Genomic DNA, 1,153,433 nt, shown 5'->3' with positions numbered 1-1,153,433 from the left:
GTTATTGAATTCGACTTGAAGACGATTTCTGCTTTTACGTGTTATTGATTTGACTGGTAAATTCCTATCATAAAAAAGTCGGCCTAAAGCCATAGGGTGAAGTTGCCCGTCATTTTTATCGGCTACTGATTCCACCAAAACAATATAATATGGTCCAGAATGTTCCCGGGTATACACTTCCTGAATAACAGGAGGTGGTGGCTTTTGACTACGTTGTGCCGTTTGCTTGTCAGGTACATGATATTGAGTAAGCTGATCGTTAGATTGATTATCCAGAGATTCATCGTTCATTTCCACTTCAACTTCATTATCAATATTGCGCCCTGGTGGGGGTGTGATAAGCGTCATGCAATTATGATGAATTATTGAGGAATATATATTTCATTTTCAGAATAAAGAATATCTTACTGTACATACAGTAAGAGCAGGCCAGGCCGAGATGGTATGGTGAAACATGCACAGACTATTGTCTCCACTGAGATTAACAAACACAATGAACAGCAGAATTAGAATTCTCAGAAATTGTGACGAAAGGGGAAAGAGAAAGGCACGAGTTGTTGACAAGTTGCGGAAAGTTTTCATAGCCCCGAGCAGAATAGGTAGTGGAGACAGCGCAGAGAGCTGGGTGCAAATTTCTGAGAAATGACGTAGGGGTATCTCCATGTACTAGCGGGAGTTGTACGCAGGGTTGGCACTGGAAGAAAAAAATATGAGCCTTCACGGTCACGTGGTTTAGGTGGACCAATGGAAAAATTCACTTGACCAAAGCAAGGCGACAACTTCGTATTGTAAGAAGCACTAGCGAGGCTAACTCCGCGGATTAAACTGATAGAAGGGAGTGAGTTATCAATTCAGAATAATGTGGAATTTAGGAGCCTTACTATATTATAAAACTTATAAAAAGTTAATAATTGCGGGAGATTGCATGGTGTAATTCTGAGAATTCATGGACGCTATTCGTTGTTTGGCTGGAGGCAAAGGACGCCACAAAAGAGCGCGAAATACCAGGCCGGGATACGGCAGCTAAATTCGCAAATATATCACTTACCAGTGAACGATAATAGTTGAGAATTGGTATAGAGCCTTTGAGAACATAATTACATCATTGGATATCATATTTAAGCCACGGGCCGAACCGCAAATTGTCGTATGAAGATATCGGAACTGCGCGTCCTAAGATGACCTCCTCTGAACTCGGAAGAGAGGGGATACAAGTATAAATAGAAGGTCGTGGACAAGGACTGAGAACTACTTCTGACAAAGCGCTCGGGCTGATACCACGCCTGGGGTGCGTGACAACTTCTGATATTTTGTTCGAGCCGTGATTACGCCAGGTGTGCGTGTGTGTACTTACTCGTGGAGTAGGGTTCGAAGTATTATATTGTTACATAGTACAGTGATTCATGACGTGATGTAGCTCATATTACAGTCTTGCGCAGTATACTAGTATGAAGTGTTTCAAATAGACAGGACTCAGTAAAGCATAACTTACGGAGTGTGAGATTCTACCAACAGATTAGGAAGTGCGTTACGTGAGAACGGTCACGAGTGTTTATGTCACCTAGTAAACAGTCGATTCTAAACTGATACCTGGTCAGCTACACGAACGTGAGACGGGAAATTCAAGTGCGCGCACGGGCCGTTGTAAAGGGGATCCCGAGGTATCCCATGTTCCTAGTGTCCGGGAAAGGAATGAAGAATGTATATCTACATTAAGTGGGCTAGATACAAGGCCGAGAGTGTAAAATTTGTGAGTAGAATTTAGGGTGGAAATTATTCCAGAATGCAACAGTTATTTTATTTGTTTTTATTCAAAATGTGTAAAGTTGAAAAGGGTCAAGGATTAATTCTTCAAGCTGGCATGAATACCAGTGGAATGCAGTGCTAAAAACCGGAGGGGCTAGGCTCCATGTCCGGTTTTAGCAGACTACAATGGCAGAGATGAGTAACCTTTTCAAATATTTGTAGATTGCTATCGTTAGGGGGAGGAAATCATATTATTTTATCATGGTAACTTGACTGTGAAACGAGCCGTTTCCGGCTCGTATAAATTCAAAGATAGATAGACAAAGGGACAAATTAATATGTACATGATTAGATCGAGCACTCATCATAATTTTGATTATTAAATAGAGTATAGTAGGGTTGAGTTGTTCATTCAAGTGCTTGAGATGTTTGATATGATATGGAGCACGTTTCACGTAAAGATAATGTTAATATTCATTTAGAAATGCTTCCAAAGTGTTTTTCCGTCATCGGAACTTTTATAGATATTAAGGCATGTTGTTAAGATAATCCAGAGGTAGGATTGCCAAGTGATTTAAATTATTGTGGGACGGAATGATGTTTGTAAATATCGCGAAGTTCGCCAGTGGACAAAATAATAATAATCTGTATAAGTGTCGAAGTAGTTACATTAATATTGGGTAATGTGTAAAGGCGTGTTTAATAATAATCTTTGAGAATAAAGGCACGGGCCTAGTTGGATAGAATGATTGCAAATTTAAGTAATTTAAATGTGGAGATATTATGTGGTATGAATATTTTATTTGGGCATTGAATCCGATTTTAACACTAATTGTTGATTTAACGTTTTTGGACTCCATAATAATCATAAATAATTTGGGTAGAAACGAGATAGGCATTTTGATAATATGGTCACGCTATGTTTGAAGCCCAGAGTGATTTGAGCCAAAAGTTGAGATTTGGAGTTTGTGGGACAGAAATCCGGTCCGAAATGAAAGTGAATTGTACTGATGTTGATGAAGAAATAGATGGATCTTAAGGCCCACATAGAGGTTGTATTTATATACCGGTGTATTGAGTGGCAGAATAGAGCCCACACACCGAGGGTTAATTAGTGAAAATGTTTTGAAGAGTTCCGATGGATAAATGGACTTCAAAACGTAAAAGGAAAGAATAATTTAACACTTGCAGAGATTGGAGGTATTTGCCCAACTACGAGGTGTTATGGGATTTGAGAATTGTCTTAGGAGCATATTGTCTCCATGAATTAACGACAGTACGAAAATAAGGTGCGGGTTCGAACACTATTATGTCCCGACCGATGTGAATTCGGATCTTGGTGATTTCTATTTGCGAGAGAACGTATGTGACTAAATTATAAAGATGGGGAATAAAAATAAAAATTCTCGAAAGCATAATAATAATAATAATAATAATAATAATAATAATAATAATAATAATAATAATAATAATAATAATAATAATATTCCAAATAAATCATGTCTGGATTGATTAGTGCCAAAATAAATCAGAATTGTAAAAGGGGTTATGCGTTAAACATATTAAGAGTGGACTACCGTGTAACAACCGAAAAATAATAATAATAATAATAATAATAATAATAATAATAATAAATATTTGAAGAGAATTTTTTATTTTTATTTATGAACACAATAATGATGGTGGGAATTGAATTGAAAACATTGAAATTTTCAAACCACTTTAATAATGATAATATTAAAAAAAAGGAAGCTACTTTTTTTAAGAAGAATTTATTTTTATATTTTGGACATAATAATGATGTTGGAGTTGAAATGAAAAATTTAATACTTTTAACTAATAATAATAATAATAATAATAATAATGAGAATATTTGAAGCAGGAGAAGAAGAATAAAAAAGGAAGCTACTTTTTTAATTTTATTTTTTTATGAGAATAATAAGGGCGAGAAGTTGAAGTATTATAGCGAGGATGATTACGGGTTACGATAATCACGATTTCCACTATTAATAATAATAATAATAATAATAATAATAATAATAATAATAATAATAATAATAATAATAATAATAATAATATTTTAATATTATTATTTTATTTTATTATTTCGAATGCTGATGATGAATGCTACTAGGGAAGTCAGCTGGCGAATGAACGTAATAATGTCAAGTGTTGTGAATAATAAGTTAAGTTAATAGTTGTAAAATGAAGGCAAATCCCTACATCTGGACCATTTGGTTATAGTCACTTTGTCGTTTCCTTCAACTAACGATTAGCATATCTTGGTTAGGAACCCGGGGAGAGTTTGTAGTTTCCCGGGTTGGTCTCATCTCAATCAAAGTGGAGGCGATAACATAGTTCATGTGATCGCGCCCACTTAGCCAACAGGTAATTGGTCCATGACCAAAATGGTCATGGTGTTAACGATGTTAAATGTGATACCTTCAGATATCAACGGTTCCACCACCCAAATGGAAGGGTGGTCAAAAGTGATAAATATTATGTAATCATTTTTCAGGAATAATTTGCCAAATTACCGGCAAATCAAAGGTCAACAGATTTTGATTGTGTGTAAAAATTATTTTGTTTACTTAAATAAAATGCTCCTTTAACATTTGCAAGGAAACAGTTACAGGTTCTTGTTCTTGTAGAATAGTAAACCCTTGGTGACCGTTTAAATATCCGTCCCCATCCCTAGGATGGAGCCTTCATAATTTTCCCTTTGATCTGAACAGATATATAATTTGTGTGTTTTATGATGAGCCTTAAAGTTAAAAATTAGAGTGTCCCGTTCAACCCTGTAGTACTGATTGGATGGCGCCCTTACATTTAGTTTGAGATCTTATATCTCAAAATTTAAATTTATTGTTTATTAGTTGCGATAGATTCGGACCGTAACACTCCCTGAGATAAATGCTGGTTGGGACTCAGGCTTTGAGCGGGTACAATATGTAGCTGCGAATTGTCCAAGAGGACCTCTCCTCCATTGGAGGCCGCTATCACACGAAGTACTCACAGCTAACGATATGCAAGAGAAACGAAGCACGAACTAACACCACACGTCCACTAAGTAAACAACCCACACATGGCACAATCTAATAGGTACGTAGCACAGTGTAGACTCAACACTGACAGACAAATCCGCAATATACACCTAGCGTTCCCAAAGAGACGCATGGGCTCTTTTACTGTTACACACCAAGGTAACTTTTTCTTCTTCTTCTTCTTCTTCTTCTTCTTCTTCTTGAAATTTGATTGGGCTCGGTATTTAACTAACACCCAGTTCCACACTCTTAGAGAATTAATACTATAGAGAGGGCTTAGCGCCACCTCTTGCATGTTGCGGCTTGAAGCCAACATCTCGATCAGCTGACTGGGGGGTAGTTCGAAGCAGAGTCTGAGAGGATATAAGGAAATTGTCAAACAGTGACATTCGAAAAGGCGGCGAAATTGGAATTTATGTACCCTGCTTAGCTGTTGTGGTTAAGCGTAAATTACAATAAAAACCGTGGACATAAATGCATAATTATGACGGAAATGTTCAAAACCAAAAGAGACCTACGATAGGATACACCCTCATTATGATCGGTTTTTTGCAAGAATTACATCCCCATGAGTAACACTAATTGTTTACTGTTAATTATTTATTATAATGTAAGAGACAAGTAATTTTTTCCAATCCCATATTGGGATTAATAGCTGAAAGGTAACCTCTGAAAGTTGTCCGTAAGGAAGTGAAGCCTAATTTGAAATATTAATGCGACTGACATCTACAATAAACACGTCATAACTTCCAAAAACAACGTTAAAATACTGTATTTACCGTGCTTGGTGTACTTTTGACTGAAATAGGCCTACTTCAAAACAATGCCCAACAACACAAGATGCAAAGAGTGACACACAGCCTACAGGACCATTATGGAAAGAAAATAACACAAGTATCATACACCACCAAGAGATGGCAACAAAAATGAACTCTCCAGGGTAAACGATAAACAGGCACCGTAACAAGAAATATTCACTTATAAGTTATAAAAATTCACAATACAGTAGGGTCAACTGCATATCAATTGGCACTGGTTGTAGTACCTATTTATGCCTATGAAGCGGGGATCTGTTATAATATGCTGCTTCAACAACAAATTAATAATAATAATAATAATAATAATAATAATAATAATAATAATAATAATAATAATAATAATAAAGGGATACATAAAATGCTACACAGGTAAAATTTCACTCCACTGCCACCTACTAAATTAAGCTTAGTTTAAAGCCCAACATAAACTAATGCACACGCCACATTTGAAGTAGGCCTATAAATAGGAGTTCATATCTGAAGCATCCAGTAATGTTGTTCCCAAAGTACAGAAACAAGACATGCCAATATAAAAGTAATTTAAGAATGAATTTCTATAAAAATCAACCTGACTCATAGACAGAATGATTAGAGGGAATATGCCTAAAAATAGAACTCTAATACAAATCAGTGAAACTAGCATACCACACCAGCATCCTCTTATATAAGCAACTTGAGTCTATATAAATATTCCAGTCACAGGAAGCATAGAAATCTTCATATAGGCCTACACACTCTAACACGTTTATATAGCAAATGCAATAATTATATTATAAAGCAGCCTACCTTATATTACTGGTTCCTGAATAGAACAGTCTTTGTGTGAAAGCTTCGTGCCCTTACACTGTGAAGCTTTTCTGTTTCAAGCCGTGCTTTATGGTGGAACCTCACTTTAAAGTATTCCATCAAAACTGCTCGCTTCAGCTGATGTATGTAGTTGTCAAGGGGCGGAGAAGCAAATGTATACTCCTGAAGTTCTCTCTTAGCATGCTTCAGTACTGTCATTACAAATACATTTAAAGGGTCCTTCATCCTTGTCATTTTGTGCTGGAATTGTCGTGTCATCATTTCACCTTCCCTGCAGAGGTAAATCACATCTAATGATGGAATTGAAAGGCCACCTCTGTTTTTCCTCTTCAGGAGTGCTGAATGTGAAACAGCTGTTTGGAGAACCGCCTTACAAACATCACATTTAATTGCTTTGTGTAATCTTTTCACAACAAAACCTGATATATATTCCACTACATCCTCAACATACAGTGTCAGGTTGGCTGGGTGTGGAATGTAGTCATGATCATGACTAACAAAAAGTACATCAGTACTGTTGGCAGGCAGATGAATAGGATCACCAGTTATTAGACTGCGGTCTCTACAATTCATAATTACAGTAGGGTCAACTGCAGAGCAATTGGCACTGGTTGTAGTACCTATCTTTTATATGTTGCTTCAAACTGCCTAGCTGTGGGGTTGTTGTTATGACCACCATGACTCCTGATGGCACAAAAATTACTTCCAGGTGATCCTGACTTTGTAGGTGAGCAGAAAATGCATCTTCAGTTGTGACATGTTCAAAATTGAGTCATACACTCCTAAGACAGACTTTAGACACACAATCAAACCTATGAAACCAGTTTTCCTAGAGCACTTCACTAGACAAACACCACCATCCATCTCTTGCAGTGATTGCATATATTCAATAGCCTCATGAATGTAGGCCCTCGTACTGTGGATATTCTCTGCTTTCAATGGTTTCTGCCATCCCTTTGAACAAAGATTACCGTACGGCTGTTACAGATATCAAATATATTGTTCATGAGCCTAACAAATTTTACAGTCTCCTCACACCCTTGAAACTGAGGAAGATTTAAGTCTCTGTCTCAATATGTCATTGCACTTGCAACACTTTCACTGAATGTTTGTGTGGAGAGCTTTACTTTCATGGGTCCCTTCTCCCAGTGAATGTGCCTTTTGGTAAGTTTTATTCCTAGGTGAAGGCCCTCGATACTCTGAAGTTTCTCTAACTCTTCTAAGTACTTCCAGTCTATGACATTATCACCCCTGGCAAAAGTTCTCTTAGCTCCTAAAATATTCCTCACTAATTTTATAGCATGGCAAGCATCTAGAAGAATAAACACTTTAGAATCATTTGAGGGATTTTCAAACCAGTTCACTATATTATTTTCATCAAAAGAATCTCCCAAACAACGGGCCATGGATAAATTAGAAGCAGCACCATCAAAAGTAAGTGACACTACAGTTAAATTTAGGTCATTTAAAAATTTAAGGCACTCAATCACTAGGTTTGCTCTCTCCGAGCCACTTAAACAGTTAATCAAAAAAATAACCCACTGGAATTTTCCAGTGTCCATTTTGTGAGACCACCATAAACACTAAAGCCTCTTTGGCTTCTGGTAAATCCTGATCCTCGATTTCAGTACCACAATTCACATAACCAAGAAATTGTTTTCCATCAAATTCAATGTGCTTCCGGATGCACATTTCATCCATCATCAGTCCACACACTAGGGGTTTTCCATTGATAGCCATCTCCTTCCCTTTCGAAATGAGAGCAGTTGCGGCCTCTGAACTGAATCCTGGCTTACCATCCACCGACTGATACCACTTCCGCAGCGTACTTGGATGGGGCAAACCATGAGGAAATACATCCCTCAAGTAGCTGTATGCACGACTTGAATAGAAATTCAATGTAAGTGCAAAGCAGCGTAGTTCAGGAGGATACTCTGCTCTTGTATCACCATCCTTTGTTCGCATCAGAAGTTGGGCAGCAACAGGAGAAAGACATTTCTGGAACAATGGAAGTTAAAAGGTGCATTATGCTTTTTCACAAGTTAATTTATGGTATTACATTATTTTTGAAATATTTGTTTAACAGAGATTGTGATACAATAAAAACAAATTACTTCTAAAGGCTCCAAATTTTATGTATGTATGTCTGTCTGTTAGGTCATCAACCCAGAGACTTGTTGGATCCTCAAATAGCATCACCAAAGGCTAGCGGATATAGGGAAACCGAAAAAAATGATTTAAGCTGTTGTTTTCTTACCTCAAGCGTGCAAGCAGCATCTTTATTTATCATCATTCTCTCCTTCAGATGGTTTACTAAGGCTTTCCCATTCTGCAACTGGTTAATAGCTCGCCGATACTTCTGCCTTTCCAATTTTAGCTTCTTATGGGATTTATGAATAACTTCCCAGGCAACCTGCGCGGAAGATCTGGGCTTTCCTTGGTGATTTTACCGTTTCCTCAGTGTAATCGCCAACATAATATTTTCTGAACACCTTTGTTTTAGGAAGAGACTCATTGTCCTCTTCCTGAGGAACACTCAAAAAATATGAAAATTATAAGGGTCAACAACAAAAATGTCTTATCTATGTGTAATATAGTAACCTAATATGCTGCAGCAGATGTTGCAGTTGAACAGTATGTTAAATGTCTTAAACACAAATATTTCACATAAGGACGACAGGCTACATTCCTGCATAAATCTATGGAAAATAATAATAATAATAATAATAATAATAATAATAATAATAATAATAATAATAATAATAATAATAATAATAATAATAATAATAATAATAATAATAATAATAATAAATCTGCTCACACACAACTTGTTGATGCAACAGGATCCACTTGAAGTTTCCTCTTCACAGGAAGTTTTCTCCTCTTCTCAGCTGGTAAAAGGTGGGGTGGAAAATTAAAAATTGTTGGTACAGCATTTGGCTTCAGTTTAACTCCCACACCAAATGCTTCATTATCAAAACATTCCGGTGAAAAATGCTTAGAGCTTAATCTTGAATGCTTTTCAGGCAAGAAATTCTCTCTTCTTAATGCAACTACCCATTGCTTTTTCCTTGTTTCATCAGCAGGAAAACTGAAATCAATAAAAACACAGTATTCAAAATTGCTGTAACCGGGAAACTGAAACTGTAACCAATACAATAAATTACATGTAATTGTACGTATTCTACAAACACCTGACAACAACTGTATGAAACCCCTTACATCATCATAATATTTACTTACCCGTGAAAGTCTCCTTGCATTCATACGCTACGCAATAGTGCACCATCGCTTCATTAACAGTAGCTAAAAGTCACTTTTAAGTACGCTGATCACTATTCTCGCCTATAACACACTCGCACTACTCACCAGTCAGCTGATTGAGATCCTTGCTTCAAGAATGTGACGTCATCAGCCATCTATTGGATATATGATCGAAGACTACACTACTATTGTCACGAACTTACAAGAGAGGTATTACGAGACATTAGTTGCACGATCAGGGAAAATAAAATTAAATAAATTACTTACCAAGATTTTCCCAAGAGAAGATCGTGGCAAGGCATGGAAACCGCTAGGCTTACAGAGGTAGAGTAGATTGAACGAGAAATTATACTTACTGACTAAAATAACAATTCAAGTTCAAGTTACGCACAACTTTATTAAGAGAAAATTAATTAATTGTAACTAAAAGATCAAGTTCAAATTCAGTTAGGCAAAAAAATTAATTAATTGTCATTAAAAGATCAGTTAGGCAAAATTTAAAGGAGTTAAATTAATCAAAGAAACTTCAAGTCCATAAAAATAAAAATCAGTGAAAGAAAATGAAAAGGGAATATAATCTGAGCTCACAAACCATTTCCTTGGAGAAATCCTCAGTGAGGGTTAATTAGGAAAACAATCTTACGCAATAAAAAACGGCGTAATTAATTGAACACTTAACCCAAAACCGTGTTTTCACACAATATCATTTTCGAGAGTGAGAAATGTTTCTTAAGAACCACTTCAACTGTAGTACGGGAGCAGTAGCATGTGAAATCCACATAAGTTCGATACCAACGACCTTCAGGAAAAGAGAAGATAAATCAAATATTAAAGTGACCAACAGTTACAATTAGTCGCCAAGTCAAATATAATCCAGAATCAAATATTAGTAGATAACAACCGCCAAGCATACGGAGGAATGGAGATGCATAACAGGATCACATCTCTTCCCAAGAGCAAAATTCAACAATCTCCCCGTAGCGCACGTCAGCTGTCCTGACATAAAAAAGAACAGAGACGGCAAATGTCAAAATAATACGGGCAACGCCCACACACATGTAAACACTGCTGCCATGAAGACTGGGTCACATTTCCAACCCCAACCGAATGGCTACCCACCCAGAAAGGATAAATACACAGCAGAATAGGTGATAAGAAACAATTTTCGACTCTAAATCACTTCCCTGATGGGGATTTTCAGATTACAAGGATTTGAAACATGCTATAACTTTACCAATAGTTACATAAAAGCCCCAACCAAATGGTACTTAATTCACAATTTAAAACGACGAAGATTACAGTATATTGCCGGTAAAGGCTGAATTCAATATCTTGTGCACTAAAACGAACCTGATAGTAGAATATTATAGATTTAATCTGTTCGATTAAGTCAGACGAATTCAAGTAATTCACTCGGTAACCTGGAATTATCCGATTTGCTCCTCACATGGTTAGATCTCCTGGGTAAATAAGAAGTAGATGCTTACTCAGAGATTATTTCAAAAATTACTGCAAAAAAGGAAATGGAATGGCGATAAGGTCATCGCCCCTTGACGACATGATCACCCTGAATCGATTAATATCCACATCTTCTCTTCTTTCTTCACTTATTTCAAGTTAAAATCCACCAGCAATAGCAGAAGTCGCTTTTTCCTGTATGACTTTCACAAAAACAAGAACCGTCGCCCATTGTCGTACGTTCATGGAGAAAAGGTTGAATTTAGTTCCGTAGTTGCTACTAGGTGGCAGTACAACCTCGACAACATGCCAACTGAATGTTAGCGCTACAGTGGTGGACCGCGCAATTATGAGCTCGCAGCATAAAATATTTCCAGTACACTTTCGATGAGTCGAAATAATCATAATATTTAGTTTTGATGAAAAGGTAACTTGATAAGTGTCTAGGTACACTACAATACGTATCCAAAATACGTGACAGTTCCTCCTCCCCCGGAAGACTAACATGGGGTAGGACGAAACGAAGATGAACGGAGATAAAGGAGCACTTCAAATATACATGTAATAAATGTTCTTACTTGGCGTTTCTAGGAGAAGCGAGGTTACCGGTTAGAGCAAGATCCTTGAGCTTACATGATAAGCTGATAACTCAACAGTCAGTCGAAGCAGATCAACGTGCGTCAGAGTCCATAATTAGTTTTGTAGAACAAGATCACAAGACTCCATACGATAATGATCTGTTAACACTGAAACAGTCGATTTTGAAGAAGAAATACACAAACGTTACAGTTTCTTCTGATATTTTGCACGAGGGTTCATACTAAATTCCCGACACCAAGGAAATGGGTCTCAACTATCCTTTGAACAATACTAATAAACTAAATTATTAGTAAAATTTTGGGGCTTCTACTATAGAGAAAGGCACGATTCACATGCAAAAACCCTTTACATACACCCAGGGAGAAACTGGAAACAATTAACCTAAGAAAACAGTACATTAAAATCAATTAACTAAGGGAACCCAGAAAACATCGTGTCCATTGCTACATCATCAGGCATCCAACCAATCCACTTAAGCTACAAACAGGAAAAATCCCAGAGTATCAAAATAAACCCAAAGGCAGGAGCCCCAAGGAAGGAGTTACATATGAAACCAAGAAAACCCCAAGAAAACTCTTGAACGCAGTAGCCGCAGCACAACTAATCAGTGAGTTAAATAATTAACAATTAAAATGCTTAAGTAGCACAACAAAATAAATTTAATAGTTTAAAGGCCGGTCTCCACTGTTTAACATTTAACACCAACATGTTAAATTTAACATGTTACAGTTGACATGTATATTGTGATTGTGTCTTCGAATTGACTTTGCATGTTAACTCAGAATGTTGAGTTAACACTTTTAACATGTTGGCGTGTTTTCCGCTCCAAGTGGAAAACATGTCAAGTCAATTCGTTGTTCGTGCGATGTCGGCACAGCTTCGGCAACTTCCATGATGTTTCCATGCCAACACATAACCTAAACGACGCAAGCGACGTGCTCCTCATATAGTAGGATTATAATTACAACACTCCGCAACACTCCTTCTCTTTGTTATAAGCTACAAATACAGTACACGCACGTGTGTCGTTCTTTCTGCACTATACTAAAATGTATAGTCAGAAATGGAGTAGAGCAAGGAGATTACTCTGGACTTAATTAATGATATAATAGAAAGGTCTTATTTGTGGGATGTCTCATCAGAGGAATACAGATATAAAGCGAAGAAAGCCGACAGTTTCCTGGAACTCGAAAATATCTATAATTGTTCCCGCGAGTAAATCGAAAAAAAAGACTAGCGTCCTTCCGCTCCCAGTACAGTCGAGAATTGCAGAAAGTTCAGAAAATTCTGTAGTCGGGAGCGGACGAAGTTTATACTTCAAAGTGGTTTGCTTTTGAAGCAATGAGCAGAGTGAGGGGAGAAAAAGTGCCTAATAAAACTGCATTTCTAAATCATAACAAGAAGCAACAGTGGCAATAACAAAGGCCAATTCCTCTTCATCTGAGTCCATTGTCCTTATTTAAAAATACTAGACACCATCTAAATGTATTACCATAAACTGATATGATGAACTACCTGTATATAAACAAAGGATGTCAAGTTTAACAAGTTTATTAAGTGTGGACACAATGTTAAATGAAACAGTTTTTGACATTTAACATTTAACATGCTAATGGTGTCACCAGTTAACATTTAACACTTTTAACATTTAACATGTTGTTGTTAAATGTTAATCAGTGGAGACCAGCCTTAAGGTAGGTCTGCAACAACATCTCACAATTACAATGCATAACCAACAGAAGAAGAAAGAGACTAGAAACCAGTTCAACGGACAAATAGCAACACCGAATAAGGAAAGATTTATTAAAATTACACAAATCCATGGCATAAAAGAGGAACATATTCGGAGCAAGGGAAAGAATGACTAGACCCGTTGGAGACCTCTTAAATTTCAAGATGACAGGTTCCGGAATAGTATGTCATTAACAACAGATCAGACAATTAACACCAAGCTAAGAATAACTTGCAGATCGAATATTAACACTTCACAAGACCATAATGAGCACCATGGAAACAACAGGAGAGAAATAAGGAAGAAAGAAACTCAGGATGGAAACCATCTGGAATCAGATAACTAACCTACTACACAGGATTACTAACACAATTAACTCCACAATGAGACATCTGATCAATTTTAAAGGCAATGAAAAACCTCAGATCAGAAGACTAAAAATGGAATTAACGAGCAATGACCCACACAGCGTACACCACCGGTTATTCCTTAGGATCTCAACATTATTTGGTCTTTAAATACGTGATATCCACATCACACTGTCGCTTAACTGGCAACAGGAACCTCATCCTATTCACCAGGAGAGCAGGCAAATAAAATATAAGTGGTGGAATACAAGGAAAGTCCATGGAAAATGCTCAAGGTAACATGAAGAAGGCAGTACACTACTAATGGACCCCATAATCTATCAGCAGTGAGATTCCAGTACCGACTAGGGGAGTGTCAGTTAGTCCCATACCCAACTAACAAACCCGCAGAACGATAGAATGACCAACGAGCAGTGTTAACATACACTAGAAGATCCACTGAGAGAAAAACACCATAGAGTGGGAGATAAAATTAAAATGAGCTTTACAGAAGAACGAATAACAAACACGATGACATCAGATCAACAGGTCATGTAAGCATACATGGGATACATGGGATGAAGAAACCAGAATCCACAAAATGAAGAAGTTACATTAGACAGGACTAAATAGTTCCATGAGAGTTATGAACCTATGCCAGGTTTATTCCCAAATCTACATAAACACGAGTAACATTAAAGACAGTACGCTGTCCATACCGAAGTGCCTTAACCACATTAAAACAACCCAATAAAATAACAAAACCATAAAGACCACCCAGAGACACGTACCAGCCCATAAGGGCTAAAGGATCTACTATTCTCAGCAACATGCTCAGTAATCAATATGTCACCCCAGAATATACCCAAAATCAAATCCACGGTACCGTAACAATATAACCACTCAACACAGGATCAGAGCCACACCATATTAGGTTTGAAAGAGCGTTCACTCCGTGACACTATTATAAGTAGCTAGGCTACTCCGGCGGCTGAAGTTGCCATTGGCTGGAGCGCTATGACGTCACGCGATATGAACGATAGCGAGTAAGGTACACAGTCGCAGTACAGCAAGCCTCTCAGTTCTCGCGCCTGTGAAACATCTTCCCAACCTTTCATCAAATAATAGTCTGGTTTAGTGCGATTCGATAAGTAACGGTACTTCCAATAGATTTAAAAACGTGAAAATGAGTTAAATTTCGTCACATGCTGGGCAGGTAGAACATCAATTATCAAATAAATGACATTTACGATAATACATAAAATATTGCCATGCAACTCAAAATAATTAATTTATTTCCTGATGAAGTAAATATTTAGATCAAATGGCATAGAAAAATATGCACCATATTGACATATTTATGGAATTATGTTCAAGTATTAAAACGTACGTGTCAGGAGACTTAATTAGTTGATGAAACAGCCCAAAGCTTAGCCTTCGTATTAGCACATTTTCTCAGTGCTAGCTCCTTACTCTTTGCTTTAAATGCCATATACTAATAAACGTCCTGGTCCTTACGTAGAGACAAATTATTTTGTCATGGAATACCGGAAATTTGGACTTAATAATAGAAATAAGAGTTTTCATTACTTTTTTGCATCTGGATACAGTCTTACCGCCGTGAAACATACCAAATGAAATTTCGAACTGGGCTGTTTTTTAACCACTCGTGTCTGGGATGTGTGAGGCCCCCTTTTGAAATAACCGAGATCCACTAACATGTCTCTTCTCGCACGACATTTTTGTCTCTTTCTTCGGATTTACTGTATATCGGATCACGGATACTGTATTATTTCACCAGCTTCGAAATGTATTCAGAAATAAAAGTTATTAGCACATAATAATGTTACTGTTATTGGTTTTATGTCCCGCTAACTATGTATTTGAGCACCTTCACCACCGGACTGAGACAGGATCGAACCTGCTAAGCTGGGCTAGGAAGGCCAGCGCTCTACCATTTGAGTTGCTACTCCGCCCAGCTATTAACATATAACAATAATTATAGAAAATACCATTTTCATTCAGTCATTTATATCTGACACCTTTTTTACCGTACGAGCTCTAATAATGGAGATATTCAAGAGTTTATTACAAAGTGTATCAACAACCAAGCATTGCTGACGAGGAAGTATTGTGATACCATCACAGCAGCAAACTAACTGGCTATGATGTTTGTTGTCGTTATTGTCTTTATAATATGCAAAATAATAACAATGTTATTTTTGTTACGTCTCACTAACAACATTTACGGTTTTCTGAGACTCGAGGTGCCGTAATTTTGTTCCACGGGAGTTCTTTTACGTGCCGACAATTTATAGCACCGCACACGTTTCCGTAATATATTGACTGCAATTTAATCAGTACAGTGGTTCTACTTCAGATACTGACAACACGAACACTGTTCACGTAGTGAACCACTATAATTTTATTATGTGCTAATAGCCGGGCTGAGTAGCAACTCAGATGGTAGAGCGCTGGCCTTCTTAGCCCAACTTGTCATGTTCGATCCTGTCTCAGTCCGGTGGTGAAGATGCTCAAATTCATAGTTAGTGGGACATAAAACCAATAACATTAATATTATTATGTGCTAATAACGTATATTTCTGAATATATTTCGAGGCTCGTGAAATAATACAGTATCCGTGATCCGATATACAGTAAATACGTAGAAAGAGACAAAAATGTCGGTCGGTCGTTCACTTGCTTTATTGGCTTACGCTGCGTGAACCATCAACGATAGACCCCAAGTGTAAGCGTACGAATTGTAGAGCATATAAAACCTCTACAAAAAAAGTCCGCGACGGTATATACCTATTTCCAACCGGTTGCCCTCTAGAAGCGATTTTATGCTATAGTCCGCGGTAAAAAAGAACTCCTTAAAATTAAATAAATATTTCGATATTATCCTCGAATTCCTCATCAAAATAAATTGTTTGACCTCCTCCGGTATTTTATAAGGATTAAAATAACCTTGTTAGGACACTATTTGCATGAATGGTTCAGAAGTTATGACCATTTTAGACTGTAGTGGTAATACATGTCAGCAGGACGGGCGAGTGCTGTCTCATATCACACGACGTCACGCAGAAGGCTGCCAGGGAGAGGAACAAGTGAGCGCGATACGGGAAAACACCCCCCTGGTTACCCATGTTCAAAATGATCGATTATATTCTATGACAAGTGAACTGACCACTTTTCTTCTTCTTCTTCTTCTTCTTCTTCTTCTTGAAATTTGAATGGGCTCTTCTGTTTTCATCCAGTCCCAATACCTTTAAAACTTAAACAATGTTCACAACACGATATATACTGTACCGGGAGGTACACCTTTACGCCGCACATTTAAATCTTGCGCCAATTAGAACTCCTCTACAGGAGAAACACTGAACTTGGAACTAGACCTACTTAAACTTTCCTCAGAAGATGTCACTAGGCCTACCGTAATTTTGTGATTATGAAGTTGCCAGTACTGTGTGAATTTCAACTTGTTTTGTTTTCCATTAATCAAGAAGTGTGGACATTCTCTCATAGATGTCACTACACAAACTATGATCATGCACCCTTGAGCGAAGTGAAAGAACATTTTTTGAAGAAATTTAGTATTCATAAGTTTTCTTTTCTAAATTTTGTTCATTCATCTTTGGGTTGGCAATATTTATCTTTTCTTTCCGCCAGTTTTGAATTCAGCCAATCCCTAATTTCTGTAATTAATTTTCATTCTTTCACGTATTTCTTCTTCGATTTTGAGTGTAACTTTTGGTGTTAACCAATAAAACGCCTTGGGTGTGTCTTGATTATTCAGGAAATGTCTCGAACTTTCCCCGAGGGTTTATAAACCGCAGATTTTCACGTCTCTTGGCCACTTGAACAACGTCTAACTATGTGTATGTGAAGCAGGAGGCGGGAGGTGCCTCTTTCATCAGGCAACAGTACTTCGGCAGAGTATGGCCACTTATCATCTTCACCTTTTGCTAGCTCCGCAGTTTAACCCGAGGGATAACTCCGAAACTTTTCCATGTAACCTACTTTTCTAAGTATGTAAATTTTGCCGGCTTATGTGAAACTTCATAAAATATTTAGCTGTAAATCGGGGATAGAGAGTGCTGTACCCTCTCTCGAGCTCCCCTTCATATTGGTTTGAGGTGACTACGGTTCGTAACTGGTTTTCTTCCTTTCTGTAATGTCTTAAATTATTCTTATAAGAGTCACCTCCATAGTTTAGGAATAGCCCGTGTTTCATCGGCCTAGTGCCTTTTAGGTTTTAGAACGAGTATTTAGGAGTGCAAGTACACGCCTCCATTCATTTTGTTATTTCGGGCCATTTACTTAACCTGTTCTTTTTCCGCTAAAGCCCAGTAGGTTGGGTACAAGGTACCCCCGTGTCATTTTTGTAAGTTGTGCCTTGATGGCAATTAATTGTAAAGTCTGGTATTCCCTTTAAGAGGCTTGAAAAACTGAGTGCGTGTAAGCTCTTTTCAAGTGTTGTAAAGGTGTCTCTAGAAGGCTTGATTTTGACATTTTGGGAGCATGTGCTCCAGGCATTAGGGGATTTCTGCCCTTGCATTAAAATTTGTGCTTTGGGAAAATTGAGCTAAGAGCTCAAAATTGTAAAACCAGGGGCGCGTAGCTCAAGAGTGTAAAAATCACTAAAATTGGGATCTTTCTTGTCTTGTTTCTAATTTGTTATTGTATCTGATATATTATTGTGTTCACTTAGTGAAATATTGTTAAGTTTGAAATTCTAAAAAGGAAATAAAATATAACCTTGTTACAATTTTAAAATTAACTTTAATTTGGTAGTTAGACCCATTCACCCCGGCACCTTCTTTCACCTCTGCTGATCCACCAACCACAGTAACATATACGATGGTATATATAAGCACAGTACAAAAGAAAAACGTTCGTATTTGCCAATATAAGTGAACGTCTTGCGAAAAGATGTCTAATGGATACCTCATTAGTATGTAAGATTGATGCTATTATGCGTAATTGACTATGACCCAATAACCTCTAATCATAGGAAGAAACAACACATAGTCAGACGGGTAAATAAACATAGGAAAAAGTACAGGGACACAAGGGTCTAAGTGATCCATCCTGGTGACTTACCACCAGGCGAACAGTACCGGACCAACAATTAGGGAGAAGGGGGAGGCATGTGACAACAACATTAAATGAGGTTATTTTGGGGATGGGAGAACACCAAGTGGAGGTATTACATTGAAGGATGTATCAAGGAATATGTGGAAATACCTGAAGAGTGTTTTATTTATGTCGGCGTCATAACCGAAAACCGTATCGTATGATGCTTGGACATGTGAACAAAAGAAGTACGCACATAATCACAGGGAGTAGGTCTGACAAAAGACAGTCGTAAAGCAATTATAGGCACAGTAGCAGCAGTAGTTACAGTGAAAAAAGAACCTATAGTCGGGTGCAAGCCAAGTTTCAGAGACCCTAGAATTCCATAGTAGAATTCTCATTGTCTAGAGCGAAAAGTAGTTGTACGTATTGATTCAATTGGCCAATTATAAGTGCAATATAGGGCATATCCTTACTTAAGTGTGTAAGTTGTAACAGGATCGACTGAACGGACTCTGGGACCTATCCCTTTTGTGTATTGGGGAAAACAGGCACAACGGTTTGTTGTGCCGGTTGCAGGGGTATGAGTTGTGTAGACGTAGATAGGAGAGGCTGAGCAGGGGAAATGGGACCTTGCTGATTCTGAATCGGTAGTTGCCGGGGTAAATGATATGACTGAAGAAGGTTCAAATGTTCGATTCTATCATATCCTGGGGTGGGTTTAGGAGGCAAATCCTTAACAATAACTTGAGTAAACTTCCGCTTCCTCGGAGCTTCAACAGGAATTGTAGATGCATGTACAGGAAGGGGAGAGAAATTCTGAAGAGTATCGTTTGGAGCAATCTGCGTGGGGTATAAACGGGAAGCAGCCTCAGAAAATGAGATATTCTCTAAACACATTAATTTCTTAATGTCTACTTGTCGCTTATGTACCGCGCACTCGGTAGAACCCGTGACATGATTGAGGTTGCAAAGTAAACATTGTATCACATTAGGCATGCAGTCAGCTTAGGCGTGGTTCAAGTCACAGTTCCGTCATCGAAATGGCAATTACGTATAGTGTGGCCATATCTTTGGCATTTAGAATAAATAATCGGATAAAAAATGAAGGGAGTAACCTCTAATATCACTTGGGAGGTGTTTACCACAAAAACAATTTTCACTGATCCCTTAGGCACGTATACTACTTTGCCATCTTGTAGGGTTTTTCGATTTAGTCTCTGTACAGAGTGTACCTGTATTTCACTTTTGATGAGGGCTAATATGTCAGCTTCACCAAGATATTTATCTACACCTCTAATGATCCCAATACGAAAGATGTTTGAATGCGGCATGAATGATTGGAGCTTATGTGATGCAAGAAAAGTGCTTTGCAAAAATGTATTGGCATGTATAGCAGATTGAAAAGTAAGCTGTATTCTGTTTCTACCTTTGGGCTTAATGGATTGTGTAACTGTTCGCTCTCCTCATCTTAACACTTGGGGAGAAGAAAGTTAATACCTGGGGACACATGAATATTAATATAAACTATATGTGGCTTGCCCGCAAATTGCCACGCAAATAGAATCAATTAACATTCCATGGTTTCCCATTTCTCTATGTAATGTTTGGGCGCCAGCGTTACAGTTTTAAACAAAACTGTAAAGCAAAATTTATATTTACTAGCATAGAGACTTATACTTAAATCACAGTGGTAGGATTTTAAATAATTAACCATTAAGTATCGCTTGAGAAAGAAAATTAACGCAATATAAAATAAAATGAATTTATTATACAAAAATGACATGGATCGGAAAAGTTCCTTTAAGCTTGGAGGGATTTTAGAATTTACGTAACTGAAATTAACTGTTGCTTGCTTTATCTAATTGAGGCTCACCAATTACAGCTTCCGTTGAGGTCATCTGTATTCCATGGTTACTCGTTCCCCTCTTCTCGTTGTAGAATTGGCTCCATGGACATCCTTCCTTCCTTCCGTGATATGGTTTAGGCTATCTGGACTAGCAATCTCTAATTGCCTAGTCTTTAAATTGGACATTGGCCCTATACTTGTGAAAATTGATCACCGTTGATCGTAGGAGGAGAAAATTCAGAGATATGAATTTTTCTATGTTAGCAGAAATCTCAATCCAACTTAGCTGTTCTACTGATACAAGACAGACTTGTACCAAATTCCATGGACTTGAACTAAACGCAGTTCTTCGTCCAGAATAATTACTGAATATATCACAAGCCGTAAGCTTGTTTCGTCTCACCCTGATTCGACAGCATCACAGCAGCTACGTACTGTGTCGAAGCGACAACACACTGTACGAAAAATAACTATGTCTGGAAGCGACCACTCACTGTATCAAAACTAATAAAGTAGTTGTCTTAGTGGTAGTGCACGCTAGATCTTATATCCGGGCTCACCCCACTCTTGGTAAGAGCTTAATCCAAAATCTCAATACAACGAAGCATCTGATTCGTAGATCGCTTTATCATCTCCCTCTCTTCTTTCTTCACAAGTAACCAGTAGGCGTGGCGATGATGTAGTAGCCTGGCTTGCTAGCCTTGCACGCGGGTCGCTGTGCCATACCTTTGCTCATGAGTTAAACCCGTGAGTCATCCAACTTACCCGCTTCAAGAATAACTTTTCCGTGTACACAATTATGAGATGAAATGACACCAACTCTGTCTCAACATTGACCATATTTACAGTACATAATGAATTCCTATCCTACATAATATAATCATTTAAATAATAAATGATGTTCTAATATAAGCAATATGATTCCAAAAGGCTTTATTTACAAATGATTGAAGTTAGATTAATATGAATAATTGCCGATGGCGGATAAACTTGATATCGAGTGAAATCGCGTAAAAGGATTGTACACTAAATTAGTATGGCTGGAGAAGCCTGGACGGTTACAATTGTACCGGAAATTTACTTTCATACATGAGTCTATCTAGTGCCATTGGGTGCAAGCTACCAATGTTATTAGGACTTTTTGCTGAGACAAATACGATATACGAACCTGGATGGTTAATTGGGTAGGTATATGAGTCACCCCTTAGTGTTAGTGGGATGAGAAGGTGAATCAGTAGAGTTACGAGGAGTGGTATTATTCAACACAGAGGTCTTCAGAAGGGTCTTTGACGAACGTATATCTGTATTCACAATTTCTTATCGTCCTACCTTTGAATTAGATGCAGGATCAGGGTCCTCGTCGCCACCACTTTAACTATTCATACTGTCACACATCGTTGCAGGCTACGAATCGGCATGAATAATGTAGAAAGTTCGAGAACCAACACGATATTCCTCAACCGCACGCGCGAAGCAACCTCTCTACTCGAAGGAGCAAACGAGGCTGAACTAACCACTCAATATTTACGAACTGGTTGAAGCGGTGGATGGCAGATGTTTTCGCTCTTTCTCCGGAGACCACCGGTAGTCCTCCGATTGCATTTAATGGCGGAAAATTAAAAATGCGTTAATGTAGGCACTGTTGTAACTGTGATCTTAGGTGGAATTACAATTTCGGTTTCACTACTAATCCCGCACATGCATGTGTCTTCTTACGTATGTCATACAAATGCTGCAGCCGTATTAAGATTGCCGCTATTTTGATCTTCTGAAATTGTGTTTGCAATAGATTCAGGTGGAAAGAATAATGTAGATTTAATATTTCTATATATTATACGTACCCTTGGAAATGCATTTACAATAATAGTGGTAGTAGGTAACAAAGTTTAAGTAGGCCCACTACTTTTATTCCATTTCATGTAAACATGTATTATTACGAAACTCTTAAGGCCGGTATCCACTTTAACATTTAATACCAACATGTTAAATTTAACATGTTACAATTAACAAGTATATTGTGATTGTGTCTTCCAATTGACTTTGCATGTTAACTCAGAATGTTGAGGTTAACACTTTTATCATGTTGGCATGTTTTCCACTCCAAGTGGAAAACATGTCAAGTCAATTCGTGATTCGTGAGATGTTGGCACAGCTTCGCCAACTTTCTTGCCGTTTCAATGTCAACAGATAGCCAAACGACGCAAACGACGTGCTTCTCGTGAATTAGGATTATAGTTACAACACTCCGCAACACTCATTCTCTTTATTATAAGCTACAAATAGAGTACCGGTATGCGCATGCGTGTCGTTCTCTCTGCACTGTACTAAAATTTATAGTCAGAAATGGAGTGGAGCAAGATTACTTTGGACTTAATGAATGACATAATAGAAAGGCCTTGTATGTAGGATGTCTCATCAAAGGAATACAGAGATAAAGCGAAGAAAGCTGACAGTTTCCAGGAACTCTAAATTATCTATAATTATTCCCGCGAGTGCATCGAAAAAATCTAGCGTCCCTCCACTCCCAGTACAGTCGAGTATTGCAAAAAAATCAGAAAAGTCGGAAGTCGGGGGGCGGGAGCGGACGAAGTTTATTCTTCAAAGAGGTTTGCTTTTGAAGCAATGATCAGGATGAGGGGAGGAAATGTGTCTAATAAAACTGCATTTCTAAATCATAACAAAAAGCAAGAGTGGCAATAACAAAGGCCAAATCCTCTTCATCTGAGTCCAGTGTCCTTGTTTGAAAATACTAGACACCACCTAAATGTATTACCGCAAATTGATATGATGAACTACCTATATATAAACAAAGAACAGTTACGAGCGAGACATCGGGAAGTGCAGACGTGTGAATGAGCTGAGGTGCGCAATATGGGAATAACGATACAGCAATACAGGCTAAGAATTGGAAGATGGCATGGTGCAAGGCAGTGTTGGAAGGAAGGTGGAGTTAAGAGAGGAAGAGAAATTAGTGGTTATAAAGGACTGTTGGAGATTATGTTGTGTGCGACGGTTATTGCGACGCTGCTGGTGGTAGGAGGTATAGAAAAGAATCCGGGTCCAAACCAGGGACCGTTCGGCTGGGAGGAGCTTGAAGAGATCAAGAGAGTGGTGAAGGAAGCAAGCAAAGGAGAAGAAATTAAGGAAATGATGCAGGAACACCAGGCAACCCAAATGAAGGAGATTAAGGACTTAAAAAGTTTTATAAAAGAAGAAATTGGAGGTGTAAATGACAATTTAGCGGAGATAGAAGATGAGGTAGAGAGCTTGAAAAAGAAGGTGGTGGTACTGGAAGAGGAATTAACAGCAATGAAGAGAGAAGTGAGGTTAGCGAGGAACGAATCGGCAAGAAAAAATGTGTTTGTGTATGGTGTACCTGAGGAAGGAACAGAATCAAAAGTGGAATTAGTATTGAAAGTGGTGGACATAGTTTCGAACAAAATGAAGATAAACTTTTCTGAAGTTGATATAGATGATATATATAGAGTGGGAAGGAACAAGGGACATAGGCCGGTGAAGTTAAGATTAATATCAACCCTGATGGCTGATATACTTCTGAGGAATGCTGGAAATTTGAAAGGATCGAACATTTATTTGAAGGCTGAGATAGAGAAAGAAGATAGGATGCGGTTGGAGGTCTATAAGCGGCATATGTGGCGTGCTAGAGCGGAGGGATTGCGAGTCAAGATAGTGGGGAGGTGTCTGGTTACTTCAGGCAGAAATTGGTCGCGATCGTGGACACAGGAGGAACTGCTGAGGATGGAAAAATGTGAGGAGGAAATGAGTTGCAGAAATCGAGAGCAGGGCGACATCAGTACGGAGAAGGAAGAGAGAAGAGGGGACTGCGGTGTCAGCGGGCAGGTAGCGAAGACAGCAGAGTCCTTGGTGAGTCAGAACAGCCCAGGAAGGAGTGAATCAACAAGTAGGACACTAGACCGAAGTGAAGTGGACACAGGTAGTGAAGAGGTGACGGGAAGGGAAAGGAGTCAGGGTAGTGACTTAACCTCCCCAAATAGGAATAATGCAGAAATAAACCTGGAGAGAAAGCAGGCGTTAAATAAGGCGAGATCCTTAAGTTTAAAAGATCTATGGGGTGGGAAAAAAGGCTCTGGCACGGAAAAGGGGAAGGATGGGGGTGAGAAGAAAGAGAGGGATGGGGTGGAGCCAAAAGGAAGAATCACGAGAAGTAAGGGGGGAAGTGGTGAAATGCAGAAGTATAGGGAGGGAGGGGGAGGAAATAAATAACTAGATATGGTGATAGGGATGCTGAATATTGAGGGGTTGATGGGGAAGTTAGGGAATAAGGAAATTGTGGATTTAGTGAAAGATTTTGAGATTATTGCTCTAGTAGAGACGTGGTTAGGGAAGGGGGTTGAAATTACATGGGACGGTTATAGAGTAGTTAACGTGTTAAGGGAAAAAATAGGGAAGAGGGGCCGAAACCCAGGGGGCATAGTAGTTTTAATAAGGAATGAGATAGATGAATGGGTGGAGACGTTACAGACTAGGGTAGAAGGGGTAGTGTGGTTGAGAGTAAAAATGGGGAAGGGGGCAGCGGAAGCAATTTGTCTGGCACTGCTTTATAACCATCCGAGCGATTCAGTGTATGCAAATAAACATTTTTTTGACGAACTGATTGAAGAAATAAACACAATTAAAGGAATGTATGTAGAAGATGGGATGATTTTATTGGGGGATTGGAATGCGAGAGTGAGCAATAGAGTACCGGTATACGGGAAAGAAGTAAAAGTAGACGGGATACTGCAAAGGAAGAGCAAGGATAATGTTGTAAATAGTTATGGAGAAAGGTTATTAGAGTTATGTGCTCTAGAACATTTATTTATTTTAAATGGGCGGATGAAGGGGGATAGTGTGGGTGATTTGACGTATATTACAACAAATGGAGGGAGTGTGGTGGACATAGGAATAAGCTCAGAGATAGCGTTAAGGAGAATAATAAGTTTTGAGGTGTTAGAATATGGGTTGACAGAACATATGCCTATCAAAATAAAATTGAGAACTTTGGTTGCTGATGAGAAAGGAAAGATGGAGGAAAGTAAGGAGAGGTATAGGAATGGAGGATGGAAGTATGTATGGGATGATAATACCAAAGAGAAATTAAGACGGCATTTGAAAGAGGAGGGAGATATATTAAGGGTAGGAATTGAAAGGGCGGTAGAAGGGAATGATATGGATAACGTGTTAAAATTAATTGAACTCCCTGTATGGAGGGTGGGGAAGAAAGTGAGGAGAAGTGTAGAGGGAAAAAAGAATAAAATGAATGGATGGTTTGATGAAGACTGTAGGAGAAAACGTGAGGTTGTAATGAGAGCCCTAGCGGAGTTTAGGAAGGAGGGTACGCAAGAAAAAAGGAAGGAATATTGTAAATTGAGAAGGGAATATAAAGAGGTATTGAATGAGAAGAAGAGAGGATGGAAGGAGGCGGAAGCTGAAAAAATAAATATATATTGCAGAGAGAAGAAATTTGAGAGGATTTGGGAGTCAATAAACAAGATCAGAAGAACGAAACCGGAGGGGAAGGGAGATAAAATAGGAGAAAATGAGTGGGTTAGGCATTTTAAAAGGCTTTTAGAAGGGGAGAGGAAATTGGGTAGAGAAATAGACAAGTCACAAATTGGAAGGGAACTGGAAGTAGGCATTACAATATTGGATGGGGAGATAACAAGGCAGGAGGTAATTACAGTATTAAAAAATGCTAGACCCAAGGCTGCAGGAGGTGTGAATGGTATTTCCAATAGTGTATGGAAAGAGGTAGGGGCAAATGAACCGATGTTGAGAGGGATTGTGAAATTCTTTAATAGGTTGCTGGAAACGGGGAAATTTCCTAGAGAATGGAGGATGGGGGTATTATGCCCTATTTATAAAAATAAAGGAGCTAGTAGTGATCCAAACAACTATAGAGGAATTACACTTCTAGACTCGCTGTCAAAGGTGTACACAGGGGTTTTGGCGAATAGGATAACAAATTGGGCGGAACAGTACGGTAGGATATCTCAGTTCCAAAATGGATTTAGGAAAGGATGTAATACAGTTGATAATGTTTGGATTCTGGACACTTTGATTACAAAGTATGTGAGGATAGCAGGGCGTAAATTATTTATAGCAGCGATTGACTTAGAAAAAGCCTTTGATACGGTCAGTAGGGAGGCGCTATTTTTGAGATTAGGGGAGGTTGGAATGTCGAAAAAAATGAGGGTGGCAATTGAAACTATTTATGAGGAAGTGTTTGTGATGATTAAATTGCAGGATGGAAGGTTGAGTAAGTGTTTTGAATCGAAAAGCGGGGTGAGACAGGGATGTAAGCTATCCCCGATATTATTTATATTATTTATAAATAATATTTTAGAGGGTCATGGTGGAGATGCATGGCATTGCCCTTGGGTAGGGAAAATGGAGGTTCCGGGGTTGCTATTCGCGGATGACCTATTGATTTTGGCTTTGACGGCAAATGGTTTGCAAAAAGGGTTGGACAAGGTAGTTGAATATACTAGGAAATGGTCTCTCAGAGTAAATGTAAGAAAGACTCAGATATTGGTGTGTAGGAAAAGGGGTGGGAGAAAGAATAAGGAAGTCTGGAGGCTGGAGCAGGAAGAAATTAAACCAGGGGGAAAAATTGAGTACCTAGGTGTAATAATTAGTAAGAATGCTTCTTGGAAAAATCAGTGTAAGAAGGCAAAACTTAAAGGAAGAGGAGCGCTTGCGGTAGTAGGGGCATTAGAAAAGAAATTTCCAGACGTTAAATACAAAATTCAGAAAACGGTGTTTAAATCACTGGTAATGGGCAAAATGCTATTTGGGGTTGAAGTATGGGGAATGGAGGAAGATAGGAGTGAACTAAACCAGGTGGTGGCGAAATTTAGCAAGATCATGATGGACCTACCGAATTGTACAGCCAATGCCGGGGCCAGATTAGTCTGTAAAGAATCGATAGAGGTTGAAATAGCTAAGAGGGTGTTCAAGTACTGGATTAGATTGGAGGAAGGGAAGGGTGGGGCGTTAGTACAAGAAACGTTTAATTTTCAGAAAAGTATGACGAATGAAGGTTACTGGGTGAATAAGTGCAAAAAATGGTTACAAAAGATTGGATTGGGGGTATATGGAGAGGTCTGGGGGGATGGTAGGAATAAATGGGTATGGGAAAGGATAAAGGGAAGACTACTAGATATGGAAAGACAGAGCTTAATAGGGGAATGTAGAGAGAGAGTCTCTTTATCAGTTTTAAATAAATTGGTGGAAGTAATAAACCCGAAAACGGAGTTTGAGGGTAGAAGGGATAAGAGAGGTTTGTATTGGTGGTTATTGGGTGTTCCGAGGAATAGGGGTTGGGTAGGTAGTGAGAATAGGGATAGATGTGTGTTATGTGGAGAGAAGTGGGAGGACCTGCATATTTTTAATCAATGCCGACCTTTGGCGGAGATAAAGATCAAACTACTAAGTAAGAAGGAGCTGCATATGGTAGGGGAAAGCTATAAGATAACATCTTGGTTATGTAGAGAGTGGGAGAAAGGAACGAATATAACGAAATTCTTAAATGTGGCCAGAGCTATATTTATAAAGAAATTGAAGGAGTAACAGGGGTTGTGCAGATAATGTGGTTTGTGCTGAGGGAGAAAGGGGGAAGGCATTCTGCTCAGAGGAATGGATATCCGCCCTGAGCAAATGCGGGAAGGGTATCATGGTAATCATGATATCAGAAGAGGGGGCTTTAGTGTTAGGGGAAAGGGGGAGAGCACCTTGCCCTGTGGAAAGGTGATACGCCCGGGGCAAAGGGAAAGCCTGAGAAAATTAGGTAAGCGTTGAGAAAAGGGGAGGTTGAGTAGGTTTGAGGGTAGTGTAAAGCTTAGTAAAAAAAAAAAAAAAAAGCGAGTTGACTGAGTGAACTAATGGACTTGGAATGGAGTACTGTCTGTTGGTGTGTAAATGAGGAGTGAAAAAAAAAGGATTGTTTGTGAGGAAGAAGTATAAAGAAGGTATATGTGATAGAATTGAGATAGATTAAGTGGGAATGTAGTTAAGGAGAAAATGTTGGCAGTATGGAAATTATGAAAGTAGGTAAAAAAATAAATAAAAATTAAATGGTGTAGATGCCTTGATGAAGGGTGTAAAATTGAGGGATTCTTGATGTTTATGTATTAAGTTTAATGTGTAATAGTAATTTAGATAGATTAAGGGGGACTGTAGTTAAGGAGAAAAGGTTGGAAGTATAAAAATTAAGTCCAACGGTTTGAGGCAAGTGTGGTGTTGTAGATTGTGAAGACTGAGTGAACTGATGGACTTGGAATGGAAACTGTCTGTTTGTGTGTAAGTGAAAAAAAAATTGTTGATGTTTAAGTCTTAAGTTCAAGAAGGTGAGATGTAGTGGGCGGGAATAGTGCGAGAGAGGAGAAGGTGGCGTATCAAGGGAAGAGGGACGGGTTGGGGCTTGACCCAACCCAAAGAAGCTAGGCTTTAGCATGTCTGCACGGCAAGAAAAGAAAAAGAAGAGGGAAGGTAGTGAGCTGACAATGAACAGAGAAGGTGTGACGTATATAGCGGAAGTGTGTGACAAGCCATGTGATGGGTCCGGTTTCCGCCAAGCTGGCTTGGCACACATGGTAGGTAAGGAATACATTGTCAGCAGGTGTAGGTGAGAAATAAGATCAGTTCTCACGTGGCGAGGCTGGTCCCTGCGATCAACGGGTTGGTGGGCATGTATTCCATACTAGGGCTGACGCAGAGACCGGTCTACAATATATATATTTTTTTCTAGGTGGTTGGTAGGAATAGGGGAATAGGGAAATAGGGTAATTTGTAGTGCGGTGCTTCCTGCACGTTTGCCGGCTATCCGCGTGCGTGTGGGAGGACACTGAGTAGATTTAGAGGTAAATAATTTTGCTAAATAGTTTTAGGAGAGATGTAGTGCCTAGTGTTTGTTTGTTTGTTCTTTTTGTTTCTGGGTTTCGCTCTGTCTGTCTTTATTACCTGTAAAGCCGATGGTGTATTCTAGGGTGGGTAATAAAGATATGTATGTATGTATGTATAAACAAAGAAAGTCAAGTTTAACATGTTTATTAACAGTATTCAACATTTAACATGTTGATGGTGTCACCAGTTAACATTTAACACTTTTAACAATTAACATGTTGTTGTTAAATGTTAATCAGTGGAGACCGGCCTTAGGTACATTAATTTTAGCTCATTTATTACTGAAGAGTATGGACTGATTGGAAGTTTGTTATACGCTGTACCGGGATGATGCATCTGTATCACTTAAGATGCGTACACACTTGCGAGCATATTCTGAGCCGAGCGGCTCAGGAGCATTACTTGAGTCATTTGCGCGCGAGCAGAATCAGTCGGTGTCTTGTTTCTATCAAAATATGTCTTCTGAGAAAGAAAATCGGTTTTTCCAGTAGTGCAACTATATACTTCTCTCTTTGCTCCTTTACCTCCGGTGTGACACCAAGAAAGATTTTTTTCTTACATTCATCCGCGGGTCGTCAATTGTTGTACCAATATCCCATGCATCCTCTTTCGCAGGATGCTCACTGGTCACGTACACACTTGCGAACATGCAATTTCATGGTCGCTGAAAAAGATTTTGAAGATTTTTAATTTCCAAAACTGTTTGTATGAGTGCAACAACTCCCACAAGCAATCAGTAGAGCGCTCTTTCAGTGTATCTGTGAACCTCCTACGTTCGAAAAGTATTGAAACAATTTACAGTTCGTTGTTTACGGTTTACATCGTTTTCGTAGGCTTGTAGCATAAAACGGTACGTTCTGCTGGTTCTGCTTTATAAAGAGTCAAACCACATTCCTATATTAATTTTGTTGTAGACCTAAATATTTATTATGGTACTGATGAGATTGAAGAAATTTTAAATGAGAGTACATGTATGCCTGAAATTAGTGACATACAAGTGTCTGGAAGTGAATATTTACCATCAGATACTGAAAGCGATACTGACTTTATAAGTGTAGTAGAAGGCTCTATGTGATTATAGCAAAGACTAATCGTCAATAATATATGTAATGCATATTTGTGCGCTTTTTTAATAATAGTAAGTGTGGTAGAATAAAGTGAGGAAGAAGGAAGTGATGCAGAAAGGGGTGATGGTGACCCAGTACGGTACCGGTATTCTCTTATTAGTGTCGGATGTTGTTAGTAAGTGCAGTTTTTGTGAATTTGCTTTCAACCCATATTCATTAGTTTTTCTGAGCATGGTATTACATTTTACAACGGCTGTTTACCGCAGTCGTACTGCATCAGCTGTTCTCGCGGCAGTAGCGCGTTGGCAACAGAGGAAAGGCGTATAACAGCTTTTGTGTATTAAATCCATTTTTAAAATCCAAGAAACACCTATATATAGTACATGAGTGCTCTAGGGAACACCCATATCGAATCTCAAGGATGGCGGCTCCATAAGTAACATTCGTGTCCTGTATTATAAACCTTGTTCGCACTCTACTCAATCAGGTGTCGTTGCCTGCACCCGGAACGTCAATCTCAAGGTATTTTCTCTTTCTGTTGTAAATATGATTTCAGTAAAATAACAATCTTTTACAGTTCCATTATAACGGAAAGATATATTAAATATGGCTAATTTTGTGGTATTTCACTGCTTTGGCGTCACTGAACAAGAGATAATACGTGTATTGTCATTTTGAATTCAATAGGTGGTTCCATACCATAGCCGACTACAAATACAAGCTGGAGTTGCCACACTCCTTGCCAATATTCATGCATGTTATGTCTAGTGAACTTCGTCTCGTGTTTCGTTTAATTTTTCACGGATATTTTGAAGTAATATATATAGCAAGATAAGTGATAGAATAAGCACACGTAGAGCCTGTTATCGAAAGCTAAGCAGGGCTGAGTAGCTTGGACTGTAGAGCTGGCTTTCTAAGCCTAACTCAGTCTGGTGGTATTTGCAGGTGCTCAAATACGTAAGCCTGGTAATTCCCGGCATCTCGACGTCTCCAAAAAACCGTAAAAGTAGTTAGTGGGACGTTAAATCAATAACGTTATTATTTGTGAAGGTGTGGACTGAATTTGGCTTATTAATAAAACGTTTCGTGTGTATGCAGATGCCCAGAAAATGTTTTGTTCCTATGTATCGTAAGAACTATAGCATTAAAAAGGTTTTGTTACCTCGTTTAGGTTTCCTTCAGACGAGGAATGAATACAAGAATGGATGTTTTATTTGAAGCAGGATAATTGGGAACCTGGGAAGGATTCAGTCGTATGCATAAAACATGTCACACGTGATAGTTTCTCAACGGGGGATAGAATTTGTGATAGTAAAGTCAACGTAACCATACTACCAACTAAACCTAATGAGCATGTCCAATTATTTTCCCAAATTTGCCAAAATATTTGTCATCAACAAGTGTTAAAAGAAAAGATCCTGATGGTAGGAGCCTGGAAATGTAGAGCAGGGTAAACAAGAAGATGGATGATATGCCAAATGTAACCCATTTACTAAAAATTCTCCAAGATATGAATGTCACTGTATAAGTTAATAGTTACGGTATCAGGTGTTTGGTAAAAGAAATGGCATGTTTAGCAGATGGTAAAATATCAAAGTAGTCTCAACTAAATGCATATTTATTAAATTATTTAGGAACCACTTCTTGTAGTGTTAGTATTAAATGTGTATAAATAAATATATTAAAATGCTTCACAATCTCATACAGTATCGTGAGCTAAGCAGTAAAAGCACGCTCTTCGTCTTACCTCGTATTTTTAAGGGAACAATTCGAACTTTGCACTAAAAGGGCTGGGCTGAGTGCCTCAGACGGTTGAGGTGCTGGCCTTCTGACCCCAATTTGGCAGGTTCGATCCTGGCTCAGTCCGGTAGTATTTGAAATTGCTCAAATACGTCAGTCTTGTGTCGATAGGGACTGAATTCCGGCACCTCGGCCTCTCCAAAAACCGTAAAAGTAGTTAGTGGGACGTAAAGCAAATAACATTATTATTATTATTATTATTATTATTATTATTATTATTATTATTATTATTATTATTATTATTATTATTATTTGCATTAAAAGGAAGAAGAGTTAGGTACTCATAAAGTTTCGTTTGGAACTGTGAAAGCAAATTATTTACTGCCAATAAAGTTTCAAAGTGATAACTTAGAAAGAAGGTTTAGTCAGTACTATAGCTTATTGATTGTAACCATGTTGTTACTGCACTTCAAGTCCTAAAAAGTGAGATGAAAATTAGGATTAAGGGTGTTCTAGGGTTGCGGTGGTGATGGTAGAGGAAAGTGAGATTTGGCTGTAGCCAATTAGACATGTCTGATTTCATTAAGACAGATGCTATTGAACTCAGAACGGAAGTAATAAACCAGCTAGACTCACTTTTATCATGCATTTTTGTGTGGGGGCATTTTGAGATATCAGGGGTGATATGCTGTACATTTCTGAGTATACAATAAGGACAATATCCAGAAGTATAAGCTGTGACACTTGTTTAGGTCTCCTGCAGAGTAATGAAACAGGTAGTCCCTATTTTGAAATATTTCAGAGAGGTGGGTTCGTGGTGCCATCACATTGTGCTGTGTATGTCAGCAGAACAGTGGAATATGAAGACTACCTGGATTGTGAAAATTATAAAGAATTTCTGTTCTCTCTACCCTGAGCTGCTTTAGGAAGAGATGACAATCAACAGTTCTGGTTTGAACGCCGTTATTGTGGGCATGACAATAATGGTGCGGCTGATTGTTTATTGTCTACATTTCCCAATGTCGTGTTAAATAAGTGCTGAAAGCAGATGAAGAACACGAGTTATGTCAGCGGTGAGGAAAAAAAAAAAACATTAACCGGAGGAAGCTGTAAACGCTCCACAATAATGGAGGTTGTGAGTACTGTTCTTAAAGTGTTTTGTTTTTATTAATACAAAATGTGTATTTCTAACTTCATTGAATGTATATACTGATGTGTGTGTTTCTTAGTACAGGTAAACGGCGTTATACGCGGATTCGTTATCCGCAATTTCGCATATATGCGATTTTGGTTTCAAGTCCAGTGCTGCCATCTGTTAACATTGCGTGGAAGCTGTAATGCCTTGAGCCGGGTACAGACATGCGTGCCGAACTGTGTAACGTACACTACGGCCCGGTTTCTTCAACTGTATATTAAATTTTACTTAACAAATGTTAACCAACAATTGTTATTAATTTAACACCTTGTTTAAAAGTGCCCTGTTTCACGAACACATTTCCAACATTTGTTACGAAACAATTGTTAAAGACAAATTAACACATTTCAGTGAGATTTATGAACGCGTTTGACAGTGAGCGTCTTTTGTTTATTTACATAAAGTTCTCCTAGTGGTGTGTTGAAGTCAACGAGCTAGAATAACATAGAGAGGCGGAAGCGCTGCCTGGGTGAACCTAATAGAACGAACGTCCGCCATGTTTCCTGTTGTCACACAAGCAAGGGGGCATGGCCTTTAAATTACGAAAAGTGTAGAAAATGCGCATTTTAGAATCGCTGGGGGAGAATTAAAGTCCGTTGCCGAAAGCTTGAAGCATGAAAGCGAATACCGCCACTTCATCATATTTCGGCACGAGGCCAACATCCCGATCAGTTGATTGTAGGGTAGTTCGAAATCATCGCACAGTGACATACGAATAGGCCTCGAAATCGGAACAAGAGCGTTACCCTGCTTGGCTGTTGTGGTTAAGCGTAAATTAGAATAAAACGATGGACATAAATATTTATGACAGGAAACCTTAAAATCATAGGGACCTATAATATGTTACAACCTCATTCTGTTAATATTTTTCAAATTATTGCATCCTCATGAGTACTGTGTTCCTTTCTTAATCTGTTTACCCTCCCGGGTTGGTTTTTCCCATGGACTCAGCGACGGATCCCACCTCTACCACCTCAAGGACAGTGTTCTGGAGCGTGAGACATTGGGTCGGGGATACAACTGTGAGGGAGGGCTGCACCTGATATGCTGAACAGGGGCCTTGTGGGGGGGGGGTAGAAGGAAGCGTCGTGGCTTTAAGTTAGGTACCATCCCGGCATTTGCCTGGAGGAGAAGTGGGAAACCACGGAAAATCACTTCGAGGATGGCTGAGGTGGGAGTCGAACCCACTTCTACTCAGTTGACCTCCCCAGGCAGATAGAATCCCGTTACAGCCATCGTGCCCCTTTTCAAATTTCGTGGCGGAGCTGGGAATCGAACCCGGGCTTCCAGGGGTGGCAGCTGCTCACGCTAACCAGTGCACCACAGAGGGGGCCCATGAATACTTTACCACAATAATCATTTAGTGTAATTATTTATTATAATATAGGGGGGATATCATGTTTCTCCCATTACCATATCATACTGGGATTACTAGCTTGAAAGTTGTCCATTATGAAGTGTGGCGTAGTTTTAAAAACCAAGGCAACAGACATCTACAATAAAGGCTGTATACATTTCAAAAATAGCAGTAAAATGCTGTATTTATCATACTTGGTGTACGTTTGAACGAAATAAGTGATTGTTTGTGGTTACGTTTTCTTGGTGGTGGGCGTTCCATTTCCTTTATTTGTAAATGTGAATGAACATTAAATAGGGCTGGAAATGTACAGAGCAAAAGCAACTGAATTGAGTGGGATACCATTTATCTCTTTTCGCCCTCACAACGCATTGTTCAGTTAATTCCTTGTTCTTTAAACGAAATCTGAAACAAAATTCGACAAATAATTACCGTGGCTATCCGTACTTTCGCTAAGTAAACAATAAAATGGATTTAATTACAAACAGAAATTATAAAAAGGAATCTCGTCTATCATTCAGTAATACTTACTTAAAGTACGATATATCCTTGGTTTTATTACTCCGATTAGTATAACCATACGCTGAGCTTACGGCTGGCATTCTTGAAAGCGAGAATCTATCTTTTCACTTCTTAAAACTTAGGGTGGCGTGCACCATCTTGGAGTAAATTACTACGGAAGTAGAACTTACTCTTGGTTGGTGCACGCCACCCTTAGGGAATTAAATTGGCAAGCACGATCTCCCTGTCACCTCAGCATATGCTCTCGCGCCAATTCGCTTTGTTTTGACAACCGTTAACATGGCTGCCCCTTATCAACTTGCTTCAAGCAGGGAGCGCTGATGTCAGGTATACAGCCCCTCTATGTTATTCTAGCTCGTTGGTTGAAGTAGTATTTTGTCACACAGCATCGCCGTCTCGATCCTCCTATACTGCCTGCTCTATGCGAGCCATTTTGTGACTACGCCGCGACAAAATTTCTCCGCTAGATGGCAGACATAGACGCACAATGTTCTAAACTTATTCTAATGACGACAGCCTACAAAACACTATGCAGTATGGTCATATATTCACTGAAGCTCGTAAATTACATCAGTAATATAAAATATCGGCAACATTACCTGTATAAAGTCGCAGTTGGCCTCTTCATGCACAATTTAAAGATTTCCTTGGACGAAGGCTTGGCGTGGTACCGTACTTTCTGTGTTCTTGTCAACGCAATATCAAATAATAGAGGTCTTACGAACTTGGTTATGATAATATCGCTAACAGTTTGCTGATGTTCTTTCACTTCACACTGTAACAAAACACATTCTGAAAGTTTTTATTGCTATTTGTTTTACGTCGCACCGACACAGATGGGTCTTATGGCGATGATGGGATAGGAAAGGCCTAGGAATGGGAAGGAAGCGACCGTGGCCTTAATTAAGGCACAGGCCCAGAATTTGCCTGGTGTGAAAATGGGAAACCACGGAAAACCATCTTCAGAGATGCCGACAGTAGGGTTCGAATCCACTATCTCCCGGATGCAAGCTCATAGTTGCGCGCTCCTAACCGCACGGCTAACTCGCCCGGTATTCTGAAAGGGAAGACGTCGCAAGTCCTTGTAGTACGATCGTACGTTTGAAGGACTTCGACAATAGGGCACAGCAGCTTAAACGAACTCCTGCAGATGCTTCACCAGAGCAACAAAACTAGATTTTGGGTATCGAACTCCTCCTCTGTCCTGGTGCATAATCAGTTCCATTTAGCGGTGTCGAAGTTCTAGACAGTGAGATGTTGCTGACACAAATGTCACACTCCATCCTCTCTTCAACAACACGAACCTAGTACCCGCAAATTAGGATTTGATTTCTCGTTTCTAGTTTGATTGGAATATTATCGTCTGGATATCTGAGGTTGTCCCAAATGTCTAAACATGAAGACATTTTGTGATCGTCCGTCGCAATTTTTATCACAAGGAATCCACTATCCTCCACGGCTTTAATTACCTTCTGTAGAAAACAATCCACAGCCTGTTTCCAGTCATTTGACCGGGTCAGGAACAGAATGAATGAAGCCCCATCTAGCAGCGAGGATAGGAATTGTGCCGGCTGCCGAAGCCTGTCGCACCCCTCCGGGGCCATTATTAATGAATGCCAGATGAAATGAAATGATATTCGAGAATGTTGCTGGAATTAAATATGACAGGGAAAACCGGAGTATCCGGAGAAAAAGCTGTCCCGCCTCCGCTTTGTCCAGCACAAATCTCACATGGAGTGATCGGAATTTGTACCACAGAACCCAGCGGTGAGAGGCCGATGTGCTGCCGCCTGAGCCGCGGATGCTCTATCACCTTCTGAAATAAGGTGTAAAGGCCCAGATGCGAGAGTAATCTGAGGATATCCAATTACTTCCTTTATTAAGCCCTTGCCTAGATAAAGCCGACAGCCGCTTTTCTCTTAATTCCCTTCTAGACGGTATTTCATGCGGTCGTATCTTTTCTGGCTGCTAACAGCCTTGCCGAGATTGGCAAAATGGTACGTAACAGTTGAATATTTTGGGGAAAGAATCCGAAGTTTCAGTTCTACGAAAAATATACCTTGCACGAACGGAAAGAAACAAGTACCAACACCTTAAAATCACTTTTGAAATATATTTAGCCATAACATGATTAATTCATTTCACAGTTCTATACAATATATATCTTGTACGAACGGAAGTGACCAGACACGTTTACTCATCGTACGAAATAACTCAGGTTTTCACACACATTCATGCACCAATAACACAGTGCTACACTCACACTGATAGCGAAGATTATGCGCCTACTGCTGCACTCTTACGGCGACTTGGAGAAATATTGGTAGTCGTGTCTTCATGTGGATCGAGAGGATCGAGACGGCGGTGTCACACAGACACATGGTTGACATTATTATAGGTTATGGTTAGCGAAGACCGATAAGAGGTAAACATGTCAAGTAAGAGGCAACAAAAGCGTTATGATGAATGCGAGTTTATATTTCATTTAATTTTAATTTAAAATTATGCGACTGTGCTTAAAAAATGAAAGAACGGACTGTTATATCACAACATTCGATATTCTTATATTCTTAACATCGAGAAAATGTGATAATTTATGTGTTTTGAATGGTTTTCGAGCATTATTTTATTGCGGGGAAAATAATGTAATGCCTTGTTAATGCTGCAGTGGCAGCAGGAATCCTTTGCAGGATTCTACACACTTTTTTTGTACTCGTGAACATAGTCGCCTACAATTACATGTAAAGTGTCTCAAGCATAATATCTAACAAGTATAGCCCAGACCCTGCGGTCAACCGATTTCACCGAGCTTCAATGTACCTGTACTCAATGGTAACTCGTGTATAAGAGTGTTAAAAGGCAAATAAATTTTACTTAAACATGTCAGGTCCGCAACCTAGTAACTTCTGAAAAATTGATGAATCCCCGATTCCAATGCAAGACATAATTTTGGGAGTTACATCACAGCGTAAGTGAGTGGTCACCGTATTTGTCTGCGAACCTCGTAGACGTGAATTCGAGTCTCGTCGCAGCTGTGATTTTTGCACAAAATAAATTAATATGTCCGTCTTTGTGGTGTAGTGGTTAGTGTGATTAGCTGCCACCCCTGGAGGCCCGGGGTGGATTGCCGGCTCTGCCACGAAATTTGAAGAGAGGTACGAGGGCTGGAACGGGGTCCACTCAGCCTTCAGAGGTCAACTGATTAGAGGTGGGTTCGATTCCCACCTCAGCCATCCCGGAAGTGGTTTTCCATGGTTTCCCACTTCTCCTCCTAACTTAAGGCAAGGCTGTTTCCTTCCCTCTCCCTTGTCTATCCCTTCCAATCTTCCCATCCCCCAACAAGGCCCCTATTCAGCATAACAGGTGAGGCCGCCTGGGCGAGGTACTGGCCATCCTCCCCATTTGTATTCCCGACCCAGAGTCTGAAGCTCCAGGACACTGGAGGGTAAACAGATAAATAAGAAGAATAAGAAGACGATTAAATTAATATTTGAGGGAACGTTAAGATAAAAATTGGAACAAAAATATTACGAAAATTGCAGTACAGTTTATTTTCTACATGATATTAATATAGGCCTAAACGTTCTCACAGTTACTGCTGGATCTCTTTCTATTAACTTTAGGTAGAACATAAGTTCCACTGCAATTTGATTATTCATTTTATTCACATTTTACCTTCATATTCCCTGAAACAATAGTTTAATTTGTATTTAAAAAGTATGTCTATGGCTGGACTCGACGTCACGTCATCGCGGTTAGGAGACAAGTACGATGACCACTCGCCCACTGCTCCACTTGTCGGTATTGCAACTTTTCAAGTATATAGATGTTGTATTAGAATCGGGGGATTCATAAATTTTTCGGAAATTATTAGGTTGCAGACCTGACAAGTTTGAGTAAAATGTATTCGCATTTTAGTGTTCTATCACCTCCATGTGGTCCGAAGCGGATCCTGCCTCATGATATTTGTCCTCACTGTTGGAAACTCTAACGTATTTTCAATATCGTCTAGTATCTTGTTCATTATGGCTTTGGTAATAGAAATATATCTTCTGACAACTCTAGAAGGTAGTTATTTTTTAGTATGGGTCAACCTTTGCCTTCTTCAGCTTATAAATTGTCTTCATACAGCAGTAAAGCTTCAAACTTACGTCTTCTACATACCTCCATTTTGAAATTTTAGCAGTTGTTAAGAGGTTTAACATAGGGCTGCTGCCAGGTTAATTTAACACAAGTATTAACATCTGTTAGAGTTACCAATTCTTGATGAGACGACCATTTTGTTAAATTATGTGTTAAGTCTCCTTAACAGCTGAGTTAACACTTAACATTCGTTGAAGAAACAGGGCAGCATGCTTCGGGACTTACGAATCCACTGTGAGAACTATTCGTGACAATGCGGAATAAATTCGGTAAAAACTGCTCAATCTTTAACTAACTTAAGTGTGACTAGAGTAACAAAATCCCGCTCGGAAGCGATGTAAAGAATGGATTGGATTGAGCATCACAACCAACAACACATGCCTCTCTCCGGAGCTGCTATTCAAGCTAAAGCCAAGGGCTTGTATGCAGAGTTTAATTTATTATTGTATATTTCAGTGTTAAATTTTTAAGTGTATAAATTTTGCATTAAAATGCGTTTCAGAGACAGGATAATGGTTATATTTTGTAAAAATATTAAGAATCTCTGCTATATTAAACTTAATATGTGAGTAAACGGAAACCTAATCCTGTATTTTACATATAAAATGAATCTCGATTTACGCGAATTCGCTATGCGCGGGAATTCCGCGGAACGTAACTATCGCGTATAACGAGGTCTACCTGTAGGCTACCATTTTACGAGAGTGTGCATTTATCATAATCATCGTGTTGGTCTAAATGTGGTGAATGTGGGTGAAGTAATTCGAAGTCGGTTACGCCCCTTTTTCTCTCGGCCTCCGTTTGACAGATAGGTACATCGTTGCCAAGCGTACCCTCCGGCTTTAACTGTAGATGGCTCTGTTCCATACTCATCCAAACTTAGAGCTATTGATATTTTAGTAAAAATACGTCCATTGTTTCTCTTGATGTACTTGTATTTCGGTTTTGATTTAATTGTGATATTTGGTATTGCTATTTATACAACACTTGAGGAAAATTGAAGGTAAAAATAAAATAATCTCAAAGGGTAATTTTCAGCTGGCAGCTATTGGCTATACTGTCTATTTGTTTATTTTGTGTATTTTTGAACTTCGCACTCTAGTGCTTTGCTGTTTGCCGTCATTACATTATCAGTTTAGAATTACCCTTATCGTGTTTCTATTAGCTTACGCAGCTTCTATTGAACTTATCTCTCCTGAGCTTTAAATTTACGAATTTTCTTGCAGAAAATGGTTAAGACTCATGCAGTAGAGGGCTACGTCAAGTACAGCGAACTGATCCAATCTTTGCAGGCTGATAAGAAAACGGCCGGCGATATTTTTGTTCTCTTTAGTGGTTCAAAAGATGAGAATGGTGAAAGCTGGTGTCCGGATTGTGTGAAAGGTACAGTATAAGTGCACTTCATTGATTCTTACTGTATTATGTAATTTTGAATATCCAAAGAGGGCGTAGTCGCCACCCACTTTTTTTTCTATTTGCTGTACGTCGCACCGACACAGATAGGTCTTATGGGGACGATGGGATAGGAAAGGCCTAGGAATGGGAAAGAAGCGGCTGTGGCCTTAATTAAGGTACACCATTTGCCTGGTGTGAAAATGGGAAACCACGGAAAACCATCTTTAGGGCTGCCGACAGTGGGGTTCGAACCCACTATCTCCCAAATACTGGCTACTGGCCGCACTTAAGCGACTGCAGCTATGGAGTTCGGTGCCAGCCTCTTTTGAGGGGGACGGCAATGTGGTCAGTGTATGAACACCATAACTCGACCAACATTTACCTCCACTCAGAGATTCTCAACTTGTATGTACCTACTTTGACTAAATGGTACTGGTGGTGATCTGAATTATGGTAATGATAATCCGGAAATAAACTATAAAATTTTAGCTGAATAATTGTTTTGGCACTAAAACTCAGTAACTTAATTTACTGTACTCATTTCTATTTACTGAAATAGTATAGTATGGAAGTTTCTTTCGCTTCAAATCTGTGTGAGCTTTTCCACCTGTAGGTGGGGGTGGCAGAATAAACAGAATATAGCATGTTGTAAGAGACAACTGAAAAGGGGGACCAGGGGTTCTCAACTTGGAAGTATGGTTTGGTGACCATGGTCCCCTTAGCTGAGTCTTGCATTGCTTCCAAATGTGTCATCCTGACAACTTTCATCTTTCCTATTCTACCTCCCCTGGTTAGTTATTTTTCTCTTCCATCCCAGACTTTTAGGTTTTTGAGTCTGGGAAGACTTTCATTTCTGTGGCCTTTTGCTGATATCTTCATTCTTAAGTATTCTTTTTCCCCTTTCAAATAGCCTAGTGTTAATAGAGTATGGCAGCCCATTCATAAGTTACTTCCTCTCAAAACAATAATTTCCAGCAGAACTGTGTGACATTTGAGCGTGGCATGATCGCATTGTCGTTTTCAGTGAGTGTTCCAATACCGTACTTGTCTGTTGCTCTTTGATGTTCAGTATGTAGCCTGCTATGGAATTTGTATGGCATTCTAATGGAGTTGAAATGATGCTAATCTTATGTGGAATATCTTGTAGAGGAGAGATGTTCATTGCAATGAACCTGCCCACGCCCTGAAGTACATTTATTTTTATAACCTAATTAAATGTATCACACACCGGCCATTCTCTATTGTTCAAGCACGCATTAGTATTTTCATTGGCTGATAAGGAGAGGCCAGACCTTGCGTCCAACAGATTTCATCGAGCTTCGGTGTACTGTTGGGGTACACTAAACAGTAACTCGTGTAGAAGGGTTTAGGTCAATACGCATTCATTTTCGAAAAAATTGAGGTCAAATGTTTTGACTAAAGCTTGGATTATATGTTATTAGTAATTACATATTCCGTTCCCATGTATGTAGCTACAAGAAAAGCTATAATTTCGGTGAATCACACTAAAAGGATCGTTATTCAGGGAGGTTAAAGTTGCATATTTTTACATATTTTGATGCATGATAATATTTAGAGAATATTACACATGTTCAATATTTTGTAGGATATTGCACATTTAAAAGAAAACAATTCTTTTTCCACTAATTTTACATCGATTTTGGTTTTTTAAATTAAACACTTCAAAATAGTTTAAAAAGCCTGTACCGGTATGTCTTTAACATAGAAAAATGATGGAATAATTTAAAGTGAAGTATTCTGTCAAAGAATCTCATCTCTTAGTTATGTTGGTGGTTTGTACATCCCTTAAGAAGTAACGGTACAGTGTGAAGGATGGTCAATGACATGTCGCTGCTGCTACAGAGGAAGACACTAAGTGAAAGTTACCCTGCGGCTGGGATGACCGCTTGGAAAAAAATAACCCGTGAAAGAAAACACTTGCTCGAACCATATTCTGAGTCACAGTTAATGGATCGCTATGGCATCAGTCACACCCAAACTAGCATCAAAATTAAAAGATTGGATTTCGATTGATGGAGCCTTTACAAATGATGGTGAAATCGTACTATGCAGTGTCTGTGACAAGTGTATTGCGTGCTCAATGAAGCTACAATTAGAACAGCATTTAAAAACTGATCTTCATGTGAGAAATAAAAAAAAAAAAACGTTCTTCATCGAAGAAACAAATTCTTCTTACACAGGGGACTCTGGAACCCCTTTCGTCTTCTACCAGTGAATTTAATAAAGATTCGTGCATGGCAACGGTCGCTGCAAACATACCATGGTAAATTGGAGTGCCAAAGTTTCAAGGATTTGTACGCAAATATTGCAACTTCAATATTCTGAATGAATCAACACTCCGGAAAAAACTATTTGAACTCGTGCTACATTAACACACTGGGAACAATTGGAGCTGAACTTGGTGATTCAACATATGGATTGCCATCGACGAGTTGAAAGATACATTGCATCGTTTCATTGCAAATCTCCTAGCAAGTAAATTGGATCCAGAGGCTCTGTGTCTTATTTAATTTACTGCAAACCACTAGAACAGACAAATCATGCTACAGTTTCGTGATTCATCAAAAACGGATTTAAAGAGCTAGCGATTAACAAAGAAAAAATGTTGGTGCTCTTCTCAGATGCTGCATCCTATATGCTAAAAGCTGCGGTTGCATTGTCTGTGTTTTTTCCCAGTATGGTCCACTTCCTCCTGAAAGTGCAGAGTCTGTGCGTGAGTGTATGAGTTCCTTTCAAGATTCGAAGGTGGCTTCATCGATTGCATACATCACAAGCTATTTTAGTTGGATTCCGAACAGCGTTACAAAGCTGGAAACTTCTGGACTGCTTCTCCATGGATCTGTGTAAATAGTGGAAGATGCAATCAGTAAATTGAGTGTTGTGCTGGGAGCAGTCGGTGAGTGTCTTTCAGTAAAATTCAATGATGTTTTGAAAAAGAATCCAGGAGACAATTTTCTTTTCTAATGTATGCCGAATACTAAACCATGAGTCTGTGCGGCTCCCTGAGAATGAGAATGATCTTCCAGTACCATTCCTCATTTGAAATACGTGCCAATGACTTCACATCCTAACAGACAGAATTCATTCGATGACCGCAGAAAATTTGGAAAAATATTTAGCCATTGCGCCTCTAAATGAAAATTAAGAAGTTGACAACATCTGCACTTTTAACTGTTATCGGTTTTGTTTCCTTTTCTTTGTACAAGAATACATCAAATAAAGCTTAGATATTAAGTTATATACTTTTTATTTGTTACAAATTTAACTACATATTTTGTCAATTATAGCTACATATTTATGTACATATTTCTCATTTTTATATTACATATAATCCGGGCTCTCGTCATGACGCAGGATTCGCTTCAAACCAAGTGGAGGTGAAAGAACACTAAAAGGTGAACAAACATTAGCCTACTTAAAAATGTTGCTACCGGGCGAGTTGGCCGCGCGGTTAGGGGTGCGCAGCTGTGAACTTGCATCCAGGAGATAGTTCGAATCCCACTGTCGGCAGCCCTGAAGATAATTTTCTGTGGTTTCCCATTGTCATGTCACGGCCGCTTCCTTCCCATTCCTAGGCCTTTCCTGTCCCATCGTCGCCATAAGACCTATCTGTGTCAGTGCGTCGTAAAAGCAGATAGCAAAAAATAAACATGTCAGGTCTGCAACCTAATAATTTTCGAAAGAATGATGAATCCCCGATTCCAATGCAACGTATACATACTTGAAGAGTTACGCCGCAATCAACTGGAGCGGTGGACTATTGGTCACCGTACTTGTCTGCGAACCTTGACGACACGAGTTTGGGTCTCGTTGCAGCTGTATTTTTTCTACATAAATATATTTGTACAAGTTGCTTTACGTTGGACCGACACAGATAGGTCTTATGGTCTTGTGGGAATGTTTAGACCTACGTTAATTTCAAATAGAAAATAAAATGTATTGCAATTTGCGTGATATTTTTGTTCCATTTTTATCTTCACGTTCCTTCAAATAATAATTCCTTTTACTGAGTGAGCTGGCTGGGTTGTTAGGGGTACGCAGTTGTGAGCTTGCATTCGGGAGATAGAGGGTTCAAACCCCACTGTCGGCAGCCCTGAAGATGGTTTTCCATGGTTTCCTATTTTTACGCTAGGCAAATGCTGGGACTGTACCTTAATTTAGGCCACGGACACTTCCTTCCCACTCCTAGCCCTTGCCTATCACATTGCCGCCATAAGTCCTATCTGTATTGGTGCGACGTAAAACAACTCGTAAAAATATATATTTTGTACAATAAATAAAGCTTCAAGTAATATATGACATGTTTAGCCAGTATTGTCAACTGTGAAGTTTAATATCTTCAAAATATAGCTGCGATGTGACTCGAACTCACGTTTTCGAGGTTTGCAGACAAGAACAGTCTCTACTCAGTCCCCGCTCCTGCTGACTGTGGTGAAATTCTCCAAGTATATATGCATTGCATTGGAATCAGGGATTCATCAATTTTTTGGAAGTTATTAGGTTGATGTCCTGACAGGTTTAAATAAAATTTCTTCGCCTTTTAGTGTTGGTCCAAAGCGGATCCTGCGTCATGACATTTGACCTCAGTTTTTTTTTTCAGAAACGAAAGCGTATTTACCTAAACCCTTCTGCACGAGTTATTGTTGAGTGTCCCCCAACAGGTATATCAAAGCTCGTTTAAATTGGTTGGACGCAGGGTCTGGCCTCTCCTTGTGAGATGTAATCAGGTATGATGTCATTCCCAGTACACGAGTATTTAATGAAGGTGCAACGTGAAGCGCTAATCGCCTGACTGGCATATAAGTTAGTTTGTTCACAAATATATTTTAAAATCATCACAAATAAGCAAATTCACAAAAGATACATGATGTTTCATTATCCAGCGGAACATTTAGCCCTGTATGCGAATGGTGGCCTGTATAACAGATCTGTAAAAGGTACTAAAACTTTTCCTGGGTCACAACCTGTAGGTAGTTCAACTTGCTGCCAGTGGTATAAATTGATTACTGAAGTCTTCATTGAGCAACATGTCCAGTATTTTATCGGTCTGCAAACTTCTTTTGTAAGCTAAAACTTCCCGTTTACTTCACAACACCTTGACCTTTGTTCAAATGAAAAATAGTGGCCTTCACGTAAGGAAGGTGAAAATTATACATACTTCCTCAGTTTCCTATTTTCACGCTAGGCAAATGTTGGGGCTGTGCCTTGCGGTGATTAAGGCCGCGAACGTTTCCTTCCCACTTCTAACCCTTTCCTATCTCATCGTCGCCATAAGACCTGTGTCGGTGCGACGTTAAGCCATCTACAGGGTGTGACACATTCCTCCTATGCAGAAGAAGAAAGTAAGTTATATGGACGTGAGTGCTTTATTTCCATGTTAGAACTCATACTCTACATACGTCATGGGAAACTCCTGGCAACAGAACGTTCCACATTGCATCATCCCAGATGCACTTCTTTACAGTCTCCAAGTATTTGAAACTTTTCACAACTTCTATTTACTCCCTGTGGGTGGGGGGCGAAGACGAAGAATACACCACGGCATCCCCTGCCGGTTCTATGAGTCAACAAAAGAGGTGATCAAGGGATGGTGGATTTGGAACCATGAGATTACCTGTGATTAGTACCACTATATGAGGAACACCATGGGTCTGTATTACCTGTGATTAGCACCAGTATCTGAGGAATACCATGGGTCTGTATTACCTGTGATTGGTACCACTATGTCATGAATACCGTGTGTCTGTATTACCTGTGATTAGTACCACTATGTGAGGAACACCATGGGTCTGTTATTACCTGTGATTAGTACCCCTATGTCATGAATACCGTGTGTCTGTATTACCTGTGATTAGTACCACTATCTGAGGAACCCCATGGGTGTGTATTACGCGTGATTAGTACCATTATGCGGCTGTTAGGTTGCATCTGGGAGATAGTGGATTTGAATCCCACTGTCGGCAGCCCTGAAGATGGTTTTGGTTTCCCATTTTCACACGAGGCAAATGCTGGGGCTGTACCTTAATTAAGGCCACGGCCACTTCCTTTCAACTCCTAGGCCTATCCTATCGTCGCCATAAGACCTATCTGTGTCGGTGCGACGTAAAGCCACTAGAAAAAAAAAGTACCACGATGTGAGGAACACCATGGGTCTGTATTACCATTGACCATGGGTCTGTATTACCTGTGATTAGCACCACTATGTGAGGAATACCATGAGTCTGTATTACCTGTGATTAGTACCACAATGTCAGGAATACCATGGTCTGTTTTACCTTGATTATTACCACTGTGTGTGGAACACCATGGGTCTGTATTACCTGTGATTAGTAACACAATGTCAGGAATACCATGGTCTGTTTTACCTTGATTATTACCACTGTGTGTGGAACACCATGGGTCTGTATTACCTGTGATTAGTAACACAATGTCAGGAATACCATGGTCTGTTTTACCTGTGATTAGTATCGCTATGTGAGGAACACCATGGGTCTGTATTACCTGTGATTAGTACCACTATGTGAGGAACACCATGGGTCTGTATTACCTGTGATTAGTACCACTATGTGAGGAATACCATGAGTCTGTATTACCTGTGATTAGTACCATTATGTGAGGAACACCATGAGCCTGTATTACCTGTGATTAGTACCATTATGTGAGGAACACCATGGGTCTGAATCACCTGTAATTAGTACCAGTATGTGAGGAACACCATGGGTCTGGATCACCTGTAATTAGTACCAGTATGTGAGGAATACCACGGGTCTGTTTTACCTACGATTAGTACCACAATGTAAGGAACTCCATGGGTCTGAATCACCTGTAATTAGTACCAGTATGTGAGGAACACCATGGATCTGGATCACCTGTGATTAGTACCACAATGTAAGGAACACCATGGGTCTGTATTACCTGTGATTAGTTGAACTATGTGAGAAACACCATGGGTCTGTTTTACCTGTGATTAGTTGAACTATGTGAGAAACACCATGGGTCTGTTTTACCTGTGATTAGTACCACTATGTGAGGAATACCATAAGGTTTCGTACCAGTATGTGATTAATACCATGTGCCTTCTTTTCCAGGATTAGTACTATTATGAGGGCCGGTGACCTGGATTTTTGGACTCCTTTGCACAACAAGCATCCTCTCATAAAATGTGGGATTGCTGATCATATCTGCCGATTGGTTTGGATTTATGGTCATTTTTCATCATCGTTCGTTTTATATTCTAGTCAGTGAATAAATTTTGTAGTTTCATTTTGTTGCACCTCATACCATTTGGGGCCCCTTTAAACAACAAAGATCATCAACTTGTATTTACTTCTGTCTTGTCCCTTGTTTCCTACATTTGGTCATCGCTAGGGCCCGGATGTTTAGGTGGTACAGATTTTCATTTTAGGTTTCTGGAATACTTAAAAATAGGTGCTTTTTTAGGTTTATCTTTGTGGGTGCGGTGATATCTTCCAGAAAGTTTTCATGACATGGTTGTATATCACATTTCACAGGACATTTGCAGACACCAACACCCTGGCAAAGGCGAAAGTTAGTTATCTTCAGGATTGCCAACTCTGGTTGAAATAACTGTTGCTGCTGGACTTATTCCTCCTAGCTACATTATCTGTGTGCGCAGCTGCAGATTTATGCTACTCAAAATGGCATTTCTGCTCACAATTAATTTGAAATAAATAACAGGTATCTTAAGTACACTTCACGAAGCGTGCTTGGGTATTGCAGTGCAGTTTTCAGGTTAGTTACGGGGAAACTTACTTGCTTGAAGCATGTCTCAGAGAAAACTACTCAATGGACCGTAGTAAAGTTTTGATCTACAGTATAGCAATCTGGTTTTGAATTCAGGCAAATGTTTGCTATACAGCAATTGAAGTTACAAAAGTATTGCAACAACCATTCATACACTTTCTGCCTACTGTACTCTGTGGACGACTGGAGGCCACCCAGTTGTGTTCCTTCTGACTGTCTATTGGCTGCGTCTAGTTCTCCCCATATGTCACTTGTGCAGTGGGAGGCATGAGACTATCTCCGTTCTTTTGCTTATGATAGTGGTGGAAATAATTTTACTGTAAGTTACAATGGGAATTTGAAGAAAGCAAAACAGCTATTCAGGTTATCTTAGGTGTCAATCCCTCATTTAGGTACCGGGTGTCCTCAATTAAAGTTATGGTATTCAGCGCGGTACAGCATGGGCTGTAATGATCGTAGGTAAATATGCTAACTAAGCAATGCGCTCGCAAATTATGCCACAAAAATTAATACTTCCAAGTTTTTCCACCAGGCCAAAATATGGTGCTGTAAGCAATGGTATGGGTCACAGAAAAAAGGCAGAAAAGATCAAACACATGATAACGGTGGTTCTGGGAGGTTACAGACAATGTTCATTATGCCCTCCCAACTCAGCAACATGCTGCATCCGTAACATGGCATGGTCGGCAGTTACCTGCAGCACATCTGGTGAAATCAGAGCGACATGTCGTATGCTAGCCTTTAGATCAGGCAGACATGATCTTTCAAATATCCCCACAACCAGAAGTCACATCGATTTAGGATGGGGGATCTCAAAGACCACGCATCTGGAAAATGCCTAGAGATAATGCAGTCATTACTGAAGGTTTCTCGAAGCAGTTCTTTCACCTGGCAAACGATATGCCGTATTGATCCATCTTGCATGAAAATATCGATGTAGTCACCGTTGTGTTCCTGCAAAAGCTGAAATCACATGTTGCACAAGGAGGTCCCTATAATGTGTAGATGTTGCTGTACACCTAATTGGACCACCAGGGATCATCTCCTTTAAAAAAAAAAAAAAAAGCTTGTAAAACCACACCAAGTAGTCATGTGAGCTGAATGCAATGGTTGTTCCTGGACAACGTTTGGAGGAGTCGAACCCCATATGCGACAGTTCTGTGCATTCACTGCTCCCTCCAGACTAAAATGCACCTCATCAGTCCACAGAATCTTGCCTGGCCACATGTTGCCCACGTCCATGCACGCCAGAAACCAAAGGGCAAAGTTACAGTGTTGTGCAACATCTTGCGGTTTCAGCTTGTGAACAGTATGAAGTTTGTAGGAATACCAGTGTAAAATGCGCTGTTGACCGGGGTAGCGACAATTCACATGACACAGCTCGAGCACTAGTTATAGAATTGGGAGAATGTGCTGCACGGTCTGCTACAGCAACTTCATCAACAACATCCATGGGCATGGGCCACCATCCTCTCCCTGGTGCAACACCTAATCCACCTGTTTCCTCGAATTTTTTAAGTCCATTACTTGTCATGGGACTTCTTCTCTGCTGTTGCTGTCGGTGATATTCCTGTAGTGCAGCGTTTCTGTTGCCATTCTGATTAAACAATTTCACTTGGTAGTGTATGGTCTCTTCCCAATAGGCATTACGTTTCACATGGAAAAGTTCAACTTTCTTATGTTACAACGAAGAATTCACTTCGCAAAAGAAATCAACATACGTCACCAAGCAACATCCAAGGAACTGACACAGCGCAATTCTACTGGAAGAACATTTTGATGTTAGAATTACGGAATATTGCACGTTCTGACCGCTTACAGCGCCATATTTTTGCCTACGGGCATGACTTGGAACTAATAATTTTTGTGGCATAATTCTTGAGCAAATTGCTTAGTTAGCATATCTATGAAATTTTAGACTCCTACGGGCATTACAGCCTGTGCTGTACCGTGCTGAATACCATAACTTTAATTGAGGATACCCAGTATTTTTAGGTACAATGTAATTCACATATTCTTCCGGAAGTGTGAAACGAATACATATAATGACATCTGTTAATTAAATAGCCAGAGGAAAACTAGGTTAAAACCTAAAACTCCAGGCCCTAGTCATCACTATCTCTGCTTATTCTCGTTCTATACATTAACTTGTCCATTTTATGGCTGAGAGCCTATGCTTTGTAAAGTCTTCTCTTACAGAGTGTTTTCTTTTTTCTGTTCATTTAGCTATGCCCGTGATTGAAGCAGCTCTGGGAGAAGCTGATAAAAACGCTCATTTTATCTATGTGGGTGTTGGTTCCAGGGATAGGTAAGTACATTGTGATAGCCGTAACGTTACACACCTGGATGAAGAGTGGCCAGGCTAGTGAGTGAAATGTGGTGTCGATGTAGACTCTCACTTGCTGGTGAGAATGGTTCAGTTTGGTTTATTTAGCATTTTCAATTGCAATTTATGAATATTTCAAATTTTTCTTAGAGTCCCGTGGTATTTCTGTACAACACAGTGTTAAAAATGTGTGTTTAATTTAGTGGACTTTATTGCTCTTGACAAAGTTAGGGTTCCAGATCCTATCTTACACTTAATCACATGAGGTAAAAATAAAAGTGCATAACTTCACAGCAACTACAATAAAACCTCATGAACACAAAATCCAAGGGACTGGAAAATCAAGAGTTTGTGTTAAAACTAATTTACGTTAAATGAATACCCAAATTTAACAGTTAGAATATTGTAACGTGTTGCCAGGGTAAATAAATGAGACAGAACCTGGTAGCGTCCTATTTCTAAAATTTATAAAGTAAGCACTAAAACTACTCATTTACACACACAATTGCCGAGCTCGCAACACAACACAACACAAAAACACACACACACTCTCTCTTTCTCTCTCTCTCTCTCTCTCTCTCTCATCCTTGATCACTTACACTACACTCACTCAGCCACACTCGTTAACGCTGGCATGGTCCGCAGTCCACACGTCGGTCTCGCAGCTCGGGATAGTATCTGCTGTCCACTCAGTCCATAGAACTCCACTCACAGCCCCATGTCGGCACCCAGTGCTGTCCTCCACACTGCACAGGACAGGTTACGCCCTCTTCCAGCAGCTAGTTCTAGACACTTGTACGCACGGCGACAGGCACACAGAAACGAGTCCACGGCTCCAACAGACTGACACCTCAGCCCAGGCTGTCACTAACACACTGACTGCAGTCTTCGCCGACTCAGAGTCCACACATTGGACTCACTACACCAACTAACTCAATCCCGTAGGTCGCGTCTGACTTAAATACCTGGGCACACGCCATGTGGTTGCTTCCGGAAGGGGCACACCTTCCAGAATCTTCCCAAAGGCGAGTACTCTCCACACGCCGTCAGGATTCTTGCATAACGCTGGAGGCCTGCAATGAACGAGTTGACTTAGCAGGAGTACAAGTACTCATTCAATTATACTGATTTGCGTCGTATATTTTTATATACGTACTTAACTTCCCGCAACCGTGACAAATTCTGGACCTTCAAAACATTCTCCACTCTACTTTGGCGTTCGACCGCAGCGCATGACCTTGAATGTGCCGCGCTGATCACCAGGAGCTGGCGGCTTTCTACTACAAATCTATTCGTCTGCGACTTCAAGTTATTTTTGATCTTCGTATATTAGTTGATAGTGTTGTGACTTTGTGCACGACAGTGTGGTGTCGTGTCTTTGTGCCTATCAGAGTGTGAAACTCACCTCCAATATTCATAAACATTGTACATGTTTTTACGGCTGATGATGACCTGGACTAAGGTCGAAACCGGTCCCATTTAAATAGGAATGTGATTACTGCATTTCTTTCTTTTAAGTATTGAATAGGTTGAACCTCCTTTTCAATTATTTAATTTTTAACATCAATAATTTCAATACGGAACAATGAAATTTTTATCTTTAAATCCAGACACTGCTCGTGCACGACACTACACGATAATCAAGTTAAACATTTAAACTCCGATGTAACTGATGCAGTTACGCCGATAATAATGGTAATTTATCGTTTAAATAAACAGTTTTACAGTATATACATTTCAGTTTAGGGGCACACAATGATTCAAATATATAATAATATTAAATAACTAGCACATATCTAGGTTATGTTAGCTGGGCATTGTGCCCATTAAAAAGATCCCCACCGAGCTCGATAGCTGCAGTCGCTTAAGTGCGGCCAGTATCCAGTATTCGGGAGGCAGTGGGTTCGAACTCCACTGTCGGCAGCCCGGAAGATGGTTTTCCGTTTTTTCCCATTTTCACACCAGGCAGATGCTGGGGCTGTACCTTAAGGCCATGGCCGCTTCCTTCCCAGTCCTAGCCCTTTCCTGTCCCATCGTTGCCATAAGACCTATCTGTGTCGGTGCGACATAAAGTCAGTAGCAAAAAAAAAAAAAAAAAAAATAGTCCTTTTTAAAGTTAGATTTTAAAGCGTAATTGACCAATAATTAGAAATGATTAGCAAAGAGATTCATTAGAAAAAATTAAATGTTATACTCAGTGACTTACAAATTCATTCAAACGGGCACCTTTGTAGCCAAGAAGGCCACTCCACTCCACTCCATATTAGGAATAGGAAGATGCAACACCCAGTGATCCAAGGTTCGTATCCCATCACTGACAGCGGCTGTCCTTAGTGTAGGGTTACCGTGGGTCTTTTTTACAGACTCCTGGGAAATACTGCGATAGTACTGTACCTTGGGCACAATACAGCTACACACGCACACTCCATCAAAGACCGCACAGTTACACAGATTATCAGATGATTTACACACTCATCCATGCATGGGGCTAATAAACAGAGATGTCAACCAACATCATACAAATGGCCTTTATACTTAATACTAACTGGACAATGAAACAGTGATCCTCTATCCCCGAACAATGCTAATGAAAACACAATCTGTCTTACTGTGATATATGAGAATAGCCAAACACACTACTGTTTTTCATATTATTATTGTAGTTATACCTTATTTGAGTCGCCTAAAAGCAAAGCGGATAAAGTCCACTTTTTACAAAAAATGAGATATTGGTAGAAATATATTGGTAAAAGATGTGTCTACTGAAGCATTAAATAATATACTAGCAAAAGCCATAAAATCCTTAAGTATTTCCCCTTTAAAAACTCAGGTTAGATGCAAAACGGACAAAGTCCACTGTCGTCCAGTAGAAAAGAGGTGGTGATCACACTTCTCAGAAGTACACCAACAAGAAGAAAGCAGTTGTTGCATATATTAGTTCACTAACGTGCCTTGAATCCCACTACTGTCGTAGTAACACTCGTAGAAGTTACCTTAGTTCTGATCTGAATATCCAAAAGCTGGCTAACGCTTACAATGCCCAAGCTGATGATAGTGTGAAAGTGAAGAACTCCTACTTTCGTTATATTTTTAATCGAGTGAAGAACTCGTACTTTCGTTACATTTTTAATCGTAAGTTTAACCTGGGATTTGGATTACCCAGGCTCGACGTGTGCTCCACTTGTCTTGAATTTTCAGAGAGAATTAAGCAGGGAAACTGATCCTATTAAGTTGTCTTCACTGGAAGCTAGCAAGGTAAGGCAGAAAGTGAACCAGGTGTACTTACACTGCCTTTCGATTGTCAGAAGAATTTGTCATATCCGAAAATTCCTGATCAGGAAACTTACTATTGGTGCCAACTCTACCTGTTCAATTTCTCTATTGTTGTTGGAAATTCTAAGAGCACAGTTACACCAGATATTTGTTTCAACTACATATGGTCTAAGGGGACCTACCCGAAAGGTTTGAATGAGGTGGCATATTGCGTTTATCACTGCTTGCAGAACTTGGACTTAACAAACATTAAGAAGATAAAGCTTTTCGCGGACGGATGTGTGGGACAAAATAAAAATAGAACGATGATAGCTATGCTCCAAAGGTGGTTCCTGCAAACACCATGAGACATAGAGGAGGTACAGTTAATTTTTCCAGTAAGAAGTCATTCCTTCATTCCTCCTGATCGGTTATTCGGTCTCTGTGAAAAATAATTCAAGAAGAGAGAAGTAATCGAAGATCCATTCGTCAACCAGGGATTGATATGGATATATTTAACTGGAAGCAAGAGGCAACAGAGGACATGGAACCTATTCAACAATGGCACTTTAAATTTGCACCTTGCAAGCGCTACTTTTTCGGACGATCAGAAACGCCTCATCTCATGGTCCTTGTGGATGGGGAGCCGTTTTATTACCATAGAACTGGAACCTACAGATCCCTGATGAAAAGTAAGAAGAATGTGTCGGCTATAAATCCTTCACCTGTTCGAAAGAACACTATTTCAGTCAACAAGAATAAAGTGTCAGATGTGAAAAGGCTCCTTGAATTGCACTTTGGTTCTAATTGGAAGTTGAGCCCATCACTGAAATTCTACGTTGACTTATTTGACTCAAATGTCGATAATGAACTTTGCAGTGCAACAGAAGAAGCTCCTGAACTGTGTGTTTATATGTCTACCCAGGGAACTCGTAAACAATAGTGAAAGAAACATGGATATTATCTCTTCTTGTAGTTTGTGCTTTTAATAAATAGTAGCAAAACGAGTAAAATCCATACTGCTAACATGCAAAATGTATAAAGTCCACTTCTTAGAAGCAAAATCAATAAAGTCCACTTTTAAAACAACAATAACAGTTTATATAATAGTATTATGAGTATTATTACTTGTTCTAATAATCATTGATTTTTTTTTGTGATTTTATGTTTCGTAAGCAACAGCCTTAATGGAAGGTGGTAGTGGTTTTTTTGCCATTTTCTCGAAATGTGCTGGAGTGGACTTAATTCGTTTTGCTTTTAGGCGACTCATTTATGAATAACATAAAGTGAACGCCCAGCAAGATGCCGAAAACCTTCGATAGCTATCTTAGATTTATGAAGTGTCGCTGTGATGGGATTTGTTTTGTAAAGTAGTAGACTGTTACAATAGTTGAAACTATAGACTAGTTTGATAGCTAACGAGTATAGCATTAGTGGTTCTTCCTCCTAATCAATACAATTCAGATTCGTACACATTTATATTTTAAATATACATGTGGTACTACTGAAATCTTGGGCTGCCAATTGCATTGACCAGGAGGATCAACCCTAATGCTATGTTATACAGATCATGAAATTTATTTAATTATTTATTTATTTTGTGTCAGAGTATTGAAAAAAACTATAAATATAAATAAGGTATTATATACGAACAAAACAAAGTACACCTTATGTCACAAACGTATTTCACACAAAGTCTGCCCAGAAATGGGCAGCAGCAATTCCCTCTTCGAGTCAAGTCTTGAAATGTACAACAAACAGGGCAGGACTGACAGTCATAAAGGTGTTGGGTAGTTTGTTGCTCCCTGCAATTGCAGAAGTCTGACTGATCTTTCAAATAATCCCATTTTTTAAAGTTATCCTTGGATCATGAAGCTCATAATGCACATCTCTAATTCAAACACATTTAGAAATTATGGATATTGATGTTGACACTTAACCCTTACCTTCTAAAGTATCTTTGATCGCCATTTTTTCAGAATATGGTAATGGATTCTGAATGTGTTCGTAAAAATTGAAATAGTCTTAAAAATCTGGGCTTTTCGAACTACCGTCATCATTCTCCAACTCCAGTTTACCAGGTGTGGTGTACAAGTGCTCGCCATCTCTTCCTGTCTGCCTACATCTTCTAATTCCAGGACATCTTCCCATTTGAGACCTCACTCCTCCACATCTGATTTCACTGTCTCTATCTAGCAGCATTTCCTTGACCTTTCCCTTGGTCTTTTCCATTGGACGGTAAGGTTGAAGTATTTTCTGGCAGGTCTCTAGCTCTTCATTCTTGTAATGTACCCATACCACTGCAGTCTATGCTTCTTTATTACACTGGTAATAAGCACCTCATACCTACCTATTTACTTCCCCTCGGGGGAGCCTGATGGTGGATAGGGGGCCCACAGAAATGTGGGCTGGTTCAGACACCCCGGACCTGCGGACCAACAGGCAGCCCAATTCCTGGGGGCTTAATAATATTGGGACATCCTCTCTCCAGGGGTCATAAATATGGAGGGCCCTAGCTCAGGGTAATGAGTAAAGACCTTAGTGGCATGTGCAGTGGAGAAGAAAGTCTTTGGTACAGTGTAGATGGCAGAAAAGGCAGCCCAGGGTTCGGAATGAATTGAGTTAAAGGATCTGTCCCAATTAAGGGGCAGATAGCAGTCGTAGCGAATGTTATGGATTGGGCGACTACAAATGATGTCTGTACTCCATGTTAGGGCCGGCCAAATTATATGCTGGCAGTAGCTCGCAAATGCCTCCAATGACAGGTGAAGTGACACATCGGTTGAAGTATTTTTTGTTGCGCCAATGAAATAATGGCCATACCAAATGGATTAAATGCGAGGCCGACGAGAAAGACAGGCCGCGGCGCGCACGTCATACACTGAATGTCACGTGACTCGACCGGTCTTACTGTAGAGAATGCATCCCCAAGCTCACGCGAGACTATCGTAGCGCGGTAAATAAAATACATTTCAGTGCATTTTAACCTACTAAAAGAACACTACTGAACTACAGATCAAATGAAACATAGTGTCTCTTACTATACTTGGTTGAACAAAAACTAAAAATAAGATTCATGTAAGAAATATCTTATTGAATCCAGGGTGAAAGGTAGGCCTATTGTAAGCTATTTACAAGTCTTACATTTGTTCCACTCCATACCTGGCTTCAGCATATCTAATACTGAAATTATGTTCCCTTCCTGAAAGTTATCTTGGAACCACCCTATTCAATTATAAATTAAATGAAACATAATGTCACTTACTAGCCCTGGATAACAAAAAATAAAAAATCACACTGCAGTAAAAAAATACACAGTCATAGAAATCAACTATTGCTAATGAAACTGGTTAATGTACAATTAGGCCTATATTTACAATAACATTCATGTAGGGAATATCTTATTGAATCCAGGGTGAAAGGTAGGCCTATTGAAAGCTATTTACAAGTCTTACATTTGTTCCACTCCATACCTGGCTTCAGCATATCTAATACTTAAATTATGTTCCCTTCCTGAAAGTTATCTTGGAACCACCCTATTCAATTAGAAATTAAATGAAACATAGTGTATCTTACTAGCCCTGGATAACAAAAAATAAAAAATCATACTGCAGTAAAAAAATACACAGTCATAGAAATCAAATATTGCTAATGAAACTGGTTAATGTACAATTAGGCCTATATTTACAATAACATTCATGTAGGGAATATATTATTGAATCCAGGGTGAAAGGTAGGCCTATTGTAAGCTATTTACAAGTCTTACATTTGTTCCACGCCATGCCTGGCTTCAGCAACATATTTAATAATTAAATTATGCCCCCTTGCTGAAAATTATCTTGGAACCACCCTATTGAATTAGATAGTAAATGAAACATAGTGTCTATTTCTAGCCTTGGATGACAAAAACTAAAACTCTTACTGCAGTAAAAAATACACAGTCATAGAAATCAAATATTGCTAATGAAACTGGTTAATGTACAATTAGGCCTATATTTACAATAGCATTCTTGTAAGGAATATCTTATTGAACGCAGGATCAGAGGTAGGCCTATTGTAAGCTATTTACAATTCTTACATTTGTTCCATGCCATACCTGGCTTCAGCATAATATTTAATACTTAAATTATGCTCCCTTCCTGAAAATTACCTTGGAACCACCCTATTCAATTAGAAATTAAATGAAACATAGTGTCTCTTACTAGCCCTGGATAACAAAAAATAAAAAATCATACTGCAGTAAAAAAATACACAGTCATAGAAATCAAATATTGCTAATGAAACTGGTTAATGTACAATTAGGCCTATATTTACAATAACATTCATGTAGGGAATATGTTACTGAATCCAGGGTGAAAGGTAGGCCTATTATAAGCTATTTACAAGTCTTAACATTTGTTCCACGCCATGCCTGGCGAACAATATGAAGGTGTATTTGGAAAAATAGTTGGCACAGCAGTTTCAGTCAGTTTCGGAATTATTCTTGGAAACTCACTCAGCTCTCCCTTAACTGTAACCCTGTCCACTCGAATTATGCACGACTCATCAAAATGTTTTATGCATACTATTGGTTTTTCAGTTTAGGAAAATCTGTCGGAATGTAACGAAAGCATAGCTTACGGCGGCTTTCATCCATCGGTAAGGAAAAAGTCGATGTTTTTTCAGTTTCAGTGTCATAATTAGACCGACAGCCGAAGACACTAGAGCGACGAGGCATTTTCATATATCTGTAATTAAAAAGGAAATAAATGTATTACCTCTAAATCCTCAGCACTGGAGTTGTAACTTATCCAACTTGTGTATTGCAGCCCAATATTGCTGAATGAAGTGAAGAACGTTGAGGTTATATACACATTCTTGTAAATAAATACTTACTTACACTTCCGCACACAACACTATGAATGTAAGGAACTGTAGCACAACACCAACATATTCAAATAAACACAAAATCTCCGTTATTTCCTTCCATAATCCACACCAAACTAGCAATAACACCGCAAGAACACATGTAATAACCGGCTTCGCTCTGCCATTCCTGGGACTGGTCTTGTCATGTGACTTTAGTGGACCGGGGCCTGTCTCTCACGTTGGCCTCGATTAAATGCTAGGGCATCCCCCATTTCAAGTGATGCGTGTCGTCCTTGTCTGAATGACATGAAAAATGGGCAAGGGCTACCCACTCATGGACAGAGTGGGCTGAAGAAGTGAGTCCATCATCTCTGACTAGTGTCCATCAATGTTGGAACACTCACCGGAAGAAACAGTGAGCTGCAGACACCCTGAAGAACCAGCATGTAGACATTGCCTGCATTCAGAAAACAAAATGGAAAGGTTAAAAATCAAGAGAAATTGGTGAAGGTTACAAGGCAATATACCATTGCACAAGTTCAACTCAAAATGGTATGGTGGTAGTTGTCGGTTAAAAGGTGAGAGAATATGTGATTCAGGTTGATTATATATCAGATTGAATTTGTCGATTAGGATCGACTCTCCAATAATGAATATGTGAATGATATCCTGCTACGCTCCACAAACTGGATGCCCTGATGAGGATAAAGATGATTTCTGGGAACAACTTGGCACTTAGATCCAAGCAGTCCCTTCTGAGGAGCATCTGTTTATTGGCGGGGATCTAAAATGGACACGTGGGAGAAGCCAAGGTTGGGTACACCCAGTGTCACGGTGGCTATGGCTACGGAAGTAGAAATGATGATGGCTATAGGATTGTAGACTGCGCTGAAGCCCATGACCTAGTTATAGCCAATACGTATTTTAAGAAAAGACCTACCCACCTCATAACCTATATCAGCAGAGAAAGGTCCAATCAGATTGACTATTGGCTGATGCAGAGGCATGGCCTCAAGATAATAACAAATGCCAAGGTAAATCCGTCTGATAACAAAGCCCCACAACTTCGCCTGCTTGTTCTTGATGTGAAAACTATGGTACAGCTAGTTCAGCAAGGGTCCATATGATTGGTCCAGAGAAGATAAAATGGTGGAAAGTAACACAGCAGAGAGAGGCAATTGATATCAAAGCTAAGTACGTTTGAAATAAATACCGACCAGCCAGCTGAGACCATGTGGAATGAAATCACTGGTCGCATACACTGGGCAGCAGCTGAAACACTTGGCAAGACCAAACCAGGGAAATGGTTCATTGATAAGCAGGCTTGGTGGTGGAATTGAGGATGTTTAGTTAGCCATCAAAGCAAAGAGAGAAGTTTTTAAGACCTGGTGACAAATAAGATTTAGCGAGGATCTCCAGCAGTATAAAACGCTGAGATCAGCTGCTAAACATGCAGTCGCTACTTCAAAGAACTACTATTACCAAGACATTTATATTCAGTTGGATACATCAGATGAAACAAACAAGATTTATTGCCTCGCCAAATCCCGTCATAGAGCGACCCAAGACGTTGGTCATGTCATGCAAATCAATCGTCAAACCCTACGTGACCAGACCGCCATCCTTCACAGGTGGAGGGATTATTTCAAGGGTTTGAGTAATGAGGAATTTCCTCATCCACCAATAGTATGTGGATGCCCAGTTTATGGACATATCCCAGCCATTAGCATTGAGGAAGCCTTAGGGACTATAGAAAACATGAAAAAGAAAAACAGCATCAGGACTAGACGATATACAATCCCAGGTCTGGAAGATCCATGGAGAGTGTGGAGCTGAAATTCTCATGAAGTTGTTTAACAGAATTCTCCATGATGGTAACATACCTGCAATTTGGTTGACCAGCACTACAGTCCCGATCTGGAAAGGCAAAAGCAATATCGGCGAAGGCATCAATTTCCGACCAATACGTCTATTTTGTCAGAGGATGAAGATTTTTGAACGTATTCTTGATCGACACCTATGAAACATGGTACAAATTTCTACAATAAATAGAGAGGTGGATGATCCGCCTAGTCAATACTATGTGTTAATTTTTTAATATTTACATTTACATTATTTTCGAGAATATGCACATTCTCTTCTTCAGCTAATTAGGTTAAAATTCGTGTATTACAATAACACCTAATGAAAATGGGGGCCCCCTTTAAGAAAGTACTATGACAAGTATAATGTAACATATTAAAAATTGATGGATAGTGGCATGGAATTAAATTCCATCTTGTCATTTCAGTATAAACAAAGTAGGATGATCTATAAGGATAAAATGCTAATCACTTAGCACTGTTGTGATGTGATGTCACTGTGTCCTTGGTGATCCAATACTCCCTTATAAAATTCAAGTAGGATGATATTAAGAATAATATAAAATGATGTAAAGCCAAGTTGTCAAGCCGATGCCCTCAGTTAATAGGTGTTTATGCAGCCATGTTGATATGAAGGACAGTTGGGAAGAAGTGTGTTGGTTCGTTATATATACATATATTTTTGCTATTGGCTTCACGTCGCACCGACACAGATATGTCTTATGGCGACGATGGGACAGGAAAGGGCTAGGACTGGGAAGGAAGTGGCCGTGGTCTTAATTAAGGTACAGCCCCAGCATTTGCCTGGTGTGAAAATGGGAAACCACGGAAAACCATCTTCAGGGCTGCCGACAGTGGGGTTCGAACCTACTATCTCCCGAATACTGGATACTGGCCGCACTTAAGCAACTGCAGCTATCGAACTCGGTGGTTCGTTATAAAGAGCATGTGAACGCAAGAAGATATTCCAGATACTCGTGCGAACATATGTATGAAAACAATCATCACTTCACTAATATTGAACGGGACATGGTTTTATTACACCCGTTAAATAAAGGTAAACAAATGAATGCCCTTGAGAAGTTAGAAATTTACAAGTCTCAATAATTTGATAGTGAAAATAGCCTTAATGAGCACATGGCAGAGGATAATCAGTTGTTGAAATTGGTGACCCAATATTCTAGAAAGAGGGCAAAAGAGGATGAGGGAAAGCGTATAAGGGGGGCAACATGGTGGTAACAACACGTGACGATACTCTCCACCCCTCCTTCCATCCAGTGCACCTCCTACTGCAACTCCGCAATCAGTCGTCGAACAACTTCAGTTGCTTTTATATCCCTTTGACAGCATCGCGCACCAGTTGTATTATAACATCGGTAAGTTTTAATTTTTTACGAGTTGTATTCTCATTTTGTTTATGTTACACTCTTGCACTTACAATTTCTACTTCACCTCTCCTTCTTACAGACCACATAAAGTTCATATCAACCTGGCTGCATAAACACCTATTAACTGAGGGTATCGGCTTGACAACTTGGCTTTACATCATTTTATATTATTCTTAATATCATCCTACTTGAATTTTATAAGGGAGTATTGGACCACTAAGGACACAGTGATGTCACATCGCAGCATGCTCAGTGCTCAACATTTTATCCATATAGACATCATCCTACTGTGCTTATATGGAAATGGCAAGATGGAATTTAACTCCATGCCACTGTCCATCAGTTTTTAATATGTTACATTGTACTTGTCATAGTTTTTGCTTTCTTAAAGGGGCCCCCCCCATTTTGATTAGGTCTTATTGTAATACACGAATTTTAACCTAATTAGCTGAAGAAGAGAATGTGCATATTCTCGGAACATGTACAAGATATAATGTAAATGTGAAATGTAAATTTAAAAAAATTAACACATAGTATTGACTAGGCGGATCATCCATCTCTCTATTTACTGTGATTAAGTCAATACGGACTCAATACTAGCCATTATGGTTAAGATTATTAATAGCAAATTTCTACAAATTTGACAAAGGGGTCAGTACAACTGACGCTATTCATACAGCCCGTCTCCTGTTGGAGGAACGTAGAGAGAGAAACAACCCTCTACACCTAGCCTTTTTTGGACTTAGAAAAGGCTTTTGACCAGATACCATTTATAAGCTTATTTGGAAAGCCCTCAGTTCCCATAATGTCGATGGACCCAACTTTTCTACGACAAAGTCACGAGTGTGGTTCGCTGTCTGGCAGGGATCTCGCTCTCATTTCCTATCATTGTTGGGGTTCATCAAGGTTCAGCACTGTCACCTCTCTTATTTATCTTATGTCACAGCTGACATCCAGACGCCATAACCGAGGACCATCTCGTGCTGATGATGTGTTCCTTGCGGATGAGTCCCGAATGAATCTGGAAAATCTCCTGCAAATTTGGAAAGACTGTTTAGTGGAATATCACTAAACCGAGCATGTGCAATGTGGCTTGCAGACTGGTGATACTATTTGCATCGATGGGCAAGACCTAGTTAAAGGCAACCTATTTAAATACCTTGGATCACTCATCACCTCAGACGGAAAGACATTGCCAGACACCCGAGCACGAGTAAATGCTACATGGCCGAAGTGGCGTCAGGTCACTGGTGTGCTATGCGACAAGAAATTTCCACCCGCCTGACAGGAAAAGTCTGCAAATCCATGGTCCGACCGGTTGCACTCTATGGTCGGAATGTTGGCCTACAACTAAGAAGCGTGAGCAGGTTCTACATGGTACAGAGATGAAAATGTTATGTTGGTCACTGGGTCTTACAAGACTGGACCATTTCAGAAATGAAGATGTCCGATGGCACCTATCCCGGAGAAGATGCTAGAAGCACGACTTAGATGGTATGGTCATGTCGTCTGAAGCCCTGCAGACTCAATGATACATAAGCCCTCCAATTTGATCCTGGAGGCTATCGATCCCGAGGTCATCGCAGGAAGCGATGGTTCGACTGCATCAAGGAAGAATTCATCTTCTAGGCATCATTGAAGCTGATGCCCTTGATCACAGGAAGTGAAGGATGGCATGTTTTAAAGTGGACCCTGCACTAATGCGGGACTAAATGCTAGGGAAGAAGGAGAACCTTCCTATTTACTTCATTCTTGATTTTGTTCTTTTGAGTAGTTTGATTCACAGTTCTAATGAATCTCATTTCTGATGCCTGAATTCTGCTGTAGTCATTGTTTACTAGAGTACATGCCTAAACCATATCGTCCCTGCTCTGGCAAACTAACGAATCTGAAAATTGTCAAAAGGTTAGGAGAGCTGAAAGAAGTTGTGATTACTCATGTCAAATCAATTTTTATATTTAATTATTGGTTTTATGTGTTAGGCATACAGAATGAGCTGCAGATGTGAGACTTTGTCAGAGGGTAGACAATATATAAATAACAAAATCTAGACCAGAACTTCAGAACTACAGATTCCTTAGTTTGTCAGTTTCGCTAGTTTGCCAGAGCAGGGACGATATATGAGAATTGGTTTCGAAGTAGGTGTGGTACTGGGTTGTTTTTGCTTTTTGTGGGATTTTGCAGTCCCAGAGTAAAATTCTTACTGTGTCCTGCTGAATATTTCCTGCTTGACAGTGTGGTGCCAAGCTACTTGAAGTGAGAAATTGGTTGCAATTTGGTTCCTTCCAAAACGAGGTTTGAATTTGTTCTTTTCCTGATGATGCTCATTACCCATCTTCAACTCAGAGTTATTGAACATGTTCTTCCATCCAGTCAGTTTCTTCTGTACTTCAGCTTCTGTATCTCCCACATCATCAGCAAAAGTCAGGGCATTTTGTCTGCTGTCCATTTTCTTGTTAGACCTTATGATCTTATCTATTACTGTTATCAACAGGAGTGGTGATAGGGCACTTCCTTGTTGGCACCCTTCTTTGCCTCAAACCATTTTGGTCGTTCAGTGACTACAGCTGTAGCACCTTTACTTTGTCAGTGAGGTATTTCAGCACCTTTAGGCCTTCCAGGCGTTTCCCGTTCTTGTTCTGAGGGACACCGTCATAGGCATTTCCAGTGTCCAAAAATGTAATCACAAGAAAAAAGTTTCCCATGGTACTACAGCCCTTGAAGGGCCTTGGCCTACCAAGCGACCGCTGCTCAGCCCGAAGGCCTGCGGATTACGAGGTGTCGTGTGGTTAACACGACGAATCCTCTCGGCCATTGTTCTTGGCTTTCTAGACTGGGGCCGCTATCTCACAGTCAGATAGCTACTCAATTCTAATCACGTAGGCTGAGTGGACCTCGAACCACCTCTCAGGTACATGTAAAAATCCCTGACCTGGCCGGGAATCGAACCCGGGGCCTCCAGGTAAGAGGCAGGTACGCTGCCCCTACACCACGGGGCCGGCACAAGAAAAAATTGTCTGGGCATAATGTGTTAACGGTTTAGATTTTCAGTTTTAATTCCTGTTCTGCGCATTATTGACAAATGTGTCCTCTGTTTTCAGCTGGAAGGATCCCAACAGCCCTTTTAGGAAGGATCCCAAATTGAAGTTGAGGTACGTGCCAACTCTGATTGCTTGGGGAAGACCCGACCGGCTGGAGGATGCAGAGTGTGCCAATTCTGACCTGCTCAAGATGGTGTTCAACCCAGATGGATGAACTTACCCTCAAGTTTTTGAAAATTCATTTAAAGACATATTAAATCATTCCACGTAAACTGTACGAATTTTATCAAAATAAAATAAGTATTATCTGTGATACATATAATACTTTTTCCAAATGTTATTTGCTGCTTCTACAGATGTACAAAATGTTTTCAATATCATAAAATAATGATAATTACTGTATAACAATTGAACCATTTGTCACATTTTTTACAAATTCGTTTTACAGCAATTTTGTGTTCTAAGAAGCAGGATGCATGTTTTGGTGTTGAAAGGAACCATTTCCTGGCAGCGCTTGTGCCATTACCACAGCTGTCAGGTTAGTTATTCCGTGTTGAAAGGAACTTAGTCCTGCAGTTAGTGCGTTTCAACACGGAATGTCTACCAGCGCCAAGCAGCCTATGCAGAGAGCGCTGCTGTGTCTTGGATGTCAAGATTGGTGCGCTTGTTTCATTTGTTACATAGATGTTGAATGTTGTCATTGACAATATATCCTACGTGGTTGATGTGCTCTGCATATTATTAATCTTCTTCTTGCTGTGTTCTTAAAAATATTTTCATCATGGACAACTAAGTTATGGCAGGAAAGAAACGTAAACGCAACGAAGAAAATTATGCCGGGAATAAAGTAAAGCGATCAAGGGTAAAGGGTACTGCATATACAAGCTATGCAGGAAAGGCAGTTCCTCAGAAAAGTATTTGACCTCCCTGCAGGTGTGATGGAGATTATCATTTTTAACTAAATAGTATCTGTTCATCCATTTCATTTCCTAAAAAGAGATTCGAACGATTATTGATACTGAAGTTATGATTACTTAATGGATGTCTGACAAAGAATTTACCTAGGTAACTTGTTTGTTTTAGGTGCAAGCGTCACTGCTTCAATATATTGCATGAGGAAGAGAGGCTGCAGATATTTAGTGCTTCTTACGATTATGAAACCAAAAATGAACAGGATATCAACTTACAGAGACTGATTGAATGGCATCCCATTAAATGGCAAAGACCAAGGGCTGTTAATCAAGATGGAGAACGATCAAAAGTGGAACCTGAATCAGCATCTACATATTTTGTTCTTAGAAATCAGGAGCGTCTGTAGGAATGTATTCATTAGTTTACACGGATTAACACAGAAGGGTGTATTCAGGATTGCTCAGCTGTTGGTGAAAGGCGAAAGCCCAGTGGACAAGATAGGATTCAATAAGAAGACGCATACTATATCATGTGAAATCTGCACTGAAATTCGGGACCACATTCTCAAGTTTCCAGTCAAAACTTCTTATTATGGGGGTAACGAAGTAAACTATTTGGACGCAAGGCTGAACCTTAAAAAAATGCATGATTTATTTTGTGAGGAACATCCTAATCTTGAAGTAAAATATACATTTTATGTTGATTATTTCAATAAGAACTTTGGCTACAGATTCAGTAGACCCCCAAATAGATGTGTGCAGTATCTGCGGAGAACTTCAAGTCAAAATGAAGTCTCCTCACTTATCACAAAATGTTAAATTAGCAGCAGCAAGTGAGCTAAATATTCACAAGTGCAGAAGTCACAAATTTTATTCTTCTATGAAATTATGCTCAGAATCCTGCCAGTCTGATGATACAATCTGTGTTGCCTTTGACTACATGCAAAATTTAACTGTACCTCATATAGCTGTTCAGGAAATATTCTACGTAAGGCAGCTATGGGTACATGTATTTACAGTACAGAACCTCCAAGACAGTAGTTTCAAAGTATACATGTATCATGAGGGGCAGGCCAAGAAAAGGGCCAATGAAGTGTGCACATATTACACTATCTCACCAACGAGATTAAACCAGGCACGAAGAAACTTCACTTGCGTGTGCAGGCCGAAATAGGAATCATTCATTTATTTGTTTCTGCATGGGCTTGGTGTGCTCTGCATATTATTAATCTTCTTCTTGCTGTGTTCTTCTTAAAAATATTTTCATCATGGACAACAAAGGTTATGGTAGGAAAGAAATTGAGGAAATTATTCACTGCTTCCCTGTTAGAGGTCATTTCTTCCTGCCTTGCGATAGGGATTTTGGTGTTTTCAAGAAACAAATTAAGCGCTGCGACAGAATCTACACTCCAAAAGAATACTGTAATATCATTGCTAACGTAAAAAAGGATGTTACAATAAAAATGGTTGAAGGAACTGACATCATTGATGTGGATGCGTTGTGGCCTAAGCATTATAGGAAAAGAACTGTAAGTGATGAATCGACAGGGAAGGACGTTCCTAGAAGTGTGAAGGTGGTGTTTGTTCTTGCATCGTTTTCAGAGTTCCAGTATTCTGCAGATTATCCTGGCAGAGTGATTGGTCGTCCCTTCATTGGGAACATAGTCCATCACACATTCCATTTGTCTCAGCCTTGTCCAAGAAATGGTCCTCTTATGAATCAGTTGATCAAGGCCTATGAGAAAGGATGAGTACCAATCAAATCAACGAAAAAGGATGATCTCAAGAAGGTTCATTGTTATGTCACGACTTCTGAGGCGAGTAACGCATTCTTTGATGAATGACTAAAATGGCCGTGTCAGTGAAAAAGGTTTACCTGTCTTTTTTTAACAGTATTACTTGTTTTAATAATATGCTTTTGTTCCTCAATATCTGTGACTATAGTGCAACTGTTTTGTTAATGGGTTTATATGAACATACTGCATAACAAAATAATAAAGAATTCCGTGTGTTGTTTGAAGAAAATAACAGTTATTTCATTTAAGTTACCTTTCATTTTCATGCTTGCATATACATATATTCATTTAAAATAAAGGAAATAAACCAATAACATAAATGTTATTGCTCGCTTATAGGTTCTGTTCGTTTCCATGTTGAAAGGAACTAAGTCCAGTTATGTATTTTGTCAGTAAAAGTGTTAGTAGCATACGGAACAATACAATTTTTACTTTATTATAATGGTGTGTGTGCGCGTGCGTGCGTGCACTTTACAATGTACAAACAATTATGTCTCATATTACAATACAAGAGCAGAAAAATAGTTTTTTGTGTTTATCTCAAAACTTTAAATATTGGACATAGTGCCTTTCAACAACGAGCTATTCAATTGTATGACCTCAGGTATCATCTCAAGTAGTGTTGTCTAGGCAAGCTCCCTTCTGTCTACCAACATCTACTGGATGTTTCCTATGGTTTCCCCTGTAAACCATGTGGAGGCTCTTGAGCCGTAGGTACAACCATGTTGGACGGGTATCTGTCGAGAGACCAGTCTAATGAATAGCAGCAAGGGCAGTCTGGATGATTTATTGGATTTTTATTTTTTAAATACAATTTGCTGTACGTCACACCGACACAGATTGGTTTTATGGCGACAATGCGATAGGGAAGGCCTAGGATTTGGAAGGAAGCGGCCGTGGCTTTAATTAAGGTACAGCCCTGGCATTTGCCGGGTGTAAAAATAGGAAAGCACGGAAAACCATTTTCTGATTTATTGGTATGGCTTTGTAATAATGTTTAACATGGCTTAGCTTTATTGATACTACTACATGGCTGAAAGCAACTGGAAAATACAGCCGTACCTATCTCCCGAGAACATGTAGCTCTCTCTGTATGAAGGAATGATGTACTGATGATGGCTTCCTTATAAGTTATAAATTTCATTTTTGTTCCATCTTGAAGTGCAATTATAAGAAATAAATTGACAATACAGTATATCAAGTAAATAATATTACATATTACATATGTAATAATCAGTAAATAATATTACATCAGTACCGGCATACAGAGTGCTACGTTTTGTCCATAGATGTGTCTCGGGAGAAAGAAGTAAAGGCCTATGAACGGCTTATATTTCCCTGGTGCGGCCCATACTACTATAGGGCCTTCCTTCCTGGCACGCAACGACAACGGGAAATATGAGGAAACTAGAGCGTCCAGTGACGAGCAGAGCGTTTAATTAACAAACACATCCCTTTAAATTCAGCCACCAGTGAACTCGTTATGTACACAAATAGATGTAGCCTTCCTTAACAAATCCCTGACAGACAAAACACACCTTTTCCCTTTCCACTGCCTGCAACTTCATTACCACTCTGTTAAGAGGGGCCAAAGAGTTACTCTTGTCTCTCCCTTCGCCGGAATAACCTCATATTTAAATGGCTATTACGTAAGGTCTGCTCGTATCTGGAATCTTCTACCATCTGAGGTAAAACTACTTCCTCTTCCTCACTTCTTCTGCACAGTGAAGAAAATGCATATGTAAATAGAAACTCATGTGATGTATACAACTTGTATAAATTAAAATTGTCAGAAAGATGGGTGAAAGTATGCTTGAATGTGTATGCGTGTGCATGTGGGAGTGGTTGTGAATGAGTGTATATAGTGGTATGAATGAGGGATTAAATGGCTGGATCTTCTTACTCCAATATGTATAGAATAAATCAAGATAATTATTATTCTAAGAGTAAAGTGTTTGGAGTGTAAATATGTAAATGTAGAATTGTCTACATATATGTAATATTCAGTAGAGTTTATGTGCACATAACATGTGGGGATGGAGGCACTTCCATGTATGTGGGGCATGCACTTTCTCCATTTACCATCCTTAATTGTACATGTACAATTTAAGGAAAATAAATAATAATAAAAATAATTCAGGTAATACAGGAATTTTCAAGGCACCAATAGAAATTATTGTTAGAATGAGGTTCTCGCTATATACTGTACTCACTATAGCAGACTTCTTCTGTAATTATTCTCTCTCGGTATCTGATTCTGATCACCTCCAGAACCTCAAACAGCTTGGTCAAACAACGTTATTGAATGCATTTTCTACGTCTAGGAATGTCATGTATGGACGTGGCCTTGTCCTTTTTAATTTGGTTTTCTGAGATATGAAGTTAAGTCGGGATTGATTGTGTTCCTACATTTCTTCTGAAGCCAAATTGATCTTCTACCAACTCTGTTTCAACTTGTTTTTCCATTCTTCTGTAAATAAAACATGTTAAAATTTTGCAGGCATGAGATACTAAACTAATGGTTGGTAGTTTTCACACTTGTCAGCACCAGATTTCTTGGGAATAGGTATAACAACATTCTGTATAAAATTGGATGGCACTTTTCCTGTATTGTGCAATAATCTCATGAAGCTGGTTTCTCATAAGGCAGTCAGTAACTCTGAGGGTAAGTCATCAATTCCAGGTGCCTTTATTCTCATTTACGTCTCTCAAAGCTCTGTCGAATTCTGACTGAACGCCTTAACATTTTCGGAAACAATAACTGACAGTGTCCAAAGGATGCAAATAGAATTGAAACAAATAGCAGTTTGTGCAGTGCAAAGCCTGGTTGGAAACAGCCATGATAATTGTGTAAACACACACACACACACACACACACACACACACACACACACACGAGAATGAATTTATTCCCGTTCCCTTTAGATTGCTGGAATGGTCCCACATAATCGATATACAATCGCTCCATGGGGCGAGAGGCTTAGTGTGATGACAATAGCCCTACTTCGGTAGACAATGTAGGCTTGCTAATCAGACAAGTTTTACATGCTTTAACCAGTTCTCTAATTTCGCTGTCCATACTCTTCCAGATAAACAATTCCCTTACTTTCTCTCTGGTTTTAAAGATGCCCAGGTGTCCACCTAATGGGTTCTCACTGTAATATTTGAATATCATAGGTACTAGAACTGCTGGAACCACAATTTTCATCTTTTGATTGTGCCTTAAGGGGCAACACCGAATCTCATCCTCAACACATAAGGGATGACATGTTCCCCAGAAGGAAGGGTTTCCATAATGGGATCCAGCACCTGATCTTCCCGTTAATATTTAGCTATGCCATGATATAGCATAGGGGTGTCAGTTAGAATAGCACTTATTGGAGGGCTTTCCTCAGAGTCAACAGAACTAGAATCGCTGGAAAACATTCAGTTTAACCCATCTGCGACCACATTCTCATATCCCTGAATGTGTCGCATGTCAAACTTAAAGCTGAAATTCTAATCGCACATGAGGCGATACGCCTCTTATGTCAAGGCCTAGCTAATACCCAGCTTAGGGCCTGATTGTCGGTCTCTAATTCAAACTTAACATGCTCAAGGTAAAAACGGAATTTTTCTAAGGTGAAGAGCACAGCCAGTCCTTCATATATATAGAGTAATTGGCATCTTGACATGACAAGGTCCGAGACATATAGGCGATGGGCCGTCTTCCGAGTTAAGACTCCTGAAGAAGAAGCGCAGCGACCGCCGATGAAGACGCATCGGTCTGTACAATAAATTTGCTGGAGAAATCCAGCATAGCCAAGGCAGGGACGTAGGGATGTGGTGATCCCATCGCCTAGTGGGAAACCACTGCAATCAGCTACCCGAGTATTGGTGGGAAAACCATAACATTTGCGGGGTATGGAGAAATGCCTACTCCCAGTCCTGAACAACTAGGATGAAATAAGGCAGAAAGCCTTTTTCACAATTTCATAAAACCATCCTTAATCTCTAATCTTCACATTTCTAAATAACATTTAGATATTGTAACTGGAGGATTTATCCTCATCTCAAGTGGCACCTTAGACAGTCCACCATGAAAAGTCTTTTGATGAATTAATAAATAAACTGTTACAATTTAAATTTCAACATGTTTATTATTTCTAATTACAATAGGTGATAGACGAGATTCTAGCGACAGTGCCTACCACATCTTTTGTCCAATGCCTTTTTTCATGAAAACATTGGAAAAGTCAAAAGAACCCGCTGTGTTACTAACCCAAACCATCTTTCTGGCATTTTACAAATAAAATCAACTGATGTTGATAGACAGACTGATGAAAGTGCAACACAATCTATCTTCAAATATTAATTATCTAATATGGGATAAAAATGAATTTATTGGATAAACATTCGAAGTTCACACACTAAGACACAATATTGTTTCCCTCCTATATTCACAGCCAGTCGTCCAGATTGTCAAACTGATTCTCTATATCCTCCATCAGTTGCTGACTGCTTTCTTCCTCTTTGTCCAACATTTCTTCCAAATCCTCCATCAGTTGCTGACGGCGTTCTTCTTCTTCATCCAACACTTTCTCCATATCCTCCAGCAGTTGCTGACTGAGTATTCCCGCCTTCTCCCTGGCCTCTGGCTGCTCTGCGAGGATGGCCTCTTCCTCTGGCGTCATCTGCTTCAGATTACCTTGAAGAGAATACAAATGACACTCACTGAGTGATTGAACGAGAATTGACACATGGCAGTGTGGCGGTTTGATTGATTATTATTACCATTTATGACAAAAATACAGTAGCCTGAACTGTTAATTTTATTTCCAAATGCAATAATGCCCCATGAACAGAGTGACCAGATTTTGGAAATGAAAAACCAGGGCACTCTTGCAAATTTGTAAAAAAATTAAAACATCTATAAAATAGGACAAAATAAAGATGGTAGTGTCAAACTGCAATTACTTTCTTGAATCATGTATATCTGCAAGAGTTCAGTTTCTTTTTGAATCCAGTCATAAAAATCTACACAGGTAAGATCAAAGTCACTTTCAACAATCAAAACCAATTTAAAATGATGAAATTTTGGATATTAGTTTATTATGAAGTGTAATACTACAGCTTTTCCTCTTTAAAATGACATATTACTCATCCTGGCAGCTCAACTTGCAGTACTAATATGCTGTAGTGGGCGAATCACCACATACAATACGTGCTGAGTGAAAACGTCCTTATTCAAATTTCCCGACCATTCCAAAGGCATTATATTAAGTATGTATGGCATATTTCTTGTGTTGTCTTCTTGATTTGACAGACTATTGTTTTGTCGGCATTGCTGTATTCCTTGGATATCATTGTTTACATTGACTCATTTGATGTTTAGTTAAAGATTTGTGTACCGGGCGGTACACCTCTACGACGCTAGTTCAAATTTTGCGCCAATTGAAACTTCTCTACTGGAGAAACCCGGAACTTTACCACCGAACTATACTGGGTATCAGAAGATGTCACTGTGTGTGTTTTTGATTTGCTTTTGTTTCTCATTGATCAAGAAGTGTGGACTTTCTCTAACAGATGTCTCTACCAAAAACTATGGTAATACACTCTGGTGCAATGGAATGAACTCTCTTGAAGAAATTTTGTATTCATAAGTTTTGTCTTTACTAAATTTTGTTCTGTGGTTTGTGGGTTGGTAATATTAACTCTTTCTTTCCGCCTGTTTTGAATGTAACCAATCGGTAATTTTTGTAATTAATTTTCCTCCAATCATAGTTTTCTTCTTCAAATTTCCATGTGTAATTCATAGTATACCAATAAAAATTGAGGGGGTGTGTCTTCTCATTCTTGAAAGGTCTCGAATTTTCCACGAGGGTATAAAAACTGCTAATTTTCTTGTCTCGGGGCCACTAGTATAACATCTAACTCAGTGTGTGAATATGTAGCAGGGGGCAGGAAGCGCCTCGTTCTTCAGGCAGCAGATCTTCAACAAGGTAATGGCCCTTTTAACAGCCCTTTTAACATCTTTATTTCGTGCTAGCTCAGCAGTTTAACTCTCGGGGAGGGTTCGAAACCTTTCATATGTAAACTATTAAACATGGAACCCTCTTCCTGGTAAACTTCAGTTTTCTTGAACTTTAATTCGGGGATAGAGATTGCTTTACCCTCTCGAGCTTCCCTTCATTTGAAATTGAGGTGACTACGTTTTCATAACCGTTTCTTCTCTTCCTTAATGTATTAAAGTTTTCTCATACGAGTCACCTCCCTACCTTGGGATTAGCCCCTGTGTATCGGCCTAGCGCCACTTAGGTTTTAAAATGTAGATTTAGGAGTGCAAATTTACGCCTCCATCCTTTTGTTTTGGGCCATTTGAATTAACCTGGTTTTTGCACACTTAGGCCCAGTAGATTGGGTACGAGATACCCCTGTTTCTTTATTATGCCTTGATGGCAGTTTGCGTAAAAGTTTGTTATTGCCTTTATAGGCTTGAAAGATCGAGAGCGGGTCAGCTCTTTATGGTGTTGTGGTAAAAGTGCCTTAGAGAGGCTTGAAATGTAAGGTTGGGAGCTAATGCTCCATGTAAGTAAGGGTTTTCTGCCCTTTGGTGTTTTGTGATTGTGAGCTGAGAGCTCAAGGATTGATGAATTTGGGCCGGTAGCCCAGAATTTGTAAAGACCACTTAACTGGTGCTTTCTTGTAAAGCGGCATTGTACCTGATTTTCTTTGTTATTTCCCCCTAGTGGAAACTGTTTAAATTTTTCTCTTGGTTGTGTACCTGATTTAACTTGTTGTTATTTGTTGTACGCTCAAAATTCTGTCACCATTGTTAAGTTTTGAAAATATAACCTTGTTGAAATTTTAATTCATCTTTCGAACTTGTAGTTAGACCCATTCCAGCCCGCACCTTCTTTCACCTCTGACTTCCACGGATAACTCCGTAACAATTTGTATTGCATTATTTCTATTGTGTAACTGGAACTTATCAAACATGCCTCAATTTAGTATTAAAGAGTTTATAAGACGGAAAAACCTCCTTGAAACACTAGTGGAACTGAGACAATTTCTCATGCTGTATAGTTGGGCCCACGAGAGTTGAAGTCTGACGTTTGAGTGGCGAAAGAAGTAACTATGAAGTACGCTGCGTTGTCATGGTTACCTCCATTTGCGTCATATGGCGCTTTCATACAGGCTGAGTTTTTAATAAAACACGTAGGCCTTCCTGCCTTCCTGAAGGACATCACGGGGGCAGTGGTCTAATGTAATTCAATAACCCGTGACCAGTTCCTAAGCTCGTGTTAATTCCAGCATGTAAGATGGAACACGACATTGCCGATATATATATTTCATAATCACTAACAAAATCATCAGTTCCTGACAATAAACTCAACAAATGCACATGTTAAATACATAATAGAACACTATTCACATTGATAATATTTTTATTATTTAACGCCTTTTTTAACGGTACCTCTACATTTCAGGAATAAACTACGGTATATTAAGTACAATAGGAAGACGATACTTCATCGAGGGAAGAAATCAGTCAGAATATGAATGAAAATAATGGAATGAAGGAGACATTTAGATTTTCCCCGATAATTGCTCAGAAAATAGCAACAAAATGTACAAATATGTAATGTACACAAAGCACTGAATTGTAACATGCATACGTTATCATTAAAGACTGTTATGCCTTTCAGCATTCTGTCTGCAAGCCTCTGTGAATTTACTAAACTTTGCCACAATCCTTTATTTACACCTAGTGCCGTGGCCTCATTTAGTTCTATACCTCTTATCTTTAAATCGTTAGAAACTGAGTCCAACGTCCGACTCGTTGGCTGAATGGTCAGCGTACTGGCCTTCGGTTCAGAGGGTCCCGGGTTCGATTCCTGGACGGGTCGGGGATTTTAACCTTCATTGGTTAATTCCAATGGCCCGGGGGCTGGATGTTTGTGTTGTTCCCAACATCCCTGCAACTCACACACCACACATAACACTATCCTCCACCACAATAACACGCAGTTACCTACACATGGCAGATGCCGCCCACCCTCAACGGAGGGTCTGCCTTACAAGGGCTGCACTCGGCTGGAAATAGCCACACGAAATTATAATTATTATACTGAGTCTAACCATCATCGTCTTGGTCTCCCTCTACTTCTCTTGCCTTCCAAAACAGAGTCCATTATTCTCCTATCCCCTGCGGGTGGGGGACGCACATGTAGAATACACCCGCGATATCCCCTGCTTGTCGTAAGAGGCGATCTAGGCGCGGGCATGGATTGCGGTTTGTTATAATATGTTGGACCTCCTGTGGATGGGAGAGGCTGAATACATCCACAGGTAATCCCTGCCTGTCGTAGAAGGCGACTAAAAGGGTCATTTGGCCATGGTCCCCTCTTTATTTTTTATTGTTTTTCCGAGGGTCAGTTGTAGACCATTTCAAAATATTTGATTTGCGTCCTGCTTGGAGATGGATCTCCTACGTGTGTGACTACACTCGAAAGCCCGTGTCAGTAACCACCCAGGAAGCGGCGGGTGGGAGTGTCATGTACCCGGGCAGTACTATCCGCCTGACAACACAGGTCCCCGCACAGCCGAATGCCAGAAGAACATATTCTTAATAATTATTTTTATTTATTTTTACCTATATTTAGTGCTCTGTACATGCTATTGCGGGTGACTGGAGGAAGGGAGTCCTAGTACTCATTGCCTCAGTCTTCCCGTATTAGGCATCGTCCAACATCGGACCCCGGGCAGTACCGGCTATGACCAGGTGGGTATTGCCTTGGCTGCTTGTTTCGGCTACAGAGACCCCTGATCGGAGTGGGTGGCATTCGGGAAGGATGATTTCGGGCATGGCGTTGAAACAACTTCTGCCTGCCTCCTCGGGTAGTTAGCTACCCAAGTCTTTCACTTTTGATTCCCTAAGGGGGGGCAACCCCTTGGGAACAAGCACAGTGTATTAGTCTGAGTCCAGCTTCCCTAGGTTCCTAGTTGCTACCAGAACCGATTGGCATGATTTCAAGGTGGTTAAATTGATTCTTTTTAGTCGTAACTTACGGTGTACTTCAGGATCTGAAGAAGATGCGCACTGGTGGTTTGCTTCTGAAGGCGAGCACTGCGTTCCAAGCAGATCGGTTGCTTAAGTGCAACCACTTTGGCAACATCCCCGTGAAAGTGGAAGAACACAAAACCTTGAATCTGGTTCATGGAGTTATTTTCCACCGTGATCTCGTTCTGAACACTGATGATGAATTGATGGAAGACATGAAGCACCGTGGCGTGACCCATGTCCGGCGTATCACACGCAAAGTCAACTGTGAAGACGTTGCCACGGGTGCGTTCATAGTCTCCTTCAAATTGTCAGTGTTGCCAGAGAAAGTCGAGGTAACAACCTATCGTTGCGATGTGAGGCCGTACATCCCCCCTCCTATGCGATGCTATCAATGCCAGAGATTCGGACACATGGTATCTCGTTGGAATCAGTCTGTGTGGGGTACATGTGGAAAAGTAGCTCATGACGCGGAGGAGTGCACAACTCCATACAAGTGCACTCACTGCTCTGGTCTTCATTCTCCTCGAGATCGGAACTGTCCGACCTATCTGAGTGAGAAGAAGATCCAGGAGAGCAAGTCCCTGGATGGTCTTTCCTACCAGGAAGCGCGCCGTAAGTTTAATTCTCTGAATGCACCGGCCAAGACACTAGACCAGTATGATAGCTCAGTCTCTCCCAGGTTACTCATTTTCAACTGGGACACCTTTCCAGAAGATCGCTGCGCCCAAGGCGGCAGTTGCTCCTGTGAGCAACGTCGCAAAGAGAACGAGCTCGAAGGCGGGTCCATCCCGGCCTGCGACCACCAATAAGCCTGTGCCGGCTAAGAAACCTACGGCGGCACAGAAGAGGAAGAAGACAACGTCTCCTTCCCTCACGAAGTCGGCGAAAGCCGCGCCTAAGCCGGCGGAGGCGGCATCGTCGACCAGGGCTGGGAAATCGCCTCCCAGCCCGTTTAAACAAGAATCGACGGCGGGGAAGAAGAGCGCCCTTACCAGGCGTTCTTCAACATCTTCTACAAATGGGGCCTCACGCCCTCCACCCAGAGGGTCTGACTCTGCGCCAGCGGGTTTTCCTCATGGAAAACCGGCGCGCTCCCCTCGTAGGAAGAAACCCCGCCCCCGGACTACGTCGAAGAAATTCAAGGCCTTCATCACCTCGGCTGGTGACGAGGTGATGTACACTGAGTATTTATCTCCATCTTCGGATGGGGGTGTTAGTGTAGGTTAGGTAGCATTACGCTGCTTATAACCTAAACCTCAGAAGTCCACACCCACACTATGGCACTGTTACAGTGGAATTGTAACGGTTGTGACAGGCGTCCTGCTGAGCTACGCCAGCTCATTAGTCAGTTCGCGGCGAATGTAGTCTGTATTCAGAGACAAACTTTAGACCAGGTCATCATATGGTCTTAAGGAATTTCAAACTAATACTCGACAGAACAATATTATGCCCATCGGGTGTCTGGTGGCGTGGGTATTTTTGTTCAGATCGTTCTGATACCTACAGCAAAGAAGTTCCTCTAAGGACCCCACTGGAAGCAGTTGCAGTGCAGGTACCGCTGCCTGTCATAGCAACAGTGCGTAATGTTTATTTTCCACCAGGCCAGCCTCTTAACATAAATGATGTCACTGATCTTATAGATCAGCTTCCACCTCCCTCCCTCCTATTGGGAGATTTTAACGCCATCACCCCATGTGGGGCTCTAGGACGCCTTGCCCCGGGGACGAGAGCTGGAAAGGTTAGTAACAGAGCTGGATTTATGTATTTTGAACACGGGGGAACCAACTCACTTTAGTGTACGTTACGGCACATATTCTCGCATAGACGTAAGTCCATGCAACCCAACGTTGGTTCTGCTGTTTCGGTGGAATACACACGATGATCTCTGTGACAGTGACCATTTTCCCATCATCCTTACTTTGTTGACACAAAAATCTGTCGAGGCTCCCCCTCGATGGATTCTTAAACATGCTGATTGGCCAAAGTATACATCACCAGCTGTCTTTAACGACGATATCAGGCGGACTGTTGGCGAGGAAATAACTTACATCACACAAGTTATTCTTGCTGCTGCTGAGGAGTCCATTCCGTTCTTCTCAGGGACTCCTCGCCGAAAACTCGTTTGCTGGTAGAACGAAGAAATAGCAGCAGCTATCAAAGAACACCGACGTGCTCATAAAAGTTATTGTAGACAGCCTACTGTGGCCAACTTGGTAACATTTAAACAACTCCGCGCTAAGCGCGAGTTTTTATTAACCAATGTAAGAAAGCTTCGTGGAAGAGATATGTGTCGTCTATGACGTCACAAACTCCATCATCTCAAGTGTGGACTAAATTTCGATGTATTTCGGGTATCCAAGGATCATCTTCTGTACCAGGAATTTTTATTGCAGGCAATATCGTCACTGAACCCCTCTCGATTGCTAACCACCTAGCTAGCCATTTTGCGGATGTGTCCGGCTCCGGGAATTCCCATCGTGATTTCCTCGCTTTGAAGCGGGAGGCATAACGTCGTCACCTCAGTTTTGCTACTCAAGCTTCAGAGGACTATAACGTGCCCTTTACGGAGTGGGAACTCTGCAGCGCCTTAGCGCTTTGCGAGGACACGTCTCCAGGACCAGACAATATCCATAACCAGACGTTGAAACACCTTAGTGAGGACAGTCTATATCTCCTTCGTGTGTTCAACCGAATCTGAATGGAGGGTGATTTTCCGTCTCGGTGGCGAGAGGGCATAGTCATTCCTGTCCTCAAGTCTGACAAAGATCCTAAGTATGCAGGAAGTTACAGATGTATTTGCCTTACAAATTGCCTGTGTAAGCTATTTGAGAGGATGGTAAATCGCCGAATTGTGTGGTGTCTGGAGAAACAAGGACTCTTGTCCGAGTACCAGTGTGGTTTTGGAGCCGCTCGATCGACCACTGACCACTTGGTACGCCTGGAGAGCTCTATCCAGGATGCGTTTCTCCGCGAACAGCATTTGGTAGCTGTTTTCTTTGACTTAGAGAAGGTCTGCGACACCACATAGCAATATAGTGTCCTTTCAGTCCTGCATCAATGGAGATTCCGAGGTAACTTGCCGGTATTTATAGCGAATTTTTTGTCCCTCCGTCTATTCCGTGTCCGAGTAGGGAGCTTGCCTTGTCAGACAACCAAGTGGGGTACCTCCGTCGGTAGTACGACGACCTGAAATAATCCTGGATCTGCACACTGGCCCGAAGGAAAACGTGGGCCCTTCGATTTATCGGAGGCTCTTCCTGTCCGTTGTTGGCCAGTATCCAGGATCAGTCGTCGTTTACTCGGATGGTTCAATGTGGCTGAAGATGTTGATAATATACGAAACATGTACCACTTTTAACCATTAAAAATTGCCTTAAGCAATCGTTGTATCGACTAGGTGGAAAATAAATAAATACTTAATTGTGAATCTATTGAAGTGCGATACGGACCATGAAGCTGATTTTATGTAATAATGCCTTTAAACTTGCGATCATTAGTCAAGGGACCTCTCTTTATTGAAACCTGAAGCAAATATTCTTATATAATCTAAACACAGGTCGTGATTCTTAATTTCTAAAATCTCACACGCTTTGTCCACCTTTGAGAAGGAAACACATAAGAAGAAGAAGAGGAGGAAGAAAAATGTATAATTATTATTATACGAAACAAAAAATAATAAACATTATCAAAATTTCGAAGGGTGCTGGGAACACCGTCATGTGATGGTCCAGGTACATTCACTACCTCTCTTTCCCCTTCACTTTGTTTGCAGAGCTCCTTTTATACATACATACATACATACATACATACATACATACATACATACATACATACATACATACATACATACATACATACATACATACATACATACATACTGAACCCATGACCTTTGTGCACTAAGAACATTATGCATAAATCGACAATCATTTAAAAGTTGGATTCTTGATAGCATGGATTTGACACGTGACGAAGGGGTGATTACCTTCGGTCCCACGCTCTGGAGTACGTGACGTCAGCCACACGTGTCGACGGCGGAAGAATCTCAAGCCATTTTTGTGAACTATTTCAAAGCGCGTGTACATGGCGTGACCCAAGGCAAGTCAAAAAAATATACTGCCTATCAAAGGGGGTCAATCATCTCACAAGTCGAACCCGTATAAATTTTAAATGTCCATGAACACTACCGCCAGAAATGTAGCAAGCATGTAGTCACTTTCAAAACTCTTGAAATTACAGTTTAGTTAAGTCAGAAAATTTATAGAAATTTTCTTGGCGGCGAAGGGAGATATCCAAAGAGAGGGGGTAACTGCTATACATATGAAGGGACGCCATGACGAAGTCTCCTCCGGCATTTGTAATACAAAGCGGACGAAAAATTGTTGAGCTGCTCTGCGAAATCAAACAACAAAAATAGACTGAGTTCAACTGCAGATTTTAGCCATTGTGGCCATTGTCTTGACCCCATGAGGAGATAGTATTCTTGAGTGAAATAATTGTACCAGATAGGACGGTCAAAGTACTGAATAAATTCTAATGTGATTAAGTAATTCGTGTGCGGAAATAATTATAGTCCATCATGTGCGCTCAGCAAACAAGTGAAGGGTACTTTTTATGCTTTATTCCAGGAAACCTGAAGAAATATAATAATGATCTGTAAATCCATGAATGTAAAAATGGCTAAATAAAATGCCAGGGTCGCAGGTGAGCCCTATGACGAACAATGGTGTGACTACATGAGGTAGGTGACTTTCCATCTTACTACCTATTATATCTTGTTTCATGATCTCTAAAAGTGTATTTGAATGGGGATATACGACGCAGTGGTCACCCCTACTAAGTTTTGTAAATGTGAGAATACGACTAAAAGAGTCATTTGTTTTATTTTTCACTTGGATAAATTTTTGAAGTCTTGAGAGTGCCGTATAATGTTGTAAAAAGTTATTGAATAGGGTTTCGAAGTGATATCACGTCCAATGTAGATCGTCATCCGTGTGAGTGTACTGCCTATATTTTGTGATGTCAAATTAAGATGTTTATTCGACGTAAAATTTTTCCTGTCTGCAATTTGACGTTAATAATGTAGGAAACCATGGTTACTCATTTTCAATCGAGTGGAAGCGCGCTGTCGGGTGAGAATCTAGGGTGATGAATTTGGTCACGGATAGAAACGTTTTTCTAGGCCCATTTTAAGCTGTGTCTGACTGACAATAAAAAGATCTAGTAGAATGTTTGTCATTTTTCGTAAAAATCAAGTTATTAAATACGATACAATTTATGCGAAGTTATTCATGATTAATGCATTGTGCGATATTAGACGTCGAGATTTCTAGTAAGGATTTTATTCCAGTTCTTTGTCGATGATAATTGTGGAGCTGGGAAACAGAGGTTAGTTTTGTTGATATGAGATTTGTGAATCAGGTTGGACCTGTCATTGAAGCCGGGACACGATAGCCCGAGGTATATTTTATAATGTTGGGAATGGAAAGAAATACATAGAAATCCATAGTGGTATTAATTTGCGACGCGTATAAATAGTGTGGGCATCTTGAAGCACAATCTGTGCATTTTGTTGGTTAGAATATCGTATTTGTTTAATTATGTCGGCAGAGTTTAAAGGAGAGCATTTTGAGAAGCCAGTCAACTGGAACAAACCAGGTGTTTCATGTTACTGCCAACCGAATTTGGGGACGAGAGGCCTCAGCTGAGAGGGTTACACCATATGATAACGGGACAGGCGTGGAATTGAGATTGTATTCTCGGCCGGGGAGAACGTTAAAATGCTGGATTTAGTTGAAATTCATAGCCGGTAATAATCTGAGTATTGTGGAATACTGTAAATTTGTTTAATTGGGGATGTAATGAACATTTGAAACCACGAACTTCGAGTATAAGGAACAAGAGTAAACAAATTCAGGGTTGTCCAAAATATAGAGCGATGATTGTGATGATTGGTTTGTCTGTGAGGGGTGTGCAAAATTCATAAATGGTATGACGAGATATGACATCGTAATTATATGGCGAGTTGTTTGGTTTGTACGTAGATTATTAGGATATCCAAGTGTTAATAACGGTTAGGACTAGATTAGATTTTAATGTGTGAGATCATGAGACAAGAACTGGACATGAATTATGTAACAATTCTTTTCCTGCCAGATAAATATCACAAGATTGAATTCACATCACAGCTGCGTAGGAATTTGTGAAGAAACCAGAGTCTGCGGAGATAAAATTTACTGTTCTTTAACATTTCGTTAAATCATTTAAATTTATTTAATTATTAAATTCAGTGAAACCGCATTTTGAAATAACTTTAATCAAGCGAATAACTTGGAGATGCATTCTGGAAATTTTAGTTTGTTTTCTGGGGAATATTTAAATGTAAAGTAACGATAAAGGGGACATATCCGAAGGAAATGGATTTTACTGCCACAAAGTTTGTGAGCATTGCTATTGTTGTAATTATTGAACTTTGATTGATTAAGCAGTGAATGTGCTGGGGATAGGAAAGTGGAAACTTTGGTCATCAACCGATGTAACTTAATTGTGTTTAGCCTTCAGCCTAGAAACTTGGATGGTCAGGGGGTCATCAACCTCAGTGACTTAGATTAGGGCCATATGCCACTGTAGCATCATTTTCCTTGCGGCCATCATCCACAATGACTTTAAAGTAACTTAGAAGTTTAGATGTCGGTCTATGACATAGACGCAGGTCACATCGATTCAATTAAGGGTCCATGCCGTAGAACCACTGTGTGGCACACACCAATTGGACTGCCTGAATTATACCCAGAGTCCAGAGTTCGTGTTACGAGGGCTGGACCATAACGAATCACTATGATGGTACATGTGGTCTCACATGGAAGCCTAATTTAAGGATTTCCAGACTTTCCTTTCTTAAATAATTAATAATTGAGACAATGGTTTCTAGTAAGAATGCCCATCAGGCAGTTACGTTAAAGCCTCACACCAGTGTTCTGACCTTTATGTAAAAATGATTGTGGTGTCCAGTGGACACAATTGACTTCTATGACACCGTTGACATATCAGATTGCTTCAGAATTTTCCTGAATAAAAAGGAATCTTTTAAACAGACCTTTCATTCCAGTAGATAGATTAGAATTACTGAATCCTACCTTTACCTCAGCAAGTGACGAAGAACCCGATACGACCCAAGAGACAGATCTCATGAACTTTGCTGATAGGTAAGGAAGGTAGGTATCCCTCAATATGGACCAAAGGGTTCAATACATACATACATACATACATACATACATACATACATACATACATACATACATACATACATACATACATACATACATACATACATACATACATACATACATACATACATACATACATACATACATACATACATACATACATTACATTACATTACATTACATACATTATCATTATAGACTTATGCTTTTCAGCGTTCAGTCTGCAAGCCTCTGTGAATTTACTAAACGTCGCCACAATCCTCGATTTGCAACTAGTGTTGTGGCCTCATTTAGTTCTATACCTCTTATCTTTAAATCGTTAGAAACCGAGTCTAACCATCGTCGTCTTGGTCTACCTCTACTTCTCTTACCCTCCATAGCAGGGTCCATTATTCTCCTAGGTAACCTATCCTCCTCCATTCGCCTTACATGACCCCACCACCGAAGCCGGTTTATGCGTACAGCTTCATCCATCGAGTTCATTCCTAAATTAGCCTTTATCTCCCCATTCCGAGTACCCTCCTGCCATTGTTCCCACCTGTTTGTACCACAATCATCCTTGCTACTTGTCTGTTACTTTAAACTTAAGAATAAGATATTCTGAGTCCACCCAGCTTTCGCTCCCGTAAACCAAAGTTGGTCTGAAAACAGACCGATGTAAAGATAGTTTCGTCTGGGAGCTGACTTCCTTCTTACAGAACACTGTTGATCGCTACTGTGAGCTCACTGCATTAGCTTTACAACACCTTGATTCAATCTCACTTACTATATTACCATCCTGGGAAAACACACAGCCTAAATACTTGAAATTATCGACCTGTTCTAGATTTGTATCACCAATCTGACATTCAATTCTGTTGACTTTCGTACCTACTGACATCAATTTAGTTTTCGAGAGGCTAATTTTCATACCATACTCATTGCACCTATTTTCAAGTTCCAAGATATTAGACTGCAGGCTTTCGGCACAATCTGCCATTAAGACCAAGTCGTCAGCATAGGCCAGACTGCTTACTACATTTCCGCCTAACTGAATCCCTCCCTGCGATTTTATACCCTTCAGCAGATGATCCATGTAAACTACGAACAACAAAAGTGAAAGATTCCAGCCTTGTCTAACCCCTGTAAGTACCCTGAACCAAGAACTCATTCTACCATCAATTCTCACTGAAGCCCAATTGTCAACATAAATGCCTTTGATTGATTTTAATAATCTACCTTTAATTCCATAGTCCCCCAGTATAGCGAACATCTTTTCCCTCGGTACCCTGTCATATGCTTTCTCTAGATCTACGAAACATAAACACAACTCCCTATTCCTCTCGTAGCATTTTTCAATTACCTGGCGCATACTGAAAATCTGATCCTGACAGCCTCTCTGTGGTCTGAAACGACACTGCTTTTCATCCAACTTCCTCTCAACGATTGATCGCACCCTCCCTTCCAAGATGCCTGGTATACTAATCAATGAGATACCTCGATAGTTGTTGCAATCCTTCCTGTTCCCTTGCTTATAGATAGGTGCAATTACTGCTTTTGTCCAACCTGAAGGTACCTTACCAACATTCCATGCTAATTTTACTACTCTATGAAGCCATTTCGTCCCTGCCTTCCCACTATACTTCACCATTTCAGGTCTAATTTCTTCTATTCCTGCTGCTTTATGACAATGGAGTTTATTTACCATCCTTTTCACTTCCTCAAGCATAATTTCACCAACATAATTTTCCTCCTCCCCCTGAGCTTGGCTGTTCGCAACACCACCAGGGAGATTTCCTTTTATGTTAAGATGATGTTCAAAATATTCCCTCCACCTCTCCAATAATTCCCTGGGATCTATGATGAGTTCACCTGAATTACTCAAAACATTGTTTATTTCCTTTTTTCCTCCCTTCCTAAGATTCATTATTACTGTCCAGAAAGGTTTCCCTGCTGCTTGACCTAGCTTTTCCAGGTTCTTCTTTTTGGATTCAACAACTATTTGTTTTGCTCTGTTTCTTTCATCTACGTACAAATCCCTGTCTGCCTTGGCCCTTGTTTGGAGCCATTTCTGATAAACCTTCGTCCCCCGGTCACCAGCAGACTGCTCGCCGGTCGCCTTATATAGGGTTGGCTGGGCATCATCAGCACTGGCGGCAGGCGAGTGACTCACCCGAAGGGCGGTATCCGTGTGTGCCTTGACAATCAGTCATCTAGGACCGAATTGATAGTCAGCATTTATAAATAAGCGGAACCCTTAAGTAATAAGGGATCACTTATAATAAGTATTCACTTATATGAGTTGACAGCACTTAAAGAGCACATTCAATGATACAGTAAGTATCACTGGAGATCTGGCAATTCTGTATATTATGCCCATGCTTCCTGGATTGTGTAGTTCTGGCTACCGAATAGTGGGATGATCTACTGCGTTTTGCTTATCGAAGGACATCGCACGACCGCCCGTGACATTTTTGAGGTTAAAAGATCATCTATATTGTATTTGGTTATCAGAATGGATAACAAAACAGTGAGCAGAGACTGCACCTGCAAGAACATGCACATAATATAGAAGAAGCAGACTGACGCAGTTTCCCATCAGAATATGAATGACGTGGGAAAAACTTGTTGTGGACAATGCAAACTACGAAAATGCCCAGTCTAATTCTATTCGTAATATAATTTGTTTATAGTTATCCAGGTACTCAAACCTATACGAATATTCATCCAAACGTAGAATATCTAGCCTTACAGCGCTTTTAATGATTTGACAAATATATCCGTAGGTAACCGTTATGTTGTAATAGGCCTAATTACTTCTCCAATAAAACGTGCAATGCCATAATTTCAGAAACTTCTGATATAATCCAGCAAATGATTGGTTGATAACCTGATATAAATAGCACAAATCAACCTTAAAATAAGTGGTGGTAGTGCAATACCCTCATTTTTCTTATAACTTCTTTACTATTCTATAGGCCTACAGTCTTGATAACTTATCAACTGTAACAGGTTCCCAATTAATTAAGAGAAATACCGGTAATGATGATGGTGATAATAATACTAATAATAACAATAACCTGAAATTAAGAGGTGGCATAAAATATCAAAACAATATCTTCATTGACGGTGAGGTAGCGAGTCCTCCAGAGGTTATGATCACTCTCTCAATTAAAGGAACAAGAATATTCATAACTCTCACTTTACTAAAACGAAACCTTCTTTAAATCGTTGGTCGCATTACATTTCGACAGGATTTTCCATCTCTACTGTGTGCACGGAAATTATTCTCTGAATGAAATGCAACATATTCAGCAAAATCAATATCCTCCATCTTGCTGCAACATAGGCGAGTCACTTGTGTGTGTGGGAGGTCCACTTATAACAATAAGTGGGACACTTAAGTCATCATCACTGACACGACAGTCCTTTGTGGGCCTTGGCCTTCTGAAGAAGTTTTCCCCATTCTTTCCTGTTATGCAGAGCACCTCCAATTCTTAATTCCAATTATCTTTACATCCTCTCTCACCCCTTCTTCACACCTTAACTTTGGTCTGCCAACTTTCCTGATTCCTTCTGGCACTGCATTAAATATCTTCTTTATCATTCTGTCACATGTCCTGCCCACTCCAACCTTCTGATCTTTATGCAGTTAACAATGTTTGGTTCCTTATATAAATTATACAGTTCATGATTATGTCTTCTTCTCCAGACACCATTTTCTTCCACTGGCCCAAAAATTTGCCTCAAAATCCTTCTTTCAAATATACCAAGCTGTCTTTCATCAGATTTTGAGAGTGTCCAGGTCTCAGCACCATATGGTATTACAGGTTTTACTAAAACTTTATACATCAGGACTTTAGTTTTCCTGAACAGCAGCTTAGACTTCAGATGTTTTCTGAGGCCATGATAGCACTTGTTAGCAGACAGTATACGTTTCTGGATTTCAGAACTAGCATTGTTCTTGGAATTAACTTCTGATCCAAGGTAGGTAAAGCTATGCACAACATCAAACTAATACGAGCTAATTTCTATGAATGTAGACTTACTAGGGTAGTCTTTCTTGGTTACGGGCATGTACTTAGTTTTTCCGTCAATAATCTGTAAATTCATCTTTCTTGCTGCTTTTTCGAGGCTTGTGAAAGCTTCTTTCAACGCTCTTGGTGTTCTTGCGATTAAATCAATATCATCTGCATATGCCAAAATTTGAACTGATTTATATAAGATGGTTCCCCTTGTGTTGATACTTGCATCTCTAACAACTTTCTCCAAAGCTATATTGAACAAAAGGCATGATAATGAATCTCCTTGCCTAACTCCGTTCTTGGTCATTACAGCACTTGATAACATATTCTGGATCTGAATTTGATTCCAAGTATTTTCCATGGTAGCTTTCAAAAGGGCGATCAATTTCTTTGGGACTCAAACTCTTCCATTGCTACATAGAGATTACTTCTATCAATGCTGTCATAGGCTGATCTGAAGTCAATGAAGAGATGGTATGTATCAATTCCAAATTCTTTACAGTTTTCAAGTATCTGGCGAATTGTGAAGATCTGATCAATAGTAGATCTTCCTTGGCGAAATCCGCATTGATAGTCACCAACCACATTTTCCACGGAAGGCACCAACCTGCTAAAGAGAATATTGGAAAATATTTTATAAGCAATGGATAATAAGCAAATACCTCTATTGTTAGAACAAATCATGATGTCACCTTTCTTATGTATCGGGCAGATGATACCTACGTTCCATTCATCAGGGATTGTTCTAGCTGGGACACTTAAGTAGGTAATATGAAATGAAACCTGGCTTATAAGGGGCACTTATGTATAAGTGCTGTCTATGAATTCGGCCCCTAGAAGGGTCTCTATCCCATTCATATTCTCTCCTGCATTATCCTGCTCCTTGTCACTGTAACATTCCGTTTCACTGGAGCTTGAAGAACTGTCTAAGTGAATAATTAAATCGTTCACTCCATTGTCAATACATCGTTCCCATTTCTGCGCCTTTTCTATTCCCCCCTCTACAAGTCCTATGGCATCCTCCATGTTTTCCCGGCTTACCTGACTAATGCCCTTGCAACCTCTGTCCAAAGACTTTAATATTAATTATGTAGACTCACAGAGCGCGCTGGTGCTATGCGTAAAATTGAATATCTTCGCGCATCGCCATGGTGCGGGTACTTCAGTTTTGAATGCATGGTTAACGCGTGGTGATGTTTATAGTTCCTTGTGTGTTTTTCATGAGGATTCCTACCGGTTAGCGGATCTGTGGTTGTGTTATGTGATAAAGTGATAATGTATAGTATTGGCAGCTATTTTTAGTGGTAAGTGCGAGCTTAGATTGATCGGCGATATGGCGCCTGGTAATGACGACGTAGTGTTTTATCCTCCGAGTAAATTAATTGTAAAATGTGACGAAAAGTGCGCAAAATGTCGAATTAGTGAAAATGGAATGTTGTGTGATTCATGTGATAGATGATGACATTATAAGTGCGGAAATTGCCCTAGAGATGTAAAAACTAATGAAAATGTTGACTGGATTTGTGAGCAGTGTGTTCGGAATGTCGTAGTTGGCGACGGCATTGATGATGAAGCACCGAAAATAAACGATGAGGAATACAAAAGTGCATTAGAAGTTATAAACATTGTGCAAATGGACAATGAGGCTCTCAATGTAGAAAATCAAGAATTAAAAGAAAGACTGCGATCACTAAAATTCGGGACTGGCCGTTCTTTGAGTGATATACCGATACCAGTAACAAACTCGAGCACATGGTGTCAAGTAGTTCATGGTTGGCTGGTTAAGAAGAAATCTACAGCTGAATTTCTGGAAATAAACATCAGAAATAGGTTTTATGCCCTAAATAATTTAATTCTGGAAGAAAGTGATAGCGTGCGTGAAACCAAATCATCACGAACCGCTGCCGTTGCCATGCCAAGGTTAGAAGTTAGGCCTAGATTTCAGAATTAAGACCCAGCTAGGCCTAAATCAGCAAAGGTAACTGTGTTTGGTGATAGCCAAGGAAGGGGAATTGCGGGAGTGATAAACAACGAGAATATAGCAGCAACCAGAGAAATATATATGGTATTAAAAGCATTTCTTATTCAGCAAGCACAGCCTTTAACAATCTACCTCCCAAATTAAAACTAATCAATAAGTTGCACAGATTTAAGAAAGAAGTACGCAGGTACTTCCTTGAACAGTATGTTGGAGAATAAATCGTTAACCACTGTGTACCTATTTTTCCACCTAAGTTTAGTTTGTTTTTCATATCTTCTTTTTTCCATGCAAAATAATGATATTATGATGTAAATTATTAATTGTAAATATTCCTTGTTATATATGTAGGCCTATGCCTTATCTGTTAAATGAAACTTAAAGCTGCCAAGCTGTGATTGTAAAGGGCAGTCCCTCCTTGAGCCACTAGCTCACTGGGACATTCTATACCCAATAAATAAATAAATAAATAAATAAATAAATAAATAAATAAATAAATAAATAAATAAATAAATAAATAAATAAATAAATAAATAAATAAATAAATAAATAAATAAATAAATAAATAAATAAATAAATAAATAAATAAATAAATAAATAAATAAATAAATAAATAAATAAATAAATAAATAAATAAATAAATAAATAAATAAATAAATAAATAAATAAATAAATAAATAAATAAATAAATAAATAAATAAATAAATAAATAAATAAATAAATAAATAAATAAATAAATAAATAAATAAATAAATAAATAAATAAATAAATAAATAAATAAATAAATAAATAAATAAATAAATAAATAAATAAATAAATAAATAAATAAATAAATAAATAAATAAATAAATAAATAAATAAATAAATAAATAAATAAATAAATAAATAAATAAATAAATAAATAAATAAATAAATAAATAAATAAATAAATAAATAAATAAATAAATAAATAAATAAATAAATAAATAAATAAATAAATACATACATACATACATACATACATACATACATACATACATACATACATACATACATACATACATACATACATACATACATACATACATACATACATAAATAAATAAATAAATAAATAAATAAATAAATAAATAAATAAATAAATAAATAAATAAATAAATAAATAAATAAATCCAGGAGCTTCTATCAGCAATGCCCTGGAAAACGTAGAAGAAGCAACCAGGAAGTTCGGGAGCGGCGATGCAGCGCTTATCATCGGTGTTACGAACGACGTATCTCACGACGATGCCAAGAATGTAAGGTCAGAACTTAAATATGCACTAGGGAAGCTGACTCACACTAATGTCTTTGTAGTGAACGTGCCCCACAGACATGATTTGAGTAGAGACTTGTGTGCGAGCATTGAAGTGAACAAATTCAATACAGATATTGTTAAAATTTGTAAACATTTTCGTAATGCTCAGGTTATTGAATGCAGTAATTTTGAGAGACACTGTTATACAAAACAAGGCCTCTATCTAAACAATTCAGGTAAACGAAAGATTGCTAATATTGTTCACGATTTTATTAATCATAAGATATGTACTTTGAAAAATGCAACTCCCTTAGGTTATAATACCCACCAGGAAAACTAGTAGAAAGCTGGCTCTGTCAACTAGAAAATGTTATGAATTTTAAGAGGCCATGTAAACCAAAACTAGCATCGGTGACTGAATCAGATCGGTCGCCAAATCAGACCATTATCATAGTTTAAAAAGTAGCCAATCTCAGGCATGTTATTCTCCTATTCATAAAATAGCAGTACATGAAACATGAGGTCAGAAATTTCCACCAGTAATGAGTGATACAAAAAGTAGTTGCTGAGAGGTAAATGGCATCCAAAAGAAGGATAGAAAGGGTAAATCTCTCAATTTATTGCAAGTGAATATCCAGTGCATTAGAAATAAGTTGTTAGAATTAGAACACTTTTGCCAAACCGAGAAAGTTGATGTGATTTGTGTATCGGAGCATTGGCTTTCTGGAAATCAAGTGGAATATTTTGTGCCCTGTAGATATACTGTTGCAAATGCAGTATATTTTGTAGTTACAAGAAAAATGAGGGAGCTGGGATTTTAGTTAGAGGGCGTTTTAAATTTGTAAAGATTGATTTAAGTCAATATTGTGTGGAATTAGAGGGAGAACTTAGTTGTGTGAAGCTGGTTGATCAGAATTTGATAATTGTTAGTTTGTATAGATCTTCAAATGCGGATGCTTATGTATTTCTTAAGAATTTTGAATTAGTAATGGAAAAATTTTGAAATTTAAGGCCAAAGTTGCTGTTTATGGGGATTTTAACATAGAGATAGCATATTCAGATGGGCAGATTCCTAGGAATTTTCTGAATTTACTAAGAACTCTAACTTGCACAAACAAGCTACCTACTCGTAATAATGCATGCTTGGATAATATTATTATCGTAAGTTTTCGAGAGATTTGTATGACCTTAGACTACTGAGCTTGATAGCTGCAGTCGCTTAAGTGCGGCCAGTATCCAGTATGGAAAATTCTAAATTCCCATGGAGGGAATTAGATATTTTTCACCAATAGAGCATGTCAAAAACATTTCAGATGTATGGCTTTTCAGGCGTTTGCTCTATTAACCAGCGTTTCGTCTTAGGTCTGACACTAGACTCGACAGAGTGGGATGTGTCAGACCCTACCCACTGACGCTGGGTGTATGCAGATGAGCGAAGCGAAGCGAAAACAAGTTATTTCATTCCCTCTCCTCAGACGAGGAGGGGCGGGCCATCAGCTCAACTAAGGAGCTCTTCGGCCGTGTAAAGGGAAGAATTTACAGAAAATAGAAAATGTAGGGGGTGTGTGTTGTACACACCAGAAGGGGAAAAGAGTGAATGAATCTGGCGTAAGGGCACCGTCACAACAAACCGGAACCCAGGGCGAAGCCCGCAAAGCATACCGCGCAGGCAAACCCTTACGAACAGCAGGGGAAGAGGGGACAATTGACTTTATCGAAAACTGATGTATCTCGGGCGCGCATTACAGAGAGTGACACCGAGCTCGATAGCTGCAGTTGCTTAAGTGCGGCCAGTATCCAGTATTCGGGAGATAGTAGGTTCGAACCCCACTGTCGGCAGCCCTGAAAATGGTTTTCCGTGGTTTCCCATTTCCACACCAGGCAAATGCTGGGGCTGTACCTTAATTAAGGCCACGGCCGCTTCCTTCCCACTCCTAGCCCTTTCCTGTCCCATCGTCGCCGTAAGACCTATCTGTGTCGGTGCGACGTAAAACAACTAGCAAACAAAAAAAAAGCAGAGAGTGACATTTATTTACAGAGATGTACAAAATCGTATTACATATATGGTGTGGGTAGAAATTGGGTGTAAGTTGGAGTGTAGTATTGTGAGAGAAGGTAGGAAAGGGAGGCGGTAATGTTGGTAAGGGAAGTGGCAAGAAGACGGAGGAGGTGTAGGGTCGGGAGGGGCGGTAGGAAGAAGTTAGGTTGTGGAGCTGGTAAGGGGACCGCTTGCGGTGGGGGCGTGGGTGGCGAGGCGGACGGCGGACTATGAGAAGAGGTAAGAGGAGGGGAACGAGCGGGGCGGGGTGGGGAGCGAGAAGGCTCCACTCTATATGTTCGCCCGCGAAATCGGACGCCGGTGGTGATGAGATGGTCGACGTCGGCTGCTGAGGAGACCTGGAGACGAAACATGAAGGTCGGGCCTCTGGAGTTAAAGATGCGTAGCGCTCGACGGACTGGGACGCCGGCGGAGGTCAGTTCAGCCAGGATGTCTTGCTCGGTGAAGGCAGGGTCCAGGCCACGGATGATACAGCTCGGTGACGAAGGCCGGTTGTGAGCTGATACAGAGTCAAAGTTTGGGGAGATGAGCCGGAAGGTTCTACTTGATGGTGGCGCCCGTGGAGATGGATTCCATGAGCGATGAGGCGTTGATTGTCTGCAGACGTCAGAAGTTGGAGGCTTCTGATAAGCTCACCTGCATCCGCACGACACACCACGCTTCTCTACAGAGCACGACGGGGGATCACGCCCGAGTATCGAACGACTACTCACGAATTCCTCACAAAGCCTTTTTTGTTCGGCCGGGGGCCTTCACAACTTTACTTTAGCACCCAGCCGACCTCAATCAGCAAAACGGCCTGACACCAAGTTGGAAGTCAGCCTTCCTGTCATGCCTAACTGCCTTATCCACAATGTTGAACTTGACTTTTCTGAAGACGATCTCCTTCACTTCTTCCGCATTAACAACTATCCAGTTTCAAATGTATCTCGGGTCCAGGAGGACTTTGTCCCAACAAGTTGTGTCCTTATACAAGTGCCCACAGAAGACGATGCCCGGCAATTGTTCCAGGACGGTTTGTATATCTCCACCTCCGGGAATCGATTGGAACCTTGTCCGCCGTACTTCGCCGATGCTTTTGAGACGCCTGCAACAACATTGCCGCAGCCATGGATACCAACTCCACGGACTTCGTCGTCATCCTACACCACCACCACTACTACAACCACCACAACTACCACAATCTCCTCCGCTTACACCTCTCCCAATGTTCCTATCATCACGACTGTTATGTGCCACCCTTCCTCCCTTCTGACGTCTTCTCTCCCCATCGGTCCCACCCCTGATCAATCCAACTCTCCGCTTACAATTGTCCAGTTACCCGCCGATGACACCGCCACTTCTCCTGCAGCAGATACGGCACGTCTACCATCGTCGCCACCACCGCCCGACTGCACCTGCGTCGTCCGTGGCGTGGCACCATTAATACCAACAGAAGACATCGCCATTGAACTCCGCCTGGCAGGATTTCCCGTTCGAAGAGCTACCCGGATTTACAACGCACCTGGACCCACGTATTTAGTGCGATTACATCTAGAAACTCCCGACGCTGCCCAACATCTTATCGCCAATGGAACACAACTTCACGGCCGACACCATCAGTTCGAACAGTCGCGCTCACCTCCCCAACGTTTGAACCGCCCCATCTCTTCACGTCCCCGGCCAGCTCCTCCATTCCATCTACCTCGTCCACATCACCGTTCTCAATATCCCCCTCCTAGCTTTTTCACCCCAACATCGCACACACCCGATCTCCTCAGTCTCTTACTCACTTCCCTAGTCAATATCTCCTCCTTATTTTACATCCTCGCCCTTCAACTTACCCCACGCACACTCACATACTAACCCTTCATATCCCCCTTCGTACTCTCCTCTAAACTTTTACTCCCTAAATACATCTCTGGTATTTACATATCCGTGCACACCTCCCCATCCCTTACTTCAATTATCCTGCTCCTCATACTATCACTCCTTCCCCAACCAGCCGAAACTCCTGGCCAGGGTGAAGGCGTAACCTTCAAGGTGGCCCGCCCCTCCCCTTCAGGGAGGGGAATGAAAACATTGAAAAGAAAAAGCTCACCTGCATACATCAAGCGTCAGTGGGTAGGGTCTGACACATCCCACTCTGACGAGTCTAGTGTCAGACCTAAGACGAAACGCTGGTTAATGGAGCAAATGCCTGAAAAGCCTTACAGCTGATATGTTTTTGACATGCTCTATTGGTGAAAAATATCTAATTCCCTCCATGGGAATTTAGAATTTTCCATTCGGAATTGCTAGGCGGGCAATAATTCCATTGTGGAGATTTATCTCCCGTATGCAGTTATCAGACTGTGCCTCATATATTGAACCCTTGAACTTACCATTCCATCGTTGGTCGGCCACAGCTGCTACAGCAGAGCAATATTGCACTCTTAAATCATGGGTCGTAGCGGGAAGAAATTCGGTCACGATCTTAACCAAACGATGGGTTTCAGAAGAGAGCCTAACTACTTAAAATGAGAAGCAAATATGTGCTTACTAACTTTTATTAAATTCGAAATGGTACGACAACATTATTATTTTAATATAAATCCTTGAGAAAAAATAAAAAAAATAAAAAAAAATTATTATTGAATGTTTCAAACGCAGTCACATTGCATAGCGTTGCTTTATTTCTCACAATATCGAAGAGTTGCTTCGGAGAAAGTAATAAATTAGTGGATAGCGAAACTGAAAACTGAAAAAGGGAAGACCTGAAAATCGGGCACCTATTACTCCAAACGAGAACTGAGAATTAATCCACACGATCCGTGGAAAATCTGACATTCAACAAGTAGAACGCCTGATTTCCTCTCAATTAAGGTTATCCACCAGTCGAATACCCTTGCGGATATGGAACACCCGCCGAATGGACCCTTAATCGAACCAAATTGTCTATCAGTTGCTTTGGATAGGTTGCGAAATATTATGGGAAAGCATGGTGTTCACTACGAGTTAACAGCATCATTCACAATTGAAATAAAATTCCACCATGTATTTGTCATATCATGACACCCTTAAGTGATAAAATAATCCCGATGCTAAATGTGCATCCCCCAAACAGCTGTTCAGAAGGAACCAATAACAACATGATCCGCGATGATCTTACGTTACATCGTTCTGAAGGAACAAAACTGCGAAATGCAGGAAACACTTATTCATCACGCATTTAGAAGAAATGCCAAACACTGAAGTTCCCTAAAAAGTGGTAAATCACTTGAAAAGTATTATTATGGAACCGATTTTCAGGTTAGAAATGGTTATGTTACGCATAATAAAATTACCAGTCCACATTGAAAAATACAACAAACTTAAGGAATTATTTCCCTTCTCAAACAATTACTACCAGTACAGATCCGTCTACTTATTGTTTGTCCCAACATACTACCTACGAAGTTAGCAGTTAATCGAACTCAACTACGTATATAAATGAAAGAACGACAAAGGTTGAAAATAAAAATAATATTACCGGCTGACGAATCGAAACCACATTCGCAACTCAAGTCTCACACTAATATATCGAGTGTCTATATGCACACTATCAAAAAGAAACGGACGTCAGAACGGCAAAACAATCAAGTCCGTAAAATAAAAATAAAATAAAATAAAATATCGAAGTTATTTAAACTCAACACGCATGGAGAATTACAGTAAAATATTTAATCACCATCAGGTCGATATCCAATGTTGGGCAACCCTCATTCGCCGATAACGGTCCCATATCCTAGGGAGCACCTCCCAGCTGTCGGGAGCTGCGCACAAGTTGGCCTCATTATTACCGATCTAACCCTCTTCATATTTCATATTTTACTGTAGATGCTACCTTCTCCCAGGTCACTTCGCAAAAAAAAGCACAAAAACATCTGAGACTTGAGTATGTACAGCTGACATCCCAGACCTATCGTCGGGCTCACTTAAAATCTGTACATCCTAACATTAATCTCTATGTACACGATACCTTCTATCGTCGAGCGTGAACTAGGACGTCTCATTATCAGTATACTCCAAGGATGACACGTGACGTCCTGAATCTATTATCGGACGAAAAATGGATCGTATTACGCTTCCCCTGGCATATCAGGCGAACTAGCAATTTCAAACAAACTGACAGTTCAGTAATAACCTGGTCAGACTAATAACACACAACGGAACAACGTCCCTTACTATTAAACGAATGGAAGTCGGAAAATGCAGTAAGTCTCTATCTCGTTACAAAACGTGTGCTCGAAAATAAAAATACGTGACGAACAATCCCCCAACTCAAACACGATCTCAGCATGTGCAATGACATTTTAGGGAAGAATATAATAGTTCCCAACACACATCTACCATTAGTGGATGTTGTACAAAATAATAATCATCACTACCGCATTGGAAAGCCTCAAATCGCCTACCGTCAATTTCAAATATTATATCTATTACTATCCAGTGAAACGAAATTCAATAAATTTACACGGTCACACAACACCAACCTAGTATTCTAAATGCTCTTTTATCCTTGAGGTCACATTATCCTACTATTAATACTGACTTTACGTAACTAGTCACTTGACTTTTACTACCAATATTTTTAATCTTTACTAGAATCGTTTTTCACTTGGAATCTTACTAGAAATTTACGGTGCCTCACACAGTAGTCGTCTCGATTTTCGGTTTGTTAGCGGAATACATTACAGCCTGCCACAATACAGCCTGTCTCACAAATCCTTCCTCGGCAAACATAGCCTGTCTCAAAACTCATTCTCCTCGCCTTATCCCAGCGGTTTTACTTAAATCCAGGCTCCCTTTCTCCTTCAGTATTCCTATCACTCTCATCTCCACATATATAAATTCTTCGCTCTCAATCCATTTTCTTATATTTCAAGATCCTTTTCACATTTCGATCCATTATAAAATACACCTCTTTATTTTACTGTTACTACAACTTTCGGACCTCGAGAATACAAGAACACACCGCGATTTTCCGTATCATCGACATACACGATGTCACAAAATTTTACTTCCCATGAATAAAACATAACTCTCTCGAATTTCACTGGAATTTTCGAAATGCCTGCGATCCTTGTAAAACGTACTTGTTAAATGTACTTTTAACATAGGAAAAATTTTATCCCGCGGTAGACATTATTATTATTATTATTATTAATATTATTATTATTATTAATTTCGACAAAAACTTCTGAATTCAAATGATATTTGAAATTAAGACATTCGCCACGAGTATTTTACCATTATCGCTTTCCTAATTTTCCCCACTTTGGACAATATCTCATAGAACATTAACACCAGATTTAAACGTCGCATTTTACAGTTTCTTGACGTGAAATTTTACAAAACTAAAATTTTCACACGCTGAACAAAATTATAACACTTCTCGCCTGATAATTACAAATATCAACCCGACACACGTCTTGAATAAAAATTGGTTGGGCAAACAAAAAAGACTAACTACAACATAATACAAAATATAGACAGACCTGCATTGACGTCATCTCCAGTATTCTGGCTACATTATTGCCAGCTGACCTCGTGCTTAGCCGCACATTGGTACAAGGAACATCTCCTCAAACATATCTATCTTACAAATACTGCCTTTTCACACGTTATTAAATGACAACACAAATCACGCACTTTCTTTCGTTATAATTTGTACAGCAAACCTCCTTCGTTCTGCAGTCAACTGCGACTGTCTCCCTTCTGCCCAGAGTCGGCTTTCAGTCACCCTAATACAACAAGTGTTCAACAGATAACGATATCAGAACTACTCTGGCTAGCTTCCCAACTCCCTTAACACATTTCCAACACACACGAGGTGGTACAATAAAAATCTGCTATGTACTTTAACAGACGCCTATGCTTTCACAGTTTGTCGGCAAAAGTTCAGAAAAATTTCTATCACCTTCCCTTTCTAACGGAAGATGTGGACCTCAGCCACGAACATGTTCTAAGTTATTTGTAGATCAATCTTATACAATTTTCTGCTGACGACGGGCGTAAGCTTCCGCTGCTTCAGAACCCAGACTGACACTGAGAAATATGCAGAGGGGGGTTTCTTTTATAGCCTTAGGAGTGACGCTACTCACACCACTAAGCTTGATTACGTAATCTGCTAATTTCGCGTCCAATAGACCTATTTTCATGAAACTTGTTCCGGAATTCCGGACAGAGTTGCGATTTATTTAGATGTTAATCCCATAATTTTACCACACTCGCAACAGGTGAAATAAATTATTTCTGCCCGGGCGTTTCGCGGGTTTTCTTCATCCATTGACCTTGGCATGTGGAGCTAGTCCACTGATCTGGCGCTGATTTGTATTTAGGCTTAACTGCATTTATATTTTACCCTGGGGGTTCTGTCTTCACGTAGGGTTTAAGAATAATTTAGATTATTTATTTCTGTATTTACTGTGTTGCCAAAATCTCTCGTTACGCAGAATTCCGTGAATTTGAAGAATCGTTGGGTACTCGAAGTCCACCGAGGTGTCACGGTATTTCACGAGCTTACCGCGGGTGAGTTCGTTCCCACGCGACAGCGAGGCTCTGGAAGTGCAACATGGCTGCTCTCTAAAATAAAAGTAGCTTGTTATTTGTAATAAATATTGAGAAAAATGAAAAAAATATTTTTCTCATCGTAGAATTATGGGTTCAATATAGGCTTCTGATAAGCTCACCTGCACACACCCAGCGTCAGTGGGTAGGGTCTGACACATCCCACTCTGACGAGTCTAGTGTCAGACCTAAGATGAAACGCTGGTGGATAGAGCATACACCCAGCGTCAGTGGGTAGGGTCTGACACATCCCACTCTGACGAGTCTAGTGTCAGACCTAAGACAAAACGCTGGTTAATAGAGCAGACGTCTGTAAAGCATTACATCTGATATGTTTTTGACATGCTCTATTGGTGAAAAATATCTACTTCCCTCCGTGGGAATTTAGAATTATCCGTTCGGAATTGCTAGGCGGGCAATAATTCCATTGTGGAAATTTATCTCCCGTATGCAGTTATCAGACTGTGCCTCATATATAGGCTTCTGATAAGCTTACCTGCATTCCCTCTTCGTAAAGCAACGTCCCACTTCGCACATCGCAAGTCCAAAATTTTTTCGGCTGGGTGGCGCTCATCTCTTCGCATCCCCAGTCGGCCCAAGAATAAACGAACGGGCAGACGCCTCGTTGGCTGTCGCCTTCCCTCACCATGCTGTTTGAATCGTGCCTCATCAAGAATGTGGACGCCGCTTGTTCCCCTTCTGACGTTCGCACTTCTTTGACTGGCTACGGAGTTGCAACCCGAGTGGTTCTCCGCCTCCAGGATGCCTCATCTGGACAACCCTCCCCAGACGTTGTGGCCTTCTTTACGCATTCGGGGACAGTGAAGGCCGTCATCGCTGCCGGCGAGATCTATCTCTTCCGTCACCTGCATAAAGCTCTTCCTCCTCCTAAACATATTTTAACACAATTGGCTGCCGATCCTAACTTCCCTATAAAACCCCCGTCTCTCTGTGTCGATCCGTCTACTACTACCGTCACTCCCTCTGTCTCTCAATCCTCGCCAACTCTTACTACCACCATCACTTCTGTCCATTTCACCCCGTCTTCTTCTACCTCAACAATTACGTGCAGTCATCCCTCTCCTATCATGTCTACGCCTTCCACCTCCTTATCTACGACCCTTACCCGTGCCCAGCTGCCCCCTACCAACGTCATGGATACCACTGTCACGGCTCCGCCGCTCTCCTATGGCAATGAAGATGATTCACCTCCAGCTAGACACCTGCTTCACATTCCGAGCTGCGTTGTCCGTGGGATTGACCCCGCCGTCACCGAACGGGAGCTACTTCAAGAGCTGCAACAGGCAGGCGTTCCCGCCCGTCGGGCGTTTCGCATCTTTAACGACGCCGGCCCGGCTTACATGATTCGACTCCAACTTGCATCCGCTGTTGATATCGACCGTCTCATCGCTACTGGCGTCCGTTTTCGACGGCGATCATATCGTGTGGAGCCTTCTCGCTCCCCACCTCGCACCGACATTCCCCCTCCTCGTACCCCTTCTACAAGCTCCTCATCCGCCCCGCCACCCATCCCCCGCCGCACACCGTCCACCTACCTGCTCCACAACAACTTTCTTTCTACCCCCTCTCCAGATCCTGGACCTACTTCGCCTATTTGCTACTTCTGTCACCAATATGACCACCACTCTATACTACCTTCTTTTGCAACATCACCCTACTCCTTCGTCCACTTTTTTTCACGTACACTCTCCCATCACCATACATATAATCTATCTATGTAGCACTTTGTAGCACGTTGCTCGAAATGCGCGCCCGGGATACGTGAACTCAAATAAACGTCCCGCTCCATCTCCTTCTGGTACTCGTAGGGGTCTGCTCGTGCGGAGTGCCTTGCGGGTCTTCCCTGGGTCCCGGCTTGTCGTGATGGTGCCCTACGCCACTTTCAATCATTGCTTCCTTTTCGGTATGTACGACACATACATCAATGTTTCCCTCCCATCTCATGTCTTAAACTCCATCTATATGGCCAAAGAGCTGCTCGTTCAGCTGACGGCCCGCCCGCCACTTTGTGGCGGCAATGAAATAACCAACTTTATGCATATTATTATGCTCACCTGTATACACCCAGCGTCAGTGGGTAGGGTCTGACACATCCCACTCTGACGAGTCTAGTGTCAGACCTAAGACGAAACGCTGGTTAATAGAGCAAACGCCTGAAAAGCCTTACAGCTGATATGTTTTTGACATGCTCTATTGGTGAAAAATATCTAATTCCCTCCATGGGAATTTAGAATTTTCCATTCGGAATTGCTAGGCGGGCAATAATTCCATTGTGGAGATGTATCTCCCGTATGCAGTTATCAGACTGTGCCTCATATATAGGCTTCTGATAAGCTCACCTGCCTGGTTTCCCTTCAAAACGACAACACTTCGCACGCTTCTCTACAGAGCACGACGGGGGATCACTCCCGAGTATCGAACGACTACTCACGAATTCCTCACAACGCCTTTTTTTGTTCGGCCGGGGGCCTTCACAACTTTACTTTAGCACCCAGCCGACCTCAATCAGCAAAACGGCCTGACACCAAGTTGGAAGTCGGCCTTCCCGTCATGCCTAACTGCCTTATCCACGATGTTGAACTTGACTTTTCTGAAGACGATCTCCTTCACTTCTTCCGCATTAACAACTATCCAGTTTCAAATGTATCTCGGGTCCAGGAGGACTTTGTCCCAACAAGTCGTGTCCTTATACAAGTACCCACAGAAGACGACGCCCGGCAATTGTTCCAGGACGGTTTGTGTATCTCCACCTCCGGGAATCGATTGGAACCTTGTCCGCCGTACTTCGCCGATGCTTTTGAGACGCCTGCAACAACATTGCCGCAGCCATGGATACCAACTCCACGGACTTCGTCGTCATCCTACACCACCACCACTACTACAACCACCACCACCACCACAATCTCCTCCGCTTACACCTCTCCCAATGTTCCTATCACCACGACTGTTATTTGCCACCCTTCCTCCCTTCTGACGTCTTCTCTTCCCATCGGTCCCACCCCTGATCAATCCAACTCTCCGCTTACAACTGTCCAGTTACCCGCCGATGACACCGCCACTTCTCCTGCAGCAGATACGGCACGTCTACCATCGTCGCCACCACCGCCCGACTGCACCTGCGTCGTCCGTGGCGTGGACCCATTAATAACAACAGAAGATATCGCCATTGAACTCCGCCTGGCAGGATTTCCCGTTCGAAGAGCTATCCGGATTTACAACGCATCTGGACCCACGTATTTAGTGAGATTACATCTAGAGACTCCCGACGCTGCCCAACATCTTATCGCCAATGGAACACAACTTCACGGCCGACACCGTCAGGTCGAACAGTCACGCTCACCTTCCCAACGTTTGAACCGCCCCACCACTTCACGTCCCCGGCCGGCTCCTCCATTCCATCTACCTCGTCCACATCGCCGTTCTTACCATCCCCCTCCTAGCTTTTTCACCCCAATATCGCATACATCCGATCTCCTCCGTCTCTTACTCACTTCCCTAGTCAATATCTCTTCCTTATTTTACATCCTCGCCCTTCAACTTACCCCACGCACACTCACATACTAACCCTTCATATCCCCCTTCGTACTCTCCTCTAAACTTTTACTCCCTAAACACATCTCCGGTATTTACATATCCGTGCACACCTCCCCATCCCTTACTTCAATTATCATCCTCCTCATACTATCGCTCCTTCACCAACCAGCCGAAACTCCTGACCAGGGTGAAGGCGTAACCTTCAAGGGGAGGGGAATGAAAAAATTGAAAAAAAAAAAAAAGCTCACCTGCATACACCCACGTCAGTGGGTAGGGTCTGACACATCCCACTCTGACGAGTCTAGTGTCAGACCTAAGACGAAACGCTGGTTAATAGAGCAAACGCCTGAAAAGCCTTACATCTGATATGTTTTTTCAGTATCCAGTATTCAGGAGATAGTGGGTTCGAACCCCACTGGTGGCAGCCCTGAAGATAGTATTGTGTGGTTTCCCATTTTCACACCAGGCAAATGCTGGGGCTGTACCTTTATTAAGGCCACAGCCGCTTCCTTTCCAGTCCTAGGCCTTTCCTGTCCCATCGTCCCCATAATACCTATCTGTGTTGGTGCGATGTAAAGACAATAGCAAAAAAAAAAAAAAAAACCCTTAGACTTGTTGGTGGGGGTTTTGCAGATCATGACCCCTTGCTTATATCATTATATCTTTACCAGCCTGACATAATTTACAATTCACAACTATGTACTTTTTTATTTCCACCTTGTCGATACATTAGTTGCTTAAAGCAACTTAGTGGTTAAAAGTGGTACATGTTTCGTATATTATTAACATCTTCAGCCACATAACACTGTTTAGATGAAAAATTCATATATTGACAAAGTATCAATGCTTTGAGAGAAAATGTCCTTAAAATAAATAACATTAAAAACAATATTATATAATATTCATTGTTATAGATTTTTAAGTAACGTGGACTTACTCATTTTTCAATAATATAAATAAATGAAAACTAAAAACAGTATTTATTTAATGTTGCCATTGATGCTTTCAAGGCCCTTACTTATAGACATGATACTGTATAGGCCTTTGGGCTTATGCCGTGTCAAGAAAATAAGGTGAAATTATTTATGTTTCGCAGAGAACTGTGCTCTGTGTCATCAGAAGAAAATCGACTATCCACGAGAAAGGCTTCTCAAACAATGAGCTTTTCAAATTAAGACGTTATAATAGAAGCGGAAATGGTATGTTCTTTTGTCACCAGATGGCTCCCCAAACATGGCACAGCGCTAACGTTCGAAGCGGAAGCTGACCGAACCATCAGAATCAGTCTAAGAGGGTCACATAACATGTGTACGTAACATTGACATTGGCAGGTGTATGACATTGACACAAGCCTGGAATGAAACATCTGGCGATGAGGAACGTACGAGTTTGGAAAACACCGAGACGAAATAACAATAGTGAAGGGACAGGGAAGGGAACTGCCTACGTAAATCCTTAATGGCTGGCAACCGGGTATTACTTAATTGATAGCCAGTGTCCCTGTTGAAATTGTTAGGATTTCTACGTATTTTCACAGCTTCCCGTATAATTCTGATATTTATTGACCATTGCTTAAAGATATTTATGACACAGAAGTGCCCTGTTGCTGATGCCAATCATACTTTTCTGAATTTGACTCACTTTTTAGCAACTCATCAATGTTTTAATCATAATCATATAATACCTGCCAAGATATTTAAAATTGTATTGCAGCAATAATATTGATTTAACAGATTCTACTTTCAGTCTATTTCTTTCATCTGTCCGTTAGCTGCTTCTGTGGATCAGTTGGTAGAGTGTCGGCCACCGGATCCCAAGATAGCGGGTTCAAACCCGGCAGAGGTAGTCGGATTTTTGAAGGGCGGAAAAAAGTACGTGACACTCCATGTCGTACGATGTGGGCATGTAAAAGATCTCTGGTGACACATTTGGTGTTTACCCGACAAAATTCATTAAATCTCAGCCATAGACGCCCAAGAGAGTTTCGTCGAAATTGACGAGCAGACAGCCAGATGGCGTCAAATGAAATGTTATTCCACTGAAGCTCAACTTGTAAGATTCCAGCAAGATATAGCAGATATAATTGATTCTGGAGGTCAAATGGACTGTATCGCGATTGACCTGTCTAAAGCATTTGATAGGGTGGATCATGGAAGACTACTGGCAAAAATGAGTGCAATTGGACTAGACAAAAGAGTGACTGAATGGGTTGCTATATTTCTAGAAAATAGATCTCAGAGAATTAGAGTAGGTGAAGCTTTATCTGACCCTGTAATAATTAAGAGGGGAATTCCTCAAGGCAGTATTATCGGACCTTTATGTTTTCTTATATATATAAATGATATGAGTAAAGGAGTGGAATCGGAGGTAAGGCTTTTTGCGGATGATGTTATTCTGTATAGAGTAATAAATAATTTACAAGATTCTGAGCAACTGCAACGTGACCTCGATAATGTTGTGAGATGGACAGCAGGCAATGGTATGTTGATAAACGGTGTTAAAAGTCAGGTTGTGAGTTTCACAAATAGAAAAAGTCCTCTCAGTTTTAATTACTGCGTTGATGAGGTGAAAGTTCCTGTTGGGGATCATTGTAAGTATCTAGGTGTTAATATAAGGAAAGACCTTCATTGGGGTAATCACATAAATGGGATTGAAAATAAAGGGTACAGATCTCTGCACATGGTTATGAGGGTGTTTAGGGGCTGTAGTAAGGATGTAAAGGAGAGGGCATATAAGTCTCTGGTAAGACCCCAACTAGAGTATGATTCCAGTGTATGGGACCCTTACCAGGATTACCTGATTCAAGAACTGGAAAAAATCCAAAGAAAAGCAGCTCGATTTGTTCGGGATGATTTCCGACAAAAGAGTAGTGTTACAAAAATGTTGCAATGTTTGGGTTGGGAAGAATTGAGAGAAAGAAGAAGAGCTGCTCGACTAAGTGGTATGTACCGAGTTGTCAGCGGAGAGATGGCGTGGAATGACATTAGTAGACAAATAAGTTTGAGTGGCATTTATAAAAGTAGGAAAGATCACAATATGAAGATAAAGAGGACAAACTGGGGCAAATATTCATTTATAGGAAGGGGAGTTAGGGATTGGAATAAGTTACCAAGGGAGATGTTCAATAAATTTCCAATTTCTTTGAAATCATTTAGGAAAAGTCTAGGAAAACAACAGATAGGGAATCTGCCACCTGGGCGACTGCCCTAAATGCAGATCAGTATTGATTGATTGATTGATTGATTGATTTAATCAGAAGGAGTGCGTTGGTTACAAAACCGTCAGATGTCCCAGCATGTACCAGCCATAGTCCCTTGCATCCGTTTGACTTTGTGTGTCCAACATTCACCGAAGTTTCATCCAGCCATACGATGTCCCTAAAATTTTTGCCCAGAATTTTCTTTAAAATTTCACATTATTTGGAAACAATGTCACCTGTTTCGAGTAAAGCGAACCTTCCATTAATTTGCCTGTACTCAAAACCAATTGTGTATAATAATCTCTGCAGAGATACTCTTCGTTCACGAAATAACTTGGTGCGTTTCAGAGAGGAAAGCAGTAGCGGCTCGTGACAACATCTCTAGAGGGTTCACAAAAACATTCTTTTTCATGTCTCAAATCTATATATATAAAATAAGAGTTTTGTCTGTACATTGCTCAGAATTTGAAAAGAATGGTATTTCTGTATCGGTCATGTCCACAGTAACAAGAAAATGCATTTTTTACTTTTCCGTACTTTCTGTCTGTCTGTCTGTCTGTCTGTCTGTCTGTCTGTCTGTCTGTCTGTCTGTCTATCTGTCTGTATGTATGTACACGCATCACGAGAAAACGGCTGAAGAGAATTTTATGAAAATCGGAATGTAAAGTCGGGTGATGAGCCGCTACAATCTAGGCTATAAATTATTTTAATCACGCTGAGTGAAATGGTAGTTTAGGGGAAGGTCTGAAATTTAATTCTCAAATATTTATGTTATTAGTGGTCGTGTCTTAATGAAAATCGCTAGACAAAGATGGAAAATAAGTCGCTACAATATAGGCTATACACGCTGAGAAAAATGGTAGTTTAGGGGAAGGCCTAAAATTTAATTGTCAAATATTTATTTTATTAGTGGTCGTATCTTCACGAAAATTGGTATGCGAAGTCGGGGAATAGATCGCTATAATCTAGGCTATCAATAATGTTATTCGCACTGAGTGAAATGGTAGTTTAGGGGGAGGCCTGAAACGTAATCTATATATATATATAAAATGAGTTTTGTCTGTACGTAGCTCAGAATTTGAAAATAATGGTATTTCTTTATCGGTCATGTCCACAGTAATAAGAAAATGCATTTTTTTTACTTTTTCGCAATTTCTGTCTGTCTGTCTGTCTGTCTGTCTGTATGTATGTACATGCATCACGAAAAATCGGCTGAAGAGAATTTTATGAAAATTGGAATGAAAAGTCGGGTGATGAACCGCTACAATCTAGGCTATAAATTATTTTAATCACGCTGAGTGAAATGGTAGTTTAGGGGAAGGCCTGAAATTTAATTCTAAAATATTTATGTTATTAGTGGTCGTGTCTTAATGAAAATCGCTAGACAAAGATGGAAAATAAGTTGCTACAATATAGGCTATACACACTGAGAAAAACGGTAGTTTAGGGGAAGGCCTAAAATTTAATTGTCAAATATTTATTTTATTAGTGGTCGTATCTTCACGAAAATTGGTATGCAAAGTCGGGGAATAGGTCGTTATAATCTAGGCTATCAATAATGTTATTCGCACTGAGTGAAATGGTAGTTTAGGGGAAGGCCTGAAATGTAATCTATATATAAAATAAGTGTTTTGCCTGTACATTGCTCAGAATTTGAAATGAATGGTATTTCTGTATCTGTCATGTCCACAGTAACAATGAAATGCATTTTTTACTTTTCCGTAATGTCTGTCTGTCTGTCTGTCTGTCTGTCTGTCTGTCTGTCTGTCTGTCTGTCTGTCTGTCTGTCTGATTGTACACGCATCAATAGAAAACGGCTGAAGAGAATTTAATGAAAATCGGTATGTAATGTCGGGTGATGCACCACTACAAGCTCGGCTATAAATTATTTTATTCACGTTGAGTGAAATGGTAGTTTAGGGGAAAGCCTGAAATGTAATTCTCAAATAAGTTATTTATGTTATTAGTGGTCGTATCGATAAATATATATATATAATAAGAGTTTTGTCCACAGTGACAAAGAAATGCATTTTTTACTTTCCCGTAGTTTCTTTCTGTCTGTCTGCCTGTCTGTCTGTCTGTCTGTATGTATGTATGTATGTATGTATGTATGTATGTATGTATGTATGTATGCATGTATGTACACGCATCACGATAAAACGGCTGAAGAGTATTTAATGAAAATCGGTATGTAATGACGGGTGATGAACCACTGCAATCTAGGCTACAAATTATTTTATTCACGCTGAGTGAAATGGTAGTTTAGGGGAAGGTCTGAAATGTAATTCTCAAATAAGTTATTTATGTTATTAGTGGTCGTATCGATAAATTCTACATAACTAACCTAACTTTAGTAGTAGTAGTAGTTATGTAAGAAGTTATTAAATTTCCTATCACTTGTGTCTTATACATTGTTACCGTACCTCATATCATCGGAGATATTCATGAATTTGGATTTTTGTTACTAAATCCATATCAGCGCCGAGTCACGAGAAAATGGGTGAACAGAATTTAGTGAAAATCGGTATGTAAAGTCTGAGAATAAGGAATTACAGTCTACGATATAAATAATTTTGTAAGACACCCTAATATCACAGAGTCGAAAGAAGACCTGCAATATAGAAAACTCAAAAACTTTATCAACAATAACACTACAGTGACCATTGTTTGTTGTGATGTGCTTTTTGTCTTCTCTTTCCTCTCATCCCAGATAGATAGGATTACTGCAGCGTACCGAGGTTTTTTTAAAAAATTGCTTGACGTCGCACCGACACAGGTAGGACTTATGGCGACGATGGGATAGGAAATGAATAGTGGTGTGAAGGAAGCGGCCTTGGCTTTAAAGTACAGCCTGGTGTGACTGGTGTGAAAATGGGAAACCACGGAATACCATCTTTTTTCTTTTTGCTTAACGTCGCACCGACACAGATATGTCTTATGCGACGATGGGATAGGAAAGGTCTAGGAAGTGGAAGGAAGCGGCCGTAGCTTTAATTAAGGTACAGTCCCGGCATTTGCCTGGTGTGAAAATGGGAAACCACGGAGAACCATCGTCAGGGCTGCCGACAGTGGAGCTCGAACCCACCATCTCCCGAATACCATATTCAGGGTTGCCGGCAGTGGGGTTCGAATCCACTATCTCCCGGATGCAATCTCACAGCTGCGTGCCCCTAACCACACGGCCAACTCGCTTGGTCGTACCGACTGTAACAGCCTGCCTGTATATTGGTGGGAAGTAGCTGGGGTGTAAGATAACTTTCTTCTTTAGCATGCCATTCCTCTGGTTCATATATTTTCTGATATATGGTTCATACATTTTCTGATATATCTGGTACGTAACACACTGGTTCATCATAGTATTCGAGCTATACAATCCCTACTCTGAGCCACTGATTGGAATGAGTAGTGTGCATATTTAACGGAGTAATGACAGAGGAGTGTTCACGGCAGTCTGCGACCTGGTTATTCCAGCTCGTGAACTTTGGACTGTTAGATCGGCACCGTAGTACTGTTCGTTGAAAGTGTGCGGTTTTTCATTTGATCGAGTATTTTATATGATAACATTGCTTTCACTCGCTACATTCCTACTGACGTTTTTGTAATGACCTATGTTGAATTCAGTTTGGAAAACCACCAAATCAGTCTTTCTGAGAATCCCGTAGCGAAGCACGGGTACATCAGCTAGTCAGCAATAAAGTAACATAGGTACATAAATCACTTCACTAAAAGTTCCTTGTACGGTTCCTTTTTCACAAATTATATGGTAGAACCCGTGTAGTCTGCCTCTGTGGTGTAGTGGTTAGTGAGATTAGCTGCCACCCCCGGAGGACCGGGTTCAATTCCCGGCTCTGCCATGAAATTTGAAAAGTGGTACGAGGACTGGAACGGGGTCTACTGAGCCTCGGGAGGTCACCTGAGTAGAGGTGGGTTCGATTCCCACCTCAGCCATTCTGAAAGTGGTTTTCCGTGGTTTCCCCACTTCTCCTCCACGTAAATGCCGGGATGGCACCTAACTTAAGGCCACGGCCGCTTCCTTCCCTCTTCCTTGTCTATCCCTTCCAATCTTCCCATCCCCCATCTAGGCCTCTGTTCAGCATAGCAGGTGAGGTCGCCTGGGCGAGGTACTGGCCTCCTCCCCAGTTGTATCTCCGACCCAGAGTCTGAAGCTCCTGAGTCCAAGGGAAAACCAACCCTGGAGGGTAAACAGATTAAGAATGAAAGAAAAAAGAACCCCTGTAACCGAGTATACATTTTATACTAGACTAATCTGTTAGTGTAGAACAAAAGTACAATTCATAATAACTTTACTACCCTGCGAATATTGAAGGATGCGAGCACTGTTCTTGGTTTTTAAATAGCACGAAGTTCACGTGGGTGTTAGTGTAGAACGAAACCAAACCCCATGGCCTGCCAAGCCACCGCTGGTCAGTCGTGGCCGTCATTCTTGGGTTTCTAGACCGGGGCCGCAATTTCACCTTCAGTTAGCTCCTCAATTTTAATCACGTTGGATGAGTGGACCTTGGATCAGCCCTCAAATCTAGGTCAAAACCCCTGACCTGGCCGGGAATCGAACCCGGCTAAGAGACAGGCGCGCTACTCCCACATCACGGGGCCGGCTGCGTTAGTGTAGAACAAAAGTAAAATTCATGATAACTTTACTGCACTGCGAACACTGAAGGATGCGAGTACTATTCTTGGATTTTAAATAGCACGAAGTTCACCTGGGCATGACGGGAAGCATAGAAATAATGTGTACCGCATTTACCGGTCGATTTTTTAAAATAATTGTTTCCGAATTGACCCCAATAGTCTCCACATTATCTCGGTTAATCAGGGTTCTACTGTACTGTTAATTATTCTCGTCTTGGAAATTATAGACAACACTAGCATAGGGAATTCAATACTCGCGTTTTTGTGTGCAGGAGAATTTTCATGTTCATTTATTTTTGCACTCATATGAGCAAGGTCTGTGCACCCAGCTAAATTCCATATACTTTTTTCTTTGTTGAACAATAAACAGGGCAAAAAAAACCCGCACTCCTAGACCTACATCCACAGAGCCACTTGCGTGTTTCGTGCACTTCTCTCTTAAACTTACGCCTATACTCGCGTTTGTCAGTTTTTGTAACGTTTTCGATAATCAAATCCGGTTTGTCCGCTCCAAGCCCTTTAATTTCTAACTTATCCTGATAGGTTAATATTTCTTTCTTAATATGCTTACCCTCCAGGGTTGGTTTTTCCCTCGGACTCAGAGGGATCCCACCTCTACCGCCTCAAGGGCAGTGTCCTGGAGCGTGAGACATTAGATCGGGGTTACAACTGGGGAGGATGACTAGTGCCTCGCCCAGGCGGCCTCACCTGATATGCTGAATAGAGGCCTTGGCGGGGGATGGGAAGATTGGAAGGGATAGACAAGGAAGACGGAAGGAAGCGTCCGTGGACTTAAGTTAGGTACCATCCCGGTATTTGCCTTGAGGAGAAGTGGGAAGCCACGGAAAACCACTTCGAGGATGGCTGAGGTGGGAATCGAACCCACCTCTACTCAGTTGACCTCCCGAGGCTGAGTGAACCCCGTTCCAGCCCTCGTACCACACTTCAAATTTCATGGCAGAGCCGGGAATCGAACGCGGGCCTCTGGGGGTGGCAGCTAATCACACTAACCACTAGGGCCTACACCACAGAGGCAGACGGTTAATATTTCGCTGGCTAAAATTACCTGAACTGAATTCATTTCCTCTTACACATAAATACCATGGTTACAAACCATACAAACAGAGAAGCAAAACACAACACTCAAATAAATTTCACTTGAAAAGATTCTCCAATCACAAGGTAAAGCAAACTTCTTCCCGCGATTGCGAACACTTGTTCACAAAGAACTAGAAAATGCCTATTCAGAATTACTAGCGAAATCTGCCGGTAATATAATGCAATAGCAGCTCTTGCGAGGGTGTGGCTAACCGTAATAGGGGAGGTGGCGGACCCTTGTGGTCAACTGTAATACTGCCACTGGTTTGAGGATTGCTCAAGACGGCAAGGCACGTATCTTACCGTGCTCCTCGCTAATGGGAATATAAGTGCATAAACCATGACGTCATCTGCTTGCGCATGCGTATAGTCTTCAGCACAATAACGCATTATCCAGTGTGCTCGCTGCAATGTCAGGCAAAACGAACAACTGTCGGTGTAACGGAGCTTCGATATAAGTCGAATGCTTTCGATCGATTGTGTAAATCAGGTCGAAAGAAGGAAAGTTTTAAATTACCCATGAATTCGTAAAGTTGTATTAAAACTGGGTGTTTACGTGCTTATGTGTTCCTAAGAGCCCACCGCCACTGGAGGAAAGCAATTTCTTAACAGTGGGACGCTCTCGCCTAATATAATAATCATAAACACGTCAACGAATAGCATCCTCCTGGAATGAATCAATGCTCGTAATTAGTTACCTTGGCTCGTAATATTCGTGCAACTAGGCCTAGTTTTGTTAGGGATCAATGTTCCCTCATACTGAGGACTCTTTGGAAGAGTCATTTACTCTGTGGTGTTATGTAAAGTCTGCGGAATCTGTGAGGTGTGTCTTGGCTTTGTCCCAGACTCCCAGTCACGCTCTGTGTGTATCAGTTGGAAGTCAGTCGTAGCACAGACGTTCAAGATGTATTGAATTGTGTGGACTTGTACAATTACACAGTATGTCCTCTGATGTTGAATAAAGCAGTATTGTAACTAAGCAAGTGTTATTTCATTGTGGTTATGTTACTCCTCGCATAGCCCGATAGATATTTCGCCTACAAGGTTGTGGACCCAGATCGCCAGTCTGCCCCTTATGATCCAGATCGCCAGTCTGCTACTGAAGTATCCAGAGTGTTCCAGAAGTATCCAGAAGATCGACAGAGCTACAAGGTTCCAGAAAATTCCAGTGAGTTGTTTTTTGCTGTGCTTAGTGAAGGTTAACAGTTACAATGGCGATTAATGAAGTGTATCACATTCAGCAGTTTTAGGGTGCAGATTTTGGGAAGTGGTCGTTTAGAATGAAGAGTATATTACGTCAAGCTCAAGTGTTAGAAGCTATCGAATTTGCTGATTTTGCTACGAAAACAGAAAATGCCGGTATGGAAGCAAAAGCCCAGGCGTTACGCATTGCTAGTGTAAGTAATAGTCATCATTTTGTGAAACGGCATAATTCAGCTTACGCAATGCTCAAGAGATTAGAAGATGATTTTAAAAGTAAAGGGGTAAGAAGTCATTTATATTTGAGGAGACGTTTAAATGGCCAGCCGGACACCAGTGGGATCCGAACCCACAACCTCCCGATTTCGGGTCGGTTGCTCTACCAATTGAGCTATGGTGGCCATTTTTGTTCTGTACTTAACATCTCTTCAACACGTACTACATGTACGTAACACGACCTAAAACGTTGAAAGTCTGTTTCGATTACAATGCGGTCGTGAAAATTCAATATTCATTGATACTACATATGATGTTTGTAGTTCATTAGCAGAACATATGAAATTGGAGGACTATTTCTCACAATTGAAGGACGCTGATAACAAGTTCGTTTCAATGGCTCGTAGTTATGATTCAATGGTGACAGCTCTTGAAACTCAAAGCAGACTTTACATTAGAATTTGTGACATTCGTCTCCTAGGAGAAGAAGAAAAATAGAAGAAAGTTCAAAATTCTGTTTCTAGAAGTGATCACATTTTTTTGTGCTTTCGAAATGGCAAACCAGGTCATAAACATTATCAGTGTAAAGAACATTCCAATTCTTCATCTAGAAGCTTTTACAGAGGAAGAGGAAAGTTCACTCCAGACAGCGGAAGAGGATACTCAAAGTCAAGAGGACATGATCGAGCACATTCTAGTACTCCAGTTTCCATGAGCCGTGGAAATACTTAATGGAAAATGGACAGAAGGGGAAATAATTTCAACACTGAAGAAGATGGCAAAGTGACGTTTTAGGCAGAAGATGAAAATGAAGTTCAAAGTGAAAAGTGAGTTAGGGCAAAGTTTAAATTCATGAAACTCTGATAACATTGCGTGAAATGCAGAGGAAAAAAGCAAGTTAATACTGATAATGATGATTTTTGGTGTGTGGATTCAGGTTGTTCTGATCATTTTATGTCTGAATTAGATGTTTTAATACCTATGTGAATTAAAGACTTCCAAAGAAGATAAGTGTAGCCAAAAATGGCGGAAACATTGAGGCAATTGGTATAGGGAATATTCATGATAATATGTATGTAAATGGCACAATTGTTCCTTGAACTATTAAAAATGTGTATTATGTACCACAACTCAGAAAGTACCTATTGTCTGTGTCAAAGTTCGGGCAGGTTGGCTGCGAAGTGATATTTGATAGGAGAGGTGTCGAAGCCTTGAATAATAGATTAATACTTTCAGGACAGAAAGATGGTTCTCTGTACACTGTTAAGATGAAAGTTGTAAAGTCTAATGCTAGTTATGGCAATTCTCTGAAGAATTGTAAGGTTAATGAAGAATTAGAGCTATGTTATAGGAGGTTAGGTCACTTGAATTACAAAAGTACTTGAGCAAATAAAGATCTAGTTAATGGATTAACTTACGAGATGTTAGATTTGAAAATTATAATTGAGAATTGGATTCTTGAAAATATGACTAGACAACCATTTAGTGGTAAAAGAAAAGTCAAGTAAGCCCTTAGAGCATGTTCATACTGATGTGTGTGGTCCAATTAAACCTTTAACATTGAATGGATATGAATAGTTTGTAACATTTACTGCTGATTTTACAAATTTTACTGTGGTCTATCTATTAAGGAATAAGCATGAGGCCTATGACAAATTTGTTGTTTATTATACTTATGCAACAAATCATTTCTCTAAAAACGTTTCAAAACTTAGAGCAGACAATGGTGGTGAATATATTAGTAATATTATGAAAAAGTTTTGCATACAATCCAGAAATTAATCCAGTCCCAGAGAGAATGAATAGAACCTTAGTAGAAAAGGCTAGAACTTTATTGATTGAATCTGAGTTACCCAAAGGAATGTGGGGAGAAGCAATTTATTGTTCAAATTATTTAACAAATAGACGTCCAACTGTTTCTTGTAACAAAACTCCTCGTGAACTATCGGAAGGTAGAAAACTCAATTTATGTAATCATATAATTTTTGCTAGTATTGCTTTTAAGCATGTGCCTAAACAGTTTAGGAGAAAACTGGACCCAAAAAGTGAAAAAATAGTTATGGTAGGCTATGTTCCAGAGGGGGAATATGGAGGTTATGGAATGCTAAAAACAGAAAGATAATTCTAGGTCGCAATGTGAGTTTTGATAAACCTCAAAAGGTTAGTTCAATCAGTTAAAGTCAGTATTGGGAATGAAGATAAAGGTAAAGCAGGTAATTCAAATCAAGCTAGAGAAGAGAAAAGAGTTAGGAGGAAACCAGGGTGGCATGATGATTATGTCGCAGACGTGGATACGGTGGTTGAAGAAGCAGAAGAAGAGATGCTATTTGCATTATTTGCTCAGTCAGAGGTAGATGTTCCATCAAGTTACAGTGATGTTAAGTTTTGTAGAGATAGATTACAATGGAAAAGAGCTATTGAGGAAGAGCTGCATTCACTTAACGAAAATGACACATGGGTAGAAGTAAAGAAACCAAATGTTGAAACGTTTATAGACACTAAGCGGGTATTTGTTAAGAAAGAAGTAGGCGATTCAATGATGTACAAAGCAAGCTTAGTTGCAGGTGTCTTTTTTTACAGAGTAACATGAATGAGGATACTTATTCACCTGTTGCAAAATTAGAAACTTTAAGAATATTATTATGTTTCAGTTAGAATAATTTGGAAATTCATCAAATGGATGTAAAAAGTGCCTTTTTCTATGGAGAGATCAAGGAAAATATAGTTTAGAAACTCCGACGAGGTGTGGAAGTTTAGTCTGGTTCTGTACTCAAATCGAAACCACTACATCCTCAATAAAGAAACCTAGAAGAAGAAAGCAAAACTTGCCTACCAAGACTCAATCAATTACCTGATGACAACCTGATGAATTCCAAAAATGGTTTTCTAAACTCTCGGAAGATCTGGGAGATATTAAGAGACCTAGAATTTAAGAAATGGTGCGATCTGCCTCACAAAGGTAAAGGAGTTATCCATCTTCCAATAAATGGGTCAGCCACCACGCACTGAAGATGAGGGGAAATGGTAGGCGATGCCTCAACGAGATTGAAACACTTGGCACACGACCTTGGTTCCTGTCCAGCACGGTGAAATTTTGCGCATCACTAGGCATCATCTGATAAGAACTACCATCGCCCACACCCTCAGAAGAACCGGATTCACCGTCCATGAAGAGATCCATGGTTTGGCAGAGAATGGAAGCACTCTAAGGATCGATACAATTGCTTACAAAGACAACATCTATGTAACATATATAATCGATCCAACCGTCCGCTTCGAGTCCTCCGTCAGTCAATCTGACGATGCTGATCGTGAAAAGAAGAAAATATACGAGGCCACAGTTCCTTTTTCCAATGAAGAATACAAGCTAAAAAAAAGATCGAAGTCATGGGCTTGCTAATTGGGAGTAGGGGCACGATACCTCTGCAAGGCATTCCACCTGCCAGAATCCTTGGACTTTCTGCCTTGAAATCATCAATAAGTATTTTAAGAAACCACCTTCAATGATTTGCTTTAACATTCAATAGACTTCTATGTATTTTTCTCTGTTACACACTATCAGTTGGTATTAAGTATACTTTGTCTTTTAGGCAACCTCTAAATTGAGGAAGTGTTACTATTTAATAAATATATCACTACATGAACTCTGTAAATCACCAACATTTTGGTATGAAAAATTTAAGGAGAAAATGGAAGAGTATAGGTCTCATAGGTCGGAGAATGATTATTGTTTGTACATCACAGATAAATTATATGTGTTAGTTTATGTGGATGATTTGTAAATTTTTTGTAATGATTTGGCAGAAATTAACAAACTTAAAAACTTCTTAAGCCTGAATTTTAAGATGAAGGATCTAGGATTCAATAAACTTAAATACCTTGGTATGTGCACTGAAAAAGTTAACAACTGTCTGTACATTGATCAAACAAGCTATTTGATAAGTGTCTTGGAGAGATTTAATATGTCTGAGTGTAGATTGGTACGTACACCTATGGAGAATAATTTTGGAATCAGTGAAGTTTCTGTAATTACTCCGGATAAAGAAAACTGTGAATCACTTATGTATGCACCAAATGGTCCAGGACCTGACTTAGCTTTTGCAATGTCCTATCTAAGCAGATTTCAAAACAAACCATTTGATGAGCTATGGTTAGCGTTAAAAAGGGAACTTAGGTATGGAAAAGGAACTTTGGATAAAAAAATGAAGTTTTGTAAATCAAACAAGTGTGATGTGTTAACTGGATATGTAGATGCAGACTTTGCTAGAGACGTTGGTCGTAAGTCAACTTCGGGATATGTATTTAAGGTGTTTAATAACTCGGTAGTTTGGGCATCTAAGAAGCAAAGTGTTGTGGCGTTAAGCACTGCAGAAGCAGAATTAATCTCATTATGTCAAGCTAATGAAATGGCAATGTTCTTGAAGAAAGTTCTGGTGGACTTAAGTATTGATACAGGGTGTATAACCATATTTGAAGATAATCAGAGTACAATAAAAGTTGTGAATAATCCGGATCATACGCGAATGAAGCACATAGACATCAAGTATAACTTTGTAAAAGGTCAAGTGGAAAAGAAACATGTATCTGTAGAATATATTGAAACGGACAACCAACTAGCTGATATATTAACTAAGCCTGTAAACTATGTAATTCTTGACAATTGTATGAAAGGTCTTGGTTTGTTAAAATATTGAGATGTTCACAATGCAAACGTAACATAACGTGAACTTAAAATTAACGTTAAGTTAGAATTTAGCGGCCATGTTATCTAATGGAACCGTTCATAGTGCGCCGATGTAAACTTAGCTGCGAGTCCGTAAAATTAAGGGATTAGAAATTCCAAGCTCTTGCGGTTAATTTTACATTAGGTTTAAGAACCAGCAAATCGGAGCAGACGTAAACATTGTATTTTGTGAGCGATATTATGACTTCTTTCGACGAAACGCTTGTAATTCTCTTTCAAAATAATCTTTGTGTGTATGTATGATAAAAGAAAAAAATAATTACAAAGACGCTGTACCGAAAAAGAATACGTAGAAATAAATATACTGTAGCAATAAAATCTGACGGTAAATGGCGGTAGACAAGGTCGCATCGCTTGCGACCGGAGGAGAGACAATCCCTGTCATAATATACAGTGTCTCAGTATATTTCTTAACATTATTACAGACTACTAGTTTACGAAAACGATATCATCCAGACAACTCGTCGGGGTGTGATAGCTAAGCGCATAGATGTAGGTAAAGGAGACCTTATGCTTCTTTTTATTAGGAAAGGGGAATCAAATCGAAAGATAATGTCAAACAGTTCAGGTTTCATCCGCATGTACAAAACGAACTGATGAGGGACATTTCTTACAGTAGATTACCGAAATCGCCCTGAGATAACCTTCTTTGATTCAAGGGATGGTCCCATTCCCTGCACCGTTGTTTAGTTCGCCTTTTTATGTACACAGCTCCCAGGAATCAAGCAAGAGATGTTTGAAGTAATATGAATTCCGCTACCACGTTGTTTGATTTCACCGAGATATTAAAATATTAAACTGCGAGATATTCTGAAATGCGACTATGGCAGTATTTTGATTGGCTGCTGTGTATTATTTACGTTCATGTTATGTTTCTCCATTGTGAATAACACAAATTTTACGTTAATTTTACGGTCATGTTATGTCGTTAAGTTTACAGTTATGTTTGCATTGTGAATAGGGCCTAACACTGAGGGGAGAATGTTAGGAATCAATGTTCCCTCTTTGGAAGAGGCATTTACTCTGTGGTGTTATGTAAAGTCTGTGGACTCAGTCAGCTGTGAGCTGTTGTCCCAGTCACTCTCTGCGTGTATGGTTTTGGAAAATACACCCGCCGTCATATTACTACAATCATACGGATCCGTTTATATCATTTATGTACACCTGAACATATATATCGCCTCAATATTACTGACAGTAATATATGTCCATGTTAACAGGCACTTGGCAGTATAAATCACATATTCTTCCAATGTCAAACATACGAACATCAAAGACGCGAGTTCCTCCCTAACCTTATTACCGTGGGCTACCAACTGCCATTCAATGTTTCGTGTTTTCTGTACCATCCGACAGTTCGCATAGCAGAATTAATCACCAAGTTTTTAATTGTCTGTAATATTCACTTGTAACCCTCTCTTGTCAATTCAGGTATGTGCATTAACATCCCAATCCTTATTTGTGGTCCGGTCTAGATCGCTTGTAGTAAGTCGTCGTGACTGATCACACCGACGTGAAGATTTAGAACTTTGTGTCCTAGTGTTTTTGTGTTCTGTTCTGATAAGATATCCTAAATAAATTTGTACTTTCCTAAGTTTTATCATTACCCGCTGTGAATTAGCTCCATTAAACAGCGACCCCTTCCCTTCTGTAGTGTACCTAACTTTTTTTAAGTTGGCACCTCTCCTAGACAATACTTAACCCGCAAACCAGTGACTGGACGTAGCATTTTACGACGAAGTCCAACAACTAACCAAGAATAAGAAGCAGCAGAAGAAGAAGAACTCGCTGTGTGTATGAGTTGGATGTAGCACTCAGTTGGAAGTCAGTCGTAGCACAGATGTTTCAAGGTGTAGTAAGCTGATGTATTGAATTGCGTGTACTTGAAGAGTGGACTTGTACAGTTACATAGTATGTCCTGTGATGTTGAATAAACCAGTATTTTAACTAAACAAGTGGTATTTCATCGTGGTTATGTTACTCCTCGCATAACTCAATAAATAGTTCGCCTACAATTTTTACCTGGAGTTGTTAACTTCTCTTCTGGGCAAGTGAATTTCTCCTTTGAGACCATCCAAACAGTGTTTTAGCTTACTCCTATGGCTCTGGCAGTACGCTCCTGAACTTTGTTGAAAGATATTAGAGGAAATCCTCTCTCCTTAATATTGTCTGCTTCCTTTTCAAAGAAATCCCGCCCTGACACAATCATTACTCTTCCCTGGCTTCGAACAGTCACAGTGACTTAGAAATCATTGTTAAACACTCAAAAGAACAAATAAAATAAAACCACACGGATTCTTAATGAATAATGAAGCACTTAAAACTAACACTATAGTCACACTACAAGACCGCTAAAATCTACAGACGAACAAAAGTAGGCAAAGTGAACAACTGGCCACTGATAAACTTAAAAAAATTAACACATAAAATAATATTCAGAAAAAAAACCACGTAACTACATTAAGCAGCAACAACTAGCACAGCTAACACTGTACCACTGAGAATAAACCAACCCACATGGTGATAGCGTCCTAGAATATTGCAACTCTGTTTTCGTTGCCATAGCAACAAGCCATTTTCGAGCAGCGTTAGTCAACTTTTTCTCGCCGGTGGCTCTAAACGTCAGACTTCAACTCTCGTGGGCCCAACTATCTATATATATAAAAGCAAGTCGGTCTGGAGCGATGTATATATAAATATTTAAAAATGAAAAAAAGACCTGAATTAATGAGACACTTCGAGAAATCTCAGAAATTTGAAACTTGGTACGGGATAAGCTGATGACCCCAGGATCCCTAGAAAAATAGAAAATTCTCAAAATTCCCTCAAGGGGGCACGCTCGGGGGGCTCAAATTTTGGGCTCAGCATAAGAGCGCAGACGTATAATTTATCCAAAACGACAACCTATAAGTTTCGTGGGCTTAAACATTTTCGGGAATTTCCTATTTTTATCCCCCGTCTCCCCAAATCAAGATGGCGGCAAAACCTGCCAGACGAGGTAGAAAATTGAAATTTGGTGAAATTATAGCTTTTGGTTCCTAAGCGACGGAAAAATTCCAAAATGTTCACATTTTTCACTTTTCACTCACATTCCTTTTTAGCTATTTGTTGGCTAAATTGTAAGTCGTATCACAAAACGGATGGCACAATCTCTCTTCAATTCGGAGTGGTCTACAACTTTGGTCCCATGGCATTTTGTCGTATCTCTCTCCCTCATACGTTAGATTTGGCCGTATTTCTGGATTGTTCGTAAATTTTGTGATTTTTACAGGTATATTTCATGGTTTGACACACTTATATGAATGATAGGATCATCATGTTGGGTTCGCACATTGACACGATCAAGGGCCATATGTGGACCAAATTTCATGATTCTAGCTTATACATAAGTAGGCAAAAAGTAATGTAAAACGTTACAAATGTACCCAAATTTCACCCTATTCAAATTTGGAACTCAATTTACCCACTAAACACGGAAGATACGAGGAAATGGTTTAGAAGCGAACATATAGAGCGATAAATGAGGCGTCTGATGGCGCAAACCGTTTGTTAATATCATGCACCCTTTAGGAGTTATGAATCTCGAAGTGGAAGTCTGCACTTTTCAACGTGCTCATGCTTATCCGTCATCTTATAAATAAAGTTGTAGGGGGTCCGCTGTCTGTAATTTCGTTTGTTTTGCCCATTTTTCAGATATATTTAGCCGTTTTAGGTCAACTCAAGACCGAATAGGTGGTTTTTACTTTTCGTGTCTGTCTGTTTCTCTGTTTGTTTGTTTGTCTGTTCCACCATCACGGCAAAACGGCTGGATAGATTTCAACCAAACTTCATATTTGGAATATACTCACCCCGAGGAAGGTTTCTATATGCATTTCATTTTAAAATCTTTGATTAGATGGGCGGTTTATAGGAAAACCAGAACGGTTTTCCTCCATTTTCTCTTATACTATTGATTTCCTGTAAACTCCGTGGACCGTAAGTGAAACGTCTCTTCATTATAAACAACTTTCGTTATGTTCATAATTTTCCTTACTATTCAACTCCGTGGACCGTATGTGAAACGTCTCTTCATTATAAACAACTTGTGTTATGTTCATAATTTACCTTACTATTCAAATGACGGAGAAATTTACTATTTTCTGCGGGTATCATGGTCTGCGTGTGTGACCGACAGACCGACAAGAACCTACAGGTTACCATGGCAACGTCTCTGACTGCTTGCCAGCAGGGAAGTAACGTATTGCCATTTTCCTTATCATACCTTTAAATTCATGGTTGTTCCTTGGGTAGAAGGCAAGAGAGGGCGTCAATCGGCCATTCTGCGGGATATTGGCGGAATATCGTTGGAGTTTATAACCGTCCTCGAATAGCTTATGTAATAACACCATTAGTCATCTTTTCTGTTGACCTAAGAATGTCTGCGCCCAAATTTCTCCTCTGTTACCTCTTTCTTATATCCATAACTCACACCAGCATAATTTATTGAGGGGCATTTGATTTTCCAATACATTCACTTGGTATTTACATATTTGTCATCATCCGGCTGTCCTCAGTTTTAATCCATTTTCTATTAATTTCAACTTTCTTTACTGAATTATTTTCTTCCTTAATTACACCGTATGTATGCGAGTGCTAATCCCGAAAGCTTGACACTCATACCTTTGAGGAAATATTCTAAGCTTATGCAAATGTATAACTTTCGGCCCCGGAAAATATCGAAATATGGATGCAATTTTAACGACGGTGCACACCTTCGTTTCGGGATAATTGTTGGCTAATCTGTAAGTCTTATCACAAATCAGAAAGCACAATCGCCTTTCATTTTGGAGAGATCTACAACTTTAGTCCTATGACTTTTTATCGTATTTCTATTCCTTATACGTTAAATAGAGGTGTATTTCTCGATTTCAAGTTAATTTTGTACTTTCACACGTATATGTTAACATTAATTTGGCACACTTATAGGAAAGATAGAATCATGACATTCGGCACGCACATTGGCATGACCAGTGGCAATGTGATAGCCAAATTTTATGATTCTATCTGTCACATGAGTATCACAAATATAAAGTAGTATGCGAAAACTGTACAAAATTTCACACCCAATGATTCTAACTCAATCTAACCCATAAAAATAGGAGATACGAAAAGATGTCATGGGACCAACCATGTAGAACACTGAAAGAGGCGTTTGATGGTGAGCTCCGTTTGCAGATATGTCGCAGAGTTTTAAAGCAGCAACTCTCGAAGTACAGGCCTGCACTTCTAGAGTGTGTCTGTACATTGACTTTTTGGCGACATTTCTGTACAGTTATCCGTTTCAGGTGTAATAATGACCATCTGCATATTTTTAGCTTTGGTGTCTGTTTTTCTGTTTGTCTGTTAGTCTGTTCGTCTATAACCTGGAAACTACTGGATATATTTCCACCAAAATTCATATTTAGAATCCACCTGTCCTTGGGTTGGTTTCAGAGCAAATATTGTTCCTAAATCCACTAGTACTCAGTTTGGGTTTACGGCGCAATTTCACATGGAAATTCGTAATTGCAGATGCGCAATCACCGATTATTCGAGCCGACTTCATTCACCATTACAACCTTATAGTAGATCTAAAGAACAGGCGACTCATTGACCCATTAACGTCAGCAGAAACACCTGGCACATTGATTAAAGTCTCTGGCATAGAAACAGTTCATGTAATGCCACCAGATCAAAAACATGCTGACATTCTAAAGAAATTTCCCAACTTCCTCCATGAAAACGTCCATTTCGACATCCCAGATACCTCTGTTTTTCAAACCATTGTCACAGAAGGACATCCTGTAGCAGCAAAGGCACGACGACTACCACCAGATAAACTCAAAGCAGCTAAAGCAGTGTTCCAACAAATGATCGATATGAAAATCTTCCAGCCATCAAAGAGCGCCTGGGCAAGTCCCCTCCACTTAGTTCCCAAGAAAGACGGATCCTGGGATCCTGGAGACCTTGCGGAGACTACCGTGCTCTCAACAACATCACCTAGCCTGACAGATATCCTATTCCTAACCTTCAAGATTTTAACAGCCAACTACATGGAAAAAGAATATTTTCAAAAATAGATCTGATCAGAGCCTATCATCACATCCCTGTACATCCGGACAATGTACCTAAGACAGCAGTGATAACTCCATTTGGTTTGCTCGAATGTTTGCGCACCCCATTTGGACTCCGTAATGCGGCTCAAACTTTTCAAAGATATATCGACAGTATACTCAGAGACCTCGATTTCGTGTGCTGTTATATAGATGGCATCCTAGTGGCATCACAAGATAAAGAAGAGCACAAGAAGCATCTTCAAATGCTTTTCGAACGACTCAGTAAGTTTAACATCAGAATCAATCTGAACAAGTGCATTTTCAGTTCAACAGAAGTACCTTTCCTGGGATATGTGATATCTGCAGAAGGAATCAGACCACTACCTGAGCGAGTGCAAACCATTGTTGACTATCCGCTAGCTACAACAGTAAAAGAACTGCGCCGGTTTCTTGGCCTCATTAACTTTTACCGAAGAGCACTGCCAATTTCAGCCAGTAAACAAGCAGACCTTTGAACCTTCTCCACGGGACTAAGAAAAATGACAACAGAAAAATTAATTGGACAGAAAATCTTCGACAAGCCTTTAATGACCTAAAAGATAGCTTGGTCGATTCAGCACTTCTAGCTCATCCATCTTCAAATTTACCTCTAATTTTAAAGGTAGATGCCTCAGATTATGCTATTGGTGCATCATTGCAACAAATCAAAGACAATAATCAGCAACCATTAGCATTCTTCTCCAAGAAACTGACAAATGCAGAGAGGAATTACTCAACCTACGACAGAGAACTCCTCGCTGCCTACTCAGCTGTGAAGCACTTTTAGTACATGCTTGAAGGACGTGATTTTCCGATTTACACCGACTACAAGCCACTCACCTTCATGTTCAAGCAGACAAAGCTTCTCCACGTCAGATACGACACATTAGTTTCATCGGACAGTTCACCACAGACATACGTTACACGACTGGAAAGGAGAACATCGCAGCTGATGTTTGTTCACGAATTGCTTCAATCACTATACCTCCAACTGTTACCAAGGAGAACATCGCAGCTGATGTTTGTTCACGAATTGCTTCAATCACTATACCTCCAACTGTTACCATGGAAGAAATAGCAGAAAGCCAACAGTGTGACGAAGAACTTCCACACATTAAGAATACGTCACTTGCACTTCGAACAATAATGTTGCCCAATGGTAAAGAACTCGTTTGCGACATGACTGAAGATATGATTCAACAACTACGACAGGCAATTTACAACTCGCTACACAATCTAGCTCACCCTGGTGTTCAAGCAACCATTAATTTAGTAAAAAATCACTTCATTTGGCCATCAATAAGAAAGGACGTAAAGACCTGGACATCAGCATGTATTTCTTGCCAACGAAGTAAAGTCTGGAGACACACCAACAGTGCAGTGGGACAGTATCCTCCAACGACAGCAAGATTCAGTCACATTAACGTGGACGTAGTTGGACCACTACCTCCATCACAAGGATGTCGCTATTTACTAACAATTATTGATCGTTTCTCCCGATGGCCAGAAGCAGTTCCATTAGCTGACATCACAGCAGAAGCAGTTTCATTTGCCATAGTCTCAACATGGATATCTCGTTTTGGCGTGCCTCATATCATAACTACTGACCGCGGGAGGCAGTTTGAATGTCAACTTTTCAAATGCCTCACAAGCACACTGGGCATCGTCCACATTAAAACGACAGCATATCATCCGGCAGCAAATGGAAAAATTGAACGCTGGCACCGTCAATTAAAATCTGCGTTGAAGGCACAGATGTCTGATGATTGGGTTTCGAAGCTTCCTCTGGTCTTGTTAGGACTTCGTTCCTACATAATTCCGCACGCAAGTCAACACCTCGCCAGTGGAAATGATTTACGGCTCAACATTTCTCAACGAACAGAAATTAGTAACTGACATCCCAACCTTCGTTTTCAAATTGAAGGAACAGTTGAGGAACCTAAGACCAGTCCCAACAGAACATCACGACCGCATAAAGATCTTCATTCACCCACGGCTGGTGACGAGCAAGTTCGTTTTCGTTCGACATGATGCTGTCAGAACACCTCATCAATCATCATATGACGGGCCATATCCAGTCCTATCTCGCAGTGACAAACACTTCGAGGTAGAGATGCCAACAGGGAAACAAACTATTAGCATTGACAGATTGAAACCTGCCTTCCTTCTGACAGACCAATCATCGGATAACGAGGAAGACACATCTGGAGAAACCACTTTGGACACTCCGTCAAGTTCCATTCCAAAGACTGTCAACCTTCAGATGAAGACAGGTAGCACTCAATCCAACATCCGCACCACGGATCACCAGATCAGGTCGAAGGGTCACCTTCCCTCGAAAATACATGGACGCTGTCACTGCGGAGGGAGTGTGTGGCGGCCTCTTGTATTAATATATGTGTATAAACTCATATATGTTTTATAAACTCCTTGAACTTTGTTTATGTTTCGAAGACTTCTATATATATTGATGTTCTGTGCCTCTATTATCTTTATTCTCTCTGATTATTATTCATGTTTTTACTTTCGTCCCCATGATACTTGGAGTGTTAATTAAACACATTAATACACCATCTCTGTTCTATTATTCAAGTACATAATCATCATCAATTTCTACACTTGAAACCATTGTCTCAATTATTAATTTAAGAAAGGAAAGTCTGGAAATCCTTAAATGCGGCTTCCATGTGAGACTACATGTACATGATTCTTTAACACGAACTCTGGAGTCTGGGTATAATTAAGGCAGTCCAATCAGTATGTGCCACACAGTGGTTATACGGCATGGACCATTAATTGAATCGACGTGACCTGCAACTATGTCATGGACCGACATCTAAACTTCTAGGTTACTTTAAAGTCATTGTGGATGATGACCGCAAGGAAAGTGATGCTGCAGTGGCATATGGCCTTAGTCTAAGTCACTGAGGTTAATGACCCCCTGACCATCCAATTTTCTAAACACAATGAAGTTACATCGGTTGATGACCAAAGTTTTCACTTTACTATCCCCAGCACATTTCTGCTCAATCAAACAAAGTCAAATCATGCAACAACAACAATGCTCACAATACTTCGTAGCAGTAAAATCCATTACCTTCGGATATGTCCCCTTAATTGTTACGTTAACATTTACATATACCCCTGAAAATAAACTACGATTTCCAGAATGCACCTTCAAGTTATTCGCTTGATTGTAAAGTTATTTCAAATACGGTTTTCACTGAATTTAATAATTAAATAGAATTAAATGATTTAATGAAATCTTAATGAACAACAAATTCTATCTCCGCGGACTAATGGTTTCTTTCACATGTCCCTACACAAGTCTTGACATCATTTAATTTAATCATGTCAGATGTCTATCGTTGATTCCGATAGCTGGAAAAGAACTATTGCATCATTCATGTCCAGTTTTATATCTTGTTTCATGACCTCATACTTTAAATCTAATCTAACCCTAGCCACTATTAACACTTGGATAGCCCTAATAATTACGTACAAACCAAAAGCAACTCGCCATATAATTACGATGTCATATCTCGTCATAAAATTTTATAAAGTTTGCGCACCCCTCACAGACAAACCAATCATCACTACCACCGTTCAATATTTTGTACAACCTTGAATTTGGCTAACCTTGCTCATTATACTCTAAGTTCGTGGTCTCAAATGCACATTACGTTCTCAATTAAACAAATTTACAGTATCTAATAACACACACGTTATTCCCGGATGAAAATTTCAACTAAATCCAACATTTAACTTTATCCTCTGCCGAGAAATGCAATCTCAATGCAATGAGTAACACACTCTGCATGTTCTGTTATTCAAGTGGCGAACCCCTATCAGCTGGCGGCATTTCGCCCCAACCCTCGCTTGTCAGTGATATGAGACATCTGTTTGTTCTTCCTGACTGGCCGCCCAGAATGCAACCTTTAAACTCTGCCGACATAATTACATAAATACGATATTCTAACCAACAAAATGCACACATATTATACTTCAAAATGCCCACACTAATTATACACGTCGCAAATTAATACCGGCATGGATTCCCTACTTCTATTTCCATCCCCAAACATTATACAAAATCTTCCTCGGGCTTCCACAAGTCCCGGCTTCATTGACAGGTCTCCAACACCTGATTCACAAATCTCATCTCGACTCACGCGACAAAACTAACCTCTGTTTCCCAAACTCACGACCATCACTGACAAAAGAACTGGAATAAAATCCTTATAATCACGGGAATAGATCCAACTTCTGGGTGGTTAGGCAGTGTGTATTTTGCAGAGTTTCGTCCAGACGTGCCATTTGGACTCATCAGCTGGAATGGCACGCCCCTCCAGGACTCTGCTTAGCAATGGCAGACCACACAGTTTGGTCTGCCACTGCGTATTTTAATAACTGGATTTTCACGAAAATGACTGTAAAATTCTACTAAATCTATTTTATTGTCAGTCAGACACAGTTTAAATGGGTCTAGAAAAACGTTTCACTCCGTGACCAAATTCATCACTCTATACTCTCACCCGACAGCGCGCTTCCACTCGATTGAAAATGGGTAACCATGGATTTCTTATATTATTTACGTCAAAAATTCAGACAGAAAATTTTTACGTCGAATGAAAATCTTAATTTGACATCACAAAATATCGGCAATAAACACACGGAAATGACGATCTACATTGGACGTGATATCACTTCGAAACCCTATTTTGTAACGTTTACGACATCACACAGCACTCGCAAGACTTCAAAATTTTATCCAAGTGGAAAATAAAACAAATGACTCTTTTTTTGTCGTATTCTGACATTTACAAAAACCACATAAGGACGACCAACTGCGTCGTATATACCCCCTTCAAATACATATAATTTAGACATCATGAAACAAGATATAATAGGTGGTAAGATGGTAAGTCAAATACCTTAAGTCACGCCAGCGTTCATCATAGGGCTCACCTGTGACTCTGGCATTTTTACTTAGCCATTTTTACATTTCTGGCTGTACAGATCATTTTATTCTTCCGCTTTCCTGGAAACAAAGCATAAAAAAAAGAAAATGCCCTTCACTTGTCGTTCGTGTTGATCGCACACGGCGGACTGTGATTATTTCCCGCACAGGAATTACTTTCTTTATCAAATACAAATTTATTCGGTCCCTTGACCGTCCTTTTTGGTACAAGTATTTCTACTCAAGAAGAACTATCTCCACATGGGGTCAAGACCCCAGCCACATCAGCAAAAATCTGTTGTTTGGACTTAGTCTACTTTTGTCGTTCGATTTTGCAGAGTAGCTCAACCCTCTGTCTTCAGCCTCGTGATACAAAATGCAGGGGCTTCATCATGGCGTCACTTCTTATTTATAGAAACTACCCCCTCTCTCCGGGCATCTCCCTTTGCCGCCAAGAAAATTTCCGTAACTTTTCTGACTTAACTGCAGTGGCGGTTTCTGGTATAGCGCAATGGAGCAATGAACCTCTAGTTTATATCAAATTATACTCAACTACGTAATTTTCATAACTCCCTAGTCAATCTCGAAGCTCTTGCTAAGTCCCTCTATCCGTAATAAACTCGTACTGGCTTTCAATTCATGTGAGCTGCGCAAGGTCTGTGGCTGGATACTTGTCTGGAATGAACCCCCTTGCAAAGACGATCTCTCCGTCCGTACATAGGCGAAGGGAGTGGCGAGGTGCGGGGGGACGAAAGCCAGCACTAAGGCAAGACCAGGATATCGCAGGAACGGATCTCTGTTCTTTACGCATGCGCAATAGGCCACTGTCTCAAGACTAGCTAGTCGTGTTGTTGGGGTTGGGGTATGTGCCTGCCATCTGTTGGCCTTACGGGAATTTGACTAGGCAACAGAGAATAGAACACGTAACTAGCACTAGTGTTGAAAAGCATCGTTACTACCAAAAGTCACATTAAACTGTCAAATTCCAATTAATATCTTGTCCCAAATATATCATTACTTACTAAACACCTATTAATTTGCCTTCTTTGGAATAATTACCTTTTGGAGAGAAACTTAACTCAAAAATCATTGAGGCAAAGAATAGCGGCAAGGTAATACCAATGAAAACTTTTAAATATAGTTGTTACTATTCCCATGACATCGGAAGCAGAAAGGTGTTTCTCTACCCTGAAGAGAATAAAAACTTTCTAGCGCAGCACAATGACCGAGGATAGACTTATTGCTCTTGCTATGTTGTCAATTGAAAGGAACTTTGTTCGATACTCTGCGGACTTCAATGAAGCAGTTATTTCTTATTTTGCATGTGGTAAAACTCGGCATGTAGGCCTACCGTATTTTCTGCTCCTCTTGTATTTGATCACTTTCTAGAACTTATGTCATCTTAGTTTAGGAGGCTACGGCCCACGATGAAAGAGAAGCTGGCGGAGATGGGAAGAGGAGAGGTTGGGAGGGAGGCAATTTTTTCTTCTTTTGAACCCCCAGTGATGAAAGTCACGCGCCGCCACTGCTTAACTGAACTGTAATTACAAGAGTTTTGAACATTTAAAATTTGTACATATTCAATTAGCTGGATAAATGACCTCATTTGATAGGCACTATTTTTGTCGACTTGGCTTGGGTACGCCATACACACGCGCTCTTCTGAAATAGCCCACAAAATGACTTAGATTCTTCCACCGTCGACACGTGCGAATGACGTCACATATCCCAGAGCGTGGGACAGAAGGTAGCCATCCCCAGCCACGTGTCAACTCCGCGCTATCAAGAAATCGAACTCCTTATTCCCATTGACAATTTAATACATAATATTCTTAGGGCGCAAAGGTCATGGGTTCAATATCTTAGCAGAAAATACCAATACATTAAAATCTCTAGGATAATAATTGTTGGTAAATAAATGTAATATACTGCTGCAAAAGTTTCATCATTCTGATATTAATAATTTAGAAGAAAATGTTCCCTACATTTAACATGGGAGTATAGGAAGGTCGGGGTCCGCTTAATGGTGAAGTCCAGTTTTTCGCACCATTTCAATAACCGTTCATAAGACTAAATATTCGATCTTCTGCAGCAACTTGTAGTTCTTCTTTCCCTGGAACAATGGGCTTGCAAATATCCGCCAGTTCTTTCAACGATGATCTTGTATCTTTATGTTTCTTCTTGCTGGTGTGGTCACTGATGTCTACTCTCCCACCGTATGCTATTGAAAACGTAGATTTACACTCGAATTTACCTTCCAATTTTGACTTTCGAATATAAGGAATTTATCACTGAATGTACATTTTATTTTAGGCATGTTTACTTTCCTGAATACCAAGATTGTGTATTTAAGTTTCAAGTGAAAAATATAGAGCACGTGTTACACTTTTTAACAAGACATGAACTCACTCTACGCTTTGCAATTATTGCTTTCGCTATGAACCGGGATATTTAGACGTGCCAGCAAACTTTTTTGGACACCGGGACAATTTGTGAAAAAGGACGGACTGTCCTGGTAAAACTGGAACATTTGGTAGCCTTGCACATGGACTATTGAACTGTCACTGGGATAAGCGGTTGTTTGGTTCTAACACGCTCTGATTGGCGTGTTCTGATTGGCTCTTTGTTGTCTATCTGGCGCCCGCTATGAACATCACCGCTGTTAATGGTTATGAATTTCATGTTTTTGGTTCGTATTGAACTGAGAATAATATATAAGTAATAATAATAACAACGTAAACGTTTCCACCTTTTCAATACTAAAATATATTCACAAAATTATAAATTACACGGTACCGTCTGCTTTTGCCCCTGGAGCTACAATGGCCACCTACGGGACGGGTTATGTCGGCATTGCATGACCACATTTGCTCAAGAAAACGCTGAGATATAATTTATTCTACTAGGCACAAACTTTATCACAATATTTTGTTTTTTAATTTTCAACATAAAAAATTAAAACCCGTACTTTTCTTCGTTTTTACCTTTTTTCGATAATGCTGAATGTTCCTTGAACAAGTCATGAAATTTCTGACAACTATGTTCAAAATTAGCGTAAGTGAGACTTCAATATCTGACTTTATCAGAGTTGCTGTACATTCATTCCATTTGTTTTTGAAAGTGAAAAACTCCTTCAGCATGTACATTCGAACCAGATGAATTTAGAACTTAAGATATTTGGAACAGCGTCTAAATTAACTCTAAAAAAAGATCCATTTTGAGTTCTCGTTACAACTCCGATATCAGTAGCCTACAATGTTCAATGTCATGGGAAGAAAATTCTCCATAAAAGCTATCCAAAATAAATCGGGGTAAATTTCAGTAACTTCCTAAGAATTAATTATTTCTTCAAAACCAGAAAATGTATCATCTTTCAAATGTAATTTTGACGACGGTGATTTGGGAACGTTGATTTATATGTACTGTCTTCATGCACACATTTCTGCCTATTGTAGTACCTTCCTAACTGGTCATAAACCGGTCATAAACGTTTCCGTGATAAGTTATATTCCGCCATTTGAACGTTTGTGGGTAAAAACTTCGATATCGAGTTGTAAATTTTATGAACTTTTGCGTTTACATGGTGCAGTTACGGGAAGGTAAGTATTCGACTTACGTTTGTGACGTACCGGTATGTAGACAAGTCACGCATATAACCTCAACCACTTTTAATTGTTTTAGATGAGTATCGTAAGAGGAAACGATGCAGGGTTTGGTGCAAAAATTGTACTAATTCTTCAAGATACTGAAGGGGAAGTGATAGTAATGAGTCGAATGCTGTCGAAGAAGAAGAAGACAATGTAGAAGTAGACAACATTGTACCAACTGATACTGATGACGAGTATATACAAAACAATACAAAATTCTCCGAAGATTCAGAAGCCAGTCAAGATGAGTGTATAGAATCATTTTCGAGAAATCGAAATATTATTATCCAGCTGCGTGAAGTATTTACAGGACCGCTGATGGAGAAAAGATTTTCATTCATTCATTTATTTCAATTAATTCCAACGAGCCTGCAGGCTCATACATAGGAATTGTACAGGACGTTACATACTGGCGGGCACTTACATATCAAAATACAGTTTGTGTATATAAGATTATTAGTAAACGGTTGAGCATATAAACACATACAATATATGAAACATGTACATCATCAATATGAGGATTACAGATAATTATCTCTGACTGTATTTACATTTACATAACGTGAAAGTTGAAATCTCGAGCTTGCAGTCTGATCTCTAGATACTGATGCAGTGAGTTATAGGAGTTAAAAGCGGACCCTCTCAAGCGGAAGCTGGACCCAATGGCACGAAGGGGACAATTTGCTACATATGTCCTGAAAAGAAGCGAATGACGACGTCGTATTGCTGTCAATTTGCGGGTGAACTGCAAAGAACACCGTGCAAATCGGTGTGCTAATTGGTCCCGATGAATTAATTAGTTATGTGTGATGTTTTTGTGGACCTTCACAGACATAAGGAGGACCTAGCAGCATAAAGAGTGCTAACTTACTACTGTGAAGAGATGAATACGGTCATGTTGCAGTCAGTCTCAGAAGGTGGCCAGCCGCCAATAATCAGTGGATAGATATTTCCCGATTGAAGTAATAGCTGCTGTGTGTGATGTAGTGATATGTATGCTGCAAATTAATAAATGGAAAGTGCTATCGTAAATATTACGAGATTTTGTGTTTATGTATTAGTAGAGTAGGTTTTGTTCTTGGGTTAAAAATATTAGCATCACTGAAATCATAAACTTTTCCAGATAATTTATTGCAGAATTATGATGCAGAATCACTAGATGAAGAATAATGAACTGAAAGGAAGGATCGGTAAATAATACTGTAAACAGATAATTTTGACTTTGGGAAAATTGTGCTGTTAAAATATGGGAGAAAATGGCATTGTCATGAGAGAACATGATGCATCCATTCAGAAAATTGCTGCTCGTGTGGGACGAAAGTGTGTCGGCAGTGCAACGAGTGTGTACAGAATGGTTCACAGAAGGCCATAGAATACGACGAGATGGGTCCTTCGCACGAACCAGAACACCCCCGAGAAGATCGACACCTCATCCGAATGGCATTGCAGGACAGGTCTGAGTCCTCCTCGGCTCTGGCGCAACAGCGGAACGGTGTAACACATCGTACACTATCAACAGTGGCAGTCCGTCTCCGTTTATTACGGTCTGGGTTACCGGCGCGTCGTCTGCTCATTCGCCTACCTTTGACTAATGTGCACTGCAGTGGTGTATGGAACGACATCACTGGGCACAGGAATGACAGCATCGGACGAATCCAGGTTCTCTTTGTTTGAAAATGATGGACGCATTTTGGTTCACTGCTCACAGGGGGAGAGGCATCACACTGACTGCATTCGCACGAGACATAGAGCGCCAACTGAAAGCCTTATGGTGTGGGGTGCTGTTGGGTACAACCACAAATAACAGTTGGTGCGTGTTCAGGGCACTGGAACCAGTTTGACCAACGTGAATGACATCCTGTGACGCGTAGCCATCCTCTTTCTGCACGACACTTCAGACGCCATATTTCAGCAAGACAATGCGCGACCACATGTTGCTGCACGAACGCGTGCCTTCTTCAAGTCACAGGAAGCCATACTGTTGCCCTGGCCCGCCCGCTCACTGGACTTGTCGCCAATTGAAAATGTGTGGGATATGGTGAAACGACGGGTGCGGCGCTGTGACCCAATGCCAACCACCAAAGATGAACTTTGGAACCAGGTAAATGCAGTTTGGATGGCTACACCCCAGGACGCGTCGATGCCGACACACGTAGAACAAGTTACCAGGGCCCATGGAGGACCCTGTGCCTACTAGGCAACAGGACACATGCTGAACCTACAGTAGGTCACCGAAATGCTAATCGTTTCTGCAGAACATACTAATGAACATGTCCTGTGAATATGAACTTCCTATCGCTACCATTGCAAGGTGTTCTATTTATATGAACATGAGTGTATTAGACACGTTTGCGAAATTACTAACGTTTTTTGTAACATCCGTAGCATGTGTTCTGCTCTTCCTTCTGCAGAAACTAACTTGAGTATTACATTTTACAAACGATCTGAAAGTAGGGAGCCAAATCGCCGCGGGTTGGGGGGGGGGGGAGGAAGAGGGAAGGTTTCCTCCTACCAACTATTTTTCTCAAAGGCTCCTACCCACTAAATGTGCCCGGAGGGATTCTTTCATAATCAAATAATGAGAAAATGCAGAACACATATAAATTAATGTACAGTATATTACTGTTCATATTTTCATAAAAGCATGAGCAAATGTCCGGTCTAGAAAGCCAAGAATAACGGCCGAGAGGATTCGTCGTGCTGACCACACGGCACCTCGTAATCTGCAGGCCTTCAGGCTGAGCAGCGGTCGCTTGGTAGGCCAAGGCCCTTCAAGGGCTGTAGTGCCATGGGGTTTGGTATGAGCAAAAGTACAATCAACTGATCCGCATTTAGGGCAGTCGCCCAGGTGGCAGATTCCCTACCTGTTGTTTTCCTAGCCTTTTCTTAAAATGATTGCAAAGAAATTGGAAATTGATTGAACATCTCCATTGGTAAGTTATTCCAATCCCTAACTCCCGTTCCTATAAACGAGTATTTGCCCAACTTGCCCTCTTGAATTCCAACTTTATCTTCATATTATGATCTTTCCTACTTATTCGTTTACTAATGTCATTCCACGCCATCTCCCCATTGACAGCTCGGAACATACCACTTAGTTGAGCAGCTAGTCTCCTTCCTCCCAAGTTTTCCCAGTCGAAACTTCGCAAATTTTTGTAACCCTACTCTTTTGTCGGAAATCGCCCAGAACAAATCGAGCTGCATTTCTTTGGACTTTTTCCAGTTCTTGAATCAAGTAATCCTGGTAAGGGTCCCATATACTGAAACCATACTCTAGTTGGGGTCTTACCAGAGACTTATATCCCCTATATTTTACATCCTTACTAAAACCCCTAAATACCCTCATAACCATACGCAGAAATCTGTACCCTTTATTTACAATCCCATTTATGTGATTACCCCAATGCAGATCTTTCCTTAGAACTGAGAGGACTTTTCCTATTTGTGAAACTCACAACCTGACTTTTAAGCCCGTTTATCATCATACCATTGCCTACTGTCATTCTCACAACATTATCGAGGTCATCTTGCAGCTGCTCACAATATTGTAACTTATTTATTACTATGTACAGAATAACATCATCCGCAAAAAGCCTTACCTCTGATATCACTTCATTACGCTTATCTTTTATATATGTAAGAAAGCACGAAGGCCCAAAAATTCTGCCTTGAGGAATTCCCCTCTTAATTATTGCAGGGTCAGATAAACCTTTGTCTTCTCTAATTTTCAGACATCTATTTTCTAGAAATATAGCCACCCATTTTGTCTAATCCAGTTCCACTCATTTTTGCCAGTAGTCTCCCATGATCCACCCTATCAAATGTCTTAGACCGGTCAATCTCGCTACAGTCCATTTGACCTCCTGAATCCAAAATATCTGGTATATCTTACTGGAATCCTACAAGTTGATCTTCAGTGGAATAACCTTTCGTAAACTCAACGTGCCGTCTATCGAACCAGTTATTGATCTCGCAGACATGTCTAATATAATCAGAAAGAATGCTTTCGCAGAGCTTACATGCAATGCATATCAAACTTATTGGCATCTACTTTTCAGCCCCTTTCTTTATACACAGGGCCTACTATAGCAACTCTCCATTAATTTGGTAGAGCTCCTTCATACAAACAATAATCAAATAAGTACTTCAGATATGGTACTATATCCCACCCCATTGTCTTATGTATATCCCCAGAAATCTTATCAATTCCAGCTGCTCTTCTAGTTTTCAACTTTTGTATCTTATTGTAAATGCCATTGTTATCATATGTAAATTTAGTGTTAGTCACCTCCTCTATCTGGACATTATCGTTGTAATCAACACCTTTACACACTGAATGAATACTTCTGCCTTTTGGAAATCCTCACATATACACTCCCCTTGTTCATTAATTATTCCTGGAATTTCCTTCTTGGAATCTGTTTCTGTCTTAAAGTACCTATACATACACTTCCATTTTTCACTAACATTTATATGAGTGCCAATTGTGCTTGCCAAAATGTTATCCTTAGCTGACTTTTTTGCTAAATTCAATTTCCTATTAAGTTCCTACAATTTCTCCTTACTTCTTTCCAACCTGCACCTCCTTCTTAGTCTCTTTACTTCTCTTTTATAATATAGTGGGTCTTTACCATTCCTTAATACCTTTAAAGGTCATACCTGTTTTCATAATCTTCGACAATTGCTTTAAACCCATCCCAGAATCTGTTTACATTTGTATTTACCGTTTTCCACCGATCATAGTTACTTTTAAAAAACTCCGTCATGCCTGCTATCAGCCATATGGTACTGTCCAATAGTCTTACTTTTCAGACCTTCCTTTCTATCACATTTATTTTTAACTAATGCAGATAATATAGAAATAATAGAATGACAACAACGTAGCGGTGGCACGTACTGTTCATGTTTCACTCTGGCAAGTCCGTCAGAAACCCGGGCAAAACCTCCCCTTGTCATCGCTCGAGCTAGGAGCACTTAGCCTACATGACAAATCGCACCACGTCTGACCCTTCTTAGTCTCTCATAAACTTCTCAGCAGAATGGAATGAATTTCTAATGTTTACCATTCTTGTTCTGACAACAGAATTCAAACAACAAGATTTAAAATGTACATTTTGCTGGGAGACGGGGTAATTTACTTACATGGGAATTATATACCCCTCTCCCGCCTGGTACGGCCTGAAATAAGCAGTATTCTGCCGTCATCGAGAGAACCGAAATTGTTGTAAACGAAGGACATCATGTATCCATCGGCGGTCTTCACGTTGATTGGAGAATGACCGGGCTACTTCCGAGCACATGACAAGAGCCTCGTGTGATTACCCCGATTACCTCATTGTCTGACTGATGCCGGATACTATCGATGTCAACATGTAGATGAAATGATATGGATTACGAAGCAAATTACTGTATATTCACTGCCTGCGAGAGATAAACAACAAGCGAAGGACATATCACACGTGGATATTTAACATCTCAGAAAAAGTAAATTACGGAAGATTCATGGATTTGAGGTTATGCCCAAAATGTTAATACGCAATAAATCGTTCACAGCAGCACATATAACGAAAATTCACACTTTTAATATGTAATCTATAAATACAAAAAATCGAGTTTTGTCTGTACATTGCTCAGAATTTAAAGAGATAGTATTTCTGCATCTGTCATATCCACAGTAACAAGGAAATGGACTTTTTCATTTTCTGTCATTTCTGTCTGTACGCGCAACACGAGAAAGCGGCTGAAGAGAATTTAATGAATGAGCAACTACAATCTAGGCTATAGATCATTTTATTCACGCTGACCGAAATGGTAGTTTAGAGGAAGGCCTAAAATTTAATTCTCAAATATTTATGTTATCCATAAATGATACATAACTAAATTTCCGATCATTTATGTCTTATACATTTTTACCTATCGTCTATGATAACAGAGATATTCATAAATTTCGATTTTTGTTCCTAGGTCCATATCAACGCCGATCCACTAGAAAATGGGTAAACAGAATTTAATGAAAATCGGTGTGCAAAGTCGGGGAATAAGAAACTACATTGTAGGCTGTAAGTAATGCCATTCACCCTGGTTGAAATGGTAGTTTAGGGGAAGGCGCCCAAAATTTAATTTTTAATTACCTATGTTATTGGTCCTGCCGAAAACGACTACACAAGAAATGTTATAGAGAATGGAATTTCCGATCATTCATGTTTTATTCAGTTTTACCGTACCGACTATGATAAGAGTGGTATTTCAGAGTCTGAAGAAAACTAAATGTGAAGGCCTGCCAGGAAGTAAACAATACAGGAAGATGCCTTGGAGCTCTGAGATGACAGTGGTCGTAAATAGGCGCGAGAACGCATGCTATTTTTTTAAATATATAAATCTGTCACAGCTCATTGAAGTGAATACGGTGAACGCAAATTGTAATTGCGGGAATTTTCTGATGCAAACACTGTACGACACGCTAAAACGTAAAAGAGATACTAATATTTAGTTGATGTTGTAGCTCTTACAATGTCGTGTTGCACGAATCAGAAATCCAAAAATATTCCTGGAATAACATTTCACAGGTAAGATTCTAAGTATGGCTTGTAATATGCAGTTCAGTATATTACGTCCATTTTTATTGTGCTAGTATTTCGGAGTCTCAGAAGCACCGTCCACTTTTCGTAAGAATTTTTAGGTTAGAATTGTTGTTTATCGGCAAATTTTCCTGAGGTTTCCTGCTCATCAAGAAAGGAGAACAGAGTGGATTAAGGCCATTAGAAGGGAAAGTTGGATACCTTCTCCTTACACCAGAATATGTTCAGCACATTTCAAACCGGAATTGTTTGATCTGTGCATGAAGAAATTTGTTTTGAAGGAGAATGCAGTACCTACTATTTGGAAGCATACCCTTCTTAACTACACAATTAGAGCACTCGAGGTCTAGGGAGTTTTTCATTTTCACGCCCTTCGTGGTCCTTGTCTTCCTTTGTCCGATACCTTCATTTTTCGAAGCATCGGATCCCTTCCACTTTTCCTTCTAATTAGTGTCAATACAGTATGGTTGCCCAGATGTACTTCCTCTTAAACCAATAATCACTACCACCACCTCTAAACTATGTATCCCCTATGGGTGAGGACGGTAGAATAAGGCCTACGGTATCTCCTGCCTGTCGTAATAGTCCCTGTGGAGGTGAGGGTAGTAGAAGAACACCCACGGTATATCTTGCTTTTCGTACGTGGCGACTGAAAGGGGCCCCTGGAGCTCTCAATTTGAGAACATGGGTTGGCAACCACGAGGCCCTTAGCTGAGTCCTGGCAGTGCTTCCACTTACTTGTGCCCGGCTAATTTTAATCTCATGTCCGACCTCCGATGGTCAACCCTTGTTCTTTTCCGACCTCGAGGCTATAAGAGGATTTGAGGGCTAGGGAGTCTTTCATGTTCTCGCCCTTCATGGCCCTTGTCTTTCTTTGGCCGATATCTTTATTTCTCTCTGATTAGTGTTAATAGAGGCTAGTTGCCTAGTAGTACTCCCTCTTAAAGCAATAATCTCCACCACGTGTCGTAAAAGGCGATTAAGGGGACCTAAGGGGCTTCCTCCTGTGGGTGGGGGCGGTAGAATAATACCCACGGTATCCCATGTCTGTCGTAAGAGGCGACTAAAAGGGGCCCCAGCAGCTCTGAACTTTGGAGCGTGGGTTGGCGACCACGGGGCCCTTAGCTGAGTCCTGGCATTGCTTCCACTTACTTGTGCCTGGATCCTCAATTTCATCTTTCCTATCCGACCTCCCTTGGTCAACTCTTGTTCTTTTCCGACTCCGACGATATTACGTATGGAGGCCTAGAGAGTCGTTCATTTTCATCCCCTTCGTGGCCTTTGTCTTCCTTTGTCCGATTCCTTCATTTTTCGAAGATTCGTGTCCCTTCCATATTTTCTCTCTGACTAGTGTTATATAGAGGATGGTTGCCCAGTTGTACTTCCTCTTAAAACAATAATCACCACCACTACCATCACCTAAGGGGCTCTTAACTTCGGAGTGTGGGTTGGCGTCCAAAGGGTCCTAGCTGAGTCCTGCATTGTTTCCACGTGTGTAAGAGGGTTTACTTGATGGTTGTACGTCCTATTAAAACAATAATTACCACCACCACCACTCCAAAATATGGAGTAAGAAATGTTGCTATGCCCAGTTTGGTGATTTATTGCGTATCCCTCTAAAGCATTCAGATTGCGGTCCTTATTAATAGCCTAGTCCTTATCTTTACCGATATCTGGTCAAGATTTGTATCTCCTGTTTTTAGGATACTCGGTTTATAGTACCGTTAGTCAACTAGCGAGAGGGTAGATTTAAGGCTGCGGGTCATGAGAAACCCTACCTTAGAGCTCAGTAAAAGAGCATTAATAGGTCTATTTGTCAGAAAATATTGTTACAGTTAATCGCCGTTTATTTTAAAAACGATTGTACTTATTCAGCGATTCGAAGTTTCCCTACTCCCGAGAAAATGTCTTAGTTTGTATATATCCACAACGTAAGAACTGTCATGTTTTGGTAACCATGGGGGCGTGGCCGTTGGCTTCAAGCGATAGCCACACAGAGTAGTATAGCGTGCAGCTCCCTGTATTCTTTACTCCCTGAGGCCTACAATATCGCAAGCTTTTACAATTGGTTAACAATAGCATTACGTTGACTATTGTTTGTTGTGATTTTTTTTCCTCTTATGGTGCTACTCATCTCCGATAGATGGGATTACTGCTGTCTACCGAGTAAAACAGCCTCATATTGGCGGGAAATAGCTGGGGAAGTAGATAACTTTCTTCTCTAGCATGCTATTCCTCTGGTTCATACATTTTCTGATACGAATACACTGGTTCATCATAGTATTCCAGCTGATTGAAATGAGCATTGTGCACGCTTAATGAAATAATGAGAGGTTGTTTTACGTCGCGCCGACACAGGTTTTATGGCGACCATGGGATAAGAAATGACTAGGAGAGGGAAGGAAGCTGCCGTGACCTTAATTAAGGTACAGCCCCAGCATTTGCCTGGTGTGAAAATAGGAAACCATGGAAAACCATCTTCAAGGCTGCCAAAAATGAGGTTCGAATCCACTATCGCCCGATGCTAGCTCACAGTTGTGCGCCTCTAACCGTACGGCCACCTCGCCCGGTAAAACATTTAGTAGTAGTAGTAGTAGTAGTGGAGTGTTCATGGCTGTCTGCGGCCTGGTCATTGCAGCTCTGGAACTTTAGACTGTTAGATCGGCAGCGTAGCACTATTCATCAAAAGTGAGAAAATGTGTGTTTTTTCATTTGATCGAGTATTTCGTATGAATATGATGGCATTGCTTTTAGTCGCGACACCGAGCTCGATAGCTGCAGTCGCTTAATTGCGGCCAGTATCCAGTATTCGGGAGATAGTAGGTTCGAACCCCACTATCGGCAGCCCTGAAAATGGTTTTCCGTGGTTTCCCATTTTCACACCAGGCAAATGCTGGGGCTGTACCTTAATTAAGGCCACGGCCGATTCCTTCCCACTCCTAGCCCTATCCTGTCCCATCGTCGCCATAAGACCTATCTGAGTCGGTGCGACGTAAAGCAACTAGCAAAAAAAAAAAAAAAAAAAAAAAAAAAATTTAGTCGCGACATTCCTACTAACGTCATGTTAATGATCTATGTTGATTTCAGTTGGCAAAACTACTAAGACAGTCTTTTTGGTTGTGACCAACGGTAGGCAATAGTGCCTACCACTAATATGAAAATTCTCTAACCTAGCCTGCAGATGAGAGAAGACGTATGGTGACTTACCTGTCACGTTTCTTGGGTAACGTTAAGAGCTATGCAATTTAATACACTCTTATTCACAGCGTGTACACTACCTAACCTATAATTCTGTATACAATGTAGAATTCCGTAGCGAAACATGGGTACATCAGCTAGTACTTCAACAATATTAAATTCTGGAAGAGAAATACAGTTTTGGAAAGGCAAAAATTAAAGAAAATTGAACTAAAGTACTGTACCTCATTAGAATCTGATAGAGGACGAACTCCTTCCAAGTCGAATTCATCTTTCTCACTGCTACACGAATCGTTCGGATTAATGACAAGACGGTCAGCAGTCATATCGCAATGACCGTCCGATTGACAGAATCTCAGCTCTTCCGTCACCACGGGGTACAGGGCACGCCACATTTCAGCTGTTACACTAACCAAAACCTCACACGTGGGCAAGAATACATTAATCGAAGAGGGAAATACTCTTCAAGGTTGAATCCTGTAGCTGAATTGAATTGTACGGAAATTTTTCATTTGTAATAATCTAGTACAAACATGTATCCTCGTTTTGTTTCTTCAGAGATGACTGCTTTTTAAAGTAACGTGGCCAGGTTTGGCCTATGAACTTATTTTAAGATTCAAGTTGAATGTACTGTGTGTAGGTTACAGTGTTTTAAATTTGTTAAACCTTGTTTTAAATTATTATTACGTTTGTGCATACCATCATGTAGACAATGTTTTATATATAGCTCTTTTAATTTAGACTATTTGGAACAGCTGAAGATGGCTCCTAGGTGCTTAAACCTGTATTGTATATTTTTGTAAATATAATTGATCACTGAGAGTGATTGTAAGGCTGTATTGACTTGGTGGATCCCCCCAACCGTTACAATTTAAATTTCGGAGACACTACTGAACAAGTACTTGTAAAGTTCGTATCACCAGCTACAATGACGTTCCTTACTGTGTCGTCACCACATAACTGATTACTATTTAAAAACAAAAAAATTCCACATCAGAATCAGCACTAGGTTTGCCACGTCTACACACCCCAAAACATCAAGTTGCCTGTTATCTTTAGAGATGAGCTTTACAGATAGATCCTAAACTTTCTCGTAGCTTACCAGTTCTCCTTTCGCCAGTATGTTTGAATGTTCTTAAAACTAAACACAGATATTTCTTCTCAGCAAATGCCAAGACGCACTTTGGTTTAGCGATGACAATTTTAAGAAGCAATTATTTTCTAAAGTAAAGAGCATATTATTTGAGATGCGAGAAATTACGAAGTAAAATAGAAATTATGGGGGAAAATCATTTGCAGGATTTCAGTACCTCGTTTAGTTTCAATTAGTGACGTAATTTGTCTGTACTAAATGATCACAAAATGAAGTAACGTCTTTATCATTCCAGTGCCGTGCGAAAATAATACCAGTGATTTCCTAGAGACTGGCGATCTGTGAAGCAATTATAACTGAGGTAACTTTCTTACAGAATACTGTTGACTGCTGCTGCGAGCTTCGCTGCAATTTGATCCAGTTTCAATGTAATGCTACCATCCTGGCAGACCAAACGTCCTAAATTCTTGAAATGATTTAGCTGTTCCATTCTTGTATTCCCGATCGCTTAGGTTTTGATGAATTAATAAAACTGTGTAAAAATTTAAACTGTTTTTTAATTTCTGATTACAGCAGGTGATAGACGATACTCTAGTAATAGTTCCTACCACGTCTTTCTTTTTTCATGAAAACATGTGGAAAAGTCAAAAAGAACCTGTCGAGTTGGTAACCCGATCCATCTTTACCTTATATTAAATACTGACTTTTGTAGACTTGACTGATGTTAATAACTAACAAACAGACGGACAAAAGTGCAACACAGTCTATCTTCAAATATTACTTATCTAATCTGAGATAAAAAAAGTAAATTGCTTTCCTCTTATATTCACAGTCAGTCGTCAAGACTTTTACACTTCTCCCTCAAACGCCGCAATTTATCTTCCAAACGCGCCACAGTTTTCGGAAGATCCTTCATTTTCTCCAATAAATCTTCCAAACGCTCGATCGCTTGCTGACAGCGTTCTCTTTTTTCGTCCCTCCTTAGCGACTCCCAGGCATCTATGAGCTCCATGAACATGGCCTCCTGCTGTGGCGTCATCGGCTCCTCGTTACCTGGAAGAAAATATAAGTGACTCTCACTGAGCGATTAAAAGAGAATTGACTCCTGACAGTGTGGCGGTTCACTTTAACATAGCAAAATTATTATTAGCATTTGTAACGAAAATACAGTAGTCCCAAGTGCTCATTATGTTTCCAAGCGCAATAATGTCCTATGAACAGGGTGACCAGATTTTGGAAATGAAAAACCGAGAGACTCTAGTGAAAATCCTAAACCATCTATAAAATAGAGATGGTAGTTAAATCTGTATCGGTATTTTAAAATTTTGAATTAAGTCATGTCCATCTTAATAAGTCAACAGAGTTATATAGATCTTCCTCTGTTTAGCCCTGTGTTGATACGTGAAGCTGATTGGCGTATTCCCCTTCTCTGTCTCTCTGTTCCCACTGCTTTTATGATGTACAGGCCGTACTGTAGCTCCGATGACGTCACGCAAAAGGGCGAACGGTTTCCTTCGTCTGACCCGTGCAATGCAAGCACAAGATAAGTCTGTGCCTTATATTTAATAAATATTCCCAAATGTTGGATTAATATAACAGGTGAGATCATTAACACCCGTAATCGTTTGATATCTCGTAAGTTAGTTCCAAGCAGGCTTAAAATGTGATCATCATCTACCCAACAATTACATAATTATTGCGCATTAATAAAAGATATGGAGACAACGAAGGTACAATAATAATATTAAGGCTTTGCCAACGTACCTCTAAATGATCATAAATATAGTGCAGCTTTCGTGGGTCTGGTACTACACTTCATTACTTGTTACACCTAAATATTTTCTACTAGCAATAGTTTAATTTAAATTGTTTAAAGTGTAAGTATAATAATGCCAACATCATTTAATAGACGGTTGGGTTTTATAAACTGCACTTAGTTCTACATTTTAGACTGGATTTTGCGTTTACTTCGCACGTTCTCAATATTAGCTAATCCGAGAAATAACATAAATGTAGGTTCACTGGGTTACTTTTAGTCTTATTGTGTGTCAACAATAAAACCCACTGCTATAAATCTATACCGTTAAGAAGAAGAAAGTCAAAAGTAGAACTCACCATTAGTTCGGAAAGAATGAGTGAAACTCGTAATACTGTAGTTACACTTTCGGTTAGGATTTTCTTCTTCCATATATGTCCCCTGCCCTCATTCTAAGGAAATGAGAATACTTGTGTATAGTTCAATTTTTGTCGTGGTGCAAACAAATTCTTGGCATTGTGACAATTTATTTAAATTTGCAACACATTATATTTCCACAAAACGTGCTATACAATAACAATTCAATGAAGCATTACGTCCCTTGACTTTTCATTACTCACGACGGAAGGACAACATACCTAACCTAAACTATGAGGCCTCATTGTCTCAATAAGAGCTGTTAACTTAAATCCTGAAGTAAAAGTATACAAAACAAGCATGCAATATACTTAAAACTAAAGGCCTGTCTTTCAACAGCTACAGTTATGCAAATAATCTTCTCAATCACTATGTATTACATTCGCAAATAAGTAGTATAATGGGAGAGTTCGGGCGCCACCTCCACCTCCGGCTCCCAGGGGCCTCCTCCACCTCCACCATCCGGGAGGCCTTCCCAGGGGCCTGCTTCTCCTCCCGGGGGAAATTTGAATTGGTAAACCAAGCCACGTGCTTTTTTTTTTGACAGACAACGCATCGCTAACCTCAGTACTGCTATCTTGACGGGCCTAAACCTTAGTGATACCAACTTAACCACACTAGCGCGAGATTTGAATCGGTAAACAAATCCACGTGCTTTTTGACAGACAACAACGTATCGCAAACCTCAGTGCTGCCATCTTGACGGGCCTAAACCTTAGTGTTGCCAACTTAGCCTTACTAGTCCGAGATTTGCATCGGTAAACAAATCCACGTGATTTTTTGACAGCTGTCATCCGCCATCTTTAATCAAGAGAGCACCGTGCTGCCCTCTTGCAGGTAATTTCGTCAGCTGTCATCCGCCATCTTTAATCTACAGAGCACTGTGCTGCCCCCCTTATCGTAGTAGTGGGCAATTTCTACGTCACAGCTGTCATCCGCCATCTTTAATCAACAGAGCACCGTGCTGCTAACATGCGGGCAATTTCGTCAGCTGTCATCCGCCATCTTTAATCTACAGAGCACCGTGCTGCCCTCTTTATCGTAGTAGTGGGCAATTTCTACGTCACAGCTGTCATCCGCCATCTTTAATCAACGGAGCACCGTGCTGCTATCATGCGGGCAATTTCGTCAGCTGTCATCCGTCATCTTTAAACTACAGAACACCGTGCTTCCCTCTTTATGGCATGTAGTAGCGGGCAATTTCGTCAGCTGTCATCCGCCATCTTTAATCTACAGAGCACCGTGCTGCCCTCTTGCGGGTAATTTCGTTAGCTGTCATCCGCCATCTTTAATCCACAGAGCACCGTGCCGCACTCTTGCGAGCAATTTCGTCAGCTGTCATCCGCCATCTTTAATCAAGAGAGTGCAGTCCCGCACTCTTTAGTTGAAATGTGGTGGCGGCAAATTCCACATCAGCCATCTTTAATCGAGAGAGAGCACCGTGCCGCACTCTTTAGTTGAAATGTGGTGGCGGCAATTTCCACATCCGCCATCTTTAATCTACAGAGCACCGTGCCGCACTCTTTAGTTGAAATGTAGTGGCGGAAAATTTAAAAGAACATGACAAGGAATACCTTTGTTCTGAAAGAAAAAATAATAAGACTACAGTTCTGAACAGCTTGCGTAAGATAGCGATTGTTATAACCTCCTTTTTCCCTGCTCTATCAAGGCATACCTTAATCGAACATACAACGCGATCTTATGCATAAGACAGCACACATATCGCGTACCTGCAGTGATGCATGTTTAGACTTGAACACATACTGCTGTTCAAAACTTATTACAACTAGAACCGCATACTATAGTTCGATGTTGTTGAACACTGCATTGCATGACTAGAATCGAACTCTGTTCAGAAAAAAATCTCTTCTCAACATACTTACTGAGCTAGACGATAACATACGTACGAATCTGCTCAACACCTTCTTTCTTGACATACTTACTCTTCTTCCTTGAGTGATATAGCATTGAACAAAACTATATCTTGCAAATAAGGAGCGGGAGCAAGAAGAGAAGGTAATACCTAATCTAAAATAAAAGAATATGCCAATTCTACATTATTTATTTACATCTTGTATGTACAAGTTTTATCTCGAATCATTTTACTGTTCTCGACGCAATTCTTGTATGTACAAGTTTAAACTTGAATCATTTGCTGTACTTCGCTCTCAGCGTATCTCTCCCTATCTTTATACAATATGTACGGTGAATTGTGATGTAAGACAGCTTAACGTATATATTACAAAGTACACACCTCTAACATAATGTTTACACACACACACACACACACACACACACACACACACACACACACACACACACACACACACACACACACACACACACACACACACACACACACACACACACATCTGCCTTATGTAAAGTAGTACCTATCAATACTACTATGCCCCCAGGCTAGAGTGTTGGTAGAATTTGGAATGACAAACCGTTTGCAATCATCATTATTAAGGGCTACCTTAGTAATTAACTGAGTGTACAACTGGTGCTTCTTGCTTCTAATGACAGACATTTGCTTATGTAAAATAGGTGGATTACTTTTAATACAATTGTTATAGTTTTCAAAACGTAGCTGATTCTGAACTACATTCTTTTTAACCCCCTTCAATCACTTTATTTGTAGTTCATTTAAGAGTTTTATGCAATATGACTTGGATTTAGTACCTACAAATGAATCGATAATATTTCCAGCACATTCATCTTTCATTTTACCTAGAACCTTTTTGTTTACTAGCGGTAAATGATATTGATTATTTGCAGGATAGTTACTAATATCAAACCTACCCAAGTCTGGCTTTATATCATTGTAATAGTCATCAGTTTTGATTTGATAAATAAACGAATCGGTATCTGTGTAGAGCAATTGCGCATTATGCGCGTACTTCTTCATCACATAATCGTAATGGAATTCATACATGAGTGTTTTAGCCAATTCAAGTAATGCAAAGCCGACGTAGGTAGGTTTGTCGTACTTAACCTTAACACGATTCATCTGTATAATAACTAAATTTTCATGTATGATAGTACAGCTGTGGAAATTTGGTTTACTTATTAAATAGTTAGCTCCATACCTTTTCTTAATATTTCCCAGTTTGTAATCAATTTTATATCAACGCGTTTGTCAACATTTTCCATAGTCTTACCAAACACACTGTTATTCATATGCTTGTAGAAATCTTTCTCAAATTCGTTAACTGCATTTTTTCTTAAATTATTATTGAGATCGATATATGGCTTTAGCCATGGTGACTGATTAAATTCTAGTACGCGATGAATTTAGGATAACTTCAAACCATGCTGCAAACACTGTTTTAAATTTCGGTAATGAATGATATACTTAGATTTATCGCACAAATTAGCAATTAGTATTTTTGTCGTTGATGTGATGTACGGGGACTTCATATTTTCAGGGCAGAACGGTAAGTCATTGTGAGAAGTGTGTAACTCTTTAGGATACTGTAAGTCAACTTCGAGGAAATAGCCTTTATCAGCTTCATCACCTAGGGCGTGCAGCTGTAAATCATCAATTTCACACTACGTTAGCCAGCGGAAACCACTCATCGGTAGATGCTGACTCATCGCCCACCCATACTGATTGTTAGCATCGAGATAAACAATATACTGAGATTCCTGACTAGAATCGAAACTCGGCATGTACTTATTATTTGCCTTAGAATTCCGCCCGCTACACTGACTTAGACCGCCTCGAATAGACGATTTTATAAAGTGCACCATACCATTATCAGTTAGCAGTTCCAAAATCACATGCGTGTATTTTAACATGGCATCCCAACTTAACCCAGGTGCTCTAAAATACTGACATGGGTCAAGGCTGTAGGTTTTCTTGCAAACACAGCGAAAATTTTCGGAAACATCAGCTAACAAAAGTACATCCGTCTTTAAATATAAGTCATAGTATTCACCTAGCGTTTGAATGTGGAACTGCTCCCGGATATGTTGCGCATGTAAATAGTCATCATCACTAATATTCGCTGAATTTAGCGAGCTATAAAATGATTGTTTTGATGGTAAAGCACGTTCTAAGCTGTCAAGATATTCATAACAAAAGACACCCTTACACCGAAGTAAATTAAACTGCGCTTCTTCAGGAAAAACGCGTCGATATTCTGTAAATTGTTCTAGCTGCAAATTACTAGAAAGTTTATCGAGGCTACTCGCCATAAAGCGAAACGAGTCAAGGAATCTCAGTTTTATAGAATGCTCCTCATCTACTTTTACACACTTTGTAAATGCAATGTACCGCTCTTTATTCTGAGGGATTATATCTACTTCTTCATCTGAAGCTCCAAATTGTGAAACGATGAAATGTGAGTCGTAACCAGATAAGTTATGAAAAATTACAGGGATAAATTTTGGAACTCTATACTTAAGATTACAGCTATTATGAGCGGGACATCTGTACAAACCAGTTAAATGATCATGACCGAAAACTTTAGGGTCATTTTCGGAAAATTCCCCATCACAAATACTACATTTTGTAGCACGTTCATGTTCATGTAACTGAATTTCGGTGAGCGGTTTCATAGGAGCATTAGTATTTAGAATACTACCAAAACGTACTGCATCACTTTCAAGTCTTTCTAAAAATATTTTAGCAGCATCAGGTCCTCGATACAGCTCTAACTTGTTAAGCGTACTATCATAACTACACTTGATGTAATACGCGAAGCTATACGGGACATCCATATGTGTAGTATTAGTGAAAGAGTTGTCAGGATTAGGCGAGCATGTGCTGCATGGCTAGAGGATGGCTTCAAAGTCTGCGTAAATCACGAAAGGTACCCACATCTGCTTGTGAGAATTTGTAAATTTTAAAACATTATTGCCTGTAGTAGGTATCTCTGTATGTACATGATTGCAGTCATTCTTGGAATGGTTCGTTAACTGATCTTCAGTTTTAAAATACTGCAAGCATCCATCGCATAGCCACTTTTTACCATTACGTTTTGACAACTGACTACCAACAAGTCTACTCAAATTTTTAATCCAACAAAAGTGGCTATTCTCACTGTTTTCGATATAGAGTAAGTTAACATGAGTACTCTTCTTATGACATGTATAAAACCTAGGACCTACTACAGACCTTTTGTCTACACCATACACATTAATGCTAATATTATTTAGTTCTTCAAAGCGCTTAATATCCTTTACCTGCATAGGAAATTCTATACTATCTAAATTTAGTTGCGTTGAATAGTGAGGATACGATGATGTTCTATTCGCTACATTCCGTTTCACAGGATTTAAAGCCGACACCACCGCCCATGCAAAACACGCCTCGTCATCGTTTTGGATGTTTACAACAGCTTCTTTTCGCTGAATCCATGTCGGCAGCTCGATGTGCGAAGATCCTCGCATGGGATTGTACTTATTGATGTTAAATTCTAGATACAAAATTTCAACTAAAGCCCACTCTGATTCCTTTTCCTGAAATTCCTCGCTCTTAGTTGAAATAATGCTCGATACATCCCTAAGTACATCACCAAAATTAGTCGACTCACTTACTACAAAATTCTTCGTATTAAATGATTTAATGTCAGTTATTTCGGATTCATCTGTGCTCTTAATATACAACGCAAAAAGTTCGAGATTAACTTAAAATAAATTATGATTAGACAAAGTTTTGTCAAGAAGCTGTTGTACATCCGGTTGAACACAATTTAAAAAGTTTTTAGTACTTTGAAACGTCTGACTAGCACGAATTCTGCAACTAGAAATCCTACTTTTAAATGCAGTATTAATTTCCTCGATATTTGTATTACTACCACTTCTACAGGCATTATTTTTATGTGCATTACTCCGTAAGTGTCCCTGAAAATGTGAAGATGGTACATCAGTGTTACAGTGTTCGCAGTGTTTAGTTTGCAGTTCTTCATATTTCCTTGGTTTTTTACTACTACTACTTTCTACAGCTACATCCGTACTTACACGCTTTTTTCCTACTACTTGAGGGTTATAGTTGTAAGTAGATACCTGATGTACCTCTACTAAGTGAGCCTGGTATTGCTCCGCATTAGCGAAATACATCCCACAAACTTCACATAAAGCAGATGTTATGCTAGGGTGTTTTGTTTTTAAATGTCGTTTGATGTTATATTCTCTCGTAAATATTAAGTTACACTGTTCGCAGTGCAACGTATCGGATGCCTCATGATATTTGGTTTTGATATGTCGCGTAAAGCTATACCATCTTCCGAATGTTATGTCACACTGCGAGCAGGGAAACATGTCTTCAAGTTCTGAAAAGAGAACAACCATTTATCAATAGAGATTAGCCTAAAGTTGCAATGTTCGGAAGAAACCAAGGTTTAACCTATAGAGGTCAGACATTGTCGTGAGTTTTGAAAAGCAGACAGAGAGAGATGAATGTTCTATACCTAACAAAGTAGAAGCACGCTTGTTGTTAAAACTACAGTAACTCAATGTCCTTCTCTCGAGCCGCAAAAAATATTCAATTAATAACGGTCAACCAGCATGAATGATTGAAGAGAACAACTATTTATCAACAGAGATTAGCCTAAAGTTGCAATGTTCGGAAGAAACCAAGTTTCAACATATAGAGGTCAGACATTGTCATGAGTTTTGAAAAGCAGACAGAGAGAGATGAATGTTCTATACCTAACAAAGTAGAAGCACTCTTGTTGTTAAAAATATAATAACTCAATATCCTTCCCTCGAGTCGCAAAGAAAAGACGAAAATTCAATTAATAACGATCAACCAGCATGAGGATTGAAGAGAACAACTATTTATAAATAGAGATTAGACTGAAGTTGCAATGTTCGAAAGAAACAAAGTTTCAACCTATAGAGGTCAGACATTGCTGTGAGCTTGAAATTATAAGATTAACCTCTTCTATAGCATGAGGATTGAAGAGAATAACTATTTATCAATAGAGATTAGACTAAAGTTGCGATGTTCGGAAGAAATCAAGTTTCAACCTATAGAGGTCAGACATTGTAGTGAGTTTGAAAAGCAAACAGAGATAGATGAATGTTCTATACCTAACAAAGTAGAAGCACTCTTGTTGTTAAAACTATAGTAACTCAATATCCTTCCCTCACGTCGCAAAGAAAAAAACGAAAATTCAATTAATAACGATCAACCAGCATGAAGGATTGAAGAGAACAACTATTTATCAATAGAGATTAGCCTAAAGTTACAATGTTCGGAAGAAACCAAGTTTCAACCTATTGAGGTCAGACATTGTCGTGAGTTTTGAAAAGCAGACAGAGAGAGATGAATGTTCTATACCTAACAAAGTAGAAGCACTCTTGTTGTTAAAACTATAGTAACTCAATATCCTTCCCTCGAGTGGCAAATAAAAACGAAAATTCAATTAATAACGATCAACCAGCATGAAGGATTGAAGAGAACAACTATTTATCAATAGAGATTAGCCTAAAGTTGCAATGTTCGGAAGAAACCAAGTTTCAACCTATTGAGGTCAGACATTGTCGTGAGTTTTGAAAAGCAGACAGAGAGAGATGAATGTTCTATACCTAACAAAGTAGAAGCTGTCTTGTTGTTAAACTATAGTAACTCAATATCCTTCCCTCGAGTCGCAAAGAAAAAACGAAAAGTCAATTAATATCGATCAACCAGCATGAAGGATTGAAGAGAACAACTATTTATCAATAGAGATTAGCCTAAAGTTGCAATGTTCGAAAGAAACCAAGTTTCAACCTATAGAGGTCAGACATTGTCGTGAGTTTTGAAAAGCAGACAGAGAGTGATGAATGTTCTATACCTAACAAAGTAGAAGCACTCTTGTTGTTAAAATGTTCGGAAGAAACCAAGTTTTAACCTATAGAGGACGGACATTGTTGTGAGTTTAGAATTACAAGATTAACCTCTTCTATGTCTATGCCTTCTAATTATCCTATCTTATAATGCTAAAACAATGTAAACATATAAGGTCGATGGAAAAAGTTCGAAACATACCTTAAAATATACGCGCTACAAACTGTTCCTCGGATGAATAAAATGTGCACGTTCAAGCCTGTAACTCGAACGATAATATTCTTGTTGTACCTAACAAGAACAAAAAAATATGAATGTGGTGCAGAAGCACATGTGATGCTAGGATATGAAAGGGTAAGTCAGCTAGCCTAGCTATCTTTACAAACATGCAACTCAAAGATGTTTATTACCTAGCGTAGAAGTTGCTTTGCAAACACTAACCAACAGTTCAGGCTTACATTATGTTGAAGGCTGCAAACTGAAGAATAATATTCACAGCAGACAGTAATTAGACGGTAAGTAAGAACGTAGAGGATGTGCACACAATAAACGCACACGAAGGACTGTGAGCGCTTGACACAGGCTGCACCGAGTTAATATGCAGTTTGTTACTATAATAATAATAATAATAATAATAATAATAATAATAATAATTTCGTGTGGCTATTTCTAGCCGAGTGCAGCCCTGGTAAGGCAGACCCTCCGATGAGGGTGGGCGGCATCTGCCATGTGTAGGTAACTGCGTGTTACTGTGGTGGAGGATAGTGTTATGTGTGGTGTGCGAGTTGCAGGGATGTTGGGGACAGAACAAACACCCAGCCCCCGAGCCATTGGAATTAACCAATGAAGGTTAAAATCCCCGACCCGGCCGGGAATCGAACCCGGGACCCTCTGAACCGAAGGCCAGTACGCTGACCATTCAGCCAACGAGTCGGACAGCTTGTTACTAAGCGGATATGAGAGTTGCAGACGTCTGCAGTACAGTTAGAACGAAATGTTTATGCAACAAGAGTTCTCCCGACTGCCTTACGCTGAGTTCTGCAGGCTGACGTATTTAAGCACTAAGCCGAGATCGAACCTGCTGTTGATGCCGAGGTGCCAGAATTTAGGTGTTCTGCAGCGGATCGAACCTAGGAAAATCTGCGCGCGATCCTCGACCTCTGAACTTAAACGAGAGGGCACTAAGCTAAGCAAAAAGCCGACATCTACTGTATCCCTTGCCTATAGGTACTTAAAGGTATTGAGCTAAGACCGCATCTACGGTATTCCCTACCTGTACTTAGCAGGGTGCTGAGCTAAGCATAGAGCCTACGTCTACGGTATTCCTTACCTGTAGATACTTAAAGGTACTGAGCTAAGCTCACATCTACGATATCCCCTACCTCTACTTAGCAGGGTGCTGAGCTAAGCAAAAGGCCTACATCTACGGTATTCCTTACTTGTAGATACTTAAAGGTAGTGAGCTAAGATCACATCTACGGTATCCCCTACCTGTACTTAGCAGAGTGCTGAGCTAAGCAAAAAGCTTACATCTACGGTATCCCTTTCCTTTAGGTACTTAGTAGTACTGAGCTAAGATCTCATGTACGGTATCCCCTACCTGTACTTAGCAGGGTGCTGAGCTAAGCAAAAAGCTTACATCTACAGTATCCCTTGCCTGTAGGTACTTAATAGTACTGAGCTAAGCTCACATCTACGGTATCCCCTACCTGTACTTAGCAGGGTGCTGAGCTAAGCCAACATCTACGGTATTCCTTGCCTGTAGGTACTTAAAGGTATTGAGCTAAAATCACATCTACGGTATCCCCTACCTGTATTTAGCAGGTGCTGAGCTAAGCAAAAAACTTACATTTACGGTGTCCCTTGCCTGTAGGTACTTAAAGGTACTGAGCTAAAATCACATCTACGGTATCCACTACCTGTAGGTAGACAAAGAGAGGACTAGGCTAGGAAGCGATTTTCAAAGGTGTTAAGCTAAGAATGCATCTACGGTATTCCTTACTTGTAAGTAAACAGAGGCGCTAGGCTGAGAAGTAATCCTCAGGAGCACTAAGGTAAGCCTACATCCACAGTACCCCCTACCTGTTAGCGACCTTTGAGCTGGGGTAAGAACAACACGAGGCGCTGAGGTACTGAAATATACAAGTTCTACTAGCAAACGTATTTGTACTACGATTAAACGAGAAGGTCTAAGCTCAGCTCGACAAGCTGCTGCTGCTGCTGCTAATAATTTTGATGTGGACTGTACGTGTGCGGTGAACTACGTACTCTGTGAAAGTGGCTGATGCATCACATTCCAACAGCAGCAAGCCGGCCTGATGTAGCTTGTGTGTGTAGGCTTGCTTCAAACTTCATCTAAAAACACATCCCAGATATTTTTTCTTGTTCAGGTAATCTAGAGTCTGCTTATTCGAAACCCGGTGCTAGTACGTACCTACTCGCGAGGTATAAGGTCTGAATTACACTAGGAAGCAGCTAGCTGCTGCTCTCCTACTCCTAGTCCTGTTTTACAGCCGGATACCCTTCCTGACATTAGATTTTAAGTCGCAAGGACCTATTTCACAGCCGGATGCCCCTTCCTAACGCAACAATCTGTTTTTACAGCCGGATACCCTATTAGGATTTTAAATCACAGTATCTAGTGTTTTACATCATGAACTACTGTTTTACGACTAGATGCCCTTCCTGACGCTGAAAGACCAGGATTTAGCCAGTTACCCTTCCTGATGTAACAAGACTAGAATTTATTTTTTCGCTAATTTACAAAAGCATGTTAGGTGCAAGTTATGCTAAGCAAACAATCGCTATCTTACGCAAGCTGTTCAGAACTGTAGTCTTGTTATTTTTTCTCTTAGAAAGAAGGTGTACCCCCAGACATGTTCTAAACACATCAATCGATGTTCTGATCATACGTTGTATCGAGTACAGTGTTCGATTATATTCTTAATCACTTCTTTTGTAATATAATCTTCAAGTATTCGATAAAGCTATGCCTTGACAGAGCAGGGAAAAAGGAGGTTATAACAATCGCTATCTTACGCAAGCTGTTCAGAACTGTAGTCTTGTTATTTTTTCTTTCAGAACAAAGGTATTCCTCGACATGTTCTTTTAAATTGTCCGCCACTACATTTCAACTAAAGAGTGCGGCACGGTTCTCTGTAGATTAAAGATGGCGGATGTGCAAATTGCCGCCACCACATTTCAACGAAAGAGTGAGACACGATGCTCTCTCGATTAAGGACGGCTGATGTGGAATTTGCCGCCACCACATTTCAACTAAAGAGTGCGGGACTGCGCTCTCTTGATTAAAGATGGCGGATGACAGCTGACGAAATTGCTCGCAAGAGTGCGGCACGGTGCTCTATGGATTAAAGGTGGCGGATGACAGCTAACGAAATTACCCGCAAGAGGACAGCATGGTACTCTGTAGATTAAAGATGGCGGATGACAGCTGACGAAATTGCCCGCTACTACATGCCATAAAGAGGGCAGCACGGTGTTCTGTAGTTTAAGGATGGCGGATGACAGCTGACGAAATTGCCCGCATGATAGCAGCACGGTGCTCCGTTGATTAAAGATGGCGGATGACAGCTGTGACGTAGAAATTGCCCACTACTACGATAAAGAGGGCAGCACGGTCTTCTGTAGATTAAAGATGGCGGATGACAGCTGACGAAATTACCTGCAAGAGGGCAGCGCGGTGCTCTCTTGATTAAAGATGGCGGATGACAGCTGTGACGTAGAAATTTCCCACTACTGCGATAAAGAGTGCAACACGGTGCTCTCTAGATTAAAGATGGCGTATGGAAGCTGACGAAATTACCTGCAAGAGGGCAGCACGGTGCTCACTTGATTAAAGATGGCGGATGACAGCTGTCAAAAAATCACGTGGATTTGTTTACCGATTCAAATCTCGCGCTAGTAAGGTTAAGTTGGCAGCACTAAGGTTTAGGCCCGTCAAGATATCAGCACTGAGGTTTGCGATACGTTGTTGTCTGTCAAAAAGCACGTGGCTGTCAAAAAGCACGTGGATTTGTTTACCGATTCAAATCTCGCGCTAGTGTGGTTAAGTTGGTATCACTAAGGTTTAGGCCCGTCAAGATGGCAGTACTGAGGTTAGCGATGCGTTGTCTGTCAAAAAAAGCACGTGGCTTTGTTTACCAATTCAAATTTCCCGCGGGAGGAGGATCAGGCCCCTGGGAAGGCCTGCCGGTTGGTGGTGGTGGAGCGGGCCCCTGGGAAGGCCTCCCGGGTGGTGGAGGTGGAGGAGGCCCCTGGGAGCCGGAGGCGGAGGTGGCGCCCGAACTCTCCCATTATACTACTCAAATACAACTCATTAACTTTCGTTTAGCAGCCCTAATCAATCAGCTGGTGGGATTGGCGCACTTTCTACAGTACGGCCTATACTGCACGAAGGCAGTGCTATTACTAACGGTAGACTGGTTGGCCTTGGAGTTTTAACCAAGATTTCGTGCTATACACACGCTGGGGATGTAGCTTTCTATATAATGGGGGTTTTTCAGGATTTCCCATTCCTATTGGGAGGGAAGTAATTTTGCAAGTGCCTTTCTTAATTGTTTTCTTCTCTCTGATAGTGATTTTCTTCTCGTAAATTGTCCTTGTGTGTGTGTCAAGTTTATATTATTCTGTTCGTAGCATGGCTTGCTCACTTTCCGTCTAGCTCATGTATAATCGTCGTCCTCGCTAGGAATATTTATTTATTTTTTATTTATGTATTTATTTTTATGACCGTTTTTCTAAAATCTGTTATATTACCTTGTTTCGATTTAATTAATCTCTTGTGGTCAGTAATCTTATTACAATGTTGCTGTTATGAAGGCTAGCAGCTCATATTCTGTATCTGTTTGTATTATTCCTTGACGAAGTTATTCTATTGAAGGCTTCTAGTATTGTCCGGCTCCATGGCTAAATGGTTAGCATGCTGGCCTTTGGTCACCAGGGTCGCGGGTTTGATACCCGGCAGGGTCAGGAAATTTAACCATCATTGGTTAATTTCGCTGCCACGGGGGCTGGGTGTATTGTCGTCTTCATCATCCTTTCATCCTCTTCATGATGCGCAGGTCGCCTATGGGTGTCAAATCAAAATACCTGCACCTGGCGAGCCGAACATGTCCTCGGACACTCTCGGCACTAAAAGCCATACGCAATTTCAGTATGTTATTAATTCTTAGTATCTGGTATGTCAGATATTATGTACTATCTGAGAACGGAATACTGTTTAGATCGATGCATGTTATTGCCGCTTTCCTTAAACCTATTGTCTTAATTTGTTCGATGTCATTACCGGAAGCCAATAACTTTAAATACGCTTCTCAGTTCCGAGGGCTAACATTTTTATATAACCACTCGTAGATCTGAATCATTCCACTTACTGTGTTACACCCTCATATCCAAGTATAAAGTATTACTTAACTACGAATTATCGTTCTGTTGTAAGCATAGGGTTCCGAAAATTAAGAACTGAGAAAAAACTCATATGCTTTGTTATGGTGAGCAGTCTTAATTCATGAAGAATTAAGGAAATACAAACACTCTCACTCGATTTATTGTTATATATGTGTACCTTTATATATATATATATATATACGCATTACTATAACCGTCTTCTTCGATGTAAATAATTCAGCCCCGTTCTTGAAATTTGTTATTACTCGTTGGACTGAAGTGAAACAACGCTGTAATAATGCACACAAGGAAATATATTACATGTAACTTGTGCCGTAAATCAATAAGTCTAAGTCTGAAAACCGTACCAAAGTCGTGATAAGACAAGGTTAGGATAAGTTGATAAGGGAGTTTCCTTCCATTTCAACTGAACTGAGCTTTTTCTTTTCGGAAATGTTCTTGAAGGTATTTCTGGCTTCTTATACATCCTAATTGAAGCCTGTACATACGAAATGGACACAGTAAGACTGTATAGTGGCAACGTGCAAGACGAACAGTCAGCAAGCATGGTCCCTAAACTCTATGATTAGCGACACTGACTCGAACCCAACAGGTAGAAAATAACTAAAAACACTGCCTTCAGTATTAACAAGGGAGAAAGAGTAAGGTTGTACACTTATGTGGCAGGCAGTATACACCAAGTTCTTTTTAGCGTTATGCACTGTTCTCGAATAAACGTGGCCTTTTGTGAGGAGCGTGTGTGTTGATAGGCGCAACCAAGTGGCAATTCCTCTGCGTACAAATTGAAAAAAAAAAAACAACTTTTTCAACGAATTCTACAAAATCGACCTGAACATTTCCTTAGAGGTTGACATTAGGCTAGATATACATTATTTTTATTATTCGAGAGGTGTCTGGCGGACATTGCATTGCATGGTCTGAGGACCCTAACATTTTGCCCCTGGTCATCTTCTAGTTTATGCAATGTTGCGGGAAATGGAGGCAGAAGGATCATTACAAGAAACTCAACGATTTTAATCCAGGAAGTTTGAGAAATAGTTAACTTTCCAGTGTTCACGAAGGTATCTGCCATTCGAAACCAGTTTTCCCAATATGAGGATGTTTTAATATTGAAAACTTCTCTTAACAGACAAAGTAGGGGTCCCCATACTATGAAAATCGTAAAATTAAGCAATTTACTAAATTGTGCCGAAAGTTGAAGGGACAAGTGGCCCGCAAATGTTTCAAATTGTGAGTCTTGGATAGCTCTATCAAAATAAAAACAAATTTCGAAAATCACTTGCGGCCTAAATGAGCAATTCAGGAAAAAACAGCCTAGAATCGCTTGTTCCTTTACCCGCTTTCTTTCTTATTCAAATCCTAGCCAAATTAAATTTTTACATAATTCTTTCTGTAATGTTTTCTTTGGTTTAGTACCCTCAGGCTTTTTTTGATTGTTGAAGAATGTCCACAACAAATGTAGTTATAAGTGCTTAAGTAAAACTCTGCATTGACTTGCATTAGCGGTCGTAGTGGTAGAAAAAGGCAAACTGCTAATGTAGTCGGCTAGATAATGATGATAAGGAAGGGATTGCAATTTTTAGGAATAAATAAAGAATATATTCTCATACTTTATTGTATTTTAATTAGCTCATATCCCTACGATGTTTCCAACATAATGTTGCTTGCCTGAATGGCTAGAACTGCGGATTTTTGTCACCTACATGCACCTAAATGTTATATACTTTTGTCTTCTGCTATTATCAGCTGAATTCTTCATAAAGTTAGCTTAATACAGTCGAGTCAGCTGTTCCTAGTGAAGAAACGTGATCTTTCGACACGTTTTAATAATATTTATTGATACAGCCATCTCCATTCGTATGTTGTTCTAAAAACTACTTCCTGCAACATTTTGGCAATAAGCCATGCATTGGGTTGTTACATAGTCCCTTTTAAAATAAAAAAACGGAAATGTTCAATTTTGGCACTTAGACCTCAATCGTGCTGAAAAAACGACACACTGCAAGGACATGTGCTCGTGTATTAGATAATGACAAACACGTTCAAATTTTTAACACTGCTTTATTCTTTCATTTCAATTTTTCACTTGAGCAATTTTTAACAGTTATCAACATTTTATGAACAGCGTTGAAGTTGTCGTTTGTTTTTACAAGATGTGACGTTTCAACTGAAGCGACATTGGTATATTTATCACCAGTTATGACATTTTAGTATGTGAGGAATTTAAAATGCATCATTTAACAATGCGCCATAAACTGCAAAACAGCTATAGACTGTAATTGATTAACAGACGTATATCTAAAGTCATGTTTGGATGATATGATGTAATTTCTACTGCTTTTATTCCATGTCTCCGCCTCGTGATCGTCGACTGTTTTAGTGCGTTGGTTGGCGCGCCTCTCTGTGGACAGGCAGTTGGCATCCGGTCACCATCCAACTTGGACGCGTGTTCTGTAGGTCCCGGCCGGATAGATCTCTATCTGCCTTAAGGAAGCGGAGCTGTGAAAAGGCTTGGGGCCTCAAGTTAATAAGTGTGATTACTTAAATTGTTTTATCGGTGGGATAAACCTATTTATTCTCTCGAACTGCGTGCGATGTTAATCACCATGTAGGCTATTTATGTTTTCAGGGAAACGGGATGGCCTAGGGAGCGGCGATAAGGGAACAGGGAACAGGAAATCAAGTAGGGATGACATAAAATTGTTACTGTTGAACTATTGTTGAAGTATTGTAAAGAAAGGAATAGAATTAAGAAATTTAATAGATATATATTTACCAGATATTGTAATAGGAGTTGAATCATGGCTGAGAAATGATATAATGGATGCAGAAATTTTCTCACGGCACTGGAGTGTGTATCGTAGAGATAGGATAGGAATGGTGGGAGGGGGAGTGTTCATTCTGCTGAAAGAAGAATTTGTAAGCTACGAACAAGTTAAAGATGAGACCTCATTTCTAAAGATAATAGGCAACTTGATATATTTGGAGTGTACAGATCGGGAAAGGGTAGCACTGACACGGATTCGGAATTATTTCATAGGATAGTCGGCTACGCGGGAAACGACATGGAAAGAAATGTGATTGTAGCAGGAGATCTGAATTTGCCAGATGTCAATTGGGAAGGAAATGCGAACGACAGGAAGCATGACCAACAAATGACAAATAAGTTAATATTGGAAGGACAGCTGATTCAGAAAGTGATGGAACCAACCAGAGGGAAAAATATTCTGAATGTGGTGCTGATAAAACCAGATGAGCTCTATAGGGAAACTGAAGTAATAGATGGTACTAGTGATCAGGAAGCTGTTTTTGTCGTAGTTAAAAATGAATGTGATAGACAGGAAGGTCTTAAAAGTGGGACTATTAGGCAGTACCATATGGCTGATAAAGTAGGCATGAGGCAGTTTCTAAAAAGTAACTATGATCGGTGGAAAACGGTAAATAAAAATGTAATCAGACTCTGGGATGGGTTTAAAGAAATTGTTGAGGAATGCGAAAACAGGTTTGTACCTTTAAGGGTGGTAAGGAATGGTAAAGACCCACCTTATTATAATAGAGAAATAAAGAGACTAAGAAGGAGGTGCAGACTGGAAAGAAATAGAGTTAGAAATGGCTGTGGAAGTAAGGAGAAATTGAAAGAACTTACTAGAAAATTGAATCTAGCAAAGAAGGCAGCTAAGGATAACATTATGGCAAGCATAATTGGCAGTCATACAAATTTTAGTAAAAAATGGAAGGGTTTGTATAGTGTAGGTATCTTAAGGCAAAAACAGGTTCCATGAAGGACATTCCAGGAATAATTAATGAACAAGGGGAGTGTGTATGTGAGGATCTTCAAAAGGCAGAAGTATTCAGTCAGCAGTATGTAAAGATTGTTGGTTACAAGTATAATGTCCAGATAGAGGAGGAGATTAAGGCTAAAGAAGTTTTAAAATTTACATATGATAACAATGACATTAACAATAAGATACAAAAGTTGAAAACTAGAAAAGCGGCTGGAATTGATAAGATTTCTTGGGATATAATAAAGACAATGGCGTGGGATATAGTACCACATCTGAAGTACTTATTTGATTATTGTTTGGTCGGAGGAGCTATACCAGATGAATGGAGAGTTGCTATAGTAGCCCCTGTGTATAAAGGAAAGGGTGATAGACATAAAGCTGAAAATTACAGGCAAGTAAGTTTGACATGCATTGTAAGTAAGCTCTGGGAAGGCGTTCTTTCTGATTATATTAGACATGTTTGTGAAACTAATAACTGGTTCGATAGAAGGCAATTCGGTTTTAGGAAAGGTTATTCCACTGAAGCTCAACTTGTAGGATTCCAGCAAGATATAGCAGATATCTTGGATTCTGGAGGTCAAATGGACTGTATCGCGATTGACCTGTCTAAAGCATTTGATAGGGTGGATCATGGGAGACTACTGGCAAAAATGAGTGCAATTGGACTAGACAAGAGAGTGACTGAACGGGTTGTTATATTTCTAGAAAATAGATCTCAGGGAATTAGAGTCGGTGAAGCTTCATCTGACCCTGTAATAATTAAGAGGGGAATTCCTCAAGGCAGTATTATCGGACCTTTATGTTTTCTTATATATATAAATGATGTGAGTAAAGGAGTGGAATCGGAGGTAAGGCTTTTTGCGGATGATGTTATTCTCCATAGAGTGATAAATACGTTACAAGTTTGTGAGCAACTGCAACGTGACCTCGAAAATGTTGTGAGATGGACAGCAGGCAATTGTATGTTGATAAACGGGGTTAAAAGTCAGGTTGTGAGTTTCGCAAATAGGAAAAGTCCTCTCAGTTTTAATTGCTGCGTTGATGGGGTGAAAGTTCCTTTTGGGGATCTTTGTAAGTATCTAGGTGTTAATATAAGGAAAGATCTTCGTTGGGGTAATCACATAAATATGATTGTAAATAAAGGGTACAGATCTCTGCACATGGTTATGAGGGTGTTTAGGGGTTGTAGTAAGGATGTAAAGGAGAGGGCATATAAATCTCTGGTAAAACGCCAACTAGAGTATGGTTCCAGTGTATGGGACCCTCACCAGAATTACCTGATTCCAGAACTGGAAAAAATCCAAAGAAAAGCAGATCGATTTGTTCTGGGTGATTTCCGACAAAAGAGTAGCGTTACAAAAATGTTGCAAAGTTTGGGTTGGGAAGAATTGAGAGAAAGAAGAAGAGCTGCTCGAATAAGTGGTATGTTCCGACCTGTCAGCGGAGATATGGCGTGGAATAACATTAGTAGACGAATACGTTTGAATAGCGTTTATAAAAGTATGAAGGATCACAATATGAAGATAAATGTAGAATTCAAGAGGACAAACTGGGGCAAATATTCTTTTATAGGGAGGGGAGTTAGGGATTGGAATAAATTACCAAGGGAGACGTTCAATAAATTTCCAATTTCTTTGAAATCATCTATATATATGAAAGCAAGTCGGGCTGGAGCGATGCATATATAAATATTTAACAATGAAAAAAGACGTGTATTAATGAGGCACTTTAAAATCTCAGAAATTTGAAACTTGGTACGGGAGAAGCTGATGACCCCAGGATCCCTAGAAAAATCGGAAATTCTCAAAATTCCCTGAAGGGGCACGCTGGGGGGGCTCACATTTTGGGCTCAGCATAAGAACGCAGTCGTATAATATATCCAAAACGACAACCTATAGGTTTCGTGGGCTTAAAAGTTTTCGGGTATTTCTTAATTTTTATCCCCCGTCCCCCAAAATCAAGATGGCGGCACAACCTGCCAGACGAGGTAGAAAATTGAAATTTGGTGAAGTTATAGCTTTTGGTCCCTAACCGGCGGGAAAATTCCAAGATGTTCAAATTTATCACTTTTAACCCCCAGATATATCGAAAAATGGAGGCAATTTTAATGACTATGCAGACATTCCTTTTGAGCTATTTTTTGGCTAAACGGTAACTCGTATCACAAAACGGATGGCGCAATGTCGCTTCAATTCGGAGTGATCTACAACTTTGGTCCTGTGACATGTTGTCGTATCTCTCTCCCTTATACGTTAAATTTGGCCGTATTTCTGAACTGTTCGTAAATTTGGTGATTTTTACAAGTATATTTCATATTTTGACACACTTATAAGAATGATAGGATCATGACGTTGGGTGCGCACAATGGCACGATTAAGGGACATATGTGGACCAAATTTCATGATTCTAGCTTATACATAAGTAGGCAAAACGTAATGTAAAATGTTAAAAATGTACCCAAATTTCACCCTATTAAAAATTTGAACTCAATTTACCCCTTAATATGGGAGATACGAGGTAATGGTTCAGAAACAAACATGTAGGGCGATAAATGGGGCGTCTGATGGCGCAAACCGTTTCTTAATATCATGAACCGTTTAGGAGATATGAATCTCGAGGTGGAAGTCTGCACTTTTCAACGTGCTCATGCTTATCCGTCATCTATATATATATATAAAAGCAAGTCGGGCTGGAGCGATGTATATATAAATATTTAAAAATGAAAAAGAGACGTGAATTAATGAGGCACTTCCAGAGATCTCAGAAATTTGAAACTTGGTACGGGAGAAGCTGATCACCCCAGGATCCCTAGAACAGTCGGAAATTCTCAAAATTCACTGAAGAGGGCACGCTGGGGGGGGCTCAAATTTTTGGCTCAGCATAAGAACGCAGTTGTATAATATATCCAAAACGACAACCTATAGGTTTCGTGGGCTTAAAAGTTTTCGGGTATTTCTTAATTTTTATCCCCCGTCCCCCAAAATCAAGATGGCGGCACAACCTGCCAGACGAGGTAGAAAATTGAAATTTGGTGAAGTTATAGCTTTTGGTCCCTAACCGACGGAGAAATTCCAAGATGTTCAAATTTATCGGTTTTTCCCCCAGAGATATCGAAATATGGAGGCAATTTTAATGACTGTGCAGACATTCCTTTTGAGCTATTTTTTGGCTAAACGGTAACTCGCATCACCAAACGGATGGTACAATGTCGCTTCAATTCGGAGTGATCTACAACTTTGGTCCTGTGACATGTTGTCGTATCTCTCTCCTTTGTACGTTAAATTTGGCCGTATTTCTGAACTGTTCGTAAATTTGGTGATTTTTACAAGTATATTTCATATTTTGACACACTTATAAGAATGATAGGATCATCACGTTGGGTGCGCACATTAGCACGATTAAGGGCCATATGTGGACCAAATTTCATGATTCTAGCTTATACATAAGTAGGCAAAAGTAATGTAAAATATTAAAAAAGTACCCAAATTTCGCCCTATTCAAAATTTGAACTCATTTTACCCCTTAATATGGGAGATACGAGGAAATGGTGCAGAAACAAACATTTAGGGCGGTAAATCTGGCGTCTGATGGCGCAAAGCGTTTCTTAATATCATGCACCGTTTAGGAGATATGAATCTCGAAGGAGAAGTCTGTACTTTTCAACTTCAACGTGCTCATGCTTATCCGTCATCTATATATATGAAAGCAAGTCGGGCTGGAGCGATGTATATATAAATATTTAAAAATGAAAAAGACGTGAATTAATGAGGCACTACGAGAAATCTCAGAAATTTGAAACTTGTACGGGCGTAGCTGGTGACCCCAAGATATGGCCAGAAAGTGCGTCTTATCGTACAATCCGTTTTTCGATTTGATGTACCGTTTAGGAGCAGTTATTCTGTAAATGATGGTTAACATCCTTATACTTCCGTATGACGACTATATTCTTTCATTGACGTCGATTTGTAGCAATCTAGAAAGGGTTTGTCTGCCATTGGTATTAAATACATTGCAAATCGATAGTGACTGTCAGAAGGGGGGCTTCTGCTATTGTTTTCAGTCCTCCCCACATCGACTTTGACAGGCAGTAAGAATTGGGTCATCCTCCATCTCTTGTGCACTATTTTAATCAGTGGCGGTTTCTGGTATAGCGCAATGGAGCAATGCACCTCCAGTTTATATCAAATTGTACTCAGCTACTTAATTTTCACGATTCCCTTGTCATTCTCAAAGCTCGTGCTAAGCCCATCTGTCCATAATATACTCGTACTGGCTCTTAATTCATGTGAGCTGCGCATAGTCTGTGGCTGGAGACTCGTCTGGAATGAACCCCCATACAAGGCTGCATCTCCGTCCGTACTTAGGCGAAGGGACCAGTGAGGTGCGGGGGGAAGTCTGTCAGCATTAAAGCAAGACCTGGATATCGCAGAAAAGAATATCCGTGGTGTAGGCATGCGCAGTATGCCACTCTCTCTCAAGTCTGTCGCAAGTCGTGTTGTTGGGGTAAGAAAACTGTAATAGTATGTGCCTGCCATCTGTTGCCCTTACAGGAATTTAACCAGGCAGCAGAGAATAGTGCACATAATTAGCGCTAGTGTTGAACAGCATCATTACTACCAAAAGTCATATTAAATTGCCAAATTCCAATTGATACCTTGTCCCAAATATATCAATACTTACTAAACATCTATTCATTTGCCTTCTTTGGAATAATTACTTTTTTGGAGAGAAACATAGCTTAAAAATCATTGAGGCAAAGAGTAGCGGGAAGGTAATACCAATGAAAACGCTAATTGACCAGCTCACACTAGTTCTTAAAATTAAGTTACCAACATTGTGAAAAGTGCGAACATTCATTCCTATAGTTTCCTCGTGTTTTTCAAGTGTGAAACTAGTGTTTGTAAACGTTTGTACTTAGCAATTATCATAATTCGTAACATTATTGTACGCTGTGCAAGCGTGTGAGTGTTTTTTTGCACCGTTGTGCCGTTCTGAAACTTAATTTTTAGGATATAAAGAAGTTACAATCTTTTGTCCGTGTGCGTGTGTGTGTTTTTGTGCGTTGTAGTTACGTCCACAATCTTTGTGCCCCGGAAAGGTAAGGAGCTACATAATGAGTTTGAACAGTGTCCAGATACTTAAGAAGACAAACTTTTCTTGTCTCTCTCTTGAGCGAAAACTTGAGATTAAGAATGCCGGGCGCCCAATGCCTGATCTTGTTATAACGAAGCAGACTAAAAGTAAAAGTAAAGAAATCGTGCGTAAATTCAGAATGGATATATACAAAAGAACCGAGTGGATCTGTGGGTGCGAAGTTACTAACAGGTTGTTTTGTTTTCCGTGTTTATGCTTCGTGAGTGATGAAAGCGAAGGGACTTGGACCAAAGTCGGAGTAGTAGATTTAGGACATTTGTCCCAAAAAATAAAGAAACACGAAAGTTCTAAATCTCATATGCTTGCCCAGTTAGAATTCGATCTTCTGGGAAAACACGATATCCGGCAGCAACTTGATTGTGCTTACAGGCAGTCTGTCGAAAGACACAACGATCAAGTACGGAAAAATCGTTATGTGCTGTCAAAAATTATCGACTGTGTAAAGTTCTGTGGCGCGTTTGAGTTGGCATTGCGCGGGCATGACGAAACAAGTGAATCCTCGAATCCTGGCATATTCCGAGGCCTCGTTAATTTTAGTTCTGAAATTGACGTTGCATTAAAGGACCATCTGTCCAAAGCTACTGTTTTCAAAGGCACCTCGAAAGACATTCAGAATGAACTGCTTTCGTGCATGTTTGAAATCTGTCGCGAGAAAATAAAGAAAGAAATCACAACTGCGCCCTTCATTTCGGTAATCGCAGACGAGACCACCGATATATCAACTACAGCACAATTAGTTATTGTACTGCGCTACGTTCTTCCCAACGGTAAGCCAGTTGAAAAATTTTGGGGTTTCCTCTCACCCGCTAGTCATGATGCTAAGACAATAGCAGAGTGTTTAAAATCTTCTTTGAGCGATGTTGTTGATAGCCCAGATAAGTTAGTTTCACAAAGTTACGATGGGGCGAATGTAATGAGTGGTCGCCATTCAGGAGTGCAAGCTCTCATCAGGGAAGATTTTAAGCATGCACATTATGTTCACTGTTACGCCCATTCTTTGAACTTAGTCATGGCACAAGCGACAAGCCAGAATACGGATGTCCGTATATTTTTTGCAGATTTAAGTGAAATCCCCAGCTTCTTTAATAACTCCCCGCAGCGATCAGGTGTATTGACCGAAATAGTTGGTAGAAGAGTACCTCATGCTTCAAACACAAGGTGGAATTTTAAATCAAGGACCGTTGAAGTAGTTTACGAGAACAGAGATGCCCTCATCGAATGCCTTGATCAACTGGAAACTACCTCTCGACAGCCTAACACCATATCGCAAGCAAGAGGTTTGCGTTTAAAATTGGAACACCCGTTATTTCAGTTCTGGTTGGCTGTTTTCCATCAGATAATGCCTCATGTGGACATTTTATACAGTCAGCTACAAAAGCGAAATTCAGATCCGTTGGAAGTCAAAGGCGCACTTTCAGGTTTCGAGGCTGCTATAAAAATGGTTCGGGAAAATAAAATTGACCACATCGCTGACGAACATGATATACTGCCCCCGCCAGTGAAGGTATCACGAGGGCCGCTGCGTACCTCGAAACGAGTTGCGGCAAAAGAAGTTTGTGACACAGTCATTCTTCAAGCAAAGGAACGGTTTCAATTCACAAACCACCTTCTTGCAGCAAACTTGTTTCAAGCTGAAAATTTCGGCAGCTTTGAGAAGCAGTTTCCCCACTCACTTCTGTACAAAGCGTGTGAGGCCTACCCATTTCTCGACAAACCGAAACTGAGAACCGAACTTGAAATATTATACATGAGAAATGATTTTCGAACTGTTTCTGGGGCTACGACTTTGTTGCAGTTTCTTTTAGAAAATAAGTTGCAGAGTGTCTTTGGTGAAAGCATAAAACTTTTAAATATAGTTATTACTATTCCCATGACGACATCTGAAGCAGAAAGGTGCTTCTCAACCCTGAAAAGAATAAAGACTTTCTTGCGCAGCACAATGACCGAGGATAGACTTAATGCTCTTGCTATGCTGTCAATTGAAAAGGACTTGGTTCGAGACTCTGTGGACTTCAACGAAGCAGTTATAGATAAATTTGCATCCCTCAAGGAGCGCAGGATGGATTTTTTGTATAAGCTGTCTACATAGGGTAAGTCGATTGTGAAACATTTCTAATTTTGCATGTGGTAAATATCGGCATGTATTGTCTGCTTCTCTCGTATTCGATCACATTTTCAAAACTTCTATCATCTTATTTTGGGAGGTTACGGCCCACGACGGGAGAGGTGGAGGGGGGGGTGCAATTTTTTTCTTCTGTTGAACCCCCAGTGACGAAAGTCACGCGCCGCCACTGATTTTAATGCATAATTCCCTTCTCGATTCGACTAGCAGAACTCTAGGGAGGGTGCAATTTTTTTTCAAAACGATTTTACCCGATCCTGTTTGTCAGTAGGCAAGGGTGTCTTCCATTATAAACAAATTGACACATCTAAAATGTGACTGACGATAGGCATAGTGGCCTGCTATTATAATGGAATCTCACCAACTCGGTGTGACTGGCAGGAAGCTGACTGGTATTAGAAAATGCGTCTGCCATTATAAAGATAAGAACGCAACTCACTTTTGACTGGCAGTAAGGAAGGTCCTTGCAAATATAATAAAAGTTCCTCAACTGTAATCTATCTGAAAGTAGGAATTGGGGTCTGCCATTGTAATGAATCGTCCCCATATCGATTTTGGCCGCGCACTAGGCAATGGGGTCTGCCGTTAAATGAAAATTACCTTCTTCGTTGTGAATTGCAGTAAACAAGTGGACTTGCCGTTATCATCGCAATTCCGCAAATCACACTTTCATTGGAAATAACGTCTGTGGATTTCACAATACTGATGCTCGGATAAAGCCAAGACAAACCCAATTTAAAAATCTTATTCACTTCATGTGCACTAATTTACTTCGATATCCGTATACAATGTAGAGTACCGTAGCGATGCACGGGTACATTTGCTAGTTTAGGAAAAGGCTAGGAAAGTAACAGATAGGGAATCTGCCACCTGGGCGACTGCCCTAAATGCAGATCAGTATTGATTGATATTGATTTATTTATCTTACCACTTTTCACTGTTTCTTCTGGGAAGGTTTGTGCATATTAATAGTGCGCCTAAAATGGATTATTCTTGAACTGTAACATCGGTAAGTGATTATCTACTGTTAGTGTTCCGGCGTGCTTGGCGGCCTGTAATTCAAGATGGCGAAGGAACTACTGTTAGTGTTCCGGCGTGCTTGGCGGCCTGTAATTCAAGATGGCGAAGGAACTACTGTTAGTGTTCCGGCGTGCTTGGCGGCCTGTAATTCAAGATGGCGAAGGAACTACTGTTAGTGTTCCGGCGTGCTTGGCGGCCTGTAATTCTAGATGGCGAAGGAACTACTGTTAGTGTTCCGGCGTGCTTGGCGGCCTGTAATTCCAGATGGCGAAGGAACTACTGTTAGTGTTCCGGCGTGCTTGGCGGCCTGTAATTCCAGATGGCGAAAGAACTACTGTTAGTGTTCCGGCGTGCTTGGCGGCCTGTAATTCAAGATGTCGAATATCATCTCCATGTTACTGACACAATTGTGTACATTGTTCCTACTCTCGTTATGAAATAAATAACTTAAATTTTATGGTTCATCGCCTGAAATAATATTTGAAGAAATTTGAATGTGTTTCCATCAAAATTCTCGAGTGATATGCTATGTGTTTAAACGTTTAAAACAAGAACTAAATCTGTGGTCACGGTAATTATCTGATGTTGCCTGGTATTAGAATTTAAAGACTGCTCTGAGTGCAGCTAATGTCTTATATATTATTAATGTCATTATTAATACTATGTACTACGTAAACTAATTTTTGGTAATTTTGTTACAGATACGTTCCTTTAGGAGCTAATTAATTCACTTTCTATAGAAAATTGAAGGTGCTATTGATCCTTTTGGGGCCTCATTCTCTTCAACGTTATGGACTCATTCAGTTTCCCGTAACTTCATTCTTGTTATTGTTGTTGTTCGATCATCGTCTAACGGTTATGCCATTGTTGGGACAAGATGATGTGTATTGCGCTGCATCACCCTTAGAGTTGTGTCTTTGTCTTCTGGAAAGCGTGTGGATTAGACGCTTGAGTTGTATAGCCGTCAAGTCTTTGATTGATTGTGACTATGTTTACTGGTACCTCATATTAAGTAACATTTTCGGGGTAATTTAAATAATGTGCTCTCTACCATATTTCTTCTGTTTTATTTGTGATGGCATTTTGTAAAATTTACTATATTTTCTTGTGTGTTTAAGCATGTTGCCGACTTGTAAATTTTCAGGTTTCCTCTTTCGCCTTCTATCATGCAAAGTGTTTTGAATTAGTTGGTTGGGGTGTTTCACCTTCCCGTTTTGTTAAATTTTTTATTTCATTTTTAGTGACCTCCTTTAAAGGGAGTTGTAGTTTATTATGCACTTCAATATTCTATTAAAAAATTTAGTATACTAAAAGGGGTATCCCTTATTTTTTTATCGTAGTTATTGAGAGCTCTCAACAGGTATGGTCATATGGCCATCGATTAGAAGGTTGGTTTTAAAGAACTGCAGTTCGTGTGTAAAATTTTAAAATGTATTAAACGGAATTGTGATTAAGTCATTAAGTACCATAATTTCAACTTTTGTTATTGGTGCTCAGATGCACTTATCAATTCTAAAAATTAATTTTAAAAATAGGGAATCATTTGAAGATTTTAAAATTTTGGAACTATAATTAAGTTACCTTTCTTAAAAAAAGTTTTGAAGGTACCAACTATAATTTTGGAAGATCCCTTCCTTTGAAATATTTCATTGTAGGAATTGATCTGTTCTACTATTTTATTAATTTATTTACTGTAATTTCTTTTTTCTTATTTAATGAAATTGTTTATGGGTGTTACTATATATTTTTTAGTATTCTTCATTCATTACATTTGTATGAGTTTTTAAATGATTTATGGTGTTTCATAATATTTCTCACGAGTTCTTCTATCCTTTCGCCCACGATCCACCCTGTTGAGGTTATCTGACCCTTGTTTGACAGATTCCATCACTTCCCAGTCCTGTAACTTGTGTTTTGGTCGAGGCCTACCCTAAGTAGTTGCCATGATTTCGCACTGGGCTGGCCTCCAGTTTCTCTTGTGGTAGTGCTGGCTATCGAAACTGTGTGTTTGCGGTGTTGTGCCGTCAGTTGTTTCGTCTTCCTTGTGTTCGATTGTCGATACGTTACAAAGAGCCACTCATTCGTTGTAAGGATGTACTTCCGGTCTTATTCGATCTTTATAGTTTCCCCGTGCATACGATTCATTTGGCGTTTTATCGAATTATTTGTCTTATATTTGGACATTTTGCGAAGTATGCCAAAATTTGTAATTTCTAGTCTCAGTCCCTTCAAATAATTTCTATATTTATGGTTAAATTTTAATTTTTTCTTGTGTTTTCTGATGGCTCTCGTCGACATAAATCAGATGACTCAGCAAGACGTCCGCAACACAATCATCTGCCGAGGTACCACTTGAAACCAATTTATAAACTATTCCTGTACACGAAGTTTATAACTTCAATAGAGGCAACACTGCTGTAATGTCGCTGATAGCACACGTTAGTTACATACCTACCTCACTTCAGAGCACATGGACGCTCCCTTCCCACATCACGCGCATGCGAACTGGCGAGAGGAACAGAGCCTCGTGGTCGCTGGTGTTCTAAGGTAGTATTGTCACGATGTTTTCGAAACAAGAACAACAGAGTTGGATAAAGACTGAATGTGCCAGAGGTCAAACAGCACGACAGTGTCATCGAGGTCTTCAATAGGCCTGCGGAGAATTTGCATTGCCTTACGGAACAATGGCACGGTGGGTAAAAGTCTTCAACAAGAGAGGCCAAGATGTGACAGGCATGCGTCGGCCAGGTCGTTCTTGTGTCAATGAAGGAGAAGTGTACGCTCTTGCCGCGTTACTGGATACTGATCGATGCCATACGACTCGTGAGCTGGCTCGAGACACCGGATTAGCGCGTACGACTGTGCTTCAGATTCTGAAGGAACGTCTGGGTATGAGAAAAACTGCATCACGGTGAGTTCCGCGTGTTGTGACGGAAATGCATAAATGATTACGATGCGACCTGCTCATAACCACTTGGAACGCTATGAGCACGAAACAGAGGCTTTCTTACAGTGGATAAGACATGGGCCAAATCGTACGAGCGACAAGTGAAACGCTAATCGAAGCAATGGGGTCATTGCGGGACAGCACGAAGATGGAAATTCCGTCAGAACCCCCGTAATGTGCAAGTTATGGTTGTTCTCATTTACAACTGTGATGGCGTTATCCTAACGCATTACGTTCCTCCAAAGCAGATCGTCAATGCGTAGTATTACTCTTCATTATCTAACACAACCTGCGAGCAGCTTTGATAAAGAAGCAGCAACACTTTCTGCGGAACTCGCCCATCATTTTTGTACGACAACGCTTGGCCGCATATAGCGTAAGGTGTAGATGCTTATTTTTAGGTTTATTTATTGTCGCTTTAACTTAGAAAGTCATATCGTGACATTCATAATTATACATACAGGATTATTACACTGATTACATAGAGTTACAATTGTAAAAATAACAACAGTACATATTGGTCAGATAGTGATTATATGTCAATGAATAGATGTGTTTGTCTAAAAAACTTAATGATGTTTTTGCACTGAGTATCTTTGTTGAAGATGTCACATGCACTATTATTCTGGTTTAAGTTACACAATTGTCTTTGTTGATCGTATAGATGACATTCTAGTAAAATGTGGTCAACAGTCTTTCTTTTTTGACAGGTGCCATATATTGGTGGAGGTTTCTTAGAAAAGATATGTGCATGAGCCAGTTTGCTATGGCCCATACGTATTCTAGTAATGAGCACTTGTTCTTGACGCTGAAGGAATGAAACATCCAGGGGCGAAGCGTCAGGGGAGACAGCGTGTTCCCTTAATATTTTGTGAACGAAATATTGTCTTGTTAATTCAATTTTTTTTAGAACATTAACTACTGTATATTCACATTCGTGACATTATCGTATTCCCCGCTTTACTTATTTTCATCTCACTTCGACAATACTAGGGCTCACGTTAGTTGCACGAAGCACGCAGGCAAAAGTAGACGCTATCCATTCTGTGTACGTTTCCTTTGATTTTCAACGAGCTATAGAGCAACACTAACGCTATCTGTAGGTACTGACTGTGGAACTATGACTTTCCTATAGTGAGATTTCTCCGCCCAGTAGACAGATTTACCAGCGTCTCTTCTTGCTCTCATTGGCTAGTATTTGGATCTCGGTTATGAAGGTGCTCTTATTGGCTACCATCTCAGACATGCTTTTAATGAAGTTAATTTGAATTTACTTTATTATAAGACACGTCTAAACAGATAATAATATTCAAATACGAAGTATAGTAGACTTACACCTAATAAATGAATGACAGCATCAAAACCTTCCAAGTACATCCATTTTCTTGCCCGCAAATATTAATTATGGTATTATAACCCCAACAAGTATCGGCTTACATTCTTAATAATGAACTCCAGAGTGTGCATACGGAAACAACAAAATTGCTTAACTTGATGCTGTATATTCCGTTAACGTCAGTTTCTAGTGAACACGTCGGCCATTAATCCAGAAGTTTCCGAGTTCGATTCCCGGCTGGGTCGGGGATTTTAACCTTAATTGGTTAATTCCAATGGCGCGGGGGCTGGGTGTGTGTGCCATATTCATCATTAGAATACATCATAGGTAGGGTTCCCTCCTCACAGACCCGCAGGTCGCCTACACGGCGTCAAATAGAATGACCTGCTCCAGGACACACGCCATTATTATTATTATTATTATTATTATTATTATTATTATTATTATTATTATTATTATTATTATTATTATAGTGAACGCGCTATGAGTGCCTTCAAACGAATTAAACTCTATTTAAGGAATTCGACGACCAACCAGAGACTGTCTAACTTGGGAACTCTAGCTATAGAGAAGGAACTGCTGAGGCATCTTAGCAAGACGCCTGACTTCAAAACGAGAGTAATAGATACATTTGCTGAAATGAAGGACAGTTGGATTGAACTCATTTACAAGAATACTGTTGAGGGGACTTAAGAAAAATCTATTTATTTCTTATTTCTCTTATTGAAATATGTTACTATTCTTTTATTCTAAAAGTATATTATTATTTGACAACACCCGCTGCCTATTTAGTTTATATTTGAAAATAAAACGAGTGCACGTAGGATTATAGGTTGTGATAGGGTTTGTCTTAGTTGCAGAGTCATTAATATAATGTTTGCATTCGTCGGAAACCAAACTCCATTTATAATATTATCGAAATAGTTTAAATAAAAAGATCTCTGTCTACCTCCTTACTTAGTTCACGCATCGCCACTGGAAACATCAAATTTATCTGTAGATCCACGCCTGATATCATGGAGTCTTGTGGGTTGTTCCCGTGTCCACTCAGTTAACCACTGTTTTCGGATCTTTGTAGTAAGAAAAGGAGCAACATCGGTGTAGGGCATTATAAAGTTTGGATCATGTACAGGAAGACGAGTTGCTTCTTTAGCTGATATGTCAGCTTATTCATTGCCTTTTATTCCCTTATGTGAGGGAATCCATATTATGGTAACTTGCTGTCTTTTTTCACAGTATTGTAAGTCTGCAGTATGTCTTGGGCTAATGTATTTGAGGATGATGCATTTTGAATGAGTTTTACTGTTGATAAAGAATCACTAAGGATTAGAGAAGGTTCTTTTTTAGGGGAACTCTTTATGGATTCCATAGCTTTTAGGATAGCATACAGTACACACGTGAATATGGAGCATGTAGCTGGTAGTGCATACTTCATTGTGTGATCGGGGTGGACAACAGCACAGCCGCTTTCGGTACCATATTCGGTTTTTGAGCCATCAATGTATGTAGGAGTGTGTCTGGGCAGACTTTCACACTTTTCAGATAGCGTTTGTTTAAATACGGTACTGTCGGTTGTTTCTTTATTGAATTCAATCAAATCTATTGTTATTGGTGGTGGTTAAGCTTTCCATGGAGGGAATGTGATGTCTTTTTTAGTTCTTGAAGCAATCGGGGGAACTGAAGAATTAATTTCCTGTAAGTATTGCGTAAACCTAATGTAGAAGGGTATATGTCTCTTTTGTTGCGAGGAATAACGTTGAGGCTGATAGCGTGGGTAAATATAAGCGTGTGCTCTGGAGTGAGGAGAGGCCGCTATCTTTACAGCGTAGTTGATGGTCAGTTGTTTTCTGCGAGTCCGAAGCGGAGGTTTATTAGCTTCAATTAATAAACTTGAGAGCGGGCTAGTTTTGAATGCTCCCAAGGCAATCCGGAGAGACGTGTTTTGAATCGGGTCAATCATTTTCAGTGAGGTTGCTGTAGCTGAATTGTATATAATAGAACCATAATCCAGTTTGGTGCGAATTATAGATTTGTAAGTGCACATTAATACATGAGGATCTGCTCCCCATTTGTTAGCTGCCAATGATTTGAGTACATTAATTCGATGTAGGCGATCTGTTTTTACAGTTTTTAGATGAGAGTTCCATGTTAATTTTCTGCCAAAGGTCATTCCTAGTATTTTTATTTCATTTACTATCTCAATTTTATTTCCCTTGAGGTACAATTCTGGGCAGCTACTATCACTCTTTTGTTTGAAGAATAAGATGCATTTAGTTTTGGTTGAAGAAAAGGTAAAGCCTGTGTGTTTTCCCCATTTGGCAATATCTTCAAGATAATTTTGTATAATTGTTTGGGTGGTTGACAGGTTGCGACCTCTACAAAAATAATCATGTCACCAGCAAAGAGGCAGGTCTTTACAGGAGGGTTAACGCATGACGTGATTCCATTTATAGCTACTAAGAATAGTGTTACACTCAGAACTGAGCCTTGTGGGACACCATTTTTTAAACTGACTTCTTGGGACAGGACACCATTAGCTCGAACTTGAATGCGTCAGTCTTGCAGGAAGTTATAGATGAAACTGTTTCCCTTAATATTATGTTGCAATAGAGTTTTAATAACATGAGTTTTCCACACCATATCATATGCTTTATGAATATCTAGGCAGACTGCAAGGAGATGTTGTCCGTAATGAAAGGCATCCAGGATTTCTGACTCTAATATTACTAAGGTGTCAGCTGTTGAGTGAAAATGTCGGAAGCCACACTGTTCTGCAGTGAAGAAATTCTGTTGTTCCAGAACCCATTTTAGTCTTTTATTTCTTATTTTTCCATTAATTTGCACATAGTGCAGGTTAGAGCTATTGGTCGATAGTTATCTGGTAACATGTGGTCGCAGCCAGGCTTATGTATTGTAATTACTATAGATTTCCTCCAAGCTACAGGAAAGACTTTTTGTGACCAAATAAAATTAAATATTTCAGTGAGGAATGCTAGGCCTTCAGGAGGAAGTTCTTTCAAGAAGACATATATAATATCGCCAGGACCTGGGCTTGTACTTCGACAGCTACTAAGTTCAAGTAGTACTTCAGTAATACTGATATTATCGTTGTAGCATTGGTCAGCACTTAGGTGGATGTGTGACTGTGAATCAGGACAATCTTCACGAGAGGATAAGAATTCTTGTTCATAGTTGGAATCACTTGAAATTTTTGCAAAGTTCTGTGCTAATGCATTTGCAATATCGTGATGTGTAGTTGTAAATGATCCAGTCATTTATTGATGGCTATGATACGTGAGAGTTTTATTTTTATTTTTCGTAGGTGTTCCAAAATTGTGTTTTGTGGGGTCTGATGAGAAAGAGATGACACATAGTTCAGCCAAGATGCTCGTTTACTCTCTTTTATGACTTTTCGGGCTGCAGCACGAATTTCTTGCAAACCTAATTTGTTTTGTAAAGTGGGATGGCGTTTATACTTGTAGAATGCTTGGTTTTTCTTTTTAGTTGCAACTTTACAGGAATCATTCCACTAAGGAACTGATTTTCTGTAAGTTGTATTGTTAGTCCCTGGAACAGAATTTTCTGCGGCTTTAAGTATGATATTGGTGAATTCTCTTACAATATAGTCAATGCCGTAATTTTTGAAATGGGTAGATGGTGGTAATCTGTATAACTCTGGCTTAATATTTTCTTTGTATTCTTGCCAATTAACATGTTTAGCACCCTATTTATTTGGGCATACACTTAGGTGGGGCTTATTGCTTCAATTTATTATGATAGGAAAATTATCTCTTCCGAAAAGGGTTTTGCTAGCTGATGATGTATATATCGTTGCTGCATCTGGAGTGATCAGACACATGTCTATAGTACTAAAAGTTCAGTGCTGGATATCATAATGAGCAGGACCATTGGAGTCTATTAGGATCAAATTTTCAGAATCTAGCAATGATTCAATTATTCTTCCTCTTGTGTTAGTGTAGAGACAGTTCCATAGGGTGTTATGGGAGGTGAAATCTCCTAAGAGGAGGAATGGTTTAGGAAGTTGATTTATCAGATCTACTAATTCATTTAAATCCATGTTCTGGCTGCTGGGAAAATAAATATTACAGATGCATAGGGAAAGTGTTAGAAAGACTGTAATTGCTTCTGCTTCCAAATTGGTCTTTAGTGGTATTTCTTTTTGAGGAACATTGTCACGTATGTAAGTAGCAACCCCTCCACTTGCATGAATGGGGTTGTTGCGGTTTTTGTGATATGTTGTGAATTGTCTCATATTAGCTACGTAGTTATCTCGAAAATTAGTTTCTTGTAAACAAATTATTTCGGGTTGGTGCTCATTATTAAGTTGTTGTAGATATTCGTATTGAGGGTAAAATCCGTTCATATTCCACTGCAGTATCCAAGAATTCATGATGGATTTTTAAAGATGTATTTACTAGATTTGATCCTTCTCAGTTATTGGGATTGTCAATCAATATCAATCAATAGTGATCTGCATTTAGGGCAGTCGCCCAGGTGGCAGATTCCCTATCTGTAGTTTTCCTAACCTTTTCCTAAATGATTTCAAAGAAATTGGAAATTTATTGAACGTCCCCCTTGGTAAGTTATTCCAATCCCTAACTCCTCTTCCTATAAATGAATATTTGCCCCAGTTTGTCCTCTTGAATTAAACTTTATCTTCATATTGTGATCTTTCCTACTTTTATAAACGCCACTCAAACTTATTCGTCTTCTAATGTCATTCCACGCCATCTCTCCACTGACAGCTCGGAACATACCACTTAGTGGAGAAGCACTCCTTCTCTCTCAATTCTTCCCAGCCCAAACTTTGCAACATTTTTGTAACACTACTCTTTTGTCGGAAATCACCCAGAACAAATCGAACTGCTTTTCTTTGGATTTTTCCAGTTCTTGAACCAGGTAATCCTGGTGCGGGTCCCATACACTGGAACCATACTCTAGTTGGGGTCTTACCAGAGACTTATATGCCCTCTCCTTTACCCTTAAACACCCTCATAACCATGTGCAGAGATCTGTACCCTTTATTTACGATCCCATTTATGTGATTACCCCAATGAAGATCTTTCCTTATATTAACACCTAGATACTTACAATGATCCCCAAAAGGAACTTTCACCCCAGCAACGCAGTAATTAAAACTGAGAGGACTTTTCCTATTTGTGAAACTCACAACCTGACTTTTAACCCCGTTTATCAACATACAATTGCCTACTGTCCATCTCACAACATTTTCGAGGTCATTTTGCAGTTGCTCACAATCTTGTAACTTATTTATTACTCTACAGAGAATAACATCATCCGCAAAAAGCCTTACCTCCGATTCCACTCCTTTACTCATATCATTTATATATATAAGAAAACATAAAGGTCCGATAATACTGCCTTGAGGAATTCCCCTTTTAATTATATCAGGGTCAGATAAAGCTTCACCTACTCTAATTCCCTGAGATCTATTTTCTAGAAATATAACAACCCATTCAGCCACTCTTTTGTCTAGTCCAATTGCACTCATTTTTGCCAGTAGTCTCCCATGATCCACCCTATCAAATGCTTTAGACAGGTCAATCGCGATACAGTCCATTTGACCTCGTGAATCCAAGATATCTCCTATATCTTGCTGGAATCCTACAAGTTGAGCTTCAGTGGAATAACCTTTCCTAAAACCGATTTGCCTTCTATCGAACCAGTTATTAATGTCACAAACATGTCTAATTTAATCAGAAAGAATGCCTTCCCAAAGCTTATATACAATGCATGTCAAACTTACTGGCCTGTAATTTTTAGCTTTATGTCTATCACCCTTTCCTTTATACACAGGGGCTACTATAGCAACTCTCCATTCATCTGGTATAGCTCCTCCGACCAAACAATAATCAAACAAGTACTTCAGATGTGGTACTATATCCCACGCAATTGTCTTTATTATATCCCAAGAAATCTTATCAATTCCAGCCGCTTTTCTAGTTTTCAACTTTTGTATCTTATTGTTAATGTCATTGTTATCATATGTAAACTTTAAGACTTCTTTAGCCTTAATCTCCTCCTCTATCTTTACATACTGCTGACTGAATACGTCTGCCTTTTGAAGATCCTCGCATACACACTCCCCTTGTTCATTAATTATTCCTGGAATGTCCTTCATGGAACCTGTTTCTGCCTTCAAATACCTACAGTATACAAACCCTTCCATTTTTTACTAAAATTTGTATGACTGTCAATTATGCTTGCCATAATGTTATCCTTAGCTGCATTCTTTGCTAGATTCAATTTTCTAGTAAGTTCCTTCAATTTCTCCTTACTTCCACAGCCATTTCTAACTCTATTTCTTTCCAGTCTGCACCTCCTTCTTAGTCTCTTTATTTCTCTATTATAATAAGGCGGGCCTTTACCATTCCTTACCACCCTTAAAAGTACAAACCTGTTTTCGCATTCTGCAACAATTTCTTTAAACCCATCCCAGAGTCTGATTACATTTTTATTTACCGTTTTACTCCGATCATAGTTTCTTGTTAGAAACTCCTTCATGCCTTTTATATCAACCATATGGTACTACCTAATAGTCCTACTTTTAAGACCTTCATTTCTATCACATTTATTTTTAACTACGACAAAAACAGCTTCCTGATCACTAATACCATCTATTACTTCCGTTTCTCTATAGAGCTCATCTGGTTTTATCAGCACCACATTCAGGATATTTTTTCCTCTGGTTGGTTCTATCACTCTCTGAATCAGCTGTCCTTCCCATATTAACTTATTTGCCATTTGTTGGTCATGCTTCCTCTTATTCGCATTACCTTCCCAACTGACATCTGGTAAATTCAGATCTCCCGCTACAATCACATTTCTTTTCTTGTCGTTTCCTACATAGCTGATTATCTTATCAAATAATTCTGAATCCGTGTCAGTGCTACCCTTTCCCGGTCTGTACACTCCAAAATATATCAAGTTGCCTATTATCTTTAGAAACCAGCAAATGTACCTGTGCTTCGCTACGGTACTCTACATTGTATACGGATATCGAAGTAAATTAGTGCACATGAAGTGAATAAGATTTCTAAATTGGGTTTATCTTGGCTTTATCCGAGAATCAGTATTGTGAAATCCACAGACGTTGTTTCCAATGAAAGTGTGATTTGCGGAATTGCGATGATAACGGCAAGTCCACTTGTTTACTGCAATTCACAACGAAGAAGGTAATTTTCATTTAACGGCAGACCCCATTGCCTAGTGCGCGGCCAAAATCGATATGGGGACGATTCATTACAATGGCAGACCCCAATTCCTACTTTCAGATAGATTACAGTTGAGGAACTTTTATTATATTTGCAAGGACCTTTCTTACTGCCAGTCAAAAGTGAGTTGCGTTCTTATCTTTATAATGGCAGACGCATTTTCTAATACCAGTCAGCTTCCTGCCAGTCACACCGAGTTGGTGAGATTCCATTATAATAGCAGGCCACTATGCCTACCGTCAGTCACATTTTAGATGGGTCAATTTGTTTATAATGGAAGACACCCTTGCCTACTGACAAACAGGATCGGGTAAAAAAGTTTTGAAAAAAAATTGCACCCTCCCTAGAGTTCTGCTAGTCGAATCGAGAAGGGAATTATGCATTAAAATAGTGCACAAGAGATGGAGGACGACCCAATTCTTACTGCCTGTCAAAGTCGCTGTGGGGAGGACTGAAAACAATAGCAGAAGCCCTCCTTCTGACAGTCACTATCGATTTGCAATGTATTGAATACCAATGGCAGACCAACCCTTTCTAGATTGCTACAAATCGACGTCAATGAAAGAATATAGTCGTCATACGGAAGTATAAGGATGTTAGCCATCATTTACAGAATAACTTCTCCTAAACGGTACATCAAATTTCTCTCACGTCTTTTTCATTTTTAAATATTAAATATACATCGCTCCAGCCCGACTTGCTTTCATATATATAGATGACGGATAAGCATGAGCACGTTGAAAAGTGCAGACTTCTACTTCGAGATTCATATCTCCTAAACGGTGCATGATATTAAGAAACTGTTTGCGCCATCAGACGCCCCATTTATCGCCCTAAATGTTTGTTTCTTCACCATTTCCTCGTATCTCCCATATTAAGGGGTAAAATGAGTTCAAATTTTGAATAGGGTGAAATTTGGGTACTTTTTTAATATTTAAATTACTTTTTGCCTACTTATGTATAAGCTAGAATCATGAAATGTGGTCCACATATGGCTCATAATCGGGCCAATGTGCGCACCCAACGTGATGATCCTATCATTCTTATAAGTGTGTCAAAATATGGAATATACTTGTAAAAATCACCAAATTTACGAACAGTTCAGAAATACGGCCAAATTTAACGTATAAGGGAGAGAGATACGACAACATGTCACAGGATCAAAGTTGTAGATCACTCCGAATTGAAGCGACACCGTGCCATCCTTTTTGTGATACGAGTTACCGTTTAGCCAAAAAATACCTCAAAAGGAATGTCCGCACAGTCATTAAAATTGCCTCCATATTTCGATATCTCTGGGGGTAAAAAGTGATAAATTTGAACATCTTGGAATTTTCCCGTCGGTTAAGGATCAAAAGCTATAACTTCACCAAATTTCAATTTTCTACCTCGTCTGGCAGGTTGTGCCGCCATCTTGATTTGAGGGGACGGGGGATAAAAATTAAGAAATTCCCGAAAATTTTTAAGCCCACGAAACCTATAGGTTATCGTTTTGGATATACTATACGACTGTGTTCTTATGCTGAGCCCAAAATGTGAGCCCCCCAGCGTTCCCCCTTCAGGGAATTTTGAGAATTTCCGATTTTTCTAGGGATTCTGGGGTGATCAGCTTCTCCCGTACCAAGTTTCAAATTTCTGAGATTTCTGGAAGTGCCTCATTAATTCACGTCTTTTTTCATTTTTAATTATTTATATATATATCGCTCCAGCCCGACTTGCCTTTATATATAGATGAGCCTTACACCTAGAATTTCATGGGTCTCATCTTCAACTTTTTCGTGGTTTACAAATTCTTCTTTCACCAGAATAATACTCCCCCTCCCACCATTCCTATCCTATCTCTAGGATACACACTCCAGTCCCGTGAGAAAATTTCTGCATCGATTATATAATTTTTTAGCCATGGTTCAACTCCTATTATAATATCTGGTAAATATATATCTATTAAATTACTTAATTCTATTCCTTTCTTTACAATACTTCTACAGTTCAACACTAACAATTTTATGTCATCCCTACTTCATTTCCAGTTCCCTGTTCCCTTATCACCGCTCCCTAGGCTACCCTGTTTCCCTGAATGTACCTCCCTATTACCCTTCCAAACAAATTCCCTAACTTATACGTACTACTGCGGTTTAAGTGAAGGCCATCCGAGCGCAGATTCCTATCTCCTACCCACCCATTAGGATCTAGAAATTTCACTCCGATTTTCCCACATACCCACTCTATAGTCTCATTTAAATCCCCAATCACCCTCCAGTCAGTATCCCTCCTACACAGTATTCCACTAATAACAATCTCCGCTTTCTTAGACTTCACCCGTGCTGCATTTACCAGATCCCACACATCTCCAACTATGTTGGTACTAATATCAGCTTGCCTTACGTTGTTGGTAGCAACGTGAAACACTACCACCTTCTCTTTGCCCTCCTCCCTCTTTTCTACTTTCCTCAACTTCTGCCTCAACCTAATTCCTGGATAACATTCTACCCTGGTTCCCTTTCCTCCACACACTTTCCCCACGTGTCTAACGATGGAATCCCCATGACCAGGGCCTCAACCCTTCGCACCTCATTTGATCCCCTGCCCTCCTGGTCAGCCCTATCTTTCCTGATAGCTGCAGAAGCTACTTCCTCCTCCCTTTTCTCCTTCCCATGGCCCTGTTCCACCTGTCTTTTCCTATCCTCTACTCTACATTTCCATTTCCTACCTTTTCCCTTCCTTCTACTTCCACACATCTCAGCAACAGTTCCCTGTCCCTCATCTTCCCTGTGTTGTTCTACCTGGAGTGACTCGTACCGATTTCGCACAGACACCTGTCCTGAATTCTGGCCCGAATAGAGCCCTTAGGTTGCAGTCTCCTTCCCCGCAGAACATTAGACCACCTGTCTTCTAAAACTTCCTCCTTTCCTTGCCGTCCGTCTTGTACACCTGCTGTAACCTGTACATCTTTTGAGGCAGTCCTATCTTCCTTCCTGTCTTCTGTGAGTATCCTAATTTTCTCCCTCAAACTCTCCAGCTCCTCCGTCATCCCCTCAATGCCTCGCCACACCCACAGTTCGTACACTCGCGCTCCTTAGCCATTCTTTAAGGAAAAAATGAAAATGAAAATGAAAATAAAATAACTTATTTGCTAAAAATAATTGAACGGAGGGATATATTATCTGGGATAGTACTCAAAGATCACATAACAATAAGGTAATTAATACTCGACTACACTACAATACCCATCTATTCTTTTATCCTACAACCCCTAACAGGATAAAAACTGCTGTTAATTACTGAATATCTAAAGGAATACACAATAATTACACAATTCCAAACTGCAATTAAGCCTATCCTAATTACAACAACAGAATTTTAGTAAGAGTTTCTACGGATACCTCTACTACACCAGTACTACACAAATATTTTATAATAATAAAATAAGCACACTAAATTCTGATAGGATATTAGGCTACTCGTATACTAGTGTACAGTACACTACAGTAATTTTTAAACTACTTTCAGACCTATCCTAATTACAATTCCGGTACCGTATGTCACTACTAAGCACAAACAGAAATGAAATTTGCAAGAACTACTGAACTCAAAGATTACGAACAAAGCTAAATGCTTAGACAAATTATTATTAGAACTACGCTCTAATAGATACACACGAAAGATAAAACACGAATATAGCAGGCAAGATACGGCACTATCTTAATATACTGTATCTACACTACAATGTATCTACACTACAATTTTCAGCTGAAGTGTGGTTATATGAACTTTTACCGCTGTTGGATTAGTATTATTTTCCCTACTAGGCGGGACGGAAAATAAGTGTCCTTAAATGCTGAGAATAAGAGGTTGTCTACTATAATTTCTGTCAAAACCACGCCGGGGGCTTGAAATGCAAATTTTATTGGATATAGGAATTTGATTATTAACTTTTACTCGATGAATAAGCGAAGGTGGAAAGTACAAAGTATGCAGGGAACTAAGACTACAAATTATGGGAATAATGAATCAGCTGACTTTGTATTTATTTACACAACTATCATGTGCATGTAGAAACAATCGTCAACAATCCAAATAACTGTTAAGTACCGTAATTATCCAGTGAAATTACCGTGAATTCTCTTTAACTTCTCTTTAAATCGATGTTTACAGGCTTATCGTGTTATTTAATGTAATAAATTATTACCTTCGTGATAGTTTGAACGGATATCTGTACGAAATATCGGAAAAGTAGCGGCGGAAATTACAATGAGTTACAACTCCTTATGATAATCTGCCTTTGTAAGTATTATACCAAAGAACCTACAGATATTTAGAAATATAGTTTTAAAAGTTAATATTATTACCTAAACCTAAATTCGAAATAAAGTACACCTAGCTAGCCTACTTAACCTAGAAAACGTGATCTACTGAACACCAACTGATTTACTTGTTATAAAATTTAAATAAATAATACTACTCCCAATTCCTACCAACAAGCACTAAACACCAGTATGTAAATAGCACTAGATGGAACACGCACACACAAACTTTAAATAATTTTAATAGGCTAGGTTTTAACTACTTTTTCACAACAATAATGCAAGAGCTCTCTCAACAGCCAACCGTTCACAAGCTCATCCAACAATGCCATCTGGGGCAGGCCTATTGCCTTCTCCGTTTATAGCAGTAAGTAGTTTCTTAACAAGTCTGGTACTCTGGTTTTTCATTTTTTGTCCTGATAGTAGGGTATAGTTTATGCAGGGTCTCTATGAGATCTTCACCATGGGAAGTGTAAGATAATGCAATAGGTAAGATATTTTTTGCTGATGTTCCTTTAGTATTTTCAAATAAACTTTTGAGTCGTATGAAATTAAGAATTATCTGAGAAGGAATTACTATCAGCCTTGGAAGTGTTATTTGAAGAGTCACTTGAAAGGAAGGGTTGTTTTATTCCTTGAGGTTTATTTATGAGTGATTCTTTATTTACTTCATTTGGGACTGGAGTATTCAAGTTCAAGGAGACGCCCTGTTGAGGGAGGTTTCTAGAGGAAGATGATGTGTCATTAGAATCTTCAATAATTTTCTGAGGGTCAGTAGTTGGCTGAGGATTCATAGCTGCATTTGCTGGGTTGGAGGTGTCCTCATTGGAGGAAATTGAATGTTGATCAGGTGGCTGGTTGTTTTCTTCTAGAGTCTCAGGTAGTGAGGGACATACTCGGGCCAGGTGGCCTTCTTCTTTGCAAATAAAACAGGTGGGAACGTCTGACGAAGTGTAGATCCAATAACTGGTTCCTTCAAAACATATTTGTAGTGCATTCGGTAGTTTATTGAAATTGTTGGGTTTAACATATAGTTGTCGGCGGAAGCTAAGAATGTGTATGAATCCCGGAATATTAATTCCAGCCTTTAGGTTGGATATAGATGACATTGGTTTGATACCCAGTTGTTGTAAATGTTCTTCAATGACTGTGTTGGATAAAATAGGACATACATTGGATAATATCACTCTCTTGTTTGCGACAAGTAAGGGTCTGAGAGTGAGATCAATATTATTGATTTTAATTACAGGGTGACTGAGTGACAATTCCTGAACAATTTTTGTGTTCGATAGGAATATGCAAATTCTTGTGTTTGAAATACGAGGTACCGGTATATAATGTATGTTAGCTGGAACTGTTATTTTTCCTACAGCAAGGACGTAGTCTCTTATTGGGATTCCGTCGCGAGCATCAATAATAATAGCCTGTTCTGTTTTTGGTGTTAACTGCATTACAGAAGCATAACTCTTCTGAGACTGTTTAGGAACATTGTGGGTAGAACTGTCGGTAAGGTTATGTACAGTCTGATTTCCTTGGTAAGAAGCCATTTTCAGTTGTTCAGCAGCCATCTTGGAAATATTCGCGCGAAAAAGTTTTCTCCCAAATAAATAACAAATAATAAGTATTTACATCATTTTTTGAACAGCGATACAAGTCGGTTGGTCCAATACGTAGTCGAAAGTGTGTATGTAATAACCAGTGCGTGTGTCGTAACATACCCTATTGATTGTGCTAAGTGTGAGTGATGGCGGCCTCTAGTGGAGGGTTAAAACCGCCTGTACAGTTACCCCTACTTGTAAGTTATGAAGAAACAGTGAATATGGAGGAAGACGCTATCGTGGATCCTCCCTCTGTGACTTCTAACCATTCGCAAACTCCACTTAATCAGGGAGAAACCGAACAAGCTCAATCATCCATTAATCAAAGGGAAAACGATAATGTGCAACCTCTCACTAATCAGAGAGACAGAGATAGAAAACAGGCCCCATACAGTTTTGATCAAGAATATTATCCATCCTCAAGTTGTGGCCCATTTGTTGTATTTGTTGAATCCAACAATGACAAAAACATTGGTCAGTTACACCCTATGGCTTTAGGACGAATGCTTTATGATAGGGATATTTATGTGAAGTCAATATCACGCAAGGGGCGTAATCTTTTGCAGGTCGCATTTAACTACACGGCCCAAGCAAATTATTTTTTACGTAACCCTCTACTTACTACTCTTAAAGTTAAGGCATATATCCCTAGTTTAAATATTCTTCGTGTTGGCATTATTCGTGGTGTTGGTAAGTCTTTGAAGGGTGTTGAAATTCTCAAAAACTTGAAATCGATACCTCCTGTCAAATCCGTACAAAGGCTAAATAGGAAAGTGGTTCAAAATGATAATATTGAATACATTCCCACAGGATCCTTGTTTCGCACCCAGAACTTACCCCAGCTAGTTTCAATATTTGAAGTATTCTTGGACGTTGAACCATTTATTTTTTCTCCCATAATATGTTAAAAATGCCAGCGATATGGGCACACTGAGAGAAATTGTGAAGCGCAGGTATATAGATGTGGTTCCTGTGCTTTACAGCTTGCAACCAATCAGTGTTCCGAAAATTTTCGTCAATGTGCACCCTGTAAAGGACCCCATTCAACCGGCTACTCCGAATGCCCCGAACAAAAATATCAACAAGAAATCAAGAAAATAATGAGTACCGAAAATATCCCATCCCCCGAGGCCAAATCTAAGCTTTCTCCTCCAAGTTATAATCCTGATCGGTATTCACAACAATTTCCCCCACTTTCGCACGAACCCCCTTCACCCCCTCCGGAAAATCCTCGTAAATGTAAGTTGACCCAAGTCGTACTTAAAAATCCTAGACCCACTCCCCCTCCGGGGTATGACAGAGCAGGTTACCTTAACCTACTTCGAGAGCAGAATGTACCGCCATCACAATCAGTAGTGACCCCATTTACCCCATCACCTCCTTCTCAATCCTCACTATCTACGTCCACGGCATGTGCCATGCTCCCTCGAGTTTCTTTGCCCCAATCGGAGCATCCTGTTCAGCGCCACGAAGACTTTTTACAAAACCAAATACAGCAAACATTGATGCTTCTTTTACAAAGATTAGGGGATCAACCCCAGATATCCTCTGTAATTTACCAACTTCGTGACTGTATATCCCATATCATTAATTTATATGATCAGCATCATACAATGGAACGCTAGGAGCGTCCTTCATACAAAATATGAATTACAATTGATTATCCAAGAGACCTCCCCGCAAATTCTCGCAATACAAGAAAACTGGTTTTCGCCCCATATCAATTTTCGTATCTCAGGATATCGCATTGAACGACAGGATCGTCAAGGTTGTGGAGGTGTAGCTATATTCATACATCATACCCTTCCTTATCGCATACTACCAATCTCTTATATCATTCCCAATACTTTTGCTCTAGGAATAACGTACAAGAACTTACATTTTATTAATATCTACTGCTCCGCCTGATATTTTTATTTCCGAATCACAATGGTCTCAATTTTATACCCAATTCGATCATTTGTCACATGTTATATTCCTCGGCGACGTCAACAGTCATCATACGATGTGGTGAAGTATAATAGATACCTCTAAAGGCACTCATCTTCTCACAGCCTCTCAGCAACATGATCTTATTATTTTAAATGATGGTTCCCCCACACGACTATCTCCTCCCGGCTCCCCTCCAAGCGCGGTTGATCTCTCGCTATGTCGTAGCTTTCCGGCTCCCATCATCACAAGGAACACTTTATCCGATACCTTTGCTAGCGACCATTTTCCTATTTTTATCACATATTTTATAGGCAACCCTATTCCTCACACTTATGCATCAGCACGCGTGGACAATATACGAACACTCCGTAACTTTGATCCTCAAATATACAACACTTATCTCTTTACCCACCTCAACCAATTAAATGGTCATCCATTAACGTATCCAACATTAATTACAATTCTGAACGATTATATAAATACTTTTCACCCCTACGAATCGGTAACAAACTATACCACTCGCCCCTTCCAATGTATTTATTGGTGGGACAGAGAGTGTCCTCAGCTGATTTATTTATTTATTTATCGTGTCAGAAGTACAAAGTAAGAGAGACAAAAATTAAAGAAGGAAATTTTAAACATTGGTTGACCAAAAATTGGCCACGACAAGCGCATTTGGAGTTGCCCTCATTAGATCTTTAATGGTACAAGTGGCTGGAGAAGATGGACACAGTAGAAGATGCTTGTTAGTATGCTTAGTACCACACTTGCAGTAAACTGTCTCCACAGGAAGGCTCCTTTAAGAGCTTCAGTGGTTGTCAAGAAGCTCTTTCTTGATTTCAACCTAGGATGTGCTGGTTGACAGGCATACAAAGGATGGGCTTCCATAGTCATAGCCTTGCTTTTCTCATGCCTAGCAGCAATCTCACGTCGGATTTCAGGTGGTGCTATACCAGCGAGGCAGTGGAGTTTATCTATGGGAGTAGGTTGGTCTTGCATCTCGTGGTACTGGAGCGTAATCGATTGAGAGCCTTCCATGTTGTCCACTTTTAAGAATGTCCAGGAGGAAGTTCTTCCTTTGGAACCATCCATTCTCTCAAATGTAGACATTTTTCCCGCCACATTGAGATTCTTGCTTGTTGTGGTGTTCCTTTAAGAGCTTCAGTGGTTGTCAAGAAGCTCTTTCTTGATTTCAACCTAGGATGTGCTGGTTGACAGGCATACAAAGGATGGGCTTCCATAGTCATAGCCTTGCTTTTCTCATGCCTAGCAGCAATCTCACGTCGGATTTCAGGTGGTGCTATACCAGCGAGGCAGTGGAGTTTATCTATGGGAGTAGGTCTTAAACAACCTGTGATAATATGGTAGGTGTCATTTAGTGCTACATCTATGTTTTTGGCATGGCTGTACGTATGCCACACGGAGCATACATACTCAGCAATGGAGTAGCACAGTGCTAGCGCGCTTGTTCTCACAGTGCAAGGGTGAGCTCCCCAAGTGGTGCCTCGAAGTTTCCGCACTATGTTGTTTCTGGCAGACACTTTTTGTTTCACGTTTAGGCAATGTTTCTTATACGTGAGCGTACGGTCTAGAATCACTCCCAGATATTTTGGAGTCGAACAGTGTTGAAGAGGGATTCCTTCCCAGGTGATTCGTACGGTTTTAGCTGCTTTTTTGTTATTGAGATGAAGTACACAGCTATGAGTTTTGGCAGGATTTGGCTTCAAGTCATTTTCATTGTAGTAGTTGGTAAATTCTTTCAGAGCTTTGGATAATGTCTGTTCTACCTTTTCACAACAGTTGGCCTGAGCAGTGACTGCACAATCATCAGCATATATAAAACTCTGGGTACCTTCAGGTAGAGGCTGATCGTTAGTATAGATGTTGAATAACAGTGGTGCGAGCACACTGCCTTGCGGTAACCCATTCTTCTGTGTTCTCCATCTGCTTCTTTTTCCCTGAAATTCCACGAAGAATCTTCGGTTTTGGAGAATATTTTTAATGTTGCACATTAGATGGAAGTCTTTGGTGATGTCATACAATTTTGTTAGAAGAAGCCGATGGTTGACTGTGTCATAAGCTGCAGAAAGACCAATGAAGACAGCGCCTGTAATGAGCCGATTCTCAAAGCCATCCTCAATATGTTGTGTCAAGTTTAATACCTGTGATGTGCAAATTTTTCCTTCTCGGAATCCAGCTTGCTGTGGTATAAGAGACGACTCCATCTTTCCTATCAGTCGCTCAAGAATGAGCCTATCCAGGACCTTGTACAGGTGACAGAGCAAGGAAATAGGCCTATAGCTTTTGCGATCCGGCCGATCTTTGCCTGGTTTAGGGATAGCAATGACTCTAGCCTTCCGCCAGATTTTGGGAATCTTACATTCTTGGACACAGATATTCATTAATTCCAGTAGCCATCGCCTCGTAACAGGACCAAAATTTTTGATCTGCTCTTCTCGAATGTTGTCTAGTCCAGCTACTTTTCCCAATTTGCACTTCCTCAGTGCTGATTCCAGTTCAGCTTCAGTAAATGGTGGAGATAGTATGTTGCTCTCTTGGTTTGGATTCCGTGTTATTGGTTTCTTATCTAGCTTTCTAGATCGGGTTGATTTTCCATTTACTAGCAACTGATGGGCAATTTGATCTGCCTTTATATTAGCATGTGTGCTGGCTTGGGTATTGTCATTATTGAGACGACGTAAAAGTCTCCAGGCCTTCTGACTGCTCTTGCTCATGTCACAATCTGTCATTAATTTTATCCACTCATCCCTTTTAGCCAGTGATACTGAGGAAAGGACGCTTTGTGCACGGATTGTTCTTCGCTAAAAGGATCAAGTTCATATTTCCTGTAATATTCTTCTAGCAAAGTGGCCGTTTCAGGTTTAATGCCTTTGATAAAACTGGTTCTGCAACCTCTTGGAATTGATGCCCTTGAAGAAAATTGGACGATGTCAACAAACTTGTCGTACTCTTCAGGAACAGGAGCGATGCTCAGAATCTTCTCATCCAGTATGCTGGAAAATCTTGCCCAGTCAGCCTTCTTAAAGTTGTATCTTCGCCTAAAACGGACTTCCTATGTTGTGTGTTTGGAAATGGTAGACATACTGCTTTGGTGCATGTATGCATAATGCTTTCACTAACAAAGAAAGGAGGTCTGGATTATAGCCTCGTCCCCATCTTCCACTGTTAAAAGAAGGAGAGAGTTTGCTATCATGGATGAGGGCGAGTTGAAAATTTTCAGCCCACGAGGGAACTGTCTCACCATTCTTGTCCTCATGTGCATAACCCCATACATGACTGTGACTGTTGAAATCACCTATAACAATGGAGGCTTTAATCAAAATTGTGGGGTGGAATGAAGGAAAATTCTGCTGCAGGTGGTTTATAGACTGAGGTGATTACACAGTTACTTAGTTCAACGGTGATAATTTCAATACCGGCATTGTTTTCATCTGACTGGCAAGCACTTCTGGCTTCTAAATTCGGCTTCACGAAAACGGCACTTCCATATAGAGCATGCGGTCTTTCAGCGATCAGTTTCATGCCAGGAACAAATGGGTGTTTCTGCTTCATATCTCTGTGTGTTTCCTGAACAAATAGAACATCACACTGCTTGTCGCGACAAAGTTCATACAAAAGTTGTTCTTTAAAAGATGTTATGCCTTCAATGTTAACAGAAATGACTGTTAAGGTTGGTTCTGAAAAGAATCGTTTGTTGGATCTCATATTAAATAACTCTGTTACTTCTGGTGTGAGAGAATCAGCCGTCTAGGAAGAGTCCTAGTCCGTTGCCCAGGAGACACCCGGATGTATAACAATATCGCATGCAAATACACCCTACTGGGAGGTTTCTCTCGTGTCTCAGCTGATAAAAACGCGTCGCACACTATTTCGAACATATCGACACGATCTAACACCTTCCAATTATTTCAAACTTAAACGACATATTGCGTATTCAAAACAAATTTTCTACTCTAAACGCGGAAAAACTTGGAGAGAGTTTATTACGTCCCTTTCTACCCATATCCCATCCACTCAACTGTGGAATGCAAACCGTGCTCTTACCCGTGCATCACAACATTCAATACCAAAACCAGTTCCCAGCTCACTTCTATCCCCATTCCTTAATTCTTTAACGCTGTCCTCAATTTACAACTTTACTCCAACCTATTAATTTACGGGAATTAGACATGAACCTCACTAATGCTTCTAATTCTGCACCTGGTCCGGATTATATTACGTATAATATGCTGCGCTTATTGCCCGATCGAGCTAAACAGGTTTTTCTTACCTTCTACAATAATATCTTAATAACTACTCATACACCCACCTCGTGGAATGAATTCTTGTTACTACCTATCTTAAAACCCCAAAAATATCATCTGACCCCGCCAGTTATCGTGGCATTGTTTTAGGGTCGTGTATCTGTAAGACCTTCTTAAAAATTGTATTCCAACGCTTAGTATGGGCTTTAGAACATTATAATCTGCTTCCTAAAACCCAATATACATTTCTGAAAGGGAAAAGCACACAAGACCCAATAAATACTCTTATTATTGACATCCTATTAGCCAGACATCGAAAACACAGTACTATTGCAATATTTTTGGACATTAAAGGAGCTTATGACTCTGTTCCCCTTCACCTCCTTTGGGAAAACTTGCATTAAAGGGTTTCCCCTCTCAAATTCATATATCTTAAGAAACAATTATATACTTATCGAAAACTGACAATTAAATCCCCTACACATCACATTCCCAGTCGCCAATCGTCACATGGGCTCGCTCAGGGAGATATACTAAGTGGGCTACTTTTTGCCCTTTACATAAGTGACGTCGAACAAATTATCTTACAATCTGCTAGATTATTAGTAGACTATATGCGGATGATTTTGTTTTATATTTCTCTCATCATAATATAGATGCGTGTAAAAACCATTTATCTAGTGTCATGAGTAAAGTTTTCACTTGGCTCAACCTACATGGTTTAAAAATTTCCATTGCGAAAAGTGCGGCGATGCTTTTTACACCAAAACGCTCTTATGACCGCTCCCCTATCACGTTTGACGGACATGAAATCCCTTTCACCACCCATCATACCTACCTACGTATTGCCATTGATCATAAACGTAATTGGAAGATCCATATAAATAATTTACGACAAAAAGCTAACGGGTATATCAAAATATTGAAAGCAGTCACACGATGTAATTGGGGATGAGATCCTATAACAGTTCTTTCCTTATACTGTGCACCCATAAGGGCATACTTTGATTATAGTGCAACTATAATTGACACTGCACCAATTTCCACTTTACAACACCTTGATACTTTACAATATACGAATCTGCTTAGGAGCCCTTCGATCTACACCTACTAATGCATTAGTTGTAGAATCGGGTGAACATACACTTTTTATTCGCCACTCATTCCAAAACTAGAATTCTAGAAATGCGCGAGCGCCAGCACTATATTTTGCATACAAAGAATTACATATCTACCGCACTTCCTTATTAAGAACCCCTACTTCGCCTATATATTACTTTGCCTATGATAGTCTCTGTTAAAAATCTTACATTATAATAAAAAATGCGGAGAATTTTCCAGGACTTTCTCACTCGTCGCAAAGTATTACACCCAGGTATAAAAAACTCAACGTACCTCTTATGGATTGTGGTATTGACATTTACACTGATGGATCCAAAACTGAACAGGGAGTAGGAGCTGCACTCTTTGATTTCAACACCTTTCTTACTGAGCATTATCACTTACCACAAAATTTCTCCATCTACTCCGCTGAATTATTCGCTATCCGTCAAGCGTTAATTTATATATTAAAAACACTCCTTTCCGAAGGCAACCATATATACCGATGCATTAAGCGTGTTACAATCACTAACGTCCTGTAAATCATCATTTAATTGGTACCTGTACAATGTCAAACATCTTATTTATCAACTTGAACAATCTGGAGTTTCCTTAACTTCAGAATGGACCCCTGGACATTCCGGAATCATGGGTAATGAACAAGCGGATTCTGCAGCAAAATACGCAGCCCAACTTCAGACAGACCCTATTAATGTAGGCATTCCCCCCACGGACTATTATAACCTTCTCAAGGACTCAGCCAATCATGCTTGGCAACAGGAATGGTGTAACTCTACCCGACATAAAGGTAAATTTTATTATCAACCTCAACCTCTCAGTCTTGGTACACACAAGGTTTCTTCTTCTTCTTCTTGAAAGGTGTGGTTGGACTCATGTGTTATCGTCCAGGTACACACAAGGTTCATACACTAGATGACACATTACCAAAATACCAAAATACATTACCAACATAATCCGGTTACGCTTAGCCCACAATATAAATATCGCTTTCATCTCACCACCTCACAGCACTGCACATGTGGAGATCGAGATGGTGACATTAACCACCTACTTTTCCAATGTCCTGTTTATTCCCCCGCACGGAGATTATTTTTCGAATGATTAGCACGCATAAACACCCCTTTCCCAACCAGCGTTTCTTGTATATTGCTTGACCCCACCCCTGTAATGATTCAGATAATCAATCGTTTTCTTGATGACTCCCGCCTAACGTTGTAAGCATTACAATTGCATTTGTATCCTTGTAAGTTAATTGCTTCTGCTTCCACTTGTATTTTGTACATATATACATCAGTGGCGGCGCGTGACTTTCGTCACTGGGGGTTCAACAGAAGAAAAAAAATTGCACCCCCCCCCTCCACCTCTCCCGTCGTGGGCCGTAACCTCCCAAAATAAGATGATAGAAGTTTTGAAAATGTGATCGAATACGAGAGAAGCAGACAATACATGCCGATATTTACCACATGCAAAATTAGAAATGTTTCACAATCGACTTACCCTATGTAGACAGCTTATACAAAAAATCCATCCTGCGCTCCTTGAGGGATGCAAATTTATCTATAACTGCTTCGTTGAAGTCCACAGAGTCTCGAACCAAGTCCTTTTCAATTGACAGCATAGCAAGAGCATTAAGTCTATCCTCGGTCATTGTGCTGCGCAAGAAAGTCTTTATTCTTTTCAGGGTTGAGAAGCACCTTTCTGCTTCAGATGTCGTCATGGGAATAGTAATAACTATATTTAAAAGTTTTATGCTTTCACCAAAGACACTCTGCAACTTATTTTCTAAAAGAAACTGCAACAAAGTCGTAGCCCCAGAAACAGTTCGAAAATCATTTCTCATGTATAATATTTCAAGTTCGGTTCTCAGTTTCGGTTTGTCGAGAAATGGGTAGGCCTCACACGCTTTGTACAGAAGTGAGTGGGGAAACTGCTTCTCAAAGCTGCCGAAATTTTCAGCTTGAAACAAGTTTGCTGCAAGAAGGTGGTTTGTGAATTGAAACCGTTCCTTTGCTTGAAGAATGACTGTGTCACAAACTTCTTTTGCCGCAACTCGTTTCGAGGTACGCAGCGGCCCTCGTGATACCTTCACTGGCGGGGGCAGTATATCATGTTCGTCAGCGATGTGGTCAATTTTATTTTCCCGAACCATTTTTATAGCAGCCTCGAAACCTGAAAGTGCGCCTTTGACTTCCAACGGATCTGAATTTCGCTTTTGTAGCTGACTGTATAAAATGTCCACATGAGGCATTATCTGATGGAAAACAGCCAACCAGAACTGAAATAACGGGTGCTCCAATTTTAAACGCAAACCTCTTGCTTGCGATATGGTGTTAGGCTGTCGAGAGGTAGTTTCCAGTTGATCAAGGCATTCGATGAGGGCATCTCTGTTCTCGTAAACTACTTCAACGGTCCTTGATTTAAAATTCCACCTTGTGTTTGAAGCATGAGGTACTCTTCTACCAACTATTTCGGTCAATACACCTGATCGCTGCGGGGAGTTATTAAAGAAGCTGGGGATTTCACTTAAATCTGCAAAAAATATACGGACATCCGTATTCTGGCTTGTCGCTTGTGCCATGACTAAGTTCAAAGAATGGGCGTAACAGTGAACATAATGTGCATGCTTAAAATCTTCCCTGATGAGAGCTTGCACTCCTGAATGGCGACCACTCATTACATTCGCCCCATCGTAACTTTGTGAAACTAACTTATCTGGGCTATCAACAACATCGCTCAAAGAAGATTTTAAACACTCTGCTATTGTCTTAGCATCATGACTAGCGGGTGAGAGGAAACCCCAAAATCTTTCAACTGGCTTACCGTTGGGAAGAACGTAGCGCAGTACAATAACTAATTGTGCTGTAGTTGATTTATCGGTGGTCTCGTCTGCGATTACCGAAATGAAGGGCGCAGTTGTGATTTCTTTCTTTATTTTCTCGCGACAAATTTCAAACATGCACGAAAGCAGTTCATTCTGAATGTCTTTCGAGGTGCCTTTGAAAACAGTAGCTTTGGACAGATGGTCCTTTAATGCAACGTCAATTTCAGAACTAAAATTAACGAGGCCTCGGAATATGCCAGGATTCGAGGATTCACTTGTTTCGTCATGCCCGCGCAATGCCAACTCAAACGCGCCACAGAACTTTACACAGTCGATAATTTTTGACAGCACATAACGATTTTTCCGTACTTGATCGTTGTGTCTTTCGACAGACTGCCTGTAAGCACAATCAAGTTGCTGCCGGATATCGTGTTTTCCCAGAAGATCGAATTCTAACTGGGCAAGCATATGAGATTTAGAACTTTCGTGTTTCTTTATTTTTTGGGACAAATGTCCTAAATCTACTACTCCGACTTTGGTCCAAGTCCCTTCGCTTTCATCACTCACGAAGCATAAACACGGAAAACAAAACAACCTGTTAGTAACTTCGCACCCACAGATCCACTCGGTTCTTTTGTATATATCCATTCTGAATTTACGCACGATTTCTTTACTTTTACTTTTAGTCTGCTTCGTTATAACAAGATCAGGCATTGGGCGCCCGGCATTCTTAATCTCAAGTTTTCGCTCAAGAGAGAGACAAGAAAAGTTTGTCTTCTTAAGTATCTGGACACTGTTCAAACTCATTATGTAGCTCCTTACCTTTCCGGGGCACAAAGATTGTGGACGTAATTACAACGCACAAAAACACACACGCACACGGACAAAAGATTGTAACTTCTTTATATCCTAAAAATTAAGTTTCAGAACGGCACAACGGTGCAAAAAAACACTCACACGCTTGCACAGCGTACAATAATGTTACGAATTATGATAATTGCTAAGTACAAACGTTTACAAACACTAGTTTCACACTTGAAAAACACGAGGAAACTATAGGAATGAATGTTCGCACTTTTCACAATGTTGGTAACTTAATTTTAAGAACTAGTGTGAGCTGGTCAATTAGCGTTTTCATTGGTATTACCTTCCCGCTACTCTTTGCCTCAATGATTTTTAAGCTATGTTTCTCTCCAAAAAAGTAATTATTCCAAAGAAGGCAAATGAATAGATGTTTAGTAAGTATTGATATATTTGGGACAAGGTATCAATTGGAATTTGGCAATTTAATATGACTTTTGGTAGTAATGATGCTGTTCAACACTAGCGCTAATTATGTGCACTATTCTCTGCTGCCTGGTTAAATTCCTGTAAGGGCAACAGATGGCAGGCACATACTATTACAGTTTTCTTACCCCAACAACACGACTTGCGACAGACTTGAGAGAGAGTGGCATACTGCGCATGCCTACACCACGGATATTCTTTTCTGCGATATCCAGGTCTTGCTTTAATGCTGACAGACTTCCCCCCGCACCTCACTGGTCCCTTCGCCTAAGTACGGACGGAGATGCAGCCTTGTATGGGGGTTCATTCCAGACGAGTCTCCAGCCACAGACTATGCGCAGCTCACATGAATTAAGAGCCAGTACGAGTATATTACGGACAGATGGGCTTAGCACGAGCTTTGAGAATGACAAGGGAATCGTGAAAATTAAGTAGCTGAGTACAATTTGATATAAACTGGAGGTGCATTGCTCCATTGCGCTATACCAGAAACCGCCACTGATATACATGCATCTCTTGGACGGGATGATGTTATCTGACTCAGTGATGTGGATATGTTACTGCCCCCGAAAAGTCTGTGAGTGAATATCGATACTTCAATGTTTTTAGACCAAGTGGACTGTGTTTTAATGTGTCTATTATTTAAAGGGCCCCATACACGCGCAGACTTAGTCGGAGGTAAGTCTGCACAAACCAGTCTCTTCAAACATGTCTCTGTGTGTATGGCCGATAAGTCTGCCGACAAAAAGTCTGCAGGCAAGTCTCTGACATTCTAGCGCTGCTTGAATTCAGCCGGAGACTTTGCGACTAAAGCGCCATCTCAGAGTTGCGGCAGAAAATGTAAATGTGGTAACCTACAAATATGAAAACTGAAATTTATTTTTTGCGCGTCCTTTTCGTGCAGGGCACTAAATTGTGTCCAAATAACAACTCATCTTCTATACCGACTATCTAATTAATTTAGATCGTATACATTTTTCAACCATCAGAAGCCCATAATCTTAAACAGAAAACAGCTGAGCGTGACGTATTCAACTTCCTCGGTAAATAGTCATTTAGTCTGAGCGTGTGTGGACAACTGCATACTTCCGACTTACCTCCCGGAGGCAAGTCTGTGCAGGTAAGTATTCCAGAAGTCTGCGCGTGTATGGGGCCCTTAAAAATTATGTGTTTGTGAAGAAGCCATTTCTTTGAGGGTGGAAGGCTTTGAAGCCTCCCTGAATTACGATGTTCAACTGTTGGTTATTGATATCCTAACGGTTTTTCTACGTAGAACAGAAAAAATCAATTTCACAATAATTAAATAAAATTATGGCGAGTCCAGTCCTCGAAGTTTACACTGAGACGTAATACATTTAGTCCAGTATTTGTATTGAGAAAGGACTTGAAATATGGTTATTTAGGTAAAAACTGGCACACATCAATAACACGTCTGTACTCATTCACTGCCACCTATATCCTCCTGTATGTGATTTGTTTGCTCAATGGGGTTGGGATGTGCTATACCATCCAACATACTCTCCAGAATCAAGCCCTTGTGACTTTGACTTAATTCCCAAGATGAAGGAACCACTTCCTAGTATTCGCTTCACAACTGTTCCAGAGATTCAGCAGGCAGTAAACCGCTCCATTCGAACTATCAGCACTGCTAAAGGTATCTAACGACTTGCACATCGCTGGCAACGGGTTGTACACAATGCTGGTGACTACTTTGAAGGTCAGTAAAACTTAGTAATATGTATCTTTTTAGTATCAGTTGTAATTAAATAGTTACCACTAGTAAAGTTTCAACCCTCGTATTTATTATTTCATAAGAAGAAAATAGTTACGTACCGCTCAATTGACTCTATCGACATAATAATAATAATAATAATAATAATAATAATAATAATAATAATAATAATAATAATAATAATAATAATAATAATAATAATAATAATATGTGAACAGGGTGACAGGTTACATAATCCCCAAGACGATGCTAAACTGGGAAGACGAGGGCAAGAGAAAATGGTGAAAACGTTGGGGAAAATGGGGAAAGGCGAAGAAAGTGACACAGAATCGTTGAGTAGGGATGGGGGTGAATTTTTAGTGAGTGAATATCATATCAAAAAACCAAACCAAACCCCATGGCACTACAGCCCTTGAAGGGCCTTGGACTACCAAGCGACCGCTGCTCAGCCCGAAGGTCTGCAGATTGCGAGGTGTCATGTGGTCAGCACGACGAATCCTCTCGGCCGTTATTCTTGGCTTCCTAGACTGGGGCCGCTATCTGACCGTCCGATAGCTCCTCAATTCTAATCATGTAGGCTGAGTGGACCTCGAACCAGCCCTCAGGTCCAGGTAAAAATCCCTGACCTGGCCGGGAATCGAACCCGGGGCCTCCGGGTAAGAGGCAGGCATGCTACCCCTAGACCACGGGGCCGGCTGAATATCATATCAACGAACGGAGCTGGCGGTGATGCCGCGAATGATTATATGGATGATGTTGAACCCGATACTAGAGTATTACGAGAAATGGATTATTTTTACGTATGTTAGGAGGAGACGAACTACTCTGTGACATAGCCTATTGCATATGCAGCATTCAAAGAATTCCAGTAAAATAGATACAGAATGGGAAGACACTTGTTCAGATGAAATAAAAGCTAATATACACGAGCATCATTCCACTTCCAGAATCACGCAATTATTGGTTTAGAGGGATTCAGAAAACACGAGTTGTGACGATTGCAGCCCACCTCTGTGTCTAGATCATTAGTAGGGGGCTTGGAGGTTTGAACCAACAACCTTCCGACTTTGTGAATAGAGAAATGGATGTGATGGTATGTTTTCTAATATTATTGAAAATTTGAATACATTTTGATCAATAGTTTTATATGACATTTACATTATTCTGAAACAATGTGCTCTGATTCAATTTTTCCTAAATAATAGGTTGAAACATGGGGATAAGCAGAGTGAAAATGCGGGCGGGAAAGGGTTAAGTGATAAAGATGCGTAAGATACGGAATGTTGGGGAGAAAGAAAGGAGATGGACATATGGCTTGAAATAAAATGGTACAAAATTCCTTTTAAAATTGTTAAATTCTCAGCGCGAACATCACCTGAGGTCAAAGCGCTGCCTCATCTTTGTCTGACACCAGAATGTCACAGGTAATTCTCAGCTCTCGCAAATATACCACTTCCCTTACCCCCCGCATTCCGCCCACTTTATGGAGAAAAAATAATCTGTATTCCATTTTAGCCGCCCGGTACTAGATGTTGTCTTATCCGCTAATCCTTTCCGTTAATTATTAACAGAAATACGCACAAATGTAATTCGTGGTGGGACAGCGCCACAACCCTGCTGCACTCTGTATCTGTGTTGATTTTGGCAATTTTGATGTTAGCCTGGTTGGCTCTACTGTCACAAGTAATGAATTTCATCTTGGTCCACGGTTGAATTATTGTATATAACAAATTCAAATTTGCACGTTTGAGAAGTTCCACCTTCCCACCACTTTAAAATCTTACAATTTTTCTGAGATTAAAATGAAATAAATTTATTTTAACATTAACCGGTACACTTTTCGCTTTTCATAGGAAATATCTTCACTCGTTATCTTGCTTTACAGTTAAAATGTGCACAAGAACACAGGTTACTTAAGTAAAACACAATTCACCACTCATATTGAAACAACTTATCCTTGCTCTAAAAGTCTAAAGAGTCTTTGGTCTTCCCTTCATTGTCAGTGTTTGATATCTCTTGATGCAAAAGATGTGTTATTCAGGCAATACCACTTGGAAAATTATCCCAAGATAAAGGTATCAATATAATGGTATCTTAAAGTTTCTTGATGAGCAAAAACAGCATTCAACACTTGCTGTGAATGGAAAGGGGGAAGTTTATTGTCAGGTGAAATGGACTGATTGTGTTCGAGATGGATAGCAACTCCCTCTCATGTTGCGTCCAAATTAGCCGGAATGGCCTCCTACTGCGCTCAGACAAGTTTTGACATAAACATGTCTAATGGCTGGCGGTCATCTGAAATTAGTGACGTGCCGGCTGTGATGTGAAGTATTACTGGATGGCCATCACCCTGGTAGCTCCTGAGCCACTTTCTCCTTTTCTATGCCGAGTCGTTAGATGAAAATAAATGAATCGTTATAAATTAGAGTTTCATTTATTGAAACTTGACATTCGATTGGTGCTCTCAAGTCACACCGCCTCGCAAAACGACCTGATTGGCTAACATTATCAGCGGCGCAAGATATCAGGACAGCGATTATAGCTCTGTCTAGCGGCGAAACCTGCGCGTGCATTAGTTTGTGGTGTTATTTATGCGTTTGGAGCAAGTTAAAATTAGTAAATAATAGCGTGTATCCTCTCTTCATGAGCGGAAGGATATTGTTACGAATAAAACTCCATCTGTTTCATTTCTCTAATTTATTTCACTATGACCTAATAAATGCACACACACATATTTAAACGCACACAACTGAAACCAGTTATGAATGGCCATACTTACTAATTACAAGTCTATTCACAAGTTCACTTTCCTTCCGGCACAGCAGGAGGTCCATCCCGTTTGTCTATCTGCGGAGGCTTAAGCCTTACTTTCACTTTCCCAAGTCCAGTCATCTAATACAGCAGCTGTGTGTAGACCGCTGGATTTGAACACAATGCCACAGGCTACACAACACACGATGACTGCTCGTTGGTTCGATTCCGCAGACAGTTCAGTAATTCACAGAGTCATAGTCAGTGAACAACTAAATAACTCAACAGTATTCAACAGCAGGACGATACACACAACAGCGAACATTAACACAGGTCCATTCACCCTCACACTCACGACAGCGGCTTCCCTCGTTGACTCGCACAGAAATACATGAACACTCAGTACAGCCTTCCAATCTGTCGTCTCCAGCCCATCTACTCACTGGTCTCTCCGATACCACAACAACAGCTCCTGGTTCAGACCTCGGTGGGACACTAGCGACAGACATTCCTTCTGTCGCCCTCAGCCCAACCACCGAACCTGAACACAGCGAGTCTCACACCGACTCCACATCGGAGCCCAACTGTCAGTCCGAGTCCAACACTGACTCACTGTCTGCGGCTAGCCTCCCTTTTTATAGCTCGGGTGATTTGAGCCCGAAATTTCTCGATGTCACAAGAGGCAGTACATTCCCGTTGAAACTCCAACAAAGTCACAGGTAAGCCGGCCGAAGAGAACAATACACGGAAAGGCACGCATCAACTTACAAGCCGGCTGGGAGATGCGAGTCGCCAGCCCCTCCCTCTAAATACCGAAAGGGGCTACCACGGGGCTTGCACGTAACAATATGTACTGTGTTTGCCTGTAAAAATTATGAAGTGCAGAAGAATTCCCGGTCTTTCTTCCGTTTCCCTCTTGATATGGAAATGTGAATATATATTGTGTTTACATATATGTTCTTCCAGTGACAACGATATTCTTATAGCACTTTCCAAACTTCTGAGCTGCGCGACCCATATTTTAAATGGCTAAAAATATAATAACCATATTTTATTGTATAACGCAGTACTTAACCTTCAATACCTATGTGTTCTTGTAGGTGTGAACTATGGATTTTGAAATGTCAGAGAAGTGACTTGGATAAGATAGGCTGTATAAGAAAGAAGCACGTCACGTTTGAATTATAAGATCTGTTAAAATAATTTCCAGGCCAGTGACTTTACATATCCCCTTATTCTAATTGTACGTAAACATCCTTCAAAACATAAATATCGGTAGCATTTTCATGTTCTTCTTTCATTTATCCCCCTTCTCAGATAAATGCCGGAATCTGTACCAAAACAGAATCTCCCAAAAATAAAACATCAAATGCTACCGTGTACCAGAGATCACAGCCATTCAATGTACACAGATGGTTCTCGCATTTCCAGCAGCGGAACACTAATGGGCTGCGCCTTCATGGCATATGAGGGTGAAGACGAAGTTCATTCTGAGAAAATAAAACTAAAGGTATACTGTTCTGTATTTCAAGCCGAGCTGCTTGCAATATTGAAAGCAGTCCAGTGGTGCATAAACAAAAATACGTGTGCGACTATACTCAGTGACTCACAAGCGGCGCTGAAATCCATAAAAGATAAATATAACTTACACAATTTAGCAGTATATGTGAGAGAGAATATATCAAAGTACAATAACGATATATGTTTCGGTTGGGTGCGAGGATATTCCGCCATAAAAGGTTACGAAAAAGCTGACCAACTGGCCAAAGAAGCTTGTAATTCTAACTTGCCACATTACTAAATGTGCAATTTCTGTTGCCAAAAGAACCGTAAAGGATGAAATGCTCTCTCGTTGGAATGAGGTGTGGTTAGCAAGCAAAAATGGATCAGTAACCAAAGACTTGCTTTTTCCAAATGTATATAGTAGGCTGGGATGTAAATATATAGTGTGCAAATTTAATTTAACTCAAGTGCTATCAGGTCATGGTAAACTCAATGCTTACTTCGAACGATTCAAAATTCCAACACAAAATGGCTCACAGTGATTCTGCACTGAAGACATTCAAACTGTAGAACACATTCTGTTCAACTGTCCTGCTTTTGAGAAAGCACGATCTGAAATTACAGTTGCTATTTCGAAAAACCACTAAATTTCATATTTTATAAAAAATGCTGCACTTTTCAATTTTCAGAATGTATCTATTATGTATTTAAACACATATAATTTGATATTGTCTGCTTATCAGCTGTTTAACATATGTATTGTATATATTACCATCTGATATTTTAAATATTAGTACTCTAGTATTAAGGATTGTACATATCATACTTTTATCCTTCCATTTCTGTTCATGCCTATTTTGCTGTTTATGTATTGAATTTTATCAGAGAAATAGTATATTTTGTATAAACTTCAACCCTAACATACCTTATGGTAAAATAGGGTTCACAGCACTTTGGAGATTAAATAATAATAATAAAAGCTACCGTCCCTTCAAAATGGGGGTAGCCCTTCCATGAGAAAAAGTCAGGACTGTGCCGATCTGTTGATGTCTTAAGGAGATGTTACAATGATTCTTAAATGAGGGAATAGACAAATCTAACTGTAAACGTTCAGGCTAGAATGCTGAAGCATGCACAGCAGTGCATTTCATACATTGAATATATGTTTAATTTCAGCTTTTAAATAATAAGCTGCTAAGTAATTCACCTCCCATTTCGGCAATTTTGAAGTTAATACCTTTACAACACTTTCTAGATGTAATTTATGTATCCATTTCCGTATATGAATTTCCATTGATATTTTAATTCGGCGCGAGTTTCCAGGCCATGCCACTACGAGTGACACTTGCGAATTATCTCCCATTTTAACAAGGTTAAATCTGGAAGTGTCGTTTATTGGCTATACTGTTTTTGTTCTCAGTATGACGAATGCGGTTCTTCAGATCACACATGTAGTCTGTATTAGTTTCAAAATTAATCAGTACTGAAACTTCGAGGCGTACACCAAAACAAATACGTTTCATTAAATAACCACAGCTTGGAAATTGATAATTGAGGTAGCCGTTCTCCCAATCCCAGCCCATTTGCAGAGCTTGCTGTATGAGACTCAAATTGCATTACAAAGTGTTCGTGTACCAAGACATTATGATGCACTTAGAACTCGGCACATGTATCGATAATTTCTTTCCCCGTGGCGTATTGACGTTTGAAACTGACGGTTTCGAGTTCGAGCCCAACCATAGTCAGCACATTTTTGGAATCCACGTAAAGAGAGATCCAAACTGTGACACCGAGGTAGGAAGTGTCATTTCTAACGCGTACAAGTCCTTACACGTGGTGATGAGGGTGCTAAAGGGAAGCAGTTCCCAGGAGAAGGCGCAGGGCTACATCAGTCCTAGAATATGGAGCAGCCGTATGGGATCCGTAACTAACAGGTTTCATTAAGAAATTTGAGATGGTACAGAGAAAGGCTGCAAGATTCGTGCTTAACGATTTCAATCTTAGAAGTAATGTGACGAGTATGATAAAGAAACTTGGGTGGGAGACACTGGGGACTAGAAGCAAACGAACATGGTAATGTGCCATGTAGCCTACATGAATAAGGCAGCTTGGGGAAAGTTGAACAGTCGACTAGAAAAGCCCTGTTAGATAAGCAGGACGGATCATCCGCATGAAGTATAAGGTACATCGCAGAAAAATAACTATGGTAAATATTCGTTTGTAAATCGGGGAATTGATCATCGAGATACATTACGTGCAGCAGACTTAGAGTTTTCTTCTCAAAATGTAAGATCCTTCAAGAATAGACGTCCAGCATTCTGTAAACTGTGTGTAAATTTCTATGTGATAGTGTCATAATTCAACGCAACGCTCAACCCACTGTAAATTGTAGTATTAAGGTATCTGAATTATTTAAGCTCTGTGTATATGAACGTGCTTTATTTATACCGCTAAGATAATGGTTAGCGATTGGACAGCTCAATCTACTGTAATTTATAGAACACAATTTTGAAATACTTAAAGTACATGTGAATTTGTATATGACGCTGTTGTAATGTTAAGCTAGTAGCAAGCTCAACCTATAGTATTTGTAAGCCGTAGTGTTAAACACTGGAAACAAGTTGAGTATGAATTTGTATATGATGATACTGGATTTAGAATATTAAACTAGTAGTATTTCTTGTAATGGAATTGCTTGTTGTTGTTGTTGTTGTGGGATAATTATGTTTTAACTTTAATTTATTTAAAGTTAAAACAAAATTATTTCAATTTAATTGTGATAAAGTTCAATACGGAACATCATGAAATTTCTATCTTTAAATGCACAAGCTAACCAAGCTAAACATAAAGCCTTCTCTTACATGGGCCTAAAGATCAAGATTACTAAATTAGGAAAGGATATCGACTTCCTAAAACAATACATTTCCTATAACCTTACTCCTAAATTTCTTCAAAGTTGTGTCAGAAAAACCCATTCTTCTCCCCACACGTTAAAAACCCAAAAACTACCAACAAAATTTGGTTGAAAAACTAAATACGTTTCTTATACAAGAAAAAAAATCATTTTTAAACAACAGATTATGTGAAATACACCTAGAAATAGCTAAGCTCCTCCTAAGTGCACAATGGAACCTCTTCCTAACTCAAGTTGATAATAAATTATTTCATGAATTATCAATTAAGCATCAAACACTTGAGAAAAAACTTAACATTCTTAAGAACAATTCTTCTTCACATAAAAATCATGTCAAGAACATTAACACACCTTCCATAACCATGGAACGATTCCATCCTCCCATTGTCAATTTATTTAAAACAACTCTGAGTGATGATGAAAACTTAATTCTTTCTAAGGCCCTCAAACACAATTGGCCCAACCTCAATACTCTCAATATAGCCACCAATTTGATAACTGAATCTGAAATAGCCATTAATAAAATGCCGACAGAAGAACAAGATGAAATAGATATGAAGTAAAAAGAAAACTTGAAAAAATCTTCGTCAATAATAACAAAAACACTTTCCTAAATAATAATAATAATAATAATAATAATAATAATAATAATAATTTAATACTACAATTTACAGTGGGTTGAGCGTTGCGTTGAATTATGACACTATCACATAGAAATTTACACACAGTTTACAGAATGCTGGACGTCTATTCTTGAAGCATCTTACATTTTGAGAAGAAAACTCTAAGTCTGCTGCACGTAATGTATCTCGATGATCAATTCCCCGATTTACAAACGAATATTTACCATAGTTATTTTTCTGCGATGTACCTTATACTTCATGCGGATGATCCGTCTTGCTTATCTAACAGGGCTTTTCTAGTCGACTGTTCAACTTTCCCCAAGCTGCCTTATTCATGTAGGCTACATGGCACATTACCATGTTCGTTTGCTTCTAGTCCCCAGTGTAGCTGAAATATACCTCGATTTCTTAGAAAACACAAATTATATTAATAATAATAATTTCTCTAATATCCTCTTTTGGGCCAGATATGTTGATGACACATTAGTAAACTTAAATGAAGAGTCAACCAACGCAGCCTCTACACTCTTCTTCTTAACAACATTGACTCTAACATTAAATTCACCCTTGAATCAGAACACAACAAAACTCTTAATTTTCTAGACTATACTAGACATCCTTCTTTTTTAACTTACAAAATTTTCAGAAAACCAACCCAAACAGCAACCACAATACGGCAAAATCCTTCACACCCTCAAGCACATAAACGTGCTACTTATAACAGCCTAATTTTTCGTGGCTTCAACACCTCTATGTATGTCTAAAATGATTTAAATAACGAATTGAAGACCATCCGTACTATCGCTAAATTTAATGTCTTTAACAACTTTCATAAACCGTATCTTCAACAAATTCAAACACCGTTCTAAAACTACGTTATCAAAAGACAAAGCCAAACCCACTGCATTTTCCACTTTTATTCTTAGAAATTAATAGCATGTCGGAGGCCATGTAGATTGAGTCGATGGTCACGGCGGGGGAGCGGGCTAAGGGGGCCCCCGTAAAAAAATCAGTGAGTGGCCAGTAGACATCGTGAGAGTTGGGTTGCCAGTCAGTGTGAGATAGTGCGCCTATGTGTTGAGCTGTGAGTTGTGTCAGCTGCGTGTTCTGGTGCAGGGTGGAAGAGAACACTGGAGTGTCAGCCTGGGGCTGTGAACGGAGTTCTACCGGAGTGTGGGCTGCGAACTGTGGACTGTGACAACGCCAACGAGTGTAAGATGTGAGCTCGGAATGCCTGTGACTGTTAATGTCTAGATTAAGCAAGTAGTTAATAGAACGCTACGAGGTTCAGTCTTCATTTATTTACCCAGCCAACACGTAACACATAACTGGAGAGGTTGATGATGGATACAGCTCAGTGCTTGTAGCTACAGTACAGAGCTTAAAGATGCTGCACACTTTTTGTAAACAATTACGAATTAAATTAAATCTATCACGTCGAAAATTAACCTCAGTTGTCCATTTCCGAACATAGTTATTTGAGGAAACATTCGTTTTGGTCTCTAGCATATTGTCGAGTATAATTGTGTGTGTGTACTCATTGGGTGATCCCAGGTAAAAAGAAAGTCAGTGACTTACTGGGTACAGAGATAGAGAGTTGCTCTTGTGCATGCATTTTGCCCTAGTTGATGTTGGCAGGTCAGCAGAATTTCGTACTCGTGGAACAAACAGTTATCAAACTGCAGATTGGGCTTTAAAACATGTATGTTTTACATCCAGGTACCCTTAATTACCTGTATGTGCAGCAGTGGCGGCTCGTGACAAAATTTTTAGGAGGTTCACAACATTTCTGTTCATGTCTCAAATCAGCAAAAGAGTAACATAGGTACATAAATCATTTCACTAACAGTTCCTTGTACGGTTCCTTCTTCACAAATACTTTGGTAGAACCCCTGTAACCGAGGATAAATTTTATACGAGACTAATTTGTTAGTGTAGAACAAAAGTAAAATTCACAATAACTTTACTAGACTGAGATTATTGAAGGATGCGAGCACTATTCTTGGTTTTTAAACAGCACGAATTTCACCTGGGTGTTAGTGTAGAACCAAACCAAACCTCATGGCCTACCAAGCAACTGCTGCTCAGCCCGGTGGTCTGCAGATTACGAGGTGTCGTGTGGTTAGCACGACGAATACTCTCGGCCGTTATTCTTGGCTTTTTTGACCGCCATCTCACCGTCAGATAGCTCCTCAATTGTAATCACGTAGACTGAGTGGACCTCGAACCAGATCTCAGATCCAGGTTAAAATCCCTGACCTGGCCGGGAATCGAACCCGGGGCCTCCGGGTAAGAGGCAGGCATATTACCCCTACACCGCGGGCCGGCTGTCTTAGTGTAGAACAATAGTAAAATTCATAATAGCTTTACTGCACTGCGAACACTGAAGGATGCGAACACTATTCCTGGTTTTTAAACAGCACGAAGTTCACCTGGGTATGACGAGAAGCGTAGAAGGAATATGTACCGCATTTACCGGTAATTTTTTTAAAATAATTATTTCCGAATTGACCCCAATAGTCTCCACATTATCTCGGTTAGTTAGGGTTCTACTGTATCACATGGTAATTATTCTCATTTTGCAAATTATAGCCACTACTCTAAACAATTTAGCATGCAATACAACCAACAATACTAGATCATGCTTATTTAAATGATAGGATTTAGATTAGCAACTCACGTAAATGCTGATTATTTGTACAGGAAAGCAATCCTTTTGTCTTTCAATCGCGCAAATTTCTCAATCACTTTACGATTGAAGTCACTGATGATAGTAGTATAATTGGACAGTTCTAGCGCCACCTCCACCTCAGGCTCCCAGATGCCTCCTCCACCTCCTCCGCCGCCTCCTCCTCCGCCGCCGCCCGCGGGAAATTTGAATTTTGGCGGGAAATTTGAATTTTGGCGCGAGATTTGAATTTGTAAACAAAGCCACGTGCTTTTTGACAGCTGTCATCGACAACAACGCAACGCTAACCTCACTGCTGCCATCTTGACGGGCCTAAACCTCACTAGTGCCAACTTAACCTAACTAGCATGAGGTAAACAAAGCCACGTGTTTTTTGACAGCCACGTGCTTTTTGACAGACAACAACGCATCGCTAACCTCAGTACTGCCATCTTGACGGGCCTAAACCTCAGTAGTGCCAACTTAACCTCACTAGCGCGAGGTAAACAAAGCCACGTGCTTTTTGACAGCCACGTGCTTTTTGACAGATTTGTAAACAAAGCCACGTGCTTTTTGACAGCTGTCATCGACAACAACGCATCGCAAACCTCAGTACTACCATCTTGACAGGCCTAAACCTCAGTAGTGCCAACTTAACCTAACTAGCATGAGGTAAACAAAGCCACGTGTTTGTTGACACCCACGTGCTTTTTGACAGATTTATAAACAAAGCCACGTGCTTTTTGACAGACAACAACGCATCGCTAACCTCAGTACTGCCATCTTGACGGGCCTAAACCTCAGTAGTACCAACTTAACCTAACTAGCGCGAGATAAACAAAGCCACGTGCTTTTTTGACAACTGTCATCCGCCATCTTTGAGCACCGTGCTGCCCTCTTTCGTCACCTGTCATCGGCAGTGCTGCCATCTTGACGGGCCTAAACCTTAGTGCTACCAACTTAACCTCACTAGCTCGAGATAAACAAATCCACGTGCTTTTTGACAGCCACGTGCTTTTTTGATAGCTGTCATCCGCCATCTTTGAGCACAGTGCTACCCTCTTTAGCTACTTACCTTTGAAATGTGGTGGCGGATAATTTGAAAAATGCTTTTCGACAAGCAGCCATCTTTAATCCAGAGAGAACAGTGCTACCCTCTATGTGGTGGCGTCAAATTGAAAAATTCCACGTGCTCTTGTTTGAAAACAAACTCACGTGCTTTTTTGACAGCTGTCATCTGCCATCTTTAATCTATAGAGCACAGTGCTGCCCTCTTTAGTTTGAAATGTGGTGGCGGTAAATTCCACGTGCTCTTGTTTGGAAACAAAGCCATGTGCTTTTTTTGACAGCTGTCATCCGCCATCTTTAATCAACAGAGCACCGTGCTGCTATCATGCGGGCAATTTCATCACCTATCACCCGCCATCTTTAATCTACAGAACACCGTGCTGCCCTCTTTATGGCTACTACCTTAAGCATGTAGTAGCGGTCAATTTGAAAAGTTCTGTTAGCTATCATCCACCATCTTTAATCAAGAGAGCACCGTGCTGCCATCTTTAGCTAGATACCTTTGAAATGTGGTGGCGGCAAATTGAAAAATTCCACGTGCTCTTGTTTGGAAACAAACTCACGTGCTTTTTTGTCAGCTACCATCCGCCATCTTTAATCAACAGAGCATAGTGCTGCCCTCTTTAGTTTGAAATGTGGTGGCGGCAAATTCCACATGCTCTTGTTTGGTAAACATAGCCACGTGCTTTTTTGACAGCTGTCATCCGCCATCTTTAATCCAGAGAGCACCGTGCTGCCCTCTTTATCGTAGTAGATGTAAATTCGTCACCTGTCATACGCAGTGCTGCTATCTTTAGCTAGATACCTTTGAAATGTGGTGGTGGATAATTTAAAAAGAAAAATTCTTCAGCAGTCCTCTCTCGACGCTAATTGCATAAGATGGCGGCTATACATGACTCCTTAAGTGTGCTTACGCAAGATGGCTGCTATACACAGGTTCTTATGAGACGCCCTTGGGATGCTTGCGCAAGATGGCGGTTATACAAGGCTCCTTATGAGACGCCCTAGTGATGCTTGCGCAAGATGGCGGTTGCTCTTATGAGGCGGCTTAAGGGTCCTTGCACAAGATGGCTAGAGACGCCCTAAGGATGCTTGCGCAAGATGGCGGACACAAGATGGCGGCTATACACGTCTCCTTATGAGACGCCTTAAGGGTGCTTGCGCAAGATGGCTGTTGCTCTTAGCTTAGAGGCTAACACGTCGTGCTAGTTCGATTCATTAAATTTGGGGCTTAAATGCAAAATGTTAAATATCTCGAAAGCGATGCATCGTAGAGCAAAACGGACAAAAAATTTTCTGCCCAGTACCTCGGTTCGCAGTACGAGGAACAAGAAAAACATAGTCTAATGATGAGATCAACGGTTCGGTTCCTACTTAGGCCCTTTGGCATTCACTCTGTTTTAGCTTGTATTGAAGTAAGTCTTCGTAACATGATCAGGTCTAGCTATGGTAGAGAGTATAACGTGCCGTGCAGGTTCGATTCATTAAATTTGGGGCTTAAATGCAAAATGTTAAATATCTCGAAAACGGATAAAATTTTTCTACCTGATACCTAGGTTTGCAGTATCAGGAACATGAAAAAAACATAGTCTAATGATGAGATCGACGGTTCGATCCTTACTTAGGCCCTTTGGCATTGGCAGCTATCTAATTCTACAAGATGGTGACTATACATAGCTTCTTATGAGACAGCTTAAGAGCGCTTGCACAAGATGGCTGCTGCTCTTATGAGACGCCCTAGGGGTGCTTGCGGGAGGTAGCAGCGACAAGACGGTGACTATACACAGCTGCTTATGATACGGCCTAGAGGTGCTCACACAAGATGGTGGCTGCTCTGATGAAGAAAGTTAGCTTTGCATCGTGCAGGTATCTTTACAGCACTAAACCTCATACCTTTGAAATGTGGTGGCAGGTAATTTGAAAAATTCAACGTGCTTTTTCTTCACAGCAGCTATCTTTAAACAATAGTGGCTATACATAAGCTGTTAAGGCCTCCTCTTATGTCAAGGCATAGCTCTATCGAACAAGTTTAAACCTGCATCGGGATAGCTAGAGTAAGCATGTGCTGCAGTGATGACGTCATTATGCATGTTTAGACTTGCAAATCACTAAAGAAACATAACAAGACTAGAATCGAACACCGCACTCTATGCCGTTAACTTTATCATGTGATCGGAACATTGATTGAAGTGTTTAGAACACTAAATAAGTGATCAAGACTATAATAGAACACTGTACTCGATACAACATGTGTTTAGAACATGTCAGGGGATACCTTTGTTCTAAGAAGATTAGATTACCGCACATTCCTTGGCTAAAGGGCTAATGGGCTAAAGGGCTAATGGGCTAAAGGGCTAAAGGGCTAATGGGCTAAAGGGCTAGGGCGCCTCTCCTCTCTTTATCCGGGCTTGAGACCGGCTCTACAACTATAGGCGGAGTTAACACCCTAAGGAAGGGAGAATGTTGGGAAATAATCTATACGAATATAGCTACTCGATCGACTATATACTACAGATGGATGACTTAGGTGAGGGTAAGCTCTTACTCAATAATACCTACACGACTTAATTCATACTCTATTTCAAAAATATCTTCTTTGTACTGTGTGTAACCAGCATCATAATAGGCTCTTAGCAGTTGTAAACGTTTTACGAGTACGTTGGGGTCTTTACAGTAGCTTATATCTACATAGGGTAACAGAGGCTTGTTGTGAACTTTGAGTCTATATGCAGACAGTTGATGTGCAGGGACTTGTTTTGATGTAATACGTGCTTCAGCAGTAGCGTTTCTAGGTACAAACATAACTTGTTTCGATAGCGATGAAGCGTTGAAATTTCCTTCTTCTTTACCTTGCATCTCTTCTTGAGATGTTTGCACTTCGACAGAACGTGTAGTAGGCTTAGGAAATGAAGTAAAATCATCAAGCTGTAATGGCAATGAATTTTCTTCTTCTACTTTCCCTTTACTACTGTTTTGATCAACATCATTATACTTATTATCATAATCATGATCTTGCCTCTCTTTATCTTGAAGTTTGTGCTCAGTAACAGAACTTGCAGCAGGCCTAGACAGCAAGGGAGAATTAAAAATCTCTCGCAGAGGTGTACTTTTTAAACATAAATCAGTGTTCGCTGGAATATGGTTGAGCTCTTTGTATTTTGTTCCCGATGAAGCTACATTACACGCGGCTTCATGACGTTGAGCGTTGTATGCGTTCTTGAACTCTCTTCTACAATGTTTGCATTGAAAAATCGTCCTACATGATATCTCATGACGTCTCCTGTGATAGCTTCGGGAAAATGCTTTTCCACACTCTTCGCAAATATACCTAGAAATAGGTTTTTCCATGACGGACTTTTATCTTCTGCTAACAGATTCTTCTTTAAATCTACTCGACATTTGTTACTCTCTACTTCGATGATGCGAACAGCTTAGCGATTAATAGTAAACTAACACAAAAGCGTATAACCAAGGTAGCAACAGTAAGGTTTAAGCCCATCAAGATGGCAAGAGTGAGGTTAGCGACGTTCTGCTGTTGGATTTTAAATTCCGCGCTGTAACATGCATAAGGTGGCAGCCTTGAGGTTTACTGCCGTAAAGATGGCAGCAGTGAGGTTAGCGACGCTCTATTGTCCTTCAAAGTGAGGTTAGGGTTCGTCAAGAAGACAGCTGTCAAAAAAGCACGTGGCTATGTTTACCAAACAAGAGCACGTGGTCGTGACGTCACGGTCACTTCATCAATCCTTAGCTCTACGTCGTTAAGAGCAGCATTAGGATTAGCTATGTTTAAAAATCTTAGGAACAGAGCAGCAGTATGAATAGCCATGTTTTAAAGCGTGTAGACATCACCTATCGATATTATATGCATCGACTCTCGTACTAAACTTCTTCCGCTAGATCGTGCTGCTATCTTAGCATAACCTATACGCATGACCTTAAAGTACAATGAATAGTCATGTTTCAAAGCGTGTACGCATCAACTATCGATTTTGCATGTATCGAATCTCGTACTGAACTTCTTCAGGTAGATTGTGCTGGTATCTTAGCATGAACTTAAAGTACAAAGAATAGCCATGTTTCAAAGCGTGTACACAACACCTATCGATTTCGCATTCATCGAGTCTCGTACTAAACTTCTTGCGCTAGATTGCGCTGCTATCTTAGCATAACCTATACCCATGAACTTAAAGTACAAAGAATAGCCATGTTTCAAAGCGTGTACATATTACTTATCGATTTTGCAAGCATCGACTCTCGTACTAAACTTCTTCCTCTAGATTGTGCTGCTATCTTAGCATAACCTATGTGCATGAGCTTAAAGTACAAAGAATAATCATGTTTCAAAGCGTGTACAGATCACCCTGAACTTCTTCCGCTAGATTGTACTCCTATCTTAGCATAGCCTATACGCACGAACTTAAAGCACAAAAATAACGATGTTTAACAGCGTGTACACATCACCTATTGATTTTGCATGCATCGACTATTTTTTACCGCCAGAGTGTACAACGATCGCATATGTGTATTGCTAACGTATGTGTATAAAGTTAAAGCACAAAGAATAGCTATGCTCCAAAGCGTGTACACATCACCTATCAATTTTGCATGCATCGACTGTCGTACTAAACTTCTACCGCTAGAGTGTACAACGTTCGCAATTGTGTGCTGCTACCTATGTGCGTGGACTTAAAGCACAAAGAATAGCGTGTACACAACACCAGTCAATTTTGCACGCATTAACTCTTGTACTAAACTTCTGCCACAACAGCGTGCGATCGTCGCTTGTGTGTGCTGCAATCTTAACATAACCTATGTGCACGAAGTTAAAGCACAAAAAATACCCAAGTTCAAAGCGTGTACACATCACCTATCGATTTTGCATGCATCGTCTTTCTTACTAAACTTTTCCACTAGAGCGTGCAACAACCTTATAAGTATGCTGCTAACTTAGTATAACTTATACGCATGAACTTAAAGCATAAAGAATAGCGATGTATAAAAATCTTGTGAACATAGCAGCAGCAGTAAGAATAGCAATGTTTTAAAAGCGTGTACGCATTGCCTATCGATTATACATGCATCAACTAGAGTACTAAACTTCTCCCGCTAGAGTGTGCTGCTATCTTAGCATAACCTATGTGCACGGATTTAAAGCACGAAGAATAGTTAAGTTTCAAAGCGTGTACACAACACCTATCGATTTTGCATGCATCAACTATCGTACTAAACACATTTCGCTAGAATGTACAACGTTCGCATGTGTTTGCTCTGCTACTTTAGCATGACCTATGCGAACGAACTTAAAGCACAAAGAATAGCGATCTTTGAAAATCTTGCGAACATAGTAGCAGTAAGAATAGCAAGGTTCAAAAGCGTGTACGTATAACCTTTTGATAATGCATGCATCTTCTACTAGAGCACGTGACCATCGCTTGTACGTGTGCTGCTATCTTAACATAACCTATGTGCACGAACTTAAAGCATAAAAAATAGTTGTGAGTAAAAATTTTGTGAACATAGCAGAGTGTTTACTACGTAGGTGTAGACATTGAACATTGCATGCTGAAGCAGCATACTACGTGACCGTGACGTCACGACCACGTGCTCTTGTTTGGTAAACATAGCCACGTGCTTTTTTGACAGCTGTCTTCTTGACGAACCCTAACCTCACTTTGAAGGACAATAGAGCGTCGCTAACCTCACTGCTGCCATCTTTACGGCAGTAAACCTCAAGGCTGCCACCTTATGCATGTTACAGCGCGGAATTTAAAATCCAACAGCAGAACGTCGCTAACCTCACTCTTGCCATCTTGATGGGCTTAAACCTTACTGTTGCTACCTTGGTTATACGCTTTTGTGTTAGTTTACTATTAATCGCTAAGCTGTTCGCATCATCGAAGTAGAGAGTAACAAATGTCGAGTAGATTTAAAGAAGAATCTGTTAGCAGAAGATAAAAGTCCGTCATGGAAAAACCTATTTCTAGGTATATTTGCGAAGAGTGTGGAAAAGCATTTTCCCGAAGCTATCACAGGAGACGTCATGAGATATCATGTAGGACGATTTTTCAATGCAAACATTGTAGAAGAGAGTTCAAGAACGCATACAACGCTCAACGTCATGAAGCCGCGTGTAATGTAGCTTCATCGGGAACAAAATACAAAGAGCTCAACCATATTCCAGCGAACACTGATTTATGTTTAAAAAGTACACCTCTGCGAGAGATTTTTAATTCTCCCTTGCTGTCTAGGCCTGCTGCAAGTTCTGTTACTGAGCACAAACTTCAAGATAAAGAGAGGCAAGATCATGATTATGATAATAAGTATAATGATGTTGATCAAAACAGTAGTAAAGGGAAAGTAGAAGAAGAAAATTCATTGCCATTACAGCTTGATGATTTTACTTCATTTCCTAAGCCTACTACACGTTCTGTCGAAGTGCAAACATCTCAAGAAGAGATGCAAGGTAAAGAAGAAGGAAATTTCAACGCTTCATCGCTATCGAAACAAGTTATGTTTGTACCTAGAAACGCTACTGCTGAAGCACGTATTACATCAAAACAAGTCCCTGCACATCAACTGTCTGCATATAGACTCAAAGTTCACAACAAGCCTCTGTTACCCTATGTAGATATAAGCTACTGTAAAGACCCCAACGTACTCGTAAAACGTTTACAACTGCTAAGAGCCTATTATGATGCTGGTTACACACAGTACAAAGAAGATATTTTTGAAATAGAGTATGAATTACGTCGTGTAGGTATTATTGAGTAAGAGCTTACCCTCACCTAAGTCATCCATCTGTAGTATATAGTCGATCGAGTAGCTATATTCGTATAGATTATTTCCCAACATTCTCCCTTCCTTAGGGTGTTAACTCCGCCTATAGTTGTAGAGCCGGTCTCAAGCCCGGATAAAGAGAGGAGAGGCGCCCTAGCCCTTTAGCCCATTAGCCCTTTAGCCCTTTAGCCCATTAGCCCTTTAGCCCATTAGCCCTTTAGCCAAGGAATGTGCGGTAATCTAATCTTCTTAGAACAAAGGTATCCCCTGACATGTTCTAAACACATGTTGTATCGAGTACAGTGTTCTATTATAGTCTTGATCACTTATTTAGTGTTCTAAACACTTCAATCAATGTTCCGATCACATGATAAAGTTAACGGCATAGAGTGCGGTGTTCGATTCTAGTCTTGTTATGTTTCTTTAGTGATTTGCAAGTCTAAACATGCATAATGACGTCATCACTGCAGCACATGCTTACTCTAGCTATCCCGATGCAGGTTTAAACTTGTTCGATAGAGCTATGCCTTGACATAAGAGGAGGCCTTAACAGCTTATGTATAGCCACTATTGTTTAAAGATAGCTGCTGTGAAGAAAAAGCACGTTGAATTTTTCAAATTACCTGCCACCACATTTCAAAGGTATGAGGTTTAGTGCTGTAAAGATACCTGCACGATGCAAAGCTAACTTTCTTCATCAGAGCAGCCACCATCTTGTGTGAGCACCTCTAGGCCGTATCATAAGCAGCTGTGTATAGTCACCGTCTTGTCGCTGCTACCTCCCGCAAGCACCCCTAGGGCGTCTCATAAGAGCAGCAGCCATCTTGTGCAAGCGCTCTTAAGCTGTCTCATAAGAAGCTATGTATAGTCACCATCTTGTAGAATTAGATAGCTGCCAATGCCAAAGGGCCTAAGTAAGGATCGAACCGTCGATCTCATCATTAGACTATGTTTTTTTCATGTTCCTGATACTGCAAACCTAGGTATCAGGTAGAAAAATTTTATCCGTTTTCGAGATATTTAACATTTTGCATTTAAGCCCCAAATTTAATGAATCGAACCTGCACGGCACGTTATACTCTCTACCATAGCTAGACCTGATCATGTTACGAAGACTTACTTCAATACAAGCTAAAACAGAGTGAATGCCAAAGGGCCTAAGTAGGAACCGAACCGTTGATCTCATCATTAGACTATGTTTTTCTTGTTCCTCGTACTGCGAACCGAGGTACTGGGCAGAAAATTTTTTGTCCGTTTTGCTCTACGATGCATCGCTTTCGAGATATTTAACATTTTGCATTTAAGCCCCAAATTTAATGAATCGAACTAGCACGACGTGTTAGCCTCTAAGCTAAGAGCAGCAGCCATCTTGCGCAAGCACCCTTAAGGCGTCTCATAAGGAGACGTGTATAGCCGCCATCTTGTGTCCGCCATCTTGCGCAAGCATCCTTAGGGCGTCTCTAGCCGTCTTGTGCAAGGACCCTTAAGCCGCCTCATAAGAGCAACCGCCATCTTGCGCAAGCATCACTAGGGCGTCTCATAAGGAGCCTTGTATAACCGCCATCTTGCGCAAGCATCCCAAGGGCGTCTCATAAGAACCTGTGTATAGCAGCCATCTTGCGTAAGCACACTTAAGGAGTCATGTATAGCCGCCATCTTATGCAATTAGCGTCGAGAGAGGACTGCTGAAGAATTTTTCTTTTTAAATTATCCACCACCACATTTCAAAGGTATCTAGCTAAAGATAGCAGCACTGCGTATGACAGGTGACGAATTTACATCTACTACGATAAAGAGGGCAGCACGGTGCTCTCTGGATTAAAGATGGCGGATGACAGCTGTCAAAAAAGCACGTGGCTATGTTTACCAAACAAGAGCATGTGGAATTTGCCGCCACCACATTTCAAACTAAAGAGGGCAGCACTATGCTCTGTTGATTAAAGATGGCGGATGGTAGCTGACAAAAAAGCACGTGAGTTTGTTTCCAAACAAGAGCACGTGGAATTTTTCAATTTGCCGCCACCACATTTCAAAGGTATCTAGCTAAAGATGGCAGCACGGTGCTCTCTTGATTAAAGATGGTGGATGATAGCTAACAGAACTTTTCAAATTGACCGCTACTACATGCTTAAGGTAGTAGCCATAAAGAGGGCAGCACGGTGTTCTGTAGATTAAAGATGGCGGGTGATAGGTGATGAAATTGCCCGCATGATAGCAGCACGGTGCTCTGTTGATTAAAGATGGCGGATGACAGCTGTCAAAAAAGCACATGGCTTTGTTTCCAAACAAGAGCACGTGGAATTTACCGCCACCACATTTCAAACTAAAGAGGGCAGCACTGTGCTCTATAGATTAAAGATGGCAGATGACAGCTGTCAAAAAAGCACGTGAGTTTGTTTTCAAACAAGAGCACGTGGAATTTTTCAATTTGCCGCCACCACATAGAGGGTAGCACTGTTCTCTCTGGATTAAAGATGGCTGCTTGTCGAAAAGCATTTTTCAAATTATCCGCCACCACATTTCAAAGGTAAGTAGCTAAAGAGGGTAGCACTGTGCTCAAAGATGGCGGATGACAGCTATCAAAAAAGCACGTGGCTGTCAAAAAGCACGTGGATTTGTTTATCTCGAGCTAGTGAGGTTAAGTTGGTAGCACTAAGGTTTAGGCCCGTCAAGATGGCAGCACTGCCGATGACAGGTGACGAAAGAGGGCAGCACGGTGCTCAAAGATGGCGGATGACAGCTGTCAAAAAAGCACGTGGCTGTCAAAAAGCACGTGGCTTTGTTTATCTCGCGCTAGTTAGGTTAAGTTGGTACTACTGAGGTTTAGGCCCGTCAAGATGGCAGTACTGAGGTTAGCGATGCGTTGTTGTCTGTCAAAAAGCACGTGGCTTTGTTTATAAATCTGTCAAAAAGCACGTGGCTGTCAACAAACACGTGGCTTTGTTTACCTCATGCTAGTTAGGTTAAGTTGGCACTACTGAGGTTTAGGCCTGTCAAGATGGTAGTACTGAGGTTTGCGATGCGTTGTTGTCGATGACAGCTGTCAAAAAGCACGTGGCTTTGTTTACAAATCTGTCAAAAAGCACGTGGCTGTCAAAAAGCACGTGGCTTTGTTTACCTCGCGCTAGTGAGGTTAAGTTGGCACTACTGAGGTTTAGGCCCGTCAAGATGGCAGTACTGAGGTTAGCGATGCGTTGTTGTCTGTCAAAAAGCACGTGGCTGTCAAAAAACACGTGGCTTTGTTTACCTCATGCTAGTTAGGTTAAGTTGGCACTAGTGAGGTTTAGGCCCGTCAAGATGGCAGCAGTGAGGTTAGCGTTGCGTTGTTGTCGATGACAGCTGTCAAAAAGCACGTGGCTTTGTTTACAAATTCAAATCTCGCGCCAAAATTCAAATTTCCCGCCAAAATTCAAATTTCCCGCGGGCGGCGGCGGCGGCGGAGGCGGCGGCGGAGGCGGAGGCGGAGTCGGAGGCGGAGGAGGAGGCGGCCGAGGAGGTGGAGGAGGCATCTGGGAGCCTGAGGTGGAGGTGGCGCTAGAACTGTCCAATTATACTACTGATGATGTTGACAAATCTCTTCTCAATAGCAAGCATAGCCAGCGCTGACAGTCGTTCTCCAGTCATGGTGTTCCTCAGAAACGTTTTAATTCGTATTCAAAGTAGAAAAACACCTCTCAGGCTCCGCTATCGTCACTGGGGTTGTGACAACAATTCGGAGTAATTCGCATACTTGTGGAAATGTGTCCCTATCTAGTTCATTGTCAAGCAGAAACTGCAACATGGAAATGGCCCCATCATCTTTCTGAAAGCCATTTCTCATATACAATACTTCTAGTTCAGTCTTCAGCTGTATCTTATTTAGGCAGGGATACATATGCGCCATTGTATTCAGTTCTCTTTCTGGAAAAGAGTCTGAACAGACACCAAAATGCCTATTCAGAATTAGGGTACTAGCGAAATCTGCCGGTAATGTAATGCAATAGTAGCTCCTGGGAGGCTGTGGCTAACCATAATAGGGTAGGTGGCGGACCCTTGTGGTCAACTGTAATACTGCCACTGGGTTGAGGGTGGCTCTAGACGACAAGGCACGTACCTTACCGTGCTCCTCGCTAATGGGAATATCAGTGCAGAAAACCATGACGTCATCTGCTTTGCGCATGCGTATAGTCTTCAGCACAATAGCGCATTATCCAGTGTGCTCGCTGCACTGTCAGTCAAAACGAACAACTGTCGGTGTAACGGAGCTTCGATATAAGTCGATTGTCGAATGCTTTCGATCGATTGTCGAAATCAGGTCGAAAGAAAAGAATGAATGCGTAAATATGTAATAAAACTGGGTGTTCACGTGCTCCTGTGCTCCTGAGAGCCCACCGCCACTGATGTGCAGTAAGTTTTGCTGTATTAGTACATTACAATGGCTTTAGGTAAAATGTTTAGTCATTCTTGTTACCACTCTACATTCAAGTTTGAACTACAACTGAGTTTCAATCAGGGAGAGTTTTTAAAAGCAATTCATCACAGCAGCACCTTCATGCCGATAAGAAATATTCAATTACTAATGAATATTAATTATGGAAATGCTTACCAGGTTTAGTGAGCCGGTGTCAGAGGTTGCTCTTCTGCGCCATGCTCAGACACCAACAAACATGTGAATTTAATGGTAACTCGGAAAGCCGAGCCAGAGAAACGATTTGAGAGCTTCTATCATGCATAAACAGGCAGAGAATATATCGAGAGATCTCTACAGTAGGCTGGAAATATCATAGAACAAGCCGGTTAGGAATACCACTCAGTCCAGAGTGACAAACAGACGGTTGATACCGACATTGCAGGAAAATTTATTAAAGCCTCGGTGAACAGATGCAGCAAATGTCTATCCGTGAAGTCCTCTTCCTTTACTGACTCCATGAGTAGAACATTAATCGTAATCAAACACTTTAATATGACAATACTGGACAGCTTGCTGTTTTGAGTGAGACAGCCGATAGTGCTGCTACCTACATGGTTTGGTGTGATCAACTCTTCAACAACATATTGCCATCTGTATGATTCTAGGCGCACTGCCGTGTTGCTCATAATGTATCAGTATTTGTCACAAAATAATCTTACATTGCAGTTTTATTCAAAGAAAAGTTTTATGTGCTGAACAAATTACCCACAAGATAATGGGCATGGGCAAGTGTTAAAAAAGTAATGACCTCGCATATGTGTTGAGGTTACATTCTATGCCCCTTATATTAACACATTAATGACGGGCTATGTTAATTAACGTAGTTTCGTATTCGTGCGCGGTCGAACGGCTACTAAATTAACGTTTTCTCACATTGCTTTTTTCTTGTGTGATTTTATCCTCTCCGGCGTTTATTAATCCAAATATTTCGTGTTGTTTACAAACTAAAGTCTTTGTTGATCGGAATGTAGATAGATATATTCTTTCCTTGACTATGCTTTCGGCGCAGGAAGCGTGATTTCATAACACTTAGTACCGCGTGACCGAGTGTATTGTCAGGTGTCAGCATGGCGCCGTAGCAAAGACAGCTTTGAACGATGATGAAATATTTGGAGAATTGCATGCTGAAAGTTTATCTGATGACCGTATTGATTGCGATAATGTAAGTATTAGTGATTGTGAAGATGTATGTCCGTCAACATCAAAAGTATGCGCGCGGAAGTGAAGTGCGACATTCAGTTCAGACGAGTCTGTTGACGGCGACAATAATACGAATGAAGATGCAGCAAAAAAAGAGAAAAAAAGAAATGGCATATGGCTTTTAGTGCCGGTAGTGTCCGAGGACAAGTTCAGCTCGCCAGGTGCAGGTCTTTTGATTTGACACACGTAGGCGACCTGCGTGACGTGATGCGGATGAAATGATGATGAAGACGACACATACACTCAACCCCCGTGCAAGCGAAGTTAACCAATGATGGTTAAAATTCCCGACCCTGCTGGGAATCGAACCCGGGACCCCTGTTACCAAAGTCATGGAACCGGACGTAGTGACAGTGAGGTTGATGGATGGAAAAATAAGGATGAAAACAGAGTCCTAGAACCGTTTATTTGTTTTACAGGCCTCACTTATACGGCCAGTAATTCCGTGAGTATCCCGGAGGTAGTAGATCGTTCCCTAGGCGATGACTTGCTTCAGCTACTTGTGAAACAATCAAACATCTATTACGAACAAAATTCCGGGAGGTATAAAACCTCCCCCAAATCCCAGAAATGGAAATATATAAATGTGGTGGAATGAAAAAGTACCCCTCAGAAGGCCTGTGCACAAGAAACGCAAGGACACAAGGTACATCTGCTCGGCGGCTGCAGCTGATTCGCACAATATAGAGTCACTGGTAAGCGCTCTCACCAGGTTTCAATAATTTATTTTATGTCATTTAAAAGTTACAAGTATTTATATTTCATCCTACTTCTCAAGCTAAGTGTGCTTCTGTTGCCGGTTCACAGGAAAGAATGCAGTAGCGCGCGCCCGGACAACAATGTGTTAAGAAAATCAATCACATACTCTACTGAAATGTTAGTGGGACGTAAAACAAACAAACATGAGGGTCCACATTGTTCCTGAGTTCCTGCCTGCGATATATTTACAATAATTCAGGTAAGATGTTCATACCATCCCATACTATCAGGCTGTCTCATGGCTGATGTCTGATAAACGTCGGCAGCTGCACACCTTAACGATGGTGTTTAGAGTGGTAGCTGAAAGTCAGACACTGTATATTTCTTCTAAACTCATCCTTTTATCATCATTTCACAACTTAAATACACGTTCTAGATTCATTCCTTCTTTCTATTCCACTGCACCGCACAAATAAAATTAATAGATCATTTGTGGTGACTGTCGTCAGATTATGGAATTCCCTGCCAGTTCAGGTCAGAGAAACTCGCTTGTCTAAAATCACGATTTAAGGACACCTGCTGAAAACAGCTGACTGAATGTTTGAAGTATGAATGTGTGCATGCCTGAGGATTAGTCATTTTAAAGAGTTTTTAATATTAATTAGTTTTAACATTAATATTAATTTAGTAATTTATTTAAATTTGTTTTCAATTATGATAATAATTTCGTGTGGCTATTTCTAGCCGGGTGCAGACCTTATAAGGCACACCCACCGATGAGGGTGGGCGCCATCTGCCATGTGTAGGTAACTGCGTGTTATTGCAACACCTCCTAGATAATAAGGCCTCACAACTGTTCCGCATGTCTACCGTGACGTCACTACCGGGAGGGAAGCTTGAACAAATACTTTAATATGATAATACCGGACAGCTTGCAGTTTTCAGCGAGAAAGTCGATAGTGCTGCTACCTACATGGCTTGGTGTGACTAACTCTTCAGTAACATATTGCCATCTGTATGATTCTTGGCGCTTTGGCGTGTTGTTTATAATGTACCAGCGTTTGTTACTAAATAATCTTACATTGCAGTTAAGCTTATATTCCAAGAAAAGCGTTATGTGCTGAACAAATTAACGAACAAGATAATGGTATGGGAACTGATTAGGACCGCAAGTATTAGAAAAAGTAATGACCTCGCATCTATATTGACGTTACATTCTATGCCCCTTACATTAAGAAATCAATCAGATACTCTACTGAAATATTGGTGGGACGTGAAACCAATAACATTTACAAATATAGAACTCTAGTACACTCAAACTTGAGGGTCCACATTGTTAAATAGAAGGCTACCATAAATTTCACAGTTGAAAACTTGTGGGCCTGTAGCGTAGTGGTTATCGTGGTAGTCTTGAAATTGAAGGCCATGAGTTTCGAATCCAGTCGGCTCTTTTTACTGTGAGAAAATAATAATAATAATAATAATAATAATAATAATAATAATAATAATAATAATAATCAATTTCCTTACGCCCCACTAACTACTTTTTGGGATACGCCGACGTACCGGAATTCCATCCCACAAAAATCTTTTTACGTGGCAGTTAATCTGTCTGCACGAGGCTGGCGTATTTGAACACCTACAAATACCAGCGGACTGAGCCAGGATCGAACCTGCCAAATTCGGATCAGAAGGCCAGCGCCTCAACCGTATGAGCCATTCACCCCGGCGTAAGAAAATTATTTCAGTGTATTATTTTCCTAGGCTTGAGCACCAGTCCAACTAATTTAATACGCATGTAGGGTAATTCTTCATGCATAAATATGTGGAAGAGACTTTAGGAAATTATGAACACTTCTTAAATGTCAGGCACATCGTAGGTCACTCACGTAACCCCAATATGTATTATATATATACAGATTAGTATTTCTGTCTTCAGAGGTGAAACAGAACATTCAAAGTCCGGCAAAGGTGAGACAGCAGCTTGTGGCGAGTTCTTCTGTAGAGTTCGGGAAGATTGGCTGGGTACCGAAGAAGAGGAAGAAGGAAAATGAAAAGGGGAAGAAGAAGAAGAAACAATGGACCAAAACTCTTGTTCCTTAATTACACCTTCTCTTTCCCGAAATCTTCATAAACCATGGATATTGTTAAGGTATCTGCCTCCTCTGGCGCTTTGGTTGAATGGTTAGCGCTTCGTGGCCCTTCTCTTTCTTTTGATGATACCTTCATTCTTCGGAGTTTTGGTCCTCTTCCATTTCCCTTCTGAGAGGATGTTTGGCCAGTTATACTTCCTCTTAAAATAATAATCACTACCACGGAATGGTCAGCGCACTGGCCTTCGGTTCAAAGGGCCCTGGTACGATTCCCGGCTGAGTCGGAAATTTAAATCTCTTCTGTTAATTCGTGTAGATCGGGGCCTACGGGTTTGTATTCGTATTCAAACGCCTCTTCAAATATATACAACATATCACACGAAAAACAACCACAGAAACACGCAATAGTAAATACATATATCCTTCCACATAGGGTTGGTGTTAGGAAAGGCATCCGGCCGGAAAATTAGGCAAAGTGCTGCCCGAGGTAACTGGGAAAAGTCTAGAGAGAAGAGAAGAGAGTAGTAGGTGAATATTCCTCCCAGAGGCTAGGCGGATAATCAAAGAAATTCTGATTTTAATTTTTAAGACATAGCGAAACGCACGGCTAACGCAGTGCTTGTTTGGAGTTTATGAAGGAGGCATTTCATATTTTAAATTTTAATTCTTAATTATTATGATTGTTCAGTTATTTTAACAAAAATATATCCAATGTGTGTAGATGCATTCCTCTCAACTGTAGCATAGATAAATATGCAGTTCCTGGGCTTGTCACACCTGCACGCTAGATGTCACCACCGTCGCTGTTCGCACTCCGATCAATGCTGTTGAGATAGAGCTGTCCGGTATTGGTGTATTAAAGTATTTGGCTTGAACCTTCTCAGTGTTAAGAAAGCAATGAGTGTGGCCATGTGTCGGTGCAATTATGTAGAAGTGTCTTAATTATTTTAATTGTACCAGTTGCGAATCGTTGTGTACAATGGTGCTAAAGTGTTGTGTGCCCAACTGCAAGGGAAATTACGATAATGATAACAAAGTCCAGTTCCCGAAAGATGAGGTTATGCAGCAGAGATGGTTACGTGCAATTCCAAGACAAGATTACAGAGTTACTAATTGCTCGGTGGTGAGTAACTGTTACTTTTACATTCTCTCATAATCATAATGCACATAGACCTATTAGGTATTAAACTACACGCAGCAAGTGGTGATAGGTATGTAGGTATGTTTACTCTCGTAAGATATGAGGTTATGTTAGCTTACAATCAAGGGATACATTATCATTATTACCCGAATTAGATTTATTATACACATTAAACTACATGCCTACATATGTAGGCCTATTCACTCTGTAAATGCATGAAGTTGGCTCACAGTGGTATCTTATTTTATAGGTGTGCCACAGACATTTCAAAGCCAGTGATGCTTTGCGGGAAGTAACTGCTACTGATTCAAAGACAGGAAAAACTTTAACTGCTCCTCTTCCAAGTCCACGACTGGCAGAGAATGCAGTCCCCTGTATCTTTTCCAACTGTCCATCATATTTATCTTCAGATTCTGCCAGTTCAAGAGAAGAACCGGACAAAAAGAGAAGTAGAATAGAGAGGGAATCAATAAACAAAGCAATTGAAGATAGTATCAACAGTCATGCCTCATACACAGACAGAATTTCAGTCCACAATCTAACACAACTGAAAAGTAAAATAAACATGTTACCTGATGGTTGGTGTACTGTTGTGAAGGAAATGCAAGTAATTTTTCTGTACATGGATACATTAAAGCAACCACATTGCATAGCATATATAATAATTGAAGGGGACTTGACTTCAAAAGTGTATTCTAAAGGGGTTTTATTGCAGTGTAAATTTTCTAATGTAGACAAAATTACCAACACAAAGTAAGTACATTCTTTAGTTACAAAATTCCATAGCTACATAACAGGGAATGAGTGTAACAGTGTGCAGAAAGATACAAGGAATAAGTTAATTCTAGGCCTAGTGGATGAATTGATCAGTGAGGAAGATGACCCCATGTTTAATTTAATAAAATCTCAGTTAAAACTTTCCTTAGTTCCTAAATACAAAAGGGAGTATGATAATGATTTTCTTGTTATTTGTTCAATCTTCCAACTGATTTCTCCTCATGCTTACAAATTTATGAGACATAGAAGTAATTTAATTTTGCCACATGTTAATACTTTGAAAAGAGTATGTTCCAGTCTGAATGGTAGCCCAATATTAGAACAGAACCCTACATATTTTCTGGAATATATAAAACAGAAAGTTCAAGGTTTTCAACAGAATTACAAATTTGTAACATTGATGGTAGATGAAATTCACATTAAACTGTACATGGACTTCAAGGGAGGGAACATTGTAGGCTCATGTGCTAACACTACCAATGTTGCTACATCAGCACATGTATTTATGATCCAGAGCATTTTATCATCAAAGAAGGAAGTAGTTCATATTCTCCCTGTGTCCAAGTTAACAGGTGATGATTTACACAGTATCATGTCAAAGGTTATAGTTGGTTTGGAATCTATGGGATTTAATGTTCTGGCTGTTGTGACTGATAATAATGATCTCAACACCAAAGCAATGTCCAAATTTTCAAATCAACCTCAACTTAAAACTGAGTTATGTAATCCTGGAAATCCTAACATGTCTCTTTTTTTATCTCATTGACACTGTGCATTTATTTAAATGCATCAGAAATAATTGGCTCAACCAGAAAACTAATGGTTTGGAATTTGTGTATCCTGACTTTGATGATTTTTCTAAAGTTAAAGTTGCATCTTTCAAAGCTATAAGGGACTTGTTTGAGGCTGAAGGGAATGACCTTGTAAAGCATGAGTATGGTTTGACTGTCAAAGCTCAATGGCCTTCAAGTTTTGAAAGCCAAAATGTCAAATATGTGTGTCAGTTGTTTAATGACCATATAGTAAATGAGGGCACAGCTGAATTTGTAAAAGTAATCACCACCTGGTGGCATATTGTTAATGTAAAGACCCCTTTCAAAGGTGTAAGACTTAATGATACATTTCAACGGCCTCTCACCAACAAACCTCGTGATGAACGGAAGGGTTTTTTAATGAAGTTTGTTCAGTGGTTAGATCACTGGGATAATCTAGTTATGAAATGTGGCAAATTGTCTAGTCAAACGCATAGGGCTCTTACTCATACAACTCGCTGCCTTACACAGCTAACAGAGTTTTGTTCTGAAGTACTGAAATGGTCATATTTTCTTCCTGGAAAGTTTCAGACAGATGCATTGGAGGCACGATTTGGTGAATACAGGCAACTTGCAGGTGGCCAATACCATGTTTCTGTTAGACAGGTGTTTGAAATTGAGAGAAAAAAAATCAAAATCTTGAATTCAATTGAACTGCCCATTTCTAATGGTAGGAAAATTGTTGTAAATGATATTGTTGATGAAGATATACTGTTAGATCATGATTATTATGCAGTTTCCTCATTTCAAATATTTACAGGTAAGCTCAATGTAACAGACTCAGATCTTGACAGCATATCTGGTGTTGCAAGTGTTTTAACACACATAGCAGGTTATTGTTGTCATTCTCTTCTCAAGAAATTAAATTGTAATTACTGTGCAGATTTCTTAGTTTTGAAAGAGGTTACTGTTAGACATAGACATCATAATGTTATTGACAGCCTCAATAGGGGCAATATGAAATATCCTGCAGAATCAGCTGTACACTTAGTGACATACACATGTCATCATAAAAAGATGTTGGGGCCAGAAAGTGAGAGAAAATTTCTTAGCTTAAATAACCATAAGAAGTATGTAAGTGATGTGACCCTGCAAATTGTTCTCTCAGCTGATGAGTGTATAGACTACAGGAATGAATGTAGGGAGCACACTTCAGAATATTTGTATTTCAACATTATTTGGAAGTGTACAACTTTTCTAACGAATAACTACTGCAGGAACAAAACTAATGAATCCATAAAACATTGTACAAATTCAAGAAAGTCTGTAATTTTCTCAAAATAGGTGTGTACAGTACTCATGTAATAGGCAAAAGTATCAAAGTCTTTTTGCATTCCCAGCATGCTTGATATATGATGATGTATATCTTATTAACTTCAATGCCAATGTGTTATAATTTGGACCTAGGCCTACCTACAGACCAGGTGAATGTTATGCTCCTCTTCCTTAATATTATTAACTCAGTATCTTTCTAAATTTACCAGCCTACTATCATAAACTTACTTTAATTCAAAATAAAAAATATTCATTGCATGCACAAAGTTAAGAAAATTTGTTATTTTTGCAAAATGGAAGTTTGTAAATAAATGTTAAGTTAGTGTATCATATTTTTGTAGTAGGCCTACAGTCTACATGTTTAGGGCTAAACTAATTTTATGCGTTCTCTTTTCATTTTAAAATAATTTACTGTCTATTCAGTGCCTATTTCAATTGAAATATGTTTGTGAATTTCAGTTCTGTGTGTTAACAAGTCAGCCTAGAGTAAGTTAACATTGTAAATGCTGCCGTGATTTAAAACAGTGTGTTGTTTATCTTTAATGACAATCTCTAAGATACGGTAATAACGGCAATATAATTCAATGTCCTTTAAAATTTAAACTTTATTTGTTGGTAAATAAGTTATTCCACAAGCTAAAAGTATTAAAATCATGTTTGTGTGTGACCATGCTTTGCGTTTCTTTGGATTGCGATCGCCTCCGTAGCGTGACGTCACAGCGCTGTTGTGAGGCCTTGTTATCTAGGAGGTGTTGGTTATTGTGGTGGAGGATAGTGTTATGTGTGGTGTGTGTGAGTTGCAGAGATGTTGGGGACAGCACAAACACCCAGCCGCCGCTCCATAGGAATTAACAAATGAAGGTTAAAATCCCAGACCCGGCCGGGAATCGAATCCGGGACCCTCTGAACCGAAGGCCAGTACGCTGATCAATCAGCCAACGAGTCTGACTTCAATTCTATTAATTTGTGTACTTTTAACTATTTTAAGTATCTCAGTATTTTACTTAAGATTCTGATTAGTATGTGGTTAAGTGTACGATAGGGCCTGGAGGCCTAACTTCGCCACTGTACAAAAGGCACTGATAAGTAAATAAATAAATAAATAAATAAATAAATAAATAAATAAATAAATAAATAAATAAATAAATAAATAAATAAATAAATGTGTGTATGTTCAGTCTTCAGGCCTAAGGCTGGTTGGATCCTCAACAGCTCAACTATCAGCTGTCGTAGATGGCCTAGGCATCACTGAAGAGGCGTACTAGAGAAATGAGGAGTGAGGTAGTTTCCCGTTGCTTTCCTCACCGAGCCAGAAGTTGCTATTACATATCAGTCTGCCAAGCCCACTGAAATGCATGCACCAACCGACCCTATGAGCAACATTTTCACACCATTCATAGCAGGGGCTGGCTGCAGAAGGAATGTCATTACTAGCATCGCTCATACCTCAGTCACTTTCATATTGTCAGAGCCAAGTATAAGACAGAGACAGATCAATGAAAGTAACAAAATTACTCTAGCCCATACCAGAAGACATAGCGCACTGTAAACACTAGGTCCTGCCAGCAAAGGAAAAAATAAATAAATATAGAATGTAAAGCGTAAGGGTATAGATATTTTGTTAGTTGGTAAAGAAAAATACATGTCACAACATATGCTAGGTAGGGTTTACCTTGTCCTATTAGTTTCCTTCGCGGTTAGGGCCGCGTAGCTGTGAGCTTGCATCCGGGAGATAGTGGATTCGAACCCCATTGTCGGCAGCCCTGAAAATGGTTTCCCGTGGTTTCCCATTTTCACACTAAGCAAATGCTGGGGCTGTGCCTTAATTAAGGCCACGGCCGCTTCCTTCCCATTCTTAACCCTTTCCTTTCCCATCGTCACCATAAGACCTGCGGTCCGACGTAAAGCAAATTCTAAATAAAAGGTAAAACATCTTTTCACAACCCCTTCCAAGGAAAAGTTGTATCCACGCTACTGGCCTGGACGTACACCCTACCCAAGGAAATTATTTTGTAGGTACGCCACTGCATCCACTCACCATTTAAGGTGAGTAGTGGGAGATTGGGGATTCGAACACAAATTTGAGTCAAGGGTGTCCCGGATTTTTGGGCCCAGCTTTTTTGAGTTTTTCTGAAAGTCAAATTTGAGTTTTTGTTTGTCCCGGAATATTTTTGGTGGGAATCCCTGTTTTGGCGGTTTTTGAGTGTCCTCCATGATGGTTTCAAGGTCATCTAGTCTCCTAGCGCAGGAAGGCTAAGGACGGAGGGCCGCTATCTTGAATGTTGGCTGTCGTTTCCCGCGCAGGCGCCATCTTGGATGTTGGCTGTCGTTTCCCACGCAGGCGCTATCTTGGAAGATAAAAATAGCGGGAAACGCTTTAGTAGGGTGGCCAACGGTTAAAAAATAAACAAACAAAATGTACGGTAGAGTTCGCTACTGTTGCTATGGCGTTGGCTGTAAGTTTCCCTCGAAGACGCAATTTTAGATGTTGGCTGCCCGCTCAGCTGCTATCATGGGCGGGAAAGATTTTGCTAACGGTTTAAAAGAAAACACTTTAGCATGGTGATTAACTGTTAGAGAATAAATACAGTTGTAGGACTTATACGTGATTAAAAAGTCTTACAGAATTTGTGTCTGTAACTAGAGGTGTATGTAGGGAACGAATAGGTGACTGAGAGGCAGTATGCGAGAAGGTATTGTGAGTAGCAGAGTTGTAAAAGCTGCTGCGAGTAACTATTGCACATGCTACAAGTTTAAATAAGAAACATGGCGAGAACATTAATTGTAGATGTACAAGGGTTTAAGGTGGATGGGAACACGTTTGTACTGAAGGAAGTTGCTGTTGTAGATTGTACGACGTTGTGGTGGCTGAGTATGATGAACCAACTTATCTGCTGCATATGCAGTCGGAAGAAGATAGAAAATAAACGGCATAGCTAAGAAAACATGTAGGACTTTGATGGGGAGACGGAGAGATTCCTTATAAATTTAGTCCATAATTATGAAGACGTAGTTTTTGGAGCTCACGTAATATTTGTGAAAGGTAGCGAGAAGAAGGAATGGCTACGCCCTTATGTACCTACCTCATGTCAGCTGGTTGATTTACATGATTTCGGATGCCCTTCGCTACAAACGCTCAGCCAAAACGGTTATGCTAATAAAAGGCGTTCGTTACTACATGTATGGAAGTTATATGAGTGGGTGTGTTACAATGCACGCCGGGAAGTAGGTGAAGCGGTTAAAAGACGGCGCGGGAGCGCAGAACAATGTATTGAGGAAGAACGTGTTGTTGTGTAAAGACGAGTCTTTGTTTGTGTGAGGAAAAAGAATTATGTATGCTGCATTTTTGTCTGATGGTTTCGACGGCATAGAGGTTAGTGATACTGAGAAAGCTATCGTGGAAATGTTTTGCTTGCAAGAAAAGGCTGCATACGTTTACAGAAAAAGAGTTAAAGTGTTTACCGAAAGCATTGCTTGTGTACGTAGCTGCTAATGCAGTAAAGGACGTTTGGGACCGAGCACTGCACGAGCGGAAAGAGGATCCTATACTTTCGGAACTACAGCCCACTCAACATCAACACCATCCTGAAGTGACAGCGGTAAGGCAGCCTTCTGTGAGACAGTGTCGTACTTGTCAGCTTATAAAACTTTATCACAGAGGTAATAAAAGCAAGTGTAAAGACTATGTAGCATCATACCATGACTGCGAAGCGAAACAGGACAGCAAGGCGACGTCCAGCGAAGAGGACCTTTTGCTGGTCGTGGAATCATTAATACAGTGGTCGACAGGCTTCCTATTGAAGTACATTTGCCAAACTATCAGTACTGTGGGCCTGGTACAAAGCTCGACCTCCGATTGGCACGAGGTGATCCAGGTATTAATGTTTTGGATGTAGCCTGCAAACAGCACGACTTAGCTTATCGTGCAAGTAAACGGGATAACAACCCAGAATTGCATCGTGTTGCAGACCAAGAACTGTTGAGAAAAGCACTACAACGTGTGGCATCGAAAGATGCCTCTGCTTTGGGAAAAGTAGCTGCTTTAGTGGTAGCGGGTGCAATGAAGGGAAAGCTGATGCTAGGAGCTGGAATAAAACATGGACGTAAGAAGAAAGAAAAGCCATAGACTTACCTGTTGGTGTGTTTATAATTCTTTTGTGTAACCTTGATAACATTGTAAAAAATAAAAATGAAAATTAACTTGAGATAAATGTTTGTGGTTTTAATTTTGAAACTAGTTTAACTCAGGTAGGATTGCTGGGAAATAGATTAGGACGGGAAAATGTAGGGTAGAAAACGTAAACACAGCATAGATAGTTATCACGTATCTAAGTATATAATTTTCATGTACAGTATGTATAAAAATTTCACAAAAAAATAATAAATATAATTTCATATATACCTGTTTACATGCTAGGAAAATAGAAATAGCTATTAAAATGTACAAAGCTTGTAACTGTTAGAAGCCACTTGTTGTAGCCTCATGGTAAATTAATGAGACCGTCAGCGGAACACTGTCGTTTGTCATCCAACATACTAAGAGAATGTTTTACTTGTTCTACAGGAACCACTTCATGGGAATGGGAGATTATTCGCATCTGAATATGCTGAGTAGCTGTACCTTTATGTAAAACATCGAGGTAGTCATCAACGCGTAATGCTTTTACTACGTTTGACTGCACACCTTTTGCTTTAGGCGTTTCATGTTCGATAAGCATACATTTTTGGTGCCAAGCCTACGAACTCAATCATGATATCAACACCACATTCATCTTTCATGGGTCCCATGACTTTCTTATTGAGTGGTTGAATCTGATAAACATTATCTGATGGATAGAAGATGTATCAAATCGGTCTGAGTATTGGCGCATGACGTCATACATGTTGCAATGAGAAATGAAATAGATGAAAGAATCCGTATTCTTGTAGAACAAGGAAATGTTTCCAAAGTGTGGTTTAGCAAAACCGTAGTGAAAGTCATACATGACTAATTTGGAAAATTCAAGAATAGTCATGCCTAAGTAAATGGGTTTATTGTACAGGATTTCTACCTTGCTCATCTCTACAGTTACAAGATTATTTGCAATAACTCGTAGAGATTTGAAATTTGGCTTTGAAATGTACTTCCGAATTCCCCATCCACCTTCCCATGTGCTAAGCAAATGTATGTTTCTATATTTTCGCACATTTTCCATAGATCTACCATAGATACAATTATTCATGAGTTTAAAGAAACTAGTTTCAAAATTGCTAGTAGCACGTTGTCGGTTCTGTGTGTTTAAATCCGTGTAGGGTTTTAACCAAGGGCGCTGTTTGAATGACACTACTCGATGGATTTTGAGTAGCAACAGACCATACCTGAGATATTGCACTAGATTCTGAATGTGTAACACAATCGTTCGTTCGGATGTAGTGTTCCCAACAATTTACTATGTTTTGATGTTGATGAAGGAGGAACTTTTGACTCAACACAAAACGGCAACTCAGCATGAGCATCATGAAGGGTAGCTGGATAGACCAAATCTACTTCAAGGATATAACCCTGTTCGTGATCACCAGCTGCTTTATAAACATCAAAGTGAGCTACTTTTTCTGACAGCCAACGAAAATCTTTATAGGGGAGGGACTGACTCATAGCATGTCCATATAAATTATTTACATCATAGTAGGCAAGAAAAGACACTGGGTTTTTAGGATCATAACTTTCCATGTAAACGTTATTAGCTTTGGCATGCCTTTAGTTGAGTGAAACAAAACCTCTTCTTACACCCTTTTCAAAAACAAAAGCACGTCTACATCAGCGAGGAGACATGATTCAACTCCAGTTATCCGTAACATAGCATCCCATGATAATGCTGGGCTTGTAGAGTAATGGGCATGTTCGAGATGGTAGATAGACAAACACATGTTTCGAAATTTTTAGAAAATATCGGTAAGCAGGAGAACATATATTTTGAGATACAAATCTGCATAGGCACCTAGTGACTTTATGTCAAACATTTCCCACACGCGACAGCCATGCTGGTAGTCATCGTTTGATGCTGTGATGTGATTCAAAATGGAAAATAATTTTGACTGATCAGGTAACTTGGTGTTTTCTAAAACTTCCCAGTTATTAACATAGTCATAGGGGAAAACCCCTTTCCGGATACATAGCTGAAACTGCTCTGAATTAGGAAAATACTGCTTTGTGTAGATGAGATCATCAGCACGGAGACCTTTTACAAGTACATCGAGCTAAGAGGCCATAAACTTGCAAGAATCTAGGAAGAGAATGCATAAGTGTAAGAAAGATAACGTTAAAAGTATATTCTAACAGCGGGAGGTTATGTTTATCAGACATTTGCATTATTAGCAAGAAAGTAACAAAAATTATTATGTACGTTAGGGTTTGAAAGATAGCATTATCCGACCAGTACATGACAAACACAAAAGCCACTAAAAAGATGAAGAGAAAAATATAACCTTGAAATAGAATATAAAAAGTCTATAAAAGTTTTTTAGTACTAAGGTATGATAGCTTAATTATAAAGCGATCCACTATTCTATATATAGATTTATTGACTACTATAATTTCTCAGTCAGTATGAAGATTATTAAGCAGCAACACACGCTGCCAGTCACTAACCTTGTTTCCTGTCTGCTCTTTAAATCGACTACTAAACGTCGTCACGGTCCGCTTTTTCCATTTACTATTCGCTGCATCATTGTAGGCCGCTCAGGATGTGGAAAAACGAACCTTTTACTAACGCTAATTACCTCTCTAAATGGGGTGCGGTTTCAGAACATCTACATTTTTGCCAAGCCGCTGCATCAACCTTTGTACATATTTCTCCAGAGCGTAATGGAGGACCTTTCTGGTGTTAACATTGGTTATTTTCCATTTCACACTCATTAAGAGGTAATTTCTCCAGACTCTGCTCGACCTGATTCTCTTATGATTTTTGACGATGCTGCTACAGAACAGCAAGCTATTATACAAGCCTGTTTTAGCATGGGACGACGTAAGTATGTAGATTGTTTTTATTTATGTCAAACGTATTCTCGTAATGACTTTAAACATCTGTGTGCTACGTGTTGGTCATCAGAGCGACATGGCTGTTTAGTTATCGATAAAGAGCGGTATTAAACATGGACGCTGGCGCACAGGTTTTGATCATTTTATACGTATTTAAGGCTTATTTTTAGGTTTAAAGAACACACTTACTCGGTGACCATGGAAAGAGCTAGCAAGCAGGTGACACAGCAAATTATACGTGCACGGCGTAAATTTAAAGAGTTGAAACGTATCCAAGCAGACACAGATTTCTTTTTAAAAACACAACTTGGTGCACCACTGCAAGAGCTTTTTCAATCTACATCATCGTCTAAGTCCACTACAAGTTCGGTTACTACACAAACATCCTATGTTAAAACTATGCAGGATAAAGAAGAAGACGAGGAGGATGTCTTTACACCACCAAAACAAGTAAGGCTGGTTCAGTTTCCGCCTGCAGATGTTATTGCAGGAACACCTACTGCTTCAAAACAAGGACAAGATACACGACTAAAACAGGTAAAGCAGGTGGAGTTTTTGCCAACAGGTGTTGTTGCAGAAACACCTACACAACTACAACAACAACAACAACAACAGCCCTCTTTGTCCGAGGTCTTGTCTACACCACAGTATCATGCACAGTTAAAGCAATTCCTTAAAAGTACCTACGGTCCACTTACCGCTCCCTACTTAGAGAAGCTCTTTACAAGGAAAACTGACACTACTTATGGCATTCGTTACGAACAAGATCGTTTTCGCATGGGTAATGCAGACCTACAAACCTACCAAGGGTCTCCTCGACCTCCTGTTTTTACGAATACCTGACCTAGAGAACATATCTAATCCAGATCTTCAGAAATATAAATCTATTCTTATTGTTACAGAAGCCTTCCGGCGTAATTACGAACCTTCAGAAGCTGTAAATGCTAATACGAGCTTCAAGTATCGTGAAATTATTTCTAAGCTGTTTCCTACACGTCACCAGTCGGTATGTGGTTACCATGTTACTTACAAGCCTCTGTTACCCTATGTAGATGTAACGTATTGGAATGATCCTAACGAACTTGTAAGCCGTTTGCAATTGTTAAAAGCCTCACCACACGCTGGTCATACAGGACATGAAGCAGAGATTCTAGAAATAGAAGAAGAATTGCGTCATGCAGGTGTTATCGTGTAATGGCTCCTCAAAGTAAGACGCCTTCACGCGTGAAAATAGCGATTGCCCACGAATTGCATAAACCTGCTCGGCGCACTTACGAGTAATCACACGTGGGAAAGATGAACTCTGGCAAGCTGATCTTGCAGTAACAATGGCTACAAGTATTTGCTTACCGTTACTGATCTGTATTCTAAGTATGCCTTTGCTGAACCAGTTTGTTCAAAGACTGCCTCTCTAGTAACAGAAGCATTTAAACGTATTATCCAGCAGGCAAAGCGTCGTCCCCGTCTTCTTCAATCCGATCGGGGTAAGGAGTTTTACAGCCAGGTGTTTTCTTCCTATCTCAAGACGCTTGGCATTCATCATTATTCTAGTTATAGTAATCTTAAGGCAAGTGTAGTGGAACGCTTTAATCGCACATGTGGCGAGAATTTACAGCTCGAGGCTCTTATCGGTGGATTGAACTTCTACCTCAACTTGTTTCTGCGTACAACGACACATTTCATCGCATCAGTGGCACAAAACTTGGTACACAACGCTTAGATGCTATTCATCACGTGATTAAAACAGCCGACCCTCAACGTCATCGCTTTCAAAAAGGCGATTTTGTCCGCATCAGTGAACAGAAGTCTGTCTTTGCTAAAGGATATACACCGAACTGGAGTACCGAAATTTTTCAGATCGACAAGGTTAAGCTTACCTACCCAGTGACTTATTTACTTCATGATCTTTCGGGACAGCCTATCGAGGGAGGATTCTACGCCGAAGAGCTACAAAAACCAAGTATCCTAACCATTATTTGGTGGAGCGTGTTCTTCGCCGCCGTGGTAATAAACTTTATGTTAAATAGTTTGGTTTCAATAATACCTTCCATTCTTGGATCAATGCAAAATATGTTGTGTAGCTTAAACTTTTCGACTAAGAAATAGGCTATCTATATAGCGTGTTATCTCTATAACTTTCACATCAGTCGAAACATGGACCCTTTCGGCCAAACACAACGCTCTAGAAAGAGAATAATACCATCTCAGCATGTAGATAATCCACGTCAAGATACCGACCCGGCCAACAAACGCTACGTTGATACGTTGGCTATACAGCGCACAGCAGACGGACATTATGACTTTAAGAAGAAACGATTAACTAACATACAAGACCCAGTAAACCCTTCTGATGCCACTTCCAAAATATATGTAGATTATTATCGTTTAAGACGAATGAAAGGAGAGTATGCGGCACAAAATATACGAATCACGAACGTGGCTGATCCCGTAAGTCCTCAATACGTATGTACGAAAGCATATCTAGTAGCAGATGCTGTAGTGACAACAAAAGACAATGACTATGATGTGCAGGAACGTCGAGTAATACGATTGGCTTCCTCGACAAACGACAGAGAAAAGATTATGTGGATGATAGAGTAAACGGTTTACAGCGAATAGAGGATGGTTATTCAGCAAACAATAAACGGTTCATACAAGTTGCTGATCTTGTTAATGAACAAGACGTCTGTATAAAACGGTACCTAGCTTTAGAATTGAGTAAACTCGGAACCATTCAATATGAGATGGTTTATATGAACAAGCTGAGACTGACAGATGCAGCTGATGCAAAAAATCCTTTTATTGTTGATACCAAACAATACTTAGACAACAGGCTTGCTTTATAAAGGAAAAAAGAGATGTTAGCGATTCTGACCGCGTTGAATTCAAACCTAAAAACCCTAGAGTATTTAGCAGTAATAGGATAGATAAACGAATAAAATCAAGAGGTAACTATCAGTTGGTTGGTAGGTGCTGACTAGAGAAGTTGTGTGCAGGATGGTGAAGAAACGTCATCCTGACGTTGTAAAGAAGAAAACGAAGGCAGTAGGATGGTAAGCAGCTGTAAAAGCAGCACGACAGGCTTTTCGAGGAGAAAAATATCATCGGATAGCCATTACTAAGGCACTGCGAGCAGCAAAAGCACGAGTTAGTCCTAGAAGTAAAGTGTTGTTTCGCAAGCGTGCGCGGATTATTCCCGTACCAAAACGAGGAGGATTTTTGCCTGCATTATTTGCCGGGCTAGCTGCCCTTGGCTCCCTCCTTGGTAGAGCTAGTGCTGTAGCAAGAACGGTTAAAGCCGTAGAAGAGGCAAAGCAGCAGTTGAAGGACAGTGAACGACATAATAAAACTATGGAAGTAATTGCATTGCGTGGTATAGGGGTACACACGAAGCTGGCGCTATACAAAAAAGGACTGGGCATATACATGTCACCAAAAAACGCCTACTGAATGCACTGCCACGACGAGCCCTGACCCATGAAGAAGTAACTAAGTATGCCAAACAACTCGGAATTCATGAGTTCCGCGGTGTGTTTATACGAAATAAGCTACCAGCACATCCACGTTACAACGAGAGTGCCGTCATTAACTTAGATGACAGTCAGGGTCCAGGAACGCATTACGTTGCTTACGTCAAACTTGGTCAACATGTATGGTATTTCGACAGTTACGGAAACTATCTCCTCCAGCAGAGCTCGTACGCTTTTTCGGAAGCAGTGCAGTTATTGTTTACAATAAAAACCGTGTACAAAAATTTCATACACACGTGTGGTCGATTATGTTTAAAGTTCCTATATGAAACTCAAACATCGGACCAAGTGCATCAGTGTTCACGTGATGTTCGGCAATGCATGAACGTTTACTATACACGGGCAAGGACCTGAAACCACCGTCTACTTCAACCCACCGATTGAACTTGGACATCGACCTTACAGTCTTGGACCAGTATCGTTTGAAGGTTATAATAAAATCTATAACGTGCGAGAAGGATCAAACAAATTCTATTATGATGAATACGTGCTAACCTTACCGCAGGGTACGTGTTCTGTAGATGATATTTATGTATACATTGAAAACAAATTAATTCAACAGTTTAGCCTCGAGAGCTTTATTACTAAAAAGCATCAGTTCTCTCTCACAGCAAGCAACGTGACTCATAAGTGTATTATCGAATCATCATTTAAAATTGATTTTAAAACACAGCCTGACTCGATTGGACCGTTGCTCGGATCTTCTCCAAGAGAACTAGCACCGAACGCACGTCACGAGTCTGACCTCCCTACAACACTCTTAGACGATCATCACGTGACTATCACCTCTAATATTATTACAGACGTGTACAGCAATCAACAACCTTCGCACGCCCTGCATGACTTGATTATTGAGAAAGAAGGTGGCTATAGCATACGTGAGAAACCATCAGCAGTGCTCTATCACCCTGTAACTGTGACACTCATCAGTGACGTTACCCTTCGGCTTGTCAATAAAAGCAGTCAGCTTGTTCATTTAGACCCTCACACACACGTCACGTACAAACTTCATCTCAAGCCAACATCAAACGTATTTACACGTCTCGATACAAAACGAAGAGTTCACCGAAGAAACGTCTCACTTGTTCACAACGACTCATGAGGCTAACACGTGCTCATCAACAGGTGTTAAAAGATCTAGGTTACACCTAACTGCACCATGGAAAACATTCTAGACGTCGTGAGCTCAGCGGAAACGCAAGAGGCGTAGTAAGAAGTGAGCTTCATTCCTATCAACCCTTTACGTTTGGATTGAACAACAAATGCGAGAATGTGTTTGCTGAAGATCACAAGCGTATTATACTCAATGCAAAGCAAGAGCTCATTCTTGTTCGCGATCGCAGTGGTTACAATGTGCTCAAAGCAGCATCAACACCTATCGATTCAAAAATTATCCTACAACGTATTCTATGGCGAGTGCCACATGCTACCTTATCCGTCAGAGCAAAACTACGTATTCTTAAGATGGTAGAGACTGACATGGCAATACCGATTCGCTTCCGAAGCTGGGAACTGCACGAGTATGCGGTACTACCAACTACAGATAAACACAGTTGGTCTGTAAAACAAATCTCGCTTCACAGAAAGACCTCTTTCCATCCTGTTCGGTTTTCAAACCAATCGTAAATTTGTACACAGTGCTGATGCTTCACAATTTGATTATTGTCAATTAAGAAACTTTCGGCTCTATCTGAATGTAATTATCTATCCTTACGAAAACATGGAACTAAATTTTGAAAAAAACAAATTTGGACCATATACGCCATGTTCTGCAATTTTCAGTTTTCGTATTATCAAAAAGAAAATCGTCCTTTGTTTTCTCCAGAGTAATTTAAAAACAAAGCGCCTTTAGTTGTCATAGACTGTTCCTACTTAGAAGAAGCTATGAAGGGGTCACTAGTCGACATTCGTCTTGAATTTGAAATAGCTGAAAACATTCCTGCAAATACAACCGCCTACTGTCTTATTATTCACGAAACGGCTATCACCTATTATCTTCTATCGAATATTGTAACACGGCTGTAAATACATAGGTTTACACCATGCAGAAATCGGTCTTTCAAAAGACATGAACTGCACCGATTGTACGGCCATGGAAGAAGACAGTCAAGACCGCAAGTCTACTACCGACCCGTCTTCCACATGTAAGTGTGAGGCCTGCGTCTTTGAACAAGCAAAGAACACATTAGTGAGTGAGGCTATAGATGCCTCTAATAAACATAAGTTTTGTGGTATATGCCAAAGAATTTAATACCCTATCTACCATCTAGTATGCCTCTAAGGATGTGGAATATTCATGGAACCTGCTACCACTTCACCTTAAAATGGCACCAGAAGTTGCCACTTGCCGGTACTGTAATCGACATTATAATTGGAGAGGTAAAGACGACTCTGATGACTGGGACGGACCAAACCCTATGATTAAAGACTGTTTAGAATGTACTTTACGATAATGTAATCCATTCATGTAGTGTATATCTATAGTTATCTTTCAATAAACAACTGCATTGAATGATCTACCAGACTTAATGTTTTGTTATACTCCTCCTGCTATGAGCAGTTACATCCCAAGCTGCTTACCATTTAAAACGTCTCACATCTTATATTTTATGTTGAATTTAAGACTTACCTTATTTTAGCAAACATGTCGCTTCCACTCTCTCTGCCAACTCAGTACTATTTCATATTCAGCATGTTATCTTGCGTCAAGGATACAAACAAGGTACTGTTTCTTATCCTGGGATTACTATTCAGAACAATGTAAAAATGTATACACAGCAGGTAGTAATCTAAGTATTGTTTGGCATTAGTCATTTATAAAGCCCGGATTTTTATCCAGTAACAGGTTAGATTGCAAAATAATGTGATTAGTAGAAAGTGTCGGCCACCTGCTCATTCATAATGTAGCAAGGGTAACATAAAATATACGGTTTCTGATGGACCGTACCCCTAATGTTTATGCAATCCCCATAGCATAATCGTTGTGAATGTAGACTATACTTGCTGCTCGCTTCAGTAACTTTGCATTCTAACCTGTTAATGCATAAAAGTCTGGACTCTCGTCATTTACTTTTCCTGTACGTGACAGCAGGTGATAAGAAAATTAAGGCCAAGCAGCCATCGGACATGTGCATAACCAGGAAAAATCAGATAAAGAATAACCTTAGTTTATGCTAATCGTTGCACACTGCACTAACTCAGTACTAATAGGTACTAAAGAATACAATTCTAATGTTCTCCACGACAAAAGAATATAAAATAGAATAAAATATTATACAATAATCCTTTACCATAATTTCCACACATTGAAACAGAAGAAAAAGCTATCCGTGTGTCAAACAGGTAAGCGACCGCCGACGCACACCGCTATAGCGGAAACTATAAAAAAACAAAATGGGAAGGGCATCCAGGCGTAAAACTAGTATTCGTCTTACCAACGCCTGCTGGGTCGGCTATCGCCAACGCCTGCCAGGTAGGCTACCGCCAACGCACCCCGCTATAGCGGAAACAAAGAAAAACAAGGTGAGAAGGGCATCCAGGCGTAAAACTATGCTCAGCAAACAGCTCCTTAAGGGGGGCTGAGCACACTTCGAACTAGTCTTCATATCTAGGTAAAAGCTCCCTGTCCTGTTCGGGAATCGAACCCGGAGCCTCTAATTAAAATACAGACACCCTACTCCTGCGCTGCAGTGCTGGCGCTATTACTTTAACGCTGTTCGTTTATTTGCTATCATTTCGTTTTTAAAGTCACTACAGCTAAAATACGTTTTTAAAATTTTTTGTTACTCACCAAAGATCCTGTAGTATTCGGCGATGCTATGCACTTCAAACACACACTGTTCAATGAGCCATTACAGTCCGTCAACTTCCTGCACTTTCTCAATAGAGACTTGCCAGAGATAACGCGTGTTCCACATACATAGATAACTACCTGCACTTAACATGCATCAAGGAACACTCGCAACAAGTTTGCACTTGGTGTACATAGTAACTAGTTACAGTATCCCAGTCATATCCGGCAAAGCTTCGTTAGAAAGTTATGCTGAGCCTTAAAAAACAACAACCATTATATCGTAATATACCTCGAGTACTGTCTTTACTTATGTTGATTTAAAAAATGAACGGTGCACTCAATGGGCTAAAGTACTCTTTATTGCTATCAGTATACAGTTATTTCCCATAAAACCATGCCCGTACACGTCATGAAGGCCTTTGGAGGAGTAGAAAGGCTTCTACGAGCCCGAAAACTACCAGCCAGTACCCAACAGGGCACCTTAGCGAAAACCAGCAGCCACACCTAGCTTCGACTCAACATGGTGCCTTGGTCTTAGCACAGTGGCGACCTCTACCTTTTGTTTATTTATTTTCTTTGCAGGTTAGAGGCGTACATAAGGCTCGACATTGGTGTGATAGCAGTGCCTGGGGCTACATCCAGTACGACTGAACTTCATTTCCCTGCAGCGCACGAGTTTCAGGATCTTGTTTCGGACCGTAAGACAAACATAAAGATTTCAAATTTGGAATTAATGCATTATTTGGTGTTCAGGAAGTCTGAAATTGATGGTGGTCCAGTGTCAAATTCTAGGTCACTGTGTGATTTAGGGTACCGCACACGGTATTATGGTTATTTTCCTACTTCTATATCTTGTTGCTCTCGGAGTTATTTCCGAGGTACCGGTACTACACCATGAAGATATCGAAAGTACAGCGTTCTCCTTAAATCTTCGTCTTTCGCCTAAAATTATTGAAATAGGTCATATAAACTCTTTATTATAAAATTATTTCCTAATTAGTATTAATTAGCTTACTTACCAGTTTCAGTAATGACATAATCTTCAACTATAAAATATTTCGAGCAGACCTTGATATTAAGAGACACATTTTTATTTAGCAGGTCCTGCCTACGAATCGCATGCAACCACCTTTTACGAAAAGGATCCTGCTTAGGAAATTGATGGTATGAATACGTTCGACCTTGATTTTGGGACATTGGGACACAGCAATAGTCAGACATCACAATTTTCTTGTTGTCTTTGTTGTCGTAACGATATGTTATATCTTTAACTTCATCATTTAACTAGGTAACTTTCATTAAAAACACATACAAACAAATGACGATCGACAAGCGCTTACCGGGTATTACTCGTGAGACATCTATCGGTAGTGTTTCAGCACATCTCTACTGGTGTGTTAAAGTAGTTGGTCGTAATCACACCCTGTGTACTCACTCACGCGGGGGGCGTTACAGGACAGTTTTGCGCTGCAGCTCAAGAAATGTCGTTCACATCGAAAATAAAATCATACCACAAGTAAGTACGTAATTCATTCGTCTTTATTAGAAGTTAGTGCACTCTATTATGTAATATAAATACTGAAACCTACAATAAAACCACGAATAAATTAAATGCATAGTAGTACTAATTACAAATATGGAAATAGTAGTAATAATAATAATAATAATAATAGAACGTACAATATAACCTGGGAGACTTCGCTCGCTAAGGGCAGCGTCTGGAGCTAAAACCTTTTAACCTGTATTTCATGGATTTCTACGAAAAGTTCTGGCAATGTCATGTAAATATTATCTGGTACATTATTAATCGTTTAAAAAAAAATATTGTTTACTTTATTGGAAGCAGCTATTTTCAAGCCACATAAACAATGTGAGACAACACGCCCGCGGTGGTACGGGGGCTGGAGCCTGGGGAGGTCAATTCAGTAAAAAGTGGGTTCGATTCCCACTTCAGTTATCCTCGAAGTCGTTTTCCGTGGTTTCCCACTTCTCCTTGCAATTGCTGGGATGGTACGTAACTTAAGGAAACGGCCACTTCCTTCCCTCTTTCTTGTCTATCCCTTCCGGTCTTCCCATCCCCACGGCAAGCCCCCTGTTCCGCATAGTAGGTGAGACCGTCTGGACAAGGTACTGGTCCTCCTACCGAAAGTCTCACGCTCCAGGACGCTGTCCTTGAGGCGGTAGATGTGGGATCCCTCGGTGAGTCCGAGGGAAAAGACAACCCTGGAGGGTAAACCGATTAAGAAAGAAAGAAGTAATAATAATGAACGCACGGCTTGTGCTACCGCGTGTAGACGTCCCGTTTTACTTTAGGCCCATTAGATGGCACAATAGACCAAATCTGTCTTGGGTGTCTGTGGCTGAGTTTCAATGAGTATTTTAGGGCAAACGCCAAATGTGTCACCAGAAATCTTTTACATGCCGACATCGTACGACATGGAGTGTCGAATGGACTTTCTTTCTGCCCTTCTAAAGTCCGACTACCTCTGTCGGTGTTGAACCCGCTGCCTTGGGATCCAGAGGTAGACACTGTACCGCTGATCCATGTGCACACCAGCATGGCCAATAAGATGCGTGTGTGCGAAGTGTGGCCTAAAAGTATATTCAAATAGATAGAAGACTCACCATATATACGTGTGTGTGTGTATATTTTGTATATATAAGAAAAAAATGTCTAATAACACTCTCTTGCGGAACTCCCCTCTTTATGATTACAGGATCAGACAATGATTCACCTACCCTAATTCTCTGAATTCTTCTTTTTAGAAATGTACGCTTCCACTATTTTAACATGTCCAATAAACGTCATTTTCCGAAAGGCAGTATTTCTGTCGTCTAATTCACTGAAGACAAATTTCCCGCATGTTAGTTTTTCTCATGTTCAATAAATTTATTGGAAAGTCGTTTCATTCAACATTATTCACGCTGAGCTACAAAAAAGGCTTAATAAGAAACACTAGAAAACTAGATGAAAAATGTATAATGTGAAGTTGTGGCTTAGTGGACGTCTTTCTTCCTTGTAAGTTGCGAACCCCACTCCTCTGTAGTGTTCTAGGCATTTCTCTGATCTGAACTCAGCATCGCCGTGTTCTTCTTGTAATTCTGATAGAGCCACCAGTCTATTGCAGTAAATGTAACAGACACGTCCAAGTTCGGGAACTGCTAACTGAGCTCCTTTACTCCATGTTCTATCACCTTTGAAGTTCCCGAAAATGTACAGAAAAAATACAGGTAAATATTTATCTCAGTTTGTAAGACTCCGATTCCGAGGGACATCGACGATGTAAATGACTGACCTGTACAAAGACAACAGTTGAAACGATGATATAGATGTTGATTCCCATAGGGAACCTGAAATATTTGTCCCGAACGAATAAATTTATAAATCAATATAAATGGTCTGTTATTGGACATTATAAATTTTCCAGCTAACTTATTCCTGGTTGCCAGCGTTTCGCCCCCGTGTGCTATGTTGAGCTCATCAGTTGGTACATGTAGGCGTAAGAACTCACTCATTCACTTCGTACGAGAGAGAATGTTTTCGGTCGCTGGATAGAATTATGCTTAAGTCCTGGTCATTTAGAAAAAAGAAAGAGAAATATACGTACCCCAATCTTAAAGTACGTTGACTGGAAGACTTTACATGAACCGTCTTACTAATAAACGGTGTATAACATTTATACAAGCTTTATACACCGTTTATGTGAAATTCGTTACTAATAAACCGCGTATAAGCCTCCTGTGTATACATCTGTTACACTTATGCACTGAATTGTTTATAGAGACCAGGGCACTTGCATAAGCGCTGTATAGCAGCGAGTAGCGGAAAAAAGAAAAAGAAAGGAAGAAAAAGAAACGAGTGAGCAGTTTATTTTCGTGGTATTTATTTTCTACAGTATATAATCGTGGTGAAATATTCGACTTATCCATATAACATTGAAAACACATTGAAAGAATGGACGATAACGTTGATGATCTTCACGGTATTTTAAACATAGAAGACACACACTATTCAGAGGTTATGGAGGCTAGATATCTTCGTAAAGTAAAACACTTTAAAGAGACGGAATGACAATGAATAACGATAAAAGAAATGACGGTTCGGTGTATTTTTGTGTAATAATGTGTTACGGCTTAATAGACTTTTGAAATTGCGAGTTTATTATACATTATCTGCCTCTACAAAGATTTTTATCAACTTTGAGTACCCTATAAAGGGACATATTCCTCGACATAAAAAGTAGTATAATTTTAAAACCGTACTGTACCCGTAACGGCGGTACAAAACTAAGTCCCCGTAATGAAAATTTAAAACTTAAGCGTTAAGCTCCAGACCGGCAGCGAAAGACTGACTGAACAGCGAGCAACAGCTGTGTGCGTGTGACGTAGAACGAATGACGTCACAGCCTGCCTCACCGCAACACAGAGAGCCTAGACTAGTGTGGAATGTTCCTCGAGATTCTATGGATGATAACTTTTCCCACAATAATAATTAGATAAAATTAACCAAATCATCGTGTAGCCCAATCCTTTATCTACGTTCCTGCAAAGTTTCACGTAAATCCGACATGAGACGACGAAGTTATGGAATGAGATGTGAAGGCACGGATCGGATATAAATACAATACTGCTTCGCTTAGCAGATCAGTGTGTGACCAGTGTGTGTATGTGCACGCATGGCAGTGGAGTTCGTGCAGTCGGTTCGCGAGGACCGCGTTATAGCGTGAAGCGGCCGTCATACTTCGAGTCCGTGGACTTTAACTCAATCGCGACGAGTATGAACTTGTACGAGTTTCTTTAAACTGTGAGTCATAAACTTCTGCTCCAACGGGGCGTGATATAAATTGTGCTTCACCTGAACATCATCAAGTGACTGTTTATTCTACACGAGTGTCTAAGACTTGTGAATATTTTTCAAGTGCTCGTCATTTAAAGTATAATGTTGTGGACAGGATTTGGAACAGTTTGCTCCTTACAAAGTACTGAATACTTCAAGTTAACGAGACTGTGCTTTAATTCAGAATTACTCAAATTGCAAGCATGACTACGTCACTAATTTACCATTTCATGAACTGTGTAAATGTTTGTAGGTAATGAACTGTAGGCTGTGTGTGTGAACTGTGCATTTCAATTCTACTAAGAACTGTACATTTCAATTCTACGAACATTCAGCTGTGCGTTTCGATTCTATGAACAGTCAAACCGAGAACTGTTAATACATGATTAATTTCATTTTATTTTTATTTCATGTCATTAGCAATGCGTGAACAAGTCTGAATTCACGAGTGAAACATCCTTATTTTTTCCAACGCAATTGATTACATTGAATGGTGCTTCAAACTAAGAACTAAGTCGTGTGGCATAACCTCACATTATGCCAAGTGCCACAAACTTTAAGTGACTATTTTGAAATTCGACGATAAGATTCGAGTAGATTTTAATTTTATGAGTGTTAAACTTATATGCTCATTCGAAAGCAGTTTTTTTTTGCATTAACTCGCCCCAAGGCTTAACGGTATTCATTCACGTTCATCATTTACGTGGTCTATCTCAACGCCCTTCATCAGCACCGTATGGATCTTCTAGACGTCGAATGGATCTTCTAGAACTTCCATCGAGGGACGGATGGTGGTTCACTGGTATGGAAAGGGGAGGAGCTGTCGGAATCCAAGGACATCGCCAACCCTAGGGCGAGGAACACTTTCTACTGTATCTTCTGTACAGAGGTGACATGATTTTGAACTTATTAATAAACTCAGAAAAAATTTTTTGAAAGATTTTCTCTAAACAAACCCTCTCCCTCTGTATGCACTTCAACAGATTGGCACACGCCCTGCGTTACTCGTGCTCACCGAAGTACCACATTTACTGTTACAGTACGTAATATAATTTCCATACTTTGTAGTTGAATGCGCAGAAATATGATGTATACATGCCTAATAGAAACTTTTTTGAACAAACCTTTCTTTCAAACTACAAATCAGTTTTTCCTTTCTCCTGAAAAGTAAGGATTTTGGAATGTGTACACTTTTCAACTCGCCGATTCATTTGCAATTGCTTACGTTTTCTGTACTACCCCAGACAGGAGCTATTGATCTTTTCTTAAGCTTTTCCATTTCTTTTTTTTTGGCGTTCATTACACAAGCAAGCTGACGAAATGTTGATATCAGTATAAGCCAATTTTCCAGCTGTCTCACTTTATGTTGCCACTGCCTTTTCGATATGCTGTGCTACTGCGCGACTTTCCGGAAAGTTTTGCTCGTAGATAACCAGCAGAAGCGATCATAAAGGCGGTGAACGTGCGAAATACGTCAGTGAACTGCAGGAAGAGATTCCTACGCCTTGGAACGAGTGTATACGTGCTGTATAGTAATACAATGCGTAAACATCGTTTATTAGTAAGAAAAATGTAAAACGCTTATACAGGGTTTATTCACTGTATAACTATACAAGTGTTAAACAACTGTATAAGGACGTTTTACTAGTAAGACGGGAACAGTAAATTGATTTTGTGTTACTTAATCACAATCAACCTCTTTTATCACGCATTTCTCTTGTATTTAAGCTTCTTTCTACTGAGCAGAAGCTTCACAACTATACTGTAATGTCTGAGAATGTAAAATGCAAGAATTGTAAACCATATCAATACCCACACAGTTTTAAAAGTTCTCTACACTGATGAGTACAGCGAAAGAGCTGAGATTTGAACATGCTCGCTCCCTGCAGACGGTGCCACCTCTAGTGTATTATTTACTAACTTTGGTCTCGGCTACACAGCTCCTCTAATACACGCGAATAGCCCAGCCGTGCTGCAAGGCGACTGTTAGACACCTGTCGGAGAGAGCTGTAGTTAAGCGCGCTCTCCTGGTTTTCTGTCGTTCACAGGTCCTTACAAGGTCGCCAGATCACCAGTATCTTAGTGGGAATCAATATCAACACTCAATATGTAGGATGGGATCGCACCACTAGTTGAGACCTGCTGGGGTCTATCACGGTAACCATGGCAACTAGTGTACGTCATCACGAGGAGAGGAAAGGACATGTTTCTCTGTGCATGGGAGGATCTTAGTTGATGGTGATGTGATAGCGAGAGCTGCGATGCAGGTGAATAGGATTCGGCAAGAAAGGAGAAATAATACACAGGGCGATCCGTTTGGTGTGTCATAAAAATGTTCTGCGCATCGTTATTTGATGGTTCAGTATGATCAGGCAGCTGGCACAAACGTGCTTTGAGAGCATAACACATGGCGGGCCTTATACGGGTCGAAGATTCCATGGACCGGATCTGGCATTTTGATGGATACATACCGTACATGTAGCACGAGGAATGGTCAATATTCAGGGATATGACAACAGGCTACAAGATTTGCGCATGTAATGTTCGCCATACACGTGTTTGTGGGACACTGTTACGTGCTGTTCCTGCACAGGTTGTTGAACTACACGTTCAGAAGGAAAATGGGAACTTGGAAGAATATCTGTTTCACGCAATGTGCTGAAAACTCTCGTAAACACTCTACAATAAGGAATTCGACATATTGGTATTCCTCGACAGCAGTAGGAGCACTATCATCGCAGAAGCCGTAAACATCTGCAGCTGTGTGGCGCAGTTAACCGATGTTTCTATCTGATACACTACTTCACTCACAACACACCACGGACAACTGCTAGTTTAATGGCAGGAGGACTTCCTGAGCAAAGCGATCAAAACCAACAAAGTAGGTTGGGCTACAATAAAACGTCAAAGAGGTTGGGGGTAAGGCACATACTAGCCCAAAACCAAATATACGTTAAATGTGTTCTATCTCAGAAACCATTCAGAATAGGGCATATGAAGGTCGTTCCTGTTATATTGACCATTTCTCCCGGGACACCGTGTATACGTCTTATGGCTGGGAGGGATCCAAACACTTGTGTAATTAAACGCGACGCAAGGATGGATGGTCACACAATATTACCTAACAACCGTTTAGGCAGTGATGTAAGGTATGGATGGATGGTCACACAATATTACCTAACAACCGTGCAGGTTGTAATGTAAGGTATGGATGGGTGGTCACACAATATTACCTAACAACCGTGCAGGTTGTAATGTATGGTATGGACGGATGGTCACACAATATTACCTAACAACCGTGCAGGTTGTAGTGTAAGGCATGGATGGATGGTCACACAATATTACCCAGCAACCGTGCAGGTTGTGATGTAAGGTATGGACGGATGGTCACACAATATTACGTAACAACCGTGCAGGTTGTAATGTAAGGTATGGACGGATGGTGACACAATAGTACCTAACAACCGTGCAGGTTGTGATGTAAGGTATGGACGGATGGTCACACAATATTACCTAACAACCGTTTAGGCAGTGATGTAAGGTATGGATGGATGGTCACACAGGACACTTTTATTCTCCGTCCCGTGGAGTAGGGAAAATAATAGTAATCCACCAGCTGTAATAATCACATAACCATATTTCAGTAGAATTGTAGAATTGTAGTGAAGATACGGTATACTATATTAGATAGTATCTTGCCAGTTATATTCGTGTTTTTCTTCATGTACGGCAATCCTTTCGATACTTAAGCATTTAACCAAACGCAGTGTAGTGTAGATACATTGTAGTATAGATACAGTACATTTAGATAGTGCCGTATCTTGCCTGCTATATTCGTGTGTTATTTTTCGTGTATATCTATTAGACCGTAATACTAAAAATAATTTGTCTAAGCATTTAGCTTCGTTGGTAATCTTTGAGTACAGTAGTTCTTGCAAATTTCATTTCTGTTGTGCTTAGTTTAGTGACGTACGGTACGGTACCGGTATCGTAATTTGGATACGTCTGAAAGTAGTTTAAAATTACTGTAGTGTACTGTACAGTAGTATACGAGTAATATCCTATTAGAATTTAGTGTGATTATTTTATTATTGTAAAATATTTGTGTAGTGCTGGTGTAGTAGAGGTATCCGTAGAAACTCTTACTAAAATACTGTTGTTGTAATTAGAATAGACTTAATTGCAGTTTGGAATTGTGTAGTTCTTGTGTAGGCTATTACTTTCGATATTCAGTAATTAACAGCAGTTTTTATCCTGTCAGAGGTTGTAGGATAAAAAAATAGAGCACGACTAATTAGTATTGTAGTGTAGTCGTATAGGCCTATTAATTACCTTATTGTTGTGTACTATCCCAGACGATATATCACTCCGTTCATTTATTTTTTGCAAATAAGTTATTTTATTTTTACTTTCATTCTTCCCCCCGTAAAGAATGGCTAAGGAGCGCGAGTGTACTTACTGTGGATGTGGCGATGCATTGAGGGGAATGAGGGAGGAGTTGGAAAGTTTGAGGGAGATAATTAGGATTCTCACAGAAGACAGGAAGGAAGATAGGACTCCCTCAAACAATGTACAAGTTACAGTAGGTGTACAAGAGGGAGGGGAACGAAAGGGAGGAGTTGTAGAAGACAGGTGGTCTAATGTTCTAAGGGGAAGGAGATTGCAGGCTAAGGGCTCTATTCAGGATCAGAATTCAGGACAGGTGTCTGTGCGAAATCGGTACGAGTCACTCCAGGTAGAACAACAGAGGAATGATGAGGGACAGGGGGGATCAAATGGGGTAGGTAAGGTTGAGGCTCTGGTCATGGGGGATTCCATCGTTAGACACGTGGGGAAAGTGTGTGGAGGAAAGGGAACTAGGGTAGAATGTTATCCAGGAATTAGGTTGAGGCAGATGTTGAGGAAAGTAGAAGAGAGGGAAGAGGGGAAGGAGAAGGTGGTAGTGTTTCACGTTGGTACCAACAACGTAAGGCAAGCTGATATAAGTACCAACATAGTTGGAGATGTGTGGGATCTGGTAAATGCAGCACGGGTGAAGTTTTAGAAAGCGGAGATTGTTATTAGTGGAATACTGTGTAGAAGGGATACTGACTGGAGGGTGATTGGGGATTTAAATGAGACTATGGAGTGGGTATATGGGAACCTGGGAGTGAAATTTCTAGATCCTAATGGGTGGGTAGGAGATAGCGATCTGCGCTCAGATGGCCTTCATTTAAACCGCAGTGGTACGTATAAGTTAGGAAATTTGTTTGGAAGGGTAATAGGGAGGTACATTCAGGGAAACGGGATGGCCTAGGGAGCGGTGATAAGGGAACAGGGAACTGGAAATCAAGTAGGGATGACATAAAATTGTTAGTGTTGAACTGTAGAAGTATTGTAAGAAAGGAATAGCATTGAGTAATTTAATAGATATATATTTACCAGATATTGTAATAGAAGTTGAATCATGGCTGAGGAATGATATAATGGATGCAGAAATTTTCTCACGGCACTGGAGTGTGTATCGTAGAGATAGGATAGGAAGGGTGGGAGGGGGAGTGTTCATTCTGGTGAAAGAAGAATTTGTAAGCTACGAAAAAGTTAAAGATGAGACACATGAAATTCTAGGTGTAAGGCTCATTTATAAAGATAATAGGCAACTTGATATATTTGGAGTGTACAGATCGGGAAAGGGTAGCACTGACGCGGATTCGGAATTATTTGATAGGATAGTCAGCTATGTGGGAAACGACATGGAAAGAAATGTGATTGTAGCAGGAGATCTGAATTTGCCAGATGTGAATTGGGAAGGAAATGCGAACGACAGGAAGCATGACCAACAAATGGCAAATAAGTTAATATGGGAAGGACAGCTGATTCAGAAAGTGATGGAACCAACCAGAGGGAAAAATATTTTGGATGTGGTGCTGATAAAACCAGATGAGCTGTATAGGGAAACTGAAGTAATAGATGGTATTAGTGATCATGAAGCTGTTTTTGTGGTAGTTAAAAATAAATGTGATAGAAAGGAAGGTCTTAAAAGTAGGACTGTTAGGCAGTACCATATGGCTGATAAAGCAGGCATGAGGCAGTTTCTAAAAAGTAACTATGATCGGTGGAAAACGGTAAATAAAAATGTAAACAGACTCTGGGATGGTTTCAAAGAAATTGTTGAGAAATGCGAAAACAGGTTTGTACCATTAAAGGTGGTAAGGAATGGTAAAGGCCCACCTTATTATAATAGAGAAATAAAGAGACTAAGAAGGAGGTACAGACTGGAAAGAAATAGAGTTAGAAATGGCTGTGGATGTAAGGAGAAATTGAAGGAACTTACTAGAAAATTGAATCTAGCAAAGAAGGCAGCTAAGGATAACATAATGGCAAGCATAATTGGCAGTTTTACGAATTTTAGTGAAAAATGGAAGGGTATGTATAGGTATTTTAAGACAGAAACAGGTTCCAAGAAGGACATCCCAGGAATAATTAATGAACAAGGGGAGTGTGTATGTGAGGATCTTCAAAAGGCAGAAGTATTCAGTCAGCAGTATGTAAAGATTGTTGGTTACAAGGATAATGTCCAGATAGAGGAGGGGACTAAGGCCAAAGAAGTAATAAAATTTACATATGATAACAATGACATTTACTATAAGATACAAAAGTTGAAAACTAGAAAAGCGGCTGGAATTGATCAGATTTCTGGGGATATACTAAAGACAATGGGTTCGGATATAGTACCATATCTGAAGTACTTATTTGATTATTGTTTGGTCGGAGGAGCTATACCAGATGAATGGAGAGTTGCTATTGTAGCCCCTGTGTATAAAGGAAAGGGTGATAGACATAAAGCTGAAAATTACAGGCCAGTAAGTTTGACATTCATTGTATGTAAGCTTTGGGAAGGCATTCTTTCTGATTATATTGGACATGTTTGTGAAATTAATAACTGGTTCGATAGAAGACAATTCGGTTTTAGGAAAGGTTATTCCACTGAAGCTCAACTTGTAGGATTCCAGCAAGATATAGCAGATATCTTGGATTCTGGAGTTCAAATGGTCTGTATCGCGATTGACCTGTCTAAAGCATTTGATAGGGTGGATCATGGGAGACTACTGGCAAAAATGAGTGCAATTGGACTAGACAAAAGAGTGACTGAATGGGTTGCTATATTTCTAGAAAATAGATCTCAGAGAATTAGAGTAGGTGAAGCTTTATCTGACCCTGTAATAATTAAGAGGGGAATTCCTCAAGGCAGTATTATTGGACCTTTATGTTTTCTTATATGTATAAATGATGTGAGTAAAGGAGTGGAATCGAAGGTCAGGCTTTTTGCGGATGATGTTATTCTCTATAGAGTGATAAATAAGTTAATCGTCGCCGTAAGACCTATCTGTGTCGGTGCGACGTAAAACAACTAGCAAAAAAAAAAAAAAAAAAAGTTAAATAAGTTACAAGATTGTGAGCAACTGCAACATGACCTCGAAAATGTTGTGAGATGGACAGCAGGCAATGGTATGTTGATAAACGGGATTAAAAGTCAGGTTGTGAGTTTCACAAACAGGAAAAGTCCTCTCAGTTTTAATTACTGCGTTGATGGGGTGAAAGTTCCTTTTGGGGATCATTGTAAGTATCTAGGTGTTAATATAAGGAAAGATCTTCATTGGGGTAATCACATAAATGGGATCGTAAATAAAGGGTACAGACCTCTGCACATGGTTATGAGGGTGTTTAGGGGTTGTACTAAGGATGTAAAGGAGAGGGCATATACGTCTCTGGTAAGACCCCAACTAGAGTACGGTTCCAGTGTATGGGACCCTCATCAGGATTACCTGATTCAAGAACTGGAAAAAATCCAAAGAAAAGCAGCTCGATTTGTTCTGGGTGATTTCCGACAAAAGAGTAGCGTTACAAAAATGTTGCAATGTTTGGGTTGGGAAGAATTGAGAGAAAGAAGAAGAGCTGCTCGACTCAGAGGTATGTTCCGAGCTGTCAGCGGAAAGATGGCGTGGAATGACATTAGTAGACGAATAAGGTTGAATGGCGTTTATAAAAGTAGGAAAGATCACAATATGAAGATAAAGTTGGAATTCAAGAGGACAAACTGGGGCAAATATTCATTTATAGGAAGGGCAGTTAGGGACTGGAATAACTTACCAGGGGAGATGTTCAATAAATATTCAATTTCTTTGAAATCATTTAGGAAAAGACTAGGAAAGCAACAGATAGGGAATCTGCCACCTGGGCGACTGCCCTAAATGCAGATCAGTATTGATTGTATTGTATTGTAATATCACCTAGCCAACGTGCAGGCAGTAATGTAAGGTATGGATGGATGGTGCCACAATATTACCTAACAACCGTGCAGGTTGTGATGTAAGGTATGGATGGATGGTCACACAATATTACCTAACAACCGTGCAGTTAGTGATGTAAGGTATGGATGGATGGTCACACAATATTACCTAACAACCGTGCAGGTTGTGATGTAAGGCATGGATGGATGGTCACGAAATATTACCTAGCAACCGTGCAGGCAGTAATGTAAGGTATGGATGGATGGTGCCACAATATTACCTAACAACCGTGCAGGTTGTGATGTAAGGTATGGATGGATGGTGCCACAATACTACCTAACAACCGTGCAGGTTGTGATGTAAGGTATGGATGGATGGTCACACAATAATACCTAACAACCGTGCAGGTTGTGATGTAAGGTATGGATGGATTGTGACACAATATTACCTAACAACCGTGCAGGTTGTGATGTAAGGTATGGACGGATGGTCACACAATATTACCTAACAACCGTGCAGGCAGTAATGTAAGGTATGGACGGATGGTCACACAATATTACCTAACAACCGTGCAGGCAGTAATGTAAGGTACGGACGGATGGTCACACAATATTACGTAACAACCGTGCAGGCAGTAATGTAAGGTATGGGCGGATGGTGCCACAATATTACCTAACAACCGTGCAGGTTGTGATGTAAGGTATGGACGGATGGTCACATAATATTACCTAACAACCGTGCAGGTTGTGATGTAAGGTATGGACGGATGGTGCCACAATATTACCTAACATCCGTGCAGGTTGTGATGTAAGGTATGGATGGATGGTCACACAATATTACCTAACAACCGTGCAGGTTGTGATGTAAGGTATGGACGGATGGTGCCACATTATTACCTAACAACCGTGCAGGCAGTAATGTAAGGTATGGACGGATGGTCACACAATATTACCTAACAACCGTGTAGGTTGTGATGTAAAGTATGGATGGATGGTCACACAATATTACCTAACAACCGTGCAGGTTGTGATGTAAGGTATGGATGGATGGTGACACAATATTACCCAACAACCGTGCAGGTTTTGATGTAAGGTATGGACGGATGGTGTCACAATATTACCTAAGAACCGTGCAGGTTGTAATGTAAGGTATGGATGGATGGTCACACAATATTACCTAAGAACCGTGCAGGTTGTAATGTAAGGTATGGACGGATGGTCACACAATATTACCTAAGAACCGTGCAGGCAGTAATGTAAGGTATGGATGGATGGTGCCACATTATTACCTAACAACCATGCAGGTTGTGATGTAAGGTATGGACGGATGGTGCCACAATATTACCTAACAACCGTGCAGGCTGTAGTGTAAGGTATGGACGGATGGTCACACAATATGACCTAACAACCGTGCAAGTTGGGATGTAAGGTATGGATGGATGGTCACACAATATTACCTAACAACCGTGCAGGTTGTGATGTAAGGTATGGATGGATGGTCACACAATATTACCTAACAACCGTGCAGGTTGTGATGTAAGGTATGGACGGATGGTGACACAATATTACCTAACAACCGTGCAGGCAGTAATGTAAGGTATGGATGGATGGTCACAAAATATTACCTAACAACCGTGCAGACAGTAACGTAAGGTATGGACGGATGGTCAGACAATATTACCTAACAACCGTGCAGGCAGTAATGTAAGGTATGGATGGATGGTCACACAATATTACCTAACAACCGTGCAGGCAGTAATGTAAGGTATGGACGGGTGGTGCCACAATATTACCTAACAACCGTGCAGGTTGTGATGTAAGGTATGGATGGATGGTCACAAAATATTACCTAACAACCGTGCAGGTTGTGATGTAAGGTATAGATGGATGGTCACACAATATTACCTAACAACCGTGCAGGCTGTGATGTAAGGTATGGACGGATGGTGCCACAATATTACCTAACAACCGTGCAGGCTGTAGTGTAAGGTATGGATGGATGGTCACACAATATTACCTAAGAACCGTGCAGGTTGTAATGTAAGGTATGGATGGATGGTCACACAATATTACCTATGAACCGTGCAGGTTGTAATGTAAGGTATGGATGGATGGTCACACAATATTACCTAACAACCGTGCAGGTTGTAATGTAAGGTATGGATGGATGGTCACACAATATTACCTAACAACCGTGCAGGCAGTAATGTAAGGTATGGATGGATGGATGGTCACACAACATTACCTAAGAACCGTGCAGGTTGTAATCATCATCATTATTCCGTGTCCGGTCAGCATTTCCAAAATGTAGCAACTCCGATGGCCTTGTTGTTCGCCTCGATTAGGTCCTGTGTAGTGCAGGGATGTTCTAGTAGGGGACAAATGAGCGGGTGGTTCGGATCTTGTGTTACACCACACTCGCAGGATGCGTCTCCATCAGCTGGAAGTATGGCCCATTTTTGCATGTTGGTCTTGCAAAGAGGTACGCCCACCCTAAGACGATTAAGTGATCTCCAAATAGGGTAGGGCAGGTCATTTCCTGGAGCTAGCTCTTCCTTTGTAGGAGTATCAGACGGCAGCATGCTCTTCCACCTGGTGATGCGGTTATACTCAGGTTTTACCAGTGGTTGAGTCCTGGTGATGAAGCTCTTTCTCGACTTCAGTCGACAGACTACAGCCTGGTGATCATGTAGTGGGTGGCGAGAATCATTAGTCTGCTTTGTCCTCTCTGCATCAGCAGCAACAGCCCTTCTGATAGCGGGGGGAGCTATTCCAACAGTCGGGTAGAGTTTGTCAACTGGGGTTGGCTTCAGACATCCCGACAAGATACGTACGGTCTCGTTGATTGCAATGTCAACCTCCTTGGTGTGAGTGGATGCACTCCACACAGGTGAAGCGTACTCTGCAGCGGACACACACAAAGCAAGAGCAGAGGTTCTCAGGACGCGAGGGCTTGCTCCCCAGGTGGTGGCTGTGAGCTTTCTCAAAATACTGTTCCGTGAACTAACTTTCAGCCTGGTGTTGTGGCAATGTTTCTTGAAGGACAGTGTTCGGTCAAGAGTAACACCTAGATACACAGGTGTTGGACAATGTTCTAGTCGTTTGCCTTGCCATATAATGTCCAGTTCCCGCCGAGCTTCTCTATTCCTTAAGTGAAATGCGCACACCTGAGTCTTGTTGGGATTTGGCTTTAGATGATTGCCTTCATAGTAAGAGCCAAGAGTATCTAGTGCAGAAGTCAACTTTTCCTCCACCTCTTCAAATGTCTTTCCTTGGGCAGCCACTGCAGTATCGTCGGCATAGATGAAAAGCCTGGTATGTTCCATTATGGGTTGATCATTAGTATAAATGTTAAAGAGCACAGGGGCTAGCACACTGCCTTGAGGTAAACCGTTCTTTTGTACGCGCCATCTGCTCTTCTTACCATGGAGAGAGACTTGGAATCTTCTATTCTGCAGGAGAATGCCAATAAGAGATGTTAGTTGATAATCATTAGTGAGCTGGTAAATTTTCCTCAGTAACTTCCTGTGGTTGATGGTGTCATAGGCAGCTGTTAAGTCAACAAAGGCAACTCCAGTTACCTTACGCTGTTCAAAACCATCCTCGATGTGTTGAGTAAGGTTCAGGATTTGACTGCAGCATGACTTTCCAGGTCGAAAACCAGCTTGTTGAGGAATGAACTTTCCTTCGAGGATGCCACTAATTCGGTTAAGGATAAGGCGCTCGAAGATCTTGAAACAATGGCATAACAATGATACTGGGCGAAAGTTTTTAGGATCGTTTGGCTCCTTACCAGGCTTAAGTAGTGCAACCACTCGAGCTTTCCTCCAGAGCTTGGGAATATAAAGCTTAGATACACACTCATTAATCATTGTAAGCAGCCATTGCAGAGTAGTCCTGCCGAATTTCTTGATCTGTTCTACTCTGATATCATCGATGCCAGCAGCCTTATTTAATTTCAAGGTGGAGATGACAGACTCTAGTTCATTCAAGGTGAAGGGTTCTTGGAGATTTTGGTTCTCATTTCCTGGGGTTCGTTCCAGTTGCTCCCGTGTACTCCGACCTTTAATCTTCCCGTTCATGAGTAATTGGGTTGCAATCTGGTCAGCTGTAATTGTGGTGAAGTTTCTAGGTTTTGTTGGGTCACCGCTGAGGTTTTTCAGGAGATTCCAGGCTCGCCTACTGTTCAACTTCATGTCCAGATTCTCTACCAGTGAGGTCCACTTAACTTTGCGATTTGCTGAGATAGTTTGCATCAATTCCTCACCAACCTGGATAGTTTCATCAGCAAATGGGTCAGCCTCAAAAAGATCTTTGTAATAGTTCATCAGCTGTTTGCTGTCATCAGTCATTCCTGGTATGTAATTTGTCCTACAACCTCTTGGAATGGTCCTTCTAGAGGCTGTCTGGACGCATTTGACAAATGCCTCGTACATCTCAGGTTTCGGTGGGATCTTGGCAACTTCTATATCAAGCTCGTTGGTGAATCTTTCCCAATTGGCCTTCTGAAAATTAAACCTTCGCCTGAAAGGTACCTCCTCTGGCACTACCATGGCATTCACTTTGCAGATTACAGGTCTATGTTGGGTAGATGGGATAGGCTTACCCATCATCTTCACACAACTCCCAGCAACTTTTGATGACACGAAAATATTGTCAGGGTTGTAGCCTCTCTTCCACCGACCGCTATTGAAGGATGCTGGTAGTTTTGGATCATGAATTAGATGAAGATCATGATTCTCTGCCCAGGTTTCCAGTTTATCTCCATTGGTATCTGAATCTGGGTATCCCCAAGATGTGCTTCGGCAGTTGTAATCGCCAAGGATGAAATGTTGTAATGTATGGTATGGACGGGTGGTCACAGAATATTACCTAAGAACCGTGCAGGTTGTAATGTAAGGTACGGATGGATGGTCACACAATATTACCTAACAACCGTGCAGGTTGTCATGTAAGGTATGGATGGATGGTCACACAATATTACCTAAGAACCGTGCAGGTTGTCATGTAAGGTATGGACGGATAGTCACACAATATTACCTAAGAACCGTGCAGGTTGTAATGTAAGGTATGGATGGATGGTCACACAATATTACCTAACAACCGTGCAGGTTGTAATGTAAGGTATGGATGGATGATCACACAATATTACCTAAGAACCGTGCAGGTTGTCATGTAAGGTATGGACGGATGGTCACACAATATTACCTAAGAACCGTGCAGGTTGTAATGTAAGGTATGGACGGATGGTCACACAATATTACCTGCAGGTTAAGTCTTATTCCTAGTTTACTGGTTGCCAGTTGATGAGACAATTGTCAGAAGACGGTTATTATTGGCTACGTGTGAACGTGTGTCAACCGAGAGCTGTAGCCGTCTACTTTAATGTTTAAGTTATTTGTAAGCTGTTCGCGTAATTATGGCTCCAAAGCAGGGTGATGATGATGTTTGTGGGACCAACACGAAGACAATAACGCTCGTCATGTGGCAGATTCCCTTTCTCTTGGTTTCCTAGCCGTTCTTTAATTGATCCCAAATAATTCGGAAATTTATTGAACGTATCCCTTGGTAAGTTATTCCAATCACTAACTCCTCTTCCTATAAACGAATATTTGCCCCAGTTTGTTCTCTTGTATTCCAAATGTATCTTCATATTGTGATCTTTCCTACTTTTAGAGACACCACGCAAACTTATTTGCCTACGCCATCTCTCCACTGACAGCTCGGAACATACCACTTAGTCGAGCAGCTCGTCTTTTTTCTCCCAAGTCTTCCTAGTCCAAACTTAGCAAATTTTTGTAACGCTACTCTTTTGTCCGTAATCACCCAAACAAATCGAATTGCTTTTCTTAGCTGTCAATCTCACAACATTATGGAGTTCGTTTTGCAGTTGCTCACAATCTTGCAATTTATTTACTTCCCTGTACTGAATAACATCATCCGCAAAAACCTTACCTCTGATTCCACTTCTTTACGCATGTCATTTATATATAAGAAAACATAAAGGTTCAATAATACGGTCTTAAGGAATTCCTCTTTTAATAATTACAAAGTTAGGTAAAGCTTCGCCCACTCTAATTATCTGTGTTCTGTTTTCTAGAAATACAGCGACCCCTTCAGTCACTTTATGTCTACACCAATAGCCCTCATTTCGAGATTGCCGATACAATTATTTGGTGTGATTGAGGTAAAAACTTTGCATGACTCAACAAAGAATCCCGGGCAAGTATAATTAAAGAATAAATTTAATTCCTCACGGGACACTGCAGACGCTGCGCACTAAGCCATAGCTTGCATGTGTGAACTGGACTGGCCAGCGATTGTGTCATCAACCTACCTGCATCGTGTAAACTAGGCATTAAGGCTGGGTGCCACCTGAAATTAGCAGTCGCTGGTGCGTGACCATGACCGAGAGACATGTTTATGACCATTTGATCTTCCCAAGGGAGAAAGTGATTCCTTTTCTTACAGAAGTATGTTAATTGATAAACCAATGTATCTGAAAGATTTGCGACAAGAATTAGACGTGCGTGTTGCACAAAACACGTCAGAAACCTTGAAAGCAAGTTCAGGTCTTTTGAATCATCATGGTGGACATGTGGAGGACTCACAGAGAAAGCTAAGATAAACTACGGCAGGCAGCCGTTTAAAGATGGCGGCTTAATTGAAGAGCAGGCGCTGTCGTGGAAGACGAATGCAAATGATGAAGAATAAAAAAGGAATATTTTCGTCTAAATCAGGAACAGTTTTATGAAGTTCTCAGCACTAATGGGGATGATATTAAGAAAAAAGAATATGAAGTAACCAAATTATAGAACGTACGGTAAAAAATTATGTGAAAGCAATAAATGACAGGTAGAATCAATTTCCAGTCTCATTTATTTCTTGCCAACAGTTGTCTTGCATGGTTATGTATTTTTAATAATTTGACAGAAAACTATCTTTTGGATCTCTTCAATCAGTCTTTCTTGCTTTCGTCTGCCTTCTATGATAATTAAGAAACGCAGAAACAATTAAGCAATATGGTGTAATGGTAATTCACGAAAGCCACGGAGATTAAACGACTGTTCGGTAGAAGCCAGGCAAAGAAGTGACTGTGTGAACGCGCGAAGCCAGCTACAGGTATGAAAATCACCTCGTTGGCGATCTTAAATTGTAGCTTGGTAATGCTTGGCGTTGCATTCATAGCAGTCTGTGTATGCCTTTCACTGGAGCGATTGTTTTCGTTGGGCTGCGTAGCACAGCTTTCTGTGCGTGGTGGCGTTAAGATTCTACGAGGTCTTCATGTTATTCACATATTTAATTTGGTGGCGTACCAAACGTATATTTGAAAAAGAAAATGCTTCGGATAAATGGATGGACTTACCTTTGTCGTCCTGGCACACCTTGGTGGTGTTGATTGTGTCGCTGGTGATCATGCACATGACGATGTTGCCGGCGTTGAATAAGAAATAACCGGCGCCCTTATACACCTCCGCGATCATCCTCTCCTTGACAGTGGAACCTGAACAACATTGCAAAAGACAAGTTGCTAAATAAATGTAAAACCTATGCTAGTATTGCATCACTTCCGAAAATAATCCCCGCTTTTATTTTGCACAGATTTTTCCTCTGTCACATGACTGTTCTCATCTACTTTGTGCAGGAAAATTCAATTTTTGTTCCATTTCAGCCTAAAACTGGGAATTATTAATAAAACCTGTTGTCATTTCAGCTTATTCTTTCTGTTAATTTATTTAATCATTAAGAAAAATACTTAGCGGAAATACGCACAGAATATCGTTCGTCGTGGCTAACCGAATTGTAGAGCGCCACGGTGTGCGGGTAAGGTTGATTATTATTATTATTGTTATTATTATTATTATTATTATTATTATTATTATTATTATTATTATTATTATTATTATTTGCGGGAGAGGAAGTTGAATGAAAACCCGTGTGGTTTCATACCACAGGGGGGCTGTCAGGATCAGATTTTCATTATGTGCCAGGTAATCGAAGAATGCTACGAGAGGAATAGGCAGTTGTGTTTATGTTTCGTAGATCTAGAGAAAGCATATGACAGGGTACCGAGGGAAAAGATGTTCGCTATACGGGGGGACTGTGGAATTAAGGATAGATTATTAAAACCAATCAAAGGCATTTATGTTGACAATTGAATGGATAAAAACCATAACGGTACTCCGGGAGGATGTATCCTTTCACCAGCAAAGGGATACAAGTGATAGCGGTAATATTCTGCGCTCTGGTGATGGGTGGTCTAACTACAAATAGCATGCTTTATATGAGTGGTGAGATGTTTAAATGCCTTTTTCTTTGAATGACCAAAATGCTACTTATATCGTTACGGTTTTTATCCATTCAATTAGGCTTCAGTGAGAATTGATGGTAGAATGAGTTCTTGCTACTTGCAGGGGTTAGATAAGGCTGTAATCTTTCACCTTTGCTGTTCGCAGTTTACATGGATCATCTGCTGAAAGGTATAAAATGGCAGGGAGGGATTCAGTTAAGTGGGAATGTAGTAAGCAGTCTGGCCTATGGTAATAAGTGCAATGCGTAAAGTATGAAAATTAGCCTCTCGAAGACTAAATTGATGTCTGTAGGTAAGAAATTCAACAGAATTGAATGTCAGATTGGTGATACAAAGCTAGAACAGGTCGATTTTAAGTATTTAGGATGTGTGTTTTCCCAGGATGGTGAGATTGAATCAAGGTGTCGTAAAGCTAATGCAGTGAGCTCGCAGTTGCGATCAGCAGTATTCTGCAAGAAGGAAATCAGCTCCCAGACGAAACTATCTTTACATCAGTCTGTTTTCAGACCAACTTTGCTTTACGGGAGCGAAAACTGGGTGGACTAAGAATATCGTATTCATAAGTTAGAGGTGACAGACATGAAAGTAGCGAGAATGATTGCTGGTACAAACAGGTGGGAACAATGGCAGGAGGGTACTCGGAATGAGGAGATAAAGGAAAATTTAGGAATGAACTCGATGCATGAAGCTGTACGCATAAACCGGCTTGGGTGGTGGGGTCATGTGAGGCGAATGGAGGAGGATAGGTTACCTAGGACAATAATGGACTCTGTTATGTAGGGTAAGAGGAGTAGAGGGATACCAAGACGACGATGGTTAGACTCGGTTTCTAACGATTTAAGGATAAGAGGTATAGAACAAAATGAGACCACAGCACTATTTGCAAACATAGGATTGTGGCGACGTTTAGTTAATTCACAGAGGCTTGCAGACTGAACGCTGAAAGCATAACGGTCTATAATTATAATATATGAATGTATGTATGTATGTATGAATTAGGGACAGTGGAAGCAACACGTACACAATGTGAGGTGATAACCGTGGATGGTACAGGGGGAAGGGGGGTAAGATATAAAATAGCAGTAAGTACGAATACTTAGGCGAATAAAAGGGGACAAGATGATAAAGAAGAATTGCCAACTTCAGATGAACAAAACAGGTGTACTCAAACACAAGACACAAGTTACGAATTGCACAGAAAGAAAATATTGAAGATTGGAACACATTTCAGGTTATCAGTTACATAAATATGGCTTGGATTTTACCCGAATAGAATTAACAAACCACACAGATGTTTTCCAACGAACTGTACAAGGAGTAATAAGAAAAATTAGGGAAATAGGGAAACCAGTTGAATAGGAGGGCGAAACAATGAACAACATTTTAAAGGATCAAGTCCAGGCATAGCATAAACACTCGATACAACAGAGGTGCATTTAAGCCCCAGTCCAGAAGTTGAGTGTAAGAGATCTTCACAGTAGAAACATATTTAGACCACAGAAGTACGAAAGGTTTTCGAGCGTTCATCTTCACATAAATTCCAACAGCGTACAAGTTAAAAGAATTAGAGGTCCACATCTCTCTTATCGATAATGATCGAGTGCAACTACTCGAAAACATAGTCATGCGAAGTTTACAATAGCTCATGGTCGAATAGCAAAGTCCCATATTGAGGTGAAAATTGACACCACCATAGCAAAAAAACGTTCCCCTCTCTCCAACAGCCGAAGTAGCAGCAAAGAGTGCTGTTTATATAGGCCAGTCGGAGATGAGAGGTACAGGGGAAATCATGACACACGGTACTGGGACAGTGTTGCCAACTTAGCGAATTTTTCGCTAAATTTGGCGGAATTAGAAGACTGTCGGCGGAGAAATATACCATTTAGCGGACAGCGGATTTTTTGGCGGAATTCTAGATTTATTATAGCGGAATTTAGCGTTGTATTAATTTTACTTTAAAAAAAATTGTACTCCAGTCTGTCACCGAGCTATTCCGTATTTATTGTCAGGAGCTAGCAGTCACATGAGGAAAACATGTTATTTGGATTTGATGTTGTGAGATCATGGTATCATAAATTTGTAATGCATGGGGAAAGGGTACTTATCTCTTAGTTGACGAATGATGACAGATACTGAAGCTGTGAGAGAGTAGCATTTATATTTATGCTATGAAGGAAGACCGTTTAATGGATTGGCCTGTTCTGTGTGTGGCCCTTGAGATAGGGGATTCACCCAGTTTGCACACGGCAGTAAAACGCGTACAAGTTGCTCGCCGGCTCGCAGGCAATGAAACTCGCACATCAGGTGAGTGCAGACATTTATTATGATTGCTCGTTTTTATTGCTTATTATTTGAGATCGGATTTCTTGGCGGAATTTTAGCGGATAGTTAGTAGTATTTAGCGGATCTTGAAAATATAAGTTGGCAGTGACTGGGAACGCCGAGAAGAGGCGATGACATCATCCAGGTTTGACGCAGTAGCTGTGGCAGTGTGCGGACGAATGCGGCGGAGGTTACAACAGCAAGTCGAGCGATGTGTAGCAAGTAGCAGTGTGTAGTCAAACACTAAATTACTTTTGAATTGTACAATCAGACCAAACGTCCTTTTAATTGCAATACATGTGCAATTATTGTTGCTTTGTCGAAAGTTTGATTGCCAAGTTTATCAGGCTGTACGTTGGCCATATTTTCTATACGACCTGGAACCCACAAAAATATTACTTTTACATTACTCATTTCTAAATCGTAATTTATTTTTCCAATATTTGAATAATAGTACCATTCGTCTTCGTTTCAAAACTTTACATACAAGTTCACTGCCTTCTTGATTCACAACAACATTGCTGCTTGTCCAAATACAACAACTCTTACACAGCCGAAAGCAACGGAAAAATACAGTCATAGCTAACTCCCGAGGACATGTACATCTCTATGCATGAATGATGAAATGGTAACAGGGTAAAATATTCTGGAGTTAAACAGTGCCCCATTCGGATCCTCAGGTGGGGACTACTGACATTCTGCGAGTCGCAGCGTGGAATGTTAGAAGTACGAATCGTTGCGGTGAAAGCATCTGGAAAAGGAAATAGATAGATTGAAGTTAAATGTAGTTGGTATAAATGAAGTACGTTGGCCGGAAGAACAAGATTTTTAGTGAGGGGACTACAGAATTGTCAACACAAATTCAGGGGAAATGCACGAGTTGGTTTAATAATGAATAAGAAAATAGGGCAGCGGGTAAGCTACTATGACCAGCATAGTGAGAGGATTATTCTTGTCAAGATGGCCAATAGCCACTACAATAGTGCAGATCTGCGTGTCCATTAGTCCAGCGGGTGATGAAAATATCGAAAGAATATATGAAAGAATAAAACGTCTAATACATTATGTAAAAGGAATTGAGAATCCAATTGTGATGGGAGACTGGAAAGAAGTATTAGGCCAAGGAAGAGATGGTAATGAATTTCGACTGGGATAGAGGAATGAAAGAGAAAGTAACCTAGTGCATCGATCATAATTTAGAACTTTGTAATACTTGGTTCAAACACCACAAACGAAGACGTATAATTTATGAATAGACCATGGAAGGCATTAATTCAATTTCATTATGATTAAGGAGGTATTCAGAAAAAAGTAGTTCGATTGCGAGACCCTCCCAGGATCAGACGTGTACCGTACTCTAGCCATATCTTGGTGGTCAGTAAATGCCGTCTGAGGTTGAAGACATTGAAGAAAGGAAAGCCAAAAGGTAGGATCTAGACAAGTTGAAAGAAAAGGGTATGAAAGATTGTTTCAAGGAACATGTAACACAAGGACTGAATAACATACTGAAGGAAAATCGATAGAGGAAGAATGGACAGTCGTGAAAAATAAGATCAGTAGGGCTGCTGAATAAATCAATCAACCAATCACTATTGATCTGCATTTAGGGCAGTCGCCTAGGTGGCAGATTCCCTAACTGTTGCTTTCCTAGTCTTTTCTTAAATGTTTTCAAAGAAATTGGAAATTTATTGAACATCTCCCTTGGTAAATTATTCCAATCCCTAAACTCCCCTACCCACCAACGAACATTTGCGCCGATTTGTCCTCTTGAATTCCAACCTTATCTTCATATTGGGATCTTTCATACTTTTAAAAACAATACTCAAACGTATTCCACGCCATTTCTCCACTCGGAATATACCGCTTAGTCGAGTTGCTCGTCTCCTTTCTCCCAAGACTTCCCAGCCAAAACTTTGCAACATTTTTGTAAGGCTACTGTTTTGTTGGAAATCACCCAGAACAAATTCAGCTGATTTTTTAATTTTTCCAGTTTTTGAATCAAGAAATCCTGGTGAGGGTCCCATACACTGGAACCATATTCTAGTTGGGGTCTTATCAGAGACTTATATGTCCTCTCTTTTATATCCTTACTACAACCCCTAAATACTCTCATAACCATGTGCAGAGATCTGTACCTTTAATTACAATCATATTTATGTGATTACCACAATGAAGATCTTTCCTTATATTAACACCTAGGTACTTATAATGATCCGTTTAATGAACTTTCACCCCATGAACGGTAATTAAAACTGAGAAGACTTTTTTCTATTTGTGAAACTCACAATCTGATTTTTAAGCCCGTTTATCTCCATGACGTCCGAAACGGGGGAGGAGCTTACGGTCAGCTCTTTCCAATATGGCGGCGAGATAGTGACGGGAAATAAACACGACAGTTATCGGGTGTGGGTCTGTAGGATTTATTAAGTGTTCAAAATGTCTTTGGTGTCGTATGCACAACTGTTGAGAGTTGTCGGAGATTTCACGCGTCCATTAGTGGAAGGGAAAGAAATATTCAAGCGTAATTACTTGATATGTGTAAGTAAAAAGTTTGAAACAGAAGATGAAACTGGTGTTGTAGCGTTATGTTTACAATCATCCCAAATCGATTCAAAACCTCACAAAGTTAATGTTGTCTTGAACAAAGGGAGTGAAAATGTGAAGTGCAACTGTACATGTAAAGCGGGTTTGTCAGAGAAATGTTACCGTTGACACACTAATTCACCTTAACAGTTAAGCTACTGTAATTTTCCACTATTAGAGGTTATGGAGTAATTTCTTGTTGGTTTGGTCTATGCCAAAGACTTAGCCAGGTGACGGGGGAGTTACCTGTCTTGTAAACTGTAATCTTGAGGAAGAAATAAAATAATAATTCTACTAAGTAAATGTTGTAAAGCAAATAAATCCTAGGCTTTATACAGGCTTGTGTTGGCACAGCCCACATCCTAATCTTAATATTCTTCCATTTTTACCATCAGCACAAAAGTTAGAACTTAGAACCGACAATAATAAGTATAAAAATTATAACTACCTACAGAATATGCAGAGCAAAGTTTGAAAATTATAATTTAAGAGTACTATAACCTCTACAGTCACAGCTGTTTGGGGTTGAAGAATACTTGGTTTGTCCAATTCTACCAAATAATTAGGTTATGGCTTCTAATTTATGATGACCGGGCGAGTTGGCCGTGCGGTAGGAGCGTGCAGCTGTGAGCTCGCATCCGGGAGATAGTGGGTTCGAACCCCACTGTCGGCAGCCCTGAAGATGGTTTTCCGTGGTTTCCCAAATGCTGGGGCTGTACCTTAATTAAGGCCACGGCCGCTTCCTTCCCATTCCTAGACCTTTCCTGTCCCATGGTCGCCATAAGATCTGTGTCGGTGTGACGTAAAACAAATAGCAAAAAAGCTAATTTATGATGGCAAAATACTACATATTTTCTTTCATTGATAGAAGTATTTTATAGGCAATTTAAATGCAGTGCTTAATTACTACCAGTTAAAGATATTACACGTAGGTAGTTAATTTACTGTCTGCTGTTACACTTATGAAGAAGTTTGCAAAGAGCGGATTACATTCTACGTGCGCCACAGAAGTATTAGGCTACAAGTTTATCAGTATTTTTGATGTAGCTAAATCTTTGTGAATACAAATTAGAGACAATAATTATCAATGAGTACAATAAACAGTACCGGTACCTACACTGTGGAAAGAAGTCGTTTTCACGAGAATGCAGACTGCACATTGTCATGTATCGTGTAACGCGTTTTCCAATTGACAGCGCGGAAGCCCATCTTTCTCTCTGAACTTTTTGTACAGGAAAGTAGTGAAGAGATTTCGCATCCGTTTTATACGATTTTCAACCGTATACAGAGTAGTACCTCCTCAAATTTTACCATTTTCTTTCTGTTTCCATCACGATTTCAATGCTCGCCATGTAAATACACCACACCAGTCACTATGTTGCAGCTTCAACATTCAACCGCGTGGCTGCGCCATCCAACTTTTCTGACGTCAATTGAGTTTATTTTGCAGTTGCTCACAATCTTGTAACGTATTTACTACTCTATACAGAATAACATCACACACAAAAATCGTTATCTCTGATTCCACTTCTTTACTCATAACATTTATATATATAAGAAAACATAATGGTCCAATAATACTGCCTTGAGGAATTCACCTCTTAATTATTACAGGGTCAGATAAAGCTTCGCCTACTCTAATTCTCTCAGATTTATTTTCTAGACGTATAGCCACCCCTTCAGTCACACTTTTGTCTAGTCCAATCGCACTCATTTTTTTCCAGTAGTCTCCAATTATATACTCTATCAAATGCCTTAGACAGGTCAATCGCGATACCGTCCATTTGACCTCCTGAATTCAAGATATCTGCTATAACTTGCCGAAATCCTAAAAGTTGAGCTTCAGTGGAATAACCTTTCCTGAACCCGAAATGCCTTCTATCTAACCAGTAATTAATTTCGCAGACATGTCTCATAAAATTCGAAAGGACGCTTTCCCAAAGCTTACATGCAGTGCATGTCAAAGTGACTGGCCTGCAATTTTCATCTTTATGTCTATCACCCTTTCCTTTCTACACAGGGGCTACTATGGCAACACTCCATTCATTTGGTATGCTGTAGCTTCTTCATGCAAACGATATTCAAATAAGTACTTGGCAAATTGGTAAATTTTAATACTTCTTTAGTATTATTCACCTCTTCCATCTGGACTTTATCCTTGTAACCAACAATCTTTACATACTGCTGACTGAATAATTCTGCCTTTTGAAGATCCTCGCATACACACTCCCCAAAGTACCTATACATACCGTTCCATTTTTCACTAAAATTTGTATGACTGCCAAATTTGCTTGCCATCATATTAACCTTAGCTGACCTCTTTGCTAGATTCAATTTCCTAGTAAGTTCCTTAAATTTTTCCTTACATCCACAGCAATTTCTAACTCTATTTATTTCCAACCTGCACCTCCTTCTTAGCCTCTTTACTTCTCTGTTATAATATAGTGGGTCTTTACAATTCCTTACCACCTTTCAAAGGTCACAACCTTTTTTCAAATTCCTCAACAATTGCTTTAAACCCATCCCAGAGTTTGTTTACACTTGTATTTACAGTTTTCCACCGATCGTAGTTACTTTTTAAAAACTCCCTCATTCCTGTTTCATCAGCCATATGACACTACCTAAGACCTACTTTCCTATGACATTTATTTTTAACTACAACTAAAGCAACTTCGTGATCACTAATACCATCTATTACTTCGGTTTCTCTATAGAGCTCATCTGGTCTTACCGGCACCACATCCAGAATATTCTTCCCTCTAGTTGGTTCCACCACTTTCTGAATCACTTGTCCGTCCCATATTAGCTTATGTGCCATTTGTTGGTCATGCTTTCTGTTATTCGCAATACCTTCCCAACTGACATTTGGTAACCTGAGATCTCCCGCTACAATCACATTCCTATCCATATCGTTTCCCACATAGCTGATCGTCTTATCAAATAATTCTGAATCAGCGTCAGTGCTACCATTTCCCGGTCTGTACACTCCAAAGACATCAAGTTGCCTTTTATCTTAGAAATGAGCCTTACACCTACAATTTCATATTTGTCATCTGTAACTTTTTCGTAGCTCACAAATTCTTCTTTCACCAAATTGAATACTTTCCCTCCTACCATTCCTATCCTACCTCTACGATACATAATCCATTTCCGCGAGAAAATTTTTGCATCCATTATATCATTTCTCAGCCATGATTCAACTCTTATTACAATATCTGGTAAGTATATATCTATTAAATTACCCGGTACTTAATTTTATTCCTTTCTTCACAGTACTTCTGCAGTTCAATACTATATTTTTGTGTCATCCCTACTTGACTTCCAGATTGCTGTACCCTTATCACCGATCCCTATACCACACCGTTTTCCTGAATGTAACTTACCTCCATATAACCCTTCTAAACAAATTTCCTAACTAACACGTACCATTGCGGTTAGGAAGGAAAGGTCAACTAGGAATCAGTCGATAACTCAGGAGATAGTATGCGTGATTGACAAATGGGTAAAATGAAAGAATGCAAAATGAGGAGGAAAAGAAGAATACAGGAGATTAAAAATTAAGTGGACAGAAAGTATAGGGCAGCTAAGGAAGAATGGCTGAAAAAGAAGTTTAAAGATCTTGAAAGTTGTGTGTTTGTAAGAAAGGTGGATGGAGGACACAGGAAAATGAAGGAAACCTTCCGACAAAGGAAAACTAGGTGAATGAATATTAAGAGCTCAGATGGAAAACCACTTCTAGGGAAAGAAGACAAGGCAGAATGTTGGAAGGACCATCAAACAGTTGTATCAAGGGAAAGAAGTTGATGAGAATGTTGATGTTGATGAAGAGACACAATTATGAGTTCAGAGAGCTTTGGGAGACATAAATAGGAACAAAGCATGTGGAATTGATGGCATGCCCTCATAATTACTGACTGCGTTAGAAGAAGACAACGTGGCGAGGTTACTGTGAGACAGGAAAGTGAAGTGGCATTCGATTTTAGACAGAATGTCGGTATACCAGGTGCTGGCAGCATTAGTTTAGTATCTCTAGCTTGCAAAATGTTAACACGTATTATTTACAGAAGACTGGAAGGTCAAGTTAAAGCTGAGTTAGGAGAAGATTTGTGTGGCTACAGAAGAAATGTAGGAACACGTGAAGCAATCCTGACTTTACGTCTGATCTTTGAGGATCGAATAAGGAAGGCCAAGTTCACGTACATGGCGTTCAGAGATCTAGAAAAGGTATTCGATAACGTTGACTGGACCAAGGTTTTTGAGATTCTGAAGGTGATGGGAATCAGATAACGAGCAAGATCTGTAGTGATAAGAATCAAGGTCTATGAAAAAGGAGCAGGAATCCAGAAAGGAGGGAGGTAAGGCTGCAATTTACCCATCTGCTTTTTAGTGGTTATTTTGAAGGGAGGTAAAGGAAATAAAAAACATTTGGAAAAGGAATCACGATCCAAAGAGAGGAAACCAAAACTATGAGATTCTTCCATGATATTGTTGTTTTATCTTTGTCTTCAGAAACTGCTGAATGTTGTGACAGAGTGTTGGGGAAGGATTACAAAACAAAAGTAATGGAGTGTTGTCTAACAAAGTCAGGTGATTGAGGGAATATTGTTACTAGAATAAGTAGCGTAAGTAGAATAAGACCGACACAAGCAAGGAAGAACTTTCTTAAGAAAACACATTTGTTCCCCTCGAACATTGATAAAGGAATTAGAAAGATGTTTTTGAATACTTTCGTCTGGAGCGTGGCATTGTATGGAAGTGAAACATGGTCATTAACAAGTTCAGAAAGAGAGAGAATAAAAGTTTTTGAAATGAGGTGTTTCAGGAGAATACTGACGGTGAGATGAGTAGATCGAATTACGAATTAAGATGTACTGATTCGAACTGGTAAGAGGAGGACGATTTGGCGAAATTTGACGACGAGCAAGAGAGATAGAATGACAGGACACACTTAAGACACTCAGTTGGTTTTTGTTGGAAATGTCGTTTGATAGGTGGGGTGGGATAGACCAAGGTATGGATATGACGAACAGATTAGAGGAGATGTAGGATAGTGTGGAATGGAGAGCTGCATCAAACCAGTCTGTTGACTGATGACCCTAACACAGCAGCTCTTTCCCTTGTGTCTAATGAGCTCCATACCGTAATGCTGGCTTCCACGTTAAAGCAAACCCTTATTATTGTAAGTCATCCTCGTCAACAGTTTCCATGCGGGCCGTGGAAGCACGTTGCTCTTATCCGAGGGATGTTATTGGTTTATTAGTGTGTTTACTACTGTTTTACTCTACTATTATTTCCGTACAGTATGTCATAGATACAATATAAAGACTTTCGTTAAGACTAATATCATCATAGGCAATTGTTTGCGACCTATTCGTTTAAACTGTGCTGCAATGTTTCTCTTGTTGGCCAAACATGTAGGAAGGTAGCAACAACGCAGGCACTTACGTCTTTGCCAGTCGGAGAAGTCTGCTGTGGGCTCCAGACGGAGCTACACTTTCGTGTTTCGCCGTAGAGCGCTGTAAGAAAGTAATCGGAAAACGTCGGGAGTTAGCCGCCGCGTCGCGCAGGACTAAGACGAGCACAAGACGACACATAACTTGATAATAATTGTGCTGGTACTTATAAACATTGATTTAGAACAAAGGTGATCGAATGTAATAAATGTGAATGTGAACTAGTCGTACAACCAACTATACTTTTTTCAATCTGAGAAATTCAGTCATCAATGGAACAGATTTATTGAGGAATTAATGGAACTGGTTTTTCCACTGCCCTTGAATGTCTCATGCCTGTTAAATAAGCGTACACTTCAACTGACAGAGTCAGTGGTTCATTTCCTCCAGGAAAGCATACTACCACTATAACTCTACAAATATAACTAACAACCTACGTTATATGTGATTCGGTCCTCTATGACTTGTAGTTAAATGGCGTGATGAATCACACTAGCGAGGGGATATAATAAGTTACCCTGTATCCCTGTGTATTTCATCCCAGTGTTTTATATACATCCCATCAACAAGAATAGGTCTTTATACATATGTACTTTAATAATAATAATAATAATAATAATAATAATAATAATAATAATAATAATAATAATAATAATAATAATAATAATAATAATAATAATAATATTTGCTTTACGTTCCACTAACTACTCTCTTTAACGGTTTTCGGAGACACCGAGGTGCCGGAATTTAGTCCCGAAGGAGTTCTTTTACGTGCCAGTAAATCTACCGACACGAGGCTGACGTATTTGAGCACCTTCAAATACCACCGGACTGAGCCAGGATCGAACCTGCCAAGTTGGGGTCAGAAGGCCAGAGCCTCAACCGTCTGAGCCACTCAGCCCGGCCATATGTACTTTAAATAGTATAACAATATCTTCAGTATGACCCAAGAATTGTAAACATCGAAGTGGCTGGACGGAGGCTAGGTATGTGCGGAGTGCAATAATGATCAAGAAGAAGTAATTCTTCGATGGAGCAATGCGGTTAGGGGCGTGCAGCTGTGAGTTTGCATTCGGGAGTTCGAACCCCATTGTCGGCAAAGCTGAAGATAGTTTCCCGTGGTCTCCCATTTTCATACCAGGCTGTACCTTAATTAAAGCCATGAATGCTTCCTGTCCACTCCTATTCCCTCGTCGCCATAAGACCTATCTGTGTCGGTGCGACGTACAGCCAATTGTAAGTATGGAGTATTTTCATTTCTACTGGGACGTGAACTTTCCAGGAGCAACGGCCTGAGCTCTTTCTGAATTGCTGTGTGATACATTTATTCTTTATTAAGCTTTTCTACTCAAGACGCAATTTTTTATCTTTCTAATGTCCTATTATGGAGAGTCTGAGTCCTTGGAGGGAACCTGGACTCCGTCTCTCCAGCAACGAGTCCCGTACATCTTCGAAGAATCTAGTGAAATGGTGGTGGTGGTGATGATGATGATGATGATGATGATGATGATATAAAGATGATGAAAACGAATTTGCTTTCGTGTGAAAGTTATTGTCGTACTGGCAATTGGAATCGTGTAGAGGAATGGAACGTTGGTCTGACATCTGCCGGCACTATTTGAACTGCTGCTACACTGTCAGTTTAGTAACTTGAAACGACCGCATGCAGAGGCCTTCCCGTAGACAACGCGCGCTCCCGACATTACGTGCCACAGTTTGAAACTAAAGCTCCCTCACCGAACGTTTTCCGAAGTGCTCCGATTACTTTCTTAGAGCACTATGCGGCAAAACACGGAACTATTGCTCCCTCATGAGCTAGGCTCTCGTGAACGTGCTATACATAATGACCATGAAGTCACTTTTGTTGCAACTTCTGTCATTTATAAAGAGAAACGAATTATACCCAGAATCATTCGCGAGGTAATAGAAATTGCCAAAAACCCGAATAATTTTGACGAATGGGACGGCTATGTACTAGTAGATCATGGCTATCCTCCTTCTCTCTGACTCTGGAGGCCCTGGAATGAACTACATTTTAGTCTGGTTACTATGGAGTGACACTTTGCTCTGAAGACGATCCTGGAAGGTGTCAGCTTATAATAAGTATTACTATCCGCGAAACTTTTAGGGACACTTCGTTTTACGGGGGTGAGCTGCAAGGAGGGAACTCAACTCTTCCAGTAGAAATGCCAACTGAATGGAACTGAAATATGAATTGAATCGATAGTGTGATCAATGTGAGTTATCCAAATCTTCATCAAGGCCAAGTACAGTTACATCAGACCGTAATCCAGAAAAAAAACATGGTGGACATCGGTGGACGATATGAGAGTTTAAGGCACCGCCTTCGTGATGTACAGCCCGTACTGTAGCTCCGATGACGTCACGCACAGAGGCGAACTGTTTCCTCCGCCCGACCCGTGCAATTCAAAGACATGATACGTCTGTACCCTGTAATTATGAAATATTCACAAATGATGTATTAATATTACAGTTGTGATGACCAACACTTGGAATCGCATCGTAACTCGCAAGTCAGGTCTGTGTAATTTTAGAAGTAGGTTTGAAAGTGCGATCTACACGGTCAAAGCTTGAGTGTTTTACTCGTCAATGTACCCAACACATAATTATTATGCATTAATACAAATATGGTGAAAACAAACATACAATGATATAATAATAATAATAGACTTTACCTCCATACCTTCGAAGACTTTCTTCAGCTCTGGAAAATGAGTGAAACATACTCCTTTATTCTTCGTAACAGGTAGATTCTCGGTTGGGATTTTAGTTTTTCATAAAGGTATCCTGACCTCATACGAAGAAATGAAAATATGATTGTATATTTACATGTATTGAACCCATGACTAATGTGCCCTAAGATTTAAGTATGAAAGTTACTACATGAGGCCCCATGTCAATTGTGATGAGGAGCTTGAACATTTCTTGATATCACGGGAGTGACACGTGGCAAGGCGGTGGCTACCTTCTGTCCCACGCTATGAGATGTGACGTCATCCGCACGTGTCGAATGTGGAAGGATACAGAAGAAAGTTTATGTTGAATAAATATATTTAAATGAAAGAATTAGTGGTGAACGCAATATAATGAGGGTCCTGTATTTATCTATAAGACACTTGGTCTTTAGTAAGACGGATTAGAGACTGCTAAGCCATCTCTGCGGATTATTTCAGAAGGACGCGCATGTATAGTTTTCCCACGCTAAGTCGACAAAAATAGTGCCTATCAAATGAGGTCATTTAACCAGTTAATTTAATAAGAATAAATTTTAAAGGTTCAGGAACACTACCGCTAGCAACGTAGCAAGTTTGTGGTTACATCCAAAACTCTTTTAAATACATTTCATTTAAGTCGAAAAGTTACGTAAATTTTCTTGGCGGCAAAGGGAAAATGCCTGGAGAGAGGGGGTACTGTCTATAAATAAAAAGGGACGCTATGTTGAAACCCCTGCACTTGGATCGTTGAGGCTGAAGACAGAGGGCTGAACTGTTCTGTAAATCAATCGATAAGAAGTAGACTAAGTCCAACCAACAGATTTTAGCCGATGTAGCTGGAGTCTTGACTCCATGTAGGGATAGTTTTTGAGCAGAAGTAATTGTATAAAAAGGACGGTCAAAATACCGAAGAAGTATTTATAAATTTTGTGGTGTGGTAAAGAAAGTAATTCGTGTGCGGGTAATAAATATAATCAGGCAAGTGCGATCAACAAAAAACGAGAAGTGAAGGGCATTTTTTAATGCTTTATTTTCAGGAAACAGGAAGAAATATGTTATGTACAGCCAAAAATGTAAAAATGGCTAAATAAATGACAGAGGCTCACAGGTAAGCCCAAAGATGAACGCTGACGTAACCTAAGGTAGATGACATGCTATCTTACCGCCTACTGTATCTTGTTTTATGATGTCAAACGTATATGTATTTGAAATGAGTGTTTATGACGCAGTTGGTCACCTATATGTTTCTTTGTGAATGCCAGAATATGACGAAAGGGTCATTTGTTTTATTTTATGTTTGGATAAATTTTTAAGGTAGTGCGAACGCCGTGTAATGTAAAAAAGTTATTAATAAGGGTTTCGAAGTAATATCACGTCCAAAGTAGATCGTCATTTCCGTGAATTTATTGCCTATATTTTGTGAAGTCAAATTAAAATGTTTATTCGACGTAAAATTTTCAGTTGGAATTTTGATGGAATTGGTGCAAAAGGGATCTGTCGTTACCCATTTTCAATCGGATGGAAGCACTGTGTGTAGTGTTGAGTAATGCAGATCGTGAATTTGTCGCAGCGTATTCCATGTCCGTTTAAACCGTGTCTGAGTGACAATAATAACAGTAAAATTTGTCAGTCATTTTTGTGAAAATCCAGTTTTTAAATGAGATCATTTTATGCGAAGTTGTTCGTTATTAAAGTATTGTGCGTTATTAGGCGTCGTGGATTCTGGTAAGGATTTCTATTCCAGTTCTTTTGTCAGTGAGAGTCATCGAGTTGAGGCAAGAGTTAGATTTGCCGTATGAGTTGAGATAGGATTTGTGAATTAGGTGTTTGGAAGCCTGTAGTGAACCCGGGACTTTGGTGTGAGCCCGAGGAAGATTTTATAATGTTTGGGATGGAAAGTAGAGTGCGAGAATCCGCGCGGGTATTACTGTGCGACGTGTAAAATTATTGTAGGACAATTAAAGGTAAATCTATGTGCATATTTGTTTGGTCAGAATATCGTATTTTGTTCTCTTTTGTGAAATCAAAGGGGTCGGTCAAGCGTGCTGATAGACATGTGTTTCATATTAAAACTAACAGACAGGGTGAGGGTCATTTGTGCTCGATGCCGACAGCTGATCGGAGTTCGACGCTAGAAGATAACGTGGTTGTGTGCTTGCTACGTGTTAAAATGAAACTGCATTCTTGGCAACTAGTTGAAAATATCATCCAGAAATAACGTGTAGGTTATTAGATACTGTGAATTTGTTTAATTAGATCGTAATGTATATTTGAAACCACGAAGTTAGAGTATAATGAGCGAGGTTAGCCAATTTCAGGGTTGTCCAAAATATAGAGTGATGGTAGTGATGATTGTTTTGTTTGTGAGGGATGCACACAACTTTATGAAATGTCATGACAAGGTATGACCTCGTAATCGGCTTACATTATACGGTGAGTTACTTTTGGTTTGTACGTAATTATTAGGATTATCCAAGTATTAATAATGGCTAGGATTAGATTAGACTTAAAGTGTGATGTCATGAAACAAGATTGTTCATTAAGATTTCATTAAATTTTTATATTTATTTAATTATTAAATTCAGTGGAACCGTTTTTGTGAAATAACTTTAAATCAAGCGAATAACTTGGAGATGCATTCTGGAAATCTTAGTTTATTTTTCTGGGAATATGTAAATGTTAACGTAACGATTAACGGGACATATCCGAAGGTAATGGATTTTACTGCCACAAAGTATTGTGAGCGTTGTTGTTGTTGTTGCTGCATTATTTGACTTTAATTGATTGAGCAGTAAATGTGCTGGGGTTAGTAAAGTGAAAACTTTGGTCATCAACCGATGTAATTTAACTGTGTTTAGCCTTCAGCTCAGGAACTTGGATGGTCATGGGGTCATCAACCTCAGTGACTTAGATTAGGGCCATATGCCACTGTAGCATCATTTTCCTTGCGGTCATCATTCACAATGACTTTAAAGTAACTTAGAAGTTTAGAGGTCGGTCCATGACATAGTTGCAGGTCACATCGATTCAATTAAGGGTCCATGCCGTACAACCATTGTGTGGCACACACCGATTGGACTGCCTTAATTGTACCCAGAGTCCAGAGTTCGTGTTACGAGGGCTGGACCATCAAGAATCATTATGATGGTACATGTAGTCTCACATGGAACCCAAATTTAAGGATTTCCAGACTTTCTTTTCTTTATTTAATAATTGAGACAATGGTTTCTAGTATGGATGCCCATCAGGCAGTTAAGTCAAACGCTCAAACCAGCGTTCGGCCCCTTTGTGTAAAAATGATTGTGGTGTTAAGTGGACAAGATAGAGTCCGAATTATACATGGATTACGTATTATTAGCTTCTTCAGTAAATTTTCCAAAATAAAATACAACTATTTTATGAATAGACCTTTCATTTGAGTAGATAGATTAGGATTACTGAACCCTACCTTTTACCTCAGCAAGTGACGAAGAACCCGAAACGACCCAAGAGACAGATCTCATGAAATTTTGCTGATAAGTAAGGAAGGTAGGTATCCTTCAGAGTGGACCAAAGGTTTCAGTATAGTTGTAATTTCGCCATGGTACGCACAAGTTCTTAGCATTGTGGCAACTGCGAACTTTCACACATTGTATTTAAGTTTGCAAGACATTATATATCCACACAAACGTGTTATACGATAACACTTAAATGAAGTATTACGTCCCTTGAATTTATGATACTCACCACGTGAAGAGACCATGCCTAACCTAAGCTATGAGGTCTCATTATATTAATAACAGCTGATTACGTAAATCTTGAAGTGATAAATTTAAGAAACAAACATACAATGTACGTAAATATAAATGTATGTCTTTCAACAGTCACAATTATCCAGAGAACACTCCCAATCCTTACGAATTACGTTCAGAAGTACAATTAGTAACATTCGCTAAGCTCGCCTCAGTTGATCAGCTGATGGCTTGACGCACTTTCTACAGTACGGTATGTATATCACGAAGGCAGTGGTCGAGGGGAAGGTTATGCATGTTTATTTCGGGTCGAAAAGTCGAACATCATGAAATGCAACTCACTAACTCAAAATATGAATAATTACACAACAAAAGTAGAGTTATCGCGTATTGTAAGTCTAAATGTAATTTCAGAGGGGAAAATAACGAAGGGAAAATTATTGTATGAACGTTAGTTTGACCCAGACACAGAGTATTAAAATATTTCAGATATGAAACTCCGATCAGCAAATAAGATATACTGTATAGATGTCAACAGAGAACCTTGCATGAAATAGACTACAATGCAACACCACTTTTCACCATAGCCCATTATGTAAAACACACAAACTAATTTCTCCAATAAAATTTCAACCCTCCAAAATCCACTTGTATTGTTGAGTAGGTACAAGCGACATTTGTATGATACGCTTGACCATCTAAAGCACTCGTCACCTTAAAACTCACCAGAATTGGTCGCGCAATTGTATTTTATATAAAAAAAGGACATAATCCTCATGTTCACTCACGGGAATTGAGGTTGGGTTTAATTTGCGAACCATCGCTGCAAAGACGGCAATTAATAGCATAAAGAACCTAGGACAACTATCCCTGCCCACAGCTAACACACTGTTTCGCTTAAAAATTGCTCCCAGCATAACATATGGACTGGAAACCATCTGAGCACATGTAAAGAAGAAAATTTCGAAGACATAGAAAAACGTCAAAGCCAATTTCCTCAAAAGAGCACTATGTCTGTCAAAGTACACATTATCCCGACTTACATATGTACTAGCAAGAGAGCAATTTTTCATCGAAGATCTCCGCCTCGACCTGTTTCTACCAGCTGCCAAAGCCTACCTGGATGTACTGCAGGAACTCAATAAGAAGAGACAAGAGATATGGCCAGAGTTTTATTCAACGGATGCGCTGATATATAGGGAATGGACACAAGCCAGATATGACCTACGTCATATATTGACAAGATTTGCCGTACACGGTTTCCATCATCGGATATGCTTAACAGATAAATTCCATGACCCGGACGATAACTGCAAGTGTCCTACTGTGACCGATATCATCTCATACTGTGCAACAAAAGACAAAACTCTTTGACAAGTTTCTGTAACAACTAAATGCACATTGTGCGAAATGTAACATTTCATTAATTTACGAATTTCATTGTAAAACGTTGGAAATTAATTACATCATTCTTGCTCCACTGTTTAAGATTAATTTAGTCTCTAAATCATAATTTGGTCATAATTTTCCGGATATTTCCGGGAATGATTTAATTTTATTTGTAGTAAGGTACGTTGGCTGATAGGGCAAATGCTAGGATTAGCATCATTAGTTTGAACTTCAGAAGTTTGCGCGGCACTCGAATTAGATCACCACCTTCTATGGGTGTATAATATCTTCCCTAACAATACATTTGATTCCAAAAATGATAAAATGATTAATGCACACAACATTATTAGGCCTATCATTCGGTTCGAAGTTTCTCTTACGAATGCTCTTTACCCAATTTTGCAATAATGGGCTTTAGACAATAAAGTATTTTGGAAACGGAAACACTGAAGCTCTTGCTTACATCCAGGCACATAGCAAATTAAACTATAAACATATTGCATAATTAACTAAAAATAAAGAAAATACTTTCAGGGAAGAACACGAGGAACATTAGCCTAATCACCACAGATATTGATGGGATAAATAAGCTCTTTGAGAACAAACAGCTTCTTACGGCACTGAAAGAGGTTCTGTAACCTTCTTAAGACTATAAATAAATACAAATGTAGATTAATAATATTCAAATTTCCGTAAATATTTGGTAACAACACGACTTACACAAATCAAGACAAACGCATGTCAGCACTCCAGCTGCCGCCATTATGGACAGTTCCGATACGTCGGTTAAGGTCTGGGGTGTTGTGTTTGGTCTTGCCAGTGCCACTGCCTTCGTAATGTCCGTCCAGGCCGTACTGTACCTTTGATGACGTCACGCTTTGGGGAGGGGGGGACTTGAAGGCGATACGCATACACTCCGCTTGAATAACACACTCGTTTAAATTACTTAAAGAACTGTTAACACCTTATAAAACCCAAACTTATCCTCAAATATTTGTTAATTCTGACATACAATGCATATCCTTCCCCGTAAAATTCTATTTCTCGCGTATATACGTTCGTTTGCGTGAGTACAGCCTGAGACATATTCTTGCGATTTTATCCATTTTCTGGTCAACTGGAACATTCACATCATACACACTGACAGAAAACATGCAGCCAATTACCATTACTATTTATAACAAATATAAATTATTTCTGTACCTCACTGTTTCCACTGCATGAACACTGCAGCTTTTCTGGACCTCTTACAGGACGTTACACCAGTATGGAGTAGGTCTGCTCTGTTTGAAGCACTTTGTTGAATACACAAGTCGGTGTGAATTTTGGAAAAGTTATTAAAAAATATATTCACCCAAATATATAGGCCTACACTGTCCGGCCAGGTCTTCCAATTTTTTCCCGCAGTCACAAGTGACTGGGCAATCTGCCAACTGCATTAACTCCAAAGCCAAGGATTTTGTAACACACTTAGGATCGTCTGAATTCAGAAATACTATCTTATATGCAGCTGACACTAACACACAAAATACTTTGTACACCTCAATTCCAAGTTCTATTCACATGTCTGATGGATACTTTAAGCCCCCTCGATTTAGGAAACTCAGATATCTTGCTTCTGGAGGTAATCTATATAAATAAAATTGTAGGGGGTCCGCTGTCTGTAATTTCTTTTGTTTTGCCAATTTTTCAGATATTTATCCGTTTTAGGTCAACTCAAGACCGAATCGGTGGTTTTTACGTTTCGTGTCTGTTTGTCTGTTCCACCATCACGTCGAAACGGCTGGATAGATCTCAACCAAACTTCATATTTAGAATATACTCATTCCGGGGAAGGTTTTGATATGCATATCATTTCAAAATCTTTGAATACACGGGGGTTTATAGGAAAACCAGAATGGCTTTTCCACCATCACGTCGAAACGGCTGGAGAGATCTCAACCAAACTTCATATTTAGAGTATACTCATCGCGGGGAAGGTTTTGATATGCATATCATTTTAAAATCTTCGAACAGACGGGGGTTTATAGGAAAACCAGAATGTTTTTTCCACCATCACGTCGAAACGGCTGAATAGATCTCAACCAAACTTCATATTTAGAGTATACTCATACCGGGGAAGGTTTCAGTATGCATATCATTTTAAAATCCTTGAATAGACGGGGGTTTATAGGAAAGCCAGAATGGTTTTCCCCCATTTTCTCTTATCCTATTGATTTTCTCTAAACTTCGTTTACCGTATGTGAAACGTCTCTTCATTATAAACAACTTTCATTATGTTCATAATTTACCTTACTCTTCACATGACGGAGAAATTTACAATTTTCCGCTGGTATCATGCTCTGCATTGAGTTACCGACAGACCGACAACGAACCTACAGGTTACCATGGCAACGTCTCTGACTGCATGCCAGCAGGGAAGTAACGTATTGCCATTTTCCTCATCATGCTTTTAAATTCGTGGTTGTTCCTTAGGTAGAAGGCAAGAGAGGCGTCAATCGGCCTATCTGCGGGATATTGGCGGAATATCGTTGGATGTTATAACCGCCCTCGAATAGATTAAATAATAACATCATTAGTCATCTTCTTATTATTTGTTTACCTAGGAATCACTGGACCTAAATTTCTCCTCTGTTACCGCTTTGTTATATCCATAACTCACACTAGCATAATTTATTGAGGGACATTTGATTTTCCAATACATTAACTTGGCATTTACATATTTGTCGTTATCCGACTGTCCTCAGTTATAATCCATTTTCTATTACTTTCAACTTTCTTAACTGTATTATTTTCTTCCTTAATAACGCCGTATGTACGCGAGTGCTACAAACTACTGGATGTATTTCCACCAAGACTCATATTTAGAATACACCTGTCCTTGATAGGTTTTAGGGCAAATATTGTTTCTAAATCCCTGAACTGACTGGGGGTTTATACGAAACCTAAACAGTGATTTTGCACTTCCACAAAATATACACAACCAACGTTAATTTAAATCTACCTGCCTTGGTAGAAATTAGTTTCTAAACCTTTTTTCTCATGTGCATCATTTCGATACGAGGACTAATAAGGGAGACATCATTAAAGGACCGTTTTTCTGTACACGTCCCATCGGACTTAACTCACGAGCGGGTGCGTGTAAAGCGTATTCCTTACAACTTGAAAACTACTGAAGACATTCGAACCAAAATTTATATTTAGCATCCACCTGTCCAAAGGTAGGTTTTAAATGTAAATAACATTTCATGTTCCGGAATGGACTGGCGGTTTACAGGGAACCGAAATGGTGATTTTACTCTTCCACAATATATACAGAACAAGACCAACCTGACTGGAAATCGACGAAACGTGATGGAATTCCACCTCTAAACCTTTTTTTCATGTGCATTTTTTCGTCAGGAGGATTAATAAGGGAGATATCTTGAATGGTCAGTTTTGCAGGTTAAGTCCAGCGGATATAGCCCAAAAGGTGTTTTACATGGAGCAGATTCCTTATCTATATAAATCAAATCGTAACGACTATGTGCCTCTACACTGACTATTCTGGCGAAATTTACGTACAGCTTTCCGTTTAAGGGGTAATAATGACCATCTGCATAATTTTTGGTTTAGTTTCCTGAAAGTCCTAATTTTTACCCGCCTCGCCCAAAATCCAGATTGCGGCATAATCTGCCAGAAGGAAAAGAAGATAATTGAAATTTCACAAAATTATACGTTTTAGCCTGTAACGAACGGAAAACATCCAAGATCATTAAATTTTTCACTTTTTATCCCCGAAGAATATCGAAATATGCAGGCAATTTTAATTATGGTGCAGACCTTCGGAAATTCCTATCACATAACAGATTGCACAATCTCCGTTCAATTTGGAATGATCTACAACCTTGGTCTTATGACTTTTTGCCGTATCTGTATCCCTTTTACGTTTGATTTTTCTCTATTAATCGATGTTAAGTCAATTTGGAATTTTCACATGCATAATTCATACTTTCGATTACTTATATGAAATACAGAATCATCAAACTCTTCACGAAAATTGGCCCACCCAGTAGCCATATGTGAGCCAAATGCTATGTATGTAGCTGTCACATAATTATCCGAAAAGTAATGTAATGTGAGATAATCTTACAAGAACGTTACCCTGTTCCACCTTTCTAACTCAATCTGACCCAAGAATAGATGACATATCATAGGACCAGTCATTTAGGCCACTAAATCCGGCGTGTCTTTTGGTATAATCCTTTGTCGATATGACGTACGTTTAGTAGCAGTTAATCTGTAAATGAAGGTCTTCAGTATTGTAAACACGCATATACTTTCGTATGTCGATCTATATATATTCACTGATGTCGATTTGTAGCGATTGAGAAAGGGTGGGTCTGCTATTGTAATCAGTACTCCCCACACCGACTTTGACTGGCAGTATGAAAGGGTTCCTTCTCCAACTCCTGTGTAACTGTCATTAGTAAGGAAGGCCTACAATTGTAATGAATAGTTCACTTCTCGATTTGACTTGCAGAAGGCAAGTGAGCATGTAGTTTTGTCTAAAACTCCCCTACCCGATTGTGTTTGGCAGTAGGCAAGGGTGCCCGCCATTATAAAGAAATGTCCTCATCTAAAATGTGACTGGCATTAGGCATAGTGGCCTGCTATTTTGATGGAAACTCACCAACTTGGTGTGACTGGCAGTAAGCTGGCTGGAAGTAGGAAAATGGGCCTGGCATTATAATGATAACTGCACAACTCAATTTCGAGTGATAGTAGGGTAATTGCCTGCCATTATAATAAAAACTCCTCAACTGTAATCTGTCTGGAAGTAGGAAAGGGGGGCTGCCATTTTAACGAAAACTCCCCAAAGCGATTCTGTCCGCGTAGTAGGCAATGGGGCCTGCTATTATAATGTAACTTCCCAACTCGATTGTGAATGGCAGTAGGCAAGTGAGCCTGCCGTTATATCACAAATCCATAACAAACACTTTACATTGGAAACAACGTACGGGGAACTCCCCATGCTCTTTCTCGGATAACGCTAAAAGACATGCAGTTTTAAAACAATCTTATTTACTGCATGTTCACTATTTACTTCGATATTCGAATACAATGTAGAATACCGTAGCGAAGCACGGGTACATTCGCTAGTTCATAAATAAGATCTGAATCTGTCAGAAGATAAGATTTACATAAATCACACTGCTGTTTGATACTCATAAATTATTATTATTATTATTATTATTATTATTATTATTATTATTATTATTTATGCTATTTGCTTTTCGTCGCACCGACACAGATAGGTCTTACGGCGACGATGGGACAGGAAAGGTCTAGGAATAGCAAGCGGCCTTGGCCTTAATTAAGGTACAGCCCCAGCATTTGCCTGGCGTGAAAATTGGAAACCACGGAAAACCATCTTCTGGGCTGCCGACAGTTGGGGTTCGAACCCACTGTCTCCCGAATACTGGATACTGGCCGCACTTAAGCGACTGCAGCTATCGAGGTCGGTGATACTCATAAATAAGACCTGCATTTTCAAATACACCGAATTCAGATAAGCCGTAGGTCTGATTACATTAAAATATAGGGCCTACCTAATGTTACCCACGTTTATGACATAATAAAAAAATTTAACTCACCATCTGGACGGGACACTTTATTTCTCTCAGGATGTGATTTTCAGGAAAGTGCTTGATACACACAACTGTGTTGTGATTAACTATTAAATTCTCCCTGGGAATAGCCTTCTTCCATAACTTAACTCGTTTTTCATCACAAGGAAACACAAATACCGGAGTGTACTCTCCTTGTTTATAATTGGATTTCAGCCAGGCACACAGCAACTCTTAGGCATGGTGATTTCCCTAACTGATCATCTTAATTCAAGTATATACAATTCGTGGTTAATAATAAAACACAGAATGCAAGAACTCAATTTATTTTACACTATAAATATAACTTTACACAAATAACCTACAAAATTAAAACACTGAAGAACGATCTTCTTAACCTATAGCTTCACACAAAATACACGCTCACACTAAGTTTTCTTCACTAATTAACGACTTTTCACTTAATAATGCAGTCGATGACGACTCATTCTCACATATATCTGAGTGAACATGCGGCCATCGCTAAAAATTTCAATAAAACTGCGAAAATCTATGTTTAACTCTACTAACTCAAGTGCTAAACTTCCCCCTAACGATCAGCTGATTGCTTTCCCGCGCTCGTTACAGTACGGCCTGGACATCACGAAGGCAGTGGTCTTGCCTTTATTATCTAAAGCCCATTATTGCGTCACACACACACATAGAGAGGGGTTCAGTAAAGATAGTTGATATCTTTGGAACAACATGACATATCGTTGCAGTTCTTGCGTGGTAGTGTAGTCCATTCTAATGGCGTGACATTCTTGGCGTGCGTTTTCCAGCAGATGATAAGACTGTCGCTTGAGCAACACAAGGCTGTATTGAAGTGGTACAGTGGTACTAGAGGTACGAACACATGGTGGAGGTACAACGGCAATGCTCAGCGGTTTGTAACATTTTGATAGGGTCAGCTTGTAGTGGCACAGACAAGCTGACTCGGTCAAGAAGTGGGTCAACACCAGGTTGCTTTTCCCCACTTTTGTTACGTAACCTAATGGTTACAGGTTTCGTAACAATTTCATCTAACAAACCAAAACCAAACCCCATGGCACTACAGCCCTTGAAGGGCCTTGGCCTACCAAGCGACCGCTGCTCAGTCCGAAGGCCTGCAGATTACGAGGTGTCGTGTGGTCAGCACGACGAATCCTCTCGGCCGTTATTCTTGGCTTTCTAGACCGGGCTGCTATCTCACCGACAGATAGCTCCTCAATTCTAATCACGTAGGCTGAGTGGACCTCGAATCAGCCCTCAGGTCCAGGTAAAAATCCGTGACCTGGCCGGGAATCGAACCCGGGGACTCCGGGTAACAGGCAGGTACGCTACCCCTACACCACGGGGCCGGCAACAATTTCTTCTACTTTAGATAATTTGCCAAGTTGCTGTGGTTGCCGATCGCTGTATGTTTGTTTTCGCCTTTTAGTTACGTAACCTCCTGTTTACAGGTTACTTACATTTTCTCACGTTTTATATAAAATAGTTGGGTTTTTTTTTTAGTAGTAGTTTGTGTTAGTATTCATAATTGTATCCTGGTTTTGATCTGTTTAATACATATAGCACAGGGTCTAATAATGGAGGAAAACTCTGTATAGACTCATTGAAATAAATAAATAAATAAATAAATAAATAAATAAATAAATAAATAAATAAATAAATAAATAGATAACTACAACGGCGATGGCGTAATGTGTACGGAACTCGGCCACCAACACGTACAACAATTTATCGTATTCGGGATAAATTTGAATCCGACAGTACTGCTCAGGATGAACATAAGGAAACGTCTGGCCGAACAAAAACATCAACAAGTCCAGCTTCCAGCGCTGCTGTGCTGTAACATTTTACTAGGTCACCACAAAAATCTGTGAATCCGGGGGCACGTGAAAGCAGGGTAAGCTGATTAACCGTACGACGAATTCTGAAGGCTGCAAATTGGAAAGTGTACATTCCAAGATCGCTGCATGCTATGAACGAGGACGACACAATCGAAGGATGTAATATTGCGAGTGGTTTGAAGGCATGCTTCGCGAGTATGAACGGTTTGCGAAGATGGTTATCTGGTCTGAGGAGGTGCAATTCAAACTGGACGCTACTGTAAACCGCCACAACTGCGCGTACCGGGCTCCTGAAACTCCTCACGTTCACTTGGACAAACATGTTAATCTAGCCGATGTTAATGCGTGCTGTGGTCTGTCATCGCGTGATTTGATTGGCCCATTCTTATTTGAAGGTACAGTAACTGGTAAGGTGTGCCCTCATATGCTGCAAACATCGATTTTACCTTCTATCCGAGAGGTGTTTGGAAATGAAAGATTTTACGTACAACAAGATGGCGCTCCGCCTCACTACCACATTAGGTGTCACAGCGTACTTGGAAGAAAATCGACCTGGACGATGGATAGGTCGAAGAGGAGCTGCTGAGTGCCCACCACGGTCTCCAGACCTTACACCTCTTGACTTCCACCTGTGAGTGACCGTAAAAGTGAAGTTTATCGATAGCTGCACTGAACGAGCTACGAGAAACCATCGAGGCGTCCTGTGCGGCTATCACACCGCCAACACCGAGAGCAGTTCAGCGGCAGCCACGTTGTTTGGCTGCTAATGGGGGTCACTTTGAACACACAAAAAACCTTTCCCCGTGCTAGAATTGTGACGGTATGTCATTCTGTTCCATTAATACTGACTGCCCCCCTGACTGGACCCCTCTGCATATCACGTCTCGTCGTGACACTTTTCTTTATTATCCAATAATATCAATCATTATGAAATAGAGTGGCCTAGCTCTTTTTACTAAGAGTGCTTAGAGAGGCAGGAAATATTTTAATACTTTTAATTGTGGAAACAGATTTTCCCATATATGCGCCAGACCGTTCAATGGACATACGGAGGGAAGAGCAACTGTTTATTTTCTGTATCACAGCAGTCTTCTACGTCTGCTATTATTTCTCTGCCCTCTCTGTGTGTAGAGTACCCAAGGTGTTCATGTGATGTACCTAGATTTTCCTCATGTTTCGGAAGTTCGTTTTTCACTACGGTAATACGACCTGGCCAATCAGAATGCATGGCCGTTGCTGGCCTCTTGTCTTCTGCGAAAGTACTGCCATCTGATCTGATTTGTAGTAAATACCCGGTATGACAGTTGATTAGCAATTGTTTTCGCGTAAATGGAGGGGAAATTTGTTGTTTGAATTGTGGCCAATAAGTTCACTTGGGAATATTTGATAAACACTGGCTCGGTTTTAACCTGAAATCGTATTCGAGTTTTAAATATTATTTTGATCTTCTATTTTAAGTTATATAGTGTAGATAGCAAAAGTACGCCTGATTAGCTCATTGATGCCTCATCAGCTGATCAACGAAAACAAACTAGTCTTCTCTTCACTATCACCAATGCGAGAGAATTGTGGGAATAAAAGTCACACACTTGTCGTATTATCGTACTGTTATACCGAGACGCTTGTCATAGCTCATTCCACGTTAAGTAAACAGTACTGCTCTTATGGACGTACAAGGAGTGAACACATAATTTCTTGTGATTAAGGAATATTATACTGTACCTTGTAATATATTATGAAAGACAGATAAAAAAAGATGAAATATTTTTGCCCGTGACGTTATTCAAATAAGTACATACAATTTTCTTTTTCATAAATATATTCGTAGGGAGGAAGCCTTCCTTAATTTTCGTCCTTCCGTGTTGCTCTGGTTCAAGCCTCGTGTAGTCCCTCACTCTGTCAACCACCGGAAGCTCACTTCTGCAGTGAAGTCGTCTAGAGTATTTATTTGTTGCGTGCGTGTTTTTAGGCTTTACATCAGTGCGTACTTGTCTTGTGTTGTTGGTTGTATATTGCATAGAATTTGTGTGTGTTCTATTATTCAAGATTACTGAAGGTTTTAGTACTGTGGTGTGCAGCGATACGTCACGGCATAACTTGTACTGATAAAAACATTTGCCGTTTTATTTGTGCTGGTTTTGGGGTTTGTTAAGTTTACTAGTTTTTTCAAAACGCATGTATTTTTTACTATTGTTTTTGTGAGCGATACGATAGCACAATAGTACCCCGCGTTGCTTGAGGAAATTTACTAAATGCAATTCAATTAATCCTTCGCTCCTCGAGCCCATAAAAATATTATTTTTCTACTTTCTCCCCCAATTTCCCTTGCACTTCGATGCTGAGGTTTATTTATGTAGTTAACCTCTGATTCCGTACAAAGCAAAAATTGCCTCTGTAAACTCCCATAGGCTACCCTTTAGTTCTTAAAACTAATTTTTAGCTTAGTTTCTTCCGCTTTTTAAACTTAAATACTGAATTTCACAAATTTATGTGCCGCCATTCTCCCGTGATGTTGTTATTGAGCAGAACTGTTTGATATGGCAACCCTGTTGTCATGAGTGCAATACGATTTTTTTAACATGGAATGAACTATATATTTCTTCGCTTTATTGTAAAAATAACAATAGTATTCGAAGTTTTTTGATTGTACCGCCAGGTGTCTTACGGCGATGCTCAGCTGATTAACTTTTGGTGCCATACGTTGCCAATCCATTTCTCGAAGATAACCGAGGTCTACCGATTCAGCGCTGAGGAGCGGAAGTGTCACTAAAAGTTTCGCGAATAGTATACAACCTAACATCCACCAAAATAATGTAATGTCATTTATCTTTGACACGGCCGTTCACAGTTTTCAAATCAGATTTTTAATTCTGACTGCAAAGAAAACGACGATGACAGCTTACCATTAAAATCAACGCATCTGTCCCTCGAGATGTGAAATGCATTGTAGCTGGAGGAAACCACGTGGCAGCCCGTGTTGGGCGGGCACACAATCCCATTACAGATGTTGACTCGATTACCTGTAAAGGCGAGCAACACAGTGAGTTGAACAGAGCACTAGACATCTAAATAGGCAAGTCAGTTAACCCAGAGAAACATTGAGCAACTTTCTATTTGTGTGACGTACCGACAATCGAACACAAGGACAACGAAAACAACTGACGGCACAACACCGCAAAAACACAGTTTCGATTGCCAGCACTACCACAAGAGAGACTAGAGGCCATCCCGTCGCGAAATCACGTCAACGACTTAGGGGGGCCTCGACCAAAACACAAGTCACAGGACTGGGAAGGTATGGAATCTGGGTAAACCAAGGTCAAAGGATGTCAACAGAGGGTGGATCGTGGGCGAAAGAATTGAACAGTTCGTGAGAAATACCATGAAACACCATACATAATTTAAACCACAGAGAAATTTAATGAATGAAGAATTAAAAAAATAGTAACACTCATGAAAAATTTCAGTAAATAAGAAAACAAGAGAAATAAATCTACTTAAATTAATAAACGGGCTATAAGAAATTAATTCACACACTGAATCATATTAGAGGAAGTTATCTTCCAAAATAATAGTTAATACCTTCAGAATTTTATAAAAAATGTAGCATAATAGTTATTTGCAATTTCAAAATATTTTAAAATCCACGAAAGATTTCATTTTTTAAAAAGAACAACTTGTGCATAAAAAGAACCGGTAGAATTACGGTAAAACTTGCATCTTGAGTACCAACTACAAAAGTTTAAATTATGGTACTTAATGACTTAATACATTTAGTTCTTTGAAACCAACCATTTAAATCGATGCTCATTTGACCATACCTGTCGAGAGCTCTCAATAATTACGATAAGAAAGAACGGGGTACACCTTTTAGTATACTAAATTTTCTAATAGAAAATTGAAACTCATAATAAATTACATCTCCCTTTTAAAGAGTTCACTCAAACTTAAATCAAGAAAATTATCCAAAAGGGAAGGTGAAACATCCCAAGAAACTAATTCATAACCCCATGAATGGCAGAAGGTGAAAGAGGAAACTTGAACATTTAAAAGTCCGCAACATGGCTAAACACGGCACACACACACACACACACACACACACACACACACAAACACACAAAGTGCAAATTATCATCACAAATAAAACAGAAGAAATATGGTAGGAACCACATTAGTTAAATTACCCCGAAAATGTAATGTAGTATGAGGTATTAGTAAACACAGTTACAAACATCAAAGACTTGACGTCTACACAACTCAAGCGTCTAATCCACACCCTTCCCGGAAGACAATGACAAACTCATAAAGATGACGCAGCGCACGTCTTACCTTATCACTACATATCATCTTGTCCCAACAATGGCATAACCGTTATAAGATGATAAAACAACAATGAGTAACAAGAATAAAGATACGAGAAACCGAATAAATCCATTACGTTAATGAGAATGAGGCCTCAAAAGGATAGTAGCATCTTCAATATTCTGTAGAAAAAAAATGAGTTAGCTACTAAAGGAACCTAAGTTTAATAATATTACCAAGACGTAGTACATAATAGAGTATCTCAAAATTAAATATGAATAATGATAATAATATGCTATTAGACACTCAGAACAGTCTAATGCCAGGCAACATCAACTAATTGCGGTGACCACAAGTTTAGTTTTTGTTTTAAAGTTTTAAACACGTGTACAGCAGACCACTCGAGAATTTCGGTGGAAACATATTAACATTTCTTCAAATATTATTTCGACCAATGAAGCTCACGGCACATCACGTTTGCGCTGCATAGCCAATAATGTAATTAAATATTTTTAATTTGTATGTACTCCGAGTGCGAAGACGAGATACATTCAACGAAGTATAAGATTTTGGAAATCTACCGACGAAAGGGTCCTTTAATAATCCTTACAGGCACCCATTTTAAATAGTAGCACAACTCAGTTAATTAAAACAATCCAAATCCCACGGTGATAATCACCCTAATTGAAGAAAAAAACCAAATCAATCAAAACCTAAAAAATATATAAGGCTCCAAAGCCTCTTCAGCCCCGTAACTAGGGCGGTAAGTAGTCATTTTGTTTAGCCATTATGGCTAGACAGAGCGATGTTCCATTCGCTGCCATTCTGGATATTGACCCGATGCCAACTACGAGGGCAGATCAGAAAATAAGTTGCACTTCCCATTTATGGCCCTTTATTACACCACCTATACAACACCAACACGACTATAACGACATACACTGTAACGTCGCTTTTCCACATAGTTTTCAAGAGAAATTTCCTCCAGCGTTCTGCAACCACTCGGAGACAGCGGCCTTCACCTCCTCATCGGTCTGGAAACGTCGACCACCGAGCTCCGTTTTGAGCTTACCGAACAGATGAAAGTCACATGGCGCTAGGTCGGGACTGTAGGGTGGATGTTGCCAGACCACCCATTGGAACGCTGCAGCATTCTCTCGTTTGGCGGGCCTTGTGAGGTGTTGCGTTATCGTGCAACAAAATCACACTGGCCCTTCTCTCTAATCGCTTTACGCAACCGGTGCAACGTTTGACAATACGACGCCGCGTTGATCGTCGTTCCTTTCGGCATGAATTCCATGTGCAGCAAACCCTCCATGTCAAAGAACACTGTCGCCATAACCTTACCGGCTAAAGGTTGAACCTTGGCCTTCTTTCATTGTGGTGATGAGGGGTGCGCCAATTCCATTGATGTTCGCTTCGTTTCGGGGGTGAAGTGGTGGACCCACCTTTCGTCGCCTGTGACGATTCGCCGCAGAAACCCGTTGCCGTCTGCGACATAGCGTTGCAAACATGCCAGGGAGGAATTGGAAACGTTGTCCCTTGTGCTCATCGGTGAGAAGACGTGGGACCCATCTTTGACACAGCTTACGATATCCAAGGTCCTCGTGAACAATGGCGAACACACTGCCATACGACATGCTCAGCTGCGTCGCGATTTCTCTCAGTTTAATGCGCCGGTTCTGCCCAATGTTGACCTTTGCACGGGTCCTGGGCGTTGCGGGCCTGCCTTTGCGATGGTTGTCCGTGATATCCGTGCGTCCCGCTTCGAATTGCTGAAACCACTTTACGATACCTTGCCGGGAAATTGCCCGCTCCCCATACACAGCACTAATTTCACGATGAATGTCCGTGCAGTTCTTCCTTTTGGCCATAGGAATCGGATTGTCGCACGCACCTCATATTTGGAGTGAACGTCCAGTTGGCGCGCCATTGCATTTGGTCGCTATTCACACAACACTAGACGAGACACCACAGCAACCTGACTAACAGACGTGTGGACAGTGTCTGTCCCTTTCTCCGCTATGCCCACGTTTGCGACACACAGCGCGCTGCTGCGGCGAGTTAGTGCAACTAACCTTTGGATCCACCTACGTACATGTCCCCAGAGAGGCGCACCTACCAATGCACTAAAACAGATGACGATCACGAGGCGGAGTCACGGAATAAAAGCATTAGAAATTACACCACGTCGTTCAGTGAAGATTTTAGCAGGACGACTACCTCTGAATCACATGTTCTCCGCCACCTGTAGCGCTGCTGTCGATAAAAAGTCCAAGTACGCGCGCTTTTTGTCGGCTTAATGTGGAAGGGTGTAAACAATTGGTAGTCTTTTTGGGTAGTTTTGTACATTCTCTCGTTTTGTATGCGCAAAATATCTGGTGTTAACTTTTCGTGAACTGAAAAGTGAAAAAGATTAAGCATTGGCATATGCTTCAATTTACCACCTCATGTGCATATGCTTATAACTTGCTATGTTCCGGGTTGCAAGTCGGGTTACGATAAACACTCGAATGAAAAACGGCATTTTTTATCCGAAAAGATCCCACTCTGTTCTCAAAGTGGTCGAAGGCTATCCCACATCAAGATCTGCCTTTAAGTGAGAGCACCCTTAACTTCATTTTCCAATCAGATTTGAACCATGGCAAAAGCTGTTGTCAAAGAGAATGCCAAAATCTTAAGTACAGCTCAGAAAAAATTTACAGCATGAACAAGATGGACAAAGACCTTCTTTCATCTATATCATCAGTTAAAAAGGTATGTTATTAATCACTTCTGTGGGAACATTGTTAAACATTCAAGCAAAGTGACAAACTGTACAGCATGTATTGGTTCTCTGAAAAGCAATACAGAACAGGCAAAAGGCAGTCCGTTTCCAGTCCTAAAAAGTCTATAAGAAAATAGTAACTCATCCAACTATGTCATTCACCCATCGAATGAATTATTATTTATGTTTGCTCATGTAGATGAAGTTGTTGTGAGAACTCTTGGTGTACAAGAAGTATTATGGCTAGAATTATTTCAAGAATGCATGGATAGTTTATCTCCAATTACTGTTTCTCATGGACTTGGGTGCTGTACTGAACATGTTCAGGACTTGGTACCAAACTGAATTTTCCATTACATATAATGCCAATTTTATTTCCGAATAAAATAAGTAAGGAAAGATACACAAGCTAGTACGACCGCAAAACATACGCAAAATATGTCGAACTGACTGATAGGATGGAGTGCTGGTAAGCATGTTAACATACAAATTAAGTAGTTATGTAGGAATTAAATGTGTATGACATACCTGTACGTGACAATCATGTGGGTACCTGCAGAGTTTTAATATGTTTATATGACGTAGCGTGTACATAAACAGTTGAACATGTCCTTTTAAGATTATAGTTGATATTTGCAACTGAGTTTGATTTTGTGGTGAATTCATGAAAGATCTCTTAGCTCAACAAACACATACACGTTTGAGATATTCGTTAAGATACTGATGAACCAATTTAAGAAGTAATATCATTAAATAATTACCAAACGTAAAACATTTCCTACGTATTTTTCACATATTACTTTCAAAACAAAGAACACTATATCTTAATTTGAACGAAAAACAGACCGCACATAAACACAATCATCAGTCAGAAGCAGAATGCACAGTCCTGAAACATCACATTAATGAACACACGGTTTAAAATCATTTATTTAAACGATAAATTCCGAATTAAGTCACATCAGATCTAATTTAGAATCACATGTTCGGAGACAGCTAATCACTATCTACCTACACCAGCGCTGCGTAGTGTAGGAACATATCAACCAGCAGAAGTCGTCATACTATGCGTTTCTATTCGCCCCAACGAGCTATAATAACATAGAAGGGCTGTATGCCTGACATCAGCGCTCCCTGCGGAAGCAAGTTGATAAGGGGCAGCCATGTTAACGGTTGTCAAAACAAAGCGAATTGGCGCGAGAACATAATATGTTGAGGTGACAGGGAGATAGTGCAAGCCAATTTAATTTCCTAAGTTTCCGTAATTTTTCAGTAGTGTAAAGATAGATTCTCGCTTTCAAGAATGCCACCCGTATACTCAGCGCACGGTTGTACTAATCGGAGTAATAAAAGCAAGGATATATCGTATTTTAAGTAAGTATTACTGAATGATAGCCGAGATTCATTTTTGTAACTTCTGTTTGTAATTAAACCCATTTTATTGTTTAGACAGCAAAATTACGGATAGCAACGGTAATTATTTGTCGAATTATGTTTCAGATTTTCTTTAAAGAACAAGGAATTAAGGGAACAATACATTGTGAGGACGAAAAGACATAAATGGTATCCCACTCAATACAGTCACTTACGCTCTGTACCTTTCGAAGATAAGTACATGTATGAAACAAATGACCAACGGCGATTACTGGCAAATGCCTTTCTGACCCTATTTAATTTTCATTCACATTTACAAACAAAGACAATGGAGCTCCCACCACCAAGGAAACGTAACCACCTATTTCGGTCAAACGTATCCCAAGTATGGTAAATACAGTATTTTACTGCTATTTGTGAAATTTATGCAGCTTTTATTGTAGATACCAGTTGCATTGGTATTTAAATCTAAGCTACACTACTTACTTATGGGTACAGTACTTATGGGCCACCTCTATTGCGTAGTGGTTAGCGTGAGCAGCTGCCACCCCAGAAAGCCCGGGTTCGATTCCCGGCTCTGCCACGAAATTTGAAAAGGGTTACGAGGGCTGGAACGGGGTACACACAGCCTCGGGAGGTCAACTGAGTAGAGGTGGGTTCGACTCCCACCTCAGCCATCCTCGAATTGGTTTTTCATGTTTTCCCACTTCTCCTCCAGGCAAATGCCGGGATGGTACCTAACTTAAGGCCACGGCCGCTTCTTTCCCTCTTCCTTGTCTATCCCTTCCAATCTTCCCATCCCTCCCACAAGGCCCTTGTTCAGCATAGCAGGCGAGGCCGCCTGGGCGAGGCACTGGTCCTCTTCCCCATTTGTATCTCCCGACCCAAAGTCTCACGCTCCAGGACACTGCCCTTGAGGCGGTAGAGGTAGGAACCCTCTCTGAGTCCGTGGAAAAAATCAACCCTGGAGGGTAAACAGATTAAGAAAGAAAGACGGTACTCATGGGGTTGCAATACTTTTAAAAATATTATCAGAATGATGTAACATATTGTAGGTCCCTATCATTTTAAGACTTTCTGTCATAAAAGTTTAACTCCACGGTTTTTATTGTAATTTACGGTTAACCACAGCAGCCAAGCAGGGTAACGCTCTTGTTCCGATTTCGAGGCCTATTCGTATGTCTCTGGGCGATGATTTCGAACGAACCTACAATCAACTGATCGTGATGGCCTCATGCCGCAATATGATGAAGTGACGGTATTCGCAGACTATGACTTTTTAATGCTTTAAGCTTTCGGCAACGGTCTTTAATTATCCCCCAGTGATTATAAAATGCGTATTATCTACACTTTTCGTCGTTCGAGGTCCATGCCCCCTTGCTTGTGTGACCACAGGAAACATGGCGGACGTCCGGCACCCAGGCAGCGCTTCCGCCTCTCCATGTTATTCTACCTCATTGATTCGCCCTGATTTTACATATATGCGTCAATTAGGCCTAAACAATTACAGCCAACCCATTGCTATGCCAGTGAAAACTCTACATCCACGCTAAACGAACTTGCCGTTTATGGCGCATTGTTACATACTAAAATATCGTAGTTGGTGGTAATTATACTAATGCCCGTTCAATTACACCGCCAAAGCCTCTAACCCCGAAAGAACACCCCAGGGTAGGGCGATAAATACAGTTTCAGTACATGGGTTAATACGGTTTGTGACTGGCGAAGCATGACAATTCACACTTATCGTTGGAAGTGTCACAGGGCTAATACACATAATAAATTGCTACTGCCTTCAAAGGAGGTCACTCAAAATGAAATCAAGAACATCAACTAAAAGAGAAGGTGAAACATCCCAACAAACTAATTCAAAACACAATGAATGGCAGAAGGCGAAAGAGGAAATTTGAAAACACACAAGAAAAAATAAAACAAATGTGCAAATCACTATCACAAATAAAACGGAATAAATATAGTAGAGATCACATTCCTTAAATTACCCAGAAATGTAAAATAATATGAGGTACTAGTAAACAAAGTCACAATCAAAGACGTGATGTCTACACAACTCAAGCGTCTAATGACAAACACATAAGGGGGACGCAATGTGTGTCTTATCAGTACACATCATCTTGTCCCAACAATGGCATAACCCTTATAAGATGATGCAACAACAAGAATAACAAGAATAAAGTTACGAGAAACTGAATAAATCCATTATGTTTAAGAGAATGAGGCCCCAGTGAGGCCTTCAATATTCTGTAGAAAATAAATGAGTTAGGAGCCTAAGTATTATAATATTACCAAGAAATTAGGTTAAGTAGTACACAGTTGTTGCCTATGTTGGCGAGATGTAGTGTTTACAGTTCACATGACTTCTGGTATGGGCTAGAGAAATTTGTGACTTTCTTTGATCTGTCTCAGTTTTATTCTTGGCTTTGACAATATGAAAGTGACCGAGGTATGAGCGATTCTGGTAATACATTTTCTTATGCAGCCAGTCCTTGATATGAATCGTGTGAGAACATCGCTCATAGATTCGGTTGGTGCAAGCATTTCTATGGGCTGGGCAGAATGTATGCAATAGCAACTTCTGCTTCGGAGAGGAAAGCAACGGGAAACTACCTCACTCCTCATTTTCATAGTATGCCAGAGGACCTAAGTAGCAACCGAACTTATGCCACAGTGTTCTAGATAGCGAGATCAGGTGAGGTGCTCTACGGTTAGAGGCAACGGAAATTGTCCATTTTGCTCTAGGGCGCAGCGTTTTCAAGATATTTGACTCTTTGGCATTTAAGCCCACAATTTTGACGAATCGAAACGTCGTTTGTAGCACTTTATGACATACGCCATAGCAAGAACAGATGCAGTTACGAAAGTTGCTCCAAAACACGCATTACTTCATCACGCCCACGCACAGAGAGGAAATACAAGCCATGGTGATTCAGTCACTCCGCTACGGGCTGACGTAAGAAAGGGCAGCCGGTGAGGAGGCGGAGGAAGCTCGATTAACTCAGAAATATATCAACATATTGCCAATATGAACCAAGCCACGGCCGCTTCCTTCCCCCTTCCTTGACTATCCCTTCCTCTCACCCACCATGTATAAGGTATATATGATAGGTTATACGCTTTTTACTGTTAACCTTCAAGCTGTTCACAACGTGGTCAGACCTCTCGTCCTAGAACTACTATAGGCTATTTTTCTAATCTACACAGCTTTGTACTACATTATATAAGTCAATTTAATTTTTTCTTCTTAAAGAAGAATCTGTTAGCAGAAGATAAAGTCCATCATCGAATAACCAATTTCTAGCTATATTTGCAAAGATTATAGAAAGCCATTTCTCCGAGGCTATCACAACGGACGTCATAAGATATCTTGTAGGACAATTTTTCAATGAAAACATTGTAGAAGAGTTTCAAGAACACGTAAAACGCTCAACGTCACGAAGCCGCGCGTAATGTAGCTTCATCGAGACGAAAATATAAAGAGCTCAACCGTATCCTAGCAAATACGGATTTATTTATAAAAAGAACACCTCTGCGAAAGATTTTTAATTCTCCCTTGTTGTCTAGGCCTGCTACAAGTTCTGTTACTAAGCACACATTTCAAGATAAAGAGAAGCAAGATGATGATGATGATTTGGAGGAGGAGGATGATGGTGATCATAATAGTGATAATAAAGGAAAAGGAGATTTCAATGTTTCTTTGCCATTAGAGTTTTATGATTTTACTCCATTTTCTAAACCTACTACACCTTCTGTCGCTGTGCAAACATCTCAAGAAGGAGAGATGCAAGATGAAGTAGAAGAAGATTTCAACGCTTCTTTGCTAACAAAACAAGTTAAGTTTGTATCTCGAAACGCTACTGCAGAAGCACGCATTACATCAAAAGAAGTCCTTACACATTAACTGTCTGCACGCAGGCTCAAAGTTCACAACGTGCCTCTGCTACCCCATGTAGACGTCAGATACTGTAAGGACCTAACCTACTCGTAAAAGGTTTGCAACTGCTAAGAGCCTATCAATTACATCAGAAATATATCAACATAACATATGCCAGTGAAAACTGCTGGTTACACAGAGTATAAAGCAGATGTCTTCGAAATAGAGCAAGAATTATGTCGTGCAGGTATTATTGAGTAATAGCTCTTCAAAGTGACGACCTTACCTGCAAGTTCTCTCTTGACAGTACAGCAGCCTAAACACCCAGCCCCGCCATCACCCTCATCTAAGTCGTCCGTCTGTAGTAGCTATACTGGTACAGACTCTTTTCCAACATTCTCCCTTCCTTAGGGTGTTAACTCCACCTCTAGCTGTAAAGCCGGTCTCAAACTCGGATAAAGGAGGAGAGGAAACCTAAATACTAGAAAAATGTAAGCCTTTCGCCCTTTAGGCCATTTGCAATTTAGTCCTTTAACCCTTTAGCCGTTTTAGCATTTGGCCCTTTTGCCCTTTAGCCCTTTTGCCATTTAGTTCTTTTGCCATTTGGCCCTTTTGCTCTTTTAGCCATTTACCCCTTTTGTCCTTTTACCCTTTCGCCAGTTAGCCCTTCTGTTCTTTATGCGGTCGGGCCCCTTGCAGAGGGAGTAGAGTATTGGCTACACTTCTGTAAGACGAGCTTTCGACCCCTGCTGCTGTGTTATTGGTGGTTTCTACCTCCTAGCATCCCGGTCGGCTTGAGACCCTAAGACGAGCATACCTCCAAGATTTGACTAGTTGATGTTAGAGCCCTCACAGAGGGAGTAAAAGACTGGCTGCACCTCGGTAATACGAGTTTACAACCCTCGCTGTGGTGCCAATGGCGGTTTCTACCTCCTAACATCCCGGTCGGCTTGTGACCCTAAGACGTGCATACCTCCAAGCATTGACTAGTTGATGTTAGAGCCGTCACAGAGGGAATAGAGTATTGGCTACATTTCTGTAAGACAGGCTGACAACCCCTGCTGCGGTGTCAAGTTGTGAGCCCCTGAGGTAGCTCTATACTTAGGTCTACACGAATAGAGTATAGCAGCCATGTTGCATAGAAGCCCTTGCCTCATTCTCGAATGTCAGGCTGATAAAACTAATAGGTCATACCGCGCAGTGGGCTTTTCCTGGATGACCTATGTGTTACGGGAAGCAGCCTTGCCTTACCAGGCCTTGCAGGGTATTGGTCACTGCGTGAGGGGTACACAATCTGATCATAGTTGTACAGTGTACATATTGGTAGTTGTGATTCATTCACAGGACCAGCGGCACTCCAGTGGTGTGTTGACCGTTGGCCATTTATTCCCAATGTATTACAATCCTTGTTTCATTCAATTTCTATATGGTGTTAGTGGCTCAGGCTATGATGCAACTGACCTCTGTATTGGGCGAAGGTTTGTTTGGGTTCAGTAAATGTAATAGGTCATACAAGTTGTGAACCCCTGAGACAGCTCTCTAGTTAGGTCTACACGAATATAGTATAGCAGCCATCTTGCATAGCAGCCCGTGCCTCATCTCGAATGTCAGGCTGATAAAACTAATAGTTCGTACGTTACAAGTTGTGAGCCCCTGAGGCAGCCCTCTAGTTAGGGCTATACGAATAGAGTATTGCAGCCATCCTGCTTAGCAGTCCTTGCCTTGGTTCTCCAAAGTTAGGCTGATAAAACATTCACGTATGGAACATCCTGAGGTAGATAACCAGTAATAATACACGTTATTTTTAAAGTACCACATCAGCTAAGGAGTAGGAATGAATTAGGTGCAGGCTACATGACGACTGACTTGAGGTCAGGGGGAAGCTTAGGCTGTGGATAGGCGAGATAGGAGTAGCCAATGAGAGAGCTTTATTTGAATGGCCACATGACCCAATGACGTACACATCGTCCAATCCTGACGTAGTGACAATCTGATTCAACTGATTATAATCACATGGTTTACAATCGTAAGTTCTAGAAATAAATATGATAATTGTAACAGAATATGTTACATTCCCTCCTCCTTAAGATCTTGACTACAACAGATCAGGCCAATGTAGTATCCTACGCATTCATTAGAAAACACAAAACACACCAATATGTACCAAATTCAAACAGTGATTATGTAACTAAATGTCTGTATATGATTCACAAACAACCATACAATTTGAAAAATCAAATCAAATTAACATACTATCTTGCTATACAATACTATACAACAGGGGCGGCTTTTCAGGTGAAGTAGGTGAAGTGCCACTTCACTTATTTTTACCATAATGAATTACTTAAATTTATTTTTCTTATGCCATTTGTTGGTTTTATGGAAAGAAAATGTTTTATTGTACGGCGTTTGGAGCACCTCATCACCTGATGAGAACCAGGGGAACTCACGAAAGCGCCGGCTGTCGGCCACAGTACGGCGCGTGAGACTGAGTGAAGACGAGAGATTCCGCAGCTGCCTCTACCTCTCAAGTGCTCCCTCCTATCGCTTGGCCTTGGCAGTTGCCATGACAACCGTGACGTCACCCGCGTACTTTCCACATAGCGGAATGTGCTAGTGAAGTTATCGGAAGATCGGAATATTTCGTCTTCCCTGCGTCATCCTGTGTGAAATACGAGTACTTACGCCTCGTGGTTCATTTTAGTGTTGTGCTGTTTTATTTAAATATGTATCCTATTTATGACATAGTGTGCTTTTTATTATAAACACCATTTTCACGTTGGAGAAACGAAGATCAGAATGAAGTTCTACGTTTTGATCGCCCTACTGAATCGCTGCAAATTTGTGCTACAAAAGAAGTGAAACATTCCGGTAAGTCTTACAATCTTAGTTTCAAACGATCGTAGTTTAAGGAATTTGCATGGTTGTGCTCCTCTCCAGCTCTACAGAAGTTGTTTTGTTGGGCCTGCTTGCCTTTTATCAAGAAAAATAACGTTTGGAGTAAAGAAGGATTTTCAGCCCTTTTGAACATAACACGTTCTTTACATAAACACTCAGACTCTGCAGAACATAAAATACGGCAGCTAGATTTCAAGACATTGGAAACAAAACCAAAATACGATCTCTGATGTCCTGAAGGAAAATGCCAGACTGTATATTGTAATTGTACAGTTCAGTGAAAATGTACATTTAAATAGGCTTTTCCTTCAGTTGGTAATTGATGCAGTGCTCAATTTAAGTAAGCAAAAACTAGCTTTTCGTGGTCATGACGAAACATTAAATTCAATAAATCGTGGTCACGTGCTGGACCCTCCGCCAGTCAGAGGTACGAGTACAAAACAACCAAAAACAACACGTAGTTCCTAAATCCTGGCCTCCTCTGTGGTGTAGTGGTTAGTGTGATTAGCTGCCACCCCGGAGGCCTGGGTTCGATTCCCGGCTCTGCCACGAAATTGGAAAAGTGGTACGAGGGCTGGAACGGGGTCCACTCAGCCTCGGGAGATCAACTGAGTAGAGGTGGGCTCGATTCCCACCTCAGCCTTCCTGGAAGTGGGTTTCCGCGGTTTCCTACTTCTCCTCCAGGCAAATGCCGGGATGGTACCTAACTTAAGGCCACGGCCGATTCCTTCCCTCTTCCTTGTCTATCCCTTCCAATCTTCCCATCCCCCACCAAGGCCCCTGTTCAGCATAGCAGGTGAGGCCGCCTGGGCGAGGTACTGGTCATCCTCCCCAGTTGTATCCCCGACCCAGAGTCTGAAGCTCCAGGACACTGTCCTTGAGGCGGTAGAGGTGGAATATCTCGCTGAGTCCGAGGGAAAAACCAACCCTGGAGGGTAAGCAGATTAAGAAAGAAAGAAGTTCCTAAATCTGTCGCTCGAAACCGAACGGGTAATAGCTCTTCACCATACTTTACAGCCACGAGCCGCCACTGCTATACAATACAAAGGAGTGACCTACTCTGAATTGAACCTTACAATAGGTTCCCTGTCTCGAATTGGATAGCGTCTAGTTGCGACAGGTGACGTGCCAGATAGCTGTGAGGGTTGCAGAGATCGTCTGCTAGCTGCAACTGGACTATTGGTGATACAGGTTTGTGATGGAGGAGGCGGAGAGCGAGAAGTAGGAGAACTCTGTTGGCACTCAGAGGCTGGTGTCAGCAGAGGAGTAGTCACTAGTCAGTGAGGGAGAGTCAACTAACTGTGACGTTCCTCGCTGTAAAGGATTAGCCCTGCAGCGGTCAGTGCTAAGAACAACTGGCCTTGCTTGTAACCCTATTAGGTGGTCTATATGTCTTTTCCAGTTCAACCCAGACTCGAGTTGAATTAAATACGTAACTGGGCCTAGTCTAAGTATAACCCTATAAGTATAACCCTACCTTCTACCCACTTATCTCTTCCTCTGTAGTCTTTAGCTAATACCGATTGTCCTATAGTTAATTGTCTAGTGTAACTACCTCCTGCATTAGTTATCTGTTCGTCCTGTTTATTTGCTACAGCTTTCTGCAAATTAGGTCTGATCAAATCTAACTTAGTTCTCAAACGACGATTGAACATTAGCTTAGCAGGAGTTTCATTAGTAGTGCTATGTACAGCGTTACGATAAGCTATTAAAATCTATTCAAAGTTAAATTTACATCTTCAAGTTCAAAAATTGCACATTTAAAAAGATTTTTAACAGTTTTAACTGCATTCTCAGCCTGGCCGTTAGAATCAGGATGGTATGGCGCTATCAGCGTTTGCCTTATCCCATTTTGTTTCAAAAATCGAGAAAATTCTTCAGAGGAAAAGGGAAGGCCATTATCACTAACAATGAGTTCGGGAAGACCAAATCTACAAAGCATAGGACGCAATTTGTCAATGACTTGCTTAGCTGAAGTTGAGTTAACTGTTTCAATTTCCAACCATTTGCTATGAGCGTCCATTACAATTAAATACATTTTTCCTTTAAAAGGGCCTAAAATATCTACGTGAATTCTTTGCCATACATTGGGTGGAAATTCCCATACATGAAGTGTACTTCCATTAGGACTTTCTCGCTGGGCAAGACACGCTGAACAACTGCTGGCTACTGCTTCGATGTCCTTATCAATTGAAGGCCACCATAAGCACGATCTAGCTAATGATTTCATTTTAACTACTCCAAGGTATCCATTGTGTAATTCATTTAACAAGGACTTTCTCAATTACCTTGGAATTACGACTCTGTAGCCCCACATCAAAATTCCTTGTTCTACAGTTAGCTCAGCTTGCCTTTTTACAAAGTTGCTTAAAGTTGGATCTGGCGTAGTAGGCCATCCGTACAACACATAGCCTAGGATTTTGTTAACTCCTGGTCTTTTTGGGTCTCAGTACGTATATCGTTAAAGTTTATGGGAACATCAGATTCCATTATGCATTTTAAGTAACTACCTACATACTCTAAACCAGGCCTCTCAAACGCCCAAAATCTCACGCGTGCAGAGCGAGGCGCAAGAGCTCCGTGCTCTGTGCATCGGTGCCGCTCGGCATGGCTCGGATCAACGCTTCGTCTCTGGGCTACTCGGCTATGCTCGGCTCTACTCGGTTATACTCGGCTCAACTCAGCCCGGATTTGGAGCGCTACGGCGCAAGTGGGGGAGAGGGAGACAGGTGGAGCGAGCGAGAGAGCCGTGAGGAAAGAGAGAGTTAGCGCTATTGCTCCAAATCGAGGAGTGGGGGGGTCTGCACTCTGGTCAAATAGCTTAATATCATATTAAGCTATTTGCTCTGGTCAACATCCTCAAAATGATTGGCTGATAAAGGTAGCCTAGATAAGCCATCTGCATTGCCATGGCATTGAGGTTTAACATACTGAATGTCATGGTCATAACCTGACAGAAACAACGCGTAGCGTTGCAATCTACCTAATGCAAGGGCTGGTAAACACGTTTTTGGACCAAAAATGGTTAGAAGCGGCTTTTGATCTGTACACAAAGTAAAATGTCTTCCTCATACATACTGATTGAACTTCTTCACACCATACACAATGCTCAAGGCTTCTTTATCAATTTGAGAGTAGTTTTTTCAGCTGAGTTTAAGACTCTACTTGCGAAGGAAATTGGTCTCTCAGTACCATCTTTTTCTATTATACTTAAAACATTCGCAATTCCGTAAGGTGACGCGTCACATGACAACTTGATTGGTAAGCCAGGGTTGTAATGTGCTAGTACCTCAGCTGAAACTAATTTTTCTTTGACTAAATCAAAAGATTTTTGACAAGCTAAATTCCAGTGAAAATCTGCATCTTTTCTAAGAAGCTGGTACAAGGGTGTAAGGACAGTGGCTACATGGGGGATAAATTTAGCATAGTAGTCCACAAGACCAAGAAATCCTTTAAGCTGTTTAACATCTTGAGGAACTGGAGCCTCAAAAACTGTTTTAACCTTATCATTGGCTGTAGCTAAACCATCTTTACTTAAGACATAGCCTAAATATTCTAGGCTGTCACAGAAAAACTTGCACTTACCTTTACCAACAGTCAACCCATGACTACTTAGGCGTTTACAAAATTTTCGTAATCTTGACAAAGGTTCTGCTGTATTTGCTCCAGGCACAATGATATCATCAAGGTATGAGGCCACACCTGTTATACCTTGTAGTATTTGTTCAATAACTCTTTGAAAAATACCCGGTGTTGACGAGATTCCATAACAAAGACGGTTGTAAGCAAATAATCCTTTATGTGTACTTACAGTACATAGTTTTTTTTACTTTCTTCCTCTAACCACAACTGCATGTAAGCTGATGACAAATCTATTTTAGAAAACTGAATTCCCGTTTGTAAGAAAACAAAGATGTCTTAAATTCTAGGTATTGGGTGTTAAACTACTTCTAGAAGAGGGTTTAAAGTGACCTTAAAATCTCCGCAAATACGGATTTTACCATTCTTTTTTAATGCTGGAACAATCGGAGTGCCCCATTCAGTTGAAGATACTGGGGAAATAATTTCCTCATCCACTAAAGTTTTCAGCTCTTGTTCAACCTTTTTCTCTTAAAGAATATCGTATTAATCTATGTTTGTGCTACTTAGGTACTGCATTTGGCTTAAGGTTTAGTTTTACTGGGTCTCCTTTAAAGCAGCCTAATTTACTAGTGAATACCTCTGGAAATTCATTAAATAAGTCTTGCACTAATTTAGACTCTGCATTGATTTTTACATTCGTTAAGTTTACGTTGTTTACACTGCTGGGAATGCTTATAACAACTTGGAGCTCTTTTATCCAATCACGTCCCATGAGAGGATTAGATCCATTGCTAATAACATACAAATCTAAACTCTTTTCCACGGACTGATATTTAACAATCACTTCTAACTTCCCCACAGGCTTGATTTTCTCGTTGGTGTAGGAATTTAAAAACTAAGTCTGTGGGAATCAGTGTTACATGACTTAAGTTAAGCCTTATAAAAAATTTAAGAAACAACAGACACACAAGCTTCAGAGTCTACTTCAAAATTAATTAGCTTTCCTTCAACAATTAAATTTACTCTAATGGGATCAATGTTTGTTATTTTACTTAACTTAGGCTGAATGATTTGCTTATCTTCATCACACTGAAAAATGTTAGAAATATCATAAACTTCATCACACAATTTTTCTTGACTAACATTGTAACGTTCCAGACGTTACAGTGTAAGTATGTTAATTTTATTATGTGTAATTAATTCAGGAATTTAACGTCATGATATTTATTTTGGTATGTAATTGTATTATAATTCATGTTTAATCATTTGCTCACTATCATTTCATTACTTTGTAACTACGACTTGTAAACGAGGGCTGAATATCCTAATATTCACTTAGATTCTTGCGACATTAGTTTAAAATTAACTTGCAGTAGATTTCCTCTATCTTGCCACATCACCGAGGAAGAAGGAAGGACAAATTTAGACATCAAGTTCTGGGAAAAGCGAGCACGTGTTCAAGCGTTGTAACGATGCTACCGTATTTCGACCAGAATTATTCAAACTGATCACCGCCTATATTTTCAAAGGAGCGTCATGTTGCCATGGATACTGAGTGAAAGGACTAATAGAAGAACAGTTGATATCAGGGTTAAGACCCGTCAACTCTAATATCTGGAGTGGGGAGAGACGTGTCATCTGATTGGACCACGTGTAGCGACCTGTAATTAGCGCCAGAGAAGGTTATAAAAGGGCGTGTTGGAGCTCTTGGCTTCATCTTCTACGGATCTTCTACGAGACTTCTACGTGATTCTGATCGATATTATTCTACATTATTCTACTTGATTCTCTACTTGATTCTTCGTCTCGATACTTAGAAATTCTGAATGAGGGGTGTATAGCCACTCTCATCAGGAAGTACGTACAGCTCGGCTACGAGACCGGTATGAACCAGTCTAAGTCAATAGGTAGTATTAATCTGGATAGAAATGAAACTTCAGAGAACATTTTCAGTAAAGTAGGAAGGATTCTTAATTGAGTATCCTCTCCATATAACCCAAGGTGGTTCTTCTAACTATGACTTAGGGCTTATCTCCAATATATGGGATAAAGCATAATAGGGAGTGTTAGTTTTGAAGTCATCTTCCAATTAGTGGTGGGTGCAATTTGCAAGGCAGGAATGGTACTTAGCTGCAGATGAAGAGATCTCAAAGACGACCGGTGATGTTCCAGCTACAAGGATGGAAGCTTTCCAAGGACCAGCAGAACAAGACTACATGGTGAGCAAGCGAGTTAAAGATATTGCAAGTTTTCGCGAAGTAGAGTCATTCAATTTTTTGTTAAATTCATTTTCTATTTTAAATTCAGTTCTCGTTAAACCGTCGTCATTTATATTCAATATAATAAATAGTATTTTTCTAGTTCACTTTAATCAATCTGCCTTAATTAGCCTTTTGATTTCTAATTCTCCTGCTTAATGATTAGTGATAAGAGTCCGTCCAAGCTTGATTATAAATTTTTATCTTTAAGTCCTCAACTTAAAGATTGGCGCCCTTAGCTTGAATGGTTGCATTTCTCGTTCGATGATTGTTCTCCGAGAGGGGAAGTCACAACATTGGGTTCATGTAAGTCTACATAGTGCTGGTTGGGTCTAAGTCTGTTTCCCAGCTGATTCTTAGTTCCCTTAGAAAATGAAGGATTGTTTGTAAGCATGTTTGGTTTTACATGACTTTCAAACCCTCTCTAAATGACCCTTCTTCCGACAAAAATTGCAAATATATTGACGATAATGGCACTTAGCAGTAGAATGCCCACCTTTATGACCACAACTAAAACACTGAGGCACTTTCACAACATGTGATAACACATTAGGGACATTGCTGCGTGGAGTCTTGGTGTGGTGTGGTAGGCCAAGGACACTGCATCCTTGTCAGTTGCTTCCAACGATAACGCCAGCTGTTCCGCCTTCTGGAATGTGAGGTTCTCCTCCGACAGCAGTCGTTTCTTGATGGATTCATCACGGATGCCACTGACTAATCTGTCCCGTAGATAATCAGGAAGTTTGTCTTCGAACCCGCAATACTTGGATAACAGCTTTAGTTGAGCAATATATTCTGACAGTCTCATGTTCCAATTGATCTCCCCTGCTGAATTTATATCGTTCAACTATAAATGAAGGTTTAGGATGGAGATGGTCTTGGACAACTTTAACAATGGTTTCAAAGGATTTTTGAGAAGGTTTATCAGGAGTGATTAAATCTTTCAGTAAATTGTAGGTTTTAACACCGACCACTGTTAGAAAGGTACTAACCTTTTTAGCATTCAGAATGTCATTGCACTGCACATAAAGTTCAAAGCGTTCCACGTAGGTTGACCAAGTTCCTTCTGAACTGTCAAATGGTCCAATATTACCAATTAAAGACATGGAGTGATATAAGTGAGCTAAAGTTGAAAAGACGACGAAAAAACTGTTGTCTAAGGGCATGGAGCGAAGGGCACACCCGATATTACATTGCTTCAGGAGGCCCGATACAACGGACTATACTATGTTACGTCATTCATTGTGAAAACACACAAGAAACGTTTTGTTGCCATCAGGAAGCACTGGCACTCGCTGCAATGTCATGAATACCTCGTCGCCAATTTTGATGTATGGAACATCCTGAGGTAGATAACCAGTAATAATACACGTTATTTTTAAAGTACCACATCAGCTAAGGAGTCGGAATGAATCAGGTGCAGGCTGCATGACGACTGACTTGAGGTCAGGGGGAAGCTTAGGCTGTGGATAGGCGAGATAGGAGTAGCCAATGAGAGAGCTTTATTTGAATGGCCACATGACCCAATGACGTACACATCGTCCAATCCTGACGTAGTGACAATCTGATTCAACTGATTATAATCACATGGTTTAGAATCGTAAGTTCTAGAAATAAATATGATAATTGTAACAGAATAAATGTAAACGTAAATGTAATAGGTTATACAAGTTGTGAGCCCCTGACACAGCTCTCTAGTTAGGTCTACCCGAATTGAGTATAGCAGCCATCTTGCCTAGCAGTCCTTGCCTTGGTTCTCGCAAGTTAGACTGATAAAACTAATAGGTAGCTCTATAGAGTTAGGCTTGTGCCAGACTCAGATATAAACCTCTTTGTGCCAACAGATGCTGTAGTATTACAAAGCAGAGTTGTGTTCCAAGTGGAAGAGTCGAAGCATGCTCGGGTCAGATATTTCATTTATGTCAGTACAGTAGTAACCGCATGCAATCTCCCTCTTTAGACTGACAGCTGTGTTCAAGGATGTTGCTTACCATAACAGGTACACCGCTGTCAGTATCACATATGATAACGTTCATAGAAAGCATGCGGATATCCTCTTCACATAACCTCTCCTCCTAATCACATGTCAGGTGGGGTAGCACCACACTATACTTGAGTGAGGAACGCCTAGGCCTGGAGTACGCTGTCTTTACGAGGGTAGACAGCAACAACAGTGTGTAGAAAACCGCTTCTTATTGTAGTAGAAGATTGTTCTCCACTCAGAAGAGTTAAAATCTACCACCCAGCTAAACCATCGTTTCCCTATTCAGAGATAGTTAAATAACTATAATTAATGCCAGACTCAGCTGTAGGCCCTCTAACCGCTAACCTAAGCTCAGAAGTTTAGAGCCCCTGGTACCCCCCTTAACCGTTTCTTACAGCAGTATTCCATCACCCTCTCACCTACAAAAAGAAAATGCTATACGTACTGCATCATACCACTGAGAGACGAAAGTTATGAAGGGCATGAGGTTAGGAGAATGGAACTCCGAATTAGTTCAATACGCGAAAAGCCCTACCACAGCACTCGTCGGGTTAGTGCCATAGGAGCCCATGTATACGCTAGAGCCCCTGTGCCAGCTCATACAAGTATTTACTACTCATATAAATCTTCATAATGCAGTTAAAAGGTTATTATTGATAAAAGCATTACAAAAAATACAGGGGTTTGAAAATTTCACCATATTTTCTTGGGAATTGAGAAAGCACACGTTGGGATCAAGATGTGGTTGCCACTAGACTTAGGTTACCCCTCTTGGTGGTTTAGTGAACGTGAAGCCTTAAGCATTTTGAGCTGTAGCCAATAGCGAACGGAGTAGCCTGCCGTGTTGTCAAGGCTGCTTCCCAAGCTACTGCCCTGGCCTCTGCTACAGTCAAAACTCAACACCTGATCAATGGATATGGTAGCTGAGATTTAGCAAATTAAAGCCCGGCTTTGTGGCGAAATGGATAGAATGTTTACCTGTAGTCCGATGGGCCCGGTTTAATTCTCAGAATCAAGCCCTCGTACTCTTAATTACCCCTGGCTTGGGGACTGGGTATTTATCACGTCTTCGTCATTCGTTTCATGCTCATTAGGGAACAAACTTAAACATAAGAGATATGGGAGAAAACTTGTGAGACTCGTGAACGGCCGAGTTAAAGGCTAATGACAACCCGTGTAAGGAAGTGTCCTAACGAGGATGATCTTCGTTGTGGAAAGCGATCGAAGGCTCAGCTAGAGATGTCTGTGGGTAGTACGTGGACATGTGAGATAGGGACAAACCTTAGCGTTATTAGAAACAATATATTGACAGGGTCCGAAAGACGCAAAACTCCAACAGGTGACACAACATAACCCAAAAACGACATAGATGGTTTGACAAACGATACATTTGACAACGTGACCGTCAATATAGTTTTACGAAGGCGTTTTAGAGTTTCCTATATATGAGCTAAGTATTCTTCAAATGTCTCAGAAAAAATAACGACATCATCTAGAGATGGCACAGATATTCAAATTTCATGTCGCAGAAGATCCTATCCAGCAGAGTCGGAAGAACCGCCGCACCCGTAGGTAGGACGAAAGGTACACGGTTATACTCGTACAAATTCCAGTCGGTAGCGAAAGCAGTCTGATGTTTCGATTCTTCCGCCTGAGATATCTGATAATAGGCTTGGTTAAGATCTAAGATGGTGAAGAACAAGGAACGAAATCAAGGAAAGCATGAATGCAAGTCGGGAAGAGGTATTCTACTGACTGTAGTATAATGCTACGAGTTAATGCCCTGCAATCAATTACGGGCCTGAAGCCGCCTTGAGGTTTTGTCGCCAGAAAAATGGGTGAAGAATACGCCGAACTGGAGGGTTGAAAATACCATCCTTCAGCGTTTTGTCAATAATTTCCTTGAGGGCATTCATTTTAGGTGGAGGTAGCCTGTATGGAGGAAACCTTACAGAAACCGATTCCGTAACCTCGATCTTGTATTAAATTAAATCAGTCACATGAAGATTTTCTGAAAATACATCGAAAAATGACTGACATAATTTAGGAATGCGACTAACCTGATGCTCAGGTATATGGCTAAGATCTAGCGACATCTCACTCTGGGTAGGCAAAATCGTAGAAGACGATGCAGAAAGATATTTTAAAAGATGTATATGGAAGTTACTCTCAAATTTTAATGTGCAGGATTTACTTTGAATATCGAGCACAAGACCAGAAAATGACTTGAAATCTGCCCCTGATATCACAGGGCATGACAATTTTTTGGCAACAAATAATTTAAACATCCATGTAAATTTAGAAATACGGATTTTAGCCTGCATAAATCTTAAAATTTCTAGTTGGGAAGAATTAGCCGAAACACATTTTACAGAAGAAGAAACATATTCAGTAAATTTACACAAAACTTTAATTTGAAACACAATTCTTCCGAAATAATGGAGCCAACACTTCCTGAATCTAAAAGGCCCGTGACCGGTTCGTAATTTATTTCAATTTTGAGGAAGGGCACAAATCCTCGAGTATTGGAGGCAATTTTGAGACATTATTTACGACCTTCAAAAGATGCTTTAGAGGGTCCTCCCACCTCAGAAGATACGATGCTAGATTTAAACTGGGCTGGACCTTGAGAAGCTGATAGTGGTGAGGACCCAGCCGGGCACGCTGATTTGGTTAGCAGGGGTAGAACCAGAAGTAGAATTACAGTTCTTGGCGAGATGAGTGAATGACCCGCATTTGAAACCTCCTTGAGAAGATGACGCTGCATTTTGGGTCCGTTAGTTTTTAATAGAGGACACTTATTTCTCAGATGGTCCGCCGACCCACACACATAACATTTGCGGGGAGAGAAGGTTCGGCGTGGTCGTAGCCGAGAAATATTAGAAAAATATGAAGGTCCTCGAGCGACTCTCAGGGTATCAGTGTATCTTATTCCTTCCGCGGGCATGGACATGGCCTCGTGTTCAGCAAACGTTTGCGGACGGGAAGCAAATGATCTGTAAGATGGGGAAATGTCATCAATGATTGTCTGTACAATTTGACCTTCGGAATAATGCAAAAGAAACACTCTGGTGTAAAACTTAATGTCTGATACGAAATCCGCTAGAATTTCACCTACCCTTTGGACTCAGAAATAATGCTTTTGAATTAGAGATGATAAAGCTCTTGCTGGGATAAAATTTGCCAACGAGTGGGCGTGGAAGGTTTCGATGGAACTCCTTTCTGATATCGCATTAACAATCTTATCGGATAGAATCCCAACAGAGTAAGGATAAATGATCTGTAATATATATGAATGCGAGAGGGCATAGTCCTGAAATTCTACTAGATTTTTTTTGCTAGGGGTTTTACGTCGCACCGACACAGATACGTCTTATGGCGACGATGGGATAGGAAAGGCCTAGGAATTGGAAGGGAGCGGCCGTGGCCTTAATTAAGGCACAGCCCCGGCATTTGCCTGGTGCGAAAATGGGAAACCACGGAAAACCATCTTCAGGGCTGCCGATAGTGGGATTCGAACCTACTATCTCCCGGATGCAAGTTCACAGCCGCGCGCCTCTGCGCGCACGGCCAACTCGCCCGGTACTAGAAATCTTAAGAATGCTATTACATCATTAGTTGAATTCACAGAAAATTTCTAAAACCCTTAAGAAGTACTGCCTATGCTGACAAATGTAATTTCTCCATTTTTGGTACGCTCAGGTAAAAGGTCCTTTGTCCTACAGATTTGAAACTTTATAGTGTTATTGTATGAACTTTGTTCTTTGCAATGCTGTCTTTAGTTTTAGCATTAGATGCATGGTTACGTTTTAGGAATTTTTTCCAAATTTAAAAAATATTCTTGAAAAATTTGAGTATTAGTAATTTTGTCTGGTCTCACATATTAACATATCTAAAATAACCTGATAGCTTTACAGAGAGAAGGTATGGAAGTATCACTGATAATTATTTCACATTTCTACCTTTTATAGTCTTCTGACTGAGCGTACCTATATAAAGAAAGAAACAAAAGCAGAGAAAATTAACTTTAAAGTTTAGCTTATATAAATCTTACTTGAGATGTAGTCTAGAACCCTCCTGCTGCATATTCCTCGTCCTCCTTGTCCTCCAGACTCCTTTTTATTGCTTTCCTTGACTTCCTTATCTCGGCTTCCACTATAAACAGCTTTATATCCTCCATTTTGATCCGACGAACATCAAAAGCTTACCGAGCTCGATAGCTGCAGTCGCTTAAGTGCGGCCAGTATCCAGTAATCGGGAGATAGTGGGTTCGAGCCCCACTGTCGGCAGCCCTGAAAATGGTTTTCCGTGGTTTCCCATTTTCACACCAGGCAAATGCCGTGGCTGTACCTTAATTAAGACCACGGCCGCTCCCTTCCAATTCCTAGGCCTTTCCTATCCCATCGTCGCCATAAGACGTATCTGTGTCAGTGCGACGTAAATCAAATAGCATCAAAAGCTTCAAATGCACTGAGCGAATTCCACCTTGGTTGGATCCCCAGCTGTTCTAGTAGCTTAATTTTGCCTGAATTTCCCATATTAAATGATAAAACAGCATCATGTACCGCCTAATTTTAAGGTTTTTTATCCAACAAAATTATGTTTATGCACACGGCTCCAAATAACACTGTTAAAAGGCCCGTTTATACACTGACTGACAGAGCAAATGCAACACCAAGAAGGAGTGGTCAGAACTTTATGCCAATTGCAGGGTAGACTGACGTCACTGAGGTATGCTCATGATGTGAAATGCGCCGCTGTGCTGCGCACGTAGCGAACGATAAATGGGACACGGCGTTGGCGAATGGCCCACTTCGTACCGTGATTTCTCAGCCGACAGTCATTGTAGAACGTGTTGTCGTGTGCCACAGGACACGTGTATAGCTAAGAATGCCAGGCCGCCGTCAACGGAGGCATTTCCAGCAGACAGACGACTTTACGAGGGGTATGGTGATCGGGCTGAGAAGGGCAGGTTGGTCGCTTCGTCAAATCGCAGCCGATACCCATAGGGATGTGTCCACGGTGCAGCGCCTGTGGCGAAGATGGTTGGCGCAGGGACATGTGGCATGTGCGAGGGGTCCAGGCGCAGCCCGAGTGACGTCAGCACGCGAGGATCGGCGCATCCGCCGCCAAGCGGTGGCAGCCCCGCACGCCACGTCAACCGCCATTCTTCAGCATGTGCAAGACACCCTGGCTGTTCCAATATCGACCAGAACAATTTCCCGTCGATTGGTTGAAGGAGGCCTGCACTCCCGGCGTCCGCTCAGAAGACTACCATTGACTCCACAGCATAGACGTGCACGCCTGGCATGGTGCCGGGCTAGAGCGACTTGGATGAGGGAATGGCGGAACGTCGTGTTCTCCGATGAGTCACGCTTCTGTTCTGTCAGTGATAGTCACCGCAGACGAGTGTGGCGTCGGCGTGGAGAAAGGTCAAATCCGGCAGTAACTGTGGAGCGCCCTACCGCTAGACAACGCGGCATCATGGTTTGGGGCGCTATTGCGTATGATTCCACGTCACCTCTAGTGCGTATTCAAGGCACGTTAAATGCCCACCGCTACGTGCAGCATGTGCTGCGGCCGGTGGCACTCCCGTACCTTCAGGGGCTGCCCAATGCTCTGTTTCAGCAGGATAATGCCCGTCCACACACTGCTCGCATCTCCCAACAGGCTCTACGAGGTGTACAGATGCTTCCGTGGCCAGCGTACTCTCCGGATCTCTCACCAATCGAACACGTGTGGGATCTCATTGGACGCCGTTTGCAAACTCTGCCCCAGCCTCGTACGGACGACCAACTGTGGCAAATGGTTGACAGAGAATGGAGAACCATCCCTCAGGACACCATCCGCACTCTTATTAACTCTGTACCTCGACGTGTTTCTGCGTGCATCGCCGCTCGCGGTGGTCCTACATCCTACTGAGTCGATGCCGTGCGCATTGTGTAACCTGCATATCGGTTTGAAATAAACATCAATTATTCGTCCGTGCCGTCTCTGTTTTTCCCCAACTTTAATCCCTTTCGAACCACTCCTTCTTGGTGTTGCATTTGCTCTGTCAGTCAGTGTATTTAGGGTTTTCCCATGCAAGCGTTTCTTCAATAAATCGGGTTGGGCAAAATCCATAGAAATGGGCTTAATCAGAAGCATCACTTCTTGTGGAAGTCCATGGTGTTTGTAGGTTCCCTTGTCCTTATTATACGTGCACCAAGAACCACGACAAGCAACTCAGTAACCCGAAATAATAAGCTAACATAAAAACCTTGAAAAATCTAATATTGCTATAATTTGAAATTGGAATAAAGAGGTTATCTGTAAAAAAATTATGTAGTTGGATTAAACGTATTCAGATCCTAGATATTATCTGTACATCATACGATATAATTATGTTTTGGAAAACTTCATGTTAGTTTGTTCTCTTTTTCTGTCTAATCTTAGGCAAGTTTCGGTACTGATGCCGTTTGTGCTATTTTGGATATTGTGGGCAACGTTTCTTCATAATATCTTGACTGATAAGAAGCTCTAACATAGTTTATGCGGTTCAATGATGTATTTGCATTTCCTAGAAAGTTATCAAAAAGTAAAATGCAGCTTGCATTCAGAGGAGGGCGTGGCATTTGTAAGTGGGAAGGCCCATGGAATATCCAAATTATGGGCACTTGTAACGCGATTTGGCTTAAATAAAAAACGGTGCTCCATTGTACACATATCAAAGAATACTAAAATACATTGAAATGAAATTCGCAAATTTTTGCAAAAGTTGAGGTACGTGGCAACATGGCTAAAGGGTGCAGTAAACTGCTAAAACCCGGTGATATAACCGGAGGGGGCGCCGGAGGTTGAGGAGGGTCGAAAGCTACATTACTAATAAAAAGAAGAAGTTGTTGTGGATCACCAACTGGATTTACAACTTGTTTGGATGGGGCAGATGCTTGTTGTTGTTGTTGCACAACCACCTATTCCACACTATCAGAAGACTTGGGTCCCTCTCGCAGACCCAGTCAGCAATTGATTAACTTAGAAATATGATCAGCCGAGGAGTTAGTCATACTAGAATGTTTGTCACTGAGTTTCAGAGATAATAGATCCCCCACTCTATTTTAAGAGAGAAATAGCCTAGGTTGAACCCACTTAAGTTGATTACCGAAGCGTTCACCTCCTTCAAAAAACTCCGAATAGTGGCAAGGTCAGTAACGATAGAGATGATTGTGTATAATGCATCACCAACTTCCTTCTCTACATACACAGGCATATTAACAGGCAACTCCAAAGAATCTTCGAGTCTAGAAGCATCTGTTGCAACCGTTCCACCAGACTGGACCTTCCTAATGGATAGTTCATAAATAACTTCTTCCTTGCGCAAATACCAAGGAGCGAGAACCTCTCAAGCACCAGACATAATAAATGAACATTTTCACAAAATTTTAAAAAATCGGTAAACCGAAAATTTTTAGTATTCATTTTCAAATTTTAGGAAAAGCTGTCAAAAGAGGCTTTGTCCAGGTCCATTCATCACGCTCTGCTATCACTTGTTACGGAAATGTCATGGAATGGAGAGGTGTAGGCCTAAGAAGGTGCCAGGGTGAATAACCAAAAACAAATAACAGTTAAATGGAACAACAATGAGCTAGTCAGATCAGGTACAAGAATTGAATAAGGGATGAGCATTATAGCTCTGAAGGTACAGTCTTTTACAAAACCATGTTTGATCCACTCAATTATATAGTCTAGGAGTTGGAGCATCAAAAGTTAATATAGTCCGGTCTCTTAGAGGCACAATTTTCTTACGCAATTAACTACACAATCACGCCAAGTGAAGCACAATTGCTCCGACCATACATGAAATGGATAAGTACAGATCAGAGATATGGAAGCATCTGAGACCAAACAAACGTAGAAAAATAAAGTCACCATAAATTAAACCGGTGACACCAGGGGGCTGGATAAAATGGAGACCTGGTCATCATTTTGAAATGTTTACTCACATTCAAAACAAAAAAAGATTTAACAAAAGAATTTAAGTTTCTTACAATTTAATTAAAAGCTTATCTTCGCCGGAAAATTACATTTTAAAATCTTAGTGCTCAAAAGACCAGAAAAACTTACGGTCGACCGTTTATAAGAAAATAAATAAATCAGTTAATAAATAAATAAATAAATAAATTAACTAAGACTACGTACAATTCTGATGAATCGCCTCTCCAGATTTGAGATACCTTTTAAATTTCATTAGATTTCTTTGAAAAAATTCATACTTCCATCATATATTTTCCCATCTTAAAACAAATTTAACATAAATGGTGATCTCTTGATATTGAAACACCATTTGGGGTACATTCCAAGGAGCTCCCACAAGGAAGGGTAGAATATTACGATCAAGTTCCCAAGACTAAGTTCCCCATAATAATAATAATAATAATAATAATAATAATAATAATAATAATAATAATAATAATAATAATAATAATAATAGTAATAATAATAATAATAATAATAATAATAATAATAATAATAATAATAATAAGGTCCGAGACACAAGGCAGGAAAATATGCCAGCAGGGAGATAAAAATGCCAAAATTAATAAAGCGAAAAACAGGTTAAACCACACACAATACTAAATTCTTTACAGGAACATCAATTCATTTCCACCAACATCCATCAACAATCAGCATCTCCATTAATCAACATTAGCATTCACATAGCAACAAATACACGCTAGGCTAGTTGAGGAAAAGGGTCAATTATAGACCACCAAACAACAATAGGCATATAAGAGACAAAAGAAAAACAGGACGCCGAAAGATCACGAAAATACAAAATGAATTAATTTAAAAATATAATAAAGAAGAAGGAAATGAAAGTAAAATTAAGATGGTACGTGAACGTAAATTCCACACCCTTGTAGCAACTCGCTTGGATAGTAACCCTGCCAAAACATTGCGTTAACCCCTACTTATTAGGGCTAGAAAGCCAATACCAAACATTAAGTTTTAAATTTACAATTTACAAGAATAAGAATTAATATTAATTCATAGCGGACGCAAGTCCCTAGTAAACAAAAGTGGTTTATATGGAAGATTTTTCTTTTTTCTTTGACACGAAAAATGTTTAAACACCCTAAGGCTAAAACGTAGAATTTAGTTGATGCAAAGTTACGTCCTATCGCGGCACGCACTTCACATTTTGAAATATTCAGTTCACACACTTGGAATAAGTAAAAGGTGATTTGGAAAACACTTACAGTGCAATATCTTGCCGTAGTCGTGAGTTTGCTTGATCATCATATCCTTACTTACGTATGGTAAAAGTAATCGTCAGAAGGCACTCAAAAATTCCAGACGAGGTAATTTAAAGGGTAATAATAATTTTTAAAAAAACATTAAAAGTTCATGAGGGCGCAAGCCCTCTCAAACCAACTTCATCCCGGATCCATTATGATTTCGCCATCCATTACGCCAAGCGGAGGAGCACACCGTCCTTCCATCACAGCAGCCTAGCAAAAACGTTAATGACGCCTACCCAGAAGCCTACAAGTCAGACCACAGTCGCAATGTTTTCGTGCGCATACTTGCTCGGTGGGGGGGGGGCCACTGGCGAGGGTTCATACCGACGACACTAGAATGTAGGAGAATACTGGAGAAGACACTGGCTGGCCATACACAAACGATGGACACATTAATAACTTTCAAGCCGGCGGAAGTTCATGTTCATAAATAATGAAAATCATGGTTATCAGTGACCATGAATCACTTGATGAATAACGTAGCGGTAAATTACATCAAAGACACGAATTTCAACGGCCATGCAGTCAGTACTAAAGTATTTACAGAGAGGGTACAAATTATTACTCCGGTAATACTAACAAACTTCATATAATGTGTTTACCGTCATTTCTGCTCAACGATTATCAAATAAGGAGGGCAATGAGTGCCCATTCTGAGTGGCCCCAATGTAAAAATAAGAGATTTAACAAGATCGGCTGTGAACAAAGGGCTAGGAGACGAAACACTCGCACTCACTTTAGAAGAGCTCTTAAAAACATAAATGGTCTTATGGCCCGAAGTTGCAGAGGCTAAGCCTATACTACAGAGGGGCGACTAAAAGAGAAATATTAAAAGCCAAAACGTGTTATTTAGGTTTAGAAAATATTAGTCACTCCATACCAAGTTGAATGGGAGTCAACAGAGGGTTATCACACTTTGTTCCCTTACTTTACATGTTTCCCAGCGGGGATTGAACAGAGTCCTCAGGCTTGCTGAAAATTAACATTTAAACTATGACTTTATAATTTTATTCGTACATTAAGAAAAGAAGTTTGAAACATTCCCTTCAATCTATCTGCCTGGAGCTATCACATGTTAAGAAAGTTCTGCCATTACCTTGAGTAGTTGGGCCTTCCGAACGCTGACCGGCAGCCCCTGCCTCAGAATAACACGCCCCACTCACTAGACCGGAGTGATGGAGAATCCAATACAGCCCTAAAGCGCACAGCTTCTGTAGCATTTCCGAGGAGAAGTTTCCAAAACTCTTTTCAGATTGGCAAGATGACTTCACAAACCCCCAGTTTTAATTGGCTAGAGAACATATACACAAAATTCCTGATTGTTTAATAACTAAGAAAGAAGGAAGCCGTAGGAGTGTTGACAATTTGACACACAAACTTAAGGTTCGCCATCTTCAAAAATTTAAAATTCCTTTAAGAATTGTCCTTAACCCCGCCAGAGGGGGCACCTAGGCCGATGGTAGAGACCTCTAAGAGTTGAAAATCGAAGTATCTTGCCTTACACTAGTTCGAGTTTCATGACACAGGCGGCCTTTACAGAAGGAGCGCAGTTTAATGGAACGGAGAAGGTGTACCTCCGGTATAATAACAATGGTATAGAGGACCGCGATATAGTAGAGGAGGTCAAGAATGAATATATTAAGGTAGAAGAGGTCGAAGATATGAATATAACAATGGTAGATGAGGTCAAGATATGAATATTACAATGGTACGGGAGGTCGAGATATGAATCTTCATTGGGGTAATCACATAAATGGGATTGTAAATAAAGGGTACAGATCTATGCACATGGTTATGAGGATGTTTAGGGGTTGTAGAAAGGATGTAAAGGAGATGGCATATAATTCTCTGGTAAGACCCGAACTAGAGTATGGTTCCAGTGTAAGGGACTATCACCAGGATTATTTGATTCGTGAACTGGAAAAAATCCAAAGAAAAGCAGCTCGATTTGTTCTGGGTGATTTCCGACAAAAGAGTAGCGTTACAAATCTGTTGCCAATTTTGAGCTGGGAAGACTTGAGAGAAAGAAGTCGAGCTGCTCAACTAAGTGGTATGTTCCGAGCTGTCAGTGGAGAGATGGCGTGGGATGACATCAATAGACGAATAAGTTTGAGTGGTGTCTTTTAATGTAGGAAAAGTATGAACATAAATTTGGAATTCAAGAGGACAAATTGGGGCAAATATTCGTTTATAGAAAGGGGAGTTAGGGACTGGAATAACTTACCAAGGGAGAGGTTCAATAAATTTCTAATTTCTTTGAAATTATTTAAGAAGAGGGTAGGAAACTGTCACCGTGGTAACGTGCTTGAGCCCATTCCATAAACATTTTCGGACTGGCAATTTCGCCGAGAAAATTTGTGTCACTGGGCTTTTGCGCCAAAGTGTTTCCAACTGTTATTATTCTCTAGGTCGGGCGCTGAGCTCCCACTTCTTTGAAAACTTCATATGTATTCGCCAACTGCGTATGTTAGATAATTGTTCCCTCCTACTTCGTGCTACCCTCTTGTGCTGGCGGTCTAAACTTGTTCGCCTCTCTCTCTCTCTTGCGAGGGCCAATCAGCGCACGGCTACATCGAGTCTGAGGCCACGCTTGATTTGATCGTTGAGGCAGCCATGATTTGCTGGTCGTCTGTTATGGAGGAAAGACGTGCATGCAGTCCGCTCCGTGTCCTGGCTTGGGAGTTTACCATGACCCCAGCATAATTTTGAGGGTGTTTTCACCATTAGGAGAATGTTTCTAACGACTTATTTACCATCCTCGTTATTTTTTGGAGTATCTTCAAGTGATTTGAGTGCATTCTGCTAACTGCTTCTATTGTAAATGTACCGGGTGGTACACCTCCACGCCGCTAATTCAAATATTGCGCCAGTTGAAACTGAACTTTAACAAACTGTATTAACTCAACGGTTTCTCGGAAGATGTCACTACTGTAAATTTGGTAATTTTGAAGTGTTCTGAACTGTGTCTATTTTGATTTGTGTTTGTTTGCTCCGTATCAAGAAGTTTGAACATTCTCTAACATATGTCGCTACCCAAAACTATGGTAACACACTCTGGTGCAATGGAATGAACTTTCTTGAAGAAATATTGTATTCCTAAGTTTTATTTTTACTAAATTTTGTTCTGTGGCTTGTGGGTTGGCAATATAAATCCTTTCTTTCCGCCCGTTTTGAATGTAACCAATCATGAATTTACGTAATTAATTTTCCACCAATAAGGTGTTTCTTCCTCGTCTTGTGTATTAGTTTTTGCTGTTGGCCAATAAAAGTTTGTGGGCGGGTTGTTATCATTCATGAAAGGTCTCGAATGTTCCACGAGGGTATATAAACTGCTGATTTTCTTGTCTCGGTGCCACTTCAGTAACATCTCTCTTAGTGTATGAATATGTAGCAGGGGGCGGGAAGCGCCTCTTTCTTCAAGCAGCAGTTCATCTACAAGGTAATGGCCTGTTAACATCTTCATTTCTTGCTAGCTCAGCAGTTTAACTCTCGAGGAGGGTTCGAAACCTTTAGTATGTAACCTACATTTTTAAAATGTAAATTCTTTTCTGTCTATCTATAAATTACAAATCTGTAAAGCGGGGATGGAGAATGCTTCACCCTCTCGAACTCCCCTTCATTTTTGAAAAAGGAGGTGACTACGTTTTCATAACCGTTCCTCTCTTCTTTAATGTAGTAAAGTTTTCTCATACGTGTCACCTCCCTAGCTTGGGATTAGCCCCTGTATGATCGGCCTAGCGCCACATAGGTTTTAGACAAAACTTGGTGTAGGGGTGCAAGTTATCGCCTCCATTCAATTTCGTATTTTGGGCCATTTACTTAACCCGTTTGTTTTCCTTCCTGCGAAGGCCCAGTAGATTGGGTACGATATACCCCTGTTTCTTTATTATGCCTTGTAGGCAGGTTGTGTTAGAGTCCGTTATTATCTTTATAGGCTTGAAAGATCGAGAGCGGGACAGCTCTTTATAGTGTTGTGGTAAAAGTGCCTTAGAGAGGCTTGAGATGTAAAGTTGGGAGCTAATGCTCCATGTAATTAAGGGTGTTCTGCCCTTTGGTATCTTGTTATTGTGAGCTGAGAGCTCAGAAATTATATTTGGGGCTCGAAGCCCAGATCTTGTAATAACCCCTAAATCTTGTGATTTCTTTGTACCTGATTTTGGCTTGTTGTTGACTTGTTAAGCTTACAAATTCTATGTCATCATTGTTAAGTTTTGAAAATATAACCTTTGTTAAAGTTTTAAATTAACTTTAATTTTGCAGTTGAGACCTATTCCCGCCCGCACCTGCTTTCACCTCTAACTACCTCGGATATCTCCGTAACAGTAAATATGGACAAGCCGATAAGGCATATTTACGTGTTCCTGCAAGATTCTACAAACTGTTTTATTTACCTGGGTATTCATTCTAAGTTTTCTTCGCTACGTGTGATTTTGGCTTCTAGAGAACTATAATGTGAATGTGCGTGTGTTTGGTACGACGCTTCGAAATTACATAAACTAAATTCAATCATTTTCCCCTTTCGTGTTAAAACGTTTATCGGGTCTTAAAAGAAAAAAATGTGAAATCTTTTGGTATTTACAAAAGGACTTGAGATTATTGTGAAGCTAAATAATTTACTACTATACATTTGAATTTGTAATTTGACTACGTTACTATTATTATTTTCGAGGAGGCATTTTGCCCTACTAAGTATGTCTTAAGGTATATTTTGGGAGGGTTATTAACCAAGGGAGTTTCTACAAGGTTATTGAAATTTGGGCTTGTTCCACTCTTAATATTTGCCTTCTATTTCTCTTTGAATTTTTAATTTGTTTTTGATATTCTCTTGGGGTCTTTTGGTGACTTGATTATCTTTTGATTCTTTAAATGTAATTGACTATTGGTGTATATTGGCCTCTCGATTGGCCCTTCTCTATTCACTGGCGTGTATTTGTTGCAATGGTGATCACAATGCTGAGGTTTACAATTGCTAATTCTTGTTGATTGATGATGGAAGTAATTGATTTCCTTGAATAGGATTTGATCTTGGTGGTAGTATTACCCGTTATTTTTCTAATAATTATTTCGGTGAATCTTCTCACCTTTTATGCTTAGATTTACCTTCACCTTCGCGTTAGTTTAGCAACCTTATTTTACCTTTATCTTGGAAACGTGATTTTTTTATCTTCCTTGTGGGAACTCGTTGGGTGATATTTAACCCCAAAAATGTGTATTTGCATTGAAAAAGGGTTAGCCCTAATTTAAATTCATTGTTTGTTTGCAAATGGTTCACAATAGGAAGGGTAAAAATTTCAAGGTGTATTGAAATCTATCAAACTCAGATCTGAGATGTGTAACTTCGCATTGTTGTAAAGTTTGGAACTTTAATTAGGTTCCTTCTTTAATTTTAACCGGCCGGCCGTGTTTAAGTTGGCTCTGTTAATTGAGTACTAAGTATATCAGTCTTTTTCTTTCAAACGGGGATGTCCTATTACATTATTAGTTGCATTTAAACAATTTAATTAAAATATTTTGATTCCTTAAAAAGAAAATGTTATTCTTTCATTTATGTTTAACAATTCAACTCCGTGACAGGTTTTATCTTAAATTCACGGCCCTCTAGATAGCAAGATGACTACTTGTGGTAAATACCTTGTTCATCTCTCCCAACGACATGAAAGATGCTAAATAAACATATTCGTTACAGCGCCCCTGACTGAAGCTCAGTGAACTATGGCCGCCATGACAGTTGCAGGCAAGAAAACTTGACACTTCAGTACTGTCCTAGCCGCATGTCACTGTAGCTTAGCCCTATTATCAGTTCACGAATGGATGTGGTTATTTTTGTTGCAAAAGTTAAGTCTTATTTAAACGTATCAAGTTCAGACGTTTTGAAAACACTGTTACAATTGATAATCATAGGACTCTTAATGAAATAAGGGCAGGAAATCTGGGAGCCGTTTGGTTGGAAAGAAGAAGAACAGTATTAATTTGTAATAATAGGTTATGCGATTTTCTTTATCAAGATGCCCATGTCATGCGTAGCATTTAACGTCACCAATCGCCATCAGAAGGGTAACGTTACATTTCACAAGTAGGCCTTATGTATGAACAATTATTTGCGGGTTATTATAGTATAGGCCTAAATCCAATTTCATATACCACAGGTCATTCTAATAATGGCATATTTTTTTCAAGGTTTCTTTTGAACTCCCCCTGTGGGTGGTGGCGGTAGAAAAGCACACACGGTACCCATGCCCGTCGTAGGAGGCGACTAAAAGGGGTCCCAGGGGCTCTCAACTTGGAAGCGTAGTTTGCGACTACGGAGCCCTTAGCTCTGGCATTGCTTCCACTTACTTGTGCCAGGCTCCTAACTTTCATCTATCTTATCCGACCTCCCTTGGTGAAGTCTTGTTACTTTACGACCCCGACGGCACTGGAGCATTCGAGGCATAGGGAGTCTTTCAATTTCATGCCCTTCGTGGCCCTCGTCTATAACTGGCCGATTCCTTCATTTTTCGAAGTGTCGGATCCCTTCCATTCTTTCTCTCTGGTTAGTGTTATACAGAGGATGGTTACCTACTTGTACCTCCTCTCAAAACAATAATCACCATACCTCACCTTTCCTGGGACTACAGTGGAGAGAGAAGGATTTAATATAGTATCATTACAATACATCTTATGAATGCACTTCTAGTTTAATTGTTATTTAGTTACCCTACTTACATTGACGTTTTAACATATTTCGTCAAATTTTATTGTTAAAGAGGAACACAGTCCATTGTCACATAACCACAAACGAATTATTTACATTGGTTAAACACTGTCATCACACAACTTCAACGGTACTTTAAAAATATTTTTATCATATTTATCATATTTAAATCCGGTTTTATTGCATGAAACGTAAAGAATAACGAATCTAATGCCTACGTCTATACAAGTACAGCCAACATGCCATGGCAACTGTCGTTTGTTTTGCCTGTAAGTGTCATGGCTGCCAGCAGTTCAAGTAGATTCAAAGATGGCCGGCAGGTAGCAGTCTGTATCTTTCATGTCGTTGATCTCTCCTTATATGTTGTATCTTTATGGTGCTTGCGTTATTCAGAGCTGGTAACCGCCAGATAGGGAATCTGCCACCTGGGCGATTGCCCTAGATGAAGATCAGTATTGATTAAATGAATATAAGAATGGTAGGGGAGACCAGGATATGAATATGATAATGATAGGGGAGACGAAGATGTGAATATAACAATGCTAGAGGAGATCAAGGTATGAATATGACAATGGTAGATGAGACCAAGATAATAAAACAATGGTACAGGAGACTAAGATATAAATATAAGAATGGTAGAAGAGACCAAGATAAGAATAAAACAATGGTGCAGGAGACTAAGATATGAATATAAGAATGGTAGAGGAGACCAAGATAAGAATAAAACAATGGTACAGGAGACTAAGATATAAATATAAGAATGGCAGATGAGACCAAGATAAGAATAAAACAATGGTACAGGAGACTAAGATATAAATATAAGAATGGTAGATGAGACCAAGATAAGAATAAAACAATGGTACAGGAGACTAAGATATAAATATAAGAATGGTAGATGAGACCAAGATAAGAATAAAACAATGGTACAGGAGACTAAGATATAAATATAAGAATGGTAGATGAGACCAAGATAAGAATAAAACAATGGTACAGGAGACTAAGATATGAATATAAGAATGGTAGATGAGACCAAGATAAGAATAAAACAATGGTACAGGAGACTAAGATATAAATATAAGAATGGTAGATGAGACCAAGATAAGAATAAAACAATGGTACAGGAGACTAAGATTAAAATATAAGAATGGTAGATGAGACCAAGATAAGAATAAAACAATGGTACAGGAGACTAAGATATAAATATAAGAATGGTAGATGAGACCAAGATAAGAATAAAACAATGGTACAGGAGACTAAGATATGAATATAAGAATGGTAGAGGAGACCAAGATAAGAATAAAACAATGGTACAGGAGACTAAGATATGAATATGACAATGGTACAGGAGATCAAGATATGAATATGACAATGGTAGATGAGACCAAGATAAGGATAAAACAATGGTACATGAGACTAAGATATGAATTAAGAATGGTAGAGGAGACCAAGATAAGAATAAAACAATGGTAGGGTAGGTCGAAATATAAATATATTAACCCTCAAACTGCCTCGTGACATTTCCAGTGTATAAACTGCGTCGTCGGGTCATTAATGGCACCGAGTATGTTCTGGCGAATAACTCTGTTGTTTGAAATTTCTTGATTGAACCATTATTAGGCTATTTTACTACGATATATTACTTACAGAATTTGCACATAAAGACGCGCCTTCTTAAGAATGGCAGTATTTATAAACGATTGTTTACGACCATTACATCACTACGGTAATTCAAATTCAAACATAATAAGAAATTTAAGAGTTTTTGCAAAAGAAGTTCAGCATAAATTTAATGACGTCTATTTCACGCAAAAGGGCAAAGCTTATAGCAACTAGAAAAATTAAGAATTGCGTTCATGTTTCTCAAACAGTCGTATTTCACAACAGTTCAATTAGCACTACACATTTCCAACTCTATATTCTTGGCAAATCACCTGTTTCTGCCGTATACAGCTGATGTCTCACCACATAGTGACCGCAAAGTTTCTTGAGAATTTGGTGTACTTCCTTCATTTGAGTCAAACTCTTCCTCCGACGCAGAATCATATACAGAATTAAAATCAGGATCGTCATCATGCTCACTATTATCGGCATCCTCGTCGATTACCAACAATAACGTAAGAAACTATTGCCTGTTATAAGAACAAGTTAGTTCACTGGCATCATAAATGACCCACCGACCCAGTTTGCGGGTTAATGGTAGAGGAGGTCAAGTTATGAATATAACAATGGTAGAGGATGTCGAGATATGAATATAACAATGGTAGAGGATGTCGAGATATGAATATAACAATGGTAGAGGCTGTCGAGATATGAATATAACAATGGTAGAGGATGTCGAGATATGAATATAACAATGGTAGAGGATGTGGGGATATGAATATAACAATGGTAGAGGCTGTCGAGATATGAATATAGCAATGGTAGAGGATGTCGAGATATGAATATAACAATGGTAGAGGCTGTCGAGATATGAATATGACAATGGTAGAGGATGTCGAGATATGAATATAACAATGGTAGAGGATGTCGAGATATGAATATGACAATGATAGAGGAGGTCAAGTTATGAATACAACAATGGTAGAGGATGTCGAGATAAGAATATGATAACGACAGGGTAGACTAAGATGTGGATATGACAATAATGTAGGAGACGATTACCGTATATGATCACGACAGTGGAAGGGGGAGCGAGAGTAATTAGACTTTGGTTGATACAGTTTTGAGGACATGCACAGTTGAGAAGGGGTTTTGGGACAAAATATCAAGTTGATTGTAAAGCCAAATATTACAACACGATCCATGTAAGTCTATAGAAAGCCAATCAATCTTACCTACTCCACTATAAATTTGAAATGCCGTAGTTGTGGATAGCAGACCGATGATCAGCCCCAATACATTCGTCATCATGAACACCTGTAACAAGAATGAAGACAATGTTAGTGGCCTGACATGTGAGTGTCTTGCTTTGTCATTGTAACGTGAACAGTTCAGCACAAGCAAATGATATTTTATTTGGGTGCACAGTCAATCCAATGATTGAACTAAACACCCATCACGGATGACGAGCAACTGGGGAGAGGGTGGCTATCCTGAACTCTTTGTTTACGTTTCAAAACAAAAGTGATCAAGGGAAACTTCTGGGGCATCTGTGACCCCCGCCACCCATGTTTTGGGGATATTCACGATTATTGAAGATGGTATCGTGTCAAGTGTCCTCACATTCTGTGGAGCCGGGTTCGAAACCTGTTACCCTCGATCAATTTTGTCTTTGTTTATCTCTATACCTAAAACACTAGGCTGCGTGGTTGTGAGAACGGCTGAGTCGACTTACATCGTAAAGCTCTTGGCCTATACTTAAAAGTATAAACGCCCTTGAGGAACTGGCGAGCGCATTCGCCAATCAGAATGCTACATTTTCTTTAATAATTTCAAATATATCTTTACAAACGGGAGTACGCCGTTGTCCCCTGTGGCTGCGGTTGGTAGAAAAACACCCACGGTATGACCTGCCTATCGCAAGAGGCGACAAAACGCCCCGCCCCCGCCAGGGAGTCTCAACTTGGGAGCGTGGGTTGACAACCACGAGGCACTCAGCTGAGCCCTGGCATTACTTCCACGTAGGTTTGCCAGGCTCCTCAGTTTCATCTAACCGATCCGCCCTCCCTTGGTCAACTCTTGTTCTTTTCCGACCCTGACGTTATTAGAGCACTCGAAGGCTAAGGAGTCTTTCATTTTCAAACACTAGGTGCCCTTGCCTTCCTTTGGCCGATACCTTCATTTTCGAAATGTCTGGTTCCTTCCTAATTTTCTCTCTCTAATATTACTGTTATTAGAGGATGGTTGTCCAGTTGTACTTCCTCTTAAAACATTAATCATCACCAATGTATCCTTGTTTGCTGAAACAACGGAGAGCTTTACCAGATACTGAACCAGTAGTGATGATCATTGTTTCAAGAGGAAGTGCTACTGGACAACCATCCTCTATTAACAGGAATGTAGGTGATTATTGTTTTAAGAAGATGAACAACTGTACACTGATCCTATATTAACACAATGGTGGTGATTATTGTTTTAAGAAGATGTACAACTGTACACTGATCCTATATTAACACAATGGTGGTGATTATTGTTTTAAGAAGATGTACAACTGTACACTAATCCTATATTAACACTAATGGTGGTGATTATTGTTTTAAGAAGATGTACAACTGTACGCTGATCCTATATTAACACAATGGTGGTGATTATTGTTTTAAGAATAAGCACAACTTGACAATATCCTCTATTAACACTAATGGTGGTGATTATTGTTTTAAGAATAAGCACAACTTGACAACCATACTCCATTAACACAAATGGTGGTGATGATTATTGTTGTAAGAGAAAGTGCAATTGGACAACTATACTCTATTAATGTTAATGGTGATGATTACTGTTTTAAGAGAGGAACAACTGTACAACCATCGTCTGTTAACACGAATGGTGATGATTATTGTTTTAAGAGGAATTACCGTCCTGTTTTTGCACTAATTTGTCAGGAGAATGGAAGAGATCGGAATAGAACAGACGAGGTCGGATAGGGTAGGTAAAAGTGAGGAGCCAGGCACAAGTAAGTGAAAGCAATGTCAGGAGTCAGCTCAGGGCTACGTGGTCACCACCCCCACCTACAGGGAGAGGGAAAGGGAAACTGAACATAGTAAATTCGTGTATTTTAGCATTCCATCGCATTGTTACGTATTTTAATACACAATCCAGAGGTCCCTTGTTCGCACTCAGTGGATATCGCGGCCTTCTGAATAATGGATGACCACCGGGCGAAGGTCAAGTGATTCAGCCTGAATACCAGTGAAAGTGAACGGCATCAGATACAGGGTGGGCGGCGTCCTGCTTCATTATTCAACATAAGAAATTTATAAAAAACAAGGCTATTCTTCCACAAACAGAATTGTTATTTTTAGAATCTTTACTCATCATTATCATCACCATGAATTTTTCCAGAGACCCGAACAGGAAGTTTGAGAACGATGTGTCTCCTCTCTTCTCTTTGTCTTGTCTTATCTGGCCTAACCACTTTTCGTCGTCTTGGAACGACCTGTTCAAAATACTTCCTTGGTGTTCGAGTAGCCCGCTGACGCAACTCTCCAGACTGTACGTCATGATGGGCAGGAGATAAGTCTGTTTAGCCCTCTGAGGAACTCCCTTTTCCCATAATATGTTCCGTACTTGATGGAAAAAAGTTGCCGAGAACCACTTTCATTACAAACATTAGAAAGATTATTTCTTCCGCATTATGATAGGCTAGTTTTGCAGAACAAGCACCCTGCACCAAAATGTATGATATTATGTCCCGTAAAAACAAAGTATTCAGTACAAACAGAACATTCTTCTGTATTAGAGATTTTATTTAATATATTTTAGTGCTACTTCTTAAGGGGCTTGGCGTCAAAACACCCGTCGATGAGCTTTGACCCTTCTTCCAGAAAACATGCTACGTAAAATATTTTTTCCAAAATCTTTAATATCTTTTCCAAACTAACAAATCCTAAAAGCAATTAATCAGATGAAACAGCTTTTGACCCTTTCTACCTCAAATCGTTTCGAGCGATGACAGAAATATTCTCCTTCATAAAGAGTTACTAACGCTTGCATCTCCACAGAAGTCCTTTCAAATATCTTTTGCCTTTTCGAGTAAATATTGAAGATACCGTGCGGCATAATCGAATAAATGATGACAGTGAAAACCAGAGTACCCAGAGAAAATCCTGTCCCAACTCCGCTCTGTTCAACACAAATCTCACATGGAGTGACCAGGATATGAACCACGAAGCCCAGCCGTTAGATGCCGGCGTGCTGCTGCCTGAGTAACGGAGGGTCTCATTCTGACATCGTTAGAAGAAAACATCTGTTAGTACGAGTGGAGTACCTCACGATAATTGGATATTAAGCAGTAGAATGGTGCAAAGTGCCATATTTTTAAAAGACTGGGATATTTAGTTAGAAATTGGGAGAGGGATAAGAAGGAACTTAGAGATGATTCTGAAATGACCATTCCCTCAGCTGATAAGGGTAATGCGACAGTGGTTATGGACACTGACGAGTATAAGAATAAGATCTCGGCTATATTGTCAGAGCCTGTTTACAGACTGAGCTCACGTGACCCCACCACTCGTGTGTCCAACGCCACCGTGAAGCTCTTAAGGCAATCTTCAATTCCAAAAGAGAAGGCTAAACATCTGTCCCTGGGGGATGCAGTGCCATTTAGATTATATGGACTGCCTAAGATCCATAAAAAGATGTTCCCCTCAGACCTATTATTAGTGCGATAGGTTCTCCTACGTATGCTCTGGCTAAATACTTAAGCAAATTGCTTCAGCCGCACATACGACGTACTGGATCATACGTCAGGGACTCTCGGTATTTCGTCAACAAGCTGTCAACCATAACCCTTCAATATAATGCACTTCTGGTGAGTTTCAATGTGGAGTCCTTGTTCACTAAAGTGCCGATTGGTTCGGTTATGTCTCTTATTGAACATCTGTTCCCTGAGGACATTACTAAGCCATTTTACCAAGGCATGACTTCCAGCTATTTCTTGTGGGGTGGGAATTTTTACGAACAGACGGAGTGGCTATGGTAAGTCCACCTTCGCCCGTAGTGGCTAATTTCTTTATGGAGTATTTTCAGGAGGAGGCTATTGCTTCGGCGCCCGTCAAACCCCTGCTATGGTGGAGATATGTTGATGATGCATTTGTGGTCTGGACAGAAGGTCCTGAACAATTTCATCTACTTCTAAACCATCTAAATCAGCAACATACTTCAATTAAATTCACTATGAAGATGGAGTCGGACGGCCTCCTTCCTTTCTTAGATGTTCTAGTAAGACTGAAATCGGACGGCTCCTTAGGACATACCGTCTATCGTAAGTCTACCCACACAAATCGCTATCTTCATGCGGATTCTCACCGGCATTTTCACGACACTCGCCAAGAGGGCGAGACGAATTTGTGAGCCATCACATATCTAGGTGGAGATGGACACGCTGAAAGTCGCATTCAAGGTTAATGGTTACAGCGATTTGCAGATTCATAGAGCCTTGCATCCCGGAGAAACGACCAAGCAAACCTCACAGAAGGAAGAGTGGAGGGAACTGCCTACTTACCTTATATTCACAACACCACAGACCGAATTGTCAAGCTCCTCTGCAAAGACAATATAAAAACCGTGTTTGGCACCTCCAACTAAAATTTCTCACAGTAAAACCAAGGACAAATTGTCCCCACTTTTACATCGTGGGGTATATGAAATTCCCTGTACTTGCGGTAAGGTATACCGATCCATTGGTACCCGTATCAAGGAATATGAACGTAATACTCGTCTCAATTAGCCGGAAAAATCGGCAGTAGCTGAGCACGCTCTATCGTCGGGTCATGATGTATTCCAAGATGCTAGAGCTCTTACCCACACTAGACACTACAGGTACAGGATTATACGGGAAGCTGTGGAAATACAATTTCAACAATTTCAACAGGGACACTGGCTATCAATTAAGTAATACCTGGTTGCCAGCCATTAAGGATTTACGTAGGTAGTTCCCTTCCCTGTCCCTTCACTATTGTCATTTCATCTCGGTGTTTTCCAAATTCGTACGTTCCTCATCGCCAGATGTTTTATTCCAGGCTTGTGTCAATGTCATACACCTGTCATTGTAATATGTTACGTACACATGTTATATGACCCTTTTAGACTGATTCTGATGGTTCGGTCAGCTTCCGCTTTGAACGCTGGCGCTGCGACACGTCCAAGGAGCCATCTGGTGACTTCTATTATAACGTCTACAGTTCAAAACCTCATTGTTTAAGAAGCCTTTCTCGTGGACAGTCGAGATTTTCTTCTGATGACGCAGAGCACAGTTCTCGACGAAACGTAAAGAATATCACCTTATTTTCTTGACACGGCACAAGCCCAAAAGCTTATACAGCATCATGTCTAGGAGGTAATTAATTCTGAGTTTCCTGAAACAATCTAATACCAGCAATAATACATCTACAACTATCAAGATATACATTCCTTAGCAACTTGGTACTGTCTAGTAACAGCGAACAAACACTGGTACATTCAGGAGCAAAATACAGGTCGCTGTCAATGCTCGTCGTCAGAGTATCAAAGGTAAATTCGACTCAACACTGAAACGGGGAAAATATTCCCGGTAATCTAAACAGGAGCACAGCTCATATTGGCCATAGCGGATATTAAACCGAAGCCCACGCAAGAAAAGTCCAAACGCTCAAAGTGGACTTGTATGTAGAAAACACTACTTCAAATGTTAAGAAAGTTTACATTTGTCGCAGTGAAAGGACGATCATGAAGGCTAACACTCATGCATCCTTCAGAAACTCATGGCCAGAATCTGGCAGCTACATTAGCTTTAAGATGGGAACATTGACTTGAGGAGGGCCCTACACGATTAAACGAAATGTAAAAGTTCTGAGCCTAATCTGTACCTGAAAATTCAACTAAAAACTCTCACTGCCTGCCAACAGAATTTAAAAGGTTAGATTTACAAGGTGACAGCCCTGTGGCTTACCTTGCCGCCCTGTACTCCACCAGGAGGGAAGCAGTCAGATCGTTTGAAGGCGACTGCAGAATCCTTTTATTTGGGGTGAGGCAGCTGCTGATTGGGCGTAGTTAATGACGACTATGAAAATGAGAAGTTGTACCAACTCCTAAAAGCACATTACCCTCCTAAAAGTTCGAGCATTACATCGTAGATGCGTGCACAAAGGGTAGCCTATCAACAGGCTGAATAACAGAACAGGACGGAGTTTAGCTCCTCCTTGCTGGAAGACATTGAAGTAGGGGCGGCCTCTTCTGTAAAGCCTGGGCGAGTTGACCATGCGGTTAGCAGCGCGCAGCTGTGAGCTCGCATCCGGGAGATAGTGGGTTCGAACCCCACTGCCAGCAGTCCTGAAGATGATTTTCCATGGTTTCCTATTTTCACACCAGGAAAATGCTGGGGATGTACCTTAATTAAGGCTATGGGCGCTTCCTTCCCATTCCTAGGCCTTTCCTGTCCCATCGTCGCCGTAAGACCTATCTGTGTCGGTGCGACGTAAAGCAACTAGCAAATAAAAAGTCTTCTGCAAAGAGTGAAGAACATATCATCGCGGGTGAGTCCGGTTCTTAGTTCCACCCTCGCAGTCACATATCGAACTAAGAACGTCGTAACTGACATTTTTGTAATTTTGAGGTTATTCACTTCTCATGAACTGAACCCATATTTCTACCTTGCTAAATATTGCAACTACAAGATGCAACTACGAGTGCAACCATAGTTCATTTGCAAGTTCGTTTCACGTTCCGTGGCATGACAACTCATAGTGGGGAGTAAGCCGCCAAACATTCGAACGAGGTCGGAACATTTCGGCAGACCTCGGGTAATTAATGATGAAATTCTAGATGATAACCCTCACTGCGAGCTTTTTAGGCACTGTCAATAAGAAAGAAATACGTAATTAAGTATTTTAGGAAGTTTTTGATGAAGCTAAAGTCCGCAGGGTGGAAATGTATTCAATTAGGCCTGGAGAGATGTTGGCCGTGAGGTAAGCGCGAGTCAAGGACATCCAGTAAAATGTGCGGGAAACTTAATGCACCACATAAATTAATTACGCCCGTTGAAGTGGCGGGGAAAGTCAGCAAACACCACCATCATGACTGAAAAATTAGGTGGAATTTTTGGGGCAACTCTCGAAGATATCGGTCCAATGGTCATCAAATAGTATGATTGCACCACACTACGTCACGCCAAGCAAACTGTCCCTAGGTAGGCTTTAAATACCCCTGCTCAGACAGTAGCTCCACTTACAGTTCCGTGGTCCGAGTGTGTGGACCTGCGTCAGGAAACATCAAGAAGAGGGTTGTAAAATTTCTCAATTCAGTTGGCTCGAGCGAGAATATTTTTACCAAGCTGTAAATGGTGAATGAAGTGTAGTTACGACATCTGTCATGATCAGTAAAGAAAATCATTAGTTGAATTATTATACAGTTCCTGAACTTCTGAAATGGAAACGGCGAATTCATAGATAGCTTTCGTGAATTACTACGGGCGGTGTTTATTTTTGTAATCGGTAAAGGTATTGTTTGTAGACTAGCAGAGATAAGCTTTGGGTTTCACGGTCATTCATATCTTTCACTGTTATATGTGTCTAGAATAATTTATTATTTACGTGTGTTGAATCAAGTAAAGTACAGAATCTGTGTAATTATAGGCAATGTTTAAGAGAAGAATGTGCTCTGCAAATATGAAGGGCTAAATACGAGAATGCTGGCGCAAAAATGAGGTCAAGGTAAGGCCATGACCACGGCGCAGTTACAGGTCTGTCCAATTTAAATATCATGTCTTGTAGTTAGAAATGTATATGCTTGTCCCGTTAAATAAATATGTGGCGTTTGTAAAAATTAAGTGTATTTCAATGTTGAGGCGAATTGTCTATTATTTACGTCAGTGCGGGAGATTTTGAAATGTGTTTAAATTTCTTTAAGAAATTAAGAAATGAAGTTTTAAATATGGTATTGAAAATCAGTGGAATAAATTTTAGGCCGGTGAAAGTTACAAATAATGATAACGATAAAATAACCGTTGTGAGCGTGATAAAGTCGAATATTAAATTATCTAATAATAATAATAATAATAATAATATTAATAATATTCACGACAGGATAAATTTGATATGATAAATTATGTGTTCAGCAGTAATGTCAAGCGAGATTTGCGATTTATATTGAAATCCAGTGAAGTATGATAAAGATGGCATTTATTTTGGGAAACTTAAATATTGTGACAATGTGTATTTGTGATACAGATAATCACCGTATGCTATTTTGCTCTTACGGTCAGGAAAATCTAGATAAGTTAATTCTCAGATTGTTTTTGTTATATATGCTTTTCGTCGCACTGATACAGATAGGTCTTATGGCGACAATAACATAGGAAAGGGCGAGGACTGGGAAGGAAGCGTCTGTGGCCTTAATTAAGCCCCAGCATTTGCCTGGTGTGAAAATAGGAAACCGCGGAAAACCATCTTTTGGGCTGCCGACAGAGGGGTTCGAACCCACTATCTCCCGGATGCAAGCTCACAGCTGCGCGCTCCGAATCGCACAGCCAACTCGCTCGGTTGAGAGATTGTTTGGTCATGGGATTGCTTACATTTGAAAAAGCTTCAAACAAGAAGAAATGGATTGTAATGGAAATGAAATATTACGAGAAGGAGTTAAAGGCAGAGTAAGCCTGTATTTTATGTGTGACGTATAATGAGCAGGAGGCTGAGTATAAGAGGCCCTGTTTCTGACGGAGAGGAATTGTTTGTGACATGGTGCATGCTAAGATGAAATATTTCTGAGACAGGCTGTGTAAGATGAACGATGTTCTCCAGCAATCCAGAACGGTTGATGAATTTAAAGGTTGTCAAAACCAAGTTAGCGCGTTGTAACGCCTATTTTAAGTACAAGTAGATGTTCTTACATGATTACTATTTTATATGAGACCGTAGGCCACGGCCATTAAGTGACGGTTCTATTTGATACCGGCGAAGTGCATTCTGTGATAGCCGACCTCACGAACGAAATACATTCTAACACACGGTCAAGATTAAACTTGATTATTGTAAACGTAATTCTATTCTGTATCTTTACGAGACGAAATTTTCGCTGACTAGAAACATTGCGGGTGAGAAAAATGAATTTTATTAGAATGATAGTTTAGCTTGAGTAGATTGATGAATAGTTACTTCACTGGACAATTCACGGTGATACATGTTTGGAATGTTGAGATGAGAGGCCAGTTGGAGCCTCACACTCGGGTTATGCCGTGACGTCGTGATGGTAGTCATTACGGTTTTCAGTGATATTACGTAATATTAAACGAGGGTTGACCATGTTTTTATTTAGTGAACTTCACTGCATGTGTTGAGCTTGTATTGAGGAATAGATTAAACTATTCGGGCATCTTTAATTCCGATTTCATGCTTTATTGTAAGAAATGGACACAATTATGTTTCCAAGTTCGAGTTCATTTTGTAGCGAATTTCACTTCATGTGTTACAGGGAGTATCAGATTTAAATATCCGGGATTGTGTTTAAAGTTTCGATTTCGCCTGACAGGATAAATGATGTGTAGATACCATAACGTTGGCTCAACGATAGATTTAGGATGCCGCGCGTATTATATAACTTGAGGATGCGTAGACACTGTGACGTTGGCTCAACGACAGGATTAGGGTGTCGACTGTACATAGTCAAGTCATAGGTTAGTCATTTTCCGAATCGATTTGAACGATGTTATTGTCTGCAGTAGTGGATACGAATGTGAAAGGTATTAGCAGGTACTGTTTAGGCCATGTTTCAGCATAATTCTTACTAGCCAGACGGCGCTTCCATAATAGCGTTGCATCAGTAGTGGTATGAATGTAAGGGTTGTCCCGGGTGGAAACGTAGCTAATGGAGACTTATCATTACTGCTTAGCCGCGCGTGTTCAAGTTCGATGAACTATTGTTCATATTTATTTACTTTTCTTTGCTTTAAAATTTATTGCTCGAGTGTCCGATGTATTGTGATATTGCCGTGTGTTGACATTTAGTTGATTTATGTAGGATTTACACTACGAATACGGTTTCGATTCGTCCGCTGTTAATATATTTTATTTTCATTTTTCGATATTCACTTTATTTTATGTGAGACGTTGATCTGCCAATCGCTTGTAGTTTACTTTAGGAAGACAGATTTGTAATGGTAGTCGTAGTTGTAGAATATTGGAATTATTTTCTTTCATTTGTGTTAATTTGTTGACTTGTAATTTAACAAACTTACAACGTAATAGTTTTATATCCTGAAACCTGGGTTAGTAAGAATATTTTCAAGTGATTTATTACTTTTCTTTAATTTCAGTGTTTGGCATTTCTTCTAAATGCATAATGAATTAATGTTTTCCTGCATTTCGCAGTTTTGTTCCTTCAGGACGACGTAACGTAAGATCCCATCGGATCAGATGTTGTTGGTTCCTTCTGAACATCTGTTTGGGTTGATGCATGTTCTAACATCGGGATTCCTTTGTAACTTAAGAGTATCACGAGATGACAATACAGGGTGGAATTTTATTTTTTATTGTGACAATTGCCGTTAATTGTAATGAACACGCAACCTCTCCAAAGCAACTGATAGTCGATGTGGTTCGATTAAGGGTCCATTCGGGGGACGTTCCGATATCCGATAGAATTACAGACTAAAGGATAACCTTAATTACATTTAAATCTGGAATTCTACTTGTTGAAGGTCAGATTTTCCACGTATCCTGTGGATTGAAATGAAATGAAATGGCGTATGACTTTTAGTGCCGGGATATCCCAGGACGGGTTCGGCTCGCCAGGTGCAGGTCTTTCTATTTGACACCCGTAGGTGACCTGCGCGTCGTGATAAGGGTGAAATGATGATTGAGACAACGCATACCCCCAGCCCCCGTGCCATTGGAATTAACCAATTAAGGTTAAAATCCCCGACCCAGCCGGGAATCGAACCCGGGTCCCTCGGAACCAAAGGCCAGTACGCTGACCGTTCAGCCAACGAGTGTGTGGATTAATTCTCAGTTATCGTTTGGATCAATGGTGCCCGATTTTCAGGTTTTATTCCCGTTTTCTGGTTTTGCTGTCCACGAATTTTACACCACGTCTATAATGTTAAGATGAGACTCGCGTTGTAAAATTATGTGTTTTTTCTCACTAATTTAATAAATATCTTTATCGTGATTTAATTGAATAAATGTTTCAGTAAGTATATTTTTTGCTTCTAATTTAAAGTAGTTACGCTCTCCCCTGAACACTATCGTTTGGTCGATAAAGTGACAGAAAATAACTCGAAACGACCCCAAGATCCTAGACCTCTACTGAAGCAGCCGAGGCGGACGATCAACGGAACGGTAAGTTTAAATGTTTAGTACTAAGAAGAGATCTATCAACTGGAAAATTATTCCACCCCGATTCGCAATATATTTTTTAAACTCAGTATTTAAGAACCTCGTAACTGTTATTATTTAATTTGTTGTGTTGTATATAACAAATTCTGTAAAAGTGAAGTGACGATCATCTTACAGGAAGTATTCAACTCATTCACTCACTGCATGTTGAGGATTTTGAGCATGTGTCCGCAATGGTGCGCCAAGATGTTCCAAGTTCCCATTCTCACTGCTTTGTGACCTGAGCGATCATTGTTTCATTGTAGCATCTGGGGAGGGACACTTCCTATCACTGAAGTCGAGAAGAAATACAATGTAAAACGCGGACTAAAATGTTATAGTCTTTTACTCATTCCAAAATGTATTCAAGAGGCAAATTGATTTAGTGTGAGCATGGCTGAAGTTACAAGGTCGGTCTTTATGTGTCAGAAAGGTAGTTTTCATCAGCAACAGCCAAAGCCTCCGATTACAGGAGAAATGTGGAAGTGACGAGGAAGACGGGAATCAGTTCGCACTTATAAGTATCCGGCTGAGTGGCTCAGACGGTTGAGCGGCTGGCCCTCTGACCCCATCATGGCAGGTTCGATCCTGGCTCAGTCAGGTGCTATTTGAAGGTGCTCAAATATGTTAGTCTTGTGTCGGTATATTTACTGTCACGTAAAATAACTCCTGCACCTCGTAGAGTCCCAAAGCAGTACAAATTAGTTAGTGGGACGTGAAAAGCAAGAACATTAATTAGTCTTATAAAAGTGATTTTTATATTTCTATTTTCGAAACAATTAAAATTTGAAAAAGGTAAAAATAATAATTACTGGTAATCATTTAAAAAAATACCCTTACCCCTGAAAATGGCCTAACCTGCAAATTGGTGATTTATTTTGAAGACATGTCTAACTGCAAGTGATGTTCACAGTCAACAATCTCAAAGTGTTAAGTGCAGTCAGTTCCTCCTTTTAGCTCATTTTAAAGAGTAAAAATAAATGTAACTTAAAAAAGCATAAATTGAAGCTCGTGGTGATTAGTGAATTAAAATGTCCAAACAATAACAACTTAACTTGACTTATGCTGCCAGCTGTTCTCACATCTTCCATGAAGAACATCGTAACTCATCACATGCGATGTTCTTCGTTGGATAATTCCATTTCAGTAATATCGTGACTATTTGTAAATGGGTTATAAACACCCTTCTCGGGGGAAAATAAACTAGACAGAAAATGGATTCCATAGATCCCGTAATCGTCAATATCGAAAAACTCTCTGAGTTCCTCTCCACAACAATTTACCTTAGATAGATACGATGTTCTTAGTTGAAGGGGTCGATATGAAAGGCGCATTGCGCCATTTACTTAGTTTCAATTGGTATTCCTTTTCCTGGTAACAAATGTGTTATTCGAAAGTACAGGGTAACGGTTTCTTGTTAATCGCCATAGTTTCGCTCGATGTCACATTGCTTTTCGCTCTGATACAAAAAGGGAAAGTATTTACAAATTCTGCACGAGATCACCGCGAAATAAAACTGTTCCACTTAATTCCTATGAACTGTAAATTTCTTTGATATTGAAACTGTCGAGACAAAAACATCGAATACATTCCAAGCAATCAGCGTCACGTATGACACATCTGAATTAGCAATACATCCGCCTGAAAAAGTAATACAGAGATACTGCGACTGAAAACACACAGTGTTACAAGGCAGCTCCTCCATACTTTCCGTGTCAGTCGAAAGAAAGAAAGAAAGAAAGAAAGAAAGAAAGAAAGAAAGAAAGAAAGAGCGATTTGAAGGCTACGATTGCTTATTTCGCCAAGAAATAACGAAACGAATATTATTTGCATGTATGTAAATATTAAAATTGTAGCCCTATGAAATAAAATATAGAAACTCATAGAACTAATCATTTCGCGATATCAAGGAGGCAGGGAGTAAAAAAGAAAAATAAGAATAGTAAAAATAAAGAAAAATAACCTCAAAGCGGGAAGGAACAATGAATGTGAGCGAGAAGGCAAAACGTGTGATATTAATAAAGTTGGTATTAAGTTTCCCCCGTTCTGGCCGGAGGAACCAGCTATATGCTCTACCAGCTGGAAGCGCACTTTGCCATGAATAAGATAACAAGGAAGAAACGTTATTCAATTACCTGTACGTAGTAGACCAAGTAGAAGCGCATTATGTGGAGAATATCTGGGACATAATAACCAGAAATGAGATTATAACTTCTTGATATTTTAAAGAAAGTGAAGATAAACGAATTAAGTGGTTAGTTCCTGGTATCGAGCTCGGGTATTATAAGCCGAGCCAGTTACTAAGGAAGAAATGTATCTGACGAAGTTGTTCGTACTCTTTGGCAAGACAAACTTCCCGACTCGATAAATATCATCCTCGTTGTGAGGAATGCCTTATCAGAGTTGCCATTATGGCAGACAAAATGCTAGAAATGAATCCTCGCTGCGTAGCGTAGAGTGTCAGCGGAGAATTTACGGAAGGTGCGTCAGTTAAAGAGTTAGTTGCTAAAACATCACAGCTAGAGCAACAAATAGCAACATTGCCAACAGGTGAAGAAGCAGCTCCAAACAGGGGCCACAGCTCGAGTCTCAGTAGGAGGAAATTCGACCCTAACGCCAAATTCTGCAATTACCATTTCAAATTTGGAAGGAAACGCATGCAAGCAGCCTTGCCAGTGAGATGCACAGGAAAACTCCAACCGGCAGTAAACATAATGGCCAGTTCCTCTGCTGAAAATCAGGACAGAAGCCGCAAACACCGCCTATTTTGCAAGATAATAAGTTGGACTTGTGGTTTCTTGTTGACAGTGGAGCAGATCTTTCTATTATCCCAGGATCCGAAGGTGATAAGTTAGACAGCAGTTTTTTAATTATATGTTGCGAATTAAAGTTCAGTATCAACTGGAAGTGCGCAACCCCCTCTAGGGACATGAAGACCTTGACGTCGGTGTGGGGGCTTGTGTGCTTTTTGATCCCGAGGACTTTGCCATACTGGATACGCCTCGGTATAGGGCCAGACTAACAAGGTGTCCCCGAGAGGTGTCTGTGCTCTCGGTGTAGGGCCAGACTAACAAGGTGTCCCCGAGAGGTGTCTGTGCTCTCGGTGTAGGGCCAGACTAACAAGGTGTCCCCGAGAGGTGTCTGTGCTCTCGGTGTAGGGCCAGACTAACAAGGTGTCCCCGAGAGGTGTCTGTGCTCTCGGTGTAGGGCCAGACTAACAAGGTGTCCCCGAGAGGTGTCTGTGCTCTCGGTGTAGGGCCAGACTAACAAGGTGTCCCCGAGAGGTGTCTGTGCTCTCGGTGTAGGGCCAGACTAAAAAGGTGTCCCCGAGAGGTGTCTGTGCTCTTTATTCTTCATCACTATTTCTACCCTTCTATTCGCACCTTCTTAAATTTCATTCCTCTTCCTGTCTAGCGACAATCTCTGCCTCGGGTAGAATAGGTTAGTATGGAGGTTTTATCCTCCCCACCCCCCGTGGGTGGGGGTGGTAGAATAAAACCCACGGTATCCCCTGCCTGTCGTAAGGGGCGACTAAAAGGAGCCTCACGGACTCTGAACTTTGGAGCGTGCGATGGCGTCCATGGGCCCCTTAGCTGAGTCCTGGCATTGCTTCCACTTGCTTGTGCCAGGCTCCTCACTTTCATCTATCCTATCCGACCTCCCTTGGTCAAGTATTGTTCTTTTCCGACCCCGAAGGTATTACGCAAGGAGGCCTAGGGAGTCTTTAATTTTCATGCCCTTCATGGCCCTGGTCTTTATCTGGCCGATACCTTCGTTTTTCGAATTGTCGGATACCTTCCATATTTTCCCTCTGATTAGTGTTGTATAGAGGATGGTTGCCTAGTTGTACTTCCTCTTAAAACAATAATCACCACCATCACCACCGGAGGTGTGAAAGTCTTGAATCTTGACTTGGCCCTGCAATGATATATAGAAACTCCTAGAACTGATCTTTCGCGAGATCAAGGAGGCAGGGAATAAAAACAAGCAATAATAGTAAAAATAAAGAAGAGAGCACGCATGTACATTCTTTAATAAATAGAATGCTTTTTATTAAGACTAGTTTATTTAGTTTTAAATATATTTAAAAATAACGTGCATCAAAAGTGACAAAGCAGATCTGAAATGATGTTCACAGGAGACTTAGAAGCTTTCAAAAATTGTGAGTATTGAAATAAATATAATTAACCCGATTAAAGCCATTTATGTATTACAAAAATAAAGCTTATTTATTATTACAACAAAGCCGAGGTTTCCGCCAAATTATATTGGCCATCAAGTGAAGTTCTGTTCCTGACACCTATCATACAAATCCTTTTAAGAACGTGGAAGTCACGACTGTACTATCCACTGCCTCCCCACACACTGGACTCAGGTCTCCCATGGCACAGCGCGCCGAACCCTGAGTCCAGTTAATGGGAAGGCCATGGATAGCATGGTCGTGACTTCCACGTTCTTTCGAGAATTTCCATGGTCACTGTCAGAAGCAGAACTTCACAAGCCCTGATGAAGGTCAATGTAATTTGCTGGAAAACTCGGCTTTATTTTAATACGGTTTGGTTCAGTAGACTAATAAATAAGTGGCTTTAATCCAGATAATTATATTTGTTTTAATACATTGAACCTACGTTTTGTGAATATTATTTATTTCTTAGAATAGTAATTTTAACTTTACAATTACCGTGGGCGACCTGCGCCTCTGGATATTGGGGATGATGATGATAATGAGGATGAAACCCGGTGCCGGCACATAGCCTACTCCTTTCGAATAGCACCAAGGGGTGTGCTGAATGCTTTACGTCCCCATCCGACGTACGAGTCACCATCAAGAGCGTCATATGTACTCACTCCATACGAGCACTGCGAAGAGATTTGGAAATGTATCCAGGCTGTTTGCATGCAATCAACTCTATCAAAGGCCTGAACTACGAGCTGTTCCTCAACATTGAAAGGTTCAAGCAGTTGTTTCATAACCTCGCTGAGACCATAGGCTGTCGTATCAGTAACATTTTCAAAGGAAAGGAATCTTTCAACAGGCTTATTGTTCTTAATGTAACGCAATATGATAACAAATTGACTTTGGCAAGTAATGTCTGTTACTTCATCTGTCTGCACAGAAACGAAAGTTGCAGCGTTGATATCTTTGACCAAGTCTTCAATGTACACTGACTTAGCAAATGTCATGGGATAGTCACCTAATAGCGTGTGGGGCCTCCTCTGGCCCTGCAAACTGCAGTGAGACGCCGTGGAAGTGAGTCAACAAGTCCCTGGTAGTCCTCTGGACGCAGCTGACACCAAATCGTTTGCAGAGCGGCCGGCAATGCTGGTCTGTTCGTGAGTGCAGGATCCATGGCACGGAGCCTGCGTTCCAGGACATCCCAGATATGCTCGATAGGGTTTATATCGGGGCTCCTGGGTGGCCATGGCAGTCGTTGGACCTCCGCTGCATGTTCCTGGAACCATTCCCGGACGACGTGGGAGCAATGTGGCGGCGCGTTATCATCTTGAAACACTGCAGAACTGTCTGTGCGCTGGAAGGCTAAAAATGGGTGGAGATGGTCTCCGACCAGCTCAACATACCGCGTACCATTCAAAGTCTCTTCCAGAACAACTGGGAGGCCCATTCCATACCAGGAAAATGCACCCCAGGCCATAACAGAGACACCAGCGCCCTGGACCACACCTTCGAGGAAGGCGGGATCCATTGCTTCATGTGGTCTGCGCCATCGGCATGGTGCAGTTGAAATCGTGATTCGTCCGACCATATCACGTTACGCCATTGTTCCAGTGTCCATCCCTGGTGACTGGCGACGAATGCGCGTCGTTGTGCCCGATGACGTTGGGTTAACAGTGGCACCCGTGTGCGGCGCCGGCTCCCATACCACATAGGACCCATGTTCCTACGGATTGTCCACTGGGAGACGTGTCTAGCACGGCCTGTGTTGAATTGAGCCGTGATATGTTGCACGGTTGCCCGTCTGTCACTATTGACAATCCGTCTCAGATGTCGACGGTCACGGTTATCCAGAGTGGCTGGACGGCCGGCCGTTCGTCTGTTGTGGACGGTGATACCCGCATTCAACCATTCACGATACACCCTGGACACGGTTGACCGCGTGAAGCCGAATTCCCGCACCACTTCCGAAATCGCACTTCCCATCCGTCGGGCACCGACCACCATACCCCGTTCGAACGGTGTCAGCTCACGACGACGTTCCATGTTACACCTGTCACATGCACAGCCACTGCTCACAAGGTCTCCTATACAACTGCCGCTGGCACAGGGGGCGTGTGGTGCGCAGACAACACGCCTGCGCATCAGATCTCACTCCCCTGAGACTACAGTTTCTTCAGGAGGCAATTTCGAAGTACGACGTGAAAAATACGCGGTCAGAGGACGGGACAGTGAAGGTGAAACGAGGCGACAGGAAAATTCGGGTCACAAATCTCCAAAAAATAAACAGCATTAGTTAATCATGAGCCTAAGCTAAAACTAGGCGAACACTGTAATAATTCATTAGGAAAACACCTAGAATTTGTAAATTTTATTAAATTTTATCGATCACTTAGATTAGGCTTAACTAAATTCCAGGGACCTAGTTCAGTTAATATTTAGAAAATGTCAAGATGGGTTTTCTTAGGTTAAACAAAAGAAATGTCTCTAATAACGCCAAACGCAGACCGGTCAAACTACAACCACCCCTTCCCAAACCACTGCTGGCTGCCCCCAGAGACATTCCACCTGTACCCCCAGGCCCTCTGCAGGTGGGCCACGTGAACACACAGAGCCTTCTTTCCCATTTTACTGAATTCTCAGACATATTCTCTAACAAAAAACTTCCATGCCATATTAATATCCGAGTCGTGGTTGAAACCAAGTGTCCTTTCTTCACTGGTACGTATGGAGGGTTACACGCTGATAAAAAACGATATAGCAGGAAAAGGTGGGGGGATATATCTGCGCAAGGATATGAAATTCAAAGAAATGCGCGAAACACCAAGCGAATTTCGAAACGGGCCGGAGTTTCTATTTATTGAATTACAAATCCGCAGTGTTAAGTATTTACTGGATGTTGTGTATCGTGCACTGAAGACGAGATATATTAAAGACCTGAAGGAAGCACTGCAGGACCCAGGTATGAGAATGTTATTTTAATGGGTGACTTTAATACTGACATGATAAAATGTGACTCTGGTGAATGTAGACAACTAAGGAACATGCTTACCTCACTCAATATGACGATCCTTCCCCTGAATCCTACACACCACATAGCTACCTCCCATACACTACTGGATTTAATTATTACAAGCAATACTGACAGAATGCAGACTTACGAACAACAGCCAGCTCCCGGACTTTCCCAACATGACTTTATTTACTCAAAATACTCACTGAAATGCCCCTAATATGAGCCTAAAAGAATTTCTTATCGAGATCTCAAAAGCCTAAACGAAGAGGCGTTCTTTGAGGACGCACTCAAAACAGCGTGGCACAGGACATTGGCGACAAAATAACCTTGTTTAGCGAACTACTTTCGGGACTGTATGACAAACATACGGACAATACGAGTGAAACGAAAACCATCACTTTGGCTGAAGCAAGACATACGGGCAAAAATGGAGGAAAGAAATGCAGCTTACAGATATTATAGAAAAATCTAACCGCAGACAATTTCGACAAGAAGGCTACAAAGAAATGCGTAACACAACAACTCAGACCATCAGAAATGCTAAGATACGCCATACACATGACATCTTAAAAATAACAATTCTGCCAATGTTTGGAAAATTCTTCGGAACATTGGTTTGGCAAAAAATAAAACCGACGAAAACATCACTGACTTGCCATTAGACGAATTAAATAAATATTTATGTTCAAAAATTCACATACAGACGAACGAACTAAAAGGGAAACAATCGACAGACCATATGCGAAAAGAAAACACGATGGAGAATATTTTATTTTTCACGTATAACTCTTAATGACGCCAGAGAAGCAATTCATGAAATAAAGTCTGAGGCTACAGGATGTGACGGAATACATTTGACATTAATTAAAAGGTTCTCTGAAATTGTTCTCCCAACAATTACGCATATAATAAATACCTCACTCATGACAGGAATCTTTCCCAAACTATGGAAAAGTGCCATAATACGACCGATAAGAAAAATCAATAATCCAACAAAACCCGAAGACTTTCGACCAACTTGCATACTTTCCTGTCTTAGTAAAATATTAGAAAAGGTCGTTCACAAGTATATAACAAATACAATTTACTCGACAAATACCACAGCACTGCTAAAACTTACAAATGACATTCAAGTACAAATGGACAACGGAATGACTTTCCTTGTACTTTTAGACCTGATTACTGTGTGGACAGCTGAGCTACAAGCACCAACATTTTCTTCAAGCGCACTGACGTGGCTGCACTCCTATTTAATTGGGCGGCAGCAGTGAAAGTATCGCACTGGGAACAAACTGAAGTTGGCGTAGTTCAGGGCAGTGTTCCAGCACCACTGCTATTTTCACTGTACTTAAATGGCCTACCAGAACATGTAAATATCATTTCTAAGCAGATGACATTCAACTATATATACATACAAACCCGAAAGACATCCAATCAGACATTAACAAACTAAACGAAGACCTGGAAAATATAAAAGACTGGACTAAAAATAATTATCTAAAAGTCAATCCATTCAAATCCCAAACAATCATAATAGGGTCCAAAAATAATCATACCAACCTGAAAAGTGTTAAAATTCCACCAATCCTATTCCACGCAACACCAATACAAATAAATGAAACTGTAAAGAACCTTGGCCTCATTTTCGACAAGTACTTAAACTGGACGGAGCACGCGACGAAAATATGCCAACGAGTATTCTTTCCTTTGCACTCCCTTAAAAGTTTACAGGATCTCCTTCCACTAAATACGACAAAGATACTTGTTCAAGGCTTAATTCTACCGATCTTCGATTATGGTGACGTGATATACAACAACCTAAATACCACACATAACGCTAAACTTCAGCCGCTTAGGTGCGGCCAGTATCCAGTATTCGGGAGGTAATGGTTTCGAACCCCACTTTCGGTAGTCCTGAAGATGGTTTTCCGTGGTTTCTCATTTTCACACGAGGCAAATGCTGGGGCTTCCCTCCCACTCCTAGCCCTTTCCTGTCCCATCGTCGCCATAGGACCTGTCTGTGTCGGTGCGACGTTAAACAACTTGTAGGAAAACTTCAGCGGGCTTATGCGTCCGTTTTGTATTAAATACGGCCAGGTATCACCCTGTCTTGTACAGCTGTCGTGGTTGTATTTGGCGGACAGAAGAAACCTTCACTCTGTTTCGCTTGTTCACAACGTCCTCAGTACAGACACACCACGTTATCTGAGAATGGATCTTAAATACTTATCATTCTCAAACAGTACAACTACAAGGTCAGAGTCCTCTTCCCAGTTGAGCTTCCCAATTTATCGCACGACCGGTTACGGCAACTCATTCATACGCTCCTGGAATTCCCTTCCGGTTGTAATTAGAGATATACATGGTAGATATGTGTTTAAAAAAGATGTTATAAATGGTACACAGACTTACAAAAGTTATCTTTTGTTTATAACTATTATTTAAGTTTAATTCCATAATATATTATATGTAATTAGGAATCTTAATAATCTGTAGTTTGTGATTTAGCTTAACAGCAGGCTTCATAGCCTGAGCCACGCCATATAAAATAAGTCAATAAATAACTAAATACTTTATGCTTCGTAATTATTGGCCTTGTGGTCGTAAATGAAGATTATGAAGAGATTGTGGTTTTTTCGACGTAGCTGCCAATAAATTACACAACAGACAAGAGTACTTCCTAGAAACAAACGTAATTCATTTGAAGAGCCTCATCGTATATGAACAGCTTTCATGGAACCGTGATGCGCTATTTTCATGACAATCGAACGATACAAACTTGTATATGGAAATTGTAAAGTAAAACCCCGATAAGACGCACTCCTCGGTCACTGGATATTCCCCATAGGAAGCCATTATAAAATACCTCGTTATATCAGACTTCGCTCCCCTTTTTCGAGGGAATATTCTTCGGCTCATTTTTAGCAAAGTTGAGAAGAAATGGAAAATGTTAGTCCTTCGTCTGAAAGCTGAAGAAAACTGTGAACCTCACGCAGGTGAATATAAGGGGGCTGGGCTATAAGCAGCTTCAGGTAGTTCCATTCCCTGTTTTAGATGGCACTGGAGGTTATTCACAACGTGTAAATAGCTGTAGGAAGGTTCTCTAGATGGCAGGCAAATAGGCATAAAATGAGCGATTTTAATAGTTAAAGGCCGTTTGCCTCGAAGTAGTTCAAAGACTTACCTCAATCAGTGGGCCCTTTTGACAAAGAATTAGTCATTTAATGTCAAGTATTATGGAGATAATATTGCTGATTTGCATCGAATCCGTCTTTACTCAATCGATTAACCTTGTTCGAACGCATATCGATAGTTCCCATGATGCTAATTGTGTTGTTTGAATTCCAAGTGCCCTTGTTTTTCCCTTGTGCTCGTTTATTGCAAATATAAGTTCGTCAGTCCTGAAATACTGTATTTCCTGTTTAAACACACCTCAGGCGCTGGAAGCTGATTCATTATATTAATGTACTTCTATATATTTCCTGTCGCAGTGCATTTAATTCTGTTATTTTTATTTTCACGTGGTACTTGGAAACTATGTGATACCCATATCTTGCGTGCTGTCTTGCTTTTGAAGGGACGTATTATTTGTCAGCTTTGTGTCAATCAGTCATTACAAGATAAAGCTACTTTGTGGTGTGGAACGAGGGGTATCGGACGGTTATTGGTAAGTGCTTGAAAATAAACATATGTGGGAATGGACATCGTCAAAGTAGGTGAGCGAGGAATGGGGATGGTGCAGCTGTGGCGAGCGTCACTACGGCGGAAGTCACTTCTCTGCGCTATCTGTTGATAATAATAGTAATGCATTGCACTCTCTGATTGGGGCCTGAACTACGATGCCCATCTGGCTTGGAACCGAAATTGCATCTCTATCCTATTATATCGTCTTTGCTGTGAACTTCACCTCGAGTTAGTTCACATTCTCGCCACGGGAGTGTAGAGGCGAGGGGAAACCAGTTGTTAGATACCAAAGCAGAAATCGTGGACAGAGAAGTGAGACAACATATTGAACCCATGACCTTTGTGCCCTAAGAACATTATGCATAAATTAACAATTAGATTAAAAGTTGGATTCTTGATAGCATGGATTTGACACGTGACGAGGGAGTGATTACCTTCGGTCCCACGCTCTGGGGTACGTGACATCAGCCACACGTGTCGACGGCGGAAGAATCTCAAGTCATTTTTGTGAACTATTTCAAAGCGCGTGTACATGGCGTGACCCAAGCCAAGTCAAAAAATATAGTGCCTATCAAAGGGGGTCAATCATCTCACAAATCGAACCCGTATAAATTTTAAATGTCCATGAACACTACCGCCAGAAATGTAGCAAGCATGTAGTCACTTTCAAAATTCTTGAAATTACAGTTAAGTCAGAAAATTTATAGAAAATTTCTTGGCGGCAAAGGGAGATATCCGAAGAGAGGGGGTAACTGCTATAAATATGACGGGACGCCATAACGAAGTCTCCTTCTCCGCCATTTGTGATACAAAGCGGACGAAAAATTGTTGAGCTGCTCTGCGAAATCAAACAACAAAAGTAGACTGAGTTCAACTGCAGATTTTAGCCATTGTGGCTAGGTCTTGACTCCATGAGGAGATAGTATTCTTGAGTGAAATAATTGTACCAGATAGGACGGTCAAAGTACTGAATAAATTCTAATGTGATTAAGTAATTCGTGTGCGGAAATAATTATAGTCCATCGTGTGCGCTCAGCAAACAAGTGAAGGGTATTTTCTTCTTTTAATGCTTTATTACAGGAAACCTGAAGAAATGTAATAATGGCTTGTAAAGCCATGAATGTAAAAATGGCTAAATAAAATGCCAGGGTCGCAGGTGAGCCCTATGACGAACAATGGTGTACCTACATAAGGTAATGTGACTTTCCATCTTACTACCCTTTATATCCTGTTTCATGATCTCTAAAAGTGTATTTGAATGGGGACATACGACGCAGTGGTCACCCCTACTAAGTTTTGTAAATGTGAGAATACGACTAAAAGAGTCATTTGTTTTATTTTCCACTTGGATATATTTTTGAAGTCTTGCGAGTGCCGTATAATGTTGTAAAAAGTTATTGAATAGGGTTTCGAAGTGATATCACGTAAAATGTAGATCGTCATCCGTGTGAGTGTACTGTCTATATTTTGTGATGTCAAATTAAGATGTTCATTCGACGTAAAATTTTTCCTGTCTGCAATTTGACGTTAATAATGTAGGAATCCATGGTTACTCATTTTCAATCGAGTGGAAGCGCGCTGTCGGGTGAGAATCTAGGGTGATGGTCACGAAGAGAAACGTTTTTCTAGGCCCATTTTAAACTGTGTCTGACTGACAATAAAAAGATCTAGTAGAATGTTTCAGTCATTGTTTTGTAAAAATCAAGCTATTAAATACGATATCATTTATGCGAAGTTATTCATGATTAATGCATTGTGCGATATTAGACGTCGAGATTTCTAGTAAGGATTTTATTCCAGTTCTTTGTCGATGATAATTGTGGAGCTGGGAAACAGAGGTTAGTTTTGTTGATATGAGATTTGTGAATCAGGTTGGACCTGTCATTGAAGCCGGGACACGGAAGCCCGAGGAATGTTTTATATGAGTTGAGATGAGATGTGCGAATTAGGTTAGAGTCCTGTCATTGAAGCCGGGACACGATAGCCCGAGGTATATTTTATAATGTTGGGAATGGAAATAAATACATAGAAATCCATAGCGGTATTAATTGGCGACGCGTATAATTAGTGTGGGCATCTTGAAGCATAATCTGTGCATTTTTGGTGGTTAGAATATCGTATTTGTTTAATTATGTCGGCAGAGTTTAAAGGTGAGCATTTTGAGAAGCCAGTCAACTGGAACAAACCAGGTGTTTTATGTTACTGCCAAGCGAACTTGGGGACGAGAGGCCTCAGCTGTGAAGGTTACACCATGTGATAACGGGACAGGCGTGGAATTGAGATTGTACTGTAGTCTCGGCCGGGGAGAATGTTAAAATGCTGGATTTAGTTGAAATTCATAGCCGGTAATAATCTGAGTATTGTGAAATACTGTAAAATTTGTTTAATTGGGGACGTAATGAACATTTGAAACCATGAACTTCGAGTATAAGGAACAGAGTAACCAAATTCAGGGTTGTCCAAAATATAGAGCGATGGCTGTGATGATTGGTTTGTCTGTGAGGGGTGTGCAAAATTCATAAATGGTATGACGAGATATGACATCGTAATTATATGGCGAGTTGTTTGGTTTGTACGTAGATTATTAGGATATCCAAGTATTAATAACGGTTAGGACTAGATTAGATTTTAAAGTGTGAGATCATGAGACAAGATATATAACTGGACATGAATTATGTAACAATTCTTTTCCAGCCACATAAATATCACAAGATTGAATTCACATCACAGCTGCGTAGGAATTTGTGAAGAAACCAGAGTCCGCGGAGATAAAATTTACTGTTCTTTAACATTTCGTTAAATCATTTAAATTTATTTAATTATTAAATTCAGTGAAACAACTTTAATCAAGCGAATAACTTGGAGATGCATTCTGGAAATTTTAGTTTGTTTTCTGGGGAATATTTAAATGTAAAGTAACGATTAAGGGGACATATCCGAAGGAAATGGATTTTACTGCCACAAAGTTTGTGAGCATTGCTATTGTTGTAATTATTGAACTTTGATTGATTGAGCAGAGAATGTGCTGGGGATAGTAAAGTGGAAACTTTGGTCATCAACCGATGTAACTTAATTGTGTTTAGCCTTCAGCCTAGAAACTTGGATGGTCAGGGGTTCATCAACCTCAGTGACTTAGATTAGGGCCATATGCCATTGTAGCATCATTTTCCTTGCGGTCATCATCCACAATGACTTTAAAGTAACTTAGAAGTTTAGATGTCGGTCCATGACATAGACGCAGGTCACATCGATTCAATTAAGGGTCCATGCCGTAGAACCACCGTGTGGCACACACCGATTGGACGGCCTTAATTATATCCAGAGTCCAGAGTTCGTGTTACGAGGGCTGGACCATAACGAATCACTATGATGGTACATGTGGTCTCGCATGGAAGCCGAATTTAAGGATTTCCAGACTTTCCTTTCTTAAATGATTAATAATTGAGACAATGGTTTCTAGTATGAATGCCCGTCAGGCAGTTACGTTAAAGTCTCACACCAGTGTTCTGACCTTTATGTAAAAATGATTGTGGTGTCCAGTGGACACAATTGACTTCTATGATACCGTTGACATATCAGATTGCTTCAGAATTCTCCTGAACAAATAGGAATCTTTTAAACAGACCTTTCATTCCAGTAGATAGATTAGAATTACTGAACCCTACCTTTACCTCAGCAAGTGACGAAGAACCCGATACGACCCAAGAGACAGATCTCATGAACTTTGCTGATAGGTAAGAAAGGTAGGTATTCCTCAATATGGACCAAAGGGTTCAATATCTATTACTGGACAGATCCGGCTCCATGGCCAAATGGTTAGCGTGCTGGCCTTTGGCCACAGTGGTCCCGGGTTCGATTCCCGGTAGGGTCGGGAATTTTAACCATCATTGGTTAATTTCACTGGCACGAGGACTGGGTGTATGTGTCGTCTTCATCATCATTTCATCTTCATTACGACGCGCAGGTCGCCTGCGGGAGTCAAATCAAAAGACCTGCACTTGGTGAGCCGAACATGCCCTCGGACACTCCCGGCACTAAAATCCATACGCCATTTCATTTCCTGGACAGATCTGAGATTGCAGCACCAAGATCCGACGCTACCAGACATTTGCAAGACGAGCAGTGTTATACGCACCAGAAACACCGAGCTTGAGGAATACGAGGACTGGAGAAACTAGGATAGGCAGAAAGATCTTTGGATCTATTAAAAAGGAAGAAACATGGAAGCTCAGAAAAATGAAGAAGTGCATAACAATGTGGGCAAAGTAACGGACTTCATCAGGTCTCGTGTTCCGTATGTCTGACAGCAGATCCTAACACAAGTTTGGAATCTCAAATGTACCAAGGAGTGGGTGATGATTTGAGGCTGAGCGGGATAACGGATCAAGGTGTTCTAGACAGACGCATCTTTAAACAAAAATGCAGGATTGGAGGGTTCCTGAAGATGAGATCAAACCAGCGAAACGACTTTCCTAGTCAGAGGACAGAACGAAGGACATGTGGGCAAGGATAAGTAAACAAGGATGGAAACCTAAATAAACATGGTCCAATGAGGGCGTAACGATGTTAAAGCAATAATGTAATTTGCTTTACGTCCCACTAACTAGTTTTACTGTTTTCGGGAATACCGAGTTGCCGGAATTTAGTCCCACAGGAGTTTTTTACGTGCTAGTAAATCTACCGACACGAGGCTGACGTATATGACCACCTTCAAATACCACCGGGCTGAGCCAAGTTGGGATCTGAAGCACTGTTCAGTATATTGAAGCTCCTCTATATACGAGCACTCTAGAGGCAATCAACTAATAAGTACATTACTTCAATGTAGTCACACACAGCCCGTCTTCTGGTGGAGAAATAAACAAACCTATACACCTAGCCTTTTTGAAACTTAGAGACGGCTTTTGACAGCTTGTTTGGAAAGCCCTCCGACCCCATAATATTCCAGAAACCTATGTCCGATGGACCCAACGTTTCTATGTCAGAGTCACCAGCGTGGTTCACTGTCCGGTACGGACCTCACCCTCATTTCCTATCAATGTCGGGGTTGATCAGGGTTCGGCACTGTCACCTCTCTTATTTATCCTATGTATGGATACAGTAACAGCTGACTTACTCATACTCATGGACCATCTTATATGCAGATGATGTGTTCCTTGCGGATCAGTCCCGAAGGAATCTGGAACATTATGGGATCAACATTTACTAGTCACAGTTGACTATTTGCAAGGAAACGGTGCTAGCTAATAAAAAGACAAATACAATACACAAGGAGACAGAAATGTTTAAGAAATATTTAAACATTTCTATCTCTTTATGCATTATAAAGGTTTTGCATTGTTATTAGCTTTTGTTGTGTTCGACCACTGAAGTGGTGGTAGGGGATTCGGTTGGGAGGGTGAAAAGAAGTGAAAAATGGGGTGAATTTTTAAAATGAGTGTATCTCAAAACCTTAACACGTTACAGACCTGAAAACTGCTGCAGTATTTGGAATGTCTTTTAAAAATGCACGAACACGTATTTTTTGTTTTTGGGGTTGAAAAGAAGTGAAAAAGTAGTTGAATTCCTTTTCGTGAGGATATTTATTTCTCAAAAACTTAAGATGTTACAGACGTTGAAATTGGTATTTGGAATCTCCTTTAAAAATAACCATGCATTTTTTAAAACAATCCACTTAGGTGGAGGGTGGGGGAAAGACTGACAAGGGGGGTTAAATTCCCTTTATGGGGATACTAATATCTGAAAAAGAGAAGTTCTTACAGACGTGGAAATAGGTATATAGAATCTCCTTTTTATAAAAACATGCTTCTTTTTTCGAGTTAAAAGAGTACTCTTTCTCACATGTAGAGTTCCATGTCGCATGTTTCAAAGTTCATCTTAGCTCCGAAAGGCAATACCACGAACGTCGTTTACAGAGAGGTTCTGCGGTAAAAGAAACTCAGTACTTCGGTGAGTATTTACACTTTAGGGATTTTCAGATAATGTCTTAGTGCTGTCCGGGGGAACAATTACTTTTATCAAATTACGGAATCCACGTGAGCGAAGCCGCAAGTAACTGCTAGTTTTTAATATAACGTCAATCTCTGTGCCAGGAAGAGGGCAAGAAAATAAAATAACTTTTTCTGAAGATTGAGAAAACAGAGACAATAATGATATTGGATTTTACGTTCTACTTACTACTTTTATAGTGTTCGGAGATGTGGAGGTACCGGCAGGAGTTCTCTTGTGCGCCAGTAAATCTATCAACACGAGGCTGACGTATACCACCGGACTGAGACACCCGAGCTACTCAGGCTTGTGTCGCACACTGACCTGTACTCCTGCAGCGCGCCGTGACAACTACAGCGAGCTACCTCACGTCGCTACCAATATAGCTAGTATTGGTGGGGGGCGCCACTAGACTCCCCCGCCCCCGTAGGCAACCGTCCTCTATATAACACTAACCAGAGAGAAAAAAATCCACATCCTAGGGATATGAGCTACGAATATTACCAAAAACAAAACAAAAAACCAAACCCCACGGCAATTAACGCCTTTGGCCTTGGCCTGCCCAGCGATCGCTGCCCAGCCCGAAGGCCTGCAGATTACGAGGGGCCGTGTGGTCAGCACGACACATCCTCTCGGCCGTTATTCTGGGCTTTCGAGACCGGGGCCGCCATTTCACCGTCAGATAGCTCCTCAATTCTAATCACGTAGGTTGAGTGGACCTCAAACCAGCCCTCAGGTCGAGAGAAAAGTCCCTGACCTGGCAGGGAATCGAACCCGAGGCCTTCGGGCGAGAGGCAGGCACGCTACCCCTACACCACGGGACCGGCAGGCTACGAATATTAGGTAAATATAATAAAGTATGAGAATATGATCCTTAATTATTCCTAAAAATTACAATCCTCTTCTTAAACATCGTTATCCGGTCGATTAGATTAGCAGATTGCCTTTTTTGTACCACTACGAGCGCTAATGCGTGTCAATGCATTGTTTGACTTAAGCACCACTACGAGCGCTAATGTGAGTCAATGGATTGTTTGATTTAAGCACCACTACGAGCGCTAATGTGTGTCAATGCATTGTTTTATTTAAGCACCACTACGAGCGCTAATGCGTGTCAATGCATTGTTTGACTTAAGCACCACTACGAGCGCTAATGCGTGTCAATGCATTGTTTGGTTTAAGCAGCACTACGAGCGCTAATGTGAGTCAATGCATTGTTTGATTTAAGCACCACTACGAGCGCTAATGCGTGTCAATGCATTGTTTGATTTAAGCATCACTACGAGCGCTAATGTGAGTCAATGCATTGTTTGACTTAAGCACCACTACGAGCGCTAATGCGTGTCAATGCATTGTTTGATTTAAGCATCACTACGAGCGCTAATGTGAGTCACTGCATTGTTTGATTTAAGCACCACTACGAACGCTAATGCGTGTCAATGCAATGTTTGATTTAAGCACCGCTACGAGCGCTAATGTGAGTCAATGCAGAGTTTCAATTAATCTCCACTACGAGCGCTAATGTGAGTCAATGCAGAGTTTCACTTAATCTCCACTACGAACGCTAATGTGAGTCAATGCAGAGTTTCACTTAATCTCCACTACGAGCGTTAATGTGAGTCAATGCAGAGTTTCACTTAATCTCCACTTCGAGCGCTAATGTGAGTCAATGCAGAGTTTCACTTAGGCCTAAGCCCTTATAACTACATTCATGTGGACATTTTTCAAAACTCAAAAAATGCGTGAGAGAATTGAACATTAAGGAAAGTTAAATTGGCTAGGAGTAAACGAGTAAAGAAACAAGCGATATTGAGCGGTTTTTCGGGACCTGCATTTAGGCCAGAAGTGATTTTCGAAATTTGTTTTTTAGTTTGATAGAGCCACCAAGACTCACAATTGAATGGGTGAAAACCATAACGGTATAAGTAACATTTTGGTCATTCAGAGAAAAAGACATTTAAACATCTTCAACACTCATATAAAGCATGGTATTTGTAGTTATACCACCCATCACTAGAGCGCAGAATATTACCGCTATCACTTGTATCCCCTGGTTGGTGAAAGGATACATCCTCCTGGAGTTACATCCTGCACTTAACTCATTTTTTAAAGAAATGTCACTTATACCATTATGGTTTTCACCCATTCAATTTTAAACCTTTCGGGGCCCTTTAACCCTTCAACTTTCGGCACAATTGAGAAAACTGCTTAATTTTACGTTTTTCATAGAATGGGGACCCGTACCTTGTGTGCTAAGGAATGTTTTCAACATTTAAAATGAACTTGACAAATTGTAAAAACACGTTGTTGTTGTTTGATACAGCTGTCCATGCTACCCTATGCTGTGCTAATCTGTTTGTCATATTCATACCTTGGTCTACCCCTACACTTCCCTCAAAAACCAACTGAGTAAGTCCTGGGTGTCGTTAAGATGTGTCCTACCATTTTATCTCTTCATTCGTGATTCGATCGACCTATCTCACCTTCAGCATTCTTCCGTAACACAACATTTCAAAAGCTCTTTTTTCTGAGCTAGTTATTGTCCAAGTCCAAGTGAGCAAATTTCTTTTATTAAGAAAGCTCTTCCTTGCTTGTGCTAGTCTGCATTATGTCCTCCTTATTTCTGCCATCGGCGGTTATTTTACTACCCAAGTAACAATATTCATCTACTTCCTTTAAGACTTCAGTACCTGATCAAATATTACCCGCACTGCACTCCATTACATTTCTTTCGGACTTATACTTGTACTTGACTCTGTCCATACCAATCAACAATTTCTCCAGATCTGGAAAGTCGAATAAAATAACAATGTCATCAGCAAGTCTCAGAGTTTTGATTTCCTCTCCTTGGATTCTGATTCCTTTTCCAAATTCCTCTTTCACTTCCTTTAATGTCTGTTCTTAAACACTGAAAATGTCCGGCTCCGAGGCTAAATGGTTAGCGTGCTGGCCTTTCGTCACAGGAGTCCGGCTTCGATTCTCGGCAGGGTCTGGAAGTTGGTTAATTTCGCTGGCATGGGGACCTGCGAGTATGTGTCGATTTCATAATTATTTCACCTTCATCGCGAAGCGCAGGTCGCCTAAGGACGTCAAATCACAACACCAGCACCTGGCGAGCCGAACATGTCCTCGGACACTCCCGGCATTAAAAGCCATACACCATTTCCATTTACTGAAAATAATGCGGGACAAACTGCGACCTTGCCTCACTCCTTTCTGGATTGCTGTTTGCTTTTCAAAGCCCTGGATTCTTGTCAATGCAGACTGATTTTTGTGCAGATTGTAGATAATCGTTCTCAGGGTCTGATCCCGATTACCTTCAGAATTTCAAATCTAGATCTACATCACGTACGGGTTTTGAAAAACAATACATTAGAAATGTTATGAAAAGAAGCATTTGCAAAATGAACAATTCAATTTAATCTATAAAATCTTTGCCATGATTAAACTTATCTTCGTGAGAGCGGTTTTTTCACTGGTGTACATCTTATACAACTTAGAATTTAGTTAACAAATTTACTGGAAACATAAATGGAAATTAGGTGAGAGATAAGGCTTTTTTATTTTTAATGTTCTTAATACACCACCATTCAAATATTCTCACTCCACACCAAGTTATTCATTCCAAGATATTTTGCTTGGATGTTTTATTAGCGTCGTGCAAACACAGAAAATGGAGAACATGAAGTGTTAATTTTACAAGTCGTGAACAGACGTCATGGGAACAAAAAGAACGAGCATAATGGCAGGGAAGAAGGAAAAGGCGACACAAACATGTACCTACCTCTCGAAACATGACTTGTCCTAGTGCCTGTTCTACAACTCTCAGATAAACGTAGGTTTCAGTTTTACAAACTAGAAGTTAAATATTTTCTCACGTACTACCAACAGATTTTTAACGACGGTATTGTTATGCGGAAGATGTAGTAACATTTTTATAACTTAGGTAATAAGGTTACTGAAAATATAGTGAAATTTAGCGCGGCGGTTTATGTGTTCCCTGGTGTTTTCGTTTGTTTAGCGCCTTTCCTTTTGGAATTGTATTACTAAAGTCCAATATCAGACTCTTATTAAGCTACAATGTGGACGTTCGGGTGAAAAACAGAATTAGGCATAACATCTACACATACGAAGGAATGTTAAAATTAATTAACTATGTAACGAAACTCAGAAATTGTAGAAAATAAACAGACTGAAAATGTAACCTTTGCGCAAAGGTGAAGATTCAGCTTATGCATCTTATCGAATAATTCCTACCACAGAGTATAATTTTGCTTTGTGTCTAATACTATTTACGAGGATGCGCATTACGGCGAAAGTAAAGTTCATATTCGTAACTAATGCAGTGTGTGCGGTGTAGGATCATTAATTTTATTATTACCGGTAATTCAAATTGTTGTTGCAAATTTAATAGTAGCTAATTTCCTGTTTACAAGACAATGTTTAGTAACTGGCAATCATTTATCTCACTTTTGGTGAAAATACTTATTAGCAAGTTGTTATTAAGTCAAATAAATATAGCCTTAACGTCCTCATTCGACGGATGAATCTCCATGAACAACGTTTACTCCATATGTGCGTCGCGGATATATTTGGAATAGAACCAAATATTTTGAAACGCACTCTAGTGATTAGGAAATGTGTACTATCACCTCTAGCCCGCAAATGCACGGGTTGGGTCTCTGAGACCCATGCACTGGTATTTGCGACATTTTCTGATAGACGGTGATAGCTGCATAATTCTGGCTTCTGCTACCTTCCTGTTATCACCGGTGAAGTATTCCTGCAGACGAACATGGAAGTGATTGCTTTAGTACGTGAGCAGTGGTAAGTTATAGTGCTCTGTGGGCCTGTGAGACCCAACCCGTGCAGTCGTGTAAATCTTTTTTTTATCATAAGCATTTTAGTCCTTCAGTTTTAACGGTGTACATAATGAAGATTATAGGGTGTTTATATCTTAGCGTCTTGTCCTAACCCGTAGTTTGGCTAGCCTGGCTGTCTTTCACCTTAGTTCCTTGGGATTTTAGTACAGAGGTGAAACTGAAAATGGCTTGACCTGGGCAAATGAGTTCGTTTCTTCGTCTAAGAAAAAGGAATGTTATGATGTCAGCAATTCACGTGATATGGAACAAGTTTCCGCATTTTTGGAGGAATCATTATCAGATGATGAAATTTACTGTGGTTGTAGAGAGAACGTGCATCCCATGTCCGGAAATGGACGTGATTTCACAGTTGACAACTGGTTTACCCCGTACCCTATTGTCAAAAAAATGAAGCATAAACATAATATTACCATGGTCGGTACTGTTCCAAAGAATAAGAGAGTTGCCCAAAAGCTTTGTTGTAGCTGCAAAACGAAAACTTCACAGCAGTTTATTTGGCTTCCAAGAGGACATGACGTTAATTCCCTCTGTTCCAAATAAAGGAAGAACTGTTGTTTTGTATTCCCGTTTTCCTTGGCAACCGTAGAGAGGTGTTGTTTGAACTTCAGCAAATAGTTTGAAGTTGATTTACTGGTATATTTTGAAGAACTTTGTGCCTCCAGTCGCTACCTAGTACTTACACATTACGACACGCGTAGTCGTGTGCTCCGTGTTTTCAGTATTTGGTTGTGAGGATTCTTTTTTCTTGTTTTAGTGCTAGTGCCGTGTGTTATTATGGCTGCCTCCAGTGGAGGTGATAGCCTTTTGTTAGGAGATAAGTTAGTTGTCACGCAGGAGGAAGAAGTTCGGATGCAATACGAATCTTCTGGAAACCTGGCAACTCAATCAATTTTGACAGACTCACAATTATCACAAAATTCTAATTCTAATGGTGACAATGTACTGCCGCCTATGGAACGTGGACAGTATTCCCATTCACACCTTGGACCTTATATGGTATACGTTGAATCTCTGGAAAACAAAAATTTAGGGCAACTCCATCCTATGGCCCTTGGGAGACATTTTTATGAATGTAATATTTCCGTCCAGTCTATCTCCCGTAAAGGTCGTAATCGCCCACAAATAATTTTTAATAATGCGGGCCAAGCCAACGATTTTCTGTGCCACCGTCTGCTCACATCTCTACATCTTAAGGCATACATCCCGTCTTCTAATATTTTTCGTGTGGGGATTATTCGAGATGTGGATAAGAACCTTTCTGAAGACGACATTCGACTTTATCTTACTTCAACCGTACCGGTTAAAGCAGTACAACGTCTCAATCGTCGCATTGTTTCCAATGATGGTGTTGGTTATGTCCCCACTGGGTCAATTAAAATTACTTTTCGAGCCCAATAGTTGCCTACACAAGTGTCTCTTTTCCAAGTCTACTTGCATATTGAGCCTTTCATTTTTTCCCCTGTTCTCTGCAGAAAATGCCTCCGATATGGTCATACACAGGCCCAATGTCGTGCACAGGTAGCACGCTGCGGGAAGTGCTCAATGGAGCACGCCACCGATCATTGTACATCTCAGATTGCAAAATGTGTGTATTGCAAAGGCCCACATCCAACAGGGGCAATAACTTGTCCGGAACACAAATACCAACAAGAGATAAAGAAGGTCATGAGCACGGAACATATCTCATTTCAAGATGCTAAGAACAAGACTTCCCTCCCTCATTATCATCCGTCTCAAAACCCCCAGGATTTTCCCCCCCTGGTACCAGAACAAGTCTCTTCTTCCCCTGTTCAAGATTTTTCTAGAAAACGTAAATTTACACAAGTAATCCAGAAATCTGCCCCTCCGCCTTTGACTCCGGGTTATGATAGAACTGGTTATCTTGCCTTGGTACGCCCTGACCCTGGTTCTACGGGCCGGGTTCCATTATCTTCTCCTCCGCCTGCTACAACATCATCTTCTCTTCCCACAGCATCACCTCCCTCTACTTCGGGTCCTAGTTACCCGCCCCGATCCCACGACTCTCAACTGTTAATGCAAAGAAACCAAGTACATCAAGAAATCCAACAAATCTTATTCTTGCTTCTTCAGAATGTGGGAGGAGAGTCTCCCATTTCACCGGTAATTTATCAACTACGAGATCGCATCGCTCATATCCTTACCCTATATGATACGCGTTTTGCAGTGGAACGCTAGAAGTCTTTTTCATAAAAAACATGAACTTCAACTATTAATTCAGGAAACATGTGCTAACATCATTATAATACAAGAAACGTGGTTTTATGCAGACACCCTTTTTCATCTTCCTGATTTTCGTGTCGAACGCCTTGATACTAATGGAAGTGAAGGCCTTGCCATTTTTATTCATAAGTCTATTCCATATGTCCCCTTTCCTCTGACGCATTGCATTCCAAATACTCTTGCTTTAGGTATTATCGTGCGAAATATATATTTCATCAATGTGTATTGTCCTCCTGATGTTTATATCTCTACCTCTCACTGGTCCCACTTCCTTACCCAATTTGATTCCATTGACAATGTTTTTCTCTTTGGTGATTTTAATTGTTCCCATACTGTCTGTGGTAGTTCTAAAGATACATCTAAAGGGACAATTTTTCTTACGGCAACTCAATCCCATCACTTTACCCTTTTAAATGACGGGTCCCCAACTCGACTCACCCGTCCTTGTTCACCCCCTAGTTCTGTTGATCTTTCGCTCTGTCATGACCACATGACTCCTAATACCGTGTGGCATATACTCCGTGACACTCATCTGAGTGATCATTTCCCTATTCTTATTTCTTTTGGTGTTTGTAAACCACCCTTTTCCTCATCCCCACCCTCTCAGCTCAGTAATATTCGGTCTTTCCGAAATTTTGATAAACAATCGTATTGTAGTTTCCTTCACACCCAATTCCTTCAATACACGCCCAATACCTTAGACTATCCTACCCTTCTACGCATTCTCTCCTCATATGTTGAGACTTTCCATCCATTCAGATTTATCCCCTCCCTCTGTCCCCGTCCTTATCAGAAAATACATTGGTGGGACGACGAATGTCACAAGTTAATACTGCGGCGAACAGCTTTATTTAAATTGTATCGTAAGAATATGACGCTAGCTAATTATTTAACATTGAAACGTCATAATGCATGTATCAAACGCATATTTAATGCAAAGAGACGCGAGTCTTGGAAGGCCTTCATCTCCTCTCTTAATCATCGCGTATCTGCAACATCCCTTTGGAACGCCATTCGCGCACTTACCCGTGTTACTTCTGTACACCCTGCGCATTCGATTATTCTGCCTAATGTCCTTCTTTCTTTTCTATATACTATAACACCTGACTTCACAATTTCGCCTCCCTTTTCTTCCTTCCGTCCCATATCCCCCCAATTTTCTGTTTTACTTCAACCCATCCAACTGTCCGAATTACAGTCCGTTTTACAAGTAGTTCGTAGTTCATCTCCTGGTCCTGATAGTATCACTTACACTATGCTCCGGCTTTTACCCCATACCGGTCTTCTTGTTTTACTTTCTCTTTTTAATAATATCTTTCTCACCTTACAGGTACCGGCACAGTGGAACAACTTTCATTTAGTCCCAATTCTTAAACCTGGGAAAGATCCCTCTTCTCCTTTAAGTTATCGTGGCATTGTTTTAAGTTCCTGTGTTAGGAAACTCTTTCAAAAAATTCTACTACGGCGTCTTCTCTGGGTTATGGAGAAACATCAGATCCTTCCTAAATATCAGTATGCCTTTTTTAAAGGACGTAGCACACAAGATCCACTCAATATTTTGTTGACTGATCTCCTACTAGCTAGACATCGTAAACATAGCACTATTACTGTTTTTCTTGATATTCAAGGAGCTTATGATTCCGTTCCTTTACACCTATTATGGTCTTGCCTTGATTCGCTTGGTTTTCCCTCTGCTTTTATTTCTCTATTAGAACGCCTATATACTTCTCGTACTCTCATTCTCAAATCCCCCTACCCCCCGTTTCCAGGAAGACACGTTTCGCATGGAGTCCCACAGGGTGATATACTAAGCGGTATCCTCTTTGCGCTTTATATGCGAGATTTAGAACGTATAATTACAAAGAACGCACGAGTTTTAGCTTACGTAGACGGCTATGTTTTATACGTATCACATGATAGTGTTGATGTGTGTAGGAGAAAAATAGAGTGTGTCCTTCATGAGGTTGCTCTCTGGTTACATGAACATGGCTTCTCACTCTCGCCTTCCAAATGTGCTGCAATCCTATTTACCCATACTCGCGCACCTAACCGTTCTCCTCTCCTTCTTGATCGTCTTACCATCCCATTTGTTAATCAGCATCCCTACCTTGGAGTCATATTGGACCACAAATTATCATGGACTCCTTATGTGGTCTCTCTTCAACGTAAAACTGATCGTTTTATTTCTATATTACGTACGATCACCCGTCGAAGTTGGGGCGCTGACCCCGTTACAGCTATTCTCCTTTACAGAGCAACTATTCGATCCTTACTAGATTATTGTGCTCTTTTTATCGACACCGCTTCTGCTACTACCCTTGCACGTTTAAATACAATACAATACCGCGCACTACGTGTGTGTTTAGGAGCACTTAAAACTACACCAACCAATGCCTTATTAATAGAAGCCGGTGAACAGCCTTTAAAGATTCGGCGACAGACCATAGCCGCTAAGTATGTCCTCAAACATTTTACTGTCACCCGGTCTCAGCTTATCCCCAAGCTACGACTTTTACATTCTTATTATTCTTCCAAATCTCCCCTTGGAAACCGTGTCCCTGCTTTATATACCGCATTTCGTTCTCTTATACCAAGAGAATTTGAGCTTCTCCGTTTACCCACATTGCCTTTAACTCTATCCCTTATGACAGTCAGTCCTTTTGTCCTCAAGTAATTATATCTTCTTCTGAATCATTTTCTTGTCTAACACATTCTACTCCTCTTTCCCCTCTTGCAACTAAACGTATTCGACTTTCCCTCTACATAAGGGAAGTAAGCATTTTTACTGACGGATCAAAATCAGCACACGGCGTTGGAGCAGCCTTTTATATCCCCCAACCGTATACTCTCTCTGAGTTTTCCCTCCCTTCTGCCGTTTCTGTTTTTACCGCCGAATTGTTTGCTATTAGACAAGCCCTCATTACCATCAGGTCACATGCTTATGATAAGGTTACGATTTTCACGGATGCACAAAATGTTCTGCATGCCTTATGCTCGCCTCTCTCTTCCCCTAATTGGTACTTATATAGCGTTAAGTATCTCTTATATATCCTTACTCGTTCTGGTGTTTATATAACTCTAGTTTGGGTTCCCAGTCACTCTGGTATCATGGGGAATGAGACTGCTGATCAGGCAGCTAAACGAGCATCACAACAATCCCCCCCTCTTTTTCTTGCGATCCTCCGTTCTGATCTCATTCATGAAGTGCGGGATATAGCATATCGACATTGGCAGTCCGATTGGAATGAAACGTCACGAGAAAAGGGATGTTTTTATCATCAATTACAACCTGTTATTCCTCTTAAACCGTGGTTTTATTATGGTACGTACTCTCGGCGCCATATCACATCTATTATACGTCTACATTTTAATCATGCCCTTACTCCCCAATACAAAAATCGTTTTCATCTTCCTCCCCCAACTTCCTGTGCTTGTGGCTTGTCTGATACTGACAGTAATCACCTTCTGTTACAATGTCCTGCTTTTGATGTTCCCCGCCAGCGCTTCCTATCCTCTTTGCTTAACATGGGCATCCCCTTCACCACAAGTATTTCGTGTTTATTATCCTCTCTAACTCCTACTCTTGTGAACAGCATAAATCAGTTTCTTGATGATGCACATATTATATTATAATCCTCTGACAGTCTCTTTATGCTCACTCTTCCATTGCAAAATGTTTATCATAATTTTGGTAGGATATAAATCTCTTTACCCTCTGTCTATATGTTATCATCGTTTCTTGTGTGACTCCTATGGTACGTTTTTTTCTATCAGTTACATTTTAAAGTACAATACGAGTGATACATGTGTCAGTGTTAAAGTAATTAATGTTTTTCGTGACTGGACGATAACACATGAGTCCAACCACACCTTTCAAGAAGAAGAAGAAGAAGAATAAGAAGAAGAACTGTTGTTTTCCTGTCGTCGATGCACAGCGATGATAAAACTGAGGAAAGTATAGAAGGAAAGAGGAAGCCTGAAATAGTCACAATCTATCATTCAAAAGGGTGGTGTAGACTGCGTAGACGAAAGGACGGAATTCTACGACGTGGTTCGAAACATCAGACATTGGACAACGGTGGTCTTCTATGCGTTGCTGAATATTGCAGGCTTTAACGCTTATTTAATATTCAGAGCCAACAACCCTAACTCTCCAGACGCAAGGAACAGAATAAATGTTTTAAAGATACTCTTCTTTCTTCTAACTGCAGAACAAATAAGAGAAAGAGCTGTCTCCAGATATTTTCCTAAGAACATTTGCGATACTGCAAGAAGGATATCTGGATTGACGGCAGAAGCAGGGCGTGAAAATACAGAAAATAAAAGAGGACGTCGTGCATACTGCATACTGTATAGTCAGTCGTGCTGTTTGTGTAGAAAGTTAATGTGTCTTGTGAACACTCCGTATTTGTGTGGAGTGAATATAAAGCTGAAATGTTCATGTTCCAGTGAACTGTCTGGATCGCGAAGATTAGGTTATGATGATTTCATAAATTTTGCTTTGATAAGTTCTGAATTTTGTGATCAAATAAAATATTGTGTGTAAATTTGCAGTGGTTAGAGAATTGCTTCGTAAAATGTTAAGTGAGTGTTAATCATCAAGGTTTTTGTGAAAGAAATGTGTTTATAATGTTATCGGAATAGGAGAGGACGAATACTGAAAATAACAATTTATTAGCATACTATAAAAAGGAAATGTGATGATGGGTCTGTGAGACCCAACCCGTTTACTCATGTAACTTTTTTTGACGCGTGCACTGGCGGGCTAGTACCCTACCGACTAACGTTTAGGAGTTAAAAATGTTAGACTATTGGGACTCGAACCCATAAAGAACAGCGCCGCAGCATCAAACGAAGTTGCCGTTACGACTGCGGCTTACTCAGAAGCATGCCGTCGGGTTGCTCGCGTGCAACTCATGTTAGCCAGTAGTAACAACTTGGTAGCTTGGGAAATCTTTAAATATTCCGTTATAGTTGGACAAGAAGAGCCTCCGTAGTAGTAGATAGATAGATAGATAAGAAATGGGTGAGCCCTGTCTTCGCAGAGCTCCACACGTAGCTCTATGAAGACCCTTTGTGCCCCTCAAACAGGTTTGCCTAGTCCCGCCCTAGTACTCCTATAAAGGATACCAGTGTCCGGATATTGGCATTCCTGATGTCTTCCAGGCTCACAAAATGTGAGCCAAGGTATCGATGTCTAGTGCTAGCAAGAGCCTCGCACTGACATAACACATGCGCGGAGGTCTCCTCCTCCTTACCGCATCTTCTACACATCGGATCCTGAGTGATTTTCATGATGTGTAGGTGTCTCTGTAAGGTATTGTGGCCTGTTAACAGTCCAACTACCATTCTCATTCTGGTCCTATTCAAATTCATTAGGACCTTTTTATAACTTTGGCTAGGCCCTTTGATAAGTTCACGTGCCTGCCTTGCTATAGTTAACCTCTTCCAAATGTCTAAGTGAGACTGGTTTGTCCATTGGCATATTACCAGTCTCACGCTTCGGAGTGACACTCCCAGGAAAGGCTCTGGTCCTGTGAAAGAACCTTTTGAGCCTTGTTTCGCTAGTTTGTCAGCTTCTTCATTTCCACTGATACCTGTGTGCCCAGGGACCCACAATAGGGTAACTGAACTAAATTCACACAGCTGATCTAACATCCTTTGGCATTCCCATACCAGTTTTGATGTTGTTTTAACTGCACAAAGTGCTTTTAGTGCTGCCTGGCTATCACTACTAATAGTGATGTGTCTTCTGTGTCCAGGCATATTCCATATATATATATACAGCACAGGCTAGTATTGCGTATACTTCAGCCTGAAAAACAGTAGCATATTTACCCATAGGAAGGGAGAGCCTTGTCTTAGGCCCCCAGACCCCGGCGCCTGTGCCCGTCTCCGTCCTCGAGCCATCTGTGTACCATGTACAGCCCCCAGACTTAAGACGGGCCCCAGCATTCGCGGCCCACTCCTCCCTTGTGGGTATCACCACTGTAAATTTATAATCCAAATTAAAGCTAGGCTTCATCAGATCCCCAATCATCATTGTCATAGGGCAAGTCTGGTGAAGCCTTGTAAGAATAGAGGCATGGCCTCTATTCGGGTTTTTGAAGGACCATCCTCCGAGTGACCAGAGGCGATAGGCACTCATTCCCGCTATTGCCTTAACATATAAATGTAAGGGGGAAAAACCTAGGATGGCCTCCATTGCACATAATGGTGTAGTATCCAGTGCCCCTGTTATTCCTAGACACGCAAGTCTTTGGACACTGTTTAACTTGGTGGTCACAGTTTTACTCTCCGAACCTGGCCACCAGACTAAAGATGCATAGGTGATCGTGGGCCGTACAATAGAGATATAGAGCCAATGGACCACCTTAGGTCTTAGGCCCCAAGTCTTCCCGACGGCCCTGCGACAGGCCCACATAATCTTGCGAGCCTTATCCACCTTATAATCTATATATTTCTTCCAGCTCAGTCTTGCCTCAAGGATTACCCCTAGGTACTTAACTGAGGTTGTCTTAGCTAGTTTATTCCCAAATAGGAAAGGCTCTGACAGTCCGTCTAGCCTCCTCCTCTTGGTAAATACCACGAGCTCCGTCTTATCGGGGTTAACCGACAAGTCTGTCTCGTGGCACCATCTTTCCACCCTACGTAGAGAGCTCTGTACGAGCTCGGAAACCGTGCTGGGGAAATTTCCTACCGCCATCAGGCTTATGTCGTCTGCATAGCCTTGGGCGTATATTCCTCCAACATTTAACCTGGTAAGTAGTTCATCCACTACCAGACACCATAATGTTGGTGATAATACTCCTCCCTGTGGACACCCCCTGTCTATATTAGCTCTCAACATTACAGCGTTGAGGGTAAACAGAACTTGACGACCCTGCAGTGAGGCCATAATCCATTTTATGAGCACACTGCTCACTCCTCTTCTCTCTAGACTACGTTCTATGGAGCCCAAAGATGTATAATTAAAGGCCCCTTCTATATCTAGGAATACAACCATAGCAAGTTGTTGCTGATCCAAGGCACTCTCCAGCCTAGAAACTAGCTGGTGTAGTGCCGTCTCAACGGACTTCCCTGGTTGATATACATGTTGATGAGAATGCAGGGGAAAGTCTCTTAATACTTTCTCCCTGATGTGTCTACCCATCAGTCTTTCCAAGGTCTGAAATAGAAAAGACGTTAGACTAATGGGTCTATAATCCTTAGGTCTAGTATATGAAGACCTTCCGGGTTTAGGTATATACACCACCTTCGCCTGACGCCACAAGGAGTACACGTACCTCATAGTGAGACAGGCTCTAAATATTCTGACCAGGTATGGTATGAGGACCCCCCCCCCCCGCTTCTTGAAGAAGTGCGGGAAGATCCCATCCACCCCTGGGCTTTTGTAAGGGGCAAAGGATTCTAATGCCCACTTGACCCTTCTTGGGGTAACAATCTCTGCGGCTTCCTTCCAGCCACTTTTATCGGGTCTGAAGGATCCGCTCGATTCTACCTCACTATTCGTGACTACTGAACCTGGAAAGTGGGCATCAAGCAGTAAGTTCAGGGTCTCCCTCTCTGTGGATGTATATCCACCCGAAGGAGACTCCAGTGAGCCCAGCCTTGCCCTTCTATCCAAGGTTAAAATTTTATGAAGCCTTGCCGCTTCATGTTGACTTTCAATGGAGTCACAAAACTGTCTCCAAGATTTCCTAGAAGCCTTTTTGACTTCTGACTTGTACCTTCTTTGTGATTCTTTATAAGAATCTAGGCTTTCTTGATCCTGATGTTCCCTGTATTTATTCCAGAGCCTTTGTGTATTTCTCCTCAGGTGTGCAAGATAACTATTCCACTTGAAACTTCCTGTTACTCTTTTTGCCTCAACAATAGGGCAGTTTAATTCATAAGAGATAACCAGTGTCCGTGTGAGAAAACTCACACTGAGCTCCAGCTCCTCTTTATTTTTAATTATATTTGAGGGTCCTCCCTCCAGTCCCGTCCCTACATCCTCCCTAAAAGACGTCCAATCGGTTCGTCTAGAGTTTCTATAAGACGGGACCTCGAAGGAGCCCTCTATATAAAACACAATGTGTCTATGATCTGACAAGGAAGGCTCCAAAGACACCTTCCAGTCTTTAAATTCCTGTATGATTCCCATGGAACCCAGGGTAAGATCTATGATCCCCTCACTCCTATTATTAATGAAGGTAGGAGTATCACTAATATTCATGATCTCAAGATCAGTTGTACATAGAAACTCTATGAGGTGCTCTCCCCTTCGGTTTGTATATTTACTTCCCCAAATGCTGTGATGAGCATTGGCGTCGCATCCTACTATGAGGTTTAATCCTTGTTTCCTACAGAGTATCACCAGTCTCTTGAACTCCTCCAGCGGGGGTGGAGATTCAGAGTCTCCTGGGAAATATGCAGAGCAGACAACCAAGTCTTTTGGCTGCCCGTCCTCTTCATATCTCACTAGGACTGCTACCAGGTCTCTAGTAATGAAGCCTGGTATAGCACAGGCGTTGTGATCTTTAACTAATATACATGCTCTAGGCTTCTCCTCTGCTATTCCACTTAATAAAGTGAAACCTGGACATTTTAGCCCCATGATATGCCCCTGCCTGAGCCAGGGTTCTTGTATCAGGGCGACCGAAAACCTGCCCTTCTGGATACTTCTAATAAGTACCCTAGAGGCCGCTATACAATGTTGTATATTTGCTTGTATGAAAGTAATCATTCTTACCTTCATGCAATACTTTACCTTATGCGGTTTCCGGAACGTGCTGCTCCGTTTCCCGCGATGTGTTTTGAGGCTTGGCTGGCCCAGATTCCTGTCCGGGCTCCCGCTCTTCGCCCCTGTTAGTCTCGGTATTGTCTGTGGTGGGGTTGGTCCTCTGCTTGTCACGCTTGCCCTCCACCAAGGTGAAGGTAGCCACATGCACCCCGCAGAAGATCTTCTTCCCCACCACTTTCTCCACGTCTCTGGAGTCCATGCTGACCACAAGTCGGACACCTCACTTCTCCTCCTTGCGGACGTAGACCCTCCAGCTGGTGGGATTTAAGCCATGGTTCTGGCGTGCCATTCTTCCCAAAAGGACATTATTGTCCTTTGGTTGTCCTGGTATCCAGACCATGACTCTCTTGTAGGAAAGAAGTTTATCCATGCCCACAATTGTGAGCCTGGCTCCTTCCCACGGTTGTATACCTGTAACAAGACTGGAAAGCCATGCTACAGTCTCGTCGTTTTCTGCTATAATGACGGCCGCACCTCTCGACAGATAGGAATCCAGGAACTGAGGCTTAATGAGCCCCTGCTCCGGAAGCTCATCTATCAGATTGGTGATAGCCTCTTCCACAGCTTCCACCTGTTTCTCGGTTAGCTGCTGGTCAGGATATCCTACAGGTACTATGGCCATCCTGATCCCAGCTTTAGCTATCCTAGCATATTCTACCTTAGGTTTTTTGCGGGTCTGCAAGTCTTCTTCTGGGATTGCCCCCGACAGAAGTCGTTTCACCGCTGGCATCTTGGTGGATGGGGTCCTCTGTGCCCTAGAAGTATAGCCCTTTTCAGGGTCCCGCCTCTTGTGCCCATTGGATCCCCCCCCCCCCCAGTTGTTACTGTCGTGGTATTAGAAGGCCCTTCAGCTCCCGGAGTTAAGCCCTCTTTGGCCTGCTCCCGGGCCTTTAAGGCCTTCTTATATCTCCTCATCTCAGCGCCAGAGCGCTGTTTCTTCTTCTTCTTCTGGACCTGTAGATTGCCCACCTCTTGAGTGAGCCCTCTAACTGTCGAAGATGAACTATCCGAGGGTATCTCCGAAGAGTCCCCTTCGGTTGTTGTTGTAATCTTTCTCTCGGAGGCCCCAGAAGAGCTCTCCGGTTTATGGCTGGCTACCGTAGCAGGTAGGGACCCTCTTCAGAGGTAGCCCTACCCAGGGAGTGGCGCCCCTGCCTACGTGAGTCTCAGAGCACACTGGCCCGGTGTGTAACATCTGGTAAGGGTCCCAACTCAGGGTTACGAGTGAAGACCTCAACGGAATCTTTAACGGAGAAGATGGACTTCGGAACGGTGGAGATTGCGGAAGAGGCATCCCTGTACTTGGGGATTAATACGAGTACAGCCTGCTGCCTTGCAGGTTGATAGGGGACTATCAAAGGCTAAGGGAGAAAACCCCGACAGAAATATCCTCTCTCGCCTTAATTGGCTCTTAAAGGGCACTCTTTTGTCCTTGAGTTGGGAAACAGGCTTTAAAGGCGGAGGAACCAAAAAGGTGGTCAACGGCATAAGGATGTAGAACGCACTGGACAACGACTACATTAAAGGCCTGATGGCAAGTCCTAGTAATCATTATGGCTATGCTCATGACGAAATTATCATCATCCGGAGTAAGTTCCTCAGTCGGATCTCCGGGAGGAACAGTAGTGAGTACAGGCATGAAGAAAATCAAGTGGCAAGAAAAAATTAAAGTGGCAACCTGGAATGTGAGAACAATGAGCCAAGGAGGAAAAATACATAATACGATTAAAGAAATGGATAGGATGGAGTTAGATATACTTGGTGTTAGTGAGATGCGATGGCCGAATACGGGAGATGTTTCCATAAATAAACATAGAGTGCTATATTCGGGTAGAGCTGATGGAACACATGAACATGGAGTCGGTGTAATACTTTCAGCGGAAGTAGCAAGGTGTCTCAAAAGTTTCACACCCGTATCAGCCAGAGTAATGATGTTACAGCTGAGTGCTAGGCCTATTGACATAAACATAATACAAGTGTATGCGCCTACAATGGACAAGGAAGATGAAGAGGTAGAAGAATTCCACGAAAGCATAAATGGGATTTTGAAAAACCTTAACAAACATGATCTGACAATTGTGATGGGAGATTTCAATGCGAAAGTGGGGGAAGGTAGGACATCAGACATTGTAGGACCGTTTGGACTAGGAGAGAGGAATTCCAGAGGGGATGATCTTGAAAGTTTTGCGATGTCAAATGATTTAGTGATCATGAACACTTGGTTTAAACTCCCACCTAGAAGACTATATATATGGAAGTCTCCAATGGACAAACCAGGGAAATGTGTGAGAAACCAGATTGATTTCATATTGGTAAATAAACGTTTCAGGAACAGTTGCACCGCAGTGAAAACCTACCCTGGTGCAGATGTCAACTCAGATCACACACCACTTGTTGGAGTTTTCAAAGTCAAAATGAAGAAAGTGAAGAGGAAGAACAGGCAAAACTACAATTTGAGGAAAATCAAAGACCCAATAATGAAAGAGAACATGCAAGTAGAACTTAACTTGAAGATTATCACAGAGGAAAACATCACCAGCAATAATGTCAAATTAGAATTAACTAAAGTACAAAACGCCGTTCAGCAAATAAAAGAGAAGTACATGAAACCAGAGGAGAAAAAGAGAAAGTCATGGATGACAGATGAAATACTGAACCTAATGGAGAAAAGAAGAGTCAATAAAGGAAAACCTGCAGAATACAGAAAGATAAATGCAGACATCAGAAGAAAGATCAGGGAGGCAAAAGAAAAAGAAAAAATGGAGCAATGTGAGGAGATTGAGTTATATCAAAGTAGGTATGACAGCTTCAGTGTACACAGGAAAGTAAGAGAAGTAACAGGGAAATACAGGAATGGCACTGGTGGAAAGTTAATAGATGAAGCCGGGAACTTGATGGTGGATTTAGAAGACAAGAAAAAGATCTGGAAAAATTATATAGAAGATTTATTTTATGACACTAGATATGCTTTTACACAAAATACAAATGAAATAAGTGGCACAGATATATTAGAAGAAGAAGTTCAAACAGCCATCAATCAGATGAAGGACGGAAAGGCAGTGGGACCAGATAAAGTAGAAGCAGAATTCTTAAAATTGATGGATGAACATCATGTAAAATGGTTGACCAAAATTTTCAATCGAATTTATGTATCCGGGAATATTCCATCGGAATGGCTCAAATCAGAGTTCATCGCCTTGCCAAAAAAGCAAAACGCAAACCAATGTGGAGATTACCGCACAATAAGCTTGATGAGTCATCTCTTGAAAGTGTTCTTGAGAGTGATACACAGAAGAATATACAAACTGTGTGAAGATCAGATAGCCCCTAATCAATTTGGGTTTATTAAAGCAGTAGGTACGAGAGAAGCCTTGTTCATTGTGCAGGTCCTCTTTCAGAGATGTAGAGATGTAAATAAGAATGTATTTGCTTGTTTAATAGACTACCAGAAAGCCTTTGACTGTGTAAAACATGAAAAATTGATGGAAATCAAAGAGAAATTTGGAAAGGGAATCACAGTCCAAGGAGAGGAAATCAAAACCTTGAGATTTGCCGATGATATTGTTATTCTATCTGAGACTGCAGAAGATCTCGAGAAGTTGCTGAATGGTATGGATGAAGTCTTGGGTAAGGAGTACAAGATGAAAATAAATAAGTCCAAAACAAATGTAATGGAGTGCAGTCGAACGAAGGCAGGTGATGTAGGAAATATTAGATTAGGAAACGAAGTCTTAAAGGAAGTAGATGAATATTGTTACTTGGGTAGTAAAGTAACTAACGATGGCAGAAGTAAGGAGGACATAAAATTCAGACTAGCACAAGCAAGGAAGATCTTTCTTAAGAAAAGAAATTTGCTCACTTCAAACATTGATATCGGAATTAGAAAGATGTTTTTGAAGACTTTCGTGTGGAGCGTGGCATTGTATGGAAGTGAAACATGGACGATAACTAGCTCAGAAAGAAAGAGAATAGAAGCTTTTGAAATGTGGTGTTACAGAAGAATGCTGAAGGTGAGATGGATAGATCGAATCACGAATGAAGAGATACTGAATCGAATTGGTGAGAGGAGATCGATTTGGCTAAATTTGACTAGAAGAAGAGATAGAATGATAGGACACATCTTAAGACACCCAGGACTTGTTCAGTTGGTTTTTGAAGGAAGTGTAGGTGGTAAGAACGGTAGGGGTAGACCACGGTATGAATATGACAAACAGATTAGAGCAGATGTAGGATGCAATAGTTACGTAGAAATGAAAAGGTTAGCACAGGATAGGGTGGCATGGAGGGCTGCATCAAACCAGTCTGTGGACTGATGACTCAAACAACACATTTTGAGAAATATTGGAATGGAGGAAAGAGATCAGCGAATCATCAAGACGCTGTACTGGAATCAAACAGCGGTGTTGCGTGTTGAAGGAGAACACACCGAAGCAGTCAAAATCCTGAGAGGAGTGAGGCAAGGATGTATCTTGTCACCTATACTATTTAATTTGTATTCAGAATACATATTTAGATAAGCCTTGGAAGATATAGAAGAAGGAATTTTGATAAATGGAGTGAGATTAAACAACATCCGGTATGCTGGCGATACAATTGTATTTGCTGATACTATCCAAGTGCTACAATCACTAATGGATAGAATTGTAAGAGTCAGCAGCCAATACGGGCTTGAAATAAACACCGCAAAGACAAAACTCATGGTTATAAGTAAGGAAAATATTTCCGGAATAAACTTGGTTATAAATCAAAAGAGTATAGAAAGGGTAAAACAATATACATACCTTGGAACCATGATAAATGAAGACTGGGATTGCTCACAAGAAGTCAAGGTACGCATTGGAAAAGCAAGAAGTGTGTTCCAGAAAATGAGTAATGTGTTTAAAAGCCACAATCTAACTTTAGGGACTAAAATCAGACTTCTGCACTGTTATGTATTTTCTGTTCTTTTATATGGTGTAGAGACATGGGCTTTAAATAAAAACACAGAGAAGAAGCTGGAGGCCTTTGAAACATGGCTTTATAGGCGGATTCTGAGAATATCTTGGACCCAGAGAATTACAAACGTGGAAGTAATGAGAAGGATGAACACAACACCTCAGTTGATCAAGATAGTGAAATGCCGAAAGCTGCAGTATCTGGGACATATAATGCGCAACACAGATAGATACAACCTACTCCAAAAAATATTCCAGGGGAAAATCAACAGCAAAAGAGGTCCTGGAAGAAGAAGAATATCTTGGCTTGACAATCTTAGAGGCTGGTGCAATATGTCATCAGTTGAACTGTTCCGCTCTGCCACAAACAAGACGAAAATAGCCATCATGATCGCCAACATCCGAAGCGGATAGGCACCGAAAGAAGAAGACCGTATTCATTCAAATCCCACGAGTAGCTAGGGAAATATATGTCCGCCCAGGCAAAGCCCCGCGTACCTGGGTAAGGCTACTTACTTCGAGAGGGCGCCAAGTATCTCGAAGGCTCCGTTCAAGACACATCTCCCATGTGCCATGCACCCCATCGGCACGGATCGCCTTACACCTTAGGGTTGGGAGGTGCTTTGGCTTCCTCCTCCTTGTATACCGAACGGTTACCCAATGGGGCTCCATTCGGCACCGCAAGAAAGGAGCTTCTAGTCCCCCTCACCACAAAGAGGATCTTCAATTGAAGAGGGTAACCAGGGTTATACCCCTACAATTGTAGAAGCACACACGAGGGGGTCCGTAGTAGTATAATAGGACAGTTCGGCCGCCGCCACCGCCACCGGGCTCCCAGTGGCCTCCTCCTCCTCCTCCTCCCGAGCGGCCTTCCCAGGGCACCACTCCTCCGCCCGGGAGCCTTTCAAGGGGTCTGCTCCTCCTCCCGCGGGAAATTTGAATTGGTAAACAAAGCCACGTTCTTTTTTTGACAGCCACGTGCTTTTTGACAGACAACAACGCATCGCTAACCTCAGTACTGCCATCTTGACGGGCCTGAACCTTAGTGGTACCAACTTAACCTAACTAGCGCGAGATTTGAATCGGTAAACAAATCCACGTGCTTTTTGACAGCCACGTGCTTTTTTGACAGCTATCATCGACAACAACGTATCGCAAACATCAGTACTACAATCTTGACGGGCCTAAACCTTAGTGGTACCAACTTAACGTAAGTAGCGCGAGATTTGAATCGGTAAACAAATCCACCTGCTTTTCTGACAGCCGTCATCCACCATCTTTAATCAAGAGAGCACAGTGCTGCCCTCTTTAGCTAAATACCTTTGAAATGTGGTGGCGGATAATTTGAAAAATGCTTTTTGAAAGCAGCCATCTTTAATCAAGGGAGCACAGTGCTTCACCCTTTAGTTGAAATGTGGTGGCGGCAATTTGAAAAATTCTACTCGCTCTTGTTTGAAAACAAAGCCACGTGCTTTTTTGACAGCTACCATCCGCCATCTTTAATCAAGAGAGCACAGTGCTGCAATCTTTAGTTGAAATGTGGTGGCGGCAAATTCCACGTGCTCTTGTTTGGAAACAATATAACATACTTTTTTGACAGCTACCATCCGCCATCTTTAATCAAGAGAGCACAGTGCTTCACTCTTTAGTTGAAATGTGGTGGCGGCAATTTGAAAAATTCTACTCGCTCTTGTTTGGAAACAAACCCACGTGCTTTTTTTGACAGCTGTCATCCGCCATCTTTGATCAACAGAGCACGTGCTGCGCTCTTTAGTTGAAATGTGGTGGCGGATAATTTGAAAAATTCTATGCGCTCTTGTTTGGAAACAAACCCACGTGCTCTTTTGACAGCTGTCATCCGCCATCTTTAATCAACAGAGCACCCTGCTGCTATCATGCAGGCAATTTCGTCAGCCGTCATCCGCCATCTTTAATCTACAGAGCACCGTGCTGCCCTCTTTATGGCTACTACCTTAAGCATGTAGTAGTGGGCAATTTGAAAAGTTCTGTTAGCTATCATCCGCCATATTTAATCCAGAGAACACCGTTCTGCCATCTTTAGCTAGATACCTTTGAAATATGGTGGCGGATAATTTAAAAAGAAGAATTCTACGGCAGCTATCTCTCGACGCTAATTGCACAAGATGGTGGCTCTACATCACTCCTTAATGGTGCTTACGCAAGATGGCCGCTATACATAGGTTCCTATGAGACACCCTTGGGATGCTTGCGCAAGATGGCAGTTATACATGGCTCCTTATGAGACACCCTAGGGATGCTTGCGCAAGATGGGGGCTGCTCTTTTGAGACGGCTTTAGGGTCCTGGCATAAGATGGCTTGAGACGCCCTAAGGATGCTTGTGCAAGATGGCGGACACAAGATGGTGGCTATACACGACTGCTTATGAGACGCCTTAAGGGTGCTTGCGCAAGATGGCTGCTGCTCTTATGAAGAAAGCTAGCTTAGAGGCTAACGTGTCGTGCTAGTTCGATTCATTAAATTTGGGGCTTAAATGCAAAATGTTAAATATCTCGAAAACGGTGCATCGTAGAGCAAAACGGACAAAATTTTTCTGCCTAATACCCAGGCTCGCAGTATGAGGAACATGATAGCAACTTGCGTAAGCACCCTTAAGGAGTGATGTAGAGCCACCATCTTGTGCAATTAGCGTCGAGAGACAGCTGCCGTAGAATTCTTCTTTTTAAATTATCCGCCACCATATTTCACAGGTATCTAGCTAAAGATGGCAGAACGGTGCTCTCTGGATTAAATATGGCGGATGATAGCTAACAGAACTTTTCAAATTGCCCGCTACTACATGCTTAACCCCTCAGCGTCGCAGCCGTTTAAAGAGATTCCTTCCCCGCGGCCGGATGAGATTTCAACTACGCGCGATTGAAATACATTGATTCACTTAAAGCGTTACTACTAGTATAAGAGTAGCCCGATATTCACGAAATTTGGAATTCCTTATGGTAGAACTATGTACATGAAGATAATTACGTAATTGTTTCACATTTCCTTAGTAATTTAGTTCCATGTGATAGAGTTCGAAGCACTCTTCGAGACAGACACCCAAGGCACACTCCAGGCAGCAGTACACCGATGTCTTCTTTTCACCGTGTTTTGAACACGCGATACACCGTCTCTGAGTTTTGGATTTCTCACCCTTGGGTGCTAATTTCCTGATAAAACGTATTTCCTGCAACCTTGGAACTGTATTATCTGATGCGCGCCAGCCTTGAATATTTCGTTTCCCGCCCGAGAAGCGTATTTTGTACTACGTAAACAAACCTTCCATCAGCTGAAACTGATAACTGCTCAATGTTTGTCCCTGTGACTTGTCTAAATATTATTGGAGAATCTAGGAAACATAATTCTCTCTTGAAAACTTCCCTTTGACCTGTATGCGTATCTATAGTCTCCTACACGAAATTTCCAAGTACTGGTTCCTCCTCATCGTCACTCTCATCATTTACCACTGCATCGACCACAGCCACATCATCTATTTCATTATCACTACTGCTAATACTGCCACTACTACTTCCGACTAAACTTTCATTTGAATTATACAATATTTCAAGCACGTTACTCTCAGCAGGAGCTAGCCATTGAGCGCGGTGCGTCACACAAGCTGATAAAGCTGCAGCGGGACCGAAAGCGGCAGGACGAAACTGAATGAGGGGAATAACATTTATGACGAATCAAACCAACTCGATACATATTTCAGATTAAAAGGTCGATACATCGTCTTTCAAACGAGATATATACCATGCACAACTGCTTCTTGTGTCGTATGACAGAAAGCAGCACTAACTGATGCCTACACAGAGCACTCGTGGAGAGTTACGAAAAGACTACAAGCTGAGAAATAAAAACAAATATAATAAATAAACCGCACTCTTAATACAAAATTAGAGCAAAGAACATCACACGAAAAGACAAACTTCTCAGATCATCATTTCTTTATTTTATTCTGTGGGAAAGAATGAAGCAAACGGACTATTTAAAAAGCAGGGATTGGTGCTCAGACATAATTGACAAATACTTATCCTTGCAAAAGCAACTACACTTTAACGATTTTCAATTCCTATTTAGAACACTGATAAACCCGAAAATGTCTTCTTGGAAACAAAACAATTTGCATATCCATAACACCAAAACTCTTGGCGCTATAGCCGTAAATGCGAAACCATGTGTGGGTCTATACCACGTATGGAGGTCGGCAGCTACGGAAGAAAAGGGGTCTATACCACGTATAGAGGTCGGCGCTGAGGGGTTAAGGCAGTAGCCATAAAGAGGGCAGCACGGTGCTCTGTTGATTAAAGATTGCGGATGACAGCTGTCAAAAAAGCACGTGGGTTTGTTTCCAAACAAGAGCGAGTAGAATTTTTCAAATTGCCGCCACCACATTTCAACTAAAGGGTGAAGCAGTGTGCTCTCTTGATTAAAGATGGCTGCTGTCACGTGGAATTGCCTGCCACCAGAGTGCAGAACGGTGCTCTGTCGATTAAAGATGGCTGCTATCAAAAAGCATTTTTCAAATTATCCGCCACCACATTTCAAAGGTATTTAGCTAAAGAGGGCAGCACTGTGCTCTCTTGATTAATGATGGCGGATGACGGCTGTCAAAAGAGCACGTGGATTTGTTTACCGATTCAAAACTCGCGCTAGTTAGGTCATGTTGGTACCACTAGGGTTTAGGCCCGTCAAGATGGTAGTATTGAGGTTTGCGATACGTTGTTGTCGATGATAGCTGTAAAAAAGAAAACGTGGCTGTCAAAAAGCACGTGGATTTGTTTACCGATTCAAATCTCGCGCTAGTTAGGTTAAGATGGTAACACTAAGGTTTAGGCCCGTCAAGATGGCAGTACTGAGGTTAGCGATGCTTTGTTGTCTGTCAAAAAGCATGTGGCTGTCAAAAAAAGCACGTGGCTTTGTTTACCAATTCAAATTTCCCGCGGAGGAGGAGCAGACCCCTGGAAAGGCTCCCGAAAGGAGGAGGAGGAGGAGGAGGAGGAGTGGGCCCCTGGGAAGGCCCCTCGGGAGGAGGAGGAGGAGGAGGAGGCCCCTGGGAGCCCTGTGGCGGTGGCGGCGGTCGAACTGTCCTATTATACTACTCTCCGTGGCTCAGACGGCAGCGGGTCGGCCTCTCACTGCTGGATACCTCGGTTCAAATCCCGGTCAAACCATGTGAGATTTGTGCTGGACAAAGCGGAGGCGGGACAGGTTTTTCTACGGGGACTCCGGTTTTCCCTGTCAATTTTCATTCCAGCAACACTCTCCGTTCTCATTTCGTAGCATTTATCACTCATTAATAAATCACTGTGGGAGTGGAGACCCCGTCGTACTAACAGCCTATATCTGCTTCATTCATTACATCCCTGACCCGGTAAATGACTGGAAAACAGGTTGTACGTTTTCATTTTCACAAGAATATGTATCATGATGTGGGCTACAGTAAGAGTTATTGCATTTTTGTAATTTTTACACAGACTTTTTCTATATGTATAATGTGTCCGCTTCTGTGGTGTAGTGGTTACTGTGATTAGCTGCCACCCGGAGGCCCGGGTTCGATTCCCGGCCTTGCCACGAAATTTGAAATGTGGTGCGAAAAATGGAACGGTGTCCACTACACTTCGGGAGGTAAACTGAGTAGAGGGGGCTCGATTCCCACCTCAGCAATTCCGGAAGTGGTTTTCAGTGGTTTCCCACTTCTCCTCCAGGCAAATGCCGGAATGGTACAGTACTTAAGGCTACGGCAGCTTCCTTCCTTTTCCGTTGTCTATCCCTTCCAGTGTTCACATCCTCCACAAGGCCTGGGCGAGATATTGGTCCTCCTCCCCAGTGATATCCCTGATTCAAAGTCTCACGCTCCAGGACACTGCCATTGAGGCTGTTAGAGGTGAGATCCCTCGTTGAGTCCCAGGGAAAGACCAACCCTGGAGGGTAAACAGATTAAGTCATGTAATAAAAATGCAAAAATTGAAAATAAAGTTATAAATATGAGTGCATGACAAGTTTACAGGAAATAATTTAACATTTTATTTTCAAATTTTACTATGTGAATGTGAATCTGATTTTTCTACGCTGGCTTTCATCAAATCAAAATCCCGAGCACGGCTAGAATTTGAGGTGTGCGCTATCACAAAACAGCGCCAGCCCTCTCATTAATGCTGTTCTTAAAAATCAAATCAAATGATGTAGTTTGAAATGTTAATTGCAGTGAGTGTAGAATCCTCTGTAATATATTTACTGTCTCTTCTTGTGTTATTCATGACTTCCTTTGTGAAGTGATTGTATTATAAATATTACTTAAAATTATGTAACATTACGTATCGAGCACTCATCGTAAAGATAACCTGCCTCTGTGGATCAGCGGTAGAGTGTCGGCCTCCGGATCCCAAGATAGCGGGTTCAAACCCGGCAGAGGTAGTCGGATTTTTGAAGGGCGGAAAAAAGTCCATTCGACACTCCATGTCGTACGATGTCGGCGTGTAAAAGATCTCTGGTGACACATTTGGTGTTTACCCGACAAAATTCATTAAATCTCAGCCATAGACGCCCAAGAGAGTTTCGGTTTACTCGGTCTGCCATCTAGTGGGGGCCTAGAGTAAAACGGAACGTCGAAATTGACGAGCAGACAGCCAGATGGCGTCAAATTAAAATGTCTGCACACGGTAGCTGAGGCCATACGATTATTATTATTATTATTATTATTATTATTATTATTATTATTATTATCGTAAAGATAATAAAAAACATTATAGACGATTTTTGAGGCATTGACCATAACAGCAAAGTAGAACATTTGTAAGTGAATAATTCATTATGGGGCATAAATTAATTTATGAACCGACCCTGGAGGTAAACAGATTGAGAAAGAAAGAAAGGAAGAAGAAATAATTCACAGATGACCGAGCTCGATAGCTGCAGTCGCTTAAGTGCGGCCAGTATCCCGTATTCGGGAGATAGTTGGTTCGAATCCCACTGTCGGCAGCCCTGGAGATGGTTTTCCGTGGTTTCCCATTTTCACACCAGGAAAATGCTGGGGCTGTACCTTAATTAAGGCCACGGCTGCTTCCTTCCCACTCCTAGCCCCTTCCTGTCCCATCGTCGCCGTAAGACCTATCTGTGTCAGTGCGACGTAAAGCAAAAAAGAAAAAAATACGAATGAAATGTGGACGGAGGCACTGCTTTAGGTAATTTACACAGTCTACATCTTTCTAATCTTGACAGTGTTCAATTATTATTATTTCGTATGGCAAAACAAGGATACATTATAAGTACATATAAATACATATTTCTTAAATAAGTATGTGATTACAAGTCAGCATTCAAAACTTAATGTCCAGACTTTTCAGCCAGTCCACTGCTTCTGTAGAGGCACTATGTAGTACTTTAATGGATCCATTGAATCTTCTTTTTGGGCAGTCCATAACAACGTGCTGGATGGTCTGAGCACATTATCACAGTCGCAGAATGGGTCTTCAGATTTTCCCCACTTGTGAAGCCAGAATTTACACCTTCCATGGTTTGTTCTGATTCTGTTTAGAGATGTCCATTCCCTTCTCGGTAAGTTGAAACCAGGAGGAGCTCTACAAGGATGGAGGATTAAACCCAGGTGGTCAGGATTTGAAGAGGTCCATTTTTCGCGCCAGATCTCATCAGCATCAAAATGTGTTTCCAGGAGCTTCTCGCCTAACTTCCATGATGGGTTTCTGGACTTTAATCTCTTCGGTTTCTGAGGGTTGCAGTCCTGATGTAAGGGCAGTTGAGGGTTACTGCGACATTTCTGCCATTCTCTTACTAGAGCCAGTTCTCTTCGTATGTGAGGGGGGTGGATGTTGGATAAAACGGGTAACCATTTTAGGGGTGTCGATTTGATGGTGCCTGATATTGTCCTCATGGTATCATTCAGTTGTGTATCAACTTTTGAAGTATATACACTGTTAAGCCACACAGGGCAGCAGTATTCTGCAACTGGATAGATCAAGGCATCAAGCTGATGTTCGTAGTACTGTCGCGTTTGCTCCCCATCCTGTTCCACTGAGCTTGTGTAATATGTTGTTCCTTGTTTTTATCTTGGCTGCAGTGTTGGAGAGATGTTGCTTATATGAAAGTGTCCGATCCATTATGACGCCCAGATACTTTGAATATGGGTTATACTTAAGTTTTTGGCCTTTGAATTCGACTTGAGGTACATACTTGGCTTTTTGGTTGTCTAGGTGGAAGCAGCTTACTTCAGTTTTGTTCAAGTTAGGTTTGAGTCGCCAAGTACTGAAATATTTGTTCAGGTTATGGAGATCCTTTGTGAGTGTAATTTCTGTTGTTTTGAAGTCACCCGATTGGGCAGCCAGAGCTATGTCATCTGCATATATGAATTTCCTGGAAGTAGTTTCTGGAAGATCTGCAGTATAGATGCTGAATAGTAGAGGAGCAAGAACTGATCCCTGGGGTAAACCATGGTTTAGTGTATAGGGCTTACTCTTATTGCCGTTTAAATGTATTTCGAACGCTCTATTGCATAGCATGTTGTTCAGCAGTGTTGCAAGTTTCTTACAGGGAATGATCTTCAAGAATTTCAAAATCATCCCTTGTCGCCATACGGTGTCATAAGCTGACGTCAAGTCCACAAAAACAGCGATTGTCTTCTTCTTGTCTTGAAATCCGTTCTCAATGTGGCTGGTGAGTGCCAAGACCTGGTCACAGCAGCTTCGGTTAGGTCGGAATCCTGCTTGTTCGGTTGGTATGCGTTGGAAGGCTGTGGTTGAGATTCTGTTGTAAATCATTCTCTCCATTAACTTGTAGCAAATACTTAAGAGTGCTATTGGTCTATAATCTTCAGGACTATCTCCACTTTTTCCGGGCTTTAGAATGGCAACTATTTTAGTTCTCTTAAGCAAAGATGGAAGCCTACCATTTCTTAAGATGTCATTAAAGAACATAAGTAACCAGTGTAGGGTTCTAGGTCCACAATGTTTCAGGAATTCTGGATATATCCCATCCACTCCTGCTGCTTTGTCTGGTTTTATTTCTTTTAGAGCTGTTGAGATTTCTGAAGTTGTGAATTCCCCTGAGAACTGGGGGGGTTGATTCAGTCGAGGATAGCCTAGTTTTTAGCTCTTTCTTGAGTTTTTTATTCATCTTTTTTGACATTTTCTGGTATTTTGGACAGTTTGATGATTCTTTTAGCTACATCTACAGGAGATACCTCTGAGCTCTTATTAATATATTTGGGAGTACAACTACCAAGTTTTCTAAGAAGAGTCCATGCTTTTCTGCTTGAGTGCTGGAAATTCATGCTTGCTGTCAATGAGTTCCATTTATCTTTTCTGGCAGAATCTAGGCTTTACAATAGTTCATCAGCGACTTCTGTTCTGTTGCTGATTTGGTATTCTTTGTACAGCTCATCACATCTTCTATTCCATCCGGGGATATATTCTTTTCTAAATCCTCTGGGAATGTGTTTCTTTGCTATGGAGCATGTTAAACTAACAAATCGCTTATAGTTGTCCAGTTTGGGTGGAATCCACTGGATATTGTGATCCAACTCCTTAGTAAACGCTTCCCAGTTTGCTCTTTCAAAATTCCAGCGAGGTACAGGTGTTGATCTTATTATTGGGACTTCAATGCCAATTTTTAGAAGAATTGGTCTATGCTGACTTCGGGGAAAATTGTTCAGTACTTTCCTGCTGCATTGTGAGGGTCTTCCGTGCTCGTTCCTTGAAACAAAACAGAGGTCTGGGTTGGTGTCCTTCTTCCATCTTCCTGAGTGAAAGGAGCCGCTCTCTTTTGCATCGTACACAAGGAAAACATCTTCTGTTTCAGACCATTCGAACACACCAAGACCATCTTAATTAGTATCTCCATACCCCCAGGAAGTATTCCTACTGTTGAAATCTCCCATAGTGACTGCCGGATGATTTACATTCTTGACGGCTTCATTACACCAAGGTTGAGATGGTGGTTTGTAAATGTTTACTATTTCCAAGTCTGTAACTTTAATCCTGGTGGTGAAAATGTTATCGGAGCTGATGTCAAAGAATTTTTACTTGCTCAATATTATTTCGAATGTGCGTAGAGATGCCATAGGTTTTATGGAAGGTAGCTGCAACAAGATTGAATCCTGGTAGTTTACATCTGGAGTGAAGTTGGTACTCATTCTCGCAATGATTCTTGAAGTAGTACAACATCTACATGGTTGTCGTTAAGCAATTTTAAGAGGTAGTCACTTTTGGATCGGCTTATACCCTCAACATTCAGTTGTAGGACCTCCAAACCGGGCCCTATGTCCTTTGTTTGGCTCTGAAAAGAGCCATTTTGATTGGAATAATTTTCCGTCATTATAGTCGAAGCTAAATGTATCCTCTATTTGCTGGGATATCCGTTAAGCAGAGCTTAAGGTCCAGCAGCCAATTTCGTTGCTTATTTAGCACCGCCCAGGAGACACGTGTAAGGTAATTTAAGGTTATACCTTCGGACGTAAAGCAACGCTTGTCTCCCGACAGTGTTCAAGAATCTAATTAAAGGCTTAATCTTTTGTATTTATTTATTTTTTACATTGATTCTCTCACGGCCCTTGAAAGCATCGCTATAGTGAGTCACCTGGCGACGAACGAGCGTACCACTACAGTTTCAAAGATAAAACAATCTTAAATTCAAATCCTCATTATTGTAGAAGTCTGCGTCGTGAACAGTCGAGCGAAGTTTCAACTCGTTTTCTTGGCACAGCATAAGCCTAACACATTTTTATTTATTTATTTATTTATTTATTTATTTATTTATTTATTTATTTATTTATTTATTTATTTATTTATTTATTTATTTATTTATTTATTTTATGGCGGTATAATTTAAAGTGGACGGGTATAACTACTGCCATCTATGACCGTTAGTGCAAGTGGAATTTAAAATGTATCATTTAACAATGCCCCATGAACGGCTAGACAGCAATTGGCTGGTACATCTAATATCTTGGATGGACGACGTGGAGTAATTTCTATGCTTTTATTCCTTGACTCCGCGGGGCGTGAGTCAATTGTCGACGTGCGTTGACTTGTGGTCCTGCTCTGTGAACTGGGAGTCTGCACCTGATCGTCTCCAAGGTGGCTGTGTTTGAAGAGAGACTCTGTCTAGCCATTATGGCTGAGGGAAATTATTACCCCGTCCACTGAGACTGAAGTGGCTGTGGAGCCATTTACTTATCAGAACCTACCATGATAAGTCATCTGGTTCTTTTAATTTACTCTAAGGTGGCTGATTAGTGCTATGTGATATCAATTCTTCTGTAAACTAACAGTGTGTGCTAATACTATTTTATAAAATGTGCCGAAAACGATTATTATGGACCTCTTCGTCGGTAAGTTTTGTAAACTTCATACTTTGGACAAGGTAGCTCGTCTACCATAACTGTGTTAGCAGAAGGAGTTTCCACGAATTTAAACATGCCTGACTGAAATATTTGCTACACCGCGTATTTCCTGTGGTATTGTGTGAAAAGCCTCAAATTTGATATTCACAGTCGAAATAATATTTGAAGCAGTTTAAAAGTGCTCTTTCCTGTGATATTGTGTGAAAATGCCTCAAATTTGATATTCATAGGCGAAATAATATTTGAAGCAGTTTAAAAGTGCTCTCAATAAATTTCTAGGTGATATCCGGTATGTACTTTGACGGCCTTAAAACCAAAGAACCTGTGGTCTCCGTAATTAAGTGTTCTTTCAATATTATATTTAAAGACTATTCTGCTAAGGCCTAGTAGCATATTATTATCATTGTTAATAGTTAAATTTGTGGTTCTTAGATGCGTTCAACTTATTTTAATTTTCTTGGGTTATTATTGTTAATAGGTTTTCTTGGAACTCATTTATTTTCTATATAATACTCAATCTGCTACTATCCTTTTGGAGCTTTATTTGTTTTAATGTTGTGCATTTATTCTGTTTCTTGTATCCTTAATTCTTGCTATAGTTGTTGTTGCTCCATCTTACAACGGTTATGTCAAGATGATGGGTATTGATCACCGTTACGACGCTTGTGTGGTGCAGAGTGATGATGACTGTGGTTTATTGTACCTCATATTAAATAACATTGGCGATGTGATATAAGGAATGTTATCGCTACGATATTTCTTCGGTTTAATGGGTGAGGTGATTTGGTGAAATGAATTATTTTTGGTGTGAATATGTCGTGTTTTGACATATCGCCGACTTGTTCATTTTCAAGTTTCCTACTTCGCCTTCTACCACTCTGAATTAGTTGGTTGTGATGTGTCTTCTTTCCTTGTGGTTTATCTTCTTAATTTTATTTCTAGTGTGACCTTTAAATGGTGTTATTTTCAATGCTCTTCAATATTCTAGTAGAAAAAATTCTCTACTAAAAGGGGTACCCCATTCTTTTAAAAAGGTTCATTGAGAGCTCTCAACCCAGTATAGTCATATGACCATTGATTAAAAGGTTTTCGTCTTACCAAAAAAGGGACTGCAGTTCGCGAGCAAAATATTAAAAAATGGTTTGTGCTTTAATATGGTTCCAGGCAATGATTGATTTCTTATTCTTTATTTAATTTATTTCGTTAATTATTTTTAAATTTTATGAATTACTTATGGGCGTTACTCACTTTTTTAATATTCTTATTAATTAAATTTTCGTGTGGTTAAAATTACTGTATTTAGTGTTTCAGGGTATTTCACATGAATTGCTCTATCTTATTCCCCTGGATCCACCCTCTGCTGAGGTTCTTTTTGACCTTTGGCTCTGTCCAGGTTCCACCGGTTTCCAGTCCTGTGTCCGTGTTTATATCGAGCCCTACCGTAAGTAGCTGGCGTGATTTCGCGCTGGGATGGCCTCTGATTTCTTAGTGGTTGGGCTAGCAATCGAAGACCCGGATTGCGGTATTGTGCCGCCAGTTGTTTGATTGTCCCTTTCTTCGGTTGTTAGTAAGCCACAGAGAGTAAGTGGTAGCATAGCGTGGTTCGTGGCTGGAAGGTTTCAACCGAGACGTTGAATTTCGGTGAAACAGCTGGATTCGTTTGAAACTCGACCCCTTTTCTTTATGAATGTTAAAACACTACTATGAATGGAACTTATGTTATTTTCTGACATACTTCCCCTTGCATATCGTGTATAATTTTGGTTTTTAAGTTTACCATTGTTGCGTATACCCTCCATATTACCTATTTTGTCTGACGATATGGAGAATATACAAGAACCTGCGAGTATAAACCCTCCTTGTGTTGATCAACAAAACGTTTCGAGCGCATCAAATTATGGCACTTCCATTCATTCAAATAAGGGTAACAACAATGCCAATGGTACGGTAAAATATCGATCTAATACACTTATCTCTGATATCAGCAGTGACCCTGTAGGTCATACTTCACATCCGATTACTAACTGTGCGCCTCTACCTAACGTTGCTCTTGATGTTATTCGGAAATGGGATTTGAGGTTCTCCGGTGAGGAGAAGGGCTTTTCAGTTATTGAATTTTTGGAGAGGGTCTAAGATGTCGCAGCATGTGCCTCGATGCCCCTAAATGCCTTTATCCCTGTTATTCCTCGTGTGTTTAGAGGGATGTGGTAGCAAATGGTTCCGTTTGTAAAATATAAAATCCATAGTTGGTCCGACTACTAAAAAGCTTAAAACTAGGTTTGGATTGTCAGACATGAATTTCACGTTAAAACAGGAGTTTCTTCGTAGGACACACGGTCCTGGGGAACATATTGACGAGTATGCGACCGGCATCTTGACTTTGTTCAATCGCTTGGTTGTCGAAATTCACGAGACGGAAATTGTTGCTACATTCTATCGAAATCTTGCCTCAAATTACAATTTTTAAAATCAAAAGGTCGAAAGTAAACTGCGTCGACGAGATTGTGAATGTAGGCCGCGAACACGAGTCCACTTTTCAATGGAATCACCTATACCAACCTCCGCCAACGCCATCCAGTTACTCTTTTCCTGATGTCGCTTGTCGTTCTGCATCAAAATCAGTCTCTTTTGCCCGTGCGTCATCTAGTGAACGCCCTGCCCACCATTTCCAGTCCCCTCGCTCACCCGGTCGCGTAGCCAGCGCTCTCCCTGATCAGAATGTTCCCCGTCGCAAGACGACAGCTTCTATTATATGCAGCTAATGTCACGAATCTCCCCTGCGAACCATGTGACCTTGCCGCGGTGGGGAGGCTTGCGTGTCCCAATGATGCAAGTAGCCGAGCCGCAGGTGCAACCATATCGGATGGGTATCTGTTGAGAGACCAGACTAACGAATGGTTCATCGAAAGAGGGGTAGCAGCCTTTCGGTAGTTGCAAGGGCGGCAGTCTAGATGATTGACTGATACGGCCTTGTAATAATACTCAACATGGTTTAGCTACATGGCTGAAAGCAACGGGAAACTACAACCGTAATTAACTCCCGAGGACATGCAGCTCTCTCTGTATGAAAGATGTACTGATGATGGCTTCCTCCCGGGTAAAATATTCCGGAGGTAAACTAGTCCCCCATTCGGATCTCCGGGTGGGGACTACACGAGAGGGGGCGATCATCAGGAAGATGGATACTGACATTCTGCGAGTCGGAGCGTGGAATGTTAGAAGTTTGAATCGTTATGGTAGATTAGAGAATCTGAAAACGGAGATGGATAGACTAAAGTTAGATGTAGTTGGTATAAGTGAAGTACGTTGGCAGGAAGAACAGGATTTTTAGTCAGGCGACTACCGAATTATCAACACAAAATCAAACAGGGGAAATGCAGGAGTTGGTTTAATAATGAATAAGAAAATAGGGCAGCGGGTAAGCTACTACGACCAGCACGGCGAAAGAATTATTGTCGTCAAGATAGACACCAAACCAATGCCCACCACAATAGGGCAGGTCTATATGCCTACTAGCTCAGCGGATGATAGGAAGTCGAAAGAATATATGAAGAGATAGAAGATTTAATACAATATGTAAAAGGTGACGAGAATCTAATTGTGATGGGAGACTGGAATGCAGTGGTAGGCCAAGGAAGAGAAGGCAATGCAGTAGGAGAATTCGGACTGGGATAAAAGAACGAAAGAGGAAGTCGGCTGGTTGAATTCTGCACTGATCATAATTTAGTCCTTGCCAGTACTTGGTTCAAACACCACAAACGACGGCTGTATACGTGGACGAGACCTGGAGACACTGGAAGGTATCAAATAGACTTCATTATGATTAGGCAGAGATTTAGAAACCAGGTTTTGGATTGCAAAACTTTCCCAGGAGCAGACGTGGACTCTGACCACAACTTGTTGGTCATGTAATGCCATCTGAAGCTGAAGAAATTGACGAAAGGAAAGAATGCAAAAAGATGGGATCTAGACAAGTTGAAAGAAAAGAGTATGAGGGATTGTTTCAAGGAACATGTTGCACAAGGACTAAATGAAAAGGCTGAAGGAAACACAATAGAATAAGAGTGGAGAGTCATGAAAAAATGAAGTCAGTAGGGCTGCTGAAGAAATGTTAGGAAGGAAGAAAAGATCAACTAAGAATCAGTGGATAACTCAGGAGATACTAGACCTGATTGATGAACGACGAAAATACAAGAATGCTAGAAATGAAGAGGGCAGAAAAGAATACAGGCGATTAAAGAATGAAGTGGATAGAAAGTGCAAGGTAGCTAAGGAAGAATGGCTGAAGGAAAAGTGCAAGGATGTCGAAGGTTGTATGGTTCTAGGAAAGGTAGATGCTGCATGCAGGAAAATCAAGGAAACCTTTGTAGAAAGGAAATCTAGGTGTATGAATATTAAGAGCTCAGGTGGAAAGCCACTTCTAGAGAAAGAAGACAAAGCAGAAAGATGGCAGGAACATATCCAACAGTTGTATCAAGGTAAAGAAGTAGATAATTTGGTTCTGGAACAAGAAGAGGCTGTTGATGCTGATGAAATGGGAGATCCAATTTTGAGGCCAGAGTTTGACAGAGCTGTGAGCGATCTAAATAGGAACAAGGCACCTGGAATTGATGACATTCCCTATGAATTGCTGACTGCCTTAGGAGAAACCAGCTTGACAAGGTTATTCCATTTAGTGTGTAAGATATATGAGACAGGATAAGTCCCATCCGATCTTCGTCAGAATGTTGTATTACCTATTCCCAAGAAAACCGGTGCTGACAGATGTGAAAACTACCGCACCGTCAGTTTAGTATCTCATGCCTGCAAAATTTTAACACGCATTATTTACAGAAGAATGGAAAAACAAGTTGAAGCAGAGTTGGGAGAAGATCAATTTGGCTTCAGAAGAAATGTAGGAACACGTGAAGCAATCCTGACTTTACGTCTGATCTTAGAGAATCGAATCAAGAAGGACAAGCCCACGTACATGGCATTTGTAGATTTATTAGAAAAGGCATTCGATAATGTTGATTGGACCAAGCTATTTAAGATTCTGAAGGTGATTGGGATCAGATACCGAGAACGAAGAATGATCTACAATATGTATAAAAATCAGTCCGCAGTAATAAGAATCGAGGGCTTTGAAAAAGAAGCAGCAATCCAGAAAGTAGTGAGGGAAGGCTGTAGTTTGTCCCCCTCCTTTTCAATGTTTACATAGAACAGGCAGTAAAGGAAATCAAAGAGGAATTTGGAAAGGGAATCACAATCCAAGGGGAGGAAATCAAAACCTTGAGATTTGCTGATGATATTGTTATTTTATCTGAGACTACAGAAGATTTTGAGAAGCTGCTGAAGGGTATGGACAAAGTCTTGGGTAAGGAGTACAAGATGAAAATAAATAAGTCCAAAACAAAAGTAATGGAGTGCAGTCGAACGAAGGCAGGTGATGCAGGTAATATTATATTAGGAAGTGAAGTCTTAAAGGAAGTAAATGAATATTCTTACTTGGGTAGTAAAATAACTAACGATAGTAGAAGTAAGGAGGACATAAGATGCAGATTAGCACAAGCAAGGAAGAGCTTTCTTAAGAAAATAAATTTTCTCACTTCAAACATTGATATAGGAATTAGAAAGATGTTTTTGAAGACTGTCGTGTGAGCTTGGCATTGTATGGAAGTGAAACATGGACGATAACTAGCTCAGTAAGGAAGAGAATAGAAGCTTTTGAAATGTGGTGTTACAGAAGAATGCTGAAGGTGAGATGGATAGATCGGATCACGAATGAAGAGATACTGAATCAAATTGGCGAGAGGAGATCGATTTGGCTAAATTTGACGAGAAGAAGAGATAGAATGGTAGGACACATCTTAAGACACCCAGGACTTGTTCAGTTGGTTTTTGAAGGAAGTGTAGGTGGTAAGAACGGTAGAGGTAGACCAAGGTATGAATATGACAGGCAGATTAGAGCAGATTTTGGATGCAATAGTTACGTAGAAATGAAAAGGTTAGCACAGGATAGGGTAGCATGGAGAGCTGCATCAAACCAGTCTATGGACTGATGACTCAAACAACAACAACAATGTCACGAAACTCTACACACATGTTCTCAGTACTGGCGTGAATCATCACTCCCCGTTTCGTCGTGCTCGAGTTGATAACACGCCACCGGTGGCCTTGAAACTCATCACCAGAGAACAGGAACGACCTTCTGTACGAGTAAAGTCATATAAGAATCCCGTGCTAGTTACAACTCTAAAATTTATAATAATGTTTGTCTTCGACACATTTGTTATGCTCACCGGGCGAGTTGGCCGTGCGGTGAGAAGCGCGCAGCTGTGAGATTGCATCCGGGAGATGGTGGGTTCGAATCCCACTGAAGATCGTTTTCCGTGGTTTCCCATTTTCAAACCAGGCAAATGCTGGGGCTGTACCTTAATTAAGGCCACGGCCCCTTCCTTCCAATTGCTAGCCCTTTCCTATCCCACCTATCTGTGTCGGTGCGACGTAGAGCAATTAACATTTGATATGCGGATCATGTTTCAGTTATCTCGGTTTTATGGTAAGATGCTCTTTCTGCAGAGAAGTGCGTTTTTCTGTGGTGGTCGACAAACAGAAATACGCAGTCCCCGAACCGGCCGGGAATCGAACCCAGGACTCTCTGAATCTAAGACCTCAACGCTGACCATTCAGACAAGGAGTTGGACACGATAGTTAAATAATAGTAATAACTGTAATAATAATAATAATAATAATAATAATAATAATAATAATAATAATAATAATAATAGTGGTGGTGGTTATTGTTTTAAGAGGAAGTACAACTAGGCAAACATCCTCTATACAACACTAATCAGAGGGAAAAAATGGCAGGATACGACACTTCGATAAATGAAAGTATCGGCCAAAGGAAGACAAGGGCCACGAAGGGATTGAAAATAAAAGAGTACCTAGGCCTCGAGTGTTCAAATACCCCGGAGTCGGAAAAGAACAAGATTTGACCAAGGGAGGTCGGGTAGGATAGATGAAATTGAGGAGCCTGGCACAAGTAAGTGAAAGCAATGCCAGGACTCAGCTGAGGGCCCCGTGGTTACCAACTAACGCTCCAAAGATACGAGCCCCTGGAGCCCCTTTTAGTCACCCCTTAGGACAGGAAGGGGGTACGGTGTGTGTTATCCTACCGTCCCCACCCACAGGTGGATAATAATAATTATTAATAATAATAGGACGTAGAATCTAATGTGAAGAAGAAACCGAATGCATCACTGGAAATGGCAGTGAAAATAAATGAGAAGCTTCAAGAATTCAGAAAATGGAAATTGCTTTCCAACACACAAATAATATTTATAACAAGGAAACATTAAATTCGTCATCACTTAACGGTGGGGCTCAGTTTACAACGTAACAACAATTAGAGATTAAGGGAAGGAAATTCATGAGAAAATCTTAGGGCAAAGGATTAAAAATGGAATGCGTTACCCCAAACCCATCTTCGAAATATATTTCAATATTTTTAAAGTTTGATACAACGAGTCTGGGACGAATTCAATTGATGAGCCATTTCGAAAGAATTAATAACACGAGACTTACTATCGAATAGCAAATTAAACGCACGAGATCAAATTGGAGTAGAGAAAGACCTCGCTGAATTAGAACCACCACAAAATCTGGAGGATACGAATATAATCAAGAAAACTGTTCACACAAATGGATTTGAGGAAGACGAGAAGAACCGAACACGACGTACTTGATAGGAGGAAAATCACAATTGATGAAAATGAAGAACTATTGGGCGAGGAGGAATGCTCAACACATGTTGATTCTGCGAGGTCCGAAGTGAACCATTCGCGCATAATAGTCACACAGATAGTTTCGTCAATACTACACGGAGGAAACGTTTGACATTTTTGACACGTTTTTAGTATGGATAAGAATACACTCACAAAAAGGTTATTCAATGTAGCAAATTCCCGAAAAAGGAGAATAAATTGGGTGGACAAAACGAGAGGGGACCTGAATGAATTGAAAATAGTGAAAAGTCACGTAGTCTTCAGCACCTCAGTAAATAAAGACACATTCGTGGTCAGACCTAGCAGCAGGACTGATACAAAGTGGTCATAGGCAAGACAGTCAGTTCGTGAAGAGATTCTGGAAGAATAGGAAGCCGAAAGTCATCAAGCCAATGAACACGTTCCAACGCGCTCTAAGAATGCGCACATCGAAACAACAATAATAACACACTAACAAAAACATCTACAACAAGGAATGCATCTCGTGGAATGCCAAAATAAGGCATTACAACACTGTAGTAAAAACAGAATGTCTGTATGCCAGCGAATGCCTCCCGATGAATTACAAGTTGGAGAAGCTGGAGATCCTAAGAGGAAGAATACTACGAAACATCTTGGACCCATTCCAGAGGGAACTTCGGAACAACAATGAAGTCTACAAAAATGTGGAGAAAATTTCATGTAAAAGTCGAGGTTATCATTTCTCAGACATTTCTGCAGAATGGACAAAACCAGACTAACCAAAAAGTTATTCGACTACGTGTGGAACAAAAAGACAAAGTGGGCAAGGATTAAGGAAGTTCGTAAAGATCTCGAGACGTGCAACATCCAGGAAGTTCAGATGTTAGACAGGAAAACATTTCGGACCATGATTCAAAATTTGGAAGTGTTTCAAGTGGAAAGAACTGCAAAGACGGGAAGAGATGAAACATCCTGGCACCCATATAGAGGAATACTGAAGGAAGAGGAAAGTTCAGACAAAGAAAAAAAGAAATTGTAGCGTGATCCTAATAAGTGGTTAGTTCGCATGTAATAATAATAATAATAATAATAATAATAATAATAATAATAATAATAATAATAATAATAATAATAATAATAATAATAATAATAAAGAGAACCGGTTTAAGAATTGCAATAAAAAATGAAATTTATGACAAACATAAAGTATTATCCAGAATTTCTAATAACAGAAATTGGCCGAATAAGGTAGCAAAGAAATTCAAATATTTTGGAGAGACAATTCAGGAAAATGGTTTGAAAAAAAGATGTAGTCGAAAGGATACACAAGACAGAAATAGCACACGGCTACCGTAGCCTATAAGTAGGAATATCTACAACAAGAAGTGTTTATCTAAAAGCCTCAAAATACAACAGCACAACACAGTATGTCTAGTACTGAATTACAAGCTTAATAAATAAGAAGTACTGGAAAGAAAAAATATACGGAAAATACTCGATCAGCACAACTCTGGGAATCGAGAAGTGATGATGAAATATACATAGAAAATATAACAGGAACAATGCGGAAGAGGCGACATTTATACAGAATGGATGACAACAGGTTAACCAAACAGATCCTTAAATATGTTTGGAATAAGAAGTCAACAACAACCTGGATTCAAGAAGTTCAGAAAAATTTGGAAAGAAAAAACATAAAGGAACAAGAAGCAGCAGAGGGAGAGAAAGAGACTTTTAGAAAGAAAGTGTTAAAATGGAAGGATTCCAAGGTCTGTAGGGAAAGAAAACAGACTTAAAATGGTCCTAGGAGAGGAAAAGGCTACATAGTGAGCAGATGAAGGAAAATTGGAAGAATAACAACAAAGGATGAAGCATTGAAATTGTCACGTGGTCACTAGAAGACCCTAACGGAGAAAGAATAGTAATAATAATAATAATAATAATAATAATAATAATAATAATAATAATAATAATAATAATCGTACGGCCTCAGCTACCGTGTGCAGTCATTTTAATTTGACGCCATCTGGCTGTCTGCTCGTCAATTTCGACGTTCGTTTTTACTCTAGGCCCACTAGATGGCAGAGAAAACAGATTCTCTCTTGGGGGTCTGTGGTTGAGATTTAATGGATTTAGGCAGGTAAACACTTAATGTCTTTTACTAGACGACATCATACGGCATGGAGTGTCGAATGGACTTTTTTCTTCCGTTCAAAACTCCGACTACCTTTGCCGGGTTTGAAACCACTACCTTGGGATCTGGAGGTAGACACACTACCACTGATTGTCGGAGGCAGCTCGACGAGGGTTAATAAGCTAGAAATGATCTGTAGAATGACTCAAAATATCTCGAAAAAGCTATGCCAGTCACGTAATCCCGGAAGTCCTGTATCCATGGACAATCTGTCACTAATAGAGCTCTAAACTGTTAGTCAGTTTAAACTTTGGTTTATCTGTTAGTCGCGTAATCTTCAGTTTAACTAGAGATTAACTTTTCTGCCACTCATCTACAGTTTAAGAATAAATAACAGTTCAACATGACAGAACAGGTGGATTTCGAGGATATTTCTGAGGTGTTCGAAGAAATACTTAGCGATGATGAAGTGGTTCAAATGATCGAACGACCAAGACCACCAATAATTTTCCGATCAAGGGCACGCCACTTTCGGATATGGAATGTTACTGAGTGTTTAAACAGACGATGATAACACTATTTCAGCATATCGGAGCTAGAATAAAAAGGTAAATGTTCAGTTACTCCAACACTTTTTAGGCGCAGACATCTGGGCGTGATTGCACTGTCGTTAGATTCTTTCTCGCCGATTTCTCGCGATACTCGTGATCGTGCGGTGCACAGGGCTGCCAACTCGTGACAAAACCATTGGTCTGCATTGGTTAAGTCCGGCTAGCGACAAAACCATTGGTCTGCATTGGTTAAGTCCGGCTAGCGACAAAACCATTGGTCTGGAATGGTTAAGTCCGGCTAGCAACAAAGCCATTGAACTGGGATCAAGCAAAGGGGGTATGGGAGCGTAAGCCTCACGGTAGGCGGTGAAGCGGCTTTAGGCCTCTAGCATTCCGTACGGTCAGAAAAGCGCAGTCAAAAAGCTGCTGCCTGCTAGTGACAAAGCTATTAGTCTGGCTGTACGCAATGCATTTAGTTGTCTTTTTATTGTGCGTGGGTTGCTTCATTTCATTGCTGGGAATGACGTCATATCCGATTGTATCTCACCCAATGGAAATGCTACAGCGCGCTTGAGGAATGAGTAATGGCGCGTGATAAATTATACTAGGTTATAAAAGTAAATGTACTTGAATCTCTCTGCTAAAAGGGATTATACGAACCAAGAAGTCTAACACACGATAGGCCCTTGGCTTACTTATAATCCGTAATACTTTTTTGGGCTTTTCCAAATTCACTTTAACCTCTTCTCATACACTGTATCGAATAGGCATGAAAATTGTCAAATTCTGGGATGTTCAGTTCAGCTGGCATCATCAAACCACAACTGGCCCCCTTCAAACTAGTATTAAGAGAAGAAAACATGCTGGTTGTCAGGACAAGAATTGGAGTTATGGAAACAGTCTTCCTTAATCCAGATCACACCGAGACAGACATAATAGATAAACTAGGGATGGCCTTGGATCACAGTAGAAGTATGGATAAGATAATCATTGCGGGAGATCTGAATTGCGCAATAAATAGGCAAGGTAGAAAATGCAGCGAAGTAATGGAATATCTAACAAACGAAGGCTTTACAATACACAACAGACAGGAGGACTGGACATACATAGGGCATAACGGAGCTAGCACAATAGACCTAATAACCACAAAGGGCTTTAGAACAAAACACCTTGCCACCACAGTGAACACATTCCAGTACAATTAAATATAGAAAACGGTAGAAGTAGCAAATTAGAAGAAAGACGAAATATAACATTTGACAAGACCCTGGACATGGAAAAAATTAAAGGGAAAATGAAAGAAAAAGACTTGAAAGAGCAGTAAGAGGAGGAAATAATGATGAGGCCGCTACATGACTGAAATCAACTATAATAAGTGGGGCCACCACACAAGATTCAAATAGGAAGGCGAGGCCATGGTTCGACAGAGAATGTTATGAACAAAGAAAATTCACACTGAAAACACTACATAAAACTAGAGAACAAATGGCAAGCGCAACCACCGAAGAATACCAACGAGAAGGAAAGAAATACAAGGACCTAACAAGAAAGAAGAAAAAACAACACCTGGAAGGAGAACATAAGAAAATGGTAGAGGAGGCAGAAGAAGACCCCTACAGAGCTCTGAGGCCGAAACGGCAGAAAATACAGCCCAACATACCTATGGAAATATGGATAGACCATATAAGAATAGTAATTTGCTCAAAAGAAACAAGACCCATGATTAAGACACCTATGACTCCATAAGCTGATGAGATCTTCACCACGGATGAAATTGCGAAAGCGATACAGAAAATGAGGAATAACAGAGTACCAGGAGTAGATGGAATAAAACGTCAGACAGTGCAAGAATGCCTACCAATATGGGTTCCCTTCTAAATAAATATTTAGAATTAGGAAGTATACAAGACAAATGGAGAAAGTCAACAATCAAGCTATTATACAAGGGAAAAGGAGACACAGAGAACCCAAACGCGTATAGAGGAATAGCGTTGGAATCTACATTACTGAAACTCCTAACAGGAATCCTCGCCGAAAGGCTGACAGAGAAGCTAGAACCCCTTCTACCAGAGGAACAGTTTGGTTTTAGACAGGGAAGGTCCACGACTCTGGCAGTCGAAAACCTGTTGGAACAAATAAAACAGACGATAGAAACACCAAAAGGAAAACTATATGTGGTTTTTGTTGACTACTCAAAAGCCTTCGATATGGTCAACAGAAAGGTATTAATAGATACACTGAATGAACTAATAGGAAGAACGAGCACGACGATCCTGATATCGAATATAGTGGCAGAAAACTACATACAGATTACGATGGAATAGGCATTTATGACTGGCTGTCACAGACGAACGGTGTCCTCCAAGGCGATCCACTCAGCCCTATCCTGTTTAATGTTCTCACGAACGATGTCACCAAAGGAATGACAGGAACAATCACATACATATACGCTGATGACATGACCATCGCTACGACAGATATAGATAAACTGCAAGTATCGCTAAACACACTATGTGAATGGGCGGAGAGAAACGACATCCAGATAAACGAAGAGAAGACGGAATTGGTAGCATTTAGGAAAGGAGGAAGACTCACTGAAGCAGAGAACACCAAATGCAATGGCAAACTACTCAAGAGGGCTAACAATTTTAAATATCTAGGTATCACAATCCAAACAACTGGAAAGAGTTTCAGATTACGTATAAGATCTAGAGCAGTGGCGGCCGGTAGAGGTATAAATGAAATCAGCAACATCACACAACTATCGATTAGCACAGCTACGGACCTGTTCTGACGTATAGCCTAGAATTAGTGGGAGATTACCTCACGTAAAAACAGCTGGAAGAATTGGAGCGAATTGAAGAGAATTTTAGGAGTCCCGCAGAATGCAAGATCGAGGCTGGTGTATGAGCTTACTAGGGAGATCTTAATAGAGGATCTGAGATGCGAGCTCATACTTCCAGCTAGTACAATCTTCAAACAGCTTATACAAGATCTGCATGAGATGAAAAACAATATACTGGAAGACTTCTATGCAACATCTGCTATGCAAGACAGGACCTGGATGGAAGCTAATCATGATATGCGACACGTTACGACGAGACTGGCGAGACTGGTGTGCTGCAACAAATTATTTCACGAACCAAATGACGCATGTGCGTGTGAGTTATGCTTGGGATTCTGTGATACCATATTGTAAAATGCAGGAATAGACAGAAATCCATCGTAGCTTATAGCAAAGAAAAGTAATGTAAATGTAATGTGCACGGCATGTCCGCGTTTTCAATAATAAAATTCACTTTAACCAACAATAAGTATTAAAAGTTATAGGCCCTGAAATGGCCCGTTTGTTAAGAAGTCACGGTTTTCCTCCGTCCTCATAATGTCTTAGATAACTTTATTCAGCGGTGGGGGGTTAGAGGTTTCACCCCACCAGTGCCCCGTCTGATCGGTACTTTACGGAAACAGATGTGTACAGGAGCAGGGCTCACAACAACAACAGAAAAGTGGGGGGACGGTGGAAGGGTCCCTGGACACATCTCTCCTCTACAAGGCATTCTGCATAAGATTTGTAACATTTCAAATCCCTTACGATGCTATAAAACTTATGCTGCACATACTGAATTTCTACCGAATAAAATATGCAAAAGTGACGCTTTGGAACTATTAATGTCAAGAGTGTAAATTTTAGAAAACAAAATAACGCTCACATTTTATTAAACTACGGAGTTATCAGTGAATAAAAGATGAACGTACTTTTGTTACTAAATAACACTTTCAATTTCGGTGTTAGCTTTCAATATTTTCAGATTGCTAGTATAAATTACACTCAGTTATACATGATACTACACACTACATATACGTATGTAATTCAGCCTAGGTAATACGATGAATGCTGCGATTAGAGGCAGAAAACTATCGATAGTGCTATCGATAGTTATCGATAGCGACCACTATCGTCTGACATCGATAGTCAGTTGCCTATTATCGATAGTCAACGATATTTTTTTTCCTCATTGGCTTATTTTTCGCGCTAACAGAAATTGTACAGCTGTTTGCAGTTAACCGGTAAGGAGTTTGTTCCAATTCATAGGTGGCATAGGCCGACATTTTGGAAGGTGGGATCCTCCATTCAACCTAACCTTAGTTGAGTTGATGCCAATACGGGACAAAAAAAAAAGAGATTCACAAGTTATCAGAGATTGTATGTAGGCGAGAGAAGATAAGGCACATTTTAGGTCAAAGACTTCATGAAAGCAGCTGAAAACTCTGCTACCGTCAGTTGAGAATGCAGTAAAACTTTTTCCAAAGATATTACAGTACGCGAGAAAATGTCGGGTGATCGCAAAATGCACACTGCAGCTGAACGAGAATTTGTCGGACGGTCACGTCATGGGCAAGCCCGTGCAACCCGAGAATGTTTCGGACGTGCCACTGTAGAGATTTATGAGTGATTCCGATTTGAATTTCAGAAATTACATAGCATGGAATTGTTGTAGGCTATTTTCTACTGGTTTTTTGTGGATTGTGTTCAATAAATGTTCAATTTTCAGGCATAATGATATCATTCGTTCCACTTCTGGAAAACTATCGATAATTATCGATAGTAGAGCTCATAATATCGGAAAATATCGATGGCGATTACTATCGATGGTTTACCGCCTCTAGCTGCGATTAATATTTGTTTATTTTTAAGAAAGAGTAGAACAAAATCATAGAACATAAATAACAGCAGGAAATAAAGCCTGGAATAAGTAACTTAATCTAATGGCGAGTGCAGCGCTAGTTTCCTATAATTCCACTGTAGCGTTGTAGAAAGTGTTGTAGATTAACACGAACACTGAAGTGGAAATATCACAAGGCAAAACATATTTCCGTACCATATGCACAATCAGTTCCGTATTTCCTTGGAAGTAAAATTAGGGCTACTATAATTGTTTTTACACGCCATTTTTGCTATCAGAAGTAAACAAATCATAATCGACAGTCACCACTCCTCAGCATCACTGCATCCAAGAACGTATCTTTCCTTCTTTAGCTCGGTTTAACTCAACATTGGTTTAAGCTGTAATTAGAGGAAATCCTTGATTGAGAAGTCAGAGAGAACATGCGCTGCTAGTGGCCGGACTGTTCACCTTCTGCCAAAGTAAGACATTTACGTCACAGAGACACAGCAAGATCTAGGAGTGGGAAGGAAGCGACCTGCCTTGTGTGAAAATGCGATCCAGGGTTGCCGGCAGCGGGGTTCGAACCCACTATCTCCCGATTGCAAGGTGAGCAGCCAATCGCTGGGTCAAAACAGAAGACTAAGGGAAACAGGGAGGCCCAATCCTGAAGAGAGTCTGTAGGTTTCGGGAAAAACCTTATGAAAAAGAAGAAGAACAAGGGATCTCCCATTAAAGAGCAAGGAAAGTACAGTAGTTACTTCGGAGAAGTGGTCAATCAATCAATCAATCAATCAATCAATCAATCAATCAATCAATCAATCAATCAATCAATCAATCAATCAATCAATCAGTACTGATCTGCATTTAGGGCAGTCGCCCAGGTGGCAGGTTCCCTATCTGTTGTTTTCCTAGCCTTTTCGTAAATGATTGCAAAGAAATTGGATATTTATTGAACATCTCCTTTGGTGAATTATTCCAGTCCCAAACACCTCTTCCTTTAAACGATTATTTGGCCCAATTTGTCCTCTTGAGTTCCAACTTTATCTTCATATTGTTATCTTTGCTACTTTTAACGACGCCACTCAAAATTATTCGTCTGCTAATGTCATTCCACGTCATCTCTGCACTGACAGCTCGGAACATACCACTTGGTCGAGCAGCTCGTCTCCTTTCTCCCAAGTCTTCCCAGCGCAAACTTAGCAACATTTTTGTAACCCTACTCTTCTGTCGGAAATCACCCAGAACAAATCGAGGTCTTTTTCTTTGGAGTTCTTCCAGTTCTTGAATCAAGTAATCCTGGTGAGGATCCCGTACACTGGAACCATACTCTAGTTGGAGTCTTACCAGATATGCCCTCTCCTTTACATCCATACTACAGCCCCTAAATACTCCCATAACCATGTGCAGAGATCTATAGGCTTCTTCGAAAGAAGAAGAATCAAAGGAACGTTTATGAAGTGTTTAGTCGATAAATGTACGTCATGAATTAATATATACACAAGAACCAACTATTAAATGTGACACTCAGATGGCATTTTTCTCATTTAAAATGATCAATATTAATCCGATTGTATCGGTGGTAAAGTGGTTAGGGCGATAAGCTGCTATCCCCGGAGGTTGGGTTCGATTCTCGGCTGTGCCACGAAATTTGAAAAGTGGTACAAGGGCTGGAACGCAATCAACTCAGTCTCAGGAAATCAGCTGAGTAGAGGGGGATTCGATTCCCACCTCAGCTATCTTCGAAGTAGTTTTCCGTGGTTTTTCACTTTTCATCCAGGCAAACGCCGGGATGATACTTAACTTAAGGCCACGACCGCTTCCTTCCCTACCCCTTCGGATCTTTCCATCCTGTCACAAGGCACTGGTACTGGTCCTCCTGCTTAGTTTTATCCCCCCGGCTGAAGGTCTGATGCTTCAGGACATTGCCTTTGAGGTGGTACAGGTGGGGTCTCTCGCTGAAATAATTTCGTGTAATCGAGCTGTTGAAAGATGTTTTAAAACTGAATACAATCTTTATAAACAGTTTCAATACCCACAGTGAAACGTTCTGTTACCTCCACTTCTAAGTGAGTGATAGAAATCTTTGTCTCGTGCTGACGCACGTGTGAAAGCGACCTTTCCACTTATAAAATGTACTGCTCTAAAACTATTTCAAACTTTTCCTTCGATGAAATCTATTTGAAAGTAAAAATATTTGTTACTAGAGTTTCTGTTTTCGGAAGCCACCTCACGGACCTGAGTGTGGATATTGCTATGGTTTGAAATTCTCAGAGACTACAGTATGCTCTGTCCGGTAGAAAGAAAGCCTAAAAGCCATTATTACAGGAGAAATGCGTGAAGAAAGAGGGCGCTGTTCACAACATCATTTTGCTCTTCATGTTAAGACTTCAAAAACATCCTTTTAAATTGGTGGTACGTATATTTCGCTACTACTCCTCCAAATGGCCAGAAATTCCTGAAAAATTCTGCCCAACGATTTAAAACAATCTCTGTCGTACGAAACGAATGGCCAAATGTTCAGGCCTAAAGGCCTTAGCGAGCTTATGTGGCCATCTGACTTGATTAAAAGTGGAAATGGGTCACTCGGTTTTAGTTTCAGTCTGTTATGGACATTTTTATTTAGTTCTCCTGAAGTATTTTGCTTGCTTTGAGATGTTAATTTTTAAATGGAAAAAGCGAGTGGGAGATTGAGAACTAGTGTACACGGTCTCTCTTATAAAGTCAGACTGAACGCACAGTGTTTGTACAGTGCGCTACGACAGCTGCCTGAGCGGCCGCCCTGCTTTCAGCGTGTACGCAATCTTTTATGAAATCTTACCTTATAAAAGATGCTGGAAGTGTCGTCCTTCCTGAGTTATACCCACTGTTCCAACGTATCCCACAGATTTTCAGTGGGGTTCAAATCAGGTGATTTTGCAGGTCAGTCGAGATGTAATACGGTGGTAGTAGTCACATATGCGTCAACGTCGATGAACTTTGCTGTTCTCATATTTAAAAATCGGGGTATCAATAGCATACTCATCATCCAGGATGTTTAAGTGAACATGCTGGTTCATATTAGTGGTGCCCTCAGTGAGCGTGATACGAAAAACACCCCCAAAATATCGCAGACCCACCCCTGGCTTGAACCTGACCTTGCACACGTCCAGGATGAGATAATAAATTTGGCCTTCGGTGGAGTCGACGAGATGCGTCCCGCCAGTCAGCTACTGTCCACCTTCGCAGCTTTATGTGCCGGTGTGAGCAATGGCCTCTTGCGTGGTTCGTGTGCCTATTTCTAGCCGAGTGCAGCCCTTGTAAGGCAGACCCTCCGATGAGGGTGGGCGGCATCTGCCATGTGTAGGTAACTGCGTGTTATTGTGGCGGAGGATAGTGTTATGTGAGGTGTGTGAGTTGCAGGGATGTTGGGGACAGCACAAACACCCAGCCCCCGGGCCATTGGAATTAACCAATGAAGGTTAAAATCCCCGACCTGGCCGGGAATCGCACCCGGGACCCTCTGTTTCGAAGGCCAGTACGCTGACCATTCAGCCAACGAGTCGGACTCTTGCGTGGTGACCGACTACAAATGTTCATTGCATGCAGTTCCTCTTCTCTTGCTGACAGGTTGGGAAGCGGGTCTGATTCACAAGCCGTGAAACGCGTCTCCGGTCCCTCTTAGTCAGGATATTTTTCTGACCACAATTCGGACGTTGTGTTACGTGACAACGTGTAGTACACCACTGCTTGTAGACATGTTTAACAGTTCGCTGCAAAACATCAACAAATCCAGCAACTTTACGCACCGTATGGCCATCGGCACTGCCACTCTGTGACCCATGTTGACGAGCACTGTCCGCTTGTCTCACTGATCGCTACTGCTATATGCTCACGTAAAGGCAGTGCGCGTGCGGTTGAGCAATGGGACTCGTTCCCTGCGCCATCTGTACAGGCTTAACGACCTATCTGTGTGTGGCAACTAGAGTGACTGAATTTTTGTCCGGTCAGGAAAAGAAGGCTATGCTAGAGGACCCGCAAGTCAAATAACGTGTCTTGGTATAAAATTGCCCCATGCGTTGTGCGGGTACATTTTTTTACCTTTAAGTATGTGTGAAGATTTCTTGTTGTGACGTTCATTGATATTTTGTAGTTTTAGAGTTGAAATGAAATGGCGTATGGCTTTTAGTGCCGGGATATGTCCGAGGACTTCGGCTCGCCAGGTGCAGATCTTTTTTTTTTAATTGAACCCCGTAGGCGATCTGCGCGTCGTGATGAGGATGAAATGATGATGAAGACGACACATACACCCAACCCCCGTGCCAGTGAAATTAACCAATGATGGTTAAAATTCCCGACCCTGACGGGACCCTTGTGACCAAAGGCCAGCACGCTAACCATTTAGCCATGGAGCCGGACTGCTTTAGAGTTAATTTTATGTGTTTAATGTTTCGTTTTAGATCATTTTGTCGCAGCGCATATAGTCTGGGAAGTAGACGAGCCTTTCCGATAAATAATAAAAATAGGCATTCGCCTTAGGGTCCCGGACTTGGGCGCCAAATATCAAAAAGGTCTAATAGTTTGAAAACGAGTTTTTGGAGTGCGCGCACTTTCGTAGTATTCAAAAGCGAAAGCTCCCGACACGAACAACGTTCCGCTTATGTGAAAGCTCTACCACAAATACCACCACAATGAAGAAATTCAGCGTAGGGCGACGAATCAACCGCGTGGTGTTGAGTGAATCGAGCAGGCCGTTATTTTCCCACAATGACAAGAAGTCCGTGAAAGTGAAAGCCATTTTTATTAATATTGTGAGAGTTTTATTAAGTGCTTTTCGTGTTACGTACACAACATGGATGGTCGAAGACGATTGCGGTAAGTGGCGCAAATTGTCGCAGATTAGCGGAAGAGGAGGAAGGAAATTGAATTGTGTCTCAAACACAAAGTTAGACTTTTTCCACATAAACCAAACTATCATTCAAACAATGTCCTTTCATTCAATGACGAAAATAAGAATGCTGGTACCCGCACAGAAAACTTTGATGAGTGTACGCCCACTTTTAATTGCTTTTCCATTGGTCTGCTGTTGGAACTGCAAGTGAAGACGATCTAGTACCAAGATAAGGTCAATCAATCAATCAATCAATCAATCAATCAATCAATCAATCAATCAATCAATCAATCTCTACCGGGCGCTACACCTCTACGACGCAAGTTCAAATCTTGCGCCAATTGAAACTTCTCTACTGGAGAAACCCGGAACTTTAACAATTGAACTAACTCTACTGGTTATCAGAAGATGTCACCGTGTGTTTTTGATTTGCTTTTGTTTTTCATTGATCAAGAAGTGTGGACATTCTCTAACAGATGTCTCTACCAAAAACTATGATAACGAACTCTGGTGTAAAGGAATGAACCTTCTTGGAGAAATGTTGTATTCAGAAGTTTGTCTTTTACTAAATTTTGTTCTGTGGTTTGTGGGTTGGCAATATTAATCCTTTCCTTCCGCCTGTTTTGAATTTAGCCAATCGGTAATTTCTGTAATTAATTTTCCTCCATTCATAGCTTTCTTCTTCGAATTTCCATGTGTAACTCTTAGTCAACCAATAAAAATTGAGTGGGTGTGTTTACTCATTCCTGAAAGGTCTCGAAGTTTCCACGAGGGTATAAAACTGCTGATTTTCTTGTCTCCGGGCCATTCGTATAACATCTTTCTCAGTGTGTGAATATGTAGCAGGGGGCGGGAAGCGCCTCGTTCTTCAGGCAGCCGTTCTTCAACAAGGTAATGAATGGCCTTTTAACATCTGTATTCCTTGCTAGCTCAGCAGTTTAACTCTCGGGGAAGGTTCGAAATCTTTAATATGTAACCTATATCTTTACATATGTAAGCCTTTTCTACCCTTATAAAAACTTCACATAACTTGAACTGTAATTCGGGGATAGAGAGTGCTTTACCCCCTCGAGCTCCCTTTCATTTGAAATTGAGGTGACTACGTTTTCGTGACCGTTTCTTCTCTTCCGTAATGTATTAAAGTTTTCTCATACGAGTCACTTCCCTAGCTTGGGATTAGCCCCTGTGTATCGGCCTAGCGCCACTTAGGTTTTAAAATGTGTGTTTAGGAGTGCAAGTTCACGCCTCCAGTCCTTTCTGTACTTTGGGCCAGTAACTTAACCTGGTGTTTTTTTTTTTTTTTCTTTATGCGAAGGCCCTGTAGGTTGGGTACAAATACCCCTGTTTCTTTGTAAGTGTGCCTTGAGGGCAGTTAGAAGTAAAGTTTGTTGTGGCCTTTGATAGGATTGTAAAATTGAGAGCAGGTCAGCTCTTTCTGGTATTTTGGAAGGTGCCTCCAGGAGGCTTGACATTACGAGGTGGGAGCAAATGCTCCATGTAATTAGGGGTTTTCTGCCCCTTGGTAATTGTGGTTGTGAGTTGAGGGCTCAGGAATTGTAACTTGGGGCACGAAGCCCAGACCTTGTTGATACCCGAAACTCTTTTTTTCGTTTGTAAAAGCATTATTGTACCTGAATTGTCATTGTTATTTCACCTAGTGAAAAGTTGTTATTTATTGTTGTCTGTTGAAAATATAACCTTTACTTAAATTTTAAATTCATCTTTCGGACTTACACTTAGAACCATTCCAGCCCGCACCTTCTTTCACCTCTGCTGTTCCACAGATACCTCGGATCAATCAATCAATCAATCAATCAATCAATCAATCAATCAATCAATCAATCAATCAATCAATCAATCAATCAATCAATCAATCAATCAATCAATACTGATCTGCATTTAAGGCAGTCGCCCAGGTGGCAGATTTCCTATCTGTTGTTTTCCTAGCCTTTTCTTATATGATTTCAATGAGATTGGAAATTTATTGAACATCTCCCTTGGTAAGTTATTTCAATCCCTAACTACCCTTTCTATAAATGAATATTTGCCCCAGTTTGTTTTCTTGATTTCCAACTTTACCTTCATGTTGTGATCTTTCCTACTTTTAAAGACGCCACTCAAACTTATTCGTCTATTAATGTCATTCCACGCCATGTCTCCACTGACAGCTCGGAACATGCCACTTAGTCGAGCAGCTCGTCTCCTTTCTCCCAATTCTTCCCAGCCCAAACTTTGCAACATTTTTTAACGCTGCTCTTTTGTCAGAAATCACCCAGAACAAATCGAGCTCCTTTTCTTTGGATTTTTTTCCAGTTCTTGAATCAAGTAATCCTGTTGAGGGTCCCGTGCACTGGAACCATACTCTAGTTGCGGTCTTACCAGACACTCATATGCCCTCTCCTTTACGTCCTTACAACAACCCCTATTTTAAAATCAAGCGATTACCCTTATCTTTGGCTTATGAATAATGTTAATAGAGACTACTATGCTAAAAGTCGATTGAAACAGAGCCAGGACATTTAAAAAAAAAAAATTCTATGCAGATGTATCCAGACAATTAGCTATTTCTGACAAACGTGCTCTTTGAAAGAAAGCTTTTAAACGGAGACGTTGTGAAACGTGAGTATCTGGTTTACTGCTGCAGCCAACGATCGGATTTTGTGCTCCTTGTACACTTTTTGGAGGGACATACCTATGTATGGAAGCTGATTGGAAGCAAGGAATTCAGCGGTTAAGGGAACATGAGAATTTCCACTTTCATCGTGATTACGTGTTAAAATTTAAAAGCGGCGGTAGTGAATTCTGTAGAGTTGACACCCGTCTGCTCTCTCAGTTTGAATAATAATAATTGTACCGGGAGGTACACCTCAACGCCGCGGACTCAAAATAAGCGCCTTAATGAACTCCTCTATCGGTCAAAAAGTGAAACTGAAAACATAATAAGTTGGAACTTTAATCAGAAGATGTCACCACTGAAATATTATGTAATTGTTTTGTTGTAAAGTTTCCTAAACTGACTGAATTTCTGCTTGTTTTGTTTTGATATATATCAAGAAGTTTGGACATTTTTCTACAGAAGACACTACTAAAAGCTATGATCATGCACTCTGGTGCAAGGTGAAAGAAGTTATAATTTAAAGAAGTTTTGTACTCCTAGGTTTTCCATAACTGATCTATGTTCATTTATTTTTGGGTTGACAATACTTCCTTTTCTTTCCGACAGTTTTGAATCTAGCCAATCACGAATTTTTGTAATTAATTTTCAACCAATCCCGCATTTCTTGTTCACTTTGAATCTGCCAATAAAAATTAAGAGGGTGTGTCCTGATTAGTCTTGAATGCTCTCGAACCTTCCCTGAGGGTTTATCAACTGCGGCTTTTAACGTTTCCTGGTCAAATGGTCACCGTTTTGATAAGCGTGTGTGTGTTAAGGCAGGAGACGTGGCCGCCTCTGTCTTCGGTCAACATAATATCTGTCAGGTAATGGCCACATAACTTAATTCTTTCTTGCTACCTCTACAGTTTAATTCAAGGGGAAGCTCCGAATATTTAATTATCTAACAGTACTTTTCTCAAATGTAACTTTTCTTTTGGTTAATGTAAAAACTTCATAAAATCTTTAACTGTAAATCGGGGATAGAGAGTGAGTTACCCTCTCGGGCTCCCCTTCATTTTGGTTTGAGGTGGCTACGTTTTAGCAACTTTTCGTTTCTGTAATGTATTAAAGTTATTTACATCCGAGCCACCTCAGTAGTGTGGGAATCGGCCAAGAGCCCTGTAGGATTTTATATTTCATTGTCTGGTGTGCAGGGTACGCCTCCGTTCAGGATGTGTTCGGGCCGTTTATTTAACCTGTTCTTTTTTCGCAAAGGCCCTGTAGGTTGGGTACTAGATACCCCTGTTCAATTTGTAAATTGTGGCTTGAGAGGCCAGAGATTGTGTATCTTAATGTAATGTTGCCTTGTGTAGGCATGGAAAACTGAGAGCCTGTTAGCTCTTTTTCAAAGTTTTGTAACAGTAAAGTGTGCCTTTGGGAGGCTAGATATTGTGATTTAGGGACCAAGTGCTCTTGAATTAGGGGATTTCTTCCCTTAACTAAATAATACCACTTCCATTTGTTAAATCGTAAAATTAGGGGCTTGAAGCCCAGAATCTGTAAAAATCACCAATATTGGACTTTCCTAGTCTTGTTTCAAGATTGCTTTTGTAACTGACATGTTTTCATTTGTTGAGTTGTTGTTTTTATGAAGAAATATAACATTCAGTTCAAGTTTTAAATTCATTTTGGAATTGTAGATAGACCCATTCACCCCGGTATCTTCTTTAACCTCTTTCTGCTCCACGGGTATCCCCGTAATAATAATAATAATAATAATAATAATAATAATAATAATAATAATAATAATAATAATAATAATCATAATAATAATAATAATAATAATAATAACTTTTGCCTTCTCCTGATTTTGGTGACTACTTGATCCTCGGCGTAAAACATTTAGCTGGGAACGGATTAGCATTATTCACATACTTTGAGTAATTTCAAATGCTAAGGAGATGTTATATTCGGGTTGGTTTCTCGTGCCTATAAAGTCTCGCTCTACTGGTTATATTGCACACCATTTCAACATCAGAGCGCATCACACTCAGAAACAAGCAAACAGGAGTTTATGTTCTATAATTTATGTCTTCTACATTTCGTCACTTGGTAGTTAAAATATCATTTCCCTGTTAGCGTAGTTCCTGTTTGCAACATGTCATGATCTGTATGACCTCGTGAGCTGAAGGACATTTCCTCTAATTCGTTACAGTATCTGAGGAAGGCGATTCTCATTTATTCATGGCCGAGGAGAGACATTTTGTGACACGTGTTTAGCCAATACCTCCTAGATACAAGGCCTCACAACCGTTCTGGGAATCTACTGTGACGTCAGCATCGCGAGGCAAGCTTGAACCTTTTCAGTAATAACACGGCAATGAGTTCCGCCGTGTAAAGCTGAAATTAGAAGAGTTTTAATTCGTTTAATGGTGCCAATTGCTAATACCATTCTACGTACCATAATGGTACTGACTCAACTGTAAGGAGAATTACGACCGTGATAACGAAGTGCATGCATTAAGTTTCCGAAAGACGAGGTTATGCGGCAGATATGTTTACGTGCAATTCCAAGATAAGACTACAGATTTACTAATAAGTGAATGGTGAGTAACTATTATTACTGCATTCTCACACCATTCACACCATTATAATGAGCATAGGCCTATGCCGCATTTAACTACACGCAACAACTGATGATATGTAGGCATATTTACGCTTCAAAGATATACGTTGGCTCACTATCATGGGATACAGTATTTCAACGGTATTATTATTATTATTATTATTATTATTATTATTATTATTATTATTATTATTATTATTATTATTATTATTATTATTATTATACGCATTAAAACATACCACCTACAAGAGCTGCTGATGTAGACCGATTCAGTCTGTAAATGCACGAATTTCACTCACCGTGCTACATATTTTACAGGTATGCCACAGACATTTCAAAGTCAGTGATATTTTATGGGAAGTAACTGGTACCGATCCTCAGGAAAAACTTTTAACTACGCATCTTCCAAGACGATAACTGTCAGAGACTACAATGCCTTATATCTTTCCCAACTGCCCATCATATTTATCGTCACATTCTGGCAAGTGAAGAGAAGAACCAAGCAAAAAAGTAGAATAGAGAGAGAAGCAATAAACAGAGCTATTGAAGATAGTATTATCAACCATATCTCATACACAGAATTTCAATCCACAATCTCACACAGCTGAAAACTACAATAAACTAGTTGTTACCTGATGGTTGTTGCACTGTGATGAAGGGAACGTAAGTAATTTTTCTGTACGTGGATACATCAAGGCAACCATACCGCATAGCATATGTAATCATGGAATATGACATGACCTTTATTCTAAACGGGTTTTATTAAAGTATAAAATATTTCTAATGTATTTGTGGACAAAAATTACTAATACAAATGCGGTATATTCGTTAGTTACAAAATTCATAGATGCATTATAAGGAATAAGTGTAACAATGTGCAGAAAGATTCAAGAAATAAGTTAATTCTAGTCCTAGTTGGTGAATTGAACACCAAGAATGATGTGCCCACAGTTAATTTAATGCTCATTCTTAGTTCATAAAGGAGTATGTTTGTGATTTTCTTTTTATTTGTTCAACCTTCTCTCTGATATCTCCTCATGTTTACAAATTTATGGCCGACCCCGTGCTGAACGGACATCATGCCTGCCTCTTACCCGGAGGCCCGGGTTCGATTCCTGGCTAAGTCAGGGATTTTTACCTAGAGCTGAGGGCTGGTTCGAAGTCCACTCAGCGTGCGTGAGTAGTATAATTGGATGGTTCGGCGGCCACCGCCACCTCCGGCTCCCAGTGGCCACCTCCACCTCCACCTCAGCCAGAGGCCTCCCAGTGGCCACCTCCACCTCAGCCAGAGGCCTCTTCCAGTGCTGCCAACTTAACCTAACTAGCGCGAAATTTGAATTTGTAAACAAAGCCACGTGCTTTTTGACAGCTGTCATCGACAACAACGCATCGCTAACCTCAGTACTGCCATCTTGACGGGCCTAAACCTCAGTAGTGCCAACTTAACCCAACTAGCTCGAGATAAACAAAGCCACGTGCTTTTTGACAACCACGTGCTTTTTGACAGATTTGTAAACAAAGCCACGTGGTTTTTGACAGACAACAACGCATCGCAAACCTCAGTACTGCCATCATGACGGGCCTAAACCTCAGTAGTGCCAACTTAACCTAACTAGCATGAGGTAAACAAAGCCACGTGTTTTTTGACAGCCACGTGCTTTTTGACAGATTTGTAAACAAAGCCACGTGCTTTTTGACAGACAACAACGCATCGCTAACCTCAGTACTGCCATCTTGACGGGAATAAACCTCGGTGGTACCAACTTAACCTAACTAGCGAGAGGTAAACAAAGCCACGTGCTTTTTGACAGCCGCATGCTTTTTGACAGCTGCCATCCGCCATCTTTGAGCACCGTGCTGCCCTCTTTCGTCACCTGTCATCGGCAGTGCTGCCATCTTGACGGGTCTAAACCTTAGTGCTACCAACTTAACCTAACTAGCGCGAGGTAAACAAAGCCACGTGTTTTTTGACAGCCGTCATCCGCCATCTTTAATCCATAGAGCACAGTGCTGCCCTCTTTAGCTACTTACCTTTGAAATGTGGTGGCGGATAATTTGAAAAATGCTTTTTGACAGCAGCCATATTGCATCGCAAACCTCAGTGCTGCCCTCTTTAGCTATATACCTGTGGTAGCAGACAATTCCACGTGACAGCAGCCATCTTTATTCAAGAGAGCACCGTGCTGCCCTCTATGTGGTGGCGGCAAATTGAAAAATTCCACGTGCTTTTGTTTGGAAACAAACTCACGTGCTTTTTTGACAGCTACCATCCACCATCTTTAATCAACAGAGCACAGTGCTGTACTCTTTAGCTAGATACCTTTGAAATGTGGTGGCGGCAATTTGAAAAATTCTATGTGCTCTTGTTGGAGAACAAAGCTACGTGCTTTTTTGACAGCTGTCATCCGCCATCTTTAATCAATAGAGCACTGTGCTGCTATCATGCGGGCAATTTCGTTAGCTGTCATCCGCCATCTTTAATCCAGAGAGAACAGTGCTGCCCTCTATGTGGTGGCGGCAAATTGAAAAATTCCACGTGCTCTTGTTTGAAAACATACTCACGTGCTTTTTTGACAGCTGTCATCCGCCATCTTTAATCCAGAGAGAACAGTGCTGCCCTCTATGTGGTGGCGGCAAATTGAAAAATTCCACGTGCTCTTGTTTGAAAACATACTCACGTGCTTTTTTGACAGCTGTCATCCGCCATCTTTAATCCAGAGAGAACAGTGCTGCACTCTATGTGGTGGCGGTAAATTCCATGTGCTTTACAAACCTATGCGCTTTTCTGTCATCCACCATCTTTAATCTAGAGAGAACAGTGCTGCACTCTATGCGGTGGCGGCAAATTCTACGTGCTTTACAAACCTATGCGCTTTTCTGTCATCCACCATCTTTAATCTAGAGAGAACAGTGCTGCACTCTATGTGGTGGCGGCAAATTCTACGTGCTCTTATTTGGAAACAAATTCTACTCGCTCTTCAGCTGTCATCTACCATCTTTAATCAAGAGAGCACCGTGCTGCCCTCTTTGTGGTGGCGGATAATTTGAAAAAATTCTTTTCGACAAGCAGCCATCTTTAATCCAGAGAGAACAGTGCTGCCCTCTTTAGCTACTTACCTTTGAGGCGGTTAATTTGAAAAAATTCTTTTCGACAAGCTGCCATCTTTAATCCAGAGAGAACAGTGCTGCCCTCTTTAGCTACTTACCTTTGAGGCGGTTAATTTGAAAAATTCTAGCTGCCATCTTTAATGAAAAGGGCATCGTGGTGCTATCTTGCGGGTAATATTTTACGTCACAGCTGTCATCCACCATCTTGCATTGCTAACCTTAGTGCTGCCCTCTTTAGCTACTTACCTTTGACAAGCTGTCACCCGCCATATTGCATCGCAAACCTCAGTGCTGCACTCTATGTGGTGGCGGATAACTTGAAAAAATCTTTTTGACATTCAGCCATCTTTAATCAACAGAGCACCGTGCTGCCATCTTTAGCTACCACCATCTTACATCGCTTACCTCGCTGCTGCACTCTATGTGATGGCGGTTAATTCGAACAAGTTTAATCACTCATCGGGTAAGCTAGAGTAAGCACGTGCTGTTGTGATGACATCATCATACATGTTTAGACTTGTCCGTTTTCTTAAGAGTAAGTCGATGTAAAGGAATGTGGTAGCGGTAAATTCGAACGAGTTTAAACATGCATCGGGAAAGCTAGAGTAAGCAAGTGCTGTTGTGATGACGTCATTGTGCATGTTTAGACCTGATCGTTTTTCTTAAGAGTAAGTCGGTGTAAAGCAATGCAATAAGTACAACATTTTTTGAATGCGATCAAATATTTATTTACAAATGTACTACAACAGTGTTCGTTTTTGCTGCTGACAAGGTTGGTGTGCTTCTTAACAACGTATGCTTCCGAAATGCCTCCTGCAACATTCAAATTAAACAAAGCATTTAGAAATATATTATACTAAGTATGTTATGCTTTACAGAGAAGATCATGTACTTCTTACCTTGCTGTTATTCCTTTTCGGAATCATCATCATCATCATGAAGTACTAGAGAAAGTTCATTCATACACTGTGTACAGTGTTCAATCCTCGGATTTGGTCCATCCCAATCATCATCACCATTTTCTCCTAGATGCTTGTAATGTCGCTCACAAGTTCTGCATAAAGCTACTTCGATTGACATCTTACTGTGTAGAGGAAGGATGTCCCAAAAATTATGTACGTAAGAGGCAGCGTACGTATATAAAAATCCTGGTGGTAAGTATTGAATAAGATGTTTCGGCATCGATGATCTACGTTTATAGAACATCTTAATAGCCTCACTCACTCGTGAAACATAAATAAGATGTTGCGTATGAGCATGCAAACAGCATGCACATTTACAGTTTTGTTCCATAGCGTACGATGTCGAAGCACACACTAATGAAAATGATAAAGATCTATTCTTATTTATAGTCTCGTAACAATATTCGTTAGCGGATGGTAAGTAACATCACTCATATGAATAATAAGACAATAGGCTGCTGTGTTAGCAGGAATGTTTTCAGATGTTTCAAATTCTAAACGAATATCAACTGGAGATTCTTTTATAGATTCTTCATGATAAGAGCAGTCTATAACTACAATCGGTGCTTTATTTTTAAATTCTTGAGGTGTAAATAGCGGACGATCTTCTTTCTGATAATACGATGATTGAAATTTACAAAACATGTCATAGAGCATCCCAAACTTATTTTTCTCAAAGTTAATGTCGATGTTTTCGTAGGGATACGTAATTCCATTGAGATATAGTCTAACGTGTCTTAATTTGCAGTGATCAAACAGTGAGCTATCTTTTTCGTGATTGAATTTACGATTAGTTTGAAATCCAAAAATAATGTACAAGGGCTTCTCAGTAAAACGTGATGTTTTAACTGCCCAGCTATGCTTGTTTGTAGGTGGTAACACAGGATATTCATGCAGCTCCCAACTTCTAAAACGTATAGGTAATGGTGTATCATTTTCTACAATCTTGAGCAATCGAAGTTTTTCACGATCAGATAAGGTTACATGTGGGATCCGCCACAGTATACGATGCAGTGTTATTTTCGATTCTACAAGTGTTTCTACTGCTTTAAGAGAATTGTAATCACTTCGATCACGGATTAGAATAAGCTCTTGTTTTACGTTGATTATAATACGTGTAAAGTCTTCTGCGAATCCAAAAATATGTTTCAGTGATAACATACCCGTAAAAGTTCCATCCTCATTAATCATCCAGTTGTTAGTAGATTTTGGACACCATCCAGCCATCCGCAAAAGATTACTTTCTTCATCACAGAAAGAAGGGTAGAGTTTCATTGCGCTTGTAATACCAACATTCTTCGTTCGATCTATTTCAACATTATTTACTTCATATCGTGCTTCAGAAAAGAGAAAAGCTAGAGCATGGTTGTTTAGTTGTGAAGTGCTTGGTCCACTTCCATCAGACTTTTCTAATCGTCCTTCAATATAGAGGTAGCTTTCGTGTGGTAAGGTGTAAACATCTTGTTGATTAATAATAAAATGAATTTCATCATTGTTATTTAATCCAAACGTAAAAGGTTGATAAGAATGAAGCTCACTTCGTACTACACCTTCACGACTTTCTACTGTATTCGTAATGTCTAGCATTTCTTCCATTCTGTTGTAGTAGTGTATATCCTAAATCTTGGAGTATCTGCTTATGGGTATCTGTTAACTCGATGAGTCTCTGCACACATGTAGTATGCCTTCGGAATGTACACCGTGTTTTATAGATGGTTTTCATACTGGTTTAAGATGTAGTTTGTAAGCTACGTACGCGTGCTGATCTAAATGAATAAGCTGATTATGTTTATTTACAAGTCTAAGAGTAATGTTGCTAATGTGTTTTACAGACACAGGATGATAAAGAACTACTGCTGGTTTCTCACAAATAGTATATCCACGTTCCTCTGTAACAATAAAGTCGTGCAGGACGTGCGAAGGTTGTAGATTACTATTCAAGTCTGTAATAATATTACAAGTAATGTTCACATTATAATCATCGAAGAGTTTTATAGGTTGATCAGACTCGTAACGTACGTTCGGTAGGAGCTCCCTCGATGAAAATCCAAGCAGTGGTCCAATCGAATCAGGTTGTGATTTGAAGTCAATCTTAAATGATGATTCAATAACACATTTGTGCGTAATGTTGCTTATAGTGATTGAGAACTTGTAATTATGATTACTAAAACTATCTTCCCCAAACTGATCAATTAACGTACTTTCAATATAGTCGTGAATATCATCTACTGTATAACTACCTGAGGGTAGTGTTAGCACATACTCATCGTAATAGAACTTGTTTAAACCATCACGCACATTATAGATTTTATTGTAGCTTTCAAACGATACTAGTCCAAGACTATGCGGCTGATAACCAAGTTCGATTGGTGGATTAAAATAGACGGTTGTTTCAGGTCCTTCTCCACGTACAGCAAACGTTCTTTCACTGTTCGTCATCACGCATACACTAATGCACTTTCTCTACTGTCTGGGTTTGATATAAGAACATAAGACATAATCGTCCGCACATGCGTGTATTAAAGTTTTGCACACGGTTTTTATTGTAAACAATGTCTGCACTGCTTCCGAAATAACGTATGAGCTCAAAAGGAGGAGGTAAATCTCCATAGCTATCAAAATACCATACTTTAGATTTACGTTTTACATAAGCAACGTAATGAGTTCCAGGTCCACGACTGTCGTCCAAGTTAATTACGGCACTTTCACGTTCACGTGGACGTGCTGGTAGTTGATCACGCATATACACTCCTCGAAAATAATGAATTCCTAGTTGTTTAGCAAACGTAAAAACTTCATCATGCGTTAGAGCTCGATATGGCAGTGCATTCAGTAGACGTTTTTTGGAGAAATGTAGATACCAAGCCCTTTCTTGTATGGCGCTAGCTTCATGTTCACACCTTTGCCTCGTAACGCAATTGCCTCCATCGTCTTGTTATGACGTTCACTCTCTTTCAACTGTTGTTTCGCTTCTTCTACAGCTTTGACAGTTCTCGCTACAGCACTAGCACCACCTAGCAATGACCCTAAAGCTGCTAAGCCAGCAAACAGCGCAGGAAGAAATCCTCCTCGTTTTGGTACAGGAATAATTCGCGCACGTTTACTAAATATTGCTCTGCACTTTGGAGAAATTCTCGCTCTTGCTGCGCGTAACGCCTTAGTAATAGCTACACGAGGATTGTATTCCCCTCGAATAGCTTTTTGCGCAGCCTTTATAACATCTTTCCATCCAACAGTTTTTACTTTCTTCTTCTTCTTCATGTCGTTTGGATATCGTTGTTTCACCATGCTGGACACGTCTTTACTAGTCAAGAGCAAATCATAAACTAACCGTTGCCTCTTGTTTCGTTTAATATATATATATATTACTATTACGTACTTTATGATTCAGTTATCATGAAGATTATAAAGCAGCAAGACACGCTACCTGTTACCGACATTGTACCACATCTCTTACCTAGTTCTAGTACAACTACAAGAAAACGTCATGGAACGTTGTTTCCTTTTACTGTGCGATGTATTATATCAGGTCCGTCGGGATGCGGTAAAACAAATCTTTTACTCACACTTATTACTTCTGTAAATGGTATACGCTTCGAGAATATTTACGTTTTCGCAAAGTCACTCTATCAGCCGCTATATACTATTCTACAAACTGTAATGCACGATCTAGTTAAAGATGGAATAAGATATTTTAAATTTAATTCACATGAGCAAGTACCATCACCAGACGATGTGCTTCCTAATTCTCTAATGATCTTTGATGATGTCGCAACAGAACAGCAAAACGTTATTCGTGCATTCTTTAGTATGGGTCGACATAAATATGTTGATTGCATCTATTTGTGCCAAACCTATTCTCGTGTGCCCAAGCAGTTGATACGCGACAACGCAAATGTTATTGTGCTTTTTCGGCAAGATGAGCGCAACATGCGACATGTGTATAACGATCATGTTAACACTGATATGACATTCGATGACTTTAAACGTATGTGTGCTAAATGTTGGTCATTACACCGTTACAGCTTTTTAGTTATTGATAAAGAAAGTGATGTACAGCATGGACGATATCGCATGGGTTTCGATCATTTTATATGCATTAACACAGAATTACAGTAACTACTTGATTAAAAACCACCATCATGTTAACATCTAGCAAGGAGATCACAAAACATATCATCCAAGCTCGAAACAATATTCGACGGAAATTTAAAGAGCTTAAACGTATTCAAGCAGACACGGATTTATTTTTAAAAACACAACTAAGTACACCACTCAAAGAAATTTTTAATTCTACTTCATTACCGCAGTCTACTTCAAGTTTTGCTTCTATGCAAACATCATATCATAAAGAGAAGCATGAAGAAGAAAAGCATGAAGAAGATACGGAAGAGAAGAAGCAGGATGTAGATCAAGAAGAGGAAGATAAGGAAGAAGAAGAAGAAGAACTTAATGATGCATCACCATCTAAGCGTGTTGAGTTTTTAACTACAGATGTTATTGCAGAAACACCTACTACATCGACGCAAAATCTACCATCTTTGTCTGAGGTTATGATTACACCAGAATATCGCAATCAGTTTAGAACTTTTATTCAAGATACCTATGGATCTCTCTTTGCACCTTATATAGAAAAACTTTTTACAGGACAAACTGACACTACCTATGGTATTCGCTACGAAGATGACTGTTTCCGGATAGGAAATTCAAATGTTAAGATTAATAGCAACAAACTCATTGTAAAAGGTGTTACCTATAAACCTACGAAAGGACTCTTAGAACTTCTTTTCTCACGAATACCTGACAAGGATATAATTTTACAAGATGATCTTAAAAAGTATAAAGCAATACTTTTTGCTACCGATGCAACACGACGTAATTACAAGAGAACAGAAGCTGTAAATGCGAATAAGAGTTACAAGTATCGTGAGTTTATTTCTAAGCTGTTTCCGACTGCACGTAGTCTAGACGTTATCTACAAGCCTTTGTTGCCGTATGTGGATGTAAGATACTGGAATGACCCAAACTTACTCGTTGAACGATTACAACTTTTAAGAGCATCGCAAGAGGCTGGTCACACTGGTCACGGATCAGAAATTCTAGAAATAGAAAGAGAACTACGTTATGCCGGTATTATTTTATAATGGCTCGTCAAGAGAAGATCTCACCTGTAAAGGTAAACATCGCACATGAGTTACATAAACCAGCACGTCGCACCTACTGTCGCAGACGCGTTATTACACGAGGAAAAGATGATCTCTGGCAAGCAGACTTAGTAGAAATGATTCCATATGCTTCTAGTAATAAGGGCTATAAGTATCTACTTACTGTTATCGATGTGTACTCAAAGTTTGCTTTTGCACAACCCGTGCGTTCTAAAACAGCAGCTCAAGTTAAAGAAGCATTTAAACATATTGTTGAAGAATCGAAACGCTGCCCAAGGCTTCTTCAAACTGATCAAGGTAAAGAGTTTTACAACAAGGATTTTTCTTCTTACCTCAAGTTACTTGGCATTCAACACTACTCTACGTTCAGTAATCTCAAGGCAAGTGTTGTAGAACGCTTTAATCGTACACTCAAAACAATGATGTGGCGAGAATTTACAGCGCAAGGTTCATATCGTTGGATTGATCTGCTACCTAGACTTTTATCTACCTACAACGATACACCTCATCGCACTATCGGAACAAAGCCACGTCTTGTTACAAAGAATACACCTCGTCTAGATGCTATTCATCTTGTAATCAAAACAGCTGATCCACGTCGCTATCGCTTTAAAGAAGGTGATTTCGTTCGCATCAGCAAACACAAGTCTATCTTTGCAAAAGGATACACACCTAACTGGAGCACTGAAATTTTTCAAATCAGAAGTGTTAAGCTTACTAATCCAGTTACGTATTTACTTCGCGATCTCAGAGGACAGCCTATTGAAGGAGGATTCTACATCGAAGAACTGCAGAAAACAAAATATCCTGATCACTATTTAGTTGAACATGTTATTCGACGTCGTGGTAATAAACTGTATGTTAAATGGCTTGGTTTTAATAACAGCTTTAATTCATGGATTAATAAAGAGGATGTACTTTAAATCTTATGTGTGTTTTCTTTTAATCCTCTACGTTTCCTTTCTTCTAAGTCACTAGGACATGCTGTAGGATTAAACAACACCTGTAATATGTTTTGACAATTCATATTTATTTTAGACTATATACATACATTTTTATCCTTTGTTCATGTTACGGTCTTTGTCACTCAGTTTTTCGTTTTATTGCACCAACAACGACAAGTGCTGCTATATTCTTCTGAGCAGCTAAAGCACTAGGTAATAACACATACACACACACACACACAGCATAACTTTACGAAGCAGATTTTAACAGCTACACTCTATGCAGGCAGCATGTAACTACGTATCAGGCGAACGTGTTCTAGGGCCGCAGGGGAGATGAAGCACGAAGAAAAGAAGATCAATCACTCTATTGATGAGTCCACGCCCAACATGCTTCCTCATCTTTCTCCCAGCACGTTTCTTCACCTTTTCCTTGTTTACTCTCTCCACAGCCATGATAAGTGTTTATAAGCGAAGACAACTCGTTAGTTTTAGGTCCGTGATACAGTTTAATTAGTTGACATGTACGGCACTGTCTCACAGAAGGTCTTCTAGCTAAACTCACGTGTTCATGATGTAAACTACACGTTTGAAGCTCTGACAAAACAGGATCTTGAGTCCACTCACGAGGCACCTTATCCCAAATCTTCTTTACAGCATTCGCAGCTACATTGACCAAAAATGCCTTTGGTAATGCATTTAACTCTTCTTCAGTAAAAGTGTTTAGTTTCTTTTTGCATGCATAAAACTTTACGATCGCCTTTTCAACTGCGTTACACTTAGTATCTGTTAGAAATGACATGATGTCTTTACTCTACAAATGTTTCTTTTACACTAAGGTTATTTCGACACTGCACTTTACATATGTTGTTCACTTCCCGACATGCACTGCGACACAACCAATCAAAGAGCATGCATACATGTTGTAAAGACTGTTTAGTTGTTTCTCTACTATGCTCTTTCGGAAGAGTTTTAAATGATGGGCACCCCAATTCATGCATGTCGATAACTTCACATGATGATGGTAGAAAATCACGCAACCATTCTTTCTTTTCACAACCCTTTAAAAGAACAAGATCTGCTCTTGACAAATGTGCATTCATCATTAAAGGTAGAAAACGATAAGGTATTCCTTTTTCTTCCCACTTCAAACCTAAATTGTTTTCAATCCACTGAGTCTGCTTTTTATCTTCATCTGTTTGCAAACAGTAAGGGAACGGTGGACTAAATACTAAACTAACAAGTTTTGGTGCCCACAACACACAGCAATCTAACACAGCCACCTCTTTAAACACAAACTTGTTTCCGTTTACTTTAAAGCCTTGCACATCAACTATTGATGTTTTCGTCATGTTTGCACTCCACACTCTATCACTGTTTCCCGAAGACTAAAGCTTTTAGTCAACGAACGGGTTTAAACATGCATGATAACGTCATCACTGCAGCACGTGCTTACTCTAGCTTACCCGATGCGTGATTAAACTTGTTCGAATTAACCGCCATCACATAGAGTGCAGCAGCGAGGTAAGCGATGTAAGATGGTGGTAGCTAAAGATGGCAGCACGGTGCTCTGTTGATTAAAGATGGCTGAATGTCAAAAAGATTTTTTCAAGTTATCCGCCACCACATAGAGTGCAGCACTGAGGTTTGCGATGCAATATGGCGGGTGACAGCTTGTCAAAGGTAAGTAGCTAAAGAGGGCAGCACTAAGGTTAGCAATGCAAGATGGTGGATGACAGCTGTGACGTAAAATATTACCCGCAATATAGCACCACGATGCCCTTTTCATTAAAGATGGCAGCTAGAATTTTTCAAATTAACCGCCTCAAAGGTAAGTAGCTAAAGAGGGCAGCACTGTTCTCTCTGGATTAAAGATGGCAGCTTGTCGAAAAGAATTTTTCAAATTAACCGCCTCAAAGGTAAGTAGCTAAAGAGGGCAGCACTGTTCTCTCTGGATTAAAGATGGCTGCTTGTCGAAAAGAATTTTTTCAAATTATCCGCCACCACAAAGAGGGCAGCACGGTGCTCTCTTGATTAAAGATGGTAGATGACAGCTGAAGAGCGAGTAGAATTTGTTTCCAAATAAGAGCACGTAGAATTTGCCGCCACCACATAGAGTGCAGCACTGTTCTCTCTAGATTAAAGATGGTGGATGACAGAAAAGCGCATAGGTTTGTAAAGCACGTAGAATTTGCCGCCACCGCATAGAGTGCAGCACTGTTCTCTCTAGATTAAAGATGGTGGATGACAGAAAAGCGCATAGGTTTGTAAAGCACATGGAATTTACCGCCACCACATAGAGTGCAGCACTGTTCTCTCTGGATTAAAGATGGCGGATGACAGCTGTCAAAAAAGCACGTGAGTATGTTTTCAAACAAGAGCACGTGGAATTTTTCAATTTGCCGCCACCACATAGAGGGCAGCACTGTTCTCTCTGGATTAAAGATGGCGGATGACAGCTGTCAAAAAAGCACGTGAGTATGTTTTCAAACAAGAGCACGTGGAATTTTTCAATTTGCCGCCACCACATAGAGGGCAGCACTGTTCTCTCTGGATTAAAGATGGCGGATGACAGCTAACGAAATTGCCCGCATGATAGCAGCACAGTGCTCTATTGATTAAAGATGACGGATGACAGCTGTCAAAAAAAGCACGTAGCTTTGTTCCCCAACAAGAGCACATAGAATTTTTCAAATTGCCGCCACCACATTTCAAAGGTATCTAGCTAAAGAGTACAGCACTGTGCTCTGTTGATTAAAGATGGTGGATGGTAGCTGTCAAAAAAGCACGTGAGTTTGTTTCCAAACAAAAGCACGTGGAATTTTTCAATTTGCCGCCACCACATAGAGGGCAGCACGGTGCTTTCTTGAATAAAGATTGCTGCTGTCACGTGGAATTGTCTGCTACCACAGGTATATAGCTAAAGAGGGCAGCACTGAGGTTTGCGATGCAATATGGCTGCTGTCAAAAAGCATTTTTCAAATTATCCGCCACCACATTTCAAAGGTAAGTAGCTAAAGAGGGCAGCACTGTGCTCTATGGATTAAAGATGGCGGATGACGGCTGTCAAAAAACACGTGGCTTTGTTTACCTCGCGCTAGTTAGGTTAAGTTGGTAGCACTAAGGTTTAGACCCGTCAAGATGGCAGCACTGCCGATGACAGGTGACGAAAGAGGGCAGCACGGTGCTCAAAGATGGCGGATGGCAGCTGTCAAAAAGCATGTGGCTGTCAAAAAGCACGTGGCTTTGTTTACCTCTCGCTAGTTAGGTTAAGTTGGTACCACCGAGGTTTATTCCCGTCAAGATGGCAGTACTGAGGTTAGCGATGCGTTGTTGTCTGTCAAAAAGCACGTGGCTTTGTTTACAAATCTGTCAAAAAGCACGTGGCTGTCAAAAAACACGTGGCTTTGTTTACCTCATGCTAGTTAGGTTAAGTTGGCACTACTGAGGTTTAGGCCCGTCATGATGGCAGTACTGAGGTTTGCGATGCGTTGTTGTCTGTCAAAAACCACGTGGCTTTGTTTACAAATCTGTCAAAAAGCACGTGGTTGTCAAAAAGCACGTGGCTTTGTTTATCTCGAGCTAGTTGGGTTAAGTTGGCACTACTGAGGTTTAGGCCCGTCAAGATGGCAGTACTGAGGTTAGCGATGCGTTGTTGTCGATGACAGCTGTCAAAAAGCACGTGGCTTTGTTTACAAATTCAAATTTCGCGCTAGTTAGGTTAAGTTGGCAGCACTGGAAGAGGCCTCTGGCTGAGGTGGAGGTGGCCACTGGGAGGCCTCTGGCTGAGGTGGAGGTGGAGGTGGCCACTGGGAGCCGGAGGTGGCGGTGGCCGCCGAACCATCCAATTATACTACTTGCGTGATTACATTTGCGAGCTACCTGATGGTGAGATGGCGGCCCCGGTCTTGAAAGCCACGAATAACGGCCAAGAGCATTCGTCCTGCCGAACACAAGACACCTCGTAATCTGCAGGCCTTCGGGATGAGCAGCAGTTGCTAGGTTGGCCAAGGCCTTTAAGGGCTGTTTCGCCGTGCGGTTTTTACAAATTTATCAGACATAGTAGGAATTTAATTTTGCCACATGCCAATTCTTTTTAAAGATTAGGCTCCAGTCTGAATGGTAGTCGAATATTAGGACAGAAACTTACATACTTTCTGAATGCGTTAAACATAAAGTTCAAGGTTTCAGACAGAATGACAAACTTGTAACATCGATGGTAGGTGAAATTCTCATTAAACCATACATGAACTTCAAGGGAGGAAATACTGCAAATACTGCCAGTGATGGTACATCAGCTTAGATGTTAGGCCTATGCTAATATTATACGTGCTAGTTTTCTTTTAAGATCATGTAATGCCTATTTAAATTGAAATATGTTTGTAACTTCCTGTTGTGCTGCTAGCAATCCGGCCTCAGTAAGTTAACATTGTAAAATGCTGTCGTGTTTTACAACTGTTTGCTGTTTATCTTTAATGGCAGACTCACTAAAATACGGTAATAACGACAGTATAATTCAATATCCTTTAAGATGTAAACGCTATTTGTTAGTAAATAAATTATTCCATTGGCAAGAAATATTAAAATCATGTCTGTGTGTGACCATTTTCCGCGTTTCTCACCATTGCCATCGCCTCCTTAGTGTGACGTCACCACGCTGTTCTATCTAGGAGGTGTTGGTTTAGCACTCATCGCCGTCCTCTTCTCTTTTTTTAATGGCTCATCACTGCTGCCAACTTGACTAGTTAAATACTGAAATCACGGGGCATAACCATCAACAAACTAACCTCATTCTAAGTATAAATAATGGATGTTCGCTTACCCTAGTAAATGATCGATCAAGATATTCATAATTAAGTCAGTTTTCAAGCTTAAGCCCTGCAGAAGCAGAATTAAGCTCATTATGAGTAGGAGAGCTGTGGTGGTACCAAATCATTAGTCAGCATGTCTCTGCTGAGTCAGCACCCGAGGTCATTGACCCTTAGTATAGTTGTTGTACAATGTCGGTTCTCAGATTTTTGCATAAGAGAGTGAGCCCAACCGTGTTGGTATGGGCATCTGGCAAGATGGCGTCGGGAAGGGCGTCTCACCGCAACCTTACTTTAACACGGCCAGTTGCCCATCACTCCACGGATTTTGCTTAAGAGAGCAAGCTTAATCTCACAGTCGCCATTCTTGGAGTGGCCTAACCTCAGTTTTACGGCAAGTTGCCCTTCCCGACATCGATTTTTCATAAAAGAGCAGGCCTAACCTCGCAGCAGCTATCTTGGAGGGGCCTAAACTCACTTTTACCTCACAGTCGCCATCTTGGAGGGGACTAACCTCAGATTTATGGGCAGATGCCCTTCCCGACGTGGACAGTCGCCATCTTGGAGGGGCCTAACCTTACAGGAACTTGTTTTAGGGCTAGGTGCCCTTCCCGACGTGGACAGTAGTAAACTTGGAGGGGCCTAAGCTCCCTCCTCCTCAGCAAGATACCCTTCCCAACGTCAATTGTACAAAATGGCGGCTATACACGTGCTCTTATGGAGAAAGCTGGCCCAGAGGTTACTGCGCAAGATGGCGGCTATCTTCCAACTTAACTACGTGAAGCGCGGAATGTAAAACCCACGTGCTTTTGACAGCTGCCATCTGGACAGGTCATAACCACGTGGGCGCGGATTTTAAACAAGTGAACATGGCTCGCCTGAGTGCTACCATCTTAACAGGGCCTAACCTCACTGCTGCCATCTTAACCACGTGGGGCGCGCAGAATGTAAAACCCACGTGCTTTTGACAGCTGCCATCTGGACGGGTCCTAACCACGTGCACTTGTTTTGCCGCGGAATTTCGAATTAACCTCAGTGGAATATAGTTTTAATCCAAGCTGCCCATCTCGACATGATCCCTCCGCGACATCATTTTGGAGAGAGGATTATAGTTTTAAACCAAGCTGACCTTCTCGACATGGTCCCTTCCTGACACTCTTTTGGAGAGAGGACTATAGTTTTAAACCAAGCTGACCTTCTCGACATGGTCCCTTCCTCGACACCATTTTGGAAAGAGGGTTATGGTTTTAAAGCAAGCTGACCTTCTCGACATGGTCCCTTTCTCGACACCATTTTGGAGAGAGGGTTATAGTTTTAAAGCAAGCTGCCTTTCCTGACATGCCCCCTTTCCGATACCATTTTGGAGAGAGGATTATAGTTTTAAAGCAAGCTGCCCTTCTCGACATAGTCCTTTCCGACACCATTTTGGAGAGAGGATTAGATTTAAAGCAAGCTGCCCTTCTCGACACCCGACACCCTTCTCCGACACTATTTTGGAGAGAGGATTATAGTTTTAAAGCAAGCTGCCCTTCTCGACATGACCCTTCCCGTCAGCATACATTCCCTATCGCGTTTTGAACAAATCTTCTAGAAAAAATATGGATTTGAGCCCCGTTCTCTCTATGTTATGGAATCGAACCCTGATTAATATAGTAGAATAAAAATACAAACACATCAGAATAAAGGATCTCTAATACGTGGAATCTCACTGGATTAATGCAAGAATAAAAATACCTCATTCCTTGTTTCGTATGCTGTCTACACCGTTACCGTAAAAATTATATACGTGGAATAAAACACTGTAACTCTCTGATGCGTAAGATAAAAACCGTCTATAACAAACGCACTACCTTATTAATGATATACGCACACAGCACTCTCTATCGTCAAACTGAACACACACAAATATAAAATTGACGGTAGAACAAGCAAATGCTGTGCGGTAGCCCCCTACACACATCACTACGCGCAAACACACACACGTTTTGATTACCTGAGACACTTCTATCGAATAGCATTCTGAGGTTAGCATAAGACTTTATGTCCCCATCCGACAAACAAATAACTATGAACAGCGTCCTCTTGCTGCGGAGATGATTTTTTACACATTTTACACTCCCCCTCCCACCATTCCTATCATATCTCTACGATACACACTCCAGTGCGGTGAGAAAATTTCTGCATCCATTATCTCATTTCTCCTATTACAATATCTGGTAAATATATATCTATTAAATTACTCAATGCTATTCCTTTCTTACAATACTTCTACAGTTCAACACTAACAATTTTATGTCATCCCCACTTGATTTCCAGTTCCCTGTTCCCTTATCACCGCTCCCTAGGCCATCCCGTTTCCCTGAATGTACCTCCATATTACCCTTCCAAACAAATTTCCTCACTTATACGTACCACTGCGGTTTAAATGAAGGCCATCTGAGCGCAGATCCCTATCTCGTACCCACCCATTAGGATCTCCCAGTTTCCTACATACCCACTCCATAGTCTCATTTAAATCCCCAATTACCCTCCAGTCAGTATCCCTCCTACACAGTATTCCTCTAATAACAATCTCCGCTTTCTTAAACTTCACCCGTGCTGCATTTACCAGATACCACACATCTCCAACTATGTTGGTACTTATATCAGCTTGCCTTACGTTGTTGGTACCAACGTGAAACCACCTTCTCCTTCCCCTCTTCCCTCTCTTCTACTTTCCTCAACATCTGCCTCAACCTAATTCCTGGATAACATTCTACCCTGGTTCCCTTTCCTCCACACACTTTCCCCACGTGTCTAACGATGGAATCCCCCATGACCAGAGCCTCAACCCTACCTACCCCATTTGATCCCTTCCCCTCCTGGTCAGCCCTGCCTTTCCTGATAGCTGATGAAGCTACTTCCTCCTCCCTTTTCTCCTTCCCATGACCCTGTTCCACCTGTCTTTTCCTATCCTCTACTCTACATTTCCCTTCCCTACCTTTTTCCCTTCCTCCTACTTCCACACATCTCACCGCTGTAGCCCTACTACTAGCCTTAATCCAGCCCCCTCTAAGATAGTGTCACGTCGAGAAGGGCAACTTGCTGTAAAACTATAATCCTCTCTCCAAAATGGTGTCGGGGAAGGGCAATGTCGAGGAGGGCAGCTTGCATTAAAACCATAATCTAGTGAGGTTATTTAAAAATTCCGCGGCAAAACAAGTGCACGTGGTTAGGACCTGTGACAGCTGTCAAAAGCACGTGGATTTTAAATTCCGCGCGCCTACATGCTTAACGTGGCAGCAGTGAGGATAGATTATGTTAAGATGCTAGCACTGAAGTGCGCACCCTCTTGGTCCTGGCCTGTCAAGATGGCAGCTGTCAAAACACGTGGATTTTAAATTCCGCGCTCCAGGTAGGTGAGTTGGCAGATGGCCGCCATCTTGCGCGATTGCTCGTGAGGAGTATAATGATGTCTAAATAGGCCTATGAGCATGATCTATAAAAGGCTGGAATCGGGCACAAGAATCATACTTTGGAGAGCCAGGAGGAGAAAGTTTACTGTTGTCAACTAAATGAAAACATTTTAAAAGTAGCTGAAACCTATTCCGTGAGAACATTTCGCGAAACCGAGGAGTAATGAAATGGTCTAGAGTACTCCAGTACAAAACAATGGTAGGTCTTTTATCAGTCCCATATTCAGGATGACAGCAATGAACACCCTTATTTCATCAATTATTGTAGTGCGTCTCCAACACCGAGAGCGGAAATTGGGTGACAGTTCATTACAAGTAAGGAGTTGGTCAGAGTAGCGATTTGCCTCTGTGATTATAAGATTTAGGAGAGAAAAAGTGAAAAATAAATTGAAGTATTATATGGGCGGAGAATCAGGTGGAGGGATATGTTAAGGTCCAGGAAGTTCCATGAACGAAATAGGAGGCTGAGGAACGATGTCAGGTTCATTGGGAGAAATTTCCACAAAATGTTCTCCAGAGACATCATCATCATCATCTTCGTCATCACCAGTTTCATCTACCACCATATTCACATTAGCATTATTGCCATAGGAAACAAATAAACGCCTCTTCTTTAGCTGTGGCGTGTCTGGTATAACTTTATCATTACTCTCTGAACTAAATTCACTATCGCTATCTGATAAATCATCCGCGTTCACTTCGCATTGTTCCAAATATTCCATTAATTTATCGTCATCAATACCTGCTGAAAATATATCGCATGAACCACTTGCCACTCACTGCAAGGAGCAATCTCGTAGTGACTGGTTAGCGGTATTTCAAAACACAGGAAACAACTCTTGTGAAAGCTAGAACACCCTCTTAGAAATTCCAAACCAAGGTCAGGCACACAATAACTTGTATCCCCTTTACTATAGGTTGTCACCAATGTATGCACGTCACTAGAGGTTGCCATAAAATTATACATTATGAACCCATGACCTTTGTGCCCTAAGAATTTTAAGTATGAAAAGTTACTACATTTCTGAAAATTTCTTGATATCGCGGGAGTGACACGTGGCAAGGGGGTAGCTACTTTCCGCCCCACGCTCTGGGATACGTGACGTCATCCGCACGTGTCGTACGTGGAAGGATACCGAAGAAAGTTTGAGACTGCTAAGCCATTTTGGTCGGTTATTTCAGAAGAGCGCGTGTGTATGGCGTCCCCACGCGAAGTCGACAGAATGAGGTCATTTAACTGACTAAACTAATAAATATAAATTTTAAATGTTCAGGATCACTACTGCTAGTGAGTTAACAAATACATGGTTACATCCAAAACTCTTTTAAATACGGTTCATTTAAGTCCGAATGATTACGCAAATTTCCAGGCGGCAAAGGAAAAATGCCTGGAGAGAGGGGGAAATAGCTATAAATATAGGAGGGGCGCAATGATGAAACCCCTGCATTGTGTTAGTGAATCTTGAGCGAGAGAGTTAGACTGTTCTGTAAATCCAGCGATAAAGTAGAATAAGTCCGACGAACAGATTTTGGCCGATGTGGCTGGGGTCTTGAATCCAAAATGGATTTGTTTGAGCAAAGGTAGTCTTATAAAAAGGAGATCAAGACATTTCAGAAGAAGTATAAAGCTGTAAAATATTTTGTGTTGTAAAAGTAATTCGAGTGCGGGCAGTAACTACCATCAGTCGAGTGCGATCAACGGAGACACGTGCGAAGGGTATTTCCTTTTTTATGTGTTTCATTTCCAGGAAAATAAAAAGACATTATGATGTACAGCCAGAAATATAAAATGGCTAGATAAAGTGACGGAAGGTCACAGGTGAACCTAAGGATGGAAGCTGGCGTCGATTTAAGGTAGGTATCTTACCATCTTACCACCTACTATATCTTGTTTTGTAATGTCAAACTCATGTGCATTTGAAATGGGTTTTTATGACGCAGTTGGTCACCCCTATGTTTTTTGGCGAATGTCAAATATGACGAAAGGTCATTTGTTTTAATTTCTGCGTGGATAAATTTAAAATATTGTGAGCGCCGTGTGACATGTAAAAGTTATTAATGAGGGCTTCGAAGTGATATCACGTCCAGAGTAGATCGTCAATTTCCGTGAATTTATTGCCTATACTTTTGTGATGTTAATTGAGATAATTTTATCGGACGTAAAATTTTTCTGTTTGAATTTTGACGTAATTAATGTAAGAAATCCGTGGTTACCCATTTTCAATCGAGTGGAAGCGCGCTGTCGGGTTGAGAATATAGAGTGGTGAAGTTGGTCACGGAGTGAAACGTTATTCGATGTCCATTTAAACTGTGTCTGACTGACAATAAAAAAATTAGTAGAATTTTACAGTCATTTTGTGAAATCCAGTTTTGGAAAAATACGAGATCATTATGCGAAGTGTTCATTATTAATGTATTTGTACGTATTAGGCGTTGTGGATTCCAAGTAGTTTTATTCCAGTCTTGTTTGTCAGTGAGAGCCGTCCAGTGGAGACGAGAGTTCAGAGTTGTCGTATTGAGTTGAGATGGGATTTGTGAATCAGGTGATTGGAAGCCTATAAATGATCCGGGATATGTATAAGCCCGAGGAAGATTTTGTGTAATGTTTGGGATGGAAAGTAGAACTAGAGAATCCATGCCGGTATTGATTTGCGATGTGTACAATTATTGTGGGGCATTTTGAAGTATAATCTATGTGCATTTTGTTGGTCAGAAATATCGTATTATTTAATTATGTCGGCAAAGTTTAAAGGTTGCATTCTGAGTCCGGTAGGACGAACAGATATCTTATATCACTGCAAAAAGAGGGTTGGGGCTAAATGCCGTCAGCTGATAGGAGTTCGCCGCTCGAATTACGGAACGTGCAGAGGGTGTTACGCATTGAATTGAGATCTCATTTCATGGCAATGGATATCAATAATTACGAAATATAGTTGAAATTTTCATCCGGGAATAACGTGTGTGTTATTGGATACTGTAAATTTGTTTAATTGAGATTGTAATGTACATTTGAGACCACGAACTTAGAATATAATGAGTAAGGTTAGCTAATTTCAGGGTTATCCAAATTATAGAGCGATGGTAATGATGATTGTTTGTTTGTGAGGGGCGCACAAAGATTCACGGAAATTTTACGACAAGATATGACATCGTAAGCGGTTTACATAGTACGGCGAGTTACTTATGGTTTTGCATTTAATTATCAGGGTTATCCAAGTAGTAATAATGGTTAGTATTAAATTAAATTAAAGTGTGATGTCACGAAACAAGATAAATACTGGAAATAAGTGATGTAAATTTTTTCCAGTTACCAACGATAGACATCCGACATGATTAAATAGAATTATGTCAAGACTTGTGTAGGGACATGTGAAAGAAACTATTCGTCCGCGGAGATAGAATTTGTTGTTCATTAAGATTTCATTAAATCATTTAAATTTATTAAATTACTAAATTAAGTGGAAACGTATTTCGAAATAACTTTAAATCAAGCGAATGACTTGAAGATGCAATCTGGAAATCTTAGTTTGTTATCTGGGGAATATGTAAATGTTAACGTAACGATTAAGGGGACATATCCGAAGGTAATGGATTTTACTGCCACTAGGTATTGTGAGCATTGTTGTTGTTGCATTAATCAAATTTGATTGATTGAGCAGTAAATGTGCTGGGGTTAGTAAAGTGGAAACTTTGGTCATCACCTGGTGTAACTTAATTGTGGTTAGCTTTCAGCTTAGAAACTTGGATGGTCATGGACTCATCAACCTCATTGATTTAGAGGAGGGCCATATGCCACCGTAGCATCATTTTCCTTGCGGTCATCATCCACAATGACTTTAAAGTAACTTAGAAGTTTAGATGTCGTTCCATGACATAGTCGCAGGTCACATCGATATAATTAAGGGTCCATACCGTATAACCACTGTGTGGCACACGCCGATTGGACTGCCTTAATTATACCCAGAGTCCAGAGTTCGTGTTACGAGAACTGGACCATAAATAATCACTATGATGGTACATGTAGTCTCACATGGAAGCCGAATTTAAGGATTTTCAGACTTTTTCTTTAATTAATAACTGAGACAATGGTTTCTAGTAAGGATGCCCATCGGGCAGTTATGTCAAAGGCTCACACCAGTGTTCTGACGTTCTGTGTAAATGATTGTGGTGTCCAGTGGACACGATTGGATTCTAATCATGCCGATGATAAAATGATTAACTCTTCAGAGATTACTTGAATAAATAGGAATATTTTAAACAGACCTTTCATTTGAGTGGATATATTAGAATTACTGAACCCTACCTTTACCTCAGCAAGTGACGAAGAACCCGATACGACCCAAGAGACAGATCGCATGAACTTTTGCTGATAGGTAAGGAAGGTAGATATCCTTCAGTATGGACCAAAAGGTTCAATATCATAGAATTTTAGGCCGGACGACGTAATCGGCTCTGGCAACTTCGGACTGGATTTTTAAAGGCCGACCTGATTGGCTCTGGCAATTTAAAGGGCGGGTGTTCGCAATACCGCCTGGCTCCAAGAGAGCTAACTAAACAAGTGATATTTCATCGTGTTTATGTTACTCCTCGCATAGCCAATAGATAGTTCACCTCCAAATTTTACCTGGAGTTGTAAACTTCTCTTCTGGGGAGATGAATTTCTCCTTTGAGACCCACCAAACTGTGTTCTTTCTTACTCCCACGGCTCTGGCAGCACGTTCCTGAACTTTGTTGAATGGTATAGAGGAGATCCTCTCTCCTTAATACTGTCTGCTTCCCTTTCAAATAAATCCCGAACTGACACAATCATTTCTCTCCCTCGCTTCGAACAGTCACCCATCGGCCAATTGTATTTTTCGGCGTTTCTTTTGACTTAAAAGTCATTTACAATATTAAATAGAAGAAAAGATCCACCTTTCAATACTCTGTTATTAAACTGAACCAAATAGAAGTTACAACCTGTTCATTTGGACCGGTTTCAACACATCTGAAGTGTCACCATCAGCCAATTAGCAAAGCAGTGCAAAAATTAAGTCATAAAGATCTAAAAACACATAACACAATGATCGCAGACAAAAAAGTACGTAGAAAAATTAACACTATTTCGTGCCGAAACAAATCCAGTTGAAGTTCATAAGCAGTTCTGGTACAATCTTGTTGTGCCCCATTTTATTTGAGGTCATACGTCTTCATATGTGAATGCGGCATAACAAGATTGTATTAGACCTGCTTATAAACATCAACTGGTTTTGTTTCGGAACGAAATAGTGTTAATTTTTCTATGTACTCTTTTTGTTTGTGATCATTGTGTTATGTGTTTTTTTAGATCTTTATGACTTAATTTTTGCACTGCTTTGCTAATTGGCTAATGATGACACTTCAGATGTGTTGAAACCGGTCCAAATGAACAGGTTGTTACTTCTATTTGGTTCAGTTTAATAACAGAGTATTGAAAGGTGGATCTTTCCTTCTATTTAATATTGTAGGTTATTAATACGGAACACTCATGAAATTTTAAACTTAAAATTAGAAGTCATTGTTAAACACTCAAAAGAACAGATAAAATAAAACTACTCTGATTGTTAATGTATAATGAACCACTTCAAAATAACACTATAGTCAGGCTACAAGACCGCTATAATCTACAGACGAACAAAACTAGGAATACTGAACAACTAGCCACAGATAAACTTAAAAAGCTAACACCTAAATTAACATTCAGCCAACAAACAGGTAACTGCATTAAGCAGCATTAACTAGCACAGCTAACACAGTACCACTGAGAGCAAACCAAGTCACGTGGTGATAGCGTCCTAAAATGTTGCAACCTTATTATCGTTGCCATAGCAACAGGCCATTTTCGAGCAATAACTTCAACCGCGATACAGGTTACAACCTCAGTGAATCATGGCTACCTATTATCAGAACCATTAGGGAGTAATGTTTTGCTGTTGCCATTCATTGTCACTAGCATTGGGCTAAAATGGCGTCCCTTTTACATCTTTGGGCACCATTTCAAGCTTCCTTGTTGTTTTCTCCTAGCAGCCATTAATACGTCGTTTCTTTTCTCTTTTGTCTCCTGATGAAGAAAGGCAAGGTCCCTTTCGAAACGTTGAGTGTGTTTACAATTATTTACACGGCATAAGCCCAAAATATAACTCATGAATAGTTACACGGACCGTGAAAGTCTAAATGATAACGTTAGTCAACTTATTCTCTCCGGTGTCGCTAAACGCCAGACTTCAACTCTCGTGGGCCCAAATATAGGAAGTATGAAGTGAAGCTATACACGAAGTGATCAGTCTCGATCGAGTAAGCAGTGTGAGCGGATGTGCTGAGCGAGTGATGAAGTATGGGGATAGCACTAGAGCTTTATCGTGTGAGGATTGGAGGTTGGCAGTGCAGGAGGAAGAAGAAATCGTAATCGAGTGTGAGGATGAATGGCTGAGAAAACAGGAAAGATGGTGGAGTAGAGATAAACCCAGGCCCAGGCCCAATTGGTGCCCTAGGGCGGGAAGAGATTTAGGCATTAAAAGAAGCGGTGAGAGAAGCGTGTCAGATAGACCAATTAAAGGAAATGATAAGAGATCATTCCGAGGAGTTAAAGGACTTACGACAGTGCGTTAAGAATGAGGCGGAGATGGAGAAAATGCGAAATAAAGCTCAGATGCTGGAGGGGAAGGTAGCGAGTCTCAAGATAGTTGAAAATGGAAGCCAGGAACGAAGGGAGAAGAATATTTTTATATATGGTATTGAAGAAGCTGTGGAAGAAGATAACGTGACACTAGTTTATAAGGTGGTGGAGATGGTACAGAGCAGAATGAAGATTAACTTTAGTGAGGTGAATATTGATGAGGTTCAGGGAGTGGGAAGAGTTAAAGGTAAAGGTGGGAAAGGCATTAAGCTTACATTGATATCTACCCTGATGGCCGATATTGTCCTAAGGGACGCAGGGAACTTAAGGGAAGAGAAGATATGTTTGAAACAGGATATAGGTAGTGAAGCGAGCAGAGAGTTTAAAGTGATAGGAAGGCACATGTGGAGAGCGAGGCAACAAGGAATGTGAGCGTTCATTAAGGACAATAATTTGGTGGTGGGGATAGTAGGTGGGCAAGAGAAAGGTCGACTGAGAAGTTGTAGCAAATGGACAAGAATTAACTGCTGGCGATTATGCAAAAGAGAGCGGCAGGTGTGACAAGAGAAGAGGAAGGTACGGCTGGTGACGATGGAGTAATGGCTGTTGGCGAGGAGAGGAGCAAAGTCCATTGTGAAGAAAGACGCGGAGACAACAGTGAAGATCGCCGGGGAGAAGAAGAGGCTGATCAACTACGGAGAGCGGTGCGGGCAGTCGTGCGCCACCGTCAAGTATTGTGGCGGTGGGGAGGGGAGTAGCCGTAGAAGGGTAACGAGCAGGTTTAGAAGTGTAAGTCTAAAAGGTCTGTGGGGGGGCGAAGAAAAGCAATGGACAGGAGGAGAGGGAGACCAAATGAGGTAGAGATCAGGGAGTAAATAGAAGGAATGCGTAAAACTAGAAGTAAATTGAATAACGCAGCTGATGTAAATAGAAATAAGGGTGATAAGGAGGGGGAAAATGAGTGTAGTAGGTAGCTAGGGTGTAAGATAGGTTTTGTAAATATTGAAAGGGTAGGAAGTAATGTAGAAATTGGTAAGATGGTGGAGAGTTTTGATATAGTGACCCTCCTAGAGATATGGCTAAAAGAAGGGATAAATCTAACTTGGAAGGGGTTCGTGGTAAGAAATAGAACGAGGAAAAAGCAGGGAAAGAATGAAGGAATGCAGGGGTATTTCATTATTAGTCAAAGAAGAGTTAAGTGATCGCATTATAGATATAGAGAATGAAATGGAAGAGGTGATGTTGGTTAGGTTTAAGCTGCAGGGAGATGAGAGGAAGAGTGTGTGCTTGGGTCTTATATACAATCCACGAAGGGGCTCTATATATCCAAATTATTATTTTTGATGGTCTGATAGAGGAAATGAATAGTATTAACGGAAAGCACGAAAAGGATGGATGGATTTGTTAGGGGATTTGAACGTGAGAATTGGGTGCTCCAGCCCAGATTATGTTAAAGGGTTAAAGGGAGTAAAGGTGAGTGGTAGGAGAAGTGAAGATAAACGGCAGAAGTGGGGTACGCAACTTGTACATTCTGAATGGGTGGTGGAAAGGTGATAGCGGAGGGAAAATGACATATATTATAAATGAGGGAGGAGGCGTTATTGTTTTCGTAATTAGTTCGGAAGGTGCGTTAGATAGAATCAACAGGATGGAGGTGGTTGATTGGGTTCAATCACACCATTCTCCGGTATATATAATCGTGAATAGGAGTGGGAGACTGGAACAGAGGGGATTAGGAAGAGGAGGAGGGAGAAAGGTCGCAGAGTCCCCAAGTATATTTGGACTGAGGAGGATAAAGCGAAGTTAAACAACTACCTTGAAAATGCAGAATTTAGATCATTAGGGTGGGATCGAGGTAGCAGTGGAGGGCAATAATATTGATAGGGTTTTAGATCTACTGGAATATCCTGGTAGGAGAGTGGCGGTGGAAAAATCATACAGGAAGAAGATCAGAGATAAGGGGGAGGGATGGCTCCATAAGGAGTGTAAGGTGAAGAGTAAGGTAGTTATGAGAGCGTTGGGTGAGTACAGGAAACATGGTGGGGGGAGTTGCAGGTTGAGAAATGAATTTAAGAAAATACTTGGGGAGAGGAAAAGGCGTGGCAGAAGGCTCAAATGGAAGCATTACACAGAGAGTGTAAAGACAGCGAAGGAGATAAGGTGTGGGCAACGGTTAATACAATTAATATGGGGACGAGTAGAGTGACAAAACCTAAAACTGAGTATGGAACATGGGTGGAGTACTTCCAGGAACTATTAGGTGGGAAGGAAGGGTGAGTAAGGGTAGAAGGAGGCTATAAAGTTGAAAGGTGGACAGAGAGGGACTGTCAGGAGATGGATAAGAGAGTAACAGGTGAGGAGGTGATGGGAGTGATAAGTAAATTGAAGAATAGGATTGCGGGAGGGGAAATTGGGATAACTAATGTTTATTGAAAGGAAGTAGTAAAACTAGACAGATGGAAGAGAGTTTGGTTACATTCCAAAACAACATATTCGAGGGGGCGAAATTCCCGAAAGACTGGTAGAAGGGACTGTTTATAAAAAGGAGAGAGGACAAATCCCAGTAACTATAGAGGCATAAACCTGCTGGACTCCCTGAGCAAGGTGTACTCGGGTAATATAGCAAACAATTTGAGCAGGTGGACAGAATATTACTCAATTCTATCGATTTTTCAGAGTGGTTTTAGAAAAGAGACGAGAATGGGAGATAATTTAATGATTATGAGAACAATAATAGATAAATATATGAGAAAATAAGGCTCTAAAGTGTTTATAGCTGCAATTGACTTCCAGAAGGCGTTCGATACAGTGAGCAGGGAGGCCTTGATTGAAAGACTGGCGAGGATAGGGGTGGGGGCGAGGATGAGAAGAGCGATCAGAAGCATTAAGGTGGATTGAATTGAAAGTTGGACTGAAACAGGGATGTAAATTGTCGCCAATTCTTTTCTTATTGTTTATTAACGACTTACTAGGCGGTCTTGTAGAGAAAAAGTGGGCATATACGGTACTAGACATACAAGAGATTCCAGGATTGGTTTTTGCGGATGATGTATTATTGCTGACGTTACCAGCTGGGGACCTGAGGATTGGAGTTTTTGAGGAAAACTGGTGATTGAAGATCCAACAGTAAAAAGGCTAAGGTGATGGTATTGTGCAATTCCACTATTCCAGAAATAAAACTTGACCAAATTGCAATGCACACAATTACTGACAACGAAATTAAACGAAATGAATAACGTCATAAAATGTCATGGAATTTCAGAGTAACGCAATGTCGAAGTACAGTGGAACCTTGGATTGCGAGCATAATTCCTTCCGACAATATGCTTGTATTCCAAAGCGCTCGTATATCAAAGCAAGTTTTCCCATAAGAAACAATTGAAACGCGGATGATCCGTCCGCAACACAAAAATATTTATTCACATAATATTTCTAAAACAAAATATAACGTAAAACAAATTAAAGTGCACTTTTCCTTACAATAGAATAATTGTTGGTGTGAGGGAGACGAGATATGGCATGAGAAGAGTTACTGTGTAGCACGAATTTCACTAACGGAATCACTGCTCTCTGTTGGCTCACTGGAATGGGTTTCTTTTCGTGCAACATTAACGAGGAATCTGTCCAAAGACTGTTGCTTTTGCCTCTTTTTGAGGTTTTCACGAAAGTGTGATAATGCATAATCATTTAACTGATTCATCGCTCGCATTGCTACAGCCTTATTCGGGTAGTGATATTCTACAATTTTGCACCCTTTCCCACATTTTGCATTTCTCCCGAATCTCCAATGAATCTCCACTGACTTTTCCTCCTTCTATTCCCCGGACGAGATCTCCATAACCTCCTCCTGTTGTTCGCGATGCAGGCCAATCAGTTCGTTGGTGGCCATTTCCTGGTTATGTTCTTCCAGCAGCTCTTGAATGTCCACGTCATTCACCTCCAGTCCCATAGTCATCCCTAAGGGCATAATTTCATCGACAATCGTCGGCTCATTGTTACAAACAACCCCTCAAAATCACGTCCAAGAACACAGTCAGGCCTCAGCTTTCCCCAAGCGGAAGTGAGAGTTCTCTTGGTGACTCCATCCCAGGCTTTATCGATGATCTTCAGGCAGTTCACGATGGGGAAATGATTTCTCCCAAACTCTCGGAGGGTAAAGATTGTTGCTTCGGTCACTTCGAAGCATAGCTGAAATAATGTTTTGGTGTATAGCTTCTTGAAGTTTGAAATGCCTTGCTGATCCGTAGGGTGGAGTAGCGGAGTAGTGTTGGGTGAAAGAACCTTAACGAACTTGAATTCCTCCAGAAGTCTTCCTCAAGGAGGATGAGTAGGAGCATTGTCCATAACCAGCAAGACTTTGAACGGCAGATTATTTTCTGAAAGATATTTCTTCACTACAGGACCAAAGATCTCGTTCATCCATTCAACAAACGGACAGGGGAGGCGAGAACGTAGGCACACGTGATGCTCGTATTGCGGTACGTCACTCGCTTATCAAGTTACAATTTATTTAAAATGTTTGCTCGTTCTGCAAAACACTCGTAGACAAAGGTACTCGCATTCCGAGGTTTCACTGTATATAGGATCGTCATGGCAGTGATAAAGGCAAAATAAGAATTCGAATTGTTAAAAGACCAACACTGTACTAGAGACACAAATGAAAAGACAAACTTAGGAAGCAGATGTATTGCGACTGAATATGAGCTGAATGTTTTAAAATATCAAGAAAGGAGATAATTTAAGAAAAATAAGTTCTTGACATCGACAAAATAACAAGATAATGCAAAATGTATAAGAATATTAAAATAAAACGCGTTATACATATCTAAAATATGTGACAAGTCTTGGTTATCTGCCATACTACAGACGGCAAGAAAAAGACCTTGACCAGAGAAGCAAACAGTCGATACAACGCAATGTCATCATTGTATAAATTCATAAAGCAATTCTATACGTCATAAAAACTAAGATAATTGCAGATATCTTGGAGGTGTGATAGAAATTAGAATTACGCAAAGCAATCCTAAACGAAATCTTAACTGTTAAAGTATATTAGAATGCTTTAGTATCATTCATATGCTACGGCTGATTTCATCAATGTATTTTATCTTTGTAATTGAGCAAGTCAAAATCGCCATGGCTCTCTAAGGAGACATGGGGCAAGTTACCTGGATAAACCCGAGTTGGACCAACACCACAGATGACATCTAGATGACCATCACCCACGCGGCTGCGGAGGATGAACGAGTAGAGATATCATTCCGGAAGCGATGGACAAAGAGAAGTTTCTTAAATAAAATATGTATAGATATGTAGATGTTAACATGAGTTGATTATTTGTAGTTAAAGCCTAATGTGTTTTGTCGTTATTTTGTTCAAAATAACTTAAAATGTGCTAGATTCTCGCGAGTGATTTATTTATTATGTCGATATAAATGGAATAGGTAGCCTTCTTAAGAAATATAACTAATTTCAGTACGGAAATGCGATATAGTAATGCGGTAAAGTAAAAAGTAAACTCGTGTCCTCATCCCGAGGTGGTGCAGCTCTTTTCAGGCACACCATGTACCATTTGGACCACATACCAGCCCTCCTGCCAGTCTTAAATTTCTGGCAGTACCGGGAATCGAACCCAGGCCTCCGAGGACGGCAGCTAATAACACTAACCGTTACGCTACGAAGGCGGACAGTAATGCGGTAATAGTATTTCAGTCAAAACAAGGAATCCAAACATATTACGCCATATCGTATGTGAAGTTCTTATGAGGAGAATATTTTAGAATTGTAATAATAAACCAAGTGATGTGTAAATGTGCATATAGGTGATAAGGAGTTAGGATATCACTGGATATGGAAATAACAGCAAACGGAAGAAATATTGATATTATTTTAGAAGATAGTGATCCAATGATATGAATATACGAGGATAAAGTTATTTGTGCGTCAGAAAGGTAAGTACGCAAAATATTTGGAGTAATAAGAATAGATATGATTCGAAATGAGTAATGAAAATGTAATGTTGTTATATGAAAGAAATGAAAGACGAATTGAATTAATATGTGTTGCTACGATGAAATAACTGGTGGAAATGGAATATTTGAATACAGAGAGTGACGCAAATTAGTATAACATATCTTGATGATTTAATGACATTATACTTCGTCCAAAATCCATATATTTTGATAATGATGTGTTTTGACTTTCATTGAATATTGCGATAGGATTAGATCATTAAAAGGTATTCCTATAAGATTGAGTATTCGTTCACTTGGACATTTTTAACTTAGAGTTTCTACTGTAAATCGCATTCTCTTAAATTAATTATGGCATACTTAGGTTTATATGAATTGTTACGGTGATATCCGTGGAGCAGAAAGAGGTGAAAGAAGGTGCGGGTGATGAATGGGTCTAACTACGATATCAGAAATTGACTTTAAAGTTTAAACAAAGGTTATATTTCTTTTAGAAATTCAAACTTAACAATTTTTTTCACTGAATGAACATAACATGACAGGTACAAATAGATATCTTGAAACAAATATTGGAAAACCCAAGATTAGGGAATTTTACAGATTGGGGCTTCAAGCTCTTAGTTTACAAATTCTGAGATACCGGATACAGTTTACAAACTCAATGTTTAGACAAGAATCAGAATACTCCAATTTAAGAGCACTTTGCTCCAACAACTTTGCCGCCTTCCAGAAGCGCACCTCAATATGCAGTTGAATTTAGAGAACACAGAAAAGAGCTTACATGCCCTCCACCTTTAACACATTTTAAACAGCCCGGTAAAGGCAGCATTACATAAAACCTTACCTATTACCCAACCTACTGGGCCTTCGTGGAAAAAGAGCAGATTAGACTACTGGCCCGAACACAAAATGAATGGAGGCGTACACTAGCACTCCTAGAACTTTTAAAACCGTAACTGGGCTCTCGGCCGGATGATGCAGGGGCTAATCCCAAGCTACTGAGGTGACTCGAATGGAGATTATTCTAACACTTTACAGAATAGAGAAAAGGTTATAAATCATAGTCACCTCAAACCAAGAAGAAGGGGAGCTCGACAGGGTAACGCACTCTCTATCCCCGATTTACAGTTTTAAGAATTTATGAAATTTTACATTAGCTGAAAGGTTTACATCTTAGAAAACAGGTTTCATAGTTAGAAATTAGGACCTTCCCCTCGTGTAAGTCTGCGGAGGTAGCTACAGAAAAGTAAGTCTGGTGGACACTACCTTGGCTGCTGGTCTGCCTGGTGAGGAATGAGGCGCCCCGCCTCCTGTTTTAACACACACAATCACTCAGATACGGCGATCAAGAGACAAGGTAAAATTGTAAAATTCGCGGGTGATAAGGGTATTATGTAGGCTCTGTAGACCATACTGAAAAAGGTTACATGTTTGTGGGATTTGGGGTGGAGTGAGTCATTTCTTATTGTTATTTGCGTGTGGGTTGGTATTCTGTACATCTGATAATCAAATTTGGATTTTAAGCGTGTTACAGTAATATCTAGATAATTCAATGAGTTGTTTTTTCGTCTTCTTTGGTGAATTTTACGTATCTATCGATGTTGTTTAAAAATTCAAGGATTTTTTCGCTATTATTTTTTCGGTTGTCTGTTATTACAAATGTATGTTTTAGAATTAAGAGTTACTACATTTCAACATTGCAAATCATTTTGTCATAATTTTTAATGTGTATATTATTCTTATGTTTTAAATATTGTTATCACTGAAATTAGATTTACATTCAATGTAATGAAATTTGTAACAACTATCTAAATAGGCCTATGACAAACCTTGAGACAATTGTATAGGCTGATGATCCTTGTGAATAAAGCGAAACATGTCCGGTAAATTAGTGTTGTAACATTACAACTTAGCAACACAAACTGTAATTTGTATTGAAAAGGTGGATCAAAACAACCAACAAATTGTTAGTATATCATAGCATAGTTCAATACGAGTCTAATCATGAGATTAGTTATATGTAATGTGATAGCCAACCAGGCAAAAACTAAGACAAACAGATATATTAACCTCAAGGTTACAGTCAGTAAGATTGCTAAATATATCTTGTTTTTGAAAGAACGTTTAAGGTGCGATGTAATACCGAAATTCTTAAGGTCTACCGAAAGAAAGAACATATCAAGTTCAGAATCTCTTGACACCCAAAACAGAGTAAACAAAATATGGCTAAAAAACGAATTAAAGTTACTGTACATAAAAAAATCGCTACTAAACTTACAGCTGTACAAAGCACACTTAAGTACATCCCATTTTACATCGCCTTTAGACTGGACCTCCATTCAACAACATACTATTGAAAAACTTTCCAGCATCTTAGACACAAAGCAAAAACTCTAGAAAACAAACTAAAACACCTAATAGAAGATAAAAAAGTTAACCGTTAATGGAGAAAAGATCCAATTCCTTTAAAGATAAACAATCCCGCGACAATTAATTTATCAGACACCAATTTTTCTGATAATGAAATGAACATCCTCAAAAAAGGAACTAAGTTCAATTGGCCTAACCCGCTCAAAATGGAAGAATTAACTATCACAATAGCGGAATCCGAAGCAAATATAGGGAAACTGCCGGCAGAAATACAAAATGACATTAAATATGAAGTAAAAAAGAAACTCTCGAGTTTAGTAAAAGAAATGAAAACTAATTCCGACAGGCACTCCTAAAACAAATAAAAGATTTAAAGGCAAAAGTAAAAGATAACAACATTATCGTGACTAAGGCAGATAAAGGCGAAACAATAGTCCTAGTAAATAAAAGTGACTACATAAAAAACCGAAGAATTCTTTTCTAATGAATCTTACACTATAGTAAATAAAGACCCGGTCTCTAGAATTCAAAGGAATCTAAAAACAATCCTTAAAAATTCAAATTGCTTATTGAATGAGCAAGAACAACAAAAAATGGTCAACATGAACCCAACATTACCCAAGGCAAAGGCACTACCTAAGGTACACAAAAGCATTACACCCATTAGACAAATTATAAACTGCAGAAATAGAGCAACATATAAAATATCAAAATTGATACATCAGTTCCTCAAAAAACCTTATAAGTTCCAGAGTAACTCCTCAATTAAAAACTCAATTGAATTTTGCGAAAGATTAAAAAACTTCAACTTACAACCCCACCATAGAATGAGTTCGTTTGACATTTCCAATATGTATTCAAATATCCCCATGAAAGAAACGATCGAAATTATTAACTCAAACCTTTCCAAATATAGCAACTTAAGTAAGCTAGAAGTAGATGAGTTTATTACACTACTTAAATTCGTATTAAATAACAACTATTTCACCTTTAACAATAAAATTTACCACCAATTAAGTTTAGTTATGGGTGACCCCAGCTCAGGAATATTAGCAAATATTTATATGTATAACATAGAACATAGCACAATTAAACCAATCATAGAAGGAATCTGTTTTTGGCTGAGATTTGTTGACGATACATTTGTAATAACAGAGAACCGAAAAAAAATAACACCGAAAAAATCCTTGAATTTTTAAACAACATCGATAGATACGTAAAATTCGCCAAAGAAGACGAAAAAACAACTCATTGAATTATCTAGATGTTACTTTAACACGATTAAAATCCAAATTTGATTATCAGAAATACAGAAAACCAACACACACGCCAATAACAATAAGAAATGACTCACTCCACCCAAAATCCCACAAACAAGCAACCTTTTTCAGTATTGTCTACAGAGCTTACAAAATACCCTTATCACCCGCGAATTTTACAAAAGAAATAAATTTTATAAAAGAACTAGCACTAGCCAATGGATATAAAGCAGACATAGTAAATCGAATCATCAACAAAGTAAAGCTCAAAATAGCCACAAACCTCGCACCAGAAAAGACTAAAAAATCCAAATACGCAACCTTCACTTACACCAGTTCAAAGATTCACCAAATAGGAAACCCACTCAAAAAAGGGATATGCAAATAACCTTTAAAACATATAACACTAACAAAACCTATTTTTAACCATAACACAGTAAATGCCTTTAATAACAAATTTCAAGGCTCCGGAATATACAAACTAACCTGCGCACAGTGTAAATCTTCATGTGTTGGCCAAATTGGACGCAGTTTCCTAACCAGATACATGGAACACTTTAACGCTTTAAAACACAACAAATACTCCGCAATGAGTAATCATATGAAAGAAACCGGCCATCATTACACCTCAATAGACAAAGACCTTACGATAATCAAAAGAATCGAAAAGGGGAAGCTAATGACAGAGTTCGAAAACATATATATATTTATTTGGATCAATACTTTAATAAAGGAAAAAACTTGAATGACGCGATCGAAAGAAAAAGTCCGTTAATAGAGCAGTTGCCAACATTATTACGAAATCTCAAATCAGATAAAAGCAAATTCTTTAAAATATTCAATCTAAATACACTCACAACTGAAACCATTTCGGCAACGCAAAAAATCCCCCTCCACGTAATATGCCAAAGCTTAACGCCCCGCCTACAGGATCGTCCTCTACCCCCACCTCGACAACAGATAAGAATTCCCTACCACATAGCACGTCAATAGCAAACGCCCCGCCCAACATCTCTTCCCCTCAACCCCCTACCCGCCCTTCACAACAGCTCTTTCATACGTACAACACAAGGAGTAGAAGTAGAACCACAACAGACAATAGTCACAGTAACGCAATAAGGTCCACAAGATTCTGTAGCAGCAGACAAAGGGGTAAGTGATAATGCAACATCAACACTCACATTACAAGCACAACACACACACAATATTACTTGAGTTCATTTCCATTTGTTCCAGGTGCTTCTATAACTCGGAAGAAATATAATCAAATACTCAAAATTTGGATTGAAGCCCCTTTTAATCATAACTTTGTGCCGAACCCCTCCCTTACAGATCGCATAAGATGTAAATGAAACAAACGAAACGGGAGAATGAGGTGCGGACCGCGATTAGGGAACGCAGCAAACGGCCCTGAGCTCAAGATGGGCCTCGTTATTAACCAACGAGGACGATTATAGAAGACTACTATAAATGAAACGCTGAATAAACATAAGGACAGGGTTTATTAATAAATTAATAATAGAATCAAAACATGGAAAAAGAAGCCAATCGTATAACAGAAAAAACTAAAGACATAAACATACATTCACAAGCGTCCCTGTCGAGGTCGTGGAGTGAGCTCAACATAAATTATCATAACACACACCAAATATTTCATTATCAGCTCACTGATACAGTAGTGACCTCATTACCATTAATATTTCGATTAAATTTGCCGTGCGCACGGTAGTACAGGCAATATCCTTTTTTCACTTCAGATTACATTATTCACAGCGCATATCTTTCCATTCTCAATTCGCGCGACGACAATAGAAGCCTCCTACTACAAAAACATTCTTACCCACGTGACCAGAGAGATCAAAATAAGACGCAACGAGTAAAGGAAGGAATCACGCAAAAGCGCTGAGTACAGCATCTTTGGTCCAGCAATATAAAACAGGCATGCGCAGAGATACGAAAAATAAGAATACCAACGTGGCCGACCGGCGGTTAGGCCGCGTCCAAACAAACACATGGCCAAGTAAATAACAAATCTGTATCAAGAAAAGAAAATGGGTTACCAAAACAAAATCGAAATGAAACTGAAATAAAACATGAATAAACCAATCGATAGTCCATCTTTTACTTGCATCAGACACCAGCATTCACTCATAACATTCACACGAGGTACAAATACACATCACATGACTCACCTTAACACAGCTCCAGATCTCGCATATTCAACTAATAACGTGCACTATGGGAGCACAATATAAGAGTATATGCATTTTATATAATCGGGCAAACAGGCAGGATTGTGCACCAAATCACATTAAGCTTGAGTTTCGTACGACTGCAAATAAAACTTTGTCGACACGAAAGTTGTTGCTTCGAAGACGGCCAGGTACAACCAAAACAAATGCACCAAAACAAGTGCACCAAAAATGTGATGGGTTCGAGACCAAATTTCCAAATCAGCAGTAATCATAATATTAACCTCTCACAGTCACACACGCCATTTACACGAACCGAAGTAGAAGATGCACATCGACCGGTCATCAGGGATCGTGAAAAGAGTTATGCAAACGTAGTAATAATAAAGTGACGACTAAAAGCACATACCTGTTAAATCAATACATTACTTACGACATGAATGGTGGTAAAGGCTCATTTAAATAAGTTAAAAATCCACCTAAAGCAAAGGAAGGCGATTCCACATCGTCTAGCCTCCATTGTTAAAAAAAATATCACGAGTGAGGAAGGCAAAGATATGCGTCAAAAGATGAAAACAGTAGTCTCGTACGGCAAAAGATCGTCAATACACATAACGCAGAGTGCTGGGCTCTGTGGCCTATCAAGGGATATACACAGGTTTTTCCTCGAACTGAGGTCAACAAAACTTGTTTGAGTAGTTAAACATAACATATGAGAAACATGCTAAAGGAGCATGGTTCAACTTACATTAAAACAATCAACTTCCAACGGAGAGTCTGGTCGCTACAAACAAGAGTTAAATATGTCAATACTTCCTCTGATCAAATTGCAAAACTGCAGCAGCAAGCCTCATCAAATCTAGAAGCCATGCTCCAACGAACCCAAGACTTCAATTCTAGATCATCATCCTGACTCTAATCACGCATAATGCAAAATTACAGTCTTTTTAAATAACATTATTAAGAGAGCACAATTCTTAACTAAAATTCTCAATACTGAAGTATTACTGTATTCTCGAAACCAACGCACTTTAGAAACTATGGCCCCTAAATATTAACATCCAATATTTATATTTATGACTCAAATTTTAATGCCAAATTATAGTTGACTCAATCTTATTTTAACATTGCAAACAATTTTTAGCCAAATTTTCAAATTGTATAAACTGCGTTTTGGACGTCAATGTGTTTTAGAATTAAGAGTTACTCCATTTTAACAATGCAAATCATTTTGTAATAATTTTTAATGTGTATATTATTCTTATGTTTTAAATATTGTTATCACTGAAATTAGAGTTACATTCAATGTAATGAAATTTGTAACAACTATCTAAATATGACAAACCTTGAGACAATTGTATAGGCTGATGATGCTTGTGAATAAAGCGAAACATGTCCCGGTAAATTAGTGTTGTAACATTACAACTTAGCAACACAAACTGTAATTTGTATTGAAAAGGTGGATCAAAACAACCAACAAATTGTTAGTATAACATAGCATAGTTCAATACGGGTCTAATCATGAGATTAGTTATATGTAAGGTGATAGCCAACCAGGCAAAAACTAAGACAAACAGATATATTAACCTCAAGGTTAAAGTCAGTAAGATTGCTAAAGATATCTGGTTTTTGAAAGAATGTTAAAGGTGCGATGTAATACCGAAATTCTTAAGGTCTACCCAAAGAACGAACATATCAAGTTCAGAATCTCTTGACACCCAAAACAGAGTAAATAAAATATGGCTAAAAAACGAATTAAAGTTACTGTACAGACAAAAATTGCTACTAAACTTACAGCTCTACAAAACACACTTAAGTACAACCCATTTTACATCGCCCTTAGACTGGACCTCCACTCAACAACACACTATTAAAAAACTTCCCAACATCTTAGACAGAAAGCAAAAAACTCCAGAAAGCAAAAAACTCCAGAAAACAAACTAAAACACCTAATAGAAGTTCAAAAAAGTTAACCGTTAATGGAAAAAAGATCCAATTCCTTTAAAGATAAAAAATCCCGCGACAATTCATTTATCACACACCAATTTTTCTGGTAAAGAAATGAACATACTCAACAAGGGAACTAAGTCCAATTGGCCTAACCCGTACAAAATGGAAGAATTAACTATCACAATAGCGGAATCCGAAGCAAATATAGGGAAACTGCCGGCAGAAATACAAAATGGCATTAAATATGAAGTAAAAAAAGAAAGTCCCAAGTTTGGTAAAAGGAATGAAAACTAATTCCGACCAGACACTCCTAAAACAAATAAAAGATTTAAAGGCAAAAATAAAAGATAACGACATTATCGTGACTAAGGCAGATAAAGGCGAAACAATAGTCCTAGTAAATAAAAGTGACTACATCAAAAAAACCGAAGAATTCTTTTCTAATGAATCTTACACTATAGTAAATAAAGACCCGGTCTCTAGAATTCAAAGGAATCTAAAAACAATCCTTAAAAATTCAAATTGCTTATTGAATGAGCAAGAACAACAAAAAATGGTCAACATGAACCCAACATTACCCAAGGCAAAGGCACTACCTAAGGTAAACAAAACAATACACCCATTCGACCAATTATAAACAGCAGAAATAGCCCAACATATAAAATATCAAAATTTATACATCAGTTCCTCAAAAAACATTTAAGTTCCAGAGTAACTCCTCAATTAAAAACTCAATTGAATTTTGCGAAAGATTAAAAAACTTCAACTTACAACCCCACCATAGAATGAGTTCGTTTGACATTTCCAATATGTATTCAAATATCCCCATGAAAGAAACGATCGAAATTATTAACTCAAACCTTTCCAAATATAGTAACTTAAGTAAGCTAGAAGTAGATGAATTTATTACACTACTTAAATTCGTATTAAATAACAACTATTTCACCTTTAACAATAAAATTTACCACCAATTAAGTTTAGCTATGGGTGACCCCAGCTCAGGAATATTAGCAGATATTTATATGGATAACATAGAACATAGCATAATTAAACCAAACATAGAAGGAATCTGTCTTTGGCTGAGATTTGTTGACGATACATTTGTAATAACAGACAACCGAAAAAAATAACAGCGAAAAAATCCTTGAATTTTTAAACAACATCGATAGATACGTAAAATTCACCAAAGAAGACGAAAAAACAACTCATTGAATTATCTAGATGTTACTTTAACACGATTAAAATCCAAATTTGATTATCAGAAATACAGAAAACCAACACACACGCCAATAACAATAAGAAATGACTCACTCCACCCAAAATCCCACAAACAAGCAACCTTTTTCAGTATTGTCTACAGAGCTTACAAAATACCCTTATCACCCGCGAATTTTACAAAAGAAATAAATTTTATAAAAGAACTAGCACTAGCCAATGGATATAAAGCAGACATAGTAAATCGAATCATCAACAAAGTAAAGCTCAAAATAGCCACAAACCTCGCACCAGAAAAGACTAAGAATTCCAAATACGCAACCTTCACTTACACCAGTTCAAAGATTCACCAAATAGGAAACCCACTCAAAAAACGGGATATGCAAATAGCCTTTAAAACATATAACACTAACAAAAACTTATTTTTAACCATAACACAGTAAATGCCTTTAATAACAAATTTCAAGGCTCCGGAATATACAAACAAACATGCGCACAGTGTAAATCTTCATATGTTGGCCAAATTGGACGCAGTTTCCTAACCAGATACATGGAACACTTTAACACTTTAAAACACAACAAATACTCCGCAATGAGTAATCATATGAAAGAAACCGGCCATCATTACACCTCAATAGACAAAGACCTTACAATAATCAAAAGAATCGAAAAGGGGAAGCTAATGACAGAGTTCGAAAACATATATATTTATTTGGATCAATACTTTAATAAAGGAAAAAACTTGAATGAAGCGGTCGAAATAAAAAGTCCGTTAATAGAGCAGTTGCCAACATTATTACGAAATCTCAAATCAGATAAAAGCAATTTTTTTAGATATTCAATCTAAATACACTCACAACTGAAACCATTTCGGCAACGCAAAAAATCCCCCTCCACGTAATATGCCAAAGCTTAACGCCCCGCCTACAGGATCGTCCTCTACCCCCACCTCGACAACAGATAAGAATTCCCTACCACATAGCACGTCAATAGCAAACGCCCCGCCCAACATCTCTTCCCCTCAACCCCCTACCCGCCCTTCACAACAGCTCTTTCATACGTACAACACAAGGAGTAGAAGTAGAACCACAACAGACAATAGTCACAGTAACGCAATAAGGTCCACAAGATTCTGTAGCAGCAGACAAAGGGGTAAGTGATAATGCAACATCAACACTCACATTACAAGCACAACACACACACAATATTACTTGAGTTCATTTCCATTTGTTCCAGGTGCTTCTATAACTCGAAAGAAATATAATCAAACACTCAAAATTTGGATTGAAGCCCCTTTTAACCATAACTTACATTAAAACAATCAACTTCCAACGGAGAGTCGGGTCGCTACAAACAAGAATTAAATATGTCAATACTTCCTCTGATCAAATTGCAAAACTGCAGCAGCAAGCCTCATCAAATCTAGAAGCCATGCTCCAACGAACCCAAGACTTCAATTCTAGATCATCATCCTGACTCTAATCACGCATAATGCAAAATTACAGTCTTTTTAAATAACATTATTAAGAGAGCACAATTCTTAACTAAAATTCTCAATACTGAAATGTTACTGTATTCTAGAAACCAACGCACTTTAGAAACTATGGCTCCTATATATTAACATCCAATATTTATATTTATAACTCAAATTTTAATGCCAAATTATAGTTGAATCAATTTTATTTTAACATTGCAAACAATTTTTAGCCAAATTTTCAAATTGTATAAACTGTGTTTTGGACGTCAATGTGTTTTAGAATTAAGAGTTACTCCATTTTAACATTGCAAATCATTTTGTCATAATTTTTAATGTGTATATTATTCTTATGTTTTAAATATTGTTATCACTGAAATTAGATTTACATTCAATGTAATGAAATTTGTAAGAACAATCTAAATATGACAAACCTTGAGACAATTGTATAGGCTGATGATGCTTGTGAATAAAGCGAAACATGTCCCGGTAAATTAGTGTTGTAACATTACAACTTAGCAACACAAACTGTAATTTGCATTGAAAAGGTGGATCAATCAACCAACAAATTGTTAGTATATCATAGACAGAGTTCATTATTTCGTTTCTTTTGAATGCGCGGAGTTAAGGTGTACCTCCCGGCACATGAATGATTGCTACTTTGTATAGAAATATAACTGCACAATGTCTTCAAGGATGGTGCTCCCTAGATATTTTAACTAATTCACACAAGGTCACATACTGGTATTTAGGCTCACTTAAGGATCTGAATACCTCGTTATACTCAATGATTAATTTATGACCGGGCTCGATAGCTGCAGTTGCTTAATTGCGGCCAGTATCCAGTATTCGGGAGATAGTAGGTTCGAACCCCACTATCGGCAGCCTTGAAGATGGTTTTCCGTGGTTTCCCATTTCCACACCAGGCAAATGCTGGGGCTGTACCTTAATTAAGGCCACGGCCGCTTCCTTCCAGCTCCTAGCCCTTCCTTGTCCCATCGTCGCCATAAGACCTATCTGTGTCGGTGCGACGTAAAGCAACTAGCAAGAAAAAGATTAATTTATGTAGTAAAGCGAAGATAATATAAGACATGATATTGGATAATATAGTAACTTTAATTGATTAGAAACAAACTTTTGCTAATAAATAAGAAACTTATCACTTTTCCGGATGCTTATAGTGGGATACTCCAACCAGAAAGTGACATGAATAAGTAAGTGTGATACATTAACGTAACCATCGATTTTCCACACAGATTTTGTATGTTACCAGTTTTCTTTATGATTATTGTATAAGGATAAGAGAGTAGCACGTTTTAATTGTGATGAAAAGACGAGAAATGATAATAGCGATCATTAACGAATATTTTAAGCTATCAGGTCAAATGTTAATTAATCATTTCTTCTTCTTTTGAGTTTGAACTTCATGAGTTCATTTTCCTTTACCAACATTTCTATTTTTGAACAAATAATAGTAGTCAAGATTTACATGAAGTGTTATTTTAAATTTTCTGTAATGGTGTAAGCTAACTTAGAATTAAGACGTCGAAGTATTGTACCGGTTACGCGCGGTCCATGCCGTAATTTTTTAAAGTTTAATCATCACGCAGGACATTTACTGCGAGCTGGATCTGAATACGCTCGGTGGAGCGAGCCCGCCTGAACCAGCTACAGCTGTACGAGTGACGTGAACGCAGTAGCAAGATAGGCTACCCGCCTGTTCGGTCACGTGCTGCCCGGCATGGACTGGCTTGTTCTAGAAGCCACGTCACACCTTCCCGACTGTTCGACTTGAACATTTTCATAACTCCTGTAATAATGATTGTATCAACTTGAGAGACACGTCATTTTGTAGAGGATCATGCAAACGTCTCTAATTATAAGTCTCAAGCAAATCCGTCGATGGATTCTCGAGTTATCCAACTTTATAGAAATCGTGACATCTGATGACTTAGTTGCACAAATTGTATATAAGACGAGCTCAACCTAACCAAATCAGTAAAGCCATAGCTGGGAGTCCAATCTGGCTCACCACGCTGCATCATTACTATGTTCGTCGGATCAAAGTGCTGACCAATTTGTCTGCGAATTGTCTGTGAGTTGAGTGGAACTTATAATTTGTGCGCGTGTTGAAACTCCAATATGTGACAAAACTTACAGTGGATTTAGGTTCTGACAGTCAAGTGGAAGTTTGAATTTGTGTGCGTGTAGAAACTTCAATACAAGCCTTTATAATTGTGGAACTTAGTTTTCACCATTTTACAATTGTGGAACTTAGTCTCATCAAGCGTTGTGCATTATTATTAACTGTGGAATTTTCTTATAACTCATTCAGCTTATTTTCGTAGAAGTGTTCATGATAGTGTTTAAATATTTTTCTCTGCCATAAATGCAAGTGATTGCCTATTACGTAATTTATACTCGTGTGCTTCGACACAAGTGATAAGTAGAAATTGTAATTGGGTAGAGCAGATTAGGTGAGCAAATGTAAAGGCCAAGCTGCATTTTCAGTAACTAGGATATTGCAAAGTAAATTTCGTGGTTATGCTATGATATACAAAGCATGGTGTTTAATGCAGTGGTGAAGAGTAAATTGCTGTATGTTTCTGAGGTGAGGGTGGAGAAAGAGTGTGGAGTATTGGAGCAGGTAGAGAGTAATTTCTGTAAGATTGGTGTGGGGTTGCCATTGTGTACCTCGAGTGCAAGTGTAAGGATATTGTGTAAAGAGTAGATCAAGATTGACATTTTAAAAAGAACGCTTGGTTTCTGGTGCAGACTGATAGGAGGTGAAGGGGGCCTAATTCTGCAGTCGGCTTACCAGTATCAAATGAATTAGTGCAATTATGGGGATTACTGGGTGGACAAGGTGAAGAATGCCTTAGATAGACTGGGGTTAGACGAGTTTTATAATATTGAATAGGGGAGGAGTAGGGGTACGTATTGGAAACACGTGATTAAGATGGCGAGAGATATTGCTGAACAAGAGCAGGCACCCGAATGTAGGAAGAGGGCTATTCTAAAGAAGTTTCTGAGGGTTAATTAGATGGTGAATTTGAGAGTGGTAAATGAAAATAGGACGGTGAGAACAGGTTTAATTTGTTGATTTATGGGTTAATATGTGAACAGCGGTTGGACGAAGTTAAAAGTAAATACGTCGTGTGTATTGCGCGGGACTTCATTTGTCGACAGTATTTAAAGAAATGATTGAAGAGAGGCGGGTGCTTAATGAACACCGGTTGAAGTGAATTGCTCATCCGTGCAATGGAGTTAAGCTTCTGAGGTGGTTGGTATCTGACTCGAGGTGAGCTGGTAATTTATGTAGGTTTTTAATTAGAATTGGAAGCAGAGTACAGCGCCTTAAAGGCTAATTCTCAGTTGTGTCAAGAGGAGAACGAATCAGGCAGCGGATTATCATGACACAGGTAGAGCGTTAAATTTCGCTACTCAGCACAGGAGAAATGGCGGCCTTCCCCAGTACTGGCTAGCAGTGGGGAAAGGTGATCACTAGACGGGGGATCTTAGCATATGAATTGTGCTAGGTCAGGTGAGATTGAGTCACACGTGCCATCACGTACTCAGGAAGTTAGGTAGTTAAACTCTTGTTGCCGTGATGCTATTATTGTGTATTTTTGTTTTGTATTCAGTATTGTTTTTGTTTTGCCGCGTTGCCACCGCTCTATCTTTTTTCTTTTGTTTTTGTGTTTCAGTTTTGTTTTGTCCACTAGCGTGCAGTATTATTGTATCCCTATAGTGTGTTGTCTGCTGTTGTCTTGGTTCGCTTGATTTCGCTCATAATTTTTCCTAGTTTTGCTTGGTTTTTCTAATTGTTGGTTTCTATTTTTCTCCGTTGAGATCGATTAGGTTGGATAACCGCAAGGTAGGAAGCAAAATAAATGTTACTTAAATACTTGCTTACACGAAGTAATGTCTAATCCAATTTATTGGAACAGTGTATTGATGATCATGTGAACGAAATAATGAACATTTCATTGCTATAAAAGCGATAGATAATTCAGTAGTTGTTGTGTAATGAATGTTGCGAAATGACCTGTGTCATTCAATGTGAAGCGACACAAAGGACTTCAAAATCAAAACGAGAGTGTGAATAATGTAATTTGGACCAGAATACCAAAAATATTTTTGTGGATATTTTTACTCTTCACTTGGGATCATATAATGATAATGCCACATACATTATAACGTCTAATATGCTGCAGAAGTGATGCCTCAAACATACGTGCTCACTGCTATGAAGTCGATACACAATGAGTGGTAGTGGAAGAAAAGAGAAGTAGTGCGAAAGGTTTAAAAATAAGGCTAAATTAATAAATGTCTATTGACAGTAGAACAAAGAAACAGTTATGGTGGTGGACTCCACAAGTAAGTTAGTTAATCTTCGAACCGCGTTTGCCACAAGTTCGCTGTTTTGTCATATAAGAAACATTTCCTCCACAGACCTCAAATGTTCAGAGATTGTAAATAATGGCAATGTACACCTTCCGGCACAGCCCTTTTGTCCTACGTGATCGGTGATAGCTTTTATGTCAAAGACACTATATCAAAAATTGTGTCAATTATTTTCAGTAACAAAATAGTTAATGTCTTCCCAGAAATTAAATTAAAATCGCTACGATACTTGTTGGTAGATAATTGTGATATACTACTGCAAAAGTTTCATCATTTTGGTGTTAATAGTTTAGAAGACAATGTTCCCTACATTGAACATTGGAGGTATAGGAAGGTCCGGGTCCATTTAACTGTGAAATCCTGTTTTCCGCACCATTCCAATAAGCGTTCATAAGACTAAATACTCGATCCTCTGCTGCAGCTTGTAGTTCTTACGCTGCAAGAATGGGCTTCCAAATATCCGTCAGTTCTCTCAACACAGAGCTTGTGTATTTATGTTTCTTCTTGCTGATGTTTGCTTTCCCACCATATGCTATTGAAAACGTGGATTTACACTCGACTTTGTCTTCCAATTTTGACTTTCGAATATACGGAGTTGATGACTGAATGTACATTTTCTTTTAAGCATGTTTACTATCTTGAATACCGCTATTGCATATCTAAGTTTCAAGATATTCTAATTATATACAGAGAAATACAATGCCCCAAGATTACACTTTTTGAATGATAAAGCAGGCATTGTTTATAACAACCATGAGAATTGTCACTTGCTCGCCAAGTACTTCGGGAAACATCTGAACTGTGACCTTCCAAAGAGTTCAAACTACAACAGTCAATCCAGACTCTCAACCACCATGCAAAGACGAAGTGCGCCGAACCATTGCCTTTTAAAGAATAATAAAGCCCTGGTTGGGACTCAATTGTGTCAGAGATGTGGGAGAAGGCTGATGAGTCTTCGATTGAGACATTAACTAAGATCTTTGAAGAGATCCGTCGAACTACTAAGGTATCTGATGAGTGGAAATCAGCCCTCATCCACCCTCTCCATAAGCAAAGATCTAAAACGAATATTAACAACTACAGAGGGATCTCCGCTTTTATCTATAACTTACAAGATTCTTTCAGAAGCTCTCCTTTAAGAGCTGAAACACAACTTGATCCAAAGCTCAGTGAATATCAGGGAGGATTCACGAAGGGACGATCATGCACTGAACAGATCATTAACCTAACAACTATAATTGAACTTGCCAACCTAAGGAAAAAAGACTTAGTGATATTATTCATAGACTTACAGAAGACATGATTCAATCGAGAGGAAGGCATTGATAAACGTTCTGTAAGAGTTTGGGCTGAACTATAAGACTGGAAACATCATCTAAGAAACCCTGACTAATACCAAATCAAGTTCTAGGTGAAATTCCTGAACCCTTTGACATCAAAACTGATGTCCGACAATGGGATGGTTAATCACATATTCTTTTTAATTGAGCCGTAGAAAAGGTCATTGGGGGAATGGAGCGAAGCCCTCGAAGGAAACGAAATTGGAAGTGGACTCAGGTTTAAGGGATCTAAAATTAAAATTCATATAGGCTGCATGGCTTTTACAGATGATCTTGCAAACCTAGCACCATCCGTAGAAGCAACTGAACAGCAGATTGAGGGGTGCAAAATAGGTTTCTAAGTCTCACTTTTAAAAACAAAATATAAGGCCAATATTAAGAACAATCCATTTAAGATAAAAACAACACAGGGCGATGTTCAAAAGGTTGAAGTTTTCAAATATTTAGGAGAGTGGCTAGATATGAAGGACAATGAAAAACAGGGTATGGAAGAGAAGGCAGCATAGGCTACATGAAGACTCTTGAGACATGAGAGACTCTTATGAGAGCTTTGTCATGGGGAGTTACAATCCGACCCTACGAGACAGTTGTAAAACCAGAAGATTTATATGCATCAGAAACACTGAGCTTGAGAATTAAAATCTCAAAACGAGAACTAGAGAAACTAAAACGAAGGAGAGGGGGACTCATTAAAAAGGTGGAATCTCACAGAAAGTAACGGAGGCCATCAGGACAAGGAGGCTGACTTTCTTCCGTCACGTGTTTCGTATGTCTGACGAAACAGATCCCAACACAAGTTTGGAATCTCAAAGATAAACCCAGATGGTAATAAGCAGTGGTTGATGATTTGAGAATGAGCGGGATAACGGAACAAAAAGTCCTGATAGACGAATCTTCAAACACAAAATCCAGGATTGGAGGGTACTTAAAGATGAGGGCATATCAGAGAAACGAGGTCAGTGAGAAGAGTCGTGTTATGAATGAGACGTATCTCGTAAAAAGGACGACCTAAATTGGGCCGTGATAATGATAATAAAATTGGCACATGATGTTGAGACGGTGAGCTTGTAATTACATCTGTTTGAGACTTGAAATAATAGTAATGCTGCGCTCACGCGTCGCTGGGATGACATTTATTCGGGAAGGTACGTTTATGTAAATATCCACTTGGCATTTTTTCTTAATTATTGGTTTCCTTTTCCCTGTTCAATGTTTTTTCTTAATTTTATCTTATCAATAAATCCTCATTTAATTTATTCTGCATTTCACTGATAGTAGCATTTGATTCATATCCTTGTTCGTGAACAATGAGGATCATTTCCAGCTCAAGGCTGTGTTCTCTTGGCCTTTCCTAATCGCGATCCACGCCTCGTTTTTCCCTATGTGTGTGTTACGTTGGTGTTATATTTATATACATTATCTGTGAAGGAGTTAGGGTTCTGTTCAAATGGTAGCAGAAGCGTGCTCGACTAGGATATCTCCTCTGAAAAAAGAATCAGACGAGGTAGAGCTGGAAATGTATATTAAAACAGTCCAAATTGTCACTAGATTTAGCCTTATGGAGGCGGCATACTCTGAGCTTGATCTTGAGTTTTATTTATAATTAATGTGTATGGTTGTGACTAGTTGCCTGTGTGTGTCGTGTTCGTTACCTTTGAAACCTTGTTTACGATATGGAAAGTCAGAAATCTTTAGAGATGAGTAAAGATAGTGAAATTCTTACCGAGGAGATCTCTAACTTTGAAAGAGATAAGAGGGAGGGAATTGATGAAGCTAATGGATCGCCTGTGTCTGGTAGCGATAGTGGTAAATGCCCTGATGATATGAATGCCATTGCATGTCGAAATTGTGCCCTCGGCGAGAACCGTGTGGAGGCCATTTTCCATAATTCTAGACCTGCTAGTGATCGAAATGCTAATGTGAACCCTGCTTTTGACTTCATCCGGAAATGGAAGCTAAATTTTTCTTGGGAAGGGAATAGCTCCAGTGTCATCCAATTTCTAAAACGGGTGGAAGATATTGCCGAATGTAGCTCGCTACCCCTTGATCTTTTTGTTCCTGTTATCCCGGGGATGCTGGAGGGGCCAGCGTTGAAATGGTTCAGGCTGATAAAAGCAAGTGTTGAGTCATGGGACGATTTTGCCACTCGTATCAAACAGCGCTTTGGGTTGTCCGATATGGACTACTGTTTGAAACAAGAAATTTTCAGGAGGACGCGGGGAATAGGTGAAGGAATCGACGATTATGCGACCGGTATTTTGACCTTGTTTAACCGTATGTGCGTCAAGGCGCCAGAATCCGAAGTCTTTGACCAGTTCTATAGAAATATAGCCCCTGATTATAAATTGCACATAAAAAGATCTCAGTTTGAATGTGTTGAAGACATCATTAACCTAGGTCGTGAGTTCGAGTCCACTGTCAGTCGAAACAAATTGTACCGTCCACTTCCTACTCCGTCTGATTGTTCATTTCCTGACGTTGCCTGTCGTGCACCCGTCAAATCTGTCTCCTTTGGTACACCCCTTCTCCATCTCCCCCATTTGGTAGTCCCAATCGCAGGTCTAACGTTGTATCTCCGCCTCAACGTTGCGTTAATGCCATTCAACCTTCTAACTCGACTACTGTAAGCGACACTACAGCAAGGAAGTGCTCGAATTATGGGAAACTAGGGCACGTTTCAAAGAATTGTTGGTCCAAGTCTCCTCTGAAATGCTCGAAGTGTGGTCTTGCTGGTGTGAATCAGCACGTGTGTCCTCGGTGCAACCCTCGGCAGGGTGATCTCAGTTTGATGGTCCGTCGTTGACGCCTGATATTAGAGTTAATAAGAGGATCTAGGGCCTTCCCTCATCTACACCCTGGGCCAAGATTTATGTAAAGGATCGCGCATACTGTATGCCTTATTGGATACCGGTTCGTGTGTTTACTTTGTGAACCAGTCCCTTATGTCCCCTATGAATTTGACATATCTCCAAGCCAGTGAGAGCTTGAGAAAGTTCATCTCAGCTGATGGCCGTCAGGTATGCCAGGTTGGACGAGTCAAGTGTCATATTAAAATTCATGATCTTTCATGGGATTTGACATTTAATGTTGTTCCTGATCTGTCTGTCCCGGTGATTTTCGGGACCGATTTTATGCTGGCTACTGGTGTGTCTATTGATTTCATCACTCGTACCTTTGCTTTCCGATTCAAATCAGGTGTAAGTTACCCTTTTGAAGCCTCTTTCCAACATGCCACTGTATGCGCCCTCTCGAAATCCCAACCTCCCAACGCCTCGTGTGATCTAAGTGATAACCAAAACTTAATGTTAAACAGTTTGTTGGAATAATTCTGTGATGTCCTAACTGATGATTTAGGTTGTGCTAAAATATTCTCCTGTTCCATCGAACTGAAAGATGATACCCCTGTTAAATCCCCTCCATTCAGTTGCTCGCCCCCAAAACTGTCTGCAATGAAAGTGTTAACAACCTTTTGGAAAAAGGTCATCAGTCCCTCCAAGTCTCCTTTCAGTAGCACTGCCTATCGCAAGGTCAATTAGAATATTTTCTTCGACAGCTTCCCCTTTCCCACCATTGAAAGTGCTATTCAGCATTTTCACGGCGCCAGATTCTTCACCGTTTTCGATTTTAATTCAGCCTATTACCAAATTCCTTTGGACCCCAAAAGTCGCCCTTGCACTGCCTTCGCCACTCCTTTTGGATTATTTGAATTTAATAAAGTACCGATGGGCGTCTCTATTGGTGGACAAGCGCTCGGTCGCGTGATGGATTCGATCTTTGGAGATTTGAAGTTTTCTTACGTTTTCAATTTTCTGGATGATCTTCTCATTTTTCACCAAGCTTTGACGAGCACCTAGCTCATCTACGTGAAGTTCGTAGTCGCTTCCGGAAGCACGGTTTCACTATAAATCCTAAGAAGGTGTCTCTTTGTTCCAAGCGCCTAAATTTCCTTGATCACATCATATCATATTCTGGAATCGCTGTAAACCCCAACAGGGTCAAATGCATCAAAGACTTTCCTCGGCCTATGAATGACCGCGGTGTGAGGAGATTTCTTGGTATGGTTGGTTTTTACAGCCGTTTCATCAAAGAATTTTCCCCGAAATTCGGCCCTCTTAAAACTTCTGAAAAGGAAAAACTGTCGTTTCATCTGGGGGGAAGCTCAAACGCATGCCTTCGATCAACTCAAAAATGCCCTTTGCCAAGCACCTGTTCTTCACAGTCCTGATTGTTCCCGTGACTTTGTGCTGCAGTGTGAATCCAGTGAAACTTCCGTTTCCGCTTTGCTTAACCAATCCGATGAGGAAAGGAAACTGGTCCCTATTGCGTATTTGAGCAATTTGATACATGGAGCTGAATTGAGGTATTCTATTTACGAGAAGGAATGCCTGGCCGTTGTTTTAGGTGTTGAGAAATTCCGTTCCTACTTGGAGTACCGTCATTTCTTCGTCCATACGGACAATCAAGCTCAATCACGGATGTGCGCCAATTTCAAGCGACTTGGTAGGGCAGCTAGGTGGATCCTCCGGTTATCAGCGTACAAATTTACGGTTGGGCACGTTCGTGGGAAAGAAAATATTGTGGCCGACTGTCTGTCACGTATGTTCGACGGGATAAAGGAGTCTGAGGTCGAACCTGAGGAAAACTGTCGTCAGTCGGATAGTGTTGAAAGTGTCAGTATCTTGCAAAATTATCCTTGGTCCTTCACGGACATTTCTGAGCACCAAAAAGATGACAGCCAGTGCCAAGAAATGTTCAAAGGAGTCGCTGAAGGGTCTCTTCGAGACAGGTCGTTTAGTGTCAAGCGACGGGTGTTGGTTCATCGTAGCCGTAAGAATGGAAAAGACAAAATCTAGGTCAGTACAAAACCTTACATCGAATCTCTCGTGATTTCTTTTGGCCTAATCTCAAGAAGGAGGTGTTAGAGTACGTGAAGAGCTGCGACGTTTGCCAACGATGCAAACCTGCGCAATCTTCTCAAACTGGATTCCATTCCGCTGACGTCACGTCGTACCCGGTGGAAAAGTTATTCGTCGATTACTTTGGTCCTCTCATGAAATCCAAAAATGGCAACGTTAGAATCCTGTCCGTTGTCGACGCATTTTCTAAATTCGTATGGTTGTTCCCAGTCCGTAAAATTAAATCGAGCAGCGCCATCCTCCTTTTAACCCGACATATTTTTGGAGTATATGGCCCCCGAAAGTCTTAGTCACTGACAATGCATCTACCTTCATTTGCCGTAAATTTCGTCACCTGTGTTTTGGATGGGGAGTGAAGCATGTTTTTCTGAGCCCCCACTACCGTAAGCCTTCTCACGTTGAAGGATTTCACCGCAATCTTAAATCTTGTCTAGCTGCATTCCACAGCGCTGATCAGCGCAGTTGGGACGATAATTTGTCATTCTTTGTTATAGCCTTCAACAATGCTCTACACGACTCTCACCGTCATAACCCAGCTGATTTGTTTCTAGGACGAAGCCTTGCTGACCCACTCCAATTGAAATGGGACATTGGATATCTGTCCGAACCATCGAGAAACATGGATGTTGAAGCAAAGTGGAAGGAAGCTGTAGCACACTTGACCAGAGTCCGCGACCGCGTGGCAAAAAGATTCAACCGAGGGAGGAAAGAGGTCACCCTGGAGGTAGGAGACCTGGTCGTCGTAAATATGTTTCCCATTAGCTCGGCGGCAAACCAGATCGCGGCCAAACTGTGCAATAAATGGACAGATCCCAAGAGAATAGTAAGGTTCGTGGGATCGGTAACTTTAGAATTGGAGGATGTTGTGAGTAAAAGTTTGTGTAAGGCTCATATCTCCTTGGTAAAATCGTACCATCAAAGGAGCCTCTAAACCTTGCTTATTTGAAATACGTTTGCGTATTAGTGCTGATGCAAATTAATTTTGCTTGTCGTACAATTGGCTGTATTCAAAAGTCCTTTTTGTTTCAGGGAAAATAATGTTAAATAAAATGGAAGGGAGGGATCGGAGGTACTCAGTGGAGATGGACCAAATAAAATTGCGAATCCCTTGGATACGTGGCGACGTTACACCTAATTACACTGTTCCCCTAAGATGCCTGGCTTCTAATTCGTCAAAGCATAGAATTAATTGTTTAAAAAATAGACTGATTGATTCAGCGTGACCTTTTTAGAAAGTACAGACCTTTAATCGAGGCTGACTGTTTTTGTAACTATCTTTTGTGACTATATCTATGTGTGTATGTTTGTAGCGATAGTTAGATTTTAGGTTCCCAGTTTTTAGTAGTGCGCGCACTTTAGGTTTAAGGATTTTGACCTCACTTTAAAATGTGTCTCCGTGTCTGATCAACAAGTAAAGACACATTTCAAAGGAGGGCAGTGGGATGTTGACCCATGCTTAAATGGCATGTTCACGAATGTGACGTTTCTAATACGCAAATGGCTTCTTATGGCCTCTATTCCAATGACTTATGTATTTCTGGTAATGTACTAGAGAGGGCAGCACCCTCAGTTGTAGACCCAGAAGATCGTTCATTTTACGAGAGGAGTTGTATTGTCTCTTTGAAGCGACTCTTTGCCTTGTTTATATTAGAGTTAATAACAATGGAGGCCGCGGAGATTGGAGTAGCCTTTCTATGTTTTAAATGGGTTTTTAATATATTCAAACTTAGCCCATTCATCCATGTTTCCTTTTGTTCTGACCCTTGATATTACAGGTATGTTGACTTTTGTTTTCGTTTTTTGGTATTGTGATGGTTCATAACTTTCCATTCATAGCAGATTGACATGCATCTTTTCTGCTCCGCTGCATGGAACTGGCGTGCGTGCGTGCGTGTGTGTGTGTGTGTGTGTGTGTGTGTGTGTGTGGTTGTTATTGTGATCATGAAATGTTGGTAACTGGATCTCAGATCGACTCTATTTGTGTGCACTTCGTTCTATGGTACTTCACCATCAGATGTGTTTATGCCCTCCGTCTCGACTTAGAGTTACATTCTTGTCGTACGAAGCGCATGACCTGATGGATTTGAGTACGGGTAACTTTCAATCCTGTTGTAAAATTGTTTGCGTGATGCACGGTGCTGTTTGGTAAATGCGTGACCTGTTGTGTGTGGCCATGTGAGTCACACTATATACATTTATTTTGACATTAGTAACTGGAACGGCCGTTCGTATTGCTTCCGATACCTGCATACGTGTGAATGCTTGATTGTGTGTTGCTGAGCGAGGGGAGAAGAAAGATGGTATATCGATCGGCCCCATTTGCACTTTTAATCTGGTGTCTGTACCTTATGTTTGATTCTCGGTACAGTTTTGTTTATTCTTGCCATGTCTCTGTCTTGGGCGTTTGCTAGCCCGGGAGGCCGCCATGTTTTCTTTCATATATTTTGGCTATGGGCATGCCTGTGATACTCTTTGATTTTATTATTGTTCGCTTGGTGCAGCGATGTTCCTCTCTGTCCCATCCCGATTTCCGCTTTTGATTTTTACCTGCTCGTTTTTATTCCCTGTGACGCGTGGGCGTTTGACTGCTATGTGTATTGTTGAGTGGATAATAGAGTGAGAAGAGTCGTGTTATGAATGAGACGTATCTCGTAAAAAGGACGACCTAAATTGGGCCGTGATAATGATAATAAAATTGGCACATGATGTTGAGACGGTGAGCTTGTAATTACATCTGTTTGAGACTTGAAATAATAGTAATGCTGCGCTCACGCGTCGCTGGGATGACATTTATTCGGGAAGGTACGTATATGTAAATATCCACTTGGTACTTCTTCTTAATTATTGGCTTCCTTTTTCTTGTTCAAAGTTTTTTCTTAATTTTACCTTATCAATAAATCCTTATTTAATTTATTCTGCATTTCATTGATAGTAGTATTTGATTCATATTCTTGTTCGTGAACAATGAGGATCATTTCCAACTCAAGGCTGTATTCTCTTGGCCTTTCCTAGTCGCGGTCCACGCCTCATTTTTCCCTATGTGTGTGCTACGTTGTTGTTATATATATTATCTGTGAGGGAGATAGGGTTCCGTTCAGTCGTCACCACATAGCTGATTAAATCATAAAGATAATTCCACATGACAATTAGCACCGGGCTTGCCATGTCTGTACACCCCAAAAACATCAAGTTGCCTGTTATTTTTAGAGATGAGCCTTACAGCTAGATCCTAAACTTTCTCGTAGCTTACGAGTTCTCCTTTCGCCAGTAGGTTGGAATGTTCTTGAAGCTAAGCACAGACATTCCTTCTCAGGAAATGCCAAGGTGTACTTTGGTTCAACGATGAGAATTTTAAGAAGCAAGTTTTTTGTGAAGTAAACAGCATATCATTCGAGATGCGAGAAGTTACGAAGTAAAATAGAATTTATAGGGGGTAAATCCTTTGCAGGATTCCAGTATCACGTTTAGTTTCAGTTAGTGACGTAGTTTGTCTGCAATAAATGGACACAGCATGAAGTATCGTCCTAGAGAATTGTAACTGAGGTAACTTTCTGACTGCTGCTGCGAGCTTCGCTGCAATTCGATCCAGTTTCACTGTAATGCTACCATCCTGACAGACCATACATATTAAATTCTTGAAATGATGTGCCTGTTTCCAGTTTTGTATTCCCGATGGCTTAGGTTTTGATGAATTAATAAAACTGTGTAAAAATTTCAACTGGTTTATTATTTCTGATTACAGCATGTGATAGACGATACTCCAGTAATAGTTCCTACCACATCTTTCTTTTTCTCATGAAATCATGTGGAAAAGTCGAATCAACCCGTCGAGTTAGTAAACCGATCCATCTTTGCCTCATTTTAAATACTGATGTTATAAGTAACAAATAGGCAGACAAAAGTGCAGCACTCTCTATCTTCAAATATTAGTTACCTAATCCGAGAAAAAAGAAAAGTAAATTATTTCCCTCCTATATTCACAGAATTACGTCCAGACTGTCACAGAAATCCCTCATTTCCTGCAATGATTTCTCCAAATTCTTCAACTTTCGCTGACAGACTTTTCTCTCTTCGTCCCTCCATCGTGAGTGCCAAGTATCTAGCAGCTCCATGAACGCCAACTCCTGCTCTTTCGTCATCTTCTTCCGGTCACCTGGAAGAGAATACACATTACACTACCTGAGAGATTAAAAGAGAATTGACTCCAGACAGTGTGGCGACAATACAGGAGTCCCAAGTGTTCATTATATTTCCAAACGCAATAATGCCCTATGAAAAGGGTGACCATATTTTGGAAATGAAAAACCTGGAGACTATTGTTAAGAAAAACCTAAACCATCTATAAAACAGAGAGTTAGCTCAATCTGTACGGTATTTTAAAATTGTAATGAAGCCATGTCCACATTAATATGTCAACAGAGTTATATAGATCATTCTCTGTTCAGCCCTGTGTTTAAAAGTGAACCTCTCTCTATTACTAACGATAGAATGGTTTGCCTTAGAGATTAACCAGTATTTCGTGCTATACACACTCTGGGGATGTAGCTCTCCCTACAATCGGGGTTTCTCCAGGTTTCCCAGTGCTATTGGGAGGGAAGTAATTTTGTAAGTGCCTTTATTAAAAATTTTCATCTATCTCATGGTGTTTTTTCTGCTCGTAAATTGTCATAGTGTGTGTGAAGTTTAAATTATTCTGTTTGGACTTGACTTGCTCACTTCCCATCTACCTCATGTTTAATCGTCGTCCTCGCTGGTAATAGAGAGTGATTATTAATCATTACAGACCGTTTTTTAAAAATCTATTATATGATCTTGTGTCCCTTGTGGTCAGTAATCTTATTACAATCTTGCTGTTATGAAGGCTGGCATCTCGTATTCTGTATCAGCTTGTAATATTAAACATACATTATCATTATAGACCGTAATGCCTTACAGCGATCATTCTGCAAGCCTCTGTGAATTTACCAAACGTCGCCACAATCGTCAATTACCAACTAGTGCTGTGGCCTCATTCAGTTCTATACCCCGTTAGAAACTTAGTCTAACCATTTTCGTCTTGGTCTCCCTCTACTTCTCTTACCCTCCATAGCAGAGTCCATTATTCTCCTAGGTAAAGTATCCTCCTCCATTCGCCTCACATGACGCCACCACCGAAGCCGGCTTAAGCTACAACTTCATTACTATCTTAGCCTTCATCACCTCTTTCCGAGTACCACCTGCCATTCTTCCCACCTGTTTGTACCAGCAATCATTCTTGCTACTTTCATGTCTGTTACTTATAACTAATGAATAACATATCCTGAGTCAACCCAGCTTTCGCTCCCGTAAAGCAAAGTTGGTCTGAACACAGATGTAAAGATAGTTTCGTCTGGGAGCTGACTTCCTTCTTACAGAATACTGTTGATCGCAACTGCGAGCTCACTGCATTAGCTTTACGACACCTTGATTCAATCTCACTTACTATATTACCATCCTGGCAGAACACACAACCTAAATACTTGAAATTATCTACCTGTTCCAGCTTTGTATCACCAATCTGACATTCACTTCTGTTGGAATTCTTACCTCCTGACACCAATTCATCCTTCGGAAGGCTAATTTTCATACCATACTCATTGCACCTATTTTCAAGTTCCAAGATATTAGACTGCAGGCTTTTGGCACAACCTGCCATTAAGACCAAGTCGTCAGCATAGGCCGAACTGCTTACTACATTCCCACCTAACTGAATCCCTCCCTGCCATTTTATACCTTTCAGCAGATGATCCATGTAAATTACGAACAGCAAACCCTGTAAGTACCCTGAACCAAGAACTCATTCTACCATCAATTCTCACTGAAGCCCAATTGTCAACATTAATGCCTTTGATTGCTTTTAATAATCCACTTTTAATTCCATAATCCCTCAGTATAGCGAACATCTTTTCCCTCGGTACCCTGTCATATGCTTTCTCTAGATCTACGAAACATAAACACGACTGCCTATTCCTCTCGTATATTTTTCAGTTACCTGGCGCATACTGAGAAAGTGATACTCACAGCCCGTCTGTGGTCCGAAACCACACATGTTTTCATCCAACTTCCTCTCCACGACTGATCGCACCCTCCCTTCCAAGATGCCAGTGAATACTTTGCCTGGCACACCAATCAATGAGATAATAATAATAATAATAATAATAATAATAATAATAATAATTGTTCCGAGGTATCTGTGGAGCAGCAGAGGTGAAAGAAAGTGCGGGTTGGAATGGGTCTAAACTACAAGGCCAAAAGATTAATCTAAAATTTCAATAAAGGTTATATTTTCGATATTTAACAATGGTGACATAGAATTTTGAGCATACAACACATAACAACAAGTTAAATTAGGTACACGACCAAGAAGTCCAAGATTTAGAGAAAATTTTAACCGGTTTCCACTAGGGGAAATAACAAAATCAGGTACAAGAGTAGATTTACAAGGAAAGCCCGAGTTTCGGGTTCTTACAAGTTCTGGGGTCCGAGCCCCAATCTGACAATCTTTGAACTTTAGCTCAACAATACCAAGTTACAGAATTACTTTTCAAAGGGCAGAAAACCCCTTCATTACCGGGAGCGTTAGCTCCAAAGACACATATTGGGCCTCCTAGAGGCACATCTGTCACATCAGAAAGAGCTAACCCGCTCTCAATTTCTCACGCCTGTTAAAGGCAACAACAAACTTTCCTCTAAACTGCCTCTCAAGGCATAATTATAAGGACACAGGGGTATCTAGTACCCAACCTACGAGGCCTGAATAGCAAATTAAAGGTTAATTAAATGGCCCGAACACAAAGATGAATGGAGGCGAGTTCTTGCACTCCTACACTAAAGCTTGTTAAAACCTATGTGGCGCTAGGCCGATAATGCAGGGGCTAATCCCAATCTATGGAGGTGACTAGTCTGCAAAATAAATTTAACACTTTAAGAAGGAAGAGAAAAACGGTTACGAAAACGTAGCCACCTCAAATTCCAAAAATGAAGGGGAGCTCGAGAGGGTAAAGCACTCTCTATCCCCGACTTACAGTTAAAGAAATAGTAGTTTCTACATAGAGTGAAAAGGGATTTACATTTTAAAGAGACGGGTTACATATTAAAGGTTTCGAACCTTCCCCGAGAGTAAAACTGCTGAGCTGGCAAGAAATACAGATTTTAAAAGGCCATTACCTTGTTGAAGAACGGCTGCCAGAAGAACGAGGCGCTTCCCGCCCCCTGCTACATATTCACACACTGAGCAAGATGTTATTCGAGTGGCCCGGAGACAAGAAAATCAGCAGCCTTTATACCCTCGTGGAAAGTTCTAGACCTTTCATGAATGATTAAGACACACCCACAGACGTTTATTGGTCGTCAAAAGTTACAGATCAAAAATTGGGGTAGAAGAAGCCGATTGGTCCAAAATTAATTAAAGAAATTCGGGATTGGCTAAGTTCAAAACTGGCGGAAAGAAAAATTAATATTGCCAACCCACAGATGAAAGAACAAAATTTAGTCAAGACAAAACTTATGAATACAAAATATCTCCAAGAAGGTTCATTCCTTCACACCAGAGTGCATTATTATAGTTTTTGGTAGAGACATCTGTTAGAGAATGTCCAAACTTCTTGATCAATGAAAAACAAAAGCAAATCAAAAACACACAGTGATATCTTCTGATAAACAGTAGAGTTAGTTCAGTTGTTAAAGTTCAGGCTTTCTCCAGAAGAGAGGTACTTTAAGGCGGAAAATTCAATTGTGCGGCGTAGAGGTGCGCCAACCGGTACAGACCTCCCCCCTCCCCCCAAAAGTCCTTCCAAGGGGTGACACAGAAGAAGTTCTTTAACAAGGTTAAATTTTTTTAAATACTTGTTGATTGAGAAATCAATTGGATTCAAGCTTCCTTGCAATTAGAAGTGTGAAAAAAAATATTGACGGCACATTAATCGATGAAAAAGTCTTCTTTGCGGAATAACAGATGAATTTTGAAGAAAACATTTTCAAAGTCTTTTGTGTTTGATCAATAATTAATCAACAATTTCTGATTCCTTGCAAATAGATTTGTTGAAGGTTCATGTAAGAGGTATTAATGGTTGAAATAGATTTGTAGAAGAATTTTGACGATGTTACCAAAAGGAAAATTGTCACAGTTTTTTTGAAGTAGATTTGTAGAAATCATTTAAACACCAACTTTAGAGTTCCTTTGTTGCCGTAACCAGCAATGTACACGGTGGTAATTCTGACGGCCAGACCAGCCGCCGCTGCCAGTGTCCAGCCGAGGTCGCCCGGACCCCTCAAGTACCCTGAGATACACCTGTCCCGCTACTATGAGAGGTTTAGTCATGGTGAAGCACGCCGCAGATGCGAAGTTTATTTACAGTCCTCGAGTAACTTGCGGGTGGTGCGCCGCACATCAGCCTTGGCCGGAAGGAGGGCTCCGGCGCGCCGTACACTGGTTGACATCACTGGAGTGGAGTGGGCCCGTACGCCACCTCAGTCGCGGTACGGCGCCGCACAGCTGCGGGGGCACTGAAACAGTAAGATCTCGGCGGCAGAATTTTTGTTGGAAATTAATGTTTTAGGGTACTGTCTTGGTGGTGAGGCTAAGGGGCCAGCGGCGTGGAAACTTTTATTTTATTTTTATTGCCACTGGTGTGGTTTAGCAGGAGACGGGAGCAAGGTAATGGCCGTAGGGGCCAGACAGCAGATCAACTATGGGGACGGTTGTACATGAAATGCTTGTATCAATAACCATAAAATTAAATTGGGGCAGAAGGCCGCGGAGAACGACAAAATATATCCTTTACACCATTGCAAAACATAGGTGGCTAAGTTAACTATGATATTACACAGGTTACACCTGAGACAGATATACCCTAAAGATCCTCTCGGTGCCTGGATTGCTCACTAAGAATGTTACTGGAGTTAGGAAATCCAAAATCGTGCACGGCTCATGAAATCTGGGGGCAAGCTTGCCCGCGGGAACAAAGTTTTTGACCTTAACTTGGTCTCCTACCTTTAAATTGGTGGGCCTCCGTCCACGATCATATCTTTCCCTAACCTTTTCATGAGACACTTTAAGATTGGCCTTAGCCTTCTTCCTAAGATCTTTAATATTATCTGGATCTATTGTCTCAGGTAGAATATCACTAAGAGACCAAAGGTTAGAGAGCGGCGTGTTGGGTACAAACTTGAACATCAATGAAGCAGGAGTGCATTTATGAGATTCGTGTACCGCCGAGTTCAAAGCGAAGGCTAACCAATGCAGGGACGTGTCCCACCTAGAATGGTCTTCATGATGATAGGCAATTAGAGCCGATCTCAGATTACGATTGACCCTTTCAGCTAGAGATGGTTGAGGATAGTATGCAGAAGTAGTCACATGAGAGATGTACAATTCAAAACATAATTTACGGAAGAGATTGGAGGTAAAAGCTTTAGCATTGTCAGAAACTAAGTATTGACACGGACCAAAAGAAGCAAAGATGGAATTTAAACAAGAAATAGTGGACTGAGCGGTAGCCAGCTTAGTCGGGAATAACCAAGCAAATCTTGTGAAACCATCTACACACACAAAAATGAATTTATTGGCGTTCCCCTTTGATAGGGGGAAGGGTCCTACGTAGTCGATGTAAAGACGTTCCATGGGGCGAGACGCTTGATGAGAGGACAATAAGCCTAGCTTGGTGGACATAGTAGGTTTTCTAAGCCAACAAGATTTACAAGCCTTTACTAATTCACGGATTTCTCCGTCCATACCCTTCCAAATGAACATCTCTCTGATCTTTTCTCGAGTATTGAAGATGCCTAAATGCCCCCTAATGGGGTCTCATGATAGTACTTGAAGATCATACGCACAAGAACAGTTGGAACCACTACTTTCATCATCTTATCATGCCCCGACGGGCAACATAAAACACCATTCCTCAATACATAAGGGACTACATGTTCCCCAGAAGAAAGGGTTTCCATGATAGGAGCCAGCGTCGGATCTTCACGTTGATATTTTCCAATATCTCTAAAGAGCATGGGGTCATCTGTTAGAACGGCATTAACCTGAGGTAGTATGGACTCGGGAGGTGAAGAACTATCAACCTGTTCAGGGGTCTCTACATCATTGGCAAACATACGGCTTAGTCCATCTGCCACAACATTTTCCGTTCCTCTTATTTGCCTGACAGCAAATTGGAAGGCAGAAATTCTGATGGCCCAGCGAGCTATGGGACCAGTACGACGCGGCCTAGCTAAGACCCAGCTTAAGGTTTGGTTATCCGTTTCCAAGTCGAATTTGACATGTTCCAGATAGAAGCGGAACTTTTCTAACGCAAATAAGAATGCCAAACCCTCAAGTAAATAGGTGGAATACTTGAATTCTTGGGCCGATAATGTCTGAGAGGCATAGGCGATGGGGCGCCTCCCTAGTTCAGTCTATTGAAGAAGGACTGCAGCTACCGCCGACGAGGACGCGTCGGTTTTGACGATGAATTTCTTAGAGAAATCGGGCATAGCGAAGACAGGGGCATTACAAAGGGCTAATTTGAGGTCTTCGAAAGCGGCATGTTGAGAAGGCCCCCACTCAAATTTGACGCCTTTCCTGCGGAGTAAGTTCAAGGGCGACGCTCTATTAGCGAAATACGGAATAAATTTCCTGAAGAAGTTCACCATGCCTATCAATCTAGCAATACCTTTGATGTCCTGAGGAGGTTTGAAATCTCGGATGTTCTGTGTTCTAGAATGATCTACAGCGACACCATCGGGCGACACAATGTGCCCTAGAAATGACATGGAAGGCTTAGCGAAGGCGACCTTGGACAACTTCACCGTTAAGCCTGCCTTACGAACGCGACTCAGGACCTCTTTCAGATGATCTAGATATTCTTCAAAGGTTTCAGAAAATACGACGACATCATCAAGATAATGATATAAGTACTCAAATTTGATGTCAGAGAAGACCCTGTCTAGCAGTCTCGTAAGCACTGCTGCTCCCGTGGGGAGCCCGAAAGGCACGCGGTTGTACTCATACAGGTTCCAATCCGTGGCAAACGCTGTCAGATGTTTAGATTCTTCAGACAGAGGTATCTGGTTATAAGCCTGATTGAGGTGTAAGATGGTGAAGAACATAGCTTTCCGAAACCACGAGAAACAAGAATGAAGGTCGGGAAGGGGCACAGATTGTAACACCACCTTCCAATTGAGAGCCCTGCAATCAATCACAGGCCTGAAGCCACCTTGGGGTTTCGGGACTAGAAAAATAGGCAAGAATATGCCGACTTAGCAGGGTGAATAATACCATCTTTTAGCATCTGATCTATGATTTCTTTCAGAGCCTTCATTTTAATTGGAGATAGCCTATAAGGTGGAAAGCGGACAGGAATCGAATCCATAACCTCGATCTTGTATTCGATGAGGTCAGTAACACCAAGAGTATCGGAGAAAACATCTGGAAATGACTGACACAACTTACGAATACTTTCAGCCTGCTCCTCAGGTAGATGTCTAAGGTCTAACAACATCTCATTCTGGGTAGGCGAAACAGATGAACATGATACAGAATTACACTTTATCAAGGGGAGTTTGGAATTACTAGCAAATTTGAAAGTGCACATCTTGCTCTGAAGGTCTAGCACTAGACCGGATTGAGACATGAAATCCGCTCCCAATATAATGGGGCAAGACAAGTGTTTTGCCACCAACAATTTTACTTTCCAAGTAAATTTAGAAATGCGAATTTTGGCATACAGGAAACCTAAAATTTCTAATGGAGAGGAGTTTGCCAAAACAAATTGAACCGAAGACGAACAAAAATCAGGAAGTTTACAAACGGACTTTAATTTGGAGTACCACTCGGCCGAAATAATGGAACACACACTGCCAGAATCTAATAGAGCAGTTACAGGCTCATTATTCAATTCCATTTTGAGAAATGGTACAGGTGCGGGGGTATCCGCCGCAATCCTAAGACATTCTTTGGGACATTCAAATGTGGGTTTGCAAGACTTCCTACCATGTTCCGAGCCTGAGATGTCGGCTGGTTTGCTTGGGGCTGAGCCTCGGAAAGATGAGTTAGCCGACTCAGCCGACGCCACTAGTCACTTTTGAGTATGGGTGGAAGTTGCATCCGAAGTTGAGCAGGAAGGAGTGCTATTAGAATTCGGGCAATTCTTCGCAATATGGGAAACAGAACCGCATTTAAAACAGCCTTGGGATTACCCTGCTCCATTCCTGGTCCCATTGGGTTTAATCAAGGGGCACATGTTCCCAAGATGGTCAGGTGACCCACAAGCATAACATTTACGGGGTGTTACGGTTCGGCGAGGAGGAGGCCGAAAATTACTAGAAGATGGAGGGGGTTCTCTCGCGACACGTAAGGTGTCGGCGTATCTAACTCCTTCCGCTGAGACAGCCATAGCCTCTAATTCGGCAAAAGTTTGAGGACGCGACGCAAAGCACAAATACGACTTGTACGATGGGGAAATGCCTTCCACAATGGCCTGTACAATCTGATCTTTAGGGAAGTGAAGAGCAAACATCCTAGTATATAATTCAATATCTTGGATGAAGTCGGCAAGGTTTTCATCCAGACGCTGTACACGGTAATAGTACTTCAGTATTAGAGATGACCTTGCCCGAGCCGGAATGAAGTTTGCTAATAAATGGGCGTGGAAGTCTTCTATAGATGACTGGTCAGCAATGGCTCTTACTATTTTGTCAGATAGAACACCAATTGAATAGGGATAAATAATTTCGAGTCACGAGCGAGACATCGGGAAGTGCGGACGTGTGAATGAGCTGAGGTGCGCAATATGGGAATAACGATACAGCAATACAGGCTAAGAATTGGAAGATGGCATGGTGCAAGGCAGTGTTGGAAGGAAGGTGGAGTTGAGAGAGGAAGAGAAAATAGTGGTTATAAAGGACTGTTGGAGATTATGTTGTGTGCGACGGTTATTGCGACGCTGCTGGTGGTAGGAGGTATAGAAAAAAATCCGGGTCCAAACCAGGGACCGTTCGGCTGGGAGGAGCTTGAAGAGATCAAGAGAGTGGTGAAGGAAGCAAGCAAAGGAGAAGAAATTAAGGAAATGATGCAGGAACACCAGGCAACCCAAATGAAGGAGATGAAGGACTTAAAAAGTTTTATAAAAGAAGAAATTGGAGGTGTAAATGACAAGTTAGCGGAGATAGAAGATGAGGTAGGGAGCTTGAAAAAGAAGGTGGTGGTACTGGAAGAGGAATTAACAGCAATGAAGAGAGAAGTGAGGTTAGCGAGGAACGAATCAGCAAGAAAAAATGTGTTTGTGTATGGTGTACCTGAGGAAGGAACAGAATCAAAAGTGGAATTAGTATTGAAAGTGGTGGACATAGTTTCGAACAAAATGAAGATAAACTTTTCTGAAGTTGATATAGATGATATATATAGAGTGGGAAGGAACAAGGGACATAGGCCGGTGAAGTTAAGATTAATATCAACCCTGATGGCTGATATACTTCTGAGGAATGCTGGAAATTTGAAAGGATCGAACATTTATTTGAAGGCTGAGATAGAGAAAGAAGACAGGATGCGGTCGGATGTCTATAAGCGGCATATGTGGCGTGTTAGAGCGCAGGGATTGCGAGTCAAGATAGTGGGGAGGTGTCTGGTTACTTCAGGCAGAAATTGGTCGCGATCGTGGACACAGGAGGAACTGCTGAGGATGGAAAATTGTGAGGAGGAAATGAGTTGCAGAAATCGAGAGCAGGGCGACATCAGTACGGAGAAGGAAGAGAGAAGAGGGGACTGCGGTGTCAGCGGGCAGGTAGCGAAGACAGCAGAGTCCTTGGTGAGTCAGAACAGCCCAGGAAGGAGTGAATCAACAAGTAGGACACTAGACCGAAGTGAAGTGGATACAGGTAGTGAAGAGGTGACGGGAAGGGAAAGGAGTCAGGGTAGTGACTCAACCTCCCCGAATAGGAATAATGCAGAAATAAACCTGGAGAGAAAGCAGGCGTTAAATAAGGCGAGATCCTTAAGCTTAAAAGATCTATGGGGTGGGAAAAAAGGCTCTGGCACGGAAAAGGGGAAGGATGGGGGTGAGAAGAATGAGAGGGGTGGGGTGGAGCCAAAAGGAAGAATTACGAGAAGTAAGGGGGGAAGTGGTGAAATGCAGTATAGGGAGGGAGGGGGAGGAAATAAATAACTAGATATGGTGATAGGGATGCTGAATATTGAGGGGTTGATGGGGAAGTTAGGGAATAAGGAAATTGTGGATTTAGTGAAAGATTTTGAGATTATTGCTCTAGTAGAGACGTGGTTAGGGAAGGGGGTTGAAATTACATGGGACGGTTATAGAGTAGTTAACGTGTTAAGGAAAAAAATAGGGAAGAGGGGCCGAAACCCAGGGGGCATAGTAGTTTTAATAAGAAATGAGATAGCTGAATGGGTGGAGACGTTACAGACTAGGGTAGAAGGGGTAGTGTGGTTGAGAGTAAAAATGGGGAAGGGGGCAGCGGAAGCAATTTGTCTGGCACTGCTTTATAACCATCCGAGCGATTCAGTGTATGCAAATAAACATTTTTTTGACGAACTGATTGAAGAAATAAACACAATTAAAGGAATGTATGTAGAAGATGGGATGATTTTATTGGGGGATTGGAATGCGAGAGTGAGCAATAGAGTACCGGTATACGAGAAAGAAGTAAAAGTAGACGGGGTACTGCAAAGGAAGAGTAAGGATAATGTGGTAAATAGTTATGGAGAAAGGTTATTAGAGTTATGTGCTCTAGAACATTTATTTATTTTAAATGGGTGGATGAAGGGGGATAGTGTGGGAGATTTGACGTATATTACAACAAATGGAGGGAGTGTGGTGGACATAGGAATAAGCTCAGAGATAGCGTTAAGGAGAATAATAAGTTTTGAGGTGTTAGAATATGGGTTGACAGAACATATGCCTATCAAAATAAAATTGAGAACGTTGGTCGCTGATGAGAAGGGAAAGATGGAGGAAAGTAAGGAGAGGTATAGGAATGGAGGATGGAAGTATGTATGGGATGATAATACTAAAGAGAAATTAAGACGGCATTTGAAAGAGGAGGGAGATATATTAAGGGTAGGAATTGAAAGGGCGGTAGAAGGGAATGATATGGATAACGTGCTAAAATTAATTGAACTCCCTGTATGGAGGGTGGGGAAGAAAGTGAGGAGAAGGGTAGAGGGAAAAAAGAATAAAATGAATGGATGGTTTGATGAAGACTGTACGAGAAAACGTGAGGATGTAATGAGAGCCCTAGCGGAGTTTAGGAAGGAGGGTGTGCAAGAAAAAAGGAAGGAATATTGTAAATTGAGAAGGGAATATAAGGAGGTATTGAATGAGAAGAAAAGAGGATGGAAGGAGGCGGAAGCTGAAAAAATAAATATATATTGTAGAGAGAAGAAATTTGAGAGAATTTGGGAGTCAATAAACAAGATTAGAAGAACGAAACCGGAGGGGAAGGGGGATAAAATAGGAGAAAACGAGTGGGTTAGGCATTTTAAAAGGCTTTTAGAAGGGGAGAGGAAATTGGGTAGAGAAATAGACAAGTCACAAATTGGAAGGGAACTGGAAGTAGGCATTACAATATTGGATGGGGAGATAACAAGGCAGGAGGTAATTACAGTATTAAAAAATGCTAGACCCAAGGCTGCAGGAGGTGTGAATGGTATTTCCAATAGTGTATGGAAAGAGGTAGGGGCAAATGAACCGATGTTGAGAGGGATGGTGAAATTCTTTAATAGGTTGCTGGAAACGGGGAAATTTCCTAGAGAATGGAGGAAGGGGGTATTATGCCCTATTTATAAAAATAAAGGAGCTAGTAGTGATCCAAACAACTATAGAGGAATTACACTCCTAGACTCGCTATCAAAGGTGTACACAGGGGTTTTGGCGAATAGGATAACAAATTGGGCGGAACAGTACGGTAGGATATCTGAGTTCCAAAATGGATTTAGGAAAGGATGTAATACAGTTGATAATGTTTGGATTCTGGACACTTTGATTACAAAGTATGTGAGGATAGCAGGGCGTAAATTATTTATAGCAGCGATTGATTTAGAAAAAGCCTTTGATACGGTCAGTAGGGAGGCGCTATTTTTGAGATTAGGGAAGGTTGGAATGTCGAAAAAAATGAGGGTGGCAATTGAAACTATTTATGAGGAAGTGTTTGTGATGATTAAATTGCAGGATGGAAGGTTGAGTAAGTGTTTTGAGTCAAAAAGCGGGGTGAGACAGGGTTGTAAGCTATCCCCGATATTATTTATATTATTTATAAATAATATTTTAGAGGGTCATGGTGGAGACGCATGGCAATGCCCTTGGGTAGGGAAAATGGAGGTTCCGGGGTTGCTATTCGCGGATGACCTATTGATTTTGGCTTTGACGGCAAATGGCTTGCAAAAAGGGTTGGACAAGGTAGTTGAATATACTAGGAAATGGTCTCTCAGAGTAAATGTAAGAAAGACTCAGATAATGGTGTGTAGGAAAAGGGATGGGAGAAAGAATAAGGAAGTCTGGAGGCTTGAGCAGGAAGAAATTAAACCAGGGGGCAAAATTGAGTACCTAGGTGTAATAATTAGTAAGAATGCTTCTTGGAAAAATCAGTGTAAGAAGGCAAAACTTAAAGGAAGAGGAGCGCTTGCTGTAGTAGGAGTATTAGAAAAGAAATTTCCAGACGTTAAATACAAAATTCAGAAAACGGTGTTTAAATCACTGGTAATGGGCAAAATGCTATTTGGGGTTGAAGTATGGGGAATGGAGGAAGGCAGGAGTGAACTAAACCAGGTGGTGGCGAAATTTAGTAAAATCATGATGGACCTACCGAATTGTACAGCCAATGCCGGGGCCAGATTAGTCTGTAAAGAATCGATAGAGGTTGAAATTGCTAAGAGGGTGTTCAAGTACTGGATGAGATTGGAGGAAGGGAAGGGTGGGGCGTTAGTACAAGAAACGTTTAATTTTCAGAAAGGTATGACGAATGAAGGTTACTGGGTGAATAAGTGCAAAAAATGGTTACAAAAGATTGGATTGGGGGTATATGGAGAGGTCTGGGGGGATGGTAGGAATAAATGGGTATGGGAAAGGATAAAGGGAAGACTACTAGATATTGAAAGACAGAGCTTAATAGAGGAATGTAGAGAGAGAGTCTCTTTATCAGTATTAAATAAATTGGTGGAAGTAATAAACCCGAAAACGGAGTTTGAGGGTAGAAGGGATAAGAGAGGTTTGTATTGGTGGGTATTGGGTCTTCCGAGGAATAGGGGGTGGGTTGGTAGTGAGAATAGGGATAGATGTGTGTTATGTGGAGAGAAGTGGGAGGACCTGCATATTTTTAATCAATGCCGACCTTTGGCGGAGATAAAGATCAAACTACTAAGTAAGAAGGAGCTGCATATGGTAGGGGAAAGCTATAAGATAACATCTTGGTTATGTAGAGAGTGGGAGAAAGGAACGAATATAGCGAAATTCTTAAATGTGGCCAGAGCTATATTTATAAAGAAATTGAGGGAGTAACAGGGGTTGTGCAGATAATGTTGTTCGTGCTGAGGGAGAAAGGGGGAAGGCATTCTGCTCAGAGGAATGGATATCCGCCCTGAGCAAATGCGGGAAGGGTATCATGGTAATCATGATATCAGAAGAGGGGGCTGTAGTGTTAGGGGAAAGGAGGAGAACACCTTGCCCTGTGGAAAGGTGATCCGCCTGGGGCAAAGGGAAAGCCTGAGAAAATTAGGTAAGCGTTGAGAAAAAGGGAGGTTGAGTAGGTTTGAGGGTAGTGTAAAGCTTAGGTGGAAGTAAAAAAAAAAAAAGAGTTGACTGAGTGAACTAATGGACTTGGAATGGAGTACTGTCTGTTGGTGTGTAAATGAGGAGTGAAAAAAAATGGATTGTTTAAGTGTATTTGTGTGAGGAGGGAGTATAAAGAAGGTATATGTGATAGAATTGTGATAGATTAAGTGGGAATGTAGTTAAGGAGAGAATGTTGGCAGTATGGAAATTATGAAAGGTCAAAAAAAATTATTTTAAAAAGAATTTAAATGGTGTAGATGCCTTGATGAGGGGTGTAAAAATTGAGGGATTCTTGATGTTTATGTATTAAGTTTAATAGGATGGAAGAAATGGGATCTAACAGTTTGATGTAATTGAGGTGTTGTAGACTGAGAAGACGGAGTGAACTAATGGATTTGGAATGGAAACTGTTTGTTTGTGTGTAAGTGAAATGTTTAAAAAAAAAGTCAATTTGTTTTAAGTGCGATATAAAATGATTGTTAGTTGATGTTTAAGTCTGAAGCTTAATAAGGTGAGTCGGTTTGATATATGAAGTGTGGTGAGGTAGGTGGAGAAGACTGAGTGAACTAATGGACTTCGAATGAAAAAAGTTTGTCTGTGTAAAAAAAAAAAAAGTGTTAATTGTTTTAGGTGCGTTGATGAGGGATTTTAAATGGTTGTTAGCTGATGTTTAAGTCTTAAGTTTTTATAAGGTGAGATGTAAATAGCGGGAGTAGTGCGTGAGAGGTGAGGGTGACGTATCAAGGGAAGAGGGAGGGGTGGGGGACTTGACCCCACTCCAAAGAAGATAGACTTGAGCATGTCCGCACGGAAATGAAAAGGATAGGGAAGGTAGTGTGCTGACAAGGGACAAGAGTATGTGGGACGTACATAGCGGAAGTGTATTGCAGGCCACCTGTTGGGTCTGGTTTCAGCCAGGGTGGCTTGTAACACATGATAAGGAAAGGAACACAGTGTTTGTCAGCGAGGGTCGGTGAGATACGATACCAGTTCTCACGTGGCAAGGCTGGTGGCTGCTGTAGACGGGTTGGTGGGCGTGTGTTCCATGCCAGGGCTGTTGCAGCGACCAGTCTAATTATTATTATTATTTTTTTTTAGGTGGTAGTCAGGGGTTGGGCTTTGGGTAGTTAGTAGTGCGGTATCGTCCTGCATGTGTGCTGGCTATCCGCGTACGTGTGGGATGATACTGAGTAGATGTAGAGGTAGTAAATGTAGTTAAGTAGTTTTAAGAGATATGTAGTTGTTATTGCTTGTTTTCCTTTGTTTCGCTCTGTCTGTCTTTATTGCCTGTAAGCCGATGGTGTACACTAGGGTGGGCAATAAAGATATGTATGTTTTAAAAAAAAATTGAATAGGGATAAATAATTTGAAAAATTTGACACGGAGAAAGAGAAAAAACAAGAGCATGACCCTGAAACTCAACGAAAAATCTTAGAAAGGCAATAACATCACTGGTGGAATTGACGGAGAACTTAGAAATACCTCTGAGCAACATTGCTAAAGGATGGGGCGAACTGCTGAAGCCAGGTGACATAGTAGGCAGAGGCCTAAGTGGCGGAGAAGCAGATTCAGAAGGTGCATTATTCAACGAGGTACGACGTTCAGATTCATTGTGTAATGGGGCAGAGGTTTGTTGAGCTCCTACAGGTTTCCTATTTTCTTCTCCTTTAGAAGACTCTTCCTCGCTAACTACGTTTACCGGAGTGGGTTGGTCGGTTTTGGGGGGTACTGCTCCAGTTAACAGTAGGCTAACCTTACTGGACAATTTAGAAAGGTTTTCGAGAAGAGCACTAACCTCCTTCCCCTGAATGTCATTCAATTTTAGAGACAATAGATCGTTAACTCTATTAGAAAAATGGAACAATCTGGCCTGTAGTCCTTTGAGCTGATTTGGGGATGGACCCCCTCCTTCAAAAAAACTAACTACGGATGCTAGCTGAGTAGTATTGAGAGTGATCGTGGAGAGAGCGTCGTCAATCTCTTTCTCTCCCACAGTTGGGATTTTAATAGGCAAATCAAGGGAATCTTTAAGCTTATTGGTGTCTACCGCAACCGTGCCTCCAGATTGAACATTTCTAATCGTTAATTCATAGATCAGTTCCTCCTTGCGCAAATAGCCGGGATGGAGGACGTCGCGAGGGTCGGACATGATGACAGAAAAATTTAGAAAAATTCCAGCGACTGAGAAAATTGTTAGAGTTCAAAACACAAGCAAGGTTTATCCGTCCAAAAGGGGCTTAAATGAGACCCATTCAACCTCGCTCTGCTGGCACTTGTTCCGGGGTATCTGTGGAACAGCAGAGGTGAAAGAAGGTGCGGGTTGGAATGGGTCTAAACTACAAGGCCAAAAGATTAATCTAAAATTACAATAAAGGTTATATTTTCGATATTTAACAATGGTGACATAGAATTTCGAGCATATAACACATAACAACAAGTTAAATCAGGTACACGACCAAGAAGTCCAAGATTTAGAGAAAAGTTTAACCAGTTTCCACTAGGGGAAATAACAAAATCAGGTACAAGAGTAGATTAACAAAGAAAGGCCGAGTTTCGGGTTCTTACAAGTTCTGGGGTCCGAGCCCCAATCTGACAATCTTTGAACTTTAGCTCAACAATACCAAGTTACAGAATTACTTTTCAAAGGGCAGAAAACCCCTTCATTACCGGGAGCGTTAGCTCCAAAGACACATATTGGGCCTCCTAGAGGCACATCTATCACATCAGAAAGAGCTAACCCGCTCTCAATTTCTCACGCCTGTTAAAGGCAACAACAAACTTTCCTCTAAACTGCCTCTCAAGGCATAATTATAAGGACACAGGGGTATCTAGTACCCAACCTACGAGGCCTGAATAGCAAATTAAAGGTTAATTAAATGGCCCGAACACAAAGATGAATGGAGGCGAGTTCTTGCACTCCTACACTAAAGCTTGTTAAAACCTATGTGGCGCTAGGCCGATAATACAGGGGCTAATCCCAATCTATGGAGGTGACTAGTCTGCAAAATAAATTTAACACTTTAAGAAGGAAGAGAAAAACGGTTACGAAAACGTAGTCACCTCAAATTCCAAAAATGAAGGTGAGCTCGAGAGGGTAAAGCACTGTATCCCCGAATTACAGTTCAAGTTAAGTGGAGATTTTACAAGAATTGAACAGGCTTACATATTTGAAGATGTAGGTTACATATTGAAACGGGAATGCCCTGCGAGCATTCACGTTCATACATTCCTTGAGAGGAACTCACTAACACCCGGGTGTATGCATTCAAAACGAGCGCCGAACGCGCAGGTATTGTGGGAGACAACATGCAAGCTCGCGCTGCTCCAGAGTGCCAGCCAAGTCCAAGTGACGTCACACCGATAGTTCTCTCCTGTTCCATGACATTTCATTACGAACGGAATGTAATATCATAATTTCGGGGACGTCACCTTATAGGCCTGAACAATAAATGCTGCTAACCGAAATTTCACGTAAATCGGCGAAAGGATGGCCGAGATATAAATTTTTCTAGATCCCCACATGTGCAACCACGCCTTACGACCATCAGCAATAAAAGGCAGTCGCTAGCCTTGAGTAAGGCAGTGTGGAGAATGCGGTAAGTGCGTGTGTCACTCAGTGTGTGTATGCAAGCAAGCACATCGCTATACGGTTTGTCACTCTGTCCGGATGGGTACTTGCGTTCGAAAGTGTTGGTGTTGAAAGCCTTCTCCGTGGACTTGGACTTTGCCCGTGAACGAAAGCTTAATTTCGTTTCTATCAGTCTGTAGAGCTGTGCATTTGTATTTCGTTTGTGGACTGTGAATTTAGAGAGACTGTACGTTTGAAACTGTGCTGTAGTTGTTTCCTCTACCGTGTTAAGCTACCTCGTAAAATTTTGTCCTAGCGACTGAGCAGTTCTTTTACGAATAGTGTTACGTTATTTTATAAAGAACAGTGCCTACTTTTTTTTCTCCTTCAAAGACTGTGTCTATCGCTCCGCGTGAAAAGTGTTAATATTTCCTAGCATAAACTGCAACCTTCACTTCATTCGAAGACTATGTCAAATCCCCTCATGAAACTGTCAAAAATTGCGCCTCACTGATGACCTTGTCTCTGAAAAATTACGACGTAACAGGACTTGGACTGTCATAAACTATTTCTTTATATTTTCGTCGAAGCTCTAGTTTATTTCAACGAGAATGTGCGTGCTGTACTTACGTATACAGTGCAAAGACTGTATCCAAGGAATTTTTTTTTTGAGATTGAGCGAAGTGTTTAATCATTGCATCTCGGAAGGTTCCAGATCGCTTTCATTGTTTATTTCAAGTACGATAGTGTCTACTGAGACTTTGATTTCATCTTCGAAAGTGCGTCCAACACTATTACTGGGGAAACTATTCAAAAGTGCTTCGCCTTAATTCGCGGTGCGGTAGAAAAATGTCGCACCAGATCCCCTCGGCATTCTGTGCGGGAGTTCTTCACTTCTCCGCTCCTTAACAACTGTTTCACGCTGCACGATCTGCCTCAGGTCCGAGTCGTCGTCAACGTCCAGTGCTGAGACAACATGAACGACGCCGACACCGGCGACGAAGGACGACGCCGACGCCGCAGAATAACGTCTCCTCCGCACCTTCAAGGGCAATCTCACAATACATCTGTAAAAGGTGATATAATTCCTTTACTTATCTCTTGAATAGACAGAAGTTCCCCATTAATCATAAATGGATTGCACTACTCCTCTCTCATACTCTCTAAGCATGGGCCGTACACGCCTTGACGTCATCCATGCTCTCCGAACAATTGAAGTACGGGCGTTCCTGTTTCTCCTGTTTCAATATTAAAGGTTTCGAACCTTCCCCGCGAGTTAAACTGCTGAGCTAGCAAGAAATAAAGATGTTAAGAGGCCATTACCTTGTTGAAGAGCTGCTGCCTGAAGAACGAGGCGCTTCCCGCCCCCTGCTACATATTCACACACTGAGCAAGATGTTATTCGAGTGGCCCAGAGACAAGAAAATCAGCAGCTATTTTACCCTCGTGGAAAGTTCGAGACCTTTCATGAATGATTAAGACACACCCACAGACGTTAATTTGGTCGTCAAAAGTTACAGATGAAAGTTGGGGAAGAAGAAGCCGATTGGTCCAAAATTAATTAAAGAAATTCGGGATTGGCTAAGTTCAAAACTGGCGGAAAGAGAAAAATTAATATTGCCAACCCACAGATGAAAGAACAAAATTTAGTCAAGACAAAACTTATGAATACAAAATTTCTCCAAGAAGGTTCATTCCTTCCCACCAGAGTGCATTATCATAGTTTTTTGGTAGAGACATCTGTTAGAAAATGTCCACACTTCTTGATCAATGAAAAACAAAAGCAAATCAAAAACACACAGTGACATCTTCTGATAAACAGTAGAGTTAGTTCAGTTGTTAAAGTTCAGGGTTTCTCCAGTAGAGAGGTACTTTAAGGCGGAAAATTCAAATGTGCGGCGTAGAGGTGTACCAACCGGTACAATAATAATAATAATAATAATAATAATAATAATAATAATAATAATAATAATAATAATAATAATAATAATAATAATAATAATAATTGTACCGGGCGGTACACCTCTACGACGCAAGTTCAAATCCTGCGCCAATTGAAACTCCTCTACAGGAGAAACTCTGAACTTTAAAAACGAAATCAACTCAGCTGTTTATCAAAAGATGTCACTGTGTGTATTTCGATTTGTTTTTGTTTCTCATTGATCAGCAAGTGTGGACATTCTCTTATAGATGTCACTGCATAAAAAAACTATGATCATGCACCCTGGTGCGAAGTGAAGGAACTTTTGGAAGAAATTTTTTTCATAAGTTTTGTCTTTACTAAATTTTGTTCTTTCATTTGTGGGTTGGCAATATTAAGCATTCTTTCCGCCTGTTTTGAATTTAACCAATCCTAAATTTCTGTAATTAATTTTCCACCAATGAGGTGTTTCTTTATCGAATTGTGTGTAACTTTTCTGTTAACCAATAAACATTTGTGGGCGGGTCTTAATCATTCATGAAAGGTCTCGAATTTTCCACGAGGGTATAAAAACGGCTGATTTTCTTGTCTCCGTGCCACTCGAATAACATCTAGCTTAGTGTGTGGATATGTAGCAGGGGGCGGGAAGCGCCTCTTTCTTCAGTCAGCAGATCTTCAACAAGGTAATGGCCGTTTAACATCTTTATTTCTTGCTAGATCAGCAGTTTAACTCGCGGGGAAGGTTAGAAACCTTTAATATGTAACCGATAACTCAAAACATGTAAACCTTTTCCTGTCTTGTAAATCTTCATTTATCTTGAACTGTAATTCGGGGATAGAGAGTGCCTTACCCTCTCGAGCTCCCCTTCATTTTGAATTTGAGGTGACTACGTTTTCGTAACCGTTTTTCTCTTCCTTCTTAATGTGTTAAATTTATTTTACATACCGTACTAGTCACCTCCATAGATTGGGACTAGCCCCTGTGTAATCGGCCTACTGCCCCTTAGGTTTTTATATGTGTATTTAGAAGTGCAAGTTCTCGCCTCCATTTCCTTTGTATTTAGGGCCGTTTAAATTAATCTATTATTTTTCATTTTAGACCCAGTAGAATGGGTACAAGTTGCCCCTGTTTATTTGTAAGTGTGCCTTAAGGGCAGTTAATTGTAAAGTCCGTTTATGGCCTTTTGATAGGCTTGAAAGATTGAGAGCGGGTCGGCTCTTCATGGTGTTTTGAAAGGTGCCTCTAGGAGGCTTAACATTACTAGGTGGGGAGCAAGTGCTCCATGTAAGGAGGGGTTTCTGCCCTTTGGTAATTTGTGGATGTGAGCTGAGGGCTCAGAAAGTATAAACTTTGGGCTCGAAACCCAGAACTTGTAAAGGTCCCGAAACTTGTAAATTTATTCTTGTACCTGATTTGTTCATTGTTATTTCACCTATTGAAAATATGTTAGATTTTCTCTAAATCTTGGCTTCCTGGTCTTGGACCTGATTGTTGGTTATTGTTATTGGTTAAAGTCTAAAACTCCTTGTTAAATCTTGTAAGATATGTTTTAACGTTTCGAAGGAAAATCCAAAATTCTTAACCGATTTGTTTGAGTTTCGTACCATAAAACAAAAAATATTAAACTAACAGTTTTGTATAATGCAATCAAAATTTTGTGCCTTATCTTCACTCAAAAAATTAGTTTAATGAAAAAACACATAAATTTTCAAAATGTCATAAAATTTCCAAAATTGTTATAATCTTGAAATTGTTTTCACCAAGTTGAAGTATTTCATTCATAGAATGTTGTGAACTAGGATCTTCTAATTATCAAAAACAGAAAGTGAGCTAGACATAATTTTTGACAAAAGTTTCAAAATAAGTAATCACCCGTGTTACAATGGCTATAAAAATAATAATAACAATAATAATATTCACAATATTAACAAAGTACTAGTTTACAACATTCCCACATTCATTAGCCCTACACTGCGCAGTGGGTCTCACGAGACCCATACTACTTTTTGCATCCCTGAGTAACTGAATAACCGATCTTCCACATGAGGATGGTGTTCCTTTTGAGGCCTGGACTATTCAGACATTTTAGTTCATAAATCATCCACCATAGACCAACAAAGGGATCACCTTCAAAGAAATTTTGTAGTGTTTCCATGACAACAGCCATTACTCGAAATACCTGTGTTTCTCTTGTTGATAGGAAGTGCATAGAGTGACAAATTTCAGTTGTTAAAATATTTTCTGTGTTATTGAGGGCTTTTAGGATAATATACACATGGTTTTTTGTGGAATTATGTTTCTTTACACCAGAAAATTTAGTGAAAACTGTTTGTTCCTTGTGAGACCCACTGCGCAGTCATGAATATTTTTATGGAGACCATGTTAGAAGTATATGATTTCGTTATTATTGACTTGGTTTTGTTCAGGGACCAAATGGAGTGTTTTTAAATTGCTTTACAGTGTTTCAAAGTGTGTTTATGTCTTAATAATATTTGTATTGTATTAAAAATATCATATAATGACAAACTAACTGATAAACAATTGTTTGCTGCACTGGAAGAAATTCTTGCAGTAGCTGAAAATAGTGAAAATGGACTGGATGATTCAGATGATAGTGATGAGTTCAGGATGGAAAATATACCCTTTTCTGAGGACATAACCCCTAAGGCTTTCTCCAGACAACCACCAACTGGCCCTGAGCCTAACCAATCAACATTTGGTACCGAACAAGAACCACCTACTGAGCCTTATTCCAATCAGCCACAAACATCTGTCAGTGTAGAGTCTGTCTCAGATGGTGCAAAACAGAGAGGTCCTAAGTGTATTTCTACCGTAGCAGATCAAACAACAGATGAAGTGAAATATAGAAATGTTATATGGAAAAGAGGACGTATGCAATGGGCTGGCGAAGATCTCAAATTTTCTGGCAAAACAGTGCTACCAGATGAAATATGTGCAAAACAGAGAGGTCCTAAGTGTATTTCTACCGTAGCAGATCAAACAACAGATAAAGTGAAATATAGAAATGTTATATGGAAAAGAGGATGTATGCAATGGGCTGGCGAAGATCTCAAATTTTCTGGCAAAACTGTGCTACCAGATGAAATATGTGCTATCTTGGTGTAATACTCTGCAAGTTTGGAAAACCCATTACTCCCTCACGGGGAAGGCCTAGATTTGAAGTTGAAGTGCAGCTACAGCTAAAGGAGACGAAAGGCCCTACTACACCAGCACCACCACAAGATGTTCGGAGTGAATATCTTTCTCATTTGCCAGTATTTACCACGAATCAACAGCGCATTAAATTGCCTGGTTGTAGTGCTAAATCACATTCTAAGTGCATAAAGTGTGCAGTATATTTGTGCCTACACAATAAGAAAAACTGTTTTTACAGTTATCACACTAATTGAAATTGAGTAGACACGATATTTCCCATTGAAAGGAAAATATATCATTTATTTTCAAACTGATCCTTGCTGCAGATTTCTTTTACTTATTTTAAAATGCTATTTGTTCGGGGCGTCAATCCATGTGGATCTTTTGACCCTACTGGCACCTTATTCTATTCTATGAACCTGCGTGTAATTGGAATGGCGGTAATGTGAAATGTGTGTGAGTAAAAGAAAATTAAGGACGTCACAAATACCCAGTCTCCAGGCCAGGGATATCATTACAATTAAAAGCCCCTGACCCGGCCGGGAATCGAACCCGGGGTCGCCGGGTGACTAGAGGACGCGTTGCCCCCTACACCGCAGGGCCGGACATGTAATAGCCTACCACCTGTGTGATAATTAGGCTTATAAAAGGAAATAAAACTTGTGTGCTAAATTTACCTGATTGTGCAATGCATTATTCATAATCAGCGTGAAAGTTAATTTTTCGTATTCGTTTTTTATTTTTCAAACAATGTGTTTTGTACATGCTGTATATATGTGCCCTTTAGTTTCTCGTGCTTTTTGCTTTGGAAGGTTAATTTTTTAATTACATCTTTAAAAAGAACCCTGCAATAAAGCATTTATGTGTTCTAAGAGTTCTCAAACATTATTTTACCCTCAGTGCGCAGTGTTCCTCCTGGGACCCAAACCCCTTTTTAAGCCATAATCTTCACATTTTGCAAATATATTTTTTTTTACTATTTTTCCACAAATTAGTACATTATAAGTAATAAAATATATTTTTTTCATCAAAATTTGAAAAATTGCGCAGTGAAGGGTTAGCTTTAATTTAATCTATCATTGATTTTTCTATCTCAATTGTAAGGATATTGAAATTTATTTGAAATGTGGGAAGGTGTGCAAAAAATTACATTCAAGATAAACAGCACTGAAGTTTTAGGACTAAGTTATGAACATAACCCACTTATTTGGGCACCTAGAAACTTGCCTGCTCCATAGGTTGGACCCTCTTTTAGAAGTTGCTTGTCTTCTTTTAGTTTTCTTCTGCCTCTCAAGTACTGCCTTCTCTGCTTTTGTTCTGCAGTAGGCCTACCGGTACTTTGATTTGCACCTTTGTGCAATGGTACTGCATCAGCTTCAAGTACACCAGATGATGTATACTTGCCAGGAGCAATTCCCATCCTCTTCAGTATGTCTATTTCCACTCCGTTCTCCCAGTTGAAATGGCAAACAACATCCATCACTCCTCATTTTTAAGGTATCAAGCCCCACATTTAAGTCTCCTTAGGACACCTTCTCCAAACCATGGCATTGAATGACTCATTATTTTGAGTCAATCCATGCAAGGACTTAGCATTTCTGGATTGGTGAGTCGCTCATATATTGGCTTCACTGCTTGAAGAATGCCAAAGGGCAGGCCTGGTTTGAATTAAAATTGTTCTATCTCATTATTTGCTTTAGCTCACTGATATGAGCACCAGTTGTCAGTTCCTACAGGACACCAATGGTGGGTGCGACGATCCTTTGTTGCTGTCAAATGGTACAATGTGGCCCATATGCCATTTGACATGACGTGAATACCGCTTGTGTTGGAACGTAAAGCAATTCCAAATAATTTTGCATCTTATCGATGAGTGCTCCTGTCAGTTGGGGAATTCATAATCACAGTTGCTGCAAAACAATGCAAGGGACATTCCCTAACCAAATCTCAGAATTTCTAGGTTTTTTACAAAAACTGTATTACAGCTGAAGCAACTAGGGAAAGCTAATGCAAATAATATACGTGCAAAGCACTCTATGTCAATAATGATATTGTAAATGTCACTAACACTATCAGATTCAATATTTACAGATGAAATTTTGGACTGAGAATCACTAGAAAATGCTTCCCTTACATTAGGCCTACCTTCCGTCTCACTATTTATACTGATAGCACAAGTGACACTGACATTTACCTTGCTATGTCTGTTTCCATGAAATTTTCTCTTTTTCTTTGCTCTACATCGGCTTTTAGAACCCATTTTATACACACTCACAGAGAAACAAACTCTTTGGTCACAATGTGAAAGACCACTTGGCCACAAGGAAGGTTTGTTTATATCCGTTGCCTATCAATGGAATAAAAGTCTTTGAAAGATACAAGTATTGACATCTGTTAGTCAGAACTATTAACTATGTACTCAGGAGGCAAGCTGCACCAACAAGGTAAATTTGAATAAGAAAATCTGACAAGATATTTACATGTAAGCAGGACACTGCAGCCACGCCCCTTATCACGCTCGCACGTGGCTATTTAAATCTTATTTTTCGGATACTTACAGTTGGAATATATGTATGAATTATATCCCATTTTGAAGTAGAGACTTCAAGCTTTCATTTGCAGTGAAAAAATTAAAATGGCATTTTTGGGCGAAAAAGGCGATTTCGAACGTTAATACATACCTTAGTTTTGGCATTTTTGAAAATATAACCTTTATTGAAATTTTAAATCGCTTTTCGGACTGTAGTTAGACCCATTCCAGCCCGCACCTTCTTTCACCTCTGCCTTCCACGGATAACCCCGTAACAACAACAACAACAACAACAACAACAACAATAATAATAATAATAATAATAATCGTATGGCCTCAGCTACCGTGTGCAGACATTTCGATTTGACGCCATCTGGCTGTCTGCTCGTCAATTTCGACGTTCCATTTTACTCTAGGCCCACTAGATGGCAGACAGAGAAAACCGGATCTCTCTTGGGCGTCTATGGCTGAGATTTAATGAATTTTGTCGGGTAAACACCAAATGTGTCACCAGAGATCTTTTACATGCCGACATCGTACGACATGGAGTATCGAATGGACATTTTTCCGCCCTTCAAAAATCCGACTACCTCTGCCGGGTTTGAACCCGCTATCCTGTAATCCGGAGGCCGACACTCTACCACGGATCCACAGAGGCAGCTATCAATGAGATAGCTCGATAGTTGTTGCAATCCTTCCTGTTCGCTTTCTTATAGATAGGTGCAATTACTCTCTTTTGTCCAATCTGAAGGTACCTTACCATCACTCCGTGCTAATCTTACTACTCTACGAAGCCATTTCATCTGTGCCTTCCAACTATATTTCAACATTTCAGGTCTAATTTCATCTATTCCTGCTGCTTTATGGCAATGGAGTTTATTTACCACCCTTTCCACTTCCTCAAGCGTAATTTCACCAACATAATTTTTCCTCCCCATGAGCTTGGCTGTTCGCAACACCACCACGAAGATTTCCTTTTATGTTGAGAAGATGTTCAAAATATTCCCTCCGCCTCTCCAGTGATTCGCTGGGATCTATTATGAGTTGTCCGACTCGTTGGCTGAATGGTCAGCGTACTGGCCTTCGGTTCAGAGGGTCCCGGGTTCGATTCCCGGCCGGGTCGGGGATTTTAACCTTAATTGGTTAATTCCAATGGGCCGGGGGCTGGGTGTTTGTGATGTCCTCAACATCCCTGCAACTCACACACCACACATAACACTATCCTCCACCACAATAACACGCAGTTACCTACACATGGCAGATGCCGCCCACCCTCATCGGAGGGTCTGCCTTACAAGGGCTGCACTCGGCTAGAAATAGCCACACGAAATTATTATTATGAGTTCAACTGAATTACTCAAATCACTGTTCATTTCCTTTTCTGCTCCCTTCCTAAGATTCTTTACTACTGTCCAGAAAGACTTCCCTGCTGCTTGACCTAGCCTTTCTAGGTTATTACCAAAATCTTCCCACGACTTATTTTTGGATTCAATAACTATTTGTTTCGCTCTGCTTCTTTCATCTACGTACAAATCCCTGTCTGACTCAGCCCTTTCTGGAGCCATTTCTGATAAGCATTCTTTTTACGTTTTCAAGCTGCTCTCACTTCATCATTCCACCAAGATGTTCACATTTTCACAACTTTAACACAGTTGTTCCTAGGCATTCCCTTGCTGTTTCTACAACAGCATGCCTGTATGCAACCGATTCTCTTACTATATCCTGAAACAATATATAAGTAATAATAATAATAACGTAAATGTTTCAACCTTTTCAATACAATATATTCACAAAATTACAAAATTATACGGTACTAGTTTCGACCCATCTAGGGGTCATCATCAGCCGTATTGGAGCAAAGATCATTTCGCCACAAATGATCTTTGCTCCAATACGGCTGATGATGACCCCTAGATGGGTCGAAACTAGTACCGTATAATTTTGTAATTTTGTGAATATATTGTATTGAAAAGGTTGAAACATTTACGTTATTATTATTATTACTTATATATTATTCTCAGTTCAATACGGACCAAAAACATGAAATTCATAACCATCAATATCCTGAAACTCCTAACTCTCTACTGTTCGAAACTTCTCACCAATCGTATCCATGTACTACTGTCTAATTTCCTCGTCCTGGTGATATTCTACCCTTACTCGTTTGCAGACAGATTTCACTTTCTATACCGTAGGCCTAGAGATAATTAGTTCTCTACAGAACCACACAGAAAGCTAAGCTGCGCTATACTGAACTCGGTAGGAGGAGTAAAATAATCACACGGGTAGGTAAGGTAAGCTGCGCTAAACTAAGCTGTGCTAATTTATACTAGGAGGATTTATATCCACCACACATGAAGCTAAGGAAAGCTGCGCTTTGCTAAACTACGGTAGGAAGACTAAGGAAACGTCACAGGAAACTATGCTAAACTACGGTAGGAAGACTAAGGGTCACCACACAGGATGCTATGGTAGACTACGGTAGGACGACTACGGGTCACCACACAGGATGCTATGGTAGACTACGGTAGGAGGACTACGGGTCACCACACAGGATGCTATGGTAGACTACGGTAGGAGGACTACGGGTCACCACACAGGATGCTATGGTAGACTACGGTAGGAGGACTACGGGTCACCACACAGGGAGATATGCTAAAATACGGTAGGAGGACTACGGGTCACCACACAGGAATCTATGGTAGACTACGGTAGGAGGACTACGGGTCACCACACAGGGAGATATGCTAAAATACGGTAGGAGGACTACGGGTCACCACACAGGATGCTATGGTAGACTACGGTAGGAGGACTACGGGTCACCACACAGGGAGATATGCTAAAATACGGTAGGAGGACTACGGGTCACCACACAGGATGCTATGGTAGACTACGGTAGGAGGACTACGGGTCACCACACAGAATGCTATGGTAGACTACGGTAGGAGGACTACGGGTCACCACACAGGGAGATATGCTAAAATACGGTAGGAGGACTACGGGTCACCACACAGGATGCTATGGTAGACTACGGTAGGAGGACTACGGGTCACCACACAGGGAGATATGCTAAAATACGGTAGGAAGACTACGGGTCACCACACAGGAATCTATGGTAGACTACGGTAGGAGGACTACGGGTCACCACACAGGGAGATATGCTAAAATACGGTAGGAGGACTACGGGTCACCACACAGGATGCTATGGTAGACTACGGTAGGAGGACTACGGGTCACCACACAGAATGCTATGGTAGACTACGGTAGGAGGACTACGGGTCACCACACAGGGAGATATGCTAAAATACGGTAGGAGGACTACGGGTCACCACACAGGGAGATATGCTAAAATACGGTAGGAGGACTACGGGTCACCACACAGGGAGATATGCTAAAATACGGTAGGAGGACTAAGGGTCACCACACAGGGAGATATGCTAAAATACGGTAGGAGGACTAAGGGTCACCACACAGGGAGATATGCTAAAATACGGTAGGAGGACTAAGGGTCACCACACAGAGAGCTAGGGTGAGCTGGGCTAAACTACGTTAGGTGCACTAAAGAGCACCATACAAAGAGCTACGCTCAGCTGTATTGAACGACTGTAGGTGGACTCAAGAGCACCACACAGAGATCTAAGGTGAGCTGTGCTAAATTATAGTAGGTGGACTAAAGACCAGCACACAGAGAGCTAAAATGAGCTGTGCTAATCTACGTTAGGTGGACTAAGGACCACCCCACACAGAGAGATAAGGTGAGCTGTGCTAAACTACGTTAGGTGGACTAAAGAGTACCACACAGAGAGCAAAAGTGAGCTGTGCTAAACTATAGTAGGTGGACTAAAGAGCAACACAGAGAGAGCTAAGGTGAGCTGTGCTATATTATCGTAGTTGGACTAAGGACCAGCACACAGAGAGCTAAGTTGAGCTGTGCTAAACTATACTAGGTGGACTAAAGAGCACCACACAGAGAGCTAAAATGAGCTGTGCTAAACTATAGTAGGCGGACTAAAGAGCACCACACACAGAGAGCTAAGGTGAGCTGTGCTAAGCTACGTTAGGTGGACTAAGGACCACCCCACACAGAGAGATAAGGTGAGCTGTGCTAAACTATAGTAGGCGGACTAAAGAGCACCACACACAGAGAGCTAAGGTGAGCTGTGCTATATTATCGTAGTTGGACTAAGGACCAGCACACAGAGAGCTAAGTTGAGCTGTGCTAAACTATACTAGGTGGACTAAAGAGCACCACACAGAGAGCTAAAATGAGCTGTGCTAAACTATAGTAGGCGGACTAAAGAGCACCACACAGAGAGCTAAGGTGAGCTGTGCTAAGCTACGTTAGGTGGACTAAGGACCACCCCACACAGAGAGATAAGGTGAGCTGTGCTAAACTACGTTAGGTGGACTAAAGAGCACCACACAGACAGCTAAAGTGAGCTGTGCTAAACTACGTTAGGTGGACTAAAGAGCACCACACAGAGAGCTAAGGTGAGCTGTGCTAATCTTCGTAAGGCGGACTAAAGACCAGCAGAGAGAGAGTTAAGGTGAGCTGGGCTAAACTATAGTAGGTTGATTAAAGAGCAACATACAGAGAGCTAAGGTGAGCTGTGCTAAACCAGAGTAGGTGGAATAAAGACCAGCACACAGAGAGCTAAGCTGAGCTGTGCTAAACTATAGTAGGTGGACTAAAGAGCACCATACAGAGAGCTCATGTTAGCTGTGCTAAACTACGGTAGGTGGACTAAAGACCACCATACAGAGAGCTAAGGTGAACTATGCTAAACTACGGTAGCAGGACTAAAGACGAGAACACAGAGAGCTAAAATGAGCTGTGGTAAACTATAATAGGTGGACTAAAGAGCACCACACAGAGAGCAAAAGTGAGCTGTGCTAAACTATAGTAGGTGGACTAAAGAGCAACACAGAGAGAGCTAAGGTGAGCTGTGCTATATGATCGTAGTTGGACTAAGGACCAGCACACAGAGAGCTAAGTTGAGCTGTGCTAAACTATACTAGGTGGACTAAAGAGCACCATACAGAGAGCTAAGGTGAGCTGTGCTAAACTATAGTAGGCGGACTAAAGAGCACCACAGAGACATTTATGGTGAGCTGTGCTAAACGACGGTAGGTGGACTAAAGAGCACCACACAGAGAGCTAAGTTGAGCTGTGCCAAACTATAGCAGGTGAACTAAAGAGCACCATACAGAGAGCTAAGAAGAGCTGTGCTAATCTACGTTAGGTGGACTAAAGAGCACCACACAGAGAGCTAAGTTGAGTGAACTAAACTATACTAGGTGGACTTAAGAGCACCATACAGAGAGCTAAGGTGAGCTGTGCTAAACTATAGTAGGTATCCTAATAGCGCCTCACACAGCTTGTTAAATGGGCCTACAACGCCATAGAACCATTCTATAACAACAATAATTCAACAGCTTCATCAAACTTCCATAATACTCTTCAATAGTATAAATTATTTACAATCAACGTTTTATAAAATATATTGTCATCGAAGAAGAACACAACAGCTCTCCAACCTTCACGTCAAAAAAACCATACCAACGTTGAGAATTTCCACCCATCATCATCTCTGCAACTTTCTTTTTACAAATTAGGCCAACTATAAACATCTGGTGAACTTCTTGTCAACGCAATCTTGCCGAATAAATCTAAAATAACCTACGAAATGTTGACCAATAAATATCACGGACATACGCATGCCAACGTCTAGTAACTTTTGTCAAGCAATTGGAATGTTTTTCCTTCATATTTTTTATACTAAGCTGTATATTTTGACTTATATCTTTTTACCATATATTTAGCAGTTATTTGACCTACATTTCAAACCTTGACTACGGCTTTAAGCCATCAACTGTCTTTTATAGTCACATGACGCCTTCATTTTTAAATGTACCTCTTATGAATCTAGCAGTTTTTATGTATCAATTGTTTGTATTATATATTCTCATTGAACTGATTTCATATGCCTTCCACTATGTATTAGACTTCCATTAATGACTACGGCTTTAAACTGTACAATCTTACGACGTCCTAATTAACAAAGAACTACATATGTGTTTATCATTTTATTAGATCAATAGTTATTTCATTGAACATTTTATATGTACTACCCTTGAATCCACTAGTTTTAGTATCTTTTGAATGTAATGTATATTCTCATAGAACTGATATTTTATGCCTTCCACTATGTATTAGACATCTATTAACGACTACGGCTTCAAGCCACCTTCTCTTATTATAGTAGAATCAAACAAGACCTATACAACAAACAACTACATATGTTTTTATCAATGTATTGGATTTTTAGTTACTTCATGAACATGTTTATAACTAACGTAAATCTTACCTCTCTTATAATCATCAAACACATTTTTGAATATCTTTAACCAGATGCCTGGTAAAATAATAAGGTTTTTGATAATGACTGAAGATGCCTCAAAGTGAGAGGCGAAACATGTCTCATCTGAATAATGTTTTAAAATAAATGGCAACTTCTTGTAATGTATTGAATAGGTGGAAATAAACAAAAGATTTTTTAAAGAGCACCATACAGAGAGCTGAGCTGAGCTGTGCTAATCTACGTTAGGTGGACTGAAGAGCACCATACATAGAGCTAAGATGAGCTGTGCTAAATTATAGTACGTGGACTAAAGAGCACCACAGAGATCAAAGTTGAGCTGTGCTAAACTATAGTAGGTGGACTAAAGAGCACCACAGAGATCAAAGTTGAGCTGTGCTAAACTATAGTAGGTGGACTAAAGAGCACCACAGAGAGCTAAGGTAACTGTGCTAATCTACGTTAGGTGGACTAAAGAGCACCACACAGAAATTTAAGCACCGAGCTGGATAGCTGCAGTCGCTTAAGTGCGGTCAGTATCCAGTATTCGGGAGATAGTAGGTACCAACCCCACTGTCGGCAGCCCTGAAAATGGTTTTCCGTGGTTTCCCATTTTCAGACCAGGCGAATGCTATGGCTGTACATTAATTAAGGCCACGGCCGCTTCTTCCCACTCCTAGCCCTTTCCTGTCCCGTCGTCGCCATGAGGCCTGTCTGCGTCGTTGCGACGTAAAGCAACTAGCCAAAAAAATAGAGCTAAGGTGAGTTGTGCTAAACTATGTTCGGTGGACTAAGGACCACCACACAGATATTTAAGGTGAGCTCTCCTAAACTATGGTAGGTGGACTAAGGAGCACCACACAGACAGATAATGTGAGCTTTGCTAAACTATAGTAGGTGGACTGAAGTGCACCACACAGAGAGCTAAGGTGAGGAGTGGTAAACTATAGTAGGTGGATAAATGAGCACCACACAGAGAGCTAAGGTGAGCTCTCCTAAACTATGTTCGGTGGACTGAGGACCACCACACAGATATTTAAGGTGAGCTGTGCTAAACTATAGTAGGTGGATAAATGAGCACAACACAGAGAGCTAAGGTGAGCTGTGCTAAACTATAGTAGGTGGATAAATGAGCACCACACAGAGAGCTAAGGTGAGCTGTGCTAAACTATAGTAGGTGGATAAATGAGCACCACACAGAGAGCTAAGGTGAGCTCTCCTAAACTATGTTCGGTGGACTAAGGACCACCACACAGATATTTAAGGTGAGCTCTCCTAAACTATGGTAGGTGGACTAAGGAGCACCACACAGACAGATAATGTGAGCTTTGCTAAACTATAGTAGGTGGACTAAGGAGCACCACACAGACAGATAATGTGAGCTTTGCTAAACTATAGTAGGTGGACTAAAGAGCACCATACAGAGAGCTAAGGTGAGCTGTGCTAAACTATAGTAGGTGGACTAAAGAGCACCATACAGAGAGCTATGGTGAGCTGTGGTAAACTAGAGTAGGTGGGCTAAAGACCAGCACACAGAGAGCTAAGGTGAGCTGTGCTAAACTATAGTAGGTGGGCTAAAGAGCACCATATAGAGAGCTCAGGTTAGCTGTGCTAAATTACGGTACGAGGACTAAAGACCAGCACACAGAGAGCTAATGTGAGCCGTGCTAAACTACGGTAGGAGGACTAAAGACCAGCACACAGAGAGCTAAGGTGAGCTGTGCTAAACTATAGTAGGTGGATAAATGAGCACCACACAGAGAGCTAAGGTGAGCTGTGGTAAACTATACTAGGTGGACTAAAGAGCACCATACAGAGAGCTCAGGTTAGCTGTGCTAAATTACGGTACGAGGACGAAAGACCAGCACACAGAGAGCTAAGGTGAGCTGTGCTAAACTATAGTAGGTGGACTAAAGAGCACCATACAAAGAGCTCAGGTTAGCTGTGCGAAATTACGGTACGAGGACTAAAGACCAGCACACAGAGAGCTAATGTGAGCCGTGCTAAATTACGGTAGGAGGACTAATGACCAGCACACAGAGAGCTATGGTGAGCTGTGCTAAACTACGGTAGGTGGACTAAAGACCAGCACACAGAGAGCTAATGTGAGCCGTGCTAAACTACGGTAGGAGGACTAAAGACCAGCACACAGAGAGCTAAGGTGAGCTGTGCTAAACTACGGTAGGTGGACTAAAGACCGCCATACAGAGAGCTATGGTGAGCTGAGCTAAACTAGAGTAGGTGGACTAAAGACAAGAACACAGAGAGCTATGGTGAGCTGTGCCAAACTATAGTAGGTGGACTAAAGAGCACCATACAGAGAGCTCAGGTTAGCTGTGACAAACTACGGTAGGAGTAGAGCTAAGGTGAGCTGTGCTAAACTACGGTAGGTGGACTAAAGACCAGCACACAGAGAGCTAAGGTGAGCTGTGCTAATCTACGTTAGGTGGACTAATGACCAGAACACAGAGTACTAAGGTGAGCTGTGCTAAACTACGGTAGGAGGACTAAAGTCCAGCACACAGAGAGCTAAGTTGACCTGTGCTAATCTACGTTAGGTGGACTAAAGACCAGCACACGGAGTACTAAGGTGAGCTGTGCTGAATTATAATAGGTGGATTAAAAAGCACCACACAGAGAGCTAAGGTGAGCTGTGCTAATCTACGTTAGGTGGACTAAAGACCAGCACACGGAGTACTAAGGTGAGCTGTGCTGAATTATAATAGGTGGATTAAAAAGCACCATACAGAGAGCTAAGGTGACCTGTGCTGATCTACGTTAGGTGGACTAAAGAGCACCATACAGAGAGCTAAGGTGAGCTGTGCTAAACTACGCTAGGAGGACTAAAGTCCAGCACACAGAGAGCTAAGGTGAGCTGTGCTAAACTACGTTAGGTGGACTAAAGAACACCATACAGAGAGCTAAGATGAACTGTGCTATATTATCGTAGGTGGACTAAGGACCAGCACAGCGAGAGCTAAGATCAGCTGTGCTAAACTAGAGTAGGTGGTCTAAGGACCAGCACACAGAGAGCTAAGGTGAGCTGTGCTGAATTATAATAGGTGGACTAAAGAGGACCACACACAGAGCTAAGGTGAGTTTTGCTAATCTACGTTAGGTGGACTAAAGAGCACCATACAGAGAGCTAAGGTGAGATGTGCTAAATTATCGTAGGTGGACTAAGGACCAGCACACAGAGAGCTAAGTTGAGCTGTGCTAAACGATAGTAGGTGGACTAAAGAGCACCACACAGAGAACTATGGTTAGCTGTGGTAAACTACGGTAGGAGGACTAAAGACCAGCACACAGAGAGTTAAGGTGAGCTGTGCTAAACTACGTTAGGTGGACTACAGAGCACCAAACAGAGAGGTAAGGTGAGCTCTGCTTGACTATAGTAGGTGGACTAAAGAGCACCATACAGAGAGCTAAGGTGAGCTGTGCTAAACTATAGTAGGTGGACTAAAGAGCACCATACAGAGAGCTAAGGTAGCTGTGCTATTCTACGTTAGGTGGACTAAAGAGCACCACACAGAGAGCTAAGCACCGAGCTTGATAGCTGCAGAAGCTTAAGTGCGGCCAGTATCCAGTATTCGGGAGATAGTAGGTTCGAACCCCACTGACGGCAGCCCAGAAAATATTTTTCCGTGGTTTCCCATTTTCACATCAGGCGAATGCTGGAGCTGTACCTTAATTAAAGCCACGGCCGCTGCTTTCCCCCTCCTGGGCCTTTCCTTTTCCCTTCGTCGCCATAAGACCTATCTGTGTCGGTGCGACGTAAAACAACTAGCAAAAAAAGGAGAATTAAATTGAGCTGTGCTAAACTATGTTAGGTGGACTAAGGTCCACCACACAGACAGCTAAGGTGAGCTGCGCTAAACTATAGTAGGTGGAATAAAGAGCACCATACAGAGAGCCTAGGTGAGCTGTGCCAATCTACGTTAGGTGGACTAAAGAGCGGAACGCAGAGATTAAGTTCAGCTGTGCTAAACTATAGTAGGTGGACTAAAGAGCACCACACAGAGAGCTAAGGTGAGCTGTGGTAAACTAGAGTAGGTGGGCTAAAGAGCACCACACAGAGAGCTAAGGTGAGCTGTGGTAAACAAGAGTAGGTGGGCTAAAGAGCACCACACAGAGAGCTAAGGTGAGCTGCGCTAAACCATTGTAGGTGGACTAAGGAGCACCACACAGAGAGCTAAGGTGAGCTGTACTAAACTACAGTAGCAGGACTAATGAGCACCACACAGAGAGCTAAGGTGAGCTGTGCTAAACTATTGTAGGTGGACTAAGGAGCACCACACAGAGAGCTAACGTGAGCTGCGCTAAACTATTGTAGGTGGACTAAGGAGCACCACACAGAGAGCTAAGTTGAGCTGTGCTAAACTATTGTAGGTGGACTAAGGAGCACCACACAGAGAGCTAAGGTGAGCTGTGCTAAACTATTGTAGGTGGACTAAGGAGCACCACACAGAGAGCTAAGGTGAGCTAAACTAAAATATAGTGGGTGGACTAAAGAGCACAACACAGAGAGCTAAGGTGAGCTAAACTAAAATATAGTAGGTGGACTAAGGAGCACCATACAGAGAGCTAAGGTGAGCTTTGCTGAATTATCGTAGGTGGACTAAGGACCAGCACACTGAGAGCCAAGATGAGCTGTGCTAAACTATAATAGGTGGACTATAGGGCACAACACAGAGAGCTACGATTAGCTGTGCTAAACTATAGTAGGTGGATTAAAGACCACCATACAGAGAGCTAAGGTGACCTGTGCTGATCTACGTTAGGTGGACTAAAGAGCACCATACATAGAGCTAAGGTGAACTGTGTTAAACTACGGTAGCAGGACTAAAGACCAGCACACAGAGAGCAAAGGTGAGGAGTGCTAAACTATAATAGGTGGACTAAAGAGTACCACAAAGAGAGCTAAGGTGAGCTGCGCTAAACTATAGTAGGTGGACTAAAGAGCACCACACAGAGAGCTAAGGTGAGCTGTGCTGATCTACGATAGGTGGACTAAAGAGCACCATACATAGAGCTAAGGTGAGCTGTGCTAAACTATAGTAGGTGGAATAAAGAACACCACACAGAGGGATAAGGTGAGCTGTGCTGATCTACGTTAGGTGGACTAAAGAGCACCATACATAGAGCTAAGTTTAGCTGTGCTAAACTATAGTCGGTGGACTAAAATGTACCATACAGAGAGCTAAGGTGAGCTGTGCTAAACTATAGTCGGTGGACTGAAATGTACCATACAGAGAGCTAAGGTGAGCTGTGCTAAGCTATAGTCGGTGGACAAAAGGGCACCATACAGAGAGCTAAGGTGAGCTGTGCTAAAATATTTTAGGTGGACAAAAATGTACCATACAGAGATCTAAGGTGAACTGTGCTAGACTATAGTTGGTGGACTAAAATGTACCATACAGAGAGCTAAGGTGAGCTGTGCTAAACTATAGTAGGTGGACTAAAGAGCACCGCACAGAGAGCTAAGGTGAGCTGTGCTTAACTACGGTAGGTGGACTAAACAGCACGAGAGAGAGATCTAAGTTGAGCTGTGCTAAACTACGGTAGGACGACTAAAGAGCACCATACAGAGATCTAAGTTGAGCTGTGCTAAACAATATTATGTGGACTAAAGAGCACCATACAGAGAGCTAAGGTGAGCTGTGCTAAACAATATTAGGTGGACTAATGACCACCACACAGAGAGCTAAGGGGAACTGTGTTAAGCTATAGTAGGTGGACTAAAATGTACCAAACAGAGATCTAAGGTGAACTGTGCTAGACTATAGTAGGTGGACTAAAATGTACTATACAGAGAGCTAAGGTGAGCTGTGCTAATCTACGTTAGGTGGACTAAAATGTACCATACAGAGAGCTAAGGTGAACTGTGCTAGACAGTAGTAGGTGGACTAAAATATACCATACTGAGAGATAAGGTGAGCTGTGCTAAACTATAGTAGGTGGACTAAAGAGCACCGCACAGAGAGCTAAGGTGAGCTGTGCTAAACTATAGTAGGTGGACTAAAGAGCACCGCACAGAGAGCTAGGGTGAGCTGTGCTAAACTATAGTAGGTGGACTAAAGAGCACCACACAGAGAGCTAAGGTGAGCTGTGCTATACTATAGAAGGTGGACTAAATGGTACCACACAGAGAGCTTAGTTGAGCTGTGCTAAACAATATTAGGTGGACTAAAGAGCACCATACAGAGAGCTAAGGTGAGCTGTGCTAAACTATAGTAGGTGGACTAAAGACCACCACACAGAGAGCTAAGGTGAACTGTGCTAGTCTATAGTAGGTGGGCTAAAGAGCACCATACAGAGAGCTATGGTGAGCTGTGCTAAGCTATAGTAGGTGGACTAAAGAGCACCATACAGAGAGCTAAGGTGAGCTGTGCTAAGCTATAGTAGGTGGACTAAAGAGCACCACACAGAGAGCTATGGTGAGCTGTGCTAAACAATAGTAAGTGGACTACAGAGCACCATACAGGGAGCTAAGGTAAGCTGTGCTAAACTATAGTAAATGGACTAAAGACCACCACACAGAGAGCTAAGGTGAACTGTGCTATACTATAGTAGGTGTACTAAAGACCACCACACAGAGAGCTAAGGTGAACTGTGCTATACTATAGTAGGAGGACTAAAATGTACCATACAGAGAGCTAAAGTGAGCTGTGCTAAACTATAGTAGGTGGACTAAAGAGCACCACACAGATAGCTATGGTGAGCTGTGCTAAACTATGGTAGGTGGACTACAGTTTGTCACGACTGGCCATAGCAGATCTTATCTCGGCCGTTAGCCTCGCGGATGAATGGCGAGTGATTCTTACCTGCTTCTTTGGTGCGTGCTTGTCAAATATTTCCTGTACCAGTGAATTGAAATTGTTTACTTTAGAGTTTATGTTCTGTAAATTATGTATACTGTCCCAAGGCAAGTTATATGCATCGTGGCGCAGTTTATTCCGGTCCATATGTCGTAAGTCTCGTATTGTAATGTTGCGTGGTTTGTACTTGGGTATTCGCGTAGAGTAACACATGTACTAAAGGTCATGTGAAAAGATGCCAGGAGCAGGGATCTGTCCGTGTTTAATTACTTTCTGAGGTTGATTTGTCACAAGATGATCAATTAAGGTATGACTTGTGAGGTCAGAGTAATGAACGTGATTACTAGTGTTGATGGGTAGAACAGTCATGTTTGTGGCGAGTAAGAAATAAAGTAGATTATTCGCTTCGCTAGTCTGCTTTAAAAGGTCAGTGTTAAAATCACCCATGATTATAATGTCATCATATGCCGAGATAAGATTTGCTAATGCCTCTTCAAAATCATCAGTCTGTCTTATTTTAGGTGGCTTGTTTACAATCCCTATTAATATCTTTTTATGGCAGTCTAATTCTACAAACATAAATTCTGGTCGTAGTGTTAGTCTTGGGTCAGAAGTGGAAATTATCTTACATTTCAGGTCATTTCTGTAATAAAGTAGAAGCCCACCACCTATTTTGTCAGTGCGATCATGGCGTAATATTGAGTATCTGTCAAGGTTAGCTGCCGATGACGGCATGTCTGTACGCACCCAGCTTTCACTGATTCCAATAATATGTACATTGTTCACTTCAAAAATAGCCTGTACCTCCTCCATATGAGCTAATAATGACTGGCCATTTAGGTGGCAACAATGTAACGATCGCGGGTGGCTACTGAGCTGCTCTTGCAACACAAGTCCTGTTGAAGGTGGTAGGGACAAAAGAGAAGGGGTGGGTGAGGGTTGTGGAGAGGAATGCAGGTCAATGGTATTGCCGTTGTACTGGTCAACGAACATTTGAAACTAAGCAGTAGGACATACAATTAAACAAGAAGTAAAATGAGCTTACCCGAGCAGCTTGGCGAGTAGATTCACTGACTTTCACAAGCACACTTACACACACACACACACACACACACAACATACACAAATAAAAACTAATTAGTAAACACATAATTTCTTTCACTAAGTTCACATGTTCAACCTACTCCCTGCAATGTTTTGTAATTGAGCCATCGTGCATATTTGAATTTTACTTCCATCTTCCCGTAAAACACAAATGCGTCCATCTTGAGTCCAGCATTTCTGCATTCCCCATAAATCCCTTGCCTTATTAAGGATGTTTTTCTCACACTTGTGAGAGGCTCAGTTAGCATGAGTCCAATGCCCTTCAAAGGTCGCTTCGCGCGCCACACTCGATCACGATCATGGTATCGAAGGAACTTGATTATGATCGGTCGATTTCCATGTGAGACCACCTCAGCAGACGTTCGATTACGGCGGCCCAGCCTGTGGCAGCGATCCACATCCAGAATTGAAAGTTCTATTGACAGTTTATTTTTAGTGTCTCTAGCGCTTTGATGTAAACGTCCTCGGACGGCTGTTCCGGCACACCATGCAATAAAAGGCAGTTCCGGCGACTGTACTGTTCGGCCTCATCCTAAATGTCATCTTGTTTCTGAAGCCGATTTTCCAGAGCCTTCAACTCCCCTTTAAGTTTAGAGATGTATTCGTTGGCCTGTTTCTTGAATGCCTGGAACTCCCCGCCAAGCGCTTTGAGCACGTTCGGTGGGTTGGCGGCACTGACTGCTGAGTCTAGGCGATCTTGGAAGTCCTTCATGGAATCTTCAAAAGCCGATCATCTTAGCTACTTCCTTCAGAGACATGGTGTTTACTTTTTAAGGAAGAAGGCACTTGAAAATATAACTTAGTTCACACGGATCAGCACTTTCTGCAACTTAACTTTCTATTTACGCAGGGTGTAGCAAGAGCAACCTTACTTGAACATCTCACTTGCCGCCATCTTACATAGAGATTAAGTAAATCAATTTTAGTGATTTTAGAAATATGTGTAAAATAATATTTTATGTACATTATTCTATAAATTGTATAAAGCTGTTGTATAATATGGTTTGGCATAATGGCAGGCTTCATAGACTGAGCCCCGCCATGTAAGAAAGGCAATAAACTAAACTAAACTAAATCCCTACCATTGGAGAAAGAGTAAAGGTTCACTGAAAGTACGGTTATAACCACAGATTTACAAAACACTGACAATTTAATAATAATTTAGAAATACTTATTGAATAGAAAAGAGACTTTTATAAATGCACTTGTTGTTGAGCTGAAGGCTACCGATCACCGTTCCGAAGTTTTTAATTATAAGACCGAAGTCTGAAACAGAAAAACAAAAGTAGATTGCAAATATTAACATTGAATGTAAGCCACAAGTTGGCTATTAAATAATTGCAAAAGACCGAAGTCTTCATAAAGGCCCGATTATAGGCCACATGTTGGCGATTAAATCTTACAAAAATGTCATAAAAGGCAATTAAACAGCATTCTTATACGAGTTAAGACTCAGCAAAAATGTAGCAAAGCTGCACAAAAAGGAATTAGAGTCACTAGTGACCACAAAGTTTGAACTGAGAACGGCTTACAAACATTTTAGCCTAAAGAAGGATGAAAGGTGCCTGTCCATCATGTGGATTTAGAAGTCGGCTGCATGAATCGCGGCCAAGCTATGCAGACAGGTTCATGCACAGCTGTTCGATGCGCGAGAGGAAGCGAAGTCTGACCATCGCTAAAGTACAGGCGTTCTGCTCCTGATAGTGTGGGCTAAGTCAGCCCGAGTTATCCTTATTCCTGAGTCTTGACGTTGGCTTAGTCAGCTCCGTAGCTGTTTGTTGAGTAGCTCAAAGCGGCAGAGTTCCGGCGAGAGCTTGATCAGCCCAAGTTGTCCTGCTCAGATTTTTTTCCGCGGGGACGAGGGCGAAGTTCGCTCCCCCCGCGTGGCAATCGACTCAATCTACATTGCCTCCGGCATGCTATTATTTCTAAGAAGAAAGAGATAGCAGGGAAGAGTGGGAAATGACACAAGGACTATCTGCCCGTTTCCGAGTTAGACTCGTTACCAAGACCAGACTTTGTGTTAGGTATGTGGTGTCAAAAAGAAATATCTGACAAATTGTGATAGCACATGCAAGGATGTGGTTTCTGGATAGGTCCAGGTGTTTGTGTTAGTAGAGAAAAGGTATCATGCACCAGCCATGATCCATATTCTCACCAGTCCAGTTACCTAGGGATCAGTCTTTTTGGGCACTGTCGTGACTAGCGTGGGCCTTGCCGGTTGCGGAGCCATGCGTCAATAGCCACTAGGGCCCGCCGCACCGCGCGGCCCCCTTGGGGTCCCTCGTACCCAGTCTCCGATCCGGGAGAATGAGGCCAAGCCCGCCTGGGCGGAGGCCTCCTGCATGGGGGTGGGTCATAACGCCGGGCCTCCTTCCTCTCTGCCCGCACCATGGCCCTGTACACAGGGCAACTACGATGAGAGGCCGCGCGGTTGGCGCACGCCGGTGCCTCTTTAAGTGCTGCGCAGGCCGTGTAGTGGTGACCACCTCCTCCACAACGGTTGCACCTCACTACGAGCCCACACCTCTCCTGCCGGTGGCCCCACCTCAGGCAGCGGAAACACTGCAAGAGCTGTCGAGAGGGGCGTTTAGGTCTCACCCGATCGCCGCTTCACGCTGAGGTCTTCTAATTGGCTCCTCGATCGGCTGCTGTCCTGGGTGGCCCTCTCCTGGTGGACCAGAGTCGTCTTCTTCCTCCTGGTCCAGGGGCGGCGTCTTTTTCCCGGGGTTGTGGGTTTCTTCTCGGCAGGGGAGGAGGCCTCGTCCTGGCGGCACTCCTCCCGGCCTGGTGACCCTGGGATTGCTGGTGGCCCGCTGTAGAGACGGCGTCTCCCTCCTCCTGGCTGACGGCGGTGGCGTCGGTCGGTGTTTTCACCCGACTGCGTTCCCTGTCCTGTGGGGCGCACATCGATGTCTGCATCTCGACCGACACGCTAGCAGGCTGGGCCTGGATAGCAGCCTCTGAACGCCAGGGGGCGTCCTTCTCCAATGCTGTGCTACCGTCCACCGTCCGGGGCGCTTTCCTGGATTGCGCTCGGGTGATAGGCCCTTCCTGGTAGGCGTTGGTCTGCGTCCAATTCGTCCACTTCACCGCAGGGAGCCTTGGAACCTCGGCCTGTGTTGCACAGTTGCGACGCCAAGCGGCGGCATGCTCCACCTCCGTGGTGGCTTCGTTGGTCTCTGGCGTGGACGGGAGGACTAAGTCGGTATTAACCGCCTTTTTCTTCGTCGATCGGTTCTTCCTGGCCATCTGGGAGGTAGCTTAGCTGGTCTCCGTCTCAGCCCTCCTCCTGAGGGCGCCGGTGTTTGTCCCTGGCACGCCGTCCTTCCCTGGTAGTCGGACGTCCTGAAACAGACTAGAGAGCTCGTTCTCCACGTCGCGCATCCGCTCCTGGTCGTGCTGCCTCATGACGAGACCTCCTGGTAGAAAGCTCTCCTCGGACATGGCCGTCGAGGTGATCCTGCGCCGCATTCTGTCCAGGACTAGACCCCGTTCAGAAGATACAGGGCGCCTCGGCCTGTAGTAGACGAGCAGCGCCTCGTACTCCGGCTCCGTGTAGCTTTCGGAGGAGAATAAACCATTAGGGGGGTCACACCCGTCCCTGAACGGCTCCGTCTCCACCTTGATCTCCAGTTCCGTGCTGCCTTCCGGCGGTGGTGGCACAAGATTAAAGAGGTCTCGGACTAAGCGCCGAAGGCTCTGTCATCCGCCGTAGTCATCCTGGTCCTCCTGAAAGAGAATGCGAGCACTAAGAAGTGCTCAGCTCAGACAAAAGCTCTTTCGAAAATGTGCAGCTGCCTGACTAGTACTAGGAAAGTACAGATCGCCTGGCGAGGAGAGACATGTACGTCCTCTCGTTGTGCCTGCCAAGCTCGTCCTCTCCTCTCACAAGGCCAGGCGCGGCGAATAACACAGAAAAACATAACACTGAAAGAAACTAATGTTAAATGACAAACCTATAGTAAACAAATAACGGGAAAAAATTTGTGTAAACCTTAAGAGAATAGAAACACAATAATAAATAATAGAAAAAATAAATAACACTGCAAAACCAAGAAATAATAACCGCGGAGTGTTACATTACATCACTCATAGCCAATAACAAGACAAGTTGCCACTGACGTCACAATGATGTGGACAGAAATACCTCGAACAGAGAGTAGACATATTTTGAGCTAGCAGCTTGTAGCTTGTGCTACAGTCTGAAGTGAATCACTGAAGGAGCTGGATCGCAGAGGGCGACTCGAAAGAGATGATTAAAGCATAACATAAAAAAGGTATGAAACTAAACTTTAATTTAAATAAGTGATGTAATGTAATTAGAGCAATCATCATAATCGAGATTTAAATGAATTACTACAATACATTAGTGGAAACTCGAATGCGAGGTACTGGTCATTCTCCTCAGTTGTATTCCACGACCCAATGCCTCATGCTCCAGGACACTGCCCTTAAGGCAGTAGAGGTGGGATCCCTCACTGAGTCCGAGGGAAAGCCCAACCCTGGAGGTTAAACAGATTAAGAATTTTTTTTCTGCAATTGGTTTTATGTTGCACTGACACAAATAGGTCTTATGGCGACGAAGGTATAGGAAAGGCCTAGGATTGGGAAAGAAGCGGCCGTGGCCTTAATTAAGGTACAGCCCCAGCATTAGCCTGAAGTTAAAATGGGAAACCACGGAAAACCATCTTCAGGGCTGCCGACAGTGGGGTTCAAAACCACTATCTCCCAGAAGCAAGCACAGAGTCGCCCACCCCTAACCGCACGGCCAACTCGCGTGGTAGATTAACAAGAAGAAGAAATGTAATAAAATGATAGAAACATGAAAATAAAGTAATGAATCAACTGATAAATGTCCGGCTCCATGGTTAAATGGTTAGCGTGCTGGCCTTTGGTCCGGAGGATCCCAGGTTAGATTCCCGGCCGGCTCAGAGATTTAACCTTAAATAGTTAATTCCCTTTGCTCGGGGAATGGATGTTTGTGCTGTCCCCAACATGCCTGCAACTCACACACTACACATAACACTATCCTCCATCACAATAACACACAGTAATCTACACTTGGCAGATGCCGCTCACTCTCATCGGAGGGTCTGCCTTACAAGGGCTGCACTCGGCTAGAAATAGCCACACGATAAACTGATAAATATAAATGCATTGCAAATTTACAGGAAATAATATTAACATTTTTATTTTATTTACAAATTGTACTATGCGGTGTCCAACATATCCATGCGAATCTGAGTTTTCTACGGTGGCTTACATCAAATGAAAATCCCGAGCACAGCTAGAAGTTGAGGTGCGCGCTATCAGTTTGGAACCAAACATTAAACAAAACAGAAGCATTAATGCTGTTCTTACAAAATCAAATCAAATGATGTAGTTTGAAATGTTAATTGCAGTGAATGTAGAATCCTCTGTAATATATTTACTGTCTCTTGTGTTATTATTTGTGTTATTCATGACTTCCTTTGTGAAGTGATTGTATTATAAATGTTACATAAAATTATGTAATATTATGTATTAAGCACTCATAACTATTAAGAATAAAAGCATTATAAAACTTTTTTTAGATATTAACCCTAACAGAAAAGTAGAACTTTTGTATGTCAATAATTAATTAGAGGGCGTGAAATAATTTACAAACCGACCCTGGAGGGTAAACAGATTGAGACAGAAAGAATGAAGAAATGATTTATGGATGAAAAGTGGGCGAAGACACACAACCACTGCTTTAGGTAATTTACACAGTCTATCGCTTTGTAATCTCGACAGTGTTAAATAATCAAATTAAAGGTGAAGAACGAGCGTACCGCTACAGTTCATTATTGTAGAAGTCTGTCGAGATGCAGAGCAAAGTTCTCTGCGAAACGTGAAGAGTTTCACCTTGTTTTCTTGACACAACATAATCCCATTTATTTATTTATTTATTTATTTATTTATTTATTTATTTATTTATTTATTTATTTATTTATTTATTTATTTATTTATTTATTTATTTATTTCGACTTTCCACCAACTGGAGATTGCCCCTGAGAACAAAGACCTTTGGACAAGCAACTGAATGTTGAAAATGTTCCTTCACGAAATGAGGACCTTTTAGGACATGCTTGCAATGTACATGATATTGAATACTATAGTTATATACAAATTGTTCCGGGATTTCTGTGGAACAGCAGAGGTGAAAGAAGGTGCCAGGATGAATGGGTCTAACTTCAGAGTGAAAGTTATTTTAAAATTTTAACAAAGGTTATATTTTCCAGAAAAAAAAATAGAAATTTGATAGCTTTTCACTTTAGGGAAATTACAAAGACATAGGAATCAAAAAACGAAACTTAGAAGGATCCAAGAATTTTAACTCTCTTGGGCTACAAGCCCCTAGTTTTACAATTTCGAGCTCCTAGCTCAACGCACAAATTTGTTCAAGGGCAGAAATCGCCTAATAACATGGAGCACTTGCTCCCACCTTACAATGTCAAGCCTCCCAGAGGTATTCTTACAACACTAGAAAAGAGCTGGCACGCTCTCAGTTTTTTAAGCCTATTCAAGGCAATATCAAACTTTATAATCTATTAGTTTCATGGTCCGTATTGATAGTTCAAGTACAAGTATGGAGGATGATTTCTCCACCTAATCAATTATTTACATGAAAACAGTACCGGTTTCGACCCGTAAATAGGTCATCTTCAGCTGCTAGAGAACTTACTTAATAGCGACTGTACAGAATAAACACTACTAAAATTAAAATTAAAGAAGAATGCCATTAAATAAACATGATACCACCATTCTAAAATTACTTAATGTTAATGTTGTGTGTCCTTCGCGATCTCAGCTCTGCGCCTGATAGCTCCGCAACACGCCGCAGCCCGGATCTTTCCAGACTTACTGCAGTGCGCTTGCTTGTGACGTCAGCCAGCGCTATAAAAGGAGCAGCATTCCGCTACTTCCCAGGACTCCCCAGTGTCCAACACCAGATCACACTGCAAGTCGAACACGGAGGCTATCCTTCTTAAACATGTGTATCGAACAGGTGGACTGAATTCTGGTTGTGAGGTTTCACCTCTAGGCACTGCCTCACCTCCCGCTTCCTGTAACCACGTCGAGCCCCGATGTCAGTATTCCACTCATCCCACAGTCCTCACTTATGCTCCGACATCAACATTAGTATTCTACTAATTGTGAATATTTATGTCAGCTCCTGACAAGCCTACGGCAATTACTAGCATTCTGTTAGTACGAACTTTCATTGCAAGTTACACTAGTAATTCTACAAGGCAGATAGTTTTCGACTATCTTGAACTCTCTCTTATTTGACAGACTATCTCCGCAAGATAGATTCGTGTGTATATAGAACTCTCATGTATATAAAGTATATACACTGACTGACAGAGCAAATGCAACACCAAGAAGGAGTGGTCAGAACTTTATGCCAATTGCAGGGTAGACTGACGTCACTGAGGTATGCTCATGATGTGAAATGCGCCGCTGTGCTGCGCACGTAGCGAACGATAAATGGGACACGGCGTTGGCGAATGGCCCACTTCGTACCGTGATTTCTCAGCCGACAGTCATTGTAGAACGTGTTGTCGTGTGCCACAGGACACGTGTATAGCTAAGAATGCCAGGCCGCCGTCAACGGAGGCATTTCCAGCACACAGACGACTTTACGAGGGGTATGGTGATAGGACTGAGAAGGGCAGGTTGGTCGCTTCGTCAAATCGCAGCCGATACCCATAGGAATGTGTCCACGGTGCAGCGCCTGTGGCGAAGATGGTTGGCGCAGGGACATGTGGCACGTGCGAGGGGTCCAGGCGCAGCCCGAGTGACGTCAGCACGCGAGGATCGGCGCATCCGCCGCCAAGCGGTGGCAGCCCCGCACGCCACGTCAACCGCCATTCTCCAGCATGTGCAAGACACCCTGGCTGTTCCAATATCGACCAGAACAATTTCCCGTCGATTGGTTGAAGGAGGCCTGCACTCCCGGCGTCCGCTCAGAAGACTACCATTGACTCCACAGCATAGACGTGCACGCCTGGCATGGTGCCGGGCTAGAGCGACTTGGATGAGGGAATGGCGGAACGTCGTGTTCTCCGATGAGTCACGCTTCTGTTCTGTCAGTGATAGTCACCGCAGACGAGTGTGGCGTCGGCGTGGAGAAAGGTCAAATCCGGCAGTAACTGTGGAGCGCCCTACCGCTAGACAACGCGGCATCATGGTTTGGGGCGCTATTGCGTATGATTCCACGTCACCTCTAGTGCGTATTCAAGGTACGTTAAATGCCCACCGCTACGTGCAGCATGTGCTGCGGCCGGTGGCACTCCCGTACCTTCAGGGGCTGCCCAATGCTCTGTTTCAGCAGGGTAATGCCCGCCCACACACTGCTCGCATCTCCCAACAGGCTCTACGAGGTGTACAGATGCTTCCGTGGCCAGCGTACTCTCCGGATCTCTCACCAATCGAACACGTGTGGGATCTCATTGGACGCCGTTTGCAAACTCTGCCCCGGCCTCGTACGGACGACCAACTGTGGCAAATGGTTGACAGAGAATGGAGAACCATCCCTCAGGACACCATCCGCACTCTTATTGACTCTGTACCTCGACGTGTTTCTGCGTGCATCGCCGCTCGCGGTGGTCCTACATCCTACTGAGTCGATGCCGTGCGCATTGTGTAACCTGCATATCGGTTTGAAATAAACATCAATTATTCTTCCGTGCCGACTCTGTTTTTTCCCCAACTTTCATCCCTTTCGAACCACTCCTCCTTGGTGTTGCATTTGCTCTGTCAGTCAGTGTATTTCAACAGACCCTCAGTCTACTGTAATATCATCATTAATTGCGTACAAGTTCATCCAGCTTCAAGAAAAGTTTAGTTATATTTATGTACATATTGTGTAAAAACTTATTGAAGCAATAAATTTATGTTGTGTTTCTGTATACCGATTCCTTGTACACAACACAACAAAATTTGGCAACGAAGTAAAAAAAAAGTGCTCCGTACACTTGCCACATTTAACAAAAATTTTGGCAACGAGGCAAAGTCATCCGTACGTATAGCCAACACATTGGGACCAGCACACATTCTACACGGGCACGCCAGCATCTTTAACGTCAAGCACATGTTCCAAGTGGTTTCGCAATTTCAGCACTCTAGCTACGGGACACAAGTTAGCAACTCTGCCAACAGTTCGCATTTCTAAAGTGCAACTCTGCCCAGGGTACGCCCCGTTCGAACTACGGACAGCCAGCCTACATTTCACGGCTCTCTCCCAACACCTGTTCAGCACGCGCCAGCTCGCTCGCTCTCTCTCACTCCCAGCCGATCGAGTGAAGGTCAAGTTCACGGCCAGTCTCCTTACACGCTGCTTCACAAGTTGTGCTCTCTATCGCAAATCGCACCTTGGCAACGACAGAACAATTCGCCGCTATCTTACAAGCTTTGCAATAGCAACAACAGCAATTCATGCAGAAACAGCAAACAGCATTGCTTACAGACATACAAACTCTTTCTGCTTCTGCACAGCCCACAGCTGTTCCTCAATTCTCTGGTTTCGACCCGGCCAAGGAAGAATGGTCAGTGTATTTAGCCCGCCTTCAGCAACACTTCATCTGCCATTCAATCACGGACGAAAAGCGCCAACGAGCTCTCTTTCTCAGTTCGGTCGGAAATTCTACATGCGAATTACTACAAAAATTAAGCCCTGAAGATCAGATCTTAGAAGTGCCTTTCGCGCAGCTATTAGCTCGTATCAATGATCATTATGCTAAAGATCCTCACATCGTAGCCGCTCGCTACAAGTTTTTCAAAGCAGGAAACAACCACACCAGACTCACGCAGAATGGATAGCAGAACTACGTGGTCTCGCCAAGCCCTGCCAGTTTATCTGTTCCAAGGACGGTTGTCGCACGCCCTACACAGATTCCCTCGTTCGGGACATGGTCATTCTCCATACTCCCCAGGACAAAGTTCGTTTCGACGCTGTAAAAAAGAGTAACCCTTCTTTGGAAGAAGTGCAGCGTATTGCCACAGTCTACGAAATGACTACCAAGACTGCAGCGGAAATAGCTACTAAAAATGAGGTCGCTCAAGTCTCTCAGCCAGCCCGCCAGTCGTCTGCTCCGTCGAACCGCGCAGTCAGATCGCTCTCTGCCAAGCGTTCTCGACAGGTTCCCTCTCGCTCTTCTACGAAGAAGCACACTTCTCAGAATACGTCTCGACTCCTGCCTTCCTGCAGAGGATGTTTTAAACATCACGAACGCCGTGACTGCCGTTTATTCAAAGCCACTTGTGATCGCTGTCATAAAGTAGGACACATCAAGACTGTATGTAAAAGTTCGCTCCGTCTTGCCCATACTCATTTGGCACGGAAGCCTACTACACAGCCCCGACAGGACATGGAAATAGATCAGATCAATCTCATTCTTACTACCGGGAATTCAGGAATTCTTTCTCTGATCGCTCTACTAATTTTCAATTAGATACTGGATCAGCTGTCTCTATCATCAACCTTGCTACGTATCACGACTTAGGCTTACCGTCGTGCTCTCCGGCTTGTTACGTTTAACAAGAGGAAGATTGATATTAAGGGACAAATCATTCTTCCAGCCAACTATAAAGGTACTCGTAGTCAACAACTACACGGCATCTAATATTCTCGGCATGGATCTATTCAATTTATTCGGATTCCAAATTCATGACAACGTCAATGTAATCTCTGCCTGGCAACCTACCTCTGATGTTACAGATCTCCTCGAGCAATTTCCGGAAGTCTTCGACACTACACTAGGCACCGCCAAAGACTACACAGCTCACATAGAGCTGAAATCAGGAGCCAAGCCTCGCTTTTCCAAAGCCCGTCCAGTCCCACTTGCACTTCAAGACCAAGTTACTAAAGAGTTGCAAAGATGGATAGAAGCCGGTATAGTGATACCCGTCAATTGCAGTAAATGGGCTCCTCCACTCGTCGTAGTTAAGAAACCCAATGGCAATATAGGCATTTGTGGTGATTTTCGTTCTACGATCAACTCGCAAATTGAAACCGATGTCTTTCCAATTCCTGAGGACTTATTTCGCCGTTTAGCCGGTGGTCAGTTCTTCTCTAAAGTGGATCTCAAAGAAGCCTATCTACAGCTACTTTTAGACGAAGAATCCAAGCAATGTCTCACGCTGAATACTCCTCTTGGACTGCTCCAGCTCCAGCGTCTCCCTTTCGACGTCTCTTCCTCCGCTGCTATTTTCCAGCGCTACTTAGCACAGCTAACCGCCTCCATTTCCGGTTGTGCTAATTACCTTGATGACATTCTTGTGACTGGCAAGGATCATCAAGAGCATCTACATAATCTGCGCCTACTTCTCACTAAATTGAAAGAAAATGGCCTCCGAGCGAACCTCGCTAAATGCACGTTCTTTCAACCCCAAGTTCACTACCTAGGTCATATCCTCGACAAGAATGGCATTCAACCTAGTGAAAGGAATGTCTCTGCGATTGTCAACATGCCTGCACCGCAGAACATCAAACAGCTCCAATCCTTCATAGGCAAAGCGAACTATTATAACAAGTTCATTCCACGCTTCGCTTCAGTGGCAGCTCCGTTGAACGCCTTACGCAAGAAAGGTGTTAAATTTCATTGGTCTCAACAATGCCAACATGCCTGGCAAACTATCAACAAGGCCCTTGTTCAAGCTGTTAAACTCACTCACTTTCAGCCCGGCAAGCTCCTAACGCTCGCCACGGACGCCTCTGATTACGGAATCGGCGCCGTTCTCTCCCAGAAGGATCGTCGCGGACAAGAACGTCCTATCGCTTTCGCTTCAAAGACACTCAATGAGCATCAACGTCGTTACTCACAGATCGAAAAAGAAGCTTTGGCTATCATCTTTGGTATTCGCCGTTTCAACGATATCTCTATGGCAACCATTTCCTGATCATTACTGATCACAAGCCTCTTGTACACTTATTCCATCCTGGTAATAAGATCCCTGAGCATTCCCTCAGAAAACTTCAAAGATGGTCCATGTTCCTTTCTGATTATTCCTATCAGATTGCCTATCGTGCCACATCCCAGCATTGTAATGCTGATGCCCTCTCTCGCTTACCAGTAGGTTCTGATACTGCCTTCGATTCTCAAGAATCAGAATGTCTTCAGTTGGACATCGAACTCGAGGACCGAGTATCCAGCTTTCCCATTGACGCTACCTGCATCACTACAGCAACAGATAAGGACAGTACACTCGCTACAGTACGTGCTTACATCCGCAACGGTTGGCCTCTTCAACACAAGCTTCTTTCCAGCCTTGTGAATTATCATCGTCTTCAGCATCGTCTCACGACTCGTGCCGGAGTCATCTTATTAGAGACAGGCACCCTCTTCCGAGTGGTTATCCCACTTAGTCTACTACAACACGTTCTCGACTTGTTACATCAAAGTCATTGGGGAATATCACGCACCAAGCAACTCGCCCGTCAACACTGCTATTGGCCCGGTATTGACGCCGCCATCGAGAAGCTCATCCGCCATTGTGAACCATGTCAGATTCATCAGAACGCCCCGTCCTCTGACCTCGCTCCATGCCCTCCTGCTACTTCTCCATGGGAACGAGTACACATAGACTTCGCCGGACCTTTTCTCAACTCCATGTGGCTCATAGTGATAGATTGTCTATCCAACTTTCCCTACATTGTTGACATGCATTCCACTACTACTACAGAAGCTACCATTCGTGCACTTCAGAAGATATTCACAACTGAAGGATTACCTCAAGTGCTCATTTCCGATAATGGACCGCAATTTACTGCTACTGCTTTCCAGAACTTCTGTGCACATAATGGCTTTCGGCATATCCTAGCACCGCCTTTTCACCCCCAATCTAATGGTGAAGCTGAGCGTTTTGTGCAAACTTTTAAGAAAAGTATGAAGAAAACCGTATCTTCTGGTTTGCCTTGTTACAACTCCTAGGAAATTATAGAACTCTGCCTAGTGCTGACAATGTCACTACCGCTCAAAAGCTCCATGGACGCCCTCACAGAACTTTACTTTCTCTATTGCAGCCTCTTCCTGAACAGCCAAAGCGCTCGCAACCTAAGTTCAACGTCAACGACAAGGTCTACATAGGGACTTTCAAGTCCAATCCGCTCTGGTTATCTGGTATCATCTGCCGCACCTTGGGCCATCGTCTGGACGAGATTCAGACTGCTGAGAAACGCATCTGCCGCCACCAGGACCAAATACGCCTCCGATATCGTCCATCTCCTTCTATTGATTCTCTTGTAAAACCTGACAAATCTATTGCTGAACGAGCTCCAGATCACTTAATCAACATGGGTTCCTTTCAGGACGATTTTGCGCCCCTTCACCCCGTCCAGGCCCCGGACACCACAACAGAGACGGCCGACTCTCCTGCCCAGCATCGCTGCCGCCGCCAGCGCCGCCGCCGCTTCGCGCCGTATCAGCGTAATTAGGAGGGGAGGGTGTTGTGTGTCCTTCGCGATCTCAGCTCTGCGCCTGATAGCTCCGCAACACGTCGCAGCCCGGATCTTTCCAGACTTACTGCAGTGCGCTTGCTTGTGACGTCAGCCAGCGCTATAAAAGGAGCAGCATTCCGCTACTTCCCAGGACTCCCCAGTGTCCAACACCAGATCACACTGCAAGTCGAACACGGAGGCTATCCCTCTTAAACATGTGTATCGAACAGGTGGACTGAATTCTGGTTGTGAGGTTTCACCTCTAGGCACTGCCTCACCTCCCGCTTCCTGTAACCACGTCGAGCCCCGATGTCAGTATTCTACTCATCCCACAGCCCTCACTTATGCTCCGACATCAACATTAGTATTCTACTAATTGTGAATATTTATGTCAGCTCCTGACAAGCCTACGGCAATTACTAGCATTCTGTTAGTACGAACTTTCATTGCAAGTTACACTAGTAATTCTACAAGGCAGATAGTTTTCGACTATCTTGAACTCTCTCTTATTTGACAGACTATCTCCGCAAGATAGATTCGTGTGTATATAGAACTCTCATGTATATAAAGTATATATTTCAACAGACCCTCAGTCTACTGTAATATCATCATTAATTGCGTACAAGTTCATCCAGCTTCAAGAAAAGTTTAGTTATATTTATGTACATATTGTGTAAAAACTTATTGAAGCAATAAATTTATGTTGTATTTCTGTATACCGATTCCTTGTATACAACAGTTAACATATATACATATGGTACAGTATTGGGGTTAAGGATGTTATTTTAAAATATTACATATACTGAGGCTGGAATCGGATACAGTTCTTAGAGTTGATCAAGAATCATTGGTAATCAGATGTCAGGTTATCTGTGTTAAAGCCACTATTATGTCCAACGGTTTATGCACTTCAAAGATCTCATAAACCGTTGAACATAATAGTGGCTTTAACACAGATAACCTGACATCTGAATACCAGTGATTCTTGATCAACTCTAAGAACTGTATCCGATTCCAGCCTCAATATATGTAATATTTGAAAATAACACCCTTAACCCCAATACTGTACCATATGTATATATGTTAACATTAAGTAATTTTAGAATAGTGGTATCATGTTTATTTAATGGCATTCTTGTTTAAAATTAATTTTAGTAGTGTTTATTCTGTACAGTCGCTATTAAGTAAGTTCTCTAGTAGCTGAAGATGACCTATTTACGAGTCAAAACCGGTACTGTTTTTATGTAAATAACTGACACTATGTAAAATAAAGTATTGATTAGGTGGAGAACTCATCCTTCATACTTGTACTAATATCAAACTTTACAATTACCTGCCATCAAGGCACAACTTACACAAAGGAAACGGGGGTATCTCGTACCCAACCTACTGGGCCTTAGCAGAAAAAGAACAGGTTAAGTAAATGGCCCGAAACACCAAGTTGAACGGAGGCGTGTACTTGCAGTCCTAAATATGCATTCTTAAAAGCTAAAAGGCACTAGGCCGATGAAACAGGGGCTATTCCCAAACCATGGAGGTGACTCGTATAAGAATAATTTAAGACATTACAGAAAGGAAGAAAACCAGTTACAGAATGTACAGTCACCTCAAACCAATATGAAGGGGAGCTCGAGAGGGTAATTCACTCTCTATCCCCGAATTACAGTTGCAGATTTTATGAAGTTTTTACATAAGCCGGCAGAAAATTACATTTTCAGAAAAGTAGGTTACATGGTAAATGTTTCGGACCTTTCCCGCGCGTTAAACTGCTGAGCTAGCAAGAAATAAAGATGTTAAATGGCCATTACCTTGCTGAAGAACTATTGCCTGATGAAAGAGGCACCTCCCGCCTCCTGCTTCACATTCACACACTTAGTTGGATGTTGATCAAATGGCCAAGAGACGTGAAAATCCGCAGTTGATAAACCCTCGGGGAAAGTTCGAGACCTTTCATGAATAATCAAGCCACACCCTCTCACTTTTATTGGTTACCTTAAAGTTACACACCAAATCGAAGAAGCCGGTGATTGGTTAGAAATTAATTACAGAAATTCTGGATTGGCTGAATTCAAAACTGGCGGAAAGGAAAGATCAATATTGCCAACCCAAAAATTAATGAACATAATTTAGTAAAGAACAAACTTATGAATACAAAATTTCTTCAAGTAAAGTTCCTTCACTGAGCACCAGGGTGCATGATCGTAGATTTTTTTGTAGTGATCTCTATGAGAGAATGTCCAAATTTCTTGATGAACGGAAAACAAAAACAAGTTGAAATACACACAGCACTGGAAACTTCACCATCACAAAACTAAGGTAGTGACATCTTCTGAGTATAAGTTTAAGTAGGTCTAGTTCCAAGTTCAGTGTTTCTCCTGTAGAGGAATTCTAATTGGCCCAAGATTTAAATGTGCGGCGTAGAGGTGTACCTCCCGGTACACACATCTTTTGTCAGATGTATTTTAGTTTCTCTCTTTAGCTTGCTTCTCACTAATGGTGTCTATAAACGTGGATGGTTTCATCAGCTGGCTGATACATCCCGCAGACTGGCGATAACCAGCTGCCATCTTACGTCACTACACTAGCCCGATGCATTCACGTAAAACAGTAGCCAAAACGGGAATATTGGACAGGGGATAATCAAAACAATTTAAAGTACATCGGATTAACAACAATACTAATTAGATCTATTACGTCCTTTATTTTACTGTTTAAAAGAGAATCACTGGTTTAAATATTCTTAAAGATAGCCTTCTAGACCGATCTGTGGTCAAATGTTTCCATTCAGCTCTTTTACAGCATGATTCACATATGTTTTCAAGTACAGTGTTGCAGTTACACTGGATACATGTCCACTGGATTTAGATGTGAGCTTCACTTGGAAAACAAATTACTTCCATACAACTGAGCTGTTCCCTTTCATGGCTGAGCTTATACCATTACATGTATTCTCTCTGAAATACATCTCAGTAAGTTTGCACACATGAACCAGACATGAACAAAATAGGCTCTATTCTTGAAAGAAAGAAACGGATAAGCATTTTCCTTTTGTGCACTATTTCCGTACAAGTATTACATTGTAGAGTATTGACTAACATATTTACCACAAATCCTGAGATATACCGGTATTCAATAATATTCTGTGATAATAAACCTAACACCTATTTCGATTTATGCAAGCTTACTAATCCTTCCACTCTAATTTTAACAGTAATTTTGACATTCTTACAATATACCTTCAAATAATAGAAGAGACCAAGACCACTATTATTCAATTACCAACCTAACCAGAACAAAAACAACACTTATAACTGTCATAATAACATTATTATTATTATTATTATTATTATTATTATTATTATTATTATTATTATTCCACAGTCCATCACAAAGGGGCGTACCTGAGAAGCAAAAGGGTTTATGTCCTAATTTAATACATTGGTCAACTGACCAGCTACACCTCTCGTCATCGCACCATCTACCGATAATGGATAATCCAACGAGGGATTCTTCACGAGTGGTGGCAAAGCGCTCCAACACCAGCCCCGCCGAGAACTTCGTCAGCAGACAGAAAGTACTCGTCACTGACAATGCAGCAACCTCATTACCTCAAACACTACCTTCTCCAGCACCTCTCCCCCTCCACCAGCCAACACCTCCTCAAACACAGAATTCTCTCCGCTCTCAGGAGCCCGGCGACCTATTACCAACCCCAGGGCCCTCCAGAAAGTTCCCTCTGGCACTCACACTTTCCTCTTCCTACAGCCATTCCCCAAGTATCGAAACCCCCAAGAAATATTCCTCAAACTTCTTCAGTTTAATTTCAAGAGGGAGGAAATAGCCGATATCCGCCCCATCAGCAACGGGGTAGTTATCAAAATCAACGGTGAGGACGCCGTATGAAGGCTAACCAGCTCAGTTGGGTCAGCCCACTTTGGTTCAGCGGCTTCCTTCAAGCCCCTATCCCCGCCCACAACCAAAACCCTCCTCCACCCTACCATCACAGTCTCTTCAGTTGTGTCATCCATGGAGTAGACCTTGGCGTATCAGAAGATATCATCATACAAGAGTTAAACGAGGAGGGCATTCCGGTAAGGAAGCCCTTTCGGATCAAGAACTCCCCGGGCCCAACCTTCATGGTCCAAATCCTCCTCCCCACTTCCCAGGACGTGGATTGCACACTGGAGAGAAGGATATACATATTTAGGTATCACCACCGTGTGGAACCCTCCCGCGCCCCCGACCCACAAACCCTCTGATGCGAGCGCTGCTTATCATATAATAAACACGATACTGCGCAATGCACCGCCAAACATCCGGTGTGCAGCCACTGCTTGCAGTCCCACACCACCACCCGATGCCCCAACGTCTTGCTCCCCACCAAATGCAACAGCTGCAGAGATTCCCACCCCACATACTCCCTTAAGTGCAAAGCCCGCCTCCAACCACCTGAACTGGGCGCCCCGGTCCGAACCACTGACACCTCCACCCAACCATCCCAATCCCTCTTCCCACCCCCAACCCTTGAAGATATCATCCGTTTTCTAATATCTCCCTCTTTAATATCAACTCCTACCACCGCCCCCTAGTCCTATCCCAACTCCAGGCTGCCGCCAACCAGACCCTGAATGTTCATTTCCAGACCTCCCACTCCGGCCTCAACATCCACTTCCACTTCACCCGTCTTGAGACCCTAGTTTAACCATGGACCCTGCCCCCACATGAAGAAGCCGGCCTCCCGACCCCATCTCCATCATCTTCCTTAACATCCAGTCCTTTCAGTCCAAACGCCTACAACTCAAAGCCCTCACCACTCAATACCCCTCCCCCGTCATCCTCCTCAAAGAAACCATGCTCCGCCCGCATCAATCCACCCACCTTCCCGGCTTCAACATTCACATTCAGTTTCTGTAAATAGAGTGTTTAATTCATCATATCTGGATTGCGGACTCCAATTGAATTTCGGTCCTCTGCTTAAAATTTCAATTTTAGTTTCATTAAAGGTTGTTTTAGAAAAATTTACGATTGGTGGGTTGAAATTATGTTCCTCGGGTATCTTGTTGTCAGTGTCTGGTGTGGCACCTCTTTTGTTCAATTTGGGCAGTGGCGGTTTCTGGTATAGCGCAATGGAGCAATGCACCTCCAGTTTATATCAAATTGAACTCAGCTACTTAATTTTCACGATTCCCTTGTCATTCTCAAAGCTCGTGCTAAGCCCATCTGTCCGTAATATACTCGTACTGGCTTTTAATTCATGTGAGCTGCGCATAGTCTGTGGCTGGAGACTCGTCTGGAATGAACCCCCATATAAGGCGGCATCTCCGTCCGTACTTAGGCGAAGGGACCAGTGAGGTGCGGGGGAAGTCTGTCAGCATTAAGGCAAGACCTGGATATCGCAGAAAAGAATATCCGTGGTGTAGGCATGCGCAGTATGCCACTCTCTCTCAAGTCTGTCGCAAGTCGTGTTGTTGGGGTAAGAAAACTGTAATAGTATGTGCCTGCCATCTGTTGCCCTTACAGGAATTTAACCAGGCAGCAGAGAATAGTGCACATAATTAGCGCTAGTGTTGAACAGCATCATTACTACCAAAAGTCATATTAAATTGCCAAATTCCAATTGATACCTTGTCCCAAATATATCAATACTTACTAAACATCTATTCATTTGCCTTCTTTGGAATAATTACTTTTTTGGAGAGAAACATAGCTTAAAAATCATTGAGGCAAAGAGTAGCGGGAAGGTAATACCAATGAAAACGCTAATTGACCAGCTCACACTAGTTCTTAAAATTAAGTTACCAACATTGTGAAAAGTGCGAACATTCATTCCTATAGTTTCCTCGTGTTTTTCAAGTGTGAAACTAGTGTTTGTAAACGTTTGTACTTAGCAATTATCATAATTCGTAACATTATTGTACGCTGTGCAGGCGTGTGAGTGTTTTTCTGCACCGTTGTGCCGTTCTGAAACTTAATTTTTAGGATATAAAGAAGTTACAATCTTTTGTCCGTGTGCGTGTGTGTTTTTGTGCGTTGTAGTTACGTACACAATCTTTGTGCCCCGGAAAGGTAAGGAGCTACAAAATGAGTTTGAACAGTGTCCAGATACTTAAGAAGACAAACTTTTCTTGTCTCTCTCTTGAGCGAAAACTTGAGATTAAGAATGCCGGGCGCCCAATGCCTGATCTTGTTATAACGAGGCAGACTAAAAGTAAAAGTAAAGAAATCGTGCGTAAATTCAGAATGGATATATACAAAAGAACCGAGTGGATCTGTGGGTGCGAAGTTACTAACAGGTTGTTTTGTTTTCCGTGTTTATGCTTCGTATGCTTCGTGAGTGATGAAAGCGAAGGGACTTGGACCAAAGTCGGAGTGGTAGATTTAGGACATTTGTCCCAAAAAATAAAGAAACACGAAAGTTCTAAATCTCATATGCTTGCCCAGTTAGAATTCGATCTTCTGGGAAAACACGATATCCGGCAGCAACTTGATTGTGCTTACAGGCAGTCTGTCGAAAGACACAACGATCAAGTACGGAAAAATCGTTATGTGCTGTCAAAAATTATCGACTGTGTAAAGTTCTGTGGCGCGTTTGAGTTGGCATTGCGCGGGCATGACGAAACAAGTGAATCGTCGAATCCTGGCATATTCCGAGGCCTCGTTAATTTTAGTTCTGAAATTGACGTTGCAATAAAGGACCATCTGTCCAAAGCTACTGTTTTCAAAGGCACCTCGAAAGACATTCAGAATGAACTGCTTTCGTGCATGTTTGAAATCTGTCGCGAGAAAATAAAGAAAGAAATCACAACTGCGGCCTTCATTTCGGTAATCGCAGACGAGACCACCGATATATCAACTACAGCACAATTAGTTATTGTACTGCGCTACGTTCTTCCCAACGGTAAGCCAGTTGAAAGATTTTGGGGTTTCCTCTCACCCGCTAGTCATGGTGCTAAGACAATAGCAGAATGTTTAAAATCTTCTTTGAGCTATGTTGTTAATAGCCCAGATAAGTTAATTTCACAAAGTTACGATGGGGCGAATGTAATGAGTGGTCGCCATTCAGGAGTGCAAGCTCTCATCAGGGAAGATTTTAAGCATGCACATTATGTTCACTGTTATGCCCATTCTTTGAACTTAGTCATGGCACAAGCGACAAGTCAGAATACGGATGTCCGTATATTTTTTGCAGATTTAAGTGAAATCCCCAGCTTCTTTAATAACTCCCCGCAGCGATCAGGTGTATTGACCGAAGTAGTTGGTAGAAGAGTACCTCATGCTTCAAACACAAGGTGGAATTTTAAATCAAGGACCGTTGAAGTAGTTCACGAGAACAGAGATGCCCTCATCGAATGCCTGGATCAACTGGAAACTACCTCTCGACAGCCTAACACCATATCGCAAGCGTTTAAAATTGGAGCACCCGTTATTTCAGTTCTGGTTGGCTGTTTTCCATCAGAAAATGCCTCATGTGGACATTTTATACAGTCAGCTACAAAAGCGAAATTCAGATCCGTTGGAAGTCAAAGGCGCACTTTCAGGTTTCGAGGCTGCTATAAAAATGGTTCGGGAAAATAAAATTGACCACATCGCTGACGAACATGATATACTGCCCCCGCCAGTGAAGGTATCACGAGGGCCGCTGCGTACCTCGAAACGAGTTGCGGCAAAAGAAGTTTGTGACACAGTCACTCTTCAAGCAAAGGAACGGTTTCAATTCACAAACCACCTTCTTGCAGCAAACTTGTTTCAAGCTGAAAATTTCGGCAGCTTTAAGAAGCAGTTTCCCCACTCACTTCTGTACAAAGCGTGTGAGGCCTACCCATTTCTCGACAAACCGAAACTGAGAACCGAACTTGAAATATTATACATGAGAAATGATTTTCGAACTGTTTCTGGGGCTACGACTTTGTTGCAGTTTCTTTTAGAAAATAAGTTGCAGAGTGTCTTTGGTGAAAGCATAAAACTTTTAAATATAGTTATTACTATTCCCATGACGACATCTGAAGCAGAAAGGTGCTTCTCAACCCTGAAAAGAATAAAGACTTTCTTGCGCAGCACAATGACCGAGGATAGACTTAATGCTCTTGCTATGCTGTCAATTGAAAAGAACTTGGTTCGAGACTCTGTGGACTTCAACGAAGCAGTTATAGATAAATTTGCATCCCTCAAGGAGCGCAGGATGGATTTTTTGTATAAGCTGTCTACATAGGGTAAGTTGATTGTGAAACATTTCTAATTTTGCATGTGGTAAATATCGGCATGTATTGTCTGCTTCTCTCGTATTCGATCACATTTTCAAAACTTCTATCATCTTATTTTGGGAGGTTACGGCCCACGACGGGAGAGGTGGAGGGGTGCAATTTTTTTCTTCTGTTGAACCCCCAGTGATGAAAGTTACGCGCCGCCACTGAATTTGGGTGATGTGGAGTGATTGCTATTGACGTTTGCTTTTGAGGTTATCTATTTTCTTGTTTTGATTGTTTAGTTTCTTAGCGGCGATGTTTTCGGTTACGTAAAGTGAGTGTCTTAGAAAATCGCCGCAATAAGTTGGGGGAAGGTTGTGAGCTGTGTCTAAGTGAGCCCCATAGAGTTGAGTGTTCAAAAATGTCTTTTTCCTGTAAAGGAACTTGATTTCTTCTTTTAGCCAAATTTTGTTGGTTTTATTTTGGGTGTTTCGTCTATGGAATGTTGACCTATGTTTTGGGTTGTAGGCTTTTAAAAATCTAGGAGTTAGATTATTAAGAAGGCATTCTTTCAAAAAGGTGATATCTTTGTTGATGATCGTTATCTTTTTCCTCAGATTCAAATATTTGTAAGCGTATTTGTGTGCCTGGTTGGCCGTACTATCGTAGGTTATGATCTTCATTTCCATGTTGACGTTTAACTAATAAGACAGAGTTTGAGGGATGTTCCACCATTAAACACACTGTAAAATACATTAAATTATAAGAAGACCGGCTTCGACTCGATGTAGGCCAAGGAGGCTCCGCAATAGCCACCCGCACATCCCTCCCCATTTACAACCACACCCATCCCCACCCCCTCTTTTTCCCAGAATCACTAGCCATCACAGTCTACTTCTGCTCCCGAATCCTACACCTAGTCACCATCTACTACCGGTCCCACCTCCCCCTCCCCCTAAATTTCATAACATACCTGAGTGACACCTCTCCCCACTTCCTACTTCTAGCCGACCTCAACCTCGCCTTCAGATCCCGCCGCAAAATGAACGACCTCCAAAACCTCGTAAGGGACAGATACTGCTCCCTTATCCCTATACCCGGCCACACTCGCCCCGCCTCCAATACAACTCCAGATACCATAATAGCCCACATACTCAACATCCAACTACTCTCCAGTATCGGAAGCAACCACCTCCCAGTCCTCCTTCAAATTCCATCCTCAAACCTCTGCCCAAATCCCCTTCCTCCAATTCCCATCCCCAAATTCACCAAAGCCGACTGGCCATCCTATCAAATCAATATAAATCAAGCCCTAGAGAACCCTCCTCTCCCCCTCTTCGATCAAACTTCAGTTGATACCCTCAACACATTCATCCTCACCGCCATAACCTCCACCTCAGAATCCAGTATGCCAACCACCCTACACGCCCCATCCCAGCCAAGAATGCCTCCCCGCTTTCTCCACCTACAGAAACTTTCCCAATCCTACCTTAGAGAATTCACGACTACCCGGGACCCCTACTTCCTTCACCTACACCGAAAAATCCTCAGAACTATTAGAAACTACCTTACTACACACTCCCGCCGCACCTGGGGCCAAACCTGCACCAACCTGAACTCTTTGCACACCAACCCTACCAAATTCTGGCGAAAACTCAATACCCTACTCGGGACTAAATCCACCCCCAAATACCCAATAATCCAACATGGCACAGTTCCAGCCAACACCAAGGAAAAACTGGAAATCTTCGCTGAGCATTTCTCCCACCGCTTTAATACCTACCTCGACTCCAACTTCGACAACACCGATACCCCACTATATCTTTCCTTAGCTTCTTCCCTCCCCCCACTAACCCCATCAAATAACCACACCCTCTCCCACATCCCCCTTGACATCCCAATAACACCTACTGAAATCCAATCAGTTCTGTCCAAATCCCGTTACACAGCCCCCGGTCCCGAAAAAACCCATTACCTCCACATCCGACATGCCTCGCTATCTCTCCTTATCCTACTGGCCGACCTCTACACCTTCATCCTTCGCACAGGATTCTATCCCACTTTATGGAAACATACCACAATGCTTCTGTTCCCTAAATCTGGTAAACCCCCTTCCGAACTCGATTCCTACTGTCCCATAACCCTGATCGCAGTCCTAGCCAAAATCCTGGTCCGCTGCCTCCACTCCCACCTGCAATCCAATCATCTCCTACCCCCCTCTCAATTCGGTTTCCAGCCCAAACTTTCCACCGAAGACCAACTCCTCCGTCTCATTCAAACTACATCCAACAACTTTAACCGTGCCCGTCCCACGCTTCTAACCACCTTCGATTTCCAACTAGCCTTCGACTCTGTCGGGCACCCCGCACTCCTCTTTAAAATAAGGCTCTTCACCTTCCCCATCTCCTACATCCGTCTGATATCCTCATACCTAACCAACCGCACTACCCAGGTATCCACAAACAACCAACTCTCCCCACCCTTTCCTCTCACTCTAGGAATCCCCCAGGGATCACCCCTCTCCCCGCTACTCTTTATCCTATTCGTAGCAGATATCCCTCAACCCACCTGCTCTCACCCAGCTCCTACAGTTCGCAGATGATACAGCAATCCTCGCCCCCCCCTATACTCAGTACAAGCCATCAACCGAACCTCGACACCTTCCTCTCCTGGTGCGACCGGTGGCACCTGAAGCTAAACTCCGATAAGACCCAAGCCATCCTCTTCTGCCGCAGCCGCGGTAAACTCAGCACCACCCGCAATCCCGACCACCTCAACCTCTATGTCTGGGACATATGCATCCGCACCCAACCCACCCTTAAATACCTCGGCATCCTTTTTGACCACCACCTAACCTTCCGTCCCCACTTCCAACACCTCAAATCCAAGACAGCCAATCATGCCTGACTAGTGCGCTGCCTGGCCGGCACACGGTGGGGTCTCAAATCCTCCCTCCTCCTCCACACATACAAGTCCTTTGTCCGACCACCCATAACCTATGGACTCACCACCTGGGCAGTCATAGCCCAATCCAACCCTAACCTCTATCGCCTCCTCCTTTCCATAGAACGACGCACCATACGCCACGCCCTCAGGCTCTCATTCCGCTATCCCACCTCGGACCTCCACGTCATCTTTCCCTTCCCAAAACTAGACTTCTAGTATGTCCTCACCCAATTTCAGCACGCCTACCGATGAGCCCTTGATCGAGATCACCTCTCCATAAACCACCTCCCCTTTCCCCACATTTCGTTCAGACACCTTACCACCTTTACCGATTCCTACCCCCAGCTTAAGGCGATGCCTCCAAGAGAACTGTGACAGTAACCATCAACCCCCACCACACGCCCATTACCTCACCCGAACTCCTAACACCCCAACAAGACAATAAATCACATCGTAAAGGCAAGTAAACATCTCGGTGAGCCCTTGTTGACGCCCTTCGCACTCCCTAACCGACCAAATAAAAATGTCAACTGGACACACCCCATGTATATAAGAACATCTACCCAGTTAGATCATTGTAAATAATCCAATTAACATTATTACAGTATTATTAGTAGTAATATTCTTTTTCACATGATTGTATGTACTGTATATATGTACGGGGGTTGGAACTTAAATAGGGGCAACACTGCTGTGGAATCAAGAACTTTTAGATGCCAAGTGGTTTGTCTTTGTACATTTAATATATATATATATTTCAACTAGTTTAATCAGTTGGAGGCAAGACTGTCAAGCCCAGGAACATACTTGAAATGCTGATTGTTTCATATCGATGTAAGTGTCTCATAGCGTAAGTGTGTAAGAAGTGCAAGAAATTCCAGTATTTCCGTGTCTATGAACGCGCGACAGTCAAGACCAGAACCATGTCTTTGTACATTTGTTTCAAGGTGTGTGTATTTTATCCAGTTTTTAAGATAGAAACAGAACTGTCAAGTCCAGGAACGCTCTTAGAGAGCCAAGGTTTCATATCATTATAAGTGTCCGTGTCACGTGTTCAACAGTGCATGTGTTTGCAGTGTTACATGTTCCATGAACACAGGACAGTTTAGGCCATAACTAGGAACATAAGTTCCAAGTACTAATTGCCATGTATGCGTTGCATTTCAAAGTAATGTCTTGCAACCCACTGATGTTTTTCCAGGCTATCACCTTTACACTTTCTTATTATGATGATTGATATCAGATTCCCCCTGAATTAAATTTCAACAGGAACTGATGATGACTCCAAGGGAGTCGAAACCGGTCTTCTTATAATTTAATGTATTTTACAATGGGTTCAATAGTGGAACATTCCTCAAACTCTGTCTTATTAATTAAACGTCAACACAGAAATGAAGATCATAACCTACGATATTCCCGCTTTGTCTTGTAAAGTTTCATTAATTTGCGATCGATGGCAGCGCTTTAACTATCCTTCAAAATGACGTCCGTAATGGATGTGCGCACCAAACAGAGAGCAGTTATTGAGTTTCTTTCAGTGGAAAACCAGGGCATCACAGATATTCACAGGCGCTTCCAGAATGTCTATGGAGACCTGGCAGTGGACAAAAGCACGGTGAGTCGTTGATGAGGCGTGTTTCATCATCACTCTGAAGGGCTTATTCTGTTCGATGTCTTCCCTCGCGGTGAAAACATCAACTCTGAAGTGTATTGTGCTACTCTAAGGAAATTGAAGAAAAGACTTCAGTGTGTTCATAGCCACAAAAGTGCAAACAAACTTCTCCTTCTCAACGACAACGCAAAACCTCACACGAGTCTGCGTACACGACAGGAGCTTACAAAACTTCAGTGGACTGTTCTTCCTCATCCACCCTACAGCTTGGATCTCGCGCCTTCTGACCTCCATCTGCATTCCTCGGGAAGCACTATGTTGTTGATGGAGAAGTTATCACTGCAGTACGACGTTGGCTCCGACATCGACCCGTCGAGTGGTACCATGCAGACGTACAGGCCCTCACGTTACAGTGGCATACTGCCATAGAAATGAAAACAGGGTATTGTAGCAAAAGGATTGGAGAATAACACTGTGTATTTGAATCCTGAAAAAACCAACCTGCTTTTAGAAAAAAAAAGTGTTGCATAATATATTGAATTCCCTTGGTATAATGAACTATGTATTATTGTACCATTCTCAGGTGCTTCCATTATTTTGTCCACCCCTGTTTACGATTCATATCGGTAATGGAAAGGAACAAACAAGTGAGAGATCAGGTCATTCATTGAAAAATACCGTAAGAACAAAGAATCATCATGATTACGTCAGCTAAGCTTACAAGCAGTGACTTTAAGCCACTGGTGTGGCAGGTGTTCATCACACCCTGCTCTAGGACAGAGGTGCTCACCTGGGCGGCCAGTGCGGCCGGGCTGACGTGACATAAATGCAGGCAGCTTATGTAACAAACATACGTCACAGTGAAGCGAGAGAGCCAACACACTTTGGATGGAAAGGAGGGAGCATTGACATTCAGTTATGATTATAAAGCTCTCCTCCACTAACTGAGTGAAATGCTCATTGGAGTACAGCGTTTAAAATAAAGCACAAAAAACTTACCTTTTTAAGATATTCTGGATTTATTTACATTGTACTCAATATAAACAGTTTTATTTTCTTACATTTATTCATTCAAAGAAAACTGACTCGTTATAATTCACAAAGGTACAGGGTTTAAGCGTACAAGCTACGATTTACAGTTCATTGGATGGGCATGAAAGTATTTCTTTTTTTTTAAAATGTAAAATTCCTGTTAGTCATTAAGCAAAAAGTAATATAATTACATAATTCAACAAGTTTACTGCCTGATTTTGCACTGCATTGTGTGACATTCTCTGTTCACTGAATTTGTGAAAATAGTATTTAAAATTTAACAGGCGTCCGATGATAATAGCTAGCCTCTAAATGGTGAGAGGTAGTTTATCACGAGTGAGGACGTAGATATTTACTGTCTAAGATTAAAGTACAACAATGTTATTCCTGGTAAACATGATTGGACTGTTGGTGTGTTTATCAGATAGTTTTAACCAAAAACAATCACAAGCAACAGCTTATCCACCTTAACTCCATTATTATATTAGAAATGTTTCTAAAGCACCTCTTAAAATGTAATTGTGAAAACTGTCATTCATTGCATACATTATAAAAATATTTGAGGTTGTAGGCCTAACTCTATTGTATGCGGTCAAAATAAATAAACTGCAATGAACATAAATAACTTATTTCTTACAATGTAAATTGAAAATGGCGTGGATTTCTGTCTCCATGTCAAACTCGGGTATCGCCGCAGTGTGACTTTCACGGCCTATGACGTAGCCACAACCTCGCTGTATTTGAATAGCATGCGCTCATCGCCCGCTTACAGTGCTGGGCGCCTGTGGGACGGAATGCCAGCGTGAGCACCTCTGCTCTAGGGGAACCACATATGTCGATGACAGAGGATTGCGAGATGATGTTATTTCATATCTGATTGAGATATGAAACAATTCTTATTGACTGAAAGACCATTGCTATATTCCAGTGTTGTAGAGTTCCAAATGGCACATTGTGCCTCTATACTGGATATGAAATGTTCAACTTTTAATTCATCAACTAAACCTTTTATCCACTGAAGCTAACGCTCCACCTACAGGTTTCAATGCTGAACAATGATCTGCTACTATGTACTTCCTCAGATGCTTGTTAGTTAGTTAGTTAGTAATGTTTTATTTTACCTGGCAAGATTAAGGCCTTCTAGATTTAATAATAATAAAAGGATAAATTCTTAAAACTAATATCCTACATGTAAAAACAAAAGAGGTAATACACAAAATTGAATAACATTTGAAAAACAAGTCAGGTAAGAATTTTAGACTAATCTTCTACCAGAACATCCATGACAACACTGGTTGTGAGTAGCAGCAAGTTCACAGATGATCCTTACTGGTGCATAAAATGTCTCCAAAGTGCTTCCTTGAAAGTCCGAATAGCGCTTAACCCTCTGATACTTTCGCGAAGGAGGTTCTACTCGTGGCAGGCAATTACTGTGAATGATTTATCGTAGATGGCAGTTCTATGGGTAGGAGAAGCGAGGATGGAAGTATTAGTACATCTGAAATATGAAGTAAGGGAAAATGGCTGTGAAGAACGAAGGATTTTATGGAGATGGCATAGTGCGATGGGGCCAAGATAGGTGGTTATATGAAGGAGTTACATGGTCACAGTACCTAAGGTTACAGACGTATCTCGCACATGCATTTTGATCACGTTGTAATCTGCTCAGTAACTTGCACCCAGCATCTCTACAAATCGCGTCACAGTAGTCTAAATGAGGGGAAAACCAGAGCCTCTACCAGCATTTTTTTTAGTTTTTCAGGAAACAAGTACTTATACCCGTGCAGCATGTGCAATGCAGAAAATGTTTTCCGGGTGATGTTCGTAATATGCCGTTTTCCATGACATGTCATCATCAAAAGTAATGCCTAGGACTTTTACTGATGATGTGAATGGTATGTTAGTATTACATTATCTTATATAGTCCGGCTCCATGGCTAAATGGTTAGGTTGCTGGCCTTTGGTCACAGGAGTCCCAGGTTCGATTCCCGGCAGGTTCGGGAATTTTAACCATAATTGGTTCATTTCGCTGGCACAGAGGCTGGGTGTGTGTGTCGTCTTCATCATCATTTCATCCTCACCACGACACACAGGTCGCCTACGGGCGTCAAATCAAAAGACCTGCATCTGGTGAGCTGAACTTGTCCTCAGACACTCCCGGCACTGAAAGCCATACGCCATTTCATTTCATTACCTTGTAGATGGAATCTCTGGTCGACTGACCTTCATGGTTAGTTTTGGGTATAGCATCAATAGCAAAGGCAAGTGGTGGTGGTTAATGAGGAAGTACAACTGTAGGTCATTCCACATTAAGAAAACAGTATTGGTCTTGTGCTCTGCTCTGCTCAACAGCATCACGGGAAAACCGTGGTGTATACTCAGTACGTAAGTTTAAAATAAAAGAATGGAAGGAAGTAAGCTGCAAATTTTTTTTTTGATATCTAGGATACAGGGGTTGTAGGGCGGGGGGCTTATTTAGGCTTTTAGAGCAACGTGGGTAAACTAGTATACGTAAAAAATCTCATTATTGAAGTTCAAGGGAGAAAATAGACAACAGATAATTTTTATAGGTTTGGGGTGGGAGATGCAGTTAACTCCATTTAATAAATTTGCCCAGGCAATGCCAGGTACTACTGTGCCATCGCATCACCCCACGAGAAGAATATGTGCTTAAAAAACAAAACCAAGCAGCCCGCCTGGTGGCCATGATCGTTAAGGCGCTGAAGTCTAAACAGTCTGATATCGAGGTTAGCCAGTTCGAGTCCCGTTGGCTGAAAAAAATTTCACCATCAGAATGTTGGCCAGCAGGGTAGGGGAGGTGGTGGAATACAATTTCTAATCACTAGATTGCGTGCCAAAAAGACTGGATTAAATTACAAACCTCTCCGCAGTGCTCATATGGAGTGAGGGCATATGACACTATTCATGGTGATTCGTCCATCGGATGGGGACGTTAAACCTTGAGCAGACCCCTTGGTGCTATCGACAGGAGTAGGCTATGTGCCAGCACCGGGTTTCACCCTCTCCCTACTATCATATATCACATCATTCATTTCATTTCATTTGATGTCAGGAAGGACATCCGGTCATAAAAACCTGCCACGACAGATTCATCTCACCTCATACCCGACCCTGTAGGGAAACGGGACAAGGGTTGGACAAACAAACAATAAACAAAACCAATCACAGATAAAAATCATAGCTAATTTCTGTATCACTACACGTCATGTCGTCTGTATCGCTGCACACCACACCATCAAAATCTTCAGGAACAACTGCGGTACAGTACACGAATATTAGTACACAGACATAAATAGATTACTTCTCTTCAACAGTGATATGCTGCCGGCGATTCACAGCGTAACGAATTACGCATTGCTCGTACCAGAGCAATTCAGAAGGAAGGCAACAAAGCGATGGCTATTCCCGGCATTGTGCTTCCTCCCTGTGAAGGATTTATTAAACAGAAAATGTTAAGTAGTTCTTTTAATAACTCACAGGCAAAAACATGCCCCATCCATTTTCTTTCTTTCAAAATACAATATAAAGTTCATTATAATAATCCTTAATCATGAGGAATTATGAGTGTCTGAGTGGGGAGTGTTCACTCCTTGTTTGTAGCTCCATAAGAGAAATACTGTTTTGTTAACATGGAATGAGCTATAGGAGTCCATCATCTACTAACACCACTGAAAGAGAAAAAATTGAAATGAAGGTATCGGCCAAGGTAAGACGAGGTCCACAAAGGGAATGAGAATTGAAGTCTCCCTAGGGCTTGTGAACCTAATACCATACAGGTTAAAAAAGAATGAGAGTTGACCAAGGGAGGTTGGATAGGGTAGATGAATGTAAGGAGCTTGGCACACTCAGCTGAAGGCTCACCAACCCACGCTCCCATGTTCCCAGTGTCAAATGCTTATATGCATCATCCAACATGATTAGAATTCACGAGGCCGTGCACATGCTTTCCGTGCGGTCAGCAATATGGCTTAATACTAAAACACCTGAGAGTAAACAAAGTAATTTAGCAAACAGTGATATTGAACAAATGCCCTTGCCTTGCAATGAAAGTGAAGAAAAAAGTGACAATTATTCTTCCAAATCAAGTGATGAATTCCATGATGACAGCCACAAATGTGAAGAAATTGAAGACATTCAGACCGACTGGGTTACGTTTGGAGGGCCATGCAACAGATTTGATTTTACCGGCAATCGTGGGATTCATGTTCACCCTGGGGATAATCCCGAGCCATTGACAATATTGGAAATTTTCTTAGTGATGAAAAATTACCTGAAGTAAAAAAATGCAACACGTTGAAAATTAATGCTCAGTTAAGGAGTTAAGAGTCCCTGGGGCCCCTTTTAGTTGCCTTTTACGACAGGCAGGCAGTGAATACTGCCCCCACCCACCAACCCTACCAAGGCCACTGCTGTGACAACATTTCCACTCAAGTATTTCTTAATGTGGTCCTGTATGTACCACTTCTAACAGAGTCAATGGAATTGGGCATGCTGCAATCATGCTGGAACAGATTATAATCTCTTGGTTTTTAAATCTTAGACAAAGTTTACCTCTTACATCATGAGTATTGAAAGGTGGACCCGTAAACTAAAATTTGTTTCTTTAAGAATTAAAAACCAAGAGTTTGCAAGTCAATATGGAACTGTCATGAAGTTTATTGTTTCCAATCAGACTGGAATAAGGGAGAGGACAGGTTACGGATACAGTAAGAAACAAATTGTGTTGAAACATAAGGTTTATTGTATCATACTTCCAAACGATTGACAGCAGGTTATTGTTTGAGCAGGCCACTAACAACATCCATCAGACTTATCACACTCACTGACTAGAGACTGTATGGAATGTGAGAACAAAATTAACACTCAAAAGTTACACAACAAATAATCTCTCAAAATGATCCCTCATTTGCTTCATGGGATGTCTTGTGAAATGCAAGTCAAACTTATGGGGTACATAAATAAAACCCTAGCAGTCCATTATTCTGAAAACTGATTCTTCTCATGAAATCTTTATCCATTTGGGGTTTTTAGTTTAGTTTTTATCTCTACACGGCTTAACATTTGTCATGATAAAGATGTTGATTCCCGTAGGAAACCTGAAATATTTGTTCCAAATGAGTAAGTTTATAATACCAATATAGTTGGTCCGTTATTGGACATTATAAATTTTCCAGCTAACATTGCCAGTGTTTCGCCCCAGTTGGTAAATAGCACACCTACCAAGACGAATGGCTGATGAGCCAATAACGGACCAACTACATTGTTATTAACATTTGTCAACCAAAATTTAAAGTGTTTAAAGTCACAATGGAAATCAATTTTTACTTGACAACATTGATACTGAATAATACAAACAGGAGCACATGATGAACATAGTCAGTGATACTAAATAAATAGCCTTGTAAATCCCCTAAGGACTATGGCCTCCTGCAATGCTCAGTTTAACTCATCAGCTGAGCACGTCCTGACGAGCACTGTTAGGTTATTTCGTGAGAACGTTTTACTGCATGTTGTACACTTGTGTAGTCTCACCTCCGAGTGTCTTTCGAGATTAACAATGCACAAAAAAGTGTTATTACATTATTGACATTTGAACAGTTTTTCTCCAGGGAGAGTTGAGATTCTTTCTTTGTTAAAGCATGATACAGTGATACTAAAAGATGTCAAATCACTATAAAGAGTACCCGTGCCTGCCATATCGCTTATCGCTACAGTATGCAGGCATGAAATCTAGAAGCTTACTGCCCCGTTCATAAATTGCATATAGCACAGTTGAACAGTTTGTGATGTGTACAGACAGCTCAGTTCATGGAATGGCCGATTAGCACAATTTGCATGTAGCACGTTTACCATTTAAAACCCCAGAAGAGATACAGGTTTCATATCAAGACCTAATTGTTATGGTGTTTTCTCAGTTATTACTGATCTTGCACACTTAAAAAAAAAAGATTAACTTATGTCATTTCCAACAAATTTTTTCTATACAGAAGGTCATTTGCGATCTGTGCTGATGAGATTGAAGGCCGCTGGCGGCACTGTTATTAACTTGAGCACGTCAAAACGGGGAGTGATGATTCATGGCAGTACTGAGAACATGTGTGCAGAGTTTCGTGACATTAGCTGCAACGATTTGAAGCGAATTGACCCTTACTGGAAGGGTCACATAACAGCCCTTTCCAATGCTAAATATAGCTATTCTGCAATCCAAGGAATGTGCAGGAAGCATGATTTCTCGATATCAAAGAGTGGGATCAGTGCTGCATTACCGACTGGGCTTAAATCCAGAAAGGGGAAAAAAACAGGAGCAAATCCATGACCAGCCACTAGCCGTCCACCAGAAGTGGTGAAGAAAGTGAAGGACCTTGTCTCAGGTGGTAATCCTCCTCCCCAAAGGACTATTGCACGTAAGTTGGGAATGTCTGTTTCACCAGTTAACACCATATTCAACAAGGACCTGCAATTAGAAAAGCGGTACAAGCACCGAGTTCACAAGCTGTTGCCTCGTCACATTTCGAAACGTTGCACTACTGCAAGAAAGCTGTATGAGGGCTATCTGGCAGGGCTTCTGATAAGTTCACATGCATACACCCCAGCGTCAGTGGGTAGGGTCTGACACATCCCACTCTGAAGAGTCTAGTGTCAGACCTAAGACGAAACGCTGGTTAATAGAGCAAATGCCTGAAAAGCCTTACATCTGATATGTTTTTGACATTTCTGACATGCTCTAATGGTGAAAAATATCTAATTCCCTCCATGGGAATTTAGAATCTTCCATCCAGTGGAAACTTGTCATTCGTATTCAAATGCAACTTCATAATGTTATTCTCAAGACTCCGTGATTATAAAAACCCAGAAGTTCAACTTGCATTTCACAGGTGTACTCTAGAAAACATTCAGGGTGCCCAAGAACAATGTTGACGTGTGGTACAAGGGACAAGAAATACAAGCTGGAAAACAAAATTATTTCTTAACAAGGCTTGAAAAGTATTACAACTTACTGGCATCAAAAGTCACTATTTTAATGTGCTGTGAGCACGTGGCCAGTCTTTCAATTTTCTTTGGAATGTGTACAACTCTTGTTCAGTTCAGTTAGCTTTTGTTGTCTCATCAAATTCATTTGATATGCCAGAGTTTTTCAATGAATGTGCTTCAGAAGAACACATGTATGATTCTGGTTCAGAAGGCTAAGTCAATACTCACTTGGAACCAAACACAGTAGTAAACAAATTTTTCTCTTCTTTGTAAAACCCATGACATCATGTTCATGAACATCATTGAAAAACACAGAAAAAATCTTGGAACAGTCCTAATACATCCAGGATTCTGGACACTGATGGAAGTAAAAAAATCTGGACCTCAAAGTGTTAAAACTGGTGCTTTTGCAATTTAAGCTTAAGACCAGGAATGCATTCCAGGAAAGTGGAAAAAATGTGTCCTTATAATTTTGGTCAGTTTAACGCAATCTAGACATGTTTCTTAGCAACCTGATGGAAATACAGTGATTTTTATTCTGCATATAAAGGTATATTTTGGTATTTTAACATTATATAACATATTTATAAAAATTCGGAATATAATGTTCTATTTGTGGCATTTTTCATTTAAAATTAATTTTACAGTTACCATGATAATTTCTATTTGGGTGAAATCTAATTTTTCAGAATATTTTAAAAATGTCCACAATTTCTTAATAATTTTTGTGAAAATTTATTTTAATGGAATGTGGAGTTTCAAGTAGTAGGCAGAAATGATTGGATCAAGTATGATTTTTTGTTTTGTTGCTAAAACAACTACAGCATGTTTAACTGAGGCGATTAAATCTTTTCTCCCCTTCTTGCATAGGTTTTGTTCTTTTTCTGAAAGATACAGTGCTACTGTTGTAAATCCTCAGCTTCTAAGATTGGCAGGTCATGTTCAGACAATTCCATGGATTAAATCACAAATTTAATGTTATATGTAGTGATGAATTGTCTTGTATTTTAATGGTAAAGCCACAATTTGTGTTTTACAGATTATATTTTTGCAGGGGCATCTCGTGTTAAGGATCACACGAGAACGTGAACACCCTAGTAATTGCAAACAATTATAATTTACAACATTTGCAACACAACATTTTTGTAGGTTGAGAATGTATTTACGAAGTTTTAAGTGCCGATTCGCTTTCCGTTTTCGTTCGCCACCTCCATTGTGCACTACAAAGTGAGCATATTGCATAGCTTGAGCTTGAAGGGGCAATTCTGCGGGTACAGAGAATATGAGCACAATTTACTGTGTGATCACGGTCCGCGTCCAATGCCTTCAAATAAAGTTCTTCTCAAATCCCGAAGATGGCAGCATGAATCATGTAGTCTGTGCAGTGTTGCCAACCCATAAATTTTTCTCCGCTAAATGTTTGTTGAATATCCGCTAAATTTCAAACTGAAGTAAAATAGCATATACCAGCTGTTTTAATTAAAGAGATTAACTCAACACTCACCACTTTCAAAACAGGAGTTCATCTTCTTCTCCTCCCCGCACTATATGCTCTGAAGCAGATGTGCTGGGTTGAGGTCCTGTGGTTTCATATGAAGCTACATGGTACCACTCTTTTTCAAAGTATATGCTGGCTGTTCACAGCAGCAAAGCACATACAGAAATTTTCAAATCTATTTCGAAAGTTATTTTCACTTTCATTACTGTTTTCAATGTTTTTGATAAGTGCGGAAATAAATAATGTTTAAAAGTTTAATTATTTAACCACTCTTCACAAAATATCTGAGTACTTTTTAACCTATTCTTTCGACACATTGACGTACCAGAAAGAACCTGGTGTCAAAAGAAACACGTTATCAAATACGACACTACCCAGCTCATCAAGAGTACAGTAATGATTGTAACAAATTCGAACTGAGGCTGTGGGCCAGAGCTGGTCTAGAAAACGAGTCGTAGTATGCATCATAAGTTCAATACAAAGGGAATAAGTAGACTATTATGCCGTAGTACAGTGTATATAATGTTTTTCTCCTGGTGATGAAAGGTGATATTGTTAGCGCTGAAAATCGCTAAAAGAAGTTTGAAAATCCGTCAAAAAATCCGCTAAATGGAAAAATTATCCACTGTTCTACTTAAACATCCGCCAAATTTGGCGGAAATCCTCTGAGTTGGCAACACTAAGTCAGCGGGCAGTGCGTAAGGCACAGGGTGAGGGCTGGTACCAAATGGTTAACTGTTAGTCGCAGATAAAGCATAATAATTGTTTAATGAACAAACGAGGCTTTTAGCTAACTGCTTGCTAACAAAACAGATTTGTACTTTGAGCTTGTGTAGTTGAAAATATTAATTAATGAAGTATAAATCTTGGTAATTTTTCAGTAGGATAGAAGTGTATATTTCTTGAAGTGGAGAGGAGGAATTTCTTTCTTCCCCAGCGATATTACCGGTATGCAAGTTATTTTAAAATTTCAGGTGCTGATGTCATATTTGTATTCATGTCCATTTATTATATAACATGTCCGCCTATGTAGCGTAACAGTGTTATTAGCTGCCTTCCTTGGGGGACCGGGCTCAATTCTCGGTACTGCCAGAAATTTAAGAATGGCCGGAGGGCTGGTATGTGTTTGAAATGGTACATGCAGCTCACCTCCATTGGGGGTGTGCCTCAAGAGAGGTGAAGACACAAATTTACCATTATATAATGTTATTGATAACACAATATAGACTAAGTGGTAAATGACTGAGGAGCAATCTATTGTAGAAGCACGCAACACCACTGTATTTTTGTTTTGGGTCACATGGCTTGTATATTTCCTGACATGCAAGTCGTAGAAATCTGCCCCTAGAGATAACGTTCCATGTTCTTTAATGGAGATGTTCTGCCTGCACCACACTTCTTGTGCACCCTGTGTTTTACATTTCCTTGCACATAGTCTTCAGTTAGCAACAACAGAAAGAACTGGTTAAGCATGACTAGAAATGTTGTAAGCTGCTATTTACAGGCCTATGAAGCTCCCTCCTCACGAGATCCATGGGACTAGACTGAAACACATCACAATAATAAACATGGAAGGAAGGTCATGACTCACCTTATAATATAAATCTGAATGTTGTCTTTCTTTCATGAAAAATCTACTTGACCGGGGATGTACCTTAAGCCCATGGATGCAACCATTCCGATCCTATGACTTTCTCATCCTCGCTCGCCGAAAACCTTTTCTGTGTTAGTGCGACGTTAAAAATGAACAAAACTTAATCGCATGGTCTCGGTTACCTCTTGAAATGGCTGACTAGCTAACACAGAATAAAAAACAGGAAAAGGTAGATAATTTCAAGTGTTTAGGATGGCATGTATTTCCCATGATGGTAGTATAGTGCAGCAAAGCTAATGCTGTCAGCTCCTGCAAGAAGCACTTCAACAATTCTGAATGTGACATTCAATCTCAGGCTTTTTCCCTACATTAATCTTAAATTAGGAATGAATTTGATGGATGAAACGGTATGCATAAACTGACCTCTGTGGTGGGTTTATGTGAGGCGAATGGAGGATAGGTTACCTGAGAATTGTGGACTCAGTCATGGATGATAAGAGAAGTAGAGGGAGACCAATAGGCTCACTGTACTACACCAAATGCCCTTAATATGGTGTTCGAACACCTCTAGTGCCAAAACTGGTAACGATATAATCGGGCATGTAGACATACAGTCATCCGTTGTTGTCCTGAGGAAGATGCTGCCACAACTGGCGCAACTGACCCTCCAAGTCTGTAATGGGCAAGGGGTCTGAAGACCTTGCTGGACAAGGAAGCAAAGGCAGGCCAGATATACCATGTTGTGTAAGGCTGTCACCACACTGTCAGGGTTCTTTCAATCTCCACCAGTGGGGAACAAGAATCATTGGAAACCAGACGTACAGTGTAGTCAACACGGACTTTCTCAAACTGGTCAGGGCCTCTGTGGCTCACACTGCTACTAAGGCAGTATTTGATATCTTGTATCTACGAACGAGGGACCGACACACTCCCTACTGCTATTTGTGCACAAGCAATCGGCATTAAACACAAATGGGGTACATGTCGGTCTATGATGATACTGTGTGGCAACCTTCATTGCTGTACTCAAGCAATTCGTTCATGGTACTTTTTTTAAATACAAATTATTGTATAGATTATTTCTAATTTCAGAATAATATAATTCTATGATAATAGCATTTTGATTTTTCAACTCATTTAGAATAATTTAAGACTGATCCCCATTTCAGACTTATGGTACAGGATAGTTATTCAGCATGAAGGAAACCAATAGATAGAATGGGACAGAAGATAGCTACATTAAATTAACATCCCTTAAAAAGTCAGGTTTTTGCTCTAAATGTCCTCAGGAATAACCTTGTCAGTACATACATAATGAGAGAAGATACCTTGAAAGAAGTGAAGAATCAATACTATAAGTCCACAATGCATGAGCTTCCTTCCAGCAAAAACAGAAAACAGACAACATCTTCAGTACATGCTGTTCCACAATAACAGCTTACTTCTTCTATGACTAGAAACATGAATCTCATGGTTTATTAATATCAATAACATTCTTACTACAGTTTCTTTTGGTAGGAATTCTAGAATATCACTATCATAATTCAGTACCACTCATTCTGCTTTTCAGTTAATCTAAAATTCATAAATATGTACACTTTATCAGAATTAAATGACTAGCAAATAAAATAAAAACAACAAAACACATTTCTGGAAAGGTGTAAAAAATAAATAAATAAGTAGAACTTAAGAAATACATAACAAATTGGGAAGGAACTGCTAAGCAGTCTGTTCCTTATCACTAAAGAGTATTTACGACACACAACAGTTTTCAACCACTTGGTCATGACAACAGAATGGTCGTCTCTAGCAACACATCTTTTCCGTAACTATATTCTTTGAGTAAAAGACAAGGTACCGGTACTAAAAAAAAAAAAAAAAAAAAGACGATTTAGAAGCATGAAACTTTGGCTGACTACAGAGCAAATGTTCCCTGAAACAGAAGGTTGGCTATACAAGACCAAGTCATTCCAACCAGAAGCTACCTGAAAATGCGGATACGGCTGTTTTTTGGGCTTAATGATCTATTTTAGCCTTTTTTTAGGTCTTAATGGCTTCTTTGTTTGAACTACATTTTTACTACCCATTCTCAATTCGAATCATCATTAGTTCATCCAACACCTCTTCAAAATTTCTCTAGTAAATTTGTGTATTTGAACCATATCTGAAAAGAAAAAATGAAAATGAAATGAAACTAGTGCTAAAAAAACCCAATGGTATCAAATTATGTGCCTTTGCTGGCAGGACCTAGTGTTTCCAGTGATCTTACCTGTCTCTTGGCTTTCACAAAATGAAAGTGACTGAGGTATGAGCGATTGCTAGTAATGCCATTCCTTATGCAGCCAGTCCCTGCTATGAATGTATGACAATGTCGCTCACAGGGTCAGTTGGTGCATGCATTTCAGCGGGCTTGGCGGACTGATACGAAATCGCAACACCTAACTCGGTGAGGAAAGCAACGGGAAACTACATCACCCTTCATTTCCCTAGTAGGCCTCTTCAGTGATGCCTGGGCCATCTCTGACAGCTGACGGTAGATCCAACCAGCCTTAGGGCTGAGAACTGAACATACATACACGAGTGAGATATTAAACATTTTAATGTGAGTGTTCTTGCTTCGCGTATGAACCCTTAACATCCACTGATGTGGAGAGAAATTTCTCGATGTTTTGCAACATGCTGTCTGAAAACCGGTGATCCGTTACACCTAAGAACCTGGAGATGACTACTGTGATATACTGCAAAGCCAATTTCTGTAACCCTAGTGTGGATAAGCCAAATCTGATTCGTTATACTCATTTCCTTCTCCAGGATGTCCATTGCGAGTTCAATGAATTCATTTTAGGTGGAAAAAATATTTCATTCTAAATTCTCGTCAGTTGAATGCATTGTGCTAATGTGCCTAGTGTAAATAAAAGGAGGATATCCCAGTTAACTCCGCCAGGTGAGGAGGAAACTGGGTGCTAGGCTCAGGCTAACACCACGCTAACATCATATGACATGGACTTTAAAACTCTGCTGGGTTTCAACCTCCAACAGCCATGGCCTCTCATGACATATCTGTTTCCGTTACCTACTATACAAAAAAAGAAAATATACATACAAAATATTTGTCATAACTTGTCTTTGATGTGTTGCTGCAGAAGACCAACGGTCAAAAAAACCTTTGCTTCAAGATTCTCAAATGCATCTTTGTATTTTGAATATTCACTTCCTGAAATTATTGTCTGGGTCCTAGCCCATATTCCGACACTAACCTACTCTATTTAGTTCTTAAAATATTGCACGGGGTCTCACTGAGGTAAAAAATATTATCATCACATTTAAAGATACACTAATTCTAAACTAAAATAAATAAAAACAAGAATACACAAGAAAAGTAACACCAGTTAGTCTACAACACCTTTGTCTTCATTTGAGAAACAAGACACAGCTATCACAGTTTAAAAAAATACATAGAAATTAGTAACTCCATTTGTCTGTTCAGATGATTTTTTTCTTGTTTTGTATAACACTTTATGTACATCATAATGGAATGGAATTTGGTATGTCAACCTTTGATAACAGCAGTCAATTAGACAATTTCTTTTCTTTTTGACATGAGTACCTTGGGTTTATGCATTACCTAACATCTCACATTCTTTTTCTATTTAAAAAAGCATCTTTTTTCCCCTTTTTATCATTGGTTATATGTTCCACTTCACTAGGTTTTCAGAGATGGTGGTATGTCATACCGACATGAGGCTGACGTATTTGAGTAAATGCAAATATCACCTCACAGATTCGCGCTTTTACAGCAATGCACTACTTGAGCGACTCACACTGGTGATTTGAACTGTGTGCAGTAATTCATGTCACAAAGTTCAAGAGGAATGTTGTTACTCATGAAGGACGAGCGGCTCGACATTCTACTACAGCACATCTTGACATATACTGAAATTTAGAGCGTCACAGTCTTAACACTATGCCACTGCTAGAAACTGCGATTCTCTGTTATAGCGCTAGTAGTGATGATACCAGTGCCAAATGGTATGTACCAGAAGACCTTAGAACAAGTTACAGAAAAAAAGAAAAGAATGCAGGGGAAAATCTGCAATCCCATAAAGCTCTTTTTTTCATGTCCATTCAGCTGTTTTCTCACAATTTCCACTAACGAAAAATGTATTATCAAATTATACATGCAGATGAAATAAGACGTTTGTTCATAATTTAGTCAGAGTCAATAAATTATAGTTTTTCTGCTTCAGCTGTGTCTAGACTTGCCCTCAGATGACTAGGATGGAATAACAGGACCCACCAGAACTTCAGACAAGAAGCACTGAGCCACCATCCAAAAAATATTGATACATTAGAATGTGATCTTGAATTTTTGGGAGAAGATTGTCACAGAGATTACTTTCAGGGCAAGTTGCTATTCAGTAGCCTGATCCTTTTATCGTCCATAAACCCAAGGGAGATCGTGTCTATACCTGACTGCTAAACATTTTTCTTCGTTTTGTAAGAATTTTATAAGGATGGAAACACACACATTTTAAAATCTAATTTTCAAAATACTTTTCTGTTTCAGTTCTTCCTAACAAGCACAAAGTATGTTACAGCACTTGTTCCAGCTTCAAAATACCTTGTTTATTCAAATAATTGCGATAACAGTCATTGATTCATTAACATTTAATATTCAATTACAGATGTAATATCTCAAAACTAAAAAGTGAAAGGCTTAACAGTCAGAAATAAAAATTAATTTCCATAGAGTGCATGGCCTTGTTTCAAAAGACGGGGGGGGTGTGCTGGAACAAATGCTAGAATCTGTCAGGGCACGAAATAGGTTGTGAAACAAGCCTTAGTTTGTATTCAGAAAATTAGAATTAAATTTTGATCTCTATTTCTCTACTTCAACTAACTCTGAGAAAGCTATTACATGAATTGTATTGGAAAACTATCACACTGAACACAGCCAAATACTGGACCTCAATACATATGGTTTTAAACCTCTACTACTCTAGGGACATACAAAGGACATTAGAACGTACACTGGGAGTGAGATCAGAAACAAACCTCCCAACACTACTTGCTACAGTAGACGCCACAGTTGTGTGTATGTGATATGTCACGATCAACATGACTTTCAATATAGAGACGAAGATTAACAGTATGTCATACAGTTCTTACATAACCACATGACCTAGGTTACGAAGTTGCAGAAGTGGTAACCTGCCAAGAAGTTCTGAAATTCTCATTACGGTCTTACCTAGCAAGAAAAGCGAAATTCTACCGGACTGTTTCTAAGGATGAGTTAATTTAATTCTGTCTGGAAACACTGAGTGCGCCGTATGCCAACAGCAATAGTATGGAGAACAAAGGGCATCTCGCATCATCCCCAACTCTGCATCAAAGGTTCAGCTTCATGGTATATTGACATGTATATTCAATATCCTAAGGTGACCAACAGCTTTGGGCAGATGAGTTTCCTTAACTGGGGTGATGGTGTCCTCAGTGTAGGGAATGACACTGGGATCCATCAAGCAGCATCTCTATTCTATGTCATGAGCGGCCTGACCACCTGCTGGCAGTAGCTCTAAAATGTCTTTGGGAGTGGTGACCCCATCGTAATAAACAGCCTGAAATGAAGATGGACCGGGCGAGTTGGCAATGCGGTTAGGGGCACGCAGTTGTGAGCTTGCATCCGGAAGATAGTGGGTTCGAACCTTACTGTCAGGAGCTCTGAAGATGGTTTTCCATCGTTTCCCATTTTCATACCAGGCAAATGCTTGGGTTGTACCTTATTTAAGGTCAAAGCCGCTTCCTTCCTAGCCCTTTCGTATCCCATCATCACCGTAAGACCTCTCTGTGTCGGTGCGGTGTAAAGCAAATTTTAAAAATTGGACATTCAAATCAGCCTCAGAAAAAGCTAGGGTATTCCTCAGAAGTGACATGCAGCTCATGCTGGGGAAAATGTGAGAAGTGGGCAATCAGTAGAGATCATTACCAACCTCGTGTCACTGAGTGGAAAGTCAGAAGAGGACGAAGAGCTATGATGGGATCGAATGAGGTTAAGTAGAGACGAAAAGGAAAGAACAACTCTACTCGGATGGAGGTCATAAGGCAAAGAATGGGAGATCTTGGATGAGAATATGGACAAAGTGGGCTACATAGGCCTATGTCTAGAATAAGAAAATTCCTGGAAACACTGGAGAGAAAAATAAAGGATGTCATGGGAGACTTCAATGCAATAGTGGGATGCAACAGAAAAGGAGTGGAAGCAGTAACTGGACCTTTTGTATAAGGGAAGAGGAGTTAAGAGGGAGAGAACTAGGTGAGAAATGGTTTAGTGTGGGCAATATATGGTTCAAAGAAAAGAATGTATTCAAAGAGAAGAACAAGAAGAATGTAGTTCAAAGAGAAGATGGTAATTGATTTCTTCTTGGTGGAAAGAGCAAATCGTAGAGAGCCTAGAAAGAAGTAGCCTTTGATGGAGAACATAGAAACCCTTCCAAATCCCATGGCACTACAGCCCTCAGGTCCAGGTAAAAATCCCTGACCTGACTGGGAATCGAACCCAGGGCCTCCTGGTAATAGACAGGCACGCTACCCCTACACCATGGGGCCGGCTAGAACATAGAGTGGTGATAGCAAAAATTAAAGAAGGAAAAAGACTGAAAATGAAAGAAATAAGGGTAAACGAAGCAGTGAAAATAAGAAGAAAGCATGGTAATTATGGAATAGGGATAAAATGGAAGAAAGTATCAGGAAATGAAAAGAAAGTGCTGGACAGTATTAAATGAAGAAAAGCTGGGAAGGTTTTGTATATGGGTTGGACAAGGATTCTATATGGACTTGTAAGAAGGATGAGAAAAGAAAGAGTACACACAAAACAGGTGAAAGAGAAAGAAGTTGAGATAATAACAACCAGAGCAAATAAGGAGAAGACGGATTACTTTGATGAACTCCTGAATGTGATGAGGGGTGTAAATGAAATGATACGAGTCTGAGGGGACAGAATCCGACAGTGAAATCACACTGGAAGAAATGGAAACTGCTGTCAGATGAATGAAAGTGGGAAAAGCAGCAGGATTACATGATTTGTGCATGGAAATGAAAATATACACCAGGACAATGCTGTATGGCTATTCAGATGTATTTGGAAAGAAAAATCTATAAGGAGTAATAATACCTATATTCAAGAAGAGGGACAAGAAGAAAGGGTCATATTCATACCTCAAGTAGCAAAAATATTTGAAAGGGCACTAGAAAAGAAAATGAGAAGAAATATGGAAAGACAATTATGAGGGCCATTCAAAAAGAAATGAGCCAGAGGCTATAAAATGAAAAACGCTAAAAGGATCATAATGCAATTGCCTGCGGAAGAAGGTGCGGTCCCTGTAAGAGTGCTGAGGTCCTAAACTCACCGCTGGAGGGACATGGGTGCCCACCACATGACGGCAGAGCGAGCACGCGCCCCCGTTGATCGCCCACTGCACCCACTCGTGCTGACAACAATGAAATGGAGGCTTCAGAAGAAAAGCAAAGGGGCATAAAGCATTTCCTGATAGCAGAAGGAGTGATGGGAATGAAAGTTCATCAGAGAATGGCACAAATGTATGGAGAACACTGCACGTCCGTTGCAAGGGTCGAGGCATGGCACAAGTGACTCAGGAAAGGACGCATGTCGTTGGCCGATTATGCACGGTCTGGAACACCACACCGCATTATCGATGCCATTGCCACAGAGGTCGGAGTTATCGTCGGAAGTGTTCACGCTATCGTTAAGTGGAGATTGAAATTTCACTAAAAGTGCGCCCAATGTGTGCCTCACAGTATTCAACCAGCAGAGGAAGCACGTCAAATGGACCTCTCTCTTGAACATTTGCTGCGTTGTGCCAAGGAAGGGAATTAGTTCCTTTCACGAGTGGCCGCTGGAGACGAGACATGGTGTCATCACTTTGAACCCGCGTCAAAACGACAAAGTCTCCAGTGGAAGCATGCAGGGTCGCCACCATCCAAAAATGACCGAGCTTGATAGCTGCAGTCGCTTAACACAATCGCATCATTTGACGACCCTAGCTCGTCATAGTTATTCGTGGCATATGAATCAAATGACGAGCTCTGCTCGCGGCGATGCACAGCTGTACATCAATCCATGTAGTTCAGTCACTTATCCACAGATGCCACTTGTATGCATTCTGAGCTGAAGTTTACACATGTGGCTTCAGTTTTTTCCCTCTCACCAGGTTTTCACACACTTCTGGAACAAGAGATAAGAGAATCTTTTTTCATATTATTTCGCTCTTGTCAGTTGCCATCATGGCATCAAGCAGATGTGCTGGTGTTGATGAAGAAGGAATACGGAAGCTAATAGATAGTGTTTTATCGAGTGATATTGAAGGCAGTGATGTTTGCGACGAAGAAATAGACCCTGAAGTCCTTAGTTCGAGTACTAGCGATGCGTATAATAGTTCTGATGACACGGAAAGTGGTGCAAATAACGGCAGTGCAAAAAGTGTGGCGTAGCTCTTCACTTAGAAGAATGTTTTGAGGTGTACCACACCCAGCAGACGTACTAAAATACCGGCATTGGAAAGTTTATTACTTTATCATGCATGCAAATTTTCAGAAAGTAATATTTACTGGTTAGTTTTGTATGATTTTCTAAATAATAGTGTGATGATGGCCGTAGAGCAGTATTTAAATGTGATTTCTTAGTGAATCCTATGGTATTTAAATGTGAGGCAAATGGGTTATTTTTTTTGCTAGGGGCTTTACGTCGCACCGACACAGATAGGTCTTATGGCGACGATGGGATAGGAAAGGCTTAGGGGTTGGAAGGAAGCAGCCGTGGCCTTAATTAAGGTACAGCCCCAGCATTTGCCTGGTGTGAAAATGGGAAACCACTTTTTTTTTCACACCAGGCAAATGCTGGGGCTGTACCTTAATTAAGGCCACGGCCGCTTCCTTCCCACTCCTAGCCCTTCTCTGTCCAATCGTCGCCATAAGACCTATCTGTGTCGGTGCGACGTAATGCAACTAGAAAAAAAAGAGAAAAAAGTACAATGTGAGCTAAAGAAGACTCTGAGAGGCAAACTATTTACCTCGGACACTGACGTCAAGCAGTACATTTGAGGCTGGTTCACAACGCAGCCCCAGTAATTGTACGAGACAGCCATTCACCGCCTTCTATCACAGTGGGACAAGTGCCTCAACAGTGCTGGGCAATCCTTTTCAAATAACGGTACAGCTTTTCATTTTATAGCCTCTGGCTTGTTTCTCTTTGAATGGCCCTTATACAAGAAGAGCAATATCGATTTTGGAATAAAATATCAACACGAGACCCTGCCTTTGGTACGAGATGTTAACGGAAAAACGTTGGGAATATGGAAGAGATATGGAGATGACATTCCCTGATTTAGAAAAGGTTTGCCCGGAGCAAAGGTATGGAAAGTACTGCAAGAGAAAGGATTTGGGAAACAAATGATAGAATATGTAAAAGCAATGTACAAAAATTGTCGCAGCAGGGAGAACAGAGTGGTTTTAGAATGAGACTGGATTATGACAACGAAGTGTGCTGTTACCACTGTTATTCCTAATGGTTATGGATGAAATTGTGAAGGAAACAAAGGTGAAATATGGAGACAGGGAGCTGAAATTAATGCTGTTTGGAGATGAAATTGTGGTGCGGGGGCAAACGGTGATGAAATACCTACAAAGTCAACTCAACATATTGAGTGAGGTTATTGAAAATTATGGAATGAAAATCAGCGTGGAAAAGAGTAAGACTAGAGAAGAAAGGGAAGGGAAAGGAACTATAAAAATAAGGGATAAAATGTGGAAATTATGAAGAATTTCCTATACTCAAGAAGCAAACTGATGCAGGATGCAGATCTGGACATGCAGATCAGTGAAATGAAATGGCATACGGCTTTTAGTTCCGGGAGTGTCAGAGGACATGTTCAGCTCACCAGATTCAGGTCTTTCGACTTGAAGCCTGTATAAGAAGTTGATACATTAATAAAAACCACCTTTCCAATACATAGCAATCATTTATACTTAGGATAAAAGCATTAACAGGATTGCTATGTATTGGAATGGTGGTTTTTATTAACATATCAACTTCTTAATTGAAATTCCAATACGGCTCTATAATGAGATTTACAACTTGCAAAACTGACGCCTGTAGGAGACCTTAGCATCGTGAGAAGGATGAAATAATGATGAAGACAACACATACACCCACCCCCGTGCCAGCGAAATTAACCTAGGATTGTTAAAATTCCCGGCCCTGCCAGGAATCGAACCCGGGAGCCGAGTGACCAAAAACCAGCAATCAGTAAAAGGATTCAACAAGGAAGTGCATTCTACCAGAATGTGAGAAGCCTGGTGTGAAGAAAGGAAATATCAATGAAGTATAAGATGTACTGACTTATACATCAGAGACCCGGACAGTGACAAAAAGACAGGAGAAGAAAATCCAGATCAGTGAAAAGAAATTTTTAAGAAGTAAGACAGGAAAGACAAGAAAGGACAATGTAAGAAATGAGGATATGCAAAAAGAAATCAGAGTGGAAAAGCTTTTTGACAGAATGGAGAGGGATAAACTTAGATGGGTTGGACATGTTTAAGAGGATGAAAGAGTGAAGGATGCTGGTGCAGATGATGGAAACTCAGACAGAAGAAAGGAGGGCAAGAAGAAGACACACACTAAGGAGATGGAAGAATTAATTAGAAGAAACCTGGATTGGAAAAATTAAGGAGGAAAAATGGTGGCCGGACTGAAGAAGGTGAGAATGAGTCATAAATATCTGACCAGAGCTGGACAAGGGAAATGGACGATGATGATAACATTGATGCTTTCATGGCCCGTACTTGTAGAAATTATGTGGGCTTTTGGGCTTATGTTGTGTCAAGAAAACCAGAGAAACTCTTTACGTTTTGCAGAAACTTTGCTCCGTATCTTCAGAAGAAAATCTCTAGTGTTCACAATAATGCTTTACCGCTGGAGCTGTTGTGTGTATGCTTGTTCGTCACCAGGTGGCTCACTGTATGCTGGCACAGTGCTCCAGTTAAGATATTCATCACACCGAGTGTGCTTGAGAAGTAACAGGGAGGACATCAGACGAATCAGCGACGAATGTGGTAGCAGAAATAAATAGGAACTAATAAAATAAATGCAACGAGAGACACCAGGATAGAATAAAGCACAGCTGAAGAATGGAAAGAAAGTATGTGGAGAAAACCAGAGGATAATAATGATGTGAGACGGTGTGAGAGGGGAAGGGATGTAACCGGTGTACATACGTATGAAACTATGACACTTAACAGGTAACACGTAGCTTGGAATGAACCAACTGCTGATGACGAACGTACGAATTTGTGTTAATGTTCATATGTGTACGCTAGTTATCCCCCTCTCTCACACCGTCATTATCATCCTCTGGTTTTCGTCCCTGATTCATCTGATGTCCTCTCTGTTACTTCTCACGCACACACGGTGTGATGCACATCTTCATTGGAGCTTAATGTTGTCGGCTCCCGCTTGGAGCTCTGTGCGAGCCACCTGGTGATGAACAAGCGTACCACTACAGCTCATTATTGTAGAAGATTTCCTCATGAAGAGTCGAGATTTTCTTCTGAAGACGTGGAGCAAAATTGCTGTGAAATGTAAAGAGTTTCACCTTATTTCCTCGACACCGCATAAGCCCAAAGGTCTATAATGATGATGATTTTCATATATCTAAGGCAACTTTGTACGTTTGCACCAACAAAGGTTCACATTAACACGTGACTGCTTGTAACTGGCAATACTCCAGCTAGTAGCAATGATGTCAACTTCACGTCAGTTGACACTTGGAACTAAATAACAAACCTTCCCAGCACCTTCAGACTGATGCTTTAAAATGAGGGGTCACTCTTTGAAATCTGTTCTGCAGCTTTCCAACAATCGCCATTATTTCCTTGTTTGAAACTGTCACATACACACAAGAGTGTCTACTGCATACAAAGAGAAAAGAAACATGAGTGATATGCTTGTTCTTCGGAGCTGGCCACCAGTTCTAACACAAGACAAATGAGCTGATATGCACTGAATCTTGAACCAAAGCTTTTCTTTTTAAAATTGTTAAACAATGCTGATATATATTAAAACAGTTCATTAGTAAGTCATATGCACTGACATCAATATTGTTTTAAGCCAATTTATGTGGCAGAGGACATGGAATAAATAAGCGAACTGATCTCACAAAGAAATAAAAAATTAATATATATGTACAAATAAATTAAACAGTTTTTAACAAATATACAACTAGTCTGAGACATGACATCACGTCTCTTTTTTTTCCTTACATGATTCTCAGATCAAAATAAAACATCCTTTGAGGATAAAACATTCTATAACAACAGCATACCAAGTTAATATTATGCTTATCACTGAAGAGAGATTCAGGAGAACCAATTAAAAAATAGCAATTATTATGTCATCATTATAATTATGCCTCAAACATGGCTCAAGGAGACAAGGAAGAGCAACAGAGATAGAGAAAACTGTTGAGTTTTTCCAACCGACTGGTGCATTTTGAAAGACAATTCCAAAGGTATGTTGTTCTGCAGGGAAATCCCAAGGAAAACGTACTAACACTGCCGACGGAACTGAAGTGCGGCTCATCGGCTGTACGGAGACGGACTGTGGCTCATCGAGTGACTGCGGTCAGACCAGCTGCTCCGCGGCGACAGGCTGCCGCTGCTCCAGCTGCGACGACTGCTCACTGTGGAGGGAGTGGGGGGTGTGGGGCGGTGGTAAGGGATGGGGCGTTTCCGGGCACTGAAACACAGCGTTCACTTCTTACTGCTATGAGCTACTGGTGTGAACAAACTATAGCTAGACACAAAGGAACTGCAGTTTATCACTACCTCAGATTTTAGTGAAGACACTTACAGGAAGTGGGAAAGAGCTAAAGATGAGTCTGCTGTCAGGTCCGAAACCCAAATCTTCCCTCAGTTATTATATTTTTATGGGAAATTTTGGATCTGTCCTCAGTGTCTTGCTCATTTCTTGACAGCCTTTGTCTTTTCTGATATCCTCACTCTCTTGATAAGAAAACATCCCATCAGCCTCCATCCTCGACAGTAACAAGAACACTACTTCGAGAATCCCAGAATTTTACGGAAAATCTCCTCACCAATTTTTTAAGTGCAAGACATATAGTAATAAATCTCGAACTGTCAAGAAATGATCACTTTCAAATATAAACTATGTTAGAGGCCAGGCATTTAAGCTCTCAGTGTTTCATTTTAATCTACCAGATATGGCAGCAAAATTGGAACTGTGCTGGGTGACCTATGGTTGATAAACAGAGATCCTTTATACACGTTGACTTCACAGCATAGGTTTGAACCTGCTACTTTGGGATCCACGGAGGAGGCTGACAAACATAAATTGAGCACTGTAATCTGAGGTTGAGATACTGCACTAATACACCTGTTAGCATCTTCCTATTGGGTTAAAAGTACAATACGTTAGTTAACATGTCAACACAAGGAAATCTGTCTTTTTCACTTTTCTAGCTTTGTTTCACTTTTTATCAACTACCAACTATCTCCATCAATTGGTGTAACATACACAGAAGAAGCCCTACTAATATTATCAACCTGGAGTATTAGCTCTGCAGTAAGAACGTTTCTAGTGAGATGAATCCATTTTGAGTTTGCCTCATTCATTTGTTCCTATGTGTGTAGTGTGTAGCACCAGTTTGCGAGCATAAGGTCGTCATAGAGTTTGCTCTTACTATCAAGCTTCATAGTCTGAAGTACAGCTCCCATCCTCATCCTTTTCAGCAACTTCATTGACCAGGAGCTCTTCTTTTTAAAGGAGAGATGAAATTCATGAGTGAGTGTCAATTAGCAGCATTAAAGCAAGGTGTGTGTCAGGGAGCGACATTAAACAGAAAGACAATAATATTAAGAAGTAGATTGTGCAGGGTCTCTCTTATAAACCCAGACCGTCCAGCGGCATTTCTACTCTGTGAGACCTAAGCAGCTGTACGGGAGGCGGGCGCAAGTAGCGTGCATGTCTTTGACCTAGCATCAATAGCCAGTCTGATGAGACAGTTATCATTGCAACACCGTATTTTCGTATGTAAAAGTTATTTTAAGTAGCAGTCGGCTCGACGGATACGAGATGCATTTGTTCAACAATTTCCTGGTGAAGCACAGATTCACGTAATTGTAAATAAATTTGAAACTAGTGACTCGGTGCTCAATAAGAAACATGCGCACACACGAACAATTTTAAAAGAGGGAAATGCTAGATGATTTTGGTGTGAATCTTGAACGAACAAATCATTCACTAAATTAGCACAACAAGTAGAGGTTTAGGTTTCTTCTGCACACAGAGCTACAAAGCTGTTCCACATCAAACCGTACAGGTTTACATGGGGCCATCCAGCCGCAACAGTGAGATAATTTGAGCGATATCTTGCATCATCGAATGATCATTTATTCGACCCACAGCTTGTGTTCTTTCCGGATGAGGCCTGGTTTTATCTTAATGGTCATGTGCCCTTGCTATTGGTCTGCAGAAAATCCTAATGGTGTCTATGAAGTCCCTCATTATGAAGAATGACACTTCCAGCATCTTTTATGAGGGAAAATTTTATATAAGATTGTACACACACTTAAAACAGGGTGGCCGTGCGTGACATAAGTTGGGCTGAGGCAGCTGCCGTAGCCCAGAGAACAGACACCATGCGCTCAGTCTGGGTTAATAAGACAGACCCTGTAGACGTAGTCAGAAAGGACCGTTTATGTAAACTGATTGGTGTGCATTAACTCAGCAAAAGAGAAGTAGTTTGGGAGTGTGACTCCCCTAGCTAATGGTTATCAAAGTGGGAGAAGTCAGAGGGTGTGTCTGCTTGGGTGATTCTAAACAGTTAAGTTACCTATCTGAAAAGATTTAGGAAGGAATGTGGTAGGAGAGGAAGATACAAGGGGACCGAAGAGGGATGGTGGACGTAAACCAGTTCTTAGTGGCGATCCGTAAGGCTGGTGAGCGTCAAGTCAGCTGGGACTGTTGAGGTAGGTAGGCATGCATTTTTTATTATAGCCTCCTATGCTACTGGAGTCTATAGAGAGGAGGGGAGATGGGCAGGCTATTGTGATTGTTGGCCTGTAAGAGGGGCTGTCCCCCCCACGTTGCTGGTTATCCACGACTGGGTTGAGGGGGGGGGGGGTGTTCACCCATGCAGGCACATGTGCAGTAAGTCTTAGACTTTTTTTTTTTAATACCTTGTTTGTTTTTTAGTTTCTTTATATATCTTCTCCAGAGATAATGATTTAACTGGGAGAATTCTGTATGGATCACGAGGAAATAAAGGTACCTTTTAACGGAGATGATTTGGACCTTAACTTCTGTCTACCAAATGTTCACACAAGCAACCTCTTATCACTAAAAATTGGCTTTGGAAATGCTTGTCCATACAAGAAACTTCTGCGGGATATTACACCAATCTGGTCTGAAATGTCATCAGACCAATATGATGACTTGCCTTACACATAATTTTAATTCAGATCCATGCAATTTGTGATCTGTTTTTATGAGATCAAAAACATGTTTGCATGATGAGAGGCTGGAATGAAGATAGAGGCCTGACATTATCATAACAAGGAATCAGAAGCAAACCTGTGGTTTTACGTGGCTGATCAAAGCTACCGGATGTCAATTTTTACGTAGCATCCAAGCTCAAGGGATATGACTTTTCAGTTCACAAATGCCAGACGTATTGCGCGGGATTCAAACCGTGGCTGCCTTGGTAAACAGCCGTGCCTCTCTGCTCAGTGTTGTAAACCAAGAAAAGTGAAGAGACAAATTCCTTAGTATATTAATCATTAGTTGATGATTAGTGGCAAGCTGTAACACAATAACAAGGTTAGAAACACGGCTGAAAGAGGTTAGAAAAACACAGGATTAGAGACGAAAGAACATCACTCGCATAGTAACTGAAGTGCAGCCATGGAACTCACCAATTCTTGCTCCAAACCCGAGTCCAAGAAACAGACAGTTCAGATCTAAGAGCCGATTCTAAATTTCCTGAATCCTCCACATTTAATCTATGTATGTATCTCACTCATTCACTCATCACGTTAACTCGGCATAAGTACTTTTCTTCTTCCCTAGCTTCTTTCTGGACCCACCCAGGTTCATTTTGGTTTTAAGATAAAAATCTCAATGTAGGACCAGGATTTTAACCTTATTCTATTGGGTGGGAAGACACTGGGTTAATCATGGCAGCGTCAATTTGGAAAGAAACAACTAAAAAGTGTTTAAAGAAGTTTCAGAGCAAGATATTGCATGATGGTTAATTTTTATGCCCTTGGTAGTGTTCATATCTCTTTCTGTGAGTTTCTCTGTGACCATATTTTGTTTTGTTCTATTGCTTGAAAATTCTGTGCGTTCCTCGCTGTGCAGTGCCTATCAGAGAGATGGTAGTTGTCTTACTTATTAAACCCATTCGTGTCATATGACGAGCTGTGGTCGCGCGCACTGTTTTGGCACATGAATCCAATGACGAGCTGAGCTCACAATGACGTAGTGCCTCGCTTATCTTCGTATACTAGATTCCCTTTGCAATATAATTTCGAACAATGTACACTCTAGGGAACTAGAGGCAGGTACTGTTTGTAAACAATCCTGTCTGTATCTGTGTGATACTGGAATTGTTGAATAACAGTTTATTTTCATCGGTATTCATTATGCAGTAGGACCGGCTTTACAGTAATGTCGACAAGAGATTGAAAGTGCTTGTAGACATTGTTTTAGATGGCGATTATGGCAATAATGACCTTTTGGAAAATGAATCCGAGTTTGAGGATAGTGATACCAAGAGTGAGCAGAATACTGAAGAAAGTGAGAGTGAAAGTGCTGCACCATGTTCTTTCCAACGCGCGTGGTCGGTGGCACAGAAGAACCATAGTGATCGGAAATTGGAGGAAAAAGACTATAATCCTGATATATATCCATTTCACGGATACAGCAATGTTTTAGAAATACTTACGAAAAATGTATATTCCGCCCACCATCCGAAATTGCAATATTTTTAGAGTACACAGATCTGCTCTTTTTTTTTGAAATTATTTGAAGTGAAACACTTGTACCACTCAAGGAATGAAGAATGGCATGAATGCGAAATTTGAGTGAATTATCTGTACCGGTATTAGTTTTTATTTTATACTTGTTTTGTGTGGCAGGTACGCTCAAACTACGGGCGCGCAAATTAAACTGATTCCACAGTCAACAATGTGGACATTTATTGTGACTTGAATGGGTTAATTTTTAAGACATCACACAGAACAGTACATTGAAGAAAGGCAATCGTAATTGTGGTAACTATCATGGCACATCACTGTTCCTGTTCCACGTACAGTTCTTGCTAGAATTTTGCTTACTCGTCTCCAGATTATCTCCGAGAGGATTTTTCCCCAGTTTGAGGATGGTTAACTAGTTGTATTTCCTCTTAAAAGATTAATCACCACCACCACCACCACCACCATAATTCTCCAGTTACAATGTGGTTTTACGAACCTCTTGAGGCACAACTGATGCAATCTTCTGTGTAAGACAGCTCCAAGAAAAGTGCTGAGAGCTTTTACAACCTGCAAAAGGCATTTAATTTAGTCGTGACCAGCTGTGCAGACAGTACTGAAACACTTTGGCTGTCCTCAGCTTTCCGTTGATCTCATCCAGACTCTCCATGATGGTATGTTTAGATAGGTTCTTGTCCAATTATTTGTGGACTAAAACAGGAGCGTGTACTTGCTCCAATGCTCTTTGCTCTTTATCTGGAGGACAAGTTATATGAAACAATAATAGACAACCCAGATGTAAAAGTTAGGTATCATTTTGAGGAAGGACTCATCAGTCTAGGAAGACTTTGGTCTCAAACACTGACCAAGGTTACTACAGTAAGTGGAATGCAGTATGCAGATGATGTTGCATCTGGTGCTCTCACACCTAAGAAACTGCTTCAAGAATGCATATGATCGCTTTAGCCTCTATATCAACATTTAAAAAAAACCAAAGCACTTGCAAAACCCTCTCTAATTTCAACAGCTAGACCATTTTTTGTATCTTGGAAGTATATCACCTACAAACAGAATGTGGAAAAGAGAAATGATGTTGGCCATGCAGCATTTTGATGTTAAACACATCATGTCTTCATAAATTGAGACCTAACAGTACAAATGAATGGTATACCAACCTGTTGTAATGTTGGTATGTTGTTGTGTCGTGACATCACAAAAGTCAAGCATTTCTACCAGCAAAAAGTTAGATTCACTTTGAACAAATGGGAGGACCATATCACCAAAATCAGTTCTTGAGAAAGTGCACATCGATAGCATAGACTATCATTGGTCCGGATGACACCAAAATTCCTTGCTAAATCCTTTACAATGAATTTTGGCATGATGCCTAAAGTTACCCCTTCAAAGCACCAGGAAGGTACCAATCCACAATCATGAGATGCACCTGCTGGTGCCATACTGTCTCGACTACCATTAGTACATTTGAAGAAGAATAACGTGGATACAAAGAAGTTAAGCGATGAACTTGAAAGCTCCAGCAAACTCCACCAAGATATCCAGCATCAAGCGAGTGCAGCTTATGTTGACCCTGGTTTCATGCTGAAATAGGCCTGTTTACAAATCAGAAGATTTCTGGAGGAAGATGGACAGTATGGACCAAATAGTGACTGTTAAAAGAGCTAGACCGAGAACTTGGCTTGTACATTAACACTCCAGAAGAGAAGGAAATCATGGGCACCTTCGAGTGATGTTTCTACAGATATCCTAAGAACTGAGCAAGTTTTCTTATATACAAAAGAAAACTGTGCTTCTATTAATAATAAAACAGGTAATTCCAACACAATATCAAAGGTAAAATTCAAGAATTAAATCTCAGAGCCCTTTGAGATAAAGACTGGAGTCAGACAAGGGGATGGACTTTCTCCACTTCTTTTCAATTGTATTTTGGAAAAGGTAATCCAAGAATGGAGAAATTCGCTGAACAAAGAAGGAAATGAAGATTGGTTTCAATTAGGCCCCAAACACAAGGGAGTGAATGTTGAATGTCTGGCTTTCGCGGACAACTTAGCCACATTTACCAGCATCAGTTCAGCAATCAGGAAGATAAACCTTCTTAAAGAAATAGCAGAGAAAGTAGGACTACAAATATCCTTTGAAAAGATGAAATACATTATGAACATCAGTGATGGTCCAGAATGGAAGTTAACAGACCATGGAAAGATTGGAAGAGTCAAGAAGTTTAAGTAAAAGAAGTGACCAACATCCTCATCTGGAAATTAGAGCGAGCGTTCCAACTGACTAAAAACATTTATAATAAGAAGATGATGAGTTTCGGAGTCAAATTCAGACATTACAACACTGTTGTTGGACCAGAAGGCTTGTATGCTTCGGAGACCCTGTGGATGAATCAAAAAGGACTAGTCGATCAACTACTTAAGAGAGAACGCAGACTACTGCGGGTTCATGGGCAGGTTCGACTGAAATCCAATAAAGAAGTATACAGAAAGATGGAACCGATAACAAGAGCAATACGAAATAGAAGATTGCTGTTTTATGAACACCGGCTCACAAAGAAAATTTGGAATTTTCCAAAACCAAAGGCATCTAAGTTGAGATTGTTCCAAGAATGTGAGAAAGATCAGAGAGAAGTTGGCATTACGGAGGATGAAATCAATAACAGGGTTGGTTTTAGAAAGAAGGTGAAAAGGTATCAGGATTTTATGGTGGAGACAGAACCCAGAAGACGAAGAGGCCGTTTACTAGAGCAGCGGAAGAAAGCGCCGATCAATGGGTTGAAGAAATACTGGCAGGATGTGAAAGCCGGCAGATGAACGAGACACAGAGACTGAAAATGAGAGTGGTTGGTAACACGCAGTCCATAGAGACTTAATTCAAAAAAAAGATAAAAGGTAATTCTGCTAATACATGCATTCCATATGCGGACTGAATGATGAGCTCTAGTCCTTGGTAATAGCACTCATAGCCACACGACTATATCACTTCAGTCAATTCACACGCAGAGCTTTATTTAACATGTTCCTTCCAAAATTGATCTTTTCTCTTCATTATAATAACACCCTCCTCTGCGAACCATGTGACCTTGCCGCGGTGGGGAGGCTTGCGTGTCCCAATGATGCAGATAGCCGAGCCGCAGGTGCAACCATATCGGATGGGTATCTGCTGAGAGACCAGACTAACGAATGGTTCATCGAAAGGGGGGTAGCAGCCTTTCGGTAGTTGCAAGGGCGGCAGTCTAGATGATTGACTGATACGGCCTTGTAATAATACTCAACATGGCTTAGCTGTGTTGTTACTGCTACACGGCTGAAAGCAACGGGAAACTACAGCCGTAACTACCTCCCGAGGACATGCAGCTCTCTCTGTATGAAGGATGTACTGATGATGGCTTCCTCCCGGGTAAAATATTCCGGAGGTAAACTAGTCCCCCATTCGGATCTCCGGGTGGGGACTACACGAGAGGGGGCGACCATCAGGAAGATGGATACTGACATTCTGCGAGTCGGAGCGTGGAATGTTAGAAGTTTGAATCGTTGTGGTAGGTTAGAGAATCTGAAAAGGGAGATGGATAGGCTAAAGTTAGATGTAGTTGGTATAAGTGAAGTACGTTGGCAGGAAGAACAAGATTTTTGGTCAGGCGATTACCTGCAGGAGTTGGTTTAATAATGAATAAGAAAATAGGGCAGCGGGTAAGCAACTACGACCAGCATAGTGAAAGAATTATTGTCGTCAAGACAGACACTAAACCAATGCCCACCACAATAGTGCAGGTCTATATGCCTACTAGTTCCGCGGATGATGAAGAAATCGAAAGAATATACGAGGAGATAGAAGATTTAATACAATATTTAAAAGGTGACAAGAATCTAATTGTGTTGGGAGACTGGAATGCAGTGGTAGGCCAAGGAAGAGAAAATAGTACAGTAGGAGAATTTGGATTGGGACAAAGGAACGAAAGAGGAAGTTGGCTGGTTGAATTCTGCACTGATCATAATTTAGTCCTTGTCAATACTTAGTTCAAATGACGGCTGTAAACGTGGACGAGACCTGGAGACACTGGAAGGTATCAAATAGACTTCATTATGATTAGGCAGAGATTCAGAAACCAGGTGTTGGATTGCAAAACTTTCCCAGGAGCAGACGTAGACTCTGACCACAACTTGTTGGTCATGAAATGCCATCTGAAGTTGAAGAAATTGAAGAAAAGAAAGCATGCAAAAAGATGGGATCTAGACAAGTTGAAAGAAAAGAGTGTGAGGTATTGTTTCAAGGAACATGTTGCACTAGGACTAAATGAAAAGGACAAAGGAAACACAGTAGAGGAAGAGTGGAGAGTCATGAAAAATGAAGTCACTAGGGCTGCTGAAGAAATGTTAGGAAGGAAGAAAAGATCAACTAAGAATCAGTGGATAACTCAGGAGATACTAGACCTGATTGATGAACGACGAAAATACAAGAATGCTAGAAATGAAGAGGGCAGAAAAGAATACAGGCGATTAAAGAATGAAGTGGATAGAAAGTGCAAGGTAGCTAAGGAAGAATGGCCGAAGGAGAAGTGCAAGGATGTCGAAGGCTGTACGGTCCTGGGAAAGGTAGATGCTGCATACAGGAAAATCAAGGAAACCTTTAGAAAAAGGAAATCTAGGTGCATGAATATTAAGAGCTCAGATGGAAAACCACTTCTAGGGAAAGAAGACAAAGCAGAAAGATGGCAGGAGCATATCCAACAGTTGTATCAAGGTAACGATGTAGATAATTTGGTTCTGGAACATGAAGAGGCTGTTGATGCTGATGAAATGGGAGACCCAATTTTGAGGTCAGAGTTTGACAGAGCTGTGAGTGACCTAAATAGGAACAAGGCACCTGGAATTGATGATATTCCCTCTGAATTACTGACTGCCTTAGGAGAAACCAGCATGGTAAGGTTATTTCATTTATGTGCAAGATGTATGAGACAGGAGAAGTCCCATCCGATTTTCGGCAGAATGTTGTTATACCTATTCCCAAGAAAGCCAGTGCTGACATGTGTGAAAACTACCGCACCATTAGTTTAGTATCTCATGCCTGCAAAATTTTAACACGTATTATTTACAGAAGAATGGAAAAACAAGTTGAAGCTGAGTTGGGGGAAGATCAATTTGGCTTCAGAAGAAATGTAGGAACACGTGAAGCAATCCTGACTTTACTTCTGATCTTAGAGGATCGAATCAAGAAGGACAAGCCCACGTTCATGGCATTCGTAGATCTAGAAAAGGCATTCGATAACGTTGATTGGACCAGGCTATTTATGATTCTGAAGATGATAGGGATCAGATACCGAGAACGAAGAATTATCTACAACCTGTATAAAAATCAGTCTGCAGTGATAAGAATCGAGGGCTTTGAAAAAGAAGCAGTAATCCAGAAAGGAGTGAGGCAAGGCTGCAGTTTGTCCCCTCTCCTTTTCAATGTTTACATAGAACAGGAAGTAAAGGAAATCAAAGAGAAATTTGGAAAGGGAATCACAGTCCAAGGAGAGGAAATCAAAACCTTGAGATTTGCCGACGATATTGTTATTTTATCTGAGACTGCAGAAGATCTCGAGACGTTGCTGAATGGTATGGATGAAGTCTTAGGTAAGGAGTACAAGATGAAAATAAATAAGTCCAAAACAAAAGTAATAGAGTGCAGTCGAACGAAGGCAGGTGATGTAGGAAATATTAGATTAGGAAACGAAGTCTTAAAGGAAGTAGATGAATATTGTTACTTGGGTAGTAAAATAACTAACGATGGCAGAAGTAAGGAGGACATAAAATGCAGACTAGCACAAGCAAGGAAGAGCTTTCTTAAGAAAAGAAATTTGCTCACTTCAAACATTGATATCGGAATTAGAAAGATGTTTTTGAAGACTTTTGTGTGGAGTGTGGCATTGTATGGAAGTGAAACATGGACGATAACTAGCTCAGAAAGAAAGAGAATAGAAGCTTTTGAAATGTGGTGTTACAGAAGAATGCTGAAGGTGAGATGGATAGATCGAATCACGAATGAAGAGATACTGAATCGAATTGGTGAGAGAAGATCGATTTGGCTAAATTTGACGAGAAGAAGAGATAGAATGATCGGACACATCTTAAGACACCCAGGACTTGTTCAGTTGGTTTTTGAAGGAAGTGTAGGTGGCAAGAACGGTAGGGGTAGACCAAGGTATGAATATGACAAACAGATTAGAGCAGATGTAGGATGCAATAGTTACGTAGAAATGAAAAGGTTAGCACAGGATAGGGTGACATGGAGGGCTGCATCAAATCAGTCTATGGACTGATGACTCAAACACACAACATATAATAACACCCCCACTATTGTGCGCACGTGAAAAAAAATGTTTTTCAGTTGATGAGACACACTGTACTAGAGCCTGTATCTGATTTTGAAATAGACTTCCAATATCTTGCGTCGTGTTCAGTGCACACAGTACATGTTGAAGAGATGTTAAGTACAGAACAAGAATAGCCAACCAGACCACAACTCCCAGCTTTGCGCCGGTTGCTCTACCATTGAGCTACAGAATGGTGGCCAAGATCATTGATACTTTCACGGCACGTACTTGTAGACGATAGTCAGCTTTTGGACTTTTGCCGTGTCAAGAAAAGAAGATGAAATTCTTTACGTTTTGCAGAGAACTTTGCTCCGTGTATGTTCATGAGGAAGACTTCTCTAGTAATGACGATTACTGCTGGTCTACTGTAAGAGGTACTCTCCTTATCACCAGATGGTTCACATTCCTCGTTGTAGTACGACCTCTTCCCTCCCCCTGGACTTACTGTACACACATTTCCCGTTACACATTTTTCTTTCCATCTTTAACTCTATTCTATTCTTCTGAGCCTGAGCCTCGCGTAGCGACGGCTGCCACTCCAAGAAGAGCGGGTGAGGTACAGTGATTGAAACTCCCGACCTATTTGGTCCGTAATTTCATTTTGACGTTGGGCTTGTAGAGTAGTTTTTTGGTATTGTGGTTGGGGTGAGATTGGGATTGAATGACAGATCTAGGTATGCTCAGTAGGTTTTGGTTTACTTTGGTAGTGATGAGATATCGGAGGTTGGGTGGGCTAAATTTGATGGGGCGTACGGTATTTAAGAGGGAAGGGGCTGTAAGGTTAGCTTGGCTGCCAGTCGCTCAGCTACTCAGTCCACCAAGCGATACTGGCCATGGGGTGTGGACAGTCTGGCGGGGGGTGTTCAAATAGGGCTTGAGCTGACTTGGTTAGTAGTGCTAGTAAGATTGCTTGCAGTAGGCTTGCGGTAGGTAAGTGGTTGTGGGTTCAATGGGGTTCAATTGGTAAGTACCGAGGCTGATACGTTGGCTTTGATAACTGCTGCTTACATATATTGGACTATTATTGCCTACTTTATGTAGGGACAACCAGGGAAAGAGGCTGCATGATTCCCATGACAATGTGCGCACTTTGCCTGCTCCCCAGGTAATGTGTGTTTAGTATGATGGTGGTTCTCACCACATCTGTTGCATCTGGTGTAAGATTTGCAATAAGCAGCAGAGTGGTTCAACTTTAGGCAGTTGAAACATTGGATGGTTAGGGTGTTTGTCTGGCGTGAACATTTGGGTAGTTTAGGGGTGGAGGTAGTTATTTGTGTAGTCTTGGTGGCTGTGCAAGAGCCTGAGTGTTTAGTATCTCAGGTTCCGTCTTGACAGATGTATCATTCATGAGAGTATTGGCTGGGGTTGATTGAGATTTATTCATGATTTTCTTCTTCTTCAGTTTGTGAATGTTTGGATTCAGTGGCATTTGGGACCTTAGAGGGAGGGGGTCCTGTATTTGAGCGCTTTTGGAAGGTCTGGGGTCGTTTTGGGGATGAGTTACTCAGAAGTGGATATTTGCTATTTTGAGTGCTTGAGCGAACTTGAGAGTGTAATGGTTTACGTTGGGAACATTATTCACCGACACAGATAGGTCTTATGGTGACGATGGGATAGGAAAGGCCTAGGAGTTGGAAGGAAGCGGCCGTGGCCTTAATTAAGGTACAGCCCAAGCATTTGCCTGGTGTGAAAATGGCAAACCATGGAAAAACTATCTTCAGTGTTGCCAACAGTGGGATTCAAACTCACTATCTCCCGGATGCAAGCTCACAGCTGCGCGCCTCTAACTGCATGGCCAACTCGCCTGGTCATTGCATGGTTCAGTGCTTCTTCTATGAAGTTGAGATGGAGTAGCATCTCATAGAGGGCATTGCCTATATGCTATAATTTCTTTTTGGGTTCTGAGGGGTGGAGAGAATCGACTTGTTGGACAGTGCTCTGAGATGCTTTAGATGTGCCATGAGAAATAGCAGGTTTTCGTCGTCGTATGGGATTAGTGGAGAGCAGGGTGGATTACTTGTTTCTCCAGTGTGTTCTTGGTTTCTGGGCATGGTGAGTTGAATGAGGTATATGGGAGGATTATGAACTAGGTATTAGTTGGACGGAGGTGTTTGGGATTATGAATAGTCTTTTACGTGGATGACGCCACAGGCAAATCATGAACCTGGGATGCCAAGCTGTCTGGATAATTGCTCTGGGTGCCACGGTGAGTGGCTCTTGAAAGCTGGCTGGCGGTAGTCATTGCAGGAGTAGCTGCTGCTAGCGGCGGCGCGTGTTCTTTTGTCGTCTTTCTCATCATACTTGTTAGGTATTTCATTTCGCTGGCTTGAAATCTACGCTCCTTCCAAATTGTCATTGTCCTGGTCTCAGCTGCATGCGTGTATAATACATTTTGTATATTACACTTCCTTATTCCAGACAAGGTTTCTTACACTCTGCACCCTACATGTCCAGCCTTGTATTCTGCATTAATTCAGTCCCTAGGTATTTGAACTGTCAACAATTTCAAGGGTTTGACCAGCAATTTTCACTATGTGTTTCTCCTCTTGATATCACCATGATCTTTTCTTTGCACTGATTTTCATACCATACTTTTCAATTTTCTTGTTCAGTGCATCGAGTTGTTGTACTTCTTTGCTGTTCGTTTCCAAGACAACAATATCGTCTACACATAGTAATATCTTCATCTCCCTATTCCTCTACGTTTCCCTTGTCTCTTTTACAATTCCATCCATAACCATCAGCAACAAAAGACGTGGTGGCACCTCACCTGCCTCAGTCCAGTTTAATTTCTAAACCGTTCCGTCTTTCCAACCAGAGTCTGTACGCTGGTGACACGGTTTTTGTACATTGCTTGCACGATTTCTACAGTCCGTGTACCCAGTCTCTTTTGGATCATGGTTTCCAAGACCTTATCCATAGGAACACTATCATAGGCCTTTGTCAGATCCATGAAGGTCATGACCAGATCCTTTCCATATTCCCAACTCTTTCCCATTAACTGCCTCATGTTGAAGATCGGGTCCGCTGTAGATCTTCCACTTCTAAAGCCGTTCTTCTTGCAACTCATCCACTACCTTTCTTTTCATTCTCCTATCTAATCTATAGTAATCCTGCTTCTTAAAGACTGGTATTATTATTCCCTTTCCCCAGTTTTCTAGCACACATTTCTGTCTCCATATGCATTTTAACAAACTGTACATCCATTGCAGTCCAACAGGTCCAGCAGCCTTTATCATTTCTACACTAATTTCATCCATCCCTGCTGCCTACCCGTTTTCATTTTACAGACTGCTAATTCCACCTCTGATATGGTTATATTCTCTTCAACTGTTGAGGAATCACACCATATCACTACTGTCTCCTCTGCACAATTTCTCATATTCAGCAGTTTATCAAAATATTCCTTCCATTATTTCATCTCGATGTGTTATCAAATCTGCACCTTCTTCTTTCATCAGCTTTGTATAAACTCTGTACAACATTCTTTTTCTGCTAGCTTCATCAGTTTCCGTCTCTGGTGTAAATTCTTCGAAACTTTTATTTTCTTCTCTTACCAATTTTTAACATTTTCTTTTATTACCAAGATACTTCCTTTTGATTTCTTCTTTTTTTATCTGTATCCCATTGTTGCCATGCTTCTTTCACCTCATTCACCATGGTGTCTCCGTTTCTTACACTCTTGTCAATGTTTTACCACATGCCCTCTCTGTCCCACTTAGAAATGCCCTTCCTTTTGAAGTTGGACCATTCATCTTCCACATTTCCTACTTCAGTAAGTGGAATATGTTCTTTCTGTCTCTCCAGAAATTCTTCCTGCACATAATTACTGCACTTTTATTTTACTATTTCTTATCTCCTTTAATTTTTCCATTTTCTCCATTCTCACAACTCTATGATCTCCATCAACTGTCTGCGATTTGTCCTTTCAAAAAACACCATGGCACTACTACAGCCCTTGAAGGGCCATGGGCTACCAAGCGACCGATGCTCAGCCCGAAGGCCTGCAGGGTGTCACGTGTCCAACACGAGGAATCCTCCCGGCCGTTATTCTTGGCTTTCTAGACTGGGACCCCTATCTCACCGTCAGATAGCTCCTCAATTCTAATCACGTAGGCTGAACGGACCTCGAACCAGCCCTCAGGTCCAGGTAAAAATCCCTAACCTGGCCGGGAATCGAACCTGGGGCCTCTGGGTAAGAGAACAGGCATGCTACCCCTCCACCACCAGAAAGTAATCAATTACTGATTTTATTCTTCTGTCATCCCGGCCATATCTTGTAATTTTTCAAGCTGTTTTTCTTCTGAAACCATGTGTTGCCCATAATCATTGCATTTCTCTCACAGAACTTAACTAGTTTCTCTCCTTCTTCATTCCTTTTCCCATATCCAAATGGTCCTATTACTTCTTCCTTGCCTTTCATTTTCCACCTGTACATTTCAGTCTCCATGATAATCACTTCCACATCAGTTATCTCCTTTTCTAGTTTTTCCAAGAATTTCTCAATATTCTGTCTTTGCTGTGGTGCATACAATTTGTTCCTCATTCTCAGTCTAACTTTCATTACCCTGTTGCTGATGTACTCTACCACATCCACATACTCTTCCAGTTGTTTTGAAATTATCAGGCCCACTCCATTTCTCACCTGTCTGCCACCACTCCATTCCCTTCTTTCCTTTCTCCTTCCATTTAACTTTGCTGAACTCCATCATTTCTTTCTCCATAAAATCTACCACTTATTCCATCTTTCCTGTCAGGATCATAAGGTTGATTATGCCCACCTTCATGACGCTGGTTGCGACTGTCTGACCAAAGGTCAAGCAGCCATTACCAAACTTGACATTCAAAGGGGGTACCAATGGCTATGGGTGGTAGCCAAGTGATGCCTTTGTGTAGGAAATGTCACATAAAACCACCAAAAAAGGATAACATGGTCAACGGTTCAGATGGTGGAAGATGATCCCAGGTTCAATGGCAAATAAAACGAAGGAACTTTCTCCTCTTAGCAACATTTGCACTTCGGCGAAATGGTTGCAAAAAGCATCTGTACTCCTGAGGAGCCACCTGAAGTTACACCTGGCAGTAGGTATAAAATGCGGTTGGGTGTGGTGACCCCACCACAATAATAGTCTATATATGATATGGCACTTTGGAACTTGTCTCAGAAAAAAGGTGCAATGAGTATGTTATGAAAATTAGCCTATCCAAGACTGAAGTGAGTTCAGAAGGTAAGAAATCTAAGGTTGGGAATACAAAGCTAGAACTGGATGTGTATAGCAAATGAGACTGAATCAAGGTGCAGTGAGTTCACAGTTGTGATCAACAGTATGCTGTACGAAGGAAGTCAGTTACACCGGTCCGTTTTCAGACCAACTTTCTGGGTGGACTGAGGATAAGTTAAAAGTAACACACTTGAAAGTAGCGAGAATGATCGCCGGTACAAACACGTGAGAACAATGGCCAGAGGGTACTTAGTATAAGGAAACAAAGGCTTGACGATTGAAGCTTTGTACATAAACAGCCTTCGGTGGTGGGGTGATGTGAGGTGAATGGAGGAGGATAGACTACCTAGGAGAATAATGGACTCTACTATGAAGGGTAAGAGAGAGATGGAGAGACCAAGATGGCGATGGTTACACTCAGTTTCCAACGATTTAAAGATAAGAGGTACAGAACTAAGCGAGGCCACAAAACTAGTTACAAATAGATGATTGTGGCAGCAGTTAATAAATTCAGAGGCTTGCAGAATGAATGCTCAAAGACTGAAATTTTGTGATTTCCTTACATATATATATATATATATATATAAAATAAAATAAAATAAAAAATTCAGAATTATTGTTAAAAAATAACATGAATCCTACTATTATCAGAAAATGGCATACTATTTCAAGTTTCGCACCATTTGTAAATGCCATACGGACATTTTAATGGGCTGCTGTGTGGGTATCTTCTCACACTCCATCGCATATTTTGCCGTTTCCATTTGAATTTGGCTCCAAGGTTTGACAAATGACAGTGGTACGGTGTCAGCGCCTTCACTGTTCACCTCACAATTTTTAAAAAATTACAGGTATTCAAAACTTCAGATGCCTTTTTCTCCCTTTCATTTTTTCAGTCCTTCGCTTCCTGCGAAAAGCTCCATGTGCTGCAGTTTTTGTCTGATTGTTATGAAACTTTCTGGGAGTTATAGCAATATCCTCAACTAACAAGAAGTACTTATAAAGAATTTTATTTGCTGATTGGAAGCAACATTACATGCATTTGATTACAATAATATATTACTTTTCTATAGACATTAGCAAACCAAAAATTCAAAATTTTCTATATTTGAGGAGAAATACATTTTTTAAATAGGTTACGTTTATATATGTAAGTAAAGAATGAAAATCCACAGCCTGTTTCCAGTGATTTGACTGCGTCAGGAATGGAATTAATGAAGCCCCATCTAGCGGTGAGGATAGGAATCGTGCCGGCTGCCGAAGCCTGTTGCACTCCTCTGGGGCAATGATTAATGACTGACAGATGAAATGAAATTATATTTGAGAGTTTTGCTGGAATGAAAGATGACAGGGAAAAACTGGAGTACCCAGAGAAAAACCTGCCCCGCCTCTGCTTTTTCTGGCATAAACCTCATATGGAGTGACCGGGATTTGAACCACAGAACCCAGGGACAAGAAGATGGCATGCTGGCATGCTGCCACACCAGCCACGGAGGCTCATGTATGTAAACACCCTTATCAAATTTTGAAGTCATAGAAACCAAAAATGAGTCTCAGGAAAGTTTTTCCACTAACTCATAACTAAATATCAAAAAATAATAATTGAAGAAGATTGAATCAACCCACTGCTTTGTAAGTTGGTATTTACTTTATGAATGTGCTCACAAAATTTCATGCTGATATCTGCAAACATGTAGCAGTTGAACATTTCAGTCATCGGTCAGATGGTGTCGTCACCTCCCACTTGCAAGGCTAGTGCACAGCAAGCCATCTGGTGAACGAGAGTACCACTCACAACTCACCAACAGTTGTAAATCTTCAATACTAGAAAAGTCTTTCTCGTGAACAGACATGAGTTTCTTTCAAAGACGCACAACAAAGTTCTCTAACGTGAAGAATTTCGCCTCGTTATCTCGACACAGCAAAAGCCCAAAAGCTTATTATTAGGTCATGTTTGTACTGGTGGAAAGGATTTAAGGACTGTATGACCTAGGCCACCATAACTCAATTAGATAGAGCAACCAATATAAAATCAGGAAGTTGTGGGCTCAGATTCCACTGGTGTCTAGTTGGTTATTTTTATTCTGAATATGTATGTAGACAAGTACATACTGTATCTATATGCAATTTTGCTCTAATTGTCTTTAGGTTGGCTCTGTGACGTTGTGAGCTCCCCAGCCGCTAGATGGCACTGTTGTCTATGTCTGTGGTAGGTTTCAGCGTTATCAGATCAGTACAACTAGCGCTGTAGTGATGTAAAGATGGCTACAAGCCTATCTGCAAGTATACGTGTTCTTAACAATATAAAAACACTCTCGTGCTACACAAGACAAATGCTACATTACGATCTCGTACACAGAAATTAGATGCTATATTATACATTGTATATTGTTAATCTTGTGTATATCTGAGACACTGCTGTATCGGTATTCCAAAACACGAGATTGTTGTCCACGATTTGACATAGAAGGACCAAAATCACTGTAAGCATCACTCACATAATTAGAAATATTTAATTCACTTTCTCCAGTACATCTGATAACTGGTCTGCACATAACTCATCATGAATATCTATATCTCTTAGCAACTGTATACAGTGTGCCATGTTGACAGCTGCCCTGAAGCTCCAAGGAATAGCTCCACATTTCCGATATTATCTTTTTATGAAGGTTTAAAGAAAAGAAGGTGATGGAACAATAGCTGCCTTATACTATTTTTTTCATGACTACACCGTTTAAAACTTATAATTTCGCCACCAGATCGTAGCAGCGATCAAGGAAACACGAGAATTCTCGGGACCCGTCACCAATGTGTTAAGGTGGAATACGTTGTGTAGAGTAAGCTTTGAAACACTTGGCCAGTGTGTACAAGTATGTAGAACTCCATTAGCTGCACTTCACTCACTCTCTTTCTCTCTCTCAGCCAGCTGCACCTCAAGGGCAAAGACTTTAAAAATAACAACAAGAAAGGGACAGAGGATCACAAGTCTTTACAACGAAATATTGTATAACAGGGTGTCTACTGAGTTCCATTTTCAAAATTCCAGTAATTTCCAGTATATTCAGCATAACTATCAGCAACATTCCAGTACCTAATGCTATGAATTTTGTTTAAGTTATTTAGGAAGAATTACCCCCTTGATGATTTCAGGTTTGTAATTTTTTGCCAACAAATGAATATTTTGTTTTTAATAAATTCAGTTAGCCTTCATTTGTTTAAATACAAACAATATTTTAACATTTTTTAAATTTTTTTTCAGGGCGTCCCAACTTCCCTCACAGCCTCCAATCTACCCATTGCTTTTAAATCTCTTAGTTAGAAAATTTATACAACTCTTGCTTTGGAAAAACATTACAATTATTCGTATTACTTGGACTTTTTGAATGCAAATATCCAGGACAGATTATAAAGAATGATAATATCTGTTCCAGTATATTTTATAATTTTTCCAGTATATGGTTCAAAATTCCCATAATTTCCAGTATCAATAGACACCCTGTATAATGATTATGGAGGTGGCCCCGCAGTGACACGCAAGGTTCAATTCCTAGTCAGAGAAGCAATTCAATTGACCTATTTGACCTTAGTACAGGCAATAATATTACATGGGCTTCCTTCGTGGAATCCCGGAACAGCGTACACGAGGATGAACGAGTCGGCCTAGCTGGAGCATGTGTGGGGATCCGCATGAGAGTATGTAGAGATTCTGAATGGATACTGATATTTAAGTGGGGATGGAGGCACCTTGGTCCATTCACCATCCCGGAATTGTACACAAGCAATTTATGAAAAATAATAATAATAATAATAATAATAATAATAATAATAATAATAATAATAATAATAATAATAATAATAACAGACCGCCTTGTGGCCATCATCATTAAAGCATTGAAGTGACACCCTGGTTAGTCGGTTCACGTCCTGTTGGTCGAAAAAATGTCACCATCAGAATGTTGGCCGGCAGGATAGGGAAGGTGATGGTATACAATTTCTAATCAGTAGATTGTGTGCGAAAAGCCTGGATTAAATTCCAAACCTCTCCGCAGTGTTCACATGGAGTCAGGGCATAATGACGCTGTTGATGGTAATTCATCTGTCGGATGGGGACGTTGAGCCTTGAGCAGACCCCTTGGTGCTATTCAACAAAAGTAGGGTGTCTGCCAGCACCAGGTTTCACCCTCTCGCTTCCTACTATCATATATCATGTCATTCATTTCATCGTATTAACTATTCTGATGAAGTTGATGTCAACGAGGGGCATCCGGTCATAAAAATCCGCCACAACAGATTTGTCTCACCTCACAACCAACCCTGTTTAGAAACGGGACAAGGGTTGGATAAATAATAATAATAATAATAATAATAATAATAAAAATCAACAATAATCTGAGTTCATTGAACCAAAGAGCTGTCTGATATCAGAGGGAGTATAAACAATGAACACAACTGAGGGACATTCAGAAGCCATAAGGGCTGTACAACTCAAGTTTATTTTGTTGGAAATGGATATTTGCATATTGTACAAACAAAACCAATCCCATGATGCTATAGGCCTGATTGGGTTGGCCTACAAAGCGACCCCCGCTCATCCCAAAGGCGAAGCACGGTCAGCGTCACGAATCCTCGCGGATTTCTACACCACGGTCACTATCTCACTATCAGTTAGCTCCTCAGTTGTAAGCATGTAGGCCAAGTGGACCTCAAACCAGCTCTCAGATTCAGGTTCAACTGCTGAGCAGAATGAATAGTTCTTGCAAGTGGAGTGAAAAGGAACACACCTCGATCTGTAGTTCAGCTATAGGTGTTTGAACGGGCTGACATGAGTGTGTGTGTGCTTTGAATATTTTAAACACTTTCTGAATATTGTTTTAAAAGAAAAAAATGGTTTTGAGGTGACTGAATTCCATGCCAGTAATTGGAAATCTCTTTAAAACAAAGTTCTGTTGGAATGTTTCTACAAAATATTAAAAAATCCTTGCTTATTGTTGTTCAATAGTTTGAGTGATTTCTGAGAGCAAATACAACATCGTTGCATGTGACAGTGGTGCTGTGGAAAGAAAAGACATTGTGATTCACCTATAAGCAGTGAAAATGTTGAAGTGGGAATAATGATTATATCATTCATATGTACAGGTTCATAAGGCGGAGGTCTCGTTAGCTGTGGAGCTGTACATTCCAAACACGACAACCATTCACACTACAGCTACTAGAAGGAAGATACATAGCATGCCAACACAACACTCAGAAGCAGCAAATGACACACACATCAATGCACTAATACAAAAAAAATGTTAAAAATTAAAAAAAACTGAAACAACTAAAGTGACTTACCTTCAACTTAAAAACAAACAAGGGTAGGCAGGCTAGCATAGGTTATCTTGGGCTGGGATGTGGGCAGGTAACTGCTCCTTGCCAGCTCTCTAAAGCTCCACTGGATGAATTCTACTAGTGGTGATCAATTCTGTCATACATCTTCAAAGCTTAAGTATAAAGGTCATATTTTTCCAAGAAATTTGGGTTGTAAACTGTTGTTCATGTTATTAGAAAGAAACAAAAGCAAACAAAATTAGTAACAAAGTGAAATACCTACACGATGTATAGATGCTGCCTTACACATGGATGGTCTCGTCTATACTACAGCTACAGTAAAAATGTGGCTAGATCCCAATTTTTGGGCTTGATCCATGGCTTCTGATCATGAAGTCACATGCAAAAGTGTACAATAGCCGATTTGTAATATCATTAAGTGAACTTCATTTCAATTTAAATACACACAATTTGTTTATAGACACCAGTCTATCATTTCCTATCCTCCGTTTTGTTATGTGCAATGTGCTGAAAACATTAATATCTCAGAATCCACAAAAGAACAGCCTCATTAACATCTAGAAACTCTTAAATGCAAATTTATTTTGCCTTATGCTTCCTTGCTATTTCAATACATGATGTAAGGCTTTAATGTCACACAATCATTAGGAAATTATGGTAATTTTTATGTTCAGGAAAATATTACAATTATTTTGTGTACGAAGAAATGTAGTGTTGAAAAATAACACTGGGGCAAGCTGCTATTTTACCCAAACAAAACTGGAATAGTTCTGAGGTATTCTTCCCCAGGAGATACTCCTGCATGGACAGACAATTAACTGAAGAGTGTACTGCAGCCAATGCAAAAATTGCACCAAAACATTCGACGGAAGAGTCCAGAATCAGTGTGCAGAAACCAGATTTATTACAACAAATGTTCCACATCACCTACAGTAAGTTTCATGAGAATGCTTTACCACGTCAAGCTAGCAGTTTGGAATGAGACTGTTAATATCATGATAATAGCCAGAGGACCATAGCTGAACCATTGCTTCATAACCTCATATGCAATGGGTGATAAGTTTAAAGGTTTTATGTACTACTGGCTATATTTAAGTCTTTTAAGATGCAAACGTGTGAGAATTCTGTCCTAGAGGAGTACTTATGAATTGTATTTTTATGTGCCTGTACATCCACTGACACAAGGCTGGTGGTATTTGATCACCTTCAAATACCACTGGACTGAGTCAGGGTCGAACCTGGCAGCTTTGTCTCTACCATTCAAGTCCACTCGGTTTGGTCACAGCTGCCTTGGAAACAATGAAAAAAATTTGCTCGACAATTGGAGTGTTGTTAGCACGCTCTTTGACATAGATGGAATTTTTAAACAGCCAGAAAGTAGGATGGAAGTAGTCGAGTGAATTGTAAAAATCTACATAACTAGAAATACTTTCCTTAGTGCTTCAGAAAGTCCAGGTTGCTAGCTGTACTTTTTTCTAATACAATCATCACAACCACCTATTTTTACCAAGTTTATTGAGTACAAATGGGTACTGTTGGCAGTATTCCTTGTTCAACTGATAACAGTAAACATACAAATAAAATTTAAAACTACAAATGATCTTTTGTCGATTCATATTACTAGGATGACTCATATCAAAAGCAAGGCAAGGAGTGGAATAGGGAATAAAGAAAAAAAACAAAGAAAAGCAAAATAAAAACTCAATAATTTGCTATAGGGGTCTATTTTCTTTTATTAGATTTCTATACACTGAAGTTCTACTTCACATAAACATTACAATACAGAAAAGAAACTTGAGAGAAGAAATAATAAAAATGTGTCCAAAAAATTAGGAACACTGTGCTTTATTTTACAGGGGTGATCGTCACCTCAACTTAAGGTAAATAGACTATGAAAGAATTTAACAAAGGCGCGATTCTCTAATCATGGATACGAAAGCCATGGTATTAAAGCCCTAAAGGACCGTAGCCTGCCAAGCAACCACTACTCAGCCTCAAGATTATGAGGTGACGTGTGGCCAGTGCGACAAATCCTCTCAGCCGTTATTCTAGACCGGGACAGCTATCGCGGACCTTGAACCTGGTTGCAAACAGAAGCCAGAGTCTCCCAGTAAGCAAAGCTTGTTACCACTAGATCATAGAGCCAGCTGCTCTGACATAAAGCATTTAAAAACATGGCATCTCCAATCAGGTAGGCTGGTGGTAAAATCAGCACTGGAGGTAGAGCAACTCAACATGAGGAGTGACTATGTTGATGTTAGGCCATCTACTCAGCGGGAAGCCAAACTAACATTTTAAAACAGTAAAATTATTTCAGTGTTGTTTAAGTACCTACATGCCAATAATAATAATAATAATAATAATAATAATAATAATAATAATAATAATGATGATGATGATAATAATCATGCCTCAGGTATCATAAACAGACAAACTTAGTTGCAATATAAGAATTTCACATTTGGGTTTTACCATATTCACTGTAGAGTAAAAGAAATAAATATTGGCCAACGAGTGTGTCTCAAAATAAAAATTTTAAAAAATTCACACAATTGGTACATGTTTGAGCCCCATTTGGCCTTCTTCACCCTTAACCCTTCACAGGCAGCGATGTTTTAGGGCCAAGAGCGAAGGGTGAATTTTGGGGGGAAAAGTAATTTGATGTAAATACTGCTAAGATTACCCTAAATTATGCATTCATGTGTAAACAGAACTATAAATCCAAGATTTCACTGAATTTCAGCGCTGATCTGTTTCAGGAATGAAGTTTTAATACTTTGCAAACATTTGTTACTGCAAAAACAGCACAAATGTCACTGAACTATTTTGAAATTGTTATTGTTGGTTTATTGCTGTAATCACAGTTCACTGACTGAATATAACAAGAGAGATAGAAAAACTTATTAACCACAAGAAATAAATTTCATAATTAATCTGTATTGTCAGCCTCAACAAGATACAAGGTCTTAAAAATTGAGTGACCACCTTTACAATGAAAATCCACAGCCTGTTTCCAGTCATCTGACCGGGTCAGGAATGAAATGAATGAAGTCCCATCTAGTGGCGAGGATATGAAATGTGCCGGCTGCCGAAGCCTGTCACACTCCTCTGCGGCACTGATTAATTAAACGAAATGATATCGGAGAGTGTTGCTGGAATGAGGGATGACAGGGAAAACTGGAGTGCACACAGAAAAACCTGTCCTGCCTCCACTTTGTCCAGCACAAATCTCACATGGAGTGACCAGGATTTGAACCATGGAATCCAGCGGTGAGAGGCCGGCGCGCTGATGCCTGAGCCATGGAGGCTTTCCACCTTTACAATACAGTACTTTATTTTATTTTCAAAAGGTTACATATGACGGACCGAGTCATCTTGACTCAAACATTTTAAGGATAAGTCATTGTTTTTTTAGTGTTATTAAGAATATCATGTTTATTATAATAATATTTTTAGGCTGAAGATGTCCCACAAGGAAGAGACGAAACACGTCCCTTTTTAAAACAACATCTTCTTCTTCTTTCTTCTTCTTCTTTTCCTGCCGCTTTTTCCCACACCTGTGGGGTCGCGGGTGCGAACTTTGTCGCACATGTGGATTTGGCCCTGTTTTTACGGCCGGATGCCCTTCCTGACGCCAACCCTCTATGGAGGGATGCTTTTTAAAACAACATAAAAAGGAATAATATTGTACTGCACTGTAAAGGTGGAGTCACTCAATTATTAAGTCCTTGTATCCTGTTAATAATAATAATAATAATAATAATAATAAAAAGAAGAAGAATCCTAATCACCATACCAATGAATGCTTTCATGCCTGAAACACCATGATGCAAAAATTCTTGCCCTTTTAATCCAGAGTGTTGCTTTCTTCTTATGCATGTTTCCCTCAATACAAGTTTTATTAAAATAAAAAAACACCCTCTAGTGGACCAGTATTTTGATCAAAATGCAATGGCAATATTGACCCCTGCCAATGCTCGTTGATGGGCCAGATCAAAATTACTCACGTCAGCCCAGACAGCGCCGGGTGCATGTGTACGGTCACTTGTGCCACTCTTGCATTCACTACCGCTGACAGAAGAAATCTCGCGAGATTGACCTTCACCGTTGCTAAATGACATTCTGACACTTCGCTGCCACTTTCAATAATCATCTCATCACTTGCTATTAGTTCTTTTAACTACTTTGCTAAAACCGCTTTTCCTTACTCATTTTATGTAGCTTTTCCATAGAGCAGCTTAAAATCAGCACTTTAAATTTCAAGCCTTTCTTTCCATACTGACAGCATATTTCAGGTTTCAGTTTTTCTAATTGTCGATTACAAAGATTTTCTACATGATGATTATTTTGATGTTTCTTATATCAGAAACCACTGTTCGCACCTCTTAAGTTGCCTTTAACATCAAGACTTAAAAAAGAACGAGTGATGTTCCTATATCTGGTGTGGTTCTCTTTCTGTTACATTTCTAATGACAAGATACAATACTTCAAATTTAATTTTTCCTAGGACATTTTAGTGTTATATTTTTTAATGTGTTTTATTAACTTTATCTTTAAGGCTGAAGAAAGCCCAATGAGGCCACAACATGTATCAATTTCATGAATTTTCTTAAATTTTCCTTTTGTGACATGCTTGTATTGACAAAGGTGGACCAATATATATTTTTTTCTTTTGCCACTTAGTTGCCCACGTGTCAATTTTGATGTTCCGTTTTCCTCTACCAGAAGGCAGGGAAACAGATGTCTTAGGTGATCTATGGGTGAATGCAATTAATTTTGACAGGAAAACATGAAACGTGTCTTTTAAGTGCTGCACTGGAAAGTCAAATGGATTTTATTCTGTCCTTCAAAAGCAACAAAACCTCAGCCAAGTTTAAACATGCGATATTGGGACTCGGAAGGCGACACACTACCAATGATCCACAGATGGATTAATATTTTGGCATATGCTACAGAAGTAAGGTAAATAACTCACTTCTCCTTAGTATGTATTATGATAAGGGAAATTGAAATGACCCGCTGTTTCTTCGTTAGTATAATGGCAAAGAGGAAATGAACTTAACTGAGCTTTGAATAGGGTTTTATTACTCAATAATAATAATAATAATAATAATAATAATAATAATAATAATAATAATAATAATAATAATAATATACCCTTGCCTATCTTAGAATTGATGCCATTTAGGCTCCCTTATGTCAATTTTGAACATTCCACTTAACCGTATAGCAGAGAAACTTTAACTCTATCAGGCAACCGATTGCCGACATTGTAAGACACAGACTGCCATTTGGACTCGAGATCCAGAGCCTTATCATCTAAAACCGATGCTGATTTGGTATTCATAAAAGTTTGCATTTTATTAATAAATTCCGAAATATTGGCACTTATTTGTATCAGATTTCTAATGAAGTTTCAGTCGGGGGCAGACATTATTCTGTATTGCTGAAATAAAGATGAACCTTCACATACCGATAAACCTGCATTAATTCTTGTACAAGTCTGGCTAATTTCCCATCTTACTGTTAACTATTAATCATTAGAGCAATGAAGCATTTTCATTAACAATACATAACATAGGCATGGCCTCTTTTCAATGTAACTCAAGGGTATGAAATTAAAATTAGCAGCACAAATAGTTGCAAAAAATTAATACAAATTTTTGAAATCTATGTAGGCAACATTTGTTTAACAATATGAGAAGAAATTGAGGCAAATTAGAATGAAACATCAGTTGCAAAAAAATAAGGATTTTTGCAATCTACATAGGCAAAATTTCTATTTATAAAAAATTATTCAAAGAAACTGGTAGGGGCAGAAAATTAGGCCTAACGCAAAAGCCACTTAAGATGGCAGATTCAGACGATGTGGATTGTACTACAATAAGATGGTTTAATGAAAGGAGTGCTCAAAATGCTCCTATAGGAGGTCTTATGATCTCCAAAATGCCCTTCAATTTGCCAAACTACTCAGTGATACAAACTTTAACGCTAGCAATGGCAGGCTACAATACTTTAAGGACAGACATGGCATTGTCTTCAATGTGCTGGCTAAGGAAGAGAAGTCTGCACCCTTTGGAGATGCCAATTTTCCATTCATAACAATACAATCTGCTTGAGCTTGAAAATATTATTATACGGAGGTTCGACTGTATTAGCAGCAGGTCTTTACACAGATACATTATCTGTTAGTTGTCTCAGTGACAACTTGCAGCCAATAGCTCCCACGGGATGCAGGCTCTAATCGATAGCAGTTGCTGCTTTTATAGACAGCTGAACAAGAACTGTTTCAGTTTAAAGCAGATAAAACTCTTTTGGAAGCAATCATTAAGGTGCTCTATGCTTACAAATTTGTAATTTCTATAGTTTAATAACTCAATACTGATAAAGGATAAGTAAATATGTACAATAGGAAAATACCTTAAGAGAGGTGATGAAGAAAAGAACATGTACAACATGATGGAGGCTACAGTATAAAATAAGCTACAATCAACATGCTTTCTTCTACAGTGATCTTAACATGTCATGTACACTCATCAATAATTTACCTGTGTTGTGATAGCCAATCAAAATTACCATATCCACAAACATCTTGCTCAGTAAAACATGGAAGAACAACTATCATGTCATATTCGCACAAAAATCTTTGCTTGGCAGCTTCTCAAAGGTAAGAAGTCATTGGAGTATCCCATGTTTCCCAAAGTACAGTTTGACTGAGATACTTACACGAACATACATGTCCAGTTGCACATTTATCAAAATGTAAACATGCCTCTGAAGACAAGAATTGCTTCTTGTGGATCAAGTGGCATCCCAATCCACCTGATTTCAGCCTCACAAATGACTCGTAGAACGGGATGGAAAGGTACAACAAGTGTACTCCAAATACACTGGACAGCAGCTAAGAGATGACCAGGATGATCTTTTATGCTGCATACTGACAAGTTATATTTGCTCCATCCTTGATCCCAACAGACTTTTACAACCTAAGAGTTTAGAATTCCAGAAATCTCATGGACAAGTTCCTTAACACTTTCAACACTATGCCCGTACGGGATACGGGTGCACTGGTTTCCTGGTTGTCGACGACACCTGTATGCCATACGTCTGTGTTTATAGGCAGTTGCATGTATCCCATACCGTTCCCATCCCTTGCTTGGAGGTTGTAGTTTATCTAATGTCCACTAGAATGCAGTAGTTATCTGGAAGTTCAAACTGAAAGGACCGTGATCTCTATAGAAGCACTCGATTTGCTGGCTGCTGAGCGCAGTAAATATTTCGCGTTGTCAGCTGTCTCACTGTACAAACATGACCTCACGCTGGTTCAATGATAGCGATATCTTGGATATTTTATCAGGAGAAGTGCGTTCAGATATAGATGACAGTGATAAAGACTCTGCTTACGAACCAGATAACATATCAAGTGATAGTTCGGGCAAGATTTTTGTTTGTTATGTCACTTTCGGATGAACGTTTTTTTTAGCTGCATTATTTTATTTCAAATAGAAACAATACAAATACTTCACCTCTCCATAAATTTGAGCTTATTTTTCGTTCCCACAAAGAGACTCAGGCTGATGATTCATCTGTACGATGAAAAGAAAGTAGATGGTAGTGCAATGTTGGACTGTGCATAGCTCACTGTTTTCAGAGCTACTATACAAAAATAAACTATTCTTAAATAGGTAAATATTGTATTTCAAATGTAATTGAGTTTATTTTTGGCTTAATTTTTAGTCTGAGCAAGCTTATTGGTAAAACTTGAATGTAAAACTTTTTCTGAACTTTAAAAAAAATGTTTTTTTCATAAGACTAGTATAATTAAATTACTTTTGATATGATCTTCATGATTAACATCTACAACTTGGATGGCTGATACCTTCATGTGATACAAAAATCAGGTATGTATGCTGTTATGTTATAATATTTAAATTCAGGAAAAAGACCCAGTTCACTGCCAAGTTACATGTTAAAATAGGGTGGTGTTAAATCTACTGAGGAAGCATCAATTAAGTTTGGTTTCATATCATAATAAAGATTGGCATCATAACTGTAGCACGTACTATAAATATACAACAGGCAACTACAATTGATGAGCATGCTGACATAATATAACATTTAGTTTACGTACATAATTGCTAGTTGTGGACACTAATACCACTACTCATCATGAAAGTATTTTAAAATAATAGCAAATAAGACCAGTTCTTTCAAGTATCATAACCGAATTTGGTTTCACCATGTCAAGGTCGATGGAGATAATGAAGATCAATAGAAAAGCATACAGAACATGAGAAAAGAAAAATCACTATTATTCTTAAACATGGTTTCTAATAACTATGGTGCAACAATAATTACCCAGTGTGTTTCATTCTAAAATCCTGATAAGTAATAAAAATTCTTTGGATCCATACAAAAGAAACCTGTCTTGTTTGAATGCAAGGAACAGAACAACTGTCCCTTTTACAATATGGTATTCCTTTAAATTTGAAACCCTGGCTGATATTTTACACCCGAGGTGGAGGAAAATAACACCGGGCCACCAGGATAATATGGAGTTGACTTCACTGCTAACTTATAACGACTTTTGGTCTGTGTACAGCTTTCCTAGCAATGTTCGGATACCATTTGTAGAAGGTATACTAAATTACATTTCACCGAGCTTGATAGCTGCAGTCGCTTAAGTGCGGCCAGTATCCAGTATTCGGGAGATAGTAGGTTTGAACCCCACTGTCGGCAGCCCTGAAAATGGTTTTCCGTGGTTTCCCATGTTCGCACCAGGCAAATGCTGGGGCTGTACCTTAATTAAGGCCACGGCCGCTTCCTTCCTACTCCTAGCCCTTTCCTGTCCCATCGTCGCCATAAGACCTATCTGTGTCGGTGCTACGTAAAACAACTAGAAAAAAAAAAAAAAAACCATTTCATGAAAAATCCCAGTGTCTTTTAAGATAAAACATGACCTGCCAAATGCAGGGAGTTTCTGATGCATGAATGCCAGGACAGGTCTCTTACATCAAAACACTCTTCCAATTGCATCAGAATTTGATCCTGTGATCTTGAGCAGAAAGTCTAGAATCTGTTTTGGACATGAGACAGTAGCGCATACTGAGGACTACCAAGGTTATCAGTGAAGCCCAAACCTCAATTTTTTAAATTAATTTTCTTTTTGTTAGTGGCTTTACGTCGCACTGACAGAGATAGGTAAACCTCAAATGAGAACGATGGAAATCTAGAGCACAATGTAATGCAAGCATCTGACGCAATGCTGTTCCATTTACAAAACTTGAAAGAAATGAGAAAAACCATTGTATGTATTTCTGAGGCATCGGAGACATCTTGCAGTCCCTCTCTCCTCGACCCACCTCGCGCGGCTTGCTACTGAACGTCCGACTGGTGCGGGGACCGAGGGGATAGGCGTACTAGGCTTTGCTCCTTCTCATCACCCATGCTAACAAACAACCATGTGTTCTTCATCATATATGCTTCCTCACCTGATACTTCTAACTTAATTATATATAACAGAGTGCTGGTATTTCTCTCCTGTTTACTTCTACATCCTTGTACGAAGACATTGCAGGGCTGCTGCTATAGGAGTAATATATTTTCTTTTTATAGGTATATAGCTGAGCCTTGGAAGATGTTTTGCAGAAATGGTTCTGACTGAGTATTGATATCATTAACCTGTTCCTACATTGAGATGTGGCATTTTTTATTTATTCTCTTGTGAGTGGCATATGTTGGGATCAAGACTTAAGTTACTCCTTTTCAATAGTTGATTCAGTGAACGTCAAGCCTTATTAATTTTGAACTTCAGGCAATAGTCAACGGAGTAGCCTGCCGCTGTTGTAAAGGCTGCTTCACAAACTACTACCACTTCTCATCTTCAGCAATTGGATCAAGGAATCATTAAAGCATTTTAATTAGGTTATCGTAAGAATATTTTACAGTCGTTAGTGTCACACAGACTAAGCTTTCGATTTAATTAAGAAGATCAATGTTGATGATGCAGTTTCGAGGACAAAGGGAACCTGGAATGAAGTTTACGAAACCACAATCAGGAAATGCTTTGCAAAATGCGGCATCACTATTTCTACAGCTGAAGAACAAACAGAGGTAGAAGTTCGAAATGAATATGATGAACTCCAGACTTTAGCTACGACAGCTGGACTGACATATGATAGTGATGCCGAAAAAGTGAACATTCCTTCCTGTGATGATCTCGAGGGCGACTGGCAGTCCTGACTTCAGGATGTATTTTACGGTAAGCTTTCTGTGTTATCAAGTTACACAGTACTTGTGTGTTGCATGTATCTTTCGACTTATCATTCATTTCCTTCTTGTGACAAAGTTTTTAATTACCGTGTGAGTTGGCTGAGTGGTTAGGGGCGTACAGCTGTGAGCTTGCATCCGAGACCCACTGTCAGCAGCCCTGAAGATGGTTTTCTGTGCTTTCCCATTTTCACACCAAGCAAATGTTGGGGCTGTACCATAGTGAAGGTCACGGCCGCTTCCTTCCCATTCCTAGGCGTTTTCTATCCCATCGTCGCCATACAACAGATCTGTGTCGGTGAGACGTAAAACAAATAGCAAAGAAGAAAAATGTTTTTAATTCTTTCAACCTAAATTTCCAGTTTTAATTTAATTCACTGAACTTCGTAAATATTTCTAGCTGTACTCAGCAACCTTCACTAGTCATACAATAGGAGCATTTTGAGTAAAACTAATTTTTGTTTTACACAGCCTGAATCAGGAAAGAAAAGCGACGATGGTAGTGAGACGGACGAAAAACAAGAAGTTCTGTCAGTGAAGCAGAGACTAAATATGCTTATACAGATAAAGAATTTGTGTGTCACGTTAGACAGCGAGATGACAACACAATGGAACCATTTAACAGACTTTAGTACCTTTTCGAGAAATCACAGTTAAGAAAAGAACTACTAAATTTACACAGAAGCAGCTTAATGATTACCTATTTTCTCGCGTAATTAACGTACTTTTTTGACGAAAATACAGGCAAAAACTTTGGATGCGTAAATTATTCGAGGAATTCAGATATTAAAAAAATATTTACAATTCATTTACATTTAAAATATTCATCACGTATCATATACATGCAATTGGTTCAACTCATGTGCGGTTTAATCATTTGGCATAAAATTCCAGCGTGATATTTTTTTCTGAAAAGTCAAATAGGGTACATCAGGGAAGTTGGACATATGGGTCTGAAGTACCTACGCTGGGAAATATTCTTCCCGTCATGAGCTGAAGTGAAATAAACACGTACTAATGAATGTACAATTCATGTACATTCATAATAATGACATACCGACAAAAAAGGAAAACTATTGCACACGAGAAGTGCCGGGCATCGAAGGAAGGACTCCTGCTATATTTCCCCAAACTGTTTGTATCCAATCTTGTACGAGTGACCTTTGAATAACATAAGGTGCAAGCTTTCTGCCATCACCTGTTATAGCAAGCATTGCAGTACATCGTGTTTTACTTCCGGTAGCACATACGATAACACTCGATGTCCTTTTCTTATCTATTGTTCAACTTCGTGGTATATGGAAACTGATAGGCGTCTGACCTGTGGTTCCTACTCGGGAGAGCAAATATTTCTTCACTTTACGCATCTCAATCACAAAGCGATGATAATCAAGTACAATTTTGTTGAAATAATTCAGCATTCATCGAAGAGATAGTCCATTTCTCTTCATAAAATTAATCATCAAGCTTTGGCTAACCTTCAAATCCGAGACGCTGATTCCACGTGCAACAGCTATTTCTCGTCCTTTTAAGGCGACACTCCGGAGATAAAAACTGATATTTTGGTCATTTTGGCAAAAAAAATTTAATGACTGAAATTGAAAGGATTGAGTTTCTTCTTTCTTGTCACAAAGTTATTCCACTGAATTCAAACAATTTATCACTTTAATAATGCTGTGTTTGCCAGTCTGCACACAGTAGAAATTAGCGTGGCATCTGTTGAACTACTTTGTTAGGTAATGACGTCATTGTCATGTTTCCATTCAATCGAATATGCCTGTTCTTTGCAATTATGCATCCATGGGATGGGCCAACAGCCTCCGCCTTCCGATATATTTATACAGAATACAGCTGTAAGATCTAGCATATTTCTGAATGAATTTATAAAGCCTATTACAGACTAATATTTCATTGAACAACATTGTATGCTTGTATTGGTATCCCTGATGGTACTACAATAGTGCCGACAACTATAAGTTTTGTTATTCTTGTAAGTTTAGTCCTTTTTATGAGTTCTCTGGTGGTAGGCAGTCTGTTTACTTCTGTGAAATACGTGCGGAAATAACCTCTTGAAGTTGTGTATCAAGATACTATTATTACTGAAAGATAGTGTGTTGCCATAATTGATAGCTTGTATCCAAGGGAATAAACAATATGTCTAAACATAAATCAGCCTTAGCTAAGCAACGAAGTGCTGAACCTAAGTGAACAGGAGTCTCCATTGAAGAAACCAGGGACATAAGGTCATGAAATGTTATCGGAATAAGATTGTTCTCATCAGGAAAGTGTTGCATCAACTACAAGCCATGGAAGTCCTGCACCTATGGCCACCAATCATGACATGACACAAGCTACAATCCTCATAACTTCGACTCAGGAAAAGTTGCATTGTGAAAAACAAAATGCAGGTGAATCATTTTCCATTCTTTGGAGAAGAGAACAAGAAGAGACAAGCTTGCAGTTACCAGTATTTGTACAGAAGTGCTAAGAAATAAAAGGAAGGAAAAACATATGGTTCTGGTGACAGGAAGAAAACATCACTTGAACTTTGCTTTAATTTTCCTGCCAATTGTAATTTAACATTTAAATCCCATTTTTCTCCCATAATATTCTGCCAAATGTAACAAAATTTGTATGGTATATGTATCACAGCTATGATAGGAAACCTGCGTATGGAATTTTTTATTGCAGAATTTTTTCAAGTAGTAGGGATTTGTAAGTCCAAAATTTTACAACATAAAAATTACACAAAATTTATTAAGACATAGCTCCTTATATAAATTATGTACAGAAAAATAGATACGTAGTGTTTTTTAAAGAAGTATTATCTACCTAATTACAAATTTCCATTAACATGTTAATTAAATTACATGAAAAAAACGAAATTACACATTTCAAAATAATTTCAAAAAAAATTTGGAAAAACTATTAATTGTAGATGTTTGTGATATTTCTACTTCAAGTCGGATCAGCAGTCTCTTCAAAGCTCCTGAATAGGGGTTGCCCACAAGGATCTAGTTGTAGTCCTAGTTTCTGATGGTACCGAGCTCGATAGCTGCAGTCGCTTAAGTGTGGCCAGTATCCAGTATTCGGGAGATAGTAGGTTCAAACCCCACTGTCGGCAGCCCTGAAAATGGTTTTCCGTGGTTTCCCTTTTTCACACCAGGCAAATGCTGGGGCTGTACCTTAATTAAGGCCACGGCCGCTTCCTTCCCACTCCTAGCCCTTCCCTATCCCATCATTGCTATAAGACCTATCTGTGTCGGTGCGACGTAAAGCAACTAGCAAAAAAAAAAAAGTTTCTGATGAACTTCTAACTTTACGCCTTCCTGTTGGTTCTAAAGTTGTGGCCTACGCTGATTACGCCCTTCTTTTAATTAAACCAGATAGAGAGTAAGAGCAAATTTGTCTCATGACATTTTATTTACTTGGGGTTGTGACAATAAATTACAATTTAATCCCCAAAAAACGAAGGCCTTGCTTGTTACAACGAGAAGGAAACTGAGAAAGCCTAAAATTAAAATGAATGGACAAAATATCACTCTGGAAAATCAAATTCTTTATCTGGGAGTTGTGCTTGACAAGAAGTTAACCTTCAGGGCCCATTCCAACAAACTACAGCAGAAAGGCAGTAAGTTTATGCAAGGTTTAGCTATTGCCTGCAGAACTTCTTGGGGACTAAATTCAGAGGTACTAAGAATTATTTATGATACTGCGTTTGTATCTCTGATATTGTATTGTGTTTCATCTTTTCGAATGACACTTGAGAAGAAATGGGCTCAGCATAAATTGATGCAAATTCAAAGAGGATTTGCGCTTCGTATTTCCCGTGCTTACCCCACCACCTCTACTGACGCAGCTCTTCTTATTGCAGGCATTGAGCCACTATTTCTGACGGTGATAGCAAAAGCTGAACTCACTTTTTTGAAGATAAACAAAGTATCACCAATGCCCATTCTGAATACTACTCTAGAGCAGCCTTGTCATCTTCTAGTCTGATCAAAAACATCATTTATGAAAATTGTTCAATTATCCATGACTGCTTTATTTACACAGATGGATCTCGCATACCAAGCACAGATGAACAGGACAAAGTTGGATGCACCTTCGTTGTTCATGAAAACGATTGAGGTGTTCTCATCCCAGTACAAACTCTCTTCCACTTGCTCTATTTTCCAGGCTGAACTGTGGGCGATCAAATCTGTGATCGAATGATGCAAATCTAACAACAAGAAATCTTGGTTATTAAGTGATTCACAAGCTGCGTTGAATGCGATAAATAACAAATGTAATCTGATTCCAATATCTGTAGCTATTTGAACCACAGCTCTAGAAAGTCCGCACATTTATTTTGACTGGATTTACGGTCATTGTAGAATATCTAGAAACGAGAAAGATCTTCTGGCAAAAGCAGCAGCTACATCTAATTTGGAAATTACTTATGATAAAACGTCACCTAGCTACGCTAAAAACATCATAAAGAATCACGTAATCCATCAATGGAACACTAGAGAAATATTCTTTCCTGAGGTTTTCAACCACCTTCAAAGTAACGTGTTGGTGCCAAGCTTTGAAATAACTCAATTTTTGACCGGTCATGGCAAATTTGGTTATTATTTTCATCAATTTGGAATCATTCGTCCTGATGGCTACGTGTGTGTCTGTGGATCCTCATAAACAGTGGACCACCTACTGTTTGAATGTGCTGCATTTGAAAGAAGGAGGCATGACTTGAACTCTCATTTAAATTATTGCAACACTGCATTATCGAAACCCCTGTATCACTTGTTTAAGAAGCCATGCTGTTACAAATATTTCATTTACTTCATCCAGTTCATTTTCCGCCGATTAGATACACAAATTTATTTTCATTGTAAAACTGAATATGTATTTTAACTATAACCCTAGTATACCATGCAAAATAGGGTTCCAAACTGCTTTGGATATCCAATAATAATAATAATAATAATAATAATAATAATAATAATAATAATAATAATAATATCTCTACTTTTATGTTGGTGACATTCCCACAAAATTTCGTGAAAATCCAGGCATTAGGTAAAAACTATCTGTTTATCTCAAGAGTGTCGCGTTAAATACAGCATTTCGTGAGAAAAAGCATATCCAGTGTTGTGTAACAAAATGATATATTTAAGCAGATCCTCCCCTACTTTCGGAAACTTGCCGCTTTTTGGTCCGCGAAATGCTTTCCGAGACTTGTTGGTTGCTTGAAGCGCACTTCTCCGTTACCGCTTAAATATTAAATATCAAAACGTTTGTATATTACGTCGTCTTATTGAAAATAATAATTAAGTTTCAACCTATAAAACCTTATTCTAATATTTAAAATACATTTACAATCTGACTTGCTTAATTTAAACATTTTGTTACTACTGGCATAACTTTTCACATATTATACTGTATGGCATTGGAATCTTAACACACTCTCAAAACAGCTGAGGTTAGATTCAAAAATATTATACTTTTATGGACGAGGTTTTTCAAAGCTTATAATGGATAAGTTTGTCAATGGCAAACCATAAGTGTAAGGTCTAAAACAATGTTATCATTTAGCCTTGTAAGAATATTTATAGTTGAAGATGTTCAAAATATGAACGAAACATGTCCTATGTTTTAATAATTAAGCAATAAAATAAGGATGAGATCCTAATTTTATAATTGCTTTTAATGTATTGAATAGGTGGATACAAAAGTTTTACCCCTCGCAACGGAAATCTCTCCTCGGAACCAAGTGCCCGCAGAAGAGAGGTTCGGCTAATATATCGGGAGCATTCAGTTGTATGTTGTATGTTTCGGAAGTTGATCGAAAGATATTACAATATTTAAACTCATAGAAAATACAATATCAAATGAATAAGAACTCAAAACATCACGAGGAACAGAAACAATACACAACAGCTTAAAGAAAAATCTATAACAACATCACATAAAACAATAGCATTCAATCATGACCTTCTGTCTAGATTAAGACAAGTATTTTAATAAAATGATATTCTCCTTGAACTTAATATTGGTACCAGCACGCTCTTGATATACTAATACTAAGATGGTTTTAATATTTCACCCCTTTAGTGCTTTAATTATACAAATTTTATATAATGGCGCAACTGATACCTAGGTGTCGGAAGTTTGGTATAATGCCTACTTTTAAAAATGTATATATATATATATTAAAAGGCTGTGAGTAAGTTCAAATACCTTGGGGAAATTTGGACCTGGAACACAAAAGAGAAAACATCGATCGACAGCAGAATATCTAAACTGAAAACAGCACAGCAAATCACTTGGCCAATTTATTAAAAAAAAAGTCTCTCTTCATGAATGCTAAATTTTGACATTACAATACAGTTGTAAAACCTGAAGCAACTTATGCTAGTGAAACACTCTTCAAGTTAAACACCAAATCAACAACCAATAAACTGCACAGAAAGTAGACAGAAGAATCATCACGGCAATCATCAATAAGAAACACCAAGTTGATGGCCAATGGAGATAATTACCTAATGAAGTGGTATATCGTGGAAGCAAATCAATATTAGATACAATACGGAAAAGGAGAATTGCCTTTTTTGTCATGTATTCAGACTGCCAGAAACCCGACTAGTGAAGCAGTTATTTAGTTACTTCTGGAAAAAATAAAACAAAGAACACTTGGTTCATAGCGATCATGAATCATTTAGAAGAATTAAATTTATCAATGCTCCAAATTAAAGAAAGAGAAGAGAAGTGGATTTTGAGGAATAAACACTTATGATTCAAACTAATTTGAACGAAGGAAGTACACCATTACTGACAACCAAAGGGCAGCCAGGTCCGCAGGATGAAGTTTTGGGAGTGGAAGAAGCAGCTTAAAAACTGACCCTTTTATTTATTTACATTTTATAGCCTTCATTGGACCACTCTAGCCAACTTTATACAAAGAATTTTTTAGTTTCCTGTCAGCCCAGTACTTCTTCATAAAAACTGACTCTATTTAATACTGTCAGACTTTAATGTATACGACTGATTACATTTTTTTAAAAAAAAGGCTCGTAGTATTATGCACGAAACTTTTAGTGATACTTTGTTTTACGAGGGTGAGGAGTAAGGAGGGAGCTACCCCGGTTCCAGTAATACTGCCAACTGACTGGAAATGATATCTGAATTGAATCAATAGTATGATCGATCGATCGACAACTGTGTCACACACACATTATATAACATTTCTCGATGAGAATCTTGTTCCTAGCATGCATTCTCAGAAATATCACTTTCACAATCGTCACTGCTATCTGCAGTACTATTAATTACAATCTCGTCCATGACACAGCACAGTCGTGCCTCCAGTATTACTCTTCCAGTTCTTTCACCCTCCCAATCTTGATGCTCAGTCGTCATAAGTTAGCTGCTGACATGCCTCCTGTAATATTTTCCTCACTCGTGTTCAATCCCAAACTATATTTTGGCTTTACTGTGTAAACAACAACAGTACATAAAGTGTTGCAATTACACCACCAGATGTCTCACGGCGATGCATAGTCAATTCATAGTTTTAGTGTCAAAGGTTTCCAATACAAATCTCGAAGATAACCGAGGTCTACAGATTCAGCACCAGGGAGCCGAAGTATCACTAAAAGTTTTGCGGATAATAGATGCGTCTGAATTATGACAAATAAAGCCTTCTGGTGAAGTTTTATTTTGCCTATTTTTTTTTTTCTTTTTTTTTCTTTGCTATTTGTGCTTTTGTTGTTTTTTTGTTTTTATGTCTTTAATTTTTTTTTTGTATTCTCTTAACAGTATTCAACATTTTCTGAGCTTGAAGCTAGGAACTGGCAGTTCCTACAGTATCTATAGATTCGGAACATCCTCCTGGAATGGAATTTGTTTGGGTTTCACCTGACATTTCCTTTAATTCCTAGGTCAAGCACAGGGCTTCTGTCTACTGCCTCTCTCCCTGTTTACGGTTCTCTTCCGGGTGTTTTGTGGCTACCTTGCAGATTTCAGTTCAATGCTTGCCTTGTGGTCTTCTCAACGTGTGGCCGATCCACCTCATATCAGTTTGCTGTACAAGACTTCCACTCGTGGTCTCACAAAGGTCTTGTTTGAGATGGTCATCGGCCACCTTATTCTCGTAATGTACCTCAAGCAACGATTTATAGCCTTGAGGTAATTATTTCATATTCATCAGCCAAACATTCTACAAGATTAAAAATTTTAATTGCAATACAATGTTGTGTTTTCTTACAGAAAAATTATAATTTTGATATTTTTAAACGCTTTTTTCATGAAACTTATCGATGTCCTTTTCCCATCCAACTCTCATCATGGTTTTATTTTTAATTTATTATTTTAATTTATTATTTTAATTGCAGACATTTAAATGAAACAAAAATAATAAAAATGACTGAGAATATTATTTATTGATAGTTTTTTAATACAACAGAGTCTTTTACTGTTCTAATTTGACTTTGTTTGTTCACAATGTATGTTCCAATGTTGTTCAATCTAAAAAAAACTGCATGTGCATCATTTTCATTTACTTCCTTATCTTTAAAGACCTATTTTTTTCCTTTCTTCTTTTTTTACCTTTTTGTTTACAATTTGCTTTACGTCAAGACATCTTTTTGCTAGTGGCTTTACATCGCACCGTCTTATGGCGACGATGGGATAGGAAAGGCCTTAAGAGTGGGAAGGAAGTGGCCGTGGCCTTAATTAAAGTACAGCCTGGTGTGAAAATGGGAAACCACGGAAAACCATCTTCAGGGCTGTTGAACCCAATATCTCCCAGATGCAAGCTCACAGCTGCGTGTTCCTAACCACACGGCCAACTCGCCTGGTTCCTTTCTTCTGGTAGATTGCTGCAGATATAGTAATTCTCTCAGCCAACATGCAAATCATCAGACCCACTTTGATATATGTCATGCTGTAGAAAACTCTACAATGAAACAATTCTTAGAAAAATACTGTGTTCAACATACACCTTCAGAATCTACATTATGCAAGATCCAGTACATCAATCAGCACTAAGGATCTTGGTGCTTCTAATGTTTGGATTTCAGCTGATGAAACTACAGATTCACTTGGCTGATATATGGTGAACTTAATTGTTGGAAATATGAGTTGAAAATATATCGGGAAAGGTCCAACTTCTGTGCTAAACAGACGTTCAAAAAGCAAATTCCCATGGTATTGTGCATTTTGTTTATTCAGGATTAAAACTATTAAATCGAAATGGTGTTGAAGATCAAAGAGTACTGTTATTGTAAACAAGTGCAGCATGTCAACTTTTGTCTTGTCCATAGCCTCCATCGAGATGTGGAGAAGTATGGAAATTGTTTCCAACAGTGAACAAATTAATGCCATATGTTAAAAAAGTTTTTCTTAAGTCCCTTTAGAGGATTAATGCATTCAGAGAGAAGTTACCTGACAATCCTCCATCCTCTGAATCTGTAGTTACAAGGTGTGGAACATGGTTAAGGGCAGTAAAATACTATGCCAAGAATCTCCAACAAACAGCAGTAATTGTTTTCCGAGGAGGATTCCCTCTCGATTAAAGAAGCACATTGTGTGTTTCAAGAAGAGGGGTTGCTATATTTTTATGCCCATTTCACTTTTGCAACAGATAATATTCAGCAACTGAAGGTTAGTAGTTCGTCCTTTTGTGAATAATCCTATCGCTGTTTTTAGTAGGAAAAAGTAAATTTAGAAGCAGCTCCTGGCAAATGTGTTACTCAAATATCTGAAGAAATAAACAAAATTGTTTTGTTAAGAAACCCATTAATTCCAAGTATAATGTGCGAAATGCAAATGCTGGTGAAACTCCTGAGGGGTTTATTGTTGCAAGGAGGGCACTATTACAGTATTTTCCTCACATGTTAGTGCATGCTGAGAGAGCTCTTTCAGCATATAAACCGATTTTCTCCAAAATCTTAATGCGTTGCTTGTTGTTTATTCTAATTCAAATTTAGACATAACAATATAGATGAGCAAGAGCAAATGAAAGAATCTCTGGAAGAGATAAGCACCACTCCCTGGAGATCTATGAAGTAGTAGGATGTCTTTCCACAAATGGATCCACAAGACGAGCTGATACAGTTGTCACTGATGAGGTGACTGATCCCACTGTAAGATTCGACGAATATGAACAGCAACCTCGATTAGTGTGTGAGGGGCAATAAATGAACCACGCCTTGAGGACCTCGGAAAGAAGCATGTAGTTACGAAATGGGAAGTGATTGGCGTTAGAGGAACAATTCCTAAGGAGACGCTGAACTTCTTAAGAATAAACAAAATCCCGGACACCATCATCCAGACTCTGCGTTGAAAAATTTGTATTCCTTAACTTGAAGTACCAGGTACTGGATATTCTTTTTCAAACGAAATCTGAAAGAGACAATCTGTCTAATGGTGGCAATTTTGATCTTGAGTTATGACTCAAGCCCTGCTTAATCCAAACATATATAAAATAAATACTGATCATATGAACTGATTAGGAGCCCGATCTTTTGATTGTGTTTACTTCATGAATGATTTTTTTTTGCTAAGGGCTTTACGTCACACCGACACAGATAGGTCTTATGGCGACGATAGGATAGGAAAGGCCTAGGAGTTGGAAGGAAGCAGCCGTGGCCTTAATTAAGGTACAGCCCCAGCATTTGCCTGGTGTGAAAATGGGAAACCATGGAAAACCATTTTCAGGGCTGCCGATAGTGGGTCATGAATGATTAATGAACAGAAAGATGATTGCATGTATTTTAGTTAACCCTTTATACGGCAGGATTTTTTTCTTTGGTTATGGGTATATGGGTATATTTTTATGTTTCTCTTAATCCTGAGTTGCAAACGAGTAGGTTAGAACAGTTTTTAAGGCAATTTGCTCCTAAGTTTGTTATATACGAATAAAAATAAGCTGGCTAAATATTTAGTCACCATCCATTCTAACCCACAACTTTCTGTATGTGGATGGTGGCTACTTATTTAGCCTGAAGCCACAATTTTCTTTCATTTGTAGGAACTTTTAAACAATACCATAGGACAAATACGAATAGTCTTTACAAATTTGGATGAACCTTGATGAGAGACTAGGAAAATTTTCAAAATAATCTTGTATGTCAATGTCATCAGTACCCATGGGATCAGCTGATTCAATCTCTGACATATTATCGTACAATACAGAGTCATTGCTGCTTTTAGATGAGTAGATGTATCCATCATCCCAGTTCTGTACGCAACAGAATCTTCAGCATCACTATCCCCACCTTCCTAGGAGTCGTATGCTTGATCTGCTGAAACAGCATCTAGTAAGTCGAATAGCTCGTGTACCGACATGTTTATTTACGTCCACGTATTTCTCCATGACGTATCTTGAAACACAGATAAGAAATTACGGATAGACAGATGTTTTATAGCAGCTGAACGCTGTTATAATTATCATTTATAGCATAAACAAAGGCCTAGGCCTTCGATTAAAAGTGAGGTTATGTTTTGTCACTTGCCAACTCGGATAAAGGTGATAATATTATCTGAGCGGATAATTTCCCATACTAAAGTCGCATATTGGTTACATACATGTTTATTTCTGCATGCATTTTTACCTCACATTATTCTATAACTACACGTGTTTCCTTTATAATGCAAAATAAATAGTTGGCAAGCATAGTATTGTTTGGCGCAACGTCAACAAAATAACTTCATAAAACAATGTACTTGTGAAGAGATCTGCTAACTTTTGACAGAATAAACTGTCTGAATATAAACTGAAGACATTGATATAGCCACAACCAGCAATTCAAATTTTGTTTGTTAGAAAAACAACATCGAATTCACTCCAATATAGCATAACCATGTTTTTCCATGGAGCCTCAATGGATGGTGGCAATATCCTTAGCCACCTCGATCGTATTCCAATTCCAGTTGCTTGCAAACCTTCAAAATTTTCTGTGTGGCTTACTATTTAGCCACTAATTGTTCAGGCATGTGGTTTATGGTGATAAAGGCCAAATTCATTACAATTTTTAAACAATATGGACCTTTATGTGGGGTGGCTAAATATTTAGCCACCAACCTATAAGGGGTTAAACAAAACATGTGTAGAAGAGAATGGTTACTTTAGCTGTGATTATGAATACTGATTAATAAACAGTTATAATTTATTTTTTCTAGTGCAGTAGTGTTGTGAGAGCTATTTTGCACATACACATTTTGTTGTGCAATATAATTTCAATATCGTTTATATCTGTGGTTTTCTTCTTAGTGCTTTTTTAGGTGCCCGCAATACTAATTTTTAGTGCCTTAAATTTCGATGCCTGCTGATAACATTAACATGTCACACCATTAATGCTGATCTAAGATTTCTATTTTTCACATAAAACAAGTGTGGTTGCAGACTCCTAATATTCTGACCCAATTTGCAGCAAGACTGTCCACAACTAACAATTACACACAAGTTTTGAGAGCAAAACAAGAAAAAGTTGTGCAAAAGTCCAAAATAAATTAACTCTATTTCTGATATTTTCAAGTGCATTACAGTATCAAGATATACAAACAAGCTTTGTGGGGATACATAGGTACAGGGGATAGGACTTCACTTCTTTCGCACGCACACACACACGCACACACACACACAAAATGAGTCCTCACGCAACATAAGTTCCACAGCACAAAGATACGTAAAAAAGAGAGAGTTTTAATGCCGACGTTTGTCTCTCGAATGTCCCGAGTCCTCCGAGTGATACGGACTTCTTGATGACCTGGAGGGTGAACTTGATTTGGAATTATCACCACTTCTGCTGTGAAATGTAAAGTTTCCATTAATACAACATTTAAAACATCTGTAAGAGCCATTAACAATTCCAGTAGCTGAAAGAAAAGGTCACTATTAACAGTACAATACGTAATTATGGGCATGAAACTCACAGACAAAACATTTCTCAGTTGTGTGACACTGACAAAGTCATGTTAACAACAATGTCTTAGGGAGAAAAAACAGCTTTGATTATTATAACATAATAAGGTCTAACATATTCCCAAAGTACAGTATATGTTGATGATGTCTGGTGAGAGGTATTCAAGTCAGTTTGTTCTTTGGACCTTCAGAAATATCCTTACTGATGCTCTGACAAGCACTACAAGTGCACAGTAACTGAGAAATGTCTTAAATGTACAGAATACAATAAATAAAGTCAGGGTTGCAAGTAACACACTGTTACATGAATATTTTTGCTCATTAATCTTGATAAATTTACTTATTGACCTTGATGGGAGAACATAGTGTTTATAATGCACTGTATCTCCTAGTATCAATTAGAGTAAGTTATTCTCAGACCCATCCCTGGCTTTGACGATGAGCTATGCATGATGCTAGTAATGCAGCCAGTCCCTGTTATCAGTAGTGTGAAAACATGGCTCAAAGGGTGGTTGGTGTGTGCTTATCAGGTGTCTTGGCAGAATGATATATATAATAGCAATTTCTGGCTTGGGGAGGAAAGCAACAGAAAACTACCTCACTCATGTCCCTCATATGCCTCTTCAATGACACCTAGGCCACCTGTGACAGCTGATAGCAGAGCAGTTGAGTACTCAACATATCGACAAAAATGTCATAGAAGGTTAAATTTATCAAAACAAAAATTTGAAACTTCTTTAAATTCACCAATGAATGAAAATCTTTTCTATCTGGGAAACTTTAAATTAACCTGACATACTCGCAATCCATTATAGTGGGTTCTTGGGTAACAATTTGTGATGATCATAAGCAAATCTTGTAGGCATTCTTGGCTTTTAGACAAAAGTCACTGCAAATATTATATGTCGTACGAATACAAGACCTACATGAAACATGGAAGCTAACAAATGGAATGACTCTCAGGAATGTATTAACCGTACAGATTATAAGTATCACGTGCAAGACAGGAAAATGAGTAAACCTCCGTAAAATACAGCATCATGTTTGTAAGTAGGTAAAGTAGTAGTATTGGATAAATATTTAAGTTGGTCGGAACACGTCACAAAAATTTGTCAAAGAGTATTCTACTCATTACATTCTGCAAAAAGGATGAGGGACTTCCTTCCAAGAAACACAAGAAAATTATTAGTACAGAGTCTAATATTTCCAATATTTGACTACGGAGATGTAGTTTATAATAGTATGAGCAAAACACACTCATGTCGACTACAGCGAGCCTACAATGCTTGTGCTCGATTCGTATTAAATATCCCAATACAAACTCATATTAGCCCTTTCCTCTCTCAGCTGTCGTGGCTAAGATTGACTGAACGACGTAAATACCACGCTGTTTCCCTTCTCCACAGTATTCTGCAAACGAGCAAACCAGATTATCTTAGAACAGACTTTAAATACCTCTCCCCTTCAGATAGAGCTCCCTCAAGGTCATCCACGCGTTCCCTCTTGTCCATTCCCATTCACCACAGTAACTCGTACAACAACTCATTCATACCTGCTACCATACGTTCCTGGAACTCAATCCCAGCTGAAATTAGAGGCATAGGCAATCCGAGGCTATTTAAAAGGAAATGTTTAATGTGGTATTCAAATATGTAAAAAGTAGATTTCACCAACGTAAAATTTAATGATTAGCTCTTAATTATCAATAAGGATAGAAAATTTAGAGGTTAAGTAAATTACTTTTAGTGATTTTTAGAAATACATGTAAAAATGATTTTATAAAGCTGTTGTGTAATATGGTTTGGCATAATAGCAGGCTCCATAGCCTGAGCCCCGCCATATAAGAAAGGCAATAAACAAACAAACAAACAAACAAACAAACAAACATTAATATTAAAGTACTGGAACTCTATGAACTGTCAAAATAGTGCCCCAAGCGGTCTACAACACACTGCTATACCGTTTGTGAATCAGAACATCTCACATTTCACTCTCGTGTCTGAAATCATCACCTAGGCAATGGTTCATTCGCTTTCGGTATCAGGTCAAAAACACACAGACTGGTGTTCCAGTACTTTCCATTTCTTGGAAGTTGCTTCACGTCGCACCGACAGAGATAGATCTTATGGCGATGATGGGACAGGAAAGGGCTAGAAGTGGGAAGGAAGGTACAGCCCCAGCATTTGCCTGGTATGAAAATGGGAAACCATGGAAAACCATCTTCAGGGCTGCCGAAGGTGGGGCTCAAACCCACTACCTCCCGAACACTGGATACTGGCCGCACATAAAGAGACTGCAGCTAACAAGCTTGGTCTTTCCATTTGTAGTGCTCCTATAAACCCTCTGGCATTGTTCAGAGCACCAGGATATTTGTTCTTAATATCTCTATAGAGAAACCACACTCTTACCACAAGTGGCAAAAATACCAGAAAGGATTTTGGATAGGAGAATGAGAAGAAAGGTAGGAGAGTTGCAAAAGGAACAGTATGGCTTTAGAAGTGGAAGATCTACAGTGGACCCGATCTTCAGTACGAGGCAATTAATGCAAAAGTATTGGAAATACGGAAAGGATCCGGTCATCCATTCATAGATCTAACAAAGGCAAACAGTAGTGTTTCAAGGCAGAAGGTGTGGGAAAAGAGACTGGGTACACGAACTGTAGGAATAGTGTAAGCAATGTACAACAACTGCGTCAGCAGTGTAAAGACTCCGGTTAGAAAGACAGAAACTGGACTAAGACAGGGGTGTGTGCCGTCACCTCTTTTGTTCCTAACGGTTGTGAATGAAATTCTAAAGGAGACAACGGAAGCATATGGGAATACAAAGATGAAATTATTACTATTTGCAGACGATACTGTGATTTGGGGAAAAAAGAGCAAAGAAATACAAGAACAACTCAATATACTGAACACGACAATTGAAAGGTATGGTATGAAAATCAGTGCAAAGAAGAGAAAGACCACGGTAATATCAAGAAAAGAAAGACAAGGGAAACACACTGTGAAAATTGATGGTCAAAGTCTTGAAATTGTTGACGGTTTCAAATACCTAGGCAGTGAATTAATGCAAATACAAGGCTGGACGGTAGCGGCAACTAGGGAAGGGGGGCGAGGGGGGGCAGCCCCACTCCCACTTTTTGGAGAGGGCCGATGACCTTAGATGTTAGGCCCCTTTAAACAACAAGCATCATCATCATCATCATCATCAACATCATTGTAATGGGAGGTACACCTCAACTCTGCAAATTCAAAAGATGCGCCTTAAAGAACTCTATCTATCTATCTATCTATCTATCTATCTATCTATCTATCTATCTATCTATCTATCTATCCAAACGTGAAACTGCTACTACATGAAATTGGAACTTTAATCAGAAGATGTCACTACTGAAGTATTGAGTAATTGTGTTGTTGTGAAGTTTCCTAAACTGACTGGATTTATTTGCTTTGTGTTTGTTTACTTCAAGGAGTTTAAACTTTCCTCCATAGATATCATTTCAAAAACTCTGGTCATGCACTCTGGTGGAAGGTGGAAGAACTTATAAATTAAAGAAGTATTTCTAGATTTTCATAACTGAATCTATGTTCATTTATTTTTGGGTTGGCAACACTTCTTTTTCATTCCGCCAGTTTTGAATCTGGCCAATCATGAATTTTTGTAATTAATTTTCAACCAATCCCGCATTTCTTGTTTACTCTGAATTAGCCAATAAAAATTGAGAGGGTGTGTCCGGATTAGTCCAGAATTCTCTCTAACCTTCCCTGAGGGTATATAAGTTGCTGCTTTTCAAGTTTCCTTGTCTCATTTATTATCATCTTTCTGAGTGTGTGTGTTAAGGCAGGAGGCGGGACAGCCTCAGTCTTCGGCAGGCAGAACATTAGCCAGGTAATGGCCACATAAATTCTATCTTTCTTGCTGTTTCCGCATACTTATCCGAGGGGAAGGTCCGAATTTCTAACTATGTAACCAACATTTTCTAAAATGAAAAGTTCTGTTCGGCTAATGTAAAAATTTCATGAAGTCTTTAACTGTAAATCGGGGATAGAGAGTGTGTTACCCTCTCGAGTTCCCCTTCAACTTGGTTCGAGGTGACTACGACTTAGTAAATGTTTTTCTTCTTTTCTGTAATGCCTTAAAGTAACCTTCATTCAAGTCACCTCAGTAGCTTGGGATTAGCCCCTGTATATCTGGGCCGAAAGTCCTGTTAGGATTTTATTCTTCATTATCTAGGAGTGCAAGTATACGCCTCCATTCATTTTGTGTTCGGGCCAGTAATCTAACCTGTTCTTTGTCCTTGAAGGCCCAGTAGGTTGGGTAATAGATACCCCTGTATAAAAGTACCTTCTATTGTAAATTGTGCCTAGAGAGACCAGAGAGTGTAAGATTTTTGAGGTAATGTTACCTTAAGCGGGTGTTCGAAATTTGTTAATGTTGGAGAACAGGTAAGCTCTTTTCTAAGTTTTTTGTAATTGTGAGGGATGCCTCTGGAAGGCTAGAGATTGTAACTTTTGGAGCAAGTGCTCTTGAATTGGGGGATTTCTGCCCTTGCCTACATTATACATCATTTATAAAATTGTAAATTGTGTAAACTTGAGCTGGTAGCTCAGAACTTGTAAATCTGAGGCTTGTAACCCAAAGCTGTTTAATTCTCTATTCTGGGGTTCTATATTTTTAATCCCTAAATGTGTCACTGTTATTTCACTAAGTGAAAATTTGTTAAGTTTGTTGCTTTTTAAGAAATACAACCTTCAGTTCAAGTTTTAAATTAATTTTGATATTGTAGATAGACCCATTCACCCCAGCATTTCATCTCTCTGCGATCCACCAAAACATGGTAACAATCATCATCAGCTTTTTGGAGAAAATATTAAATTTTTATTCCATTTTAGCTGGCTGAAACTAGGAATTACAGAAATTATTTTTTAAAAAATCCATTTGTAAAAGCCATGTTGTTGTACCAGATAATCCTTTTCTTCATTTTCTTTAATCATTACAAAATTTATTAGCCAAAATACGCACAAAATGTTCTTCGTCCCGGCTAACCAATTTGTATAGCGCCACAGCAAATAGTGGAGACTTTGCCTGTGATATGAGGAAGGGTACCAGGGCTTTTTTTTTTTTTTTTTTTGCTAAGGTCATAGACACTGAGGTACGATTTACCACCTTGACACGTGCATTCGTCAGTCTGGTAGTCTCTTTAGTGTCTGTTAGTCTTTTAGTGTTTAGTCAAATACTGAATGGTTTTAATTGTTATTATTATTAATCGATACGGCCACCTGTGGGCCACGTTTACACAATCTTCCTTCTGTCACGCAGACTGATACCCTTCTCTTTACACTCTCGCCAAAGATTCTTGAGTCTTTGACTTCTTCTTGCTCGTTCTTCCACCGAGATGTTCCGTGGCTTCGCATGTTGCTCTTCAGACGCATCCCTCAATCCCGCAACCTTCTTCCTAAATGATGATTCTTTTGATATGTCCATAAAACGTCAGTCTCCTTTTTCTCATCACAGTCGTGATTCTTTCTACTGTTTTAATTGTATAATCATGCCGTATTTCTTTTTAATTGTAATAAATGTGTAATATTGTTCCTTTGGTGTAAGTTTTATTCTACAGCATTATAACAGCATTTAAGTTGATAAACTGTCAATCTCCACCTCTCTGTCAAAATTCGCTGAGAGAGCATAAAAAGCTTACCATTTTTTGGCCTTTATTAGTTTCGATGTATATAACCCCCCCACCCCCCACCTCCCCGTCCACCCCTCCCTATCTACCGCTATATGAAACAAACCTGGGTCCTCTTTGTTGTCTGTATTTTTTTTTGCCCCCGCACTTTTAATTCCCAATTGCCGCTACTGAGGTTGGACATGGAGATTAACAAAAGTTCTACCAGAGTGTAAGAAATCTTGTCTGGAAAAAGGAAGTGTAAAGAGATAGTGTAAAAAAGGAATTATGCACCCATATTGCACTGTACAATGACAGTAGGGAGGAGAGTAGAATTCAAGCCAGTGATATGAAATACAGTAGAAGTCGCTATAACAAGTACGGCATATAATGAGAACCCCATTATAATGTCAGGTTTTTTCTGTCCCTTCAAAATTCCTATGTTAAACTGTGTATTATCCTTCGGTTACAGAGACAGCCTTGTCACTGGCGCATCCGTTATTATGAGAGATTTCGCGTGCACGATTTTTACCGGTACCGATATTTATGCATGCAAGCGATCACCTTCAGTATAGTTTCCATCCACTAGCGAGCTCTCTCGTCGACATTCGAAGGCGATGCTGGAGTCTCTTATTACTAATACCCGTCAACTTCCGTTCTGTATAGAAAATCAGAAATGAAAGAGGACAACTTGTTTTCATAATAAATACGTAAATAATATGGTTGATAGCAGTTTTTAACTCGTTAAAAATAAAGGCTAAGTAAAAAAACGCTTGATTTTAATACTCTACACTGAAATGAAGTAAGAATGCAATACACCTCAAGATATGGCACAGCACATCACTGATTTCAGAGGTTAGTTTTTATTTTCTCGCATCTGGTTACATTTCAGAGAGGCTATTCCCATGAAAACTTTATAGCGAGATGTTATCAATTCTCTACTGGCACTTGGAATATGTTTTCATGATAAATATATTATGGTCAAGTTAGGTTAGGTGACGCTGTTTGAATAAGAAAACAAACATTTGCTACAAAATGCAATTGACCATCGAACAGTAGGCTATTGTTTTCTTGCTATGTACACATGGGAGCTCTCTCGCCGACATTCGAAAGCGATGTCGGAGTCGATTAGTAATACCTGTGGACTGCTGTACGCTAAAAGGAAATTTAAAAAACGATAACACGTTTTTGTAATAAATGCATAAATGACATGGTCGATAGCAGTTAGCTCATTAGAAATAAAGGCTGAAGCAAACGATCGCTTAATTTTAAAGTTATATACTGAAATTAAGTAAGAATCTGATTCACTTCTAGATATCGTAGAGTACATCACTGATTTCTGAGGATAGTTTATATTTTCTCGCGTCTAGCTGAATTTCGGAATATTTCCATGTAAATTCGTGGCAAGGTGGTTATAATTTCTCTACGTGCGCTTGAAATATGCTTTCATGATGCATATGTGGTTAGGTTAGGTGATGCTGTTTGAAGAGGAAAACCGAAACATTTTACACTGAGGCCTCTGGAATGATATTCCAATTTTTTCAGAATGAAATTAAACATACTTTCACATAGTACCGGATTTAGAAAAATAACAAACGAATAAGGCATAGTGTGGATTTCATCCACAAAAATATAAGTTTTGAACAAACTGATTGCTGTTTCATACCAATTTCAATGTGTACTTTTACGAAAAATCGGATATAAGAACAATCCGCTACAGCAAGCAAATTTTTCACCGTTATGAATTCTCGCTACTATAACAGACTTCTATTGTACCTAAGAAGTACGATAGGGAAGACAGAGTGAGGAACACAGATGTTTAAAAAAAAATTAGTCGGGATAGAAAACATAATTGAGAAAATTGAAAGGAATAAACTAAGAAGGTTTGGACATGTAAAGAGAATGGAGGAAAGAATACCAAAACAGACTATGGAGAGGAACAGAGCTAGAACGAGTCCTAGAACAAGGTGGATCGATCAATAAAGAGGAGAGCAAAAAGACACCTGGACTGGGCCAAAATTATAGAAGAGGAATGTTGGAAGGCGGGGAAGTGCCTGCCTGAGCCTGCTGTTCAGTCACTCCGTCAATCTATCTCACTCAGGGTTCGCTAGCAGCATTCTAAGAATTTGGAAGGTGTTACAAGTGAAATATGTAAAGCGAGTGGAATGTATTTTTTTTGAAGACGTTGTTTGTAAAATACGATATGCAGTTTTATTTTTATTGACCTAACCTGTACTGTATAATGTTGTAACATAGGCATTTGTAAATAGTAGAATTCTGTCTATAGTTCCTGGAAAGATCCAGAAAGTTACATAACTTTTGTACAGGGTGTGTTACTTTGTTGGTATGTGTTCTAGAAAGTGTGTTCTGTCTATTCTGGAAAAATACGACTTTCGCAATCATGCGCATTCTAGAATGTTAGTCAAAGTTCGCGATCGAAAGTAAGGTTGTGATTGGTGAGTCTAGATGGCGATAGGGAACACGTGCATGCTGATTGGCTGCCTCCAAGGCCAGTAATTCCTATATATAGTGAGCGAGGCAGTGTTCGAATTAATTCTGTATCCTGAATTCTGTCGGTCTTGGTTTATCGGTCTGCGAGAAGACTATCTGGTTGACGTCCCCCGGCTTCCGGGATGGCTCTCTCCTCGGGTAAGCACTCTTGAATTCCGTTCCTGCTAAAATTTCGGTAATGTTCCGATTTGCTCTTCATACAGGAGTCTGCCCTAACCTCGCCTAGATTCACCAAATTAGTTACTTATGACGCCTTAGTTTTTCAGCTGGACTTACCTGTTCGTTTCCGAGGCATTCCTGTTTTGTTTCACTAAAATATGTATATTGTAGTTTAATGTTATTTCCCTTGGGGTTTGCCTCTGGTAGTTCTGTATCACTTGAGGTACGCTAAATTTTGGATAACCTGTAAATTGCATTGTACTACTGCATAGGTAACTAGATGTATAGTTGATTTGAAATTTGAGTTTACACTGCTATGAAATAAGCTATGTATATCACTGAACTTATAGCTCGTAACTTGGAATGTATTTGTAAAATTATCTTGTAAATAATATTTTTTAAAACTAAGGATCACGGTGATTCATTTCAGAATCCGCTATCTAAGCCATGTCCATGCCTTTGGTAGGTTCCCAGTCCTTTCATCTTCCCGGTTCATTAGTTGGCCCTACTGATATTTCGTACATGTTTTGTTGGAGATCCGAGTAATGCCAGCTACTGTTTTTCCGAGTGTGTAGTGTTTTCTTATATTGTGTAGTTTGCTCTTACCTTCCCCTTTTAACTCTGTTTGTACCTTGTTTGGTGTTACCACTGTAGTAGAGGTAACAGAAGGGATTAAAGAAATGAAGAGGTTGGTTCTAAAGAAAAGCAAGAAAAGTGGTCAGTATCACGTTACAATAAAGATGGAACCGACGTACAGGTTTGATGACCCCTCAAAGCGATTCGTAACCCTTCTGAAACGAGGCATAAGGCTAGGCCAGGTACATGAACCTCCCATAATCTTTTTTGCTATTTTGCTCTTACGTCGTACCGACACAGATAGGTCTTATGGCGACGATGGGACAGGAACGGCCTAGGAATAGGAAGGAAGCGGCCGTAGCCTTAATTAAGGTACAGCCCCAGCATTTGCCTGGTGTGAAAATGGGAAACCACGGAAAACCATCTTCAGGGCTGCCGACTGTGGGATTCAAACCCACTATCTCCCGGAAGCAAGCTCAAAGCTGCACGCCCCTAACCGCTCGGCCAACTCGCGCCCAGTCCTCCCGTAATCGATAAACCGAGAACATTACCTGACGCTAAAAAAAAAATGGATGTCGAGAACCTGCTGAAAGCCAGATTTGGAGACAGCTGGAAGGAGTTTGACAGTGTGCAATTTTATGTTTCAGCACTAAACATGGGTTCAATGTCAGATACTGGTATGCCGACTCATGATGACAACTGTGACTGTTTGCATGAGGAAGAAGGATTACTTGCAAAACTGTGAAACATCCATATAGCATTAACAATGTGTTAATTATAACTTAATTTACTGTACATGATGCGTTGTAGCTAACAATAAAGTCAATAAAAATCTTTGGAATCAAATGAACGGTTCAAATTGTATTATGTGAATAAAAGGTTGTATTAAAATGTATTTTCTTCAGTGAATTGGTTCAAAACGTATTAAGTGAAATTTTATAATTAGAATGATGCCTTCATGTATTGGGAAATGATTTGAATCATGACTGATTCGGGAACATAACCTCAATATCTAGATTTCGCCGTTTAGAATTTTGACATGTCTTATTTGGTTAGGAAGTAAAACGTTTTTGTAACTTCTTGTAAAATTATAATCTGTGCATTTAATAAGATTTGAAACGATGCTCCTCAAATATTCAACCTGAAGTCAATACTCCGCCACAGAATGTTGAGTGGTAAGAAAATTGTGGTGTCGTTTACAGATTTCAAAAAAGCCTTCGATTCGGTGGACAGAGAGACTTTGGATAAGATCATTACGGAATTTGGAGTCAAAACCAAACTGGCAAATATAATCTCAAAGAGACCCTAACAGACATAACCTCCAAGGTAAAATTCTTCGGGCATCTCTCACAATAATTTGAAATCAAGACAGGCGTGAGGCAAGGGGATGGATTATCCCCACTACTATTCAACTGTGTCCTAGAAAACATAGTGAGAATATGGAACTCAGAACTTGAATATCAAGGGATAATCCTGATCTGTCTAGGGAGAAAATCAGGTGGGATTAAAGTCAACTGCTTGGCTTTTGCTGAAGACTTTGCTATACTATCAGAAAGTCCAGAGGTGGCAACCATCCAGGTTAACCTCTTGGAAAGAATCCCCAGCCAAACATGACTTAGGATCTCAGCAGAAAAGACCAAATTCATGACGAACATCAAAGATGGACCAAAATTCCTGGAAACAGAGATAGGACGGATAGGAAGGTTCAAGAAATTCAAGTACCTTGGTGAGACGATACAGGAGAATGGACTAGAAAAAGCTGCAGTGAAAGATCGGACCTCAAAAATGAAGAGAGCATACGGCTTGACAAAAAACATCTAGAATAAGAAGTGCTTATCCTGGAATTCCAAATTAAAACATTACAGCACCGTGGTCAAAACAGAATGCCTGTATGCCAGTGAATGCCTGTCCATGAACTACAAGCTGGAGAAGCTAGAGGTCCTGGAAAGAAGAATCCTCAGAAAAATTATGGAAGCTGTCCAAACTGAAAGCGGATGGAAACTTCGGAGTAACAAAGAAGTTTACCAGAAGGTGGAAAGAATCTCAGAGACGATGAAGAAAAGGAGGCTTGCGTTTCTTGGACATCTATACAGAATGAACGCAAACAGACTTGCCAAACAGACATTTGATTACTTCTGGAGAAAAAAGACTGCTACAGCATGGATTAAGGAAATGAAGAAGGATATGGAAAGGTTAAGCATCTTTGAAGACCAGCTGTTAGAAAGGAATACATTTAGGAACACACTGAAGAATTTGAAAGGTGTTCAAGCCGCAGGAAGAACTAGGAAGACCGGAAGAGCCTGGACAGATGAACAGCGGAAGCAGGCCAGCGAACGCATGAAGGAGTATTGGACACAGAGAAAACTCCACACGAAGAGAAAGAAATGAAGTTGTAGCGTGATCCTTAGTGGTCCATTCGCTTGGTAAAAAAAAATTAAATAATAATAATAATAATAATAATAATAATAATAATAATAATAATAATAATAATAATAATAATAATAATATGTTACTGGTTTTATGTCCCGCTATCAACTTTAATGGTTTTCAGAGGAGCTGATGTGCTGGAATTTTGCCCCGCAATTCTTTTATGTGTGAATAAATCTACCAACACAAAGCTGACATATTTGAGCACGTTCCAATAACACTGGACTGAGCCAAGTTGGGCTACTCAGCCCGGCACCATTCATAATAGTCGCTGGCTGTATAAAAAAAAAAGTGCCTAGCTCATACCTCAATGAGTATTGACAGGACATACCAATACAAAAGAATATATTTGTACCAGTGTGTACAGATTAGTTAGATCAAATATGGAGAGGCCAGACCCTGAGGCCAACCGATTTCAACGAGCTTCAATGTACCTGTTGGGGGACACTCAACTGTAACTCGTGTAGAAGGGTTTAGGTTAATACGCTTTAGTGTTCAAAGGAAATGAGGTCAAAGTTCATGACTCAGGATGCGCTTCGGACTAAGTGGAGGTGATAGAACACTAAAAGGAGAACAAACTTTACTTAAACAAGCCAGGTCCACAACCTCATAATTTCTGAAAAACTGATGAATCCCAGATTCCGATGCAACGCATATATACTGTATAACCCCAAATACCACCCACCACCGAATAAGACCTACACCCTAAATCTGAGACAGAAAAAAAAAAAAAAAAAAAACTAATTTTCTTCAAATATACCACATATATAAATTCAAACAGCTTACAATTAATAAAATCATAAATAAAATCGGTCCAATACTCAGATCATTCACAATTCACCATTGTCATATGAAGTTTCACCATAGGAACTTTTGTATATTTACATTAAGACGTTCCACCTATCACTACTTTATTTATTATAAACAGATTCACATCAGTACCGGTTTCGGCCTCCTATGGCCATCATCAGCTGGTATATTGCAATACTGTAGCCATTAGACATTGGTGTATGTCACAAATATGTTATTATGATTAGTGCATCCGGGTGTCTAATGGGTAGAGTTCGTGGTTTATAGCATTTAAAAATCAGAGATTTAGCATTTTGATTTTCAAATTTAGCATTTTGTAGCATCTAAATTTCTCAAATTTAGCATTTTGTAGCAAATTGGTTAAAAATAGGCATAATTTGGCTAATCAAAACCGACTTTCAACCTATTAGGTCGTGTTACGTACATTTAGTACGTGTTGAAGAGATGTTAAGTACAGAACAAAATTTGGCCAACCGAACACCAGTGGGATCCGAGCCCATAACCTTTGAATTCACTAGGCCTATAGAAAATAAGACAAACATCACTATAATACTGCAAGAAGTAGTCTATTAACGCACACACACGAATATGCCTATTTATAAATTTACAAACACAATTTCAAAGTGAAAAATACTATTCTGAACGTATTTATTTATCACAATACAACACACCTACAAGGAACAGGAATTTCAATGATGATTGAAGTACAGCATGCCAATTGTTTAAACGGTGTCCTCCTTCATTCGAGACCGCCTATCAGTTACAATTATCTTGTACTTGCTAAAAATAATTCTACATCGACACTGTTCGTGGAGGCCCAAATGCACAGCAGTGCTGCCGAGGCAAAGGAAGGACTGCAAAACATTTTTTTTTTTTCTTCAAGTCTTTGATTGCAAAGTCGGCACATCAATATAGGCCTATCTGTATCGCTTACATAAAAATGTCCCGATTTGTGACTCTCGGCATGCTGTTTGATCGTCACTTTGCTTCTACCCATGGCTACCAGACAATAAAATAAATCGCTACCGTACTTTAAAACAGGAACTACTGCTCAACACCAAAGTCAAGAATAAGCGACTATGATCAAGGGTCAACACAAAGAGTTTGAACGTGTATTCTTGAAAGTGTATTTGCTGTTTGATTGATTGTTCTTTGCAGTGCTCTTTGGCCAGTGAAAGATATAATGATTTAACCCTTTGGTCCACCATTACTTGTGAAAGGAAATATTCCCTTGCATACCATTTATGTATTTTTTTGTCACTTTAACATAAATTTGACTAATCACATACATAAGAATACACAGAGCAAAGTGAGCTTTTAGCTCGTCAATGGTAACAGGAAACTAGTTTTTGTTCGTATTACTGGTTTCAAGGGAAACAGATAAATTAGCAGAAATATAGAAGCATAGGCATTGGTTTCCTTAGTAACGTGATCCCAGAGCTGTGTGGTGAGAAATTCATTCCCTACGTCCATTTCTTTCGGATTATTTCCCAGCCCCCTCCTCACTATACAGTGAATTTAAGAAACTGGTTTGCATGTTACAGAAACAGGCTTATTGTCAACAAGATCATAATTCCAAATATCATTTTACTAGACTTTTCACCCGCTCTTGTTGCATTCTGGTTTTGTCAAGTAGTTTCAATTGACACTATCATCTCGGAACTACAATCAGAATCACTTTCATCACTGTCAGTTGAAGAAGAAGTATTTTCACTCTCCAGAGAATCATTTCTACTTTCAACATCACTATTTTCAAGCCAGTTACGAATAACCTCATCCATGCCGCGCTTGGATGCCGCCATGATTGTTTACAATGAGCGGCACACTGAGGTGCTTTTCATTTTCCGTACTTCAGCTCACAGTTACTATGCACACAGAGAAAATAGCTTCAGGTATCATCTAACATAAATCGGGTAGGCTACAAAACAAACAGAATAAATATCTCTGACCAGCTAACCGTGATATTGAGCTTATAAATATTCCGTACACTAGGACGGAAGTGTCCATCAAAGTAAGTTACCGCCTTACGATCGCTATGGGCACCATAATAATTCCTTCTCCTGAAATAAATAACAACATATATCTTATTTTTAAGAAAAATGCATAGTTTTTAAAGAGATATATGTTTATTTCGTGTAAAACCAAGAGTTTCGCATCTATTTCGCATAAATTGCATAATTTCGCATTTTGAACCAATTTCGCATTTTATCGCTAATTCAAAATCGCTAAAAACCACTCGTACAGGTCATATAAGATGAAGGCACATACACCGACAAAGTTTCGACGTATTTAGCATTTATCGCAAATGCTAAAGATCACAAACCTTACATTTTAGTGTGTTTAAACTTATCAAGTGTAGTAGTAGTAGTAGTATTTATTCATTCATCATGTCGTTTACATATTTACAGGACTCTGTTTTATATATACATAACTCTTCTAATAACATTATTACTTGAGAAATATTAATCTTATAACAAAACCACATATATTACAGAAGTAGTAGTATTATTATCAACATATTAATACTTAAAATAAATTGAACTTCTAACTATCTCTTGCACACATTAAATATATTATTATTATTATTATTATTATTATTATTATTATTATTATTATACAAAATCACACCGACCTCAACAGAGTCGAGTAGATATCAGTAAAATACCACGTAAGGTGAAACCTTGTGTGTGGTAATTTAGAATATTAATTACATAGTGAGAAATATATTTTAAATGATGCCTGAAATACGAGTATGGGTATGAGTGAATGACGGATATGATCAACAGCACATGGTGGAGCATTGAATAGAAATTGGATATGGTGACGTGATATTCTCATTTAGTTATTTCTTCCATAACAGTTTTATTATCCCTGACAAAGGATTTAAGACACTTCAGACTCATTTTCTGACCTAATAAAGTAGTTTGTAAAGAACCGGGAAAGACATTAAAGAATTTTGGAATGAAGTACAAGAAATTGCGCTTTGTTATGCTAAGTTTGGGTTTGTATAACATACAACGGTGGTTCATCTTACTGCGTGTTGAATATTCATGTTTAATGTTCTCAATTATATTTTTGTTTTTGTTAATATATTTGTATATTTCAAGGGCATAGAGCTGTTTTACATGAAATATATTTGCTTCAGCATATAATTGACTACTTGGGTATAATCTTCCTTTCTGGTACATTATTCGTAATATAAGGTTTTGAACAACCTGTATTTTATTGATTACATTTTTGTAGGCTCCTCCCCATGCCAAAATTCCGTAGCTAAGAATAGACTGAACTAAAGCGTAATAAACCTCTCTTAACAATTTTATACTGGATATGTATTTTAAGTTATGAAATATATAAACAGTTCTTCTGATTTTCTTTCTTAAATCGGTAATGTGACTTTTCCATTTCATGTTCGAATCAATTAATAATCCCAAATACTTAACATTATTTACTTTATAAATTTTGTAGCAGTTACAATTAAATTTACAGTTGATGTTGTGTACAATTAATTCATTAAAATTGTTTCGTGTATCTGTTACAGAAAAATTCATAAATTTTGTCTTTTTAATGTTTAGAAATAATTCATTATTATCTAACCATGCTTGAACTTTAAGCAGTGCTCGAGTTGCTCTCTGTCTGACGAGATTCCAGCTATCACCCTCAACATAAATGACTGTATCATCTGCATATGTTAAGACGTGCGTATGTTCGGCATTTGCTATTGTTTTCTCTAGATCATTAATAAATATAATAAACAATAAAGGACCTAATACTGTGCCTTGTGGGACACCCTTTATTATCCTCATTGGTGTGCTTAGATGTTGATTAATTTTGACATACTGTACTCGATCTGTCAAGTAACTCTCAAGCAAATCCAGCACATTACCCCTAAAGCCGTATTTTTCCAATTTCTGGAGGAGCAAGCGGTGTGACACACTATCGAATGCCTTTTCAAGGTCGAGAAATATCCCTGTGGAGAGCAGAGAAGAATTAAGATTTTCGTATATTCTCTTTGTTAAGGCGGATATAGCATCAGTCGTTCCGAGATTTTTAATGAATCCAAACTGTCTGGGCGAAAGTATTTGGTGTTTTTCTAAAAATTGGTAAATATTGTTCTTTAAGCATTTCTCGAATATTTTTGATATTGTTGTAGTTATCGAAATGGGTCTGTAATTTCTAATGTCACAAATATTTCCAGACTTGTGAAGAGGTTTTACTATTGTTGTTTTAAGCTGTTTTGGAAAGTAACCTAAGGTGAAGGAATCATTGATAATATTCAGCAACGGTTCCTTTAATGACTCTATATTTTCTTTAATAATTCGAGCCGAAATATTGTCTATTCCTACAGCTTTGTTTTCATGTACTTCACTCAAACATCTCTTCAGATCGTATTCTGTTACCGGTGCAAGGAAGCAAGTATGAGGGTTGCGAGCGATATTTAATGTGGAGTCGGAAATCTGTCTGCGATGCTTTGCTTTCTCAGTGGTTTCGTTAATGAAATAATTGTTAAATTTATTAGAAATATTTATGTCATCTTTCCAGATTTCACCTTTATATCTGATTTCCTTGATCTCTTCTTTTCTAACTGACCTTTGTGTTATTTCATTGACTATGCCCCAGACCTTACCCCGGTTATTTGAATTGCGATTGATCAGATTCCTATAGTACTCAGTTTTCGTTTTCATAATTAGATCATTTAGTTTGTTCCTATATTTCCTGTACTGTTCTTTAATTTCCAAGTTACCCTTATTTTTTAAATATTGTTGATAAAGTCGGTCTCTTGTGTGAATAGATTTTACCAAACCGTAAGAAATCCATTCTGTTCTTTTGACTTCCTTTGATTTCAATTTAACAGTGGACAGGCTCATGCAGCTTTTAATTGTATTCACGAATTTATCAAGTTTGATATCTAAATCACTGCTGTTTAAGATGTCTCCCCAATTTATTTTACTTAAATGATTTTTAAGCTCAAAATGATCTATTTTAAAACAGTTACGTCGAAAATTTGGTATATTACTAGGGACCGAGGCATTTTGAATGTTGAGACTTACTATTATAGGATAATGATCTGAAATTTTACTTTGAGAGATGATAGACAGAATGTCGTCATTTCTCAACCTACTTTTAATCAAAGCATGATCAATACAGGATTTACTTGTACCAGATACTCTAGTAGGATTGTTTATTAAGGACTGAAAATTTCTTTCTTGTACCATGTTGAGATATTCGTCACAGTCGTGTTCATTTAAAAGGTCTATATTTGTGTCCCCTATTATCAGTTCGGTTTCAACATGGCATCTATCTTGGATATAATGATCTAACGCACTGAGAAACCGCTGTTTGTGATATTCATGTGACCGATATACTCCTGTAATAGCTACTTTCTTGTTGTCATAGTTAATTACTACTCTGAGAAATTTAAAGTCATCGTACTCAATAATTTCCATTTCGTGCTCCAAACCATTTTTTACCATTAATACAACACCATCACATTTGTTAACTGAACCCTCATTGTAATAAGATGTATACAAGGCATGGTTGCTTATATTTACATTACTCAGTGACCAACTTTCTGTTAAAATTACGACATCAAACCTATGATCATATGCTTTCAAAACAACGTCTAAAATGTTCTTATTTTTCCTTATGCTTCTAATATTAGTATGAAAAATTTGTAATGTACTTTTCCCTTCCGCATGCTTCTGCAATCTACTCGTGCAATCTTTGATGCCCCTTCTCGTCTCTGAAAGAGGTTGGTATGTTACATAATCATCTTCTAGATCTATTCTGACTATTTACAGGAAAAGGTTAAAGTCAGCTGTTAGTTATTACTAAGAAGGAAGTTACTGTAAGTACGGAGTTTGTACAGAGGGTTGGGACAAGGTCAGTGTCCAGTGGAGAATCGTAATTAACGAGCTAGTGAAGGTCAAGCAGGTAGACTATAGCCGTTCAGCCAAGCAGGGTGGAATGCAAGAGCAGTGAAGGGGGGGGAGAGAGAGAGAGAGAGAGAGAGAGAGATATGTGTCCTAGAAGAGGAAACAAAACTTAATACAAAGGGTTACCAACTTATGGGTTAGTAAACTAAACACAGGTTAGATATGAGTAAGCTCATGGAATGTCACTCATCTGCGTAGCGCGGTGCATGCTGCCATCAGCGGTCTTAAACAGGATAACTCCATCACTGGTCCAGACATTTCTGACGCCGAACTTGGAGATAGCCGCCTTCAGAACCGTCAGTCTGGCAGACGTAAGGTCCTCCTGGATCGTGACACGAGATCCTTTTAAATGCCTTTTCTTTGCGAATATCTCCTTCCTGCTGCGATAACTTGTCATCTTCACGATAATAGGCCGGGGTTTATTACCGATTTTAAACCCGACTCTGTGGCTCCTGTCGATATCAGTCAATTTTATGTCGGCACCAATGTCACGTGCAACATTTAATACTAAATTGTCCGTGTCCTCATTCGACTCTTCCGGAATGCCAAATATGCGGAGGTTATTTCTACGCTGATATTGTTCCAAATTATCATAATTTGACTTCACTTCCGCTTTAAGTTCTGCGAGTTCCTTGTCTCTCTTGGCAATCTGATTCTTTAGGTCCTCACATGCATTTATATTGAACTGAACAGATTCCTCTAGTCTCTTTAACACACACTCCGTAATTTTGTCCACTATGGTACTCACAATTAATTCCACGAATACCTTAGACTGAAGCGTCTCTTCTATTATTTTCCTCACGGTGTCTTCTGTTGGGTTGGCACTCCTGCACTCGGCCTGCTGTTGATTCTTCTTCGTTCCTGGCGCCATTTCACTATTACACTAATTGCACGGCACTCGAACAAAGAACGAACTAATTGTTGATAGTACTTGATTCCACGATACAAATAGATGCACTGTGGCAAATTACAGCACTGTCGCAATTGTTTACACCTGCCAAAACACTTAAATTCCACGAGCTTAAACTCACGCGTGTTACTCGTATGGCATGTTTTATACTATGTTTCATGTATTTTAATATGTTTAATGTGTTCATTATATTTAATGTGTATGCAATAAGTTTTAGCTTACTGTAGCATTTCACTGCCACATTGGTCGTAGATACTATTTCAACCCCATATAGACAAAACATTATCACAACACATGTTATCTTTAACCTCATTAGACATCTCGATGCTCTAATCATAACAACATCTTTGTGACATACACCAATGTATAATGACTACAATATTGTAATATACCAGCTGATGATGGCCACAGGAGGCCGAAACCAGTACTGATGTGAATCTGTTTATAATAAATAAAGTATTAATAGGTGGAACATCTTTCTTGTCTATATACGTGCATCCAATCAATACGGATATGAAACTTATAAATAATGATAGGAACTTTCGTCGCTGGCATCTTTCCACAAATAGTCGTCCTCACTACCGTACGCTGAATTTGAAATTCCACATTTCTTAAAGCTTTTGGACAGTAGATCGTTGGGAAAGCGCGCCCATGTAGTCTTGATCCAGCAGCATATTAGTCCCACTTCAGGCCTCTTCACTCATCTGGTTGGTGTTAACACGTGATCACCATCAAACATCCATTCGGTATACAACTGTTTCAATGCAGTTTTGAAAGGCCGGTTCATGCACACATCCACCAACTTAGAATAGAAGTGAGTCCTCCGGGAATTATTGCAAGATTGGTTTTTCCTATCCTCATCATATCTTTTATGGCGTCAGCTGTATGTCCTTGGTAACTGTCCAACACAAGCATGTTTCGTTTTTGTAACAAGCTCCCGGGCGACATTACCAAACGCACTTCGCCTAGTCCTCGACTTACAAGTTGTCCATTTCATGACCGTATCGATGTTTAATCAAGAAGTAAGAATAAATAACCACGTTTATTTGTGCTTATTGTCAATGTTTTTCTTTTCAGTTCTTTATTTATACAGCTGAAGAGGACCACTAAGTGGTCGAAACATGTCCTGTAAGTTTTAATTTTATTCAATTTTGCCTGGGGCATTAATAAAGTATCGATTAGGTGGTTATTTATTCTTACTTCTTAGTCCTCGACTAACGCACTGTCCATCTAGCCGGACTTATGTGTTCTAACAGTAACACCAGATGGCAAGTTTCCTTTCGGAAGTGTTTTCCTTTTCAGAACCACGTATGGAGGGAGTCTTGTTCCATCCGCTAATACGCACAACATTACCGTGCATTGTTGCTTTTCGTTACCACCTGTTCTGATGGTTACACTTTTAGAACCCTTTGTATCCACTGTATTTTCCAATGGCATTTCAAAATAGACAGGTGTCTGGTCAGCATTCCCAATTAGCGACAGCAAATAAGAATTTTGCTTCCTCAAATGAAGAATGTGATGCTGAAAGGCCGTTAAGTTTTCTTCATACGCCCTAGGGAGACGTAGTGAAATTGACGTATGTCTCCGAATGCACAATCCCTTTCTCCGATAAAAGTTTCGGATCCATCCGCAGCTTGCAGTAAAACCCTGTGTTTTGAGTTCTTTTGAGATCTCTAGTGCTTTTAATTGACACATTTCACTAGAAACACCCTATCCTAACTCATGTTTCTCTATCACAAATTTGTGGAGTAGTTCTTCCATTTCTGGAAACACTGCACTCCACCCGCGGAACGCTCTGCGATTGCCTTTACTTTTTAGAAGTTTTTCCTTCTTCTTCCGCCAATCACGAATACACGATTCATCAATATCGTACTTTCTGCCAATGGCATGATTTCCGTATATTTCAGCTTTGCTTACAACTTTAAGTTTCTCATGTACAGTAAGTGACCGCAGACGCCGTTTTGAATCCATCGCTTACCACCGAGACAGCACTTTCATGGGACAGATGTGAGCAAGGTAGACTTGTGTAACCAACAGTCCCGACTCTTGCAAAGTACAATATCCCGCGAGATCAGCTATTCGCGCACCCGGCATGCCAGCAACACTAGTGAAACAAATGAAGATCAAGTATCCGCAGCAGTGGCTTTCATATTTACCACATATTTACCCATATTCTTTGATTTACCGTATTTTATTACCTTACATTTCACGTTTACATGGCACTGTAACCGTACTGAGAAAAAATCTATCTTGTTTTCTAGAACGCAACTAAAATACAATAAGACCTTAATGCCGTTTACATGGTATATTGAGTACGGTAACCGTATTCAAATCTATTTCAATACTCCATGTAAACGTAGTAAATATTTACAAGAATGAACGGCTTGAATATGACCCCCACCCAAGATTCAGAACCAATATTTTGGGGGGGGGGGGGGGAAATGCGGGTGGTGTTCGGGATTATACGGTATATACATCACAGTCAACCAGAGTGGGGGCCGAGTTGTCACAGTCATATTTACTGTACAAAATAAATTAATATTTGAGGGAACATGAAGATAAAAATGAGAACAAAAATATTATGCAAACTGCAGTACACTTTATTTTCTACCTGAAATTAATATAGCCCTACACGTTCTGACAGTTACTGCTGGACCTCTCTCTATATACATTAATTTGAGGTAGAAAATAAAGTTCACTGCAGTTTGCCTAGTATTTTTATTCACATTTTTATTTTCATGTTCCCTGAAATAATAATTTATTTTGTAAAAAAAAAAAAAAATAAAAAAAAAATAGCTATGGCGAGACTCTAAATCACATCGCCGAGTTTCGTAGACAAGTACGGTGACCACTCAGCCACTGCTCCGCTCGACTGTGTTGTAACTCTCCAAGTATATGTGCATTACATTGGAAATGGGGGATTCATCAATTTTTTGGAAATTAGTAGGTTGCAGACCTGACATGTTTAAGTAAAATGTGTTCACCTTTTAGTGTTGTACCATCTCCAATTGGTTCAAAGTGGATCCTGCGTCATGACATTTGCCCTCAATTTTTCGAAAACAAAAGCGTATTGACCTAAACACTTACACACGAGTTACTGTGGAGTGTCCCCCAACAGGTACATTGAAGCTCGTTGAAATTGGTTGGAAGCAGAGTCTGGCCTCTCCTTGTGAGCAGAGAGTTACAAACTTGCTCTAGCCCACAGTGCTCTGTAACAGTTATGTCTCACCAGGGACAGACCCGGGCTATTATACTATCATAGATGTTTACTTTATATTTTAGTTCTTATCTGACTTAGGGACTTTTTTTTTTTTTTTTTTTTTTTGCTAGGGGCTTTACGTCGCGCCGACACAGATAGGTCTTACTGCGACGATGGGATAGGAAAGGCCTAGGAAGTGGAAGGAAGCGGCCATGGCCTTAATTAAGGTACAGCCCCAGCATGACTTAGGGACTAGGGATAATGTAATCTTCAGCATCAGCCTATTTTGGGTATTTTATTTTCTCAGGCTACTAACAAAGATGTGGGTTGACAGGCTTTCTAAACGAGTGGTAGCTGGTTACAAATTATTTGCTATGGAGCGGAATGGAGGTTGAAATAATGAACACACAGAGGGTGTGTAAGAAATTATTAGCTCGGAGAAGGGTCTCTAAGGAAAATTCTTATTGTATTTAGGATAACTTGACTTAAAGTCATTATTGCTAGGGGCTTTACGTCGCACCGACACAGATAGGTCTTATGGCGACAATGGGATGGGAAAGGCCTAGGAGTTGGAAGGAAGCGGCCGTGGCCTTAATTAAGGTACAGCCCCAGCATTTGCCTGGTGAAAGTCATTATTGGCTCTGTGAATTAGTCTGTGTGAGAAATATGCAGAACCCAAATTTTTCAGTTGTGATTATACTGCCGTGAACTTCATAATCAAAACATGGTATGTTTGGAACTTTGCCTAAATGACACAATGTTGCATCATTTACTAAACCTTGTAACGCTGAACATTCCATAATCTAAAAGAATTTTTTCTTCCAGCATTACTTAAGAAACAAGTGGATCCTAGCTGAACCTGGCACAACACATTTGAATGCATTGCACTCTTTCTGGTTTTTCCAATCTTTGCTCTTTTATCTTCCATTAGGTTTGTGAGCCCTAGACATCACTTTCTTCCCTTGCTTCAAACCCTGATTCTTCTACTTAAATGGAACCATAACACAACTACGGTACTATGGTCGTCTGACAAGAAGTCGTATGTATCAAAGTTTTTAACTTTGTTTAATAACATAATCAACTAAGATCTACTTTAACATCAATCTATTCTATGTTAATTTTTCACCAGTTGCTTTTAATTTCGTACAAGTGTTCCAAAAATTATCTATCTTCAAGACAGTGATTTATATTCACTGAAGTACACCAGCAGATCCTAAGAATTTTCAAGCGTTGTGTTACATCCTCGAGACAGTGACTTATTTGAGTGGATATTAGATAATAACTATTTTCAAGTATTATGCTATCTATTTTTGTTATATGTGTGGCCATTTAGTGTTTTAAGTATTTTAAGACTGCTGATGTCCTAATACTAGTACCATGATTAAAATAAATTGAATATTGAATTTTATATTGTATTGATTACATGGATCACAATAATTAAGTCTGCGGTATGCATGACTCGAGGCCTGACAATAAACATCTGTTCCGTCCATGGTGACTCGTACGAACTGAGGTGCTGTTTCTAAGTGGCAGTGCGTTAGTTACACATTTACTGCTCACACTGTCTGTCATCCGCGACTTCTCGTCAGACGCAGATAGTACTAAACCCACCAAATCCTGACAATATCTTGACTAACAGAAGCTCTCAGTAATAACTGGAAGCATGATTATACGATAAAACTGGCAATTCCAGTTCCAAAAAGTTACAATTATAGAAAAATCTTATTTTTAAAATATCAACTACTGCATAATAACAACAGTTCTCAGGTAACTAACTGTACAAACTTCCACATCACAAAAGCTAGCACATGTGATAGGAATTCTATACATAAATCTGCTGAAATGCATTCCGCAACAAAGGAATCAAATACATTGTTCTTATGGTACTTTTGCAGACAATTTTTATAATTTTTCTGAGAAATGGGAAGTTCAAGTAAAAACAAAGAGAGGAAATCTTAAAATAAGATTTTAGTATATATATCTTATTTTGTTTTTGCACTATTGTTTTTTCTATGTGTAACATCTTTTGCAGTGTACCAAATAAAAGACATTCTTTGACTTGTTTCTTCTTACTCAGTTTGATGGTAAGTTAACATTCCTTGAACTACCATCACTCTTTTAAGAAACATCCCCAAGTGCCAGTATGACATCCTGTAAGGAAGTTTTTCGACGATCAGAAAATTTAATATTAAGAATTTCATTTTTTGTCCGTATTGACTCGAGATTTACAATGCTTATAAAGTTAAAGGTTTCCACCTATTCAATATACATTAACATAATAATTCAATGAAAACATCACATGTTTATTTAAAATATCATGGTATACATTATGGGACCAGTTTCGGCATCCATCGTGCCATCATCAGCCATTGAGATATTGATTGCAAGGTATAATGGAAAAAAAAATATATAATACAATTAGTGCAGTGTAAAATGTATGCTTAGTATACAGGGTGTTTACAAATGAATATCGGAGTTTTAACGCCTTATAATATTGAATACGTTAAACTTACAGTTACACATTATACGTCAAATGAAAGAGCAACTCAAACAGTTTTGTTTGTTGGCACCAGTGCGCATGTACGTGCAATGGTTTCGCCGCAATCCGCTAGACAGCGGAAGTAGCAAAGATGGCGACTAGTGAACAGAAAGCTTTTTGTGTTTTGCAGTTTGCAAAGACAGAATCTGTAGTTACTGTGCAACGTGCGTTCCGCATTAAGTTCGGTTGTGATCCTCCAAGTGATAATAACATTCGCAGATGGTATCATAAGTTTGAAGACACCGGTTGCCTTTGTAAAGGGAAGAGCAAGGGACGACCAAGATTAAGTGAAGAGCCTGTTGAGCGAGTGAGAGAGTCATTCACTCGTAGCCCAAAGAAATCAGTCCGGAAGGCTAGTCGAGAATTACAACTTCCTGCGTTGACCGTTTGGAAAGTTGTAAGAAAACGCTTACAGCTACGTCCTTACCGTTAACAGTTATTACAGGCTCTAAAGCCGGCAGACCACAGATTACGTGCCAACTTCGCAAACGACATGTTGTTACATGATTATGAGTTTATGGATCGTGTTGTTTTCAGTGATGAATCGGTCTTTCACCTTAGTGGACATGTAAACACTCATAATGTACGCATCTGGGGCTCAGAAAATCCTCACGAGTTGGTACAAATGCAACGAGATTCCCCTAAAGTGAATGTTTTTTGTGCCGTATCCCGGCGAAAGGTTTATGGGCCTTTCTTTTATGGTGAACGTACTGTAACTGGTACTTCTTACCTCGATACACTAGAGCAATGGCTCTTCCCTCAGTTGGAAGAAAATGAGCCAGAGAACTTCATTTTCGATCAAGATGGTGCGCCACCTCACTGGCATAACGACGTACTACTACCGCTGTCTAGCAGATTGCGGCAAAACCATTGCACGTACATGCGTACTGGTGCCAACAAACAAAACTGTTTGAGTTGCTCTTTCATTTGACATATAATGTATAACTGTAAGTTTAACGTATTCAATATTATAAGGCGTTAAAACTCCGATGTTCATTTGTAAACACCCTGTACTATACTAACAACAAATCTTAAGTCATTATTAGTACCTTAAAATGTGGCTAAGTGACAAAGACCAATTATTCTGTAGAAAATAATATGTCTTAAAAAACACAATATTATCTTGTGCGTCCAAAATTATGGGGGTGATTAAAAATGTCTGTAATTTGGCCTAGCGAAAATACAAGGATGTCCATATAAAACTGATTGTTAGTTCTTCAAAACATCTGCCATGTTGATACACAATTTCTAGAATGTTGTTCTTTGGTTCCTCATAATATATAACTGTAAAGTTGATATCATATACAAGTTTTTACTTTCCTTTTGAAAAGTTTTTTAAAACAGTCTATGTTTGACTATTGTGAGAAGTATCTGGTTTTTGATATATTATATTTTATTTTAACTTGAACACTCCTATGTAATATTGTTCAAAGTAAGTTTATGATTGGCTGAGGCCGAGGCTTATGGCATAGATCTTGAATATTATTTCAATGCCAGGTGGAATTGGGCAGATTAAACCTGATCTCGAACTAGCACGGACCTCTAGCTCGATGTGACTGCGTGTAGTTGTATATGATATCAACTTTACAGTTATATATTATGAGGAACCAAAGAACAACATTCTAGAAATTGTGTATCAACATGGCAGATGTTTTGAAGAACTAACAATCAGTTTTATATGGACATCCTTGTATTTTCGCTAGGCCAAATTACAGTGAAACTCGGTTAAGAAGTTCCCGCATAAGAAGTTTTCCCCCCTAAGAAGTGTGATATTCTTGGTCCCTTATCAGTTGCATTAAGATATACGTATATTTTTCCCATTTAAAGTGTTCTGTTGTAAATATATTTCCCGGTTAAACAGTTCAGATTTTAGAGCCCCTTGAGATAGAAAACGTCCGCTCAAAGCAGCCCTTGGTTAGAATCCTCCAGTCTCCGTGCAAGTTGCACTCTGTGTTAGACTGTTTGCACGCTCGCGGTGTGTGTCTGGTGTCACGGAACATGTGCGGGCCTGAAGAGAAACTACAATATTGTAGTTGGTCTTGGACAGCAGATGCTCACTCTTACCTTGTGGAATCGAATCGAACCCATCAGTCGAAATTTTCACTCCACCGTTCCATCTCGCGGAATAGAATCGAACTGGATTCTACGTGGCAAACATAAAGGACGAATGGATGGTTTGAAAAAACTTTAATGCAGTAATTTGCGGGCCGCGACAGGGTGAAGTAATTAATCGAGGTGGCCTAAACATTAATTAAAATCCGTAAAGTGTATTTGTCCACAACATTACTGTTAATCTACCACAAAATTGAATATTCTAACCTGTTTGATTTTTCATTCCCTTGCTTATTTCCTTCCAGGCATTCTCTCTTATGTTGTTGTTGTTGTTGTTGCAATAATACTTATGGGTCTTGCTGTAGAGGAAATTACGTTTTTGAACTAAACTGATAAGATTTTCCGTGTCCATTATTAGTGAGGTGAGTAAAAACAACTTCCCGACTCTATGCAGGAAACAGCCGACTTGCCAGCAGCCAGCTGATACACATGCCGCCACAGCCAGCCGAAAGATCCTGATCGTTTGCGAAGTTGAACGAATGTTGATAGCCAACTGGGTGTTGGTGGGAGGCACACAGACGCATTGCAATACCACGTGTTGGCATAAAATTGAAAGTTATTTTTAATTTTACCTTTATACGAGCTAAACATTGTATTATCGTGTCACTCGTAATTATTACATTGCATTATTAGAACGTAGTACAAGGATGAGGAGACATGAAATAAAATTCTCGCGGGGAAAGAAACTGTTTACGTTTAGATGTGCTTGCGTTACTACTGCGCCTTTATCACTCCCACGTAATACCCCAGATACTTTTCCATGCACTCATTTCTGCAACTTCGAACCTGTGTTTCTTTTCTTCACATTACCTATAGCATGAAGAGGATTGAAGCGGGAAAATAAACTCAATACTGGCTTGGCCATGCGGTACTTGTCAAATAGCCAGAAACTACGCCCATTGCCGTGACAACCAGTAGGAATGCAGGGGCGATTTAGGCCTAGGTTCTAAGATCTCTAAGAATAAGTTGCTAGATTTCCCATTTGCTGCCGTTATCCTTGAAGCAGGTGTCAGGGGTGTGAGGAAGATAGAATGCACATGCTAACAAACTGTAGTACACGTCTTGTAAGCCTAAGGTACGGATTGCCAAGCATAGTGTAGCGTCGTAATTAGTATGAATAGGAGTTGGTGAAGTTAGTTGTACTTGTAATATCAACGTACAAACTTTTTAAGTGAAAATGAGCAGAACTCAGAGGAAAGAGATCAAGCGAAAGGCACTAACAATAAAAGACAAAGTGGAGATTATAAGGAAAGTGGAGTCATCTACACTTTCCCGTGTTGCTTTGGCAAAGGAGCTGGGGATGCCGCCGTCTACTTTGAACGGTATTATAGCGAAGAAAGAAGAGATCTCTGCTTCTGCAGGGAATACTTCAGCAAATTGTAAGTAAGTTAAATCTGAAAAGTACGATGAAATAGAACAAGCTCTGCTAATGTGGTTTAAACAGCAGCGAAGTTTAAACATACCTTTCAGTGGGACTATTGTGCAGGAGAAAGCCGCACGCAAATTAACGGTACCTTTTACCGCGTCGAACGGGTGGTTGGACCGCTTTACAAATCGAGCCCGCATCGTTCACAAAACAATTTGTTGCGAAGCAGAGACTGTAAGTGCGGAGGAAAGGAAAGCGTGGAAGGAAATGGTTCTGCCTGCTAAAATTAGCAAACCTTGCAACGTTTTTATATAACTTAATATGTTCCCTTCTCTTATCAAATATATTTATAATACGGTATGTTCAATTATTTTACTTTATCTCTAAAAATATTGTCATGATAATCGAATTTTTATATTGTGGCTTTCTGTTAGCAGCTCTTATATATCGGCCTATTTCGGTATTGTTTACAAACAAGGAAATCTGTTGGCTGTGTGTTTCACATGTATTTCAAAGTACAGAATAAGTTTTTGGGCATTACCCCTTTTAAGAAGCTTCCTGCTTAAGAAGTTTTTTTTTTGCAGTCCCTTGAAAAACTTCTTAACAGAGTTTCACTGTATAGATATTTTTAATCACCCCCATAATTTTGGACGCACAAGATAATATTGTGTTTTTTAAGACATATTATTTTCTACAGAATAATTGGTCTTTGTCACTTAGCCACATTTTAATGTACATATAATGACTTAAGATTTGTTGTTAGTATAGTATGCTAAGCATACATTTTACACTGCACTAATTGTATTATATTTTTTATTTTTCTAATATACTTTGCAATCAATATCTCAATGGCTGATGATGGCACGATGGATGCTGAAACCGGTCCCATAATGTATACCATGATATTTTAAATAAACATGTGATGTTTTAATTGAATTATTATGTTAATGTATTGAATAGGTGGTAACCTTTAACTTTATAAGCATTGTAAACGATCAGAAAATCTACGACATGGCAATCTCCTATTCATAAGCACTCCAACGTTCCAACTTTGAGCATAGAAAATTATCATATAAAGAACTGAGCTATGGAGCCTGTCTTACCCAGTCTAAAAATGCAAAAATAGAAATATATTTTTAAACAGATAAACTATGGTAAATCCCACCAAATTCATTGAGCAACTTCAAATTTAATGTTATCTGCTTCAATTATATCACAAAAGAACCTCTCCACACAAACCTAGTAATTCGTCGGCGGTCCAAGAAACTGGGCGAACCCCTGCGCCTCGGAATGGAAGGAGAGCGCGAGCGAGAAGAGTGGCTGCTGGCAGGACTGTTGCTCCTGTAGCTCTTGTCGCTGTGCGATCCCCCGCTTGAGCTGGGTGAGCTGCCACGTGACCGCGAGCGAGATCGGGAGCGCGACCGTGACACAGACCGGCTGCGAGATCTGCTGTTGGAGCGACTGTGAGATCGCCCAGACAGGCTGGCGCCGGACCTTGAACCAGACCGCGAACGACTGCTGCTCGATGAGTACCTCTTCGTGCTACGTCGGGATGAGCTGAGGAGAGAGATTTCACGTAAATTCACTTGTATCATACAAGGGGAGCAAGGGAGAATGAACACATTAGAGAGAGTTGGAAGGAATGTCTTTCCTCAAAATGTAAGATGCTACAAGAACAGACTCCTATTTCCTGTAAATTTCTAGCAAAGGGATTGTATTTCAGCTCCATCTACTGTAAATTGTACAGTTTAGGTATTGGAAATATTTGAGTTATCTGTGAATTTATAGCATTGCATGCCTGCCAACTTTTGAAAAGGGCTATCATAAAAAGGGCAATAAAACATCTAAGGTTTTAACACTAGTTCTTAATACCCCAGCTTGATAAAAATAATAATAGTTCTGGGCTACAAAATACAATAAATCATGCTTTAAACAGGATATTTCAATGAAATCAAATTACTTACATCATAGGCCAATGATTTGTGAATGAACATAACAATCAAGAAGAAATCCATGTTAAACAGCTGCAGGCATGGTGAATATTAGTTTGGAGCATACATAACAGGACTTCCTTGATAAATTAAGCAGATATGCGATAACTGAAAAAGGCTTCACACAATAAAACTTGTTAAATGTAATGCAGGCAAGAAATAATATACACTGACTGACAGAGCAAATGCAACACCAAGAAGGAGTGGTCAGAACTTTATGCCAATTGCAGGGTAGACTGACGTCACTGAGGTATGCTCATGATGTGAAATGCGCCGCTGTGCTGCGCACGTAGCGAACGATAAATGGGACACGGCGTTGGCGAATGGCCCACTTCGTACCGTGATTTCTCAGCCGACAGTCATTGTAGAACGTGTTGTCGTGTGCCACAGGACACGTGTATAGCTAAGAATGCCAGGCTGCCGTCAACGGAGGCATTTCCAGCAGACAGACGACTTTACGAGGGGTATGGTGATCGGGCTGAGAAGGGCAGGTTGCATAAAATCAGCTTCATGGTCCGTATCGCACTTCAATAGATTCACAATTAAGTATTTATTTATTTTCCACCTAGTCGATACAATGATTGCTTAAGGCAATTTTTAATGGTCAAAAGTGGTACATGTTTCGTATATTATCAACATCTTCAGCCACATAACACTGTTTAGATGAAAAATATATAAAATTGACAAAGTAATGCTTTAGAGGAAGTTACCTTAAAATTGTCGCTGTGCGATCCCCCGCTTGAGCTGGGTGAGCTGCCACGTGACCGCGAGCGAGATCGGGAGCGCGACCGTGACACCGACCTGCTGCGAGATCTGCTGTTGGAGCGACTGTGAGATCGCCCAGACAGGCTGGCGCCGGACCTTGAACCAGACCGCGAACGACTGCTGCTCGATGAGTACCTCTTCGTGCTACGTCGGGATGAGCTGAGGAGAGGTAACTTCCTCTAAAGCATTACTTTGTCAATTTTATATATTTTTCATCTAAACAGTGTTATGTGGCTGAAGATGTTGATAATATACGAAACATGTACCACTTTTGACCATTAAAAATTGCCTTAAGCAATCATTGTATCGACTAGGTGGAAAATAAATAAATACTTAATTGTGAAGGGCAGGTTGGTCGCTTCGTCAAATCGCAGCCGATACCCATAGGGATGTGTCCACGGTGCAGCGCCTGTGGCGAAGATGGTTGGCGCAGGGACATGTGGCACGTGCGAGGGGTCCAGGCGCAGCCCGAGTGACGTCAGCACGCGAGGATCGGCGCATCCGCCGCCAAGCGGTGGCAGCCCCGCACGCCACGTCAACCGCCATTCTTCAGCATTTGCAAGACACCCTGGCTGTTCCAATATCGACCAGAACAATTTCCCGTCGATTGGTTGAAGGAGGCCTGCACTCCCGGCGTCCGCTCAGAAGACTACCATTGACTCCACAGCATAGACGTGCACGCCTGGCATGGTGCCGGGCTAGAGCGACTTGGATGAGGGAATGGCGGAATGGCGGAACGTTGTGTTCTCCGATGAGTCACGCTTCTGTTCTGTCAGTGATAGTCACCGCAGACGAGTGTGGCGTCGGCGTGGAGAAAGGTCAAATCCGGCAGTAACTGTGGAGCGCCCTACCGCTAGACAACGCGGCATCATGGTTTGGGCCGCTATTGCGTATGATTCCACGTCACCTCTAGTGCGTATTCAAGGCACGTTAAATGCCCACCGCTACGTGCAGCATGTGCTGCGGCCGGTGGCACTCCCGTACCTTCAGGGGCTGCCCAATGCTCTGTTTCAGCAGGATAATGCCCGCCCACACACTGCTCGCATCTCCCAACAGGCTCTACGAGGTGTACAGATGCTTCCGTGGCCAGCGTAATCTCCGGATCTCTCACCAATCGAACACGTGTGGGATATCATTGGACGCCGGTTGCAAACTCTGCCCCAGCCTCGTACGGACGACCAACTGTGGCAAATGGTTGACAGAGAATGGAGAACCATCCCTCAGGACACCATCGGCACTCTTATTGACTCTGTACCTCGACGTGTTTCTGCGTGCATCGCCGCTCGCGGTGGTCCTACATCCTACTGAGTCGATGCCGTGCGCATTGTGTAACCTGCATATCGGTTTAAAATAAACATCAATTATTCATCCGTGCCGTCTCTGTTTTTTCCCCAACTTTCATCCCTTTCGAACCACTCCTCCTTGGTGTTGCATTGTCACTGTCAGTCAGTGTAATACAAACTACAAATTACACGCTAGTTTGACTTTAAAGTCATAGTTGTGGCCTTTTTAGCTTACTGCAAAAAGTCTTGAGAAAATGTTTTGCCATAACAGGGAGCAGAACTCCTGGTTTTCAAAATAGAAATAGACTCAAGAGATTCACTGGACATAGATGATCTGAACTCTGTTATATTTTTCTTCACGAGGCTGAAAACACATTCACATTCTGCATTGCTATGGGGTATGGTGAGAATAGAGAGCATTACTCTAGAAATTCGGTTATACTTAAGAAGTCCATCGGCTCCACAAATTCTTGATATTTGTGCCCAACTGGAATCGCTTGCAACATCTTGATTTGGAGCCGAAGTGTCATCTACCTGAAGAGTTGGTGAACTGCTTCTGAAGCTCATTCATCACCTCCTGTAGCTTCATTCTCTTCCTTGCATAACATGATAGGAAACTTCCCCCCCCCCCCCCCCCAAAAAAAAAAAACAATGGAAGAAAACTGTGCATCTTCAATTTTGTCTAACCTAGCAACTTGAGCATGCTTTAACACCTCATGCTGGAGTGGAAACTTGTTGATGATGTAGTCACAGGCAGTACAAAAGTAGTTTCTCACTGATGAAAAGAAAAAGGATTTAACTGTATCCTAACTAACTCATCATCACTTAAATCGGAGCAGAAAGCCACACAGTTTTCAATAGGTATGTTATGAGAATTCAGCTGTGATAACATCAGGTTACAGTACCTATGTTTCGTCCTGTTGAGTCGCCCTCTAACGCTGGTATGGATAGCACAGTGCTTACTACTTTTTCCTATGGAATATCATAGAATGTAACAACAATAGGATACAACTTGGCATTCATATCACTGCTTCCATCCGTTGCCAAAGAAAATGGTCCGTTCTGAAAGCACTTCAGATGATGCACGTTTTGCCATTTTATTTACAATGCATGTCGTTTTCGTGCGACCACAGCGGTATTTCTTTGCAACTTCTGAAGTGGGAAACATCTTTTTAAATAAAGCACCAGCATGATCAGCCGCACTTAAGGGCACATTGTGTTCCACGAAAAAGGAAGTAAATAGGCACTCGGCCCTAATTACGTCACTGTCAACGCTTCCAGACTTGCCAGTAAAGGTTGATTTTCTTGTTATCTTCCTTCGATTTAACGTAACTTATGTGTTTACCGCACTTTACATGATTACTTATATCGTTTCTTCCACCATGTGAAATATAAATATCACACCCATATACCATGCAAAGCAAATTTTTCTCTCTTTCTTGATTTTAATATGCACGGAAAATCAACAGAATATGATTCTTTAAATGTTTGAAAGTACTGTTTCTTGTTGGATTTATTCACGATAATCTACAACAGGAATAGGTCCTATAGTGTATGAAAATGTCCGAGAAGAAATGTCTCTATATCCATTGAAACCTCGAAAGGAACCTGGATCACTGAACGTCATATAAATTTATAACATAAACACTCAAGACAGTCAAACACTTCATAAAACAATGTCAAAGCACACAAAGTCTTAAACCATGAAATGAGCACGACACCAACCTCATGAACAAAGAATATGCTCCTGGTAAAAACATACACACATGTGGAACAAATGTAATTCTTCTTCTTCTTCATAATTTAATGGGCTTCTCTAATAGCGGTATACTCAGTCACTGGAACTAGTGTTATTAGTCCAACGAATACAGGAAACTGCGAAGCATGAAGTTATAACACAAAAATTCGAACACTTCATTAAAGGCCAACAAAGAACAACAATCATGTGGTCAAAGAATATATGTTAAATTCATGTATCCACAAGGATGCACACAAAACGCTGTCAGTTGGTACAATTATTTATTTCACCTTAACTTCACATAAACATAACCTTAAAAACTGTTGTTACAAGCAAAATATACACATCAACAACCTGCCATCTTTAACAAATGCCTACCACTAAGCACATGCCACATGGAGATTGCAACCTTAAAAACACAGTTGAAACAGCTTACAAGCATGTCACCTGCAACACGCAGTCACAAGAAACTACACGCGAACCTTTTCTTGAGCTCGATTTTTACTAGGTGAGGAGTAAGGAGGGAGCATTGCCGGTTATACTGCCAACTGGATGGAAATGAAATCTGAATTGAATCGATAATATGATCGATCAATATGAATTTTCCAAACATTTATCATCTTACGTCAACAACTGTGTCACACATACATTATTTAACATTATATAACATTTCTCAATGCGAATCTTGTTACTAGCATGAATTATATAGTTTGGCTTTGCTGTGTTAACAACAACAACACTAAAGTGCACGCCAGATGTCGCACAGTGATGAATAAGCGATTCATAGTTTGTGTTTCAAAGGTTGCTAATATGGATGTCGAAGATAACCGAGGTCTATCGATTCAGCACTAGGGAGCTCAGGGCTCAAGAAAAGGTTTGCATATAGTATACTCCTGTTAGACCATAACTCCAACTAAACAGTTACTCTTCTCTACCATTAAGACTACCTCTTTATATATGTGCCTGGCCAAGCTTCTAGAAAGATCCATTTTCTCGTAAATTCTAGTGCGCTTAAGGCCCAGATACAAAGGGCACTAGGAAAGTTTTGCAATACGCAAAAACGGTTGGCTGGACACCCCTGTTATGGTTGAGGGATGAAAACTTGTCTAGAAGACAGCAAGGCGCGACCTTCACACCAGTTGGTACTAAGCAGTGGGGTTGAAAGCAAGTTAAGATGTCAGTGTGGTCTAAAGGTGAATATCGCGCAATTAACCGCTACAATTTTGCTCGTGGATTAACTGCTGACCAGTGCCTGGAGAAAATGACTCCTGTGCTGGGGAAAGACTGTCCACATCAGACAACAATTTTCCGCTGGTACAAAGAGTTCCAGAGGGGAAATTTTGGGGTTGAAGACGATCCTCGTTCTGGGCGACCGTCTGAATCAGTGACTGAGGAAAACACTGAAGCTGTGAGGAAAATGTTGCAGCAAGAGAGGCGGTTGACATATCGGCAGGTGGAAGAGACCCTCCACATCCCTGCACCAGCTATTCATTCAATTCTATATGACCATCTCTATGTTTGGGTGCCCCATTCACTTTCAGATGAACAAAGGGCACATCGAGTGAAATGGTTCTGAAAAATGCTAAAACATTTTGAAAATGGGACTTAGCGTAACATCAATAGCATTGTTACAGGTGATGAAACTTGGCTTTATTATTACGATGTCCCAAAAAAATCCCAGAACAAGGTGTGGCTGTTTGAGGATGAGGCTACTCCCGTGACTGTGCATAAGTCAAGGTCAATGAAGAAAAGGATGATTGCAGTATTCTTCACTAAACGGGGCATCCTGACTCAGGTTGTGCTAGAAACACAAAGGACAGTTACTGCGACGTGGTACAGCGAGACTTGTCTGCCTCAGGTCATCCAGGCTCTCAAGCAGCTCCGTCCAAGTTCATGGTTCAACACTTGGCTCTTGCATCACGACAATGCTCCAGCACATCGTGTTAATGTAACAATGGATTTTCTTGCCAGATCAGGGTTGAATGTGCTTCATCACCCTCCATACAGTCCTGATCTTGCCCCATGTGACTTCGCACTCTTCCCACAAGTGAAGATGAAGCTGAAAGGGCGACGTTTCGCATCCGACGAGGAGCTTCTGGCAGCATGGGATCAAGAGTGTGAAAATGTAACCGAAGAAAAGTGGCAGAGTTGGTTCAGTGACTGGTTTTGACATATGGAGACGTGTATTGAGCGCGGTGGAAATTATTTCGAAACAGTCTAAAGCGTTCACTCACATTGCAAAACTTTCCTGAAAACAAAAGAATGAGTTATCGACTATCATGGACTTGCCTTCGACCAAGACCGAGTGTGCTTCGACCCACACAAACAATCATTGTACCAGAAGTGGAGCGATTATAGAATGTTAACGTTTCAAATTTTTGTCTGCGAAGTCGTAAAACGAAACCGTCCATCCGTAAAACCGTAAAATGCTGCAATTTCTGTAAATTTTATGGATAAACCGTAAAAGTTGACAGGTATGGCATTGTAATTACTATTCCACACTACTTGTAATAAATACAGTGAGTTTCTCTCTTCGGTTGGCCAGCACCTGCACTCAGCTTATCTGCCTCCCGCTGACTCGTCACTTCCCATTACACAGTGCAGAGACAGGATGGGAATGCCTGCACTTCACAGTTCAGGCCTGGATTCGGTTACTAAATGAGTCCACAAGGCTATGCAGGTACGCGTATTAAGTGTTGATCTGTCGTTCCAAATGTTCTGGAGTTGTGAAGAGTTACTTCAGGGTATAATTCTTGTAATGCCTCCACACGTGTACACGGTAGAGGGAAGGGTACTTATGTACGATAATTACGTGAAAACAGAGTCCTGCAGGGAAGTCGTTAGGTGTACGCCCTCCACATGCAGACTGTTCGGGAAACTCTTAACAAATTGAGGGGAACCGGTTCTTTACTAGACAAGAAGTGTTAAAAAATGTGTACTTAATGAAGAAAAAAGCAAATGAAATCGCAGAAAGATTAGAATATATGCCTACAAAATACCTAACAAGATTAAGACAAGAAGACAAGGTTTCGAAGAGCTCAGTATGGTGGGCTAAGAAAATATTAAAATTGAAACTGTCACGGTCCCCAGATTTAACTGTTTGTGACTTTTATTTATGGGGAAGCTTAAAAAATAAAGTGTATGCATGAAACCCTCACAAATTGGATGAACTGAAAGAACATATCCGGAGAGAAATAGACTCAATTAAGGAAGACGTGTGAATCGGAGTTTCCTAAGACAATGCCAGAAATGTGTGGATGCAGGAGGAGAACATTTCCAACATCTCCTGTCATAAGGTACAAGGTTATTTTCGTAAATCTTATTTTTTAAATTTTAATTATTTCATGTCATGCACGGATAAAGTGAGCAAATAGTTGTCCTTCTTGCTATGCCACAGAGCGGGGAGTGATGAATCAAAGGGAGCACCTGCCAGCCAACCAATGAGAGAAACTCACTGTATTATGAACTAGAGGGAGAGGCAGCAAAAAGTTACCGGCACTTCAGCAGGTTCAGCCACACAGGAAATTTACACAGGCAGCTGGATCCCATGAACTACTGACACTTTATAGAGATAAAAGTGTAATATTTTCAATCCCTGTAATATTACACTCCTGCACCAATAGGCGTGAAGATATCCTTGTGTCCATTCTTGCTTGAATATCTCATGCTTCTCCTCTGTATCATCTTCTGTGGTTTACACTTTCTGTTAACATTTCTTTCTGCCAGTGCCACATGCCATAGGACAAATAATAGCATTCTTATTTTTTTAAGTTGTGTAGTTTATATGCTGAATAAGATAAATGCCACTGCCCTTACAGCTCATTAGAACAGGTCTTTGATGAGCAAATAATTAGTTGTTGATTTTGGCCCCTCATTTTCTTGACTTAAGAACCTTTTTATTTGTTGGGAACTTTATAAAACAGGAAGTGTACAAGAACAATCCATGTATTTCGGAAGCTCTGACGAATGAAATCAGACGACTGATACGTGAAATTTCAGACGTGGAGGTACATCGAATGTTTCGGAATATTTTAGTCTGATGCAAAATTTATATTGAGAACGGTGGAATCATTTTCAACAGCTGCTTTGATGAAAGATAAGATCTACATTAGTTTTAAACTTCTTTCATTATTAACTCTCAATTACCGTAATGAAAGCTGCTACCGCTTTACTGGCGAGTCTAGCAATCTGTCCCCCAACGTCCCCTGCATAGTGTGCTAACTTTCTACTGCCCTTCCCTGTATGTTACACTACATGTAAGGGAGTATTTTAAGTGATTTCCTGTAAATTTTATTTACAATATTAGGTAACACTACTCCTGAGTAACAACTGTTTTTTCTTTCCTTGTTTAAATGTATACCTACAACCTGCAAAGAGCCATAAACCAACTTGAGAAGTGGGCACAGGAAAACAAAATGGAAATTAACACCGAAAAAACTGTACATATGACATTCCGCAATGGAGGTCGAGAAGCTGTGGAGGACAGGATATATCTAGGACCGAAACCTCTTGTGACAGTCAACAGCTTCAAATACCTGGGAGTGACTCTGCAAACCACCGCCACATCTTTCAGAATACACGTGAAATCCCGTGAAGCATCTGCCACAAAAGCAATTTTTGACATCAAAGAATTAACCAGATTATCATTAACAAAAATACACGCAAAAAAAAAAAAAAAAAAAAAAAAAAAAAAAAAAAAAAAAAACCATTGCAACATACGGAATAATAATTTGGGATAAGTTAGGTCTAAAAGGAAGCAGGTGTTTCGAAACATACAAAGTCGAGGCTAGTATACGAGCTCGCGAGAGAAGCATTCTTTATAGAAGAATGGAGTATGAGACTCCCATCTACCGACAGCTCGAATAAACTGCCCCTTGAAAGACAAAAGAAACGAAGAGACATTTGGCTGGACTTTTATACTAGAGAAGCCATGGTAAATAGATCCTGGGCCAAAACGAATCAGACCTCCAACACCTGGAGACCACAACATCTGTGCATGGGTACCACCACAAAGTATGCAGGAACAAGCGTTTTCACGATCCCGGGAATAACTGTGTATATGAGTTGTGCGATCAACCTTGTGATCATTACCACATTACCACTTGTAAAAAGCGAGTAATACCCCTGGTAGACTATTGTGCTTAATTAAAATGTGTACAATCAAAATGCGGGATAAAATGTATCGCCAAAACTTGTGTAACTTATGTAACATATATACACAACTTGTGTGCATTTTTTAATAATAATAAATGTATACCTTTTTCTTATGCCTTTGCTGGCCAGATATAGTGTTTACAGTGCACTATGTCTTCTGGTATGGGCTATATCAAATTTGTTACTTTCATTGACCTGTCTCAGTCTCATCCTTGGCTTTGACAATATGAAAGTGACTGAGGTATGAGTGATACTAGTAATACCGTTCCTTATGCAGTCAGTCCCTGTTATGAATGGTGTGAAAATGTCGCTCATAGGGTCGGTTGGTGCATGCATTTCAGTGGGCTTGGCAGACTGATATGTAATAGCAACGGCTGGCTCGGTGAGGAAAGCAACGGGAAACTACCTCACTCCTCATTTCCCTAGTACGCCTCTTCAGTGATGCCTAGGCTATTTATGACAGCTGTTGGCGGAGCTGCTGAGGATCAAACCAGCCTTCGGGCTGAATACCCAACAACATACACCTTTTTCTTTTATTCATCTTTTGTTACAATGAAATTTCTTATTTTGATAAAATTTCTTATAATATATTTTCATGTAATAGTTTCCTGTATTTTGTTGTTGTTGCTATTTAATTAATATTATAATTTAATTTAATTGCCATATTACTGTTTGTGGACTTTAAGAAGCCGTATGATTCTGTGGACAGACAGACCATTTTTGATACTCTAGAAGAATTCAAGAGTAGAAAGCAAGACCAGAGAAATAATCCGGTAAACTCTCACAAATAAGACTTCTAAAGTTAAATACCTTGGGGAAATTTCTAACGAGGGAACGGTACAAAGTCGGACGGCGAATTTCGATTTGATTTTTACATATTCGTGAAGGTCTTTTTAAGTTGAAACAGGTAGTGGAAGTCTAATTTTTCACTGGTCTCTTTTAAGGGGGCATTTGGGAGCTCAAAGTTGGCGGTGCTCGCCCTGAATTGTACAGTACATGCTGGCACACGTCAGCGCTCACAGCCAGCGGCTGCCCAGCCTCGCCTTCCCTCTCCACTCCTTCGGCTCTCCTGTCCCTCACCTCATACGCCTGCCTACAGTTGTGTACATAGCACAGCGAGTCCTATTCTATTCGGTCAAGTTCTGCATGACTGATGGCTATTCCACACACAGGAGATCGCATTGCGTACTTTACTTTGTTATGACTGCCTGCAACATTCTTGATTAATAAATTTCATGATGTTCCGTATTGATATCTATAGTATGTCATAGAAAGAAAGAGATCCACCTTATCAATACTAAATTTATTAATGTTTTTTAAAACAGGACCGGTTTCGACTTTTCACAAGTCATCCTCAGCTGTCATTTACATACATGTCTATAAAATATGACATGTTTATTTGTAAGATACAACTGTTAAAACATGTATTCTAATGTGTATGTAAATGACAGCTGAGGACGACTTGTGAAAAAAGTCGAAACTGGTCCTGTTTTAAAAAACATTAATAAATTTAGCATTGATAAGGTGGATATCTTTCTTTCTATGACATGCCTGCAACATTATCGCAGCTCTTATTAATGCTTACGGTGTTAATATTCAAGAAGCTACAGAGCTTTCTGATGAAGAGCAAATCATGATTATACAAATAAAGACAATGTTTGATGCAATTTTGGAGGGAAAATGTGAATTTATTCAGGAGGAAGAAACCGTTTTAGTTGATTCAGAAGACGAAGATGATGTTGAGGAGGGGACATCACCGAAAAAACGCAAACATGGAGATGAGTTTAACGAAGATAAGTCTTGTGATGGCCGAGGAAGACCCTGTACATCAGTGGAAGATGATGATTCGGAATCATTGTTGGACATGTATAACAAAATAAAGGAATGAGGACCTATGTACGCTGTATGGAAGTATAAGAAGACTCGGAGACAAATTTATGGAATCGTCAACCACATTGAACACAATGGAAAAATTAGGAAATGTGCAATGGTTCGAGCTTATGTGAAAGAAGAGTTCACCAAGGCAAGGATGCGTTATTTATATGTCACAAAATCGGACAATGAGTGCTGGATTGGTGAGGGTAGAGAGTTGTATTGCCCCAAACACACTCTCCAAAACGACTCATACTTGACAAACCTTAAAAGGCATTTGAAAATTTGGTTCCAAAAAGTAACCAAACTAGTCAGTAAAACCTTTAAAACAGACGAAGAAGTACGACACGAAGTGGCTAAAAAGTCTGTAACATTCATTAATGAAGTGCAAGAAAAGAAAGAGATACCGGAGGCCAATATCTGGAATTTGGACCAGTCCCGATTTGAGTACGAAATGGCAACACAGGGAAGTTATGATTTTCGTGGTGTGAAAGACGTTCTTACTATGCTTGTTTGCCGAAATAGTTTTACGCCCTCCCACACAGTGCAATATCACATTTCTAAAGCCGGAGAAATGGGACATTTGTTCTTGATAGTTTTCCAAGAAATTAATGGAAATTTTGGACCTGGAGTACAAGAAAGTATCAAAGCCTACATGGATGCCTTTAAATATGTCGTAATTGATTGTTCATCTTCTGGGAAAATGGGGAAAAGACATGTACGTGACTGGTTTCAAAACGTTTTCCATCCGCAATTACAGAAAGACAGAAGCAATCTTCTTCTCATAGATTCATTCAGTGGCCAGGGCAAAAATGCACAACTTGAATCCCTGACGAACAAACATGTACAAAGTGAATACATACCGAAAGGAACTACATATCTTTGCCAGCCATGTGATCTTGGACTCTTCCGACAACTAAAATGTTTATTCCGTCGAATGGAAAACATTTGCCAGGTAAGGAATTTACACGGCCAGTCAAAATTAAAACCCGAAAACACTTTTCATTATAACTAGTCAAATATTAGCGCATAACCAATTACAAGCTGATTGTTTTGTACCAATGCTGAAATATGGTTGGAATTTAAAGATTAAAATTTCATTGTTCCGTATTGAAAGTATTAACGTTAAAATTGAATAATTGAAAAAGAGGTTCAACCTATTCTCTTACGTTGTTATTATTATTACTTATATATTATATGGTTGGAAAGCGGGTGGTTATTCCATTAATGACAATATACCACAATTTCATATTGTCTCGCAAACGAATTTTCATGATTTAACTGAAAAACGTGTGTTGGAAATGATTGTATCAATTTTTCGTGTATAAGGTGCGCATATTGTTGTCTTGTGTTTTGTTATTCACATTTTGTGTTAGATTTTCTCTATCATGCCATGAACAATGAACCAGTGCCTTTTCCCCCTGTGGGTGGGGGCAGTAGAATAACACCCACGGTATTCATAAATAAAAGACGTAACTTCGGCTCAGTGGTTCTTCAATTGGATACCTGCATCTTAAAGGAGCCAATATATTCCAGCAACTCAAGGATTCCTATCTATAACATCTTTTTAATATGCACTGGACTTCTTATGAATCTCTTTCAGAAAGTTATTTTTTAACATAGTGCTGCACAATATCTCACATGGTATGTACTTTTACGAGACCGTACGTGTCTTTACATTGTTTAATTTCTTCGTTATTTGTGTTTAAATTTTGCTTTAGGCTGACGATGACCTATTACTAGGTCAAAACTAGTCCCTAATCATTTATGTAATTTAAACTATTTATATTTTGTATTGAAAAGGTGGACCAAAATAATACATTAATTTACTCTAACCCCTGCCTGTCATAAGAGGCGACTAAAAGAGGCCTCAGAACTTTGGAGCATGGGATGGCGACCATGGGGCCCTTAGCTGTGTCCTGGCATTGCTTCTACTTACTTGTGCCAGGCTCCTCAGTTTCATCTATCCTATCCGACCTCCATTGGTCAACCCTTGTTCTTTTCCGACCCCGACGCTATTAGGTTTGCGAGGGCTAGGGAGTCTTTCATTTTCACGCCCTTCATTGCCCTTGTCTTCCTTTGGCTGATATCTTCATTTTTTGAAGTACCGGATCCCTTCCATTTTTTCCCTCTGATTAGTGTTATATAGAGGAGGGTTGCCTAGTTGTACTTCCTCTTAAAACAATAATCACCACCACCACTGAACCAGTGCCAGACTGTGTTAGAATAAAGTAATTTCTTGAACACATTGAATGTCATGATGATACAGATGATATTTGATTATGTATTATTTGTATGTTAAGTAGTGATCTGTAAACAATTTTTATTGTTTATTTATTCCATAATGAATTCATCTTTGTAAACAAAATGTCACAACTAACGTCAATTTTCACCCACAATCCCGTGTACACAACTGTATTTGCAGCCGTATGTGGTGGGGGACAGAGGAGAACCGGAAGTGTGGAGAGGGAAGGCGAGGCAAGACAGCTGCTGGCTGTGAGCGCTGGTGTGTGCCGGCATGTACTATACAATTCAATGTGCGCACCGCCAACTTTGAGCTCCCAAATGGCCCCTTAAAAAGGACCAGCGAAAAATTAGACTTCCACTACCTGTTTCTGCGTAAAAAGACCTTCACGAATATGTAAAAATCAAATAGAAATTCACTGTCAGACTTCGTACCGTTCCCTTGTAAGCCTTCTGAAATACGTACGAGCATTTTTCGAGGTGATGGCATCTTCTCTATTATTTTTAACTTGTTTCTAGACAAAGTTATTAGAGAAAGGGAAAGGGACGTCAAAGGTGTGAGCATTGGAAATTTGGGAAGCAAAGTCAAGGTGAAATGTTTAACCTTTGCTGATGATCTAGTAATCATTACTAAGACCAGAAATGAAACCAGATACGCTGTGCAGAAATTACACAATATAGCATCGAAGGCAGGCCTCCAGGTATCGTATGAACAAACCCAGTACATGGAAAATCTACATCAACATAGCAAGGAAACTCCGCTAGAGATGAAAAACGGCACAATTTCATACATGTCCTCCTTCAAATATCCTGGATGAATCATACTACCATCAGGACTAGACAGTAGGCCAACACAGAAAGAGCCACTAAAATCTGTAAGGTGTATAGACTAATGTGAAATTACTACAACAAGAGAGTCATATCTTGGAAAGCAAAATATTGACATTACAAGACAGCTGTTTTGCCTGAAGCTTTATATGCCTCAGAAACCATATCACTTTGAGGTCACTCTAAAATTACAGAAATTGAAAAGCAAGGAAGGAAAATTCTCCAGAAAATTTATGGACCATAAGAGGAAATGGAATGTGGATTAAGAGGAGAACAGCGGACTTCTACTCATTAACTGAAAGGTTCGCTGATATTACATGTTATAATTCTCATGTTAGGTCCGTATTGAAATGTACATTCGACTTTCACTCCTTCAGCCAGTTAAATAGACTATAGGCAGCTGAACAGCCATTTAAGAGATCTGTTGTCTTATCACAACATACGATATTGACATCTGTAACAGTGTATCAGCTTTGCGTTTTCTTATCATCTTCAAGGAGGCACATTTCTGTTTCATTATAAAAACTGGGCTGTTTACTGCCCTACCCAAACAAGTTTTTCAACGCTCTGGAAAGTATATTCATGTGAACTTATGACATGCAGCTTGATACTGCAATTTTAGCCAAGGACATTCTAATATTTTGTATGTTTAGACTGACACCCATATTGATATCCTCTTTTTATGGCTTGTAAGAGCAATCAGGATCCTGATTTTACACCATACAGGTTTGAATTTGAGGCTGATGATGCCCTTAATATGGGCAAAACATGTCCCTTAACATTTTAATAATAATATTTAATTTCTAAAAAGATCTCTTTGTATTGAATAGGTGGATATATAAATAAACACTTGTAACATACTTTGTATTTAGGTTCACTGATGCCGTACGCAAGAGACGCCTGAAATTCTATGGCCATATCTATAGAATGGACAGCGAAAGACTCACCAAAACTTTATTTAAAGTAATCAACCAAAAGAAGGTCAAGATAAACTGGCTACAAGAAAATAAGGCGGACCTCCAAGATATGAAGATGATGGTCGACATCGTAGAAGATCATGGAGCCTTTAATACAATAGCAGCCAAGCACAAATTCGTGCAGAAACCTAAAAGGAAAATTGGTAGGAAGTGATCTACAGAATGCAAGCGCAAGCCTGAGAGATTTTGGAAGGATAAGAAGGCGAAAATCATCAGGCCCACGAACAAGTTCAAACGCACTCTTTGAATGGGCATAATGAAGAAATAATAATAATAATAATAATAATAATAATAATAATAATAATAATAATAATAATAATAATAATAATAGTGGGGATTTACCGGTTACCTCCATCGGGCGCATCCCATTGGAATTGGGGAAGCTCGCTGGCTCTGCCGCCAGCAGAGTCAGAGGGTAGTAGGGAAATAAAATACCACCGTGAAAAAAAAAAAAAAAAAAAAAAAAACCAGGTCCCTTGCCAGGGTTACGGCAAAGACTGGTAAATGACCAGAAGCCAGAAAACATCTTGAGGCAACCTCTAGGGCTAACAACCCTAGTTGTAAAAGGATGGGTACCCGTCCAAAGCAAAGTCAAGTCAAAAAGCATGATGGCACAACATTTCAAGAAACATACCCCAGGGGGTAAATCTTCGGATAAATCCCTCGTCATGAACGTCACGGCGCACGAGTCTCGTTCGGATTGTGGGGGAGACTCGACATCATGCAAGAGACGAGTCGGAGCGTCTCGGTGTACCCCGAAGAGTCAAAAACTCAGGCCAAAATCTAAAACCTTTCTAGCAACTTTCAACATAAATTCACTTACACAAACTGGAAAGCTGAAAACCCTCACCAAAGCTCTTCACAAAAATCAGATATCCATAATGACCCTACAGGAAACAATGTACCCAGATGAAGAGATTTTTGAATCCGAGGGCTACCGATTTTTCAAGAGCAAAGCGCAAAGAGGAATCCTCAATGGAGCTGTGATGCTTGGAACCGCGTTTGCTGTAAGAACCAAGATCCTTAAATCGGTTGCAAATTTCAAACCAGTGAATGACAGATTGTCTATACTCACAATTAAATGCGTGAACAAAACCTATGCCCTAGTTAACGCACATGCTCCTACAAATGATAAGAACAAGTCTGATCCAGACGAAGTTGATAATTTCTGGGACCTACTGGATGAAAAATTAAACAAAATCCCCAAACACCATGTCAAGCTTCTTTTGGGTGACTTCAATGCCCAACTAGGTCGTGAACAGAAGTACAAGCAAGTTATAGGAAATTACCCTCCTCACAAAAGAACCAATCCCAACAGCAAAAGACTGGTGTCCATTTGCGAAAATCACAACCTGCAGGTCATGTCGACCCACTTTCGACATCTACCCAGAAAGCAAATGACTTGGCGTTCTCCCGTCCAAGCTCTCGGAGAGTTCCAAATTGATCATGTTGCAATCTCCAGGAGAAACAGCCCTGAGATTATGAATGTCAAGGTAAAGAAAGGCATCAATGTGGCCTCAGATCATTATATGTCTCTTATCAAATTCAAACCAATTCCCGCAAACACAAGGAAGACAACCAAACAGATCACACGCTTCGACAATGATAAACTTCGGCAAAGGGTTGAGGAGTTCCAGGAGAAGGCTAGACCAAATGACTCTGACTTTAACAACGCCAAAAGTCTCCTTGTTGAGGCCACCAAAGACGTTGCAGAAATCAAGAGAAGCAAAAAGCATGCCTGGTGGAATGGTACCTGCGAATCAGTCCTCCAAGAAAGACTCAATGCGTGGAAACAGTACTACTCTACAAAATCAGACGATTGGGAAACCTACAAAACCCAACATGCCCAAGCAGCTAGGGTGTTCAGAACTGAGAAACGTAAATACGAAAAATCTCTCATTGAAAAGATAGAACAAAACTTTAGGAAGAATGAAAGCAGAGAGTACTACACAGCCTTCAAACGCAAACTCACTGGCTATAAACCACCATCTCTATGCTGTGAGCGAAAGGACGGCACAATGGCGACGTCAAATGAAGAAAATTGCAGCATTCTGGCAGATTACTTCAAGAATTTACTTAATTGCTCTAAACCGCAAAGCGTCATTGAGACCAAGGGACCCTTACTCAGGTACCCAGATTCCAGACCACCCGACAGAGATGAAATCAAGCGCCACATTGCCCGTCTCAAAAATAACAAAGCGCCAGGGGAAGACTCAGTAGTAGCAGAACTATGGAAATATGCCCCAGAGGAATCACTTGATATCTTGCAAAAGCAAATAGAAGAAATTTGGAACAAGGAGACCCTACCCGAAGATTGGAAAATAGCTTTGATCCATCCATTACACAAAAAAGGCAGCATGAAGAACATCAACAACTACAGAGGAATATCTTTGCTACCCGTGACTTACAAAATTATATCACTTGCCATCCTAGAGCGTTTGGAAGCACAAGTCGAACATCAAATAGGTGAATACCAAGGAGGGTTCAGAAAAGGTCGCTCAACAGCTGAACAGATCCAAAATTTGAAAACGATCATCAGATATTGTACACTAAGGTCCAAGCAGTATGTGTCTGTCTTTGTGGATTTTAAGAAAGCGTACGACTCCATTGACCGGGGAGTCCTGCTAAACATCTTAAATGAATTTGGAGTTGATTTGAAACTGCTGGCATTAATTAGATACACCCTGACCGATACAAAATCCAAGGTAAAGTTCCACGGATGTCTCTCGCATTCCTTTGACATCAAAACAGGAGTCCGACAAGGTGATGGGCTATCCCCGATACTCTTCAACTGTGTTCTTGAAAAGATCATCAGAACCTGGCGGGTGAGATTACAGGAAACCAACTACGGTCCATTGAGAATAGGAACCAAATCCAAGGGGATCGCAACAGACTGTTTAGCATTTGCCGATGATATTGCTGTTCTCTCAAATGACATAGAAACCGCTAGAGCTCAAGCTGAAATTTTAAAGGAAATTGCCGAACAAACTGGTTTGCAGATATCGTTTGAGAAAACAGAAGTAATGACTAACATCAAAGAGGCTCCACCAAAACTCCATACAAAATACGGGGACATCACCCGAGTAGACAAATTCAAATACCTGGGTGAGATCATCATGAAAAATGGACTGGACAAAGAAGCACTTCAGGAGCGAGTACGCAAACTGGAAATAGCCTACTAAACATCCTGCACAATCTACAACAAAAAATGCCTTTCCCAAAACACCAAGATATGTCACTATGAAACAGTTCTGAAGCCAGTAGTTCTATATGCAGCCGAAACCCTGTCTCTAAATGCCAACAAAGGACTCCTTGAAGAACTGGAGAAAAAAGAATGCAAAATTGTGAGAGGAATCTTGGGATCAAAGTGCAGAAATGGAATCCATCAAAAGAGATCCAACAAGGAAGTCTACAGCAAAATAGAGAAAATTACCGATACAATCAGAAAAATTGCAAGTAATCAGCTTCATTTTCCGTATCAAAATTTAATCACTAAATTTTACACTATTGAGAATCTTCCTCCGTTTTGATACTTTTTGATACCTATCAAAATGGTGGAAGATTCTCAATAGTGTAAAATTTAGTGACAATCAGTAAAAGATGGGCACGATTTTACGGTCATCTGAAAAGAATGGACAGAAGAAAGTTAACTAAAGAAATTCTTTCACTTTTTTGATTCAAACCCCAAAACCACAATTCCCTGGTTTAGAAATACCAAAGAAGACCTGGAAATGCTACGTATCTCAGCTGAAGACGCCCTTAACAGAGATCTCTTCCGCAAGAAAATATTGACGAACGGGCTAAACCGAGACGAGCAACCAAAGAGAAGACATGGTGCCCCTTGGACAGAGGAGCGTAAGCAGGCCCACTCACAAAGAATGAGGGAAATTTGGGCTCTAAAGAAGGCCAAGTTTAGTGTTAAATGCAACAAGACTTAACGTGGTCCTTGATGGCCCCAGCGAATTATATATATATATTAATAATATATTATACCCAATACATTTGGGTAATATAGTCGACGGTCTCGAAGGCGGAAGAGGAGTTCCATTTCTCAACGCCGGAGAGAATGGAAGAATTGAATGAAGCAAATCTTCCTGCGTCTGTACTCGGAGTGAGCAGCAGGGAGTCAGCGTCTGTTCACCTAGTTGGTGCGACTGCAAACAAAGCTCTGGAACTACCCATTCCAGTTCTAACCACCCAGCAAGAGCTGGACCCACAAGTGTCAACAAGCGTAGACATGGATCGTGAGAGGAATAACTTCCGATACCCCAGGAGGTAACCAATCCCACCAGTGCTCAAGGTAGCATCGCAACTGGACTATCGATTTCTGGGGAATCCGGCCAACAACGAGAACAGAGGGAGTCTGAGACCTCTGGCAAACTTCTCGCCAAGACAAAGACGTACATAGGAACAGTGAATATCATCACACTAATCAGAGCAGGGAAATTACCAGAGTAGGAGAAGATGCTAGACGAACAGAAGATTCAGATACTAGGAATCCAAGAGATGCGCATGACAGATGACAATACGATAGGCTTCAGCAACTACAGGTTATTCAAGAGCAAAACAGAAAGGAAAGTAGGTAAAGGAACACCGCGTTCGCTGTCAACAAGAACATACTCACCTCAGTAACAGAAGTCAAACCAATAAACAACAAACTGATGACGATGAGGCTCAAATGTGCCAACAAGTACTATATATAATAGTCAACATACATGCACCAGTAAACGAAGATAACAAGAGGGACAAAGAAAGAGGCGAACGGTACTTGGACCAACTTGAGAAAACAATGAGTAAAATCCCTAAAGGAGATGTTAAAATTCTACTGGGAGATGTCAATGCACAATTAGGCAGAGAAAAAAAATTCACAGGAACAATAGGACATGACATGTGAAGAAGCAATTGAGAATAGAAAAGCAGCATACAACAAGTGGAACAGCAACAAAACGGAAATAAAATTATCAATATACTTAGCGACAAGGAAGCAAACGACAAGAGACATCAGAAAGGTCAAAAGAGAATATCTAAAGAATCAGTTGAGAGGGGCAGAAGAGAACTTTCTTAACCACAATAAGAGAGAGCTACAAGGCATTCAAATACAGAATCACAGGATATCAACCATAAAAACTTTGCTTCAGAAAAGAAAATGGAGAATTGGCAATGAACAACAAAGAAAACTGCGAAACACTAGCAAAACATTTCAAAGAACTCCTGAATTGTCCCGAGCCCACAGAGAGATTTCCAAGGATACAATAGACCAACAGAAATGAGAAAACAGAAGAACCAAATGAATTAGAGATCAAGGCAAAATTCATGAAAATGAAGAGCGGGAGAGCTGCAGGAGAAGATGGAATCATAGCCAAACTACTAAAGGAATTTGGACCGAAAACAATCAGTGAAATCACAAAGATAATGCAAGATATTTGGGAAACTGAAACACTGCCTGAAGAGTGGAAGAGTGTAGTAGTGCACCCTCTCATAAGAAAGGAGATAACTACAGAGGAGTATAGCTATTATCATCTGCATACAAGATTCTATCACAATGCCTGCTAGATAGAGTACAGTATTGCAAGCTGTCCACTTCATGACTGTATCGATGAGTATAATCAACAAGTATAATTAAAGAACCACCTAATCGATACTTACTTTTACCAATCAATCGACACAGCAAATATTTTTTCCTTAACCTAAAGATTAACGCTTGTGCTTATTGTCCAATATTTTTCATCTAGTTTTCCTTATACAGTTGATGATGACCACTAAGTGGTCGAAACATGTTCTGTGAGTGATAATGTATATTTAATTTTTCCCAACGCAAAAAATAAAGTATTGATTAGGTGGTTCTTTAATTATACTTGTTGAGATAGAGTACAGTCGCAACTGGAACACACGATAGGAGAATATCAAGAAGGCTTCAGACCTGGAAGATCTTGTGCTGAACAGATACTGAATCTGAAAACAATTCTGAGATATCATGTAATGAGAAGCAAAGAGATCGTTTGTACTTTCGTAGACTTCAAGAAGGCTTACGATTCTGTAGACAGACAATCGCTGATACAAGAACTAGAGGAGAGAGGCCTTGACAAGAAGACGAAAAACCTCATCAAACAGACACTAACGGACACTAAATCCAAAATCAAATTCACCTATCACCTATTCTTCTCAAAATAATACTGGACAAAGTGATCAGTGAATGGAAAAAAGGTTAGGAAGAAAGAACAAGGGAAAAGATATCAGTTGTATAGCATTTGCTGATGATTTAGCAATACTTGCAAATACCATAGAAACAGCAACAAAAGAAATCGAAATTCTGAAAGAGATGGCTGTGAAAGTGGAACTACAGATTTCCTTTGAGAAAACACAACGTCTGTCGAACCTGAAAAATGCACCGGAGGAAATTACTACAAAATACGGGAATATCAAGAGGGTTCACACATTTAAGTACCTCGGAGAGATGATACAGGTCAATGGGATGGAGAAATCAGCTTATGAGCAGAGAAGACCAAAGATGACCAGAGCATTTTGGAAGGCTTTGAACATCTACAATAAATCATGTCTATCACGTAACACCAAAGTGAGACATTATAACAGAGTCATCAAACCTGAAACACTGTACGCATCTGAAACATTGGTCTTGAATACAAAAGGTGAACTAGAAACCATCAAGGAACTAGCGAGAAGAATGGTCAGAAAAATTCTAGGACCCAAAAAGACACAAGAAGAATACCGGTTGCGAAGTAGACAGGAGACTCAGCAGATATCCAACATACTGTAGTACACGACATGATGAAACGTCGTCTGAAATTCTATGGTCACATCAAAGAGAATGCCAGACAGCCGACTGACTAAACAGATCTTGGAATACACCGAAAGCATAATGAACATGAAGTGGATCGCCGAAGTTAGAGAAGACTCTAACAATGCTGGCATCACAGACTCGGACATACACGACAGATGGATATTCAGCATAAGTGGAAATGGGCCGGGAGGTCAAGAAATTGAAGACTGGAGCAACTTGGTCTGAAGAAAGCACACAGTGAAAAGATGAAAGAAGTGTAGCGCCTTGGGAAATCTCACATCAAGTAGACTTTTTATGTGGTCCATTAGTGGCCTATACGAATATATGAATGAATGAATGCATGAATGAATGATAGTTCCAAAATCATTCCTAAATGCAGGAAACAAAGTAAAGGCAATTCACTTTTTTGCAATCCCAATTCTCATCTACCCATCTGGTGTCATTAAATGGTCTGAAACAAATTTTGTGAACTTGGAGATGTCGCCGGTGGTGAGTTGATAGAATCGGTGGAATCAGTTAATACTGAAAATTTGTTATGAAACTGTCATTGAAAGACATTTTTGAAGAATTCAATTGAAGATTTGTTTTTTTGTTGCTGTAAATTTATGTACAATTTTGTGTGTTTTATTTCTGGTGAAAACTTGTGTATTTAAAGAATTTTCAGGACTTACAGGAAAGACTGTGAACTGTTGATATTTAATAATCTTTATGAGTGTTGGAAGACATTGATATTGGAGATCTCCAGTAATATGTTTGTTGTAACACATATTTTTTATCACCCTGTAGTTGCCACGTGGAGGCTTCGATCACGAAATCGCTGAGTTTTGCAATCGAAACCTCTAGAATAAATTTCCCACATTACCACATATGGTGCTGTAATGCCATTGGCGAAAATAACATTAATTTGTACTGGTGAAACTTCGGGTCGAATCATTGGCTGTTTGAGTATTTCTCAATTTCCGGCCTTTTGGCTCCTTAGCAGGAGCAAGGCTCTCTTCAGCGTCTTTGGTTTTCGTACGTCTTAACGATTGGACGCACCTTGTTAGGTGGTCCGCTCACCGGCTCCAGCCATCCCGCGGTAAGCATGTTTTCTTTTCTCAAGCGTTAAATTAAAATGTAAATTCATTTGATCGGAGTTTACCTTAGACCCTGGTTTTCACCGTTTTGATTTTGTAATGCCTTAGTTCGTCAGCTAGGCATATCCTTTGTTTTGGAGACAATTCCTTTTATTAACCTTTTGTGTAAATGTAAATTTTTTTCTTCCGAGTTGCCTCCAGTAATTCTGCATCAATTTAGAGTACACCTGTTGAGGTATGCGTCCCTACTGGTGTGTATTAGGAGAGGATTGCCCCTCTATAGGCCTCTGTGCTAAATTTAATTTCCGTTGTTTCCTTTCCTTGTAACATTTTTAGATTGCCTTGTAAGATGTTTGTAATTATGTCATATTCTCCGTTAAATTTTCATTGTAAATTTCAACATCGAAATTATGCTCACTTACTTAAATGTAATTGTAGTTTTGTGTAAATATTCACTGTGCTGAAGAACCACCGACAGGAACCTCATGGTTCGATTTAACCTTTTTCTCAATTGAAGATGTTATATTTTTAATTGTTCTTTATTCCTTGTTTAAATTCCGTACGTTAAGTAAAGTCAGACAAAAGGGTTAATGTTCTTACGTTTCTTTCCCTACAACGTCACGTAAGATCTCGTTCTCTGTAGGGTTTCCCGGCCTGCTTTCCATACATCCTTTCTCTAGTTGTCATGCTGGTTATCCTGCATTGCTATGTGGTTGAAATTTAAAATGTTTTACTGGGTGTATCGTTGGCTGACGTTATTCTTTCAGATTTGTTATTATGGATTATTAAAACATTACTCGTTTTATATGTACCTTATATTATGTGCAAAAGGGGGGGGGGGGGGGGTTACAGAGAGACAACTGAGAACATCTCTGACAACAACATCCTAATACTGCAATTGAGCAAATTAATCTGTCATGTTTAAATGGAGGAAGAGGAATACTCAACCTCAGGCAGGTATGCAACAATCAGACAGAAAACTTATGAAGATACTTCCATTCAAAGTGAGATCAAAATATATTCGCAGCTATCTGTTATGCTGATGATAAGTTTATTCCACTCAATCTTATAAGCATGTACACTCCTCCTCCAAATTTGCCAACAAAGAACAATTACAGCAAACCTGGAAGCAGAAAGAACTCCAACGTTCGTACCCTCACCATCTACAGTAACTCAACCATCTGCAGACAGACTGAAACCCAGGATAGAATCATAAACACCTGTCATCTTCAATGTACAGTTCCGGTTTCCTGGGTACTATTAATGAGCCTCTTCCACTTCTTCCTGTCCATATACAACTTGTCATTGAGAACATCATCCATTGTCCATCCTCTGGCAACTAAATCAACCTTGATCATTTCCATCCATCAGGTTTTAGGTCTTCCTGCAGGTCTTTTCCCCTCCACCTGTCTTTCCAAATTTATTCTGGCTGTTCTTGTAGGCTCCATCCTCATCACATGCCCGTACCACCGTAGTCTGGATGTGCCAATTCTGTCTAATAGGGATGTCTTTATTCCAGTTTCTTTCCTCACCTCCTCGCTTCTTAACTTGTCAGTCTTGGTCTTCTGGATGGTGGATCTAAGAAATTTGATCTCTGATGCTTGCAGTCTTGATGAACCTCTTTTCGTGAGAGGGCACGCTTATGAAACTATACATACATCTTTTCGAATATCACCATTTATTTTGACTTTCCCCAACTGGAGATTGCTCCTGAGGATGAAGTACATAAAAAGACAATATGAATATTAAAAGTAATTGCACCAAGCTCGATAGCTGCAGTCGCTTAAGTGCGGCCAGTATTCTAGGGATAGTGGGTTCGAACCCCACTTTTGGCAGCCTTGAAGATGGTTTTCCATGGTTTCCCATTTTCACACCAGGCAAATGCTGGGGCTATACCTTAATTAAGGCCACGGCTGCTTCCTTCCCAGTCCTAGCCCTTTGCTGTCCCATCGTCACCATAACACCTATCTGTGTCGGTGCGACGTAAACCCAACAGCAAAAAAAGTAACTGTGAGTGGGTTTGCACATTTGACATACTGTATGTTGTTGCATTAAAAAGTTTCACGATTTGGATGGAATATTTCAAGGCAGTCACTGCAATTTCTTTTGTTAATGCCTGATTGAGGTTAAATGATTTGCAGAACTGGACGTGATTTGGGAGAAGGAACTTTCTTTATGACCACCAAAGATGTCAATTCAAATTCATTTATGTTTAATACCAGTCACAAGAGAGGATTTTGGTGATTCAAAGAGTAATAAAAGTGAAGAGCAGATCCTTCCAGCAGTCCTTTGTATTATCTGAAATGCAACGCTCTATAACGTGATATAACTTTGCAGTGGCGAAATACCTAGTACCCTTCGGAATACGATCTTAAATATGTATATTATTCTTACATGAAGCCAGTTCCTCATAAAAAGGAATCCCATGAGCTGGTTATTGTACCGTCTCCTTTAATAGGTATATTGGGATGAGCTTTGGATCAATGAAAACGAAAAGCTCTCGTACTTTTGGAAAATTTATCACAGAAGGTAATTTATTAACTCAGATTAACTCATATGACATAGATGTTGATTCCCATAGGGAACCTGAAATATTTGCCCAGAATGAGTAAATTTATAATACCAAAGTAGTGCCAACTGACGAGCCCAATTTAGCACACTGGGGCAAAACACTGGCAACCAGGAAAGAGTTAGCTGGAAAATGTATAATGTCCAATAACAGACCAAACTACAGTGGTATTATAAATGTACTCATTCGGGACAAATATTTCAGGTTCCCTATAGGAATCAACATCTATGTCATCTGATGGAAATGAAACAAAGTCTCTCACAGTGCAATGGCACTGCCAGTGGCTCCAAGTAGCCTACGCAGTGGCCCCCACGGTATGCACTAGCCATGTGTCTTGGTGGGTGTGCTATGTTCCAACTGATGAGCCCAATTTAGCACACTGGGGCAAAACGCTGGCAACCAGGAATGAGTTAGCTGGAAAATTTACAATGTCCAATAACAGACCAACTACACTGGTATCTGATTTGATTTTTTTTTTTTGCAACTTGCTTTACATCGCACCGACACAGATAGGTCTTATGGCAACCATCAGATAGAAAAGGTCTATGAGTGGGAAGGAATCGGCCGTGGCCTTAATTAAGGAACAGCTCAAGCATTTTCCTGGTGTGAAAACGGGAAACGCCAAAAACCATCTTCAAGGCTGCCGACAGTGGGGCTTGAACCCACTATCTCCCGGGTGCAAGCTCACAGCTGCGCGCTCCTAACCACACGGCCAACTCGCCCGATAGGTAACAGATTAACTCAACGCCAGTTAGTGGGAGGTAAAAACAATAACATTATTATATATATATATATATATAATTCGCTGGGGCCATCAAGGACCACGTTAAATCTTGTTGCATTTGACACTGAACTTGGCCTTCCTTAGAGCCCAAAATTTCCCCCATTCTTTGTGAGTGGGCCTGCTTACGCTCCTCTGTCCAAGGGGCACCGTGTCTTCTCTTCGGTTGCTCGTCTCGGTTTAGCCCGTTCGTCAATATCTTCTTGCGGAAGAGATCTCTGTTAAAGGCGTCTTCAGCTGAGATATGTAGCATTTGCAGGTCTTCTTTGGTATTTCTAAACCAGGGAATTGTGGTTTTGGAGTTTGAATCAAAAAAGTGAAAGATTTCTTTAGTTAACTTTCTTCCATCCATTCTTTTCAGATGACCGTAAAATCGTGCCCGTCTTTTTCTGATTGTGTCGATAATTTTCTCTATTTTGCTGTAGACTTCCTTGTTGGATCTCTTTTGATGGATTCCATTTCTGTACTTTGATCCCAAGATTCCTCTCACAATTTTGCGTTCTTTTTTCTCCAGTTCTTCAAGGAGTCCTTTGTTGGCATTTAGAGACAGGGTTTCGGCTGCATATAGAACTACTGGCTTCAGAACTGTTTCATAGTGACATATCTTGGTGTTTTGGGATAGGCATTTTTTGTTGTAGATTGTGCGGGATGTTTGGTAGGCTATTTCCAGTTTGCGTACTCGCTCCTGAAGTGCTTCTTTGTCCAGTCCATTTTTCATGATGATCTCACCCAGGTATTTGAATTTGTCTACTCGGGTTATGTCCCCGTATTTTGTATGGAGTTTTGGTGGAGCCTCTTTGATGTTAGTCATTACTTCTGTTTTCTCAAACGATATCTGCAAACCAGTTTGTTCGGCAATTTCCTTTAAAATTTCAACTTGAGCTCTAGCGGTTTCTATGTCGTTTGAGAGAACAGCAATATCATCGGCAAATGCTAAGCAGTCTGTTGCGATTCCCTTGGATTTGTTTCCTAATCTCAATGGACTGTAGTTGGTTTCCTGTAATCTCACCCGCCAGGTTCTGATGATCTTTTCAAGAACACAGTTGAAGAGTATCGGGGATAGCCCATCACCTTGTCGGACTCCTGTTTTGATGTCAAAGGAATGCGAGAGACATCCGTGGAACTTTACCTTGGATTTTGTATCGGTCAGGGTGGCTCTAATTAATGCCAGCAGTTTCAAATCACCTCCAAATTCATTTAAGATGTTTAACAGGACTTCCCGGTCAGTGGAGTCGTACGCTTTCTTAAAGTCCACAAAGACAGACACATACTGCTTGGACCTTAGTGTACAATATCTGATGATCGTTTTCAGATTTTGGATCTGTTCAGCTGTTGAGCGACCTTTTCTGAACCCTCCTTGGTATTCACCTATTTGATGTTCGACTTGTGCTTCCAAACGCTCTAGGATGGCAAGTGATATAATTTTGTAAGTCACGGGTAGCAAAGCTCTGTAGTTGTTGATGTTCTTCATGCTGCCTTTTTTGTGTAATGGATGGATCAAAGCTATTTTCCAATCTTCGGGTAGGGTCTCCTTGTTCCAAATTTCTTCTATTTGCTTTTGCAAGATATCAAGTGATTCTTCTGGGGCATATTTCCATAGTTCTGCTACTACTGAGTCTTCCCCCGGCGCTTTGTTATTTTTGAGACGGGCATTGTGGCGCTTGATTTCATCTCTGTCGGGTGGTCTGGAATCTGGGTAACTGAGTAAGGGTTCCTTGGTCTCAATGGCGTTTTGCGGTTTAGAGCAATTAAGTAAATTCTTGAAGTAATCTGCCAGAATGCTGCAATTTTCTTCATCTGACGTCGCCAGTGTGCCGTCCGTTCGCTCAAAGCATAGAGATGGTGGTTTATAGCCAGTGAGTTTGCGTTTGAAGGCTGTGTAGTACTCTCTGCTTTCATTCTTCCTAAAGTTTTGTTCTATCTTTTCAATGAGAGATTTTTCGTATTTACGTTTCTCAGTTCTGAACACCCTAGCTGCTTGGGCACGTTGGGTTTTGTAGGTTATTATTATTATTATTATTATTATTATTATTATTATTATTATTATTATTATTATTATAATTATTATTATTAAAATGCCATTTTCAGATGAATTAAGAACACTGCAATCAGAACGAATGAAGAAGTACCGGGCAGATAAGAAGAGTCAAACGGTACAACCTTCAAAGAAAAAGTGTACATGGAAGACTCAAATGGTCCAATGTGGCCAACAACTACAGCCTTACTCAAAGTGACTGAGGACGTTCGACAGGAAATAGACAGAGGACGAGTCACAGTTCTAGTACTACTAGATTACAGTAAAGCTTTTGACAGCGTAGACATTGACATATTACTTGTAAAACTGAAGGCTCTACATTTTTCTCAAAGTACGATTGCTTGGATGCATTCCTATCTTTACGGACGTCAACAATGTGTGAAAGGTAATAATGGAATTGTTTCATCGTGGCGTCACGTGAATAGAGGAGTCCCTCAAGGCTCTGTACTTGGACCACTTCTTTTCGCACTCTTTGTGAATGACATATCATCGAATTTAAGACATTGCAAATACCACATGTACGCTGACGACCTACAACTCTACACAGACTCTACAGCACAAGACCTTCAGGAAAATATAGACTTACTAAACATTGACTTACAGACTGTTAGTGAATGGTCTGCTGCCCACGGCCTGCAGTTGAACCCTACAAAGTCACAAGTAATCCTTCTTGGCCACCAAAATCAAATGGCAAATATCAATAAACGTCCATTGCCGAGAGTAATCCTTCAGAATGTTGCAATTCCTTTTGTACCACAAGTGAAGAACCTCGGCGTTATCATGGACGAACGCATGACTTGGTCTGGACATATCTCACATATCTGCCAGAAGGTTTTCTCTGCTCTTCATTCTTTATATAGATATAAATACATATTTCCGATAAAACTTAAGCAGAAATTAATCAAGGCTCTTGTAATGCCACATTTCGACTATTGCAATGTTGTTTTCAATGATGTGAGGCCACTGCTGTCCCTAAGGCTACAACGCGCTCAAAACGCATGTGTGAGGTATATATGCAATCTAAGAAAATATGACCACGTATCATCATCTTTCCTAGAACTAGAGTGGTCGCGACTCCACGTTCGTCGTAATCATCATACTCTGTCTCTCCTCCACCGAGTCCTTACTACATCTTCCCCAACTTACCTTTCTTCGCGTTTCCATTATTTCTCAAATGTGCATAACAGAGGTACACGGGCTCAAACATCAAACCTGCTCGTCATTCCTCACCATCGAACTGCAACATATAACAACTCATTTTCTGTGTTTGCCGCCCGAGAATGGAATCGCTTACCGGATGACGTCAGAGGAATACCAACCACCAGGTCATTTAAAAGAGCGTTAAGAGGTACAGCAGGATACGAATGAACTGTGCATTTCTAGTCCTTTACTGATGGTGTTAGTACATTATTACTACTAGCTATTATTATTATTATTATTATTATTATTGTTGTTGCTGTTATTATTATTATTAGGCCTATTATTATTGTTGTAAGTATGTTTATCTCACTGGGGTGGAATTTTATTTCTGTTATAAAATATTTAGATTGTCTTTAACTGTGCTATACTTAGTATTAATTACGGTAGTGTTAACTTTGATTCTATGTACAAATTGGTTTAGTGTAAGAGAAGGCCTAATGGCCTTAACTACGCCAATAAAGACATTTATCTATCTATCTATCTATCTAAAGTTAATAATAATAAAAAATACCATCATCAGTGTTGCCAGCTCTAATGATCTGGAGACTTTTTGAAGTCATGTAGTGAAAGAATTTCAAAGATAACGACTAGCAACTTCGCCATTTAGAGAAAATCATTGCGAATTTTAATTTATGACACAAAATTTGGTGAGCCAAGTTAATCTAGCATTGCGCTGTGCGTTATCATGTGATGCAATATATTATTCTATGCATTTTAAGTAATAGCATGCGAGTGCATTACTCGTTCACATGTGTGGAGTACGACTTCGTATTACTTTCAGAAGGCTTATCAGAGACCGATCCTTTCGAATGAATAATCAGAAAATAATCTAATGAAAAAATAATTGAATAAATTAAATATAATCAACTGGAAAATTAATCAAAAATGATTGAATGGAAAGGTAATCGAATAAAATGAAGTAAACTTAACCACAATAGGTATTTTATTGCTCCTGTATTGACTTGTCTAAATCTATTAAAGGAGATGGTACGATAACCACCTCATGGGATTCTTTTTATGAGGAATTGGCTCCTTGTAAGAATAATAGACACATTTAATGTTGTATTCCGAAGGGTACTAGGTATATCGCCACTGAAAAGTTATGTCACGTTATAAAGCGTTGCATTTCAGATAATACTAAGGACTGCTGGAAGGATCCTCTCTTGTGACTAGTATTGAACAGATTTTTTTTTCTTCGCTATTTGCTTTACGTCGCACCGAGACAGATAGGTCTTATGGCGACGAAGGGACAAAGAAAGGCCTAGGAATGGGAAGGAAGTGGCCGTGGTCTGAATTAAGGTACAGCCCAAGCATTTGCCTAGTGTGAAAATGGGAAACCATGGAAAACAATCTTCAGGGCTGCTGCAGTTGGGTTCGAACCCACTATCTCCCAGATGCGAGCTCACAGCTGCGTGCCCCTTACTGTACGGCCAACTCACCGGTTAGTATTAAACATAAATGAATTTGATTTGATTTCACTGATGAAGGGAATGCATACTGTTCCTGAAACAGGTATGAATGAATAAATAACTTTCAATCATTAAAAGTGGACTGACATGGTGGACCCAACATAAACTATTTTAAATAGTTTCTTTAATAGATTTAAAATGAAGTAATCGAATAAGTGATTATTTTGTATTCAGTTTTCCCATCACTCACTCTAACCCATTTTCTTACCATTCCTTCGCTCATAGTGTCTTCTCCATTCATTTCACAAATCTGCGATGAATTCCAACTGCTTTCACATCTTTTGTATTTAGAACGTAAATTATAGTGTGTACTTCACACTCGCCAGGACCGCTAATTATAGCAAATAAATTTTCAATTTTCAATACAATATATGAAGTAAATAATATTACATCAGTCTTGGGACTAGTTTCAGCCACTTAGTGGCCATCTTCAGCCAAATAAAAATTAAACAGATTATGTGATAATATAAACATGTGTATACCGGACAAAGACAATGTTGTAGGAATAATTATAACATTAAATTATATATAACAAAAATTATGGTTATGATCTCGTCATAATATGATGTCTTAAAAGTTGATTTAGGATCTACGGCAGAGAAGTAAATCTGGAAATGATAGCCAAAATTAGGAATGGATAAACGTACAGAAAAGAAATTAAAAAAGTTAAAAATTATTTATGAGACTCACCTCTAGAGTCAAATGTACAGAATACCTGTCTGATGTGGAACACACACTGACTTCTTGTAGGAAGCAGGCAATGTAAACAAAGGAGTAGTTAGAAAGAGGAGAGGACGGGGTAAAGAAGGAAGGGGAAGGGAAGGGTAGAGGGAGGAGGGGGAGGGGTGGGGAGGGGAACCGTAAATTGTCAGAGGCATTTTCAATACGCACAAACAAATGTAAATATGGGCAAATGCTTCCATAATCGCATTTGTGGCTAGCCTACAGATGTTTGTAGAGAGTGCATGCTCTGAATGACAACCTAAGTGCTGCAGCAGCCATATTTAAAAACGGTAACAAAAAAAATGCCTCGTATTAATATGACCACTAAAGATATATGAGAATTAAATTTTAGGCCTTCCCCTAAACTATCATTTCACCCACTATGAATAAAATTATTTAGAGCCTAGACTGTGGCACTTTATTCCCCCCCCTTTAAATTCGATTTTCATTAAAATCTGTTTGACCATTTTCTCATGATGCACGTACTTACACACAGACAGATTTGAGGGAAAATTGCATTTCCTTCTTACTATGTACATGACCGATGTAGAATTACCAATTTTTTTAAATTTATTTTTTTTATTCTGAGCAATGTACAGACAAAATTCTTATTTTATATTATAAGGTATATATAGATTTACATAGATAAGGTTTAAATTTTGATGTATGTATTGCTGTGATTATCAGCAGTTATACATGTATTTCTTCATTATGCAGAAATATTAATTTACATGAAATGACTTAGAATCCAGGTCTAGACTCACCTGTGGCTGTAAGTAGATGGTGAGGAACTCCGCGATTTGTGAGACTTGGGTATCGATGTTGAGCGTGACCTCGACCGGCTGCTAGAATCGGAAAGCAGTCGCCACCTGTGTGCACCTGGAGACTGAGATCTCTTCTGCCGTGCTTTGGCCGGTTCTACCGGTACAGGAGATTTGGCAGTGGATTTGCGGTCAATAGTTTCTGACGGTTTCTTCTCTGCAACTTCCGTTGGTGATTCCTTCCCAATTTCATCTGGAGTTATTTTTGGTACCTCAGGTACAGGTTCTTTTGGGTTATCAGCAGGTACTTTCCCAGGGCCTTCAGCAGGAGGCCTCTTGGCTGCAGTGGGCGAGTGTGGTGGTGAACCGGGTGGCTTGGGAATGGTGTCCGGTTCCAGGGGCAGTGGAGGGTGATCTGGACTCTTAGGAGGCAAGGTCAGAGCAGGGAGAGGGGGTGGAGATATTGGAGGCGGCGGTGGTGGAGACGGTGGAGGAGGAGGAGCTGTCACTACCACCTCGGTGGCCACAATTTCTTCAGCAACAGCTGCTTCTGGAGTTTTAACGCTTGGCTCAATTTCGGGCAATGCAATGTCAGAAACAGCCTCGATGGAGACGGTTGGAGGAGTAGCAGGAGCAGCTGACTCTACTTCCTCCTTCTCCTCTTTGATGTCCACAACAGGCTTTACTTCCTCATTGCTACTTTCTTTACTACGATGGTCAGGAGATAATTTTGACAGTTTCTTCTCCAGTGACTCCTTAGCTTTCTCTGCTAGACCTGATTTAAGTATCTTTAGTGCTTGAATTTCTTTTTCCTCTTCTTTATCCTTTTCTTTATTGTCCTTTTCATCCTCCTCCTCATCGTCTTCTCCGCTTGATGATCTTAGCCGCACTCGAGGAGTGACAGCAGGTGTGGGTCGTTGGTTCCTGGACTCAGAGCGTGATCGTGAACGTGATTTGACGGCAGAGGAGCTACTCTTCTTCACGGATTTATCAATTTTCTTAATAACAGCAGCAGTTTTCTTGCTACCTTTGCTGGACTCCAGAACGTCTCTGTATCGTTCTGGATTCCTCTCAACAGGTGAGTAGCTAAGACTCGAGCTACTATTGCTACTTTCGGTGCTCATGCTTCTGCTTTTCTGAGCTCTTGAATGATCGGTCACATTCCCTTTCTTAGAAACGACAGGTGAAGTGACAGATGGCTTCCCAGGGCTCTTTTTAGATGGGGGAGAAACTTTTATGGATGCTTTGTGATGACTGCTCTCTGGTGATTTACTCTGCACTCTTTCTTTTCGTCGAATGGATGACAGTGAAGGAGATGTCTTTCTTTTGTTTGTATTAGAAGATGAATAGTGGTTCTTAGTTCGAGAATGACTTCTGCTCCTGGATCGGTAGTGAGCTCCTGGTTTAGGAGAGATGGTTGGCCTAGACTGCTTCCCTGAACGGTGAGATTTTACAGCTGATCTTGATCTACTTCGAGACAATCCTCGTCGTCTAGCATCTGGAGATATGGAATATCTAGATCGTTTCCTTCTTGGCGAGGTAGACAATCGAGTCGAGCTCTGTTTCATATCTTTGCTGCTCTTGGATTTATTGTTCCATGTTGATGATGATCGAGTACTGCTGTTGGAGCGGCGACGAACTCTCCTTGGTTTCGGCGAGATTGGTGAATGGGTAGCACTTCTCCTTGTTCTATTGGCAGACTTCACATAATTTCTAGTTGTTGATGTTCTAGTTGTTGATGGAGATCTACTTTCACTTGCAGAGCGGTGTTTGTTTTTCTGCCGAGTTTTAGGCGAAGGAGATCTGCGAGATGTCTTAATATTTCTCACAGCAGGAGAAGGAGAGAGGTGTCGGTTTCTGGGCGATGAGGAATCACGACTAACTTTTGTATCTTTAGAACGATGATGACGAGACGGAGATGTGGAACGACTCTTTCTGTGACGAGATGCTCGTCTGGGAGACACCTGTGCCTTTTTCTGGATGATATTTACCTTCTTGGCAGTTGAGGATGGTGAGCGATGATTGCGATGGTCTCTCTCAATCGATCGGCTTCTATGTTTCCTGGATATGGGAGATGGTGACCTCAATGGCCGTCGGTCTGAAGAAATACTCCTCCGCTTCCTTACAGCAGGCGATGGAGAACGGTGGTTCCTTCGATCTGCTGAAACACTTCTTCTCTTCTTTGAGACTGGCGTATCAGAACGATGGTTTCTTCTATCAGATGAGAAACTTCTTCCTTTTTTGGTTAATGAAGCTGGGGAATGACGATTTCGTTTCCCTCTGTCCGAAGAAGTGCTTCGTCTCTTCTTTGTAGATGGTGTTCGTGAGCGATGTAGCCGTCTCTCTCTATCAGAAGATGCTCTGTGGTGCACTGCCTCTGTAGTTTCTTTTCGTTTCTTGGCGTCTCTCTCCTTTTCTTTGTCCTTCTTTGTATGCCGCCTGTCTTCCTCGCTTTCTGCTGTATTCTTACTTTTAGAGTCCACTTTATCCTTCTTGGTATCCCGGCTGTTGGTTCGATCTGCTACTCGGCTGTGATTGGTTGGTAGGGTCTCCGCCCGGCTCTTGTTTCGATGTCGCTCGACCTTATCTGCACCATGCTTCTTGCTCGACTTGGTCTCTGCTTCAGGACAGCTGAAAATTAAACAAGTTACTTACAGTATAGGAGAACAAAAAGAGAGGCATTATGAATTCATACACAAATGCCTTAAACTACGGTAGGATATCGTGCAAATTAAAAATTTTAAAATAATGTTCCTGTCTATTGCCCAGCTACTTACATGGGCACACCCATCTAAACCACTTGCATCTCCAGTTTTCTGGATAGCTGCAGACAACATGGGCCGATACTGAAACGATGACTAGTTTTATGCCTTAAACTTAACCATAATAGATATTTTATCTGATCCTGTACTGATTTATCTAAATCTATTAAGGAAACTATTTAAAATAGTTTATGTTGGATACACCTTGTCAATACACTTTGAATGATCGAAAATTATTTATTCTATCATGTTTCAGGAACAATATGCATTCCCTTCATCAGTGAAGTCAAATCCTGAAACATATATGATTCTATCATGTTTCAGGAACAATATGCATTCCCTTCATCAGTGAAGTCAAATCCTGAAACATGTATGATAGAATAAATAATTTTCAATCATTAAAAGTGTACTGACAAGGTGGATCCAACATAAACTATTTTAAATAGTTTCTTTAACAGATCAATGTCCAAGTTGCACACGATCTTCCAGAGCATAAACAATGTTCACCCAGGTGTGTAGCTAGACATCGTTTAAAGTTTCAATATAGGATCGAAACTGGAAATAGAAGTATCTTCCATGCAATTCTCTGCGTGTCGCAACCAATGCAATTCGTTGTTGCGTGCGCCAAATGTTGGTCAGCTGTTGTCTTCCTACACATTACTCAAATATGGTGGCTAAGCATGAGCATGACCTGCCCACAGATAAGAATATCGCTTTCGGTGGAAATAAAATGTCATAATATTATGAACACCACAGCGACATGCCACCGTACGAGGAAGTATACCTTTGATTATAGTGTTGTTATGGTGACTGTAATCAAAATAGCTTCTGCAAAGGGAAGATGAAACTATAGTACTGTGTAACTGAATGAGTAGTACTGGCCATATAGATGAAACTTGCATTCTAGAGATGAAACTAGTGTATAGTACTGTGTAACTGAATGAGTTGTACTGGCCATATAGATGAAACTTGCATTCTAGAGATGAAACTAGTGTATAGTACTGTGTAACCAAATGAGTTGTACTGGCCATATAGATGAAACTAGTGTATAGTACTGTGTAACTGAATGAGTTGTACTGGCCATATAGATGAAACTAGTGTATAGTACTGTGTAACCAAATGAGTTATACTGGCCATGTAGATGAAACTAGTGTATAGTACTGTGTAACCAAATGAGTTATACTGGCCATATAGATGAAACTAGTGTATAGTACTGTGTAAATGAATGAGTTCTACTGGCCATATAGATGAAACTTGCATTCTAGAGATCATAGGTTCAAAACTAACCATTGGCAGCCCTGAAGATTGTTTTCAGTAGTTTCCCCATTTTTATGTCAGGCAAATACTGAGGCTCTTATGACCACAGCTCTTCCTTCACAGTCCTTGCCTTTTGCTATCTCACAGTTGCCGAAAACTACCTGAATTAGCGCAATGATTACTCAGAGAGAAAAAAACCGCCACACACACCATCTACGTTTCAGTGTCACTATTATGTGTGCTTGCTTGGCAGTAAATTTAATAACTGAAACCCTCCCGGCTGATGAATGTGACAGCCCTCTGATGATCGGGACAAGTTATTCTGATATGGATGTTGTCAAAGTGACCTATAATTCCAGGGAAATTATCCCAAATAAAATAAAATATGTTGGTTACCAAGAATTGTAGTTAAGTTGACAGTTACCGGACTGTCCCTTGTGTCATATGTCTCTTAGTACGTAACCTCTGATTGTGATTCACTCCTAAAATTTGAGGTTAAACAGTGTTCTCGGCAGTGTTTAAACATGGCCGGTTGAATGTCAGTTTTAGACAGTCTCTAAGTGATAAATGCAACAGCCATACTTCGACACTGTTTAACCATAAACATTGTCTAAATACCATTTCAGCAATCCGCCCCATTAATTCCTAGTTCCCACCTGTCCTTTTTACTCTTTTACAAAATAGCAAACTGCTGTTGACTGATGCTCAGCGAAAAAAAAACACTACTCCACCTGATGATATATGCTATATAGAGAGGGGCAAGTGAAAGGAGGGAAAATACCTACAAACTAGTCTCTAACCTGAGCCGATTTCAAATTAAGAGCAAAATATCATCAACATACATTATTAAACTTCAATATTGTCTTAGCCAACACTGAGGAAGACCTACAGGAATGTGTGTGTCGTAGTGATCAACTAGTGCCTACCACGATCTGCAGAACACAGTCACCTCTGGACAAGTGCAATATCGGCTCAGATGTTCCAGTTCTACTTTCGGATATCTCCTAAAAGGGGCCCGACATTTCTGTTTATTCCAACTCATGCACTATAACACATAGGGAACAGTGTTCATGGTTCACCTGGAAGGATGTAGAATTGATTCACTGTAATATTTGATGCAGTCCGGCCCCATGGTGTAGGGGTAGCGTGCCTGCCTCTTACCCGGAGGCCCCAGGTTCGCTTCCTGGCCAAGTCAGGGATTTTTATCTGGACCTGAGAGTTGGTTCGAGGTCCAAACAGCCTACGTGATTAGAATTGAGGAGCTATCTGACGGTGAGATGGCGGCCCCGGTCTAGAAAGCCAAGAATAACGGCCGAGAGGATTTGTCGTGTTGATCACATGACACCTCGTAAATCTGCAGGCCTTCGGGCTGAGCAGCGGTCGCTTGGTAGGCCAAGGCCCTTCATAGGCTGTAATGCCATTGGGGGGGGGGGGAAGGGTTGGAATTTTTGATGCACCTACTTTCTCAATGTGCAGTTCCAGATGCTTTTTGAAATAAATTTAGAAAAAGTTTATCATTTTTGGAGAGTCACACAGTTCACTCAGTCTACGCTAAAAGCAGCTAAGCATAGACATAACCACTATTATTTCACTTAGTACCAAGGTTGCCACTGCTCCTGGGACCTTCACCTTGCTTTGCTTACATCACTGTAATGACTGTCAAGCTCCAGCTATGTCATCCACATATCTGAAAGCACTCATGAAAGTAAATAATATATGGTCAACATAGTCAAAAAGGACAGCAAAGGTTATAAAAGGATTTAGAAAAAAATCAAACTTACAAAAATGTCTAATTGCCAAATCTGACTACGAATTTGAGTGATTGATTTAGAAAAATCATGAAAACATTAGATCAATTTAAAATCAGATGGCAGTAGTCACTCTAAATACTTTGGTCACTACAAAGTTCATTCGTGGAGAGCCAATGTTTTATAAATATTCAAATTTGGTTGCCCATTTGAAATCCTTACTTGCCAATGACAACCTGGTGACCAAAAATTTTGCATTCTGCATTAGATATATATACAGATCATTTAAAGATAAAAATTTCATAATGTTCCGAATTGAACTGTATCACAATTAAATTGAAACAAGAAATAAAGTGGTTCAACCTATTCAATACAAGGAAAATAAGAAATGTAAAAATTACATTATTATTTGATTAAAAGCGGGTACCGGTTTCGACCACTATTCTGGGTCATCATCAGCCGATTAAATAAAAATATAAAACAATGCATAGGAAAACAATGAGTAAATGATAAGTCTTTCACTAAAAGCAGTTCAAGAAGCACTGCGTGATGTAAGATTCTAAAATCCAGAAGAAGTCGAAGATCAGTCATTTAAATGAAGCAAGGTGCAAGTTCTTGAAGAGCAGCATAACATACGTAATGTCTGGCACTGTGCTTCAAAATGTTTATGAGAATTGGTGAATAGTTCAGTGAACAAGCCTGTAAATACTGCTAGGCATGAAGTTATATTCAATTTAATAAATCTGAAGTTCTAAAATTGTATAGAAGTCAAAGATAAGTCACTTAAATGAAGTAAGATGCAAGTTCTTGAAGAGCAGCACAACATACATTATGTCCGGCACTATGCTTCTAAATGCTAATGAAACTCTGTGAATAGTTCAATGATCAAGTCTGCAAATGCTTCACTGAACTATTCACCAATTCTCATAAACATTTTGACGCACAGTGTCAGACATTACGTATGTTATGCTGCTCTTCAAGAACTGCACCCTGCTTCATATAAATGACTGATCTTCGACTTCTTCTGGATTTTAGGATCTTACATCACGCAGTGCTAATCCCTATAGTGTTTTAGTGCTTCTTGAACTGCTTTTAGTGAAAGACTTATCCTTTACTTGTTGTTTTCCTATGCATTGTTTTATATTTTTATTTAATCGGCTGATGATGACCCAGAACAGTGGCCGAAACCGGTACCGCTTTTAATAAAATAAGAATGTAAAATTTACATTTCTTGTTTTCCTTCAATTTAATTGTTATACACTGATCAGCCAGAATATTATGACCACCTACCCAATAGCCGGTATGTCCACTTTTGGCACGGATAACAGCAGCAACACATCTTGGCACGGAAGCAATGAGGCCTTGGTATGTCGCTGGAGGGAGTTGACACCACATCTGCACACACAAGTCACCTAATTCCAATAACTTCTGGGGAGGGGGGCGGTGAGCTCTGACGCCACGTTCAATCACATCCCAGATGTGTTCGATCCGGTCAAGATCTGGTGACTTGGTGGGCCAGCACATCAACTGCAACTCGCCGCTGTGTTCCTCGAACTACTCCATCACACTCCTGGCCTTGCGAAATGACGCATTATCTTGTTGAAAAATGCCACTGCGGTTGGGAAACATGATTGTCCTGAAGGGGTGTACGTGGTCTGCAACCAGTGTATGATATTTCTCGGCTGTCATAGTGGCTTGCACGAGCTCCACTGGACCCACGGATGTCCATGTGAATGTTTTCCAGAGCATAATTGAGCCGCCGCCAGCCTGTCTCCGTCCCGCAGTGCAGGGTCAAGGAACTCTTCCCTGGGAATCCAACAATTGTGAACTATACTACATCTTTTTAACCTCAAGATCAGTAAGAGTGCTCAAGAACCTCTACATGAACTTCTATTTTTAATTCAAGAAAAGTGTCATAAGTGCTACCATTGTGTTAACTTCTTGCCATTTTTTTGTGTAGGCTGATGATGACATGGATAGATGTCGAAACCGGTCCCTTAATAAAAATATGTTGCTACATTGATTCGTGCAACAATGTTATTGTATTGAAAAGGTGGAACATTTTTCCTTTTTTAACATTGTTACTATTAGTTCAATACGGATCAGTTATGAAGTTTTTAACTTTAAATGGTTACATGCCCATTTCAGTTGTAGCTGCCGATGTTGTGGGTCACTCGCTGTGGAGGTTCATCCTTAGGAGTGTTTGGTGCACTGTGTGTTCAGACACACTTGTACTCTGTCTAGCATTGAAGCGTGATGTTAGTCCCGCCACAGTTTGCCGCCTGTCCTGTTTTATCAGTCTGCCCAGTCTAAGATGTCCAACATCTGTAATGAGGTGTGGCCGCCCAACTCCTCGACGTTTGGACGTGGTTTCACCTTGGTTTCGCCACTTGTTGAGTACACTCACCACAGCACTCCATGAACACCCGAAAACTCGTGTAGTTTCCGAAATGCTCGTGCTGAGCCTCCGGGCCAACACAATCTGCCCTCGGTCAAACTCAGACAGATCGCACGCCTTCCCCATTCTACACACGGACAGCATGCTCACTGACACTACACGCACCATGCTTGTCTGACTAGCAATCATTCCTCGTCAAGTGATGCTGCTATCGCCTGGACGGGTTTATATCGATAGTAGGTAGGTGGTCATAATGTTCTGGCTGATCAGTGTGTCTGAAAACTGTAGATGTAGTTTGCGCAAGTAAAACATTAACATTATTTGTTTTTTAGGTCATATTCAGCTTCTCTTTCTCATTTTTTTTTGGTCAAGAATATCTGAATCTAACTGATGATACTGTAAAGGTTAGAAGAGAAAGAGATTTGACCCAGGGAGAAAAGAAGAGGGATGGTACACATAAGAAGGAATATCAGACTCGGTAGGAGTTTTAACAAGAGTCGTCACATATTCATCTGTACCTGTCAGAGGAAGTATCTGGAGTGGACTCTATTTTCTTCTTGGTTCCAGAGGCAGGACGTCTTTTCTGCAGGCACAAAAAAGAAAGAACACATAATTTATAATAACCACCATCTACATCATTCAAAACAGTTTAACCCTATCACATGACATGCATGACTCCTAGATCAGTTTGTCTTAGACATCTCCTTATCAGTCTCAAACAGAGCTAAGATTTAAAATAAGACAGCTACAAGGTATGCAATTCCATTCCACGATCCTACGTTCAAACACGTGCACCAGTGGTTATAGAAATTAGAAGCAGAGTTTCTGTTGCCACCCACAAGTTGTTGTAATAACTACTGTAAAGTGTGACGTGTTTATTACCACAAACCATCGATGATGGTATTGCTATCATTCCAATGTACATTATTTTATTTTTATTTCATTTCCTTGAAGGAAGTACCTAAAGTATTGTTGGTAGAAAGAAATGTCATAATTTTCAGAAAATATTTCCCTAAGATTCCAGGCGATGTTAATAGAACAGCAAAACGAGCTCGATAGTGACTTCAGTGTCCATTCCTGGCAATTTACTGGAGTACACGAGGGAACAATTGCATTCTCAGGTTTGTTGTGTTTGATTCACATCTTGCAATCTGAGGGACTTCAGCATTCTCCTTGGAATGGACACAAGGGCTCTGGATGCCTCGCACTGACTAAAGGTTTAATGTGACAACATCTAGCTAGCCCACTTTAAGATAGATGTCATAATGTTATGATATGACTGCATTATAGAAATCTAGTCACAAAGTCCTTGAAAAGTGAATAGAAAACAAATAGTAAGAAAAGATAACAGAATGTAGTCCAATGAATATGGCTTCCTTTAAAAGTGGCAGAGGAAATCTTTGTCCGTGTTAGGTCATGTTGTTAAACTTTGTACAGATTTTGAATATATTACAGGGTTTTTTAATGTTCTGTCCTAGGTACTGGCAAGTTGTGAATTATAGGCATCCAAAAAATCACTAATTTGGTAACCACTGTCTATATTCACAATGTTCAGAACAAGGTATCTTTGAAGGGATCAACAACTCTGACGCATTCCTATTTGAGCAGAGATAATCCGTCTCCCCACGAAGCAACAGTCTACAACGAAACAGGTCTCCATATCTTGTCTTGAATTATTTCCCCCCAGGCTCCACTGAGCCCTGCGGATCTCTGTAAGGCCTGGGATGTACCCGTTCCCTAGATGTCACATAAAAATTTCCATGACTGTTTAGTAACAGGAAAGTTTTCAGAGTTTTCACGCTGTGTCCTGCACACCGGTAATTTGTGAATTATAGCACCTAAGAAATGCTCATTTTGTGACCTTTCACAATGTTCAATGGCTTTCTTTGCAATGCGGTGCCGAAGGAGTAAGGTAACTTCAAAAGGATCATCTCTTCACAAACCACGATACGAATACTCTTATAGTCAAAGCATATAGCCTACAGTATGTATATATATGATACACACACACAGTAGACTCTCGGCTATCTGGCCCCTGTACTGTCCAGCCTACTTAGTACTGTAATACAATACAATAGTTTTCCAAAGTTTTAGCAAGTGGGCTTCTGCTAGAACTCTATGGGGTCTTTCAAAATGTTTTAACATATCTTGTGCTTCTGGCTCATGTGGAGTCAAAATTATAAGGTATTATACAGTATTGTTAATATGTATTGAATAAATTATTGGAAAAAGCTCTTGAAAAATTAAAACATAGAAGCCCTCTTTCAGCGCTCACGTAGAGAGCAACTTTATTTTCTTTGTTTTGTCAGTTGTTTATTGGATGTTTTAAGAGTGTACATTGGTAAATTGTTGTTTTTCTTTGCGCTCCATTGCATTTTAATTAAAGACTGCAAAATGGGTGATAAAGAAACAAACGCTGTAGTGACTGTAGATGAAAAACTACGTGCTATGGGGCGAAAGTCAAAACTATTGCTTTAGTTAAGGGTAGGAAAAGGTACAGCTGGAGACTGGAAGAAATATCGAGCAGAAACTGAAAAGTGGTGTTCTGCCCATGGCAGTGGAAGTGGAATGAAAGAAAAAGAATGTTGAAAGGTAAGCATTAAGAAACTGAGAAAGCATTACTTTTAAGAGGAAAAGGCTTGCCATTGCTAAGGCGATATTGCAGGAAAAAGCATTGCAATTTCAGTGACAAATAGAAGGAGATGATTCAAAATTTACTGCCAGTGATGGATATCTGGATTGGCGAAAAAGAAAAACGATTCATAATTCGCCAGATTACCATTAGTGGAGAGGCTGTATCTACTGACAATAAGGCTGGGCCATTGTTTAATAATTCTAGAAACACGCAGTACGGTACGTACTGTACATACATAACAAACACTTATAACTAGCACGTGCTACGTAAGAAGTCAGAAAATATTAATAAAATTGGGTTTTGATGTAAAAAAGGGTGTTTTTAATGGTACGGCTGGGGTTGGAAGAGAGTACTTATAGAAGTTTGGCCTATCCGGATTTTGTTGTCTGGCTTCACCTTCCGCCACATTAGGCCGGATAGCAGTGTGTCTGCTGTGACCCAGTGCACGAAAAGGGACCTAAAGTAAGATCTTTCATTCTTATGATTTTTGTGGTTCTAAAATTGGCATAAAACAATGAGCATTTTAAAAAAGAGTTCATGTTTCTAGGTGGAATAGTTCAGAAGATATACTGACTGTTGCTATCAAGAAGATTGTATTTTGAAAAAGAAAAAAAAAAACACAATTACAACTTTCACTAATTTTCTTACCAACTGTACAAAGATTTCATGACATCGAGTGCTGTGTACCTTAGTTTGTTAATAAGACCCACAGGTAGCACACTTCTGTTCAGCTCTGCTTTAAAATTTCCCTTTCTGTTCAACGGGTTATATATACATTGTGTTCGTCCTAATTATATATATTCCTTTCTTATTTCGCACTCCCCTTCCTTCTCTCTGACTTATATTCAAAGCTGTACCATGTTTGTATTTACTTAATATCTGAGAAGTATGTAAGTGAAAACAAGAAATAAAGACATATGGGAAGGAATAAAGACTGAAAATTTATGTGATTAAAAGGGAGAAAAGAATGTCTGTTTTGAACTGGAAATAATAAATAAATGGATGAATAAAAAGCAATCAAAACAGAAATGAAAGAAAGAGAAGATGTGAAGACCTAGATTTTGATGAACTTTTACTGGAATGTAGCGGACAATGACAGTTGTAAGCTTCCTCAAACAGACTAAGCTGGAATTAGAGTAGCCTACCTAGCACATCAAACACTCCAGCCAGCATCAGTGTGTTCCTTCCAGCTGGAACAGAACATCAACCAACCATGCAATATTATTTCCACTTTTATAACTGTTCAGATCTCTTGGTAATTTCTTGTCTCAAACATAAGAAAGAGCAAATAGTAGCACTCTTTCACAGAAATTTAATGTCATTAATGTCACTGACTGAAAACTTTTCTTTCTATGTTGGTAACAGATTAATAGTTGACCTGACAATCAATATTCTATTCTTCACAACAGAAGATAGTTTCTGTAAACTATACAATGTAATATCCCATATCTGCATAAATTGGCCAAGAAAACCCAATTCTTTTAAGGGCAGATAATTGTAAATAAGACAAAAATTCTGATTTTTGAACAGCACCCCTCTGTAATCTAGAATATATATAATTTTATAGGTATTTTTAACACATTAATGACGGGCTACGTTAATTAATGTAGTTTCGTATTGGTGTGCGGGTGACCGGCTACATAAATTAATGTTTTCTCACACTGCTTCATTCTTGTGTGATTTTATCCTCTCCGCCGTCTATTAATCGAAATATTCCATGTTGTTTACAAACTAAAGTCTTTGTTGATTGGAATTTAGATAGATATATTCTTTCCTTGACAATGCTTTCAGCGCAGGAAGTGTGGTTTCATAACACTCAGTATCGCATGACCAAGTGTATTGTCAGGGGTCAGCATGGCGCGCTGTAGCAAAGACAGCTTGAATGATGAAGAAATATTTGGATAATTGCATGCCAATAGTTTATCTGATATCCCTAATGATTGCGAAAGTGTAAGTATTAGTAATTGTAAAGAGATGTGTCCGCCAACATCAAAATATACGCGCGGAAGTGAAAGTGCGATATTCAGTTCAGGCAAGTCTGTTGACGGCATCAATAATACGAGTGAAGATGCCAGTGATAGTAGCGACAGTGAGGATGGATGGATGGACAAATAAGGATGAAAACAGAGTCCTAGAACCCTTTACAGGTTTTACAGGCCTCACTTATACGGCCAGTAATTCTGCGAGTATCCCGGAGGTAGTAGATCGTTTCCTAGGCGATGACTTGTTTCAGCTGCTTCACGCAATACCACAATAAAAGCAAGTACTAGAATCACTGGTAAGTGTTCTCACCAAGTTCCAGTAATTTATTTGATGTCATTTAAAAGTTACATATATTTATATTTTATCCCACTTCTCATGTTAGGTGTGCTTCTGTTGCCGGTCCACAGGAAAGAATGGAGTAGCGTGCACCAGGACAACAATGTGTTAAGTGAATTCATAAATGAATGGAGAAAAATATGACACCTCATTATGAGACAGGGGTGAGTGCAACACAAAATTTAAATGTAGTTTCCTGCAAACTCATTATTTTCACTTTTAGGTACATGTAGCATGTGAAAACACACTCCTTACTATCCTGGGACAATAAAATTCTACAATAAGTAACGCAGGTTCCAAATTGTGACATTTCTAAGACATTGTGTCCTGTAAAAATGTATATTTTTGTAATTAAATTTTAATTTATCAGTGGAGAAGTAAATATTTATAAAATGTGAAAATTCTAGTTTCATACAGCTATGAATATATTTTCTCTCTCTCTCCTATCCATATACCCAGCACAGGATGTGGTGGCATGTCATGTGTGGTTGCAAAGTTTTTGCATGTATGTAATGATATGACATTTCAACAAGACTTTAAACAATTTAAACAGTCTTTAGAGAATAACTAAGAAGTCTAAATCCACTGCAATCAGGAAGGCTTTGTGCACTTCTCTATCTAATATTATGGCAGATACAGTGACAAATGTTATGGTAGTCATTTCACTGTAGGCTCATAATCATAAACACAGACACTGATACTGCTAAGAAATGTAATGAACCTTTGTATAGCCTCTGGACAAATGGTTCCTACCAGACAATAATGAAGAGGGGGGAAAAAAATTCAGAAATAAAAACACAATGGTTTCTTATCTTCCTGTTTGTATAAAACTGTTTTTTACTTGCCAAAATAACATTTATTTTGTTAATGTATTGAAGATACCATTACTCGTATGAATTTAAATGGGACCATATTTTAAATAACACAAAATACTCTAAAGTTGGCATTCAAAAATTCTACATAATATGAATGTTTGCATGGTTTATACAATATCAATGAGAATCAGTATACAGTACACAACTTGTTTTCTTTTGGGTGGAGACCTGGGGTTTGAGAAATAGTTTCCAAAAACAATGCACAAAGATACTCGGCACAAAATAAGCCATCATAAATATTACTTTATCCAAGAAAATGTATTTGTGTAGTTCTGTAATAAGATTTTGACAAAGAAAATATGCTACTAGTTGAAGAACACTGCATGTATGTGAGAAAACAATTGCATATACTACCGTATAATTTTCAAAAACAAGAGGTTGTTTAAGATAACAGAAAATTAATTATTAATCTAAGTTCATAGGTTATTATAGTCTACTAGATAAAAGAATATTACAAAATTACCACAAAACATCACGAGAACAACAAACACAAAAACGAATAAAATACACACTGAAGGCTTCAAGAAAAATAAGGAAAACAAAAGTTCACACTTACAAAAACAAAGCAAGACTGATAACAAAGCTAGAAATAAACCAGTTACACTGTACATGAGATCATGCAAGTGTAGTAGCAAATACAAAAATGCTGAAACTTTCCCTCTCTTAACCAACTGGGTAACAAATAAGTCATGATCCAATAAGTATTAACATTTCTTTATGCATATAGCTTCAGAGACTCAACAAGGCCTGGATCTGAATATCTTACACCCTCCCCGCATGCACACTTCACACGTAACATAATTCAGAAATGCTTTGAAAACACAGAACTTAGATGTCTTTCTGTAAAGTCAAGCTCTTAGCACCTTAAAATTACAATGCAAAAGAAAATTAATCAAGGCAAAAGATCTGACAAATAAATTTTCCTTTTATTTCCTTTCTGTTCTGGACTTATGAGGGCTGTTTCTTTATTAGTGACAAGGTATGTATGTACACCAGAAAATGGAACTAGCGTTTCTCGAATATATACACCAACCTACCTCACAGTACAGTGGATCAGGCCGGTATTTTGTGCGAGTGAAGATAATCAATGTGTTAGTAAAATAAAATATAAAGATAAGGAGGCTGTATGTGGCCAAATAAAAGTGGCCTGGAAAATATTTTTAACACATTGCAGACCGGGTGCTACTTTCAAACAACCTCCAAACTGGAGGGCATGCATTCAAATAAACTGTCAGAACTCAACTAGTCTTTGAAGGACTAGTGTGCTTTTTCTGGTGGCCTTCCTGAATAGTCGTTGAAATGCAGGTAGGTAAGTATTTGTTGAGATCTATTTTGGAAATATGGGGGTTTCTATTAGGGGATCAGTTGGCCAGTAATCTTTCAGACACGATTTCTTCATCTGCCCTATCAATATACACAAACATATTTTTTTTTTTTTTTTTAATTTCTCTGCTAGTGACATTAGTCCACTTTAGTGTTTTAGAGGATACGTTATGAGAATGTGAATTCTGCTCATAGTATAAGTTTGTCTGCTCAGATACATACTGAAAACAATCCTCACCAAACATAAGTCTTGTCTTGTCTTGTCTTGTCTTGTCTTGTCTTATGTTTCCAGGTTCATTAGGCCATACCTTTATACCAGGAGCACCTTTAAAATCTTCTAGCCTAAGTTCACTGTTGTACATAACCCAGTTGTCAGAAAACACTAAATTATTTACAATATTTAGAATATTTACACCCATTACACAATTATCAGACTCGTTTTCCGCCATGTGAGTTCCACACCATGACGATAAGGCTATATCTCCGTCATCACTTGAAACATTCCGTTAGAAGATATTCCAGCATCGAATTCAAAATATTCAGCATCACTTGGACATTCGGAGCCTGTATCAGCACATAATCCATGAATAATTTCATCCCTGTGTAAACACGTGTGATCCCTATGCGCTGCCATCTTGCAGATTGCATGGCTCTTTAAACTTTGTACACATGTCAGGAAATGCAAAGGAAAGCTATGATATGAAGAATAATCAAAAAGAAATGCACTATCGATTGTGCAGAACCATACATAACAGAGTTCTATCACCCTTGATCTCCAAATAGTTCTGGTATATCACAAAAGATAGCACTAAACTTCGGTCTGCTCCTAACACGAGATAACTCGGGACCGGTCCTCAACGCTCGGCCAGGAAAACACGTGTTTTCTCTATGATGCTATGAAGAATAGAGTCGTCTGTAAGAGATCGGTTGGTTCACATGAAAGTCAAAAGTGCGTCAGAACCCCGGCAGTGGGAAAATAATGACAGTGATATTGTTATTTTGAAGCACAAAGGACAGATCGTGAACGCGATGAATTACAGTTCATTTCTAGTGCACCACCTGCGACCACGAAGCGATGATACTCTTTGGCAGGTGGCTGATCTATATGGGAAGTGCTCTATTATACACCATACTTTCTGGACTTCACCCCTTAGGATTCTGATTTGATACCGAAGATGTTCGATTTGGCAAAATTGACGAGAAATGAATTTCATTTTTTGTTCTATATTGACTTACAATAATACTTACAATATTGACCAAAAAATTTTCTACAAAAGAAATTTCACTTAATATACATCCACATATATATACAACTATTCCGTTACAATAAATCCACATATATATACAACTATTCCGTTACAATAAATAGTTCTTTAAGTTAATTTACATCTTTCATTCCTTATTTGGATCACCTTCAAATAACATTTTCATCAAAAATACAAGTTAAAATTAACTGGGTAGAAAGACATCTAAAATAAATATTTGACACATGGACACATTAAAGCCTTCTGAGAAAAGGTGGGAATAGGAGACTCCCTGCCACAGAGTATCCAGAAAGCAAGATTGAAGTGGTTAGGCCATATAAGAAGAATGAGTGCAAGCAGGACTGTAAGAAGAGAATATGAAAGAAAAGTAAAAGGAAAAAGACCAGTGGGCAGACCTAGAGGAAAATGGACCGATCTGTTGAAGAAAGATGTCGAGGAGAGAGGACAATATTGGGAGATCACAAGAGAACAGTGGTCACGGACAGACAAAGATAGAGGAGGCTCGTACACCACACCTGAGCAACTGGAGATGGTCGATGATGATGATGATGATTATCAAATACAAAATAATCGCTTATTTGATTATTTAATTTTATTCAATTATGTTTTTTAATTATTCATTCAAAACTTCATTTGAATTAATGAGGCAATTGAATAGTGAACGCTCTCAAATTGTCGAATGAAAAGTCATCCAAATGTTGCCATCAAAGGGAAATTAAGATACCCATCTCCATTCTCTTACAGAAAATGTGTGGGTGGGACTATCGGTCCCTGATAAGCCTTCTGAAAATAATGCGATCTCATGCTCCACAGGTGTGAATGAGTCATGCACACAGTTGTCTTAATGCATAGATTAATATATAACATCATGTGCCCACGTGATTACACAAAGCGCAATGCTAGTGTTGACTACTTGGTTCACCAAATTTATGAAGTCACAAATTAAAATTCACCACCATTTTCTCTAAATGGCAAAGTCGCAAGAAATTCTGTCGCTAAATGGCTTCAGAAAGACTCCTGGTTGTTAGAGTTGGCAACACTGATGATGGTGACTATGATGATTTGTGATAGTGGTTCTTTTCCCAGCCAAGAAAGTGTGCAAATGATTGACACACATTAATAAAGGTTGGAAGCAATGAAGGAAAAATGTGGTGGTGGTGATTACTGTTTTAAGAAGATGTTCGAGTGGCCAACCACGCTCTATGAAAACTAATCAGAGAGAAAATATGGAAGATGTCTGACACTTCGAAAAGTGAAGGTATCAGCCATAGAAAGATGAGGGCCATGAAAGGTACGAAAACGAAAATCTCTTTAGGCCTCAGAAACCTAATACCGTCGGGGTTGGAAAAGAACAAGAGTTGACTAAGGATGGTTGGTTAAAATAGATGAACATAAGGAACCTGGCACAAGTGAGTGGAAGAAATACCTGTACCTCGTTAAAGGCCACATGGTCGCCAACCCATGCTCACTCGCTTGTTCACTCAACCACTGATATGCATTTGGGCCAGTCACCCAAGTGACAGAATGCTTATCAGTTGGTTATCTAGTCTTTTCATAAATGAGCCCCTCGGCCCCTTTTATTCGCCTCTTACAACAGGCATATGTTATTCTCCCGTCCCAACCCACAGGTGAAAATAACGGTTGGTGAATGAAAGAGACAGCTGTATCATCATCATCATCATCATCATCATCATCACCAAAATACTTTGCAGTGACATAAAATTAAAGTAGGTATATTGCCTGCTGCTAATTAAAAGAAATTGTTGATTGGTAGTACTGGGGCTGATTTCCACTACATGGACAGATTATGGCATTTACATAAGTAAGGAACTTAATTTTCATATATTAAAGATTAAGATAGTCCATTCACTCATTTATTTTCAACATTTGGAGATTCAATTTTTTAAAGATGTATTTTTATGGATGAAGCTGTACGCATAAACCGGCTTCGGTGGTGGGGTCATGTGAGGCAAATGGAGGAGGATAGACTACCTAGGACTCTGTTATGGAGGGTAAGAGAAGTAGGGGGAGACCAAGACGGTAATGGTTAGACTCAGTTTCTAATGATTTAAAGATAAGATGTCGAGAACTAAATGAGGCCACAGCACTAGTTGCAAATAGAGGATTGTGGCGACATTTAGTAAATTCATAGAGGCTTGCAAACTGAACGCTGAAAGACATAACGGTCTATAACGATAATGTATGTATGTATTTTGATTTTTCTTAAGAGTTCATCTATTCACTTATTGAAATAGATTATCCGTCCGACACACTTAAACCGAAAATTTTATTCATGACGTATCCGATTATTCTGTGATACAACTGAATGATATTAGAAACTCATCTGATTTATTCAATTATCCCACCACTAGTTAGAATGTTCTCTCAGTACAGTGAACGTAACCATCATTTCAGAATATTGCTGGCTAGGTTTTCAATATGGATGGAACACTCGTGTGAAAAGTATTATTTGAAGTACAGCCCAAAAAACAACTGATTGTCCTCCTACCTCAAAGAGTGTTCACTCGTGTTGTTGACATCTGTACGCACTCATGAACGTTTTTTAGTATCTTAAATAAATATTTTTCACACCAATGTCCCATATTTACAACCATAACTGTAGTATTTGCCATACTAAGGAAACATTCTAGCCTATATTTTTACTCTTTATCATAGAATGGTTCATGTTTGTGGGTTACTGTAGTCTCGTCCTAGTTCTGGGGTAGGGCTCTTTATCAGGAATACCATTGCACGCAACATAGTTTCTATTAGGCACGTAAATGAGTGAATGATGTGGGTAGATTTGTCAGCTGGAGGAATTAGGACAAGAATTGTGTCCATGTATTCACCATGTGAGGGTGCAGATGAGGATGAAGTTGACAAGTTTTATGAAGCACTTAGTGACATCGTGGTCAGGGTCAACAGCAAGGATTGAATAGTGCTAATGGGCGATTTCAATGCAAGAGTTGGGAATAGAACTGAAGGATACGAAAGGGTGATTGGTAAATGTGGGGAAGATATGGAAGCTAATGGGAATGGGAATGGGAAGCGTTTGCTGGACTTCTGTGCTAGTATGGGTTTAGCTGCTACGAATACACTCTTCAAGCATAAGGCTATTCACCGCTACACATGGGAGGCTAGGGGTACCAGATCCATAATAGACTATATCTTAACAGACTTCGAATTCAAGAAATCTGTTAGGAATGTACGAGTTTTCCGGGGATTTTTCGATGATACAGACCAATATCTGATCTGTAGTGAACTAAGTATCTCTAGGCCTAGGGTAGAGAAAGTGAAATCTGTATGCAAACAAATAAGGGTAGAAAATCTCTAGGACAAGGAAATTAGGCAGAAGTACACGGATATGATTAGTGAGAAGTTTCAAACAGTATACAGTAAGCAGGTTCAGAATATAGAAAGTGAATTGGTGGCATACAGGGATGCTGCAGTAGAAACAGCAAGGGAATGCCTAGGAACAACTGTGTGTAAAGATGGGAAAAGGCGAACATCTTGGTGGAATGATGAAGTGAGAGCAGCCTGTAAACGTAAAAAGAAGCTTATCAGAAATGGCTCCAAACAAGGGCCGAGGTAGACAGGGATTTGTACGTGGATGAAAGAAAACAAAGCGAAACAAACCGTTGTTGAATCCAAAAAGAAGTCATGGGAAGATTTTGGTAATAACCTGGAAAGGCTAGGTCAAGCTGCAGAGAAACCTTTCTGGACAGTAATAAAGAATCTTAGGAAGGGAGGGAAAAAGGAAATGAACAGTGTTTTGAGTAATTCAGGTGAACTCATAATAGATCCCAGGGAATCACTGGAGAGGTGGAGGAAATATTTTGAACATCTTTCAATGTAAAAGGAAATCATCCTGGTGGTGTTGTGAACAGCCAAGCTCATGGGGAGGAGGAAAATGTTGTTGGTGAAATTATGCTTGAGGAAGTGGAAAGGATGGTAAATAAACTCCATTTTCATAAGGCAGCAAGAACAGATGAAATTAGACCTGAAATGGTGAAGTATAGTGGGAAGGCAGGGATGAAATGGCTTCATAGAGTAGTAAAATTAGCGTGGAGTGTTGGTACGGTACCTTCAGATTGGACAAAAGCAGTAATTGCACCTATCTATAAGCAAGGGAACAGGAAGGATTGCAACAACTATCGAGGTATCTCACTGATTAGTATACCAGGCAAAGTATTCACTGGCATCTTGGAAGGGAGGGTGCGATCAGTCGTTGAGAGGAAGCTGGATGAAAACCAGTGTGGTTTCAGACCACAGAGAGGCTGTCAGGATCAGATTTTCAGTATGCGCCAGGTAACTGAAAAATGCTACGAGAGGAATAGGCAGTTGTGTTTATGTTTTGTAGATCTAGAGAACAGGGTACCGAGGGAAAAGATGTTTACTATACTGGGGGACTATGGAATTAAAGGTAGAGCAATAAGTTGACGAAGAAATGGATAAAGAAATTACAATGAATGAAATTGAAATGGCAGTAAGAAAGATTAAGAATGGAAAAACTGCTGGAATAGATGAAATTTCAGTGGAGATGATAAAGGCAGCTGGAGTTGTAGGCCTGCAGTGGCCATATCAGGTTCTCAGGAATGTCTGGGAGAATAAGGAGGTCCCTGAGGATTGGCAAAAAGGAATAATCATCCCAATTTTCAAGAAAGATGATAAGAAAGTTTTGAAGAACTACAGGGGAATTACTCTAATATCCCATGTTGCTAAGGTAATGGAAAGGATACTGGAAAGTAGAATAAGGTTGAGGGTTGAGAAGCAGGTACAGGAAAATCAGTTTGGTTTCAGACGTGGAAGGTTAACAATAGAGCCCATTTTCATTATGAGACAACTAATGGAAAAGCATTGGGAGTACGGGAATGATATGGTGATGACATTCATTGATATTGAAAAGGCATATGACAGTGTCCCTAGGACGAAAGTTGGGGACAGTCTGGTGCAAAAAGGAATTGGACAGGGATTAATAAAAATGATCATGGCATTGTATAAGGAATGTTGTAGTTGCGTGCAAACACAAGTTGGCAGGACAAGTTGGTTCAAAATAAATAGTGGGCTGAGACAGGGAAGTGTTCTATCACCAATCCTGTTTACAAAAGTAATGGATGACATCATGAGAACAGCAAAAGCAGCATATGGAGGAAGAGAAATGAACATGATGTTATTTGCAGATGATATTGTGATTTGGGGAGAAGACGACAGGAAGGTTCAAGAACAGTTGAATGTGGTGAATGGGAAGATTGAAGAATGTGGATTGAAAATAAGTGTAGAAAAGAGTAAAACTCTTGTTATGACTATAGGGGAGAAAGAAGGGAAAGTTCCGATTAGACTTGCAGACAAGCCCATGGAAGTAGTGGAAACGTTTAAATACCTGGGGAGTGAATTAATGGAGAATGCTCGACTGGATGCTGAGATTAGTAAAAGGATTCAAGCTGGAAGGTGTTTCTATCATAGTGTAAGAAATATGTTATGGGACAAAGATGTGCCAATGGAAGCAAAGGATACTATGTACAAGATGTATTACGTACCCATAACAACTTACAGAGCAGAAACTTGGACAATGACAAAGAAGGATGAGAGTCGAATACAGGCAGCCGAAATGAAATTCTTGAGGAGTATGATACAGAAGAGTAGAAGAGACAAAATAAGGAATGAGAAAATCCGGGAAGAAATTGGAGTGGAAAAAATGAATGATAGAATAGAGAAGAGCCGACTAAGATGGTTTGGGCACATAAAGCGAATAAGCGACGAAAGAATGCCTAAAAAAGTGATGAAATGCAAATCCAAGGAAGGAGAGGCCGTGGACGACCACGATTGAGATGGAAGGATACCATCCAACGCAGCATTATAGAAAGAAACCTGGACTGGGACACAGTGTTGGAGGAGGAGTGGTGGAAAGACCTAAGAAAGTGGAGAGGAACCATATTTGCCCCTACCCGGCTACAGCTGGATAAAGGGAAATGATGATGATGATGATGATGATGACTATGTATTTGATATAATACATTCAAATAATAACAATATTAATGGCCGGGAGGGATTCAGTTAGGTGGAAATGCAGTAAGCAGTTTGGCCTATGCTGACGTCTTGGTCTTAATGGCAGACCGTGCAGAAAGCCTGCAGTTTAATATCTTGGAACTTGAAAATAGGTGCAACGAGTATGGTATGAAAATTAGCCTCTTGAAGATTAAATTGATGTCAGTAGGTAAGAAATTCAACAGAACTGAATGTCAGATTGGTGATACAAATCTAGAACAGGTCGATAATATCAAGTATTTAGGTTGTGTGTTCTCCCAGGATGGTAATATAGTAAGTGAGATTGAATCAAGGTGTAGTAAAGCTAATGCAGTGAGCTTGCAGTTGCGATCAGCAGTATTCTGTAAGAAGGAAGTCAGCTCCCAGACGAAACTATCTTTACATCGGTCTGTTTTCAGACCAACTTTGCTTTACGGGAGCGAAAGTTGGGTGGACTCAGGATATCTTATTCATAAGTTAGAAGTAACAGACATGAAACTAGCAGGAATGATTGCTGGTACAAACAGGTGGGAACAATGGGGGAGGGTACTCGGAATGAGGAGATAAAGGCTAATTTAGGAATGAACTCGATGGATGAAGCTGTACTCATAAACTGGCTTCGGTGGTGGGGTCATGTGAGGCGAATGGAGGAGGATAGGTTACCTAGGAGAATAACGGACTCTGCTATGGAGGGTAAGAGAAGTAGAGGGAGACCAAGACGACGATGGTTAGACTCGGTTTTTAACGATTTAAAGATAAGAAGTATAGAACTAAATGAGGCCACAACACTAGTTGCAAATCAAGGATTGTGGTGACGTTTAGTAAATTCACAGAGGCTTGCAGACTGAACGCTGAAAGGCATAACAGTCTACAATGATAATGTATGTATGCATGTATCATAGAATCTACTACTGTTTTAGAGAGCACCATCAAAAGTCAGAATTTTATCTTCATTTTAGACTCAACAACAACAAAAAAGCGAGATGTTTATAAGAAGGTTTTAATGTGTCCATGTGTAAATATTTATTTTAAATGTCTTTATAACCAGATAATTTTAACTTGTATTCTTGATAATTTTAGCTGAAGATTTGAAATTTGTAAATGAATATTAAACAACTATTGATTGCAACTGAATAGTTGACTATAGTATTTGATTTGCTTATTTATTTATCATCAACAGAGTTATAAATTTTCCAATTACAGATGATATAATACATTCAAATAATAACAATATTAACAGCACTTACTACTACTACTACTACTACTACTACTACTACTAATTATAACTAAGCAATATATAATATATACATATTAACAAAACACATAAGGAAGAAAAAACAAAACATGAAAACAGAAAAGTGATTTGAAATGACCGAAGGAAGGAAGTGTAACTTTCAGTTACCAAATGCACAGAACAAGTTACAAGGAACAAACTGTCTATGAAGCATCTATAAGATGTCTGTGAATTTCAATAGCTGAGGAGTGAAATATATCCACCATCTTGCTAATTTCGTTCAGGGATCTTAGGGCTTGCATAAACCAAGAGTTCCTGTGTGATTCCGTTCTGCACCTGGGTAAGTGAAAGGTGACAGCTTGCCGGGTGTTGCGGGAGGAACATGAATTGGGAGCAACTGGAGTAAATTGGGACAGTCAAGGAAATTACCGATACATTTGGGTATGAAACGTGTGTTGACATACCTGCGCCTAGTTCTAAGAGACTCAATACACAGGTATTCCCAGTTTCCCGCTAGGTCGGGTCGTTGCACTGCACCGTAAGCAGAGTTCACTGCTATTAAAACCCCACCTCCCTTGTTCTTACTAGTAATGATGTTTTGCCTCTGTTTTCATATTTTGTTTTTTCTTCCTTATGTGTTTTGTTAATATGTTTGCTTCTATAAATCTATTCGTCTTCGACTTCAACATATTGATAGATCTTCATAAGTTGTTCGATAGTGTTGTGACTTTGTGCCTGACGGTGTGTAAAAACTGACCCATTTGACCGTTCTCCGCTGTTCATAAACATTGTGAGACTTTACCTATCATTGCATGTGCCGTACCACCATTCATAAAATTACGCACTGTTTTCTTTTAAGTGACTCACAGTTTCTACCCCCATCATCATTTTATATTGCCTCTTATACCGATCCAGAGTTCACTTAATCTTTTTCTTTTTCATATGCATTGTTTTTCATGTTTTTTATGTTTTGATCGGCTGACGATGACCTGGACTATGGTCGAAACCGGTCCCAATTCTAATTACTATTAAATAAGAATGTAATCACTACATTTCTTTCTCTTATGTATTGAATAGGTTGAACCTCTTTTTCAATTATTCAATTTTAACGCTAATACTTTCAATATGGAACAATGAAATTTTTATCTTTAAATTTGCTTATCTTGGCAGAAAATAACATAACTATCGTGCAGCATTTCACTACTGTCGATTGAAGAGTCGAGCCAGTCCACGAGCGATTTCTTAAGACTACAGACATTCTGATAGTAGATGCTAAGGCTAGTATTTACCTCCGGTCCTGGGTTCAGCTGGACATTGCCGTCAACTGCCAGTAGTAGAATACTCAGCGTCAGGATGGAGGTAGATATGTCACTGCCTGAAGGCTTGTATTTTACACGCTGACTGGACGCCATTCGCTGCTGCTTGCCGTTAATACACAGCTTATTTTCAGCTTATTATTGGAGAGTATATCTTCCCAACAAGTTATACCGCATTTAACATCGAAGTATATGCCAGTCGCTTCAATTTCATTCATACGTAACCGCGATAAAAGCACTTGGACCACAAGAAACACGATTATTATAAGGAACACACTTACAACACGCCTGTAACCGTCCACCATAATTGTTTGGTCATTGGTAAAATTTGACCAGAAGAAGGAGACATATTAAGACACCCAAGACTTACCCGGTTAGTTTTTGAGGCATGAGTAGGTGGAAAGTTTTTTTTTTTTTTTTTTTTTTTTTTTACGTCGCACCGACACAGATAGATCTTATGGTGACGAGTAGGTGGAAAGAAGAGTATGGGTAGACCAATGCATGAATATGACAAACAGATTAAAGTAGAAATAAAAAGGTTGGCACAGTATAAGGTGGCATGAAAATATGCATCAAACCAGTCTATGCACTAATGACCCAAACAATGACGATGACGACGACGACGACGACTACAACAAGTGAATGTGAAGGAGTCGCTGTTCCCAAATTTTTGTTGCAAAATCGTAGCTACTTAACTCCATTATAAGCAAGTGAATCTAAACTACAACTGATTACCTATTTGCTGGCACTGTAGTTAATTAAATTAGAACACGATCTACAGCTTCCACATCGATGGCAATGCTAAGGACTGCAGAAATTTGTGATTAACAGTCAACATTAATAAAGAAACAGCCCTCGTGTATTACCTATTTAGAACATCTAAAAAAAAGAAAACTCATGGAATTTTGGACTAGCTGAGAACTTGGATCTATAGTTTAAATGCAAGGAGTCCAGGTTAAAGGTATAATAACATAAAATTTAATAACTTGAGAAATAATGGAGATATTATTGGAGGGTTTGTTTCTACAATTAGGGTAACTCAAAATGTTTTCTGTGTTCGCTTGCGGCGGCGGCGGTGGTACCAAATGCGCATGCACATAACTGCACTGTTCCTGAGAAGCGCGCCAGTAACCATGTGGACTCCACAGCAGGTGTTCTGTGTGCTTTCGTTCGCGGAGATAAAATCCGTTACACTAGTACAACGTAGATTTCGGCGTGAGTATGGACTGTTACCAACTGATGATGTTCCCACTTACATAACAATCATGAAATGGGACAGGCGTCTTCGAGAATCTGGGACCTTGATGTCGATGTCGGGCCGCCAAACCAAGCACGCAGTTTCAGAGGCTACTGTTGATTTAATCTGTGAGTCCTTCAAGCAGAGCCCTCGTAAGTCAATTCGACAAGCAAGTAGGCAGTTACAGTTGCCTCGTTTGACAGTACACGATATCGCCCACAAAAGGTCGCGCTTACGGGCGTACAAACTGCAGCTTCGTCAGAAAATCAAAACCTCAGGACAGGCCACAACGGAAGGCATTCGCAGAGACAATCCTGGCAAAAATTGATGGAAACGAGGCATTCCTTGATTCGGTCTGTTTCTCGGACGAGGCTACAATCCATATTTCCGGCACGGTAAACAAGCACAATTGCCACATATGGGGATCTGAACAACCCCCCCCCCCCCCCCGCACGTAGCGATAGAGTTGGAACGGGACTCTCCGAAAGTGAATGTGTGGTGTGGATTGTTGAAGGACAGGGTTATTGGCCCATTCTTCTTCGCGGAGCCTACAGTTAATGGAACACGTTACCTAGACATGTTTGAGCAGTATGTTGTGCCACAAATTCCTTGTTACGTGATCTTTCAGCAAGATGGTGCACCATGCCACTATGTGGAAGTTTTGAGGGATTTCTTGAATTGTGAGTTCCCAGATCACTGGATTGGGAGAGGTAGTCCATCAATTGCTTGACCCCCTAGAAGCCCCAACATTACACCACTTGATTTTTTCCTGTGGGGGTTTGTCAAGAATCAAGTGTACCAGACACCAGTTTGTGATCTACCAGATCTGCGTCATCGCATTCGTGCAGCTATCGCAAATGTTACGCCTACAATGCTGCATAACACTTGGAGAGAAGTGGAATACCGATTAGATGTCTGTGCGCCACTAATGGTGCGCATATCAAGATTTATTAGGTATGTTAACAAACATTTTGAGTTACCCTACTTGTAGAAACAAACCGCAAGCTATTAAATTTTATATTATTATACCTTTAACCCGGACACCTTGTACTTCTCATTACAGTGTTTACTTTCAGTTGATGGGAGCAAAAAGTTACTATGTAGTATAAGATGTTCTTATTACAGATTTTGAATATAAATCAAAATGTCACAGAGATAAAATAATTCTTTACTATCAAAAGATTTCCCATTTTCCATTGAACTGAAAATATAACAACATGCATGAGAATCAAGTTTGGATTCCTAGTTGGTGTTACAAATGCTAAAATAATATTTTCTAACATATTTTGGACAATCAACAACTAAATTATGTTTTTATGAAAAAATGTTTTTCATCTTCAATCTTACAATATTTCATGATTTGATAATAAAAGAACAGCTCAGTTCCCATGCTTACATATGACGTACCTCAATCATACCCAACCACCAAGATTTTCCAATAACCGGCTCTTACAGTTTTAATATTTCAAATAATTAGATCCAAAGATCAATCTAAAATAAACACAGGTAACTAATTCTGGAAGATTTTCTAACTGTTCTTAATACCTGTAAATAGTAAAATATATCACCTATCACATTCAGTTACTAAAATGCTGTACCAGTTAAAAGATAAATGTTTCAAATACTTTTGTGAATTTTTATTGTAAAATCATAGCTACATAAATCCATCATAACAAGTGAATCTATACTACAACTGAATACCCATTTGCTGATAGTTATTTGAATTAGATGCCAAGTCAAAATACTCTTGCGCTAAGTAGTCGAGAAGCAGTTGTGGGATGGAACTTTTAAAGATTGTATTTTAAAGATGCAGGAGGTAAGGCTGAAATTTAAACGAGAGCTTCAATTTTAAAAACTCTTAAATGAAATAACATAATGTTTTTTGAAATTAATTGTGTATGCAGTACAACAATAATTAAATGTCATCATTTCACCATTTTTAAAATGCATAATGGAGTAAATCACTTAATAAAACTTGTGACTGGTAACACATTTGGTTATTTCATGAAGGATTAATTCACAGTCACAGACAAGGCCAAAATAAAAACATGGTTATGTTTAAAATTCCCTTGGATTCTGAATTTTTTATTTTATATTAAGTTTGTTTATGTGCTGTAAGTTTAAAAGAGAATGATGTAAATGTAAGGCTTTTTTTCATGTCCAGGAGAACATAACAACAAAACTGATTTGGGCAGAATTCAGTCAATTTCCATAAAAGACAGCTCAATATCAATTCAAAGTCATAGCCATGCTGTCTTCAAATCGCACAGTAAAGATGAAAAATTGGCAAACAACAACAAGAACAAGAACAACAACAAAAGGACTTTTCCAACTATTTCTTTCTCAGATAGAAATATGTAAATAGAGCGCGAAGTAACTGATCTACTTGAAAAGAAATAAATTACATTTCAAGTTGAACAAACATCACCCAATATTTAGAATTTAATGAAAAGGGCAGAAGGAAATTTCTCAAAGATATCAATATCAGAGGAAAAGATTAAGACCTATTGTAAACATCGAGAAGTAGTATCATCTTAGTTTTGACATAGTCAATGGTAGCTTTGCTGCAAACCTCCTAAAAATAAAAATCTTTGATCTGGTCTCTGTACATGGAAACAAAGATTATAGCAACGTTACTTTACAATAATTTTTGTCCGAGATATATATAACATATTAAAACACAATCGTTCGCTCCCTACAACTAATATATAAAATACAAGGAATCCAAACCTTGAGCTGCTTAGTGTGAAAGCGGGAATGAAAAACCTTGTGAATTTGAGGTATATGGTACAAAATCTATTTCCCTTATGAACAATTTACTTTATATTCTGATTTTATTTTAGATCTGACCTATATGCTTAAAATTAAAAACAAAAAGGGGGAAATGAATAATGTAAACCCCACAATAACTGCCCTTATTACTCCAAGTATGTATATGTTATACATGCAGCCGTTAGGTCTGATCAGTAATAAAAACCAAATAATATTCAAGTTCATGGATCATTCATCTTTTAATCTATATTAGCAGAAATTTGAAGATTCCTTTTCAAAATAATCTATTTATAGTATGAATAATATGAAAAGAATCAGCATTTTTGATTACAATATTAAAAAAATAAAAAACAAAAATATGTATATAGAATTAAATACATGGCATGTGCAATTTACAATTTTGTTGTCAGAAATCATATTTGTACAAAGAAATCACCGCCACCAGAATTGCAATATAGTAGTAGGTATATACTCTTTTGATATGGCCATACTTACTCACTGACTTAGGATCCTATGTAATGGTGCGTGGTGTTATAAACAAGAACAATTTTTATTGCTCTAGCTTCTGAGAGGCATTTTGTCAAAACTAGTCACTTCACTTCATTGAGGCTTCAATACACATATACCACACACACCTTGAAACATACAGTATCAGTGCTCAAGACTAAATTAAATACCAGCATCTCCAGTTTCTTCAGCATTTAACCAATTTCGAAGAAAAATAATTTATACGCCTCATAGCTACCAAAAGAAAGTTAGGCAGTTAGCAACTTTTAGCACTATGATAAGAGTAAGAATTTCCAAATTAAGCTTAATGAAATCCTAGCAGCTGCGATAAAGAATTAGATTTCAAATCAAATCTTGGAAGAACATTTGTTTTTATAAATTTTTATACATTTGTGTATCAAAAGTATCTTCAATAATCAATTATTATAAAGGCAGGGACCTTACTGAATTTTCTATCTTTAGTAATTTTGTTTAAAAGGAGCAATTAGTTTTGGAATTATGACTCCTTTTTTCCTTTGTTTAAAAATGTGTTATTTTTTTCAAAATACTCCAGGTGTACCAATTTTTTGTTTTCTGGTTTGACATTTGGTAATTAGGTGATGGAAATTTCTAGAATTATGTTTGTTATTAATTAAAAGTTTATATCTTTAACAATATTTTTGTCAATAAGTAGCACTTCATTTCAAAAACAGTTGATTTTTCCAAGCGGTGTCTCAAGATATTATGAGAAGTTTTCAATCATGTTACAAATTTGAAGCTAACCAGGTTAAAACAGGGTTTGCCTGGAGCATTTTTTAATTCTAGATAGAGTTACTTTTGAGAGAAAGCAAAGCTTGAGAGGATGTGTTCAGTAAAAGGGATGTGCAGGAGTGACTTAAAATATCTTGTAGGACCTTTAAATGAGCACCCAAATCTCATTTTTGGATTTTTTTGCCATTTTGGTCCAAAATTTCATTAGGGACTCCCTTAAATTTCATAAATTTTGACAGGGTGTTGTGCACAACTTAGCACAAGAAATTGTATCCTAGAAGGGGGTGTTATTACTGTCAAGGGTATATTCAAATATTTTAGTAACAACAGTTATTATTTTTATAATTTGTACGGCTTATTAAGAGTTAAGAGGGCAACATTCAGAGCTAGCACTAATGATAACAAGCAGTAACAGAACCAGAAAATTCACACAATGAATCCTAAAAATGGTAGTCACAATGTCAAGACAGAAAAATATTTCGAGGAAGAATTCCCAGTACAATGATGAATTATAGTAATTTAAAGATTTACCTTGAGGAAGGTGAAATCTGGGCCCAAATACACAGAAATCCAATACACCAATTAAGTGCCACTATTCCTCAAATACAGTCCTGAATGTGAAAATCTGATTCTGCCAATACAAGAAAAATTTTCCACTAAAAGAGGTTCAAATGTTAATCTCTTTGTGCAGAAACAGATGTTAAAACAAAAACCCAGGATTTAGAAACTATAGTTTAGCTTTTGGCACTTAGTTGGATTCTAAGAGCAGGCATTTTGTTGGAATTGGAGCAGTTTTCATATGAAGTGTGAATCCACTTCAGATCTGAATACTGGGAATTCTCTTTAAAGCATTTATACTGATGCATCAAGGTGTGTTGGAGGATTCGGTAACATGCAGACAGAAGGGAAAAATGGCAGGGAAAGAAAAAATCCTAATAATTATACAAAATCCCATGTATTGTAATATCAGACTGGACTGTTTAAAACATTTAACATTTATTTGGGGATACTATACCACTTAAGAAAATATATCCATCCAAGCAATGAAATGAAAAATACACAGAGTTTCATACTGGTTGGTTTGGAAGAGTAATACAACACCCAAAGACGTTCCATGTTTCTCACCTAAATGCCTCAGCTGTTCTCCAGCCAAACATACCAATACACCTTCGAGCACCCCCTGAACCCGATGTGAGCATTGTTTTCAAGCAACACAGATTTCAGTCTTACTCAGCCTTGAACGCTGTACAATGGTAATTCCATTTGCACCATAACTAACTACCATTCCCCCCACAACAACAATTTCATTAAATCTCAGGAAGCCTCTTTCTAAACAGTTAATTTTAGCCTTCCTGGCAGAAATTAGTGTAGGGCCAGAATTTACAGAACAATGTTCGGTTCTTAAACAGCGAGTTCCACATGTAACGCAGTCCAGAGATACTTTAGGAACACTTCCATTATATGAACGGCACTGACCTAGTCTGCTTTTTAGTGTCCATTTAGTTGATTAAGATGGTGAAAATGGCATTTTAATATTAAAATAACTTTTCACTCGTTCATAACAACACCCATTTATAATCGGTGACAAGTTTATACAACAAAGTCGTTTTGTGAATATAAAGTGTATGCATGCGACTAAGTGATTTGAAAGAATATGACAATGTTTTTATACAGCGAAATATGTCATTAAGTTGTTAATAAACTGTTTTCCACTCCTGTCCAGGTAAATACTAGCATTTCATTTATTGTATCTTGTGTTTGACAGACTGAAGAACTTGAAAGTTATATCAAGTGTATGGTAGTCAAAATGGTTCAATTTGAAAACAAAATTGATTAAACATGGTCCAGTTCCCTCAATAACTATTCTATACACTTAGGGAAAATGGCAACGCCTTTGTTAAGTTTTTTTGCAATTTTGGATAGAAGTATGCTGGGCTAAATCAATCAAGAATATCCCAAGAAAACCATTTTATAATGTGTGGATCTTTCTAGTTTAAAACCCTAAGCTGAATAATTGTTGCAAGTATGGAAAACATAATTTGGGGGAAGTCCAAAGATGAAGAAAAATTATTAGTAGGTAGTTTATTTAGCATTTTTAGTGAAACCTACAATGTCATTTCTCGAGGCTGTATAACTTGCCTGTTTCTTCAGCAGAGTTATGGGGACAAATATATCGGTATTAACTGCTCAACTTCACCCTCTTCACAATTTTCCTGGTGATCATAAATGTCACAAAGAAATGTTTTCCCATTAATATAGCAGTTTGTTATTCATGGAGTGGGTAACTATAATCACGTCCTAGTTCATAAACTACAGGCAACGGTTGAATGGCCTAGTGAATGGTCCTGAGAACTGGTGGGCATATTCTGAGTCGTGGTCCTCCTTGTGCTCAGGTGGCTACGACTATACAATCCACCAAGGGTCTCTAAAACATTACAGGAGAAATTTACTTGCACTAGGACAATGTGTAAGTATGTTAGCATCTTACTTCACAGAAACTTAACAAGATTAAGCAAGCTTCAGACCTACGGGAATAATGGAGCCCTACTTCCATTTGACAGGCCATGAACTCATTGTAAACAAGTTGGCGAACCAAATGTAATTCAATGAGGAGCTATCAATATAAACGGGGCTTGTGGAGGATAGAAAGTAAAACGGGTGAATCAGAAAAGAGATGTACCTGGATGTGTCGGGAGTTAATGATATTCGGATAAGGGGAGATAACAAGGAAGACATTATAAGACCTTCTTGAGTTAAAAAGGGGAAAGCAGAGTGTGGGGTAGGACCATTCATCAGGAACACCAGAGTACGTAACATAGCTCCTCTTAGGCACATAAATGAATGATGTGGATAAATTTAACGGCTGAAAGAATTATGATCAGAAAAGTCCCAGTGTATCCTAGGGAATCAATGGACAGATGAAATGAAATGGCGTATGGCTTTTAGTGCCGGGAGTGTCCGAGGACAAGTTCGGCTCGCCAGATGCAGGTCTTTTGATTTGACGCCCGTAGGCGACCTACGCGTCGTGATGAGGATGAAATGATGATGAAGACGACACATACACCCAGCCCCTGTGCCAGCGAAATTAACCAATTAAGGTTAAAATTCCCAACCCTGCCGGGAATCGAATCCAGGACCCCTGTGACCAAAGGCCAACACGCTAACCATTTAGCCATGGAGCCGGACAATGGACAGATGAAAGGAATATTTTGAAAATCTTCTCAACTTTAAATGTTTGTTGAAGTCCTAAACAATGGAGTTCGTGGGGAGGAGAACAATGAAAGGCAGTGAAATAATGCCTGAGGAAGTAGAGAGGATGATAAATAAACTACACTGTCATAAAGCAGCCAGAATATATGTAATAAGACCTGAAGTGCTGAAATAGAGTGGATAATAAGGTTAGCAGAGGAGTGCGACAGGCCTCGGCAGCTGACATAATTCCTATCATCGTCGCAAGATGGGGGCTTCATGCATTGCATCCCAGTCAATGACTGGAAAACAGGTTGTAGGTTTTCATTCATTTTCAATAAAGTTAGCTTGCAGTAAGTAAACTCGAGGTGGTACAGCTCTTTTCAGGATCATTCCCATTGGAGGTGAGCTGCATGCACCATTTTAACCACATACAAGCCCTCCTGCCATTCTCAAATTTCTGGCAGTACCAGGAATCAAATCCAGGCCTGCGTGGACGGCAGCTAGTAGCGCTAACCGTTACGCTACGGAGACGGACAGCATGAAATGAAAGTTACCTTCTGATTAGACGAAAGCGGTAATTGCACCTATCAGAAGTTTGTTTAAAAGTGACAATGGTAGTTTACTTTTTCCTTCTTGTAAGAGGAAGGATTTCAGATTGGTACATTCTGTTCCAAATGCTTCTTCAATATCTGATGGGTACGTCTGTTACAGTTTGTCAGCTGATTTGTGAATTCCATCAGGATTAATTTCTGTGAAGTTTGATAACAATAAGAATATTTCTGAAAATTCATTGCATACAGATATTCGTGCTTTTATCCCTGTTGACAACTTTTCCAATATCTCTACATAACTGCTCAGTAGGATACAATTTAGATCATTACCAAGGCTGTACTGGGGGGAAAGTTAAAGGGGTTCAAAACCTCCACCCCCACCCCACCCCCACCCCAACCCAAAATAAAAAAAGACTTGACAAATTTAAAGAGTTCATATGGGTTTTCAAAACTGTACTATAAAGACATTTTCTTCATTTATTTTATGGGTGAGGGAAAATCTTAACATGCACCTGCTTCCATTCCAAGTAACCTGGCACCCTGTGCCAAGTTAAATATGTTTGTTATCTGGTATAAACATGTACTATTAAAAGTAAAAATGACAAAATTCTTATTTTTGTAAGGTCTTTATTACAGTGTGGTGGTCGGCTATATTATTTTATTTTGCTGAATATTTTGTCTGCGAAATTTCTATTGTAGCCATTGTTGGATGCAACAGTCATATGCTATTTACAGTGCACTCCCGATAATTTGCAGTAATTAATGCATGCACTTCCGTGAATTATCGAAAACCGCAAATTATCTGCAGTCATTTTTAAGCCTGATAAAAACATAACCATAGGTTAAAATAATGAAATGTATTTTATGAACAAGCAGAAAATAATTATAACACTTCACATTGTATTGTAAGACACACTAGAGAAAAATTACAAAATGCCATGTGGTTTATGCCAACATTCGTATCTAATGAAAAAAATCGCTCATCACTTTTTGTTTCTTAGATGATTGTTCTTTTTTTTTCTAATTTTGGATTGTACATTTCTCAAGAAAACAATATCTGAAAATGAAAATTCATCTCTATTTACTATGTAAGAAATAAGTATGTCTATAGAGACACTAGCTTGGCTGTGGGAAACTTTCGGAGTTTCCGTTGCATCACTCCCGCACTTGATATCATCTGAATCTCCGTCTTCCTCACCAACCGTCAAATTCCGCACAATATCCTCCTCAATTTCATGTCTGAAACCATAATCGTCCTTATAGATGTCTAAGCACTCAATAATGTCATTTTCTTCTGAATCTTGGCATTTATCCAGGTTTTTCAGTAATGATATCGTAGCAAGACTACGTTGCCCGTTCGAAATATCGTCGTCACTGAAGCCGCCAAATCCTTGCTCTTCACCTAGAACAGATTTCCATGATCATGCGAGCGTAGTAGCGGTAATTTTGTCTCATGACTTATTGACTGCATGAAAAGCATCCAACAAACTGAAGTCCTTCCAAAATGTTGGAATATGGATGCCTTCCTCAACCAATTGCTGTAACAGAGACGACCTGTACTTCTTCTTTAAAGCAAATTATCCACACGCGAATTAGCGGGAGTGCACTGTATTTCATTTTTATCATTTTTATTGGATAGTGGAATATGGAATATTATGAGCTCTGTAGAACATAGACAACTTTCTTACGACCATCATTCTGGTAATTTTAAGATCAAGAACATTTAAGGATTTGTTGACTTCAGATTCTACAGTAAATTTTATGTCAGGATTTAATGAATTAAGTTAATCTAATAAAGTTTGACTATCAATGACTCACTAACCAGTAATGGCAAAAATGTTAACATATCTTGCCTAATAAAAAATCATGTTAATATTATGTAGATCTCAGCTAAGATGCCCGAAGATGGTGAACCCACCCTTCTGTTGATAAATGACGTTGTTAAAAGAGTGTTCAAAACAAATTTTAGAACCTTCAAAATTTTCTCAATTTCTAATTTACTAAGATAACTATATTTGTTTAAATTATTATTGATTAATTTGATGGTTTCGTTTATTGGAATGCTAGAATACATGTCAGAAATCTCAAAGTTATGGATGGTGTGGTACAATTGTAACTTACAGTTTTTAGAAATGTTGCAGAATTCTATTGAATTTTTGACAGATGTTCTCTAATAAAAAATAAATTAAAAAAAAAAGCAATAATGTTTCATTATGAATTTCTGAAAAATTGGGATATTCTGTAAGTAGGTCTATTTCAGAAATTCATGATTAGTCTAATTGGAATGCCATATTTATCAATTTTCAGTAAAGCACTAGCTGTGGGGATCTTGGGTTCATATTTATTAATTTGGAAGTTTATTATTCGTTGAAACAAACTGAAGAATTACTGAGTAACTGTTTCAGATTTTTCGAATTTTGTTAGTGGGATTGATTTTTATTTTCAAAAAACTACTGTCTAAAAGAAATGTTCTGCTTCTTTGACACAGTTGTTTTGTGTCATCAATACTGTAATGTTTCCTTTATCATCTTTGGTAAGGTTTTTTTTTTTTTAAATCTTCTGTTTAAACCTGTTAACTGTCTGTTGGAAATATTGGACTTTTTGAACTTTTTTTCTTTAAATATGTTATTTAACTTTTTCCTAACTTAGTATCTTAACTCATCTTGTTTCTACTGGTAGTTTGTTGTTATTAGATTATTTAAGTTGAAAGACCTTGGGACCATTATGTAGAACAGTTTGCTCAATTTCATTCAAAGATAAATCGTGAGATTTTTTTAAATTATTATTATTATTATTATTAAAGCGTCTTTATTAAAGCGTCTTTATTGTGGTGAAGTTTTAACTAAGAGAGATGGGATCTATTCTAGATTTATCCATTGATTTCTGATCTTTAGATTTTTCAACTTTTTAAAATATGAAAACGTTTCTGATTCATGTAGTGTCCCATTCTAAAGGGGTCAAAAGAAGGGAAGCAACGAGATATGCACTATATAATTTGGCATTCAAAACAGACTTCTTTTGATAAAGAAATTTTACTTCACTTTTGAGCTGTAAAGAGGTGATTCTTGATTGAGTTTTTTACGCCCGATTTGTGTTGTTGAATTTCATGTGATTAAAATTTAGAAACTTGGGAGTTAAGTTTTTCTAGTACACACTTGAATTTTAGTATTTAGTCTAAGTTGTATTGAGAAGGTAGACCTGTATATACAGATTTTTTTCTTTCCCCCCCTCATTTTTGTAGCTCCATAAATTTGCTGCCCTGGTCCCAGGCCCATAAGGCTCATGCATAAAGATTGCTATGTATGTATGTATGTATGTATGTATGTACACTAGTTTGCAGGGTTTTTCTGTCCAGGACATGGTGGCTGGATACTTGTGATACAGTTGTTATCGATCTACATTTACCCTTCCTCCGGTCCATTTACTGAATATTATAATGTCAATATCAAATGTATGTATGTATGTATGTATGTATGTATGTATGTATGTATGCATGCATGCATGCATAGCAGCTGTGGTGACACAATGAAAACGGAAGACATTTCCTGGGCTTGTAAGCCATAGATCCGAACATCTCATCAGCAACTGCATCTGGCATTTTAGATTTTCTGCAAATGCTTCCTTGGCACTTTTGACATTTATTTTTAATAAGAAACTAACTTTCCTGTTCTCCACATCTCCTCAAAAGGGAAGTCTGAACCAGAGTTCAAAAGAACTGTGAATGTTTCATTTCTCCTGCTTTGCTGACTACAGGACTCCTAACCAAATAACAAAACATTCTTTAACATAATTTGAATTTACTTTTAAAAAAATTAAAAATGTAATGATTGAATTTGTGTCTTTTGAGCTGCATTGATTTTCCAGCCAGGATGTGGTGGCTGAACACAGACAGAAAAAGCATATGACCTACTTTTGGTAGAGTGATTATCAATTTACATTTACCCTTCCCTGCATATCTGTCTTTCCATTTATTTAATATTATAATGACAATGTTTTTAACAGCTCATATAAAAATAGAAAAACTGGATCTTCACAAAAAGGCTTGTAAACAGAAAATTGCAAATGACAAAAATGTTGGGTAATCATGTTCTTCATTGTAGACTTCACTTTTTTATAACTTCGCAAAAAGTAATACATTAAAACTGTAAGCAAATCACAATGCCTGGTATGAAACAATGGAACATATCAATCATTCTTGAGAATAAAAATTTCCAAAGAAAGTACAGTTTAAGTAAAAAAAAATACACTGTTTGTGTTCTGAGAAGAAAGATGCTAGACAGGTAAGAGAGGGTTGGCTGTCAGTAGCCACCAAGAACGATTTAGAAATCACAACAACGGAATATTGTCTATTGCTTAGAAATCAACATTACTCTTTGGTATAATAAGGTCCATCGTACTTTATGCTCTCAGTAGCTCCCATTGACACAACAATGGTTAAAACTGCTCCAAATATTATAAGTTTTACCTAATACTATCACCAGTAAAATTAGTTACAACGAGCTTCAAACATAATTTGAGTTGCTTCACATCAAGTTCTGCTGTAACACATTTGTCACAGGTATTACCAAAACCAAATTTCAAATGCAATATGATAAAGAACATGTTTGTAAAATTATATTATTATCATTTCAATTCGACAGTTAAAAATCTTAATTGAAGAGCCCAAATTTTCTGTCCCCTTACCCATTTCTTATTAAATTAAATATATAAATAATTCAGTTAGAGAAAGATAAGGGATTTTTTTAAACATAAGAATTTTTCTTTTTACAAAATAAACCATAACTATACTTACAATTCAGAACAATCCTTGGAAACGTCCATTAATATGTTAGCAAAATTCCATGAAACACAATTTAGGATAAAAAATTAACAGGAAACAAGGTGAAGTCGATGGATGCAACAGGACACAATTGAATGGAAAAGGACAGATTCAAAAAATGTACGAAGTTAAAAGAAAATCAAGAAAAGGTTAGATTTATCTGATAAAAGCCACAATACAAATTCAAGAAGAATTTAGGAAATTAAATGTATTATAAGAGTATTATAAGAGAAAAAATTTGTCAACAGCTCAGAAGCTATCTAATAAATATTCCTGCCTGCATACACATTATCAATAACTAGAAATTTACATTAACAGTTCAGACTTAATACTAATATAATACGGAGTATGGGTGGCAGCTATGTTAAAATATTCTGATGTGTATACACACACTGAATTTATTAAATTTTAATAGACATTTAGTAGGAAGAGAGCAGTAATTGACCAAAAAATATTTATGAAAAATTCTTCTTCACTTGACTATGCAGTCTGCCGATGGGATGATCACAAAGGAATTCTTGAAAAATTTCTTTAACTTTCACAATGACATTAGACTTTCATCTTATTAAGTCGTGTTGAGTAGGCCTAAGTGGTGCGTCTGAATTACAGGTACAATAAAAACAAAATTTACTAACTTGAAAAGTAAAGTTTGTTTCTGCAAGTAGAGTAACTTAAAAGGTTTCCTTACAGAGTTTGCATGGCGCATTCACATAACTGTCTAGTTAAAGAGAGATTAACAATAGACATGTGAACTCCACAGCAGATGACGTTTTTTGCGTTTTCCCGCATGGAACTCAAGTTTAGCATGAATATCAACTGCAACCAATTAACAACATTTGCATGTGCATATCAATTAAGAAATGAGACAGAAACCTGTGCCAAACGGGAAGTTTTCTTTTGATGTCAGGCTACCATACTAAGTGTAAGGGTCATATTACCATTCTCCTCCACAGAGCCAAGCATTTATGCCACAACGTCTTGTGGTGTGACCTTAAAATAAGATGGCATGCTGTGCCAGTACGAGGAACTGTGAGTTTCTTAGGCACTGGATTGGGAGAGTTGTCAAGAAATGAGAGTACTAAACACCAGTACATTATCTACCTGACATGTGCCATTGCATTCGTTCTGCTATTGATAATGTTATGTAGACACTATAATTATGGGCTTATGCCGTGTCAAGGAAATAAGGTGAAACTCTAAGTTTAGCACAACTTTGCTCTGTGTTTTCAGAAGAAAATCTTGACTGTTCACGAGAGAGTACGCTTGTTTGCCACCAGGTGGCTCGCTGTATGCTGGCACAGCGCTCCAAGCGGGAGGTGATGACAATATCAAGCTCCAATTAAGATGTTCTATCACACCGTGTGTGCATGAGGAGTAACAGAGAGGATATCAGACAAATCAGGGATGAATGTGGTAGAAGAAATAAATAGAAAATAAAATAAAATGCAACAAAAGGCACTAGGATGGAAGAGAACAGAGCTAAACAATGGAAAGAAAGTGTGTGGAGAAAACCGGAGGAGTTGATGATGCGAGACAGTGTGGGAGGGGGAGGGGGGAATAACCCCTGTACACATGTATGAAAGTATGACACTTCACACATAACACTTAGCTTGGAATGAACTGTCTGGTGATGACAAACGTACCAATTTGGAAAACACCGAAACAAAATGACAATATAGAAAAGACAGGGAAGAGAATGTTATGCATACAATGCAGTAAAATCCATGCAGAGGGACTGAATACAAGTTCAACATATGTAGCACCACTAATGGTGCATTAGGTCTTGAGTTATTCTACTTGCAGACACAAATTTTCAGTAAATAACTTCTCAAGTTATTAAATTTCCTTTTGTTATACCTTTAAGCTGGACATCCTGTGTAGTACAGGACATGGCAAAACAAACAGAACAAAATTTACAAACATGTTCTGAACGTCAAGATATAACGTTTTAACATCCAAAGTGACGATGGCAACACATATGAAACTATTCAAAATGTGCACCATCATGTTTCATGCACGGTTCACAATGGACCTGCACATAGTAGAACGCGGTGATTAATACAGGTTGCCTCATGGACACAAAAAATTACTGTACCTTCTCTCATAATTTGGGAGCACACCTAGGAGGGTCATCTGGCAGAAAAAAGGATTCTTTCAGCATTGAGACATATGGGGGCATGATATCTGGGTAGCAGGAGGGGTAGTTGAAATCAAGTGATCTCCAAAGTGTTGTTGCAGAAAGGCAGGGTGGGCTGGTTTCTGGCATGTTCAGAGCATGTTTATAAATTCAGAACTTAACTTTGCTGCATACTGAATGTGCTAAGAAGATGGTGAGTACAGAAAGAGAATGGCCAAACAGACACCAGAGGGAACCAAACTCATAGCCTTCGGATTACGTGTCTGATGCTTTACCACTGAGCTACGGTGGCCCTTACATTTCAGTTCTGTCCGCAGGGATCTGAGCTATAACTGCTAGCTAGGCAGAACTCCGGCTCCAAGGCTAAGTGGTCAGCATGTCAGCCTTTGAAGGCTACACACCATGTAAGAAGAGAATTCAATTTTTTTATCTGGTCTTAGTGATTCCTTAAATGGCACACTGTTTGGTATAACGAATAATTTGGTGGTAAAATAATAATAATAATAATAATAATAATAATAATAATAATAATAATCATCATCATCGTATGGTGGTTATCTGGTAACATTGGCATACTGTATATATGCACATAATCCTTATATGTTTACATTATTTAGCGGTAAAATGTTAGGTTGCAGTTATTAGTGTCAAGGTTGGTACAGTGCTCCTGACATACAAAAATCTGAAAGTTGGTATTTTTCCCTCTGCTCTGTTGGCAACTCTGTTCCTGCCACAAGCAAGAAGCATGCCACATACATATCGTGCCATTTGCTTGGCGTCAGTTTAAGTAGCAGTGAGTTCTCGTCATAGGTCGTTAATGGCTAAAGCAGAGTCCACATTGCTGTTGACTTCAGAAAAGCATATGACTTGATTGATAGACAAACCTTATTTAGTGTCTTACAAGGGAAGGGCGCGTACCGTAGAATCATGGATCTTACATAAACTTTGCACACATGTTCAATGAGCCAAGAATAACACAACGGCTAAACATTTCTTTACGAAATTAACTTATGCAACCTACAGAAAGTGTTTGAACTTCGTATGTTTGAACTGGTGTGCTTGGCTAAGCAGGATTGCAGCGTGTGTTGGGTTCAGTCGCTGAGGGACTTCTAGAAATATTTCTGCTACTGCCATGGTTTCTATTTCTTTGTTTCTCTGTCTTTTCATCGTTACAGGTTTATTTTGTGTGACACAATACCACTGCACTTCTTAGAGTTACGTACCCATACATGGCATGCTTTAAATCCCGCGCATTGCTTTTTATGAATGACTTGCATACTTCAATAGACACATCGTGAATTATTTAATTATTTTGATGGGAAAAACAGATTTTTTTCTGACAGTACAGGCTATTACCCTTAATTTGTTGTGGCGCGTACCAGCTGTTCCAGGTTTTTCCCACAAATATAAATTTTACTTTTTTTGCTTTTGACACGATGGAACTATCGTTTCACCAAAGAAAACAAAGGCAAGCCCCGCTTACCACTTCTCCACTGTTGAACAGCCTTCCTTTTTAAGCGTATGTCAGCATGGCCTCAAATCAGCTGTTGAACACTGTAAGTTGTGGGTAGGGTATGGAGCAATGGCTTCTCAATGAGTTAATCCAGCACACGGTGCAGCACTGCGTAGCGAGTGCACCCATTCAACCATACAAATTTTAACGCTTTCTATAGGTCACACAAATTAATTTGTTATTCTTGGTTCATACAACGTCTGTGCAAAATTTACACAAGATCGGTGATTCCCTGGTACGCACCCTTCCCTTGTTAGAGTAGTTTGGAATTGACAAGAAAACAAGAGAAATCATAAAAACTAACACTGACGGACACTATTTTGCGAGTAAAGTACTTAGGAAAAATTTCTGCTCTGTTAGAATTAATGACAGGGGTCAGACAAGGAGACGGATTATTCCCAATCCTCTTCAAAATCGTAATGGAGAAAATAATGACCAGGAAAGAAAATATTTCTGCTCTGTTAGAAATAACGACAGGGGTCAGACAAGGAGACGGATTATTCCCAATCCTCTTCAAAATCGTAATGGAGAAAATAATGACCAGGAAAGAAACTCTGATAGGAAGGAACACGTTGTATACACTTGGGGAAGAAAGGAAAGAACCTAGAAATCAAGTGTTTAGCTGTTGCCAATGATCTTGCCATCTTAGCCAAAAAGCGAGAAGATGTTGAAAGATGCTTGAGAGCCTGCATGAAATGGCTGAAAAAAGCAGCTCTTAAAGTCTCTGATTGAAAGACTGAGTGTAAGGAGTACAAGCACCAAAGTGAGACGTATATAGAGATAAAACTATGGAAGATTAAAAGGACAGAGAAGTTCAAATACCTGGGTGAATGGATCCTACCCAATGGACTGGATAAAGAGGCAAACGAAGCAAGTGCCAGAATATTAGATCTGGCCTAGAAGCTAACACAGAAAAGGTATAACAAACGGGCAATATCCTACAAGGTAAAAATGTGACATTATTACTCCAATAAAACCGGAAGGATTGTATGATTCAGACTGCCTTATTTTAAATAAAAAAGGGGAGCTGCAAGAACTCAAGAAGAAGGAAAGGAAGATTCTGAGGAAAATTCTGGGATCGAAGAACACTACAGATGGGACTTGGAAGAAAAGGAGAGATGGGGAGTATTACAAGTACACTGACAAGATTATGGACACAATGCAGAAACAAAGGCTGAAATTCTATGCACACCTAGATGACAAACGATACATTAGATACATCGTGGGACTGAAGGTCACCTGTAAGTGGGATGCAGAAGAAGAGTCGGCAGTCTAAAATCATCCGAAGAGAAACCACCAAAAAAAAGTGAAACTAAGCAGATCATTTCGGAAAGGAGGGAAAGATGAGCAGTGAAAGAATGAAGAGAAGAAAGGCCAAGAAGACTAAAAAGTTCTATGGGGTCCAAAGTTGGCCAAATTTGGGGAGAATAAAGCTCATCTTGAACTGGCAAATATGCGACTGAAAAGAGACAGTTTGGATGTGCGGTCATGAATGAAATGTGTTTGGAGAAAAGCAAGAGAGTTAAGGCTAGTTATGCATATCAACTAAGTAACTTTAGTTTTCATAGGAAGAAACTAGCACTGGACAACATTTTCAAACCAATTATGAAAAAAAAAATTGTGAATTTCCACAGATTTGTTATCTTCTGAAATGCAGCAAGGATGAATCCAGCGTGGTAATCAAGACAAATGACGGTGAGAAAGAAAGCTACTAGGTACTGGAAGACTATTCCAAAAGTAAGTTCTCACGGCCAATGAACTGCTACTGTTTGTTTAGGCAGCTACAGACCCGAGGACCGACTTAAATTCTCCGACAACTGGACGTCCGTGTCAATTGAAGGGTCGGGGGAAAAAACCAGGCAAGTCACTTTTTCATCGAAATTGAGATATTGTTACAGTCTGCTTCAGAGTGATCATGCGCATCTATTGAGAGGTCGGAAATGGAAAAAAAAGCAGGCAAGTCAGGAGAAATTAGCACTCAAAGTTTCGCTGTTAGTGGAAAGAAATAGGGAAGTCAAGCACAAAAGTTGCTTTTTCTCAAGTTGTACAAATATTGACTCTCCTGCTTTTTTCCCCTGACCCTTCAATTTACCCTTTAAAGCTGCATCAAAGAAACGATACATGAGGAACACCGACTCACTTGGAGTACCTGCAGGTGACTCAAATTTGTGAGTTGGTAGAAAGAAGTTTCAAATTCCCTCGATGGGACAGAGGATGGAGATCGTGACGACACCACTCTTTTGATGCGATGACGAAACTGATGATGGACAGAAGTAAATCAGCATGGAATATTCCACTTATTTACACTTAATTAGAACAAAAAGTTATAAGATGCTGCTCACGATACACTCTTTCCTATCACAGAGAACGTCTCTTCCTAAAGTTAGGATGCAAAGATTATTCCTATAAATATGTAGTTACAACAAACAAACAAACAAACAAACAAACAAAGATAAAGATATGAAGTGAATGCATATCTCCTTCTGCTGCTCCCTGTTGTTGAGCTTATCATATCATCTTTCTATATGAAGTGCGAGTTGAGTGTTCAGCTAAGGCGATCTCTTTTGAAGAAGAATTTCCACCAAATATTTTCCATCTCATCTTCCGAAGTAACTACCACACTGACACTTATGATGCCACCCACAAGAAGCATACACAACATCCTAGCTTTGAGTGTAATGGTAACATGCATGTATCCTTACCAATGTACCTCTTCGACTTCCTCGTTATTCCTTCGTAATAAATTACAAAAAAAGAAAAAAACACTGAAATATCAAAATGAAACAGATTCAACACAGATAAAAATATCTGCAGCTGAGAGTTGTCTTTGGAAACTTATAATAATACATCTGTTAACTCACACCATCTTAATAAGGACTCTTTCCGGGCAGTGGACTCTAGATAAAGGGTAATTCTATAATTGGTCACAGCACTGCACAATCCACAGTAATTGGTAATTAAAGAAGCCATGTGAAGTATTAGCCCTAACACAGACTACATCCTCAAGAAGATATATTTCTAAGATTGAGTAACCAAAAAAATAAAACTAATATTGCACGGATTTAACTTTCATATTTTATCATCATTCTATTGTCCTCTTGGCTGGAAACTCACAAAATATTCACAGAAATTTCTCAACTATTAAATCTTCAACACCAGCTGTAGTGTGTGCCATTTCACTCCACCTGGTTACTATGGTCAGAGTTATGTCAATTCTATTCAAATGACTTCATAAAGCCATAGCCAGTTAGCAGCCATGAAGATGGTTTCCTATTTTCACACCAAGAAAAAAATGCTGGAGCTGTACCTTAATTAAGGTGACAGTCACTTCATTTCCCCTTCCCTATCCTGTAGTCATACCAACTGCCTGTGTTGGCATAGTTATTATATTTATTAGAACTATTCAAAGATCATTGTTTCAGAAGCCTTTCTCGTGGACAGTCGAGATTTTCTTCTGATGACCTTATTTTCTTGACACGGCATAAGGCCAAAATCCTATATCCTACGGGCCGTGAAAGCATCAATGGCAATATCCAAAGATCATTCTGAAAACTGACACTTAGGACAGATTACTGTAACCCATTCAAAGCTCAGAAACATACAGTGAAAGAGCACAAGCCACAGACACAGGACCTCATTTTGTGGAATCAGAATGACACTTTATCCTCACATGTACAGTAAGAAAACAACATATGAAAGTCATAGGGGCAGCATACCTTGCTTTAGTGGGTCTCATTTCAATTTTTTTAAATATAGACGCACAGATGTCTTCCTCTTCTATGTTCCTGATTACCGAGTAATCATCTCCCCTGTCCACTGTTTCTACTTCAAACTAAGCACTCTATTTCCTTCCATTTCAACTGATTTTCATTATATCAGAAACTTAACAAAGAAACAAGATTAAAATCAATTCTTACCTCCATTAATATTGCAACTCTTATAGATCTTACGGCAACAATGGGATAGGAAAGGCCTAGGAGTGGCAAGGAAGCAGCTGTGGCCTTAATTAAGGTATGGCCCCAGCATTTGCCTGGTGTGAAAATGGGGAAACCACAGAAAACCATCTTCAGGGCTACCAACAGTGGGGTTCAAACCCACTCTCTCCGTAGCCATGCGCCCCTAATGGCACGGCCAACTCGCCCATTAAGAGATTCATCAAACAGTGACAGTGAGACTGGAAGGGATGCACTGTGTGATATGGAAGGAACTGAGCCTTTTCAGGACAACTGAGGAAGGTAAACATACAACATTCATGGACTTCTTACTTTTGTTATGACTGCAATTGCCTGTCTTTCTTGTCTTTGAGTTTTTTCTTTTCTTTAGATGTTTGAATAGGACTATCTACAGTTCTGGCTGATATGTTCAATCATAATATATCAGGATAGTGAAAGTTAGGTATCTGACTTACTGGTATTATGGTAATAACAGTATACTTGAGGCATTTCTGCCAGTCGTTGTAATTAAAATTTTTCTACAAATGTAATTTTATGCTGTAGCCTAAGTGTACTTTAAACAAACAAACAAACAAACAAACAAACAAACAAACAAACAAACAAACAAACAAACAAACAAACAAACAAATCAATCTTCTTCTACTACCACTTTTTCCACATCTGTGGGGTCGCACATGTGAACTACGTTGCACATGAGGAATTGGGCCTGATGGAGGGATGTACTGTAATCATAATCACTATTGTGCATTTCTGTGGTGGTTGTCTGAATATGAAGAGGAGAGTGTTGAGACAAACACAAAGTCCCCGAGCCTTAATCAGAAGTGATTAAAATCCCCTACCCTGCTGGGAATTGAACCCGGGACCCTCCAAACTGAAGGCCTCAACACTGATCATTCAGCAAATGAAGCAGACAAATAAATAAATAAATAAATAAATAAATAAATTAAATAAATAAATAAATAAATAAATAAATAAATAAATAAATAAATAAATAAATAAATAAATAAATAAATAAATAAATAAATAATCATACTTCAGCTGAAGATCTCCCTTTAAACTCCTCTGTTTACTGTAGTTTCAAACAGTTTAAAACTATTCCTTGTCCACCTTAGGTATTGTGCGTAAATATGTTTATGTCAGAAGTTCAAATCTCGATGCTAAGTGCTGTACGTCAGAACATGAGACGTTTGTGAGTGGAGTGTGATACTACATGCTCAGCAAATCACAATTCTTTCTTTGGCTTAGGAATACAGATACATGCACGTCAGGATTAAACTCTCATGAAAAACAGCATTGAGTCCCTTTGCTCTCTTTCGTGTTTGAAGTACACAGTAATATGACATGTTTAAATATTTGCAAACACAGTTCAAGAAAACCAAACTACTACAGTACACAATTAAAAGAAAAGAAGAAGAAAATTTAGCATATGAAGGAGAATTCTGTTTGGGACAAATCACTTTGATCCACTTTGTCTTTGTCAAATCGTGAAATAACAGATAACAAACATACATCTTATTATGAACCCATTAGCAATACTTGTGATGCCAAAACAATATACATGAAACTGGAAATACGATAATTACAGTGCATAGCTTCCAGTCAGTGTCATGGGTGGCCAGTGCCCCAGTTAGCATTAAGGAGAAACTTTCCAATTACAGCTTTATGCTGCGCTTCACAAGCAATTGTCAAGGTTGGTATAAGGAGCGCAGTGAGAGATCTTGTCGGCCGTGTTAAAAGTAACCTAATGTAAACAAACATGTAGTAGTCTAACTTGTGTTGGAAATATTTTGTGTGATAATGAGATTGAACAAATGGTGAATGCAAATTCAAACTGTGAAAGTGTAAGCAGTACATTAAGTGCAATCAGTGAAATGGAGGGTGAAAACAACAGTGACTGACAACACAAGATATCACACAGTTATGCCTGACCTCCACATGCATGATGACACCAGTTCTAGGCCTAATTCTCAGATGACAGATAAAATTCTCCTGCATCCAGCCTGATTCATAATTAGGAATCATACGCATTTATTTACTAAAAATTACATTTTGAGCTTCTTTAGTTTTTGTTCAGTATGACTTTGTAGAAATGTCTGCATTTTCAACCTGCTGGCTGAAATATACTGCGTTTGAGAGAGTTATATATAGATAGGAGAGGGTTATCATGCTGGAAGCCAATGACAACCTGGTGTTGCATGCCTTCAAACTGTATGAACCAGAGTGAGAAATGTGCACATTCTGGGAACCAAGAAACACTCGTCACGAAAGGATACGATCAGTCCTGCGCAATAGAAACTGCCTGGTGGACGAGCAGGTTCACAGCTTACAGATCATCTACACATATTGACATAATTGCTATCGAGAAAGGATCATTGACACCAAACGGAAAGGAGTGAACCTCAACCCACAGAAGAACACGAAGAGAAGTGCGAGACCTACAACTCCATTTTCCCCACACCGTAAAAGGCTTAACGACTGGTGCATGACATCTGTCCATTTCTGTAAAAATTTGACCTGAGACAAACTTTGATATGGCAAGTGTGGCAATATATTGTGAAAAATTCTCCAAGTATCCTTACAGGTCATTTATAGTCTACATCATAGTCCACAAACAAAGTGTAAAGAAATTTACTGCAGTTTTTATATCATTTCAAAATCATCTAAAGGAACAATGATTCAAGCTTGTTGTCTTTATTTGTATGGCCTCCTTATTTCCTGTGTGTTTAAAATATCATTAATATCTGAACTATATTCTATTGTAAGCTTTGTCTATCTAGGCAGCCTCATGTTACAGGGAAAAAGGAAGAATAAAGTTATTTCAAAAATCATTATAACTTGACTGACATAGAATGTTAGTGATTTATGCCCCTCTCACTTCAGCCAATGCAAGGGCTGCATTGTTAAATAAAAGTTCAATCACTGTGGATTCTCAAGGACTGTCAGCAGGGAATTTAAACCATTAGAGAAACAACTCTCAGGTACAGATGTTTGAAGTGACAATTTAAATAAGCTAGCAATATGACATGTTGAACACTTTGGTCACCAGAGGAGGCAGGCTCATGCCCCGTTTACCTCAGAATGAGAATGCTTCTCTTTTGAGTTGCTCTCCACGTGCTCGGTGCTGCCCTTGGTTGCCGGCTTGCTGTTCCGCTCCTTCTTTTTGTGATGTTTGTGGTCTTCACTCGAGCCTGAAGCACTGTAATACCAAGAAGAGAACAACAATGTTCTAATTAAACAAACACAATTCATGGTACTGGAGGGAGGGTGAATAGCAATTAGGATTACAGAAACTGTAACAAATGATGGGGATGAATTTAGATAGATGGTCAAAGCCTATCAGAGGTTTAAAGAGGAATGAGAACATCAAAGGAAGACAGTGACCAATGAATGAGCTTAAGAGATACTGGCAGCAACAAACAAGATATAAACACTGAAAATGAGACTGCTTGTTAACACGTAGTCTGTAGAGGCTCAACTCAAATGTTATTAATAATTATATACAGTAAAACCTTGTTAAGACGTTTCTGCAGGGGACAACAAAACAGAACGTGTTAAGCGAGAAGACGAACTACTGAATATACAAACAAAAACTATCCTTTAGGAATATGAAGACGCTAGATAGGATTTTTTCCAACATGAGGGCATTTTACGCCATGTATCTGCGGGTACAGTGAAAACTATATCTACCATTTCTAAAGATGAGAAGAAAGTATTACAAGATGTGAAAAACACAAGAGAACAACTATGAAAACCTTTTCCGCTGAGGCTTATAAAATAACAAGTGCAGTGAAAGGTGTGAAAAACACCAAACAGCAAATAGGAAAATATGTTCTCGGGGGTCAATAAAAATATCAAAGTATTATTGCAGACTACACTCTATCTAAAACAAATGTAAGTAGAAGCCTTTTATTTTGGAAAAGTGGGTTATTAAACATTATTTTCTGGTCACAAACTTAGACACTGAATTGGAGGTTACACTCAACCATGTGCGACCGGCAAGAACGACTCTGGCTGCCATTTTTAATAAACTTTGACCAACTCACTTGATCGAGTAGAAACTCGAAAGTGCGAGTTCAACATTCATGACCTCTGCACGCTTTAAGATGCGGACGCCAGTCCACTTTCTGACAGGTTTTAATTTTATCTTTACAAGTAAGGAATTTCATGACTTTTTCCGTATCCATAATTAGGCTATCTCAAGACAAATATTCGCTACACTTCACTGTACCTCTGAACACAAATTAAATTGCTAACTTCTGAATAGAATGTGAAATACAAGCAGAAACAGGTTCACTGTATTATTCAGCAATCTCAATGGTAACCAGCAAGCAAAACTGAACATTCCTGAGGCTAATGGCTTGCTCCCCGAAGGTGCAACTTATCCCGTTAAGGTCAGGAATTCGCGGACTTTTACCGTAAACACGCAACTGTGGCGACGGCTCTTACCCGAGTTGGAAATCAAGTTTCTTTCGACAGGGATGACAAATACCATTTTCAGGGCCAGGAAAAATGTGATTGTACTAAGCGAAAATTCATAACGCTGTAAGTGAGGTATTTTTATATAGATTTAATACGACGAGAATCGGGACCGAATTTACGACATGCTAAGTGGGAAAACATGTTAATGAGGAACGTATTAACAAGGTTTCACTGTATACACACATATCATTACCATCGATGCCACAATCGACAAAGATGTCAAGCATCACATCAATGTTGGCTGGATGAAATGATGATTGCTGACAGGTGTCTTGTACTGAAAAGGAAAGTTTACAAGATGATTGTCAGACCTATTGGCTCCGAATGCTGGGAAAAGAAGAAGCAGCTATATCAGTGGTCTGTGGGTATTGCTCAAACTGACCGAGTGTGTAACGAGCGAGCGCGTGTGGAGTACTACCTACACAGAAAGCTCAGAGGCCTCCTCAGCGTGGTGGCGAACAGCTGACGGGAAGGACATACAGATCACAAGAGTGATACTCATCAGTACCCACACTGTGGGCAGGTCAGAGAACCTTGAGAGAAAGCTCCTTTCACAGATCATAATTCTAGAACCTTGGTAAAAGTAAAATTGTTCCTCTCACAAGGGAAATATCGAAACTTATCATATCAGAGCCCACCTCTGATTCTGATGGTTGATTTTGCACGGTGTAAGAAGACTACGTGCAAAAAATGAGCTGCTCTCTTCTACTGCAACATCCCTAAATCAAAGTTGGAATCCTTGATATCACACAAGCAATGTCCTTTTTTTTTTTAAATTTGCTTTACACAGCACTGACACAGATAGGTCTTATGGCGACGATGGGATAGGAAAGGGCTAGGAGTGGGAAGGAAGCGGCCGTGGCCTTAATTAAGGTAGAGCCTGGTGTGAAAATGGAAACACAGAAACCTATCTTCAGGGCTGCCGACAGTGGGGTTCGAACACCTAACCGCACTAAGGGTTATAAATTTCATGTTGATGGTCCTTATTGAACTGAGAATAACATATGAGTAACAACACAGTAAAGGTTTCCACCTATTCAATACAAAATATATTCACAATATTTTAAACTTACATGGAACTAGTTTCGACCCATCTAAGGGGTCATCATAAGCCACATCAAAGCAAAGATCACTCTTGACGAAATCCTAAGAACATGTTAATTTTAACAGTAAGATTATTATGGAATAACAAGTGAATGTGGTAAATGAAAAGAGATGTTAGTATGGGACAGGTGAGTAATAGCTAATAAATATACAAGGAATATACATAAGAGGTTTGGAAACAAAGTATAAAAGGGGGCTTAGTGTTGTAAAAATTATATAATCATGGAAAACAGTAAGTCCTTATAATGAAGAATGCAATGTGAAATGACACATATAAAATTATATATGGCTTAGGAAGAGTGGAGGTGGTTTAGGAGGGGAAGAGGGCTTAAGGAGGGGCTGAAGGGTGCAGGAGAAAGGGTAATTGTCTCGGAAAAGTACCTTTGATTAAATTTAGGATTGAGTTTTGGTTGGCTGCATTATTGTTTTTGAAGAAAGTGATAAATAGATCGAAGAGTATGTTGGGTTTCTCTGAGATTTCATTGAGATTGTGACTGGCATTAAAGTATTGGTCTGGGCCGATGACCTTCGATGTTAGGCCCCTTAAAACAACAAGCATCAGCAACAAGCAAAGTATTGGTCTAGGTTTATGTAGTAATTTTCCATTATGTCGAGTAAAGGGCCCTTGTTTGCTAATACGAGGATGTCATGTCTTGTTCAATATTGGTGAAATTATAGTTATAATCTTGCATGTATTGGCCGATGGCTGAAAACTTGTTGTATTTTATTGCGTTAGTATGCTCGTGGTATCTGATATTGAAGTTTCTACCGGTTTGCCCGATGTAGGTTTTTCCACAGGTGTTACATTTGATCTTATAAACTCCTGATTTTAAAAAACTGCTGGTCCTGTTGATGTGTGAAGTATTGTGTAAAATGTTCATGTTCTTATAGTTGGTTTTGAAGGCTATTTTAACGCCTTGTTTCTTAAAGATATTGGTTAACTTGTGGATATCATTGTTGAACGTGAAGGTGGAAAATGTTAGAGGTTTAGTTGTTTCTTTTTTGAGGGTAGTTTTTGGGCTGATGATGACCCCTTAGATGGGTCGAAACTAGTTCCATGTAATTTTAAAATATTGTGAATATATTTTGTATTGTATAGGTGGAAACCTTTAATGTGTTGTTACCTAACCGCACGGCCGACTCGCCCGTACACAAGTAATACCACGCGGCTTGATATCCCTGCAGCAGAGCTGTGTGGTGGGCAGATACACTGCAATCAGCTGAATCAATGGAGTCTTTTGTTGCAAGTGTTTAAAAAAAATACTGTTTTTGAGGTATGAAAGTAAAGCAAAAATGACAGGCAGTGATTGACTGTTTTAAACAAAGGTCCTTTTGGCACCGTGCACTTCATTGCCACACTGTTCCTCCCATAGTTTATTTTTAATTTGCAGGCTGTGTTTAATAGGCACTACAAACTCCGCAGTTCATTCTGTTACGTATTTCACAGCAAACCTGGAATATTTCATCATATTCTGGAATCTTCGAGATCAGAACTGAAAATGAAAGAAAGACTGTCATTTAGAAATAGTGTCTAACAAGGAGAGGCCAGACCATGCTTCCAACCGATTTAACGAGCTTCAATGTACCTGTTGGAGGACACTCAACAGTAACTCATGTATAAGGGTTTAGGTCAATATGCTTTCGTTTTCAAAAAAAAAAAAGTCAAATGTCACGATGCAAAAAATAACTAGATACAGCTGGGATGGAATAACTAAAACAGTTGTTGATTATGTAATAACAGACAGAAAAAGTGGAGAAGGCATGAGAGATGTAAAAGTGAATGTTTAGACAGCTATCACAGGCTGCTGACTTGAACTATAAGGTTGTGCGAAAATAAAGTACACAGAAAATACCAAGAATAAAGTCCGACTCGTTGGCTGAACGGTCAGCGTACTGGCCTTCGGTTCAGAGGGTCCCGGGTTGGATTCCCGCCCGGGTCGGCGATTTTAACCTTAATTGGTTAATTCCAATGGCACAGGGGCTGGGTGTATGTGTTGTATCCATCATCATTTCATCCTCATCATGACGCGCAGGTTACCTACGGGTGTCAAATAGAAAGACCTGCACCTGGCGAGCCGAACCTGTCCTGGGATATCCCGGCACTAAGAGCCATACGACATTTCATTTTCACCAAGAATAAAAGATTGGAAATTGAAAGATGAGGCAAATAAAAAATGCTTTTCAAGAGTTAGTAATGGAAAAGGTACCGAAGAATGTAACGCAAAGTGCACAAGAGGAATGGAACCTGTTTAAAACAACATTAGTGAGTTGTGCAGCAGAAGTACACGGCAAAACAAGAGGAGGAAGAAAGAAGAGAGAGACCAGTTGGTGGAGTGAAAAAGTAAGAGAAGCTACTAACGACTGAAATATGGCAATGAAACATAAAGATGTTGAGAAGCAAAAACAAAAACCTCGAACAAATATATAGATAAGAAATTATTAGTGAAGAGAATTGTGAAGGAAGATAAGGATAAGAGTTGGAAGATGTTCACACAAAAACTAGAGGAACGACTCAAAAGAGAATTAAAAGATGCTGTATGGAATATTGAAGAGTGGGAGATCAGATAAAGAGGATATTAAAGCAACTGAAACAGAGAATGGAATCCTAATCTGGAATATAGAAAACATCAGAGAGGAAATGGGAAACTATGTTGACAAGTTGTTAAATGACAATGAAGAAGAGAAGCATGAAAACACTAAACCTATCAAACATGGAGAAGAAGAAAGACCAATTACATGGTCAGAAACAGAAAATGCCCTGGAACTTATGAAAAGATGAAAATCACCAGGTAGACGGATTATCTGCAGATACAACCTGTGACAAAGTTCGGTGAATAGTCCTCTACTATCAACATAGATGAACAGTGCACAACAGTGACCTTACTGTCTTTCGAAATAGTCCCCTCTCATAACTATGCACGGCTGAGATCGGCGATACATGTCCTGGGAACTTTGCAAGAAGGCTTCCTTTGGGATGGTGTTCAAAAGTCTTGTCACGTTTCGTTGGATGTCAGGAATATCGTCAAATCTCTTTCCTTGATTGAAAATTTTTTTGTGTTTGCTAGTTGCTTTACGTCGCACCGACACAGATAGGTCTTATGGCAACGATGGGACAGGGAAGGGCTAGGAGTGGGAAGGAAGCATCCGTGGCCTTAATTAAGGTACAGCCCCAGCATTTGCCTGGTGTGAAAATGGGAAACCACGGAAAACCATTTTCAGGGCTGCCGACCATGGGGTTCGAACCTACTATCTCCTGAATACTGGATACTGGCCGCGCTTAAGCGACTGTAGCTATCGAGCTTGGTAATTTCATTTTGTTCCATATTGATAGTCACCAAATGTCATAAAAGAAAGAAAAGTTCCACATGATCAATACTTATTTATTATAACACGTATGATATACGTATAATATACTTTTCTTTCTTTTATGACATTTTATGACAAATCTCTTTCCTTTCAAAGCGAGTTTGAGTCGTGGGAATAGGCTCTGACCTTTTTCCGATGAGGGGATCCCGGAGAACGCCACTCCATGCTTTGCAGTTATGTTTCAGGGTTGTACCTGAGACACCAGGTTTCATCCTCAGTGACAATACAGTTCAAGAAATTTTGTGTCGCATCCACCATTTCGACAAAATCCTGTGAAGGCTCCAAACGAGCTTGCTTCTGATCGTCAGAAAACACATTTTCCTCTTCCCTAACTTCTGGGTAAAGATTTGTCGCATGGATTCATGGTTAATCTGCTCCGGTATCAAGCGCACAGTTAATCGCCAATCATTCGTGATTAATGTCCTCACCTTCTCAATGTTTTCGTTACTGACGGCGGTTGCCGGTCTTCCGCTACGGGGGTTGTCAGAAACACTTTCCTGGCCTCCTCGAAAACGGGCAAATCACTCGTACACACACTTCAAGGACAGTGCTGATCTTCATAAACACGTACCAGCATCGTATGCGTTTCTTTCGGTGTCTTGCCAAGCTTAAAACAAAACTGTACATTGAACTTTTGGTTGTTCATGTTCTTGTTGGCAGTTCAGAACCAACACACTAAACACGCTCTGTGTCAAACAGGTCTTACACGGCATACGCACAATGCTCAACTGAACAACATTGGGAGCAGGTGGAAATCTGCTGCTACGCAGGTGCAACGTTGTGTCGCCAGTGTTGCTGGATTGACCGTTCTGACTTCATTCACCAAATTTTATTGTCACAGGTTGTATAATCAAAGCAGCAGACATACACAGTCTTCAGTGGCTACATCGAACAATAGGAACAATCTGGAGAGAAACTAAGACACCAGATGAATGGAAAAAAGGATTGGTCATACCAGTATTCAAGAAAGGAAGCAGAAGAAATTGTACAAACTACAGAGGAATTACCTTGCTACCACACTGCGTCAAGATATTGGAAAAGATGATAGCAAAGAGATTAAGAACAAGGACAGAACATCATTCTGAAGAAGAACAACACGGCTTCAGAGGCAACAGAGGAACAATAGACCTAATTTTTGCCGTTAGACAACTAATGGAAAAGTCCTGGGAAAAAGGGAAAGATCTGATAGTAATGTTTCTAGATATAGAAAAAGCCTGTGACACTGTTCCAAGGAGCAAAATATGGGAATGGATGCATAAACTAAGGGCTCCAAGTTCTTTAGTTCATAAGATCCAGTTGCTATATGAAAACTGTGAAAGTAGTGTACAAATAGGAAAGGGTAGATCTGCTACAGGCTTTACGTCGCACCGACACAGATAGGACTTATGGCGACGATGGGATAGGATAGGCCTAGGAGTTGGAAGGAAGCGGCCGTGGCCTTAATTAAAGTACAGCCCCAGCATTTGCCTGGTGTCAAAATGGGAAACCACGGAAAACCATCTTCAGGGCTGCCGACAGTGGGATTCGAACCCACTATCTCCTGGATGCAAGCTCACAGCCGCGTGCCTCTACGCGCACAGCCAACTTGCCCGGTATGGTAGATCTGAATGGTTCCAAACAAAGAGATGTGTACAACAAGGCAGTGTACTATCTCCACTACTTTTCCTTGCACTCATGGATGTAATCATGAAAGAAATTAAAGCTGCAGAACCCGGAGATTTGAATGCATTAGTGTTTGCAGATGATGTTGCCATTTTGGGGAGAAAGTCCAAAGGAAATGAGATTGATGGGTCAAGAAATTTAAGGATTATAAGTTAATTGTGAGTAAGAAGAAAACAGTAGCAATGAAATTGAGTAGAACACCCAGCGAATATGACCTCAAACTTCATAGAGAGAGAACTGAATGTGTAGAAAGCTTCAGCTATCTTGGAAGTATCATGTCGAACCAGGGGAATGCTAAATTGAAAATCCAGAACAGAGTGACAAAAGGTTCCACGTTCTTCTATCAGGTACGAAATCTAGTGTGGGACAAAGAAGTTCCCGTAAAAGCCAAACAAACAATGTTCAAATCTTCCTCCTGCCAATCATGACATATGGGTTGGAGACCTGTGCATTATTGAAAAGAGACATCAGCAAACTGCAAGCATGTGAAATGAAACTTTTATAATCTGCTATGCAAAAAACAAGAGGAGACGGAAATACAAATGAGTGCATTAGAAATGGCATGCAAGTGACCTGTACGATGGAAGAAAGACAACGCATTTCACGGCTGAAACGGTTTGGGCATGTGCAAACGATGGAAGAGACTAGGACCCCCAGACAACACTTGAAAATGGCAGTACTTGGAAGGAGACCTGCTGGACGTCCCAGAAGGAGGTGGCTAGACCAAATAAATGCAGTCTTTATTGAGAAAGAAACAACACTGCAGGATGTGAAAGGAGAGGAACTCTATAATGACAGGAGCCGATGGAGGCATATTATCCACAAAAGTCCTACCCGGCCCGCTGGAAGGATACCCAGATGATGATGACGTCACGACGCAGGATCCGCTTCGGACAAAGTGGAGGTGATAGAACACTAAAACACAAACAAATTTTACTTAAGCACGTCGGGTCCACAACCTAATAATTTCCGAAAAATTGATAAATCCCCGATTCCAATGCAACGAATATATACTTGAAGAGTTACATCGCAGTCAACCAGAGTGATGGCCGAGTGGTCACTGTCCTCGTCCGCGAACCTCAAAGACGTAAGTGTGAGTCTTGCCACAGTTATATTTATTGTACGAAATAAATTAATATTTGAGGGAACATTACACCCATCATGTTGCGCCTGTTGGCAAATTAAATAAATATTATTCAAAACCAGAAGTGTGGTGCTCATACATTGGATTTAAATTACATAATTACAGTATACTCATAAGACCTCTTAAAGCGAACAAGAAATCATATGAGTTTATGTTGAAACTATGTTTGTTCTCATGACGAAAGTTATCTCTGCATAGTAAGCGAGGAACATCTGGTGATGGGATAGGAGTAGGGGTACTACGCAGTAGCAGTGGAAAGTTTCACTGGGTTGAACAAGGATATTTTGGTGCAAGAGAGACAGAAAACAGAGAAGATGGTACCCAAAATCCTTTGATTTGTGATGGACCCGTCCGAAAAAGTGACGAGCGCATACCTCTCAACCAATCAAAATTCGCCATTCTTATATTCTGAACGAAGCAGGACAGAAGATTCAACTCATCTGCAACTTTTTACTAATAATTAACAAAAATTCCATAAGAGCAAAATACTAGAGTTTACAAGAAATATTTACGACCAAGTATTTACATTAATTAAATAACAAATAATTAATAACGCACTAAGTTGTGAGACAATACCAGGTGTGGATAATTGCCGCCACAACATAGCTAGGAATAACAGTGCGTGAGAAGAAGTAGTGCAACCCACGCCGTCAGTGTTACATAATATCCTATGAACGATTCTGTAATCACACCATACAAATGGTATGGCATGGATTTTGTGTAATTAATCAAAAGGGACAATTAATCAGCAGAACATTTATTGTGATTGAGGGACACTCCTCAAGTCGGGAATTTCCCTCTGCTCCTCGTGTGCTGCATCTAAGACAGTATCGTTTATATTGTATCAGGGAATTAAGCGATATAAAAATTGAATTTGTGGAACAGCAAGTAATTACGTCTATGTCTTATAATAATCATTTCATAATCACAGTACAGTCTTTGTTATGTTCAGTAATAGCGATAGACATTCCTACAGGCGAGGAACAATTCTAGTTCAAAAGAACACTTTTCTTTTCACATTTGTGGGAGATCAGCTAAGGGACAGTCTTTGTAAACATTTTACTGTTACTATTATAAGTGGGCCTTTGAAAGACAGTCGGGAGTGGTATTTCAAGGACGGATGGAAGTCCCAGGAGTGGAATCTGCAGGAGGCTGCTTGTTGAGACTCGAGGGAAGGCTTGGAAGGTTAGAATTTGTATGTGCGTGGAGAGAGCCGATATCCGACACAAATAACTATCACCAATAGGAATAATTCGCGACACAACAGAGGATAGTGAATGCGGATACAAGCGGATCAATACTCCAATGTAAAATGCATAATATTACAGTGTAAATACGTGTGTTAAGTGTAAATAATTAAGTGTTGCAACCCTGTGTAAGATATAAAATTTAGTGTAAGCAATGTTGGATACCTCAAGAAAATGGAAAAGTGTAATCTCTTAAAGATGAAGTTCTAAATTCACCCATGACGGAGCCCAATTGACTACGGGCTGGAGTTAGTTGCAAAAATGTGAGTACATCCCATGATTTTATAGAATCTAAAACATATCTTTGCTGTTAACGTAGTTTCAGTTACGCGAGTCGGTAGTGATAATGTTTAGTAGTGTGTAGTATGGCACAAGAGCGCAGTCAAATTATTTAGGGGATTTTTCTTTGTATTATATAGGCATGTATATTATTATTATTATTATTATTATTATTATTATTATTATTATTATGAGTATGTTGTCAGTTCAGGTTATCAGCGTAATTTTTGACGAACATGTAAGATTTAATTTTGGTTTAGTGTGATGCCTTAAGTACATATTGTATAAATTAAGTGGAGAACCATTGGATTAATTTTCATGTTTAACACGTTGAGTGCCAGACCGATTTTCATAGGATTGCCGTCGAGTGCCGTGAGCTAATAACATCGAGTTACTCCCTGGTGCCAAAACGTTCACAGACTTAACCAAGCAAATGATCGCTGAAATGAGGATGTATTTATTATATATTAGGTTAAATTATTATGTATATTAGGTAAAATATTGCGACCCCATATGGGGTCGTACTAATACAGTAGTTACTGACACGAACCTGGGTAATATTTACCTTTTCCTTTGCAGGGACGCATTAAATGCTGTTGATTATGAGAGATGTGTTAGCTTGTTCATACTGGAGCCGTAAAAATGTACGAACCCCGATTTTAGGTGAGGAAATGTTTGTAAATGACGATCTTCCGATTTTAGGTTAGGAAATTTTCGTATAGAATAGAGTTATATAAAGTAATGAAAATCATGTGAATTTGGTAAATTAGGATGTAACAGAATAATATTATAAGAAGAATTAGTAGTTAAGTAATACAGAACAAGTTTATGATTTAGTGAGTAAGAGAACCTAGCAGCGATGATTGTGCAACATGGGAAACCAGTGACTATATCGTTGAAGACTGTCATAATTTTTGCAGCAGCTGACTTAGAAACCCGGATTACAGTGGGGATACGTATGCTGAAGACAGTTACATCAATGTGGATGAACGTGCGAGATCGCTACTTGCTCTGTACTGGGTTCAATATCACTGTAACTATATACTTCGTCTACATCATCATTAAGAAGTAAGTATAAATAACCACCTAATCGATACTTTGTTAATGCCTCAGGCAAATTGAATAAAATTAAAACTTACAGGACATGTTTCAACCACTTAGTGGTCCTCTTCAGCTGTATAAATAAAGAACTGGAAAGAAAAACATTATGACAATAAGCACAAAATAAAAGTTCTTTGGAGACTCCATTGATAAAAATGGAGGTCATCAGAATATGTCGTCTTGCCTCTCGTTCTTGTTTGGAAAAGATGTTTATTCTGCGCTGTCTAGAGGGTCTGACTTTGAGCGCGACCTGGTGAAGTAACGATGTGAACGAATGTATGACCCCACATGGGGACGTGAAGTTCAAAAACTTGACTACTCTCACGTACCCAAATGGGGTCGCATGGCACTCAACGTGTTAATTAATTTTGATATATTTTTTTAAAGTAACCGGCAAACCAACCCAGGATTGAGTTATATAAATTCAATATGATTGAACTAGGAATTTACTGATCTACGGTCATGATGTCATAAATGTTATTTTAGGAATTTTTACATTTTTAAGTAGCAAATCTGAAATAAACAATTGGGATATTATAAAAGTTATAGCCTATAGTAGGAATTATTTTATTGTTCTTGAACACGATGTTAAGTGACAGTACGAGTCATATATTTTTAATGAGGACCACATTAAGGAGTATATTGCAGTTGGTGGAAAGTCTTCTTATGGAAAAATAGAGGAATTTACATACCAGCCTCAGGGCTGATGGAGAAATAAGGCCAGCGGTGCAGCTGACAATAATTTGATACCGGCTTTATGAAGCAAAGGGAATAGATGTTGTTGAATAAGAAGACATTGTATTAATGAATCAGTTGATTGAACTGAGGAACATATGGACCTAATTATGAAACTGAAGGCCGACAGTGACGCAACATCGGTGATAGATAAAGAGACGTGATTAACCATTTTAGAATGCCACAATAATATTGTATCAAAATTAGAAATACCCAACTGATTTATTAAGATTGCTAAGGACTTTTTTTTTTTTTGGGCAGGATATTGCTTTATTATTGTTAATGTTACTAATTTCATCGGTAACATTTACGTTATAGGTTTCAATAATAATAATGTTATTTGATTTACGTCCCACTAACTACTTTTTAAGGTCTTCGGAGATGCCGAGGTGCCGGAATTTAGTCCCGCAGGAGTTCTTTAACGTGCCAGTAAATCTACCGACACGGGGCTGTCGTATTTGAGCACCTTCAAATACCACCGGACTGAGCCAGGATCGAACCCCTGCCGAGTTGGGATTAGAAGGCCAGCGCCTTAACCGTCTGAGCCACTCAGCCCGGCGTTATAGGTTTCACAAGTTGTCATGAACTCATTTCTTGAGAACATAATTGAATCTTACATTTTGCCAGGATGAGCAGCCACGAGATTGACATATTCATAGTCGTGCTTAAGGGTGATTTTAGTGATTTATACTGACTGGACACTAAAATCAACCCATATCGTCGTCATTCAGTTTATATAACCTGATTTTTTTTAAATTTCTCTTCGGACAGTTTCGTCTAGTGAGAACTTGTTTGTATATATTTGTGAATTAATTTTTTTATTAAGCTATGTGATTTTTATGTCACTCCAGCTAATAGGCTGTTCATTTGACTGTGACTCCATTTATAAATATTATTTTCTTTTGTGGTTTTCTTAAGTGGGAGAGTTATTATCCCTAGCTTAGTTCATGTAAAAATAAGGATAGGACTCGCGTACAACACAGAAAGAAATGTTTTAGATTCAGTGATGTAACCAAAGAAACAACAACAACAACAGCATAAAATTTGTGAGAGTTACTGAACCAGAATTTTTGTGAATTTAATTTACATGAATAATTGAAATTTATATTAATTAACCATAATTATATTTTAGGCAGCTCGGTAACCTCTAGCAAGTAAACAACTGTAAACTGCAAAGAAATTCTTTATGTAACGGATTTTACTTTATTTTAAACAGTGGTGATTGTCTTTCTTGCTGATAAATTGTTATGGTGGTTTAAAAAAAAATGTTGGTTAAATAATCTAAATAATAATAAATGGTAATTATCAAAAGAGTAATTACTCAAGTATCCTGTGAATGTTCTGAGTAACAAAATTTATTATACACTTTGGTAATAATTAAAGTTGACATCAGTGTCTATTATTATTATTATTATTATTATTATTATTATTATTATTAGTGTGATATCACCATTGAATAGTTTATCTGTTCTTTAGAAGGGTCTGATAAATGATGAGAGTCAAATTTCTAATCATCAGGAAGCAGCAAATTATGCATTTTAGAAATTAATTATAACTTCAATTAACTGCAATGTCAACATATTTTTGGTAATGTAACTTCTGGGGGATTTAATTATTGATGTTATCAAGTTTTATTTGATGACTGTAAATGTCTGGGATACATTATTATGGTTAAAACATATTATTATTATTATTATTATTATTATTATTATTATTATTATTATTATTATTATTATTATTATCATCATCATTTATATTCAGCATAAATATTTAATGAGTTTGGGGAACATATTTGGAAATCAATTAATAACTTCCCACAGTTACAAGGTCATAAACAAATTATTTATTTTGAAATTCAATTAACAATGTGATATAAAATTTTATTTTGATAATTGATAGTCATGGACACAATAATATTGTTATAGCTACAGCTTTTGATTCTGATTTAAATTTAATTCATTGGTATAGGAAAATTACATAATTTCATTTTTCCTTTTGATTATGATTAACAAATTTTTATACATAATTTTCATGAAAGTCTGTGTCAAGGTCTTTTATTTTCGGCAGTTAGTTTTCTTTGGTTAGGTGATCCCTTATGCATCCATGAATCGATGACAGGGACTGATCACCAATGAGATGAGTCTACAGATTTCGGTGAGTATAGTTTTTTGGAACAGCCGTGGCAACAGGAAACTTCAAGTGAACCCCGAAACAGCTCTCCAAGGGTACAACATGAAGAAAACAGTGGGAATAAAAATACAGTCGAACCTCCCTTCTATGGATACCGTCAGTTCCGAGGAAAAATGTCCGTTACGAGAGGTGTCCGCTAAAACAAGTTTGTAAAAAATACACTTAAGAAAATGGAAATTGCAACACCATGAAGGCATTGGTTGTTAGTGTTGATTTTCAAGATATGGAACGATGCCATGTAGGTATGTAAACGATCAAAGTTTCAGACCCATTGGATTGTTGCTACAGGTCTCCCTACATGATTGGTCGCAGAGGAATCAACTCCAGTATACGGACTCTGGTGTAGCGTAGTTGACTTGCAGTCTGTGCAGTGAAGTGTTCCCCGTCAAACATGCCTCGACGACAGAGAAGAAAACGCTTCAACAATTGTCGCCGTTTGAGAGGGGTCGGATAATTGGGCTGTGTGAGGCTGGATTATCGCCAAGAACTGTCGCTGCACGTGTTGACCGACAGGTATCTACGGTACAACATGTATGGCAGCAGTGGTCAAATGAAGGTACCCACACTTGTAGACCTGGACAGGCGCAGGGCGACAGACAACTGTGAAAGAGGATCGCCGCATCATTCGGATGGCCCGGATGGAACCCCATGCAACAGCAGTGCAAATTTGAGCAGCTGTGGCACCCCACGTTACACAACAAACAGATAGTAATCGCCTGTGTGCAGCTGGCTTACAAGCCCGTGTCTCTGCAGAAGGTGTTCCATTGACCCCACAACAGCAACGTGTAAGGCTGGCCTGGTGTCGAGAAAGATCGACGTGGGTCGACGAATGGCATAGGGTCGTCTTTAGTGATGAATCGCGCTTCTGTCTTGCCCGCAGTGATCGCCGGAATCGTGTGCGCCGACGTACCGGGGAGAGGGGCCGCCCAGATCTTATTGTTGAGAGGCACACAGGGCCAACACCAAGCATTATGGTCTGGGGAGCTATTGGCTTTAATGTGAAATCACAATTAGTGCTTGTTGAGGGCACTATGACTGCTCAACAGTACGTTGATAGGGTACTCAATCCAGTGGTTGTCCGTATGTTGGAAAACATTGCTAATGGGATGTTTCAGCAGAACAATGCCCGGGTTCACACTGCATGCATCTCCAGAGAAGCTCTCCACGACATAACAACCTTAGAATGGCCCGCCAGATCCCCGGACCTCAGTCCTATTGAGCATGTGTGGGACATGATGGGTCGACAACTGGCCAACTGTCCTCAGCCACCCACAACTCTGGAACAACTGACCTGTGCAGTGCAGCAAGCATGGGCCACAATTCCTCTCAGGAAGCGATTCAGGGCCTTATTGACTCTATGCCTCGAAGAATTCATCAATGTATTGCAGTTCGTGGTGGGCACATCCTGTATTGATTGTTGTCCAAACTTGTGGTCAGAGGGACCTGAAAGTGTAATAATCAAAGCACAACCGAACACTCATTCTGCATGTTCAATTGCAGCAATGTAGCACCACTCCTGGGTGTTGCAATTTCCATTTTCCTCAGTGTAATAGAGCATTTTAACGGCAAAGAACATACACCTTAAATACAAGCATACATATCTTTATGTTTATTATCTATGTCATTTCTGTGTTAGTATTTCATAGAGTTATTATAACTGATTTGACATAATTTACAAACATTACAGCTTCGTCAAGTAATCCCTTGTTACTCATGTTTTTTTTTTTTTTTTTTTTTTGCTTTACGTCGCACCGACACAGATAGGTCTTATGGCGACGATGGGACAGGGAAGGGCTAGGATTGGGAAGGAAGCGGCCGTGGCCTTAATTAAGGTACAGCCCCAGCATTTGACTGGTGTGAAAATGGGAAACCACGGAAAACCACTTTCAGGGCTGCCGACAGTGGGGTTCGAACCTACTATCTCCCGAATACTCGATACTGGCCGCACTTAAGCGACTACAGCTATCGAGCTCGGTGTTACTCATGTTTAACAGACAACTGAAATGCTACGGTACTTCTGTCTCACTAATTGGCGCCTGTACTGTCCTTTCCTTTTCAAGTTGACTACCTGAGCTCGACCTTATCAGCGACAGTCCGAGTTATGAATAGAATGATGCAAGAAGGGAAGAAAATCCCCAGGTAACTTGTGAGTCAACAGTCTCTGGCAGCATTTCTGGGCAATTAGAATTCTCAGAATAGGCCTATACACCACTAGGTAGAACTGCATTCCGATGTACCTTCTCTCCCCTTGCACTCGAAATAGTACAAACATTCAAAAGGGATTTCCTTATGTCTCAAGAATGATTTTAAAAGAAAGGATGACATGTGGTCCGGCGTAATAAATTGTCCTGCAATGTGTAAAGTGTCCGTTTAAATCAAGTGTAAGGGACAAATGGCGATGTCCGCTGTCCGGAGTTCGAGGTGTCTGCTTAAATGAGACCAATTTAACACTTGTCTTATATAATATAAAATAAAATCGGTTCCGAGGAAAATTGTCTGTAAAGGGAGATATCCACTGAATAATGGTGTCCATTAGGGCAGGTTCGACTGCATTATGCAAATTGCAGTACACTTTATTTTTTACCTGAAATTAATACAGGCCTAAACATTCTCACATTTACTGCTGGATCTCTCTCTCTCTCTCTCTCTTGATTTGAGGTAGAAAATAAAAGCTCACTGCAAGTTTGTCTAATATTTTTATTAACACTTTTATCTTCACGTTCCCTCAAATAATAATTTATTTTGTACCAAAAAAATATAGATACAAGGAGACTCGAACCCATGTCGTCAAAGTTCGTAGACAAGTATGGTGACCAACCGGCCACCGCTCCGCTTGAACGTGTTTTAACTCTCCAGGTATATATGCACGGCATTGGAATCGGGGGATTAATCAATTTTTTGGAAATTAGTAGGTTGCGAACCTGACATAATTAAGTAAAATGTGTTTGCCTTTCCGTGTTCTATCATTTCTACTTGGTCCGAAGCGGATCCTGCGTCATGAAATTTGTCCTCAATTTTTTCAAAAATGAAAGCGTATTGACCTAAACCCCTATACACGAGTTACTGTTGAGTGTCCCCCAACAGGTACATTGAAGCTCGTTGAAATTGGTTGGACACAGGATCTGGCCTCTCCCAGTAAGTTCAACATTAATGTCTTGACGAGACTTCCTAAACTCCGACAATCTGCGGTAAAACGATTTCCACTGTCGGAACAAGAACTTGTTCAGGGATTGGATTTTTCTAGTGGTACAGGGGGGGACTTCAAGTAACTCTAAGGTTTTTCCTCATGGAATGTTTTGAAGACAAGTTATATCAGTAGATGTGATCCAGAAGTCAAGAATCGGAGCATAACTGTTGCCTGAAAACTGGAAAAAAGGCTTCTGTAAACAAATGTTTTACTCTCTCTCCCATTTTTCCCCTGATTTCGTACCCATTACAATAAAATAATCGGTCTTAAACTTCTTTTTCCAAAACTACAGGGCCGAAGCTTCCTGCAGGCTCCTGCAACACCATAAATAAATAATTTTGGCAACAGATAGGCGTCTATGCTGATCGTATGGGATAGTTAGTACAAATAGATTATGTTACAGTGTGTACGTTTTTCACCAAAAAAGGTTTGAGTCTGTTTAGAGTGCATTTCTGGCTCAAATGTGTAAACTGAGGATGGGCTTTCACAAATTCCTCCACTGCACAATCATATGTGAAACAAATGTAAAAATGAAACAAATTTAGTAATCTTCCTGCTATTAGCTGCGTGCTTTTTCTTGAATTGAGATGCTCGAGATGGTCATGGTCAGAAATCATCCTTTAGAGGCACATGCAGATCATTTGATGATATGGGAAGGAAATGAACAAAAATTGGAAGAACAACTAAATATCTGGCAGAGGGCGATTGAAGAAGCAGGCATGGAAATGAGTTTAATGAAAAGTGAGGTAATGAAAATCAATAGAGAAAACAGAAAAAATGAAGGATGTTAGGTATAATGGAAAAATTCTTAAAGAAGTACAGTAAAACCTCATTAATTCAAAATCGTTGGGACTCGAAAATCGGACTTCGATTTACGTGATTTCGAATTAACCGCCAATTCGCAATTCAGAAGTACCAACCCTTGCCGCGTTACAAAATATTCTAAGGCCCGTTTCTGCATGCAGTTAATCTTGATACACAGTTTATACCTTTCAAATGCCATGAAAAAGAACTATTTCCAAAATGTATCCAAGAAGGTGCATTTAAAGTATTCAAATAAATATCTCACTGGCAAACATAACCTCACGCAACGAAATAAAGAAAGAAAAAAAGCACGATTCGAAGACGAGGAGAAATCTATGCTGGCTTCCATGTAAAAGTGCTTTATTAATTGGATTACTATACTATATGCATTTTAGATGTCTTGTATTTACACAGAATGTACCCGATGCCCTTAAAATCAAACTTTTCTACGACTATCCTTGTACGATTTCCCGCCATGGCACTTCTCTCGTACTTCAGAAATGTAAACACTTGCCGCGTCACAAAGTATTATAAGACCCATTAATACATGCAATCACCTCGATTCACAGTTTTGTCATGTACCGACCTCCCCAAGGGCTTGAACCGGCGGACTGCCAGATGGAAGGCAGCCGGGGTTCGCAGCCGAGACTCGAACTCAAGGTGTCCAAGGAAATAAATTAGTATTGGAATGATAGTCATCGACATGAGACACCTTGTAGTGATGGAATAATAATTATAGTTAGATATAATATTTTAGAAGGCAAAAGTAACTTTCAAGAAGCTCCATGCAGTGGAGAGCGACTTGCGAGATGCGCTTACGAAAGCTGTTGATTACAACAGGATATTTACTGTGTATCAACAAACAAAGTTGTTATACGAGCTAGGCGGCTCGCTGACGTTCCGACAAAGGAACAAAGCAGGGTACAAGGCCAGTCAGGGCCAGTACAGATGCACTTTAGGAAAACAAGGAAAGATGAGGACAAAGTAAGACAGTAGTGCCTAGATGGCAGCACTTACTGTAACAATTATCGAGAATAACTAGTTGAGGGCACCACTGACTGGATGAACAGTTTGGTAATGACCGTAAGACCCAACCCCTTGGTAGTGGGTAGGGAGCGAACTTTGAGTTCAGAAGCGGAGATATAACCCCTGGCCAAGATGGCGCGGGGCCTTCTCCCAACCAGTAGTTCGTACTTGTCAGAACGAGATTCTTTTCGAGCACAGCCCAAGTGCCGCAGGGCAACATTTAGAGATACGCGCAATAGAAAAGTAGGCGCATGTAGCAAGCTCGCTCTCTCTACAGATCATCACATTCAGACTTGTAAATATACTGTACATAGTCAGGGGTCGAAAAATACCAGGCGCCCAGTCGCCATGGCGCCTGAAAATTTTTACCTGGTGCCTGAATTTTCAAATTCGGTTTGGAAAATTTATTTTTGGAAATCCGGAGTTCCAGTACATGTACTTTCCCATTACTTTACAAAGTAACAAGTCGTGTGGTGTTTCACGTTTTTTTTTTTTTTTTTTTCTGTAGCTCATATATTCTCATATGTGCAATAAACATTTTCTGTGCTTTTGGCAGTCTTGAATTCTGTAACTGCTCTTCGTGCCTTGGAACTGGACGTTTCAGTTCTGCGCGGGAGCTGCCTAGCGGTCATGGGAGATATCGTTGTAACCCGTCAAACAAGTATCCTTTCTTGTGAACATAACGTAACACATCGAGTTCTATTACAGATGATCAGCTATCGGTAGCCGAGTACAAAGATCAGACCAGAGTTGTGGAGAAATTCAGAGAACTACTACGTTAAATAATTCCACAAACACTAATTTACCGCCATCCTTCCCGTGACTAGCCGTTCCTCAACTATTGCCGCCAAAGCAGTGCTGATACTGTAAATTCCCGTGGAATTCATTCTTTGCATTTAGAACATACGGAATGACGTGTTTATCAATTCTTGTATTTTCACCGAACAATATTTATTCTTTTAATTTAATTACAGCATTTTGATATTGAACAGTTTGCACTTTATAAATACGATTGTTTTTATTCCTGTGCGTGTATAGAAAAATGGCAGCGTAGCGTCAGACATCGAAGCCCGCGAACTCGGAAGCCATTTAACGCTGGTGTATTTCTCGTTTCTGTGCTATACTGGAGAAAATTGGCAAACTGAAACGAACAAAACCGCACAAATTGACTGATGTGAGTAACAAACAGTGTACTCTTTCAGATTTCTTCGTAAGTAGGGCCTGTAAACGTAACACAAAGTGATACAGAAGGGAGTGAATGTAAGAAAACACTTAATGGAAGTGCCGACTGTAGATTTCAGGACGACAATGACCAGCGTGAAATTTATGGTGTTCAAGACAATGATAGGTCAAACATCAAAAATACGTTGAAATTTCAATTTTCAGGCAAACGGAAATTTCAGCACTTTCAGCGAAGTGCGTAAAGAAAATGAATGCTAATATGTCACAGCATATGAATGCATTGCTCATGGCATCTTATCATATTGCAAAAAATAACAGACCCTACACTGATTTTGAAGGTATGGTTACATTGTTAGGCAAGCTGAATGTTACCGATTCAGAGAAGTATGAGAATGATACACAATGCAGAGAATCGTAGCTTGAATGACTACCGTGGCTGTGCTATGAAGAAGGAATTGCGAAGTGTAAATTATGCAGTAACTTTCGTAGTATTGCCGACAAACATTCTAAAGGTGTATCCGGATTTTCAGGACCATTTAAACTGGAAATGTTTAAAACATACTATCCTATAAAATCCTATCCTCACTCGAAGTGTCAGGAGGCTGAAAAAATGACGTAACAGTCCCAAAGGGCCTTGGCCTACCAAGCGACCGCTGCTCAGCCCGGAGGCCTGCAGATTGAGGTGTCGTGTGGTCAGCACGACGAAACCTCTCGGCCGTTATCCTTGGCTTTCTTGACCGGGGCCGCCATCTCACCATCAGATAGCTCCTCAATTGTAATCATGTAGAGAGAGTCGACCTCGAACCAGCCTTCAGATCCAGGTCAAAATCCGTAACCTGGCCGGGAATCGAACCCGGGACCTCCGAGTAAGAGGCAGGCACGCTACCACTACACCACGGGGCCGGCAGGAGGCTGAAAGTTTCATGAAAAATCCCGAATGTGCACTTTTAGTGAGGTGCGTCAAGAAAATGAATGCTAATATGTTACAGCATATGAATGCATTGTTCATGGCATCTTATCATACTGAAAAAAAAAAAAAAAAAAAAAAAAAAAAAAAAAAAATACAGACCCTACACTGATTTTGAAGGTTGGTTTGCATTGTTAAGCAAGTTGAATGTTACTGGTGGGAAATCAAACAGGCACATGTAGTGTAATTTTAAAAGACGCTGACCTTGAAGGTGACTGGTGATTATTTGGGTTAGTATCTCTTTAAAATATAAATTTTCATTCTTATATGAACTGAGACTATACGACTTAAGGCCACATTTCAAAAATAATACGTAGCTTGATCCTAGTCTAACCTGTGGTGTTCATAATGTATATTTGCGAAAAATATGCTGGCTCCTGATAAAAAGGGGCTGGCTACTGAATTATTTCTATTTTCTTCTACCCCTGTACATAGTAGTTTTAGTTGTCCTCAGTAATAAAGGACAGGGAAATATTTTCATCTTTTATTTCGGGAGTTGGAGGACGAGTCATACCTACAAATTACCTCCCTACATTCCGCTCGGCAGGTCAGGTAATACTTCAACATCCATCGGCCTGGTGACCAACCTACGAGATCGTCTCACTGGACAGGTAGGTCAAGACAGGCACGTATAAAAATTTAGTGTCAGGTAGTGCAGGGTCCCGAGTTCGATCCTCGAACAGTGTCAACTCACCGAAATAACGTGAGAGAACCGCAATTTCGTAGAAGATTGTCCGTAAGAGAACCGCGACTTCGCAGAAGATTTCCGTGTGAGAAAAGCCGCGACTTCGCAGAAGATTGTCCGAATCGCGCTACCGCGTATTTTCGTTCGAGTGTCCGCGCATCGCAGAAGAGGAGCATCACTACCGCAGCCTACTAAGCCAGCCCAGCAGAGAGGTAGCAGTCCAGTAGCAGACAACGCCATCCGGTGGAGACGCAGCACTACAGCCGACTACTCATCCAGCCCAGCAGTGAAGCACCATTGAAGATTAAGGTAAGCTGAATATTATTTCAAATGGCACGACAGAATAGTTCAGTACCAGCAGACCAAGGCACTGAGATGCTCGAGGACGAGGTGGAATCAGTAAGTATGAGTGGGCCTTTTGTGACAGTAGTAGAAGGATGGCAGTCAACCAGATAGATTGCATGAGTTCATAGCTAACGTAGATGCTGCTGTTCATATGATCAAGGATGAAGATCAAGAATTGTTTTTTAAGTACTATATTTTAACAAAGGTTACGGGCAGAGCCCAAGATAAGTTGTTGTACAGACGTGATATACATAATTGGGAGAAAGCCAAGCAGGCATTAACAGAATATTATGGCCAGCAAGGCACGTTAGATTTGTACATTTGTCAAATGTTCCAAACAGCGCAGGACCCGCGAGAGACAGTCGCAAACTGGGCTCATAAGATAGAAACATTGTCAGCTTCTTTTAGAGAGGCAATACTTGAGGACGAATTAGAGGAAGACCGCAATGCACAGTTGAAAATAACGAGAAAAATATGTGTTACTAGTTTCATACAAGGGTTAGCCAACCCTAGAATACAAGCTAGGGTACAGTCAGAAAAGGGCATCACTTTTGAGAAAGCAGTTGCAATCGCACAACATGAAGAAACCGTAATATTGTCAAAGAAGGCACGAGAGTGCCTACAACAGAAACATAGTTCAGGGTTTAGCAAGCGCAAACTAGAACAGGAACGTAGTGCAGCACCAAAGTGGCATACTAAGCCAACACATGCTAGTGTTAGGGTGGTCTGCTACAATTATAACAAGGAAGGCCACATAGCAAAGAACTGTAAGAACACGGGAAAGCAAGGTGCTCACACCACACAGACCGCCAGTTCCTATACAGCTACAGGGGGCACATCCAGTAAATTAAATTGTCACCATTGTGGGAAGACAGGGCACATTGAACGTGACTGTAGAAAGAAACAAAGGGATAAGGAAACGGAGGTACGAGAGACAGTGCGCATAGTACGTACACAACCAAACCTAGCGACAAAGGAAAACAGAATTTGTTATCGTTGTGGCCGAAAAGGGCACATACAGGTGAATTGCCGATAAGGTGCACGCACACAAGGTGCGCACACTCAAGGTGCACATACTCCGGTAATGCGAACAGATAGCCGTAGATGCTATTCGTGTGGCCAACAGGGCCACATTAAGAGAAATTGCCGAAAAGCCCAAGGCAAGTCCACGGGCAACAGGGCCATGAAAGGCCAAACTCAGGGTGATCGCATAGGGGGCAAGGCCGTAAGATACCGAGCCCAATGCGAGCATTGTGATAGGTGGTCACACCGAACCCAAGACTGTTGGTTCAAAAAGAAGGGCAGCAGTACGCACGCCACGAAAGCCTATGTGGCTCAGGCGGCAAACTAGAACCGGCCCGTAGCAAGGGGACAGTTACGGAGGCCCGCAGACCAGAAGGTCCCAAGAATTCTGACATAGAAGGCACAGTATTAATCCAGGTCACAAACCAAGGAAGACCGTTGCGATTTTTTATAGATACTGGGTCCGATGTCAGCCTAGTAAAGAGGCAATCGGTACCTAAGGAATGCCTGATTGACGGGAGCAAATCAATTGAATTAGCGGGTGTAAGTAAGGGAATAATTTACACTCAAGGTACTGTACGTTTTGCCATTGGAAACACAAGTCACACATTTCATGTGGTAGGGAGTGATTTCCAATTAACACAGGATGGTATAGTTGGGCGAGACATCCTGACAGATAGCGTGATTAACTATAAGGAAGGTCATGTCACCGTAAGAGGGCGACAATACCCTATGGGGGCGCGAGAGACGAAGCTAATCCGTCTCGAACCAAGGACCCAGAAGGTCGTTGTCATAGAAGTAGATCGAAATCTACCCTTAGGAATTATTGAGAAGGAAGAGGTGATACCAGGGGTGTACCTCGCAGGGTGCCTAACCAAATCAGAGCACCACGAAGCAGTGGTTAGCATGATGAATACCACTGAAAAGGCAGTGACTTTACACAGTCCACGTGTGCACATACAGGAGGTAGATAGGACCTGCCTAGCACAAGTGCGGAAGGTAGAGCAGAACAGTAGAGTGGCGAACGGGGAACCGGCCACCCAGAAACCCCGATCACAGCGGGTGATAGACTGTCTGCGAGTTGATCACCTCACGCAGGTAGATAAAGAAGGGATATATGCAAACTGCGCTGAGTACAATGATATCTTCCATCTTGAGGGAGACAAACTAACTCACACTGATGTACTACAGCATGAGATCCCTACACCCCAAGATCAACCTCCAATTAATGTACGACCATATAGACTTCCCGAAGCACAGAAAGGGGAACAAGCTCAGATAGATAAAAGATGCTGAAGGATGGAATTATCACACCTAGCACATCAAGCTGGAACGCCCCATTACTTTTAATCCCCAAGAAATTAGACGCCTCAGGGAAACAAAAATGGCGGGTCGTGATCGATTTTAGAAAACTGAACGAGATAACGATAGGAACCAGTTATCCCCTGCCATTAATTTCAGAACTGTTAGACGCCCTTGGCAAGGCGAGATATTTTTCGACCTTAGATCTCGCGAGTGGCTATCACAAGGTGTTGTTGAAGCCTGAACATAGGCCAAAGACGGCATTCTCTGCGCTAGGGCACAAGTATGAATTCAGGAAGATGCCCATGGGTTTGAAGGACGCGCCAGCCACGTTTACGAGGCTGATGAACAATGTGCTCACAGGGCTAACAGGTATAAAATGTCTGTGTTACCTGGATGACGTCATTGTGTACAATGGTTCAATCCAGGGGCACAATGCGAAGTTAAGGGACGTATTTCAAAGGCTGAGAGAGAACACGCTGAAACTCCAGCCAGATAAGTGTGAATTCCTAAGAACCGAGGTAGCGTTCCTAGGACATGTAATTACTGATGAAGGAGTCTTGCCAGACCCGCGTAAAGTACAGGCTGTTAAGGACTTTCCAAGGCCGACCACTAGCCGCCAGATCAAGCAGTTCTGTGGACTGAGTAGATACTATAGGAAATTCATACCTAACCAGCAAAATCGCGAAACTGCTGTATCAATTAGTGAAGAAGGACGTTCCCTTTATATGGGGAGACGATCAGGATCAAGCGTTCCAGACACTAAAGCAAAAGTTAATTGAGGAACCTATATTGCAGTATCCGGACTTTGAAAAACCATTCGTTGTTACCACTGATGCGAGCAACAAAGCAGTTGGGGCAGTCTTGTCACAAGGACCTATTGGGAAAGACCTTCCAATTGCCTATGCAAGTAGAACGCTTAATAAAGCAGAAATGAATTATAGCGTAACTGAGAAAGAATTGTTGGCAATAGTGTGGGCAGTAAAGTATTTCAGACCATATTTGTTTGGTAGAAAATTCACTGTTGTGACTGACCACAAGCCGTTGAAGTAGGTCTTCAACGTGCAAAATCCGTCTTCACGCCTGCTAAAGCTCAGGCTGAAGCTGGCGGAATACGACTTCAACATCGTATATAAGCAGGGCAAACAGAACTGCAATGCAGATGCCCTGAGTAGGAATCCCACTGAACCCAAGTGCCAAACGCGAGTGGTTAACTTGGCTCAGCACAGGTCTCACTCAGAGACAACAGTAGAAACTCAGGCCTCAGACGAGAATGGAGAGGAGGTACTGTTTTCAAAACCCGAGAACGCTACGGCAGAGGGAATTGAAGCGGATGGTAGCGAGGTTTCCGAGGATGCTAACGCAGAGGAGATTGCGCCCGAAGGTAGCTTGTCTGAGGAAGAGAACGAATTAGGCAAAGCTGAAAAGCTAGCCATTTTGAAAGAATGTCACGATTCTTTGGTGGGAGGCCACCAAGGAATAGCGCACACGTACGCCAGGGTACGTGAATGAATTCAGTGGAAGGGCATGAAAGGGGACATTGAGCGCTATGTACGCACATGTCCCTCTTGCCAAAAGAATTAAGGGACCAGACCAGACGTCAGGGCTCCTATGAGAATTACAGATACCCCGAACACAGTCTTTGAGAAAATATCCCTAGACGTAGTTGGACCTCTTCCGTTGACAGAGGCAGGAAACAGGTACATTCTGACATGCCAAGATCAGCTGTCGAAGTACCTAGTAGCGAGTGCCATGCCCAATCAGGAGGCAGAAACCGTGGCACGGACGCTAATCAATAATGTGATAAGTATCTACGGGATACCAGAGCAGATTCTCACTGACCAGGGCAGTAATTTCATGAGTGATGTGTTTAAAACGCTGTGTAAAACGCTGCGCATTCGGAAAACGCATACCATGGCCTTTAGGCCACAGTCGAACGGTAGCATAGAAAGATCCCATAAGGTGCCCACAGAGTACCTAAGGCATTATGTCTGTTCAGGAGAGCAAAATGACTGGGACAAGTATTTGCCCACAGCTAGCTTTGTGTATAACACCACAAAGAGCACAAGTACAGAGTTCACACCCTACGAATTAATTTTTGGAAGGAAGGCAAATATCCCAGGTGTGCTGCAAAAGCCACCTGAGATAAGTTACAATGAACACCAGAACGTGGTGGAGGAACTGACGGCACAGCTTAGGCGAAATCACGAGGCCGCCAGAAAGACCTTAATAGAGCGAAAGGAATTAGAGAAGGAACATTATGACAAAAAGCAAAATGAGGTCACCTTTCAGGTAGGTGATAAGGTTCTCTTGCGCAATGACACATTGCGAAGAGGAAAATCTAGGAATTAAGCCCACAATTTGAAGGTCCTTACGAGATAGTAGATGTTTCAGGGGTGAACTGCACCCTACAGATGAACAAGAAAGGAAAAAGGGTTAAAGTACATTAAAACCGATTGAAATTGTATTTGTAGATAAGTGAAGTGAAAACTGGGAAGCGAATGTATTCACAGATAGAAGGGTAACGCATATCCTGTCTTTACCTTGCAGGTAGACAGAAGATATGGCACGAATGCTAGGATTGTTCTCCATCGCAGTAGCAGTGATAGTCGTGACGTCACACCGCTACGGAACGACCGGAGAAATACTGGATGTCAAGGTGACACCATATGAAAGTACTCCGGGGGCATACTTCGACAATCAGGGTGAGATACAGTTATACCATACGGAATGGACACTAGTTACCTATGTAAACCTGAATAAATTAAGTGATGTATTTTCAAATGTCAAGAGGCACATACACTGGACTCAATTAATATGTACACAGTTAGAAAGAAGTACTAATCTAACATGTCAACAGGATGTTAAAATGCTAAGTGCACAATTAGAGAGAATTAAGGAATCGAAGGAATTAATTACGAGGATTACTAAACCAAAAGGGGAAACTGATAACACTAGGCGAAAACGAGGCCTAATTAACGCAGTAGGTTCCATCGCAAAGGCGTTATTTGGAACATTAAGTCAAGATGATGCAGATAAATATGAGTCAAAAATTAGTGAGTTAGAGCAGGAACAGCTTTCAATTATGAAAATTGCAAAAGACCAAATGATAGTCGTAAAGTCAACATTGCAATCTATGAACAGCACCATTTATGATGTCACAGCAAATGAGCAAAGATTAACTCAGAACATTGCAGAAATTAGATCTTATCTTGCTAATAGCACGCTTCAGATTGCACAAGCAATTAAGCAAGTAGAATTAGAAAATTCAGTAAATAGACATTTAATTGAGATTGAAGGCCTTCTAATACAACTGTATGAGCATTACAGTGTTGTATTGTTAGGTATAATGAATGCACAGGTAGGAGTCATTCTAGTTCAAATAATTTCACCAGATGATATCATTAAAGGTTATAAGAAAGCTCAGGGAGATTTCCCTAAAGGATTGTCCTTGCCATTTGACTTAAAATCAGCTTACGGCTACTTAATTCCACAGTGGAAGTGTTCGCCAACAAAAATTATCTAGTGTACGTCATCAAGACACCCCTTACAGATAGGGTAACTTATACATTTTATCACATGATTCCATTCCCCACGTATATGAAAAGTAATCCACACCATTTTGTTCATCTTCAAGAGACCAAGGACTATATCCTTATGGACAAAGAGAAACAAACATATGTTCAGTTAGACAAGGATCAGGTAAAACAATGTAAGGTAGTAACACCCAGTTGGAAACTATGTCATGTTAAATTCCCCATTAATACAGTGTACACTCAAAAGAGTTGCACGATCCAGTTAATTACTGGAGTTAGTCAGATTCCAGATAATTCTGATAAAAGAGTACTTCCAGTTCAACAGCTCATGTGGATACCTATCAGAGCTAATAGATCTGTAAATGTATCCCCAGAAGAAGTTAAGGTAACATGCATGTGTAAGGATACCACCAGTGATATCAGGTTAACAGGCACTGGTATTCTTGTTTCAAGTGCACGTTGCACAGTATATGGACCATATAGTAAAATACAAGGTGTAGGTGAAGTGAACACTACACAAAGTAAAGACTTTGTACCAGAAGTCACACTTGATTATGACTGTTGTGAACAGATAGGTAGTGAAATCAAGTTAGAACAGATACCCGAAATGAATAAGTTGTCATTAAATAATTTGATAAATCATATTGACGATTTACACAAGAAGTGGAAGATATGGTGAGACAAAAGGAAGAAGAACTGCAAAGACAAATGGTCTATCAGCATATTAATGTGTACAAATATATTGTGTGGATAGTTGTTTGTATCATAAGTTTAATTTTATTTGTTATTGTTGTAATTGTTGCTGTCCGAAACTAGGGTTTCCAGCAAAGAGATGGTTCGATGATGCACAGGCTCACCGCCCTAATATATGTATAAAACAAACAGTAATCTCGAAGGGAGATAAGGTTAAGACTTCAGATGAGGATTTAACTATATTCCAACGTCCCAGGCGGATCCGGGGACGCCCGGAGATGTCTGAGGAGATCATGGAATTACACTCCAGGCCTGCTGGGGGATGCCCTAGTACACCTGTGAGATCTATAGAAGCAGTAGAAATAGATAGACGTGATAATCAGAGTAGAGAACAACCTTCCCCTTCACCACAGGGTCGCCGATCCTTACGCACAGGCAACATCAGAGTGTAAATAGTGTGGGACAGAAATGGACGCAACGTATGGTTGCATCCATTTCTTCCCTAAGGGGGGAGATGTCGTGTACCGACCTCATCAAGGGCTTGAACCGGCGGACTGCCAGATGGAAGGCAGCCGGGGTTCGCAGCCGAGACTCGAACTCAAGGTGTCCAAGGAAATAAATTAGTATTGGAATGATAGTCATTGAAATGAGACACCTTGTAGTGATGGAATAATAATTATAGTTAGATATAATATTTTAGAAGGCAAAAGTAACTTTCAAGAAGCTACATGCAGTGGAGAGCGACTTGCGAGATGCGCTTACGAAAGCTGTTGATCACAACAGGATATTTACTGTGTATCAACAAACAAAGTTGGTATACAAGCTAGGCGGCTCGCCGACGTTCCGACAAAAGAACAAAGCAGGGTACAAGGCCAGTCAGGGCCAGTACAGATGCACATTAGGAAAACAAGGAAAGATGAGGACAAAGTAACACAGAAGACAGTAGTGCCTAGATGGCAGCACTTACTGTAACAATTATCGAGAATAACTAGTTGAGGGCACCACTGACTGGATGAACAGTTTGGTAATGCCCATAAGACCCAACCCCTTGGTAGTGGGTAGGGAGTGAACTTTGAGTTCAGAAGCGGAGATATAACCCCTGGCCAAAATGGCGCGGGCCCTTCTTCCAACCAGTAGTTCGTACTTGTCAGAATGAGATTCTTTTCGAGCACAGCCCAAGTGCCGCAGGGCAACATTTAGAGATAAGCGCAATAGAAAAGTAGGCGCATGTAGCAAGCTCGCTCTCTCTACAGATCATCACATTCAGACTTGTAAATATACTGTACATAGTAGTTTTAGTTGTCCTCAGTAATAAAGGACAGGGAGATAATTTCATCTTTTATTTCGGGAGTTGCGGGACGAGTCATACCTACAAATTACCTCCCTACATTCCGCTCGGCAGGTCAGGTAATACTTCAACATCCATCGGCCTGGTGACCAACCTACGAGATCGTCTCACTGGACAGGTAGGTCACGACAGTTTAAACAAATGCATTATTTTTTGGATTTCTGTACTGTTCGCATTTTTAGATGCTATGTACTGGCATGGAAAGTAATTAAAACATTGTGGCTTATCGAACTTTCCTGGATAAAGTTTCTCGCTTCCATGTGCATTGCAACGCACAACTATGACCCCCACCCCCACCCTTTTACGATTCTCCGGCTGGCACTTTCTCCTTTAAAACCATTAGACCGTTTGGGCTCGCATTAAAATAAAGCAATGCAGTTTCACCGGCAATGACCATATTGTACGGTGCCTACGAATTTATTATATGAGCCACGTTTTTTCGTCAACTGTCGACATCGCTAGTGTTCGCGGATTCTGTTTTTCCGCACACTGCCTGTTGCGTGATATTACGTCGTTCCTTAAAAGGTTGAATACAAAAGAATTCCTATTTCATTCAACTTAGCAATCATGAAGCGTACTGTAGACCCACCGAAGTGAGTGTAAGTGCGGAAAGCTACCCCTCCACGTTCGGGAACGCGCGTTCTGTTATGACGCGGAGCGGATAAATTTCGAGTTGAAATTACTCTGTAACTTACTATTGTTTTAAAATATAAAGGCAGTTTCGAATTAAAAGTCTGAATTTCGGTAATGAGTCCGACATTGTACTTCGAATTACGAATTATCCGTATTTCGAATTAAACAATTTAAATAACATGCAAAACTGTATCTCATGTTTCCGGGAATGAGAGCTTCCTCAAATTAGGCGGAATTTTGAATTAACCGATTTTGAATTATCAAGGTTCTACTGTAGATGCTTTTAAATACTTAGGGAGTAAGCTAACTGGGAAAGCAAATATCAAGGAACAAATTTTGGAGAGGATTGGAAATTGTTCAAAATTTTATTACTGTGTATCGACATAATTAGAAATAGATCAGATGTAAGGCTTTTTCAGGCATTTGCTCTATCAACCAGCGTTTCGTCTTAGGTCTGACACTAGACTCATCAGAGTGGGATGTGTCAGACCCTACCCACTGACACTGGGGTGTATTTATTTATTTTATTTTATTTATTTATTTATTTATTTATTGTCTTGTTTAATATGGCAGGACTCAGGCTATGAAGCCTACTATTCTGTCTGACCATACATACACCTACATGAAGAGTTAAATATACACTAAATTATCTGCAGTTTAATATCTTAAAGTATCAATTAAATGTTTTAATTAACCTAATAACTCAGCTATGATCTAATCCTACTATGTTATAAGAAATTATTATTATTCATTAACCAGGTTTGACAGAGTTTCTTAAAGCAGAGGTGGTTTGACACGCTCCTAATTTCAGCAGGTAGGGAATTCCAAATTCGGCTGGCGGCGACTATAAATGATCTACTGTAGCCAGTTGAGCGGGAATGGGAATGCTTAGTACTGCACTGGATGATGATCTGGTAGGAATACTAGAAGGTGATGCTAGGTAATGGAATTGTGTGGCAAAGTATTCAGGTGTGTTAAGGTTCAGTATACGATGTAACAGGGAAAGAGAGTGTAAATTTCATCGCTCTCTTAAGCGTAGCCATGAAAGCCTACCAAATGCGGGAGAAATAAGGCTAAACCTTGGTATATCTGAAATAAATCGAACGCATGCGTTATGTGCTTTTGGAGCTTGATGGAAAGTGAGGCGTTCAGGTTACTGTATACTACGTCACAGTAATCGAATATTGCCATTACCATACTTTGGATAAACAGTTTTCTTACATTCTGGGGGAGTAAATCTCCGAGTTTTTTAAGGGAATGTAAGGAATAAAACACTCGCTGACATATACCTGTTACATGATCGTTCCAACTAAGGTTTTTATCTATTATCATCCCTAAGTTTTTAACTGTGTCTTTGAATTGTAACTGAGTGCCTCTTAATGTTACTGTGTGAGTATGGACGTCTGTAAGTCGTGCGTGGGTTTTTTGGGTAGCTAAAAGAATACACTGCGACTTTTGGGCATTGATTTTTAGTGCATGGTCATCGGTCCACCTACATATTCTTCCTAGGTCGTCATTCATATTATTTATTGCAGTCGGTAAGTCACGAGGATGTGCATGTGTATATATCTGTATGTCATCTGCGTATACATGATATTGACAATGTTTAATTACTTGTGTTAGTCCTGAAATGAAGATCGAAAATAGTAGTGGCGCTAGCACTGACGCCTGTTGTATTCCAGTCTCTACAGATTGCCATGAAGAGAAATTTTCACCTGTAGATACACACTGCCGGCGATCAAAGAGATAGGAATACATCCAGGATAGTGTGCTTTGTGAGAAATTAAGAGCACGTAATTTTGCTATAAGTATGTCTGTGTCAACGCAGTCGAAGGCCTTACTAAGGTCTAGAAGAGTTAAAACAGTAACTTCTCCCTTATCCATAGCTACTCCTATGTCGTTTGTAACTTTCAGCAGTGCAGTAGTTGTGCTATGATTGCTTCTAAAACCAGTCTCTCGTAGTGCATTGGCACTGCCGGTGGCTGCAGTTAGCCCACGCAGTGGCCTCCACGGTATGCACTAGTCAGTGTCTTGGTAGGTGTGCTAGGTACCAACTGATGAGCCCAGCCTAGCACACGGGGGCGAAACGCTGGCAACCAGGAATGAGTTAGCTGGAAAATTTATAATGTCCAATAACGGACCATTTATATTGGTATTATAAATTTACTCATTCGGAACAAATATTTCTGATTCCCTATGGGAATCAACATCTATATCAACTGTCAGCTAGCTCGATGACAATTTTGTCCGTGTCCTCCCCACTCGATTCCCGCATCCCGAACACACGCAGTGATTGCCGCCGCTGATTCTGTTCGAGAGCATCGGTCTTAGTTTCGAGCAGTTCCCCGAGGTCTGATATTGTCTTGTCTCTGGCTTCGAGCGCTTCCCTCATCTCCTCGATTACTTTCGTATTAAAATCTATCGTAGCTCTAAGTTGGTCTAAACGGCCCTGGCTACCTGGTCTTGTATGATGTTTGCTAGCGTGGCGAGGGTTTCATTGTCTCTCAGAGCTTCCTGTAGGGCGCGCTTCACTGCGCTGTCTGTTGTTGCTACCTTTCCTTTCCCTGGTATGGCTGTTTACAAGAAGGATTATGTTCTTAATTACTTGTGATACACTTTGAACTGGCTGTTCGTAGCACGGTAGTTTTACTTATCACTTAGTTGAAAGTTCCACATGTAAATGCCGATCTTACACCTTCAGGTGAACTTATCAGAAGACCATTATAAGAGGCACAGTCTGATAACTGCATATGGGAGATAAATCTCCACAATGGAATTATTGCCCGCCTAGCAATTCCGAATGGAAAATTGTAAGTTCCAATGGAGGGAATTAAATATATATATATATATATATTTTTTTTTTTCTTCAATAGAGCTTGTCAAAAACAGATCAGATGTAAGGCTTTTGCTCTTCTGATAAGTTCACCTGCATACACCCCAGTGTCAGTGGGTAGGGTCTGACACATCCCACTCTGATGAGTCTAGTGTCAGACCTAAGATGAAACGCTGGTTGATAGAGCAAACGCCTGAAAAGCCTTACATCTGATCTTTTTTGACAAGCTCTATTGGTGAAAAATATCTCATTCCCTCCATGGGAACTTAGAATTTTCCATAATTAGAAATGACCTACCAAAGCAAAAATCATTATATATAAATCATATTATTTGACAATATTGACCTATGGATCTGAATGTTGCACTTGGACAAAAAAAGATCTGAGTAAATTACAAGCAACAGAGATGCACTCTGTGAGGGATATTGGGTAAAACGAGGAGGGACAAGGTAAGAAATGAAATATTATGAAATGGTTCAGCCACGTCAAAAGAATGGGACAAGAAAGATTACCAAGAAGAGCTGTGGAATTGACAGAATCTGCAAGAAGACCAAATGGATGACCACAAACAAGATGGAGGGATCAGGTGGAAGGTCGCGTAAATCAGGGGACAATAATAGGAGACAGTGATGAACGACAGACTGTGGGGAAAAAAGAGAAAATTGGAAGAGGTTTTGTGAATGACCTGCATCAGCAGAAACGTTTCAGGAAGTAGCAGCAGCAGCTTGATGTTAAAGTGGTATAATAGAATCAACCAGAAATGTTTCAGGAAAAAGCAGCAGCAGCAGCAGCTTGCTGTTGAAGTGGTATAATAGAACCAACCAGAAACGTTTCAGGAAGAAGAAGCAGCAGCAGCAGCAGCAAAAGTGGTATAATAGAACCAACCAGAAACGTTTCAGGAAGAAGAAGCAGCAGCAGCAGCAGCAGCAGCTTGCTGTTAAAGTGGTATAATAGAACCAACCAAAAATAAAAATCACAGACAAACTTGAAGACTTAGTACACAACCTTAAACAAATTGCAGAAGACCTAGCTCCAATTAAACCACGTAAAAAACACCAATGGTGGAACAGCCATTGTCCGGTCCCAAGTCCGGAATGAGAAAGGAGGAGGGTTTGCTGGTCTGGCACCCAGCTGTAAAATTGCCAACGCCGAGTGTTGGGCGGTGGGAAATAACCTGACTCCCTAAGGGGGCCAACGGCTTCGGGCGAATGAGCCCCTTTGGGTGGGGTGATGGTCCCCACAGTGGAGGAAATGCCACTGGAATCCATTATGCAGCGTCTGTTCTCCAGGTTAGGGGCGGCTGCACAAGGCGTCTGTACTCCAGAGGAGCGGCCTCATTATCACCTCACTGGATCACATCCAGAGTTGTAATTCGGGACCTAGTCCCACACAGGTGACACCTTGACAGTCAACCATGGAAGGTCTTTTAAGGAATACTCCACCGGCTGAACCAAGAGTTCAGAGAAGGCAGCATTCGGATACGGTGGGCTGCCACCTGAAAGATACCGTGAAGTCGGAGGCACGGAAATACCCCAGTACTACATACACGAATGAGACAAAATCAAGAATCAAACCAAAGCAGATAACATACTTCTCTACACACAACATAAACTCACTCATGCAAACCGGTAAACTAAAAGTGATCACCGACATAATGGACCAACACAAAATTCTTATCATGGGATTACAGGAAATTAGAAACACTGACCAGGATGCCTTGGAATCTCAAGGGTACAGACTTTATAAAGGTATACCCGGGAAGAGAGTGATGAAGAATGTCCCACAATTTGGAACAGGATTTTTGGTCAGCCTTAAAATAATAAACTCAGTTCAAGAATTCAGATCACAGTCTCCACGACTCTCAACGCTCACCTTAAAGGCATCTAATAAAATCTATACTATAATAAATGCCCATGCTCCCACTAATGATAAAAACAACTCCTCAAAAGACCAGGAGGAAACAGGAGAATTTTGGGACCTATTGGACCAGACCATAGATAACATCCCCAAACACCATATAAAATTATTAATAGGCGACTTCAACGCTCAACTAGGCAGAGAAAGAAAATACCGTGACATCATCGGAAAATGGCCAGCACACAAGAAAACAAATAAAAATGGAGAGAGACTAGTTGACCTGTGTAGAAACCATAATTTAATCTCAAAATCTACATGTTTTAAGAGGAAACCTCAAAAACTCAAAACATGGAAACACCCTGACTACACTAAAGGAGAATGGCAACTGGACCACGTCTGCATGGACAAATACCACCACAAAGAGATCTATAACGTCAAAGTCCTCCGAGGAATAGACACAGGTTCAGATCACTACGTAGTTAAAATTAAAATTAAACTCACTCCCCAGAGGAGACAACAAAAGCAAGCCCTTAAAACTAAAAGAAAAATAGATCCTACCCAGCTAATCAACAACAAAAATTACCAGAAAGCAACTGAAAAAATAAAAATCACAGACAAACTTGAAGACTTAGTACACAACCTTAAACAAATTGCAGAAGACCTAGCTCCAATTAAACCACGTAAAAAACACCAATGGTGGAACAGTGAATGTGATGAAACAGTGGAGAAAAGACATCAGGCATGGCTATTTCATCAGTCCCAAAAGACAGAAATATCCTATCAAAAGCTAGTAAAACAGAGAAAAGAAACTACCCAAGTCTTAAGAAGAATAAAAAGACAACATCATAAGGACACCCTGCAGTTAATTGAAGAACAGTTCAGTAAAACTAAATCAAGGGACTACTACAAAACCTTCAGAAAGCAGCTCCAAAAATATGAACCCCCGACCCTACTGATGAAGGATGAAGATGGTAAGCTGGCCCATAACAATAAAGACAATGCAGAAATTCTGGCTAAACATTTCAACAAGGTTTTAAATTGTGAGGAACCTACAGAACTCCTTCATTTGGACACCAACACCCCGATAAAAACATCACCAGAAAACATCAATCCCCCCACAATAAAGGAAGTCTACCAGGCTCTGAATAAATTAAAAAACTACAAAGCGCCAGGAGAAGATCAGACCTTTGCGGAAATCTGGAAATATGCAGGAAACTCAGCAAAAGTTGCCCTCCATCAACAACTTGTCTCTATCTGGATTAAAGAAGAACTACCAGAACACTGGACAACAGCCCTCATTCATCCTCTGCACAAAAAAGGGGACAAAACCGACCCTAATAACTACAGGGGAATCTCTCTCCTAGATATAACATACAAAATATTTTCAATAATCATCCTTAATAGGATAAGTTTACAACTTGAGAAAGAACTAGGAGAATATCAAGGAGGTTTCAGACCCTGGAGGAGCTGTCCTGATCAGATCATGAGTCTTAAGTTGATAATGGACTATAACAGGAGAAGAAACAGAGATATGGTGATAACATTTGTAGATTTCAAGAAAGCTTATGATTGCATCCATAGAGAATCTCTGTTTAAAATTTTAAGACACCTTGGACTACACCCCAAATTAATAAACATGATAAAATTGACTCTCACCAATACCAAGTCAAAAGTGAAGTTTAGGGGTGAAACATCAGAGACATTTGAAATTAAAACTGGACTACGGCAGGGAGATGGGCTCTCACCACTATTATTTAACTGTGCTCTAGAAATGGTAATGAGGGAATGGTTTAGAAAATGTCCCCCCAAAATAAAGATTGGCCGAAAAATCAAAACAAATTGCCTGGGTTTTGCTGACGATTTAGCATTACTAGCAGTGGACATAAAAGAAGCAAAAACCCAGATATCAGAACTTCAAAACATTGCAAATAAAATTGGCCTCAAAATATCATTTGAAAAAACAGAAATTATGCCCCAAAAACCAACACAGCTAAAAGAAGTCACCATAAATGGTAATAAAATCAAAATAGTAACTCAGTTCAAATATCTTGGAGAAGTAATAACACATAACTTAAATGAAAAAATCTCAATCCAAGTAAGAACAAATAGATTAGCTAAAGCACAAAAATTAACATGGGATATCTACAAAAAGAAATGTCTATCAATAAATACAAAAATAAAACACTACAACACAGTTATAAAACCGGAAGCTACATATGCAGCAGAAACACTCTTTTACCTGAATAAACAATCAAAGACTGACAGACTTCAGAAAATTGAAAGGAGGATTGGAAGAACCTGTATCAACAAAAAATATCAGAAAGATGGACAGTGGCGGTTAATACCTAACAAAGTCGTGTACAAAGAGCTAGAACCCATTACAGATACTATGCGTAAGAGGAGACTGGGATTCTTTGGACATATCATGAGGATGCAGGACTCGAGACTTCTGAAACAACTAGTACAACACAATCTCGTCTCAAAAAATACCACAACAGGATGTAAATGGATCAGAGAAGTAAGAGAGGATCTGAAGGAAATAGGCCTTACAACAGAAGACACCAAAAATAAGATAAAATTGAATACAAAACTCAAGAATACAAACCTCCGCTTTACCCTTACACAAAACAAACCAACAACACGCACATTTTCAACTGAGGAAAGGGCACGAAGATCGGAGCGTCTGAAGAAGTACTGGGAGGACCGCAAAGCCCGAACAATCCCTTCAAAGAGACCTGAACGACGGACTGACTAAAGTGATCCTATGTGGTCATAAAAGAAGAAGAAGAAGAAGAAGAAGAAGAAGAAGAACCAACCAGAAACGTTTCAGGAAGAAGCAGCAGCAGCAGCTTGCTGTTAAAGTGGTATAATAGAACCAACCAGAAACGTTTCAGGAAGAAGCAGCAGCAGCTTGCTGTTAAAGTGGTATAATAGAACCAACCAGAAACGTTTCAGGAAGAAGCAGCAGCAGCTTGCTGTTAAAGTGGTATAATAGAACCAACCAGAAACGTTTCAGGAAGAAGAAATATGAAATACGAAATATGTGAAATATGAAATATGTGAGCCTCATGTCGGTAGATTTACTGGCACGTAAGAGAACTCCTGCAGGACTAAATTCTGGCAACTCAGCATATCTGAAAATAGTAGAAGTAGGTAGTGTGATGTAAAGCAAAAACTTTTTTTTTTTTTACATAGTTTTACATAGCACTTTAATCAGTCATATACATAAAAGTCTAATAGTATTAAATACAGTCAGCTTTTCAGCTTCTTCTTCCGCTCCCAAAACTTCATGTTGTTGGACCTGGCTGCCCTTTGGTTGTAATAATGGTGTACTTACTTCATTCAAATGTTATGAGTTTGAATCGTAAGTGTGTATTCCTTAGAATCCTCTACTCTGCCTTCTATTTGGAGCAATGATAAATTTAATTCCTCTAAATAATTCATGATCTCTGTCAACAAAGTGTTCTTTGTTTTATTTTTCCAGAAGTAACTAAAAAACTGCTTCACTAGTCGGGTTTCTGGCAGTCTGAATACATGACAACAAAAAAAGACAATTCTCCTTTTCTGCATTGTATCTATTATTGATTCACTTTTACAATATACCACTTCATTAGGTAATAATCTCCATTGGCCATCAACTTGGTGTTTCCTACTGATGATAGTCCTGATGATTCTTCTATCTACTTTCTGCAATTTATCAGTGGCTGAGTGGAGAACTTGAAACAGACTAGCGAGAGGGTGAATCACATGATCGCCTGATGGTTGGAGGTTATAATAATTAGAAACTAGCAGTTTCCCGCTGGCTCCGCCCGCAAAGTACAAAGTATGGTGTTGTTTGTTACTATCCTCACAGATGTATTTGCAAAGTTTTGAGTTAATGAAATAAAGCACATAATCTGCTGTGGTAATAGAATGTAATATTATATCAACAGAACACTTGAAAATACATCACACAAAGAAACTGAATTAAATGTTCCTTGGAACAACACTACGCGCCAAACTGTTAAAAAGTTCTCCAAAATCTTCGTCATGGAGACAAATGTACTCATAACTTTTCTCAGAATCTACCAATTTGAGTAGTTATTATCTCAAAAGAAAGCGCTTGATCCACTGAGTGTTTTTAGACCAAAACGAACTGCGAACCTCAATTAGAACGAAAGATATGATTGCTTCAATGAGAAAAAATGTTGAAATGAGATGTCAAATTGAATGTGCACTCGTAACTTTGCTCACAATCAACCAATTTGAATAGTTAAGAGCTGAAATGAAAGAGCTTGATCCAATGAGTGTTCTTAGGCCAAAACGAACTCCGTACCTCAAGTAGAACCAAAGATATGATTGCTTAAAACAGACAAAAAATTGAAAAACTGATATAATTTGAGGAAGGTGGAAGTTAAGTGACTTATCGTAACTCATGACAAATCTGTGCACTAATACCTTTCAGCTTATAAAAAAAAAAAAAAAAAAAATCGATTGGATAGAATGGCTGGACTGACTGACTTTAGTTTTCATAATTTTTTTTAAATATATAGATAAGGATTCCACCTAATCAATACACATTTACTGTGTGTGACTTTTTGTATATCACACTGTGGGACCAGTTTCAATCATATAGCGGTCATCCTCAGCCATTTATAGCTAAAAATTGATAAAGATTCGAAACATAAAAATATGACAAAACTTATACATTGAAATTGGGATGTGCTCATGAGCTGTGTTATGAAGTATGATGTGCCTTAAAAAAGGTAAAATTTTACGTCTGTGACATCACAACAGGTATAAGTTCTTGAAATTAAAATTACCTCTAATGACATTCACATTGGATAAAATAATATTTTTATGAATGTAAAATTTATCCCGTTTGAGTCTGTGGAAAGTGCATCTATGAGGAGTTCAGTATTCACTTTAATCATGAATGTCACATGAGTGCTAACAGTTGAAACCCACAAATCGGGTAACAAGATGATGCTGAGGAGAAATTGCTACTTTTTTCTTGAGAGAGCTTCAATAGAGTTGATTGCCTATGCTGAATTTGTAAACTTCTATTGTTTTCCAGAAAGTTTCGTTATTGTTTTAAGTATATTTACAGAGTCTAATGCATTGCCAATTTTTAGCTGTAAGTGGCTGCTGCCATTTCTTGATGGATACTGTTGTAACCAAGGTTGAAGTTTACAAAACACAACTTTTATTGCTTCACTTTATGATATTTACATAAATAACTGAAATTAATTTGAAGCAAAAAGGAATATTGAATCTTGAGAAAAGTTTGTCTTTATACAATATGTACAGGTTTACAGTCTTTATATACACTTCTATCTTGAAAAGATAGTCTTTGTGAATTGACACGTTGATAGTCGAGAACTATCTGGCACACTAACATGAATGTCTTTGAGAGTCCTTGTTTGTTGAAGTGCCTGAATTCCTAAAAAGCAAGTTCAATTGATTGAAGAAATTCCACCTAGCGAAACTAAGGGATCTTGCATAAGTTAGGGAATGAAAATGGCTTGTAAAAGAATTACGGAACATAGGCAGCGGAAACAGGTAAGGGAGCGGTGACCAGAGGTGAAACCTCGTACTGCCAGAAATTCAGTCCACCTGGTCGAAGCACATTTTCAAGAGGAGTAGCCTCCGTGCTCGACGTAGGGTGTATTCTGGAGCTGGACACCGGGGCAAGTGGGCGAGTGAGCAGGCAGGGAGCTCCTATTTATAGTACACTCGATGGTCAGGCACGCGCACTGAGGGCTGCGCGTCGAAGCTAGCAGAATGATACACAGGCGCGCGTACAGCTGGCTGGCGAAGCGAGAAGGGAGCGCCGGACATACAACAGATACAGTACTTTTGTATCCATCCCTTGGCACAGGCCAGAGTAAAGTGTAGCTTCCGCCGACTAGTGCATCTGAGTGTTATGAAAGGTGTTACTCATAGGGTCAGTCGTGCTGCAATAGCACTTTCTAACCCAGTGAGGAAAGCAATGGCAAACTACCTCACTCCTCATCTTGCCTAATACGCCTCATTTTGGTGCTGCCATTGGTTTTTGCGGTTTCCTTATAACCGCATAACCTTTGGTGGTGCTATTTGAGGATCCAACCAGCCTCTGGGCTGATGACCTAACAGACAGACAAGTGGATGAGGATCATCATTAAATGATTGAAACTGGTCCCACAATGTGATATATACAAATAGTCACACATAATAAATATGTATTGATTAGGTGGAATCCTTATTTCTAATTATTGTAATTGTATCAATACGGAACAGAATGAAGATAATTGCATATGATGGTTAGAGGGTTGAAATGAGTTTCCTTGATTCACCCAGGGAGGTCAGTACTGTGCTGTATGTCCACTGCCACGCCCTGCATTTCACAAACAAGGCAGCTTGTGTAAGTCTACATTTCCCTGACAGAACTGGAAGAACTAATTCTTTATAACTGTTAGGCTCTTTAGACTGCTAAAACTAACTTTGAGTAAATAAATGTATAAATTATCTGAAAGAGAAGACATATAGTAACAGAATTACACCTTAATTGTTTCTCTTGTACGTAGTTTATAAATGTATTTACTCGTGGCTAGGGTGACCAGACATGTCCTCCTTTTTAGACCACTGTCCTGGATCTGGGTGGATTATTAAAAAAAAAACTGAAATGTCCTTTTTTAGTGAATCTGCTTATTTTCGAGTAATTGTTTTACTACTTCATTCTTACAAGAATTCTTCATTACACAATGGCATCACTGATAACCTATCGGTATAAAGAAATGTGATTATTGTATGCATGATAATAGATGCTATTTACCACTATATATATTGCATGCTTCTCTCTCATGGATGGCACTCGAAAGTGATATTGATTACTTGCGATGTTGGAAAATGTGTTCTGTATTTGCAACTTGAGAGTAAATCCTTGCAAACTGATGATGTGACATATTTTGAACAGTTCTGCAATTTCAAACAATTCCTGAATGAGAGTAGTAATGGCCCCGCATTTAACAATATTTAGAAATTTCATGATCCGTACTGAAGTGGGATTACAATAATTGAAATTATTAGGTTGTTTTTTTTTGTTTTTTTTTCCTCCCTCCCACCGACCACACCGGCTGCTCAAGGTTTTTCCCCATATTGAAGTTAGAATTCATTCTTTGGGTCTAACCAAGTCCATCACAGGCATGTTTATTTATTTATTTTTTTTGCTAGGGGCTTTACGTCGCACCGACACAGATAGGTCTTATGGCGATGATGGGATAGGAAAGACCTAGGAGTTGGAAGGAAGCGGCCGTGGCCTTAATTAAGGTACAGCCCCAGCATTTGCCTGGTGTGAAAATGGGAAACCATGGAAAACCATTTTCAGGGCTGCCGATAGTGGGATTCGAACCTACTATCTCCCGGATGCAAGCTCACAGCCGCACACCTCTACGCGCACGGCCAACTCGCCCGGTCATGTTTATTTTGTCGGAACCAAACCAAAGATCAAAAGTGTCAACTTCACACGACATTAAAACTCTGCAGCGTATTTTCAACAAGATTAAAGAAGTAAAGACATATACAAACTGGACAAACCACCGTGTGTATAAAACAACGGAGTCATCATCATTTTTAAAAGGATTTTTATACTAACGAGCAATATCAACATGTACCATATTTTATTTAATATTTATCTATGCAGGTGTTACAGTGTGTTTTAAAGTTGTTTGTGTTTGCCTGATTTGACTCGTTGGCTGATGGCACAAGTTTAGTGCCGAAACTAGTACCTCATGTGAGCGACATGTGATCATTTCACATTAATAAATGTCTTTGTATTGAGTAGGAGGACCCCTAATAATTTTAATTATTGTAAGTTATCTTGTAGTCAGAAATGCAAAGTAAGTCAGTTGATTGTAGTTCAGAGTTATTAAAATTAGCAGAATACTGTTTCTCCCTATACCAGGGCATAATGCAAATGTAGAAGAGCATTTTCATTGATCTCAGCACAATGGACTGATAAAGAACTGTTTCAAAGTAGAATCTGTGAAAATTGTCTTAATGGTTCAATATAATCTATAGGAATTTACATGTGTATCGTTTTATATGTTAGACATGCCAAAACTCCTGAAGGCAACTTAATCTTCAGACTAGTACCAGCAAGGCATGTAAATTAGTTTCATTGTTTAAATTTTGTAAGAATTTACTGTATAATATGGAAATGGATACATTTTGTTTATGTATGTGAAAATTAGAATATATGTCTAAATTCAGACTCTCAAAGAAGGATTTCTGTCTCTCTTTTTTTTTTTCTGGCATTGTCCTCCTTTTTAAACAGTTTTGTCCTCTTATATATGTATTTGCATCTGGTCACCGTGGTTTCGGAAACTGAAGAGCCTTGTTCGTAGTAGAGTCAGAAACTGTTGCTAACTATCAGACGTATGTGCACATTCAAATTCACGTTCGTAGTAGCGATCATCAGAGTTGCAGACTACTAATGGTTTTCAAACTGTTGGAACAGTTTCTGATCATGGATGAAAATTCTTTCAGTCAGCAAATCAGAATATGCACGCATTTATGTTCGTTTTGTAACTGACCTGAAAATTATTGCACGGCCGTTTCTCAAGTAACCTACAAGATAAGTAAAATTTATCAAATGTAAAAATATAAATATATCCATACTTCTATATTTCAGATTTTCAACTAATACTCTTTAGTCATTCCCATTGTTATCTTAAAATGTTCATCCATTTTTTAAACTTGAAGTTACGAATAAAATCCTAATTAATGTCTGAAGCTCACAGAGTTCACAACATGTTGGTTCAAAACAGCTGATGTCTCCAACCACTTCAGTTCGTAATGGAAATTAGTTCATCACGTTTCAAACTAGTTGCCAACCGCTGATGCGCATATCGACGATAAATCGAACTATCACGGATTCGTTCTGCGAACAAACTTACCAATTAACTGAGTTGAAAATGAAAAAAGATGGCTTCAGATATCACAAAAAAAAAAGTAAATTTGTTCAAAAAATCTGAAGATATTATAGTAAAATGCAAATGGGAGTGAAATGTGTTGTTGCTAGTCATCTGCAACATTAATATACTGCATTCAACGACAGAATCGAACTAGCTTCTTTCACTCCAACTCCAGCACGTAACCTGTTAAGCTGAAGGTTGGGTAACCAAGGTCAGTGAACAGATCAGTGCTGGAGGGTTCAAAGCTCACAACCTTACCTCACTACCTTCAGGCAACTACACAAAACCTTTTTGTAACTCTGGATACACGGAGCAAACAATAAACAGGAAAGCTATCCCATGTGGTGACACGCTTTTTGTGTTTCATTGATTTATGCTGTTATATTCTAAATAAATTGGGTTGGCAATCCACTAGTAATAATATTTAAGAGTCTAAAATTCCATAGAATAAGATAAATGTTTCCTCACCTGCTGACATCTGAATCATCACTCGATGACGAAGACGATGAACTTGAAGATGACGATGAAGATCTTCGCCTCTTGTGCCGCTCTTTCTCTTTCTTTTTGTCTTTGGGGGTCACCTTCTTCTTAGAGTGTTTTGGAGACTCCGATCTAGGCAACAAATACACAGAGTGGCTCATTACACTCGGGAAACATAACTCCATGTTATAACTGCCCACAACAAGGAGGCCTGAAAATAGCAGGAGGAAGAATGAAACAGGCTGGACAAAACAAGTTACAATATAATAATGCTCACATTACAGCAACTGTCTGCATCATTCCAAAGCAAAGCAAGCAATGTCTATAGGCTATCAAAGCCCGTAAAGAAGTGAATTTTTTTTTTAGAATTTGCCATACGTCGCACCGACACAGATAGGTCTTATGGCGATGATGCGACAGGAAAGGCCTAGGAGTGGGAAGAAACCGGCCATGACCTTAATTTGGCACAGCCTCAGTATTCGCCTGGTGCGAAAATGGGAAACCATGCAAAACCATCTTCAGGGCTGCCGACAGTGGGGTTCAAACCCACTATCTCTCGGTCACAGCTGTGCACCCCTAACCGCACGACCAACTCGCCCGGTCTTAAAGGAGTAAAAGGTAAAACTAACCTTGGTACTTAGTGGGAAAGGGTAGTTAACTCTGCATTCGCCTTTATCCTGAGGAATTAAATTGATACTCATTTCTAGCAGGGATGAGTGAAACTCACTGTCATCCCGCCATCGTCGGCTTTAACTCGTTTCCGAGTATATTCTTCTTCTATGTCACTTCATTCCGAACACAAGGCTGTCTGTGGAGGTGTTTATGGTGACTAAACAGCCCAATCTTACTGCGGAACAAACGATCACACAGAGATGTTGGAGGAGGGTGTGGTTGAGCTGCCCCGATTTTTCGTGTTCGTCGCTTGGCCTCTTCGTAACTGCGCCATTTCCCTTCAAACGCCTGGGCGGTGCCCGGGATGATCTGTCGCCAGATTGAACGATCTCCAGCAACAGATTCCCAGATTTGTGGATTCAGATCTGTCAACTTCATAATATGCTTAAACTCGTACTTATAGCGCCTCTTAGGACCTCCATGAGGTCTGGTGTCAGAAGAGAGATCAGCATCTTGTACCTCTGTACAAGAGGTAGTCTTGACTTCTTTGACATTTACTAGTAGAGACATCCAGACTGAAAAGAGGGCCAAGAGAATGTGACAGCTGGAATTGTAATCATTGTACATCTTTTACCATAACATCCCATACGGCCTGGAGCACATACCAAACATAGCTGGCCCGGCAAGAAGTGAGTGAGTGACTATGTCACTGCAATATCACACCCCCAATGATATAACCACCTTAGCCTTAGATTACGAACTTCATACCATGGAGTAGTTAATAATCTCTCAGTTTGCAATACTGCAAAACCAGCCCAGTAAATGTTCTGTCCAGATTATGATTGTGGAGAGAGAAAAAAAAATCATTAGTCATTACATTACACCATTTTTCTCAATGCTCATCCATTGTCAGACACAGGCAGAACACCATACCCACCACCAAGGTTTCACCTAATTATTCCGAACTTCTAAGACTCCTGAATATTCAACTGTCTTAAGGTTGCACATGGCAGATGCACAAAAAGTTGGTCACCCTGCAATGGCGCCCAAAGCCATGTTGCCACAACATAATAACAGCCGATTGCATGACATGCGATTTTTGAAAATGAGGAAAATGCTTTCCGTTTCATCGCAATGATACACAATACAAATGAAGCCGGCCGACAACAATTTCACTTTCTTAACACTAATCAAGGTTATAATAAAACATATTATCACACAAAATCTACTAAGAGATTCTTATTATCACAATGTTATAAAATACAGAAGAAATTGGTCCAGAAGTATTACACTTTAAATACACCAATAAATGTTAAAATCATACATATCAGTGCTATCACAAAATGTTACAAGTAAAATCTACAAACATTTAGAAGCCTTACCTGATTCACACTGGCAGAGGATCGATACCCTCCAGATCACTGCCAAATCTACAGTCGCCTTGATCTGCAGGAACAGACTGATGGCCATACAAGCGTACAAATTTCATTTCCCTCTTGTAAAACTCATCAGTTTTCTACACTATCCGTAATTTACATGCCTCACTATGAAGCAGAATCCTCGGCAGAAGGGATTATCACAGCAGATTACTTTCATGTTCCGCATTGATGACTATAGCAAGGGTTTTAGTTCCACCTAATCAGTACCAAATTGTTTTAAAAACTACTGTATTATAAACATACATGTTCAAATGGGACTAGTTTCGACGTGATGATGACCCACCTACCAGGTCAAAATTACTCCCATTTGTACAAATATGTATATAAAAAGTACTTTGTAAAAAAAATTGGTACTGATTAGGTGGAACGAAAACCCTTGCCATAGAAGGATTATCACTTCACGATTCATCACTATGTCGCCGTCATTTCTGTGAAATTGCACTGCACTAGTTACAAAAAAGGCCTCACAATTATCACACAAAGAACACAAAACTAGCCAACTTTCATAAATGCAAGAACCACACGAGAGCATGCACTAGCTAGCAAAAACAGGCAAAATAGCAACGCTTCAAGCTACTTACAGATGGCACCACTATACGAGCTGTATTGCCAACAACCAATCAAATGAAAATAAGTTCATCTTTATTTTGCGGCTAGCTTAAACATTACATTAAAAAATAAATTCTTGTATTTTTGTAAGTAAATGAAAGGTTATACGCACTATACAAAGTTGAATATGAACTAATATTTAAAGAATCTATATCTGAAATTAAAAGTAGTTGGTTGATCATCACGACTGACAGGTGACACTTCTCACTTATTTTGTGCAAACCTGAAATACAATTGTCAAGTGTAACCTTGCACCAGCTCACACACAGTTGATATCTGAAATAACAATGTTGTTGGTTATCCGTTCCACTAATCACTTTTATGTAGGAATTCATTTATGTGCCAATAAATCTACAGGAACGAGGCTGGCGGATTTTGAACACCATCAAATACCATCAGACTGAGCCGTGATGGAACATTCGAACCTGGGCTTCGCTCCTTCATTTGATACAATCAGAACAGTATGAGAAAAAAATTTGCTAATAGTACAATTCTTTGCATTTCCCAAATAGTAGACCCTTATCTCGATCAGAGGAGGATCATACCTGGACAGCTGGAACCTATGGTGCTGAACTGATGGCATTTATTGTTGTCCAGTCCACAAAGTTGTTCATAGCTGTCAATACCAGTCTTTAAACCGGGCGACAAAAAAATGTGTGATGATAAATATAGAGGAATCAAACTCTTATCACCAGTGGCAAAAATACTGGAAAGGGTATCAGAGAGGAGAATGAGAAGAAAGGTAAGGAGGAGTGTTGCAAGAGAACAATACGGTTTTAGAAGTGGGTCTGATCTTCAGCAGAGGCAATGAATGGAAAAGAATTGGGAATGCAGAAAGGATCTGGCACAGGTTTCTGTCTCCATATCCACTTTGACAATCTGTACACCCATTGCAGTACAACAGGTCCAGCAGCCTTTATAATTTCCACAGTTATTTCATCCATCCCTGCTGCCTTCCCCATTTTCATCATACAGACTGCTAATTCCAGCTTTAACACTAGCGTTTCCTTTACACATTTAGCAGCTCCTCTATGTACTCCACATGTCCAAACCATCTTAGTTTATTCCTATAAATTCTCTCATTAAGGTGTTCTAGTCTAACAGCTTTGTTTCTCACTCTGTCTTTCCTATCATACTTCTTAGGTATTTCATTTCACTGGCTTGAATTCTACTCTCCTCCCTGCTTGTCATTGTCCAGGTCGCAGAAGGGTGCATAATACATTTTGTTCATTATCTCTTTACACTTCCTTATTCCAGACGAGGTTTCTTACACTCTGGTAGAATGCATTTCCCTTTTGGTAATCTCCACATCATATTGTATTGTAAATGGGACAGAGAGTGCCTGTGGTAGAACGTCAATAAGACTTAAAGAAAAGGAGAAAGCATGACAAGAATGAAGCACCAATAAAAAAGAAAGTGAAAGGAAGTATCTTGATAATAAAAGGAAATGTAAGAAATTGGTACAAGAAGAAATGAAGGAAAGTTGGGAAGAATTTACATGAAAGATGGAAACATAGAACTGGCAGTAAAAGAGATTTTTTAAATTTGTTTTACATCGCACCGACACAGATAGGTCTTATGGTGACGATGGGATAGGAAAGGGCTAGAAGTGGGAAGGAAGCGGTCAGCCCCAGCATTAGCCTGGTGTGAAAACGGGAAACCATCTTCAGGACTGCCGACAGTGGAGTTCAAACCCGCTATCTCCTGAATGCAAGCTGACAGCTACCTGACCCAAACCGTGCGCCACTTACTTGGTCACTTTTAATTAATTTTGTCTGGACAACACCAAAAGTGTCACCAGAGATATTTTACACGTCAACATAATATGACACGGACTACTTGTGCTATTTTCAGATCCTTATATAAACAGTCGTATTTCTGGGACATTTTAATGTTTCTGATCACCTTCATCATACAGTTCAGAAGTTATATTATTATTATTATTATTATTATTATTATTATTATTATTATTATATTATTATTATTATTTTTGGCGTAGGGATGTGGCGACCCCATCGCCCAGTGGGAAACCACTGCAATCAGCTATCCGAGTATTAATAATAATAATAATAATGTTATTTGCTTTACGTCCCACTAACTAGTTTTTAAGGTCTTCGGAGACACCGAGGTGCCGGAATTTAGTCCCGCAGGAGTTCTTTTACGTGCCAGTAAATCTACCGACACGGGGCTGTCGTATTTGAGCACCTTCAAATACCACCGGACTGAGCCAGGATCGAACCTGCCAAGTTGGGGTTAGAAGGCCAGCGCCTTAACCGTCTGAGCCACTCAGCCCGGCTATCCGAGTATTGGCGGGAAAACCATAACGTTCGCGGGGTATGGAGGAAATGCCTACTCCCAGTCCTGAACAACTAGGATGAAATAAGGCAAAAAGCCTTCTTCACAATTCATCTTTCATCACCCATCATTCACCATTCATCACCCTGCCAGATCACATCTGGCATTGTAAGCCCTGACTTCGGTCAGAAATGTATTGATCATTAATCAGACAATCAGCCTATTATGATTAGTCTTCTAATGAAATATCCACCGGTTTGGATACACACGATCATCAGATCCAAACAAAGACACCATTCGGATACGGTGGGGTGTCACATGGAAGACCAAGGTGAGTCGGAGCGCCTGCAACCCATTAAACAACATGCAGACCAATCCGATCAAGGGGAAACTTAAATTTAATAAATCAGGACAGTTCTCATATTTCGCTACAGTGAACATAAATTCATTAATGAAAGTGGGCAAATTAAAACATCTCACAGACGTCTTAGATCAACATAAGATACTGATAACTGCTCTTCAAGAATTGCGTAATACGGATCAAGACCCCCTTGCGTCAGGGGGATATCGCCTATACAAGGGTCCCCCAGGTGAAAGAGTACTAAAGAGTGTTCCTCAGTTTGGAGTCGGCTTTTTGGTTCATACTAGTATCTTAAGATTCAATTGAAGATTTTTCTTCCACCTCCCCCCGAACGGCATTGATGACAATCAAAGTAGAGAATAAAACGTACACATTGATAAACGTCCATGCTCCAACGAATGAAAAAAACAGGACCAACAGGGAAGACACAGACAAATTTTGGGAAGAACTAGACCAACTATTATCATCCATTTCCGATAACCATATTAAAATCATGCTTGGCGATTTCAATGCTACAATAGGCCGTGAGAAAAAGTTTCGTAATGTTGTAGGTAAGTGGCCAGCTCATCATCTAACTAACAGGAATGGTCAGAGATTGATCGATCTTTGTATTGATCATGGGCTACTTTTGGAAACCACAAGATTCAAACGACGACCACATAAACTGATGACTTGGAAGTGCCCTAATGTTAAATTAGGGGAGTTCCAAATTGATCGTATAGCTATGGATAAGAACTATCATAAGGAAATTTACAATGTGAGGGTCCTCCGTGGAGTGGACACAGATTCAGATCATTATTTGTCCAAAATTAAAATAAAATTAACTCCAAAAAAGAAATGCATTCTCTCCAAATGTAATAGGAAGAAAACATATGACCCTAGCTATCTCATTAATAATAAATTATATTATGAACAATCTAAAACCTATCTAAGTGATGATTTGGGAACGGTAATTAACAAGCTAAAAACCATTGCTGAGGAAAACGCTCCCATTAAAAAGAGAAAAAAACATGCTTGGTGGAATGAGGAGTGCGATGCAGCGATTCAACACCGACACAAGGCATGGTTGATTGATCAACAATGGTAAACAGAACAGTCACGCGAATCTTAAGACACCCAGGAATTGTTCAGTTGGTTTTTGAAGGAAGTGTAGGGGGTAAGAACGGTAGGGGTAGACCAAGGTATGAATATGACAAGCAGATTAGAGCAGATGTAGGATGCAATAGTTACGTAGAAATGAAAAGGTTAGCTCAGGATAGGGTGGCATGGAGAGCTCCATCAAACCAGTCTATGGACTGATGACTCAAACAACAACAAGACAAGAGATTACTATAAAACAATTCGGCAATACCAAACAAATTATACTCCCCCAACACTCCTAATGAGAGATACTAATGGAAAACAGGCACATACTAATCAAGATAATGCGGAAATTTTAGCTAGATACTTTGAGAACTTACTTAACAGTGAGGAACCTTCAGAATATCTGCAATATGACACACATCCAAAAAACAGGATACCTTTAGAAAAGGTTACACCGCCCATTTATAATGAAGTACGAGCAGCAATTGATTCCCTTAAAAATTATAAAGCACCGGGAGAGAACCAAATCGTCGCAGAGGTATGGAAGAATGCTAATGACCAAACCATTCAGAATCTACATAAACATCTTATAGATATTTGGAATACTGCTACAATGCCTGAAGAGTGGAATATGGCAATAATTCAACCATTGCAATAGGGCGATAGATCTGATCCAAATAATTATCGGGGAGTATCATTATTGGATATTACATATAAGATTTTATCTAAGATTATCTATAACAGAATACAGGGACATCTGGACTGTGAACTAGGCGAATATCAAGGTGGATTTCGTCCAGGAAGAAGCTGCCCTGACCAAATCATCAGTTTAAAATGGATTATGAAACATCATAGATCTAGAAACAAAAATTTAGTTATTACGTTTGTTGATTTTCAAAAGGCGTATGATAGTATACATCGTGAATCACTGTTGAATGTCCTTCAGGAATTTGGTATACATTCCAAACTTATTAGCCTGATTGGTATGACTCTTAAGGATACTCAATCTAAAGTTAGATTCAGAAATGAGTTATCTAAATCATTTGCAATTACAATAGGCCTCCGCCAGGGAGATGGACTTTCGCCATTATTGTTCAATTGTGTATTGGAAAAGGTCATGCGAGAGTGGACCAAGGTATGTCCTCCAAAAGTCAAAATTGGGAAAAATATCAAACTAAATTGCTTGGCATTCGCGGATGATCTTGCGATACTGGCAAATGGTTTCGAAGAGGCTAAAGTTCAATTGGAAGAACTTGCAAATGTAGCGAAAAAAGTTGGATTGCAAATTTCGTATGATAAAACAAAAATAATGCCTACTTTCAGAACTTTAAATTCAGAGCTATTATTAAATAATAATAAACAAATTGAAATTGTAAGTACATTTAAATATTTGGGTGAAAATCTCACTTGGAATTGCAATGAAAAACCATCAATAGAGAGCAGAATATATAAACTGAAGCAGGCACAACGAATAACTTGGCCTACATACAAAAAGAAATGTCTTTCGATTAATGCTAAATTTAGGCATTATAACTCTGTTATTAAACCAGAAGCAACTTATGCTTGTGAAACATTATTTAAACTCAATACTAGATCAACAACAGAACGCTTACAACGAGTTGATCGAAGGATACTCAGGACGATCATAAACAAGAAACATCAGGTGGATGGACAGTGGAGATTGTTGACGAATGAGGTTATCTATCGGGAAAGTGAGTCCATCACAGACATGATGAGAAAAAGAAGAATTGCCTTTTTTTGTCATATATTTCAACTAAGTGATAACAGAGTTTTAAAACAATTATTTAATTACTTTTGGAATAGTAAATCAAAAAACAATTGGTTTAAAGAAGTTCAAAGTGATTTGGAGGAGTTGAATATTACCATGCAAACCATAGAAAACAGAGGCGAGAAAAGTATTTTGAAGAATAAATGCATCAGGCTTCCTTTGACCACTGAACAGAGGAAACAATATGTTATAATGGATGCGGAGAGGGCAGCCAGGTCAACCAGACTCAAGACTTTTTGGGAGAAGAAAAGGAAGACAAATTTGTTGTAGTCTGATTTAAGTGCTCCAATGTGGGCGTAAACTCTGTAAATAAATTATTATTATTATTATTATTATTATTATTATTATTATTATTATTATTATGCTGAAGGCAATCTAAGTCACTTACCTTACACCAACTATTTACTAATTGGACTGCATACATTCGTCTAATACGTCAGAGGTGTATAGCCTACAGCGTCACGAGCTGGAACACTGTTCCGTGTCAGGCCATAAGCCTACAGCAAAGGAGCTTTTACTGTTCAGTAGTTGATAATGAAATCTTACTGTGTTGAATTTTGGGTGTAATGCCACATTTAATATTTTTCAGCCAATGTCAGTGACTGTGACAATGAACACGTATCTTTCTCTCCTATTTGTTATATAAGGTTAAGATTCACATTCCTAATCTGTGTACTGCCATGATCGTTAATGCATGAAGTCTATATGGTCTGGCACCATGGTTAGCCGGTCTGAGTCCTGTTAGTGGAAAAACCTTTTGTTCACAATCAGAATGTTGGCCGGCAGGGTGGAAGAGATGGTGCTATACAATTACCAAAAGCCTGGATTCAATTCCAAACCATTCTGCAGCAATGATGAGTGAGGACATATGATGAGATTAATGGTGATTTGTCCGCCGGATGGGGACGTTAAAACTTGAGCAGATCCCTTGGTATAAATCAACGGGAGTACAATGTGCCGACACCAGGTTTCATCCTCTCTATACTTCATCATAATTCAAATCCAGACATGCACGTCACCCATGGGTAGCAAATACAATACATACAATAAATAAATGTGCATTTCAGCTGTGGGGGAATTGAATACCTCTACCATTATTTCTATTATTCTTCAAGTTATTCAACGTTTTTATGTGGTTAAGTGTAAAAGAGGACCATGAGTCCTAATTTCATGACTGCTGAAGACGAGTACATAAAATATATTTTTTAAAGTTAGTTTTAGCAAAATACAAAATAACCCTATCTTTGCAAGGAACATTTGATTTCATCATTTCAAATCAACTTTTATGTGCTGTATAATCTAAGTTTTAAAACAAAGGCATATATTCCATTCCTAAGCTAGTGGCCTCTGTGCAAAATGCAAACACTTCCCCGTTGTGAGTTCTCTATGACAACAATAACAATGAAGTATTAAATCTATGTTGGTTGTTCTACAAGGTGCTACTTCTGTTTGTATTAACTAAATAAGTGATGTGTTCTGAAATTCACTCAAGGATTATGTGGGGAAAACTATTTACCTTATGAACCCATCAAAAAACGACAGTTTCTCTGGCTGGAGGGGGACAGGGGCATAACAGAAGCAAATGATCAAAGAATCAATAAAACATGGCAGTAAACAAAGACGAGAGTTGGCACAACTAGCAAGAGTAACTTAAAATCATACAAGGGCTGTAAATAAAGTAGTGACAATGTTAAATGAACTAACAAGTACACTCCTTCAATGTATTTACCCGCAAACTCTATTACCTTTTGCCAAATGTTGGGAATTATAATCTATTAGCTTCACTGTCCGTATTGATGATTCTAGTATAAAAGGTGGAAGGTTCCCGTCTTTATATTTGTGTATAAATATTGGGAAGCCGCCGTTGGCAAAGCATTCTCTGTTGATGACAGCGACGGAGTGCCCCGCTGCACGGAATATAGATGCCACGTCAGGAAATCAGTAGCCTCGGAGGGGTTCCTTCAACTTCCGAATCAGGTCCAAGTCACAAGGACTCGTGTCTGCTGAGTACAGAGGGTGTTCCAAGGCCTCCCAATGCCACCGTTTCAATAAGAGCTTCACACTGTTTGAAACATGACCGAACACAGATGTTGCTCCAGAAACTGGCAATAGTAGTCACTGTTAACGATTTGTCCCTCAGGCACAGCATGCGTAAGAATAACACCCTCGTAGTCGTATGTCGCAATCAGCATATGTTTCACCTGACTGGGTTCCAGTCAAAATTTCTGTGGACGTGACGAGCAAGCACAGGAGCCAGAACATGTTTTGTTTGGTTCAGACAAGTATAATTTTTGTTTTCATTTTGACAAATTTGGTACCAGCTGAAACTGAAGAATTTGTCGGTTAAAAATGGCTTGCAAGGTTGGACAAGATTAAGAGGAAAAATTCCGATTTATATGAAAGGTCTTAGAACTACAGCAGTGTAAGTAAGGATTTAAGGAAAGGAGAAGTTTTCAAGAACAGAGCAGTATGTAGTGACTAACTTGATAGGTTTTATTCATTTTATGATTTGAAAATTATTCTATTTTTAAAATTTTTACTAAATGACATAGTAAGTATACATGAACAGTTTAAACACAAAAGGTATATTGTAACAATTTCAAGGTTTATGTATAATTTGTTTTGTTGATGACTGTATTGTACAAATGTGTCAAGTCCAAGGATGTTGTCTGATGTTTTTATACCGCTGAGGAAGAGAGCAGTTGACCTCTCGAAACATGTAAGGTAGATAATTATAATAAAATGTGAAGTATTGACAAGGTGGAAAAGTGTTTCATAGAAATAGATTTATTCGAGTGACGCTTTAATTCAGGCTCGTAGGCTCATGCCCATGTCTCATCAATGGCGACAATACGCTGCAGAAATGCGTCTTCTTCATTGTGGTATCTGTCCAGGTGGATGCCAGCCAGTGCATGCCGGTGCCATTTCTGTGCATTGATGAGGTGATGCGGAACCCAACAAGATGCAATAATTTTCCTCATGTTATGGCATTTCATCAGTATGTGCCGCACCATTTGATGACTGAGACTACCTCTGCTATAATTCCCGGACAGTCCATTGATGGTCTGTAGAAACGAGACCACTCACAATGTTAATCTGACCTTGAGGAATGGACGGCCGACCTGTGCGGTGCAAATCCACAGTCTCGTTCCAACCTGAACAAAACTCCTTGAACCATTATGCAAGCATCCTACACAGTAATACATTCCCTCCACAGGCTTCATGTAATCCTCGATAACATTCTGATACATTTCTGCCATGGGCAACCTCAATTTTAATCCACGAATGCTGGTCACCTTTTGAACACTTGCTTTAGAGCGGTGAAATAGACACTCTTCACTTCAATGCCACAGAGCAACAACACTCCCGACTGGATGCCCGTCAAATGCACACTACACGACAACAGCGCCACTTGCGAGTGTCTGGGACTATGTTGCCTCTACTTTATTTTCAGCCCTCGTATGTTTCTATAAAGGATATAGCAGACTTTTCACAAACTTAGTTCCTCACAGGAAAGACCAGACACAATATTCCACAGTCTACGCTGCCATTTCCCACTGGACAAAAACCTGCAATAGTTCACAGATTTTATAAATGACCGAGAAAGAAAAATGTCTAGTGCAAAACAAAATTTTGCATCAATTATTCGTAACCACCTGCCACACGTTTGAAGAATAAATATGTTGTTTAGATCTTCTGAAGTCGATGTCAATTACACAATGATGATAAAAAATGTCAATGAATGATATCAATTTCATTACTGTTTCTGATGGAAAAAGTGACCTCATTCAAGCACTTGTACGGCCATCCTCAGCAACTGACTCCTTGGATATTATGATCCCGCTTTATGGTTAGCAAGGCTGTTTTATCTGATATTGCCATATTTGGATTGTGTCTTGTCACTGAGAATGTTGGAGCTCTTTAGTGTGTGTATTTCATACTAGCCATGCCCATGGCTCTGTCTGCATGTAAGTCAGCCTTATAAGCAAATAATAATTCTCTGCTGGTGAACTTAAAATACAATGAAATTTACCGACTGTAAATATGAAAGAAACTTTTACAAGAAACTGAAAATGTTTAAACTAAAGCAGCAAGTCTGTGGCGATCACTGTATGAGAGCTCTGCTGTAGCTGATCCAGTAATGATAGTGATTTCCATGTCATTGTACAGTCCCTTTACCTGCAGCAAGTCAGATTCCATATATCCTTGCAGTGTGTTTTCACACTGCTTCCAAAGATATTGTACATACATACATACATACATACATACATTATCATTATAGACTGTTGACCCTTTAAGCGTTCAGTCTGCAAGCCTCTGTGAATTTACTAAACGTCGCCACAATCCTCGATTTGCAACTAGTTTTGTGGCCTCATTTAGTTCTATACCTCTCATCTTTAAATCGCTAGAAACCGAGTCTAACCATCGTCATCTTGGTTTACCTCTACTTCTCTTACCCTCCATAGCAGAGTCCATTATTCTCCTAGGTAACCTATCCTCCTCCATTCACCTCACATGACCCCACCACCGAAGCCGGTTTATGCGTACAGCTTCATCCATCGAGTTCATTCCTAAATTAGCCTTTATCTCCTCATTCCGAGCACCCTCCTGCCATTGTTCCCACCTGTTTGTACCAGCAATCATTCTTGCTACTTTCATGTCTGTTACCTAACTTACATAAGATATCCTGAATCCACCCAGCTTTCGCTCCAGTAAAGCAAAGTTGGTCTGAAAACAGACCGACGTAAAGATGGTTTCGTCTGGGAGCTCACTTCCTTCTTACAGAATACTGCTGATCGCAGCTGCGAGCTCACTGCATTAGCTTTACGACACCTTGATCCTATCTCACTTACTATATTACCATCCTGGGAGAACACACAACCTAAATACTTGAAAGTATCGACCTGTCCTAGCTTTTTATCACCAATCTGACATTCAATTCTGTTGAATTTCTTACCTACTGACATCAATTTACTCTTCGAGAGGCTAATTTTCAAACCATACTCATTGCACCTATTTTCAAGTTCAACAATATTAGACTGTAGGCTTTTGGCAAAATCTGCCATTAAGACCAAGTCGTCAGCATAGGCCAGACTGCTTACTACATTTCCACCTAACTGAATCCCTCCCTGCCATTTTATACCTTTCAGCAGATGATCCATGTAAACTACAAACGGCAAGGGTGAAAGATTACAGCCTTGTCTAACCCCTGTAAGTACCCTGAACCAAGAACTCATTCTACCATCAATTCTCACTGAAGCCCAATTGTCAACATAAATGCCTTTGATTGATTTTAATAATCTACCTTTAATTCCATAGTCCCCAAGTATGACGAACATCTTTTCCCTCGGTACCCTGTCATATGCTTTCTCTAGATCTACGAAACATAAACACAACTGCCTATTCCTCTCGTAGCATTTTTCAATTACCTGGCGCATACTGAAAATCTGATCCTGACAGCCTCTCTGTGGTCTGAAACCACACTGGTTTTCATCCAGCTTCCTCTCAACAACTGATCGCACTCTCCCTCCCAAGATGCCGGTGAATACTTTGCCTGGTATACTAATCAGTGAGATACCTCGATAGTTGTTACAATCCTTCCTGTTCCCTTGCTTATAGATAGGTGCAATTACTGCTTTTGTCCAATCTGAAGGTACCTTACCAACACTCCATGCTAATTTTACTACTCTATGAAGCCATTTCATCCCTGCCTTCCCACTATACTTCACCATTTCAGGTCTAATTTCATCTATTCCTGCTGCCTTATGACAATGGAGTTTATTTACCATCCTTTTCACTTCCTCAAGCATAATTTCACCAACATCACTTTCCTCCTCCCCATGGGCTTGGCTGTTCACAACACCACCAGGATGATTTCCTTTTACATGGAGAAGATGTTCAAAATATTCCCCCCACCTCTCCAGTGATTCCCTGGGATCTATTATGAGTTCACCTGAATTACTCAAAACACTGTTCATTTCCTTTTTCCCTCCCTTCCTAAGATTCTTTATTACTGTCCAGAAAGGTTTCCCTGCTGCTTGACCTAGCCTTTCCAGGTTGTTACCAAAATCTTCCCAGGACTTCTTTTTGGATTCAACAACTATTTGTTTCGCTCTGTTTCTTTCATCTACATACAACTCCCTGTCTGCCTCGGCCCTCGTTTGGAGCCATTTCTGATAAGCCTTCTTTTTACGTTTACAAGCTGCTCTCACTTCATCATTCCACCAAGATGTTCGCCTTTTCCCATCTTTACACACAGTTGTTCCTAGGCATTCCCTTGCTGTTCCTACTACAGCATCCCTGTATGCCACCCATTCACTTTCTATATCCTGAACCTGCTTACTGTCTGCTGTTTGAAACTTCTCACTAATCATATCCATGTACTTCAGTCTAATTTCCTCGTCCTGGAGATTTTCTACTCTTATTCGTTTGCAGACAGATTTCACTTTCTCTACCCTAGGCCTAGAGATACTTAGTTCACTACAGATCAGATAGTGGTCTGTATCATCGAAAAATCCCCGGAAAACTCGTACAATCCTAACAGATTTCCTGAATTCGAAGTCTGTTAAGATATAGTCTATTATGGATCTGGTACCCCTAGCCTCCCATGTGTAGCGGTGAATAGCCTTATGCTTGAAGAATGTATTCGTAACAGCTAAACCCATACTAGCACAGAAGTCCAGCAAACGCTTCCCATTCCCATTAGCTCCATATCTTCCCCACATTTACCAATCACCCTTTCGTATCCTTCACTTCTATTCCCAACTCTCGCATTGAAATCGCCCATTAGCACTATTCTATCCTTGCTGTTGACCCTGACCATGATGTCACTCAATGCTTCATAAAACTTGTCAACTTCATCCTCATCTGCACCCTCACATGGTGAATACACAGACACAATTCTAGTCCTAATTCCTCCAACTGACAAATCTACCCACATCATTCGCTCGTTTACGTGCCTAACAGAAACTATGTTCCGTGCAATGGTATTCCTGATAAAGAGCCCTACCCCAGACTCTGCCCTTCCCTTTCTAATACCCGTCAAGTACACTTTATAATCTCCTATCTCTTCCTCGTTATCTCCCCTTACCCGAATATCACTTACTCCTAGCACATCCAGATGCATCCTCTTTGCTGACTCAGCCAGTTCTACTTTCTTTCTTCCATAAGCCCCATTAATATTGATAGCCCCCCATCGAATTCCATTTTGTTCGCCAAGTTGTTTCTAAGGAGTCCCTCGCCTGTCAAATGGGAGTGGGACTCCGTTACTCCCATAGGTCCGAGGCTTGCTTAAAATGTTCTGAGCTCAGTCGATTCATGAAGCAGGATGCTACCCTACTTGCACATAGTCCAAGTGAGGATCTCTCCTCTAACGGGTTACGGACCACCGGTGGATTGTGTAGTCCTAGCCGCCTGAACACAAGGAGGGCCAGGACTCAGAATATGTCCGAGATGCCCACTCCCATTCCATAGCAACTGTTATCCCGACTCTCAGGACCACTTACTAGGCCACTCAGCCGTTGCCCATGGTTCACGAACTAGGACGTGACTACAGTAACCCACAAACATGAACCATGAAAGATATTTTAGACAAGTTCAAATTTATCATTTTTTTTTTTTTTGTAATGCTGACTTGGAGAAATGAAAAATTTACCTGAAAATATGCAATGTCTCTCTGAATATAGGAACAATCCTTTAGCAGCTCTTTGACAGACGACACACATGCAGAGTTGTCCATTAAAGTCACATTGTCTATCAGTCATGATTTCCTCAAGATTTTCCACATAATACAGAGCAGCTTGCATACAGGAACCACAACAGATGATGATGGCGAAAAGGGAACAGAGGGCAGTATCCCTCGAAAGATGACGTTAGAATCATCATCACTCCCAGGATTGCAAGCTCTTGTTGGTGAAGTATACAATGCTTTGACTATTGACTCCCTCAAGCTGCTTAGAGCAAAGAAGGGGAGCAGTAGATGCCAGATTGGGTTCCAGTTTTCCTACTATAAGATTAGCAATGTATTTGCCCACTGAGTCGGTGCTTTCATCCAAGCACAACCATATGCAAGACTACCCAATATCCTTCCTGACTGACAAATGGACCTCATTGTAAGAAACATCTAAGTAGTTTTTCTTCAATATAGATGCTGATGGGATGTGCTGATCGGTGTATTCCTGTAAAAATAATCTCTGAAATCTGGATTATGCACAGCATTTCAGGGGATATTTGCTGCAACTAGGGCTCTACACATATCAGCATAAAAACTATCATAGGTTGTGTGAGCAGAGTCTATCTAATGTTAGTTTTCATGGCTGCTTACACTTTGTGACTGGTACTATCTGCATTTTTTCTCTTGTGAAATCTAAACACAATAAAGTGATGAAAATTAGAGAAAGTTAATAGCTATTGAATAAAATTTGTAATTATTTACTATTTCATTTATGCCACTATTGCTCAAAAGTTAATTAAGAACAAGAACATTACAGGCCTTGAAGGACCTTGGCTTTCAATAATCATTGATGAGTACTTAACATTTAAATCTTTACTTGTCTTGCACCAAATATTAACAACACACGCTTGCCTCATAAATTTTATCTTTCTATAATTCACGTCTTGCCTTAACTTTAACCATTTCGACTGATGATCTCTAGCAAGACCGAAACAAGTTTCATCAAATATATGTAACCTTTTTTTTCTTTCAGATTACAATAAATAGTATTGAAGAGGTGGAACGTTTTAGCTTTTATTTTAAATGATATTGCTCTTCAATACAGAATAATATGAAATTTATTACCTATGATTCTTAAATTCAAATGCTCATTTATTGTAGAAGTCTTCGTCGTGAACAGTCACGATTTTTTTTCCGAAGACGCGGAGCAAAGTTCTCTGCGAAACAAAGAGTTTCACCTTGCTTTCTTGACATGACATAAACCCAAAAGCCCATGATTATCATGTCTACAAGTACAGGCCATGAAAGCATCAATGTTAACAAAGCACTGTTGTTAATTTTAACAAATCTACTACTACAGTTATTTTGAGTCATGTCTCAGCTTTCATTTTTTGAAAGAAAATCTTGATTTGCTTGCTCTGTCCATCATTGACAATCCGTATAATGGGAAGTAGATAGTTATTAATTGTAGTAATAAATAATCTATCTCTTCTATAAATAAATATTGCTATCACACTGCAGATTACCTTCACTACTGCTTTTTCTTGTGGTCCATTCAATCATACGCCCGTATTACAGACCCAGTCGGGGATTTGAGTTCGATATGCCTGTTCTACTGTTGATGTGAAAAATTTCCATTCAACTAGCTGATGACTTCATATTCATACCCTGCATATTCCCTTGCTGAAGGCAGCCAGTATAACTTGTTTACCACAAAACCTATAGTGAAACTACATTAGTATCATTCACTGTTTTTTCTTAATGTCACTGAAACTTGGATGAACAGCAATGAAAAATTTTAGTCAGGTTTCATATCAACCGAGTATGCAAAAAGTTCTAAGAGTACATTAATCAATTATAACCACTCTCCTTTATTTACGGCAATCAAGAGGAGCAACAGTTTATCAATGTCAACACCAGTTACAATTTCCAAGCTTTATTCTAAACTCAGAATTTATGTTACAAAAGTTATGAAGAAACATTCACAATTCATTTTTAGTCTGGAAAAATAGAGAGGATAAGTTGGAATAGATAACATAACAACAGCTTCCCAGTTAACAGTTACCAATCTGGTCATCAGTGATTAAAGTGAAACAAAACAACATGAATACAAGGGAATGGTAAAAGTCCCTACCCTGCTGTAACATGACGCTACAAACTGACTCCTGCTGTGACACAATCTGGCTTGAAAGAAACTTATGGTAGTTAGTGTTCAGTTGATGCGTAGTGTGTTCATCGTTATGAATAGAAAACAGTCAACAGAGTGTATTTTTGTTGTGAAGAAGTGGTAGTAATGAGACAGAAATTATGTTTAAGTTAAGGGAACTGTGAATCTGTGGTCAAACATTATTTCTAATGGACACAAATAGTGGACATTTTGAAAATTTAGGCTTACTATATTGATGCTTTTAAACTGAATTTCTATATTAGAATACATCAGGTCACATTTTCTATGTACTGAAAGGGCATCGATAATTTAAATAAACCAACAGACCTGAAACATTTGAAGAATCTGACTCGCAAAGAGTTAGAAAACTATTTTGATAAAAACCTAAAACTAAGTGATAAGTAGATAGCAAAAATGTAAACTCTAAAAGTGGTATTTTAGGTACCTATAGAGCTGTTTCCACTCAAAATCTTGAGTTGACAATGATACCAGATCTGTGCTTTGGGATTTGCATGAGAGGATGTCCTGCAACAGAGCTGCCTCAAGAAGAGAAGAGATCCAGAAAAAGATGGTTGGAACAGGTGAAGGCAGATCTGGGAAGAAGACAGATGTGGAAGAAGTGATTGAACAGGAGCGGGGGAATGATGAAGCAGACAGAAATCATCAATCCATAACCTGAAGAAGGAGAACCGATTCAATAACGCGCAGCCCCATACTGCAGTTCTGTCTCCAAGCTACAAGAAATGCGCTGGACTACTTGATCACACTCCTTACAGCCCGGACTTATCGCCCTGCGATTTCCATTTGTTCAGACCGCTTAAAGAAGCTCTAGGAGGGCAACGATTTCAAGATGACGAGAGTGTGGAAGACTTTGTACGCAACTGGCTGGTGACACGACTCTGTTCTTTTTACGATGAGGGCATCAAAAAGCTGCCCATATGCTCGGACAAATGCATTTCCAAAGCAAGAAACTATGTGGAAAATTAAATTGTAATTGCCTTGTGTTTTTCAATAAATGAATTTAAATAAAAAATAAAATCCCGTTTATATTTGATCCCTCCTCGTAGAACATTTGCCTGCGCAACTGAAATTCCTGCCTTCTCCCTTCAAACAACCGGTGAATCGAGACCACAACAAGAACCGAAGTGATCTGATACAACCCGACCTGACCATCATCGAGATGCTGTACTTTGTGGCCGAGATTAGTCAACATGACTGTCTCAGTGAAACTGATCTAAAGTAGTATTTTATTTATCGTATGGTGTGAAAATGTTGCTCATAAGACCAGTTGCTGCATGTATATCAGTGAGCTTGTCAGACTTATATGTAATAGCAGCTTCTGGCTCGGTGAGGAAAGCAACGGGAAACTACTTCACTGCTCATGTCCCTAGTAATAATAATAATAATAATAATAATAATAATAATAATAATAATAATAATAATAATAATAATAATGTTATTTGCTTTACGTCCCACTAACTACTTTTACGGTCTTCGGAGACGCCGAGGTGCCAGAATTTAGTCCCGCAGGAGTTCTTTTACGAGCCAGTAAATCTACCGACATGAGGCTGTCGTATTTGACATGTCCCTAGTATGCCTAGGCCACCTATGAGAGCTAGTGGTGAAGATGTTGAGGATCCAACCAGCCTTCGGGCTGAGGACTGAACAAACAACATGGCTTTAGTGATCAAGGACACGTTCGGCACGCCTGGTGCTGGTCTTTTTCTGTTTGTCTCCAATGGGCAACTTGCGCATTAGGATGTGGGATGTCAGTACGTAGCCTACACCATGCTTTATATCTTCATCCAACGTCATATGCCCTCACTCCATATGAGCACTGTGGGGAGGCTTTTGTCAAGCAATCTAGTGATTAGAAGATGTATACCACCACCTCTCCTACCTTGCCATTCTGATGGTGAATTTTTTCTTTCGACCAATGGGACTCGAACCATAGAGACTGGCAAACTATAAGTTCGAGCTATATGAGCATTTTACTGCTTAGGAGTAGAGTATCATGGTACAAGAGGATGTACGTAACATCCGTAATTCAGTCCAACACCATTAAGGCATAAGGAGTCAGCACTCAAGGTAGAAAGCAGCAGTGGAGAAATCCAAGAAAAGTGGTGCAGAAATAAATTATATATAGCAAAGTTGTATTTTTTAACCAGATAATGTTCCTGGAGGAGCGAGGAAGTTTGTGGAGCAGGTAAGGCCTCTCTCTACAAGAATGAGGAAAAAGAAAAAGAAAAATATCCTCATACATTCTTCTACAAGAATATTCATCTTCCAGTTGTAGTTCATTGTCCTGAAAGGTAAATAATCCTTATTCTCACCTCCCAGGTATTTACAGTACTTCCTTTTCCACGAATGTTCCTTCATTTTTCATTCCCAATTAGCACAAACTAACAAATCTCTCACCACAGTAGACCCACCACTTTCCTCTCATCTGAATCTGTGCCGTGTGAATGAGCATTCGATTCTCAGTCACCCTGTTGTTCTACATGCTGTGCCACATGGCACAGGTTTAAATGTGGTGTAGTGAGGGAGAACCTCTGCTATCATACTATAATATAGCGCTACCATAACAGTCGGGGTGGTAGCGTGTTTAAACAAAAGTACAAGTAACGATAAATAATCAGAAGTACGCAGAGGAATATGCAAAGATATATGGCGATACAGTAGAGAGCTCAGCGTACTAGAATAATAATAATAAATGATGATGAGGAGTAGTATAAATCAAGGAAAATCGCGCAGTAAGGAAGAAGCTAGGCCAATAACAATGCGAAATAGAATATATATTTAACAACCATAATTTAACAACAAGATAAATAATTGCAAGTAGAAGAAAAATCCAAAGGTGTGCCACATTTACAAATAATTATCCAATGGTAGATAAAAAGAAAGCCAGTTGAATAAATTGGAAGTGTACAATATACATTGAAACTGAACCCTGAAAGAGAAAAAGCATGAAAGGGAGGGGGAAGGGAAGTAGGATGAGTATTAGGACGGGGAAAGGATTTTCTTCACCGGGTATTGCTGAAGTTTAGTAATAGCATAGATCTAGGATGACATCTGAAAATAATTTACAATCGTCCGTAGCGCAGTGCGTGAATAGAAGCAGTCTAAGTTATGAGTTTTAAAGGAAAGCATAACCACTAGACAGAAGAAAGTATTACAGCAGGCAATAGCCCGAATGAAAGTTTAGAGTCCAAATGCAGATAAATATTATAAGTCTTGCTCACCAAGTCGCTGTAGATAGAGTCCAGATGAATTTGACATGATTACAATAAGCACAGTATTAGTGCGTGGTCCACCACTCTGCCACGAAGCCCGACTCAACGGTGGAAAGGCGGAGAGAGCAATATATAGTAGAAAAGAAGATTCCAGAAAAAGAACGCAGGCTACAAGCCAGTGATTTCTAGAAACATAATGTCACGTGGTTACACAGCGCACAGGCACAGCGAAGTGCAGCGAAGATGACGTAATCAGTCAAGTAGACGACAGGTGAGCGAGGTGCATGGTGCGGCGAGAAGGAAGTAGAAGCGAGCAGCAGTAAACAAGGTAGGAATATGTAGAGTAGATTTGGCGATCGTAATAGTGGACGGGGAGACTGGTAACCTCATCGGTACTAGTAGACTGAAATAAAGACTAAATATGGATCAAGAAAGAAAGGCTGATTCTCAGCAGCCGATAAAGAGGTGAAAGACTAGGAAGGCACAAATATAAATCTGTTTTCACCCTTATCTTTTGTCTTTCCCTGTGCTTGTCCAGCTTTCTTCTTACCCTACACTGAAGATGGGAAGCAGGGGCTGAGAAGAGATGGAAGTAGAAAATGAGAAAGAGCACAGCTATCGTTCAAGTCTCCTGTTTCCACAGTAACCCTCTATTGTGTTTATCCTATTAAGTGTTCCTTAACAACAACAGCCTCAAGGGTGCAGAAGCTTCATTTATGTTGCCGACCTTGTTCTTGTTGCTCAATCAGAACAGTTTCACATCATAAAACATACGCTCAGTCGTGCTCTAGAACAGCTTGCTACTTACTATGAAAGGAACCAACTCATACCCAACCCTAGAAAGACTCAGGTATGTGCCTTCTGCCTGAAACACATGCAAGCTAATCGAAAACTTTAAGTGTTCTGGAGTGGTATGTTAGTGGATCACTGCTTTCATCCTACATATCTAGGGGTCACCTTGGACCGTACACTTACATATGAGGTGCAGTGCTTAAAGATGAAGCAGAAGATCTCCTCGAGGAATTGTCTCCTCTGTAAAGTGGCAGGGATTAACTGGGGCACCCATCTCCATTAACAACAACAGCAGTGGCCTTATGATATTCAGCAGGAGAATATTCCTGTCCTGCATGGTATAAGTTAGCCCATGCAAAACAGGTTGATGTTGCCTTAAACGAGAGTTGTAAGATTATTTCAGGTTGTTTGAGGCCAACTCCAATCAATAAAGTGAACTATCTGTCTGGGATTGCTCCATCTGATATCAGAAGAGAAATCACTGTCAACAATGAAAGGAGAAAATCATCTGCTATGACTTCACACCCACTTGACGGATATCAACCTGCTGAAAGGAGATTAAAATCGAGAAAGAGCTTCCTAACAACTACTCGACCATTACATTTTTTTTTTTTTTTTCTTTTGCTAGTGGCTTTACGTCGCACCGACAGAGATAGGTCTCATGGCGATGATGGGATAAGAAAGGACGAGGAATTGGAAGGAAGCAGCCGTGGCCTTAATTAAGGTAGTCCCAGCATTTGCCTGGTGTGAAAATGGGAAACCACGGAAAAACATCTTCAGGGCTGCAGGGCTTCAGGGCTGCCGACAGTGGGATTCGAACCCACAATCTCCCGGATGCAAGCTCACAGCTGCGCGCCCCCAAATGCACAGCCAACTCGCCTGGTCAACCATTATAAAGAACAGCTGCAAAAGCACAAGTTGCCATGTGGAAGGAGAGAACTAGTAATTTGTCTGAATGGATGGAACCGCAGGAATTTCTACCTCCTGGTCATACAGAGAACTGGCCAATCTGGAATTCCTTGAATAGACTGCGAGCTGAAGTTGCAAGAACAAGGGACAACTTATATAAGTGGCATTTTCTGACCAAGACAGTTCTATGTGATTGTGGCGAATTTCAAACAACACAACATCTCTTATGTTGTCCGTTGTGCCCATCCAGATTTACAATGAGTGATTCGACTCAAGCTAATTCAAGTGGTGGCTAAGTTTTGGGCAGGAACTGTTTGAAGTCACTTGATGATACTTGTGTACTTGTGTCCATTTCATGTTTTTCTTTAAATGTTTTCGTATTTCATACACTGTACTTCTGAAATTATTTATTTATTTATTTATTTATTATTTATTTACATAGTTTACACCCACATTGCAGCACTTAAATCAAACCCAAATACATTTATGTTAACAAAGAATTAACTGAAGATTTAGCTTGCATCATCTTCTTCCTTTCCCAAAACCTCTTCATTCTGGCTGACCTGGCTGCCCTTTCTTCATCAGATATGATATATTGTTTGTGTTGTACAGATTTTAATGACAATCTTATTTATTTGTTCTTGAGAATCCTTTTTTCTTCTCTATTTTCAATTTGCTTCATTGTAATATTCAGCTCTTCTAAATCATTCTGAACTTCTTTAAACCAATTATTTTTTGTTTTACTTTTCCAAAAGTAATTAGTTGTTTTATTATCCTATTATTATTTAATCTAAAAAGATGACAGAAAAAGGCAATTCTTCTTTATCTCATCGTATCTATTATAGATTCACTTTCCCTATAAACCACTGCATTAGGCAATAATCTCCATTGTCCATCCACCTGATGTTTTTTATTAAAGATTGTTCTGAGTATCCTTCTGCCAACCTTTTGCAGTGTATCAGTTCTTGCTTTGGTGTTCAATTTAAATAGTGTTTCACAAGCATAAGTCGCTTCAGGTTTAATGATGGAACAGTAATGTTCAAGTTTAGCATTGATTGAAAGAGATTTTTTCTTGTACGTTGGCCATGTAATCCATTGTGCTTTTTTTAACTTAAATGTTCTGCTTTTTATTGATGATTTTTCATTGGAGTTCCAAGTTATAATTTCACCAAGATATTATTCACAATTTTAATTTGTTTGGTATTGGCTAAGGTAATGGTTGGTGCTGTAACAGGGAAGGTTGGCATTATTTCTGTTTTTTTCATATGAAATTTGCAATCCAGTTTTTCTTGCTATGTTATCAAGTTCTTCTATTTGCAATTTAGCTTCTTCCATATCATTAGCAAGTAGTGCAAGATCATCAGCGAATGCTAAACAATTGAGTCTTATTTTTCTGCCAATCTTAATGTTAGGCTGACACATCTTATTTCATTCCCGCATGATTTTTTCCAACACACAATTAAACAATAATGGTGAGAGTCCATCTCCCTGCCGAAGTCCAGTATTAATGTCAAATGGCTTTGAGAGTTCATTTCTAAATATGACTTTAAATTTAGTGTTCTTCAGAGTAATTACAATAGGGCAGATGAGCGGATAGAAGGAAGGGCACTCTTTTGCCCTTGGAGTGAGAAATTGCTCCTAAAGGCGGAAGAGCAACTAGATGGCCAACGGCGTAGGATGGGGAGGGCAACGGGCAACTCCATTAAAGACCCACTATACAAATTCATCATTCATCAATCCATATTTCATTAATCATCCTTCCAGATCACATCTGGAATGGTAAACCCTAACTATGGTCAGAAACATTGCTCATTGATCAGATAATCAGCCAAATATGATTAGTCTTATGAAATAAATAAATAAATAAATAAATAAATAAATAAATAAATAAATAAATAAATAAATAAATAAATAAATAAATAAATAAATAAATAAATAAATAAATAAATAAATAAATAAAATAAATAAATAAATGAATAAATAAATGTGTTTCTTTTCAAGATCCTATTTACTATCATCATCATCATCATTTCTTTGCTCCGGCAAGCCGGGTGCGGTTGTGTTCGAGCCTCCTCCAGTTTGTTCTATCCATCCACAGATGCTGCTCACATATGTGACACCAGTTCACATCTCTAATTTCAAGGTCCTTCATTATCTGTTGCTGCTTCCAGGCCATACATCAATATAGGTACTAGATATATTTTGTACAAGCTGATCTTGGAAACTAATGGAAATGTTTCATCCCAAAGTATTTGACGTACAGCGTGATAGAATTTGGAAGCTTTCTGTATTCTCCTATTTACTATAAACAACTTAATATTTTAATTAAGTATACTTTTGTTTTTATCATTATACAATATATACACTGGCATTGAAGGATGTTTCCCTAATAAACGAAAAATGAAATGCTGGCGTTGGCATTGATTCTCACTCACACTACAAGTCTAGACACAGACTGACATCAACAACATTCCAGTGATTCCTTTCTTTTTAACTAAAATAAAGCATCGTATGAAATGTCTAATGAATGAAAAAATCAAAGTAAAATTTCAGATAATACAATACTTACAAACAAACACATTATCAGTGAATGCTGAAAATAGGGATGGAATCACAAATAACTGCATGAAAATATCTACATAAAATTTCTTGGAGTTAATTTAATTAGAAAAGCACTATTTTTAAAGAAATGTACTTTGAGAATTAATGAACCACCAGAGTGGTGGGGGTATCTAACAGAAACTTACCCGCCAAGCTCCCAATGGTTCTGTGTGAAATAAAGTTTTGTGAGGCACATTTCCAATAATATGAACCATATATTATTTTAGAATACTGAACAAATTAGTACCTGTCTTTCTTGTGTTTCTTAGATTTCTTCTTCTTATCCTTCTTAGCTTCAGGGCTGGAGGAACTGGAAGCAGAGAGTGAGAAATTAGAGCCTCACCGTTAGGAGATTCTATTTCATGTCAAAATGCACAAATACCTTCAGTTTATTATCTACTGCGAGCTTATCACACAATGTTTTGTTGGTATAGGAAATTAGCGATTCATTACAAAACATCTTCGGAAAACACAACACAACACAACACAACACAACACAACACAACAAGAAATACCTATCCTTGACTACAACAACAACAACGTTAACAGTAAATGTTAAAACCTAGGGAAGGAAACAGTTGGAATGATGTTGTCCTTAGATGGCTGAAATGACATGAATGTATAATAATAATAATAATAATAATAATAATAATAATAATAATAATAATAATAATAATAATAATAATAATAATAATAATAATACACATACTACTTCATTATAGACTGTTATGCTTTTCAGTATACAGTCTGCAAGCATCTGTGAATTTACTCACCACAGCCACAATCCTCTATTTGTAACTAGTCCTGTGGCCTCGTTTACTTCTATACAGCTTACTTTTAAATCATTGGAAACGGCGTCTAACAACAGTCGTATTGGTCACCCTCTACTTCTCTTACCCTCCACAGCAGAGTCCATTATTTTTCAAGATAACCATTCCTCCTCCATTCACCTCACATGACCCCACCTCTGAAGCCAGTTTATGCGTACAGCTTCATCCATCGAGTTCATTCCTAACTTAGCCGTTATTTCCTCATTCTGAGTACCCTCCTGCCATTGCTCCCACCTGTTTGTACCAACAATAATTCTCGCTACTTTCATGTCCGTTACTTCGACCTTATGAATAAAATATCGTCCCCACTCTGGCAAACTAGCGAAAGTGACAAACTAGGGAATCTGTACTTCTGAAGTTTTGGTGTACATTTTATTGGTTAAATGCTGTCTACCCTCTGAAAAAGTCTCACATCTGCAACTCATTCCTTATGCCTAACACATGAAAGCAATCATTAAATATAAAAATTGATTTGACATGAGTAATCACAACTTCTTTCAGCTCCTCTAACCTTTTGACAATTTGCAGATTCGCTAGTTTGCCAGAGCAGGGATGATATCCTGACTCCACCCAGCTTTCACTCCTGTAAAGGAAAGTTGGTCTGAAAACAGATCGATGGAAAGATAGTTTTGTCTGGGAGCTGACTTCCTTCTTACAGAATACTGTTAATTGCAACTGCGAGCTCACTGAATTAGCTTTACTGCACCTTGGTTCAATCTCACTTACTATCTTACCATCCTGGGAGAACACACAACCTTAATACTTGAAATTATACACCTGTTCCAGCTTTGTATCCCCAATCTGACATTCAATTTTCTTGGATTTTTTTACCTACTGACATCAACTTAGTCTTAGAAAGGCTATTATTCATACCATACTCATTGCATTTATTTTCAAGTTCCAAGATATTAGACTGAATAATAATAATAATAATAATAATAATAATAATAATAATAATAATAATAATAATACCAGTGTGGGGATTTACCGGTTACCTCCATCGGGCGCGCCCCATTGGAATTGGGGAAGCTCGCTGGCTCCGCCGCCAGCAGAGTCAGGGGGTAGTAGGGAAATAAAATAACACAGTGAATAAAAAACTGGTCCCTTGCCAGGGTTACGGCGAAGACTGGTAAATGACCAGAAGCCAGAAAACATCTTGAGGCAACCTCTAGGGCTAACAACCATAGTTGTAAAAGGATGAGTACCCGTCCAAAGCAAAGTCAAGTCAAAAAGCATGATGGCACAACATTTCAAGAAACATACCCCAGGGGGTAAATCTTCGGATAAATCCCTCGTTGTGAACGCCACGGTGCACGAGTCTCGTTCGGATTCTGGGGGAAACTCGACATCATGCAAGAGACGAGTCGGAGCGTCTCGGTGTACCCCGAAGAGTCAAAAACTCAGGCCAAAATCTAAAACCTTTCTAGCAACTTTCAACATAAATTCACTTACACAAACTGGCAAGCTGAAAACCCTCACCAAAGCTCTTCACAAAAATCAGATATCCATAATGGCCCTACAGGAAACAAGGTACCCATATGAAGAGATTTTTGAATCCGAAGGCTAGCAATTTTTCAAGAGCAAAGTGCAAAGAGGAATCCTCAATGGAGCTGTGATGCTTGGAACCGCGTTTGCTGCTAGAACCAAGATCCTTAAATTGGTCGCAAATTTCGAACCTGTGAATGACAGATTGTCTATACTCACAATTAAATGCGCAAACAAAACCTACGCTCTAGTTAACGCACATGCTCCTACAAACGATAAGAACAAGTCTGATCCAGACAAAGTTGATAATTTCTGGGATCTACTGGATGAAAAATTAAACAAAATCCCCAAACACCATGTCAAGCTTCTTTTGGGTGACTTCAATGCCCAACTAGGTCGTGAACAGAAGTACAAGAAAGTTATAGGAAATTACCCTGCTCACAAAAGAACCAATCCCAACGGCAAAAGACTGGTGTACATTTGCGAAAATCACAACCTGCAGGTCATGTCGACCCACTTTCGCCATCTACCCAGAAAGCAAATGACTTGGCGTTCTCCCGTCCAAACTTTCGGAGAGTTCCAAATTGATCATGTTGCAATCTCCAGGAGAAACAGCCCTGAGATTATGAATGTCAAGGTAAAGAAAGGCATCAATGTGGCCTCAGATCATTATATGTCTCTTATCAAATTCAAACCAATTCCCGCAAACACAAGGAAGACAACCAAACAGATCACACGCTTCGACAATGATAAACTTCGGCAAAGGGTCGAGGAGTTCCAGGAGAAGGTTAGACCAAATGACTGTGACTTTAACAACGCCAAAAGTCACCTTGTTGAGGCCACCAAAGACGTTGCAGAAATCAAGAGAAGCAAAAAGCATGCCTGGTGGAATGGTACCTGCGAATCAGTCCTCCAAGAAATACTCAATGCGTGGAAACAGTACTACTCTACGAAATCAGAAAATGATTGGGAAACCTACAGAACCCAATGTGCCCAAGCAGCTAGGGTGTTCAGAACTGAGAAACATAAATACGAAAATTCTCTCATTGAAAAGATAGAACAAAACTTTAGGAAGAATGAAAGCAGAGAGTGCTACAGAGCCTTCAAACGCAAACTCACTGGCTATAAACCACCATCTCTATGCTTTGAGCGAAAGGACGACACACTGGCGACGTCAAATGAAGAAAATTGCAGCATTCTGGCAGATTACTTCAAGAATTTACTTAATTGCTCTAAACCACAAAGCGCCATTGAGACCAAGGAACCCTTACTCAGGTACCCAGATTCCAGACCACCCGACAGAGATGAAATCAAGCGCCACATTGCCCGTCTCAAAAATAACAAAGCGCCGGGGGAAGACTCAGTAGTAGCAGAACTATGGAAATATGCCCCAGAGGAATCACTTGATATCTTGCAAAAGCAAATAGAAGAAATTTGGAACAAGGAGACCCTACCCGAAGATTGGAAAATAAGCTTTGATCCATCCATTACACAAAAAAAGGCAGCATGAAGAACATCAACAACTACAGAGGAACATCTTGGCTACCCGTGACTTACAAAATTATATCATTTGCCATCCTGGAGCGTTTGGAAGCACAAGTCGAACATCAAATAGGTGAATACCAAGGAGGGTTCAGAAAAGGTCGCTCAACAGCTGAACACATCCAAAATCTCAAAACGATCATCAGATATTGTACACTAAGGTCCAAGCAGTATGTGTCTGTCTTTGTGGACATTAAGAAAGCGTACGACTCCACTGACCGGGAAGTCCTGTTAAACATCTTAAATGAATTTGGAGTTGATTTGAAACTGCTGGCATTAATTAGAGCCACCCTGACCGATACAAAATCCAAGGTGAAGTTCCACGGATGTCTCTCGCATTCCTTTGACATCAAAACAGGAGTCCGACAAGGTGATGGGCTATCCCCGATACTCTTCAACTGTGTTCTTGAAAAGATCATCAGAACCTGGCGGGTGAGATTACAGGAAACCAACTACAGTCCATTGAGAATAGGAACCAAATCCAAAGGGATCGCAACAGACTGCTTAGCATTTGCCGATGATATTGCTGTTCTCTCAAACGACATAGAAACCACTAGAGTTCAAGTTGAAATTTTAAAGGAAATTGCCGAACAAACTGGTTTGCAGATATCGTTTGAGAAAACAGAAGTAATGACTAACGTCAAAGAGGCTCCACCAAAACTCCATACAAAATACGGGGACATCACCAGAGTAGACAAATTCAAATACCTGGGTGAGATCATCATGAAAAATGGACTGGACAAAGAAGCACTTCAGGAGCAAGTACACAAACTGGAAATAGCCTACCAAACATCCCGCACAATCTACAACAAAAAATGCCTTTCCCAAAACACCAAGATACGTCACTATGAAACAGTTCTGAAGCCAGTAGTTCTATATGCAGCCCAAACCCTGTCTCTAAATGCCAACAAAGGACTCCTTGAAGAACTGGAGAAAAGAGAACGCAAAATTGTGAGAGGAATCTTGGGATCAAAGTACAGAAATGGAATCCATCAAAAGAGATCCAACAAGGAAGTCTACAGCAAAACAGAGAAAATTACCGACACAATCAGAAAAAGACGGGCACGATTTTACGGTCATCTGAAAAGAATGGACGAAAGAAAGTTAACTAAAGTAATATTTCACTTTTTTTATTCAAACCCCAAAACCACAATTCCTTGGTTTAGAAATACCAAAGAAGACCTGCAAATGCTACATATCTCAGCTGAAGACGCCCTTAACAGAGATCTCTTCCGCAAGAAAATATTGACGAACGGGCTAAACCGAGACGAGCAACCGAAGAGAAGACACGGTGCCCCTTGGACAGAGGAGCGTAAGCAGGCCCACTCTCAAAGAATGAGGGAAATTTGGGCTCTAAAGAAGGCCAAGTTCAGTGTCAAATGCAACAAGAATTATCGTGGTCCTTGATGGCCCCAGCGAATTATATAATAATAATAATAATAATAATAATAATAAATCTGCATGGCTATCGGCAGCCTGGTACAGCCCTTATACGGCGAGCTCTCCAGCGACAATGGGCAGCATCTGCCATGCATACAATACTGCATGTCAAAATGTGGTGGAAGTTGGGTGTTGCATGTGGTAGTGTAAATTAGGGACAGCATGAACACCCAGTCCCCAACCCAAGGGAATTTAAATACCCCAATCTGGCCAGGAATCGAAGCCAGGGCCCCAAGGACTGATCACTCAGCTGGCCAGAAATGAGAGGACATAATGTATATAGATTTACCTCTAACTTCCGTTCCACTCAATGAAGACGTGCAAAATCTGTTGGAAAAAATGTCTTCTTTGTCGACCAACTGATGTAAGTATTGTGAAATCTGAACTGTTTTCGTCACACTTGTAATGTTGCACGAAACAGTTCTATTTTCTGCCACTGTTGTAACAGAGCATTTTCAATGTTGATATATACTGTTAGTCTTCCACAATCGTCCACAGTCTCTCAAGCCTTCAAATCCACCCTTCCTAGAAGTGCGTCCAAAGCTTCACTATGGTATTCAGGCACAGCTCATGAAGTATCGACTGCTTAGTTCTCTGGCAGTCCCTGGAATTCTCAGCATCCACCTCCACCAAACATTTCGAAGGCATTAATATAGTGCAGATTGATTTTCTTCGGCATCCAACATTCAGATGCATGTAGGAAGATGGAGAACAACAGTGTGTGCCGATGGTAACATTGTAGTTCTGCCATGTTCTTGTAAGCCGCGCTATAGCAGTTCTGATGGCAATTACTCTTCTTTTTACTATGGTAGTGCAGCCACCTTTGTTTGTAATAAGTGAGCCTAGATGAAAGAAACTGCAAGTTGTTCAAATGTTTCAGACTGGTCTGACCAGCTGATGATCCATCATCGCCCATTTCATTGCTTACTTTTTTAACTCTGTGGTGAGACTAAGCATTTCAACTTCTGAGAAAGCTATTAATGTAGTGTCAGGCAAAATTAAGTAACTTAAATACAGAAAATAATTGCAAAACAAATCATGCCGACTTAAAAACAAAAATCCAAATGCATACCCAAATGCCAGGATCTAAACCACTGGAAAAGGAACAGAAAGATAACTAAAAAGTCCATTTAAAAACTGATCTGCTCGTCTACAGCGTTCTTTTAAGTATTTGCGTTAGTAAGGAATTACAGAACACACGTCACTCACCTGTCCCTTGCCTTCCTCTTTCTTTTCTTGGCCTTCTCGGTGGCCTCCTTGTCTTTGTCGGGCTCTGTAGCTGGACTTGGGGTCCGAACCAGTGTGTACTTCTTGTTCTGCTCGGCAGCCGCCTTCGCTTGAGCCTCTTTCACGTGCCGCTGAGGATCCAGACTGCTGCCTTCCACAAAGTATTCCGAGATGCCAAATGCTTCTCGTAGTTTAGCATTCTTCTCTTGTTGAGCTTCTGCAATCTGGTGAGTCTCTCGCACACTGCAACAATAAAATAACAAAATGCAACAACCTATTGTAGACTGCATCAGATATACGATCATGTTAAACTTTAAAAATGACGCATGTTAAATCAGATTGTAATCAGACAATGATTCCCAGCCAAGTTTATTGGTACTAAGAGGGCTTGTATAATTGGGTCTGCATCATCGGGCGCGTCCCATTGGAATATGTTAAAAGGAAACTGACTGATATCCTCCACAATTTAACCAACCCCGCAAATAACCTCAATAATAAAGAAAAAATTGCTGAACAAAAGCGCATATACGCCCTCAAGAAGAAAATTAAAGACAACGAACTCATCATAACCAAAGCTGACAAAGGCAATGCAACAGTTATCATGGATAAAAAAGTATATATTGAAAAAACAAAAAACTTTTTCACAGACAGCTCATTTTCCATAATCAAAAAAGACCCCACCCAAAAAATTCAAAAACTACTTAAACAAACTCTTAAAAACACTTCATTTTTATTTACCGAACAGGAAAAATCCAAACTCATACATATGAACCCAGGACTCCCCACTGCTAAAGCTCTTCCCAAAATTCACAAAACCGGAATTCCCATCCGGCCAATTATCAACTATAGACCGAGCCCCTTATACAGAATATCACAATTCATCCAATGTTTCTTAAGAAAAAATTATCAATTCTTATCCAAAAAGTCTATTAAAAACACATCTGAGCTAGTAGAAAAACTAAACAAGTTCAATTTGCAACCGGATCACTCCATCCACTCTTTCGATATTGTAAACATGTACCCAAGCATACAAGTATCAAAATTAATTCCGATAATTATAAACAATTTAAACAAAAACAGCCACTTAAGCAAACTAGAGATACAAGACTTTATCACAATATTAAAACTTATCATCGACAATAACTTCTTCACTTTTGACAATGTCATATATCAACAAAATGGTTTGGCAATGGGGTCACCGGCCTCAGGTATCTTAGCAGAAATATACCTGGACTTCCTCGAATACACCAAAATTGACAACGAATTCGAAAACATTCTCTTTTGGGCCAGATATGTCGACGATGTCTTTGTAATCATGAATGAGAAATCAATTAACGCACCCACCACCCTCTTAAGACTCAACAATATTGATCCTCATATCAAATTCACACTAGAATCCGAATCAAATCAAAAAATCAACTTTCTAGATTTAACCATCACTAGAAACTCAGATTCTTTCAGTTATAAAATTTTCAGAAAACCCACTCAAACAGCCTCCACCATTCGCCAAGATTCAGTGCACCCCCAGTCCCACAAACGAGCCACATACAACAGCCTAGTTCACCGAGCCTTCAGCATACCTATGTCCAATAAAGATCTAAAAAACGAACTCAACACAATCCGCGGAATCGCAAAATTCAACGGCTTCAGCAATCATTTTATAGAAAGGATAATCAATAAACACAAACATCGCCCAAAAACTACCCTCAAAAAAGAAATAACCAAACCTCTAACATTTTCCACCTTCACGTTCAACAATGATATCTACAAGTTAACCAACATCTTTAAGAAACAAGGCGTTAAAATAGCCTTCAAAACCAACAATAAGAACATGAATGTTTTATACAATACTTCACACATCAACAAGACCAGCAGTTTATTAAAATCAGGAGTTTATAGGATCAAATGTACCACCTGTAAAAAAACCTACATCGGGCAAACCGGGAGAAACTTCATTATCAGATACCACGAGCACACTAACGCAATAAAATACAACAAGTTTTCAGCCATCGGCCAACACATGCAAGATTATAACCATAATTTCACCAATATTGAACAAGACATGGACATCCTCGTATTAGCAAACAAGGGCCCTTTACTGAACATAATGGAAAATTACTACATACACCTAGACCAATACTTTAATGCCAGTCACAATCTGAATGAAATCTCAGAGAAACCCAACATACTCTTCGATCTATTTGTCACTTTCCTCAGAAACAATAATGCAGCCAACCTAAACTCAATCCTAAATTTAATCAAAGGTACTTTTCCAAGACAATTACACTTTCTCCCGCACCCTTCAGCCCCACCTTAAGCCCTCTTCCTAAGCCATATTTCATTTCAATACAAGAACTTACTGATTTCCATGATTATAATTTTTACAACACCCCATTTATACTTTATTCTTTGTTAAAAACCTCTTATTATGTATATTCCTTGTATTATTAACTATTACCATAACATCTCATTTCACTTGTTATTCTTTAAAATAATATTGTCTTAGGATTTCGCCACAAATGATCTTTGCTCCAATACGGCTGATGATGACCCCTAGATGGGTCGAAACTAGTACCGTATAATTTTGTAATTTTGTGAATATATTGTATTGAAAAGGTGGAAACATTTAAGTTATTATTATTATTACGTACCCCGAAGAGTCAAAAACTCAGGCCAAAATCTAAAACCTTTCTAGCAACTTTCAACATAAATTCACTTACACAAACTGGCAAGCTGAAAACCCTCACCAAAGCTCTTCACGAAAATCAGATATCCATAATGGCCCTACAGGAAACAAGGTACCCAGATGAAGAGATTTTTTAATCTGAAGGCCACCGATTTTTCAAGAGCAAAGTGCAAAGAGGAATCCTCAATGGAGCTGTGATGCTTGGAACCGCATTTGCTGTTAGAACCAAGATCCTTAAATCGGTTGCAAATTTCGAACCTGTGAATGACAGATTGTCTATACTCACAATTAAATGCGCGAACAAAACCTACGCCCTAGTTAACGCACATGCTCCTACAAACAATAAGAACAAGTCTGATCCAGACGAAGTTGATAATTTCTGGGATCTACTGGATGAAAAATTAAACAAAATCCCCAAACACCATGTCAAGCTTCTCTTGGGTGACTTCAATGCCCAACTAGGTCGTGAACAGAAGTACAAGAGAGTTATAGGAAATTACCCAGCTCACAAAAGAACCAATCCCAACGGCAAAAGACTAGTGTACATTTGCGAAAATCACAACCTGCAGGTCATGTCGACCCACTTTCGCCATCTACCCAGAAAGCAAATGACTTGGCGTTCTCCCGTCCAAGCTCTCGGAGAGTTCCAAATTGATCATGTGGCAATCTCCAGGAGAAACAGCCCTGAGGTTATGAATGTCAAGGTAAAGAAAGGCATCAATGTGGCCTCAGATCATTATATGTCTCTTATCAAATTCAAACCAATTCCCGCAAACACAAGGAAGACAACCAAACAGATCACACGCTTCGACAATGATAAACTTCGGCAAAGGGTCGAGGAGTTCCAGGAGAAGGCTAGACCAAATGACACTGACTTTAACAACGCCAAAAGTCTTGTTGTTGAGGCCACCAAAGATGACACTGACTTTAACAACGCCAAAAGTCTCCTTGTTGAGGCCACCAAAGACGTTGCAGAAATCAAGAGAAGCAAAAAGCATGCCTGGTGGAATGGTACCTGCGAATCAGTCCTCCAAGAAAGACTCAATGCGGAAACAGTACTACTCTACGAAATCAGAAAATGATTGGGAAACCTACAAAACCCAACGTGCCCAAGCAGCTAGGGTGTTCAGAACTGAGAAACGTAAATATGAAAAATCTCTCATTGAAAAGACAGAACAAAACGTTAGGAAGAATGAAAGCAGAGAGTACTACAGAGCCTTCAAACGCAAACTCACTGGCTATAAACCACCATCTCTATGCTTTGAGCGAAAGGACGGCACACTGGCGACATCAAATGAAGAAAATTGCAGCATTCTGGCAGATTACTTCAAGAATTTACTTAATTGCTCTAAACCTCAAAGCGCCATTGAAACCAAGGAACCCTTACGCAGGTACCCTGATTCCAGACCACCCGACAGAGAAGAAATCAAGCGCCATATTGCCCGTCTCAAAAATAACAAAGTGTCGGGGGAAGACTCAGTAGTAGCAGAACTATGGAAATATGCCCCAGAGGAATCGCTTCATATCTTGCAAGAGAAAATAGAAGAAATTTGGAACAAGGAGACCCTACCCGAAGATTGGAAAATAGCTTTGATCCATCCATTACACAAAAAAGGCAGCATGAAGAACATCAACAACTACAGAGGAATATCTTTGCTACCCGTGACTTACAAAATTCTATCACTTGCCATCCTGGAGCGTTTGGAAGCACAAGTCGAACATCAAATAGGTGAATACCAAGGAGGGTTCAGAAAAGGTCGCTCAACAGGTGAACACATCCAAAATCTCAAAACGATCATCAGATATTGTACACTAAGGTCCAAGCAGTATGTGTCTGTCTTTGTGGACTTTAAGAAAGCGTACAACTCCATTGACCGGGAAGTCCTGTTAAACATCTTAAATGAATTTGGAGTTGATTTGAAACTGCTGGCATTAATTAGAGCCACCCTGACCGATACAAAATCCAAGGTGAAGTTCCACGGATGTCTCTCGCATTCCTTTGACATCAAAACAGGAGTCCGACAAGGTGATGGGCTATCCCCGATACTCTTCAACTGTGTTCTTGAAAAGATCATCAGAACCTGGCGGGTGAGATTACAGGAAACCAACTCCAGTCCATTGAGAATAGGAACCAAATCCAAGGGGATCGCAACAGACTGCTTAGCATTTGCCGATGATATTGCTGTTCTCTCCAACAACATAGAAACTGCTAGAGCTCAAGTTGAAATTTTAAAGGAAATTGCCGAACAAACTGGTTTGCAGATATCGTTTGAGAAAACAGAAGTAATGACTAACATTAAAGAGGCTCCACCAAAACTCCATACAAAATACGGGGACATCACCCGAGTAGACAAATTCAAATACCTGGGTGAGATCATCATGAAAAATGGACTGGACAAAGAAGCACTTCAGGAGCAAGTACGCAAACTGGAAATAGCCTACCAAACATCCCGCACAATCTACAACAAAAAATGCCTTTCTCAAAACACCAATATACGTCACTATGAAACAGTTCTGAAGCCAGTAGTTCTATATGCAGCCCAAACCCTGTCTCTAAATGCCAACAAAGGACTCCTTGAAGAACTGGAGAAAAGAGAACGCAAAATTGTGAGAGGAATCTTGAGATCAAAGTACAGAAATGGAATCCATCAAAAGAGATCCAACAAGGAAGTCTACAGCAAAATAGAGAAAATTACCGACACAATCAGAAAAAGACGGGCACGTTTTTACGGTCATCTGAAAAGAATGGACGGAAGAAAGTTAACTAAAGAAATCTTTCACTTTTTTTATTCAAACCCCAAAACCACAATTCCCTGGTTTAGAAATACCAAAGAAGACCTGCAAATGCTACATATCTCAGCTGAAGACGCCCTTAACAGAGATCTCTTCCGCAAGAAAATATTGACGAACGGGCTTGGACAAAGGAGCATAAGCAGGCCCACTCGCAAAGAATGAGGGAAATTTTGGCTGTAAAGAAGGCCAAGTTCAGTGTCAAATGCAACAAGACTTAACGTGGTCCTTGATGGCCCCAGCGAAATATATATATCTAATAATATTAATAATAATAATAATAATAATAATAATAATAATAATAATAATAATAATAATAATAATAATAGAAGATAATTGATTAGAGATGAAGAAAGCAAAAAGAAATTTTTTTTCGGACCAGTCTGCTCATGGGGAATCTGGATGAAAGGAAATCTCATAACTTGTACTAACACACAGAGAAAATCTCAGGCACGTATAGGAAAATACATTTGAAATTTTATAAACATATTCTCAGAATGAATAATCAGCGATAGAGCAAGGTTCAGAATTCTTTTGCCAATCAACAAAAGTAAAAAACAACTGGCTGCTCGAAGATGGAAAAGATCTTCAGGAAATAGGCATCACAGATGACATTGTTAGATTAAGTTCAGAAAATTAGTCGACAATGACCGCTTTAAACATCATCCAAGCACTACCACCAACAAAACGTCATCAGAAGATCGTAAGAAAAGCTACAACGAAAAGATGAAGAGATTTTGGGAGACGAAAAAGGCAATGACATCAGCTAAATTAGTTCCATCGCACTCCTTACTTGGGCATAACAAAGAAAAAATAATGTTTCCAAATGAAGAAATATTGGGCTCATAGAAAAACAAAAAATAATTTGTATAACTGACTCTCTAGTCAAATGTACTGTAGGTCCAATGCAGGCTATAAATTGTAAAATAAATAATAATAATCATAATAATAATAATAATAATAATAATGGTCAACGGCCTTGATGGTGGAAGAGGAAAACTCCTAACAACGGAGGCGGAGGGTTACAGCCGTAGTTCTAATGATGAACAGAGCAATATGTTCCACCAAGTGAATACAAAGTAACAGTATGCATAATGAAAGAACTGCCCAAGGTGGCAGTCAGCAATGGGAATCCACCGTTGTCGTAGGTGACACACACAGGCCTTTGGATTCTGGGGAGCCTGCACCAACATGCAGGATGGGGTCGGACACATACACAAACCTAACACACAATGAGATTCAGACCCACAAGACAGTGAATTTACCCAAACACAACTTATGAACTAATCAGCGTCACTATTTTGGAACAATCAATATACAAACCTTACTCCAGATGGGGAAACTAAAAAGGGCATTAGATGAAATGAAGAAGCAGAACTCTTTGATACTTGCACTACAAGAGACATGCTTCACAAACTCTGACCCTTTTGATTCAAGGAATTATAGATTATTCAAAAGAAAATATGGGCAGAGAAATTGTAGAAATCTGCAACAGCTCGGTACAGCTTTCTGTATAAACAAGTGAATAATTGAATCAATAACAGATTTTATTTCCCCCTCCAAGAGATTATTCACTCTAACGCTACAGTGTGCAAACGATACACATTGGGATCAGAAGGCCGGCGACTCAACCATCTGAGCCACTCATCATCATCGGTCTGGGTGGATGAATGGCTTACCGCCTATATCAATTTGAGATTCAAAATTGCTTGTGGCTTCATTATGGATGCTGAACAACTTGAATTGGGATTTTGAAATTCATAAACAGCTTCAAACTTTCTGTGTTTCTTGGAGGAGGGTGGTACGCTTTTAGTACATTTTCTTCGAGGACTCTTGATACCAGTCACTTTGAAACTATGACGCTAATGGTATATAACTTCTTTTTATCGTCACCTAATTTCTTACAGATGAATTATCATCTTCTTCGAAATGAAGGCTACAGATAACAGAAGAAGCAGGGTTACTGTTTGGGACAAAGTTATCATGAAAAATCACTTTGGGCCATTCATTATATTTGTCCTTATCTACAGGAAATTCATAAAATTTCTGTTCAAAATACAAAGAAGGCATACACATACAATATTCAAAGATTTGTAAACACAATTTAAAAAACTAAATTACCGGTACATTAACACAATAAAGTAGACAAATGAATTAGCGCATACCTATCAGCTCTCAATAACAAACACCACCAACACTAGCAACAACAAAAAATGCCCCAGTGGCTCTTAACTTGAAAGCGTGGGCTGGCGACCACGGGGCCCTTAGCTGAGTGCTGGCATTGTGACAGTAGCAGGTTTCCGAGCCCTCCGTGGCCGATATCTTCATTTTTCAAAGTGTTGGACCTTTCCCATTTTTCCCTCTGTTTAATGTTAATCGACGATGGTTGCCCAATTGTACTTCCTCTTAAAACAGTAATCACCACCACTACTACCAACAAAACAACACATCTGAAACGATAATTACGGTACACAGCAGAGACATATAGATTTAGACTGGCAATGAGCACCAGGATTCCAAAGCCACCATCTTACGTCACTGCACTACCGCGATGCATTGATGTAAAATAGTAGCCGAAATGGGAATATTCGACAGGGGATAGTTAAAATAATTAAAAGCACATTGAAATAATAACAACATTGATTAACTAGACCTATTAGGTCATTTATTTCACTGATCAAAAAAAGAAAGACTGGTATATCAATTTACCAATGCTTAAAAATGACCAACCTGTTTTAGACCAGTCGCTTAAGTGCGGCTAGTATCCAGTATTCGGGAGATCGTGGGTTCGAACCCTACTGTCGGCAGCCCTGAAGATGGTTTTCTGTGGTTTCCCATTTTCACACCAGGCAAATGCTGGGGCTTTACCTTAATTATGGCCACACCTGATTCCTTCCCACTCCTAGCCCATTCGTGCCCCATCGTCGCCATAAGATCTATCTGTGTTGGTGTTGTTTTAGACCGATCTTGTTTCCATTCAACTCTCTTGCCAGGCTGAATGGCGCTGGTCTTCTGACCCCAACTTGGCAGGTTCGATCCTGGCTCAGTGCGGTGGTCAGCCTCGTTATGGTAGATTTACTGAACTCCTGCGGGACAAAATTCCGGCACCTAGGCGTCTCCAAAAACCGTGAAAGTAGTTTGTGGGACGTAAAGCAAATTACATTTAACTCTCTTACAGCATGATTCAGGTTTGTTTGTCCATCCTTGTCCCGTTTCTCTACGGGGTTGCGTATGAGGTGAGAGGAATCTGTCGTGGCGAGTTTTTATGACCGCATGGCCGTCTTGACGTAAACCTCATCAGAAGAGTTAATGAAATGAATCATCACGTGATACTAGGAAGGGAGAGGGTGAAACCCACTGCCGGCACATAGCCTACTCCTGTCGAAAAGCACAAATGGGTCTGCTCAAGGCTTAACGTCCCCATTCGACGGACGAATCACAATCAACAGCGTCATATAACCTCACTCCATATGAGTATTGCGAGGAGGTTTGGAATTTAATCCGGTTTTTGTCACGCAATTTAGTGTTAGGAATTGTACACCACCACCTCCCCTACCCTGACGGCCAACCGGCTAATCTCGGGGTCAGACCGTTTAGACTTCAACCCCTTAACGATCATGGCCACCAGACGGGCTCTCCAGGTACAGTGATGAAACTACACTAAGAAGGCGAAAAACGTGCGTGTCTTTGAGTTTAGGTCTACAGTATGCAAAAAATGTTACATACAACTGAGCTGTGACTTCATTCAGTGTGTTCCCTTTCATGAGTGAGCTTACACCGAAATACATCTCAGTAAGTTTGCACACATGAATATCTTTTGATTCAATCAATCAATACTGATCTGCATTTAGGGCAGTCGCCCAGGTGGCAGATTCCCTATCTGTTGTTTTCCTAGCCTTTTCCTAAATGATTTCAAAGAAATCGGAAATTTATTGAACATCTCCCTTGGTAAGTTATTCCAATCCCTAACTCCCCTTCCTATAAATGAAAATTTGCCCCAGTTTGTCCTCTTGAATTCCAACTTTATCTTCATATTCCTAGGAACATACAGATAACCTCTATTCTGGAAAGAAATGAACGGATAAGGATGTTCTAATAATAATACATACATACATACATACATACATACATACATACATACATACATACATACATACATTATAGACTGTTATGCCTTTCAGCGTTCAGTCTGCAAGCCTCTGTGAATTTACTAAACGTCGCCACAATCCTCGATTTGCAACTAGTGTTGTGGCCTCATTTAGTTCTATACCTCTTATCTTTAAATCGTTAGAAACCGAGTCTAACCATCGTCGTCTTGGTCTACCTCTACTTCTTTTACCCTCCAGAGCAGAGTCCATGATTCTCCTAGGTAACCTACCCTCCTCCATTCGCCTCACATGACCCCACCACCGAAGCCGGTTTGTGTGTACAGCTTCAACCATCGAGTTCATTCCTAAATTAGCCTTTATCTCCTCATTCCGAGTACCCTCCTGCCATTGTTCCCACCTGTTTGTCCCGGCAATCATTCTTGCTACTTTCATGTCTGTTACTTCCAACTTATGAATAAGGTATCCTGAGTCCACCCAGCTTTCGCTCCGGTAAAGCAAAGTTGGTCTGAAAACAGACCGATGTAAAGATAGTTTCGTCTGGGAGCTCACTTCCTTCTTACAGAATACTGTTGATCGCAGCTGCGAGCTCACTGCATTAGCTTTACGACAACTTGATTCAATCTCACTTACTATATTACCAACCTGGAAGAACACACAACCTACATACTTGAAATTATCGACCTGTTCTAGCTTTGTATCACCGATCTGACATTCAATTCTGTTGAATTTCTTACCTACTGACTTCAATTTAGTCTTCGAGAGGCTAATTTTCATACCATACTCATTGCACCTATTTTCTAGTTCCACGATATTAGACTGTAGGCTTTCGGCACAATCTGCCATTAAGACCAAATCATCAGCATAGGCCAGAGTGCTTACTACATTTCCACCTAACTGAATCCCTCCCTGCCATTTTATACCTTTCAGCAGATGATCCATGTAAACTACAAACAGCAAAGGTGAAAGATTACAGCCTTGTCTAACCCCTGTAAGTACCCTGAACCAAGAACTCATTCTACCATCAATTCTCACTGAAGCCCAATTGTCAACATAAATGCCTTTGATTGATTTTAATAATCTGCCTTTAATGCCATAGTCCCCCAGTATGGCGAACATCTTTTCCCTCGGTACCCTGCCATATGCTTTCTCTAGATCTTCGAAACATAAACACAACTGCCTATTCCTCTTGTAGCATTTTTCAATTACCTGGCGCATACTGAAAATCTGATCCTGACAGCCTCTCTGTGGTCTGAATCCACACTGGTTTTCATCCAGCTTCCTCTCAACAACTGATCGCACCCTCCCTTCCAAGATGCCAGGAATACTTTGCCTGGTATACTAATCAATGAGATACCTCGATAGTTGTTGCAATCCTTCCTGTTCCCTTGCTTATAGATAGGTGCAATTACTACTTTTGCCCAATCTGAAGGTACCTTACCAACACTCCATGCTAATTTTACTACTCTATGAAGCCATTTCATCCCTGCCTTCCCCCTACACTTCACCATTTCAGGTCTAATTTCATCTATTCCTGCTGCCTTATGACAATGGAGTTTATTTACCATCCCTTCCACTTCCTCAAGCATAATTTTACCAACTTCATTTTCCTCCTCCCCATGAGTTTGGCTGTTCACAACACCACCAGGATGATTTTCTTTTACATAGAGAAGATGTTCAAAATATTCCCTCCACCTCTCCAGTGATTCCCTGGGATCCATTATGAGTTCACCTGAATTACTCAAAACACTGTTCATTTCCTTTTTCCCTCCCTTCCTAAGATTCTTTATTACTGTCCAGAAAGGTTTCCCTGCTGCTTGACCTAGCCTTTCCAGGTTGTTACCAAAATCTTCCCAGGACTTCTTTTTGGATTCAACAACTGTTTGTTTCGCTCTGTTTCTTTCATCTACGTACTACTCCCTGTCTGCCGCGGCCCTTGTTTGGAGCCATTTCTGATAACCCTTCTTTTTACATTTACAAGCTGCTCTCATTTCATCATTCCACCAAGATGTTCGCCTTTTCCCATCTTTACACACAATTGTTCCTAGGCATTCCCTTGCTGTTTCTACTACAGCGTCCCTGTGTTCCATCCATTCACTTTCTATATCCTGAACCTGCTTACTGTCTACTGTTCGAAACTTCTCACTAATCATATCCATGTACTTCTGTCTAATTTTCTCGTCCTGGAGATTTTCTGCCCTTATTCGTTTGCAGACAGATTTCACTTTCTCTACCCTAGGCCTAGAGATACTTAGTTCACTACAGATCAGATAGGGGTCTGTATCACGAAAAATCCCCGGAACACTCGTACAATCCTAACAGATTTCCTGAATTCGAAGTCTGTTAAGATATAGTCTATTATGGATCTGGTACCCCTAGCCTCCCATGTGTAGCGGTGAATAGCCTTATGCTTGAAGAATGTATTCGTAACAGCTAAACCCATACTAGCACAGAAGTCCAGCAAACGCTTCCCATTCCCATTAGCTTCCATATCTTCCCCACATTTACCAATCACCCTTTCGTATCCTTCACTTCTATTCCCAACTCTCGCATTGAAATCGCCCATTAGCACTATTCTATCCTTGCTGTTGACCCTGACCACGATGTCACTCAATGCTTCATAAAACTTGTCAACTTCATCCTCATCCGCACCCTCACATGGTGAATACACGGACACAATTCTAGTCCTAATTCCTCCAAATGACAAATCTACCCACATCATTCGCCCATTTACGTGCCTAATAGAAACTATGTTACGTGCAATGGTATTCCTGATAAAGAGCCCTACCCCAGACTCTGCCCTTCCCTTTCTAACACCCGTCAAGTACACTATAATCTCCTATATCTTCCTCGTTATCTCCCCTTACCCGAATATCACTTACTCCTAGCACATCCAGATGCATCCTCTTTGCTGACTCAGCCAGTTCTACTTTCTTTCTTCCATAAGCCCCATTAATATTGATAGCTCCCCATAGAATTCCATTTTGTTCGCCAAGTTGTTTCCAATGAGTCCCTCGCCTGTCAAATGGGAGTGGGACTCCGTTACTTCCAATAGGTCCGAGGCTTGCTTAAAATGTTCTGAGCTCGGTAGATTCATGAAGCAGGATGCTACCAGACTTACACATAGTCCAAGTGAGGATCTCTCCTCTAACGGGTTATGGACCACCGGTGGATTGTATAATCCTAGCCGCCTGAGCACAAGGAGGGGCAGGACTCGGAATATGTCCGAGATGCCCACTCCCATTCCGTAGCAACTGGTATCCCGACTCTCAGGACCACTTACTAGGCCACTCAGCCGTTGCCCATGGTTCACGAACTAGGACGTGACTACAGTAACCCACAAACATGAACCATCTAATAATAATAATAATAATAATAATAATAATAATAATAATAATAATAATAATAATAATAATAATGTTTTATGCTATTTATTTTACGTGCCACTAACTACTTTTACGGTTTTCGGAGACGCCGAGATGCCGGAATTTTGTCCCACAAGAGTTTTACGTGTCAGTAAATGTACCGACACGAGGCTGACATATTTGAATACCGGTACCTTTAAATACCATGGGACTAAGCCACTCAGCCCGGTTAAGGATTTTCTTTTTCTATAACAGCTTCGTTACAAGTATCACAGTGTAGAGAATTGGCTAACATCTTTACCACAAATCCTCAGATATATTCAATACTATTCTGTGATAATAAACCTAACACCCTCTTTCGATTGATGCAAGCTTACCAGTCCTTCCACTCTAATTTTACCAGTAATTTTGACTTCCTAATGATATATTTTAAATGATTAGAAGAGACCGAGGCCGCTGTTATTCAATTACTAACACAAGCAAAACAAAAACTTATAGCTAAATGTTGTAGTCACATTATTATTATTATTATTATTATTATTCCCTATGCTGCACTCCATCACAAGGGGGACAACACCAACAAATATACACCGGAAGGAAGTGAATTAGACACCTTTAATCGTAAATTAATTGCATTAATAAGTAGTAACAAGTGTACATGAGCACAAGTACGCCAGTTACCGGTGTACTGAAACTCCTATCCCTTCCTTATTCTTTCTTCGTGAATAGGAAAAGCCACACCCAATCACTACACGGATATTCATCATCCTGCCACACAGCAGTTAGCCGAAAAATGAATGTGAAATGAACATAAAAACCACATACAGCAAAACTGCACAATATAACACAGTGAAGTTTCCGGCTTCACTAGCACCAATGCTATGAGACACGTCGCTGCCTGTCTATTTACTATACGAGGTTTGTCCGGAAAATACGTATAAATCCGTCGGGGTGACGTATCACGTATCGTGGAGGCGCCGCCAGGTGGCACTGCTGTTGTCGCCAATCTTCTCAACGCTCAGTTCGAGTCGGAGAGCTCTGCGTGTCAGTAGCAGTGTGCGGCTGCTTGTTGAAAGTTATCCGTTTTCACCTGCCGTCGGTATGGAGCTCTCTCTGGTCCGAAGCTCAATCACCGTGACAGACCACCCGCCTTATTCACCCGATTTAGCCCCTTGTGACTTCTTCCTGTTCCCGAAATGCAAAATGGTGCTTCGGGGGCGGCACTTGGGTGATGTGGAAGTCATCAAGGGAGAAACGACACGGCAACTGAACAGCATCACAACTGAAGACTTTCAACAATGTTATCAACAGTGGAAACGGCGTTGGCAGAAGTGCATCTTGTCTCAGGGAGAGTACTTTGAAGGAGACCATATTGTAATACCTGAATAATTGTCAAATAAAGTTATTATTCAACTTGTATACGTATTTTCCGGACAAACCTCGTATGTCTGAGGTACGCAGCCTTTTGTCAGTATCGTGGACACCCAGCGCTCTAGCGGCATTATGGAAAACCTTTCCAATTCCAGCTTTATACAGAATGGCGCAGGGAAAGGGGAAATTATGAAGTAACGTAATTTGCAGGAATAAACACGGGAAAACAATATTTTTAGTGACAAAAGTACATCTATACGTATGCCATTTATGTTTTCATTACAAAATGTCACAAACTGTGGCTTTAGTTCTTAAAGATGTGCTCCATTTCGGCGTTCACATTCTGTGTTTTTTTTTTTTTTTTTTTTCTAGGGGCTTTACGTCGCTCCGACACAGATAGGTCTTATGGCGACGATGGGATAGGAAATGCCTAGGGGTTGGAAGGAAGCGGCCGTGGCTTTAATTAAGGTACAGCCCCAGCATTTGCCTGGTGTGAAAATGGGAAACCACGGAAAACCATCTTCAGGGCTGCCGATATTGGGATTCGAACCTACTATCTCCCGGATGCAAGCTCACAGCCGCGCGCCTCAACACGCACGGCCAACTCGCCCGGTCGCGTTCACATTCTAATAACCTGTTAAGGCGGGTACAGACATGCGCGCCTAACTCTGTAACGTAACCACGTCGCGCGCCAAGGTTAAACGGGGCAATGTTACGCACCGCGGTTGCGAGGTAAACTTTTCTACCCCGCGCCCCAGGTCGTAACGCGTAACCTACCAGCGTTCCGCCAGTTGAGACAGTGCAGCTTTGAAAGATGGACTTAGCTGCAGCAGCCTATCTTTGTTTGCATTATGCAACTAAACGGGAACATAGGCGATGGTGGCAAACTCAGCTATATTCACGTAGAACTACACATGGTGGTTCAAATTTGCTGGCTGACATGAAGTTTCAGACAGTTAGTGGGCATTATAAACATTTTACTTGCTAAACCTGACCAAGGCGTCGTTTCCGTTTCCAACGCTTTGTGTTGATTTTTGTTTTCGAGTTCCGCGCAAGAGTATTATTGCTTAGGCAATCAAGTCGGAGGTTTAAATGTTTCAATATGGGTAGGTTTTTTTACAGATAGGTCTTATGGCGACGATAGTATAGGAAAAGCTAAGAGTGGGAAGGAAGCGGCCGTGGCCTTGATTAAGGTACAGTCCCAGCATTTGTCTGGTGTGAAAATGGTAAACCACGGAAAACTATCTTCAGGGCTGCCGAGAGTGGGGCTCGAACTCACTATCTTCCGGATGCAAGCTCACAGCTGCACGCCCCTAACCGCACGGCCAACTCGTCCGGTAATATAGGTAGTGAAATCATAGTAAAACAATTATTAAACACGTTTTTCATCAAGTGAAAATAAACAAGTGATTGACTGTAGCCGACCCTGCTCAGCGATTTTCAGGCCTGACGACGGTTCTCTGTACTTTAGTTTTACAATATTATATTAGTACAGTATATAAGATTTTACAACGGTGAAGGGACTGAACTGACCGAAATACACATTTCGTCTTTGAAAGAAAGTCGTAATTCTCTGCAGACTTCTCCTTTTTATCCCCCTCCATGTCTTCCTATTACATTCATTCATTTCGTGATCTGAATAATTCGGGGAGGGTATGGAGGAATGTGCGGACTTATATTTAATTCATAAATTTAATCTATAACAACGCCTGAACTTCTGGGGCAGGAAATACCACTCTTATGCGTGTTGTACACCATTACATTTTCCTGTCAGTTCAACATTTCACAAGAAATTTGTCAAATCTTGTCAAAGACTGTTCAACATTGCTGAAGGTTTGATAAGATTTGAAAAGATTTGGCAAGGTCTGATAGCATTTCGTTTTAACATAGAGGAAAGGCAAATAGCTGTTGTAGTTGTTGGACTAGTAACGGGGTACAGTCTTAAAAAGAAGAGAAACGCGCAATAAACCACAATTTACACGGACACAATATCAGTGTAGTCATCTTCAACATAATTTTTGCAATGTATTTACTGCCATAACATCATTTGTAGAGGTTAAGTTATACTGCATAGTTATACTCACATTAATTGAATAAAAATGACAGCAATGAAACGGAAATACGTATCTTGAAAATGAAAATGAAAACATATTAGAAATTCCATAATAATAATAATAATAATAATAATAATAATAATAATAATAATAATAATAATAATAATAATAATAATAATAATAATAATAATAATGCATGTCTTTCCTTCTTTCTTAATCCGTTTACCCTCCAGAGTTGGCTTTTCCCTTAGACTCAGCGAGAGATCCCACCTCATCAATCTGATAGGGCCTAAAGTTGCTAAGAAGGATACCACATTCGGAGAGGCTATCTCGGTGCAAGAGAGACTGGCAGTGACAGTACGATTTCTAGCAACCGGTGATTCAAACACTAGTCTGCAGTATCTTTTCAAAATATTAGTGTTATCGTACCGGAATGTGTCAAGCTCTGATTGAAGCACTTTTTTTTTTTTTTTTTTGCTAGTTGTTTTACGTCGCACCGACACAGATAGGTCTTACGGCGACGATGGGACAGGAAAGGGCTAGGAGTGGGAAAGAAGCGGCCGTGGCCTTAATTAAGGTACAGCCCCAGCATTTGCCTGGTGTGAAAATGGGAAACCACGGAAAACCATTTTCAGGGCTGCCGACAGTGGGGTTCGAACCTACTATCTCCCGAATACTGGATACTGGCCGCACTTAAGCGACTGCAGCTATCGAGCTCGGTGATTGAAGCACTAAAAGAAAATATAAACGTAAGTAAGGAATTTATTGCTGTGATAGTCTATGTTTCATACATCAAACATTATCTATTTTAACTGCTTATTCAACACAGAAACACTACTTTGTAAGTCTAATCAAGTCCTGAAAATCCATATCCACATCGTGGGAATTGCTTACTGTATTTGACTCAGTGGACAGATTGGAGTTGGAGTGAGGAGAATTGGGTGTAGTAGTAGTATTCGGTGAGGATAAGGAAGCTGAAGGAGTGGGTGTTGAAACGGTGAAACCTTGAAAATGTGATGGGTTCGGCAGCTGATGAACATTATGTTGTGCAGCATGATGGGGATATTGGGAATATGTAGAGTGAATCGGAGAATGGAGTGGATGGGGAAAGTGGTCATTCCTTAAAATTTTGTTTAAATGCCTGGGTTGGCTAGTTAGCCACAACATTTCCTTAGCTCTGTACATTTCAATAAAATGCAGTGTGTTTTGCTCGGTCCACAACATTTTTACTGATCAAGCAGACAGAGGCGAATGTGTGTTACGCGCCGAGGTCCTGTGTACGTCCAAGCTTGCTGTAACTTCCGCGCGCGCAGCTCTTTGATGTGACGCGGGAAAACCGACAAGCAGTGGAACGCAGCGAACCTCGTTCCGTATCGTTCATGTTGCGGGCTAAGGTTGCGCGACGAGGTTACGCAGTATCGTCCAGACAGGAGCGCGACGCGGTTACATTACGATGTTCTGTTACAAGTCTGGACGCGCCTTTACGGAAACTCTCGCTCTAGCATGCCTCGGGGAATGGCAGTGATTTCGCCTTCAATCTTCTGTTTCAGTCCATAGATAGTTGTAGGTCCGTAGGATGTGAGCGGTTATACTTTACTTTCAAGATGTCTCCACAGGAAGAAGTCGCAAACACTAAGATCAGGTGATCTCGCAGGCCATGAAATGTCGCCGTTACGTGAAATGATGCGCCATCCAAACAGCTGGCGAACGACTTTCATCAAATGTCGAGCAGTATGTGACGTGGTTCAGTCCTGCTGAAACCAGCCACGTTTTAGATGTTCAGAGCGCGCAGTCCAATGCTGCATGATCACTAAATGGCAACGCGTTCACAACTACTTCGCATCGGTTTCGGCACTACAGCGTTGACAACACTAACGTTCAAAATTTCCTGTTTCCCTGCGCCATCCTGTACTAAGCTAGGTCGATAAAGGAGCTATAGTCGGAGCGACACGTCAAGTTGGTCGTGGTAGCTAAAAAGCCAAGCCAGCAGAGCCGAAATGCAGGGCTACCGTAGCCCTGTCGACTGCCGGTAGAGTATCGACCACGACAGCCGAAATCTGTAGGCTCCGGTCCCACTGAAGTCTGCTCGGTAAGTTTTAATCTGAACGTAACATATTTGTCATGTACTACAGTCTGCAGATATTGAACATCATCTCATGTTCAATCAGACGAGTAGTCCGGCCGTGCAATCTATAATTCAACGTACTTTACAGTTAGTTCCTCACAGAACTCTCATCGTAATACTGAGATACCGTTCCAACATATGTGACTTCACTTGGATCGATGTCAATCACAGATAATATCCCATAGAAAAAACACCCCGTTGCTTCATCAATGAATCAATCACTGAAACAAACAGATTTACTAGATTCACAACATTTTCCTCTAAAACCTGTAATGAGGTGGTAGTGGCATATTTATCATTCTATAAAAAGTATTATAAACCTGTCTCGACATCTTATTCCGTAAGTAAATCTGTAATTAAAGTAATACACTCACGTTCATAAAAACCAGAACACCTGCAAAGTCTAGAGATAGGAAGTTCATATTCCCAGAACGTGTGCATTAGTATGTTCTGAAGAAATTATTAGCATTTGAACCATGTCGACACTCAGGTTCAAAGTCCACATCGATATCTCGGAGCACCACCATCGACTGGTAAAATGTGCCTGCGGATCTCGTCGCTATAAACCAAAGGTAATGGATCAGTGTGACTTGAGCTGACGTGTAGAATGCCTCGCAGACGTATGCGAGAACCGTGCCGTCAAATGAGTGAGTTTGAAAGAGGGCACATTATTGGCATGAGCGAACGTGATGCATCCATCCAGGAAATTGCTGCTCGTGTGGGACGCAGTATGTCGGCAGTGCAACAGGTGTGTACAGGAATGGTACTGCAGGACAGATCTGCGTCCTCGTCGGCTCTGGTGCAACAGTGAAACAGTGGAACACATCGTACACTATCAGGAATGACAGTCCGTCGCCCTTCATTGCGGTCTGGGTTACCGACGCGCCATCCACTTCTCGCCTACCTTTGATTAATGTGCATGAACATGCTAGACTGCAATGGTGTACGGAACGACGTCCCTGGGGACAGGAATGGCAGCAGATATGTTTCTGGACGAATCCGGATTTTGTATGTTTGAAAATGATGGCCGCATTTTGGTTCGTCGCACACAGGGGGAGAGGCATCATATTGACTGCATTCGCACAAGACATACAGCGCCAACTCAAGGCCTTATGGTGTGGGGTGCTATTGGGTACAACTACAAATCACAGTTGGTGCGTGTCCAGGGCACTGAGACCAGTTTGACCTACGTGAATGACATCCTGCGACCCGTAGCCATACCCTGTCTGCACGACACCTCAGACGTCACATTTCAGCAGAACAATGCGCGACCACATGTTGCTGTACGAACACGTGCCTTCTTGTTGTCACAGGATGTCAGGCTGTTGCCCTGGCCCGCCCGATCGCCGAACTTGTCACCAATCGAAAATGTGTGGGATATGGTGAAACGACGGGCGCTGGACTGTGACTAATGCCGATCACCAAAGGTGAACTGTGGAACCAGGTGAATGCAGCATGGATGGCTATACCCCAGTACGCCATTCGCGCCCTATACGCGCCAATGCTGTCACGCATGGAACAAGTTATCAGTGCCCACGGAGGACCCAGTGAATACTAGGCAACAGGACACATGCTGAACTTAGGTGACTGAAATGCTAATCGCTTCTGCAGAACATGCTAATGAACATGTTCTGCGAATATGAACTTCCTATCTCTAGTCTTTTACGGTGTTCTGTTTTTATGAACACGAATTTACATACCAGATGGTACCTTGGCGAACTGTAATAACAGATTCCACAAGCAATCCTTGTTTGCTTGCGAAATATCCCGTCGAGCCGGATTTCATGCAAAGTCCAAACCCTCGCAAAACGTAGGAAAGCAGTCTATTTCGGTTACATCTTCCGAAATGCAAAACTACCGAGTGACACAGCTGATCACAGAAAGGAAAGGTGGGCCTGAGCACAGACGATTTTCCAAGAGGAGGAACATCGACAGTAGAATAAAGAATGAGGAAACGCTGGAAAGGATTGGAGAGAGGCTATGATTATGGAACATGCCAACTCGGAGAAGAGACAGGGAAGTCTCGCAATACTGGAAGGCTTTGTGGAAGGGAAACAAACATTGCAGAGGAAGACCACGTTTGGTGTACGTGGAACGAGTAATGCAGGACAAATGCTGCCACAACTACTCGGCGCTGAACAGACTACCTGCAGACGCAGATGGGAAATCATGTACACCACTGGAAGAGGACGGAAGGCCAATGGCAAAAACCCTAGGATACATATCTTTTTTTTTGCTAGGGGCTTTACGTCGCACCGACACAGATAGGTCTTATGGCGACAATGGGATAGGAAAGGCCTAGGAGTTGGAAGGAATCGACCGTGGCCTTAATTAAGGTACAGCCCTAGCATTTGCCTGGTGTGAAAATGGGAAACCACGGAAAACCATCTTCAGGGCTGCCGATAGTGGGATTCGAACCTACTATCTCCCGGATGCAAGCTCACAGGGGGATACATGTCAGTTTGTCACGTAGGCACATGGCTATACCTCAGGACGCCATTCGTGCCTTATACGCGTCGATGCCATCACGCATGGAACAAGTTATCAGTGCCTATGGAGGTAGGTTGATACCTACCAAAGTTTGAACAAGAACACAGTAATGACTCATGAGCATATATTTCGCTCACTTGGGGACTTGTCCGGAGTTACTGAAATTAAACGATGTCGGCATGGCCAAGTAGCCTCCGTAGCTCAGGCGGCAGCGCGCCGAGCTCTCACCGCTGGATACTGTGGTTCAAATCACGGTAACTCCATGTGAGATTTGTGCTGAACAAAGCGGAGGCAGGGCAGGATTTTTCTCCTGGTACTCAGGTTTTCCCTGTCATATTTCATTCCAGCAACACTCTCCATTAACATTTCATCTATCAGTCATTTATCATTGCCCCAGAAGAGTGCGACAGGCTTCGGCAGCCGGCACAATTCCTATCCTCGCCGCTAGATGGGGCTTCATTCATTCCATTCCTGATCTGCGTGAATGACTGGAAACAGGCTGTGGATGTTCGCCATGGCCAGACGCCGAGTGCATTTATTTGCACCGATATTTTAACTAAATGTTACATCTGAATCTCACTCTCTGTATGATCACCAGCCAGCTTATCCACGTTTGACTTCAAGGAAAAATTTCCTCAGAACAAAGGGGAATCTCGTAAGGACTGCACACCAAACTCGAATTTGTAAATGGAGAGGGAGGTTCAAAAGCTCAGAAGAATGGCTGACTCCCTCCTGGTCATAGAGAAGGTTGGCTAACATGGAAATTTCTCAAGAGGTTGCGCTTAGGTGTTACAAGATACAAATCTAACCTGTTGAAGTGGGGTTTTCGCATAGACTCGCTGTTATGTGATTGTGGTTATCCACAGACAACGCCTCGTCTTCTCCAATGCAAACTGTATCAAACTACATGTACTATGGAAGGCCTCATGCAAGCAATACCTGAGTCCCAGAGAGTGGCTAACTATTGGCCAGCAACCATTTAAGTTTGTTCTTCCACCAGTTTGTCACGTAGGCACATGGCTATACCTCAGGACGCCATTCGTGCCTTATACGCGTCGATGCCATCACGCATGGTTTCTTAGACCGTTCCGTTGTGGTTCGTCATTTCTAAAGACAGTCTTCAAGTTAAGGAACCAACGCAGCATCTACTTTTCCAAGCGCCGTGCCAGATCTATCATACTAGGACCTTATAAAACAATGCATGAAGCAAAATACATTCAAAACTGAAAGCATAACACAAATACAAATGAGCATATAAAATGGATCAAGACTTCTTTGGAACCATAAGGGATATGTTGTACATCCCTGAGTGCGAATTCCAGTTTTTAGAGGAAGGAGCCTGTGTCCTTTAAGGAGGTTTTCTGCCGGTCCTCACTTGGTCAATTCCAACTCAAGGTGTGAAAATACACTTCAGGGAAGTTCAACCAGCAGAACTCGTTGTTGTTGTTGTTGTTATCGTCGTGGTGGTGGTGGTGGTGGATGCGACCGTTCTTTTATGGGGAATAAAATATGGGGAACGTGAAGTCCTTTTTAACATTAAACACAGAAAAAAGGTAGAGGTCCGAAGTTATCAGCTAATGAGAAGAGAGATGGCAATTATTGATTCCCCAGATTCCGGAAACCTAATGTTGCCGGGGTCGGAAGAGTACAAAACAAAAGTTGGTCAAGGGAAAGACGAAAAATTGATGAAGTGAATCCCTGAGGGGGAGGTAAACGACCGTAAAGTCCTTAGAAAGGACATGTTCAAAATAAAGTAAGTAATCGTTCTAGAAGAGAAATGACCGCGGGTGTGAAGTTGAGAGACCATCTGGCTCTGCTAAACGAACAGCTTGTGGACTGCCTCAGCTTACGGTCGGGCAATGCGATCAGAGAGCAGCTTACGACTTAGTCGACTGTCAGCCGCTTACCTGCGTGAGAGCGCCAACAGGTGGACGACCGTTCGCTTTACAGCTTGCCTTTTACAATACATTTTGGAATTAATGTTACCATTTCAACGAAATATAAACTTGATCAACTCCTATGCCAGCGAGAATTTTATTTTTATTAATCCAATTATGACGCAAGCTATAATTATAGGACAGGCAAGGATTATAGCTGTACTAAAAGAAAGACTTCTACCCCCACAGCCAACGGCCGTAGCCGTGTTGGAACACGGGATCCCGTGAGATCTCTGAAGTTAAGCAACACTGGGCGTGGTCAAGATTTGGATGGGTTGCCACGCGCTGTTGGTGGGGCTTAAGGGAATGGAGGAACGGAAAGGAACTGACCACACTACCATACGTAAACGCCAGCTCAGGCACACATCTGCGGAGGTTCGGACCTGCCTTCGGGCAGAATACACCCTTACTTCTATCCCCACACACGATCAACCGGCCCATGTTCGCTGGGCTAACACTATCCGAAACCAAACAGCAACGAATATAACCACATCACATTACAACATGAATACGGTCTATTTTATACCGTATCAACCCCGCAAAATAAATAACACATTACGTGGCGAAAGTCGAGCGATGCCTGTGCGCTCTGTTTGCCGTTTCTGAGCAGCCTGAGTTCAGTAGTGGCGCGCTTGCGCATTCGATGCACTCAAAAACACACGTATAGTACTCGTCACACAATGCTATACACTAAAAGGCAAATACCACCGCCCTATTCTCTTTTTTATGGCTCATCACTTCTGCCAGTATGACTAGTTACATATTGAAATTAAGAGACATAACCATCAACCAATGTAAGTACAGTCGAACCTCTCTTCTGCGGACACCGTCGATTTCGTAGGAAAATGACCGTTACGAGAGGTGTCCGCTAAAACAAGGTTGTAAAAGTGAATCGAGCATTTTAACGGCAAAGAACATTCACCTTAAATTTAAGCCTATATCTTCATTTTGATTACTAAAAATAATTTCTAACTATTTGCCTGGGAGATATTACAACTGATTTTACAGCCTTTACATTCATTACAGCTTCGGGAAGTAATCATTCGGCTGGATGCACAAATGTAGCACATTTTTATTTACTGCAACATTATCGAAGAGGGAATAACGATCCAGCGTGACACACAAATTCTTTATTCAATTAACCTCAACTTTCAGGTTATTTGCGATTTATCGCACTTTTTCTTGTAAAATTGGCCCAATCACTCACAGTTTCTTTGGTCGAACAAATTTGAACCGCTCATATGCCGCAATGTTCACTTCTGCGAAAACAGACTTCCACTTTATTTTCATTCCTCAATTCCTATTTTCATCCCACTCACCTAAAATGTAATTTTTATTCTTCAAAATTGTGTTTTCCCCAAGTTGACTTTTTCATAGAGTTTTTCTCTCCGAGCATCCTTTCGTACTACATTTTTCTTGTCTCATCATCTTTTTCTCTTTTTTTGCTAGTTGCTTTACGTCGCACCGACACAGATACGTGTTACGTCGACGATGAGACAGGAAAGGCCTAGGAATGAGAAGGAAGCGGCCATGGCCTTCCCTGGTGTGAAAATGGGAAACCACAGAAAACCATCTTCAGGGCTGCCGACAGTGGGATTCGAACCCACTATCACCTGGATGCGAGCTCACAGATGCGCGCTCCTAACCGCACGGCCAACTCGCCCGGTGCCTCATCATCTAACCACGCTCGTCCCTCCTACTCGTGTTTACTGGGTGACTGAAATGATATGGTGTTTCTGCCTCAACAATCAGCACATGAAAGTCTCTTCCACCTCTCCAGTGATTCCCTGGGATCTATTATGAGTTCACCTGAATTACTCAAAACACTGTTCATTTCTTTTTTCCCTCCCTTCCTAAGATTCTTTATTACTGTCCAGAAAGGTTTCCCTGCTGCTTGACCTAGCCTTTCCAGGTTATTACCAAAATCTTCCCAGGACTTCTTTTTGGATTCAACAACTATTTTTTATCTCTGTTTCTTTCATCTAAGTACCAATCCCTGTCTGCCTCGGCCCTTGTTTGGAGCCATTTCTGATAAGCCTTCTATATACGTTTACAAGCTGCTCTCACTTTATCATTCCTCCAAGATATTTGCCTTTTCCCATCTTTACACACAGTTGTTCCTAGGCATTCCCTTGCTGTTTCTACTACAGCATCCCTGTATGCCATCCATTCACTTTCTATATCCTGAACCTGCTTACTGTCTACTGTTCGAAACTTCTCACTAATCATATCCATGTACTTCTGTCTAATTTCCTCGTCCTGGAGATTTTCTACCCTTATTCGTTTGCAGACAGCACTTTCTCTGCCCTAGGCCTAAAGATACTTAGTTCACTACAGATCAGATGGTGGTCTGTATCATCGAAAAATCCCCGGAAAACTCGTACATTCCTAACAGATTTCCTGAATTCGAAGTCGGTTAAGATATAGTCTATTATGGATCTGGTACCCCTAGCCTCCCATGTGTAGCGCCATTAATACTGACAGCTCCCCATCGAATTCCATTTCGTTCGCCAAGTTGTTTCCAAGGAGTCCCTCGCCTGTCAAATGGGAGTGGGACTCCGTTACTCCCATAGGTCCGAGGCTTGCTAAAAATGTTCTGAGCTCGGTAAATTCATGAAGCAGGATGCTACCCTACTTGCACATAGTCCAAGTGAGGATCTCTCCTCTAACGGGTTATGGACCACCGGTGAATTGTATAGTCCTAGCCGCCTGAACACAGGGAGGGCCATGACTCAGAATATGTCCGAGATGCCCAGTCACATTCCATAGCAACTGGTATCCCGACTCTCAGGATCACTTACTAGGCCACTCAGCCGTTGCCCATGGTTGACGACCTAGGACTTGACTACAGTAACCCACAAGATCGTCAATTTTGATACATGTTTTTTATCCTTCATCGGCAATTCAACTACGAATATTTGAACATTTTTAACTTATGTTTTATATCTACAGTAACAAGTAAGAACCTCACAGTATCCCTCAACTTCAAGTTTTTATATATTATCTTAAAGCTCTGTTTAACATTGTACAAACGCACTGCCGTTATTTGTGACCTCGATCCTAGGACGTTCTTTAAATTTTAATGCGTTTATGTCATATAACCCATGTCAACAATTTCAAATGTATTTAAAGGCAGATTTGATGTTGATTGTTGTTAAGATCCTTTCATTTATTTATTTACTGTGAATTGATAATGATTCCAAGGGAATCGAAACCGGTTTTCACTTAATAAATGTCATGTATTACATAATGTGTTGAATGGTGGAACATCCCTCAATTAATTCCTACTATATAATTTGAATCTCTCATGTCCAATTTAATGCGTACGAAAGCTGCTACAGTTGAAGAATTCAACCTGTTCCTTTTTTCGCATTTTAATCACTGACCATAGAAAAAATTATTTCGACGTCTGCGTTGGAATGTGGCAGGGCCAAACAAATTAAAGCAATTGTCCCAATATGTCTCAACAGCAATTCTCCATTCAAATGTTCATATCCACTTACTTTATTCCAGAAATCTAGGAGTTCTAATTTAGACAATACATCTCCGTTGTGATCGGAAAAGTAGACAGGGATGTTGTTACATTCGTCTAGTGCTTTAATACGGACCCACGTTCGTTTCAAAAATCGTGATTATTTAATGTAAATGAACACGGGGCCGTTCATTAGGATTAAATATCCCTAAAGCAATGGCAGGTTGCTAAAAAGAGAAGAGTTCATTATTTTGAAGAGTAAGTCGTTTCATAGTTTCTTCGAAAGCTATCTGGTAAAACTGCACACACTTAAGATAAAATTATTCAATTAGATGTTGACTTAACGAACCATTTGTTTGCTTTATAGATACTTTTGCAGCGGCCCTAACTCTAATTTCATTGGGCGGCAACAGATTAGAGGGATGTTTGGGATTATATGTAAGCAATCTATCCCCCCTAACTGCTTCCGGCGTCGTGAAGTTGGCAGCAAGCAGCCTTAACATTCTTTCAGATTCTATTGCAAGGGATGCTATGAGAATCCTATCTGACTGGAATGTGTTGCAGAAAATGTTAAAGTGTGGCAATACAAAATTTAGAAATTGAAGATATGCTTTTTGAAAATGTATGTTAGCAAGTGGCGAGTTCTCTTCCAGTTTTGCCTCAGAGAAAGGGCTAAACAATACAGTCCACTGCTTTAAAACCCTGGCTACACACTGACCCTCCCTCTTTGGACTACTGCACTTGAGAAATATAATATTTTTTTAAAAAATGAAAAAATGCTTAAGTGTTTTTAGGCAATGCATCATATGCTTTGCTGGCTATTAAACGAAGTGAGTAACAGATACAACCAATTACAAAAATATTTGAGTTTTCGTTTAGCAGACGAGACATGAACGAACTTTTGTCCCCCGTCATCACATTTGCATTATCGCTAAAATAGCCAATGATATTATGAACTGACAAGATGATATTCGGAAAGACAAAACTTAAACACTTTGAACACATTTTCAGCTGTAGCTTCTTGAACTTGAACATAGACTGTCTCTGTGTATCAACACGGCTTGTAGATTCTCATATTTGGCACTTATTATCTCACACAGATACTGTACCTTTATAATACTGTGTTCACTGACTCAAAACACTTGGTATAAAGATACATTCACTTACACTCACTTGAGCAACACACGCTTGTCGTTCTAAAACGTAAATTCAGGAAAGTCTGAGATATAGCACCTCCCAACTTTCACCAACATATAATACCAAGCCACCACAAGTGATACAATACTCAGTGCCTAAGAACTCCACAGTTTGTAGGTCAACCACGTTCCATAAACATAATAACAACGACGTTCCACAAACGTGTGAAGTTCATTCCCGTGTGTGCGGCAGTGTCACTCCAGAACTGTATCGTATCGTCTGTTGTAACATATGCCTATATAGACCTCAGCCTTCCCCTTCCTCTCATATGATACTCTTAGATTGATCCTGGCCAGCCAATCATGAGTGGATCCTCTTGTCAAGACCACGCCCTGAACCTCTTCCTGGCCCCAAGACAATAACACCGTTCAGTGTACTGTCAAGACTCCCATATGCGGACACTGCGATCAAGATCACTCTACACCCAGGAGTCCCAACACGTATCAGCCCCCTCAATGTCACATCTGTGGGGGTAATCACGTAGTCGTTGGCGTAGTAACTACTTTTACGGTTTTCGGAGACGCTGAAGTGCCGGAATTTATTCCCCCAAGAGTTATTTTACGTGCCAGTAAATCTATCGACACGAGGCTGACGAATTTGAGCACCTTCAAATACCACCTGACTGAGCCAGAATCCAATCCACCAAGTTGAGGTCTGAAGCCCAGCGCCTCAACCGTCTCATATCCTGTTAAACGTAGGTCTGTACGTGTAACAAAGATATTGTTAATCAATCTTGGTGGGTGTGCTATTTACCAACTGATGAGCTCAACTTAGCACGCTGGCAACCAGGAATGAGTTAGCTGAAAAATTTATAATGTCCAATAGCGGACCATTTATACTGGTATCCCTCCATGTGTTTCCAATAGTACACCTACGCGAAGGAGTCAATGGAAAATTACAAATCAGTATTATGCTAAACTGTCGTACTTATATACATCAAGGCACATACTTTTCCTTTCAGTGTCCACCTTCTACACGATGTTATAATCCTTACTTGATGTTAACATTACATATACCGATATTGTAAATCATAATACGTAAAGGCTATTGCAAAACTCTTAACCAAGAGGCCACAAACCCCTCCCATTTCTTCCTTGTTCAAATCCTTTACCCGCCTCCTTCCACCATCACGCCCGCCAGAGAAACAGCTGCCAAGTACCAGTACGATGGGTCGGACGCGGAACGGATTGACCTGGTCGCCACGTTCTCCAGATTTAACACCGTGTGATTTCTTCCTGTGGGGATACGTTATAAGATCAAGTGTTTGCTCTTCCTCTATCGGTGAATATTCTGGAAATGACATGTTGGTGCGTGTGGGGGAAGAGATGGACCATCCAGTAAATGTGTGTAGGGTGACAAAAGGCGCACTTATTGAGCGTTTGTAATGTATGTAAAAATTCATGAGTTACAGTACACAATAAAACAAGATTCGCATTCCTGTCAATTGCAACCCCGGCTATCATTTTGAATAACGCTGTAAAAACTTACAGTGAGAAGCATTGCATACTGTGCTGCATCGCTCTAAGAAATTAATGCGTATGTTCGCGGGAGTATTAGATTGCAACTGACGCAGTCGTGCTATAAAACCTGTTCGCTAATATCGTGAACTATATGTTAGACCAGGGCCTCTCAAACGCTCAAAATCTCACGCGTGCATATCGAGGCGCAGCGACTCCATGCACTGTGCATCGTTCCGTCTCGGCTCAACTCTGCTTCACTCGGATGGTGTAGTGTGCTGAGAGCGACGAAGCGTTCGGTGATAGACGGCTTGTTTATCAGTGAAATAGATAAGCGCAAGACCACACAATAATGGAGCAACCTGTTTCAAAGAAAGCAAAGACTTCCGAAAGTACATTTCAATCGAACTGGGAAATTTCGTATTTCTTTATCAGTCGTGACGATAAAACCAAATGCTTAATCCGTGGGACAAGATTTTCCAATACAAAGGCTTAGCTCAAATTCTACCCGAATTTGTCGAAGGAAGATTTTCCTAAGCTGCATCGAGAAGCAGCTAAGATTATTTCTATATTTGGTTCCACATGCATATGTGAAAGGTATTTTTTCCTGCTTTGACTTGTACGACAACTAGATTGCGTGCGAGTAGGCCTGATTGTAATTTAAAGAAGGCTATCAAATTGCTGTCAGCCGGTCCCTTGTTCCAGGCATAACTGGTATCATTGCAAAGATAAAAGAAAAGAAGAGCCAGAGAAGATAAATTGTCTGCTCAAACCAAATTGAAAGAAGAGTGTTTTAACACCGGTAACATTGTCCCATACAACAGTGTCACCGCTCACCGCACATAAACATTTCGCAGTGCGGGGAGAATCAGCGGGGAAGGTGGAGAAGGCGAAGACAGGCCGAACAGGTGAGACAGGTGTAGGGGAAGTGGAGTGGGAGTTTGCACTCTGGTCAACCTAGTGAAGTCGTCTCCTGCACCTTGCACTGCACGGCGCATGCACCCTGAGAGGCCCTGTGTTAGACAATGAAAAATAATAAACATTCTCAATACACAGCGTAACCGATAAATAAAAGCGAATATCTTACATGCTTCTTATTTCTTTCTAAGAATATTTTTAGACATACTGAGCGACTTGACCTCGCAGTTATAGTTATCCAACTGTAAGCTTGCATTCAAGAGATGATAGGTTCGAATCCTACCGTCGATAGCCTTAGCTGCAGGTAAAACAACGCTTGGAGGATAAAATTCCGCATTAAACATACGTAACTTGTACCGTGCTGATAGTTCCCTGAAGGCAGTGAGCTAATTTCGATCTCCAAGTCACGTCAGTCTTGTGATTTATCAACGAACTCTGACGAGACAAAATGGAAACTATTTATGATATGCTGATATCGAACAACGCACTGTCTGTAATAGCGGAGCATCAAGCTCGTTACAACCGTCATTTCCCCGGCCTGGGCCTCTTCCAGTAGTACATCAAACCTGAGGAATGGAAGACAGCTAACGAGACCGGTTTCTTTCTTTTTGGGGGGTGGGGGTTGGATCGTGAGATGGTTCAAGAGGAAGAACCGTCTCGCTCCGATTTTTGGGTGGACCGGGAGATGGAGCAAGGAGAGATCTGTTCTAGGAAGGGAGGAAGGGTCATGGGAAAGAACATGCCAAGTCAAATTTTACTAACTTTAGAGGAGAGCATTATTAAAAAATTGAAACACCATGTTCTTCCTCAGTGTATGGCTTTTAAAATCGCTCATATTCAGGAACTTCAGCTTCCTTCCCTATACTGGATAGAGGACTGAAACTACATTCTTAGAGCCACAAGATGGCAGTATATCCGGGAAAAAATGTAAACATGGACTTAGCACGTTATTTCCATGAGCCTTTCTACGAAACACACACACAACTCTCTGTATTCCTCTCGCAGCATTCTTCAATAACCTGGCGCGTACAGAAAATCTGATCCTGACAGCCCCTCTGTGGTCTGAAACCACACTCGTTTTCATCCAACTTATTCTCAACCACTGATCGCCCTCTCCTTTCCAAGATACCAGTGAACACCTTGTCTGGTATACAGATCAATGACATAGCTCGATAGTTGTTGCAACCCTTCCTGTTCCCTTGCTTATAAATAGGTGCATTTACTGCTTTTGTCCAATCAACCGTTACCTTACTAACACTCCGTGCTAATGTTATTACTCTATGAAGCCATTTCATCCCTGTCTTCCCACTATACTTCACCATTTCAGGTCTAATTTAATCTATTCCTGCTGCTTTATGACAATGGAGTTTATTTACTATCCTTTCCACTTCCTCAAGCAAAATTTCACCAACATCATTGTCTCCTCCCTATGAGCTCGGTTGTTCGCGACACCACCAGGAAGATTTCATTTTATGAGAAGATTTTCAAAATATTCCCTCCATCTGTCCAGTGATACCCTGGTATCTATTACGAGTTCACCTGAATTACTCAAAACACTATTCATTTCCTTTTACCCTCCCGTCCTAAGATTCTTTATTACTGTCTAGAAAGGTTTCGCTGCCGCTTGATTTAGCCTTTCCAGGTTATTACCAAAATCTCCCCACGACTTCTTCTTGGAATCAACAACTATTTGTTTCGCTCTGTTCCTGTCACCTACGCATCAGCCGGTTTGGAGCCATTTCTGATAAGCCGCCTTAAGTTTACACGCTGTTCTCACTTTATCATCCTCCCAAGATGTTAGTTCATCCCATCTTTACACACAGCTGTTCCTAGGCATTCAATTGCTGTTTCTACTACATGGTCCCTGTATGCCACTCATTATCTTTCTATATCCTGGACCAGCTTACTATCCACTGTTTGGAACTTTTCACTAATCATATCCATGTACTACCGGTACTGTCTAATTAGCTCGTCCTAGAGATTTTCTACCAGAATTCCTCTGCAGATAGATTTCACTTTATCGTAAGCCTAGAGATATTCAGTTCACTACAGATCAGACAGTGGTCCGGATCATCAAAATATCCATGGAAAAGCCGCACATTCCTAACAGATTAGCTGAATTCGAAGTCGGTTAAGATAGAGTCTATTACGGATGCTGTGCCCGTACCCTCCCATGTGTAACGGTGAAGAGCCTTATGCTTGAGGAATGTATTCGTAACTGCTAATCCTATACTAGTACAGAAGTCCAGCAAACGCTTCCCATTCCTAATAGCTTTCATATCTTCACCACATTTACCAATCGCCGCTTCGTATCCTTCAGTTCTACTTCCAACTCTCGCATTGAAATCCCCAATTAGCACTCCTATCCCTGCTGGTGACCCTTATTACGATGTCACTCAATTATTCATAACACTTGTCAACTTCATCCTCATCTGCTTCCTTACATGGTGAATACACTGAGATATTTCTCGTCCTAATTCCTCCAATTGCCAAATTTGCCCACATCATTCGCTCGTTTACGTACCTATCAGAAACTATGTTTCGTGCAATAGTATTCCTGATTAACAGTCCTACCCCACACTCTGCATTTTCATTTTTAACACTCGTGAAGTACACTTATGCATCCTCCTTGTAGACTCGGCCAGTTCTACTTCCTCCTTCCATAAGCCCCATTAACGTTAATATCTCCCCATCGAATTCTCTTTCGTTCGCGAAGTTGTTTCCAAGGAGTCCCTCGCCTGTCAAATGGGAGTGGGACTCCGTTACTCCCATAGACCCGAGGCTTGCTGAAAACATTTTGAACGTGATCGGTGAAAACTCTATGAAGCAGGATGCTAGCCTTACTTACACATAGTCCCAGCGCGAAGATCTCTCCTCTAACGGGTTAGGGACCACCGATGTATTGTATAGTCCTAGCCGCCTGAACACAAGGAGGGCCACGACTCGGAATATGTCCGAGATGCCCACTCCTATTGGATAGCAACTGGTATCCCGACTCTCAGGACCACTTACTAGGCCACTCAGCCGTTGCCCGTTGTTCACGAAGTAGGACGTGACTATCGTCACACCACGAACCACTAAATAATAATAATAATAATAATAATAATAATAATAATAATAATAATAATAATAATAATAATAATAATAACGTCCCAGACATAACGTTAAACTGCGTCCGCAAACGGAGTGACCACCAGTATAAGTGGTCCTCCTCTACCAAGTTCCAATGGCCTCTTCGGAGGGCGGGTGAGCGAGCAGAGGTTCAGGGCACTCTGTTGCCCTTGGGGTGGGAAACTGCCCCTAAAGGCGGAAGAGCCACTAGATGTCCAACGGCATAGGATAATAATAAATCCAGTAGCGTCTGTTCACCTATTTAGTGCGGCAACTGGTCAGCGTCTGTACTCCGAGTCGGAGCGGCTGCCTCAGAAAATCTTCAGGAACTCACCCACCTGATTGTATTCTACCCCTCGGGATCAACCCATTCGCTTGAGAATCGCACCATGAATCGTGCAAGTAAGAACAACATTACACCAGGTGGTAACCAATTTACCCGCCAACTGAAAACGAAGGCGGCAACCGGCCACTCGGATTCTGGAGGAGTCGGGCTTACACGAAAGAGAGAGTCGGAGCTCTCTCGCAAACTTCCCACTAAAATGCCATTCTACATCGACACGCTAAACATAAACACACTCCTGCAAGTAGGCAAACTTCTCAGATTAACATCAGAATTAGATCAGCCACTCGCCGTACAAGAGACCAGACTGACTGAGTCGGAGACATCAGAATATGGTAACTACGGCATTTTCAAGAGCAAAACTACACGAACAGAAGGAAAAGCCACACCAATGTTAGGCATGGCCCTTTTCGTACACAAAAAGATCTTGAACTCCGTACAAAAGATCACACCCATAAACAAAAGACTAATGACCTTGCAACTTCGCTGTACAAATCGCCACTACACCTTTGTAAATGCCCATGCACCCACCAACGACTGCAAAGATCAGAAACAAACAGAAAGCTTCTGGAACAAACTTGAAACTACACTCATCAAAATCCCTGAAAAAGACGCAATCATTCTCCTCGGCGATTTCAATGGTAAAATTGGTAAAGAAAAGTGCTACAGAAAAACCGCGGGAAGATTCCCAGCACACGAAAAGACTAACAAAAACAGAAAAAGCCTCATAGAACTCTGTCAACAACACAACCTGAAAATCATGTCAACAACATCTCTAAGGAAAAACACCAATAAGCTCTTCACATGGGAATCACCCAACACCTGCTGCGGCAAACACCAGATCGATCATGTCGCCATCTCCTTCCCAGCACAAAAAGTACACAACGTCCAAGTCCGCAGAGGAGCCAACATTAACTCAGGCCATCATCTAACGAGAATTAAAGAGAAATTTACCCCAAAACGCTTCTACCAGAAATCCAAGGCAACCAAAAATTGGACACAACACAAATAAAAACATCAAATCTCAGGGAAACGTGGGAAAAAATCCCACCCAAAACTTGGAAAAAATTCCACGACAAAATCAAGAAGAGTGCATCAGAGCAAATACCACTACAGAAAACGAGCAGACGCCCTTTTTGGAACACCGAATGTGACCAAGCCATATTGAATAGAAGAAACGCATACCGTGCCACAAGTTCATCAGCAAGCGTACACCTGAAAACGAAGAAAAATTCCGCGAAGTCCGCAGACAGACCTCTAAACTCATCAGACAAACCAAGAGGAAATACCTGAAAGACCAACTGAAGTCGGCCGCACAGGACTTTCACAACTACAACACCAGAGAATTTTACAGCGTCTTCCGCAACAGATTTAATGGGTACGCACCCAAGAACCTCTGTTTTGGAAAACAAAACGGAAAACTGGTAACTTACTCACATATGACAAAAACACCAAGGAACTTGCGAGATATTTCGTTTCACTACTCAACTGCCCAGAACCAACAGAAAGGTTTCCACATATACCCCACCCGAACCCAAACCCAGACTCATTCCCACCTACACAAGAAGAAATACACCGACACATACAACGACTGAAAAACAACAAGGCATCCGGAAACGAAGACACCGTAGCAGAGCTTCTTAAACATCTAGGAAAGAATTCACTCCAAGAACTCACACAAATCATACAAGAAATTTGGACAACGGAAAAACTACCAGAAAATTGGACAAACGCCCTCCTCGTTCCACTTCACAAAAAAAAAAAAAGTGACCGAACAGATGTAAACAATTACAGCGGAATTTCCCTGGTGCAGGTCGCGTACAAAATCCTCTCCGCAGCCCTCCTCCAAAGAATACAGGAACAACTAGAACCACTCATAGGCGAATGCCAATCGGGCTTCAGGCCCCACAGATCCTACGCAGAACAGATACTCAATCTGAAAACCATCTTGAAACTACGACACACAAGAAAACCACCCACAATCTGCACATTCGTGGACTTCCAGAAAGCATACGACTCCACTGACCGGCAATCCCTGTTCCAAACACTGACAGTCTTACTAATAAACGGTGTATAACTTTTATACAAGGTTTATACACCGTTTACGCGAAATTCGTTACTAATAAACCGTGTATAAGCCTCCTGTGTATACATCTCTTATAGTTATTCACTGAATTGCTTATACAGTCCAGGACCCTTGTACAAGCGTTGTATAGCAGCGAGTAGCGGAAAAAAGAAACGAGAGAGCAGTTTATTTTCGTGGTATTTATTGTCTACAGTAATAATCGTTGTGAAATATTCGACTTATCCATTTAACATTGAACACACGTTGATAGAATGGACGATAACGATGATCTTTACGATATTTTAAACATAGAAGACACACCATTCAGAGGTTATGGAAGCTAGACATCTTCGTAAAGTAAAACACTTTAAAGAGACGGAATGACAATGAATAACTATAAAAGAAATGGTGGTTGGGCGCATTTTTGTGTAATGTGTTACAGCTTAATAGACCTTTGATATTGCGAGTTTATTATACACTATCTGTCCCTACAAAGATCTTTCTCAATTGAGTACCTACCGTATAAAAGGGGACATATTCCTCGAGATAAAAAATGGCATAACTTGAAAACCATACGTAATATGATTTCCATAATTTGTAGTTGAATACGCAGAAATATAATGTATAAATGCCTAACAGAAACTTTTTTAATCAAACCTTTCGTTTAGCTACAAAACAGGTTTTCCTTTCTCCTGAAAAGTAAGGATTTTGGAATGTGTACCCTTTTCAACTCGCCGATTCAATTACAATTGCTTACGTTTTACCTACTATCCCAGTTAGGAGCTATTGATCTTTTCTTACGTCTTTCCATTTCTTTTTTTGGCGTTCATTACACAAGCAAGCTGAAGAAATGTTGGTATCAGTATAAGCCAATTTCCAGCTGTCTCACTTAGTGTTGCCACTGCCTTTTCGATATGCCGTGCTACTGAGCGATTTTCCGGAAAGTTTTGCTCGTAGATAACCAGCAGAAGCGATCATAAAGGCGGTGAACGTGCGAAATACGTCAGTGAACTGCAGGAAGAGATTCCTACGCCTTGGAACGAGTGTATACGTGCTGTATAGTAATACAATGCGTATACCTCGTTTATTAGTAAGAAAAATGTAAAACGCTTATACAGGGTTTATTCATTATATAACTAAACAAGAGTTAAACAACTGTATAAGGACTTTTTATTAGTAAGACGGTGAGTGATTACGGACTGGACAACAAGACTCAAAAAAGCATCAGACTAACTCTCACCAACACAAACTCCCAAGTAAAATTCATGGAAAATATATCTAAAAAATTTCGGATAAAAACCGGTGTCCGACAAGGAGATAGACTTTCCCCACTACTCTTTATCATAGCCCTGGACAAAATCATGAGAGAATGGGAACAAGCTCTAAAAGCTCAAGGAATTTGGTAACCATTAAGTATATCAAGAAAACATGTAAAAATCTCCTGTCTCGCTTTCGCAGATCCCGCGATCCTCGCAACAAACGAACAACAGGCAATCAGCCAAATCGAAACCCTCAAGAAATGCTCAGAAAAATTCGGCCTACAAATCGCCTTCTCAAAAACCAAGGTCATGTGCAACCACTGAAGCCTTCAGAATTTGAACACGAAATTTGGCACAATCGAAAAAGTAACTGAGTATCTGACAAATTGTAGTACCAACAGGAAAAGAACAGAACGCCCTTGAGGTCCGCATCCAGAAAATGAAGAGAGCCCTCGGCCGAACGCAAAATATTTACAATAAAAAATGCCTTTCAATCTTCACAAAAATTCAACATTACAACACTGTGATCAAACGAGAGTGAAACACTGGATCTCCACAGAGAAACAGTACATACTCGAAGGTATCCTGAAAGAGGATTGGTAAAATCATCAGAAAAATTCTCGGCCCAAAACTGACTGACGAAGGATACCGACTGAAATCTCGTACAAAAACCGAGGAGCTCTCAAACCTTGCGGCCGACATCAAACGCCTTCCAGAAAACATACTGTCACGAATCTTATTTGAGGCAACAGAAAACATCAAAACAAATAGGTGGACAGCCGAAATTCGCCAAGACCTGGAAAAAAAAGGAATCAAAGTGGCCGACATCGCTGACCGAACCTGCTACAGAACAAAAATCAGGAAGTGGGAAGTAGAGTCAGAGAGAAACCACAAGAAGAAGACAGGAGCCAAGTGGACAGAAGAACGAAGAACCACGATGAGAGAAAAATTGAAGGCTGTCTGGCAAAGAAGGAAATGCACAACTTCTAAGTGAGCTTTGCGTGATCAGTTTTCTGGTCTTTTAAGCAATAATAATAATGAAAATGAAAATCCTCAGCCTGTTTCCAGTCATTTGACCGGGTCAGGAATGGAATGAATGAAGACCCCACCTAGCGGCGAGGATAGGAATTTTGCCGGCTGCCGAAACCTGTCGAACTCCTCTGGGGTAATGATTAATGAATGGCAGACGAAATGAAAGGGTATTGGAAAGTGTTGCTGGAATGGAATATGACAGAGAAAACCGGAGTACCCGGAGAAAAACCTGTCCCGCTCCCGTCTTGTCCAGCACAAATCTCACATAGATTGACCGGGATTTGAACCATGGAACCCAGAGGTGAGAGGCCGGCGCGCTGCCGCCTGAGCCACAAAGGCTCTAATAATAATAATAATAATAATAATAATAATAATAATAATAATAATAATAATAAAGTAGTTATTGAGTGGATCTGATGCCCGAGTTGCATTTATTTTGGCTATTTTGCAATTAACTAGAAAATACAATTTATACAGTGAGTAAATGATCATGAAAGCGCATAAATATAAAACAAAAATCAAATACAGACGTACACACTAAACTTTACGCCCCAAAATATTGTTTAACAGTTCCATTTATAACCTTTGGGCCATAGCCTGCCATTAACATAGGGCAAAGTCGCTTTACCAAGCTAAAAATGTATTACGGTGATTTACTGAAGCTTGTATTTTCTCGTTTTTGAGTGTTAGTACCACAGCTATTTTTTGTAACTTTTTGAATTCTGTGAGTAACATTGTTACTTCAAACATCTGCTAACAATGTACTGTAGTTCGTGACAGTGTCACTGAAACACCTGGTAACAGTGTACTGTTGCTCGTGGCAGTGTCACTGAAACACCTGCTAACAGTGTACTGTTGCTCCTGGCAGTGTCACTGAAACACCTGCTAACAGTGTGCTGTTGCTCCTGGCAGTGTCACTGAAACACCTGCTAACAGTGTGCTGTTGCTCCTGGCAGTGTCACTGAAACACCTGCTAACAGTGTGCTGTTGCTCGTGGCAGTGTCACTGAAACACCTGCTAACAATGTACTGTTGTTCGTGGTAGTGTCACTGAAACACCTGTTAACAGTGTACTATAGTTCGTGGTAGTGTCGCTGAAACACCCACTAACAATGTACTGTTGTTCGTGGTAGTGTCACTGAAACACCTGCTAACAGTGTACTGTTGCTCCTGGCAGTGTCAATGAAACACCTGCTAACAGTGTGCTGTTGCTCCTGGCAGTGTCACTGAAACACCTGCTAACAGTGTGCTGTTGCTCCTGGCAGTGTCACTGAAACACCTGCTAACAGTGTACTATAGTTCGTGGTAGTGTCGCTGAAACACCCACTAACAATGTACTGTTGTTCGTGGTAGTGTCACTGAAACACCTGCTAACAGTGTACTATAGTTCGTGGTAGTGTCGCTGAAACACCCACTAACAATGTACTGTTGTTCGTGGTAGTGTCACTGAAACACCTGCTAACAGTGTACTATAGTTCGTGGTAGTGTCGCTGAAACACCCACTAACAATGTACTGTTGTTCGTGGTAGTGTCACTGAAACACCTGCTAACAGTGTACTATAGTTCGTGGTAGTGTCGCTGAAACACCCACTAACAATGTACTGTTGTTCGTGGTGAAACACCTGCTAACAGTGTGCTGTTGCTCCTGGCAGTGTCACTGAAACACCTGCTAACAGTGTGCTGTTGCTCCTGGCAGTGTCACTGAAACACCTGCTAACAGTGTACTATAGTTCGTGGTAGTGTCGCTGAAACACCCACTAACAATGTACTGTTGTTCGTGGTAGTGTCACTGAAACACCTGCTAACAGTGTACTATAGTTCGTGGTAGTGTCGCTGAAACACCCACTAACAATGTACTGTTGTTCGTGGTAGTGTCACTGAAACACCTGCTAACAGTGTACTATAGTTCGTGGTAGTGTCGCTGAAACACCCACTAACAATGTACTGTTGTTCGTGGTAGTGTCACTGAAACACCTGCTAACAGTGTACTATAGTTCGTGGTAGTGTCGCTGAAACACCCACTAACAATGTACTGTTGTTCGTGGTGAAACACCTGCTAACAGTGTGCTGTTGCTCCTGGCAGTGTCACTGAAACACCTGCTAACAGTGTACTGTTGCTCCTGGCAGTGTCACTGAAACACCTGCTAACAGTGTACTGTTGCTCCTGGCAGTGTCACTGAAACACCTGCTAACAGTGTACTATAGTTCGTGGTAGTGTCGCTGAAACACCCACTAACAATGTACTGTTGTTCGTGGTGAAACACCTGCTAACAGTGTGCTGTTGCTCCTGGCAGTGTCACTGAAACACCTGCTAACAGTGTGCTGTTGCTCCTGGCAGTGTCACTGAAACACCTGCTAACAGTGTGCTGTTGCTCCTGGCAGTGCCACTGAAACACCTGCTAACAGTGTACTGTTGCTCCTGGCAGTGTCACTGAAACACCTGCTAACAGTGTACTATAGTTCGTGGTAGTGTCGCTGAAACACCCACTAACAATGTACTGTTGTTCGTGGTGAAACACCTGCTAACAGTGTGCTGTTGCTCTTGGCAGTGTCACTGAAACACCTGCTAACAGTGTGCTGTTGCTCTTGGCAGTGTCACTGAAACACCTGCTAACAGTGTACTGTTGTTCGTGGTAGTGTCACTGAAACACCCACTAACAATGTACTGTTATTCGTGGTAGTGTCACTGAAACACCTGCTAACAGTGTACTATAGTTCGTGGTAGTGTCGCTGAAACACCCACTAACAATGTACTGTTGTTCGTGGTAGTGTCGCTGAAACACCTGCTAACAGTGTACTATAGTTCGTGGGAGTGTCGCTGAAACACCCACTAACAATGTACTGTTGTTCGTGGTAGTGTCACTGAAACACCTGCTAACAGCGTACTGTAGTTCGTGGCAGGACTCACCTGATGACGGAGCGCATGGTCCTGCGCGAGTTCAGCAGGCAAATCTGCAGGTTGGTGAGTGGCGGCGGCATGCAGTGGCAGCAGCACGTCACACGACGCCGTCGACTGCTGTTAGACGCCGCACCTGGCCCATGTTGCTCGGCCACGATCGCTCGGAAGGTGCCTCGCCATAGCCGCTCGAATAGGGCTCGTTCGTTGACGGGCGGTCGTCTCTGGCCAGCACAACGTCCGACGGGAGGATACAGCATTGCACAGGCAACTTAACGGCTTGTCGCGAAAAATATACGTTTCTTACATGAACACTTCCAGAATCTCATACATCTCAACAAAAAGTCAGCATTAGATAACTTCTGCACTATCAAACGTGATCGTGCTCCGCGTTAGATAGAAAATGTACGCTGACATCCGTAGCCGAACACACGATTCATCCAGTCGAGAAAAGATATCGTAAACAGAAATCTATAGCCGAGGTATGTTAAATTTGTCAATGAAGGCAAACGTGCTCAAAATGCAAACAAAATTATTGGAAGCTACTGTCTATCCTAAAACATAAACAAACCACTTGTCCGGATCATGTGTTTCCAATCACGCACCAGACGATACATTATAAACCTTGGCACTAAGAAAGTTTTGCAGAGTTCCAAAGATTTCACTATCTCATCAAATAATAAACTGCTTATGCCTAGATCCGACTCAGTTTCTAGAGCATAAAAATCGGAAGAAGTGTTTATTTAATATGTCATCACAAGGCAATGCAGAAAAAATCTATACTTATTTATCATTCCCATGAAAATTGAATATTTGCAAAGTAGACACCCTGCAGAAGGCAAAAGAATTCGACACGCACACGAGGTACTGAGTGACAGTAGTGACCCGAACAACTGAAGGAAGAGTTAAATCGCGTCGGCATTCACTGCACACGTCTCCTCTATGTATGTACCACTCCACAGCAATCAACAAAATACGAGTTCAACTCTGGGAATGTTCGTTTTCCAGTCCAATACATTAAATGCTCCTCTTCATTTAAGTGTCAAACAGCCAGATATAACTCACTTCTAAAAATCGAATTAGAACACAATGTTCCAATAACAACGTGCTCGTTTGCGAGACTATAACCGTTTTAAAATGGAGGCGGATATAAAATTGCATTTAGCAATATAAATACTTTTCTGCGTCACAACTTGTTAAGAAATAAATACAGCTTTTTTTTTCCTATCACAAAATATAATCGAGCTAGACGCAGTATAAATTCTAGGTTGTGTGTATATTGGAAGACATGTTTCAGGCACACTGTTTACTAAATCACGAAATTAACCACTGGAAGACATTGGATTTTGGTGATGTTACTTCAAGTAAACGTTTCCTAATTGCAGCCTACATTTATGGTGGGCGTTGAAGACTTCCGCAGATTTTCTGCAGCACCAGCTTCATGGCGAGAGCAACAATCACTACTCTTTCTCTTGTGTGGCGAGGGGCGAGCGGAGAAGAGACTGTGCGCCGACGCAGCATCCCCCTGTACCAAGCCAGACATTGATCCTCCAGCCGAACAACCAGTGTCCGCTATTAGCAACCCTAAATTCACTCATTTCTAGCAATATTCTATCAACATATCAAACACCGTCTACAAAAATATAATCTTGTTTATGCGCTTCAGATGCTTTAGTCATATATCATTATCTCGGATTAGGTATCCAAAAGTCACAAGTAGGTACAAATCCACTTTTTAATTTGTTTTCTTTACAATTTTACTTCACGTCGCACCGACACAGACAGGTCTTGTGGCGACGATGGGATAGGATAGGGTTAGGAGTGGGGAGGAATCGACCGCAGCCTTGAATTGACTGGTGTGAAAATGGGAAACCACGGGAAATCATCTTCAGGGCTGCAGCCAGTGTGATTCAAACCCAAGCTGACAGCTACGCGACCCTAACCGCACGGCCAACTCACTCGGTCAACTGTTTGCTTGTTCGTAACATAAGGCGAAAACCGCTAAATATTGAAAGTTGGAGTAATGAAATTCAAAGAAGTGCCGTAGACTAGCCTATAGTATATTAGCAATATTACAATTACGAAGACAAGAAATGTTTAATTTCTCCGTTAAGATTAGCTGTATCGAAAAACTGTACACAAAGTTAGATCATTTCTTCTTCGCGAATTTACACCGTCTGCGCCCTAATGCACAATCTGGGAATGTCACAACAATTTGTTTTTAAATGAAACTATATTTTTAGCGACTTCTGGATAAATACAAATTTTGCAATTAAATCATCTTTGAAATGTTTTGTTTTATTTTGTTTGTATTGGGCTGATACTGCAATTGCAATACTCTTCGTGTCCAGAAGTAGAAAACTTGGGCACACATGCAACAGAATTGCGAAGCGAAGTATGACAGACGATTGTAGACTTCAGTACGAAATCTTGGCGTAATATTCGACTCGCACGAACCAATCACACGTGTTCTTAACAATCAGTTACTTCCGAAGATAAAGCATATGCATGGTAATGCATATTAGGGATTGTTTCAGGAACTGAGAGCTGAGAGCGAGAGCCCTCTATAAAGAAACTGTTTATTAGGTCAAGGTTAGAAATAGTGATGATGAAAACTAGTGGATACACCAAAATCTCTACTTAAAATCTGAAATTTTTAATTGTCTACAATTCCTTTTACTTGTAAAAGGTCTGTGATTAGTTTCAGTCCAACATCATGCAATAGTTTTCTAGAGAAATATGGTTAAAACATGCCATAATACATGAACCAAATTTTTCTCAGCAAAATGTTTCTTTAGTGCACAAATTGGACATCTCGATTTAATTAATGTGACTATATCGAAAAAAACAAAGTTCCATAGAAAGGCCTACAGCAAGGTCAAAATACGTGATCTATTTTATGTGTGTTTTATTTCTTCTTCTTTCGTTTCACCCTATTTGGGGTACGTTGAATCAATCATTTCCCTGAGTGCTGTTCTCTTCTTAGTGCCCAGTATTTCTTCATTATTTCTGATCTTCGTTTCCTCCCGTCTTACGAGATAACAGGTTTGGCTTTTAATGTAGATATTTGTCTAGGAACCTTACATTTTTCCTCCTTACTTATTACCTTAGCTGTTCGATCGAATTTTCTGTCATTTTTAATTTTACTAGGTCTTTTTCAGTTTCTTAACCAGAACAACAGAAAATGCACTGGATGTCGCCAATTTCTGGGCAAAAGTAGTGTACACTTTTTCTTATAAGTGTGACTTTGTATATAATGTATATAATTCAGTAAGAGTATATATGTATTTATAATATTAATGCTTCTGATACGAATAAATAAATAATTATTTATTTATTGTTTGGCTTTTAGTGCCGGGAATGCCCGAGGATATATTCGACTGGCCTGGTACAGTCTTTCTATGACACCGACGGGTGACGTATGCGTCTTAGTGTTGGATGACGATGATGAGGTGTCGGCACATAGCCCGCTCCTGTAGCCAAGGGGTCTGTTCGAGGCTTAAGGTCTCCATCCGGCGGACGAATCACCATCAACAGCGTCATATGCCCTCACTCCATACGAGCACTGCGCGGAGGTTTATAATTTAATCCAGGCTTTTGCCACGTAATCTACAAATTGTATACCTCCGCCTCTCCTGCCTTGCCGGGCAACCAACGGGACTCGAACCGGCTAACCACATAGACTTGACGCCTTAACGATCGTGGCCACCAGGCTGTTTTAAATTTCTCAAGTTCCGTTTCACTTCGGGTACGGGTTGAATCCCGCTAACCCCTTCCCATGCGTAGTCCAGCAATGTATTATATACCGTAAAATGGGGTGAATAGGGACAGTTTTTTCGGTTTTTGCTTAATAACTTTTGAAGGAATTGGTTAATTTTAATGGGGTAAATTTTTCTGTTAAAAAGGAAGTTGCGTGTTTATATTTTATACACACAGAATATTATCCTGTAGTTGTAGAACTGGATATATTATTTTAAAGGGCTGTCCCTATTGACCCCAGTGATGGGGTCAATAGGGACACTCGGTATTTTAAATTGATGTCCCTATTCTAATTGGTGTTTAGGTTGACTGGGACACAATATATGTTTTTAAACACCTTTTAATATACAATGTATTTATTATGGGTGCAGAATTTACATGTTTGGTACAACAAACAAACAAGAAAACTTCACAATTCACTGAAAGTATATCTTCCCCTTCTTACAACCGGTGGCTTCAGAATAGTCATCACCTGTGTCTGCTCGAACTCAAACTCATCAGCTACATTTGGGAACAGATAAATAGTAGACACTTACGTAGACTGTCTGAGAAATGTTCCTAGGTAATTTCGTCCCGGGTTGATCACTTTCAGTACCTTTCCTACAAAGCCCTTTTGCACACCTCGATCATATAAAAACTTCACTTTAACCCAGCTTCCTTCTTTTATTCCTTGTTCTGAAATGTTTGCGTCACTTCCTTGCTCTTCGCAAGGCACTGATGAGTTGCTTTCTTCATCAGAAGTCAAATCTTCTACCGAAACACTTTTTCCAGGCAGCACTTTCAGTCTCTTCTTCCCACCAGCCAAATTACTAGTTCCTTCATCACCACCGTAACGCATTTCTTTGAGAAAACTTGTCAGACTGTCATTAACATCCAGGTTGCTAGAATTATCTTCTCCCTCTTCGCAGCCTGGAAGTCTCTCCAAAACTCTCTTCCTGTTTAATGGATATATTCCAGATTTGTTGAACCCAGACCTGATGTTCATTTCCATATTATTCTGCATATTGTCGAGAGTCTGCTTCAGCAACCTTGGAAACATCTTCTTGCCAAAAGGTTTGTTACCTCCTCCCTTCAGTTTCCATGATTCCATCACTTGGCGCCAGGCAACTTTTAGTGGTCTGAAGAGTGCCAAATCTAGAGGCTGGGTCATATGCGTTGAATTTGCAGGCAGAAAAACTAAAGAAATGTCATTCTCTTTGCACAGTTTTATAACAGCAGGAGACAAATGAGAGCTTAGGTTATCTCCAATAACCACCTTCTTCCCAACCAAGCACTTACAGTATGGAATAATTATCTTCTCGAACCAATCAAGAAAGCAGCATCCATCTATCCAGCTTGATTTGCTTCGGTTGTATCGAGCTCTGCGTGGCCCTCCTTCTGTCCATAAATCATACAGATGCTGAGCCTTATAGATGACATAAGGTGGTAAAAGTGTACTGTCGGCAGTTGCTGCGAATATCACGGATGTGTTAGACTTACTTACATTCATCACTCGTTCAGGATATTTGCACCCTCCCTTGAATATCAGTTTGTGACGACCTGGATCATCAGCAAGACAGGTTTCATCGTAATTGATAATCGCCTCAGGAGGGACACCTTCAAGAGTCTTTTCCAGTTCGTCAAAATACTTCTTGATGTCTGCTGACGACACCTTTGCTCTACTACGTTTCACATTCTGACACATTCTTTGTGAAAGGCGAGCACTATGTCGAGACAGGAATGAGAAGGCCCAATCAATTCCTGGCATATTGTCTCTGAACTTAGCAACGTTTGATCCTTCTCTGTCTAAATAAAATAATACTTAACAAAACATCGGAGATCAAAAGTACTCAGTGGGTAACCCCACTCACAACATGTCAGAATACACTCTACCAATTCCTCTTCAAAATCATGTGATAAACTTGTCTGCCCACCTTTCTTCTTCATAGACACTACGGTTCTATCTGTGTTAGCAACATATCTTTGTAAAGCAGATTTTGAAATGTTGAATTTCTCTGCTGCTGAACGTATTGAAACACCACTTTTCACTTTCAAAACTGCCTTTTTCCCTATTTCAGCATCCACAGGTAAATGAGTTTTTGAATGAGGGTCTCTCTTATACTTTCTTCCCATTGTCCCTATTCACCCCACTTTCAAGTTATGTGGTACACGTCTCTAAAAAAAATTAAATAGTGCACAGTTTAGTTGCAGTAATCTTCTATAAACTTGAGAAGTTGTTCAAAGAATATCACTGAATGTAATTATAATTCGAACACACCGTTTCAGCCTCTGAAATTAGCTCACTAACTTAAGTTTTCCTGAACTAAGAAAATGGCGCCAAAACATCAGCTGTCTTACAGGCTGGCCAACCAGACAAAAATTTGTTTTTGTGTAAACTCTTAGACTTTATGGAAAGGTGAAAGAATAAAGAAAACACTAATTTCCCTTAAATGAAAAATATATCTTTAGTTGACACTGTGGAGAATAAATTATATTTTTTCCTTTTTTTTTGTCCCTATTCACCCCATTTTACGGTACCGTTATATCTCACAACAGGAACGTATCGCAGCGGTCATATTTCTCAGATAACCTAGCTTCATTTTTCTTTCCACTTCCTTTCTGCCTCTTCTCTTGTATTGAATGAATTTCCCTTTGTTTATGTCGTTACTTATGTAAATAGAGTTGTAGAGTTTACTGCATATTGTGTATATTGTATATTTTGCACATTTTTCATTTTAGATAATAAACATTGTTCATATTGCGCATGGCGCTATGCTGTTGCTCATCTTAAATAAATAAATAAATAAATAAATAAATGACAGGTAGTACACCATTTTTTTTATATCCCGAAAATACCAGAAGGCATCCGTTCACCGCGTAATGACTTTATATTTTTTAAGCTTGCTGTTTAAGGCATTCTGGGTCAACTCTTTAGAGGTTTATTGTGTTTAGGTCTGGATCGGTTGGCCTCCCACCATTCCACTGATTCGACGTTTTCATCCGATCAACCATGGCTTTATCACAGGACGTGTTCCACCATCTGTGTTTTCGTCCTGACTTCAGGGCTGATGTTTGAAGCTTCATTATTCTTTCTCCGGCGATCATTGGATTAATGTCAAGAAGATCCTACAATCCTGTCGTTTTGACAATATTCATCACAATCACACTTGCACCTTCATTTCAACTCACTGTTTTCAATCCAATTCTGTAACAATGCAAATACACCTGCGTCTTCACTGCGACGCCTTTCAGCGTTCAGTCTGCAAGCGTCAGTGAACGAACAATGCGCCTCCACAATCCTCTATTTAACACTAGTTCTGCACTCTCGTTTAGTTCCAGACTTTTTTTTTTTTTTTTTTTTTTTTTTTTTGCTAGTTGCTTTACGTCGCACCGACACAGATAGGTGTCTTATGGCGACGAGGGGACAGGAAAGACCTAGGAGTGGGAAGGAAGCGGCCGTGGCATTAATTAAGGTACAGCCCCAGCATTTTCCTGGTATAAAAATGGGAAACCACGGAAAACCATCTTCAGGGCTGCCGACAGTGAGGTTCGAACCCACTATCTTCCGGATGCGAGCTCACAGCCGCGCGCTCCTAACCGCACGACCCACTTGTCTTGTCATAAAATCACTAAAACCTGGGTCTCACCATCGTCCCCTTCGTTTCCCTCTGCTTCTCTTACTCTCCATGGTCGAGTTCATTATTATCGAGGAAACCCTTCCTCCTCCATTCACCTCACACGATCCCACAACCGAAGCTGTTTTATATTTATATAATAATAATAATAATAATAATAATAATAATAATAATAATAATAATAATAATAATAATAATAATAATAATAATAATAATATAATAGGGACTGCCTTTGCAGTAGGAAAAACAATAATCCACTCAGTACTTGACTTTACATACCCATCTGAAAGAATCTCAGTACTTACTGTGAAATTGGGCAACAAAGCTTATTCATGCTCCCACAAACAATGACAAAAAAAATCCCACAGAAAGTTGAAGCTTTCTGGGAACTCTTAGAAGAAATCACTACCAAGATTCCAAAACATCAAGTGAAAATTTCATTAGGTGATTTTAACGCACAGATTGGCAGAGAGAGGAAACACAAATTGATTGAAGGCCGTCACTCGGCACATCGGAGGACGAATAAGAACGGACAATGCCTTATAGACTTTTGTACAACTTTCGTTTTGAAACTCAAGTCTACGTATATTTCGTGAAACCTCCACACAAAAAGAAAACATGGAAATCACTGAACCCGTTATTAGGGGAATTCCTGATTGATCACACTGCAGTCTCCAGGAAAAAAAAAGGAAAAAAATGTGCGAGATCCAAGGGAGTTGTCGACTCGGACCACCACCTATCACAAATCAAAGTGAGATTCCAACCCAACCGATCCAGAATTAAACACAATAGATCTCAAAGAGTTGACCCAGCATGCCTTATATAGAACATCAGCACCTTCTTACACGACATACGAGAACAGGATCCCAAAGGCTGGCCAGATTTACGTAAAACATTTCAAACATCAGCCCTGAAGTCAGAACAGCCTCTGAGGAAACGAAAACACAGATGGAACACGTCCTGTGATAAAGCCATTGGTGATCGGATGAAAGCGTGGAATCAGTAGAATGGACAACTAACAACTGAAAAATGGGAGGCCTTCTTAAAGTTGCAGAAAATTAGCTCAAAAATAATCCGCCGGGAGAAACGAGCGTATGACAAAAACAGACTGACAGAAATCGAGCAAAAATTCCTCAAAAACAATATTAGGAATTTCTATAAGACCTTCCGTGAGAATGTAACCAGTTATCAACCACCATCATTATATTGTCCGGCTCCATAGCTAAATGGTTAGCGTGCTGGCCTTTGGTCACAGAGGTTCCGGGTTCGATTCCCGGCAGGGTCGGGAATTTTAACAATAATATGTTAATTTCGCTGGCACGGAGGCTGGGTGTATATATCGTTTCCATCATCATTTCATCCTCATAACGACGCGCAGGTCGCCTACGGGCATCAAATCAAAAGATCTGCATCTGGCGTGCCGAACTTGTCCTCGGACACTCCCGATACTAAAAGCCACACGCCATTCATCATTATGTTTCTATCGAGCAGATGGAACATAAGAGAACTGCATAATTCTAGCCGACTACTTTCGAGACCTCCTCAACTGTGATCTTCCAAAAGAGATTGAACTTCGAAAAGCTTATGCCAAATCCTGATTCACAAACCCCGCCAATACAGGAAACAGCAGAGATCATCCGATAACTTAAAAATAATAAAGCCCCTGGAGATGGTGGCATCACCGCGGAGATGTGGAAACTAGGAAATTATCTCGTAAACAGAATCCATGAAATCGTAGTAGAAATCTGGTTAACTGAAACGTTCTCGCAGAATTGGAAATGCGCATTAATATAGCCATAGCACAAAAAAGGCGACAAGGCGGATCCAAACAACTACAGAGGCATATCCCTAATACCGACCACATACAAATTCATTTCTCAAGATCTCTTAAACCGTTTAGAAAAACAGACAGATCACCTGATAGGCGAGTACCAAGCAGGTTTCAAGAAGATCATGTGCTGAACAAATATGGAATTTGAAGACGATATTAAGGATCTGCCGAGCTACCAGCACGATCATCACTTCTGTGGATTTTAACAAGGCGTATGATTCTGTGGATAGACATACCGTTTTTGCTACTGGTACTCTAAGAACTCAGAATGGACAGGAAGACCATAGAACTAATCCGACAGACTCTCATGAATACAGCTTCTAAAGTGAGATTCCTTGGGGACATTTCTGAGCCTTTTAAAATAAGTGTGGCCGTTCGTCAAGATGACGGCATCTATTCTGTTTAACTTAGTTCTAGACAACGTTATTAGACAATGGGAAAGGGACGTCAAAGGTGTCACTGGAAACTTGGGAAGCGAAGTCAAGGTGAAATGTTTAGCCTTTGCTGATGATCTAGCACAGGGCCATCCAAACAGCGCTCCCCGAGCGCTAGCGCTCTGGCCGCGCTCCAAGCCAGTGCTCCGAGCGCTTTGGGGAAGGTAGTGATGGGAGAAGCTTGGCTGGCTGAGCGAGCGGTCTGCCCGCCGCGCCGAAGAGAGCAGTCGATCTATCAGTCGTAGTCTAGTCTACAGTGACTCTATACATATAGTGTAGTGTCACTGTAGTCTAGTCCAATGCGCTTTGTTAACAACGTGTAACTAAATAACTAAATCAGTTTCGCAGTTGTCAAGGCTGAACACCATACAAAAAAAAAAAAAAAAAAAAAAAAAAAAAAAAAAAAAAAAAAAAAAAAAAGAAGAATGATGAAGCAGCAGCCTTCAAAGCAGAATGGGAAATTTCATTTTTCTGTACAGCTTATAAAGGGCATGTCAAATTTTTAGTGTGCCACCAAAATTTAATGTGTTTTAAAAAAAGCACAATTTGGAACGGCACTACAGTGCCAACCACAGGGATTATTACGGTGATCTGACAGACGCCAGTCGCCAATCGAAGTTGGAAGAATTGAAAGAAAATTTCAAGCAGCACTGTTCTGTAAATATTGTTTTAATTTTTAAATGCTTGTTTACAAACGGGAATGAAGAAATGATTGAATTATCTGAAGAACACTAAAGTTGTGACTTGCCGTATTTTTGTCTGACAGATGATTGAGGAGAGCGAGGTTGGTGGACCCATTTTACGAACAAGCTACAAATGTTCGCCGCGAATTGCCAAAGCTGGGAAACCCTTCACGGAAGGGAATGTAACCAAGGAGTGCCTAATGCATGCGGCGACATGTATTTGTCCGCTGGAGCTAGTTGAGAAATTTGATAAAATCTCTCTTTCTCCACAAACTGTGGCTCGCAGAATAGACGACATGGCCGTTGATATGGAACAGCAATTAATGGAGAAGGCAGCAAATTTTGTATCATTTTCCATCGCCCTCGACGAATCAACCGACATTGCGGACAAAGCTCAGCTCGTTATTTTCATTTGAGGGGTGGATGACGATCTTCGGATTACCGAGGATTTCCTAGACTTAGTAGCTCTCAAAGACACCACTATCGGTTTCGATATTTTCCAAGCAGTGGAGGGTGTTTTTGAGTCAATGGGATTAAAATGGGAGCGGTTGACGAGTGTAACAACGGATGGAGCTCCTGCTTTACGTGGTCTACGCACGGGGTTCCTCAGCTATGTAAAATTAAACATGGCTGAGAGCAGTAGTACCCTAATGGCGGCAATCCAGTGCTTTATACACCACTAGGCAATCTGTGCAAAAGTCGCCAAACTTAAAGACATAATGGGAACAGTTGTGCGAATGGTAAATTTTCTTCGCTCCCATGAACTCACGTACCGTCAATTCAAAGAGTACTGGGCGAGTTGGCCGTGCGGTTAGGGGCACGCAGCTCTGAGCTCGCAATCGCGAGACAATGGGGTTCGAACCCCACTGTCGGCAGCCCTGAAGATGTTTTTTTGTGGTTTCCCGTTTTTACACCAGGCAAATGCTGGGGTTGTACCTTAATTAAACCTTAACCCTTTCCGGCCCTTAGCGCCCGAAAGCGCCCGACTGTTCATTTAGCCTTCCGGTCCTTAGCGCCCGGCTGCATTATCTGCATTCGTTTGCGATCTGCGCGATAGTTTTTTAATTTTTCTCATCAGTGAAGTGTTTATAAGGCATTTATGAACACGCAGTGCAATCTACAAGTCTTAGGGAATAAAGGAAAAGAGATAATCTGTCTTGACGTTGCCTAGGCAACGGTCTTGAACTTCCGCGAGCGCGGGTCAGCTGTTTCGTCCGTAAACATGGCGGGATTGAATATCGCGTATATTGAAACTGAGCTGAATATGGGCGAAAAAAGTGACACAGAATCCTTGAGTAGGGGAGCAGGTGAATTTTTAATGAGTGAATAATGTATCAACGAAGATAATTTTAGTGATAACAGTGATATGAATGAAAACTAATATCGATAAATCGCACCTGATGGCAATGCCACGGCAATTCAGGTAACACAAATATTACGTTTCGTTGCTCCGAATGATTAAAGGGATGATGTTGAACCTGCGCACAATTCGGAAAGAGTATTAGGGGAAAGAGATTGTTTTTACGTATGTTAGGAGGAGAAAAACTATTCAGTGGCATAGCCTATTGCGCATATAACAATGCAGCCTTCAAACAGTCGCATTCCGGTAAGATAAAAACAGAATAGGAAGACCCTTGCCAAGATGAAATAAAATCTTATATACATGGGCATCATTCCACTTCCAAAATCACGTGATTATTGGTTTTGAGGGATTCAGACAACATGGGAATGTGACAAATGCAGACTGTCTCTGTGTCGAGTATCACGAGGAGTGGGGGGGGGACATATTATGACTCAATAAACAGAGAAATGGATGTGATGGTATATTTTCTAATGTTATTGAAAATTTGAATTCATTGTGACCAATAGTTTTTACTGCATTTAACTTTTTCTGAAACAATACGGTCTGTTTCAGTTTTTGCTAAATAATAGGTTGAAACCTGGGGATAAGCGAAGTGAAAATGCGGGCGGGAAAGGGTTAATTAAGGCCACGGCCGCTTTCATCCCATTCCTGGGCCTTTCTTGTCCCATCGTCGCCATAAGACCTATCTGTGTCGGTGCGACGTAAAGCAAGTAACAAAAGAAAAAAAATCAGAGTTCTTGGGTGACATCGAAGCGAAGTATCCGGATATCCCGTACCATGCAGAAGTAAGATGGCTGAGCCACGCGAAGTGTTTAATCAAGCTTTTTGTTTGCGGAATGCAACAGATACCTTTTATGACATGAAAGGGTGTCCCGAAGTTCTTTTGCGTGATCCTAAGTGGGTGGCGGACTTGGCCCCTTTAAGTGACTTTACTGCCAATCTGAATACTTTGAACACTTCGCTTCAGGGCGACAAGCACATTATCTCCGATTTGGTGGAAAAAATTCAAGCGTTCGAAAGAAAATTGATTTTGTGGGAAAACCAGTTGCGTGCAAGGAACACAGGACATTTTCCATTGCTTGAAACAGTGAAATACGCTGTCGACTTTGATGAGTATTTGCAGGTAATTTGCCAATTACAAAAAGAGTTTGAAAAGAGATTTTCAGAATACAGAACTCCAAGCGATGTTAGATGTATTTCTTCGACCATTTTCTCTTAGTGCAGACAGTGCTCCACAGCTATTTCAATTAGAGTTGCTTAAACTGCAGTGCAATGTTCGTCTTAAAGACGGCTTTGTAATGTCACGAAGTTTAAAAGAATTTTGCAGCGGCTTTCCGCAAGAAGAATACCCACTTTTGTATATTTTTTTCTAGTTGTTTTACGTTTCACCGACACAGATAGGTCTTACGGGGCGACGATGGGACAGGAAAGGGCTAGGAGTGAGATGGAAGCGGCCATGGCCTTAATTAAGGTATAGCCCCAGCATTTGCCTGGTGTGAAAATGGGAAACCACGGAAAACCATTTTCAGGGCTGCCGACAGTGGGGTTCGAACCTACTATCTCCCGAATACTGGATACTGGCCGCACTTAAGCGACTGCAGCTATCGAGCTCGGTCCCTTTTGTATAAACATGCATGTAAAGTTCTGTCAATGTTCGGCTCAACTGCATTTTTGAGTGTTCCTTTCGGTTCTTAAGTTTACCAAAAGTAAACATCGTGCAACGATAAGCGATAGAAACTTGCGCAATTGTTTAAGAATAGCTGTGTCCAGATAATATATTGTAGGCCTACTCAGTTTGGAGATGATTGTTTGCTCCAAAAGTAAAAGCTCGTGAAAACGACTGACCAAAAGTCACTCAATGTCTGTACTATCTGTTCATATCGGTATAACGTTGTTGAATTTTCCTCTCAGATGTGTTCAAATTTCAGTTTTGAATAAATCACATTACTGTATTCTTTACTTAGCACTTGATTTCGTTTCCTGCATATCCCATACGTCGGAGTACCTTTCGATTTGTAGATGCGGTATATTTTTATGGCAAAATAGCCCTATCAATATGTCAACAAACCCATAAAAGCCGTCGGACGCAAGACTGTACGTACGTATCTGGTCAGCGCGGTCCGAACATCGTTCGTCTCAGGTCTCCTCGCTGCCACACTGTAGTGGTGGTAGGGGAAGGAGCGCTAGTCTGACTGCCCAGTGCTCCCCGAGCGCGGGCGCGCTCTCGGAGCGCAATGGCTGGATGGCCCTGATCTAGCAATCATTACTAAGACCACAGATGAACCCAGATACGCCGTACAGAGATTACACAATATAACATAAAAGGCAGGCCACCAGATATCCAGTAAGTTGGGCGAAGCCATGAAGGTCACTTAAGCAGGGGCGGGTGCAATACCGTGGGTGTTATTCTACCGCCCCCACCCACAGGGGTGGGATAGGAAGGAGCTAGGAGTGGGAAGGAAACGTGTTTTGATAACTGTAGGGATCATGACGTTTTGAATCGTGTGAAAGTAACATTGTGCTTGTCGTGATTAACGTGTGTTTGTTATGACGTAAATATTAAGCGATGGATTAATGATGATGAAGTCACGCAGGCACATCAAGTAAAGAGTAGGCCCATTTCAAAGGATCATGATAATAACAATAATAATAATAATAACCAGCTGTTGGTAAGATTGTGTAATGTGTGCTGACAATTGCGTCAGACGACGAAGTTTAGACTCACAGTGTGAGATATTTGATGTTAGATCGTGTTGCATACACGCGGGTGCTTATGAATTGAGAGATAAATTAGGAATTACCTCACTGTAATGAGGACGTTATTTTATGTTGCGATTTGATGTGATGTGTTATTTTAAAAGGGACGAGACTGTTTCGCTTGAAAACAGCAGTCTGTCCCAGTTGGTACGCCCCTACAGCTGAGAGAGTGGTGTATGAGGGAGCCCGCAGTGACGGACCAGCCTGCTAGTATTTTTTGTGTATCTTGGAACACGCACCGAGAGACAGTAAATCTTTGTGTGTCCGTGCGGGGAGATTTTTTGTCTTACCTCCTCAGCTGATTAGATAGACGTCGGAAAGATGTGACCCGGTTTTCTTTTATTTATTAATTTTCTTGCAAATAAAATATTTAGTAGGGCTTGCAGGATCCCTGGAGACATCGTGGACCCCGGTTTGGTTCTGGGCTTGTGTACAGCAATCTCACAGTGTTGGGACAGATGACTTGTGTCTCAGATGTATTGCGTATATAATTTTTGTGCTTCGCATGTGTGATTGTGTATTGAATTGTTCGGACATTCAGCGTCGACAATGGTATTTCCCATTGGTGCGGCGAATTTGTGTATACAGATAGGGGTTCGATCCAAGACCTCTGAAGCTTGTGATGTTTGTATTATATTATGTAGTTACTCAACTGGGAAATCAATTTGTGTTAGGCTAGGTGTCACTCAGATCTGTTTACGTTTGAATATTATAATGTTGTTTTCCCAATACAATTTGGGAATAGCTTCAGTGATTAACGCTCAGTATGCCGCACACGTGCAGTCATGACATAGTTCGATATAACATGGTAGTACTCAGTCTTATCCCACAAACATATTTTTTTCAACAATCCTCAACGATGTAAAAAGCGATTCTTGTACTCACCTTGTATATGTGTATCATTCTTCATCATCATCATCATCATCAGGATTCAATAAACCCCTTTGATTTGTTTTAAACTTAAAGAACACAGTTGTCATTCAACTATATGGCACCCGTCTTCTCTTACCCTTTATGTCGCTAAGTTATTTCACATTTTAATGCCCACTTGATTTTAACCCAGTAAGCGACTCTGATCCAACGCTGGGGACCTTATGGGGTAGGTGCATACATGGCGCCCAACGGGGGCCACTTTCGGCATTTTCGTGAGGCATTTGCGTCACAGGTATCGAAGTCACGTGGCACTGTTTGTGCCAATGTGTGTTTTCGTATGCACAGCTCGCGTATTGACGCAGGAGCATGTGTTCGATTTAGGGAACTCAGAACTGGCAGTAACCATAATGGAGCTGTTCTCTGGGAGAATGGTATAATTTATTTACCGGATCGGTGCACTTAAGCTGCAACCGAAGGTAACGTTATGCCTATCCATTAGCAAAATAAGTGGCACATTAACGTAGATTTGAAAATATTATTATGAATGAGAAGATAGTCGTGGTCCAGTAAGTTGGGCGAAGCCATGACGGTCGCTTAAGCAGGGGCGGGTGCAATGCCGTGGGTGTTATTCTACCGCCCCCACCCACAAGGGTGGGATAAGAAAGAGCTACGAGTGGGAAGGAAGCGGCCTTAATTAAGGTACAGTCGGAACATTTGCCTAACGTGAAAATGGGAAACCACGGAAAATCTCTAGGGCTGCAGAGAGTAGGGTTCGAACCCACTATCTTCCGAAAGCAAGCTCGCAGCTGTGAGCTCCTAACCGCACTGCCTACTCGTTCGGTGTACAATTTTATTATTATATTCATTGACCACCTTTTAAAAATCTAATACCACGAACGGGAACGAATGTGTTAACCTAGGACCACGAGACGCACCCTCCTGCTGATCCACTGCGGGAGCTAATAAAAATTAAAACTATTTTTTAACGTTCCTTCAACGCTATAGATTCATACCTCCCGAAACTGTATCCTCAACGTATCAGAAGATCGCTGGTTAACACCGCCGAAGCAAATACGCTACGTGGCCGCCCCCATTCATTTTTCACCAATGTAATCTACGGTGCGGAAAGCCAGACGCCGACAAGTCGACGTAGATGAAGTGTTCTAAGTGGAGGATCAATGTGTTCACTAGGCTTCTCTCTGCTCATCCATGACGGTAAGGGAGTCCTCAAAAACCCAGTGACCGAGCTCGATAGCTGCAGTCGCTTAAGTGCGGCCAGTATCCAGTATTCGGGAGATAGTAGGTTCGAAACCCGCTATCGGCAGCCCTGAAGATGGTTTTCCGTGGTTTCCCATTTTCACACCAGGCAAATTAATTAAGACCTTAATTAAGACCACGGCCGCTTCCTTCCCACTCCTAGCCCTTTCCTGTCACATCGTCGCCATAAGACCTATCTGTGACGGTGCGACGTAAAGCAACTAGCAAAAAAAACCCAGTGACTTCGAACCACTGAATTTTGATGCAGTGTTCCCCGCCTCGCGCTCACTCCAATAATAATAATAATAATAAAAATAATAATAATAATAATAATAATAATAATAATAATAATAATAATAATAATAATTGCACAGGCTGAGACATCGTGCGCAAGCATGGCTGCTTGCTCGTCAATTTCGACGTTCGGGCGTACTGCAGTAGATGGCAGAGTAAATCGAATCTTTCACGGGCGTCTTTGGCTGAATTTTAATGAATTGTCGGGTAAACACCAAATATGTTACCAGAGATCTTTTACATGCCGACATCGCCCTTAAAAAATCCGATAACCTCTGCCGGGTTTGAACCCGCTATTTAGGGGTCCGCAGGCCAACAGTACCACTGATCCAGGCGTTGGAAAGAAGAAACTCCGAACCAGTCACGACTTCCTAAACTCTCACTTGGCTAAATGTCCGGAGTCCTGAACGGCTGAACTCTCTTCCGTGGCAGTATTTTCGAAGTTGTTGTTTCTGGCGGGAAACCATTCTGATGTAATTTTACTATACTGCCTACAGAAGACTTACTAGTGTCGATACCTTTCAGTTTACACTGTTGCACAATCTTCAATCATGAGAAATTAGCATCGGAAAGGCCAACAACACAGTCTTGCCATACATATCCAATTCGACAGTCCATGAGGCAACAATGGTATGATACGACTGTACATGGCACTTCTGTAGATCACACTGCCCGGACAGAGCAAAGAAAACGACATGCAACTGCTTCCCGGAGCGACACGAGCGCTCAAGGTCGCGCCCTGTATTAACTGGGGCACCGCTCCGTATAAACGCTGGAAAACCATGAAAACATGCTAGTTAAAAGGTAACTGCAACATGATGTATTGGCAAACATGGTCTCTCCATTGGGGCCTAATAGAACATAACTCTAAATCACTAGCTTCAGTATTAACGGCGGGACGAAAGGCAAGGGTCTACCGTTAGGTGACACTCAGTAAGTATAAAGGAAGAACTATGGAAACCCCTTTCCAAAGAAATGGATTTAAAAACCTACACAATCGAATCACATTATTCTGACCCCCTGCTAGACGTGCTGGTAGTGACTCAGTCAGGTGGTGACAGATCTCCACGGGTATCTGGAACCAAGCTGTGTGAAGTGCGTCACACAAGTGTTGAAGGGTGCGCCGCGGAGGAAACAAGATGGTCAAGGTGGTCCCAAAGATGTTCAACTGGATTGAGATCGGGGCTGTTTCGGGGCCAGAGAAGAACTTTATCGTGGTCTTCCAGCCACGTGTGAGCGCTTCTAGCCGCATTACCGTGCTGGAAATCCCCATCCTCCCGATGAAAGACTATCATCATGTAGCCTACAGGTGGACGTGATTGCTAAGGATGGATGGATGTATAACCAAATCGATCAAGACTGCCTTCCACACGATTATGGGACATAGAGAATAACACGAGAATATTCCCCAGACCGCGTTGTGTTCGTCCAGTAATGATTGCAGGGTGTTGGCTCTCCGACGTTTCTCGCGGCTTGCACTAAGGCGAATGCCGGGACAGTTCCTACCTAGTACCGGCCACGACCGCAAACCCCCTCTTAACCTTCTCCCTGGCCTGAGAGGGATGGCGTTACCGTCTATAGTTGGACCCACGAGAGTTGAAGTCTGACATCTGAGCGGCAAAAGCAGTACGCTGCGTTGTCACAGTTATCTCCATCTGCGGCATATCGCCCTTTCATACAGGTTGAGTATTTAATAAAAGATGTAGGCCTAATGCAATTCAATAAACTTTGACCATTTCCTAATTCGTGCTAATACTGTAATTCCAGCTTTTGAGATAGAACACGTCACTGTCCATAAATATATGAGATTTCATAACAACTAACAAAATCATCAGTTTCTAACAATTACCTCAACAAATGAACATGTTAAATACAATGTACAACTAGCCACTGACTAACTTACAACAAAATAAACTAACAACGAAAATAATATTCAGAAAACAAACACGTAAATACATAAAGCAAAAACATCTAACACAGCTAACACATGACCCCTTCGAATAATCTTACAAAGGCTTCTTCTTAATCTTCCGGTCGTTTATTGGGCTTTGCGTTGGGGAACACACAAGCGACTGAGAGCAAGCCAACCCACGTGGCGATAGCTTCCTTAAATGTGGCATCATTGTTACGATTGCCATAGCAACAGTCCATTTTCGAGCAGCGTTAGTCAACTTTCTCTCGCCGGTGGCGCTAAACGTCAGACTCCCACTCTCGTGGGCCTTAGTACTATAGGAGGCTCGCCGTCTCCTTCAGGGACGAAATGAAAACGGTCTAGCAGTAGTAGCCTCCAGTCTCAAACACGCCTCACCTTTCTACATCAATGCACGTCTATTTAAGCATGACGAATATAGGACCAAGTGCGAGGACTCGGCCATTATAGTATTGTAGTTTGTGGTCCCGCCACTGCAGGCGATTATATCCAACACGTGCTCCAGTAGTTCCGGCAAGCCGGGTATAGAAACGTGTGGGAGACGTTACTGTGCGATATATTTCAGTGAATTAGTCGAATTTTCTTTGCTTTCAGTTCCTAAACTCGGTTCATTGTGTGTTGTGGACTTCAAGCATGTACCTTGTGTGGCGTGATTAATTCAATAGTTCAGCATGTCGTACTGCTTTGTGTTTGGCCGTAAGTCAGGCTATGGTAGAGTAGTTGATGGTATGCTACTTTTATCACTACCGAAGGATAGAAATCAATTTGAAAAATAGGCCAGAGCTATTCCACGGAAGGATACTGTGTTAACGCGTAATAGCAGAATTTGTCATGTTCATTTCTCTGATGATTTGATAATAAAATCAGACAATTTTATAGTGAATAGTGAAAAAGTGGATATCTCTCGTGTGAGATAGAAATCACTTCCAGGAGCAGTGCTTCGCCTATTCCCTAATTTGCCGAAATACCTTTCAAGGGACATTAAGTCCGGTGAAACTCCCAACAAGGAAAAGAACCTAGACACCATCAGAATAGAAGAAAGAAGATTGAAGACGGGAGTGCAGCAGCGAATGGGGAATTAAAAAGTCAGTCTAATTGTTGAGACAGTGACTTTCTTATATGTTTATTTGTATAATTGTTCTTATTGTATTTGTTGTCGTATTTGTATTATTGAAGTGATTTTTTGTGTTCCGCTTAACAGTGGGCTGGAGAGACGGTTGGACTTGTCTTGGCAACAATGGTCGATGGTAGATTTGAACTTGAGCTACTATGTTTCGCTTATCGCGCAGTTAGCAATGATCGCCGCGCACTATTGTGTGTCTGAACTTCTTAAGTATTTGATGTAACAATGGTTAATAAATTAGTATTAAATGTCTTCCGTATATGTTTTACAAAATGAGCTAGCAGAGAGATGTTTTGCCAGCAAACACTAATGTTGATCACAACATGGGTCATTCTAGTATACTTTATGATGCCGAAAAGACGATATTATCCCTCAAAAGGCGCGTAAAAAATGTTAATCAAAATTTAATTAGAGCAAGATCCGGTCTCAACTTAGCAAAATCCAGAATTTGCCGGAGAAGCAGGTTATATATACACAGGCATTTAATTATAGAGATAACAAACACCTTAGCAAGAAGGAAAATATGACAATCGACACCCTTAAGAAATGTGAGGTGAAATCATCTAATCGAATGAGGTACATCAATGAATTCATTTTAGAGAATTTATTGTTGAGAATAAAATTGCCGAAAGGAGTCCATCATTAACCTCTTGAGAGTCACTTGAGAAATCTTTGTAAACGGCTTAAGTGCCATTATGGAGTTAACACGCATAGCATAAGTGCTATTTCAGATTTTCTTAAGGATGAAAAGAGTGATAATTCACGTTATGGTGCTGTCATTTTTGATGAGGTTAAGCTAAGAGAAGAAATCCAGTTCAGTAGTTTATCCCACAAAGTACATGGATTAGTTGATTTAGGTGAACACACATCAGACTCCCAGAAGAACCTGCTTGCAAATCACGCACTAGTGTTCATGTCCGTACCTTTTATCCATAACTGGGTGCAGCCAGTTGTTTATGCAAGTAGAAATGCAACTCCAGCATAAATTCTCGCAAAAATTCGAATACAGGTGATTTTGCAGTTAGAAGAGGCTGGGGCGTTGGTGGTTGGCTTTACTTGTGATTGTAGTCAGACAAATAAAAAAGCTGGAAATCATTAGGAGTGGCCTTCAACATGTTATGGATATAATCCCCAGACTTGTTTATCATTATTTGAAGTACCGATTTTTCTTCAGAAAGAAGGAAATCCGACGATATTTATAATCTCGAACAATCGCCAAATCTTCACGCAAGATTTCGAAAGTCTAGTAACTGACAAACTGAGTTCATGGGTTTTAATACGCTGGGAGTTATGTGCTATTTATCTGTGTATGTACCCTCCAGTAACCAGTGCTTTCCGCAACATGTGATGAAGGCCGTAGCTGTTATTTGCATGTATGGCTTTTTACATTCTACCCTACCATTGTTTTTAAAAAAGACAGTGTATATACCTAACAGTTACCGAGTAGGCCTAATTCGTTTTCTCTGGTATAATTCCTATGGAAAACATTAAATGTCCGAGAGGCTCGCGAGCACTGCTTGAGCCATTTGCCAGCAGGATCAGTCTGTGAATTCCATGCAAAGATATCTGCCATTACCAGAAGAACTTCCGGGTCGTCAAATGAAGTTGCCATACTTTTTCGTAGGTGAAAATATTATGAAACCATACCCGGGAGATCATGCCTCTGGAACTTAAAGAGAATCTTCAACTATCGATTGAGCAGAGCTCGACGAGTAGTGGAAAATAACTTTGGTATATCAAGTTCAGTGTTTCGAGTTTTAAGAAAACCAATGCTTTTGGAGCCCCTCAAAACCAAAATCATTGTTATGTCTGTAGTAGGTTTGCACAATTACCTGAGGATCCATTCCCCTAACTTATACACACCACCCGATTCACTGGACCATGAAGCGAACGGAGAGATTATTGAAGGAACATGGACATACAATGAAGAGATGACTTCCATGAGACAGCTATGAAATGTTCCTAGGAGATCTTCATCTTACGTAAACAAAATTAGAGATGAAATAGCTGACTATTGCACGAAAGAAGGAGCTCTGTCATGGCAAAATACGTACGCTTGAAAAAGATAAAGCAAAGGAAAAATACTCTCTCTCCCTGTTTAGCGTCTGTCTTGGTTTACATCTTTCATTGAGAGGAACCCCAAAGCTTCATACGCAAACCATCAGCTTTTGTAAATTTCCGTAGCTCCTTTAAAAGAAAAAATATATTTGTACAAAATATGTATGATTGAAGACGGTATTGTATAGGTACTACCTATTGAATTGCAACCGGTGTTCACTTTTGATATTTATTGGTTATTACATCATTACTTGCTTACTACAATTGTTGCTTTAAAGAGATAATAAATGAGTACATCAAGTACAAAAAGGAAGTTCACGCTTCCAGTGGCGGCTCGTGGCTGTAAAGTATGGTGAAGAGCTATAACCCGTTCGGTTTCGAGCGACAGATTTAGGAACTACGTGTTGTTTTTGATTGTTTCGTACTCGTACCTATGACTGGCAGAGGGATCAGCACGTGACCAAAATTGTATACAGACCGGAGAGCTGTGTAACGTCACAGCGTGGCAACCATGTAGCTGTCTTTGCTCTACAATGCAAAGTAGAGATAAGATCTGACGGGGAGACTAACAATTATAAAAGCGCGGCACCCTGAGGAGGAGTTGGACATTTTGTCGTGTTTTCATTTACGACATAGCTGTTTACTGACGCTAGAAACCGAAAAAGTTATAGTAGTGAAGAAAATTTATATATTTACGTTAATTGTTTTCTTAATAATTGAACTCACCTATTTTTTGTACATCAAGTCGATCCTCCGATCCTCTAAAGCTGCAAACTTGTCGGTAATGTCTTCATAGAATGGTTGTTTGTTCATTAACTGCAGAAGCAGTTCTTTCTGAATAGCAATATTTCCCAAATAAGAGAGTCTCTCTTCTGAAATTGCATTTCTAAGGTATGTTTTTTATACGTTTTAGGCAAGAAAAGCTTATTTCCACTGACGCAGTAGTAAATGAGAAGGACAGAATCAGGGAGAACAATTTATAAGCGTCCGTAAAAGTGTCTTTATCTCCGTGAAGCATTTGGAACATGTTTTCAGTAGAAACATGTCTGTACTTTTCATCGGCATACAAAATAGTGTGTTCGTTTCCTAAGCGATGCATCTTGGGAAACACAGATCCAAAGAAATTTTGCACGTTTTCAAGAGCACTAGAAGGAAAGCACGTGTTGTATTCTTCAAATTTTGTGTTATCGGCTAAGCAAACAAATTTAATTTTATCACAATCGCGAAATCTCTCATCAGTTTCCATCAAAATGTTATCCAAAATTTCAAAATATAAAACTCGATACATCTGAACACATTCGTCCTGAGTAAGGGTGCTATACTCTCGGGTTTGGCGCATATCCATCATTTTGCTGGCCTTTTCAAATATAATTAGAAAATGTTCATCGGTCCTCTTGTTTCTTAGAAGATTACATGTTGTTCTTATTTTTGATATATAATAGTTCACATCCAATGACTTGCAAAATATCATAAAGAATATCAGTTAAACAAAAAATGTCATGAAACCCTTCTGCCAGAAAAGTGAATTCAAAACTGTTCATGTCGTGAAGAAAGCCTCTGGCAAGTAGAATACATTTGTCACCGGACTCTTCCCTGGTAACTATATTTTCGAAAACTTCTTTCAGGTTTCCCAGTCATCTACAATTACACTCAATAATTTTGAGTTCGAGGTCCAGCGGACAGGAGTCACGGTTGGAATGCGTGGCCCCGATACAGCAGAAATGGCGTAAGTTCTCTTCGCCGAGTGATGGAAAAAGGATGGTATTCCAGAAATTGATGAAAAAAATATACGACACTTTCGTATTGTTTTACAACTCTGTTGTAAGACCAAATTTAATCGGTGTGCCAAACAGTGTACAAATACTGCAAAAGGAGCTTTCTCTTTCATCTTTCTCTGGAGTCCATGTAAATGGCCAGACATCACGCTAGCACCATCGTAACACTGTCCTACTAATTTGTGCTCGTAATCGAATGGTCCCAACATTTTGTCCAATAAAGCAAACAAAGCATCTGAGGATCTGTCAGCACTTACATCATGGAAACCTAAAAAACGTTCCACTATAGCCCCGTCAGCAATTACAAACCTCACAATTGCAGAACAATGAAACACCTGTGTGATATCTGTCGTATCGTCCACCTGAACAGAAAAAAAATCAGCACTCGTCAATTCTGTTTTTACGAAATCATCGATGTATTCTGAAATGCACTCGATTAACTCATTTTGAATACTCCTTGATTCGCCACTAAACACACTTTTTATCCTAGAATACCGGTTTTGTATTTCTGCAGGGCTCCTTGATACCAGCAATGTTAACAATTCCTTAAAATTACCACGATTTATTGAATTTAATGTTTCGTCATGACGACGAAAAGCTAGTTCTTGCTTACTTAAATAGAGCACTGCATCAATTACCAACTGAAGGAAAAGCCTATTTAAACGCACATTTTCATTGAAGTGTACAATATACAGTCTAGTATTTTCCTTCAGGGCATCAGAGATCGTATTTTGGTTTCTTTCCAAAGTCCTCAAATCTAGCTGGCATTTTATATGTTCTACAGAGTCTGAGTGCTTATGTAAAGAACGTGTTATGTTCAAAAGGGCTGAAAATCCTTCTTTATTCGAAACTTCATTTTTATTGCTAAAAAGCAAGCAGGGCCAACAAAACAACTTCTGTAGAGCTGGAGAGGAGCACAACCATGGAAATTCCTTAAACCACGATCGTTTGAAACTAAGATTGTAAGATTTACCGGAATGTTTCACTTCTTTTGTAGCACAAATTCGCAGTGATTCAGTAGGGCGACCAAAACGTAGAACTTCATTCTGATCTTCGTTTCTCCAACGTGAAAATGGTGTTTCTAATAAAATACACACTATGTCATAAACAGGATACATGTTTAAATAAAACAGCACAACACTACGAATGAACCACGAGGCGTAAGTATTCGTACTTCACACAGGATGACGCAGGGAAGACAAAACATTCCGATCTTCCCGCAACTTCACTTGTACATTTCGCACTGAGTTAAGTACGCGCGTGACGTCACGGTTGTCATGGCAACGGCCAAGGCCAAACGGCACTTGGGAGGTAAAGCCAGCTGCTGAATCTCTCGTCTTCACTCAAGCTCACGCGCCGTACTGTGGGTGGCCAACAGGTGCTCCAAACGCCGTACAAAAAAACATTTTCTTTCCGTAAAACCAACAAATGTCATAAGAAAAGTATTTTTTTAATCATTCTGGTAAAAATAAATGGTGAAGTGGCACTTCACCTACTTCACCTGAAAAGCCGCCCCTGCAAGCTTCATTTTACTTAAACGCGAGAACTTACCTTTTCCAGTAGTGCGACTGCTTTTCTCTTTGGTCCTTTCCCTCCGATGTGATCCCAACAAAGAAATAATTTTCGTCTTACATTCATCCGCGGGTCGTCCAATTGTACCAATATCGCGGCCTGCATCCTCTTTCACATTCTTGTTCAAGTGATCGACATTTTTAGGGTCCCATAAAACAGAATGTGCCCGATAAGTGTCTATTAGCGTAAGCACATCTTCATCCGACCAGGTCGCCGTGCTCGCGGGATGCTCACTGTAGCCGTACACACTTGCGAGCACGTTCCTTCGCCGTCCACACTGAGCGGGAGCATCCCTTCGTGCTCGCCTAGAAAACCGACTCCAGTCGGCTCGCAGTGAGCGGCTCACATCTACCTGAATGCGACTGCGGAGTTCATCGGAGAGCCTCTCCTGCCGATCATCGGCATTATGGTTGCTTCCTGGGCGATCATCATCCGCCCTAACGACGCAGCCAGCTTCAGGATCTACGAGGAGCGCGCGTCCCAGCAGTTCCAGGTTGCCCGGCTACCGGGACTCAGGGAACACCTGGACGTCTCGGGCTACCAGGAGGCAGCCTCGCAGACGGAGCCAACGACCGAGGACGGCGGCGGCGCTACCCAGCGCCGCGACGGCGCGACCCCAGTTGGACAGCTGTACTTTACGAAGTACACCCAGACCAACAAGGCGACAACCAGGGCGAAGTGGTCGCAGACGCAGGCCTACCAGGAAGGGCCTGTTACCCGGGCGCAAACCAGGAACGCGCCCGTGATGGTGGAAAGCAGCACAGCGGTGGAGAAGGACGCCCCCTGGCGTACTGATACTGCTGCCCAGGTCCAGCCTGCCTGTACGTCTGTCGAGTTGCAGACCTCGATGTGCGCCCCCCAGGACAGGGAACACAGTCGAGTGTTAGCACCGACCGACGCCACCGCCGCCGCCAGCCAGGAGAAAGAAGAAGATGGCGACGCAGAGGAGCCGGCAGCTACCCCGGGGTCACCAGGCCGGGAGGAGGGCCACCAGGGCGAGGCCTCTTCCCCAGCCGAGAAGCAACCCTTGGGACCAACCGACGCCGACGCCGCCGCCAGCCAGGGGAAAGAAGAAGATGGCGACGCAGCGGAGCCACCAACTACCCCGGGGTCACCAGGCCGGGAAGAGGGCCACCAGGACGAGGCCTCTTCCCCCGCCGAGAAGCAACCCCCGGGAGAAAGAAGAAGAAGAAGACGACGCCGCACCAGGAAGCAGAAGGCGACGCTGGCTTACCAGGAGAGGACCGCCCAGCCGCAACCCAGGACTGCTCCCAGGACAGCAGCCAACCGAGGAGCCAATCAGGAGAGGACCTCAGCGGGTAGCGGCAGTCAGGTGAGAGTGAAACGTCCCCCTCAGCAGCTCTTGCAGTGTTTCCGCTGTCTGAGGCGGGGCCACCGTCAGGTCAGCTGTGGGCTCGAGGTGAGGTGCAACCGCTGTGGTGGTGATCACTACTACACGGCCTGCGCAACACTTAGAGACGCGCCGGTGTGCGCCAACTGCTCGGGGGGCCACCCGGCCTCCCATCGCAGTTGCCCTGTCTACCGGGCCATGGCGCGGGCAGAGAGGAAGGAGGCCCGGCGCCATGACCCATCCCTTTCCAGGAGGCCCCCGCCTCGGCGGGCTTGGCCTCATTGTCCGGGATCGGAGACTGGGTACGAGGTACCCCAAGGAGGTGGAGCTGTGCGACAGGCCCTAGTGGTACTTGACGCATGGCTCCGCAGCCGGCAAGGACCGTGCTAGTCACAGCAGTGCCCAGACGGACTGATCCCCAGGTGATGGAATGGCAAGGAATTGGTTTATGTTTTGTGCATGTTACCTGTTCCTAACTAACATAACCTCTGGTCTTTTTCCAGCCCACATCCTTGCATGTGCTATCACAAGATGTCAGGTTTTACATGTAGGCTCTTTCTTCTTTCTGCCTATGTGGTTTTTCCCTGACCCTTCAATACCATACTTCAACACCATATACCTAATACAATATCGCCTGGTAGCGTGTCTGACATGGAAACAGGCAGATACTCCTTGTATCACTTCCCACTCTTCCCTGCTATCTCTTTCTTCTTCTTAGAAATAATAGCATGTCGGAGGCCATGTAGATTGAGTCGCTGGTCACGCGGGGGGAGCGGGCTTCGCCCCCCCCCCCGAAAGAAAAAAGAAAAAAAAAAGGCTCACAACATGATCGCATTACGCTCAGTACCCCGTACACACTTGCGAGCATGGTAGCGCGAGCGGCTCATGAGCCGCTCGGCTCGCAAGATGCTCGCACGTGTGCACGCATCTTTAAGATCAACTGATCGGTACTGTGGAGCTTGCCCACTCTAGCGCTGCCTAGCGGGGCGCGCTTGAACTCGAGGAGTCCTCACACTTGCCTCACACTTGTTCTTATATTCGTCATGCTTTGAGGTTGCGCCACACCACATCAAAGTACAACTTCCAGTCAGCTGTCTATACCACACGTCATGTCGCCTTGAGGCTATGTGTCTCTATCTGTGACTTGCGGAAATAAAGCCACGATACTTCAGCTCTAGATGATGGCTACATGGTGTATCTACAACTTTTCTAGTCCGCTTGGAGCGGCTATTTTACTCATTTTTTTTAACCTTTTCCAAGTTTTAATAGAAGACAGCATACCTTTTATTGGGCTTTGCGTTGCGTTCGAGCCAACAAGGTATTCATGATGACTCAGCATGAAGGTGCTCCACAAGAAGAAGTTACGTATCATCGGAGTGACCAGTTTCAACAAACTTTATAACCTTATGAACTGCTCTGTGGATATTTTTGATGCAGATTAATGGCACTAACAGTTACAAATTTTGAATTCATTACCGTCTTGTCTATACAGACTTTTCTTCAAGAAACTTCAAGTAAATTAAAAGTGTAGCGAGTTTTCTCGCATTTTTCTCGGTTTCAATCTTCGTTACATTAACCTACATTTTTGTGAACCGTACATGTCTTAATTTATTTTTGAAGACTTGTTCTGTCAATTAACTTGCCCTATGCATTATATAACTGCTCTCCCACCCCTTTACTTGTTACCTATTTTCATGTTAACTATATTGAATACTAGCTGATGTAACCGTGCTTCGCTACGGAATTCTACATTGTATACAGAATTGTAGGTTAGGTAGTGCACACGTTGTGAGCAAGACTGTATTCAATTGCATAGCTCTTACTGTTACCCTAAAAACGCGACGGAGAGATCACCAAACGTCTTTTCTCATATGAAGACTGCGTTAGGAAGTTTTCATTGTAATGGTAGTCCCGCTTGCCTACCATAATTAACAATCAGGTTGGGAAGTTTTCATTATAATGGCAGTCACTCACTCTCCGTCTGCCTTTTTACATCCTCAGAAAGACTGCCTTGGTGGTTTTGCCAACTGAAATGAACATAGGTCATTACAATGGCGTCAGTAGGAATGGCGCGAGTAAAAGCAATGATTTCACAAGCAAAAATCGATCAAATGAAAAACCACACATTTTCTCACTTTTAACGAACAATACTACGCTGCCGATCTAACAGTCCAGAGTTCCAAAGCTGGAATGACCAGGCCGCAGACAGACGTGATATGTGAACACTCCTAGCCTTTTTTCGGCGGGGGGGGGGGGGTGAATAGTGAAGAGTCCCAGGGCAAAAACTATGCCCTTTTACTAATCCCTTTCCTAGGAGTTTGCGATGAGTCGGAAAATCTCAATTCACTACACTGGCGGCGGAAAAATCTGACTTGGAGGCAAACTTTTCCCCCAAGCCAGAGGAGAAACACCCTACTCACTGCTAATTTTGAATAAAATGAATGTAGAATTTAATAAAAGTGAAAAGGAAGAAGCTCTTTTTAAAAAACGGCTCTTTTCAAGGTTGAATTTTGAGTTACTTGGTGAATTGTGGTGCTATAATTTGGAATATGCCTAAATTGTAATTCTAGACCAGGTCATACTATCATACTACTACTAAGTGAGTCTTTGCCTTAAGAGGGAACACTGCTCATTCAAACCAGCACGTCAGAGTAGCGATCGAATAGCTGGAATACTATGATGAACCAGTGAGTTACGTACCAGCAGAACGGTATCAGAAAATCTATGAACCAGAGGAATGACATGCTAAAGAAGAAAGTTTTCTAACTCCCCAGCTATTTCCCGCCAGTATTCAGTCAGGCTGTTATACTCGGTACGCAGCAGTAATCCCCTCTATCCGAGTTGAGCGACAGCATAAGAGACAAAGAACATCACCACAAACAATGGGCAATGTAATGTTATTGTTGATCAATGTTATGCGCTTTCAATATTGTAGGCCCTCACATTTAGTTCCCTTCCGACTCTGAAATACCACTCTTATCATAGTCGGTATGGTGAAATTGAATAAAACATAAAAAGTCAGAAATTGTGTTCTCTATAACTGTTGTTACGTAGTACTTTTCGATAAGACCAATAACATAGATATTTAAAAACTAGCGAATGTACCCGTGCTTCGCTACGGTATTCTACATTGTATTCGAATATCGAAGTAAATAGTGTACATGCAGTAAATAAGATTGTTTTAAAATTGCATGTCTCTTAGCGTTATCCGAGAAAGAGCATGGGGAGGACCCCGTACGTTGTTTCCAATGTTACGGATTTGTGATATAACGGCAGGCTCACTTGCCTACTGCCATTCACAATCGAGTTGGGAAGTTTACATTATAATTGCAGGCCCCATTGCCTACTACGCGGACAGAATCGATTTGGGGAGTTTCCGTTAAAATGGCAGCCCCCCTTTCCTACTTTCAGACAGATTACAGTTGAGGAGTTTCTAATATAATGGCAGGCAATTACCCTACTATCACTCGAAATTGAGTTGTGCAGTTATCATTATAATGCCAGGCCCATTTTCCTACTGCCAGCCAGCTTACTGCCAGTCACACCAAGTTGGTGAGTTTCCATCAAAATAGCAGGCCACTATGCTTAATGCCAGTCACATTTTAGATGAGGACATTTCTTTATAATGGCGGGCACCCTTGCCTACTGCCAAACACAATCGGGTAAAGGAGTTTTAAACAAAACTGCATGCTCACTTGCCTTCTGCAAGTCACATCGAGAAGGGAACTATTCATTACAATTTTAGGCCTTCCTTACTAATGACAGTTACACAGGAGTTGGAGAAGGAACCCTTTCCTACTGCCAGTCAAAGTCGGTGTGGGGAGTACTGATTACAATAGCAGACCCACCCTTTCTCGATCGCTAAAAATCGACATCAGTGAATATATATAGATCGACATACGAAAGTATATGCGTGTTTACAATATTGAAGACCTTCATTTACAGATTAACTGCTACTAAACGTACGTCATATCGACAAAGGATTATACCATAAGACACGCCGGATGTAGTGGCCTAAATGGCTGGTCCTATGATATGTCATCTATTCTTGGGTCAGATTGAGTTAGAAACGTGGAACAGGGTAAAGGTTTTGTAAGATTATCTCACATTACATTACTTTCCGGATAATTATGTGACAGCTACATACATAGCATTTGGCTCACATATGGCTACTGAGTGGGCCAAGTGTTTGATGATTCTGTATTTGATATAAGTAATTGAAAGAATGAATTATGCATGTGAAAATTCCAAATTGACTTAACATCCATTAATAGAGAAAAATCAAACGTAAAAGGGATACAGATACGGCAAAAAGTCATAAGACCAAGGTTGTAGATCATTCCAAATTGAACGGAGATTGTGCAATCCGTTATGTGATAGGAATTTCCGAAGGTCTGCACCATCATTAAAATTGCCTGCATATTTCGATATTCTTCGGGGATAAAAAGTGAAAAATTTAATGATCTAGGATGTTTTCCGTTCGTTACAGGCTAAAACGTATAATTTTGTCAAATTTCAATTATCTTCTTTTTATTCTGGCAGATTATGCCACAATCTGGATTTTGGGCGAGGCGGGTAAAAATTAGGACTTCCAGGAAACTAAACCAAAAATTATGGAGATGATCATTATTACCCCTTAAACGGAAAGCTGTACGAAAATTTCGCCAAAATAGTCAGTGTAGAGGCACACAGTCGTTACGATTTGATTTATATAGATAAGGAATCTGCTCCATGTAAAACACCCTTCGGGCTATGTGCGCTGGACTTAACATGCAAAAGTGACCATTCATGATATCTCCCTTATTAATCCTACTGACGAAAAAATGCACATGAAAAAAAAAGGGGGTTTAGAGGTGGAATTCTATCACGTTTGGTCGATTTCGTCAGGTTGGTCTTGTTCTGTATATATTGTGGAAGAGTAAAATAACCATTTCGGTTCCCTATAAACAGCCAGTCCATTCCGGAACATGTTATTTAATTTTAAAACCTACCTTTGGACAGGTGGATGCTAAATACAAAGTTTGGTTCGAATGTCTTCAGTAGTTTTCAAGTTGTAAGGAATACGCTTTACACGCACCCGCTCGTGAGTTAAGTCCGATGGGACTTGTACAGAAAAACGGTCCGTTAATGATATCTCCCTTAAAATCCTCGTATCGAAATGATGCACATGAGAAAAAATGTTTAGAAATTAATTTCTACCAAGGTAGGTAGATTTCCATTAAGTTTGGTTGTGTATATTTTTTGGAAGTGCAAAATCACTGTTTCGGTTTCGTATAAACCCCCAGTCAGTTCAGGGATTTAGAAACAATATTTTCCCTAAAACCTATCACGGACAGGTGTATTCTAAATACGAATCTTGGTGGAAATGCATCCAGTAGTTTGTAGCACACGCGTACATACGGCGTAATTAAGGAAGAAAATAATACAGTTAAGAAAGTTGAAAGTAATAGAAAATGGATTATAACTGAGGACAGCCCGATAACGACAAATATGTGAATGCCAAGTGAATGTATTGGAAAATCAAATGCCCCTCAATAAATTATGCTAGTGTGAGTTATGGATATAATAAAGCGGTAACAGAGGAGAAATTTAGGTCCAGTGATTCTTAGGTAAACAAATAATAAGAAGATGACTAATGGTGTTATTACTTAATCTATTCGAGGGCGGTTATAACATCCAACGATATTCCGCCAATATCCCGCAGATAGGCCGATTGACGCCTCTCTTGCCTTCTACCCAAGGAACAACCACGAATTTAAAACCATGATGAGGAAAATGGCAATACGTTACTTCCCTGCTGGCATGCAGTCAGAGACGTTGCCATGGTAACCTGTAGGTTCGTTGTCGGTCTGTCGGTCACTCAATGCAGAGCATGATACCAGCGGAAAATTGTAAATTTCTCCGTCATGTGAAGAGTAAGGTAAATTATGAACATAACGAAAGTTGTTTATAATGAAGAGACGTTTCACGTACGGTAAACTAAGTTTACTGAAAATAAATAGTATAAGAGAAAATGGAGGAAAACCATTCGGGTTTTCCTATAAACACCCCGTCGATTCAAGTATTTTAAAATAATATGCATATCGAAACCTTCCCCGGGATGAGTATACTCTAAATATGAATTTTGGTTGAGATCTATCCAGCCGTTTCGAAGTGATGGTGGAAAAACCATTCAGGTTTTCCTATAAACCCCCCGTCTATTCAAAGATTTTAAAATGATATGCATATCGAAACCTTCCCCGGGATGAGTGTACTCCTAATATGAAGTTTGGTTGTGATCTATCCAGCCGTTTCGACGTGATGGTGGAAAAACCATTCTGGTTTTCCTATAAACCCCCAGTGTATTCAAAGATTTTAAAACGATATGCATATCGAAACCTTTCCCGGGATGAGTATACTCTAAATATGAAGTTTGGTTGAGATCTATCCAGCCGTTTCGACGTGATGGTGGAACAGACAAACAGACAAACAGACACGAAACGTAAAAACCACCGATTCGGTCTTGAGTTGACCTAAAACGGATAAATATCTGAAAAATTGGCAAAACAGAAGAAATTACAGACAGCGGACCCCCTACAATTTTATTTATATAGATTAAATTTTAGGTGCCTTCCCCTAAACTACAATTTCATACAAAGAGAATAAAACTGTTTATAACTCAGTCTGTAGTTTTTTATTCTCCCATTCTATATACCGACTTTCATTTAATTCTGTTAACCCATTTTCTCGTGGCTCGGCGTTGATACGGGCTTGGCAACAACAATACAAATTCTTGAATATCTGCGTTATCAAAGCCGGTACGGTAACAATGTATGACATAAATGATCGGAAATTTAATTCTATATAACTTTAGTTATGTTGTATTTATCGATAGGACCACTAATAATATAAATATTTGAGAATTCAATTTTAGGCCTTCCCCTAAACTACCATTTCACTCAGCGTAAGATGATTTATAGCCTGGATTGTAGCGGCTCATCGCCCGTCTTCACATATCGATTTTCATTAACTTCTCTTCAGCAGTTTTCTCGTAATGCGTGTACATACATACATACATACATACATACATACATACATACATACAGACAGACAGACAGACAGACAGACAGACAGAAATTACGGAAAAGTAAAAAGTGCATTTCCTTGTTACTACGGACATGACCGATACAGAAATACCATTCTTTTCAAATTCTGAGCAATGTACAGACGGTGGGATGAAGGTGGTTTACGGTGTTTTCCCATTTTCACACCAGGCAAATGCTGGGGCTGTACCTTAACCAAGGCCACGGCCACTTCCTTCTCAATCATGGTTCTTTCCTGTCCTATCGTCGCCATAAGACCGATCTGTGCCAGTGCGAAGTAAAGCAGTTTTTAAAAAAATATCGTTTCACGAATCTTTGCTCAAAGCAACACGAATATTGAAAAAGTAGTGAAAATGCTTTAACACCGATGCTTATTTGGCTCATTCCATGATTGCTTCGGACTGTGTCAACATTTTAATACAGGTTTTCATTATCGCACGTTATAGCCACACCATGATATGATACTACTAATAACTACACGATTACGATTATTATTATTATTATTATTATTATTATTATTATTATTATTAAACGGAAAACAGAGACGGAAGAGTAAGGCTACTAGGGGATAGATTATCACGAACCAGGCTCGTACATCGTGCAGATGGTGGATTGAAGAGAGAGAGAAATCAGTGCCGTGATCCAGGCTGAATGGAGAAACTAGAACATGAAAGATGTTCTAAAAGATCGGCAGATACGCACCAACACATGGAAAGTTTTCGAAGACGGAAGGATGGGAAAAGGCTAGGATTGGAAAGGTATCGGCCGTGGACAGCGCAGCATTTGACTGGTGAGAAAATGAGAAACCACGGAAAACCATCTGCAGGGCTGCCGAGGATAGCTAGCAGCAACCCCTAATTAACAACAGGAAAAAGCTGAGGAGCAAGTAGAAGATTAGACGTCAGTCTAGAGCCCGGAAGTTCAGACATTTATTTTTTCTACAATAGGCACGCAAATAAGCACTTAAGATTTAGGTATTTATAACAATGGGCACTAAAATAATAAAGATGCTTTAATGTAAGGTATGTAACACACATCTGCATCACGTTTTACTACTTCATCTTACAACCCCCTGTGGGTATTTGTATCCCCTGCCTGTCGTAAGAGGAGGGGACTTTAAGGAGGACCATGGCCTCTCAACTTGGTGTGATGAGTCTCGTGTTACTTCCACTTCCTTGTGTCAGGTTCCTCGCTTTGTCTGACATTCCTTGGTCAACTCTTGTTCTTTCCAACCCCGACGGTATCAGATTTGCAAGGCCTTTCTTTTGCCGCGCCACTTCATTTTTCGAAGTATGGGACCTACTTCCACTTTCCTTCTGATTACTGTTATCAGTAGAGATTTGTGTAATATAAAAATATCGTTCATGTGTTATTTTTTATTTCAGTAAAAATGAACGTTTTCTTTACAGTATTATTAATAGGTACATTGGAATTATATATTTTTTTCTTTCCATTGATTCATTTTTATACAAATATAACAGATATTGCCATTGATGCTTTCACGGCCCGTACTTACAGACATGAAGTTTTGTTCAACCAAGACGCTCGCGGTTTCGAATGTAGGACGTCTGCAGCGGTGCCTATTGATTTCGGATCCACCAGTGTCTAAAAATGATAGGACGATAATAAGCTGCTGCAGTAAGTTTGGAATAAAATAATAATGAAACATGTTTTTCAATGAAGGTTTGCACGTCGTAACTCAATGATACTCGCCTTAGAGGTGTAAAGCTACACATGCACAATTCCGGGAATATTTGGCAACCACTGAGGGTTAACTTCAACAGAATGTTATACCACATACTTTCCGCGCCATGAGGGTAAGCAGAATCCTCATTTGACCTCATTCTTATCGTGTTCCTACCCCTTTGATAAGTCAAGAAGCTCTTTATTTGCTCTGGTTCCTAAAAAGTCACGAACTGAGGGATATACATACAGAGTGACAAACAGACAGCTGTATCCATACAAGGGAAGTAGAGAATTGCCGCGAGGGAGCCGAACTAGTTTCATACAACTGTACTGTTTGTTCGACAAGAGTTTGTAAAGGAAGAGATAAGAGGCCGCCACCCTTCAGAAGGCCATAACAATCCTCAACAATCCACCAGTAACTGAAATTTAGTGAGTTTGTCTCTGTTACTGGAGATTTTAAAATACTTTCCGTCTACAAAACAAGTTATAAAAAGGTGTTTTTTTTTGCACAGCTGTTGTCCGATTTACTATGTACCAAAGTCAATGCATTTCCCAAAAGGCCAAAATGAAACAATAGTGCAGTAAAGACTGTGATTGTACGGCTCGGAGTGTCTTATAATAAATCGGAAGCGCTACAAGAACTCGATGAAAAGGAAAGAAAATCGAGAGGAAACATATAGCACCACTGAAAATTACATGCGCAAAAGCGAGGAAAAGGAAAAAAACGAGGACTTCTACAAGTGCGCGGAAAACATCACGAATACAATGCCGAAACGAAGGTTGAAATTCTACGGACATTTAGTGAGAATGAACGAACCGCGACTAACCAAAAATTCCTTACGTGGTTTGAAGAACACTACAAAATAGGCGGAGGTTAATGAGAACTCAGAAGAGAGTGGAATTACAATAGAAAGTCGTTCAGTATCAAATCGACAGACGTCGAAAAGGTCAAAGGAAACAGCTAAGAAATACACCCAAACTGATATTATCCAACGAGCAGAGAAAGACAAGAAACGAAAGGTAGGGGAAGACTGGGCATAAAGGTGCAAGTTCTAAGCGGCCGACATTTGGCCAAAATCGTAAAGAAGAAAAACTTCAATGTCGATTCAATGTCCTTCCTCTTTGTAGCCACTCTCTTCAGTTCTCTTAATTCTTAAAAGCCCACGCTGCCATATATATCCATTCACAAGTCTTTATCTAATAATAATAATAATAATAATAATAATAATAATAATAATAATAATAATAATATCCTGGCTCAGTCCGGTGGTATCTGAAGGTGCTCAAATCCGTCAGCCTCGTGTCGTTAGATTTACTGGCACGTAAAAGAACTCCTACGGGACTAAATGCCGGCACCTCGGCGTCTCCGGAAACCGAAAAAAGTAGTTAGTGGGACGTAAAGCCAATAACATTATCAATAATAATAATAATAATAATAATAATAATCGAATGACCTGGTTCGAGACCTTCTCAAGCGATACCAACGAGTTCCTATGGCCGAGTTAATTTAGTTACGTGAGATTTTTAACATGCCAACAACAGCATAAAATGTTATACTTGCCTCTGAACCTCCGAGGCAGTTCTCCTTTTAATTCAATCTCTCTCGGCCAAGTTTTGTTCTCTGATCAATGTTAAAGGACGGAATCATTTCCACGTGCGAAACTTCCTTTGATGATTTTAATTTGCTTATTTTTTTTCTCTCTTGGCGTAAACAATCGATTAGTTGTAGACAAAGGCATAAAATGCTAACATCCGAGAATGTGCCAAAAAATCGATGAAAGAAGTCAAGCAGAGAAACTCTGATAATTTCACAGTTTAATTAATGATCTCAGCGAATTTCATCCCTTATAATTCACGTGTCACAAGTAATAATATCCACTTCAAAGACTATCGCCAAACAAATACAATCCACATTAACATCTTAACGCAATAATCGACAGAACTGCGTCTTAAATCGACAAAATAAATAAAAAATAATGACACGCCCTTTGCAATCCCATGTAAACATGGGGAACCCTCAAATGACGCCCAGTATCGAGTCAGCTGTCAGTAGTTTTCTGTCTACTTCTCTCGGGTTCATTTGCAATTTAAATCACGATTTCATGAGTGAAATGAGGATGTGTCACCAGGTGCACTCAGCGGGAAAGTATGGATATATCAGTTCTTCGACTGACTGAAGGTATCAATCAGCACCACCAAAGCGTGAAAATCGAAAACTCTTCTGGCTTCGGAAGTCTGACCAAAGGAAGTTACACACTGGAAGCAATGCCGGAATAGGAAGGTCCTTGTAGTTGCCACCGACGTCTCGCCAAGAAAGAGGACACTAATTCCTTACCGGGGCACCCTAGAAGTATCTGGTGGTCAAGTACTTGGGGTTGTTGACGATATCCTGCAAGTTACCTCGCCCCATCCTGTCTGCCGCAGTACGCCAATCAATATGGGCAACACCGTGTATGGGAACTGTCATGAAGAGCACATTAGTGACGTGAAGGGGAGGACAACTTCATTGGCAGTCTCCATCATATCCTCATTGTATACCCACCAACATTTCGGAAAATGCTCCTCACTGTTCGTATAATTATGAAGCCTACGAATGATGGCCGATGCTCTACACTACAACACTTCGTCCGTGTTGATAACATAGCTGAAACAATTACAGCGGTAAATAAAAAAGTAAGTTCCCTGTTTTATTGCTCAAAAACAAAGGAATGGAGCTCGCTACAAAATATGTCAGACAGTTTCTAGTCAAACTGACAGATGCCGTACAGGGGCACTAGAACCTAGGTGGTGATGCTGTTTGATTGACTGACTAGATTGACTAGAATTCAAAACGTGACGATAAAGAATGAAAAGATAAACATGAACTTAAAACAATCAGTTGATCCGACTCGCAATGCGCCACCTCCCCAGATACCTTATTGAAAAATTAGTATTTCTGACTAAGGGACTGCTTACAAAGCACAATTCTGAATCGATTACTCTTGTCCAAACGGGTCCAAAATCCAGGTCAACGGCCCCTCATAATGGTACTTATCGCTAGTAAAGTAGATCAATGGTATTTCTCAAATTGCAGTACTAATCACGAGTAGCGTAGACTCACGGTGTCCCAAACGTTTTGGTACTACTCACAAGTATTGTACGTCGCACAGCTAACACAGGCCCATGGTGTTTCTCACATAATGGCGCCACTCGTAGCCAACGCAAACCCATAGTGTTCCTTACATAGGCGTACTAATCACAGGGACTCGCACTATCCCGTGGAGTTTCTCACAATGGTACTAATTACAGCAACGTAAGCACGTGGTGTTCCGCATATAGTGGTACTAATCACGGGTACTGTAAACCCATTGTGACCCACCCACTATTATTACTAATCACAAACCTATTGTACCTAACATAATGGTAATACTAGCAAGTAAAGGCGACCGATGGTTTTCCCGGCGTGATGGTACTAATAACAACTAGTTTCATGGTTCTAATTCAATCATCCCTTGGTCGTCCCTTTAGTCGCATCCAGGAGATTGTGGATTCGAATCCCACTGTCGGCAGCCCTGAAGATGGTTTTAAGTGGTTTCCCATTTTCCGACCAGGCAAATGCTGGGGCTGTACCTTCATTAAGGCCACGGCCGCTTCCTTCCCATTCCGAGGCCTTTCCTATCCCACCGTCGCCATAAGGCCTATCTGTATCGGTGCGACGTAAAGCAACTAGCAAAAGAAAAACTTCAAACGGGGCCAATGGGTGCCCATACTAAATGGCCTTAATGCAAAAATAAAAGGTTTCAGACGGTCGGCCATGAACAAAATGCTAGAAGGCGAAACACTTGTAGTATTTTTTAAAAACACTTAAAATCCTAAATGGGCTTATGGTCCGAAGTTGCAGAGACTAAGCCTATACTACAGAGTGGCGACTAGAAGCGAAATATTAAGTACCAAAGCAGTGTGAAGAATTTAGAGGTTTAGAAAATCTTAGTAACCCCATCCAAAGTTGAATAGGAATTAACAGAGGGTGAACACTCGTTATGCCCAAGTTACATATTTCCCAGCAAGGATTTGAACAAAGTCCTCAGGCTTGCCGAAATTTTACATTTAAACACTGATTTTGGAACTTTACATTAAGAAAATAAGTTTGAAATCTTCCCCTCAAGTTATCTGCAGGCATCCCCTGCCACATATTACGCCGCACACACACTAGACCGGAGCCATGAAGATGACAATACGGCCCTAAAGCGACCAGCTTTTATAGCATCTCAGAGGGGAAAGTCCCAGAACTCTCTTGTGCTAGGCAGAAATGCCTGTACACACCCCCAATTTTAATTGTCTAGAGAAATATACACAGAATTCCTGCTTGGTTAATAACTAAGGAAGAAGGAAGCCGCAGGAAGGTTGACAACCTTAGAACATGAAAAACAATCAAAAACACTTTTACAAACGCTGAAAATTGAAAATTGTCCGTAATCCCGCCAGAGGGGGCACATAGGCCGATGGGTAGACATCTCAAGGTTAAAGATCCAAATATCTGGAGTTACATTATTTCCGGATTCACAACACAGATGGCCTTCTAGAAGCGCGCAGTTCTACGGGACGGAGAAGGTGTACCCCCGGTCCAATTATTATTATTCAGGTAGTAGTCAGTTATTTTTCACGATGAATAAACGGAAATAATTCTAATAACATTCAAACCAAAAGAAACAATGCGAGTTTCCTGATATATGGGGTACCCCAAAATACGACCTCTTCGCTACCCCATAATGGGGAACTTGCCATATAAGGAAACTTTCCTCTAACACCATTCTGGTGTAACATGTCGTTCCTATTCGCAGGATATTAGGCAGGTGAAATTTTGTGCCGTTGCTTTGTTTAGCATACGTTTTTATATTGTCCAGGGAGTTGTGAGCCCCTGAGACGCATATTTTGTCGGCAGTATTCCTACAGGCTTGAGTGCCATGTGGGATAAGGCTGATGTGTAGAATGCACAGATTTGTATGTGAAATGCCCGATAAAATAAGTACAGTTTGGCATGATATTTTGTGATAATCCTATGGTTCGAATTCCACATAAAATCGTTTGTCCAGAAATTGAAGATGGTCGGGTCTTTCAACATATCAAAGTGAAGCTTGTTGAGTATTGAGTAACTCCTTAGGTCACAAAGGATTGAAATATGAATTCGTAAGAAAAGGGATCGTTTGGAATTTGTGTTAATATTTTGTTCTGCAATTAACATACGTCAAGGTGTTGTGATGAATTGAGAGCGCCTTATTTGGTGTAGTGTTGTTAGAGATGGGGCATTTCAGATAACTAAAGCTAGCTCAACATGCATTTTGGGAAGAAATTTTCGAGTAAATTCATCCGCAACGAAAGTTGATTAGATCCTCGATTTGTAATCATGTTTACTGAAGGCTAGCTGGAACTTCCATTATTGACCGTTTACGACATTGAAGTCATCGATTATGACACCGTCATATTGGATTTCCGCCTTTGCTGGCAGGGCCTAGTGTTTACAGTGCACTATGTCTTCTGGTATACGCTAGAGCAATTTTGTTACTTTCATAGACCAGTCTCTGTCTTATCCTTGGCTTTGACAATATGAAAGTGACTGAGGCATGACCGATGCTAGTAATGCCAATCCTTATGCAGCCAGTCCCTGCTATGAATGGTGTGAAAATGTTGCTCATAGGGTCTGTTGGTGCATGCATTTCAGTGGGCTTGGCAGACTGATATGTAATAGCAACTCTGGCTCGGTGAGGAAAGCAACGGGAAACTACCTCACTCCTCAAAATAATGATGCTTAACCATTTTTAATCATTTTAACAAACAAGATTTAGTTTTTGATATCAGTGTAGAATAATATTGTGTATTATTCTTGTTTAATATCATATGATTAGTGCTTGCAGATTAGACTCGTTCAGTTAAGCTCAATTAACTTAATTAACACCCACACGTTACGTAGATATATATTTTGAGTTGCGATTTCTTTAAAATTATGAAACGTTAACACGATAAGATTGGTAAATATTTCGTTCAGAATGTGACATCGTAGAAAACTGTGTTGTCTCAAAGAAAACCTAACCAACAACTTTCAATGTTCAGTGTAGTTTCGATTTTCAACGAAAACCATCTTCGATAATCAAATGATAGTTTTTATTTGTCGTCAAGTGTTAATAATCAAAAATTTGTTCACTGTTATATATTCATCAAGCTAAAATCGCAAGCGATCGTTTAAGTTCAAGTGATGAACTTGGAACTAACCTGATAGCTTCTTTATTCAAGATTAACTTACTGTAAATTATTTTCCCGACCGATGACCTAGATGTTAGGCCCCTTTAAGCAACAAGCACAAGCAATTAATTACTTTCATGATTAGTAATTTTATACCGAGCACCTAGCTGTGTGGTTTGGGTCATGTAGCTCTCAGCTTGCATTCGGGAGATGGTGGGTTCGAACCCCACTGTTGGCAGCCCTTAAGATGGTTTTTCGTGGTTTGGCATTTTCACACCAACCTTCCTTCCTTCTTGCCTACCCCATCGTCCCCATAAGACGTATCTGCGTCAGTGCGATGTACAGCAGATACAGTATGTATCACAGTCCTTCGAGAATGCCTTCCTACCGAAAGACATATGCAGTCTAGCTATCACGTTGCCACTCCTTGGCTTTCTTGACAGATTCGCTGCCATTTTATCGCATAGCTCCTCACTCGTTCTCACGAAGCTTAATGAACCATGTTGCAGCCCTAGACGAGCAAAGAATCGAATCCGCCAGTTCCCAAAACACATAACACGAAGATCTATCTCTTGTCACGAACAGACCAGAACACCACTTGTCAGAGGCAGTATAATTTTCTACAAATAATGCCCTACAGTCTTACATCTGTCATTTACAGCAGTCCACCTGCCACTACAACTACTGTCTTGACTAGAAGGGCAGTTCTCAGAATTTCATTATTATTCAGTATTGGTTTAACTTACTGAAAATTACAGGTGAGGTGGTGGTGATTATTGTTTTAAGACAAAGTACAACTAGGCAACCATCCTCTATTAACACTAATCAGAGAGAAAAAATGGAAGGGATCCGACACTTCGAAAAATGAAGGTATCGGCCAAAAAAGACAAGGCCCACGAAGGGAGTGAAAATGAAAGACTCCTTAGGCCTCAATTCCCCATACCGCCGGGGTCGGAAAAGAACAAGAGTTGACCAAGTGAGGTCAGATAGGACAGATGAATGTGAGGAGCCTGGCACAATTAAGTGAAAGCAAATAGCTTAATATGATAATAGAGGAAACTCCAGCGAGAAACTGGCGACACCGCTTCTGCGTGCCATCTAGCGGTTCGAGAGGCTAACTACTCTTGCTACTGCTGTCAGCTGTGTACGCCAGAAGTGAATTATTTGTACTTCAGATAGTTTTGTGCTTGTTATGTATCACGATTTTGGAAATGGCAGGAAGAGGAGTTATTTGTGCTGTGCATGGGTGTTTTCATTACAGAAGACAAAGTGATTGCAAGCCGTTTTACAGATTTCCTAACAACAAAGTGCTGTGAATATAGGCCTACCTGTTAATGTTTACGTGCCGGTATTTTTTTTCTATTTATGAGAACATACTTTCTTTAAAATATTGTTATGATTAAACCTATGAATGTAATCGATTTTTAGGTGTACTCAGTGGGTGAAGAGCAGAAGGACAGATTTAGATGAAAGGTATGAGGGTATGTTTAGCCACCAGGGTCCTCAGCCATTCTGTAGCTTCTGGAATGCTAGTTCATGTGTCATTCAATTCTTTGCAATCAAGTGCTGCAAACACTGCAGAGTTTATAGAAATGTGTGATATTTTGTCTGATATTTTTAATTCTTGAAGTCTCAGTAGCCCCAAAGAGTACAGGAGACCCTTAAACAATGACTCAGGGCATATGAAAAAGCTGGATGAAATTTGTGATTGTCTAAAACAACTCAAAGTTTTGAATAACCGCAAAGGCAACCCTCTCTGTATTCAGGGCTGGATGGACAATATTTCTGCACTGAAACTATTGTGGTCTGAATTATATAGTGATTATGGTTTTCATTATTTGCTAACAAGGAGGCTCACACAGAACTGCATTGAAAATATTTTTTCCATCATCAGAGCAAGAGGAGGTAACAATGTAACTCCAGATGCAACAAAATTTCGCAGTGCCATAAGGAGTGTTATGATAAATCAATTGATCTGTGCCTCTGATGACAGCAATTGTGAATCTGATGTTGCAGACTTTCTACTAACTCATAATGATGTGATGAAGTGCAAGTTTGATGCTAATGTCACTTGACAGTGTGAGTTAAGTGATCAGGTAACTGATTATGACTATGATATAATACAGGAAAAATGCAGACAATTATGTCATCTTATGATAATGATAGCCGCCTCTGTGGTGTAGTGGTTAGCGTGATTAGCTGCCACCCCCGGAGGTCCGGGTTCGATTCCCGGCTCTGCCACGAAATTTGAAAAGTGGTACGAGGGCTGGAACGGGGTCCACTCAGCCTCGGGAGGTCAAATGAGTAGAGGTGGGTTCGATTCCCACCTCAGCCATCCTCGAAGTGGTTTTCCGTGGTTTCCCACTTCACCTCCAGGCGAATGCCGGGATGGTACCTAACTTAAGGCCACGGCCGCTTCCTTCCCTCATCCTTGCCTATCCCTTCCAATCTTCCCATCCCCCTACAAGGCCCCTGTTCACCATAGCAGGGTGAGGCCGCCTGTGCGAGGTACTGGTCATACTCCCCAGTTGTATCCCCCGACCACGAGTCTAAAGCTCCAGGACACTGCCCTTGAGGCGGTAGAGTCCGAGGGAAAAACCGAACCTGGAGGGTAAACAGATGATGATGATGATAATGGTTATAGCATGGGAAAAGAAATGAAAAAGTATGACAATTATAAAATTATGTTTCCGAATATTTGTGGGGGAAAGTTAGATGCTAAAATATCAAGAACATTTGAAGATAGTTTCTTTTTAGTTTTTGTTAGAAAGCAAAGATGGGATTAGAAGAAAATTAAATGACAGTTTTTGTCATTGAATGAATGTAGTGTAGGCTTATGTAACAGCTGTGTAAAATTACTGACTGACAAGTATTTCAAAGTCCTTATAAAGGCACATGTGAATATAACCTATGATTCAACAGTGAAAAATATTGCCTGTAAAAATACCAAGTTTAAAAAGATATTGCATGTGTGATTTGCTCTTGAAGACTGTAGGCCCTAGCCATAACATGACGATCTAATGTTTTGATAATACATTTGTTTTATTCTTATCACTGGTTCATTCAGATCAGCATCCACCTTTTTCCTTCCCTATATTATGTTACAAGAACGACGCAAACGTCTTAAAATCAGTATTTCGTTGGGTTGGAAGTCGAAATGTGTAGTGTTTGAATGGCGCGTTATGTTAGTGTTCCCTGCGAGCCGCTAGATGGCAGCACTACGTGCTGTCGCCGCTGCTCTGCGTGCTAAGTGAGGAGAGTTTCCACTATTATCATATTAAGCTATTTGGTGAAAGCAATGCCAGGACTCAGCTGAGGGCCCCCATTCTTGCCAACCTACGCTTCCAAGTTAAAAACTCTTGAGGCCTCTTTTAGTCGCCTCTTACGACATGCAGAGGAATACCGTGGGTGTTATTCTACTGCCCCCACCCACAGAGAGAGAACTGAACATCACAGCAATGCACTTAATTACCAGGCTACCGAATGTAAATGACGTATTGGCGTTTATATTATAATAATAATAATAATAATAATAATAATAATAATAATAATAATAATAATAATCCTCTGCGAACCATGTGACCTTGCCGTGGTGGGGAGGCTTGCGTGTCCCAATGATGCAGATAGCCGAGCCGCAGGTGCAACCATATCGGATGGGTATCTGTTGAGAGACCAGACTAACGAATGGTTCATCGAAAGGGGGGTAGCAGCCTTTCGATAGTTGCAAGGTCGGCAGTCTAGATGATTGACAGATACGGCCTTGTAATAATACTCAACATGGTTTAGCTGTGTTGATACTACTACACGGCTGAAAGCAACGGGAAACTACAGCCGTAACTAACTCCCGAGGACATGTAGCTCTCTCTGTATGAATGATGTACTGATGATGGCTTCCTCCCGGGTAAAATATTCCGGAGGTAAACTAGTCCCCCATTCGGGTCTCCGGGTGGGGACTACACGAGAGGGGGCGATCATCAGGAAGATGGATACTGACATTCTGCGAGTCGGAGCGTGGAATGTTAGAAGTTTGAATCGTTGTGGTAGGTTAGAGAACCTGAAAAGGGAGATGGATAGGCTAAAGTTAGATGTAGTTGGTATAAGTGAAGTACGTTGGCACGAAGAACAAGATTTTTGGTCAGGCGACTACCGAATTATCAACACAAAATCAAACAGGGGAAATGCAGGAGTTGGTTTAATAATGAATAAGAAAATAGGGCAGCGGGTAAGCTACTACGACCAGCATAGTGAAAGAATTATTGTCGTCAAGATAGACACCAAACCAATGCCCACCACAATAGTGCAGGTCTATATGCCTACTAGTTCAGCGGATGATGAAGAAATCGAAAGAATATATGAGATAGAAGACTTAATACAATATGTAAAAGGTGACGAGAATCTAATTGTGATGGGAGACTGGAATGCAGTGGTAGGCCAAGGAAGAGAAGGTAATACAGTAGGAGAATTTGGATTGGGACAAAGGAACGAAAGAGGAAGTCGGCTGGTTGAATTCTGCACTGATTATAATTTAGTCCTTGCCAATACTTGGTTCAAACACCACAAACGATGGCTGTATACGTGGGCGAGACCTGGAGACACCGGAAGGTATCAAATAAACTTCATTATGATTAGGCAGAGATTCAGAAACCAGGTGTTGGATTGCAAAACTTTCCCAGGAGCAGACGTGGACTCTGACCATAACTTGTTGGTCATGAAATGCCATCTGAAGGTGAAGAAATTGAAGAAAGGAAAGAATGCAAAAAGATGGGATCTAGACAAGTTGAAAGAAAAGAGTGTGAGGGATTGTTTCAAGGAACATGCTGCACAAGGACTAACTGAAAAGGCTGAAGGAAACACTATAGGGGAAGAGTGGAGAGTCATAAAGAATGAAGTCAGCAGGGCTGCTAAAGAAATGTTAGGAAGGAAGAAAAGATCAACTAAGAATCAGTGGATAACTCAGGAGATACTAGACCTGATTGATGAACGACGAAAGTACAAGAATGCTAGAAATGAAGAGGGCAGAAAAGAATACAGGCGATTAAAGAATCAAGTGGATAGAAAGTGCAAGGTAGCTAAGGAAGAATGGCTGAAGGAGAAGTGCAAGGATGTCGAAGGCTGTATGGTCCTGGGTAAGGTAGATGCTGCATACAGGAAAATCAAGGAAACCTTTGGAGAAAGGAAATCTAGGTGTATGAATATTAAGAGCTCAGATGGAAAGCCACTTCTAGAGAAAGAAGACAAAGCAGAAAGATGGCAGAAGCATATCCAACAGTTGTATCAAGGTAAAGATGTAAATCATTTGGTTCTGGAACATGAAGAGGCTGTTGATGCTGATGAAATGGGAGACCCAATTTTGAGGTCAGAGTTTGACAGAGCTCTGAGTGACCTCAATAGAAACAAGGCACCTGGAATTGATGACATTCCCTCTGAACTACTGACTGCCTTAGGAGAAACCAGCATGTCAAGGTTATTTCATTTAGTGTGCAAGATGTATGAGACAGGAGAAGTCCCATCCGATTTTCGGAAGAATGTTGTTATACCTATTCCCAAGAAAGCCGGTGCTGACAGGTGTGAAAACTACCACACCATTAGTTTAGTATCTCATGCCTGCAAAATTTTAACACGTATTATTTACAGAAGAATGGAAAAACAAGTAGAAGCTGAGTTGGGAGAAGATCAATTTGGCTTCAGAAGAAATGTAGGCACACGTGAAGCAATACTGACTTTACGTCTGATCTTAGAGGATCGAATCAAGAAGGACAAGCCCACGTACATGGCATTCGTAGATCTAGAAAAGGCATTCGATAATGTTGATTGGACCAAGCTATTTATGATTCTCAGGATGATAGGGATCAGATACCGAGAACGAAGAATTATCTACAACCTGTATAAAAATCAGTCTGCAGTGATAAGAATCGAGGGCTTTGAAAAAGAAGCAGCAATCCAGAAAGGAGTGAGGCAAGGCTGCAGTTTGTCCCCTCTCCTTTTCAATGTTTACATAGAACAGGCAGTGAAGGAAATCGAAGAGAAATTTGGAAATGGAATCACAGTCCAAGGAGAGGAAATCAAAACCTTGAGATTTGCCGATGATATTGTTATTTTATCTGAGACTGCAAAAGATCTCGAGAAGTTGCTGAATGGTATGGATGAAGTCTTGGGTAAGGAGTACAAGATGAAAATAAATAAGTCCAAAACAAAAGTAATGGATTGCAGTCGAACGAAGGCAGGTGATGTAGGAAATATTAGATTAGGAAATGAAGTCTTAAAGGAAGTAGATGAATATTGTTACTTGGGTAGTAAAATAACTAACGATGGCAGAAGTAAGGAGGACATAAAATGCAGACTAGCACAAGCAAGGAAGAGCTTTCTTAAGAAAAGAAATTTGCTCACTTCAAACATTGATATCGGAATTAGAAAGATGTTTTTGAAGACTTTCGTGTGGAGCGTGGCATTGTATGGAAGTGAAACATGGACGATAACTAGCTCAGAAAGAAAGAGAATAGAAACTTTTGAAATGTGGTGTTACAGAAGAATGCTGAAGGTGAGATGGATAGATCGAATCACGAATGAAGAGATACTGAATCGAATTGGTGAGAGGAGATCGATTTGGCTAAATTTGACGAAAAGAAGAGATAGAATGATAGGACACATCTTAAGACACCCAGGACTTGTACAGTTGGTTTTTGAAGGAAGTGTAGGTGGTAAGAACGGTAGGGGTAGACCAAGGTATGAATATGACAAGCAGATTAGAGCAGATGTAGGATGCAATAGTTACGTAGAAATGAAAAGGTTAGCGCAGGATAGAGTGGCATGGAGAGCTGCATCAAACCAGTCTATGGACTGATGACTCAAACACATAATAATAATAATAATAATAATAATAATAATAATAATAATAATAATAATAATAATAATAATAATAATAATAATAATAATAATAAACTGCTGAAGATTCTAAGGGACGCCCAACTGCCGGAAGTCAAGAACATGAAGATGTAGCACTCAACCTCCTCAAGTATTTATCACCTATCACAGCCGGGACCGAATACGCTATCTTTGGAAGGTAGTGAATATAGAACAATTAGTTTGATGAGCCACGTTCTGAAAGTATTCCTAAAGATCTTGCATTCGAGAATTTATCATAAATATGAGAGTATCGGAACCTCTCAGTTTGGCTTCAGACATGGTTTTGGTACTAGAGGCATTATATAGTCTGCAGGTATTAGTCCTACGGTGCCAAAATATCAATGTCGATGTTTTTGCTTGTTTCATCGACTACGAAAAGCCTTCGATACAGTCCGCCATGACGAACTTATGAACATTCTTGAGAATTGGGACTTGATGGGCGGGACATACGTATTATTGGTAATCTCTACTGGAACCAGAGTGCTGGCGTAAGAGTTGATGGTCGTTTCTCGGAAGAAGTCTCAATTTTGAAAGGAGTTCGCCAAGGCTGCAATCTTTCACCCATGCATTTCAACATCTATTCCGAAAAGATTTTTCGAGATGCTCTTTACGGAAAGACTCAACGATTTGTGGTTAATGGTTTCATCATAAATAACATCAGGTATGCCGATGACACTGTGTTACATGCAACTGTTTAATACCGTCATTGAAGCCAGCAGCGCCATGGGCTTGAGGCTTAATGTAAAGAAGACCAAGTGGATGGTTATTAAGCAAGAAGGAAGATGGCATTCGAGGTAATCTCACAGTAGCAAAGGACCAGATCGCAAAAGTGGCAATATTTAAATACCTGGGATGTCACATCAATGATGACTGGGACCTTGCTCATGAGATCCGATGTAGAACTGAGCAGGCCGGTACTTCTTTTCATAGACTTAGAAACGTTTTGACAAGCCGTAACCTTTACATTACACTACGGACACGACTACTCCGGTGCTACGTTTTAAGTGTTCTGTTATATGACGTTGAGGCACGGGCACTGAGACCATGTGCAAGAAGTTGCGAATATTTGAAATATGGACGTAGTACCGAAGGATGCTGAAGATAGCTTGGACATCTAAAATGACCAATATAGAAGTTTTGCACCGTATGAACAACAACCAGAAATTCTCACTACCATCAAGAGAAGGAAGCTAGAATACTTCGGTCATACGATGTGGAAAAGTAAATACCTACCACATTCTGCAAGTAATACGCCAAGGGAAAATTAATGGAAAACGTGGTCCGGGGAGAAGTAGGACATCGTGGCTCGGCAACTTGAGCCAGTGGTTTGGGATGACAGAGCTTACTCTGTTCAGAACAGCTATGAACAAACAACAGATCGCCCAAGTTCTGCGAGGACATGGCACATGAAGAAGTGGACACTGAGAAAATACTAGATAACTATAGTCTATTAAAGCCAAACGGAGGGAAAAAAAATAATAATAGAAGAGTTACGATTTAATAACTTCGACGTTGGAACTGGACAAGAGTTGACTAAGGGAAGGTGGACAGGAATATCTAGCGAACAGAGAGACGATAACTGAGTGCGTCACGAAAATCAAAGTTTTAATATGAAAACAACTCACTTCAGCTTATCCCACAGTTTTGAAGGGTCGTTGGAGATATCATACCGCATTCTGGAATTTAGAGCAAGCTTTAAGTTTATATGGCTGTTGATATGGTGATCATAGCCATGACCTACAGTTTTACGTGGATTCTGAGCCACAAGAAAGTGACATTCCTTTTCAAAAATCTGACATTGATTGGTAGGAATTCGAACTCGGCTGCTTTCGTGAGAGCCACTACTGGCGAATGAAAATTATTTAAATTTTAAAATGAATAAATTCACCTTAGCACGAAATAAAATATTGCACGCGACAGCCAGTACAGTTTCGAAATACACATCTCACTCGTAAAGTAAACGATCATTTTCCGTGGCTGTTTTAATGTATCATGGTATACAGAATCGCCGTGACAGTGATTGTCAAAACTATTTCGCTGGCTGTGTTTAATTTTTCAAATTAAAAAATTACCCGCCTGGATCAAAGATGGTATTAAGAATAGGCTATAGATAGTTTCAATGTTCTACGCATGCGTCATGAAAATGTTAAAAATCATCGACCTAGGATCGACGAATTGAACTTATGTTCAAGTAGGCGCAACACAACTTCTGGCGGATCTTCAAATAAAGTACTTCCAGATTTTTTCTTCACATTATTATTATTATTATTATTATTATTATTATTATTATTATTATTATTATTATTATTATTATCTCTTGTTTCGTTCCGGCCAACTAGGGACCACGTCATTTCAACTGTTTCCCTTGAGCTTTAATGTTGGTCCAGTACTCCTTCATTCGTATACGGTGTTGCTCCTTTCGTTCCTCCGTCTATTGACAAACCTGACTTTTTATGCCTCTTGAGCTTTCACGTGCCCCGTTTAATGTGAGGACAAATAATTTTTCAGAAAAAAAAAAAGGTCAGAATAACCGCTCGAAAAAATTCCCCACTCTACAGACTATGCAATGTCTACAACAGTGCAGTACAGAAAAATAATTTTCTAGACTTCTGTGTACCTCTCGACCTGTTTCTACAAGTGATCATCACCGTAAAAACTCTCTAAATAACTTAAAATGCTGATTTGAATTACAAAATGTATTTTAAACATTCTACATAAGCCCTATTCCATAAATGTAATTATAAGTGTTAGACCTACAAGAAGAAGAAAATTTAGAAATGAAATTACTTTTTTTATTTTACTCTTTCTTTTGTAAAGATTAAATTAGATTAGATATGAAATATGGTTTCTTTCTCATTGTAAATATAATATTAGAATAATTTATATATTAGATTATTAAAGCGATTCGAAACATTGAAAAACAAACACATGTAAACAATTGCCACTGTAATTGGGATTAGAAATCCTGTAGTGCACAGTAAATAAATAAATTAATTACTGACTGGAAATCGTGTTTGTAAAATAATATCCCCCGTTAAACGTTAGTAGAACGCTCGAAAGAACTGAATGCTCTCCTCGATAACACCCAGGAAATACCGACGACACGCCACGCCAATGATTATAGTATTGAGGTTGTTACAAAATATTCTCCATTCTTTTGCAAATAGCTACAGCGTATTTCTTTCTCAAGTACAACCATAAGGCAAGCACCTTAAACGCCGTGTTTAAGCACCTGATGTGCACAGATGATGATGTCTGCAGATTTTCCTTACTCAGTCTGACGTACACACAACCGCCACTTGGCACCAGGAGAGCTCATGACAAAACAGTCACACAATCAGATGACATTTGACGAGGTCACAAGGACCTACAGCAGGTAGAACATTCACAGATACGTCATCACCATGCCTTTACTACTAACAACTAGGATGATTCCAAAGCTGGAAGTGTGGACGAGTTGATTCCCGGTTACGGCACTCACCTATTATTCCACCATTTTCTACATGGATTCACTGGGATGAGTTTTTGCTCATTATCAGTTTAGGGCAGAGTTATTCAAGCCATTAATTAAGTGTGCTTTTTTTCGCCTGCCGTTTTCTGGACGAAGTCCGGAAAGATTTCAGATACCTCTGGAGTACTGTTTCGAAGCATTCAAAATGTCCCACTGTTGGTTGCCAATTGTAATATTAATAAAATACTCACCTCACGCTTGGGCGTTAGTTTAGATCGAAGTAAACATAAAATAAATAAAATTATTAACTCGCATCTCAGTACTTTGGGCGCCGGAGTTCACCAAAAGAGGTATCTCGAATATTGATAAAGCATGATAATTCTCTCTTCCAGGGCATGTACATAAAGCTGTTACGGGTCTTACCTAACCCTCTGAAAACGAATAAACAGGTAGCAACTGAATCTAGGTTCTCCAATAACGTCTCCACTGATTCTAAAATAACGATTCATATTATGATCAGTGCGTGAGAACTTCATCAATACACAATCAAAACATGAACAACTGTTGGCATCATGAATTTCTTCCACGGAGCCGGATAGGATGTTTTAGAACGATCTGCCTCCATTTGTTACGGTCTTGGTATGCTTCTTCTCTTTCCAGGGCATCCCATGTTTCTCATCTCTTCTGTAATCTGGTCTAACCACCTTCGGCCTTCGTCCCGGGACGATCAAAATACTGCCTCGGATTTCGAGTCGGCTGAATCCGTTTAACGTGTCCTAGCCACTTAAACCTTGCAACACTCAGCCTTTCTTTCATGGTCAGACTGACCAACAGGTCTCTTAGTATCTGGTCATTCCTAATTCTGTGCTTCCTTGTTTTCGTATAGCTGATCTAAGGAACTTCATTCCAATAGCTTGCAATTGACGTACTTCTGTTTTGTGTATGGCGCAACCACTCCAGACTACATACCATGCTGGGTAGGAGATTAAGTTTCACACATGGTCTGTTTAACCCTCTGAGGACTCCCTTGTTCCATACTATGCTCCATACTTGATGAAAGACGCTGCATCCCTTTGAATCCTGTTCAACACTTCCTTCTTGGTACTTCCATCATTTGATACTGTACTCCGCAGATATTTAAAGGTATTCACGCATTCAAACTTCGCTCCCTCAAGGGTGAGGTTACAAGGTGCACTTGCCCTGCTGCCAACGTCGAATTTTTGTGCGCAAAATTATGTGATATTCTGATCCAGATATAGGAAAATGATGTAGGCACATCAATGAACAGAGCTGAATATTCTGTGTATTCCAGACTGAAAATATGGAATACTTTATCCACAGAGAAGATTGAGGTCACGAGCTGTCCAGCTGTAATGAACTGAAAACAGATGTGAATGCAGAGCGTCTAGAAGCCGAGAATTGCGCCCAAAAGTTAACTCCACCCATCATGGGACGCATGTGTTCTAATTCAAGGCGGGAGCTTGATTACATAAAAACTGCCGATCGATCTGCGTCGCGTTTAGCTCATGTAAAAGAAGAAGTCAATATCTATAATATGCACCCTTTAAACGTTTTGAACTCCAGTTATTAGCGGAGCCAATTTCCTCAATTAAACGTGACAAAGCCTCCAACCCGACGTGCCGGTCAGCTGGAAATAAAAGGAAGACCACTGGCCGACCCTAGATATTCTCGTGACAGCTAATAAAGGACGAAGTTATTGACCGTCACGATCGTACATGTTATAAATCGGAGTGCATCCTGCGAACTGTCAATTAAGAAACTTGAACAATAGCCAATCGTGTCTAGGCAAAGGTCTCAGATTCTGAGCATAATTACGCAGGGTGCTAGAAAAAATTGAATAAATAATTGGTTTAACAGAAGGCAGTTTGGGTTTAGGAAAGGTTATTCCACCGAAGCCCAACTTGTAGGATTCCAGCAAGATATAGCAGATATCCTGTATTCAGGAGGTCAGTAGGACTGTATTGCGATTGACTTATCTAAGGCATTTGATAGGATAGATCATGGGAAACTACTGGCCAAAATGAGTGCAATTGGACTTGACAAAAGAGTGACTGAATGGGTGACTCTGTTTCCAGAAAATAGATCACAGAGAATTAGAGTAGGTGAAGCATTATCTGTCCCTGTAAAAATTAAGAGGGGAATTCCTCAAGGCAGTATTATTGGACCTTTACGTTTTCTTATATATATCAATGATATGTGTAAAAAAGTGGAATCAGAGATAAGGCTTTTCGCAGATGGTTATTCTGTACAGAGTAATAAATAAGTTATAAGATTGTAGGCAACTGCAAAATGACCTCGATAATGTTGTGAGATGGACAGTAGGCAAATGGGGATAAAAGTCAGGTTGCGAGTTTCACAAATAGGAAAAGTCCTCTCAGTTTTAATTACTGCGTTGATGGAGTGAAAGTTCCCTTTGGGGATCATTGTAAATACCTAGGTATAAATATAAGGAAAGATCTTCATTGGGGTAATCAAATAAATATGATTGTAAATAAAGGGTACAGATCTGTGCACATAGTTATGAGAGTATTTAGGGGTGTAGTAAGGATGTAAAGGAGAGAGCATATTTGTCTCTGGTGAGACCTCAACTTGAGTATGGTTCCAGTGTATGGGACCCTTACCGGGATTACTTGATTCAGGAACTGGAAAAAATCCAAAGAAAAGCAGCTCGATTTGTTCTGGGCGATTTCCGACAAAAGAATATCGTTACAAAAATGTTGCAAAGTTTGGGCTGGAAATACTTGGTAGAAAGGAGACGAGCTGCTCGACTAAGTGGTATGTTCCGAGCTGTCAGTGGAGAGATGGCGTGGGAGGACATCAGTAGACGAATAAGTTTGGATGGTGTCTAAAAGTAGGAAAGATCACAATATGAAGATAAAGTTGGAATTCAAGAGGACAAATTGGGGCAAATGTCCGTTTATAGGAAGGGGAGTTAGGGATTGGAATAACTTACCAAGGGAGATGTTCAATAAATTTCCAATTTCATTGCAATCATTTAAGAAAAGGCTAGGAAAACAACAGATAGGGAATCTGCCACCTGTGCGACTGCCCTAAATGCAGATCAGTAGTGATTGATTGATAGAAAGGAACGCGTGACGAGTGCACTAAGCAATCAGTATCAATGATGAAGGGTTTTCTTCTTAATGACAAACATCGTAAATAATGCACGCCCAAATAAAGTTTATTTTTTCGTTTGTTTTTGTAAATGGTAACGTAAAGGGAGTAGAAGCAAAATTTTCCGGGCAGATCACATTCATGTTACTTTCCTAAGTATTTCGTTTTTACTGATTTTTAATAAGCTGGTGAATACGTGAGCAGGGGTAGGAGAGCATGTTCCTTTCAGGCTTCCATTGGACGGGAGAAGAAACAGTAGTGAGTGGTGAAGGGAGGATACATGTCCAAAAATTTGTGATTAATGTCAGCATGGTTGTCGTGCGAGATAGACAGCTGGTAGCTCAAGGGTCATTCAGGCATTTTTATGTTAAGCTAAGTACCGTAGTTGTTAACGCATGAAATATTCAAGAATCTTTGCTTTTCGTACAAAACAGTGTGATTGGCCCTCGAAAGGCATAATGAGATGCGTGCGATATTGGCAGGCGACATTAAAAAAAAAAAAAGCCACCAGAGAGACAGAGAAAGAGTGAAAAAAACAGGACCGCAGGTTTCCTTAAAAAAATTCATAACAAACTGCAAAAGAGCAAACGCTCCTAACCATATCAACACACATCATAGGAAAATCAGAAGAGTGGACAAATTGAAGTATCTGGGAGAGGTCATACAGCCATATTGACTCGACAAAGAAGCAAACAAAATGAGAGCCATAAAAAAGGTAATTAACATACCAAGTAACCTAAGATGTTTACAACCAGAAATCTCCAACCATCAATGCAAAAATCACTTCAACGCGGTGGTCAAATCAGAGTGTCTATACGCAGCAAAGTGCTTGACGATGAATAGAGAAACGGAGATATCAGAAAAAGCAAGAAAGAAAGATGGGAGGAAAAAATATGGATAAAATCTTGCGTGCATGAAAAAAGACGATGTGTACAATAAGAGAAGTAACGAAGAACTACAGTATATAGTAAGACTGAGGGAATAACGGATACAATGAAGAAAGGAAACTGATGCCTTACAGACAGGTAGTTAGAATAAATGACAATCTAACCAAGAGAATACTCAATCACTTCAACTACAACCCAAAGACAGAATTCACCTGGAGACTAGGCATACGTAAAATTATAAATGAAGCCAACATTTGAGAGGCTGACATACAGAACAGACAGATTCAGACAGCAACTCAAAATGTGGAAGCATTTCTAGGAGTCGACGGAGAAAACCACCTGGAATGAGAAAAGGAAAAGACTACCAAGTGAAAGGATGAACGAGTAGTGTAGGGCAGAAGAAAGCTAACATAGTTGTTTAGCAAGGCCATTAGATGCCCGGTTCCCATGAATAATAATAATAATAATAATAATAATAATAATAATAATAATAATAATAATAATAATAATAATAATGTAGTGGGGAGGTGTGATGTATGTACCATCACACACTAACCATACGCACGCATTTTGCTTAAGACTAAAAGCGACTAAAAAGACGGTTCTTTATTTCAATCACAGCTTAATATTGCTCGAAATACGTAAGCCCTTGCGATATTATCAACACAATTATCAAATATTCAGTGGCCATTTTCAGAATTCCTTTGTACAGACTAGGATGTAATCGTTACCTTTATTAATCATTTCATTTTGTAAAGCAAATATATTATTAGCCATTCTGCGTCGTTCTGGCAAACGCACTTTGGATTACATTGAATAAATAATGTCTGCGACCCTCCATTTCCCTTTTCAATACAGTAAACATGAAAATGTGTGCGGATGTTGGTAAAACTATGATTAACTTTCACAAATAATTAGATTATGATCCGGGATAAGATACAGATAGGTTACTCTCTTAAGGAGAGAATGCAGCGAAATAAAATTTTAAGCCAGTCAGAGGAAACTGTCAGCCAGATACTCTCAGAAGTGCATGCGCTGCCTAAACAAACTAGGCAATTTCCTTCCCACGTTTTGCAAGGGAAGTGTTGTTGCTACTCGATAAAAACCAAAATGATGAGCAAATAAATACAGGATATACGAGGGACAATCAAAAAGTAAGTTACACTTACAAGTTATGACCATTTATGAAACCAACTACACATAGGCAACGGCTATGACAACATACACCGAGCTCGATAGCTGCAGTCGCTTAAGTGCGGCCAGTATCCAGTAATCGGGATAGTGGGTTCGAGCCCCACTGTCGGCAGCCCTGAAGATGGTTTTCCGTGATTTCCCATTTTCACACCAGGCAAATGCCGGGGCTGTACCTTAATTAAGGCCACGGCCGCTTCCTTCAATTTCCTAGGCCTTTCCTATCCCATCGTCGCCGTAAGACATATCTGTGTCGGTGCGACGTAAAGCGAATAGCAAAAAAAAAAAGACAACATACAATGTTAAGTTCACTTTTCCACATAGTACCCAAGAGACTGTAAACATTTCTCGGAACGGTCAACCAACTTTTCGATTCCGGATGCGTAGAAATCACCTCCAGTGCTATGTGAGACAGCTGGAGACAGCTGCCCTCATCTCATCGTTTTGGAATCGTTGTCCACCGAGATCCTTTTTCAAGTTACCGAACACAGATAATCGCATGGCGCTAAGTCTAAACTGTATGAAGGTTTCCTGCTGAAGGTTGGACGTTGGCCTTCTTTCGTGGTGGTGATGTAGTGTGCACCCATTCCACCCATGTTCTCTTTGTTTCTGCGGTGAAGTGGTGGACCCACATTTCATACCCTGTGATGATTCGCCGCAGAAACACGTTGCCGTCCAGAAAATACGATCTGAAATATTGTCTTTTGTGAACATCGGTGACCAGACGTGGGACCCATCTTTGACACAGTTTACGAAATCCCAAGTGCTGGAGAACAATGGAGAGCACACTGTCATACGAAATGTTCAGCACGATGGCAATTTTCTGCAGTGTTATGCACCGATTCTCTCTAATGATCCTGTCCACACGGTCAACATTTGCAACGGTACTCGACGTTGCGGGCCTGCCTTTGCGATATTCGTCTGTGAGATCCGTGCAACCGGCGTCAAATTGCTTACACCATTTTACAATATCGGAGCGAGAAATTACACGCTCACCATATACAGCAGTGATGTCACGATGAATGCCCGTGCAATTGAGCCTTTAGCCCATAGAAATCGGATCGTTGTACGCACTTCCAATTTTGAGTGAACATACAGTTGACGCGTCACTAAGCCTAGCCCGCTCTGCACACACAACACGACGGGATATCACACCAACCTTCCTATCGGACGTGTCAACAGTTACTGTAGCTTAGGGCTCTCTAAAGACTAGGTATGCTCGCCCGCCTTTATGGTTTGTTCCGAGGTATCTGTGGAACAGCAGAGGTGAAAGAAGGTGCGGGCTGGAATGGGTCTAACTACAAGTCCGAAAGATGAATTTAAAATGTAAATAAAGGTTATATTTTCAACAGACAACAAAGTTTAACAATTTTTCACGAGGTTAAATAACAAAAATATCAGGTACAATGTAATTTTACAAATTCTGGGCTACGAGCCCCAAAGTCTGAGCTTTCAGCTCATAACCACAAATTACCAAAGGGCAGAAAACTCTTAATTACATGGAGCATTAGCTCCCAGCAATCAAAAATGTCACGCCTCCCCGAGGCACCTTTCAAAATACCAAAAAGAGCTGACCCGCTCTCGATTTTTCAAGCCTATTTAAGAGGCCATAACCTGACTTTACACTAACTGCCCTCAAGGCACATTTATAATGGTACAGGAGTACCTCGTACCCAATCTACTGGGCCTTCTCAGGAAGGAAAACAAAACGTGTTAAATAAATGGCCCAAAATACAAAATTGAATGGAGGCGAGTACTTGCACTCCTACACTAAAGTTTTTTAAAACCTATGTGGCACTAGGCCGATAATACAGGGGCTAATCCCAAGCTAGGGAGGTGACCCGTATGAGAAACTTTAATACATTAAGGAAGAGAAGAAACGGTCACGAAAACGTAGTCACCTCAATTTCAAATGAAGGGGAGCTCGAGAGGGTAAAGCACTCTCTATCCCCGAATTAAAGTTCAAGAAAACTGAAGTTTACCAGGAAAAGGGTTTACATGTTTAATAGTTTGCATATTAAAGGTTTCGAACCTTCCCCGTGAGTTAAACTGCTGAGCTAGCAAGAAATAAAGACGTTAAGAGGCCATTACCTTGATGAAGAGCTGCTGCCTGAAGAACGGGGCGCTTCCCACCCCCTGCTACATATCCACACACTAAGCTAGATGTTACTGAAGTGGCCCGGAGACAAGAAAATCAGCAGTTTTTATACCCTCGCGGAAAATTCGAGACCTTTCAGGAATGAGTAGACACACCCACTCAATTTTTATTGGTTGACAGCAAAAACTTGTACACAAGGCAATGAAGAAACACCTTATTGGTGGGAAATTAATTCCAGAAATTTAGGATTGGTTAAATTCAAAACAGGCGGAAAGAAAACTTAATAATGCCAACACACCAATGACAGAACAAAATTTTGTAAAGACAAAACTTATGAATACAAAATTTCTTCAAGAGAGTTCATTCCATTGCACCAGAGTGTATTACCATAGTTTTTGGTAGAGACATCTGTTGGAGAATGTCCACACTTCTTGGTCACTGAAAAACAAAAGCAAATCAACAACACACAGTGACATCTTCTGATAAACAGCCGAGTTAGTTCAGTTGTCAAAGTTCTGGGTTTCTCCAGTAGAGAAGTTTCAATTGGCGCAAGATTTGAACTTGCGTCGTAGAGGTGTACCGCCCGGTACATGGTTAATTCCTGCACTACGCTGGTAAGGCAGTTGACCGCCCCAGCCTTATATATCACCCTTTTTTGCTGTTCTCGTACATTATTGTGTAATTTATACTCGAAACGGTGATTGTAAAAGTAAGGTCGTTGATAATTTACTATTTAATAAACAAACAAACTAGGCATGTACTCTCACTGGAGAAATATTAGAAAAAACAGCTTACTAAAAAATCGTTTTTTACTATTTATTGATAAGTAGATAGGTTGCTCGTAAGCTATGCGCCGCGGTACCGTCTAACGAAATGAGGGACACCGTGGTATTGATATAGGCTACTGTCATTCTTAAATCTTGGAATTTGACGAGGTAATCGGACAGTGTCGAGATATATAAATTGTGATAGATGATTTTGATACCACATGATCTCAGTCGGTATTTCATACTTGCGTAAAATGGATTCAGCGCTATTTTCAATGTTGTCGAAATAATAAGAAAAATATTCTTCGAACAAAAATACCGCTGAAACGTGATGTATGAAGACGAACACACCCAAGTAACTGGGATTCTTTAAGTGTATTTCTTTCTTCTAAAATTTAGTCCCTTTTCTTATTTACCAGTATTTAAAAAATCATTTTTTGCTCAAAATAAACTTAATTTTTGGTACCGGTAAGTGTTTTTTTACAAGTTGCTTTACGTCGCACCGGCACAGATGGGTCTTATGGCGACGATGGGACAGGGAAGGCCTATGAGAGGGAAGGAAGCAGCCGTAGCCTTAATTAAGGTACAGCCCCAGTATTTGCCTGTTGTGAAAATGGGAAACCACGTTAAACCATCTTCAGGGATGCCGACAGTGGGGTTCGAACTCACCATCTCCCGAATACCGAATACTGGCCGCACCTAAGTGACTGCAGCTATCGAGCTCGGTGTTGGTGAGTGATATAAATCTCATCAGCTTATGCAGTTGTAACAGAGGATTTTAGTTTGTTCAACCGAACGTTTATGAAACACGTGTTATGTTGTTATAAACTACACGCGGGAAGAAAATAGGAATAGAGTAACTACTTCTAAAGTTGAATCTTCTCTCCCAACCTGAAGTATTGCACTGATAATCAGTTACCAGTGACTTGTAGGGGGAGTGACTCACGAGCTGTGGAGAATATTGAAAATTTTTGACCTTGGCAAAGTTAACAGAACTTCTCTTTCACAGAGATTCCTCTGCTTTGAGGAGTTGAGGATTTCTCAACACAACTCACCTTATTAAACTTCAAAGGTTTGCAACATTGGTTAACTTGCTCAGGCAGCATATATATATATATATATATATATATATATATATATATATATATATATATATATATATAAAAAAGATATTTAAGTAATTTTTACAAATTTAGTGTCTCATTTTATTACCGTACAGTATTTACAAAACAATAACACTCCATTCCTTGCTTACATTTTTCTCTTCTTTTCCGAAGCAGTTCCATACATTTCACCTCGTTTCCGTACATTCTTTTTAAAAAGTCCACAACGATATAGGATCGAATTTTGAAGAGGTGTGTAACAATTTTTTCTTTTAAATTACAGTATATTGGAGAACATATACTGGTGCATTTATCATTCAAAATTTTCTCCGTTACAAGATTTGAAGCATTTTGCATTATATAATGCTTATACCGTAATCCCTATATAAGACCTCACAGTTACAATTTCATAATTTCAAAATTTGATTTCTTTAAACCACCCCAATTTTTAAAAAAATACGAATATTTCAGAGCTTGAGTCAGAAAGCTCATAGTTAAAAACCTGTCTGCATATGGGCCTACCATAGATCTTGGTTTACAAAAATGCATTTGTTGTATTACCACCAACATTAAACAAATTATTTCTGTCATATGAAGTTAGTTTTGACAAATTCTGTAACTCTGGTGTTTGGATGTTGAACTCCTGTTTCCGGAGTTTGGGGGCAAAACTGAATATTGAATGATCAATGTGACTAATTTAAGGGGTGTAGTATTGCCAGTGGGAGCTGGATCCAGGTTTAAGTCAGCAGTTGAAGTAGAAGGTGTAGCAGAGGGAGTGGTTGCATAATGCAGACCAGAAGGGAATCTAAACAACCTGTATCCCGCAGTAGACACATTACTACAATTAGGTGCAGAACAACCCACCATTATGTAATAAATATCCACACAAATATAGCACTATTCCGTCCCTGCACGCGGTGATTAAAGCAATACGTTCAATGTGACGAAGCGAGCGCTCGTAGGAGAAACTAGAGTTTGATCACATGGCCCATTGAGCATGTATGAACCAAAATGGCGGCTAAGCATGCCAATCTTATAGAGACTTAGCTTGCTCCGCATTGGCCACGGTCACGACACACAGCGTGTTCTCACGGCGAGCTAGTGTAACTTACTTTTTGATTCGCCCTCGTAGAATTACATTTCGTATATAAAAAAGTTCATATTTGTTATCTTCGTGATTCTGAACGGTTTGACAGGAAACTGATCTTTCACGAACAGCGGCGTAAACGAAGAATGTAAGCATCCCTTTAGTCCTGTTGTGTCCCATTAACCCAAAATTCCCGGAAATTAAGTACCTGGAAGGGGGCTACCAAGCCGCAAATTCCTTACAGGGTATTTTTTTTTACAGGGAATTTAATTCTGTTGTACATGTTTCTCATACTGGAAACCGTTTTATATTTTAAATATAGGAATTATGACCGAGAAGGCGGTACCGCGAAGCCAGAATAAGAGACTTACGGCGCGTAACTGGTTGAAGGTCTTGATCAATACTTGATCTTCTAAATGCTTCCTTTGTTAGTCGTGCCAACTCACGAAATGTTTGGCATATTCTCCCATGAATTCCAATTTTAAAGGCCTGCAAACTGCCGACCAAGATTTTTGCTAGAATTCATAAATCAGATAAAATAAATTATCTGACTCTTTGTCTCAAGTGATTTCCGGACACCACTTTATAAAACCGGTGCTCATTTTTCAGGCGAATTAAGTGACGAACGGTTACGGTGAAAGATATGAAGATAATCTCAACATTTATGGCGCGCAGCTCGTCAAAGTTCTTCAATGAAGCAACTAAGTTTTCGGACCCTGAATGGCTGAAATAAACCTCAACTGTGTTGTTCACGACAATAAATTTTCAGCAGAAAGCTGTCTACATGGGTGCCAACAAATCTGCGAGTTGCGCTTTAAAAGTTAGATGAGGGAGGAATGCAGAACAACATTGGAGGAATTTCAACACTGCGAAAGAGTGTAACACTACACACAACAATAATAGTCCGTCACTTCGCCTGAACGGTCGTCGGTTCAGAGGGTCTCGGGTCGGGTTTTTAATTGCGTCTGGTTAATTCATTTGGTTCTGGGAATGTCCTCTTTACATGCACAAGAGAGAAATACGCAATAAATAGGGTGGTGATCTTTAGCATTCAGAAGTCACATTTGGCATTTATACACTTGTAATTTAATGTTTAGAGAAAAACATACAATTTGAGATAATTGTACTAAATAGATAATGTTGTTTGATAACGAAAGAGAGATTGAAATAGCATCTGCATACAGCTAATAGTATATTAGAATAAAACTGTGCATTTATTTTAAATTGATATGGGATAGCAGAAGAAAAATACAAGCTTATGTTGGTGCAAAAAGAAAATATACGAAATTAAGTGATGTTGAATGTGAGGCTGTCGCAGAAAATCATAAAAATAGCTGTTGTTTTGTCATTCACATTCTCCTATCACTTACGATGAAATTGTATTTACTGAACTATATTTCATTGTCTAGAACCTTGATAGCACATCAAATGCAGTTCAGAGCTGATTGGACAAACTTTGGGTATTTGAGCTTAAGAGCCAAGAGGATAGAAACTCCCCTGTTCAAGTTTATCCAGAGGAAAAATTGAAAGGTCTTACTTACTTAAAGAAAAATCGTCACTTTAGCATTTACATCGCATTTTACTACAAACTTAGCAGTTTATCGCGTTTTCAAAACCGCTTTAGAGGTCGTGAAAACTGAAAACAGGAAAGCACAAGCCGTTATAAGCATTTCTCGTAATATCGACATTGAGAAAAATCATCATCAATAGTAATAATGAAATCATCAATCCACATACGGTTGGCGTCAGGAGCGCGATCCGATCGCGCATCGGAGCCAAATTCGTAAGTTCGCACCCCCCCCCCATCCCCTCATCCCACAAGGTGTAGGAGAAAAGGCGGTAAAATAAATATGACGGTATGGCCTGGTTTTACTCTACGGGATGGGAGAGAAACTTGACTAGGTTTTAATTAATAATTCTGTTTGGTAAACCAGTAAAGATATGAATTGTCTCAGCTCAAATTGAAAAAATAATAAGTCGAGGGAAGGACTTCTTGGCTCTCTATACTGCGTAGGTCTGAATCTACAACAGCTAATTATAAAATCTTTCAGAATTAGAAGGCAATGGGAGAATGTTAACACCAGATAAATCAAAACAGAGATCATTTTCACTGATGAGCATCTGAATTAGAGATAACTGGCTAGTTGCGTGCTGACAGGACTCCACAACATACCGGGCATGGGAAGTCGCATCCCAGGGACCAGAGAAGCATCCTCATGTAAATGGAGTGCTTATCGAACCAATCAACCACAATCTGGGAGCGATTGGACGGTGTACTGTGCTAGACATGATCTGTATCGTCGGCGAGGGATGTTTGTCAGATGTACCAGGGATCCCTGTACCCTGCTGACAAGAGAATCCATTGCCCCGAGTGCTTCGTAACGCACTCGCGTACAAACTGGTACCAGGTGATCTTTCTCTATGCTTTGAGAGTTCAATGGTGGTGTTCCTTGTGACATGCAGTGAGCAGTGATATCCAAGTGGGACGATGGCTTCTGTACTTCACTGCATTGAATTCACAAGCAATCTGTTGCTCTGTGAACTGTCTTATCTTCTCTTTCCATCCAAGTCAGTTGCCCTGGCGATGGTACAATCTGGACATAGTAGTCCATGCCAGGCCAACTGCCAGTGGCACGACTTCGGAGATGAAAAGCGCCGAGATTTCGGTCAGTACAAGGTCTGATGACGTCGCAGACGCATATCACACCAGAACGGCAGTTAATTCAATTGCGATGACCTTAGATGTTAGGTCCCTTTAAACCACAAGCATCATCATCAAGCAATTCAACTGCCGTACAAGGAGAGCGCCGTCCTTAAAATATCCACCCCCAACGCGCTTGAACCTTAGTGGGCACTATCACTGATCTACACAGGGATATATTCAGATGACTGCTGATATGATCACAGCCAAGGGGCAATAAAAACGCGACCGTCTCAGTGAGAAGGGGACTGTTCAAATGGTAGCAACCGGGCGACATTGTGACTGCGTTGCTTTCTACTGGAATTCAATGAATTAGTTTAATTTCGTCAGGTGACACTGAGTGTAGTGCGAACTTGGCCGCCAACACAGTGATAACTACGTGAGCCAGCCACTTACGCGGTCGGACATACTATCACTGATAAGGACAGTCACGTGTGAGGACAGTTCTCCACCAAGGCGGTGTCTTCGGTTGGGAGGAGATCCCTTTCATTTTTATGATGGAAAACAACGCGTTAAAACGAAGAAGAATAGTGCTGTGATTCCTCCAGAGACATGGCAACCTGCACGACTAGAGAGATGGTGAAACCCGATTTTATTTATTTCGTATGGCGTATAGAGTGTACAGAGAAACTTAAAAACTATATACACTTAAAGTAGAGAAAAACAACAATCGGACAAAGGATCAATCGATGGTAATTAACTTATAATGTAATGTCCAGAGAATTTAGCCAATTCACTGCCTCTTCACTTGCCGCATGAAGTTCGTGGAAGCTCCAAAGTGGGCACATCATTACAACATGGTGGACTGTCTGAGCAGTCGCAATGAGGGCTGGAAACTTTTCCCCACTTGTGCAGCCAGAAGTTGCATCTTCCAAGACCGGTCCGCACCTTGTTCAACGAAGCTCACATACTTCTTGGCAAGTTGAACCCAGCAAGTTTCCTACAAGGGTCAGATATCAATCCTAGCTGGTCAAGGGTTTGAAGCAGCCCACTCTTCCCTCCACATGTTGTACTGTGATTCAACCAGCCTCTTTCCGAGTTGCCATGATGGATGTCGAGATTTTAATCTTCCATGCTTCTGAGGGTTGCAGTCCTGATGAATCGGCAAGAGTGTATTTGCAGTACACTTTAACCATTCCTTCTTCAGAGCAGTTAGCCTTCAAAAGTGAGGATGGATGTTAGTTAATACTGGCAGCCATTTAAGTGGTGTGGATTTGAGGAACACAATATCCAATGGATTTCACCAGCTCTTGAAAACTATAACCGTTTTACTGGGCTGATATGTTCTATAGCAAAGAAGCTCATTCCCCGAGGATTTAGAAAGGAATACATCCCAGCGTGGAGAGAGAGGTGCAATGAGCTGTAGGAAGAACACCAACGCAGCAATCAAACGGAAGTCGCTGATGAATTACTGCATTGCTTTGACTCTGCCAGGAAGGAAAAATGGCATACATTGACGTCTAGTATTAACCTCCAATACTCCAACAGAAAAACATGGTCCCTCCTTAGGAAGCTGGGCAGTAGTGCCCCTAATTACCATAGCAACAACTCTAAAATAAAGCCGGAACATATAGCGAACAGGATTGTTGGCTTAAGCAGAGCATCAGCAGACACAAAAGGGGATGAAACAAGGCAAATCCTAAACGAGCTTAAGACAGAACTGTCCAGAGCTGAAACAAACTCGCAGTTCTCCGAGGATTTTTCGGCTGCAGAGATCTCAGCTGCTTTGAAGGAAACAAAATCGGGGAAAGCAGCAGGCTTGGATGGTATCCATCCCCAATTTCTGACGCAGTGTGGTCCTAGAACTATGGAATGGCTTGCTAAATTCTTTAGTGACATCCTAATGAAAAGAAGGCTCCCACCTCTTCTTAAAAGAACTAAAGTAGTTGCTGTTGTGAAGCCTGGGAAATGTGGCTGTAATGCGGAAGATTATCGACCTATTGCTCTACTGAGTATCTGCTACAAACTACTAGAGAGATTGGTCTATAACCGAATCTCAGCTACAGTACTTCAGCACATTCCAGTTGAACAGGTTGAACAGGCAGGATTCAGACCTAACAGGAGCTGTTGCGATCAGGTTCTGGCACTAACCAGCCATACTGAGCAGGGCTTTCAAGAAAAAATGAAAACGGTTGCTGTGTTTGTAGATTTATCATCAGCTTATGATACAGTCTGGTGAAACCCGATGTTGGCACATTACCTACTCTTGTCGAATGACACCAAGGCGTATACTGAAGGCTTTACGTCCCCATCCAATGGACAAATCACAAACAACAGGGAGATCAGGAATCCAGCACTTGCAGCTCTTCTTAACGTCTTCTCGAACTGGTGCCGTACTTGGAAACTTATCTCCAATCCACAAAAGTGCAGCCACATGTCCTTAACACTACGTAAATCTCCTCTACCAACATCATATTACCTACTCGACAAGCCCATCACCGTAGTTGCAGAACAGCGTGACCTGGATGTAATATTCGATACAAAATTACAATTCATGAACCACATAGAAACATATAAAACCAAGGCTATCAAATTACTAGACATTCTCTACAGCTTCACAGAAATTTTTGATACCACTGATCTTCGTCACTTCTTCCTCACCACCACTCAACCTCTCTTGAACTACTACTCTCCGATTTGGACAAAAGCCTTCCCCTCCAATATTAACCAGTTAGACAGAGCAGTGTTCCTGTTTGCTATGATTGTTAGGAACAGAAACCCCAAGCTCAGAAATCTGTCTACGCAGCATGTATTAAGGGCAATAAATGTGTCACCGCTGCATATCAGGCGACAGGTAGCTGACCTGAGTTTCCTCCGCGGGATCTTAAATGGGCATTACCGCTCGGAACACCTTCTCTCACTCTTCACTCCCCGTGTTTCTTCCGCTCCACTAGAACCTTCTCCACATTCCCCACACCCAGCACTCAATACTTCAACGATGTTTCCTAATCCACCTCCCAACTCTCTTTAACAATATTTATAGGAGACAAGAGCTTGATATAGCATCAAGTAAAAGTACGTTCGAGAGGGGTGTAAGTAGCCTCTTAAGGATAAGTGAATGTGAAGTGGTTATACCGCCATTTTGACCCACGATGACTTGGCTATGAACATGGACATTCATATGGTTTTCGATTTGGATAGTTGTTATTAGTAGCCTATGTACCTGATCTTATTTTTTGTTATTTTTGTTATACTTAATCATGAAAGTTTACACTTGTTAATTAGTCTGTTGAGAGTACAAGTGAAATTTGCTCAGTGTAGCTGTATCTTATGTTTCCTAAATAAATAAAAAATAAAAACAGTGTCGTACGCCCTCGCTCAAAATGATCACTGCGGAGAGGTTCTGAATTCAATCCCCTCTTTTGGTGCGCAGTTTTACCACATCCCTTCCTACCCTGCGGCCTATACTCTGATATGAAACTTTTTTCCCCATTAGCATTACACGAACCGGCTAACTACGCTGTCAGACCATATACACTTGGCCACCACTCGGGTAGAGATTGAGGATATCTGCTAAAGAAACAGTCGTGGAAGGCGTACAATCACTGCTGCGCGGCCGGAAAGGGAGGTCTGTCAGGAATGATGAACGTGAGGAGCCTGGGAAAGTCAAACTTATAGTCGTCCCCGTGTAAGGACGTACCCTAAGGGTGCATCCTTACCCTTTCTCCCCTGTCATATTAAAGTATTGATTTATAGTAACTTTTCTTGCTGTTGGGTCTTTTTCAGTGTCGGTAACCATACAGTTTAGGGACCCTACTTGCCGATAAGACGTCTTACATTTACCGTTAATCTGGCACGTTGGCAACGTTCAATCACTGTTCTAGCGTGAATTGCGTGTCGCCACCGCATTGTTGTTAAAGTCACTAATGATATATTTGCGAGAATATTTAAAGTATATTTTCTTTTTCTGTGGGATTGTAAATCTAGTTGGCTAATACCAGGTAAGTAGAATTGTGGCATGTTCGGATAATGCATTTAATAACACAGTTTGTGTGAAATGATGAGCACATTTTATTAATTACTTTCCTATTTCGTCCCATACTTATACGAACAGAATTCGATTGGGATCTCTAAGAAGGAAGAAAAATCTGCAAGAACTCCTCCGAAAAGGAAAGCAAGGTTACGTCCTTTACAAACATCAGGTCAAGAAATGCTTGTACATTGCTACGAGCAATTGAAACACGAACTACGACGAAGAAGGTATCAGTCGCAATGATACGAAGCTAATGGCAAGAGTTTCATTATTAACTGGGGTAAGTGTTCGTTTTTATCTTGTTTCTATGATAAGTTTCTGGCATAATGACAATCAGTTGAAATGGAGCAGTATTTCATTCTGAACCTAACCTAACCTAATCATGTAGGCCTATACCATGTCTTGTGTCGATTTCGATACGGTTTGTTTAGTTTAGTTTATTGCCTTTCTTATATGGCGGGGCTCAGGCTATGAAGCCTGCTATTATGCCAAACCATATTATACAACAGCTTTATACAATTTACAGAATAATGTACATAAAATCATTTTTACATATATTTCTAAAAATCACTAAAATTTACTTAACGTCTATAATTTTGTATCCTTATTGATAATTAACAGCTAATTATTAAATTCCTACGTTAGTAAAATCTACTTTTTACATATTTGTGTACCACATTAAACATGTCCTTTTAAATAACTTCGGATTGCCTTTGCCTCTAATTTCAATAACCTTTGTGTATTCCTGTTGACTTACGGTATATGTGTATGTAATATATTTCTGTGTGTGTATTCTTACAGGGTAGTGGTGAATATATATGTTATATTTTATTTAATAGAATAATTTATCTTCATCAGGTGTCTTTAGTTTCAAATGCGCATTTCTCTTTCAGGGTCACCCACATACTCCTCGAATAAACCACACAAATCTGGACATGATGTTCAAGGAGTAATTCGTCGACCTGTGTCTGAGGGAGGAAGACTGGTTATTGTTCATGCTGGAACAAAAGATGGCTTTGTACCTGGCATGTTCTTACTTTATTTTACTTCATTTTGTTATAGTGAGGAGATCTCTCTTTACATAGTTATGAGGGTATTTAGGGTTTGTAATACGGATGTAAACGGGGAGGGCACGTAAGTCTCTGATAAGACCCTAACTTGAGTACAGTTCCTGTGTATGAGACCCTCACTAGGATTACTTGATTTGAGAACTGGAAAAGTTCAAAAGAAAGAAGCACGATTTCTTGTGGGTGATTTCTGACAAAAGAGTAGCGTTAAATTTTTTTTGTCGAGTTTGGGCTGGGAAGACTTGGGTGAAAGGAGACGAGTTGCTGGACTAAGTGGTGTGTTCCGAGCTGTCGGTGGAGAAGTGGTGTGGAATGACATTGGTAGACGAATACGTTTCAGTGGTATTTTAAAAGTAGGTAAGATCACAGTACAATTATAAAGTTGAGGATGAAAAGTGGGGCAAATATTTGTTTTGTTTGGTTTTTTGTAAGAAGGGAGTTAGGGATTGGAGTAATTTACCAAGGGAGATTTCAATAAATTTCCAAATTCTTTGCAATTATTGAAGAAAAGACTAGGCCTATCCCTGAAAATACATCTTTTTTTTTTTTGCTAGGGGCTTTACGTCGCACCGACACAGATAGGTCTTATGGCGACGATGGGATAGGAAAGGCCTGGGAGTTGGAAGGAAGAGGCCGTGGCCTTAATTAAGGTACAGCCCCAGCATTTGCCTGGTGTGAAAATGGGAAACCACGGAAAACCATCTTCAGGGCTGCCGATAGTGGGATGCGAACCTACTATCTCCCGGATGCAAGCTCATAGCCGCGCGCCTCTACGCGCACGGCCAACTCGCCCGGTAACTACATCTTCCACCTGGGCGACTGTCCTAAGTGCAGATCAGTGGTGCCCGATTGATTGAAATTGACTGGCACGAGATCGGTAGTGGCATTATAACTTACCGTTCATTGGGTTCTGTACGTGGTTTTTGATTTTGACTTCTCCACTGTCAAGGGATCTCTTGGTTATTAAAAAGACTTGCAGGTATTCACTTTAGGCCAATGATTAACCTTAGAGAGGTACTTCAATCAAAACTTCCCCAGTGTATTTTCATATAATATTACTGGATATTTCTATCAGTAAATTACTTGTATTGCAGGCCTATTTACACTGACTGACAGAGCAAATGCAACACCAAGAAGGAGTGGTCAGAACTTTATGCCAATTGCAGGGTAGACTGACGTCACTGAGGTATGCTCATGATGTGAAATGCGCCGCTGTGCTGCGCACGTAGCGAACGATAAATGGGACACGACGTTGGCGAATGGCCCACTTCGTACCGTGATTTCTCAGCCGACAGTCATTGTAGAACGTGTTGTCGTGTGCCACAGGACACGTGTATAGCTAAGAATGCCAGGCCGCCGTCAACGGAGGCATTTCCAGCAGACAGACGACTTTACGAGGGGTATGGTGATCGGGCTGAGAAGGGCAGGTTGGTCGCTTCGTCAAATCGCAGCCGATACCCATAGGGATGTGTCCACGGTGCAGCGCCTGTGGCGAAGATGGTTGGCGCAGGGACATGTGGCACGTGCGAGGGGTCCAGGCGCAGCCCGAGTGACGTCAGCACGCGAGGATCGGCGCATCCGCCGCCAAGCGGTGGCAGCCCCGCACGCCACGTCAACCGCCATTCTTCAGCATGTGCAAGACACCCTGGCTGTTCCAATATCGACCAGAACAATTTCCCGTCGATTGGTTGAAGGAGGCCTGCACTCCCGGCGTCCGCTCAGAAGACTACCATTGACTCCACAGCATAGACGTGCACGCCTGGCATGGTGCCGGATTAGAGCGACTTGGATGAGGGAATGGCGGAACGTCGTGTTCTCCGATGAGTCACGCTTCTGTTCTGTCAGTGATAGTCACCGCAGACGAGTGTGGCGTCGGCGTGGAGAAAGGTCAAATCCGGCAGTAACTGTGGAGCGCCCTACCGCTAGACAACGCGGCATCATGGTTTGGGGCGCTATTGCGTATGATTCCACGTCACCTCTAGTGCGTATTTAAGGCACGTTAAATGCCCACCGCTACGTGCAGCATGTGCTGCGGCCGGTGGCACTCCCGTACCTTCAGGGGCTGCCCAATGCTCTGTTTCAGCAGGATAATGCCCGCCCACACACTGCTCGCATCTCCCAACAGGCTCTACGAGGTGTACAGATGCTTCCGTGGCCAGCGTACTCTCCGGATCTCTCACCAATCGAACACGTGTGGGATCTCATTGGACGCCCCAGCCTCGTACGGACGACCAACTGTGGCAAATGGTTGACAGAGAATGGAGAACCATCCCTCAGGACACCATCCGCACTCTTATTGACTCTGTACCTCGACGTGTTTCTGCGTGCATCGCCGCTCGCGGTGGTCCTACATCCTACTGAGTCGATGCCGTGCGCATTGTGTAACCTGCATATCGGTTTGAAATAAACATCAATTATTCGTCCGTGCCGTCTCTGTTTTTTCCCAACTTTCATCCCTTTCGAACCACTCCTTCTTGGTGTTGCATTTGCTCTGTCAGTCAGTGTATTATGTTTATTCTGCATTCGACAATCTCCACCTGAATCAGTGCTTGATACCTGACTGTTGAACACCTTCCAAGCTTCTTATTTCTTACTGCATGATATAGGTTCAGTGTTCGCAGCAATTACATTTGTTCTAAGGTATTGAAATGGGTGTTTATACTTATATCTGTAATGCAAGTGATCGTGGACTTCTAATCCAGATTTAGGCCTACTAATGGAAATACATTCATGAGAGATGTTAGGATAAAGTAGTGTAAGTAGTAATTCATTGACTTCATCATCAGGTGACTTTGCTACACAGTAGTTGGTTTCACTTAAAATCAGACATCTTTTTGTATCATTCAACAGAAATCACATTTTTTATCAATTAATAGGTCTATCCTTGAAGAGGGGTGATCTCATATTTTTAGGGAATACTTTTTTTAGAAGAAATAACTTCATACTAAAACTTAAAATTCTTACAGGTGCTGATTTGATATTTGCTACAAACTTGAAGAGAAATCAAGATTATGCTACAAAAGATGAGCTGCAAAGGTTGTGTAATATGAATCGAAGTCACTTAAAGAGGTACAGTAGCACCTAAACATAAGTTTAGATAATGTTGTTTACATTCATGTTGTTGACTTTCATGTATGGATAACAATATTTCTCTGTTTCTTTAAAACCAGGTACATTGTTGACGAGATGCTGTACAGTGAAGGCCATACTGTCCTACGACTTCCTCCATACCACTCATTTTTCAATGCCATCGAATTTGCATGGTCTGTGGCAAAACAGTATTATAACAAAACAGTGGCTTCAAGACCTGGTCACGGATTGGACAGAGCTACAGCTGTGTGGAAAGAATGTCTTGATCAGGTAGGCCAAGTGGAAATGTTATTTATTGGATATAGGCAAGTGGAGTTTATAATATACTTGTCAGGTTGTGATACTTCAATATATACTACAGGTGACAGCAGAGATGTGGAGAAATGAAGTGAAACACACTGAGAAGAAGATTGTCGAGTCGGCCAACTAACTCGGTCATCTTTGAAAAAAAAAATTCTATCAGCAGAGGCTTTTTTTTAAATCGTCATATTTTGTATAGGCTACGCGAGATTTACAGTAGTCCACTGGTTTTCTGATTAACCATCATTTATTTAAGCTATTACATCAGTCTACTTACATATTCACTGTCCACGTATACCGGTAACCTGGTGATTCGATTATTGAAGCATTGTGCAATGATGCGACATACAAACTGAGACAATTTCGAGTGGTCATGAGCATAACTCATAGTCATAGGGTAGGCTAAATAATAATGTTATTGGCTTTATGTCCCACTAACAACTTTTATGGTTTTTTTGAGATGTCGACGTGCCAGTAAATCTACTGACACAAGGCTGAGCACCTTCAAATGCCATCGCACTGAGCTCGGCCCTGCCAGGTTGGGTTCAGAAGGCCAGCGCCTCAACCGTCACTCAGCCAGGCGTGGAGGCTAGAGAGCTGACTTTAAGTAATTGTCGAACGTCAACTAGTTATAAAAATACTGATTGATTAAACTAATACGGTAATTAGAATAACCTAATTGCCTACCTACTTATAAGCTAGGTACTTTGGAATTATGTTCTGACTATCTTTTTAACACTGCAAATAAATCCATCTATTATTTAAAACTCCCTGTAAGAAGAGGACAGTGAATGCGAGTGGGTATTATTTTCAAATGAGCTGAGCTCGAGAGTCCATTGCAGCATATGATTTTTTCAGTGTACCATGACTCTGTATGTATTGCTTCAGAGGAAGTTTGGCTCCCCGCCAATGTCCAGTGTACCGATAATGAACCGTGTGTGTGTTGTGTCTCACTGATCCGTGACTGCGTACGATTCTTTCAGTGTGCCATGATTCGCTGTGTCTCGCTGCAACGGAAGCTCGGCTCCCCGCCAGTGCCCATTGTGCCGATAAGGAGCCGTGTGTGTCGTGTGGCTCACTGAGCCGTGATTGTGCATGATTTGTGTGCCGTGAGCTTGCCGTTCCTGTGAATCGATTCACTCGGACACTTGAATGAATCGATACACTGCTTCGAATCATGCACTCAGTAGCCAGCACTAGTACAGGTACATAGTACATTACCATTAAGACAGATAGCATTGCAAAGTAATTCGTCTTTACAATAATAATAATAATAATAATAATAATAATAATAATAATAATAATAATAATAATAATCGTATGGTCTCAGTTACCGTGTATAGACATTTCAAGTTGACGCCATCTGGCTGTCTGCTCGTCAATTTTGACGTTCCGTTTTATTCTAGGCCCACTAGATGGCAGACCGAGTAAACCGAAACTCTCTTGGGCGTCTATGGCTGAGATTTAATTAATTTTGTCGGGTAAACACAAAATGTGTCGCCAGAGATCTTTTACATGCCGATATCGTACGGCATGGAGTGTCGAATGGACTTTTTTCCGCCCTTCAAAAATCCGACTACCCCTGCCGGGTTTGAACCCGCTATCTTGGGATCCGGAGGCCGTCACTCTACCACTGATCCACAGAGGCAGCTGTCTTTACCATGAAATACATCGCCAACATAGATTAGTGAGGTTGGACATCCTGCCCGTCATCATTCATGAGTCGCTGTTGAACATACTGTACTTGTCAAAACTAGTAAGTTTCTATTTTACACCATAACAGTGAAATGTTGATGAAGACGACATACACCCAGCCCCCGTGCAAGAGATATTAACCAACGGTGGTTCAAATTCGTGACCCTGTCGGGAATCGAACCCGCATCCTGTGACCAAAGGCCAGCACGCTAACCATTTAGCTATGGGGCCGGACAGTAATAGTGAAAAACCACGTTCACTGCAGCTATTGTTGACTGGATATTTCTTCTCTTTAAAGAACAGTGAGTACCACGAATTAATATCCTGTTTTGTTGATTCCTGTAAACTTTGTATGTACGGTGTTGGTTCGCCAGTTCCTAGCGTATCTACTGAATGAAAACTTTGTAGATCAATGGATTCAGTTTTATGTTTATTGCCTTCAGTCGTCACGGCAGTGCTTTCAATGATAACAGTCGCTCCTGTCGAACCTAACCTAACCCTGCGACAATCAGTGGTTTTCGGTGGATCACAACCTAACCCAGGGATGGCGAACCTTTTCCGACTGGTGTGCCATTTTAAGTCTGATTTATTATTCTCAACTGTCTACTGTGCCACTTATTATTTTCCTTTCGAATGGTTACAACCCGCGACCACCCCTTCCCCCGACTTCCATCCCTAATTCCAAGTTATGTTCTATAATATGTTATTACATATATATTGTAAAATATTTCATTTGATTGCATGTCCCGTGGTCGTATTTTGCCAATACCACAAATATACATGTTTAAATGTGTACGATTTAAGAATACCTAACATTATTTTGAAAAAAAGTATATTAAGTGACCATTGTAACACACTTCGTCATTAAGTATTATCAAGATGACTAGTATTGCCAAAGGACTTTCAGTGAAATATCATTCTCAACTTTAGTGTGAAACTTGTTGCTGAATCTTAGTAGCGATGACATTTATGTTAGGTTCATAACTTCTTGTCTTCAGTAACAAGCAAGAAGCACTTAGGTCTGAACCAAGATGGTTTCTAACTGTTCACAACGTTCATTGTAGAAAATGGTAGCTCGCAGGTGTATGGGAAAGTAGCGCTGTAGCAAGTTTCTTCATGGCCGAGGCTGTTCCACTGTTCAAGTATTAAGTTCTCCGGTTTCTGGAGAGAGTATTCACCATCAAAAGCACACTCGATTTTCACCAATGCTTTACTAAGCTGTAAGAATTTGTTCACCCATGACTGGTATCTTGAAATTCAGTCAGCTCCATTTCTAAACTGCCACTCAAAAAAATTGACCTTGATATCACTCAAGTGTGCAATATCAGGCTTTGAAATAAAGTGCGATAGTTTTTCCTAATCTCAAAATAGGGATAATCTCCTAGCAACTATTTTTCTTACGGAATTCAAAACGATAAACACTTATGCTAACACAAGCCAAACTTCAGCAATTGACTGATGTGGGTGAGCGAATGCATCTGACATTTATCTCTATCAGTGTTGCCATAGTGCACGTCTGAATGGAACTTGAAATTAGATTTTCGGTACTTATTTTTTTAAACCTGAAACATTATGAATATATGATGCATGAGGTATGTATAGTCTATAGAACAAGACGTGCATACAAACGTTAATATGCGTGTGGTGTGCCACCGAAATCGTGTTCGCGTGTCACCTAGTGACACGCGTGGCATAGTTTCGCCATCCCTCCTAACCGGTCATTATAATTTGTTTTCGGTGGATCACAACCAAACCTGTCCCTATCAGTGGTTTTCGGAAGAATACAGTGGTTTTGCCACAAGACAATACAGACTCTTGAATCAATGTGTGAAAATGGGAAAGTGCAGAAAACCCTCTTCAGGAATGTCAATCTCAAAGTACATAGTCTTTTTAGCGTTGTCACACAGCTGAAATGTCACTTTAGAGGTAATTGTAAAAAGTCTTGTATATAGGCTCTACAGATGCATAGTACATTACCAATTCCATCTCGATAGCTATGAGACGCACACTGCATAGCGGTTTCGCTCTATAGATAAATCATACTATAGTGAAAAAAAATTGTTTAAAAAAATCTGTCTGAAATGAAGGTCCAGAAGGAAAATACTTTCATTGGATTTTTTATTTATGTGTTCACCACCCTAGTAGGTTTAAATAAACCTTATAAATGCTTCGTAAGACCCATTCTCGAATATGGATCTGCATGCTGGGATGCGAACAGGATGGGTTTAATAAATTCCCTAGAGAAAGTTCAAAGAAGAGCGATGCGTTTCGTAACTGGGAATAGGAGGAATACCATTAATTGGGAAAGTCTTGAATCTAGAAGAACTAGAGCTCGCCTGTGTGGTCTTTATAAGAGCTATACGGAAAGGGCTACTTGGAGTTGTATTAGGAATAGGTTGGAACCTCCCTCATACTTATCGAGAAATTATCATAAGCATAAAAACCAGCATACCGATGTGGGCAAGTTTTCCTTCGTCAACAGGACCGTAAGGGATTGGTATAAATTACCTGCACCAGTCTTTGATAGATTCCCTTCTGGTATCAAGTCATTTAAGAAGACCATTAGTGTTTGTGTAAAGTGAAAAGTAAAAGTTGTAAATTATGGGCACTGAATTTGTGATTTTCTGCTTGGATTCGATTGTGAAACTGGGAGGTTTTTTCTTGTGGTATTCTCTTTCCACGAAATTGCTTGCTGTACTCATGTTTTTGTAATTGTTGTTGTTCTTGGTTAATTAACAATGTTTTTAACTTTATTTTATTATCACCTGTAATGTTAAGCTAGTACTAAGCTCAATCTATAGTTTTGTAAGCCATAGTGTCAAGTATTGGAAATAATTAAATTGTGTATGAAACTGTACATGATGGTGGATTTAGAATGACTAGCAGTATTTCTTGTAATATTTTTTTATGGAATTCCTTTTTGTACCGGTACTTGAGTTGTTGTAGTTGTTGGGTAGTATGTTTTAACTTTATCATCACTTGTAGTGTTAAGCTAGTAGCAAGTTCAATCTGTAGTATTGTAATTTGTAGTGTTAAGTACTGGAAATACTTAAGTTGTGTGCGAATATGTATATAATGACACTGGATTTAGAAAGTTAAATTACTAGTTTTTCTTGCTTGTTGTAATGTTGTTGTTGTAGGGTAATTACGGTTTAACTTCACTTTATTATCACTTATAATGTTAAGCTAGTAGTAAGGTCAACCTATAATATTGTAAGCCAAATTGTTAAGCTCTATAAATACTTAAGTTGTGTGAGAATTTGTATATTATTATTAATAATAATAATAATAATAATAATAATAATAATAACAATAATAATAATAATAATGAGTGACAGGGGTTTAACGTAATTTGGAAGGAATGTTTTGCGTATGATAAATGAGTACCAGGTTAACTACTGGGGGGGGGGGGCAAGGGCGGTCATGCGTAGAGCTAACCACTCCACCCCACCAAGTGCCAACATTATTGATAGTGGAAGCCTTCACCTTCCACCCTTCCAATGGCTTTCATGGTTTGTACGGAGATGACTTTGCTTTTTGCTTTTTAAATATTAGTATTCATGTTTATTATGTTTGTTTATTCATACCCCTGCTTTGTAATCCAGTGACCATGAAATGGCTCTAAATGTTGTAAATTATATTTATATTTACTTGTATTTATTTCCTTTTTCCATATTGCACATGTTTGTTGTTATTATTATTACTACTACATATCGCTTAACATGTAAATAAACTAATATTTAATACAGTAAATAATGTTTATCTCTTTGGATTCATTTTTTCGTTGCATATTCTTTTTTCTATGACAACATGACTTCTTTATGATATAAATAAATATAAAATAAAAGTATTTCTTCCCAAACATATTTGTTATACGTGCACCAATCAGAGAACCAACTAGGGAAGTACCTTTTACTAAGGTGCATAATGATTTTGCATACATGTATAATTGAAGAACTGAAGATCCATACACAAGTAAGTGGGTCGCCCATGTGGTAGGCCTATTACGCGTCATAGGAAACTGAGTGAACTGGCTGTGCAGTTTGATCACATTGCTGTGAGCTTGGTTTCAGGAGATGGTGATGGATTTGAACCCCACACTCGGCAGGTCTGAAGTTTTTGTTTTCGCCCGTCATTTTCATTTCAGGCTAGTGCTGTGTCTGTACGCTTATGTACATTTTAAACGTTTTAAATCTTAGCCCTCTTTCCTATCCCATTCTTGCCTCACAACCTGTCTTCATGTGATTTAAGCCAATGTATATGTAAAAATCTGGTAATGTTGTTTGACTCATAGTGCTCTTGTACATTGGTTTCTGTAATGTTGTAAGCTTGAGATACACCAACTTGTAAGCTGAAAATATGTTTCAAATGCCAAATGCCGTAAAAGTACTTAGTGGGATGTAAAGCTGTTAGCAATATTATTAAAAGGAAGGACAGATATATCTTATGTGGTAAGTCCTAGAACTTGCAGAAATCGCAATGAATTATACAATCTATATTCCCTACCCCCTTCCTTTAAGAATGCAGTTATAGTAATGCATACATCATAATAAAGGCAGGAAATGTTTAAAATTAATTTAAGCAAGTGAAGGAGAGAATGTAAGTCTAGCTCAGGTTGGCGGATTCGAGTTAGGCGGTATTTGAAAGTGCTCAAATACGCCAGGCTCATGTCTAGATCTACCGGTACATAAAGAACTCTTGCGGGACGAAATACTGGCACCTCGGCGTATATGAAAACGATAGAAGTAGATAGTAGAAGTAATATTCAATTCTGCAGTGAGCTTGAAAGCTGACCTAATTTCCGTTCACGTAGCTTGGCACATTAGTGTTCTTATATGGTGGGTTCGAGTCCGGCGGTATTTGAAAGTGCTCAAATACGCCAGTGTCATGTCTAGATCTACCGGTACATGAAATAACTCTTGCGGGACGAAATTTTGGCAGTAGAACTTATTACATTATTATTTTCAAATCCGCAGTGAACTTGAAAGCTGACCTAATTTCCGTTCACGGAGCTTGGCACATTAGTATTCCTATATGTTTCCTGGTAAGCTTGAAGATATAACCAGCCTGCAGGCTGAAAATATGCCCAGTAATCTCTCCTTACTGGTTACCGGTATTGAAGAGAGAAGGAAATGTTCGCGCAAAAGAAAGGAAAGTCATTGGATGTCTGGAACTTTCGAAAATCACACTGCAAAGACTTATTAAATAAATTGTATCGTTTAACACGCCCCTCTCTTCAAGAATATGGTTAGTACGCCTACTGTATATCAAAATAAAGTCAGATACATGTAACATTAATTTGAGTGAGAAAGTGTGTTTATTTCCTTAATTCCTCATTGAGAGTGGAAACCGACTTAATTATGAATATCTTGATTTATTTCATCTTAACTTTTAGCATTTACTAGGGAAGGGAAACATTCATTATCGGTGTTTACATTGAGGTTAGTTTGTTATGGTTATGTCTGGTGATTTTAATATGTAACCAGGCAGGTTGGCAGCAGTGATCAGCCATTACAAAAAAGAGAAAAGAAGAGCATCGGGCGGCGATATTTACTTTCTGGGGTATTTCCTTACGCGGCGATTACTATAGCTAGGGGACCTGTGATCGCTCCCCAGTTGAGAGCTATCTGTCAATGCTGTGGATCTCCACACGCACGAGTTCCAGGTGTGTTCGTCAACTTATTCTCCTTAGCCTTTACTTCTGTAATGTACAAAACAAAGAAATATTAGCAATGAGAAGAGAAGCAAGTAAGTCATGGAAGGTGAGTTAATGAAAGATTCTTCGACTTCTCAAAACTCAAATCATCAGGGACGGAAGAGAATGATGGTGTATGCCGGTGCTCTATTACAACTTTTCCACCCCGCACCTTCAAGCTGTCGTCGAGCTCGAGTGGTATGTTGTCTGTTAGAACAATTACTGTACGCTAAAGAAGCTAGCAGTTCGAAGTCACACGCGACGACTACGCAGGGAGTAAACAAGGATTTAAAAATAATCGTCCACATTGGAGCAGGCTTGTTTCCCTTGGCTGCCAATTCGCCAATACACAGCAGCATAGGATGAGTGGGCTCCAACATTTCAAGGAACAAGGAAGGGTCGGCTTCATCACCCTTATGAAATAACTATATTACCATTTTTTTAAAGGTTTAATTCCCCGCAGAAACCTTCTTCCTCTTCTCGTCAGCTCACAGAAGGCTCCCAGATCACGGTTTCTGCTGGTTTACGCACTACAAGCGCCCGTCCCAGTACCGATAGTTAACACGAGGTAGTGATGACGACCGGCAGGCCGATGGGTAGTGGTGCCCTTGTCCAGTTCACGACACCGTGCGAACCCGGCTTTACGCAATCTACGGCTGAGTTTTAATTAATTTTGTTGGATAAATACCAAACATATCATCAGAGATTGTTTACACCGTACGCCATGGAGTGCTGGATGGTTATTTTTCCGCCCTTCAAAAACCCGGCTGCATTTCGGGATTCGCAAGCCTACACACTATCGCTGATCAACGGAGGGATCTATGTAAGGTATAACGTAGTCGAGGACGAGTTTGTTGCCAATCGAGCTCCAGACAAGTGTGAGGGTGTGATTTTCTTATGATTATTTTACCTTAATTTCGGTGCTAATTTTATACTGATATAAATGACCATTTCTTCAAAATATGCGGGGTTTCAGTACATATTCCGTGAAAATCGTCATCCTATCCTACGTTAATCTTTTCACTTCAATGTAATTACTATAGTCTACGTCTATTCCAAATGTTGTGTCATATTCATGTTCTTGGCCGCTACTGTTCCTACCACTTACACTTCTCTCAGAACCAAGTGAACACGTCCCGAGTTTCCTAGAAATATTCCTCTTCATCCGGTCAAATTTCAGCAAACCGCTTTACTCTAACAAATCAGACTCAATATCTACCCATTTCATTTTAGTATTATTCCATAACACCACATTTCAAAAACTTCTGTTCTCTTTCTTCACCAGTTATTGTTGATATTACACTCTCATACAGAGTGGTGGTCAAAGGTTGGGCGATAGAAAGGGACGGGCTATGAAGGCAATGCCAGACTCAGCTCTCTGGGTAGGTGATACCGTAGATGTGCTTTGAAACCCAGGTATTAATTATTTAACCTTAATTTCATGAAATGTCCGCCTCTGTGGTGTAGTGGTTAGCGTGATTAGCTGCCACCCCCGGAGGCCCGGGTTCGATTCCCGGCTCTGCCACGAAATTTGAAAAAGTGGTACGAGGGCTGGAACGGGGTCCACTCAGCCTCGGGAGGTCAACTGAGTAGAGGTGGGTTCGATTCCCACCTCAGCCATCCTGGAAGTGGTTTTCCGTGGTTTCCCACTTCTCCTCCAGGCGAATGCCGGGATGGTACTGTAACGGACTCTTCACCTCATCGGCAACTACTGTTATGAAATTCGCCACGCACATAACCTTTTCTTCTACGATTTGTATGGACTTACCCTCATCATGATATAAACTGCATTTTTTCTCCAACTGGAACTTGCATACTTCTGTGAACTTGCATACTTCATACTTTGCATGAACTCTACTCTATTCTTCTTCACCATCTTCGATAAACTAACTTCCTTTTTGCCGGCTGAAGTCACGTGACCGCCTGGTTTATTCGCGCATGCTTCACTAATCTCTGGAATCTTCCAGATATATTTCTCATTCTACTCCACACTATAAATACCTGGCCTTCCTCTGGAAACATTGAGATGGACTTAGGCCTGTGTGGAGGGAGCAACATCCTACGTCAACTTCGTCCTTATTTACATGTGCCCAGATGTCTTCATTTGCGGGCAGTTCAATTTGCTTCATGATGAGGTATGACAAACTGATTTCTTTACTGTAAATATTTTAAATTGCATTGGGACAGACTTTCCTTGCAAAATTAAACTGGGAGCATGGCATTTCCAGGCCGAAATTTCACTTGCCCCTTTGGCATTTAAAACTTTTCATTGACGAGCTTCGTAACAACTTTCTTTTGAAATGTGCGTGTGGTGTATTGGCAACTGTGCGACTTCTACTGTACACGTACTTCTATTCGTTCAGTGCTTCAGGATATTGTGAAACTGGTTCAATGAAACTACATGGTGATTATTCGGCTGTAGAACTACGTTACCTAGTGTTAATCTGTGGGATAACAGAAGTGGTGGTGACCTGCATATAGTATTTGCATTTTGTTCAGATAATTTTTTCTGCTGGTGTACTCGAATTTGCTAACTGAACATCTTCCCTTTCTTGTCGTTCTGGATTTTTCTTTTTATTGCAGTATTCATCCTTTCCTTGTTTGCTCTTTTCCTTTCCTGCGGCATCTTCTCTTTTTCCTTTCTTTCTCTTGGATATCTTATCTCTTTTTTTTTTTTTTTGATATAATGAATTTGTAATCCGTGTAAGTGGTTGGGAAAATTTTATATTTGTATAGTTCTTATTTCATGTAAATTGTCAGAGGTTCGATTTATTGTTTCAATATATATATATATATATATATATATATATAAATCTTATACTGGTTTCTGATCTATTTTCACTTATGTCCCTTATTCCTCCGTATATTTCTCCTTTCCAGGTTATGTAGCATACTTTCCTTTGCCCAATATCTTGGTACTCTGCAATGCTTGGTGGAGATTTCTAAGTCCACGGCCTCCATTCTTAATTTGATAGTTACTCCACTGCATAAATCTTACTACTCGAGGGAAACTATTCTTAGATTTTCCATTGGCACTATTATACATAATATATGGGTATTACTCCCATGGGCCCAGTTACAGTACCTAACTTAAGGCCACGGCCGCTTCCTTCCCTCTTCCTTCCCTATCCCTTCCAATCTTCCACAAGGCCCCTGTTCAGCATAGCAGGTGAGGCCGCCTGGGCGAGGTACTGGTCATACTCCCCAGTTGTATCCCCGACCAAGAGTCTGAAACTCCAGAACACTGCCCTTGAGGCGGTAGAGGTGGGATCCCTCGCTAAGTCCGAGGGAAAACCCGAACCTGGAGGGTAAACAGATGATGATGATGATGATGATGATGATGATGAATTTCATGAAATACTTCCTCTCGTGCCTCGCGACAAAGTCTTCTTTTATATTCATTTTCAGAAGATAAATATATTTGAGAAATTTAGATGGTAGCCTAATTGTGACAATTATTTCAATGAACTATGATTGCAATTTCCCCTAACGTTGTAACTGTCAGAGACATCCGCTTCGAAAAACGGGAATTGTTCCTCTCGCTCCACCAGCTGGTAGTAAGGAATTGTTGGTAGGTAAATATTCCTCTTCTGAAGACTGCGACTTACGGCTTTCAAAGCCGCATTGCACAGAAAAACACGCCAGTCAACTGAAAAGATTCAATATGAACCAAAAGAAGCAAATTTTAGGGTGTTATGCACGTTGACATGTAGCCGGGCGCAGAGTAGCCCTGACGAAACTGCGGAGTGCAATGTCTCGTCGGATTTCAGAAAGAAAGACAGACGAACAATGTTTTCTGATATCAGAGCAGCCAATGTAAAGGGAGTCCTTTCTCCTTTCACGATTCTCTCTCGTCTTATTTTTCAAGCGTTCGTTCCTTCGCGATTTTTTTATTTTATTTTGAATCATCTCCACAATTTCCCTTGTCGATACGGACTGATGACCACATGGTTTTCATACAGCTTACACAATACTGAATCGATGAGCTACAGATAATAATAATAATAATAATAATAATAATAATAATAATAATAATAATAATAATAATAATAAGGAAATAATAATAACCTGCATATATTATAGACAGGTATGCTTATCTGCGTTTAACACCTCTTATCGTTAAATCTCTGAATGTAACCACAGTCACTTTTGCCCCCCCCCCCTCCCCGATCTACTCCTCGCACCTTCTATGCCTGAGCCACATAGTAGGCCTAAATATAAACATTCTTACCTAGACTTTAGTATATTATGCTCTGCTTCATGCCTGCTCTCCAACCACGTATTCTCTCTAAAATACATCTCACAAGGGGACCTTCAGGTAGAGCAGTCTTATATATTTTTTCACACTTGCAGTAGGCCTACGCGAAGGTGACATCTCCAATATGTGTCGAAAAGGCATTGGACCAAATAATCAGGCATTCTCCAGAAAACTAGCTTCGAAAAAGTGCCTTACAATATCAACTAGCGAACCTTCCAACTCGTATCCCTTCCCTATCTGTGTCGGTGCTACGTAAAGCAGATTCTAAAAATAAATGTTAGCGAAGTGGTAAGTGAGCTCGTGGCTCGGTGGTTAGCACCAGAGTCTTGCAATAAGGTCATTGCTGGTTCAAGTCCCGCTGCGTGTTCTTTTTGTGTTAATATTTCATTCTAGGTAAGAATATTTATAATGGTTGAAAAGATGAAAAATGTATTTTCTATAACAAAGCAAACTAAAAGGCGAACAAATTTTTTAGTTAAACATGCCAGGTCCGCAACCACCGCTCCACAGCATCTACATCACGATCATCTGCCCTTGGTCTACTATACTCCGCTGCGGAATACGGCTGCCCCGTCAGGATAAACAGTTGTCACACGGCGCGAATCGATGCCCAACTAAATCAGGCCATGCGCATTATAAACGGCACAATCAAGTCCACACCAACATTTTGGCTACCTGCTCTGAGCCACATTCCTCCTCCCGATTTGAGAAGAAAATGTGTCCTTACAAGGGAATACAAAAAAATAATCACCAATCAACAGCTACCAATCCATAAGGACATACCGAGCATTGGAATCAACAGGCTTCGGTCAAGACACCCACCACTCAGAACAGCCAATACATTGGTGGAACACTGTTTCAACTGTGAGCAAGTTTGGATGGAAGAATGGTGTAACAGCACTCTCCCAACGCTACAAAGTTTTCTGTGTGGACGTGGTCAACACTAAACAGAATATCCGGAACAACCATGGCAGATGCAACGACCTACTCTACAAGTGAGGTAAATAAAATGTCGTATGGCTTTTAGTGCCGGGATATCCCAGGACGTGTTCGGCTCGCCAGGTGCAGGTCTTTCTATTTGACTCCCGTAGGCGACCTGCGCGTCGTGATGAGGATGAAATGATGATGAAGACAACACATACACCCAGCCCCCGTGCCATTGGAATTAACCAATTAAGGTTAAAATCCCCGACCCGGCCGGAAATCGAACCTGGGACCCTCTGAACCGAAGGCCAGAACGCTGACCGTTCAGCCAACGAGTCGGACTACATGTGAGGTAAGGTTCCTTCTCCAGAATGTAGATGTGGCTTTGCAAAGTAGACGGTTCGGCATATTGTTGCAGATTGTCCTTTAAGTGCGTATGCGGGTGATCTCAGTGATGTTTTAAATACCAAGCCAGAGACGATAGACTACATAAAAAATATGAATGCACTATCATGACGAATAGAATACCAAGTGTGATCACTCCGGTCTCCTAACATTGTAGTTGGTGGTCCTGCCGGAGTGTGGCGCTGCAGTCTCAACGATCCAACTGCAACGACACGTGCGCCCAATTGTCAGCGAACGTACAGCGAGCGCGCGTGAAGTCCTGGTGATAATTTTAACGCCTATTAGTTTGTTTTAATATTTTCTGAAAGTCCGTGTTAGTATCTGTGCAGAGCTTTGTGTTTGCAATCAAATAGTTTTCTATTATTTCGAGAAAATGTCGTACTGTTTTGTTCCTGGTTGTAAATCGGGTTACAGAAGGAAGCGTGATGGTAGACGATATTTTACACCGCCAAAGGGAACTAATCTGTTTGCGAAGTGGACTAGAGTTATTCCGCGGAAAGATAAGGAATATTGTCGGCCAAAAGCAGAATATATGACCTGCATTTTTCGGCAGATCTAATTATAAAGGCGGACTGTTTCGGTGTGAATGGTGAAAACGTTGAACTTCCTCGTGTGGGGTGGAAAATAAAACCAGGAGCGGTGCCTCATATATTTTCAGTTTTACCGAAATATCTATCCACTGAGGTAAAATCGCGAAAGGCACCCAGTAGCAAAAGGAGTGAGGACAGTATCAAGAAGATAAGAAACGAGAATCACGGAGTGAAGCAGTGATGACAACAGTAGGGGGTGAAGTTCAAGTTCAGTCTAGTTCTCTTACCGATGCCGAAAAGATCATATTATCACTCAGAAAACAACTAAAGAATGCAACTCGTAATTTAATGCAAGCAGAATGCGGTCTCTTCTCAACCAAAGTTAGGATTAATTTCCTACAGGGGTAGATTAAGAACACCGAATTTCAATTTATAGACTGTAAATTTCTTAGTAAGAAGCAAAAAATTATTACACTGTGTTAAAAAAAATGTCAAGTAAAATCTCCCAATGGTATGATATACAGTAGTGATTTTCTTTTAGAGAGTTTATTACTTAGAATAACACCACCTAGAGGATAGGATATAGGCATAATTTGTTACCTCTTCCCCCAAAAAGCCATTTGAGGAAACTCTGCAAAGGACTTAAATGTCCCTATGGTGTAAATCCTCATTGCTTAAGTGCTATTTCAGATTATTTTAAGGATGAAATGAAGAACAATAAACGGTACGGGATAGTTATATTCGATGACGTTAAACTAAGATAAAGGATTCAATTTAATGTGGGGCGATATTTTTTTACGAGTGTCTTGACTAGATTGAGGCGATTTCAATTGTGCCATCAGGAGCCGGCTGTTGTATTGAACGCACTTTGGACATTATTCCAAAACTGGTCCCCCACTATAGTACCGATTCTTCTTCAGAGCGGGAGAAATCCGCAGAGAAATACAAGCTCGACAATCTGCTAAGTCTACTCGTAAACTATCGAAAGTGGCCTCAAATTAGTTTTGGTGAGCAATTTACTTCATTTAATTTATTTGAGAAAAGTGTCAGTGTTATTTACTCAGCCTACACCAAAAAAGACCAGGTTAATTCCTGGGGGCAAAGGCGGCCGGGCGTAGAGCTAACCACTCTACCCCATCACGTGGCGAGGTTAACAATGGTGGAAGCCTTTACCTTCCACTCCTCCAAGGACCTTCATGGCCTGTACGGAGATAACTTTCCTTTGCTTTTTGTCAGTGTTATTTACAGTCCGGTGTATGCTTAATTTGTTCTGTTTAAAAAGGATTCTTTAAGTATGTAAAGCACAATATTGCTTTCGCTTTTCGTAATGTTTCATTTTATTTCGCGTGTTCTCTTATTAAAGTTCAAAGATATTTCTTCGTGCGGACTGATAATATTGTTTATAACTCTCTGACAGTGTTATTCATGTGTTATATTTGATTATTTGAGTATCAATGTAATTTCCATTAAATCAGCTGACCGTGTAGCGTTGGTGTTAGGCTCCACTAGCGCCGCTCTGCAGGAGAGCGCTTGAACTAGGTGAGTGATCTCACTTGGTATTCTATTATTCGTCATGGTACCATAGTAAATTATTTGTATTGTATATTACTGTAATTTAGATTTTAAGTGATGTAATGCCAAACGCTTAATAATAATCAATGCAACGCATATATACTTGGAGAGTCACATCGCAGTCAAACACAGTGGTGGCCTAGTGGTGATGGTACTAGCCTGCGAACCTCGAAGACGTGAGTTCGAGTCTCGCCGCAACCTTATTTCTTGTACAAAATTATTTAATATTTGAAGGAACGTTAAAGTAAGACCGAACGCCAAAATCTGAAGGAAAAAAACACGACTTTTTTCGTTTATTGACTTATGTTACAATTTGGACTTTAACGAACCTTTTGGTGTATCATTTATATAGGAATTCGTCCTAGAAGTATTTTTAATAGTTTTTTTATTTACATGTACAATGCTTGGATTTTCGTTTCATGTTGCACCGATTGGTATAATCACTGATATATCAGGAACTTCTTGACCTATAAGGCTGTAGTTTGGCTCATTTTAAAGTTCCGGAAGTTGGCTATAATGTTGCGCTCTAATGTCTGCCTACTGTTGTTTACAAACAAATAATTGGCGATGAAGTTATATGTTAATTGAATCCTTCTTATGGTTTCACATTTCTTTCAGTTTTTAATAATATAATCTGGACCGTGGGATATAATACATTAAAGTTAGGGGTCTCAGATGCTGTAATAACCTTAAATCATGGGAATTCAGGCAGGCTTAAGGTTCTTGAAGAACTGGGAGTAGAAATAGGAGAGCATACAGCATCTGGGTTGAACGTGCTTGACGGGTGCAAAAAGCAGAATCTGCAGCAAATCTGGCAACAAAAGAAGCAAGAAAGAAGAAAACAGGAGCAGATTAGCCAGTGACGAGTCAGATTATGGTGCTGGATGCTTCTGATTGGTCTAGGAAACGTATAGGGTAACTTTTAAGATACGTTTTTCACTGTTCACTTCGGAGTTTATTTTCTTGAAACTCAAAAAATCTCAATAAATGTTCCTTTACCTTCAAAACTATACAATGCTTAACCATGAAACTTTGACCAGGTGCTTAATGTGTATACAATACAGCTGGGGATCTACAATCAGGTCATTGCGACTAATACCTTGAGAGTTATGCCTCATGTTCATGATTTTTTTATTATTGGTATATATCTTTTCAAAAAAAATCATTCCTCCTACATTTATTGAACCACAGTTCCGATTGTAGGAACAGCACTTAGTAAGAGTTGAGGAATATACTGTAAAAATTTTATGTATTTATCTTTAGCAGTTTCTGAGAAAAAAGAACATAACTTATACAAAATTAACATTGGTGAGATAAGGCATTCGGTCTTACCTTAAGACAAACATGGGAACAAAAATAATACGCAAATTGCAGTACACTTTATTTTCTACGCTGTATGTAGTTATAAATATTTTTTTATCATTGTTTGTAAATTTGTATCCTTCGTCCATGCGAAATACATTCCTAACTTGACCTTTATCTCCTCAATCCGAGTACCCTCTTGCCATTGTTCCCAACTGTACGTACCTGCAATCATTTTCGCAATTTTCATGTCCTTATTTTCAATTTTTGAATAAGATATCCTGAGCCCGCCCAGCTTTCATACCATACAGTAAAGTCGGTCTGAAAACAGACCTAGGTGAATATAGTTTTCTCCAAGAACGCACTTCTTTCTTACAGAATACAGTCGATCGTAACTGTCAGTTCACAACATTAGCTTTGCTGCACCTTCATTCTAATTAATTTAGTATACCACCATCTTTCAAGAGCTCAAAACAAAAACACTCGCTTTCAAGGATAAAGAACCAGTTCCCTGTAAAAATATACTGCATAATAAGCCAGTTGAACGAATATACACCATACCATTTGACAGCAATACTGATGGTACTATCAATTCGGTCCAAGACTACTCTTGCACAGGAGTGAAGCACGGACCATCAGGAAAAGAGACGAATCACCGTTGCTGAGAAGAGATTCATGAGACGTAGGCCCTACAACATGATACACGCGATGGGACCACAAGAACGAGAGAGTGACGAGAGAACTGAAAGTAGAATCCATATTAAATTACATGTGAAGATACCGAAAGCACAGGAAGGAAAATACTTATTTATTTATTTAAAACAGCGAGAAGCCGAATTACGGAGTTACGCAATGAAATGGCGTATGGTTTTAGTGCCATTGAGTGTCCGAGGACATGTTCGGCTCGCCAGGTGGAGGTCTTTTGATTTGACACCCGTAGGCGACCTGCGCGTCATGATGATGATGATGATGATGATGAAATGATGATGAAGACGACACATACACTCAACCCCCAAGCCAGCGAAATTAACCTATGATGGTTAAAATTCCCGACCCTGCCGGGAATCGAATCCGGGGCCCCTGTGACCAAAGACCAGCACGCTAACCATTTAGTCACGGAACCGTACCCAATGAAAAATATATTTACAATAGAGTAGCACAATGCAAACATTAAAAAATAAGTGAAAGAACAATGAGGAAATATCGTCTAATGATAAAAGTAGCGGAAGAAATTTCTTTTTGCTATTGGTTTTACGTCGCACCGACACAGATAGGTCTTATAGCGACGATGGGAGATGAAAGAGCTAGGAGTTGGAAGGAAGCGGCCGTGGCCTTAATTAAGGTACAGCCCCGGCATTTGCCTGGTGTGAAAATGGGAAACCACGGAAAACCATCTTCAGGGCTGCCGACAGTAGGGCTCGTACCCATTATCTCCCGGATGCCAGCTTACAGCCGGAAGAAAATTAAAAACTAACAAAATAACTTTAGAGAGACAACAATTAACTATAAAACAAATGCAAAAGAAAAGAACGAGGAAAATAAAATGAAGATAAGAACTAGTAGCTAGCACAGTAAGATACAGATATGACAATAAGTAACTGTATCGTAGAGTATATACAATAGAGGGGACAGCAATGAGAAGAGAAAAAGGAAGGTGTAGGAAATGAACTACGACTAGTTAAAGGAAGAATCGACTAAAGGAGGCATACGAAGGAAAAACGTACCAGTTCATGTCAGGAGATAAAGATTAAGCGGAGTTGGAATGCGGATAAATAAAGTTCTTTGAACAAGAGAGAGGCGGGAATACGCAATATGAAAGGGTGGATTTATCCTGGTTTTGCGAATTAGGACATGTAGGGAAAGGAAGGGTGCAGGTTCAGAACGAAATAAACGGTAAACAACGTTATACAGTATGTGCCTCTGTTATTCGTACAGGCTTCAGTTTCTTATGAAGAGTCGTATATTCACATTAACGACTGAAAAATTGAAATAAAACGTACTTTACGGGTAAAAACATAGTTTGTCAATGATAATTCGTTAGTGAAAATCATACTTATTTCCATACAGGCAAGAATATTTTATATGAATGTTCCGGCATCAACAAATGCGTGTACCCACTGTTTGTTTGCGATGCACGGAAAAGTCTCAGTGACGGCATAAGTCTGCTCAAGTGCTTTACTCTCCTTCCTAGCGTATCTGTGGTGGACATGGGTACGAGTGCAGAGTTAAGTACGGAGCTTAAGAACACTGTACATAAACCGGCACTTAAAGGATTTTCATTACGAAAGATTGGTCAGCTAGTCAATAGAACACATTCTACGGTGCAATATGTGGTTGATAAACTTAAATACAAAGGCACTGTTAAGAACAAGCCAAGGAAACCCAGCAGAAAGTGTTAAACTGAAAGGGAAGAACGATTTGTTGTTCGGCTGATAAAGACAAATTCCAAATTAAGTGCACCATTACTGAGACAATTCACGGAGGAACGAACTGGAAAGAATATCAGCAAATCCACCATCTGTCGGATCCACTGATCTCTATACATGGATCGCTGATGGCAGGTCTCCGCTGCAGGAGAAAGTACGCCAAGTTGAGTGCGCGGTTCGCCATGTTGGCGTACCCAACCTAGAGCTCTCCTTATGGGGAAGCTATGATAATATAGTCAATTTTAAGTCGCAATTAATGGCGCATTGGAATAATTAAAAATATAGAGACATGTTCACTCAAAGCATAAGGACATTGGGATCACTGACACGTCATTCCGAGGTCACTAAATCTCCGGGATAGCAATATGAGTGTATAATAACGGCCGACAAATATTAACTTAGGTGCTGAATACATGCAATTAGCGATCGGTAACACAATAGAAGTGAAAACCAGTTTCTGGAAACATTGCCGTAAATTGTATACATGTATGCCACGAAATTATGCATTCTTAAAATTATGTACCTATAAAAGTAGCTCACTATACAGGCCTAGATTCGACATACCATAATCGGTGCTTGATAATGAATTCCTGTTTCTATGAAATAACGCGCATATTATCAAATTAAAATATCAGTGAAGCAAATGTACACATTTATAAAACCAGCAAATATTCAAAACTTGTCAATATATCACATTACCTGCAGGTTAATTTACTATTACAGACCTCTTTAATTAAATTCAGCTAGCAAAGCGATATTGATAGTCATCATCAGATATATGTAACACCAGTTAAAAGAGTCCCAAATACCACGAATTGTATAATGCGATAGCCCCAAACACACACCACACTTTCCCTTCTCCCACCCATAATTATTACTGATGTAAATAAGGTCTAGAATTCCCCCAGACTTCATTTTCTAAGATTGTTATAAGGTCACGTCAATTATTTAATCGAAACCGTCAGTTTAATTACGAGAAATAAAAAAATATAAGTACATTTTTTACTTGCAGTTAATGTTCAGTAAAATTCCAAACAGTTGGCTGTACATCACTTCTAAGGTGTACAGTTTGTCCATTTCTATCAAAACAGTCTTCCTCTAAGTGATCCGAGCAGAGAACAGCTGTTTTAGAAGGCTCCCAATTCTCCCGCCTGATACTCCTAATCGATGATCTTAGATGTTCGGGTCTCGAGAAAGGAAACCTACAAAAATTAATTGCCATTTTGCTCCCGGAATATGCGAAATAAGATACAATAAACCTAAAACTCAAAACACTACCCTAGGAAGATTCTTATGTACAGTATAAAACTCCCAGATGAAATGATTTCTCCTTCTACTGATCGGTTCTGTTTGTACATCCATAAGCTGAACACTGCGGTATGTTAATACCCCGTAGAATGTTTCTTCATTCATATTTCAGATAAACACATCATCATCATCATCATCTGTCGGCTTTTTCCCTCGGACACAGCGAGGGATCCCACCTCTACCGCCTCAAGGACAGTGTCCTGGAGCTTCAGACTCTTGATCGGGGATACAACTGGGGAGAATGACCAGTACCTCGCCCAGGCGGCCTCACCTGCTATGCTGAACAGGGGCCTTGTGAAGGGATGGGAAGATTGGAAGGGATAGGCAAGGAAGAGGGAAGGAAGCGGCCGTGGCCTTATGTTAGGCACCATCCCGGCATTCGCCTGGAGGAGAAATGAGAAACCACGGAAAAGCACTTCCAGGAAGGCTGAGGTGGGAATCGAACCCACCTCTATTCAGTTGACCTCCCGAGGCTGAGTGGACCGTTCCAGCCCTCATACCACTTTTCAAATTTCGTGGCAGAGCCGGGAGTCGAACCCGGGCCTCCGGGGGTGGCAGCTAATCACGCTAACCGCTACACCACAGAGGCGGACTCAGATAAACACATACATATTTAAATTGAATCTTGTAATCCACAAGTATACTACAAGGCAACGAACCTAAATTCGTAAAATACACTATTTACTTTGCAATAAGAAAGCACAGAACACTCGTGGAACTACAATCAAGAATCCTGGCGTCACTGAACTAAGCATAAACAAAGCAAGCGCGCTCCTCGTGGTCTACTGCACCGTGCGCTCACTGTCATCTTACTACGCCAGTCATCTTCTATTCGGCTTACTGCTACCCAAGCTACCAGCCATCCAGGTATAGAGATCAGTGGTCGGATCCTGTATCGGCATGGGTACTATGGAAGAATCCCTCGGAAAAGGCCATATGTAAGTAGAAAAAACAGACGTCTTACACTGGCATTCGCAAAGGAGCATATAAATAAGGAAAACGAATTCTGGAATGATGTTATCTAGTCTGATGAGACAAAAATAAACCTATTTGAGTCAGATGACATCCACAGAATATGGAGAAAAATTGGTACGGACAATGATGTGGCGAATACACTCTCAACTGTAAAATACGGTGGCCTGTATGTAATGCTTTGGGGCTGTATGTCGGCCAGAGGTGTGGGTAACATACATTTCATTGACGGAATAATGAACGAGGGATATAATGCAATCCTGGGGGGAAACGTGAAGCAGGGTGCGGAAAAAATGGGGATGCCACTTGCTTATATGTTCCAGCATGATAATGACCCAAAACACACTGCTGATATTAATAAGACATGGTTGATCTGGAACATTCCTAAGCAGCTTAGAACACCTCCCCAGTCTCCGGATTTAAATCCCATCGAACATCTTTTGACTACGTTGAAGAGGAATCTACGTAGGCAACGTGTGCGTACGAAGGAGGAACTTAAAAGTGTGATTCTTCAGGAATGGCAGAAAATCAGCCCGGATATGTGCAAAAAATTAGTGTATTCCATGCGGCGACGATATCAGGCAGTTATAAAGGCTAGGGGACATTCTACTAGATATTAACATGTTCCAGGAACCTTTCGTTTTTTGTTTATTTCAAGTCTTCAATTTGCTTGTACGAATAGAAAAGATACAAGATTATGGGCGCGCTATTCTTAATTAGAAACTGTATGTTTTGTTAACATGGTTGCAAACAAACACAGTAGATATATGTTTTATGAAGGCTTTGTTGAATATATGTTCAGTGAATAAAATCCTTTTCAGTTTATCATTTTCTGGCAGTGCGTTGAAGTACTAAAGCAAACAGCCCGTACGAATAGAATTGGTACATAATGTATAGGAATCCACGGTCAGCTACGTTCCTGCGAGTAGATAACAGGCGAAGGTTTAACCTACTATCCTGTATCAGGCTCTAACAACGGCACAGAAGAATGACTGCACGCGGTCAATGTGTGATTCAGATTAGTGGATGAAGAGGTAGACCAAATGGGAGACGTGAATTCAATAATCGGTAGGATGCAAGATAATGTACATAACAGGCTACGGGGGCGTGGATATCGGTGATGTCAGAAAATCTATACAACAAACCGAGATGTGACAGTGCTCGGATATCATCATAGTGGGAAGGAAAAGAATCCGAAAACAGCCCACACTATGGTGATGATACTACCATGCATGTCCCGTTTCCTGAAACGATCTACCTGACATTAAATCCTCTTCTTACCTACTGACATCTCTTTATCTTGCAAAGGCTAATTTTCATATGATATTCGCTGTTCCTTGATCTTGAAACTATCCTACAAACACGCAGACAAACTGTCATTGCTTTTGTAGATTTCAAAAAACCATATGTCTCTATAGGCACTTTTAAATGCTCTAGAAGAATTTCAAGTGGATAAAAAACAAGGACATTAATCAGACAAACATTAACTGGCACTACTTCCAAAGTAGCCTTTTACTATAAACACCGGGGTCCGTCAAGGAGACGGATTATCTCCGTTACTCTTCAATCTCGTACTTGAGGAAGTAATCAGGACCTGGGCAAAGGAAATTAAAGGAATGACCCTTGGCAGACTACTTAAAGATAGAATTCACTTGCACTGTCTGGCCTTTCGCATGACATAGCAATCCTTTCCAATAACTGGCAAGAAGCGATTTATTCCACTGAAATATTACATTAAATTGCCATCAAAATGGGACTTCAAATATCGTATGAGAGAACGCAATACATGGAAGGAGCTTCACGATATTTAGATGACAACTTATGATAACTAAACTCGGCAAAATCTTTCAGGTGAACCAATTCAGATATTTGGGAGAATTATTCAGCCGCCTGGTTTAAACCGCGAAGCGAATAAAGAAAGAATTTCCAAATTACAGAAAGCTTACAGGATCACTTGGAACAGGTACAATAAAAAAATCAATATCTCGGAAAGCAAAACTTAAGACTCGACAATACAGTAATCAGACCTGAAGCGTTATATGCTTCAGAAACTTAATCATTGGTGGAGTGTGTCTAACCAAAGACAGAGAAACAGGAAAGGAAAATGTTAAGAAAACATTTTGGCCCAGTTTGTATAGAAGGAATATGGAGAAAATAATCATCCCAGGAAATATACTCATTCTGAAAAATTATCTCACACTTTTCGGAAAAGACAAATTCTATGGGCACGTTATCAGAATGAAAAGAACAGACTAACTAAAAGAATTCTCAACCTGGGTCTTTCAACTAAAACCAAGAACAGCTGGCTGGCTTCATAAAATTGAAACAGATCTCCAGGAAATCAACGTCTCAGAAGATGATATACAGAACAGATGTAAATTCAGAACCAAAGTCGACAATCACCAGTTTGAAGACAAACCCACTACCAGAGCCACTATCACTTGGACAGAAGAACGAAGGAAGAAGCTCAGCGAGAGGATGAAGGGATTTCGGAAGGAGAAGAAGGCCAACACATCAGCTAAGCTGGTTCAATCGAGCTCCTAAGTAGGGTATAACCATGTAAGATATATACAATTGAGAAGAGAAACGGATTCTAAATAACAACTACACAAGACTATCACCATAAATATCGCAGCGTAAGCAGTATGTTATATCTGCAGAAGAACGGGCCGTAAGATCATCCAGAATGAAGAAGTTCTGGGAAAGGAAAAAGTGTTAACAGATGAACATATTCTTTGAAGACTTTGTTGTATAAGGTTTGATTTTGGTGCTCCAATGTGGGCGTAAACATTGTAAATAAATAAATACACTGTATTAATATTCACTTTTTATTTTATTTTAGAACTTGCTTTACGTCGCACCGACACAGATAGGTCTTATGGCGACGAAAGACCTAGGAGTGGGAAGGAACCGATCATAGCATTAATTAATGTACAGCCTGGTGTGAAAATGGGAAACCACGGAAAACCCTTTTCAGGGCTGCCGACAGTGGGGTTCGAACCCATGCAAGCTGATAGCTACCTGATCCAAGCCGCGCGACCACTCGCTCGGTAATATTTATTATTACTATTGTTTACGAAGAAAGGTTCTTCAACTCGTGAACACTGGACAGGGGGGGGGGGGGAGATTTTCCTAGAGAACTCGGGTGCGTAGACTTGAACCAAATCAATGTCCCCGAAACCTTAGTACACTACACAAGATCAAAGAACGGAAGAATCAGTTGTAAGGTTTCAAGCTTCTGGGCGGAAGGGTGGAGGGCTGTCCACAATCTACAGTGAGATCAAAATTACGTATTACCACATTTTACACACCTTCGGTATCAATGGTATATCCTCAGGATGTAAGGAAACAGAACTGTCCAACGGGAAAATTTAAGTCATATATTTCGCATTCTTTAGGAAAGCACTATAAACTTCCCCCAACGCCTCTTCGTGCAATATTACTGTATCTTTGTTTTAAAGGAAACCTTAAAGAAAGATAGCATAATAGTTTCGAACAATACAACGTGAAATGTCACTTATGATAGTTTACCTCTGACGTCTAGAAATATCTATGTTATTAGTGGTCCTATCGATAACATAAAATTAATTATAGACAATTCAATTTCCGATCATTTATCCCTTATACACTTTCACCGTTCTGAGCATTTATTATAACAAGAGATAGTCCAGCTCCATGACTAAGGCCCCAGGAGCTCTCAACTTGGGAGTGTGGGCTGGAGACCGCATGGCCCTTAGCTGAGTCCCGGCAGTGCTTCCACTTACTTGTGCCAGGCTCCTCGCTTTCATATATCCTATCCGAACTCCCTTGGTCAACTCTTGTTCTTTACCGACCCCCACGCTATTAGAGTACTCGAGGCCTAGGGAGTCTTTCATTTTCACGCCCTTGTCTTTCTTTGGCCGATACCTTCATTTTCCGAAGTGTCGGACCCTTTCAATTTTTCCCTCTCCGATTAGTGTTATATAAAGGATGGTTGCCTAGTTGTACTTCCTCTTAAAACAATAATCACAACCACCACCAGCAGCAGCAACTCCATAGCGCGCTGGCCTTTGGTCATAGGGGACCCGGGTTCGATTCCCGGAAGGGCCGGAATTTTAACTATTATTGGTTAACTTCGCTGGCATGAGGCCTCTTGTGTTTGTGTTGTCTTCATCATCATTTCATCCTAATCACGACGCGGAGATCTGCACCTGGCGAGCTGAACATGTCCTCGGACACTCGCGGCACTAAAAGCCATACGCCATTTCCACAAGATTTATAATCTTGCACGGATATACAAAATAATATCCGCATCGGCTCCACATCCGCACTTCCTTTATCCGCGGATATTGTAAATATTTAACTACAATATATTACAACCAAAATATTGAAACGGATAGATCGGTTAACATAATACAATAGGCCTGACACCTGGCACCAGAACCCCTACAGTCACAGGTTCATGAGGGACTTTCTCTTGCGACAACTACCGACGTTCCTTACTTCCATTAATTGAGGACAGGAGCCAGCTAGGCTTAGGTCAGGTTTTCGGCTTTATGGTCCCAAGGCTCTTTATATATCAATGTTCTCCCATACCAGTGTCGAGGGTCGCCTAACCACAAGCAAAAACAAGAGTATACCTGTGTGAAAATCAATAAATGTCCGTATTTAGAATTATCAGCAAAATTATCCGCACTGCCATACAGTTTGTATCCGACAAGACACTAATTTCGCGGATATCCTCTATATACAGGCCCTACTTGCTTGGTCTATATCGCTAACAAGGAAATAATGTTCAACGGTGGTAACGTGCAATGGACGTATTTTGTCTTCGGAAAAAAAAAAAAAAAACCGCGTGGTCATTAGCCCATGTCTGTCTGTTAAGGCTGGCTGGAACTTCAAACAGAACAACCAAAGGTTATTGCAACAACCAACGGCGGCGCCAAAATGAAGCGTACAAGACGAGAGTGAGGTGGTTTGCCACTGCTTTCCTCACTGAGCCACAAAGTGCTACTGACCCTACGAGCAACACTTTTCATAACAATCACACACATTGATTGTGCTCTGAATGCCATTATTTGCCACCACCCGTACCCCCGCAGCTTCCATACTGTCACAGCCACTGATGAGGCCATACTTCGCTCTGGTTTGTGCCAAAAGATATCGACAAGGAAAACTCTGAAGATGACTATCATGATGAGAAAGAAAATCGTTAAGGAACAAACGCTTGAAGAATAGGGCAAGACGAAGTCGTGAAAGGAGGACGCACATTACAATGAATGCCCTAATATCACAGTGTCGGAAGAAAATTAAATGTGAACAACTACAATATCGAAAGCCCGTAAAATTGATCAACAATAACATTACATTGACTACTGTTTGTTGTGATGTCCTTTGTCTCTTCTGCTGCCACTCATTTCCGCTTGATGGCATTACAGGGCGAGCTAAGAGAGTTACCAACCCGAGAAATACAGCCTGTCGTGAAGTAGCATGATTCATACATGTTGTAATGACTACTGGTACATCCCATATTCACACTTTCACTCTTGCTGCGAATCTGATTTATTTCCCCCATTTACCTCACCACCAACATGGCCGACTAAATTACATTTCCAAATATTTCTGAAAAAAATCATGATATCTAAACACTGTGCATAACGACAATTATACAGGATTTATTTTGTAACCTTTTATGCCTTCCTTTATGTCTCATACATTTTTCTCTTACGAGCTGACTTTAATGGAAAATCCATCAACGGCGAGTATTGTCAGACTCTATTGTTCAGTCGTCATGGCAATCAACAAGCTAATAATAATGATGGTTATTGTTGTTGTGCTTCTTTAAATAAGCTGCAAATCCACTTGCAATGAGTAACTATTGTTTCCTACTGGTTTAACGTCGCACCGCCGGCCCCTGGACCTGAGGACTGGTTCGAGGTCCACTCAGCCTTCGTTAAGGAGCTATCTGATGGTCCTGGTCTAGAAAGCCAAGAATTCGTCGTATCGGCCACACAACACCTTCGCAGCAACACATTCTAGGTTTTCGGCGACGAAACAAGGGCTAGGTACAGCCTGGTGTGAAAATGAGAAACCATGTTCAGGGCTGCCGACAGTGGAATTCGAACCCACTATTTCCCGATTGCAAGCTCATAGCTGCGCGACGGGCTCGCTCGATCCAGCCACCATTGTTCATGAAAATAATCCAGATGACTGTCAAGAAACGAAAAACGCGATTAGTCGAAGGATGAGCAAAAACTGAAACACAAGGGAGGTGGTTGCTCTAATATCACTGCCACTTTACTGCCCTAACAACACAAACAGTAACCCATCAACGACGGGCATGACAGCTAGTACAATCATAAATTTAAAAGATTAGTTTTCATAATACGTCACTGAACGTACGAGAAGCAAGCAACAACTTCATTGGAAACGATAATCCTTAGCGTTTATGTATTATGTAAGTGGAACAAACTGTAGGGAAATTTGACATTGCGCGAAGACCATTCTTCACCTAAGAAGAAATTAACCATGTAAAACAACGTCTTCGCAATTTACACAGTTCAAAAAAATTAAGCGAACATGTTTTGTAACGTCTGGTATGTGAATGTTAATTTGGTAGACGGGGTTCCAATGGTCGCACAGCATACCTTGAGACCTTAGCTACTCAGGGTATGTCAAATCGAAGCTATACTCCATCTGTAGGCGTAGCCATGCATTAAACTTTCAAGTGACCCCTCAAAACAAACTGAATAGCGCCGCGTCCGTGTGTCGTTGTGAGGTGCACAGACTACTGCGGTCATTTGAGCACATCGTACGGAAACCAATACATTCCATGACACATCTTAACGAAGTTCAAGTCGCAAGGACCATCACTCTTATCCAGGAGGGATGAACTTTTCGTCGTGTTGCAGTGGAACTCAATGTCTCTCCACCAGTTATTCAACGCTTGTGGAATCGCTACAATGAGACAGGCCAGTTCACAAGGAGGGTTGGACAAGATTGTGGACGCCCAACAACCCCACAAGATGACCGATATCTGACCATCTGTGCCTTGCAGCATCGTTCAGCAACTGCCAGAGAACTGCAACAAGACCTCAGGAAGATCACAGGTTAAGAGAAGTGCCCTTACAACCCAGACGTCCTGTTCGAGTGCCCCGTTTAACGCAGCAACATCGCGCAGCTCGCCTTCTGTTTGCCCGTACCCACGTCAACTGGCAACTTCGCCAATGGAGATCTGTGTTGTTCTCAGACAAGACCAGATTTCCCCTGACACAGCGTGATGGACGTCAACGTGTATGGAGGCGCTGTGGTGAGCAGTACATGCCAAATGTTGTCCAAGAAGGCGACCGATTCGGACAAGGTTCTGCGATGGTGTGGGGTGGCATCAGTATTCATAGCCGTACGGATCTTGCCGTCGTCCGTGGTAATCTTGCCGCTGCAGGGTATATCGAGCAGATACTGTTACAGCATGTGTTGGTTGCTGCATACGGTGTTGGTCCTGAATTCTTACTCATGCACGACAATGCCAGGGCTCATGTAGCGCGCATCACCAGAGCTGTCTTGCAAGATCTGGTCATTCAAAAGATGGAATGGCCAGCAGTGAGTCCCGACCTTAATCGGATCGAGCATGTGTGGGATAGGCTTGACATAAGTGTTCGTGAGCGTCCTGTTCCACCACAGAATCTCCAAGACCTCGAAACAGGCTCTCATTGAAGAATGGGACCCGATACTGCAACGTGACGTCCGTCGACTTATACGGAGCATGCCACGTAGGTGTCAAGCTGCCATAAATGCTCGTGGAGGACATACACCATACTGAAGCTCTCCAACTGTCATAAAATTCCACCCTGGAGGACTGTTGTCACTTTGTTTCCGCCCCTATTTGGACACTTCCCTTTGTGTTCTGAAAATGAACGCGAATACATCGATGTTCTTTTGTATACTTCAACGGTAAAGGTAATATACCTGGTTGTGAGGTATTGTTTTGTGGAGCATGGCATGCGATCAAAAACATGTTCCCCTAATTTTTTGAACTGTGTACGAAGATTTTCTGCAGCCTACATTCTTCCACGCGGTATAAACGCCCCCTCCTTAAAATAAATTAACGTATCTTGTATTCCAGGCCGAAAACACAAATCAGATCAATATCTACAAAAATGTATTAACTGTATAACCAACCAAACATTCCAAATAATCCTGCGACAACATCCAACACACCAATGGGTGATTGCTGCACTGACAAATATCCAGAACTCTCTCACTGGAAGAATGGTAACATTCTTTCAAAAGCTTTTAGGCGAAAGCTAGCAATCAGACTATGTGAAAGAACTGCATGTAAATTAACAGTATCGTTAGATCACAAACATCGATCGGCATGCGGTAGCGTGCATTCACTCCAGCAGGGGGACAAGGAAAGCTCCCCCTTCTTGTTTAATAACAACTTCCCCAGCAAATGTGGCTGGCGTGATCTCACATGGCACTCGTTCCACATGGCCTAAAATTACAACAGGAATTCCCTCATTATGTCCTACACATGAAATGAATGAGTCTCTTGAAAAGATTAGGTGCGAAATATCAAGGTTTCGGACGAATTAACAGAAAATAAACGTAATGACAAAACATTCCACAAGTGTCGCTTGAGTGAGGTGACACACGACTTCAAAACTAACAGAGGCAGTATTCATTTTGGGTAAACAGGAAGGAAACCTAGGTATTACGTTGCGAAATAAGCGTGTAGAGAAATGAACGCAGACTGAAGCCGATTAACTACAGTGCTTGCCAAGTTTCGAGGGAAATAAATACAGCCCTTCCACCACTGTTTCAAGAGGAAGTAAAACTTGGCATTTGTCGACGGACAACCAGTGTTATCAACCCAGAAATCTTTTATCCGCTAAATTTTAGTTGAGAATCCGCTAAATTCCGAACTGAAGCAATATATACCAGCTTGTTTGTAGAGAAAATTAATTCAACGCTAACTTCTACTTGGAGTAGTATAACCTCCGAAGCTGATATGCGAGGTTGAGATACTGTGGTTTCACAACTGAGAGGCATCACTAGCCTCACGTGATCAATAATGGCTGAGCAAAGAGAGATTGCTGGGTCATCATAATTTTCTTAAGTGCAGTATGCAGCATTCGTTCAATTTACAAAGAAATGAGTAATTTTCTCCATATGAATAAAGATGATATTGTCACGGAGCCAATACACTCAAAACCGTTAAAAAAAAGTTTGAAAATCCGCCAGGAAAGCCGCTGCCCACTAAATGGAAAATATCCGCTGTTCCATTTTAAAATCCGTCAAATTTAGCGGAAAATCCGCTGTGATGGCATCACTGCGGACAACAGAACAATTTTTGAGTTTGAATAACTTTGTAATACAGTAGATGGATAAATATTGCAGTTTTCAGTTTTGGCGTGATAGTGAACAAGTTTATACTGATAAATTGACAGTGGCATCGAGGGGAAATACCAGCGCTTTCTCGTGGCTATACTAGACAACATTATTGATGAAGAGCTTGATTGCCGTCAACCTCTTACTTTTTGATAACGCTAAAGAAATCTATTTAAAAATGCCTGCAGCATCTCTCTTCCCTACACCTCTTAAGTCAGATTATGCAAGGAAATAAATTTAATCCGCACTGATGTTTTCTAGCGATGACTGCTTGTTCAAATGTTAGTACTGTTATCACCAAATAATTTCCTAGGACGTCCCATTCTACCCATACTTAGTCCATATACAACTCCCCGTTAAAGTGTAGTCTCAAAGTTGCGTATTTCTTCCGACAAGATTCCATCCAGCCATTCAGAATGCCATAGTGCATGCGAAATTTTCTCCATCGCAAGTAAACTTTCTTAAAAATACCCTAACTGCTTCTTTAAGATTCTACTACTTCAGATCACCTGAAATACCTTCTATTTTGAAATGATGTATTAAATATCAGAAAACGTCATCTTTCCTTGACTGTGCTCTGCTTCGGTAACAAACATTGAAAGTACCGTATAGCTTGCGGCACCACTGAAATGATTTGATTTCTCTTATTAGCGCAAATAAGGGCAAACATGTCATATATTTATCAACTTATAGACGTTCACGGATACAATCATAATTATATAGTTTTAATAAGGTCGAGTGGAGACATCTTTTAACGCTCTATTTAAGTTAGCGTTACAAAACATTGAAAGCCTCGATATGGATCTTGAGGCATCACATCTATGCTCCACCCACTTAATTAAATCAATTAAAGTAATATATCTGCTGCTTCTCTGGGACTAAGCATTGTTTTCTCTACATTATCAATAGAATTATTGTTTTTTTTTAAATTCTGTATCGTAGTTAGATTGGGTACTAAATTTATACTGTATGTTATTCTTTGTCGGTTTGGCGACCTGAGTCATTTGAGTAGATTTATTAGTATACATTATTGCCATTAAGACAGTGGTTGAACTCGAATGTTACACGATTATTCAATTTCGTATTGTTTCTCCTTTTCTCTTCCCAAAATCTCTTCATTCCTTGACTGTGTTCTTGTTTCCTTTGTTCAGTTCATACTTTCCCTGTTTTTCCTACTGTCTTTTACTTCAAATTTCGCATTCATTATTTTATTTCTGAATATGTTTCTTTCATTTAGCATTGCCTTATCGATACTTGCTTGTTGTAGACCTTCTATTTCTTTCAGCCCATTGTTTTTCTTTACTGAGATATTAGCTACATAAAAAATCACCGTTGTGCGTCTGTCTGTGTATTCGTATAGTTCTTTAGTTGGTCTCTTCATCCATATGCCCTCTCTGTGTATTTAAAGATAAAAATTTCATTGTTCCGCATTGAACATTATCCCAGTTAAATTGAAATAATAAATATGATAGTTCAACCTATTCGATACAAGTAAATAAGATGTGTAGAGATTACATTCTTATTTAATTAAAAGTGGAAATGGTACCGGTTTCGACCCCAGTCTGGGTCATCATCAGCCGATTATAACTCGAAAAACAATGCATAAGTAAGAAATAAGTTAACGGTCAAGTCCACACAATATCAGTTGAAGAGGCGATATAAAAATGACGGGGGTAGGCACTGTAAAATTCAGACGAAGTGGAATGTAAGTCACTTAAAAGAAGTAATGCGTAATCTTCCCAGCATCAACACAGCACACGCAATGTTTGGCACTGTCTCACAATGTTCACGAAAAGCAGAGAACAGTTAAATGAGCCAGACTGCATACACCGCCAGGCACAAAGTCACAACACAATCCAAATATGAAGATCTATAGTCATGAAGAAGCCGAAGACGAGCAGCTCAACCAAAGTAACTTGCAAGCTCCAGAAGATCGGCGCGGTGTTTACAACGTCAAGTGCTGCAGTTTCATACGCTGACGGAGATTGAAGGATAGATTAATGATCAAGTATTTGCTAAGTTCACGAAAATGTACCTATATATATATACACTTATAATACGATTCAATATAACTGAATACGTAATTATGGTCTTGAAGATTTTTAGAACAGTTGACGTGAAAAAACAATAGTGAATAGAAAAAATGGTAAAAAGCGCAATACCGGAAACAAATGAAAACGTGTATGCACAGTGCGCTATTTCTTGAATATAAAAAAATTCAGGTCGTGATTGAAGTAGTCAAAGTTGGCGGACGCAAGGCATGAGTTTAAATTTGAAAGTGAGGGCCCAAAATGAAGGTGGCAATGAAGTTTTTTTTTTTTTTGTGAAAAGAAAAATAAGATAAATTAATAAAGAAAGAAGATTAGTGGATAAGAAAAGATTAAAAGGGTTTAAAGTTGAAAGGTGGTGAGAAAGGATAAGCTAGGGATGAAGGAGGGGTAGTTTAGGGTGGGTTAGGAGGGTGGGTTACTGGAGGTACAAAATGTGGGTAGGAACTTTGTAAGGCATGGAAAATTGAATTCAGGTTTTGAAATTTAGAATTTTTGAGAAGAAGAATTAGGAATAAGATGTACAATATAATAGGTTAGGATCCACCTTTCAATACTCCGTAATAAGATGGTAAGAAGTAGTTACAACCTGTTTAATGGGACCGGTTTCAACACATTTTAAGTGTCATCATCAGCCAATTTTCGAAGATCTTAAAACAAAGCAATGTGCTAGTTGTTTTAAGATCTTCGAAAATTGGCTGATGATGACACTTAAAATGTGTTGAAACCGGTCCCATTAAACAGGTTGTAACTACTTCTTACCATCTTATTACGGAGTATTGAAAGGTGGATCCTAACCTATTATATTGTACATCTTATTTCTCTATTCAATACGGAACAATAATGAAGTTTTTAACTTTAAATGAAGAATTAGGAAGTCAAATAGGATGTTGGGTTTTTCAGAAATGTCGTTTAAGTTGAAATTGGGATTGAAGTATTGGTCAAGGTGAATAAAACAATTTTCAGTGGTGTTTAAGAGGGGGCCTTTGTTAATGATTGTAAGTATTTTCATGTTTTTTTTTCAATATTGGTGAAATTGTGCTTGGAGTCATGTATGTGTTGTCCTATGGCGGAGAATCTGTTGTATTTAATGGCGTTGATATGTTCGGAGTATCTGATGTTGAAGTTGCGGCCAGTTTGACCGATGTACGAGGAGCTGCAATTGTTACATTTGAATCTGTATACTCCAGATTTTGAAAAAGCATTAGATTTATTTAGTGATTTAGAGTTGTGTAATATATCAAAATTTCTGTAGTTGATTCTAAAGGAAATTTTCATGTTATATTTTTTCAGAACATTAGTTATTTTATAAGCTTCTTGAGGGAAAGTGAAAGTGGAAAATGCACTGGGTTTGGTTTTGTCTTTAGATAAAGTAGTTTTAGGACGGTGTTTGAATTTGTTGATGATACGGTTTATGAAGGAGTTGTTATAGCCATTGAATTTGGCAATGTTACGGATGGTGTTTAATTCATTATTTAAATCTTTTTTAGACATAGGGGTGTTGAAGGCACGGAAAATTAGGCTATTATAAGTAGCACGGTTATGTGCTTCAGGGTGCGAAGAATCTTGTCGCATTGTGGTTGCAGTTTGGGTTGGTTTTCTGAAAATTTTGTAAGATAAAGAAGAAGGATGTCTAGTAATGGTTAAGTCTAGAAAATTAAGAGTTTTGTTGTGTTCGGATTCGAGGGTGAATTTAATCTTAGAGTCAATGTTGTTGAGGAGAAGAAGTGTAGAGGCTGCGTTGGTTGATTCTTCGTTTAAAATTACTAATGTGTCATCGACATATCTGGCCCAAAAGAGAATGTTAGAGAAATTATTATTATTAATTTTTGTGTTTTCTAAGAAGTCGAGGTAAATTTCAGCTAGAATGCCTGAAGCTGGTGAAGCTGGTAGAACGTGCTCTTATGACAGAATCAGTAGTTTTCAGGTCTACTCGCTAGAGAGAGTTCCAATAGCCGTCCCTCGATATCTCGCTCAGTGTCGCGTATTGTCTCTACTGTATTTCGTGTCGTAAAGGTAGCAGCACGATGCGTTGTTGTTTAAAGATGGCGGCTGACAGCTGACAAAACCACGTAGATTTCTTTAAATTGCCTGCCAGCATATTTCAAAGGTAGTAGCTAAAGAAGGCAGCATGATGCTGTGTTGATTAAAGACGGCCGCTGTCAAAAAAGCACGTGGAATTTTTCAAATAACCCGCTACCACATTTCAAAGGTGGTAGCCAAAGATAGCAGTACGGTGCTCTGTTGATTAAAGACGGCAGCTGTCAAAAAACACGTGGAAATTGCCACCACCACATTACAAAGGTAGTAGCTAAAGATGGCAGCACGATGCTTTGTTGATTAAAGATGAAACCAAGCACGTGGAATTTCAAATTGCATGCATAACAGCAGCCGTCATCTTGCGCAGTAGCCTCTAAGCTAGCTTTCTTCATAAGGGCCTGTGTATAGCCGCCAACTTGTGTGAGCACCCCTAGGCCGTCTCATAAGGAGCTGTGTATAGCCGCCATCTTGTGCCCATCATCTTGCGCAAGCATCCCTAGGGAATCTCATAGGAGCCTATGTATAGCAGTCATCTTGTGCAAGCAACCTTAAGTAGTCTCATAAGAAGCTATGTATAGCCGCCATCTTGCGCAAGCATCCCCAGGGAGTCTCATAAAAGCAGCAGCCATCTTGTGCAAGCACCCTTAAGCAGTCTCATAAGAAGCTATGTATAGCCGCCATCTTGTAGAATTAAATAGCTGTCAATGCCACAGGGCCTAAGTAGAAACCGAACCGTTGATCTCATCATTAGACTACTTTTTTCTTATGCTATCATATTCCTGATACGGCGAACCTACGTACTGGGCGGAAGAATTTTGTCCGTTTTGCTCTACGACACACCATTTTCGAGATATTTAACATTTTGCATTTAAGCCCCACATTTAATAAATCGAACCGTTTTTTATAGTACGGTACATTATACTCTCCACCATACCAAGACCTGATAAAGTTACGAAAACTTTCTTCAAGACACGACATAACAAGCTAAAACAGACCAAATTCTAAAGGGCCTAAGTAGGAACCGAACAGTTGATCTGATCATTAAACTATTTTTTATTATGCTATCATGTTCCTGATACTGTGAAGCTACGTAGTAGGTCGAAACATTTTGTCCGTTTTGCTCTACGACACACCGTTTTCGAGATATTTATCATTTTGCATTTAAGCCCCAAATTTAATGAATCGAACCGTTGTTTGTAGCACGGCACCTTATACTCTAAGCTAGCTTTCTTGATAAGAGCAGCAGCCATCTTGCGCAAGCACCCTTAAGGGGTTTCATAAGGAGCCGTATATAGCCGCCATCTTGCGCAAGCATCCCTAGGGTGTCTCAAAAGAGCAGCAGCCATCTTTCGCAAGCGCCCTTCAGGTGTCTCATAAGGAGCTGTGTATAGCCGCCATCTTGTGTCCACCATCTTGCGCAAGAATCCCTAGGACGTCTCATAAGTCTATGTATAGCAGCCATCTTGCGACCACCATCTTGCGCAAGCATCCTTAAGGTGTCTCATAAGGTGCCATATGTAGCCGCCATCTTGTGCAATTGGTGTCGGGAAGGGCATTCGGCCGTAAAACTGAGGTTAGGCTCTTCCGTGAGGTTAGGCTAGCTCTCTTACGCATAATAAGTTAGGTTAAGCCCATTCAAGATGGCGAATGTGAGGTTAGGTTCGCGCTCTTAGGCGTCAGGAAGGGCATCCGGCTGTAAAACTGAGGTCAGGCCTTTCCATGAGGTTAGGCTAGCTCTCTTACGCATAAAAAGTTAGGTTAAGCCCCCCCCCCCAAGATAGCGGATCTGAGGAGGAGGTATCTCTCGAGAGCCGAAGGAGGAGGCGGCGTAGGCGGAGGCCTCTGCGGAGGGCCGGTGGCGGTAGAACTCTCCAGTTATACTACTTGCAGCTAATCTAGTCATAAGAAACAGCTGCACCCCAACATTCCTTGTACAGTAAAGAACATAAATCGGTACACATTTCGGCCCAAGTCAAGAAGTCTAAATTTCTGTTGTCCAGTTAGATCCCGAAATTTGCACACTGTGTGCCGTAACGAAAGGACGAGAAGGAAGGTCACTACAAAACCAACAAGAGTATCACCTTTCTTCTTCTACCGCTTTTCCCACGCCTGTTGGGCACCACATGTGGTTCTGGTCATGTTTTACGGCCGGATGCCCTTCCTAACGCCACTGCATGTTTCTGTGGTGGTAAGTAGAGTGATGTGAATATGAAGAGGGGAGTGTTGGGACAAACACTAACGCCCAGTCCCCGAGCCAGAGGAATTGAGACAGGATTATAATCGCGACCCAGTCGGCAATCGAACCAGGGACCCTCTGAACCGAAGGCATCATCGCTCATTCTTTCACGGTTTTCGAAGACGCCGAGGTGCCTGAATTTTGTCCCAAGAAGTTTTTTCTGTGGAAGACCAGAAGGTCGTTCGAGATCTCAGGGGACGATCTTTGAAGGGTCATTAGCTTATGAAAAGCCCTGTCTCCACCAACGATCATGCTCAGGTGGAAAGCCAGCGTTTTTAGCTATAGCTCAGCTCGAAGACGTAATTTCCATTGCAGCAAACGTTTTCGGAGAGCTAGCACGGCTGTCTTATTCCACTCCTCCTGACAGGCTTTCCAGAGGCCATTGATAGTGCATAGACGTCTATAGCCCAAGGCCCTTGTTAAGAGTCCAAATGCCCAGAAGTCCATGGATGCCTTCACAGGAATGTCAGTAAAAGGAGTTGCATGGATTCCAGTTTTCCATCTCCATTCTCTCTAAGAACAGACGAGTCCTCCCATACAGTCCTGGGATATCTGTGTTGTAAATGGGTGTTAAAACACTTGCTGATAGTATGTAGAGTTCAGTTTAACATTATTAGCGACACGGCGAATGGTTAACTTGTATGTAGCATTATCCAGCGATCATTATGAAACAACCCCTTGGAAAAACTTTGCTGGCATTCTTTATACACTGTTTGATTTATCCTAAATTGCCCCTAGGGCGGCAGTAAATCGAGCGGGGTTTGTTACAGTCACAAAGGTACACATATCCTTCGTCTAATGTCACCCCATTTTTCTGTCTCTCCCCTGTTCTCATACAGCTTTCTTGCGTTAGCGCGCCTTTCCGAAATGTGACGGGGAAACAGCTTGTGAACTCGGCGCTTACACCGCTTTTCTAATTGCAGGTCCTTGTTGATCATGGTGTTAACTGTTGAAACAGACATTCACAATTTATGTCCGACAGTCTGGAGGGTAAGGTTACGACCTGAGACAAGGGCTTTCACTTTCCTCACCACAGTGGTGGCAGTTGGGGTTGTATATGTCTATTCAGACCATTCAAGTATGAATTCGGTGGGAGAGGATTAAGAACCAACAGTCAAGTTCAGAAAGCCGTCAAGTCATTGCGTAAGTTCCTCTATGTCAAGATACGTGCGTAGGTAAATCGTTAAAATAAATGCTTACTACGGGGACTATGAGAAAAAGATAAAGATTACCAAATCCACATTTTTATATGTATATGTAGGAGTTGAGTTTTATTAATTTATTTATTGAGTCACCACAACGTTTCCCTTCTAACGTTAGGTAGTAGTGTTATACACTAAAGCGCCCTATACACGTAACATGGTTCCTGTAGTTGGTGCGCGAAGCAAGTTCGCTTTTGTTTCGCTACACACACTTTCACCCCGTACGAAGAACTCGGCCTCACACTTGTCGTGGAAATGAGCGTTTTCTAAGTTGGGGCTTCTGTCACTGTGCGTGACGAGTTCGGTTGTTTTAGGAAGAAAAGAAGCACGGGGCGTAAGGACAGGTTACGAGAAAGAGGCAAGTCGTCGCATATGAATCTTTTAAACATGCTCAAAGACACAAGTGAAAAATACTTTCACAATTTTCTGCGGGTGCCAGATGTGGAATTAGTTAAAAAGCAGAGCAGATTGGATTATGTGAGTTATTTTATTGCCCGGCAGAACCGAACGGTATCCTCAATATAAAATGAACGATTATTATGAAGCATAATCTATTGAATTTTTAAATCATTGTTAGTATCGATTTAATAAATACTAGTATTTAAATGCAACACATTATTATTATCTGAGATTTCCTCGTACTTCCTTATTTCGTCTTGGTCGGTGAGAAATGAAAAAAAAAACGGAAGTACCACAATTTTGGTACATGAACACTTTCTTGGGACGATCCCGTCTTACTTTTCGATTCTTAACTTTCCTCACTTCGCTACGGAAACTTTGTTTAAACGAATTAACTCTCGCAGTTAAAAACGCTAAATCTGCCTCAGGTATCTTCTCTCGTATCATTCTCAGTAGCTCCCGCTTATATCTGTCCTGTCCCTATATTCACTTGACTTTACTTTCCAAAGCCAAGCAAAACCTCTGAAAGACTATAAATTTCTCAAGCTAGGATGCATGAAGGTCGCAGTAACCGCCATCCCAACCACTGTACTTATCAACCGCTCGCTGCCAATGCCTGGTTTCATATTATCAATTCCTCAGCCGGTCAAAACCGGTTTGTACAGTTGACATGAAGACCACTACATACACGCGCGAACATTGCTCGTCGCTGGCAACTCCACGAACCAAGTTTTCCAACACGACAGAAATCCATGTTCACCACACACAAGCGATCTTGGTTCGCGAACTTTGAAAAAGACCAAGTTCGCCGAACCATGTTTGTATGTGTATAGGTCACTTAAAGAGTGACCCACACATAGCGAGTGCTTTCAAAAATAGCGAAGTTTTGTTCATACATCACGGATTCCAGCGGGTTTTGTTTTAAACCACATTAGAACTACGGGAGTTCAGTTTTTAGAAGTATCCGAGTGATTTTAATGACCCCATATTCAATTTCACAGATATTATGGCCTCCCAAATCACCCGATCTTACGCCATCAAATAATTTCTTATACAGATACCTTAACGATCGAAATGGCCAAAAACAAGGTATGTTTTGAAGAAGAATATTGTTAATGAAATCAATGATACTGATCCAGGTGTACTATGCAGCTTTTACCGTGATGGAAAGCAATCCTCCCACATATATTGTATACTATATTTAGAAACTTCACCATGTTTGTAGTTATCACCGGGAAAGAACACACTACTAAATACAACCTGTTTTATATTAATATACATAGGGGGCGTGAGCACAGCACAGTTTACACATTTTGAATATATACAGCTATAGTTATTCCATGTTAAGAGAACCGTATTGCTCTTATGACAACAGGGTTGCCATATCGAACGGCTCTGCTCAACATCATGGGAAAACGGCAGCACATAAATGTGTGAAATTCAATATTTAAATTCAAGGTAAAAAGGGGAAGAATCTAAGCTGCAAATTATTGTTATGAATCAAAGGGGAGCGGGGGTTACAGGGGCTTATTTTTTTGTTTGTACAGAAGGTAAACGGCGACACACAAAAATCCTCAGCATTGAAATGTAAGGCAAATTGGGGGAGAAAATAGTCCATACGTCGAAACCAGTCACTGAACCAACTCTGCCACTATCTTCGGTCACATTTACACACTCTTGATGCCATTCTGCCAGAAGATCCTCGTCGGATGAAAAACGCTGCCCTTTCAGCTTCACTTCTGGAAAGAGTGCGAAGTCACATGGGGCAAAATCAGGACTGTATGGAGGGTGATCAAGCACAGTCAGCCCTGATCTGGCAAGAAAATCCATTGTTACATTAGCACGATGTCCTGGAGCGTTGCCGTGATGCAAGAGCCAAGTGCTGAGCCGTGACCTTGGACGGAGCTGCTTGAGAGCCTGGATGATCTGAGGCAGACAAGCCTCACTGTACCACTTTGCAGTAACTGTCCTTTATGTTTCTAGCACAACCCGAGTCAGGATGCCCTGCTTAGTGAAGAATGCAATCATGCTTTTCTTCACTGACCTTGACTTTCGCAGTCACAGAGTACCCTCATCTTCAAACAGTCACACCTTGTTCTGGGATTTTGTTGGGACATCGTAATAATAAAGCGAAGTTTCGTCACATGTTACGATGCTATTGACGTTACGCTAAGTCCCATTTTCAAACTGTTTTAGCATTTTTCAGCACCATTTCACTCGATGTGCCCTTTGTTCCTCTGAAAGTGAATGGGGCACCCAAAGGGAACAAACTTTTCTAACATGGAGATGGTCGTGTAGAACTGACTTAATAGCCGGTGCAGGGATGTGGAGGGTCCCTTTTACCTGCCGATATATCAACCGCCTCTCTTGCTGCAACACTTCCTCCAGGCATTGGTCAACAGTTAAACCACGAGCAAAATTGTAGCGGATAATTGCGCGATATTCACCTTTAGACCACACTGACATCTTTACTTGCTTTCAATCCCACTGCTTGGTAACAACTGGTGTGAAGGTCGCGCCTTGCTGTCTTCTAGAGGGGTTTTCACCCCTCTTTTTATCCCTCACCATAACAGGCGTGTCCAGCCGACCGTTTTTTGCGTATTGCAAAATTTTCCTAGTGCCCTTTGTACTGCCGTGCTGTCGTATCACTCACAAAATAATAGTAAAAATTAAATGCGGCCGTAAAAAATGTGGTAAAATTAAAATGCGCTTAAGAAAGAACAGCTAAATAATAAAGGCAAGCACAAATAAAACACACGGCAATTTTTTTAATCACTACAAGTTATGCCATGACGTATCGCAGCACACACAACACCAAAATCTTCAGTAACAACTTCTGTACGGTACAAAAATAGTAGAACACACACAAATGCTTTGCAATATACAACCAACTCTAACTCAACACAAGACAAGTACGCAATGATTTAAAGCTATAAAACACACACGCAACAAATAAATGGTATAGATGACTCCACTACAAAAATGAGCAGCGGGTGGTTCACAGAGTGAGGGACTACACGATGCTTGTACCAGAGCAGCACAGAAGAAGGAAAATGAAGGAAGGCAACGAAGCGATGGCTGTTCCTGTCACTGTGCTTCCTCCCTACGAATATATTTATGAAATAGAAAATGTTATATAGTTATTTTAATAACTCACGGGCAGGAATGCCTCATCCTTTTTTTATCTGTCCTTCATAATACATAAAAAGTACAGGATAATATCCCTTAATCACGAGGAATTATGGGTGTCTCAGAAGGGGGGGGGGGGTGTTCACTTCTTGTAGGTCCATAAGAGCAATGCTGTTTTCTGAACGTGGAATGAGCTATAGTTAGGTTCACATAGATATGATATAGTTCCGTTCAAAAGCCCTACATTTCTTTCTGAAAAGTTGACGCAATGAATGTGTGAATTTTCTGATAAGTGGCATGAGTGACTACAACATGTGCAAACGTAAATAATAATTCGACATGTTAAAGTCAAGGTTTTAGTAAATATCTCATCATCATCGTCATCTTCCAAGTATTGGGCCATGTGACCCGTTACGGTCTTGCATTTTACTTTTTCCAAGACTTGAAAGCAATCAAATGTCCTTCCGACGGGTTGCTAGCCTGAAGGAAGTAAGACCATTGGTGGGGCTGCCACCTCTCAGCTAATGGACTAGCTGAAATCACAGCAGCATTTCCTCCATAATGGATGTAACGGTTATACCGCCGTGACTCTGTCGACTGGGCCTGATCTGTGGGAACAGGATTCTTCATCTCGGGAAGGTGAGGTTGGCCCCTGGGCAGGGGAGGTTATGTCATCATCATCATCATCATCATCATCATCATCATCATCATCATCCTTCCAAGTACTGGGCCATGTGGCCCGTTACGGTCTTCGATTTTCTTTCCACCGCTTCATTGGACGTCCTATAGATCTCTGTCCTCTAGGTTGATAGCGTAGGATCTCCTTTGGTAGTCTTCCAGATTCCATCCTTTGAACATGACGTTTCCAGTTTTCTTGGTAATCATAGATGTAATTGATTACTGATTTCACATTCAGTCCTTTAAGCACATCTTCATTTCTTATACGATCCCATTTCGTATAGCCTGCTGTTCTGCGCATGAACGTCATTTCACGTGCTGTAATTCTGGAAATGTCTTGAGTTTTTATTGTCCATGCCTGACTGCCGTAGCAAAGGGTTGGTCCGGCTAAAGTGTTATAAAGACGTAAGCGAGTGTGTTTTTGGACAAGAGATGGCTTCATGATATGATTTATGATTCCTGTTGTTCTGGTAAATTTGGTTATTTTTGCAGAGATATCAATTTCCCCTTGGTAAGATAAATTGTATCCCAGATAATTGAATTCGTTGACCCTTTCCAAAATTTTATTATCTAAACAGATTATACTGGGGATAGGGTCCTTCCCCTTGAAGGCCATTATTTTGCTCTTTTGTGGTGAAATGATCATGTCGAATTTTGAAGAGACTTTCTGGAGATTAAATACTGACCACTGAAGATCATCTTCTGATGATGCTACCAATGCAACATCATCAGCAAAGAGTATGGCATCAAGATGTGTGAGATATCTGCTGACTGGGATTGATCCCTGCCTTTCATGCCTCCATTCCTGTATTATGTTGTTCATATAGATTATGAACAAAAAAGGAGAAAGTCCACAACCTTGTCTCACACCTCTGCTGATCAGTTTCCATTCAGTCTGATGATTACCTAACTTTATTGCAATAAGGTTGTCACTGTACATGTTGTATATGTTATCTATTTACTGTTGTGGGACATTATCTTCTGCTAAGATATTAAGAAGTCTGTTCCTGTTAACTAGGTCAAAGGCTTTCTTAAAATCAACAAGAAATGCTATGTGAGTTTCCAAGTTAAATTCCCTGCTTTTTTCGACTAAGATTTTCAAGGTAAAGTAAGCATCAGCACATGAGCGCCCCTTTCGAAATCCATGTTGTTCATTTCCAATCACATTTTCATAATACCTGAATAATTTTTCTCTGACAATATTAGAGTAAATTTTGTAACCTGAGTTGAGTATACTTATCCCTCTGTAATTTCCACAATCTTTCACACTGCCCTTCTTATGAAGAGGAATAACTATAGTTTTTTGCCAATTCTCTGGTGGTCTGTTGCCATTCTAAATTAAATTGATGAATTTGAGAAATCTTTGCTTGAAGATGTCACTGGAATACTTGAATAATTCTGCATTTATTGAATCTTCTCCAGATGCTTTTCCATTTCTAAGTTTTCTGAGTATTGGCTCCAGTTCTACGGGTGTAATGGTCTCCGAAGACTTGACCAGAAGAAATGGCTCAATATTTGAACCTCTCCAAAATTTCCAAAAATAAATAAGCCACTCCGTTAGAGGTATTGCATTAATGCGTATGTATTCTTTTACATCATTATTTAGTTTCTTGAGTATTTTATAGGTCTGTGGTTGTGGTCTTGTTATATCAGTCTCCAGTTGTGAAATAAAGTTTTCCCAACTCTTTCTGTGCTTTTTCCGCACTTCCCTATTGCTCTCTTGTGGTGATACTCTATTTTATCTTCTAATTTGCCATTGACAAAAAAATTTTATAAGCATGTCTTTAGTCTGAAATGACTTTTTCAATCTCTGCATCCCAGATTCTTAAATCCTTTTTCCTCTGCCATTTTTTCTTAACTCACAAACTCTCAGAAGCAGACTGCTTTAAAATTGAACACAAATTAGACCACTCCATTTCCACGTTGTCACTAACTGGTGTCATCTGTGTAAGTTTATTAAGTCTGTTCTGGTACAGCCATTTTATACTGGGGTCTCTTAATAGGTTAACCTTGTAAGAAGTTTTAATTTCTTGTGTTGTTTGTTTGTTTCTTTTATACCATCTAGGCCTCAGACGAATAGGTGCTACTAATAGATAGTGATCAGTTTCCAATTCAGGGCCTCAATAGACTCTTGTATCCAAGACTAAATCTGCCAATTTACCATTACAAATTATATAATCTATTTCTGATTTCGTGCAGACCACGTATACCTGTGGGTGTCCTTGTGTGGGAACATTGTATTCATAATCTTTAACTGATTGAAGACAGCGAAATCTATTAATTTCGTTCCATTGTTATTACGGGTTGTTTCTCCATGGATTCTGATGTGATTCTGAATTTTTTCATTACCAACGCTGGCATTGAAGTCTCCCAGTAATAATAGCATATCTTGTTTGTTAATTTTATTAACTATCTTTTGCACTTTCGTTTGAATTGCCCTCCACTGGAGCGTATACCCCTATAACTGTAAGATAACCCCTGAATAGTTTTAGCCTTAATTGGATAATCCTTTCATTCCAAAAAGTGTAGCTATCAATTGTTGATCTTAATCTTTTATGTACCACGTGCAGTACACCCGCCTGTGCTCTAGTATCTCTGTCAACCCCACTGTAAAACTGTAAATAATTTACTGTCTGTTTTGATCCCTGAAGCTTTCTTTTTGTTTCTGAAATTGCTGCAATTAAAATGTCTTTTTTTGCGTGAATGTCGTCCAGCTGGTCATCTTTGTGTGAGATACCTTGTACATTCCAGGTAGCACATCTAAAAGTATTTTTCTTCTCCCAATCTTTGTCCATTTCACTGTTCTTTTCATTGCCAGAAGAGGTTATTTATCCCACATAAAGTTCATTTTGGATAATATACTGAACAACAAATAGGTTAATATGCCAAGTTCTTCATGGTGTAGATAAAATACATATAAAGTGTATAAAATATCATAATTTTAAAATATTCACCGTATAAGGAAACTTCAATCTTCAAAGAATATAAAAGACTTGTTTATGATAACCATAGCAGCTGTCACTAATCCTTCACAGCACCATAATTTTCATATTTTCAAAAAAAAAAAAAAAAAAAACTACTATAAAATTCAGGACACCTGTAAGTGTATATTACAAAGATGACTTATAAGTTTCATAACAACAGCATCAAATCTATATCAATTCAGAAAAAACAGAATTATAAAAGTACTAATACAGAGCTTCTCATATATGTAATGATATATAAAATAAGAGTTTTGTCTGTACATTGCTCAGAATTTGAAAATAATGGTATTTCTGTATCGGTCATGTCCATAGTAACAAGAAAATGCACTTTTTACTTTTCCGTAATTTCTGTCTGTCTTTCTGTCTTTCTGTCTGTATGTATGCACACGCATGACGAGAAAACGGTTGAAGAAAATTTAATGAAAATCGGTATGTGAAGTCAGGGTATGAGCCTCTACAATCTAGGCTATAAATCATATTACTCGCGCTAAGTGAAATGGTAGTTTAGGGGAAGGCCTAAAATTGAATTCTCAACTATTTATGCTATTAGTGGTCGTATTTTAAAGAAAATGGGTATGCAAAGTTGGGGAATAAATTGCTACAGTTTAGGCTGTCAATGATTGTATTCACGCTGAGAAAAATGGTAGTTTAGGGGAAGGCCTAAAATTTAATTCTCAAATATTGTTATTAGTAGTCCTATCGCGACGAAAATCGGTATGCAAAGTCAGGAAATAAGTCGCTATAGTCTAGGCTGTAAATCATTTTATTCACGCTGAGTGAAATGGTAGTTTAGGGGAAGGCCTAAAATGTAATTCTCAAATATTTCTTATTAGAGGTGTAATCGATGAATGCTACATAACCAAGGTTATACAGTATTAAATTTCCTATTATTAATGTCTTATACATTGTTACCTCACTGGCTACGGTCACAAAGATATTCATGAATTTGGAGTTTTGTTACTACAGTAAGTCCATATCAGCGCCGAGTAACGAGAAAATGGGTAAACAGTATTTAATGAAAATCGGTATGTAAAGTCGGAGAATAAGAAATTACAGTTTACGGTATGAAATATTTTACAAATCACAGAGTCGAAAGAAAACTAAATGTGTAGGCCTATAATATTGAAAGCTCATAACACTGATCAACAATAACATTACATTGACCATTGTTTGTCGTGATGTGCTTTGTGTCTTCTGTTGCCCCTCATCTTCGGTAGATAGGATTACTGCTGCGTACAGAGTATTTTTAATTTGATTTACGTCGCACCGACATAGATAGGTTTTATGGCGACGATGGGATAGGAAAGGGCTAGGAATGCCTTAGGCCTTAATTAAGGTACAGGCCCAGCATTTGACTGGTGTGAAAGTGGGAAACCACGGAATACCATCTTCAGCGCTGCCGACAATGGGGTTCGAATGCACTATCTCTCGGATGCAAGCTCACAGCTGCGCACCGCTAACCACACAGTCAACTCGCCCAGTCGTACAGAGTGTAACAGCCTGCCTGAATATTGATGGGAAGTAACTGGGGAGTTAGATAACGTTCTTCTTTAGCATGCCATTCCCCTGGTTTATAAATTTTCTGATACTACTGGTACGTAACACACTGGATCATCATAGCATTTGGGCTATTCAATCCCTACTCTGAGGCACTGATTGGAATGAACAGTGTGCACATTTAGCGGAATAATGGCAGATGAGTGTTCATGGCAATCTGCGACCTGGTCATCCCAGCTCTGGAACTTTGGACTATTAGATTGGCACCGCAATCTAACCGCAGCACTGTTCGTTAAAAGTGATAAAACGTGCGGCTTTCCATTTGATCGAGTATTTTATATGATAGCATTGCTTTTAATCGCTACATTCATACTTACGTTTTTGTAATGACCTATGTTGATTTCAGTTAGGAAAACCACAAAGTCAGTCTTTCTGAGAATCCCGTAGCGAAGCACGGGTACATCAGCTAGTGTAATGATATAGTCATGGCCACCTCTAACAATCCATTTATTCTAAAAATTAAAAAACACTACACGTTTACATCTAACTTCGGTATTTTTCTGAGAAGTGTAATGATATAGTCATGGCCACCTCTAACAATCCATTTATTCTAAAAATTAAAAAAACACTACACGTTTACATCTAACTTCAGTATTTTTCTGAGAAAAGTATGTCACCTGTCAATAATAATCTTCTTATGTATAAAAATGAATGTATGTTCGTATTCTATAGACTCAAAAACTACTGCACCGATTTCGCTGAAAATATCATACTTTGTTCCTATTACTCCTAGGAGGGTTATGGAAATGGTTTGGCATGTTAAGTCCTCACCATTTCCCAGATTTAGGCCCTATGGCACATCACAATAGGATAATATAGGTGAAATATCGAATATGCCGTACAAGGACGAGCTATAGCTCATCTGAGCCTCGCGATGTGAGGAACAAACCTCGGTATGCCCCTACGGACATAAAAAACCACATTTTAAGGCCTTAAAACCAACCGTTTTCGAGATATTTGAACCTAGGCACCCCGGCTCTAGGAATCGGCTGAATAAGTGACCCGCCGTAACTATGGCAATGTTAAATCATGCATTCTAGATTATCGAAAAAGACCAATATTAGTGTCGATCCATAGTTTACAGGGTCGCTGAGATGAACTGAGACAAATTTATAGATGTAGCACCACGAGAGATACGGTTACTGGATTCACATCTCCATACTCTTATCACTACGTTGTCGTAGATAAATGTCTTTATAGAATGTCTCATTTACAGGAATACGATCAGACGTGTTCTATCAGACAGCTTCATAATGCTAATTTTACTAACTTCGTTAGACACATTACTCATGTGCCAAGGGCATGGGGCGTGAGAAGGGGTGGAAAAGAATAATATCCCAAATGACCGAGATTATAAAAAAATAAGGCCAATATTACTGCCGATCCATAGTTTTCGGGGTCGCTGAGATGAACTGTGGCGAATTTATAGATGTAGCACCACGATACTCACTTCCTATAGCAACAAGATATGAAAATAAGTACATAGTAACGTCCGAGTTGTGTTTCTCTACATCATTATTTCGTCCTCCCACATATTAATCGGACTTTATCCCAAACATACAAAATAGAATTATTATTATTATTATTATTATTATTATTATTATTATTATCGATGCCGATCAATGTTAGTCATATTTAATGGAAATTTTCCAGTGCAAACAGTAATTTTTCTATTTCTTAAGTGAATCAACGACGATATTTTAGGTTATACAAGCTTATATCGTGTTACATTGCTTCATCAAAACATATGACTCTTCAACGTTCGTCACTTAGTAGAACTACGAGCACAGCTTCTCGAGCTTCTCAAACGAACGAGGAAAGACAAGTAAGGAATGGAGCAAATCGTTTACGAACTGCAAATTCACGTGCATCAGAATCTCAAGATCAACATGCGGGAAGAATCGAAAAACAACGTTTATGTGCTATCCAATCATGTGTATCAGAATCAGTAGACCAAGCGGTAAGAATTGAAAGAAAACGTTCACGAGCTACGATCTCGACGAACAGTACATGTTGATTTGAATCTTGCTGCATTTCAATCTGATGCTAACTAAGATTACAGTTTGCATCGTAGTGTAAATATCGTAAAAATTGGTAAGGCATGTGGGCACTGCAGTTCACTTAAGTTCAGCAATGGAACACCTGGAATGTGGTGCGCAAATGGCAAAGTTAAATTACCGACATTGCATCCACCACCTGAACCATTGTTGCCATTGTTTTCAGGTGACTCACCTGATTCCAAACACTTTTTTTTTTTTTTTTCAGAATATTCGCAAATATAATTCAGCGTTTCAAATGACATCTTTCGGAGCAGGTAAAGTTTTTCAAGATCAGTGCATACCTACTTTCAAAATACAACGACAAATATATCACCGTGATAGTTCATTTCTACCCGTTTCGCACGGTGAACATAAATTTCTAGAAATATATTTTATGGGTGACGATGATTCACAAGTTGATCAACGCCGGGATGCAATTCCAGGCACCAAACGCCACGTTATATTCGATTTGCAAACATCTTTTCCACCTATACAATGCATTGACAAAATTATTCAAAACTGCAAACGACAACTTACCGACAGATCTATGGCTTGGTTCTAAAAGGGCCAATGTCAAAAAACCTGTTTTTGAGCTATGAGGATTTGAAGTTTTGCTTATAGTTTTCCAATTATTGTTTTCAACAACTAACTTTAAATAACTTTATACTTTCTTTGTGGAAGTCACCTTATGAAACGCTAGTTTTTTCTATCGTATTATTTAAAAATTGCCCGGTCTCTAATCTTTATTGGTAATCTAACATTATTGGCAAGGGCTTATTTAATTAAACGTTAACTGTTCGTTTAGTACTTAACAGAGACATTGGCCCTTTTAACATGTTGCAAGCCAGGATAAAATGCGTTGTATCAGTTAATATCTCAATTTCCATTAAAAAAAATGACATTGGCCCTTTTAGAACCAAGCCACAGAGATAATTACGCAATTCAAATACGAGCCGACAAAACACCACTCGGACAGCATCCCGGACGCTACAACGCACCTACCATCAATGACGTAGCAATTGTTATAACTGGCGAAGAACGTGATACGCTTGATATAATTCTTCAGCGAAGGAATATTACAATTTAACGTGTCGCTGAAACAAATCGATAATACGACGCGCTGCAGTATCCCATAATTTTATGGGAAGGGCAGGACGGATATCGCTTCAATATTATGCAAACTAAGCCAATTACAGGTAACTCCAGATATCTTTATTTCATTTTTACAAATGAAATTATAAATTTATTTTTAACTTTGTATTATTCGTAAACGTAATTGACATTTTTCATATGTTTCGTTATCTTTATTCTTACAGGAAAACAACTCAATAAAAAGTATCAGCTATATAGTAAAGTAAACTCGTGTCCTCATCCCGAGGTGGTGCAGCCCTTTTCAGGCACACCCCCATTGGAGGTGAGCTGCGTGTACCATTTCAACCACATACCAGCCCTCCTGCCATTCTTAAATTTCTGGCAGTACCGGGAATCGAACCCGGGCCTCCGAGGACGGCAGCTACTTACACTAACCGTTACGCTACGGAGGATACCGCATGATGATATCTCAGAATGGAAGAAATCATATTCTGCAATGCCGTCAACTATTCCATCAATACGTGATAGAAATGTATGCCAAAGAACGTTTGTTATTCATTCGCTTAAATCAGAAATCGCTGCGTTCAGAAGAATACATTCATTTACGAGATGCAATTGCTAACGATCGAAATATTTCCGACATTGGCAAAATCGATCAGCACCGTTCAATGTCAGCCCACGGCATATGCATGAATACGCACAGGATGCCACGATATATGTGCGTTCATATGGCCGCTCCGACTTTTTTTATCACATTTACATGCAATCCAGCATGGGACGAGATAAATGAGCATCTATTGCCCGGTCAGCTACCATCCGAATATTCAAGGAGAAACTCAATAAACCGATTGACTTAATTGTGAAGTATCAGATTTATGGTGAAACTCAATGCTGGATGAATGCGATTGAATGGCAGAAGAGAGGATTTCCACATGCTCATATTCTCATTTGGATCAAAACAAAAATGCATGCAGCTCAAATTGATGTAATTTCTGCAGAAATTTCTAAACCTGAAGAAGATCGACTGCTGTTCGATGTGACGAAACACATGGTGCATGGACCATGCGGAGCAACGAATACACAATCTCCTTGCATGGTAGATAACAAATGAATGAAAAAGTTTCCCAGAAACTTTGTTCATGAAACACTCACTGGATGATGGGTATCCTCAACAACAATCGTAATGAGAAATGTTGAAGTTGAAATCAATAAAAGATGCATTATGCCATATTCTTCTTTCTTATCGAAAACTTTCAAAGCTCGTATCAACGTTGAATATTGTTATGAAAGGCAGGGATATGGCATTATTCAGTATTGATATACCCAATGCGAGCAACGATAAAGTTACTAAATTCCTAACAGGTCGATACATCAGCAGTAACGAAGGTGTTTGGCGTATTCTGAGTTTCCCAATTCACAGCCACCATCCCAATGTTGTTCACTTTAGTGTTCATGTTGAAAATGGACAAAGAATCTATTTCACGGCAGAAACTGCATGAGACGATTTTACTGAACCAGCGCACACAAAAATTACAGCATTTTTTTGCGCTTTGTGAAGAAGATGTATTTGTAAAAATATTATTGTACGCAAATGTTCAAAAGTACCATACATGGAATGCTTAATCTAAGAAATTCCAACGACGTAAGCAAGGCATGCGTGTTGAAGACTATCAAAATCTGTATTCGTCGGAAGCATTGGGCCGTATTTACACAGTAGATCCAAATAATACCGAGTGTTACTATTTGAGAACGCTGTTGGTTAATGCCAAAGGTCCTACTTCATTTGCAAACTTGAGAACGGTCGATGGCGCAGAATACCAGGCATACAGAGAAGCCTGCCAAAAGCTTCATTTGCTGGAAAACAACATTGACGGATGCGTGTGCCAGCTGTCACCCGCGACAAAATTCGAACATTATTCGCCATCATTTTAACTACACGTCCGCCATCCAATCCTAAAGATTTGTGGGAAAATTTCAGAGAGGATTTGAGCGAACACATTTTGCATCGTGTTCGTACCGTTAGCGATGACAATTCTATTGAGTTTTCGTAAAATACTTTCAAACAAGCTCTGATCGAAATCGAAGACATATGCTTAACCATCAACAACAAAGAACTCATTCAACTTGGCATGATTACACCACAACGTTCTGCATTTCAACTTTGGGATCGCGATTTATTAAGAGAACAGCAGTACTATGCTAATGATTTGCGTGTAGTTGTTGTAGCAAACGAACAACTTTTCCTTGCGGAACGAAAATTGGCTTACGATACAAATGTCATCTGGAGTGGCAGAGGTTATTCTTTTTTTAATGCACATGCCGGCACTGGAAAAACGTTTGTCATCGGTTCAATATTGGCTCACATTCGATGTCTAAATGGAATCGCTATGGCTCTTTCTTCATCACGTATTGCGGCTACATTATTAGATGGTGGACGAACAGCGAACAGCGCATTCGACGCTCAAGTTGCCATTGGATATGCATTTCTCGCAAGCTCCAATATGTAACATTTTAAAAGGATCTGGCATGGCTAAAGTTCTTCAAATATGCACGGTCATTATCTGGGACGAATGCACTACGTCTCATAAGAAATCGCTTGAAGCACTTGATCGAACTCTTAAAAGGTTTACGATCAAATGCACTACCTTTCGTGGCGCTCTCATTTCATTATCTGGCGACTTTAGACATTCTTCCAGTGAAACCTACATCAACACCAACTGATGAGCTTAATGCTTGCGTCAAAGCATCGCATCTTTGGAGATCTGTGCGAAAACTCGCTTTAAAAATCAATATACGCGTACATTTGCAGCACGATGCGTCGGCAGACACATTTTCAAAACAGCTACTGATCACTGGTGAAGGAAAAGTATCAGTTGATGCTACCACGAACTGTATTTCATTTCCATTGAACTTTTGCGTCATTGTGCCATCCATCTAACACCTTATTCAGACAGCTTTTCCACAAATTACGACCAATTATAAAAATCATAAATGGCTTTGCAAACATGCTATTTTGACACCAAGAAACACCGACGTCAATTCAATCAATCATGCAATTCAAGAAAAAATTCCAGGAGATTCTGCTATCAAATCGATTAGCGTCATGAATGTGGACGAAGTTGTAAATTATCCGATCGAGTTTTTGAATTCGTTGGATCTTCCTGATGCGCTATCGCACAAATTGTCACTAAAAGTCGGCGTCCCGATATTCCCTTGCGGAACATTACCCCCCCACCCCATCCTCCCCACCCCCGCTTGTATAATGGAACAAGACTAGGTGTGAAAAAAATTATGCCGAATGTCATCAAGGCAACAATTTTTAACGGAATGTCGAATGGAGATGATGTCCTCATACCACGCATTCCCATCATTCCCACCAAAACGCCTTTTGATTTCAAACGACTGCAGTTCCCAATTCGACTTGCATTCTCAATGACCATCAACAGAGCATAACGACAATCATTTTAAGTGTGCTGGTTGAACCTAGAAAATCCATGTTTCTCAAATGGCGAGCTGTATTTTGGATGCTCAAGAGCCGGGCAGCAAGACATGTATTTGCTTTTGCTGAAGACAGAAAAACGAAAAATGTTGTCTATCCTAAAGCACTTGTATATAAAGTCACGAAAACAGATTAAATACAATTTATACTTCTTTATATATCATTCAATTTCAATAAATTTATCCATCGCCGAGAAAATATATATATATATATATCATTCTTTCTATCATTCGTAACAAGAGAACTATTTCAAATTATATTTCCAAAATTATTTCTTCTGCGGCAGCAACGCGGAGAGTAATACAACTAGTACTAATATTATTTTTATTTTACATCTTATGGCCAACACAGGACACTCCAGTGAATTATACGAGGGAAAATTAGCTTTTCTATGGTTCAAATATTTCTTCATCTCAGATGCCGACATCCTTTCTTCAGTTGAGAACACATTAAATGTTGTCCTTTTATTAATTTTCGTCTGTAGTCTCATATACGAGTCGCTGAGAATCTCAATTTTGTCTGATAACAATAATAGGTGACCTATTTTGAAACACCACAGCAAGCAAGGAGGCGAGTACATCAAAACAAGCCATTGACAGGGAGAAGCATGCCCACTTATGAACCTCAATCTGGGGAACAACATGAGGGGTTGGACAAAAATAAAATCATGCACATGCTAAGAAATTATCCCATCAACGACAGGTACTTCAGCTAGTTCATAAACTGTAAAACAGGTTGTTTTTAATACTGTCTCATTTCCTGGTGATAACTACAAACATGCTCAAGTTTCTACATATACTGTAGTATACAATATCTATGCCTTTGCTGGCAGGACCTAGTGTTTACAGTGCACTATGTCTTCTGGTATGGGCTAGAGCAATTCTGTTATTTTCATAGATCTGTCTCTATCTTATCCTTGGCTTTGACAATTTGAAAGTGACTGAGGTATGAGCGATGCTAGTAATGCCAATCCTTATGCAGCCAGTCCCTGCTATGAATGGTGTGAAAATGTTGCTCATAGGGTCGGTTGGTGTATGCATTTCAGTGGGCTTGGCAGACTGGTATGTAATAGCAACTCTGGCTCGGTGAGGAAAGCAACGGGAAACTACCTCACTCCTCATTTCCCTAGTACGCCTCTTCAGTGATGCCCAGGCCATCTATGACAGCTGATGGCAGAGCTGTTGAGGATCCCACCAGCGGAATCGCTGACGGATTGAACATACATACATACAATATCTGCGGGAGAATTGCTTTCCCTCACAGTAAACCATTCTATCCGTACACACATCCATAAGCATTGTTGCATGTTTGTGGCAGTTTGCTGTGCACTACAACTGGGTCAGTAGGGTTTATTTCAGTGACTATTCTTCTTCATATTAGTAAAATGTAGAGAGCCAATTTCAATAAACTACATCTTTAAAGTAACTCTACAACTCTCATCGTTTGCCTGAGGCGAGTGTAATTAGGCTCCAGTGAGGCTGCCCAGCACTTGACAATGACTAGCGTCCTGTCAAAACACAATCGCGGGAGCTTGAAATAGAACTTGCGTGCAGTAGTTAAATCACTTTTACTTCAAGGTCTTCTTTGGTGACGTAACACGCCACGATTCTTCCCTTTCGGCGCTGGCTAAGGAAACAACAGATCATGACTGCACTCCTTTAACTATGAGCCTAAGGACCATCTCCAGCGCTAGGTCTCGAGATCCATTATAACAAGATGTAGTGATTCTGTAGCATTTTGGAATTAAGAATTTAGCTTTTAAACACTTTGTAGCATGTCGAAAAAAAACACAGATTTCTACCAAACATAAAATGTTCGATACATAGCCACCCCTCTCGACCCTGGCGATCACAGCTTATGGTTGTCACTGTGCGCTCATAACCTAATAGGATATAAACACCAAGTTCAATCGCAGAAATCCATTGAGATGGAACCTTCAACTACTCGTCCTCAGACGAATGAACACGAGAGCCTTTAAGGCTTTTGACTCCAACTTGGCTCACTGCAGAGAACAAGCAGTTCACAACTTCACTGGCCATGATGTGAAGTTGAAAGATTCAGGACAAAAATAAGTGTACTCACGCAATTCTGCCGAACTCGTCCCTGGGCAGGTCGGAGGGCTTGCCGTTGCCGCCATTGTCCACCAGCATGTTGCGGTACGCCGCAACTTTCGTCTCGATCTCGCTCTGGGAGTATCTGGAACAAGACAAGATACAACATTCCGAGCATTTAGAGATGAACTTGTACATCAAATAATTACAATTTATAAAATGTGTCAACTACATTCAGTACTGAAACGAATAAATTCTTAGTGTACATTTGTAGGTTCGAACCCCATCTTCAGGATTCCGTACAAGGGTTTACGGCCACGGGGTCGAATAGAAGTGCAAACTGCTTTAGTGTTGGATCCCATTATTAAGCAGGCGAGTGAGGTTGACAGAGAAAATATATTTATGAACTATGCCTCCCATATTGGTAGTGGTGACTATTGTTTTAAAAGGAAGTACAACCAGGCAACCATCCTCTATATAACACTAAAGAGAAAAAAATGGAAGGGATCCGACACTTCGAAAAAGGAAGGTATCAGCCAAAAGAAGAGGGGAGCCACGAAGGGCATGAAAATCAAAGACTCCATACGCCTCTCAACCTGATACCGTCGGGGTCAGAAAAGAACAAGAGTTGACCAAGGGAGGTCGGAAAAGATAGCCAAGGTTAGGAGCCTGGCACAAGTGGAAGCAATGCAGGACTCATCTCAGGGCTCCGTGGTCGCCATCCCACGCTCCAAAAATGAGAGCCCCTGGGGCCTCTTTTAGTCGCTTATTATTCTACCGCCCTCACCCACAGGGGAAAGAGAGAGATACTGAACCACAGTTGCAATGTTTCCCAACGAAATGTTACAACCAAAAGCATGGGAAATTGTGCGTTCCCACAATATTCCCTTAGGGGTTCGTTTGTTCTTCGCTACCCCCCCCCCCCCCAATCTTGTTCAACTTATATACTGCAGATATGTTAAACAGTATTACGAAAATTTGGATATGCAGGTGACTGAGCACTTTATTTGAGGAAACAGGGAACACCCCAACAGACGACCTTGTTACTTGTATCTACAGCTAACTACTACTAAGGAACAACACATGCTGTAAACCCAGTGATCCACACACTGTTGCTACTAACGTACTGGTACTACTCCCAAGTAAAGGTGACCATGGTGTTCTCCGCGTGATGATACTAATTACAAATCGTTTCATGATTCTAATTCAATCATCCTTTGGTCGCCCCTTTTAGTCGCCTCTTACGACAGGCAGGAGATACCGTGGGTGTATTTTTCATCTGCGTCCCCCACCCACGCGGGGTCAGGGAGAGGCAAAAGGGATCCGACAGTTCGAAAAATGAAGTACCGAACAAAGAAAGGCGGGAAAATGCAAGACTCCCTAGGCCTCGAATGTTCTAATACAGCTGGGGCCAGAAAAGAACAAGAGTTGACAAGGGAGGTCGGACAGGATAGATGAAAGTGAGGAGTATAGCAAAGTGGAAGCAATGCCAGGACTCAACTGAGGGTCCCTTGGTCGCCAAGCCACGCTCCCAAGTGAGAGCCCTGGGGCCACTTTTAGTAGCATCTTACGACATGCAGGGGGTACCGTGGGTGTATTCTTCATCTGCGTCTCCCACCCACAGGGGGTCATGCCTCACATATTTAAGCGAATATTACATCCGACTTGAGCATGGAACTAATCAAGAATAAGCGAACGATGGTAAATGAAAATGGGTAAGGAGGTGGAGTTGTCGGGTAGTGAATAAACAGTCTGTGGGGAGAGGGCGGTTGGGTTCGAACCCACTTGTCTCTCGAATGCACAGCCACACACCGCTACTTCAGAGCTAATACATAATAATTTTTACAGTCTAATAATAAAGTCGGGGACCATTTTTAATTTGACGCCATCTAGAGTGCCTAACGTTCCGTTCTGTTGGGCGATGTATGACTGACGTGGAGCGTTCAGCTTTTCTTGAGGTCAGGAGGCCAGCCCTCTAACATCGATCCACAGAGGGAGCTCCAAACACACAAGATATGATATAACCGAAGACAATACTTCCGACATTCTTTAAGAATAACAGCGCTCCTTAGGGCCAGTCTCGTAATCAGCTTGAATTTTTAAAGAACAATAGAAACATAATACTGTAAACATTCCCGACCCGGCCGGGAATCGAACCCGGGACCCCTGTGACCCTTTAGCCATGGAGCCGGACATGTATAGACTGGAAGACTCCAATAGGCAGAACTTCAATCAGACGATAAACAAATTTATCTGGCTGAAATTAAAATCCACAGTCTGTTTGCAGTCGTTTGACCGGGTCAAGAATGGAATGAATCAAGCGCCCACCTAGTGGCAAGGATAGGAATTGTGCCGGCTGCCAAAGTCCATCCCACTCCTCTGGGGCAATGATTAATGACTGACAAATGAAACGAAACGATATGACATAGGAGAGTGCTGCTGGAATGAAATATGACAAAAAACGGGTGTACCCAGTCTACGCTTTGTCCAGCACAAATCTCCCATGGAGTGACCGAGATATGAACCACGGAACGCAGCGCTGAGAGGTCGACGCCCTCCCGCCTGAGCCACGGAGGCTCTGACCTTGCCGATAACGGAAAAACATAAAAGTACACTGTAATGAGAGCAATAATGACAAGAAGGAACACGAGAAGGAGACCTGTACAAGTAGGTACGCGCAGAGTTTTGAAAAATGTGATAAAGTTGAGAGGGACTAAAACATGAATCAGAAAAGAACTCATTTTGAAAGAGATGGAAGGCATGAGAACGCTACGCTTTCACTTAGGCAGATCACGTAATTCAGGTCTCAAAGCCTTTATTCGTGATAGTAGGAGATTCGTGGAGCAGCTAAAGGATATGGAAGGACGTTGTGATGTGTCAGCAGTGAGTGGCGAGGTCAACTCCAAAACAAGAAGACCTATTCCACACACATAGATGGATCGTTAAACCTGTACAGATGGCGCAGCGAACGAGTCCCGTGCTCAAACGCACACACCCTGCCTCTACGCGAGCATAAGGTAGCACCGATCAGTGATATTGATTTTTCAAGACGACAGTGTACGTCAACATGAGTAGATGTAAGGGTGCGACAGAGCGGCTAAAAGGGCCAACCGTGCCCTTGGCCATACGGTCCGTGAATTTGCTGAATTTGTTGGTGTGTCATAGCGGACTGCTCAACGTGTCTACAAGCAGTGTCACGAAACACGACGCACAGTGTGTCGAATCCCATATCTAGGTGGAAAAAATTCACTGTCGCCAATCAAAGCGCAACCTGGCTCATTCGATAGTGAACAAACCAGATGTTGACCTTCAGTCTTTCTTTTCGCTTTCTGGTGCGTAGAATGGAGGGGACAGGTGCTGAAACATCTTCCTGGCAGTTATCAACTCAGTTGATAGGAGGTGTCGGAGTGAACCGAACGTTGTGTTTCTAGTAAGTTCAACGAGGTGTTGTATTCTGTGGTTCATGGAATAGTGAAAAGAGGTATGTGTTCTCACTTTAAGCATAATACAAGCGTTCTGCAGTAAATAAGTTATTTACAGTGCGTTGTAAAAGGAAGCAGTTGTAGAAAATTAGATTGTTTTTACGAATTGCTCGAAAAAAACTTTATGAGTGCCTCATAGTGCCACTTTGCTTTAAACGTCATTCGATGGGAAATTTAATGTAGATTCAGGATCTGTAGCGGTTTGGTTGCGCACGAATGTGCATGATGGTATATTTTCTTATTTTCAGTGACCATGTGGGCCTTACCGCGAGAAGAATATTTCAACGCGTGGCGGTCATGTCGTAAAAAGGGGCGTTTAGAAATCATATTTCAATATGTTATGGATAAATTAGAGCCTACAACTCTTACTGACACTCAATTTCTGGAGCTAAGAAACAAAATTAAATTGATATCCCGTAATATCAACAAAAATGGGAGAGTGCAGGAAGAAGAGAACAACGATTCCTAGAAAAATTCGGTAATTAGTGAAATGTGACGGATTTCATCGTGTTAAGTGAACAAGACGACATTGATCCAGCGTATGATCCAAAAATAAGTTGTGTACCTAACAAAGCCGGCCGTCACCCTAAGGAATTTAAGGACTCTTCCATAAAGACGAAGAAGCAAAATGTTTGTGATATTACCGAATCGCGTAGTTTGGAGGAAGTCGCGTTTGCTGCTGAAGATTCTTTTCGATCAAGCGGGAAAAGATGAAGGCTTAATAAAAAGATATCGTGTATTACTAGCTGCTCTTTCTTCTGGCTCTGAAATAAATGTGAATAAATTCAAAGAATTTGGTGCGCAAACTGCGGCTTTGTATGTCAAACTATATCCATGGAATTATATGCCCGTAACTGTGCATAACATATTAGTACATATTACTCAAGTAATTAAACATTTTCTTGTGCCAATAGGAACTTTATCTGAAGAAGCTCAAGAAGCTGGAAATAAAGATTGTCCGAGGTTTCGTGAACTTCATACTCGAAAATATAGCAGGGATTCAACGAATAGAGACTTACTTAACATGTTGTTGATTACATCAAATCTCTTGATAAACAAGTACCGACCAATGCCACGTAAAACTCCTGGTAATCTACCTATGGAAGCTAATGAGTTACTTACTGACTCCCAAGATCCTTTCACATCAAATGAAGAAGACCAGTATAGCAACGACTACGATTCTCTGGACTCTACAGACAAATCAGGGGACGATTGAACATTGGACATGTTGTTATTATGAACAGGATGAGATTGATGAGACAATTACTTGTAAATACTGTAATATGATCCTTTCACGTTTTTTATTAAATGTTTCTGAGTGTAATCTTAACCTTTTTAATATGAAAATATATATATATTGTTTTCGTGTGTAAGGTGTGTTTTACTAAAACTACGTATTTAAAATACGTTTTCAATCCGGAAGAATTTACATACAATGCCTTCGTCTATTCCCTCATATAAGGTGTAACAAGAATACTGGACTGAAATTCTCATTATTATTCATATTTTATCCAGTTTTAAATAGTATGTTTACCACTGTTATAAACTATAATATACATATCCAAATCGTGTTTTCACTCCCGTTAATGGACGATTCTTTTGTTGCTTTCGGTGATTTTTTAAACCTCCCCTTGCCCCTCACCCCTATATATTAACCGCCGAACATCGTACACTTTAGACGATGCCAGATATGAATTCAGCGACCTCGAAAACGGTATAGTGCCAACTTTTAATAGGATCCCAGGACTACTAACGACGTTATTAATTTTTTCCACCTAGATCGGGGATTCGGCACACTGTGCGACGTCAGAATTGTGGTCGTAAAATGCTCCTGACTGAGAGAGATCGGAAACGCGTTTCACGGCTTGTGAATCAAAATCGTTTTCAAACCTGCATCCCAAACTGTTAGCAAAAGAACATTGCAACGGGAACTGTATGCAATAAACATTTCGAGTTAATTCACCTCGAAAGAGGCCATTGCTCACACAGGCACATAAAGCTGCGCGTCTTCAACGGGCTAGAAAACATCGAATGTGGACAGTCGCTGACTAACGGAACGTAATGTGGTCTGACGAATCATGTTTTTGCCTGTATTCCAGTGACACACGTCCAGTGCACCGAAGACCAAATGAGGCATTTCATCCTAGATGTGTGCAAGGTCAGGTTCAAGCCGAAGATGGGTATGTGATATTTCGCGGGTGTTTTTTGTATCATGGATTGGGCCCGCTCACTCATATGACTACTAACATAAACCAGCATGTTTATTTAAACATTCCGAATGATCAGGAGTTGCCTTTCATTCAACACCTGAATGATTTATTTATTTAATCGTATGGTGATTGTAACTACAAATTTATAAGTCCAGGTCCAAGTGTTTCAGCCACTCTACAGCACTTTCTCGAAGATGAAACAGGTCGCTGGGGCTTCCGGCGTAGGCATGAAGAGGGCAGCGCAGGATGACATGGTCCATGGTCTGCTCCTCTTCACTGCATACATTGGAGAACCCATCCAACCCCAATTATGGCGTAAGAAATTGCAGCGTCCATGCCCATTGCTCAGTCTGTTGAGGCCGACACCATAGTTTTCTTGGGAGGTCGAATCCCTTCATTTTCTGGATTGGATTTAGGTCATGAGCATTATTTTGTTCCAGATGTTGAAATTGACCACTCATCCCGCCAGCTCTCGTTTAGATTAAAATTATCCCTCAAGAGTCGGCCGGCGAGTATATTTGCTGGTCTCCTAGATCGAAATCGTCGTGGCGATGGGTAACAAAATTCCTGGTGAACTGGTAATGAGGGAGATGAGCAGATCATCTTTGCTTCTCTCAACAGAGCTTCCTTTCTCCTCAGGTGGAGTGGTGGGATATGACTAAGTACTGGTAACCAGTGGCGAGGTGTTGACTCTACAGTACCAGTTATGCAGCGCATGGTATCATTCAGCTTAGTATCCACTTTATGCTCATGTGCACTTTCCAGCCATACCGTGGCACAGTATTCCGCTGCAGAGGAGACAAAATTGATACTCGTTAATCGTAAGCGGTCAGCCGAGGCTCCCCAGGAACTGCCACAAAGCTTGTGCAGAATGTTATTCCTTGTAGCAATTTTGTGAGAGAGACTGGTGAGATGTTCTTTGCAGCTCAGAGTTCTGTCCAGTGTGACACCTAGATATTTCGGGAACGGGTTGTACTTTAGTTTTTCACCAAGGAATAAAACAGATGGCTCGTAGTTTGCGAGTCGGTTGGTGAAATGAAAACATGAAAGCTAGGTCTTAGAAGCACTTAGGATCAAACGCCAAGACTTGAAGAATGTTGCCATTTTGACCAAGTCTGCTGAAAGAATACCTTCTCCATCCTCAAAATTTCTGCTTTGAGCTACCAGTGCAATGTCGCATGCATAGATGAAGTTAGTAGCTGTGGTTGATGGTAAGTCATAGATGTAGAGGTTGAAGAGAACTGGGGACAATACTGATCCCTGTGGCAGACCGTTATTTAATTTTCTTTTGCGACTTTTAGAATCACCTAAGAATATTACAAACTCTCTCTCACAGAGCATGTTGAAAATTAGGTTTGCAAATCCAAGCAGGGAATTACTTCCAGCACTTTAAGAATTAGACCATGTCACCAGACAGTATCATATGCATTTGTCAGATCAATAAAGACAGCTGTTGATTTTAACATCTTTTGCATAGGCTATTGATACCCGGATTTTTCAAGACGACAACAGCAAAGTTCATCAGGGCTGGACACATATGTGACTGGTTTTATGAACCCTCCCCCACCCTATAATATCTCCATTCGCCAGAAAAATCACCCTGAGACTTGAACCTCATAAAAAATCTGTGGGAAATGTTGGAAGAGCGGATAAAACGCCGAAATCAGCATCCCCGCAATTTGGTGGAATTGCGCGATCAAATCCTCAGCAAGTGGCTTAACCTGGAAGCGGCGTACCTGCACAACACTGTGGCCTCACTTTTTGACCGAACCCAGCCGGTTATCAAGTCCAGAGGCGGAGTTACACGGTATTAATTGATGCTTGTAATGATTTCTTCAGGGGTGATTATTTTTTTGTCCGCTGAGCTTATAATTACTGAAAGCGAGTGTAGTTATAAAATGTGTATTAATTTACCTATTTAAAATTTAGAATAACATCAGTCATTTTCGAAATTACGCAATCTGTGGCTACGCAGCAATGTTATAATGCCAATGCAAATGTGAGAGCAAGCAAGAAATATGTCATCGCATGTCAGACAAGGGAGCATTCAGGAAATGTTTGGATAAACGCAAAAATATTAACATGGTACTATATTTTTAACGCTACGTTAACAAACAGTGTGTTAGTGTTCTTTTAACTGAGAATGACTAAACCGGTCCCAAGTGTTTGAACCGTAACTACGTTTCTGAGAAGATTGCGACGATGCCAATCACGCCTAAACGGAGACGTATCACAAATACCTCAAACGTCTTGAAGCTTATCCGTCGTAAGCTCGGAAAGTTTTAAACAAATTGGCGAGATTTAATTTCCTAGTTACATCGTCTGTACCCAACTGGAGCCAGGTACGATATATCGACCGCTACTTATTATAATTTTTATTTCTATTACCAAACCGACGTTATTTGCCCTGTGAGCTGATGCGTTGACACGTAAAATATGCCAGCGGTGCTGGTGGTTTATCGATTTCATATCCGCTCCCAGTTCGTCATCGGCAGCAGAACGTTCTCCGTGAAAAGAATTGCTTGTGTAGATTCTTACAGAAAATTGTTCGTGACTTCATCAACAAAACTGAATGAACTGTTCCAAAGTTCCGTGCCATTAGTTGCATACATTAATAATTAGTACTAATCCTTGGTAGCTCCCTCTGTGCATCAGTGGAAGTGTGTCAGCCTACTGATCCCGAGAGCACGGGTTCAAACCCGGCAGACACAGTCGGATTTTTTGAAGGGCGGAAAAAGGCCATACGACACTATGTCGTGCGATGTCGTCAAATAAAATCTCTGGCGACACATATGGCGCTTAATCTAACCTAACGTAACCACATGGCACTACAGCCTTGAAGGGCCTTGGCCTACCAAGAGACCGCTGCTCAGCCCGAAGGCCTGTAGATTATGAGGTGTGTGGTCAGCACGACGAATCCTCTCGGCCGTTATTATTGGCTTCCTAGACCGGGGCCGCTATCTCACCGTCAGATAGCTCCTCAATTGCAATCCGTAGCGTTAGTGGATCTCGAACCAGCCCCCAGATCCAGGTAAAAATCCCTGACCTGGCCGGGAATCGAACCCGGAGCCTCCGAGTAAGACGCAGGCACGCTATCTCTACAGCAAGGGGCCGGCATTTGGCACTTACCCTAGAAAATTAATGAAAATTCAGCCATAGGTCACCTCAGAGAGACCCGGTTTACTCGACACCTCGACACTGTAGCTGAGCCCATACTATTAACAGCCTTATAATCACAGCAACAATCTCATCTACCACGTTTGATTTATTTATACATTTTAGCGCATTCAATTAAAAGTTACTTCCCGCTCTTCCTCGTTTTCTTTTTCTAACATATTCGGCAGTTCGCTGGAATAAAACTCTCGAGGACATACGTCGATCGTGAGTCCTAATGCTGAGAGGAATTGCAGATTAAACATTCGATGTAAACAGAAACAGTAACAGCAGGTCGTTCGTCTCGCGGCTTCGTTAGCAACCTCCATCCTATGACATTACATGGGACAAATAAGCTCATTACTGGTGTAACGTATCAATGACGCAGTTCGCCAGCGAAGATAAAATTTAACAACCGAACAGCTCGTGTAGGATGACTTGTTTGTAACAAGATACTTGCAGAGCTTCATATGAACTGTCAGTAGTAAAAAATAAAATAAAAGAAGGCCTAGTTAACGAGTCAATCATCCCAGCAGACCAATTAAGTATATTCTTTCTATACTTGGAAATAGATCCAATTACATTTCATATGTACCAGTATGGAACTTTATCACCATACACAATAGAGTAATATTTCGCTCTGACGCTATCGCCTAAATCGTTATTCGTTTTTATTCACCAAACTTATTACCAAAGCCCACAGATATAATGTAGGTGACATTCCCGCTTTTATGCCACGTCACTCTTTATAAAACTTTCTTCTTCCGTACTATAATTCTCCCCAATAAAAATATGCATACACAGTCCGGTTTAATGATTATTAGTTTATTTGCAAAATCAGATTCTCCATTATAAGATCATAATAATATTCTGGCATTATGCGCTGTCCACTTAACACGTCAATACCGTATCACGAATCTATCAAGAATCATCGCAAACCCACTATCTCTCTCCATACAAACGTTCTACTCCAGTCCTGTAAATATGCTCGCTTATTGAGCTGCATATACGGTATGTTCTTATCCAGCATCATGGACCTCTACTATAATGAGGCGTGTTACCTCCGAAGATGAATTCTAGTGTTGAACACGGCACAAACAACTCGAACTGTGGGACCAAAGGCCAGTATGCTAACCATCTAGCAATGGAGCCGGACAACCTATGTCCTATACTATAAGAAACTGGGTGATAATCACAAAACGAGGACACATATATTCAAAATGGAAGACATATTTTGGACTAACAATACCATACAAATACAGGTTGTACCTAAATCATATCGACAAAAAAGAAAAATCAAGGATGCTCTTCGTGTTACATAAAGAACGATGGCGCAGTCGGATTGGCGGAGAAAATGGGTTTACTTTGTTACTTCCGGGCACGAACTCGTCGACTTCCTGTGCTAGAGCGCAAACCGCTGCCCACAGCTGTGCTTCAGGGAAGGGAGGGGAAGTGGGAGACAGAGACAATGGTCCGTCACTTCGTTCGACTCGCGCGGAATTGTCCTTGTTTCTTACACGCAATCTCGTCCGACTCGTTGGCTGGATGGTCAGCGTACTAGCCTTCGGTTCAGTGGATCCCGGGTTCGATTCCCGGCCGGGTCGGGGATTTTAACCTTCATTGGTTAATTCCAATGGCTCGGGGGCTGGGTCTTTGTGCTGTCCCCAACATCCATGCAACTCACAAACCACACATAACACTATCCTCCACCACAATAAAATGCAGTTACATACACATGGAAGATGCCGCCCACCCTCATCGGAGGGTATGCCTTACAAGGGCTGCACCCGGCAAGAAATAGCCACACGAAATTATTACACGCAATCTCCACAGTTTATTTATTGGGCAGCCGTAATACACACAGAGTACAAGAACACGCAAGGGATGTACCCGATCATTTCTCCCCTTGTCTGTTGGTCTCGATAACGTTCTTTATTATTCAACATGCGCGAAGATTCATCGTTGCCGCCGCACGATCGTGCATTTCTTTACTCACAACCATGTAGGAAGAATACCATACTGAAAGAAAGATCCCAAGGGAAAATTACAGCAAATCTTCAATATCCCCCCCCCCTTTCTATTACGATCTTTCCGTAACAAGAAAACCCAATATGAGTTAAACTGGCCGAATAAATGGTCCACCACGGCCGACTTATCTCTTTGGATAATGATCATTTAAGTGCGTGACACGGCGACTGAAATGCGGTGGAACGCCGTTAAACGGAACATCTTCCAATAATCCATTCAGGTGAGGAGGAAGGACAGGCGGCCAAAGCAACTAAATGTAGACACCATCAATGTCGGCCCAAAACTGCAATGTGTGCCGTACTGTCACATGACTGTTTTCTTGCGTCCTACTTCACGCAGTCGCCTGCCAGTGGACACGAAGGTTGAATGATGAGGTCGGCGGCGATCAGGGTGCCGTACACCATGAATCAGTGCGGCTTCTCGACCGCTGCCATTTACTGCACCATAGGCTAGGTGCATATCTACTATTTCTTCGTTGGTCTATCGCAAGGGTTTCCAAACGGCAGCCAGCGAAGCCATATTTTAAGATGTGTAAACAAAATTTACAAAAACTATTTCATAGCTCGTTCAAGAATGTATTAATTTTTATACCCTTTATAGACCCAACCCAGAACTAATTTATTCCTTAATATAATTTTTTCCGGGCGACTTGGCCGTGCGGTTAGGGGCGCGCAGCTGTGAACTTGCAACCGGGAGATAGTGGGTTCGAACTCTACTGCCGGCAGCCCTGAAGATGGTTTTCCGTAGTTTCCCATTATCATCCCAGGCAAATTAATAAACGCCACGGCCGCTTCCTTCCCACTCCTAGGCTTTTCCTATCGCATCGTCACCATAAGACCTATCTGCCGGTGCGACGTAAAGCAAATTGCAACAATATATTATTTCCTATATTTAAGTATTCACTTGGGCCACGGCCAACTCGAAGTTCCGGCCTGCTACACATGACATTTCCATAGTGACGACGTTAGTCTTTTAGTGCAGCGATACGGAGGCATGAGTCTTGTTTGCATGGTGGTTTCGTAGCACGTTGTTGTTATTTCAACATTATTAAGGGAGCCTGATGTTAGGAAGTATTGCTAGGTTATGTGATAGGTTTGGTGAACCCACTGAGCTATTATGAATTGTCTGAAGTACTCTAAAGTTTATCATGATCAGTATAATAATGTGTGAGTGTAGTATGCCTGGATGTACATCCAATTACCGTTTAAATAAGGAGGCGGCTATCTCAACATTTGTGTTTCCTAGTGATAAGGAATAGCGAGCTAAATGTATTCATGCTATACACGGAGTTAATTTTGAACCCAGTAAATATGCCTGTGTCTGTATTAAACATTTTTCCGAAAATCACATAATTCGAGTTGATACTGCAAAACGACCAGATGGTTCCGTTTTAACTGTGCCTATGGTAAAGCCAAAATTAACTGACGATGCTGTGCCAACTATATTTCCTGGGCAGCCGTCATATATGTCTCAACCAATACCTGCCAAACGAAAATCGCCAGAAGAAAGGAGAGAGGAACTAAACTTCAAGACATGGTGTGAAGGAGACAATATATCAAATTATGAGGACTTGTTGAGTAAGTTAACAACCATAAATGTACTTGAATTCTATCAAAATTGATGTTGATAAAGTTTTGTTTTACAAGCTTCAAACCAGAGACATTCCGACTGTCGAGATATCCGTTACAATTATTTTCAATGTGCAGGTTTGCTTAAATGGTTGCAAGATACCTTCTAAAAATATAGCTGGATATTAGGAGACAGTCTGCTGTGTACCACATTTTCAGCATTTGAGTGTTTACTGAGTCATTTGAAAGCTTTTAGTAACTCGCCTTCATCAGGGGATGAGGTAACAAGTTAAAAAATATGTGCTTAACTCTAGATGACGGTATTAATGAGTTAATGAATTGCATTTGGCTATCACTAAATCAAGGGACTTAGAAATTGATTTCAATACTGCATCAGTAGTTTTTTACATAGCAGGGTACATTTCACACTGTTTATTAAGAAATGTGAAAGGATGTGCTGATTGTAAAACACTTATTACTTGGGACAAAGAATACATTGTCAACAGTAGGACTGAATGATGAAACAAATTCATACTTGCTAAAGCTGTGCAGAGAGGGGGGGGAGGGTTGAAACAGCCTAGAGATTTTGTTTTTCAAATTGCTGTGGAATGCTACACTTTATTTCAGACCTTGCTATCTGATTTTGAAAATTCCTTTTTGTACACTGGAAGTCACAGGGAAGATTTTACAAACCTTTTGAAAATGAAAGTTGAAGAAACTGGTAAATACTGTGATAAGAGAGAGAGAGAGAGAGAGAGAGAGAGAGAGAGAGAGAGAGTGTGTGTGTGTGTGTGTGTGTGTGTGTGTGTGTGTGTGTGGTATAGTGTTCATTAGTATTGTGTCCAAGATCTGCCACATTTTGGGAAACATTTTTAGTAACAATTACTCAAAAATAAGTAACAATATTGTGCGCACGAACAAGCATAAAATGATGACATTTTAGAGACAACAGTTCGCCTAGTGAGCAATAAATGATTTGTTATGGAGGGCTACATGTTAATTCAGGCCTTGATATCTGATTCAAAGATGTATTTTTAAACAGTGGAAATCGTAGGGATGTTTCTTTCAATGTTTTGATAATGAAAGTCAAAAAACCTGGTAATTTCTATGACAAGTGTGGGTGTGTGCTGCAGAGTTAATGAGTGTTGTGTCTGAGATCTATCATATCATGGCAAATATTTTTCCTAACTGTCATTCATAAACAAATAATTAATTATTAACACTATGTGCTCCAATAAGTGTAATATAATGGCATCTTAGAGACAGCAACAGTTTGCCTAGTGACCATGTTCAGTCGAACATTTTACAATATGTAATACACTACCTTGAGTGCATATATTTGTGTATTTGTTTGTATTCTTTTGATAGTGTTTTTTCGATGTTATATGTTTATGGGCTTATTATTTCATTTTGTTTGTCACATTACGATAAAAGGTATCGTATCAGCAATATCGGAATTACACGCGACGACGGGGAGTGAGCACTATACGCGTGACGTCACAACTATTGGTAGCAGGCCTCTATATATCAAGATGGCCGTGCTTGGGCCGAATAGATTATTTTTTATTTTTAAAAATAAAATCAAACTTCGGCGGAAAATGAGCCCTCACAAATGCGAGTGCTCCTAGCCATTACAAAAATGGCTATGGGATCTGTACCGGGGTAAACCCGTACGCCGTACTTTTATATCTTGCGCCAAGAAAACCTCCTCTACAGGAGAAACACTGAACTTAAAACTAAACCTCCTTAAAGTTTTGCTCAGAAGATGTCACTACCTTAATTTTGTAATTATGAAGTTGGCAGTACTGTGTGGATTTCAACTTGTTTTGTTTTCCGTCCTACAAGAAGTGTAGACATTCTCTCATAGATGTCTCTGCTAAAAAACTATGATCATGCACTCTGGTGCGAAGTTAAGGAACTTTGTATTTTTGTATTCATAAGTTTGTGCTTTACTAAATTACATTCATTCATTTTTGGATTGGCAATATTGACCTTTTCTTTCCGCCAGTTTTGAATTCAGCCAATCCCGAATTTCTGTAATTAATTTTCAGCCTACCACAGGTTTCTTCTTCGATTTTATGTGCAACTCTTTCATCTACCAATAAAAGTGAGAGGATGTGGATTGATTTTTCATGAAAGGTCTCGAACTTTCACGGAGGGTTTATAAACTGCGGATTTTCACGTCTCTTGGCCATTTGATCAACGTCTGTCTAAGTGTGTGGATGTGAAGCAGGAGGCGGGTGGTGCCTCTTTCATCCGGCAGCAGGTCTTCAGCAAGGTAATGGCCATTTAACATCTTTATTTCTTGCTAGCTCAGCAGTTTAACCCGCGGGAAAGGTCTGAAACCTTTACCATGTAACCTATTTTTCTAAACATGTAATTTTCTGTCAGCTTATGTAAAAACTTAATTGAATCTGTAACTGTAACTCGTGGATAGAGAGTGATTTACCCTCACGAGCATCCCTTCATTTTGGTTTGACGTGACTACGTTTCGGTAACTGATTTTCTTCTCTTCTTTAATGTCTTAAATAATTCTTATACGAGTCACCTCCATAGTTTGGGAATAGCCCCTGTTTCATCGGCCTAGTGCCTGTTAGGTTTTAAGAAGCTGCATAGAGGAGTGCAAGTATTCGCCTCCTTTCATTTTGTGCTTGGGCCATTTATTTAACTGTTATTTCTTTTACACGAGATACCCCTGTTTCATTTTTCGTAAGTTGTGCCTTGTGGGCAAGTAATTGTAAGCTCAGGTATTGCCTGGAATAGGCTCGAAAAACCTGAGAGCGTGTCAGCTCCTTTCTTGTGTTGGAAAAGTGCCTCTAGGAGGCTTGATATTGTAAATTAGGGAGCAAGTGCTCCAGGTATTAGGGGATTTCTGCCCTTTGGTAAATTTATGCTCCTCTGTAAAGTTTGATCTGGAAGCTCAAAGATTGTAAAACTTAGTGTCGTTTATTTACCCTTAACGTACTGAATCAACAGTAGTCCATCTATTGTATACGCACTGAGTGGCCAAAACTTATGGGAAGATACTGAATGTGATGTTAATAACGAGTTGTTCCTCCGCGAGCCCTCAAAACTGCGAGGCATCGACTCTACGAGTTGTTGGAATCGTTCTGGAGGGATCCCAACCAACGCATCTTACAGTACTTCCAACAACTGGTCTTCTGTAGTTGGTGCGGGGTTCATGGAGCGTACACCAGCATCGACAGCATCCCATAAATGCTCGACTGGATTAAGATCGGAGGATCTGGAGGGCTAATCCAGGGTCGCAACTTCACTGGAGTAATCCTCCGACCACCTGCGTGCCACCACAGAGCGGTGACATGGCGCATTGTCCTGCTGAAACATGGCATCTCCATCGGGGAACGCTAGGACCAGAAAGGGTTGCAGATGGTTTGAAAGAATGCCCACATAACGTGCACCTGTCAGCGCTCCCTACAGCCGGACAATGAGGCCTAATTGCGACCATGAGAACGCCACCCACACCAGAAGTGAGCCACCTCCTGCCTGGACACAACCTCGTTGACACACAGGATCCATAGCTTCATGGGGCATACGCCACACACGCGCGCGCATCAGCTCGATACAACTGGAACCGGGATTCATCGGACCATACCACACGCCGCCAGTGTTCCAAGGTCCATTGCCGAGGTTCGCAGGCTCACGGACGTCGTTGAGCTCCGTGTCGAGGTATCAGCAAAGCGAAACGATTTGGTCGTCGGCTGGTGAAACCTATGCGGTGCAGTTCCCCCTTACAGTCCTAGTAGAAACGGGTTCCTAATTCCCAACATTCAACTGGTTGGTAATCTGACTCACATTAGCCGCCGAGCGTCCAGTATGGTTCTGAGGAGGCGACGTCATGTCCGTTCGTTAAACACCTGTGGTCTTCCCCTGCGGTGGTTTACGCGGGTGGTAACATTATCTCTGCGATATTGAAGATCCACCCTCAACACTGGTGACCTCGGAAACCCGAATTCGTGCGTAATCTCAGCAATCCTACGACCCCTGCGCCGATGCACGTTCCAAGTCGGTTAACTTGCGATGTGTTGCCATCTTCACGACAATGGTGTCTGCGACAGAATGCTCAGCTACGCCGCAGCTAGCCACAACGCTCAGGGGTCATATACGCACATTTTTTAATGGGACACCCCCTCCCGTGACTTTTGGCCGCGCAGTGCACATAAAATAAGAGTTTTGTGTGCTAAACATTTAAAAAGAATGGCATTTTTGTATCGGTCGTGACCACAGGAACAAGGAATTGCACGTTTATAATTTCTTGTCATCGCTGTATGTATGTACGCGCATCACAAGAAAATGGCTTAAGAGAAGTAATGAAAATCGGTATGTAAAGTCGGGGAATGAAGCACTACAATCTAGGCTGTAAATAATTATATTCACGCTGGTTGGAATGGTAGTTTGGGGAAAGGGCTAAATTTAAATATTATATATCTACGTTGTTATTGGTCCTATCTATAAACACCACATAAAATTATTTATACAGAATTAAATTTCTAGTTATGTATATCTTATACATTTTTACCGTACGAGTTATAACAGAGATATTCAGGAATTTCGATTTTTGTTGCTAAGTTTACATCAATGTCGAACCACGAGAAAATGGGTGAACAGAATTTAATGAAGATCGGTATGTAAAGTGTGGAAATAAGGTGCTACAGTTTGGGCTATAAATTATTTTATTCACGCTGGATGAAATGGTAGTTTAGAGGAAGGCGTCTAAAATGAATTTTTTAAACACCTATGTTATTGGTCCTATCGAAACATAACACTGCACATAACAAAAGTTATAGAGAATACAATTTCCGATCATTCATGTCTTATACAGTTTTACCATACCGACTACGATAATACAATTCATGAATTTGAACTTTTGTTGCTTAGTCCATATCAACACCGAACATTGCTAACATGAGGTATTGTCCAATCGTGTTAAGTGGTGATGGTTTTTTCATGTTCGTCTTAAGGTGCAAAACCGCACGGACATCAGTTCGTATCGACAAGGAAAATTGTGAGAATTACCAAAAAAATTAGAAAACCCGTAAGGGAACGATCGGTTGAAGAATAAGGCAAGAAGCAGTCATGAGAAAAGTAAATGTTAAGGCCCACAATATCGAAAGCTCATTACACTGACCGCTGTTGTCTCTTCTGCTGCGCCCCGAGTAAAACAGGATGCTTGAATATTGGCGGAAAGCAGCTCGGGAGTAGATATTTTTGCACATCCTAGACGGCAGATACAGCTAGTATATTGCAAGTGCATACGGGACGTGAAGTGGCAATTAACGCTCTATAAGATGCTGTAGGTAGTACGACACCAGAACTATACATGACATGCCAGACCACAACGACTGCGCCTCGAGGTCACATGATTATCTGAAGCATGCTATTGGCGAAAAATGAACGAGAGTTTATGATACGAGCTAGCTCTTCTTGGAGTCGCAATACATAAAAGAGTCGACTCGTATTTGAACGACCAGCAGAGTCGTCTAAGAGAGTCATTTCGTTCATGAACGATCCAGTTCAATAAACAGAGTGCCCTAAGGGGGAGGGGGCAAGTATGACACACCTATTCACACGTGCCGGCATGACAGGACTACTGTTATCGCGGTTTAACACGACACACATGAGCGTAACCAACGTGTCATTTTCTAATAACCTGCATTACTGTCACGTATGTAGACTCTCGTATATCTGTGCAAATAGCCTTGGAAAGATCATCGTCATCATCATTGGGCGTGGCCTCCGGAGAGGCATGGTGCAAGTCTTTCTATTTCATTCCCATGGGCGACCAGCGCGTTGACGATGATGATGAGATTCGCAGAGGGTTAAACCCGGAGTAGACACTCCTGCCAAATAACACCAAGGGGTCTGCTTAACGTCTCCATCCGACGGAGGAATCAGCATCAACACTGCGAAGAAGTTTGTAACTAAATGGAGACTTCTGGTACGAATTGGAGTGATTAGAAATTGTATACCACCAACTCTCCCACCCTGCCGGCCAACGTAATTACGGTGACATTTTTTCCCCACCAACTGGACTCGAACCGGCTAACCACGGTGTTAGACCATAGAGACTTGGCACCTCAACGATCACGGTCACCAAGCGTTCCACTCCACCAACTTATCTGCTGCCACCACATCTCTGACAGTACCTGGGCTCCTTCTGTGGATCAGCAGTACAGGCAGCCAGCGGGTTCAAAGCTAGTCGGATATGTGAAGGGCGGACACTGCATGTCACAAGATGTCGGCGTGCGAAAGATCTCCGGAGACAATTTTGGCGTCTCAGCCCCAGGCCGCACAACAGAGATCTGGTCTGCTCTGCCATTTGGTAGTGTAAAAGGAGACGACTAAATTGACGCAGAAGCAGCCTAAATTACGTCAAATTAAAATCCCAGCACACGGCGGCTGAGACCATATGATGATTATTATCCAATCATCTCTCGATCAGCCACTGATCCCATTCTCATATTGTGGGCAACCCATTTCAGTCGTGATTCTTCCAGCATATCCAACACACACTGCTGTAACTAGCTGGAGGCGGACTGATTGTTGTCCCTTCTGCTCTTCTGTACACTCGACGTAAGGAAATGCCGATCAGAGTTGCAGCTTTCAGTCCACATGTCAGAACGGGTAGCGAGTAGGCATTATAAATACCACCTCTGACCAATAATGGTTGGGAAACAGAAGAGCTGGTGCTTTAACTTGCTCCTAAAATCATACGTAACTTCTGAGGTATTTGAAGTGTTTGCTGAACCATTTCAGTTCTGTCCAACTCACTGTTTCACTACCTCAGGTCATTACTAAGCATTCTGCTTTAGTTTGATTGATTTGCAATCCAAAATCGTCAAATGTTCTCTACACCAATTTAGTCTTTCAAGATTTCAAAATAGGCAGGTAGTAAACTGCGAGAGAAACCAATTCAACGACGCACCCTGAAAAGTGGATGATTCCGAAACACACAAAATAACCGGCGAAGTTTTGTCCAACCTCGACACTGTGCATCATACAAATGTACTGGCAAATCCTTTCAGCATATGACGATGCTTGATGTTTAAAATGGTCTTAACACTTAGGTCATCGGCCCCTAATGGTACAAGATGAGACTATGGAGGAGATCTCCTAGGTCCGCGCAATTCGTTAGGATGTGTACTGCCGCCAGATGACCGCCACACGTACACACTGGAGGGGATTCACCCTTGACTAAGGAGTACGCTGCTATACAGTGGCCGATCGGAAGACGACATAATACCACTGCTTCTCTCCGAGAAACCCGCAGGGAAGTCTTCCATATCTTCACACTTTCTTTAATCGTTCTTAGCTTATTTGAAAAAGGAGTGGATGGAACATAATCAAATGTCTTAGCTGAGAATAAGTATCAATGACTGAAACCTTGTAAGGCAACAGAGCAACGTGACCGCCTCCTTGGCAGCCCTATCAGCTAACTCGTTTCCCGCTACACCCAAGTGCCCAGGAAGCTACGTGCCGCGGGAAACATCACGAAGTCTGTACACAGCAGGAAGTGCCGACGTTTATTAGACAGCGCGTACAGCATGGCTTCAAGGATAGCATAGAGCAGTGGTATTCGAAGTGTGGTACGAATACCACTAGGGATATGCGGGGTCGTCTCAGGGGGTATGCAATTTTTTCGTAGCTTCTGTCTTCAGTTAGCAGTTCAGAAAAAAGTCTAGCCTTCTCATTTTCAATAAAAATCTTGGTTTTGTGTTTACCACTACACAGTCCCCTTTTTGAACTATTCATTCTAAAAGATGTGCCAGTTCGTACCTCCCACTAATTTGGTGTTTATGCTGCATTGCTTTTTTTTTTTTTTTCATTTTTTGTTCCGAACTCCACTTATTCACCTCAATTTCTTCTGCAGCGTTGTATATGGTACAATAGTAATTGCTGCATTAATAATACTCGTGTATATATTTCGTTGCTAGGTTTTCTCGTAAGTGGAATTACGATTACGAATCCGTCGGACTGCCGAGCGCCAAGCGGTCAGACAGGTCCAACGAGCTAAAATATAATGCATAGAGTGGCTATCACGCTGCCATCTTTGAAGAAAGCTGAATCGGCGACCGCCATGTCCTAAATGTACTAATACCCTAGTAGGTGCAGCGCTGGGTAAGCGAGTACGGAAGAGAGAAGAAAATGAGACATTTTCACACAGATCTTATCCATTGGGTATAATAGTTAGAGATTATTTGAGTAGATAGTGAAAATACTTCAACATTGCTCTCATGGAAAACGTAACTATTTAATAAGTTTTCCTTGAGCACAGGTTTCTTAAAAAGTCGCAGCGAAGGCTAATACGCACATTAAGCGTGTAACATAAAATTGAAGAAGACACAATTAGTTTGTTTTTGCTTCAAGCAACAATTCACAAAGATGTGAAGATACCCATACACTACATCACCAATTTATCAACATACAGAAGAGCGTAGGCCTACGGTACAAGATTACGGATTAGGATGCGTATATAAACAAAAACACGTTACTGAATTATCATACATTTCAAAGGCCACCTTTCTACGTAAACACTTTTATAACATAAGACTGAAAATAAAATTTACTATAAAAACTTGAATTTTGTATTGATCTATTCATCTAGCCCGCCCCATTCTGTAGGGGTAGCGTGCCTGCTTCTTACCCGGAGGCCCCGGGTTCGATTCCCGGCCAGGTCAGGGATTTTTACCTGGTCCTGAGGGCTGGTTCGATGTCCACTTAACCTACGTGATTAGAGTTGAGGAGCTATCTGACTGTAAGGTAGCAGACCCGGTCTAGACAGCCAAAAATAACGGCCGAGAGGATTCATCGTGCTAATCCCCCTGTGGTTGGGGGCGATAGAATAACACTCTCTGTATCCCCTGCCCGTCATAAGAGGCGACTAAAAGGGGCCCCAGGGGCTCTTGAAGTTTCGAGCATGGTTTGGCGACCATGGGGCCCTTAGCTTGAGTCCTGGCATTGCTTCCACTTACTTGTGTCAGGCTCCTCACTTTCATCTCTCCTACCCGACCTCTCTTGGTCAACTCTTGTTCTTTTCCGACCCCGGCGCTATTAGGTTTGCGAGGGCTAGGGAGTTTTTCATTTTCATGCCCTTCGTGGCCCTTGTCTTTCTTTGGGCGATATCTTCATTTTTCGAAGTGTCGGATCCTTTTCATTTTTGCCTCCGATTAGTGTTATATAGAGGACTAGCTGATGTACCCGTGCTTCGCTACGGAATTCTACACTGTATACAGAATTGTAGGTTCGGTAGTGTACACGTTAAGAACAAGACTGTATTAAATTGCATAGCTCTTACCGTTACCCTAGAAACGCGACGGAGAACTCACCAAACGTCTTTTCCCATATGAAGACTGCGTTAGGGAATTTTCATTGTAATGGTAGGTCCGCTTGCCTACCATCAGACAAAATCAGGTTGGGGAATTGAATTATAATGGCAGACAATCACTTTCCACCTGCCTTTTTACATCTTCTGAAAGACTGTCTCAGTGGTTTTCCCAACTGAAATGAACATAGGTCATTACAATGACGTCAGTAGGAATGGCGCGATTAAAAGCAATGATTTCACATGAAATACTCGAACAAATTAAAACCACATATTTTCTCACTTTTAACGAACAGTACTACGCTGCCGATCTTGCAGTCCAAAGTTCCAGAACTGGAATGACCAGGCCGCAGACAACCGTGATCCGTGAGCACTCTTAGTCTTTTTCCGGGGGATGGGGCGAATGGTGAAACTATGCCCTTTTACTAATCTGTTTCCTAGGGGTACCCGATGAGTCGGAAAATCTCAATTCACTACACTGGCGGCGAAAATATCTATCTGACTCGGAGGCAAATTTTTCCTCCAAGCCAGAGGAGAAACCCCCGCTTCGCTGCTAAGTTTGAATAAAATGAATGTAGAATTTGGTAAAAGTGAAGAGGAGGAAGCTCTTTTTAAGAAACGGCTCTTTTCAGGGTTGAATTTTGAGTTATTTAGTGAATTGTGATGTTATAATTTGGAATATGCCTAAATTGTAATACTACTACTACTACTACTACTACTACTACTACTAAGTGAGCCTCTGCCTTAAGAGTCCACACCGCTCATTCAAAACAGCGCGTCAGAGTAGGGATCGAATAGCTGGAATACTATGATGAATCAGTAAGTTCCGTACCAGCAGAACGGTATCAGAAAATGTATGAACCAGAGGAATGACATGCTAAAGAAGAAAGTTTTCTAACTCCCCAGCTATTTCCCGCCAGTATTCAGTCAGGCTGTTACACACGGTACGCATCATATCTATCGGAGTTGAGCGGCAGCATAAGAGACAAAGAACATCACCACAAACAATGGTCAAGGTAATGTTATTGTTGTATGTTATGCGCTTCCAATATTGTAGACCTTCACATTTAGTTTTCTTCTGGCTCTGAAATACCACTCTTATCATAGTCGGTACGGTAAAATTGAATAATACATAAATGGTCGGAAATTATATTCTCTATAACTTTTGTTATGTAGTATTTTTCGATAGGACCAATAGCACAGGTATTTAAAATTAAATTTTAGGCGCCTTCCCCTAAACTACAATTTCATACAGGGCGAATAAAATTGTTTATAACTTAGTCTGTAGTTTCTTATTCCCCCACTCTATATACCGACTCATTCAATTCTGTTTAACCCATTTTCTCGCGGCTCGGCGTTGATATGGACTTAGCAACAAAAATACAAATTCACGAATATCTGTTTTATCAGAGCCGGCACGGTAACAATGTATGACATAAATGTTCGGAAATTTGATTATATATATAACTTTAGTTATGCAGTATTTATCGATAGGACCACTAATAAAATAAATATTTGAGAATGAAATCTTAAGCCTTCCCCTACACTATCATTTCACTCAGCGTGAATAAAATTATTTATAGCCTAGATTGTAGCGGCTAATCCCCGGACTTCGCATACCGATTTTCATTAAATTCTCTTCAGCTGTTTTCTCGTGATGCGTGCACATACATACAGACAGACAGACGTTACGTAAAAGTAAAAAGTGCATTTCCTTGTTACTATGGACATGACCGATACAGAAATACCATCCTTTTCAAATTCTGAGCAATGTACAGACAAAACTCTTATTTTATATATATAGATGGTTGCCTAGTTGTACTTCCTCTTACAACAATTATTACCACCACTCGTCGTGCTGACCACACGATACCTTGTAATCTGCAGGCCTTCGGGCTGAGCAGCGGTCGCTTGGTAGGCCAAGCCCCTTCAAGGGATGTAGTGACATGGGTTGTTGTTTTTTTTTTTTTTTCTATTCATGGTCACACTTCTCGATCCGAAACAGTTCTCTCATTCAGATGAACCGATACGTTGTTTCTAGCTCTGATTAATTGTCTCTTGAAAAGTATTAATTTTGTGTGCATCTGCATTATGGTTATTTCTTTCAGTTCTTGCGTAATAGCTCTGCATCTGTGGTGCAGTCTAATAGTCGTAAAATGCTGTATTAAGAGAAGTTTTGTCAGGCTTGCGCATTGGGATTCCTCACAGATCAATAGCAGTAAATAAATGACCACTACTGTAAAACTGCCCTGGAACTGACGAGAGGACATCAGTCTGTGTAACTTTAACACAAAGGTTTTGTTGCATCCTCGCGACAGTGACTGTTTTTCTGTCTGAACACTTTTTCAGCAACGTGATATAATTTCACATCATGAGGTGGATAAAGAAATTATGTTTGAAATTCTTCTAGATCTAGACAATACGTTCTTTCTTCTCTTCGAAATGCTGAGCAAACGTAACCTCCAGACAGTCGAGCCATTTCATGTATTTCCGAACCCACGGCGGACAATTCCTACTATGTACTCAACATTTTTAGAGCACTTGGTGAGTGACTCGTAATCCGCTGCACAGTATTCATGGCCGGTAGACGTGCTTTCTTGAGAAGGAACCGTCGTAGCTAAGAGAAGCACATCACTTCGACACTTCCTGACGGTTTACAGTATGCAGTGGTCGACTGGTCAATCTGTCCCAGTAAACACTTTCTTTATGCTGATCTGAACTGCTCTGAAGTGGGATTATTTCTGTTTCTTCCCCTATTATATATATGAATGAAAAGAGCAATTCTAAATTGTCCATACTGCCTTGGGCAGCTAACGTCTTCTGTCATTAACTAAACACCAGACCCCGCAGAGGAACGGGACAAAATGTTCTGAACAGAGATTACGGTACTTCGTTGCTCGGGATACCACTTGTCTAGTCAGCTAGTTGTATTTTAGTGGGAAACTCTGACAACAATTTGTCCTTTACAATGGCGAAAATTAGGATTATCTTTCAATATGCGGAAGAGAAACTAAGAACTCACTCTACCAACAATTCTCACTGCAGCCTACTCGTCAACTTAAATGTCTTTGTTAACACTGACATGACATGGGCTTATGCCGTGAATGTGAAATTCTTTACATTTCGCAAAGAACTTTGCCCCACGTCTTCAGAAGAAAATGTCGACTGTTGATGAGGAAGACTTCTACAATAATGAGCGCTTGAAATTAAGAATGCTTTACCGTTGGAGCTGTAGTGGTACGCTCGCTGCACGCTGGCACAACGCTCCAAGCGGGAGCTGACGACAACATTAAGCTCCAATTAAGATGTTCTATCACACCGTGTGTGCGTGAGAAGTAAGAGAGAGGACAAAGACGAATATGGTAGAGGAATATAGAAGCTAATAAAATAAAATGCAACGAAATACAAAAGGATAGAACAGAGCTGAAAAATGGAAAGAAAGTACGTGCAGAAAACCAGAGGATGAATAATGATGTGGACGGTGTGGAAGGGAGGGGGGCATAACCGGTGTACACATGTACGAAAGTATGACAAACACTGATCTCTATACATGGATCGCTGATGGCAGGTCTCCGCTGCAGGAGAAAGTACGCCAAGTTGAGTGCGCGGTTCGCCATGTTGGCGTACCCAACCTGGAGCTCTCCTTATGGGGAAGCAATGATAATATAGTCAATTTTAAGTCGCAATTAATGGCGCATTGGAATAATTAAAAATATAGAGACATGTTCACTCAAAGCATAAGGACATTGGGATCACTGACACGTCATTCCGAGGTCACTAAATCTCCGGGATAGCAATAAACATGAGGGTATAATAACGGCCGACAAATATTAACTTAGGTGCTGAATACATGCAATTAGCGATCGGTAACACAATACAAGTGAAAACCAGTTTCTGGAAACATTGCTGTAAATTGTATACATGTATGCCAGGAAATTATGCATTCTTAAAATTATGTACCTATAAAAGTAGCTCACTATACAGGCATACAGACATACCATAATCGGTGCTTGATAATGAATTCCTGTTTCTATGAAATAACGCGCATATTATCAAATTAAAATATCGGTGAAGCAAATGTACACATTTATAAAACCAGCAAATATTCAAAACTTGTCAATATATCACATTACCTGCAGCTTAATTTACTATTACAGACCTCTTTAATTAAATTCAGCTAGCAAAGCGATATTGATAGTCATCATCAGATATAATACGTAACACCAGTTAAGAGTCCCAAATACCACGAATTGTATAATGGGATAGCCCCAAACACCCACCACACTTTCCCTTCTCCCACCCATAATTATTACTGATGTAAATAAGGTCTAGAATTCCCCCAGACTTCATTTTCTAAGATTGTTATAAGGTCACGTCAATTATTTCATCGAAACCGTCAGTTTAATTACGAGAAATAAAAAAAATATAAGTAAATTTTTACTTGCAGTTAATGTTCAGTAAAATTGAAAACAGTTGGCTGTACATCACTTCTAAGGTGTACAGTTTGTCCATTTCTATCAAAACAGTCTTCCTCTAAGTGATCCGAGCAGAGAACAGCTGTTTTAGAAGGCTTCCAATTCTCCCGCCTGATACTCCTAATCGATGATCTTAGATGTTCGGGTCTCGAGAAAGGAAACCTACAAAAATTGCCATTTTGCTCCCGGAATATGCGAAATAAGATACAATAAACTTAAAACTCAAAAATCTACCCTAGGAAGATTCTTATGTACAGTATAAAACTCCCCGATGAAACGATTTCTCCTTCTACTGATCGATTCTGTTTGTACATCCATAAGCTGAACACTGCGGTATGTTAATACCCCGTAGAATGTTTCTTCATTCATATTTCAGATAAACACATCATCATCATCTGTCGGCTTTTTCCCTCGGACACAGCGAGGGATCCCACCTCTACCGCCTCAAGGGCAGTGTCCTGGAGCTTCAGACTCTTGATCTGGGATACAACTGGGGAGAATGACCATTACCTCGCCCAGGCGGCCTCACCTGCTATGCTGAACAGGGGCCTTGTGAAGGGATGGGAAGATTGGAAGGGATAGGCAAGGAAGAGGGAAGGAAGCGGCCGTGGCCTTATGTTAGGTACCATCCCGGCATTCTCCTGGAGGAGAAGTGGGAAACCACGGAAAACCACTTCCAGGATGGCTGAGGTGGGAATCGAACCCAACTCTACTCAGTTGACCTCCCGAGGCTGAGTGGACCCCGTTCCAGCCCTCATACCACTTTTCAAATTTCGTGGCAGAGCCGGGAATCGAACCCGGGCCTCCGGGGGTGGCAGCTAATCACGCTAACCACTACACCACAGAGGCGGACTCAGATAAACACATACATATTTAAATTGAATCTTGTAATCCACAAGTATACTACAAGGCAACGAACCTAAATTCGTAAAATACACTATTTACTTTGCAATAAGAAAGCACAGAACATTTTCACACCTTAATTAAGGCCACGGCCGCTTCCTTCCAACTCCCAAGCCTTTCCTATCCCATGGTCGCCATAAGACCTATCTGTGTCGGTGCGACGTAAAGCCCCTAGCAAAAAAAAAAAAAAAAAAAAAAAAGAAAAAAGAAAAAAAAAGCACAGAACACTCGTGGAACTACAATCAAGAGGCCTGGCGTCACTGAACTAAGCATAAACAAAGCAAGCGCGCTCCTCGTGGTCTACTGCACCGTGCGCTCACTGCCATCTTACTGCGCCAGTCATCTTCTATTCGGCTTACTGCTTCCCAAGCTACCAGCCATCCAGGTATAGAGATCAGTGATGACAACACATAACCCATAGCTTGGAATGAACCATCTGGTGCTGTCGAACGTACGAATTTGGAAAACGCCGAAACGAAATAACGATATAGAAAGGACAGGGAAGAAAACTATCTACGTAAATCCTTAAAGACTGGTAACTACGTATTACTTAATTGATAGCCAGTGTCCCTGTTGAAATTGTTAGGATTCTCACGCATTTCCACAGCTTCCAGTATAATTCTGGACAGGTAGTGTTTAGTGTGGGTAAGAGCTCGAACATATTGGAACACGACATCATGACCCAAACAATAGGGTGCTCAGCTATTTACTGACTTGTCTGGCTGGTTGAGACGGGTATTTATTTGTGTTCCTTGATGTGAGTCCCAATGGACCGGCACATTTGGTCAATGTATACCTTATAATACCATATAAATGGTCCGTTATTGGACATGATACATTTTCTAACTAAGTCATTCCTGGTTGCCAGCGTTTCGCCCCCGTGTGCTTGGGCCCATCAGTTGGTACATAACGTACCCACCAAGACGCATGGCTAGTGCATATCGTGGAGGCCACTGCATTGGCCACCTAAAGCCACCGGCAGTGCCAATGCACTATGAAAGACTTTACCTCATTACCAAAAATTGATGCCTGCTTGGCCATCCCATAGGGAACCTGAAATTATAAATGTATTCATTCGGGAAAAATATTTCAGGTTCTCTACGGGAATCAACATCTATATCAAATGTATACCTTGCCGCAAGTACAGGGAATTTTGTAAACCCCAGGGTGTAATAGTGAGGACAATTTTTCCTTTCTTTTAGCTACACTGTGAGCAATTTTGGTGACAGTGCCAAACAAGGTTTTTATATTGTGCTGCAGAGGACCTTGACAATTCGGTCTGTAGTCTTGTGAATGGAAGGCAGGTAGGCAGTTCCCTTCACTTCTGCTTCCTGTGAGCTTTGCTTAGTTGTCCCTCTGGGATGCAGGGCTCTATGAATCTGTACATCATTTTACCCATGACCCTTGAACGTGACTGAGTGTGTCCATCTCTTCCTGGATATTTGATGGCTCACAAATCCATGTCGCTCTCATAGTGAGTGTCGTGAGAATGTCCTGTTAATGTGCTCGATGGTGATTTGATTCCTTTGAATCTACCCTTAATCCCGTAATTCCTCGGTACGACTGACATTTTTCCTCGGTACTCTGTCATGCCTTCTCTAGATCTACAAAACAAATGTAACTCTCTATTCATCTCGTAGCACTTTTCAAATAACTGGCACATACTGAAAATCTGATGGTGACAGCCTCCCTGTGGTCTGAAACCACACTAGTTTTTATCCAACTTCTCAACCACTCATTATACCCTCCCTTCCAAAATGCCAGTGAACACCTTGCCTCGTATACTGATCAATAAAATACCTCGATAGTTACTATCAAAGGGTAGAGAAAGGTCCACCTATTCAATATTTCTCTAACCTTTGATAGTGATCAACTGGTCGATAGTTGTTGAAATCCTTCCAGTTCCTTAGCTTACAGATAGGTGCAATTAGTGCTTTCATACAATCAGAGCCTACCTTTCAATATTTCATGCTAAGCCAGAGTAATCGCAATTCTCAAACCAGGAAAAGACCCAAATGATCCGAAAAATTATAGACCTATCTCACTGTTGTGTCATCTGTACAAGATCCTAGAACGGATGATCCTGGAAAGACTTAGTGTGATCACTGAACCACTTCTTATCCCAGAGCAAGCAGGATTCCGTAAAGGAAAAAGTTGTACTTGATGATGATGATGATGACTGTTGTTTAAAGGGGCCTAACATCGAGGTCATCGGCCCCTAATGGTACCAAATGAAATAACAAAAAATTCAAATTCATCCACTGACCAAAATAAAATAAAAAATGTCATGACGAATGAATGGATGAACATGAACCCGACAAAAAACAAAAACAAACAAACAAAAACAGTGGATCACACTCAAAAAAAGGTAGATAATTAGAGTATTACTGACCAAGGGACCATTTTTAGCACAATGATGCTTGATGTCTGAAGGGGTGCTAAATTCACGTCTAAGGCCTCACAGAATGGTACATGTCGCGAGTGAAGTAGAACCATGGTATTTGTCATTTTGAGGGTACTGATCAAAAGTTGCGAAGACTCACGGTGGTCCACACAAGGTGGTACTACTCACAAGTATTGCAATTTGTACAGAGAACGCAGACCTATGGTGTTTCTCACACAATGGCGCTACTCATAGCCAACGCAAACCGGTAAGGTTCCTCACCTAGGTGTACTAGTCACGGGCGCCGGTATTCCCGTGGTGTACCTCACATAGTGGGTACCAATCACAGGCAACGCTGACGCGCGGTGCCGCTCATATAGCGGTACAACTCACAGGCTACGCCCAAACCCGTGGTGTTGCCCACATGGGTACAACGCACGGGTACTGCAATCCACCAGGCCAGGCTTTTTACTGCAACTAATCACAAACCTATTTTGTACCAATTTAGTGCTACTACTCGCAAGTACATGGAACCCATGGTGTTCCCCGCATGATGGTACGAATCAAGAGTAGTTTCATGGTTCTAATTCAATGATCCCTTGGTCGCCCCTTGCAGTCGCCTCTTACGACAGGCAGGGGATACCGCGGGTGTATTCTACATGTGCGTCCCCCACCCGCAGGGGGTAAAGTTGTACTTCACAGGTCCTCCATCTGACACAGTATATCGAAGATGGATATGACAATTATAAAATCACAGGGGTGGTTTTTATCGACTTATCTGTTACATATGATACAGTTAATCATCGTATACTGTTGCGCAAATTATACAACACGACAAAAGATTACAAGATGACTCAAGTAATTTGCAATCTTCTACAAAATCGTAGGTTCTTCGTTGAATTTCAGGATCAGAAAAGTCGATGGAGGAAACAAAAGAATGGTTTGCCACAAGGCAGTGTTCTCGCCCCTATGCTCTTTAATATCTATACGAATGACCAACCTCTTCCAGTTGGCACCAGAAGCTTCATATATACGGATGATCGAGCTATTGCTACTCAAGCAAACTGCTTTGAGGTTGTAGAAGAAAAGTTATGAGAGGCTCTTTCTGAACTATCCTACTACTACAGAGGAAACCAATTGAAGCCTAACCCATCTAAAACTCAGGCATGTGCCTTCCATTTAAAGAACAGACAGGCGTCAAGGAAATTGCAGGTGGTATGGGAAGATACTCAACTAGATCACTGCCCAACACCTAAATATCTAGGTGTAACATTGGATCATGCTCTCACCTACAAACAACACTGCATGAACATCAAGCAGAAAGTGTCAGCTAGAAACAACATCCTTCGCAAGTTGTCTGGAACCAATTGGGGTACACATCCAAAGACGTTGAGAACTACAGCCCTGGCTCTGTGTTTCTCCGCTGCAGAGTACGCTTGCCCTGTTTGGTACAGATCAAGTCATGCTATAAACAAGTTGACATTTCTCTAAATGAAACATGTCGACTCATCACTGGCTGCTTGAGACCAACTCCACAAGATAGAATCTACTGTTTGGCTGGAATCGCCCCACCAGATATAAGAAGAGAAGTTGCATCCATGAATGAGAGAACTAAAGCACTTGCCTCATGTGCACACCCATTGAATGGATATGAACCTGCCCACCGAAGATAGAGGTCTAGGAGGAGTTTCCTGAATACAACCGAAGATTTAAACGAATCTGCTCAATCCACAAGGTTGAGATTATGGAGAACTAGAAATCCTCAACTTGCTGGTTGGATGCTACCAATTGAACATCTCCCTCCAGGACATGAGGAACATTGGTCTACGTGGAAATTGTTGAACAGGCTTCGCACTGGGGTTGGTAGATCAAGAATCAATATGGTAAAGTGGGGCTTTCCTGGCACATTCAGACAATGTGGATGTGGTGAAGACCAAACCACAGCCCATTTCATGAACTGTAGTAAATGTCCTTTAAGTTGCACAACAGAGGACTTGATAGCTGCGACACCTAATGCCCGTGATTTGGCAAAATTCTGGGCAGATACTATTTGATATGTATGTCATTAAGTACCATTATGCTATGTAAAGGAAGTAGATGAGTACTGTTACTTGGGTAGTAAAATAACTAACGATGGCAGAAGTAAGGAGGACATAAAATGCAGACTAGCACAAGCAAGGAAGAGCTTTCTTAAGAAAAGAAATTTGCTCACTTCAAACATTGATATCGGAATTAGAAAGATGTTTTTGAAGACTTTCGTGTGGAGCGTGGCATTGTATGGAAGTGAAACATGGACGATAACTAGCTCAGAAAGAAAGAGAATAGAAGCTTTTGAAATGTGGTGTTACAGAAGAATGCTGAAGGTGAGATGCATAGATCAAATCACGAATGAAGAGATACTGAATCAAATTGGTGAGAGGAGATCGATTTGGCTAAATTTGATGAGAAGAAGAGATAGAATGATAGGACACATCTTAAGGCACCCAGGACTTGCTCAGTTGGGTTTTGAAGGGAGTGTAGGTGGTAAGATCGGTAGGGGTAGACCAAGGTATGAAAACAACAAGCAGATTAGAGCAGATGTAGGATGCAATAGTTACGTAGAAATGAAAAGGTTAGCACAGGATAGGGTGGCATGGACAGCTGTATCAAACCAGTATATGGACTGATGATTCAAACAACAACAACACATGCTATGTAAAATGTATGCTTCTGATACGAATAAATAAATAAATAAATAAACCATTCTTTCCACTTCCTCAGGCGTAATTCCACTAACATCATTGTCCTGCTCATGATGGTCTGGGTGCGCATCTGTGAGCTTGCATTCGGGAGATAGTGGGTTCAAACCCCTCCCTGTTGCAGCCCTGAAGATGGTTTTCCATGTTCACACCAGGCAAATGCTGGGGCTGAACCTTAATTAACACACTGCAGACCGGGTGCCCTTCACCCCATGCACAGCCCTGTTCCTGGCCACTTTCTAACTACCTCCAAGCTGGAGTGCATGCATTCAAATAAACTGTCAGAACTTCACTAGCTTTTGAAGGACTACTGTGTTGTTTTTAAGGTGGCCTTCCTGAATAGGTTTTGAAATGCAGGTAGGCAAGTATTTGTTGAAATATATTTCGGCTCATAGTTTTCGGAAATACGGGGTTTTCTATTAGGGGATCGGTTGGCCAGTAATCTTTCAGATATGATTTCTTCATCTGCTCTATCAATATAAAGTTTGTCTGCTCAGCTCCATACTGAAAAAATTCCTCACCAAACATAAGTCCTGCTACTTGTCCTATGTTTCCAGATTCATTAGGCCATACCTTTATACCAGGAGCACCTTCAAAATCCCCTAGCCTAGGTTCACTTTTGTCCATAACCCAGTTGTCAGAAAACAGTACATTATTTACAATATTTAGAATATTTACACCCGCATCAGACTCGTTCTGCGCTATGTGAGTTCCATGCCATGAAGATAAGGCTATATCCTCGTCATCACCAGAAACATTTCTGTTAGAAGGTATTTCATCATCGAACTCTAAATATTCAGCATCACTTGGAAATTCGGAGCCTGTATCAGCATATAATTCGCAAAATAACTTCATCCTTGTCTGAACACGTGCGATCCCTGGGTGCTGCCATCTTGCATGGCTCTTCGAACTTTGTAAACATGTTGTCAGGAAATGCAAAGAAAAGAAATGAGACTCGATTGTGTAGAACCATACATAACAGAGTTCTTTCTATCACCCTTGACCTCCAAATAGTTCCGGTAAATCTCAAAAGATACCACTAAACTTCAGTCTGCTCTTAACACAAGATAACTCGGGACCGGTCCGTATTGTGTTAACACTTCCTTCCCACTTCTAATCCTTTCCTATCCCATCGTTGCCATAAGACCTATCTCTGTCTGTGCAACGTAAAGCAACTTGTGGAAAGAAAAAAAAAAAAAAAAAAAAAAAAGAGATGGTCTTGATAAGGAATGCAAGGTATTTATGGAGAATGTAACTTGTTTCTATAAAACTTGCTCTGAGTACTTGGGTAAATGGATTCATCGGAAGAAATCAAGTGCTTCAAACAGTTGAAACCTCAAAATTATTGAGAACCTCAGCTTTGAGGATATTGTACCATGTCTTCTATATTTAGTCAAAGGGCATAGAAATAGATCATTCAAAATAGTTTGACCAGTTCGGCAATGTCACAACTTATTCTACAGACATAATACTAGAACAAGCAATGGCCTGTTTTCTTTAATAAGCTTTGAGCTATTTTCAGAACTTTTGAACATTGCCAGTTTTTCTTTGCTATACCAGGCAGCAACACTTACACTGAATGTTGTTTTCATTCATAAATGCTCAATGGACAAAAGAAAGGAACCGTTGGTAAGTAGAATCAGTGAAAAGAATGTTACTTGTGAACTTCAATTTCAAGTATATGATGTGTGAAGAATTTTATAAGTATGCACTTAAAAATAACTCACATCTTGTTTCAAACGTAGGTTATGTAGCTTCATTGAAAAGAACTGCAGCAAGGGCTGATCATTAATTAATGTTTCTACTTTTGTAAAAAAGTTTGATGTAATAAGTGTATCATTTTGTTATTGGCTGAAATAGTCTGGCATTTTTTAAAGTCGTGCATTTGGAAATTTTCAGTTGGTAACCCTAAGTATATGATACCAATAATGCAATTATTTAGCACTGTTTACAAATTGTGGTAATTTAATATAATTGGCTATTTATGTCCCCAATAATATATTTTGACAAAAGTATAGGAAATAGTCTGATTTTATAGTGAATTAAAGCAAGGGTTTTGAATTTGGTCTCATGGCGAAGAAAGCGCTCCTCAGGATACGTGTATTTATTATTTTAATTTAATTTTTAGATGATTTCTTTTATCTGTGAGTGTAGCCCTTGTCCACAGGAGATGGATTTTTTTTTTCTTTCTCCATTTCTCTTTTCGTGTGATAGGGAATCTTGCTCATAGCAACATTTAATGAGGCTAACTTTTCATATGTATTTTTCCTGAATGACTGTCATTTGTTAAACAAATATAGTATTCCGTTACCTGATTAGTACATTTTATATTTTTATCCAGAGTACAGCACATTGATACAAATGTTTGCTTTTTTTTTGCTAGTTGCTTTATGTCGCACCGACAGAGATAGCTCTTATGGTGACGATGGGATAGGGAAGGGCTACGACTGAGAAGGAAGCAGCCGTAGCCTTAATTAAGGTAGAGCCCCAGCATTTGCCTGGTGTGAAAATGGGAAACCACAGAAAACCATCTTCAGGGCTGCCGACAGTGGGGTTCGAACCCACTATCTCCCAGATGCAAGCTCACAGCTGCGCGCCCCTAACCTCACGGCCAACTCGCCCAGTGATACGAATGTTTTAACACCCTAAGGTATTTGGACACCTTTGTTCATCATAAATATTGATCAGCTGATAGGTTATACTGACAGAATAATATCTACAGAGAAGTGCTTTATTTTTGTATTATGTTTTAACAGTATTGGTGGTTTAAGGCAGATTTATTAAATAACATTTTGGTTTATCAGTGCTAGTAAATACCTATATTTCTATTAATTATTAATTTTATTATAATGCATTATGTTCAATAGCTGATAACCTCAATAATATCAATGAAAGTCCACAAAAATCTGAACCCCATGTTTCACAACTTTCTCAATGCCTGATTTGTGCAGAGAATTTTAAAGGTAAACAGGAATTGCCATTCATATTAGGAGATCGGGTCAGCATGTCCACACTGACGTGGTTTGAGAAGCTAATGAGGATGGCGCCAACAAGGACAGCTTATGTTAACTTGGAGAGACATGTGGCAGGAAAATGGATGCTAAGAAGACCAAGAACCCACTGGATGAACATTGTAAAGATGGATATTTCAATAGAGTGGTAGAGGCTCGCCAACAGTACCCAGGAAATTGGAATTTCTTTTGCTATTTGCTTTACGTCGCACGGACACGGATAGGTCTTATGGCGACGATGGTATAGGAAAGGCCTAGGAATGGGAAGGAAGCGGCCGTGGCCTTAATTAAGGTACAGCCCCAGCATCTGCCTGGTGTGAAAATGGGAAACCACAGAAAACCATCTTCAGGGCTGCCGACAATGGGGTTCAAACCCACTATCTCGCAGATGCAACCTCACAGCTGCGTGCTCCTAACCGCACTGCCAACTCGCCCAGTAACTGGAACTTTACGATGAAGATGATCAGTAAAGCCCACTTTCGCAAGCACAAGGCCACAGTCGTTGCTCAACAAGTGAACTGGAATAAATCCTTCACTGAAGTAAACAATTGTATCACGACAGTCTAAGATTTAATTAACAGTTCAGCACCTGCTCAATGAAATGCACAGATTCAAATTAATGAGTGGAAATCTGATTTTCAGAACACTGAAAACATACAAGATTTCAATACAGGGGTGAATTTCGCAGTCTTTCTACCAAAAGCCATTCACCTAATTCCCGGGCCTAAGCATCCATCCACTCGTTACTATCATGCACATAAAATGAAAAAGGCATGCACCACTTGATCCAACTTCCATCAAAGTAGAAATCCTGAGAGCCAGGCTAAACGTGACTACAAGAAATGGAGAGCTCAGTATTAGTACCAGTTATCTCAATTCCCCTTTTATAATCAGAGAAAGAAACACAGCCCAAGGGACCAATAAGGTACTAGCAAGGGAAATCAACGATGACACCTGCTTTGAAATAATAGCCCTCCTAACCTCAAAGTCATGAAATTCCTTACTAATGAAGCCTAGATTAAAATCTATCAGCAAGTGGACTAGCACCCGCAACTTTAAGTGCACAGAGGCAGCGTTAATGTTGAAACTCGCACCTTTGAGTTTCGACTGGATCATTCAAGTTGTTATAAGCTATAAATGTCATTTTTGTTCCGTACTGAAGTGCAATTATAAGTTATTGTAATTTTAAATACAAATGAAATGAAATGGCGTATGGCTTTTAGTGCCGGGAGTATCTGAGGATATGTTCGGATCGCCAGGTTCAGGTCTTTCGATTTGACTCCTGTAGGCGACCTGCGCGTGGTGATGAGGATGAAATAATGATGAAGACAACATATACACCCAGCCTCCAGCGAAATTAACCAATTATGGTTAAAATTCCTGACCCTGCCAGGAATTGAACCCGGGATCCCTGTGACCAAAGGCCAGCATGCTAATCATTTAGCCATGGAACCAGAATTTTCAATACGATATATCAAGTAAATAATATTACATCAGTCTTGGGACTAGTTTCAGCCACTTAGTGGCCATCTTCAGCCAAATAAATATTTAACAGATTATGTGACAACTAAAACATGTGTATACCAGACAAAGACAATCGTGTAGGAATAATTATAACATTAAAATACATATAATAACAAAAATTATGCGTTTGATCTTCTTGTCATAATATGATGCCTGTAAGTTGACTTAGGACCTCAGGCAAAGAAGTAAATCTCTATAGTGAAATGTACAGTATATCTTATGTCTGATGCGGAACAAGCACTGACTTGCTGGAGGAAGCAGGCACGCCAGATCAACTCAGGAATGTTTGGTTGCTGTAGGAGCGCCGACATAGTTCGGGACCAGCCGCAGCAATTTCGATGTGTCATTTGGTTTCAATTTTGGATGCGTTGTCGGACTTCATCAATGTTTTAGACTTGGATTTTAAATTGAGACATACACTATGTGAACAAAATTATCCGGACACCTGGCTGAACATGACGTACAAGTTCGTGGCGCCCTCCATTGGTATTGCTGGAATTCAATATGGTGGTGGCCCACTCTTAGTCTTGATGACAGCTTCCACTCTCGCAAGCATACATTCAATCAGGTGCTGGAAGGTTGCTTGGGGAATGGCGGACCATTCTCAACAGAGTGCTGCAATGAGGAGAGGTAGCGATGTCGGTTGGTGAGGCCTGGCACGGTCAGCGTTCCAAAACATCCCAAAGGTGTTCTATAGGATTCAGGTCAGGACTCTGTGCAGGCCAGTCCATGACAAGATGTTATTATAGTGTAACCACTCCGCCACAGGCCGTGCATTACGAACAGGTGCTCGATCGTGTCGAAAGATGCAATCACCATCCCCGATGTGCTCTTCAACAGTGGGAAGCAAGAAGGTGCTTAAAACATCAATGTAGGCCTGTGCTGTGATAGTGCCACGCAAAACAACAAGGGGTGCAAGCCCCCTCCATGAAAAGCACGATTACACCATAACACCACCGCCTCCGAATTTTACTGCTGGCACTACACACGCTGGCAGATGACGTTCACTGGGCATTCGCCATACCCACACCCTCCCAACGGATAGCCACATTGTGTACTGTGATTCATCACTCCACACAACGTTTTTCCACTGTTCAATCATCCAATATTTACGCTCCTTACACCAAGCGAGGCGTCGTTTGGCATTGACCTGCATGGTGTGAGGCTTATGGGCAGCCGCTCAACCATGAAATCCAAGTTTTCTCACCTCCCACCGAACTGTCATAGTACTTGGATTGGATCCTGATGCAGTTTGGAATTCCTGTGTGATGGTCTGGATAAATGCCCGCCTATTACAGTTGAAGATCCTCTTCAACGGTTGGCAGTCTCTGTCAGTCAACATACGAGGTCGGCCTGTATGCTTTTGTGCTGTACGTGTCCCTTCACGTTTCCACTTCACTATCACATCAGAAACAGTGAACCTAGGGATGTTTAGGCGTGTGGAAATCTTGCGTACAGACTTCTGACACAAGTGACACCCAATCACCTGACAACGTTCGAAGCCCACGAGTTTCGCGGAGTGCTCCATTCTGCTCTCTCATGATGTCTAATGACTACTGCGGTCGCTGCTATGGAGTACCTGGCAGTAGGTGGCAGGACAATGCACCTAAGATGAAAAACGTATGTTTGTGGGGGTGCCCGGATACTTTTGATCACATAGTGTATGATTTACAAGTTTCTCAAAGTCATACCCTATAGAACCATCGTTCAATTTATCAACAACATGCTAAGTGACAGGAGATTCCAAGTGTGCTCAGGCAACAGTAAGAGCACAGAGAGAAAACTCAAGAATGGCTTGCCCCAAGGATCAATTCTGTCACCTCTGCTGTTCAATCTATACATCCCTGTGTTAAACTGCAGGAAATTCTGTTAAGCTGGTGATATTGCACTAGGCACACAACACCAAGATCTCAAGAAAACTGGGGAAGTCCTAACAAGGGATCTGTCCACTCAAGAGGTCTATTTCAAGAAATGGAGACTTAGTCCTAGTGCAAGTAAAACAGAAGTGTCATGCTTCCATTTAAATAACCGACTGGCTAACACAAAATTGAACATAAGCTTCTGCAATAAAATTCTTTGTCATAACTGGTTTCCTAAATATCTTAGATCACACTTTATCATTCTGGTTTATTCCAGTGCAGAGTATTGTTCTCCTGTATGACTTAATAGCCCATATAGGCCCTACCCGATATGTTGACAACCAGCTGAACAACAGCATGCGCCCTATTTCGGGCATGATCAGATCCATGCCAATCTATTAGCTAAGAAGTAAGTATAAATAACCACCTAATCGATACTTTATTAATGCATCAGGCAAATTGAATAAAATTAAAACTTACAGGACATGTTTCAACCACTTAGTGGTCCTCTTCAGCTGTATAAATAAAGAACTGAAAAAAAAAAAAGGACAACTTGTAATCTGTTAGCTCCCGCTGCTCACGGGAATAATGTGATCTGATCTGCGCACATCGAACGCCCTCTAAAGAGAGCGCCTTAAAATCTATAGGAAAAAAAAAAACCAACTAACAGCACAAGACGGCATGCCTGCGCTCAATCTTCAAAGGCTGAAGTCATGCCATCCACCCTTGCGTGATGCTGCCGACATGACCCGCAACAACTTTAACGCAGTGAAAGTTTGCAAAGACCGCTGGGAATCTTCAGCAGACCTGTCCTATCACAACGTATTTTCTGGTGGGCAAATTATTAGTGGATTTCATCTACTGCGTGAGCAGTGGGTCACTCTTAACAGAGTTCGGACAGACAATGGAAGATGCAGGGACTCACTCTGTAAGTGGAACTGCATAACATCACCAGAATGTGACTGTGGTGCCCCACGACAAACCACCGCTCACAACATTGGCAGCTGTAAGCTACGTGTTTACTCGGGTAGCTGGGCTGACTTCTTTATACCATCAGAGGCAGTGTTTGAGTGGTTTGAAGGGCTGGATATCCTTATATGAAATAATGTACATTTTATGCCATATGCTTAAATAAATAAATCTGCGGGGTTTGGTAACAGAATGTACTTCTCATCATTGCTGGGAATAACGTCACATCCCATTTTATGTTAACCAGTAGCAATGCTAGTAGCTACTTAAGTACTGGAGAATGCTCTATGCTGCCCTTTATTAGGTTATAAAAAGCAACTTGTATTCTGCGGCAGGATGGTGGGTTCCTGGACATGGCAATGAACACATTTCTCCATCGTCCTATTATAAAGCTTGGGCAGCATGGGGTAAAATTTTACATTATCTTCATTTTGAAACGAGTGATTAACCTCCAAACTAAACTAGACTCGCTAACGTCTTCTCCCCTGTTCCAATCACTGTCAGTACTACATTCCTTTCTCTGCCCTAACGCTTATATACTCATTTGTTACTACACCTTCTAAATTAATACCAGTAAAATTTCTTCAAGAAGTTTATATTCTCATCAAATGTACCCTTAAGGAATTTTTTCTACTCCTTGGTGACACTTCTGCTAAACTCAGAAAATACAAGGGTCTGGGTTTATTTTACCCCTCAGCAAGAGGGAACATTTGAATGGCGTTTTACCCAGTGGACGGAGGTGATTCAGATGTGAGCACTAAGAGAATGCAGCTATCTATTTAAAAATACACTGTTACAACGGTTTAGCTCAGATTATTTTCAAATGTTTACAGTGGAAACTCAAAAGAATATAGTTTATATACATTAACTTTATATTTACCTTTTATAGTATAGTAATGGGGAAGAGACCTCCCACATTTTGTACGGAATGAAAGTGATGTTCTTGTTTCACAATGCAATGAAACTCGTGAGTGGAAAAACTGGGAACAATAGTTCAACGTGAGAAAGAGGGCAGGTTCCAACGTCCATTATTCGGCCGTGTGAACCATGCCCTCCCCTTCCTTATGTTATGCATTCACTCCTGCTTTGCTCAGTCCACTCTGGTGTAATGCTGTTATAATCTGATTTATTAAAACTTAATTACTTCTCTTTCATTCAAACTGCACCGTGCCATCCTTCTGCGCCACGCAATATAGTATTTCAAAGTGACAGCAAGTCAAGTAATTACGTGTTGTAAGAGGTTTCAAGGGTTTGAAAGAATTACAGAAATCCTCACCAGATTACCGGTATGTCATCATTCATATCAGTGAAGAGATGGCAATTTATACGATCAATCTACATAAAGAAACATCCTGTAATGAAATATGTATATCCACTAGAATGCAGCAGAAATTTATACCAACATGCTCTCAAGGGGAAATAATTCAAACTATTTCAAACACTTTAGAAAAGACAAAAGAAACACTGATTTGGGCTGATTCATACAAACAAGATATACCAGTACCATTTCCATTGACAACTTTACAAGCTAGAACAAAATGAAGTTAGGCTTACAGGGGTCTATACCACGCATGGAGGTCAGTGGCATGTGAAGAAAAAGAAGTCTACATGACGTATAGAGGACAGCGTCAAGGAGTTAAAAGCTGCTTTCATCGTCTAATAAATACATCAACAAAACTTGCAACTTGGTTCATGAAGTTTTAACATGCATGCATCAACTTGATTTGGAAGCAGATATGGCAAGGAGCTTGTCATGGATAGCAGGCTATAACAGAATTGCAGGAACGATAATTTCAATCCTAGTGTTCCCTCCCATACAAAGGGAAAGGTGCCATCCTTTCTAAGGAGTGTACGCCTGCTAATACAGGGTCCTCCACTCAAAGTGGGGCCAGCCGGTTGGCCGGCGCAGAGCAGCGGGTAGATGGGCAAGCTGGTCAGACGAGCACATGGCAACTCGCTGAGCTTCGGGGCCGGGAAAGCGCCCATATGAATCATATGTAAATAACAAGCACACATAATAATGCATAATCGAAGTAAAATAATTTCTCACCTTTTCACAGAATATGTTGAAAATGTCTTCCACCTGTACCTACAAATTTCTGGCTTCATCTAAGGAAATTTTCATTCATATGCATTAGTTCATCTACCGAGAGAGCCTCAATTTCTCTCGTGATATTTTGTTTGAGTTCATCTACAGTGTGAAAATGGTAGTGTTTGCAACAGTAACTGCAGACAGGATAATGGGACCTATAGTTTTTGAAACCACAATCACTGGGCAGAGATATAGCAATGACATTCTCGTACCATTTTTTAGCAACTGACGGACAATGAATGCCGGTCTGGATATTTCCAGCACTCTCGGCAACCGCGCATACGGCTAACAAGTTTTTAAGTGTGAGAAAATTTTTGACAGCAGAGTAATTAGTAAACCACTGTGACCCGCAAGATCCCCAGATCTTATGGTTTGCGATTTTTATTAATGGGAAAAATTGAAAGATAAGGTTTATGCAACAAACTTGAGTAGTAGGGAGTAGGAAGAAGCCTTCAAGATGACGTCTAACATCAGAGCTGTTAGAACCGTAGGCTACCTGGCAGGTCCCAAAACAATATCTACTGTCTGCAATGCCACAGTGAGTATGAAACGTGGACGTTTTGGGTTCGTGTTTGTACGGTAAATCACTGCATAATTCGAGGCACAACAGAATAAGATCTGCCATTTCTTTTTTTTTTTTTTACAATTGGCTTAACATCGCACCGACATAGATAGGTCTTATGGCGACGATGGGATAGGAAAAACCTAGGAGTGTGGAGGAAGCAGCGTGGCCATAATTAAGGTACAGCCACAGCATTTGCTTGTGCGAAAATGGGAAACTGCAGAAAACCATCTTCAGGGCTGCTGACAGTGGAGTTCGAACCCACTATCTCCTGAATGCAAACTTAAGCCCCATTCACAATGCAAACTAACGTCAAGTTAAAATTAACGTTAACTTAGAAGTTGGGGGCCATGTTATCTAATGGAACCATTCACAATGCGCCGACGTAAACTTAACTGCGAGTCCGTAAAATTAAGGGACTGCAAACTCCAAGCTCTCGCGGTTAATTTTACCTTAGGTTTCAGAACCAGCCAATCAGAGCAGATGTAAACATAGTATTTTGTGCGCGATATAATGACGAAACACTTGTTATACTCTTTCAAAATAATCTGTGTGTGTATGTATGATAAAAGAAAAAAATACAAACATGCTGTATCGAAAAAGAATACGTGGATATAAATGTGCTGTAGCAATGAAATCGGACGGTAAATGGCGGGAGACATGCTCACAGCACTAGTGACCGGACGAGAGACAATCCCTGAAAAGTAAGAGATGTCCAAAGTAATATGAATTCCGCTACCACGTTGTTGATTCCATCAAAATATTAAAATATCTAAATATATAAATATAAAACAGCGAGATAGCCTACAACCCGACTTCCGTGCTAAATAAGATGGAAGTGTTTTGATTGGCTGCTGTGTACTGTTTCTGTCCATGTTAGGTTCCTCCATTGTGAATACCACAAATTTTACGATTACGTTACGTCTTTAAGTTTACAGTTACGTTTGCACTGTGAATGGGGCCTTACAGCTGTGCACCCCTAACCGCATGGCCAACCCGCTCGGTGATAAAGGTTTCCTTGTTCGCAAACAAGTCCACGGAATCTTGAAAAAAGGCCACACAAGGCATATCGACATGACAGCCATCAACCCTGAGTTGAAAATAGGTGCTATTATACACCCAACCATAAGAACAGAGTCATAATTTGAACAATCATCTGACGTGCACATCGAGAAATGCTTCATCATTAATCCAACCATCCCTTACTAGAAGTCAAAGTATCAATCGGTTTGTCAATTAGTGCAAGAGGTACCATCCCAGGCTTATCTGTAAAGTTCTGCGAGGACTACCTTCTGGATAATGCCTTTCTTCTAAGAATTGCAATTAGAGCTCTAAAGGGATCGATTACAATTTTACATAGGCTACTTCAACAAACCCCAATTTACAGTCATATTTTTAAGATCTTTCAAATCCTCTTTCTAATTATATAATCATATTATTCCATAGGCTTAAGACATTCCCAAAATGAGAAAAGCATATTGTTTCTCATAAAGCAATAAAAGTAGGCTACTAGTGTAAATGCAATAATGCACTGGGTTATAGTCCTTCAGTTATCTACTTCTGATTTTAATTTAATTTAAACTCGTATGTTGCCTGGTGGCCATGATTGTTACGGGTCTCTCTGATCTGACACCACGGTTAGCCAGTTCCAGTTCCGTTGGTTGAAAAAATATTCTACCAAAATGTTGGCCGGTGGGGTAAAAGAGGTGGTTGTATGCAATTTCTGATCACTAGATTGCATACCAAAAGCCTGGATTCAATCGCAAACCTCTCAGTAGTGTTCATATGACATATAAATGGTGGTTCATCCATCAGATGTAGACGTTAAGCCTCAAGCAGATCCTTTGGTTTTATTCTACAGGAGGAGGCTATGTCCCGCCACTGGGTTTCCGACTATCATATATCATTACTAGGGCCCAGATTTTTTAAAAATGCATATGCGCACATGCAATTGCATATTTTGACATATTTTGAGGGTTAGTGCATATTCTAGATGTAACAGCATATTCCGGTATATAATGTCTGAATTTAAGGACAATTACAAGCACTACTAAAATAAATCTGTTTTGTACATCCCAAGCTAGTTGCCTATTTTATGTGCATCCCTCGCTAGTTGGTATTTTCGACTGTCTGTGTAACGGCACTTTACTTTCACAACTGACAATGGCAACAGATAGCTTAGGTGTGGGTAGGCAGGCTGGACTTCCCTGAATTCCTTTCTCTACCACAGCAGATAATAATCTCAGAGGGCTGGGCACTTGGTCAGGACAGATGTATCTTCAGTTCACTAGTTACATTCCATTTTAATGCCCTGCATCTAATTTCTAAAAGTGTTAGTTTTTAAAAAATGCCTAAGGAAAAGAGCAGCAGAAGAGATTTACTAAATCAGTGGGTGTCGGGTAATAGGGACTATTCAACAGATGGTGTCATCGTGTACTGTCAAGTTTGCTCAAAGGAAGTGAAATGTGAAAAGAAATTTCAGCTTGAACAGCATTCAAAAACAACTGCACATATTAAAGCAAAAGAGGAAAAGAACAGCACACCACAACATTTTTCTAGACTTCCAAAAGCCATTGAGAGCTTAGAATCTTCTGGTACTCCCCTCCATGAATCACTTTATCTCGTTGAAAAAGCTGCATCTTCGTTTAATTACGCTCCAGGCGAAATTGGAGAGAATATTAAATGTAAGTTAGAAAAGGTGTTGAATTCGAACCCAGGACTGAAGAAGATTAAGTTAATTAGTCAATACTTGAGTGGAACTAGTGTATCCATGCCAGATGTATGCTCCGAAACGTTGGTGCCCATGTATAAGTACTGTCCAATTACGTCAGTTGATGTAGAACGATCATTTTCAGCCTATAAACTCATTTTGACGGACAACAGACATAGTTTGTCTCCAGAAAACATTGAAAGATTACTAGTTACCTATTGTGATGCTTCTTTTTGCAATAAATGATACCTGTAAATAGGTCATCATCATCATCAGTTTTCCACTCCAGTTGCCCGGGTGTGGTTTACGAGCACTCTCCACTTCTGTCTGTCCATGTACCACTCTTCTCTCAAGACGACATCCCAGCTGATTCCTCTTGTTCCTATGTCCTCTTTCACTTGGTCCAGCCACCTCTTCCTAGGTCTTCCTACCGGTCGTTTTCCGGCCACCACTGTGTGTAGCCATTGTCTTGCTGTCCTTCCATCGTCCATTCGTTTGACATGGCCAAACCATTTCAAACGGGCCCTTGTCACTTTTTCATTCAGGGATGGGTACACACCAGCTTGCTCCCTTATTCTTTCATTCCTTACCCTGTCCCTTTTTGTCTTCTGTACCATAGTTCGTAGGAACTTCATTTCTGCGGCTTGTAGTTTGCTGTCCACTTGTTGGGTTGTTGTGCAGGTTTCTAGGCTATATGTTATTATGGGGGTGAAGTATGATTGGAATAGAATCTGCTTTGATCTTAAGGGAACTTGTTCGTTCCAGAGGAGGTTCCGAACTTGATGGTAAAACTGAGCTGATTTTTGAATGCGGTTGTTAATCTCATGCTGTATTCTGTTATCACTTGAAATGATGCACCCAAGATATTTATATAGGTCTACTGTTTCCAGTTGTGTACCTTCCAGCATTATTTTTCCTTTCTTCTTCTGCCTGTTGACAGACATAGTAACAGTTTTCGATTTATTTATTGTTAATCCGTGTGCTTTCAAATGTTCATTCCAGGTGTTCAGCCTCTCTTGGACTTCCTTCTCTGTATTTCCCCACATTACTACATCATCTGCAAATGCAAATGCATTGATGTCCATATTGTTCTTCTGCTTAATTTCTTTCATGACTTCATCCATGACAGTGATAAAAAGTAAGGGTGAAAGGGTACTGCCTTGTTGCACTCCTTTAGTGGTTTGGAACCAATCAGAATTACCGTTTCCTATCTGTACGCAACTGCAGCAGTCTTCGTAAAGCATTTTAACTTTCTGGATAAGCCCTTTGGGTACATTCTTCTTTCTTAAACATTCCCATATAGTCTTCCTTGGAACACTATCAAATGCTTTTTCGAGATCCAAAAACACTAGTGTTAAGTCTTTGCCCTTCTCCCAATGCTTTTCTAACAGTATTCTAAGTGCAAATATGAGATCGGTAGTTGATCGGTGTTCTCTGAATCCATATTGTTCTTCCTGTAGTTGTGGTTCTATTATTTTCCTTAGCCTTTTTTCAAGTATTTTCTCAAATATTTTCAAACCATGAGACAATAAAGTGATCCCTACATTTCTTCCGGCTTCCTTTTTTGAAGAGAGGTATTATTATTCCCTTTTTCCAATCATCTGGGACTTTCCTATCCTTCCATATTGCATTAATTACTCTATGAAGCCACTGTATTCCTATTGCACCAGTTGCTTTGATCATATCTGCACTGACTTCATCAAATCCTGTAGATCTTTCTTTGGGCATACTATTAAGGGCCGTCTCTACTTCCTTCCATGTTGGCGGACTCTCTTGGTCAGGCTCATCATTGCAGCTAAAACTGACCTGCGTGGTTACATCATTGGAGTCTTTCCCAGTACTGTTGTATAAATTATCAAAATAGGATTTCATGATCTTCCTTATTTCTGTCTCCTCCCTAACTATGTTACCATCTGGTTCCTCTATTGCTGTTATGTATTCATTGTCTCTTCTTATTTTCGTATTGTTCGGTAAAGTAGTTTAGAATTAGCTTTGCTGTCTTGCTCTAGTTTATCTGTGAAATCAGTCCAAGCTTTCTGTTTTTCTTCGGCCACAATTTTCTTTACTTTTAACTTCTGATCTCTGTATTTCTGCTGCAGTTCGTTTACTCTAGATTCGTTCCTTTGACTTCCTTTTTGCATTTCTTTGTCTCTGGCTTTCCTGGTTTCATTTTTTACTTTCACAGCAATCTTCACCCGATCGTTCCACCAAGGAGTTTCTTTTCCCTTCATTTTGCTATTAGTTTTACCACAAACTTCTAATGCAGCTCCGACAATGCTTTCTTTGAATCTAGTCCACTCAATGTTGCCTTCTTGTAATGCATCTGATGGTAATTTATTGGTCACTTTTTTTGTGTATTCAACTTGTTTCTCTGTCTTCTTTAGCTCCCATGTCTTAATTTTTGGTTTCCTGTATTTCTGAGGCCTATAAATTTCAATGTGCTTTATTGTTGCGAGGAGAAGTCTGTGGTCACTGTCCAGGCTTTCACTTGGTATAACTCTGACATCACATATGGTCTTTCCTGCTTCATTATCAGATATAAAATAATCTATCAGAGTTTTAGTAACTCCATTCCAACTGTATCTTGTTAGTTTATGACTTAGCTGCTTCTGAAACCAACTGTTGTTTATTCTCAAGCCATTCCTTACACATAGATCTAGAACACTTTCTCCTTCTGGGTTCCTGTCCCCATAACCATGTGGACCTAGTACATTTTCATATCCACGCCTGTCTGATCCAACTTGAGCATTTAGATCTCCCATTATTATGATATTTTCCTCTCTTTCTATAGCTTCTTCTAAATCAGTTTGGAATTGTTCTTTTTCCTCTTCGTTACAGCCAGTCTGTGGGGCATACACCTGGACTACTGTCAGCACACTCTTGTTAAGAGAGATGTTCAACTTAATAATTCTTTCATTAACATATATTACCTCACTGATGACATCAATGTCCTCTCTTAATATAAAACCTACACCTGTAAATAGGTAAGTGAATAAAATTGCATGTTTTAAGAGCATATTTCCTTATTTTCCGTGCATATATTCTAACTTTTTAGTGCATATTTGCACGCATATTTTCAGGTTTTTAGTGCATATAAATCCGGGCCCTAATCATTACAAGTCATTAATCCAATTTTATATGACCAATAATTGTAAACGTTCTTAATTGTAATTATTTGTTTTAAGGTTATCCATTGTGCTGATGATGCCCATTAAGAAGGGCGAAACATGTTCACAACCTTTTTATTTTTTATAATTATTTAACCACAGAATGAGGTATTGTAAGTATTGACTAGGTTAACATTAAATGTATATTGTGTAAATTGTATGTATCATATATCATGTCATTCATTTCATCTCATCAACTTTTCTGATGAGTTTGACATCATGAAGGACATCCGGTCATAAAAGCTCGCTACACCGAGACATCTCATTTAATATCCTTGCCCTTAAATTCAATCAGATAAATTCACGGTAAAACTTGAATAACGGCGGGGGAAGGGGTGAAACAAAGGTTAGAAATCCTACACGGCGTGACTCACGCTACACAAGGCTGCCAACTTGGGGTGTGCCTAGCACTGGTCATAGGCAAGTTTGGTTCAATTTTTGGCTAGAGATAAGACCACTGGTCCATATAGATTAGACCACCAGTTAGTGACAAGACCACTGGTCTGGGACAAGAAAGGAGTTCTATGGCATAAGCCCCCATGTTAGAACTGTGAAGCGGCCCACAGGTCCCTGAAATCTCGTACGACAATATTGGCTAATGACAAGACCCTGGGTCTGGCTAACAATAATCTTCTAATTTCACTCCTTCTGTAATCAATACATTCACATCGCGGATACATCCAGCACATGCCCCGACACTTTAAAACGTCATGGTTTTATTACTTTCACAGACCGTTGCAGCCCTCTGGCCACACATGATGCGAGCTCTATCGGAGATAATAGTAAACTGTTCTGGCCAATAGAAACACAAAAAAGGGTTGCATTTTGCAGATTGAAGTGGTCTCCATTTACATTTTTCGCTATAAGTAAAATACTTCCAGGGGTGGGTTGAGATCCCTAGCAAACATAAAGGAAGGATTTCTCATCGCTGCTACTTAAGGTATTGTTTCACATCATTTTTTAATGACTTTATCCTTCCTAAACCTGCACCCCCACCAGTAAAGTGTAACCATACTGCCTAAGGTACAAGGAACAAGCTAAGAGGTAAAAACAGGCCTACTATTTTCTTGCATAATTACCCATATAAGACCCATGACTTGGAAAGCACATGTCAATCACGCTTACTCTGAATTAGATTACTCGACCGGAGAACTATATGAAATACCCGTCATAGGAAAACTGGAACATGCTAAGAATAAGAATTGGATGTCTCCCTACCCTGATAACTATAATCGCACAAATATCAGCATTCTGGAGGAGACCGCCAGTATACCGGTAAGCTTGAAAGCGATTCTAGCCCACCATCAGCTCAGGTGGGTTGGACACAAAGTCCCCATGTCTGATCATGTTCTAAAACAGGTACTCTACTCTGAACTAAGGGACAGAAGCTTACGGAAGGGCAGCGCCAAAAACACCATAGGCAGTATAACATTTGTACTGACAACTAGGGTACATGCTTTGGCCCAGAAGAATTTAGCAATCATCAAGGAATTTGAAGAACAGAGACTCCATAGTGCAACAGAACAGTGCACTAAGAGAAAACAGCTAGTTACCAACTAACCCCTTGGTGTTTATCTGTCACCCCTGCAGCAGAGTGTGAATATCGATAAACTAAGTTGGTCAGCCACCTGAAGACATATCATCATTAGTTCAGCCCGTGAGCCACCATTTACACAGACGTGTAACGACTGTTGTTTGTTTACTCGCTCGCAGCCTTCTCAGAAAGGATATTCTGCAGCAGCGCTCAGTGCTGCAAACCTCTGTACTTAGGAACTATGCTTCGATTGTTCCCCATTCTTGCCATGCGGACGGTTAGGATAGCATCTGGACAAGACGATTGGTCTGGGCAGTTAGGATTCTTGCTGTGGACAAGACGATTGGTCTGGACGTTAGAAGTCGCGAAGCAGCCCTAGGCCCGTACTTTCATGAGGAAACACGATTGGTCTGGATAGTTAGGATTCTTGCTGTGGACAAGATGATTGGTCGGGACGGTTAGGATTCTTGCCATGGACAAGACCATTGGTCTGGACGCTTAGAAGCCACAAAGCAGCCCTAGGCCCCTAGTTTTGTGAGGAAACACTGGCACAGCTCCCATAAAGGCTGACCAGCGCAAAACCGCTGTTTAATGTTCATTTGTCATAGGGGATGTAAGTCAGTTCAATTAGTTCGTGGCACCAACTTTAATTAGTTTCTAGTATGACGTACCAACAACTAAACTGCGTATCACCAGGTACCAACTTGGGCGACGAAGGGGAGGGCACTAATTGTGCGTGATGTTTAATTATTCTTTTTGTTGCTATGGTAATCAACAAGTTACTGTTGAAAATGGATGTCGCTCTATACCTAACAAAGTCCACAATCCCTTTCCAGCAGCTGCTGATTCCATTAACGTACATTCAATGTTGGCAATGTCGGTATACATGTTCCTTTTTTCCATATCCTTCTTTATGTGCGTGTATGAAATAATTTTTCAGCAATTCTTTTCCCTGGACCAGTTGGATACGTTTAGGTCCGGGTAGTGACAAAGCGATTGGTCTCTGAACAAGCAAACGTTAAAAGCCACTTCGCGACTTTTAGCCTTCTATTTCTTATTAATATTAAATCATAAGTGGCGTAATCTAAGCTTTCCAGTGTTCAGATCTGTAATTACTGCATGGCTAGGGACAAAGCGATTGGTCTGGGTAGGTTAGGTCCGGCTAGTGACAAAATCATCGATCAGGATTCGTTAGGTCCGAGTGACAAATCCATTGGTCTGTGAACAAGCAAATATTACAAGCTTCTAACCTCTATTGATAAAGCGATTGGTCTGTGAGCAAGCAAACGTTAGAAACCGCGAAGCGGCTTTAGTCCTCTATTTCTTATTAACATTAAATCATAAGTGGCATAATCTATGTTGTACAGTGTTCAAATCCTTTATTACTGCTTGGCTAGTGACAAAGGAATTGGTACCGGGCGAGTTGGCCGTGCGCGTAGAGGCGCGCGGCTGTGAGCTTGCATCCGGGAGATAGTAGGTTCGAATCCCACTATCGGCAGCCCTGAAGATGGTTTTCCGTGGTTTCCCATTTTCACACCAGGCAAATGCTGGGGCTGTACCTTAATTAAGGCCACGGCCGCTTCCTTCCAACTCCTAGGCCTTTCCTATCCCATCGTCGCCATAAGACCTATCTGTGTCGGTGCGACGTAAAGCCCCTAGCAAGAAAAGAAAAAAAAAAAAAAAAGGAATTGGTCAACCTCTATTTCTTATTAATATTCAGTCATAAGTCGCGCAGCTTTAAGCCTCTATTTCCTATTCATATTAAAGCATACGTGGCGGAATCTATGCTTTCCAGTGTTCAGAATCGTAATTACTGCATCGCTACGTCTGTACTATTTCAACATGTTCTTATTTCTCTTTGGTGTTCATATATAATCATTGCTGGCGGTGGCAGGAATGGACTCTGCCATTACCTGCAGATTTGCCCTATGAAACATCACTCCCATAATTCAAGACAGCGAGATATTGTTATTTTTATTTATTTCATATGCTTATTCTTTCACATTGCCTCATTCTCTTAGGTCTTTTTATTCCGTGTAAGTTGGTCATAACTTCTCGCTGTCTTGGATTATGGGAATGACATTTCATTGGCATAATCTTCAACCAATGGCAGAGTCCATTCGCCCACCATCAGCCATGATTACTATGTTATTTATCCTGGCGAACCTTCTCAGGAGTTATACCGAAACACGATTGGTCTGGACGGTTAGTATAGGATCTGGCGCTTTTACTGTGCTGCGGTTGGTAACGGATTATGGTCAACATTCTTCACGGGAAGGAGATCATGTGCCACTTTACACTGGCCAATAGGAATACAAGTAGCTACTTCTGAAATGAAAATGATGTGTAATAATCTTAATTAGGTTATAAAAGTAAATGTGCTTCTTGGGGTTGGATGGTGGGTCCCTGAACATAACAGTGAACACATCTTGGTAGAAATTCAATAAGACATTACTTTTATAGCATTATAAGGATGTAATATGTTGGAAATCTTAAGTGGAATACCTTGTGGAGGAGTGATGTGTTCACTGCGACAGTTAAGAACCCATCTGCCATCCCCCAGAAGTAATTTTGCTTTTATAACCTAACAGAAGTTATCATGCGCCATAGTCCATCGCCTAACTACGTACCAGCATTTCCATTGGGTGAGACACTATGGGATATGACGTCACTCCTAGCAGTGAAGTAAGTGAATTCCGTTACCAACCCGCGCACAAGAAATACACAAACTGCACAATAAATACACAGGTGAATGCAATCTGTAAAGAAAGAATTCTATTCTATTTAACTCATCTTAATGTAGGGGAGGGTACAGCACGCTTGTAGCTTTAAAAAAAACCGTGCTCCCTCGTGTCAGCAGGAAAGTTTGTCTTAAACAGGAACTCTAGCAAGTAGTCAGCAAAGTGGGCTTTCCTTCTCCCGAAGCCGGGAATGGAGTACGACCCTTGCTTGAGGTGCCCTCACTGTTCTCGATATTTTGTGTGTGTACTTGCGGTCTATTCCTTGGCATCACCCTCCTATTACCCCTGTTCAGATGACCTCTCCTCCTGCTATCAATGAATTGAATGGTTGACACGAAGGTGCACGAATCCTTCGTGTTCCAGACAGTCGCAGGACTTCCAACAGTCCGAAATGATTATAGTACCTGGCAACACCCACTCTTTAATTACTGCGAGCAGTGTCTCATTATCCCTTCTCTCGACAGGAACGAAAAGTTTTTGTGGTTCTCTCTCTCTACCCCTCCAAATAACCACTGTCCTTCCGTACGCCTTCCTCTATTGTACTTCGATTTCCCAAAATTGCTTTTGTCTATTACTATAACAACGTCAAGACCACTTTTTTTTTTTTTAATGGTGTCCACCCACGCCACACAAACTTCTCTACAGAAGTTACACCAATCAACGAAAGTTGCTTAGGAAAAACCTAACTCCAACTTGATAGTCGGGCCCAGAGTTTTAGGCAATATGCACCATAGAACACAGAAGTAACCTATTTCAAACAGGGATAACTTTGACTCAGCAAAGTACATATTTTTACGCGCACTCACATGCCAAGGGCACTTGGCCCCCTCTTCATTTTACTGACGACAGCTGAAAACTATCTGATTGTTTTTCTTAAGTACAGGCAATTTAACGCCACGACCACACTTCTCACACACTCTCCCCCTAGAAAGCAAGTCGTGCTGCTGATAAAATTCCAGTAAATCACTAAATTCCTCGTAATACCTGCATGCAAAAGCACGAATACTAATGACACACCCAGCGCACGAAGCAATATCAATAACTACGGAGTTAATGACAAAATAATCGACAGTCATTGGCAGGCAGACGTCACTATTGGGGAATTCCCCCTATGCTTGATCGTAAACCAATAGCCTAACCAATCCACACCAATGGCTTTGGGGAACTCGGGAATTCCCCCTTTGCTTGATCCAGACCAATGGTCTAACCAATCCAGACCAATGGCTTTGCCACTGACCAATGGTCTAACCAATCCAGACCAATGGCTTTGTCACTAACCTACCCTAACCAGTCCAGACCAATGGAGGTGTCACGCGGGATACTAGAGGCCTAGGGCCGCTTCGCGGCTTCTGACCTAGGGGCTTGCGCCCCCAGACCCCCTTTGCTTGATCCAGACCAATGGCTTTGTCACTGACCAATGGTCTACTGTAACGAGATTCGTAAATAAAAGTAGCGCCGCTGTGTTAACGAGATTCGTAAATAAAAGTAGCGCCGCTGCACTAGGACTAGTTCTTTATATGAACAGTTGGCAGCTCTGTCCACCGCACGATTAAGTCATTCGCGAGAAGCAAGCGAGAGAGAGAAACAAATGACAGTGCAATCGCGCCTGGATGCGTGGCGCTGGAAAATGGAAGGTGTTCTGAACTTTTGCCCACATCTCTCCTCAAAGATGCTCTCCAAGTAAGATTGCACTAATTCCACTTACTTGTAACATTAGAAATAGGGTGACTCACAGGCTGAACTAATACCGATACATCCGTAGGAAGTCTATCATATTCGCTTGCGAGTGATTGCCAGTGAATAAAGTATTAAACACTTTCAACGTTCAAAATAATACTACTCTTCACATTGCAATTAAATATAAAAGTATCTAACAACAGTGTTCACAAGCAACATCTTACTAGTAGGCCTACCTACTACCCAAGAAAAATCTGCATCAATATTTTTCAATACAACTTTCATTGTATGAAAAATGGAAAACCTACATCAGGAATGAACACCCTTAAAAATCCTTTAAATATTCTACAGTAAATAAATAGTAAAAGATGACACTTACCCCTGATCTTCTAAAATCTCTTCCAATTCGATGCATTTCACTTCAACTTTCCTTTTTCTCTCATGATCCAAAATATCTCGGTTAGGTTGTCTGTTGCTCGTCGATTCCAATTTTTCTATTTCTTCTTCTGTTTTGTAATGAACCTTATCTTTAGTTTTTCGCACATATGCCCAATTTCGCTGCACATATCCATTAGTACCAGAACCTCTTGCAGTTGGTAAACCAATTCCGTTGTACATGGCAAATCAAGCAGATAGCAATAACGTACACTAAAAACTGAAATAAAAACAAACATACGAAATAAATTTTAGAAAATAAGTAGACCTAGAGGTTAAAATAAACACAAATACAACCGAGAGTCGTCCATTGCTTTTCCTCAAAGGAGTTCCTATTACACAGGATTGATACAACTAAAGCATAAAAGAAACACTGCATAATCAAGCACATTTTCCATACTAAATGATTTAATCACTTACACACTCAAGAAAATGATTATGCAGTTGATTACAACCAAGATATCGACCGACACGGTGTTCTATGACGGATGGTTTGTTCCCAGCTAAAACAAAAGCTCTCTGACTTACCTGAATGTGTTACACATACGAGTTTTCTTTAAAATTTTATCACGGCAATGCACTTTTAAACATATGTGTAAACTCCATAACAAACAAATCCGTAATCACTCAAAACAAAACGTTGCCATCTTGAGAATTTCTCGATTTCATGCTAGCACCACTTCAGCGCTGAGATCGTTGTTTCATCTGAACCAACAAGAATAAGCATGGCTGTAATACTTTACAACACAGTTCTGTCACAAACGTTTTCCCCTTGTGGAAATTTTCTACTTGCAGGAAATACGTATGGTTCCGTTGCTGTGTACGAGTAAGTAGAAAACTATGTCTTAAATCACGAATTACTCCTTAATATAAGTAAAATTGCATTTTCTTTTCACCCAATGCCGGAAAGGTAGGCGACCTGCACGTGAGTAAACAATTGACTACCGTAATTTGAATCGATTCATTATACTTCTATGTCAAATTATTACCACTTTCATAACAATATCGTCTATTTATTTGGAAAGTACATTTTCAGCCCCGTCTTTCTGGGTTTGATGGTAATCACATATTCTGTTTATTATTTTATCAGTTTAAGATAATTTTCTGAGTTGCCCTGAAGAGTGAGAACTTGACCGCACTAATTAAATTTAAATTGCCACCACGATGAACAACAATAATATTTCTGAGCAACCTTACATTGGGTGATCACGATTTCCCCCAGTTGCAACCTCTGGATTGTTTTTTAACATGTATATTCTTCTAATAAAATGCCTCCGTTTCATTATCGACCATTGCTTATAACATATCTGTTGTTACCGTATATCTGCTCACCACCTTTTCCTTCCTAATGGATGTTATATCTCTGCTTTATTTTTTATTTTCATTTCACCTTTGGCTTAAACTATGTCCAACTCTCCCAAGTGTAGAAAGGCTTTCTGTGTTTAGGCTACCTTGGCTTATGATGGTTATTCATCTTAAGTACCTTCAGACCCCCAAGATTCATCTCCCATTTGCTTCTAACTACTGACCTCATGTTCTTGTGCTCTATTTTAAAATGCATTTCTAATTGAATTTTGCCTTGAAGTTGGCATCCAGCTTCAAAGATAGACATAATGGTACTGTTCTATATCGCTCATTAGCAATTGCTTTTGCGTTATAACTTCCTGATATTTTTAATTTGTGAGAAATGCATGACAAACATGATGCGTTCCTTATCCTTGTCTTCAACTTTTTCCATTTCTGCCTGTGTGTGGTGACAGTAGAATATATCCACGGTAATTGATCCCTTGCCTGTTGTAAGAGGAAACTAAAAGGGGGAGTCTGGTATTGTTTCCACTTAACTGTGTTATTCTCCTCACTTTCTACTCTGTTACCGGATCTCCCTTGGTCAACTCTTGTTCTCTGTCATTCATTTTCATGCCCTTCGATGTCCTCTTTCCTCTGCAGATACCTGCATTCTGATCAGTCACATAAAACTACAAACTTACTTGCTTGCAGTGGCAGCTCGTGACAAAATTTTTAGGAGGTTCACAACATTTCTGTTCATGTCTCAAATCAGCAAAAGAGTAACATAGGTACATAAATCATTTCACTAACAGTTCCTTGTACGGTTCCTTCTTCGCAAATACTTTGGTAGAACCCCTGTAACCGAGGATAAATTTTATACGAGACTAATTTGTTAGTGTAGAACAAAAGTAAAATTCACAATAACTTTACTACACTGAGATTATTGAAGGATGCGAGCACTATTCTTGGTTTTTAAACAGCACGAATTTCACCTGGGTGTTAGTGTAGAACCAAACCAAACCTCATGGCCTACCAAGCAACTGCTGCTCAGCCCGGTGGTCTGCAGATTACGAGGTGTCGTGTGGTTAGCACGACGAATACTCTCGGCCGTTATTCTTGGCTTTTTTGACCGCCATCTCACCGTCAGATAGCTCCTCAATTGTAATCACGTAGACTGAGTGGACCTCGAACCAGCCCTCAGATCCAGGTTAAAATCCCTGACCTGGCCGGGAATCGAACCTGGGGCCTCCGGGTAAGAGGCAGGCATATTACCCCTACACTGCGGGCCGGCTGTCTTAGTGTAGAACAATAGTAAAATTCATAATAGCTTTACTGCACTGCGAACACTGAAGGATGCGAGCACTATTCCTGGTTTTTAAACAGCACGAAGTTCACCTGGGTATGACGAGAAGCATAGAAGGAATATGTACCGCATTTACCGGTAATTTTTTAAAAATAATTATTTCCGAATTGACCCCAATAGTCTCCACATTATCTTGGTTAGTTAGGGTTCTACTGTATCACATGGTAATTATTCTCAGTTTGCAAATTATAGCCACTACTCTAAACAATTTAGCATGCAGTACAACCAACAATACTAGATCATACTTATTTAAATGATAGGATTTAGATTAGCAACTCACGTAAATGCTGATTATTTGTACAGGAAAGCAATCCTTGTGTCTTTCAATCGCGCAAATTTCTCAATCACTTTACGATTGAAGTTACTGATGTTGTTGACAAATCTCTTCTCAATAGCAAGCATAGCCAGCGCTGACAGTCGTTCTGCAGTCATGGTGTTCCTCAGAAACGTTTTAATTCATATTCAAAGTAGAAAAACACCTCTCAGGCTCCGCTGTCTTAATTGGGGTTGTGACAACAATTCGGAGTAATTCGCATACTTGTGGAAATGTGTCCCTATCTAGTTCATTGTCAAGCAGAAACTGCAACATGGAAATGGCCCCATCATCTTTCTGAAAGCAATTTCTCATATACAATACTTCTAGTTCAGTCTTCAGCTGTATCTTATTTAGGCAGGGATACATATGCGCCATTGTATTCAGTTCTCTTTCTGGAAAAGAGTCTGAACAGACACCAAAATGCCTATTTAGAATTAGGGTACTAGCGAAATCTGCCGGTAATGTAATGCAATAGTTGCTCCTGGGAGGCTGTGGCTAACCATAATAGGGGAGGTGGCGGACCCTTGTGGTCAACTGTAATACTGCCACTGTGTTGAGGGTGGCTCTAGACGACAAGGCACGTACCTTACTGTGCTCCTCGCTAATGGGAATATCAGTGCAGAAAACCGTGACGTCATCTGCTTTGCGCATGCGTATAGTCTTCAGCACAATAGCGCATTATCCAGTGTGCTCGCTACACTATCAGTCAAAACGAACAACTGTCGGTGTAACGGAACTTCGAATGCTTTCGATCGATTGTCGAAATCAGGTCGAAAGAAAAGAATGAATGCGTAAATATGTAATAAAACTGGGTGTTCACGTGCTCCTGAGAGCCCACCGCCACTGCTTGCTTGTTTCTCCTTTTTGTCTTTAACTTGGGAGCATTGGTTGGTGACCGTGGGTCCTCTAGCTTATTTCCACTTACATGAGTCAGGCGCCTCACATTCATCTTTCCTCTGACCTTCCTTGATCAACCCAAATCCTCACACCTGTAATGAATTTGTTCACTGTTGCAGTCTCTCAAAACAACATCTCAAACAAGATTACAATAGTTACGTATCATCGCTGACAGAAAATTTAAGAATATACCCTAAATGATTTGGGACTCTCATATCTTCATGGAAAAGAACTAGTAGAATTCCAGTTTATATGAACGAAAATAATATAGCCTTACCAATTCCATATGAAATGAGGTTAAACCACTTCATTGCATACTGGTACCTTCACTCAACTTTCTTGAAAACTTTTGCTGATTCAGAACTTATCCTTCCATATGCACAGGAGGCATGTAGCTTCCCCTCTGGGTGGGTGCGGTAGAATAACACCCACGGTATCCCCTGCTTGTTGTAAGACGCGACTAAAAGGGGCCCCAGGGGCTCTGAACTTTGGAACATGGATTGGCGACCACGGTGCACTCAGCTGAGTCCTAGCATTGCTTCCACTTACTTATGTCAGGTTCCTCACTTTCATCTGTCCTGTCCGACCTTCCTTGGTCAACTCTTGTTCTGTTCTGACCCCAAAGCTATTAGGTTTCCGGGGGCTAGGGAGTCTTTCATTTTCACGCTCTTCGTGGCCCTTGTCTTCCTTTGGCCGATATCTTCATTTTTCGAAGTGTTGGATCCCTTCCATTTTTTCCCTCTGATTAGTGTTATGTAGAGGATGGTTGCCTAGTTACACTCCCTCTTAAAACAAGAATCACCACCACCTCACCACTGAGGCATGTTGTCACTTAGGTATTAGCAGGTAATTTATCTCTAAATCGCTTGATGAAGTTCTTAACATTCTTCTTGGTCTTCTGACTTCTAGAGCCACTGGCCCTGCAATGAATAAAGCATTTTTGTCAAAAAAAAGTGCATTTCATTCTCTCTCTCTCTCTCCCTCTCTCTCATTCTGGATCTAAATACCCATACATGACTGGCATAATCCCCCAGGAGCTCTGTACTTGGAAGCATGGGTTGGCGAACACTGGGCCCTTAGCTGAGTCTTGTCATTGCATCCACTTACTTGTGCCAGGCTCCCCACTTTCATATATCCTATCCAACCTCTCTTGGTAATCTCTTGTTCTTTTCCAACCCCGATTGGGTTAGGTTTGCGAATCCTAGGGAGTGTGGCCCTTTGTCTTTCTTTGACCGATGCTTTCATTTTTTTGAAGAGTTGGATCTGTTCCATTTTTCTCTCTGATTAGTGTTATATGCCGGCCCCGTGGTGTAGGGGTAGTGTGTTTGCCTCTTACCCGGAGACTCCAGGTTCGATTCCCGGCCAGGTCAGGGATTTTTACCTGATTCTGAGTGCTGGTTCGAGGTCCACTCAGTCATTACAATTGAGGAGCTATCTGATGGTGACATAGCGGCCCTGGTCTAGAAAGCCAAGAATAACAGCCAAGAGGATTTGTCGTGCTGACCACACGACGCCTCATAATCTGCAAGCCTTTGGGCTGAGCAGCAGTCACTTGGTAGGCCAAAGCCCTTCAGGGCTGTTGCACCATGGGGTTTGGTTTGGATTAGTGTTATACAGAGGATGGTTGCCCAGTTGTACTTCCTCTTAAAACAATAATCACCACCACAATCAGCTGAGTTCTGGTATTACTTCCACTTACTTGTGCCAGGCTCCTCACTATCATCCATCCCAAACTAAACTTTTAATTTAATATGTCATCTATCCTATCTGACCTCCCTTGTTCTTTTCCAACCCCAACGGTATTAGACCACTCAAGGCCTAGGGAGTCTTACATTTTCACGCCCTTCGTGGCCCTTGTCTTTCTTTGGCCGATACCTTTATTTTTTGAAGTGTTGGATCCCTTGCATTTTTTCTTTCTGATTATTTATTTAGCTTATGATACAAGTTAAGCTGCGCACAAATTGTGTAACATTTGAAAGCAACAAATAATTTTAAAATGGAATAAATATAAAAAGTCATGGTAAAACATAAAGAAGAAATTGAGAGATATATGTACAATACAGAAAAATAGAAAGAAAAAATACGAAAATGATATAAAATATAAGTAAATACATAAAATAACAAATGAAAACTAAACTAGGATGTCCAGTTATTGCAGCCAATGAATAGCCGTTGTTGAAGCTGTCGGGAGGTCGTCGATAATTCCGCGGAAGGCTCTATGTGGTCATCTGAAGGTGATGTGTCGCATTGTCTGGAGTTTTTCACCACAGTCATAGCTTGAAGATGGTCGCAGGCCTCAAGAATGCACTGCATAGCCGCTTCTTCCATGTCCGGTGCGCACTCTGTTTAGTGGGACCCATACTCTCCGCGGGAGATAAAATCCGGGCGGAGGCTGCGTAGGGTCAAGGATTTATGTCTATTCATCGGGGGCCTTGGCATTCCATTCTGCATTTCAAGTTTGCAGTCCACAGCGGTTCTTTCGTCAATTTTTGAGCCAGCAGCAAGGGAGGGTGTCTGGATATCAGTTGGATTGAAGCGATTCTATGGATGTCTTGGTGAATTGGAAGTGATTTACTGGCCCGTATTTGATTCGCTTCTTGGACGAGATTGTTCATGCGGCGTAGATTTGGAAGAAGGATGTGGCTAAGGAGTGGAAAGCAGTGCAATAACGTTGTTTTGATGACCCCGCTGATAATCCGCATTGTTTGATTCAGGATGGTTTCAATTTTCTTGGTGTGGGTGCCGTTCAGCCAGATGGGAAAGCAGTATTAGGTGTTGTATAAAGCAGACTTATGGCAGAAGTACGTTAAGTTGTCACTGTGGATCCCCATGTGCTGTGAGATAGTACAAGAAACATAATCTTATCTAACTTAGTACAAGAAACAACGTCGTATCTAAGCTAAGTTTGGCTGCAAGGTTGGAGAGATGTTTACTGTATGACAGTGTCCGGTCCAGTGTTACACCGAGATATTTTGGGTTTGGGTTGTATGGTAAAATGCTGTTATGGAGAGTCACTTTCAAGGTGGTATGAGCCAATATGTTACTCAGATGAAAGCAAGATGTTTCTGTTTTGGTTGTGCTAGTTGTCAGGCGCCACTTTTGAAAGAAATTTCTAAGTAAACAGAGATCTTTCGTTAGCATGTCCTCGAGGTTTTGGGATGTTGTGTGTTGCGTGGCTATGCAAATATCACAATAATAATTTAACTTATCTTGTAATGGTCGACCATTTCAATACTATATTATGCAACTAGCTGATGTACCCGTGCTTCGCTATGGAATTATGCATTGCATACGGAATTCTAGTGCACATGTTGTGAGGAAGATTGTATTAAATTGCATAGCTCTTAACGTTACCCTAGAAATGCGACGGGGAAGTCACCAAAAATCTTTTCTCATATGATGACTGAGTTAGGGAATTTTCATTGTAATTGTAGGCCCGCTTGCCTACCATCAGTCACAATCAGGTTAGGAAGTTTTCATTGTAATTGTAGACACTCACTCTCCACCTGTCTTTTTACATTCTCAGAAAGACTGTCTTAGTGGTATTCCCAACTGAAATGAACATAAATTACAATGACGTAAGTAGGAAAGCCAGAGGACAAACCCCCTCTTCACTGATAATTTGGAATAAAATGAATGTAGAATTTAATAAAAGTGAAGAGGAAGACGCTTTTCTTAAGAAACGACTCTTTTCACGGTTTAATTTTGAGTTATTAAGTGAATTGTGGTGCTATAATTCGGAATAGGTCTAAATTGTTATTCTAGACCAGATCGTACTACTACTACTGCTGCTGCTGCTGCTGCTACTACTACTACTACTAAGTCAGCCTCTGCCTTAAGTATGCACACTGCTCATTCTAAACAGCGCGTCAGAGTAGGGATCGAATAACTGGAATACCGTACTATGAAGAAACAGTGTTACGTACCAGCTGTATCAGAAAATATATGAACCAGAGGAATGGCATGCTAGAGAAGAAAGTTTTATAACTCCCCGGCTATTTCCCGCCAATATTCAGTCAGGCTTTTGTACTCGGTACGCAGCAGTAATCCCATGTATCGGAGTTGAGAGGCAGCATAAGGGACAAATAACATCACAACAAACAATGGTCAAAGTAATGATATTGTTGATCAATGTTATGCGCCTTCGATATTGTAGGCCATCACATTTAGTTTTCTTCCGACTCTGAAATACCACTCATCATAGTCGGTACAGTAAAACTGAATAAAACATAAATGCTCAGAAATTGTATTCTCTGTAACTTTTGTTATCTAGTACTTTTCGATAGGACCAGAAACATAGGTATTTAAAAATTAAAATTTAGGCGCCTTCCCCTAAACTACAGTTTCATCCAGGGTGAAAAAATGTTTTATAGCGTAGACTGTAGTTTCTTATTCCCCAACTCTATATACTGATTTTCATTAAATTCTGTCAACCCATTTTCTCGTGGCTTGGCATCGTTATGGACTTAGCAACAAAAATACAAAATTCATGAATATCGGTGTTATCATAGCCGGTACGGTAAAAATGTATAAGACATAAATGGTCAGAAATTTAATGCTATAAAACTTTGGTTATGTTGTATTTATCGATACGATCACTAATAATATAAATATTTGAGAATTAAATTTTAGGCCTTCCCCTAAACTACCATTTCATTCAGCGTAAATAAAATAATGTATAGTCTAGATTATAGTGGCTCATTCTCCGACTTTGTATACCAGTTTTCAATGAGATAGGACCACTAATGACATAAATATTTAAGAATTAAATTTTAGATCTTCCCCTAAACTACCATTCCACTCAGCGTAAATACAATTGTCTATAGCCTAGGTTGTAGCGACTTATTCCCCGGCCTTGTATACCAATTTTTATCAAGATAGGACTACTAATACCATACATATTTGAAAATTAAATTTTAGACCTTCCCCTAAACTACCATTTCTTTGAGCGTGAATAAAAATTTTTATGGCTTAGATTGTAGCAGTTTATTCCTCGACTTTGCATACCAATTTTCATTAAATTCTCCTTAGCCGTCTTCTAGTGATGCGTGTACATACATACAGACAGACAGAAATTACGGAAAAGTAAAAAGTGCATTTCCTTGTTATTGTGGACATGACCGATACAGAAATACCATTCTTTTCAAATTCTGAGCAATGTACAGACAAAAATCTTATTTTATATATATAGATGTTTACATTACATTTCTAATCTAGGAACTAATTTCGGCCTTGGCTGGGCATCATCAGCCTTAATGCAAAACAATACAGACACATGCAATAACTAAAACAAATTAGCAAACACACACAAAAGACTATAAAAAGTGTTAAAAACATCTGGGATGAACGGTGTGCTCAACATATAAAATATGACAAAATTAAAATCAGGCCCTAAATTTCTTAGATGCGTTATATCATGTTAAAATATTCTATTAGTGTTTGTTGTTAAAATATCATGAAAATGCTCAAAAGTTCCTCTGTTGGACATTGTCAGTGGTTGAATCAAGGACAGCACATGAAGATATGGTTAATAACTGGCACATTCTTAATTTGCAGTTGCTAGACATTTGCAGTTCAGTGTGATGACCATGAAGTTAACCTTTTGTTGTGGCATGTCGTGCATGGCCTATTGTTGTATGCCTCGTCCGCAACGTAAAATGTTAACTTCATGGATACCGCATTGAATTGCAAATGTATTGAAATGGTGGACCATTATGATATAAGTTTAATTATTATTGTGATCACAATTCAGTATGGATCAAAACCATGAAGTTTATATCCTATGATTATGCAAATATCATCAGTAATGGTTATGAATTTCATGTTTTTGGTCTGTACTGAACTGAGAATAATATATAAGTAATAATAATAATAACAACGTAAACGTTTCCACCTTTTCAATACTAAAATATATTCACAAAATTATAAATTACACGGTACTAGTTTCGACCCATCTAGGGGTCATCATCAGCTGTATTGGAGCAAAGATCACTTTTGGCGAAATCCTAAGAAAATGTTATTTTAAAGAATAACAAGTGAATGTGGTAGATGAAATGAGATGTTATTACGGTAATAGTTAATAATACAAGGAATATACATACTAAGAGGTTTTTAACAAAGAATAAAGTATAAATGGGGTGTTGTAAAAATCATGGAAATCAGTAAGTTCTTGTATTGAAATGACATATATAAAATTATATATGGCTTAGGAAGAGGGCTTAAGGTGGGGCTGAAGGGTGCGGGAGAAAGTGTAATTGTCTTGGAAAAGTACCTTTGATTAAATTTAGGATTGAGTTTAGGTTGGCTGCATTATTGTTTCTGAGGAAAGTGATAAATAGATCGAAGAGTATGTTGGGTTTCTCTGAGATTTCATTGAGATTGTGCCTGGCATTAAAGTATTGGTCTAGGTGTATGTAGTAATTTCATTATGTTGAGTAAAGGGCCCTTGTTTGCTAATACGAGGATGTCCATGTCTTGTTCAATATTGGTGAAATTATGGTTATAATCTTGCATGTGTTGGCCGATGGCTGAAAACCTGTTGTATTTTATTGCGTTAGTGTGCTCGTGGTATCTGATAATGAAGTTTCTCCCGGTTTGCCCGATGTAGGTTTTTTTACAGGTGGTACATTTGATCCTATAAACTCTTGATTTTAAACTACTGCTGGTCTTGTTGATGTGTGAAGTATTGTATAAAACGTTCATGTTCTTATTGTTGGTTTTGAAGGCTATTTTAACGCCTTGTTTTTTAAAGATGTTGGTTAACTTGTAGATATCATTGTTGAACGTGAAGGTGGAAAATGTTAGAGGTTTGGTTATTTCTTTTTTGAGGGTAGTTTTTGGGCGATGTTTGTGTTTATTGATTATCCTTTCTATAAAATGATTGCTGAAGCCGTTGAATTTTGTGATTCCGCGGATTGTGTTGAGTTCGTTTTTTAGATCTTTATTGGACATAGGTATGCTGAAGGCTCGGTGAACTAGGCTGTTGTATGTGGCTCGTTTGTGGGACTGGGGGTGCACTGAATCTTGGCGAATGGTGGAGGCTGTTTGAGTGGGTTTTCTGAAAATTTTATAACTGAAAGAATCTGAGTTTCTAGTGATGGTTAAATCTAGAAAGTTGATTTTTTGATTTGATTCGGATTCTAGTGTGAATTTGATATGAGGATCAATATTGTTGAGTCTTAAGAGGGTGGTGGGTGCGTTAATTGATTTCTCATTCATGATTACAAAGACATCGTCGACATATCTGGCCCAAAAGAGAATGTTTTCGCATTCATTGTCAATTTTGGTGTATTCGAGGAAGTCCAGGTATATTTCTGCTAAGATACCTGAGGCCGGTGACCCCATTGCCAAACCATTTTGTTGATATATGACATTGTCAAAAGTGAAGAAGTTATTGTCGATGATAAGTTTTAATATTGTGATAAAGTCTTGTATCTCTAGTTTGCTTAAGTGGCTGTTTTTGTTTAAATTGTTTATAATTATCGGAATTAATTCAAAGACTACTTAAACAAACTCTTAAAAACACTTCATTTTTATTTACCGAACAGGAAAAATCCAAACTCATACATATGAACCCAGGACTCCCCACTGCTAAAGCTCTTCCCAAAATTCACAAAACCGGAATTCCCATCCGGCCAGTTATCAACTATAGACCGAGCCCCTTATACAAAATATCACAATTCATCCAAAGTTTCTTAAGAAACAATTATCAATTCTTATCCAAAAAGTCTATTAAAAACACATCTGAGCTAGTAGAAAAACTAAACAAGTTCAATTTGCAACCGGATCACTCCATCCACTCTTTCGATATTGTAAACATGTACCCAAGCATACAAGTATCAAAATTAATTCCGATAATTATAAACAATTTAAACAAAAACAGCCACTTAAGCAAACTAGAGATACAAGACTTTATCACAATATTAAAACTTATCATCGACAATAACTTCTTCACTTTTGACAATGTCATATATCAACAAAATGGTTTGGCAATGTGGTCACCGGCCTCAGGTATCTTAGCAGAAATATACCTGGACTTCCTCGAATACACCAAAATTGACAATGAATGCGAAAACATTCTCTTTTGGGCCAGATATGTCGACGATGTCTTTGTAATCATGAATGAGAAATCAATTAACGCACCCACCACCCTCTTAAGACTCAACAATATTGATCCTCATATCAAATTCACACTAGAATCTGAATCAAATCAAAAAATCAACTTTCTAGATTTAACCATCACTAGAAACTCAGATTCTTTCAGTTATAAAATTTTCAGAAAACCCACTCAAACAGCCTCCACCATTCGCCAAGATTCAGTGCACCCCCAGTCCCACAAACGAGCCACATACAACAGCCTAGTTCACCGAGCCTTCAGCATACCTATGTCCAATAAAGATCTAAAAAACGAACTCAACACAATCCGCGGAATCGCAAAATTCAACGGCTTCAGCAATCATTTTATAGAAAGGATAATCAATAAACACGAACATCGCCCAAAAACTACCCTCATAAAAGAAATAACCAAACCTCTAACATTTTCCACCTTCACGTTCAACAATGATATCTACAAGTTAACCAACATCTTTAAGAAACAAGGCGTTAAAATAGCCTTCAAAACCAACAATAAGAACATGAACGTTTTATACAATACTTCACACATCAACAAGACCAGCAGTAGTTTAAAATCAAGAGTTTATAGGATCAAATGTACCACCTGTAAAAAAAACCTACATCGGGCAAACCGGGAGAAACTTCATTATCAGATACCACGAGCACACTAACGCAATAAAATACAACAGGTTTTCAGCCATCGGCCAACACATGCAATATTGAACAAGACATGGACATCCTCGTATTAGCAAACAAGGGCCCTTTACTCAACATAATGGAAAATTACTACATACACCTAAACCAATACTTTAATGCCAGTCACAATCTCAATGAAATCTCAGAGAAACCCAACATACTCTTCGATCTATTTATCACTTCCTTAGAAACAATAATGCAGCCAACCTAAACTCAATCCTAAATTTAATCAAAGGTACTTTTCCAAGACAATTACACTTTCTCCCGCACCTTTCAGCCCCACCTTAAGCCCTCTTCCTAAGCCATATATAATTTTATATATGTCATTTCAATACAAGAACTTACTGATTTCCATGATTTTTACAACACCCCATTTATACTTTATTCTTTGTTAAAAACCTCTTAGTATGTATATTCCTTGTATTATTAACTATTACCGTAATAACATCTCATTTCATCTACCACATTCACTTGTTACTCCAATACGGCTGATGATGACCCCTAGATGGGTCGAAACTAGTACCGTGTAATTTATAATTTTGTGAATATATTTTAGTATTGAAAAGGTGGAAACATTTACGTTGTTATTATTATTACTTATATATTAAATATCATCAGCATAGGCAAATTGTCTTGATACCGTTTCTGGGATGTCTGCGAGATAAACGTTGAATAACAAAGGGGCTAATATGGAACCTTGCGGGCGTCTGTTATTTAGTCTTCTTGGTTTGCTCAGTGGAGTGTTCATGACCACTTGAATTATTCTATCTGAAAGCATGCAATTGATAAGATTTGTAGTATTTTTACACTGTAAGGTTTTCAGTAGTTTATACATTAACCCGTCCCTCCATACTATGTCAAAAGCAGCTATGAGATCTACGAACTCCGCACCGGTCTTTAGCTTCTCTTCAAATCCAGCTTCAGTGAATGTCATCAGAACTAGTACTTGGTCATCGCAACTTTGTTCCGGTCTAAAGCCAGCTTGTTCTGCAGGGAGAATCTTGAAGATGGCTGGACTGATTCTGTTGTAGATCAGCCTTTCCAGTAGCTTGTAGGTTGAGTTTAATAATGCTATGGGTCTATAGCTTTCGGGAGCATTGGGTGGTTTTCCAGGTTTCAAGAAAGCAATGATCTTTGATCTCATGAACTCCGGTGGCAGGTGTCCTGTGCGTTGGATTGATGAAAGGAAATCAGCAAGCTTCTCTTAAAATCCAGCTTCAGTGAATGTCGTCAGAGCTAGTACTTGGTCATCGCAACTTCGTTCCGGTCTAAAGCCAGCTTGTTCTGCAGAAAGGATTTTGAAGATGGCTGGACTGATTCTGTTGTAGATCAACCTTTCCAGTACTTGTAGGTTGAGCTTCATAATGCCATAGGTCTATAGCTTTCAAGAGCATTGGGTGGTTTTCCAGGTTACAAGAAAGCAATGATCTTTGATCTCTTGACTCCAGTGGCAGGTGTCCTGTGCGTTGGACTGATGAAAGGAAATCAACAAGCCATTTTCTAGCATTTTTACCACAATGAACGAGGAACTTGTTATGGATGTTGTCAAAGGCTGGTGCCTTTCCCATTTTGCAGCTTTGAAGGGCTATTGTGACTTCGTCTGTGGTGAATAGTGATGCCATCTCCGGTATAGAGGAGCATGGTTTTCTTAGTTTTTGCAGGTCTCTTCTGATTGTTTTGGATTGTGCTTTGATTTGATGCTGGACATCTGCATGATTCGGTCTGCTATTCTGTCTGGTTTGACTTCTTGAGGTGTTTGTGGGAATGGCTTCCTAGTTTCTTTAGAAGGCTCCAGGCTTATTTTTACTGGAGTGCTTAAAGTCTTAGTTCCTCAACCGTTTTAGTCCATCCTTCCCTTCTGTCCTTATCCAGACTGCTAATGAGATCATCTGCAACTTTTGTCTGACCTCTGTGTAGAAATTCTTGATACAGAAGCTCACTAGTGTCACTCCAACATCCCCCTGTGGGTGGGGGCAGTAGAATAACATGCCTGTCGTAAGATGCGACTAAAAGGGGCCCCAGGGGCTTTGGAGCATGGGTTGGCGACCACGGGGCCCTTAACTGAGTCAGAGTATTGCTTCCATTTACTTGTGCCAGGCTCCTCAATTTCATCTATCCTATCAGACCTTCCTTGGTCAACACTTGTTCTTTTCCGACCCCGACGCTATTAGATTTTTCGAAGTGTCGGATCCCTTCCTTTTCATTCTCTGTTTAGTGTTATATAGAGGATGGCTGCCTAGTTGTACTACCATCTTGACAAACTTCTGGTAGTTGCAAGTGACTAATCTCACCACACAACCTCGGATAACACCAAACTGACAAACAGCAATTGGAGGGACATATAACAAGAGAAACTAAGCAACAACTTTTAAGTACGATCGTCGATTTACGTCCCTGTCAATCATGATTTATTAAATCCATTATTTCAACGTACGGTCACTGACGTCAACAAGAGCGTATTTATTCAACAGAATTCGCCAAGGTCAAATGACAACAAGCATTTAAATTTCTTGAAGACCAACATTCATCCTGTCACAAGTTCAATCATCAAATTGACGAGATATTTGAATCCTTATAGACTTATCCACAAGGGATAAATAACTTTTTTACCAGATCTCATTGCCAAGAAAATCTTCAAGTTTAGATTGATTTTCACGTCTTTGTAAGATTTTAGCCATGCTACTTGTTTTAAATATTTTAGAACTCATTCTTTCACAATTTTAATTATCTTTCCTATTAAGCACATGTAATTAAGACATGTATACAAAGCTAATGCAGTGAGCTCGCAGTTGCGATCAGCAGTATTCTGTAAGAAGGAAGTCAGCTCCCAGACGAAACTATCTTTACATCGGTCTGTTTTCAGACCAACTTTGCTTTATGGGAGTGAAAGCTGGGTGGACTCAGGATATCTTATTCATAAGTTAGAAGTAACAGACATGAAAGTAGCAAGAATGATTGCTGGTACAAACATGTGGGAACAATGGCAGGAGGGTACTCGGAATGAGGAGATAAAGGCTAATTTAGGAATGAACTCGATGGATGAAGCTGTACGCATAAACCGGCTTCGGTGGTGGGGTCATGTGAGGCGAATGGAAGAGGATAGGTTACCTAGGAGAATAATGGACTCTGTTATGGAGGGTAAGAGAAGTAGAGGGAGACCAAGACGACGATGGTTAGACTCTGTTTCTAACGATTTAAAGATAAGAGGTATAGAACTAAATGAAGCCACAACACTAGTTGCAAATCGAGGATTGTGGCGACGTTTAGTAAATTCTCAGAGGCTTGCAGACTGAACGCTGAAAGGCATAACAGTCTATAATGATTATGTCTGTATGTATGTATACAAAGATTCTGTATTTTATGATATTCTAAGTTTGTGAAAAATGGTCTAGTAGTTCTTAAGTCCGAGCCTCCTTGGCTCAGACGGCAGCGCATCGGCTTCTCACTGCTGGATATCGTGGTTCAAATCTCGGTCACTCCATGTGAGATTTGTGCTGGACAAAGCAGAGGCAGGACAGGTTTTTCTCCGGGTACTCCGGCTTTCCCTGTCATCATTCATTCCAGCAACACTCTCCATTCTCATTTCAATGCATCAGTCATTAATATATCACTTTGGGAGTGGCGACCCCATCGTACTAACAGCCTATATATGCTTAATTCATTACATCCCTGACCCAGTCAATGACTGGAAACCAGGTTGTAGGTTTTCATTTTTCAGTTCTTAAGTCATTATTTACGAACATAACCTTTCTTCGAGATTCAGATTTGGCTGATGGTGCTCTGTAAGGGAGCGAAACATGTCCCATATATAACTTTTTAACTAATGAAGATATTTTAAATGTGACAACATTATAATGTATTGAACAGGTGGATCATAATAAAACTTTGTTATTGTAAATCTTCTGGTAGTTACCAGGGGTGGGAGCGGTCCATCAGATATTGCTGTCCTGGGTCTTGAGATAATTGGTCCCCATTGGCTTTGGAAAAATTCCATCACGGGTGTAGTGAATTTTCAGTGATTTGTATCTGCATTCCTACTTCTAGGATGATGGGCTGATGTTGACTGTGTGGAAAGTTATCAGCAATGTATCTGGTGGTCAGTAGAGGTAATGACAAAGCTCAGGTTTCATATTTCCATCTGGCTGAACGGAATTTGTGTTTATCTTTAGGATTATACACGAGATGCAGATTGTGTGTTTCGGCCCAGTTGATTACTTCAGTACGATGCGACTTGTCCTGTCTGTATCCCCAGTCGATATGATAACTGTAGAAATCTACAATGATGATTGCTGGATGTGAGGCGGTTAGCAGGAAACAATCGGGCCATGATGCATTTGGTGACTTGTAAATGTCTGTAATGCTGAAGCAAATACTTTAATATGACAATACGTGACAGCTTGCTGTTTTCAGTGAAAGTCGTTAGTGCTGCTACCTACACAGCTTGGTGTGACCAACTCTTCAATAACATATTGCTATCTGTATGATTCTTGACATGCTGACGTGTTGTTTATAATGTATCAGTGTTTGTCACTAAATAATCTTACATTGCAGTTATATTCCAAGAAAAGTGTTATGCGCTGAACAAATTACCCAGCAAGATAATGGGCAAGGGAACCGATAAGGACCGCAAGTATTAAAAAAAGTGATGACCTCGCATCTGTGTTGAGGTTACATTCTATGCTCCTTATATTAAGAAAATCAATCAAATACTCTACTGAAATGTTAGTGGGACCTAAAACCAATAATATTAACAAATATGGAACTCTAGTATACTCAAACTTGAGGGTCCACATTGTTAAACAGTACCATAAATTTCACAATCGGAAACTTGTGGGCCTGTAGCGTAATGGTTATCGTGATAGTCTTGAAATTGAAAATTGAAGGACATGAATTTCGAATCCAGTCACCTTTTTTTTACTGTAAGAATAATAATATATTTTTTACGTCCCACTAAGCACTTTTACGGAGACGCCGAGGTGCCGGAATATAGTCCCGCAGGAATTCTGTGTTGGACCTCTTCCATTTCCCTTCTGATTAGTGTTAATAGAGGATGGCTGGCCAGTTGTACTTCCTCTTAAAATAATCATCTCCACGGAATGGTCAGCGTACTGGCCTTCAGAGGGCGCTGGTACAATTCCCGGCTGAGTCGGAGATTTTAATCTCGTCTGTTAATTCCTGTAGATCGAGGACTACGGATTTGTGTTCGTATTCATACGCATCTTCAAGTATATACAACACATCATACAGAAAACAACCATGAAAACACGCGATAGTGAGTACGGTATATATCCCTCCACATATGATTGCTGTTAGGAAAGGCATCTGGCCGGAAAACTAGGCTAAGTCAATACAAAATCCTGTGCTAGGTGATTGAGAAAAGGCTAAAAAGAAGAGGAGAGAGTAGTTGTTAAATATTTCCCCCAGAGGCTGGGTGGATCCTCAAACAAATTCTGCTTTATAATTTTTAAGACAGCGAAAGACACGGCTAACATAAAGCTCGTTTGGAGGTTTATGAAGGAGGCATTTCATATATTAAAATTTCATTATTATTATTATTATTATTATTATTATTATTATTATTATTATTATTATTATTATTATTATTATTATTATTATTATTATTATTATTATTATTATTCAATTATTTTTAACAAAAACATTTCCAATGAGTGTAGTGCATTCCTCTCCCGTTGGTCTTGACTGTAGCATAGACAAGTATACAGTTCACACCAACACGCTAGATGTCACCACCGTCGCTGTTCGCACTCCACTCAATGCTGTTGAGATAGAGCTGTCCGGTATTGGTGTATTAAAGTATTGGCTGAAGTTACCCACTTTTATTGTTATTGCTGAGGAGTCATCGTGTGAGCTTATTTCAATGAGTTGGGCATTAGGTACTGACTTTCAGACATAGGTAGCTGTGCCATTGTGGCAACGATCATTTGATATCCAGGAACGTGTCTGAAGCTGGTCTGCATTGCCCACATGTGTCTCCTGCAATGCGACAACATCTACTTTGTGCTCTCTAAGGATCTTATGTAATATTTCGCATTTTAATCTGCTGATGCCTTCAATGTTGAGATGGCATATACGGAGAGCTCCTCCAAGGAATTGAGCCTTTGGGCAGGCCTTTGTGTGGCTCTCAGAAGAGCCTTTGAATGTGTGCGTGTATTGCTTCATCTGGGAGGTCAGGTGACAGGTCCGTATAATCAATGCTGCAGAGTGCCTTTAAAAGCAGATAATAGCACTTCCTTTGTGCCTGTAAAGGCACGTGTAGCTTAAGGAATACTTTGGACGCGAACAGTCATTGTCTCCCTTTCTCTGATTAGTGTTATATAGAGGACGGTCGCCTAGTTGTACTTCCTCTTAAAACAATAATCACCACCACCATCACTGCCGCCAGATAGTGTAATACAAGAAATTCCATCATACTTCAACATTATAAGTTAAACATTTCATCCTTGTTCCTTATTGACTCCAAATTTCAAATTATAATGCTTGGGGAGATCCATCAAATCAATACGGCCTCACAGTCACTCTTAGTGATCAACAGGGAACAGATTTATATGTAAATTATATATCTCTTTAGGAAGCTAAAATTAATTATATTTTACATTATCTTTACGAATCATGACGTGGAGTTGAAAAATGGAGTATTAATTTTCCATATTTTGGGGTTTAGCACATACTGCATGTTCCATATTCTTCGTCATTAAAATCAGTATCTATATATATAAAAGAACTTGTCCTGACTGACTGATTCATCATCGCCGAGCCAAAACTACTGGACATGAAGAAATTAAAGTTTGGGGATGTATTCATATTAAGATGTAGGTGCTCGCTAAGAGAGAATTTTTGAATATTCCGTCGCTAAGGGAGTGAAAAGGGGGGTGAAATTTTAAAATGAGTGTATCCATATCTCAAAACTTTAAAAGTTTACAGATGTAAAAATTGATATTTAGAATCTTCATTAAAAATAAAGGAACACGTATTTTTTTTGTTTTCGGAAAATCCCAATAGGAGGGATGAAAAGGGGTAGAAAAAAGGGTTGAATGCCTTTAATTAGGATACTTATGTCTCAGAAACTGAAAATATTACAGACCTGAAAATTGGTGTTTGGGATCTCCTTTAAAAATAATCACGTATTTTTTTGATTTTGGAAAATCCAATTAATGGGGAGGGGGGTGAAAAGGGAGTGAATTTTTAAAATGTATGTATCTATATCTCAAAATCTTTAAAGTTTATAGATGTAAAAATTGGTATTTAGAATCTCCTTTAAAAATAAAGAAACAGGTATTTTTTTGTTTTCGGATAATCCCAATAGGAAGGGTGGAAACGGGTGAAAAAGTGGTCGAATGCCTTTAATGAGGCTACTTATATTTCAGAACCTGAAGATAATACAGACCTGAAAATTGGTGTTTGGGATCTCCTTTAAAAATAAAGAAACACGTATTTTTTGTTTTTGGAAAGTCCAGGTAACAGGGGGTTAAAAGGGGGTGAATTATTAAAATGAGTGTATCTATATCTCAAAGCTTTTAAAGTTGATAGATGTAGAAATTGGTATTTAGAATCTCTCTTAAAAATAAAGAAACATGTATTTTTTTGTCTTCGGAAAATCCCAATAGGAAGGGTGGAAAAAGGTGAAAAATTGGTTGAATGCCTTTAATGAGGCTACTTATATTTCAGAACCTGAAGATATTACAGACCTGAATATTGGTGTTTGGGATCTACTTTAAAAAATAAAGGAAGAAGTATTTTTTCGTTTTTGGAAAATCCAAATAATGGGGGGTGAATTTTTAAAATGAGTATGTCTACATCTTAAAATTTTAAAAGTTTACAGATGTAAAAATTGGTATTTAAAATCTCCTTTAAAAATAAAGGAACATGTATTTTTTTGTTTTCTGTAAATCCCAATAGGAGGGGTGCAAAAGGGTGAATAATGGGTTGAATGCCTTTAATGAGGATACATATATCTCAGAAACTGAAGATACTACAGAACTGAAAATTTGTATATGGGATCTCCTTTAACAATGAAGAAACACGTGGTTTTTTTTTTTTTTTTGTTTTGTTTTATTAATGTAGATGAAGATATAACTAATTCCTAGTTGTCAAATCTTATTAAGAGCCGCACTGTGATATCAGGATTTCTTCATTTCGATAATTACTTATAAATTGTATAATTTTTAATTTATAAATTGATCTTTTTTCATGAATTATTAAGAAAAGAATATTTATTAGGACAATTTCTCTATGGAATATTGTACAAGTGTTTCCTTGACGACTGCTTTCTATTGTAGAAATAATTTATATATTTTCTCTTGAGTTATTTGTTTGTTTTAATCTTGTCAATCTTATGTTAATTTTAAGGACTTTTCCTCTAAAGCATTACTTTGTCAATTTTATACATTTTTCATCTAAACAGTGTTATGTGGCTGAAGATGTTGATAATATACAAAACATGTACCACTTTTGACCATTAAAAATTGCCTTAAGCAATCATTGTATCGACTAGGTGGAAAATAAATACTTAATTGTGAATCTATTGAAGTGCGATACGGACCATGAAGCTGATTTTATGTAACAATGACAATGGCAGCAGATGTAATTTACTGCCAAGTAGCGGTCTTGCATCTTACTGTGGGGTCCAGAACATCTAATAATAATAATAATAAATAATAATAATAATGTTCTGGACCATCATCAAATGTGCGGACCGCACTGGAAGCGGGTCCTGGATGGGTAATGACTAAGAATGCAGTCCGGCCGTGGGTTCAGTACCGCCAAGGCCCCCAAGACGACACCACGCCGGATCTCCTCAAGGATTTGATCCATATTACAAATGCTTATAGGAAAAGATGGGAAAGATAGGGACCCAAATGATCGGGTGGAATAACTAGACCTAGCCCGGTAAGTACGAAATCGATTGCTGGAAAGAAAGATTGAAAAATGGGAGGAAACTTACCGTAATATATTAGAAAACGAGTCAGATGGCGAATTTTGGCGGATTCTCTCAGAAAACGAGTCAGATGGCGAATTTTGGCGGATTATATATCTAAAACAATAAGCATTCAATGATAAATTTCAGTATAATACCGTGGCGAAGCACGGGTATCTTGCCAGTAGTCCATATTTCGGCTAAAAGGTATTAAATTATATTAAATTAGTAGTCCTCTCAATAAAAGAGAAATAAATTAAAAATCTATATTCAAAAAATGAATATTTTAACTGGTGTGCAAGTCATTATCACGCCTGTCCATGTCTGGACTGATACAATAAGCTGATAAGCGGTGCAGAGAAAGAGAGAGGTTGAGCTCGAAAGTGGTGGAGATCAGCCGGTTGGTACCATGACTATCTGAATCACACTTACAGCACTGATAAGCAGCATTACATGATGTCGACTATGTCTGTGCCATAATTTCGTAACTAGGAAAATCTCATTCATCGACGATGTGCTAGTGGTTTCCGAATTAGTTCATAATTCGGGCATTCCCTTTGATTGCTTCATAACTCCATCTAGTTTACTACCAGTCATTCACAGTTTAAATTAGCAGTGAGATGGATCATAGTGTTCTTGTAAGTTCAGTGTGTGCAGTTGTATATTGATATTCATTGAAGACATTAACGTTGTTACAATATGCCTAAAGTAGCTCAGTCAACTAGTTTGAAATTGAAAAGTTACGTATCAGAATTTAAAGAAGATGGTTTATCAATTGACAGTAAGATATTATTTATTATTCTTTTGTAATTATTTTGTAATCTTATATAAATAAAATTGGTATTGATAAAGTGGAACCTTTTCTTATCTATACCGGTATTACATGTTAACTATCAATACGGAAAATGAAACTAATTAATCAAGAAACACCATGCTAACAAACAAGGAGATTCCAAGCAGAGACAGTTGTTTCTGACACAACCAGCAACATCCAGTGTAACATCCAAGTTCAACACCGATCTCTGCCGTGCTCTCATCTCTGCTGACATACCTCTCTTCAAACTGAATAATCAGTGCTTCAGGGAATTCCTCGAGAAATATACTAAACGATCCATCACGGATGAGTGAACGTTCAGAAAAACGTACTGTTCAGCCATATAAGATGAAACTGTAATGTAATGCAATAGATGAAACTGTTCGGAAGATAAGGCAAGAGATTAAAGACGGTCCAATTTGGGTTTCCATTGATGAGACAACAGACAAAGAAAGCAGGCTAATTGGCAACATAATCATTGGTTTGTTAAGTGAAGATTATTGTAAACAGATTCTCTTACACTGTGATGTTCTAGAAAAGTGCGATAATGGAACTATAGCAAAACTGTTCAATGAGGCTATGGGTATCCTCTGGCCACAGGGCATTAAGTATAATAAAGTGTTTCTTTTTATTAGCAATGCCGCACCTTATATGATAAAAGCTGGAAAAGCATTATGTGTTGTATATCCTAAGGTGATTCATTTAACATGTGTAGCACATGCCTTTCATCGTGTGGCACAAGTAGTAAGAGGCAGGTACCCCAAAGTAGATTTATTGATTTCCTCAGTGAAAAAAGTTTTTCTCAAAGCCCACAGAAGAGTTCATCTTTTGAAATAAATGTACACAGAGATTCCATTGCCGCCTAAGCCGATTCTAACTAGGTGGGGTACATGGCTGCAAGCGGTTGAATATTATGTTGAAGATATAGACTGTATTAAGAACGTTCTGCATGCCATGGGCTCTGAAGATGCAGCCTCAATTGAACCCGCGAAAACAGTTGTCTGTGATACAAATGTGAGAAATGACTTATGTTACATTCAGCATAATTTTTCATGCATCACAAAAACTGAAAAAGCTTCAAAACTTGCATCTCTCACTTTCTGAAAGTTGTGAAATTGTGAATAAAACTGTGGAACAACTAAATCATGGTACAGGTAAAGTTGCAGATGCGGCAAACATGAAGATGGCCACTGTACTTTCAAAGAACCGTGGATATGAAGAAATGACAAAGGTTGCTGCAGTGCTGTGTGGAAATTTAAGTGTAAAATTAACATTGGATTTATTGTGAAGTTGAATTATGCCCTCATTACCTCTTCCGATGTTGAATGCAATTTCAGTCAATATAAATCTGTCCTTAGAGATAATAGGAGAAGATTCACTTTCCAACACTTAAAAGGAAATTTTGTAATCAATTGTTTTGGTAACAGGGAATAAAAGATCGTGTGTTCTTCAAATATATTAAATTGAGAAGTGCAACATTATGTTGGACGTAAATCTACTTTGTTTAGCTTCTTTGAACTTTGATATTAAATAGAAATTAATGTTATATGTGTAATTTTAAGTCCATATATAATTCCATTTTTCAATAAAAATACTAAATATATATGTACATATTTCAATAATTATTAGTAGGGTCTACATATAAATCCGTTCCCTGGTGATCAATTATATTTACAAAATGCACAGATCATATTTTGGCTCCTAAGAGCCATCTTCAGCTGTTACAAATAGTGTAAATTAAAATAGCCATAAATAAGACATTATTTACATAATTGTGTGCACAAACATAATAATCATACAAGGTCTAACACATTAAAAGCACTGTGTACACAGTATTTATCAAGTACATTCAACTTGAGTCTTAAAATAAAATCACTGGGCAAGTTGGCCATGCAGTTAGAGTCACGCAGCTGTGTGCTTGCATCCGGGAGATAGTGGGTTCGAATCCCACTGTCGGTAGCCCTAAAGATGATTTTCTGTGGTTTCCCATTTTCTCACTAGGCAAATACTGGGGCTGTATCTTAACTAATGCTACAGCCGTTTCCTTCCTACTCCTAGGCCTTCACTATCCCATCGTCGCCATAAGACCTATCTGTGTTGGTGCAACGTAAAGCAAATAGCAAAAAAAAAAACATAAATTCATAGTCCAAATTTAAATCTAAAATTAAAAAAACGCTGTTTCTTCAAATTACAACAGTCCTATTTTAAAAATCCTTCGTAAAGTTAAAACATATGCCTCCCATACAATACAATAAAGGAATTGAATTAGTACATTGACAATAAATTATGAACTATAAATTAGTGAAAATGAGAATGAAGAGGGAATAACTTACCCTTATTATGTTCCTTTAGAGCTGACTCCCTTTTTAAGTAACGTGACCCGGTTTTGTGGCCACTGCCGTGCGTCTAGTGTAGTACCTACGTAATAAATCCTGTACAGGCGCTTGGCTAGTTGTAAGTGGTCGAAGATAGAGGGAGAGGGGTAGCTAGTGTTCGAAAATCAAATTACTGGGGTCATCATCACCACCTACTAAAGGCTGTAACCACATCTGACAATCTTACTGGGGTGGCCTTCTAAAACGATTGAACTTTTTCAGTACCCAATGTTTCCAATAAAGAGGGTATTTGGACAAACAAAGGATTCTTACTTTCGATCATCTCATTTAAATTATTGTTACTATTGTAAAACTGGTCGAGAAAAATATATAAATTTTCAATAGTACTCAAAAGATCAACTTTTGTAGCTTTCCTAGAAATGGTTAGGTCTTGCTTAATAGATGTAAAAAGCATGATTTGTCTCACTTATGTGACTACTCATTGCTGAGAATGTCTTATTTATGGCTATTTTAATTTAGGCTATTTGAAGTGCTGAAACATGTACTGTATTTTTTATAAATATAATTGGTCACTAAGAGTGATTGTACCCATTATAGACCGACCCAGAATGTCGGTCATGTTATGCAAATCCAAAGTAAAACACTCATCACACCCTATGTGACCAGTCCGCTATCCTTCAAAGGTGGAGGGATTATTTCAAGGGTTTGAGTAACGAGGAATTTCCCTATCCACCAGTAGTGTGCGGTTTCCCAGTTTATGGATCTGTCCCAGCCGGGCTGTGCAAAACATGAAAAATAACAAAGCATCAGGACCAGATGATATACTATCAGATATTTGGAAGATCTTGGACAGCATGGAGCTGAGATTCTCATGAAGCTGTTTAACAGAATTCTCCACGATGGTAGCATAACTGCAATTTGGTTGACCAGCACTACAGTCCCTATCTGGAAAGGCAAAGTTTGGTAAATGCGTCAGTTACCGACCAATACTAAATGTACTTCATCATCATATAGCATTCCTTTAACAACACAATCTTAATCATAGCTTCATTATATAAATATGTATGTATGGTTCAGCTGAAGATGACCTTGTATATGAGGTCGAAACCGGTCCTGTAGCTTAATATATGCAATAAATAAGTATTGATTGGTGGAAATCCTCTCCTATTTTTAATTGTAAATAATAATTAAACAGATTATGTGATAACTTAAACATAAATTGCTTGTTCCACATCTGACATTAGAGGTGAGTCTCATAAATAATTTTTCTCCTTTTTAATTTCTTTTCTGTATTTTTATTCATTCCTAATATGGGATATCATTTCCAGAGTTACTTCTTTGCCTGAGGTCCTAAGTGAACTTTAAGACATATTATGACAAGAAATTTCATTTAGATTGAAGTTAAATTTCAGAGAAATCAAACATTTAATTTGACCTTTTAATTCCTATCTTTAGTAATCATGCATCAGATAAGAAGAATTCTTTCTTTTTTTAAATTCCCCTCTCAACAGCAGTTTCTTCCCTCGTCCTTCAGCCCCACCTTCTGTCCTTCTCCCCTCCCTACCCCTTCCCCACTCTTCTTTATCACCTCCCCTCCTCTCCCTGTCTACTCCTTTGTTTACATTGCCTGCTTCCTCCAGCAAGTCATTTCTTGTTCTACATCTGACATTAGAAGTGAGTCTCATAAATATATATATATATATATTTTTTTTCCTTTTTAATTTATTTTTTGTTTATTTATTCATTCCTAATTCTGGCTATCATTTCCAGATTTACTTCTTTGACAAGAAGATCATAACCTTAATATTTGTTATTATATATATTTTAATGTTATAACAGTATTTATTCCTACAACATTGTCTTTATATGGTATACATATGTTTTAGTTACCACTTAATCTGTTTAATTTTTATTTGACTGAAGATTGCCACTAAGTGACTAAAACTAGTCCCAAGATTATGTAATTTCATTTACTTGATATATTGTTTTGAAAAGGTCAATTTATTCTTCTAATTGCACTTCAATACGGAACGAAGATGAAATTTATATCTTATAATGCATGAAGGAAGACATGCGTCTTGTAGGCATCACTGAAGCACCGCAGGAAGTGGAGGATGGCATGTTTAAAAGCGGACACTGTACCAATGCAGGACTAAATGCTAGGAAAGAAGAAAAAGACTTAAGAGTGATTGTAAAGCTGTATTGATTTGGTTGATCTCCCTAACTGTTATAATTCATACTTCAACATGTCGAACCTAAGAAAATGTCTTCAGTACACCGATCTCTGCTTTCTTAATGGAGTTGTTAATGGTACTCTTAAATACACATCTTTGTTACCTTATTTCCCATTGCATGTTCATCGACATAGAATACGAAATAGACCGCTACTCCGTGTTCCTCATGTGTACCTAACACTCCAGCAATGCTCCATATTCTGCCGGCTTCCAGTAACAGCAAATGCCCTGCAGGAAATTTATATCTTCATTCCCTATCATCTCAAAACCAAATTGAAATGTTTACAAAAGGATTAAGCACTCGATTCTCTGTTGACAGCTTGGACAGAATGTTACTAGTGACACGGACATGATTTTTTTTTCCCCCTTTTTTTTTTCTGAGAGTGGGCATCTCTGACATATTCTGAGTCGTGGCCTCCTTGTGCTCAGGCGGCTAGGACTATACAATTCACCGGTGGTCCATAACCCATTAGAGGAGAGATCCTCACTTGGACTATGTGCAAGTAGGGCAGCATCCTGCTTCATGAATTTACCGAGCTCAGAACACTTTAAGCAAGCCTCAGACCTATGGGAGTAATGGAGTCCCACTCCCATTTGACAGGCGAGGGACTCCTTGGAAACAACTTGGCGAATGAAATGGAATTCGATGGGGAGCTATCAATATTAATGGGGCTTATGGAAGAAAGAAGGTAGAACTGGCTGAGTCAGCAAAGAGGATGCATCTGGATGTGCTAGGAGTAAGTGATATTTGGGTAAGGGGAGATAATGAGGAAGAGATAGGAGATTATAAAGTGTACTTGACGGGTGTTAGAAAGGGAAGGGCAGAGTCTGGGGTAGGGCTCTTTATCAGGAATACCATTGCACGCAACATAGTTTCTGTTAGGCACGTAAATGAGCGAATGATGTGGGTAGATTTGTCAGTGGGAGGAATTAGGACAAGAATTGTGTCCGTGTATTCACCATGTGAGGGTGCAGATGAGGATGAAGTTGACAAGATTTATGAAGCATTGAGTGACATCGTGGTCAGGGTCAACAACAAGGATAGAATAGTGCTAACGGGCGATTTCAATGCAAGAGTTGGGAATAGAAGTGAAGGATACGAAAGGGTGATTGATAAATGTGGGGAAGATATGGAAGCTAATGGGAATGGGAAGCGTTTGCTGGACTTCTGTGCTAGTATGGGTTTAGCTGTTACGAATACATTCTTCAAGCATAAGGCTATTCACCGTTACACATGGGAGGCTAGGGGTAGCAGATCCATAATAGACTATATCTTAACAGACTTTGAATTCAGGAAATCTGTTAGGAATGTACGAGTTTTTCGCGAATTTTTCGATGATACAGACCACTATCTGATCTGTAGTGAACTAAGTATCTCTAGGCCTAGGGTAGAGAAAGTGAAATCTGTCTGCAAACGAATAAGAGTAGAAAGTCTCCAGGACGAGGAAATTAGACAGAAGTACATGGATATGATTAGTGAGAAGTTTCGAACAGTAGGCAGTAAGCAGGTTCAGGATATAGAAAGTGAATGGGTGGCATACAGGGATGCTGTAATAGAAACAGCAAGGGAATGCCTAGGAACAACTGTGTGTAAAGATGGGAAAAGGCGAACATCTTGGTGGAATGATGAAGTGAGAGCAGCCTGTAAACGTAAAAAGAAGGCTCATCAGAAATGGCTCCAAACAAGGGCCAAGGCAGACAGGGATTGGTACGTAGATGAAAGAAACAGAGTGAAACAAATAGTTGTTGAATCCGAAAAGAAGTCATGGGAAGATTTTGGTAATAACCTGGAAAGGCTAAGTCAAGCAGCAGGGAATCCTTTCTGGACAGTAATAAAGAATCTTAGGAAGGGAGGGAAAGAGGAAATGAACAGTGTTTTGAGTAATTCAGGTGAACTCGTAATAGATCCCAGGGAATCACTGGAGAGGTGGAGGGAATATTTTGAACATCTTCTCAATGTAAAAGGAAATCATCATGGTGGTGTTGCAAACGGCAAAGCTCATGGGGAGGAGGAAAATTATGTTGGTGAAATTATGCTTGAGGAAGTGGAAAGGATAGTAAATAAACTCCATTGTCATAAGGCAGCAGGAATAGATGAAATTAGACCTGAAATGGTGAAGTATAGTGGGAAGGCAGGGATGAAATGGCTTCATAGAGTAGTAAAATTAGCATGGAGTGTTGGTAATGTACCTTCAGATTGGACAAAAGCAGTAATTGCACCTATCTATAAGCAAGGGAACAGGAAGGATTGCAACAACTATCGAGGTATCTCATTGATTAGTACACCAGGCAAAGTATTCACTGGCATCCTGGAAGGGAGGGTGCGATCAGTCGTTGAGAGGAAGTTGGATGAAAACCAGTGTGGTTTTAGACCACAGAGAGGCTGTCAGGATCAGATTTTCAGTATGCGCCAGGTAATTGAAAAATGCTACGAGAGGAATAGGCAGTTGTGTTTATGTTTCGTAGATCTAGAGAAAGCATATGACAGGGTACCGAGGGAAAAGATGTTCGCCATACTGGGGGACTATGGAATTAAAGGTAGATTATTAAAATCAATCAAAGGCATTTATGTTGACAATTGGGCTTCAGTGAAAATTGATGGTAGAATGAGTTCTTGGTTCAGGGTACTTACAGGAGTTAGACAAGGCTGTAATCTTTCACCTTTGCTGTTTGTAGTTTACATGGATCATCTGCTGAAAGATATAAAATGGCAGGGAGGGATTCAGTTAGGTGGAAATGTAGTAAGCAGTTTGGCCTATGCTGACGACTTGGTCTTAATGGCAGACTGTGCCGAAAGCCTGCAGTCTAATATCTTGGAACTTGAAAATAGGTGCCTTGAGTATGGTATGACAATTAGCCTCTCGAAGACTAAATTGATGTCAGTAGGTAAGAAATTCAACAGAATCGAATGTCAGATTGGTGATACAAAGCTAGAACAGGTCGATAATTTCAAGTATTTTGGTTGTGTGTTCTCCCAGGATGGTAATATAGTAAGAGAGATTGAATCAAGGTGTAGTAAAGCAAATGCAGTGAGCTCGCAGTTGCGATCAGCAATATTCTGTAAGAAGGAAGTCAGCTCCCAGACGAAACTATCTTTACATCGGTCTGTTTTCAGACCAACTTTGCTTTATGGGAGCGAAAGCTGGGTGGACTCATGATATCTTATTCATAATTTAGAAGTAACAGACATGAAAGTAGCGAGAATGATTGCTGGTACAAACAGGTGGGAACAATGGCAGGAGGGTACTCAGAATGAGGAGATAAAGGCTAATTTGATGGTTATGAATTTCATGTTTTTGGTCCGTATTGAACAATATATAAGTAATAATAATAATAACTTAAATGTTTCCACCTTTTCAATACAATATATTCACAAGATTACAAAATTATACGGTACTAGTTTCGACCCATCTAGGGGTCATCATCAGCCGTATTGGAGCAAAGATCATTTGTGGCGAAATCCTAGGAATGAACTCGATGGATGAAGCTGTACGCATAAACCGGCTTCGGTGGTGGGGTCATGATAGGCGAATGGAGGAGGATAGGTTACCTAGGAGAATAATGGACTCTGTTATGGAGGGTAAGAGAAGTAGAGGGAGGCCAAGACGACGATGGTTAGACTTGGTTTCTAACGATCTAAAGATTAGAGGTATAGAACTAAATGAGGCCACAACACTAGTTGCAAATCGAGGATTGTGGCGACATTTACTAAATTCTGAGAGGCTTGCAGACTGAACGCTGAAAGGCATAACAGTCTATAATGATAATGTATGTATGTTTTTTCTTTCTTGTTATATAGTTTTTTTAAACTTGTTAATTTTAAGTCCCTTCCTCTTATTGTTTTTATTACTGTTAATATTTTATACAGTCACTATTTGTAGATATCAAAAAGGCTTATGATAGCACACTAAGGCAGCGTATCTGAGATGTCTGAGATGTCGCGTCAGCCTTACTGGAAATGTGTGGAAAAACCGGAAGTTGTGTGCAAGTGGATTGCAAGTTATCCAAAACGTTCAAAACAAAGAGCTCAGAAGTACATCAAGGCAGTGCTTTGTCACCCCTCCTGGTTATCACCATAATGAATGCCATGATAAAGGGACTAAAAGGGAAAGGTCAGCAGGACTTGCAAGCTTTCGTCTTTGTAGCTGACGTAATCTGGGGTGAAACCGAAACAGATGTAGAGGAAAGGTTGTAGAGATGGAGTCAAGTGTTTGTGAGACATGATTAAAATATCAGCAAGGCTAAGACGATGGTGATGAAGACACAGAGGGAAGATGATTGAACCACAAATCATACTGAGCGACACCAAGCTGGACAGTGTTCTGAAGTTTAAGAGAGCTTAAGTCGTCAAAAGACAATGTTGCAAAATATGAGGTGGACGATAGAATTAGCAAGGCAACACAATTTTACCATCAAGTAAGACAACTGGTGTGGGATAAACAAGTACCGCTGAAAGCTAAGACGACACTAGATAAATCGTATTCTAGCCCCATTCCTCAAGTATAGCGTGGAAACTAGCATGTTAACGAGGCAAGACAACTGAAAACTTCAGGCTGCAGAAATTAAGTTCTTGTGCACCATGATCCAGAAGAGCAGGAAGGACAAGATCAGGAATTTTAAAAATCCGAGAGGAGGTGATAACAGGAGACACTCTACTGCAAAAGATCCAGAAAGCAAGACTGAAGTTATTTTACCATTGGAAAAGGATGAGTGCAAGCAGGACTGCAAGAAGGAAATATGAAAGAGACGGAGAAGGAAAAAGACCAGTGGCAAACCCAGAGAAAAATGGTCTGATGTAATGAAAAAAGATGTTTAGGAGAGAAAACAAAATTGGGAAAAGATTACAAAAGAAGAGTGGTTCCCAGACAGATAGACAGACAGACAAAGATGGAGAGGGCTTTTATACTGCACCCATACAAAGTGTCAGACCTCTTCCTTTTTCCCTTCTGATTAGTATTAACACGTTGGGTGCCACGTACCGCCATATGGCGTTACGGTGGTCTTCAAATTTGAGATGGCATGACACCATATGGCGATACACCGATCTTGAAATCAGAGTTGGGGTGACGCCATATGGCAGCACAGTAGAGTTTCAGGCGATGCGCCGTAGATAATCAGCTGTGACATCTATGCGCGTAAAATTGGTACTACGTCAAGGGCGAACTTCAGGGTCTATTCTAGCTATGTATTTTTACTGTATGCCACCATGTGGCGCCACAGTATTCTTCCGAAGTCACTGACTGGCCAGTGGTCATTGTTACAGGTGTAAGCGCGCCAGGCATTGTTTATTCCTCGTTTACATACATATTATCACTCAGTTTGTATAGTTGTGCAATAATATAAAAAATGGAAGATATTGGTAATAATCTTAGTAGAAATGGTAAGCGAGTTGCAAAGAAAAGAATTAGTGAAGTGGATATTTGCGAATTGATGTTGGATTCTGATGGAGATGAAGATGTAAGTGTTGATGGCAGTGAATATAATGCTAGTGATAAGTACAGTGACAGTATGACGGATGTATGGAGTGATGCGGAAGATGATGGCGATACTGATAGTGATCTTATAGGTTGCTGGTGCAGATGGTGTAGACAATCCTGTGAACAATGATGCCTGGGGGTCCTTGTGTAGGGGCGCAGAAAGATATTCCATTTACAAGCCAGGAGCATCTAAATCTTCAAATTGATACTTCTACAGCCACACCATATGAGTTTTACTGACTGTTCCTAACAGACGAAGTTCATGATTTGATGGTACTACAAACTAATATCAATGCATATCAAACACTAGCGTCTATGCATATTAAGGGGTCTAGTCATTTGAAGGAGTGGGTAGATAATACAAAGGGGAAAATAAAAGTATTTACAGGTTTGAGATTGTGGATGGGTCTTTTAAGAATGCCTTGATTATCAAATTACTGGAGCCAGTTTTCTGTATATGGAAATAGCGTAGCTGGTAAGGCACTGCCAAGAAATCGTTTTCAGTTACTACTTCGATTCTAGCACTTTGGTCCCAACGATGCTTCAGCTGGAAATTTGCACAAGATTCAGCCACTGTTAGATATAATGCATATGAACTTCAAGAGTGTCAAACCTCCAGGTGAAAACCTTGTAGTTGATGAATCAGTTATTCCGTGGAGGGTCGCTTATCATCTCAGCAATTTATGCCTGGTAAGGCACACAGGTACGGTGTTAAACAATTTAAGCTGTGCGACGATACTGGCTACACCTACAAAACTAAAGTATACGCTGATAAAGGTACCTTGAATGCTCAGAATACAATACTCAAGTTTGTTACCTCTACTACAGTGGTAACACCAAACAAGGCACAAACACAGTTAAAAGGGGAAGGTAAGAGTACAATACACAATATAAGAAAACACTACACACTTGGAAAAACAGTAACTAACCTTTACGCGGATCTCCAACAAAACGAGTACGTAACTATCAGTAGGGCCAACTAGTGAACGACAAAACGGGAAGATGGAAGGGCTGGGAACCTACCAAAGGCATGGACATGGCTTAGATAGCGGATTCCGAAATGAATCACCGTGATCCTTAGTTTTTAAAATATTATTTACAAGATAATTCTACATATACATTCCAAGTTATGAGCTATAAGTTCAGTGATATACATAGGTTATTCGTAGCAGTGTAAATTCAAATTACAAATGAACTGTACATCTAGTTACCAATGCAGTAGTACAATGCAATTTACAGGTTATCCAAAATCTAGCGTACCTAAAGTGATACAGAACTATCAGAGGCAAACCCCAAGGGAAATACTATTAAACTACAATATACATATTTTAGTGAAACAAAATGTTAATGCCTCGGAAACGAACAGGTAAGTCTAGCTGAAAAACTAAGGCGTCATAAGTAGCTAATTTGGTGAATCTAGGCGAGGTTAGGGCAGACTCCTGTATGAAAAGCAAATCGGAACATTACGGAAATTTTAGCAGGAACGGAATTCAAGAGTGCTTACCCGAGGAGAGTGCCATCCCGAAAACCGGGGGACGTCAACCAGATAGGCTGCTCGCAGACGGGTAGACCAAGACCGACAGATATCAGGATACCGAATTCATTCGAACACTGCCTCGCTCACTATATATAGGAATTACTGGCCTTGGAGGCAACCAATCAGCGTGCACGTGTTCCCTATCGCCACCTAGATTCACCGATCACAACCTAACTTTCGATCGAGAACTTTGACTAACATTCTAGAATACGCATGATCGCGAAAGTCGTATTTTTCCAGAATAGACAGAACACGCTTTCTAGAACACATACCAACAAAGTAGCACACCCTGTACAAAAGTTATGTAACTCTAGATCTTTCCAGGAAGTATAGACAGAATTCTACTATTTACAAATGCCTATGTTACAACATTATACAGTACAGGTTAAGTCAATAAAAATAAAACATCATATTGTATTTTACAAACGAAGACTTCAAAAAAAAAATACATTCCACTCGCATTACATATTTCACTTGTAACATCTTCCTCCCCCCGAAAGTCGAGCCCTGCTCGACCAATAATATAACATCACTGGGGAGTAAGCGATAGAACGTTTTTACACAGTACCAATAGTAAAGGTACATTACTTTAACACACACGATTTCTTGAAGTAACCTTTGCGATAACCAACCAACACAAACTGTCATATAATTTTCAAAAATAATATAGATCCACCTCTTGAATAAATATCACAAAATCCACATGGATTGTCACATTGCACTTCAAAATGCCTTCTTTCGCAGATGATTAGACAATTTGTAGTCTGTCCACCAAATCATGTACACCATACTTTCTTCCAAATTCTAGAAATCCCAAAACTCCTCACTTGTTGCTAACACTTTTGCACTACTTTCCCACAACGGTCACAGCACAGCTAGGCCACAGGTTCTTGCTGATGATGCGGCTGCCGACACGGTCGTTTGCCGCCAGCCTTCATTCAATGTCAGTCCAAACCCGACACCTAGACGAGATGCAGTTCAGTGGTCTCTTGCACCAAATAAGCCGGGGTGAGACACTGTCCAGTCCGCCTGCCACCAATAGGACGTTCCCCGCAGGATAGTGGTGCCGGATGGTGACGCTCAAGGCACACAGTGTGCCTCCCAATTTGGCACTTCAGGTTGCTGCCTGAAGAATCTGGTCACTGCAGCCGCTGTAACACACACAAACCGCAGCAGACACGGGAATACTTGCGGTAAAAGTATGCTGCTAGGCTCAATATCTCGTGGTCACACCATGGGTGGCTTAATGAATATGCAGGAGGGATTCTCCCTTGCACACAGGGATATTAGGGCACTAGCCCCGGGGCAAGCACTGCTATCTACAATTCACATGACAAGATTATGGTGGGGGTGAAAAGAAACTACAGGAGGGTGCCCTAAACCTGACCGTAAAAGGAAGAAAATTCCAAGTAATGACCCTAAACTAAAACTTATCTAACTTATAATACTAAATCGATTACACTAGAGGATACCTAAAGTATTCACTTACACAATTACTTACAACTAACTTACAATGAAACTTATTATCTTACAACTAAAACCTTATAAATAACCTCACCATAAAATTATGTTATAAGTAAATTCTTACAAATAACTTACAACTAAATCTACAAGGTCACCAACAATGGTATTTGCCCTTCCCTACCAGATTTAAGGTACCTTGATCTGGGAGAGATGTACTCTGCTGATCCTTTTCTTTTCGGGATCGCTCACCAATAATGTCACCGGGGTGAGGAACTTTAAGATGGTGCAGGGACCTCGAAATCTGGGGGCCAACTTACTGATAACATGGTCCGCAGCACTACTGACGGGATGTGTTCTAATAAACACCTGGTCACCCACAGAGAGATTGTGTGGTCTTCGCCCATGGTTGTAATTACGCTGGACCTTAGCGTAATAAACCTTCAAGTTCTTTCGTGCACGGTGCCAATTAGCTCGGATCTTTTCTGGGCTGGCATCGTCGGGCAGAAGATCATTAATTGATCATAGGTTAGATAGAGGAGAATTTGGAGTAAAAGCCAACATCAACGAAGCAGGGGTTTGCTTGTGGCTTTCATGGACAGCAGTGTTAAATGCAAATGACAACCAATTCAATGAAGAATCCCACTTGGAGTGATCTGAGGAGTGATAAGCGATTAGGGCAGATCGCAGCTTATGATTCACTCTCTCAGCATAATTGGGCTTCGGGTAATACGGGGTAGTTCTTACATGAGCAATGGATAGATCAAAACAGAAATTCCGGAACTGGGCCGAAGTAAAGGCTCTTGCGTTATCACTTACCAAGAATTGACAGGGTCCAAACGAGGCGAATATCTGTTTCAAGCACGAGGTGGTAGTGTTGGCGTTAGCCATCCGAGTGGGGAACAGCCACATGAAACGCGAAAAGGCGTCAACACACACGAGTATGAAACGATGACCATTCCGAGATCTCGGGAAAGGACCAATATAGTCTATGAACAGTCTTTCCATGGGACGAGAAGCTTGCTCAGAAGACAAGAGACCTAGACGAGTATTCAGGGCAGGTTTACTGATGTTGCAAATCTTACAGGACTTGACAAGGGTACGTATCTCACTATCCATGGATTTCCAAATAAAGTGGTTACGGATTTTTTCTCTTGTTTTGAAAACGCCCAGATGACCGCCCACTGGGGATTCATGAAAGTATTTGAAGAGAGCCGGGATCAGGTTAGTTGGGACTACAATTTTGGGGTCTCTCCGACCACGAGCAGGACAACACAAGACACCATTCTTAAGAATATAGGGCTTAACATGCTCACCGGATTTAATCCTGTCGACAATGGCTTTTAACTCAGGATCATCCTCTTGATGTTTGGCAATATCCTTGAAAAGGAAGGGAGAGTCAGTGAGAACTACATTGACAAAAGCTGATACTTGTTCGGGAGATGAGTCAACTGGCTCGGATTGAGGGTCAGAGCTGTCTGGATGGAACATCCTGCTGAGGCCATCAGCCACAACGTTTTCCGTGCCACGAATGTGGCGGGCTTGAAATTGGAAGGCTGAGATGCGCACTGCCCATCGTGCTAGACGACCGGTCTTTCGCGGCTTGGCCAGTACCCAACTCAACGCCTGATTGTCAGTTTCCAGATCGAAAGGGAGATGTTCCAGGTACATTCTGAAGCGTTCTAAGGAGAAGACAACAGCCAGAGCTTCCAGCTCATAAATGGAATAATTGCGCTCAGCAGGATTCAGGGCACGGGAAGCATAAGAAATAGGATGACGCCCTTCTTGAAATTCCTGTAGAAGAACTCCGGATATGCCTGAGGAAGAGGCGTCAGTCTGAAGGATGAAGCGTTTAGAAAAGTCTGGCATAGCCAGTACAGGGGCATTACAAAAGGCAGATTTCAAGTCCATGAAGGCTTCACGTTGGGCATCACCCCACACAAATTTGGCATCCTTTCTTCTCAAATCGTTCAATGGAGCTGCACGTTCAGAAAAATTAGGAATAAACTTGCGAAAGAAATTCACCATGCCAATGAATCTGGCTACAGCCTTGACGTCCTTTGGAGGGGGGAAATTCTGGATGGCGGCAGTACGAGACTGATCGATTGAGACACCCCTCCCCGACACGATATGTCCTAAGAAGCCAATCTTCATAAAAGGAAAGAAAAATTCCACCTAATCAATACATTTATTTTCTTGCAAAGTATTACAATCTAGGACCCGTTTCGACCCTTCATAGGTCATCTTCAGCTATATCAGAATCACATTTGCATTTCTATCTTATACCTCTGAAAGACCTTCATGATATATTGTTTCATAATTTTCAGTGAAAACTTATCTTAAAAACTTACAAATTTCTAAGCATTGTGTTAAAATTAAAAATTAAAATTACAAAACTTTGTCTATTATATACATGCCCTTGGGCTGACAGAATGCATCCTTGGGTTGATTAAGCATTTATCTTAGGTATTGTTGCTTATTTTGTTGAATCGAATCCCTTTTATACTTATGTACAATCGTGAATAGACTATCAGTAAAATTTGATAAATAAAACTTGCGTGATAATTATAATAAAATATCATGTTACATCTTTATACCTTATTGCTGGAGTGATATTATTTTAGGCAAAATATAAATGCGGGTTGATCTCTATAAAATATTTTACATAAACACACTAATATATTTTTTAAAGTCTAATCATTGTACTTTAAAGTCTAAAATACTTATTGCTTTGGATCTTGCGTTGTTATGTGGTAAAATATTATAACAATTTGTCTTATATAACATCAGATATTGATAATATTTAAATATGCCGTGTATGGTTGGCTTTTAAATCTAATGATTAAATGTCATTTCCTTCTTGCATAAAATTACAAGTTTCATATTATGTTGATTATGTATTGTATAAAACATAAATATCTAATAAATTGAATGCTTATCATTTACTAAAAGCACATGAATGTCTAGTAATATAGTCAGTGTGTTTAGTGACACAGAAACATGTTGGCCTTGATTCTTGCGTTATATTTCCATAATTTGCCTAATTTTTTATATATGTCGAATGTTGGTCTTTATAGGTTCCATTTGTAAAATAACAGCACTTTCCTATAATTGTGAAATGAATCAATAAGCTTGACACGTGTTAAATTATGGAATATATGTGTGATTCAGTTCTGGCCTAACTTCTGGAGTTTTCTCCCATCAAATGCCGTAAGACTGTGGTGGTTCCTTTCCCTTTTTAAGGCTGGTAAAGTCTGTAAGCCAAAATGAATGAAGTGAGTTAGATTTCAATAGAAGTGTAATGTTGTGTGAATTTGTAAGCCTGAATTAATTTACTTACTGCTGGATGTTTGAAATGCAAGTTTCTTGGCCGTTTGACGAGTAATGTACCTCGTACTGATGGTTCTTGTGTTGTCTGTTGTGAGAGGGGCAGAGGAATAAGTAGGGGAGGTTGTTACGTGTGTATGGGCGGAGTCGCTGAGGTTCGCTGTCTGCGCCGTAGCCTGTGTATGACGTCGTCTGTTGACTATTTTGACGTAGTCGTGTTTTAAGATAGGAACGATTTTATTGAACAAAATTCATAAATCAAGATGTCCTAAGAAGGACATCTGGGGTTGTGCGTAGGAAACCTTGGATGCCTTGAGGGTTAGACCTGCTTTACGCAGTCTTTCAAGCACTTCCTTGAGATGGAGTAGGTGTTCCTCGAAGGTTTCGCTAAAAATTACGAGATCGTCAAGGTAATTATAAACAAACTTGAACTTAATGTCCGATAAGACATAATCTAGTAACCGTGTAAGGACAGCCGCTCCAGTTGCGAGGCCAAAAGGGACGTGTTCGAATTCATATAGGTTCCAATCGGTTGCAAATGCAGTGAGATGTTTGGATTCTTCGGCATGGGGTATCTGGTAATAAGCCTGATTTAAATCGAAAGTGGTGAAAATTTTTGCATTGGCAAACCAAGAAAAACAAGAGTGCAAATCAGGAAGTGGGACAGATTGGAGGACTACCTTACGGTTCAACATCCGATAGTCCACTACAGGCCGATAACCACCTTGTGGTTTAGGGACCAGAAACATGGGAGAAGAATAGGCTGACTTGGACAGGCGTATCACTCTGTCAGCGAGCATTTGATCAATAATAGCCTTCAGGGCTTTCATTTTGGGAGGTGACGACCGGTACGGAGGAGAGCGAACAGGTATGTTATCTGTAACCTCAATTTTGTATTCTAATACATTGGTGACGCCTAACCTGTCGGTGAAGACATCAGGGAACTCATCGCAGAGTTTCCTAAGTTGGTTGGCCTGCTCTTCGGGTAAGTGATAAAAATCAAAAGCCTTGGGTTCATCAGAATCTTCAGGAACAGCGTTAACACGGCAAGGCAGAATAGGGGAGCGATCACACAGCTCAAATGTTCTTGCAGAAAATTTGAAATGGAATCTGTTGAACTGGAGGTCCAAAATCATGCCTGTTTTAGCAATAAAATTTGCACCCAATATGAATTGTCAGGACAAATCTTTTGCCACTAGCACTGGCATTTTCCAGGTGAAATCACGGACTCTAATCTTGACCTCTAGGGACCCTACAATATTCAATGAATTGGAATTAGCAGTATGGCAGGTTAAGGACACGGGTTGTAATGTAGGTAGCTTGGAAACAGTTTTCATAGAATCATACCAGGTCTCACTCATCAAGGTGACACTACTCCCAGAGTCTAGCAACGCACAGACAGGTTCATTATTTACCTCTATGCATAAATATGGTAGTTTACAAGAAGGTATGGCAGAAATCCTACAAGATTGTAATAAATGAAGACCAGAGTCAGACTGGGAGCAATCATTAGCCTCAGAATAAAGTAAATCAACCAAGGTACAGTCATGATCGACAAGACAAGAAGCCATGCTTTGGGATTTGTTATCAGAACAGGCGGTTAGTCATCTAGCACTACTACGGCCTGGAGGTCCAGAGCCAGAAGTGTTACGTGGGCACTGCCTAGAGAAATGCCTAGTTGATCCACAGTTACGGCAAGAAGTATTGGTAGAAGAGCCTCCACCCATCGCAGGTTTCCTATTGCCTAATGTCCCGGCCTTGGGACAATCCCGCCTGAGATGAGATGTGGAGCCACAATTGAAACATGAACGGGGATTACGCACGTTGGAAGCAGATGACGGGGTGGTTTTAGAATCCTGAGTAGGGGGCACGGTTATAGGAGGTGGGGCTAATGCCAGGCGTAGCTGGTCAGCATATCAAATGCCTTCAGTGGATACTGTAATTGCTTCCAACTGGGCGAATGTTGCAGGTCAGGGTGAAAGAGCCAGATATGATCTATAGTTCGGGGCGAGACCTTCAACTATGTTGGCAACCATCTGAGCCTCTGAATAGTGGAGCCGGAAAATTTTAGCTTGGAGCTTAATGTCTTGAACATACTCAGATAGTGACTCATTAAAATGTTGTACTCTAAAATAGTGCTTCTGCACTAATGCAGACAAGGCACGAGCAGGAATTAAATATTCAAGAACATGGGCATGAAATTGATCTACTGACCATCTTTCAGTAATGGCCCTGACAATGTGCTCAGAAAGAGCTCCAGAGACATGTGGGTATAGAATTTGAAATACGTTGTCGTTACTGAGATTATGCACTATTGCCTGATCCTTGAATTCGGTTAGAAAGCGAAGGAAGGAAATAACTTCATCAATGGAGTTAACTGAAAATTTTGAGATACCTTTAAACACAGTGGTCAACGGGTGAGGCAGATTGGAAAAAATCTGGGGGAAGACAGGTGTAGGGGGTGCTTGGGAAGGCTTAGAATAGTCCAGAGGGTTTAGCAAGGCCTCGTGCCTTTGATTCGGGTGCCCTTGTGAAAAGGACGGAGTACAGGATAGGTTAGGATTAACATTATCCTGCAATGTTACGGGCGCAGACAACCTAATTTGAGAAAGGTTCTCACTAATCTGAGAGAGCATTTGGGCATTAACCGGTTGTGTAGAGGTTATGCAACTCGATACGGGTAGCGCTAGGACAGATGGGTGGTTATGCACCATTGAATCAGACCCGGGTTGATTAGGGATAGAAGGTAAACACTGAGCTTCAACGGAATTAGCAGGAATCGTAGTAAAACTAGTACGGTTACCAACATGCAAAAGAGATGTATCATTAGAATGACTTACAGGTGTCCTAGGTCCAGACAATGAAACAGAAGATCCCAGGGCAGCATTAGTCACCTCAGACTCCTGAATATGCCTAACACCAGCACTAGGTGTCAGATTGCCCACTTGAGCAGCAACAGATGCCTCGCCACAAATAACACTGTCACTCATTGCAGATGGGATCGACACTTGAATTTGAGAAACGGTGTTATTGCCTTCAAACAAACCACTGATTCTGTTGAAAGTTGTGGAAAACTGTTCTAGTAAGGTTTGACATTTCTGCCACTCAATTTCCGGCAATTCAACAGACAACAAATCCTTAATCCGGTCTAAATAATGTAATAACTGCCCCTTAACCCGCGCTAATTGGCCATGCGAGGGCTTCGAAGCACTAAAGGACACAAGAATGGCGTTAAATTCGGGTAACCTATCTTCAATCACGGCCAAAGACTCACGCAACTCATTTGTAGTTAACTCAGGTATGGTTATAGGTAGGTCAAGGGACTGCTTCAACAGGCTAGTGTCATCTCTGACATTCCCTGTCGAATTAATTTTGCGAATTTTTAACTCGTAAATCAGTTCTGCCTTTCTTAAATGGAAAGGATTAGGAACAGCGCGAGCCATCCTGACAGTTAGAAACAAGATTTCAAGCGTTATACGAACCACAACTTTTACGGAGATTTAGGTTAGGTATGATCACGGTTCACTTTTCTTCTTCCGCAATCTAGCGCTTGCCTCTGCTACCAAATGTTACCTCTACTACAGTGGTAACACCAAACAAGGCACAAACACAGTTAAAAGGGGAAGGTAAGAGTACAATACACAATATAAGAAAACACTACACACTTGGAAAAACAGTAACTAACCTTTACGCGGATCTCCAACAAAACGAGTACGTAACTATCAGTAGGGCCAACTAGTGAACGACAAAACGGGAAGATGGAAGGGCTGGGAACCTACCAAAGGCATGGACATGGCTTAGATAGCGGATTCCGAAATGAATCACCGTGATCCTTAGTTTTTAAAATATTATTTACAAGATAATTCTACATATACATTCCAAGTTATGAGCTATAAGTTCAGTGATATACATAGGTTATTCGTAGCAGTGTAAATTCAAATTACAAATGAACTGTACATCTAGTTACCAATGCAGTAGTACAATGCAATTTACAGGTTATCCAAAATCTAGCGTACCTAAAGTGATACAGAACTATCAGAGGCAAACCCCAAGGGAAATACTATTAAACTACAATATACATATTTTAGTGAAACAAAACGGGAATGCCTCGGAAACGAACAGGTAAGTCTAGCTGAAAAACTAAGGCGTCATAAGTAGCTAATTTGGTGAATCTAGGCGAGGTTAGGGCAGACTCCTGTATGAAAAGCAAATCGGAACATTACGGAAATTTTAGCAGGAACGGAATTCAAGAGTGCTTACCCGAGGAGAGTGGCATCCCGAAAACCGGGGGACGTCAACCAGATAGGCTGCTCGCAGACGGGTAGACCAAGACCGACAGATATCAGGATACCGAATTCATTCGAACACTGCCTCGCTCACTATATATAGGAATTACTGGCCTTGGAGGCAACCAATCAGCGTGCACGTGTTCCCTATCGCCACCTAGATTCACCGATCACAACCTAACTTTCGATCGAGAACTTTGACTAACATTCTAGAATACGCATGATCGCGAAAGTCATATTTTTCCAGAATAGACAGAACACGCTTTCTAGAACACATACCAACAAAGTAACACACCCTGTACAAAAGGTATGTAACTCTAGATCTTTCCAGGAACTATAGACAGAATTCTACTATTTACAAATGCCTATGTTACAACATTATACAGTACAGGTTAGGTCAATAAAAATAAAACATCATATTGTATTTTACAAACGAAGACTTCAAAAAAAAATACATTCCACTCGCATTACATATTTCACTTGTAACAAAGTTGTAATGCAACTTATGGACCCGTATCTGGACAGTGGTCGCTTTCCCTGCACCGATAATTATTACTCATCAATTGAGTTAGCGGAGGTGCTACTGGATCATAAAACACATTCTATTGGCACACTTAAGAAAAATAGAAAAGGTTTACCAGAGGAAGTTTTAAATGCAAAGCTTTAGAAGGGAGAACTCATTTCAATGGAGAATGGAAATGGATTGACAGTTATGAAGTGGAGAGATCAGAGGGGCGTGCTGATTATGTCAACCAAATATTCTAATGATGTAATAGCTACGGGCAAAAAGAACGGGAAACACAAAGATGTGGTTAAACCGAAAATGGTAATAACGTACAATAAAATGAAAGGAGGAATAGATATTGCAGACACATTTTCTTCGTACCACACTGCAATGAGGAAAACCATCCGATGGTACCACAAAATTGCAGATGACGTTCTTTTTGGTACAGCCATTGTAAATGCACTGCTTCTGTACAATAAGACGCGGATTACTGGACATCGGAAAATGTCTGTTGCGGAGTTTCGAAGGAATGTGGTCAGCACTCTAATTTGTCTAACGACCGACCCTGTTAGATGTACTCCTAAGAGAGAGAACCACTACCTTGTGGAAGCCAACAAGATGGAAGGACGGAAAAGTACCAGGTAAGTGTGATAAAGTTCAGCATTATTGCACTTCCGAAGGATGTCAGTACTAATTATAAAATTATTTTTTTATTTCTTCCTTTCAATATTGCATGAAAACTCGAGGTCGGTGTTGAAGCTGCTATCCTCAACTAAGCAAGGTCATGGGCAGAAAGGCTGCTGCTTCTGCCACAAAAAGGGTGTCAACTGTCTGCACAACCTGTCCTGACACACCTTTCCTTTGTCTGAAGTGCTTTGAATCATTTCACAACAAAGAGTGACTGAAGGTTAATTGTTGTTTAAAGTCTAATGCTTATCTTGCAATGCGAGAGTCACTGCTTGCCAATCATGCCGAGAGTCATATTTTCATTGTTTAGAGTTATCAGAAAACTGTTCACAACAATATGCAATGTAATGCAAGTACTTGTTTTGAATTTTACTAGGTTTTTATTTTATTTATTTTATTTATTTATTATGCCTTTGTAGGTGGCGAAGTTAGGGCTCTTGGCCCTCTCTTACACTTAACCACTGTAGTGAATACAGTCTGAGTACATCATATTATACAGTAAATAATAACCTACACCTACACAAAAATACATTACACTTTTCTAACTCACATTCATTCGATCTTCCAGTCATACAAGTTAAATATTGTGTTAATTTGAATTAGCAAATAAATATCCCGTATTTGAAATTCGTATTGCACATTCCATGTCAAATTCTGTGACACCATATGGCGTCACGCTATATTTTATCTTTCCTAAAAATTGATGATACCATATGGCGTCACACATGAGCTTGGTATGGTGAGATAAAATTTATTTAGTACATCATATAAATACATCCCAAGATTATATAAACAGCCTACAATGCGTACAGTTGCTTTGGCACCAGCAGAATGCAATTCAAAAACATGCCTGGCACCAGTGGAATAGTATGCTACAATCAGCTCGGCACTCAACGTGTTAAGAGAGGATCGTCACCCAGATGTACTTCCTCTTAAAACAGTAATCACCACCACAACCTATAGGGGCTCGCATCCTCGGAGCATGGGCTAGTTTGTCATTGCTTCCTCAGTTTCAAGGAATCGCAGCAGTAGAATTGATTATTGGACCATGTATGTAATATTAATAGGTATTGTGGATCCTACCTAATTTGGTGAGATTGTTAGATGGTAGCATCTTTGAAATGCATGCTAGTTCAACTGACAAGCCCAAATGGCATGCCCTCAGCGAACACCACCACCACCACCACCACCACCAGGTGTACACACACAGAGAGAGAGGCTAATAGCCCATTACACTGATGAGCGGTGGAATTACAGATAGCTGCCGTCTTGGCAAAATGGTACTATGGTTGGCCTGGCGTTCGGTGCGATACACAAGGGTGACATCATCAGACCTCGTACTGGCCTTGTGAGTAAAAGATGAGCATAGGATGGGTAAGACACAAGATCTCAGCGCTTTTGATCGTGGGTAGATGGTCGGTGCCGTACTACTGTAGGCTGTTCCTACTCTGAAGTCGTGGGGTTCCCGTGGGCCACCATGTCTGGACTGTATCTTGAGTATGTAGATTCTGGGACCATCATTGGCGGGGTCAACTGCCGTGGAGTACAACGTGAGGATAAACGGGGATCACCGTCGACTGACTTGGGTGGAAAGAGAAGATAGACAGGTCACAGTGCACAGACTACTTGCGAATTTAGTGCTGGATAACAATTAAATGTGAGTAGACATACCATCCACCTCCTTGCCACCGTCCCACTGCTCACTGCATGTCAGAAGGAACACTACCAACACTCAAAGCATGGAGTAAGATCACATGAACAAATGAGTCATGGTACCTGTTTGTACATCAGTGCATTACGAAGCACTCAAGGCAAGGGATTCCCCTGTCAGGCAGAGAAGGGACTGTCCCTCGCGGATGAATGATATAGGAATCTGCTGTCAGATCATGTCCAGCACAGTGCACTATCCATTGCTTTGATTGGTTTGATAAGCACTCCATCGACATGAGGATGCTTACCTCATCACATCTCGGATGCTATCGAGAGAGATCTCTATGCAGTGGCCATGCAGCAGTATGTTGTAGAGTCTCTGTCACACCACATTGCCATCATCATCAGCAGTTATCTCTAATTCAGTTTCTCATCTATATAAGAGTTTTGTTTGTACATTGCTCAGAATTTTAAAATAATTTTATTTCTGTATTGGTCATGTTCACAATAATAAGGAAATGTACTTTTTAATTTCCCGTAATTTATGTATGTATGTATGTATGTATGTATGTATGTATGTATGTATGTATGTATGTATGTATGTATGTACACGCATCATGAGAAAACAGCTGAAGAGAATTGAATGAAATGCACAATATGGCTTTCGTGAGAACTCTAACACTGAAATAGCAACCATAGATCTCATAAAACTGCTGCAAGAGTCAATAGATTTTAATAATTTTGCTGGTGGGTTGTTTATAGATTTAAAGAAGGCCTTTGATACAGTGAACCTTGAAAGACTGTTAGCTAAATTAGAGAGAGCAAGAGTTTGTGGCGTTGCTTTGAAGTGGTTTGATAATTATCTGTCTGATAGAAAACAGTATGTAGTGCTGAATAACTGTAGGAGCTCAGCAATTAGGGTAACCCATGGTATTCCACAGGGGTTGGTATTAGGGCCAATACTCTTTCTAGTCTACATCAACGGCATTGCAACTTGCCATTTGAAAGGACGTATCACACTATGTGCCAACGACACAAACATGTTCTATACTGGTTTTAATATAGACTCCAGTGTTAAAGATATGCAGGAAGACCTTAATACTCCGTGCTTTTGGTTTCAAGCAAATAAATTAACAGTTAATGTGTAAAAGACTAATTATATAATAATGACAAAGCAAGGTCAGAATGAAATCCCACACAGTAAAATATATATGCAGAATAAAATAAAACTAGTTAGTACTGTCAAATATCTTGGGTTGGTAATTGATAGGAACTTGAACTGGACAGACCATGTTGAATACATTACTAAAAAGATCACACCTGTTGCAGGAATATTAAAGAAACTTAGTTATCTTATCCCACAACAACTTCTAAAACAGAACTCGTTGACTGAACGGTCAGCGTACTGGCCTTCGGTTCAGAGGGTCCCGGGTTCGATTCCCGGCCAGGTCGGGGATTTTAACCTTAATTGGTTAATTCCAGTGGCACGGAGGCTGGGTGTATGTGTTGTCTTCATCATCATTTCATCCCCATCATGACGCGCAGGTCGCCTACGGGAGTCAAATAGAAAGACCTGCACCTGGCGAGCCGAACCCGTCCTGGGATATCCCGGCACTAAAAGCCATACGACGTTTCATTTCTAAAACAGATCTACTACTCTTTAGTTCATAGTCACCTACAATATTTGTATGTAATCTGGATGCGCTGTAAGAAGTCTGACTTGAATGAGCTAATGGTAGTACAAAATAGAGCTGTTAGAAATATACTTAATCTTCCCTACTTAACACCAATAAAATATCTATACCTAAGTGCTAAAATACCACCCCTAAGCATGAGTACAGAATTCAATACAGCTGTACACATGTACAAAATAAAACATAAATTTATAAAACACTACATATACTCTGAATTCTGACAACGATCCATATAGTACTAGGCACGCAAATGACTTTGCCTTATACAATGTTCGTTCTTATAAATATTGTATAAACAGCTTGAAGTTCTCTGTGATCCAATTATTTAATAACATCCCTGTGGAGGTAAAAGCAGCACCAACATTAGCAAAATTCAAACAAAGAGTCAAGCATTATTTTTGGGAAAGGTACAGTGCTGTTTAAATCAAAATGTCAGTTATCATTTAAGTCCTTCTCCCAAACAATCTTGCAAACTGTCCAGAACTATTCTTGTACCTCTGCAACTTTTATGTTATGTAATTATAAATACTCTGTAATCTGTTGTTCTTGTACCTCTGCAACTCTGTGTTATGTATATGTACTGTAAATACTCTGTAATCAATTCTTGTACATCTGCAACTTTTATGTTATATAATGGTAAATAATCTGAAATCTATTCTTGTACTTCTGCAACTCTTATGTTATATAAATGAAAATACTCTGTAATGTATTCTTGTACCTTTGCAACTTTCATGTTATGTAAATGTAAATACAGTCAGAAATAATTATCTGTAATTCTCATATTGATGATGTACATATTTTATATATTGTATTTGTTTATATGCTCAACCGTTTACTCATAATCTTATATACACAAACTATATTTTGATATGTAAGTGCCCGCCAGTATGTAATGTCCTGTACAATTCCTATGTATGAGCCTGCAGGCTCGTTGGAATTAATTGAAATAAATGAATGAATGAATGAATGAATGAATGAACGAATGAAAAATCGTTATGCAAACTCAGGGAATAAGTTCATACAATCTAGGTCATAAGTCGTTTTACTCACGCTGAATGAAATAGTAGTTTAGAGGAAGGCCTAAAATTTAATTCTCAAATATTTATGTTATTAGTGGTCCTATCAATAAATACTACATAGTTAAAGTTATATAGTATTAAATTTCCGATCATTTATGTCTTGTACATTTTTACCGTACCGGCTATGAATAACAGAGATATTCATGAATTTCTATTTTTGTTGCTAGCTCCATATCAGCGCCGAGTCACAAGAAAATGGGTAAAGGGATTTTAATGAAAATCAGTATGCAAAGTCGGGGAATAAGGAACTACAGTCTACGCTAAAAATAATTTTATAAGATACCCTAGTATCATAGAATCAGAAGAAAACTACATGTGAAGGCCTACAATATAAGTAGTTCATAAAATTGATCAACAATAACATTACAGTAACCATTGTTTGTTGTGATGTGCTTTGTGTCTTCTACTACCACTCATCTCTGATAGATGGGATTACTGTTGCATACCAAGTATGTCAGCATCCCTGAATATTGGCGGAAGTAGCTGGGGAGTTAGATCTCTCATCTTTAGCATGCCATTCCTCTGGTTCATAAATTTTCTCATACTACTGGTACCGGGTGAGTTGGCCGTCCGGTCAGGGGTGCGCAGCTGTCAGCTTGCATCCAGGAGATAGTGGGCTCAAACCCCACTGTCGGCAGCCCTGAGAATGGTTTTCCGTGGTTTCCCATTTTCACACCAGGCAAATGCTGGGGCTATATCTCAATCAAGGCCACGGCCGCTTCTTCCCACTCCTAGGCGGTGGTGGTGGTGATTATTGTTTTAAGAGGAAGTACAACTAGGCAGCCATCCTCTATATAACACTAATCGGAGAGGAAAAAATGGAAGGGGTCCGACACTTCGAAAAGTGAAGGTATTGGCCAAAGGAAGACAAGGGCCATAAAGAGCGTGAAAATGAAAGACTCCCTGGGCCTCCATACGTAATACCGTCGGGGTTGGAAAAGAACAAGAGTTGACCAAGAGAGATCAGATAGGATAGATCAAAGTGAGGAGCTTGGCACAAGTAAGTGGAAGTGATGCCAGGACTCAGCTAAGGGCCCCGTGGTCGCCAATCCATGCTCCAAAGTTCAGAGCCCCTGGGGCCCCTTTTAGTCACCTCTTAAGACAGGCTGTTATTCTACCGCCCCCACCCACAGGGGGAGCACTCGTAGGCCTTTCCTATCCCATCATCGCCGTAAGACCTATCTGTGTCGATAAGACGTAAAGCAAATAGCAAAAAATAATTAAAAAATACTTCTGGTATGTAACACACTGGTTCATCATAGCTTTCCAGCTATTCAATCCCTACTCTGAGGCACTGATTAGAATGATTAGTGTGCACATTTAACGGAATAATTACAGAGGAGTGTTCGCAGCTGTCTGCTTCCTGGTCATTCCAGCACTGGAACTTTGGAATGTTGGATTGGCAGCGTAGTACTGTTTGTTAAAAGTGAGAAAACTTGGTTTTTCATCTGATTGAATATTTTACTATGATAACATTGCCTTGAATCGCTACTTTCCTACTGACATCATTGTAATGATCTGTGTTGACTTCAGTTGGGAAAACCACAAAGACAGTCTTTCTGAGAATTCCGTAGCGCAGCATGGGCACATCAGCTAGTCAGTCTATATAACTGTGTTTTTTCTGATCTGCAGTTGTGAAAGCCTTACTAATTCAGTTTCACCTCACTTGCCTGACTTTCCTTGTTCAACACTTGTGACTGAAGTACCGTATTTCTCCGAATCCCAGACGATCCTGAATGCAAGACGACCCCCACTTTTTCCTTCAAAAATATTTAAATCAGGTTTAAACAGTGCTTTGTAAAATCGTATGAATGCTTTTCTTGTACAGTATGCATTTTTAGACTATCTTTGTCTTCATGTCACGGCTTTAGTTTTGCTGTATTTGTTTGTGGCTGCACAATCATTTTTTTCCCACGAGTTTAATAACCATTAACTTAAAACTGGCATCATAATATTGAAGAGAACTTGTTGAAAATTTGCAGTCAGTAGCTGTTCCATGCGTCTCTACAATACGACGATCCATCAGGAAAGTATTCTTGCTGTCTGTAAAACTGATACTTTTACTCAGCGTCAGGTACAACCGGCTGCCGCTACACACGTCTCGCTTGCCGGGTTTGGCCAACTTCAATGGCTAGCGATCTATAGGCCTTATTACAACGCAGATGTTGAATGTCAAGAAAGGTGTTTATTGCGCTGTGGTATGGCCATTCCACCCTTGCGTTTTTCGTTCATGTACCTCACAATTTCATTTACGACTTCTTTAAAGTGTCCTCGTTGCGGGCAACCGAATGCGTGTTTTGTGCAGTACGTAAATTTTAGCTAATGTCGAATAATGGCTTTAGTTAGGCCTATGCCGTATTTTCTTGCAGCACAATTATTGTACATCTATGAGTGTTTAATAACCATAAACTTAAAATTGGCGTCATTGTATTGATGAGAACCCGTTGAAAATTTGCCACCAATACCTGTTCCATGTATCTTTACAATAAATGATCCATCACAAAAATATTCCTGCTGTCTATAGAAATTCATTTTACTAAGCGGCAGGTACAGTAGACGCATTACAACTCTGCTACTGAGTAGCCGTGGCCTTTCTAAGAATTTGAAGTCTCACATGTTTTGATGCCATTCTGCAAATTTGAGAAACGTTTTTGTGGAGGCTACGTAATATAATGCAATTCTCTCTTTGCTATTTCCTGAGATCCAGTGACGTTACACAGAGGCACTGTACAACTGATTGCCGCTGCCAGCAATCTATAACAAGGAGGCGGTCGTTGATCCGTTGATCGTCAACGAGTTTGTGTGCGCATGCGCAGTGGGTGAAAAGAAATAGCACGATTACTGTAGTAGTTGCCGGTGGTGTTCATTACTGTTAGGTCACAAATGCGAGACAACCCTTGATTTTTCATGTGAGATTCTGAGAAAGAAACGTCTTGGATTCGGAGAAATACAGTAGGTTTAGGAGACCTTGGGTATCTTTCATTTGACGCTGTTTCCTTTCTTATAACAGTACGTTCATTCTTGATTGGTAGCACCATTTGTCTTTCTCTTTCAATGGGACGATGGTTATCTGAAATTTTTTCTTCCTTAAAATAATAATCACTACTAAACAGAACCTACTTGCAGTTTTCACTATGTATCTGACCGTATGACGTTGATTGTAAAGAATGTGCTAATCCCCCATTCTCTGTTTCTTATGCTTGCATATGTGTTTCAGTTTACAGAAGATCTTGAGCCCTGGAGAAGGCTTTACCTCTCCTCTCCACAGACCTGAGTACCATTTCAAACTCAATAATGAGAGCTCCGTGTGCAGTATGGTCACAACGGATAAGTTCCTGGTTACAGGAACCGTTGGAGAAATCCATGGCTGGGAGTGGAAAACCATTACCTCTAACAAGAACCCCAAGTTAGCCTGGACCATTCAGATCCCATCGAGCAGGTAAGAGGTTCTTATCTTTATCGCTTTTTAGCTACTCCTGGTCCTATAGGTGAAATTTAGAAGAATTCAGTGCTCAGTTAGTTGTACGCTAAATCCTCTCTTTTACACACAGTGAAGGTACCTAACAGTTTATCTGCATCTGAGAGGGAGGTTCAACAAACACGGAAATAAATTGGAGATAGCATTGTGTAGCGAACATCCAATATCCATGTGAAGCAGGTTACCCCCATCAAGAAAATATGTGTAAAATATTCATTTCAGTCCCTGGAATCAATCAATCAATCAATACTGATCTGCATTTAGGGCAGTCACCCAGGTGGCAGATTCCCTATCTGTTGTTTTCCTAGCCTTTGCTTAAACCATTTCAAAGAAATTGGAAATTTATTGAACATCTCCCTTGGTAAGTTATTCCAATCCCTAATTCTCCTTCCTACAAATGAATATTTGCCCCAATTTGTCCTTTTGAATTCCAACTTTTTCTTCATATTGTGATCTTTCCTACTTTTAAAGACACCACTCAAACTTATTCATCTACTAATACCATTCCACGCCATCTCTCCGCTGACAGCTCGGAACATACCACTTACATGTAATAAATATCATTTTTGATTTGTATTGATGATATTTGATTAGAATAATAATAATAATGTTATTTATTAAATTGACTACCTAATCAATACAATAAGTCATTGTCTTGGATGATTTACATTGGTATATTAACTAAGAATGGTACATGTTTCGCCTAGTATGAAGGCATCATCAGCCATTGTCTTAACCTCGGAATAAAAATAAGCACTTGATTAACATATAATAAGACAAAATTAATTTTTAAAATCTTTGAAGAGACTTCAACTAAAATTAACATTAAAAATAACAATGTTGGGTTTAAAATTTTTTTTACAATGTTTAGAATTACAAAGATGAAAGTATTAAAATTATTGACATTAAAAGGCTGCTATTACAAGTAAGATGCACAAAGCAACAGACTGTGATGAACAAGTAGTAAGATTGCTATAAAATTAAGTTGAGCGATTGGTGGTTACAATTAGACTCTGACGAGAATGACGATCGGTCATATTTATTCAAAAAGTAATATTGAGAAAATAATGTTGAAGGTTAGTCAAGAGATCGCTATATTCCTTTCTAGGAGACAAAAGACGAAAGTCATAGGCATATGGTAGAAATGTAAAACACATTGATGAGAAGATAAAAAGTTGTAGATTAAAGGTTGAAGAACAGTGTTAAAATTGGACCTCTGTGGACCATCTCAATTTGAAGCAATGTTAAAATGTTGTCAAGAATGTGTTTATTGACAGTTGAATCTGTAAGAGGAAACCAGAAACAAGGTATTAATAGTGTGAAAAGATTTTTTAAAAGTTTAGCGGAGATTGTGTATACTTACCATTTGACGAGGTGAAGGTAACTTGTACGTTATGAATTAAGTGTATTGACAATTGTAGACTTCTTACTACGAGTGTTGTAGCTGTAGGTTTGTGTTGGAGGGGGAACTGTTTGAGGAGGTGTGATTATTGGATTGTTCGTAGTGCTTGGAGGGGAGCTGCTATTGGTGGGAGAGAAGGAGGAGAGTGTATTACTGCATGTGTTGTATCGGTGAGAAGCCATTGGAGGGAGCTATATTAGAGTGGGTGTGGCTATCGGTTTATTGGTTGCATTTGAATTAGAGGTACCAGCTGTGAGGGGAAGGGAGGAAAGTGTATTAGCTGTAGAGGAGGTGGAAAAAATTTGAGGTTGAAAATTTTTAAGAATATCTTGGTGAGGGAAATTGAATTTTGTAATAGAATTAAAATCTGTTCATATAAGGGGCTTTTGTTATCAATAATGTCATTTAGGTTGTTATCTTTATTGAAATGTTGGTCTAGGAAAATGAATAAATTTTCGTATTCTGTCATAAGTTTACTTTTATTGACTCTTTTGAGAATATGAAGGTCTTGTTCTGTTGTAGTGAATTTATGTCCTGTGTCCCTCTTGTGGTTGGCCATTGCAGAGAATTTATTGTGTCTTTGAGCATTGTAATGTTTGGCATATCTGGTGGAGAAATTGCGGCCAGTTTGGCCAACATAAGAAAAATTACATGTAGAGCATTTCAATCTATATATTCCTGATCCAGAGTAACTATTGTCTGTGATGTTAATGGAGTTATGATTAAAGAAAAAAATTGCAATTATTGTTTTTTGTTGTGTAGGCTATTTTTACATCGTGTTACATTAATGGATTGGTTATCGGATAAATCTTATGGTTAGTGAACGTGAATGTAGCGTATTTTGGTTTGGCGGGTTTCAATGGAGTTAAATTTGTAGCTAGTTTTAATTTGGTTTTGTTGATGATTTTGTCAATTATATCTGTGTTAAATCCATTGAATTTAGCTATTTCCTTAATGAACAGTAATTCTTTCTTTAAATTAGTAGAGGACATTGGAATTTTTAATGCTCTATATATTAGACTGTGATAAGTGGCTTTTTTATGTGAGTTGGAATGTAATGAATCATTTTTATGGTTGTTGGAGAAGAGGTGGGTTTTCTGTATGTTTGGAAGTCAAACTTGTTTGATACTCGTGTGATTTTGATGTCTAGGAAATTCAAAGAGCTATTGATCTCATCTTCTTTAGTGAATTTAATGTTATTATCCAAATTGTTAAGAAATGATAGTATGTTATCGCTGTTGTTGATCTGTTTATCTATGATTGTTATGGTATTATCGACATAGCGATGCCAAAGACATAGTCCATTGTTGTTATTAATGATCTTACTGTGTTCGAGATTATCTAAGTATATAACCGCTTATATACCAGATAACGGGTCTCCCATTGCCAAACCTTTCTGTTTGTAAATTTTTTTATTGAAGGTGAAGTAGTTGTTGTTGTTGTTGTTGTAGTATTAGTAGTAGTTGTTGTTGTTGTTGTCTAAAAACCGAAATTACCAAGCTCGATAGCTGCAGTCGCTTAAGTGCGGCCAGTAACCAGTTTTCGGGAGATAGTAGATTCGAACCTCTCTGTCGGCAGTCCTGTGAATAGTTTTCCGTGGTTTCCTATTTTCACACCAGGCAAATGCTGGGGCTGTACCTTAATTAAGGCCACGGCCGTTTCCTTCCCACTCCTAGCCCTTCCCTGTCCCATCGTCGCCAAAAGACCTATCTGTGTCGGTGCGACGTAAAGCAACTAGCAGAAAAAGAAACTAAGTAATTTTAACCATTTAACACAGATATAATTGACAAAATTATCGACAAAACCAAATTAAAACTAGCTACAAATTTAACTCCATTGAAAGCCATCAAATCAAAATACGCTAAATTGATGTTCACTAACCATAAGATTTAACCGATAACCAATCCATTAATGAAGCATGATGTAAAAATAGCCTACACAACAAAAAACACTAAGCGCAATTTTTTTCTTTAATCATAACTCCATTAACATCACAGACAATAGTTACTCTGAATCAGGAATATATAGATTGAAATGCTCTACATGTAATTTTTCTTATGTTGGCCAAACTGGCCGCAACTTCTCCACCAGATACGCTGAACATTACAATGCTCAAAGACACAATAAATTCTCCGCAATGGCCAACCACATGAGGGACACAGGACATAAATTCACTACAATAGAAACAAGACCTTCATATTCTCAAAAGAGTCGATAAAAGTAAACTTATGACAGAATACGAAAATTTATTTATTTTCCTCGACCAACATTTCAATACAGATAAGAACCTTAACGGCATTATTGATTTAAAAAAAGTCCCTTATATGAACAGATTTTAATTCTACTACAAAATTCAATTCCCCTCACCAATATATTCCTAAAAATGTTCAACCTCAAATTAATAAGCATTTCCACCTCCTCTACAACTAATACACTCCCCTCCCCCTTCCCCTCACAGTTAGTACCTCTAATTCAAATGCAACCAATAAACCGATAGCCACACCCACTCTAATATCGCTCCCTCCAATGGCTTCTCACCGATACAACACGTGCAGTAATACACTCTCCTCCTTCTCTCCCACCAATAGCAGCTCCCCTCCAAGCACTACGAACAATCCAATAATCACGCCTCCGCAAACAGTTCCCCCTCCAACACAAACCTACAGCTACAACACTCGTAGTAAGAAGTCTACAGTTGTCAATACACTTAATTCATAACGTACAAGTTACCTTCACCTCGTCAAATGGTAAGTATACACGATCTCCACTAAACTTTTAAAAAATCTTTTCACACAATTAATACCTTGTTTTTGGTTTCCTCTTACAGATTCAACTGTCAATAAACCCATATTCTTGACAACATTTTAACATCGCTTCAAATTGAGATGGTCCACAGAGGTCCAATTTTAACACTGTTCTTCAACCTTTAATCTACAACTTTTTATCTTCTCATCAATGTGTTTTACATTTCTACCATATGCCTATGACTTTCGTCTTTTGTCTCCTAGAAAGGAATAAAGTGATCTCTTGACTAACCTTCAACATTATATTCTCAATATTACTTTTTGAATAAATATGACTGATCGTCATTCTCGTCAGAGTCTAATTGTAACCACCAATCGCTCAACTTAATTTTATAGCAGTCTTACTACTTGTTCATTGCAGTCTGTTGCTTTGTCCATCTTACTTGTAATAGCAGCCTTTTAATGTCAATAATTTTAATACTTTCACCTTTGTAATTCTTCACGTTGTAAAAAAAAAATTTACAACCAACATTGTTATTTTTAATGTTAATTTTAGTTTAAGTCTCTTCAGTTTTTAAAATTAATTTCATCTTATTATATGTCCGGCTCAATGGCTAAATGGTTAGCGTGCTGGCCTTTGGTCCAGGGTGTCCTGGGTTCGATTCCCGGCCGGGTCGGGGATTTTAACCTTCATTGGTTAATTCCAATGACTCGGGGGCTGGGTGTGTGTGTCGTCTTCAGCATTAGAATTCATCATGGGTAGGAGCCCATTCTCATCGACGCACAGGTCGCCTATGCGGCGTCAACTCGAAAGACCTTCACTCGGCCTCTTCGGAGGCCACACGCCATTATTATTATATTATTATATGTTAATCAAGTACTTATTTTTACTCCGAGGTTAAGACAATGGCTGATGATGCCTTCATACTAGGCGAAACATGTACAATTTTTAGTTAATAGATCAATGTAAATCATCCAAGACAATGACTTATTGTATTGATTGGGTGGTCAATTTAATAAATAACATTATTATTATTATTATTATTATTATTATTATTATTATTATTATATTATTATTATTATAATCAAATAGCATCAGTACGGACCAAGAATGATATTTATTACATGTAATACTAATGCCAACCAGGCAATGACTAAACCTAACAAGTATTTGAACCTGAGAATTAAAATACGCAAGATATCTAGAGATATTAAATTTCTTAAAGATTGCTTAAAATTAGAGTTGGTACCTAAGTTTCTTAAATCTTTACAAAGAAAAGTCATCCCTATTCAAAATCTTATGCCACTCATAAAAAAGTAAACAGCATATAGTTGAAAAATGAAATTAAGCTATTATACAAGTAAAAATCTCTACTAAATTTACAATTATATAGGACTGATTTGACCATTTCTCAAAAATTATCTCCACTTGAATGGAGTTCATTTTTTAAGGTACACTGACCTTAATTTATCATACATATTAGATAGGAAACAGAAAACCCTAAACCATAAATCGTTTTGTTTACAAGAAAACAAACGCAAAACATCTGATCAAAATACAAACAACAAAGTGTCCCCTTCCCATTTGACTGACATTCCTACCACAATTAACCTATCTAATACAGCAATCTCTAACCAAGAGATGAATCTATTAGATAGAGATATCAAACATAATTGGCCTAATCACAAAAAAGCAGAGGACATTATCACTACCATCGCTGAAACCGAAACTAATATCAGTAAACAAATCCTGATTGATAAACAAAATGACGTACATTATGAAGTAAAAAAAGAAACTCCCAACATTGATTAATGAGATAACTTCTAACAACAACAACAACTACAACGCCTCGAAAAAAATTCTAAACCTGAAATCCAAAATCCATAATAACAACTTTGTAATTACAAAAGCAGATAAGGGCAACACCATAGTAAGAATGAACAAACAGGAATACATGAATAAAACTGAAACTTTTTTCAATCAAAACCTATACCTTAATTAACAAAGATCCAACAAACAAAATACAGCGTAACTTAAAGAAACTTCTCAAAAATTCTACTTTCATTTTAAATGATCAGGATTATCAGAAATTAAGTGTAATGAACCCAAAATAACCTACAGTCAGATCATTGCCCAAAATTCATAAAAAGGTGGTCCCCATTCGACCCATAATTAATAGTATGAATAGTCCTACTTATAAAACTTCTCAATTCTTACACAATTTCCTGAAAAAACATTTCAAATTTCACAACTCCAACTCCATAAAGAACTCGATTGAACTTTGCAATTCCCTAAATAAATTCAGTCTGCAACCAAACCACGTTTTGTGTTTTTTCGACATCACCAACAAGTATACAAACATCCCTATCAATAATACTATTAACATCATAAAAAACAATCTGTTCAAACATAGCACATTGAGTTAAATCGAAATTGATCAATGGTTAAAATTACTTAGTTTCGTTTTAGACAACAACTACTTCACCTTCAGTAAGAAAATTTACAAACAGGAAGGTTTGGCGATGGGAGACCCGTTATCTGGTATATTAGCCGATATATACTTAGATAATCTCGAACACAGTATGATCATTAATAACATCAATGGACTATGTCTTTGGCATCGCCATGTCGATAATACCATAGCAATCATAGATAAACAGATCAACAACAGCGATAACATACTATCATTTCTTAACAATTTGGATAACAACATTAAATTCACTAAAGAAGATGAGATCAATAGCTCTTTGAATTTCCTAGACATCAAAATCACACGAGTATCAAACAAGTTCGACTTCCAAATATACAGAAAACCCACCTCTTCTCCAACAACCATAAAAAATTATTCATTACATCCCAACTCACATAAAAAAGCCACTTATCACAGTCTAATATATAGAGCATTTAAATTCTAATATCCTCTACTAATTTAAAGAAAGAATTACTGTTCATTAAGGAAATAGCTAAATTCAACGGATTTAACACAGATATAAATTGATAAAATCATCAACAAAACAAAATCAAAACTAGCTACAAATTTAACTCCATTGAAACCCGCCAAACTAAAATACACTAAATTCATGTTCACTAACCATAAAATTTATCCATTAATGAAACACGATGTAAAAATAGCCTACACAACAAAAAACACTAATCGCATTTTTTCTTTAATCATAACTCCATTAACATCACAGACAATAGTTACTCTGGATCAGGAATATATAGATTGAAATGCTCTACATGTAATTTTTCTTATGTTGGCCAAACTGGCCGCAATTTCTCCACCAGATACGCTGAACATTACAATGCTCAAAGACACAATAGATTCTCCGCAATGGCCAACCACATGAGGGACACAGGACATAAATTCACTACAATAGAACAAGACCTTCATATTCTCAAAAGAGTCGATAAAAGTAAACTTATAACAGAATAATATATAAGTAATAATAATAATAACGTAAACGTTTTCACCTTTTCAATACTAAAATATATTCACAAAATTATAAATTACACGATACTAGTTTCGACCCATCTAGGGGTCATCATCAGCCATATTGGAGCAAAGATGGGTCGAAACTAGTACCGTGTAATTTATAATTTTGTGAATATATTTTAGTATTGAAAAGGTGGAAATGTTTACATTGTTATTATTATTACTTATATATTATTCTCAGTTCAATACGGACCAAAAACATGAAATTCATAACCATTAATTATAACAGAATACGAAAATTTATTCATTTTCCTCGACCAACATTTCAATACACATAAGAACCTAAATGATATTATTGATTTTAAAAAAGTCCCTTATTTGAACAGATTTTAATTCTATTACAAAATTCAATTCCCCTCACCAATATATTCTTAAAAATGTTCAACCTCAAATTAATAAGCATTTCCACCTCCTCTACAGCTAATACACTCCCCTCCCTTCCCCTCACAGCTAGTACCTCTAATTCAAATGCAACCAATAAACCGATAGCCACACCCACTCTAATATCGCTCCCTCCAATGGCTTCTCACCGATACAACATGTGCAGTAATACACTCTCCTCCTTCTCTCCCACCAATAGCAGCTCCCCTCCAAGCACTACGCACAATCCAATAATCATGCCTCCGCAAACAGTTCCCCCTCCAACACAAACCTACAGCTACAACACTCGTAGTAAGAAGTCTACAGTTGTCAATACACTTAATTCATAACGTACAAGTTACCTTCACCTCGTCAAATGGTAAGTATACACGATCTCCACTAAACTTTTAAAAAATCTTTTCACACAATTAATACCTTGTTTTTGGTTTCCTCTTACAGATTCAATGTCAATAAACTCATATTCTTGACAACATTTTAACATTGCTTCAAATTGAGATGGTCCACAGAGGTCCAATTTTAACACTGTTCTTCAACCTTTAATCTACAACTTTTTATCTTCTCATAAATGTGTTCTACATTTCTACCATATGCCTATGACTTTTGTCTTTTGTGTCCTGGAAAGGAATAAAGTGATCTCTTGACTAGCCTTCAACATTATTTTCTCAATATTACTTTTTGAATAAATATGACTGATCGTCATTCTCGTCAGAGTCTAATTTTAACCACCAATCGCTCAACTTAATTTTATAGCAATCTTACTACTTGTTCATCGCAGTCTGTTGCTTTGTCCATCTTACTTGTAATAGCAGCCTTTTAATGTCAATAATTTTAATACTTTCACCTTTGTAATTCTTCACATTGTAAAAAAAAATTTTTTAACCTACATTTTTTTTTAACCCGATATGTCCCAGCGTTATGGCAACGCTGGGTTACATGTGTCTGTTTTATTTGTTGGCTATTCAACTATTCACTTCTCATAAAACCATTGCCAGAATTGTACATTATAGGGACCTGTATTGTTAATTCTGAATGGTTTTTTGTCAGTTACTCAAGTGGTTTGTGTGCAGTAACATCGCAAAGTGAGAGTGAGAAAAAGAAATGCAAATCAAGGGGACTACAGTTTCATGAACAGGTACATTTACATTCCTGCAAGGAATTCTTCCTTTCTTGTTATTGCTATTTTCTGTAGAAAGTTGTAGCATTACGTTAGTATAAAAGAAAAATATGCTGGCTCCTATAAAGTGAAGATATATAAGGGTTTATGATGCTGTTGCCATATGGCAACACTGGGCCATAATGGGTATTTCAATTTTTTATCCTCTCCTAGCATTGCCATAGCAGTCTGTATACTACTATTTGCACACAATACCTGACTGCTTGTAATGTATAGCACTTTAAAGTTGTTTTCTATATTTTCAGCCCGATAAATCTAAAAGAAGCTCTTGACTACTTGGTTGCAATACTGTCCAATGATGAAGAACCTCAAGAGTTGTTTATCGAACTTCCTGACGTTGAAAGTGCTGCTTTGAGTGGTGAAGATGATCAGATGTAAGGCTAAAGAATAAAATTGTTTCAAAATCAATGCGCAGAAATCACTTTCAACAGATACTGCACTTTCTTCATTTTGAAGACAGCTGTAAATCAGGAAATGGCAATGACAAAATGTGGAAACTTTGACCCATCACAGACCATTTGAAGTCCAATATGCTCAAATATTTTCACCCTGAACAGCACCTTTCCTACGATGAGAGCATGATAGCATACTTCTGTCGTCACGGTTGCAAACAATTTATAAAAGGTAAACCATTACGCTTCGGGTACAAAGTTTGGTCGTTATGTACTCCAGCAGGTTATTTGATAAATTTTGAAATTTATCAAGGTAGAAATCCCAGAGCAAATCAAGTTTATGAGGAGAGATTCGGGAAGTCTACAGCTCCACTGTTGAGTATGATTGATGATTTTCACTTTGATGTATAGCAGCTACCATTCTCATTTTATTTTGACAATTTATTTACCGGCCTTCCGTTGCTAGCCTATTTGAAATCTCAGGGTTATTCGGGCACAGGTACTATTCGCGACAGTAGAATTCCCAAAAGCTGTCCACTTGAGAACCAACAGACCCTAAAGAAGAAGCCTCGAGGATACTGCACTTCAGTGAAAATGGAAGTAACTGACATACGTGTGAGTAAATGGGTCAATAATTCAGTTGTGAGTGCACCCCTATTCCAAGGAACAAAGAAAGAAAATAGGTGTTAACAGACCAAATGTAATTGGCAAATATAATAAGCACATGGGTGGTGCTGATCGCATGGACCAGAATGTGTCTCTGTATCGCATTGGAAACCGAGGCAAGAAGTGGTGGAGTAGTATTTTCACTTGGTTGAGCGACGTATGTGTGCACAACGCGTGGCAGGTGCATAGAGTAGCCCATCAAGTATGCCACAACTAGAATTTAGGCGTCAAATTGCAGTTTACTATTGCAACCACTTTGGTGAAGGCCCTAGAGGCCCAGGACCTACTCGCAAATGGAAATCTGACGGAACTACTCTAGAATACCTATGCTACGATGGACTAAACCATTGGCCGATTCCCATTGACAAGAAGAGGAGATGCGCCGCTGACAACTGCTCCACAGTCGGTCGCACTGCTTGCAAGAAACGTGATGTAGGGCTTTGCATCAAATTCTTCGTGAAATACCACATCAAGGAATGAAAGTAGTAGAAACTATAGTATGGCCGCAGGCATAGTAACCTATCCCTTTAGAAAAAGAACAGAATTGTGACCTCAATAGCATGCTACGCTTACATCGATAGAATAAGTCAAACAGTGACCTATTCATTATTGGAAGGCCCAAAAGCCTTAACAAATTAACTGATAACGCCTTAAATTAATTGATTTACCCTTCAAGTTACTACAAAAATGAACACAATATTGTACAAAACATTTCTTCTTGTATTTCTTTTTTTACTCAATATTTCCCAGTATGACCCAGCATTGCCATATGGCAACACCCTCCTGCGGGAATATCTTATATCTGAAAATCTTTTTATTGTTATTTTCATATCCATATAGGACCACTGAGACCAATTATGACAGAGTTACTCATTAATTAAAAAATTATAATTCTGGGACATACTGGGTTAAATGTTAATTTTAGTTTAAGTCTCTTCAAGTTTTTAAAATTATTCATCTTATTATATGTTAATCAAGTACTTATTTTTATTCCGAGGTTAAGACAATGGCTGATGATGCCTTCATACTAGGCGAAACATGTACCATTCTTAGTTAATAGATCAATGTAAATCATCCAAGACAATGACTTATTGTATTGATTAGGTGGTCAATTTAATAAATAACTTACTGTTATTATTCTAATCACATACCACTTAGTCGAGCAGCTCGTTTTCTGTCTCCCAATTCTTCCCAGCCCAAACTTTGCAACTTTTTTGTAACGCTACTCTTTTGTCGGAAATCACCCAGAACAAATCGAGCTGCTTTTCTTTGGATTTTTTTCCAGTCTTTGAATCAAGTAATCCTGGTAAGGGTCCCATACACTGGAACCATATTCTAGTTGGGGTCTTACCCTCTCCTTTACTACAACCCCTAAACACCTTCATAACCATGTGCAGAGATCCGTACCCTTTATTTACAATCCCATTTATGTGATTACCCCAATGAAGATCTTTCCTAGATACTTACAATGATCCCCAAAAGGAACTTTCACCCCATCAACGCAGTAATTAAAACTGAGAGGACTTTTTCTATTTGTGAAACTCACAACCTGACGTTTATCATCATACCATTGCCTGGAAATAGCTCCTTCTGTAGATCAGTGGTAGAGGAATGCACCTGTTAGTAGTGTTCTGTTGACCAGGCGAGTTGGCCATGCGCGTAGAGGCGCGCGGCTGTGAGCTTGCATCCGGGAGATAGTAGGTTCGAATCCCACTATCGGCAGCCCTGAAGATGGTTTTCCGTGGTTTCCCATTTTCACACCAGGCAAATGCTGGGGCTGTACCTTAATTAAGGCCACGGCCGCTTCCTTCCAACTCCTAGGCCTTTCCTATCCCATCGTCGCCATAAGACCTATCTGTGTCGGTGCGACGTAAAGCCCCTAGCAAAAAAAGTGTTCTGTTGACTAACAGGCAGGACTCGCTTATCTTGAGTATGGCATTCACAGTTATTCAGCTTCTGTTGTACTTCAGCCTCACTATCACCCCATATCACATTATCATTTGCAAAGGAAAGAGTCTCTCTTTTCATTATTTCATCCATTACAGTGATGAATAAAAGTAATCAGAGTATTGCATACAAATTGTAGATTACTCACTTTAAAAAAAGTAGGATTTCATGATCATTTACACTGCATAGCTTTTCATGTTTGTTAGGCTTTGTTAAACCTTTAATGTCTACTAATACTTTGTTGGTAACCATGCTGAGTTCTTCGAAGTACGTAACGAGTGGTTTATGGGTTCGTAGACCCTCTTGAACTTTAAATGTTTGCTGATATTTCCCAGCAACTGTTGCTTGAATCTTCAGGGTCATCAAAAGAAATTGATTATTCAGTCTGTACTCGTGAGATACGTGACAGCTTTGATAATTCTCCTTCTGGTGCCGCGTCCTCATAGATTGTTGCTGACTGTCTTGGGGTAGTTATCGCAGCGCTTATTCTTTCTTGCCCCATTGTTGATCGCGAACCACTGTTGCCTAGGTCCACATTTCCATTCTTTGATTAGTTGCAATGTAACTAGAATACTGATGGTAGGTCATTCCGGGGAGCTGCGCTGCCATTGGCTGGTGCGCGTGACGTCACCCTGAGGAGAGTGCTACCGCCAGATTCAGTGCATTATGTACTGTTAGCTGAATGTTTCTTTGAGTTAATCTTGTCATATATCTTTAGAGGACATAACATTTATCATTTAAAATTAATAAGAAAACATAGCGCCTCAAATCTGTAGCTGTAATGATACACATACACTCACGGCGGCAATTGCATAATTGAGAAAAACGACATTTTATGAACAAAGTACTCCAACTAATAAGTATATCATCATCATCATCATCTTCCTTCCAAGTTTTGGGCCATGTGTCCTGTTACGGACTTGCATTCTTCTTTTTGCATGAGTTGAAAGCAATCAGATGTCCTTCCGACGGTTTGCTAGCCTATACAAATATATAAATGAGGTAAACACCAAATTCAGCAGTTTTTAACTTAACATAAAGGACAATTAGTATCCAACTTATTACGATTAATTATCACAGCCTCAAAAGGAAGATGTGAGTTATATGACATGTAGCTTACACGGAATGCAGTAATTTAAGAATATTTTTTTATACATCTAGACTCATATTCTATTGGAGATTTATCTTTAATGATGATAATGCTACCCAGAGAAGATTCTTCTTCACATCATTCTTTCGTATAATGTCCATATATCTCTTCTGGTTCATCTAATCCTAATATATGTTTTACCGGGCGAGTTGGCCGTGCGCGTAAAGGCGCGCGGCTGTGAGCTTGCATCCGGGAGATAGTAGGTTCGAATCCCACTATCAGCAGCCCTGAAGATGGTTTTCCGTGGTTTCCCATTTTCACACCAGGCAAATGTAGGGGCTGTACCTTAATTAAGGCCACGGCCGCTTCCTTCCAACTCCTAGGCCTTTCCTATCCCATCGTCGCCATAAGACCTATCTGTGTCGGTGCGACGTAAAGCCACTAGCAAAAAAAAAATGTATTTTTTTTACCTCACATACAGTGATATTATTTTGCTGTGAATTTCAGTGAATTATGCGGACTTAAAATCATGTCATCAGATGAAATGTAACATACGACTATCTATATTCATTTCACCAAAGTTGATAACTGCTACCTTCTCTGAGTGCTTAAGTGTTTTTACCATTAACCTTAATGAGATCGAGAACCTCTGTCAGAATTCCAGGTTTAAACTTAAAAATGCATGGTCCAATTTTGAAAGGTTGAGTGACAAGGTAGAGGATAACCGGGCGACTTGGCCATGTGGTTAGAGGCGTACGGCTGTGAGCTTGCATCCGGGAGATAGTGGGTTCGAATCCCACTGTCGGCCGCCCTGAAGATGGTTTTCCATGGTTTCCCATTTTCACACCAGGCAAATGCTGGGGATGTACCTTAATTAAGGCCACGGCTGCTTCCTTCCAACTCTTAGGCCTTTCCTATCCCATCGTCGCCATAAGGCCTATCCGTGTCAGTGCGACGTAAAGCCACTAGCAAAAAAAGTAGAGGATATCTCTATTTTCACAAATAAACATATGCCTAAAGAGAGAGAACTCTTACGGTAAAAGCATTTGCAATGTCGTGGAGGCCCCACTTCACACTCTTTTTTTAAGAAGGGACTGAATTTGGCCCGGAGAGAAACATTGAGACCAGACACACTTCAGTTCACTACATGCTTTTTGTTTTGAATTGTATGGAAATCGTTTCGTTAAAAGGTACAGAATATTTCTTAACTTGGAACTTGTTCAGGACCATAAATTATTTCCTTAATGACAGATTTTCTGTCTTCAGTTTCTGTTTTCAACCGGTTGATTTCTTCCTTGGTATTGTCAGCTACCTCGAGAATCATGTCTGTACAATTAAAAATAGGAGAGGATTTCCACCAATCAATACTTATTTATTGCATATATTAAACTACAGGACCGGTTTCGACCTCATACATAAGGTCATCTTCAGCTGAACCATACATACATATTTATATAATGAAGCTTTGATTAAGATTGTGTTGTTAAAGGAATGCTATATGATGATGAAGTACATTTAGTCACATACAAATAAACAGAACGCGACACGCAACAGAAAAACACCAAACAACACACCCAGCTCCACCCCTACCCCCACAACAACTCCTCTCCCTACCCCTCCTTCCCTCCCCCTCACAGCACCTAGTATGAGCCCAAGAAGAACACGAAGTAGTACATTACAGGTTCGCACGTCAAACACAACTCAGCTACACCAATAACAGTAAGTACATATTCCAATTCACACACATAACCCTTAGACATTCCTCCAACACGATATCACTTATAACTCAATCTTATCTTCCACAGATAAACATAACATCATTGCACAGCTATAAATGGGAAAGGAGCCACTACTTTGAACCCAATGTCATCCAAATTTACGGTCGCCACAGGACAACATGAATTGGTTCCACTAAAAGGGCAACACACACAGCAGAGCTGAACATATTTTAGTTGAATTTCATCCATACATTTGGCACCTTTTTAAAATTGAAAGTGTTTTATCCCACATATGCACAGGAAGACAAAACTTTTTACCCATGCAATTTTACAAACTCCAAGAATAGCAGCTGAAGTGTACAACTGTAAATAAGACTTAAATACAGAAGTTAGTCGATGTATTGACCAACAAGCAAGAACAAATGTTCATATGCCTGAAGTGTTTTTATATATTGTATTTATCTTGTACATATATATATATATATATATATATTAGTTTAAGTAAAGACATATTTCATACACTAATTTTAAGACCTTCAACATAATATTTTAGACATACAGTTGCAATATTGTACAGAATGACATATACGCCAGTTCATGCTAAGACGTGCCCCATTTGTATGTGACTAAATGTACATCATCATCATATAGCATTCCTTTAACAACACAATCTTAATCAAAGCTTCATTATATAAATATGTATGTATGGTTCAGCTGAAGATGACCTTATATATGAGGTCGAAACCGGTCCTGTAGTTTAATATATGCAATAAATAAGTATTGATTGGTGGAAATCCTCTCCTATTTTTAATTGTGCAATTCGTCAAAACGGAAATGAAGATTATAGATTACGAAATCATGTCTGTACTCGTTGACAGGTGAAGTTCTGTAGAACTAGACTGATAATTTCTGAATAGCCTACGAGAATACTTCCATCCACGAGATAGTGGGTTCGAACCCCACTGTCGGCAGTTCTGAAGATGGCTTTCCATGGTTTTCCACTTTCATGCCAGACAAATACTGGGGCTGTACCTTATTTAAGGCCATGGCTGCTTCCTTCCCTATCCCATCGTCACCATAAGACCTATCTGTGTCGGTAAAGCAGTTTTTAAAAAATCATAGAGAGAAGGAAGTATAGTAACAGGAATAGCCTATTCACAATAATTTCAGATTATTTTTTCCATTCAGAATATGAGTATACTAATTATTTTAATGCCTCTAATGGCGGAAATGTTGTCAAACTGATCGTCATCATTTCTTGTACTTGAAGTATCAATGTCATTGCCATGCCAGTTAGGAATATTTTGGGTGAGTACATTATCTACCTTCAATTTCCTTTTTTAACCCTTTCTGGTCGTGTGTCGACCTGAGGTCGACAGCTGTCACTTAGCATTATAGCTCGTGTGTCGACCCTAAGTCGACACATTGTTTCGCCGCTCATTGCTAGGTTACCTGGCAAGCCAGGACTTTTGTACTTCGTTTCATAAGTGCTGGTCCCTTCCGGAAACCAAAATAAACCAAATAGGAGTGTTTTAGTTTCTCTTTGCTCGGCAAAATTGCTCCGTTTCCTTAACAATGGAAAGCAGTCGCGTGAAGCAACATGGCGGCGCACAGTCTGACCGAAACTGAGATTCTTGAGTCTATTTTGGCTGATTTTGTTGATAGTGACCATGAAAGTGACAAACATTTTGAATCTGGCGATGAAAATGATATATCCATTAGTGATTCAAGTGATAATATCGATATCAGCATCTCAAGAAATCATAGAGGAGGCGGTAGTATTATGACTCATCTCGGTCCCAATCATACAGTGCTGACTTCAAATATACCTTGGAGATCGTGGAGAACTGGTGATGCAGGATTACCTAAATTTCCTTACAGGTTAGTCAGTGGATTCATAAGTTGTGGCAATAGACCTAAAATAGAACTAAAGTACTGGCAGCTAATTTTTACTGATCAGTTGCTAACCTCTATTGTCCATGAGACGAACAAATTTGCCAAAATGAAAATACAGCAAAATACTCCACTTCAGAAGAGATCTATCTGGTTTTCTTGGAAAGCTGTGACTTTAGAAGAGTTGAAGGCATTTATTGGTGTAATTATCAACATGGGGATGAACAGTAAGGCAGAAATGCAGGATTATTTTAGTGAAGACTGGTTGGATAAGCAGGTGTTCTACAAAGATGTGTTCTCTAGAGACAGATTTCTACAGATATTCTGGAATCTCCATCTTTCTTCCCCTGATGCTGATAGGGCAGGCCCACAATTCTAGAGATTTGAAGGTCAGAAATATAGTGTCGTACCTGGACACGAAATTCAGGGAACACTTCATTCCAGGAGAGAATCTGAGTGTTGATGAAAGCACTGTAGGCTTCAAGGGTCGTGTCATGTTCAAGTGTTACAATAAGCAGAAACCAACAAAGTGGGGACTCCGTTGGACTATCCTTAATAGGATTTGATGTGGTCATGGTGTCTGTGCTGCGTCCCTGTATAAATGGGGAAAGATACAATCCCCCGAGTGTGACTGTGGTGCTCCTTTTCAAACCATCGAACGCATTGTTCATCAAAGGGGAATCATATTATGGTTCAATAACCACACAATCACTTGTTAGGCAAAATTTACCCTTCACTTGCAGGGTAGTTACTCATTTGGTTACAAAAGTTTTGCAAGCCACCAACGAAACTGGGGTTCATGTCTTTACGGGCTGGTTCTATACCAGTTACGAACTTGCAGGTGAGCTACTGAATCTAAAGGTCCACATTAAAGGCACTGTAATGGTAAATAGGAGAGGTCTGCCATTACAAGTTAGAAAAGCCGCAACAAAGAGAATGAAACAACATAACATTATTGCACTCCGAACAGATAACACTTCTTGCTTGGTTTGAAAGGACAAGCGAATTATTGCTATGCTGTCCACTTTCTATGACAATTCCACTCAGCCTGTGCAAAGAATAAGACGTCAAGGTGCCGAGGAAATTGTAGAGAAACCTACTGTTATATGTGCTTGATCTTTCTGACCACTATGCTAGCTCATACCCATTCACACGTAAATCAGTGAAGTGGTGGAGAAAAATGTTCTTCTGGCTTCTGGAGATCACAATAGTGAATGCCTTCCTACTCTTCAAAGAAGGTAACAATGGAATCACCCATCTGAAGTTCAGGAAAAGCTTGATAAGACAACTTGTAGGAAATGTGCGGAATACACAGAGCAGCAAAAGGGGAAGACCTTCCTCAACGGATGAAGAAGTGAGGCTGAATGGCCCATCCTGAAGGAAAAAGTAAGGATTGCAAGGTTTGCAGTGTCAGGAAAGTTGTTGGAGGGAGGAGAGAGACAGTCCACTTCTGTAAAACCTGTGAGAAGCAACCAGGGCTCCATCCAGGCATTTGCTTTGAACGCTTCCACACACTCAAGGCATACCATTAAGAAAGTGAAAAACATTATTTTGTACATTGTAAATACCATAAATTAATTAATTTTGTAGTTCCTTCCTGTATATATTGTTACAACCAGTACTTAATACAAGGTTTTAAAATATGAAGAATGCTGACAGAAGTAAATATGAGTGGGGAGAAATCAGGACTTACAAATAATTTGAGTGGAAAGGGTTAATGGCAAGCCCAGCAGTTCGTTTTTCAGGTCCCGTTCATAGTTGTGAGGGAGGAAATGTGCGGAGCAAATACTAGCAGCGTTAGGGCAGATTTTATCAGCTCTTTGACACAACAACCTCCATTTAGCTCATAAATAATATTTTTTTGGAAAGCTGTGATAAATTATATTCTCAGTTTTATAGGGCATATTTTTACACTCTGCAACAGCGCAGTTATTTCTGCTTTTACTAATTTTACTATCTCCTTGTACTATATAACAGCACGTATTCTAAACTTCACTCACACATTGTACCCCCTCTGGGTGAGAACCATAGACGAAGAATACACCCACGGTATCCCCTGCCTGTTATAAGAGGCAACTATATGTCTTTTCACGAGAGTTTAATCCTGATGTAAACAAATAGGCGGAGCACGTTGCCTATGCACGTGGACAAAGACGTAGTTGATTGGAAAAGCAACCGTCGCACTCCCTCGACTGTATGCAAGCTCAAAGGAAAGTAGTACGTGGCATTAATTTTATTTTATTTCAGTTTTTTACATTTAGAGAGTTCGGAAGAAAACAAAATCTAATTAAAATATGGTTGTCATATATACTGGTATATATAGGCCTACGTTTTTTATATATAAAATAGTGATTAAATAACCAGAAATGAAGGCACAAGGTGTGGTGTAATACTGGAAGTCTTCTCGTAGTGAGGGAAAGTCCCAAGCTGTACATCGTTGAGATAAGGTGTTGCATCTTGCAGCAGCAGTCAGTGTCAGTATTCATAGTGAGAGAAATGGAGCAAGTGGTAGGGCCATCCATGTAGTGAAGCACAAAAGAGGAAAACCGCTCAGAAGCGACCATAGGTAGTGCAAGTGCATTGTGAATGTGGTCAATAAACTAAGTGAACAGAATCCAGGTTTAGTCGTTTATTCAGAAGTTCAAATCTTCGTACTTTTATCGTATGCGATGCGCAGCCCTGTACGTCCGAACACGAGACATTGACGAGGTGGAAGTCAGTACTACACGCTCAGCCAATCACAACCCTTTCTTTGGCGGAGACGTGGACATACCATGTTTACATCAGGTTAAACTCTCGTTAAAAGACATATAGAAGGGGCAACCAAGTAATGATGACATTAGAACCATGAGACTACTTGTAATTAGTACCATTACATGTGGAACACCATGGGTTGATGTTACTTGCGACTAGTACCACCGCCCAAGGAAAAAAACCTGGGTCTACGTTACGTAGGAGCAGTACCATTATGGGAGGAACACTTTTGGTCTGGGCGTTGCTTGTGATAAGCATCATCGAGTGAATTCCACTGGTCGGTTCCACTGTGTTCAGAATAGATCTGTGTTAATTATGAGTGGTAGTACTTTATGAGAAACACGTTACCTGTGATTAGTACCACCATGAGTGAAACACCGCGGGTTTGGCTGGCGCCTGTGATTAGTCCCATTATATGAGGAGCACCGTGGGTCTGCATTGCTTGTGAGTGGTGACATAACCTGGATCTACATTACCTGTGTAGACCACCATGCAAGGAACACCATGAGTCCTGTGATTAGTACCACTATAGGAGGAATACCATGGTTCTGCTTTACCAGTGCTTCGTACCATTGTGAGGGGCCGGTGACCTGGATTTTGGACCCCTTTAGATAATAAGCATCATCCCAGTAATTAAGGCATTGTGAATTGGATCCACTGATTGTTTTTTTGTTTCACAATCATTTTTAATCATCATTCATTTTAGATTCTAGTCAGTGGATAGATTTTGATGTTTTAATTTGCATTTCGTTGCATCTTATACCATTAGGGCTGATGACCTAGCAGTTAGACCACTTTAAACAACAATCATCATCATCAATTTTCGAGATACTTGTGATTGTAATATTGTGCTGTCACGTAAACAACTTCCTCTCATTGCAGGGACACCCTGGAGAAGACAGACGTCAACTGTATGTTCTCCTCAGAAGGTCAGCTCTATGCTGGCTGCGGAGATAATAAAATATACATCTTCTCGCTAGAAGATGGAAAATTAGTCAGGACAATGGATGGTCACGATGATTACATACATTGTATTCATCACTCGTAAGTATCTCATCGTATACATCATTGTGTAAAAATATTTGAAGACAGCCGTGTATGGAGATGTGGAGATTGATCTTGTCCTTTTGTATTTTCATGTTTGTTCTTGTCTCCTTTTTCTATTGCTCCCTGTCCACACACTCATTTAGCATTGGGTTTATTCCATACTGTGACAAATTTGACTACTTTCCACACTGAAAAGTGTATGGAAAATTACACTATGCTTCAGTACACTTTTATTTAAAAAACATTTTGGTTGAACTCCGGTTCGCTTACCAGCAGCTTTTATAACAAATTCCAACTTGTACGTTTAAAAAGTTCCATCTTTCCACCCCTATAAAATCTTACAATTTTTCTTAGATTAAAATAACATTAATTTATTTTAAAATTAATCAGTGCATGTTTCATTTGTCATAGAAAACATCTTCAGCCATGATCTTGATTTACAGTTGCCATGACTAATGATCCAACCCCAGTAAATTTATGAAAACAGAAATCATCTTGCAAAGATTTTGTTCTGCCATCTCCACGGAATCTAGGCTCGTCGTCTTCGTCGGCTGCAACTCGTATCTGAGTAAACATATTCTTCAGCAGTTTACATTCTTGCACTCACAAAGCTTTGTGGATATGTTTCATATGACTTAATAGCAGTCTTAGCATGAAACAAACGTTCACACAATTCACATGGAATGGCGGGACTGAGCTTGACGGAGCTTCCGTGCTTGTCGTTTATCCTCTTCAAACACCGTAGCTAATGTAGAAACAGTGTGGTGCCAAAGTGTACGATTCTCAGGAAGTGTATCCCAGGATTGAGTGTTCTTCCAGGTCTTTTCATGGTATGCTTTAGCTGATCCTTGAAACGCCTCAGGGGGGGGCTCCATGAGGTCTTTCGATTGAGGTGCTTGTCTGTCATCATTCACTGTCAGAGGTACAAAGCTCATTTTAAACACTTTTCTTTTACTTGTATCAGTTGAGTATCACCATGGTATACCAGGTGTATGCATAAGTTTTTTCCAGTTTTTGTAGTAAAGAAAGGTATGTGCTGTGTTTGGCTGCAGTAACTATGAAGTACAGAAGAATGCACTGTCTTTCTTCCATGTCCCTCGTGACAAGAAAATGTAAGTAATATTGTGTTTGCATATATATTCTTCCAGTTACAAAGAGATTTTTATAGTGCTTCATAATCTTCTGACCTGCTTGACCCATATTTTAACTGGCTTAATAATGCGCATATTTTATTGTATAGTGCAGCAGTTAACCTTTAATACCGATGTGTTGTTGTAGGTGTGATCTGTGGGTTTGATTTAATTCAGGAAAATACATATGCATATGAGTGTGGCTGGTTGTGTTCTAAGTTACCCCATTTGGAATGCCGTAATGTGTTGTCAAGCACTGAAGAAAACATGGGTGATTAAGAAATGTACATATTTTGTTGAAACAATATGATGATGCAAATTTGCTTCACTCTAATACTAATATAATGGCATTATGGCAAGTATTGCCTATAGCGAAAGTTTGAATGTTTTTGAGGCTAAATTTATAGATTTTCTTTGTGTTAGCAGACTTCAAATAAAAAGGAAAATTGTCCAGCTCTTAAATGTAAATTCATTGAATCGTGCGTAAGGAATGTGCCGATATTTATGTTGACAAGTGTTTTAATATGATACAATGCTTTTAAATGAGAAAAAAGAAAAATCTAACCGTGAACGTTCAGGCAGGAATTCTAAAACTAAAAAAGTAATGCATAAATGAAAGATCAAGCCCTTTCACAGCAGTCCATTTCACATCTTGATTATATGTCTAATTTCAGTCTTTAAATAATAACCTGTTAAATAATTCTTCATTCACTTATACAGAATTGCTTTAGCAACTTTGAAGTTAATATCTTAGTAACACTTTCTTTCTTTTATTTATCCATTTCCATTGATATTTGAATTTAGCGTGATTTTTCAGGTCAAGCCTCTAGGAGCGCGACTTGTCTCCCATTTTAACAAGGCTAAATCCAGAAGTGTTGCGTATTGTCTCTACTGTATTTGCTTTCACTGCCCTTTCAAGTTCCAACCATGTTATTGGGTTCTCTTCTTTTTCTCCATCTATTATTTCCATTTTCTTATTTCCTTCTTCCTCCAAGCAGTCATCCTGATTATAAAGTTTTTAAAAATATTTTGCCATCACCTTCTGAAGACTCTTTTCGTCATGTACTATGGATCCATCCTCTCTCTCTAATGCCTTGATTTTTTCTTTATTAATTCTTTTCAGTTTTATTACTTTGTATAATAGTTTCTGATATCCTCTACTATCTTGCTCAAATTTTTTTGGCAAACTCTCCCCAACATTTCTCCTTTTCTTCCTTGATACTCCTCTTTACTTGTAGTTTCAATCTTTTGTATTCCACCTTTCTATCTTATTCTCATCACTTGGATATGTTTTTTCGCTTTTCCTTATCCATTTCTTTCTTCACCTTTTTTTTTTTTTTTTTTCTGTCCACCACTGTGTCTCCTTTCCCTTAACCTTTGCTTTTGTTTTTCCACATACCTCAATTGCTGCTTCCACAAATGTCTGTCTTAAATTGTCCCACTTCTCCACTTCGTATTTCTGTGTTAGGCAACTTCCTTTTTACACAATGTTGGAATGCCATTCTTTTATCCTCCTCCTCCAATTCCCATAATCCTGATTTTTGGTTTCTTCTTCTGTGCAATTTTAGGGATTTTTACTTGTTTTAATTCCACAATTAATAATCTATGACCACCTTCCATACTTTCACTGGGGATTATCTTCGTATTCATGATGTATCTTCCCCATTCTCGGTCTGTTATTATAAAATTGATGAGTGTTCCATACTGTCCATCCCAACTATATCAGCTGATCTTATGGCTCTTCCTCTTCATAAACCATACGTTCTTTATTATCAGGTTTATTTCTGATATAAAAGTCCAACAGTTTCTCTCCACCTTCATTTGTTTCATCATACCCTTGTGGGCCCAGAACATTCTCGTATCCCATTCTATCAGTTCCCACATGGGCAATCAGATCTCCCATAATCATGATCCCATCTCCAACAATATGTGTTTCCAGTTCATTGGGGAAATGTTCCTTTTCTTCCATGCTACATCCTGTCTGTGGAGCATACACCTGTACTATCTTTAGAAGTTCCTTGTTTACATGTATGTGCATTATTATAGTTCTTTCATTTACTTACTCAATATCAGCTATTGGTTCAACATTCTGATTCACTATGAATCCCACTCCATTTCTTTTCTCTTTACTGTTACCCATCCGGTACAAGGTGTACCATTTTCTTAGTTTCTTCATTCCTTTTTCTTTCCATTTTACTTGACTTAATCCCAGCATGTCAAGTTTTCATCTCTCCATTAGGTCAATCAATTCATTTTCCGTCCCATTTATTGTTAAAATATTTATTGTTCCAAATCAGGTTTTGTTCTCTGATTTAACACTTGCACGAACAGCAGCATTACCATCATTCGGTACTCTGCAACTGTAGCCAGAGACTTGTCAATTCCATTTCCATTTTTAAACTTCCATCCGAGGCTTGCATTATAGTTGAAAGCAAGTACAAATTTACTCATCTGCTAGGCCTAACGCATCTGAGGATTTTCTTTTGGAGTTTACTCCCTTAGCCTTTGAAGATCCCTCTTCCCCATAAGGCAGTGGTTTCCTCTTCTAATTTTCCCCAGAGAAGATGGGTTGCCTCATCCACCATCTTCGCCATTCCGAAGGTTTCCTTCTGTGCTTACGATGCTGTTAAGGTCTTCACCCATAACCCTAGGCATGGGTTGCATGTTATACCCCAGGCATCACCACAGGCGCTTTAAATATTTTAAATACAGTATGTATATTAGTTAATAAGATTTTTCAAACAATTGTAGACGCAAATTGTAATTTAAATATCATCCACACACATTACCTTACCCCCAACCCCCGCCCCTACCCTTCTTTTAGAGCATCTAGAGCAATAGTTTTCAAGATCCCATGGGACATAGTTTTAAGGTTTAATGTGCTTACTGTCCAAATGTTTTTCATCTCAACTATTTTTATACAGCTGAAGGTGACCACTAAGTGGTCGAAACATGTTCTGTGTGTGCTAATGTATTTTTAATTTTGCCCAAGGCAAAAAAATAAAGTATCGATTAGGTGGTTTTTAAATTAATTTGTTGATTGTACTCATCGATACGGTCATGAAGTGGACGGCTTGCAATAGGTTAATGTCAGACGAGCAAAGTGATATATGTGTGAAATTTGTACGCTGCATACTGTTCGCTCTTAGTGAAGCCGGAAAAGAGTTATGCATACACCTGGTATCTGTAGCAATCATCATCATCATGATCAATGTCCCACTCCAGTTGCCCAGGTGTGGTTTATCTGTAGTAATCTGAGAAGAAAATTTATTGGCTAGTCTTATGATAAATAATTTGGACATAATTGTAGATAAAGAGAATTCAAAAGAAGATTGTTGAATTTTCATTTAGTGTTCATACCTTAAATAGTTTGATACTGAATAAATAGCCTTTCTCAGTCCTTAAGACAACTAGCAGTTTGAGATATCCAACTGCAATGTAATTAGAAAAATAATCTACAATAAAGTGGTGTGATTCAATGTTTTATTGGAAATATGAAATGGGCTGAAGTAGGCCTACACACTTTCAAAAGCTAAGGAGAATGATAGTTTTGTTTTACTTGTGTTATGATAATTTTGCCAGAAGGAAGTGAATTTGCTAACCAGATCTGTTTTACTTGTCAACTTTTTCTGGCTTGGGATATCTTCTTCATGTGCTGGAGACATTACAGTATGGTGGAGGGTGAACTAGAAGGCGTGTAACTTTCTGTTGTACAGGGATACTCAAATAGCATCTGCCAGTGAAGATGGAACAGTGAGACTATGGGACATGCGACAGAAGACCTGCACCAACATGATACAGCCGTACCTGAGCGACAAGGCATCTCGGCCAGACCTGGGGAAGTGGGTTGGAGCTGTGTCTGTCAATGAAGACTGGCTGGTAACTGTTCTCTGTTTGTATCTTTGTTTGATATTAACATGTTGGCGTACCAGTTTCTAGTCCTTTGCATGCCCAGAAGAATCATTAATCTTACCAGCCCCTTATTTTTTCAGAGATAGGCAACCCAAATAATGCCTATAACCTAAAGAACCTTGTAATTTACTGTAGTTTTATGAACACCAAATAACTTAAGGTCGATAAGGCTCTCCGCTACCTCTGTGTCATCACTGTAAATTGATCCATGGACCTAGGAAATGAATAACTATGTACAGTTCTGTGTCATGTACTAAGCACCATTCAAAACTTGATTTATTGCACCTTGAAATAACACAACTACATGTAATACAACCGAATTAATAGGTTATGTCAGTGCTCTGTAATGTAAAGAAGTAAACTGAACACTATAAATCATCACTGAAGACTTCGACACGGGTATTAACTTTCGAGGCGGAATGGACATTCTTAAGTACTAAACCTCTAGCAAGCATAACGCACGTTGACTTCGTGGCTGAATCATTAAGGGCTGGAGTACAAGGTGTGTATCGGCAGCGTAGTGGTTCAAATGCTGCGTGAGGGAAATTTTTTGAACGACAGAGGTGCTCCATTTTAGCGGAGATACAGTAATCAATTTTTTTTGCTATTGGTTTTAAAGTGTGTGCTCTGATTTGGTGGCTTTCTACTAAGGATGGGTGGATTAAGGATTGGGAAGGAAATCGTCCTTGGTCTTTTATTATGGTACTGTCCCACAATTTGCCTGATGGTGAAAATGGGAAACCAAGGGAAACTACTTTCAGGATGGCCAGCATGGGATTGGAATTCACAACCTCCCGAGTCCAACACGCACAAATAATAATCCACTCCTACCATTTTCATATCATAGCACTTGCCCATTTCCTCACGATGTATCCCTATGAAGAAAACGTTGAATTGTTGCTAATTTATGGAGAAAGTACACTCGAATTAATATGTATGCCGCATGCACCGTAATGGTGAAATGTTAAATGAACACTGTAAGGCATTATTGAAGACTTTGGTACGGATATTAATTTTCGATGTGGAACGGCTATACTTAACTAGTAATCCTTTAGCGAGCATCTTGTATGTTGTCTTTGTGGCTGAGTCGGTTAAAGGCCCGTGACGCAAGGTGTTTGAATACTGGGATTGTAGTTGTTTGATTCTAACCTTATGCATGTTTTTTTTACCAACAGATCATGCCCCATCTTAACGTACACACATTGTTTATGCACACTTATCAGGTCACATCACAGTATGTATTCATTCACTCACAAGGTATTCCAGTGACGAGTGTGTCGATGTTGCTCATTTATGAGGAAACAAGGAAGAACACAGTCCAGTCACAACATCTCTATCACGTGCGTTTTCCAGACAGAAGACTACCGATTACCAATACGTTCTGAAACTTTAAACGAAGATTGTGGTCAGCTGAGACGCTTGGAAGGGTAACTTCTGTTAGAGATGCTCCTATAATGTCTGGTCCAAATGAAGAGGCTGTTTTGGACACTGCATAACAATAAATTTTATCCATACCATCTGCAGTTCCACCAACTGCTCCATGGACATGATTTTGATGCTAGAGTAACATTTTGTCAATGGGTATTATGCAGTGAGACCAGTAATGCAACCGTTTAATCAAGAGTCCTGTTTTCACAAGAATCACAATTTCACAACAATGACATCGTGAATCAGCACAGTATGCACTATTGGAGCGGGGAGAAAGACGGGGCCTATTTCAAGTGCAGTGGGGAGTAGATGTCTGGTGTGAGATCTTGGACAACTGTCTCATCGGACCATATTTCCTAGATGGACATCTAATGGGAGCACGTTACCTTCATTTTCTTCAAAACGAACTTCCACAGTTGCTGGAGAATGTGCTACTGTGCGAGCGATTACGAATGTGGTTTCAACAGAACGGGGCCCCAGCTCACTGTTCAGTAGTCGTCTAGAACCATCTTCGTGCTTCATATTCAAATAAATGGATAGGAAGCGGCGGACCCATTCACTGGCCTGCCATATCACCCGATCTCCCGATCTAAGGCCACTTGACTTCTTCCTGTGGGATCACTTAAAGTAGGTAGTGTATGCACAGGAGCCTGAAGATCCTGGTCACCTTCAGCAAATGATCACCAAGGTTTGCTAACCTGTTACAATGTGCAAAAATGTTTTTACAGCATCGTGCTGAAATCTGCACAAACCAAGGTGGTTAACATTTCGAGCAATTGTTACACTGAATGTGCAGGGTACCCTACTTCCTACCTACAGATCATGTCATAGCCAATCTGGCTACGTAACATCAGATGAAATCAGTCCTTTTCAGGACCAAATAATAATTCATCCTTTGAAACAGGATGGTATGCAGCCATATTATAGTTACTGTAAACAGCGTTAATCACAGAAAGGAAAAAAATGTACCAGCTTGTGAATCGAACCTACTAGCAAACAGCTTGGCTGATGCTACAGCAGTGATGCGTGATTTAACCACGTTAGCTATTGCAAACTGTAATGCATAGCTAGCAAGTTGTAGTCCTTATAGACACTTCCTCTCCAAACGTAAGGTAGTGTTATTCACAGCTGTGATCGTTTTACACATTCATTCATCATCATCATCATTTCCCTTTATCCAGCTGTAGCTGGGTAGGGGCAAATATGGTTCCTCTCCACTTTCCACGGTCTTTCCACCACTCCTCCAACACTGTGTCCCAGTCCAGGTTTCTTTCTATAATACTGCATTGGATTGTGTCCCTCTATCTCAATTGTGGTCGTCCATGGTCTCTCCTTCCTTGCATTTGCATTTCCGTCACCTTTTTTGGCATTCTTTCGTCACTCATTCGCTTTATGTGCCCAAACCATCTTAGTCGGCTCTTCTCGATTCTATCATTACCGAGCTCGATAGCTGCAGTCGCTTAAGTGTGGCCAGTATCTAGGAATCGGGAGATAGTGGGTTCGAGGCCCACTGTCGGCAGCCCTGAAGATGGTTTTCCGTGGTTTCCCTTTTCCACATCAGGCAAATGCCGGGGCTGTACCTTAATTAAGGCCACAGCCACTTCCTTCTAATTCCTAGCCCTTTCCTATCCAATTGTTGCCGTAGGACCTATCTGTGTTGCTGCGACATAAAGCAAATAGAAAAAATCTGTTCTATCATTCATTTTTTCCACTCCAATTTCTTCCTGGATTTTCTTATTCCCTCTTTTGTTTCTTCTACTCTTCTGTATCATACTCCTCAAGAACTTCATTTAGGCTGCCTGTATTTGATTCTCATCCTTTTTTGTCATTGTCCAAGTTTCTGCTCCGTAAGTTGTTATGGGTATGTAATACATCTTTGTCCCATAACATGTTTCTTACACTATGATAGAAACAACTTCCAGCTTGAATTCTCTTACTAATCTCAGCATCCAGTCGAGCATTCTCCATTAATTCACTTCCCAGGTATTTGAACGTTTCCACTACTTCAAGGGGCTTGTCTGCAAGTCTAATCTGACCTTTCCCTTCCTTCTCCCCTCTAGTCATAACAAGAGTTTTACTCTTTTCTACACTTATTTTCAGTCCACATTGTTCGATCTTCCCATTCACCACATTCAACTGTTCTTGAACCTTCCTGACGTCTTCTCCCCAAATCACAATATCATCTGCAAATAACAACATGTTCATTTCTCTTCCTCCATATGCTGCTTTTGCTGTTCTCATGATGTCATCTATTACTATTGTAAACAGGATTGGTGATAGAACACTTCCCTGTCTCAGCCCACATGTGATTTTGAACCAACTTGTCCTGCCAACTTGTATTTGCATGCAACTACAACATTCCTTATACAATGCCATGATCATTTTTATTAATCCCTGTCCAGTTCCCTTTTGCACCATGTCCCAAACTGTAGTCCTGGGGACACTGTCATATGCCTTTTCAATGTCTATGAATGTCATCACCATATCATTCCCGTACTCCCATTGCTTTTCCATTAGTTGTCCCAGAATGAAAATGGGTTTGATTGTGACCTTCCACTTCTGAAACCAAACTGATTTTCCTGTATCTGATTCTCAACCCTCAACCTTATTCTACTTTCCAGTATCCTTTCCATTATCTTAGCAATATGGGATATTAGAGTAATTCCCCTGTAGTTCTTCAAAACCTTCTTATCTCCTTTCTTGAAAATTGGGATGATTATTCCTTTTTGCCAATCCTCAGGGACCTCCTTATTCTCCCAGACCTTCCTGAGAACCCAATATGTCCACTGCAGGCCTACAGCTCCAGCTGCTTATCATCTCCACTTATAGTTTAAGTAATAGAAATAACACTTCCGCTAATGATTTCTACCATATTCGTGAACATTATATAAACAGTATAGTTCTACTAAGGCCATAAAGAAGCAGGTAGTAATGTTTTTCGGATGACGATGTTGTGCGCATTAGTTGGGTTTCCTACCTCCAAAGAAAATAAGGTGCTGGTGCATTACCTGGTATCATCATCTTCATTTCCAGTTTCCAGCTTCCCGGGTCGGGTTGTGAATCAGGGACCTCCATCACTGCCTGTCTCACCACCGCTCTTCTCCGTTTTTAAGTACATCTTCTCGTTTTTCTCCCCTCTTCTCTATGCACTCCCACACTGAATCTGTCCACCTCTTTCGGGGTCTTCCTCGTGCTCTCTTTCCTGTTAACTTCTCTGAAAAAGGTTTTTTTGTCACTCTCTCTTCTCCCATTCTCATTATATGCCCATACCAGTTAGCTTTGTTGTTTCTATCCTGTCTTGAAGTTTCAAGATTCCTGTCCTTTTCCTAATTCTATCCTTTCTGGTCTTGCCCTCAGTACCTCTTAGGAATTTCATCTCTGCTGTCTGTATTTTACTCTCCTGTCGTTTTGTTGTAGTCCACGATCCATCTGCATAGGTTAGTATGGGTTCATATATTGGGTTGAATATAATACTTTTTCACATTTCTTTGGGATATCTTGGTTCCGCAAAATACCCCTTACACTCTGGTAGAAGCTGTTTGCTTGTTGTATTCTTTTCCCAATTTCCTTGGTTATCTTTCCATCTTCCGTGATTACACTTCCCAAGTACATTGAAACTCTTAACCACTTATAGTATTTTACCATTCAGTTTTATCTTTCCTCTTCCTTCCTTCCTTCCTTCCTTCCTTCCTTCCTTCCTTCCTTCCTTCCTTCGTTCCCCTTGTCATCACTATTGTTTTACTTTTCTCTGTGTTTATTTTCATCCCATATTTTTCTATCTCTTGATTCCATACATCTACGTGGTTTTGCACTTCCCTTTCATCCTCACCCCATATCACTATATCATCTGCAAACAACAAGGCTTTTGTCGCCTGTCTTCCCAATCTCTGTTTAATGTTCGTATGAATTTCATCCATGACTATGATGACTAGTATAGGGGATAGTACACTTCCCTGTCGGAGACCAGTTTCAATTTTAAATCAGTTTGTTTATCCTATACTAGTCGTCAGACTACTAACATAATTTTTGTACATAACTTTTATCATTTGCACTTCCACTCTGTTAACTTGTTTTCTTCCTCATGTGTCCCATACCAGCTGTCTGGGCACACTCTCATAAGCTTTCTCAATGTCAATAAATGTTATCAATACGTCTTTTCCAATCTCCCATCTTTTCTTCATCATACGTCTTAATGTAATATACCACCCAGTATATACAGGGTTATTCACCTAAGATCTTACACGGAAATAACATCTAAATCATTAAAGATATCGGTATTCTCTTTTCATATTCGTAAATGATACCCAGAGGCTTGTAAAATAATGTGCTACGTATTCTCATGGGGTGATTAATATCCAGGATATTGATAGCAACTCCATATTTTTAAATGGAATGGTACAAATTCATACAGCTGGCCTAAAAGCTCAACTGCGTACAAGTTCAAATACCGTATTTACGCGAATAATCCCCGCCACCGAATAATCCCCACACCCTAACTTTAGGTAGGCTTATTTTGAAAAAAAAGGAAATGCCAACTTTGATGCTAAAAACCGCACCCCAATTTCGTGCCTCAAATTTTTTTTAAAAATGTGTGGGTATTATTCGCGTAAATATGGTATGTAAGTATTTTCAAAATTGGACAGTTACTTTTTGAGATATCAATAAAAACCGCATTTGGTTTTGCATGCCGCATCAGAGAGCATGCGGTCGGCCAAGGATGTATTGGCACGCAAGCTGTTTCCTGGCACCAGGCACGTAACATACCCTGCGTGTGACACAACGGGGAAGGGAGATTAAAAGTTTTGTTTTTGTTTTGCAATCCATGTGTAACAGGTTGTACTAAGTTTGGTATCTTTCCCCACGGATGGGAATGGGAAGGACGTCGGCCATGGCCTATCTCAAAGGCACCAATCTGGCTTTTTTCTCCGTTGAACATGGGATACCATGAAAATTACTTTCAGATCCTGCAGGAAGACCTAAAACCCGATGGATGGACATGATCATTGTTGATCTAGTTACACTGGATGATGTTCTCCATGACAAGTTGTATATGGACAGGAAGAGGCTCATTAACAGTACCTAGGAAACTGGAACTGTACAATGATAATGATGGTGACTCGTACTAACAACGTAAAAACAAGCGGAAAGATATTAATCTTCAGTCAAGGAAAAGCACCAATTTTATCATTTTATCACCTAAAATGGTCAGGAAGGTTTAGTCTAGGCTGATGTATACTATCTTAAAAGTTACTAAAATGACAAATAAAATATGTAATAACTTCATCGAATGATCCATCGTTCAAATTACGCAACTTCATCCTCACCACATGCCCGTACCACCGTAGTCTGGATTTGCCAATTTGGTCTAATAGGGATGTCTTTATTCCGGCTTATTTCCTCACCTCCTCATTTCTTAACTTGTCCATCTTGGTCTCCTGGATGGTGGATCTAATAAATTTCATCTCTGATGCTTGCAGTCTTGATGAATCTCTTTTTGTGAGGGTGCACGCTTCATTACCGTAGTTAGAATTAAGGTAGGTTCAACCTTTTCAAGACAAAACGTGTTGTATAAGATGTTCACAACATATTATTTATTATATTATTAGAACCGGTTTCGACGCTTATTGCGTCATCATCAGCTACAAAAATCATAAATGGGCAAAGTACATCTCATAAAAATTGCATAAATGACTCTTGCATGGCTGAATACAAATGATGGACTGCTTTTCTCCATAAAGGCTAGAAGAAAATGAGTAAAACATGATGATGTGATGCGACACATAAAAGCGTAGTAGTTTGATGGGTGAGTATTGTGCATAAAATTGATCTGATGCTTTGAACATAAACGTCTGAATGTGATAATAAAACGATGTAGTAAAAACAATGTAGTAAAATTGTCCACTCTTCTGTTGTTGTTCAATTAAGACACATGAGTCCAGGTCCGATGTTATATGAGGTTGGCAAGACCAACAAAAATATTTTGTCAAGGCCAGGACACCTGATGTTAAGCGATTGAATAAGGTTGATCTTCAAATTACTCTCAGCTCAACAAGGGTGGTGAGTCTTGAAAAAAAAAAAAAAAAAAAAAACCTAAGTTAATGAAATGGAAAACTAAATGGAGTTGCGGCCAAGGGTGATAGGATATGAGACTCACCTTGTTCAGCGTGCTGTATGTGTAGTGTGAGAAGAGTTGTGGACAAGTGAGATGGGTGTGACTGAGTAACAAAGGTAGAGTGAGAGGTGTTAAAAGGAGAGGGGTAGGGAAGCGGAGTTTAAGGCGGGTCAGGAGGGCGGAGTGGTAGTGGTGTGGGACGTAAAAGAGTGCTGTGGGGAGCGTGAAAGATCGATTTTCCTCCCGTGGTTTTTATACCTCTAAAGACTTCGATTAGGAAGTCGAAAAGGATATTGGATTTTTCTGAAATTTCGTTAAGATTTAAGTTAGGGTTAAAAAATTGGTCTAGGTGAATGAAACAGTTCTCCGTAATGTCGAGTAAAGGGCCTTTATTTATGTTTTTGAGAATTTCTAGGTCTCGTTCTATGGTAGTAAAATTATGCTTTAAGTCATGTATGTGTTGGCCTATTGCAGAAAATCTATTATATCTGATAGCATTGATGTGTTCTAAGTATCTAACTTTGCAGCTACGCTCGGTCTGTCCGATGTATGAGGAAAAACAGTTATTGCATTGAAAACGGTAAACACCTGACTTTGCGTAAATGTCGGATCTGTTAATTGATTTGGAATTGTGAACTATATCTACAGTATATTTCTATTGCTGGTTTTGTACGAAATTTTTATATTATGTTTCTTGAAAACGTTCGTTACACTGTGTATGTTTTCGTTAAAGGTGAAGGTGGCGAATAGGGCAGGGTTAGGTCTTTCTTTGGTTAATGTTGTCTTTAGTCTATGTTTACATTTGTTAATGATGCGTTCTATGAGTGAGGTGTTATAACCGTTGAATTTAGCAATGGCACGAATGGTGTTCAATTCCTTCTTTAGGTTTTCCTTGGATAACGGTATTTTTAGTGCACGGTCTACCATACTGTAGTAAGTGGCGCATTCATGTGCGTGTGGATGTGTGGAGTCTTTTCTGATAGTAGTCGCTGTTTGGGTTGGTTTTCTGTAGATATTGTATTCTAAAGAAGAAGGAAGTCTCTTAATTGTAAGATCTAAAAAGTTGATTGAGTTATTGGACTCGGATTCTAATGTGAATTTTATATTAGAATCTATCTTGTTTAAGTTATTAAGGGTGGTAGCTGCATTAACCGTTCTGTCATCTAGAATAACCAGAGTATCATCGACATGTCTAGACCATATGTGTATATTTGAAAAAATGTTATTGGTGTTAAGTGCAGTGTCTTCTAGGAAATTTAGAGGTATAAAAACCACGGGAGGAAAATCGATCTTTCACGCTCTCCACAGCACTCTTTTACGTCCCACACCACTACCACTCCGCCCTCCTGACCCGCCTTAAACTCCGCCTCCCTATCCCTCTCCTTTCCCCTTTCCACCCCTCTCACTCTACCTTCGTTACTCAGTCACACCCATCTCACTTGTACACAACTCTTCTCACACTACACATACAGCACGCTGAACAAGGTGAGTCTCATATCCTATCATCCTTGGCCGCAACTCCATTTAGTTTTCCATTTCATTAACTTAGGTTTTTTTTTTTTCAAGATTCACCACCCTTGTTGAGCTGAGAGTAATTTGAAGATCAACCTTATTCAATCGCTTAACATCAGGTGTCCCGGCCTTGACAAAATCTTTTTGTTGGTCTTGCCAACCTCATATAACATCGGACCTGGACTTATGTGTCTTAATTGAACAACAACAGAAGAGTGGACAATTTTACTACATTGTTTTTACTACATCGTTTTATTATCACATTCAGACGTTTATGTTCAAAGCATCAGATCAATTTTATGCACAATACTCACCCATCAAACTACTACGCTTTTATGTGTCACATCACATCATCATGATTTACTCATTTTCTTCTAGCCTTTAAGGAGAAAAGCAGTCCATCATTTGTATTCAGCCATGCAAGAGTCATTTATGCAATTTTTATGATATGTACTTTGCCCATTGTGATTTTTGTAGCTGATGATGACGCAATAAGCGTTGAAACCGGTTCTAATAATATAATAAATAATATGTTGTGAACATCTTATACAACACGTTTTGTATTGAAAAGGTTGAACCTTCCTTAATTCTAATTGTGAATCTCAGTTCAATACGCGAAAATGAAGTTTTTAACTTATAATCATTACCGTAGGTCAATATTGGTATGAAATAGTTGTTAAATGTCATCATTTTGGTTGGTTTTGGAATCATATCATCCCATAAAAGTGTTCTTACTTGTTGGTAGAATTCTGATCCCTTTTGCACTCTGTAATTTCCTTTCTGACCAAATTATCCCTGGAGATTACACTTCCAAGATAAGGAAAACTATTCACACGCTAGCTGGTGGTCTCCTAGTTTTACACTTGCTGGACTCCCTTCTCAGTTGACTGCCATCACCACCGTCTTGGTTTCGCTGATGTTGAGGTTATATTCCTGGAACTGGGTTTTCCATACGTTGAGTCTGGTCTGTACTTCCTCTTCTGTTTCACCCCAAATCATGATATCATCAGCAAAGGCCACTGCATTCAGTTTACCTAACTTTTCCTTGATGATCTGCATTATGTTGTCCATAACAGTGATGAACAGTAGTGGGACAGTGCACTTCCCTGCTGAACTCCACTCTTGGTCTCAAACCATGATAATCTACCTTCCCCAATCTGTACACAGCTGGAACAGTCTTTGTACTACATCTGAATTTACCTTACTAGTCCTTCAGGCGCGTTTCTTTTCCTCAGGCACTCCCAGATCTTATCTCTCATAACATATTATTGGACTTTTCTATATCCAGGAATACAATGACCAGGTTCTTGCTTTTCTCCCAAAACTTTTCCATCAGCATGCGGGTGCTCAAAATTAGATCCTTTTTTTTTCTTTCCCTTTTTTAATGATATTTGTTTATGGCATCGACCTCTGAAGATCTTTAAATGTGAGGAACTTCATCTTATTTGCCCGTATTGAACTGAGATCACAATTGAATAAAAATCTTTAAGGTTCCACCTTGTTCAATGCAAATACACTGTTGTTAGATGGTTTTTACAACATATATTTTATTGCAGAACGAGTTTTGGTGCTCATTCAGGCACCATCATCAGCTGCATAATAAGTAGAGAAACTTGAAGATATAACAATGTAAAACAACATATTGGTAAAATTAACTCCTTAATATCTATCTAATGATAAGTTTAAAACTCTAATTTACAAACAAGATAACCCTTGTGAGTCAGAAATGTAAAATCTCTTCTCTGAATGATGAGTCTTCAGTATTCTTTGATGGCTATTATTCTACACACTCATAAAAATCCATATTGCTCCTCCTCTAACTGTGGTTCAATTGTAGGCTTGGATTTCCAGTTGTATTTTGTTCTTGAACTGGTCTATTCTGTAGGGGGTCGAAATGGTTCTTCAGGACTTCTCTCATGTCACTTTTTGTCCTAACCACATTTCCAGTTTCATCTTCAAGTGCCTTTATGGTATTCATTGGGTTTCGTTTTACCTCTGATAACACAATACAGTAGTTTCTTATTGCCTCTGCTGTCCTCCTCCAGTTTCTGGGTGAATATTTTCCATGCCTTGATCTTTTCTTCTGTAACTGTTCTTTCAACATCCAGTATCTTGTTTTGGTATATTTGTTTGAGGTTTCTGATCTTTGCCTCGTTTCTAGTAATATCCGGTTGATTTTTTCTCCCACTCCATTTCTTTCTGCAAGAGATTTCTTTCCCTGATTGCTGCTCTCACTCTTTCATTCCACCAAGGTGTTTCCTTCTCCCTTGTTTTCATATTTGTCTTTTCCCAAACTTCAGTTGCTTCCTTAACCAATGTGTCCCTTAGTCTGGCCCATTCTGCCTCTCCATTTTTGCTTTGATCTCTTGGTAACAGGGTTTTTATCTAGTTCTGATACTGTACTCAGTTCTCGTATCTGTTTTCTGGAGTTCCTATACTTTGATTTTTGGCATTTTCCTGTTTTGTACCTTTGGCACATAGAAGTTTGCCATGTCCGCTACTAATAGACGGTGCTCACTGTCAAGGCTCTCGCTGGGTATTACTCTGATATCTGTTATCATTCTGCTCCTCTCTTCATCTGAGATGACATACTCAATTACAGTCTTTTGTAGTCCATCCCAATTGTATTGTGTTTATCTTATGGCTCTGACTCTTCTTGAACCAACTGTTTTTCAACACCAACCCATTCCTCATGCAGAAGTCAAGGAGATGTTCACCTTCTATATTTCTTTGACCATAACCACAAGGTTCCATTACATTCTCATATCCTGTTCTATCTGTCCCAATCTATGTGTTCAGATGTCCTATAATGATTACTCTCTCTTTACTAATAACTTTTTCCAATTCATCAAGAAACTGGTTCTTATCCTCTTGACAACATCTGTACCAAAGATAGTTTTTCTTTCCCTAAATGCACAGTCACCTTTATTATTCTCTCACTAACATACTGAAGGTCAGCAACTCCTTCTAGATCTTTACTCATGATGAAACAAACACTATTCCTCATCTCTTTGTCATTTCCATGCCAATACAGTGTATACTGTTTCCTTAATTTCTTCATTCCTATCCCTCTCCATTTGGTTTCACGCAGCCCCATTATCTTTAATTTCCTCCTTTTCATGAGGTCCACTAGTTTTTCACATTTTCCTGTGAGACTGAGTAAGTTGATGATCCCAGTCCGTGTTAGTCTCCTCTGGGATTTTTGCATGTTTGCAAGATCCTGTCTATCATCAGGCCATAAAACATCATCCCTGACATGAGTCCGCTTATGCTGGTGTCTTAATTTAGTGGATAAATGCGTTCCAGGGCTCTTATGTGTTTTGAAAGGAAGTACAAATCAGCTCTTTTACTGGCCTGCTAGGCCTAACGTAATTGAGGATTTTCGTAGCTTTAAGGATCCCACAAGGCAGTGGGTTACCCCCAGAGGAATGGGTTGCCAGCTCCACCGTACCGAAACATATTCTCCACCTTTGCTGCCGTTGAGGTCTTGACTCGTTACCCTGAGCTGGAACCCTTTACCGGGTGTTACACACTGCGACACACATTAGTATGAGACTTTGGTGACCTGGAACACATTTAGTACAGACCATGTAGTACTGCGTTCTTAGTTTTTATTTAAGTTGAACATTAAAAATGTAGATTTGAACCTTCCTAAGGATTCTTAAAATTAAGACATTGAAGACCATGTCTTAAGATGGCATGGCATATGGGCAGACAGACCGCCATATTTTGAAGGTTTAAAAAAAATTGTAGAAAATAGTAAGTAGGTTGCAATTGTAGCACATTTATATCATCAAAAAATTAAAAGTATCTATTTTACAGATTAAAAAGTTGCATTAAGTTCTACTGAATACTTTTCACATTACACATTTTCCAACAGTATGCCTTTCACAACAACAACAAACATGTGTGGCAACAAATGTCTTGAGTGTGGAGTAGTTTAAAGCATTCAGAGACACAAAGTGCTACACAACACATTGGACACCACCAGCCTGTCTCTTTTCTTTTTACTTTCCCATTTCCCACTTTTCCTTTATGTGCACAGACTTTGCAATGCATTTTGCTTATGCTTTCTTTTCTGTTGGAGGAATCTTCTCAACAAAATGCCATCCTAGCAATCTGTTGGAGGCTGTACTTGATCCTGGTTACTGCTGGACATCTGCTCCAGATTTCACTACAAGAGCTTCACCTAACTTGACCATGAACTGTTGTAGATGTCACTTTTCTTCTGGTACCTGCATCCTGTGGATCCTACTACAACACAAATGCATTTGTGATTGCCATAACATGAACTTCAAAATCAGCGTCTGGATCTGAATCAACTTACCACTTCTTCTGAACCACTTTCATCAAAAATCTCTTCTAACATCTCTACAATTCCACTTTCATTCAATGATCCACTCATGATAGCAGCAACAAATCACAGACTAAACACTTCGCACGATGCAAACAAAATGTTGAAAGCACGCACCTTGAACAGCTGGAAGCATGGAGTTTAGAAGCAAACACATGCAAAAATAAGCTGCTATAAGTTCGGGAAAGCAACGACAGAGGACTCGAGCGTATGGTATAGCTGTTATAAAATTTCTACAAAGTTGTATACTGTATATAGTTTCCACCCAATTCTCATTCGGGCTGTGTTGACAATCTAATAAATATGCGGGCCCGAGTCAGCCTCAGGCTTGGTCTCCAATGTGTTAATGTCTCTTGAAAAATTTGATGATGAGTGCATGAATCTTCTATTACATCATAACCACATGTTTGATTAATCAACGCAAAGGGAGGTGTGCATTGTCATGCAGTTTGAAGTTGCTCCTGATAGAGCTTAGAGAATCTATGTGTGCATGATTTTACTGTAGCTAAAATAATAGCCACCATTTCAGCGAGCTGTGACATCACCAAAATACTGTTGGATGCTTCTATACCATATCCATAAAATGTACTGGTAATGAACATAATTCAAGAGCTCTTCTTTCAAGGCATTGATATCATAACCACGTTCCTACATAAACTCGGCTGCAAAATGAACAGAACATATATACATTGGACAGAAAGAGTCTGTGTTTGAGAGTCAGGCTTCTTTGTGTCATTCTTATGAATATTTAGTATTCAAAACCGACTTTCAACTTATTAGGTCGTGTTACGTACATTTAGTACGTGTTGAAGAGATGTTAAGTACAGAACAAAAATGGCCAACCAGACACCAGTGGGATCCGAACCCACAACCTCCCGATTTCGCATCGGTTGCTCTACCAATTGAGCTATAGTGGCCTAGGCCATCTTTGTTCTGTTGGAAAGGATCTAAGCTACAGGTCTGGTACTACCACCATCACACTGTAGAGTGCGTTTAAGTTGCCCGTTGAGGGCCAAGTCAATGAATATTGAATTTTCACGAGCGCATTGTAATAGAAACCGACTTTCAACTTATTAAAGATAAAAATTTCATTGTTACGTATTGAAAATTATCACAGTTAAATTGAAATAATAAATATGGTAGTTCAACCTATTCAATACAAGTAAATAAGAGATGTAGGGATTACATTCTTATTTAATTAAAAAATGGAAAAGGTACTGGTTTCGACCCCAGTCTGGGTCATCATCAGCCGATTATAATTTGAAAAACAATGCATAAGTAAGAAAGAAGTTAAAGGTCAAGTCCACACAATATCAGTTGATGAGGCGATATAAAAATGACGGGGGTAGGCACTGTTCAATTTAGACAGAGTGGAATGTGAGTTACTTAAAAGAAGTAATGCGTAATCTTCCGAGCCTCAGCACGGCACATGCAATGTTTGGCACTGTCTCACAATGTTCACAAAAAGAAGAGAACAGTTAAATGAGCCACACTGCATACACCATCAGGCACAAAGTCACAACACAATCCAAATATGAAAATCTAAAGTCATTAAGAAGCCGAAGACGAGCAGCTCAGCCGAAGTAACTTGCAAGCTTCAGAAGATTGACGCGGGTTTACAACGTCAAGTGCTGTAGTTTCATATGCTGACGGAGATTGAAGGATAGATTATTGATCAAGTATTTGCTTAGCTCACGAAAATGTATCTATATATATATGCTTATAATACGATTCAATGTAATTGAATACGTAATTATGATCTTGAAGATTTTTAGAACATTGACGTGAAAAAACAATAGTGAATAGAAAAAATGGTTAGGAGGGTGGGTTACTGGAGGTGTAAAATGTGGGTAGGAACTTTGTAAGGCATGGAAAATTGAATTCTTCTTCTTGAAAATCCTAAATTTCAAAACCCGAATTCAATTTTCCATGCCTTACACAGTTCCTACCCACATTTTATACCTCCAGTAACAAACCCTAAACTACCCCTCCTTCATCCCTATCTTATCCTTTCTCACCACCTCTCAACTTTAAACCCTTTTAATCTTTTCTTATCTACTAATCTTCTTTCTTTATTAATTTATCCTATTTTTCTTTTCACCCCTATTAAAAAAAAATGCATTGCCACCTTCATTTTAGGCCCTCACTTTCAAATTTAATTTCATGCCTTGCATCCACCAACTTTGACTACTTCATTCACGACCTGAATATTTTATATTCAAGAAATAGCGCACTGTGCATACATGTTTTCATTTGTTTCTGGTATTGCGCTTTTTACCATTTTTTTCTATTCACTATTGTTTTTTCACGTCAACTGTTCTAAAAATCTTCAAGATCATAATTACGCATTCAATTACATTGAATCGTATTATACGTATATATATGTAGGTACATTTTCGTGAACTAAGCAGATACTTGATCAATAATCGTATTATAAGTATATATATGTAGGTACATTTTCGTGAACTAAGCAGATACTTGATCAATAATCTATCCTTCAATCTCCGTCAGCGTATGAAACTACCGCACTTGACGTTAAAAATTAAATAATTGAAAAAGAGGTTCAATACATAAGAGAAAGAAATGTAGTGATTACATTCTTATTTAATAGTAATTAGAAAATGGGACCGGTTTCGACCCTAGTCCAGGTCATCGTCAGCTGTTCAAAACATAAAAAAACATGAAAAATAATGCATATGAAAAAGAAAAAGATTAAGTGAACTCTGGATCGGTATAAGATGAAATATAAATTGATGATGGGGGTAGAAATTGTGAGTCACTTAAAAGAAAACAGTACGTAAAAATTATGAATGGTAGTACGGCACACGCAATGATGGGTAAAGTCTCACAATGTTTATGAATAGTGGAGAACGGTCAAATGGGTCAGTTTTTACACTCTGTCAGGCACAAAGTCACAAAACTATCGAACAAAATATGAAGATCCATAAATATGTTGAAGTCGCAGAATAGATTTATAGAAACAAACCGCCAGCTCCCGGTGATCAGCGCGGCAAATTCAAGGCCATGCGCTGGAATCACGTATATATAGAAATATACAACGCAATTCAGTATAACGTGATTAGCTTCCCGCAGCCGAGGCAAGTGCTGGATCTTCAGGATATTCTCCATTCTACTTTGGCGTTCGAGACCGCAGCGCATGGCCTTGAATTTGCCGCGCTGATCACCGGGAGCTGGCGGTTTGCTTCTATAAATCTATTCGCCTGCGACTTCAACATATTTATGGATCTTCATATTTTGTTCGATAGTGTTGTGACTTTGAGCCTGACAGAGTGTAAAAACTGACCCATTTGACCGTTCTCCACTATTCATAAACATTGTGAGACTTTACCCATCATTGCGTGTGCCGTACTACCATTCATAATTTTTACGTACTGTTTTCTTTTAAGTGACTCACAATTTCTACCCCCATCATCAATTTATATTTCATCTTATACCGATCCAGAGTTCACTTAATCTTTTTCTTTTTCATATGCATTATTTTTCATGTTTTTTATGTTTTGAACGGCTGACGATGACCTGGACTAGGGTCGAAACCGGTCCCATTTTCTAATTACTATTAAATAAGAATGTAATCACTACATTTCTTTCTCTTATGAATTGAATAGGTTGAACCTCTTTTTCAATTATTTAATTTTTAACGTTAATACTTTCAATACGGAACAATGAAATTTTTATCTTTAAATGCACTTGACGTAAACACCGTGCCGATCTTCTGAAGCTTGCAAGTTACTTCGGTTGAGCTGCTCGTCTTCAGCTTCTTAATGACTTTAGATCTTCATATTTGGATTGTGTTGGGACTTTGTGCCTGACGGTGTATGCAGTCTGGCTCATTTAACTGTTCTCTTCTTTTCGTGAACATTGTGAGACAGTGCCAAACATTGCGTGTGACGTGCTGACGCTCGGAAGATTACGCATTACTTCTTTTAAGCAACTCACATTCCACTCTGTCTAAATTGAACAGTGCCTACCCCCGTCATTTTTATATCGCCTCTTCAACTGATATTGTGTGGACTTGACCTTTAACTTCTTTCTTACTTATGCATTGTTTTTCAAGTTATAATCGGCTGATGATAACCCAGACTGGGGTCGAAACCGGTACCTTTTCCATTTTTTAATTAAATAAGAATGTAATCCCTACATCTCTTATTTACTTGTATTGAATAGGTTGAACTACCATATTTATTATTTCAATTTAACTGTGATAATTTTCAATACGTAACAATGAAATTTTTATCTTTAATAAGTTGAAAGTCGGTTTCGATTACAATGAGCTCGTGAAAATTCAATATTCATTGACTTGGCCCTCAACGGGCAACTTAAACGCACTCTACAGTGTGATGGTAGTAGTACCAGACCTGTAGCTTAGATCCTTTCCAACAGAACAAAGATGGCCTAGGCCACCATAGCTCAATTGGTAGAGCAACCGACGCAAAATCGGGAGATTGTGGGTTCGGATCCCACTGATGTCTGGTTGGCCATTTTTGTTCTGTACTTAACATCTCTTCAACACGTACTAAATGTATGTAACACGACCTAATAAGTTGAAAGTCGGTTTCGATTACAATGCGGTCGTGAAAATTCAGTATTCAATATTTAGTATGTCTAATTTAAGTGTACGAAATTTAGATGATGTTCTTTTGCAAGACACTGGTTCTGAAACTGAGGACGAGGTTAACAATTACATACCAAGTGAACATGATGATTCTGACGCTACAAGCAAGTAAACTTAGACAGTGAACTAATATCAAATTGGTCTGAAGTGGTTCTGTAATATAGTTTTATACCACTCCCTATAAATTTGGGTTGTTTCCCTTGTACATATGACAACCTGCAGCAACTCTATGCAGGTCTGTAATCAAGCAATGAAGCACGGGGAAGCAAATTACCCATGCCAATTGACCTATTGGAATACAATCCATATTAGTATGTTTTAGTAGATGTGTCCTCAGTATTTGTCAGATTTACAAATATTAACCTAACTGGCATCCATAGCAGAGTCAGATATTTTTTTTTTTTTTTTTCCATTTTTAGAACTTGCTATTTTCATAAATTTATATTTAGAAATTGCTGCCCTATCATGGTCATTAAAACTCGTTTGTGTGTGGAGAAAAATTTGTGGCCGTTCTAAATATTCCGACAGCTATTATATTCATTACTTTCCCTAGCATTGAATAAAATGTCAAAAACTATTAACACGGGTGCTGTACTGTTACGTTGTAAGGTAACTTTATAAAACTGCGACGAGCGTAATATTACATTGTTCAATTTCTCGCACTTTGTGTTGGGGACGAACATAATATTAGAGCTCTAGCACTCCTGTGTCGATGCCAGTAAGCATGAAGTTGTATATAATATCGCCAGATAGCACGACGTCACTGTTTAGAGGAAGAATATCGATCTGTTCAAAGGTATGAGAACTCATGAAAGGAGCTTCCCTCGTAAAGTTGTTTGATATTGTTTGTTCTGAGCATGGCTTCCATCTGATTGTGATGGCAACAGCGAATGATAATAATAATTCAGTCAGAAAGCAAAGAAACTCAGCACCTTCCAGTTTATTCAAGACGTTTGCTCAAGATTAGTCCTGTCTGCAGGCAATGAATTTGAACCCAGCACCTCCGGTTCGAAGATAGCTTGGATTACTCAAAAACATTTTCCAAACTGAGTTCCTCTTTCTGACAGTAAAAAGAAGGCACAGAGAAGATGTATTATTTGTTCTGACAATAAAAAAACACCGCACAGCAAGGCCAGGTGAAAAGACGCTCCATATCAGTGTAGTGACTGTGACGGACTTTGAGCCACCCCTTTGTTTCAAAATTTACCATATTGTAGTGCATTACGAGAAGTGACATGTTTGGTTTTAAGTTCAAAGTAGTGTCTTATATCAAATAAAAATAATTATTGAGATTTATTTCAACAGTGTAGGGCAAGCATATTTGATTTGACCATTTTTAGGGCCTGTACTACAACTGTCAGATAAACAGCTAGATACATAGGCTGCAGTTTTGCAAACTAGAATACTACCAACAAATTTTAATGGCAGTATTGTTATGCGGAATATGTAGTAATATATTTATTGCGTTGGCGATAAGGTTACTGAAAATATAGTGAAATTTAGCGCGGTGGTCTACGTGTTCCCTGGTGTTCTAGTTGGTTTAGCGCTATTCCTTTTGGAATTGTATAACCAGAGTCCCAGATCAGACTCTTATTAAGCTGTAATGTGGAAATTCAGGTCAAAAGTAGAATTAGGACTGAAATCTACACATGTGAAGAAATGTTAAAATGAATTAACTATGTAACAAAACTCAGAAATTGTAGGAAGTAAAGACTGAAAATTTAACCTGAATGCAAAAGTTAAGATTCAGGTTATGTATCTTATCAAATAATTCCTATCGCATGGTATCATTTTGTTTTTTGTCGAATCTATTCACGAGGATGCGTGTTACAGTGAAAATAAAGTTTATATTCGTAATGAATGCCAGTGTATGTGGCGTAGGATTGTTAATTTTTTATTAATTAAAATTATTGTTGCTAATTTAATAAGTAGTTACTTTCTTTTTTTTTCTAAGAAAATGTTAGAACAATAACTGGCAAGCATTTATCTCACTTTAGTGTAAATACTTAGTAGCAAGTTTTTATGTGAAGTCAAAGAAATGTAACCTCCTTAACGTCCTCATTAGACGGATGAATCACCATGAGCAACATCGTATACGTTTACTCCATATATGCATTGCGGATAGATTTGGACTAGAACCCAAGCTTTTAACACGCACTCTAATGATTAGGAAATGTATACTATCACCTCTAGTACCCTACCGACTGACTATAAGGTAAAAGAATGTTGGACTATTGGGACTCAAACCCATAAATAACTATGTGACAGCATCAAAAAATGTTGCCGTAACTAGGAAGCTTGCTGTTGAGCTGTCAGTGTGCAACTCATATAGTCGGTAGTAACAACCTGGTAGCTTGGGAAATCTTTAAATATTCTGTGATAGCTGGACAGGAAGCATGATATATTTTATAAATATATACATTGAAATGGAAATGGTGTATGGCTTTTAGTGCCGGGAGTGTCCGAGGAGAAGTTCGGCTCACCACGTGCAGGTCTTTTGATTTGAGGATGAAATGATGATGAAGACGACACATTCACCCAGCCCCCGTGCCAGCGAAATTAACCAATTATGGTTAAAATTCCCGACCCAGCCGGGAATCGAATCCGGAACCACTGTGACCAAAGGCCAGCACGCTAACAATTTAGCTATGGAGCCGGACAATATATACATTGATTGCATTATAACGGCCTCTTTTTTTGTATAGCATCATGCAGACGTAGATTCATCTTGATGTGTAGCCATCTTGATTCTTACAGTAGCGACCCTGATAGGAGCAAAGTTCCAGATAAGACCGTAGACTGCCTCTGGAACTTTGGCGTAGCTAAACTAGAGAATATTCTCCCAGATTGCACATAAACGAAAGTGATAGTACACGTTTTCAGCTGAACTTCCAGATAAATGCCCAAACTGCCACATAAATTTAAACCGCACTTTAATCTGGCTGTCGTCGTTTTTTCTTTCTCAAAAAAATGTGTAATTTTGCAGCATTTTTACAAAATAGTTTTTTCAGTCATACCTGAAATATATTAAACTTGCAGTGTAAGGATTCGAAAATTGAACGGACTTTTCAGTGTATTTGTAACTGAAACCAGATTCATTTTGTGCCATTCAAAAGGTAGCCACAAATTCTGAAATCAGCCAGCTCATGAGTGAGGAGCAACGTTTAAGGCATCAGCAGGGTAAGTGTTAAAATCCTGCAATTTCTGGAGAGGAGAGCACATTCAAATGTGGCCATCACCAGTGTGTTGTTCAGTGGGATGAGGCTGAAACATATTAAAATACTGCACATCTTAAGGCTCTAGTACCTACAAACCTCCGGCTGCTAACTCACAAATAAAACCCTTGGAAAATGGAAGAAAGAAACTACCCAACTTACTACCGTGGAGAAATGGAAGAAAGAAAAAAGAAAAGCCTATAGGACAAAAATAAAAGCAAGCCGAGGAAAGAAGCGGTGGTGATCTTCAGATTGGAAACAGGACATGACTGCTTAGCTGCACATCTAGCTAGAATCAAAATATACCCGACGGAAAAGTGTACCATCTGCAAAATTACTGGATCAGTGATGGACTCGAAACACCCAACCCAACAAAAACGAGGCAGTTTACCAGCCCTATAGTGGACAGATGAAACAGGACTCGGTTCCCTAATACATCTGTACTTTATTAATGTTATTTGTATATTACTGTTGTCTAGAGATATCAGTTTTTTATTGGAGTTACTTCCCAATAAAGCCATAGGTTACAACAACATCATATTTTGATGCTTTCACATGCTTGTAATTATAATATCACGCATCAGGAGAATATATATAAAAAGAACACTGAGTAACAGAAGTGTAATAAGCATTTTCTTATTTAAAATACAAGTTTCCTCCTATGTATCCTGCCTGCTTCATTGCGAGTTTTAGAAAATGCGTGCTCGTTTGGGGCCGATGTAGCCAGTACGAAACTACCAAGATTGGACAAGAATTTGATGTACGTGCAGATAACGTCACACCTATGAAAGGAACGACGTTCTACTTACTGTTTCTGTAGGCGAGTGTTCCGCTCACAGTGTGGACCAATATGAATTATAGTGGCAGGATCCTTACCATGCTCATAAATAAGTATTTGTCTCACTCTTTTTAATTATAGCATAATGGAAGAGATAAGGTTGTAAATGTGACGTCAGCACAATAGCCTACTTGCTATGATTACAGTACAACTAAATTTAACCCTCTCCTCTCCCTCTGATCTCTGAGGCTACTCAAATTCAACTTTCCAAATGTCTGTTTTCTCTTTACAACTCCAGATCTGTAGAGCCAACATTTGAACAGTTGTTAATATAAAACTGCTACTCGTGTATACCTGTAATTTTTACAAGGGATGCACATAACATTGTGGCAAAGGAAAATGAAAATTTCACTAACTAAAATTGGGCAGATTAATTCTGACAGATTAGTTTGAGAAATTTGTAGCAGGCAATTTGAACAAGTGCCTTTGCTGTCAGGACCTAGTGTTTACAGTGCACTATGTCTTCTAGTATAGGCTAGAGCAATTTTGTTACTTTCATTGACCTGTCTCAGTCTCATCCTTGGCTTTGACAATATGAAAGTGACCGAGTTATGAGCGATGCTAGTAATGCCAATCCTTATGCAGCCAGTCCCTGCTATGAATGGTGTGAAAATGTTGCTCATAGGGTCGGTTGGTGCATGCATTTCAGTGTATTCAGTGTAGACTGATATGTAATAGCAACTCTGGCTCGGTGAGGAAAGCAACGGGAAACTACCTCACTCCTTATTTCCCTACGCCTCTTCAGTGATGCCTAGGCCATCTATGACAGCTGATGGCAGAGCTGTTGAGGATCCCACCAGCGGCATCGCTGACGGACTGAACATACATACACACATACAATTTGAACAACCAGAGAGACAGAACTCATAGTTCATATATAAGAATTTTGTTTTTATTTCTAAGGGCATATTTACTTTTGAAAATTTTATTTTCACTATGATACAAATTATGTACTTTTGGTTCCCACTTTTGATCCTCTTTATTTTGTTGCTTCGTTTTTGTGTACAGGTTTGTATTGTCTGCCAAAAGTTAAAGAAAGTCTTCTCCAAAATATAATAAAAACTAGTCCAGCACACTTGATCCTACAAGTTATGGAAAACAACTGGATCTTCAGTGAAGGGATTGGGTGCGATACCATTGTATAGGCACGGCTGTCTTCACCGGCAGAGGCCCATCACCTTCCTGCATTTGACACTCCTCATCTTTAAATCCTCTGATTTCTATTTCAAAATCACTACCACCACTGCTGTAGCTATCACTTTCATCTTTACAAAGGAAAAAAGTAAGCGTATCCTCCTAATTCAATACATATAATTCCATTATTATATGGAGTAATCAAATTCAAACATGTTTTGACTCGTATAAGCCATCTTCTTCCTTCATTATGATTTTTTGGCACATTTTTAGCTTGTATTATGTTATTTACTTTAACACCCCCCCTTTTCACTGAAAATGGCTAAGAGTGCCAGCAGTTAACACGGGTACGACCTAGTACAATATATTAGGAAGGGGGTTAAGTGCTGTGGCTATCCTGCCAGCATATCAAGCTACATACCGGTAAGACATGAGGACGGAGCTCGCAAGATCTTTCCCGAGAAACATACACTCGTGGATGATCGCGATATATCTCAAGATTCTTGGGTCTGATTTCCCAACACTCGTTAGTGTTCACTTTCCCTTATTTGTTATTGTGGAAGGTAATGGTAACATTTATTTTTTCAGATCTGTGGTGGTGGTCCTAAGTTGTCTCTGTGGCACCTTCGCTCCATGGACGTGACCACGGCTTTCCCCATTGAGGACTCTGGGATTCACGTGGCCAACTTTTATGATGACCGTATAATGGCTGGAGGAAGCAGCCCTCACTTTTACCATCTCAGTTACACGGGGGATGTCCTGGCTCAGATCCCCTCCTCCTCCACCACTGTATACTCGGCTGTGCATCAAGAAACACCTTTCAAAGTGAGTTCCTCTTTGTTCTGTTTACTTGCAATGAACATTATGGTCCGTATTGACAATTGATCACTATCAAAGGGTAGAGAAGGGTCCACCTATTCAGTACCATTAGCTTGTATAGTGTCCTATATAACTGGGACTAGTTTCGACCACGCTCCGATTGGAAGACATATGCTCACATATGACCAGTAATAAAGTAAACAATCTGGTATATCACAATTACAATGCAAATTTAAAACATTGATGAAGTCGGAACAACACATTCAAACTGCTGCGGTTGGTGCCATACTATGTCGTTGCTCCTACAGCAACCAATTGTTCCTGAGTTGACCTGGGCCTTGGCATTCCCCATCTTTATAGACGAGCCACTTGGTGTATAATTATGTTTGTTTAGTAGTAATGTGGGTAATGATTTGTATGTAGCTTGAAGGGGAAAATTCATAACTTGAATAGGTGTTCCTTTTCATCAGATGTACTGGTTGTTTAATTTGCTTTGAAGTGAATGTCTGAAAAGAAAATATTTGGAGTAAGTTATTGAGAAAAGAAGGGAAGCTAGAAGATCGAGATTAATATATAGTTATATGAGACTCACACATATGTTCCTCGTAAGTTGTGTGTACTTGGTACGGACACTAACACCAGATTGACTGTTGAGGAGGAGCAGGTAGGTAGGTAGGTTGGTTTAAACTAATGGTGTTGTTCTGTCGTTCCATGTATTGGGTCTTCTTGTAAGATATATGTAGACCTCTTTTGGCAGCTATTTCATGCAAGTGTTCCAGTGCTTCCTTTGCCTCCTGTGTATTATTGCTGAATATGGCTATGTCATCTGCAAATGCCAGACATTTTATGATGGTTTTTGTTTCACATGTTCTTCCAAGCTGTATTCCTTTAACTTGTTCCTCCAACTGTTTGATAATTTTGTCTAACACCATGTTGAACAAGATTGGTGAGAGCCCGTCTCCTTGTCGGACACCTGTGTGTATCTGGAAGGATTCTGAAATTTCTCCCATGAACTTGATCTTGGAGGTGGTATCTGTAAGCATCTGTTGTATAAGTGCTCTGATTTTTCTGTCAATGCCATATTTTTCCAGGACATCAAAGAGCGTCTCTCTGTCTATAGAGATGTACGTTTTTTTAAAGTCCACATTATTATTATTATTATTATTATTATTATTATTATTATTATTATTATTATTATTTAATAAACAGTATTTATGCTTAACTTTCTTTAAGACCTGAATAGCACCACATAAAAATGCCTGCACGCAAGTGATAACGAAGATTTACTGGTTTTAGTAATTACTGTTCTGTTTTTCAAAAAATATAAATTAGACATGATAATAAGCTTTTACTGTGTCAGAAAAGAAGGTGAAATAGTCGTATCAAGGAACATCTACTGTGATGTACATATATTATGCACTTATCTCTACTTTGTCTACATCCACTACCTTTACCTGTCGACTTCTTACTGGCCAGCCCCCATCATGTCAGTTTCTTCAAGGTCATATCCCTTAGTTTTTCGAAGCAGGTTATTGGCTTATAAATACATTGCTCCTGCCATCCTCGGAGGTTGAACTAAGACTGTATTTCCATCTGGATCCACGAGCACGCTACCGTTTGCTGGTCCAATGAATTCTACCTTCTTTTGAGGTCAGAGATACTGGTAATCGAGAAACACTATGTGTAATTTCCATTTAACATCAATCTTTTCTTCGGCACACTGTCGATCATACCGTGTGACCATAATTCAACTTTTTTTAATGCGATCTTGCTACGGGTAAATGAAGGACAGTAATATCCCAGAACACTTAAAAGTAATCGTGCACTATGGGAACTTTTGTATGTGTGTGAACTTGTCAGCTTGTGTATCGAGTAACTAAGTTTTGTAATTGTGCTTCTCAAACTCGTACATTCCTTCCTTACCCACCTTGTTTCACTATCTTTGTGTACACTGTTTGGTGTCCAGCTCATACTTGGATTGCTTTTATTGTATCTGTAATAGATATTTTTACTATCATGTTGATTAACCTTGCTTATACCGGGCAAGTTGGCCGTGCGGTTAGGAGCGTGCAGCTGTGAGCTCGCATCCAGGAGATAGTGGGTTCGAACCCCACTGTCGGCAGCCCTGAAGATGGTTTTCCGTGGTTCCCCATTTTCACACAAGGCAAATGCTGGGGCTGTATTTTAATTAAGGCCACAGCCGCTTCCTGGGCTTTCCTGTCCCATCGCCGCCATAAGACCTATCTGTGTTGGTATGACGTAAAACAAATAGAAACAAATTTCCTCTTGGAAATAGGTTAGATGCCAAACTTACTTACCGTATAATCCCGAATACCACCCACTACCAAATACGGAAATATACGGAAAAAAATAAAAAATCAAATAACTTCCATACCTATTTAATTTTCTTCAAATATACCACAAATATAAATTCAAGCAGCTTACAATTAATAAAATCATCACAAAAATCATAAATAAAATCAGTCCATACTCGGATCATTCACGATTCACCATCGTCGTCTGAAGTTTCACCATAGGAACTTTTGTTGCTGGCAACTTTCCACAAATAGTCATCCTCACTACCGACCACTGAATTTGAAATTCCACACTTCTTAAAGCTTTTGGACACTAGATTATTTGGAATGAGCGCCCATGCAGTCTTGATGCAGCAGCATATTAGTCCCACTTCAGGCCTCTTCACTCGTCTGGTTGGTGTTAACGCGTGATCACCATCAGACATCCATTCGGTGTACAACTGTGTCATTGCAGTTTTGAAAGGCTGGTTCATGCACACATCCAATGGCTGTAGAATAGAAGTGAGTCCTCCGGGTGTTATCGCAAGATTGGTTTTCCTTTCCTCATCATATCTTTTACGGCATCTGTTGTATGTCCTCGGTAACTGTCCAACACAAGCATGTTTTGTTTTTGTAACAAAGCTCCTGGGCAACGTTGCCAAATGTACTTCACCCAGTCCTCAACTAACGCACTGTCCATCTAGACGGACTCACGTGTTCTAACAGTAACACCGGACGGCAAGTTTCCTTTCGGAAGTGTTTTCCTTTTCAGAACCACATATGGAGGAAGTTGCTTTCCATCCACTAATACGCATACCATTACTGTGCATCGTTGCTTTTCGTTAGCACCTGTTCTGATGGTTACACTTTTAGAACCCTTCATATCCACTGTATTTTCCAATGGCATTTCAAAATAGACAGGTATCTGGTCAGCATTCCCAATTTGCGACAGCAATTAAGAATTTTGCTTCCTCAAATGAATAATGTGACGCTGAAAGGCCGTTAATTTCTCTTCATGCGCCCTAGGGAGACGTAGTGAAATAGACGTACGTCTCCGAATGCACAATCCCTTTCTCCAATAAAAGTTTCAGATCTATTCGCGGCTTGCAATAAAACGCTGTGTTTTGAGTTCTTTTGAGATCTGTAGTGCTTTCAATTGACACATTTCACTAGAAACACCCTATCCTAACTCACATTTTCCTATCACAGTTTTGTGGAGTTGTTCTTCAATTTCTGGAAACACTGCACTCCACCCGCAGAACGCTCTATGATCACCGTTACTTTTTAGAAACTTTTCCTCCTCCTTCCGCCAATCACAAATGCACGATTCATCAATATCGTACTTTCTGCTAATGGCACGATTTCCGTATATTTTAGCTTCACTTACCACTTTAAGTTTCTTATGCGCAGTAAATGACCGCAGATGCCGTTTTGAATCCATCGCTTACTATCGAAACAGCACTTTCACGGGATGGATACGGGATTTAAATGTGAGCGAGGTAGACTTCTGTAACCAACAGTCTAGACTCTTGCAAAGTACGATATCCCGTGAGATCAGCTATTCGCGCACCCAGCATGCGAGCAACACTTGTGAAACAAATGATGATCAAGCATCTGCAGCAGCGGCTTTCATATTTACCGCATATTTACCCATATTCTTTGATTTGCCATATATCATTACCTTACACTTCGCATTTAAATGCCACTGTAACTGTATGGAGAAAAAAATCAGTCTTGTTTTCTAGAATGCAAGTAAAACACAATAAGACCTGAATGCCCGTTTACAAGTGTTATATTGAGTACGGTAACTGTATTCAAATCTATTTCAATACTCCATGTAAACGTAATAAATATTTATGATAATGAACGGCTTGAATACGACCCGCACCCAGGATTTATAGCCAATATTTTGGGGGAAAAGTGCGGGTGGTATTCAAGATTATGCGGTATTTGTCTTGCTATCGTAATCTATAAATTTCATTGCCGTATTGATATTATACACAAATGCATGGACAAGAAGACTTCCAACTGATCAGTACTTATTTCATTAAATTAAAACTACAGGACCGGTTTTGACCTTTCTAGGTCATCATCTGCTGGTAACACAATCACATACAACATATCATATATTCGTAAAACATTACTAGATCTAACAAGGAATGTCATGCGACGATAACATGTCAAATTATTCTCATGATTGGGGGCAATCGTCGAATTGGAAACTTGGTATACACTGTCTTTTCATGAATAACATAGATGAAAACACATTTATTAAAGTTTGGATTGTTCATAGGCATGAGTTTTTCTAAAATTAGGTGCTAGCTTTGTAAAACATGTATGGTAACACAGAGAGAACATGTGCATTGATCACAGTTTGTTAGTCTTATGGAATGATGGGCTTGTGGGTTGCACTTCCTTGTTTCCTAAACCTTCAGTTGTATACTGTGATAGAATCTTGTTGCCCAAAATTGATTTGCCTTCATTTTTAAAAACTAATTAGCTGTGTCCTTGAAGTCTTGACAAATAAACTTTATTATGAACACTTAATGTTAACTGTAGAGGTAAAACATATATTAAAATTCAGTGACCTGTATTGTAGGTATAAATTACAGTAGAGTCTCGCTCAACCGACCTTCGCTTATCCGACATTCCGTGTTATCCGACACTGGTAGACTTAATTTTGAACTTTTGGTGGAGACTAAAGGACCTGCCAATATCTGGCCCCATTCTGCAAGAAAAGGCGGTGAATTTCCAGAAGGAGTTTAATGAAGGGGACCCTAAATTTACTGCCACTGCTGGATGGCTTCATCGGTGGAAAAAAACCGGTACGGCATTAGGCAGCTTAATATCTGTGGAGAAAAACTGTCAGCTAAATCCGATGAGGTTGTGAAATTTAAAAAGGAATGTCAAGTAATAATACTTGCTGAAGGATTAACCGGTTATCAGATTTTTAATTGTGATGAGACTGGGCGAAATTTCAAGGTGCTGCCATCAAAAACTGTCGCAGCCCAAGCCGAGACGTCTGCACCTGGCTACAAGCATAGTAAGGGAAGATTTACTGTTCTTACCTGTAGTAATGTTACTGGGTACTTAAAAGGAAAATTGCTTATGATTGGTGAAGCAAAGAAGCCTAGGGCATTTAAAAATATTTCTGTTAATGCTCTTCCAGTCCATTACACGAATCAGAAGGCTGCCTGGATGTCTGCTGACATCTTTAAAGACTGTTTTGTTACACAGTTTGTTCCAGATGTAGAAAAATTTCTAGCTTCAAACACTCTCCCTAGAAAACCTCTTCTTCAACTAGACAACGCTCCATCACACCCAAATGAACAGCAACTTAGAAGTGGTGATATCAAATTCATGTTTCTCCCTCCTAACGTGACGTCATTATGCCAGTGGACCAAGGTGTGCTGGAAACACTGAAGAGGAAATATCGGCGGAAACTCCTTTCATCCTTGATTGTTGCCAAGTTTCTTTTCGTAAGATACTTGGAACGTTTTCGTTCAATACTGCATGTACTGTACAATTGAACTGATAATTCAATAAATAGAGTGCTGTAAAATATGTTATTGTTTTAGTAATACAGTATGGCCTTCCTGTTTGTTTTAGTTAATTTTCAAAGTCATTCTGAATTATCCGACATTTTCGCTGATCCGACATACTCCAGGTCCCATTTAGGTCGGATAATCGAGACTCTACTGTACACTTTAAAATGTCAGGTTCTCAAGTATGAGTTTTGTGTCACCATATATATACGAAACATAAAAACACATGTCCATTCTGAAAAGCAACATATGGGATTGTGTAAACTCAGTTGAGACTTGAGCGGAAAATGTTGTAGATTTCTAAAGCGTGCACACATAAAATCCGTGCTGTTTGTGTTGGGAGGTAAGTCGTAACGTCGTGTGTTGAGGTATGCTATGTGGCATTTGACTGGAGTACAGACTCCTTCCCTTCGCAGTTGTGTATGGATGTAACAATTAAAAGTGAAAGGTGAGTAATTCTATTTTAGCAATTAGGAATGCCTATTAGTCGTGTGGAATGAATGTGTATATATGTACTTACTGCTGTTGTTGATTTGATGCTGTGTGTAGCTTGCTCCGTGTTCATCTTGGGCTAATGTTAGTTGCTATGAGGGGGAGGGGTGGATGGGCAGGAGGAGTAGCTGTTGAGGGGGTAGGGGTGGAGCTGGGCGTGTCTTTAAGTGGTTCTTTGACGCGTGTCAGGTTTTGTTTGTTTATTGTTAAAGCATTTACTTCTTTTTCTTGTCTTAATTCATTTTGTACTCTTTAATACCTCCTCGGGGGAGTATTTATCCTGTTAGCTTCTTTCGTAGGCTTATGCCTATTGCTTTAGCTTCTTTCGTAGGCTTATGCCTATTGCTCACGGTAAAATGTTTCATAAAATTTGTTGTACAATTAATTTTATAAAAATATGGTGAAAACAAGTTGTATTGCTCATGGTAAAATTGTTTTATAAAATCCGTGGAAGCATCAAGATGGCCATCTATGGACTCACTTCTGAACTAAGATGTGTATTGTACCGATAAACTTTTAAACCAAAAATCAGCTGTTCAACATACAGTGTGTTTGAGAATATGGCTTCAACAAACAAAGGAAAACTTGCTGCTTTAGCTGCAATTATATGTTGTGCAGTGGTAAAAAGGAAGAAAAGAAATTCCAGGAAATGCTGGACTCGGGATTGGATCAAAAGAAGAGAAGAAGGTAGAGGATTGCTGTCCTTGGTCGAAAATTAGTTGAGGTTAGAAGACCAGCATTCATATAGAAATTCAGTGATTGTGTTTCCTGCCTCTCTACTTGCATTTCTGTTGTGGTAAATAGGCGTTTTATCTTCATACAAACAAGGGTATTTCCGGTATTCGTCCAGTAAAACACTAACAGCTTCCTTAATCCACCCGAATCCTGCCATTTTAGAAAGACTGTTTGTTTACAATCGACCTTCACAATCTTCTCACGACCTAGCACCAGCATCATCGTGATGTCAGCTTCGCTGATTGGTTCGTTTCGTAAAATTAATTTTACGGAATAGAACATGCCCTATTTTAAGAAAAGTTTTATCAAAGGTTTTATAAATCTTGAATTTGACCGTGAGCAACATAAATTTTAAAAAATTAAATTATTGTACAATAAATTTGACAGAAAATTTTACCGTGAGCAACAGGTATAAGTATTTAACCTAAAAATGGGGAAACGTCCCAGTTAGAGTTTATTTTAAGAAACCAAGCAAATCTAAACTACAGATGGAAAAATTTTCTGATGTCCTGCTGCAAGTGTGTTGCAGTGAAAGTAATTGTTGTCTCTCAAAGTATTCCTATCCATATTCCACGGTGACAGATCCCTGTGATGATTTGGGGCCTATGATTCCACTGCTTTGTGTTAAAATAAAGTTTAGTTATTGTTTGTTCTGTCTTCCACCGATAGAAGGAGTGAGGCAATTAGTAACTCCTTCTTTGGGAACTTGTGGTTGAACCTTTGCTTAATGAATGTACAAGATTTTACTCATTTATACTATATAGTTATCTTTAGTATTGCACATCTATGTCAAGCTTCCTAACCCTTACCTGTACTCCCAACCACATTTGTCAAGGTGTAGCAACCCTTGTGCAATCTAATGGAGTTTGTTGTGTAGCCGTACCAAGACAGAAACTCTCGAGATAAAACAGCACCTATAAGTTACAAACACCAGCATCCGTATTTGTCTCGACCAGCCAGACAAGTCGGCAATAGCTGAGCACACCCTATCGACGGGTCATGATGTTGTGTTCTGAGATGTTTGAGCTCATATTTTAATTAGGACATTACTTTGCATATATGCCCAATTGCATACCTCATCAAGATTGTGAATTTTGACTTGTAGCTACGTTCTTGAATAGTATGAAGAATACTTCTTCCTCTCATATATTCCCACAGCTAAGTGAACAAAAGTGTTTTAAGTAAATTCTAAAAACTTCTATGTTTAAGACCATCTTTTAAACCACTGTGTTTCAGATACGTTGTATTACATGCGATATGGCTGAAGATGACCTTTAAATAGGTCGAAACTTATTTAATAAACACTATTTAATTTGTATTGAAAAGGTGCATTTAACTCACTTATTATTTTAATTTGCTTTAATCAAAGTTCAATACAGACCCATAAAATGAAATTCATTTCTCTAGAGGCTGTGGAAATACACAAGGACACTGGCTATAACTGCTTGCCAGTCCTTTCACTGTGTATACACCTGCTGTTATTGTATTATTCTTACTTCTTTTCCCTCCTGTGTCTTCAATCTTGTTGTAGTACGTCCCTTCTTTCCCCCGCTGACTCTCACTCTTTTTCCTTCTCTGGTGCACACTTTTCTTTCCATCTTCTGCTCTATTCTATCCTGTCAGTGTTTCATTGCACTTTTTTTTCTTTTATTTGCAATCACACTACAATTTCATTTTTTCTTTGTCTGAAGTTTCCTCTTCCTCCAGTCCTCCTTCATATGGGTGCTATGCTGTTTCTTCTCTTCACCCGCGCAGGCTGTTCCCATCTTTGCGGTTCTTTTGACTTGAAACTCTTCCAAATTTTGAATCATGGCCCAAAATGTTTTCTTGTCTAACAAATGAACTTCCTGAATGTTCGACTTCTCTAGATCTTTATGAACTTCCTTAACACGTTCGCGGCCGATGACGACACATATGCGTCATGACTCCACTTTCACTCAGTGCCGATGACAACACACGTGCGTCACACTCCGCGCCAAATATTAAAGCTCGTATTTCCGCCAATATGTATGTAAACAAACATACCTCTTATCTGTGCATTGTTATGGTGTTATTAAACATATGTGCCATCCGGGCATCAGATCAATTGTTAGTTACAATCTATGTAGCCATTACAAGTCGGCATATGTTTCTGTGATGTCAAGAGAGAACAGTGAAGTTTCAAAACCTTCTCTCCGGAAGAAACCCAGTCTTAGCGGAATAAAGAGGTGATCTGCAATTAGTGATGATAGTCTGGAAGCTCTCCTGAACACCAGTGACAGTGACAGCGTTGATAGTGACGACAGTGATGACAGTGTGAAAAGTGACTGTAGCCACCTGACTGAGAATCTTAATCACGGATGTGTGTGTTTAGTGTCTACTCCCAATTCTCACATTACAGAAGATGAGGAAGACGGAAGTAATATCTCATCTCCTAATCTCCCGTCAAATAATATATGCAATATTTCAGGGGTCATTTCTTGGAGTTCAGATTCGTCCTCAATGAAACAAATAAACTTTATTGGTCAGCCGGAATTGAAGGTTCCACTTCCAAGTGACGCGAAACTTATTGATTATTTTCGCTTGCTTGCAGATGACAACTTGCTGAATAACATTGTAACTGAATGTAACGCATTTGCAGAAGAGTAATTTTTGCGAGGAAATATCACTGAAATGTAGCACACTGTTTTGACTAGTTACATTGTACAGCTTATGGAGTAGGCCTAATGTAAGTATACATTGTTCACACAGCAATAATAAGAGTCTACTGCACAGTATTTTTATGTTAAATGTTCAAAAACTTATTTTTATGTTGTTAAGAAGTTCTATATTTGAACAAAACATTATTTTCCTCGTTTCACTTCATTACCAGTCATGACGCACACGCTGCGTCAAACGGCACCGAAGACGAAAAACTCATTGGTAGTGCCGCTGACGCAGTGTGTGCATCATGGCTCGTATGCACATAAATAATATTGAAATAATTAAAATAATAATCTAAAATGCATAAGGACACAGAAATGAAGTCCTTTAAGCAAAAAAAGTATTACGGTACCACGGTAATGGTTGCCGATATCCGAGCGGCCGCGAACGTGTTAATCCATGTCTTCATTTTCTTCTTGTTCCACGGGTAGTCGAATAACTTTTTGGTTAGTCTGGTTTTGTCCATTCTGTACAAATGTCTGATAAATGATATCTTCCTCTTCATCGTCTCTGAAATTTTCTCCGCATTTTTGAAGACTTCATTGTTGTTCCGAAGTTTCCACCGGTTGCACTCTGGATTGGGCCCAAGATTTTTCGTAGTATTCTTTCTAGGATCTCCAGCTTCTCCAACTTGTAATTCATCAGGAGGCGCTCGCTGGTGTACAGACATTCAGTTTTTACTACAGTCTTGTAATGCCTTAATTTGGCATTGCATGAGATGCATTTCTTGTTGTAGATATTTTTAGTAGTCTATAAGCTCTCTCCTTTTTCTTTTATTACTTTTAATTCAATTTTATTTTTATTTATTTTTTCTACTACATTTGTCCCTGATTTGTCTGGTGACCTTGCTGTTTACTCCGCACACACATAGGATGGAACAAGAAACATTCCAGTCGGAGCTAAGATAGCGTCGTCACCCCCACTCAGAAGTCTAGCACACAGTGGCGACGAACGAGAGTAACGGTAAAGCATTCTTAAATTTAGACCTTGTTGCTTGTGAACAGTCAAGATTTTCTTTTTGAAGACGTAGAGCAAAGTTCTCTGCGAAACGTAAACAGATTCACCTTATTCCTCACAGCACAAAAGCTTATCATCATGTCTACAATTACAGGCCGTGAAAGTATCGGTGTTTCTTGTGTTACAGCTGCTCTGCATAGCTGGATCCAGCTCCAAGATTGATTTCTGTACAAACTTCAACTACCGGGATCAGATTCTCTCCTTCATGTGAACTACTTTCATTCCTCTCATTTTTATATCAACTAATGTAATATAAGTTATTTTATAATAAAATTATTAAAATTGATTTTGCCTTCATTGAAGATCTTTGTTTATCGTGACTCTGAGACTCTTGAACCTGTATCCTTAGCATATTTACTCAGCTACTAGATATACTGTGACATCTTTAGCACCTAGTCTACAAGCTTCTGAAGGAGAAGGAGAAGGAGAAGGAGAAGGAGAAGAAGAATTTTTGTATGCACACCTCTTATGTTGGTATCGTTAAATAGAGTGACTCAAGGTCTTCTCTGTATCGCCTAAAACAAACTTGCCTATGGTTAAGGGAGGATTCTGGTCTACAAAGGGTTGCTTTAAAACAGTACTGTATTACTGTATATTCTCTGAATCAACTTCCATGGTTGCAGTCTCTCCTAGTTTCCCTGTCCCCACCTCCATCGCATCCTGCATTAGTCCCAGAACATTTTTAGAAGCTGCCGTTGACAGCCTTGAAGATGGTTTTCTGGGATTTCGTGTTTATCACACTAGGTAAGTGCTGGGGCTAATCCTTTGAACCTTACTCAACACATGGTCAATTCCTTCTCACTCCTAGCTGTTTCCTGTCCCATCATTGCTATAAGGTCTGTATGTGTCGGTGCAACATAAACCTGCTAGCTTTTTTATGTTCTTTATTTTTCTCCTCCAGCATAAGCGTCTTATGTTTTTGAAAACTTGTACTGTAAAAATACAATACAGTATAAAACTTTTAAATTAAGAAATCAAAATCAAGAAACCCAATCATCAAAAAATTACAGTGCCGACATACTAGGGGAGAATTGCATCTCCACTTGCTATATATGACGATTGAGTTTCCTGATTTTTATTTAGCTATCTCATTCGGAAGCCATATTTTTTGTTAATTAATTTATTCCACTCATACTCCGCCAATTGCCTGCAGCACAAAACTGAGAATGACCCATAATTACCCTACAATGAGTATTGCAAGAGGGGTGGATGGTATACTATTTAGAGACCAAAAGAAAGTACTCTGCCAAGAATATTATGGAGAGGTTCCTTGAAGAATGTAGTCACCAAGCATGGGGTTAATAGTACCTAGAAGTCAGTGTACATTCAGTCTCAAGAATTATGCCTTGCTTGCTATCAACATTGCAAAATTGAAGATGTTTTGATAGTGTTTAGCAGCAGTTACACTTAAATTGTTCCATTTTTACCAGAATGCAAATAGTTCTCATTCTGTGTTATTTAAAAGGAAATTCTGAAATTTATCTTTAGTTTCTTCAAGTTTCTGGTATTTAGGAGGCAGCTTTTGCTGCATTAGTAAGAATGTTGAGAAAGGCAGTGTTACCGTTGCTCTTGTTCCAAGGAGGTGCTCCTCACTGCAAAGGAGAGAGATCTCATGAGTTCAGTGTATTCTCTTTTGCTGCTTCTCATATATCACGCTCCCCTTTTGGATATACACAACCATCTCCCTTTAGGCAGAACAAACCTGACTGTTATTCTGAATGTTGTTAATGTTTCCATGTGAAAAGTCATTCCAATTGGGCTCTGGGGTCTCAGCGTGATGGAATTGCAGCTGTAACCTCTATTGAGCGATTGGCCTTCTGTCCCTAGCTGGTTCGGTCTGGTGCTCAAATACGTCAGCCTCGTGCCGGTAGATTTACTGGCACGCTAAAGAACTCCTGTGGGACTAAAATCTGGCACCTCTGTGTCTCCAAAAACCATAAAAGTACACAATTGAAAAAAATTAGGGGAACATGTTTTTGAACGTTTGCCATGCTCCACAAAACAATACCTCACACCCTGGTATGTTACCAACTAAATCTTTATTCTATACCGTCGAAGTATACAAACAAACATCAATGGATTCACGTTCATTTTCAGAACACAAACGGAAATATCCAAATAGGGATGAAAACAAAGTGATAACAGTCCTCCAGGGCGGATTTTTATCACAGTTGCAAAGCTTCAGTATGGTGTATGTCCTCCACAAGCATTTATCACAGCTTGGCACCTACATGGCATGCTCCTTGTAAGTCGACGGAGGTTACGTTGCGGTATCAGGTCCCATTCTTCAATGAGAGCCTGTTCTAGGTTTTGGAGAGTCTGTGGTGGAACAGGACGCCCATGAACACTTCTGCCAAGCCTATCCCACACATGCTCGATGGGATTAAGATCGGGACTCACTGCTGGCCATTTCATCTCTTGAATGTCCAGTTCTCGCAAGACAGCTCTGGTGATGTGCGCTACATGAGCCCTGGCATTGTTGTGCATGAGTACGAATTCAGGGCCAACACCGTGTGCAGTAACCAACACATGCTGTGGCAGTATCTGCTCGATGTACCCCGTAGCAGTAAGATTACCACGGACGACAAGATCCGTACGGCCATCAATACTGACGCCACCCCACACCATCACAGAACCTTGTCCAAATCGGTCGCCTTCTTGGACAACATCTGGCATGTACTGTTCACCACGGCGTCTCTATACATGTTGACGTCCATCACGCTGTGTCAAGGGAAATCTGAACTTGTCTCTGAACAACACAGGTCTCCATTGGCGAATTTGCTAATTGACGTGGGTACGAGCAAACAGAGGGGGAGCTGCGCGATGTTGCTGTGTTAAACGGGGCACTCGAACAGGACGTCTGAGTTGTAAGGACAGTTCTTTTAATCTGTGACCCTCCTGAGGTCTTGTTGCAGTTCTCTGGCAGTTGCTGAACGACACCGCAACGCACAGATGGTCAGATATCGGTTATCCTGTGGAGTTGTTATGCGTCCACGACCTTGCCCAGTCCTCCTTGTGAACTCGCCTGTCTCACTGTAGCGATTCCACAAGCGTTGAATATCTGGCGGAGAGACATTGAGATCCACAGCAACACGACGAAAAGTCCATCCTTCCTGGATCAGTGTGACGGCTCTTGTGACTTGAACTTCGTTAAGATGTGTCATGGAATGCGTTGGTTGACGTACGACATGCCCAAATGACCGCAGTAGTCTGTGCAGCTCACGACGACACACGGACGCACCGCTATTCACTTTGTTTTTAGAAGTCACCTGACAGTTTAAAACGCATTGCTACGCCTACATATGGAGTATAACTTCGATTTGACATACCCTGAGTAGCCAAAGTCTCTAGGTATGTTGTGCAACCATTGGAACCCCATCTACCAAATGAACGTTCACGTAGCAGACGTTACAAAACATGTTCTGCTATTTTTTTTTTGAACTGTGTACTGTAGTTAGTGGGATGATGTTAAAACAAATGATATTAATTGTACCGTGAGATACACCTCAACTCCGCACATTCAAAAGAAGCGCCTTAATGAACTCCTCTATGGAACAAAAGGTGAAATTGCTATTACATAAAATTGGAACTTTAATCAGAAGATGTCACTGCTGAAGTATTAAGTAATTGTGTTATTGCAAAGTTGCCTAAACTGACTGGATTTAGTTGCTTTGTGTTTGTTTACTTCAAGAAGTTTGGACATTTCTCCATAGATGGCAGTACAAAACGTAAGGTCACGCACTCTGGTGCAAGGAAGAACTATTTGTTAGTGAAAGAAATTTTGTGTTTATAGGTTTTCTCAAGTAAATCAACATTTATATATATATATATATATATATATATATATATATATATATATATATTTCAAGGTTTGCAACACTTATCTCTCATTCTGCAGTTTTTTAATGTGACCAATCACTAATTTTCTGTACTTACTTTTCAGCCTATCAGAGGCTTCTTCTTGGTTTTTTTGCATGTAACTTTTGAATTTACCAATAAAAGTGAGAGGGTGTGTCCGGACTAGTCCAGAATCCTCTCGAACCTCCCGTTTGGGTATATAAGCTGAGGCTTTTCTGGCTACCTTGTCTCAATGATCGTCGTCTTTCTGAGTGTGTGTGTTAAGGCAGGAGGCGAGGCGCCTCATTCTTCGGCAGGCAGAACAACAGCCAGATAATGGCCACGTAAATTCTATCTTTCTTGCTGTCTCCGCAAATTTATCCCTTTTCTAAAATGTAAATTTTCGTTCGGCTAATGTAAAAAGTTCATAAAATCTTTAACTGTAATTCGGGGATAGAGAGTTCCCCTTCAACTTGGTTCGAGGTGACTAAGATTGTGTAACTGTTTTTCTTCTTTTCTCAAATGCCTTAAAGTAACTTTCATTCGAGTCACCTCAGTAGCTTGGGATTAGCCCCTGTATCACTGGGCCGAGAGCCCCGTTAGGATTTTATTTTTCATTTAGGAGTGCAAGCATACGCCTCCATTCATTTTGTGTTCGGGCCATTAATTCAACCGGTTATTCCAGTAGGTTGGGTACTAGATACCTCTGTGTAAAACTATTTCCATTGTAAATCGTGCCTTGAGAGGCCAGAGATCTTAAAATTTTGTGTAATGTTGCCTTGAGTAGGCTGAGAGCATGTAAGCTCTTTTCTGGGTTTTTGTTATCTTGAGGGGTGCCTGTGGAAGGCTAAATATTGTAACCTTTGGAGCAAGTGCTCTTAAATGGGGATATTTCCATCCTTGTCTAAATCTTGAGATTTCGCAAGTTTGTGAACTGGATCCGGTATCTCCGAATTTGTAAACTAAGGGCTTGAAGCCCCAAATCTGTAAAAATTCACTAATCTTGGATATCCAAGTCTTGTTTCAAGATTGCTATTGGTACCTGCATCCTCATTATTTCACTGAGTGAAAGATTTGTTAAGTTTGTGTTTTAAAGAGAAATATAACCTTTGTTAAAGTTTTAATTAAATTTCTGATATCGTAGTTAGACCCATTCAACACCCGCACCTTCTTTCACCTCTTTCTGCGCCATGGATATCATCGTAATATTAATTATTGCTATAGTCATGATACTGTATACACTTTTGGGCTTATGGCGTGTCAAGAAAATGAGGTGAACTTCTTTTCCTTTCGCAGAGAACTGTGCTCTGCATCATCAGAAGAAAATCTCGACTTCTTAAGAAGCCTTTCTCGTGGACAGTGATTCTGAACTGACCATTCTCTCAGCTGATAAGTGTAATGCGACAGTGGTTATGGACACTGACGAGTATATAAATAAGATCTCAGCTATATTGTCCGAGCCGGTTTACAGAATGAGCTCACGTGATCCCACCACTCGTGGGTCTAATGTCACCGTGAAGCTCTTAAGGCAATCTTCAGTTCCAAAAGAGGAGGCTAAACATCTGTCCCCGGGGGATGCAGTACCACCTAGATTATATGGACTGCCTAAGATCCATAAAAAAGATGTTCCCCTCAGACCTATTGCGATAGGTTCTCCTAGGTATGCTCTGGCTAAATACCTAAGCAAATTGCTTCAGCTACACATAGAATGTACTGAATCGTACGTCAGGGACTCTCGGTATTTCGTCAACAAGCTGTCAACCATAACCCTTCAACCTAATGCACTTTTGGTGAGTTTCGATGTGAGAGTCCTTGTTCACTAAAGAGCCGATTGATTCGGTCATGTCTCTCATTGAACACCTGTTCCCTGAGGACATTACTAAGCTATTTTACCACTGCATGACTTCCAGCTATTTCTTGTAAGGTGGGAATTTTTACAAACAGATGGACGGAGTGGCTATGGAAAGTCCACTTTCGCCCGTAGTGGCTAATTTCTTTATGGAGCATTTTGAGGAAGAGGCTATTGCTTCGGCGCCCGTCAAACCTATGATATGGTGGAGGTATGTTGATGATGCATTTGTGGTCTGGACAGAAGGTCCTGAGAAACTTCATCTATTTGTAAACCACCTAAATCAGCAACATCATTCAATAAAATTCACTATGGAGATGGAGTCGGACGAATGCCTTCCTTTCTTGGATGTTCTAGTAAGAAAGAAACCGGACGGCTCCTTAGGACATACCGTCTATCGTAAGCCTACCCACACAAATCACTATCTTCATGCAGATTCTCACCACCATCCAGCACAAAATCAAGGCATTCTCACGACACTCGCCACGAGGGCGAGACGAATTTGTGAGCCATCAAATATCCAGGTGGAGATGGACACGCTCAAAGTCGCATTCAAGGGTAATGGTTACAGCGATTTGCAGATTCATAGAGCCCTGCATCCCAGAGAAACGACCAAGCAAACCTCACAGAAGGAAGAAGTGAAGGGAACTGCCTCCTTGCTTTACATTCACAACATCACAGATCGAATTGCCAAGGTCCTACGCAAACACAATATAAAAACCGTGTTTGGCACTGCCACTAAAATTGCTCACAGTCTGCGTAAAACCAAGGACAAATTGTCCCCACTTTTACATCCTGGGGTATACGAAATTCCCTGTACTTGCGGTAAGGTATACATCGGCCAAACATGCCGGTCCATTGGTACCCGTATAAAGGAACATGAACGTAATATTCGTCTCAACCAACCAGACAAACCGGCAATAGCTGAGCACGCTCTATCATCGGGTCATGATGTCATGTTCCAAAATGCCCGAGCTCTTACCCACACTAGATTCTACAGGTCCAGGATTATACGGGAAGCTGTGGAAATACATTTTCAACAGGGACACCGGCTATTAATTAAGTAATACCTGGTTGCCAGCCATTAAGAATTTACGTAAGTACTTTCCTTCCCTGTCCCTTCACTATTTTTATTTCGTCTCGGTGTTTTCCAAATTTGTACGTTCCTCATCGCCAGACGTTTCATTCCAGTTTTGTGCCAATGCCATACACCTGTCAGTGTCATGTTACGTACGCATGTTATGTGAATCTCTTAGACTGATTCTGATGGTTCGATCAGCTTCCGCTTCGAACGCTAGCGCTGTGCCACGTCCTGGGAGCCATCTGTTGGCGAATGGCCGTACCATTTCCAATTCTATTTTAATGTCTAAATTTAAAGAGTCATTGTATAAGAAGCCTTTCTCGTGGACAGTCGAGATTTCTGCTGATGACGCAGAGCACAGTTCTCTGCTAAACGTAAAGAATCTCACCTTATTTTCTTGACATGGCATAAGCCCGCCTATACAGTATCATGTCTAAAATTGTATTCAGTTGCATGTCTTTCATTCCCTTGAAAGTCAGACTTACGCTGAGTGACCTCCCTCACCTGTCCCCACCCATATTTTCATTTTATTTTTAGACTTTTCAGGTCTCTGGGAACTCCGGTATAGTTGCATTTTAGACATTTGTCATGGGAGTATGAAAATACTCTCTCAGCTCCCGTCCTAGCTGCACTCTTTATTGAATATGTCGCAGGATAATTGTATTTTCAGCGCTTTTGTAGGAATAGTTTGATTACTGTATTAGACTGAAAATTTTTGGTCTTTTTATAATAAGCCTGATGCATTGCAGCCTAATTGTAAAACATGTAGAAAGGGCGAACACGCTCTCCAATGATTGTATAATTTTCCTGATACGCCTAGCCAAATTGTAAAATGTTATTTCTCTTCTCGACCGCACGTGGTACTTCACGAGAATATTGTAGGAAAGGTCGTAGATTTCAGGAACGTCCTCTATCGAATAGGTACCAACCAAACCAAAAGAAAAAAACCCATGGCGCAACAGCCTCGAATGCCCATGGCCTGTCATATAGGTACCACTTTGGGAATTATTAAAACCACTGCACAAAATATAGTATTCAGCTGCACTGAAGTCGGGTATTAAACTGGACATACCTGAACAAGGTTTTCAAAAGTGTTGCTGTAAACCTGCTAAAATCAGTCCCACCGAGCTCGATAGCTGAAGTCGCTTAAGTGCGGCCAGTATCCAGTATTCGGGAGATAGTAGGTTCGAACCCCACTGTCGGCAGCCCTGAAAATGGTTTTCCGTGGTTTCCCATTTTCACACCAGGTAAATGCTGGGGCTGTACTTTAATTAAGGCCACGGCCGCTTCCTTCCCACTCCTAGCCCTTTCCTGTCCCATCGTCGTCGCCATAAGACCTATCTGTGTCGGTGCGACGTAAAGCAACTAGCAAAAAAAAAAAAAAAAAAATCAGTCCCGAACAAATCAATATGCTTGTTTCCAGTGCAACTCAAAATGTCATTTCAGTTAACATGTGTTAATAAGTAGTCCTTAAGAATTCACTATTTTTATCATTATAAATTTCCAATTACAGACATTATTCATTGTGTTTTATTCATCTTCTTTTCCATAACTGTAGAATGTATTTCAAACATTTTTTTTTACAGTTGGCTTTATGTTGCACTGACACAGATAGGTCTTATGGCTACGATGTGAGAGGAAAGGCCTAGGAATAGGAAGGAAGCGGCTGTCGCCTTAATTAAGTTACAGCCCCAGCATTTGCCTGGTGTGAAAATGGGAAACCACGGAAAACGATCTTCAGGGCTGCCGACAGTGGGGTTCGAACCCACTATCTGCTGAATGCAAGCTCACAGCTGTGCGCCCCTAACCGGTCAGTGAAATAGGGACTCTCATCGTCGGTGGCTCCATTAACATCCGGAGACAACACGTCTATTGTGAGGAAGTATCAGGCTAATGATGAAACCATCAGTGGCGTGAAGCTCAAACCTCAATTGAGAATGATGGAATGATGGTCTCTTCCCGCATCGCGCTCACTTGTTTATCTCCCCGGCCGCCTTCTGCGTGACGTCATGTGATATGAGACAGCGCTCGCCCTTCCTGCTGGCACGTATTACCACTATAGTCTAAAATGGTTATAACTTCTGAACCATTCATGCAAATAATGTCCTGACAAGGTTATTGTAATCCTTATAAAATACTAGAGGAAGTCAAACAATTTATTTTGATGAGGAACTCGAGGATAATATCGAAATATTTATTTAATTTTTAGGAGTTATATTTTTTTTACCGCGGACTATAGAATAAAATCGCTTCTAGAGGGCAGCCGGTTGAAAATAGGTATGTGCCATCGCGGACTTTTTTGTAGAGGTTTCTATGCTCTACAATTCGTACGCTTACACTTGGGGTCTATCGTTGATGGTTCACGCAGTGTAAGCCAAAAAAGCAAGTGACCGACCGACATTATTGTCTCTTTCTACGTATTTATTGTATATCGGATCATGGATACATAATAATTTTATAGTGGTTCACTACGTGAACAGTGTTCGTGTTGTCAGTATCTGAAGTAGAACCACTGTACTGTTTAAAATGCTGTCAACATATTAGGAAACGTGTCTGGCGCTATAAATTGTCGGCACGTAAAAGAAATCCCGTGGGACAAAATTACGGCACCTCGAGTTTCAGGAACCGTAAATGATGTTAGTGCGATGTAACACAAATAACATTATTATTATTTTGCACATTATAAAGACAATAATGACAGCAACCATCATAGCCAGTTATTTTGCTACTGTGATGGCATAACAATACTTCCTCGTCAGCAATGCTTGGTTGTTGAAACACTTTGTAATAAACACTTTAATATCTCCATTATTACAGCTCATACTGTAAAAAGATGTCAGATATAAATGGCTGAATGAAAATCATATTTTCTATAATTATTGTTATGTGCTAATAGCCGGGCTGAGTAGCAACTCAAATGGTAGAGCGCTGGCCATCTTAGCCCAACTTGGCAGGTTCGATCCTCTCTCAGTCCGGTGGTGAAAGTGCTCAAATACATAGTTAGTGGGACGTAAAATAAATAACATTATTATGTGCTTATAACTTATACTTCTGAATATATTTCGAAGCTCGTGATGTAATACAGTATCCGTGATCCGATATACAGTAAATACGAAGAAAGAGACAAAAATGTCGTGGTCATGAGTGGTTAGAAAACATAGCCCAGTTCGACATTTCATTTGGTGTGTTTCACGGTAAGACTGTATCCAGATGCAAAAACGTAATGAAAACTCCTATTTCTATAATTAAGTCAAAATTTCCAGTATTCCATGATAAAATAATTTGCCTCTACGTAAGGACCAGGACATTCATTAGGATATGGCATTTTAATGCAAAGAGTAAGGAGCTAGCTCTGAGAAAATATGCCAATAAGAAGGCTAAGCTTTGGGCTGGTTCATCAAGTAATTAAGTCTCCTGACACGCACGTTTTAATAATTTAATATAATTCCATAAAGATGTCGATATGATGTATATTTTCCTATGCCATTTAATATAAATATTTACTTCATCAGGAAATAAATTAATTATTTTGAGTTGTATGGCAATGTTTTATTTCTTATCATATTATATGTCATATATTTGATAGTTGATGTTCTACCTGCTCAGCATGTGATAAAATTTAATGCATTTTCACATTTTTTAAATCTGTTGGAAGTGCCATTACTTATCGAATCGGACTAAACCAGACCATTATTTGATGAAAGATTGAGAAGATGTTTCACAGGCACGAGAACTCACAGGCTTGTTGTACTGCGACTGTGTACCTTACTCGCTATCGTTCATATCACGTGACGTCATAGCGCTCCAGCCAATGGAAGCTTCAACCGCCAGAGTAGCCTACCTTTTATTCTAGTTACCTTGCACTGACACATTGTTCCATTTACAAAACTTGAAAGCCGTGAGGAAAAAACGTCGCACTATTTCTGAGAACAAGGCATCGGGGACTGATATTGCAGCCCAGACTCTCGTCCCTCTCCCCTCGACTCTTCCATGAGGCTTGCTGCTGTATATCGGTTAAGAGCGGGGACCGGGGGTGGGGGATAAGTGTGCTAGGCCAAAAACAGTAGAGACGATACGCGACACTCTGCGAGATATCGAGGGACAGCGGTTAGAGTTCTATCTAGCGGAGGGACCTAGAGTTACTAATTCTGTCATAAGAGCACGTGCATTTGTTTGTGAGGTTTTTGGCGTTATTTATGCGTTTGCATTAAGTTGACATAAGTAAATAGTAGTGTGTGTCATTCCTTTATATCTCCGCTCAACATGAGTGGAAAGATATGTGCTGTGTTTGGCTGCAATAACTATGAAGTGCAGAAGGATTCGCGGTCTTTCATCCGTTTCCTTCGTGACAAGAAATTGTAAGTAAATATTGTGTTTGCGTATATATTCTTCCAGTTACAAAGAGATTTTTGTAGTACTTCCTAAACTTCTAACCTGCGCGACCCATATTTTAACTGGCTTAAAATATAATAAGCTTATTTCATTGTATAGTGCAGCAGTTAACCTTCAATACAGATGTGTTGTTGTAGGTGTGATCTGTGGGTTTGATTTAATTCAGGAAAATGCATATGCATACGTGTGTGACTGGTTGTGTTCCAAGTTACCCTATTTGGAGTGCCGTAATGGGTTGTCAAGCACTGAAGAAAATGTGCGTGGGTTAAGAAATGTACATATTTTGTTGAAAAAATTATGATGAAAATTTGCTTTACCCTAAAGTAATGGCAAGTATTGCTTATAAGGAAAGTTTGAAGGTTTTTGAGGCTAAATTTATAGATTTCCTTTCTGTTAGTAGGCTTCAAGTTAAAGGGAAAATTGTCCAGCTGTTAAATGTAAATTCATTGAATCATGTGTGTATGGAATGTGCCGGTATTTTTATTGATAAGTGTTTTAATGTGATGATACAATGCTTTTAAATGAGAAAAAAGGCAAATCTAGCTGTGAAAGATCAGGCAGGAATGCTAAAGCTGAAATAGTAATGCATAAATAAAAAATCAAGCCCTTTCACAGCATTCCATTTCACATCTTGATTATATGTCTAATTTCAGTCTTTAAATAATAACCTGTTAAATAATTAAATAATTTCTTTAGCAACTTTGAAGTTAATATTTTAGTATTTATTAATGAACATAACAAGCGTTCAGCCCAAATACATGTTCACAATGCAATTATATAATAAAATAATGATACTAATAGTAATAAAAATAAAAATCCTAATAATAATAATAATAATAATAATAATAATGTCCCGGGCATGACGTTAAACTGCGTCCACAAACCGAGTGACCACCGGTATAAGGGGTCCTCCTCTACCAAGTGCCAACGGCCTCTTCGGAGGGCGGATGAGCGGGTAGAGGTTCAGGGCACTCTCTTGCCCTTGGGGTGGGAAACTGCCCCTAAAGGCGGAAGAGCCACTAGATGGCCGACGGCATAGGATAATAATAAATCCAGTAGCGTCTGTTCACCTTTTTGGTGCGGCAACTGGTCAGCGTCTGTACTCCGAGTTGGAGCGGCTGCCTCAGAAAACCTTCAGGAACTCACCCACCTGATTGTACTCCGATTCCTCGGGATCAACCCAATCGCTTGAGAACAAGCACACCATGATTCGTGCAAGTAAGAACAACATTACTCCAGGTGGTAATCAATCCACCCGCCAACTGAAAACGAAGGTGGCAACCGGCCACTCGGATTCTGGAGGAGCCGGGCTGACACGAAAGAGAGAGTCGGAGCTCTCTGGCAAACTTCCCACTAAAACGCTCTTCTACATCGGCACGCTAAACGTAAACTCACTCCTACAAGTAGGAAAACTTCTCAGATTAACATCAGAATTAGATCAGCAAAAAATCCAGCTACTCGCCGTACAAGAGACCAGACTGACTGAGTCGGAGACGTCAGAATATGGTAACTACCGCATTTTCAAGAGCAAAACTACACGAACAGTGGGAAAAGCCACACCAATGTTAGGCATGGCCTTTTTCGTACACAAAAAGATTGTGAACTCCGTAAAAGAGATCATACCCATAAACAACAGACTAATGACCTTACGACTTCGCTGTGCAAATCGCCACTACACCTTTGTAAATGCCCACGCATCCACCAACGACTGCAAAGATCAGAAACAAACAGAAAACTTCTGGAACAAACTTGAAACCACACTCATCAAAATACCTGAAAAAGACACCATCATTCTCCTCGGCGATTTCAACGGTAAAATTGGTAAAGAAAAGTGCTACAGAAAAACCGCAGGAAGATTCTCAGCACACGAAAAGACCAACAAAAATGGCAAATGCCTCATCGAGCTTTGTCAACAACACGACTTGAAAATCATGTCAACATCCCTACGGAAAAACCCCAATAAGCTCTTCACATGGGAATCACCCAACACCCACTGCGGCAAACACCAGATCGATCATGTTGCCATCTCCTTCCCAGCACAAAAAGAAGTACACAACGTTCAAGTTCGCAGAGGAGCCAACATTGACTCGGACCATCATCTAACAAGAATCAAAGTGAAATTTACCCCAAAACGCTTCTACCAGAAATCCAAGGCAAACAAAAAATTGGACACAGCACAAATAAAAACATCAAATCTCAGGGAAACATGGGAAAAAATCCCAGCCAAAACTTGGAACGAATTCCACGAAAAAATCATGAAGAGTGCATCAGAGCAAATCCCACTACAGAAAAAGAGCAGACACCCGTTTTGGAACACCGAATGTGACCAAGCCATATTGAATAGAAAAAACGCATACCAGAAGTTCATCAGCAACCGTACACCTGAAAACGAAGAAAAATTCCGCGAAGTCCGCAGACAAACCTCTACAATCATCAGACAAACCAAGAGGAAATACCTGGAGAACCAACTGAGGTCGGCCGAACAGAACTTCCGCAACTACAACACCAGAGATTTTTACAGCGTCTTCCGCAACAGATTAAATGGGTACACGCCCAAGAACCTCTGCTTCAGAAAACAAAACGGAAAATTGGCACTCACAGATGACGAAAACACCAAGGAACTCGCGAGATACTTCGAGTCACTACTCAACTGCCCAGAACCAACGGAGAGGTTTCCACTTAAACCCCACCCGAACCCAAACCCAGACTCATTCCCACCTACACAAGAGGAAATACACCGACACATACAACGACTGAAAAACAACAAGGCATCCGGAGACGACGGCATCATAGCAGAGCTTCTTAAACATCTAGGAAAGAATTCTCTCCAAGAACTCACACAAATCATAGAGGAAAAACTACCAGAAAATTGGACAAACGCCCTCCTCGTTCCACTTCACAAAAAAGGTGACCGAACAGATGTGAACAATTACAGGGGAATTTCCCTGGTGCAAGTCACATACAAAATCCTCTCTGCAGTCCTCCTCCAAAGAACACAGGAACAACTAGAACCACTCATAGGCGAATACCAAGCGGGCTTCAGGCCCCACAGATCCTGTGCAGAACAGATACTCAACCTGAAAACATCTTGAAACTACGACACACAAGAAAACAACCCACAATCTGCACCTTCGTGGACTTCCAGAAAGCATACGACTCCATTGACCGGCAATCTCTCTTCCAAACACTGAGTGAGTACGGACTGGACAACAAGACTCAAAAAGTCATCAGACTAACTCTCACCAACACAACCTCCCAAGTAAAATTCATGGGAAATATATCTGAAAAATGTCGGATAAAAACCGGTGTCCGACAAGGAGATGGACTTTCCCCACTACTCTTTAACATAGCCCTGGACAAAATCATGAGAGAATGGGAACAAGCTTTAAAAGCTCAAGGAAATTGGTAACCATTAAGTATGACAAGAAGACATGTAAAAATCTCCTGTCTCGCTTTCGCAGATGATCTCGCGATCCTTGCAACAAACGAACAACAGGCAATCAGCCAAATCGAAACTCTCAAAAAATGCTCAGAAAAATTCGGCCTACAAATCTCCTTCTCAAAAACCAAGGTCATGTGCAACCACTGCAGCCTCCAGAATTTGAACACGAAATTTAGCACAATCGAAAAAGTAACTGAGTTCCGATATCTCAGAGAAATTATAGTACCAACAGGAAAAGAACAGAAGGCCCTCGAGGTCCGCATCCAGAAAATGAAGAGAGCCCTCGGCCGAACGCAAAACATTTACAACAAAAAATGCCTTTCAATCTTCACCAAAATTCGACATTACAACACTGTGATCAAACCTGAAATACTATACGCGAGTGAAACACTGGATCTCCACAGGAAAACAGTACTCGAAGACATCCTGAAAGAGGAACGTAAAATCATCAGAAAAATTCTCGGCCCAAAACTGACTAACGAAGGATATAGACTGCAATCTCGTACAAAAACCGAGGAAACCGAGGAGCTCCCAAACCTTGCGGCCGATATCAGAAAAAGACGCCTGAAATTTTACGGACACATCAAACGCCTTCCAGAAAACAGACT

At 40.2% G+C, this 1,153,433-nt stretch overlaps 4 protein-coding genes, 1 long non-coding RNA gene and 1 other non-coding gene across 8 annotated transcripts; 2 read left to right on the top strand and 4 right to left on the bottom strand.

Moving 5' to 3' along the window:
- The first annotated feature begins 40,778 nt into the window (after nucleotides 1-40,778).
- cl (thioredoxin domain-containing protein 17 clot) lies at nucleotides 40,779-66,003 on the top strand. Its single transcript, XM_067154371.2, has 4 exons — nucleotides 40,779-40,826; nucleotides 40,920-41,076; nucleotides 51,100-51,181; nucleotides 65,651-66,003. Exons 2-4 carry the CDS (start codon nucleotides 40,923-40,925, stop codon nucleotides 65,802-65,804), a joined length of 390 nt encoding a protein of 129 aa, XP_067010472.1. The 5' UTR covers nucleotides 40,779-40,826; nucleotides 40,920-40,922; the 3' UTR covers nucleotides 65,805-66,003.
- A 6,413-nt stretch (nucleotides 66,004-72,416) lies between these two features.
- LOC136882337 (uncharacterized) lies at nucleotides 72,417-365,210 on the bottom strand. 3 transcript variants are annotated; one of them, XM_067154928.2, is made up of 5 exons: nucleotides 365,054-365,210; nucleotides 336,834-336,915; nucleotides 297,874-297,990; nucleotides 268,333-268,470; nucleotides 72,417-72,984 (listed from the first exon to the last, which is right to left on the bottom strand). In XM_067154928.2, exons 2-5 carry the CDS (start codon nucleotides 336,907-336,909, stop codon nucleotides 72,737-72,739), a joined length of 579 nt encoding a protein of 192 aa, XP_067011029.2. In that variant the 5' UTR covers nucleotides 336,910-336,915; nucleotides 365,054-365,210; the 3' UTR covers nucleotides 72,417-72,736. The 3 variants fall into 3 exon arrangements, with proteins under 3 accessions (XP_067011029.2, XP_067011031.2, XP_067011030.2); XM_067154929.2 differs by lacking the exon at nucleotides 72,417-72,984 and adding an exon at nucleotides 145,242-145,757; XM_067154930.2 differs by lacking the exon at nucleotides 297,874-297,990.
- On the bottom strand, nucleotides 114,480-114,556 carry TRNAS-CGA (transfer RNA serine (anticodon CGA)). The gene has a single exon. It is a non-coding gene; the product is annotated as a tRNA-Ser (tRNA).
- Nucleotides 365,211-611,252: 246,042 nt separating the features above from the next.
- LOC137502412 (uncharacterized) lies at nucleotides 611,253-641,715 on the bottom strand. The gene is made up of 2 exons (XR_011018778.1): nucleotides 641,602-641,715; nucleotides 611,253-612,039 (listed from the first exon to the last, which is right to left on the bottom strand). It is a non-coding gene; the product is annotated as an uncharacterized lncRNA (long non-coding RNA).
- Nucleotides 641,716-641,904: 189 nt separating this feature from the next.
- On the bottom strand, nucleotides 641,905-1,026,150 carry Srrm234 (Serine-arginine repetitive matrix 2/3/4). The gene is made up of 11 exons (XM_068229363.1): nucleotides 1,026,025-1,026,150; nucleotides 1,025,441-1,025,716; nucleotides 970,967-971,080; nucleotides 801,424-801,684; nucleotides 795,165-795,227; nucleotides 769,344-769,487; nucleotides 724,287-724,410; nucleotides 683,311-683,375; nucleotides 674,631-677,258; nucleotides 643,064-643,277; nucleotides 641,905-641,919 (listed from the first exon to the last, which is right to left on the bottom strand). The coding sequence occupies exons 2-11, from the start codon at nucleotides 1,025,677-1,025,679 to the stop codon at nucleotides 641,905-641,907; spliced, it is 3,867 nt and encodes a 1,288-aa protein (XP_068085464.1). The 5' UTR covers nucleotides 1,025,680-1,025,716; nucleotides 1,026,025-1,026,150.
- On the top strand, nucleotides 1,026,122-1,138,511 carry thoc6 (THO complex 6). Its single transcript, XM_067154754.2, has 6 exons — nucleotides 1,026,122-1,026,322; nucleotides 1,077,407-1,077,628; nucleotides 1,098,208-1,098,369; nucleotides 1,103,219-1,103,381; nucleotides 1,127,229-1,127,465; nucleotides 1,138,352-1,138,511. Exons 1-6 carry the CDS (start codon nucleotides 1,026,222-1,026,224, stop codon nucleotides 1,138,433-1,138,435), a joined length of 969 nt encoding a protein of 322 aa, XP_067010855.2. The 5' UTR covers nucleotides 1,026,122-1,026,221; the 3' UTR covers nucleotides 1,138,436-1,138,511.
- Nucleotides 1,138,512-1,153,433: the final 14,922 nt, after the last annotated feature.

This window comes from Anabrus simplex, chromosome 10 (assembly GCF_040414725.1).
Source record: "Anabrus simplex isolate iqAnaSimp1 chromosome 10, ASM4041472v1, whole genome shotgun sequence".
Classification (NCBI taxonomy): Eukaryota; Metazoa; Arthropoda; class Insecta; order Orthoptera; family Tettigoniidae; genus Anabrus; species Anabrus simplex.
The sequence above is the reverse complement of the archived record's forward strand: the minus strand, read 5'-3'. Positions and strand labels throughout refer to the sequence as shown.

What these genes read in the sequence shown, in the direction of transcription:
- cl (XM_067154371.2), top strand. Translation starts at nt 40,923, where the DNA reads ATGGTTAAGACTCATGCAGTAGAGGGCTACGTCAAGTACAGCGAACTG. An exon ending in GTGTCCGGATTGTGTGAAAG is followed by an intron (nt 41,077 to 51,099) that starts GTACAGTATAAG and finishes CTGTTCATTTAG; the next exon opens with CTATGCCCGTGATTGAAGCA. An exon ending in GGTGTTGGTTCCAGGGATAG is followed by an intron (nt 51,182 to 65,650) that starts GTAAGTACATTG and finishes CTCTGTTTTCAG; the next exon opens with CTGGAAGGATCCCAACAGCC.
- thoc6 (XM_067154754.2), top strand. Translation starts at nt 1,026,222, where the DNA reads ATGGCTGTAATACTTTACAACACAGTTCTGTCACAAACGTTTTCCCCT. An exon ending in GGTTCCGTTGCTGTGTACGA is followed by an intron (nt 1,026,323 to 1,077,406) that starts GTAAGTAGAAAA and finishes TATGTGTTTCAG; the next exon opens with TTTACAGAAGATCTTGAGCC. An exon ending in CTGTCAATGAAGACTGGCTG is followed by an intron (nt 1,103,382 to 1,127,228) that starts GTAACTGTTCTC and finishes TTATTTTTTCAG; the next exon opens with ATCTGTGGTGGTGGTCCTAA.
- Srrm234 (XM_068229363.1), bottom strand. Translation starts at nt 1,025,679, where the DNA reads ATGTACAACGGAATTGGTTTACCAACTGCAAGAGGTTCTGGTACTAAT. An exon ending in GATGATTCAGATGTCAGCAG is followed by an intron (nt 724,411 to 769,343) that starts GTGAGGAAACAT and finishes TTGGTATTACAG; the next exon opens with TGCTTCAGGCTCGAGTGAAG. An exon ending in CCAGATACTTCCTCTGACAG is followed by an intron (nt 677,259 to 683,310) that starts GTACAGATGAAT and finishes TTTAATTTTCAG; the next exon opens with CTGTCCTGAAGCAGAGACCA.
- LOC136882337 (XM_067154928.2), bottom strand. Translation starts at nt 336,909, where the DNA reads ATGATGACGAATGTATTGGGGCTGATCATCGGTCTGCTATCCACAACT. An exon ending in TCAAATTTATAGTGGAGTAG is followed by an intron (nt 297,991 to 336,833) that starts GTAAGATTGATT and finishes TCGCCTTTACAG; the next exon opens with GTAATCGAGTCAACATCTGT. An exon ending in CAGATGCGTTGATTTTAATG is followed by an intron (nt 268,471 to 297,873) that starts GTAAGCTGTCAT and finishes AATGTTGTTCAG; the next exon opens with GTTCCACTGTCAAGGAGAGG.